General features: G+C 42.8%; 18 protein-coding genes, 1 long non-coding RNA gene and 1 other non-coding gene across 42 annotated transcripts; 5 read left to right on the forward strand and 15 right to left on the reverse strand.

Moving 5' to 3' along the window:
- Positions 1-23,853: 23,853 nt before the first annotated feature.
- Positions 23,854-37,156, reverse strand: wnt5a (wingless-type MMTV integration site family, member 5a). The gene is made up of 5 exons (XM_006631050.3): positions 36,849-37,156; positions 34,913-35,052; positions 33,746-33,993; positions 31,182-31,474; positions 23,854-30,609 (listed from the first exon to the last, which is right to left on the reverse strand). The coding sequence occupies exons 1-5, from the start codon at positions 37,035-37,037 to the stop codon at positions 30,151-30,153; spliced, it is 1,329 nt and encodes a 442-aa protein (XP_006631113.3). The 5' UTR covers positions 37,038-37,156; the 3' UTR covers positions 23,854-30,150.
- Positions 37,157-45,551: 8,395 nt separating this feature from the next.
- Positions 45,552-359,572, reverse strand: LOC102695071 (ERC protein 2). 13 transcript variants are annotated; one of them, XM_069189505.1, is made up of 22 exons: positions 359,345-359,572; positions 347,966-348,771; positions 313,894-313,917; positions 311,301-311,717; positions 292,488-292,562; positions 289,756-289,800; positions 285,512-285,667; positions 281,714-281,881; positions 256,054-256,221; positions 232,036-232,173; positions 226,278-226,418; positions 224,404-224,544; positions 218,305-218,340; positions 216,454-216,483; positions 214,658-214,860; positions 195,946-196,081; positions 185,902-186,033; positions 173,570-173,730; positions 128,085-128,232; positions 115,994-116,167; positions 78,361-78,564; positions 45,552-49,154 (listed from the first exon to the last, which is right to left on the reverse strand). In XM_069189505.1, exons 2-22 carry the CDS (start codon positions 348,611-348,613, stop codon positions 49,017-49,019), a joined length of 3,483 nt encoding a protein of 1,160 aa, XP_069045606.1. In that variant the 5' UTR covers positions 348,614-348,771; positions 359,345-359,572; the 3' UTR covers positions 45,552-49,016. The 13 variants fall into 13 exon arrangements, with proteins under 13 accessions (XP_069045606.1, XP_069045607.1, XP_069045608.1 ...); XM_069189506.1 differs by having other exon boundaries at positions 78,376-78,564; positions 359,345-359,571; XM_069189517.1 differs by lacking the exon at positions 45,552-49,154 and adding an exon at positions 105,040-105,105 and having other exon boundaries at positions 78,476-78,564.
- Positions 359,573-376,603: 17,031 nt separating this feature from the next.
- Positions 376,604-381,540, reverse strand: tlr9 (toll-like receptor 9). Its single transcript, XM_015348046.2, has 2 exons — positions 380,780-381,540; positions 376,604-379,822 (listed from the first exon to the last, which is right to left on the reverse strand). Exons 1-2 carry the CDS (start codon positions 380,789-380,791, stop codon positions 376,703-376,705), a joined length of 3,132 nt encoding a protein of 1,043 aa, XP_015203532.2. The 5' UTR covers positions 380,792-381,540; the 3' UTR covers positions 376,604-376,702.
- A 1,983-nt stretch (positions 381,541-383,523) lies between these two features.
- On the reverse strand, positions 383,524-400,842 carry LOC107077432 (cadherin-related family member 4-like). Its single transcript, XM_015348047.2, has 20 exons — positions 399,301-400,842; positions 398,877-398,897; positions 398,304-398,473; positions 397,848-398,013; positions 397,222-397,313; positions 396,966-397,052; positions 394,742-394,845; positions 394,188-394,330; positions 392,852-393,032; positions 392,008-392,173; positions 391,380-391,482; positions 389,830-390,051; positions 389,308-389,453; positions 388,699-388,846; positions 387,800-388,014; positions 387,023-387,162; positions 386,113-386,169; positions 385,252-385,372; positions 385,055-385,085; positions 383,524-384,600 (listed from the first exon to the last, which is right to left on the reverse strand). Exons 1-20 carry the CDS (start codon positions 399,383-399,385, stop codon positions 384,545-384,547), a joined length of 2,454 nt encoding a protein of 817 aa, XP_015203533.2. The 5' UTR covers positions 399,386-400,842; the 3' UTR covers positions 383,524-384,544.
- An 805-nt stretch (positions 400,843-401,647) lies between these two features.
- apeh (acylaminoacyl-peptide hydrolase) lies at positions 401,648-415,357 on the reverse strand. 2 transcript variants are annotated; one of them, XM_069189519.1, is made up of 23 exons: positions 415,257-415,357; positions 414,224-414,353; positions 413,289-413,415; positions 412,503-412,590; positions 411,283-411,358; positions 410,877-410,968; positions 410,474-410,551; positions 409,723-409,860; positions 409,525-409,616; positions 409,152-409,192; positions 408,761-408,882; positions 408,264-408,324; positions 407,403-407,500; positions 407,136-407,187; positions 406,894-406,982; positions 406,317-406,455; positions 405,733-405,816; positions 405,433-405,513; positions 404,948-405,036; positions 404,616-404,806; positions 403,886-403,988; positions 403,644-403,750; positions 401,648-403,035 (listed from the first exon to the last, which is right to left on the reverse strand). In XM_069189519.1, the coding sequence occupies exons 1-23, from the start codon at positions 415,266-415,268 to the stop codon at positions 402,930-402,932; spliced, it is 2,196 nt and encodes a 731-aa protein (XP_069045620.1). In that variant the 5' UTR covers positions 415,269-415,357; the 3' UTR covers positions 401,648-402,929. The 2 variants fall into 2 exon arrangements, with proteins under 2 accessions (XP_069045620.1, XP_069045619.1); XM_069189518.1 differs by lacking the exon at positions 415,257-415,357 and adding an exon at positions 414,952-415,179.
- A 1,510-nt stretch (positions 415,358-416,867) lies between these two features.
- bsna (bassoon presynaptic cytomatrix protein a) lies at positions 416,868-581,996 on the reverse strand. 2 transcript variants are annotated; one of them, XM_015348064.2, is made up of 14 exons: positions 581,650-581,996; positions 560,198-560,615; positions 521,262-522,155; positions 451,819-452,325; positions 444,050-451,177; positions 439,072-441,250; positions 437,623-438,599; positions 436,492-436,582; positions 434,441-434,572; positions 434,017-434,072; positions 433,305-433,420; positions 431,675-431,773; positions 424,297-424,414; positions 416,868-423,669 (listed from the first exon to the last, which is right to left on the reverse strand). In XM_015348064.2, the coding sequence occupies exons 1-10, from the start codon at positions 581,829-581,831 to the stop codon at positions 434,032-434,034; spliced, it is 12,549 nt and encodes a 4,182-aa protein (XP_015203550.2). In that variant the 5' UTR covers positions 581,832-581,996; the 3' UTR covers positions 416,868-423,669; positions 424,297-424,414; positions 431,675-431,773; positions 433,305-433,420; positions 434,017-434,031. The 2 variants fall into 2 exon arrangements, with proteins under 2 accessions (XP_015203550.2, XP_069045621.1); XM_069189520.1 differs by lacking the exon at positions 521,262-522,155.
- Positions 428,830-428,935, reverse strand: LOC138238483 (U6 spliceosomal RNA). The gene has a single exon (XR_011189534.1). It is a non-coding gene; the product is annotated as a U6 spliceosomal RNA (small nuclear RNA).
- Positions 581,997-588,862: 6,866 nt separating the features above from the next.
- bap1 (BRCA1 associated deubiquitinase 1) lies at positions 588,863-605,222 on the reverse strand. Its single transcript, XM_069189521.1, has 17 exons — positions 604,970-605,222; positions 604,260-604,289; positions 603,883-603,937; positions 603,376-603,508; positions 602,666-602,785; positions 602,333-602,394; positions 601,538-601,680; positions 599,631-599,709; positions 599,178-599,301; positions 598,346-598,490; positions 597,108-597,280; positions 596,117-596,250; positions 594,720-595,198; positions 593,571-593,755; positions 592,907-592,999; positions 592,021-592,093; positions 588,863-590,766 (listed from the first exon to the last, which is right to left on the reverse strand). Exons 1-17 carry the CDS (start codon positions 605,004-605,006, stop codon positions 590,633-590,635), a joined length of 2,199 nt encoding a protein of 732 aa, XP_069045622.1. The 5' UTR covers positions 605,007-605,222; the 3' UTR covers positions 588,863-590,632.
- A 1,527-nt stretch (positions 605,223-606,749) lies between these two features.
- On the forward strand, positions 606,750-665,389 carry rad54l2 (RAD54 like 2). Its single transcript, XM_069189522.1, has 23 exons — positions 606,750-606,821; positions 607,528-607,752; positions 624,358-624,538; positions 644,935-645,137; positions 646,123-646,246; positions 646,680-646,844; positions 648,054-648,292; positions 648,949-649,131; positions 649,548-649,681; positions 650,860-651,056; positions 651,492-651,834; positions 652,188-652,365; positions 652,989-653,228; positions 653,729-653,847; positions 654,881-654,984; positions 655,360-655,459; positions 655,984-656,189; positions 656,594-656,769; positions 657,630-657,826; positions 658,801-658,997; positions 659,786-659,875; positions 660,528-660,620; positions 660,793-665,389. Exons 3-23 carry the CDS (start codon positions 624,412-624,414, stop codon positions 661,845-661,847), a joined length of 4,470 nt encoding a protein of 1,489 aa, XP_069045623.1. The 5' UTR covers positions 606,750-606,821; positions 607,528-607,752; positions 624,358-624,411; the 3' UTR covers positions 661,848-665,389.
- A 5,437-nt stretch (positions 665,390-670,826) lies between these two features.
- Positions 670,827-676,063, reverse strand: hyal1 (hyaluronidase 1). Its single transcript, XM_006631134.3, has 4 exons — positions 675,910-676,063; positions 673,945-674,967; positions 672,967-673,056; positions 670,827-671,959 (listed from the first exon to the last, which is right to left on the reverse strand). The coding sequence occupies exons 2-4, from the start codon at positions 674,851-674,853 to the stop codon at positions 671,639-671,641; spliced, it is 1,320 nt and encodes a 439-aa protein (XP_006631197.2). The 5' UTR covers positions 674,854-674,967; positions 675,910-676,063; the 3' UTR covers positions 670,827-671,638.
- Positions 676,064-683,663: 7,600 nt separating this feature from the next.
- hyal2b (hyaluronidase 2b) lies at positions 683,664-696,507 on the reverse strand. Of its 3 annotated transcripts, none has more exons than XM_015348329.2 (4): positions 696,334-696,507; positions 690,257-691,253; positions 686,437-686,526; positions 683,664-686,094 (listed from the first exon to the last, which is right to left on the reverse strand). In XM_015348329.2, exons 2-4 carry the CDS (start codon positions 691,190-691,192, stop codon positions 685,702-685,704), a joined length of 1,419 nt encoding a protein of 472 aa, XP_015203815.2. In that variant the 5' UTR covers positions 691,193-691,253; positions 696,334-696,507; the 3' UTR covers positions 683,664-685,701. The 3 variants fall into 3 exon arrangements, with proteins under 3 accessions (XP_015203815.2, XP_015203816.2, XP_015203814.2); XM_015348330.2 differs by lacking the exon at positions 696,334-696,507 and adding an exon at positions 694,356-694,445; XM_015348328.2 differs by lacking the exon at positions 696,334-696,507 and adding an exon at positions 692,228-692,647.
- Positions 694,592-698,220, forward strand: LOC138238446 (uncharacterized). The gene is made up of 2 exons (XR_011189494.1): positions 694,592-694,739; positions 696,583-698,220. It is a non-coding gene; the product is annotated as an uncharacterized lncRNA (long non-coding RNA).
- A 1,690-nt stretch (positions 698,221-699,910) lies between these two features.
- On the reverse strand, positions 699,911-709,028 carry tusc2b (tumor suppressor 2, mitochondrial calcium regulator b). 2 transcript variants are annotated; one of them, XM_069189523.1, is made up of 4 exons: positions 709,005-709,028; positions 707,675-707,962; positions 706,538-706,658; positions 699,911-706,153 (listed from the first exon to the last, which is right to left on the reverse strand). In XM_069189523.1, the coding sequence occupies exons 2-4, from the start codon at positions 707,821-707,823 to the stop codon at positions 706,088-706,090; spliced, it is 336 nt and encodes a 111-aa protein (XP_069045624.1). In that variant the 5' UTR covers positions 707,824-707,962; positions 709,005-709,028; the 3' UTR covers positions 699,911-706,087. The 2 variants fall into 2 exon arrangements, with proteins under 2 accessions (XP_069045624.1, XP_006631114.1); XM_006631051.3 differs by lacking the exon at positions 709,005-709,028 and adding an exon at positions 708,718-708,997.
- A 1,429-nt stretch (positions 709,029-710,457) lies between these two features.
- rassf1 (Ras association domain family member 1) lies at positions 710,458-744,331 on the reverse strand. 3 transcript variants are annotated; one of them, XM_069189524.1, is made up of 7 exons: positions 743,079-744,331; positions 739,530-740,392; positions 727,849-727,967; positions 713,655-713,759; positions 713,215-713,500; positions 712,221-712,336; positions 710,458-711,596 (listed from the first exon to the last, which is right to left on the reverse strand). In XM_069189524.1, the coding sequence occupies exons 2-7, from the start codon at positions 739,849-739,851 to the stop codon at positions 711,450-711,452; spliced, it is 1,095 nt and encodes a 364-aa protein (XP_069045625.1). In that variant the 5' UTR covers positions 739,852-740,392; positions 743,079-744,331; the 3' UTR covers positions 710,458-711,449. The 3 variants fall into 3 exon arrangements, with proteins under 3 accessions (XP_069045625.1, XP_069045626.1, XP_069045627.1); XM_069189525.1 differs by lacking the exon at positions 743,079-744,331 and adding an exon at positions 741,722-741,809; XM_069189526.1 differs by lacking the exons at positions 727,849-727,967; positions 739,530-740,392; positions 743,079-744,331 and adding an exon at positions 722,028-722,815.
- A 92-nt stretch (positions 744,332-744,423) lies between these two features.
- Positions 744,424-753,748, reverse strand: zmynd10 (zinc finger, MYND-type containing 10). Of its 2 annotated transcripts, XM_015348285.2 has the most exons (13): positions 753,516-753,748; positions 753,049-753,157; positions 752,367-752,483; positions 751,798-751,851; positions 751,331-751,483; positions 750,771-750,859; positions 750,301-750,401; positions 749,218-749,390; positions 747,517-747,642; positions 747,235-747,356; positions 746,189-746,314; positions 745,590-745,708; positions 744,424-744,807 (listed from the first exon to the last, which is right to left on the reverse strand). In XM_015348285.2, the coding sequence occupies exons 1-12, from the start codon at positions 753,608-753,610 to the stop codon at positions 745,609-745,611; spliced, it is 1,365 nt and encodes a 454-aa protein (XP_015203771.2). In that variant the 5' UTR covers positions 753,611-753,748; the 3' UTR covers positions 744,424-744,807; positions 745,590-745,608. The 2 variants fall into 2 exon arrangements, with proteins under 2 accessions (XP_015203771.2, XP_006631200.2); XM_006631137.3 differs by having other exon boundaries at positions 744,424-745,708.
- Positions 753,749-754,493: 745 nt separating this feature from the next.
- On the reverse strand, positions 754,494-762,376 carry nprl2 (NPR2 like, GATOR1 complex subunit). 2 transcript variants are annotated; one of them, XM_069189528.1, is made up of 11 exons: positions 762,118-762,376; positions 760,920-761,011; positions 760,261-760,429; positions 759,598-759,706; positions 759,065-759,201; positions 758,838-758,935; positions 757,610-757,646; positions 757,360-757,453; positions 756,336-756,453; positions 755,451-755,593; positions 754,494-755,028 (listed from the first exon to the last, which is right to left on the reverse strand). In XM_069189528.1, the coding sequence occupies exons 3-11, from the start codon at positions 760,420-760,422 to the stop codon at positions 754,961-754,963; spliced, it is 966 nt and encodes a 321-aa protein (XP_069045629.1). In that variant the 5' UTR covers positions 760,423-760,429; positions 760,920-761,011; positions 762,118-762,376; the 3' UTR covers positions 754,494-754,960. The 2 variants fall into 2 exon arrangements, with proteins under 2 accessions (XP_069045629.1, XP_069045628.1); XM_069189527.1 differs by having other exon boundaries at positions 761,925-762,376.
- A 215-nt stretch (positions 762,377-762,591) lies between these two features.
- Positions 762,592-767,613, forward strand: cyb561d2 (cytochrome b561 family, member D2). The gene is made up of 4 exons (XM_006631052.3): positions 762,592-762,715; positions 764,521-764,769; positions 765,120-765,157; positions 765,583-767,613. The coding sequence occupies exons 2-4, from the start codon at positions 764,643-764,645 to the stop codon at positions 766,084-766,086; spliced, it is 669 nt and encodes a 222-aa protein (XP_006631115.2). The 5' UTR covers positions 762,592-762,715; positions 764,521-764,642; the 3' UTR covers positions 766,087-767,613.
- A 2,240-nt stretch (positions 767,614-769,853) lies between these two features.
- On the reverse strand, positions 769,854-775,167 carry tmem115 (transmembrane protein 115). The gene is made up of 2 exons (XM_006631139.3): positions 773,064-775,167; positions 769,854-770,684 (listed from the first exon to the last, which is right to left on the reverse strand). Exons 1-2 carry the CDS (start codon positions 773,918-773,920, stop codon positions 770,462-770,464), a joined length of 1,080 nt encoding a protein of 359 aa, XP_006631202.1. The 5' UTR covers positions 773,921-775,167; the 3' UTR covers positions 769,854-770,461.
- Positions 775,168-775,714: 547 nt separating this feature from the next.
- Positions 775,715-782,023, forward strand: abhd14a (abhydrolase domain containing 14A). Of its 2 annotated transcripts, XM_015348184.2 has the most exons (6): positions 775,715-775,776; positions 776,089-776,209; positions 777,231-777,510; positions 778,273-778,388; positions 779,513-779,748; positions 780,687-782,023. In XM_015348184.2, the coding sequence occupies exons 3-6, from the start codon at positions 777,251-777,253 to the stop codon at positions 780,867-780,869; spliced, it is 795 nt and encodes a 264-aa protein (XP_015203670.1). In that variant the 5' UTR covers positions 775,715-775,776; positions 776,089-776,209; positions 777,231-777,250; the 3' UTR covers positions 780,870-782,023. The 2 variants fall into 2 exon arrangements, with proteins under 2 accessions (XP_015203670.1, XP_006631116.1); XM_006631053.3 differs by lacking the exons at positions 775,715-775,776; positions 776,089-776,209 and adding an exon at positions 776,216-776,424.
- A 329-nt stretch (positions 782,024-782,352) lies between these two features.
- On the forward strand, positions 782,353-799,768 carry LOC102696507 (aminoacylase-1). The gene is made up of 15 exons (XM_069189529.1): positions 782,353-782,728; positions 783,900-784,046; positions 786,296-786,360; positions 786,840-786,944; positions 787,384-787,478; positions 788,785-788,861; positions 789,843-789,932; positions 790,369-790,425; positions 791,183-791,256; positions 792,022-792,071; positions 793,491-793,635; positions 795,229-795,297; positions 795,900-795,979; positions 797,229-797,289; positions 798,348-799,768. The coding sequence occupies exons 2-15, from the start codon at positions 783,905-783,907 to the stop codon at positions 798,510-798,512; spliced, it is 1,275 nt and encodes a 424-aa protein (XP_069045630.1). The 5' UTR covers positions 782,353-782,728; positions 783,900-783,904; the 3' UTR covers positions 798,513-799,768.
- The last annotated feature ends 70,537 nt before the right edge of the window (positions 799,769-870,305 follow it).

Consider the following 870,305-nt stretch of genomic DNA (forward strand, 5'->3'; position numbering starts at 1 on the left):
CGAGCTAAGGCCATCTTATAAGACGCTGCATATTTATCCCGGAATTCATTGGATGGATTCATGTGACAAAGGACCACTTACAGAAAAATGGATGTAAATGACTAGTGTGGCTCGTTTGAACCCACTTAATTGGTTGATGGTCCTAGAATGTTTAGAGTCTTATTATTGATGAGGTGGGGTCAAACCCCCCTAAAGATGGCATTGCTCTTTTCCATTAATTTTTGTTTATTAAAATGTCCTTCACTATAAATACAAACTTCAATGGAGACTAGTGGTGTCATAATCTCTTTCTCTCTGACGTAGATTAAATGAAGCTGGTCTGGTTGGGCACCTGTCTTAAACATGAGGAGAGTCCTTTCAAAGGGTGATGTCTAATAAAGTGCATTTGCTGAAGCTGTTGTTAAGCATCCGGGCCTCACTTCAAGATCAGATTTATGGTCTACTTAATGTTCGGTGTGGAACTTGCTTTTTTTTTCAGAAACCAAGTGATCAAAGTCTTAAAAGGGGTTATGGTCAATTTTTTTTTTCTTGTTTTAAAACATAAATACAGTAGGTCATGTGCATATTAAATTTGGTGATCTTATACCAAATAAACTTAAACTTATTTAATAATAAACTTAGTTTTAGTATATAATCATGTCAGTTAATAGAGAATTATTTTTTCCATGGCTGCAATGATTTTTGATCTTTGTGATCTAAATTATAAGCATACTGTACAGAAAATACATACATGCTCACACACAGGGGACACCTGAGTATCAAAAATGTGGTTTGCAAAAGATTTCCATTTCTCTGACTTTATATACTGTAGTGATGTGTGTTTAGAATTGGAAATTAAAGCATTTTTATTGTAATTAAATCAAATAAAGCAATGGAACGTTAAGCAGCTGTTAGCAGTTTGCATCAGCTGTTTCAGAATTCCCAGTATTATTACTTAAGTCTTACATAAGTCGTTTTGTTTGTGTGTTTTTGATGAAAAATATTTCAAATGCTCAGTGCTGTTTACATGGTTTTATTTCGTCTGTTATTATTAAATTTTATAAACCAAAAATCTTTTTTTGTTGTTGCATGCAAACATATACAACTGCTGTTCTCAAGCTTGAGGCTTAAATTTCTGGTTATGGTAAGGAAAATGAATTTGTTGTAGGCCTAAAGGATGTTTACTCGTTTTGTTTTGTTTTTTTTTGTCTGATGTTACATGGTGCCCTATGACTTCATAATTGTGCCTGAGATTTTTTTAATCCTGTGAGAACAAAGCATAATGTTTTCTCCTCACATTCTGTAGCTCAAACACACTTTGAATGTTATAATAATGTGCCTGTATGCTGTATAGGGCCCCCAGTACTAGCCCGTCACAACCCAGTTTTTAGACAGTTCAAAGACTTACTCAAAGTTAAAATTCGCTCTGAAGGTTTTGCACTCGGTAGACAAACTGACATGGTGGTAAGCGTTAATAGCTCACAAAGTTTCTTGGTTTTGATTTGAGGCCTGGGATGTCTTCTGTGGTTGCATGTTCTTCCTATGTCTGTGTTGATTTTCTTCAAGCACTCCGATTTCTTCCCATAGATCAGGGACATGCTGTCCTGGACAAGTGACATCTCTAAATTGCCCCTCCACTTGCATGTTTGAAAGATTGTGTGGGTGCCCTGTGATGGCCTGACCTCCTGTCCAGGGTGTAGTTCTGACTCGTGCTCTGTGCGTGACAGATCAGGCTCCACTTCACCATGACTACCTTAGGATAAAGTGGTTACGAAGAGATGGGTGGATGCATTTCCATTTCCACTTCTGCATGCAAAATATCTTGATCAAAAATGTATTATGATTTTAGAATGATTTAAAGGGCATATGTTCCTGTCAACATAAAAACCTGGAATCCTGCAATATGATTTACGCTTTGCACGAGCAAGACATGCCACGCTCATAAATCAAACACGTTATTTAAAAGTAGAATAAAAACACTTTGCATGGGCTCCTTTTCTAAGTTAGAGGGAAACTCAGAAGATAGACAGGTTTGTGATTAATTTATTGGTGATATTTAATGGAATTTCAAAGGCAAAAAAAAATATATATATAAATTTGCGTTGAGAAAGATATGAAACAGTCATTTGTTTCTTTAGAGTGAGATACATGAGGTATGCACAAAAATAATAATAATAAGGTTATTTTTAGTGCAAAACTCCCATTTTGCTTTATCTCCTGGCAGGTTGGGTTGTGATGCTCAGTGGTTCAAATTGTGAATTATGTGAAATCCAAAAGCAGAGAATGGCCCCAATGCATAATCCTAGATTGAGTCATGTGAAGGGCTAGAACTGCAGACAGTTCTCGTCATAGTTGCCTTTCAGAGAAACTCCTGATATGAACAGTGCAGTCAATCTAAACAGGGCAAAACTGCAGTGCATGATGAATGTGTGGGAACTGGGAAGGCTTGTCACAGCTGTCACTGAAACATGAACAAGCTCGTTTTGGTGAACTGACGTTTTATTATTTAAGACATTGCTACAGCCATACGGATTAGCATGTGATCAACCAAGGCTATAACTCCTAATCACTCACAACGGGGGGAGACTGCTGGGGACGGATCTGAAGGCAGAGAATTAGGGATTTTGTGTCTAATCTTTCTGTAGAATAGCAGGCTCTTTGCTCTGTGTTTTAAAAACCTGCCTTTCTGTGTTGCATGTGGAGTGAGAGGTGATCTGTCAGTGCATCAGTGCAATAGGATCTATTCCATATTAAGCCTTTGAATGCATTAAGCTTAGTATCTCTTACACTATGGCTCTGAACCTTAAGTAATACACAGTGTCCCTAGTTTTCTGTAACCTCTATGAGTCCAGGTGGGGGCAGATACTTATACACATCATTACAAAGTATTCTGATTCCCTTCCTCTTTTAAAATGATTATAAAATGGATTAGAAATTCTCAAGACAATGTTTTAAGGGATATTGCACCTGGAGTTATTGGGTCATATCTTTTCCTGATAGCAGGGAGTCTTCTGGTAAATTGTACGCGACTGACTTAGAGCATGTCTTGATTTAGTGACTGACTGCGATGTCTAACTGTGAAAGATAGAAAACACCTGTGCACAGCTGAAGAAAAAACTAAATGCCATGTGGCATATACTAAACGCCATGTGGCATATAATAAAACAGAATGAATGTTGGTTAGACAGGTACAAACATGGCACAGACATGTTTTGGTGGTATCATTTGGTGACATCAAATGGAGACCCCTGTCTAAAGATTCTTAGCAGTTACAGTATAACTCCTTACACTTATACAACACTTATATACAGTACACTTATATTTTTCTGGACTCTCCACTGGACAATCCTTATCCTTCCCCTAGTAGTGAAGTTTATTTAGGCAAGTATGAAACGGCAATATGCCAGCAGTATTTAGTAACCACAACAGAAATGATGAGCTAACATTTGGCCCCACAAGTACATTTTAATAAGAGGGCACTGTACCCCACAAAGACAAAACAGTCATCATCTATGACATAATGCTCTTGGATACGAAAATTTTTAAGCAAAGCAATTCTATACAATATCACATACTGAGTGTCTGTGTTTATGAGCACGTATTAATGCTCAGCTTGTTTTGTTTTGGGGCGATTTAGAATTTACTAGAATGCTGCGGCTTCAGAACAATACAAAACATCTCAATAAAATGATACAACTTTATTGTACAATTTTATTGTCATTGAAACCATATTGTGCATTAAGCAATTGGATTTGATTTTTATTGACAGAATGTGCTGTACAATTTAATTCAAATGGAAACCTTTGCAAAACCATTTCAGGATTTCCAGGAATAAAGATGCATTTTCGAAAGGCATTTGCATTTATACAACTTAAAAAGTTAATATAGTTTGAAAAATATTTTTAAATAAGCTATAAACGTCTTAAACTAAAGAAACTTATGTAACTACTGATATAATGAAAAGATACCAAAGTACTCTAAACTGGCTTCAGAGAAGTCATAAAGTTTTTCATTGCCATTTCAAACATTTATTAAACATTTAATAAAGTTCTAGGCTTTTTCTGTTCACTGGAAAAGACCTCTGTAGTAAACCTTACCGCTTACCGCTTTCCTGAATCTACTTTTATTTGTCTTTTTTTTTATTTACGAAACAAAAAGTAATTCAAGAGTTTAAAGCAGACAGGATTTGAAAGGGTCCCAAAAGTCTTAGGAATGTCCAAATGCATACTGTATATTTAATTCCTTTCTTGTCTTTGTTTCTGTGGCAGTAAGAAAATGCTTAATTTTTAACAATTCTATTCTAAACCTTCCAGTAAGGAACAGAGTTTGGTTGTACTGTAATATTTGCAGAATAGTATCACACTTATATCTGTCCTTTCTATCATATACTGTAAATTGGGCTCTGTGGCTAAGGATCTGCGCCTGTGGCTGGAAGGTTGCTGGTTCAAATCCTGTGGCAGGCAGAGGAATCCTACTCCGTTGGGCTCCTGAGCAAGGCCCTTAACCCAACTGCTCCAGGGGCGCTTTAATAATACTAACGGATTACTTTTCTGGACACTCCACTCAAAGCGCTTTACAGGTAATGGGGACTCCCCTCCACCACCAACATGCAGCATCCACCTGGATGATGCGACAGCAGCCATAGTGCGCCAGAACACTCACCACACACCAGCTCTCAGTGGGGAGGAGAGCAGAGTAATGAAGCCAGTTCATAGATGGGGATTATTAGGAGGCCATGATTGGTAAGGGCCAATGGGAAATTTGGCCAGGACGCCGGGGTTACACCCCTACTCTTTTCGAGAAACGCCCTGGGAGTCAGGAGAGTCAGGACTTCGGTTTTACATCTCATCCGCAGGACGGCGCCTGTTTACAGTATAGTGTCCCCATCACTATGCTGGGGCATTAGGACCCACATGGACCGCAGGGTGAGCGCCCCCTGCTGGCCCCACTAACACCTCTTCCAGCAGCAACCTTAGTTTTTCCCAGGAGGTCTCCCATCCAGGTACTGACCAGGCTCACACCTGCTTAGCTTCAGTGAGTTGCAGGGTGATATGGCTGCTGTACAATGGCTGACCCTGTGCTCTGACCCCAAGCTTGTCTCCCTGTCTGTGTGTCTGTGCGTCTCATGGAGAGCAAGCTGGGGTATGCGAAAAGACGAATTCCTAATGCAAGAAATTGTATATGGCCAATAAAGTGATCTGATCTTATATTTCCTAGGGCTATTATTCCATTTTAACAAATAGAAGGCCAAACCTTTCCAATTATTACCCTAGATTAATATTATGCCTTGGAAATACTTCTGTAACTCTATATTAAGAAAGAATCAGTGAACATTCCTCCTCTAGAATGAATACCAATCCAATAATAGTATACCAGAGCTTAACCCATGAGCTGACTGACGGTGCATTTATTCATGCAGAGATAGAATAAAAGAAGGTACAGGAAAAAATAAATTTACAGCTATAAACATACTGGCATATACTGGCAATATAGAAATACTGGCAAATCAGTAGAACTCTGTCTTTAATAGAGTTTGTATTTTACATTTTACATTTATTTATTACCCATATACTAACACACACTCGTGTTGATTCACATATCAGATGCTCACATTATGACTGTGTCAGTGCAGTTCTATACAGAGCATCTCCCTTTTCAGTGAAGAAAGCAAGATCAGCCTTTTAAGGGGTAGAACTGCATTATCGAATAAATAAGCACAGGAGTCCCTTTAGGCAAAAACTGTTTTGAGCAATTTTGTCATTCGACTGACAAACAGGTTTCTTTTTCATTCAAAATCTGCCAGGAGCAATTCCGTTCTTCTGCATGATTCCGAAGTATATCACTCAATGGCTACATCTGTTAAAGATGAAAAAAGCACACTGTGAACTCTACCATGAAACAAACTTCAAGAACCATCAAACTTCATCAGGAGCAAAACCTTTAGTGGGTATGTTTGATCCCATCAGGAATTGATTACTGCTGCTCGTTACAAACCAAATTATCTTCCTCTTCAATCTCCAGGCTTTCAGGTGGCCTTGAATTTTGGAACCTGTGTTTTCGTCTTCAGATTGTATTCCAACAAATTTGATTTATCTCTATGGGCACCGTATGGACTTTCTGTTCCTGTTGTGATTCAGCTTTAATCTAGTTTGTAGCTCATAGTAGCTTAAAGTCTGTGAACAGCTATACACTTGTAAATAGTCTGTAAAGCCAAGGTTTACAAACAGGTACCATGTACACATTTTGAGGGGAATAATATTTTGCAGATAACAGACTTTGTTTTAGAGGACCTCAGTGCTATAGCATCCTGTTCCTTCTTAATATTTCCAGGAAGGACCTTATTTTTGCTTTATTATGCATAAACAGGAAGCTCTGTTTAGCTATGGTGGATGCCACAGAGAACAAAGGACTATATTGGCAACAGATTGTTTCTTTGTCTCGAGGGCTGAAAAGATGCATATTTCTACTTGTGCTATATTGATGTGTGCTATGAGTTTATCAGATATTAGAGTGCACAAATGTTCTGCTGTGTTATCTGCCTCATGTCATTATTCTGTAGGAGGTAGTGTCTTTCTAATAAGATGCTCATCTTACTTAAACAGTCGTTAAGTTGAATTCAGCATATATGGCAATTTTCAAACTGGATGGAACTTTGCACAAGATGCTTGTTACTTTTTAATAGATTTCGTAGCTGAGTGTACAAAGAACTTTTATCATGCTCATTTTTGTTTCCAAAAAAAAATTAAATAGTAAATTGACATTTGAACAGCTTTCTGCTAGGTGCGAGATCTTTTGTGTCTACAAAATAAAGAGGTGTTTTCCTCGTTTAAAAAAATCTAAGCATTGTGCTACGAATCTGATGAATCTATATTAACGGGTCTTCGTGTTTCCTTCCTTCACAAACCAACTTTGCTTAAAAAGCCATTATAAAAGAAGAAAAAAATGAGCCTTCATCCTCAACAGCACGATGCATCCATAGGAATCAATGATGTGTGAAAATATTGCACCAAGGAACAGAAACCTGGGTGTGAACATGTAGCTAATATGTACAGAGACATATTGCCAGTCAGCCAAGACCAAAGGAGGTTTCTATTCATTTTCTGACAGAACAATATTCATGCTAGCGAATCAGAATGTATCACAAGTTGCCAGAAACCATTCATCAGGGCCCTCATGGAAGAGGCCTGTCAGCCAGGTTTGTAGGCCCCAAGCCAGGTTGTCAAGTTTTGGGCTGGCAGCCAGTCTGTCATGGTCTTGGGCTGGTATCCAACTAGTCACTTTGAAGTTAACGGGTTAGCCAAATGGTATGCTGGGGTGGCCTATCAGCTCAGAAATAATATACCGCACTGAAAGGTCGTGAGTTTTGAGACTAATCTGGCAGCTTTGGTATCCATAATAACAGCTAAGACAGAAGTTAAAAATCTCTAATCTCGTTCAAGATTTGTTTTGATTTAACTTTCCATTGCGTGTTGTTTTCATTATACAATTCAATTAGTTGTTTAGAAGATTTTCTTTTTGTATGATTAACTAGACGTAAGTGGTCATTTTGTCAATATAACAATGCCTTTATTTAATTAGCATTGCAATAAATATTTTTGTCATTGACCCTTTGCTTATATATTAAAGTTTTTAGTGATTGTGCAATACACTGGGATCCATTGTGGAGTCATATAAATAAGTGATATGTACTAGCCAGAAGGAAAGATTATGAATATGACGTGATTTAACATATAGGATGAACTTTCTCAGGTTACAGCCAGCCCTCTTGTTCCATCTATGAGATACAGAGTATTTGTGCACTTAACAGAGGGAAAAAGTATTGTATCTACTATAAAGATGTTGGCTGTTAAAATAAACTACTAGGTTATTTTCTTTACTGAATGAAGCCATTACACAGACACTTTTCAATGAAAGTGGAACGCTTGTCACTTCTGAGGGCGTTGGCCACACTTCCTGCCAGGCTACCCCAGGTGTAGCCTTAACTTATCACAGCACACATCCTGTCGTGTGTTATTTGTTACTTACTTAGCTAAAATAGTGAATACTAGCTGAAATTCTCACAAAGCATAGTGCATTGACCTACAGAGGTGGCTAGTCCTGTCTTTGGAAGTCCCAGTCAGACAAATTAAGTTTTTATAGTATTTACTGTAAGCGGGGGAATTTAGAACACATAATAAGAAAGAAGACAAAAAGGCGGATTTTCAGATTTTCTTGCTTGTTTTGGTAAATAAATAATCAGTTGTTTCTGTATTTTCCACTCCTTACCTATAGTGAAATTATGACCATTGATATTGGGAAGATACAATGGATCCCTGTGCAGGACCATAGGTTACGTCAGCCTAGTTTGTTCAGTTAAGTATTGTAGAGACCCTACAACTCTCAAGGATCATAGTTGGCCAATCCCATGTTATTTTCACTGAATAAATTGCCGAATTTATCAAAATTTACACGTGTTCAGGGTTTGCCTCCTTCATCTACAACAAATACTGTACATGAAGCTATCACAAATACAAGTTTTAAAACTTAAGGATAAACTGTTACATTTAACTAGTACACAAATTTGCTTTGTGAAAATATCTCATGCACAACAGATGTTTCTCTAATCACTGTTTGTGATCTGCAGTCCAAAAATCATCAACCACCTTAGTCACGAAATTTTGCTTTAAACTAACATTATATAATTCTAAAAAATATTTAGGTTGTTAAGCTACAAATTCTGACAGTTCTTTTTTTTTTTTTTTTGGTCATACGTTATCCTGTTATTTTCATTCAGACCTGTACATGTGCATTAAATCCAAACAGAAAAGGCCTGGCAGCAATACTAAAACTGTATTAGAAATGTCATCTGGGTATGAGCCGTAAACAGAAATGAGATTCTTAATATAACACAGTCTGCTTTAATATCCGAAAAACTGTGTTTAAGAGATTAGGTGAACTTTACAATTTGTACAACAGGTTTGTTCTTAAACTTTAACCTGTATATTAGTTTGATGTATTTGGTGCTAAAGTTGTACTGCGTGTGTAAACACCTGTGAATTATTTTGCCTACCTACTATGCCAAGTGAACTTTAGCAATTAGCAAGACTTGATCGGTACAGGTTTTCATAAACAATTGTCAGAAGCCCATGGCGTTTTCACATTGTCATAAAAATATGTGTTTGCTCATTCCAGAAAACCATAATAATTCATAAGATGTTTTTTACAATACATAGTTACTTAACAGTATTCCACATGCTGCACTTATGTTAACTTAAGAAATGGGTTTAAAACCAGTGAAAGTCAGATGATGTGATCTGTTATGCCGAAAAATATTATAAAGGCTTGTCAAATATTCTCTTGCACTGAGCCTGATTTAAAAATGGTTTGTATTGGTACTGAATTGTTTTCAATCATAGGCTGAAAAAATATCCAAAGGTTTGGGAGTGTTTGTAATTTTAGAACAGTTTTGTTTGCAATGAATGTAACATAACATAAGTCCACAGAGTACTACTTGAATGGGTGGAAACAGTGAAGTCCCTTCATATAGATACTAGTTTTGAAGCCTATGTTCTTTAACAACCTCTAGACAATCTACAAGGAAGTTAAAGTGAAGATGCATTCCTTAATTAAAACTGTTGCCACAAATGGTTTTTCTGATATTTTAATTGCCCGGCTTTGAAAGTTTAGCAAAGCCACTCTGTATAAGTCAAATGGCTATTTCATTTTGTATCTTCAGTGAAGGAAAGGCTTTATTTTGAGCCAAACACAAGTAGTTCTTTTTTATTTGTGACCTTACATTATCGTGTTATTCTACTGTATGAGGTGCTTTTACTTTGAAATTCACATGAACAAAGATCATTTTAAGAAGAAAATAGAATGTGGAGTTTAATCAGACCTGACATTTTATTCTGTACCCCCCCAAATATTTTTTTTAAATTCAGACAGCTTGCCAAAAAATTCGTCATCTTTTTTTTTTTGGATTACCAGAGCCAAATCAATCTTTTTCACTTGATCTGTTTCAGCTCCTCAATTACAACTGCCAGAATTGTTCTTTAAGGGCAGCTAACCTGGGAAATCCTTGACATAGGAGTGTTTAATGCCTGGTTTAAGAATAATCAATTAGTTCTGTATTTAAAAAGGTGTTGTGCATTATCTACATTTGAACAATACTTTCTACCTGACTCAGTATACCCTGATTTTAAGTCTTTCATGTGAATGTCTCTCATAGAGGGTTTTTCTGCTTTGATAATAACTTTTGAACCTTTTGTTTCTCCCAGGAAACAGGACATTTTTAATTGCAATCACCAGCCCTGGAACAAAATGTGTTGTGTGATTGATTTAGTCATGGGTCAATTTCTGTCAGTATCTCCTATATATAGATACTTGGTAATCGTGTCCAGTATCAGTGTAGGAAAAATATGCACACAGTATCATTCTTAGCATCGTGACTTCATTTTATAGGGCAGCATCTAGTTGGAATTTTGTCTAGAAAGAGCTGTACTTTATGGTTTCTTAAAGTGAATGTTCATCGCAAATTGCCTTTAGGCATTATTGAGAGAGCCCTTTTGCATTTTTTAAAGCAGGTGATTTTGATTTTATAAACCTCAGAAACATGGAGGGGCGGTGTTTGACAGTGAAAGCCGTTATAAAATTATTCAAATAGAAATGAGATGTTATATATCACCTTTATTCTTATATAGGTTTGTTTATTGAGGTTAGATGGGAATATACTGTACAGTATATACACTGTGGCAGACATCTTGCTGCTTTCTTTTGCACATTGTGTTATAAGCTGTAGCTGTCCAAAAAGAAATTTAATTTAATTTATTTTAATATATTATTTAATTTATATGATTCCATATACAGTATATATTTCCATTTATCTAGTCGCAAGTGAAATCGCTTTCTGTGGCACATCAAACTACAGTAACTACTGCACATTTTCAGTCCTTGTAACAGATGATCATGTTTTAAAGCAAAGAAATGCTTGAAGAAGTTACAACCCCTAAACACTAACATGCCTCTGGTTTTCTGCTGTATGCTTTTGTAGGCACTCTGGAAACTGGAAGTGTAGGCAACAGTCAGAATGAATGAATCCCCTGATTGAAGTCTGTGTTTCATTCAGTTTATCTCAGCATGCAATCTAGATGTCAGAGCCGGAGACAAATCCATTCCCAATACCACTGGTAAGTTAAACCATATTAGACTTCAGTGCATTCAATATCTCTGTACTGATGCACAATGACTATGCACATCTAACAATTTTACATCAGTACCTCATATACATCATGTTATTCGTATTTATGTAGTGTGCACACAAGTGCGTTGATTTCTTTAGAAGTATTTTCCCTACAAAATATTCAAACTGATCTCAAGTCAAGAAATGCCAACATTAGTTCCAACATTATTAAAAGTTTGTAGAAATGAGCCATTCAAAAATACATGATTTTAATTAACACATGAACAGTGAAAGATATAACCCTGCCCTTCTTGAGTAATCAAGAGTGCTTGTTTATCTGCATGATTGTTTGATTAATTGGTTGATCGGCATGATGATATGTTCTGCTCCAGCAATCAGCAGACTATGCTATATAAAACAGACACTGGCTCTGTGAAGGACAAAAAATATCCTGGGAGGCAGGAGGTCACCACACAGGCCCAGGAACATCATTCCACGTAACCTGCATAATCATTTTCAGACTGCTGCAGCTTTAGGACAAAACTTCCAGGGAGCAATTACGAACGCAATACATGCACCAACAAATGCTATTTTTCCCTTAACTGAAGACAATATGTGGAGTTATCATGGTAAATGTACAAGTATTATATTTCTTAATTTTCTTCAATACAAATAGTGCATAGTACTTTATATTGAAAAAAATGAGTGCAATCTAATCTCATTTATTGTATTTTAGATCAAATTTACAGGATTTAAAGTACTATCTTTTTTCAAAGAGAACCTACTGTATTATCCAATTATGACCAGGTACTGGTCCACAGCACTGGACCACTACTGTGATTACTACAGCAAGCCTTTGGTGCTTACATCAGCAAGTTCAGTCTTACATTCTGTATGGGTGCTATGTATTCAGTGACATAGCACCCATATCATGAACTCCCAATCACCCAATACATTGCTCTTGAGATGTCTGTGTGATTTTTCTATAGGTGTTACATTTTATTTCCATCTTTCAAAGACATGCTAGCTAGGTCAGGCTATTGCAGCTTGTCCCTTTCTCTGTCTCTCATGTCTCTGCCTTCTCTGTCTCCAATGTCCCATAAAGGCTAAAGTGCTCAGTTACTCTCGGTCCTGCCTTGAACCCCAGAGTTTACCTGGAAAAGCTCCTGGTTCCAAAAATTATATTTTTTCTGATAATGGATCGATAGATCCATTGCACACATACTGTACATATCTTCATTGTAGCAGAAACAAGCTCTGGAGCAGCACTTAGTCATGCCTTCACATGACTTGGATTTGCTTTAATCTAAATATGTAAACATAGTTGTGTATATAGTCAAATATTGGTGAAGTACAGTTGAGTAAGGTTTGTAATTCTAACGTACACTGTGGAAAGTTATGTAATCTTTAAGCGCAGATGACATTTTTAAATGTTTTTTTGGGAAAAAACACGCACTGTGTCATCTCTATTAAAGCTGGGGCCAGCTGTGTAGGTCTGCTGTTACTCTTACTTTCCAACATCTATAGGAAATATACTGAAATATACTGAGTGCAGCCTATACTTTAAGCAATGGCAGCCAAAACTGAGATGTACTGTACACACATCTTTTTGGTGTTGCCTATCGACTGACAAGCTGTAGAGGAAAACCCACTCTAGTTGAAGCAGCAATAAAAGCATTATTTGGTAACTCATGCTGAAAACTATGTCAAAAAAAGTTTTGAAGAGGCCGACGTCTATGTTTTTACTATTTGACTAAATCTGTTGACTTGAGTGTGCATCCCTCTAGTACAATAGGATATTACTCAGTCTTCTTTGCTATAATGGAGTTTTCAATTTTGGATGTTTTTATAAAAGCAAGGCATCCCTGTTGACTTGTTTTCATAAAAATAAAGCATGAACAAAAAAACAAACTAAAGTGAATCTGATAGTCATGTTATGCAAGTATTTGCTAGTTATTACTTTTCAAGTCAAAATATATAGGTCCTAAAGTTGGTTTTATTCCACGTGTGACTTTCTGTTGCATTATTAGCAACTCTGTTTGTGTGGGTACTGTATATATTGTATGTGGGCGTGAGACAGGAAGAGAAAAGAAGCAGATTTGAACTAATGCTACAACAAAAGGAAGCTGGTATTTTTCCACTAACATTGCCACCAACTGCAAAACGTGTGCCACAGTGGCCAAATGAAAGTTCATACATCTAAACACGGAAGATCCAGAGGAAACCACAAGCACTTATGTGTGCTGAATAGAAGGACATCTTATTGTTGTGCTAATGATTCACAGACACAAAGGGTTTTGTTTTTCTCAAAATAAAATTCTTGAGAGTTTTACAGACCTAAAACAAAGGGAAGGTCAAATGAATTGAGTTTGCTATCAGACTGAAATTCAGCTTGTTGCTTGGACTACATAATGATCTAGTATGTTGAGAGCATGCACTTCAATTGATCATCTGCTTTTACAGTAGGTGTGATAGGTATGGTGTTTTTTTTTCTTTTTTTTTTGTGCCCAGGCTGTGTTTCTTTACACTAACAGTGTATAACCACAAATACAACATTGCATGAAATTCAGTCTTTCAGTTGTATGCTGACACACTATTTGTTGTGTCAGTTTATAGTGAGGAGCTTTACACAAATAAAAAGGAGCTACCCCAGCGTGGAGATGCTGTAATATTGAATTTAAAAGAGCTTTGAAATATATTTCACTACTCCTTCAAGTTATTTTAGGTAAAGGTGATAATCTGATTATCTAAATCAGAAATACACCGAGCATTCTATGTTCATATTTGGTCATCTTTCCCTCACATTATATATATTCAGATATAAATGTCCCATGCTACAAATATGTTACTGGTGGAAGCCACAGCACCATTTATATTACACTCCACACGAAAGCGCATTACAGGTAATGGGGATCTCCTCCCCCACCACCAGTGTGCAGCCCCACCTGGAGGATGCAATGGCAGCCAGAGTGCACCAGTCTGTTCGCCACACACCAGCTCTCAGTGGGGAGGAGAGCAGAATGAAGAAGCCAGTTCCGAGATAGGGCTTATTAGGAGGCCATGACTTGTAAAGCCGAGTGGGGAATTTGGCCAGGAGGCCGGGGTAACACCCCTACTCTTTTTGAGAAACACCCTGGGATTTTTAATGACCACAGAGAGTCAGGAGCTCAGTTTTACATCTCATCTGGTAGGAGGTGTCGCATCCAGGTACTGCCCAGACTCAAATCTGTATAGCTTCGCTGGGTTGCCAGTTGTGAGTTACACTGCGATATGGCTGCTTATACTTCTACGATGAGATATAGTACCATTAGGAATATATTTTTTACCTCTGATTGAGTATGGGGCTCAGTTACTCTCTTTGTGGCAATAATCTTTAGCCTTATTCAATAGACTTTGCCATTTACTTTTAACAGTAACATCACTAAGCAAATCTGCTTTAAACTAGCTCAGATTTTGTTTGGCACAAGCTTACTGTATATCACAGCTTTAGTGCAGGAAAATTACAATCTGATTGTGACTGAAGTTGCTCAGTTATTACATTTGCTTTACATACAGTGCTTTCAGCTGATATGAGAGGTCCGGAAAAAATACTATTTGCTTCTCCTTTTACTTCAAAATACACCTTTATGTGGGTGTACTGGTTAACAGGCAAATGCGACTGTAATTAAAGCAAGTGCTCTTGAGTCTGGTTTGTGTGAAATTGGCACTTTGCTTTAATCACATGCTAAGATGAAGGTCTGACTCAGCAAATGGAGTAGTTACCCTACATTGCAGTCAGGTATTTCGAGAACAAGCTCTCATATATTCCATAAATCAGGCTGGATTTATTCCTTAGAAAAAAAAAAATGATGAACAAAGCCTACAGATTGCAGAGGGCGGAGGAGGTCCACCTGGATAAACAGACGGTTAATAACTGGTTCTAAAGTGGATCTGGCAGAGAAAAGGGGATCCCAAGGTACTGGTAAAACGGCTTGTAGATGAAGGCGAATCTCTGTTGGATTAATTCTTACAGAATTAGCAGATTAAATTGTAGCGTATTGTAGCTGCTCTAATGTCAGAGCACCAGTCCTGCTGAGAGTGCTGCCTCGAACAGCCTGTCTAATGGGTTGATTGCCCAGGGGAGTGACTGCCTGACTGAAAGGGAATTGGCCTAATTGATAAGTGTCCCGACTGAGTTTGCAGGGGGCTGGTGGAAGGCTGCATGGGCTGGTTTTCCCCTAGCCTGGGCCGGACACAAGACAGAAACACCACCCTGGCACAGCGCAAGCATCTTAGATGTGCAGTTTTTGTTTCTTTCAACGCAGAGATGAGGCAACACTCAGCTAGCCTGTGACTTTCACTGTGGACCCCTTTCTGATCGCACCTTGCTAAATGCCGATTAGGAATCGTAACTGCATCATGTCTAGTCAGTAAAAGGTCGGTGTCCCAGCTAATGAAAGATTGCGATTTTCCAAATACAAGAACATTGTGAATTTGTTTTAGTTATAAGTGCCAGGTTTCTTTTGATGCTCAGTATATTAAGAAAGAATAAGAAAAAAAAAGATTTACTGGTAAAATATTGTTAAGTAATGAAAAAATAATAAAGTAATGCAGTATTCAATAAACAAAATTACACTTTCATTTTTCTACTACCTGTCTTTTACAAGATTTTGCCAAGATACAGTTTTTTTTATCTTGCTAATGTGAAAGGTTACTACAATGAAACATGGTAATGTCAGGTCTTAAGAAACAAACACAAGTTAGCGTCTGTTTCTCTATCAATAGCAGGTAATTAAGCTACAGAAAAACGTATATTATAAAGTACAGGTGCTTAATGGGTACTTTTTTTACAATCATGTACAGTAACTGTCAAAATGGAATTAAAATAATTTTTTAAAAATGGTTAACTTCCTGCATCTAACAATTTGCCAATGTTTTGCATCCACAAAATTGTTAATGATCCAATCCCATTTTCATCTTCTGATTAGTTCTGTGTGGTCTTAAAACGCAGGCCAGGCTCCATCCCAGACCTCCAAAGTTATGAGACTTTTTCAACTACCTTTTTGGATGAACATTACTGCTAAAATTTACTGCATATTACTTTCTTCGCAAAATACAGTAAAACCCATTAGTACTAAGTCATAAAATAATAGCTTTATGAGGCTAGACTGCAGTTTATAACTATATGTGTCATTTTTTGGACTGTTGCATTTTATGGTGCTTTTTTTACATCTGTAAACAATAAAGAAGAGACTGCTTCCTGTTCATATAAGGCTTATGATGCCATTCTGTTGTAATCAATTTTAATTAAGTAAATAATTAGTGGCAGTCTTTGGATACTTACATTTCAAATAAGGTTGCTCCACTCTTACTAATAACAATAATAATGATACAAATTTCTATACAGATCGTTTTTATTAGTTTAAAAATAAGATTGTTGTCAGTAATAGGCCACAGAAGGACTATAGTTCTGATTTGATCCAGACCCAGATTAGGAATTTCAGTCCTATTTATAGAAGCTGTTTTATAGCCTTATCCACTCTCATTTTACTCTAGCACTTTATGTTTAAACTATTCTATTTTATCCATTATTCTATAGAACTCATGTCTTTCTACATTTTTTTTTAGGAATGAAGGACATGCATAGAAAATATACTAAGGATATAATGCACTTTAACTTCAGTGTACCTATTGTGTAATAGTTCAGCCATTACAACTTTCTTCTGCATAGCACTGTGATAACAAAGATGAATCCTTTATTAATATATTCCAAAAACAACATGTTTTACATGTTATACTCTATATTTCTTTTCTGTTTTACATTTTGCGGTAATTCTTAGTGAATCCCTCTGCATACAATAACCTGAATTATACTTTGGTATCTATTTCTACTGTGAGGCATCTGTGACTTTGGTTTTCCAGATGTTTGTGACTCCCTGTTGGTTTAAAAAGGAATGCGACCTTGGGTAATACATACTGTATTATGTGTATTAGTGTTTACTCTGTATACGTATAGTATATCCGTTTATGTTTATTCACACACTAGGCAAAATATTAGGAACCCATAGTGATATGAACCCTCTCTCAATGGGTTCTTGACAAGGAACATGTCAGACTTCCAATGCCTTCCCTGGCTCGAACAATCTTCAGATCTCAAGCCCACCAAAAACCAGTGAAACTGGTAGGAAATGAGGTTCAGTCTCACTCACTACCACATGTGAAGACAAACATGCTTAGAACTATGAGATACAACTGGGCTGCAAATATTTCAGAACCGTGTGGAATACAAGCCACATCATGTTTAAGTTACTCATGAAAAGGCCTCACACCACACAGTCATTGGGGGCATGTGTACTCTATGTAATATAATACCTGGTGCATATACATACTGTACACACATACTGTATACTGTATATGACCTTTATAATAGTAACAGACAGTAAAGATTCCATAATTATGTAAAGTAGATTTTAATTTGTTATAGATTATTCTTTTTCACCAGCCCTAAAATCAACTGGTTCCAAATGACCATTTTTGTCTACATTTAAAAAAGGAATCTGAATTTTCAGCTCTGTCACTTTATTTGTAAAGGAACAGGTAAAGATTTTTTCCCCGCTGAAAAGAAAAGAGACGCAACATTTCGGCCGAAACTTTGTCTCTATTTTCCTTTTAGCACGGGATAAACCTTTATTTTGATCTCTGCTTCTAAAGCTTCTCTTTGTTTGTAGTCCACTAAGAGATGAAGGCCTGTGCAATATAACACAAGAGAGCAAAGTGCAGGTTTTGTTACCTTTCTTGTAGTTCTGTACACTTTCACACAGAACCTTTCTTGTTCAGCGGATCTTTGTCTGAGGGATCTGGGTGCCTCGCATGGTCGGCGAGCGTTGGCATTTCTTTCCCTGCTATTTCTAATTCTGAGCAAATGGTTGAGCTTCCCTGAAATTCTGGAAAAGGATTGAGAGCTCAGATGTATTTGCCGCAGGGCTGGAAAAACCTTAGCCAGCTCTTCTGTGGCAGTCCAAACTTTAAACCAACTCCCATAGAAATCGGTGGCTGCAGGCCAGCTGCCCCATTCTGTTAGATTAAGCAACCCACAAACCAGGTGACATGGCTAACGTCAGTCTGAGCCTGCCAGGTTTAAATTAGATTACCTGTGGACTTGCAGCTTATCTGATAAATTTGCGTCAACATTTATGTGGATCTGAGAAGAAGGTACCAAATTATTAGCTCGTGGGAGGTTTTTCATTCATGATCTTTCACACATTATAAAAGCAATAAGATGTTTAAAAATGCCATCTGTGGATGTAATATTTCTATCATTCTTAAATATCGAACTATATTTTGAAAAATGCTATATGAATTTTTGTATTTCCTTAGGAACCTTAAAGGAAATGTATTCACCTGACACATGCTGTTTATTTTAGACAAGTGCAGGGCTTTGTACTGTGTGCAGGTAGCAACAATATAATAAAAAATTAGAAACATTGAGCTAAAACAGGTTACTTAGACTTAGGTGTTTCTGTACATCATTTATACCCTCTAGACCATGTGGGGAATTAATTAATAAGGCAAGCAAAATGTTAAGGGACATAGTTAAAAGCGTAGTATCTAAATAAAGGGGGGATAGTATGTTAAAGTTGTAGAATGCACCAGTAAAAAACATGTTTAGAATATTGTGTACAATGTTGGTCACTACTTTATAGAAAATAGAGCTTTTTAATCTGTAAAGGATTCCAGAGAAGAGCAGCCAGATGCATTATGGGACTTAAGGAATGTCCTACACTGACAGGCTGAAGGAACTGAACCTTTTTAGTCTTTAAAAGAGGTCATTATGAAGGAACTTGACAGAAGAATTCAAAATCCTTCAAGTTACTGACAAAGTTAAACCAGCAAAAAGCTTTAGAACTTCAAAACAGTGAAATATGAACCTGAGAACACAAGTGGAATGTACTGTACTTGGAAGTGCATTCAAGAAAAAGAGGCGCTTTGTTACTCAGAGGGTTGTGGGTAAAATTTGGGTTACTCATACTGTACTCTGCACAAAGGCACCCCAGCTTGAAATCAAGAGATATGAAGTATCAACACTTACTGTCATAACACCATGTCACCTCTCACCCAAAACAATGAGAAAAAAATCTCACAGTGGACTACATTATATGCTTTTTGATGCTTTTGATAATTAATCTGAGACAGATAATCTGATTAGAGTGCCACAAAGGCACCAATTACAGTGGCTCTTGATTTAAAACTCCTATTTAATCTTGCAATACACAGCATTATATTGAATTAAATATAATATAATAGCAGACTATAAAAAGTAAGCCTCTTGAATTGCTGAACTAGTAAAAGTGCTCGTTGTGAGCACTGGTTGATCTCTACGACGTCACCTGTTTAAGCTTGGGTTGAGCAGGCGTTGCTGGTTTGAGCTGAGAAGCAAAGGTACAACCAGGGCTTCCAGCGAAAGGCTGAGTCTTTTCACCATACGCGAGTGCCATGTCGCTGTGAGCCGAGATGTAAGGGCACAGCAGACGATTCCAGATCGGGTGGGCATATGTAATAAAAACAGTCAATTCTATTATTTTAAGTGACTCATTAAGGGTATCACATGTTGATATTACATATGGGTAAAGGATTTTCTTTGTGACTAGTCAGGTGCAGTGTTCCCAAATCGAATTAAATATTCTCTGTTTGGAAAACTACGAGATAGACAAGGGTATCATTATTCTGTATATGCTGCATACATAAAACATTAGCAATGCAGACAGTACACTGCAACTCTGTTAACATGCTGGAAGAGCAGATTTTGCCAAGATTTTCTTTGCTCAGTACTGACTGTCTGATCATATTTAAATTTACTTTAAAAATTCTTTCCAGATGTCTCCACCATAATTCACGTTTATTTGTTAATTTATATATGGGGAAGTGTGGGGGGGTGAGGTCATTTAGCAAGAGGCATCTTATTGTTTCCTAACCTCTGCAGTGTTCAGGCTCTGTTCACCAATTTAAAGGTCAGTTGAACAGACAGCCAAAGTCATCTCTTTTCTCATCCTCTTTAAAGATAAATATCTTCCTTTAACCTGTGGGATTTTAGACTTAGCCCTTCAACGAGACAAGTTTAGTTTTAGTCATTTTTAACCTAATTATTTTGTTAAGTGTGGTGAAATACGAACAGGGATTCCCAGCCAGTCCTGCCAAGTACTAATGTTTCGTATTTTTTTAACTAAAATTAATTCCAGTCTGACTCTGGTTTGATTTTTGTTCTTTGTTATGAGGACACGGAAGGAGATGCCAGAAATAAAAGGGAAAGAGTAAAACTTGGATTCCTTGATGTATTATTCCAAGTATTTTAGCTACATATCATTTATACATCGGCTGGCTGGCCTATATATTTTCCCGATTTTATTTCAGGCATGCTTCATTCATCTAGGGGCTAGGGCCTTTCATGTGTTTTTAAGATAAACTGTGTGCAGACACCAAGAAAGGATTAAAACCAGCAGATGCCATGCCTTGAGCAATTTTCAGATGTGATAAAGGTTAGGGCTGCATTTGATGTCAGCATTCTTATTTGGAACTTCTAAGTTTGTGTGCCTGCCTTATCATTTGCCAAACAAAAAGGAGAGAATTACACCATTGTTCTTCTAAGTTTGTGTGTAAACGGTTTGTGTGTGTCTCTCCCGTCTGGAATGCTTTCAACATGCATATGGTTTCTAGATACCTTTCCTTTTCACAAATTCATGTCATTGCCACATGTAAGAAGTAGGTATCTTTTTTGAAAGGATACAGCAGATTTTTAACATTTAAAAAATGCTACCTATCTTTTTCTGAAATGGTTATCACTCCTGGATTAGTGCATCGAACGAACAATGTAGCCCCGTATAAAAATATTAATTTTAAAAACAAGGATCAGCAATGTAAATACATTTGTGATTTTTATACTGCCCCTTTTGAGAAACGTTGCAGAAATTTGGTGAATTTAGAAGCAGGTCATTAAGTAAGTGTTTGTGATTCATACATTGTATGAGGTGCAACCAAACCTTTTTTGTAATGAAAGCAGGTGATTAGGGACCTTAGCCGATTGTCACAAATTCCTTATATTGCATGTGCAAATTGTAAACCTTATTTAAGCACCGGAACATGTGTGACAACTGTGCTGCAGGTAACCATAACTTCAGTCAAGTATATCTGTCACCTACACAGCAATGCCACAGTTATTCATTGATGGGCATAATCAGGTTCTTGATATCCTTCAAACTGGAGTGCACCAACAAGCTGCTGTAAACCATTTCAGATGCCGTATTGCCAATCCTCACATTAATGAGAGGGTATGTTAAAAGATGTCCATGGGCAACGATGTCAGCACAAGGCAGATGGATCAGGGTCACGCACCTCAGTAATTCTATGCAGATGCCAGTTGCAGGAGCCAGAACATGCCAATGGGATAACCTCTTTGATGGGCAGATGTTTTGCATCATCGATATGAATGGTGACAGTACATGACTGTCTTGCACTGACAGTTCTCCATGCCCCTCCCCAAACACACACACACACACACAGGAGAATGATATGGAGAACCTTGGGCTTGCATGATTGATGTGTATACGCTGTTTCCAGGAATGCTTCACCCAGTGTAAACTTAGTCGTACCTCACCAACACCACCATTTGCCATTGCATACAGCTTCATTTATGGGAAATAGTATATAGCAATATTATAGAACATGGCATCATTAGGGAGCTTGGTCTAACGAAATTAACTGAATTGTTACTGTTTTGTTTAAATGTATTTTTAGTTCCCTTTGAGCAATGCTAATAATGTCTCATGTGGCTGTTATTTTCAAACTGTGATAAGTTAGAGATATTGGCCTATAATGCACTGTATTGGTCTATAATGCACTGTCTATAATGTTGTATTTCAGGCATCTTCATACTGTAGTTGTGGTACTCTTCTGTACTGTCCTATAATCAGCTGTAGCTTTGTACAGTTAATCTTCTATGTTGTATTGTTAGTGTATGTCATCCATGACAAATGTATCTGAGGTATAATTGAATAATAGTAGTGATCGATAATGTCCAACGTAGTTTTAATTTGGCAATGATAGTGATGTGTACAGCTGTTTCTGTAGTTGTGCTCCAAATCATTAATGATATTCAGATATAATGTGCTGACCTGAAATGATGGCAGTCTATAATATAATGAACTGAAGTTGCCATCTAAGAGCATACAGTAATTTTAATTTACAGTAGTAATTATGGTGCTTTCTGTACTTAATGGAGTCTTAATGCAGTAATGATAGTGTGTAATATGGTGAATTTGTTATTATTCAGTCTGTTCACAAAGATTTGTAGTTATAATTCACAAATGATTCCTAATGTACTGAAATACAGATGTGAGCCTGCAATGACAACTAAGGTTTATTACATAATTGTAGGTATAATGATATTCATGAACTAAAGATAGATGTTGACAATGTTTCTATTACAGTTATTGTTCAGTAAAGACAGCAGTGTGTATTATACATAATTGTAATTTAATATTGATTCATATACTGTGACAGAATGCATTGCATTATAAAGTAAGAGTAACTTATATAACCTTTAACGGTAAAAATGAGTCTACATGTATGTATTGTTTTGTACGTCAGCAATAGTGGTTTATCATTTAAATTTTAAACTGATATATTTGTCAGTGTGTCATGGAAAGTGTTTTTCACACAATAATGTAAAGTACTGTATATACATGTTATGCATATACACAAATGCATAAGTTTAGGCATTGTGGCCAATCAGGACTTAAAACGCATGTTATTTATGAGCAACAATTTACTCAAATCTCCCACTAGTGTTGTCTTTTGTTATAACAGTTTTGACCATTTAGCCATTTAAATTAAACAAAATTTTCAAAAACAATCACAGCATAGAGCTCACCTATATATTAGCAGTACATCTGAAGCACTGTAGTAGCTCATCAGCCTCTTTACTAATGAGTTTGCATTGATTCATTATCAAGGGTTCCTTTTCACTAATGTTTGTATCTTAAAGTGTCTCTGAGAGATACATTATTCCTCCAATTGAATAATTTCTGTGGAAAATGGGGAGCATAGTGAAAATAGAGCATACACGTTCAGGTAATCCATATTTCAGAGCTAATAAGTATACAACTCTTCCCTGTTAACTGACTTGTCAAACAGCTTGGTTTGACCACTATAGCCAGTCATTTGGCATCTGCAAATTGGAATTTTATACAAAAAAATGTTCTTATGTAAAATCTTCACAAAAAAGATGCACATTTAGAATAAATGTCTTTTAATCACTTACAAGTTTGTGAAATTCAAGCTTGTTTACTCTGAAAAGGTCCCATTTACAGTGAGGTATTGTATAAAGCTAGGTTATGTTAATGCTTCAGTATTATTTGCTATTCATTTTTTTTCACGATTCTCATTGCACGAAGTTCAGGATTCAAAAAAGGCTAAAAACCATTGTGTCAAAACAAACTCATGAGAACAGCATTCACCCCATCTCATTACCTCAAGACCAGCATGTAAAGAAAACAACAACAAAAGAACACAGAGGTCAGTTGTCCCTAAACGACACAGAAGTTACAGTAACTCAAAACCCTCATCCACAATACGGAATGCATTCTGGACCGCAGGCTCTAGCTGACCGGAGGAAAAGCAAACATGTTTAAATTCAAATTTGACCACTAATAAGACACCACAAAATAAGGGCACCACACAACACATTCAAATTTGAAACAGTTTTATTATTACTTGAAGATCATTTACATAAGTTCATGTTTTGTTTTTTTACCATTTGGATCTCACATTTCTGCATTACACACACACACACACCAGAGCTTCGTCAACTCCTGCAGAGGCGCCCACTACAGGAACTAATCCAAAATCTACATTCAGCTTCTTGGATTAAGGCTGTTTTGTTACACATCTGCACGGCACTGTGCTCATCAACTGCCCCCCCCATTCCTGTTGAAGATCAGAACAGCTATATTAAAATTGAAAGGGAGCTTCCAAAATACCTTTTCTCCACCTGACCTTGACTCAAAAGTGTGCACAATACTGAAATCTCATTTTCTACATATGCCAGAATTCAAATGCAGATGCGTACTGCATCTTACTATGCAAACCTTTAATCAGAGAATTAAAAGTTAAAAAGAAGAATCATCAATGTGATGTGATGAAACATCAGTTTCACAACAAACCAATGTTAACTGTTGATCAGATTTCACCTTTAACTCCCCATATAATACAATTTTGGCTTCTTTGGGTATATTGTATGTCCCCAGCAAAACAAAATAGTTCACGTCTAGAGAGAGAGAGTGTTCACTGCATTAGAACATTCACAGAAGCAGTGTTATAGTAGTTTCCTTACAGTGTTTAGGATGTGTGGATTTAACTGCTATGAAGCTGTTTTAGGATTCTAGGAGGACTTCATTTACGAGGGTCATAGATGATAGGTTAAACTCCAAATAACTGCCAGAAAAGATGAATACAAACATTACATAAGAAAGCTACATTAGTCTCAGTCATTTAATTGCACAAAGGGAAACCATCAAAATACACTGACTTCAGAAGTATTCTAGCTTGCCAAAGCCTGTTTCACCCTTTGTTGATTGAATAACAATTTACCAGATATTTTGGCAACAGCTGTTGCTTCAGAGCCAAGCTGGAGCAAATAAAGCAGGATGCAGTTGTCTAGCAAGCCTTCAAAACCAGCAGGGTGTTGAAACGCGTTCACAGTGACATCGTGGCAGAGTTATGTTGCAGGTGATCCCCAGATTACACAATGTGCATGCACTCCAACTCGGTTTCCTTTCTTAAACATCTAACAAATAATTCTGCAGCAGAAGCACGCTTAGATTAGATTCTCAAGAAAAGATGTCTTGACAGGGTGGATAAAAGTACACCAAACGTTTTGCATGCTTCAAGGTCTTTAATTTCAAGTTCATTTTCCAAAGCCAGTAATGAGTAATTTCATGAGGAAAATCTATATCCTTATACCTCGAGCCACTCTATAAACCATGCAACCTGTTGCCAGGTTAATTCAACACAGCCGTAGTGTTATAAATTGGAAGTGCAGCATTACAACTCTGAAAGCTTGGAATTACTGCAATAAATATCCTTATAGAAAACAGTGATGATTTTCAGACTTGCCGCAAGTTTTATGATATATTGGAGTCCCTGACATTATTGCTTGACTAGTCTGATGCCCACTTCTCTCATTTGTTTCCCCAATTCTTCAGAAACCAGTGTCCTCCAGTGCCAGAGTTTGGATTAGCAACCAAGTTGCACAAATCTGGGAGATGTTTATTTCTGGATGTGTAGAAAGTCTGCAATATTACTGTTTTTATCTGTTACAATTTCTCTGCTGGAACATGCAAATGATTTCAAGACCAAAAATTAAACATTTTCCAAGCATATGAAGTCCTGGGGGTTACAAATAGAAGGATCTAAGACTCACAATCATTTTAAAATATTGTCTGAGAACCATTTTAATAAGGGAAGGAGACTATGCGGCTTGTCTCCTTCACTTCGCCTTCTCAAAGAAGCCACCTTTAAAGGTGCTGTATAAAATAACGTTTATTATTATTATTATTATTATTATTGTTGTTGTTGAGCAACAACTTACTTAATATTCAAAGTTACAAAAGAAACCGTACCTTTCCTTATCTACTTGCATTTATGATGGCCCAAACACTATTTTTAACAAGGCTTTTCAAGTAAGAATAAGCATAGGAAATTCTGTATTTCCAATTTAAACATTACCAATTACTGGGTCATTATTTATTCCTTTGTCAAGCGGACTTCACTATAAATTTGTTGGAAGTCTGTGCCATCTTTATGATGACGTACTCGGGAACATTGTGGTTTTAATGTTCGCTCGCTCATGAAATTATTTAATCCAAAAGTACTGGTGGACACAAAACAAGGTGAGTTCCGGTCGTGACATTGAATGACATTTGTGTTTGTAAGGTGATGCTGGTTTTAAAAGTACATCCCTTCCATAACCCCTTCTTCTGTACATTTAATACATACTGTACATGGCACTGGTACAAGCAGGATAGGTCATAAGACTTATATACATTTGCAATTAGTGTTATCCAGGGTAATGTGGGGGGAAAAAAGGAGATGTATTGTTTATTTAAATTTATTGTAAACGTGGGTTACGACACAGCTCACCATGACTGTTCTAATAATATATTCACTTTTTTCCTAGAAAATCAAAACATCTGTCGATAGAGACTCATGTGCGAGTAATATATATTTTGCTGAATTTAGACAATCCACAGGCTAAAGACATCTTCCCATGTAGGGTATCTCTTACACTTTTTTCCATATGGAAAAATATCCCCATGGCTTCATGGCCAAACGACTAAACAATTGGTCAGTTACATTCAGTTTTCATAACCCTTTCAAAGACTGCCTAGTTAATTATGTTGTTGCCCAAGTCTTAATTCTGAACGGCTTTCACTTTTTTGGGGTTTCCCTAAAATAAAATGGAATGTTACACTCTTTCTATCCCATATATTGAATTACAAAAACACTGCCACCTTTCAGGGGAGTGGAAGTTCAAGAGTTACTTTCACTTACTGAGTATACATGACCAAATTGATAAAATAGACGATTTTACACGACTGGCTAATTCAGCCATTATGCGTTTGATCCCAGGCAGTTCTTCATGCAGTTCCCAGTGTACCATCTTAACCACACGAGCCACTAAGAACTCATGGGAAAATATTTTGTCCATGAAACATACACTTCAAGTTTCACACAAAATATAACTTGCAAGTTGGACAGTGCTTGAAATAAACAGTTTAGCTGTGTCCCCTACTTTACACTAGATGTTTTGAAATATTGCTTCCGAACGGCTTACTTTTCTGTACATTCAAAAGGCATCTGACAAACTGAATGAGGAATTTACCATTTTCATTCTGTGAAACTGCCCCCTCCACACACACATATACACACAATTCACTCCAAGAATATTTTGTGATCTAAGGGGACGTGCTTTTAAAACTTCACTTTAGCAAAGAAACCTTTCACCTGAAATTAAAATATCAACGTGTGAATGTTTTATTTTCAATTAAGCAGAGACAGCATGCACATTCAACAACTGAACATGTGCTAAAGTGTTACCAGTAGCCTGACCTGTGCTTACACAAACTTGGAGACTGGCATCTTTATGGAAACCAATTTACAGAAATAAGTGTTTATTTTTCTAAGTGGCAACAAAATGGCTTTCATTTCTGTCCCATGGCAAGAACAACATTTTAACCAACTCTAATGATTTGTAATCTTTATTTTCCACTTCCAGTTTACAAACTAACCTCAGTTTCTTTAAAAATACTTTAACACAAAGCCAAAAACAAATGACTTTCTATAACAAACATATTGATCAATTCCCAATTCAGATAAAACCACCACTTGATGCAATATTCATCCCAGAAATCTGTGCAAAACCTGCTCCTGGGTCCTATCAGGACGTCAGTTTCTTCTGCAGTGTAATTCTTTTAGACTGACAGACTGATACGCAAGGAGGAACAAGTAAAAGGTTGATTTCATGCTGAAAAAAAGGAAAGAAAAGGTTTCCGCTGTAGAGCCTTCTTCCGGTGTCAAAACTTTGTTTTCTTTCTTTTCAGCACGGAATAACCTATACTTATTTATTTCTTTGCAGCCTACACATGCTGACACAGCTTCCTACTTGAACTGATATGCAAGAATGTGAAAACGATAAATTGATAACTTCTTGGTGTGCACAACGTGGCACAACAACATTTGTGAGTATGTTACAGTAAGTCTATTTTAAGACTTACATTAAAACATTGTTCTCATACTACAGACACTAATTTTCTCTTTTTTTCCTAGAGTGCTACTTATTTTTTGCAGGCACTAAGGCTGCAATTACACATCTGCCTCATTTTTAATGCTTTTTCTTTGCCAAGCTTTCAGATTGTCTTTAGAATATATGTGGTTTGCATTAGCTGGATCTTCTAAAATGAACCAAAACTTAGGAAGTTGAATTTCTGCTAAACACAACAGAAATGTATAATTTGTTATACACAAAAAAAAGGCTGAAATTGTTCTACAGTAACTGAAATTTATGATTTACTCATGCAATTTATTTTAGTTGAAAAGGTTCAATTTAAGATCTGTTTGTTTAGCCCCAGCAAATAGCAGGTGTTTGATTTTTCTGAAGCAAGCACCAAAAGTGTACAAATTCAAGATTTCTTAATTTCTTACTTTAAAATATTTTTGTACAAAGGTAACCAAGAGTATTTGTTTATACATCTCCAAATGAAAAAAAACAACATCCAGTACATATTACAGTATAACAGAATGGGCATTTTACTTGTGTATTATATAAATGCATATGAAAATTTAAATTCAAATTTTAAAAATGTTTTGCAGTATACTGTTAGGAATTTTAAAATCAGTCATTAGACTTGGAAGGAAATGTAGTTTCAAAGGTTTCTTAAAAAAAAAATTTATTGAAGCACAGAAGCACAGAGGTCCAATTTAAAACTGAAAGACACAAAAAAAAGCTTTGGATTTGACAGGTACCTAGTAAACAGAGGGGCTAACAGCAGATGTAGCGTTACTGAAGAACAAATCAAGAACATGTGGATTAGATCTGAATGTGCCATGCATGCAACCCCTATAACCGTTTTATACTGTTCATAATGTATGGAGTATACCAATTGATGTGCTCCACGCATAAGACTTTCAAACTAGTTTGAAAGGACTAATGTGCATTCCCTTTATACAGCAAAACCAATAGTGAAGAACGGTTTTCAAAGAAGTGTTATAAGAGGCATATCACATCATCTGAACAGAATTAATCACTGTATAGTAATTGGCGTTACGTGCTAACATGCCCGCATATTGACCTGAAAATATCATTAAGAAAACTTTTTTTTTTCTTACACAAGTAAACAAAATGAACGGAAAATGAAGATTGTTTTTTTCTTTAAAAAAAAAAAAGAGGTGTTTTACAGGAGTTGAAAATAAATACATACAATATAATCATTGTTCGTACAGAAGTAGTATATACAGAGCTTGGGGTAGTACACCAAAAATACGAAACAAACATTGCCCATATATATTTAAACCGTTTAAGTATGATAAGGTTAGTGAATACCTGTATTAATATGGAAAAAGTAGCATAAAAATAAATGTTACATTATTGCTGTTGTTTTGTAATAAGGAAGCTTGTTACTAAATTTTAAAAAAAGTGCACAACACTGCATCACAATGGATCAGAGATCAGATAAAAGATACGTAAAATGATTTTATAATTTCAATAAAAAAGGCACTTTGAACTTGGGTTTTTACATGCAATGAAGCTGGAAACGGTGCTTTCAAACTGACAAGATGCCTCCCTAGCACTGTGCTTCCGTTTTGCATTCTACACCCTCTTCCAGATAGGTTTCCAAATTCAACAAAAACACAGGTTAGCAGTAGATTATATTGCCCACAATTTAAAAAAAAATCCTTTTGTGCAAGATAGCACATACACAGCAATGTGGATCACTCTCACATTGTTAAAGATTTGGGGGGGGGGATGGGCGGCGGCTGGGGGGCTTTGGTATACATTAGCAGTTGAAACAAGAAATTGCATATTGGTCCCTGCAGACTGCTTACCTGTCACAGTTGCACCAATTAACTTTAGAAAATGAATGTAAGCGGTATAGAGACTAATTTTGGAGTTTCTTAAAGAATGGCTTTGTAGCTTGCAGAGAAATGCATCTCTTTGCAAAGCATCATGACTTACACTTGCATTATGGGAGAACTGCCTACTAGACTGCCCACTGCCCACACGCCTACTAGACTGTATATAAAAAAAAAACAACAATCCTTTTATAGGTTCAGCAAAATCTCTTTGTAAATAAATATTTCAAGATATTCTCCATTTTTGTAGACATGTTAGATTATTTTCCTTATCTGTTACTTGAAGGGTTTCAGTCTTTGCAATGGGATAATTGTTTAACTCTATAAATATAATCTATATAGTTCTTCTTCTGTTATTTGCAGACGAATTGGTCCACGATTTTCGAGCATCTCTTGCACTTCACGTAGCAGCACCAGTGAAACTTGCAGTGGCACCTCTCTACCACCTGGGCCTTGAACTGATCGTAGCCCCTTCCACAGCACATCAGCTCACATCCATCCATGCCCTCCGACGTCTTGTTACAGAGCCTCCCCTGAGTCCCCAGCGATCCCGTGCTCTCGTTTCTAACGCAGTAGTCTGGGCTGCCGTCAATGTAGATGAGGTCGTGGCTGGTAGGCGTGTTGAATTTGTTGTTGACCTGCACCAGTTTACCTCTGGAGTTGAGCTTCATGGCCGCCGCGCTGTCGTACTTCTCCTTCAGGGCGTCTCCGACTTTCCGAAAATCGGCCAGCTGCAGCCAGCAGGTCTTCAGGCTGCAGGACCCCGAGACACCATGGCACTTGCAGGAGACGTGAGCGAGGTCTGAGACAGTCTGAGGAAAGCAGAAGAAAGAGCAGTCAATAGGAGCACTTATCTTGCAACGTAACTCCATGGGGGTAAGAATAGGGTTTTCAGTGCCGGCGAAACATCCTGAGCTGTAAAATTAGGCAGGACAATTCCAACCACTTTCTTAGTGGAGACAGCTGTCAGATGCCCAGCTTTCACCAATACTACATCAACCATTCCCTGTCACAAACATTTTTTACATGTACTGTATATACAAACCGTATTTATTCTCACAAATTCTGTATTTGCAAACGGCTTTGAGAGAAACTTGAGCTCTAAACCTCAAGTCAGAACCATGACAGCTGAACTTGAAAGGGCACTTGGAAAGATCACAAGAGGTTCAAAGAAAAAGAAGCTGAAAACACTTAAACATGAGGGGGAAAAAAAAAAAACAGGCACCGATCTCTCCAATAAAAGAAAAAAAAAACGATTGATTTAAACCAAAACATACCAACACCCTGAAAAAAAAAATTGACACACAGACCCCTCTGCTTCCCAGGATACAAAGCACATGCTTATTCTGTAGTCTGACAATAACAGATGGTAAAGTGTCCTTACTCTTCGTCCTGCTTCATTGTTGTGCAGGTTCATGGATATTCGTGCGCCCTCGTATGACCCTTTTTGGTACGTTTTCTCTCTTTCCCGGGCATCAACAAATTCCTTGGAGAATCTGTAGCCGTAGTCGAGGTTGTCTCCGCAGCCACCCCAGAGCCAGTCCCGGGGCAGGTCCTTAGGTCTCGCCGCCCTGCTGCAGCCACAGGAGGAGAGCTCCCCCTCCCTGCAGGCCCGGCTTACTGCGTTCACCACCCCCGCTGCGCTGATGGCATAGGTGAAGGCGGTTTCACGGCTGCCTGGCGTTAATCACACAACAGGAAAACGTGTAAGATGGGAACAGAATGGCCAAGAAAATTAAAAAAAAGGTTTTACACTTTATCACAGTCACAAGCATACTGCACTCTACATCCTTTAGTTTCTCTCAACCCCTTTACAAAGGTTTTGACATGGCATATTCTTGCATATTATCTCCAAGTGTCATTTCTTTCATCCGTGCACATCCTACATCACAGGTTCAGGCAGTCTTCTCATGCTGCCGAAGCTGTGGAGAGTTAAGACATGAAGACTAGGGGTCAGGCTTTCCCTATGACAGCCTGCTGTTATTACTGTGAGGCCGGTCCAGGTTGAGGGAAATGGGGATTGAAAACAAGCACAGTCCCTGTGGGGGATTTAAAAAGTACTGTGGGATTTAATTGTCGAAGCACTACCTCTTGCCTGCAGTGTCAGTCAAGGAGGGGAAAAAAGTTACTTTTGACAATGTCAAATACAGTAAAGGGAACTGCCTATGAGAGTAATCAACCAACATATATGATCTGCAGACTGCTGACTACTATTTATAGGAGACCATCTATTCTTATTCACTCAAAAATAATGTCCTGTCTAGGCTGAGGCAGCACAATCTCAGTCTTAATGCGGGTGAACATTCCATTCACCAGAATCTATTCCAGTTCCACAGATCCAGCTAAGCAGAGGAGAGAGCACAACATCCATCTAAAACAAACTATTTCAATAACAACAAGAAGAATTCTGGGAAAGGCTTTCCCACTGGAAGAGATTTTGATCAAAGCTTGGTGGCTTTGCAACATGCCTCCAGGATCTCATTTGAATACTTTATGAAACTTATTTTAATTGCAAGCTTGCAATCCCGGCTACATAAGAGCAAGTGCAAATGCATCTGAATTTCAGGAATATTTCTCCCTCCTAAATTTTATAAGCTACCCTGTAAATACCACTCCTTTACTTCTGGTTAAAGAAAAGGAAACAGACTAAAGAAAAGGCAATGTATTTAAGGAAGCAGCCACAGAGCATTATGTTTGCATTAAGTCAGATGTATAGCTTTTCTCAACAATTTACATTAACTACCCAGAAGAAACTGCTATTTCATGAATACTTCCATGGAACAAAAATGAATAGATTCATTGAGATTTTCATAGTATCACACAAAGCATATACTGTTTCCAATCTCTCTGGCACAAAATGTATACAACATGTTGGATAAAGATATTACATTTGCTATGAAGAATATGCTTCACAAATAAAATTGTCGTTGTACAAGCATTGTTTCAGTTGGGCAAAATGAAATACCTATAAGCTATCACCTTGAATGTATTTTTTCCAACTGCATAGACATTCATACTAATGAAGAATGACGAAGAACTTGTTTTACTGCAATCTTGCATTGGTGAACACTGCAGAGCACGTGTCTATGTGAATCACTGTGATAAGCTGCTGCTTGTGGTAGAAATATCCAACCTTTATCTGACTCATTATGCACAGTTCAATGTTTCCCCATTTCCAACACTACAGAAGTTCATGGGACAAAACCTTTCATAAGGAACAGCCTTTCCATAATGTGCCAATACCGGATTCTATCCAATTATCAGACAGAATAAGTTGAAAAGGTATTTGAACTTGTTGCTCTGTGCAAGTCAGCATTAATTACCCAAGAGTGAATTCTGTATGTACATGCAAGAACTGTGTGGGGTTTTTAATGTTTGCATATGATATTTAAGTACTGTATTCTTTAGAAATATAACAACAAGATCTACCAAAACTGATGGGAAAGCATTAGTTTAAAATCCACAGCAAACATCAATTTTGGAAATGTTGTAATTGCTTACTATTTTAAGTGCCCATTGAAAGGCTGACTTAAGATGTTTTGATGGAGCCAAACCTTTTTTTCAGATCTCATAAGTCTCTGTTATTAGCTGCTAAAAATGTACATTTCCTTAAGTGCTGCAAAAACAGCACTGATTTGGGGATTTTCTTCTAAGAGAAGTGAAGATCAGAATGGGCATCAGTTCTAGAATCTATCTAATCTGCAAAGACGAAGATTGTATTCCACTTACAACTAATGTACTGGGGGTAGGCAGCCAACTTGCTCTGAGCCGCAGTTTAGGATTTTTGATTTTACAACCAACCGCTAAACTAAGCTCAAAATAGCTCTACTAACATACACTCCGAATGCAAGTCTGTGAGCAATATCTACAGTTGGATACATTTCTGATTTTCTGTGCAAGAAATGTGCACATTTAGAGAAATACAACAAACAAAGAGAATTTTTCCACCTATTTGCATGACCCTTCCAAAGACAGAGGAGTTATCCACAGTGCTGCAGTTCCACCTTCTGTTCCTGAACTGATATTGACATTCCTTGATTCCAGTCTTTGCCCCCTCTCCAATATATTGCATATGGTCCTGATACAGCTGGCAAAGTTTCTTCTGCCCTTGTGAAAGTCCTGCCAATTGGCTACAGAGTGGCTGTGCACCTATGATGTAAGCCTCTGGAATCAGTAGAGGATTCATGGCCAGAGACCTGCAAAAGTGAAATTTTGCAGATAATTATAATTAGTTTTGAAAGTATGGTAGCAAAGTAATTCCACAACAACAAGATGCAACCAACCCCCCCCCCAAAAAAAAACAAAACATCTGTATTCATTAATGTTACAGGACAAGAACTTAATGACAAAAAGCACACGAATCTTATTACAAATGTTTAAGCTGTACCCAAACCTTAAAGTTTATACGAAGGTCATTCAAATCGCAAAACAGTGCCAATGGGATACAATATCACTGGTAGAAATTTCCAGGAACAAGAATGATTTTTCTCTAGAAATACCCCCATCGTAAAGCCAAACAAGTTGACACTAATAATAAGATGACAGAACTATCATTTTAAGTTTTACTTTTTATTGGTCCACAAATGTGACCAGCATATTTGCGTATTTTTGTAATGCCTACAAATATTTTTTAAATGTATTTGATTTCCCAGTGCACTCAGGGCTCCATATCTCATGTGCCTGAATGTACAGTTTTATGTAAGGCTCTACACAAGCAAAATTATACACGATTTCACTGAATGTTTTTGATTTAACACTATGAAAAAAACAGAGCAAACCTTGTTAAAATCCTACAATCCCTGGAAGATGTAATAGAACTGGAGCAATTAAAGTGTTTAATTTTTAGACAGGGTTTGAAGAAATTCTTGTCATAGACCATAATTATAGGAACATGTTTCACTAATAGCTTAATTGGAACATCATTACGACGCTACACACAACTCATACTTATCCCTCTTAAATGTGTGCAATCCTAGCTTTCTACATTCCTGTCTCATGTGTTAACTCTATTTTTGCATTTGTCAGAACTTTCATATGGCGAGATTATAGCATTAAACATTTCAGACTTCTAAAACACATTCTATACATAAAGGAAAAAGCAAAAGTCATACATACCACCAAGAACTAGCCTCTACAACTGCTTGCATGAAGAATGTCAGGAACATAACTATCAGTACAAAATGTCTAGAAGCCATTACACTTCTTCTAAATGTTGAGCAGGTAAGTCCGTTTGCCAGAATCATTCTGAAAGTGGTCTGGAAACACATAAAAAGCATCACTTAGTTATTTTACTGTGCCGAAGTATGATGCATGCAAAACTGCATCCCAAGCGCCATTAAGAACAGTCTTGTATTTTGTGAACAGCTAATGTACGAGTTTTACTTTTCCTGCAGAAGATCTTGATGCTTCAGGGACCCACTCAAGTCTGTTATTGGTTACAGAACAGTAATTTGGCATGGGGCTTTTGTGTGAATCACATGGAACTGATGGACAAGTGCCCTGGAGACTAGAATGTCCTTCATGAGTCTGGAAAAGGAATTCTTTTGTGGACAATTAACTAATTTAATGAAAGGAACACCACTTCTTAAAAAAAACAAGACTATGAAAGCAGTTCAACTAATAGTTACCAAGACTTATTATTTTTAATAAAAAAAATACTCAAATCAAATCAAAAGATCTAGAATCTGGATCAAAGATGACCATTAAAGTTTTTTTTTGTGCATTGCACTGATCTAAAAACGCACTTGGTCTTAATGGACTTGGAAGAATATTTTATTTTCTCCACATGGACGAGAAATTACTGTGCATACATTCTCACTCAGACATCGCCCAGTAAGAAGCATCTTCAGGAGGAAAAATGTGTCGCTTTCTTTACATGTTTTCTAAAGTATAACAGCTTTCTAATTAATCTGAAATCACCTTTGTCGTTATTAAACGCCAACATTTTTAAAAGCTAGATTTCGAATCTAAAAGGGTACCCACGTGTCTTCTTGTAGTGTTAATTCACGAGTTAAAATGAACTCGCCGCACAAAAATCTTGTTTTTTTTTTTAGAAACAACTCTTCTTTCTGATAATTGTTCATGGATTAAGAGACAGACGGTCAAGAGTCAGAAGTGTCAAGAACCACCCCCCTCAGATACTAGCTAACGGCTGTCACAGAAGCACAGAAGAACCGCTCGTTTGAAGACGCAGTCGAGGAATCGCCCTGAAATACGCTTCTTAAAGTCCGAATACCAGGTCTGGATCAATACGACGAACTGTGGTATTGTCCGAGGCCACCCGAAGCAGAACTATGCCAAAGGCGAAATTAACTGTCGCAGAAAGCCGTTTTATAGCGATACACTGAAAAAGCCCTTTTTAAAAGCTGAACTTCAGTCTTTATGAAAGTAGTCACCCACGCACTGTTACGGAGCGCATTTTATTAGTAAAATCCACAAACGACTGTATACAAACAAACCCTTAAGTTCCTTAACATGAAAGCTACCTCCTATTCAAATATATTTAAAAAACGTTTATTGAATCAAGGAACTGCTGAGCAGAAATTATACAACTAGGCGGTTCTCCTGAAGTAAGAATTGCAACGAAATTAGGAAGAAGCTAACAATATTCTTACCTCTCCATCCCTTGGGCCTTGATGTACTTTTGTGAATTGCAAGAACTTAGAATTAATTGAACGAAACTTCAAATTCCACTTAAACGAAAAGAATCGTTCACATTTATGTCAACGATAAATTTCTACTTTAATTCGCCAAATTCACTTTGGTCCTATTTTACGAACTGTAGCTACTGCATTTTTAAATCGAGGTCAGAGCGGATGAAGTTCCTTCAGATTTTACATGGTCCACAAATTGGGATGGACTGGATCTGTAGGGAATCGATCGTGGCCATCGTTAGCTCTGGAACAACTCTCTCGAATCCAATTAAAATGTCGGTGTTATAATGCAGCTTTCAAAAATAATACAGCACCAAACATTCACGCATAGCCTATAGCTGTTCCATATAAAATGTGAAGAAATGAGATCCGCTTAGTCCACAGCAAACGCTAATTACCAGATCATGCACTTCAACGACACGCAGTCTGCTGCACCTTTCACGGCAACGCTGACAATGAATGGACTGAAAGAGAAAAAAAAATGCGCTAGCAACTGCATTAATAGATGTGTTCATTACAGCGTGGGCTACGTCGGCGGAGACGTTAAAACATTTTACGCAACCGGTCTGAAAGCAAAAAATCTTCATCGCTGCTCAAATGTAATCAGCAGCTGACAGCTTACCTGCCTAGAAAAATACCCCTGAACACACACAAAGCCAAAATAATTTCAGAGAAAATTTCAGATCAATTCGTTTTTTACATCGAAATTACAAAAGTGTACAACTTAAAATGCTTATTAAAACCCTCCGACAAATTCATTTTCATTATAAACGCAATCCACCGACGTATTTTACAGGTAGCGCTTCCAAACGTAATGGAACAAACTGGATATACTAAAAATTAAATTCGATAAAATTTAAGAGTTCGATAATATGACAGAAGTTTATTTAAACTGTAGTATAAAGCAAATTACATTTTATCAAAAAAAGTGAAAACCCTATTAATTTCAGCCATTACGTCTGATCGCTTAATTCCCGGAACGTTGCACATTGGCTCAGATTAGTATACGTATATTTTGCAAAGTCAGACAAATCTTCGGACAGTTTCGACCAAACGTTGAAATGGTGATTAAACTCTATTACACAGGGGGAAATGATTAAACAGAATTGCAGCGCATTTACATTACATTCGTTTTAAAATACAAATTGAAATGTTTCTGTAGTGCGTGATCCACACGAACAAATTGCAAAGCCTTATGAATTCTATAAATTAGTTTTCTTTTTCAGGTAAGTTTGTTTTTTTTTAAATGTGAATGTTCCCTCCCTGAAGACTTTGGGCCTCTTTAATTACTATTTAATATTCAGCCAACTTTTACATCATTTATAATACAGCACATGCTTTCGTTTATATGTTCCAAACACCCCCCGTTCCGCCGCCCCCCGACACTGCAGTAATTAAAGAGGGGGGGTGCATTCTCTCATCACCAAACGACACCCGAGTCTGAAGCTTTTTCATTTATATATATATAAATATGGCTAACTGGAGCTCCTGATTTACGAAACAGCGAGGGAAACTTGATCAAGCCATGACGATTTCAATTTGCGCTGGGTGCGTATCGATGTATTGGAATAGGTTAGAAAAATTAAAACACTGTCCGATCGCTCATTACTGCAATACCTCTTAACTTTAGGGGACAAACCACCACGTCTGTGCTTTATTTATATATAGTCCCTGTATACGGTTACTTTCCAATACCACAGAGGGGGAGCGTCGGCTGAGGAATTAACGTGAATTAATCCAGTCGCAGACCTATTTCAAAACGAAGGGACGCAAGACCACTCTGCTGCACATTACAGCATCTCAACCCATGTCACGTCAAACTCCTGCCCCCAAGTCCAATGTCACATTTGGATTTTTTTTTTTTTAGTCCCGACTACAGCGTTACCAAAGCACCAGACTGGCTCGAATGACCCAATCCTCTGAAATTTCTCAGGTGAGGGCCAAGGACGGGAAATTCCTAAGGGGAGGGTGTTAAGCATTAATTGATAGTTAACTCGTCAACACGTGGGGGCTCCCTCTTCACACAGTTCATGCTTTTCAGTGCTGAACCACTGCACCATTCTCCCTCATACAACTGATTGCTCGGAAAAAAATCGAAAACGTTACATTTCTGCTTGCTTGAGCAGTGTAGATTCCTGCACCGCGGCTCGGCTCCTGCAGACAAAGCTCGTTCAAGTCGCCTTTCATCAACACGACGGCCGACGTTCATTTAATAACGACACCCAAGACACACTGGACGCAGAAGGACGCAGGGTTGTGATTAAAGAGACAAATCGGCTCTCAAAACTAGTAGAAAACAGCGTCACGTAACCTTTTAAGAACTCAAAAGAAACTGTTGCAGCTCGTAGAGAAAAAATAACCTCGCTCAATTTCAGCTCCCATCGAATTAAACAGAGTTCCACGTAATAAATCAGATTTCCTACCTGATCGAATCGAGTCAGCTACTTTAACGAATTCACTACTGTACATTTGTTTTGTTTAAAATTTAAAATAAAATATTATGCCACAATTGCGAGTTTCAGTACAAGTACGAGAAGGATATAAAACAAACTAGAGGCAGACGCAGTAGAGATACAAAGTATTCTGGAAAGTTAAAAAAAATACACCACAATAACGGTATAATGAAAACAGAAGGTTGTACTAGAGGGGGAAAAAACGAGATCGAGTAAAACCAGCACCTAATTTTTTGTTTCCAGAACGTCTTCGTACCAATTTAAGACCGACGTCGAAACGACTTTTTATTAGGTAGCTTGAAAATTTAGCATTTCCCCTGCAGAAAAGATGCTGCACGACAAAAAAAAACATGCTTTAAATGTAACACTAGATATTCTGCAAGGGTTTAATATATGGGTGATATTATGCCTATAATTAAGGGAAATTGATACAAACGATCGTTAATATACTCACGTTTCTATTGAGTATGAGTAACCCACGGTTTCCATCTTCAAATTAATCTTAATGATGTTTATATAAATATAGTAAGGGAACTCCACATTCAATATCCAGAAGAATGAGAAGGTAGATTCCTTTGAATACAGACGTTATAGTCCTTCTAAAAAAGACTAGTTACGGAAAGATCCGCAGAAAGATTATATTTAGTCCAACGCGGCTGTCACAGAAACTGGCATTATATACATGATTAACCTTTTCCTGTTGTCGTTATCGTCCCTCGATCACTATAGCTTATGTTCAAATTCAAATACTTTTTTTTCCATTGCACGAAACAGCCGCTATCAGGACACCAATAAAGAACGTTTACATCTGTGAGGTCCGTTGTAATATTTTTTTAAACCACTATATTGCAAAAATGTGTTCCCTAGAACGCCAGTAGGGGGTGCCATTCTTACAAAAACAATGTTACATTTTAAAAGACCATATTATTCGGCGAATTTAAGATGCACGTTTGGAAAACAGCTGAATTGCAAAGACGCCTTTCTCAAGTGCGGCAAATACAAGTTAAGTGTATGTAAAACGTTTTTATTCAGATCGACTCCAGCGGCTGTAGAGAAAAAAAAAACCCAACATTTTCTTTCCCGCATGAACAATGTAACGCTGAGTTCTGGCTGCAAATTAGATAAGAAATCTGTTCCCGGTAGCCAACAGAATAAAAGTATTGAAATTTAAGGATATATACACACACACGTGGGACCACAGAGAGGAAATATTCTTATGGATAAAGCATCTTTCAAAATGTGAAGCACGCATTACAGCACAGATAAGCCAGTCTCTGTTGAGTCGAAAACTTACATTTGCCACATAAGAATAAGAAACCTACCTTCGAGACTTTTGTCAAATAATCTGTAATCCACGCTTTATTATTTGGTTATCGAGTGTCCTATTCCTCTGCAAAGCTCCTGTGTAGTCGAATAGATTTACCATCCAAAGCACACGAAGGCATTAACAGAACATACACTGTTCCTCAGTGATAGTGGCGATTAATCTTCTGTTTCGGCGTTGAAAAATTAACAAGGGATAGACTACCCGGCGCTCCTCGCACACAACTGCCGAAAGTAAAGCAATGAGAAGCTATTTACAATGTCCAAAAGCAATCTGAATAATTAGCGCTTCTAACAAACGTGGGCGTGATTGTGCGGAAACACTTAATGACAATTAAAACATCCACAAGCAACAACAAAAAAAAAGTGCCACAGGCAGATGCTGAACCAGTAAAACTTTTTTTTTTAAATCGGCGCTGCGGTGTTTTTTTTTTTTAATAGAAAGTTACCTTTCTCAGGTTCTGCAAACTGCTTCAACAAATGCGTTCCGGCACAGATGAAGAAACGACCAATAACTGTTTTGTGGGCCAAAAACAGGACAAAAAACTCCCCCGAAAGCCTTCTTTTACACGTTCAGCCAGATGCGTTTCTACCTGCTGGACTGTTCACACGGGAATCTTCGTAGCAAATAAACTTTCACTGTATCCTCCATTCTGAGCAGAACACCAATCCTCCCTTTTCTGGCTTCGGTAACAGCGGTTTGCAATTCAAGAATTGCCAACCAAGTTCTTTCGCTCCCCAATCCAGCTGCAAAATCGGACGACGAAAATCCGTTTTTTTTTAAATATAAAAATAAAAAAAAAACAACAGAAAAGCAAGTATTTCCAATAACCAGTCCGAGAGGAGTTACTGCAGGGAAGCGTAAACCATTATTTAAGATTCTAAAATGAGCGTTTCAATCTATGTTTTCCTTTTCCCCCCTCAAAAAAAGTGAACTACGTAAAAAGAGCTTCGGACTTCTTCAAATACATCACCTGCCTCTCCGCCTTCTCTCTGTAACTAGCAAAAGCTACAACTGATGAGCATAAGAAAACTTCTCCTTCGCGCATGCGCCCTGCGCCTCCTACTCTCCACCACCAGATTCGTTTTAAAGTCATAAAACTCCTTTAAAGACTGGACGCAGGAAATAAAAAAACTGGGGCATTTGTTCCTAAAATCATCACGTAGCTTTGAAGACTCCCGAAACAACCCACTCGAATATTGCATGTCCTATATATATATATTACGTGTCTTTGAGCAGCACAGGCAACATGTAAAAATCATTTTAAAGATGAGTTTAGTTGAGCAAATGGGAGAATATGAAATATACTGTATGAAGAATAAAAAGAACGGCTTGAAAATGACTCATGTCCTTGTTACTAAACGCAATTAACTTTTCCATATACAAAATCACACAAAAATCTAAATAAAAATAATTATTGAATAATTTAACCAGCTGTTCGCATTTGAGTTTATCTGGTTTCTTGGCAACGTTAGTTAGCGAATATTTTAATGTCAGGGCAGCGCAAGAGTAGAATGCAAATATTTAACACCTTTATGTAAATTGTAATGAGTAACTCTGTTTTGAATATTTTCATAACGTTAAAGCCAGAAAAAAGACAAGATTTATTCCTATTAAAGACTGTATCCCTTGGCTGTCTTTCAGCGACGTTTCAACAGCTAATACTAGCAGATCAAGGCATCTGTCTTTTGGAACAACAGGTTGTTATCAATGACCGGCAGATTACTTAAAACAAGAACCTTAGGGTGTGTATTTCAATTTAGGATGTTAACCTTTTTGTTTATTAAACTAATATAATTTTTGGGAAAGTGATAATACTTCACAAATATCACCTTTTTTCTGTGCATATAACCCAATTGGTATGTTGTATTTCGAATAATAATTTGGTAGGTATTATTTTTAAATCGAAAATGTAATTTTACCATAAGATTTCAAAGATTTTGTTTTGCTGTAATTAAATTCGCGCCTTTTTGTTTATATACTGTACTTCGTCATTTGGAAAATATCTTTTAAACTTAAAATTCCAGGTAGGTTTTTATTGTTATAATGTAATAGCAGCAGCAGCGAAAGTTGTGAAAAGTTGTTTAGATTAAAAAATGAGTTAACATGTTTAACGTTCGTGTGTTTTCCAATCATAGTTCGATAGTTTGAGATAGTTCCAACTTCGAAACTAATCATGTTGGAGGTGGACGAGGATAAAAAAATGTACAGGTGTGACTGAAAGGTCAAATACACGTATTTGTGATGTACGGTACAGTACCTTACAATGAACTGGAATCGAAAGGAGCAGAACAAATGGAATATTTGTTTTAAGAAATGATTTAAATCATCTTAACGTGGACACTAAATGCGATTCTGCCAAAAAAAAAAATCTTAAATACACAATGTAAAATACAAACAAGGAGTCGGTCTTTTAGGTTTACATAACGGTGTCACTAAAATGACCAGATTTAGAGCCGGTCTAAGGTTCTGTGTCTAAGGTGTTTTTAAAGCCTTCATGAATGAGGAGAATTGGGTAACGTTGTAAAAATGGGTGGAACGCTCTGGCTAAACAAGACCGCTATTACCTAAAATAACCCACTACAGGGACCCCAGGCTGTCACTCGGTAAGAGCCTGAGTTTGACTTTTCTGACACGGATATCGTGTTACACTCCAGGATCTGTCGGGAGTACCTCACGTTAATTACTTATTTGGAACTAATTTATGAAATATAGATGGGTGGCAGACACATCGGTGAATTTATGAAATTTGATGACATCGTATTTTTTTTGTTTCCTTTATACCGCCAGAAACTGGAGAAAAACTATTTGAAAAATAAATGTAATAAAAGCGATTGTTCTTTAGAGGTTTGTATTTACTTTCTGTTCAGCTACTTTGATCCTTTAAGCAATAACATATATTAAATTAATTGAAAAAAACAAGTTCTGAGTTGGAGCATTTTTCTGTTTTGTTTTTTTTTGTTGATGGGTAGCCCCATCTTGTGCCCCAACATATACGACGTTTTGTAACTTCATTTTACTTTATTTTTCAACTTTTAGACTTCATATTTCAAAATAATGCACGTTTCGGTCTCGCTGTGTAAATTTCGTATTGAACTTATAATTCAGGTAAGAAACGTCTTAAGATTTCTGTTCACCATCTGAAATTACTCTTTGGGGTTCCATAAGATCCACTTCAGTTATTTAATTTGAAAAAATATGCCAGAAAGGAGACAACTGCAGTTTGAGGTTAACATACAGTAAGTCCTGTACTAAATGTATAACGCAAAAAAAAAAAGTCCGGGAAGATAAGTCTGTGAATCCCTGAGCACAATTACTTTTCTTGTTTCTCCAGGCCTGTTCTGCTAGAGTCTCTCATCTTTGTTATATATTGTATATAAAGTCTACAATGACGCTGCTCTGCAAAAACAAAACAAAACGAAAATGCTGTAAGGTGGAACAAAGATGAATTACTCAGGACTGACCCGGAAAGTATAGTATACAGTATAAGACAAAGGTTTGAACGTCTAGAGTTGTTCTTTAGAAAACTGTCTTTACACACTTTCGTATCTTAATCCCGTTTTCTTTTCCAACTCCTTTCTACCCCCTTTCAAAGTCAGTTTGAAGATTGGTACGATCTGAAAAACCAGGAAAGATCCTAAACGAGTTTCCCTGAACAGCTTCCTTAGCTCCCAGAGATCTTTGGCGATTGCAGCTCCAGTGAGAGACAGCATACTGTCTTCAATAGTAAAATAGTGTGCTTCCTTCACTCTCTGCATGTTATACAGGTACTGTAGGAGTCACATTAGGGTTTCCCTGATTACTTTCAACTCTTTACACAAACTCTGGGGGGAAAAAAAGTCATAAACGTATAGGAGTTTTGAAAAAAAGACATCTCGTAATGTAAATGGTAATTGGAGAACAATATTTACTGCGTTTTCCAACTTTCCGGATTTGGATGGGTGAGCTGAACTATGCAAACGAACAGCAAATGTTGTGTTGAGTGTCTGTGTCAGGGGTGTTGAAACAAGTGTTTCCAAAAAGAACAGTATCTATAATTCAGCGTGTAAGTAATCTTCGACATTCTTCATAAACAAATATGATCCACCTGTACGCCCTCAAGATGCTGTTTTGTACCCTGGGGGAAAAGAGCTTTTGTTCCGAATATGTGGTTAAAATGTACACAAAGGCCTTATCGTACATCAAGGCAAGAGACATCAGTCGGATCATCTTTTAATCCAAACATCAAAAGATTAGCCACTCCACTCTTCCTTAACCTCTAGGTAAGCACCTTTGAAATGACATAAACTCTCAACTTTATCATAGTACACAAAGATGAGATGATAAGCTGTCACACAGTCTACGTACTCATTTGGTTTCCTGCTCTGTGTTTTGTATTCTTCCGTTACAATTTTAGCTTAGTATTTTCTTACAAAAGGCAAAAACGAAATTGATCAGTGTGACTTCTTAAGGATAATATTGAAAATATAGAATTTTTTTACAACTTGTTTTTCATATGAGATATGTTTATAGTGTGCAGTACATTGAATCTATGATCATTTTAGACTTGTTCTGTTTAGTACTCTAGGTTTGCATGTGTTTAACAAAGAAAATGAAAGTTATTGATGAGTTATTGAATTTGCATAAGCAAACACTGCTGTAGGTGTGACGTTGTTTCGCTGCTGTTGAATAGGTAAACATTTTCATCACCAAAAAAATACTTTTAATTCCTGCTCGCTATAAACAGAAAAATGACTGCAGAGACTACAATCACCCAAGAGAGGATCTACAAATTCCTTGAGTTAGTGCAAGTATTGGACTATAAAACAGTCATAAAAAGGGACCAGTGTGAGTGAGTCATAAAAACAAAAAAGAAATAAAAGCCACATGGAAGCGGAAAGTTACAAAACAACAGAAAAACTGGGGTAAATGCTCAACAAAGTCTACTTATTATCAAAAATAACACATGTAGCTTTCTGGCCCTAAAATCTTTGAAGGCTACATAGTTTGTACAGTATGTGTATTCAAAAGGGAGCCCTGAGTACGTGTGGGGGCTGGGGATGGATTTAAATTGTTTCTCCTGCACAGTCACAATGTCATCCATTCTGCCTCAGGTACAGGGCAGGACAGGCAGAGTCTGACTGGGCCTCAACATCCCAGGTTCAGTACCTTGACTACAGCATATCCGTTTCCGTTGGCTGCTGCAGTTCGTGCCGGGGATAGATGGGGCATTCTTGCATTCTTTGGGAACTAGTGCCAGCAAAAAAGTGACGCCTGCCATGAAATGTATTTGTTCTCATTTAATTGTTGGTTATTTAACCAAAAAAAAATAATCGCTGCCAACATCAGAAAGTAAGTCACCTTTATTGAATGAATATAAACAAGCTAGTCAACACTAAATATTCTGATACATATAGTAACAATGTTTGGAATTCTAGATACCTTTCATGTACACATCTACAAGACACGGAGTTACAGTTAACTGCCTATTACATGCCCATGTTTAAGTCTTGAGGATTTCTTAGTACCATGTCAGATACCTTACCATATATTCAGTAATACAACCCATAACATGCCACACACTGGAAGGAGATTCAACAATAAGCACTATCAACTGAGGGTCGAAAGGGAACATCAGGAAACACAGACCATGGTTGTAGCACATCACATTCAAACACCACTCCACACAATTACATTGCTGATGTACTTCGTGTCGACTTGTTTGAGATCTGCGCCAGAAAACACTGCTCATCAAGGAAATCACCCCCACTTTCAGATGAAAGTCATTTAGTGGCGACGTGCAAACTGAATCCGCACATTTCATTAAATACAAAATCATTACTGTACAGCAAAATTATAGACAGAATTAGTACAGAATCCCCAAATGAATAATATTCAATCTTTTTTTTTTAAATATAGAAAAAAATACAGAGAATGAAAATTGTATTAGTAAAAGAAGGAAACAAATAGACTTTTTGTGGTGGTTCAACACGAAACGTTTCCATTTGTCACAGTGTTTATTTAACCCAGAGTTTTTTTTTACAATACTAAAAGGAGATCTTCTGAAATTCATAAATTCAACACAAAAAAAAAGAAATTATTCACCTTTTGGTAGGACAAGTCACCTTCACCCCCTGAGGGACACTGTCATTGTCAACCCTACATTTTAAACCATCAATTATCATCATTCAGTACAGAGAAAATGAGTTTTAAACAACTGCTCCGAAATTGGCACATTTCATAGAAAGGAACTTACATCTGCACATTGCTGTCTATTTTACGTTCTCTACTATGTATTAGCTTTTCATGGTAGGAAAATCCTACTTCAAGTATTCAGTAGTAACGTTAAGGACCTGATGATTGAGGACTACTAAAAGTATCCTCCCTTAATGCAACATTAAAGTGAATGTTTAAGTTTCTTATTCATCAAAGCATTGCCTACCCCTTTTTACTGGGCATGTTAACATCTTTCTTTGACAATACTAGTCTCAGGCTATTTGCAAATAAAGCCTGTACTTAATTGCCTGTGAGTTATGGATGCCCCACCAGTCAAACATAGTCTATTGAGTGTAAAGTAAAAGCCTTTTTCTTCTCTGCTTAAGGAGCAGAACAGAGGAACACAGGATACTGCTTTTGTCCGCACTTCACTTGAAGACTAGAGGTTCATTATTTCAAGAAAATACATTCAACTAGGTATAGCTTACCCGTTAGATACCTTTCTGCTGTTTTTATACATTCAATCCTCAATGATGAGCACAAACCACTTCCTTACTGCAAACGGAAGATGGGGACAAAATGAAAGTTGGCAATGTGTTGTCAAACGAAACATTTAAACTATCACTTTAAAGAAGTTGATAATTGTCCTTATTCACAAGTGCAATTGTTGTCAGCTGTGCTAAATAATCCCCACACTACTTTATTGTTTCCCATAAACCAAAATATTTTAAACTGTGGTTTCACTTCACTAAAACAGGGAATCTCATATTGACCTGCAGCCAAGCCAAACTGAGTAGTGGTATACCATTGACACCTTGATCTGAATTGTGAAGGAGACACTTCCCAATTCCTGTTCCAAATGTCTCTAAGACATCAGGCGACAGCGTTCCTCGACCTTCTCTGAGAGACGGACTGACTTGGGAATGAACATCACTCATATGTATGTACACTGCTGCCTCCAGTGTAAAAAGAAATGGCACCAGTAGCCAAGGAATGCTCTGGAAGTTCAAAACCACATCATGACAAGACGCAGCAAGCTTTTAAAAAATCTTAATAAATGCAAAGGTATTTCAGTTCATCCAATGTTAAAACACTTTTGAAAATGATCTCTACAATATTCTCAGCCACACCTTTTAGGCCCATATGAAGTGGGGCATGAGGATACTTCAGTATTACAACTACAATAAATTTGCACTACGTGCCAGACTGAACCACTTAACTATTTGAATATTTTACACTTACAGGATGTGGTAATGGTTTAGCTATCATCATTTCCATAAATTTATAAAATTTTAACTCTCTGGGGGAGTTCTCTGGCATTTGGTAGATGCATCAACCATCACACTATTTTACACTTCTTTTGTTATATCTTTTTTTCCAGGCAAGTTTGAAAAAAGAATTTAAGTTCTATTTTCATTTATATATATACTGTATAGGTCTTGGTCAAATATAGACACAAAGTAGTTTGTGAGGCACGAGCCACCTTGTTCAGAGGGATAATAGTAGTCAACTGTCACTAAAAGATGAGCTGCTCAGTTTTTTCTCTCAGAATGGCATTGAGAAACTCATAGACACTGTTTCCATCCTGACCAGAGCTGAGGTAAGAGTACAAGACGTAACTGTTGCTTTGAAGGGCAACTGGGCAAGAGAAAAAGAGACTTGCTGAGGTCTGGGAGATCATGCTTCCCAAACTTTCTTTATTTGATCTATAAAAACACAAATGCTTCATAGAAACAGGAGTAAACCATTGACATCTGTGCTTACAATAGCATGAATACACATTAACCCTTTCATCAGTCATGATTTGGAAATGCAGACAGATTATGCATCAATCATGTTTTTTTCTGATGTCATGGTTAAGCCATGTTTTCTTTTGCATGAACACTTTTTCAAGTGATCTTCTCTTCTCTGCGGCAGCAGCATCACAAAGAGTAGCGTCCTGAAATTGCTGAGAACTCTTAAGGAACTGAAGAGGCCAAGAGAGACGCTCATTGAAGGCATTTCTTCGTTTCGAAAACAGGGTGGGGGGAGATTGTTTCAGACGGAGGTGCTTGGCTTGGTGCTTGACCAGGTAAGCTATGCATGTTAACCTCATGGCTAAGGAGGAGTTGCAAGGTGTGCATAGATTTGATATGAACTCTTTCTGAGACCAGATAGCCGGGTGACTCAGGTGATGTAACATGAGACACTACGGTAGCCGGCATGGCTCCCCACTCATTTCCATTAAGGCCCAATGCATTGAAACTGAAAGTTCACAGGTCTCCCTTTGCATCAACACATTGCCTGCCTCACCCGGAGGATATATTTCCACCTAACCGTAACAGTTTTGTATTGCTAAAAACCGCCTTAATTAAAAAAAAACAGCTGAAACAATCCCCTAAGAACTTCCTCCAGAAGTTCATCAGTTTTATGCAAATACAAGTGACTCTAGACGTGTATGGCACTTTGTTAGAAAAGCTGGAGGAACAATATTTTTTCTATTCTAATTTCTATACCGAAAAAGCAAAAGAAAAAGCCTAATTGTGTTTGTAGGGAAATTCCAGAGGGTAGAGGGAGGCAATGTTCAGGCAAATGTGTCAGACAAAAGTTCTGCTTCAAGACTCTTCCTCCAAAGTTTTGATGACCTGCTCGAGGATGTCAGGATATGCATCCGCGATGCACTGCAGGAGATTGTCCGTATGGAGCTGAAGGGTCCTGTTCCTGGTCTCTTCCCTCTCCAGCTCTTCCATCAGCTGAGAACATAGAAAAAAAGAAAAATAGAGAAATCATAAGCCATCACTAAAATAAGCTAGCAGCATCTGCAAAGGTACAGTGCACTGGCTCAACATTTGAAACAGGCTGAATAGTTTCACCTGGATATTGACAAGGTTCGCAAAAATAAAACTGAAAAGTGTTTCGCTGCTGCTCGGATTCTGTGGAAAAAAAAGATCTACGTAAAATTAAAAAGAAATAGTGCCTTGCATTGTTAGTTCTTGGCAAAATGTCAGGGGTATAATGTGAAAACAGAACTTTATGAAGGTCGAAACGGCCATACAATGTCTTCCAACAAAGTGTTGATGTATAACTGTCAAATGCCAAAACGTGTTTTCACCTTTAATATTTAATAGCAGCATAAACATAAACATCAATGTCAACAACAACAGTAATAATAATAATAATCGGTGCCAATGCAGACCACCTCTGTGAATTTTATACAAGCCAGATTAAAGCCTGCAGGAAATAGGGCTTGTGCTTAGGCTTCCAAGTGGAGTTGTGCTGCAGTAGCAATGCCACAGATGTCCACTGAGCCAGTGATTCTAGTGATAAGACAGTTGGAGCGCTGATGCCTGCGGTTGACTGGAGTAATTGCTTATGAAAAACAGAAAAGTTTAATTGGAAGTCACAAAAAAGGCAGAGAGAAAGTTATGTAATACATGACTTTGGGAGAGTGATGTAATACAAAACAAGAGCATGCACATATCCTGTTTTCTGATACACGCAGTTCAACTGCATGTACATTTTTGTTCTAATGGAGCTGCTGCTCAGCATCACAGAATATCAAATGGATTTTGTGTACTGTAAGTAGCCCGTTATAAAACGAGGCAAAAGTTCTTCATCAGGATCAACTATTAACATTTGGCAGAGTGGGCAAGGAGGGCATATGCCAATCGATAATAGGTTTTATGCCATTGGTATTAATACTGTACTTCTTGGCTCTTCAGCATTCCTGATTGACAACACAACCCACTGCATTTAACATGCAGCATTACTCATTAGATAGCAGACTGCTGAAACAGTACTTAACTTAGCACAAGTGGGTAACTGCAATGCTGGCTAGTAACAGCACTAAAAATTTATGCTACTTCTGACATCTGGGGGAGAGCAGATTGCGGTCCATGTGTTTACCAAATGTGCAAAACGTGCATCCAGATACCTAGAACAGATACCCAGTTCAAAAAGGACCAGAAATGCCCTTTGCTAACCTGTTACACATGGCACCTGTATTACAAGCAAGCAACTGATGAGGTAATTAGCCGAATCCTGGGGGAAAGGAGGGAGACAGAATAGGACTTTTATCACTAGGAAATAGGTTTCCAGCAGAGCTGTAGTATTAAGTTTGGAATTCCCAGCAGGCAGTGTACTGCTCCTTAAATTCCTCAACAACACAGTCATATCACAACTCGTCATCTTCTGAAAACCTGCTTAAGTAGTCCCCCAATTTCCCTTAGAGGATATTTTATTGTTGTTAAGATCAAAAGCAGCCAGGATTCACTTAATTATTTCGTTTTAGTGATCCAATCAGATTATGATACAAGCAATGACTAGCAATTATTATTATTACTTGAAACTTTTATATTTTCTCGTGCCCTTTTCTTGTCTAACGGACAGCTACACACTATGACATACTGTAATACTAGGTTCAAACAGAAAAAAAATGTAAAATAAAGGTGTCTGCACAGCGCATGTAAACATACTGTAATACATTTGAATTTCATGATTTTTCAGCTTATGAAGTTCTCAAGAAATGTCTGATATTACTTGCAATTGTTATCTGTTGCAAGCTTGGCCATTCATAAAAAAAGCTTCTGCTGATTTGCAGTTGAAAGGCTAATTGGATTATTCAACCACAACTAATTTATGGGCTGTATATTTCACCAAAGGATATATCAGAATTCTTTTGTATTCAGAAGTACACTCATGGTGATCTGAAAGAAGAGCAGGATTTGCTGACCAGATTCAGATTATGATTTCAATGAGTTGCTGACACCAGTCTCATGGTACCAGGTATTAGGTGTTAAACATTTAAAAAACATTAAATATATATAATTTGGAAGTTAGTTCATTGCTATCATAATTTAAAAGAGAAACTATCTCAGAACCTCAGAACATGAAAACTCTATAAAAGATCAAATATGAACAGTTAGTAGTATGGGCAAAGAAGGCACATGACAATTGATAATGGGCATTTCCATATTAAATACCACTGGTGCATTTAATAACACATGTATGATTGAACCCATTCTAAAACAGTGGATGAAAAATTACAAAGAAGGTGCAAGTTCTTTTGTATGAAAATGAACGTTATCTGCACTCAAACAGATATTCAACAGAAAAGAACCCCCTTCAGGAACGAACGAATGAATGAATTAAAAAGGTAAAAACTTGTTTAAATTTACGGCATTCCTGTTATGTCCCTCCAGCAGTTTGGCTTGTGGCCAGTGCTCCTTGTTAAAAATTTGTTAAACGTGTTTGGCATTAATGCAAACATTAAGTGCTCATTTGTTACAAATTCTATCAGAATGTGTTCATTTTAGGCAATGAAGCAGTTAGCAACAAAGTCCACGGTTTCATTAAGGTAGTGTTTAAAATACAATGATGTATGCCCTGCATAGATATGGCGCCCCTGTGGCTGTGTGAATAGTTTTTTTCAAAATAACCACAGGTTGTTGATGGTTAAAAATCAGAGTAATTTTAAGTCGACTAGGAAGAGGACAAATAAAACATTGTTTAGGGTTAGCCCAGAGAATAGTCACAAGGAATTCCAAAAAAATCCATCAGTTGTTTTCTCAGTCTCCAGCCAGAATGGTTTTAGTAATCCATAATGCCCAGAAATAAATAAACATGAAAAGTAATTAAAACGTATGAACATGCGAAAAGTTACAAATGAGAAGAGGCCATTCAGCCCATCTTGCTTATTTGGTTAAAACAAGCAACATAATTTATTATAAATCAGTAGTAGGATTTTCTCAGGTTACCTCCCTTAGAACAAAGCCTTTAACTACTGGGTTTGACCACATAGCCTTCAAAATAATAGTCAATTGTACTGTATAACCCTTATAAAAAAACCCTAGCAACCTGTTGAGGTAATTCAAGATATTAAATATAAGTATAAAAGCAATAAATGTTAACACAACAACTATATAGGCACACTAGCTACAGTAGCTCTTGTAGGCATGCTTGATGAATTTTTCCTGTCCTGCTCATACTGACGTTAAAGCAATGCCACAGAGTATGTATGTTTATGAGGACAGAACTATCCCATGAGCACCTCCCTCCATTCAGAAATCAATGCAAAATATCCGTCTTATTCTTCCCTTTTGTTCGTCTAATTCGAACATATATTTCAGCTAAATTTCTACTCAACCACTTGAGGCTTATGGGTCACATCTCACATATCACTGGCCTATTAACTAAATTTCTGCAACCTACAGTAGAGCTCAACCATTTCTTCTTCTGCCCTTACTCCTATGCTTATGAGAACAAAAACAAAATGTTACAGATGAGATGAGGATACAGGATTTGTCCCTTCTTGCTTATTTGGTTGCTAGGAGCATATTGATCTAAAGTCCTCATCTACTATACCTACTTCTCAAAGGATCTAAAAAATTCTTCTTCAAGCACAAACTGTAGCTAAGCAGCTTTTCCCAGACCCCCACAGCCCTTTGTCTAAAGAAGTGCTTCCTGTTTTCTGTCCTAGAATCACATCCTCATAACCTGTTTTCACCTGTGTTGTCAGTAGTCTTTAAAATGGCTGGTGCAGTCCACTGGATTACTTTTGTCAAGGCCTATCAGGAGTTTAAACATTGATCAAGTCTCTTTGTAGTCTCTTCTGTTCAGCACTAAAGAGGTGAAGGCTTCTTTACCTGTCTGATTCTACAGAGGCACTATGCTTTTTGCAGTTTAACAGCAAATAAAACTGAGGTCCAAACAATGCAGGATCTATTTAGATAATTGTGTAATTAGATTATTGGCCTTGAAAACCAGGGAAACCTTTTCTTTTTTTTAAAACATGCATTTTCTACTTGCACACACTGTGCAGAAGACAGGAATCTCTGCAATGACATTTTTTCCACTGACCACTTGTCTGAATGTATGCGTAAGGTAGCATCTAGCCTGGCTTCAGCAGCAGAGTTACTTTAAACATCATGTGACAGTGCTTTCTTGTACTGATGCTGCAGAGCATCCGTCTTCCAGTGAGTGTCACGACACACACGGACATGGTAGTTTAGCCAAGAGTGAAGGTGATGTGTCCACTCAAGAGAGCGTTTTTGATAAAAGAAAAAGATTTCCTAGAATCTGCATTTATCACAGTTTTCCAATAATATGACAATATAATATTTGACTGCAAAACAATGAGAATGGAAACGTGGGTTACTGAGGTACCTTCCAGGACTCGAGCCCATTCTTTGAGTACCACGTTGTGCAAGGGTGACAGCACTTTGCATACTTTGCTCTGCAAGTCTGTGCACAAGAATGATGGCCGTTAAGTAGCATACATACATATCGGCAGTACTGCAGAAGGTGCTGGTAAGTCTGATGCCAAGAGTTTAGAGCGTGATATTAAAACAAAAATGATGGGAAAGATTAAATAATAAAGTTTGAAGCAAGATTTTTTTTTTTCCTTCACTGATGTGGAATTCCATTTATTCTCATGCTAGGGACTAATTAGGGGCCTTGCCGGAAGATCAAGGTTTTGAGATCTCTGGGTCTTAATAACACGGTGTGCCTGTCTGCCACCTGGGAAAAGGCCAGGCGCTCTTGCTCTCCCCACAGCAGGCACTGCCGTAGGCCGCTTGCAAGTGCAGGCAGGAAGCTACAAATGCTTAACCGCTTCACTGCCAAGACCACTCGCTACCTGCCACAGAGGGAGGTCCGCCGGCACAATCCACTTGCAGAGTCCGATTGGAAAGGGAAATCGAGCTGCTTCCGATTCATGCTATTCTTTGAAGTCGTTTCTTTTTAATTTTTTGTTCAAATCAAAATGCAGAAACTTGAAGGCCGCTACGCGAAATCCAAGATGATAACTTCCCAGTGTTCACTTTCCACAAACCACATACTGGATTCTGAAGAGAATAGGGACTATCTTAAAGATAAGACGATCGGTGAAACAAGACACTCCTGGCTTCCCGTTAGGCACAGCTAATTCGGAGGAGTAGAAGTCCAAAACAATTTAATAGGTAGGTCCCTTTTCAGGCCATAAAGGCCCATGGGGAACAGGGGACAAGGGCCACCATCTTTCTTGACCATCCAACACTGGAGATGGAGGTGAGGTGGTCATTACCCGCCGGAAAGCAGGCTGAGTGTACCTGGGAGCCGCCTGGAAGAAATTAGAGCAAACTACATCGCTTGCCCCTACCTGGGATTGAACCCAGGACCTTCCGGTCAGGAGCCAGACACCCTAGCCGTCTGAGCTACAATGGCTCCAAAACAATTATTTCTATTTATGGAATAACTCTCGAAAAACAATTTTGAATTAATGGCAGTGATGAATCTTCTTATGGTGACAGACAACTTGTAGAGCACTGCTGACAGGTTGAGATTAGTTGGCCAGGCCTCTCTCTGCTCTCTACAAACACAACAACCCCTGCTGCATCCTGGGAACTTGCAGGTACCTGGTACTGTGGGTGATGGACATACCTCTCCACCAATCAACACTGAAGCTCTGGCAAGGGGTGGGGCTAACCCTCATGGTAAAGATGAGTGGCTGGAAGGTGGGCGGGTCAGAGGAGTCTGTGCATACTTCCTCATCCCCCCCTGTGTATGGAAACGGGGTTCCAAACTGTGAATTGTGATGTTAAAAACGCCAGATATTCCAGATCGGTGGGTATGACAAAAATAACTTGAGATGCAAACTTCATAAAAAAAAAAACGACTGTGCTTTCTGCAATGAATCTGGATGTCGGCATCTTTTTGTGAATGATTTCAAAATAGCAAACGTATACAGAATACGAAAAGGTTAATTCCATGCTGAAAAGAGAAGAAAAGAAACACAAGGTTTCGGCTGTGAAGTCTCCTTCAGGTGTCTTCAGGTGATGCCTGAAGAAAGAAGAATGGAATAAACCTTTCCTTTTTCCTTTGCAGCCTACGCATACTGACGCAGCTACCTACTTGAACTTCTTCATATACAGAATACTATACTCATACTAGATACTAAAAGAGTTAAATCAGTTAAATGGATTAAAGACATGCGTTAGGTCTTAATACCCATTTTGTTTCATTGTTGATCTTAAAGTAGTCCTGTAGGGTGACTTTGTCAGCACCATTCAGAAATTTGAAGACTTCCATTAAATCCCCTGATAATCCCCTCTATTGAAGATTAAATAATATCCTCATCCTTTAATGTTAAATATAATACATAGATTAGTTTGGATTTTCTCTTTTTGATAGGATGCTGGGGAAAAATTTGAATCAGGAACCAATATTTACAGTACGTACAGTACCTATATATTTGAATTCCTGCTATTTCAGTATCAGGAGAAGAATGCTAATATCAAAAAAGAAAGTAGTTTTTTTGCACATGACCTCTAAATGCCTACGCCATTTTCCAGTCACACTTTCTACCAAATGCTTGGCAATGGAACAGAAACTCAGGAATCGTTTTAATTCGCGAAAGTTTGGATTGAATGAAGATTGCAGTGAATGACTGACACATACTATGTAAAAATTTGGCGTGCCCATTTTTTTATTACGTACACACCCAATACAGACTCACCAGCTATCTAACTCCCAGGCCCCTCTGACATGCTCCAAGCTCCACTGTGAATCACTAACTGTGGCAGCGTCACGCCACTGGTTGTCTGTTACTGCAACTGGAGGTGCTGGAGTTGCCGGTTCGCGAAAAGGCGAGAGGTCCCTAGCCATACAATGGCCACCCTATCCTGACCGCACTTGTCCAGTCATGTGCCTCCAAGAATCGTGGTGACAGCTGCCCATTGACGTGACCCAGACTCACGACCCCACAGACCTCTGGGCCACAGGGACCAGTTACATCAAAGATGCAAAAAAGTTCCTTTGAACAAAACACTGTATTTAAAAAAAATCTAGCGTGTCAAGGAATAAAACATTGTACATCCATGCACCCTCTCTCTGTATCTATACATTATGTATATTCAGAAACAGCACTCTTTAAGAAGCTCATGGAAACATTTGTTTTCATTTTCATTTTGTTTCACTTAATATTTCATAGGATTTGCCAGAACTGTGTAATATATCAAAGCACATATGTTCAAAAAATAACAAAAACATACTCAGACTCACTTATATATAATATTTGCTCCATACTCATGCCTTAATTTTCACTGGGCACCTGGTACACAAGAATTTTGATCAAAGCCCCAAATCACTTTATAGGTTTTGCTTTATGACTACCAAAGTATCTGCTAATGTTTACATTGAAACACATGGCTAGAGGGTATGGTTTCAGTTTAGAAAAGAATAAATAATGCAGTAAAAACCATGTCTTTAAAGACTTTGTCACTGACTTGTTTAGAATTCAATGCTCACGACATGGAAATTGAATATTTGGGGGCAATTTGTGAAACCTTTGAAAACTACGTAATATGCGCCTGTGTGACTTTCTTGCCCACTGTTGTGTATCCAACCTCAGATGAAGGTTTGGGTGGAAGTGAACTTAACCATTAGGGGTTTGGTAACCAGAGGGACATCAGAATAATAAAAACAATGCACAGTTTTCTCACATTTTAAACAGCGAACTAGAATTTCTAATAATAGGACAGAATTACAAATGGAATAGATGGAGATAAGCAAGACCACGGTTCATGAGCTAGCACAAATTACTCCTATGTGAAAAAAAGCAACAGAGAAAGGCCAATTTACAAGGGGGATTGGCAGAAAAGGGGGCTAAACATCTGCATATTCTCTGTGTCAAGTCTACAATCAAACAGCAGGCGGCTTATTAGGAAGTACTTATGGTCCGTTTATTCTTGCAAGTGGCTAGTCTACCACACTCAGAAGACTGCCTCTGGAGGGGCTGTGGTGGTGTACAAGGTCAGGAGGGCTGCAGTCTAGGTAAGAGCCTTGCCCCCAGGCAGGCGAGCCAGCAGGAGACAGAGCGGCACGAAATGAAACTTGTAAGAGCAGCGTTAACCAGAACAGGCTGTGTCTGCACCCAGGTCCTCCTGTTGCTCTTGATGCGTTTCACACAGAGCAGGTCACTGTGGTCACTGAGCCCACGAGATGTACACAGCAGAAAGAGCTGAAGCCATGTGCTTCTGGAGAGCTAGGTGAACTTGAAGTCAAGACACAAATGGAAACTTGCCTGGAGGCTACTGGGGCAAATACCCACCCTGATCATCGACATATGAAATTCCATACTCAAATGCATAAGCACTGGATATCTATGAATGCACTTTGTATTTCAGTAAAGGAGTCAACTCATTTTTTTTTAAGTGCTAGTAATGTAAACTGCTTGTAAAAAGGATCCTTGCAGAGTTTCGGGACCACCTATGTATTTTTTGTTGAGTTTAGTTCTTTCACTAGCAATTATACTGTAACTCTTGTCCATTTTTTTAAATCACTAAATTCAATTACCGGCACACTGCCTCCCCCACTGCACCAACCAGCAAAATGAAAAATAAGCCATTTTGCTGGAAGTAGTGGAGAAATGTTCACTAAAATGCTGAGAATGAAAGATTTAACAGCTGATTCTTGTTAAGTCTATGAATATTTTTTTTGTCCAAAGTGCATAAGGGCCAAAAAATGTATTTTTTTTTGGTCTAAGATTGACGAAATCAACCATACACATTCTCCAAATTCTTATGACAGCTCAGATAAATTTACTGTCAGTCATTACGATTGGCATATCATTTTTACAGTTTTGAAAGTAACACATCCCTCTAAATGTACTGCAACACAATCGAACATTAAACAAATACCACCGTTTTCTAAACCACTGTCAAAAGCACTCCTTTAAAATTGTTCCCAAGGTAATAATTCAGACTTAGTAGAGAAACAAGGACACAGGATCACAATTGGACACTGAAAGGGAATTCATTTAGGAATATGTAACATTTTACAAAAACACTTGCAGGTGCCTGGGACAGATATTTTAGATATTGTGGTGATTGAGGTCCAATCTCTGATCTGCTTTAAGAATCAGCTCGACAAAATTTTAAATTCACTTAAGTAGTCAATAGCCCTCAGTCTTCAGATCACAACTGGTTTAAACCTGGTAAAATCCTTTCATATTTTTATTGTTTCCAGTAGCAAATGAGGGCACATTCTTAAGATATTGTATAAATCTCAAATTGCAGTCCAATATCTCACCAGCTTGTTAAAAGCAGTACTGCATTTCAATGTGTCTCCACTAATGCTATGTTACTTAACTCTCCAAAGTCTATACTGAATATTTCTGATGTAACAACAGTCCCTAACTAATATTATTAAAGCCATGAGCCAGAGCATGCTTTCAGCTACACAACATGAAAGGAAAGGGGAAATATGGGTTTTTCAGGGCTCAGGTGCACATGCTACATTTCCCTGCTTTCCCCACAGAAAAAGCACCCATAGCATGTCTTCTCTCTTCCTTCTCTGGTTCTCGTCCGACCCTGCAGCATTATCAGGGTACCGCATGTCCACACAACTTTCTGCTGACAGAACTTTTCTTGCTGTCTGTTGTGCTGCATGACATTCTAGCACCATGCTAAAGCTGTTAATTTCCAATATGGCAGCTCTATATACCATAGAGGGAGTGGATGGTGTGAGAAGCCCATGCAATTCCACCTTCAGATCTGTGACAGAGCCATTGGGGATAACGGGAGCACCAGCAAGATCTGCCAAGAACGCACAAGGGAACATACTGTATGGGATGGAACAACAATGGCAGTGTCCAGTCTTTGAACAGTGGCACACAGTCTTTTCTCTTTAATGTCAATCGCCTGCATTATTAGCTTCTCCAAGCAGCTGGCCTCTGGAGATAACAGAACACAGAGGAGGATAAGTGTATATACAACCTTCAAAGGAGCTCTCTAGTCCAACTGCGAAGAAGTTGGAATCACAGCCCAGATTTCGGGGTAAAGGTGTTTGATCTGTAACTGCTAAACCTGCTGTAAGTATCCCATGTCTTTGAAGATGATAGGATTGTATGTTTATGTTTATTTTGTAACACCTGCGTTCCTGAGAGTATTCATGACCACAGTTTTTGCTTTTGGTCTTGAGGGTTTGCACTATCTTGTGCAAAGTGGCAATTTCTGGCTTGTTTTTTGTATCGATTGTGAACTATAAAAACCGGTAAACTTGGACTTCAGAAAATACAGCCCTATCTTCAAAACACTGACGATGTGAGATCTGAAATTCCTGTTGCTGTGTTTTAATACAGGAATTGGCTATGTACTGTAACAATTTAAGTTTTAATCTACATGACAATATGGACCCATTATAAAGTGATATCCAAAACTCTGCACAGCTGGAGTGCCACCTGTTGGAAACATACGTTGTATATGACAGATTTTAAGTCATTCGTTTCTGCAAGGCTGTGGCAGACCATAGAATCAGGTAACAGTATTGTAAAAGCTATACTAATTTATAAGAGTAGTAATACTGACAAATCAATCATGGCTCATTAATCATCACCAGCACATGATAAGCAAAAGCTAATCTTCCTTATTTAATTGAATTATCAGTATCTGCGGCTTTGTGAACAAAATTAAATAAAACATGCAATCTCTGACACCCGTTTCTAGACTTAAAATTATTTTGTCCAAAAACCATACAGCAACTCAAACTTGACTCTCACTATAACACTGCTTTCCAACTGTGTGCAAACCCACCTCACATTCCTGCTAATTGGTAGATTTCTTAATAGATCCCGAAGCCCCAGACTGTTTTTGAAGTCCCTTCATTTCCGCAGCGCTGAGAAATAAAACGGCTGTCCTAAGTGCTGACTTGTGGCACTGCACCCTCATTACCCCAGAGGTTAAAGGGGCAAACCCTCAGTGTTGATGTTGCTGTCACTCGAATCCGTTAAGGCCCGACGCTGATCTAGTCCAGTGAGCAGCAGAGGTGTGAGCCCAGCAGAGTTTATCAACTTCAAAAGACCCGGCTGAGGTCTTCCATAATTTACCGCCCACTCCAAAGAGAAGAAAGCAGAGCTGCCCCTGACAAATGAAGAGGAATGTGAGGAAGGATTGAGGAGAGGCGATACCTGCACTCCGTCAAGCCATCCGCATGAAGAGACGAGAGTGGGATCGTACCGCTTCCACGCTGAACACAAACACACCTAATTCACACCAGCGTTTCCAAAGGGAACGAGGGATATTTTTAATGGCCTCTTAAGCTTATCTAATTCGCAATCTAACAACCTTAAGTGCCTGTGAATTGTGTTATACTTCTGGTAATACCGAAGCCATCTGTCAGCCAAGCAGGTACAGTACAGTGCAGACTAACGCTGGGCTCAGCATGGCCACTGTCCAGTCTTGTTCAATTCCAGGTGGTGTTTATGGGTCCACAATGAGATCCACTTACCCCCTAAGATTCCTTAACATAGTATGAAGATCAATATAATTCAATTATTTTTAAAAAACAGATATGAGTTCAGTATCAATGCATAGTCTGGATTACAGCAAGCCGTGTTTCAGTACAAACCATACTCTTCCAGGTAACACTCCTCAGGGTTGTGTCTTTTAAGTCCAGTATTTGCCATGATCTAAAGGTATTGATACCGTGGAACAATACTTCATTGTATGATGTACAGTAGCAGAAATATGTTTTGCATCCAAGCAGCTGTGTTTTACACACTGAGAAACTCACAAAAAACAGAACAAATAAACATTCCATTTAAATTAATATAGCATTACATAACAGACATCAACCCATATCGAATCATTACAAACAACTCCTACAAGAATCCACACAACTACAACAGAACAGGAGTAAATTCACTCCACCACAATGACCCTAAGCGCCTATAATTGCACATCTTTTGCTTATACAGTATATGCTCACAGTTACCAGATAAAGACAGTGGTTTTGCCCATACAAAGTCTCATCAGTGTGACACAGGTAACTTTGACCAGTGAAACAGACATATATATACTCATGTATCTTGTAACAAACGACTTTCAAGATTATGGTGCCTTTCAAGAGCATAGGGATGATGAATAACAGCACCCAATAAGAAAATATGTTTAGGAATGTTTAGTGAGAAGTCAGTCAGTTCACAAGACGTTTTCGGCTTCAACCCCCTTGGCTGGGGGCCGAACTCCCTGGCCAAAGGACAAGAAAATCAGGTCCCCTTTACAGAGCGAATCTGTCCCAGGGGTACCTGTGCGGCTGGAGACAGGATGGAGAAGGGATGCATGAAAAAAAAAGCGAAAAGAGCCATTTGCATATGATATATACTGCAGATATTTGGGGAAATGAAGTCTGGAACGATTATGATTTAGGACCGCTGGGACAAAAGAGGGTTGTTGACTCCCGTGGGTCAGTCAAGAATTTCCATTTATCATCAGTGCAACTGTTCCTTATAGCAGAATGATAGAAGAATATGTAGCAGGGAAAGATGTTGCTTTTAAAATCTAATTAAGACTCAGTCACTTTATGAACCTTCATTAAATTCCGATTTTCAACCTAGCATCCAATTACAAATAAAAAAAACAAACAAACTCATCCTTGTTCGCAGGACTCTGTGCCAGCAGCTCCTTGCTTTTACCTAATGGAAACGGGCCACCAGGTGCCGCGTTTGTGATTTGCAGTTGGACTGAGGGTTGAAATTGGATACAGTCTGGAATATGAAATAAAGTTTTATTGTCCTTTTAGGGTAAAATTCAGGAATAAACTAAAACAATCTCACGAGGGCACATTCAACAGCTCCATCTTAATGATTACTGTATCAGTCTGTCCCTGTGCAAAATTTCATATGATTGTCGTTTTTGTCATGAACAATTGGTTTGGTTATGTAATGACTAAATTAAATTTGAAACTTGCAGAATTTCTGATTACAGCTGCAGAACATTGATAGAATTTGCAGAACATGTACTGTATGATGCTGATTGAGTATTTGTTTTTGGCATAACCCACTTCGCCCCTTGGCCATTGGAACAACAGAAACACATATCTTAACCCTGGACAATACAGACCCTGAACTTGAGCCTCAAAGTCCGTGTTTCCACTAAAAATTTTAATGTCTAATTTGGCTTTACTCTTGGTTTCACTAAGTAATTTCCTCTAATTTTCATTTTTCAATTTGATTCTCTAGTGCACTATTGTACAGCACCTTGGGTTTCTTAAAGCATAATACATTAATATTGTTTCCATATTCCACTTTTTGTAACTTGTACGTCATATTTTTACATCTTTTATTAAACCCACCTATTTATCAGTTCTTAAATGTTAGTTCTGGCTGAACAGAGCAAAAGTACACAGAACATGTTACCATACAAGATAAACAAACTACTGCATCTGCCTGTCATTGTACCTCTTGAAACAAATGGCTTTTCAATTTTTTTTTATCCTATCTTGCAGAACTTGGTGAAACGTAGTTCTAACCCAAACAAATCTCCATTTTTGGTGTGTAATTGAGAATCCAGGTAATTATCCCTACAGCTGTTTTTAGTTTTTTTCTAATGTAAGCAATACCTAGCTAATCCTGAGAGTAACAGAAAAGGGTTCTATTCAACTAGGCCTCAAGGCCTACTTGAATGAGATAGAAAGATAGCTGTTTTTACTTGCAGTGATTATTAATATTCCCCCACATCCTTTTTTCATTTTGATGTTGTATGTTAGACTACACTATTTAACAATGAAAGCAATTTGAAAAAGATTGCTCTAGAACTATAACAATTCATAATTAGTTGACTAAAGTAATGTTCAATATAAATCGGAAACATCTAAATGGCGAACAAAAAATAAAAACGCACAGCAAATGATATGATTTTATGTGGAAAAAAAAATTGCTATCAGAGTATAATTAAACATGAATGAAGGTGGAGGGTTACAAGAGTAATCCATCACCATCGTACCTGTGACAATATCATAAAACCACACAGTAAATCACTCAGAACATTACTTTTTCGCAATTAAATATTGAGTGAAAAAAACAAAGTCACAAATCATTGTCTGCGCCTTTTTTAAGCTAATCACACACTACTGATGAAACAAATGACACTGGTAATTTTTGTTGTGATCTGAAGTCTTTTGTGCAAAAAAATGTTGTGGCTCTTTATTGACAACAAGGAATGTTTCATATAAATTTCATGTCTCTTAAAATTTTCACATGACTTGAACTTCGCACAAATTCAAAGAAGAGCAGCCATATATTAGAGAAGTTGAAATGCATGGCTAAACATTTCTGGCAAATACAGTAAATCTTCATTAAAACATACGGAATAGCATAGTCTCACATTGACAAATTATTTGATAACTTCATTCCTCCCCAAATTCAGAGCTGCCAGATGTAATCAATTTGATTTCGTGGTGGAATCTCAAGACACAAACCGGATGAAGAGTCTGCGAGTGAGGGAGTATTCACTGGAGGAATTCTCTCACAGACTTCCACAAGTCACAGGGGTTACAGGAGAGTGACAAGCTAGGACTACCCCAGTCAAGACAAACACACCCAAGGCTGTCAGAGCCCGGACAAATACTGTATGTGTCACCACTGGCAGAATCCCAGAGCTAGCCAGCCAATGACATACCCCACGCCCTGTAGTTTCAATTAATAACACACTCGTACTGCGCAGATAAAATGACAGTTTTTAGACCACCAGGGGGAGTTCATTATGGACCAAGAATTATGCATAATTGGATAACTTGAAGATAATTAAACTGTTGTTAGAGCTTAAAGGATTGCAGCAACCCCTCCAGGTATGAGAAATCCTGATAATCAGCATAACCTCGTTAGCTTTAATAACATCATTCATTAATACACATCTTCAAAACACGGCTGCAAAACACAGATGTCTGGCTTGGCTTTTTTCCCCGTTTCTAAAGTGCCTTAAGGAGAGTTCCCACAATGTTTTCTGCTGAGAAGAACTTTCTAAAAGCCTTATAAGCCAGGCTTATGTTAATTTACTTATATCAACATCTTTATGAAACCTGCAACCAGCCTGCAGTACAAAAAGGTAATACACCTGCACGGATTTTGAAATGATAAGAGCTACATGATGTACACATAATAAAGGATTTAAGATGGGTTTTTTTCTCCTTAAAAGAAAACATTTTTAAAGCAGATGCAGGTTCAAACTTACAGCATTATTGTACCGTAACAGCGTTGTGCTGTATCTGTCCAAAAAACCTAAGTACCTACAAAATGTTTTTTTTTTCCATTAAATGGTGGTAAGTTGACATCACAATAAGGTTCGCCAATTTCTTAACTCATAGGGGTGGAATTCTTACAGTATGCTTCTTGCCACCTTCTGACTGTTTTGACATACACACATACAAAAAAAATAAATGTTGGCGAACAACATCTTAAACGGCATCAGAAATACATTTATCACCAGCAAGCCAAAGAAAAAAAGAAAACAGGCTCATGAAAGTTGAAGAGTTGAAAGTCTTTTATGCAAGCTCTAACTTAAAATAACAGTGTGGCGCGTTTTAGCCTCTGTGAATTTTCTCAGCAATTACAAGGATGGCACGTCACAGCTTCCCTCTTGTCACCATTTGACTGGTCCTACTTTACTTCACTCCTGTCTTTTCAGTGGCAGTGCTAAACTGAAATGATTGTCTTGGAGGACAGGGCACAGGGAGCAGTGGCCTAGTCTGTTATGAGCATGAGGTGTAGGGAACAGAGGGAACAGAGCCGCCTCAATGAGTGGCTCCCACGGTCGCATCACTGGGGAAATTACAGACCTGATCGTTCTCACACCAAGCATCTGTCCGTGTGCCAGGGCCTTAAGACGCACTAGGGAACACCAGATCGAAACACAAGGCTAAACACGCATAAATGTTCTATAGTACTGAAACTGATTTTTTGCAGTGAAGCAATGAATGTGAAAAAAATAGACCTATCAAGCTACACTAGATACGACAATTACTGAAAACAGATTTGTGCTCACTGCACAGTACGGTATATCTTAAAGGCAGAATAAAATGGGCATCGTTGAGCAATACATTAAAGTTGCCCTGTGCTGTTCATTTTCTACTCTCGTTTCTCTTTCAATCTCTTTTTTGTTGAAATAGTTTTTACCCTTCTCCATACAGGTGCGGCTCCCGACAAGAGCAAAAAGGCGGGAAAAACTTGCCCTGTTGACCTTAAATCAAGTCACAATGTTTCCCCTCAATGTAAAAATCCCCGGTTAAAGACAAATATCTGGTGTGTTCAACCCATAATCCTACCCACACAGGCCAGAAGCTTCATTTAAATCCATAAAACTGTTGATTCTTACTGGATTATATATCAGTTCTGATTATGTGGGCTATGGAATTAACTGCAAAAATTCTTTGTCATCCCCATAAGAGCTTTTTACACTGGAGGCAGAGGGTGTGTTGCGCCAACGCAATTACTGGCTTAACTGGGGTGCAAGCTGAGGATAATACAGCCACTGGAAGCACTAAAGCAAGCCCAGAGCACGACACAGGCTGCAGGAGCAGCGAGCAGCAGGGCGCGACACAGAGGCAGAACCACAGTGCCCACACACTGTGGCTGTCACTGCCACAGTTTCTAAAGGCAGCCTGCACATCCGAGGAGCGCAGTGCGTGGTCCCCTGAGACGGGAGAATGTAATGTATGTTTGCCTCTCATTTATCAGCTTGTGATACCAAAGCATCCTGTGCGATTCCCCCTAGAGGACAGCAAAGACAGACGCCCCGAGCTTTACACCCCCCCGTGCAAGACAGAGGGGAAACCTGAGTCAATATTAAGGCACATCAGGCACGTCAGTGATAAACAAACTGACAGGATTCCAAACCAAGTGGGGAGAGTGCAAGGGAGGAATATGGACCCCCAGGAATAGGGGGTACAGGAGTCTTCTTGGCTTTGCAACTATCTCTGTGAGATCTGGAAAGAGAACCTGAAAACACTTTGATGATGCTGTAAGTCGACTGGTTGGAAAATGATAACAGAAGAAAAAGCCCTTATGCTGAGAGTAGGGGGCAAAGCCCAGTAAGCTTTTAGCCACAGAAACGTGAATGTGGGCCTGATAAAGCCCAGACGTGTGGAAATACCTCTCTTTGAGGACGTTCTTTTATCAGCTAATCCACAGAGATATCATGCAGCGTTCTTACTTCGCCAGGGCAATTAAAAGGTTGTGCATATTTAAACCTTTAGAGCACTTTCCCTTTCATTTCTTACGGATCATTAATGAAAGAAAGTCTCCATAAAACAATCCCATTTGTGCCCGCATTTCTATTCAAGCGCCATTTAAAACCAGAGGGGAAACTGAGCCCGTACTTAACTCCCAACTTCAAGCAGTTTGTGATAAAAAGGCAGCGAGAAAACTGAGGAACAGCTTACTTCTGGCTGTAAATTACACATATTAATGGATATATAGTGTCATTCTGTCATGGCATACAGTATAAATGCCAAGCAAAGAGAGACATCTGCAAGTTTTTATGAAAATGAAGGGGATGCGATGAAGGCTACAGTGTTAGGCATGAACAAGATAGAAAGTATAGCAGAGTGGCTTTTATTTCAAAGTTATTTCAAGTTCAAAGCAAATGGAGTGAATACAGTTGTGCAAGAAAAAAAATGGCCTAAATGATTGTAAACCAGCAGAATGGTTAACCAATTTAGCATGCATGGCATCTCACAGATGTACTCATTTACAAAAATAAAATTTAAAATAGAAAAGTTACTAGCACTAAATATGAATGATTTTGAATATGCAACCAGTGTATTTCTCCTCCGTTACTGAAGTGCATTTCCCAGTTAAAATGCATTTACCACAATGCTCACAGATATTATCAGAAAGATATGCAATGACTAGCACTGAGGCCAATAAGTACCTCATACACCATGGTGTCAAATTCTCTATTCCATAAATTGCAGATTCCTCAAGTTTATAAATGGAATGAAGCCCACGTCTGATTCTTGTAAAATGAAACATACAAACATGTTGTACACCAAAGACCAGGTGCCGCTTTAAGACAGTATATATAATATATATTTTTTAAAGAAAATGTTAGTAAAACTGCGAATTCATATTGTCATCTATGTTTTTCTGAAAATCAACATGTAAGCTGCTGGTCCTGATCTATTTTCAAGTCGCAGTCTTGGCATTTGTTTCTGCATATCACTTTTCAAAACCTAGCCTGTGCATATTGTATAAAACATGTCTCAGCCTTATTGTGGAATGTCCCACTGGGTATTTCAAAGTCTATAAAGGAAGAATTTTTATAAGCCATGAAAAAATGGCAGCTGACCAAGGCAAAATCTATTTCAAATTATATAAATCTTTCTATAAGCATGTCTAGGTTGAATGAAAATGCTGATTATTTTGCTTCTTAGCAATTTTGTTCCATAGCCATTTTATTTTGGAGCACTGGCCTTATATATAAGAAAAAAAAAAACATGTTTACATTTCACCTCAAATCTATTTAGGATCATTCAAAGCAGTTAAGAAAATAAATTTGATACTTAAGATCTCAATCTGTTCATGTGGAAAAACAGGGGCAGGGAGTGGAAGGAGGGCTTCACCTTTTAGGCGGTTGTCTGGGAAGGTTTTGGGGATTTTATTTAGCTTCACATTCATGGGCAAACTTAACAATTCCTGTAGCATTATAAATTCACATATCACCTACCCAGTGAATCAGAAGTCACATTCACAACCGGTAAGTTTGCAAGAGCCTCCTTATTAAGCTAAGGTCATCAAGTGGAAAACTGCAAAGGGTATCTTGGTCAAATTTTCTCAGTTGAAGCAATACTTGCTCTTTGATACATACTGTATGTTCAATCGTTGCTCAGCTAACATTTTAAAGTAAAGAGTCCAATTAATTGTTGATTAAACAAAAATGAAAGGGATGATGACTATTCAATCTTCAATCAGTCAGACCTTTATTTGCCCTTTGCAACAGTTTTCCACAGAGTGCTTTAGAGAATTATATGCTGTAGCAGTCAACAATATAGGAACAGTTTTCAGCCACTGAGGCTGAAAGTCATTAAGCCATTAGTCATTAAGTCCTTCATCAACTTCTGCATGACAATGAAATTTTGACATGTTTTTGTATCTTACATTTGGTCAAGTGGGCCTTTTTTTTCTTACTTATACAGTACATACATACACACCTCAGTAGTTTGCCAGTGAGCCTGTGCCAGACAGATTGGAGGCATGCCCTGTTTCATTTAACAACAGCAGAGGCAAAGAAGATTTTTAAAAAGTGTGAGAAAGGTTACTTAATTCCAACTTAAAATTAAAATAAATAGCATGCTGTTAGAAATACTAAGCAGAGCAAGTGAATACTACACAGTATGTACTGATCCTGCACCCACATTCTGCAAAGAGTTCTGCAGAGAGTTATTTTTATTGTACTTTGATGGCGTTTTCCTCTCTTAAAGTGCAATTCACACAATGCACAGAACCTTACAGATGAGGATTAATTCCTCGATATATTACTGTGATACATTTCCTATCTCATCACCCGGAGACATCCAGCTTGGTTATACTACCAAGCACCACATGCAGATACTCTCCCAGAGAGCCTGACCTCCCCCACCCTCAGTCTTCATTGTGTGATTCCAGACACACCTGGCCAGCTGACACTGACTATTATCTGACTTGTTAAATGATTGGGTTTTTTTTTCCCACTGTCTGAGAGCCGCAAAACCGATGCTTTGCAGCACAGGTGCGAGCGGCCGAAAATCTGGGCGGGAGCCGCGCGGAAGCAGAGCGAGGCACGAAAACCTTGGACTGCAATTAAAGAGCATTCCAGGTCAGGGCCGTGAGTGAGTCCACTCAGCACCACGTCATTTCCACAGAGACCCGGGCTTGACAGCAGCAGGAGATAATGGCGTGGCACCTTTGATTGCCACTCGATAAAAAAAAAACGGGCTTGGCACTCAACTGGAGGCCATGGTTGGCATAAGTTGGCATAAATTCATGCCAGCAATCTGAAGACATTAGTAAAACAGGAAGAGATTGGGCTTGTTATTCACCCTGCGGTTTTATACCTCAAGAGCAGACTCCGACCTCAGATGCTAAATAATGTTACTGATCCATGGCCCCTAGGCATTTGTAACGGTCAGGTCATTATTTTGAAATGCTGACTTCAGGAAGACCAATAATTCATATAATATGGCATGCTTTGAGATCACGCCTAAGGTCAGCTGTTCCACGACAAAACAGTCTCAGAGATATGCTTCAAGTCACCACTCTCCACATTTAATATGGTTGTTAAACCGGCTTGCATGGGGCAAGACTCAGAGCTATATTTTCAGTTTTACTGCCCAGTTCCCAGTTTAATTAAAAAATAAAATAGATTAGAGCCACCACGAATGTTGAAAAGTGTACAATAAAATGCAACACTTGAAGTCAAAAAAGAAGAGAGCGTGTTAACTGAAGAGTTACAACATCCTGAATAGTCTGCCTCACACATCAATAAGCTTAGTTTCAGCTAATAAAAAAAAAACGAAGGCGAGCTAGAAGCTCTCCCCCATTAGAGGCAGTTCTTATTGTTTGACTTACACAGTCAAAACAGAGCAGAGATTAATTGGAAATTTTGCTTTCATTTAAATGTACATGTTGGACATAAATCAAATTTCATTTTAAATTCCAAGTATTGTGAAGTATTTACGACTGATGAAATGATAACAGAGGCCAAGACTGAGAGTCTCTATTTTTCTCCTACAGCACTTTCAGCATCCCAACTGCACGCTCCGAGAGGAAACAAAGGAAATTTCTCTTTGAGTCAATTTGACCTGTAGCATAACTGCATGAAAGACATTTCTAGAGTAGATACTACTTTATTTATCCTACGAAACAAATCACTGTAAAATAATCAGAATGCACAAGTCTTTACAACCCCAAAAGTATACCGGAGTTTTAATGCTGAGAAGCAGAGGGAAGAATTTAATCAGGAGCCTTACATGTTTGTCACTGACTGATACAGTAGAAAGTGACTTGCCTTTTTTAATCCTAGCCTGTGGTACAGGACTAAAATCTCCGGTTCTGGACGAAGAGCTAACTAAGATTTTCCTGTCCAGACCAGCTCTGCATGAGAACCCACCATAGGCCACCTGCAGCAGATGTGGCCTCTGTCTGCTTTCCTTTCTCGGCTTTAGCAAGTGTGATCGGCTCCTGCGCTGACTGTACTGTATGTACAGTAAAAAAGATGTCTTCTAATTAGGAGGCTTGAAGCTAGGTTCAGGTAAGACATCTCTTGTAATTAGAGTCAAAGTTCCCATCTGTGCTTATATATATACACAGGCACCATTTACACTTTCCAGAGAAGCCAAATTCACACGGGGAAAGCTAAGGAAATGTATTCCTTTGGTTGAAATACATGGAAGAACAAACTCCCGTGTCACTTTGGATTAAACTGAATTCGGATCTAACCAAGTCCGACACGAGAGCTTGCCAGACGGACATTTTTCTTTTAATTAACGTGTGGGCTATTACAGAACACCGCACGCACAACAGAAACACACAGTGCCCATTTCAGCACTCTAGACATGCTGGAAATGTCGACATAAGCCGATGCTGAACTTTTTCCTCCCCCAAATCCATGTCATTCCTTGCTTTCGACAACCCGCCAATTGGACCATTGCTCTTATTGGATCCAGACTGAACGATGCTGTTGCCTTCTTACTGACCACTCAGTCTGATGTTTTAGCTCACAAAACCCTCCCTCACACAAATTTAACTAAATACTCCCAAGGATTTGTAAATCCCCACTTTTTGATGCAATATACTCTTAAAACTCAGTGAAAACTGAAATGATGTTTAAATCCAGCTTCAGTTCCAGTATCCACACATTCCTAGCTAAGCCACAATGCTTAATTGAATGTGCATATAGAAGCAGACAATGGCATGTAGGGCCTGAGGGATTGGGCATGGAGTTCAGAGGGTGATCTATCAGGTCTGAGGGATTATTGTGCACTTGAGGTGAGGCAGGAAAACCAAAAGGGAAAACGATTCTCCTCCGCCTGCTGGAAAATAATGCAAGCCCTGTGCTTGGGCACCCCCAGGCACAATGCACCATGGGGGAAAGACCAAGGCCAGTGGGACTGTCATGGTCCACTGCGGTCCAGGGATCCCAGTGCAGCTAGACATGCCCGATGTGTCTGACCCCAGGGGTCAGCGGGCCTGGTTCACTGGGAGTCTTACAGGAGTTGGAGGGGGGCAGCACGACTGCAGTAATGTCTGCATGAACAACAGATATTCAATAAGATGGCCAAAGAGAGGGTAAGCGGAGGGGGGTGGGCAGAGGGAAGGAAGAGAAACCAATTCGTTCCCATCATCTCCACTATCAGCCCATTGATCTAAATTATCCACCAAATGTTTTTCCATGTGCCTTAAAACAAAACTCCTGTTCTCTTGGCCACCATCTTCTTAGGAAGGCATTCCTAAGAAAGGCTGAAGACAGACAGAATGTTTAATGTCTAAGTTGACTGGAAGGTTGCCGGTTCAAATCCCGCGGCCGGCAGAGGAAACCTACTCCAATGGGCCCCTGAGCGAGGCCCTTAACCCCAGCTGCTCCAGGGGCGCTGCACAATGGCTGACCCTGCGCTCTGACCCCCAGCTTCTCTCCCTGTCTGTGTGTCTGTGTCTCCATGGAGAAAAGCTGGGGTATGCGAAAAGACGAATTCCTAATGCAAGAAATTGTATAGGGCTAATAAAGAAACATTATTATTAATGTTTCCTGTATCTTTTCCACGCATGTGGCAGGACGATGGTGTACAGAGCCGTCAGAACTGCGGGTGAGCTGCTTGATCTGAGTGGTCACCGATCAACAGAACACGAAACATCTTTCCTGGTTCTATTTTCCTTTCTGCTTCTATCGCAACTGTCACAGATTCCTGCTTTGTTTTGTTTTTTCAACTTAAACCGTTCCAAAAATATCCTTTACCACTTCATAATATTATTACTATTAGCATTAAAGGAGTCTGTGCAGGATTATTTTTTAATGATTCCAGTATGCACCACGGCAGTTCTTACAATCCTCACAAGGAGCCTGCGATGGCCCGTGTTGTCATTTTAAATTGTTTTAGGTTACAATGAAACTTTTCTATAAACATTTCTCCTGTCTGGCACTGCATTAAGAAACAGAAGCGTCATAGGAGCACGTGCGAAAAGGCCCCAAAAATACTCCTATTTATATCTCAAATGGTCTAAACATGTTGACAACCGTTATGGTACTTACATAAAAAAGCCCCCTAAAAATAATCTATAATAAATTCAGCTTTCATATATTTGTGTAAATGCTGCTACAGTATGTGCATCCAGTGTGGCCTCCAGAATTATGTCTTAATGGTTTTGACTTTTATTCTTAGAATCTCTAGAGCTTTGGCAAAAAAACAAAGCATTCTGTAAATCTGAGAACTACGCAGAGTGGCTGTACAGTTTGTGATCTCCTGTTCCTCAACCATGTACCATTTGAACAATGTACAGTAAAGCACATCCAATCGGTGGCACATTAAAAATGAGTTATGAAGAACGCAAATTGAGACATCGCCTTTGACAGCTCAGAGAGCTTACCTTATCTTTACTGCATACTTGTGTTCCACGACTCTGAAGGACTGCTGGAGTGCTTTATTTTTTTATTATCTGTCAAACTGTAAGGAACAATCTGTTTCTAGAAGCATATTGTAAGAATATCATTTTGACATCATTTATAGCTTGCACAATCCCAAGATATCCCCTAGGACCAGGGATGCCTGGAAAATTTTTTGCAACTCAAGATACCCAAGACTCTAGGGAGTGATGCTGTGTGCACTGGGAGGGTCACTGGTCACCTGCCGAGGAGTTACAGAATTAGGAGAAGCAAGTTTTTTGTACATATTATATTGATATAATCATTGGTAAAATAAATAGCATGATTACACCGTAGCAAAGTAAAATGAAACAAAAGGTTTGGCAAGAGCCACAACCAAAAATTGGTGTGATCACGTTTCTATTGTTGACAGAGCCACAATTTATAATCCTGGTTTCATAAATGATTCTAAATAACTATCTTCACTTGAATAATGGAAGTGCAAACTGTAATTTTGTGACGCTCTAAAATAAAGGAGCAAAAAAAAAATCGATGTGATTTTTGCACAACATAGGCATTTTTGCTGATGTCAGATTGTGTAAGACCCCATATTAACCATTAAGTAAAAGTGACAGACAGGAGCTTAAGAGTTTTTAGCCATAATTTACCGTGTGGCTGTCTTTCCAAATATTTCTTAGAAAGTGGGTTCTACTGCCTTGTTTACTTGTTCCAAATAAGCAAGCATCGTGTAGGAAACAAGCAAAATTAAAGCCATTCTATGGTCTATGAGCTTCAATCAAATCATATTTTTGGCCTGAGCATAATGCAAGCTTATGTGATGAAGAATTCTGTGTAACCAAAGGTCATGTGCAAATGTTTAACTTAAGCTTTTAGGGGTTAGAGTTGGAATATTATGCATACAAGCTAATGATGGTTTTGCTATTATGGTTATTAATGTCTTAATAGTATAAATATGTGAAAAACAGAAGCATTGATGAGGAAACCTAAAGCATGCACCACTGGTCACTTGTATAAACAAAAATATTTTATGTACAATTATTACAGTCAAAAAAGCACAGACTTCTTAAAACGAATTCTCGGGGGCACGTTTAGTAACCATAATTAACAGGTCATAAAATACAATTTTCTTCTGAAGGAAACCAATACTTAGACCCAGCATATTCCCTGGTCTACAGAAAAGAAATTGTATACGAACAGCTAGGCTGGGTGAACTACTTCACTTGGCATCAACAGGATGGAGGAAAAAAAGTCCTGCTTCTGATTTTCTGTGTCAGCCCGGACAGTGTTTCTTTACAAATAGAAAACATTCCAGTCCATTAGCCAATTAATAACTTCCTCCTCTTCTCTCTTTTCCAGATTTCAAACAACATGGGATGTTTATCATAGTTCGGCTGACCACAGTAAATCAAGCTCAGTCTTCTCTAGGTCTCTTTGAATGGGATAAGGTTTCACATGCTTAATTAAAAAACACTGATCTCCATCAAGGCTCAGAAACATATTTGTTAGCACAGATCCAGTGTATTTCCATGAATCAAAAACTTGAAAGGTCTCAGGGCTTGGTTGGATTTTATACTAAACAAGCACTGCATCATGGAAGATGGGAAAGCTTGCCAATCGCTTCACTGCATAAATCCTCTGAATTTATCTTAATCTCAAGAACAACATTTCAAGCCTGTAGGATGGATAGTCCCTATTCAGTCTTGGCAGCTCTTTAAGAGCTGTGAGAATATTACGGGAAAACAAAATTAGGAGCTCCATCACTGGGTAATACTGTTTTTTTTTTCTTCAAATAAAGCATCAAAGCTCTGTCAAACTGTCATATTAACAATATTCAAAAAGAAGGTATTTTAGCAATGATTGTTGTAAACAGTCCCATTTTTTGATTTTATTAAAAGTTTCATAGGAAGGCTGAGCCAGCTAATTGGCTAACCACGCAATTATAAAATTGCAGACATTCATTTGTGTTTTTGTCTTTTATCCAGTGAAGACTGTGAATATCAGGTTAAACACTGTTGTTGGCTTGGGTGAAACAAGAGAGGTTCGGAATCTTGGAACGTGCATATCGAAAGTGTCCTCCAGATAATATCATCAACAGCATCAACTGGAACATCCACACTCTACCTCGTCTTGGAACAGAGCATTTAACGGCTCCACTACAGCAATCTGAGGAAGAAAGTTGAGTTGGAGCAAACTCAGGGGGTGAAAAACTGGAGGTATCAGCCTCGCTTTTCTTATTTCAAATATACTGGGGACCACCAATAAGCGACAGTAAAAACATAGCATTTCACACTTTTTTCATGAACATTCCTGCCCTTGCAAATCTGTAAAGGCTCTTTATAAATGGACTACTAATCCAAAACAGAAAAAAAACAATTTGATTTTTTTTTTACGAACTGTCAGAAACTGACTATCCCAAACTATTCAACACACTGATTTCCTTCACTTTTTACCATAATGTAAATCTTTTTTCATATTAAGGCTGAAAAGGTAGGTTTTGGTGTGCTGGGGAATGAGAGCTTTAGATATGTATAGACATATTCATACACATCTTGAAAGATATTTATGAGCATACAGCTGCAGAATTAATTTGCTGTGTTTTTTAAAAGCCTGAGAGTTGCTTCTTCTGTGCTCTGGGTATTCATCCCCCCTTGCTGTATTTCAGTAAAGCCTCTTACTGTATATCACTGATCTAAAGGTCATACATATTCTAATAGTCCTGCACTGTGTAATCCGAAGTAATAAACAGAATGCCCCATTCTGAAAGATGAGGAATGCTTTAACTTTGTCCTGTTCTGTTCTTCTGATTCCTTGACTCATTTAGATCTGTGTACATAAGCCTATCATGCAGACTTGATTTGCCACGTGGCCTATCCTTGTCTAGTAGGAAGTTCCTACAGTATATAAGCAACACCATTACTTCCTGAAAGCTTTTATTGGAGTGCTTGATCTTGTGGTCTTGATCACCTAGGATTCTGACAACTCCGGGGCTGGTGTTTTTCTTTCAGCTATCTTAACTCAAGTGTAAATTTAGTAGCCAATGTCCAGAGAGTCAGATGAGGATCCCCAAGTCTCCATGCATACCTTAAAACCCCACAGAAGGATGTCTCACAATATATAATTGTCATACAATATACTGTATGTGTGTAAAATATTTCATGGATTTTTTCTTATTGACATTTGTGATTACTCTCTTGTGCTCGAGCTGGATTTACAATAGGCGTGCTTATTCCTTTGAAGGGGCTGAATGTTAACTATTTACATGTGTATTTCAGTGCCCAGTTTCACAATCCCTTCCAGTTTTGGTGGGAACAGGTGAGGAATGTTTTCCTTGCCAGGCTTCTAATAAATTCACGGCTAATTTAGTACATACTGCTGCCAGCAACCAGCCACCTACAATAAAATTTTGTGAAAGCAAGACATGATAAAAGCTCAATGATATAACACATCCAGACAGAGATGATCTAAAACCGATCAGCTGCGTCTCTCTGTGTTGTTTTGATCAAATCCCTCTCTCCCTCTATCGATTCAATACCTTTCAGAAGAGCTGGTAGCAGTGAAATTATAAACGGTGCACTTGAAAACTGCAATTCCGCCAGCCACACACTCCATCTGTGTTTTGTCAACTGCAGACCAATAGCAAATCGGCCTTTGTGTAATGCCTATGGAGTCTTAAATGATTAATCTAAATACAGTGTGGTTTTGTATATAGATTCTTGGCAGTGTAATGAAAACATAGGGCCTGGGGGTTGGTATTGGTTATTCTTTTATATTATCAGATTTTGACACAAAGGGTAGAATGTACAAACTGTGTTTCGATTTATTCAGCTGTTCCCATAGTTTTATGTTTCAGCAGTGGCTGCTGCAACACACTGGTTCTCATGTGACCAGATTAAAAGGTCCGTAATGAGGGGTTCAATAGTTTTAACTGCATGCGCTTTCAACCAAAGGAGCATTTCTTCAGATCACTTAGCTTCTGCAAATGAAATATAATAAAAAACAAAGAAAATACACCCCCCTTTATTCTGTAATGAGCATCACTTTCTATATAGCTCTCGGCACCTGCATGCGATGCACTTAAAAAAATAATAACAATGCATTTTCACTAGTTTCACATCGAGTCAGGAGAAAGAATACCAAGTAAGAATGTGCTTCTAAAAATGTCATTTTCACCCACACTTCACAGCAGGGTGAGTTAACTGGCCAAGGACTATGCATCATAAACTCTTTGAGAACTGCTTCAATAAAAAATAAAATGTTTTTAAAAATAAGTATATTCGCCAGAAGAGAATTCTTCACAAGGGATACAGTATTATAATGTTGCATTGATCTAGTTATTTGAAAACGCTTAGGAAGAAGGCTTTGATTCATTTTCTGTTCAGCTTTACAGACACCAAGGCTCATCTTCTACTTGAAGTCTGCGCAGAGAGTTTTCATCACTGTGGAACCACTGCAAAGAGTGTATCCCTATGTAGCCATAAACCAAGAAGAAAAAAGAAATTCCATGCAGGACAAATTCACTGTTAACATACCAAGACAACAGTGCAGCAGATATGCCACAGAGAAATGTGGACTGTCCGACAGAGTATACTGAAGCGTGGCAATCAGAGGATTAACACTGTCACTTCCATTTCATGACCGTGTTGCGGTCTCCTATGAGGATAAACCCTACACTCATCTTCCACATCCCACCTTGTTATCTTATGATTAATGGAGCTTTACAGTGTTGTAGCCTGAAAGCAGCTGGCTGAAAGCACACAAACTGTAAAAGAGTACATGGAGGCCTGTGGAAGAAAGCAAAAACTCCTGGGGAGGTGGGTCAGATGCCAGGGGTCAAAGGTCAGGGTTCAAATAAAAACAGTGTAAGCATTCATGTCAACTCTATAGCAAAAAAAAAACCCCAACAATAAATAAAAACAAAGTAATGGCAACCGGTAGCTATAACTGAGTCCTCTTCGTGGGTCTTCATGTTTATAGACTCGCTGACAAATCCTAAAAACAAATCCTACAGACAAAGAAGCATTGATGCAAAGATTCCCAAGCACGCACCCCTATTACACAACTACTAAACTACTAAAGGTAACCTCACTCCAGATGGCTCATTGCAGCTGCTACAGTAGGAGGTCTTGCTGGAACGAGGTTTTGACAGCGCATAACCTTTGTTTTGTACAATCCTCACTGGCTTTCCGTATCTTACAGAACAGATTTTTAAATACTTTCAATGAATTTCAAAGTCGTGCATTGCCCTGTTTCATCTTTCCAAACCGATAAGCCGTGGAACTCAATGAGCTGACACTGCCCTCCTTTCTTCATCAATGCACTGCCCAGTGACTATGGCTAGCCCATTTTACTGTGGCTTTTATGTTTGCTCATGTATTTAGTAAAGACATTTGTTCTTCTACTGTACAGAGCCCGGAGCCACAATTTTGAGCTGGGGTTACCCTGCAAATTCATGGTGTTGTAGAAACTGGGAGAAACTGCTGAGATGGTTTAAAAATGATGGATCCAGAGGACTCCAACATTCCTTATGAGTGCTGGTAAAAAAACAAGAGACGAAAAGACACCGAGTCTTTCGTACAATGTCGTACTGCACCTGCTCGACTGTCAAGCTCCTTGCCCGTTCCTCCTTCAAGCACTCATCATCCTCTTCCTCAGCGGCTGGTAAAGATGGAGACCCTTCCAGGAAGTGGGGATCCCGTTCTATGCAAAGTCTGGTCAAGTGATCAATGTATAGTTTCAGCTTCATGCCATGGTTGTGTTTTTCCAACAGTGACTGGATCATCTGCCAAATGAAACACAAACCAGTTTTTTTTAAAGGAACTGCAACAGATAACTGGAAAGTTACAAATACCCCCACTCAACTCCTTGTGTACAAAGCATCTTGAGGATTTCCACACTGCAGGTGCATTTTTTTCCAAATGTTAACATAGAAATAATAGAGACTTTTAAAACTGCATGTTACATACTGTTTCTCTTTAATATACAATATATAGCCTAAATAAACCCTAAACAAAGTGCATTCATCTTTATTTCTGAAATACCCACAATGTCACCCACAGAATTTTGGCATTAACAGAAAGTTTGGGAATGCGATAGAGACGCTAAAGACAAAAGACAAAAACATGAGATTGTCAGGAGACAATTATAAATAGTGCACACATGGCACTGGTTTCTTACAATAATGAATGGTCTCCTTTCCTTTGTAACCAATCTTTTCTGTATTCCAGGGTTGTGGTCTCTAATCTTAGCTCAATTAGTTCTCCACTAAAAATATCCTTCTGCCTTAATAAACACTAATGATAATAATTTAAATGAATGTAATTTTGGTCTTATCCAACCTGTTCAAATGCTGTGGAAGCTCAGTTATGATTAACTCAAGCAAAGTGAATGAAATCGGATTCTTCTGTACAAGTGTAATCAGACTCACCACAATGGCCTTGCTATGACTCTGAAGCAGAACTGCACTCTGTTACTTACTATAATCATTGGATGGCCAAGGTCAAGGATGGATCACTAAAGGAATGTATCGAGGGCTTATTACAGAAACTTAAAGAAACACTGAAGAGAATTCTCCTGCCATGACTTCCAAATGTAATAGTAACCTTTGGCCCTTCACATTTCAACACTGTCATTATGTAATTAACACCAATTAAGTAATTTGGGTTGTGAGAATGTCAGTGGTATGGGGAGGCACGTCAATTATACCAACAGCCGACCCTTGAAAATGGGAGAACTTAGAATGCAATAATCAGCCTTTAAATTGATTTCTTTAAGTTAAAATGGAGGCCCCCCCCCACCCCACATTTCCACCACCACAAAAAAAAAAGGTCAGCCTTAATTTTCGCTATTTACTAAGGATGGAACGGATCCAGTACTAAAGCAGGCTTTTGAAAAAAAAATATATGCGTAATGAATAGACATAAAATAAACATTTTCCACAATTTTTGCATGAAAGGTCACATAAAGCCTACAGTACATACGCTTGGGAAACCACTGAATATAAGGAGTGACCTTCAATGAGCCAATCGTCATTTTCAAATGTTTGCAATGGGTCTGGGGCGCGAGGTGAGCCCATTTACCTGCAATTTCCCATTTTAAAGTAGACCATGAAGGGCACACTTCCGGCAATATCAAAAAAGACCTTCATCCATTTCTCATGCACTAAGGTAAAGAAAACCCAAGAGAGTGAAAAATTATTCCGTCACTTGGACTGCTGAATGTTTTCAAAATGGTCCTTTACAACTTTGTAGGAGTCAAGGAAGCAGAGTGTTACTCCGCAACCCGGGGCATCAACCCTGCTGCGTAGTGTCAGTTATTTCTGCAAGAACTATATTTCTTTATTGGCTTGAGTCAAATCTTCATGTACAGACATGAAAGCCAGCCATGACCAAAAGTACCCATATCAATAAATAATAATAAATCAATAAAAAACACGAATTAAACTGCAACGACCCACACTTAGTGAAAAGCTTAGGTTAAAAAGTGTATACTGCATGCTGCTGTGAATTCGGAAGGCACTTCTTGAAGTAGACCTAGAGGGGAACTATGAAAAATGCAAACTTCTTGGCTGTAGCAGAGATTTGACACAGGACAACAGTACAAAAAAATGAGAGAATTGCACAGTGTGTGACTCCAGACAGCCAAACTGAATTCTCCCAATTTCTGAAAGCTTTGTAAAACACTGAGACTAAAAAACCAACACACACACACACATACCGGCTTACTAAATCATTTTCATTTTTTATTCCCCTTTTCTCAAATCCAGAGGCAAGTAGACAGTTTTAACAAAAAAAGTAAAGCTTTTCTCCTTACACCCTGGTCATCAATATCAGATATCTGACTTAAGGATGGGAATTAATTCGTATCTCAATCTTATTTCCGTTGTATGCAATCCTCAGGGGTCTTATAGGATGTGCTTAATCAGAACCACATTAGTCTGCCACAGGAAGTCCTTGAATGGAGGGCCAGTGAAACAGGATGGCAAATTAGTTTCAGGACTTGCAGGACCCTGAGTGCAATGAAAGGCAGTACTTATCTGGGGGGCTTCATTTCAATTTGGGGCTGGCAAGTTTTATTAAAGGTCTATTTGTTTACCATTCCCGATTAATAAATGTTGGATGTACAGCTTTGCCTCATACAATGCCCCATGTACTGGGAATCTGTTTTTGGTTGAAAAATGTACAAACTTTGTAGTGCCCTTGGGATGATATTGAAAACTCAAACACATGGGACATAGCAACTTGATGACTTGATTCTTAACTGTCAACATATTATTTTGCTGATTTTTACAGGCGTACCCACTATGAAATACCACTTTAATATTGGTGTATCAGCATCTAATATACTGTACATCAATATAACCAATTAAACTATATATACTCAAAAATACAAATAGGATATACAGTATAATGTTTAGGAAGCAAAACATCAAAAATTGATATGTGTCACTGTCTTATTTTTTTAAGTAAATTATGCCTTGTCAATGAAATAAAGCAGTAGTGTCTATTTGAAACATTTAATTTTCCCAACATAAAGATGTATTGCGTATTCTCAATGAGAGCTTGCAGAGGCTTCTCAGTTGAACAGCAACATGTGAATGAGGTTTAAGTGCCTTAATTTTTGCAGATTACAAACAGGTGGGAAACATAAGGTACACCACAAGAGTGTATCCATCACATCTGTTCTCCTGTGTTGTACAAAACTAAACAATCATCAAACATCTTTTCCAGGAAAGCCAATTACTAGAAGGACCCACAATAATTCATTGTCAAAAACATAGTGTGTTCAGGCAATGTAATTTGATTTGTATAAAAACCTGATAATATTTATAATATTTTGAAATTCAATAGGGCTCAGCTCAGCTGTATGCATAATTTAATTCCCACAATTTTAATGTTAGTTTGGCCATTTCAGAATGCTTTAAACTTTACAAAAGTCACTGTCAGTTGTGTTTCATTTTTTGGTTCTCCTGGTGCAAAGCCTAATAAGCACGGACTTGAACTGCACAAGACTATGCAAAGCCATATCAGCTTTCAATGAACATTAATCATGAAATCAGATAATTGCTTCCACAACTGACCGAAAGCATGAATCTTGTTTCAGCAAAATGCCGATACGGTAAGGTGTTGACTCTGACAACCTCCAATGACCTCTGCTCCATGCATCGTCTTTAAGGAGCTGGCCCTCCAACACAGCAATAAATCACTTGTTACTTACACAGCTCCACCACAGCACTTCAATACTCATCACAAAATGCACAGAGTTTGAATTAATATCGTACAGTTTCATACACACATGATTGTAATGAAAATAAAAATAGTGAACATTTGAGCAACTGCACTGTTGAAACCTGTATTTACAAGTGACCTGCATGGTTAATCCTGCCATGTCTTTCCTTCATTCCAGCTATGAATAATTGCGTAGTAGGAAGGGAACTGGTGCCACTGTGGTGCAAGGCATTCAGAACAAAGAGCAAAAGCAAAATGTTTACTGTTGTTTACACAGCCGTGACCATGTCCAAGCCTGCTCCCTGGACAGTTATAATCATGTGGTGACGTACAGTGCAAGGCAGGAAACAGGGAAGGTTTGGTGATTAACAAGAGGCAATTAAATAGAGCAAAGGGAAAAAAAAGAGATGATTGTGACAAATTTCTAGAAGATCTGCGGTCCAATAAAGAGGAAGGCTTTAGAAAAAAACCTTTCAACGCAAGTAATAAATCTTTCATTAACCTTCTGAGGATATCAAATCCTCTGGAACAGCTCTACACTCCAGTGCCACGGGCGAATACTGAGAGAAATCCCTCTGAGGTCAGGGTAATGTAATTAATGCCTCGCTGATTTTCACATTGCAAAACGTTTTATTTTTTTATCCGTCTGTTAATTGACATGTGCTTTTGTTCCACGTCAGTACACAAATGGCAAAGATAAAGTCTTAAAAAAAGTACAGAAAGATCTTTTTGTGGACCTGAAAAGGGAAGAAATAACAGAACTGACCTCAGAAATACACAGTACCTTTACAGTATGCATTTGCAATTATCCCGAACTAAAATCCTGACGTTTATAAGATTGGAGAAGTGAGTCCTGTCTGGATTAACACAGAGAACTGATTTCTCCAATTTACTGTTTATATGCTAAATATTTAAATTAATGAACCTTAGGTGAGAATTCTTTAAAAAGCTTTAATTGCACACGGGGAGACAACATATCCAGACTTCTGGGAGTGGAAGCTCGGAAAGCTGCCGAAAATGACGGATTTTGTAATGATGGAAAATTTCTCATTTTTATGCCCTAGCCTGTCATGTCTTCCTGGAGGTACACTTGAAGCTTTGCGCGTCGACTGCCAGATTACAAGGCAAGCTGAACGATCAAGACAACCTTGGATAAACTTCTTCTCCACAGTTCAAAGGCATTGGCCCCTACACAGGTTCGCTTGCAGGTTCCTTTGAAGCACTGCCCTTGAGTTCATTAAACACATTTCTCTAACTTGGAACAGGTTTTGGGATCTAGCAGATAATGTGTGCTCTTCAATGCCAGCAAAATGGTAACTGTACTTTGAAGTCGTGTCATTGCATTGAGTTATTAGATAAGTATCGGCCATCTTTCTCAAAGGCCATTCAAGAAGACACAAGCCACATAGTTTTGGGATGTTGAAAATGAAAGGTGTCGAACATTACTGGCGAGGTGAAAGACATTTTTCAGCCTGCTGTTGTGTCAGCTTTCTCCATTGATTTTCAGTGAGCCATTAATAATCAAACTCAAACAGAACCTTTTATATCTTGTGGTTCTTCTGCTTTCAGAAAAGCCTTCTCTCAAAAGAAATGTAATCAAAACAAAAGGCTTCTTTTGAACAAGATATCCTGCTACCTGTTTTCACCTCTCTTTGTCAGATATTCACATGATTACATAGTTAAGCCTTTCCTTTCCCTCGTATGAATTCCTTACCATTATGTTATGAATAATGTTATATAATAAAAAAGTAAGAAGTAGATAATGGACAACAGGACCATGCAAGCTAAGAACGCAGAATAATTAAATACTATTTTCTTCATTTAAAAAAAATCTAAAAATATTCTAACATTACTATGGCCTTGCCATGGCTTTTTTCCTGACCTACACTTTTATTGTTTTATACTACCTTCCAGATACAACGTTAGAGGTATCAAACAGCAGCTGTTTTCTAAGCATGTTTATACAAAAAATGCTATTTGATATGAAAATATTCCTATTCCCTATTTTATTTTATATTCCTCATATTCCTCATTTTAGGTTGGATTTTCATTTCTCCCTTGGACTTTAAAAATTATGGTATTTACTATCGTCTCAAAACAAAATACAGCAGTTATTTGACTGAGTATTTTAAGCTATGTTTTTTCTTTAACTACTGCTTAGAAGAATAAACATTTGAATGATTTGGAATTCTGCAAGGTAAAGTTTTCTCCAACTGCTCCACATATGGATCTGAAAACATGATCTAAACTTAATACGTGTTTTTGGGGAAATGGTTAAGAATAGAGAGCTCTCTTATTTTTGGACACAATCCAATTACTTTCTGAAAACAAAGTTCCACATGTATGTTTCCTTAGTACTCTGCAACAACCAGATTCAATGTGAGTCTGACATACCCAAAAAATAATACCCCAAAAGTACATTCACCAATCATTGCAACATTTACTGTATCAAGGTCGGTGTGATTCAGCGTTATGCAACTACATGGTCTACCATGTAACGGACACTGTCAACTTTAATTGAATACTATACCAAAATCCGTGGAATTTAAAAATCAGTTTCTTTCCGCATTGTTTAATATGCATTATCGGAAGTGACCAAAGATTTAATCCGTACAAAATATCTGGCTGTGCAAGCTAAGATCTATCTATTGGGCTACTTTATAAAACCTTTTACTGAAGGGGTTCCAAACTACACAATGAGTCTCTGCATATCAGGTACTTTTCTTTAGGAATTCTGTGTTTATCAGATATTAAAACGACAGTGTACAGTGCTCAAAGGCAGACTTTGTACATCCCCTTCAATCGGCAAGTGTACATGGCTAAATGGGTTTTCTAGTAATGATGTGGCTAAGCTAGATATCACATTAAAAGTGTATAAACATTTATCACCTCCATCTTTAATACACCTTCAGAATTGTCTTTGACTCTCGCCTTATCTGTCAAGGTTTTTAAATTACAGTTAATCTGAGATAATCAAGAAACAATTTCTGTCGGCTTCTGCTCTACAATATGCACTGGGACGATGGGAGTTTTTAATCTAGAGAATTTGCCACTGTCTCACAGCATACCCACTCCATACTTAAAAAAGCAACAAAGAAAGTCTTTATCTTCTGGAAGAGTGAAAAATCTGTTCTGAGAACAATGAGATCTATATACATCTGACAAGAGGACATCTGAAAGACACCTTTTGACTCACCTTGTATTGATACCTGCGTTTAAGGCAAGATGAGGGCATTTTTCTTAAACAAAGAGAAAATGTTGAAAGCTACACACCGCAGATTGAAAATAGTTTAAAACTTTTTTCTTGGAAATCTTATCTGGGAGGTTGGTGTTGAGCAAATATTTGAAAGGAAAAACTATGGGCAAAAGAAAAATAAACTATTAAATAGTGCATTATACATACACACGTTATGTTCGGGATCATCTTAAATTTACACAGTCCCACAAAAAATGAATGTGAAAGAGGACAGACTTACTGTATTTTTGGTATTTGTATGTTACAGTATGTTCTTACCATGTGCCTTTATATTTACATTACAGGAATGGAAAGATCAGTCACCCATAAAAAAAACTTTAAACACATTTAAAGGAAAAATTATTTCTACATCTTAACCTACAATATTACTATCACGGTGACTTGATGGACTAGTAAGTAAAAAAAACACAAAGGTTATCATAAGAACCCAGTACCCTTTCTAGATTAAACAAATGTCAGCAACCTTTAACCTTTCCAACTCCCTATCAATCACAGACAAACCTATTTCATCTAGAGTTGTAAACAAAGCAATGCATTTGGATACATACCTCCATTAGAGTTGGCTACGATACACTTTCTTGTTGAGAGAATCTGGATAGATTTAACATATGCATATGTGGAAATTCAATTTAAAAAGCAGAGTCTTGTGTGCTCATTTGGTTTGTTATATCAGGTTATAATCATGTTAGCTTCGAGCTCTAAAATAATGTACTCACATGACTTTACATTTAAAACTGTACTCAGGACTTTCAGCAATAATGTTCTGTTAAATAGGAGATAAAAAACGTAGGACGAGGAATGTATTATCCACAAATAAATATATCACCAGACAAGATCAATCATTTCTTTGTTTTACTTGTACAGTAGACTTGCTGAATTAGCTTCCTACTTCTGTCTTTCAGCTTCAACTCCCAAGTAACTCCCCTTGTTGGAGAGTTTAAGTGCTTAATTAAATGACTATTTTTTCAAACGCTAGCACTACTGATAACGCTAAGGGTCATTCAGAGCTTACAGGCTCTTTGGACAGAGTGTTTAGATTTGTAGCGAGTTCCTTGCACTTAAGAGAGAAGGAGCAGTTCTGGTGTGATGGCTGTCTACAAGAAGTCTAAGTGATGGATCGTTATGGAAAGGTCTGGCACACGTTGCGTGACTAGGGATCAGCAAGTCTCTTACCTGTGGGTGTAAACAGGGAAAAGAGGAAGAGCTGGCGTCTTTTTGATATTTGGGAATTACCAAGACATGATCCAAGCCCCTGTCACGGTTCTGCAACCCAATGCTTCTCTCCTCCGGTGATCTTATTCAGCCTGAGAAAATTACTGCCCTTTTGTTTCCTGAGGAACCTTCGTGTTCTTTCTAATCCTGTTCATGAGAAGGTTTTTTGATCAAATCTGTTTGTTTTTGTCTCTGTCACACAATTGCTCAACAATTGTAATTTACTGCCAGAAACCTCTTACATCTTCCTCAATCAGTTCGTATTCCTTTCTGTAGAAAGAACAATCAGACGCTATCTTCTGGGCTCAGTGCCATTCCTTAGGGATGTGCTGTACAACTGATTGATAAGTGGAATTATTGTACAATCAGGCCTTTTGTGACACTAGGAAAGAGAGCATTCACATCAAAGCACTCTTTCCTTCAGGCCACAAAAACACTGCAGAGCGCCGACTATACTGACCCAGCGAGACAGCTCCAGCGCTGTACCTGGAGAAGAGCTCAAGAAGAGCTTATTGTTCGTGCCTTCCGAAATCAGAATGGCAGGTGAAGTGTTAAGTGTTAAGAGGTTTACATATATTTTCAATCACATAATCGATCATATGCTTCATTAAAGGCAAAAGCTCCGACTGAATTATTACAATAGGACTGTCCCTTCTTTATGCCTCCCTTTGATACATATGCTAGACCCATTTCTAAAAGGACAAAAGATTGATCCGGCACACCACAAAAGCCTATATCATTTGACTAAGCTGCGGAGAAGTGTTCAAAATAAGACACTAGGGCACCGACAACCCAAACAGGATCCAAGTAAATGACCTGCTGTAGATCTGTGTGGATAAGCCACTCAGGGGCACTAAAACTGTAACTGAAAGGACTTAAAAAGTCAGAGGCGGTCAAGCGTGAGAAACAGCTTCATTTAGAAATGGCTTAGTGGCAGGACCTGACAGTGTCTTGACAGGTAAAGGCAGCTCAGATACAATCCACTGACCTCCACAGCTCTCCACCCTCAATCTACTGCTAAAATCCCTAAAGCCTTTCCCCCTGACTCTCTGTCAAACCACCTCCTTTCCAATCTAAGCAAACTGGGACCAGAGGGCTGAGGTATGCATATTTCCAAGGTGAAATGCCAGGTGGAAGAGAATGTCAATGTCTGTGCATGACAGGCCTAATTAAATTTCCCAAACACTATATTTATCACAGCACAGATTCACCGTGGTAGCGTTATCAACATCAGATGGAGTCTTTTACAAGGTCCACATCATGGCTCACTTAAAGAAACATTCGCAGAACAGGAACCATCTAATTAAATTAGCAGTACATAAAACAAGACGGAAAAAAAAAGCTAAAGAGAATCATACAAAACATCTGTGACTTCCTGTCAAGGGTTTGGCCAGATCTGCAAATTTACTGGAGGACATCGGGAAAAGAAACAAATATGCTATGAAAAAAATGAAAAACAAAGCTCTTCGATTTTCTATTTAAAAATGAAAAAAAGTAGCAGAAGATACTGTATCTTTAACATCTTCATTACATGTTTTAGGCAAATCACACCTTCATAATGCCTTTTACCAAATTCATATTCACTTTTTTAAGGATAAGGATTTTTTGCATAGTGTGTCACTACTCAAAAGTTAGCTTTTTTATTTCAATACTAATATAATTAGCATTATACGAATAGACCCTTAAAAATACTATTTTTAAGGTAAAAGTGAGATTGAAATTACAGTCATGCATGATCTGTGTGTGAGAAAAATATCATATAATGCCGTCATTAGCCAAATGTCCCCAAGGAGGAAGCTGTTTTAATATTTTTTGGTTTTCTGCAGATCTGTAAATTCTGAAGAGAGTTACGGAATATCAAAACAGCAGAAAATGAAAACAGTCAAGAGTTATACTGAATACTAGATTGTCAACACAAAGCTGAAACATGATTTCGCTGCTTGACATCAAACCCTTAGCAAACAACACATGTTCTGAGCTGAAATAACAGTTCCCGCCTTTTACATGTGCTAGATGGGCAGGCCTGCTGCACTCATGTGTTGACTGGGATCGGGAAGTAGTTTTCCAAATATCTCACACAAGCTTTTTAATTATGTATAATAACCCATATATTAACAGTATATAGAGTCTTTCATGCTACATTATCTCAGGGAGCTGACCCAGTCTGGAATCAGCAATTCTATTATTAGCTTAGGTGTCCAGGAATCACTTCTGTACCTCCTGTAGAAAATGAGAAGTAGATATTCCTCCTGATGTGCACAACTGCTAAGCGACTCCTCAGTTGAAATGCTGTATGCTCCATAGTAGATAGATAAGACTTTATTGATCCCGAAGGGAAATTGATGTGTTACAGCAGTCCAGCCCAAGACAAGCAAAAACAGACATCAGAATAGCCGAAAAATTAAAATCTGTACAGTAATACAAAATAAATATGAAATAAATACCTAGGTGTGTGCAAAATATGCTCAAACTCACTCTAAAAACAATAAAATATGTGCAAAATGTGCATAGGTATATACAGATTGAGTGTCCAAAAAAGTACAATGGTGCAACATGCTGTCCATAGACGAGCAAATGAAGGGCTAACAGTCCTAGCCTAGGGCAGCGTTATACACCCTGACAGCCGCCGGGAGGAAGGACCTGCGGAAACGTTCCCTTGAACACCGTAGCTGGAGCAGTCTGTTGCTAAAAGTGCTCCGCTGCCCAGTAACAGTCCCATGAAACGGATGAGAGGCGTTGTTCATGATGGCTGTGAGCTTGGTCAGCATTCTCCTCTCAGCCACCGCCTCCAGGGGTCAAGGCTCATCCCCAGCACAGAGCCAGCCTTCTTGATGAGTTTATTGAGCCTATTTGCATCTCTTGTCATGGTGCTGCTGCCCCAGCACACAACAGCGTAGAAGATGGCTGCTGCCACCACTGATTCCTAAAAGATGTGTATCAGTGTTCTACACACACCAGAGGACCTGAGCCTCCTAAGAAAATAGAGTCGCCTCTGATCTTTCTTGTGCAGGGTGTCAGTGTTAACAGACCACACCAGCTTATCATCCAGGTGTACCCCTAAGTACTTGTAGGACTGCACCCCCTCTATGTCCTCACCCTGGATGGAAACAAGGTTCAGCGGAGACTTATTCCTTCGTATTCCATTCCATTCATAGTGCCTGAATGGAGAGCAAAAGAAAACTCTTGCAGAATAATGCCCATACTTCAGTAGCACGTCTTGAAGGTTGGTGCCCCATGGGGGATCCTAGTTAAAGTATATCTGTTAGTTACTGTACTTGAACCGACATTTGGGCTTTAGGATTCAAGTCAGACAGTTTTGAATATTTCCAGTATGATAAAGAATGTGTGCATGCACCTAAGATGCCTTTACAATAACCAAAACATTAGAAGATTGCAATGCTTCTTCTGCCAGCCTTTGATGGTCTGAGATGGCATTGCTTTGGGGACTACACGATTGGAAGATGGGACTACAGCCATTTATTTCTACCAACTGGTTATGAAATATGCCCTTGTACCCGTCATTTTCGAACCCATCTAAAGCTAATTACAATTAAACAATGCATGCATAATGTGATTCAGACTCTTTTCCATAAAAAACGGTACAATTTCAAAGCTGTTTAGGATATTGGAGTTTGAATGCTTTCACACAAAGGAGCAGATGTTAATCTTAACTGATTTATGCTGCAGCTCCTATAACACATTGGTACACACCCGTATTTCTGATCAAAGAAGTGCAGCTGTAGGCTTTGCACACATCTCCACGAGTGTTTTTTTTTCCCAGAAACAAAAAGATATGCAAAAGAAAGCAGGGGGAAGATGACACTGGCATGATAAACAGACACGGACATCAAGGGGCATGCAATGTGGGTCTGCAGAGAGAATCCTTTTTCCTACCTGCAGATGACTTCTAAAATGAATTACCCAACTTTGCCTGAGCCAAAATTGTTCTGCCTGCCTGCTCTACAGATAGACGATACTCTTTCTAAGAGTACTTTTTTAGATGCAATCATTATGCAGGACTTCTTGCTTTTAAGCATGTTAAGGGGTTTATTTTTGTTGCTTCTTTTCTTGTCAGATTATGGAAGGAAACTGGCTTTCCAATTACATAATGTTCATTGGATAACAGGAATATTTACAGCCAAAGGTAGAGGATTTCATCTCACCTGTCCCCTACAGTTTAGAGTCTCATAGAAACCCCTTAATCTTGTTTCTTTACTAAGGTTAAAAAAAACCTATGAAGAGGGCAGCTAATCAAGAACAAAGTAGCTGCTAAACAAGTAGAAATAATCTGTTTTTTACACAAACCTGTTTCCCATTTTAATTGGGAATCATAGAGTGCTCTATGATTCAGACTTACAGTAAAAATCAACTACGGAATGGTATGAGAGAAAGGGTATGAAGACAACATCACCGAAAGAAAATTCAGAGTTGGTGTGGGGCTTCTTTTCTTAAGCAGTTCTCGGTTTGGGTTGTAACAAGGAATTCAACGAAGAATGCAAAACAAAAACGTTTGTGTGATTCTGCAATGCAATTCTGAGTCACTAGAATTCTAGAGATTTCAATCCTCTCAGAAAGCAAAGAACTTGGTTTTTGATCTTTTCAGAATGGAACAAACACTTGCACAACAATTGTTCTAAGGCAATTGATTATTATTATTATTATTATTATTATTATTATTATTATTATTATTATTATTATTAATAATAATAATAATAATGGCATTCACTGGTCACAAAATAATGCAACGTAACTTTTCTTTCCATATTTCACACAGAAAATCACAATTGTAATGTCTAAAAAGCCACCTTTTACCTCATAAGCATTATTACTTTATTTGCATTCCATGTCATGATGTAATCATTAACCAGGCCCATTTAAAAGTGATAGTTAACAATTATTCTAAAGGTTATCGCTATTAACTAAAACGTGTTCAAACACATACATTAAAAACCTAATGGCAAACCAACATCATATGTTGTAATGTGCTAATAATGTGCATTGCCCTTTTATGGGAAGTGAACAGAGTAAAACAGCTTTGGTAACATGTAATTATAAACAAACAAAACAAACAAACCATATGTTCAAGGCTTGTTCTCTGGCTTATAGCTAATTTGTTCCACAGAAATGCTGTGAAACAATTGCTTTCAAGCTGCAAGACATATGGGTGGATAACCTTTTTCCCCAGCATCTACTCTCAATGTGTAAAATGTATTAGCTTTGTATTGCTAGTGTACAAAAAAAGCTCAAGCAGGGGGAAAATGTTTCCTTTTTTGGCTTAATGGCTGTACTTTGTGGTTTGTTCAATTTTAAAGAGGAATTTTAAATTCAGCTGCCCTCAGATGAGGAAAATCAAACCATTATGCTCATTCCTTCTAGATTTAAAACAGAAGAGTGTGATTTAGGCTCGCTGAGCTTGTCTGATTGCAAATGGCTGATTTAATGTTTTGGACCCTGTCTGAAATGAAGCTAACATCCAGTGTAACATGTAATGACAAGGGATCAGAGAGTGCAAATGCACTTCTTGACAATTAAAGACAGTATTACCCATCCAAACCATTACCAGGAATGGGTCTGTCAAGGTGTTTCCCACAGTAAGGAACGCTTTATAAAGATTAGAAAAAAGATTTAAAAAAAAATTGCTGGACCAAAAAAATAATTATACCTTCTAATGCACTGTTTATACCTTCTAATACGTTGTTTTTGTCTCAATGTGCACTTTGAAGAACGAAATCTTCTCACTGTTGTATTTTTATTTTTAAAGCACTATAATTTCTAAGAGGTTTTTTATGAATGGGTAGGGCCTGTAGTCTAAGGGAGTCATTTTCTCAGCAGACAGTATACACTGACTTTGATGTACTAAAGGGTGCCCTACAATATTGCAGTTGTGTAATATTCGCCCATTTTTTTAAAGTATCCAGCTCAGCCTTTTTAGCTCAAACATGTTTGATACGTATAGTGCACAAAAGACTTCCTTCGCTTGCACAATAAGTCAGTAGACTGTATCTGTGTCTCGGGGACAAGAGAACTTGGAGTGTACCACAGTATCACATTCTTTTTAACACCCATTTTAATATGGGTGTGATTGTGAAATAATTCATCCACAGGTGATTCCCCTCTTGTCCTCTTTGTCTGGTCAAAGAGCAGTACAATTCAGAGATTTCCTATATAATTGCAATGTGAAGAATGCTTTGCTGTGTGGTCTCTGTATTATTCCTTCCAATTCTTTTCAAGAGGAAGAAAACCTGAAGTGAGCAGTAATTGTAAGTGATCTTTTAGATCCCCTATGACTGAAATTGAATTCAGGTGCTCTGTAGTGCTTTCAGTCATTTTCCCATTAAAGTGTTATAATTCCATGTAAACAAATTACACAAATACTTTATCCATTAAAATTAAGTTTTTTTCATGGGTAACCTGATGCTCTCTGTGTTTACTTCATAGACATGGATGTTTATTTTGTTGTCATTTATATACATTGAGTGGAGACATGAGAAGAACCAGAAACGTCTTATTCTATCTTGGTTACTATTCATTTGAACTGGGTGACCTAATACGGATTGTGTGTTTGTTTTAAGTATGTTAGGCAAAGCATGCCGTCTGTACATTTTCTTGCAACCCTTAGTTTATTAAGACCAGGTTAACTATGCTGGGGCATGAGATCTTTGTCAAACCCAGGGAAGAAATGTACAAATGAATTTATCTTCAAAGTTCAGAATGTATGCCCATAACTATAAAAATATGACATGGAAGTGGGTTTAGTCCAGTACCCCAGCCAACTTCACTGAGGCTGAGACTTGATTAATCAGTCAGCAAATAATTAATTGTCCACCATGACGCCAAACGGAAACAAAGGCAAGTGTCATGGGTGAGCCTAGCCCATCCAGTTTAGATAGCACGTCTGCCCCCAATCCCAGTTACCAAATCCTAGCCTAGAGGAAAACTAGCGAGGAAGAGCTCTCCTCTTCCCCAGCATAGGGAAATTGCCCCTTTGCCTCCTCTCACCAGTTTAGATAAAAATACAGCATTGACTTTGAGGAACAGGTACTTTTGGAGGTCTCTGCATCAAAAGCAAAACACAGCACAGTGAAAAACCTGGACTTGGACTGTGATGGAGCATTTCGAATTAAGAACAAACCAGAAGGATCTTTTAGACCCCGCAAGGGGACAGTGGAGGGAGGGATTTAGACAGAAAAGAAGAGTGATGAAGTCGACAGGACTATCCAGGGATCTCTTTAGACAAGCCGAGAGATTTAGGATTTAAATCCTGGTTTAACCAATTGACCTAACTACTTCACCTAGGCGTATCTGAGCTTTTTGCAATTCTTTGTATTTTTGCAAAATGCTGCAAAAGCACATTCTGACAAAACGTGGCATCCCCCTAGCGCTTTCCAAGGCATACATACAATCCATATCACATAAACGAAGAATGAAATTCCTTCCAGTACATTACTTTTATGCTAGTGTATACAATATAGTGGTAACCAGAAGGGCACATTCTGGTATCAACATATCCAGTTTTATTAAGACCAGCTTTTCTGGGGGATCTGTTTGAACTTTACCAATTAAATAACGTCGGGCTGTGCTGTAACATAATATTAGCTGAATTTCACATGCAAGATGTAATCTTGACAAGCCATTTGGCATCATTTCTGAAATATTTTAAAGCCAGCATTCTTACAGGGGAATGAATCAGTATGATAAAAATGCCCACAATGGGAGCCTAATCCATCCATATGAGAAGCTGTCGGTTGAGTGTCCACTTATACTGTAAGATTAAACCACCTACATAATCGGTTATTAGAAGACAGGATGATCCTTGTAGTTAAAATACTGCTCTCAGATTTCTACTTATAAAAAATAAAATACTTACATCTCGACAAGCAGGGAAAAAAATATTCTAGCTTGTTGATGATAGGACATCATCATCAAAGTGGTCACCTGAGTCAATAAGTGAACATCATCAGGCCAGATCACTCTGAAATCACGCTTTGATTTCAGGCAACAGCACTGTGCAATACAAAAATATGGCAGGCAGTATTAATCCACACGATTAAAACGAGTGTGAAACTCCAGTAGATGGAGAAGGGTGGCTTTTTCGCAGTTATCTGGATATGTTTAGCTTATTCCTTCCCCATCCTCAACTCTTCTAAGATTTTTAAAAGCTGAAATCCCCACCAAAGGAACATAGGTATATGATGCTATATAATTTGATACAACGCAAAAGAACCCTTAAGCTTCTTTCATGGTCAGATTACAGTGTGCTACAAAATGTTATTGCATCACAGTGAACATTTGACTCCAGCTCACTTTAATTGCTAATTCCAGGTTTCTTTTTATCCTACCAACAGATGTGGTGCAAATATCCTCTCCCATCATGGCAAACAGAACAGCAAAATAATAACAACACAACAGGAGCAGCTTCTTAAGATGAATCACTGTTTCCCCACATTACAAACCCTTTAAAATGCTATTGTGAAATTATAAGCTTTAAAGTCATCAGTTTTTCAGACATTTAATTTGGGCAGTCAAAGAAATTACATTGTAAATTACTCATGCTGTGACGTTCGCCAGCAATGTTTAAGCCTTAACTTTTTTCATCCCAGAAAAAAACTTCCATTCAGGAAAACTGAAGTCATGTTTCAACACCATTGGCTGTCTGCTGCACTTCTGTAGTGATGAAGGCGGCCAATGCAAAGGGAAGCGGGTTTCTAATCTACGGACTTTGTACAAAATAATGTTTTTAAAAGTGAGTAGATAAATAATACATTATTTGACAAATTTGAAAACCATGTTATTATATTTCCTGTCTAAAGCAGCCTATGCCTACGGAACCGCTAAATTAATGTTCAGGTGTGAACAAGCACGATTTTTTTAGCTTGCTAGTGTTATTCTTCTCTTTCACATTTCTTTTATATATCGGAATCAAGCTCACCATATAACTATTTAACTTTCCTGAATAACATGTTTTTTAATAGTTCCGGCATCTGTTTACATCCTGTTATGCCAGTTATTTCAGTCAGAAAAAAACAAAGTTCTTGTGAGCACAAAGTATTTATTGCATAATTGGTTGCGCTGCCAGACGGGCCTTTAGGGCCTGTCTTGCAAGGTACCATACGCTTGCCCTGGGCAACACTCCTGGCAGTCTCTGGGTATGGGGGCAGTATACCGTACTGCCACTCTCAGGCTGACAGAGTCAGAAGAGCAAGTGGAGTCTAGGGAGGAGATGTCAGATGTAAAACACTCAGCACTATAGTTTACTAGTGTTGGCTTTAATTATCCTTCTTTGCCATGCATTAGGAGGCGTTAAATCATTAATCAGTAACCGAGTGTCATTTCTTTATCTCAGGTGTATTGGGAAAGGGGAGTTAATTGGCAGGGAGTGTTGTAAAACCAGGAAATGAGCTTCCTGCCTGAACCATAGCTTTGCTGAATTGTCACAAAGGATATCCAAAAAATGTAACCTCACATTTAAGACTGTCAACATAGCTTCTGGGAAACCACTCAACGATGGCCTATTCAGATCTAGTTGAAACATGCACTGTTGTACAAAACACAACGCGAACGGAATCCAGGGTTACCGTTACCGAAAACACACCGTTTCTCATTTTAAAGTTAAAGATGTGAAAAGGGGGAACCACGTCCAGCCTTTTCAATGCCCCAGGGTTATGGTATAATCCTGTCATTTTCTGCACTGGTGACGTGCCGTACACTAGCTCAGCTTAGACCTCTCTGCTGAAGACTGATCTAAATAGGCCATGAAGATCTACAGTACACTGAATTTCAGTTTCTATGAGATGTACTGTACGAGGGGGATGAAAAGGTAATGCTACGAATAATTCTAAATTACAACCTTCCCAAAGTATAGAACAGACTGCACAAGAAAGGGTCTATTTGGCAGCAGCTAGGTAAGATGAACCAAGTTATTTGGAGGACTAATCCGCTGCTGAATGCAGTCTTACAAGTGTGGCTTTTTGAAAGGACAGATAAAAGACGGGTGCAGAGAACCCTTCAACCACACTTCAAATATAAAAGACGCTCGTAACTCATCGGGGAGGGGGGAGGCTGGGGGGGGGTCGTGGACTGAAAGTAAAGTAGACAGAAAAAGAAAAGAATATTCCGAGCAATCCCCGGGTAAAGACTTTTTTCCCGAAAATGTTTATTTTAAGCACACTCTTACCCACTATCACCAATGTGCTTGAGGAACATGAATGGACGCATTTAAAAAAAAAGCAAAATTCCATCGCTCAACGTTTGAACTAATAAATGATCTAATAATAAATAAACAAATTCGCATAGAAGATGAATGGTTTAGATTTCTTATATATGCAAGGCGTGTGTAAGGCTTACTTGCGAACCTATAACTATCCAAGAGTTAAAGAGTTAAAAACTGAGGAAGCAAATTGAAGAAAATATCTTCTGACAGGATCAACGTGTAAACAATGTGTAAACGTAAGAAAGTTCTTCTAAAGGTTCCAGATTTGGTATAATCATTGATTAAGAGTAAGCATTTAGGTTATTGTGGATTTGCTACATCAAAGTGTAGCTCTTCGCTCAGATCGAGAATACAGATGAAGGCTGGCAATGATAAGATACTACTAATTAAGGCAATGACATCTTACATTGTCGTCACACAAAGCTCTCTCTTAAAAATTGAAACCAATCAGATGCTCTAAAATACAATGGTCTCTGATCTTAAATTTGGCAAATACATCAGCTATGTTGTAAATTTTTGCTGTTCAAAATATTTAGACAGACTAAATCCATTTAGATGCAGTATTGGTTATTCCATGAGATAGCATTCTTTAATTTGTTTTCTTTACCTTGTAAGTGATTGTAATTTTAGAGAGCACTTCGCTTATTGGCTGTTGTAACTTTGTAATGCTTGTGCTGTTTGCTGGGGCCACAGAACTGTCTGGGGAAAACAATGTTTCCTTTGTCTTTAATTATTTTTTTTCTTACTTTTCAGTTTTTTAACTAGTTTTTTTCTAGACATCAAAATGCAAAAGACATTTTCTACAGAGTAACACCCTTTTAATGAATTTTGTGCCAGACCACTAAACACAAATAAAGTAAAAATGTATGAATAATATAGGGCGATGGTATTATCATGCAATAAACATGATTAATTTCTGCAAATGTGTTTTTCTGTTCACTATATTAATACCAATTAAAAATAATTAGCTCTTTTTACAGAAAAGCCACTGGAATAGGACTTTGAGGACAACATATTAGGTTAAAGAAGTGCCATACAGCTGTCAGTGGTAACTCATGGACATTTATCCCCTAAAGGTCTGAAAATATAATACATCCAGCACTATTGAAAGTCAGCAATGACCCCATTTGAAAAAAGAACTAGATTAAACTGCACACTTTTTCTACAATTGTAGACAATTTTTTCTGTTTTGACAATTAAGATGACAGATATCTAAGGCAGATGTAAAATGATACTCCTGACACAAATACCTTTCAAAGGCTGTAAATGCACATTCTGAATACAGAGGCTGAAAGAACCAGTTTTTATATGTGAAGTGTGAGGGATTATTTTCCCAACACAGGACCCAGAGAATGACTGTGATTATATTATGAATTGGACAACAAGCACTGTGGTTTGTATTTCTGATTCCAAACTGCTTACGTGCCTGGATTGTGTTACAGGCAGCACACGCAGTGCTATCTGAAGCACAGCGTGGTGGGAGAAGTACCCTTGAGAAGGATGGGAAGGCAATGTCTTTGCAGTGATATTATCCAGAGTTCCCAGATTTATATTTTTCCCCTTATGTCAGAAATCACAATTTTTCTCACTACGGAACACCTCTGCCCTAAGACATTTTGACACCTACTGTAAGTAAAACCCCCAAATGGAAAATGCTGTATGTAGGGCCTGCTATAAATAAAACAAATCAGAAAAATCAAAACAGAAATGACTCAGTCACCCGTCATGATTTGGAAGAGACGGCACTCTCATACAGCTGGCAAGGTAAAAAACCAGTCAGCCCTATCCAAAACATTAGGCCCTGCTCTGTCTTCGTTGAGTGTCAACACTGCGTGGATGTCTGATTAATGGATGAAGACTGCCTATTAGCCTCAGGGTAGGTTCTGTGGTTTGTGACATTAAAGACCTACAGGTGTAGCAATTCCAAAAGGCCTGTTTAACAGGAAACCCAGAAGTGGCCAATAATAAAAGCTATACCCCTTGGGGCAAGCAGTATGCCTGGCCACTTGCTTGAAAGGCTGGTGACTGACAGCACTGACACCTCACCAAGGAGCAGGGATGGGGGACAGCCAGAGGCTCTCCACAATACAACCCAAAAAGGAGGCTCAAATAGCAGCATATTAGCCATGATAATGGCGATGCTGTGAAAATCAGCAATAACATCAGTACTTTATTTAAGCGGATCAGTCAGTTGAGAACATTCTGCTTTGCAATGACGACTTGGTGAAGAACGCCATGCTGTTTCTGTGCAGAAAATTAAGCTTTGAAAGGAAGACGAGAACAAGCAGTAGAAAACAAATAAAGGAGGATACAGGAGGCGACAGAACGCATGAGCATTAGAAAGCACACGTGTCAGAGGGGAACAATCATTTTCATGCAGCAAATTAAAAAGACCTCTGCCCAAGATCAGAGGGCAGTTGTTCTAGTTGTTCTTGGGAGGTTCAGTTTGATAGAAGTGCTACGTTTAAAACTGCAGGATGGTTCAGAACACTGTAACACGTTATGAAGAAATGAAGGGGTTTTCCTGACTGAAGATCTGTAAATGTATGTATGAGTAATGAAGCCTTCAATCAGAGAATGAAGGTCACACTGGCAAGTGGGATAGGGAGCACCACTGATAAATCTTATGGCAGATATAAGACATCTTTTTACAGGTCACTCTGTAAAGCACATCACCATTGCTCAAGATGGGCAGTACCCAAATTTGAACCCATGTACGCCTAGAGGTGTATGCAAAACAAGATGTGTCGTGATAAAGGAAGTCATGTCTAGACCTGACTTAGCTGGTAATGTATCAATATGAGTTTTGGAAGTTAAAAGGAAGATTGCTTGTGTTCCACTTAAAAAAAAAAAAGAAAACACAAGTGACAAGACAGACCACTATGGGGGTGTCAGCACCTGTTGTGTTGAGGTCTTGCATCTTGTTTTGCTCCTCTGATAGTTCAAACTTGTCAGTGTCCATTATTTTTTTTTAAAATTAATCCCATACACAGGTTAGCATGAATTTGTGGAGCATCTGTCAATGCTTCGAACGTCAGAGACCTCATTCCACACCAGGTGCGAAAACCACTGTGGGAAATGCCTTATAGTTTTTAGCAGCACATGGTACAGCTAAGCACTTATTTAATCCCACTTTTTTACTATCAGCACAATTCTTTTAATACCTTACTTGTACCAACAGGAGTTTAGAAGACTACAGATGCACAAATATGGATCTAGGTTAAGTAGTGACTGCAGTAAAATGAACAAAAGAAAAACTGGTGCAGTGAAAATGATAAAAAAAATGTTTTTATGTTGTTATTTATGTTTATACTTTGAGGAACTCCACTCCTAAGCACTTTGAACTAATAAATCATCTAAAATAAATCAAACTAATTAGCACAGTTTATATTTCATATACTGTACATGCACACTTCATGGTTTTTCAATGACAGATTTCTCTCCAAGAAGAAAAACAAATAATTGATTTGAACAGTTTACTTTTTGCTTATCTTGAAGACTTTAAGAAACCCAAAGGATCGAGTTCAGTTTTTTTTAATCATGAAATAAAATTTGTATCTGTGAAGTTCTAGTCATAACTAAGTAAATTCCAATTGAACAAATTGTATAAATTTAGTTAGTATTCACAGGAGAAATAATCCTTTTGTTACGAGAACTCTGGAAGCACTCATCGTCTCATAACCATTCTGCATAAAGAGAAAGTTATTTTTTCCCTGTAATGTAAGCACACAAGGACAAAGATAAAGCCTTAAACAAACACAGACTTGACACAGAAAATAAACACTACTGTCATTGTTTTCAGAGCTTTTTTAAAATGCTGTAGTTAGATAAGCGCTACATTACAGGCAGTGGTGACTGCTTTTAAATATGAAATGTTAGCACAGTATAAGAACTTAATCACATTATGTTTTACCACAACCCCCGCTTCTTCATCCAAATTCTGCATTAATATTTTTGTAATAAATTAAGAGCAAAAGAAGAAAATACAAACAACTGTAGCACTGGAAAATGTCAGAAAATGACAGAGAAATCCCCAAATCTTTTTTTAACAGCAATCAGCACAAAGTGTGCAAGCTGACAGGCAATCAGACACGTAATGTTTTTGGAAAGCCACAATTCAGTTTCTGTTTGCTGCTGCTGCTGCATTACCAAGTCCTGACTCCTTCATTCCTGATCACACCCATTGATACCACAACCCCGATGTGCAGTTTTACACATCGGCAGTACATCAAAAATGCCTGCAGTCGACTTAAAGAAAGATGCAGAGATCTCTGCTACACACTATCCTGCATGGGGGCAGGCGATATGACACTTTTCTTGGTCTTTATTGATACAGGGCAGATGAAAGGAAAGCGAATTCTCTCTTTTAACATTTTTCTGGCTCTGAAAATCTTGTTTCATCAACAACAATCCAAAAATGTCAAAAAAAACGTTTCGGTGCTTGGCTGATTGATGAATAAATTAACAAGGCCAAAGCTTATTCTAGTATAGGACGCTGCACCAAGAACAATAATAAACTGAACCACACCAAGAACAATATACCTGGGTTTGAATATAAACTTCACCTTGTCTGTGTGGCCTGTCTGAAAACTTTTATTTACAATGTGAGCCAAGGAGCCTTGCCTTTACTGCCTATCTGAGGCAAAAACTTGTCTGCAATATGCTCTAGTTTTCTAGATGTGTGCATTGTTTTAGAGGGTGACGAATTTTCCTTAGAAAAGAACAGTTGCTATTGCATACAGGCCTGCACCTTCCTGGTTTCAGCCTGCTAACTGTTCCTCTGGCTGTGATCACCTGGGCTTTCTAACTAAACATTACGAGGAACAAAGGAAGAAAATTGCAGCTTGTAGGACATCTATTTAAGGCCGGCGTCAATAAGACTTTAACAGGAGACTTTAAACTTTTTATGTGTCTCCCATTTTAAAGTGACAGCATCACCACTTCAACTCGTCTAATGCCTCAAAAAAGAGATAACAAGACATTATTATGTATGTAAGCTGCAATAAGTCTGCAAAGCCTCTAAGTAGCATTTAGATTGACAGACAAAATGAAGGATAACTGAAGGGCTGACCATTCTGAACGCTAGTTCAAAGATAGTTGCGGGCAGGACAAAATGTTAAGACAGCCATGCCTGCTTCAGAGTTTTTTTCAGTACTGGCCGGTTTTCTATTACAAAGGTTATAAAAATTAACACGAGGCACGTACTGTATGTTTACAGTTGCTGAGTGCTGTCATCATCAGAATGCACGTGACGGGAGCAGGAGAGATGCAACGGACTAAAAATTTTGAACTGAGAAGGTCTGAGAAGCTCTGAGCTCCCGAAAATGTTTTAGAAGTTTCCAGAATGCCTCTCGGGGCAGGCTTGGCGTGACACTGACTATATGCTAAACTGTGGATGGAGAAACTGGGGATGAGGGGGAAGGGGTGTATACTGTACAACCCCTCTCGCCACTATATACCCATTTGATAATAAACATCCTTATCGTAATTATAATTCCTTACACTTATATAGCGCTTTTCTGGATGCTCCACTCAAGGCTCTTTACAAGTAATGGGGATCCCCTCACACCAGCTCTCAGTGGGGAGGAGAGCAGAGTGATGAAGCCGGTTCAGAGAGGGGGGTTATTAGGAGGCCATGACTGGTACATTTTTCCTTATGGAGATAAAGTCTGAACGTCTTGGAAGCGACAGTCACACATTTCCCTCATAAAACACCCTCCTTTGTGGCATTAACAGCGAAATCAGTTTGTCTGAACAGAGCAGGTCTTCATTGGTGTTATTGTGCATGGCTCACTTCTTCTCCTATGAGCTGTCTCAACTACTTATAAACGTATGTGTACGATACTAAAAGGAAATTACTGGTCTGTTTTTTTTCTTTCAAAAGCATTATATATGAAGGCTACAATATCCACCAAGAGTCTTCAAAGAGCTTCCACAAATAATTCTGTTCAAGCATAGGGGACTCTTATATGTTATACACACAAATATTTTCACGGTAGGATGAACGCATAATGTTTCCAAAAGGGTTTTACCCCTGAATAACATTCTTATTTCATTAGACAGAGTTCCTGAAGCCAGAGAGGTAAACAAAAGTTGGTAATCAACACCCAGAGACATAGGAAAGGAATTCAACAATCAGATGAGAACCCCTGTGTTTGTACAGCACGCAGATTAAACCCTGTTTTCGAAACCACACTCTGCACGAAATCTCCAATTTCACAGAACATACCAATTACTCCGCAAGCAAAAAACATCAAACTGTCAAAACAGAACTCGATTAAACTCTCACATGGAGCACCAAATCCTCAGTCTATCAAGTTTTGTCATCTATGTTTTTTCATATTAAGGGCGATTTACTAAAAGACAGGAAGCTGAGATTAGGCAGTCTTATTGCACCTAAGTAATAACACACCATTTTATGTCTTCCATGTGTTCGCTCAGTAAAATGGATAATGAATTTAGCCACTTTCACATATAATATATACAAAATAATACCACTGGATAGATGTTTCAACAGATAAAGAAATTGCTACACATCGGCATGTTCAGTTAAATGCTGTGAGATTATCATATTATAAAGCCAATGGAGCAAAATGGGATAGAAGCCACTTTGAGGAACCAGTTAGGGTTCAGTTTTCCATGAACCCATATAACATTCATGACTGATTTTTGAGATGGTGCATGTAGATTTTTTTTAGCAGTAATCGTCTTGTAAATTACATGAACACACAAAAAATGATGAGAAGTTGCTGCTAGCAAGAAAAAAAAACTGCTCGAAACAAAATAACCAAATGAGATCTTTGTCAATTTTACTCTGGTGAATATTACATCTTTTTAAATTAGGAAGTCAAGATGGCACGTGGAAGAAAAACTTAAGAGACATCTTAAGAGACAAAAAGGAAAACTGGCCATACAGTATACTGTGATAAGGTGATTTTTCCATATGATCTCATTATGCTGCAGTAAATTGGCAGAAGAGACTTTCATTACTGAAACTCTCTACACTGGTGTTCCTCAATTTATTGTTGCAATAATAATATAAATAAAATGCAAAATAACAGACTGCAAAAATAACTTTGTTCAGTGCTTACGAAATAATTATGCTTTGCAAGGAGTTTTAAGTGTAAGAGGTGCATAAGGAAATTAATTTTTATTACTAGTGTTTTTGATTTTATGCTGTGCTCAAAAGGTTTATGACTAAGCAGATGTGTATTATAATTAACTATTCCCACCCACCAAAACTTAAGTGAAAAAGGTTTTAGTTTTCTGAATAAAAACAAAGCATGGGAATGCAATTACTTTGCAGTATCTTTCGTAACACATGCAGCAGCAAAAATAACATACTGGGATAAGCCTTGAGCTTTTGAATATTTTAACATCAACTACAGTACCATTAGTCATCCCCAATAATGTAGAATGTAAAAGGGCCTATATAAACCTGCCAATACACTGTTAATCTAACATGCTTCAGCGGTTCTCCTGAAAGTTGCTGGATAGCAATTAAAGAAAAATCAAAAGGCATGTGCCTGTCACTTTAGGGCCAAAATACACTTGTTTTCCCATGAGGATCGAATTTGTCACATGATGTAACGTTCAGTTGTTCACCAAACATTAGAGAAGCATGTGGATATCGGCTTGTTTTCTTTAATGAACAGGTATATTTTTCTAAACAGCTGTATAATTAGATTGGTTGTGTCTGTCAGCATTAGAGGTCACAAGGCCACTTCGTATGATGTATTTGGTACTTTCAGGAAGAGCTAGCAAGTTTCACCTCAAGGCACATGTTTATCTTCGATGAACTGTTTACAATTGACCTGCAGAACAACTTTGTGTGGAAAACACCTATATCAGATTAAATCTTTTGGGACTCTGATCAGTAAGTGAAAGTAATATTATATTGGAGGTCTTTATTATGTGATCCTTTAAGGTTCTAAAATGGAACGTATCCTCTGTATGGTCACTTAGCAAATATCTACAACACAAATGGGAGCATGCAGACATGTCAATAACTCAACAAGACATTCCGCAAAACACACATTTGTACAAACTTGCAGGAGAAACACATGCGACCAAAACAACAAACCATACATTCATTATTATTGCAGCTCATTTCCACAGGCATGAGAACATCAGGTTATAACCCAAAGCGAACTCAGGTTCAACGCATTTCAGAGAAGGCTGGTCTTTTGCAGTAACATTTTAATCACCCTTGCTGGTTTACACAAATTAATCCCAAGTGGATAATGCTAGCCTACCTGAGTTTCTGATGCACGAGTGGAAATATAGCTTCATTAAAAATAATCAGTCACAGACATTAGGAGAAAAAAAAGAGAAGTAAATGGAAGCTCTCACCCCTCAGAACAAAACTGGAGCTTTGGTTCATGGAGACAGTTATGCCCATATCCCCTCCTCATCATCCTATTGGTTGAAATGTTATAAGCCAGATAATGTCAGCATTAAGATAAAAGAAAGAGAGTGAGTTAATTAGCAGGACATCAGAGGTACTGTTTGATTCAAATGTGAGCTGGGAAGAAATCAAGGTTAGTAGTGTAAAGCACCCGATCCATGAAATCCATAGTATACATGCACATTCACCTACAATTGTCCACTCAGGAAGAGACAAACAAACGCACTGTTCTCAGGCACCTTACCACTTTTTCCACTCCAGCTTTTAGATCCAAGTGCAAGGCTGTTAAACAGTATTAGAAACCGATGAAATTTTTATGTGTTAACATTTACAAGTATTAAGTTGGTTGCCAGAAACAACAAGCATTATATTTGAAAAAAGCCTCTTAATTACCTTCTGCTCAGGCAAAGGTGGCCATTGGAGACCAACAAGGAACAGTAACACCTTCAGCTCTCAGCCTTTCACCTATCAACTGTGACATCACTCCAGACATGGAAGGAAACTTTCCTGTCTCAGAAAAGTACTCTGTTCAACACCCAAATTTCCCCTTCGCAAAAACCAGTAATGTAGTATCCTGCTTCTTGTTAGTACATTATTGTGGAAAAGACACTACTGCACTATTTAAGTCATATTTCTTAAATTAATTTGACTAACAAAAGCTTCTCAAGTTGACTACAGAAAAAGAATGTACTGAAAAACATACTTGTTCTAATTAGCAGAAAGTGAAATTTAAATATTTTGTGTATGAAAACATGCCTTTTTTTGTCTAAATGCCAAATATTTATAAAACAAATAGAGAATAATGACACCCCTCAACACAGGTTTTACAAATGTAGCAAAGTGAACAGTGTATATATAGGACTTGCATCTGTTCAAAGATACTGTACCGTAGATTCTGTGGCTCTCAGCTTGATATATATACTGTAAGTACGTTTAAAGATCGGGCATGTTTAAGATTTTTTTTGTGTATTTATTTTTTCTAGCGAATTCCAGAGAGTAATCACTGTACCTTACAGTTACTAACTGGTATAGAAAAGGTAATGTCAGGAAGCTAGCAAAACTATGGTGTTTTCTTTTAGTTGCAGATAAAGTAAATAAAGAAAAAAAAGATCATCTAATTAGAAAGGACAAAAATTTTCATCCTTGCATATACACTGGCAGTATGGTTACCTTACCCTGCACTTACTAGGTATAAAAAAATGCAGGTTTCATCTGCTATTAAAAACCAGATGTTAGGATGAATAACTTGCATGCTGTCGAACAGAGTGAATAAATTTGACAAGGAACATAAACATGGCCAAGATATACCTTAGTGTAAGCCTGGCTAAATACCAAATGCTACTTCTTATAAATGTGAAGAAGACAAGACAAGGGAAAAAAGAACAAAAAAACAAAGTACAGTAATTCTAACTCTGATAAACATTTTATAGCTGCTTTCTATTTAATTTTAAAGTCCACAGACCAGGGTCCTAAAAGGTATCTCACTTTGTCTACTACAATTTCAACCTAAACTGTGTAAGGAGACGCTTTTTGGAGGCATAATGCTTCTAAAAACAACAATTTTACAGCTGATGTATCATAACAGAGGTAGTACACACACTCAAAAGTTTACTTGAAAGAGTTGAAGTGACTATTCCAATGGATGCTGAAGAACGTAGACAAAGAAAAATGCCAGCGCATTTACTGGCACAATTCATACTGTGAAAAGCCTATGGAGTGCAGAACTGCTTGTCACCCAGGTCATCTCAAGAACATTGTTTACCCAACTGCTCCATATACTGTAACTCATGGTCAATACTACTTAGAAAAGCATTCAGGAAGCAAACATTTTTCGTGGCTTCTTTGGATCCACCGCAGTGAGTGAAAAATACTGATGTAAGCAAATATATATATATATATCATTTTACAAAGAAAAAAAAGTTTCCAGCTTCATTGAAAGTAAACATCAAAGGGATTTAAAGAATCATCAGGACAGACAAAGGTGAGACACATTCGCACATTTAAGATCTCGCAACACATTGTCAAAGTAAAAATGGGAGCCTCTGAGAATCAGACATAACCCTGTCAACATCTCTCCTGGCAGCATCATTACTGTGAACCCCATGCTCAAAGGTAGAGAGAGGATAATCAAGAGACACTCAGCTCCAGCAAACAAATATTTTGGCTGCCTTGCTGTCTGTACTTTGTTGAGGTGGAATGGAAGCACTTTCACTGTCAAATAGTGTGCAGCTCATCCATTCAGTTAATCCTCCTGCCATTTTGCATACAGTACATGCATAACTCCTCTCCCGAACACAAGGGTCTTCAGGGTCAGTTTCTTCACCGTACAGACCACCTCTAAAAGCAAGCTTTAAAACTGTAGCCAGCAGCTTTTTATTTCTACAAGTAAAGACGCAAAGCTTGTTCCCAGTTTCTGTTTTTCCTCTAGTAAAGAATTCCTTAGGTTGAAGTCAAAGCCATGACAGTCCAGATACCTTCACATCTTTATTAACATTGAGACATACAATAAAGATCATCATCCTTGTGGTCGAGTGTGACATGTTACCACGCATGTAAAACATTTTCACCTAAATATGAAATCTGTTGGGATAAAGTAATATATACATTCAGCCTGTATGTTTCATGGTCTTAGGTGAGCATTCGAGACACCCATCTGATATTTTTCCTCCACTGCACAGTGTAACAGAAAAAAAAATGCAGTTAGTAATCTCACTTCATGCAACAGAAATTGATCTCAAGAAAGAAAGCTATGGATATAATCAACTGAAGTGTCTTTACTTATTGAAACACATCTAATTCTATAGATGTTATAGAAGCTGAATGTCCTAGGAATGAAAAACACGCATTTGAGAATGTACATTCTCTTTGCACAGCCTGCTTTTAGGAAACCAGACCGTGTCTGTCTTTAAATGTTCAGGTCACTCAGGTCTTCTTTACTCCTGTCAGTAAGTGTTGTTAGAACACGGTTCAAAATCAGCTCCTATTCATTTCTAGTAATCAGAACAACAATGTGATAACATTTTGGATTAGAAATCTTTCAAAATATGACAGATCCCATTTCAGGAGAGAAATGCACTCCAGAAACACAATTGTCTGGCATTTTAAGCATTTTAGTAAGATGTGAAGATAATAAATACTTCAGAATACTTACAACTGAATATTTGGGGAAGAAAATAAATGAAAAGCACAGAAAATGTTTGCTATGAAATTTAGTATCTGAGGCAGAAATGTGTGACAAAGAATTCACCACCTCAGTCTTACAGTAAGTAATGTCCAGTTACAGATCGGGTGACTCTTTGACTAGTTGACTGACTAGTGGATTGATTTTATTTGGTAAAATTTGACGTTAAGTTTACAGTGAAATAAAAGCACTGAATTTAAAATTCTATTAAAGCTTCAGATTAGCAGCAATATCAATACACAAAATCCATAACTGATAAAACAAAGGTAGTTAAATGTAATACCTGGGATAACCCAAATATTAACTGCATAGACATACAGTACAGTACTAAAGTTGTATTACATTAAGTTGTGTTGAAAGAGAGACAAAATAAGTGTACAGTATACAGTGCAGTACTTAAACAGGCTAAGTGGACATCTTTACCCATGGCTTTCTACTGAAGCACCAAACTAACCAGGAATCTGAAGACATGCTCGGTTAACAAAAAGTGAAGTCTAAACAAATGCAGCTGTAATGCTGTCAGTGTGCCTACTCTTGAGTTATGATTACGTCATTGCTGTGGTTCATGTTAAATTTATTAACATAGTCTCCTAGGTCTAGAAAAGGTTTTGTCTGATGTCATACACTGCTGTGATATCTGTAAGAAATTCAAGAATCCTGTGATCCTGTCCCTTGAGGACTCTCATACAGTACCTCAGAAACTACTGTGTTTAATAAATAAAACTGGGTTATATCTATATATAAACTATCTATAAACATGAACATTACAAATGTCAATATCTTTACAAAAACAAATTAAAATAAGCATTGTTTTCAAAGGAAACAATTTAAGCATAATATTTCAGATCACTTCTTGCTAACCATTAGGATAAATACTTTTTATTTCTCTCGAACAAAGAACTAAGTACACTTTGTAGCCATTAATCACTCGCTTGCCTCGTCTCCCTCACATTTTTGGCAGACGTATCACAAACAACTCATTCTATAAAATGAGGTGCTGATTTGGTAAAGGCTGTGAAGAGCTGGACTGATGAACTGGGCTGTTGTAATGACAAAGTGGTAATTAGTCACAGTGGGAGGAAAAACAAGAAAGATCAAAACAACTTTGTTTGAAAGAAAAACATTCTTCTCATCTCAGGGTCACATCTACACTCTTCCAAAGGTTTAGTTTGCTAATTAATTAAAATAACTTGGGCTGCGCTGCATTAGGTAAATGCAAGTGTTATCTGCAAGATGTGCAGATCATTCAGAAGAATGCAATGCTCTATCCCTAAAATAGGAATTTCAGTGCCAAGATGAAGATGTCACAAACAAGAACAGGTGCCATCCAACAATACTGTAGTTGGATCTTGAAAGAAGCCAAGGTTTCAGCTTCAGCATCATGGCTGAGTACCTTGTCCTGTGTCATTTCCTTTTTGTTCTAAATAAGGTTTCATTAATGCAATGTACAGCACAATTGTAAAATCTCATAGCTGAGATATTGTTGCTTATAATTTATTTTATTAATTTTCTTGCTTTCATATTTATTGAGTTACTGCATTAACCCTTTGTAGATATTTATTTACTTACTGGGTCCTATCTATTCTGTGCTTCAAGCAGAATATCTTTAAACTATTGTTATGCATTTTCTACTGATTCAATATCTATATCATTTTTTAAGCTTCTTCTCTTAAAAGCTGTCTCATTTCTCTGGACACTACCTGCACATTTTCAAAGTATACTTCAAAGTGAACCATATGATGATCACTCCTCTTCATCAGCCTTGATTGTTTGGAAACCAATATAGACCAATACAGCCTTTCTTTGTAGTAAGGAACTAACTACAATCATGAACATTATATTTTTTATTAAAATCTTGCATTTTAGTTTTAGCTGCTGCTTTATGTTTTTCCCCAGTGTCGTCCAAATGCTTAGTTACGTTTTCCCAATGTATGTGAAGAAAATTCAAATCTTCCATGATAACCACTTCTTTTACACATATTTCATTACACGAATTTGGTGGTCTGTAGAATTCTCCCAATACAATAACCCTTGAATGATTTTGAATGACCCGTGTAGATTCAGAGACACTGGTTTCATTAGTTTAAGCTCCTGTGCCTGAATCACCTTTTCCATGTGCAGTCGTACACCTCCACCTCTTCCATCTTTCCTGTCTCCTTGGAATGCTGTGCATCCACTAATGGGGCATTCGTTACCATCACTCTGTTAGCCATGTTTCCAAATTCACATTCACATGCTGATTTCTATTCTTTTGCATTTTCTTCCTGACACTTTTGGCATATATTGTAGATATACACATCTACAGTAATTACTTTCTTCTTTGATGTAGTGTTTTTTCTTGCTCTCTTATTCTGTTTCTTATGTACCTCCCATGCAGATTTCCTTTGCCCCCAGCTGCCTGTTGCCGCTTCCATCTGTGAAACTGTGTAAATCATTGTGACCGCACAGATAACCCTTGCCATAGAAAGGCTTCCAGTGTCGAAGAAGCCTGAGGCTTTCTTGAGCATGCAGCCTCCACTTCGGTTTGTGTTCACTATAACCCATGGACCCATGGAAAAACCACTGTATTGGTCCATCTCTTCGGTTTGTTTCCAAGGTCTTTGAATCTGTTTTGCGTGTAAAGTATATTGTTGACATCGATGTCATTATCCCCACCTGACCAGGAACAGCTGGGCCCTCACCTGCCTGTGCTAAGAGCCCATCTCCTCTTTAGATGAAGTAAGCCAGCTCAGATCCATGGAGACAGCATGGAGCATGTGGTTGACTAAGGAGCTCATGATACGATTTGCATTACTTATTTGCATCTGAGAACCAAGCGTCCAACAACAGTCACTGTTTTTTCTTGAGTTTGATTGTGGCACTAAACGGAGTGGAAAATGTATCTGGAGAAGGTCTTCACCATGACAGATAATGAAGTTCCCGACACGATGCCAACATCTTGTGTGCTGAGCTATTTCTGTTGCTTTGAAGGGACAAGTTATATGATAACATTTAATGAGGATGCTGAGTGATATTGAGCACCCCCAGAATACATGGGTAATGAAGCCCAGAATGAGGAAGCACGTCCAATTTTCACTTAGGCAAAATAATTCAGAAACTGTGTCTTTTTGTTCCTGTCAGTATCTTCATGTTTTAAAATGTTATTAAAGTTGAATGTGATTTCATATAAAAAGAGTAAACCCCTATACCAGAGTAACCTAAGTATTTGACCAGTTGCATGGTCAGATATAGACTGGCATTTTCCATTGTACAATTTAATGCAGACTTAAGCCATTTAATGATGCACCATGATAGAGCACCAGAATCATCAAAAATAGTAAGCTGATTAGGCAGGGATCAGAAGAAATTGTCTACACATAATAGAATATTTTTAGTAGAGAGCATTATGCAATGCTGTAGATTGTTAATGGAAAGAGGGGCAGAAATAATGGACTGATGTACAATCTGATCCAGAGTTTCCAAAGACAAGGCGAACAGAAGAGGTGGATGTACTACAGGCATCCCTGACAAGTCTTCCCTAGAAAAAGACACTGGGAAGATCACTTGCTGCCTGTCAATGTGTTTGTTGAAGGGGTGGAAAATACATCTGACCATACTGATGAAACCTGAAGCCAAATCCATATGATCATGGACCAATTACATATATTCGCATCCAAGCCAGTCACAAACATTCTCGGAGTCCAGAGAAAGAAAGGTACAGGGTGAGGCAATGACTGTATGTGTGTATAATTCATGGGGGATGGCAAACACTATCAGCCATTTTTTATATAGCCTGTCTGATCATGGTGTTCTAATTTGATTGTATAAGCCTCCAGCTGGCATGACAGTACCCTAGCATACAGCTTGGCAGCAGAGCAAATCAGAGAGACGGGACGACAGCTATCAAAACAATTCTTCTCTTCAGACAGACTTCAAAATATTCCGATACTTGGCAGAGACATGGGTTTTCCTTAAGGGCCAAAACACGCTCAGCACAACATTAAATTACACATTCAATAAGTGTAAAAAAAAGTCTGAATTTCAAATCCCTGTCAACAGGCATTGGATTATATTTACTGTTCAAAGACTGTTATGTATCAAGATCAGGGGGCTTCATGGACCTTCAATTGCACATTATGTAGAGAATATATAAATTAATAATACATTTTTCATTTTCTTTTTCTACAAAAATGGATAGAAGCCAAATGTAAGAAACAGTTCAAGTAGCTAGCTGTGTCAGCATGCACAGGCTGCAAAGGAACATTTTAAGGTTTACTCCATGCTGAAAAGAGAAGAAAAGAAACATGTTTTGGCTGTGGAGCTTTCTTTGGGTGAGTTGACACCCTTCAACGACACCCCCTGAAATGACACCTGAAGAAGGCTCCACAACCGAAACGTTGTGTTTCTTTTCTTCTCTTTTTAATATGGAATAAATCTTTACTTGTTCAGTTGTACAAAACTGCAATCACTCCAAGATTTATGTGGAAACAAAGGGTGTACACAGGTCTGCAAAAGGGCTCAAGTGTAGTCATACTTCAAGTCTGTAAATTAATTACCATACATCTGCTGACACTAATGTTAAGACTTCTTTAAACCAACCTTAATGATGCATATCTTTAAGCTGCTCGGAGACTGAGAGACAGGTGTAAACATGAGTGCAATGTGGAGACAGTGAGCAATTTTGAACATCTTTTCAGACACCTTGAAGACCGCAAACAAAATTCCTTCAACATGGAGATGCCTCTTTCATCCTATGCATAATTACAGTAGATTTGAATTTTACACTGACCAGTTAACAGTGCCTCTCGGTCTCAGAGAGCAATGTTTCTCAGGTGACCCTACTATAATTCAAATAGGTAACAGCAAAAAAAATTATGCAAGTTCCTTTTGCTTTTTTTCTTTCCTTTAAAAAATAGCCCGAAACTATTATCTCTTTCGCCACGTACTGTAGATAGAAGAACAAACTTGACAACTTAAGCTCTTCTAAAGTCCCTCCCAGGTTGGGCTCCCAGCAGTTCCCTTTCATGTATCTGCATGAGAGAACTAGATATGTTAAGTATAACTTCTAAAAATGCGTATCATACCACACTTACTCACACCTAAAATCCATGGCTGACTTTTAATCATTACTGAAGGTCTCAGACTACTTCACATCTCATTTACATAATCCTGTTAAATGTCAGTTAAATGAGTCTTTTGCCTTTAAAGCTTCATGCTCATATTATCAGAGATTTAAGTGTCTTAGGTATGACATGACTCAGGATCAGATTAATTTCTTTACTATCAATCTTTGTAGCCATAGTTTTATTTATTACCTGAGTGTAACCACAGGTTCCATATAAAATGCCACATAGTATTTTTTATGAAATGTTAAGTCGGTGATGTTTATTTTTCTTTTTGCACGCTGGCTTGTAAATGTTCCGTCTGACTTTGAAAGCAACCAAGGAACCAGGTGTGGAGGGTCCAGCTTACTGATCCGATCTTTTAAATCAAAAAGATGCTCGTTCGCACTGCTCTTTGACATCACACAGCACAGAAACCTCAAGCTTCCTAAATGTAGTGGGCCGTGAAATTAGATTTGCTTTCCAGAAATTTATAGACCTCTTTGTTGTACAAGTTGGTGACATACCGTCTAAATCATACGTTTCTTTCAACTCAGCTCTGATTATTTCTGTCCCTGCACAACTTCACTGGGCACATGCAGTACTACCCACTGCGTGTCTGTGTGCAAGTTCCTTTCGAAACTGTAGGACATTATGGAAATATTCTCACATGCACAGCCTTTTTGGGGGTTTGAGCAAAGACTTCATGAAATACAGGGGATGTTTTCGATCATTAAAGGGCTGTAATGTTCCCAGATGCACTGTAAGGGAAGAGTTATATTTATATGCTATATTACCCTGGAAATTTAGCACTTTCAAACATCTTAAAGCACCCAAGTGGTTGAGCGTCAGGTGTTTGTTAAGCCACATATTAAACTTGTTTCTTTATTTTACTTTCCATTGCAGTGTGGGGTGATTTTTTTATTTTAGTACTTACCACATTAAATACGTCACTGGGGGAAAACGTCTGCATGTGATATGATCTAAGGATTACCCAATATTATTAGTAAAAGAAGGTATTGCAGAGTATTTTAGTTCTATTAGTTAGTTCACTGAAGGGGGGGGGGGGGAGGCCAATTGCTCCTTCCCAATAATTAATAATTAAATGATACCAGTTAATGAACCCACCCCAATATTTAAGGGCTAGCTGCTAAAATATTTTACATTGGCATTACTAGAGAATAACAAAAGTTGTGGAATTACAATGGAGAATCATTGATACCTATTAGCTTAAGGGGAAAAAAACTGATGGTTGACATTAGGCATTTCAGGTGTATATCCAATATCTTTCATACAGTTTTCTAAGACCAACATCAGTGAGGTCCTCAAAACCACACAAGCCATGTAATGCATGCACACTGCACCAATGAACCACAGCAATGACAGTTGCTAAAAGGAGGGTTACTGTAAAAATGTCAAAGTACAGGACTCAAAATTATACAGCAACCAAGCCTACAGAATGTGGGAAATGTGAGTCACAGTGAAAGAATCTTTACACAGGCTTCAACCAGTGGATAGGGATTATACTAGAGACTCATAAGCTTGTTAAAGACGTTTTCTACTGAGTCAATTATTATGGCCTGGAATGTGTCTAAAAACTAATCATTGTGTGTGGCCTTGTTTCCTTGCAAGCTATGGAGGTATCAGAAGGGGCCTTCAGTCCATGAAAAGACCAGCCTATCACCTTTGCTATTCTAGTCATTGTTGTTCGAGGGAAGCTGTATCTGTGCACACTTGGAATCTATAATCCCGAGGCGTCAACAATAAAAGAAGTAGAACGCTCCGAAATTTGCCAAGGCCAAATGTTCAAGTTTCCATAGTCCACCTCTTTGGAAATCTTACAAACAGGGGAGACAGATGTAAACAGCACTGTGCCTCGTACAGTATGTTCTCAATATATCTACTGTACTGTATATGCACAGTTGTTGGAAATGTTATTTGGGGTTAGCAACAACGAAGGCTTTTAGAATATTTTCATGGAATTTCTCTGAAACAAAAAATAAGAACTATTTATTTTTTAAAAGAAATCCTACTATTTTATTTAATAATAATTAAAAAAGAATAGCATATGGCCGGAAGTGTCTGAGTGTGTGTTGCAGACGGTTCACCAAAGATCTGGCAATTACCTTTTTAATCCGGTTGGATTATTAATTGAAATGTCCTGCTCATGAAAATCCTGCAGTGTAAAACAGCTACAGTATTTTGTCTCTACACAATAACACATTATGAGCATATCAAATTATAGAGATTTTGTTTTAGGAATATTAGACACACACTGTACAGTATATCTCCCCAAAATTTTAATTTCCACAAGTATTACTCATAAACACATGAGAACATCAGCAGATGTAATAAGGGTTTACAGTATTGCAGAGTGCAGGTTTCTCTGTAATACACTTTCCTGAAAGGACAGAAGAAAATCTTAACAAGCAGCTAAGAGACCTGAGTACTGTGATAGCGCACCACAGCTACAGCAGCTTCTACAGGCAATGAACACCCTGAAGAGGTACTGCAGCCTGCTGCTTGTACACATAATCATGAAGAAGACAATTGTACGGGTTCAAATCTGTACGAGAAGCACCCATTAATGAACCACCTCTGCCAAACCTTCAATACTGGCAGATGGACAGTACTCACCTGGTCAGGAGAGGGCCGGTGGTTGGCGTGGGGGGGCCGCGCTGGGCCGCGGTGGTGTGGGTGGTGATGGGGGTGCGAATGGGGGTGGTGATGAAGGTGATGAGGGTGAGGATGATGAGGATGGTGATGGTCGTCATCGTAGTTGTCAGCCATCAGCTTCATTCGATTCTGCGTCTGTGAGGAGAGAGAAAAACAAACCCTTCAACTCTGCAGCACGAAACGTAATTCAAGATGTCCATGAAAGTCTTCATAACTGATAAACATAGCCTGATTAAACACAACACAAAGACATATGCAGGATTATGGCTTTTAACAAACTGACTCAAACAGTAAATACCCTTGTGTCAATAAGTATGTGAACCCTTAGATTCAGTAACACTATGCCTTTTTTTCTTATGTATCATTTTTCAGGAATGTTACATCCCCTCTGTAAATCTAGACTTTTACTGATGCAAGCAATACTGATTTTTCAACGTACTGTAGGTACAGTATAGTAGCTTCAAAAAGCTGTACACACTATGCTATATTAAGAACCCAAACATACACATAACAGTATCAGAGGTATACTTACAGTACTTTCACAAAAAAGGCTTGGAAACTACTTTTCAGAGTTACAAATACAGTTTTACAAAAACTGAGGTTCAGATTTTTCCATATATTTACATATTGTACTATGCATTTTGAGAAATATTTCTTTTAAACCAATGCTTGTGTAGCACACTCCAACAATTAAGTGATCAACAAAGACATTTTGTTCAGAAAAAACATAGTTTTCATTTCATTTGGATGGTGATAAGTACCATGATTTGATTAATTCCATGGCAAAAATTACTACAAATGTTTTCTAAAAGCATCATAGGGTATATAAATACTATAGATTAATGGTAGCAATTTTTCTCTGTTATTTTCATTACCATTAATGCTTAACATATAAATATACTTTGAGTGGCTCAACATTCAAAGTGGCCTTTAGCTTATTTATATAGTTCCAAGAATAATTGCAACTGTAAGTGTGTGCCTTATACATCACAGACTCAAAAAGCTATTATTCAGTTCTTTAAATAACTTTCATATAGCACTCTTTGTACACTCCTTAACAATATGGATGTGAGTTTTACAAATCACTTCCTTGTAGAATTAACATCATGTATGTTTGGAATTTCTCTAAACTTTGAGAAAATAAAACAACCCTATAATCCTAAACCTTAAATTGTGCATGGCCTGTTTTATTAAGTTTGATTTATTGTAAGAAACCGAAATCTCTTCCTCGGTGACCTCACTATATATTTGAAAAATAACATTTGTAAAAGCTTCTTGAGCCAGATCGGGCTGGATGCGAGCCTCATTTGAAGAGATTGGCTAGGAGACACCGCATGCAAGAGCACACTGGGACTACAGAGCCTCTTCCACAGCCCTGTTCAGGCCTGGGGACAACTCCTGGGGTGAGGGTAGCTAGCAAGGACTGTTGAAAACAATAAATAATCTTTGAATGGTAGCAAATAAAAATAAAATGTCTAAAGTTCACTTCAGTTTCTTTCTCATGTGCACAAGTGCAATGAAATGCTTACTGTGTATGGTGAATATACTGTACTATGCATGCAAACACACATGAAACAAGGAACAAGGAACAAGGAACAGGTACAGTAAAGGTTTATTCCATGCTGAAAAGAAAAGAAAAGAGACTCAACCTTTTGGTTGTGAACCCTTCTCAAATCGAGGTCAGGGTCTAGGTCATGACCTGAAAAGGGCTCCACAGCCAAAACGTTGTGTCTCTTAGATCCCAGGTCACCTGCGCCTTAGTGAGATAGTCCCGAGTGAGGATCAATAGAAGAGGTTTGCTCAAGGAGAACAGTGCAACTTAATGAGAATGATAGATTTTTACTGCTACGTTGTACCAGACTAAACCCTGGCTCTGAACTCTATTAGTACAGCAGCTCAGTAAATGTCCAGACTGTTTAAACATGGTTTTATATGGCTAAAGGACCTTGGAGGGGGTAACATGGTGCTTCATTAAATACAGAGCACTTCCTTCCTTTTAACTGCAGAACAGAGCTCGTGGCATGTGCCCAGCTGAATGTCCCCAGTATGCGTGCAAATATTAAAAACACCTTGTTTGCATACATCTATTATGTGAATCCAAAATGCTCCAAAGTTCAAAAAACAAAACCCATGCTATGAAGGGCAGAGTGAAACACTTACTCCACATGATTGTTGTTTTATTTGTGACTTCATGTAGTGTTGAAGGAGCCCAGTACCGTTGTGCGTGATTGAGTGCTGAGAAGTTTTGGGCTCACAGCTGCGATTTATTAAAGCGTGATTTTTTTTTCCAAAGTAGCAGTGGCAAAAGTGTCTCTTTTAATGAGGTGCTGGGAGTTAGTGGTGTCGTGGGAGCAGAACTGTAAATACAGTCTCTATAAGGGGTATGAACCTATGGACTGGAACTGCATGTGGCTCTTTCCTGGAGGCTTTGAGGAACTTTTATCGTCTGCAAAACCACAAGGCTACCACACACGAACAGCCCTGGGATATTGATAAGCACAGAAAGACCTCTGTTATGCTACATTCTGTCGGCTGTCTGAGCAAGCAGGAGGACAAAGTGTAACCTGACAATCTGAGCAAAAAAGGTATTGAGTGGGAAATGTTGAGGTCTTCCTGACCCAAGGAGCACATGCATGTAGTCCCAACATGAACTACAGCTCTCGAAACCTCTCGACTTGATAATGAGCTTCTCAGAGTGCAACTTTCCTCTTCTCCCCTATCCCACATGAAAACAGCTGAGCACTGAGCACAGTGATGTTTAAAAGCAACCACAAAAATAAAACAGCTACTTAGGAAGACCAGATGCATTATATGAACTTTTGCAGCACACCACATCCTTGATGACTATCTGTAATAAACAAATCATGCAGTTATTAAACTTAATATTCCATGAAGTGACATGACAGTTAAAGAGGAAACTGTGTACTAAATCAGCCCATAGGTGGATTTCTCTCTCATAGAGGAGGTTGTACAGCAAACTAATGAGGTGCGCAGCTCGCATTGGAAACAATCAGAACTACACTGGGGGGCCCCCAAAGCAGCCAGTGACATACTGTATATAGCCCTCTCATTCAAATCCTCAAAACAAATGCAAATCATAAAGATTAAGGAAAGAAACACACTGCAATAGAAGGAGCACCTGAAAGCCAGGAATTCAAATGCAGTGGTGCTGATGATGTTTTGCAGAGTGGCTAAAAATCTATGAAGACATTTTATTTCTATGCCCCATCACCATCTCTCCCCCTGTGCCACCATACAATTGTAAATTTGGTGACTATTTACATGAATGGGGCTAAAAGTGTTCAAGCTACTGTACTGTATGTGTTCATAGCTTGTTCATAACAAAACATGCTATAAAACTTGCATAAAAACCATACATCAAAATATAATTTTGAATTAACATTCCAAGGCCACTGGTTACTGTATCTGAAGAAAGTTCTTGTCAGTTCTGTAGTCTTTAAAGGTCTAGTTAATAAATTTCATCTGTCTTGTGTCTGCCTGGAGTTTTGTTATTTGCTTCTATCTTGTTATGAACTATTACAAATAACTGTGTGTCTGTAATGCCATTTGCACAAAAGGTTGTGTGACATGCATAGTGTTTATGATAGTGAATTTTAGCTTAATTCTAATAAAAAGTGGTTACAATGAATGTTTCCCCCTATCATCATATTTCATAACACAAACGGACCAGAAGCTATTTGGAAAAAGGATTACTCAGCTAACTAATGAACACAGTTCTGGATGTGATGATGATGATGCAAGTTTATTAAGAAGGACTCTTCGAAATGACCTACTTGTGTGATGTGGTACTTGGTAACCACAGTACAGGATAAAGAAATTTGTAAGAAGCCCCAGTGTCAAGAAAAATTCCACTTCACATCCTTCAACTGGGTCGATTCAAACCTCTTATGCCACCTGCAATATTTCTCTTGCACTGGGAAGACATTCTTTCAAACAAAACATAACTTTCCAGCCATTCTTTCCTGTTGAAGTACTAAACAAAGCAGTCTGTTTCAATTTAATGGCCTGCACAATAAAAGGAGAATACTCAAAGCTGGTTTGTAACAGACTGACTTTTAAGATTATTTATGTTATTATTTATTGTTTCTTTTTTTCTGGATGGAAAACTATTTGAAGAGTCCATTAGAGAATGCAAGTAACTTTCCAACATAAATTAAGCTTGATAATTCACTTTTTCCATAATAATCCTCCCATATGGCAAGAATCTGCTGTTGCTGAAAGTGAGTGCCAATCTCATCAAAACAGCTTCTTATCCAAGATCTACAAAATAATGCTCCTTCACAAACCTGTGATCAGATTTAAGGTCCTTTGCAAGATATAACCTCTGATTGATCTTGGCATGCAGCGGAAACAAGATCAAATTACAAGTAAAAAACGATTCTAGAATAAAAATGTTGAAAAGAGCTTTTAAAACACAAGAAAGCAGAGTGTAATACTCAGCACACCGTAACTAGCAGTGCTGGAACTGAGAGTGGTGTTTCAAGCCAATTTTCATCAAGGTATCAAAACACCATCTAAATCTACAGAGCAATATAACTGGATTACATTCCAATTCAAGGTACATCTGGTCCTTTCAGATTCTAAAAAGTAATATCGAAAGAAGAATGGAAACAATCTACAGAAATTGCATTCTTACCCTAGAAGGCAAACCACCCAAGCCTTATATTTTAACTTATTCCCTTATCACTTGATGGCCCTGGGCTTCCTACTGTACCTCAGCTGTATTCCATAAAGGAATGCCAAACCTAAACAGGATGATGTATGGAATACTGAAAGTGTCTCTTTTAATGAGGTGTTAGGGATTAGCCATGTCACAGGATAAGAACTGTAAATGGATGATGTCATACATCCAATTCAGTCGTGGAATATAAATAAACCACTTCTAACATTTCTTCCTTTTGAAGGCCAACACTCAACGTTATGTACACAAAGCAACTGGCACTACGATGGCAGGCTCTCTTCTGCTCCTCTGGATCACAGGGAACGCAAAAGCAACACACGGCGAAGGCGGAAAACGACCACATGTTGACCAGGCCTCTCCTCTCTCGATTTGTCTGGCTCCCTAATTAGCCACATCTGCAGGAAGGCGCAGCTCAACAGACAATGCACGTTCGGTGCTAACGCAGCACTAAGGAGGAAAGCATGCTCAGCTTCCTAATACAAGGGCAATTAAAAGGTCAGCAGACAACTCACAACCAGAGGGCAGCCATCTGCCCTAACTGGCACTGGAGCAAATAAGTACATTACCAATATTATATATCTTCTATATCCAGCTGTACAATGGAATGTGCCAAAGGACTGCATTTTACTGTTTAATTTACATTAATTAATGCATTCACAATTCTGTTGTGACAGCACTGAAAAGAGCAGATGACCCCTCTAGAATGTAGAAATGGTTCTATGGCTTTATTCTCTACACTAAGCGTATTGTACTACAAGTCAATTTTGCGAGAGAAGGAATTTAATGGAAGGTTACTTTACAGATCCATAGCTTTCCAGAGGCTCCAGAAGAACATCCCATTCTTTTTTAAGGAGTTAAACTCAAAAATAGTGGATGGCCTGAGGAGTTTAACAGTCTTCACAAACACTGTTTATTAATTGTCAATAGTTTTCACTGCAAAAGACAATTAGTGTAATGAACACAAAAAAACAGCCAGAAAATGTTGTGTTTTTATTGGCTGCAAGGTCTCTTCATGATTTAAAATTTTAATTAGGGGCATAGCCAAGAAGCTCATTAACACCGACAGGGATAAATGACGTTTATTTAAGTGGACACTCACTTCTTTATGAATCAGTTCCTTGACTTCAGCTCAAAGAAGTTCATTTTTTTTAACACAGTAATGTATAACTTTACTGTGCATTCCAATATTACTGAAAACCTTGTGGAATCTGAATACAGTTATATTCAATTACTTATAGCATACTTTGCTACAAATAGTATCTGCATCCAGTATACAGAGTTCATAAAACCAATAGGTTTCTGGTTTCTGGGTATACAGAGTTTGCCAACAAAAAAACAGCATACAGTAAAACGGAAAAACGTTTGGACAATGGTGCATCTGTAAATTAACTAAATCTAACCTTCATGAATTGTTACATCTGGAAATGTTCAAGGAAACAGTTGTACAAACGAAATACCAAGCAGTCTTTGAAGACATTATTATCCAGTATTCACACAGAACAATTTTATGTTAAAATCTTGATGAATTTAATTAGTGGCCGCAAACTACTTGCGACAGGCTCTGACTTTTTTTTCTATGTATCTATCAGGTTGAAAGTGCATAAAGAAGATTTGAGTACACGTATATCTTAGAGCATGGTTTGCAGGATAAGGCAGAAAAGCACTTCACTTTCGCATTGTAAATTGCCTGAAAGTCTCATTAGAGCAGCTGAAAAGTGCCCAAATATGGAAATGTGATCAGGACATCTTTCATGTCAATGTGGACCATTAACCTGATGGAAATTTGTCAAGTGTCTGGTTTCATACAGAATTCCATTTATGGAGAAAAAGCATTTTTGAGGTTTTGTGTTTTTTTTTTTAGTTTCCAATAAAGCTGTTTCAAAGAGCAAACGTCTATAAAGCCATTTAAATGGAAAAGGCGCAATAATTTTTTCCAGTCCTTTCCACTTAACTGACTAACGTGACTCTTGATTGCGATTACCTGTTCACACCGAACAAAATTACAGAACTCGTCAAACAACAATTCTGGAGACGTTTAAAATGTTTAGATTAGAAATATAATTTAGCTGAAGTACTGTACCTAGCAAATGGACCTTGACATGATGTAGGATCAGAAAAACAAAACAGATGGAAAAATAAACAGTGAGTGATTTAATAATCAATAATTGAAAAATGTGTTCTTAATTTCAGTATAGATCTTAAAATAATTCTCTGAAGCTCTTAAATTAAAGTCATTTCAGACAAGGTACTCTCTTTTGCCATTTTGCAAGTTCATCAATAACTTTCCTTATCGTGCAAATCTTCTCGGAATTTAAAGGTAAGAAGCTATGTATTTCTCTTACAGTAATTATTTAAAGACACTTCTACAACCACACAGACCCAACTGGGACATCAGCAGGGGAACTTCCTCTATCGCCAGAGGCTATTAGCTCCTCAACGATCAGGTTTCCAAAAAAAAAAAGCTAATTCTGTGTGGCTGCCAAGATTACATTGCTTTACAAAGTAACAGAGTCACACAATGCAGGGTACGATGTGAAACACCAGATTTTACCAAGCAACAACGATCTCTTGAATAAAACTCACTGTCCCGTATAATGACTTACGGTATAAAGGGATATAAATGGGACACAGTGGAACCTGTGTAAACTATTTGTGATAGAAAGGCCTTTTACGAAAAAATAAACTGATTTTTTAGCTACAAATACATTTATATACTGTATAATATTCAGAGAAGTACAGGACAGACAGTCTATTTCTACTGGAAACATGAAAAATACTGTATAAGTACGATATGCAAATGCCACAATTTGCCAGTTACGACTCTTTAAAAGAATACCAGCTTAACTGACACAACTTGAAAGTTAAAAAGTATGCTTTTTTAAGTCAAAAATAATCTGTATCCTTTGTCAAGCTTTGAATGTTGCAGTACTGAATGTCCTCTTATTATACGAACAAGTTCACATCAGATATGTTAAAGTTTGGGAGAGGGATCTTAGACTGGGTAAAAAAGGAATCTAGTTTGGCGATTCATCCTTTAAGCCAGCAACAGAGAAAATGTACCAATGCACTCACTATCTGGCATCTCAGCAGACAATGATCAGCAATCATTACTGCACATTGATCAGAATCTTCAATAACTACAGCAGCTCAACATAATACTGTAAATGAGCAACGAAATAAAGGCTGCTTTCTGTAACATAAGATAGAGTTTTCCAAGCAGAAACTCACCACAGAATTACAACACTTGGTGTATAATGAAGGTAAATCTTGAGTGAAAAGATCAGAAAAATATAATAGCAGTATAAATTATGTCTGTGTAAACCAGAATTTCCATATGGAAATGGAGGTATCAGTGATGGTTTCAGTTGTGTACAGGCAAATCAGTCTGATTTCTGCAAGCAGGCATTTATCTCTTTCAGTTAACCGTAACAGGGACACAGCTAGATTCCACAATACAATCAATTCAACTCATCCCTCTTGCTGCATTAGGATATGGAGCAAACCAATTTTGAAACCACAATATTTGAAAATCCTTTTGTCAGACTTAATTTACAAAGATGACTGATAAAAAGTATGTTATAAGGAAGGACTCTGCACAGTGTTAGTTCACTGAACGCACAATGTCTAGGTTTTTCATATGGCATTAGGGCAAAACCTTATAAAAATGCAAAAACCTTTATTCCTCAAGCTATTTATTCATTGCAAGAGCAAACGCATTGATCTCATTACAAGGAAACGGCAATAAGCACAGTATGACCTTAACAGAACCTGAGCAAGCTTTCTGCATTGCATGACCCACAAGCAAACTGTCTTCTATAAGAGTATTATTTGCTTGTACAGATGATGTCCAAGAAGATCCCTAGAAGCTCTGCAGATTAAAAAGGCATTTGTGTAATTGTTTGCCTTTATGTTATCACATACTGTATCACAAGGGTCTGGAAGTTATAGGGTCCATCGGAATTCTATTGACACTGCATGATAAAGCATGAGAAACAAATAACGCTTGGACAGCCAGATCGTTTCATTCTTTGGACACTTAGAGATCTTCCTGGTTCATGTCTTCAACATTCATGTTTAGCTCGGTTTCATTTATTACTTCCTCTTAACAGCTATAAATTGAAGTCTCTACTCTATAATGGCAAAGCTGTGCATAGTAGTACTGGTAAGTGACAATACTTCAGCTGTAAAGAAAGAAGACATAAAATAAAAGCTGGCATGTTTTATGTACCTGTGGTACGACTCACAGCTTCAAAGGTACTGCATATATACATGCTGCTCTGCACTGTTGTTAATGGAAATTTATCACCAAAGACCTGTTTAAGCAAACCCAACAAATTGTGTGCGATTCATATCCGCCTTGAGTTCAGAATGGATTTATGTGGGATCAAGGTAATTGAAACAAAAACCTCTTGATTGACTGATAATGGCTCTGGTGGCTTAGCGACAATATGTAGTCATAAAAGTCGAATATTGAAGCAGTCTTTCCGAAAATATTTTAGCAAGGTGGTGTAAAATGAGCTATGCTTTGATCAGTCATCTGGAGGTGGTTACTCCTAAAATGTTTCATTAACGCTACTTAAAAAGAAAAAAACAGAGACAGCCCGCAAAACATATTCTTTTCATGAGTCTTTACTGGCAGAGATATGAGAAGTTTAGTCTTAAAAGTACACCTCACTACCTGGATCTGTGTAATGTCTCATCTCTCTTTCCTTAAAAACCAAACGCTTGCAATGAGAGTGACCCACAAAACTGAAACAAAAAAATAATGATTTCCTTAAAATCCTTTTTTTTACTGCTAAAAATAATCCCGTATCTTGTTTATAGAGAACACCAGGAAGCTGTAGAGCAGCATCTGCTCTAACTTTATAAAGTATCTCCAAGAATAAGCTACAAGTCAGAAGGTGTCTGCATTACTCAGCCAATCTTTCTGGGTGCCCTACTGTTTCAGCAATTTAACCTTCTGATGTGGTCAGTGTAGCTACATGAAGAACTTTCTTAATTAAACAACAATTTGTAAACTTCTTTCCAAACCTTACGGCTTTGCACTTTGCTTTTAATGGCTACAGGAAGCTGCTTGTGCAAACATTCCACCGTTTAGTAATTGTTCAAAGTCACGCTAAAAGTATTTTCACTCAGGCCCACACACTGCCTGTTGTATTTAAATCCTATATGATATTTATTGCATAGAGAACAGAAACATTCAAAGAAATGTAACATTTTGGATACATTTTATGTGTAAAAACACTGTATTTATCTTGGCATATTTTATATGTGAAATATCATTGTAATTACATATGCTAATTACAATGTTATTACACAAAATAGAAGCAAAATGACACCCATGAAAGAGAATAGAGCAAGCCTAGAGCTTTCTTTAGCTCTAAATTTATATAATTACTACATAGCACAACAAAAACAACGTCTTTAAATATGATCATACCAAATTAGAACTGATACATATTACATTTCTAATGTAGTGTACATAATATCCATTCATCCATTTTCTAACAGCTTCATCCAATGCAGAGTGGAAGGGGAGCCGAGGTCTATCCTGGCAAGAAAAGGGCACAAGGTAGGGTACACCCTGGATAGGACACCAGTTCATCACAGGGCAGACACAGACATGAACACGCTCACAACAGGCCCAATTTATACCCAGGATCCAAGTAAGATACCAGTAATGTATATGTTTGGACTGCGTTCGGAAATCCTGGGGAAATCCACATGAACACAGGAAGAACATACACACTCCACACAGATAGCACCCTTGGTATGGAATTGATCCCAGGACCCCAATGCTAACACTGTGCCAAATATGAATGTAGACATAAATTTAACATTTATCAGCAACATCTGTGATCAGCAGGGGGATCTACTGTTAAAGTCACAGGCTGCCACTTGGTATGGCCATAGTTGGCCAATCTGTACATCTGCAGTGCATGTCCTGCTGCAGGCTGCAGATGTCTTGTGGGATACCGTCTCATCAGTTTCTAATAGCCAGGACATGCATGGGCCGTATTCCCTGGTCTCTGAGCCCTAGATGCCACATGTGATTCCCGCATTGTTCAATGGGGTTAAGGTCTGATCAGTAGGGTACAACAGCCACATTCATATCTCATGAGAAAGCCAATCTTAGCCAACCAACATGAGGACAGTGTCGTCCTGCTGATATGGTGTCACAGCAGAATATGAGCCAGATGTGCTTCAGGCTGCCATCAGTCATGATAAGTGGAGCTCTGTACCAACTGAAGCCACTGCAGTCAGAAAACACTGCAGTCCTCAAAAGACTCAACTGGTCTGTTGTACACAACAACCTGCTTATCATTCTGCACATCTATGTCACATTCTACACTAGACCTTGACTCATCGCCAACGAGAACTTGGCTCCACGGCTGTAGGTTATCCTGGAGGTGTTTCTCCAAGATAACGATGACACCTACACGTTGCTCTCTTGATACATGAAGAATATTGGTTCCTTTGTGGGTTTTTCTCTCTTGATTTGCACCAGGCTTGACATTTGACATTTCAAATCACTTCATCAGCAGTGACAAATCTACACTCTCAGTAACGAGCTTTTATCACAGAGCCACTCAATGGTACTGCGGACAGTGATGAATGATCAATTAATCAAAAAGTGAATTTCTATAGTCAGAATATGTTTGTAAATGCTTAGACAGTAACACTAATTATGTGAAATCTGGAGACAAAAAATGCTGGGGACAAATGAAGAAGTCAAAGAAAGTGGACAATCTTTAAAAGAACGAGACACAAACTTCTGCAACATACTGTTAGCTGGTTGAGATTTTCCAGGTTATACACTCTTAACTAAACAGTGATTTGTTTATATCAGCACCATGAGCATAAATCAGAAAGTTATACATATATGTATATATAGTAATAACTTTGGTATATATACAACAATAACTATTCAATCTGACAAGATGCCTCAGACCCTCTAGGTTCAAGGGTCATTATCGCACTGGTAAATACCAATTAGCAATTCCATTTGTCTTCTCAAGCAAATATGGTCCTTTCAGAAAAAAGGATGATTATAACCATTTGCTTGCAGAAGACAAACAGCCCTAATAGTTAATGCGCAATGTTGCCAGTAGAAAATGATCTTCGTTGAAGTAGGAAATTCCTACCAATTATCCTCTTTTGCTAGAGAAGAAAAGACACCATTCAATACCACGTTGGCCATCTGTATTTTTACGTTGTGGTTAAATTACATCCATGGTCTCTTGGCAGACAAGCCTTTCCTGGAGATCCAAATTATCAATTTATAGATATAAAGATTTTAATGGCTTGGGGTGGAAAGAAAACAGGGCTGAGTCCTGGGGCCAGGCTTACCTGCTGTTTCAGCTGGTGTACCAGCCTGTCTTTTTCACGTTTCAGTGCCATAACTTCTTCCTGAGTCTTTTTCTTCTTGGACGCAGACAGCTCCAGTAAGGCAATGTTTGCATCTTTTTCACTGATTGCAGCCAGCAGCGCCTCTTGCCTGGGGGAGGAATCACACATCAATACCGCTGGCAGAAAACACAAGGACACAACCAGAAATCAATGCAACATGCACAATACCCTCTGTATGGTACTGTGCATGCTTTCAGGATACTATTGTTTTTTATCTAATTTGGAGCATCAAGGTCATAATAAGACACAACAGTGGGCTGCAAGACAGTAAAGAAACACACACGCACATGTCTTAATAATTAAAAGGATGCCTATACGGGCATTAAAGGAAACAGAACAAAATCATTGTTTTTTGTTAACAGCAGAAATTGGGGAACTTAGCATTAGGAAAGCCTGCAAGACTGCAAACACACTGGGAAATAAACCAGTGTTACACATCAGGTCATATAAACAAGAACCCCAGACATGAGGCAAATGGCTGGTGTCAATTGTGTGGTTTATTTGTCAAGGAACCACACAGCTCTGACAACTGCTTTCTTCTTTCATCAAAGGCTGATTTTTACATAAAAAAGAAATTAGAAAAGGTCGAGTTCCCCCTGTAAGTGCGGTTAAATGATTGTGATATGTCAATTAGGAAAGATGACTATTCCTTTTAAATGGAACCTTTATATTGCAGCCATCTGGCAGGATACCATAAGTCACAACTTGTGGCACAAATGAATCCAACTTATTTATTTTTCTTGAGTTGTAGTGAAACATGATTTCTTTTTACCATTGCTCAATTCCTGAAAATATAATGGAGGTGTTTACAGTCCGTGTTATTTATTTCAATGGAAAGCAGCTAATACAGTAATACAGTTTTCCAATGCTTTCACTTAAAGAATAAGAAAAACAGTATAGGCCTCATTTTAAAATCTTGCTGGAGTTTGCCAGTACTGTCTGAGATGAGGATGATCTGTTACTGAGCCCATGTAATCACATTATTAAAAATGGTAAAGACCTGTCACAGTTTTCAGAAAAAAACAACACAATAAAATTCACTGGTCAAAGAAGTATTTCCAAGTGGCTAAGCATTCCCACATGAAGTAACAGAAATTATGCGGGGTACTTTTTACAATCAGCAACAATGTTCCGTTTTCTCAACACTAAACACAGTAGTGCCCCTGTTTAAAAATGTAACTCAACTGTGACTACTCAGCTGCTGTAAGAGTTCGCTAAGATCAAGGATCAAGTCCAAGGACAGAGACTCAAAAATATGTTTCTGAGTAAAGGGTGTTAGAGTATATTTGATATAAAAAAGACTTACAGACCAAAACATTTTATGGCTTGCAGGATTTCCAAAAAGAAAGCATTTGGCAAATGGAGGCCAGTGTTCTGTGCCTCTAACTTTTAAGAATCAGATGGATACAGACTTTCTATATGCTTCTTTAAAATCCACTAGCTATGTTATAAATGAACTCCTGGGGCCCTCTGAGGCATGTGTGTGTATATAAGAGCAATGAAATGAGAAAGAAGAAATTTATCAACCATTTCCCTTTTCCAAGGCTCTGCTATGGACTGAGAAAGGGTTCCCCCTTTAATACAACATCTATTAACTACTGGCAAGACTCCAAAGAGTCATCAAAATCTATCTTTGTGTGCTGCTTCATGGATCCATGTCAGATTTTGGCATTTCAAGAATATCATCGTTAAGTTTTCTGTAACGGATGCTGCCAGTAGCCCCCTATTAAAAGAAAACAGAAATCAAGTGTATAACGACCTACTCATGCCAAAATGACACTGTATTATTTCAAAAGAATGTGAAATTAAATGGTGGATTACCATTAGCATCAGTTTGCTTTTTGATTGTATTTAATTTGCATACAATTATGTTTAGTTTGGCCTCTCGTTTTCTTTGACATTTTTTACTCCAACAGCAAAGAATGCAGCTACATTTCTTCCTCTTAAATGCAAATTACACCTTCTACTGTACATGCACAATATTTTCAGAATTACAAAACATTTTATAAATTACCTAAGTTTAGAATCTAATGAGAATGGATGAGGGTTGTTCATGTGTGCTTATGCAAGATGTCCTTTCAATTAAAAAGGTTTCTCTGTTTGCCCCTTCAGAATGTGTTGCTTTTTCCATGCTTTTAGTTCCTACTGTAAAAACTTTGCTCCAAAAATAAACATCACCCCTAAGTAAGAAAGCCTTATACCTCTGGAATTTGGTACAATGTTTTTGGTACAATTATCTGAATAAAACATCTGGATTCGCCCAGTTTATACAATTAATTGTGTCTAGCGTAGATTGCTGGATGTGGATTCTGGAGCTTAATCGTACCATTAATCAAACAGCTCAGCTGCCTAAATTGAATATCATTTCATCTCCCAACACCTCCCATGTTATTTCACTGAAGTTCATTATGACTAGAACTGAAATAAGGAATTCCAAAAGACAGCACGTGCACTTTAAAAGTGCATTTACTGTATGAAAGCAATTTGGTATTCCCTTCCAACAGAAAATTATCTGACATAGGCAAGCTAATAAATGTTAATAAAGCTACTTGCACTGCATATATATTATGTATAGAAACAACAAAATACTTCCTTTAAGCAAAGGACAGTGGATGCAAACAGAAAGTTGTTTAAAAGAAAACTGTATACATTATTTTATCAATGTGAGGCCTGAATATGTCACGGACAACGCTTTTTAACTAATATGGGCAAGGAATGGAGAAGTATGTGCTGAGAACTAATAAACACTTTTGGAAGATTGACAACAGATACTAACACACTGGTAGAGGGTGGTATCAAGCTGTCACCCAATTACTCCAACACTGCTTACACCAGAGAACACAGATTGTTTTGCTCTATCTTTAAAGGAGTTTTCCTAACCTCGAGAGCAATTTTCAAGGGTCACACCAAAACAAATCTTCATCCTGGGAGCTAGAGACATAACTCCCTTTTCCCCTTTCTCCCGTCCTTCAGGACGTACAAAGATCAATCACCTCCTTATTCATCTGCTTGGTCACACAAATATTTGCTTTTGTTTCTTGCCGCTGTTGGTAAGAAAAGAAATGTCTGAGTCTTATTTTAAAATATTGCTGTTTTGAGATTTGCCTGTTCTGAGAAAATTCATACAATGCACAATCCTAATACAATTAAAGCCACCCACGTAGCTTTATCCAAACCCTTTTACACTTACTTTGTAAGTATCGAGACCATGTTTTTTTCTGTAGGAAAAAATCATCTATGATGTTGTCAGTCTAGCATTTTCAGAATAAATGGACAATGAAATGCAAAAGCGAGGTTAAATTACAACTGATTGATAAAATAACCCATGCTTCATTGAAACTGAAACTACTTCCAGGCTCCTAATTAATACATTAATAAAAGGGTCCCCAGCTGTCCTGGACTCCAGAAACTCTTTTCTCCATGTTATTATCCAGACTGACCTGGGTGATAGTGATGACAGATCTCTTCCGAAAGCCAAGAAAAGGGCATCATTTTGATTATCCACTCCATTATATTTGCCCCATGCTGTGCACCGGTGTACTAATTCAACGCCTGTTTTAAAAGGACTAATTTTTATTGCAGAAGTAAATCATTATTAATTTAAACTGTCACTAGGCCACAGAACTCTGAACAGGCTGCTACAGATAATTCCTTCAACCTGTTTCTTTAGTCCATCCTTTATTGGAAATCCGTTTATTTCTGGTAAGATCTGTGACAAGCTGAAGCCTATCCTGTAAGCATAGAGCACAAAGCGGGGATAGGGGGGACTACACGCTGAACGAGACACCATTCATTCCCCGAGCACGTGCACACACAAATTAAACAATTTTGAAAGACCAATTAACTGAGCCAACACACCTTTGGAAAGAGGGAAGAAACTTGACTTGGAAAAAACCTACACAACTACTGAGAGAACATGTAAATTCAACACAGAAGGTGCCCTGGTTACCTCTGGAATAAGGATCCAAAATGTAAAATGATGCTGGTTAATAATGATAGAAACATCCCTACAGTAAGAGGGAAATGTTTTTTTTTAAGAGGGAAACAGGTTTTCTTAAATTGTGAAAGGCGCAGTGACTGCTCACTGCCATTTACAAGGAGGTACACTGTTGTAATTAATCCAAAAACACCACGTCTGGGAATGATCATGGAAGTTACATGTTGTGTTTAGCACAGGCATCATTTACTATAGATTCTTAGAACTGGTTCATAAATTTAAAACCTAAGTTTAAATCTGAAATCCTATTCCTTATTCCCACTTTCTTAAGATCTACATCTCAGATGTGGACAATTCACTTTCCTCATTTCCATGTCTCTCCTCAAAAAGAAAACAGTGTGGTGAAGAATAATCTAATAATCACATTGTTTATTCTGCCTAATCCATACCCTCATGCTTCAAAGGAGAGAGACATCTGAAAGAAAGTACGGAGCATCTCAGATATTCCTCATGTTGTTCATGATGGATGAGAAGACAATGCAGCAGATCAGCTGGAGGAGCAAAGGATAATTCACAGGCCAGCTTTGGAGGTGGGTATGAGCGAACAAAACATCAGAAAGAAAAAAGAAAGCAAAAAAAATTACAAAGAGCTGAATTTCTCCTCCTGATTGTTTTTTGCCATCTAGAAAGGTGCTAGGATTCATCACATTTTCCAGAGCTATTAAATGAATTGTTTTATAACCTGCACAAGTTACAATTAAATACACTTTAAAAAAGTTTTATTAGGCATGCTTAATTTAAAACACCACGCTCACAAAGATGCAAATCATTTTAGTAAAAGCCTTCATGTTTCAAGTAATTGGAGAGCTTCCATGTAAAAAACACTGGATACTTCGTCTTTTAACGGCCCCAAAGGCCCCCTAACTAGAGTGTTGTGGCTGTATATCAGCAAAGCTGTCAGTGCAGTAACCACATGGATATTAAATGCATGGCTTTTCAGAAACTCACTCTGGAGGTGTGCTGGTGTTCACGACAGCAGCAGTATTACCGTAGGAAAGGTTTGAAAATTAAAACACGGAATTTGGCATTAAACCTGACAGTTTCGACACTGGTTGTTCAGAGGAAGAGAAGCTTGTCGCAAATACAGTACGAAAACAGGTGATATCAATTTTTAGGTTCCTCATAGGTCTGACAATTTAAGACATCCATGCAACCTGTAACATGATGGATGGTGAAAGTACATGATTCAGAGATAGGTCACACGGCTTCCCTTTTGCTCTATATCACATCAGCCTCTCTATAAAGATGTTTTAAAAGCAAATCCCTAGTCATCTCAGGACTCATGGTGCAGCACAGATGGCCTGGCTGCGCCGAAGCACCATACAGAACAGCGGTAAAACGCATGACGTGAAGACAATCTGAAAAACTGAAAGGTATCCCACAGATGACTGAAGTTAAGTCAAGGTCAAGTACAAAACTTAAATCAACACCAGTTCCTGTTTGATAGCACATGTTTAATGAACCCTTACCACCTGTATGTACGGGGTCACATTGGAAGTTTCAAGATTCCTGGTACTAATAAATCATTCTTGTCCATTTTATGTAAAAATAATTTCTAGACACACATGCCTATAATTCATACCGGCCGGTGCATGTAATTTCTGGAGGAACCGTCTCTGAGGTTCACGGTGAAAAAGAAAAGCTGTGAGATACTGTAACTCCAGCTGACGGATTTCTTCATTGTAAGTATCCGAGGGTGAAAAACTGGCGATGTGCTGCTCCCCCCCAACCAAAAAAAATAAAGATACAGATCAAACTGATATTGTATTTATCCTGGAAAGCACAAGACACAAGGTGGGGTCTACACCCTGATCTATCGTGAGAGTGTGGAAAGGTCATTTCAATATCCCTATAACCCTGTGTACACCCCATGCTCCATTCAGCCCTGTGTCCTGTACTGCAACCTTAGAATGCACAGGAGTTCCCTGGAAAGAAATTGTCTCCCTTTATTGGCCAAAATGTATTTGCCAGGTAACTGCTGCAGGTCCCTGTAGGAATATTTTGGATCTCTGTAACAAGGAGTGGGAAATTTAAATCACATAGTACTGAAAGTTTCATTGTTGACCCGTGGGAATTTCTTTATTTCCAAACGAGGGCCACTGATGTCTGGGAGACTTTCATAATTCTGATCTCTTTGCATCTGAAACACTCTGTAGTGTTCGTCATGTGCATCTGCCAGCTGTGTGCTGAACAAGTACAGCTTCTGCTGTGAGGACCTATGCCTTAGAATTATTTGTATCAAAGAAACAAGAAGCGCCATCAGCATATGTCCATTTGTGCCCGTGTATGATGTGTTTGGTTGAGTCTAACTGTAACTGTGAACACTGTTTGTGTGGTAATCCTACATAAACAAATGTGTTTTCAATAACCAGGGCGTGCTAAACATGTTTTTAATTCCTCAGATAAAATGTAAAACAGAATTACATTACTAATCTGTATCAAACAGAGAAAGAAAAATAAATGAAAAAGTAAGAGTTGTTAAAAGAAATTACAGCCAAAATAATTTGATGTTAGGAGTGAAATGAATCCTGGGATTTCATAGTAAGGTTTGCACAGGATGTAAAAAAATGACTTTATGGTGATCGACTTTAAAGCATTGTCAAATCAATATTACAAAAACACAACACTGTTTGTGTTTTTACTGGGAAGTCCTAGAATTTCTGTAAATTCAGATATTCACTTTTTTGACCACCTAATTTAGTCTTATAAAGCTAAGCAGAAGGGGCCCAGTATAGTATATCATCTGTTCTGGGGATGATCAATGTTATAAGAAAGATAACATTGGTATTTGAAATTCCATAAATACTTTAACATTTGGTATGGTTATATACCATATTTATCAATATAGACCTACTGTACACACACTTTTAAAATTAGATTTTTGGGGGGAAATACTCTTACTTTCTGACTGTATGAATCATAGTTACAGCAAGACACAGTAGAATGTTCCTAAAAACTAGGCTTCAGACAAAGGACTAAGGCTTTCAGAGACCCTTTTAAGCTTCTGTGATGACAACTATTATTATTTATGAAGGATATATTTATTTCTTTTACTATCCTGAAGCACTTTACTCTTTTTTGTTCCTCTCTTTGAGATTCACAATTATAATCAATTTAAAAGGGACCTTCAAATTATTTTTGCATTGTGTGATCCATGGTGATATGGTGTATATGACCGCCAGAGACTTCAACATTTATTCCATTAAATTTCTGAAGTATTATTATCTAGAAACCAGTCCCATTTTATGTGACAGTGTGGAATGAAACCAAAAGATCTATCCCATAATGATGATTTACTACTATTAGAAAAAAAAATCTGCAGTATTTTATTCTACCTTTGAAGTTTTTACATGCTGTTACTGGCAACTAGTTCTTTTTTCATATAAGGAGACATGGGAAGCATTTGTTTCTAGCTGCTAATGCAGGCTGCCAAACAAAAACTCCCTGCTGGTGACATGACCACCTAGTGACCTTGAGAATTGTTTTAACAAAGTGAAAAATATCTCCCACTTGCAGGGAAAGACATTTTTTTAAATTAAACGTACATGCAATGTCTGCCCGTGATGCAGATAAATGGTATATTGAATTCTTTGCACTGGTTCCCCTTTCAATCTTTTGAAATCCAGCCCAAACCCAAATAAATAAATGTTGATGCAAAGAGGAAACGCCAAGTTAGATCACAATTTCACTTGCAGGTTTTTTCCATTTGGAGCGACTTGCGCTTCTCACTGGAGATTGTACAGTTAATAAAGAGGGAAATATGTTTGGCAGATTGGCTACAGTTCCAAGTGGACAGTTAATCTACCGAAACAAAACTGACTTCATTTGACAGCTGTGACAGAGGAAACATAACTTTAGCTCTTAATTAATACTAGATGGATCTGAATCTAATTAAACAACATAATACTTAAGTCGTTCTTTGGAATGTTAACAAACATACAGATCCAGTTTCATCTTATGCATAGACAACAGTATTCTTAGTTGTTGCACTGGGAATACACTGATCTTGACTGAAGATGTGTCCTTTTTACATGCAACCAAAAGAGCATTCCTCCATTTATACTAGCAACCAAATCTGCGTTCCTCCACTTGTAGCCTTTCTTACTGTCCAGGACACGGTTTGAGAAGCAGCAGTTTTGGAACAAGTCAATGTTTCCTTGCCAGCCTTGTCACACAATATGGTCACAAGAATACCTTTGGGACAAACTGTGACATCATCTGTTGCCATGGAGTTCTCAGCAACCATTGTATTCTAGAACAACGGGGGTACCACGGGCATTCACTTGGACTTTTGATTGCAGTGGAAAAAAGTATCACAACAATGATGCAATAAAACATTGTTTTCTACTTGTAATCACCAGCTATTTTTTGTTATATATCCACCTGATTTGTAAGCATGTGTTTTTAACACCTGAGAAACCCAGCCGCTGGACACAGGAGAGAATGAGGAATCGTAAAAGACAATCTTTTAACACACCACACTGTATACAGCCCAGTGCAGGGGTGTGTCCCTTACTTATAGACTGAGCCTTAACTTACCCTGAACGGGAAGAGTCCTGACTAATTCCACCTTACCCCTGGCAACACTCCACCCACAGTACACCAGCACATAGGGACAACTAGAAACATAACCTAAGCTCAAAGCCATGAATCCTGGAGCACAGAAATCCACCCATTCTTTGCTGCTTAAGGCATTTGGAAGCCCAAATTAAAACTCACATTTGACTAGGTTTGATGGGTATACAGTCAGGATGTTATGTTCAAGCTTTGTTGCATTAATAAGACCTCACTGAGAATACAGTGTTCAAGAAGAACATGAACGATATTTAGTCTCAGGGGATGAGACCTTAACCAGACCCCTTAACCAGACAGGTTAAGGGAGATAAATCTCTTCAGTCTGATCCAAGAACCCAGTAACAACTTGAGGGCTGTACATAGAGTTGAGAGTAGTAAAATAAGGACACAGGGTCACAAAAACAGGAAATATTTCTTCACACAAAGAATTGTGGGTGACTGGAACAGGTCTAGCAGCTGATGGGTAAGGCCCTAACTCTGGGCACTTTCAATAAAAGGCTGGATAAAATTTTAGTTTCACTTAGTTGCTAAAATTCCACATGAGCAAGATGTGCCACATGGCCTCTTTTAAAACCTTGTGTTCTTCAAACTGAATTCAAAAGAATAAAACAACACAACAAAGCATTTCGGACAGACACAAATATTTCTTAAAATAACTCAGCAAGCTCTAATAACTAATAAGTAATTGTTACACAACATTTTTATGTGACTTTCTTTTAGGACCCCGGTACATATTTCACATACAACAGATGACATATTCTAGAAATAACACTTTCAAAGTCTTGGGAAAAGGCACAAAGCTAACGGGGATGTCTTTTAAAATTTCTTTTCAATTTCAATTATGAAATAACATAATTTCAATGATGTTAGGAAAACTGGTCTCTGCCATCTGGAGATTGACATAACATGATACTGGAATAATCTACTTTAGTCATCTAGAAAGTTAATGCTTAATCACTGTGATGAAGATTGAGGGTGTGTAACAGCTTTAACAGTGTGGTTCTGCAGTACAACAGATTCTGTAGGTTATATGAGTCTTACTGTATGTCTACTTGGGCTAAAACTGGGACTGTGCCAATACAATTCACTCTTGCCTTCTACCAACACAGGAAGAAGTAAGACCTCCTCAAGGTAACTTCATGAGTAAAGAAAGCTCACATGCTCAATGGACTGGGCTGCACTGAGTCTTAAAGGCTGGAAAAAAACCACTCGGCAGAAACTGAAATGACCTCTCCTTTTCTTGACAGCACAGTGAAGATGCAGTAAAGCACTCGTGCCAGAACCACCACCAGCTTGTGAGCAGGAAGTTGTTTTTCACGACAGTCTTTTACAGATTCACTTTGAACCAACCTAGCAACCCACACACTCACATATATATATACACACACACTTATATACATTCACCATAAGCCAGCTGAGACACTTTAAGCTCCCTGTCATTTTAAAAAGGGGTTAAGGTCAAAATAAGTATGAATAGTACTGCAAGCTTCTATTCTCACTAGCTTCAGATAAAAGACTAAACAGAGGAGAATTTTTCAAAACATTTTACGCTGTAAACCCCAGTTTTTCTGACAGCATGTGTAAAGGAATCCAGGCGCTGTGAAAAACAATCTGATTTTTCCTATAAACATTCTTGCTCGGTAATCCTCCAATAGTCACAGCCTTTCAATTACAAGAGCCGCGTGCGCTGTGTAACGCGGCCTTCAAGATTCATTTGCGTTTACTCCCTGGGTTCTGCTTCTGTGGGCTATGGCTGGCAGCATATCTTAAGACACTCAGAAACCCTCTTTGTGATCCGCAGCAGTCCCGAACTCGTGTGGGTAATATAAAACAAGCCTCAGTACACATGTTCCATATGAGGAATTCTAGTCTATACAGCGTATTAAACTAGTCAAGCAAGAAAGAAGAATGTCCACTATAAACAGCCTTCCTTCCCACTACTACAAATTACAATGCCTTCCAAAGCTCACATTTCTGGAAACACCCCCTCCCCCTGTAAGGGCTGACCTCTAGAAAGCCACTAGGACCACTTGGACCAGCATGGAGTCAGCCTCTGCCTTGTCCTGGCACACCACACTTGGGTTCAGTTCTGCTCATCTCTGAGCCGCTGAAAGAATTCGCCCGCACACACACACCGCATCCACAAACCCGCCCTGCTTTCGGACACCGACCGAGATCCCCCTGAACTGGGTTTCTCACTTCTCCACCAGGTCTGCTGGGCAGTGGGGTGGCTGTTGCGCGTTGCCCATGTGGGCATTGGGCTTTAGCAGTGGTTGAAGTGGGCCCCTTCCTACTGTATATGTGGAAGGCTTCAGGATCCTCAGGGATTAAAAGTGCTGTATAAATAGAGGGATTTATCATTACAATAAGTAATAGCAGGAAAATAAGAACAGATGTGTCGGATCTGCCACTGCAAGGCACCAGAGAATCCTATCGGACACCCAGTGGAAGTCCTTCCAGGCCCTTGTGTCTCATGTGGTGCCCATGATATTTTGCTGACCAACGGGAGTCCCCTGGCTTACGCTAGAAACTTCCTAAAGTACGCCAGCTGGCTTACTTTCCTATCTCAGGGACTTCGTTTCCGCTGGTTTTCCTGTTTTTGGAAGAGTGGGGGCTGCATGTGTGTATCGATGCCAGAAAGCCAAAGGCTTGAATTCCTTGAATCAGCTCTCAGATTCTTGAGGCTAGTTCTTTAATTCTGAACTCTGTAGAGCAACATGTTCTGCCATACGTTGTTATGAAATATATTCCCAGAGTAGCGGTATCAAAAATCCGGCCTTAAAAAGAGAGAATTCCCAAAAGGAAATATTAAAATTCCTTTCTAATTTTACGCAGTGCAAGCAACATGATTGATGAATACAGTACACTATGAAAAAATCATTAAGAATTATCCGAGATGTTAAGATAAGTCATCGTCATTTTACCAGTTTAAATAGAAACGTCAGTCATACTTTGCGAATTACGCTGCCTTTATTTTATCAAACATGGAAACAAAAACACAGACACTGCAGTGAGATCAAATCAATACATTTTGTGGTCTTGCTAGCCAACTATATATATATATGTAGGCACAAATCGTTCAATTTCCAGTCATTCTTTAAAATTACAGCTTCTGGAATGGGAAAGCTTTGAAATAAACGATTCTAGACAAGTCTTTCATGCACGTGAAGTTCAGAATGCTGTCTGTCAGCCTGTATTTCTTAATAATGGGCATTGACATTGACCAAGGCAAATCAATGGACGTCTTCAGAATAAACAGTGAAACTGAATCAGAGAACTCAAATGGAAACTACAAGGAAGTGGATGTAAAACCAAGAACTGGAGGCACTTTTTTACACAATGGGTTGCAGGAATGTGGAATAACTTACCCAGTCAAATTGTTAAAGATTATAACCTGGTTTATTTAAAGAAAAGGCTGGATGAGAGCCTCAGATCAATTGTCTACTAATGATGAGCTGAATGATCTTTTTCTTTTCTTCTTCTGTAACCTTTCTAATCTTTTTTAGGTTTTCCTTCACTTCCATGTGGTTAACAACAATTACATCAAGCCAGAGTCTGGGCCAGTCTGAATTGTTGGGAAAAAAATGCAGGAAAACCACAATGGAAACTCAAACTAATAAAAAAAATACATAAAAAGTTTGTGGGGCTTCAAAAATTTCTGTCTAATGTTTTATTTCCGTCTCTGTAAAGCCTAAACTCACTTACAAAGACAATAAAATACAGGCAATCAAATCTGGATTCCCAATCCAAGTACCTATTAAAGAAGGAAAGAAGGCAATAGCATTGTTTTGTACATAAGCAAATTTTTTCCTGTAATTTTTTAAATAATTTTATTTTTTTAATGTAGCAATTTCCCTACATCCGTTTCCGCACTACTTCAATTTATGTGAGTGATAAGGTATGAGTGTGACGTACTGTACGGTTCTGAATTACTACAGTTTGTACACACAGTGGCACTGTGGAGGAAAGATGGCCGGAGTGAAGCTCCATTTCCAACAGGATGCTAAGGGAGCTGGAGAGGACAGCCGCATGGGAACTACTGTGAAAGCCCCAGAATCCTTAGTGCCCACAAGAGGAAATTAGACCAATCAGAGCTGCCTTTCTGGACAAATACCTTTGTCTGGGGGATTTTAATCTAAGCCTAGAAAAGATCTCAGTTTCGACAAAAACCTCTGGTTTGTCAGACTCAGATAAGAGAAAATAAGAAATGAGCTACAGTTCAGAGAAGAAAGAGGAAGGTTTGCTGTATCTACGTCCGCAGTTATGTTTTCAGTTACTTTGGGCTCCTGAAAGTCCTGGCTCACTGAGCTTTTACCTGCCTTAATAGTGCTCAGGTCAAGCCCTTATTCTGCTGAGGTACTGAGGTACAAAAGCCTTTACTTTGTCTTGTAATGTACTAAATGGACTTCAGTGTTCATGTGCGAACTGCCAGCATTCTCCATCAGCACATAACTCCCATCCCCTGTAAATTGCACTGTTTCCCTAAGGTGATCCCGCTTGTGAACAATGTACAGAACGTTCTAACTATAGGTTACCTTAAAGACTTACTGCGTAAGTACAGTCCAGCTCTTCATCTGAGATCTGCTGGTTCGGGCCTTTTTACCCTGCTAGATCAGCTCCACGCAATGTACGAAATACTTTCTGTTATGTGCAGCACAACTGCACTTTTCACCAATGCTTTCAGTGTTTCATTGATTTCTGCCCTTGGTTTTACCAGGTCAATTTGCCATGCCTTTCTTTTTCCTTTCTTTTTATGCCCGTTATGTACCGTACTGTATATCATGTGTGTGCTGTTGTCCAGCGGTTTAAATGTACTCATAAATGTAATTGCATTATTACTACTACTATTACTATTAAAGCAGATGCTAAACATCCAAATTAATTTGAAAAAATCGTCCAGTAACAACACGGCCACGTTAGCTTCACACTTGACTTACAAGCTGTGGGTGAGCCAAAATACAGCAAAAAGGAGAGTTCTGGCAAAAGAGAGAAAGAAAAGGAGTAAATAGCTCATATTAGCATTGGAAGCTAAATATTGTTCTACAACGCAGACAGATTGGAACAATTTTGCGTGACCCCTGAATCAACTGTTGCACTACATTTTAAAAAGTAAAGATCAAAATACACGCTTGGATTTTAGCCAAAAAAAAATTACTGTTCCATTTTCCCAAACAGTGGCAATCAAACAGACCCGCAAGACTTAATGACGGAGTTTTTTTTTTCATATCCCAAACTGTAGAGGAAGACTAAAATGGGAAGCTCACAGCACAGCTGACAGGAGAGATAGGGTTTCTATAATAAGAAGTTGTGTGTGGTAGACCTCATGGAAGACTTTCGAATCAAGTGCGTAATGCTCGGGGCATTAACTTTAAGGCTCATTTAGAGAGAAAACGTGAGGCTGCCATTCCGAAGGCTCTCGCAAAGAAAAGCAAAGAAAAGCATGGCAAGCAAGAATCCAGATAAATGGCCAGTGGAAATGGCTCTCAAACCACACGTTAGCAGAACAAAGGCAACGTTAAAAATTAAAATAATAATTGGGATAATAAAGGCAGCGAACTTTGACTATGATTTATCAAACCTGAAAGCACTGACAAGAATGTCTACTATTGCCTGTAAGCATATTGGTCACTGTGGTACCATTTAATTGATACCACAGTGAGACGTCTTAAAGAAACCTCTCATTATATTACCCATCCACGCTGCGATGAAGAAAATGATTTTCACATTCTCTTTGTCTTGCTTTTTCTATGCGTGCCGAACAAAACGGGTTTCAATTCTGGGTCGCTCTAGATTACCAAAACCACAGAACAAATTCTACTTCAGTTGTGTAGAAGTTGTGTTTGTGTTACCTACAGTAATGTGTAAACCGTACTGCATGTGTCTGTAAAAAAAAAGACCCAGATATTTTCAAGATATCTGTATATGAAGGAGGCAAAAGGTGTTACTGATTCTAAGCAAACAGTCGGCGTCTCTTCATAGTATAAACAGTTCCTGGACAACTGAGGAACCTCCACAAAAAAACCATGCCTGAGACTGAACAACATGTCAAACAACTGGTACGTGCAGAGCCAGCTGCTCCCGCAGGGCAGGATTTAAAGAGCACAAATAATTGGAGGACTTCAAAGTGAGTGAAGACACTTACCAGAAGACAGCAAGAAGTTGCATCTTTTTTTGCCTGGATTTTGCCTTATTTAAGTGTGGCCAAATATTAAGTTCAGAAAGGTTATGTAAACACTTAGAAATGGCAATCACAGCTTTAAGTATTACGCTTAAACCTTCAATTACCATACACGGCTCTCTCATCCTCATTGTTTCTTTTTAACTACAGTTTAAATAAGTAAGACACAGTTTGAACAAGAAATGGGTCCAGAATCTTGTTAAATGAGTGAAACACTGTAAAGACGATCTAAATCTACAACAAACTTTTTTTTTGCAATAAAACCCCGAAGAAGAATAAAAAAATACCCTAATACCCCCTGACTTTCCAGATCAAGACTCCTGGCAGGAAACCAGCAGCACACTGCCAGAGCCAAGCATTTACATGCACTAAGCGCAACATTTGGAAATGTTGGAAGCAAAAACCAAAAACCCTGCTTTCTTGTTTATTTAATTTCAATTTCATTAACAACTTGTTTTTTTAAAATGAAGGCAGACAATTTGTAAGCAGTTGATGCAAAAAAGTGGTTAGCATAACCTGTAAAACAAAATAATCTTTTTTTTTTTTTCTCGTGAGCATGATTAATTTCTCTATGTGCATTTGGAAGAATGACTGATTTATGTGTCTGGACAACAGTGGTCACAGTTACCTTCCTTTTGCTGTCATAGGATGAAATCTTACCTGAGACAGAAGAACTTTATTACATTGCACCCCGTGAACCCATTTTAAAAGCACCTTCTAAATATTTTTCTCCTTTTTGTACTGCAAATTGCTGCTGCCTGAACTCCTTGTCCACCCGGTCCTGAAGATACTCATGCACCTCAAGCACATGATGGACAAACCCGGCATCCCAGAACAGGCCCACTGCATTCAGCAATCAGAACAGAACTGTGAAACTGTGGAACAGAGTTTTATTTGAGGATCAATTAATTCAGAGGTCTGCTGTTTAGGAAAGGACAGAGGAGGTCCAGGTGATCCTTGGAAATAAAGGGAAACTGATTTTAAGTTGAAGATAGGAAGAAAGGCAGGAAGGCGAGTAATGTCAGAGAACCCTTTCCCTATACTTTCCAACACAGGTTTGGTACATTCTGGGCCTTGAACACACACTGCTGTTACTGGTACGACTCTGACTTATATATTAACACACTCAGTTCACTGTGGTTGTTAGTAACTGTTATTGAACTGGGTTAAACAAACCAGCTACTGGAGAGTTTGTTGTATCAGTTATGGTCTTTCTTATAAAGCTCCGAAGGACACAGGACTTTGTACCCATGGTCAGCATTTGTAAGGCAGAAGGGGCAATAATGATGACATTATCTGTTGCACAGTGACCCACTGAGTATCTAAAGAGGTTCTTATTGTGTGGTATCAATACACACTGCTAGTGCAGATTAACACACAATGCTGAATTCATAACCACACTCCTCCAGTATCTGGAACAGGATCCCAGTGCTTTTTGTAAATAAAGTGTACCTTAACCATATTAATAGCAAAAGGAATGTGTGTACAGGGCCCTCGTCAGCAATTAACTGCAGAGCCATTTGGACCAAAATCCTTCTGTGCATTACTTGTTCAGTACTTCACCAGATCTGCTGAACAGAGGATCCTTAACGTGAGCGAAGTGTTTTGTTTGGCTGAGCCACCCTGGTGCCCTTCCGAAGATCCAAGCAAATCAACATCCACAATGAGGGTGATTTGTTCTGTAATCCGAACACCCTGTGCAGAGAAGTACTCCTTTGTTTTCAGAGAGTCTGCTCACACTCTGTTTCAATGGATGGCTCAACCCCTTATCTTCAAACTGAGTCGAAAGTAGGCAGTGGGGTTAAATCGGTCACTCCCCTTTAAGACCTCCAGGTATTTTCAGGACCTCAATCAACATTTCTTAATGTCTCCTTTGTCCTAGGCTTGATGTTCAATTCTTTTCACCTGTCTTTATGACATACCTTTCAGTTTTAGGATTAGTGTGGTTGCTCCTCTTTGGAATCTGTCTAATGGAACAATGTCCCATTTGTAATGTTACAAACAAAAGCGATCACAGTATTCTACAAGGGTTGGATGGGATCATCAAAGATTATCCTCTTCTAAATGGCTTTTTTATTGTTCTACATAACCAAGCATTCTGTGATCATTTCTTGTCTGGCTGAAGACAATGACAACTTGGTTATTTTCAAAGAATTCCTATTTGGTGCAGTTTTAGGCCTTGTAGTCTTGGTTTTTGTAATTAATATTAATACTGCATGAATGTTAAAATTGGAAATGATGTTGAATTTAAGTTGTTAGCTTTCTTCCAGTTAGAATCTTTATTGAATTCCTCTAATAATCGCCTCCTAAAACTCTTATATGTATCTCATTCTACAGTCTTACAAATTATTGATAACTGTTCTGTGCATCATGTTCTGTGCATCCCATATGTAAATTTACAATACAGTATATTTTGTACTTTATTTCCACACACTTTCTTACAGAGTTTCTGCCTTCATTTTTCAGTGCCCTCATGAGATGCTGATCATCATGTAAAGTACTGTATAAATATTATGGTTGGTTAACTTACTGATTAAAAACTATTCTCAACTACATCCATACACTTACATATACACTCCATATTTCCAATTACAACTGCAACAATGTCTATGTTTTGTGCATCCCATATGTACATATACAATACAATAAATTCCATACTTAATTTCCACACACTGTCCTTTCCATATTTCCACATAAAGCACGTTGCTATAAACTATGTACCACTAGCGCTTATCGTCATGCCGATAACGAGGGCAAGCTGCCCATCTCCATGTGGAAACATCAATTTTTGTTTCTGCATCTTTGAAAATGGAAAAGGCTGATATTATTATGTTCACATACAGTATTACACGAACACCATGGTACAGCACAGTAGGTTTCAAGCTGCAGCATGACAGCTCAGTGAGAGTATCGCATACCTAGGCTCTCTACTGGTTATAGCATTGAAAGGTGTCAACATTTAGAGGGTCAATGTTCCAAAGCAGAGGCCCCTTATGTTAAATTCAAATCTGTTGCAAAACGTCAAGTAATAATCTGTATCTCTCCTATGATCTCCTAGCACCGTCTCAATGATCTGGACAGTTTCAGTGTGTACATCTTCCCCCACCTTGACTTAGTGGATCTAAATTACTTTTTTTATTAACCAGGAACACTTTGATTATTAAGTAACCAGCTATGTGTTATCAATACATCCCACCTTTATTACATCAGTCTAAAAACAGCTAAACTCAGACATGTTGTCACCTGCCAAGCGGGCTTCCTGGTGAGATACTGTAGGTCTTGCATACTGTATATGGTTGCTGTGCATGGAGACCACGCTTTTAGGTCTGTCCTGCAACAACAGCAGGAGCACCTGTATGTGCCCAATGCATGGCTCATTTACACAACAAACACCGCCTTTCTCTTTCATAGAGGGGTTGCTGACAGACAAGTGGGTTTTAGCTGAATGGAAAAACACCATTCAATGGAAACCTGAAAACGTCAGTCTTTAAGGCAGAAGGCAGAATGCCTGGAATAAAATCATAACATGCTCACATGCAGTCTAACGTCTTGAAACCTTCTGTCTTTTTTTATGAATTTATATTCTCGGATTGTTGGCAAAGATCTAGCATAGCTGCAGAGAACGTACCAGGCCCTGACAACAAAGACATGAACCACAGCACCAAAACGATCCCTTTGGTCCTGCCTGTCTCCTTCTCATTCCGATTCCAGCTGCATCCTGGGTCATTTACAGGTAGTATGATACCAGTCCCACACAAAGGTGAGAAAATAATGACCTCAGTGCAGTGGCAGGGGGGACACCAACAGAAGTCCAGTCTACGCAGGAGTCTGATGGTGTGGCATGGTGTTTGTCACAGATTACAGTCTGCTTTTCTGAGCTCACATTTTTGTTAAGACTACAAAGGGTTTCAGCGGGCCCTTGCCGACAGACCACACTGCACAGTAGAACGCGTTCTCAAATGTTTTCTGCGCACCCCATATGCTAATAATTAACAATCTTCTGATTCCGACTTTGCCTTAATTACGTTTTTTATTGCGGGCCTGTTAAAGAAAAATGTTTACAAATGTTCTGTGTTTTTTGGAACTGAAAAGAACTGCACATGTTCAGCAGCGGCACCGAAAAAGGAATGAAAAACTCTGATAAAAGAAAAACTACTTTCCTCAAGGAAACATCATCACTATCCATGCACTGCATCATACCGTATGGCCTGAAATCTCTAAAACGTTGTAAAGCAAACCCCGAAAAAAATGTTTAAGACATTTTTTTCCGCAACTGGTTCTTTCATTAAACCCATGACTATGACTTTTCCCCCCTCTAATACACATAATGTGGAGAACGGATTGTAAAATGGGAAAATTAAAGAGCTAAACTAGTTTGAACAGGCTCACTTATGTTTACTGGGCCACTGTAAAAATGGGAGATCAAAAAGAAATGTTATTAGTACCTGGTCATTTTATAACTTACTACAATTTAACTGTCAATACTCTTTAAAACCATGCCAAGACAAAACAGATTTACGAAATAAGACACCCGTGTGACTTGGGCAGCTGGTCTATAATCAAAAAGATTTGCACCTTGGGTTGGGAATACTGTACCAAAGTGTTGGCTTCAGCAGCTCCCTAATTTCTACGCACTTATTCAGACCTGCTGCAGACCGAGGACTCTGACCGGTGTTCTCATTCTTAGAGGGTGTGAGGATAAAAAGCACTGATGCTGTTGCTGATGTCCACTGTGTAGAACATCAAGTGAGATCTTCTGACCCGGAAGAGGGCCCAAGCAAAGACACCGACTGTACGTGCCGGTGAGAGCTACTGTACCTGTACTGAAGGAAACAGAGATGCCACAATTCACCAAGCCTAGGCTTCATATAAAAAAAGCATTGCTGAAGGTCACCATCGATCAGTTAGGTATCAGTCAGCTCCGGACGACGGTCCATTGCAGAGCTATGAAGAAACCTAGCCAGCATGTCTTTGTGAGACAGGAGAAAGCTGGTAGAACCACTGAAAACCCATACAAATGCGGGGAGAACCTGCAAATGACTAACAGATGGATGCCAGGGCCAGAGCCAGGACCATTAACAGTGAGGCAGCAGTCCCTATCTGTACCACCCCTGAGGGGCATCCCGACCTCTAAATTCATTATGGCTTTGCACACAAAGGCATAATTTGTCATTGGACTCCCCATTCGCCTTTCAATTAGCTTATCAGAGATTCCTGTCATGTGAAATATGCAACAGTTAAACAGACCATGTCAGAAACTTTAACAGCGCAGAATGTCTCTCTAATGTACATGCATCCCTGTAATACGTTTATGAATATCCTCAAAAACCACCAGTAAAATTCTATATTTTTATTGAGGCTTTTCAACTATTAAATGTATTTAATAAAGCTGCTGTCCCTTTCAATTTGTCTATCTCTCAATTTTGTCTCTCTTAAGGTCAGTTTTAAACCGTATAAAATTAACTTGGCTGAAAGCTAACTGTACTGTACTAATTGTCCTATTTATGATAGGAAACAGCACAAACCATTACGGGAAAAAAACGATGCAAGAGAAGTCTTTCAGGAAAAGATTATGATGGGCAAATACAAAAGGAAAATGCTTTTCTTGCTGTATTTTCACCTTGGGAGAGCAGTTAAGGGGACCTGCTTGGTATAAAGTTAATTAAGATGTGTAATTGTACTTTAAAGTCTCACTCATTTCATTTTCATTTTGTCTGCGAACAAATGTTCACAGGTGACTAACAAACTGTTGCAGAGGGTCTAAAAAATAGCTCCTCACGTTATATAGAGGAATATGCAGAGGTTAATTAAGTCCATGCTGAAAAGTATAAAGAAAAACAAAACGTGGGCTGATGATTTTTCATTCAGATGTGAGGAAGAGCATGAGAATGCTTAGGGGTGTGTTCTCTTTCACACCTTAAGAAAGTTCAACAACCAAAACATGGTGTTTTTCCTTGCATTCAACTTCTACTTTTGATGTCTGCCTCTGCGGCTCGCTCACTTACACATCTCCCCAACTGAACCTATTAAAATGACATGTATTCAGGCTCTTACCCTTAAAGTTCAGGAAATAGTATATTCAGGTGCATACCGTAAATTCACATTGAAAATGATATTACGATTGAATCAGTAAACATTTTCCCTGTTCAATAACAACTTTAAGTTAAGTGAGTTGATATATTGCATAGTAAAAATGACATCTGTGTTAGGCCTGGGAATCCTGATTAATATCACATACAACAGGACAGGGAGTGTCGAGAACAATTTTCCTCTGGTCTCACTACCGGGCCGTCTATTTAAAATCCGCTGTTATAACTGGGTCCTCTCATACTGTAAATGTTCTTAAGGAGGCTATAAAGACCTGTGTCTGAGTTCTGCATGGCCTTCGGGCTAAACAGCACTTGTCTTTGTTGTTGCTGCCAATTATAGCATGACTGTCTTATTTGATCCCACAGTTTAATGCGATGGAGAAAAGAGGTTGTCTGCAAAGGAGCAATGAAGTAAAAGGAAGTTGAAAAGTCACATACTGTAGGCCTGCTGTGTCTTTCATCCTCTTGTCCTGCGGAGGGTCAGAATAACTTAATCTTTTAATTTTTGGCAGATTAAACCACACTGTCAACATTTTAATGTCGGGGATTTAAATAGCAGATGAACACCAACAGGATCATGCGAATCCGTACATTCTGAAAACGTGACTTTGGAAGAACATTAAGGCCAATTAAGCTTAAAACTGACCTAAGTTTTAGTGGTGAAACAGGACAAGTTTAGGATTGAAATAAATCTACATTTTCCGAAAGAATAGGTGACAAGTGATTTAACTGCCATAAAAACTGAATTACTACACTACTATACTTGAAAAGCATGACTGACAAAGTTATGGATGTTATTGATTGAATCGCTAGTTTTACCAATGAGATCCATGTGTCACTTCAAACACAGAGGTTTCACACCTGCACCTGGGTTTTCTTTAAGCTCTGCATACAGCAAATTTGATGGTTTTGCACAAGGTTTCAGGTCTCTGAGAATGAAGACACCTGCTAGCCATACGAGGAATGATTTTTGAAAAAAAAAGGTTTCCAGAGCAATCACCTCTATGACAACCCAGGAAAACACAACACACTAACAAGCATATAGGAACAGAAATGGTGAGTGAGGCGATTTTTACTATTTGAAAACTTTCCAAGGAAGACATTGCTTTGGACACCCAAAACTGTGCTATAGTTCTTTGATGTTCACTAAAACTCTCATTGTCCGATGATAAATGTTCGTGGGCAAATGTGAATTTTCCTGGCATTTATTTTCCCTTTTCTTCCTCAGCCAAAACATGGAAGAATAGAATATTGCAAAAAACAAAAAGACTGGTGTAGATCATTTGATCCAAGGATATGAGCTCTTTTCCAAGTTGATGCAAAGATTCCATAAATCTATACCTTGAAGGACCCCTATTAATCAGCAGCTACCACAAAGCTTGGCAAACCTGTATTTTGCTGGGCCTGTGATTTTCAGTACAAAGGGCAGCCTATTGTTTTCTGTACTAAATATGGCTCCTTTCGAACCATTTCAAATTCTTCAGGCCCTCTGACAGTGGTTTTTAAAGTAGTAGCCGGTGTTCCTTGGCAATCACACTCATGTGTTTAATCAATTCCACCATATTTCTTCTTTTTATGTGTAAGAATACCCAAGGGCTTGGGTAAGTCTATTGTTTTTTCCCCTGTATTCTTTGCGGAGCTGGTCTGTCGTGTTCGCTCCCCCCAGAAATAGAGCCCTACACTGCAGGTGAGGTCTTACTGGAGAATTGCACACCTTCATCCTTCGGCAATCGGCTCCCTACTCTTCCTGGAATAAAGGGTGATGGAAAATTAAAGCCTCTAGCAATGTGTGTACAGAAACAATGTACTGTAAACTGCCAGCTAAAGAAGAAAGTCCCAAAATCAATTTCACTTTGTGAACAAAGCAAAGATACTTTCTTCTCTGGATTCTTAAGCATTCATTTGGCACTCTTTTCCAAAGTGACACAGAAACACATCTGATCAAGTGCGAGGGCACAGATACTGTAGCAGTGGACTTGCAAAGAGATGCATTAAAATAATTTGAGGACGCTCAGTACAAGTGACAAGAATGGCTCTATATACTGTAGCTGCTCCTCAGCCAAATCATTAGTCAATGTTTTCGCTACGTATAAAATTTCAGAAAAACATCTAAAGAAAAGCCTTTGGTTGAGCAATGTAATGGCAGTGTGTTATCCCTGGCAAAAACTCTCCTTTGACTGGTTACATTGGACATGCTCAAACAAAGCAAAACAGAAAACAGAAGCCACAAGCAATTATTAAATGCTTACTTAGCGGAGGTGCTCTTGAATGTGCTATGCTGTTTTTTTCTGCAAAATATTGCAGTTTTGCTTTTGATGGCAAAACAGTGATAGCTTCAGTAGCTGTCTCACAGTCGTTTAGCTATTATTCATGATTTGGGATTCATAACATTGTAAAACGCTTGGAAAGACAATAAATAACCCAGTACAAGTATTTGATAAAGATGCACATTGCAGGGAGGGAAAAAAGTTATTTATAAGAATTGTTCTTTACATCCGAATTTCATATGTACAGGATCAGGAGATGAAAACCGAAACAGAATACTGTAGCAACTAGACACATTTTTCAGCAAATCTTTGTTTCACTTATTTAGAAATGAGTAAATTTGTTGGCGCATTCTTAAACTAAGAACTGAAAACAAGGAAGAGGTACAAACTGGAGCTCCATTTTATGTCAGCAAGTGTTCCTTTCTGTAAAAATATGTTATTAATGTTGTTTAATAAGATATCTACCTCCCAGTGAAAGCTGAACCACATATCTCCTTAAGTAAATATTAATTAATACCTTTGCTGTAATACAAAACATAATTAAAGACTTGCACAGGATTTCATCATGAGAGTAAAACATGCCAAGAACAATTAAGCAACTGCTTTAAATCAGCAGACTCAGGATTCATCGGAAGTTTAAAGAAAAGAATGAGGAAATAATCAGTCTGTTCTAATGTCATGACGCAAGATGCTTGCATTTTTTTATTTTCTTGTTTTGTTTCTTTAGGTAACTAGGGTACGTTGTGAGGACAAACTGTATTCTTGTAATTTGCTAGAGCAATGTTTTTAAAATGAACAAATTACTTGGCTGCTCAAACCCATTACCTGATTAAATTAAGTAGTTTCACGTGTGTGAAATTTTGCACATCAGCATTTAATCTAGAACCATGTAACAGGCACCGTTCATCAATCAACACAGCTTGACAACAAAGAGCCCGTATTTTCAATTTTGCAAATGCAGGTTGGCACTGAACCCTTCAGGAGAAACTCTGGACCCCCTCAGCAGCTCTACAGAGTGCCAACCACCTTCTGATCCTAAAAATTACAGCGAGAAACGTCACATAAAACCCGTCAGCACACTGTACATCATAGTAACTACTCTAATGTCTAGATATAATAATAAAGTCATCTGCAGATTTGTGGTGAGCGCTAAGTAGCAGGTTATTTCAGAGGTAATGGTAGGGTCAGTGACAACCGAAAGATGCTGGAGCTGTTTTCAGGTGAAAAGACAGACTCAAGTGTTTATTCTATCCAGTCTGAAGCATTTCAGACATTTGGCTACGATCTTCAGGGAAGTGCATGAATTTATGATTTAAATTTCCTCTCAAAAGGAGCCACTTAGTGAAACATTTGGAGTAAAGTGTGCCAAGGTAACATTACACCAGAAAGCAGCACCTCGGTGAAACATCTGTTCTCCGGGTCACACAGCCATCAGCACATAATAACAAAAGAGTGGAACAACAACTAAAATTAAAAAGAACACAAGCCGTTAGAAGTTGGAAAACGAGCTATTACAACCATCAATTCTCTAAACTATTAAACAAAGTTTCAAACTCCTTTACATTTATGGAGAAAAAACCAATGCCCAGTTTCAATTACTTACAAAGGTAATAAAGCCATAGAAAAAATAAATAGTTTTGTTTCACTTCAGTAGTTGTGTGTTTAACAGGCTGATACTTAACAATAATGTTGATACTTTTGAGTCTGATGTGGTCAGTTTTCAGTTTTACAATACAGCCAGTTACTGAAGAATCACTAGCTGAGTTCTGAAAGCTCACAGTAATAACTCAGCTGATCATGATGGTTTTGAACTTTTTTTTTACATAGAACTTGCTACTCATCTAATATCTGCCAGACTGTAAAACCACTCTTGTTCTGCCTTTTCTCAAAGGGAGTGACAAGTCATGTCATAACTACTACAGAAACATATCCATTTTGCCTTGTCTTTCTACAATCCTGAAAGAAAGTTAACAAGCAGTTAAAATCTGTTTTAGCCAGCAAATATATTTTTATCTGACGTGTACTCTGTTTTTTCGTCTGCAGATGGACGAGTTGCAGCCTCCATAAAACCAATATCAGAAATGACATTTTGGCTCTCAACACTAATCTATCTTCACAGATTTATCTTAGCCTTTGGTGTTCTGTATCAAACTGTCCTTTCAAAAGGCTGAACAGTCTTTCTTGGCTTCAGAATTACTTACAAAACAACATACAGTTTAGAAAACCTAACAGATTTGTTTCAAAACCTCTACCATTTTTAAGGGTGTACCACAAGGTTCTATCTAGGGCATTATTCTTTTCCTTATCTATATTAATAATATTTCTCATGCACTAGCAAATCATACTCATACTCATCAAATAACACACAACTGGACCCTGGACATACATCAGTAATGACTGACTTGCTTGCTTCATATAAAACTCAGACATCCAATGAACAGAGACTTCTCTTCAACTTGGATGAAACCAGATTTATGCCATTCAATAAAATTCAGTCAAACTGCTTCCGTAAGAAAGATTTAACACATTTTTCCTTTATTTAAAAAAAAGTCAAAACGAGTCACATTTGATTAATGCCTACAGTATGTATCCTGCTGTATATTGTTTTACTTATCAAAAGTTAGACTTGGAATCTACAGAAATAGTATTTTACATGTTCCACTAGGCCTTCACTAGTTCAGATATCTGGACTTCCCATTTTAGACTTTGGTGACGTATCTCTGATGCCCCCTATTGCGCTCTTCATTGTGACTTTGTTCTCTGATTGTCTGCTCCTCTTCTTACAATACACAAATGACTCATTGGTCTTAAATTAATTTATGAATTTTCACTTGGGAAAACACTTTTATGTCTTTGTAACTCTCTTACAGTTTTCTGTACCATCCCATCATTTTAGATGTAGTGAAAAAAAAACTTTAATTTGTCAAAATGAGCCTCCCAGAGTACTTACAGTAATTTGGCCAGGTTATCATTGAAAATGAGAATTTATTTTTGTTGATGATCATATTGTATTATACTACAGTATATCATATACAGTATAGATATCCTATGTACATGTATAGTACTGTATACCATATAAAATATTCCGAAGAATTTTAAATAACATGTAAGAGTAAGTTGAGTCTTGATATACATCATATGTATAGTATACCACATCACATGTGGAATTCAAAGAACATGTTAAGTAGAACCTATGTTTGCAAACTATCCCCAGTCCTAAAGCCACACAGGGGATCCAAGGTTTAGTTGTAACAATAGCATCCACAAATGTAAATAATAAAAGTAAGAACTGGTAGTACTCTTTACCTCCTTGGTTCAGTATTGTCACATTGTTGTTGTGAGTTCATTCTCCGAACATTACAACATTCTACACATTAGAACATTCTTCTAGTTAATGGGTCTTAAGTGACTAGTAGCATTTTTCTAATAGCCTTTTAAGAAGATCTCTAGTGCCTTTGAGTGTAATTGGTAGAATATCGTCCCAGGCTCTAAAGATTTATTCATTTTGAATACTTCTAGTACTGTACATGTAGCACTTAAGAGTCTTCTAGACTTACATTATTTACAGTATATCTCTTTTCTTTAAATGAATTCTGTTCTTTTTTATCATTTTATGAATTGCTTTTGTTCTCTATTCATTTTCCTTGATTTATTGACCCATTTGGATCACTGCTTTCTTCCGTCTGATTCTCGGCTGTGGAGTAAACCCGTTCTGTTCTGAATTGCCTTTAAACGGCCCATCCACTCACTGTCCCTATTCAACTTCTCTTGACATCTACCTCATTCCGTCATAGTCTGCTTTCCTGAAACTGAAAACCTTTGAAGGCTACCTGCGCACGTTTTCAAAATATACTTCCACATTATGATCACATCTGATCACACCTCTGTTTGTCTTTTAACCTGATTGTTTGAAAGACCTAGAAGCTGCATTCTCTCATGCATTCTCTCAAAGTTATTCTGATTTGATGAGTAAGCAACTGTCGGCCATGTGAGATTCCCCTACCGAGATCACTGATGGACTGTCTTGGGCTACAGTATGTGAAGAAACCAGAAAAGTCCCATGATAATGGTGGTCTGTCACAAACTGTACACTCCTAACACTACATCTGAACCATATAGATGCTGAAACTTCTGATTCATCTTTCTTGAATTTTGTTCCTAAATTAGATGAATAAAATGAGTGAAATTTGAAATGAATATATTTCAATAACAGTGAAGAGCATCAATATTCTACAGCAGTATTTTTCAACCTTTTCTATTTCATGGAACACTTTATAATAAATATAAACATTCTGTTGCACATCTCTCCTCTCCTCCCTCCACATTAAACAAGTCACCGGCTTCAGAACGTTACAACAATAATAATAATACAAACAATAATGAGCTTTGTTTTACAGTATATGGCGCCTTTAAAGGTGGCTTCTTAAACCGCTTTACAGAATGACAACAACAATAAAATAAAAAAAATACATATGAACAGTGAAAATACACAATGAGAGGAGACAGTAGATGGGAATAGGGAATACAGTAAGAGCAACAATTAAAATTCTGAACGGAACGTATTTTCCGTGTGTAATCTGGGTTGGCCTTCAATGGCATAGTCACCTAATCCTGGCAGGAACTGATGACAGTGAAACACAGAGCTGTTACTCAGCCAGAGCGAGAGGTGCGCTGTGTCTGTTTCATACTGCATTGTGTATCCGTTAAACTTGAAAGAAGCTTAAACTTAAACTTAAAAATCACACCCCACATGCCTCTGCCTTGTTTATATGCTCCGAACATGCAACACGGCACCTCAGGTTGCTCCAAGAAACGGATGTAATGTCTCATATCTCACATGCGACTTTTTCATTCCACGCTGGTTGAGAAATGCCGTTCTTCTAGAGGTCAATATACTGTACTTTTAAGTGTATTACAAAACAAATGCAAACATATAAATATACTGTATATATATACACACACGTATTAGAGACGCAGCAGAGTGTGGTTTCAGTTTTGATTATAGGGTGACAGGGTTGTATATTTTGTAACCCCTTTAAGAAGGGATTAAAACTTTTTCTGGCAAGAGAATGCGTTTCTGTCGTTAAAGATTAACAACAAAAACATCTTTTAATTTCTAGCAGAAAGGTCCCATTTTTAAATGGCTGCTGTAACACATAAAGCACAGGCCAGGCCCGATGTGTACCAATAAAAATAATGAATGCCATCTGGTTTGTTGCTTTAATTCCTGCACTCGTAGCTATTCAAGTCACTCTGTTACCAAGTCATTACTCAGGCAAACACTCCCTTTCCAATATGTGTGAGTGTAAGATGAAACAGACACAGGAATGCCATCAAAAGCATTAAGATGGCCTCTAACACTTTTGTAGCCTTAACAAAAAAATAATGTCACCCAGAGACAGAGACAGCCACTGCAAATAGATGTTGGGATTTCCCGGAAAATGCTGGAAATGTACAGTGCATTTTCTCAAAGCAAAAGGATTATGCCTGATCTAATCAATTAAGGACAATGTGTGACTGGACTGTCGTGGAAATGAGGTAGTGGCTGACAACAAGCAACTTGCACATTGTGTCTTCAGCCAGCACTGTGCCAAATTTGCCAACAGCATATATCTGACAGGACATCTTACACAAGTTAAAGAAGCTGCAGGCTTACACTGTGCCATGGTTTGCTGTGATTTTAGGTGTCTGTACTGAACAAAAAACATTTCTCTGATCTTTAGTGCACATAAAGTGTGCTTTTCAAAGTATCTTGCGATAATTTGCAGGGTTAATCACTTTCCCCCTAAATATGATCATTTCTGCAGCCAAGTCAATTTACAGAGAAAAACTTTAAGAAAAATTTTAAAGCAGTATTTGTTCCACATGGACAAGTTTCAGTTCTTAAAGGTCTAACCAATGCTGGTTAAAAATTCTTGCTCTGAAAGATTCACCATCAAATAAAAACTCAGATCCATTGTTGTTTTACTTTTGAACGACAGCTCTAAGGCTAACAGTGAATGCAAGACCAGTGTACAAAGCTCTGACACGAGCAGAGGTCAAAATGTTGCAAGGTTTTTCAGCTACAGTTACTCTCTATGTTGCTTTTCTTTTAAGTCATTTTTAGCACAGTAAATACACAGCTAGCACAAAGTTCTCTGGAACCTGTACGGTAGTCTTCTTCGCTTACAGCATAAATATTCGGTATTTTACTTGTTTTTTTTAAAGAAAAGTACGTTTCATTAGTGCTCTGCATCAGGGCCATAGCCCGAACTAAACGCAATCAAATAAACATGCTTTGTGCCAGAATTGCCACAGGCACATACCTATCTTTCAATAGTGCTGGGAAGTGGTTTGTTAAGCTATTGTTCTCTATTAAAAACTCATGTGTTTGTTCAGTACAATATGGGTCGCTGCATTGAGTGAAAGATTCCTTTGACATGGCAAAACCTCTAATTGTAACAAGTCTCTGCCAAGTATGTTTTAACCAGATGCAGCCCTGGGATTCATTAGCCACTACTAGATTTCATGTACGATCAGATAATGATGGTTTTTGCTACACCACGTCAAGCAAAAGACCTCGGTTTTTAATCAAGAACAATAATACAGGCAAAAATGGGAGGGAGGGAGAGAGAGAGAGAAGAAGATACAGTTTTACAACTTTGGTTCATCTCAACTCAAGTAACCTTAGATTGTTTTTAGACTTCAGTGACCTGTGCCAAACCAACCTAAAAATTAATGGAACAAAAATATTTGCCTTGGATTTAAAAAAAAAAGAGAGACGGACAGAAATACACATGGTGTATAGAATGTTTATACCACACATGTGGAGAACAAAGGCTGCAGAAGACACTCTTTAACCCATTTGTGGGATCAAATCTATTGGATAATGAAGAGACTGGTGTAGCACATACACGTGCCGTTGTTGAACAATGCAGACCGCTAAATATTCTCAGCAGCCACGGTTTACACAGCTTTTACTAAGAAAGGGGGCTGCGCAGACTATTTCAGGAGAACAGTCTGGGGTCTTAAAAAAAACTTGCATGCTTATAAAACATCTCACCTGTTTTGTTCAGAGGGGGCCTCGCCACCATGGACACTAATAAAATCGCCTCAGAGACCAATTATACCGCTCACCACAAACATCCACTAAAACAGCTTCCAGGAAGACGAGGCTTTATCATTTTACCAACATCTATTCTTACTTGCTTGAAACAACACAAATGCCCCAAGGTAGTGACTCTTGGTTACTGTAAACATTTACTGAGGAATGTCAGAGACATGTATCACAGCTCATTTTCTCTTCTGTGTCCTTCCCACCAACTGGCAACCATAAAAAAGGGCTTTGAAATGATTTGGGTATTTGACAAAAAGGAGGTGTGCTTGTATGCGGTCACCAAACCATGGTTTGAACACACACACACCTAAAAAAACACAAGGCCATTAACTATGCTCTTAAGATAAGATGTTCACAAAATATTTTGTCATAACAGTAAAGTTCTACTAACCTAACTAACCACATTTGTATTTGTAAATGTATGGCTACTTTTTCCTGTGCGTGTGAAAGTACATTTTGATTGTGATAAGCCCTGACTACATCCCTACAAATGGTTTTATTTCAACCATTTTATTAAACCAGACAATAATGATTCATTCTGCAAATCTTAAACAAACAACATTGGATGTTATTAATTGACCATCCTGGCAATACGCCAGCCTTCAAACAGTAGTCGCCTTTTTTTAGCAACCAGTTTTAACTGTGGCCAAACTCTTGGTCAATAGTACAAAAGTGGGAAAAGGCACTACTGATATAAAGAAGTAGAGGCGTGTCTCAATCTGACTTCCTTGGTGTTACAATTCTTAAGAAATAGGACAAAATACGTCCTTAAATGAAATCAAACATTTTTATGTGTATTGTGAACCTATTCCTTGTGAAACAGGAATCATTTCACAGCTCTTGGTATGTTTGACAGCTATGGTTCGGTGGGCAAACAGGTTTGGACCTGGATTGAAGATCAGAATTCGACTTGGTTGCAAATTACCACCTAAAAGCTGGCAGGAAGGCTGCTTGCTTGCTAAAGGCTTCCTGGGTCGACACTGTGCAAACCTGCTATCAAACACCGGGACGGTAATTAGTGGTTAGCAGGTGGGTTTGATTTTAGTCAGGACCTTCCTGACGCAGGAGAACTGCTGACAAGCTGGTTAACTGCGTCTGAAAAACACATTACAGCATGGCCCCGCCAGAAACCTATTAACGGAGACTCAGTCTCGTCAGCAAGCAGAGGAGTGATGTCCCGGGCTGCTCTTCCTATCTCAGCTTCAGAGGGCAGACCTGCACTGCATCACCGCCTTGCCGCCCCTCATTCTGGAGCCACAGGCAAGGTGTCAAAAGAGGAGCATCGCTGATTCATTTTGTAAACCTCTGTGGCCCTATTAGTTTTGAATAAAAAAATGCCAGAATCCTTATACTGAGTGTTACTGTAGACCCATTCTTCTTAAGGCTAAAGGTGGTCATGAGATTTTCTTTATGTGTGATATTCACCCACCAATCACTGGCAATTAAAATGGCATAGTTGAGAGAGGCCTGGATCTATAAAAAGACATAGGAAACTGGTTTAATTTGTCACGATGGCAGCCATTAACTCCGAAAGGTTATGCAAATACTGCAGATGTATGATAGAGTGCAGGCCACCCCCACTGCGTCAAACATAAATAAACTCTACAAGGAACTGACAGGCAGTGTGTTTGCTGTGCAGTGGATACAGGTGAGGAAACACCGCCTTTCTGTGGAGGCAGACCCACTCTCAGGAGAGACATGCTGCTCTGGAATAAAACCTCAGGGACTGGCCAGGAGAAAGTGTGAAATTACTGCTTACTTGACTTGTAAAGAAAACCATAAGGGACCGGCCTTCATCTAGCAGACCTCTAAGAAAGCAAAATAACCAAGCTTGAGTTCCACTATAAATATCAATATCCTGTCACTCAAGACGTCCCCATTCACTGCAGGTTTGTTTTGTTGTGTTTTTTAACTTTTGCAAATTCCGGGTCATCGCCGACCAAAGCGCAGTGAAATTCCCCACTGCCAAGAAAGGCTTTCTAAAAGGCGTCATGGTATCTTCCTAGGAACAATCTGGGATCAAGTCATCCCACATAAACATGGTTCGGTGTATGAATGCATTCTTGGGAAGTAGTAAGGTGCATCTGCTGAACATAAACATCCAGAATTAAAACATGGAGAGCTGAGGATTAATCACGTTCTAACACAAACCAAACAGGACTGAGGTGCTACTGTATCACTGCACCATAATAGTTGGCTAATCAACCCTTGAGTCAAAAACAGACGCTGAAACTTCCTTTTAATGTCCCTTGACACCGAAAAACATAACATAAACAAGAGCAGACAACAAAAACGTGATTAGGTTATTAACAGCCATATTGGATTCAGATATTTGAAAAACCATCATAGAGCAGCGGATGGGGAAAAGACCTCTCTAAAATACAATGTTTGGGATCTCATGAGCAAATTCAATCAGTAAATACTCCCAGAACGCAGGTCAAGCTTGATCCAGGTGCGGATACTCTAAGCCCCGGTTTATGTCTCCAGCTGATTGTGTCAAGCTTTTCCAAGAGGTGGTATGGAACTGGTGGAGTTTGGTGCTTGGGGAATGGAAAAAAGTGGCCAAGACTGGATGAGGTACCCAAGACCGGAAAAAGATGGCCAAGAATGTGAATAGGTAGCCAAGGCCAGGAATAGCTGGCCAAGGCTCTCAAGTGTCCGAGCAATATGGTTGCTCCTCCGATTGGAGCTGTTGGGCAGCAAGAAGCTCGCAGCGTGACAACTGCTGATTGTCGAGTGACGTGGAAAGGCCAGCAAGGAACGTGTCTGCGTGTCTCACTCCAGAGCGCGTGTAGGAGTCGCTGGCGGAGACCCCAGTCCTCAAATAACCGGCGATTCCAAAAATGGCGGGGGGGTTGGGGGGGGATATTATAAAACACAACAATAACAAACTTAAAAGCAACGTTGTACAAAACCACATCTCTGCCCAGGTCCACAATATTCTTAAAATAATGTCCACGAACACTGCAGATGTACTGCTGTACTGCTAACCAATTAACTACGCAGAAGCAATAATTCAAACCTGTTTTGTAAGTCCGCTCTACATCAATGACACTAATTAGCAGGAGCAGTCAAGGACTTCCTCTTCATTCATTTCCTCAAATCGTAATTATTAGGTACGCGTGATGAAGGCCAGCCATTCTTCTCTTTCTTTAAACTACCAGATCACAGTCACCAAAGTGGGACCATTTCTGACATTATCGTTTTCAGGTTACAGCCTGTTGAGAAGCTACAGTAGCTGGTACAAGACTGGACAGTCACCTCATCAAACCTAAATATAACTAATAATAATAAAAACATAAATTGGAAATGCTACATATGTTTTGTTTAACGTCAATCCAGCTAATATACAGTATGAGTAAAATGATTTAAGTCTAATACGGTACATCTAGCATTGTTTTGAGTTAAAGATCCAATATTTTAATAACACCTCCAAGATCCTCTTTTTGACATGAGAGTTTGCCTTAGTAAGAAAGGAACTTTAAATTGAGTCTGGTGAATGGGCAGGTTTGGCAGAATTCACTGTATTGTATTTTTATAGCCCACTTCTGTATTTTTATAGGCTGTGTAACAAGGAGGAATTTTGTGTATGTCAAAGCATCCATTAAGTGTAAAAAAACTCTGCCCACTTGCTCAATTCGTATATGCACAGGCCTAATTTGACAAGCAGTCTGAAATATTTCTCGTTGCAATTTGAAATTTAAACACAATCCCTGTTTCTCTTCTCTTCATTGTCATCTGTCATATTTCTAGACTAATCGCTTTGTTACTGTACAGAGACTGCCACTCTAAAATTCAGTTACTAACAACACCATCAAACAAGCATTTAACTGTTACATATAATTTACTCCCAGGACACAGACTGCACTATTCAACCACAAATCAGTCTTTGTAGCAGACCTACTTCCAGCTGACCGAACTGAAGGACCAAAAAAGTAAAAGATTAATTGTGGGAATTAAGATCACTAAAAAAACACACACAGTAAATATGTCTACCAATGCAAGCTGCCCAAACAAGAGGAAGGGCAAGCAGCCTAAAGGGTCTTGTACTTGAAGAAACATGCTTAACATAATGTAAATATACATAATTTGTGACTGTGTTCTATAATGTAGTAGAGCTTAATCCAATACATAGCCTTAGAAGGATATTCTGTAACTGTATATAGGTATAAGTTGTGACTTTTCCATCCAGCGACAGCACAGGAATGTCTTGTCCTCCTCTATAAAAGAAGGGTAGGAACAAAGAAAACAGAATTTCCTTTTCAAGTCTGGAATTCATTAAGGTGGGGCTTACATCATGAAGTTCTTGATACAATCTTGTTCTAAACAGCATCACTAGTTACAGTAAAAAAGTACAAACATCCAAAATGGTCTGTCTTACACTTAATGTCAATTGGGCATGGAAAAGGTCATGCATTACTGCACAACTGGCAAGAGCTATTCTCTTCATTGGAATGACACCAGCTTTGTGAAAGTTAGTCCTGTACTGGTTAGTCCCCATTCTGAACGCTGTATTCAGTTTTGATCGTCACAACTCAAAACATAATTCTATTATATAATTATAAGAATATATTTCTTTACAAATAGTTCAAAGAACAGCAACGGTAATAATTCCAGGTCCTTCAGACGTATACAGACAGGGTGAAGAAATGTAATATTTTCAGTCTAGAACAAAGGAAAAGGAGACGAGATTTGATACAAGCGTTATGAGGAGTTAGGATATTTCAGATTTACTTCTTTAGATGAATGTGGTGTGGGTTTCAGAACACACTTCCTAACCAGGTGGTGAAAGTCAGAGGTCCTGTAAGCTCTGGGTTTTTTTAATTCACTTTCATTTGCATGTAAAAACATGGTAAAAGGACCAAGCAACCTCACACATTTACCATTGGAAACTCCTGAAAGCAGTTCCTACTAACGTGATAAATTACTGGAGGTCATTGGTCAACAATTATTTAATTTATATGGCTGAATGTTCACCTTTTGAAAATGGGGAAATGTCCTTCTGAGACCTCATAAACCTCACATAAACACTTCACATAAACCTCACTGAAAAAAACAAATCTTAGTTGCCACATCTTAGGCTTTTGAATAACTCAACTTGCATTTTCAAACAATCACCTACTCGGATGGTTCTAAATTCCCAAGTGTATGTGACTGACAGTGAAGCAAAGCTTTGCTTCAGATCTTGTATATATTTACAGTAGGTTAACATGGATAGAGTACAGAAGACCAACTGAAAAAGCATTGTCTAAAAGCACTGTCGTGTTTTGCATGTTAAGGTAAAATTAGGCAATAGATTGTCACCCATTTTATAAAGTAAGACTTTAGACTGTAATCTGCACAACTGTAATTTCAGCAAAGTTCTTGCTTCTTATACTCCCTTCACTATCTTGTGTACTTTATACTTTATTTACTGTTATTAAATGTTGTTAATCAAACAGACTGTTACACTCCCATTTCAAACAGATGATGTTGTGTTTATTATTGGAAAGATTTACGTAATCTGAAGTGTTCAAAATCTGTTGGAAAGATAGAAATGTTGCGTTAGCAACTGCACGAAGGAAATGTACAGTACACTATTGCCAGGTGGTTTCATGAAACATAATGAAACGTTCTAAATAAATAAGGCAATTGATCCTGAGGTACAGTATAGGCACATAATCAGCTGAATGACAGCACAAGACAATTGATATAAACCTAGTGATAAACTCTGCGATGTCACACATTGGGAAGCCTGTAGATTGCCCTAACAAAAGTGTACTTTTTACTGGGGCATTTATAAGGACTTGTGTCATTTGAAGAACAGTAAAAAATTCCAAGCTTAATTATGTTGTTAATGTAGTTTTAATGGCAGAAACCATTTACTTTCAACTGGAACCAAAGGTGTTCAGCCACAAAAGTCTGCAGCACACAGAAAGCTAGGACATTAATTTTTTTTCTTAATTTTCAACATGCTAAAAATCCTAGCTGGCAAAAGGGATAAAGAACACTGTGCAGCCTCAGAACATGCTTCACCAGTGACATAATATTGCACATGACCAATCAAAACAAGAGTGTCAAAACCTTCTCATGTCGAGACCGAGATGATAAATGTGCAAGCTCTCTTACAAAGACAAGAACAGATCCCAGAGCGTCCAAGAGACCCACTAAATGGAAAACCACTGCAGGGACACTAATGTGTAACCAACCTGTGACTCTAACACAGGGATAATCACAGTGCCAATGCATATTGTTATCAATCAAAATACTGCATGTGGTAAGCTAAACAGTTTGCCAAGGAGAATATTCTGAATGCTGGAAAAAACCTTGAGCTTCATGATAGTTTTGACAGACATGAAGGATTTCTGTACTCTTAAGCCTGAATGAATTTTAAAGGGCAGAATTTTCCGTGTGAATTATCACTGCCCATCCATTCTATGTATTTACACCTGGTGAAACACCATTATTTAAAGCCATTTTAAGAGCAGCTACAAAATCAAGCAAGTTGTTCACCACCACACAAGTGTAATTTACATTAGTCTGTATTTTAAGAAACTACTGAATAGTAGTACTTTCAAATACATATTTTTAAGCTGATAGAAAAAGTGATTTTGAAGAGGAACATATTCCACAGTTGAAATTAAATACTTGGTTCAGTTTCCTGAAAAAAGAAAATAATAACCTACTACTCACTGTATTGTCATTGATGAATGCAGAACTAATTGCTGAGGGATTATCTGATAACTGAATCATAGTGCCACAATTAATGCCAGTTGTTTAAAACAACTTTTTTTCCTAATGCTAAAATTTGTATGTAAGAATATACCTAAATAAATCCTCATACTTAACAAGAGTAGCAGAAAAAAATTGTGGCTGCAGGGATGTCTGATTGAAGTTTTCCTGCAGATGGCTGACAGGCAGCACTCCAACAGTGCCAAAAGTTTTGAAAAGATAATCTTCCCCTCTTTCAAATAATATCGTTGGCATCCTGGTACATACCACAAGAGGCCCATAAATTCAGCTCAAACTGCAGAAGATGGAGAAGGCCATTGTCAATACCAAATCTGAACCACCAACTTCAGCATCTGAAGTTACAGTATGTTGTGTTGTGCCAAGAATCTAAATAACCAGAAGTGATTATCCCTGGATACAAATCCATTTATTTTAAGGTAAAGACACTTAAAAGATCCACACAAAGGGAAAAACATTTTCATATGATTTAAAAATTACTCCCATACTTCTTTTTCCTATTTAAAGAATTTGTGGTATTCATATACTGCTGTATTAAGGAATGCTAAACATTAATTGTTATACTATGTGTGTTGTGTATCAATGCTCTTCAGTGTATAAAACTGAAAGAAGAAGGCAAATCGGTTTTCATTCAACCATACTGTGAACGTGCTAGATATCAGGAGAAAATAGATCACTGCGTATTTCTCAACATTTTCACAAAGGGAGCCAATGAAAGTTATGTGGATGGACAAACTTTCACCTTTGATTCACAAGGTAAATACCATTTCACAAGGTAAATACCATTCACAGAATGTTCATACAGTATACAGTACTTCTTTTTCTCAGCCTATTCATGCCTTAGGTCTCCTGTATTGATCTGATGTTACAACAATGTTTTGTGCTCAGGACCTAAGAGTAAATTATTGTTGTATGGAAATTTCTTTCTTACCAATACACGATTTTGCACAAAACATCAGGTGAAATCACAGAAATCAGATCCCGTTTTGTATAGAAGCGGGGCCTTTACTATTACTAAGCCAGCATTTTGTATCAGTAAGATCATTTGCTCTCCCTGTTTTTTCAAGCACTCAAATGCTTTATTCTGGCCACTCCCTGCCTCAAAGACCTCAGTTCAAACAAGGCTCTTGAAATTTTAATGTTTCCCTCTAATGGGCAGTAATAAAAGTAAGTAAATATTTAGGCATATCCTACATAGAATTTCAATCCATTTTCTTTGTCAAACATGCAGACCTGCTCTTAAATGGACAGAGCAAAATGAAGAGGGTTGAGTAATCCTGTTTTAAATAGGGTTTACGGAAAACAAGTAACTGCCAACAATTGCCTTAGTTATGCCTTAGTTTTCTAACTACGCTATTAGCCGTTTTATAGGCAAAGTCACACATTCCAGAACAATAAAAGTGTCTGAGATGTCCCAACCTAGACCGCTTATTTAACAATAGACAAAACAACTGATCTCCTCTTGAACTACGTGCTCATGTCCAGGATTAAAGGACCTGCACTGAGCATTCCTGTGTAGAAAAAAAAAACTGCTTGCATTTCAGAGAAGATCAATAACAGCTTTGTTTCCTATAACTACCCTCACAGCACTTTTTCATGCTTCTTAGAAACACACACACCCTTCTAAGTGGGTTCATGCTGCACACATAAAAAAAAATCGCTTCAGATGCTCGAGGGGGTAAAAAAACCCATAATAATAAAAATTTATAGACTACAGGCACAGAAGTTGTTGTATCCTTGTCTGTATCACTTTTAAGTAAATCCTAATTATGAACGCTCTTAACTTTCGTGAACCTTAACTTAACTTTTGTTAACTTTCGTGAGTCTTCAGGGCTGGGGGACTTTACAGCTCTTTCTCAAACAGGAGTGAAGAGCTGCTGAACAGTGAAGGAACAGGCCACATACTGTAGTGCCTACTACTAAATGCCAATACATTTTTTATCTTTGCTTCTCATGCTCTTGGGATTTCAGTTTTGATATCTTAACCTCACTCGCTGCAAAGCACCTCTGCAGGTTCCATCCTGGAAAAGCTCGGTTTCCCCCACGACATCTCCCGCTGCGCATCGCGACAAATCCGCTTCCCCCCCGCGATCACTTCATTCAGGGCAGGGGACTGCTCCCCGATCCTCAACTGCTCACAAAGTAACGGACATTTCTCTGCAGTGTCAAGATTTCACTGCTCAGGGAAGCGACAATGAGAAAAAGCCCTCGCCGCAAGCAACCCCAGATTAAGACGCTATCCCGGAACGAATCAAAGTCATCACCCCCCATAGGCTGCTACATAAAAGTTGTGCCTTTGGTCCTGTCAGCATTCCCAATGAGATTTATGAAATTATAATCAAGCTGGGATGAAATCATATCTCTACCAAAAAGAATCGCAATCTTATTCTTCTTCAGACGTTTGAACTTTAAAAAAAGAACATCATGTTACATGGCCCAATTAAACCGCCTTCACTCTCCCCCTCATCTCTTTCTGCTTCCTAGTCATCCTGTGTTCCCACGGTGACCCTTTTTAACTATAGCCTCGACCTTCTGTATTTAGACCTCAAATCATGCAGCTGTAAAACTGCTGCAGTGATGTTATAACCTTGTTAATGTAACAAAAGATGAGTTTACTTAACGCTGTACCAACTGTATACTCCAGCCAAGTTTACTTGAAAGAGGAAAGAGACTGTCAAAAATCCTATGGTAAACACAGCAAAGCAGTCCCTTCAGAACCCTAACCTTAATTCATACAGACAAGCAATTTACATGTAAGTGGATTCATATGGACCTTGAAGGGGCCTCCTGTCTAGAACTGCCTATTCTTTTGCTATACTCACCACTATTTTTTCCTTCTCCAGCTATGTATTCCAATTCCTGTTATGTTCAAGAGGGTGTTAGTTGTTCTGGCGGGTTTAGGTAAAGATTTTCTAGGCTTGCAGTAAAGCTGTTAAATTGAAACAGAGTGAAGCGCTGGCATCTCGTTAATGGGTGCGATTTGTTTCAGGTGTAAAAGCCTCACAAAGGCTCTGGTTTTAAGTGTGTACAAATTGTCTCACTTTGATGAAGTCTCACATTGCGAGCGTTGCAGTAAATCTTTTACAAACATTTCCCTTATAGCACAAATGCTGCTTTGCAAAGTGTCTTACAGCTTACAGGAGGCTGCTAATAAACTGCGACTGCACAGGTTTTCTTATGCTTTTATCTTTTCATGCAAAGGCAGACAAGCGTCACTATGATCTTGTTTTCAAAACTGCAGGTTGAAACAATTCATTACATTTTAGAACTTATTACTAAAACATGCACTGTAGATGTAATTTATACTTGCACATCTCTTAGAATCTGTACCACATTACAATGCATTTTACACAGACAAAATCAACATTTATTTTCTGACATAATGAACAGTCAACTATTGTACTTGCATTCATGTACTGGTGCAATTCCTAGTCACTGTTTAGACAACTCTCAGGCTAGATTCAGCCTGCCAAATTACGTAACACATATTGTCTGTAATGCCTGTTTTCATATAAACATTGCAGTTTATTGGCTTCAGCTCTTGTTCTCTTCTTCACTTTAAACAACACGACATTCAGAAGCTAAAACCTCCGCCTTTGGCTTTTATCTGTACTATGTTTAAAAAACTGGAGAACCTTATTAACAATGGGAGGATATTAAATGGAACAAAAGTCTGTAATTTATTTTTTTTCATTAAGAGTGTTGAAAAGTCTGGGGCAACATTTTGTTCTGCACATAAAACCTAGCTCTGTTATTGAAAATCCAGGTTTCAAGAGGAAACTAAAAAGCCTCTGTTTTTATTTCAGCTGCTTTATTTCATCTGTTCTTCTTGACAAACCCCACATTTCAGAAAACTTGGCATGCGGTCAACTTTCTTTCATGCTTTTTAAAATTTGAAATATTTCTCACAAGGTAAATTCCTATTCCACCTCCACCCCCTCCTTTCCCTGTCGATTCTTTGCTGAATGCTCAAGTCTTTTCTCTTGGATTTGAGGGCATTATGCTTCGCTAGATGTCAGAAGAAGACATCGGCCAAAGGTAACTTTAATTGGAGCTCACAGTTGCAATCTAGGTCTTTTTTCCCATGTGGGACCTGTTCTGCTCACAGTACCATATACAGTGGACTCAGCTACACAAATGCATACAGTATGTAACTCATTTCCCCTGACTCCAGGACCACACAGAAAGCTCGGCATGGAAGATAAAGGCCTACCTGTCACTGAGAACACTCTTAATCCTTTGAGACTGATGTAAGACCTAGACTTATAAAGCTCTAAAGAATGCCTTGAACATCTATTCAGGTTGCAAATGAGCTGAAATAATTCCCCTTTTCTTTTTTTTCCACTATTCACACCTGAATCCCATAAATGCAAAACAAAAAACTGAACTCAAAAGTGAGAGACAGACAGAGTGTCACAGATGAAAAAAAAAAAAAGTTTTCCTGTATTATGTTACTCTCACTTCGTCCTATTCCCGGTTCAGGTGTGAAACCCTGCTGAGACTTAGTACCTTTGCAGAGCACAAAGACTGAAATATTGGATATCCTCATAACCTTCAACTTTTAACAAATATGACTTACAGCTAAAGCATCGTAAAAGGTCCTGTATAAGATTATATTAGCTAGACCTTGTGAGCAGGAATTGCAAGTTTATATTCTTTTTGAACAGAAATGTAAAAGTCTATAAGCACAAATAAGCAGATGACCTAAAAATAACATAATTAGCGTTTTACCATTGACAATGGTTTGCTCAATTTAAAAATGGCTGGCAGTAAGCAAAGAATTAAACTCCCAACCTGTTAAGAAAGCATCACCTAGTACGAGGCACAAGATAAATTAGAAAAAGAATTAGATTTGTAGTTTGCGTTCCCTAAAATTTAAGTAAAGGGTGTACTGATCGAATATTTAAACAAAAATTCTTCTCTCGCCATATGGACAATTAATTTAACCATGGAAATACGATCAATTCCTGTGTTTTACTCTCAAGTGAGAGATGCTGCTTTTCTTTGGGAACTTGGACAACAGAGTCCTCAAAGCAAATACATCTTTCAAGCAAGTTGGCCTCCTCTTTTCTAAACCTCCCCAACTCTAACAACATTTTAGCCTGTCTGAAAGTTTGACATGAGTATGTAGACTCACTTGAGAATAGCTTTCGGAAGTCTGTACCATCTGAATCCTTTACACCTCCCTGTGTGATACACAATACTAAAACATTTTTAAACCACTGTAGCTTGTGTAAAACTTACATAGAAAGGACTTTTTTAAAAGTTAGAACATGGGAATATGTGTCTGGTTCTCTAGACAGACAGAATTCATCCTGTAGGGAACAACGGGCAAAATATTTTGCACTTTAATCCAGATTAAATACTTTTCTGTCAAGTAATATTTGCTCAATGGGCACTCAAAGAATTGATGTGGCCATCATAGGAAGGATGTAAAATGCTGTGTGGAAAAACATCGTAAGTAAATGCTAAAATGATTATTTTGTCATTTCAAGTCAAGGTGTATTAAAATATATAAGACATCACTAAGGAATGAAGTAGGAGTAAAAAAATATATAGCAAAATGACACCAACTACGCCTCAGTATTGATGAGCACTTCACAGCCAAGCAAACAGGTTTAGGCATTCCAGAGTCTTCATTTTCATTAGAGGTTTTATTGCCTTCTGCTTGTTAATGAGTGTTTCCATATGACTGGAACCCAACTCTGCATGGACAAGTCCAAAATGTGTCCTGTTTAAAGTTCTCTGATCTTTACGGTGTTTGCACACCAGAGTTAAAAGGAAAATCCAGAGCCTGCAGAGTTAAAGGCGGCTTCAGGGTGACATCTTGGATGTGCAGGCTTTCTGCTATCAAGCAGACCTGTATATTTGCAGTCTTAAAAATTTTTCCAGTGGGTGTTTGTTGGTGGGTTCAAGAGGCCTATATTTTGGCGGCTCACAAAATAACTTTAGACTGAGGAAAGCGCAATAAAAAGGCAAACAAACTTTGCAAACACTCCAACTCTCCAATAATTACAGGCGCACTTAAAAGACACTGGTTGTGAACAACAGAGCCACTGTTTGTAGCACTTGCACAGAAACTGAGTTTTTTAGTCTTTCACATGCTGTTCCAGAACCCCAGAATCTATGTTTGAAATTGTGCATTGATATACACTCAGTTTGCACATATTTGTCTGCAAGCCAGGAGTCATCAGAAAATATATAGTCGACATTTTCAGTAAGCAGTAAATAAAACGTAACTCTCCGCATGCCTGCAGAACATCTATGTATTCTGTCCTTATAGCTCCATATACAGAGAAAAAGAAAGAGCATAAATCTACTGCCAGCTGTGCTAATCACAAATAAGTAATAAATATGACAGATTAAAAAAGTCACTAAGTACGAAGCAGTGTGGTCTTGATCTGAACCATGAGATTTTTTTAAAGCTGTAATTTAGTTTCTGGCTTAAAATTTGATGTGGGAGAGCTCTCTTTTCTCCCCCCGATCTGATTTTAGACTTTCAAGTGTTGACAATAAAGTTAAAATAGGCATTTAAGCATTCAGTTTAATAGTAACACCTTTTGCTAAAGTAAAAAAAAAGAAGGCATATAATAGCCAAGTTTAAAACAAAGTATAGAGCACTTCTGGGGTTGGGTGGGCAGACCCACTGTTCCTCCAATCAGTGTCAACTTCGCTGTGAGTCTGACAGGGGGCCTATCAGAGGAGCATGTGCTGTAGGTTACTGTACAAATGGCAGCCAAAGGGCAAGTCCTATGAACGACTGTTCGTATTGTTATTGGTGATTCCCTTCTTTTTTGACCACTATGACTTCTCTGACAACATGAACAACTGAAGCTTGTCATGAGAGTTTATCTGCCAGCACCTGAAAAAATTAAAAAAACGAACTGTCAAAAAAACAAAGAAGAAGAAAAGCATTTAAAAACAAAACCAGAGATGAATGACTTAGTAAAGTAAGAATGATGTGCTGGAGCTACAGACTGATGGCTTGTCTCCAGGACCCTGTTACAGTGGTGGGTGCTTCGCCAGGTCAGAGATTGGTTTCAAACAAATTATTTATTTGAAGCAAAACTAATTCCTGGATCACTATGAGGAATGTTTCCCTATATAAACACTCCTTTGCCCTGCTCATTGCCCATCAAATCTTGAGTCATCAGACCATGGACATAAAACAATGAAGAAAAAGGTGATGACCAACCTTAATTCTCTTCGTCAAGATGCCAGGCTTAAGTCTGAACTGCCAAATAAAAATAGCAAATAAATAAAACCTGTAATGTTGTACAGAATGGACTTATTCTGCCATGTGAACTTACTTCCTACACTTTTCTCTAAAGGGTAGCAGTGATCTACTTGAATGTAGGAGCCTGACAGTCAATTGTAGGCCAGACAGCTGGCAAGAGTCTCTGAGTTTTGAAAAACTGAACTCTTGCAACAACTTTACACATATTTTTAAAAGCTTAGATTATGATAATGGGATTTATTCTGCACATATTTTCAGATGAACAGCACAAACCAACACATCTGTAGCTGTAAATATTTGAAAATCTCTGGAACTTCGGGCCAAAAAACTCTACACCAACACCTGTGCTTAATACGGTGAGATACTGACGAACTTCACTGGAACGTCTTTACTAGATTGACACTAAATAAAACACACACTGGATAAGTTCCCTATTGAATGCTTTTTGGATACTGGAAAGGACAGGCATTTAGGAAAAAGAGGCTCTAGAGGTTTGAGAACTGATATTAAAAATGGCAACATCAAAAGTGAGATCCTTAATTTTATAATTCTAAGGTGTATCCTTCAATATCTTGAGCCATGCAAGGCATTTCACAGAAGCAAGAATATAATCATTCAGATGCTGATTTTCATTCTATGCTAAGTAAGGGTTTTTCAAAATTTCCAGCAACTTAGCAGAAACAGGAGCTTAGCAATACATATAGCCCACACCCAAAAGGTTATGTTAACAGGTCTGACTTTCATGGCTTCGCATCTTTAATTACCAAGTCTATTTAGCCTTTTCTTGTTGCCTGTGGAGATCTGTGCACTGTGTGAAAGCATTAAATTACTTATTCCTTTTTCAGTCTTCTGCTAATCTGAAGTATGAAGTCATTATCCAGCCAAATAACTGCTTGCCTTGCACTCAGAAATCACACATGGGTCTGGAGTAAAACCCCATCCCTGTTTAATTAGATTTATCTCTTTATTGCTTGAAGGAAATCTCGCCGATACTGTGAAGGTATTCGGAAGACCATTAAGCTGTCAAGAATTCTTGGACTGTCAAGACGTGAATGCCAAGTCAAAAACAAATGTTGAAAACATACGGACACAGCTGAGCGTTATATATGCACTCTCCCTGGCAAATAAAGTTAAAACAAAACACCTTCTTCAGACAGGTAGCAGTTCTGTTTAACTCATCGCAGAATCCAGCAGTTCCCAGAACTTGTTAAGATAAACACAGTTAAATGCTATTTCCTCAGCTATAAAGCAACTTACTTCATTTCCAGTATTTCCTCCAGCTGTTTTCTGCGATCCAGCCTCAGGTTGGTCAGATGTCCTTCTTTCTCGGCGAGGGACTGCTGCGTTGAGGACAGGCGCTGTTTTGTGGCATCCAGCTCCTGCCTGGTCTTTTCCAGGGCGTTCATCAGCTCCTCCAGCTACAATGTAGAACCAGAGTTAGTACTTTTATTTGAAAAGTTTTTTACTGTTTTTGTCAAAATCCTTTAGTACAATTGTCATAGAAGCAAAAAAGAGTATCATACTTCATCGAAATAAGGGCCAGACCACCCATGTCTCCAGAATGGAGCTTTAATGATTCCCATATTAAATTCAACAAGGTTTACCGATTGTAGGTTAATTCTTATTATATATGTGTTACATATTAGTAGGCCTAAAAGCAGCCCTTACTATAAAAACAACACTTACTACCTTATAACAGCAGCCATATCACCCTGCAACTCACAGCCAGCAGTTCTGAAGCCAAGCAGGTGTGAGCCTGATCAGAACCTGGATGGGAGACCTCCTGGGAAAAACTAAGGTTTGTGCTGGAAGAGGTGTTAGTGGGACCAGTAGGGGGCGCTCACCCTGCAGTCTGTGTGAGTCCTAATGCCCCAGTATAGTAATGGGGACACTATACTGTAAAATGGCACCATCCTTCCGATGGGAGGTCCTGACTGTGGTCATTAAAAATCCCAGAGTGTTTCCTGAAAAGAGCAGGGCTGTTACCCCAAATTTCCCAATTGCCTTTACCAATCACTGCCTCGTAATAATCCCCATCTATGAATTGGCTTCATCTCTCTGTTCTCCTCCCCACTGATAGCTGGTGTGTGGTGAGCCTACTGGTGCGCTATGACTGCTGTCACATCATCCAGGTGGAGGGGAGTCCCCATTACCTGTAAAGCACTTTGAGTGGAGTGTCCAGAAAAGGGCTATATACTGTACTGTAATTATTATTATTACTGCATACATGAGTTGCATTAAGTCATGAGACTGCTGACTTTATGTGGTTACTCCAGCACTAATCACTTGTAAATACGAGCTCATCACTCGGACTTCCTCTCGAAACCCCTGTGCATTTACCTCCTCAGAGCTTTAGCTACTTTAAAGCTTCCTCATCTCGCCTTTGCGCTACAGCAGGGTGTTCACTGGAGACCGTTCTGAACATGTGCTGACAGAAACAAACAATAACACAACTTCCCCTTAACTGAAGGCTCCCTGAGCTCCTACAAAAGCTGACAGGCGGGGAGAAGGTGCACGGACAGAAATAATTCACAAATACCAAAACTGCTCTTTATAACAATTCACACCCGAGGGCCTCTTGTAGTAAAATACGCCGACATAAAATATAACTTTAAGCTAGAGAGTGCCCAATAAAGATGCACTGGAGACTTGTTTTCAAAATAAAGATCGTAAACTACTTGGAAAGAGTTTATATACCTGTCTAAACGGGGCTGGAGTACAATGAAAATCTGCAATACGAAGCCGTGAATCCAAAGGAAACCGACCCTCAACAGCATACCACAGGGCACACTCAGAATTTATACGGGTTTGCCATGACAGTCTGCAGCAATTGTTGGTTTTTAGCATCATATAGCCTTCTAGAAAATACCCCTGCGTGCACTCTGGGAAAAAAGACAGGTAATAAGAACAAAACTGACCTCCTTTTACACATTCACCTCTGCAAACACCAGACAACATCAGGAATGGTCTATGAAGTGGAAGAGTTAGATGCATGAAATGTGATTTGTTAAACTGGTGAAACAACTGGGAAGTGGGGATATACTGTATTTAAATGCCATAAATTACTTGCCCTTGTCAAAATTTTTTATATGGCAAAAGTTGTATTGTTATGTACAGAGCTATGCATGAGATGTGTGATTATTATGTCTGAGAGCTGACCAAGTACTGTAATATTTAGAGGTTACCCCGTGCAACTAAATTATCATGTCAAATATGTGCTGCCAACTTCTCGCTTCCTTTTAAATTCAGCAGGGTGTGGAAAGGAGTAAGCTGGTACCATCCTGGCAACAGAAGGTAAACAAACCGAGAGCTGAACTTCTTGGAAAATGAGGAGAACCTTGTGGACAGCTGATAGCAACTGATGAATTGAATCGTTATTTGAAAACCAACAAATAAAAAGGAACATTTCAAACTGATACTGGACACCGAGCACCAGAAGCAAATGTATACACTCTACGCATGTCTGCTTTTCGAAAAAAATAACTTGTATGGATTTGGGGTATTTATTTAATGCTTCCGCATCATTTGTATGTATTGATCATTCATGACAGTCCACAAGTGAATGAGCAAATTGCATGAGCACTGAATCATTCCATTAGTGGGAGAGCTGTTTGGGCACGGGTGGTGTGGCGATTTAACTTTTTAACTGAAAATCAAGAAAGAAAAACAAAGAAAGGAACCAATATGCTCCGATGATCAAGAGACCTTTGCCTCTGTGTTATCAGAGCAGTATGCGGAGGCCCTGACTATGTTATTATCCTGTACTGTACACTGCTTAGGGAATTCACAGGCAATGGCAATTTCTGACCAGGTCTCGTGAGATGGGAATGAGACAGTGATGCTGAAGATGCCCAGCTCACCGGACATGAGCCCTGTTGAACATCTGTGCGATGAGATGAGACAAAGTGGCTGGCAGAGGTACACACTACTGTATATGGGAAGGAATCCCACAAGAATTTACCAAGCCATGTCTCCTTAATAAAACACCACTGCACCTGCTACAAAAGACTGACTGACTGTCCGTCATGATAACTACGTGATTTTATTGTATTTTCCTTACTATTTTAAGTGATTTGTTTCTTTTGAAGCTCAGTACAGTATATTTAATTTGAAGAATCCAAGATCAGATTCTCAGACCGAAGCAAAGGCCACCATTTTCTACAAAAACATTTTTTTTAATCTACAGTATAACAATCAAGCTGTTGATTTCATGACAAACTCCCAACTGGTACCTCCGTTATTCCACTTCCAAAAGGAATTGAAAGAAAGAAGAGCTTTTCATTGTGCCAACCAGAAATGAAGTGAAGTACTGTATGACTGGCAACCATTCCTGTAACATTTGGTTTTGGGGAGTGAGGATGAGAGGGGTTGCTGGGAGATTTTAAATGAGCTTTCATCTTGCTGTTGACATACAAAACTTCCTAACCAGCAAAAAAAATAAAGAGAAGTTAATGTGCAAATATGTACTGTACATCTTGACAAAATGAAGGCAGTTAAATTAAACAGGGTTAGAGTTCAAATGAATGACAGTTTGTTAAAATGCCCCTGAGCATTCCTAATTCCAGACTGGATCTAGATCAACTCATGCTAACATAATACTGCTCCAGTTTATGGGAATGATGGTCACATGTTTTTTTTTCTTATTTTTCTTCATTTGAAGTACAAAGGATTTCTATGCAATGACACCTACCTGGCTCATTTCCAACAATCAATGATGTTGTTATTAACAATATTTCCTAAATGTTTGACATTTACATTGAGGCCAGAAATAATGCTACACAGAGTCGATCTCTCATTTGTCTCAAAAGAAGGCTGCTTTAATATTGTGAATGAAATTCTTTGTACAGCCTAGAATCATTAAACGTGATTAACATTTTTAGGTCATAAAGTACTTAACCCTAACAAAATAAAAATCCATCTTTAAGTGCTTCCTTTGTTAGGTTAATAAGATCCATAGATTAATACATACATGTATATATATATATGTTTATATTAATCCAGAGTCTGATTTAAATTATGCTTTTGAAAAGAAAAAGGAATTTCTTAAGTGCATTGTGTGTGTTCTTATCCCATCATTAGATAAATCCGGATTTAAGGGGTGCTGTTGAATTTTTCGACATTCCACTGAATGTTAGCTTAATAGCTGGCCTTAAATGCGTCTTACTTGCTTATGTTTGATATAAGAATATGTCCAATGGATCCAGCGATAATTTCAGTGATTCTCTAAAAAATGCCTAAAATGTTCTGCAACTGTTGCACATTTACAATTTGTTTTTACATCAAGGTCTGGGCAACGGTAATAGCTTTTCAAGCAGGAAATAAGTGGTAAATATGAAAAGCACCTTATAAAAATCACACTATATGCGAAGACACATGTTTGAAACCATGTGGTCAAGCTTGAAAAGAACAGACCTCTTTATATGAAGGGGATAAATCGTTCGCACATTTTCCAGCGAGATTTGGAGCAAACCGTTTTTTAAATTTGAGCGTGTTTCTCAGATGTCACATTTTTGGTTGCATTCCTTATGAACTTTGTAAACAAATCGCTCTCTGCTTTTAAAGGTTTACCTGAGAATGTGACAAGTTCATCTGATATGAGTGCAGACACAATATTTGAGAATGTCATCTGAAACAAATGTGAAAATACCAGTGTAAGGAATTATCTGTGGAATACAAGAATCTTTCTAAAAGAGTTCTCTCACACTGTACTTAACCTTTCACAATCTTTTCTCTATATCTGAAGAACAAAAAAAGTAAGTCACAAAGACAAATCTGTCTATCCCTGGTCACTTCATTTCATTAATGCAAATAATGGATTAACGCAAATATGGCAGTTAACATGCTCAAGGTGGACAATTCATTGTACAGTATACTTTTATTTATGTACTTGTTTTTTTTTCTTTCTTATCAGACATGTACAGTAATGTGTATCGTGTCATTGCCTTTTACCTGACTGTAAAGCAAATTTCCCATCTGTTAAAATAAAAGTAAAATACATTCAGAAAATAAATTGTTTTAACCTAAAGAACCTTGAATTTTTCTTGTAAGAATTAATTTGCATATCTATTACAAACATGTATGACATGTACTGTATAGTGCAGTGTGTCTACTGTATACAACTAACGTTGCTGGGAACTTAAGATAAATTTATACCCAGCAAGAACATAAATATAAAAAATAAATCCTAATCCAGGTGTGATTTCTGAAGGGAGCCTGAAGGGAGAAATCTACATCCCTTTCATAATGGAGTGTCAAAGTATCTGAGCCCAACCTGGGTGAAAATAAGTGTTGTACATGGAATGAGTACAGAAGGCCAAGCAACTTTTCACTCAGTATTAATGAAGTGAACTGTCAAGTAGACTCTCTGGTTAACATCATCGACACCGCAGTCTGAACACGGCCATGGTGTGTGAAAAGCACCAAAGCTATTCAGGAGGAAGCATAAAACCAAATCACATAAGAACATCACACCTCATCCCAAAAATCATAATTGGAGCAGTTAACTACTAACTTGAAACACTCCCTGCACCGCCAGAAAATCTCAATCCTAGAAAACTCTTCATAACAAAGGGGACCAATTGCAATCTCAATTGCTTGGGCTTCATTTCAGAACCACATCATTAATAATAAATATGATGCATTTTAGCAAAATTATGCACAATAATCAGCTTATCTCATTATCCTGTGCCTGCTAATTCAGCTGGACTTCAGAGGTTTGGAAAAAAAAATGTATTTTTTTCATCAAATCTCCTTTTCATAATCCCATTGGGAACTTCTAGCTGTCCTAATAACCCTCTTGTCTGTTTCAGTTCAGTGCTGCTTCAAAGACTTAGTTCAAAAAAAGTGAAAAGTCTCTCTTTAAAGAATAAGAGCTCATGAGATGCTGGTGTGAAGACTCACAGCCTGGGTATTAAACATGCCTGATTTCAGTAATGACTTTTGATGTGACTATAGCACACCCTGCACCGTGAGATTGATTACCTTTAAAATAAATTAAAAAACAAACTCACAGATGATATCTGCATGAAAAGAAAAGCTGTCTTTGTGCAAGGGTAAGTGTCAACACAGCTCTTGGGAATGAAAAGAAGGGCGGAGATCTTTTTTTTTAAATTTTATTGCTCTTCATATGTACCTCATCACTCACTAATGTAACTTAGACAGGAAAATGACTGTTACTATTTAACTAGTTCAATAATTTATTATGTAATTATCATTTTCTGAAACAGCACTGATATTATTTTGAGATTTCCCTAATTAATCACACCTCAGGTGAGGCTGCTTTGTTCTCACTATTCTAAGCTTCATTCAAACTTTTTGATTATGATGGAAATGACAAACAGTAGTTTGCAAAATACAAACAGCAATAATATGCATAAACAGAAAGTGTCCAAAACACAATGTATTTGCATCTAAGCTCACAATCTTTGAATTGAATAAGCTATGTTTAAATCTAATTTATTATTTATGACTTGATAATGTATAGCAAACCAAAGGGCTGTGTAAATTAATTCATATATTTTTCAAAGATACGCTACACAAACTGTATATGCAGACTTCCGATACACATTCGCAAAATACACATTCACGCCTTCATAGTTAAAACAACTAAAGTATATGAATTTACTCCTTTAGTGCATGCTTCGTTTCTTTTCTAGTTCAGTGCACGTCAGTGTTTCCATCACCAGTCTCACTTGCTTCTTCGTTACAGAGTTTTTCAATGCTAGACCCTCAAAGGGAGCCAAGGGCCAGCTACCACAGCCCCACCTCAGAGCTCCAGTCTTCTGGCTCTGACCCTCCACCACAGAGGGTCACGCATCTGCGTCTCGCCTTTCGGGACCGCGCGTCTAAGCCAGCGCAGCACCGCGGCTGGCTGCTTCACAGCAGGCAGGTCTATAACCTTCCGCAGCATGTAGGCAGAAGATTGGGTATCCGAGAGAAGGAGGAAAAAGCCTAAACTGGAGACCCTAATCCCACCTCCCCAGCAGATCCCAGACTTTCTCCACCACGACGCACACATGTGCGTGCCCCTAGAGCCCGGAGCTGAGGGCTCTGGACTCACAAGCCTTGTGGAGGCCAGCTGACTGGGAGACTATGGCTACGCCCCTGGGGCAAGCAGGGCTGGGGCAGTGGAGGGGGGCAATAGCTGCTGGAGGTCAGAGGGTCTTTCAAGGACTGGACAGGACAACTTGCACAATCACAGCACTCGATTAGGTCCTGTAAGGCTTTGTCGTCACCATGATTATCTACTTTAAACACGGAGTACAGCCATGCAGGGTTTGCTTGTGCTCTTCACGGAACAAATCCTGGACGATATAGTGAAGAAATTCGAGTAGGGAGCTGCGTCAGAGTGCGCTGGCTGCAAAGGAACAAGTAAAGGTTAATTCCAGGCTGAAAAGCAGAGAGAAAAAAAAAAAAACAACATTGCAGATTGAAGAAGATTAACACCTGAAACACTGTGTTTCTTCTTTCTGCCTTTCAGCATGGAATTAACCTTTACTTGTTCCTATATGATACTGTATATCGTCATTAACAAAAAGCAATAATGGCTTTTTATTTAGCTATTTTCCAAAAGTTCCACCATTATTGTGAATCTGTGTCCTTTAAATACATTAACTTCAATTCCAACTACTATTATAAGGTCTTCAACCTTAGTTTCAACATTTTGAACAACAAATAAAATAATGTGTAGGTTTATAATATCTAAGGCAAATACGTAAGACAAACGTTTTAAACATAAGCTCTGGGTTACTTTCCTGGCTTCATGACCTGTCAGACGGATTATGAAAACAATTTAAAGTTATGTTTGGCTGGTAAGCCGAAACTGTACTGTTACTCTTTTTTTGTTGTTGTTGCCTTTTTAAATGGTGAATAGTGCAGCTGCAAGGTCTAAAGCCATAATTTTTCTTTCTGCCTTTTCTGAGCTGCCATGTTTTTTTGTAACATGAAAGACACCTGGATCTTGGCGCAGGTAAAGACATACTGGCATAGGAAGTACTGTGCGATTATGATTGAGGTGTGTTGCCAGAGTGCATGAAACAGCTGTAGCACTGAAGCCCTGCTCAGGGCAAAAGGGTGTATTTCTATCATCACACCAGCACCTGCCTTCTGCTGTGTTATGGGATGCAGGTAGTTATGAAGACTGAATAGGAGAACATAAGCTATCATGTTGATAGAATTGGGGTTCCTTAGCATTTTTCATCTAAGTTTGACACATTCTGTCACCCTGATGCAGCAATACGGGATATGCCGTTATGCTCTACAACATATGTAACATTAATCTTTGAGTAGGTATATTATATTTGAGGATTTAGGGCTATAGACATAGCTTAAGGTGCCCCGATAATCTCATTTCTGTAACAAAAGAAAAACTTTCTTGTCAAGAAATTAAAATGCATGATATTAAACAGAAGAACACAGGCTTTTCAAAGTACAAGCAGCACAAAGACACAATTTAACGCCATGAGGCATTTTCATTTTGGCACACAAAATATGTCTAGCGTGCTACAGCATATTTGACCAAAAAATGTGTTACAACCTCCTTTAAAAGAATTTGCATTTAAGTGATTCAGAAAGTTGCAAAACGCAAGATAAATCAAGCCAGTTTTCAAGCATTTAAGAAATCGTAAGTAGTAAGTAGATTTGGAAACAAATTTCACTGTTTGTGGAGTGTGTGTGAAGCATTGCTGTACTCCACAGTACATTTAGCCTTAGAAATGTGGTGTGCACAGTGGTTACTCTTCTAGATCACTTCAGCAGTCTGCTTATACTTCTCTATAAATCTATCCATCTTTGTAAAGCACAGTAGGTGGTCCCTTTAATAGAGATTACGTTCTTATTTTTGGCATTAAAGTCTTTCATTTTTTTTCCCCATATAACCCACATTTACTCTCTCTCTCATTCAATTCTAATAAAAAGGATTGTGAGGGTTTACTTGAAAACACTGTTGGTGAAATGCATGGAAAAGCAAAATGCCAGAATAACATGTCAGTCCTTCCAAAGCTACTACAGGATGTGTATGGGCACGGCCTTCACAGTGGCATCGCTTTGCCCATCAGTGGGGGAGACAGAGTTCGTGGTTGGACAGTCACTGGTTTTAGTGCCGGAAGTTACAAGTTACTCTCCCCTCATATGGGACTTAAAGAAGTTTAAAGTACAGTACAAAAGGCATCCTGGCAAAACCCAAACCCAAGCCCGTTCCCTGGAATTTACTGTGTAATTTACCAGTTCCTCTCCGGGTTTATAATGGGAGAAGAATAGGCTCCAGCATAAGGTAGGACGTGGCAGCTGAGGACATTGCCTCATAATGCCTTCTCCACAGTGAGCTGTCACTAAAATTACTGCTCAAGTGCGTTATGCATTCCAACAGAGGAGACAAATTTGAAAAATTCAAATGATCTGCCAAAGAAAAGGAAGTAGAACCACTCGGAGTCACAACACCCTCCGGACACTTCAACACCTGCTGTTACTTCACACTTGGTAGGAAAGGCCGCGCTCTTCAGGCATTAACTGGTTAGCGAATTCATTGGTCAACGCAGATACATACGATAAAAAAATAAAGCTTTCACTCTGAAGCAAAAGCAAACTTATTATAAGATATGATAAAATAGCCTCCTAGTGTTTAAAGCGTTCAAATTAAACCTTTTAAAAAAAAAGTGTAGAAACTAGACCCGACACAACCTACTGGCATATCAGGTTGACAGATTCTCATAGATATCCTAAATCATTGGTTAGCATCTTCTTCACTCATGTTAGTACAGCATTTATAGAAAAAAAATGAAAAAAAGAATGCTGAAACCATTTGACAAGCCTACAACACAAGGAATCTAAAGAGCAAAAAGGAAAATGCATGCACAACACACACACAGACAGGAAGCTGCAAACATGAAAGAAAGAGAAAATAAGAGTTAGAATGAATGGATATTAGGCACTTCAGAGAGATTATGGCACAGTGGTTTATATTCTGAGTTTCTTCCACTAGACGGATAGTGTAAGAGAAACTGAACAAAAAGAAGCAAAAAGAAAGTTAGAGAGACAGTCAGGTACAGCAAGACTTTCCCATGATGCCCAGCCACAGCTGGAAAATCCAGTCCCTGACCAGCAGCTAATTAAATTAAAACAGCAGCACTTATCCGTAGTCATACTGTGGTCAGTAACTACATTGAACAAACACTGAAATGTCTATACTGTCCCCCCTAAAAAAATCTGGTGGATGTGGCTTGTGAAAGTCATGGTGTCACAATCTATCAGAAGCAGGAGCCTAAAAACAGTAAAGAAATGGTTTAGTAGCAGAGAAAAGTTCAAAAAGAGAAGAGAAAAGGTTGTGTGTTAATGGTAGAGACAGAGACGGTAATGGTGGAGACTGAAGTCATGCTTCTTCAGGAAAGATAGATGAGGAATTCCTCATAGTTACACTGATTTGGTCTGAAGCACATGTATCAGTTAGTCTGACTTGGCTATCACTAAACTGTCAATTTAGATATAAACGTTTCAACAATATACTGTACAACAGAAAATCCCTGTCAAACATTTCGGTAATAAAATTCAGTAACACTACATGTCAGGAAAAATGAATATAGGAATCTGTGCCTTACATCATAAGTTATTTTTAGTAGTAATTCATGGTTTTAGTGAACATAAACAACCCTGAAAAACATGTTCTGTTCATCACTGCCTGCGATGTACTTTAAGTGAGGTTTTTCGTAAGAAAATTCTTTTTCCTCTGGGCAAGCGATTATGCTGCCTTTCAAATTGGCACAAACAGCCTGGTAGTGAAGTCCTGTTCTCTTGCCATGCTTCAGCAGCCACTGTCCTCACCTGATTTTAATACAATATAAGAAAAACAAGAGACTGGCTTCGTCCAGATGGATGATTTGTAATCTAATTAATCAAGGAGACAGTGGCTTCCCTAAAGCACAACTTTATGGTCTCAAATCTCTAATAATATTGCTGTACTTATTGTATAGTGCACATCTACTCTAACTTAAAATGCAATCAGTCACTCTGGATACTCCTTTCTTTAGTATATTTAAAATCTGTGTGATATTATTATAGGTCAAATCTCACATTTCCTTCCTGTCCCCTAAAGGCAGTATGAGTTCTGAAAAGAGCTAATGAATGACAAAGGATCAAAAAGTCTAGATTTGCTATGGACCATCTACAGTACTTGAGAGCTGATGCCATTGCAGACAATGGCCACATGGGGGAGCTGTCTTTGTTCAGTATAATGTACAGTACATACTGTATATACAGAGGAGCTATAACAAAAGCATTATAAGTAAAGGTCATACTTTTGTCTTGTAATATGCCTTACAATCAATGTGATAAGCATTGCGAGTTTGAGAATGTTCGAGGAATTAAGAGATATGAAAGAATCTGTGTTGCAAACTCACTGATAGATGGCTAAGACCTTGGAGCACTTGTCTTAATAATTAGGTTCATTCTTTATTTGCCTGGCCCCACCTCCCTGGGTGAGTGAAGCCTAGCTGAGAGATTCATAGATTTGAGAAAGCACAGGACATGAAAGAACTTTCAATATGAGACACCTGTCAAAGATCACTCACTGGCTTTATGATGGATGAGAAGGACGGCGATAGGAAAGGAAAGGTTTTCGTGGAAGCACCTGCAGGCAAGGCACTCTGATTCCATACACGCGAACTTGGGAAATTAAAAAAGAGAGCCAGACGGGGGGTGACAAGGAAAAGTATAGGGGATGAGAGCAGAAAGAAACAAACGGAATTGAGTCAACGCAATGGGCAAAAGCACACAGGAGGCACAAAACGACAGAAAAGAATGCGGGCCAAAACCCAACAGAGAGAAGGATCTGATTCTACACAGACATCATGCCAAGCCAGCAAAATAAGCAGTCACGTGCAAGAACTGGGGAACACCTTTCAACAAAAACAAAATGGCATAGGAAGACTGCGAGGACCAAGTGAACACAGCTTACAGGCTCATTTACATGTGATTTAGGGGTTATCATCTTTCAGCAAAAGAGACTATGTGAGTGGACTACTAGGCTCACGTCTATCTGAATGGTCTGTAATCACCATTCTGTCAGACGAGCACAACCTGCCTGCAAAATGCAATTTGGAATTTAAAAGTAGCACCTTCCCTGCATCACAAAAAAGCGAAGAAAAAAAAACAACGATCTTATGAATATGATTACGAAGCACAGCCTTGTAAAACTGTCGGAAAATCAAAGGCACTTTGTAAGCCAAACCTAACCATTGAGATGTATTTGCAAATGTGCACGGAGGTGCTTACCAACTTAAATTGGCAGCTTCTTCAGGAATTACTGAATACCAGTCTGTGTGAATAGAAGAACACAAGAATCTTATGTTCTTGTGTTCAATCTGTTTGCTCAAAACACAGCTAAATAGGGCAATATACCGTAAATGGTTACTAACGAGGCCCACAACCCAGAATCTCAGATACTGTATAAAGGGCAGGATGCAGATTAGGGTGGGGGGACTATGTGTGGAAAAGTGAGGGGTGAGGGGTTTCAGCTGCATCATAAATGGCCAGTGAATGTCTGTCACAGTGAGCCAAAAGGCCTCAAAAGCCAAAAGGTGAAGTTCTCTCATGCAGACCTGTTTCTCAGCAGCGGATCGAGCAGCCTCTTCCTTGGCCAAAACCATCTCCCTCTCGGCAGTGATGTGCACGCTCTCGCGCAGAGCCTTCTCCAGCTCCTCGATGCGGTCCGCTCGCTCACACGCCAACTCCTGGGAGAGGGAGGGGCAGGGGACGAGGAGGTGAAGGACAGGCAGCACAACTTGGAGGCGTTACTTTGAGGAAGGACATTCAAGACAACTAGGACATGTAGGACACTTTCAAACGACCTGTTTGTATCATTTCTATGAGTGAAGGAAAACAGGCTGGATCATATCCTTGAAGGACCCTGCGAAAGAGTGTTACGCTTCAGGTTTAAAACTGGAATAGGCATTGTTTTCCACATAACAACACGGCAACCCCTTGTAATATCCGTGCCATTAATGGTTTTAGGAATGCTAAAATACATTTTTGACTTTCCTAAATGACAAAGCATAGTTAACGGTGTAGCAATGTCAGACAGTAATTACAGTAGTAAAATCAGAGTCTTCCCCAGCCTGAAACACTGTGAAGTTTAAAAACAGCTGCTGAAACACAATATTTATGGATGACCATTCTGGGTGGATCCAATGTTAACACCTAGGGAGAGAAAGATTAACTGCACTGCACTGCAGACAACAGGTTTCTGTAAACAAACCAAGCACGAACATAGAATCCTCCGTCTGCACCGGGCACAAAATTCTGCTCCTTCTTTTGCGTTGTGGACCTGTGATATTAGGACAGGCCTCTGTGAAGCAGTTGCAGAAGCTGCCAGTCTTAGCCCGGTTTGTCTCAAGGTAACCCACACATTTGTGGAGAAGTGTGCACACCAGGCCAGGGGAACCATGTGAGTGTTGTTTCTCTAAATCATCTACATCAGTTCATAATTCCAGTTACTGATGGTTACCCCACTGTCATCACACGTTAAATCCTGTTGCAACACAGGAAGGCTTGTATAATTCCACAATAAAAAACTCATTAGGCAAAAAGAACTGATTATTTTTTATATTTTTAAAGAAGAACAAAAAAAAAAATCAATGATCAGACCAGAAGTCACCTAAAATCAGAGACATTAGATTTCAGTTAAACCCCAACAGACAATCTGGAGAGCTTTGGCTTTTGCACAGACAATATATGGTAACGACAACAAAGCGGAGTGTGTGGCATTCACTTTGCAGTGATTTGAACCAAGAGACAGATTACCAGAAATTTAATGTCACCTGAATTGAAGCTGAAGCTTAAAGCAGGGAAAGGCATCAAAACTGGTTAAAGAGTACTGGAAAGAGAGACACTGTGGAGGGAAAGGAAAAATATGAGGAAAATACAACGTTGTGGAGGAACAGGAAAAATGAGGAAAAAACAAAGGGAGATACAGTAGGTGGTTTCCTCTTTCCCAATTAGTGACAAATGCTTTTCAAGAGAGCAAAGCACAAAAAGCTGTGGATTAAAATTAAACAGAAATGTTCTTGTCTCTCCTAGACTGGAAATATGCAATGCATTTGTGCCCTTTTTCCACCAAAATGTCACACTTCCTAACCTTTTTTTTATCTGATTTAAAACAGAAGCTAAGGGTTAGCTTAGCACCATCTGTTTTTGGAACATTGTGTTTATCCAGATGAGTCCCACGCACGTCTGACAGGAACAGTAGCGCACAATCAGTGCCAACACTGCTCGGGTTTTCTGTTTTTGGTACGGCACACACGCCTATCATTGAACTGACAGCACCGAGCAGAGCTCTGGAAGCAGGTGCTAGAATGTAATCTGGCATAATTTTGTACAAATTCTTCTGCCCCAGTGCTTTTGAGGTTCCTGCTTTTACAGTGGAATCTGCAGAAATCCTGAAAGAGGAGTAAAATGTAAACTTGTCATTGGAATCCACCAATAAGGCCAATTCATATGAGCATGATGGAACAGTTTAAGTTTTTTATTTGGTCACTGTACACTCAAGGATAACACGAATCAGAGCAGAACTGTTGGAAGAATCTGTGGTTTTCTAACTCCTCAGAATGGTTCTTTCACAACGCAAAAAAGCACAATGAAAACAAAAACAAATCAGATATATAAGCTGGTTTTAGTGGAGGTTAATGACATAGGGAAGCTGTGTGCTTCATATCCAGCAAACATAATTGGATTTGACAGCACACCAGTAATTTAATGCTCAAAGATCAACACAGTACACCTCAAACTGTCTGGGCATGGAGAGGGCAAAGTTGTACCCTTATGTGAAATTTGACCATGCAAGTATTTTCTTAATATTATATACCCATAATTGAAAGAGAGATAATTGCTTCAGCAACATTCATCATTCTCTCCTGAATATTATAATTATTTAATTGTTTTTCACTCCAAAGGAATCAAACCACTCAAATAAATCAAGGAGAAATTAGAAACAAAAATATTGTTCAAAACATTCTGTGAACGGTAAGAATATCCAACGATTTCCAAAATTCCAATGGCATTTTTCGAGAGAGAATGTGCAAGAACAGATAAAAAAATAACATTTTGCCTTGCAACCAAAATTTTTATAAATGTATATGCAGTGTAAAGTTACGTATTCATGTGCCAGTCAATTTTATTCAATAAATACAAACAATTCTGTGATACCCATAAAATATCTCTAGCTGAGACATGTATTATCAAACATAACACTTTGATATTGTGGTTGTATTATATTATTCAATATTCAGCAGTATTCAAGTAGAAAAAATATTTTCATATTCTTTTAAAGAAATTTACAAAAGCAATAATATTTGTTAGATTCTTGCTATTACATGTATATCTAGCATATATATACAGTACAGTATATATCTTTACTTTATATGAATAGAACCTACTACTGTACATAAAAAATGCATAGGTTTCAGAATGACAATCAATTGTTAGTGCAATTGGAATCCAAAGACCTTTTTTGATCCAACATCCTGAAATTCTATCCTTGAGTAAATTCTTTAAAAAGGCACTAATTCTGAAACAATACAGTATAAGGAGATCCCTTTCAGGAAAATATCTGTTTTCCATGCGGTAATTCATAGCTCATTCTCAGTTTGAATTACAGAATGTGAGAGAAGCCACTCAGATTTTGTAAGCAGTATACAGTACATAAAATGTTTTTGCTCTTGAAAACGTGATAATCTACTATGCATCTGCTGTGTCCACAAGCCAGGCTTTGCCCCTGCTGCTGTATTTCAAACTCTGCAGGTATTATTTCCACAAGAAAATGTCAGTCCAACTCATGGAAATGATGTTTTTTTTTAACCGGTTCCAGCTTTCAATGTGGGTGGAATGATTTTTCATTCCATTAAGTATTAAAACCTGTTCTCAGCTCAGTATCTATTGTTATCTTAAAAGATTCTCGAAGGATTTTGATTTTCGATATATATAAGAAATAAAGGAGATGTAGTCATACACGAGATTTAGAAATATGAAGTACAGACTATACTATATAAATGCAAATGATCATTCACCTTATTACAGTTGAATATGAAAAGAAAGGTCTGTTTTAAATAGAGATAAGATAATCTGTAAGTGTAAAAAAATACTTCCTATGCTTATTTATTGTCTTATTATATTATAGTTACACTTAAGGAACTCCATCTGATGTTATCTCTCTGCCCACATAGGCTACTCTGTGTATTTAACTTTCAGAAGGAGGCAGCTACTGTATAGACTTAAAACATTTTTTCACTGCTTTTTGTTCCAGGTTGTTCAAATCTTTAGGAAACAGAAGAGTACCCTCTTAGATCCACGTAAAAGTAAAACTACATTGTTAAAATACTAATAGAAAGATTCAACTACTTCTTCTTCAGTATTTCTTGGCAAACTGCAGGTTTTTAAGGATTCTGTTATGTTGGAATGTGCCTAAGGATCTATTGAGCATGAATATAATGTAGACTTAATTTTCAATAACCCTAAACATAAAGTCAACTACAATGACCAATGTATAAGACAAGGTTTCATTCTTATTATATGGCATGTGTAATCATGCATTTAGACAAGCATTCCATGATTTAATAATGAAAACACATACATTAATGCAATATTAGGATATTTAGCATGACTGACCTAGCATTGAATACACATGTAAATGTAGCTAAAGTGTGCTATCCAAAACACACTGTGTAGTACAGATTTTATTTATGAACAGCATAATACATTCTATGTAAATAGTATATTAAGTGTTCTTAAATCACTAAAAGCTATAATTGTAGCTACGCTGATACAGTATTTCTAAAAAATTGTAAAGAAGTTTTTAAATATTATAACATAAATAACTATTTTTTTTTCATGACTGAGAAAAGATGTGGTATCACTGACTATCTAGTCTAAGTATCTGATCATTTTTTTTGTTTTATAGGCTTCTTGTTGTACTTACACACTTGTGGGTGACCAGAACAGGCTTTTCCAGCCATGTATTGAGGAATAAGCTTCTTCAGGAGGTGTGCCCGAATTCGATTTTACTTTCCTTTCACTGCCGATTTGTAAAACAAGCAGCAGGTCTTATGATATGTTTTTTTCCTTTGCCTTAATGTTTGGACATTAAACGTCTACATGAGATGTGCTGTCCTTTAAATTGCCTGCAAGACGACAACATGCACACAGGGCAGCTGGGATTAATCATGCTCATCAACCATGGTCACAGCCAAGTCAGAGTAAAATGAATCTGACAGTATTAGGAAAATAATTGTCAAGTAGAAAGATACAGACAGGTGGAGTGTTTACCGTGTGAAACAAGTGTATTCATTGAAAGAACTTATGGAAACCTTTTGAATTTTTTTTTGCTGGAATAGCAGCCTGTCCCAAAAACAAATATCCTCAAACAAAAATGTGGCTTTTCCGAGAAATGGCCAATAATCTTTTACAAGCAGTGCACAAAACCAGCTTTGAATAATTGTGAGCTCGTTAAGGTAGTCATCTTACTGTTAAGCCACAGAGAGTTAATGGCTGGGCAAGGAAATTCCACATGGGCTGCCATATTGCACTGCTTTGTGATGAAATGCATATTTTCCATAAAGAAGGTATTGATGTGGAGCTGACATGTGACTTGATTTGCAGATACCCTTCTGCCTAACCTTTAGCAACTGTAGCCAAGTGTAAACCACTCGTAATTATTTCTGTGTCGTGAAATTCAGATAAACTGGATCGGATTACCATTGATGTAGGCAGAAAGTGATTGCTCCCTGGTGCATACAGCCACGCAGAGGGTGCACATTCCTATACAGGCCCAGACTCTCGAATATAGTGGGTAAGATCGTCACTCTTCTTGTTTGGAAATGCTACTGAGTTTACGTTTCTCCTTTCCTTTCAAGTCAGTTTCAGGTCTCTAGACATAATTTAATAGCACTGGCCTGGAAGCCTGACAAGACATTCGCCGTCCTTTTCCTAATGTGCACAAGAGAACATAATTAAAGTTTATTAACAAATACGGAGATACTATTTCCAAGAAAAGCTCATTTTAACTCCGATGCAGAATTTTGTAATCCTTAAGCACAAAATTGGAATTGGTTGTACACTACTCTGCTGAACAGACACTTTTAGGTTTGAGATGTTATTTGTATTTTTTTTTTTACCAAGCAATTGGGAACATCCTGGCATGCCCAGAAGTCTCACCATATTAATGTATCTCTGTAATTCAGAGACTTTACTGGATCCAACGTGGGCAATGGCTTAGGCAGTTATTTCTGCCTAGTGAAAATCAGTGCCATACACTGCACAGGGAGAAATTAATATTTCTGAACTCTGGGTCTTGTCACAATCAGCACTTTAATATAAGATGAAATATTAAGATAGTTCAGGAAAATTTAAATTTAAACAAGCCCAGATGCTTAAACATGCCTCTATATCAATTCTTGAGTCACTCAAACCTAAAACGAACGGATTAACACCTGTGATATTTCACGTCTTATCGGTACATTCAAAGAGTTCTTCTTGATTTACTTATTCCTCGGTCATCACTGATGAATGTCTCCATTAGCCCTGGAGGGTCAAAATACTGACTCACTCAATTAGTAAATTATCAATTAAAAAAAAAAAGGAAAAATACAAAAAGGTCTGCTCTGTAGTCTACTCTGTGAATCTGGGGGTAGGTGCTTGGATGTTAGGCAGTGTGTTAAAAAGGTTTAACTGCTTATTTCTTCCACTGAAAAACGAAATTATCCATCATTGTCTATGAAGGGGAAAACAGGACCACGTACTGTATATTGTGACGTTAACCAGAAGAAATGAACTGAGACTTGGAGAAAAAACATGGCAGCTCACTTCTGTAGAGAAAAAAAGATCAGGGGAATTACTGTATTCATCCATTGATGGAACACAGAGACAACATTTATTGCATACCTTTTCTCAGATCTTATTTTTAATAGTGCTTCTCTGCCAGTTAACAACTTTTAACCATTTCTACTGGGGAGGCTGGAGACTAGAAGTGGCGATTCTCTGTAAAACTCTTTAGTCTGGCCAAAAGGACACATTCCTTAAGTTGGTTTCCGATCACTTTATGCTGTTAGACCACAGTGATTTTTCTTCCATTTAGCCAAAAATCAAATTATCTACTTCAAATGTAACAGAATCTCAATCATGCCCCAACCACATCCCCCCACCACCATCTCACTAAAAATCATTAAAATATAAACATACATTTTCTTGCTTCGGGCTATTTCTCCACTCTGTAAAAAAATGTTTAGAAAGCTTTCATTTTCATTTCGCTCTTCGCACATGTTTATAGAGTGCCCATCACGTGACCATACAGCGGAGAGAAAAAAGGCTCATGTTTAAGAGCAAAACCTCTAAAGCTTTGACTACTTGCACAAAAATGCCACTCAGATCATGTCAGAATATTCTGTTCAGCTGCACTTTATTTGCAAAAAAAAAAAACTCCTCCCCAAACTGCTCTTAAAACATTGGCTGTAGTTCAATATGTACTTCAGCAGCACATATGGATTTTATCCAAAACTTAATAGAACCCCCACTGACCAAGTAAAGAAAATGCCTACAAATCTGGCTATGCCTCTATAGCACCATTCTATCTAACAGACTCAGATGAAAGCTAAAGGATGATTTCAATGTGAAAAGGGTTTCTGCTTTTCTCATTTGGAAACTCTGGTTTTGGGTAATTGGTTTAGATTGCCATTGTTGATGTGCATGATGGCAGGGTGAAGTGAAAAACGAGCTTATTGGGAATTACCGTTAACAAACCCTTTTCATGACTGATGAGAGAGAGAGACATTGATAGGCACACATACTGTACAATGACAGACAAATGTTTGCATGGAACAAACTGAAAGATATAAAAAGTCAGTGCAGAACCCCCTGTTTCGGTACATGCCCTAACTATGCCTGTTAACCCTGACAGTGTATCTGTTAACTATTTTTAAAATCTTGGTCCAATCTGCATTTTGGGTCTGGTAGTACTCAGATCCCTATGGCAAGTTCATACTGACCAAGTCAGAATATTTTCATATGCAAACTGTTTTTTTCATTTTTTCTTACAAGTGGTGCCAAGGTCATCAATAGTACATTTTCATATGAAGTTTCCAGACGTTACGTGTATCAAGATGCCCAAACACAACTCGCAATCTATTTGCATTTTCAACCTTGGTTTGATTGGATTTTAGTGTAACTGTCTTTCTTGAGTGTGGCTTCAAGGTTCAGAACTAGGCAGAGACCTTGGCAAATCCCACAGGACACTATAACTCTGAAAGAGAAGCGTAAAAGAACATGCTTCCCTCATGCAGACTGTAAACTGAAGACGATTTTGTGGTCGCATAACAGAAAGCTGGCATAAAATGCTGGCTTTACAATTTCTTTTTATGTTAGTTTGTTAACTTAACAGACTTCATATGGGAAAAAGAAGCCAAGAGCTACAGAAAAATGTCTATTTAGATTGCCTGCCTTCCCAAAAAGCATTTGTGGAGACCTGGAAGCTTTGGCTGATTCAGGCAATGAAAATTAAGTGTGAAATTCAGGAAAGGTGCCAGCGCTGAAACCACTCTCAGTGTGGTCCATGACTTTGAAAATGAAGAAGTGCGAAAAAGAACACTCCGAGACTTTTATCCCGTCTTCCAGGTATAAGAGCACTCCTTTTAACAAGCGAACAGAAGTTACCCACGTAACGCTTAAACATTCACCAAAAACACTAACTGATAAATACAGTATGAAACAGTATGAATACAATAAAAACAACAGCATGAAGCAACGCATACCAATGAAGAGACAATGACACCAGGCGATGGTTTAACGGTTAAAGAAACACAAAACACAAAAAAATAGTTCTTTTTCAATCACAGCAGAGTGATAAAAGGCTAAGATATCTAAGGAATCGTGGAGATGTTCCCCTCTGTGAGTTATAGGCCCTTGCTTTTGGAGAAAATTACTTTCTTCTATTCCCAAAGGAGCCATTATCCTTTCTGTTCATCTGCCACGTATGGTGTTCATTTTGTTAAAAAACGTGCTGTCTTTTTCAGTTACAGATTCAGCAGAACATTTCGAAATGGAAGTTATTGGGGCTGTAAAGAAATCGGCTAGGCAGTCTTAGGGGGGAAAAAAAAGCACAAAAAAGGTTATGAAGAGAAATTCTAAAACAAGGGCAGTGAGATCTGCTTTCAAACATAATTTTCACACAGGCGGAAGCAGTTTTGAATACTTAAGCCTTTGTAATTGAGCTACTGTATATATATATATTCTATTCTATATAATTCTATATATAAATCATAAATGAATATTTACATCCTACAACATACTGTAGCAAGATTCTTAAAAAAAAAAACAAGCCAAAAAAATCTCTGCCATGTCCTAGAACAGTCCAAAACTGATGAGAAATAAGTGTAATATGAATGGTCACTAGACCACAACCATAAAAAAAATAGTCATACTATGGTCCGACCTTGTCCACAATCAGTCACAAAGAGCACATACGCACACACACAAATGTTTCCTGCAGTAGTGTAGGATGACTGACATTAACTCTGCTTGCAGAATGACAGTGTAAAAATGCATTATTACATGCGTTTATCAGTACAAGACAGAGCATCTTTTCCACAAACCTCACATTCCTGCAACAAGCTGCCTTCCTGGGCCAGGACATGAAAAGCCTTTGAAACAAAAAAGCTTAATCTGATCTGCTTTCCTGGGATGAAGAGGTGTTGAATAATGCAATTATACACCCGCAGAAGGAATTCCGAGGATCTTCGCTTATCATTCAGAGGGCGAGAGCAACAGGTCAGCAACAAAGGGGGATATGTGCTCCTTTTAGTCTTCACCTCACGTGGAAATTGCAGCACTCATATAAAAAAACTACAGCTGGTTCTCCTGCACAGATCAGTGGGTGCAAATAGAGAAGGAAAAAAAATGCAATCCTACAGAGCATTATTTACTACAAAACGTAATGAACAACATACTAAACCCAATTCTGGGGCTGGTCAAGATACATTAAATGGAAGTGCATCAGGCACTAGGCAAAAAAAAAGTTATTTACAGTAGGAACCAGACAGGTTTCTTTTCTACATTTCATTCATGTAGGGTTTTTTTTTCTTTTTCTTTAATAATTGCATGTATCTAAATGCTACGCATCTTTTATAATTCACCCTTTCAAGTATTACAGACATTTAATGTTGCAAAGGCTATGGTATAAATGCTCCACAAACCTGCCTGTTATACAGTAAGCGGTAGACAATAACACACTTGATCCAAACCTGAGGAAAAATTAGCATAGTTACTCTTCAGGTGCACTGAACAAGAAATCACATTTTCCTCAGCAACTGCTCATCTGAGAAGGTGAAAGTCCAAGGTGAAAGCACAAAAGTATGCAAGTTAAACTTCGATTTCTGTATTATACGGTCTGGTTCCACTATAGATTTGGTCAACTGTAAATTTAAAGCCACTCTCTCTATTTTGGCGGGAGGAGGGAATCACAAACAGAACCTGGAAGATTTGGGATCCACATTCCAGTAGCTCTGGGTTCTCTTCCGAACCCATACCGTACAGTGCAGTACAGTATGAAAAGTAACGGTTTTGTTGGAGGCTTCTGCTGCCTCTACAGGGACGGAGGGACCCACCTGGAGGTGCTGGGAGTTGTCAGTCCGGTTGTCCTCTCGTTTCCGGCCCTCCTCCAGGAGCTGGGCATTCTTCTTCTTCTCCACCTGCTGGTTGTGCTTCAGGTTGGCCACTTTCTTGTTCTGATCCTTCACTTGTCTGCACACAGGGGAGAGTTCACTGAGTCCCGTCCTTCCCAGGACATTGCACAGAACACGCAGGATCATCTAACAGACCGAGGGGGTTTACATGACTGCGGTATTCAGTAAAGACATTCTGAAGTACAACTGTACCGAAAAAGACACTCTTTCCGCTTAGCGTAATGACTAATAAACAGAGCAGGTAAGTTAAAAACCTTTACTTCTTCAACTATGCAGTCAAAGTGAATATTTTTTTACCATATTTGACTGCAAGTGGAAAAAATGAACTCAATTCTTGATGTCGAAATATTAAATCTGTATCTGAATGGGACTGCAGTTACACTACTCTTATTTGGTGATCACATGTGTCCAAAGGGAACTTATAGGTTGTACCCATTTATAAAAAGGTGAATCCTACCCAGAGTTTTAACCCACAACCTCCCTGTTACAAATCCAGCAACTTAACACCAACTCCACACCAGTGTCTAGAGTTCCGTAACGCAAAGTTCTATAGTGACATTTACAAGGATCTTTGAAATAACCAGCTGATAGTCTAAAACTATATATATTTACAATAAAAATGCACTCGGTGAAAACAATTAAACTCCGCTTTTTAAGTCTGGGTTAAATAAGCTTTAAACATTCCATTGACGACACTATCATGAGCCTAAGGGCTAGACATATGGGATGCAATTTTGTTTTTTAAAAGATAAGTTTCTTTTTGAAACTCAAAGGTTGTACCCATGATACCATCGAGACGAGAACAGAAAATATATTCCCCATTGGGGGTCAGTGCCGCCTGCCCCACCAGCACACACACACACACAAAAAAAGCCTGTTTGTGTTATCGCAGTTCCATTATCTTTTCATCACTTTTCGGGTGACCTGTAGAAAAAAGTCCTGTTTTCAGCGAGCATAGCTCGGCCGTAAAGCATTTCCTGCACGTAGGGCTCTAGCGCCAGATGAAATTCCAGTTGGAAAACTTAGATGTTCTTGATTCTTGCCCCCACAACCCTGTCCACTCCATTCCTCCGTCCCTAACTCCCCTCACGCGTCTGACTGCTGCCCTCACTGCCAGGGTATGTAAAAAGATCTAGAGGCTTCCCTTTCACCCTGGAGCATAACAGTTTTGAAAGTGGCCAACAGCAGAAGATTAAACTGCTGCAAGGCTTCAGAAGGACCCAGGGTCTGGAGACAGAACAACCTGATATTTAACTGTTGCTTCCGCAGAACGCCAGAGCAGATCTAGAACCCCAAACAGAGAAATCTGTCCCGGAAAAACAGGGGCTTCGCTAAGCCATGATGTTAAAAGCAAAGATTAAAGCCAACAACCTCCGGATTAAGTTCCGCCAACAAATAAAAAGTGGAAGACAATCGGAAAGCTTTTTTTGGGGCGGGGTTCTGAACTCTTTTTCTCTTTTGCAGTCTTTATCTGTTTTCAAAGCGTCTGAGACTTTCTTGTTCGCCTTGTCTAAAATCTGTAATTGACCGGGTAAAACAACACAGACAGCAGTCATGTTGTTGTTTCCTTGTCTGCAGGTCCCATAGCAGAGAGCTTCAGTAAGAATGCATTCCACATGAGGGGCTAAAGGCATCTGAAGCCAATATAAAAAGCCTCCTTTAATACCACATTAGAATGCTGCCTTGTTGGGAAATAGTCACATTTGTTTTCTAGTCACTATTTTTTCCCTCTTTCTCTAGTTTAGTTGCTACTCCAGGACATTGAACATAAGAAAGGATCCAAACAAGAGGAGAGCTTATTGATCCAAGGAGCTGTTTCTTGAAAGAAACCAGGGTGATCTGCTTCAAAAACATGGCTGGTTAGCCTGTTCCACACTCCCGCCACCCTTAAAGAAGTGCTACCTGTTCTCAAGTTTACATGCATTTTCCGTGCAATTTCTACCTGCATGCTCTGGTTTGGGTTTCACTGTTGATTCTGAGGACGGTCAGTGGGTTGACTTTGTCAGTACCTTGGAGGATTTCGAATTCAAAGCTAAACTGACAAATACATGTAAAATCCAGAGAAAAAAGAAGGGGAAAGGAGATGTTGCAAAGACTTCATATAGACCTTTAAAGCATTGCAGACCTGTTGGATTGAATGCAGCTTACGAGATGCAGTTACACCATTACTAAAGCTTTACTAAAACTGCTCCATCCTAGAAAGTAGGAATCAAGGTGGTTTTAAAAAAATTCAGAATTCATCCACTCAACATACAGTATGTTAAAATCCATGTCGCATACGATTATTGTGTTTTACACAAACTGCACATGAAAAGGGGAACTCAAACTCTTTAGTAAGTACAAAGATCCAATACAGAAAAGTCTTTGCAAACAGTAGCTGTGTGAACAGAACTGTAACATAACTAAGGGGATTGTGCGAGCTCTACACTAGCTGTTTGGGGCTGTTCACAAGAAACCGTGGGGAAGTGGAAAATCACATTACTTTCGGATCTTAACTCGGGGTTTCCTTGCAAAAGACCAAACAGGCACATGGAACAACTTGCCCACCAGACAGTCCACCAGATGTTCCTGAAATGGTAACATCTGTAGAAAACTACCACCTGAAAGCAAACACTTTGGTGTGTTGTGTAGGATCAAGCCCACTGACTTATGAACCGTATTATGACAAGCTGCAGATGTGTTACAGTGTCCAGGATCACAAAACCTGTAGCACTGGCTAAGAAAAACTTGCTGTTACTCGAAAGGTGCACAAAGAATTACGCCATATAAATTTTCACAAACATCTTCTACAGTATATCTCTACCCGTCTGTTTAAATCAGAATTCAAGTTATCAATCCAATTGCTATTCTGTTCATTTTCCAGAAAGCAGTCCTTACATTAAAATTGTGCAGTTGAAAGCACCACAGAGGATCTTTCAAAAAAGAGATATGGCAATTTTTGACGCGTCTTAGAAAGAGACATCCCTATTTTGGCAAGACAGAGTGTAACTAATGAGTTAAAAAAGCAGGAGTCTGCTCTGAAGCTCATAAATCAATTAACAGAGAAGCGAGAAGCTCTGTGAACTCTGTTTATATAGATATATGAAAAGCTGAGCAAATTAAAGACTCTTCTATATGTTTTGTAAGCACCAGTGTCAGTATAGATGGATATTAAATCCCTGATATCCTCCAATTAACAAAAATAAAGTTCCTGTTATGTTTAGCTTTAACCATAAGTTACAGGTCTACTTTTCAACCACGCCAGCCATTAATTTTCCACACTACTCCACTTAACTTGAAAGAGACCTAATCTTTCATGCTAAACTGAAGGCCTCTTCAGAGATGACTTTCTGCTGTTGCTGCTTAGTAGTATGGAATCAAAAGACTGTCTTCAAATAAGCAGTTCCAGTTTCAGACTTGACACAAAAAAACATGTTAAGATGCAGAAGAACAAACAGATGTTGACAAATGTGACCTAATGGGATGGTTATTTAACACAAAAAACAGGAGCACAAACAGTACAACTCTTAAACAAACTACAGTAGAACATTTTCTCTTTCTGTTATTAACACAGGCTGGTTATTCTCTGATGGTTAGGCAAATATTTCATACGAAACTGTTTAAAAACAGGTAACTGGGGTGCATGCCTTAAAATGCCTTCAAAGATCATGACGTTTTACAGCATGCTTTTTTGTAGTGTTGTTCATCTAAAGGAGAAGGTACTGTACTGCTCAGCTTGGGCTCAATGATTTAAAGAGCAACTCTGTAAAGTATTTTAAACTTTAATGGAAGGGGGGAGATTCTAAAGCAAAGCTGCAAGAGAGATATACTGTACTGTACAGGGAATACAGAAAAAAGAGAAACCAAGGGAAAAACAACACTTAAAAGGCACATTTATCTTAGGTGTATCCAATAGGTAGATGCTTCCACCTACTGTAAATGCCAGGAGTGTTAGGAAGAATAGACAATACATTGAAGCTACATTATATTGTGTCGAAGCATTAGCATTTGATTGTGATATAGTTGGAATCACAGGAGCATGGCTATCAGAGAACTAGGGTGAAATACATAACCTTAACAGATGAGCATGGTTCCAGAGAGATGGTACAGATGGGAGAGGAGGAGAACTGGCACTGCACAACAAAACGAGTATCCAGTTCTGGATGTGAACGGGCTGTGCTGCCCTGTCTCATGGGGACACTTGTTTATTATTTTACGTTTTGTACTTGTTTTACTAAAAAAAAGAAGAATGTAATTTATAGACCATTGCCAAAAATCCCATAAAAGGGTTGCAAAAAAGAACTAATTAATTAAGACCTCTGTTACATAAGGTTATGGAGGAGACACTCAGAATTAGAGCAGCATCTGGAAAAAGGAAAGGTTTTATTGTTGAAATTCACAGATCACTTGCATCTTCTAGACAAAGTAGACAAGCTTTTAATTTAAACAGGGAGATTATGTAATGTCACAATTGGATAATGCTAATAAGAATTAATAAAATAAGTATTAGTATTAAACAATTACTTAGTACTTACTAATACAAATGTATGGGGCTTACTAATACTATAAAGCCCTTTCTGAAAATACTGCACATCATTTTGTGAAACAGCCAGAAATATCTCCATTGAGTAAGCTTAGAGCCAAGACTTTACACAACCCACTTCCTCTGACACAAATGTGTAGGAAATGTACTTCATTCAATGACCCTAAAAATGCAACAGTTGGAAATTATTCATTGCATTTCATTGAAATTTCTTTACGTATATAAGGTTTGTAATTTTCTTATAATAACGGGGGAGCCGAGCCTATCCCAGCAAGCAACAGGCTCAAGGCAGAGCCGACACACACACACACAGACACAGACACAGACACACCGACACACACACAATCAGACAGACAGACAGACACACACAGACACACACACAGACACACAGCCAGACAGACAGACAGACAGACAGACAGACAGACAGACAGACAGACAGACAGACAGACAGACAGACAGACAGACACACACTCATTCCCTGAGCTACTTTTTCCAGAAGCCAATTGACCTGCTAGTATGTCTTTGGCCGGCGGGAGGAAAGTGGAGCAGCCAGAGGAAACCCACGCGCACATGGGGAGAAAATACGAACTCCACGCAGGCAGCACCCCAGGTCAGGAATTAAAACCGGGGCCCCAGTCACGTTTACTGTGTCACCCATCATATCAACCTCATTTGTTAAACTGACTCTAATAAGGCACAATTGATCTTTACCCATAATATGCACGTCAACCTTCGATACAAAGTATAATCAATACATGCTATACCAAGTAAAACACTGCCGAAGAAATGCTAAAAGTCTGTCCTACGGTGTATACTGTACTTATCCCTTCTTGCTGAGAGAGAGAGAAGGCACCAAGCCAAGAGCGATCATAAACATCCACTAAAGGTGTTGATGGCAATACTGACAGACGCATTCCCTGCTCAAAAATTCAAGACAGTGGCGCTTCCTCCCTCTCCCACAAACGTTGCTGCTGGCAGAAAAATAAACGATCGGAGAACGATAACAGAACCCACATCCATCTTTGATCGGGCTTGTTAGAACAATTGAAAGATAACATTCAAGGAATCCGCAGTCAACGTCTTAGCACAATAAACACTGGTTGATACCAGACTTCGTTATAGAAAAGGATAAGTCATTCGAGGTAAACTGTGTAATAAATGTTTCAATTAAGTTTAACTAATCATTTTTATATAACTACCCCTTCCACCTTACTCCCTTCAAATTAGGTCCCTATTGTGTTATAATAATGTGAACATTCCAGTTCTTAAACATTAAAAACACAATAACATAAGTTGTGGTTGGATTTGGTAAGGCAGAGTGAGGATGATTTTAATGAGATATACACTAACCTGTTTCTCTTACTGCCTGGATACACTTCAAGGACATCTACATTCCTCTGAGAGAAATAGCAGGGGCTTATCTGAACTCCCCCGTTGCTCTTACACTAGTTACAAACAGTCCTCTTAAAGAAATAAGGATCTCTTTCTTTTAATAAACACTTCACCTCGTATACTAAAACATTTACGCTTTTTCTATACTCTGTTATCCAGACCATGAATCAAACGTTCATCTCCAAACGCTCTTTGAGGCATATGTTTTAAAACTGAAACCCAGAAGGTGAAAATCAGCGTACTGCAGTGCAAAAGAAGTTCGAATATTATATTCAGCATGTAAAACAAAAAGTGATTAAAAACAGGAGAGCTATGATTAGCACGCTCATCAATATTTGGTTTATTTGAGAAATTATACTCTTGTCTCCTATTCAAGTATGTAAATTCACTGAAGAAGGGGTTTCCAGCCTTCAGCTCAAGGGAAGCCATGACTAAGCTGTAGTGACAGAAATCCAGCTTCTGTTGCCAAGCCTGAACCTGAAAGAAACACGAAACTACAGGTCTCTCATGGGGACCCTTGCAGCCGAAAGCACAGCGCTAAAACCTCTTCGTTAATTTCATTCTAATAGACATACTCCCACGCGCAGACACTGGGAAGAGCATTCTCTCATTCTTGTTAACTCACTTCTTTGCCATCCAGGAATTTCGGACAAAAACAAAATACGTCCCTTCAATCTTATTTTGTCACAATGAGACAGGTTACATTTTCCAGCAGCAGCCATTCAACTCAAAAACTGTGATCTCCAGCACAGTACACTTTTCCACACGCACACTCCAGTGGTGAAATCAAACAAATTAAACCCAGTGGGCATCTTCAGAGTAAACAAGTGCGGAAACGCACTTAAAAGGAGACGCTTCTTTACCCAGAGGGTTGTGGGAGCATGGAACAAGCTGCCCAGCCGTGTTGTTGAGATCCTAGGATCAGCTACTACCTACGAAATGGGCTCAACTGGCTGAATGGTCTCCGCTGATTTTGTAAATGTTCTTCTGCTCTTAAACTTGCAGCAAAGAGCAGGGAGCAAATTCAGTGATTTGGAATGTTCTCCCATTTCTCAATAAAACTATTATGCGTGCTTCTACTCTATTTAGGAGTTATTGAAACTCGACAATTTCTCAGAATATCCAATCCCTTATTGTTTTGTCATTGGAATTCTCTCTCTATATAAAGTACATGTACAGTATCTTCACGAGTTTAATATGTCTTTATAAATTTAAAAACAATCACACGTACAGTGAGTCTGAAAAATTGGTTTAGCCCTAAAACTGATGTAGGCTCTTTTAGATCAGATAGTAAAAAAATTATGGCCTAGAAAGGCCTTTGCGTTTTCAATATTTTCATATAATAACAGCAAAATCAGGAGCAGTGTGTTTAGGACAGCGCTTTGAAGAGTCCTAGGTTCAATCCTGTTATACCCCAATTTATTATCCATCAGTGAGATTTCTCTTATTTCTACTAAATGCAAAATGAAAACTAGTGTGCTCTTCCGGGGAAAGTATCTTTTTTATTAGGAAATATCTAGAAAAGGTGATATTCTTGCAGCATGACTTGTGCTACATTGTTATTTTGCACACAAAATCTAATTTCTTCAGACACTAAAAGATAGAAAAATCCCATGACTAAGTTTCTCAATGTTTTTTGTTTTTTTTTACCATGAAGAAAAGATAAAGTAAGGGCCCAGCAGTAATGACAGCTTTCAGAACTTGGGATCTTTACATGATTCTCACACAACAGCAACTCCAATGAAAAGAAACACCGGTTCGATATCTCGTTAGTGAAACCAACGCATATATTTAACCCTACAGTGACACTGACTCACACTCCCTCCCTCTCTCCCAGCTCAAATATCTCCAAGATTCTCTCAGTGCTCATTAAAGAGCTCCTTTTCAATTTAAGGTCAAGAGGGTAACTGTAACCGCATTTCTCCAAGGAAATTATCTTAAAGCTACACCCATAAGCTGCCCTTGAAAATGTCAAACTGACGCGTGTACAGTCAACAAGAGGCTATTGGTTTCACTTGGAAGCCAACGTAGACCTCACACGATTTCTTTAGATAGAGCCTGCTACAGCTGTCAGTTTGCAAACTAACTATAAAAGCTGTTGGAGAATATAGATAATACATAAATATACTATAAATAGTCATACACACAGGAATAGCATAATATTTATATAGAGCTAGCATATATTTTTTTAAAAGGGGGGCAGGGCCTCAGCACAAATATATAACAGTGTTTTAGTACCAGTTTTGTGTACAATGGTTGAAAGTAAATGTCACATTTCAGTCTCTCATTTTATCTCCTCAGCAGGTACACAAAAAAAGTTTTGAGAAATTTCTTTATTCTTCCTGCTAAAGAATAGTCCAGAATTAAAAAAAAAACGCAGGGCCAGACCTTCATACTTGTTTCATTTTGTTATCCTTCTTACTGTACGTATCCACTAAATCTATTTAAAAACGAGTTGCACAAAGGAACATCCGACGTAAGTTTTTTTTCCAGATTTTCTTTTTTTGTGTGTGCCCTTATGCAGTACCAATTTGAAAGTTTCCAAAAAAACATCACCCCTCACTCTCACAGCAAGCTGGAGCAATAGGAAACTTTCTTAAATGTCCTTTTACCCTCACCAATACCTCAGAGATGTGGGGTAAAGAGAAATAAAAGATGTGCAAGGACCAGAAAGATAATGAGGCTTTTGGAAAAGAACAGAGACTGGGAAGGGATATCCCTAAACTATAAAGTAGGAAGTATGCATAATGCAACAAACGTTAAACTATAAAACATTTAAAAGATATTACCACAATATGGAAACATTCAGTCCTTCCATCATCTGTAATAAAAGTCTTTTTTTTTTCAGATTTCCTCAAAACATCTTCCAAGCGGAATGATCTTTATGCACGTCTCCAAAGCAAGCAGCTTGGGTTTATTTTTGGCTGTGAAAGTTCCAAGATGTTTTTTTTTCCCCCTCAGATTGAAGTACAGAAAGACAGAAAAAGATAATCAACTGCCATAATAAATGCCTTTTTATGAGAAAGCCAAGGAAAATGGGAAGTGTCCTTCTGATTACACACACCATCTGCAGAGCTTTCCCTGCGCTTGTCACACTGGGATCCTCTGACCTGGCGTACGGGTCCATTTCTGCTTTAAAAAAAGTCCCTAGAAGGTTTGAGCATCAATAGGTGACCAAGTTAATAGGAGAAAAGTGTCTGTTTCTGAAATCTTAATGTACAAAGCAAGAAGGCGGTTTAGAGGGGATTCTACAGAATAATTTTTCCGGAAACAAATATTGAAATAATTATATTTTATATAAAAATTTCATTCATTATGACTCCAATCTAATAATAAACTGAAGTTATTATTAAAGAACGTCAGGGGTGTAAAGTCAGCTTTAATGTTTTGCAGTGATTGCGTGATGTACAGTACATGACATTGCGCGATGTGAATCTTTGATTAATCAGTCCAGTTTTGAGCCCGAATGTCTTCAAGGAAAATGTACAGTCACACTTGTAAACACATTACTGTTATTGGAAGCTTCATAGATTTCTGGAGCCTGGGTGTCGCTAATCAGAATTGTCTTCATTCAACTGATTATATTACCGAGACCACAAAAAAATGATAGTAAAATGTTTATATTATACAGTCAGGTGGTTTGTGTTACTGAAGGTGGACTTAATTACTGCAGTTTACATTGGTAACATTTTTGTTACTTTATGGAGCATTTCTAAAAAGAATGTTAAAAAGATTTATTATTTTTTAATTGATAGTCTGAAATTACACTTCTCACAGAAACCATTTTATTTTTACTACTATAATGCAATTCAGATGGTGTTTCACTAAGCATATAATGATCCTTCAGAAATGACAGAAAGAAACCTTCTCAGCTATCTTACCAGCTGTTGCTGCATCTCTCCCTTTAACCCCTGCTTTCGGAAAAACATCTCTGCAAGCTACCCTTAAAAGAAATATTTGTACGTGCCCTGCTAACTAAATCTGAAATCTACTCTCCACCCGTCTATCTTCGTATAGACCCACACACGAACACAAAGAAGTCTGAAATATGTACATGGGATTTAATCAAATCAAAAAACAAAAAATCTGGAAATATAACAATATAAACTACAGAGTTATCCAATAAACTTGGACTGCAAAGAGCCTACGGTATATGGTCACATCTGTTAAAAATCACATTTTAGCTTTATTTCCAAAGAATCCCTACTCCTAATCTTACCAAGGTTTTCATGTCAATGGAGACCAGTGAGGAGTTTGCAAACAACTGACAAAAACTTGAAATGTTGCGCCTACTCTATTCTTATTTTACTTTGTTTAATTTGAAACCAAAGTCTGCCCAACGCCATCATTTATCAGCGCTATCCCCTAACTCATCAAAAGACGTTATGCGCTTATATTTTTAGACACACCTTATATTTTTAAGGGCACTCAACGTCAAACACATTAAGCTAAAACATCACAATATAAAACTCTATGGAAAGCAATGGTACAGTACATTTCAGTAGGAATTATCCCTGTTATAAATCTACGGATTCCATTTTTGGATGGGGATTATTAGTGACAGAGACCGTGCTGGCGAGAATCCTTTTGTCTGACAGCCAAAGATAACAGGGAAGCACCAAGTCAAGCTAAACCGACTTTGTACGAGCTACTGTATCTTCAGAGAGCCATATTAGTAGTATGTCCTATGCACGATTATACCACAGCTCTACTGTATATCAGCAGGAATGGTATTTTAACAAAGGAGGGGGCTGCTCCTACACACCTTGCAAAAACAACGCACTGCACAGCCTCTAATGTTAAGTATTTGACCGGTTCACAGATTTGAAATCGGGCATGTTTAGCTACCAGTCTAGACTGAAGTCCCACTGATAGGCCCAGATCTGTCTGAGCACTCCCACGGACTGACAGGGGAACTTGACCCGTGAGTGTGCTGACGAGGGAAATAGCATTTAAAAAAAATAGTTACTAGACTATTTCATACTTGTCGTTACAATAGATTTCTGTTTAAATATATGGTTTCAGTGCACGGGCCTTTTTTTTAAGTTTCTTCTTTAAGTCCAAAACCACAACACCACATTAGCAGACATGTTTCTTGAAAACACTGTTTACTCCCCAAAATAATTACTAATTTTATTTGGGTGACACCTTTACGCTGAGTAACTTGCATTTGTACCCTTTTATACAGCTGGGAATTTTACTTAACCCAAGGGAAATACTGTACTTCACTCACAGGTACAACCACAATCACCTAGAATCTGAGCCCACAACCTTCTAGTCATAGGGCCAGAACCCTATTCATTGTTCCACACTGCAATATTGACAAACTCCACACATATTGTCAATGTTAGTATCCCCCCTAAATTTCCCCTCACATACTAAGCCACAAAAAAAAAGCGTTCTGCAATTGTAATTCGGGCAGCCCAGCTAGTAAGACCCGATACGTTGAACTTCACCGATTTAGTTAATCCTCAGAGGGTGAACTGTGGGGCTGACCAAGACTGAACAAGTCGAGCCTGTTATCAAACACTTTGCCACTGATCTTCTGCAGACAGATATTTTTTTAATTAGAGGCGGGATGTCTAATCTGACTGGGGGCTCAACTTACACAACATTCAGAACATTGTGTGTTCTGAGTTCAGATGGATTCTTCCTATTTCCATGAACAACAAAAAAGCACGACATGTTACTACAGTACATACTGTACTGTACAAGAACTCAATTGTGTGTTCAATAGCTGCCGAGAGTGGTAGAACCTTTCTGAACAAATGTGTGTAAAGTTGGAGATCGGTGCTTGCATGGCACTGTGTACTACTAACCTGGAGGCCAGGCTGGTTGCAGGAGAAGAGAGCAGCAGACAGGATGACAAAGCAGCAGGAAGAAGAAAGGAATAATTGGTAAAGAGAAAGCAGGAGGGGAGGGGAGTGAACGAAAAAATAATTAGTTAGCGAACACAGGCCCTGTAAGAACGGGTTAATACAAGCGACAGCAAAATGGTACGCAGAAAGCATCACATGATGTCCACTCCTTAACTCCTCCTAAGCTGCTTAATAAAGAAAATAAAGGCAACGTGTCATGCACAATAAGAGGAAGTTTTTTTTTCCTGAGAATTCTTGAAACTTTATTTGGTGAAAGCTGCTATAGAGAGAATTATTTTACTATGAAGATAGTTACATATAGTAAAAGTGATTTTATGCCTTTTGGATTGCAATCTAGAAAATTCTATACTTGAACAGAAATGCAGTAGTAAATGTAATGCTGTAAATACCACATTCCTTTTCACATGCATGAAAGAGGGCTTATACGGAGCACAGACACCCCTTAACAGGCATTTGGACCACCTGCAAATGACTTATTATTTGATAGTAAGAAGCATAAAGGAAAATTAATATTATTTTTCTGAATAAACCTCAAGCATAATTTGGAAAGTAGAAAAAGGAAAGCTAACTATTGATTTTTCTGAATATGCTGACACCGCATTTTAATGTTTTTTATTTTAATTTAAATATCAGAGAATTTTAGAAAAGATCAACCCTTAACTTCTTCTTAATGTTTTTTTTTGTTTTTAACTATACATTTAATTAAAACTGTTTGCAAATGCACAGGTCATTTTTGTTCATATGACTTTTGCATTAAATTGTTAAAACATAATAATATTCAAATAAGTTAAATCTGATTAGGAATTGCTATACTAGTTTTTATTGTTTACATGGCTCACTGTACAAAGCATGCCTTTCTGAAAGCCAAGCTAGTTATACAGCACAGGACCAGACGAAGCAGAATCTAGCTAAAGCTAAGGTGTGCAACAGGATACTTCTGAGCCATAATTTACCTTCAAAGAAATAAAAATGTCTAGAAAAAATAAACTAGATATTATAAAGCACTCCCATCAAAGCATTGCAAAACACATGTTGCCCTGTAGCATTTTCTTGGAAAACTGTCAGTTTTTGCTTACAAATCAAATTTTGTTTAAAAAAAACACAACGTTGAGAAATGATTTCGAATTCAAGAAAAAAATATTGGCTAACAGCAGCAGTGCCCTGAAAGCCTGGCAATGACTTGTACAAACAACACTCATAAAAGATGCAAAGCATTGTTAAGAATGTTTTAATAAGATCTGAGTAAGAGTTTGTCATAAGGGCTACAGGCAAACAGCACCTCTCACATTAATTAGCCACCACAATAAAACTGCTAACACTCTCTGCCAGACCAGTCGATTATGTAGTCTGCTTGGAGATCAGAAGCTACATTTTTATTTTAAAAAACGATTAGTAACGCAGAAACAAGCAGTTTCCATAATACAGGTACATCTCGTTTTTATTTTACTGTGCACACAAACAGCGTTTTAGATGTGCCTTTTTGGAAAGAAAACTGAATCTTTTTTATTGGTAACCACAAAATGGAAAGAGTTTTTGGAAAGAGTCTCTTTCAGGTGGATTTTGCCTTCTGTTACATTAGTGTTTTATACAGAAGACAGCTGTAGTAGCAACAAAACATTCATCCCTCTTTGCCTCCACACAGGGGAATGACAAAGATGAATTGTTTCAGAGGGGCGCATCCTTTTAAAATACATCCCTTCATCCCTTTTACACTGAGTAGCTAGGCTATTCAGTCACATACAATGTGCACATGTATTCTTCATGAAGCACAATGTGTATTTTTCAAAGCAAAAGGGCGACTAACACAGCAATAATTTATATAAAGATAAAAGAAACATATGCAGACATGCACTGGTTTATCTCATCCTGTATTTGTTTAGTGCCAATGTGAACTGCTTATAGTATCAAGGAAATTAAATGCAGCTCGTGAATTAGAACCAAGAACAAAGATATGGACATTTATTGAGGATCTTGTGTTAGAAAGGGTAGTATAAACCATGAAAAGTGCATTAATCTAGAACTGCTTCAGGGCTTATGAACACAGGGAAATAAATATTCCAAGAAACTTATTAATATTGCCTTAATGTCATGCTGTTAAGCACTGTCATAACTACTTTTGATCTGAGCTGTAGGGACTTGCAAAAGATAAATGACAAAATACACTAACAATGTTCTTTATTTGCTAATAGATATAGAATCCTTTCATTAGTTGATTCTTTTAAGTACATTTAGCATTTGGCATTACAGATTAGAATATAAGCAAATTGGTATCCTTAACAAACGGAGTTCCTGGCAGGTGATAAAGATTGATGATAGCCAAGTAAGAGCACAATGACAGGGTGAAAGCCAGTGAAGTAAAAGGCGTGACCAGAAAGTGCACAAAAATAAGTCAAAATACAGTAGATCCAAAAATACTGTGACACTCTTCTCTGTCTCTGCATTATTGTTCATATTTGAAACTTATTCTTAGTGACATGTAATGCAGCAGAAAAACTGTAATAACAACTAAAATCCAAATATAAATTCTGGTAAAAGAACGCCTGTACAAGCAATTTAAAAGCAGTCATTTTTTTACTCAATAGCACTGGTAGACATGCAACCCTCAAGCTAATTTCTTAATGTTTATTTCTGATTTAAACTGCATTATTCAACACAATTTGGTTGTGATAGGCAAAAAAAAAATGCAATTCTGCCCATGTAATCAAAATATATCCATTTCTATAAAAGAGTTGTTTGTTATTTTTTTTAAAGTATTTATGGTATCAAAACTACACTTCATCTCATCAATAAGGCATCACCCAGATGCTATGCAGAAAAAAAAAGGGAAAAAATGTCATTGAAAAACGAACACGGGACATTTTAGGAAGAAGGGCTTTGGCGATCAGTGAGGTCAGGGATTTAAAGGATGATGAAAGCGCTTTCAGCAGTGCTGGAAGATGCAGGGGTGTACTGACATGCAGAGCCACAGACACAGAAACACGGACAATACAGTCACATGCCAGGGCAGAGCACTCACTTTCCCCAGAAATCCCACATCAGCCCCCCTATTTGCTGCGGGGCAGCCGAGACCGAGAGGTGCTGACCAGAGTGTGCTCTGCCACTGGGCCAGGGGAGACAGACAGGGGGAGAGAGGATGCCGGGGCAGATGGGAAAGAAGGACAGAAACACACAGTTGGTTAAACTGGCCCCCCACCCCACGAGCAGAAGAAAGAAAGACGCAGCGATCCTGTGTCAAGACACTTGGAGGGGACATCTGGCAAAGAGTCAGGATGGAATGTTTCTGCATTATAAACTCCATCATATGGCACATAAATGCTATATGGTAAAGTTAGCAGATTGGGTTTCTAGACAGGATTCTCAGAGCTGTTTTATCTGTTAGTGAAAACTTCCCACTGGAGCACAGCCATTGCATGCTTTTCTTCACTGGTCACACGACGGAGCAGAGGATATTCCTGGAAATTCTCAAAGCCTGAAGAAATCCATCCTGTATTTATTTCTTACTATTTGACTTTATATACTTAGCAAACTCTTGCATGTGAGACTTTGACTACAAACACGTTGTACGACATTGCTGTGAGACACATAAATCCATGTCCATGACCGAGAATAATAAATATAATCTTTTTATTCTTTATGTAGGATACTTTTGTCAAGTGTTTTACGCAGAAGCTGATCACTCAAAACGTGAAACTCGAACTGAAGCCCCAGAAGCAAATGAAAAGCCTGTTTATATTCTTGAGATGATTTCAAGGCTGTATTTTTATTTTAGCATTTGCATTCAAGTTCAAAATATTATTAGAATAATTCAAAAATAATCAAATTCGGATATTGTCTAAACGAGCCTAGAAAGCCAGTACTTAATACTTCGGCTGGAAGCCGTGTGGCTGAGGAAATTCCAGCACTGATCTGCAGCCACAACCCCTCTCACTTATGAGGAATGAACCAGAGAGGCTGTTGCAAGGGTGAAGTTGGGGTGGAGAAAGGGAATTTTGAAAAGATGCGCGTAGACTTGTGGGCAGCCAGCAACGTTTTACAAATACAGGGGTGGAAGTGAGAGATTAAAATTTGACCTCCTTCTGAGGTGGTGTTAAATAAAACCAGTTATCTCAAAATAAAAAAAAATCAGATTCACTGCTTACTATAACTACAGTACCTCTACATTCTCTTAATAATAGCAGTGGTGGTATTTCAATGAAGATGTGCTTGTCTGCAACTTGCTGTACCAAGACATATTCTGGCATACTGCTCGCGAAGGGGAATTTCACATAGTTCAATGCTGAAAAACCTTGAGGTACTGTCCTGCTGGAGCAGGTCTTCTGCCAAAAACCCCCAGTTTTGGACTATTCCAGGCTTCTACAGAGATTCGTAACATGCAATAGTGTTCCCATAGCTGTTACAGGGCAATTAAAGTCTATTTATTAATCCCTCATTATTTTACTTTCTTATTGCTGGAGTTTCCCAGTTCTTTAAATCTGTTGGCTACATCAGTGCTGACAAATGACCTGTCAGATGTACACAGCATTCATCTACTCAGACTGTACGTCAGGAGGGACTGTATTACAATCCCATTTTTTAGAACACCTGAATATAACCTTAAATTAGATTAATGGTTAACAAAGCTCATTTTTTCTGCACCTGGCTCAAGCACTGAAGCACCAGTCAGCTACATGCTAAGACAATTTGGCAAGAAAAATCCATAATTTGAATGAACCAAGATTCAAATCTATAAATCAGCAAATAATTGTACATTCTTTTGCCAATAAAAAAAATCTATTTTTTTCAGATCAGGTGCTGTGATATCCCAGAATGTGTTCTGGCTTGTTCTCAAATTCCATAAACCAATCACAGTTGTAATCAGCACTGTTGATGATATCACAAGCATAAGACACGATCAAGTTTATAATCCTGTGGGTGTTAACAGAATATAAAGAAACCAACACATTTATTGCAGGCATCCAAATTAGAGGAAGCTCATGTTATTGTTCTTCAGTAATAAACAACAAAAAGGAACTTTTTATATCTCTTAGGACATTTCATAGGAAAAAACACAATTTATTTGATATATTTTTAATGTATACGTCTCATTTCTTATTCTTCAACAAACTATACTTTAAATTCTTTATCTCCTAAGAAACAATTCCCCATGTTTTGTGAAATACACTTTTTTCTTCATAGTCTTTTTGGTTTTGAAGCAAAAGTTTTAAATAAAGATTAGATCTAACTGCAGAGATTGATCGGTTTCATAACTATGGGTAAGAGTTTTAACAGCACAAACACTGAAAATATCACCAACAAGAACATAAAGGATTATTGACACAGAGAACCTCTTAATAGGAAAATATATGTGCCAATCCTCTGTGAATCACATTATCTGTACTGTTTTGTAAACTACAGGAATGAATAGAAAATCATTACTTCTGTCACTTACTGTACGTTAACCCATTTAATAGCAATGGTCATCTACAATAGCATAAACTGAGAAGGATAAACCTGAACATTTGTTGCAAAAGCAGGAAAACCCATCAGAAAGAATACTAAGTCATGCAGTAGTTATTCAGTACATACTGTAGTTTCTCCCACAAAAGCATCATTCACACATTCAGTAAATCTACTCATCACAGTATATGACTTGTGAACAGCTGTAGAATTGAGTATAACGCAGATGCAGAGTAAAACACATAAGGAAAAAAGATAGTAATTGAAGGTATTTTCTTCTGGCATTGAAATAGATGTGCTGAAAGCATCACAAGGTCATATATGTTAATGAAAGGGTCTGAGAATTGAAAACAGCATTTGTCTGGCAAGCAAACTGGTTAGCCCAAATGAAATGATGCGTAGACTGTTAAAGATTTTCCTTTAATGATCTTAAAGCTTCCTTTTCAATAGCGCAAAGTTCTTGGTTATTAAACTTCAAGGCAGTAGTAGTGTTTTGCAGCAACTATTTCCAAATTATCATGTTGGATACCAGCCAAAATCTAAATGTACCCCATTTACTTCAAATAAATACGTGAACAAACACACCATTTATAACCCTATTTTCCAAACCAAACAAATGGTATTCTCACCGAACTTCTTTAGGGTAACATGCTTACTGACATGAAGAAATGCACAACAAAGGAGAGAAACTCGTGCACAAAATGAATGCAACATTTTTTCTCTCTTTTTTAAGAATCATAAAACAACAGGGGGTACATACTCGACATGCATACTCACCCAGGTCTGCCAATGAAAAACACAACACAAACAAAACATAAATAAATACTAATATTTGTAAAGATGAGTGATTAGACTACACTATTCACCACCAAACCATGTAAACCTTGTTCGTAACAAAATAAGAACAAAAATGCATGGTACAATTTACAAAGGCACAATTCTCCAGGCACACAGTGATTGCAATGGAAACCATTTCTTCTGATGATGATGTGTGCTCAGACAGAAATGTTTGCACATTTTTTTGTTTACCTCATCACTTTTTCTTTGGTTTAAGGATGAAGCTCGGAACCAAATGGATAACCTTTTAATGGACTTTTTCAACTGTGATTAACATCCTTGGAACAATTAAAATGGCAAAAAAAAGAAATACAGCCCTACGAATGTACTCTTGCTTAAGGACAAGCAGATAATTGTTAGATCTCTGCTGCAAAATCCATTTCATCAAAGCAAAGACGACTTTATTGGAATTTAGATTCGAGACCCCGTTTTTTTTTGTTCCTAATATTATTCTGTCATTTTTCTGGAAGCACCTACAGTTTTGTTCAGCAGAAACCCCGAAAAAGAAAGGTCCGAGCCCGTTATTGATTTTGCTCACCCCGAACAGATAACAGAGGAATCCTGTTACCTCTCCAGCTCTGCTATCTTCTTGTCCTTGTCATTCTTCTCTGTCTCCACTTCCCTGAGGATGTCCAGAAGTCTCTCCACCTCTGCCTGGCACTTCCCAGACTCCTCCTTGTAGTAAGCCACCTCTTTTTCCAGGTGCTTGACTTTGTTGACAATCTCGGGGTTCACGCGCGCTGCCTCCTCTGCCTCGTGAGCCTTTTGAGACTTCACGCGAAACAATTACAGACATTTAAGAAAGAGAAAGGAGCGCATTAGTCACGGTACGGTACGGACCTGTGTCGTAATCTGCTTAAAACTTAAATTGTCTTAAAACTCAAATGGATCAATAACCAAGGGTATAATTGTTGGTTCATGTTTTTTAATAATTAAAAATACTGCTAAAACTTGTTCCTGACTACCAGAGTGCTAACAAAAACATCACACTAATCTTGTTCTGCATTAAGGATGATTTGAAAATGCAAAAAATCAGACTTTACTTAATCTACTCTATTTTCCTGAATGGCTACTGAGGACCCAGTATTTCCAGACACTCTATCAGATCCTAAGGAAACATGTAAAGTTTTGAATTTTGATTTTGCAGCAGGTAATCTGCGGCAGGAGAGACCTGTGAAACAGGCAGTTTGAAGATAAGTGAGAAAAGTGAATCTGTCCAGTTTGGTATCGCCTGATGAGTCCCAGCCTCTGGGATTTCTGCAGTAAGCTATCCATTCTTAAATTATGTTTCAGTCTTTATGATGTTTAGTGAAAGTACTGTAAAACAAGTTCAGATACTCAAAAAACAATCTGTAGCATCTCGTACAATCAAAACATGTACAGAACAATCAAAACGTAAGGACGTTAATGACCTTATTTTTGTCTTTCGTTTCCATTACATCCTTCTGAATAAACAAGGAATACCTGGTTTCTGCAGTGAATTCAGTGCAACAAACTACGGACAATTGCATTTTCAAAGTTTCTGGGGATACAAAATGATTAGCTGTGAAGGGTTTGTCTGCACATTCTTGAAGGAATAACATGGAACTGATCGTAACCTAATCAGATGGGTATTATGTGTAATTTTAAATTTAATAATATGGTCAGTGACATTACAAAAAGAATCCCTTTAAATACTTTTTGTGAAAATCAAAATATTTCAGCTGTTTCTTACTTTTTTGCCTCCTTTTAAGAATCCAAAACCAACCATTCTAAAAGTAATTTCTAGATTTTGTTTTTCGGACACTTTTAACGAATGCAGTATTTCTCAGTGATTCCTTTTTTGCACTGCCACTTGGCTTGCAGACAAGAATTTAGTACTTTGAAACACAGTACGTGGCAATTAAAGTTTTCTCAGTCGGAACTGAGCTGGACTTTTCCTAATTTACAATCACGATCAGCACCAAAAAAGGATGTACTGTATACTGTTTGAGACCAGACTTTCTGGTTCAGGTGTAAACCCAATTCCCCTGAGGATGGCCAAATACTATGAACTAACAATTATACCATACAGTATCATTACAAATGTCTTTTTAATGCTTTTTAACAAGGTGATTGTCAGGAACAATTCTGAGAGACAAATCACACGATGTCAGTAAATGACAAACACACAAGACCACACAAAAACAGAAATGAGAGTGAAGAGGGGACAACATGCACAGACACTGGCAACATCCTTCAAACAAAAGTATCACACAAACCAGCTACTGTACAGTACACTGCAGCCAAAGTATCACACAAGTTTGGCTGAAAAAAGGCACAGCGAAAGTGAAAGTAAAACAACAACAAAAAAAAACACAATTGACACGGCATAGCTTAGCCTACCGCAGAGTTCCCATCATTCCTACTTGGCGTCTTGAATGAGCAAGCAAAGAGAAGACCGAGGCAAGCAAAGCAATGAAAAAGAAGTTGCTTTTTAAATGATGCGTGCATGGTGAAGAGACATGACAACACTGCTACTCTGATTATGCTCAACAGCCTTTGCAATGGTTTCATTTTTAAGGGCAAAAAGAAACGGTCGCAAATCACAAAAATAGTGGTTATCTGAACAGATAAAGAGCATCAGTAGCTCGATTTAAAAACAATATTGACACAAGCTCTCTTTTTTTGGCGTGTAACATACATTTAAGCATGAGGATTAGAGAACAGGCTGACTGTAAAATGTCTCTGAGCCTAATCTTGACTCAGTATTTTGATTTTTTTTTTTTAAGAGGTGAGGAAAAAATGTTTCCTGTGACAAAAAGACTTTGTTTATTTTTTGGCTTTTAATAGGATTACTGTTAAAGTATCACTATTAAGTATTACTCAAGGTATCTTGAATGTATTATGAAGCTGAACCTCTCTCATGCTTATTTAGTATTTTCAATAGATATCTTATATTGGTTTAATGCTGTATAAACATCTTAACTGTAGACATCCTTCTGATGACTCTTCTTACATTTCCTAAAGAAAGTGCAGGAGAAAGTCCTTAATGCTCTCTTTTATAACTGACAAACAGGACTTGCCTGACAGCTTGTACTGACCATGTGACAGCAATGTCTGAATGTAGCATTCCAGTACGTTCTGTCTAAGCATCTATAGTACTTCTCAGTGCAAGCACGTGGATTGTTTTTAGTGACTCCGGGAGTCTAAACCTTTTCTTTGGTTGGTTATTTGCCTTAAACCCTACTGACAAACAAATCATCGGAAAAAAAGGGACTTCTACAAGAGTCATAAAAAAGCATTTTGATGGATTCAAAACCATTGTAGAAGTCAGCTCAGTTGTGAGAGTGTGGGAAGGGTCTGATACTGCAACATCTTTTGTGTGGACTGTTACAGATAGGCTCAAGAGACCAAACGCAGAGGTTGTCCAAGGCTGCTTTTAATAAAAGCTTTTTACTATTTCAGACCCTTCAACTTTTCTTTTGAATGTATAATTCTAAAATGAAAACCATATTACTGTAAAATGAGATATATAGATCCCACCTGATATAAAGGAACAGCCTGTAAAAATGACAGAAGTGAAATGTTTGCAGAATCTGCAGTGCACACAGCAAGCAAGCTTATTTTATTTGATTCAGCAAAAGGCTGCCCACTAGTTATCTCATATTAAAATATTGTAGAATTAAAAAAAATAAAAATTACTGTTTAAAATATGTTCTATGTTTGGTAGGAATTTGATTTATATTCCACACATTAGAATGGACAAAAAAGAACTACCTGAGGGCCTTGATAGTTTTTTTTGGTTTGAAAGATTTTTCACTTCACATGTGCAATACACTGAGGTTCCTATTGTCAATATCAGATCAGTTTTAAGTCCGAACTTGCTACTCTATAAGTTCACAACCTCTGTGTTAATGGACCTTTAACTGACTATACTTACTAAACAAAGTCTCTTGAGTATATCTACAATTACCAGTTTTAGCATGCACCAGTCCTTAAAAAGGCCTAGCAGACTTAAAGGCAATAAAATCAACTGTTCCTCCCAAAATGTAAACTCATCCTGTTTTTTTTAAAAAGGCCCTGGAAGTCTACATAGTGTAGGTCATGCCCTTCTAGTGAGACTAAAACACTTTGTGGTGACCATCATCAATAAAGTTTCTAGTCTCTACACCAAGGCCTTGGGATATCAATATCAGGGCAATAGTTCCTCATGCTTTCTTATGTTACAGAGGGCAATTTTCAGAAACAACTTACGGGATTGTACATCTGATTGAACAACTGCTCTGCTTGCTACATTGCAAAGTTGGGGAAGGATGATGCACAGACAGGAAAAGAAGGAAAGATCCAGGAGAACAGCGTTAGCTTGGCAGATCTACTGAATTTCCACAGAAGAGCTTGTCATTAAAAAGCAAAAGTTCCAGTGTCCAAACGCTGCACAGTGAAAATGCGAGGCATTGGATGTTGATTTTAGCTACTTCAAAAAAAAAAAAACAAGTTAAAAAATTTTAAGGTCCGTGTTGCTCGTTTTAATCCAAACAACCCATGATAAGAAAGCTGCCCGAATCTGATGATACATTAAGCGCTGGCCTCAAGACTGAATCACTGCAAGGACCTCATACTCATCAAGTGCACTTTGCAGTCTGAAACAATAAGAGTTTTGTTCTCTTTTATCTTGACATATATTGTTTCAGATTTCAAATTATTGCTGTTACTATCCTTATCATTATCATTACACAGTAATGTCTGAAGGGATAACAGAAATAAGAGTAGTATGATCTTATTACTTTGTCTAACTACCATTCAACCTCTGGGCATTGCAAGCATATTAGCAAAAGAAGTAGGATTAAGAGGAGAAGCCAAGCTTTGAATCACCCTGGGTCAAACAGCTCCACACTGCTCATGTAATTGATTTATTTAAAGCAAATGCTATTTGCAGAAGGCATGCCACATTTACCTCACGCAGTGTTATTATTAGAGTTGTTACATAATGAAGAACACTGCTCTGGATTGCTATGAATGTTAACAACATCAAATTTGTTTTCCCTTAAAGATCAAAAGCTCCTAACTTTTGATATAAACGATGACATGCTGTTTAAAAGAAGTTATGCACACCATTTTGTAATCTGTAACAAAAGGCACATTCTGCATTTTTTTCTATTTGTCATCATAATGGTCTTTAATATTAAAGCCAGTTTTTGACTAAAAATACCTCTGCACCTATAATTTTTATTAAATATCCTTCAAAAGCAATAACCACAACAAGATCAACTTTAATATAAACTTGCTGAATTTTAATGTCTTCAACATGATTACAATACTATAATTAAATATAGTGCCTTGCATTCCTCATTTGTCATCTAATCTATTATCCTCAGTTTGCAAACACTTGAAGTGAATCAACAGAGCTGATTTCTTGTTTATAAGTGGTAAAGTTCCCTCAGATCCTAAGAGGCAGACGAAAGCCCAGTGTAAGTGAGGGCTCAGAACAGTCACATGCACTGGTTGTTTGTTAAATGTACTGAGCATTCAGTCATCTTACTTCAGTCATGTGGATGAAATTTCTTCTCTTACACCACAAATATCCGTCCTGGGAAAGTGAACCTCAACAGCCATGCAACTAAGTTGGACGATGGCCACTTGCACTTTTCTTTTTCATTTATAACATTATCTTTTCTATTTACACAGATGTTAAAAGTTTTTACTTATTGTATTACAATTATCAGGTCCTTTAATCTAGTGTTCCGTGAGAAATTGTGCCTTTTTGTATATCTACTGTACAAACAAGGGGAGGGCGGACTGAGCTCCAAAAAGCCACCTTTCGGGTCATTCGGGAATGGAGGAATGGATTTCATATTTGCAATGCATTATGGCCAGGGCTCATTTCAAGACCCCCTTGAAATCTGTTCAGATTAAGCATTTCGTTTCTGTTTAATCTAATAAAGCATGCCCGTTCACCTTTAACCCACTTCACGTGACATTTTTTTTTTATCAATGCTCAATTTATTACAGTATATACTCTACCTCTACCTTTAGAAATTAAAAATGAGCTGGACTAATCATGTGACTGAAATCACTGTGAGCAGAAATAGTCTTTGTGGCAAAAGTCACGCAAGTAAGGGGCCATGAGCAAAACCAATTAAAAGAAGGAACATTTCTCTGCACTTGAATCTAGTCCTTTAACTACTACTGGGTTAAAACAAAAAAGCATAGAGCTGACTATCTTATTGAATGGTTCATGGGCTTCAGCATGCAGTTGTATTTGCCAATTCTTATACGTGATATGAAGATCCTAACTGGCTGTTGTTTTTCTTTTCCATTTTAAGGAGTTTACAGTGCCACGTTTCTCGGACTTTAGTTTTCCTGGTAAATCTGAAACATCCATTATTCCACATCTTCCATTAACCTTCAGTATCAAACCCTTTAAAACAGTGATATTCTAGACACGAATCCATGAATTCTCTTCTCTAAAGCAATCGATACGAAACGAATGCCTTTCAGTGGCAAGACCCTGCTGGTGAGCCTTCCACAGCGACACAGGTCTGTTTCTATTGTAGCTTGCTCCTAACTTAAGTGGAAAAACATGTCTTGCATTTCCAGCCTTACGAACTAACCTGGGTCATTTCTCTGAAAGAAACGCAGGCAAACACAACGAGCGGCAACATTCATTTGGAAATTGCTGAAACCTCCATTTGCATTTCATTTGAAATCTATCATTTTAAAATTCCACACAAATGCAATTAAGATCCAACTGCAATGTACAGATCTGCTCCAAAATAATACTGTTAAAGGATTACAGATAAATTCAAAGTAAAACAGAACCAGAATTCAGTAAAGAATGTAGTACTATTTTTAAGCGTTTCTGTTAGACATGCTCATGAAACCGTACACTACAAAACACTTCTTATTTTATTCAGTTTTATATGAAACTTGAATAGCCCTCTGTATGACTAAAATACAGTCCATTTTACAATTTTCTAAGGTGATTTAGGTTCCTTCTGTCCTAAAGATTTCCAGTTCAGGTTCTTACACTGTCTTTTGAGATGGCTAAGTTTAACTGTAAAGCAGTTTTACGAAATGGAATAACATTACAAGTGCGCATGGTCCTTTAACACGGGCAATGGATGGATAATATGCATATAATTATTGCCCTAATCAAGGAATTCCTTCAGTGAGGACTACAAAGACAAATATTACATAGCCTAAACATTTTAAAAAAATCTCAAAATGCAGCAATAACCAGTATTATGAATAGCATAGTATATTTTCGACACCCCCACATGCACTCACACTGTTTGCACTCAGCTCAGGTCCGAAGGAATTCTTTCTTTATCACTTGAAGATCAGCTGGGGGTGCCATATGTTCACACAAACTTCCCTTGGACACCTCGATAACTCGACAACTGCCTCAAAACAAAGGCATAACCTAAGAGTTCAAATATTTCTCCTTGTAAAAGCCTAGGCCTCCACAGATATAGTACACACCTCAGTACACTTTCAGTGGGGCCTGTTTGCCCGCTCCTTTGAACTGACTAAGGGATTCAGTTCTGGAATGCTGTTCCATTTGTGTGGATTGAGAATAAGAGGCTGGGATATCGAATCAAACAACGGTCTTGAGTCAGGTGTGCAGGACTGTGACATGAACAATGGGACTCCTTAACAGAAACCTGAATACAACCACTTTCACTACAACAGGATGGACAAATGTAACACTTTCAAAGCCGTACACAACATTTGTATTTTGTGTATTTTTTTCTCATACTATTTCAATTATTGTGCGCGTTGGTTGTTTCTTCGACGGTACATTAGTTCTGCATAACTATCACATCCTACCTTGAAATCATACTGTTCCAATTAATGAAAACATTTGAAAATTTTACAACAGCTTTCAAAATGTCTAGATATCATATATGAATCAGCCGTTTTGAGATGGGATATTATAAAAAATATAGATGGCTTCTCTCATGTAACCATTCATTTTTCATTACTTGAGGCTTTGCAGGAATTCAGCCAGTGACTGAAAGTCATCCAGGAAGTCATAGGATCCTTTTTCCCAGCAGAGATGAACAACGAAAAAAAATGGATCACAGATTAATGAGAAAATTAAGTGGCAGCTTTCTTTGGGTTGTGATTGGACCATCTTCAAGGACAAGGCTCATGTACATTGTATACACAGGGCTGAACAAACATCTTTTCCTTCTGTCTAGTGACATCTGCAGAATTGCCTTGGAAATCCTTTAAATAAAATAGCCAGCACCCTGCATTAATTGAAACGGTCATTTTCTCTCCAAATTGCTCTGTTTTCAAAGGATTGCTGCCCATTAGATTCCCACACCTGTCAAAGTGCTGCTATGCTAAACATGATCACTACATAATATACTAAGATGATGGCATTATGTACTTTAAAAAAATCGAGCCTTAAAAGACTATTCTATCAGACCTACAGTAGGTAGAATAAAATGGTTTGTTTAGCCCTGCATATAACAGTTTATACTACAGAAGACTAAAGAGGAAGAGATTTAAACCAGCAGACATGCATATTGGTACAGACGGACCCTCAAATGTCTAGGCAGGTTACATACTAAGGAAGGAAAAAAACAGATGCATACTGTACTGTACAGTTATGCATGTCTGATCAAAAACACAAGTTTAAGTCATAATGAATATGTTCAATACTGAAGTATCTCAAAATTAGTTTTACTATTAGGTTTTATAAAACGATGGAAAACATCACATTTTTTATTTAATGCAATAACATTAAAAGTATTTCAGTACAGCTCCAGTCAAGAACATGTGCTTTTCTACATGACTTGCTTAAGAAGCCCTGAAAAGAAAGAACTGCAGAATGAAAAATGAAATCACTTACTCGGTAGATACTAGCAATATAAAATCAAAAACAAGCAAAAATACTAATACTAATAGTAAAACAGCTTTTGAAAATGCTTTTGTCTTTTACAGAAATTGCGCACAGCAGAGCCCTGGAATGGGAAATCTTAAATACAAGAGGAAAAAAGGTACAAACTGACAGAGACAGCAGAGATGTAAAGGAGGGTCAGTCAAACAGAGCAATGTTAAGGTGAGAGAGAATGGAAATCAGGGAGGACATTTCGTTATTTCCAAAATGGTGTATTACCTTCTTCACAGACAATGGCTTTGCAATATATAATTTGAAAAATGAAAATGTATTTATTTTTCACATTCCACAATAACATCCGAACAGGTATCCATAACACATGTGACACTTGCAAAACAGGCAGCCTCCTTCCAGAGTCTAGCCACGATTGACACATGGCAGGGAAAATGACCAGCCAGCCAAAGGAAGGTAGGCAAGTATGTTTTCCTCTTGGGATTGTATTGTGGAACAGCAACTTCATTTCTATTGCACTTTACACACTATTGCAGCAACAAACCTTTCCCAAACAAAGGTAATTTGGGGAATACATGATTTAATTTTTCTTAATAAGAAAGATTGTAACGCCACAGAACTGGTAGGAGAATAGAATTCTACTAAGACTGCAATTTTTTTCTCTCCTGTATCTCCTTGGGATTAAAACAAAAACAGGAAAGAGGACTTTTTTTAACCTTTATTTCTGATTACCCAACATCATTTGTCCTGGCACCCTTTGCGGTATCCTGAAACCTCAAAGATTTGAGCCCAGCAAAAGAAAATTTCTTAAATCTATCGCAGTTCACTTTTTTTTTAAACTAAGAGCTTGGAACCAGGTCAAAATAAAGCAGAAAATTGATCCTTGATGAGAAACAAAAAGTGTTTCTCAAAAGCCAGTTTTTTTTTTTAAATCTGCAAGCACCATAGCACATTCTGAGAAAATGAGTCTCTGGATATCAAAAGAGGGAAAAGCTTTGAAAACAATATTTTATCACTACCCCAGGAAGAATGTAGTGTGTTAATGACATTAAAATCTACCTCTCCTACTTTCTTAAAATCACTTTACATCTGAAAGACACTTGCCTCTCTTTTTCATCATTTGATCTGTTCGGGAGGAATCTGTTCTTCATTATATTGTTAGAGAAAAGGTTATGGATCTACCATAGAACTTTGTTCACTATAAGTGTGTTATGTCCCAAGCCCAGCCAGCCTGACAATTTCTAAGTGCCAGAGGGTTTATACAGTGGTAATTCTTCAGGCTCACAACCTGCTTTGATTCTTGCTTCCTCGCTGACAGAGTTGCTATTGTTTCGCTCCTCTGTGATACTCATCGAACCTCTGCAGATTCAAAATAGCCCCTGATGTTTATTCACGGAGGGAAAATATCATTGCATGTCATCTCGGTCCCAGTCCTGCAATGGCTAGGACAGGAATCAGGGCCAAGATGGAGCATTTCAGCTGCTACCTACCTTTTGCAATTGTGATTCCAACTTACTACACTCTTCTTTCTTTTGCTCTATGGCAATCTCCAGGGATTTGAGTTTGGAGTCCTTTTTCAGGCCAGATGAAGCTAAAGACGATGCATGTTCTTTCAAGTCAATTAAACTAGACTGAAACGAGACAAAACCATACCAGACAGTCAGTGATATCAGGTCTAATGAATGCAGAGATACGGGGCTGAATGAAATGGATCTGAAGTGCCTATATATGCATGCAGTTTGTTAATTTCCCCTCAATTTCCTCCCCGTTCAATCAGGTATGAGCACAGCTGGTGCATCGTCAAAGTACGGGGACAAAAGGAGCACTCTGAAAGTGCCGCATCAAACTCGGTGACGCCTGCGGTCAATCCTGTTTCCATGCCATTCCAGACTGGGATAGTGTATATATTGATATAGATATGCCAAGGTAGGATTTGAAACCATTCTCCTTTATACAAATCGATCCCAAACCCATCCCAAAGCTCCCAGCAAACAACACATTTAGAGATGGATATTAAGTAAAAAAAAAGCACAAGTCCACTTCCATGGATTCAATATGTATTTTCTGGGTTCTGGGAATTTTCTTCCTTCCTGTTTAAATTAACCGCCAACCCATCTAACAAATGAGCCTAAGTTAGGTTATCACCCCAATCATCTGGATCTCCAATGTTAAAGAGAGAACAAGAAGTTCCAATAATAACAGTTAGAAGATGATTTTGCACCTTTTAAGCTTATGAAGAAAACAATGTCCTGAGATTTCTGTAATCAGTTCAGAGTCAAAGTGAAGTGAAACATAATTCACAAGTGTACGGTATATAAATAAATAAACATTCTCATAAATTTTAATGCACCAAAAAGATTGCTCCAGCATGTTTTGGAACAATCAGAATTCCATTTGGCTTCAGATCAGGAATGGCTGGATCGGTCTATAAATTTCCTTTTTTTTTTGAAGAAGAAGGAAGCAAAGACTCTATTCAGCATTCAATATCGTCAAGTTGATACATGTGCTAGAGTAAGAAGAGAATTAATTTTACAATTGATGTTAACACTTTAAATATAGGGTAGGGACACCATATTACAAGGGCTGGAATTTTGATGTTTATAAAAGCTTGTTTAATGTCAGTTTAAAATCAGAAAATTGCCCTAGCTTGTCACTGGATTTAACATTTGCTGCAATAGTTGTATGAAAAATTGCATTGCTGACTTTAACCCATTATTTACTCATTTTTATCCTTTTACATCTGTAGCCCATATAGAACAGATTTGTTCCAATAAAGCATACTTTCAAAACACTATATACCACCTCATTGAACACTTCTAAGATGGTAAAAATTGAAATAACACATAACTATTAGAGATGCTGTATCAAATTTAATTTTAAACAGAACTGATCTGATAAAGAAGCCAATCAGTAAGAAAAACCAGATGCAGCTCATCATTGTAATTCATAGTTCTGTGATAAATTCTCTGTTTTGTCACGATCCTTACAAGCTAACAGATAAATGAACAGAGGGCAAGCAAAACACTAAAGATTAGTAACTTTTTTAACTTTATTTTCCTCCCATAGGAAATGATATTTGGTTGAAATGTGCGCAGTGCATAAGCTCAAACCCATGGGTGGGATCCCAGGCGGAACATCGCAATGGAGACACATAAAAATCACACATAAAAGTGCAGAACACATTGGAAATGAGGTGTAGTGGACACCTAAAACAGAAAGGGGACGGCTCGATTCGAGTTATCCTCAGTCTGGACTAGATACAGAGAACCCGTCGCCCTGAGCAAAATCAAATGGAATGAGGTGCTGCACACCGAAAGACTGCTAACAGCACCAAGATACGATCCCTTGACTGGTGAGCACTGACCTCCTTCTCTGTCAGCTCAGCCTGCAGAGCATTAACCTTCTCCTTCAAGTCTTTGTTTTCTTTTTTGTAGGACTCGACCTCTTCGAGCCTTTCTCGATCGTCTCGTTCCCTCTGCTCCTTCAGGCGTTCGATAATTCTTTCCTGCCAACGATAAGGGCAATGGCAGAAGATTAAAGTCCGCTCATTACTCAAAAGAAGAGGAAGGAGCGTGCACTTCTACTGTACCCTCCTTTACAACATTAGCTCTTATCACGGTCACACTGGGACTCTTAACTCAAATCTCTTCTTGCTTTTCAACATCAAAAACTGTGTCAGAAATGGGTTCCGAGGAACACAGCAAAAAAGGAAAACTCTGTTTACTCATATTATTTTTGTCCATTAAATTAACCCTCTCTTAACCCTTTCACAGCAGTATTCGGATCAACTGGATCAACTTTCACATGCCTTTAACGACAGAATATTTTTACTCACGTCACAAAAAATTGTCTTTTTCAGCTGCAATGTTCTAATGTTCACATGTACAGTAGTGATGCAACATGTACTGTATTAGATGTTGCTGTGATCGATGCGATTATCCATGTTTGTATAGTAGTTATACTCTATATATTTTTCTGTGAAATGATTGGTAACTCACAATATAGTTTTCTGTGTTTTGTTATTTTTTTCCAAAACGTCGGGTGACAATACAAAATCAAAAACAAATAAGAGTTTTTTTTAGTTTTTATTCTCAAACCTGTCAAAGTTTTACAAATATTGTAACATAGACGAATGCTTTCACTATCAAGTGTAGTTTTTCCGAGGCTATCTCATGTCAGATATGGACAATTAAAGAAGTTTCCATGTAGAGAAAAGGAAGAAAATCATTTTTCAGTAGAAAATGTACACTATTGAGCAAACATTAGTTATGCAGTGAAAGGGCTAAGAGATCACTTTACAGCACCTGTAACACAAGACAAGATTACATACATTTTACCTGTGCACAGCACATTCCAACTTAGCTTGCAAACTTTTTAAATAAGTACTTTTAAATGTTTAATACTCCGCTGATTTTGTGCTAAATGCATTTTCCAGTAAGTGCCACAGTGCAGAAACTACAGAATAAATCGCTTAACTAAACTGGGAGCTTCAAATTCTCATAACAGTATATAAAGTACAACAGTGCCGGGCAAGTTGTACTGTACATAACCAAGCTTCAGTTTATAAGAAAGAAGAGAGGAAAGGCTGTGTGATCTTTTCCAAGGATGTTCATTGAACAGCACTCCAAGTGCATAAAGTGTCTCGGCATTTTTGGGTGTTGCTTGCTTTTGTGAGGTAGTGGATAGCTGCTATGTTATTTTGTGGCCCACTTGGGGATTGAAGATTTTAAAATCAGGTTCTAGTGCAATTGTAATGTACAATACACGCAATAAAAAGGGAAGTCAGAACTAAATGTGTAATTTGTCTTATGTGTTTTTCATCTGTTTTAAAAGTACCAGAATATCTGCACGGCTATAGAAGGGATATAAATGCATTTATACAGACTGAAATACCCATTTTTGGCATTTGTTTCTGACTTTCTTTTCTAATTAAAAACAGGAGCATGTACACCATGAATGAGTAAATTTGCAGGTTTGTGACAGAATGAGCAATTAGCAGAAAATGTACTCTTTCTTGCAAAGTCATTATGCACCACACTAACCACAAAAACACAGAGCTTAGAAAACTGCATTATCGCACCATCATATTATGAGTACCATAGCAGCTTTAGCAAAAACCTAAAATATTTTGCAGGGTCGAATAAAACAAAAGTATCACAGAACATTCAGAATTAAAGGCTACACTTTCAATTTAGTGTTACAAATGGGAAACTTTAAGTTTCAATTTTATATTTTTTCATTAGAATTTAACTGCAAACAACACAAATTTACGTACAGTATGTCACTACTAATCATTTTTCTATGGACTGTCAATGTCCTGTTCTAATCAAAGGACACATTTCACATACTGCATATCACTACTACCGAGGTAGTAAAAGCTTTGATCTCTTAATAGCAGGAAAAACATATTTAATAATGTTTTTACATCTGAAAAGCAGATAAGTCCATAATACTGTATTTCATCATGACAATAAAACAATTTGTGGAATGAATGAACCACACACAGAACATGAAAGGCAACTGTTGACAACAGAAGTTTAAAAACCATTTACTTTCTGGAAGACCAACAACAGGGTATTAACCGGGTCTGATGGTGCATTCAGGTCCACCCAATCAGAGTCTCCAAAATGCTTTGCATAAGTCAATAAACAGTGAACTTTGAACCAACAACTTGTAGCCAATCACAGGCTTCAATGGCACTGATAGGGGCAGTCCATTTGTGCATTTGTCTAACCATGCATAGACAAGCTATGACTGACAATTTTGGTCCTTCATGTGGAATACAGAAGATACCATGAGTGCAGCTGTTAGCGAGATTAATTTTTACACTGTACTGCACTCTGAAATTGTATCTACAATATCCGTTTACTTTCAAATACGCATGCTGAGATGTGTTGTTTTAACAAACAGTACAGATGTTTTAATGATGACACTAATTTATTCTGGTATGGTACACACCTTTTCTCCTATCCTATGATATGAATGTGAAAGACTACTTTTTTCTTATTATATGTCTTAAATGTTTTAAAGTTTCTCGTTGTTTTAACAAAAGTGTTGTCATTGATGAGATTATTCTTATGTCTAACTCAGTGTGATTCCCACCTATTTACCTTTCTATAACTTATACTGTATATTGTTTTGTTTTTATTCTGTAATGCTTACTTTGAGTTTTAAACCAAAAGCTTTGATATCATAAACTATAAACTATAAAATGTGACTTCAGAAGACTGTGGGTGAGGGGGTATATACAGTATGCATTGATATACTCACCTCTATAAACCCCCACCCCCCAAGAAAAAGTAGTATCTGGCAATGCTGGATATAGAAACCATCTGTGGCATCCAAACAATACTGAAATAAAGATTTAAAATGTTTACAAGGAATACAGTAAAAATAGAGTCCCGAGTCTGATCTGCTCGTCCAGTTTTGTGGAGCTTATGATAACACCCAGTAATGGGGCCCTAACTACTATACAATACCAAGATGCCCAATGTAGAACATGTTTTTTTAATCCATCTTTTATCAGGAGAAAAGTATAATTTCTCCATCTTCTCCACTCAATGCCCAAATTTACCACATGAGCACATTCTACCTTAAGGAAAATGATTATGATAGATGCTGGCAGTCTTCACTGTGCTTTGGCAAGGGACTTTTCATTGTGGGACCTATTGAAGTTTCAAGCCAAACATAGCTGTTAACTGTTCACCCATTGCTTAAGGCACCTGTTCAAAAAGCTGCTCAGGGGTGGCATTTTAGACAACCCACACTTACCTGATCGTATACTGTGTGCTATCTGCACGGCATACCCACAGTTCTTTTCAAAAACGTCCTTCTTCCTCTTACGCTGGCTGCGAGCCAGACACATTCTGAATTCTTTACATCACTTTTCTGTTGAAGCATATAATGGAGGTCTAGACAGTCCTCTCTAATGAAATTACTTTCTTCCTCCAGTAAACACAAGATTAATGGTTCAGGATTGATATAGCAGGAACTGTCTTCTCTAAAGTGATTCACATGCCAGCATTGCTGGTAAATGTCCTGTAATTATGAGATTCCTGCATGACATTTACCTACAGTACAATCTTGGGGCAAGGCAGTTTATGTAAGGAATTGTTTTTAACACAACTTATAGACAGAAAGTCTCTGCCTCTGTATCTTTCCTACTCTATATACTGTACTGTATGTCTACATAGAGAGTTCGTACTTTAGTATTTTAGTATTACAGAATGTGAGACCATTTTAATACTTCAAGAAATATAACACCAAATCAATCAATAGGTTATGCATAAACCCTGGAAACCATGCATTTGAGCCCTTCTGCACTTAATCATGGTTTACAAACAAAACACTCAAATTCTGCCCTACACTACTCTGAAACAAGTCTGTTGAAACTGAATACAGTACTTGCTATATTGCCTAATTCTGTGCATTAGCTAGCAGTACATGGGTTAGCCTAGAACAACCAATGTCTGAGGCATCCCCTAAGGTGAAAATCACATGGATTCAGATCAGTTCACAAGGATGTGCAGTACAAGTTAGGCCACTGCAGAGCATACCAGTGAACACACATGCAGGAATTCTGGTTTTATTCACCACAGAATTGTCCCCTCAACAATCCTTCTTTTAGCAAACTCTTCCTCTTTTGCACTACATAAAGCCATCTTTAGTAAAAACTGGGAATTCTAGGACACATAGTAAGGATTGAGGATATAATTTCCGTTCCTTATTTTTAACTCTGAAAAAAGAGATGGGAAATTATATCTATGCCGTCCAAACATTACCAAAAACAAAGTCTTAAATATGTTTACAATAAAAAAAACACCATGAGTCAGATCGACTCATTCAGTCTATATATAATTTGTTAAGCTGGTAGAAAACAAAAAAATGACCTGTAGTCTTTCATTAGTCATGGGTTTAAAATCACTGTTTTTCATGCAACGTAAAACCTAAAAACACACAGTAAGATCAGGTAAAATTGTAATCAATTAAACAACTGAAAACCCCTTGGCAGGCATATTAATGAAACCGTGAAGGTAAATTTCCAACACTTCAGTGTCTCAATGTGTCTGATCAGTTCTATCTCTGATTTCACTGAAGTTCTGATCTTGACACAACCACTCTTTAAAGGCAACCTAACAAGGGGCCTAAGAGCTTTTTACCAGATTTCCCAGACTGCAGGAGGCAGGCGGCTCCCTGCCAGAATTTATGGAGCCCCGTGTTATCCTGCGGCCCTCAGGTTCACTGCAAGGAGACACAGCTTTTTGTCATTCTCGACCGCCATCAAGCTGCAACTGATGTCTCTGTCAACAGTGGTTCTAGATCACCTGACACACGGCAGTGCGCACCAACGTTTCTGTGGTTATCTTTATGAATCAATGGAACACACAGCACATTCTAAAATCATTTTGCCTCATATAATGTGCACAAGAGCCCATCACCTTTACGAGAGACACTAGCAGTGTGAAGGCTGAGGATGCTGGCATTTCATTCACCAATTGATTATTCCATTGCTTACTTGCTTAGTTCTCACAGAGCCACCTACAGCCTCACCAAAGAAACACACCCACACCCTGTACATGAGTCCTGCATTAAAAAAAGGCAAAGCTAAAAGTTCAAACAAGATTTTTACACCGCAATTAAAATTTTAAACCGTGTTTTAATCTTAAAGCATTTGTCATCCTCTCCTTTGGCAAGATAAAGCCAAAGTACAGGATGGAAAAAAAAAACTGCAAAAATGTACTGGCAATTCTATCAAAGACACTGTATTCATTTTAACTATGGTCACTGAAAGCCAAAACGATTCACAAGATTAAAAAGATTCTTGTTCGGCTTAAAAAACACTGGCAACGGTACCAGTTAGGTCTAATTACCATTCACATGCGATTCAGCTAATATTCAGGTAGACGAAGGACTTGATTCTTCTTGGTATGGTTTTTCTAAAGGGAAATATTCAGTATTTTAGACTGCACACTAGAGCATTTTGAGTTGTAGGGTTCAAGGAAAGCAATAGGTAGAAATGAGGGCTACCTGTTTTGATTACTATTGACAGATTGTTTGTGTTTTCGCTTACCGGTACATTTTTTGACCAAGCTGAACAAAATGAACGTTTTTCCAATTGTTACCTTTTCTGAGAGAGCCTCTTCGAGCGTAGCCAGTGCAGTGTCTGTGTTGCTGGAGTCCGTCTGGAGGGACTTCACTCTGTCCTTCAGGTTTGTGAGCTGCTTATCTTTGTCTCGAAGCTGTTCTTGCAAATTTTCAATCTAAACAAGAAAGATGAAAAGAATTGTATTGTTAGAAGTCTTATAGAAGGCTGAAGAAGGCTCCACGGCCGAAACATTGTGTTTTCTTTCTTCTTTTTTTCAGCATGGAATAAACATATTACAGTACTTGTTCCTACATGTAATATATATTCAACTCAAAATGAAAAACATTTTTGCTTTGAATCATTTTTATTTTTAAAATGGAAAGAAAATATTCCATCTTTGAATGAACAACAAAACAGACGCGCAAATGTTTTGTCCATTTATTACTTTTTTTTGTTTGCTAATGAATGTTTTGGCATACCACCCTGCCAGCCCATCTTATTTTATTCCACAAACGTGATCCCACCAACTTTTCTTTTAGAAAAAAGAACATTTCAGAGGTACTGGAAAAGGAAATCCGGAGCGTCTAACATTTTTTAAAAATCTAACAATGGTAAAGTGATTGGAAACAAATACTGGAAAAAACAAATTCAAAATTTGCTTAAAGGATCCAGATTTTCAGCTTTGCTTATGCCAATGAAATGAATAGTTTTGCACAGACTGAAATGCAAAGATGCAATGAAGTTATAAACTCTTGAAAAACAGATAAGCCCAATACTTTTTCTTTTCCTGAAGAAAGGAAATTGATACCACATTAGCAACAAACAAGATCTAAGGAAAATAACACAAAAGTGAGGATTTACAAGACAGCATGAGAAAAAAAGTAAAATTAAAACCACTGCAATAAATAGAAATGCCCAAATCACGATGCTGTAAAAGCAAAGCATTCCTGACAGACGATAACAGTGCATAGCAGTCATGGGTATATTGACAGATAGTCCAAGAATGTCTCCATTTTCAAATGAATCAAATAAGGCTCCTATTTTTTATCTTATAAGAAATTCGGGTTATATTTTATCTTCAAGGAAAACTGCAGAAAATTATCCGAAAAAAGCCACAAAGCATGCTTAAAATCCTGATTACTAAATTGCAACGATTAACACTCTATGCTGAATGCATCTATTTTTAAAACTACCCACAGCGTCTAGGAGGAGGATATACTGATAGTGTGGAAATGAAAGAAATGCCTTTGGAAATGCTCATGTCTCCAGGAGAGGAACATATGTACTGTAGGATATGTGAGGGAAAACTTCATGAAGCCTAAACACCAAACATTACAAACAGTGCTCTACTTTCACAGCACCACATCTCATAGTCAATTTCAAACAATTAAATTCAATTACATCTATTCAAAAGCAATTTGGAAAACTTCGCATTTGTAGTTGAGCACTCAACTGGACATACTGTAGCACCATCACTGCCAACTCGTACACACATATTGGGGTAAGACTTCAGCTGGCATGTCATTAATCAACCATTTGTGATGAACTCATGGGAAAGACTTAAACTCCGATTCAATTCTGATTAATGGAACATTTGTTTCAAACACTGGAATGAAGTACAAAAAAAATTAGCAAGGTAAAACAATCAATTCGTATCTTTAAGAGCATTAGTCACAGTGCCCACGCTGAAACCTTCTTAACTGATCCACCCAGCCGTTGCCAGTAATCATTATATTTAGCAGGCCACAGTGAGCCAAAGCCTACCCTACTAGACACCAGGTACAGTATGTGGAAAGACCACAGCTTGGATGTACGTCTATTTCGTAGCACACACACACAGGCAGACAGGGACAATTGAGAGACACCAATTATACCAAGAACTGTGTGGTAGCTATGCTCCTCACCACACTCCTGTGTCATCCAGGTTGGAGTCAATAAAGTATATTCTGGAATCAGTTATTTCCAAATGTTCAATTAAATTGTTATGGATTTAAGTATTAATAAAGTAGAAAACATGCTTTATTTAAACCAAAATCAAGTAAAACAATGTACTGTACCCTTAACAGCCTCAACACTTTGAGGAAGTAGGAAGGACTCCTATCACTTACTGAACAAACTCTAATCAACAAGTACCACTGAATGAAACGCATCACCTTCACCGGTTTTTAGAGCATGAGTGCTACACAAATCCTATTATTCCACTATATCAGAAAATGTGTGAAAGAATCTCTGTCCTGAAATGTTCTACAGTACACAAAACCTTTAGACGAATGAACTTAATAATAGTAAAACAAGTACCAAAGTATCAACACGTCAATCATTGAGTGGAAATTCTTAAGTCAAAATGAAAGAAATGTCATTGGAGCATTAAGAACATTAAACAGAGGATGTGGCCAAGAAGTAACTATCAGAAATATATAAGAGACCTGTGCTCAAAGGAGTAATCATAAAACTAACCATAATAACAAAAACAAAACAAAAAAATAAGAAAGCTGAAGAGCAAATGTTCCAGAAAGATCTTGGATCAAGAATGTAAAACATACAAGAGAGCCAGGCGGACCCTAGTCCAAAAACAATTTTTCAAAGACACCTCAAGAGGGCTTTACTTTAAGGCAAATTTAGCATATCTGTTTTGGTTTTAGATATATGATTGCATTCTTCACCGTGCACATTTTTTTTTGGGGGGGACTTAAAAAAATATACTGACAAAAAATGAACTGTGTTGAGCAGCCCCGTGTATTCATTAATTGTGCAGAAAAAGTTACACATCGTTTGACCTCTCCTGTGAGACCCCGAGTCATGCGGTGGTTCTGGGAAGTGAGTGCCGGGGTGTGGAATTTTATCAGACCTGCAAAACTAATTTTACGGCAGGGCTTTTCCCAGGAAATACTTCCTTCGGCAAGCAAGCATTGGAGTGATCCGGCAGTTGGAAGAAGATGGATCCAGAGACCCACTTTAAGCCGCCGCCATACTGGAAAATCCACCGTCTCCTGGCATGAGAAATTGCCGAATGGATGTTACCATCCACACCTCTGGCGTGCTGCAAACACCACAACTGTTTGTAAACCAGTCCAGACCACCAGAGTAGACCAGCCTTTCTGATGCAAAATCTTTCAGCCTTTCACCAAAATCCCTGGCTCAAACAATGTTCTCTTCCATGAAACAACTCGCACATTTATACTGAAACCCAGTCTCATAACTCACAGGAAAAGGCTTTTACTATTGTCACCCATAAATACATTTATATATAGTATACTTACTGTTAGAAACACATCAGCATTGCTAATAGAATGAGCAATGTTCTATGTTCTATTTTATTTTTTTTTTGTTTTCCAACAGACGTAAAACGGAAAATAATAGACCTCATTTATTCCCAAAGAGCACAAAAAAAGAGCCACGTGTTTTGAACTTGAATGTATTTGTATCATTTTTAACAGATGAAACTTTAATCTATTTTCACAAAGAATCCACAATAAAGTAAAATTTTAATTCATATAAAAAGAGTACACATAGACATTTCCAGAGGTCCATTCTGTAGCATGTACATTACTCTACGCATATTAAATAACTAATTTGGCAAATTTAGAAATATTTCTTACCAAATGGTAAATGGGGTCTGGTTTTTTTTTAGGTTTCTCACCGCATCTGAAAATACTGAGTCGCTGGGAATAAACTAAGATAGCTGGGAGGGTCATGCTAACAACCCTACAAGCATGATGGAATGGTTTCATATCATAATAATATGTGCAGTATATAACTATGAAAACCGCAAGCTGAATATTGTAACATATTCTGCTGAAAGTTGAGACTAGGACAAAAAAAACTCCACATTTTGGAAATAAATAAGGCTCCATCAATTTTTTAACATTAAAAATACAGAAGAATGTTTAACTCATTCACCCTAAACCACAACATTATAACAAAATACTGAAACCACTTTTGGCTTTACACAAGCTAAGATTCAATCCATAGACGCATACGCGCATAGACTAAAGCCACTTCTTTGTATTTCCAACAATAAAATTGTCCTTGAATTTTAATGTGAATATGGAATATAACATTTGCACACCCCCAAAACAAAACAAAAAAACAAAACAGGACACTGGTAATAATCAAGCCGAATGTAAAAGTTAAAAGCAGCAGCCCGAGTTTTGTGTGAGTCTGTCTCTATATTCTGCAAGTGTGTGTGTTTAGTTAATCCTACAGCCCCCCTGACATTTGTGAAAGTCCAATTCAGTAGGTCAAAGCTGGGCAGATGCCCTCTGAGCACCTGCTGCCCTTTTCAATTAGTTATAATTTCAAAGTTCAAAGGAATCCCCTATTAACTCACTGCTTTCTCTATTGGCATCAATGGGCAGATGAAAAGCTCTGAGATTCAGAAGCCTTCTACAAGCACACTGAGAGGCAGTCGAGCCTGTGCAACAGAGTTATCAGCTCTTGCCACCTTGTGGCACGAGACTGCTACTGCTTAAAGGACTTGAATACTGGATCAGCAATTTTCTATTTTAGCTTCCAAAGAAATAAACAACACATTAAGAAATGTAGGGGGTGGGCCTGAAGTCTTGTGTCCAAACCTGTTCTGAATTAAAATCAAACTAAAGTAACTTGTATCTTTTTCCAGAGCAGCCTCGGGTTTATACAGATAATCCTAATTTCAAAAGCCTTTGTTTAATTACTTAGATTCAACAAACAGGTGATAAAAGTATTAAAATGCAACAAATGCTATTGCATTCCAACACTCATTGGTTGTGTATTTAAAACCTCTCTCTATATACAAGGTATATATTTACATATTTCAAATGTTTCTAATCAGTGTAATACGTGAAGCTTACTGGAAACCTACATGTAAGTATAAGATTTGTCTCAGCTTTGTTAAGTTCATTTGTGCTATAAAAACCTCAAGGTATAGAGTTCTTGTTTTGCTATAAACCAAGGCTGCAGACATTATGTTTATACCCCACTGTTTCTGCTAATGTGTTTTTTTTTTGTTAATGGGAAATTAAAAAGTTGTTTTGAAGGCTAAAAAAATATCTATACATACTCATTTATTAAATTGGCATAAAATATCAACAGGGCTGGTTTAAAGAGAACTGATTTGATTGTGGTTTTTCTAATTATTGTTTTAGGTTTTGTACTTTTGGCCTTGCAATTAAAACCACACTTGGATGAGGTGGCAGAGGTAATGTTTGGGGATTTTTTTTTCTCACAGACATTGAACAGTGTTTATTTAACATGACATTACATGCTCTTTGCTTCAAAAGCTATAATCACATAGGCTTGTCTCAAGCATCCCTGTGATAACATTTGTGAAGAGTGTCAAAGACCTCTCATCTTTGGCAAACGTGGATGTTTTGTTGCCATTCTCTACATTTTTGAAAGTGCTGACATGTTTTCTTGATGGTAAACCCAAGCACCACTGCCTTTTATTTATTTTTCAAACAGAAATATCTTACCCTCGTTATTCAAAGTTTACTTCTACTTTCAAATCTCTATTGAACCCAATGCTTCAATGACACATTTAAAGATACAATGCAAATAACAAAAACTCTGTTGCAGGATTCTGTATCATTCCAGAACACTCTAGCTTTTGTTTAGAACTTAAATTAAGATCAACACTAAAACGTGGTTGCACAACTGTTCTTCCAAACAAAGTCCAAGGTGTTATTCAATTCAAGCTTTTTACACATTATTAAGGGGTGTCAAATTCTGTTCTTGTAAAAATAGCGTTCAATTATTCAGACCTATATCCTGTACAGTATACAGTATACAGTATGTGAATACCATGACTTTTATTCCAAATCTTTGAAGAGGTTAGTACAGTGCCGCAACATGGTGAGACAAAGGCTGCAGTCTTTTACAGTACATACAGTATCACCCACAGTGTACTGTAGCTTCCACAGTATATACAGTAAGTTAGCTTATAAAACGGAACCACTTAAATTTGTGCTGTTCTAACATTGGTCTTGTTTGATTCCAGCAAAGAAGTTTATGTAAAGGACAACCTTATATCTCTGTGTACTGACATCTTAACAAAATTATGCAGCCCAGAAACAAACAGCCCTGTGATTTATGGTAGTTCCTCATTCCCTACTGAATATGCGTACATATGGATGTTACATTTTTATCTCTGGGCACAGTGGGTGTACATTACATCACATGATGAAGTACTCCAGTGCGCAAAAGAATAATTGTGAAAAAAAGCAGACAATACCATGAAGCAGCCCTTTTCAATCTGAAATCCAGAGATTTCGTTAGCCAATATATTAACACATTATTTGCAAAGAATGCATTTTATTTTATTTTCATTTTTTTATTTAAAAATTTAATGGAAGAAATATTTAGAACAACTCGATTATTTTTTTAATGTATTTTTATTCAAATCAACCTTTTTTTCCGACTTCCAAAGCACCTGAGAAAAGTATTTACAGCAAGTTTTTGTTTTTTTAAAGGGAAGAGAGTAAGGAACCTCACACTGCATTAAAATCAAATATCTGTATGAATGGCTGTAATAGTCATATTTCACATGTCACTATCGGTTTGGGAAGTTTTAAACAATGTAAAATTAATTAAAAAAAGGCATTAAATTAAATGTGTTTAAAACAAAAACACCCCACAGGAGTCTTACCAGACAATTAAGCCTTTATTAGTTTGTATACTGAATGGTAAATGTTCTGTCCCCAACTTTAATGACCCATTGCAGAAACACTCTATTACACCCTAGAAACCAGACATTACCAGAGTAACAGGCATACACTATGCTTTTCTAGGAAAGCCACTCTTAAGAAAGAGTGGTTAGATGACTTTAAAACAGATTATGAAAGAAAAAAAACTGCCTTAAATGTCATTTTGGTTTGATTTAACTTATTTAGAAACATTAGTCACTTTGGTTAGCAGCTCATTTTCCATTCCGTTCGAAATTCTGCTGACTTTGTTTAACAATATGTGTAAATACAATCCCTTCTGCAACCATGCAAGTTTGCGAAAGAGAAAAAAAAAGTCCTGTTTCGCTTTACATTCAGAAGACATGTTCTCCTTTTGTTACTTCTGGAGACATAAGGGAATAAACTTCAGAGTCCGAGTGAATTATAGTCAGACTCGCAATTATTCCTATCATCGGATTTCTGTCATATCAAATAGATGGACAAACTGCACGAAGGAAAACTACTGTATGATTTAGTCCCATTTGAATTCTGATCCTTTCCCACATTTATGTACATCTTGTAAAACTCACGCAGAGCAGACTGGACCTCTTAAAAATGTACACCTCATTTACTGAGGGTGAAAAAAGCAAACAGATTCTGGTTACACTGGTCTAGAAAATAAATAATTACTCTTACTATGTAGAATTATGTTGTTTATGTTACAGCGATATCTCTCCCCATGAACTGGACAATTCTTTCATTCTTTAGATCGTTGAAATAAAATATTTTAATATGTTGCTCAAAGAACTGTACCCACAAAATGTAAACGAGACAAAGGTTTGATATTTCGATCTGATAAAGGAAGCCAGTACTACAGTATAAAGATCCTTAGCAGTTTATATATTCAAAGCTCTATCCATTTCTTGACAAATTGAAAGAAGTTTGTTAAAATTCACAAAAAACCACAAAACACAGACCACCTGAAAAAGTCCATTAGAAATCAAAAACATTCATGTGAAAGAGGAAACTTTTCAAACAATTAAGTCTAACATCTGAGTTCTGTAGCAGGTCCAATTTTCTTGAATTCGTCCCTATCGCTTCTTTTTTAGCAAAGAATGCAGTAATGATTGCTCCTGTAATTACCATACCATTTTTTTTCCGCCTGCTCCAAAAAAAAAAAATGCTGGGGCTAACTATTACTTTTAATTTTTAGACATTTTGCCAGGGCTTTGATCCAAGCTAAAAAGAATGACAGAAAAAAAGCCCACCCAACTAATATCCACAGCTGTAGTACTTCTGTCTGAATCCTGGGTAATGTATGTAAATACCAAAACTCTGCTGTAAACTGGTCACTCTGGCTTAGTGCAGTGTTCACTGCTTTAGAAGCAAGCAGCTACTGCAAGTTGAATCAGATTTTCAGCTATCAGATGGAAACCATTAAGATGAAAGAACCTTTAAGATCTTTCAGGATTTGCTCCCAGTCTGACCCCTAAGCAACTATCAATTAATAACCTCTGAAGCTACACAACAATTGAAGACAACAAATCATTTTCATGTGAAAAAAGGCAGAGCACTTTGAAGGACACACAAACGGCCAGCCTGCTGGTTTGTTCGTTAATTTGTTCATTCGTTCGTTCAAATGTCCAACCTGAGAATTAAGAAAACACTTAAAAGTTTAACATAAATAAAAACTAAAATAAATTAGTTTGGCTGAATTTGAATCATTTTTGACAGAGCTTACAAAGACGTACAGATGGGAGGGAAAGTGTTTATGTTAATATTTAAGCTGTACATGCTTTTTAAGAAGTATTTCATAACATTTGTCTAAATTATCTTGGTCTCAGGGGTTATATGACTATCACTGTGTATACACCCTACACATAAACTATAGCCACTGGCAAAAACCAATGGAAAGCATGCTCTATCACTAACTGCCCCTAGAAACATTCTTTCTTGATTATATATTGCGAAGAGGTTAGAACAGGGAGCTGCAAAGGAACAAGCAGAGGTTAATTCCACACTGAAAAGATTTTTTTTAAAAAGTGTAAAGCATACAATGTTTCAGCTGTAGAACGTTCTTCAGGTGCGTGGAGGAGTGTGTGCGTGTGTATGATATATATTGGCAGGGAATGCAGTCCTAGAGGAGTCGGGGTTGAACGATTTTGACCTAATTTCAAACATGGTTGCCGGCTGGCTCTTACTGTGGCTTTTCACCTTGACAAAGAACTCTTTAAAAATGGCTGAATTGGTTTCCTTGAAATTTCAAGTGTGGGGTTGTTTACTTTGTTATGGTAATTTTTCCAACTGTAGCAACACAGCACATGCTCGTTGGAAATAAAAACAACCATTGACCGAAAGGCAGACAGTAAGTTGTCTTTTTATTTGACAAATTTGTTCGAAATTTTCAAATGTAGTTCTCGTGGAATGTGACAATCTGGTAATAAAGAATTTGTTGTTTACAAAATTGATCTACAAGAAAACACCTTACAGGAAGCTACTTATACGCATTTCAGCAATTGTACAGGTAATGACAAACTTTTTTGCTCGTTCTTTTTTAAACGTGCCAACAGTGTTTCAATTTTCAACTAGCATAGGAGAAGGACGACTGTTGTCAATAGAATTCTTTTGCTGGAAAACAAGGAGAGACAAACCCTCAAATGAACAGAAATAAAAGTCTATATAAAGTCTAAATAAAAGGCTGCCTGAAAAAAAACGTTTGGAGGGTCCAATCAGATTCCTGTTTAATATTAATCAGAATGTTCCTGAACCACACAAAAACATGAAGAAAACATAAAAAATGACATGTCAAAAAAATTAAAGTGCTACTGTCATGACAAATTATATTTACAGGCCAATATTATTTTTTTTCCTTTACAGTTATCTTGACATTTAAACTATAACAAATATACATACATATATATATCTTTCAAATAAAATTGAAATATACAGTTTCATCATGATGAATCTATTATTTTCCATACTGGTATTAAAACATATACTGTACTAAGATTTTACAAACCAGGGGAGGATGCTTGGATTATTTTGTTATTCCATGGGCTAAGGTTTTTACAGAACATACTAAAAATTACAAAGTAAAGGTTATTTGTTGCTTACTTATGACATTGTTCCCTTGGGAAGAACCACACAGTTCTTTAGGCGTGAAGCGAAAAAAAAACATTTTGCTTAAAAAAACGGATTACAGAAGTAAGAGGGGAAAGAAAACGAAGAAAAAACACACCGTAGGCAGATCTTAATTTCTCATTATTTATCAAAACAGAGTTGCGCAAACTGCAAGAAATAAAAAAAAAGCATGAACTGGTGCACCTAATAAACCGCGGTCCCGAGATCAGTTGAAGGCTTGAGTGTTTTACTCGCCTTTCTCCCAAAAAGCTCCCTTGTAAACAGGTGTAATACTATGCTTCCCGGCAAAGAGAAGCCAGTCTGCTCAAGGTCTTTAAAGCTGCTACAACATTTCAAATAAGAGCAGAAGGCAAGAGGAATGATAATCCTATGTGAATGGGGTTTGGTACTGAAGAAACACAAGCACTGAGATCAGGTTTTGTGGTGGCTTGCTGTGCAGAACTGGCAGAGGAAGAACTGTGCCACATAAAGCATCTTTCATGGAAGGACTGTAACAAAAGAACCAGAAAGTGGTGATGACAAGCCAAGCTGATTAAGAAATTGCGGACAGCGCTTTAAAGCCGATCAGGAGTTCCAGCAAAGAGTCCTGTAACCCGGGGGATAGAATTTTTCCAATTAAAAAAAAAACAGCTCCCCTGTCCTTTTTGAAAAACTGCAATTAAATTAAATATCGTGGACCAGATATGGACGGACCGATTTCAGTTCTGGTCAGAAAATCAAGGAGAGAGAGAAAAAACATGTTCCTGACCTGATACAGCTGGTTGCGAAAGCCAACAAATCAAGGAGCAATTTGCTATTAATTTATCATCGAGCTTCCCATGTGAATGTAGTGAACTCGAACACTCCATTGGCTCTTCGGAGATTTACTGCAGCTTGACAGAGGACGATAGTAGGTGTCCTACTGTTCTAACCATCTGCACTCCAGATTCCACCCTCAGCTTTAAATTAAAAAAAAAACTTTCAGGTATTGCGCTTCTAAGAAACCAAAAACAAAGAGATCACTAGATGCTGTGGTACGGGCAGAAGATGAGGAATAAGATGCCCTTCTTGGAACTACTGACATATGTACAGCACTCTTCATTTGGAGTTAATGTAGCTGCCATCCGGGTGATTAGAAGCTTTTAGTAGTAGCAGTGTTCCCCATCTGCCACCAGCCTCTTCTGCGTTAAGGTAAAAATAAATTACTTTTTTTTCCTCAGTTTGGCTTGCAGGTCCACGCTGGGCTGAAGCTGGATGCATCTATTAAGTATATTTTACCATTGCAACCTCAAACTACATTGTGGTGACGCCCCGGGTTGTACATTTTGGCTGTGGACAAGCGAAGAGCCCAAAATAGTCATCTGCACTCCCAAGGGTAACTGATGGAAAAAGTGGCTGAGGTTAATTCACTACAGTATGCCAACAACAACTCCTGCTGAGAAGGCACCCACAGGTCGGCTCTGGTTGGAATTCAGTTTCCAGGATCTAGCAGTTGTGCAGAATCCACTGACTGAGATCACCCAAGTGGCAGAGGACCTGACCAGCTCGTGAGAACAATAGACATTCACCACTCAGCAAGGTGCTGCTTTGTACCAGTGATATCAAGCCTGAATGGGACATACTTAAAACAGGGAAAATAAGATATTCTCTTGCTAAATGAACTAATGCTTGTGCATTAAGCAAACATATTTTTGAGTGACTATACCACAAGTACAGTACTGTAGGTAGTGTTTAAAAAAATACATTATTCATCTCCCTTAGCCGGCCCTTAGGAATGCTGTTTCTCTTTCAAATCAGCATATCACAACTTTGTACATCAACATATGCACCCAATAAGGAGATCTGTTTCATATGTCTCAGTTATGGCCACTCTCACATCTGACAAATTTACAACCCTCAGCATCTGCTCTGATCACGGACTATTGACACCTGGGCACTCATCATTTCAAGCCCTGACAGCCTGTCAGATTCTCAGATTAAAACATTGCAACTCACTGCAGGCTGTTTTTCTGAGGACCGATTGTGCTTTTCAAACAAACCTAACATTCAGCTCACAGTAGACTACACGTGCCGGATAGTTCCTAGTTCCTTTCAGGCATTCAGACCAGTTTCCTGTTCCAAGCCAAAGCTATTTGAATGGATGAGATATATTACTGCCTGGCAGAAGTGTAAAGGGACGTCTGGGATTTTATATTATAGATTCTGAACTGATTCCAGTCAAAGATGAGTGCTAGGGACAAATGAGGCAGTAAGCATTTTCAAAGAAACATTAAACTTATGAACATGACTACACTAATCCCAGAGCAATATAGGGCTACAATTCTTGAAAAAGACAGAATTCGGTGCTGTTTCCTAACTTGAGTATGCCTCCCCTTTCCCTATTACTCTTAGAATTATGACATCACTGGGGCCACCACAGGGCATGGAACAGATCCCAGCAGTAGTGCGAGGTGAACCAGTCACAGTCAAAGGTCCGTCTTTAAATTAAGGCGGTAGCAGGCCAATGCAGTAGACCTAGTGGGTCTCTGTCCTGCCTCGGTTGTCAGGATTTCTGAAAGGGGTGAGTAGTTGGACCCCCGTGCGAAGCCGTGAGGAAGGTAGTACCAGCAAAAGTAAACCCAAGATTTCAAATCCAAGTCGTTAGGCAAGAGCGAAGTCAAAAGTAGGAGAACCAGGTGGAGTAATCAAGGAGTCGGGTTGAGAACAGTAGAGCGCAGTAGAGAAAGCTGTGGAAGACTTCGCAATAGTGAGCATACAGTAGGTAAGCCGGTGAAGAGTGTTTAAATATTGAAGAGGGAGAGACGCGCCAGGATAATTAGTTCCTGGATGAGCGTGTGTGGAGTTTGGTACGCGTGGGAATGCCAGGGCGCTTATGGGAGAAGGGACGAGCCGTGACGTCGGTAAATCGAGCTGTCCAGTTTCCTGTCGAGGGAGGTTTTTGATTACACACTCAACGGACAGGAAGATAATTCCCACACTTCCTCTGGTGAGGACAAACCCAAAACGGCTCAGACCTGTTGAAATGTGCACTTCCTACCGACCACTACGTTATCATTGACCAAGTAAGCAAGATGGGCCATTCAACTCGATCTCTTTTGCAGTCTTTCTCGGTCTTATTAGGTATTGCCCCCACACTCCATTACCCCCATTGCAACCACAGCTGAAGGTGACCCTGCTAGCAAATTTAGGTGAAACTGTGCTGTAAATATTTCTCTTAATCTTGTGGACTACATACTGCGCACTGTCCCAGATATTCCTGCCGCACACAAAGGGCACTTCCACTATTCACCAGGGAAGGATACCTAATGTTGTAGCCAGCAAGTGTACAAGACAGTAGCTTGTACTCCTTAATGATGGTGCTCCACATGGAAACCTCAGTTCTCAAGTTTCAATTAAGACACCCTGGGCTTCTTACTTAATTAATTTTATGTATGTGGAGAATCCAGAGAACAAAATCACACATGCAGGAGGCACAAGTGTAATTGTATTGCAGATACTGATACTTAATTTTATTTGATCAGTTTTACTACTTCTGATGAGCTCAAATCACTACTAGTATAAAGAAATAATTTCTTTTCTTTACTGCCCCACAGAATATACCAATATAAACTAACTCATGAGTTTATTCTTGCATTGGGGATACAAAAGTGAGATACAAATTCCATCCATCCTTTGTCAGAAAGCTGTTTATTCCCTGTAAGGGTCTCAGGCTAGGTTCTGGATTGTCATAAATCCAAGCCATGGTCATACACCCAAGTCCAACACACACAAGCACACATCAATTACCCTATTCTGCACATCTGTGGAAGACAGGTGGGAACCAGGGAAGCCAGCAAAAACCCACACTGAGCATGACAAGAACATGCAAACTCCACACAGAAGTAGTCTACACCAAAATCAAACCCAGGACTCGAGAGTGGAAAGAAAGCAGCATGTACCACCACAGCACTATGCTACCCTGGGATACAAATGCTAATATCTTAATATACCGAAAAGACGGACTATTATCAATAACACAGACTTTTTAATCACCAACATCTGTTGTAAACTAGAAGCCTCTATGAAAACCAATTTCAGAATGAGTGCACAGCACAGCACACCATTTTATCAGCTCGAAAGAAATATTTATGCATGCTGTCCATACAATCCAACAATGAAGACTGCGGTGTGCAAGAGAAGATTTTGATCTCTGCATGGGTATGTTGCACGCTTGCGTTATTGTAGTCAATACAGTGTGAGAAAGTGAACGCAAAAGCTCTGTCAGTGTGGTTTAGTTTTCACCTGTCTCTGAGGCATCTCCCCCTGACTCCCAGGCAAATGAACAAATCCGTTGAGTCAAAATACCACTCATGTGATCCAGCGGGTTTGCAGCTCCTAAATACCCAATGAGCTCTGTTACATTCCCCACCCCTCCCCCCAAATCCCCCCGTCCAAATTCCGCAGGAACGTCAGCAATCCCACTAATATGGGTCTCAGAGATCCTAGTCAGGGTGCCACTGCAGTGCGTGTACTGTAGATCAGTCATCATCTCCCGACCCCTGGATGCATTCTGGACCAATTGTGTGACCCTGTTTGGGCCACCTTTGAAGCCCCCAGGAGGCTGCGTCACAGTATCGGACTTGTCCTGCTATAAGTCTCCAGCAGGCCACACACTATTTCAATGTAACCCACACGCCTTTGAAAGTGTTAACATTTTAATACTGCATACCAGCATCTCTTATCTCCCTTCCATTCAAAACAGCTGCGTTTTACATTAGGACTCTTCACGTTTCATGCTTTGGGGATCCTTAAACATATGCTAAGTCCCTCTTAAGCCACAGCTCATGAAATGCACTATTCATGCCAGAAATGTCACCTGTTTCTTATATGCCTTTGGACATACCTACTCTTTTCCTTCCTATTATCTCTCCCAGAAGAGTCTCTTGTACAGTCAGTCACCAGGGCTGCAAATACACTTTCTAAGTCTCTTGCTCTCTTTGTCAGTCTCTCAAAGGTGTTAAAAATTAAATTCAGGTGTTGTTACAAAAGAAACTGAATTAGCACCAGATGCTGTTTTGACGTTATGGCCATTTTCCCTCACATGAACACACTGTCCAGGTTTTAAGAATAAAGTCCGCTCATTAACAGAACTGAGCAATATCAAAGAGGCTATTTGGAGGAACTGAGAGAGTAATCAACTGCTCCACCTGGTAACTGTGAAAGGTAGTAAAAACATGTCACTTCCCAGAGAAGCCTGCAGCAAAGAAGGTACTTGGGGTGACTTAAAAATATTAGACAGCTTTTGAGGTTCTTATTACAATGTTCTCATTTCATTTTCACTGTCACTGACAATGGCAAAATTAATTTAAGATGCAAAAGACTCAAACACATCTCTGCTCTAGCCTGCCACACAATGAGCTAATTTAGAGTTAAAACTACAGGACTGCCAACTACTGTACAAACAAATGATGAACCTTGATGTGAGTAAGGGTGGGATTTTTCCTGTGTGAAACGTACCCTTCGGTGACATGCATCAAGCTCAACAAAATAATGATTGAAGGTGATCCCAGCACGTTGTTTCGAAGGAGGCTTAATTATGTTTGGAAGCCATTGTTTAAATAAACCTCTGATTAACGAAAGAAGCATGGCTATGACTAATTAAGGGCTCATGAAAATGTTCATACAATCTCCTATGACAGGATGCCATTAGAAAGTAACTGAATACCTTGAAGTTTGTGTTTTGACCAGCAAACTGGGCAACAGCCTGTGGAACCCAAATAAAAAAAAAATGATGACTCGTATGGTTTTATTCTACCAATAAATATTTTCAAAAGGGAAAAAAAAACAAACAAAAAAAACAAATCATCACATTTACTTCATGCTGTCCGGTGTCAAAGATGACCTAAGTTAATTTATCTCACGGGAAAATTGCTTCTCATCTCTGAACAGAAAAGTGACCTTCATCGTGTTCATGCACACAGAAATCCATAATCTCCTTATTCTTCTGGAATACCATTTTTTTTTCTGTGCAAAGGAGGGAGAGTTCTCTTTGCCAACTTATTCAATACATACTGTAATTGGGAGTCTTAACTGGAGTTGCATTTAAGTCAACAGTTATGCAATACCTAATTCATCAGGCTCTTTCTGAAGGCTATGAGGTGTGGATGGATTGTGAAATGGGTCTTATGTCTTCTGCTTTTATTATTCACCTTCTAGGGGGAGAAAAGTGAACAAATTCCTCCTGTACACACAGTACTGTATATATACAGACTTTTGATTTACAGAATGTTTGTTCCTGCATTTTTGTAAGTAAACGTAACTGAATCAATTAATTTTAATTAAAGGTGGAACAGATTACTGCATTGGTGACTTGGTTTATGTAATAATACCATCACAGAATTCCAGCTAAAAATGAAACTGTTAGCCTTTTCATCTCTGCTGGCATGACAGTCTATAAAGAAATGCAGGCATTGCTTTACAGGTCTGCACACAGCAATGAACCCTCTAGAAAAAAGTCATAGTTCACTCAGGTGTAATTATGCTCTTTTTCCTTTAAATTTAAAGACATCAAACAGATGGCTCAAGACTGACGTGCAAAGCAATCATTCATTTTCCAGAGGACTATTATTTTGAGCAAGTGGAAGTTCTGATGGCATTTTTTTATTTATTATTGCTCCCTTTCAAACCGTAAATATCACAGGCATGTAAGGTGCTCAGACACAATGCACACATTGCAAGAACTCCACAGGCACTGGGTTCAGAAGAGCACCAGCGCTTTTTTAACGACAATGTCAGAAGCAGGTAAGCCTAGGCAATTGCACAGTGAAGCAATCACTATATCACTCCAAAATGCATTACTTAATTACGTGATTTCACAAGGTGACTCCTCTGTAAAGGTCATTTTGGGTCTGCAAAGCCTGCACTGCCCCACACACTCTAGTGTATTCTGTGAGCGAGCACTGTTGACTGTAAGCAACTGACATGTGGCTGTCCATCCCTCATTCCTGCTGTTTTTGCACAATTAAGTCCTGTTTTGTGCAGAACAGAATTAGATACTTTTTCTGGTAACAAAACCAGGGGCAGAGTTTTTGGTTCTTCTTCTGGTAGGGAAGAGTAAGAGTTTGAGGAACAGAGACACTTTAAGGACAGACAAAATTTGCCAAATGGATTGTCGTCATTCAAGCAGTTTTTATTTGTTAAATAAGGCAAGAAGCCTTTAATGAGATTTATTAAATATCAAAGCACAGTGAACCCAAAGTTTTAATAAGATGCTGTCCTAAGGGGCCAGTAATTTTTTTATTAGGTAAAACAACTACTAAAAAGGCTTGACATTTGTGTTATAAATATCTGGTGATTACAGATATGGGTTTACACACTTTTAAAAAGCAAATGTGTTTGTTATCATGGAGAAAACAGCTGTCTTGCTAAGCATGGTTCCTTTTTTTTACTAACACAGAACTAACAATGTTGCAATTCTGCAAACATGACTTCTGAGAGAATTTGAACAGATAAGTCATTCTCTACTCACGCTCTTAAAGTACTGTACCCCTACAATTTGTATTCAATGTGTCTCAGCCTAACGACAACCTCTTCAACAGCGTTTCACAAATGATTCATCGCGTAATTCTGAGGTTCCACAGAGACACCTGGTCCTAACAAAGCATGGCAGTAGATTTAACGGAGATGTCACTTTCTCCAACCTGCAGAGTTGCTAAGGGCTTACTGAGATAAAAAGGTCCCTATTGTCTGCCTTTGAAACATTGTGTCCCAACATGTCTCTCAAAAGCACTCATTCTGCTAAACAAATCAACATACTAGGAGAATGGCAACCCCAAAATAATATTCAGACATTATCTCACCACATTTTCACTGACTCAAAAGTCTATAATGTTTTGCCTCCCACTGTGCCTGACATGATGCTTTAGGGTCTTTTTTAATTTTAATGTCACTGCAAGGCTCTGTACAACACAGAAGGAGCTGCACAGTCATGCACAAAACATAAACTGTACTCTTCCTACAGTCATGCCTGGGGTTCACATACTGTATACTGTAAGTGCCTGTCCTCACTGCCTTAAAGTTGCTGAAAGAAACGGCATAATAACCTTTTTTATTCACTTGTAGAAATAGGGTGTTGGCTACAAAATTGCATACACAGTGGATTTTCAAAATCGGCAAAAAGCAAAACTAGCATAAGACATGGAATTTTTTTGAATTTTTAAACCTGCTTAATTTTTCATTTTAAACCAACTCAATTACAGTATTTTAATCTGTTGATTGGTGTAAAAATTGATGACAGATGGTAAACTGATTATTTGAAAACATGTCAAGTCAGCTACCCAGATCAGGTTATTCCTTAAACTTTAACAGATCTTAATCAAGCATTTGCCCAGTTTCTTGAAGACCTTTATTATAAAATAAGAAAATAAATATAATTGATAAAAAATAATCTAATGTATAATACAAAATAAATAATTTATTTTTTGGCATATTAAAATTCCTCTTATAAATAGTGCCTTAAAGTTTTTTTTTTTCCTGGAATGGATGTAAGAATGTGCTTGTCCATTTTCTCCTTTTCAATTCATATCAACTTTCAATATGGCAGGAGGTAAAAATGAGTGACTAATTGACAATATTGCATTTCAAACTTGGAATAGTTCACACAACTGCAGGTCACATTCCCAAAGACATTAGGATCCACTCCTACAATGCACTACATACAGTAGACACGTAAGAGCAAGAAAGACTTCCTTACCTTCTGTTTAACATTCTTGCCAGTTCGGTATTATTGTTACTTGGATGTCAGATGTGCACTTTGGAAAATGCATTTTTGCAGACTTCTGCCTGACATTATTCTTATAGACCAGAACCTAGTCAACACCCAGAATTTTGTACTGTTTTTCAAGCATAGTTTAATCAATAACTCTACTATGCTTCCGGAATAATGAAATGGATCCTACACGTTTGATCTTGGTAAACCCAGTTTTCCTCTTTGGGGTAGACTTAAAATTGAGGGGTCAGAGTTCTACCTCATAGAAGCAAGGAACAACATGTTGGCTTATGAGACATCAAATACCTGACACCTAGAGACACTGTAATTTAGAGCTTTCATGTACACATGGGAAGCAGGAAGTTTGGAAAACCAATCATGGCAATAGGCCCTTCCTATACTCTGTATCATATTTACTTTATGATTAATGACTTGGAACACCTGTAAAACATTTCTGTAAGCTAACTTGCCGAGTATTTGAGTTTATCTTAAATTCGTACCTATGTAAACTCTTTAAACACGGTCCTTAGTTCACTAAGTTTATGTTATCCATGTCAGTGGCTTTAAAAAAATATATTCAGTCCTTACAAAGATCTACTTGTGTCCATTTTTTTTCTAATGGAAGGTTGTGAATTCAAATCAGAAACGTTTAAAAGCTCCAGTTTTTTTTGGGGGGGGACTCTGAGTTCATGACCATACCAGTTAAGTACAGTTTTTTTAAAAAACAAACAAACAAACAAACAAACAAACATGTCCTTTCTTGGCATGTCCTTTCAGGGACAAAATACATTCCACAAAATGTAATAAAAGGGGAAAAGATAGTTATTGGAAAACAGAAAGCTTGCCTTCAGAATTGCAACATTAATCAGATCATCACAAGAGAAGCCCTCCATGAATTGTGAGGATTTTTATTTTACAGTCACCATTGTGTATCTATGTTTAGCTGTCACAGAACATACAGTACAGTACATAGACATTTTCTTCATCTAAACTATCTATAGATACCTATAGTTTTAAAGCACACCAACTATTTCACTGTATCACAATCTATTTTTTCCAGACATCTTTCACATATTACAGTAGGTGCCCTATTCTCCACACAGACTGTACAGTATATCAACCACATACATCATGCATATTGATTAAATAAATAAATGTTACATAGGACACACAAAAAAAATCAGGAAGGAAACAATTAAGTTGAATAAACTGAGCAATGAAATCACAGGAAATGACAAGACGTGGAGGAGCCAGGCAGTAGATTTAACGAGATCATGGGCATGTTTATGTTAATTAAAGAGGGTATAATCAAGGTCAGTCATTGACTACGATAGTCCAGCTTTTATTCTAGTGTCCCTAGGCTCGTGACCTTTTCAAGAGCGAGGCAGGCCCACTGGAGCGGTCATTAACAACAGCACAAAACTTGTCAAACCAACACAGAAACACACCACAACTCTCTCAAGAAGAGAGAGGCTTGCAGCCTGGACTGTCTACTTGTCCACATCCTGTGTACGCTGGGATTGCCTCACGTCTACCTCCAGATAAGGAGATTCCCAAATCTGGCTAATTAAGGTCATCAAGCAAGAAAAAAAAGAAAAGAGAAGAGGACCCCGCACTGAGCGCAAGTTCAGAGGTCACACACTGATATCCATTCTGCTTCGCTCACATGTGGATCTAAGAAGGAGACCTTATAAACTGAACAAAAAAAAACACAAGGGAGGCACAAGCCAGTGCTGCAGAATGTGTTTAAAATACACAGGAATAATGACAAAATAGATTTTAAAAACACCCTAGGGGAGTAAGGATGGAAACTCCTTCAGGCTTCAAAGGAGCAGGGTTATTCAGTTTCATGCTCTAAAGGCCATCTCTCACTGTTCAAAGTCAATGGGTGTTGACAGCAATATTCTGCTAGGAGGCCAGCAAAAAGTCTGGTAACTCCTAAGTTCTATGGGGGGTGAACTCATAAGAGTGGTCACAGGGCGGAGTAGCTTAAGACCAAATTGTTTTTGTAATTTATATTCTATACAGTATGTATGACAAGCATCGTGCCGGGAACTAGAGGAAAGAGCCCCCATGTAGCAAAGCAAAGCAAAAGTCATTTTTTAAACAAGATTATTGTTTAAAACGGACAGCTTTTAATAGGTTAAAAGGCTCTGAAAAGCATGGAAGCGTTTAGCTTGCCAGGGCTTTTAAAAATGAGTTTTCTGCGTTCTTTTTTTAAGAGCCATTAAAAATTCCTCACTGATGTCGGGATAAGGAGGTTTCTGGGGAAAAAAAACAAAACAGAATAACCCAGAGATGATAAATTCCTTGTACTGTATCCAACTGGCATACATCTTGTCAATCCAAACTGCAGCTGACTGCTTTAGATTCACCTTTTTGGACCTCTTTTTATTCAGAAATAAATGTCATTATTTAAGGAAGCACAGCACGGGCCTCGGTAAGCAATACAAGTTCTGTGATGATCTGAAACCTAGTGGGGCTCTGCTATTATTCATCAAGCAAGCCACAATCTTAAAGGTCCCACGTATTTTCCAGATTTATTTTCCAGTTTTTTAGAAATAAAACTTATGATTTAGGTTAAAGGCTTTTTTATTATTGTAATATATCATTTCTCCAAAAATATTTTAATCAACGAGGAAAGAATCCAGTCGTGCCATTTAATTCCCTGAAAAACACGAGTTGGGAAATGTTTTCGAATAAGAAGATTTTATTTCAGCATTATTCAATCAACCACGTTTATGCTTGCTGATCAGAATTATGAAAACATGATATGGAAATTAGAACAGATCGCAGTGAGTCAGCTACATGCTCTCTAGCTCAAGCTGCTTGATGTTTGGTTTGAGTGTACGATTCTTGAGGGAATTTTTTGGGGGGGAGGGGGGAGGGAACAAAAAATCTTTTAGAGGAGATTTCAAAAGCAAAAATGTCATATCACGAGGTTGAGGGCTGTAACATAGGCGCACTATTAGAAAGCAAATCCTGGATAGTTCAAACAGCTCAGACTTCTGGAGTCTCCAAGCAGTGAGGTCACAGAAATAAGGTCAAGAACAGCATGGCACTGCACTGGTAACCAGATTAGTGGATTGTCACATCCCAAGTGTTAATCCCTATTAATAGAAATTCTACCCATTAGCGTTTTAGTCCACTCCAGATCTTGCATGCATTCGCAAATAAAACAATATTTTCCATATTTTCCTTTCCACACAACACAGCGAGGATCGACTGCACAGTGCCTCTTTAAATGTCACAATTAATTAATTGAAAGACCTGTCATTGAACACAGAAGGGGGCAGAGAGGAAAAAAAAACTTAAGAAAAAAATTGTGGCTGTGACTAATAAACATTAAATAGACATAGAGGATCTTGTAGCAATTAGGTTTATGGAGACAACAAGGATAAAAGGTCAAACTAAATATTTATCTCATTTGTGGTGGTGAATCACTGAATTTGATTAACCTTCTAAGAAGAGCCATTATTTCCTTTCGTGCTGTTACGAAACCCAGCTAAAGTTTGAAAAGTAATCTTGTTAAACACACATTAAAGGCTACGCAGTGTGAAGTGTTCTTGAACATGAACTTAAATGGATCCTAAATTATTCTTCATCTTCATTTTCATTGTTTTTTAATATACCACAGAAATCAATTGCTTTTCCATGACAGATTTAATTACCTTTATCTTTTCAGTGGCTTTTGTTAAGAGATACTTTGGGAGGTTAACAGCAAAGCAAGGTTTCAGTTGTCAAAGCTAGTAGATCAACGCCTACTCTTCTGTGAAAACATACAAAGGTTTGACTCATATACAAGAACTGAGAGAAGATTTTATTTTTCTCAAACAACAGGCGATCGAGTCTCACATATTTAGCAGAGTAATACATGAGAAGCAAGAAGTCCCAAAAGGCAGCCAACAGTAGTGAGGAGGCTTCCTGGCCATTAGTCTTCAGCCCTTGTTGCTGTTTTTGTTTTTTTGGCCAGCTACTGTTATCTCCACCAGTGCGCTGCTTCAACAACAAACATGCTTTGTCATTGTCACATCCTGTGGTGGCCAAAACATGTCAAGGAGAAAAGGCATAAAACTACCAGATGAGGTCAGCAGCCCATAGAGACAGGGCTCGTTTCAAACCCCCTTCAATGGAGACAGACCAGGACGGCGTCAGTGCGCAGGTATCGTTATCGGGGGGAATAAACAGTGACATGAGGAGACTCACAGACGTGAGCAAATATACCCGTACGTTATTGTCTTACGAAGGCCGTCTTTAATGAAAACCCAATACGACGGCGCGCGTGAATTGTTACCCACATGTCGAATAACGAAAGCTAACTTCGAAATGAGAGGCGATGCAGAGAAACATTTCAAAACCACCGCCAAAGCGACCGTGCTCATCACGTCCCACTGACTAGTATGGGTGAGAGCCGGCCCAGAGCCCACAGAGTGGCAGGAGGGACGCGCGTGACTCAGTTCGGCGCGTCTTGCTTCGAGCGTTGTTCACTATTGTGTGTGCTCTTACTTTCCGTGCAAGAAGGTGTGTGGTTTAGACTTTATTATGGACCCTACAGGTGTTAAGAAAATGAAAATTGTGACTGGGTGTGTAATTGCACAAAACGCAAATGAAGTGGTTACTATACAGTACTGTACTTAGGCATGATTTATGATGTCTTACTAGGCAAGCAGTGTTTTTGTATTACTAAAAACACAAACCACAATATGATGCTAGCAATTCTTGGTGTTTCTTTTGTCATTTTTTGGTGAAAAAAGTAAAAGCAGGGGTGATATTTTGGGGATCCTTAAGGGACTGTAAATTTCCCCCCAATAATGGAAATATTTTTTCGTTTTACAAATGCTTGCTTTATGAACGAGTTTCTGGGAACAAATTACGTTTGCCTAAAGGGGTACGGGCGTGCTTTGTTTTTTTTTTGGGGGGGGCATGCAGCACTCTATTAACATAACTGGTCAAAATGGCAAAGGACTGACATATAATTACTGTAAAGCTAAACCATAAATTTCCTTGAAGACCATCTTTGTCAGACATGGCTCCAGCCTCTTTCACTGTGATGCCAATGTAATAAGACATTGAAAACGTGAAAAGAGGACAAGTACATTTGATACCCATGGTAATTTATACCACAAAGACAATAAATTCGTTTCTCATAATGTTAGGCTCAGCGAGATCTTGTTTATCCAAGGCATTTGAATTTAATGTTTGTTCCATGACAACTGACTAATACTTGTTTTGTTTATAGCCCGAGTTCCTTGAAAGATCGATGGTTACCAGTTTTAGGATTTAAAAGCTTGACAGTCCTGGCAGAAGCAAGCAGTTAAGTCAGTTTTTCTTTTCTTTTTGGCCACAGGGGTTTTTCGGAGTGTTTTTGGTCCCACTTTGCTGCCATTTTCAAGACGGGAAAGGGTTAAACTCAAACCTTCATGCGTGTGTCAGCGAACAGAATACAGGCCAAATACTGTATGTACACAGCTGGTGTGAAAGAGTAAAGATGAATTGGGCTTGATTCCAGCGCACAACGTTTTTTTTTTTCCACTGCGTAATGACTTACCTTTTTTTGAAGGACATGAATCTTCCTCTCCTTCACTTCGAGCATGTCTTTCATGTCCCTAATCTCTCCAGCCAAGGTCCCCTTCTCCTCTGTAAGGTCCTGCAGTTGTTTTGTTTTTTTGTTAAGAAATGATTCCTTTTCTTCTAGCCGGAGTCTCAGGGCGTCAACCTGAAAAAAAAAGAGCAGAGACAAATACACCATTTTATTTCCCAGTCAAAAATAGATCAACGTCATTTTTCATTAGCTTTACTGCCACCCATTGCAATCTGTCCATTGTAATCATGAACCAGCTCTCTTTTCACTAGAGGGACCAACTGCTGAGCCTTTTGGCAGCCAGCTCGACCTCATGAGTTTGCGTGTTTATGCATAACCTATTAACACAGGGTCAATGCAGACACATATAGTTCATTACAGTACATATTACTGGGCGAAGCGGTGGCACAGCGGCTAGGGATCTGCGCCTGTGGCTGGAAGGTTGCCAGTTCAAATCCCATGGCTGGCAGGGGAATCCTACTCCGTTGGGCCCCTCAGAAACGCCCTTAACCCCAACTGCTCCAGGGGTGCTGTACAATGGCTGACCCTTCGCTCTGACCCCAACCTTCTCTCCCTGTCTGTGTGTCTCATGGAGAGCAAGTCGGGGTATGCGAAAAGATGAACTCCCAGTGCAAGGAATTGTACTGTATATGGCCAATAAAGTGATCTTATCTTATATTACTTACAGTGACACAGTTTATACACCCATCCATTCATTTTCTAACTGCCTTTTCCAATACAGGGTCGCGGGGGGTTTGCTGGAGACTATACCAGGAAGCACAGCTTATACAATAATTAAGATGTACAGCAGCCATTCTGCACCGGCAGCATCACAGGCCCAGCAGATCAAGTGAAAAAGCAAGAAATTACCTCACCAGTTGAATTAAGTGTCACGGACGTCCAAAGGGACTAACCGTGGGGAGCAGGAGAGCGGAAAAAGACCCATATGCGTAGCGGCGAGACGGGAAAAAGGCCCGGGCTCATTAGTGCAAAGAGTTCAGGAATGCCGTATAGAAACCTATGCCCTCAGGGAGCAGACGTGGGGCGCCCTGGTGCTAGGCGGGTCTCAGGACATCCGAACGTCAATGCTGAGCGAGGACAGAGTACAAGACCCGGAAATATATAGCCCAAGGGAAAGAGAGGGACAGGAAGGACAGCAGACCGGAAACTAGGGACAGGACAGAGAAGGAGCGCCCTCTGGCTGCAGAGGGCGTGACATTAAGGGGACTCTGAAGGCAAGATTAAGCTCGCCCAGAGTGGAATTTAGCCAAGACACCAGGGTCAACACCCGTACTCTTATGGACAGTGGCGTGGGATCTTTAATGACCAAGTAGTCAGAACACCAGTTTAGCGTCTCATTTGCACAACGACACATCCGAAATAGGTGTGGAAGGTTCTGGTCCACCTACTGGTCCACCAAAACCACTTATACTGTAGCAGCACCCAGATTTCCTTGTCTCCCATCCCGGTACTGACCAAGCCCAGCTTGCCTAAGCATCTGAGATCTGAAAATATCAGACTAGGAGGTGGCAAAGCTTTTGTCAACGTACTGTACATTTACAGTATATGTACTGAACATCAAATTAATTGTGGGTAAGAATATTCATATTAATCAATACTCTTTATCTAATCACAATGCTACAGGAAACCAAACTTCTCATTGTACATTTTTTCACATACTGTACGAAGTCCAAGTTAGAAGCCACAGGCAGCTGTTTCATCTGTATTAGAGCTTGTTAGCTGGAAAAGGCTAACTTGACCACTGGTACGGACATATTTAATGTCCAATCACAACAATACAGGAGATGAAATGCCCTCATGACTGCTTTTAACTCCCACCATAGCACAGAAAGGTATAGCTTTTAATATATACTGTACTTAGATGAATAAGATAACATTGTGAAACAAGGCCACTACAACATAATTAATGTCCATAATCATAAATTGGATTATATGCCACTAAAACAAAAGGGGAAGTGGTGTATTAGATCAGTTTTGTTTTAGGTACAGTAAGTCACTAATACAGTAAGTTACAGTACAGTAATTCAAGTGGGAAAAGTCAAAGGAATGCATACTGTATGCTAACGAATATTATGATATTTTCACATACACAGTCTTAAAGTTTTAAAACTCTGGAATTGAATCAAACACTTCAGGTCATTAACAGTCATCAGATTTTATAATAATCAGAAGTGTTATACAGTATGTATAGACAAACCTCATGAACAGACTTTGCTCTAGGTAGGACAAGCAAAAACAAATGATTCTGAAAACCCCAAAAGAAATACAGGCTTAGCCGAGAGGATTTTGCCTGACACAATACTGCTAGCATTACATGAAAGATTATTCAACCATTAATCTTTTGATGGAGGAGCTGCAGAAAAGCTTTTATTTCCCCCACTCAATGTAAAAATACAGCATTATTAAAACCATTTGTGAAATGCAACAAAAATGAGTAAAATAACAGATTTGCTGGACATTATGGCTCTGAATACCACACATAGCATGGAGGAATGTTAAGCTCTTCGTCTTTCCCTGCTAGTGGCACAGAAAGTCCTGAAACCCTATTAAATTGCAAGGCAAACTTTGAATCTTTGGTGTCCAGTGACAAAGTTTGACACACAAGAAGTAAGCCTAGCCTTAAAGCTAGGAGATCTATTTTCTCTCAGATGTTATACTGTATGCTTGCCACTGTTGTTAATGGGCCTGACAAATCAGAAGCAGGAGGAATAATAATTTCAGAAATAAAACAATTACAAGTATTCTGTGTCAGTAAGATATGGAAGTTAAATTGTATATGGGAGACGTGCGCACTGCATGTCATTCTGTGTAGAAAAGAAACAGAGGTCACTAAGCAGAGATCATTGAACGTCACACCTAAAGGGAAGCTTGCCAATTCTCTTTTTTTAAACAAGTTAGGATATCTCAAGAGCTAAATGAGCCCTTTGTTACCCACTAAACCTGGTATGTGTTTCACTGTTCATCCTGATTACAGTAATAATTAAACAGATTTGGGGTGTCTGCTTAATGGGACACTTCAGAGAGGATGTGGCACTTTGTAATCCTCTGTCATTTTGTACGGCACAGCTTAGACTGTATGCTTTTCAGAAAAACAAGGAAACCCAAAGGGACTCCTTCCATATACAGTATATATATATACAGTATATTGATTTTTATCTGATTGCAAAAAAAGTAATTTAATTGTTTTCCTATTGTCTTCTATTGGGATTAAAATATAATGCATAAAGAGTTGATATTACTGCTGAACAATAAATCTATAATCCATTACTAAATAGATCTTGCAAAAGTGATTGTGTGTACTGATGTCGCACAGAACATCCACATTCACATATGCTACCGAACATGACCACAGTTTTTTCATGTGGCACCACAAAACACCGACAACTTGTCGAACAACATGAGAGATGAAACTTCTGTCACCATTCTGGTCCGTTTTCCAAATAAGTAATGGGAAATGGTTTTCTGCTGTTGTTGGAAGCCGCCCTCAACCACTGTTACGGTATCTCCAACAGCACAGGGACCAATGAGCACCCAAAGAGCTCACAGAAACAAGATCATCACTCAAGATCTACAGTTACAGAAACAGCCACCTCAAGACAAAACACACATAACAAAGCTCTTGGGCCAGGGCAGGTTTCAATGCTCCACCTTACATCACACTATTGAATCATTCACCTGGAACACTGTCACACAATATGATGCAGCTTGGTGATAGACCAGACAGGCAGCTATTGAGACACCCAACTACGGTTAAATTAGAAGACTGGAAAGAATATCTGGAGCAGCTGCAGGCCAGCTGCTAGAATGTTCATCCTGACGGCCTCTCCTCTTGTATTTCTGCAGCTGACTCTCCTTGACTCGGCATGGAAGAATTCAGTCCTTGGGGCAAAAAAACCCATTTAATGAACCTGTGTCACACAGTCCTGCGAGCACTTACAGAAAACAAGGAAGACAGGGGAACTTCTGATGCTTTTGAGCATGCCCTGGGGAAACACCATTGCAGCTTCAGTTGAAGCCTGTTAACATTTATTTTAAATGCAGTGTCTTTTATGATGCATCACAGGGTGTGCAAAAACTTTTATAGCTATTTTTTCTCTTTAAGACAATCATAAAAAAAATATAATTAGAACAGTGCTTAATGGCATTTACATTTTGGGATCAACATTTTGGAAATCTAGAAAACATTATACAGAAAGCATACTGTAGCATCAAATAGTAAATCATACTGTACTAATGGGAGTCTCTCGTGGCTTATTGAATTTATACTCTCACGTGTACTATACAGGCATATACAGTAGACGCAGTCTGGTTTAAGATGATTATTCCATTCTTTTCTATTTAGAAAACTTAATCTGGATTCTTGCAACGGATCACTGATTACAAAATGTAATCACCAAACCAGTCAAATCTAAAATGTCTGGTAGACTGAAAGCAAGACAGTCTGGTAGCAAAAACAGCAGAGCTTGTGTGTTTTTTTTAGAAGTTGATCAATGCTCAAAGTTTCTAACATAATAAGAGAACAGTGACTCCCATTAAAAAGACATTGAAAGTTCATGGAGTTTTAATCGTACCATACTGTTATAATATCTTTTCTGGGGGAGATTTGTTAATTGCATCATCCTTTACGGCTGTTGCAATTCTCAAATGGCTGCTAAAGAGGAAAAGAAGAAACGCACACAATCCTGCTTCAGGTTATTTTTGGTGAAAGTCCCATCTTTTTAACGCTGTAATGGCTTAAAACAATAGACACAATGGCACACAAAACATCCTCTAGCAGTGCGGGGCACATTTAGCATGATCTGTTTGACATCAGGTTGCACATTCCTTCTTGCAATTAAAACGGTTGATTGGTTATCCCCTGTAGCAAAAAAGGAGTTACACTCCCTGGTCCAATCCATTTCACACAGTCATAATTGCACTGAGGCGTACACAGTATAGAAGCATTAAAAATAATACCATCTACTGCACGAAAAACACAAAAGTGATGCCTTTCCAGCTTTTCACTCAGCACCACATAATTTTAAAAAGAGTCCTTGATACATTTTCAAGATTTTGTGGTTGCAAAACTATTAATTCTTGGCAAAGATTTTTAAATACACTTTTTTCGAGGGGGGCAAGACTATAACAGCCAAATCATATTCCGAATTTCGGTTCCAGAAGTACAGCAGAGCCTCTTTTGCAGGAGTAGAAAAACTTATTTTATCCTTTTTCTCCTTCCAGTTTGTTAATGAACGCTTTGGCAAAGACCCATCAACCTTATAAAACCTGGAATGGGCCTTCACCAGACAATAAACAAGTCTCTTTGGCACGCCAACGACAGTAATAAACAGAGCGGACTGAAACGAAGATGGGTTTACAAAGTTGACAAAATATGAAGAGTCCAGCCTTTTTATGTCTTTGTGTCATTCCTGCTGCATACTGTAAATCCTGCCGCTCATGGTACATTGTGTTACCTCCTCATTTAAGCTGTCGGGTGTTTGTACAGGTGTGTCCCCTTGAGTATGTTCCTGCAGGGCTCTGCTTCCTTTTTTAAGCTGCACGTTTGAGTATTAATGGTATATTAACACTAGGCCATATTAATGCTCAAATGTGCAGCTTAAACGATTAGCACCAGGGAGATCTCGTTTCTTTTTAAGTACTTTTCCACAGCATGGAATAAGGTCCCACCGAATAAAACTATCTATAGCAGGAACACGCATATGGCTTTGTCTCCCTTTTTTGCAACAGCATCCACTTTTTAAAGAGAGAAGCAGAAAAGTAGTACTTTTTTATAAACTACAGAACAAAAACCATGGTCAGCCGTAAGGAATCGGATAACTCTCGGAAAATCCTAAAGTCCCTTTGGATGCCTTGCAAACTTTTTTTTTGTCTCCTTACAATATCAATTTGTTTCAGTATGCCTGAATCCAACTTAAAGAAAGTAACTTAATCGCTCCATCTCCTAACTTCTTCATCTAGTTGAGAGATGCAGGAAGCCATGTCTACCAACAGGGGGCAAGGCAGAACATACCCTGGACAGGAGGCTAGTCCATCACAGCAATTGAATTTAATAATTGAATTGAACATGTGAAGTGCATTAAAATTGGGTGCAGAGCTAAACTCCCCAATAAAATCGCTTATATTGGCTTGTCTTAAATCTTAGTTTTTCAGACCAGTTATTCAAAAATGTTGCTATTAAAATCAGCGAAATTCTCGATTTCGATTTCGAGATTGATTAAATGGAGCAATAGAGTGTCCGGGTCGCCTGCATTTGTAATTGCTTGTTGCCATCATTGGCATCATTGAGGTAGTTACTCCATGGAGTAAGAGATATTGAAGCACCTAAACAGATGCCAGTGTCTGTGGATCTTTACTAGTACACAGCCCTGGTGAGCTACACACAACGTCCTGTTTTACAATGCAAATAAAAGTGCAATTAGTCCACCGATTTCTCCTCATAATTAAGATTGTTCCTCTTAGCTTCTGAATTTTTACGTTAGACATTGAGAGCCCTTAGAAGATTAAGATAACTTTTACTCAGTGATACATGAGGACAGAAACAGTGGAAACACTTAATCCTCCTCAAGTCCTTTGGCTCATGTCCACTTTCAGTAAATGGCATACGGCACTCATTAAAACATCTTTTAATACTACAGCTCGGGAATAAATCATTTTACTTAGCATCGGCAGGAAATGTCAGCCAACAGAATGATTTTAAATCTTTTTTTTTGTTTGCTGTTGGAGCAATACAGAATTTTCCTGTATACATTAGACACAAACAGAGATGAGACTTATTCTTCAAACTTCAAAGTCCTGCAGATGGCTTGATTAAGCACTTGAAGTAAAAAAAATGCCATTTTTGTGCTTCCAGAAAGCTGAGTGTTTGAAGAATGCCTAGAATTTAATAGATTAATTTTCCTTTTCTTTCTTGGTAAAGGCGTATTCCAACTTTGTACTTAAATTAGCGGCACCTCAGTGTGCTTCTTTAAACGAACTTCATCTCAGGCATCTCTAGCTGGGGACACATTTAAAATTACATCTAAATTGCAAAAGAAAAGGCACATGCACATTAAGTATGACTTAATTCAAATTTTGAGATGTCTTTATGAGGCAGTGGGATCCTCATTCTTTTAGGTTTTAGTGAACTACATTACAATTTCAGCTGATAATAGCCTTCACTTCAGTTCTTCTACTTGCACATCAATTTTAAATCTCCTGCTGTCTATAGTTGATTAGAATCAATTTTCAAGGCTGTAGATATGTTTTGGCTGTTGCTCTTGTTTGGGTTGCTCTGAACAAATTGATATAATCCATCATATAATGCATTCTACCTTGGGGTACAGTATATACACGAGAAGTTTGGAGAAGAACAAAAAATTGTTCAGTCCCGAGACATACCCTAACAATTATTTTTTTAATCAAACTTCCAAGTAGCTTCCAAGAAATGTGCCCAAGAACTTTTCCAGATACCTGTACATACAGTGTGTCAGCAGTTCAGGTCTTTCTGAAACTCGTGATAAAACTTGTGGTAAAACAACCACAAACAGGACAACTGCCTTCTGTGCAAACTTCATTTTCACAAAATAACCTATCACTGGCTACAGAGGAAGATGCTCTTCCAGAAGACACCATTAGTGTGGTTGTGAGCGTTGTGTACAATTTTAAAAATGCTTTGACATGAAAGATGCAACATACTGTACAACAAAGGTGAAAGTCATTAGCTCACTCATGATGTTCAAATGGCACTAATGATGGGCAACAGAAGTTGTATTAAAATAACAAATGATGCCCTGTGGAGCTCCAACCATCTATTATTAATGGTGCAGGCTTTCTTTGAATTCAGCAATTCAAAGTAAAATGCCTGTAATATTGGAGAACCCAAATCTGACCCTGCAATTCATTCCATATGTTTAACAGATAAAAAGGACGTCGTTAGCTGCCTTGCCTTGGCTTGAATATGCGTGTTTAATTAGACTTAATTACGTACAGTACATGGACAGAGCAGGGAAGAAACACCTACTAGAAGAGACTGGTTTATCAACCCCTGCTAACAGCTATTAGGTGAAGTGATGAAAGTGCCCCAGGTAACAAGCAATACAGTGCAACATGCATGGCTGCCTTCTCTCCAGCAGATGTGTTGAATAAAGAGTGTTACTAGGGTCTGGAATTTAAATTAATCAGGCTGTTAACACTTTTTCTCCTGGAACCTGGTATAATAAAACAAACAAGCAAACTGCTTTTATTGTTTATTTAAGTACCAGGCAAAGTGTTTTTGTTTCTTAAGTCGGTTGCAAGTCTTTTGGAATTACTGAGAGTAACATGAGTAATTACTCAATATCAAACTGATAAAGAAAGTAATAACTATATAAATAACATGGTATTATAAATTACAGCATAGTCATACTGTATATTCTTGGTTCTGTATAACACATACTTTGTGTTTCACATTTTCAGCTTTTATTTTACAAAGTCATATTTTACCTCCAGTTAAAATGCAATTAGTATGTGTGCTTGATCCCTGTGTCAAAAATGTATTTCCTTCTGAGATGTTTTTTCGGCTTTATCCGCCTTGATTAAGATAACAGTGTTGATAATCGCACATTATATACATCCCTGTTCTGTTGATTATATTGAAAACTGTTCTGTTGAAAAACAGTTTTGCTGGATATCTCAAACAACTAACTGGAGACAAATACACACCCATTTGCAAATATATCAGTTAATGAACTGTAAAAATGAAATGAAAGTCAAACAAGCTACAGGATTAGTGATCAGTGCCCGATAAGGCAAAACCCTTGGCAGTGATATTCAGTAAAAGCAAACCATTCTTATTTTGGAATTAGCTTAGTGCTTTAAAGTGGGAAATAAAATCACACAAAATCTAATTTAAAACACTGTTACTTGATGAAAAACGAACACTACTGTCTACTGTAAGTGTGGGACACTGTGAATACTGCAGTTACCGGGCTGCTAGTCCAAGAGGAATTATGACACACGCACAAAGGTTTCAAGGCGCCGTAAACCACAAAGGTCCTAAGAAAGTCTTAACCAAAAGTTACTTGCTGCACAAAGCAAAGCTGCATTCCATGTGTTCTGTAACGAATAGGTGAATGTTACCCTGAGTAAACTACGCATTCTGTCACAAAGTCCTCACTGTAATATCTGCAAAGGTGTCAGGCAGAGTGAAAAGGGGCTCAGCTGACAAACAGGCCCAGGAAAGATTTTTTTTTCCCAAAGTCAAGAAACGTCTTTGCTTGATCAAATGACCTCACTGTTCACCCGTTGTAATAGTTATTCATCTAGTTCTTCTAAAAATAAGAACCTAAATAATGAAGCAATGTACAGCAGAACACAACAGCACATGCAGCTATCTTTCAATTCTTGAAATTATGCAGTATACTTTGGTAAGATTACCACAAGTGCATATACTGCATGCATGTGTTTTGTGATTCTCTGCTTTACGAACACTAACTGAAGCTGTTGATGTAATTTATTCATTTATACTATAAGCTTTGGTATAATTGAGAGTAACTATAACAGGAAGCATGCCTTTTCAGAGTCAATGTTGTTCAGCACTATAATGATACTTGCAAATTCAAAACACTTAAGGCCAATTTCAAGAAATGTCAATCAGTTACTGCAATTTCCAGGTTTTGGATCAGTGCACCTAGAGTCCCAAATAATACCTCTTAAATAAATTGCTACGTTTGTGCCAGACATACTGTAATATGCTAAGCATGAAAGCTTGCAATCTCTCATAAGATTCATTCAAATTTCTTTTGTCCCAGACAGCAGGAAGAAAGAATTGAAGAATGGACAGACAATTCAGGTTATTGGAATTGGCTACTGTTTGCCTTTTAGGTTCTCTTTCTCTGTTATTCCCATTAGAACTGCCTTTTTGATCATACATGACCTCCCATTACAGAGCTGGGTGCTCCAAGGTCAATTTTCAGTACTGAGTTTTTATCTTCCTGACAGGCTCTTAAAATGGAGCTTTAAAGGATAGCCAAAATATTGTTTTTATCATTATTAATTTTACAGACATGGCCTTATAAAGTCAGGTTTTTAGGAAGAACAAGTATGGAAGAATAAAAAAAACGAAGGATTAACCTCAACAGCTTGATTTTTAGGATTACTGGTCTTGTATTCGTACTGACACTGGAAATCATTTCACTGCATTAAGAAAGGCAAGCTTGACTTGAATGCACAGAACAGTAAAACACTAACATGGAACGGACAGAATGACATGTCTTCTCACAAATCCTGATTTCCTACCGTAGGCCCTACAATAGAAAATGAAATTCCGTTTGTTCTCTGTAGTTACATTTAATATACTGTATACAATTATACAAGACATTGTATAATCTACTAAAACAGTAGATATTTTAAAATAAAAAACTGTGCACTGCAGAAAACAATAGTGAAATCCCCATCAGACTTACGCAAAAACATTAATTAAAGATTTACCAAAGCTTGCCCAATCTGAGAAAAAACAGGAAAGGAGCACTGACAATTATTCGGGCTATATATGGCCATTCGATGACAAAATCTTGTTTTCCTTTTATAGGCTTAGACTGCTACCCACTGATGTTGATAATGGTTCATGACCTAACGGCCTTTTGAGAATATTAACTTGAAAGCATGAGACTGATTTTTTTTACTTTTTTTTCCTGGAATCTGCAGTATCTGTTGTAAAAGCAGGAAATAATGCCAATGCCTTCAGCTTACATGCCCATTTCAAATGTCTCTTGCAGACATGATGTCACAAACGAGATTCAGCTCTGAGCCAGAATGCTATTCCCTTGCAATGAGGATAATGGAGACAGATCTTACTAATTAAGGCAACCTGACTCTGTACAGATCAAAACAGTTCTACCATCACAACATACGGTAATTCATCCACATTACACTTACTGCACAACAGACAACAAGATTCCTATAGCTATGTTAATTTTGTGATTTATGTTGCATCACTCATTGAACGCAGAGGGTGGGTGTATTGTACTCCACCAGGAGTTTCCCAAGCATAGCACTTAAATATCTGGAAAAAAAATGAGCATCCAGGTTAACAGAAAGGCCACTAAACTAATGATTCATCATGGCACATACTGTAAACAAAGATCACTCCCTAGAATAAAAAGGTATTATGCCATCTAATTTTTCCTTCTTTACTGGAAGCCAGGGAGCTACCTTATCCACTTTTGAGGTTAATTTATGGGTTAATAGGTTAGTGCCGGATGGATCTGCGCTACGTCAAGTCTAGCCCCTCCATCAAAACCAAGCAACATTATGCATTATGCTAACAGCACTGGCTTACACTCATACATTACCAACAGTTTACACCTTAACATGGAAGATAACCTCAGTTTCAATGATTTAGGCTTAGTAATTTCAGTTTGTTATGCCTTGATCATCTGGATTTCTTAAGAAAAGGCTATGCCTAGATCATAATGCAGCTGGTTACCAAGAGATACTGTATGTCGCAACATTGATTGCCATTGCCATTTTTTAATCATTGACATGCCTAAACACAGAAATGCCATTTCAGCCATTCAGGGCACATGACTCAACAAAGTCACATAAGCCTTTTTAAACAAACAAAATGATTCAAAGACTAGATAACAGAGAAAAAAAAACAATCTCATCTGGGGCAGGACGAGTTGCCAAGTTCTGCAGAAGCTGAATTCCATTAGCACAAGAAGATTAAACCACTGCTTTCACATCATAAAGGTTTTTGTCAAATTTTCCAAGTGGCAATTACCACAAGATATTTATTGTGTCATTTATCATCATTATCCCAAGAAGTGGGGGAAAATCCATGCAACATTTCTTTTATCGGTAGGTCCGGACAGTATGAGATTATTCTGCAATTATTTCCAATATCTGGGGCCAGTCACCACATCCCGTTTGGGGGTTTTGAATTCCTCGTAAAGAAATTAAACACTTCCTTGGTTATTTCCCCATTAGCACTTGTGCTTGCAGCTTGTAAAATGATTAGAGAGACAGGTGCTCGTTCATGCACAATCATCTGTCCCCTCTGGGATTTTCAAAAAATTAAAAGGCTATACATGAAGCATTTAAGAGCTGTAGCACAGCTTCTCCTAAAGTGGAATGCATATATATATTTATAGTGGCTCTGTTACAGTGGTGCATCATGGCATCAGCGAAGAGCTTTTTCCAGTATGTTCATATTGCTTTTGGCACCTGTTCTCTTTCCTTACAGCAGCCATTGGACAAAGTGGCTCATCTGGTCCCTGCAGAGGCTTCCTCCTAAACAAATAATATTACTCTACCCTCTGACTTGCCCACAGTCTTCAGTTCTGACTCCCATACATAAAAAGAGAGCAAAGGAGAGAGGCAAGACATTGATGTCTTATTCTCTAAACCCTAATCGAGCCTGGCATTATAGCTGGCTGTTTAGCCAAAGAATTGTATTCTCCTTTTTTCAATATACTGTATGTCTTTACATTCTTAGGAATCACCAACCCCATCATTCACCAAAATGCTGCTTGCCTACACTGGAGTCACATTTTAGGAGCTATGTTTGTATTTACGGAACTTAAAAATACTATGAAAGTATACTTGTAAATGTGTCCTATTGCTGTTCCAAATGATGTTTTTTTACACAGCTTAGTTCTTGATCCTATTATGGGGGGGGTAAGAGTTACTTCAGGGAACAAAAAAACAAAAAAAACGTGAATACCTATTGTTCTAAACTAAGGTTGATCAGATTTTAAAAAATTCTCATACAACTGCTTGTGATTAAATTTGGAAACGGCATCTTTTTGCTCTGTTTTCTCTCCAGTGTGACCTGGGTAAAGGCATACATCACTGTCAGTTTATCTAAGGAGGTACATCATGAATTAATGAGTTTTGCTGTCAGTTCAATAAATAAATTCTGAGGCCCTCAGGCAGTGAAGACTTACTATTTGCTGCTGTTTTTAGATGATTTTTTTTTCTTTTATTCATAATGGAAATTATCACAGAATATAAGCGTGCCAAGCTAGCATGAATGTGTATACAGTCTCCCCACAACTGTATGTGAAGGAATATAAAATTGTAACAATGAGGTCACTGTAGGTATATTGTATTTCAGTTTTTTTCAGTTGTATTTTTGCATGGGAAAATGTAAATGGTTCGTGCTGACTATGGTGAATAGCATAGCATTTTTTTTCATTGTAGTCATACTTCCTAAAACCTGATCAGTTGTAGAAATTAAAATATTTGTACTTAAAAAGGGGTATGTGAATAAAGAACAGAATTATCTCAAATGATTTCCCATGCCAATTAGCTTCAGAATGGTTGGTAACTTTTTTTAAGAGTACAGCTGAATGCGATAAACGACAATCACAATAATGAAAATTCGTAAAGTTGTAAAAATGTTCCAACAAGTTGTACTGACTACTCTGTCCACAGTTTAGTACTGTAAAGCATATTTGTCGGAGTTCCCAGGGCCTAATACAGTATGTGAAAAGTTGTACATCACATATTCTGTACACATAAAAGTACATATAGTATAGTATTAAGAAAAAGAAAAAGATAAAGAAACCATCTATGATACTCAGTTAATTTTTTTAAAACTATTTCTTTATTTTCTTAGGTACTGTAAGTCAATTGATAAAACATTCTGATTTGCAAGGACCCTGAGACTTATTTATTTGGCAGAACATTTTTCTAGGAGAATTTGAGTGAAGTACCTTGCTCAAGAGTACAACACTGGTCCACCTGAGAACTGAAGTCTAACTGGAAATTAGGTCAGAGCACCAACCATTACTCCACATGTATCCCTTTTAAAATTATTACAAGTTACAGTATAAGCAAATAATTTGCAAAAGCATTTGCAACTCCAATCTATAATCTGACTCATTATTTCCTACCACAAAATTAAGGTGTTGTGCCCCTAAATCTATTTCTCTCTCAATTTGGTAATAATACCTACTATTCAATATGTGGAGATAACAAAGGTAATCTTTTCTTCTATATTTCAAGAAATGTCTCATACAGCATAAATAGTCTATACTGCCTAAACTGCATAAATAGTTTACTGATCACCTTTGATTTCACATTAAACAGTGAGTCTCACATAATTGAGGACGTGCATTTCATAAGCAAAAATAACTCCAGGGCTTCTGAGCAACCTTCAAAATCTACCGAAACGAATTCAGAAGAAATTTCAGAATCATGAATGACCTGCGAAATATTCCATTCCTCATATTGTCAAATCTAACCATCTCTGAACCAGCTGTCAAATTGAATAAACTTACACAACGTTTCACAAATCTTACCATTGTTTTATGACTAGTTTCCTACTGTATCTAAGTCAGTAAGTTAATGTTATTTTGCAACAAAAAAAATAATTAAGCACTCATATCGATCTCTTTTGCACAGTTAGAAAAGCATTAGAAGGTGGTTAAAATAAACCTTTAAAGAAATGCATTCATTTTTATTGGATAAAATAAAGTTAATTTACTTCTTTCTTTTGCCCTGCAAGCAGCTCATTAACTTTAATTAAATGTGTGAGTCAAAGTTAAAGTGTCATGAAGGGGTGTTGGGAGAGACTGCAAAAGAACAGCCTTGCAAACATTAATACCAATTTTCAAATAGGACTCCGGAACAGTTAGAGTTTTCTCCCTACAGCAACAAAGGAGGACAAAAATTGGGGAAATTGCTACCACATGTCAACAAAAAAGTGATGCACACTTAGCTTTCCTTCATTTACAGGAGCCCTTGGGCAAAGAAAAATAAAACTGAGTTGCTACCATGGTCCACCCTGAAGACGCTGTCTGTAACAGACAGGCATAGACCTCTCCCTAGGCCCTCCTGAGCAGAAGTAAGCACCTTTTTTTGCGTAATTGCTTCAAATACACAGTCTGAAAAACCATTCTGGGACTGCCTTTTCAATGTAGTTTCCAACTGCCTTTTTCCCCAAGTCCTCAGCTCTCCTTACAATGTACACTAAACCACCTCTCTTACGAACAATACAACAAGTAGATGTGTATTTATGATCTTCGGTTCCTTTAAAATGTATGTTCCATCAACACCCTCAGTGTTTTACTGTATATGCGGTAGTTCTGTAGGAACTGACAACAGAAAGTCTGTTTCAGAAAAATCCAAAAGAATGAGTAATACAGAATGCTCATTTTATTCATGTTTTAAGAACAATAATACTAGCTATTTTAACATCACAGACCGAATGTGCTTTAAAAGACTCAGGAAGCTTTTTACAGAATGGCACACAAGGGCAGATTTGTGTGTAGTGTGTTCATTTATCTTTTGAAACACCAATAAAATGCTAACGGCCGGATGGCTATTCAGTGCTGTCAAGTTTAGAACTAGATGCACTAAAATGCAGGGAATGTATGAGAAAAAAAGACACCCGGACAATGAAGCCTGCCTTTGATGTTAATATGGAGCCCCCTGTAATAACATGTCAGGAAACCCCTTGCATGGGCCATGTTCAATTTCAGCTGTCTGAACATCTACGCATGCTTTTACGACAGCACTGCAACCTTTTAGCCTGATACCATCACATCTCTGTTGTTAAGCAGGGCTAGGCATGGTCTTCACCGTGATGGGAGACCTTCGAGGAAAATCAGCTTCCTCCATTCAGTGGCATTAGTGAACCTGTAAGTGACACTGTCCCCTCTGGACCAGCATTTCTAAACGCCCCACTGCAGTATGGTAACTGACGCAGTGAAATGTAGAACAGCCCATCCTTCAGATGAAACTTTATCTTCCTAAATCCTCATCCTAAACTCGACTGTTATAATATTCCCAATAAGAAGTTCTCAGGCCCTTCTCCACCTGGCTTGCTGTGTAGTGAAGCTATGGGCACAGAATGGCTGCCACTCATCACTCAGGTGGGTTCTGCATTTCAGCGGTGGATGCTTTGTAAATCTTCCTATGAAGTACTTTGGAATAAAGGGTGCTTTATACAGTAGATGCAAGCAGTCATTATTATCACAAACAGGTAAAGGCTCATTCTATGCTGAAAGGCAAAGAAAAGAAAACCACTATATTTCGGCTTCAGATCCTTCTTCAGGTGTGAGGGCAAAAGGGGAAGCATATAAATAAGGTGAAGGAGAACAAAATACAGACCATGTCAGAAGGGACAAGGTCAAGGGAGGAAAATGGCAACAAAGCAGGTGAACATGAGTGTCCAAAGAGGAGAGAGAGGAGGAAATCAGGAGGAGAGGTGTGGAAAGCCAAAATCTGCAAATGATTTAGAAGGTCTTAGAAGGAGATGAGTCTGTCACTGAGAGAAGGGGGAAGGTGTGATCTACGTTTCAGGATAATTTTGGTTTCAGATGTCTTTCTGCAATAAAAGTGCCAAAAAGCCCCATGTGAGGATGCAGACAGAGAGATCAGAAAGACTGTGACCATTAGAGGTGTAGCAGGGAACTATCAGTTTGGACAAATCTTTGATCTCTGAAACAGTCAGCCAGTCTTCCTCCTGTCTCACCAACATACAGTAAATGGCTGGGCATTTTCTGCATTAGACGCAGCCATTGGTATTATTATTACACTTAAGTACTTCCTCAGCTCCATCCATTTTATAAAACTGTGCTACATTACTACGGCCTTCCACATTTCTAATGTACTGGCTTCAAATACAAATATTCTTTATTTTGGAACAAAACCCGGTTTTAACCTGGCTGTGTTCTCTGCCACTGTCAACAAAACGCCCTCCTACAGGCCCCAAAATCAACTCGTTTTCATAACTGCTTGCATATTGAGCATATTGGGCTGACAAGGCTTTTGTTTGAGCTCCGGTAGTTTTTCCTGCCGAGAACTTAACTAAAGCAGTACAGATGATAATCTCGTCTTCCTGTTTTACATCAGATGATATGGGATGGGAGAAGTGTGTAACAAATTGTTTTATGTTAGCAGCTGCATCTGAAGCAACTCCTACAACAAGACATGTGGAAACGTCCAGGAAAATGGAAGCAATTGCCAATCTAAATTCCAGTTGTTTTTTTTTTTTCATTTGTTCACTTTGAACAATTGTAATGGTGGACTAGGAGAAAACATGAACAAGGGTGACTGGTGCAATGATGACAACATGATTGATGTCTGTGGGGCAGCGCTTAAATGCAGAATCACAAAGGCAACTTAATGCCTTCCTGTCACGTTAATTTTAAATAAATACGCAAATACCTTCTTCACCAAGTTGCACTACATCTGTTTTTTCTTGATTTTATCTAGCTGATGTTAATACATTTATGTAGCAATTGGAAATTTATTTTTCTAATATCATATTACAGAAAAGGACTCTGCTAAAGATCTCATTTATGGGATTTTATACAGTAGGTGTAGAATTAGGTCAGGAAGACATAGCTGCATATAAGAAAGCATTCATCTAACAAACCAGAAAGCCACACAGCACAGACATAGAAACGCAGAAAAGTTTCACCAATCCAAAAAGTGTTGCTCAGCACCTCTGAGCAAGGTACCATCATAGCCCTGATGTAATATTTCCTGTATTACAGCTTTCAATGCTGGAAATGAGATGCCTTGAAACGAGTCCTTTTAATCAAAGAAAACAACCAGGCACATAGCGCAAAACAACATCTTTCTGAATTAACACTTGCACTCCTGAAGGACCTGCAAACCTGTCAATCTGAGGTCCTGTGGATGTTTGAGAATCCGGTTAACTGATTATACAGACTTTACTAGGCATTAACCACTGCCACCACCCCCCCTCATTAACACTCATTATTCTTCATCGTTTACTTGCACAAGCAACACTCTCATCCTCGGCTACTTACAGCGCAATATAGAAGATTTACATTTACTGTAATTACAAGGGAAGACTGCAGGTGCAATATGGCAAAAAAAAAACGACACACTGGTGCACGGTGCTGAAAAAGCAACGCCAGGGCTGTGAAAACAAGGTGAAACAATAAAAATCAAAACAGTGTACACACAGCTGCCAGTATGTTTACAGTATATAAAGGCAGTTAACAAGCTACATTAGAGTCTGTGTGCAGTATCGTGTAAGAGTTCTTGAAGAATGCACCAGAGAGCTGGAAGTTCACAGCTGCTATCTAAACAGACGAATCTTGAACAGCACTGCAAGGTGATCAAGGATCGAGTGGCTCTGATCCCTGTGGATACTGTAGCTCACTCTACCCCCAAGGGGCAAGGGTGCAGGACGAACAGGCTCTGGAAGAGGAGGAGAGGAGAGGGTGAGAGGCGATGTGCGGAGAGATCAGAGGCTGACATCAGGTGGGAGCAGAGTGGTTAAGACGGGAGTAGATGAGAATTAGGGCTTCAAATCAGATACTGTATGTGGGATCTGGTAGTGTTCTTTAACATGCTCGACTGTGAGCTTGGTGTGTACTTTTATCAGTTGCTAACAAGTAAATAGTCGTGCAATTCTGTTGCACGTTTCTGTTTTTCAATGATACAGTTACCAAGAATCTTCACTGAGAGCATGTTGAATTACCCTGGAACGTACTGTGCCGCTGAAGCATGATGCACAAGAAATGCACATTCACCTGCTCGATTGATATAAAACTTTTTTAAATGCAAGATGTTTTCAAAACCTTATCAGCACCACAGATCACTGCATACTGAACACTGTAAACACACATAAAAACATATTTGACGGTGACCATACGTGGGTGGAATTAATTTCTACTTCCAAAATCACTGGATGATTACTACGTACAACCTAAAAAAATGTCATAAAACACCTGTCTCTGCTAGTTATGAGAATCATAGCTGATTTGTCAAATAGGTGCAGTATATTGTGGAACAAACTGTATGCCCTTCAGGAGCTTAAAAGTGAAGAGATGGATCTGCAGAACTGGCACTATCACTGTTCTGGATGACAAAACCATGAAACTATTAGGTATTAGGTTGTTGAGATTGATCTTTACTTGGAATCTCCCGCAGTTAAGCCAGAAATGTAATTTTTAATACTTACACATGCTTGCAACAAATTTGTGAATAAAGCATATTTTAAAATATAAAATATAAACTGAATATAACATTTAACTAGATGCAGTGCATGGCCCACCAAGAACAAATACCAACTATGGCTGCTGGTTGACAAAACACCCAGAAGCACTGATGTCCACAGCTTACAGTACAACAAAGCAGACTGTAACAAAGCTAAGCTTTTTAAAAGATTTTTCAGATAATTACAACCTGAAACTGTAATTCTATGGAAAATATATACTGTACAGAATATCTACAGGATCTCAAGCAATATTCATTCTAAAATAGATCTTTCTTTTTTAAAAAATAGCCAGTAATTGTTATCAGACATGCATAAAAAAGACACTTCAGGAAGAAAGAGATTTAAAAATCGTCCGATCCCCTGCTGTGTAAGTGTAAAGCATTCTTGGAATAAACAAATTCCTCTGAAAAGTTCCAAGGAATTGTCATAGGAGACTTTGGCAGCTGAAAGTGAGGAGATGAAATACAGCACATCTAAGGCATCAGTCACTCCCAATTGGCAGTGTTCTCTATACTTACATAAAATGCTAACGTCAAAACTTTTAAAAATGATTCTAACACGTCCTGTAACCAATCCTTTGAAATAAAAAAAAAATGGAAGGACTGTACAGCAGTACTTCTAAAACCATCCTTTGAACACGCCTATTCTGTATAGGATACTCCCCCGAATCTTAAAAGCCAAATCCAAAAGTTTTCCATTTGGAATATTACTCGTCCAACCAACTTTCCAAATGAATTTCATTTTCAGATATTTCATCCGATAATGAAAGAACAGTTAAGAGAATAAAAAGAAAACGCTGTCAGAAACAATTCTGCGCAAATTACACCACAAGAAAGGTTGAAGCTGGAAGGTCAAAGAAAGGCTGCAGTGTGCTCTCTGAAAGAAGGGCTTCATTCTTCAGCCAGGAGCCCTGCTTTCTGTGGGTGGTGATGAGGTTAGAGGGCTATGGGGTTAATGAACATTCAACCGCAACACAGAATTATCGCAGGTCTCCATAATTATAACCGGTACTATAACACATCTCAAGTAGCCCTGCTTCCCGTTCAAATCATGGCACACTCACGTTCATTAATGTTTTCTAAATGCTTCTGTCACAGATGGTAATCATTTTGAAGATCGTTTACAATCCTGACACCCTGATTTACTGGCACTCTACGAAACAGAACCATTAACTACATTACTCACCATTTTTTAGATCTTTCCCACAGTAAATTGTTCCCAACCTGTATTGGCAGAAGCAAAAATGTGTTGGACAACAGGTAATTAGAAATTCTTGCTGAATACTAATTCTATTTTTTTTCTCTTCTGACCCTCTCACTTAGTTCACGTACCGAATGAGTCTGCCCATGATTGTTACTGCTTGTTTACACAATACTGTTTTTCGGTATTTTCAAGTGAGTGGAATTAATGAGCAATGGACTTCATTTTAGAATAAAACAGTTACAGACCATTACTGTTTTTGCTTTTGACATAACATCACAAGCTCAGAATTACTAGAGCACCACTTTCTAACATAACTTGGGTGTCCTGACTGTAGAACACTGGTGTATGAAGGTTTTCACTTCTGTATTTCCTTCAATGTCTTGGTTGATGGACGGCAGACTCAAAAGCTCCAAAAAAATCCCATGTGAGACACACCCTCTTATAAGCACAGACTAAATGGTCAGGGCTCTTGACTTTCACCATACTTCAGTATACAGTGGCTGACTAAGCGTGTGGCTTGACCATACTGAGACCACCCTCTCACACCTCTGTCAAATTGCAAACCTCCAGCTTGGTGCCTTTTCCAGAAATTCACATGCACATTAACCAACTGAAATGTAAACAAGTACTACGCCCATTAGAGTCCTATTCAGACTGCACTGCGAGCACATGAAAAGAAATGTAGGCAATTGCAAATGTGTGCTGTTAGCAAAAGTGCTGACTAATAAAGCTGAACCGAAATCATAATGACTAGGGCAGCTCCATAAGGACTTTTAGCCCACTTTGTGCAATAAAGTTAAGAAATATCCATTAAAATCCCAAGGCTGCATGAATTTTGTTCATAATTGCATAATGTGCTTGCACAGCAAGATAGCCATCAGCAATGTTCAAACATTGACTAACTGTACATAAATACTTGAAACAAAAATAAAGAAAAAGTTTATGCTTGACCAATGCACAGATGGCTTGAACAAATTAGTCACAAAGGAATGGATTATCTGCATAATGAAAGCCTCCAATGAAACAAATAAATCTTGATTGGCGGCACATTCAGTTTCTAAATATTTACGGTAAATTTACTCAAAAAATATTTTTGTTTTTGAACAGAACGTGCCAGATTCGAAAACGTACAAACACGTACAAAAAAGCATTTACACTACGGGAAAACTGTTGTATAATCAACATTTTGTTTTATTAGTGTGCACGCGAATCTTTGGAGCCTCATTTTAAATCCAAGGTTTTGGAAAAGACAGAACACAGCGTCGAGCTCTGGTTGTTAATGATATTACTGTGGAAACTGTGCTTTACAAGTCATTACAAAACCTTAGCTTTGACACTTCACCTTCGTACCTCTCCTAAAATAGTTTTTCAAACAAGTGTCTGTTCCTTCTAAAAGTGTCTGGGAATGTAAATACATGACGTTAGAGGAGTTCAATGCCACTGCTCTGTTATTTTATCAAATTGAATCCTTTCCATTTGTCTTCCAGACCCTGCCAGTAAACCACAGTGCCCTCCTACCTTAACAGCTGACTTTAGCTCTCAATTTTCTTTCAAAACATTTACAGAATTTGTATTTAATTAAGATTAAATGTGTCAGGAGATTCACCAATTGTTTAGTCTAGCAGAGAATCAATCATGGAAAATAAAAAAAGAAAAATGACTAGTCCTCCCTTTCTTTTGATAAAGAGACCATACCAACTTAGATAATTCAAATTCAGTTCATCTACCAGATGATAGAAGAAAATCCTCAAGCATCCAAGATATAATTGCACCTTTGAGTACACAATTCCTATATTATTAAACATATATTAAATATTATATTAAATTCTTCAAATACAGCTATTGTGTTAATCTTCAAACCGACTTTTCTGTAATATGTTCCATATTAAATTAAGTATTTGGTGTAGCTAAAGGGGTGTCACAATGAGACGTATCCGAGGATGTTAATATAAGTGATTTATCACTGTGTTGGACTGAACCAGCTCAGAAACAACCTGGTTGTCCATGTTCCATTACTCTAAAGTTTCAGTGCACACAAACAGAATTAACCGTCTGTCTTTCAATACTCATTAATATACTCCACAGTTATGCCTGTCCTGACAAGTCATTTTTTTAAGACCACCATTTGTACAAAACCTAGACATTCCTGAAATGTCCAATTAAAGACTGATACAGAATAAAGAATCAGATTAAACCAACTCCATCTGTTTTTTAGAAATATTAGTTTAAGAAACATTGTGTGTTTCTCTTACTTTTCTTATCAGTTTTTTTAGCAGTAACTTCATAACACACTTTCAATGAGCAGAAGTTCTTTTTAGTTGTCTGCTGACATTTATTCGAATAACAAAAACAAGTCAAACGCTGCTTGATCTGATGGAGCTTTTTATTACAGAATTCACCTGAAATAAATAAATCCCCACATGCAATTTAGAGGTTCTCCTAACATCTGCTGCATACTGAAAAACCAGCAACTTCTATTTTTCCTTTCAAACAATATCCCCACAGAGCAAATGGATCTGTTCCAGAGGTCAGCGTCTCTAGCAACCTGACCTCAGGTTGTTTTATCTGACCCTAATGTTTATATATCATTAATAAAAAATGAGTATCAAAACAAGGAATGCATACATTGGTGCAAGGCAACATTTGAATAACTCAGTTCTGCCGTCTTCTGAACTCTGAAAATAGAAAGAAAAGAAAAGCAAGCAGCACTCTAACTGAACTGTGTCATGACCGCCCAGTCATGGACTGGAGTTTTCTTTTGAGCGCACAGTCTTCCTGCTAGTGAGACCTCCCAATATCTGTGCAAAAAAGTTATTTCTCCATGCATCATGGGAATAAATGTCCTAACTTCAGGGAACTTTACTGTTTCATGTCGACTGTGATGTGAAAGCTGCATTTATTGCTAAAAGAGATAGATGCTTATTTTGCATTTCAAATTTCTCAGAAACATATAATTAATCTTAATTTAATTTAAGAAATTTGGGAAATCTGTCAATACACAATACTAAATACCATCTGTATCTGACAATACCGTACTACTAGTTTATAGTCACAATTTATCTTCACAAAGAAAAATAGTAAATCTCAAGAAACAAAAAATCTTTTGCTGAAACTTAATATGATAAATTCCTCCTGGGGCATTATACAGTAACTCACAGGTAGCAAAAAGTATATACTATATATACAGTACTCATTTAGAGTATAACAGTGATTCACATATTGACCGATCACACAGATCATTCCAACACTCGCCTCCACATAACCTTTAATTTGGTTGCTTAGCAATGGAAAGAAATGAATCTTTTAGTTGAGAAGCATTAGCAAATCAAAAAGGCATTACTCAGCTTGGTGTGGGAGATGTTGTCTGCCATTCCATTTCAGAAAAACATCAGATGTTACTTCTGACAAGCTTAAGAAGGAAAATAACTGGGAATGTGGAACGCTGACATCTGAACTCTAAAGCTGTTTGTATCAGAGAGGCCTTGTGATAATACTGCAGAGATCCACTCTCCCTCCCCACCCGGCCTCAGACTGTCTCCCCTGTCCTGCTCCATGACCAGCGTGCCCCATTATTAAGAAAAGGACAACAATACTGTCATTGAGCCCGTAAAGTTGTCTCTGCCTGTCACTCCCTCCATATCACACAGCCGCACTGGAAGAGTTACAATATTCTGTAACTGAACCAAAATGCAGAATTTCTTGCATTTTGCAGAGCACTTTAATCCCAAAACATGCCAAAGTCCTTCACCTATAACAGGGGACCTACTTCGTCCACCACTGAAGTGCATTCCACCACCTGACTGACATGCTGCAAACTTTCTGGTGTCTACCTTAATATCTTACATATTTTGCCTCAGAAACTTTAATGACCAAGCAGTCCTGTCCATCGTTTAGCATATTAGCCTGAGAGATAGCAGCTCCCAAGCCTATATACAGGGGCACCGGTTTGGAAATTGTAGTCCAGAGGTACTGTACACCACACCACTTACAGAAGCAACTGGGTTTTCCTTCAAAGACTTCTGTCCCAGTACTAACTTAGCACAATCTTGCTAAGCTTCCAAGATCTGATGAGAGCATGGTGGTCACTTGATATTTTTGAAAAACACATCGGCTACAGGGAAATACCAGTGCGCCAGACTTTCAGCATGGCTAAAGCATATTTTTAAGAAATTTCGACCACCATTCCATTCCATTAAAACTCTGACCTCTTGCACTGAATAAACTGAACAACATGGACTGTGTTTTTCAGAATTCATTCCTTTTATTCAAAGTTTATTCCTTAGGAGCGTCAAGAACAGTCTGTGTTTGCTATGCAGCTGCAGTGTGTGAAGAGAAACTCCCCTTGAGAATGTTTATATTGCTCAACAGATGATAGATGTTTTGAGTTCTACCCTCCGTGATCACGCTGGTGGGAAAAACAGACGGCTGAGGGCCTCCATTGATACCAGCGCAGCTACAACAGCAAACAAGTTTTTTGCTCTGTTTTCAGTGGCCATTAAGTTTTCACGAAGCACAAAAGCATCTGTATCAAAGCAAAAAAATATAGAAAGAAAAATCTATCTCCGGAAGCCAGCATAATGAGAACAGTTCACTCTGACAACTCTCATTACAGTGTTTGATTTATAATGCTGACGGCTTGAGATGAAATGTTTCTCCACCAAACTGGAAAAAAAAATCAAGTGTCATGTATCAGGTGCATTAGAACCAATTATCTATTAACCCATTATGTAAAGGGAGGCTCCTGTTTCCAGATAACCCCAATGCTAATTCCTTTCAGTATGATGTATTCAGTTTGCCCATGCCAAAATCCTTTGCACATGTAAAGACAATTACACCTAATTTCACCCCAAATTGCTTCCTGTAATGAAGAGTGGACATCATTAAGAAACATTCTCCATTTCCCAAACAAAAAAGGACTTAAGTATCATTTCCAAGTGAACAGAAGTTTCAGAAAATTCCTGGCAAGTTCCAACTCATAAAATCATTAGACCCACACAGATATAACTTCAAAAAAAGATGGGTATCCCACCAGCCTTATAAGGCTACATACAACAGGGGGTTGGGCCTTCAACACTGCCAAGAACCCTTTTTGCAAAGCAAGGCGATGTGTAATGCGAGTGTAATGCAGTACATCGGGTTTCATAGGGTATGTGATGTTAAACAATGAGGCCAAGCTTTTAAAGAGTTCAAAGGAGAACCAATGAATGCTAGAATATCAGGTGCAGGCAGGGCTAGTTCTTCTGCTTTTGAAATGAATCCCTGGAAGCAGTGAAGTAAGGAATCACAAAATACCACTATACAGACACAGTTGGTATGGGACAAACAGGGCTGTCTGCACATGCAGCTGAAGTTTGCGTGATCATGACCACTGTATTCACGTGCAATACCTGCACTGCACCACATGACTGCAACAGAGTGGCCTTTTCCTGACACGTGCAATGCACTGGGAACACTCACCTCAGTTTGCAGAATGGCAGCTCGCTGTTCTTTGGCAGTAAGAGACTCTTTGAGCACCTCGATGTGTTGCTTGCAGTCGGAGTTTTGATTGGTCAGCGTCTCAAGCTTGGTTTGTAAGGCAAGGAGTTCGGACTCTTTCTTTGACAGCTCCTGCTTTAGCTGATCGATCTAAACACAAAGGACAAGAGAAGAAACGGAAAAGACCAACTTCACTGTAATATCAATTTCAAAGCAGTATGGCCTGTTGAAAGTGTGTTCCTCTTCTGCACTTGTGAAGGAATAACGCACACTTCAGGACCCTTCTTTCATATTCTGTGTTCCAGACAGTGATCGTCCAGTGCGACCAAAACCATTGCCTTTCTCAAAACACTGTTCATACAGTATATCCAATGCTGACTACCAATTATAAAATCCCAACATGGGGCTCCTGGTTGTCTCAAGCTAGGAAAGTCATTTGCTCACAAAGCAAGTCGAGCTCTGTGGTACAGACATGGGTGGTTCAATCCTTAGCCTTGGCACTAACCAGGACAGGGTGCAGGGTGTAAGTCTTCAGGCAGAATTGTCTGTTATTAAGGAAACACCACCATCTAAGACCCGTCTGGAGTCAGTAGGCTGGCAGTGATGTCAGAAAGGGATGCCCCACTCCTCCAATCAGTGGTGACGGCTCCTGTCAGACACTGCGGAGCTCACATGATTTGTCAGGTGAGGAACAGCTCTGATGGGTGGGCATGTTTGCAGGTACTCATTCTCCTTGCGTATTATGGGAGTTAGCAACTCCAAACTGGACCCATCTTTCTTAGTGTCTTTCACCACTCTATAATCAAATGAACCTCTCGCGTGCCTCAGATGTCAACACAGGCACACATATTCCAGTGTCAGAGGTCACTAATAAAGAGTCATCTTAAATGGCCCCATACATTCCTCTTCATGTATTAAATGCTGCATAAAAAACCAATTAGACAACCACTCAATCACTCAGTAAAAACAATGTAATTCAAATATATGGAGGAGTAGGTAAAAGAACTACATCAGTTAGTATGTACTTGATTAAAACAAAATATACGCCCCAAAACTTAATGGAACTTTGTTGAGTGTGTTCTTTTCAAAATGTCGAAAACATGTCTTAACAGCAGCCCATGAAATGCCTTAACATATTCAATAGATGCACTAACAATGTGGTTTTTGAAAAAGGTGCTTCTGATATTTCTGATAAGGGCTTTGGCAAATATACGGGACCTCACAGTAAACTCCTAGGACCCATGGCAAAAGTGTGGTGTGCAATTTGCTTTCAAGAGCTTATAACCAACACATTATACAGATCGAGATCTGCAAAAAATGAGATACAAGAAGGGTACACCTTGGTCTTGTTTTTAACACTGACTCACACGTTAAGAACGGTTACAAATGAGAGTGGAGTTTCAGGTTCGGGTTATGAGGTTCTTGTCCAGCTGTTTCTGCTCTGAAGAGTTCATAAGCCCTTGTAGCTTCTGTGGAGAATGTTACCAAACATGCTCAGTAAGAGTTCCAGCTCAGCTTGTTTCTGAATGGGCTTTTGAAACCTGAACAAGAAGCCAGGCAGAGCTGTCTCAATGCCCGGCACACAGGCAAAACATTTTGAAGACTCTAAACTATAAAATATACTGTATTTCTTTGACAATAACACAATTTCACTGGACATTCAGATGGCATGATAAAAATACTGGCTTTACATTCTGACTTTGCACTTCCTGCTTTTAATTCCATTCATGAAGCAAGGCCTGAGGGATATTTTGAGGACCGTGGGCTGTATGCCACAGTACCTGTGTCATAAGATTGTCCACACTGGACAGTACCACCTATTCCTCATTTCTAAAAAGACTAGTAATGTATTTACCCAGTAGTTCTGCTGTATCTCACACACCTGGTGTTTTTATTTTTAGCTCACAGTGAATACGTTTCAGCGGGACTGCAGGAAGAAAGGTGAAATAAATCACACAACCCAAGTGCCATCTTTCGAAAAGACGGAATTCATTTTTTCAGTGCTCAATTTTCCAGCTGACGGAGTCTGAAATTTGGACATGTCAACATGTCCTGTTCTTCCACGCTGTGTGGGCACTGCAGCTCGGGGAACTTGAAGGTTTCCTTTGTGCAATGATTTGAAATACAGAGGGCAAATTAATACCCTCTTTCCACAGACTATTATTTTGGTTTGTATTTCACTCTTAATTAAATAAGTCTGACTGTTTGCATGTAATCCTACAGATAGGCACAATCCACAAGCCTTTCAAAAGGGTTACAGTAGAAGCGCATGTAGCCCGACCAATGTTTTTGTAAAAATTCCTCCCATACTTTTGGCTCAATGCCATCTCCTCATCCCCTGGGCATTGAGTCAGCAGAATGGGGTAATTAAGACCTAGGTAAACGCCATATTCTGCCATGAAAAACAAACAATATTGATGTAGAAAGAACAATGTCACCTCCTGCCTTTACTACAGTAGCACATTGTTTTAGATATGAAATCACAAGGCACAAATACAATGTGCCATTATCAGGCAAACAAAAACATAACCTCAAGCTTTAAAAAAAAATGCAGGTGGCTTATAGAATCCCAGAAGTGCTTTCCTATAATAAATAATGCATCTGTCAGAGCAGGCTGTCATGCAATTTCTACTGAAATATGCATCAGGTCTACATACAATTAATGAAAAGTCTCTAACAAAAAATCCTCTTTGTTCTCTCATAACATGACATATCAAAGTTTGGTAATTAACAAACAGAAACACACAAAAGCCTCTTTTCTTATACATGGTGCACATAAGTGTTCATTTCAAAGGTCAACAGTCTGTCTGATGTGCTGAGAAGGATTATAGCACCCAAAGCTGTTGCTAATGAAAAGCCCATTGTCGGGGGGGAAAGTAACCCCCTCGCTCTTATCAGCATGACCTTTCTTCTAAAAATCAGTGGATTTCCCTTTGATTTATCAGAGTCCTTAAACCAGCAACGCCTGGTGCTGAAAGACAGACTGAAGGGGATCCAGCTGATGACAGAATAATAAATACCATTTAAACCCAGGTATGACAAATGGAAGAGCTGTCAATTCTCCTGAGTATATTACAGGCAGGCAGTTGTCCTGAATCTCACTTCACAAAAAGCCGTCAGATTTGAAGAACAAAAAAGGCTTACCCACCACATCACCAACACATGAGAGAAAACAACAATGTAAGCAAATCAGCATTTTAATGTGGTTAGACCCCTCAATAACTAAAGGAAAAAGGAGATCAGTTGTCCTCATTAACCCTACAGAATTTAAGCCTTGAGAGCTTATAAATGCTAATTCATAAATTAACAACATACTAGGGTAGTGAAATATAATATTAAGATTATAAAGAGGCCATTTCCTGATTAATAAAGGTCACTTGACAGAGCCTGGTGTAAACTGATACTCGTTTGTGAATGCCATCTGTTTCTGTAGCTGTAATGCCCCACTACACTGTTTATTCAAAGTGTACATAGAGACAAACTGTAATACAATATAGGTACCAAGTTATAAATTAGTAATGTACTTTAAAATGTTATATTCATACAGTATAACTGATAATGTCTATATACAGCACAAACAAAATGTTCGTATAATATTTTATACACACAGAATAGTGTAGTATACTATATTTTTGGCGTACAGTATACACCAAAAATCTGAGAGAGAAAACAATCTGCAATATTATTCTTCACTGTTTTAAACTATTTTGTTTTTAGCCATCAGAAAAACATACAGTCATCCTTCCATGCAGGAATCACATTTGCTAAAAGATACAGTACCTTATTTTTCATAAACTTTGAATGGCTTTTGTAGACCTCCATCTGTTTAATCTCTTCCTCCCTGTCCTCTGTATTCAGTAAGCCATTTGTCTTCAGCATCTGGATTTCATCCTCAAGGTCCCTTATATTTCTTTCGAGTGAAGCAATTTTGGTGTCCTGTGTGAGAAACGCAACAGAATTAGCAAGAAAAAGCCGCCATAGGATGGACAGCCCCACAACCAGCAAAAGACTTCTGAAGAAACAGTATTTCAATTCTCAAACAGTAGGATTTCGCTTCTCCTGTCCTCAACTGTTAATCCATGTCCAAGTGAATTCAGGTGCTAGACGTGAAATGAACTTAGTCGAATACCTTCGAATAACCAAAGATGTTGCAGACCATAACATTCCCCAACATTTGCCAAAACAACCTCTTTGAAAGCAACATGGCTTCTAATTTAAGTAAGGCATGTTGCAAGAACCAATCAACAGGTAAGTAAAAGCGATTAAGACGTGTCTCCTTCAGTCTGGATTCAAAATAATGGAATTACTGTACCATCACACTGCACCTTCGAGGTCCACTGCTATAAAGGCTTCGGAAATAAATGGCAACGCCTAGCAGGCTTTTCTTCCAAGCGCTCGGAGAAAAATCTATCTAGACTCTAACTCTGAGTGCAGCTTGCATCCTAGCTTTTTAAATAAATAATATTATGTCTTTCAAATTAAATATGGTTCATCTCTCACTCCTGCAGAGCATACGCTGAGAACGTTCTTTTTTTTTTATACAGTGTCTGTGTGCTCATATACTGTACAACATACAGTAAGGACGCTACAGACCTGATGCAATTATAGCATTAATTATAAATGTGTTAATGCACATTATCTCTACAGTGCTGCCCTTTTTAAAACGATCTAGGAAAATAATTGTCTTTATAGAATTCTCCCCATTCTCTCACATTTTTTTAATACAAGCTGAACTAAGTGAAAACGTTCCCTGCATTTTTGTTTTCTCCAATGTGTCAGAGGAGTCAAGCCCAGTTTAATCTACTTTTTAAGAAAGACCTGTCTGGGAAGGTAGCATGAAGCAAAATATTGGCTCCACGTGCCTCTGACAGCATTTGTTAAGGCCACCGAGGATGCTGAGATAGTGCAGACATCTCATGGAAATGAAACCTGTTTCCTAATTCTGGCAGGTCTTTTCTAAGGTTAAGATCCCTTACACCACAGGGAAAAAACAAAGCAATTGTTCCCGGTGCATAATTAATGCAGGTCCTCTCAACAGAATTCATTTTCGAAAAACGAAAACCAGATACCTTTTTACAGGTGAATAATTTTCAAAAGGTTGCGTAACCAGGCTATAATCATCTCCAGGAAGAGGTTTCAAAAGAAAGATGAAAGGTTATGAACTGCGAGGCAATTTGACTCAATTCAAAATTAAAGCATTTTCTCCTGTTGCGAACAAAACCAGGCCACAAAGGACCCGGTCATTAAAAGTTAGAATTGGGTACATTGCATTTTGACATACAAATAAAAATGTTCACATGTGCTTATACTGTATATGAAAACATATATTAATACTGAAAGGGAGTTCTGTTGTTCTTGTCCCATATTATGATACTGTAGGTTATCTTCAAGTTATCGTCCTCTTCTGGGTTTGCTTGGAGAGATTCAGTTTCATTTAATATTTTCAGACCAATGTTCCCTCAGCTACAGGTCTCTACATCCGAAACGTTTCGAGGTAGATTCTAGTGATGGACCAATTCTTAATGTGGATTAATGAACATTTTTACCCATTCATACTACTGGGTAGGGCCCCGGCTAGCTCTGTTGGTAGAGCATGAGACTCATAATCTCAAGGTAGTGGGTTTGTGTCCCATGGCGGGGGGCCGTAAAAAAACAAATGTTACGGTAACATCAACAGGATGTTGCTGCCCCTAAGTGCCAGAAAGCATAACGGGCAAGCATCCATCCATCCATACGACTGGTGTCACGCCTTCTACAGCTAGAGGGCGCTCCTACTCTGTCCTGTCCCTAGTTCCCTGTGCTTTGCTTGTCCTTCTGGTGTCTCTCTCTCTCTGGGGCTATATATTTCCGGGTCACGCTGTCCTGAGACCCGCCTAGCACCAGGTCGCCCCACAGCCGCGGCCTGAGGGCATAGGTTTCTATACGGGATTTCCTGAACAGCTAAGCCCAGGCTAACCCCTGTTCCGCTGGTACGCATAGGGTCTTTTTCCGGTCTCCTGCCATTCCACGGTTTGAGCCGTGACAATTGGGTATTCCACCCTGGAACAAGCTGTTTTAAGTGCCTTGTTTAAAAGTACAAGAGCAGTGCAATACCCAGGATATGACACGTTGAGAGATCTTCCCAGGTCTCCACACTCCTCCCTTCTGTAAGCTGTGCCAAACTGTGACCTCTTATCAGGAGTCACGGGGACCTCTGTGATTTGCCAGGTACCCACAGGCCCACAGTGACATCAGTGAGGGACATGCTTCTCCTCCAATGGGTGCTAACCCTCATGTCAGGCTCTGTGGAGCTCACAGTGTGTCAAATGGCGAGTGGTTGTGCAAGGAGGCTGGAAAAGCACCGAGCACGTGTCTCAAATCTACATCTGAAACAACAAGAGCTGGACTTCCAAGTCTTAAAACCATTGGGTGGAATATAATAATAAATACTCATCATCTCTTCCAAATTTAATAAAACAACCTCTGCATTTCCTGTCATTCACAATTGTTGAATCAGTTGCCTCCATATTCTGAAAAGGCTATTCCTCCTACATTTCCATGACTGAAAAACCACTGACTACCTCAGATTCCTCACCAAGAACGCCTGCCAGCTCTTAGAAGATGTGGAAAGACATACGACAAAAAAAACATGAAGAATTTCGTATGCTGTTTCTTCGAAGAAAATTGTTTTTTTGAGGTCAGCTTGGGGGCCAATTCCATAAAAACCGTCAGAAGTTAACCTTTCATCTCATTTAACTTGAAACATCACCACCAGAGTTCCCAGATAATAAGGGATTTGGCTTGAGAAGCCCCGATGATCTGAAAGAAAACCTCCCCCAGCAACCCTTGAGGAAGAAAAGAAAAGTGACAATTTCACATAATCATGTTGAGAGACTAGGGACTCAAACAACAGAGAACTTTCCTCTCAATGGCACCATGTCCTGATCTTATGTCCATTTTACAGTGCACTTGAGTCGCTACCACCATTAATAAAAATCCAAATGTCATTTTAAAACCATTAGATTAGACTGATTATCTAAACATTAAAGCATTACTGAGTCTAATTAGAGGACATTCTAATAATAACCGTCTTATTCTGACATTTACATCTGTTTCACGAACACGCAGCTTGATTAGTTTTTATCTGTCGTCCAAGCTTATACAGTACATAAAACAAGTCGAATTAGAATGGTAATTGCAGCTAAATAAGTTTCCATTATGTTGTTTGTTTGTCTGTTTTCCAACTGAAAAATGGCAAAATCCTGAGAAATGGGTAACTGGAAACATGTTTGTAGGTGTAATGTCAGCAGTCATTATGGATCAAGCATGCTAACTGCTTTTGTCATAAACTCTAAAAAATGGGAACGCACACCTTGTACGCTATGCAAATGCATTCCTGAACGATTCGACAAAAGCAGCAACAGTAATACAATCAAGCCTCACCTGAGTCAGGCATGCAAATATAAGACATCTTATATTTCTTGCAGAAAAGCACCAGCACTCTCAAAGTTAAATTCAGGAAAGAAATGATTTTCAAAGACACAGCAGTGTTAGGCATTTGCTTGGAGGTAGGCAGATAAAATCTGTCAATATGAAGAGGATGACTAAACAATGATCAGTTTTCACTGTTGTGGTGTGGGCTGTGTCTGGAGGTGGCTCTTAAGACCATCACAGACCATGAAGTGCTGTATATAACTAATTGCAAAGTTTTGGTCAAGGTGAAATTCTTTTGATTTGTGGAATTTTGTGTGCACTTACATTATTCCTGTGTTTAACTTTTTTTAGCATAAAAAATGCAGGTGTGAATGATATTGATATTCTCCGTGAGTTAGTCTCTGTCTGCTGCACAAATGCGGTATTAGAAAATTAAGGAAAGACATGCATTGTGTTATATGACATATACATTATACATCCATTATCTGCCTTTTGTACAGCGAGAGGAAAGAGATGAGGATTGACAGCTGGACAGTTTTACAGTAAAGCTGCAGTAATTCAAGTCTGAAAATATTAATTTCACAGCAAATAACACCAGGGTCATACCATACCTGCCATATTACATCAGGATCAAAACAGAAAGGCGGGGCTGTGCTCTGCAAAAATTATACAACATGCATTTCAGTACTTACACTGGATCATTGCGGGTAAAACAATGTATGAACCTACTGTAGGACTATTTTCCACTGACACTTCTTATAATATGCACACTGTAATTCAGGTTGAAGAGTTTTAGAAAGAAAGAATTCAAATATTATGCCCCAAAAAAGAGAAGAAAAACTCTAGCTGAGGATAGGCATTACATTCTACCAGGAAATGCATTTTTCTTTTGCAGTATAACATTTGAAAGTAAACATTTAGTGTAAGAATTTGATATTTTACCTATTCCTCCAAAATATATTAAGCTCGCTGGAGCCTGACAGATAAGAGGTGTATACTTTTTTAAATACACAGGGCTGTAGTCTAAGATTGTCCTGTATCAATGGTGAAGCATCTGTCTCTCTGAAGAATGGCTTCTTTTTGCAGACTTTTGAAAAGTCTGTAGCATTAAGAAAGGATTACTCAGCTGGAATCCCTCAAGGTATGTGTGGTACAGTACTGTATATTGCATTTTGGCCTCTCGTGAAAGTCATATTCTTGTTATTAGATAAACACAGCCATCGCTGAAAATCCAAAAGGGTAACAAACATCATTAAAAAAGCTGACATTTGAACCAAAAACAAGTATGTCATCTCCATTAAAAATATCAGTACTGGATGCATAAGGAGAGATGTAGAATTTCTTGTACTTAATCTAAAGTTTGAATTCTGCCAGTGATTTCACCTGCTATGGTCAAACACAATGAGTTAATATTGGCTCTGAAAATGAATGCTGACTCTTACCACACAATTTAATCTGCGGCTGGTTTTAAAACTTTCAAGACTTTTCCCTAGTGCATGCCTGCACTCTGTTCTGTCCAAAGGGCAGCAGCAGACAGCCGCTGAAGTCAGACACAGAACCAAATGTAAAGCTTTATGCCATCCAAGAGGGAAAATGAATAACAGAAAACCCACTGGTTTCCAACCGAAGAAAATAGCAGGAGGGTGTCATTTCAAATAAGTTGTGCCTTTCTGGTTGCTTCGGAGGAGAAATCTGTGGGTGTGTTTGCCTGCGCGGGTTTGGTTAATTACTACATACTGTGCACTAGTTGTTGCTTCACTGAGCATAACTGGTTCCTTTTGGCTGTAAGCAGATTTAGAACGTATGTTGAGGTACTGTACCAGTTGGATGATGTTAGATTCTGGAAACATGTTATTGCATTTTACACACGCACTGTCATAGGTTATGGGTCTAATACCCCCATTTGCCAATAACCCTGGCTCCATGAAATTAGCATTTATTAAGGGCCAAAAGTTGACATGAAACCCAGTATTATGGACCAAATGGAACCCTCAAGATTCTAACTACAGCAAGGCTGTTGTCATGGAGACCGCATCCTGTGACATCCGTAAATACACAAATCAATGTTGATCGCACAACCTCTCCTCGCAATCAACCACAAATCGATGGAAACCGTAGAAGGTCTTCCATGTGACCATGTGATTCTTGGATAACAACGAAAGGGACAAAAAAAATGAGCAAGAAACTTTAGAAAAAAATCCCTCTGAAACCAATACGTATAAACTTTTCAACATGTGCAAGTCCACAGCTGATGGTTTTTTTTTTTTTGGGTCGTGACACCAACATCAAAAGGCTGAAAAGAAAAGGAATACTTCCACATGTAATGTTAGTAACAAATTGAATAATGTTTTAGATTAACTAGCCCGTTGTGATTTTCTGTGATATGCATCCAGCTTTCAATCCACTTCAAACCAAAGCATGCAAAGTATTTAAATAAGAAACAACACTTGTTACTGGAGTGAAGTTTAAAATGTCTATTCTCTGGGCAAAACGATTAAAATAATCTTTATTGCACATTTGTATTGCATTCAATGACCAAGAAACGTTTAGGTAAAGCTCTGCTTTCTCAAGACATATTCTGATATGGACTACTGCACAACATGCAGCTGTGAAAATGCTACTTTTTTCAGAAATGGCAAACTCAGTATGACTGAATGTGTATAGTCTGGAACTGAAAAACAGCAGCACTGGGAGGATTAAAGAGCTGCAATGTATTGATACCAGAAAAATGCAGCACCTAAAGAGTGTGCACACTGCAAGGCAGTGTTACAAAATGGTGTACCATCTGATCATTTCCGAAGAGCTACAACACTTGGCAAAGATCCGATTGCATTCCAGTGAGAAGCTGATATTAAAGGGAATCTGAAATCAATAATTCATACAACAGCAATGGGAGGAAACGGATCCGATGCAAGAAGAAAAGGCACATTGTTCACCTTTGACGGACAGCAGTTAAGAGCCATTTTTTAGCCAACAAGCTCACAGACACAAAAATGCACAGCACAAAAACAGCATGCAGCATCACAGGTGTTAGAGAAGCAGCACGTGAATTTAATTGCAAAGCCAAATCCAAATCATTCGGCAAAAAGGGTTCTATTTTACAGACCTACTGTAATTCCTCAAACAAAAAAAGGACAGTTAAAAACGACTTTACAAACACAATACTGCAACTTCAGTGAAGCTAATTATGCAAAGACAATCTGATGTCACCTTGTTAGAGAGCTATATAATGCACAGCAATAACAACACAAAAGATCTCCAACATGCACGAGAGCATTCAAAGAGGCAGTGACACTGGCAGTTAGATCAAGGCTGCAGGCGCACTGACTGATAAGGGCCTTACCTTCATTTCAATGACTGTCTGAAGAGCCTTCGTCTTTGCAGGTTCCTGCTGAACTTGGTTTCTTCTGTGCAGTTCCTGTGGAGGGACCCGATAGAAGTAAGCTTGTCGGCTCATGCTTCCATTACTTTCAGTTAAACACAATGGATGTTATCTCCCTCCCACACGCTCCAAGATGCAACAGGAAGGGCTTGTTTGGCATCTGCAGCTCCACAGCTACAGTAGGGCCTGAAAGCTACAGGTGCATCCTTTCATAAGCTCTTTTAAGGATTGCTGCAGTCAGTATCTTACATTACAACAAATTCTGCAGGCACATGCGCTATTTGTGAACCTCTATCAATAATTAATGTCAACGGTGACACAGACAGTGAGTAATCATTCAGTCCATTTAATCATACACGGCCGACTCCTCTTCACCATGCTAAAACGACATATTTTCTTACATGCAATAAAAATTTAAGGGCTCCTACTTTTGAAAGCTACAACATAAAGCTGCAGCTGCATGAAATGATTTAACCATACGGCAGTCAAACATGGTTTAGTAATTTGTACACGCAATGCATATACAATAATCCACAAGGGAGCTTCACCGATACTGAAAGGGTTTACTGGAATGGAACAGAATAAACAAATTGTGGAATAGGTCATTAGAAATTAATCTAATTTGTTAATGATAGTCCCACATACCTGTAAAAAAACACATCAACATTAAATTAGAATGTTGGTTTACTGAAGATACTACTCTATAATACATTTTGCCATGCTATCAACTTTTAATTATTTTCACATGTACTACCAGTACCTTTTATTCTACTGCTTTTCTTCTAATCAGGAATTTGAATGGCAGGTGCACTGCAGGACCGTGCCTTTGAAAGTCCGCAAGACGTAGAACACACCTTATTCCGAAGGGTGGAATGAAGAGAAAGAGAAGTGAATGGAAAACAAAATGGAAAAATAAAAAAAGGAGGAAGTGTCTGCGAATGCAGCAGTTTGGGAAAGCAGTCTGCAGGAGTATCATTCTCTCGGGGATACTCTTAAGGGGTTTAGCACCCTGCACTTTCTCAGGGGGCTAAGACTGGAGGTGAAAGCTGAAAATTCAGCAGAGCTTCTCACAGTAATGCATGGGTCCTTCTACTTCTCCCATCTGCACAGCCACCTACTGTATCAATACTGTAGCTTTACTAATGCACAGGCTCTAATAACAAAAGGTGCATTTATAGGCAGAGGCTCACACACAGACAGCAGTGAAACAAACAGCAGTGTTTTCAGATCAGAGCAGTTTACAGTCCACAGCAGCATGATGAATAAAACATGTGAGTGTGTCAACACAGTCTTCCACTTCAATAAGACAGATCACGGTGCTTGGGAAAAGCCGATCCTTTCAAAAACCAGGGGGGAAAGTCATCAATAAATAACACGAGCGTTCATGGAAGCTCAAAGAAATTTCGACATGTTCTCTGTGTTCATGTCAGACATGGGCAGTAACACGTGCACGCGCACTAAGGCAAGCTGTGGTGGAAAATTAGCTGAGAAGAGGATTTTTAAATTTTGATGCAGGACAGGGAACGTACATGGCAAGCAAAGAGTAAGAGTGCAAAACACGTAGTGCCTCAGCTTCAAATGTCTTATAAAACGTGATGTTAAACACATTTTTTATTCAGGTGATATAAATAGGTTGCATACAGTACTTGGTGCTTCTGCCACTTGGTGCTTGTATCAAAGTGGACAGGCACCACACACACAATGCAGGATGCATAACTATTCGTTCACAGAATAAGGGCCAGAAAAATAATCACTTGAGAAGTTCTGGAAAATACAAATTGACGCAATTGAATCTGACTCGCACAAATTCTCTTCGCAAATCCCAAAAAACTAAATCTGCGTGAGACTGCATGGAGCGGGCCAACTCTGCAACAGGAGATGAGGGAGACGGGATGGCTATGCACCACGTCAAAGTATTTCAGGACACGGACTCTTCATCATTTCCAATTCGCTTCCATTCTATATGGAGGCACAGTGATGTTTAAGAAAAAAACTGAAAAATGTAACGATGAAAATAATAAAACGTCACATTCTTAATGGGATGGGATTCTGAAAACTCGCTTTTAAGCCGCCTATGTGCTGTACTTCATCCAATCAAAAGAACCGATGAGTTACAGACAGGAGTATATTGAGGAAAGACAGCTGAGCTGTGTGACGCAGACCGGCGACAGCTGTAACTGCTGTGCGGCGTGTGGCCATCATCGCCCTGCTGTCACACAAGGCACACGAGCTGGCATCTAAATGAGGTGACAGTTCAGTACAGCGACACACGGGAAAATTAACGTAAATTCCTAGTACGTAAAAATGAGCCGGGGTCGGGTTCTTAACAAATGCAGCAAACACCATTCACAGGACCACTGCTGCGGAAGGTGCCTTTCTTTCAGTGGGAACACAAGGAATCCCACTTCCTGTTTCGTTGGCCTGCAAGGGGAGAAGAGCCGTTTTCACTGGGTGTGCACCTGGCTTTTCACTCAGGTTGGTATTTGTCATTGGGCTGACATCCCAACAAAAAAAAAAAGCCCTGCAGAGGCCCTCTTTGTGACTATGAAACCTAACCCTCACTTGGAAGATGTTCCTGTCCATTAACAGCTTATCATAGACCATCAAGATAGGATCGTCCAGTGTCCCCTCATTTACTTAATTAAGCTGTCATGATGTGCCAGGGAAATGGTAAATGCAGTGACAAAGCTGACTCTACGTCGTTAAAAAATGTTGCCGGAATTCCAAATAAACTAGAGGTCAGACAAGCCTGATGCCACGGTGCGTAACCTTTGACTCTAAAGTGCACAGGCCAACTTTAAAATGATCTGTTGCTTCATAGGTTATTGAGCAGCTTCCTAAGTGCAATTTACTTGCTTACTGTTGGGTGAATATGTAGAAAAAACAGAACATTTATGACCATTGCACCACACCACAGTACCAGCATTTATAAAACATTAAAAGGAAGGTGTTATGTAATATCTATTATTTTAGCATGTAAGCACAGTGATTTCTCTGTAGTTTTTTTAAATAATCTCAAATAGATAAATCAAGCAAGAAAGGATTGGAAGAACCCAGAGGAATCCAATTTACTACTGTACACTCGTTTCTTCTTTCTCAAATCGGATCTTAACAAAACATTTTTGAGCTTAAGCCAGGAACTACAAGCTACTAAACCCTTTTGTCAATTGTTCCAGAGAGTGTCTTCTGAGTAGAGAAAGCGTATTTAAAAAAAATATATTCCACTTTGAAATTTGGAACGAAAAAGATTTACTATTCAGCAAGCAGAATTCTAGGCCTTTTCAGACTTCAAAGCCCATGCAAAATGCTGTAAGCACACAGAAAAGTCAAGTTCACACAGCATAATCCCTATTGTGCAGAAAGTGTTTATTTTAAGGAAAGACTAGATCTGAGGAGAGATCTATGACAATGGAACCAGATATGGTTTAATACTACATGTAAATAGGGTGTGACAGGATGGAGCAAGGTTCACTGGTAGATTTTCAAACAACCGCAAGCTTCTGAACAGCTCAGCTTTACTTTTAAAGTCTAGTTCATTTATACTCTCCAAAAAAATAATGCAATTTGTTGGACCTTGACACTTGTAGTCCCATTAGGCACTGTACTTAGAAATGCACCGCTGACACTTGGAACATTCATAGATTAGATAAGGAAATATTATATTTAAGGTTAATTTTCTCAGGGACAAATGCTATACTATATGAAAAAGGAAATACATCACTAAGCACCACAAGCATATTGCAGTGTTATCCCACACTTCTATTTTAGTGCATTTAAAACTGAGAACAGGAGGCACTTCTTTACACAAAAGGTAGTGGGAGTGTGGAACAAGCTACCCAGCCATGATGACGGCAGAATGGTTTGTTTCAGGAAACTGTTGGATGAATAAGCTGATCAATAAGCTGCTACTGTAACTTCCAAATGAGCTAGATGGATTGAACAGCCTCCTCTCATTTGTAACTGCTCTTATGTTTTTTTTATTCTATTGTTCCTATCTACAGGAGAACACATTAAACATTAAAGACATTAAAGTGAAAAGGGGACTTTCGCATACACAAATAGCACAGGCTTTTCTTTTGCCAGATGTATTGATTTAAGAGCAAAAGGCAGAGACAAAAATAAATCTTGAGTTATTATATCCTGATAAACCTTTATGCCTGAACATTCTTGGAGTTCATCAGTCCACAGCTGGTGTGTGTTGCCAAACGTGCTCGAGGCCACTGGCACCAACCATACAGTGTGGCTTAATTACACCTCAAAGGCTTTATTAACAGTGATCGAATGCAATGAATCAAGCATCATTTTTTTCAGCGTAGTTTTACCCCAGACACTAAAACATGCCTTGTACCAATTACAGGGACCACAGCAGATGCCACAAACATCCCCCTACAGTTTAATATATATATAAAGTGAGGCAACTCAAATATTGGGTAAAAGAGAAGGAATGATAATTAGAAACAGCTTCTTTAATAAGTGTGCTAAGAAATGGAGGACCACTGAACTGAATACCGACAGAGCCTTCCTCCAATGTGTTTTGTAAACTGAGGAAGAAGCACAGACATGCAGTGATGCTGATCAGCTCAGCTAGAATGAATGAAGAAGTGGCACGTGATACTGGACCCTACACCATCCTCTCATTTCCCCGGCCCTTTCAGTTTTATGTACATGAACCCATTGACCAGAATCTTGGAACTTCCAGCTCCCAGGTCCCCCTCGTCCCCAATCAAACATCTCTCTCAGGGGCAGACAACGCACGGCTGGCTTCGGGAGCAGGGAGCATATTTCCATGACCTTCCCGGGATCTCAGTCCTCTTCAAAACCGCAGGAACCGCTCGAATCTGCAGTTCAATCCCACACACCATCACCCGCCATCTCAACCTCACTTCAGCGGGGTGCTGTTCTCCAAATGCAATATGATAGAGCTACAGTACACATACTTTAAAACTCTATGGAACACAGGTCATGTGCTGCTCAAGCAGCCCAACCTTTCCCCTGCCCAATCAATACGTTCAGCTGAAAGCACGATGCAAAGGGCACTTTTAATGACTAACTTGGCTGAAGCAACTTACATTTGCATCCATTTACACAGCAGTCTTTTATGGAAGCAATCCAGGTGAAGTCTTTTGCTCAAGAGTACAACAGTAGTGTCTCACTGGGGATGAGAACCCACAATCTTTTAGTCATGGGTCCAGAACCCTAACCACTGCTCCACACGGTGCTCCTCAGTGCATTTGCCGTAGATAAAAAAAAATGCAAAACAAAAAAACAGAAAAGAAATAAAGAATTTAGCCAAACAGATGGAAACCACATAGATTCAGTTATTATCCTAAATAAAAATCTTTTAACAAAAAACCACAGCAATCACAGATAAAAACCGGCTCATCTTTCTGTATTATTGTATAGCCCAATATGCCTGTACCAACCTAAATAAACACTCTTTGCACCAGTGTGGATTTATGGGCTTAATACTGATTGTGGTACAGTGATCTGTGAAACACTGCAATTTAGAGAACGCCCACAAGGATACACAAGCTTTTTCTATGTGACAATAACAGTGCAGAAAGCTGTGAAAATCATGCTCAGCTTATCTATGAGTGAAAAATCTCCTCACTCTCAACGTTAACTGCCAGGTACTTGTTGAGCTCATGCCCATCAAGGGCAGTCGATGAAGGCTAACTCTGAACTATCTACCCAAAAAACACTCCCTCACCCTCATCACAAAATAAAGGCAAAACGTATCAAAGTGTCTGAAACCTCACTGAAATGGATAAAAGCACACAAGCTACACAAAGAATTGTTTACAGAACGTGACTATGCCACTGAAGCTCATAGAGGCTCCTTTACTTAGAAAAAAAACACGGCTGGGCACCTGTTTGCAGGACCTGCTCGTCGAACAAACAGGACTGTGCAGCTAATGGATGTCTTGGCTGTTACAATTAAGCTCCGACATTTCCCATCCGGAGCACAGGAGTGACATTTCTGAAGTTTCAGGCTGGATTTCACCCTTATGAATGAAAATCAGAGAACTGGCCAAAAACATCAAGGGCTCCCAGAGAAAACAAGATCTCAACATGAAGAAAAGTTTATATAACGGAACGTTTACTGAGACTTGCGATTTAAGAATTCTGCCAGGATTTAAGGTATTAGAAAGGAAGCTTCCAAATTGAAGGTTTAGGGTGTTCAAAATAACATATCTACAGTATTCATACACAGAGAGGGGCAAGCATTTTTCATCTTTATTTTAATACATGCTATGCATTAAGTGCTAGAGCAATAGTTTACACAGTGCCTTTGTATCCTTCAAGAACTGAAACCCATTAAAACATAGGAAAGGTACAAACAAGAGGTGGCCGTTCAGCCCATCCTTGGTCTTTAGTAGTTCACTGAACTCAATAACATGGCTGGATAACCTGTTCCAGACTCCCACCACCCTTCTGGTAAAGAAGTGTCTCCTTCTCTCGATCTTAAATGCACTTCCACATAGTTCTGGTACCCTCTGATTTGTGCGTCAATATTCATTCTGAAGAAGTCCACTCGGTTAATTTGGTCAGTGCCTTTGGGGATTTTGCATACTTTATTAGGTACCATCTTAGTCTTCTCTGATCAAAACTAAAATGTCTCTGTTCAACTGATCTAAGTGGTAGCTGTACAGCTGAATTATACTAACGAAGTGTTTTTGTATTGTGTTTTACAAACCTGAGAGTGGACTAAAAGCATCTGCTGTTCTTTCAAACCACTCAACTCAAAATCCTATTAGCATAATTATACAACCATCAAAGTGCACTCACGTATGAAGGTCAAAACAAACAAAAAAGGAAAATTACTGCAAACTGCAGTGTTCCCTTATCAAATTCGTGTTCACACTCCATGATTAAGATTATTGTATCCAAAGGCAAACTGATATCACAAGTTCGAATCGAACACGAAAAGAAAAATAACACAGCACATCGGGAAAAGGAATAAGTGCCCCAAATCAAAACAAGAATTGTCTAAAAGAGGGTCATAATATGAATCAGAATATTAAAGAGCAATATTAAATTCATTATGTCATATTGCAAAAGTCTAACGCTTTTAAAAGGAGTGCCCATAATACTCATTTCCATCAATCTGACTATTTCTTTGTAGGGTTGCTTGCCCAAATTGAACACAGTATGTCCAAGCTATTCCATTTTCAGTCAGTCAACTACTGTGTCTCTCACTACTTGATATGCGTGTACCTTATGATTTATATCTTTAATATCCAAGGCACAGTAAAAGCATTATTTTAGAACAATAGATTCCTTTCAGCTCAGGCCGTTTGGCCTAGCTGATTAACCTAGGGATTTAATCTAGCCATGGCTGGAGGAAAGGAAGGAAAAGCCTCAACAGTGTGGCTGTTCCAGACTCCCACCACTCCCTGTGTAAAGACGTGCTTTTTGTTCTCAAGTTTAAATACACTTTCCCATAGATTACTTGTAATATCAATTTCACAGGCTTCAAGATGCATCTCCTATAGACTCCTATAAGTCTAAAATTAAAACACGAGCCTGATCAGCATAGATGGAGTCAAATCGCATTCTAACATTGATCAAAAGATACACCATCAACTTAGTTCAGCATCAACTTCACTCTTTCCAAGCATAAAACCAGTTTTTAACAACAATTGTTAGAACACAACACTAACTACAGTACTTCCATAAGTCCCTTTATTTAGCTAACAAGTCAAAACGAACCCCATAAGAAAATCTGTCTGTCATCCCTTCACCAATTAACTAATTAGTCAATTAGTGCACCACATGTGAGTCTATGTATGGCCAGTCATCTGAAATCACTGTCCTTATTACTTCTGGCCCACCACATTAGATGGCTGATAAATAAAGTACTTTAGGACTCGGGAGCTGGGAGGCAGTAGTGTCAACCACTGTGCCAATCACTGCAACACTTACAAAGATGAGGAACACCACCCGGAGAAAGTGAAATATTATCTACACATGAGCCCTCTCCATCAGGTCGCTCTGTCTTCGCTGGGTTCAATGACCACAATGTTGCAGGAATACGCATTGTTCTTCCGCTCAAGCACGAGTGGAGCTGACATCTCTGCGTGGGCTTATTTTAAAAAAGACTGAGCTTTTTATAAATTTTATTTTATAAATAAATAAGCCCTTATTCAGATCCTTTAGTTATAACAAGATTTCCGACTGAACTGCTGCAAACAGAGTTCTCTGATACACCTATGTCAGGTATATCCCAAGTACAAGGAAATCACTCCATTTATGAACAGAAGCTGAAAACAGAATTTCAAATAGACATCTGTGAATCCCCAAAAAGACTTGGGAACTGCAAGATGTGGGCAAAAACCTGAAAGTGATTAATAGCAAGAAACTCAACCTCACCCTTTCATACATTTTTGACCCCAACCTCAAAGTCCTTAAAAGATCCAAAGCTGAGGTTCAGCGCACCTTTAACCATTCCGTGTTCATGTCAAAGTTTAAAGCGGTTATATGTTTATTTATCTTTCTGAAAGATTTTCCCAGAATATATAAAGTTCTTGAAGAGTCAGGTACAACGCATGCTGGGTCAGATTTTTTTAGGGCTGAGCCTCAGTAATCACCACCGCCTAAAATTCTTGACAAACTGACATCATTCCATTGTACATGAACAGCTTTACACAAGCAGCAGGGTGAAGAATTGAGAACCAGACTGAACACCGCAGGAAGAAACCATGGGGAAAATAACATTTATTAAAGATCATTTCCTATGACCTTAATCCACATTTATCATTTGGGTTTTCCACGAATGCCATCATTTCATTAGTTGAACTTTATTTTTTATTGCATAACAAACATCTTCCCCAGACGCATGCAGGATTCACTGGATTTGCTACATAGCTGCTGCTTAGTTATCCTTCACACACATCATGACAGATGCCCTGACCGGGCCACAAGGAGGTCACACTTCGGTGACTCAAAACATTCAAAATTTCACTGAAAAAAAACCCTGAAATAAACCATAAATAACCTATGCCACAAAATATCATAATCCCCATTCCCATAAAGCTGGAAAAAGTCCAATGCTTTTTTCCCAATCCAACCTTTCAGTGCTGTTAGCCCCAGGGTGTTATTTCCTACATATTGATAAAATAATGGCCGCAAACCAAATGTCCTAATGTGGGTGAAAGGAAATCTGGAACTGTTTATACCTCCTGAGAAAGCCTGCCACCCAGTGCCTGAGAACTGCATCACCCAAGTGTTGACCTGAGTGATGGTAACGTCACCCCCTCACTCCTAGAGCCACTTGGCAAATACAGGGACCAGAAGCTTGCTGCAGAGACTTCGGCATTCAAATCTGTGCTGCACTTCTGCTTTGAATCACCAGTTCAAGCTTTATTTTGAGAAAGGAATCTCATATTTATATCCGAGAGTTCCTGCGCAAGTCTTGGAAATAAAATGGGAATACCTGTCCCACCTGGCTACGAAGTTACAGTATACACACATACAGTACAAAAAAAAAGTTGTACGTGCATGTCTTCGCCTTGATGGCCAATATTTGTTTTTTACTCATGTAAACCCATTTGCTTCTACTGGAGTCGCACACATTCAGGTCATTCAAGACGAAGTTCAGGGGGCGAGCCGGGTATACAATGAGAGAACCCGCCCAGCCAATCAGACTATCACAGAATAGTCAGGACGCGAAGAGGAGACTTCCATAGGATTCCTGAGGTTTTGGGATTTGTCGGCTTGACACTCACCCTGATGTAGCAGGCCTAACCATGCTGCCTTTGACAGCGGCGTGCAGTACCTCAGACTGGATGTGCAGTGCAGCCTCTGGCACAACAATCCTAAATGACTATTGTTTTCAAGCTGGGAACTTCAAGCCTTTGCAAGAACTTTTGGCAAATATTTTGCCCAAACCTCACACAGCTGCTTCAGATTCTGCCGTCCCGTCTTTCAAAGCAGGTGCTAAACCTCAGTGCACTTTTGACATCCATAATTAAACATTTTTCAACCTTAAGAAAAAAAAAATCTTTTTGGAGCTAAATTTATTACAGACGAGGAGAAGTTGTGGGTTATGACTTAATAACCACAGAAGTGTCTGTGATGCGCAAAGCTCTGATTACAGCGCTGGGGCTATTCTGGGAGAGACGCACCATCACCTAGACATTTCTTTTTACTTTGGCATTCTGGACCATGTGCACTGCATTAACTCGGACACCCAGAGCAGCTGCAGCAGAACGCCCGCAGGCCTGCAGAAAATGAGAAAAGATGCATCCTCTCATCAGTGAACTCATCCAAATTTAAAGGAATGTCTAAATACCGAATAGTTCAGACAAAGCGCTGGCTTTTATCAAAACTAATGATTAACAAAAAGTGCATGCGTCACTGTAAGCAGAATGCTTGGCTTGTACTCATTTTGGCTCATCGGCCTTTGCAGAAAAGAAATTGCATGTACAGTGTAACGCCAGAAATCCCAGTAACCCAATGTCCTGCTGTCTCTTTGTAATGCCCCATGATAGATACTGCACTGGTGAAAGGGAGAGAGATTTACAGTAAAGTTCAGTGCAGCAACAGCCACAACTGCTATACGCTTTTATTGGCTGGGAGAGCTTATTAAAACTGCACTGTTTAGCACTGGACAGGCCCCAGTGCTGGACAAAAAGAAGTGGTTTGTATGAAGAGACTTTTACAAAATTGAAAACGATAGTCAGCATCATTTTGCTCAGCTCACTACTGAAAATAATTTAAAGAGAAATATATATACACATATAACATGAATATTAAACATTCATGTTTTTAGACCGACTGTACTGATTGTATTGAATTGGATTGTATTGTATTGTTGTATTATTGTATCATTTCGTTACACTGTGCGGTGTTGAGTGTGTTAAGCTGAGGTTGTACTGCAATTTCCCTCATGGGATCAATACAGTATGTATGTAAGACTAAGTGAATATAATATACAGTATGTATACATACTTGCATCCATAATTATGTATATACGGTATTCATTTCTCCAGCTGATATATACATATAGTACAACCCTTGAATGCAATACAATAATTTTGGCAACAGGGTATTTTAAGTGTATGCCCCTGAAAATGTCTGCTGTTTTAGTTAAGTGCACGTCCAATGTACAGCATTACACCATAGACTACATAAAATATTTTTGGAAAGAATTTCCATCCAGACTGCTCCCTTTAATTACTTTTTAAAATGCTGTTACAGTATTTTTTAATGTATTGCCTGAGAAACTGAAAATCCATGCCTTACATGTAAGTGTATGTATATACTATATACACATCATATATACACAACAACCTATATCTGCACATACATATGTCATGCAGGCAAACATATACAGAGTTAATGAAAAGCAATTAATTTTTACAGCAATTTCGAAGTGTGCGCCTTAATGCTCAAGCCTTCCTAACACTTGATATAAAACAAAGACCATACTGTAAAACCTGTAACTTAGCACCAGGGCAAAATTACTGATGGGCCACAACCACAGTGTGCCTCAACAACCTCCATTAAAAGTAATTACTGTTCTCCTGGGCACAATCATTAATGACTACTTTTTCATGTCTGGAATGATCGCCAAGAAAGCCAAGTCTTCCACACCTAAAACTTCAACTTAAAATGCACACATTACTGTTTATACATTTAGCTGCAAAGAATTTCAGTATAGGGTATCTTTTGTATTAGGCAAAATTCCAAACTAGTCATATTTCAAAATATACAATGAAAAAAAGTCATTAAGGAGGTGAGGCGTTCTGGGATACATGGAAAGAGTACTTCTGGACAAGCATTAGACTAATATTTGTCGTCTGGCAGAGACAAATGATGGGAGAGGCGCTAATCGTCCTAATACGCCACAGCAGATGGTCAATTATCAAGCTTTTGCTTCTTCACAGGTAAAGGTTTATGAAAAGCATTGCCTCACAAAAAACCTCTCCTGCCTCACCAGAGCTCCACTTACACCAAACAGTCAAATCCTTTTCTTCACCCTCGTTCAAGGGTTAAAAGTGGGAAGATCCAGATTGGAGAAGTGTAGAAATGTGTTACAGGTTACTGATGGTGGCAGCTCTGTTTTTCTTGTATCACTGTCCAACAGCCACCCCAGAGTTCTTTTATAAACATGGCCCTTTTCTGGGGGGTGTGTGTGTTAGGGGAGGAGGGGGCAGCCCTACATTTTGACTGCACACCGTGCCAATGAGAGCAACAATGGAAATTTCTGTGTGGAAAAGTACTGTATACTGTAGCAATGACTTTCCACTCAAGCAGAGCATGAATAGAGCAGCATATCCCCAGATCACCCACGTCCGTGGATACGACTCTCACAGCGACACGGTTTACCCGAAACAAAACACTCCGTCATCGTTAAAGTAAATTCCAATCCACAGACACAGACTTGGGGAAGGGAGGGTCTTCACAAAAACATGTTAAAGCACAACCAAAAGAAAAAAAATCACCCGTTGCCACATTTTCTGTGAATCCTTTAGTGCTTTCATTTTTTAGAAATTATCAAATTTACATGCCTGAACTCTCGAAATGTACTTCTAACACTATCTGACAAATTCCAGCAGCGCAGAAGGTTTCAGCTGAAATAAACTTACTAAGTGATGAATAATACAAGACCTTTGTCAAGGCTTCAGATGAGAAACCATGCTAAGCTTACATAACAGCATTTGTCACTTAAAAGTTCTGAATAATAAACTCCTCTGCATAACGTATTTATGAACACATTAGAATTGAAAGCATAACTAATAGTAATGCAGTCACAGGACAATTTATTTCACATCTAGGGACAACCTCCAGACCTCAATGCAGGCATGTTCTAAAAAACGTCAGCTTGGTTATTCGAAAGCTTCTTTTCTCAGACTGCTAGTACTTGTACTTCATAAAAGAAAGATACAAGAATGTGAGAAGAAACAGAACAATGAAGACATTTATAGATGAAGAGGAACATTTTATAAGGAAACTTATAATACATATTTTACTCAGTTTTTAAAAAATCCCCAAAATTTGGTTCTGTATCAAAGTTTTTATTGTATATAGTTTTTATTATAAAACTTTAGGATTTAAATACTGTGTTCAGGTTCATGAATAAATTACAGGGTCCTTATTAACAAAAAAGATCCCATCATTACAATTGACACCTTGAAAATGCAGACCCAGGAGGTGCATGGTTGCCATGTCTCAACTTTTTTTTATTTCTGTAAAAAAAATGCTAGAACGATTGTTTTTTTTGTAACTCCAATTTGGAACCATGAGAAAGTATTCCAAATGACATTTCGGCATTCCCTCAGCACAAATCACTTTTAATCACTGCACGTTTAACAAAAACCTTTAAGTAAAAATTAAACTCCCACCATCTGTGGTAGATTCCTGCTTGATAAAACCACAGTATTCCCTGACGTTTTCTTAAATGTTTTTAACAGCAAACGAAGTCAAATGTTTGCTTTAATGAAATTCCAAATCCCTTTGATATGCAGATGAAATAAAACTCTAACACTGATTTCCTCTGGCTTGCTGTGGAAATATCAAGTTTACTTCATTAGCAAACTGGGATTTGAGGATCCACAAGGGAAGAAGGTGACCAGTGTTTGTTGAGCTCTCACAGGTAAAAACCCAAGCCCCACACTGTGCATTTTAACACCAAGGCAAGACCTTATTCCCATCCTCAAAGTAAATACAAGAGCAGGCGTTTCAGTAACTGGCACGACCCTTTCTATAATTGAGCATTAGACTGCTAAATGTAAACAAGATGATGTGGTTTGTGGGTTTTATTCTGTAAAGTTTTAAATTATGCTTAGGTATCAAGGGAATAATTTTACGTCTTCCTCTCTATAAATAAATACATAAGATTACTTGGCTGCACCAAGAGGAAGGTTTGTTTCAGCTGTTGTTTTCAGGGAACAACGATGCTCATCCTTTAAACTGTGAAAACGATTAAAAACATTACTTACAGGCTCACAGGGTTTTACATATGTTTAAGATATCTCCACCCTCTATTGTGAAAAATTAGTTAAAAAAACACTCCTGTACACCTTTCTGTGTAAATATTTCCCGATGCTAATTATCATTAAATCTCATGACATAACAGCAGTAATAATGCCACATTGCAACTTCTCCCTTCACACACGTTGCTTGGATATTATTTGTCCTCCACAAAAACGAAGCATTACCGACGAGGCGACACAATGAAATGGAAATAAGCTGAAGTCTATAAAAAGTCATGCCTGCGCCAGGCACCGGAAAAAGCTCACCCGTTCCTTATTTGAAGCAGAAACCTAGCCGTGAGCTTCTAAAGTGAGAATTGCCTTCTAATGTAAGACCTCTCTCTTAAGTAAGTGAGAAATGAAGTGTTACCTTAGCAAGGCAGCCAAAGCAACACACTATTTATATTCGGTGCTCTATATGGTAACCTACTACGGTGATTTATCAATGCTATGTACTCGTATGCCATAAAACCGCAATTTAAGTATGATGTATAGTGTTGCAGAAAAAAATACCACTCTCAGTTAATCAATAGGAAGGGAAATGCCAATGCATGCACTTTTTTGTCCTCAAAGCCATTGAGGTGTGAATTTTAATACGTTTGCATACAATTCTTTTTTGGCCCCTGTGCTAATTAACAATTGCCTGCGTGCTTCAGGTGCATCTGTGGCACATACAGTACAGTAACACCGTACTGTACAGGAAGTAGGGCTCACGCAGTAACCTTTAACTTGCATGCTTGTCTGCAACACCTCAGACATGGAGAGCGGGCTTTGTGAAGGTTCGTACCTGGGGCCAGATGAGGCAGAGGGGAATTCCCAGGAAGGAATGGAATTTATGACTAAATAAGGGCAATCAATCATTCAATTTTCAGGACATCCCCACTACCAGCTGTTCAGGCTCATCACTAGTACACCTCTTTGATAACTCACAATGGAAACTTGACATTCTTCCAGAAAAATACAGAAGTGATGCATCGTATGATGCATCAAGAAACGCCAAATATAATTCAATGTCTACAGCTGAAGAGATCATCGGCCCCTCCCTTGTCTAATCTGTGGAGGCCTCGGTTAGGTCTAAAGTAAAATGTCCTCTCGGCCAATTTAGAAATGGGTCTGTTTTTTCACTTTCCTCTGGGATCCTTTTTGCAACGCTGTGTTTCTAGCAGAGGGTCTCCAATTCGTTCTCCATGAGCTGTCTTTTCAGAGAACTGAAGCTCTGTCAGCCTCCCCAACCAGAAGCCCCAGGAGGTCCCAGCAGACACCTCTGTGGCGATCAGGGTCCCACTGACGAACATCATGACCACATGACCGGCTCTGAGCAGAGGATGTCCAACCCGGGCCAAGAGACAGGCCCCAGCTCTCTTTAATCGCTATTACTGCAGAGACGTGTGGTTTTTACACACAGAAATACCTGGATTGAATTGAGCCCCATTCTGTTTTCACAAGGCTTTCGGATCAGGCGGCTTTGATCCCACAGCCTCCCCGTGCTCTGTGTCCACTACCCACGTGCGATGATGTCACCAGCGCGCACGGCTGGACCGCGTAGGAACGCCTGCCCCAGCACAGAAATCCGATAGCGGAAACCTGAAACAACTTCTCACGGAGAAACTAAAAACAGCTCCAAGAAACAGAGCTTCAGTACAGCGTGTGCGCCTTAATATTTTTTTATTTTAGAATTTGTTTCTAAAGCTGTTGTGGGTGCTGTTCTAATCCACTGAAATACAATCACTTTGCCGGAAGTCCTATAGATGGCGAGACCCTCCAGCCCCCACAGCCTAAGGCCTAATAAATAGTTCTCAGTTTGCAACCCTAGATGATGCTGTACTAGTCAGGGAGCCTAGTGCAGACCAGAAAACACATGGAAAACATTTATGGGTGCATAAACTGTGATTAATAATAAATATACCTTAGTATCAGTAAAAGCCACAAACCAATCTTCAAAAATAAAAACGGTCCTTAATGCTTCACAAGCCCCTTGAAATCTCATCAGCAGAAACCTGCAGTAATATCTCTGTGCACCACATGGAGATCAAAGAGGAGAAGGAAAAAAAAAAGGCTTCCTTCAATGGACCCATTTTACCTCAGCAGAGGAAATATAAACTAAGACATCAGAAATTACATGAAACAAAAAATAAAAGGCCTCCTTCCTTTGCTTTCCTTGACTCGTAATTACAGTTACACCTTATATTTCTGGAGTCTAAACTCTGGGTTTTTGTTTTTTTACCTCTGGTCCAAATGAACCTTTACTGAACTTGGTCTTCACGTCTTGGGCAATATTATCGCAGGGCAACAGCAGAACGTCCAAAAAACGCGACACCTTTCTGTTATGATCTGGCGCCATCTAGTGTTAGAAAAGCCGTTTTTTTTTAAAAATATATAGTATAAAAGATTCAAGACTTCGAGGATGTACTGAAAAACAATGAAGGGATATACTAAGAGAACAGAAAACCTAGTTACCGTTGATGTTAAAGCACCTTCAGAATAAAAGTGAAAAGATTGATTAAAACTACAGGCTTCTGACCAGTAGTTTTGCCAATTATTAAATGGAATGTCTTCAAGTACAGCATCTATACTTTTGAACTAAAAGAGCTCAATCCTTCTCACTACGCTCCTAATAATACTTAATCTTAAGATACCATCCGTGTGCAATGCACTGCTTCTTAATTTATCTGTCACCTTTTTAAAAATGTATATGCTGCTGCTTTTTTAGTTTTGAAAAAAAAACTGAAACAAAACAAAAATAGGTTATTCTTCATTATTTAAGGTATTCTTTAATAAATGAAAAGAAGGTAAATAAATACAGTTGAAGTTTAATAAAAAATTAAACATTGCAACGGGCCTTGACTGCCATCTAGTGACGACCTATTTAAAATTCGCACTGTACAGTACTTTTAGAAATATATCATCAACATCTTCCTAGCTTTACACCTGCTTTGGTTTTCTCCAAATGTATTTTAGAGAAAGAAAAAAGGCATGCCAGCGGAAAGATTCAACGCCTGAGGGGATTTCTGAGTCAAAACTAAATTTACTCCTCACTTTTCCGCCCCTGAAAGATAAATAAAAAGACGTGTCGTGTCAAATACGAGAAACTGCTCTTGGGAAGAAAATAAACAGGGCAGCAATTAAATGAAAGTAATGGCTGCAGGAATAGAAAACAGCACAGTTCATTTCCCGTGAAGCTAATTAAATTAATGGCGAACAGCACCTCTTAATTGAAAACTGCCTTTTTTCACACCTACATGCCAAGGTTAAGGCTGAGTATTAGCACAATGACAAATCGGTGCTATGTTTCCAAACCGGTTATATCCCTCCTTTTTTAAAAAAGACACTTGTTAGTGAAATTATAATTGCTGCCTACTGTGTTTTTTCTCTGGCCACGTAATGAGTTAGCAGACACTTCCCAAGTGTTTCTAGTTATTTGCAGTCTAGAGAGATTACCGAAGACTCCCTGGCTACAGCTCTCTTTCACGTTTATCTTTCAAAGACGTCGCGGGTTGCCTTAAAGTATCCTCTTATCTATTTACTCCGTGTCTGTTCATCCCGTCTCATTTTAAAGGAAGAAACTGCTTTTAAGAAGAAAAAGCATATTCCAGTCCAGTACACTTAAGTGTACACTGCATTACAAACCTTCACTATTTTTCCAGTCGATAAAAAATAGTGAGGCAATGGAACATGCTTTAGAATGGATTCTGCACTATAATGCAATGACTACACTCAGAAAAAACACAACGCGTCAATCTTAATTTCTCACCTTTATGCTGTGGCAATTTCACCAGTTGTGTTCTGTGGAAAAGTGTGGAATAGCAAATTTCAAAACTGCATTTGGAGGGCAGTCAGATTCCTTGCGTCTGCTTATTTTGGACAACACTGACCGATTTAAAGTAGATTTAAATCCATAAGCCAGATGTGTGCGCCTAACAGGGGCAAGAAATTAAACACTAAGACGATTTACATGGTAAAAATAAGCAATCCTTTTATTGGAGTTTATTTTCGGAGTATTTATTTAGTTCAGGCCAGTGACAGGACAAAGCAGAAAACCAGCAGCAGAGTGGAGCAGTGGTCGGGCTTCTTGACTCCAAACGGGAAGGTTGTGGGTTCAAATCCCTAATAAACCACTGTTTTTGTACCCTTGAGCACAGTATGGTACCCATATTTTTCCACTGAAATACCCAGCTGTATAAATGGATACAAATGTAAGTAATTTGGATAAAAGCATCAGCCAAATAAATAAACGTATGTAAAATGTTGATGATTTTGCAAGTCCCACAGTCACCCGGCTTATGAGGTTGTTGCGGCTTTGTACTGTGTAGCTAATGACAGCCTCTTGTAATCTACACAATCGATAACCGAAAGCAACGTTCATCCAGGCAACACTGTGTGAATATGCACCATTTGCACATGGGGTTTTCAAAACCAATTCAAATAACAATTCAAATATCCAAAAACGGCATGAAATGTAAATTTAAAAATAACAAAAAAAATCAGAAAAGCGCCACTGACCGTGACCCACCAGCAATATGATCGTCTTTCTACTCCTCTAACTTCTCTCGACTTCAAAGACCGGGCTGCTTGAAACTGTGACGATCAATCGCAGCTCTTTGCTCAGGGGAATTCAAATGACCGCAATTCAAAAGTTTCATGCAATCCAGGAAGTTCTTGCCAGGTAGGGCGACATCTAAATAAAACGCTCGCCCGCTGCCTCTCGCAAGCCCGAGATCAAATTCTAACGAGGAAATAAGCACGAGCCTCCCTTTTGGGAGCAGGATGCGTGAATGAAAACGCGACTTGGTACCCACCTCCCGGAGATGAAGGTTTTCCTTCTCCTTCTGGTCCAGGATGACCTCCAGGTGGTTGACCTGGGACTCGGCCTCCGCCATCCTCCGAGTCCTCTCGTTGTCGTCCTCTGAGGCCTTGGAAGGCAAGCCCTTGCTCTGCAGCATCTCGAGCAGCTTCTTGATGGACTCGTCGCGGGCGTTGAGCGTCTGCTTCTGGGTCTCGATGCGCAGCTCCATCTCCTCCAGGGTCTTCCGCAGGAGGAACAGCTCCTTGGCCTGCCGGTCGTGCTCCGCCTGCAGCCGGCGGAAGTTCTCCTCCGTCAGCTCGATGGTGAAGTGCTCGGCGCTCCTGCTCCCGCTCTCCTGCTGCAGGAGGTGGTTGAGGTCTCGCTGGGTCCTCAGCTCGTCCTGCAGCGCCTGGATCGTCATCTGGAGATGCTACAAATCGCAAAGCATAAAAAAGGTTTCTTCAATGCCCCCCAAGTCCAATGGCCATACGTTCCTATCTCAGCTTTTTCTAGCCTTTTCATTGAAACACACTGTTTAAACAAGAGGAGGGGCTACCAACCAGTGAAAATTCTTGTTTAGAGTTGAGTCCAGTTAAGTGCTTTGGCCCAGACACTGGCAGCTCAAATCTGCTCTGCTGTTATCCCACCTCTGACCAAGATTTGCACGATTGGCCAAGAGCAATCAGAGACTGGGAAGGCCTCAATGGGCCCCTGTGAGCTTTCAGCACTGAAAGACTGAGCTTTTATCGCTCCTGTGTGTGTGAAGTGGACTCTCCGCAGGGACTACCATGCGCGCAGTGTGTCCATTTCAGTCTGCCCCGGGTGCAAGGAGTGGAAATAGTAAAGACTACTGATTCAACAGGGGCAGACAGAAGGAAAACGTACAGTAGCTTTCAAAAAACAAATACTACACTGCAGGTCTGAAGGGGAAAAAAAAGAATGAACAGTTGGTGTGTTTAATACGGCACTGACATATATTTAAATAAAATTAAATAAGACGACAGTCAGAACAGGAATTCAAAGTTCCAGAAATTTGGAGGAGCAGACAAAAGAAAGGAGAAACTCACTATCAAAACATTTCACAAATTCTGACAACAGCAGGACTGTCAAATACAACATGCAGATCTCTGTAAGCACAAAACACTACTAGATTAAGTATTCTTTTCCTTATAAAAAATAACAGCGCTTCACTATAATTTATACTTTCTATAATGTTTTTTCATAAATATCAGCAAAGCAGGAATTTGTTTTGAATAATTTATGTTTGATACAAATTATTATTGCACTTTACTGCAAAGGGAAATGGAGAAAAAAAACAGAGAAGTGCAATACTAAGACATAAGAAAACAATCTTTAGGATGTAACGATTTCTTATGTTTCTTATTTATGAATCTGTTTCTCTCATTGAGCAGCTAAAGTGACAAATCTGACTTCTTCCCATCATTCTTGTACTCAAACAAGCTGTGCAACATGTCATTCACTTTGAAAAACTTTCTGAACAACTGACCTTTTCAGATCAATAATTCACTTTTCAGGTTTAGAACGTATTCAACGAGAAAGTAGAAAATAATGAGAATTGAACAACATGAGAAAAAGCTGCCACTTTTTGAGCCTTTTGAATTTGACTTTTAATGAAGACTGAGTGCATGTGCACAGCTGTGGACACACATTATTTCCAAAGACAATGTTTCATCTGACAGTTACTGTGGGTGATACAAATACTACTGTATGTACGACTCAGTACACTAAAATCTATACAGTTCTAGGACAGGCATTTAAACAACAATATATCTGAATTATGAAAACAGAAATATTTTAGGTTGTAGCGATTTTTTTAATTTAGAATTTCCAATAATGTTTTATTATACCCACCTGATTTTTTGGAATCACCACCTTTACATTTTTTTAATCGCAGCACATGGCTAAGAGCTCTGCAACTGCACTCAGGAGAGAATGAGGAAGTGTAGGCAGAATCCTTCACTCGCCCACCTTCCAGCCACTCATCTTTTAACATGTCTCAGTCAGCCCCGCCCCTCGCCGAAGGTGCAGCACTGATTGGAGCAGAGACACGACCCTCACTGACATCACTGCGTGCCTGCAAACTCTGGGTGGCCACAAGAGGGTGCTGTGCTGCTGAGAGCTCAGAAAGCCCTGACTGACTATTCCCACCCTACCTTCAGTCAATTCAGTGTTCAGCCAATTGTACATCCTCACATCTAGTGACATGACGCACAATCACAGTGCTTGGCCTGATGAGCTCTTTTACTGGATGAGCCAATGGGAACATCCATAAATATTTAAAAAATATAAAAATCAGAGGGTCATTAAGATTGGTAGGGAACCTTTTTCTTCTTTGTTTCCCCATAGTCACACTTTGTAACATCCATTTCAGGCATTTGCAAAACAAGGTCTTGGTTCATATTCACATTTCCTAGGAGACAGCCTGTATGCTGAAAATGTGTGCGCAAATGTCTGTCCACAGCCGTACAATCATGATGCACAGTTGCATGTGAGGTAAAGAATACTTCAATCTCTAAACTTCCAGAAGACTGTACACTACAACAGTTATGTTTTGCACACCAAGGGGTTGCAAACATAGGACAAACCTTAGTTCTTCTTGCATCCAATGGCTGCACAGCATGGTGAATGAAAAAATGCACCAAAATCACAGAAAGTGAGAGCAAATAAGCAAGCAGAAAAAAAACAATACAGAAAAGCATAAGAATGCACAACAATTTACTGTATTCAGAAAGCAATAACAAATCCATACATATGTTTGCACGGCAAGAAAATTTTCTTCAAAGTTTCTGCAGAAATGAAGAAGCAAACTGGTGCAACAAAAACATGTGACAGTCAAGACGTAAAATCTGTCCGTCTCAATTCTGCGACTCAATGGATGAATGCATATTCACATTCATTAGAATGTCTTGCTTTGTTAAACTTGCACGAAAATATTGCACACCATTTTGTTTCTAGAAAAAATATACTGTAACATTTTTCATGCACAATGAGCTCTGGAAGGAAAACCCTTGTAAAAGCAGGAAGAACAGTGTCAGGATTATAGTCCCCCCTCCTTAAGGGTGCTCCAGCCCTTTCACTTTGGACTTAATTCTGTGCACCTGATCCCTATTCCCAGCCCACCTTAAAAGCCAGACGCTGACGCTCATCCTGGCTCTGCATCTGGTTTCCGCACCGTGCGAGTCCGGGACCTGGAAGCGCCTGGTCCCGTTAAGGTTTTAATCTCTGTTCCCGTTCCCGTTCCCTGTCCGCCGGTTCTGACCCGGTTCGTGTTTTTAATTCCGTGTTTGGATGGATCACCTGGCTATGGACTTATTCTTGCGTTTTTGAATTCCCTCAATGGATTACTTCTGGATTGTTTGCCTCGGCCACACCTCCCCCGTGCACCAGCGCACTTTGGACACGCCCCCCTGTTTTCAGCCCCGTATCCCTGCATGACCTTTTCCTATTGTTTCCCACTTCTTCGGATTGTGTCGTCCGCATAGGGTCCGGAAATAACTGTTCGTTACAAACAGCCCCACGTACAGTAATGTGCTGCTTTAATATCATATCATTCCTATTACAGACAAGCCCAGGCTATGAATAGAGCACCATGACTTGAACTGGCTTCAGGAGCATGGCTGGCTGGCTTGTGGCCCATCTCAGAACCCAAAGGGGAAAAAAGATGTTCTTCTTCTCAGGTGTAAATGCACTTTCACAGAGTTTCCACTCGTGCTTCACTGTTGATTTTGCAGAAGTCCGCTGTACTGACTACTATACAGTATGTCCGTGACTCTGAGGATTTAAAACACTTGTATCGGGGCCCCCTGTACTTTGTTCCTTCCTCTGGTATGTACCTACCCGGATTCCCAGAATGTATCTGGTTCCCTATTCCAGAGCAGGAATATATTTGCTATAAAGAGGTGACTCATACTGTACTGTATATAGAAAAAACTAAACATTATTTTAAATGGAGCCATTCTAGATCATTATGTGACTTTAACATAACATCTCTTGATTTAAATTCTGTAAAGAATAAAGATTGTACTGTTTGCCTTTTTGATTGCTTCCCCATATGATTGAGAAGATGAAGTGTCACTATAAACACGTTTCAGAAGTAGCCTCTTCTATCTTAGTGTTTCCCATTATACAGTATATTTCTAATTTATGTTTTTGCTCCCCCCATTGAAAACCCTGCCTAAAGCACAGTATAGTTCCTAGGTCTCTTTGAGCAATACGTTACTCTAGACTATAGAGTATACTTGCCAGTTCCAGTTACGCTTCAGAAAAGGAGCTATAAAAATGCAAACCTTGGAGACAAGGAATCGTTTAAACAAACCCCCTAATGCACGGCAGAATACAATCTATTTCCTCTTCCAGAGAGTCTTCTGGGGGAATGCATTGGCAGTGCAATGCTTTTAAGGGCCTGCTCTGCCCGCCATGGAGGTGGTAGTCCTCAGCCTTGCTTGCCTTCCAGTGCTCAAACACCAGGTCGTGACAAACAGCCACCACAAATCACGGGACTTAATTGGATGACACTTTTAGTAGTTTGCAAGGGAGTTCCCCAATCAAGGAAGTTATAATTAGTCAGCGCAGTCCTGATTTATAACTGCTTGTGACAGTCCAGGGGAAAAAAAAAAGAAATAAGATCTAAAGGAGAGTAACCACATGAGCTCAAACCACACTTTCATCTTAACGGTCTGCTGCAATGTGGCTGCCAATGTTTTTATTTCCATCATTAACTTTAAATTCAAGGTCAGTGTTTTTTTCTTTCTTACGCCGGAGTCTGGGGTTCTGGCAGTTTATGATCGAGAACGCACTCACAAGCACAATTTAGAAGGAAAAGAAATAACTACAACCTGGCCAATATTGTTCTACACCCTTAAAGACGGTATGTATCAACTCAAAACAATACCCAAGGGCCATACATTGAGGATAAAATTATACTGTATGGGTGTTTTCCATAAGGAAAAATTATACGGTCTGAGTGTTTATTTTGAGCTACTTACAGGCTTCTCCGTAGACACCATGAGCTATACACAAGGACCCCTAAGTCAGCACCCCCTTGCCTGACCCCCAAGTCAACAAACTACTTTTAAAACACCCATGTAAAATATTGTTGAATGTGGCTTTTGTACAATCTAGCTGACTCCAGTTTTCATGGAAAGTATTAACTACAAACCAACATTCCACGATGTTGTAACCACATACACATTGGATGCCTGCTCACAATTTCAAATCAATTTATTTTTTGTTTTGTTAGTGATAAATATTTTAGCATTTACTGAGACTGCATTTGACAAGTTCTCTATCTTTTTGTTACTGAACATACACTTTCTAAAGTGTTTTCTTTAATCTGTGTACAGTAATTAATATAATTTTAAAATAAATTAGTGTTTAATTAGAAATTTCATTACAGTCATCATGTCCTATGATGGGTATACATTATCAGATTATAAAATCAGCTGGAAAAACTAGAATGAAGAACATTAATGAGTTTTCCCTAATAAATATGCTTTTAAAGAAAATAGATTTTCTCAGAAAAAATCAATGATTAATTCCTGCAAGTCCTGTTAACATATACCAATCAGTCATTCTCCATCTGATATAAGTGATAAATCAGGTTTAACTTGAGGCCCTACCATTTGGTTAATAAGCACGAAGGAAGTATTTAAAGCAATACCTTTCATCTGGGCCATGGTGTCAAGTTTTAATTAACAACAAACCGAACCCAGAGCAGCTGTGCATAGTCTACTTCAAAGACAAGTGTATCATTGTGAAACGTGTCCACGTGAACTGTTTTCCCTTTTGTGTGATTTTCAATATGCTTTCTTTTGAAAAAAATGTTACTTTGGAATTTCAATGGAAAAAGAAAGTTTGGATAAAAATGGAAAAAAGAACTAGATGACCCAGATGTTGCTGGTTCCAGCCTGTATCACATCACTGTTCCACTATGAGCAGGATTTTCCTAGTGGAGGTGCACAACTGTTCAAGCACCACTGGGGCAGGAGTGTGATTAGTCAGCTAGGGCTCTCCCTGCTCTCTGGGTAACTGGGAGCCTGCAGTCTTGCAGCGATGTCAGTGAGAGACTCTCCTCTCCTTCCATTGCTACTGTAGCTCTCCCACCAGACGCAGTGCAGCCTGGAGTGTGTCGAAATGCTAATGTCTCTGCAGGCCTGTGTGTCAGAGGAGCTCATCAGCACAGGCGGAGCGGTGGCACTGTGGCTCAGGATCTGCGCCTGTGGCTGGAAGGTTGCCGGTTCAAATCCCACGGCCAGCAGAGGAATCCTACTCCGTTGGGCCCCTGAGCAAGGCCCTTAACCCCAGCTGCTCCAGGGGCGCTGTATATATGGCTGACCCTGCGCTCTGACCCCAAGCTTCTCTCCCTGTGTCTGTGTCTCATGGAGAGCAAGCTGGGGTTTGTAAAAAGACAAATTCCTAATGCAAGAAATGGTATATGGCCAATAAGGTGATCAACTCTCGAGCCAGTACAGAAGTGAATGCAGAGCATTGTACAAACCACAAAACCATAGCAAAGCAAATTAAAACAGGCTTACCCTGTAGGAAACCTGCAAAATACCATGGCAAAGATTCTTAAGGATTAATGTAGCACTGGCTTAAGCCTCCAAGCTTTACAGATGGATCTTTTAACCTTTGAAAAAAAAAGCTGGTCGATACTTGTTAAGGTACTAGATGATAGAATCCCATGACATTCCTTATTTTTTCATCTGCTACCACTTGAAGAGATGTTTAAGACACTTCAAAAGTGTTATAGCCCCCTGCTAAATTTGAGCAGAGCTTCTTCCTTCCAGATTATAACCCCTTTTGCTTCTTAGCAATAATTTCCATTTGGCTTTCAGCAACAATCCTAGCCAATATTAACAATGGCTGCGAGAGATTTCCCAACTGCTTGGATGACAGCCTGGGACCTGTCACAGACTCCCATAACTTTTAAAAATGTATTCCGTCCTAGGTAACTGGTGCCTGTTACCTAGCAGAATAATCAGCAAAACCAACGATCAGAGCAGCGTTATCTGACCTTTATGGTTTTTTAAATGTAATGAGTTACGGTTGCTGAAAAGAAAATACCTTCCCTTCAAGATGTCATAGCCTTTCATGCACGGTGTAAAGAAGTGAAAAAACATAATTTCTTGTGACATATTAAGGAGGCTGCATATGAAACAAAAAAACACTTATTTTTCAATCTTTTTCGAAGCAAAGGGATTGACGACCTTATTTGACACAACTCAGCCAGCTTTTCGTAAAATTCTTTCGCCCCTTTTCCTTCCCCCACAGGGCAACGTTTGCAAATGCAAAATAAGAAATGTGGTCCAATATATTTGCTTGAATAAATAGCATTCTCATTTATTTCTGTCACGCACAGTAAATTACAGACACCAGCGAAGCGGCATTGGCAACTGTGCACAAACCAGCTGGCTCGAGATGTGCTTCAGGAGCCATGCATTCTGGCCCTCCTCAGCTCCACCACAGCTCGTCTTGCAAAGGCATCGCTCGCTACTTGCCAACAAAGAGCTTTCCCTAATCAGGGAGGCTTCACAGTGAATAGCTCAGAGCCCGGAAAGTGTTCTTCAGCGTCGATTTCAGGAAATTATCCTTCCGTGCAAAACTGTGCTCGAGTCCAACGTTCGGTCAGAGAGGCACAAGAGCCAGGCGAGACAGGGCGGAGTAATAAGGTGGGGAGCCCCAGTCCCTTTCTACTGGGAACCAGAGATAAAACCCTGGGAGGAATATTTTGGGGTAACCAATCAAATCTGCCCCAGAATTTGAAGTCTGGAAATCAATCAAATCTATCCTGTATGGAGAAACTAAAGAGATCCCAGCAGGACACAGAGCGGACACATGCCAGCTCTAGATACAACCCAGGACCACTGAGCTGTGTTAGCAGAACTACCTACCACACAATCATACCTGAACAAACTGAGCTTCAAGGTTAAATTGATCTTTTGCATTTATACATTTTTATTTGACATCTCCAAGGTCCTGTCTAAGAGAAGTAAGCAAACATACCATATCAAGACACATCCCAGGAAAAACAGAGCTGAAAGGTGCGTACAAAGAGACTGATCATGATTTGTATTATTTTTTGGTTCTGTACCTGAATTTCACTTGGTTAAGGCCTTCCTGCATAAAAACATAAGCCAACAGAACACAATGACAAAGTATGGATGGATTTTATACCTGAGACTGAAAATTTATATTTTTATCGAATTCTCACATAAGGGAACTTCAAGCTCCCATCACTGTTTATGATTAAATATGCCCGATGGTGAAAAGGTTCAGACCACCCTGTTGCTGCTGGGGTTTCACCATGTGCAGGGTACAGTACCTGCAGAGCCCGCAGAGCCTAGAGTTCAATTATACTAGATGCATGGATGCCAATATGCAGTGCCTGTTTTACAGCAGATCCATGGACTTTAATTACATTCCCTCACAAGTGCCATGGCTTTTATGTACAGTAAGTTGATTTTATAGCCTTGGAGCATCTCTGTTTCTGAACAGACCTTACCTTTGACAATAGCCTCCCATTCACATCTCACCTAGCCCTACTTCTGAAGAAACCCTACCTGGTTTGCAATGTACTGTAGAATGCCCGAGATGTTACCAGAAAACTCTACCCGAATTAAAGAACGAGTTTGCTGCTTCTCTCTACCATCGTTGGCAAATCAGTCGCAGATCAAACAAAGAGGAAAATAATTACTAGGGAGATATTTTTTGTGCGGCAGCAATCTGAATCCTACATAAACTCCTCTGGGGGGGAATCACATGTATTGCTGACATTTACACATTGTCACCCATAGGTCAGAGGAGAGGATGTGTTCAGAGAATTGGTGTGAAAGGAGATCTGATCAATTCAAAATGTTTCAAGGATGTGGCACACCTTTCCTATTTGTTTAGGAAGGGATGAGAGAAAATGACACGCTTTTTCTCTGCAGAGGTATCACGAGGATTTAACGAGATATTGTTTTAGAGAATAATGACTGTATGTTGTGTTTTATCAGTGTCAAGAATGATTTGACTTAAATCCCCGCAGTGAGTCAGACAGATATGATACAAGTACTGTGCAATAAGGATTTGTTGCCGTGCAATCTCTAAAGTTTTCTGAGCAAGGAGGACCTTGATTTGTCCCATGTAGAATCCATCACTTTACATTTCAAGCTTCCTGTCTCCTGTCTCCTTGGGGTACCAATAATACATGAACCTACACCCAATTACTAAGCATTTTAAGGCCCTTGTCACATTCATGAAACTGTACGTTAAATGAATTATAGTGCGTGCAGGATGTTATTAGGTATATAGCGCTGTCATGCCAGCGAACTGCTGTAAAACTCACATTTCTCCCACTAGATGGCAGTGAATCCCCTCTGAAATAAAACCCTTTGTACTGTACATGGTAATTGACCGTCTTGTGCAGACCTCAGTAAATGGATTTTAGTTTAGAAATCGTTAATTATCATCACTACAGTTATACTCACGGCCTTTTTATCATCTAAAAACATATATGTCTTGCACATTACTTGTTTCATTGTTCAAAGTAACAACTTCTCTGCAGGGTAAATAATGCTTAATAAATAACTCAAGGTTTGGACAAAGAAAAATATAAGTTTGTTTATACGCTGCAGTGGAGCTGTGGTGTGTCACGTTCTGGATGACATGACTGCTTGATTACTAAGACAAATAACATTTTGGACTTGAGTAAGGAAATTTGCTGCTGGATTATACTGGCAAGTCAGAGGGGCACCTTTAGGGCTTTAAATGCACTGTACTGAAAAATGTCATGCAGAGCTCATAACAGCTGAACCGATCTTTTAACTGCCTGACTGGTATCTGATCCTACACCAGTCTACCTGTGCATCTGCCCAAATTAAAGCTGTAGATCCTTCTCCTTAGCTGTGCATCAGTTACAATTCCTGGCCAAGACGGGGGAACGACAGGATGGCAAATGAGTACAAGTTTAAATATTGGCTGTGCTGCTGCAAGGTACCATTCCACACAGAAACCGATTCCAGTGATTCATGATCAGCACTTTCTCCCCTTGGCTGTAGTTCAAGGTCTCTGCCAGTTCCTGGGTATTGGTTTATTGAAAGGACAAGAATGGACAGGGGCTTTCAGTGATTATAACAACTGCTGGTCGGACTGAGACTGAATTGTTAGGGCAAACCCCATCTTTTTATGTAACAAAAAGTATTTCCGTGTTAACCTCTGAGTGTCCAGTTCAGCGATGGGCGACTCCAGTCCTTCAGCAGCTAAGGGGTCACTTCTTATTAGTTCTACCTCTGCTTATTGCTTAATTGATTGCTTATTGCTTAATTGAACTATTTCCATCAGAAATCAAGTCACCTGTTTTTTAGGGTCTTAATCAGTCAATAACTGGAAAGCGCCTGTCAAACTCTCTGTACAAATAAGAAAACAAAGAGGGTTTAAAGAGTAGAAAACCCACTGTGGTGTATGCTTTCCCCATTAACTAGTTAACAGCTTGGGGGAAATTCAGTTCTAAGAGATGCATTAAACCGATTCATTTTCTTAAGAATCCATACAGCCAGTGACCTAATCCAGCGATCAGGATCTAAAGACTGGTCGGCCAGCACACAGAACAGTACAGCACAGGCAGTCAGTCCATCACCAGCTGCCTCGCAGTCATCAAGATGACGGCAAACCACTCTGCAGCTGCCAGTCTCCGGAGGTTTTCACAGCCGGCTGGAGCTGCAGCTTTCCTGTCCAGTTTCGCCCGACAGAAAGGGAGGCTGACACATCACTGGCGGGAGAGAGGGCGGAGTTCAAGGACAGCACCTGACAACTCAGTGCGAGGTCTCCAAAGGTCAGGTCAGGGACTTTCTTTCAGCGAGAAGAAAAACTACCACCCAACATAATGAAACACAATTTACACCTGCTGCTTAAAACAAATAAATGTTCCAACGCTGCCTTAATGGTTAGTCTGTCTATAATTACTCAGAGGAATCAGAACTCGCCCCGCTACACTCTTCTTCTCAAGCTTTCTTTGTCTCTGACAGACGAAAATGCCATGAAATGATTTTTTTTTTAGAACATCCCCCATTTGATTCATAAGGCACAATATCGGTGTGCATCCCGATGCTCTTTGTGTTATCACAAAAACCACCTGCCCTGGCGTTACATAACATTTCCAAAGAAAGGTCAAGTGTCTCATTCTTGAATGACATGAGATTCCAGTCACACACGTCCACCCACACTCATTCCGATACACAGCCTGAGCAGTGAGCCAGGACGTGTCCATCTGCCCAGTCCAGGGGTGCAAACTGACCACACAGGCTGCCTCATCCTCTATGAGAGAACAGCTCCTTAAACGGGAGACATCTCTAGATCAAGCAGCAAACCCTCTCTGCCTCTTCTCTGCTTACTTCAAGATAAGTTTACTAGGAGTTGCAATATGCAAGATACAGATAATGTTTATGCCCTTTTGGGGGGCAAAGGGCACACGAATGCAGCTAAATAAGGAGAAAATAAGAAATTATGGATTCAAATATGTACTGTTATGATGTTTTTCTGAACCACAGCAAAGTTAAAGTCAACTCTTTTTACATATGCAACACTTCAATATAGAGATGCATGCACATCAATAAGGAATACAGGTATTATGGAATTATGGAATACACACAACTCGGTAATGAAATGAAATACTAGGAGGTTAACTGTGTAATCAGGGAAACATCAGTGTTTTTGTACTTGACGCAAAACACTTAAATCTGCCAGTGAAGAGGTGAAACCTTCATTTCACAGCTTATATAGCAGGTTATACAGAGGTCCATGGACAATAATACTTGGCTTGATAAGCAAAGAAACCTTGCAAACAGGGAATACCTCCACTCTTGTTCTCTTGATACTGCAGGACCTACAGTATCTGATGTGAAAATAAGCACACATTTGTACCGACTACTGTATCACTACTGTCAGAACCTGCTTACTGACTCTGCTACCTACCTGATACTGTTTAAAATCAAATGCTCATCTTTGAACACCATCTGAGAAGGTAAACCCGGATGTCAATGAGCTAGAAGACTCCAGTGCACAGGAACTCAAATGCCCACAGGCAAACAGCTGGCTGAGTGACCATGTCATGCCACGCAGACAGGACAGATGATATCTTCTGGCATCAACCCAAAGGAAGCCATCTACAGGAATATCAATGCTAGATGCACACACACACAGAATTCCACACACATAAGCCCTTAAACATGAGCAGCTTACAGCACCTACACTGACTGCACTACTGGAGAGACGTTGGTAAGATCTTCTGATCTTCAAATAAATCTGTGAAGAATCATTCTGACTTGTTGTTATACAAGTTACACTTAGGTACCGTAATCTGTCTATTTTAGATGACCACAGTTACAGGCTGAATTAGTGTGGCAATAACTGGGCTAGTTTTGTTCCATCGAAACACACAATAAGGCTTTTTAGGAAAATAAAACTGTGAACTCAAAAAGAAAACAATAATTTATGAGCTAGACTTTAGGAGACATATTCCCATAACGGAAAGCAATTCATTTTTATTGCCATTATAAACCCTTACTGCAGCTGTGAATGAAAGGAAACTTCCATATGCGCTCCTTAGTTATTTTTTTAACAGTGCACTCAAACCTAGCAGTGAAATTGTCATTGGGTCCTCAAGTGGTAAACAAACACGTCAATGAAAAAGGCAACATTTACAATTGACTAATCAGCTAGATACCATTCTGTAAAAGAAAGGGGGAGCAATTAAGAAAGAATTAAGTGAGGGTTTGGGTATGCCCAGCTGAGGTGCAGCATTGTACAGCACACTTCCTCACAAAAGCCTCACCAATGCCACTAAAAACTGACCTCAAGGGAAACCCAGTGAAAGTCAGTCCTGGGCATCGTGCCAGTTTCCTTGAGGTTTGAATAGCCAGGCTGCCATTCAGAGAGTAATGGAATTGTTAGCTAGTTATAGACCTCGCTGTAAATCATGAAGTCCCTCTCATTCAAACCTGGAGATTAAAAAAAACCCCACTCCACAGAAGACATTCTGCTCAAGTCTCTTCTTTCTTGCGGCAAAAAACAAAAACAAAACACCAGCAGTAGCAAGATCTCCTGACCGGTCCAGCCTTCGCCACCAAACTAAAAAGAACTTCAGTGCTGTGAGACCATGACTCCCGAACAAATGAAACGCATAATGAACCAATCTTGTAGGGTGTGAAGGTTTTTCAATGTACCGTACCGCGCAAACCAGTTCCCTTCTCAACTTCTACAAGAAAGGAAGCAGGAGGTGTAAAGAATGTTACTAAAATAAAAGCCGAAAAGCTCACCTCCACAGCTCACCCCCTGAAAATAGTAGGAATGAGAAAACACTTCATAAAAAACTGGGTCAACACCAGCAACTGACTTCACTAATCGCTTCAATATATTCCGTACTGAGGCAGCACAGGAGATCGGACAGATGAAAGGAGACCATACAGTTCTGTTATTCTACTGTCCCAAAGCCAGTATTAGAAACAGACACCCCAAAGTACGAAATCCACTCCCCCCCCACCCCCAAAAAAGGGACAATTGTCTATGTCTTTGGGACGAATAGACAGGAAAAACCCACGTGAACCCGCAGGGAGATCAGAGACAGACTCTATATACAGTACCCTGAGCCAGGACGCTGTACCTGTGATGTACTGTACCTCCATCTCACCACATCTTCCCTCCGATGGATTAGTAGTTTGATATGTTTCACATTTTAGGAGTAGCAGAACCTTTATTGAAGTGTACAACATAGAACTGGTGCTGAAATGATCCATACAGATTTCACAGCTTCCATTTACTGTATAGTAGACACTGTACCTCATCAAGTCTGAGGTGCGTCAGACTGCAGACGGCTACACCCGGCTTTGCTTCTGAGCTACATTAGCCTGTTCTCAGTCAAATGGCACTGTATGGCCAGATCACTCCAAAAATGATAGAAGAGTGCCAATTAAACGAAAAAAGATTGTACTGTTTTGGTATTTCAGTGCATTTTACACACATAATTTTAAACTAAATCAGGTATCTAGAATTGTACATGGTTTCATTTGTATTTTCTTATAAGCTGGATATTTTATCAGGTCAAAACTTCAGTTAGCTCCTCATGAGAATTCACAGGCATACAGTAATCCTCCCAGTATGCGTGTATCACTTTCTATAAGTCCGCACTCTCCCTGCCATTAGAAACACAGGTGCAAGGCCCTTTGCTGTGGAGTGGGATCACAAGGACATGAAGAAAGAAATTGCAGAAAAAAAAGGAAAATGTCATGTCTGAAGCTTTTACCCCGAGAAAACAGCAATGTAAGAAGAAGGATTAAATAATTATGAATAAGCAAGTATCCAACATTCCGTGTATAAATCAGTTAAAAGCACAGGATGATCACTGGAGCTAAAATACCCACCTCCACCAGCACACCAGTGTCGGGCACACACAAGGTCCAAAATAAAGAAGAAACTATGACTTGTGACTAAGCCGTTCTTTCTGAGACTATCAAGGCAGAGTTGGGCTGCAACTGTCTCCAGGGAGGGCTTCTTTTTCAAAGTCAGTAGGCAGTGAAAGTGAGCTTTTGTGTTTTAAGCCATTCATAGTCTCTGCAATGGAAACCCAAGGTGAGCAAATTACAAAGTACAGCATTATAAGTGCTTTTTACTTTGACAGGCTTTATTAAAAAGGACACACATGAGTTGCCTTAACCTGATGAAGAGAATTGGCTGCAGAGACAAGGGTACTGCTGGGTAATGGAGCTGTTTTATCAGTCACTGTCTTCTCCTGAACACCACCATACTGTATAACAGATGGCTGAGCCGTGCCAGTGGGGGAAAGAAATCACACAATATTATCCGTCTTATGGTCATTTAATGATGAAGTAAAAGGTGACATTTAGAGGCTCATTCACAAAAGGTTCGAATGCAATTTAGTGCCTGGAATTTCAACTGGGAGCTGTGCAGTGAAAGCCTTATGTCCACGAGGCACAACACAAACGCATCTGTAAAATTCACTTTTTAATTTTTTTTAACTGTTGCTTTCGGGAGCAGTGCCCCACCTGTGACTGAGCCCACAATTAGCACATGTAAAAGACAAAAGTCAGGAGGTCACTGATGTGCACCTGGTACAGTACTGTATGTACAAACTCCTCCTCACTATTAGACCACCTCAGTTACTGTACGTGTTTGCTTCCAGCGGTGAAAAGCAGGAGCAGCGATGGGGGGCTGAGATCTCTGGTGGGACCGAAGGGGGCGCTCACTGCACCGAGAAAGGTGCTCTGACTGAAGACGAGAGGGAGAAGGAAGGGCCAGAGTCCGGGGCTCCAGGCCGGACGCAGCACCGGCACTACAGTGTGCACCTCAGGCACCAGCTCCCACACCTCTACCTGCTTCTAGCCTGAGGTCCTGGCTTTTCTTTCCCGTTTCTGACCTCCCACTGCTCCCACATGCTGCCTCCTGTACACATCGCCACACCTTCTCAATTGCTGCCCTGTCCTGCGTAGTCAGGACTATAAACAGTCATTACAATCTTCAGGTGCAGCTTCTGACAGGGACTCTGCTTACAATCAACCTGCGCTTATTTTACTGTACATCTGAATGCATTTAACTATGCTCATAACAAATAATATATTACACGTGTCTGCATTAGAGGTCAGATTTAGCCAGATTTGTGCATACCAACTTATAATAATAATTGCTTACACTTATACTGTATAGCACTTTTCTGCACACCCCACTCAAAGCGCTGTACAGGTAATGGGGACTAGCCTCCACCACCACCAGTGTGCAGGCCCACCTGGCAGACACGGTGCACCAGTACTCTCACCACACATCAGCTCTCAGTGGGGAGGAGTGATGAAGCCAGCTCAGAGATGGGGACTATTAGGAGGCCATGATTGATAAAGGCCAGGGGGTAATTTGGCCAGGACACCGGGGTTACACCCCTACTCTTTTCGAAAAACGCCCTGGGATTTTTAATCACCACAGAGAGTCAGGACCTTGGTTCCAAAGGACGGCGCCCTTTTACAGTATAGTGTCCCCGTCACTACAGTGGGGCACTAGGACCCACACAGACTGCAGGATGAGCGCCCTCTGTTGGCCCCACTAACACCTCTTCCAGCAGCAACATCTGTTTGTTTTGCATGTTACACATTTAAGCATTTGCCAAATCTTTGTGAAAGTGCTCAATGCGAAACTTCCCCCAGTAGTGAAATAAAAAAAATAATGCAACTACATCAAAAATATTCCTTTACTTTAGTCAATAAGCAAGTGAGACGGCATTTTCCTTAAGGAAAGACCTTTTATTTGGGATGTCTTAAGTGATACTGTGTTTTTTTTTCATACTTTCCTCTCACTTGAGAATATTCTTGATATATTCACTCACTTGATATATTCTATATATACTGCCGTGCAAAAGTTAACATCAGAAATTAGGTTATGAGCATTAACAACTTACTCAAAACCCACACTGCTGTTTTCTGCTATCCTAACAATTTTGCCTGTTACTAATTAATGCAGCTTAGGTGGAGTGAAAAGACACCAAGCTTGTCATTTAACAAACTTTAATTCACACTAATCAGAATCTTCAATTACTTGATCAGCTCAAGGTCAAGGTACAGGAGCAGCCAGTACAAAAATGAAAGAAATCAGGAGGGGTTGTTGTGGGTACCTGTCTCTTATTTTAATGCCACTGTATTCTGTTAAGCTGCCTGAATGGCACTGATCTAAAATGCAATGAGCTCATAGCCTGAGGACAAGGAATTTCAGGTCAGGAACATAAAGACAATCCACCAGATTCAAGGATTTCCCTAGAAGCTTTATGTACTTTATCTCCTTGTTCAACACAACTGAGCAATATTCCAGTATGCTAACATTTTTTTTTTCTGAACACAGCGCCATGTCCTGCAGCTTTTTCGGAATAATGTTTAAGCAAAGAACAAAAACATTAATCCTTTTCTTCAGTTTTTATGTTTTTTTTCTTTCCATCACTATGAACAAGATAAAACAAAGCTGGTTATCAGTGAATATACATTTTCTATAAGATCTGTCATTTAGAAAACTGTTTGCAATTAACCATCTTACAGAAGAGATACTGCTGCTCTGGCATCAGTCCGAGAAGAATGACCAGATGCCTTCGGGGAGTTGTCCTACACAGACAGGAAGGACTGAATCTTTTTTATATATATACAGACAAGACTACGAAAGGACCTGATTGAAGTATTCAAAGTCCCCAAAGGCACTGACAAAATCAACCCAGTAGATGTCTTTTGAACAAACAAAGAGACACGAGCCAGTGGTCACAAGTGGACACTACAGAACATGAGAAGCGAGTACAAGAGGAACTTCTTTACACAAAGGGTTGTGGGTGTATGAAACAAGCTACCCAACATATACCCTTCTTTTCTTAAAAAAATAGATCAATTAGCTAATACAGTTAATTAAAGAAAAAAACTTAAATATCTAGTCATCCTTTCCAATCTAAACACAACATTGCCTCATTCGAAGCTCTCTTGCATAATATCTTTAAGTTCCACATAGTTTAATAGAACACCTCACAGGGGAACTTCAAAAATAGCTACAGTAATATACATGTGTAAAGTCATAGCTGTCAACCTGATGCAAATACATTTTTTTTTTTACGACAGAGCAAAGTCGAAGAAGAGGGTGATTCTAGGTGTGAGGTTGAGGAAGTCTTTTGTATTGTTAGGTTTATTTGAAATGAATTTGGACATTGTAGTTGAGATCTAACTCGGGACAAACACAATTCTATCCAACAATACCAGAAAGGACAGATTTCACAAAACAAATCTTGCCCATCTCATTTTGTTGATCAAATATTGAATTTGACTGTGCACTCCTTGCTATGACCTCTAATGTCTCTACATAATCATGTACAGTATTTCACATGTATCCATCTGTTTTCTAACAGCTTCTTCCAGTTCGTGGTCAGGGGGAGTCAGAGCCTATCCTGGCAAGCAATGGGCGCAAGGCAGGACGTCAGTCCATCGCAGAGGGGACACACAGACGGACACACACACACACCAGGGACAAAATGAACAGAGGAAAACATATAAACTCCACACAGACAGTACCCCAGTTATAGGATTGAACCCAGGATCCCAGCACTATGAGGCAGTCAGTTAATATCTGTTAATGTCCACCCTGCAAGCTAATAATATTTCTGCTCACAGACCTTTTTGAACCAGAAATCCAGCTTGCTCGTATTACTTGTGCCAAACATCTGTGGACGAGATCCATCTCGGCTGATCTCAAACTCAAAGGCAGACAGAAGAGGGCTGCTGTGCTTCTGTGACTCACCATGTAAAGTTCTGACCTTTGGATGAACACCGAATACGTGAATATGCCATTTCATAAACTGTTTTGACACATCCATACTGTATCTGTGCTTGAGTGCGTGAAAAACAAATTGTCTCATTCTTAGCTAAAACTCCAGGGTGAAAATGTTACGAAGTAAAAAAATTAATTAATCTTTCCAGTATGTGGAAAGCCTATACTTACCAAGTCTACATTATTTGCCTATAAGACTATACTTGTTAATAACATTTGTAAAGTGGCAGATAACTAACCTAGAGAACCACAATAATCCCCATGAGCAGTGCGCCTATCGTCACCTTCATAATTAGAAACAGCATAGCAAGACCAGCAAGACCTGCAAACATCCACCGAAAGAAATACTGAAAGGAAGCTGTTTCTTGAGAGGAGCCAGGGTAACATCTTCAACAGCACAGGCCATACTCCCATAATCCTTAGCGTAAAGGCGTGCCTCTTTGTTCCCAGTTTTAAATGCACTTCACTGACGTCTACACGAGTAGGCTCAAAGAACAGAACCATGCCAGTTGTAAGAAGGGACTCATGAGGTGACCTAATTCAAGGGTAAGCAGAGCAGACACAGAAACTACAGCTTCTTTACACGCAGGATTATGGGAGTATGGAACAAGCTACAGTACAGTAGAAATGTTATAGAAATCGCTAGATGAGACGCACACATGTGTTGTTAGTAACCTTGTCAACACACATCTCTGACATGTATTGTAAAAGGAAGAAGAAAAATCATTATCAACCATTCAATTTGCTTCTTCGCACTGCAAAAACGTGGAATTCATTGAACCTTTTCTCACAGTGAACCTGATCTCCAAATGCCTGGCCTTCACTTATGCGGAAGAACGAGAGCACACCCATGCAAGATTAGGTACGTACTTGCCTATTCATGTGCGGATCACTTCAACACGTTTATTGATTTCAACGCTTTTTATTTCCCTTCATGCGAATATCAGTATTAAAAAGACAAACATAGAGCTCATCTGCATCTTAGGAGGGAAATTGCTTTGCCAGACGGAGCAACCCTGTGTCTTTGGTTTGAGTGCACATACTGTACACAATTAAAATTCAGCTAGTGGATGCTGTGTTTGCAAGTCGGCTAGTAAAAGAGAAGTCTTCCTCACCACAGAGGCGAACACAGAAAAACCGCAGGAGACGCTGACAGACGCGATTCCAGCCACGACTCTTTGCTGGAAGAGCCGCAGAGACAGCAGACACGAGGGAATCCTGCAGCTAAAGCCTGTCGTCCTGCTATTCCCTGCACAAGAGAAGCTGCTAAACGTGCACTGCTGGGTTAGACGGCACTCGGAGCTTGCACACGGAGAACAAGATCAATACAGAAAAGCTGGCTTTGTGGCAACATCAATTTATTTTTAATGCTTGAATACAGATTGTCACAGGGTTAGAAATGTGAAAAGCTTTTTGAGTGCCCTGGGTGCATCCCTTTCTGTCCAGGCAGACAGTCCGGTGTATGACTAAAACAGTAGCACAAGAACATTTTCTAAGCGCATACAATAATTGGTCATAAATCAGTATGGCATACCAACTCATATGGGCTCGTGAACTGCCGGACTGTGATAAATCATTCGTATTCAAATGCATAGCCTTTATTCAAGGGCTCTAGAGATTTAATGCAGGGTTTAAGGAGCTACTGCCTTGAGAGTAATTATGTACATTATCAGAAGGTACTAACTCCCACTGTCATCGCAGATCGCAGGATTAATGGATGTATTTGCCAATAGGTATTAGAAAGAAACAGCAGACCAGAGGCTAGGGCGCAGTCTGTTGAAGAAAAAAGGAATGCTCCCCTTTACATGTTGTAAAGTGGGAGAGATTTTAAGCATCCAGACTGACGAAGAGGAGCTACAGTAGACGACCTGAGACAGTGCATGTCTCCAATAGAAAAACATTCTTCTTTCAGCTGCACAAGTTTACTACTCAACACAAAGCCTTTGGTATCATCCGCCATCTTAGCTGGAAAATATCACAGATTCATACTGTGTGGATGTTTCAGTGCAGACTGGAGAAGAAATTAAGAGAAAACAGAAGCAAGGCGGAGACATTTGTTTTTGAGTCAAAGAGAAAATGTGCCTCAGTAATTGTTTTTGTTTTCTTCCCCCTAAGAGGAATTCAGACTCAATACCAGAGCCCACTGAATGGGTTGAGACGGCAGATTAACTACCCGTCTATCAGAGTTTGGCAAGGCAGCATTATTAACAGCTAATGTATTTAATATAGAAGAAAGCTCTATGGCTACCAGGTTCAAATGATTTATCAAGGATTCCAGGACCTTTATCAGTTTAATACCATCTTTCTAGAATGACTTTATTATATATTATTTCAATATAGTATGCTATATTATTTTACAGGCCATTTCCTAGTCAGAAAGTTAGCCAAAGTTAATTGCAACATTCAAGTAGTATCTGTATAACGCTGAAAAAAAAAAAACAGGTGATTGCTTTGAGGCAGTAATTGGATTTTGGAAGTTGCATTTTTTATATATTTAAGTCTTTAAAACGCAGTGTGTGGAAAACAAGTCTTCAGTTTTAATGACATGTTGTGATTGCCACACCCCTCCCCCCACGTTCCCGGGAGAACCATTTCCGATTAGTGTAATGTATTTAAAATGTCATCCTCCTGTTGACAAGGCAGCCCCAGGCACTTCTTCCACTTCCTGGAGAAGGCGTCTCAGTTCGTCCTGAACGACTACCTTACCATACAGTTCATCGCCTCCAGTGCACAGACAACGGTGTGTTTTTACTGGCTGTTCAGACCAGAAAGTAGGGAAAAAAAGACAGGATTCTGTTTTGACTTCCAGATCATCCTCTGACCCATGGAGTGATTTGATTTCACCTCTAAATGTAGGGGGAAAAGGGCGGCACGATCGCGCAGTGGTTAGCATTGCTGCCTCGCAGGGCAGGGGCTGTCTGTGCTCTCTGTGTGGAGTTTGTATGTTCTCCCCATGTTTTGCACGAGTTTCCTCTGGGTGCTCTGGTTTCCTCCACAGTCCAAAGTCAAACTAGTAGATGACACTGGCTTCTGGGAAAATTGGCGATGGCGAGAGTGTGTGCATGTCTGTGTCTGTGTGTCTCCCATGTGATGGACTGGCGTACCGCCACAGGGTGTAGACTGCCTTGTGCCTGTTGCTTGCAGGCATAGGCTCCGTCTTCCTCACGACCCTGAATTGCAAGAAGCAGTTAGAAACTGCAGTTGGATGGATGGATCAAGGTGAAATGATAAAAAAGTAACAAGTTCCAAAAGGACAGACAGTGCAACAGCTTTCTGTTGATTGTGACCGACGGCTAGCGTACTTGTTTGTATTTTATTGCAGTCCGTTTTAAGAATTTAAACAGTGATTCTCAAAGGGGTAAACTGGACTTATATTATTTACCAAAACAAGATGTGCATTTATTTTCTGTCATTACCAACAATAACAGATTCTTATTAAAATTTTCTCATCTGCAAGTAATTACACTTCTGAATCTAAAGCCTTCTTCCTTCACTGCTTTGGAAAAAGATCTGCAGAAAGGAAAACTGCTTTTAACACAGCAAGCACTTTTTGTGCTTTGGCTTATACTGATAAGGGTAATGGATTACATGGGACAAAACACAAAAACAAAAGCCAGGCAAAAAGAAGATTCATACGGGTGTCAAGATAATTTATGTAATATACCATTTTCATATTTTAAAAGGCTGACTCATTGCTGATAAACTTCCATCATACCTGCTCAGGGTCTCAATAAGCCAAAGAGTCTTGGAAGCACAAGGCAGGAGGCAAGACTATATATGTGGTACAGCACACCGGTACATTGAAGGGTACAAATACTCAGCCGACATTCCTTTTAAAGAAAGGAGAAAACCGAAGCAACCGAAGCACAAGGATGTGCAAATGATACACAGGAGATAATCCTTTCCAAATTCTAAGCACTCAAATGTCAGGACCTAAGGGCTGTGAGGCAGCTGTGCTCACAGCTATTTTGTACATACATTATCAGGTGTAATTTGTCATGAAAGATTTAAAAAGATTGCATTTTTTATTATTTTTAATTTGAACATGCTTTAAACATGTAATGATTTAGGGAATAAGGTGTGGAAGCATCTTGGCATCAAGCTTATTAAAAAATCAGCATGTTTACAATTACTCAAGAATTGTTCATAAATTTGGACCGGTTTACACATAACAGATGTGCTTTCAACTGATAAATTACAGTATAATGCAACCCAGCAATTCTTGTTCAACAGTAAAGGAGCCCCCTTCAAGGTACTGTGCAAACACAGTGCTTACATACTGTAACACTGCTCAATTACACTTTGACAGTGGAAGGACTGTCTTGTGAAACCACTGGCTAGATTCCCCTGCCGTAATTCAATCTAAAAGCAATCAACTTCAGTCGCCAGGTTAGGGGGTTACACATAATACCAATATCTTGCTATCTTTGGATTGAGAAGGAGGAAAAAGCAATGCAACATGTAACTACTGCTATTTTAATGGTTTAAAGAGGATTTGAAAGTCGGGCAAAAATACTGATGTTGTTTGTCTTAAAAGGAGACATCTAATGGCCACTCACTCACCCATCGCTTGTGATATTGTTTCAGGGTTTTAAAATGTCTGCGGTGTTTTTTAAACTTCTACACGCAAAGCCCAAGAATAAACCAATATAAACTGGTTGTCTGTAATAATTAATCTCTAAGTAACTTGAAATATATTGATTTCTTTCATGAGCATGTGAAGGGGCATACTGTACATTCTAAACAAAATATTGTCCACAGCTGCCAAAGAGGGGTTAAATACTATTTAGGGGTCCCAATTAACATTTCATTTGAAGCACAGCTGCACAAGTGAGTATGCTGTGCCCTAGCTGAGTTCACTATAAGGTACAAGAACTGTCAAAATACTTAACTGAAATGCAAAGCCAGTCAGTTATTTTTTGCTACCCTTAAATTTTATAACAGCATATGACTGTTACTTATTCATCTGATAGGCAATTAGAGAACAATTACTGAGATAATACCAAATATACTCAACGGTCTGCAACAGCCACTGTATTTTAGCAGACAGCCTGGATTAATTATCCAGGATGAACATTAAGCATCAACATCATTTAACAGAAGACACAGCAAAGAACTGCAATGTCATTGCAACGATCAAACAATTAAAAAACGAAATAGCTTCAACTCTGTATCACCGGCGAAGACAAATTCAACAAGTCAAACTGGACATGCTTTCAAAGCTATCCCAAGTTGTCTGATACAGTATGTTTAAGAGGTCAGATGCCAAAAGTATTTGTCAAACTAAAGTTCCAAATAAAACAACTGTCAAGCTGTTTTTTTAAACTAAACATTTATAACAGTCAAGCTTCTATTCATTGAATACAGATCTTAACCCCTTAACTATGGAATGAGTAAAATGTCTACAAAAACACCTGTTATCTTGTGATGTAGACAAAAACTGTAATCGATGGTAAAGGGTGTTTATCAGAAAAAAAGGCTAAGAACAAAATCAAGGCAGAGGTAAGTCAAGGGTAGTAATAACCTTAAAATAATCAAAAGCACCTGAACCATAATACAGTCTGTACATGTCAGAATGCCTGGGCACTGCTCTGTCACCAGATTTTTACAAGCAGTTGACATTTTCCACGTGCCGCTAAACCGACAAGTTTAGACGTGTCTCCCGACATGTCTCCTGTAACAGCACGGCCAAGTCCACCACAGAAACAGATGTGCCGTTTACCCAGTCACCCAAACAGCAAGACGAATAGCAGGAGCATAAAATAAGAAACGGTGGAATGGGCAAGACATAGGCACTGTGGACAGCTGCCCAAAACAACCATATACGCAGTGTAATACATTCAAATCCTGTGTTTCAAAACCACTCTGGTTTTATATATACTTGAACTATGTCCAGGCCATTAACGTTCATTAATATTTTTAGCTGTACATTTGCAATGTGGAAGTAAAAAAAAAAACTGCATTGCTAAGCCTTGGGCATCACACTGAATTTATTACAGCAAGGACCCACTTCACAGCCAGGGCAGATGACATACTCTGGACATATCTCCAATTATAGCATGTCTGCACCTCTTAACGAAATCCTCACAGGATCCGGAAGATAACGGGAATGTTCTAGATGACGATAAGAACAGAAAAGGCAAACCGAAGCCCTGACTGACAGAAGCCCAGTTGCTAGCAGGCCACACACACACACACACACACACACACACACACACACACACACACACACACACACGCGCGCGCTGGCATGAAGAGCTGATCCTGCCTGGCTCAGTCACACAGTTCCAGGCTCTCTGATCTCTGCGTGAACTTGGCAGAGACATGGGGATTCACCAGGGCATGTGTTTCACAACGGTAATGGAAGCCACCTGTGTGCCAATACACAGGAACCACAGTTTTATCCACCCCCCTACATTAAAACTGGACATGCTTTTCTACAGTTCAGGCTAACACAATATAAGTATTATAGAATCCTTTTAAATCACACAAAAACTTGCTAACCTCTAGCTCTAGCTAGGTAGTCAGCAGAACTGTGGCTCACAGCCCTCTGCCAGACATTCACATATTCTGGACGCTCTTATAGATTTCAGCTGAGATCAAGGCTTAACTGAAAGGAGACACTGTGGGGTAAAATCAAGTTTGCTACACTATCATCGCAATTTGACAGTTTAGTCCCCTTCATTCCAGACAACTGTTGATCAATTCTCTGAACAAATGCCAGAGAATATTATGGGTACTAATGCATGTGTATATACAGTACACATTCTGTATCTATGTGTTGTGTTATGTACGTGTATATACAAATGCACATTTGGGTCTGATTTCCTCCTCTTTTCTTGCTCCTTGTTTTAGATTCAGCATAAAATTCCTTGGCCCATACTGTAGGCGTGGGCACAGGGATTCTGCCAACCCTGTTGGACAGATTCAGTGTAACATTGCAGAATAGGCGAGAGACATCTCTCTCTTAGTAAGAGCATATCAGCATGACTGTCCTTGGGCTCTAGGTTTGTCACCATGCCATGAAGCCCCAGCTAAGCTTAAGCACAAAAATCGTTTTATAAAACAACTTTGTTAGGAATCAGATGGAATAGGAACAAAGAAAATGAGATGCAGGGCTAGGTTACCCCATCCCTTGTATTTAATTAGATAAGGATGACATTAACCATCACTCTTACCTGTCATTTATATTGAGTATTTGATGCATTTAATACAAAGACAACAATGACAGACAATGAAATGCACACAAATTGTTGAGCATTGCAGATCCCATGTAAAAATGTCTTTCAGTACTGTCTCTGTTTCTATATTTCCTGAAAGCAAGAGACAAATGTTTGGGTTTACATTTTCCTTTTCAATAGGTTATGTCTCATGTACTAATCCTCCCATGGTATAATTTTAGCCCAGCAGCTGTTAGAAACTACCGATAAAAAAGGCATGGCCTACTACAACACTAACCCCTATGGAGCACTAGTGCGAGAACTGGAGGCACTTTGTCTAATACTTTAATCCTCTTAAGGCGAAACATTTCTTTTGTGGCAGGTTTTTACTGGGTTAATCACTATCAATGCATGGTACATGTATCGTGCTGTAATTCACACAGCAAAAACACTTATCAACTACTTCAAAATTTGAAAAGCAATACAAAAACACACCCTATCATGGACATCCAAAAATACAAACTCCACAGAAAGTTAGATGTTTACTGCAAGGATAATAGCAGAATGTGTATAACTCACACACAACACAGAATATGTTCATTATACTGTAGGTGTACAAAGACAATTTAAAAGCAGTTAAGTGAGTTCACAATTTAAGGACAGATTCCTTAGCTAATTACACATTTTCTAACATTCAAACTAGGTTGAATTAAACCAACAGTTGAAGACAGATGACAAAGGCATCCTATCTCTGCACAACTAACCCTGTGGCTTTTCTGAGCGAGTCGGTATTACTTTCAAACAGCATTCTGGAGCTACAAGAGGTTAAAGGGATAGAGCAATTTCAAGGGATTTCATGTGCGACATGTCAAGCTATTTGAATCCTGATTTCCCGCAGAATTTAACTCATTCACCTGCTTCTGCAATGCAAGATACCGTTAACCAGCAACTTCCAATGAGATTCTCTGAGACCTGTACATAACAGCCTGCTTGCACAACGTCTAATAGACCTTCAGTGCACGGCCTCTATAAACCATGATGTTAGCAGTGGGATTCATTATTTCACCTGCAATAGGGCAATAAATCCAAATCAAAGACTACCCTTGTAACATAAAACAAGTTTATAACAGCCGAAGCTGGCTGCTTTTCTACCAGTATGGGGAAGGCAAGACGTGAATAATACATATCGAAACCTATTAGTACATACTGTACAGTGTGTAGGAACAGACAATAAAGATTTAATACAGGTACTTTTGTGAACTCCTGATTCCATGTGTTTACAATCTAATAGAACTTCACGTCACATTGCCCTGCAGCTCTTGATTTGAATAAGCTTTTGATCCTCTGGTAATTTCGAGTATCTTTTTGATTGTAACGTACAGTAACTGGAGTTTTCCAGATCCCCATGGAAATCATCCACTGGATCCAGTAAAATCCTTCAAGAACCTGTACAGGAATGGAATCTTGGAGACCTGATTTGAAAAAAAAAAACAGATTTAAAAACAAAAAAGTGTCAAATGCAAAAACTTATCCAGGTTTTTATAGGATAAAACTACTCCAGAATCCTACATGATCTTGCAAAGAGATCTGTTACATTCTTCAAGATCTTGATGAATCTGCGTTGACAGGCTCCTATTCAAGAACTGTACCAGGGGAGACTTGAACAGAAGTCTGCATCTGTTTCCACTTTTGCAACTGAAGATGAACTGTAAAATAAATGTTTCACTGTGCATCTAATTCCAAAAAAATGATACTCAACCTGTATTGGACTTTCATTTTGTATATTCTTTTTCACAGTTAAATTCACAGCATAAGCTTTATTTAGCCTTATCACTACTCAACAATAGATACATTTGCTTTTTCAAACAAGAACATGAATGTTGCTGAATAGCAAATGTTTCTCTCTACATTTAACCTTGAAAGTTTTAGTTCTGAGGCTTCCATATCACAGAAAGAGATTCAAGTAAGCAAAGTAATTGCAATGCAAGGAAAGGAGTTCCACCTTTCAGATAAATATTCCAGCCTTGAAAACTAAAAGAGATGTCCTCTAAGAAAGGTACTGGTAAGTGTCGTAAGCTACTGTGCAAAATGTGTTCACCCCAAGCTATTCTTTTTTCTCTAACATGACACTGTGTCCATTGGTCCAGAAAATAAGAGAAAAGTGAAAAAGTTAAATGGTGAGTTACAGTATATCTATAAAGGGGCATAAGACAGGAGAGGCCTACGACCTTGAGAGGAAAAAAACAGGAGTCTATTGAGCAATGTGCGCCTAACGAATCGTAGCCGAACTCCTGAGAAGAGGCGTCATTAATTCAGGCTGGCAAGGGAATTCTGTTCAATATGATTTTCACATTGGTGTATCACAGGGTTAACATTACTCAAAAGCCAAGAACACTAATAACTCAGAAGACCTTTTGACAGGCTACATCTCTCACTGTATAAATCAAATACATCCGCAGCTCACAGGTCTAGAAGGAAAGTAGAGAATAATTTTTATTCATCAGCCTGTTAGACTCAAGTAGCTGTGCACCCTACACACCTGCCTGTAAAGTTCTGGGCGGCTGAGTTCAGGATTGGTCATTCCCTTTAGTCCTCTGCTCATTGCAACGGCAAAGCTCTCCGACTCCTGTGGCAATCTGGATCCCTTCAGACTAAAGGATGGAGACCACAATATAAAATCGTAGGTCTCTTTATACTGTAGTAACACAGCATTCTAGAAATTACGTTTTTTTTTCCATTTATAATATATTTCTGTTTATCTCTTCCCTATCATATCAAACTTTCTCCATTCTTGTTTTCCTGCATTTATCTTCTCTAAATTTTCTATTAAGTTACCTTTTATGCTTTTTTTTTTATCCAGCTACCGATAATTTCCGATGCGTTCAGCTTTAGCTATGTTCGCCTTCAAATACATATCCATCTTCACGCATTTATAGGTCCCCTCTGCCCATTTCACCCAGAGGGCGACATGTTTGTCCAGACATCTCATTTACTGCTTCTCTTCCAGAAAGTGCCCTGGAGACACCTCTACTACCTAACCTCATCAGCAGCCCAAATTATCCCTAAACGTACTGTAGCTCACACATCCCTGCAGCACCTAACAATTGACTAATCTCCTTCTAATCTATCCGTAAGTTTACAAATTGCTGCTTTTCACCAGCTCCTTCTCTTTAGTGCCCCATTCTCTTCCTCACAGCCATTCTCACCTTTTCTTTCTTGTCCCTTCACATGGCTTAACCATGTGCAACATGGTGCACGTATGGCAAACAGAGACATTGTACATGTAAAATTCAGAAATATACAGTAGCTTTAAAATGAGTTTTAATGCTACACACTATGCTAAAAAAGACACGCATCACAGCGCATTCTGTTTGAGTCATTGTACTGAAGATTCCTCTGGATATTTTCACTGGGAATTCACTGGAATTCACTGGGAAGTCTGAGAGAACTGCCTGGCACTAAGAAATACTTCACTCCTCCTTCTCATTACTCTCCATTCAATCTCAGACAAAGCTTTCGTCCACCTTTTCTCCTGATCAGCAAGCCAGATAAAGTGTAGCTCAGCTTTTTTCTTTTAAAAAAAAAAGAGAAATCTGGAACAAACAGATGAACGCCCTCTTGGCAGTGTCCACTATTGTTTAGTGCTGTACTGGTCTGAGAACAGTTCAGCACCACCATTTATGAAATTAAATCTTGCTGGTCTCCAGAACTGTGGCTAAAGTCTCGCATGCAAATGTTGGTGAAGGGATTAAAACCGACGGTCCATCTTTTCTTAATTTTTCTTGACTTGAACATACACCAGTAAGCTGAGGCTGAAGAAGCTGTTCCACTAGGACTGCAGGGAGTCTGCAGTGTCTTAAATCTTCAGTCCTCCGTCATCTCAGTAATTATTACTGGGTCATATAAGGACAAAGGAAGTCTCTGGTGTTTGCTGTTAAACTCAGCAGCAGAAAATACTGATTAGTAACCCGTATTACAGAGTAATAATATAAATACTGATTAGTAAAATCAGGAAGGGAGAGGGGTGTTGCTGCTGTATACCCCAGTAGCTCCATTACCGCAAGCTTGCTTTAACAGTAATCCTGTAGTCTGTAAGCACTGGCTAATGTATAAAATTCACTTGTCCACCTCGACCAGTTTCACTTGTCAGCTAACAATCTACTGCAGAGGAACAAGTGTTAGGTTTATTCCCTGCTGAAAAGAGAGGAAAGAAAACACAACGTTTCGGCTGTGGAGCCTTCTTCGGGTGTGACAGTTCTGATATAGCGCTGCCTTCAGCAGCACTAGCACAGCACAAACGGTCATGCCTGAGGGACATACGGTATAAGGACAGGAAAGGGAACTTCAGTAACAGTAGTGTCCACTTCTTCTGTGCTGGGTTTCCAGGGGGAAGATCAGGCTGTCTGGTCAGTCTTCAGTCCAGACACAGGGACTCCACACAGGAATCCGTTTGGTTCCCAACAGGTGGGCAAACGATCAACACGTCACGGCTTTGCTCTTCCTATTCTCTCGCTCGTCATTTCCATGCCGGGTGCCCGCCTGCTGCTCCAGATTGACAGAACTGGGTCATGACTTCAGACTCACTAAGACCCCGAGACACCACTTCAGAGGGCGCCGAGAAAGAGGAACAAAGCACTGAAGTACCTGGGGCTGTGAAGTGTGTTCCTTCTGCATTTGAGCATCTCAATGGCCTAACCTGCCAAAGTAGTGCAAAACTGCTGCTTACCATAGGACCATTGAGCTCTGAAGTACCCAAGTCTTTATGCAACTGAATTGAACTGAAAATGCCTCCATTTTTCTGCAATCAGCAGCATTTGTTTAAGCCTTTTGTGAAACTATAAATAGGACTGAAGAAAAGCCATGATTTACAATCCGTGCTCTAAAAGAGAGTGCAGCTTGTTGGGAGTAATTCTGTGCTGCAGTACAACCACAGTGGTCTGAATTTATACTGGTTATGCTGCACAGGCGTCCTCAATATGCCATTAACCAATTATTGTTTCCAACCATTTAAATAAAAAGACCACCAGCAGATTCAATTAGTGAAACAAAGGTTACTCCAGTTATGTGGCAAAAATCTCAAATTGTTATAATTTAATGACCACATTTTTCATTTCAGAAGAGACATTGCCTCCCCTAGCTGCTCTGCACTTTTGCTTAACTTTTCCAACACAAAGAACAGTCAATCCTATTCATACAGCTTTTCTTCACTAACAATTACTGCCTTCACCATTGTGTTTACTCCCTCCAGAAATAATCTTAATAACAGGTTTCCTGCAGCTCTAACTATTAACTAACTTGATTGATTTCCCCATTAAGATGTAAAGCAGTTGTGCAGAAGAAAAAAATTAACTCCTTTTTATGTGCTTGTCTCCTGTATGTTCATTTTAACACCTAGTATTGAGCCTGAAAGAGTACAGCAAAATCTGTGAGAGATATTGTATTAGGACTAACATGGAAATTTAAAATGTCCTTTTATCTTATTCTATTCACTTTGAGCTACTGCTTCCTGAGTTGTGTGTCCTTTACTTGAATAAAATATCAATTTCTGCTCAGGAGTAGAATTTCACCGCATTTTCCAAAAGAAAGAACAAAAGCGGGAAGATACTCCCTTATGTACACAACCAGAGAAGGTACTCTCTCCCTCACAGCCCAGGCTGAGCCCCAGTGAATGTCAGTTCAAACTGGGACCAGGATTTCCCATGATTCAGTGCTCAGCCAGCTGTGCGTCACTGCGTTTGGTTGGTTTTTGTCCACATCAACCACCCCTGGAACCTGGGGAGAGTCTACATCCTTGCAGTGATGTCAGTGAAAGATGCGCCACTCCTCCAATCAGAACTAACTCTCCCATCACGCTCGGTGAAGCTTTGAGCGTGCCAAATGAGTAACGTTCGGACATGGCGGCGTGTCCAAAGGATCCTCATCATTCCCGTATTGCATCATTCCGGGCTGCCGCCATGAAGCTGAATCATGGAACAACTGGTGATTCCAAACTGGGTGGGTATGAACAGCTATAAAATCCCCAAGTCCACATTTCTAATTAAGGAAAAGACATGAAGATGCCCATCAAAGCAGAATAATACGCTAAATTAAATGTAATACTTTCACTTAAGAATGTTTTAAATGGGCTGTTTGGAAAAGAATAAAAAGTGGTGCTAAAATCTGCTCTTGTGCGAAAGACTGACAGGTGTCCTCTTCTGGCAAGATTCTAGTTCTGATCATCATTGAGGCTACTACTCAGACACCAAGTAAATACTAATAACAATGAACGTGGAAAAGGATGAAACGGGCAACTTAAAGTAAAGAGAGGGTCTACAGTTTGAGTACAGATAATAGATACAAAAGAATACAGAGTGTGTTCTGAAAAAGAAAATCAAATTCAGTACCTATTCTTGTCACTTACAGTACAATCACAATAAATGTCATTGTGTGGTAGCAATTTGGTAAAATGAAAGACAACTCTCTTGTAGGACAAGACAAGATTAACCATCTCCATAAGCTGATATACATCGACAGCCTTACATTAGTTGATCACCTGAGTTTGAATCTGAGTCTTAACAATTCTTCTTTTTCCTTTACTGCTTTAGTGCTGAAGCAGAACATGGGACAGGAAAACGCTGTAGTACCTTCAGCTGTGATCATCTGAGATAGACATTTGGCCAAGGTTAAGTAGTTTGTTCTGTTTTTGTTTGTATTTCACATTGCATAAAATATTTCACTACTGCCACGACTCTTAGGGTAATTTTCAACCAGCCTCCTCTCCCCAGTTAAATGCAGACATAAAATAAAAGGGATCAACATGTTACTTAATTAACGGTTAATTAAGTGTTAGAAAGTAATTACTTACGAATTGGAATGCATAAATGTACAGTACCACATTAAATTTACCTTGTTTCGTTAATATACCCCCAATAACCCCCTACGGTGAACACAAAACTTTAAAAAATACAAAAAGAAAATGTGCAATCACAGGAAATGCGTCTCCGTTTTTAAAGGTGGAAGCCCCACTGTACTCTCAACAGCAAATGTCAGGACTCCCGGTGACAGGTAAATAACACTGACTGCAACCACCAGCCCATGTGTGCTACTGTGAATGTACCCAGCCAGTGCCGGAACTATGCCTTCTGGGACAAGTCAAAAGAAAAGCTCATCAAGATTCTTACAGGCATGAAAATGCTGGGTTTTGAAACTGGAAGGAAACCAGTTTATGTGTAAGCCTCATGTCACGTTCGTAAACCCCTCCTCTTAAAGACGCTCCAGCCCTTCCTTGTTTTTCACTCATCTCCGTACCTGCTCCCTGTTCCAGCCCCCTTTTCAGTTTTCTTTAAAAGCCAGGCGCTCACTCTATTCCGGGCTCTGCTCTGGTTCCCGTACCAGGCGAGTCCGGGACCTGGAAGCGCCTGGTCCCGTCTAGTTTTTAGTTCCTGTTCCTGTTCCCGTTCCCGTGCCGGTCCCAACCCGGTTCCTGTTTTTAACCCCTTTTGTCTCTGATGGACCGCCCGGCTTTGGACTTTTGCCTCCTCTCAGATTCCCCCTTGGACTCACTTCTGGATTGTTTGCCTCGGCCACACCTCCCCCGAACACCAGCGCACCACGGACACGCCCCCCGTTTTCATTCCCGACTCCCGCAAGCTTTTTTCCCCGTGTTTTCCTCACTCGTCCCCGGATTGTGTCGTCTGCATAGGGTCCGGAAAGAACGCTTTCGTTACACCCCATGTGCCAAGTGCTTGGGTTTATATGAATTGCAGTCCTCGATGTGTTTGTTTAATGGTGATTGCATGTTTACGCACTGTGACAGACTGGGTACAGTACCACCTTGTGCTCCCTGCCTCTGGGATAGACTCTGGATTGCCATGGCTCTCATCAGGAAATACTGTAAATAGCTTTTTTAATACAGCACAGATGAATGGAGGGTCATGCTTACTTTCAATCTCATGGATAACATGATGGTGTTCTGTGCAAACCAAGAAACCAACGCTTCCCACTATGGAAACTTCATTTACGGTATAATTTGGCTTTCTTTAATTCAAGCTTTGGCAGTCAAGGAGCTCTGTACAAAAGCTTGGTCAGCTGCTGGATGTGTGGACAGGCTCCATCTGGCTGAAAGATTTACTGTCTAACAGCCCTGACAATTAAGTCTATTGTTCTTAGTAAAACTGGTCCATTATTGTTTTACTCTAATAATAAAGTACATATTTAATGTACCTCCTTTAACGAACCTGAATAGGTTTCCCAAAACAGTGCATCATATTAATCACAAGAAAAAAACAGAACAAACACAGTAATGTTATCAGTGGAACTACACCCTTGCTCAGCTCAGACATAAAAAAAGATTTTCCCCATAATGTTTATCAATACATCCTAAGAGAATCAGAAAATTCCTTTTGGCATTGTAAGTGGTATCACACTACACCTTTTAAAGCATTTGATGTTTTTTTATTCACATGGTATATAATTCAAAGAAAAATGAAGCATAGCTTAGACAATCTGTGTGATTACATTTAATGATCTCATCTAAAGTGCAAAGGTCAAAAGCTTCTAATTTCCAAGACACTGTTAAGCATTAATCATTAAATAAATATTCAGGTTCTCTAAGGTGAAATCACAGAGTACTTACAGAAATACTGCTTAAATTCAACCCCAATTGATTGCAGTGCGGAGCTTTTAAAATGTCACATCTCAATAAAAATTCAAGTGTGCATTAAAAAATGTTTTTTTTACATCTAAAGGTCGCAGACGAGCAAAACTTTTCTCGATGTTTGCATCAAATGACAAGGCTACTGTACATTGATGATCAAATGTGGCAAAATCTCAGTGAATAGATATAAGTGCTATATAAAATGTATTTAAGATGCTAAATTGCCATTTTTAATTCCCACATCAGATCGCACGTCTAACACCAAAATACTTTAGAAGTCAAAATCTTCTGAGGGCGGTGCAGGTTGCATACAGCAGAACAGGCATGTGCTTGATTTACAAATGAGAGGAGTTACAAATGAGAGGAGGCTGTTCTGTCCATCTGGCCCTTTTGGTAGTTAGTAGCTAATTGATCGGAGGATCTCATCTACAGTAGGTGTTTCTGAAGGGAGACAGGTTGGGAAACAGCTTCAACAATAGGGCTGCATACAGTAGCTTGTTCCACACTTCCACCACCCTAATGTCCCTCCTCATAAGAGCAATTTCCTGCTTCTTGATGAGGCCGCCAGCACCCTTCGGAGTGGTTCAGGACTCTCAAGTCACAGAAACAGACAGACACACCCTGCAGGCACGTTGTCAACAAAGCCATTTTGTCTCCTTCAATCCTACAGTCCCTGACAACTGGCTGTAATGTGACCAATTGTAATAGAAAACTTAGTCTGTCAAATTGATTGACCCATAATTGTACTGATAATTGGGTGGTCTCTGCTAGCATGGGCTACCTCAGTATTATAATACCTATGGTTGATCTATTGTATTCAATAAAGCCAATTTGTCATGGTACCAGATGTGCTCTTGTGTAGACTCACAGACTTCCTTTTTGGCTGGGAGGAATCAAAGCACACAAATCCTGGATAATTATTTCTCATTTAGATGTTACAGGAATCTCCATACCACTTGTTACGTTCATACACAACTTCAAACATCCCAACACCGCTTGTTCATTTAAAGCCCAGATGCTGTATGTGATGACATTTCCAGCCTGTAATTGTTTCAGCTGTTGTCAGTGTGTCACCAGAGGACATTGACTGTTTGCTTCACATTTTCAGTTAGGGACAGAATAAAAGAAAAGCCATTGTAGCATTCAGTTAAATGCACAGTACAGGTCATACTGTAGTTCTTTTAAGATGTAACTCAAAGAATCACTGCCCTTTCATTGAGCAACTATCCTTAGATCTCAACTTAAATATGCATTGTTAGTTTTTTCTTGACGTGACACTGAAACTAAAATTCTTGCAACTTTTAAAAATGCAGTAGTCATTTTCAATAGACTCCAGCTGCCTGGAAGACAAATTGTGACGGCTGAGTGTGGCTCTGAGATTTCCCAGTCTCCAAGTTTCCATGGTGACAGAATATATAACTAACTTTCAGAAAATTCAGCAAAACACCATTCTTTCTGCACAATGAACAAGGTCCGCCTTCAGTTGTCTGTGGCATTTTAAAAACATACAGCACAGAATCTGACTAATGCATAAGCACTGTGAACTTTAACTACAGTATGAACTTACGTAATAGAAAGGCTGAATAACAGTAACAAAGACAAACTGGCAATAAACATCTACCCATTAGAAATATCAAATAAAATTAGCTTTCTGAGAAATTACACACACTTGCATGCTCAGGCAAGTTATAAATTAGAAGTAAATACTCTGATACTCCTCATATCTAAACTGCCTCATACTCAGGACTCGGTTTGCAGTTCCATCTCTGCAAGCAATTCAATTGTTTTATAAGAACAATATTCTCTGCCCTTCTAGCTGTACAGTTCACAGTTACAGACAAAGCCGAGGTTATCACAGGTGTGTTAAAAATGAAAACGAAAATGAATTGCATCTGGAAAAAAGAGGATGGAAACAATTCACTGACATATTTAGCATATTATCATAATGCTTGATTGTGTTGATCCATTGGAAGGATGTACACTCCACTACATGACATAATGCAGCCTAAATTAAGATATTACATCCATAGCCTGCTGCCTCAAAACAGCTTGAATATTTTCATACAGTATATTGTCAAACATGCATAGTCCTCAATGTAGTCCAGGCTTTCTACCAGGAGTTATTCATTATCAACAGTTCAGTGGGAAGAACTGATTTACGGATAAGGAAAACAGATCTCCTTTGTGTCCTGAACATTATTCATTTGGTATGCTTTTTGATGAAGAAAATGAACAATATCATCATAAGCTACCGTAAAAGTCATGATGCTCAATTCTACTCTGTCCTTTATCATGTCAAGGATGTCAATGGATCACATGGGAAAGTACCCCAGAACGTGCACACCACTGCGTTTTACAAGGGTTTTCCAGAATCCAAACTTCTGTTTTAAACTAAAACAAATATATACAGAAAGAGGTGTTAGGAATAGTACCAAAGACAAAGCCAGCCACAAAGAAACTAAAAATAAAAAATAAAAACTGCGTGCACTTGACTGGACAAGGCGCCACTGTAAGTGGACTTCTGTGCGGCCTGACCTGGTTCTCCTCGTGGGTCACCCTCATCTGCTCCTTCAGGACCGACATCCTGGCTGCTTCCTCTTTGCGTAGCACCCGCTCCTTCTTCAGCTCGGGGCTCCAGAAGGTCTTGATGCTGTTCATGGAGGAGCCCAGCTTGCTGTCCTTGATGTCCAGCTCCTTGCGCAGCAGGTCGTTCTCCCTCTGCAGGTCCTTGAGCTGGGCCTGCAGGTCCAGCATGGTGCTGTCCCGCACCTGCCTGAGGGCGGAGGGGACCTGGTGGTGGTGCAAGCCCGAGGAGAGTGTGGCGTGGTCTCCGTAGGAGAGGATCTCGGTGTGCGGCAGGCCCGCCGAGGCGATGTTGGGGCTGCTGCCCATGGCTGTGACCCTCCCGCCGTACGTCGCCCTGCTGGTCGCCCTCCCGAGCGTCATCGTGCCCTTCGGGAACGTCGTGGACGCCACCCCTTCGTGGTCACTCAGGTACATCGGGCCGGAGGTGGCGTAGGCCGCGTTGAGCGACTGGATGTTCTCCATCGACAACGTCTTTCCCGCTCCCCCTCCCCCTCCACTGTTGGTCCGCCGGTGTCCCAGCCTGGGGGACCTCGGCAAGCGAGGTGACCGAGAGGGGCTGCCCTCCAAATGCCCGACCGTTCTCGAGCTCCCGTACATGATCGGTCCTCCCGGGATCGAGGCTCCTCAAGCGCAAAAGTGGGACTCGCGACTGAAGCGTGCAGTTTACAGAAGTGTTCTCGGTCCCCAGGTCCTGTCAGATAGCTGCTTAGTTCATTCTTGCAAGGGGCTGATTTGGGGGGGCCTTCAGTTCAGATCTGGAGAGAAGACAAGAAAAATATCATCATCGCCACTGAACAGTCCAGCTATAATACAATTTTCGAGTTTTGGGTTCATTAAGAAGATGCATGATAATTTCATAATTTCACAATTTCATAAATATGCTTCCCGATGCCACAGGAAGAAGCTTCTGATTGACCTTTAAAGTAGATGAATATATCTTACACTTAAATAGTATTGGTCCTTGCAAACTCCTTCATAAACGGATCATATACCATTACATATAATATATAAAGTGCTTAGTACTTGGAGTAACACAGAGAAATAACGTACCCCTGCCACGATGTATCAAGTAAGGAATGTTCTCATGGGTTCTCTGGTTTCAGAACAGAGATTCCACCTTCAGATACAAACCCACAGTGCAGCGCAAACTGGCATTTTCCTGTTTCGGGATAGACTGATTCATCTTATCTGTCTCAGAACTGTACGGTATAATGAAGTGCCGCATCACTGCCGATTTGGAAAAGAGGGCAAGCAAAACCAAATGACTAGTTTCATTAGGTAACGCACAAGTCTAGTCAACCATACAGTATAAGCCTAGGATAACTCCCACATGGTATCTTGCTCCGCTGTGCTACTGTACAGTCCCATAACTGAAATGTTAAACTTTCTAAACTAAGAAAGAAAACTGATTGATTGACTAATTGACTGATGATTGACTGAAATTGTATGGCACTTGGCACCTTTCTTTCCCTAAAGGAGCCACTTCTCCTACTGATTGGCAGTAATGATCAGGACAGAAATGAGAAAGCAATTCACCGGCTGAAGTAAGAGGGAACTTGAGGGAGGTCAGATTGTGCAAGAACTCAGTGGAACTTAGCCAGGGTTAACACTCCTAATGTAAAGGACAGTACCGTGAGACCAAGTAGTCAGGACCTCAGGTCCTTGTTGACACATCCTACAGTATTCCTGGTCCCTGCCCAGTACTCTGGACCACAGGGAAGAGCACCATCTATGGTTTTCTTTGGAGGTCTCCAATCCCCATACCAACTAGGCCAAGTCTAAAATAAAAATAATATTTCTGGCCTTGAAAATTTATTTTACAGTAATCCGCCCCCAAAAAAAAAGAATTTTGGGATTTTCTGAAATTAAGCCCAAAGACAGTGGTGGGATAAAAGAAAGACTGAAAAGGTTTTGTGATAATTTTCCAAATGTGATTTCATCTGCTCATCGAAATAATACAGTGAGACATCTGTCGACATAACTGAATATCAACACACATTCAGCATAGCAGCTAAGAAGTACAGATGTGTCCAAGTTTCACTCCAATAAAGGCTCAACTAGCTGCCAAGTTCTCAAGTCCTGAGATTACATGGTTTTAATTCCAATGAGTAAACAACAGTCAATATTAATATTTTAACACTTTGTTGCTCCAAATAAGTATATGTTTAATAATCTGTTAATTCATTAAAGTAACAGAACTATTACTTCTCTCTGTGATTGCTTGTAAATGGCGATGTTTATGTTTTGTGACTGATTTTACAAGGATTGCTAACAGTCATTCAGGTATTACAGTTAAAATATTTAACCCACTATTGGTTTGGTTTATAATAGGGATTGGCTCTCGTAATATATGACTGACTGATCTGTTGTGATCACAGCAGCTTGATTTTTATTTACTTACTACTGAATTGCCACATTTTATTAGGCTAATAACATGATACCTTGTATTAGTTGCATAATATATCATGCAGGAATCTATTTATAGATTCCATTTCTAATTCTCAAGAAAATTCAAACCATCCAATCCCTACAGCAGTATAATTATTAATGTGCTCAGCACTTTTATCCAAAGTGTCTTACTGATACAGTACATATCTTCTCAAGTACGAATCTGATCATCCATTTACAGTACATCGTTGGGTTCTGCTGGGGTATTCTGGGTATCGTCCCTTGCTGAAATGCACAGTACCAGTGTCCTTAGCTAAGACTCAAACTCACCACCCTCCAGTTAGGAGTCCAGTGCTTCACCAACTACTCCTCACAGCACTGCAAAGGATAAGAGACAATGTCCAGAGGAAATTAATTTCCAAAGTCCCTTATCTCTGGAAATTTTCCCTTATCCTTGGAAATTGTACTGTACCTACCGGAGGTCAAAGTAAAACATGGGATGGTGGCACATTATCCATTAACCACAATCTCAACCAGAAAATGCAAATTAAGAAAATAACCTAACACGTCTGGCAGTAGAACTAAAATTAAATGGCTAATTTCTAAGCCAGGTGAAGACTTTGGAAAAACAAGCAAGAGAAATTCTTGCATTTTTTCCCTGATTTTTTCCACCACATCTGAGCACAAAGAATCAAGCATGATGCAGCTTGTAATTGCTGCTTCCAAGAGGCTAGCGGACATTATAAATCCAATAGATCTGAATAAATACTGTAAGTCTAAAGTTCTAACAAGTCAATATATTTAAAAGAAACTTGTGAAAGGCGTTTTTTAAAAGACTTGAACTCCAAAAAATGTCCTCATTTACAATTAATCCATATTAGTATGGCACGGATTTTAACATTGCAACACCGGAATCACACACTCTCCATTTCCTAGAACAACAAGATGAAACCTGGCTGTGCCTCAACGTCTACAGTACATTATAAAATGGATTAAGGGTGTAAACACTGAATCTAGAGTGAATCTAAGGATGACAGTGATGAAGAATTAATAAAACTGTTCACTGGCACTGTCTCTCCTAGAATGCATTGCTCCAAATTTCCCAACAGTGAGAGACTACTAATCTTTCAAGAAACACCTTTCAATGATAACAATTCAGTGATAAAACACTGATGTGTTTTAAGAGCACAGAATTGCTATGAATTATGCCAATATTAATTATCTCTTGCCTTTTCACAGTGTTGAGGGGGCCTTCATTAATATTCATTCCCATAACTGACAACAAATACGTGCTCTTAAAATGCACCATAAACATGAAAAGTACTCTTTCTAAAACACATATAGGTGTCCATTTCACCGATCAAAGGTAGCTATGTCACGCTGATGTGCCCTGAAGACAAAACAACTGTCCATGGCTGCTAACTCTGACAATAACAATAATCATCATCATCATCATCATCATCATCATCTTCATATAGTGCCTTGCATGATGCATCAACTCAAAGTGGCTTAAAAGAAACTAATCAATAATAGAGAGGCACAGCGGTCCTGCAAGATCTAATGTAAGATGGGAGATCATTCCACAGCCTTGCGGCAAAAGAACAGAGTGTTCTAGGGACTGAAATAAGACCAGAGTCCAAAGAGTGCAAACAAGGTGCAGATGTGGAGGACGTCAACACTTCACTGATGCATTCAGGAGCAGACATTCAGGCCAATAGAGGTGAGCAGCAGCATTTTCAATTTTATACTGAAATCCACAGAGATAAAGCAGGGAAGCTTCATGCAAGAGACAAATTAAAAGTGTATTTAGCTGCTTCTTCCACCCTCAGTATCATGAAAAAGCAATAGTTAATATCCAATCCCATATATATTACAGAAATAAATATGACAGGAAGACATGTAGGCAGACAGACAGTGGGGCAGGTTGATAATAAATACAGACAGACAGGCAGACAGGTGAACAGACAGACGAGACTAAAGTACAAACTGCATATATGCACATGCCTAAGTCGACATGGAAAATGCTGTATCAGTGTAGATTCTAGCAAATACACCATCATGCACCATTACCAATGTGTCAGTTTTCAGCAGCTCTGGATCCCAGACATTTTCACTGTGAATTCTAATCCACATTTCTTTCACTTCCACTCGAGCTCCTTAATCAAATGAGAATGGTTTCATGCAAGACAAACAACAGGTTACCTTCCAGCAGAGACATCTAATGTCATTTCTCCAGTTAAATATGAATGAAGCTCTGTACCTTACTGCTATTTATTCCTGCACTAAAACACAACTGCGTGTTTACAAAAGAGGAATTATTCTATAATAAAGATTTTTCCCAGAAGAAATGGATACAGTATATTCAGAATACGGCTTTAACCAGTTAGTGCCCATTCTAACATGACTGCAGGTATGTCCTAGCACTGCAGACCTGCCTTTATGGCTGATTCTCAGCTCACACATGTACACCCAGTTCATTTAACAGGAGCATTCAGCCTACAGCTGGACGGCCTCTCATTACAAGCCCCATCCTCTGCCTCATTAGACAGATATCTAACTTAGCATGATGTGAACGGAAAGCCTATTCAAAGGCAGTGTTCTCTTAATGCAATACAAACTGGGTGAAAGGTTTTTCTTTTACTCAAGTGAATGAACGAACGAACGCAGGCGTCATCAGAACACCATCAAATTAAACAGATTTTATTTGGGAGCTAAACTGCTCATGAAATTGTGCAGGACAATGCAGGCATATTATCCTCTTGGTTCATAATTGTGGCTTCAAGAAATGTTATTCTGTGATCACCAGTATATCGTCTTAAAACGACTCTTCAAAGCATCAAAAAGCAGTTGCATTCTGGCCCATCCACCTACTGTAAGTAAAAAACATGTTAGAAATGTTATTCTTTACTTCCTGGGCCTCAGACAGTTCATATACAGTAGCAGTAGAATAACAAAAATGATATAAAACTTGGCATATGGTAGCATCTCACTCTAACATGCTGTCCGCCCTTAACCAAAAATGGCACATGGAGTATTGTATAAATCAGATGAGGTGAAATCCACTTGCTTCCTCTAGACACAGTCTTGAGGAGATGAGATCAATTAGGATTGTTACTGTGCATTAGATCCCCCCATCCATCTGCCCAGAAATCTCAAGTGATCTAAGAACATTGAACTGAAAGTGTGACGCCTTCATGTACTGAGATAACCAGACAAACCCAAAATGTTTTTTTTACCTGTTCTGCACTGTGGCAGATCAGGGCGGTGATGATATTTTTTTACAAGCTGAGGCGGTGCTGCAATGCTGAAACTAGGGGTAGGCCCGCTTAAGAAACAGGTTTGCGCTTCCTATCCCTTTCCATGATTGTCAGCTATTCCTTTCCAATATGGAATATCCAAGGACAACTGAACCTCACTGTTGTGCCACAACACATATGAGCTAAAACTGAAGGCTAGTGTGCCTATCCATTTCCCTGCCCATCAGGATCCTGTTTTCACTTAGTCAGCCTCACCAGCAGAAGACCCAGTCTGTAAGGTATGCTATACCCACTGGCCTCAGTGCACCCCTGAACAGTAGGTTTGACTCAGTACTGTGGGCTGGTGCAGACTTGGGGCTCTGTGTGCTGGTGTAAACTCAGGGCTCCCTGGGCTGGTGCAGACTCAGGGCTCTGTGGGCTGGTGCAGACTCAGTTACTGAAACCAGAGGTGTGGGGGGGAAACAGGTTACAGGCACTCTGGAGCTGGGGAGCACGCTGCTTTCAGGGGGAGGGACATCTGATGCTGGCCAGGGAGTCAGAGTGTCACAATCCAAGAACGTGGTCATGCAGGCAGGGATCGAAACCCGGGAGAGACGCAGCAGCAAAAACACCAAGGGCAAACCCAGGAGTCGAGATCAAGCAACCCTCCCCGTTCCAGTGAGTGGCACACAGCAAACACAGGAAACCAAGCCAAAGGGGTGATCCTTAGAATCTGTGGCACAGCGAGACAGGTTGATGGCATCACCAGCAGCCACGGCACGAGAGACTTAGATCCACAGCAAGCTGCTTTTAACAGTTTCCTGCAGCTCACTTAGTTTCACACAGCTGCATAGCATACACGTATACAGTCGACGTAAAAGGTGTCCTAGTGCGTTCTGCCACTGCACGGGGTTAAAAATTAATTCCGACAACTTGTCAGCATGTCCCAGGCAAATTATGCACCAAACCACTCCTGCCAAACTCCCAGTATGTGGGCTTGCAGTGCTTTTGGATGCTTCTGACCAGATAAAACCTCCGCCTACACCCATGCTACACTCCTATCTCCGTGTTCCTCCAATTGCCATGCATGAAAGGTTACTGGCACAGAAAGGTTTCAGTAGAAGCATCATCCATTGCTTAATTATTACATGTCCTGCACAGCAAAACCTTTTTTTTTAAATAGCCAGTGCAGGGAGTTCATTACAGTATGTTCAGGGTGGACTTCAGACAAGGAAATAAGCAGCTCTTATTATTTCCAAAATGCAATCAATGAGATATCAATAGAGGAAAAATAACAGTCAGAATGGCTGAAATTGGACCCCAGGGCCAAAGAATATACTATCTAGCAGATTTTCCTGAAGCTTTCAAAGGTCAGCACATGGGTGTTAACCAGTAGCTGCCTCACTCCACAGCCTGTTTTAGACTAGTCTGAAAAAATAGGCAAGAGATTCAACAGGTATTTAAACAGGCACTTACCACACAACCACCCAAAAAAATCATTTTTTGAGAAATTAGATGTAGGGAGCAGCATGAAATATATAAATATATTTGCTGGTTTTACATTGAGACTAGCACAACACAGCAGACACACACCCAGGGAATGAGCATCAAAGCAGATAATGTGAATATTGGGGTGATGTAAGATAGCCAGTTACTCTTATCGCACAGTGCAAATACCTGGCTTGCTGCCTAAGCTGTCATAGTAAAGTCGAAAATGAAAAGGACAAATCCAAGACACAAGCAAAGTCAAAAACACGGCCCTCTATGTCTACACAAACACCAAGCTAAACAACTGAACTTTAAAAAAATGGATTCTCGTATTTACTTTTATATACCATATTTTCACGCATAAAAAAAACATTTTACAGTACATGTATATGACACAACTCAAGAGTCGTATGGCCATTTTATAGTATACTAATACACAAAAAGTGGAAAGTAAAATCAATATCAAAAATAAAAAAGCTTTTATTAAAAGCCATGCTTCCTGCTACAGTACACACAGTATACAGTTCAATAACAGGCTTTTGCACTTGGATTAATTTTGTGTTCTATGCAGTGTAAGTTACTCACACTGCTTAGCTGAGAAGGTTGAAGAAAAGCATGGCTCTTTTTCTTCCTTTTCCGCCTTTAAAATCTACTAGGAGACAAAAGCAATTAAACAAAGGCAATGGGGTGGGCTTAAAACAAATAATCAAGACTCACCGAATATGACTAAATGGAGCAAGTTAAAGGATGAGCTACAGTATGATCCTAAAACCTGGACATCAAGAATTCAGTGTTATACCAGCATTCAGCAAAGGTTTCAGGAGATTTCAGAAAATAATCCCAAAAAAGACAAAAAAACGTGTGTTTTTTTCTGTTGGAGGTTTCATTAAAAAAAACCTTTATCAGCTGTTACTGGTTGCCAGTAGGGATACGTACATTTTAGAGTATATAAGGTAGTTGACGAAATTTTGTAGGAGAATATTTGGAATGATATAAATACGGCTTCCAAAATTCCTAGTCCATGAATGACTGACTTAGCCTGTCTGTCCTTCAGAGAGCAGACCTGACCACTCTTAGATCCTATAACTGGTACCCAGTCCTTAAAGTGTGCTCAGTGTGTGGGAGGCTAAGGACTTTTTATATACACATTTTAGGCATGCCCCAGCGTGGTTAACTTTTAGAAAAACAAGTTGCCTCTTTTATATCTCCTGCTCTAAAGAAAGATATATACAGTGCTCCCCACCGGCGTCCTTACTAAATAATGACTTCAATCTCCGCCTCTTACAAAAAAACGGAGCCTGAAAGATGCTGGTGCTGTGTTAGGCGTCTTTCAACCCCTCTCCTGGCACCACTGCCCTAGATTGACATTATTTACTGTCTAAGGAACTGTCTACTGGTCAGATCCAGGGTTCCAGACGGAGACTGTGGAGATCTAAAGAGCTGCTGCTGATGTGCTCAAATCTCTGCTGCCCAGCTCTTCCATCACTTACAGTACATTACCATCAAGGTCCATAGGCAGAAACTAGGAACCACCGAGGACAGGGGGCTTGTACTGTTTTGTTCTGTTTGGGTTTTTTGTTTTTTAAACAGGTTCACCACCAATGAGAAACAAGACCACAAGAGATTTTTAGAATTCTGTCAAATGTTTTCTTTTCTTGATGGAGAAAAGATAACAGTACAGCGTATGTGTATATAGAAGCAAAAAAACAAAAAACAAATCAGAAGCCAAAAGCCCATATAGTCACCATCAGGACCCAGTGAGTCAGAAAAACCTCTTGCAACCAATTCAGAGAAACAAACGGTTTGGATTTTTCTCTCGCAAAAATGGTGAAAATTGCATTCCGTCACAAAGTGCTCAAGAAATCTGCCTGATTGTCCTCTAAGTACGAGGGCTCGTTTCCAGGGCCCTTCACTGCACACGAAGCGGAGATGCAGCTGTGACTGTGAAAGGGAATCTTGGAAACGCGGGGACGGAAGACTGGAGGGGTGCTTCGGAGGCGTACTTCGGGGCACTGGAGCAGGAAGGCTGTGCTCACTGAACTACACCCTTCAGCTCAGTTACCATTCCGATTTCGACATTTCTGACACAATTTTCCGCCAGAACAAACGAACCAGATGTTTAATACAGTATATACTGTGCGCACAACGTATTTATCTGTCTGGTTCTTTTATAAAAGACAACTAACACATGCCCCCATTTTACATAATTGTATTTTAACTGGAAAGAATGTTCATTGCCTTGCTCAAGGGTACAAGTGCAGCATCTAACCAGGGATTTGAACCCACAACCTTCCAGTTATAAGTCCAGAACCATAAACACTGTTCCACACAGATTTTAAGCAGCCAACAATTCAGTTTTCCACACATCCTGTATGCCAACCCCATGATAGAAATGATACAATAACTTAAGCTGTCACCTCTTCCTTACCAGTGTATGCTCTACCATTAGATCTGAATTTCCCCAAAGGTAATCTGCAATTAAATATAATTTCCCTTAGAAAAAGGTGGCATAACTGTAACTGGACAACATTTCTAAATGACATCTTTGTTCTACAAAGGCCTAGGACTACGGCACTGATGATGAGCTGATGAGTGAACGGGGTCTGTTCATCTTGAACAATAATTTACTTCAAGGTTTCCCAGCTGTGGAGAGCATGCTAGGAAAAGCAAAGCCGGCGGAGGAAATGTACTCACTCAATGATGTAACCAGACACAGTGAATAGCACAGCCATAAACGAAATTCCACCTACCACGACAAAAGGTGCTCACCCTCGATTTAAAGAAAGTACAGCTGAATAAATGACCGAATGGTTATGAATTATATGTCATATGTGACGATATTATTCGGCCAAGACAAATGCCCCTAAAAAAGATCGATGAATGAGATCGATAATCCAACTACCGTCTAGTCTTTTTGTTAACTACAGAATGTACCTTTTTTTAAAAAAAAAAAGCATTCGCTGTACGTTGATTTACTGCTTGCGATCGTAGACATCTTACAGGAAAATTTGGAATGGTCCCAAAAAGAATATTTGGACCCGGTACATCCGCTAGCTTCCCACTGCCCTGTCTCTGTATTTTTTTAAATTGACATTATCTTTATGGACACAAGTGTATTTATTGCACTTGCCTTTAAAGGGTTAATGGCATCCTGCACCGATTTAATGAGGTTCGTAGTAGCGAGCAGACCTAACCGCATGTTGAAAAGCCCTCCTCCTAGCTAGGACGATTGGCTGTTACGAGCACATAAGGAGAATGGTTGTTTCCCGACTGGCCAATATTCCTGCCATTCACCCAGAAATGTCAATTCTTGAGAATCGAGTTAGTCTGAGAGAGAACAAGATTCTCCCCTTTATCTTATATACAGTAGATAGCAAACGCCTAAAAAAAAAATCAATAACGCGTTAAAATATACCTACGGTAGTTGTTAATCAGACTGATCACTTAAGATGATTAATACCAACCTTGAAGTAATAAGTGCACATGTAACGTTAAAAGCCGGGTGAAATGGTTACCTCTGCGCTACGGTAATTAATAAATGACTGGCATAAAATGCAGTCTTCCAGAAAAGCATAGTACATGGCATCGTGTACAGAAAAAATTGGCTACAATCGCAGACACGATCAGGAATAAGCGATCATATTTATTATCCTGCTCTAAAAGCGCTCATAGCCCAGGTGTACAGTTGTACATTAAAACCTGCAACCCCGACAAGCAGTTTCTAATATAGCCCGTCCTGGTGAAATAAAAAGTACTACCTGTAAACACTTTATTAAATAACAACATTTCAAAGTTGTGCAGTCGGACAGTACATTACTTTGCTGCATTACAATCAGAATAAAAGCGGCTAATTTATAACGACTGCACAGAGCACTACAGTCCGGTGTGATTTTTTTTTTACTTTCAGCTTGGCTTGCTCCTATTTTTTTTTTGTAACCCCAGAAGAGCTAGTCCGGTGTGCACTGCTGAAATATCCACCCTCTGTGCTCTGCCAGGACATAATAATTCCCTAGAATGCGAAAGAAAACTAATTATCAATGAGAGAGGGAAAAAAAAATCAGATTTAGCCACCATGCCGCCGTGCATAAAGCAGTCTTTCCAAGCGAAGGACATCTCTCTCCCTTGGCCGGCGAATAAACTGCAGCTGCATTAGCAAGACCGTTTAATGCAATTGTATTTTTTCTAAAAAAAAAAAAATGCATGCAATGTTTCATACCCTTTTATAATGTCAGTTCTTCTCCATCACGGCTTCACTGGCTGCCAGCCTGACTCAACATTCCCAGCATTCTCGACCTCCGCTTTCATTGGGCCGCGGACACCCTCCTGTGCTCCACACTGGGGAAGCAGCGACAAGACGGTTTTAAAGGGGCAGCTGAAATAAAGGCAGGTACGTACCGTGCTGTGTGCTGTGCGCACCGCGCCGAGCGAGCCAAGCCCTTGCAGTGCGCGAAGGCAGCCCGTCCGCCCACCCCTCCGGCTCCCGCCCCCCGCCTGTATCCCGATTGTATCAGATGCCGTATCAGATACAGTAGATACAATTGCCGCTGGGCGCAACAGAGGGACCGCACAGACACAAGAGACAGACACACACACACACAGAGACAAAAAAAAAAACAGCTGTTTCGCACCGGACGGCGTAACACCGCGAAATGACCAAACACGCACGTGTGGGTCTCAACAACAACAGCAAACAAAAAAATGTTGCCGGTCAACGAGGGGATCAGGAGGAGGAGAAGAAAGTGGCCGATCTCCACATTTTCTCAAGCAATGACAGGGAGCAAGAGGGGAGAGCCTCGGCTCGCCCGCTGCCCAGCCCTCGCCAGCCACCTGGCCAGCCAGCCCGTTTCTCCTTCAGAGATTTCCCGTCCTGCGAGAACGAGTCACAGCCGGCGCTTTACGTGAGCGATACCTTTCTTCGCTAGTCCGGAGGTCTGCTCATCTGCAAGAGGCGTTTAGCGCTGCGCTCAATTTCAGCTGCTGGCTATACAGCCGCAGTTTCCTGACGGGGTCTTCTCACCTGTCAAACACACTGTGGACCTGATACCTGTGTGTAAGGCTGTAGCATATCCCTGTCGTTGCTGCTTGTCTTTCAGGGAGCTTTGGTGCTTTTTAAATACCACATACACTTTACTACAGTTCCCCGTAGTACAGTACATCAAAGTACGTTGCAGTAAAAACCGCAGTAAGATCACGACGAGCGAGAGAGGGATGTGGCTCATTGCGGTGGACTTATTTTCAAGTACCTTTTGCATAAATAATAACTTTCTTCAAATGAAAAATGGTCACTTTTCCCCATGGACCAGGAAATACTTTCAAAGATGCAAATCACCCCGATGGCAGAGTTACAATTCGCACGCACGTACTGTGCTGTATGAAAGCTGACACGAAAGGCTGGACTTTTCACGCGAGCTGCGTTTTTTTGTTTTACGGAGTACATGTAGACTGTTGGGAAAATAAAGATTTAAAAAGCAGATTAAAAAAAATCCCTTAAATATCACACTGTATCTTTAAAAATATATATTCAACAGGGACAGCCCAGACGCCACCCTTCAGTACCCTGGGTGTGTACTGTCGCTGGTGAGAGCAATATAAACAAAAATACATCACTCTAGTCTAATGGTTCACTACGTTGCTGATAAGTGTTGCAAACATATTGGCTGTGCTTAAGGACCATTTTCCTAAAATATTTCCCTGAGGCTCACAGCAGCTATTTCAAGTGTGACTGATTGCCTGAAGATGAAAAGCCTGATTGCTCACTGTATGTAGGTTTTGCTACTGGAAGTACTGTACATGGGGTTTTTTTTTTCCACAGTAAATAAATTGAGGCAGGAGAAGCCATTGGGAAGTGTAACAAGTAACAGACAGAGGCCTCTTACGTGAAAGAAGCAAGAAAAGATTAATTGTATTCCAGGACATGTTTGTGAGAATTCTGTGTTTTCTCATTCTTTGCTGATGAGCCACATACAATAATTAAATTAAGCAATGGGTACAGCCAAGTCTTTAGAATAGCTCACTCCTGGATCTATGGGGAAGGAAGATGTCACAGACGCCAGAATTTCAAGCACTGACAGAGCTTCCCAGGAACTACAGTACATTAAGAGCTAAAAAATAGAGTCTCGTCAAGTGAAGGGCCATTCTTTGGATTTTGTCATTCGAAATGATGTAATGTGGTTTCGTTAATGTGATTTACGGTAAGCATAATCTAAGATGAGTCAGAATTGACAGGAACCTGCATTTCATTAACAATAATCAGGGAAGTGACTTGTGATTTACAGCTACAGTATAGTGAGCTTGGGATGGATCTTCATTTTCTCATGAGCCCACTATAACTGATTCATCATCTGCTACAGGTTTATAGAGGGCATCTGCCACAAACACAAACCAGCCACAGAACTCCCTTTCAGCCTCAGGCATCTATTCTTTAATTTATATGGAGTAGTGTTCAATTTACACGTTTCCAGTTGAGTGAGAGAGTGTGTGTGGGGGGGCAGGGTACTCCCAATTCAGAAAAAATATTTAATTACGATTAGCAATTAATTTGGCTATTTTTTTTTAATCGAAAGTGACTTACCCTGTACATTTTTGCCAGCTGGGGTTGTAACTGAAGCAAAATGAATGAAGTACAGTCCTGTATACTTGGAGCTCAAGGATGTGAGAGCTCTGACTTGCTCAAGTCAGGAGTGCCAACTACCCTGCCCATCTGAGCTTGACCTAAAGGGTACAGTCTTTTATTTAATGATTTTAAAGAAGCATTTGTGTATTTTTTCAGCACAATAAAATTTAATCTCTGCATTAATTCATTAGTGTTTATGAAGCGTAAAGCACGCCTCAGAGAGATTCTGCTTGGAGTTCAGTAAGCGCACCTCCATAAGAGCAAAGACTACAAGATCTTCAATCATTTTCATCTGGTCCTCCATGAGGGGAAATGACCTCTTCTTAAGGTTTATAGAGTTGCCAAGAAAATGTGAGAGATGTTCCTATTAATTAGACAATTTGTATCAGAAAACAAAAAGTGAACAAAAATAGATTAGTGGTGAAAAGGTACACATTTCTAAGATCCTTCTTTCTTCCTTCACTGTTTCCTCTAAGATAACGCTAGCCCTGACAGATTGTATTCAATTAAACAGAGAAAAGGCATGTGTCTATTAAATGCTTCTTCTTAAGCTCATTGCTTATTGAAATCAAATCTGTATTGGTTTAAAAAATAGTTTGAACAGTATCATACTCACAAAATGCTGTTCACACATGTCAGGACAATGGTTCTTTGTAATTAATAAATGACAATAGTTTCATGATTAGTAATATGAAATACTTTGCACAAGTACTGTATGTTTCATTCATGACCTCAGTAAATAATTATTCTAGTATCTGTATAATTAGATTTTAATTAGTTGGACTAATTAGGCATTGTTAGTAAATCCATGACTGCGTTTGACAAACAAATCTGAGCTGATGGTATTTTTGCTTTAGAGAATCTGTATACAATACTCATTTTATGATGTTGTGTTGCTGGAAATAATTACATTTGAAAAAGTTTAGATTTTTCTAATGAATAACATCAAGTGCCCATCTTCTTCGTATAAACTTCATGCATCTGAAATAAACTGTACCCAATAGTCTGTTTATATTCATATTGGATTCTATCGGATGCAAGCTTACAGACAATTTAAACTGCAGTCCTTGCCATCCAAACAATATGTACTGTACTGTGCCGCATCTGGTCATTTTCTGCAAAATTCAGCTAAACTAAGGAGTGAACACAACACAGCTTTAAATGCACATATTTACCACAACTTTTACTTGGGGTTTCAGAGACAGCCAAGTTGCCAATTAATATAGAAAGCATGTTTAATGACAAATAAGGCTAATGAGAACTGCTGGTAGTTGCTTTGTCAGCAAAATGAGTGTACATCTTAGTACTTACTAAATGAACACAAAATGTGAGCACCATAGAGTTTAATTAATTGTGGTAGCCGCTATGCTCTTTTATAAATCAGTAAATAAAAAGATGTAAAAACATTAGCCATACCACTGTACAGATTAGCAATCTGGCCTCAGGTTTATACATCTTCATAAAGAACACCACCAACTAAATGCGACTCATTAGGGCCATTATAATAAAGGAATTGAAAGAGATACTACGTTATACTGTATCTAATAGTATATAAAAACTTCTTATCAAGTTAAGAAATATCCAGATGTTTACACTATATAATTCGACCAAACCTTGTTTAGGTTCACGTTTTTTATAAGTATTCATCATTTATTTAGACTGTTATAAACAATAATTACATCTACAGGTTTAGGGTGTGGGTAGGCTATCGTCACAATGAAGACATTTGTGAATGATCTTTGCTAAAGCGCTGTCCACAGTTGTCTTAAATTTGAACCTTATATACAGTATCTGAGCAATAGAGTTTGGAATGAAGAGGAGAAAATATAGTGATGATGTAGCATTTTGAAAGGCTTCAAAATTTGTTAAAGCTCCTAGCGATACTTGAATGCTGACCATAGTCTGTGTGCTGCACATTGTCTTATGTAGAACATGAAGGCCCATTAAGAATCTTTGCTTTTCTTGCACGTTCTGTTCTCTTGTAGTTTACATTCTGCTCAGAGTCACCATGTTATTAGTTTATTTCTGTGTATTAGGGTCAGTGCACTGAAGCCTGGGCTGTGTAGAACAGTGCCGTATGTGGGGACCCAGTTTTTTGGCCCAGTGGAGTTCGTTGCTGTCCAGGGAGCTGTGTAGTGTGTTCTCTGAGCCCCCAAATTATGGTACATATGCAAACACAAAATCTTGTATGTGCATAAAGCGCCCTGCATGTTCTGTAGTGCAGTGTGGGTACTGTACACTGCATTACTCCTGTTCCCTCTACAAGGTATTCCAGCACCTTACAACATTGAGGGCAAATTAAATTACTATATAAGCACAGCAGAACAAGAACAATAAGTAAAACTGTGATCAAAGATATTAAATGCAAACCCTAGTGCAACAGAGGACAATGAAAAGCAAACTGTAGCTTGTTAATGTAGTCTGGAGCACCTATAGAAATAAAAATAACATTTTTAGTTGAATGGCAAGCCCAATATTTTTATGAAGTGAAACTGAAAATACAGTATACTGATTCCAAAGAGAAGGAATTAAAATTGTGCGCTGCACCACCCACGATACAAACCTCAAAATGTGCAGATTCCAGCGCTGCACTTGTCTGTGTCTGCAGAGGCTGAGGCGGTCTTCAGTGCAGAACAGTTGCCGGGAGCAGATCTTCGAAGAGATGGGTTTGGACAGTTGAGACCACTGTAGGTCAATCAGTGGGTTTCAAGCTTCAACACAAATGACAGGATTTGGATGTACATTCTTTATGCAGGAGCTCCGCGCTGCCCAGAATATGAAATTAAGGTTCGTCTGAAGCAGAACTCAACAAAGGGCAAAGCTGATGTGAAAGGAAAAGATAACTGAGTTCTACTTTGGAGTTGGTGGGCTGTGAATTCAAATTAATTGGTCCGCTCCAGGGAGACAAGTTCATGGCAGACAACATTATTATTACTTTATGCAAAAAAAAAAACAATAATTGTGTACATATAAACACAAGTCAAAATCAGCATCACATTTCTGATATGACAATGATGATTGTTTATGTTACAAAAAATAAAATGAACAGCTGTACAGTTTTTGAATGATCAATTGTGTATTTTCCAGCTGCTAAATCTTCACTATTAAAAGATACTGAACAGCTAACATTGTTATTGTGGACGTTAAAGAGCAATCATGACACCATAGTGTACAAACACTTAAGGTACAATAGTTCCCTATGGTAAGTATTTTTAGACCATGCATTTATTTTTGCTTTGCCATTCTTTACCATATTCTGAGTAATATTTTAGCATTCTCTTTATTCATTACCACACTCTTACTATGGTCTCCCTGAGCTTTGCTTCACCTTGATTTTACCATGGTATACAACAGTGTAATGTCTATATGACAGCTCACAGGAATAACTAAGAATGTATGCAACAGCATCCAGTCTTATAAGAAAGTTCAGTTACTGACACAGTTTGGTCTTTTCAATTTGAAAATGTAGAGTGATGTAAAAATAAACCTTAAGGTTTCTTTCAGTAACACTAGACTATGCAACAAGAGGTTATCGTGACTGGGATAGATAAAATTAATCAATTGATTGTAACAATCAAAAGTCCTTATTTGTCTCTTTGATTATGTCAAGCATTCAAATAGCAACATCCGTCTGTTGTAGAAGAGGCAGAGTTGACCTTTAATTTATCAAGGTGGAAACTGGAGACATGGAAACTAACCCAGAGCAGGGATTAGAATCTTCATTGCTTTCTTCTCCACAGACTTGAACACCCCTATTTTTATCCTGCAGATTAGGAAGATGATAGCGGTTATTGTCTGCAGCTCACAGAACTGGCCTGCAGGACAGCCACACTGCAAGTCTCAAGAACTTCCTTCCTGACATCATTTCTCCAGTATCTCTTCTCCCATCAGTGGCTCAAATACAGCAAGAGTAACTCGGATAATTTTGTGAAATGTTCATCAAACTCAGCTGTTGCCCTAAAATCACATCAGTGAGGAGTGTATGCTTGGGAGCAGACCTGTGTAGGAACTGTACTGTGTGCAAGGGACACAGGTTAGTAAGTATTGTCCACTATGTCTCTTTTTCTTCCTGGCATTACTTGACTTGTAGAGCCTGTTTAAGGGACTGAGTTAAAATCTATTTTATGTGCTAGAGCATCCTGTCAAGACTAGAGAGTAGATTGTTTTTTTTTCTTTTGGATTCCTACACCAGACCTGATTTTTGAATTTTTCCAGTAATAAAGTCTTAGAAATCTACCTTGTCCCTTGAAATGACTTAATTACCCCCATACCAATGCTGGATAGTTACACTACTCATAGAACCAACAACACGTTTCACAATAGAAATCCACTTGCACGTCTGGTTTGCATGGTCTTCATCAGGGGGTTTTACAACCTGGATGGGATAGTCCACCACCCAAATTAAAAACTGCTAAATATTCTCTTTTTAAAAAGTCTCAGTTTCTTCATATTTCAAGGGCATTCCTCATCCCATCTCCCAGCACCTGTTCGTTAAGCTGTTAAACCACAATATTCAGCATCACATTCAATGAGATATTACCAACGCTGAGCTTGGCAGACAGCATGTCACGATGGTCATCCCTCCTCTAGAGGGCGCTCCGACCCTTTTGTATTTTCGTTTCCTTATTACGTTCACCTGCCCCTTCTTCCCTGTCTATTACTGATACCCGTGCATTGGAAGATGGGCGCCCGCAAGTCCAGAAGAGACCCGAAGGCATAGGCTTCACCCCGGCGTCCTGACCCTCTGAGTCCGGGGTTAGAAACGCCTGGCTCCATTATGATTTTAACTTCTGTGTTCCTGGTCCTAAGTTCCCTGTTTCTCTTCTTCGTCTCGGATAGACCTTCTGGCTATTGGATTTTGTCTGCGCCCTGATTTCCCCCTTCGCCCGCCCCCCCCGAAGAACCGGATCGCTGCCGTCACCACCCCCCTGTCTGTTATGCCGCCCAGATCCAGCTGTGTTTTCCCTGTTGTCCTTCTCCAGTCACTTCCGGATTATACCGTCTGCATAGGGTCCTAAACAACGCACTTTACAGGAGTCGGGACCGGCTCCCCTCGTACAGCACTGCAGGAAAAAAAGATTGAAATAGTTTTTCATGGGAGAATTAAGTCACGCACCTGTTTCGTTCTGATGAGAGCAAGATCTTCTGTCCATCCATTTTCTCTTGCTTCATCTAATACAGGAAGCTGGAGTCAGTCCACTACAGGGCAAACACACCTACTCACACCAGCGCCAATTTTCCCACAAGCCAATGAACCCACCAGCATGTCTTTGGACTGTGGAAGGAAACCAGAGCACCCAGAGGAAACCCACACAAACATACAGACTCCACACCCACCGCACCACAGGTCTGGAATTGAACCCAGGGTCCCAGCACTGCAAGGAAGAAGTGCTAACCACTGCACTACCATGCTGCATCCTAACTGTACGGTAGCTCAGTGTTAAAAGACGTATTGTTACAGGCTGGGTGCACTGTTTCACAGATTAGTTATTTTGATTATAAAGTTAAATGCACTGGCTTAAGAATTGTAACTATGGGGTTAGTGGACAGGGTTCTGGCCTCATAACTGGGGGGTTGTGCGTTCAAATCCCAAATGAGACACAGCTGTTGTACTCTTGAGTGAAGTACTTCTGGATTGTTCCAGTACGAAACCCAGCTGTATACATTTAATGGGTGTAAATGTAAGTCACTTTGGATGAAAGCCTAAAATAAATAAATTAGGAAGAAAATTAAAATTGGCAGATTTGGTTCCATTAAAAAATATCATTCTATACACTGACAGAAATAACGACTAAAAGGTTTTTTGTCTGCCAAGAAAAGACAAAAGAAAAGAAAAAAACCTGTTTGAAACTGTTTTAAAAAGACAAGTTAAAGATTAAATCTGCAGTATACTGAATATGCCTTCACTGTCACATTGTGTGTCACAGACAGTGTCACACACTGTCACCTATCAGCCAAGCGTCCTTCATAATCACCTTCTATATGACAATTAATTTCAGGTGCAACATTGATAAAATGATTTCCATCTGCGGAGAATAGTAGCACATACTGTAGCTCACCAGCATTACATGGGTTCACATGATCTTTAAGGCCTGGAACTAATTCCACTGTGTGAGCCCAGTGCTGAGAATCCCACATGAATTTTTAAAATAGCTAACACATTTGTAAAAAGCAGCTCGAGAAATAAAAGGGAGCCACTTCTGGAGAAAGCAAAAGTAAAAAACCAGGAAGAGCAGCCAATTGGCTGTGACACACGGAGTTGTAAAAAATAAGTCAAAGACGCTACAGACCTTTTCATTCTTCTCGTAGTTACTGCATCACACCATTGTTGGCTGAAAACATTGTTCCCTTCCCATGCTGTTCACAGTCAAGACTTGCTCTACTTTTGTGTTGCTGCTATTCCCCAGTTGTCAATTCCAGCACAGCCTGAAGATAAAAAGCAATCAGGGCTCTGCTGTGTCCTTTTGCCACAATGGACACTGTGAATCCCCGAGAGAGGCTGCAGCCACCTGAACGGGATGCTAACGGCCTCACTGCGGACACTGAGCTCTGACACTATCACCGCCACACCTTCAGTGCAAGGACTGACCCCTCTACACTGGCCTACCTCTCTGCCTGCCTTTGTCAGGGCTGTTTATAACCTGCGTCACCCCTGCATGTTCATGTGAATGGTTGTTTTTTTTCGCTTTTTTAAGAGACATCATCATTTCTCACATACAAACTGCCAACATACACGGCAATCTATATCTGCTCCTGCGTTATCCTTTTCATCCTCTTCCTTTCTTGGAGCACCAATCACTAGAAGAAAAGCTCAACAGTAAAACTATCTGGCAGAGTTTAGAACTGCGTACAGGCAGTTAAGATAATCTAAAATGTCTTTTTGAGCAGTGTAGGAAGAAAACAATTTCTTTTGGCAGCTACCCACAGCACTAGAAAAGATCAGAACTTTTTTTGGACAGCAAACTGAGATAACCCGAAAAGTCTTATGAATTTATTCCTATCACCTCTTTGATAGCTGATCTGTCCTTTTTTTATTTGAGTTGCAGGCATCCAGTAAAGCCATTAACACAGTCTTGTACCTCTTGGGAACTGGGGGTTGATGACTAACAATCCCTCATCAAAAAGGCATTAATTAAACTGCTGATCTTTCTGCAGGAAGAGCTAATGGAAGCTGCCAGGACAGGTCATGAATAATCTTCCCTAAACCCTTCTCTCGTGTCTAAAAGTGCTCTTTTTCAAATAGCAGGATGGCTCCTAAGATTTAATGGAAACAGCTGGCAAACGGAGCACTGGAACTTCACTGGTGGGTCACATTAGGTGGGGGGAATAATTAAAAAAAAAAAGAAGAAACTGTGACTGAGGTGGGGGGGGGGTCACATTTTAATTAACCTTCTCACAATCACAGTCTCCCAGCAACAAACAACGTTTCACGCAAATAGAAGCCGTTCAATAAAATATCTGACCCAAAAGGAGTTATCAGCAATAATTTTCTGGCTCGGAGCAAATGATCTGGTTAATATGTCATTAATATTTATGGAACATAGTGTCTCAGTTTTGCTGTGGACACAAGGATGGGACTTGTGGGTTTTGCTGAATAATAGCAAGAGTTACTGTTTGCAATACAACATGAGATAATTGATCAGCGGCAGGATCTTTGGAGCACCTGAAAGAGATTTGTTTCTCTTATATACTGCTACAGACGTTTATTTAAGACAGAGGAGTGAAGGACAGAGGCATAAACCTTAAACCTTTATATATCTTGCGGCAGTGATGTCCTGGTGAGCCAGTGTGTCTGCTGGCTTTAGTTCCATCTGTGTTTCAAGTGACATAAGTCAGCTCAGTATTGGCATTATTGGTCCAATTCAACAGCTACTGTACAAGACTCTGAAAACGTGCAGACACACTGGCACCCCAGGACCAGTGGAGGTGGACAGCCCCAGTCATTTCAAAGATGTCAACTACAGTGATGCACAGATGCTTTAATACATCTCATACAGTACACTGATTTAAAACAACACATGTTATTACATTTGATTATCTTCTCTTTTAAATGACGCAGTGGGATCCCACTGTCTATATCTTTGTAGATCTCCTCTGTTCTGATGACAAAAATGAACATTTTGCTTTGTAGCAAGAAGGGGGCAAATTTCTATGAAATATTCTGTTGATCAAGAAGTGTACTGCTGCAATTTTTAAAGCAAAACTGCAATCAATGGGCCACATATACAGTATACTTCAAATCGGGTAATGTTTGGATAATACCAATGACATCGTATACATTAATACATCAAATGTACCTTGGTAGAGCACGATTGATTATTTGTAGCTTGCTTTTACTGTATGATTGCTTTACTGTACTATTTCCTGTACAGAAAAGGTACAGGAAGAAAAATTGAAACGGCAAGTTTTTATAGACAAACAATATCAAGAATGACACTGTAGATCAAACAATCCAAAATGCAATTGTCCATATATTTCTAATAGAAGGTCCGGTAAATAATGTGTATACACTTACAGTGTAAAAGCCATGGCACATGCAAAGACATATATTTTTCAAAACCATGGGAACCCGTTTCCTTTCTTAACTTCAGGCAAAAAGAACCAAAGTGCTGTTGAAAATCCAAACATTAATGGGACACAGCAGGATACAGAGCATCACCAGTGTCAGAAAATGGTTCAATTTTTTGCTACAAGTTCCTAGATGTGATATGATCAGTAGGATACAAAAGACGAAATGGCACACAGAATACAGAATGTGTACAAAACATAACACAATAAAAATGTGTTAAGAAAGGCCGTTTTGTCTGGAAAAGGATGATCCACAGCATTTGATATTTGGACATGATAATGCTAAAAATATTTGGTGACAAAAATATTAGGAGAATTATTTGATGCAACAGTCTTACTGTAGTTTTAAAATTGGTTATGACCATAAAGTTTTCTATTGTCACTACCTAGTAGATATTTTTAAGCTTTCATTAGAAAGATTAGCAAATGTAGCTTGATGGGAAGTATAGTACTTCACAAGCTATCATTTTAAGAAAGCTGAGGTTAGGGATATTTAGAAAAAATAGGAATTGAAAAGAGTGTTCATTCAGGCATGAGACAGACCTGTTGAGAGGATTAGAAGAAAGCAGAAAATGGACCCTACACAATCTCTCTGCAACAAGGGTTCATGCAACAGGTGGCCTCAGTGTCTGACAGTTTTCAACCCATCTGAATAATGCTTAATTGAGCCCTTAATTGAGTAACTGCATTAATTCAAGTTATAATGTTAAATGTCAGCTCTTAAACTGCCAGACATGTCAGGTTAACTATGTAATTGGAGGCATAACTTAACATATGGAGCTTCTTAGAAACCAAAAAAAAAAGACAAACATTAATTAATCAATTTTTGAGATAAATTTAAGGCTCTCATTAAGTAATTGAGAGCTCAGCAGGAACAACAGTAAATACTGGGGTCATGAAGACCAGGTCAGGGAATTTCTGCTGCAGAGGAAAAACCCATTATCTGCAAATCCCTTATCCCGACATGGCACGGAGCAGCATTGAAGTGTAATTTTAAGAGAAATACCTCTTTTTGGAATGAGCAAGGAATGCATTTAACTTTTAAACTAAATCTAAACAAATGATAGCAGAATCTTTAAACTTTAAGCAGATCTACTGTATTGAATCCAATATATCAGTGAAGTAAGCGAGCATGAATTGTACTATTGATTGGGAGAGCAGAAACTCCATGCCAACAGCTGAACGTATCCCCGATTGGACATGGAAAGTAAGAAGCTATCAGTGGGTTGAAATAGCAAAGATAAATGCTAAGAAACGGTGGTAAAGCTCCCGTTGTAAAGTTTTTAAAAAATAATTGAAAAAAAAATTTATAGGAGTTCAAAGGGTTGGATCTTGCGCTAATATCAAATTCATTGATTGTACCGCACAGCAGAGCAAGTCATCTGTTTTCATTGCTTTTAATTCTTCTAGACATCAAGGTCTACATTTCCTTCCTCCTCGCTGTTATCGCTTTTAATCTCCTTTGTACTGTACCAGCACAGCCCTGACAGTTAATTTTCAATCACCCCAGTCCTCTGGTATTTTCTCGTAACTGAGGTGACAATCGATACTATTGATTCTTTCAGAGTGGAAACAGCAGTGTTTTGGTTATATGGAAAAAGAGGAGGGAAAAAGGCTTTAGTAGGCAGACAGACGGAGAGATGAATTCCTTAATTATCAAATGCACTGGATATTGATTTTTACATCTACCGTTAATCTTCCGCGGGCAGTTTTAACTTCCAAAGCTGAACAGATCACGACTGTGACACTTCATTTTTTTAGTTTATTCCTTTTGAGGTTTGGCTGCTGGGCTAGAGGGGGTATTGTCTGGGATTATAAATGTTGTACTTTCTTCCTACCAGTCAGACCACAGGGTCCCATACCGGTCCTGGATAACCTGATACATGCTGATTTTTGTTCTCACGGAATACAACTGAACCCTTAATTTAATTAACAATAAGATCAGTTTGAACTGTTTGGCTGCTTTCAGCTCTTAAACATGTTGGAGGTTGTCTTTTGACTATTGCATTAAATAAACTCCCAAACCTTGGAGTTGGGAAAAAAAAAACAACTTGTTGATTCAAACAAAGCTTCGAATAGCAAATAAACTCAACTGTAACAAAAACCAGCAGCACCTGTGTGGCCTTCTGGGACCAGGAGTGAAAACCGTAGGTTAAGCTGAACAGCAGACAAGGAGCCTCCAGGTAAATTAATAGGGTGTCTCAGGTGCAGGTGTGACAGACGTGAGGAGCATGAAACAGACTTACTTAATCTTTTCCAGCTTTGGGAACCCCCCCTTTTCCCTGTTCCAAAATTAATCTAAACTTATCCGATTAGTTAATAAAACCAGAAAACACAATGGCTCTCGAGGAGCAGAAAGGTGGTTGACCACTTCTTCACACCTGAAGAAGGCTCCACGGCCGAAACCTTGTGTTTTCTTTCTTCTTTTTTTCCAGCATGGAATAAACCTATTACTTATTCCACTGTAAACAATGACACCACCGATGACTGGCCCTCATGACCAGCAGAGATGCCCATGAATCCGAGTCTGAATGAAGATAACCTCATTCCTGAGTCACACTCGGTCTCAGACACAGCTTTAAATGAAGCTTTATAATGAAAGTTTGGGAAGGATGACAACTGCCTAGTTCAAGCTCAATCTGTCTCTACTGTCAGTAATTCGCAAATCACTCCTGATGTCATTTCCTCGCCTTCTGCATTATAAATCCTGTACGCGAGCCCAGTCTCTCCCTCGCAGGTCTCTTTTACATCCTTCCTCTGTCCCAACTCCACCTCTGCAGCTGCCTCTTGGTCACTCCTCACTCTCCCCTTTGGACTGGCCCTCAGCCAGGCAGGCTAAGCCAAAGGTGTTGTGACTAAAACACTCAACAAATCTTTCAATATGCTCAGTTCCTGGGTGTTGTTATTCCTAGTGAACCTCTGAATGCAGAGTGGAGTCATTAGACAACTAGATCCAGTATGTCTGGTCAGTAAGCCTGGTGTGAGGCATTACTGTCATTCGACATTTAATATAAACCAGGCAAAATCTTCCAGACTCACACATCATAGAATTATATATTTACACACACAGCTTGGTTCTCGTTTTTACACTGTCAAAAGTTTGATTGGGTAGGATGAAACTTGTAATACGCGACATCTTTGAAAACAAGCTTGGTATGGAATAATGCAAAGTGTTTGTACAGACAGTGAAACCTTTCAGAGAATACGGGCCATGCTGTTCTTTGGTTCAGAGTTTAGAAGTTTATTTTACCCTTGTTCTACAGTTTGTATGCTGTTACAGTAACGCTTATTTCAATACTTTGCAGAAATATGTTTTGATGCCCTCTGCTGGCACTTCCTTAACACTTTTAGACTACAGTGTGTACCATGTAGCAGCAATGTGACTGCTTTCACAGCAAAGCAATTTGTAATATATTGCTTAATACTGTCCTTTTCATCCTAGATTTCCATGCCCTCTTTTTGGTTTTCATATATCAGCAATTTAATTGCGATTGGAATGCAACTAGAAATAGTAACAATTGCTTATGGACCAGTATCAGTTTGGAAAGGAAATATACACACATGCATATACAGTATGGTTAATGAACTAGGAGGAACAAAGTGATGGTATTTGTTGCAAGCACGTAGATGACCTTCAGCAAAGTCCAACTTTCATACAGTATGCACTGTGGGCTGCACGGATTGCTGTTGTTAATTGGTATGCACACCATATTTACAGTATGTGCCTTATCAAATTATCAAATTATAAAATGCTAATCTATAATGATTCCTCGATTTTCTGTGTCTGGAGTCCTTCAGTTCTCTCTAGCTGTGAGTGATCCAGACCTGAGGTAGAACAGTGAATCACCTTCAATAAATCACTGGCATATCTTATCAACTCACAGCTAAAACAGACAGCCGTTCAGTCCCAGTAGCGCAGGAAAGGATGCAGAGACTGACTATAAGCTATAAACACTGAAGGGCTACTTTGTGAAGTGTTTTTTAACAAGTTGAGGAATGTGTTATGAATGCAGTCATGCCATATTATAACATTTGAAATCATCAATCATCAAAGTGTAAATATAATGATAGTGTGAAGAAATGTAATACAGAAAATTAATGGGAGAAGTTTAATAGCACTTTCCAGTTTGTCCCCAGATTAGACTAGTGCTGAGGAGGGGTTCCCAAAAATGTGGTATATTCCCTGCATGTATTTATCCCTCCTACTGAGTGCATCTCTCCAATGTTTCTGTGATTTAACACAACTCGGCTCCAGGACAATTCAGAAACTTTTGAATGGACTGACCCATCTTAAGCTGCTAATCATTTAAACTCCTGAGGACTGGAGTCAACGAGCCCTGCTGTATGCTGCTGTAACTGGCCATCCAGTTAAAACCACCATTAACAGGAAGCTGCTTGTTTCTAGCAAAGATCACATCAAACTGAAGCCTATTTCAGAAGCCACAGGGTGCGAAAGAGGATGACACCCTGGATGTCACGCCAGTCCTTCACAGCTCACACACTAGAACACAGGGACAATCTGCAGACACGAATCAAACTAGCCAGCATGTCTTTAGGTGGCAGTAAACTACAGCACGTGGCAAAACAAGGAAGAACATGCAGACTCCACACAGATGGTGGGACTGGGTGCGACCCAGGACCCAAGAGCTTTGGGGCAGTAGCTGGTGGCCTGACAACCCTGCAGCCTATATTCTGTTATAACGAATTCAAAAGAAGGTACAACATCATTTACAAAATGAATAACATTACCAATTACAAATGGCAACGGTTGAAATATTGATGATCTTGAAAAGGCTGGGCAAGCTGTAGGGCAGTGCAGTGAATTACAGCCCTTCCTGAGCACTAGACACTAGAAAGTGCTATATCCACATATTTCATCTCATAGCAAATTGATCCAAAAATTAAACAATGAATGTTTCTACTGTATTCTTCTCTCATTTGAAGCAGAAAGCATTTGTACAGGATATAAAATGATATACAGCGATAAAGACGTATGAGATTTTTTTTGCCTGTATTTGTATTTTTGTTTACAAACACCCACTTGGTGTCATATTTAAATATTAAAAATACATGCTGAATGTACAGATCTCCTTAGCATATAGAGTAATAAACAGAATTAAATTACCAAATTACTGTTCTGGTATGAATGGCTTGGGTTTCAGAAAATAAAATGAAGTATAACAAACCAGTTTCCACAGTTACCCAAAAACGTGTGGTAAGAAATGTTTTTTTTCTTTTCTTAAGTTTCAGTTCTTGAGACAAATTCACTGATAGCATCACTTCAATGCCATAATCTCTTTCGCTTCTCATTCATGCAAAATAAAAACGGAAGTAGATACCTTACAAGTAAAAAAAGAGGAACTGCAATTTCATAGGCAAGTGAAAAACGTGTGTGACTCATTGAACAGGAGACTGCGGTTCTACTTATCTTAGAACTCAGGGATTATCTGCCTGTATGGATCTAGAAACGTCTGATGAAACAGCAACAAAAACATAAAATAAGTTATCAAACAAAATCATGCGTCAAATATTTTTTTAGATGGTAGCACTGGTGAAATGGCTGCATATTATAAGATGAACATGCCTAACATTCAACCACTGAAGGAAAAAGAAATAATATTTGAATAAAAATAAAACGCTCTTTAATTGTGCTTCATCCAGGTGAAAATAACCTGTGTTAACCGATAGGCAGATCACAGTTCAATTTTTAGAAGAGCTACCCTGCCATGCCTAAGTATTCACTTTCTTCCTATGATGTCCCATCTCGTTTAATTATAAGTATTGTTAGATCTTTGCCTGCCTGGGGAAAAAAAAAACATGATTTAGGACTCTGAAGTACATGCAGATGTGATAGTTAGCTAGGTTAGCAGTGTAGAAAGACAGGTGAGAAGCTCAGTTATGTGGGATCAATTAGGCAAGACGTGACGTCCAATCAAATTTTTCTTTGCAATTTTTGCAGACATGAATGGGCTTAAGATGTTAAAAGGGCTCAGGTGGAGCAAAAACTGAGTTTTGATTTAAAAACATCCACTTAAAAAAATAGGGATCTAGCATTTTTAATTCAATGCAATGGGACAGCATTGGAAGGGGGTGAATATTTCTGCAAGGTCCGGTAAATTGTTTGTCAAACATCTTTCCCATTCTATATTCTTCTAACTGCCTGATGTTGTGCATAAGGAAAGAGTTCTCTTTCATTCGAAAATACAGTGTACATTGCTTTTAAGAGAAAGGTCTTTGATTAACCAGCTCGTACATGGTATAATAGTTTTTTTTTATTCAACATAGAAATGAAAATCCAACCATATAAAGAGCATAACTATTTCTAAAGTCTTTTGTCTGAGACAGAACCCAGTCCAGATACAATATGCTGAGAAAAACTAACAGAAAGCCCTTTTAGACAAGATTGTTGATTAAGAAGCTCTCATTGACATTAGAGTCATAGTATTTGCAGTTGTCTGAGGCCAGGATGGTTTTCATGCTGTTCCAAAAGTGTTGGTGTGCATGGGGATTCATTGGCCAAGTCAAGACAGATTTTCTACAGAGTATTTTCCTCATCTGAAGATACCTGGACTTATAAAACACCTTGTCCAAGAGGACCAGCACAACCACATCCACCTTTTCATCCAGCAGGCGCTGTTGAACCATAAAAAAGGCCTGCCTGAGAATTCCACTGACTGAACTTCCGCTGGCGAGAACAAAGACTGTTTTCTTACTACTGTAAACAGAATTGTGCAAATTCTGAATGCATGCAACCCCTGGGACCCAGTCCCGTTCCTCAAAACACAGCTTGAACCGTTGCCTCCCCTTATCCTCTAAATTAACCCGTAAGTCGTTATAAACCCAGTCCGTCACAGCTGCGTTCCTGGTGTCAAAGACTACGAAGGCATCATACTGGCTTTCTCCCCCGGGCAGGAGGGAATAGCCTCTCTTTCCTGCCCAGAAGACTTGGATAGAGTACCACAGATCCCAGCCGTAGAGTTTCTTCAGAAGTGACACCATGAGAAACGCGCTGGTCAGCAAGAAAGTGCAAAGAAAACCAATGCTTCCATAGATTTCCTGACACGAGCGAGGATCCATGGAGAGGACATGCTCTCCCAGCTGAGACTCTGGAAATTCGCATCTCAGGTCGATGAGGTGGGGGATGGTTATGTTAGTCGTCTTGAGGAATTCTGTGAACCAGGAGGAATCACACGTGCATGTAAAGGGGTTTGCATGAAGAGTGAGATGGGAGAGGTTTTGAAGGAGTGGACTTGGGAGGTTTTGGGAAGAGAGAAGCTTAAGCTTATTGTTGTTCAGCAGGATGCAGCGCAGTGCAGTCGCATTTAGGAAGAAAACTTCGGGAATCCAATTAATTTTGTTGTGGCTTAGATCCAGGACTTTTAATATTGGCCCAAAATTAATCATTTCCTTTGGTAGGCTACTGAGGGAATTGTAGCTGAGATTTAGATAATTAAGGTTGCGCAGGACTATGAGGTGATTCCAAGGGAAGAACGTGAGGTGGTTATCATTGACTTTAAGGCTTTCAAGTGTTTTGGGAAGATTGCAGAGGGCCTCAGGAGGAAAGGATGTCAGCTGGTTTCTGGAAATGTCCAGGAAAATTAGGCTGGTAAGGTCTGTAAAAAAATGGAGATACTGATCGAACTTGCTGTCCCACATTATTTCAAGGCGGTTGCCTGAAAAATACAAGTACTTAAGAGAGGAACTGTGTAGTCTTGTGGAAATGCGGATGCCGATATTGTTCTCAGACAAACTCAGGACCTCCAGAGACATCAGGTGGCGGAGGAATTCAAAGCGGTGTCCCATTCCCTTCATGAGAAAATGATACTCGTTATGGGTAAGATCCAGGACTTTAAGAGTGGTGGCAAGTTCTTTAAAAGCATTGGGATAGTATAGATCAATCCTGTTGTGCGCCAGATTGAGGTAGGAAAGGTTCTTCAATGGCGAAAACTGACGTCCATCTAGAGGCTGACTTATGTAGTTAGAAGACAAATCCAGGCAGACCGCTTTCTCTATTCCAAGGAAGATATCTTCTTTAATGGACAAGATGTTGTTTTGGGATAAATCAAAGAAAAGGTGACCTTGACAAAAGTTCTTCTGAAACATCCACATTTCCGGAACTTGATGACATTGATCCCATTTTGCTACTGAATCTTTTTGATTTCTGCCCAGATCTTGGAGAACCAGGGGTGCACGCTCCCCTACGCTTTGGTCCTGATTATCAAGTTGATCGATTCCTTGTTTGCAAGATGGAGAAAATGCCAACATGTTCTGTGAAAGGACCACCTTTTTCAAAGCCTTCATGTGGCTGAATATGCTCATGTTGACTTTATTGATGAAATTCATTCTGAAGTCTAAGCTTTGAAGGTGTCTCAGGTTTAATAAAGGTCTCAGACCTCTTGGTGCTAACTCAAGGAAGAAGTAGCCACTGATGTACAAATCTTCCAAGAGAGTCATTTCTTCCATGTACTTAGAGAGATAAAGATTTGCAAATGTTTTCAGAGGTTGATAGTTGTAAAGCAAGTTAAGAGATGTGACGTTCTTCAAGTGTTTGAAGAAGGTACCATTACGGATAACGTAGGCAAGCAAGTTGTCAGACAGGTCCAATCTAGAGAGGCTAGTTAATGGCACAAAGAGGCTTTCAGAGAGATTCTTGAGAGAGTTCCCTCGAAGGCTTAGGGAGTTTAGATTTCCCTGGCTTTGGAAGGCCTTGGGGTGCAATCTGATAGAAGCATTGTGTGGGCAAGGAAAACAGGGCTGGGCAGCATGATCACACCGCTGGCAGTTCCACTCCAGGTTCAGGTTCCACAGCCTTGTGAGGTTGGCAAAGTCAGCCTCTTTGATCTCGCTGATCTTGTTCTCTCTCAGATCCAGACTTTCCAAAGACCACGGAAGACCTGAGGGTACGACTGTGAGATTGTTGAACCCCAGAGTGAGATTCTGTAAGTGTTGCATTTCCTTTAAAACGTCCTCCTTTATGTAAAATGATTGATTGCAGGGGTTGGCGAAGAAGCAGTTTTTGTTGAGGTTGAGCTGTCTGAGGTTTGGAGCACCCAGTGGGCTGGTAATATTGAAGATTTTGTTGATCTCAATGCTAAGATACTGCAGGCCAGCGGTCAGTTTGGGAACCTTAGTTAAACTATTGCCAGCCAAGAAGAGGTGGCGCAGTTTTTTTAAATTGACAAATGCATTTGGCTCAATTACCATTTGGCAGGGAGGTGAGCCAGGAGATTTCAGTTTACTTGGAAGACAGTTCCAACTCAAACTGAGATACTGGAGATTTGGAAGCCCGGTGAATGCATTATTCTCCACCAGCCAGATACGATTTTCATCCAGATTTAGAGAAACCACTGACTGCGAATTGATCAGCGGCACTTGGGTTAACCCTCTCTTTGAGCAGTCCACCCTGGAAGATTTCGGGTCAGTGTCGCAAGGGAAAAACTTTAGAAAGGCTGTCCTGGCCAACGGCAGGAGGTGACAAATGCAGAGCAGAAGGAGCACACTCCTCAGAAGAGCCTGAAATGACAATTTTAACATGCGAAAAAAAATTATTTGCATTATTTTACGTCATGCTTAAGAAAAGTAAAATAAACCTTAACATAGTAACAAAGTAAAGAAATCTTATTCTGTTTGCTTGTTAAGTCTTTACATGTGTGAAACGCCTCTCCTTAATATTTTTAATTGTGATTATCATGGGAGTGTATTACAATTACTAAACCAATTGCCAGATTTGATATTTTTAATTAAAATATAAATGCATTTGGTACTTCTACACAGAAGTATTGCCTGAAATTTAACAGCATTTCAGTCTACCTCCATTAGTTACTGCAGCTGAAAAACACATCTGTCTGTGCAATGTGGGTAGTAGTTTCAGAAGCTTCTTGAGGACTTAATCACACTTCCTGCTGTTATTTTTTAGTCTATCAACCATTGTCCTGAAAAACTCTCTGTTTTTTGGAATTTAAATTATTTATGACATATATGACCTTGTGCTACAAATGCTATGAAGAATCTCTAAATCTTCATGTTATTAGATGAATAAACATACTGTACAACCAAATCTTAACTGCTATTATTAAGTGAATCATTACTCCTCAGTGTTGATAAGTTCTGTATTTTACAAAAGTATAAATAGCATTTGATCTACTTGGCATAACACTGTCTGTGGTGGAAAGGATGTTGCAAATTAATGTGATATTGTAATACCTTGTCTTGCATACATGAGTTTTAATAATATTTGTATGGATTTTATCTATAGTTGTTCTCTAATTTTAAGAGGCTATCAACTCTGAAACAGTAAATAAAAATAGATAACATTTTTAAGAGCACGTCAGAAATATCAGAACAGAATTTTAGAAATACTGTAATTCAGATTTCTGTTTCTTACTGTCTTAAAACAAAGAGTATTCTATAAAACTTACAATCTTTATCTGGAATCAATATAATCAATTTTCATAAAGACAGTCCACCTACCATGGGCTCCATACAATTAAAGCGATGTCCTCCACCACACAGGTTTGTAACAGTGAATCCAGCTGAGGTCTTCGACCTTCATATCATATCAAAGGGATTTTATGAAATCTTTTCCAAGCTCCATCTTTAGATCTGAGACAAGCATGTGAGGTTCTGCTTCAAAGCAAAACAACTGCCAATCTGTGTCACAGACCCACTGCACTTAACTAGCAGTTACCTGGGACCCAGAACATCGCAGAGGTCAGGCTCAGCCAGTCTCTAACAAAAAAGGAAACAAAAAGGACACAGCTTGCAGGAACACAATAACACCAGTACATGGGAGTTTTCCCTAACATACAGTTTGTGCAGAGGGAGCCAGCTCACCTTCCTCTTTTGAGTCTTGACAGGGAACTCACTAGCACAGCAAAGACTCCCCCTTCAGACTAGATGAAAGTGCTTAAAACTGTTCTAAGGAAATGGAACTGAAAGTCATCAGTATTGTTACAGTTTCTCAGTGGGTATGTAGTCAATGCTAAAACACGACAAACATTAACAGAGCATCGTTCTAAAATAACACTGAAAAAGATAGCTGAAGGCAACATAGTAGTGTGAGTGGTATCTCACAGCTCTCGAGTCCTGGGTTTGATTCTGAACTGCGGCACCTTCTGTGTGAAGTTTGCCTGTTCTCCCTGTCTCTGCATGGACTGCTATCCCATATAGCAAGTGGACCCGTCTCGCACACTTAACTTCTTGCATACAGTCCAGGTTGCTGCAAACCTCATCAGGAATAACTGGATTTCTTATTAATGAATAGTAAAGTGATGTGCATCATCCAAAAACAATGCAGTACTGAAATCTCAAATCTATTTTTCCTTTTAATTAAAATATTAACTTGTTTGATACTACTGTAAGGAGCTTATTACTACATCACATTAAATGTTCACCAGTCACCAGTGACCGCTGCTTCATATTTGTCATGTTTTACCATTATAAAATATTTCAATATCTCAATTTATTTTCTGGTTAAGCTTAATGCAGCTCCACACAGAGAACTGAATAAAGGACTTATGTGCAATTATCTGTCATACTCTTACTGACTTTCTTCTTAAAGCTGATTCTGAAAGGCCAAACATTTATAATATCCACAAGCCATTGAACTATGCCTATTTGCTAAGGATATCAAAAGTTTTGTATATAATATCATTAGTGTAATTGTAAGACAAGTTCTCCAATTTCCAAAAAAAAAGTGTTTCCCTTTTTTTTAACCACAATTCTCTATCTTGCATGTTAGAATTCTAGGTTTTTTTTTCCCCGATTTGCACCCTAAGACATCAGTAACTATGTAACTACAAAAGTGGTACTTTAGTTATTAAATGGCGACAACGTGGAGGTGTAAAATAAATTGCACCATTTCAGAAATGAAACTCCTGATTTCCTTTGCCACTGCTGGAAAATTCAAATCATCGCGAATCCCCCATGCTGAGTACTTTCCATCGCACCGCCTGCACAATGTCGTCTGAAATCACTAAGCACAAGCTAAAATACAAAAAAAAAACATAGAACAACATGCAATGGCCTGTGCACATTTCAGGATCTGAAAGAGAATTAGCTGCTTCCTAGTTGTCCCTGTCTTATGTGTCTCAGCCTCTGGTCAGTCCTTTGTGCCTATAGGGTGTAACAGGGCACCACGTTACCCACCTGATGATTGGTGTCTTTGTTGCTTGTTCCTTGTTTCAGCTCTCACCACATGGGATCTTGTTTCTTCTTTGCATTGTTTCCTTCTCTCTTTAAAATCAGTTCCCTGCCATCTACATCTACTGTATGTGGAACATAGCTGGGGTTCCCAGCCTTGGTACTGGAGGCTTACACAACTCCTGGTTTTTTATTCCAGCTGAGCCTAATTACTTAATTGAAGCCATAATTGAATTAAGAAGCTGTTTGATTGGAACATTTACAAGATTGTTTTCTACTTAAGTTTTGACTTGTACGTTACTTATGAAATATAGTAGTTGAAAGGCAACCTTCAACACGTGTAAGAGCTGAAAATAATCAAACAGTTCACCTTAATCCAAGTATTAAGTCCATTAAGGGATCCATTGTGTAACAAAGCTTGGCTGGAATGATACCCAGCAGGTACTGTATGTGTGCCTTCAAGACAAGCACTGGGAGACCCCTGGACAGAGAAGTAGACTTGATGTACGATAATCAAGACTGAAATGCAATGTCGAAAAACATTTCTCTCTCTGAAATCTTAGTAGACCTACTCATCCTCATTAAATTTAGCATGTAATCAACACTATACCAGTGTTGGATTAAGATCATTCATGGCACATATTTAAGGTGGATCTATTATGTACAATTTCTGTCTTGAAGGCATTCTGTAACAGAGTGGTTTTGGGTGTGACTCACTGTGGCTCACTCACTGCTCCTCAATGGTGATACCCATATTACTGTCAAGCTTCACAGGTGACAACTTTTTACTTATGAACAAAACTGCAGCCTATAGGCCTGTCTTAAAGTGTTGGATGGAGGCACTCTTAGCCAAATTGCATAAAAGGAAATTCTTTCCATTGGGCTGAACTGTAGTTAGGTTACACTGACTTAGTGCAAAGGCTGTGTTCGCACATAAGAACACAGAAAAAGGTTACAAATGAGAATAGGCCACTCAGCCCATCAGTCCTTTTTGGTAGTTAGTAGCTTAATCATGGCATATGAACATTCTGACACCTACACTCCTTGGAATAATTAAAGACAGACAATTGGAATTTTAATACCCCCTTTTATTACAGGAAGCTAAAAAATCTTTTTTTTGCATTAGGCAAGGTAAAAAAAAATTAACCATGCAAGACAATAGCATTAATCATAAAGTGTAAAAAACAATGAAGTGACTCTCCTGGAGAAGGAAGGCGATGCATCACCTACAGAGTGGCATCTAAGAGACTGTGATGGGTGTTTAATAGTCACAACAGTAGGATTAAGTGCAATATTGTAGCTGTGTTAACACATGCTGATATAACTGGATTATACTTTAACGTGACAAGCATTTTATAATCACAAACTGAATTTGTGTAAATGTCAATATGACTAATTAAAATCCATTTCCACTGTAAAATAAGCATTCATTCATTTTTACAAGTGTATAGTGCTATTTTGAACCAACTAAAAAAGTAAATATATTGTCATCTTATTGCTATTAATTATTATAGGGGCTCCACTTATATCATTTTTTTTTTTTTGCTTTAAGAGAAATTTGAACAAATGACAGACCAGGTCAGAGTACTTTATTTAAATGCTAGTGGTCTGGATGTTATAGATGTTGTTTTCAAAGCTGTTTTTTTTCTTCACACAGTGCAAGGTGAGAGGAACAGTCAAAACTCCAACATCATCTCTTGCCTTTAAATTGACTTTACGTGTGTCCCAAGGTGAGTTTGATCATATTTCCATATTAACGTGCTTTAACAACTGTGCGAGGTAACATGGCTTCAAGCTCAGCACAGTTCATATCAGTTTGAGTTGCTGTGTTCAATTAAGTTGAACAGAAAGTTGCTAGGCGTACAGGTTTGATGGGACTGTGATCAATTGGCTATCATTTGAAGAAGTGCTTAAATTTAGGTGCCACATGATACTTAGGGAAGTCTTTTGTCAGGTTCTTAATCAATAGTGCTGTATATTCAGGGGGAGATTCTGTTCAACAAATCTTAAAAAGAGGATGCATGAAATGTCTGTTCTGGCACAATGTAAGTGACATGCATCCAGTAATGTCCACTCTATCAGAGCCTTGTTCTTTCACAGCCAGCGCCTTTGTCCAGTGACACTGTTGAAGATGTACTCTCTCCCTGTGACTAGGAGACAAACAAAGTCTGTTATCCAGGCTTTGACTGTCAGAACTGAAACCTCTGATTCAGTTTAGTGATTTTCCACAAAGGCCTTCATTGCTCTAACAATGCATGATGCATTTCACTTAAAACAAAGTAATTATGTAGACATTTGCTAAGTACTGTACAGTATATTGATATACAGAAAATCTCTTGTGGCATTTTATACATTAGAAGGCATCCTACTGTATGCTTATAGTCATTTTATGTCTATTCACAATGATAATGACAGCTTTCAGTCTGCATAATGGGAATTTTTATCCTGGCAACCGAGGCTAAATCGATTTGCACTATGAAATGTGTTATTGACTGGAAAAAATGAATAACTCCAGCAATATCGCATGATAGCGAAATTCAAATTCAAATTCAGGGACGCTATCTGAGGGCGGAAGGGAATAGGAATATTAACCAAATTACTTACTCGGGTCCTGGGCTCTGCCATCGAATCGCTGCTGGAAAAATAAATGACCACACATTAACACTGAAGAACCACCGTTTTTTATCCGACTAGAAATAGGGCTTAAAACTGCTCATTCCAGAGACGGAGAGTGTCCCTCAGCTGAAAGCGATCGCAGGCAGCGGCCCGTTCGGAAGTGAGGCGGTGGAAAGGGAACTGACCAGGGAGAGGGGGCTCTCGGGGATCTCCTTGTCCGCGGCTGGGGGTGGTGAGCTCTGCTGATGGAGGTTGCTCGGCGATGTGGGTCCCGCATCTTCAAAGACTCCCCTGAACTGGCCACCGCTTGAATCAAAAACACATGCAAGCAGCAGCTTTAAAAGCCTTTTACACTCTCGTCTCTGTCGTGAAAGGCTAGATTAAAATAAAACCCAGCAAAGTCACAGCTCCCCTGGCTGCCCTAAACAAGAATAACTTATCCATGTACCAGTTCCAATAAATCCAATTACTCCCATCAGAACGCAGACAGAGACTTGCCAACACAAAAACGCTAGACTTAAGTTCTCATTCATACAGTACCTTCAGTCATATCCTTACTTAACACTTGCTTTTCCATGCAAATATGTATGCGTATCGTTGTGGTTGTCGTGTTTTTTTTTCTGTCTGTCTGTAAACCAACACTGCTGCTGTAACACAAACTCTCTCTCTATCGGCATGACAACTGGGGTCATTTCACTGAGGAATGGTGCCGTTTCAACACAAGCGAAGGACATTTTGGGGAGCAAAGACTCGGGAGAACAACAAAAAAAAAAGCAACCAAACTCAACCCGCCTTTCGCAATCTTTTTAAATAAAGCTGATTTTCCAAGAATGGTGATTAAAGATTGTTTTTTTTCCCCTCTGGAAAAAATACCACCCACCTGATAGGAATCACTTGCTTTTTTTGAGAAACTTGTTTTTTTTAACGTGACCAAGGGTTCACAAGTTTCGCTGAGGGTTTCAGAGTCGGATACCGGAAGGTATCAGGTTAAGCCACTTTCCGCTCCAGTCCGACAGAGGGGGGAGGGCTACGGGGCTGGAGCTCACCTGTCCTGCAGGAGGGGTTTGGTGGCTTCTATGGGGGCCCGCCCGCAGACTGAGGTCCTGCAGGAAGAAACACCTCTGTATGAGTGCCCAGCGGGCAGGGGCCACATGCACAGATCCACATGCTGCTTGGTTCCTTGTTAAAACAGTCATAGTGGCAGGAGTGATAAGCTGCTCTGAAGCTGGAGGCTTCCCTTACAGCTCTCAGAGGCCTGGCAGGGCACTAAGCTTACTGCCCTGAATATTCCAGAGGTCCTAAACCCCAGCAGCTCCGGCCTGCTATGCACTGCTGCTTGGGGGGACAAGCTGGCTACACGCATGCAAAAATCAGAGAAGAAAAATCTGCCATCTGTAGGTAGGTCATAACTGAACCAGCAGTTACTAAATTATGAACCTCAACCTGCACCCCAAACTGTGAGGGGTTCCCCTTTATTGTTTTTTTTTATTTATGTGTATTTTGGAATATCCTGCTGTGACAGACCCTGCTGTCAAGCAGGGCAGTCTCCTGAGTTGTACAAAAACACACAATCTGTTACAGTCCCAGAGTAAATTCCAGGGTAAACATTAAACAAAAAGTCACCACTAGCACTGTGCATGCCCTTTAAATACCAAACAAAAGCCTAATTACACCCATGAGAGAAGGAACATTTCTAAACCCTTTACCAATTAACCAATAATTTCATCAGTCACCCCTAGTGTGGCTATTTACAGGTAATAAGAGGTTGTGTAGTGACCTCTAGTGGCAGGCCAACTGTAACTGCAGCCCCTTCTTATGCCACTCTGCTGCACATTCTTACAAATCCCTGCTGGAGTCTAAACATATCTTTACCAAACTAATCTCTAATCACTAGTAAATAGTTTAGGATCATGATTGGCATGATTGGAACACATATGCTTGGGAGCTGATACATACAGGGTGAGCAGTTTCCAGGTGAGTAAGGCCAGAGCCAGCAGCAGCAGGGCTCCAGCAACTGTGAGCACGACCACAAACCAGGTGTCTGGGACCCACTCGAACACCGTGAGCGTCACTATCTTAGTCGGCCGGGGCCTGTGCTGCAATCACAATGATGACAGTGAAATGTGTGAGGGAAGAGCTCGCTGTCTGGGTGGCTTGCATCTCTGCTTCCACTTAAGAGTCTTCGGTTTCAACCAGTCCTGCCCCATTTCCTCAATTTCAACTTCCCACTCCTTCCAAAAGTCTGAAAAACACAATTTCATCCCTCCCTCCCCTATTTACATATATTTACCCCTTGTATTTTCCCTTCAAACAGATCTATCAGCTTGAAGCCATTACATCTTCACAAACTAGATCCGCCCTGATGTTCAGAATGGTGAAAATCTTTGGGCCTGAAAAAAAGGCGCAGACAGCTTTCAAGAAAAAAATGTAACAGAAGGAGAACAAATGTGAGATAAACAGCTAAAGACGATCGGTCTTACCGGATATTTTTGGAAAATGAGAGATAGAGAGCTAACAAATGCACAGCAGGATTTGAGAGCTAAAAAACACAACAGGACTTCTATAGTGGGCCAGAACTTGGAAGATGTTCTCTTACGCAGCTCGTCGTAATTCTGAAACAGACTCCTACAGCACCAAGCTTGGGTCTGGTTAATGGAGGAAACCCGGCCTGGTGCAGGCACACAGGACGCGGGAGCCTGGAAGCAGCCCCTGTGGTTTCCATGGCGGCGTTACCGTGGTTTTGACAGTGGTGGTGGGCTGGGTTGTCGTCCAGGGAACCACGTGCACGATCACGGTCGCCGTGGTGGAGAAAACAGGTGGGCCTTTGTCTTTCACCTCAATCAGGAGCTCATAGTCCGTGGGGTCATAAACCCCCGGCGTCTTGAAGGAAAAGGCGTTCCGGGAACACAGTGCGCTTCCCTTCATGGTGAAGCGGTTATTAACGTTGCCTGAGGAAGTACAGGAGGTGTCAACAGTGCAGTTCTGCCCCCCGGGACACCTGACTCCTGCACTGGTCAATTTTACGAGCAGAAATCTAGTATTTGTATGATGACAAGATGAAGTTTCCATAAGGTGAAAAAAAAAATTCAAGTGAAACTTTGCTGTTTCTTATTTAATAATAATAATAATAATAATAATAATAATAATAATTGCTTACATTTATATAGCGCTTTTCTGGACACTCCACTCAAAGAGCTTTACAGGTAATGGGGATCCCCTCCACCACCACCAATGTGCAGCCCCACCTGGATGCTATATTTACCCTCATTTTTAAGAGGCTTTGTGAGAGGACCAGAATTACTTTCCATGATCCTTTTGAAACAATGTACAGTATCTTACCCTACTGGCAGACTGGCAAATGTTTCTGCTCACATTATGTTGAAAATAACTTTACATATTTTATTTTTTTCCCCAGTGTGTACCATGTAAAAAGATGTACTGCAATCGGTCAAATATCTGCCTTCCTAAAAAGTTGTCCAGCTTTTCTATTCCAAAACAAAACTGGCGATTACCTCAATTTAACCTTTATGTAATTATATTAATGCCTGCATTAGGATGTTCCATATCAATCTTAAAACAGTGTAATACATACATTTCACTATAATCGGTGCACTGATCTGTGAACGACTCACCTCCTACTATACTATAGGTAAGGTCTTCTATAGGGGTGTCTATGTCCGTGCACTGAATAGTTGTTATTCCTACATCAGTCTTCAGAGTGGAATAAATTAGTTCCTCATAATAAGGAGGTTTACACACAGGTGGGTTGTCATTCTCATCCTGAGTTTTAGAAAACAAATTTCCAAACCGTTCAATCTCAAAAGTTTAATTCAAAGAGTCCAGAACAACACTAGACATAGTAATAATAATGAGCACACTAGCCCTGAGATTAATTGTACATATAATTACACACCGTCACAGGTCTTTAATTGAATGAGTATCAAAGCTCTTGTGTTGTAGTGCACAATTTCCTTTGAATCAATTTTCTTTTCCAGACCAGCATTGTAGTTTTCAGTTAATTGTGAGTAAGGCTTGCTCTGCGGCAACAAAACTTTGATAATATACCGTAAGTCCAACAGGAAAAGTAAGGAAGTATTTGGAATGAGAAGGAATTGAGGAACTGTTTAATTAAATGCACTGAATGCACACAATCCTTCATAGCTTGTCAGTTACATTACTGTTCCCCATTGAAGCATACATTTATTAACAATTAAGCATGCAGTATAATGAATTCCCCTTACCTGAACTCTGACAGTGACAGTACAAAAGGCAGTCTTCTGCATCTGTGGATCAGGGGAAATGTCCTGGTTCATGTCCACAGCCTTGATCTTCAGTTGATAAATTGTTTGCTTCTCATAGTCCAGGTGAGAAAGAACATGGATTTCACCTTCAAACAAAGAAACGCTGATTTCATGGGAACATCCTATATGTGTACATGTTCTAAATTTCTTATACCTGTGATACCACACTTATGCTTCGATTAGACTGCGTGGTACATTCTCTACATGCAGAAAAAAAGTAGTGTTTACCTGTTGTTACCACAAGAATAAGAACAGTAAAGAAGAATGATACTATTGGACATTTAATCCATTAGGTCAAAACAAAAACATGTGTCCTCAGGTATAACCCCAGCAATGCTGACTGGACAAAGGAATCAAGCACAAATCCTTTCACCTGCAGAAAAAAGGATTAATTGGTGCCACTAAAACTGGAATTTCCCATGTCTTTAATTTAATTTTAAAAAGGTGCAAACAGATGCTCACCACTTCTGGGGTCAATGTAGAATTTTGGGGGGTTGTTGCCTGCGCCCCCGGCGATGCTGTACTCGACATTATTGAAGGGCCAGTCTCGATCTGTGGCATTGACCTGGCCAATGACAGTGCCCAGGGGGGCATTCTCGTTCACCTGCATGGCCTGAGGGCAGGGGCTGAAGACAGGAGGGTGCTCATTCACCTGGGTCACCGTTATGTATACTGGGATTGTAGCTGGAAGATTAAGAGAGCAAAGAGAATTCCGCCCATCGATCATTTTGGTAGTTAGTAGATAATTATCTCAATATGATCTCAGCCAGCGGTTGTTTCATACTCTTACCACCCTTTGGGTAAAGATGTGCGTCTTATTCTTAGTTTTAAATGCACTCCTACATAGTTCTAGCTTGTAACCTCTTGTTCATAGTTCACTGTTTATGTTAGCACGGGACATTTTTAATGCAAGACCTGACCTGCACATTATACAATGTCAACATATTTTCCTTGCGTTTAAATCTACACTTTGTTTACCTTGCTTATTGCTCTCCCACATTGTCTAGGGAAGATGTGTCAACATAAACACCTAAGCCATTTTCTTAAGCAGGCCCTTCGAGCTCAGCGTTTCCCATTTTGGGTTTATAGTTTATGTTTCCCCTAAGAGTAATTGTCTGCATCACCATCTGCCAGATGGCAGTGTTTGCCCAGTCTTGTATTTTATCCAAACCTTTTGAATCTTTTTGCTATTTACACGCTACTTGTTAATCCTCCTATTTTGGCATCACCTGCAAACCTGACTAAAATTTCGCATTTAGACAAACTTAACTTGACCGAGGTCCTACTTATGGACTCGTGGACTGCTTAATTAAACCCCCTGAATGAAAAGGGCACATAGAAAGATCCATTTAGCAGGACTCTTCCCCACCTCATTCAAATAGAGCTCTTAAATTTGTTACTGAACTAACTGGCCGTTGCCTATGATTAATCTTCCTGGGCTTGAAATAAAAACTGCAAAACTAAGAACCAGTGGACCTGGAGTTTACACTTTGAGTTCAGTAACATTGATCTATAGGTCTAAAAACACATGGAGTTGATAGGGTAAGCTGAAGCTTTGAAAATACATTTCTAGAATACAGAGGTTGCAAGGAAAAGACAACAGCACATTTCACTGAATGGAACTCTCATCTATAGAGCATTTTCACCGGAATGATAAGGGGAGATTTTTTCCTAGGAATCCGCTAGGTTTCCTCTATATTCTGGACTCATATGTATTTTTAAAACAGTTGAATTTTTCTGGATTTGGAAATTGTGCAAAGAAAGCTTTGAAGGCATTAAAGTCCAGTTTTGAGCAAGTAAACCCAAATCATTTAAGTTAATGTACAGTGGTTTGACAACCAAAGCCTAATTGTGAAGCAAATAAAAGGCACTTCAAGTCAGCAGTTATTGTATCTACTCTATATACTGTATATTACAATTTTTGATAAGCAACTGTTTCACTTTATTGTTACAACTACTACTACTGCTAATTACACCAACATTAATAATCACACCAAAAAAAGTCGACTTACTTGTCAGTGGAGGCTTTCCATTGTCTGTTACGATGATACTAGCAGTGTACAGAAAATTAACATTTGCCACTTCATAGGAATCATAATCCAATGTACTGTTCAACTAGGGAAAACAAGCAGAGAAGCAAAGAAGGGTTTCCAGTAGAATCTTACAGTGAAGGCAGACTTATTGACAAGGTAAGATCAGATCACTTTATTGGCCATATACAATTTCCTGCATTAGGAATTTGTCTTTTCGCAGACCCCAGCTTGCTCTCCTTGAGACACACAGACAGGGAGAGAGGCCTGGCGTCAGAGCACAGGGTCCGTTATTGTACAGCACCCCTGGAGCAGCTGGGGTTAAGGGCCTTGCTCAGGGGCCCCATGGAGTAGGATTCCCCTGCCAGCTGTGGGATTTGAACATGCAACCTTCCAGCCACAGGCTCAGATCCTTAGCTAGAATGCCACCGCCCCGCCCCAGCTTTTACACGACCCACAAGGGTGTAAGAATTTTTATACAGAAAACACAAAGAAAAAAAAAAACAATGTCAATTCAAATGGCAATATAAAAAGTTAAGGAAAAAAAGAGAGGTCGGATGAATAACCCGTGACACGGGCAGCTCTCGAACCAAATCAACAATTTGCTCACCACCAAATACCCGCCCTGTGGCGAGATCCGGAACTTGTCCTTGGAGTTCTCGTTAGTAACGATACTGTATGTTAGGCTGCTGTCCATCCTGTCCATGTCCACACACTTCACTGGGTCATCACTCGGAAACTTGTATCCAATGGGTTCCGATTCCTTTATTTGCGCTCTGTTCATCGACAAAAGACCACATTTGTTTGCCAGCCTGTGCGTTTGTTTAGGACCCCCCAGTGTTGGCTGGGCTTCATTTCAGCTGTGCTCTCAGCTTCACAGAACCCTTAGCTGAGGGTAACAATGTGCAGAATTAGACCCGTTCCTTTGTCGTCAGGTTTCAGTTAGACACATACTGCAGAAGACTCCATTAAGCAATTTGAGATCTACTGTACAAGTCTGCAGCTGCAAACTATTAAAAATGTTTAATTCACGTGACGATTAGTGCAGTTCAGGGGTCAGTTAACTGAGAGCTCAGCTACCACATGAACCAGAAGACAGAGGGCCCCCCATAGAAACACACTGAACTACTCTCACTGTCACACTAAAATGTAATAACGGACACATCTGAGTTTCTGAAAGCAGACCATGCAACAAAAAAAGTCATAAGGAAAGTTGGAAACAAGAGACTCCATCTTTCCCTTTTACACAGGGAATAGAAAAGAAAAAATGAAACCTCAGCTCATTCTTCTTCCTCAAGAGGAAGATTGAGAGTGGTCTTAATGGTAAGTCTAAAAATACCATGCTTATCCTCTCTTTAGCTCAGCCGATGTTAATCATTCATATACAGTAGTCACGGGAGCAGCACACATTACAGCAGCAGGAGAGAGGGGGAGATTAGATAAAGACTCCTCACACAATGAGAGCTGGGTGGCATACAGGTGGGAATTCATTGACGTCCCTCACAGTGATGGAGACCGTCGCTGTGGCGCTGACTTTATGGATCGGGTCGTAGGCCTGCACCAGAAATACCGTGGAGTTCAGGTGAGGGTTCGCCTCCAGATCGAGGTTGTAGGTGGTTCTGATTTCACCTGTCCCTGGAGAGCAGAAAAACATGAAGCTGATCAACCCTGGCAATTCTCCCAAATTCCTCAGTATGCACATGTGCTAATCTGCTCCACCCCTGCTGGGATTCGATCACCCTGTACACTAGCAGGCAGGGCCTTGTGACTCAGCAGAAACCTACACCGTCTGGGTTTCAAAAGGATGATGTCACTTCTGTGACATGCTTGATCTGCCGAGCCTTGTTACACAAACACACAGTATTACAGTGGTCTACAACCCTGATCCTGTAGGAACACTGTTTTCTGGTTTTTACAACAGTCACAGACCTGACCACTTGATTTCAGCTTTCAGCTGAACTGGCTTTAATCTCTTATAAGTTGAAATGGGATTTGTAATTAATATCAACCCTGTACCCATTTCTGAGTTTTACCAATGCCCTGATTCAGGTGTGTTGTCTCAAATGTAACAAACTGGACCTCAGCAGAAGGAAAAAATACTCACTGATGTCTCTCCTACCTGTGTCTGTTATCATCAACTGATTAAATAGAAAGTGATGTTTAATCAGAAATAACAGAAAGCAAGCTGAGAAGATGTTGCATAAAGTCCTGTCATTGGAAACGGTACTCTTGAATCAGGGTATTTACATATGATACTCAGAACTGACTGAAAAGGCAAATTAAATAAAAGACTAAATAATCAAGCACATCAATTAAATCATCAGCTAACATTGGAGACATAGAGCTCGCTGCAACAAAAGCCAGCAGACTCCAGAACCAGAGTTAAGAATCACTGCAGTAGACACGTGCACATACATACATATATATAGCTATTTAATGCAAAAAAAACACATTAAAAACCCATTTTTTAGGTTTAAACCTTGTCATTTTTTTCTCCTCTGTGTCTGGTTTTCAATATTTGAGGATGGGTGCAAACGTAAACCACATTATGAGCGAGCTAAAAAACACACAGAATTTAGTATTTCTTTGTTACTTTTGTAGTCAGAGTAGGTTTCAGGCAGAATTTAAACTGACAAAATGGTAATAATGTCCTCAAGGAACAGCATGATACAGCATGAAATAGCAGAAAGCATGGAACAATGTCTAGAACCATCTTTCCCTTTTCAGGGACTATTTACATCTTTGGGTAACTCCAGAAAGAACAGTGATGTGAGAATGGGAAAGGCTTACGCTGATGGATCTGATAAGCAGCATATCCTCCCGAGGTCTGGGGAACGATCTGATAGTAGATATCTGATCCTTTAGCTAAGACCGTCATGACGGAGGCTCCTGGCCCAGTGTTCTCATCAATGGATACAGCGTAGCTGCTCTTCCTGACGAAAGACAGATCACAGATGTGTCCAGCATGCAAATTCCACCCCAAAGATTAAAAAAAAAAACATGGAAAGAATTAGCTTCATTTTAAATTCAATGCGACATTTCATTCTGGTGGGCAGAGTATTTCTTTCATTGCACAGCCCTCGTTGCTTCCTTGCACAAAGCTAAAGTCCTCAGATGGATCACTGAACCCCTCTAAGTCAGTTGTTCCCCAGGTTTACAACTAAAAAAGGTGGCTGCAGTACGTACAGCCGTATCAAGCTCCTGTCATTGCTGTGGAGGGACTGTGCTGAGTTGCAGGTGTCCTGGATGGGTCCACGGATCACCTGCTGCGATAACTGGGGGGCGCTCGTTGTCGGATTGGGAATAACCGCGCCCCCAGCACGTCAGCAATGCTGTATACTCACGGGAAGGTGACATTGGCGGTTTCTACGGGCAACACCTTCACATGGAGAATTCCACTGCACGATGTACCATTCATACCATTGACCGTTATGGACAGCTTGAAGCTCTATAACCAGAAACAGGAAGCTCTGAAATACTTTGTCTTCTCCCACCAGGAGAAGACAAAAGTATCCATTTTGATGTAGGTTAAAACATTGTAACAGAATCTGTGCTTTGGTTCCTAATGAACTGCTTAGTCTTCTAACACCCAATAGATAAAAACCTAAACATGGAAACAGGCAGATGGAAGAGAAGATGTCTGCAAGATTACTGCATCACATCACTATTTCAAAATTTAAAAGCCTACGTGTATGTTATCAAACTGTTAGTATTCTACGTACTTTATTGAAATCAGAGATCGTATATATGAAAGTCAATATTATACAGCATCACCTAAAGAAAGTGCACCTAATTGTGTCTTACAAAGGGTAACAAGCTTTCTGCACAAGCTTACACCACTGAGCAGGAATGGATAAGGTGTGTTCTTTTAAAACATGCTACCTACAGTATAAGGCATAAACTGTGAATTTGAGCTTGGTCTACATTGTAAAATGTTGTGCTGAGACTTGCCTGTAAGGAAAAAATTGGCTCTTTGAACGCTTTTAATTGAAAGAACACAGAAGAAAAGTGAGAGAATACTCGAACTGAACCATGAAGAAGTCACCTTCTTTGCATGAGAGTATTTCAGTATTTTCACAGCACTGAGTACACAAATACTCAAAAGGCTGCTTGCATAGTTACAGCTTTGTCATCAAAGGTATCGCTAAAGTTGAAAGAAAACAAACGAAACTATACACATAGCAACATGGCAAGAATAAATGTCATGGTATAGTACATGCTTCTTTAAATCGAATCAAAAAGTCAACAGAACAGTGCTACACTTGGTCCTAACGCTGTTTACATCAGTAAATACATGATGACAAAATCTATCTATTTTTTAACACACTACTTCCTTCTCACCCGCACAGGAGAGTGCAAGATTGCTCTGAGAGATTGTAGAGCTAAACCTTTTTAGAGATAAAACTTTTAAGTCTTAATGTTAAAGATTATTTAACTATAATATTTGTAATCTCTGTGTTGAATAAAAGGCTTCATGTTTTAAAAGAATGTGGTATGTTTTATGATGTTAGTACAAACTGCTGCACACATTTACGAGCTGTTCTGTAGGCGGCATTTTCATTCATGAGAGCAAATGGAAAACTGTGATGTCTGTCCAGTGCTCTTAGAGAATTTTACACTATTCTGGTTAGAAATCGAAGTAAGTGTGAGCCTGGCCAGCACATGGATGGGAGTTGCTGCAGGAAGAGGTGTTAGTGGGGCCAGCAGGGGGCGCTCACCCTGCGGTCTGTGTGGGTCCTAACGCCCCAGTATAGTGACGGGGACACTATGCTGTAAAAAGGCGCCGTCCTTCAGATGAGATATAAAACTGAGCCCCTAACTCTCTGTGGCCATTTAAAAGGTGTTTCTCGAAAAGAGTTGGGGTGTAACCCTCAGCTTCCTGGTGAGATATCCCCCCTGGCCTTTACCAATCATGGCCTCCTTATAATCCCCATCTCTGAACTGGCTTCATCACTCTACTCTCCTCCCCAGTGAGAGCCTGTCTGAGAGTGTACTTAATAACGGTTAGCACATGGAGGGGACACAGAGTTTTGCGCTTTATGCAGAAGCTATTGGAAACAATATGCTTGAAGAAGGTTTTTTTTTTAAATTCAGGATTGAGGGTGGAAACAAAATCAACAAAAAGATTAAACAAGTCATCAGATCAATTAAAGGCATCAGTGAGTACTGGTGACAGCTGGCATGAAAACCAGCAGACAGAGTGGTTCCCCCAGGGTGAGAGACAGGAACCACTGATCTATGGTTATTCCACTCCTGTACATTCAAACTCTAACCCTACACCTGGCCTTACAGTAAACCTTTATAAGTACCGTCACACTGTACAAGGGCATCTGCAGAGGCTGCATTCATTCAGTTTTACAATGCAACATCCAAACAATCAATCAAAAAGGCATATGGCAGAGGAACCGATTACAACTACTTAATTTTAACCTACCCCCTCTTTTTAAAAGCCAGTGATTCAAGCCATTGCTCCCTCCTGCTTACTAAAAACAATAACACTTCCATTCCTTCATTTTCTTTCCAAGTGAGAATGCCAGAAAGTTGTTATTATTATATAAATAGTCTTACCCCTGGGCCACTAAATCCTTTTTCAGGACTCGTAACACTTCCAGTGTTGATGTTTATACCAAAGGGCTTTTCAGGAGTCATTGAGTACTGTTAAGAAGAAAACATTGTGAAGGATACCTGTTCTTATGATGGGATTTCAGAAGATTTGTAAGACAATGTGATGCTTCGATATACTGTATACAGTCATCTGATACTACTGCGGTAATAACTAGTGTCTTATTTATATGATATCTTTTGAAAGGGTAACAGCTGTTACCTTATAGCTGCCTGGGTTGGGATCAGCAGGATTCACAATGTAAATGATGGAAGAGGGAGCAAGGTTCTGCAGGACCTCTACTGTGACTCCTCCTGCCAATCAATCAATAAATCAATCAATGCCCGAACATTGTTAGTGATCCATGGTTTATCACCACATTTTATTTATGAATCAATCAACTGGGGACAAAACAAAGAAATACAGTATACCCAAAAGAACTTGTATACAAATGCAGAAGATTAAAATAAGATTCATAATGTTATTATGAATAATAACACAAAGGCAACACAAAATAAACCATATTATTAAATCTGGATACTGAAATTCCAATATCCCCAAACTCAAGCTAAATAATCCAAAATATGTTGTTATGTAACTCCAACCATACAGAAGAAGTCTGCTGTGTCCAGGCTCACTCCAGAGTTTAAAAACTATAAGCTATTTTCATATGTAGCTTACTTAATGCATGCTAAGGAATTAAAGATTCATTTATTGCTATGATCTAAAACAAAAATGGTTCTATTGTACAGTACCCGAACAATTGATCGACTGTTGATATTAGCGGGGAGATGATTTTATTACTTTACTGTGCTGAAACTCCCAGGAAGAGAGATACACTGACCCACCTGCACTTGCAAAGAGTTTGTCACACTTTGGGGCCGGAGTGATAACGACATAGAGCCTGGCTTGTGCTGAAACAGTTGTTCCACTGACGATATAAGAGATGTAGATGTCCTTGGTGTACTGATTTGTGATTTTATGATTCAGAACAGCCGAACTGGACAAAGTAATCTAGAGAGAGAGCAGGAGAATTGATGCGGCAACCGTATTTTAGGTATCAACGCAGAGAACTCTTCCAAAAGATGGGATCGGTACCAATTAAGACAACTGTTAAGAAAAGTAGTTCTTGACTGACGCCTTGCCAAACAATACAACTTTGTTTTGGAGTTTGTGTGCATCTCTGTTTCTGAAAGGCATCACTGAATATCCGCTTCACATAGGTGGATTCATAACAAATCCAGTATATACTCGGTGAACGCGTGCTCTCTGATAAAACAGGCTCCAGACAGCTGCTCCCTTACCGTAGCTGTGGTCCCAGTTGCCCTCAGCTGAAAGATCGATGAGCACGAGCTGGAACCAACGCAGTTTATTGTTGGGATGGAGGATGCCGGAGAAAAAGTGAAAACGAAAACCACTGTCCCTGGAGGACTGGTTTCTGGGATAGAAACTGTTTCCGTTGTAAAGCTCAAAGCTAGCAATAGAAAAACGTTTGAAAACACATTCACTCAGTAAAGCACCGACATGAATCTAAGATCAAAATTCTTTTACACTTCTCAGATTTATTTTTAAATTCGGTGTACACTTCTTATAGTCATACACTTTAGTATTGACGCCCTCAATATCTAACAACACAAGTAACTAAATTCAGTGCAATAAAACTACAATTATTTGGCAATTCTTGCAGATCATTCACTCTTACTATTTCTGGAGAAAGTTTTGACATTGTGTGCCGATACCTATGCTGACAAAAAAGTAGTCCAGACCACTGTAGAACTCCAACTATTTTCCACATTAACAAGAAACATGTTTGAAAAAAAAAATCAGCAACACTTTAAATTAAAATTTACTTACTTATTTAAATTAATTTTACTTACTTTGACTGTGGGATTCATGTACTGCAAACACAAAATATTGATTAATGTTAATCTTCATAGAGATGCAAATAATTCTTACAGATTACAATTTCACAGACACACAAAAACTGCTAGAACTTTGCTGATCTTTCAGGTTTGTACTTGAGAGAATCTCATCTTGTGTTATCAGAGTTCTGCCCTTAAGAAGTTAAGACCTTGAGCATTTTCAAAAAAAATCAATGAAAATCTGTTACAAACCTGATCTCTCAGATGTATCTGTTACAATTTAACCCTACTTTACAATGATGCGTAAACTGAGGAATTCATTTTAAGGTGCGGAAAAAAAACACTAAATTGATGCTCACAAACAATTGTTCTGTTTTGTAATAATAGGATAACCATAGCAAATCCTGAAGTCCAGACTGAATACAAAAGCAAAATATACCTTGCATCAGTAAAATGAGGCTCAAAGAGAATGTAAAGACTGTGTTCATGGTGCCTCTCATGTTAAGCTCTAGAAAAAGACACATCAGTGTCCACTGGTCCACATTTCATACTGCTGTCTGTGATGCGGAGCACAAACACAGAGTGACCGGGGTTGCTATGTGATCAAGATATATGAACACTGGTAGCCAATCACAGCATTATATCGCTCCGTACACACACACTGTAATCAGCCTCAGCAGAGCTCCAGCAGTCTTAGTTATAAAAGCTGTACTGGCCTTGATTCAAAAACTAACTTTAACAGGCAACAGCCCACAAGATGCCATGGTAACCCCAGTAACTCTACTGCTACTGTACCTGCCTGCCAAATTTCACCAAGAGAACATAACATCACGGCGATTGGAACACTGTCAGGTTACATTTTAATTCTTTAACGTTAAATCCAGTCAACTATCCAAAAATTCCACTTTCAAAACGAAATGAAATGGTCTTTAAAAGCCTGCATATGCTGAAATGCAATGCTGCATATGGTTACTATAAACACTCATGAAGTGAACAGAGCACAGATAAGCAGATAAAGAGTGGACATAGGTAAGTGCATAGAAGAGGGAAAACAAATCCTTATGCAAACAAAGAAGATTCTAACTAGTCAGTATAAAACTCCAAAGATAAAGCTTATTGTTGCCTTTAATCACAGAATAAAAGAACCTCAAACATAACAGAAAAGCTACTAGGGAGTGTTTATCTGGTGTCCTACCATTTAGTGACCCAGTCCTAATTAGAGTACCTTCTTACACACATTTAATGACAAAGTACACAGTGAAAAGCAGGGGAACATTTGCATTTCTCACTTTAGATCAGCTGTACTTTGTACAATGGCACTCATGAGAGAAAATACAAGTACTCTCTTGATCAATGTCATGGAATAAAATAAAAATGTACGGATGGACTTCATTTTACATAGTGGATCATCTGCACTGCTACTTTTACACAAAAAATATTGGTACAGTAGCTGTGGAGAATCACGTTTTGCCCTCTATATTCAACGGTAGTAGAAAGGTTTTCCAAAATGATTTCCAAAATTCACAAGACTAGTGAAATTACACTGGATATTGCCAGCAGCTAAATTACCCTGCAGCTCACAACTGGCAAAGGTGCGAGCCTGGTCTGTACCTGGATGGGAGATCTCCTGGGAAAGCAAAGGCTGCTGCTGGAAGAGGCGTTAGTGGAGCCTGCTGGGGGCGCTTTCCGATTGTGTGGGCCCTAGTGACTGTAAAAAAGGCGCTGTCCTATGGATGAGTCATGAAACTAAGACCCCGAATCTCTGTGGTCATTATAAATCCCAGGGCGTTTCTTGAAAACAATAGGAGGGCTACCTGTGTCCTGACCTAATTTCCCATTGGCCTTTACCAATCACAGCCTCCTAATAATCCCCCTCTCTGAACTGGCTTCATCACTCTGCTCTCCTCCCCACTGAGAGCTGGTGTGTGGCGGGCGGACTGGTGCATCATCCAGGTGGGGCTGCACACTGGTGGGGGTGGAGGGGATCCCCATTACCTGTGAAGCGCTTTTGAGTGGGGTGTCCAGCAAAGCTCAGTCCTGTCCTAAAAACTGTGTAGAGTATTTACAGTATTTGTGTACGAGTGTTTACTACATATAACTCTGTTGGACAAAACAGAATTTCTCACAAAAGTCAACAAAAACAAACTGGTGTTAGTGTGTCATGTATCAAATACAGACAAAAAAAGGCCAGTTGGCACTATTACGTTGGTTGCTGGTAGCTAATTAGTCTCAGAAAAAGTCATCAAGCCATTTTTTTTCCCCAAAGTAGGCAGGGTATCGGCTTCAACAAGGTGGCCAGGTGGCTTGATTGCAGTAGTATGTCCTACAGGCACGGGTTGGTTAGAGCTTTAGAAATTGTGACTTGGAGGCCTGGACACAGCACACAAGAAGAGGCAGAGAAGGCAGGGGTAGGGGCTGGTGAGGTCCTGGACACTCTGAGGCTAGCAGTGATGTTGGTAAGAGACACGCCACTTCTCCAACTCACAAGTTCTCCTGCGAGGCTCTGCAGAGCCGATGTTGTGTAATGGAGATAACGGCTGGGCATGACAGATGTCCCTGCTTTCTGATCTTCCTGCTCCCCTCTAAGGGGCAAGGGAGTTGTGACCAGGTCACTGCCGATCTCTCTTTTTTTTTTAAAAAAAAAACAACAACAAAAAATAAATGAAATGTATCCAAATGACAGTTTCTTAGGAAAAAAACGCGAATCCAATCAACCACAGCAACCAAGCTCTCAGAAAATTCAAAGCACCACAAAATGAGCAAGAACTCAAGCCACAGGAAAACAATCAAATGGCAAAAATGTTTAATGAGTTATTAAAGTCACAAAAACAATGCCGAAACGTTAGAGAAAATGGAGATATCCATTCTCACTAGCACACCCTCACCCCTTCCCTTTAATGTCAAAACCTATGGCAGCAGAGAACACTGGAATCTATAACAGTGTTTCAGAAAGGAGTGACTGACTTGTGAACTCCTGGATCTGACGATGACAAAGATTGAGCTAAAAACGACCAAGAAACAATCATAAACAGAATGACAAACGGAGAAGAAAATGCAGAAGACATTACATCAAGTGTTCAGAACAGAGAACAGATACGGTTAAGATCAGTCCTACTGGCCAAGCTCCCCTCTGAATCGCAACAAAGCAACAAGCTGAAAAGCAAACATCATAATCACTGTTGCTTTTTCCTCCATGGCTGACTTTCAAATCAAAGCTAATCTCTCATTCAAAAGGGACTTTTTAAAGAGAAAGAGAAGTGGAAGTCTGAAGGTAACCAGTTACAAAACCAAAGTTACTGATTTTGCTTGAAACAAAATATTATGCAGGATTTTTTTTTACTTACAGTATACTGAAACTCTCTGGTAACGAGAATAACTAACATTCAGAAAGCATCTCAATTTATATTTTTTGAAACTTGAAATGTACCCTAGAAATTCTGTACACTTATCCTGAGTGTTTTTACCACAGTAGTGCAATACAACATTCAGCAACTTTTGAAAGAGCCATCAAGATCTTCAGGTTTGATTTAACAATAAAATGATAACATTAATTTGACTGGAATAGATCTTGAATCAGATTTCACACACTGGATCTTGGGGCCATTAAAAAGCCGTAATTTTATTCAGACACAAAATGATCAGGGAAGTCCACACCATAAGCGATGCTAATTAAACAGTAGGCTGTGTGAACGTGTTCTCTCAGCACAGACTTCACACCAGCTGTTAGGCTAACCATTAGGATGCAAGTGAACGGGAGCCCAGCTTGCATGAAGCAAATGTTTGGGGAGATTTGGCAGTGTTTAAGTGCTGCATTAGAAGACAGCTCAGGGCTGTTCAATCCTGGGCCCGGAAAGACATACAAAGCCAGTAGTTTTACAGCAACCCATAAATAATAAGGAGAGACCTTGAATGCATGTTAAATTTACCTACTTCAACAACCAATTGACCCAATTAAGTCATTTAGCCCTCTGGAATGAAAATAAGAAAGGCACTATGGCCCTCCAAGTCCAGGCTTGACGCCCCTGAGGGACGAGCTACAGAGGGACACATTTAAGACTGCCGTGCAAGTCAGAGGGAAAGGTGCTGCGTTATCCAGAGCGCAATGTTCATGAATCCATCAGACTCTGCATCCACTTTGGACAGGGAATGGTTATTGCCAGGGTACCACAACAACCTGAAACACACAAAATGGCACAGCCTGTCAATGCTGGTAATTTTGACTCGATCCACGTTTTCAGGCACCAGAGGAGAAAACTATTTTTTGACACCTCTCTCTCTTCAAAACGAAAACAGCATTTCAGTCCTGCTTTTCCCTTTTTGCTTCATCTGAGCTCTCGATTAAAAAGACCATTAATTTAGCAATCGCCTAAATTGTTTTCTGTACTCAGATCTTAGTTTCAGAAATGATCTCCTTTACGGGTTCTATTTGGAAACTCTGTTTCTAGCAATTTAAAATGAATGGGCGCTCCAAGCTTCCCAAAGAAAGAACTGGTTAGCAAACAATGGTGCACAAACAGGTGGGAATGACTATGTCAAACACTCCCATAACAGGTATTCCTGGTACTGCAAAGGCTCGTGGTTTCAATTAATCTGAATACCAAAAAACTACCACACGTTTGTTAATTTCAAGCTTCATTCTACTGTTTAAGAGCTGGAACTCCTACGCTTCAGTTAAAAAAAAAACGAGTTTAACTGAAGGTTCAACAACCTCAGCTGGAATTAAAACAAAACGTCACAGAACTGGGAAACACTGGAGTTTCTCCTCAGGGGTGTACTACTCACCGGACAGGAACTTGCAGAGCTTTCAGGGCTTTGTAATACTCAATCCCCTGTTTACTGGGAACACGTTTGTCTTCCTCTCCAAGGGTCAACAGTACGGGGGTCTTCACCTGCAAAACAGGTCATGAACACTCAACTGGAAACAGAGGAAGCCTTCACACAACACATAGTGCCATAAAAATGATGCACGAGTCAGGCAAGATAAAGCACTTTAAGCAGAAATCCAATGGCAGTAGTACTCTTACCTGTGGCACGTATCTTATTGGGGATTTCTGGATCATCTGGCCCCAGACAGCGGAGTCAGGCAGTATGTCAGTGCTGTACGGGAAGCCAGCTTCCACCATGCACCTACCCAAAAACAAGAAAATCGCTGCCAAATGAACTCTGCGTGTTTAATCATTCCTACATCCTTCGGATGAGACGTAAAACCGAGGTCCTGACTCTCTGTGGTCATTAAAAATCCCAGGGTGTTTCTCGAAAAGAGTAGGGGTGCAACCCCGGCGTCCAGGCCAAATTCCCCATTGGCCCTTACCAATCATTGCCTCCTAATAATCCCCCCTCTATGAACTGGCTACATTACTCTGCTCTCCTCCCCACCGATAGCTGGTGTGTGGGGAGCGTTCTGGCGCACTATGGCTGCCGTCGCATCATCCAGGTGGGGCTGCACACTGGTGGTGGTGGAGGGGAGTCCCCATTACCTGTAAAGCGCTTTGAGTGGAGTGTCCAGAAAAGCGCTATATAAGTGTAAGCTATTATTATTATTACTTTTGACGCAATATATTCACGCATGCTCAGCACTCCATTCTGCGGCATCTGATGACCCAGCAAAAGGGTGGACGCATACAGAAGCACTAGCACTTTACAACATCATAAACTTCGATGGGGGTCCTACGACAGAAAAGCTCATCCCACAACCGAGCGGCGCCCAGATCTACAATCGCCACTAAACGAACAACCGTGGAGAAGCCACATTACCAGTCAGGAATGTCAGTGCTGGCAATCATGGAGGCCAGGTTGATGACGGGGTTCCTGGCCACGCAGGCCTTGTAGAAGTCGGGGTACTGTCCGATCAGGTGACAGGCCAGGAACCCGCCATGGGAACCCCCGACCACGGCCACCTTCTGCTTATCAATGGGTTCCTTCTTCAGGACACTCTCTACTGCATACTGGAAGAAAGAGGCAAAGCAGGAAATACAAACTGGACAGCTCCTATGCCGAGAGCTACTTTATATAATGGGAATTCATGAGGCCCATTGAGACAATTCCCAATTCCTATTCCCCACTTGGGGACACATGTCGTACAGTACCTGCACGTCCTTTACGTCTTGATCGCCCACATTTCCAGGCAGAGAAAGGATACTGTCTTGGCCGTACCCCGTGGAACCACGGTAGTTAACTGCAAAAACAAACACATAAAAGAAGAAAAGGAAAGAGAATAAAGCAGGGTGAAGTGCCTGCGGCAAGCTTATATACTATATATACTTTTTCCTCATAACATGAAAACAGACTTTTCAAAGCGTCTTGACTGCAAGGATAGCCCTTCGTTTCAAACAGGTCAGCATTCCATAATTCTCACTGATATTCCAACTTCTGAAACATGAATAAAACAGACGAAACTGCTGAATAAGACCTGTGCATCATGCCATAATCAGAATAGTCCTGACAATGCTTTGGGAATAATTGTGCACCTGTGATGAAGTTCGAAGAAGAATCTGGTGGATGTTCTGCAGTTGTAGTGTGTGCTTGTGTGTCTGTGTGTGTGTGTCTGTGTGTGTGTTGCAAGCCTGCTCACCTAAAAGCAAAGCGAAGCCCATTTTGCACAGGACTGCAGGAGACAACAGCCACTCTGCAACAATCACCGAGTGAGGTCCTCCTGTACAGGACAGCAGAAAAGAGGATTTATTGAGAGACAGGAGCTGAATGTCAATAATCATTAAGATAATGTATGCTCCCTTCTGCACAAAAGAACAAACACAATAATAAGTAGAACTTAAAGATAAAGTAAATTATAAACTGACAGCGTGAGTCAAGTTAACACAAGGCGAGGAACGTTTCCGCACTTTAAAAAAGGCTTTTTAGCAGTCAAACTCACCATGAGGAGTGACAATCAAGGGCAGCTTTGCTCCTTCTTTGGTGTTTTTTGGCTTCAGCATGATTGCTTCATATTCCAAGCCAGCTAAAACAAAACAAGAAGCAAAAATGCAAAACAGCAATGAGAGAGAATTATTTTTTGAGTCTCTCTTGGGAAATTTCCCCCTAAGCCTGGCGTTAGAAAACTGTATCTGTAAAACTACCATCAAAGCAGACTGAAGCTTCAAAATTAATTTGACCAATAAGAAAGGTCATTCTGTACACATCCCTTGGACTATATTAATAAAAGGGCAAAAAAATAACCATCTACCAAGAGCATGTTAAAAAGGAAACCATGGAAAATCTAACCTGAATTGGCAAAATAACAATATGCGTTTCTATGCAAGTGGTCAAAGGATCACTAGTTTAGAAAAGGCATTGGTGAAACATATGAAAAGGACATTCACAAATGCCTTTTTTAATCATGGAGATGTCTCCTTAGAAGAATAACAGGTCAGACACATGCATAATCACTTCAAGAGGTAGTGAAGAGCTCTTGTAAAAATCACGAGGGAGAAGGAATAGAGAAAGGCCCTCCCAACTCACAGAACGTCTTGTGCTCGTGCGCAGGCGGGGGGGTGAAGGCCAGCACCTTCCACTCAATATCAGGCTGGGGCTCGGACTCCTCCAGCGCCACCCAGCTGACCCCCGACTCGGAGCCGGCAGCAGGCAGGAAGCCCACCTTCTGCGAGAGGAAAGCATGCAAGACCTGTGGGTTTCTGATCCGCAGCATCACGCCAACAACATGCATGTTACACAGGTGTCCGATTCTGCTTCTCTGGTGGCTTGAGTAATAAGACTTTTTTTTTTTGCAAGGCACATGACTCTTACAAGAAAACAACGGGTGTATATAAGGGCCTGTCTTTCATTCACTCTCACTTATTCCAAGATCTAGTTAGGCGTCATTTTAAATATTCTATGAATCAAAAATAAATGCTCACTCAAAGGCATAAAAGTGCTAATTCCTCAGCATTATATCTTTTTACAGTATCTATTTTTTATATTAAAGAAAGTTAATTCCACCCTGAAGAAAAAAAAAGGTAAAAAAATACTTGATTCCTCAAACGAGTACTAAGAAACACACAGGAAAACAACAATGTGTTAGACATGAGAAGAGGCTCACCAAGCTGTGTGGATGGTTTGGGGAAGAGCAGCTGACCACCATGAGGTCTCGCTCAATGGTAAGCAGAGTCCAGCTCCCCACGTCTGAATCTGCGGGAAAACGAAACCCTTTCGTTTAAGAAAAACTTGCGAACGAAAGCAGACAACTCCTTCAAGACCCTCACAAAGCGCCTTTCAACAGAGGAGGAAGATGAAAGTGACTGTTTAGTGATAGTGTCTGAACTCCAGCTCAGATTTACTTACCTGTGGTTAGCGATGTGATATCCCCAGTGTTAATATGCACTACAAGAAGATCCTAAAAAAATAAAGTGAAAAGAGTGTCCATTATAAGACAGTAAAATCTACATCAGCTCCTAAGGTCTTATAATTTGGATCTGTAATCACGAGAACACGGTGTTTCAAAGATTAGTTCTAATATAATTTATTACCCTTTCCGACAAGTTTTTTTTTTTTTTACAGCAGACTGTACAAATCCATTTCCAGGAAACGTTACCGTGGCGGTAGCCTCACCTTCCTGCTCTTCTGTGGGGAAGCAAGCACAACTCTCTGGCTGTCGGCTGACCAGCAGAAAGGGGAGAGTGCTGTGCTGTAGATCCCAGTGAAACCAGCTGGAGGAAACGAGAACACTTATCACACACGCTCACATCTATGTGATTCTCCGACTGCAAGCCTGGACTTAAAGCCTTTCACACAAGCTTGCTTCTGCGATGTGTGCTGTACAAATAATGCCTGAAAGGCTTTACACAGACACAAAATGATAAGTGGATTTCCGTCTTCTGCAGTGAGGTACCACAGAAACACAGAAAATAATGTTTTGTACAGTGCTATATCATTCTCTGATAGTATGAGATCTAATCACTTCACTGTATGCTTAATTAATCACGATTATATAGCACTTTTCATCGCAAAGATCTCAAAGCACTGTACACATAAAGAGCCCCATATCTACCAGTGAATTGTAGATTCAGTTCAGCAGGTACTATTCACAGGCATAGTAGTGCCTGCAGTATCACTATAGAGCATATCAGGTAGAACGGTGCAAACTTCAGCAGCTGAAATATGCATGCTCAGTGTGATACATAGTCAGGACACCAGGTTTTAACACCTGTGCTTTTAAGAACAGTGAAATGGGAGTTTTAATAATGGAGTAATTAGGACCATGACTTCATGCCTCATCTAAAGCATAGTACATCGTCACTGGCAAACATGCAAAACATTTGATGGGTTACTAGAGGGGAGAGCACTACCTTCTGGTCCACCAACACCGCTTACTGCAACAGCAGGGACGAATCCTGCGACAAGGCAGTAACGCTGCTTTTACGTACAATTAAAAAGCACCAGAAAGACTAAGGTAGGTTCGGCCAAGGTTACCTGATGTGGGCCTGTCGACAACGTCCACCACCACTTTAGTCTGCTTTGTGTACCAATCATACTGAAAATGAGGGGAAAAAAAATGTTCAGGAAAACTACAAATCCAAACACGCCCCTCACCTCCCCAACCACATGATTTTCTAGAGATTTCCCATATTGACCTTTACATAAAGAAACAAAAAAATTCAGTTAAACAGGAAATTAAGGGGACACCACTTGCGCATATTGCCAATAATTACACAAGACTTTACTGCGGATTGAAAATACCTGTAGTTTCAACATTAAACTTTGCATCGCTTTTATCTACACATGCTTAGACAGGGGAGCTCTTCAGAGAAGCTGAGATGAATACATAAACCCATTCTGTCAATCAGCAATGCTGCAGTATAAGTATGAGGCACAACCATCTGACACTGCAAGGCAACAGGAATCCATTTATCGGTTTACGAGCTATTAAACATCACTGAGTAACATCTCTCATTCTAAAGCAAGCTGACCATGCAGAGCCTGTTACACTGCTGATGTGGCCCAAACACTCCACACTCCAGATAGATGATCCGACAACAGTCTGGACTGAGGCGGGGAGAGAAAACCGCGCTGGTGTCTGAAGAGAGCTGCACTGCAACAACAAAAACGAGAATGCGCACATTACAGGCAGTGCTTATGAAAAGGTCTCTGCAACCACAATAGCTGACTGAACAGTATTGGCCTTTCAGATTCTGCACGCTAGCAGCTAATTAAAAAAAAAACTAATTGTGTTACAGCACAGTAATGGAAAACACCTCTGCCTAATGACATTCTGTCCATAAAACTTAACAATCCTAGCAGCAAAGCCACATGCAAAAAAAGATTACAAGGACAATGCCAAAAGGGGATTACCTCACTTACCACATTTGCCACCAGTCAGATCCACATAAAACAAGGAAGACCTAAAATACAGAACGAGCTTCAGTTTGTGTCACCTGGAGTATGACAGGTTCAGTTTCTCTTTCTCTTGAGTATTTCTTAGCTGAAGCCGCATAAAGACAATGACGATAAGAACTTTAAAGGAAACGGTCAATATTCTACAATACATTTGACAAACCGCAATGCTGTCCAGTCCCTAGGGGCTTGTGACAACGATCTAGAGACCTCCTGAATCATTAAGTGAACTGGATGAGCAAGACGGGCCACACAACCTCCTCTCATCCACATAATTTCACATTTTCCGTTACGATAGTAGGAACCGCTAACACATGGCTTTCGGTCAGACAGTGCTAACCTTCTGTTGGGACAGTGCCTCAGACCCAGGCGGAATGGCTCATGCTGCCAGCCCACAAACACCACACCAGTGTCACTGGGGGCCCAGAAAGCCTGAAATACAGAGACGCTGTCACAAGTAGCGGCCGTAATTCCCTGCACACACAAAAGAGGTTCACTCTACTGCGTTATTTTAAAAATAAAGAACCCCAAGTCAGACCTGGCCTGGAGAGATGTTGTCGGGGATTCCTTCTAGGACAGAGATGTTGCTGCTCTCGATGTCAAGGACACAGAGCACCGGGGTGCTTTTGCTCACCAGGGTTTCACCCCAGTCTTCATAAAACACGAACTGGTCACCCTAAAAAACAGGGGGGCGGGGAAGAGCTACAGATGGAAGCAGAGAAAACCGAGGCCTCCTCAGCTGTGAAACTGAAATATCCTCCTAAAACTGAGGGGCAAGGGCTTCAAATAGTTCTTGTTAACCTAAAGCTGCTAGCAGTATCACAACCATTTAGCCTAATCTTCAAATTCAGTTCAAATACGTTTCCCGAAATGCATGAAAATAAAATAAGAGCAATTTTAACCAAAATGTGATTGAGGAATTTCTCTATTCGTCAAGTTCGGTTGTACACTGACAGGCTGAACAGAAGACAACAAGGGACGCGATACAAGTAATCAAATAAAAAAAGAGCACACAAGTGTAAACTGTGTGGAAGCGCATTTAAAAGCGAGAACAGGAAACATTTTACCCATAGGGCTGTGGGAGCGTGGAAGAAACTGTCCATTCATGTGGCTAAAATAAAACTGCGACTTCCTTTAAGAAAACACTGGAAGAGATCCTTGATCACCTAACTACTAACTACCAACTGGGGTGGATGGGCTGCATGGATTGCTCTCGTTTGCAACCTTCCCTGTGTTCCTATACAGAGAATGAACCTACTAAGAAAAAACTATAAAGGCACTGCACCTACTTTCACGGTTTCCTCCTTGTTCTCTGCCTTCAAAGCCTCTTCTTCAACACCCAGAGTGCTGGTCTCCGGCGACTCAGTCTGTTGGGAGCAACACAAATTAAAAGGTCTAACGGAATGACAGAATTTACCTTAACTACACAGCAAACTACCAACCACCTTTTTCAGCAGCTCGAAAAGAGAAAAGGGGTGAAAGTGGAAAAAGAGAGATGGGTGAAAGACTCATGGATCCATAATGCTCCTTCTGCATGTCCAACAACTCTGTTGGAGCCGAGCCAAGCCACATAAAGTGGGTACTAAAGAGTTTTCTCGCAAAAGCAGAGACACCAAAAAGGGAAAGAGCCTCTCAATGTACATTGCTGTAATAACATCCTTTGTAATTGTTCAAATGACACCTTTATGAGACCTGGAAAAAGGACTCCGTTTTCGGTCTCTTCTTCTCTGCCACATACAGGAGGTGAGTCTCCGAGTGGGACCATACCAGGCAGCCAAACTGATCTGGAAGAGATGAGAAGTTTGTGAGAAACCCACAGCATTCTGAAAGATCTGCAGACAGAACTGCTAAACTGACATCCAATGCACAGTTTGCAGTGTGCTTATGATACCGTGGGAAATAAGCAAAACTTAAGCTGTGACATCAGACCTCCTCCTTAAAATTCATTGCCGTGCTTCACATGTTTGAAGACCATGGATGGTCAGAGGTTGCTGTGAGGAGCTGTGGTCCAGTACAAAGGCCATAAGCCTGTCTCTTACTACACTGCAAAGCCATACTTTGAAAAAGTGCGCTTCTGAAAAAATCTTTAGCTCCTTACCATCTTCGTAGACTTTCCCGTGTTTTTTGAGTGCAGTCAGATTGATGCTCTTCACTTTGCAGTTCTTGCTCCAGATCTGAGGGAAACAATGCACTCGATGAGTGTGGCAAAGCTCACATAAGCACTGCAGGTCTGGTCAAACTTGTATTCTAGAATATTTCTCCCAGGATTCAAAGTCATTCGGCACCAGGTACGTGCAGAAAGCAGGTGGCAATGTTTCTCACACAGCAGCATGACGATGCACACTTCAATTCGATCTCTAGTGGACAGAAGTGGGAGCACAGGGGTTCTGACAGCATCACTGAGTTAAAAAAACAAGGGAATCCATCACTAGAAAGCAGCATAACAACCAATATAAAACATTAAAGCTAAACCAAGTTTACCATTATGCTCACAAATAAACCTGAATTTGACAGCTTATTCTGTGCACACGTACAGACTCAGGGTGCCAGAATGAATTATGGGAAGGCAGAAAACCGCTAATGCTGCTCAGCTGCAAGTGGTGCCTTGAGGAAACCTTTCTCCACTCATACTGGTATACGTCCTTAGCATGATTACATTGGCAAATATTTCATCTGAGCTGGAATACGAGAGATGCATTCTAAAAATGTCTGTGGTAGTGTTCAAACTGCAATTAACAGTCCAGAGTGTCCTTGACACATCTATAACATGGCCAGCAGCCATATCACCCTGCAACTTGCAACGAGTAATGCACTAAAGCTCAGCCGGTGTGAGCCTGGCCAGTACTTGGATGGGAGACCCCCTGGGAAAAACTAAGGTTAATGCTGGAAGAGGCGTTAGTGGGTCCAGAAGGGGGGCGCTCACCCTACGGTCAGTGTGGCTCGTAATACCCCAGTATGGTGACAGGGACAGTATACTGTCCTTCGGATGAGACGTAAAACCAAGTTCCTGACTGTCTGTGCTCATTAAAAATCCCAGGGAGTCCCAGGGGTGTTACCTCGGTGTCCTGGCCAAATGTCCCACTGGCCTTTACCACTCATGACTTCCTAATAATTCCCATCTACAAATTGACTTCATCACTCTGTTCACCTCCCCACCGATAGCTGGTGTCTAGTGAGCATACTGGTGCACTATGGCTGCTGCTGCATCATCCAGGTGGGGCTGCACACTGGCGGTGGTGGAGGGGAGCCCCATTACTGTAAAGTGCTTTGAGTGTAGTGTCCAGAAAAGTGCTAAATAAGTGTAAGGAATTATCTAACCTCAAGGAACTGCTTGTCCTCTCCCTTGATGCTGCACTCCCGGATGACAGCCTTCATCACTCCTGAAGGAGAGTCTGCACTCAGAAGCCTGGGAATATCAACAAAAAAACTCTTATCAATGAGGAAATAGGATTTATCAGCTATAAAAAAATCCTGGGGTTATTTATTCATAATGCTGAGAGACTGATTTAAAAATGTATTGAAAACGTGTATTAATAAGAATGGATATTCTTATACCACAATACCACAGTTTATACAATGCAGCGTAAGATTTTATTGGCAATAAATTCAAATACAGTGAAGAATTAAAAAAAAAACAAGCACCGGAACAGAACATATACAGAGGCAAGAGTATAAAAAGGAACAAGTAATAGGTTTAGTCCATGCTGAAAAAAAAGGAAGAAAGAAAACACAACGTTTCGGTTATGGAGCCTTCTTCAGGTGTGACACCTGCAGACATTTTTTGAGAGGGTCACAGAATGTGGTCAGAAATTAGATCAGTTGAATTATTAGCATTCATTTTCTGATCAGGTTTGAGGCCTGAGACGTATTGAGCCTTAAATTAGAAATAGTTCTGCAATTACTGAATGAATCCCAGGTTTCCTAAAAGTTTTTCATCAGTTAATTTTGAAAAACAATCATGGAGAAAGCATTTCAGCTACTGCAGGTACTGTACGATCCACTGAATGCTGTCCAGCATCAAGGGAAATGCATTATTAGAAAGATGGCAATCTTGGGCCATCCTCAGACCGCTGGTTTCATAATAAAGAAAATGAAGACACGTACTCTCTCTTTATCTCTGTGCAATTTCCTGATGGTCCAGAATAGACAATGGATTTGTCATCGTGAAACACGATGTACTGTCGACAGAACTTGACGTTTTCGTTCCGTTCCAGATCACACTGGGTCCATTCTGGAAGACATTGAAATTCGGCAATACATTTTTTTTTTTATTCCTGTGAAGAATTTTGAACACTATGGAACTGGTCCAATACTTCAGTCTTCCATGATTTACACAGATGGTAGCAGGAAAAGATTAATTTCAAGGTTCATTTCATTATAAAGTTTCACTCATTTTGACAAATGGACCATTACATTTTATGAGCATTTTGGAGAACTCCGATGACCATATTAAAAAAAAAACACCAGTCCCCGAAAAACAGCTTGCAGAAGATTAACTCCTGCTCTAAACGTTATGTCATGCAAACACAAGTTAGAATAATTTTAAGACAGGGGACACTTCATATCAGGCATTAAAAACATGAAATGGCACTGGCAAAATTAATCCAAGGGACTACTTCATGATTAATGGAACAACTAAACTAAAATGTAGCATGATTATGACAAAGAATAGGAAGCATTTCTTTACACAGAGTGGTAGCATATGGAACACAATGAGATTACTGCACCTGATCTTTTAAAGAAACAGATGAATGAAATCCTTAGATCTTTCTGCTACAAGTAACTAGCCAAGGAGAGTTTGCCTGGACAGAATCTTCTTTACTAACTTTTTATATGCTAGATGTACTGGTCTCCACATTGGCAATACTTTGGTGGATTTCAATGAAAGGCTTATTAGTTTAATTAGTACCATCATCAGAGCATGCATTAAACATGCAAAAAAAATGGTATGTGTGATCTGTTTTTGGCAACGCTGGTGAGGTCTATAATATAAATGTCTGCATTAGGTTTCATAAATTGGTATCAAATACAGTAATCACCTGTGTAGATATTAGAGTATTTTCCCCCATATTGGGATGTAATCACGGGTCCGATACAGGCTTTTGTCAGAGACGGGAACCGACTCTGCTCTCTGTAAATGTTGACAATCTCCTCTGGATTCGTGATTACCTGTTGAGGGAAAAACCGGCCTAGGATGAAAAATGACGTTACTTCCGCTCCAAAGCACATAAAAGAACACTACTACGTAACAGGCTTTAGTTTCAGTGTTGCCGCTTATGCCTAGAAACAATATAATTAATAAAATACAGGATCTTATTTTATTTAACTTGTAGGTTATTTTCATTTTGAAATTTTTAAGATTCCTATGATAAATGGAAAATCGTTATTTCAGATTTAACAAACTGCGACTTAATGAGCCAAATCTTAAAAATCAACAGTGATTAAGAGGTCGTGACGAAAGTGGTTTTAAACAGCCGGTATGGCAACAATATTCCGTTTATTACCGTTTATTACCGTTTACCAGGAAGCGAACAGGAAAAAATACTAACTTACAAGCATAGGGTGTGGACAAAGACTTTTTCCCGACATTTACCCTCGGTATAATACCAAATGTACAAAAAAAAACCTGAAAGTTTTATCAAATGATTTTGAATGGGGTATCTAGTTCACGTCCCGAATTAACCGTTGAAGCAAAACCAAACCCAAATATTGCATCGCTGCAAATGGCGTCAAACAAAACAATAACCGACCGGGAAATATTTCTTACATTATGGGTTAATGCAGAAGAAACCTGGGAAGAAAAATGCCCAGCCGTGGAATAGGACATATACATACCAGGGGGAAAAACGTTTCTCTTAGAAAAACCTATCACTACTTTATGTACACTGCGTCCGCAGTGACATGACCGCTGAAACAAAGTTGTCGAGATTTGACGAAATAAAACTTGCTTTAAATAAGAACTATACATAATTAATATTGCGTCTTTAAAATAACTCTGACAAGTGCATTACACATAACGAAATAAAAACCCAGCAATGAATTTACTGTGATTTCGACTCTAAACCACTTTACCTGAGACTCCATACTGCCGTCAGACTGTACACGAGCCTCCACTATGCAGAAAAAAGCGGGGGGGGGGGTTAATAAAATGACCTAAGTAAATTTTAATAAAATATAACAATCTATGTTTGAATCATAATTTAGCATTAAATATACATAAAAGACGCAACTCTGTGAGTACAATATAATCATTAGCAACGAACCAAAAGCTTTCTATATAAATAGTACCCCCCTCCCATTAAACTCAATGATGTAGTCCCATTTCCAAAAGGGCGTGACTGAAACGAAAGTTGTGGACTGTACCAACGCAGGAAAGGAAATAGGTGAAAGGAAAAGTTTAAACGGAGTAATCATATTACTATAGCCGACGTTCAAAGCATAACATTTGGATTATCCAGTTATTTCCCAAAAATGGACTGATATCAACTACAGCCTGTAAACCGTGAAGTTGGTACATGAATTTATTTCAGATCTGCGTCACTGTGCTCTCCTACGGAACTGCAGAGCGGGTGGGCTGTCCCGATCAGGAAGTGGCGGATTCCCTCGCCCATGTGGGTGTCTTATGATTACGCCCTATTTACAGGACAGGTCTAATTTCACCTGTGACCTTCCGTGTAGGTCATCATTATATCATCGATTTCTAAAAATTGTGAACAAATTTGGGGCGCTGTATAAAATGAAGAAATGTAGTTTTATGTGGGGACAAAATTAAGTCTTCATGGACCTGGGTTCACTCAATCGAATCGATTGCTTGCTCAATCAATCCATCGGTAAACGTACAGGTGCTTTGAATAATCGGTTTTATGATTTATAAAACTCTGCACCTAATTGGACTGAGCTTCTTTATCTAAAAAAACAGGAAACCAAAAAAAGATGTATCTAATGTAAAATAACCTTTCTTTTGATTCAGCTAAAACTTCGCTGTATGACCGATGCACCTTATTCCGTTGTGTGTATGTTTAGAAGTACTCTACACAGTTTTTAGGACTGAGCTTTGCTGGACACTCCACTCAAAGCACTTCACAGGTAATGGGGATCCCCTCCACCACCACCAGTGTGCAGCCCCACCTGGATGATGCACCAGTCCGCTCACCACACACCTGCTCTCAGTGGGGAGGAGAGCAGAATGATGAAGCCAGTTCAGAGATGGGGATTATTAGGAGGCCATGATCGAAATGTTTCACAAGGCCAATGGGAAATTGGCGCCTTTTTACAGTGGGAGGGCGCCTTTTTACAGTACAGTGTCCCCGTCACTATACTCGGGCATTAGGACCCACATGGACTGCAGGGTGAGCGCCCCCTGCTGGCCCCACTAACACCTCTTCCAGCAGCAACCTTAGCTTTCCCAGGTGGTCTCCCATCCAGGTACTGGCCACCCTCACGCGTGCTGAGCTCCAGTGGGCTTGGCGGATGTAAGTTGCAGGATGACAGGGATGCTGGCATGCCCTTGATCGTTTCTTTTTCACTGCTCCTTTTCCAGAAGGAATCCGAGCAGACCATGTGAAGAATACATTTGTGTTATTGTCTTCACTGCATCGATTAGCAATAGGAAGAAACGCAGTTTCTTCTTCAAGCAGTTTCCTGCTTACAAAAAAAAGTTATTTCTGAAGCAATCGATAGGTTTCATTTTTTCTTTATTTTTTTCCTGCTGGAAATGTATTGTAGAGTCATTATCTCATTAATCACATTACATGACATGATGCACCAAATTTAACTACAACTGTTTACAGGAATACATTGAAACATACACAAGAGTTTACAATGGATACATGATGTTCAGCTCATTGCACTTACAACAGTGAATGTAACTTTGTTTATTTTGTTTCATTTTTTATAGTTTTTTTACAGATCCACATCCACCCCCCAAGTCCTCCCCCCAAAAAAATACATGGAAGCCAGGATAACTTTGTTAAGGAAGTATTCTCATTATACAAACACAACATATAAAGAAACTCTACACAGACCAGTATGTTTCTGAATACAAGTTCTTTTGTTTTCAACAGTCGATATGAACCAGCCACATACACAAATGCTTTATGTTTTTTATACACAAAAGCACAAATTGGCAGGTTGGCTAGCAAGGGACGCACAAAACGTCCCACGTTAGTGATCCATTTACACGCTGTACAAGACCTGTATTGTCATTGCCGTTATTTACAGTGAAAATGATTGCCAGTTATTTTCCAAAATGGGGGAAATGTGCCTGTGGCTGCTTTAGGTCATGCACTTGTTATTAAATGGGGAGAAAATAAAAAAATAATGGTTTCCCCTGCCTAAACGTGTGCAGGCAATGTGTTTGTGACAGGGGGTAGGTTGCCATGGTCTTTTCTAAGGGTTCTGAATTCATTAACTTTAAACACCGGCCACACAGATGATCTGACACTCCGATGATGGTCCTGTAGCATGTCTCGGCAAACAGGACCATCACCCTGTCAGTGGCATGTCAAAGCTAGTACACGGGTGATGAAAAGCAAAATGGATTTGTTTCATTGCCGTGAATAAAAGACCAGAGTGCTATACTGAAAAAAAAAACACATGATGTTTAAAGACACTGCTGGAGACCCTGGATAGGAATATCCCAAGTGTTACCGCCTTACTGGAATTGGGAACACTGGCAGAGCAAATAAGGCTTTACTGATCTATTGGTAATACATCTCTCCATCCTCCATTTGAGAAAAAGCCCTTTGCTTGTTATACATCAAACCCTCATATTCTGTTGCAGTTCAAACTGTTTTTGAATGTGCTTTCCTGAGCCAAAAGGACAATGCCAAACTCCACTGAAAGTTTAATTTCTACTGAATCATTTGTTTTCAGAATCTTACCCCAAATCCAGTGTTGATATATCTTAAATATGCAATACTATCTTTAGCATATGTTACAGATTAATTCTCAATTGAATTATACCAGTATACCGACTACATGAAAAATGTGGATACAGACAGAATACTGTAGTTACACGTGAATCTAATAGGAGCACTTTGATGTTAATAAGAGCTTGAGATTGTTTTTTTTCCAATATCCTCATTTGTAACAAACATCAATAGATGTCAAATTGATTATTTTTTTAAAGTAACATTAATCATATAAGGGTAATCTGAGCAATATGGTATTAAAATAGAACAATCCGATGCTTCTGGAACTATTCCTTTTCATTAATCAGTACTACTTTCTATAGCAACATGTAACAGTCGTATTATTACACTGTAACTACAAGTTACTGGTGTCAACTATGGAACTATACTGTACATACTCAGATTAAAAAAACTCTACATGATTCTCAAATTTTGGATTTTTCTAAAGCAGTATTAAAAACACTATAGTATAGATTTAAACCGTATTTCCTGTATTATTGACATGTGAATTTTTGCTTTTGTTTTCCATAGGTTATACAACATTATTTAACATTTATTTCCTACTTGTTGACAAGATAGCCTACTCATTCTTAATATGACTTTTTTTCTGTTTTGTAGCATTCTCATTACATTTAAGTAAAAAGCAATGGAAGCTTGCATAGTTAGTTTTTTTGTAGACATTCGTGGTGAATGATTATGCAGTAGCATTCAATAAGATGGAAATAATGAGGAAATAACATTCCATACATCTATATTAAGCTATTCGTGAGGATTATAATGAGAAAATGTGATTTTGTGTCACTCTGTACAGATATTTCTTTAATTCAGGTGATCTCACATAAACCATTCTGTGAAATAGTAAAGATAACTCGGTAAGTTTCCAAAGGTGTCAGCAGTTAGTTTAGCAGTTTGGGAATATCTGGTGTGCATAGGTTGTTTTGCTTTAACTAAGGGATTTTTTACAGTAGATTAACTGTGATTCATGCAGATGCCCTATTGAATAATAATTAAAAATAATCACAATGATCATAAATAGATTACTATAAAACCAGCTCTTTACTTATGATATAGGTAACATGTTTAGATGGATATGTGCATCTGTTCATTTTTTTCTTTTAATATAGCTTGTGTTTTTATTATACAAACCTTTGCTAAGAATAAGATTAAAATGGTGGGTCATTCTAGATTTAAACTCAAATGTATCTAATCCATAACAATATTAATAACAATGATGATTCCAGAGATACTGTACCAAGAACAGTTTTCATTACATCTCATGAACAACTAAGTAACTTGTCAATATAAATCACTTCACAATCATCCTACTGTACTGTGGCATTAATGCCAAAATATTTGGAATTACCTAAAAAGAAATGCAGCAAGATAAATATTGAAATTCATCTCTAAAATTGCTAAAACTCATTAACGATAGTTTTAATTTGTTCCTGTCTTTTTTGTCTTTATAGAGGCAATAGCTTTAATGTTTATATAATAGTTCACAGTTTTAACACAATTCAAACGTGCTGAAACAGTACATTTTACTACAGCACAAAGGCAATGTGAGGAAAAAAGATCTTAAGGAAAGACAAGCAGAAATGATTTAATTTGTCTGTTATGGCTCAACCCCGTCTAGGAGAATGGGTGCTAAGATAATATTAGGAACGAGGAGCTTAATGAATACAAACTTAATGGTAATGCTTTATTTTGCATGTATAAATTAACATTCATTCTGATGCAATTGCATATTAAATTAGTGATAAATTATGCAGAAGTTCCATTAAATAAAATGAATGCCATTTACAATCAGACAGTGTAAACAATATGAAATAGCTTTCCCCCTTCTTTAACCCAGATGACTTATTATTCAAGTAATCTTAAAGCCAGCTTTTGCAGAACCCTTTTCTTCTGACACTGTGTAGGAAGTATAAAAGGGTAATTGTGTTATTTTCTTTGAGCAGTGTTATTATTTCTGTTGCCGTCCTATGAATCCTGTTGTTTGTTAAACATTAAAGATAGAAGGCATTGTTAAACTTTAATTGAACAAGCAACTGTTTAATAAATAATACAAAATTAAGCATTACTGGCTTAATTAATGACATCTCCTCTGCTACTTCCTTAATTTAAGCAAGCTTCTTAAGATTCCACAGGCCTTGCTCTGCCTACTCCATGAGCCATATCACATAACCAAGCTATTCCTTTCCTTGGACTTTGGACATTAAAGGCTACTGTATAAGCAAGTAGGATGATGGGCAACAAATGCTGTTGTTCGAATCACTGTTGGAAATACCATCCAGAAAACACACTGTAGCTAAACCCGGACATGCTTGTGAATGGCCTGATCTGGCTGCAATGTTGAAATGCACCAACATCCCTTCGTAAGAAGTTCTACTGCTATAAAATTATTTTGCACTGGTTTGAGTTAGGTCTGCTTTTGACCGTGAGGAAAACTTCACAAGAAGGTGCAACATGCAGCTGAGAGTATTAACATTTCTTTTTTGGCATCAGACAACATAAAATAGTGTGTGGCCTACACCAAGGTAAAAGGGTATCAGGCAGATGAATTAAACTAGGGCTACAAAAATGAGGCAAATCTTTCAGGCTACAAAGAAGTAAAATTTTTCCTGTATATCTAAAGTCACAATCTTTTATCTGTTTTTGTACGAGAGCACAAAAGCATGGAATTTCAAGAGAATGTCCTGACTCAGAGGTGGATCATCTTTTTCTTTGTTACAGATGTTTCGTTTAATGAAAAAAAATGTTTCACGAAGCTCCACTGAACTGCCGCGGAGTTCTGATCTATCTGGGGCTCTGCCATCAGGAGAGGCCTGTGAGGTCAGCTGCTTTGGTACGCGTTGATAAAAGGATCTGTCAGATCTACTGTTTGTCCTTTCTCTGAGGCAGGGAGTTCTCAGTGTGGAGAATTCATCTGTGGATGTTGTTTTGGTTTTATTAAATAACAAGTGCATAGACAGGCAGCCCTGTAGTGGAGAACACTATTCACCCTGCAGACATGAAACCTGAGCACAACAAATCTGATCTAGCAACCCATGCGCAAAGCTACAAGATGACAGACCTAAATGAGAGACTAACAGTGAACCCTTTGGCAATGGGTCCCACAGAGGGGAGTGAGGGGCTCGAACATGCCACTAAAATAAAAAAAAAACAAATTCAATAATTAAATTCTATACGTACAAGTAGCTAAATACAAACGAGTCTATCCAGTTTGTTTTTCCTCAGAAACACGATTTTCGTCGTAATCTTAAACATAACATTGATAGTGGTATTAAATATTAACATTTTTTTCTTTTCAAATATGAATCATTGCATAGAACGTTGGAAATGGAAATTGCTTTTGACCACCCTTTGTCTGCTTGTCGTTTTGGATGAAAGGAAGCACACGAACAGAAATAAAATACTCAGTGGCAATGGTACCGGCTGCAGCATGCCCAGATCGTGAAACTGCAGCAAGGGTAACTGGAACAGCGGATCTACAACACAACAGCAGGAGCAAACTGACCTGAGAGGTTTACTGAACGTGTCTCAGCAAGCAAATGAAATTTCAGGTTAGTCTCTGTTTCCTCCCTGAACTAATCGAGATCAGATGTTTTGGGAGTCTGTAAGTACTGCGGTTTGTGCTCAACTCCGACTTCGCATTTGGACTCAATTGTGTGCATAAGAGAGAAAAAAAAAGTCTTCTAGGATCCTTCTGCTTTGGCCAGATTTTGAATGGAAATTGGATATCTCAGCTAGCTGTGTGAATGTTTTGCTCACAGGACTTTGTGCGCCCCTTACTTGGAGCGAAAATCTATTGGATTAAATTCCGAAATCGATTCCTTTCGATATTTCGCTTGACCAAAGTCCTGTGGTGGGGATGAAATGAAGTGGGAGGGGTGCATATCCAGTAGAAAATCCCTGCTGCTGCACTAGGTACTCCAAGATGATAGCTCTCTCTAGGCCAATGGAAAGTCTGACTTTTAAGAACATAAAGAGTGCGGATGCCTACTACAATCTTGTGGAAGATGGCTACTAATAATGTAAAGGAACAAGAGCTAATCCTAAAAAGATTTGCATGTCTAATCTGGTACCTCTCTTTTGTGTTGCAGTGCATCCAGACAGACCATGGAATGACATCACACAGAGCGTACCTGTTGAGTACAGATTAGTACATTGCACAGTTCAGAGTAAACATTGGAGGTGAACATTCCAGGCCCTAGACTTAAAACACAAGATTGTGCTCTTTACTATCTTCTGCACACTATTGCTTTTTAAAAAATAAATAATAATGATGATAAAACAATAAGACGATGTAACCAAAACAGAAAAAAAAACATAAGCAAAAATAAATATTACAGCCTGTGTTTTATCTGTAAATATGTACATACAGTAAACAGTAAACAGTGTACAAACAAAATAAATTGTCAAGATTGTATGGATTTTGTTTTTTAAAAAAAAGACTGTGAGGTATGCAAATAAAAAACAAAACTGCAATGATTAAGGCTGTTTCTTTCTTTTCCGTGAAAGAAAACCAGGCAAACACGAGAAGTAACAAAGGAAATAAAAGTCCGAAACGCTGACAACCCAGAGCTTTGGGATGGCTCTGTAATGGCTAAAAGACAACCCAGCCACACTGCACTTTAACATCCTTCCATACAGAAAGTCTTGGATGGTGTGGCCAGATTCAGTGTCATCTCCTTCTTCCAATCTGATTTATAATCTTATAGAACCTTTTTCCTTTTTTTTTTAAATGTCTTATGGCCTCCTTGCTTCAGATAATGAACAGTGTTAGGTCCTAGATATAAAGTTCTCTGATTTTCTGCATGCATTCCACATCCGAAATCCACTTTACACTTCAGGACACATTGCAAAAATACAAGTCTGCATTCAAAAAAAAAAGGTCATTACACACTGGAATGTTAAGAAAAAAACAGAGCATACAATAGAAAGATTTTTTGTTGCTGTTGTTTAATCTCTTTTCCACCCCCAGACACTTCCATCTCCAATTAAAAAAAAAGGTCTGTTAGTACGAGAAAAACCTATGAAGCTTTTATCTTTTTTTGTTCAGAACAAGAGGAGATTGTGGGCCCGGAAACAGGGTTCATCATCTGAGCGTGCAAATGTTTGGAATCATAGATCCTGGGCAGATGGAGTCCCTGGAGTCTGTAAGAACTCACAGCGAGGTAAAGCAGTAAAAAAAAAAAACATAAGTGAAATAGATATATGTTTGTATTCCTCAGGATGCAGGAGTCCCTCAGAAATAATCTTGCCTCCTTTCCTTCTGCAGTCAGATACTTTCTTCTATTGTGCAAAGCTCCAGTCTGCCTTTCTCGATCCCCATTAACTCCAGCCAGAGTACAGTGAAGTGAAGCCAAGACAAGCTTCCTGCGTTGGGCCACCAGGATCGCTCTTGCAAATCTGTGCATTGAAAATGTCACAGCTCCCTGGTGCCTAGGAGAGTCCAGTGCTCCAGGTCTTGTTATAAGCCATGACGGTCCTGGTCAGAAATGTATAAAAAGCCTCTCGTGCTTTTCTGCTTTGGAGGATTCTGATTACAGTACATGCAGTCTCTGGGGCACCTGAAAAAGAGGTATGACGTATCAGGAGTATTTCTGCAGTTTGTAGTAAATTCTGTTTTTTTTTCAATTCTGCCATTTTGAATACACATATTTAAAAATATATGAAATATAAGAACCTTGTGTTATACATTTTGCAAGGAGAGATCTGATGTTTAATAAACTGATGCAGTAATCAGACATACAGTAGTGCACAGCACAACCGTGCCAAAGTCAATACTTTGTGGTTGACTATCCCACCTTGACCTTAAAAAACGAAAGAGGAGAAAATAACTTCTGTGATCCTTGGATCTCTCACCACTTCTTGGCAAGAATAGTTCCCTGCTCACAAATATCGAGACCCTACTGTACTATGTGTTTTTTTGTACATGGTTAAGCACCCAGAAAAATGTGCTTTCCACAAAGTGGGCTCCCATCTTCTTCTGTATTTTGAAAATCAAAAATGCACTTAATTAATTCTTTACCAAAGTACACCTGGAAGACCTACAGTATTCAAATTTCACCTTAACAGCACACTGATTTGCAGTACTCTGTATTTCATTATATTCTTTAATATATGTCAAGTGTACTGTATGTGTGTTTTTGTCAGAACTGTCACATACTTTTCACTGATAGCTGTGTTAGACTTACCAAAGCAAGCTACACTCCAACCAGTAGCAGGCCACTGAAGAAAAGCTTGTCACATCTCACACTCGGTGCTGGCTAAGGTTGAGAATCGAGTCGAGAAGTTCTTCTCTCAAAGCCCATTCTGCGAAAAAAAAACATTATCTTTGGTTTCGCCGGTCAAATCAAATTGACTTCAGACAGAGCAGATCGGCAATCTAGTCTTTCAGCCCAGATGATGAAAGTCCTTTAAAAGCTCAATTAAAAAACTGAAAGAAATCTAATATGATTTAACTCATTCTTCGTTATTATTTGACTGTGAGTATTAATTAAAGACTTGAGTGACCAAATCTGAGTCCATACTAGAGCAGTGCCTTACTGGACCATAGCTCACCCTGCTCTCTGTATTGTCAGTAGTGCAATGGGATCTTGAACCCTCAACCATTGCTTATGAGTCCAGAGATTGACCCACTATGCTTTGCAAACTCCCCGCTCCCCGTCTTAATCTGACCGTCTATTAAACTACTGTACGTTATTACAGTCTATTTCAATATCTGCAAAGGAACAAGTAATAGGCTTACTCCATACCGAAAAGAGAAGAGAGAAAAACACAACGTTTCGTCTGTGAAGCCTTCTTCAATATCTTATTTCCTTTATCTGGTTCCATTATGCGTAGCTGTGGGGTATTTGTGAATCAACCTGAAAGACTGGCCCAGTTCCTAGTCTGTGAAGGCAGATGTCATTGTCCACTGGAAGTCTGCATTTTTATACCTGTTGCACCCTTTTACACATCCAACACCTAAATCTCACGGAGAGGCTGCTGCTGCTTTTATGGTTTTTACTGTATTTTCCTTTCCTGTGCCTGCAGTGAGACATGAAACAAATGCAAAAGATTCCTGCCACGGGCTGCAGGAAGGGTCTTGTTTGTGGTGGGGCTGTCCCCTCTGGGCTGAACCTGCTCATGGCAGTCTGATCGCCTGCTGCCAGCGTGTCACAGCCACCCAGCTCAACACAAACCGACACAGAAATTTACTGCAGCGTCACCCTGCAGTTAAAGCCAAACCCCTTCCATCCGAGAGCTGACAGATTTCGCGGTTTTACAGCCAGGTACTGTCCGTGCTAATTCTGAGCGCGATTCGTCATCGGCTGAAAGTCCGATCACCCTAGTAAGATTTTGCAAATTGGAAGCACACAGAAGTCAGAAATGTTTGGTTAAGTAATGCCGGCGATCACAAGCGACACATGATATATTAGCTGTCACAACATGGGGGTAAAATCAGTGTCAAATCAAAACGTTTTTTAAAAGCTCTCATTTCCTTCCATCTCCCAACTGTCTCCCAGAGACATGCTGTATAGATTAACCGGCGTCTCTAAACCGTCCCTGTGGGTGTCCTGCGAAGAACTGGTGTCCTCACCAGGATGCACTCTTGCTTTGCGCCCTGTGGATAAATTCCAGGTTGCCACATCCCCTGACAGGAGTAAGTGGCGGTCTCATCTCGGATGGACAGAATGGATGGGGGACTCGGCACCCTTAACAGACTTGAACAGAGAGGTGATTAGTGTGACTGGGAACGAGATCGGGAGTCTGATTGAAGGACTGAAGGTTTAAGCGAAACCTGGGTGCTTGTGGGAATCTTGCTGTTGTCAGGGGCCAGCAGCAGGACGCGAGTCAGCCTCGGTCCGGTCATTACAAGCTAAAATACATTTGCCACCAGTGTTTTGTTCCGCACGTACAGTACACTTACAGTATTTGCTCATCTTCTCAGGACATTTAACATTTAACATTTAAAAAAAATAAACATGAATTCTGGCGTTTCTAACCTCATTCTCTGCTTTTGCGTATGTGACAAAGCAGGCGGATCTTAAACATCGTCTTTCAGAAGGTTTTTTTTTCAAGATGCACAGTCAAGAATGGGGGGAAAACACCGGCACCCCGGGACTTACGCTTGTTAAAACGTGACCACTAGGGGGCAGAGGTGTAAAATAAATCACGGCAACGACCACAACTACTCGTGTTATATAATCACTTCTAGACGATCACTGTTCACTAGAATGCCGAGTGTTTTTTTTTTACCTCTACGCTGAAAACAAGTTAAAGGGTTTAAAAGCAAAGCTAAAGCTTCTATCCCCATGAGATCATTGTTGCTAAAAAGCTCTATTCCACTAAGCCGCAGGTAAAAGTATTGCTTAAAGTCATTGATTTTTAATAATATGCAATTTTTCTCTCTGTCTCACGGTGAGGTTCAGCTTTTTACACTCTCCCGGCTTTCAAACATGGCAAATTAACTTGGTGGGAATGGTAGGAGGGGTGATAATGTAATGGACTGTGTGGGTGTGCGTGCGCGGTGCTTGAATCAATTTGCATGTATGCCTTGGTAATTCAACAGGACGTTCATAAATAAAAGCACTGGGGTGGAAGGCAGTCACAGGGACTTTGCTGACAAAAGAGGATTTTTTGCTTTATAGCTCTTTGGCCTTGCACATTTCTGTGTTTCCCCTGGGACTGCACAGATAACGTGCTGCAAAATCCTAGTGAAGACAACTCGTTTTGAAATCGCAGGTGTGGTCACTGCAGCTCAAAGCACCCTGTGCGTACCTTAGAGGTGTCGTTAGCCTTTTCCAACCTGCTGAATTTGGTACTGGGAGCAAATGGAACGTCTTTCCAGAGCCTGGCTTCCCGGAGGTGGACAGGCCAACATCCACACTGCTACAGTACCACAGACTCACACAAGCTCCGCAAAACCTCGAGACACTGACATGGCACCAAGAGGAATGACCGGAGACAGAAACGAGTCATTCCAACCAAAACCAATCTCTTCACACTCCCATCTTAAAGTGTTAAAACATACTGCGGAATTCGGTGCTTTTCAAGTGACTCGCAATCCGTGTCACTGACCGCAGCAAGCAAATACTACTGTAAACCGTCTGCTTCAGTCTGATATCTATCGAAAACCATATATTGTATCATACTGTATATCATATATCATATATATGGCATACTGTATCTTTACACCGTTAGACCAGCAAGTGTTACTGATCTTCCAGCTGCTCAAGGGCAAGAGGGCGGTTACAGGATTGCAGAATTAAGGAGGACAAACATTATTTAAAGGATCTGAGTATGCCGGTTCTAACGTGTCTAAGGGCAGAGAAGAGTGTCTTAATGGAGTCTGTGAGGTTCCAGGTTTTCATTCCCATTCAGCTCTTAATGAGTCTATCTGGACTGATTATTGTCTTAATTAGAGCATTTCAACAACTTCTCTTGATTTAGAGGCATATTAAATTTACTAACATTCATATAAAACCCCTTACTCCAGAACTACAGAATGTACAGAGCAATGCCAAGTACTATATTTCATGTGGTGTATATGTAAATATATACAGTAATTACCTACTTACTTTCTGACTGTTGTGCAAAATCTTAACCAAGGAGTGCTTACAGTGCTGGCAAGCCAGAAATGCGCTCCATGGCACTGCCTTAGAGGACACCATCATTCGTTTCCTTTACAGAGCTACACCTGGAGCATTTCGCTGACCCCGGAGAGACCTCCATTCTTGAAAAAGAGCAGTTTCATCGATGTGTTCACGCCAGTCTCGATGTGTTTACATCAGACCCAGTGAAAGGGACTCCAGCATGAATCTAGATCATTTCAGATAATGTGTGCTTGCTTCTGTGCTTCAGGATTTCACACTTAAAGTGATTTTAACACGATGTTGTAAAAGAACAGTTCCACAGTATTTTTTTTTAACCACATTATACCACTCAGCTGGAAAAGTTTTTCAAGCATGCAAAGACAATAGTATCAAATTGGCATATTAACCCCATCTCCCAGGTGAGGATCTCCCATCACCTTTAATTGTCCCTGAAACAGGATACCCCCCAGCCACAGTACTTTCTATCCCTGCTCCACTGGCTTTAACCTTGAAAGAGGACAGCTTGCATGAGTAGCTACAGCTGGGCAACACGACCACCTTTAAACAGCCTAATGAATGAGCAGCATCTACTAAACTTGTGACCGATGTCCTTGTAACACAAACAATGATAACAAACACAAGTGGAATCTCAGCCCAGGTAAGCTTTGAAAATCTGCAAATGCTTTCAGTTTTATCGTATTATTCCAAAAAAATTAATTTTCTTTTTGCCCTCAATTAGATCTCTTGCAATATCGGTCTCTGGTGGGTATAAATGCATAGGTTGTAACACCAAATCTACATGGAAATGCATCTCTTGCATTTTGGAAATCCGTGATAAGAATCTGGGATTCTCTCTGTATAGGTAGCACAATCCTTGTGCTGATCACGTGTTTCACTAGTGGCCATCCATTTCTAGCTGTTAACCAGAGAGGTACAGTATCTGTTGTTTACTTCAGTATTTTAAAAGGCCTGTTGAGAAGGACATCTTGTATTTATGGAAAAAAACAACAACAAGAATGGTTGCAAACAAAAAGGAGGCCATTCAGTCCATTGATAGCTGGTGGATAACTGATCCAAGAATATCGTCCAGCCACTTCCTGAAAGAAGCCAGGGTATGAGCCTCAAAAGCGTGCCTGGGTAGCGAGCTTCCAGACTCCCACAGCCCTAACAAACTTGCATGTCATCCTTGTGTAGAGGCCATGCCCATCTAATCTGTATCGTTTCAATTTAAGTACAGTATATGCTACTAAAGCAAGCACACTGCTGCCAAAACAAGCACTAAAGCAAATCCATAGTCACATACTGTATACATTATGACTATTCATTATCTCTTCATCCGATCACAATACTACAGGAGGCAGAACTGTCTTACAAACTCACAGAGTCAGTCATTTTGATTTTTTATCATTTTTCATCATTTACATTTATTGCAATTACCCCACCTTGACCAAAGGATGCTAGTTCTTTTAACAGAAAATGCTCTGCTTGAAGAATAAGTGGTAATGTCTGTGGTTTGTCATATTCACGATGCCGAAATCAAATTTCTTTTATGCGAAAAAAAAAGAATTTAATATATTTTGAATGGGAAGGCAGTACTTTTCTTTCCCCGTGGGGTAGTAGAAACTTAAAAAGAAATAACTGGGAAAAAAAGAAGATCATAGCAAAGTGCTTACACTGGATGCACTAAATTGTAATAATATAATCTGAAATTAAAATAAATGTGTCATTCACCTATTGTATTATTTTACTTAAATTGGATCGCTTCATTGAAGCAGAATTAATTAGGGGATTATATAACTGTTTTTAATGGGCCTTTTTTGTAAACTGATCCCATCCACAGCTGCTGATGTGCAATTAACCGGCAGCCAATATCAGTGTATTAGACAGAGTCCAGTGGGGATAGACGTTCCTAGAGCAGGAACATGAAAATCACAGGGACTTTAGCCGCAATTTTGTTTGATTAGCTACAGCTATTAGGTTGTCTGGCTTTAACCTCTTCCCGTTATTTCAGAATTTATGCGGAATGGAAGTTTTTTTTTTCATGAAGATAGAGCTACAGTCGTTTTCCTCTCACATCGTGCAAGCAGCATATATATATTAAAGCATTACATCAATATCCTTCTGCATGGGTCTCATTATAGAAGTATAATCACATAATTAAACACCCCGTTGTGTCTCTTAAACTATGTCTATTTACTTCACAGCAGGGCTACACAACCTTACCGCCTTAGTTATCTTTGTGGGCTTTCACTGCAGATTCTCTGAAGTCTAAGCATTATAAAACAGTTTTAATCCCCTTGCTGTAGAACAGTTATTCCAGTTACTTAATCTTCACAGGCCTGAAGCTTTCCCCTACATTTTATTTAGAAACAAACACATAAACTGTTTTCCTAACCTGTGAGGTGGACGGCTTCATTTTATTTGAATGCATGCACATCTTCATTCTATGAAGAACCCACAAACCAAACTGTTTTCAACGTGGATTTAACTTCTGCTTGCTCCTAATTTCACAGTGGGACTAACAAAAGATTGCAGCTGACATTCTGGGAGGATATTAAAAATATCCCTTTTGCAAATATCTTCCTTCTCGGTGCGGTCATTCTCATGAAGGAAAAAAATGACCACTTTAATTACAGATTCTTTAACATCCAGCGTTCTTCTGGTCAATAAAGATGCAACACTGACTGAAGACATGTGTCTGTGTATTTGGCTAACACAGGGATCAACCAATGGCAAATAATTACCAGTTCTATCTAGCCCAAGACCTACAATCATAAATTATATGCAAGTCAATGCAACTTTGAGCAGCATGAGATTCTTGTCTGTATTTAAATCTGTCTTTTAGGCCTCTTTATTTTAACATGCCTATTGAAGCTATTGCACATCCCTTACTGTGACAACCTCCTCTGAAAATGGCTAAATTTGTTTCTCAAAATTGATTCCCTGCTATTTCGTTTCACAGCGCGTCACATAGGTGACCAGGAGATCAATAGTCTACTTCCTGCAAACAGTAGGGGGGGGGGGGAGATAGGTGAAACTGCCTCATTTAATGATGCTTCTTCTTTCCCCACGGTGTTACGTGACCCTGGAACTGTATCAAAAATCTATATTTTTAAGAGACCGAACAGGCAACAAAATACTGAGATGAAGCAGAAATGAGCTTCGCCTCGTGCCCTGTCAGAACCCAAGGTTCGCACTGAGATTCAGATTGAAATGCTCCATGTTCTCGTGTTTACTGAGCTCAAGGGCAAGGCTGAAAAGAAGGGGAAAACAAGCAGTTTGTCGCAATTCAAATAAAATTAATAAAATACTACAATATATAGGATTTTAGTGATTTCTGCAGATGGAACATGTTATGAAAAAATCATAATATTAATAATAACTGCTTACTCTGATATAGAACTTTTCTGGACACTCCACTCAAAGCACTTTACAGGTAATGGGGATCCCCTCCACCACCACCAGTGTGCAGCCCCACCTGGATGATGCGACGGCAGCCATAGTGCGCCAGAACGCTCACCACACACCAGCGATCAGTGGGGAGGAGTGATGAAGCCAGTTCAGAGACAGGGATTATTAGGAGGCCCTGATTGGTAAGGGCCAACGGGAAATTTGGCCAGGACGAGAAACGCCCTGGGAATTTTTAACGACCACAGAGAGTCAGGACCTCAGTTTTACGGCTCATCCGAAGGACGATGCCTTTTTACAGTGACAACATGTGAATCTAACATTTTATCATTTCTAAGTGATTCTAAATCCCTGTCATTAAAAAATAAACGTTTAGCATGTTCTGTGACTGCAGACCTTTCTCCCACAGAGACGAGCACAGTGGTAATAATCTTTCGTGTTGCTCTTCAAACACTAGGTAGCAACTGGGAGGAGTGGTTTTGGCTGGAGCATCCATTCTCCCCTCCAGGCTTTCGGCCTGTAAACTGGAAGCTGCAAAGTCTTTGCGATGCAGATGCAGAAATATCCCTGCTCCCCACCCTCTTACCTCCTGCCTGAGGAAGCAATAACAGTCTCTCCTCCATCATGTGTGCACGCTTAGGACCTCCAGTGCTTGCCAGGTACCCATGATCCCAATCCTGGATGCCTGGGTGAAGCAAAGAGCAGTGCAGAAATCACTGAGGTCAGCCTGGCTTTTTATACACTTACACTCACTGGTCACAGAGTGAGGAGGGACCCCCACCAAATATCAGGCCAGCAACAAGAATGGCCTTGGAATATTTTCTGCACCCCATTCCATTCCATTCTTCTACTGAGGACGTCTCAAGCTGAGGTTGTGATGTGGTCTGATACTGTATATAACAAATATTGCTATTTTGGTTTTCATTATTACAAGCATTCCAAAACAGTAATGATTTACATTTGGACCTGCTTTCCTTTCATTTTTTTTTCTACAGATTCTTTGGAGGTTTCCATCTGCATTGTAGCAACAGCTCTCCTCCTCCTGCCACAGGATGGCACACAGCGGTCAGTGGCCGTCGGCTGGCACACTGCTGCACTACAGTGGATGAACACCTTCTCCTTCTCCTCCAGAAGGCTGAAGTTTAATGTTGCTCGACACTTATCCCTAACAATCTACTTCAACATCAATCCTGATGCTGGATTCAAGCATGGGCAAATAATTGCCTGATGTGCCTGCCATGTGCTGTGATCGGGGGACACAGAGAAGACACATCTGCTTTAGACTGCAGGGTGAATGTGCAAAACATGTAAACCTCAGAATGTACTGTACGTATGAACCTGCTTCTCTTATAATTACTACATTACAATCCTTTTTCCCCATTGCTTCCATGCAATGGATCCGAATAATGGAAGTTGCTTGAAAGCAAAATCTCATATAAGGAAACATATAAGAACAAAAGGGAAATGTTACAAATGAGATGAGGCCATTTTGGCTCACCTAGCTTGTTTGGTTGCTAGAACAATTCTGAACCAAGGATTTCATCCTAATCATGTCTTGAAAGAAGACAAGGTATTGGCTTGAACAACATGGCTGGGGAGCTCATTCCAGACTCCCACAAGCCTTTGTGTAAAGAAGCTCAGCTTTCTCTGCTGAGACCATAGATTAGGCACCTAGTCTCTGAGATCAGGGATTAAACAATTTATTTTTCCTTCATATCACCATGGCTGGAGAACTGCTACAACACTTAGACAATTAAATTAGGCATGCATCAAATTTTGAACATTCTGCAAAACAGCAGTGATGTGTATGCATTTCTATAGCACTCTTCTTCCCAAAGGACCGCAGCTCACTGCCTTTCAAGGAAATTACCCATTTCCTGCACCAGCAGCCCTAGAACATAGCTGATCTGGTGGAGAAATGGGAGCACAGGCAGAACATCCCTGCTCTCTTTAACATAGTCAGGGGATACCTAATAGTCAGAGAACAGTTTAATGTCTGATCCGGAAGCTGGTGCCTCTGCAATATAATATCCCTCAGTCACCACACCAAGATATTACTGTGGGAGAAATTCTGGTCCAAAAAGAAGAGAACCCCCTACTGGTCCACCAATACAAAGTAGCCTCTCAAACACGTTTTCTGTTTTTGTCATCCATACGATCTTTCTCTTCAGGCCAAAGCAATTTCCACTGAGCTGTTGAAATACAGTTGTACTCACTGCTGCACTCAGAGGTCCACAATTCTCTCTTGTCAATAAATTACACGAGGGGGGTGTTCATAGGTTTTTCAAGTACAAAGCCTCACTCTTTCTTCGTCGTTTCTACTCCAGGAGCCCTGAAAAGCAGAAGCAAAGCATTCTTCACACTCATGCCGATCAAGGGTTTTCAAACAACACTTAGTTAAAATAAATTTAAAAACTGCTGAAAAGAAAAAAATCAAAAGGTTTATGAAAGGCACAAACCATTTTATGTCACAGCTAAATTCATGAAACCTCATAAATGTGTTGACTGTTTGATGTGTTCACTTTGAACTCGCCTTGGGGTTTCAAATAAACACGACGCGCCTTCTCATAAAATGTCCAGCACTGCTCAGACACACATTGTGAAGATAAAGCGTACCTGGAAAACGTGTCAGGTGGATAGAGACCTTGGAGAGATCATTACTGTACAACCCCTGAACAAGAGGTCTTATCAAGCAGTTAGCCAAGAGGGAAAACACAGATTATAATTTGTTCACAAAAAAATGATTGACAAAATAATAGTGCAGTCAACAGACAGATAAGGCAATTGAAAACAGCAATTTATATCAGGCTTCCTTTGTGTGACTAATTTGCTTGTATCTGGCAAAAGGATTTTTTTGTCCACCTCTTTGCCTTATGTCTCTCGCAAAATGAGAAATCACTCTTCTTAATAAAAGTGAGAGCTACTTACCCTCTACTTCGCTGCTCACCAGAATGAAGTAAATTTCTTGCCGAAAGCCGACACAGCTGTTTAAACCAAGGAAACAAATATTTAAGAAGGGAAGAGCAAAGCAACACTGCATCTGTGAGGCACGAGTTTCCTGCTGTCTCTTTGCTCCATGAGTATGCATGCCATCAGTCGGCTCCATTAGCCAAAACTGAAACAAGAAATGACTTTGGCTTTGTAACCTTTTGGATTCATTTCAACGTCCATTTCATGCCTTGCTTAAGCAATCCGCTTCTATGAACAAAACCGTTCCCCTACAGCCCAGCACCGAGATGCAGATGAGAATTCCCGGATTATTCCTACCAATAGAAACAGGGTCCCCTGATGAAAGCAGCTCGCTTGGTTCACAGCGGTCACAGAGGCCCCTGTCAAAACAAGCACACGGTACCTTCTCCCAGTTTGCCAGCCTGCTCCGCTGCCCCTCCCGGTAGGATTTTGGAAAAGACGCTCTCCCCGTCAGCAGCAGCCTGCCCTGCTGCGGCCCCTCCTGCCCCTCCGGGCCTGGGGGCGGCTTTAGCACCTGAAGGAAAAGCCCAAATCACAGCCGGTGTCACAGCCGCCGCTCTCCGTGGGCAGGTCAGATAATCAAGCTTTCATCCCCTCTGGTGTTCAGGGGGGAAACAGGAGCCCCTGGCAGCCTTCTGCCTCCGCGCCGCGAAAGGTCCCAACCAGAGCGAACTGCAGATACATCGTTAACCCTCTCTTGACGCCTTCTGCTCCAATAGGCTTGGATTAAAAAATGCAGCCCCCTGCAATTTAGAAACTCCCGTGTGTGATGCACTGAGCTCTCCAAGGTTTACTGAGATACAACAATAGCACCGATATTAACCCACTGAGAACATCGGTTCTTGCAACCCAGTGTTTGAAATGATTTCTGAGCTGGCATGCTGGCGGATCCTGCGCTAAGAAAATATACCATGACAGCGCTACAGTGTTGCATGGCAGTATAATTATGATCATCCTCCAACAGTCAGATCAACCAGGAGATTATAAGATTTACTCAACGGTTAAGCTATCAATGTGGAATTAATTTCAATTTAAATGGTACTATAGTGGATAAACTTCCCTGAAGACATAAAAACAGTAATTCTATTATCTTGTTTAAAAGAGTTGCTCTTATTGGTTGATTTTCTTTTTGCGCCATATTTGCAGTTTGCTGTTTTCAAAGCTATCTTTTGGATAATCCCCCAGTTTTAAAAGGATGACAAGGACAATTGTTTAGGAAATCCTTTTTCTTTACCTCTGTTGTCAAGCACAGAATGAATAGTTCTGATAGTGGCGTCCTATACAAACACTGCAAATGCTTTCTAAAGATACCTGACTGTAATTCTTTTGTCAGGGAACCGGCAGGGAGTTTTCCGGGGATCCTGTGTGTAGCTGCGAATTCTGCGGGATGCAGAGGCAAACAATCCAAGATCGTAATCCAGAAGCAAGGTCGAAAGCAGAAGCTAGAGATCAGCTAACCAGATAGATCCGAGACAAACCGAGAAGACAATCCGAAAGGCGAAATCCAAGACACGAGATCGAAAAAGGGAAACGCAATGAGACAAAAACGCGCACTAGAGAACTCTAAAGGAGTGAGCATGGTTTGGTGCGTGAGGGAGAGGGACGTGGTTGGATAATCGGTCCAGGAGTGAGACTCTGTGGAATCTGGTGCCTGTGAGAATGCCATGGTTTCAGCTAGGAATGGTGGTAGGAATGTAATGGAGTTTGTGAGGAAGACTGTGGGGCGTGACATCTTTTCTGTGTCCTCAGCTCTTATATTACGACTAGGAGTTTTCCTCTCCTCTTCAAGTGCAGGGCTGCCCCATCCAGGTCCCGCAGAGACTGTGTCTGCAGGTACTCAAGGTCACTTTCAAGATGCCCCAGGAGAAGCTGTATAATTGGCCAAGTTAAATCTGTAACCAGCTGGAATGAAAACCCACAGACACACAGGCCCTCCAGGACCAAGACTGGACACCCCTGCACCTCTCTTTCTTTCTGGATACAGGGGACCAGCCATCTTCCTCATGGGCGGGGGGGGCTGGGTGTTCAACCACAGTGACAGTGAGCTAATTACAGATTCAGGCAATTAGTAGCCAATTAAAAGTTACCCATAAATCTCAGAAACATCTGATGAAATCCCACGCAAAACAGGGGGAGAGGGGGAGAGCTTGCAAACTCCACGCAGACAGAACCAGAAGTCTGGAACTAAACCCGGGACCCCTGGGACAGAGCTGTGAGGCTGCAGTGCCCCTAAGAAGCTCATGTCCCATTTCTCTGCTGAACCCCATGAACCATCTGCAGGTGATCTTCAGAAGGGCGTAAATCCCCACGCCACCTTGCTGTCCATGCAGTGGTGTATATAAATACATATTCTTCTCACCACCTCCGTTATTTAGCAACACAGGCAGAGACTGTGGAAAGAATGACGGATCTTAGGAAAGATGGTTTACTCACCTATCGCCGTTGTAGGACCCTGTGGTGCTTTAGCAGGCTGTGCGGCTGGCTTCACACCCGGCTTGGCAGCATCAGCCAAATTTGTCTTTGCCTGCAAAAAAAACAAAAAAAAAAGACAGTAAAGAAAGGAGGAAATTACTAGAGGAAATATGATTAGTTCTCGCTGTCCGTAACCAAAGACAAACAGCAATGTGAGCAAAATAATTGATCACAATCTCTGACTTTATTATTAAAACCCAAGAATATGCCGCCTGCTGACAGTGTCAGGGTTCCAGTATATTATGCTATAATAGCAGCTTTTTCAGTAGCCTAATAATCAGCTGAGGTACAACGATAACGCAAAAGCAATCAATAGGGAACAGGATGACTGTTGTTTGTAGGGGATTTGTACCCAGCCTTGAAGCAAATTTGCTATTAACACTGCCAGTGACATGTGGAAAGAATATGGAACTGACAAGAAATTAATAGCTATGAGCCAGCAAAACAAAAAGGAACTCTAATGAAATCGCTCCGCTCAATTTAAACACCATAATTTGTCAAAACTCATCAAATCCTTCAGGTACTATTAAGCTGACTGCTACAAATTAGTGAATTTTAATGATGTCTTCAGTCGGGCTAATGCAATAGACTGCAACAGGGGTGGAGAAGAGTGCATCAGCCCCTGACTAGACATTAGAATTTGCATTTCTCGTATTATCAACTTGGTAAAAATTCAATCATAAGTTTGCCTAAAGCTGGCTTTCTCCACAGTTATCACACATGTTACCCTGTATTTACATGACTTTGTCACTGCTTAATAAAAGCATCTGGCAGAAACTATTTTAGCATCCATTTTTGTGAGTGTTCACAGTGGCTCAAACAAAAAAAAAATAATAGTTCATCCTTTCAAAAGCCCAAACTTGCAATTGCAGTCCTAGAAGACTATTGTGGTAGGACTCAAACAGCTTAGTAAATCCTCTCACTCTCTCCAATTTAAAATTGCAAAAAGGCTGCTGCTTAAAAGTCCTGACCAAGGAGGCGCTTACCTGAAAGGTCTTTTTCTACCACTGCCTCTGTCCTTCCAACCTCTCAGGTATTGACTAAAGCACCGCACAATAAAATACTTTCTCAACAAAAAAATTCTACTCTTACCGCTGCGGCTGGCTGGAGGCCTGCTTGTGGTGGACGGGCCTGGGCCTGGGCCGGGGCTGGGGCTTGGGCCTGGGCTTGGGCCTGAACCTGAGCCTGAGGCTGAGCCTGGCCTGGCTTAGCCTGTTGCTGCTGTGCTTGTGCTGGCTGTTGCTGAGCAGGCTGCTGCTGCTGCATCTGCGGTTGCCTCACTGCTGACGCCTGCGCCTGCCCCTGCCCCTGCCCCTGCTGCTGCTGGCTGCGAGCCTGCGGTCCCTGCTGCCCTTGCTGCCCTTGCTGCTGGAGACCCTCCTGCTGCTGCTGCTGCTGCTGCTGGGATGCGGGCAGCCTTCCTGCCTGCGGCTGCCTGGAGGAGGGCTGCGGCTGGCTTGACGGCGGCTGCCTGGAGGACGCGGCCTGGTGGTCCTGCTTCCTCGACGACTGTGGCTGCTGCGGCTGCTGCTGCTGCTGCTGGGGCTGCTGATGGTGGGACGACGGGGGCTGCTTCTGCACCCTCTGGCCCTCCGAGGAGCCGTGGTGGTGGCTGGAGGGCTGGCGGGAGTAATCGGAGGAGTGGTAGCCCTGCAAGGATCTCGAATCCGCGGGCTGGCTCCTCTTCTGGGAGGACGAGGCCGCCGCCTGCCTGGATTCGTGGCGCACGGAGGACTCCTTGGGGTGGCCTTTGGACGACCTGGAGGACCTCGCCTCCTCCGAGGAGTGCCGAGACGAGGACGAGTGCCTGCCCGAGTTGCTGCCGTGGTGCCTGTGCTCCCGGGACGAGGAGGAGGAATGCCGCGGGTGAGAGTAGTCGTCCTGCTGCCACAAGTCCTCGTCCGGCGGCTCGTCGTAGTCGTGGTACGTGTGCTTCACGTGGTTCCGTCTCTGGGAGGACGAATGGCCACCGCCGCCGCCGCCGCCGCTGCTGTAATGCCTCGATCTCTCAGAGCGCAGTTCCCGCGGTTTCTCAAACCAGTCCGTTTCCTCCTGCCCCAAATGATAGGCTTTGAAAACCAAACACAGATCACGGTCAATCTCCATATCCGTCAGGGAGAAAGGCGAGCAGGCTGCAGCCATGCAGGGACAATAAACACGCCGACCTTTACAACATGCAAAAAAAAACGCAAATCCTTCGGGCACACGTAGCACGTTAATAAACACGAAGAGCAAATCGAAGGAAGGAAACAGAACTGGAAAGAACAGAAATTCCACGAGACAACACAGCACATCACCCAACACAAACACTTACAAAAAATATTTCCAGGAAAAAAAAGATCCAGGTCATTACATGCTTCAGAGGTGGAAAAAAAAAAACATTTACAAATACAGGCACATGCTGGTTCAGCCTTGGGTATAGCAGACACTTTAACAGTCAGTTCAGACACAGTGGTTGGTTGCTTCATGATGCAATTTTGGCATGCACTTTCTCTCAGGCGGGGATAAGGTGGATAGCGTTTGGCATTCAGCACCATTTACCTTCACTGTCAGATACAGCACAATGCATATCATCTATGATGTAAGCATCATCGGGTTTGTAGGCATGGCTTCTGGGAATGTCCTTCATATGATCCTGCACGTCAGGTAGGGAATGACTGGAGCCAAACTGATTGCGGCTGTCAGGTGGCTCAGGCACTCCAGAACCTCGCCCAACACCCATGGGCTTCCCCAAGGGGCTGAGCGGGCTCTCCTCTTCGGAGTGCTGGGAGCGCATGGACGGCCGGCCACGGCTGTGGCTGCCCCTCTGGGATCGCTCCATGGTGTCTCTCTCATAGGACTTGCTCCTATGGTTGCCCGAGTCTCTGGAAGAGATTTTGTCCATGCCGTAGCCGGTGGACCTAGACCTTCCAGTGCTGTAAATGTGGTCATCCTCTTCCAAGGCTTCGCGGCTGGACATGCCGTAATACTTCTGCTGATCATAGACGTTCTTCTTCAAGCCGTAGGTGATTTCATCCTGTAGCTTCTTGGCCCTCGTCATGACGTTGCAGCTACCACCAGAGGATGTAGTGATGGTGTAAGAGGCCATGTCCGACTCCACGTCTTTTGCCTCTTCAATAGGGGAGAACTTAGATATCTTCTGCTCCATGCTCTGCTTCCTGTGCTTGCTGCGCTTGGAGGACACAACGGCTGGAGCCAGATTCTTGGACGAATGCTTCTGGATTCCCATGCTGGAACCGTGCTTGTCTGATGATCGCGATGAGTGCTTGTAATCATCGTAGTAATAGGAGGATCCTCCACCCCCGCTACTGCTGCTGCCCATTCTGCTATGACTGTCTCCACCTCGCTGATGGTAGCTGCTGCTGTTCTTACTCCTCCCGTGGTGGTCATATAGGTCTTCTTCGGATTCCTCCTCGGCCCTGGAGTAGGAGCTCACTCTCGCGGAGCTCCCATTCTCACCCGTGTCACACCGGTCCTTCCCGTACCGCCCATTCGTTGGGTGGCCGTGAATGTCAGCCTTCTGCATGTCCGAGGAAGTCCCCACGTTCTCTTTCATGAGCTCGCTGATGTCATCAATCATGACGTAATTGCGGGGGATGTTCTGCTCCAGGTTGGTGTAGAGGCCTTCGGAAGAGTAGGCAGATGTGGGACTCTCCGCAGTATTAATGCGGTCGGACAGAGTGGTCTCAGGAGGTTTGTACTGCCCATAGTTGTTGGTCACAGTTGTGGGGGTGTAGGTCATCTCTTGACCGGCGGAAGTCACCACGACTGTGGGATGGCTGATGACCTCGTAGTTGGTGGGCATTTTCTGCTCCAGATCAGCCAGGGAGGTCTGCCGTGGCTTTTGGTGAACAGTAAGGATCTCAGCCTGCGGTTGGAAAGGTATGTTCTGGCCAGGCTGGTAGGATGTTTGACTTGGGTATGTGGCCTGTGTTTGGTAGGGAGCAGGAGGAGGCTGAAATCCTGGGTGGTTCTGCACTCCCAGGTCTGGCTGATAGGGTTGGTTTGGGGTGTAGTTATGAGGTTGGAATGTGCCCTGTGTCTGGTAGGGTGGAGGAGGGTGGTGGGTCTGAAACGTATTTGGCTGAGGTTGGGCATTGGTGACAGGTGGGTACTGTGGGGGCTGGAAACCAGTTTGTTGATAGGTGGTGGTTGCCTGCGGTGCTGTCTGGGTTTGTGGGTACTGATAGGTGACAAAAGAGGTGGTGGGAGGATACTGTGCTGTGGTCAACTCATTGAACTGGTTTAAGGGAGCTGTGCTTGGTCTTGTCAACATCCCATTGCCTTCATAGGTTGTCGCAATTCGCATGTTGTTCAGCTCACTGTCCGACATGTAGTCACGGGTATCTCCCATGCACCTCATGTAGGCCAGCTCTCTCCTTTCCCTCTCCTTTAGCAAGGTCTCCTTCCTTTGGGTGATGCCCAGCTCCAGATAGCGAAGCTTGGCATCAATCTCCTTCTCCTCCTCCTCCAGCTCAGCCTGCTGTTTGCGCAACTTGGTGGACTCTTGCTCCACCACCTTCAGCTCATGGGTGATGTCCTTCAGCAGGCTAGCCTTGTTGGCCTGCACTGGCCTTGGTCCGGCCTTTTGAGGCATGGTAGGTGCATACATCTGAGGAAGAGGAAGAGTGACAACGGGAAGGTGGGCTTCCTCAGGAGGCGGGCTGGGTAAGGTTCTTTTTACTTTCCGGATCAAGGTGTTCTGTTGCAAGGCTGACAGCTGCAAGACCAAAGACAGCGCGAGACAATGTGAATAAGACTCGAGCAACAAACTTCACTCATTTAATTTAAAGTACTCTTCATCCAAACTCCTCCGATAGCCTTGTTAATACAGATACCCTTTTCTTCAAAACAGCAGTTCTCAAATACATTGCCAAAAATTCATCTGAGGTCAGAATCATTAAGTACTGTTGCACAATAACATATGATTTAAAATAGAGGTTTTCATAGTATGTAATTTGCTAAATGTCAAATCAATCACACAGGAGTTTAATAGACTGGAAGGCTTATACAACTAATGTACTGTAATAGCTAACATATTTTTCCAGCCATTGCTGAATTACCTTCCAGGTACCAATATAATAATACTCCCAAGAATCCCAAAGTGCCTTACATATGGGGTTAGACCCATGTTATTCATCTGCACCCATGAAGTGCAGCACCATTCATCTAGGTGACAAGCAGCAGTCATTATGTGCCCCACTATACAGCAGATCCACTGGAGAAAAAACATCGCTTCATCAATTGAGTGAATGGGGCACTCCAGGAGGGTCAGATTATAAGTAAATGTAGTCATAAAATAAGAGTAGAATTAACCTAGAGTGCCAAGTGATCTTTGCTGTCCAAGCAGCCAGGAAATTGGTTTAACTAACATGCAATCAAAGGGATGCTGCCTCCTGTACAGTAACCCCAGTAACCATAATGAGGCACTGGTTTGATACCTCTGATCTAGAGGGAAGAGAGACATTCAGGGATCACTACCATCTGCTACAGCAACCCACTGTAGTTCTTCTCCCATCCCATTATTAAGAACCAGCCTTGCTTAGCTTCTGAGTTCTGACAAGATGCCACTATGCTACAGCTATTGTGTGTATTAAACGTGTTTTTAGGCTAATGTGATATTTGTAACAGTATTATCATTTTCATTTATTCTGTCATCAAACACTCCAAAATAATATAATAATAATAATATACAATGTTCAAGAATTTGCACTTCTGCTTGGGGAACAAAATGTAAAATATTTTTTAGTGAGGTTTAGTATTCATTTTAAAAATCCATAACAACTGTTATAATAAAAGTGCAAGACAAATCCATATCTTTACTTCTTATTTTATGTTATGCTTTTACAAAATGCACTTTGATGTGTACATTTAATAAAATTAATCATTCAAGAACTTAACTTTTGTTCGAACATGGCAGATATTATATACAATATATCCACACAGGGAATATATGGGTGATTTTTTACCTTTGAAACCTGCAAAAAACATGACAAATCATGTACAGTACCTGTACTACAACCCATCACCCTTATGTTAAGCCTCCAAAATCAACATACTATCTTCAACTTTTAAATCGATCACAGTTATTATTAAAACAAGAATTGTTGACAGTATTGTGAGATTTCGGCTGAACAATAAAATATAAATCTTGAATCATTTTCTTTTTGTTAACACAGATGCATTTTCATGGTCAGATTTGCTCTATCACTCCAATCAGATGAGCCAACCTCCACTTTTTATGAATGTCAGGGTTTTATTAAGTATTATTAGTCTCAGCAGAAATGCTCATCACTCCCGAAATATTTAGAATATGAAGAAATTATATAACTTACTTTATAAGTTAAGCAACTGATTAACGAGTTTCCTCTCATTAGAAGTAAGGAAGGTCAAACCAAATACAAATATCCTGCAGTAATTTAATTTTTGAAACCAGAAAGCATTATAAACTGAATTTTATAAAAAGAAACAATTACTTACTATTTTTACAAGCTGTGTAGACTCATGCTGAACTGAATTATAATCCAAGAAAAATAGTCAACTGTCAGCATCTTAATGTCCACAGTAATGTTTTTTTTACATTTTGAGATTGCCATTTTCCTTATCTTCTGTACTGTTTGATTGCACTGCTTTAGTGCAATGCAAGTCTTCCTCGGATAATCTGAAATGGACAATGCAGTAATCTGCATGCGATTCAGCAATTCAGGCTCAGAGCTTGCTCAAATCACTAACAAACATAATGAAGGACAGCAGGGTTGTACCACATAAGGATTTTCCTGATTTAGAGAGGAGCTTGCTGGGACCTGCTGGTGACAGGTGTACCCTTGTGAACAATATGTTCACATATGCCAAAATTCTCACGTTTTTTTTTGCCATCGCCTTTGCTACAGTTTTTAAACCATGTGGAGAGGGTCCATGTCCTGCAGTAGGCCCACAGTAACCCGTACCCTACAGTACAACTTTGCGGTCTGCATCATGATATATTTGTGTAGCACCAGGATGATGAGATACCCAATCAGATTTATACTGAGAGAAGTGCACAGGATTTTACAAATAATTCTTCCGGCATATTCAGAAAGCATGAACATTCCAGCCTCCTTCAGAGTCACAATGGGACATCGGCATTGCCTGTCAGAAATATTTCATGAAATTGAATAATCAAGCTCTAAAAGTCAGCTGCCTCTAGATCATATGTATGTCAGGGCCATGCAACAGTAATGTATTCTCGATGAATGAAAACAGAATTCATGCATTTTCAATCATCTTTTAAAGTGATCTGATTTTAGGCAAATGAAAAATGGACATGACAAAAAAAAACACAAAGGAAAGGTCTTTGTTTAATTTGCGTATGACCAACATGGAATTTAAACAGCACAACGGTACAATAAGCTAAAAGATTATAATTACTATTTACACTAAAATAAACGAAATGCCTGGAATATCACGCGAGCTATACAATACTTGCTTTTCCAAAGTAAGTTGTCTAACATGAATTATCTCTTACAACTTTAGCATTTACCTGACTGTTCTGGAGAGCCTGCTGCTGATACAAGGAAAATTTGGCCTTGGACGGATCTTCTGTTGTCGGGCTGATGGGCTTGGGGTCTGACATGGACCGCTGCATTGTCTTGATGGGCCGGGGCAAGGTCTGCTGGCGCTGCGGAGACTCGGCCGTGAAGTGTTTCTGCGGCGTGACGTGCGCTTTGTTGAGTCGCTCACTGGAGGAGAAGGACGTCTCCAGGAGGCGGTGCGGGGAGAGGGGAGACACAGGGGAATACAGCACCTGGGGCGACTTGGGGGGCTGGCGGATAAGGTTGGAGAGGGACTCGTTGTGCAAGTGGTGTGACTGGTAGCCGATTTCCAGGGGATCGGGCTTCCTCTTTTCAAACTTGGCCACCCCTTGCAGCCGGGGAGAGAGGGGGTCTACTGGGCCAGAGCCCACCAGCTGGATGTTGGTGGAGTAAGGAGTGACAGTGGTGGGCACTGTGAGCTGGGGGACAACCACGCCCTGGGACTGAGCCTCTGGCTCCGTCTGGCAAGCCAGGCTCTCTCCTTTCTGAGTCCTCTCGGGGGCGGAAATGTAGTGGACGATCTCCACCTTGGGGTCATGGGTGGTTATGTGAATGGCCGGGGAGACTCTCCCTAACTGGTCAGGCTCCGTCTGACTGGAGCAATCGCTGATGGTCTGGATGGCTATGCTCGAAGTGCCCTTGGACGAATCGGCCTTGCTCTCGGAGCCGGAGTCGGAATGCTTGGAGAAACGGGATCGTCGGCGCCTGACCGGCTGCTCCCACTCTCCGTTGTCTTCGTCGTCGGTCTGGACGCTGCAGTCCACGATTCGCCTGGTGCGTCTGCGCCTTGACATGTAGAATCTCTCCTCCCCATCCTCGTCGTCAGTCTGAACGCTGCTGTCAGCAATCCTCTTCACCGAGTGCTGGTTTTCCTCGAATTCCCCCCCATCCCTCAGGCGGGGCATTGAATTCCTCTTCTTCATGGCCCGTACCTCCATGTGCTCTTCATTCCTAAGGGACATTTCAGAAGCAGAGCTGGGCAGAGGTCGCGGGGGCATAACTCCTTGTATCACTCCTCCTTCTATAAAGGGCTGCCAGAACTGCCCGTTTTGGCCCATTGTCCTCTGCATTTCACATGGCACTTCTTGCTGAATCAGCCTGCCAGTTTGGTCACAGACGATGGAGTATCCCTGAGGAGCTGATGCTCCAACTACTGCTACCCCCTGTATGGCACCTGGTGCTGTCGTCCCCACCGTTGCAGCGGCTGCGGCAGCTTTCTGCCTCTTCTGCTCCTCCAACTGCTGCTGGAGCTGCTGCTGCAGAGACTGTATCTGGTCTAGCTGCATCTTCTGCTGGGCCAGTTGTTCCCTCTGCATGACCAGCTGGGTCTCCCTCTCCACCTGCTGCTGCTGCAGCACCTGCTGCTTGATGGTCTGGAGCTCCTGGATCTCGCGCTGCACCAGCAGCTGCTCCTTCTCCCGGTGCCGCTGCAGCTCCAGCCGCTCCCTCTCCAGCTCCTCCTGCAGGCGCATCTGGCGCAGCTTCTCCAGCTCCACGCGCTCCCGCTCGAACTGCAGCAGGTGCTCCTGCTGCCGGCGCAGCCTCTCCTCCTCCTTCTCCTTCTCGGTGCCGCCGGCGGCCACGCCGGGCGCGGCTGGGGGTGGGGGCGGGGGCTGGGGCTGGGGCTGGGCTGGGGTCTGCGGCTGGGCTGGGGGCTGTGAGGGAGGCTGACTCTGGGGCTGGGGCTGATGCTGGGTCTGAGGCTGGGCCGCCTGGAGGTGTGGCTGCTGCTGGGCTGGGAGTTGGGCCTGGTGGTGAATCTGAGGCTGCTGCTGGCTGGTGGGCGCAACAACGGGCTGCGCCATAGGCAGGGCTGTTGTAGGGGCCGCTCCCGCCTGCGCATTTGGCACCCCCATGTGGCTTGTAGGCTGGGTAACTGGTACAGAAGAGGCCAAAGGCATGGCGCTTGAGACTCCAGAGGTCACCGAAGGCTTGCCAAGGTAAACTGGTGTCTCCAAGGCTGTGGCAGCGGGAGCTACAGAGGCGGCCGCAGGGGCTACTGGGAAACGGTTGGGAGGAGGGTAACGGTATGGTCCTTGGGAGGACAGAGGCATCCTGGGGGTTACCAGAGGCAACCTTGTGAGGCTGGCCAAGGGTACGGCTGTCATGTTTCCTGTGGGGTAAGGTCTGTAAAGGCCCCTCAGCATGGGCCGCAGGACTGATGCAGGCTGCGTAGTGATAGGCAAGGTCGAGGCTATGGGGGTATTGATGGTGGAATAGATCATTCCATCTGCAGCTCTGACTGCGGAGGGGTACATAGCCCTTATGCTGGCTTGCCTTGCATTATACTGTGCCAAGCTAGCTTGGCTTTGAACATGTGCAGACATCCTCCCTTCAGCAAGATTAGAGCCATACATCAGGTTGGCCTTCATGGACGGTAGGCCTTGCTGCCCAGAGAGCAGACCGAACCTACTTCCAGAGGCGCCTCCTCCTGCAGAACCATACTGCATGAGCTCTGGGTTGGTACCAAATCTTCCACCAAACTGGTCGATTGAATTCAGAGCAGCACACATTCTACTGATTTCCCTTGCAGTTGTGGCACTGTATTGAGCTAGGTTAGACTCCTGGAAACTAGAAAGGTCCCGTGATGAGTAACTGTAATCTGCGTTGATATTCGACAGCGAACTGTACCTTCGTATAGGTAAAGGTTGGCTCATCATGTCTCCCTGGTGACGTAGATCTGTGTAGGATCCATACTGCATACCCAAACCAAAGTACCCTCCCTCAGAGAAGCTGGGGCCATAGGATTGTTTCATTGTGCTCAGATCCACTGCCATGTCCACAGGCCCACGCTGACTGGTGTCAGTCTTTGTCTGGTAATAATGCAGCCCAGCTTCCGCGAGATTAGTGTCAGACATGGATGGGTGCAACCGTCCTGGGAAAGGAAGAGGGTAGGGTTTCCGCTCATCCATTAAGCCATGGCTGCCCGCTAACTGCTCACGGTACTGGTAGTTTTCTTGGCTAGCCTCCTGTGCCCTGCTTCCATAGTACTGAGGAGCTGAAGGAGGCCGACTGCTCTGAGGAGGTTCCGATACTGGCACATGAGTTTTCTCTGGCACCTTTGGCTTTTGAGCAAAGGGTCCAGTGCAGCTGCCACCAAAGGGGAATTTGTAGACCACATCGCAGCACGCAACCTGGTTTTCCGATTTAATCCCAGTAAGGTCAAGGGCATCTGGGGCCTCTCCTGGTTTCACTAGCTGGGTGACCGTTGCACCTTGGGAGGCGTTATCCAGTTGTACCATCATGACATGTGGCTTCACTCCTGATAAGTTGACAATGGGAGGTTGACCCTTTAGTTCCAGGGGAACACCACTGTACAGGTCAAGAGGGGGAGCAGAAATTGCACCTGTTAGCCCAGCTTGATCTGGGACTGGAGATGCCCTGGGGATTGCACTGACGCTGACTACAGCTTGGGCAGTGTTAGTCTGGCTCACCATCATATCTTTCTTGTGTAAAGGTTGGACTTGATTTGCTAGATTATATCTGGCGAAAGTGGCTTGCTGCTGCTGAAGTTGCTGTTGCTGTTGGTGATGTTGTTGGAGCTGGTGCTCCAGTTGTTGCTGTTGCTGCTGCAGCTGTTTCTGCTGCTGCTGAAGCTGTTGCTGCTGGATGCCCAGGTCTTCAAGTTTGGCATCTATCTTTGGAATAAGCTGATCAGTCTGCTTTTTGCCCTGAGTCAGACATACTGCAGATCCCGATCCTTGGCCAAAGTCCAACCGGTTCTGGAAAGGATCGCCATAAACCACAGGTTGTTTTGGTTGTGAGATAAACATAGATGCTGCCACCGTAATGCTCACTGTTGTTGCCGTTGACATAGCAACACGAGGATGCTGTTGAGCATTCAAGTTTATGATCAGTGGCTGAACAGTTGTGGAGTGCCGGGTTGGGCTAGCCTCAGACCCAACAGAGAATTTGCGGCTTTCTGATGCCACAGATGTTAGGTCCATGCCTTGATCTGTCATGATAACTGGGGCAGGCTTTGTTGCTGTCCTTAAGTCTACTACACTACCACTGGGCATTCTTTGGCCTTGCTCTACCCTGGAAGTTCCAGGAACAGTGGAGATTCTGCACAGGGATATATTTTCCATGGATAAGGATCCACGGCTATACGTGTTAGCAGTGGTGACAGTACTAGTGCCAACATTCACCTTTGCCACTGGTCCCCTGTCTGTCTGTGTCTGAGTCTTGTATAGTACGTGCTGTGATTGCTGCTGTTGCTGCTGCTGATGCTGTGGTGAAGGTGGGGGACCTGCAGATTGACCATAACCATGAAGAGTCTGTTGACGACTCAGTCGAGTAGGTGAAGACAGGGGTGAGGTGGAAGAGTTGACAGTCAATGGCTTACTAGGACTGGTGGCTTCAGACCCCAGTGTTATGACCATAAAAGGTGACTCTTGAGAGGACTGCTGCCTAGAAAGGCGTGGTGACATGGATCTGTGTGGTGTCTGGGTGCCCTGTGCCACCACTGGGGAGGTGGCACCAGATCCGGTCGTAGGCACTGAAGTACCAGAGCCGAAGGTTTGTGTGGAGAACTCAGCTGTGGCCATTCTGGAAGGAGAATGAGTTGGGCTTTGTGTGGGGGAGGTATAGGGGGAAAGTGGAGGGCTGGAACCTTTGAAATAAGAGTAGACTTTGGATGTGAAGTTGACATTATCAGCAGCAACCTGAGAGCTGTCTCTCACTTGTGTCCCCTTGCTTTCCCCAGCTCTCTTTCCACTACTGTCCCTTTGGCTATAAGCCTGAGCATACTCCGAAATTCTACTCGAGACAGCAGAGCCAGCTGCACTCCCTGTCTGGCGCCCATACCCTGCTGATGGACTAGTGGAAGCAGCAGATTGGCCGGTTGAGGTGTGAGTAGTAGCTGTTGATTCCCTGCCGTACACCACATAAGAAGCCACAGTTGTGACAGCAGCAGAACCAACACTAACGGAAGAGCTTTGGCTCCTTGCTCTGTCCTTTTGCATCTCCTTTGAAAAATGCTGCGTAACCCGAACGTCAGGAATGGCCCTCGCTCCTGTTCCACTTGTTTCTGTCCCTGTTGAAGAAAATGACACAGGCGCCGAAAGCTGTGTAGGACTTGTGCCAGGTGTAAGAAGGGCACTGTTTTGCTCCAGTAGCTTTGCAAATGCTGATCCAGTGTCCAAAAGCTGCTTGTCTTGGAAAGAACCACAAAGGTTCGTCTGACTGGTTTCTTTTTGCTGCAAGCTCATGTCAAGTGAAGAAGACTGTTGCATTTTGGAAATGCTTTGAGATGTTTGAAGGATCTCCTCGTAAATGTTGTCAGCCTTTGAAGCAGTGCTTTGGTACCCAGGATGAGCTGTCCCCATTTCTTTTTCATATCCGTAGTCCTCTTCATATTGGTACTGGTAATTGTTCTGATGCCCTGTGCTCCTGAAATCTTCCTGCTGGTATGTATTACTATACTGCTGCCCTTGCTTTACGTGTTGCATCTGCTGCTTCTGTTGCTTTTGCAGCATTTCTGCTTTCCTCATCATTTCCTCATAGACCTCTTCTGCACTTTTAAGAGGTTTGCTGCTAGAGGAAGAGGAGGTGGTTGTTGGTTTTTCAGTGGGGGAATAAAGTGACATGAAAGTTGGCAGGTTGTACTCACTGCCTGACTTGTATAATTTGGAAGCTATCATTTCAAACCCTTCCGCTTCTGAATCAATAGAGGGTGAATACTCAGAGCAAGACGACCTGTGTAGCTCTTCCATTTCAGCTGCTTGCCTCAGTTCTTCTGTTGGGGATGCATCTTCAATAGGGGAGAGGTTACTCGGGGGAGTCTTGGATCGCTCCCTGCGTCTTTGTGCCCGGAGCTCCTCTTTGTCCCTCTTTGTTTTCCTGGCAGTGCTCCGAATCCGTTGCTGCTCAACCTCCCGCATCTTCTCTTGTTCCCTCAGTAGCTCTTCCTCCTCTCTCAGCTCCTCCTCCTCGGAAGAATCCTCGATTGTAGGCAGAAGCGGGCCATGAGATCGATGCCTGGCTTTCCTCTGCTGTTTGGCTTCCTCTAGCCTCTGCCTGCGGCTGGGGCTGCTATCGCTATCCTCCTCCATGGAGGAGACTGACGTGGGGGATGTGCCTGAGGTATAGCTGGGCGTGGTGGCGGGTAGAGTTGATGAATACTCTCCCCTCGACCTTTCATCCGGGGAGCCAGTCAAGCTCTCCATTTCGAGCTCTGGCTCTCGGTCCAAGCTGAGGTCGTTCTCGCTGCTCAGCTCCATCTCCCGGCTGTAGCTGTTAGTATTGTTCAGTTCAATGGTCTTGAAACGCCGCAGCCCTCCCTGAGAAGCCATCAGGTCTTCTTCCCCATCCTCCACAGCAGCTTTATAGCCATCTTCGTGCACTTTGACTTCTTCTTCATATAAGCTGCTGGAGTTATGGGGGAGGTGGCGTTTCGAGTCTTTCCCCGAGTCTGTGCTGTGCTTATGGCTCTTTTTCTGCTTGGGGTAGCCATAGCCCTCGTCTTCGTCCATGTTGTCCTCCTCAGCACTCATCTCCAAGATCTGCCGCCTCATGAACTCCTCATCCGTCATCTCCGAGTCAGTCTTCCTCGGCCGGCCGGGGAGAGGGGAGAACCCGCTCTCGCTGCTGTCCTCCACGTAGTCGTGGCGCAGCTTGCTGCCGAAGTCATCGGACGACTCGGCCAGGCTGTCCCGGCGGGCGTGCTGGTTCTCCCACTCCGCCGAATCCTCATCTTCCTCCAGTATGTCCTCCAGCTCCTCATCCGAGTCGAACGCCTCGGGGGTGATGGACAGGGAGCGGGGCCTCTGCTTCTGCTTCGGGTCGTCCCTGGGGTCGTGGTGGTGGTGCTGCTGCTTCCCCCGGCCCTTCTGGTCGCCGTCTGAGATGGACTTGGACTCCAGCAGCGGCCGCATGGAGCTCTCCAGCTTGGTGATCTCCGACGGGCTCGGGGGGCTGTGCTCACCGGCCCCTCGCTCGCTCAGCTTCATCTCTTCTTCATGGATCAGCCCGGTGATCTCGCTCTGAGAGCTGGATATCCCGTCGGAGGAGTAGCCCGTGTCACTCAGACTCTGTGGGCTCCGCGACAGGTCTTGCGTACTGGATTTAAGGGCCTCCTGGTGGTACAACAGAAGGAGAAACAGAAAAAATATGAAACCATTACCGGGACTTACCGTTTCCTAAACTTTTTGGAAAGGTCAAAATGTACAAATATTTACAAAACTTTCTATACTGTAGACTCAGATATATGCAGATTTTATAAGTTCATCTTCTTGCTTTCCAGTGGAGTTACCAGCCAAAGATCTACTAGCATAAACATCAGTATTAAACGTACGCTACTCATAACTGATACACACTCCTGTAACAATAAATTGATTCAGTCGATTTAATCCAAGAAGAGGTGAGCTTCGTTAAAATGGAAATAAGAAACAGAACACTGCCTCATTTTTTTCCATAAACACTTAATCTTGTCATGCATTTGCCTTGTCAGCACTATTTTCACAGGCTTTTCCTGAATAAGAAGGTGGCTGTAGTGTTCAGCTGGGACCGTCAAGCATTACTCTTGGCACGTTGCGCTATCTGTTGTCGGTAATATACTGATGAGATTTCCCTCTTACACTCAGCTTGGTAGCAGTTTTTCATGAGTAACAGCATAATTAATAGTGACAACATAAAAATATGTATATCCATACCACTGGAAAAGGGGGCTTACATTAAATGTCTGGCATTCTTTAACCACTATAAACAAAAGACTCACATCATGGTGCCTTGTTTTCTGGGATTCTCCTGGCTTCTTTGACTCCTTTGCTGGGGTGATGGCAGTAATGGGTTCAGGTGCACCTTTCTTTGGCGCTGGTTTGCTGTCTTTGGAGGCAGGTGGAGTGTCGGCCTCTCTCCCTGGTCTGGGAGTCACTCTGTCCTTCTCCGCGAGCAGCTGCTGTTTCTGGGCCTCGCCCGTGGCACCGGCTGCTGGCTTGTCCTGAGCAGGGGCTGCATGGTGCTTCGCCGGAGAGAAGGGACCGCTCCCCGCAGAGGCCGGAAGTTTCTGCTGCGGAGGCGCTGCCTTTGGCCCGTGCTGCGGGCTGGTCCCTTTCTGCGGGGTCTGCGTCGGCGCCGGCGGCTGCCGGGCTGCTGTGGGCTGGTGCCGGGGAGAACCTGCGGGTTGGTGCTTGGGAGACGGCTGAGGAACAGGGAGAGGAGCGTCCCCTAGGCCTCCCGAAAGGAGTCTTTGAGTCTGACAGTTCAAGCAAAGCCATTCCTTTTTCTGTAAGGAGAAAAGCAGAAACACAAAGCAAAAATAAAAAACCTTAGCAAGTTGGTTCAACACACTTGTCCATGTTAAAACATGTACTCAGACGCCAGTCCGCGTTGACAAGGAACAGCAGATAAAAGCGTCCACTCTCTCTTTGACTGGTACGGTGTCTCCTCATGCAGTACTTTTCGCTTTGTGCAATACCTCTTTTTGAAACAAACCAATACTTCAAGGGAGATAAATGTGGCAGCAAAAAACTGACCTTAAGCTTAATTCTAGAGAGTGTGGCACCTGTGAAAGTTGGAGGACCAGAAAAAAAAAACATTCTCTGTTTTACGGCAGACTAAAATACCACACTTTTTAATTACCTGTGCTCTATACAATATTCGGTTAAACAGCTTCATTCAAAACCGTGCAAGGAACAGCGTAGCTATGCCATCGATTTGCAGGCAGGGGAGTGTGGGAGCTTGTAATTACTGAATGTAAGCGGTGATTTCTGCGCTCATGTTTAGGAGATAATAAATGAGCTGACTGAAACAGGAAGTGTGTCTCCAGGTTTTATAGGTCATGGTTCACTTGTGACTTTATCGAGACTGATAAATTCTCATGCGGTCTCAACTCACTGGTGCTGACATCGCGGATGTGTGCTCGCGTGGTGCAACTTTGCTGCAACAAAAAATCTGAGGAGTTTGCCAGCACTGTTAAATTTAATTCATACAGCAATTACGTTTAAGCACATCTATGGGACAGGAGAGCATCTTTAGACTTAGGGCATATTTTATCTCACTCCAAATATTGTACTCCATTGGCTATTAAATGCAAATAAGGATGCCTTTATAGTGCGTGGTTTTACAAGGTCCCAAAAAAGTCACTTGCTCCTAAAATCTCAAGTTAGTGCTTAGATGTGTAAACCTGAAGCAAGCCTTAAAAAAGGATGAGGTGATGCACTGTGCTATAGTTAATTTAATTTTGGATAATGACCTGCTGACCACCACAAAAAAATCGATAGTATTCATGTTTAAAGTTCCCTGGAGGGGAGGGGGGCATGATTTTGAAAAGCAAAAGACTAAAAAAAAGAGAAGGAAAGGGATTTTTGGTGTGGCAGACACAGCCAGAGCTGAACAGCAGCTGGATCCTGCCTTTCTTGAGGAGGTTCAGTAGCTTGGCAAAGACAGTGATAACTAAGACAGGAAGCCAGAACCTGATGACACAAGAGTTTAAGGAGCACAGAACACTGCTCTCCAGCCAAAGGCAAGAGCACAGCACACTTTACTCCAGTCAAAGGCAAGAGCCATAGCAAGCTGCACTGCATTCAAAGGCGATTCTCTTGTGTTTCCTCTTACAGGTACTATCTTTGCTTTTAAAATTCACACCACATTTGCAGTGAAGATGTTATTTTCCTAATTTACAGGTACTTTAAAAATAATGGTAACAGTAGTGGCCTTTATTTCATGTTTCATATACTGTCATTCAAAAATCATTTGAGTTGACCGAGTAATGACGCTGTCAGACAGCCAAGAAAGAAAGCTTTTTACAGGAAACACTGCAGCTGGGACACTGTGATGATATTAGTGAAATTGTGTCTTTAAAGCCTGTTTTTAGTCCTGCAGATTTTTTTTAACCTCATAACCCTCTCAATATTTGTGTATCTGATACATTCACACATCAAAACAGTACTACTTATTCATCATTGGTGCTCTTAACATTTTCGTAGATGAAAAGTTGGTAAAATGGCCATTGTTTGCCTGCAGCAGGGTTTGAAGGGCGAAAAAACGAACACACCGACAGTAGATTATACTTCAAAGTAGATAACAGAAATAGAAATCCACATTTTTGTGTCCACATCGACCATAGTGCCATTTTGGCAATAAAAGTCTGCCAATCTTATCCACATGTACTCAAACAGACTGTTCCCAAACAATAGGTATGCCAAAAATATTTCAGCACCATGGAGAGCACATAAATGCTTCTTTTGTAGAAGAGTTTTGGAAAAGAGAGGCTTCATATTCCATATTACATTCTGGCTTCTAAATGCACACAGCGGGCTGATGATGACTCAGTTTAACAGCAGTAACAGTGAAAGCACATTAAATTTTGGTAATAATTGTACAGTTTAATTTCCATTTATCCTAACAGTTAAAGTACCAGATCAGAGCTCCCACATTTTGTGCTGCACCTGGGTTTTAACACTGATTAATGCAACAAATAGTTCAAATACAGCACTGAAACATGATGCAAAACAAATTCCTTTAACAGAAAGTTGTTACTAATTCATTATCCTGCATAACCAATTTATTGTTGCTATCATGATATTGCTTATAAAATGTAGTTTGCAATGCTAAGAATTTGAAATTGACATGAATAAATACTGCACATGATATAAATATTTTATTTAATATAGGCTGTAATAAAAAGGCAACACGTATAACTATATATGTCAGTTTTTAGCTTTTATTAGGTATAGGAACTAAGGAAGAGCAGAAGGTAAAAATAGAGTTCAATATGAAATATGATTTCTGTATCATTCTTTGAGTAAAGGTGCTGCTGCTTTTCTCCAAACCATTAACATCCTGCAGAGATGACAAAGTGCACTGGAGGACTGTTAGCCAGAGCTTGGCTGCAATCAATAAGTTATTAACATTAATTGACTGGAAAATTTCCTAGAGCCTACTGTAGGGTGATGGGTAATCAATCAGAATATGCTCAGTAATACTTTTGTCCAGTAGCTAAGTTTATCCCAACATAAAAATAGGGATTTCTCACACTGAAACTATAGTTAAACCAAGTAATAGTTGGGCAGAAAATAACACACAGATTTTAACACGAAGGAAAGCAAGACCGTTGATCATGACCAAGGCCTGTTTGGCTACCTTTAGCCACAATATTGAGGTACTGTACATATTTAGTCGCAATAAATATGTACCATCCCACAAGGGATAGGGAGGCAAGTGGTCAGCATGGCTGCCCCAAAGCACCAGGGCCATGGGTCCGATTCCGAACCCAGGGTGCTGTCTGTGTGGAGCTTGCATGTTCTCCCTGTGTTCATGTGGATTTCCTCTGGGTGCTCTGGTTTTCCCCCACAGCCCAAAGACCTGCTGGTAGGTCAACTGTCCTCTGGGAAAGTAGGTCCTGGTGCGACTGTGTTTGTGAACTGGAAGGAGGGGTTAGGAAATGGATGAGTGGATTGAAAGGGATAACATTTGACACAGCTGTGCGCCATTATGAAGAGAAACGATTCACTTCCCTGCAGATTGCTGTTACACATGAAGGTATCGGCTTTAGTTGGGGATTGTACTGGGTGCAACGCAGGTTGATCATGATATATTCCCTTCCCTTTCCCTTCTCTACTCTTGTTTAAGACACCCTTTTCCCCTGGAAGGAGGAACAACTGTTAAAGAGGGAAATAATTAATATTCGAGAACGCCTTTCCCACAGGAGATTAAGCAGTCACATCAGTCCTAGAAATTTACAACATAGAAGAACACAGTATTGGCATTTATATAGAATTAGCTTTGATATTAATTTTGCATTGAGACCTAAGTCGTGGACTGGGCGGAGCTGTAGAAACATACAGTAATATATTTTACAACTATTAACCTGCACACTTATGAGTCAAGCCAGCTGCAACAGAGATTAAAAGAGATTTATCATAATGCTGTGTGTTTTTTACTTCGCTGTCTACTGGGTTTTTTAAAGACACTATCGATCATGTAATTAAACTGCAGATGAAAGGACTCAAATTAATTCACAATGTGAAACGGAATAACAATTCCAATTAGGATCAAGAGAAAAAATGCATTATACTTGACCATTTCTCTCAGTTTCACTGTGCACTGCCAGAATCTGTTCCAATAATAAAGATACACATATGTGCGTGACTCATTGAGGTCTTGTCTGGCAATCATGAATACTCAAATAAACTTAAAAGTTGTATTGTGAGTGTTTATGGTGCCTTCCTTAGAAAAGGCTGAGCTCAAGGAACAATTCTTTATTTTTCAAAACAGGACATTTAATTTAATCTGCTCTTCTGTGCTAATCTGGCAGTATATTTTAAAACTGCCAGTCTGCTGTTGGACTGCAGGTCTCAGTCAATGGGATTCCCCCCCCAGACTGTTCAAGAAATATGTCACAAGGCTGTTGCAGAGGTAGTAGATGAAGATGAGTGTGGTTGAAATATCCATCAATCATCGCTCTCAGGTTTATTGTCAGGACTGTTCGCATACAAAACAACATGGGCCATGTTCATCAGCACTGAACTGCCCTGGCTTCAACTGATGTCATGAAGCGAAAAGCCTTCCACAGACTCCTACTGCGAAAGACCACTACGTTTTACCAGCTGGCTACCTACAGTATCCCCAGAAGGTATAGCAAAGGTGCAATGTGGGCATTCACTGCAGAGAAGCATTTTGTTACGCGCTGCAGAGCTGGGAACCTCCCCCGGTGGACATTTTTAAGTAGGTGAAAATTGTCAGCCATTTTGCAACTTACGATCAATAAACAAGCGGCTGCACTACTCCATATTTTAGCAGCCTTTTAAAAGCTCGAGATTTTGCTCTTGGTAATTCATTTGCAATTCAGATGCTAGCGAATTTCGCCACGGAATAAACAACCCAGGGTATGTGGAGCTCTGTGCCTGTTGCCCAAGCTTAACGTGGGGTTCTCACGGGGGGGCTGCCTCGCCACCCTGAGCTCACCGAAGCACAGCAGCGCCAGATGTGAGAGGCTCCAAGATCGGAAAGGCTGTGCTCTGTTGCCCAATTAGAAATAAAGATCCCACCTAAGGACTGCAGCACCAATATTTGCTGGTTCCATAAACGGGCTCTTTACTGAACACACGTGGTGCTCAGTGAAGTTAAACCGAAACAAAAATATATATATATATAAACAGTTAATAGGTTTATTCCTGAAGGTGTATCCACCTGAACTATATAAAAACAGTTTTATGTTGCCTCTTTTGATCACATGCGGATGAAATGATCTCTTCTATACACGCTAGCAAGTTTTTTTTCTTTTGTTTTATTCTGTAGCAGAAATCGTGCTTCAGATCAGCACAATTAAAATAATACTGACTTATTTTATTAGTCAGTCTAAATTCCAGGACTCTTCTGCTCTGGAGGCAGCTCGGATCAAAACCTTGGTTAATGTACCACAGCTCCTCTGCCTGCAAACACATTTACTTCTGTGAAGCCATAAATCGACTAAGACTATTTTTATCCCGGCTGTTGTCGCTCTACAGTACATTAGTTCTGCTTTTCTGCAGCATTTCTTCTTTTGAAGGCTCCAGCTCCGTCTTGTGATAGCACTCTGGAAAGGCTCTCAGGGGGACGAAAGTGTGCACCAGCACGTGTGACGTTAACATCAAGCCCCCTGCCAGCTCTGTCGCACGCAGACACTCCGAGTGACGAATGTTCGCATGAGCCGAGAAACGACTCGTCGGGGAATTTGATGGAGCCCTTTGCAAGAGGTATGCTTCCAAATATTGTATGGGTTTTAATAGCAGCACTGCCATGATTAATTCAGTCTCTGGCTCTCAGTGGGAACACCAGCAGGTGCACACTACCCCACAGCGAGCCTGTAGGGTTTCACTTAACCGTGATGTCAAGGAGAATGTTATATCGCTCCAGTTACATCAGTACATGCACTCACCAACCAGAAAGAGATCCACATATCCTTGGAAGCATTTCAACTCTTATTTTATTAATTGTTGTATGCAGTATATGTATGGGATGATGTAATCCCATACATCTATTGCATACAACACAGACAAAAAGGATTCCTATTATACCTGTGCACTGCAGAATTACTATTACCTACAGTAGTTAATTTTTTTAAGGGCTTGACCCTAGTGTCGATTTCATACCTTATTTTGGAGACCAAAATCCCTGCATACTTCAAATTTCAAACAGGTTGCAAATTGTAATAGTACAGCATTATCTCACCTTGTGAATCAAACATGCATGCTAACGTTATACTCTGTATGTATAAATAAGATCATGTTTCTTTACAGTGCTTATCCATTATTAGAATAACTGTCCAAGCAAACTAGTGAATGTGAATGTTCATCACCCAGTAAGGAGAAAAATGGGTTTGTTAGTCTAGCAAGAAAACCTCTGATAAATCTGTATTCTTCCTCTCTTTATTAAGAAAAAGGATTTAATCAGATTCTCTACCTCTTTCTCGTACTGCAAAATTAAAGAAGCTATACTCTTTACTAAAAACAGATTTTTGACCTTCAAAGTATTTTTTTCATTAAGATATCCTCATCCTAGAAATCACTCCACAATAAAACTGGAAATGTATCAGTTGACATGGATTCTGTAGTGGCAAAAAGGATGAGTCCCAGGACTACAGGAATATGGAACATGTTGGGTTTATTTACTGCAGCTACTGTATTTCAAATACATCTCAACTGACTTTCACCCTCCGACTGAACGATTCGACTGAAATGATTAGGTGAAGAAGGGTCTTCAAACCAAACATTTTAAAGCATGTTGGAGCCACTGCAGGAGATACCTAGAGATTGTAAGATTTCAGTCACTTATGTACATGTAAAGTTACATTTCTCCGGACAGATAAGGGGATAAGGCTTGTATTAATGAATTTTCCAGTTTCTCTGATCCTGGTTCTCAGACTAATGTTTCCACTTATTTCTGCTATCAGGCTTCTTGCAGTACTCCTTCATTCTTTGTCACACACAACGTTCATTTGTACCACACAGCCCAATTCAACCCTCTTTCCTGAATCCCTTCAAATTTACACAGCTTTACTCCCAGCTACAATCCTAGAACAGCTCTATAAGAAGGCCTCAGCTGACAGAATTGCAGTATATGAGTCCCTAGCCTGAATAAATCAGTGTCCAAGATAGCAGTGTGTGGCACTCGGAAAGCAGCTACTATTAAAATTCATTTCACATGAGGCCTATACGGTGAAGCCTTCTCTAAGGACTCCTGGGACTTTTTACTGCGAGTAAACCCATACAGCGGAACCTTGATATGCATATGAGAGCTAAAAAGCTATTTCTCACCTCAGTGCATTTTGCTGGTGGTTGGAAATCTCGAGCCCTCTCCATCTCACTCTCTGTATTTGTGTACTGTTAGAGCACCTTCATTAACACAGAAGAGCGATGGGCATGTCTAGACTATGCTGGTAAGCCTGTAAACCATACTGTATACACCATTCTACTGTATATGTACAGTATATTGAATGACAGAAAAGGCAGCAAATGCTATTGATTTACATACTCATTTGTTGTGATTTTAATGCCTCTCGGTATATGATCTGCTCTATGATTTAAAAGGATTAAAACCCTTTAAGTCCTTCTCTTCTATTATTGTGCCCAAAGCTTTATTCAGTTGCATCCAGCTGCAGTCACAAGAAAAAGCAAGCAAGACTCATAACCTTACAATTACAAGAGCAATTAGAGAATCAGATTAAGCGATAATTAATATTGTTGCAACACTCCTTAAAATCCTAGAAGAAACTCCAATCAAGCTTGAGCAAGAACTGTGAAGGTAGATGTAACAGGACAGACTTCTGCTCTTGATATGCTCTTGAGATGCTCAAGCAAATATGCTCAAGAAAAATAATATGCCATTTAAGATTACTTTAATCCCAGATCAAATTTTACCACATTAATACGTGTGATGTACTGTACAGCATACTGTATATCATGGAAATATTAAATCTGGATGACAAGGAAAGAGCTACAACAGTGCGTAACTCAACTCTCTTACCATTTTAGACAGAAACTACAAACCCTACATAACTTCTCTCTTTCTTGCCAGTGGATGCCTAAAGCACAGTGTGTTTTACGGTAGGATTTGTAACACCCATTTCTCCTACAACACTGCATTCCTCCATCAAAAATGCACATGTAGAGGGAAAGGTTGGAGGCTTCTCCCTCCAGTTGTTAATGTTAGTGTTGTGCCCTGTGTCTGTAGCTGTCACGATCAGTTCTTTCCGGGCCCTATGCAGACGACATGATCCGGAATTGTGAGGTAACACTGGGGAAAAAGTCATGCAGGAGAGGGTATGGAGACAGGGGGCGTGTCCAAGGGGTGCAGGTGTCCAGGGGGAGTGAGTCCAGGGCGAACGATCCAAGAGAAAATCCAAACGGGTCATCCAAGACAGAAGCAAAGTCCAAGACCAGGAAATCCATCCAGAGGATTGAAACCATGAACCGGGTCGGGACCGGCGAAGGGAGGGGAATCAGGAACAGAAGGTTAAAAGAATAACAGAGCCAGACGGAGCAGGACCCGGGCTCTCACGAAGCGGAATTCAATGAGGAACCTCGGGTGACGTCTACGTCCGGCTTTTAAGGTGGAACTAAAAGGGGGCTGGAATAAGGAACAGGTGTGGGGAATGAGGTAGAACAAGGAAGGGCTGGAGCACCCTTAAGAGGAGGAGTAGCGATCGTGACAGTAGCTCTGTGTAACAAATACTTGTCATTATACTGTATGTCTACCACCAACTTGTTCCCAAAAACTTCATGTAGCCATGCTTTGTATTTATTTATAATTATTTAACTGTTATAAATTGCTTGTATTGAAAATTATGTCAGGGCTATTATTTAGATTTACCTACATTATATTTTATTCAATCACTATTACCTCCCCTCAATTCAACACCGTAATATAATTTCAAGGCAAATGATCAGCAGCACCTTCTAAGAAAATTGAATGCATTCGTCCGGATGAACCTCATTAAACAGAACAGCAAAACCAACAGCAGCTTCAACAAGCTCAGCTTCAGTTAATTATCCTGTTTGATGTATTAAACAGTAACATTTCTATGCAGATAGTTTAGTTGGGAAAAGTCCAACTCTTTTACCAGGAACTCTTGCCAATACCAATAAATGTCTTATTTCTTATCCAGCTTTCTAAATTCCAAAGCATTATTACAGATTTATGTGTATTTTTATACAGGGATATTTATATACAGCATACAGTAAATACTTAAGATTTATACGAAGTCATAATATACAAGAAAGGCTACTCATAAGAATTAGAAAAGAAGAAAAACAGATACCAAATAAATCCATTTATTTCTGATAAGGAAAATTAAATTTGTGGAACAGTCTCATAACTAGGGCATCTTATATACTGTCATCCTGTAGAGATTTAAATAAGCATAATGGAATTGTCAGGAAATAAATCATTTATGTATGTTTTCAAGACAGTAAATAATGATGGAGAGCATCAATTAATGTTATGTTAATGTTTTCTGGATAATGTTATTTGTAATTTACTTTAATTGCTAGTATTACCGCACTTTCATAAACTGGTACTGTATATTACTGAAACAGCCTTGAGAACTTAACACATGGTGTAGCTTGGTCGGAGTTTCATTAGAGAAAGTGCATATCTATTTATGAGAATGACAGGTGTGCCTATAAATATCAAGTGAAACATGCTACTGCACAATTATTATAATTATGAGCAGAGGAGGGATAGACTAAGGTGATGAGACAATCTTTTCTCAAATGGTGATGATAATTTTCTAACTTAAAAGCACTTACATAATGGACGAAAAAAGATCATGCAATTGTTTTTTACAAAAAGTAAGATACAAACTGGTTTCTTAAATGAAAAGAGGCTTATTTTTTCCATAGATTCGTTTCATAATTACTTAAAATGTTCAACAGTTATTACGGGCTATGAAAGAAGATCATACGGTGAACATCTGAGTTTGGTTAGAACCTCAATCTTCTAGAATCAAAATATTTTAGCGAGAGGACAAGGGGACGGATAGCTTTAAGCGTCTGGTTCAGCATTCCCAACAATACACCCATGTGGTCAACTTCTACCTGCTCTTTAGCAGTAGGCTGAAATTCTGTGTATTTACTGTTAAGGCCTTGGATAAACAATAGAGATGGTTCATGTTTCATCATTTCAAGACACTATAATGAACAGCAGGTGGCAACGTGGCACAGAGGTCAACACTGCTGCCGCACAGCTTTGGGGCCCTGGGTTCAATACCCAGAGTGCTCTCTGCATGGAGTTTGTCTGTTCTTGCCATGCTTGCATGGGGTTCCTCTGGGTGCTCTGGTTTCCTCCCACAGTCCAAAGACGTGCTGGTAGGGTAAGTGGCTTCTGGGAAATGTGGCCCTGTTTTGAGTGTGTAGAGAACCTACAGTATGATGATGGACTGGCATCCTGTCCAGAGTGTAGCCTGCCTCACGCCTGTTGCATGCCAGGATAGACTCTTCCTGAACTGGACGAAGCTGTTGTAAAATGGATGGATGGATATTTGACCCATCAATTGCTCAATTAGATTATTACTCAAACTTATTGCTTAAGTTAATTAATCAAAGTTTATTCATATATTTGATGGTAAATTCAGCTATCAGTTGCTCAACACAGTTCAGTTATCAGCTGAATTGTACAAAAGGACCTTTTTAGTTCTTTGGGAATTGAAGACTACAATCTGATCATTGTTGTTACTAAGTGATCCACTGCATCCAATAAAATACAGTAGCATCAGAAAAAATAAGAGATGACTCTGAGATGTTGTGTTGCGTAACATCAGAAAATCTTTTGGAAAACGTTCATGCAAGCTCTTCCCTGCCAGGGTAATGAAAAGCTTTCTTCACATGGGATGTTATGCAATCTTTTGTAGTCTAGCAATGAGAAAAAAAAAATGATTAGGAGAAAAGGGGTCAAACCTTAGCTCAGCTGTGAGAAAGGTAAAGTTGTCTTCCGAAGAGCAAACAATGTCCACAACTCTATTTCCCTCATTCAAAGACATCATTAAACATTTTCTCTGAGCCTCCTACGCAGCACTGACAAATCTTTGGAAGCAATCTTGAATTGAATGAATTGCAATTTTTTTTCTTTTTTGTTTCGTGTTAAAAAGTGCCTCTAACAATAGTGCTGCGAACGCCACATTTTTGTCACTGCCTGCCACAAGAACTCTAATGTCACAAATTGCACTCTTTCGTTTTTACTTAAATTGCTAGTTGAAACAAAAAAAATTGCATTGCTGCTGAGACACATCATTAGTGACATTTATAACAAACTGCCCGCGGCTTCCTTTGGTAGATAGAAATTGAAGATCTGTATTTATGTGCAATCCTGAGCTGTTTGTTTCTTTCTCTTCTGTATCTTTTTACCGTGTAGACCCACGGCCCTGACTAGTCAAGGCCAGCAGATACTACACACACAGACATCCATCAGTCTGGTACACATGGTAGGGCACCAAAGAGAAAACAGCGAATTACATCAAGAACATGCAATGTCCAAACCAAACTAAGTCTCTCCCCTTAAGTTCCATTAGGAACTTTAGGAAAAAGCAAACTATAAAACTTTGGAAAGATACGACAACAAGCGGTGAACAACCTGCTGTGCTGTTCTTTATAGCCCTGGGCCCGAAAATCTTCTCATCTGAAGCCCCCGCTGAAGAACAGAGTGTGAAACTGTGCATTAGTGAGGCGCATGTCTTCTGTAAGACTTCATAGAGAAATCACAACACCGTTACACGGCCCCTACTTAAACAATCACCAGGAGCATCACAGGAAGCAACTGAGAGGAGACCCTGGGGCTCCGATGTCATGTTTTCCCTGCAGGGAGGTTCCACTGCTGTTTAACCCGAAATGGAAATCGATCTTTCTAAAAGTGAAAGAAAATGACTTTTTTATCCAGTGTTGGAATTAACCGCTTGATTTTTACACGCAAAGTTGGATACCAGTTCAGCACCACATGTATTTTCCTGGGATTTGGTGGCTGAAATACCTTACTCAAGGGCACAGCAGCCCTTTCTACTGCACTTTCATAAAAGTTCTGGCTTAGAACGTCTTTGAAGGGCTCTCAAGATTGAGCTGCAGTAGGTAGATTTTTGCTGTTTTGTTTTTTCGCCATGAGTGATCACAGGGGAGACTAAGACAGAAGAACATTGTGGAATAATGGCTGAAATTGGAAGACCGAGCAGCACTAATGCAAGGCGAGGGTTCACTTTATCTATTTATATTTAAAAGAGAAAAATCCCCAACAGCATTTTCGCACTGGCCAAGAAGGAGAAAAGTCAAGCTTGTTCCTTTGATAACATGAGTGAAACTGAACAAGTGTGAAATCTCATCTGTTCCATGTTTTACATTGAAATTTAATTGGTGGACCTTTAACTTAGAAAAACAGAGGTGAGCAAGTACTAATGGTTCATTTTAATGGCTGGCAGTTTTTTCCATGTACTTTCTTTATAAGATGCCTCCTGAATTGAATTCCTGATTTATTCAGCTTGTTTAAATAAATCCCTTTGTTTTACATTTGACTGCAAATGGAATTTTAAACAGAAATTCGTGAGAAGTTCGGCATTTAATCTCACTCCCTTCTGCTCTCCTATGTACATGTATACACAGTATAACTGTATCTCACCTCCTAAATCGCTCTTTGCACATTTCTTTCACACTCCTCTAGGTACCTCGTCTTCACCCTTCACCCCAGCTCATTCCTCACGAAAGTGAGGAGAGGGTTCAGTCAGCCTCATTCTTATGGTCAGGCTGTTGTTCCTTCAACTAGGAAAGTTATAATTATAATTGCTTACACTTCTATAGCTCTTTTCTGGACACTCCACTCATAGCACTTTACAGGTAATGGGGACTCTCCTCCCCCACCACCAGTGTGCAGCCCCACCTGGATGATGCGCCAGTCCGCTCCCCACACACCAGCTCTCAGTGGAGATGAGAGCAGAGAGACAAAGCCAGTTCAGAGATGGGGCTGATTAGGAGGCCATGGCTGGTAAAGACCAATGGGAAATTTAGCCAGGACACTGGGGTCACACCCCTACTCCTTTTGTGAAATGCCCTGGGATTTTTAATGACCACAGAGAGCTAGGACCTCGGTTTTACATCTCATCCAAAGAATGGCGTCATTTTTACAGTATAGTGTCCCTGTTACTATACTGGGGCATTAGAGCCCACACAGACCGCAAGGTGAGCACCCCCTGCTGGCCCCACTAGCAACTTTCATTTTTCCCAGGAGGGCTCCCATTCAGGTACTGACCAGGCTCATACCTGCCGATCTCCAGTGGGTTTCCAGTTGTGAGTTGCAGAGTGATATGGCTGCTGGCGTAAGGTTATGTCACCCAACCTCTAATTCATTTCATCATATTGCATCATGTTGATTTTACTAGGATCTGACTAAACTACTGAAAAAGCTTTCAGCATGTCTTGTTCTGAAGTGTAATACCTGCTCATGGTACAAAAACAGAAAAAGGTGGTGGCATCATCCACAGAACCTCCTGGCTGAAATGCTGTTCCCTGTTTTCTTTTTCCATAAGATTAGGCACCACAACTCAAAGTTGTAAAGGCAGCTTTACCCTTTAACCTTTTGAGCCTTCAAGTGTGACACTGCTGTTGTGCCACTAAGCGAGGTATTTGTCCCACTTCATGCCAGGAAAATGCATGTGTATTAACTGGTACCGGAACTACGTGGAAATGTATTGCAAATGACTTTACAGAAAGGGTTGTGGAGTCTGAACCAAGCTTACCCTGGAAGCAATTCTTTTCCAGGAAATTGCTGAATCCTTGAATCGATAAGCTCCTAAAGCTCCCTTAAGGGTACAAGAGCTGAATGTCCTCCTGTTGCCTGTAACCTCTCTTTTCTTCTTGCTTCACCTTTTATTGTATCTAAAGTTCTGAAGACACGTTAAGCCTGTTGCTTTGGACAACCGCTACCCCAGTGAGAGCATCTTTGTGAGAGGATCAGTGTTCCTCCACGCTCTTTCTCTCTGTGCTGAAACTAGGCTATGAAATCAGGTAGACTCAGTATCACTTCTTGATGGCTGATTTTGACGTAATGAAAATAAAAGTGCTTCGGGCAGACACAGTGGTCCGTCAGCAGTCCCTGCGATCTCTTTTATTTATTTATTTATTTATTTATTTTTATTACAGGTCAAGCCTCAGGCCAATTTGCTCAGATCACCCTGACGTGAAATGGGCAGGAGTGATGTCACACGTCCCCTTGAATAAAGGTGGACCTGCTACCCATCAGCCTCCAGAGGTGAAGCTGCTGTGAGCGTGAGCTGAAACAAGCAGAGTGCCACAGGGGAACGTGGGCCCAGGCAAAGCCAAGCTGGGCACCTACCCAGTTTCAAAATGGGAAGTTGAAAAACGCAGTGAACTGGGGCAATACCGGCAGAAAGGATATTGAGATATTTGTTTTTTCCCTTTCCCTACTGTTGCTACAGTATATACACTAATCCTTTTAATTCCGGGATATGTCTCACAAAACAAGCTCACACTTTGTAATTTTGACGCATAATTGCAACCAGAAAACTCGGATCTTGGAAAAACTGGTATCTTCTCGGCTCTGCAGTGCAACCGTGTCTTTCGTTGCGTTCACATTATTATGGATTTGTGATCTCAGTGTCACTTTACTTTTTGTATTAAAACCTTAAATTAAAAATATAAACTCAATATTTTCATACAGAAGACCTGTTTCCTTTGAATTTCCATATTTTTCTATACACGTTGTGTTGATGTTATAATCTTTAAACATTTCTGTTCGTAACTGCTGTACAGTGGCACAGGTTCAGTGGGTAATTACAGTATAACTACCACAACGGAGCAGGAGTTTAATTGCTTTGATACTTAAGCCCAATGTTAGGGTGGAAATGAGTTATATTACATGATTTTCTACATGTCTGAGATGGATCATAAGCTTCTTCATGAAAAGAAAGGTGAATTTAGTTCTCAAATATAGCAGATTTCACTTAGAGTCTTATTTTCCACAACAGATTGAGCTAATATACTGATAGATGACTGTATTCTTGACCTCAGGAGTCTGGATGACAAGGGAGAACATGGTTCAAACAACATGGTTTTAGCACCTGAAGGTCATTTATGACGTTTTAAAAAGCAGGGGCATCTATCAGTTCTCAATTCTGTTTATGTAGGTTTTTAGGCCATGCCTTTGATAAGGTATCTAAAGAACTTCCAAAAACACGGCAGCCTGTGCATCTGATTGTTCACTCCAGTGGCCAAAGTTGGACGATTTACTACTCAGAGAATCTGCAATGCTGCAATATTGTTAAGACATGAGCATGACGTACAGTATGCATAAAAGACACACGATTCAGTATGCAACGCTGTGTGGGGGACACTTTAGGTTTTATTATCCTACTTTGCTGATGTGCTTCTTGAATAAACACCCCCTGCTTTTAAAGCTAAGTGCATCTCACAAATTACACATTAGCATGCCTCCTCCTTTCCTCCCAGATTAAAGACATGGCCACATGCTCATTGTAACCTATGTGATTAGAACATCAATGCGTGTGCTTCACCTGCGTCTGTGAAGAGTATGTGGACACAGAGCCCAATAAAATGTGGCCCTGAGGTGATGACCTCTACTGTCGTAAGCAGGGCGTTTAGAGGCAAGGAACATTTTTACGCTGCAGCACAACAATGCTCTTTCAGCTATCGTGATGACAAGCTGGTTGTTGAAATTGCCTCACATTGATTGAACAGGCAAAGTGGGAAAAGAGGAGGCCAAAAACTAATGAGCTACAGTGCAGCAAAACAACATCATTATTGTGCTCATTGCCCATACAGTACCATTCATACAATTAAATGCTAGCAGATTCTGAGTATAATTGAAATACCACCAAAGGAAACAAAAGAAGTGTGTCTTTCTCACATCTGAAGAAGGCTCCATGGCCGAAACATTGTGTTTTCTTTCTTCTTTTTTTCAGCATGGAATAAACCTATTACTTGTTCCTTATTAAGAATAGACAACAGACACTGAGGAAGTGCTTAGTATAAAATGAAAAACACATGTTTTAAATACCACCCATGATTTGCTGCAGTGATATATACTTTATATAATTTCTTCCAAGATAAAGATGTATTTAGGTTGGAGAGCACCACTACAGTGTTTAAGGAGCTCAGAATGAAACAATCTTTGAAACACGGAGGCAGAAAGCTTCATTTTGTGTCCCTCCACGTGAAACACCTACGCTACCGGGAATGTTCCCAGATTTGTACAATTTTAGTGACAGCGTGTAATCTTAATCCTTCCGGCACCAGCGGGAAGGTAGGGTGTCGATATTGCCCATCGGCTGAACAGCTAGGATTAGGAGCTGGGATTTAATCTGCTGCCTCCCTGACCTCTCTCAGAGATAGCGGTAATTGGAATTGGGTGTAAGCGATAGGTTTTGCTGATTCCCTGTTTGAGCTTCAACAACATAAAACCCAAAGATATCAGCCCAGCAGGGCTGTTTGTCTTCTACGCAGAATGTACTTCAAGTTCACCTGACAGTCATCTCACGGGTCATGACTAATGGAGTTTGCAACTAACGATCCAGAGTGCGAGCTGACCTTGGACACGTGCTCAACTAAGCCTGAGTAATAGGTGAAGGGCAGTCTTTTCCCAGCAGCACCATGGCTTGTTCCTTCTTCTGTGTGTGGGAGAGAGAGGGATCTGCCAAAGCCATCCTCCTGGCCTTCCCTCAGATGAAGGCAGGTGAGGTTAAGGGTAAAGGACAAACGTGTATCTGAGAGGTCCCACCCCTGATCGGAAAGCTACATTTCATGCTACCAAGTCCAGTGCATGTGAATGCAACAAAACTGGCAGATGATCGTCTCATGCATCCCAAGCTCCTGCCTGCAGCTGGTCTCATCAGACTAAGCAAGGCTAAGCAAGGCTGGGCCTGGTCAGCACTGGGAAAAGAGACCCCTTAGAGAAACTAGGCCACTGCTGTAAGTAATGTTGGTAGCCAGTAGGTGGCACTCTTCCCAGACTTATGCATTGACTTCTCTGTACCCGGGGATGAACTCCAAGTTCGAGATCATTACTTGTTGATAGTAGCCAGAAAGAAAAATGTGCAGTGTATTGGCTAAATGTGCTCACTTTGGGCTGCCACTAAGCAACGGCTTTAAGAGCAGTAAAACAAAAAAAAACAAAGCATAAGAAAAAACAAAGATGTCTGTGCAAATCGCTGACTGAATTCATTAAAAAAGCCTTCATTGTCAAGACATCTTGCCATCTGTTGGAACTGCTTAATGTCTGAACTGAAACGAACCCGAGGAAGAATTAGAGTAAAAAACTGATTTCGTACATACAGTAGTTTGAGTGTTTGAATATTCACGAGGTTCGTGTAGTTTCATGTCAAAATCACACTTCAATGTTCTGATGCAGAGACACCAGGCACCGTCTGTGTACAAGCAGGTCCACTGGCTGCACACTTGCCTTTAGTTCAGATGGACACAGGATCTCTGGCTGTTCTGAAGAACTGTGGCTTTCCTTGTTAAAACGTGAAAAATTGTCTCTGATCAACAGAGAAGGAAGGAAAGCTAAATGCAGTGGTATTATTAGAGACTGAGATTAGCCATTAACCAGTGGCCTTGGATTTTGACAGAAGGTATTGAGGAATTTGCCGGGGGGGAAAATAAGATAGATATTAAAGCAAGTACAAATAGCATTTCTAATTCCATAGCTTTGCGATTACTGTGTAATTTATTATGTGGTATTATACTTTTTTCCACTGCAAATTCCATTTTGCGATCAGTAATCATAGGCTATACCATGGCTTGAGCTCTGGTCTGACTTTTGTTTATTCCCGGAGCTTGAAGGGTGTTAAAGGACAACTTTGCAACATTAATATTCCATCAACAGTTTTTCATTAAAACTTAAGTTTAACACTTAAGTTTAACTCCTCAAGGGGTTCATCTGGCCATGAAGATTCAGTTTGAAGACCCCAGTTGTAAGTTTTTGCAGGTACCATATACTGTATGGTGTAAACATTTCCTGCTCTCCTAACCCAAACATTTTATCCGTCAGCATGGCCGGGAAAGCTAGTTTTAGATTCCTGTAGCCCTTTAAATTTAAACCACTCTTTTAAAATCAAGATGTATTTTCAATTTCAATTAACAAAAACCTTCTTCAAAATTGGCCAGAAGAAGTTTGTCAGCAGGAATTCTTCTGGATTTGCTCGATCATTATTTGTTTTCTAAATGAAATGCATGGGTACTGCGCTTCACTGGAGATACTCAGTGAAAGTTTAGGACACAAGTCAGAAACGAACTGCTGAAAGATGTGTAGCAGCATCAGGAATAGCCATAAATAAAAAAATGAGGACACAAATGCAATATATGAAAAAATGATGTACAGAAGCTTCTACAATCTCCTCACAGGATGAACAGCAAGCTGCCTACTCTTATCTCCCCTTCCTTTTTCCAGAAAATTAAGCATTTCAATTAATTTGATTTGAAAAAGCGCTAGGGAGACATTAAACAGAAGCACAGCATGATAATGAAAGATTTTGTGCTCTCTGTTTGGCAGTCTTCATGCACAGAAAACCTTCAAGTTGAAAACAGATAAAGCATTGAAGTCTTTATTCCTAAGCAATTAAAATGCCAGGGATAGCTCATGGTTTGCCCAGCTTTGCCTACAAATATAATTCTTTATTGAAAAGAAGCATCCCTACAAAAGCCCAAACACTCAAATCTTAGGTAAACAATATGAGCACAGTGTATGAGCATAGTGCAATTGTTAATTTATACATTCACACAATACAACCTAATGCTCTGTGTCAGACCTTCACCAAGACAAAATGGGGGACATTTGATTTTGTTATTGTCTTATTTATTCTGAAATTTGAAAACAAATTAATTGGGACACTGAACCCCAGAGCATTCTTTTCCTCTGTGCAAGCTCTTCAAGGGTTTATACTTATCTAACTGTTCAGGGGTGCAGAAAATTCAACTGAATTTGGATTAAGGGCTTTATAAAGACACAAATGGAATTCAATAATTGAGCCAGACTGCCTTTTTTATGTTGTTCTTTTTTTGATCTTTTATTTCCATCAATCCCAATTTCAACACTTTGATCATATAAAAGCTGCACTGATTAAATACAGTATATATACTGAAACAATAACATGCTGATTTTATCATTCTCAAAACCAGAAAGATGACAGCTTTTTAGAAATGGCGTAGCATCTACAATCTAATTGTTACAGATGCTGTTTAGTGATATTTAGCCACACAGACCAAAGTATTTAAACATGTATAAACTATAAAACGTAGGTGAAAATCAATCAAAATACTTCCTGGAAGGGAAGTATTTTCTCACATAAGACAAAACTGATTTCTGCAACGTTTTTTCTACAAGGAAGAGGGCTAGTTAGGGCACTAAATAAAATGCTGCAGAGTGCTAGTCGGTTTACAGAAGAGCTAAATAGATCATTTGCGCACAGCAGTAGACTTCTACTGGCAGAAAATGACAAATCATTGACCAAGATTAAAGTGTCATCTTCTCTTGCCAGGTCCTTTGACGTGCCTGAGCGAGACGACAGAAAGAGACTCCGAGTTAGATTTTTCCCTGTCGTGAAAGCAGAAGGGAGAGAGCAAAGCGACAGGCTGGCATATCTCAAAATCCCACATGTTTGGTATTAAGGCTTATTTAATAGGATTACGATAGTATTTGCCTCAGAAAGTGACAAGTTCATAAGAGAAGTGATGTGGAATTGTGGTGAATACTTTTGATCAAAGGCATCTGTTGTAATTACATGACAGAAGCATTATTTTAGGGCTGTGCTTTTAATTTCAGCTGCAATGAACGAACCTTTGGAATCTAGAGGTCAGATTCTGGGATTGACTGGCATGCACCGAGTTTTCGTTTAGCCAAGAGTTTTTAAATTAAAAATTAAATTAAATCCGTCCAGAATAACCACAACATATTACAAAGCTAAAATCTAGGGAGGATTTGTTCAGAGTTTGTACAGAAACTTCTACAACTTTAGCTATGGGAATAGAACCAGTAATGCAAGAAACGAGAAGCCGCCCACTGTTTGAAGAAATATTTTCTAGATGTCTGCTTGGCTTCATGAGTGTCGTGTCCCGAATTGACGCGAGCACTTAAACCTCACCGCATGCCCGCTAGCACTAATTAATCAATTAGCATTCCACACACTCTTCCCTATTCATACCCTCTCACCCCACTCGGCCTCTACTCACTATTGAGGTTCCCTCTCCCGACCTCATCCCTCGCTCGACCTTCTCTGGAAATGAACACTTTAAACCTAATAGCCTTTTAATAATTATAATTATAATAATTGCTTACACTTATATAGCGCTTTTCTGGACACTCCACTCAAAGCGCATACGGGTGATGGGGACTCCCCTCCACCACCACCAGTGTGCAGCCCCACCTGGATGATGCGACAGCAGCCATAGTGCGCCAGAACGCTCCCCACACACCAGCTATCAAAATAATGAAGCCAATTCATATATGGGGATTATTAGGAGGCCATGATTGGTAAGGGCCAATGGGAAATTTGGCCAGGACGCCGGGGTTACACCCCTACTCTTTTCGAGAAACGCCCTGGGATTTTTAATGACCACAGAGAATCAGGACCTCGGTTTTACGTCTCATCCGAAGGACGGCGCCAGTTTACAGTGTAGTGTCCCCGTCACTATTCTGGGGCATTAGGACCCACATGGACTGCAGGTTGAGCGCCCCCTGCTGGTCCCACTAACACCTCTTCCAGCAGCAGCCTTCGTTTTTCCCAGGAGGTCTCACCAGGAACACACCTGCTGAGCTTCAGTGGGCTGCCAGTTGTGAGTTGCAGAGTGATATGGCTGCTGGCTGCACTGCTTTTGGCTCTCGAAACCCTGGCTCAAACCCTTGACGACGGCATTGCTTAACGTTTTTAGGATCTGGTTACTTTTGTAACTTTACGGAACCTTTCCGCAGATTAATCTACCACAGCCTCGCATAGGGTCCTAACCAGCTGCTCCGCTGCGGCGCCTGACATGTAGTGACTACTACTCGTAAGCTACAATGGAAATGGCTTCTCAGATATGGAAGTTTCAGGATTATCATAAGCCAGCAGTGTGGGGGTCTTCTACACTTACTGCAGTCCTTCAGGAATAAAAGCCTCTCTGCAAACCACAGAGTTCTGTTAGGAATCACTCCAGCTTCACAACAACAAAGAGTAAGGTCAAAGTTTCTACCCAAGCACCAGGCTAGGAGTCATGTTTATTAAAACTATTCACCTCACCTTCAATCGATGAGAGGTGTCAGACAGCTTCTCCACTTCATACCAGAGGAATATCTTAATTTGCTGGCTGTACTTGCAAGTCTATACTAATGCTCTTTCTGAAGGCTTCCCAAGTGCAGCTGTTTGCAGTTATTTGCGGATGGTACATGTCTAATTAATGGTACAAAGAGAGCAGTACAGTACTAAAATATAATGGCTACTATTCTCATTGAGCGGGATGTCAAAACAATAACTCACACACTATTCCAGAAGGGAATGAAATGTTCTGTATCTCAATTTATTCTCACTGCCATTTCTCAAAGACACATCTTACAAAGCACATTAAGAACATTAAAACTTAATATAACCACAACGTTATTACATTTTAGATAAAATGATTTGTATATTGAACACGAGAACTGGCTGGAGAAGCCCCGAATTTACTTGCATTATAAATCCAATCACTTCAGACCAAAAGCCTCCCTCTCCCGTATAATGGCACAGCAGGTGTCCGATTTTCTCTTTCGCCGAGATGTCCAACAATCACTACGAGGCAGTCCTTCCCAGCATGCCCAGCATTAATAAGCTTCTCGAAATTGGGAGTTATTTGTGAAGCCGTTACCATAGAAACGAGTGACCCAGCAGAAAATAATGTGGTGGCTGCTGTTCCTGGAGACGATGGGATCAAAATGCTATTCCTTGAGAATATGGAATAAAAACTTTACTTCTAATAGTGAGGAAGTGAGAGAGCCCTTTTACGGAAGACCTAAGAAAGATTTTTTTTAGACATTCAATCATTTTTCCTTCAATCTTCTGCTCTTCACGTTCACATTTAAGGATTGGAAGTCACTTGAGATTTAACTCCGTTACAGGGTGGACAAAGTTACACACATCGTCCCCGGAAAAGCTTTGCAAAACATAAAATGGTCTGAGGACTTTGGCCACGATGATCCTTCCCCAAAGCCATTGTTGTATTGTATATATTAAAACCATACACTGATTTCAGAAATAAAAATATTAATGAAAAAATAAGATCAGGGTTAAAAAAAGCCAACATCCTTTTAATAATTCCTTTCCTCGATAGTGACAGCTTGATTTTTGCAATGTGGATTTGTTTAATCCATTCCAAATGGCTCATTTGCTCACTTTTTTTGCATGCACAGTTCAGCTCTGCAAATGGACAGGAAGTATGTTCTAAAAATGACTCATCACGAAGACAGAGCTCGAGGAAAACAAACTGTTTTACTCAGACCCAAAGAAAACAGAAATTTGTTTCACTCCGACGCAGAACGTGTCACGTTGAGAAATGAAGTACGGGGAAGCTTGGTAAATGAAGAAAACGACTGAAGCGTGGTTTAAAGCCTGTCTGAACATAAGGACTCCTTGAAATGCTGGAAGATTGCATTAAAGCATTAAACAATTTGCCAGGGTTCACTTACCAATGTTATATCAAATACCTTATCTTACCCGTCGGGATCCCCAAATGATGCAGTGAGATATGGTAAAGGCTTTTTTGAGATTGTTTTAAATTTTAAAAAGCATTTAGAAATGTAAACATGCACCTGTCCTTCTGCAGCAATGAACTTTCTCCTCCTGAACAGGCCAAAGCAAATGATAGACTTTGCACCCTCTGGTAACCGATGCACTTGCACAGACATTTGGAAACATGCTGCTTTCTTTCTGTACTGTGTGCCTGACCCCTGACTGGGTGGTCACCTCAAGGTCACGTCTCATGGCCTGGTCCTTCAAGGGCGGGCCCGTGGGATAACGGGACAGTGATGTTTAAAATCCTGCAACATTGCACAGTTCTAGAAAAGGACCATGTTACTGTAAATCATTAAGGGATTCGGAAAAGTAGAAGTATTTAATATCATAACATCCTATGGACAGATGTTTATGCACCCTTAAATGAACCTTTAAGGTGACACTTTATTTTAGGGGCTGCAAATGACAATTTATGACTATATAAGTTACTACAGTAAAACTAAAGTCACACATTAATAAGGCATTGGAGCACAATCTGATTTAAATAAACATTTGGCCACGTCTTAGTAAGGGTCAGTTTCTTATAACCTTACTTATAACATTACTAACCTTACTGAGGTTATAAATATTCTGTTTATGTTATGCTGGTTAATCTATTTGCCAGCTCAAAAGACTCCAGCCATGAAATTTACAATCACTGATCTAAAAGGTGTTACCCAGCTTTAGATATCAAATACTTTGGTGGGATTTCCAAAGTTAGGAGACTCTCTGAACACAAGAAGTATCACTCCGAGTGTATGTTAATAAATCAATAACACATCCTGCTGTAGTGACATACTACGGAAAATAAAAACCATTATACGAAACCAGCGGTGAGTCCCTGTTGATTCTAATTGCCTTGCTAATACATGAATTTTAAAACATTTGTTTGCCTTCCTCTGTGATCTTGATACTGTGAATATTAAGGTGGCACAGAAGGAGGATTGAGGGAGCAGGCAATTGGTCTCAGAAGTCAAGCCACTGGGCATTTAAACAAAACTCTGTGGACTGTGTGTCGTTAATTAAGTTAATTTGTAGGTGGTCTTCGGGAAAAAAAGGCAGCTCAATGAAGTTCCCTCCCTACAAACTGGACAAACGATGAAACCCGCCTCATTCGTTAGTGCTCGTTTGTGCCGGTTTGAGCCGTTGAAAGTAGCGTTTCTTTTCCGAGATATTGGGGGCCAACTTCACAGAAATAAGAAAGGCTTATTGGAATCAGACGTGCTTTCAGAAAGTAGCTCGTGTCTCAGAGCCTTGAAAGGTGGCAGTCTGCTATTTTGCGAACTGTCGCCTGAGCTCGGACGTCAGACCTGTTTTCCTTCCTTCTTTTTCCTGACCAGTTTTGCTGCCACGAGGCAGGCAATGCAGATGAATGGGAGAAAAAAAAACTGGTGCTGATCCCTTCAGCCCTTCGCCTCCTGGAACAGGTTAAAAGCAACCAGATCGCATAAATAGCCAATTGCATAAAAAAAATATCCCGCAACAGAAGGAGCGCTTCTTCTGCTTGTTATGAAAATCCGCCGCCAAATGAAAGCTTAAATGGACACTTAATTGGTATTTTAACATCCAAAGATGTAGCCAGAAAAGGATACACATTGTACTGGCAAATACGCAAAGAAACTGTCAATCAAAACCCAGGCTGCAGGATCTTCGGAGCATTTTTTTCCGCGTGAAACATACTGTTGTACCAATTTCATTGCAACACAGAAATGAAATTTTTGCATTCTGAAATTTAAAATTTTCCTTAATGGAATCCAAAATGTCCTTATAAAAAAAAAACAGGGAAAAGCACGTGCAGGTCTACATGTTGAAACAGGCTGCCCTGCTTAGATGTGATGGTCCAAAAATGTTTGAACAAAATGCCCTTTAAGCAGGAGTGGTGCTGACCTGATGCACTTTAAACAAGCACAACACGGCAAATTTCAAATTTCCCAAATGTGTGTCTCTTGCCATGTTCAAATTACAATTAAAGCAATCAATGGCATTCAGCTTCCAGAAGTGTTTGAACTGGCAGAATAAAATACAATAAATGTCTGTACAGTACTGCATCGTTGCATGCATTGTACAATGATGCTAAAAACAAATACAGTGTATTGTACATTCAGCTAGTACTCGTGTTCATTAGGAAACTGAGGAGATAGAACCAGACGGATTAAGCAAGGTACAGACTCTTCAGCAGGATAGCACTGTGTGGAGTAATGAGGTGAATGCTACTTGGTTTGAGGGGAAATTGCTTTGGTAAGCCAAAGCCTGCCAGTTTGATTATACAGTAGATCATCACAGGTAAGTGAGCACTGCCGTTGTCACTGATATGAAATCAACCGGATGTCATCCTGTGGGCATCGCGATTGACTCGTTAAAGAGACCAAGGAAAGCAAAGTGAATTATCCAGAGAATAAAAGCACTGCCTTACTGACATACGGTACAGCACAAGACTAAGGCAGGCCTTCACCGACAGCATATCAATACTTCAATACCTCAATACTTTATTGCCTTGTCGACAAAGTTGATTGGAATTAATCCCATGGTAATACCAAGTACTCATCCATTCAGCTCTCGATACCAAGTACTTATCCATTCAGCTCTCGATACCAAGTACGTACAGTATACATTCTGCACACAAAAAATCCAACAGCACACATCTTAGAAAATAGCAATGAAGAAATACTCAGTCGTAGGCTTATTATTATCCGGTCCCCAAATACTGTGAAGTTCAACAGGACAAGAGAGGACCATTCCCCAGCAAGAACTGATAACCTTCATGCCAGCCTTGGGAAAAAAAAAGAGAGAAAGGCGGTTTTAAACACAGGCCACTCCAGCTTCCGGGGGTATATTCCTATTTTCCAGATGTTTTTAAATCTTCCAGGTGAAGCAAGTCCCTTTTCTGTCCTACCGTCCTTGCGAAAGGAATAGCAAATCCTTATCGCATCTAAGAGTTTAAGAGGCTGAGGAAAACAGCACACTAGTATGTTACGAGCAGACCGGCAGCAGTCAGCGATTTATTATATTTATTATTTATTATATAGTATATGCTAATCTGTAGTGTGGCCATGGGCTGCTCAAAACCATTTACATTTTTTCCCTTTTGACAATGCAGTCTGATTGGCCTCCTAGCCTTCATACACCACTTGCAGATGGGCTCCAGCTGGGCTTAACATTAACTCTGTTCAGTATGAAATTCAGCCATTAACCGGTCATGAGAAGCACCGGCCCCAGAGTATTACAGCACTGTGGGAGCACTGTAATACATGTCAAAACAAATCCTGTAGCAAAATGAATGGAGTCCTCACGGGAAAGGTATTTTTTTTAATAGGAAAATATTAGTGAGCAATAAATACACACAGGGTATTTCTAAAAAAAAAGAAACAAGGATAAATTCATCCTTACTGCCGGAAGTACTTGTTGATTTTGATAAGAAATGTGAGCTTGGAATGAAGCAGGGGATTGCAAAAGCTGAAGTCTTCTGATCACTTTATATGCTGTACTGTATATATTCTGCGATTTCTACTGTTTTTCTTTTCCTCTATCGAGGAGCACAGCCTCATGAACCCCCCCTCCCTCCTTGCCAGCCCAGCTCCAGATGTGCCTGTGTTTCTGCTCCCCATGGGAGGACAGGAGCTGCTACTTTAAACAATGACTCAGCTCCAAGGATTTATGAAATAACATTATTGAACTCCACAGATGGGTCTTTTAGGAACAATGGCTAACGCAAGTTCTGTACCGAGTGCCCAGGTATTTCTGCATAAGGTCGAGCCAAGAAACATTTGAGGTGTTTAGCTTTCACTTCATCGCACCGCCGTTTAGAGATGTTTGCCAGCACGCTCTGGGTGGCCGAGACCGGCCGCAAAAAGGACGAAAAGGATAAGATCTGAGAAAGATCTTTTTAGAAAAATTCAAGGGCCGTGTGATGTTATTGGTGCTTAATGTTTGGAGAGGTTTGTGGGATCACATATAACAGCGCTGACCGCATTTCCGGCACAATCTCGCCTGTGACCAAAGTTATTTTCTAACCCACTCTGAAAATACTGCATCTACAAGTGAAAAAAGCAGACGTCGTGAAACGTAATGGTTAGTGTAGTTGAAACATTTAGTATCAACGAACACTTGGTATGAATTAAGGGAGTAAGTCGAGGCAGTAACAATCTGGAAACATGGAAACTGCATTTGGGATCCATTCTGAATTCTGAATTCTGACAGAGGCTAGAAATCAGCAATCCTGGAATCAAGCTCAACCTCAGATCAACCTGAAAAAGGGCAAAAACGAGGTAATAATTTCAGGTCCAGTGGCACTGGAAGTAATCAGAGACAGAACTACTCCTGTGTCTAACGGCGGTATATAGTGCCACTATCTGATAAAGAGGAGATTTGTATGTCACTGTAACTGGAACACATCCAATAAACAAGAGACCCCATTTAATGCTCAGTGTTAATCTTACTCAACAGGATTATCTCTCTCTCTTTCTCTTTCCCTTGTAGTCCCACAGCACGATTGATTAAAGATATTTATACAGAACGCCTTTTTAAGCTTTCTTTTTTTTACTCGAGTTCAAAGGATTTATCTGGCAGGTGAGGTGAAATAGCAGTGGCATTCAGTAATGGAGTGGATAAAGAGTTGTAAGCCATTTTCTTGCAGCAATGAAAGAACTGGTTTCAAGAAGTCAGGAGTCAGTGTCCTTCATTGGGTACCTTTATTGTCACTTGTTTATTTGATTGTTTTTCAGCATGGATGATATTACTTCACCTCCAAACCAGAATGCATCCTATCTGCAAACAAAAACTAGTTGTGTTAAAACCCTGAAGGTTTATTGTTTTCACATTGAAATTGTTCTTACATTTAGGGTTGCCTGATCTTACCAGAGCACCATGACAACTCCGATGAATACTGCAGAAATAGCCCTGCCACGCTACACAGCTGTTGGCAGAGGATACAGCTGTGCTCCTCTCTACAGAGTGTGCAGCATGTTGTGTGATTTAGGAAGCAGTGAGTGTTGCCGTGGGATGGATCTCACTGGTGCCTGAACTCCACAGGAGGTGCTCCACCAACTTCCCAGTGCAGGAGCAACTCTCCACATCCATCACGCATGACGAAAAGGGAAGCAGGCCGTTCAACTCTCAACTTGTGTGTGGGAGGGCCGTTGTTTAAAAGGCACATACTGTCACGCCCTCTGCAGCCAGAGGGTGCTCCTTTTCTGTCCTGTCCCTAGTTTCCAGTCTGCTGTCCTTCCTGTCCCTCTCTTTCCCTTGGCCTATATATTTCCGGGTCTTGCACTCTGTCCTGGCTCAGCATTGACGTTCGGATGTCCTGAGACCCGCCTAGCACCAGGGCGCCCCACGTCCGCTCCCTGAGGGCATAGGTTTCTATACGGCATTCCTGAACTCTTTGCACTAATGAGCCCGGGCCTTTTTCCCATCTCGCCTCTACGCATATGGGTCTTTTTCTGCTCTCCTGCTCCCCACGGTTAGTCCCTTTGGACGTCCGGGACGCATACGCCCATATCTTACAATAAAACATGAGGATTTGTGCAGATTACAAAGGCATCTGAACTCCTTACTGTGAGCCATTGGGAGAGAAGAGCACTGAGGTTCATGCTGTGTGGACGGCAGAGGCAGAGACTTTGGGAGTTGGAGGGTGCTGAATCAAATGGCAGGCATCTCACATTCTTTATTTAACATTAAAAAATGAAAGTAACACTTCCTGCAATTCATTGCTTAATGTCCCAGAGGCCAACTGGGTTGTCTTCAACAACTGGGACACACATAATTATCATCTTTATATAATAAGAAAAAAACACTAAATAAGTCTAAATAAAAAAATAAATATATTAATTGCGTTAGGCAGATTTGCCACTATTCACATCTGCAATAAACACTTGTTAGCAATTATCAGATAATACAGCTCCTATGATATGCTGATGTTTTCCACTGTACAATAAATATTTCTACGTGTGCTGTGCAAATTAATGAGGTACAGTAGCTGAATGATACGCGTTGCCTTAATCAAAAGGGATTGTTCGATTTACAGTTTCTTAAAGGGAAAATACGTCCAATTACAAGCTATACAACCACCAAGCCCCTTCTTAATATAACTAAATAACCAAACTGGTGACTAGAAAATAAACTGTCTTACAAGCTGTAGCCGTGGGCAAGGTTAATTTTTCATCACTTAATATTTGCAATATACTGTACAGTTCACGTTTATCAAAAGAACACACAATGCATTTTGTAAAACTTGAGATTAATGGTCACAGCAGAATGATCTGAAAACCCTCAGTAATCTTATAAGTAAAAAGGTAATGAGAACAATAATCTAATACGTTCTACCTAGTAATAGGGTTTTCATGCTCCGTGTCACCTCATCTTTTTTCATTGGGTCCTTTTGACGAAATGCCTTTCTGCCTGCACTCATGATAAAATAAGAACCATGCTGGAATTCTCATAAGCCATTTAGAAATACTTATTTATCTAAAAGGCAACATTAAGTTACGCAAATAACAAAGCTAAGACATTGTACTGTATTTATTACAGGCCCTCGCTGCTGGTTTATTTCAGATTTGGTACAATGAGAACTGTCATTACCAGTGTACAAAAATATGTACTGCGAATAGATATAAGATATAAATATCTGTGGTTATTGCATACACAGTATAAAATCTATTACTGTATATAAAGGTTATAAATAAAGTTAAATACTGCAGATGTTATGCCATTCACCACGAGTGCCAGTTTTTTCAAGTTTTCTTCCTTTTCCTCTGTTGTGGCTTTAAATGGTTTTTTTAAAGATTTTATATCAAAACAAAACAAGTTTTGGTCCCCCGTAGCATAGCCAAATGGGGTACTTTCTCACTGACGGTGAATGTGGTGGTTCAGGGGTAAGTCTGGCTCTGCTGACCAACTTACCCAGCTGCCAGGAGCTGACGCAGGAGGGACAGGCCTGGGTCGGCCAGCCTGACGTTTCCACTGGGGACAGGTTAACCTTGGAGAGCCTCCAGCCCTATACTAGCTCCAGCATCCAGAGGAAAGTAACAACATAATCAACACCCCACCAGCTGGAATGAGACCAGCAGGCTGGACACACTATTCTACAGCTCTTTCACTCCTGGATCTGGTCAGGACCTGGAGGTATGACTGGCTGCTGCTGGTGTGTTGGGGGACCAGTAGGTGGCGCTATACTTAGGCTGTTCAGTCCTTCAGATGAGACATTAAGGTATAGTCCTGACTACTCGGTCAATAAAAATCCCACGGCACTGTTCATGTTCACGGTTTTAGAGGTGTTAACCCTGCAGTTCTGGCTCAAGTCAGCTGGCACAAAACCAGGAGCTACAGTAGATTTATCCTTTTACTACTGACCTTTTTTTCCCCACTGTTTCAGATTAAAGAAATAAAGCGAAGCTGCTCTTTCAGTTCAATTTTCTGGTAGGCTGCCTCGGCTTTCCCGTGGCCGATAGGCTCACAGAAAAAAACGCAACGTAAAAGTCTGTGTCCCTGCATCACAGAATCGTCTACGGGCTGTTGGCCTGACAGTCTCTCCCGGCTGAAGGAGTCCAGGTTCTATGACATTCTCTCTTTCCCTGCCTGCTTCCTGCCACTTTCGGTATTCCAGCTCCAGGATTCCAGGATTGTGTTCACACTGCTCTCACACAGCACCAGGCCCCAGCATGTCATCAGCATTCAATCCACCCTGGCCGTTATCAAGAAGAGACTCCGGAACTTGTCTCCTGGAGGCATGCTTCTGAGCAGATGAAGACACAGACACAGATATAGACATACTGTGGATTTTAATATGGCAGATTGTTATTTCTGTTGCTGACGTCGACATGCACAAAGCTACTTAAATGGACAGAGCTATTTACCTCTAGAAGACTCTAAGTAAACTTAAATTTACAATTAACGGGCCCCTTCATGACACAGACTTTTGTCTTTTTTTTTTTTTTTTGTATTTTCACCGTGTGCTTTTGAATTTTATGTCGAAGCAAGCTTCATGCCATTAGCTCTGCAGGTTCTACGAGAATCATTTAGAGTTGCAATACTGGTCCAAGTGAGGCACGCCAAACTGCCTCTACTCTGGTTCTGCCTTCAACACTGGAGGCACTACTGAGCACAGCAGAGCGAGCAATCTCTTTCACTCCATGTGTGACACCCAAGGTACTGTGGAAGCTAATATCAGGAAATGAAAGACAAGTATGGTTTAAAACCATTCATTTAGAGATCTTGTGCCATTTAATAGCTGCTTTTAACATTCAGGACAAAACATAACGACCCTCTTACTTACTTATAGCACTTGCAGTTTGAGGAGAGAGATGACATCTCCTCAGCCAATGCATAGTTTAGACAAAGGAATGAGATACTGTATCTGCAGTGATACTGTAAATCACCTATCAGGAACATTGTGACAGCAAACCAGCAGGTCTAATTTAAGAATAGATGGACTGAGCATTTTTCATAGCTTACTACAGTACTGAATTTATTTGCAAATTTGCAATAAATATGATTGTGTATCCCTTCACTACAGGTTTCCAGACATCACAAATATCCTCCACCGGTCAATCAGTATCCACCCTTAAAAAAATAGATTGCTTCATCAGAAACGACCTCATAAAAAGATTGAGTCAATGAGCTCCTTACAACACACAACACACAAATGAACATGCATGTTTGTCGAGTCACTGCAACTCTTTGAAAGATATGCAGAGATGTTTGATATGCTGTACTAACCCACAGACTGCTGCAACTCACAGGTACAGTGGAAGTGTCTGTTTGGGTCAATATCTTATTAGATCTTATCTTATTAGGTGCTGAAGCCAAATCCTGTGTGAGATTGGTGAATTTTCAATTGAGGGATCCCAGCTGCTGAAAGTGATTGTATTAAATATGCTTTGTTTTAAAACTTAAGGAAGACTGCTAAAGATGTTCATTTTATGTTATGTTGAGATGAAAATCAACAGATCTCAGATATCAGATGAATGGCCTGACTTAACATATTGGTTAATTTACGTATAATGATGTATTCATTATGAGTGAGAACAGGTAGACATTGAGTTCATCCATCCATCCATTTTCTAATCAATTCCTCAAATTCAGGGTCGCAGGAGAGCTGGAGCCTATCCCAGCAATGGGCGCAAGGTGGGGTACACCCTACGGGACGCCTGTTAGTTAGACAATTTGTCTCAAAAACTAATTATTGTGCTTTTACTATGATCAGTTGTATAATCTTGCAATTGAATATAACTGACAAAAGGCACTAACACGATTTACTTCTGATATGCAGTATAATTGCTGGCTTAATTTATTAATTAAGAAATATGATTTTGCATGACAAGTATGTCTCTTAGATAAATTAAATTTACATGTACTGTATTGATGTTCTAGATATTATAAATAACAGCCTTGAACTGACCCTTGTGGGACTCCAGCTGAACAAATCACATCTTCACTTTCTAGGAGAGTGTGGAAAATAATGAATCTTTCCTAATTTCCCCAATCGAAGTCTTTTGAGAAAATAATTAACTGTTGTTGTAATCTGCTCTGTTAAATGAAGCATGGAAGACACTGTGGTTTTATTAGAGGAAAAGTCAAACTGGCGCTCGGTGCGAAATTGACATTTCTCAGGTTTACAGAAACTGGACAGTCTGAGTTATTCTTTTGTCAATACTTTTGGGAGGTTATTAAAGGAAAGAATCCTCTTATCTATTTTCTCACAGGATTCAAGACTGGAGGTAACTATAGCAGTGCTTCAGACACAAAGACACCGAGGCAGACAGATTCACAGATTAACCCCCTGTGATAGACAGTGTCCACCTGGTACACTGGGACAATACATTAGACACTTCATCACTTCTAAGATGGATAAGAAAGAAAATAAGAAAGATTTCAAATGAAAGGAGGCCATTTTGGCAATCTAGCTTGTTTGTTTTTTAGCTACTTAAGTGATCTGAGGATTATCTCCTCATTTCTAAAAGCAGCAACAGTTTTGACAACATGTAGGAGTACTGTAGCTTTTCCCCGAACTACAGTATATATCTCAACATTCTCTTTGGCTCTTTTCTTGCTACCCCATCTTGTGAAGAAGGCAAAAATGACATGTCAGTTTCAAGCATCACCTTCTTGTAGCTCAGTGTTACCTGCAGGTTAATACTCTGCTCTTGTCTACATTAAACGTTTTCATTCTCGTGATCTTCAATGAAAAACATTTATCCACATAAAAAAATAAAGATTATCCATCATACAATGACATCCTCGTACAGCAGGTATCCGGATAGTGCTAATGCTGTTTCCATCTTTGAAATCTCCAATGCATTCAGGGGTTTGAGAAGAGCAGTTGTGTTTTTTTTCCCCTTCTTCCCGTTGAAACCAAGAGGAGATCTGACACATAATTCAGCGTATCCGTTACCTGCTGTGCAGTGCAAACGCACTCCTCTCCTCTTCCCTGGTGGTGTGTAATACCGTTGCCTCAGACTTGACCGCGTTTCTGAGAGCTTGCAAAGTGAGTGGTCAGAATGTTTGAAACAGCACTTCAAAAGCTGCTTTATGCTTACAAAATCTGAGCTGCAGAGACAACAGAGAAAATGGCCCTACAGAACCTGCTACTTGCAGCATTTCGGGTTGAATGCACCCACAGACGAGTACCGAAGCCATACTCTGGGTGCAAAACTTACTTGCAGCACAACATTCTCAGAATCCTACTACAAAAGGCAAACAGGCTTTGCTTTTGAGGGGTTTGTTTTCTGTGTATACTTCAATCCACCCATCCAGCCATCTTCCAACCAGTTCCTGCAATTCAGGGCTGTGGGGGACCCGGAGCCTATCCCAGCAAGCAACAGGAGCAAGGCGGCATACACCCTGGATGGGACGCCAGTCTGTCTCAGGGCAAATAATATTTAAATATTCCCCCCAGGTAGCTTCTCACCTCTTCTTTTAACCAGTTAATTTCCTTTTTATGCAGGAAATTGTCAGAGATTGTAGGTCTGTTTCAAGATAAACACCTGGCACATGACATAATAATAATAATAATAATAATAATAATAATAATAATAATAATAATAATGTAAACTAGACAAGTGCGCAGTATTAGATGCAGGCTTACTGGTGTCACATTGTCTGATTATCTGATCTCCTCTATGACCTCTCTTATGTTTGTATGGAAGAAAAAACCTTTAAGTTTTTGTTTTCTAAAAATCAAGTGATTTCAATCACAGCTGAAATCAGCTAATCCTGGCTTTGGTGTAGTTTGTTAAGGTTTAAACCTTCCTTTATTGTCCCAGATGAGAAATGTGCTTAGCAGACATGTAAAAGACATAACACATTACACAATACATTTAACACCCATACATTTAACCTATACAGTAAGCATGCATAAGATTAAAAAAAAAAAAACAAGTTACAGCTTTAAGTAATCTTCACAAAGCAGAAAGACAAATGAAGAAGTTGGGTCATCTGTGTTTGAGAGAGATACCAAAGATATATGCATGACGAAGCAGCTTAATAACCATGGGAATACAGGACAACTTTGTTCTCTTGCATCTGGGTGGTGATTATCACCTTAGCAGGAGCTTGCTCCTGTGGTACCCAGCTGGTCAGTGCTGTTAATAAGCAGGGAAAGAGACAACCAGGCCTAGGATATGGGCAGTGGGTAACATTTAAAAGCAGATGTTATGCAACCCACAATGAAAACATTGTGTAGGATTACTTGTCATCTGACATTAAAAATCTGCTGAGATTCTGCTTTGCCTTTTCCCCAAGGCAGTAAAGCTGTATTTTGTTATTGTTTACTGCTTCTGTCTGTTGATCTTAAAATCACAAGAAGACGCAGCTTCATCACGGCAACAGAAAGGTGTCTTTTCCTCGTTGACTGAAAAAGAAACGACAGAGGAATTTACTATAACGTTGTCGACTCAATATACAGAATGCATTGAATAAACACAAAAACAAATAAAACACAAGATTAATTTAAAAGAAGATGAAAAGGTACTTTGAAGACAAAAGTTGATAAGGACTCCTTCACACTGAGTTTGCCCTGTTTGCTGAGAATGAAAAGAGGTCTTCTCACACTGCAAACTGTAATTTTACTTTCAAAATACCTATTTACAAAGTAATAAAAGGAGATGCAGGCTTAGCACAAAGCCCTGCACCTTGGTTTTACAAAGGTTGTTCTAAAACAAGCATCTTAAAAATTCATGGCACTCGAGGTTTTCACAACAGCCTGACGGTTTTCTCTCACAAGAATCAGTCATCTCAATTTGAGAGCACACTGGCTAAAACAGCCCTTCCTGTCTCAAGGAGGACAGGGCATCAGCTCTGATCCAGTCAAAAGATTCCATTTCTCAGCCGTCCACACAAACAAACCCTGATTTATAAGCAATCCAACATGCTGACTGCAGGGAACATGTTGGAAAACTGATTATAAGATTAGGTGTCTTTTTGCATCTTCAAAACTTTACAACAGACTAAAGGATGGTGCCAGAAAACACAGTGGCATAAGCATTTCCATACATTTTAGTTATACATTTATATTTATACTATACGGTATATTCCTGTGTATTTTGATGATTTAACAGACAGGCTCAGTCGCTGCAATCTGCTGTTACTTGTCCAGCACGATTAGTTTTGTATATTCCTTCACCGATAGCATTGCTGCAGGGATGCTACAACTAAACCAAACTGACAAAGAAGCCATACAGAAAAATCATAATGTTGGTGTTACTGTATAATCGCACATGGCTGGAAAGAGAAAAGGATGTCCAGTATCATGTACAGAGTCAGGATTTGTTACGTGGTGAACAATTAAAAATTAAGTTCAGAAGGGCAAGAGATCATACAATTCTTCTCTTTGCAATGGCTTTTAAAAAGTTTCCATTTTTCAGTGAAAGGCTAAGCGCCGCTTAATTTTGCAGTACGTTGATTTTTGATTTAGTTTGCACCCATAAGCTAATTTTCTCCATAGATTGTTACATTGATTGAAACTCATTACAAACTCATTATAGGCCTAATAACACTGAGCCAAAAAAATCAGGCTGACATCAGGGAAACTACAGTACATTTGATAGAACACAGAGCAGCTGTGTCTCTAAACATTCCACGACTCCTAGCTCTGCCTCGTGGTTTCCGAACAAAGATATCTCATTCTGCTTCACTGAGCCTTCATGCAGGAGTTTCACCACTTACATTTACAAACTGAACCCACGCATTGCCTTCAATTTTAACATACAGGCCTACCACGATGAAATCTACTTGCCCTGATAAATAATAAATGGCAGGAGGAAAACAGTGTGGCTTTTAAAGTCGTCAGTGGAACAAGCAGACTTGAGCTTTTATTCTGAAAGTTTTATGCGAAACTTATGTCCTCTAAAAATAGCTGCCTGAAATTCTCTTTCTCCCCCTGTATGAACCCCATGTTTCCCCTGTCTCTCTGTCTCCCCCTACCTACCCCACTCTCTCTCCCCTCTGACTCTTCCACCCCCTGTTTCTGTAAGGATGTTTTCAGATCATTTAAGTCTTCTTTCCCATCTGCAGCTGTCCCTGGATTTGGCTGATATTAGAGCTCTGATTTACAGCTGTAATCTCCACTTTTTCTGCTGGATGCCTCTCGGTAGCTTCTATTGCCTTCTCCAACTTCATTACTTAGAAAACGCCATATACAATTCAGCCGAATGCAGACAAACGTGCCAACTGATTTACAATCCTCGGCAGGTCTGTTCCTACTCCTTTTTATTTATTTTATTTATCGCCACTGCAGACTGGTCAGCTCCTGTATGCACTGCAGAGATAGGAAGTGCAAGGGACCTGAGAACAGTCTAAAGCCATCCCTGAGATGCCTGACAAGCCTGTCATAAAATATAAGGCATTTTAGCTGTGAGCAAAGTGAACAGAAAGCAGTGAGCTCGGGCCTTTCTCCTGTCGCTAACTCTAAAAGAAAAGTTCACACAAAAATGCAGCTAAATAACAGATGCCTCATTTGCATTTAAGCACACAAAACCTAGGTAATGAGCTCTTTACAAACCTAAACTATTAGAAAAGCACACATACGCCACAACTGCTGTTTATTCTAGCTAACCCTTGTGTAAAATCTATTACGTTTTTCAAATATTTTTAAGCAGATGGCTAAAGTAACTGGGCAGATTACAGTGCATGATTTGCATAGGCCACAGGGTCTGTATGATTGTCCATAGAAATGGTTCACAGATCAATCTGAATACCAGTTAAACATTTTTGGAGCAGGCTGTGTCTGACATATCCTAATCTGGAACTAGTGTTTAATCAGAATCAAAGTGTCCACAGAAACGCACAGCCTGTCAGTTAAAGAATCCACAGTATGTTCTTTGTACATTTTTAGGTAATAGCTTTGAGTGGGACTCTGAATATTGAGAAGTTTCTTAAACCTTTGCAAAAAAAAAAAAGCGTTGCATCATTATTTTTCCACTCTTCCGTGCATCAATTTCAGCCTCCAACAAAAGAAATTTCTGAGGTACAAATTACAGGCTTTGAAAAGAGTGCCATCACACGCCATTATCATTAAAACACGTTGACAATTATTATGGGCTTTTCATGGCAAACGTGGGCTCACACTCCCACTCAGTGCCCCGCCAGCGAGGTGCCAGAGCAAGCGCTGAACACAAAGGACACATTCTTGGATTCTTCTGGGTGGCTGCGTCTCCACACGGCAAGGAGCTGCAGTTATTCTCCAGCAGAAATGGGAGCAGCCGGTATAAATGATTCTCCTGGCTGCAGCTGGATTTTTCTAGTTTTCAGCGCCCTGCTCCTCATGGCAGTCATTTCTCTGTCTCCTTACTCTCTCTCTCACACACACACACACACACACACACACACACACACGCACACACACACACACACTCCCTCTCTCTCACTCTCTCTCCTTTTACCAGCACTCTCCCCCCTCAGGCTGTCTCTCTCTCTCCTTCTTTTCTCATTCTCTCGCTCTCTCGCTGTATATATTGAAGCCCTAGTCCATGAGATGTGTTAATTTGCACAATGCAGTCACAGGACAAGTCAACAAAATGTCCTCTTTTTCGCCAGACCTATTACAGTTCCACGGCTCTGTTGCATAACAGTGAAATTGACAACAGTATCTGAATAAAAAAAACACACAATCAAAAAAGAAATCAGGACCGTACCGAGAGACCCGCTCACTCAGGATCTTTTTTTTCTTTTCAATTTTCATTAATTTATTGCATTACATTTCTGAGAGAAACAGAAGCTTTACACCCAGCTCACCCCATCATCCAGCTCCTGTTAAAACATGTTTTGAGTCCAGATTACATGTTTATCTTTCAGCTTCGGTGGCAAACTTACAAGGCATGAGCTTGCCTTGTGGATGTGAAAACATGGAGATCTCTGTCCTCTGGTGTTTTCCTTGTACAAAGGTCTGTATCCTTTTGCTTCCTGTCCTTTTTCAATTCTTAACATCTAGCAAAAGGACACAGATAATGGGGCTCCAGACAAATGAAACAGGAAGCGAAGAGCTGAAATACCCCCAAGGCACAAGATAATGGACTGGAAACTCCACCCAAGTCCCAGAGTGGCCTGCTCATCAGTGAGAACTTCATCCACACTGGGGAAGAGTCCGTGTGGAATTCTACAGCTAAAAGCAAACAGTGTGCACTGAGTGTGGAATATCATACCAGCCCCGCCCATCACAAACACTTTCCTTATTTTTTTCAGCCAAGGCAGTCCATCTTTCCTGCACCACCTGGATCTACGCCAAGACAAAGAGCTCAGTGACGATGTTGGCACTATTGCCTAGGTTTTTGAAGGGGGATAATAAAATCTTTGTGCGTGCACGTCCCCATGCAAAGTTACACTGTGGCAGAAGATGCTTCAGGACATCTTCTCTGTATCTTGCTAAGCAGAGACATTGTCATCAGAATCAAGCATGATCTCAAAAAAATACATTTTAAAAAGAGGTGCATTTAGAAGGGCTCTGTATGCATTCATGCTGAATATTAACACTTAGGAATTGCCACTTAACACGTGGATCTAAAGGTGTGGCATTAGAATAAACAAAACACCAATTCTGGAGAGGGTCACAGCAACAGCTGATAATGTGGTGCCTGATATTTCTGGACTCTTCTTTGCGTGCTTCTGTGGTTGACCTGCAGTTCACACCCATTCTCTCTGTTTCCAGTACAGACACAGAAGGGCAGTGGAGAGTGTTTACAGTCATTCGCTTATCTGCCAGCATGCTGCACTGCAGCAACATGAGCTGATCTGATCGTTCTCAACGACTGCTAGTGATTGCCGTCTGGCGAGGTTAGATACAATTCACTCAAGCTGATGACTGGGATGACATTTCTGCAGATGATCAATCCTGCAACTTTCCTGGGACTCCGATCCTTTTTTCCTTTTTTTTTACTCAAGAGTTTCTAAAAGCTTCTTTGAAGCTGCATCTGTTCAGTAAATTGCTTTCCACTGAAGTCAGTCTCGACCTGACCCACGACAAACTAATTGCCGGTCATGAATCTTGCCCCCATTCTTCTTCAGGACTATTGCACACAGCAATCGCTGCTCTTGAAGAGCGCCAGTGTCTCTCAAACAGCTGTGCCTCTTTCATGCTGCTTATTGATACTCATAACAAACTGAATATTACTGCCTGTGTTTATTACATCCTGAAAGCTGATCTCATAACATCTCAAATACTAAAGACAAGTGAGACTTGACTAAAACTTGGAGTGAGACCAAATGCATGCGGTACTTGTCACACAATTTCCTTGACTCATACAAGGTCTTTTTATTGTTTTGTTCGCCATCATTACTTGGGAACAACACAGCGAAGGAGAAAAGCCACTTAATTTTAGAGAAATTCTTCTAAACAAACCGCCACCCAGACACGAAATATAGGAAACAAATGCAATTTTCTTTTTAAATGAGACTGGTCCATCTCATTTTAATTATTTCCAAGGCAACGCTAAATACACAGCTAGAGCACATACTGTAGGATGCAAATGAGCACCTTTTGTAAAACACATAATCCTTTCAGCAAAGGTCCCCATGAAAATAATAATTGGACTAAAAACATTTGAAAAAACCACAACCTTATTTTTTGCCTCATGCCGACTGCCAGGGGAACTGTGTTATCAGACCATCCCCACTGCCGGGGATCTCTGCTTCTGTACATACAGATGTCACACTGATCGATGTGTCAACAAGTTGAGGCGGCCGCAGAGAGTCCCTTGGCAAACAGGAGAGGCAGAGAGAAAGTCTGTAAATCAGGGGCACAGTATACTGTTCTCGACTATGAATGATGAAATGCCGCCACAGTGACTGCCCAGACCCCAAGCGCCAGGCACTTAAAAGTCCGTTACTAGATCTGCCATGTTTCCATGTTGATTTTACTAGTCTGGCCATGATAATCTGAACTGCTGGAGTGTGCATCACAAAGCTCTTTACAGCACATCATTTCTCAGTTGTTTTTTTTTACTTTCCTGGAGACGACAGGCATTTAGAATAGGCTTTATCTGAATCATCTTTTCTTGGGGACTTAAGCAAAACTGACAGAGATATATTCTGGAGTAAGGGAGTCCTACTTATTCTTTCTAGCCTGGCGTGGAGCCTCTGTGATCTTTGACATGAAGATTTTGAGGTCTGTGCAGGAGTGAAAGTAGACAAAACATGATGTAATTAATAAAAACGAAGTGTATGCTTAATTAATAGCGACCGTGAATTTTCAGATGCAAACTCTTGTCAAACGCATGAGTGTAAAAACACCGTCTTCTGCCACTGATTACTCAGATTAGTTAAAACAAAGATTAATTACGGTGTCAGACAAAAAGCACACACAGGTATGATACTGGGATATTCACAAAGAAGAAATGAGACTTCTACAGTGGCTGATATTGAGTGTTTGCCTGCTACAATGTGCGCACTAAAACATGTAAAAGGAATTCAAGCCACTGATTTGCTTGCAGTAATAAAAGTCTTTCCAGAGTGACTCAACCCGAAGGTGCTTCAATCCATTTGTACTTCATAACTTGGAGGGATTGTTCTAATGATAAACATGGTGGAAAAGCATGTTGCAGTCGCAGTCAGGGAGGGAGAGGCGTACAAGTGAATGAAATATGAATGATTCATCAGCTGCTGCATATTCAACACTGCTTTAATATTTGCAGTAGATGGTACAATAGTGCTTTTTTAAGCCCTGGCCTCATGCAGTCCGTGCCTTTTGAAATTCTCCGTACTTCAGACAAACCCCCAATCTCAGGCTCCAGCATTAGAGAAGCAAGCTACAAGACGATACATGGGAACAACATGGCAGCCCTTGGTGATCCAACAAGACCCCATTGATAATTCATATAGGAATCACATGTTACTTGCATGCGTAAATACAGAAGTACAGTAGATGTACTGTATTTTCCTTAATATTTATCAGTTTTTCTTAGAATCTGAACCTGGCCTTCAGTGAGTCCATCCATTCATTTTCCAGAGCTGCTTCATCCTATGGAAAGTCATGTCCATACACAGGGGGTCAGGCAGGACCGCTGCAGGAACAGAACACTAGCCCACCCCTGGGCATGGACACTAGTGGACATGAGTGGGGTCCATCCCAGGATCACAGGACACACACACAGACACAGTTTAGAGCCTAGTCTGTGAAGGTGGAAGGAAACAGGAATGCCAAGTGAAAACCTACACCTAACACGAGGAAGAATTTGCAAACTCCACACAAAAGTCAGCCCATTCTGGAATCGAACCCAGCTTCCAAGAGCTGTAAGACAGCAGTCTTACCTGTAGCTGCCATGCCTCTGGACCTGTCTTTTGGCAAAACTAGGCTTCCTTCTGACCATTGAAGAACTTACAGTACTTACTTTTAGATGAAAATGCCAGGTGTAACCAACCTCAAACCAGCACACGCTTACTCTCTTCAATCCCTAATCGCTGATTAGCTTTGTAAACTAGTTAGTTCAGTTAAGTCAGGAATGACCAAATGTGTTCCGTAAGAGCTACAGCTACATTTCCATTTCAAATGAACTCTAAACCAGCTAATGGAACAAATCACCAGCTTCAGTGGACAAACCTGAATGGCTCAAATGTGTTTAGAAAGTAAAGATTTGAATCCTGCTGGACTCTGGCTCTCAGATCAGGTTTGAGCACCCCCGTATTCTGCTGTTATAAAAGAAAAGTAAAAGCATGGTGTAATCGCGGTAACTCGTGAAAATATCGTAAACCACAATAAAGCAAAAGCAGGCATGGTGAAACCACAGGGAAGCTGTGAAAGAAACGTTAAAGTCAATGACGAGCAAACTGTTGAGCCCATTGCTGCTCATTATCTGATCTATTTAGTCATTCCAAGCACTGGGCCTTGAGCTGGAAGCACTGTGCCTCTGCCTCCACAGCCTGCCCTGGTAATCCATCCAGTGCACTGATACCTCTCTGCATAATGAAGGTGTTTTCTAGCACTGGTGCGAAATTGGCTTTTAATAAGTTTCCAGCTAGAGCTCAATGTTCTGCTCACAGACCTTAATTTGAAATAGCGATTTGGATAAACCTCGATAAAGGGAGTCACCATTTTTGATTCCCTTCAAGGTTTTGAAGACTCCAATCAAATCTCCACTCACACATTTTTTAACTGAGACTAAAAAGATTAGTTTTCTTCAGCCTGCAATCATGAGTCATCCCTGTACGCCCTGGAATGTCTTGTTGCTCTGCTCTGTACTTAATATACAACACCTTATGGTCCATTTAATGTTCTAACTGCTGGAGACTAGACCTGTATGCATTACTCCAGATGTAGCCTAACTATTACATTGTATAGTACCTGTGTATTGTTCTGATTCTCAGCAATTTGTGTACTTTACGCGTTGCCTAACTTTCATCAGTGTTATAAAGGATGTTTTTTTTTTTATTACTACATTATAACAACTTTACAGCCAAAGGAAGGGTTTTGAATATGCAGGCTGTTACGAAAAGGCTCTGTAGTCCGTGTCGGGTGTTATGTTAGACCCCATGCGAAGCGGTAAGAGCTGAAGGAGACAGGAGGTGGGGTACGGGAAGACACACAGGGGTTTGATGGTGCAGTAAAGTACCAGCGACAGTCTGTGAGACAGTGAGCGGGGGAGACAACGAGAGGCGTCCAAATCCGGGCAGGTCAGGGCACAGTCCAGGAGTCCATCAACAGTAGATCTATCCTGGGACGCGACAAGGATAAAATCCCCGGGAAGGGGGAAAACACGAACACACGCAAAACACGGAGGTCCTGGGATGAGGCCTGAGCCCTCAGGAGACGGACGTAGGGTATCCTGGTGCTAGGCGGGCCTTGCGGCATCCGTACCCTAATGCTGAGCCCTCAGCACTGGAGGAGCTGGACTTAAACAGGGGGAGACACAACAAGGCACACCTGGAACACATATCAACAATCACAGGGGGCTATTGACAGGAGTAAATGGAGCGCCCTCTAGTGGAGGGATGTCAACTGGAACACAGGCTTTGCATGTGCTGCCATCATCCTTAACCTCCCCTTAATTACACACAGTATCTGAAACAGGTAATAATTATGTTCATTGAAGCTAATTAATGACTGGCTTGTAAGAGCATCTTGCAATTAAATTGACGATAAGGGCTGCATGAGAAACAACTCTGGTCTAGAATATGCCTGATACAATTTTCCTGTTAGAGCTGCTAATTGCCACTTGACTCCCGCATGAAATATTACACAAGTATTCATCAAGTTTTGCTCATTGTCAGTCTTGGGGCTGAAAACCAAACAGAAAGTCAAACCAGCTCATACAGTACAAAGAACTGTACTACTCCCTCAGTTTACACCTCCACTTGTAATTCTCTCTTTCCTTAAACATGTGGCAAACATTGAATAATAACATCTGCTATCACTGCATGCCATGCTGGGGCCGACGTCTAAAGTTTAAAGCTAATGTAAAGCCTTTGCAAGTTTTTTTTTTCTTAATGGGCAGAGTTGCTGTGACCACATTGTTTTAAATTTTCAGAGTATCTAAAATTAACCATCATCCCCCAAGGCTAGACGTAGGCTGCTGCAATGCAAATCTGAGATAATGTTGTTAAATATCACAATTTATCATGTGAGACAGCCAACACTCTGTGATGCATTCTAATCTCTTTGCTCCACCAAAACACCAGATGACAGCTTTAACAAACAGAAGCAGAAGAAAAATGCTCAGTTTTTAAAGGCTGGCAAGAAGCAGACATAAATTAGGACCAAATTTCAGGATTAATCCCCATTCTGAGGCTCTTACTGTCCCAAACATATTTCTTAATAGTGTGCCACATGGTACCAGGCCAACTGGCAGCCCTCTGCATCCTAACACAGCTGTGCTGGAACTCACCAGGGCTCTGGTTTGGACTTTATAATATCAGATAAAACAGGCTTTGCCCTACAGAGAATTGGTTGGCTGATCTGCATAAAGGAGAATCTCCATGCTACCCATTCTTTAACTTCAGAACTGGAACATTTGGCTATGATTTATACTGGGGAATGCAAATTCCACTTATTAATTCTTTACAACTACCAACATGCTGAAAAAGCACCAAGAGGGTACAAATAACCTTGTAAAAACTGAACTCTGCTAATTACTCTTAACAACAGTCGGATTGTTCCCTTGTAAAAACACTTTATTAACAAGTAAGTTAATAGCTTATTATGAATTTATAAAGCAGTGTAAGCCACCCCCAAGTGAAAATATCTTACTTGCAGTTCTGTAGTAGAGGGGGGCAGCCACAACACAACTGAATTCAAAACAGAATACATTACATAGAAAAGGATGGATTCTCACTGGAAATCAAGTGCAAAGATGTCAATAAGCAAAACAAATGGTAGAATCAAAGATAGAGGGAGCAATGAGTGTTTACCTGCAGCCTTTTCAGCCACAGCTGAGAGAAAGTATAATTATACGTCTGCTCTTTTAAAGTCAATCGAAGTTCATTCCTTGTCACACTTCTGTTTCCAGAGGCCAGCTATCGTGTCTGTTAAGAGCTGCCTAGCTCAGAACACACGGCTGCCATTCACACACAAACACTGGTCATGAAGGCAGGCTGACCTGACACAGGCCCACACTGGCCAAATGTCAGGGAGACAAGCCTCTGATCTGAACACCTGATGAGAATACAACACATTAGTGTTGAGCTGTTGTGCCATCAAGGTAAATTATTTTTACTTGTATGGCCACTGAGCTTTATTTATTTTACAGAGTGCAGAACACAAAAGCTCATTAGTTATTCCTCCAAATATTACTGGTCACTTCTGACCAAGAAGTCTTCTTTCCTTAGACAAGGAAGATGATTCTTGATTTTATTTAGGTCAGGCTTGTAGTGAGTTGTAACAAAATGGAGTTGGTCTGATGACGGCCCTCCCTTTGATACAGCAAATTAACCTTCAGGCAAAAAGTGAATCATGTCCCACAGTCACATGTGACTTGTGCAGCTATCTCTAACCTTGCTGGGATTGGATCCCAGTCGCTCCTGGGCTCTGATTACAAACAGCGTCGCTCCCTAACCAGAGGATAACTCTATATCTATGTCTGAGAGAGGGCCAATGTCATTTCTGGACCTGTCTCAGTGCGCTGAGCCCTGTTACATATACTTAATATACAAATGTACAAATCTGACCAATTACTAGATTGGAATTGGTGATGCATTTAAGGGGAGCCTTTCTGTGTTTGAAAAGAGCCTGGCAATTTTTTTTTGCCAAAACTGTCTAATTCAGAGTAAAACTAATACTTGTAGCACTTGAAGGACTCAGTAAGTTCCTAATAGCCATTTCAGCCCCGAAGCCTGTTGCTGGTGCTCAGAAAGTATGTGGGCCTCAGTGTATTTTTCATCCAGGAGTGAATTCTTGCCAAGGATCAAGAGGCAATTAATTAGTTCTCAAGACCGCTGTTATGGTGTAATCTGTTTCTGCAGTACTTGGAGACCTTAAATAAAATTTCCAGGGGTTAGTATCGGTGTAAATTGTGTAATATTTCTTTTGGACTGTCACACTCTGGCCACAGTCTGCCTGGCATAATGCCAGCCAACTCTGTAGTGACACAAACCCGGACTGGCTTTTCTGTAGATGAAGACAGCCTGATGAATGAATATGTACTCTTTTCCCCTTGGACTCCCCCACTGTCCACAAACCTTACTGCTTAATCGTGGGTTCAATCACAATCAGAGAACCATTCACCAAAGGCAAAGAATCTATGGTTTAGGGAATAAGATTAAGGTTTTAATTGACCCTCATTCTGGTTCCGAGAATATTGGTTTATTTAAGAAAGTCTGGAGACATTTTGCTTAACTGCACTGAAGTTTGTGTCATTATAAAGGATCCTATTTTTTTAAGAAGTGCAGCTTCTAATGCTCATTTCCATTTCAGAATGCGTTCTCAATGGAGCGTTTTTGTATGACAATTGTTCAGAACTAATCCCACCTCCTGTGGCACACAGAACGTGTTTTCCTGCCTCTCCATCTCCAGCATGGTCCAAACAAAATTGATTTGTTTTTCCAGTTGGTCCATGTCACTGGCAATGATAGAGCTGACCTACAATACACAGTTTTTGTGACTATGCAGCATGTTGTTCCCTAAGACAAATTTATCCAGGCGTTCCTTTAGACTGCATCAAGGTGTTGCATGCTGCCCCATCAGAAATGGTCATTTTTATCATGCTTTACCCTGCTGTACTCAGACCTCCAACCCTGAAAAAGGACCTAAATCACTAGCTACACATTCGACTGCACCCCAGTCTAATAATCAGATGATTTTTAGTCATTGTAACTAGTCCGCTATTCAAAAAGTAGGAGGGACACACGTGCATTTTACAAGTCATATTCTCAGTCTTTATACAATCCAAACGGAATACATCCGTTTGCAAACGACCATCTCAGATCAGCTTCACTGTCATATTAATCTACAACTACTTTGGTAATTTCATCCTTTACAAAAGGCTTACAGCAGCCCCCAAATAGTCTAAATGGAAACCTAAAAAAAAAGCCACACAAAGTGCCACAGAAAATGTGCCCCGAAAGGAAATGGCAGGTAATTGCAGATGATGTGCGTGAAGTGCCCCTTTTAACGATGTGAAAGGGGGCATCCATATTCGATCATGTCAAAAGATTTTTTTTTTTTTTACAAAAAGAGCTTTGTTCCAATACAAGATGAGTGCAGTCATGCCTCAGCCCCCAGCCAATTTAGAAAACAAAAGTTCTGTCAAGAAGAGCAGAATGATCAGAAATTTTGCTTTTAACGTCACTGTGTCCCCCCTCTTTCTCCCCCCGTTAAGTCTGCCTAATGAAGGAGACAAGCCTCTGTGAGAGAAGGATCAATTCCTGATAAAGCAGAGTGAAGTTAGAAGCCAGCCCAAGGAGTCAGGTATGTTTCATGGAGTCTTCTTTCAATATTGATTCACAGCTACTGACTCGGCTCTGATTTTTTTACCCACTGTAAAACCCGCTATCTAGTATCTGACTTTCTGGAATATGTGTACAGAAATATATACATCAAATATATGAAGTAGAAATATTCATAGGCTGAAAGCCTATCTCGGGAAAAGAAATCACAGCAATGACTCAAGTTACACAATAAATTAGGATTATCTAAAGCAAATGTAGCACAGCCACACAATAGGAGTATTTGTGATAATTGTTTACCCAGCGAAGTATGTGGTTGCTTATCTCCAGATGGATTCCAGAGTTTATCTGGAGGAAAAGAAACACAAAATCATCTGCTGTCCTATACACAGTATATAGAAGCAGATGATAAACTGAACATAATTTTTGATCAGCAGCTGACATGAGTATGTTGCTGGGTTAAATCGTCACGAGGCTTGACACGTTTCTAGAAGATGGACAGTGACTTTGAACTTCTCCTCTCATCAAAAAGAGGAAACACGGATTTGAGGAAACAGAAACTGACCACATTCATAAACCTCACCATAAACTCTAAAAATGTCAATATTCTAAGAATATGATGTTCTTATACATATTGCATTTTATACAATGCAAGAATAAAAGTGTAATACTACACCAAACAAAAACCTACAGTAACTCTTTCCAAGTTCTAATTATACTTTTCCTAAAGGCCCTTTCTATAAATAGCAAGGCAATTAAGTTGCTTATGGGCATCAAAATCCAAAATCAAAGCCTCTTTCAAACTCAGACTTCTGTTGTTCTCTTGGCTCCTTCTTCCAGTGGTGCGACACACTACAGCAAATCTGTCCTCTGTCTCCATCTCCAGCGCATGCAGACCACCTGAATCTTCGAACAATTGGTCAGATGAATGAGAAAGATTGATCATTCCCCCATTGCCTTCTGGGGAATGTAGTTCAGACAAGAACCAGCATCTTGTCTGAACCTACCACCTTCTTACAGTAGTTTAGGTGGGTCCAGGTTTTGATTGAATCCAAGATCAGTTTTCAAAAGACCCATGCTAAATAATGTTAATCCATTTAATATTAAAAAATATTAAATTCTATTTAGCTTAAAGTTTCATATTGTTAGAAAAAAAATAATTCTATTTAGCTTAAAGTTTCTTTTTATTAGAATACAGTAGAACTACCCAAGCAGCTATGTGACACATAACCAGTCACCCTAGATAGACTTGGGTTGTTGCTTACACAGTGTACAGAATTTAACACAATAGCTAATGCACCATCTACATTATCAGCAAAGACTAACAATTAAAAGTGCATTAACTTTTTAAGACTTTATTCTGTATCTGTATCACAGCCGAATCATGAAGGGAGAGAAACACAAATGAGTTTTTCTGTGCCCAGTATCAAGTACTACCTTAATGGCATGAGGTTTTCTTGAGTGAAAGCTTTCTTGTGAGCCACATCTGTTTGCTGTTGTTAGAAAACGGGTACACCTGAGAATGTTCGCTCCTGTCTTCACTGTTTCTGTCATTGTTTGACTTATGCAAGCTAAGTTCAATATCTATCGCACGTGCAAAACATTTTGTACAGTATCTAATAAAGAAAGTAGTGTCCTGAACCTGGAGAACTACCAGGTTATTTTCTTTTCAACCCCAAGGGGTGCGGCTTTCAAAACGTCCTGTACCGATTTTGGCTCAACTAGACAAGATCACTGCTGATTGAATATACCAATAAAACCAGAAAGAAAGCAGTTCTCCGGGACCAGGCTAGGCATCTCTGAGTCACACGATGACATCCTACTGATTAATTCCTAGCAAGTCTACGACTAACCATATGTGCAAAATGCTACTGCTGTTTCACACGGAAATAAATCATGATTTATACTGTTTACTTACATCTTTATTATGCTACAAATCAGTATTTAGAAAGAAAATTGCCTACCCTAAGTCTTAATGGTAAATGCAAAAAATGCAAAAAATGTAGATCCCAGTCCCTGTTTCAGTTTGACGTCTTTATTTTGCATTTTCCATCACTACTAACAGTGTTGCAGAAATTCTGTCTTCACAAAGTCTCCAGGTTGTCCTTCAATATTTTATTGCACTCAAAGCTACACTGCCGAGTTGGACATTAAATAAACAAAAAGGCCACGTTTCTTTGTTTCTCTCTCTGAGTTTTGATTTTCAGTTTGAAAGGAGCTGGGCTAGGGAAAAACCAGAACTGCACTCCTTCTATTATTGATATCCCAGTGACGGCGCAAAACAGTGGAAACATACATTATTAAGAAATTCAGCCTCTATTTCTGGAATTCATCTGTCATTGTTGAATTCAAGCAGATGAGCCACATAAAAAGAAGAGCAAAGATCTATTCGATGTTGTCAATGCATGAAAAAAGGCCTTTCATCTTCCACTATATTCATAATAATTTCTTTCAAGAACCCATAAAAAATGGTACAAAAATATCCACTTGAAAATCATTATTCAGGCTCACTGCCACTTGATGGATCTCACTGGGAGCACAATAAAGACGCAGACCAGTATTTGTTGAAATGCGGGTCCTGACCCTTTGATATTCTGAGGGGTCGCCACATAAAAGCATTAATTGAAATTACATTCAGGACAGAATTGCAAGGCATTCCCATGCCTTTTGTGTGACACCCAAAATGTCAATTCATGTCCTTTATGGAGTTTAAAATAAATACAGGGGCAAATGGCAAATATGAGATTTTTTTTTTTCCCACTTTAAATTATAGCAAACAAGGTTTTTTTGTGACCACGTTTGTGAGAAAATTATATTTAGGTGTCCGACAATAAATACTTTAATTTATACAAACATACAGTATGTAAAAGGTTTTATATTGAAGCTTTTAAAATAAGGCTGGAATAAGGAAGGAGTAAGAAGAAACTGTCATTACTTTCGTTTTCTTTTCTAAATAAAGCATTCCTACATTTTAACAACTTAATATAGTTACTGTAATTCACAGTTTTAATTTAATTTTTGTTATAACTAAAAAAGCACATTAAACAAGAAGAATTACAATCCATTGGGGGCCATTTCCTTGTTCCCACCTCAGTCTGAAAAACACTAATGTGAACTAAACACTCCTTACAACATGTTTCTTCCACTGAATTGAAACTTCTGCCCAGGTGTCTGGCATCTCAATATATGTGTCCTATGTAAGATGGCAAGGAACATGCTAACCTCCCATACAGTACACTGCACAGGAGACCTACTGTACAGAAGGAGACCACACCTCTGTACTGTATGTCCAGCTGTTGTGCTCACTGCACAGTACCATTCTTGCAGTGCAGTACTGTACGTGCTCCTAGTAGGGGTGACAGCTGGAAGCAGTGTGCATGCCCTGAAGCTCGGATTAACGAGTTCAATCTGATGTGTCCTCACACACGTGGCTCCTTCCCTGGAGAGGGGAGAGTCAGGCAGGCCAGGCGTGAAGAACTCAGGCCTCCCTTTTCCTGTGCAGGGGAGTCAGTGATGTCTCCTAATGCACTGGGACAGGCAGGCCTGTGCTGGAACCGGAGCTCTCCTGATTGCAGGAGATGCACGCTTTCTGAAACGAAAGGCCCAGTCCCGGGTTCTGACCAAGAAACAGCTGGGATGAGATACTTTGATCCATTAGTTACTAACTACCCAACGCGCTAGATGGGCCAAATGGGTTTCTCTCGTTTGTGAACTTTCTCATGTCCTAATGCCTCTGTGACAAACCATTGGTCAGGGTGATTGGATCTCAGGAAATGGAGTTACAGTACCAACCACCACAGCTCATTTGTAACACCAGAGGGGACATGACACACATTCCCAAAAGCCTTGAACACAGACTGTGCTTCCTGATGACAACTAGGGGAGACTAGGGGCCAAAGAAATCAATGTTTTGGTGCAGTGGTAGCTATTCAAAGTAAAAACCTATTTGCAGAAGGCGTAGCCAAAAGTATTTACAGTACCCTTCAGCACTGACTCTGTTCTATAACACTAGAGGGGGTCAGTGCTGACACTATTCAAACTTGGTTAATCAACCCAACGCTTTACTTCATTTTCTCTGTTAATATACAAATGGAAGGGGAAATGGGCCATCTAATTAAGATCTCTAATTAGTTTTCTTTGATAATATTTTGAGGGGAAAAGATGCAATTATGCCATATTAATTGAAACCGAAAAAACAAAGTTGTTAACTGCTCATTCTTAGGTAAAAAGAGCAAAAGCCACATTTGTCCAATAAGTACTTCTCGTGTACTTCTAAGATTTTTAACACTGTCAATTTGTTTATTTACTGTTGTTTTTTTTTCCATTTCGGTACCTTTTGCTCCTTTATTCTCTCCTTTTCTGAAACTGTAAGAAAACGTGGCAGTAATGAGCTGAAATACTCACTGCTATTTAACCTGTTAAATTGATTGGAATACATTGCCACTTTCACTGTTGGCCTGGAATGTTACCCATGTATACAGCCAGGCGTGTCTGAGTGAAGTACAGTACCATCCTGAAGGATACACATGCAAAATCCCACTCAGGATATAAGCTCCCACAGTGCGGGTGTGGATTTTTTCCACAGCAGAAGCTGCTTCCGAGTCCCCGGCTCCAGCAGGCATCTGTGTTTGGCGGCAGCCTAGACAGGAAGCAGTTACAGCTGTTTAACACTTCCCAGGCTACCTTCAGGAGCTCCACCCCGGGTGTTATTAATAGGAGCCATTTATCTGTGGCAGATTGGGCTGTGCCTCTTTGCTGCATATGAATGAGATCCCGAGTGAGCATGTGGGCATGTGCCTGATTTCACATCTCACATGCAAGACCAGGAAAGTCTGCCCGGGTCTGCAGACGATGGGTCATGCACATCGCTCCTTGTCTGAACGTGTGCTTTCATAGGACACTACATAAAATAAGACACTTTCATAAGACACTACATGAAAGATGCTACAAGAAGATTCTTATCTAATTCTTATCTTAATAAATCTTTTGAATTGGGATCTTAATAATGTAATAGTAAAAACCTCATATCTGTCTCAAAAGCAAATATTACAGCATGTTTTTGATCTTACATTACACACATCACATTTTGCTTACGCAAGTTAAATGCTGAATGTGATTCTACAAAAGATAGGTTAGAAATGCAAATTCCTTTATAATACTGCATTATATTTTAAATAAGCCCATTTCTGTACAAATAAGTCTATAGTCTCAATCATGTAAAGATTGCAAATGTTTGCTCAATAACTCCATGACCTGTTATTCAGAGTCCAATACTGGACCAAAGCTTGTTTTAAACACCGTTTCATGTTACGTGGGTGTTGTGTTTTGTATCATTGTACAGAACATATTGATTGTTCCTATGTATACAGTATATGTTTCAGAATCAAAAAGATTGTGAAAAAAAACTGGAAAAAAAACTTTTAATAAAAGAATTCACTTACAGTGTTTCATTTTTTTTTAAATCTATTATGGCAAACTTTCACTCTGTGAAAGAGTTTCCTGAACTTTGGTTCATAGGACACTGTTTTCAAGGGATCTGCTATTGGCAAACCATGCTCCTAGAGTAATCACCATTTTTCTCCCAAATACATCCTTCTCATTTTCCTGTCAGGTTCTGTGGAATTAATGTGAAGCATGGCCAGAAGGACTGGTCCTAAGAGGTATCACTAATCACACCCTATCTCCTTGCTCAGTTGGGGCTTGTTTTCAGTCAGCGTCCTGGGAGCTGAGAATTAGTTCATTTTTCCAGAGGCCAAACTCATCTTGTCAAAAAAAAAAAACAGAGTCATTAAGTGACAAGCGTGTCATTCATGTGTCATTCTTCTTAGTGTGGCCCATGCAGTAATTAACAGCCACAAATGCATGTCTGTATGCTCTTTAATCCTCTTTAACCCAAAGCACCGAGATAAACACTTTAATGTCAGTAAAACAGAAAATGAGCAGGAGGACCGCATGGATATTTTTCAGCGGCAAAATGGGGATGACAGGAGCTTTGCCCTCTGCAAACAATAAGAAAACAACAAACGCAATACCAGCTGCACCGCTCTTTCGTTTCTGATCAGGCTTCTGCAATTACAGTTTACTAGTTGGTGACACGTCACAAAACTGATTTCAGCTGTAAACAAATCTGCTAAGCAAGCAAGTAACATGCACTGTTTATTATTGATGGATAACCATTCAGGCATGTTTGCCTTTCTAATTAATAAACAATACCCATCATACTATAACGTCTCTGATCTGATCTATCCTGATCTAAAGCAATGAGCTGGTAGATACAAAACTGAATTCCCAGTCACTGTCCAGCGTGGTATTAAAATGACAGACATGTGCTTTACTACACTGCACCATGGCAATACCATATTCATTCATAAGAAAGGTCTGTAAAGAATATTTGCTATAGCACAGCGTGGTTTTCCTTTGGGCCAGTACAGTAAAGCACCTTTAAATCATACAAAACCGCAGCACAGACTGTGATCAAATCACTGTACAGCGCATGTGAGAAATTACCACGGCAATTACACTATAGGAAACTTTCACAAAGAACGAGGGATTCTTTCATTTCAATCAAGTTCTTCTTTAGGAGGTGCATGTGCCACTGACCCATCCCCCTTGTGACCCTGGCCTCTCTCCCGTCAGAGGAGGGAGCAGTCGGTCTCACTCTCGTTCGAGCTGGCTGCTTCCTGGAAAAGGGCCGTCTCACACAGCATCGTCACCATCGACATCCCTCCCCTAGAGGGTGCTCTACCACTCCGGTCATTAGTCCCGTGATTGTTGCCCTGTCCCCCAGGTGTAGCCTGTTATGTCTACCGCTATTTAAAGTCCAGCTCCTCCAGTGCTCAGGGCTCAGCATTAGGGGACGGATGCCGCGAGGCCCGCCTAGCACCAGGATACCCTACGTCCGTCTCCTGAGGGCATAGGCTTCATCCCCGACGCCTCCCGTTTCCCGAGCCCGGGGTCTGGAGGAACTCGCCCCGTCCTCCCAGGACCTCCATGTTTTCCCCATTCCCGGGGATTTTATCCTTGTCGCGTCCCAGGATGGATTCATTGTGGACGGATATGCCTTCGGACCTGCTCGGATTTGGATGTCGTTCTTTGTCTCCCCCGCTCACTCACAGACTGTCGCTGTGATTTTGTGCACCATTAAACCCTTGTGTGTTTTCCCGTACCACGCCTCCTGTGTCCTCCAGCTCTTACCACATCGCATAGGGTCTACTACAAAACCCAACACGGACTGCAGACCCTGTCCGCAACAGGTAGCCATTCGATCCTGACCAGGGGATAACACCTGAGCACAAGATGTGTTTCTTTAATGAAGCTGGGTTTTTCCTCTCCCTTGGCCAGGCCTTCATGGGAACAGCCACCAGGGTACATAAGCCCTTCAGCAGTGTTTCCCTTCAAAGGCATTAGGTTCTCTGTTGTATGAACTGCACTCTTCCTCGAGGAGACTCAGCAAAGGTTCATCTGTTTTCCTGATATATTTTCTGTAAATAACCCTGATAGGGTGCTAACAAATGCTAGAGGTTCTTTGCCTTCACAAAGCAGCAAATGTATTTGTTTAAGCAGAGTCAGTGTTAATTAAAGTTTTTTTTATGTGCAGTACTCCTGGAATATGAAATGCCTAAAACAAGATCCTCTCTCCTGTTACTGATTGCCATAAGGAACCCCCTGACAGCCACTGGAGGGGTGATTACCTCTGTATCAACACTTCAGCTCAATCACGACTCCAAGAAATTGCATGTCCTCTTTGAGATTATGCAAAAAATCTGCCATTGCAGTTCTCAACAGTGGTAATTAAAACAGCGCCAATCGACATGCCCAGTGTCTCATTACAGAGCTGAAAGTGCTAGGTTTGTCATCAGCTTCAATTTCCTGAAATGAATCACATCAGATGCCATCGTCTGATTCTCTCCACCTCAGCTCCGACATCACACCACCGAACAATCCCACTCTTTAGTAAAAATGAGCTCAGGAAATAGAATACAATTTCATAAAAATAATCATTACCAGATTAGCATACCTGTGAAATCATTGGGACACAAGGAGATGTTAAGTGGGACAGATCTTAAGGAGGGTGACATTATGTAACCGGAACAGGGCTTTAATTTCAGATCATGACGATGCCTATCGTTACTGTTAAGGATCGATCAATGATAAACTTGACAAGTCTACTGACCTGCTCTTAGTCAACATCTGGTTACAGTAGTTTCTGCACTTGACATGTATGGAGAGGAGCCCCACCAGTTACATGTTTTTAATTAGCTCAAGCACCATACGTAGATAGTACTCAACTTAGTGTCTAGTTAATATTGACTTTTTAAATTGTATTTCATATGAACCATTTCCCCTCACTCGATTTGTTCTTTTTTTAAATTATACATAGAAACGAATGAAGTGGATTGCATCAGCTTCATGTTTTTCTTGTGATTTGTTTCCCAAAACAATGCACAGATCATAATGTCATAATTCATTACAGCTGCAATGTGTTAGTAAATCTGAAAAAAAGAAGATGCCATACGGGGACACATTTCGTACTGAGTATATTAAAGTGTAATTGGTTGCAACTAACATCTTTTCTCGTGTCATTTCTCATTGCTGCACAAAGTTTAAAAATTAATGAAGTAAACAAATGTCTTCACCCTAAAACAGATTGGATATCCTGTAGGTTTAAGAACCTGTCCCTGAGACACTGCAAGTCAGGAGCAGTGCATCGCAGATTTGCTACATACAGAGCAGGCTGTAAGCACGTGATCAGAACTGTGGCCGATCTCTCTGTTCCAATCTAGTCATTCAGCTAGCTAGGCACCGAGACACTTCTGAGTGTGCTGTCAGATTTGAAGAGCTCTGCTGTCCTCTCTGGGTATACATCCCTCAAGCACTCAACCGGATGACCTCAAACCAGTCTGCCTCACTCTCCTCGGGAAGATGCCTTTTGCCGGGTTTTCTTGGGCAGAGGATCGTCTCCTGGGCGATCATGATGAAATTAGTGTGGGTTTCTGAGCAATTTCTGTTTAAGCTTTCTAAGCAAAAAGAAGAAGAGGAGGAGGATGAGTGGGGAATAAGTACTGGCAGGAGTAAAGCACATGAAGCAGACGTTGGCCCTCTGATTCTCCTCCCCTACACTGCGGACACACCGACCTCTCCAGCTTCCTCTGATCTATTTTTGTTCCACGCCCAGCGTGGGTCTGTGCACGTGAGCGTGTGTTCATGTGTGCTCTAGAAAACCCTCCTGATGACCCATCAAAACCTTCGATGAGGCCAAGAGGCTCCTGACATCAAATGCTCCAATGCCTTCATACAGTACATAGACAACCCCAGCACAGTCTCAACCAAATGTTTGCCAGTGCTGTCCAGTAAATATCACGGCATAGTCAGATGTGGGGAACTCATTAAAAGATATTTTGAGACAAAAAGGAAACTAGTGCCACAGAGTACCAAAGGAAGAATTCTTAAAGACCTACGCCAGCAGCATATGGTCATAACTAGGACTGTGCACCTGTGGTTTTCCATCTGTGCTAGAAGATACACAACTGATAAGTGACAGAATTAAACATTCTAATCAGTGAGACCTGTCAGTGTGCTTACGCAGTCGAAACTGGATTTGCACACTCCTTGTACGTTTGCCTAAAAGATGAAGTGCATGTGAATTTTGGCAAGACTGCTATGCCCAAGCCAAATCAGTGAATCGAAGCACAATACTATTTCATTCCGGACATTTTGACACGTCACTGTTTCCAGCCATTGCAAAGCAGAGGAAAGAAACTAGACTTCAAAAGTTTCATGCCAAGAAAGACAAAGAAGGGAGACAAAGAAAGCAAAAGCTAAAGCTTAAATTGACAACAAAGTTACAGGTCCACATATAGATCTCTGGGAGCATATTAAACAGCATGAACATGTTGTGGCCTATACATACACAGGGGATCTTATATAAGTATTAGAAAACCTCAAAGATTTCTTCAACAGATTTCTTCAGAACGAACAGAGAAACACGAACCAGAGGGCAGAGGTGAAAGCTACTGTACATGGAAGTGCATTTAAAACTGAGCACTGGAGGCACTTCTTTACTTATTCAAGAGTTGTGGGGGTGTGGAACAAGCAAAGTCGATAACCTGGTTTTTGGCTTGCTTAGCAGAGCTGGAAGAGATGCAATATCAATTAACTATTAACTACCAAATGAGCTACATGGGCTTAATGATCTCTCCTTGCAATTAACCCTTCTCATGTTCTTATAGCCAAGCTGAGTTTATTACTTATTATCAATAAAAGTGGCTAAAGAAAATACACTTGGTCAAATACAGTAGACACATTAAGGATCAATCGATTTTGATTTTACGAGTGCTGAATGGCACATGCACAAAACAAAAATTCCACCGAAAACAAAATGCAAAACCATTCAAACATCATATGAGATATTTCCTTTTTTATCTTTTCCAAAAAGGACATTTAAACATAACGTGACTAAGCTGCAAGCTGAGGAAGAATTAAATAAACCAAGGGGGTCGGTTTTATATCGCAGTGGTATTGATCTCAGAAGTCTACAATACTGGATTGAAAAAGAGGAACCGAGAACTATGGATTAGCTGAACTGTAGAAATATTATTAGATCCCTGCCTGCTACTATTTCAAAATCGATAGCAGAAGAAATGGGCAGTAATGCGTATCGTGTTCATTTCATGTTTGGGGTTCATTTACGGTAAGTGCAGCAGATCTGTGATGCTGCGTGCTGAGAGAGAGCTGAAGGATGGCGAGTCTGGGAAAATCACAAAAGCCCTTGAAGTGCAGAGCAGTCCAGGACAGTGAGGAACCGAGAGGGCGTGGCAGCTTTGCACAGGTCACGGGTGTCGTGACAATGGGTTGCCACTGGTGGCCGCCATTAAGACGGTCACAACGACGTGCTCGTATAAACATCATTCAATTGTGACACCGGAAGAAGGCTCTACAGCCGAAGCCTTGTCTTTTCCTTGCAGCTTGAAATAAACCTTTACTGTTCCTTAGCTGCCTACGCATGCGGACGCAGCTACATGTACAGTGCCTACTTGAACTAATTCAATTGTGTATCACTTTGTTACTTGTTGGGATTATCTGAACATGCACATGTGTCCGCAAAGTTAAGGAGTACAGTTTGGTGTAGTGTAAACTAGAGATCGGGCGGCAGTGACTACAAACACAGGAAATGGTCTTGGACACTGGCTCCCTTCTGAGATAATTCTTGTGTGAGGGTCTCATCACCAATGTACTGTATACAGGGATCTTCCACAATCAGATTCCTCACAAACGATACTTGCGATATGTTAACCTAAGACGATAAAGTTATTTACCAAGAGGATTCAAAATTCATCCTCAACCACAAGAAAAAGTCAGTGAAATTCATTAACATAAAACATGAGTCTGTGGGGAAAAAATAATTTGTTTTCATACCCTGAAGCTGTCAGCACAGTTTCGTATTATACTGAACTCTTCAAAGAAAAGGAACTGGATGATAGAATAATTGTTCATCTTCCCAAGTGGAAACAGTGATAGAGTACTGCGAAACTCCCTTGTCTGTAGTCTGTCTCTCGGCTCCAAATTTAAAAGCCAGGGGCCTTTGCATCAAGATAAGGATTGGCAGATCTGGATTTAAAGCTTAGCAGTTTCTTATCAAGAGCCCCAAAAATAGTCAGCGTGAGATTTAGTTCTTTCTCAGCAGTTCTTACAGCAGGACTTAGAGTAAATACTGATTCTGACCGCGTATGGTAAAAAATAGTAATTCAATTGTTTCATTTTGTAGTTGCTGCGCTCATTAAAAACACTCACATTTTTTTCCAGCTTGCAGAGTCAGTAGATTCTGCTAGTATCTTCTTTATGTGTGTGTGCTGAATATTGATTCTAGGTCTCTCCTGTATTTTTCCCCCTCAGATATATAATGCAGATTATCAGGCGTTAGAAGGTATGAGGTGTACAAAGTGAATATCATCACACTCTCAGCTCTCCTTCAATGCATCAGACATCTAGATGATAGTTATAGAAACACACTGACACATTGCAGGCTCTCCTTTATTCTACAATGTGTAGTGAAAATGACACCTAACCCAGCCACCTCTCACTTTCCTGTGTGTTTTGTCTTGAATGAGTGAGGTGAAATGAAATGATAAACAATAAGACTAGGTAGCGAGAAGTAAAAGTGTCCAATATTGAGTTAACCAGACCCACCAAAACAGATCAGCCAATGTGTCCTATTGTTAAAAAGGTGCAGAGCAAATGGAAAGCAAAAGCATTTTATAAATTGCTGTACATGAAATAAATAAAGGTAAAGAAATTCTTGTGAATTCCTAGATCCTCTTACACCTTACCATCAAAAATGAATCTGTCGGCACTGAGACCTATTTTCAGAATATACAGTCATATTTCTGTGTCGACTGTTTTGTTGTTTGTTGTGTTTCTCATTAAACAATTGCATTTTCTTGTATAACCCCCCCATATCTGCTGGCATAATGCAAATAGTTTATTTTATAAGCATGTATGAACATAATGTAACAAAAATGAAAGATGGAGGCATATTGCAGTTTTGGACGTGTTCTGTCTGTAAACCTTTTCAGTTTGAAAAATGAATCTGTCGGACAGACTATGAAGAAGAAGAGAAAGTGCAGTTTTCAGCGCGCTTCAGCCGTCGAATTATAGGGAATGGAAAAAACAAACAAAAACAAGGCTGAACCAGAGGAGCCTTGGCAATCTGCGCCGCGAAGAAAGAAAGTGAAGTAGATTTCCATTAGGGAGCGCAGCCCCCAGGCGAGTGAAGTGGAGTCTGAACAGTCGCCAGGAAGGAAGGAGAAGGAGGGGGGAAGGGGGCCGAGGTGCCAGCACGCGCCCCCGAGTCACGCAGGAGCAGGAAAGGAGGCTGACAAAATGGCAGAACGTCTGATCCAAGTGGACCTCAGCCGCCCACTGTCAGGTAAGGCCCCCAAGTCTCAGCAGGCCCCGAGGGGGGAAAAAAAACCTCGCTGCTCCCGCCACTCTCCACGCTTCAGAAAACACGCCGACGTTTATTAAAAAAAACACCGTGCGTTTCAGCTTCCGTATTTTAGGAGCTTTTTGTAGTGGCTCACGCTGAATCTGGAAAAGAGCTGTATGAAGCGTATTCTTCAATAAATAGGCAAATACTAGCAGTTGTGAAATTTTGTTCTTCATAATCTGGTTTTGTGCCATCTAAGAATATAAATACCATATACAGTGCTGTCCATACGTATTTGGACAGTGACAATATTTGGTTTGGCTCTGTACACCAGCACATTGGATTTGAAACAATGACTATGAGGGGAGCAGCGGGCAGGGCTCAAAGGCTGCGGGTTCGAATCCAGTCTGAAGCCCCACTGCTCTCTCCTTCAGCAAGGTGTTTCACTCAGGCTACACTTGGCCGAATAAACAGGCACTAACGTCAGCTACTGCATACAATCCTTAGTCAGGTAATAATATCACCACACTGCTTGCACTGTAGGTCTTTTCATGACTAGACTCTTCTAAGCTCTGCTTAGAGTTTTCAGATGGAAACCGTTTAATTTGATCTTTGATATACTGCACCCCTCTCCCTCACGTACTCAGATGGAACTACTTTTACTTTCAAAACACAGCAAGGTGATTCACCGCCACAGCGCAGCACTGACATAGCAAATGCACGCCGTCGTGCACAAGGTGACGTCACGGCCTTTCACTCTGGTTTATCTTCAGGAGAAGACTCCGGGGATGCACAGCCACTGACGACATCGCAGAACCTCAGTGGACGAGAGCTTCCAGGCAGTGTAAGAAACTCTTCTTTTTTTTTGCTGCAGTTTGAATTTGCCATTTCAACTTTAATTCCAAGCTTTTAATAATGAAACAACATTCTACAGTAGTCGACTGATTTGTAAAAAAAAAAAAACAGGAAAAAAATGCATTTAAGAGAACACAATCATGACATTATTTTTAAATAATATAAAAAATTAATAAAGGCCTGGAAGTATGAAGTTTGCACAAGCCTTGACTACAATGAACATATGAATTGTAATAATTAACCAGCTTTAATGACTGCCAATTATACTGTGTACCATGGTGTTTCTTTCTCTAAACCTGATCTTTATTCAATGTGTAATTCCAGGTCCTTTTTATTTCAGTGACAGACGTCTGCCCTGGGGGCTCTACAAACATTACTTATGGGCTTTGATTTAAAGCAAAGTATAAAAAAATAGTTGAGTCATTTGAAACACCCAGTAGCAAAGACTGAATGTCCTATTACCATTTCTGGGCAGGATTTTGTTTTTACATATACAGTAAAGATGCACATTGAATTTTCCCATTTCCTTTAGTGAAGCTCAATACTCCAAGTTGTTCCACTGTGAGATATATAGATATATTATCTCAGAAGGCAACCAGTATGAATTAAACCCCTGGCACCTTGAAAAGTTATTTAAAGGTGGCTGTGGTCACAGGGATCAACAGGCTCTAGATTACATGCAAGAGCAGTTTGTTTTCATGTATTGTGCTTTTAAAAGCCAATCATCAATTAACAGAGAACATTCTGCAATTATTTCTCTGCAGATTTCTATCACAAATTAATGACATAACCAAAAAGCGAATCTTTTAAATAGCGCCCAAGCAAAGAAATTAAAAGTACATGGAAAAAGAAATGAGACATCATCACCCCAATGACCAGCAGAGTTACCTGACGCATTTCACACAGAAAAGCAACACCTTGCAGAGCTGATTTCTCTTCATATACAGTACTGTGGAAGCCAGTAAAGCCATTCATGAAGCATGTTCAGCCAGTGTTGCTGTCCAGTAACCTGGCAGGAGCGACAAAAGTCTTTAATGTTCTGCTCAAATCAAGCTACATCTCTCAGTAGATTTAAGTGAAGGTTACTGGAGCTGATCGGTGCTGTGTCAAATTGTTGGAATAGCGGTTATATCGCTGACCTCTGACCAGGCTGATCTCCTTTTTATTTAGGGTTTAGATCAATCTATACGCAAGCGAGGAAAGAAAAGCGATGGTTAAGGACCTAGTTATGGGTGGGCTCTGAGAGAATAGCGTTGGGTTGGTCCTACCTGACCTAGGAAAACCCTCAGGAATAAAGGAGAAATGACAGGGTTTATGTACACAGGCCCTTCCTGTAGACACGCTACCCCAGGGAATCTGTTCGAGTTGGAGTAAGCAATTTCAGCAATTCAGTGACATTTTAAACATTGATCTTTCACTTTGAACGGCTGGCCCAGGAGGGAGAACAGAATTCTAAAAGCAGCAAATGTGCCATTACGAAAGTTAAGACAGTCTCTTCACAGGTACAGAACAAGATCTAAACAATTTACTATGTCTCTGCACGCTTGCCTATCCCATTAGCTGCTTCCCAAAGCTATTGGGCTTTGTTATAAACCATCCCCCTGGCAGGGCCTTCAAGCCACTGATGCAATCGGCAGTGAAAAGGCTGGAAACCCCGAACAGCCTATCATAGATTATCTCAAATGTTGCCTTTAAAAAAAAAAAATCTTAAAATATTTAAAGAATGCGATGTTGACGTCAGTCTCAAACCAAAACGAATGAGGACGGTGATGATCAGGCACTCAAAAGGCACAGTGTGGTCATTTGCGAAGCCTCGAACTTCAGTCTAAACGGGAGCAGAAAGGTTAGGAACGTGCAGCAGCATTTCAGCAGAGAGGCTCACACTTCAGTGGAAACTTTACCGAAACCCCCGGCGCTCTACTGCCTCTCCCAGCAGTCGAAAGGTTAATGCAATTAATTCCAGGAACACTGGAGGTCCCCCACTGGGCTAAAAAAAGATGCTGATAGGTCAGGTGAGAGATGCAACAGCTTCTGGGATTAAGGTCAAAAAGCTCGGTAGTCAACAATATCGGATCAAGTCCCTAGGAGCAGAACTGCTGAGCGTGCCAGATTTGTGGCTCCCTCCGAATATAGAGGAAAGTAGGAAAAAGGGAGACCAGATAAACATAATTATCTTGAATATCAGAAGTCCAGCATACAACTTATTTGAAGGAAAGGTACTGTGATGCTCTCAGTTTTGGAAGTAATTAGTCCAGCCAGGAGAACCTTAAAGAGACTCCGGCCTTCTCCCTCCCCGGCTGCCCTCCCCAGTGAAGGGACAGCCTGGCTCGAGCTCAGGAGGGCACTCAATCCAGCGTCCAGCGCCAGCTCTCACATAGTAGTTCACTTGCTGCCAAGCACGACTAGTCTCTTGAGGTATCCAGGGCAAGCAGCAAAATGCTGGCGACCAGCTCAGGGAGCTATTTTTGTTACTGTAGGTGTTTTTAACAGGCACTTAACAGATAATATACAATAGCAAAGAAGCTACTGTACTTAATGTGGATATCAGGAAAGAAAAGTTTAAAATGATTTGTGATAAAAACCCTTTTAACTTCAAACCTTTATAAGATTTGATCAAATATATCTCAAATCATACCAGACACTCCCATCATCTGGTTAAATGTAATGGCCAAAAAAGCAAAGCAAACATAAAACAGAGATTTCTGATCACACAATCCCACTACACAGAAACATATGCAGTGCAGTTTTAAAAGAATGAGAGATGGCACTTTTGTTTCATGAAGAATGTGTGGAATGAGTGGAGAATATTTTTCCATTCAAAATTTCTGACCGTCATACAATATGTACAGAAACAACAGCAAATGTAGTGGGAGTCAAACTGCAAAATGCTTAAAAAATATTATTATTATTATTATTATTATTATTATTGAAATTCCACTATTATTTCTCAATAATCATTTCCAAAGGATCCTAAAGTGCTGGACATATTTAGGGGAGGACCTCAGCAGACACTCTGTACAGTGGCTATACTTCACTTAGAGGAGCGAGGAATTTACCTCACTGACTGAAACATGTATTTAATAAGGCCGGACTCGGCTAAATCCCCTACTCTCATCAACAGTGGGATCTTTAATGATGAAGTAGTCAGGGCACAGGTGTAATGTCTCATCAGAATGACAGCACCTCCTACAGCACGGAGCCCAAAGTCAGCTACTGGTCCACCAACACAACTTACAGCAGCAATCAGATTTCCTTAGAGGTCTCCCATCCCAGTACAGACCAGGCCCAGTCCAGACCAGCTTCTGAGATCTGCTGCTCCAATCATACACCAAAACTATATTCTTTAACCCAGTTTGAACACTGAACAAATGTTTTTTTTACAAAAATGACTGTGTGCACATTAATACTAATTTCTAAATTCCTAATCACTCAAATCCAATGTGCTAAGAATCCTAAGCCTTCAAATAGTAATAAGTCATATAAAGCTTACATTGAACATTATTAAACATGAGTTTAATAAATTCACACGATTTTTCAAACACTGTGTTGAACTGAACAAATTAAATCTTTCTCCACTCATTGCATTTAACAGTTCATGCATTGATGAGTACCATTTCCTGTTAATTTACAATGCAAAGTTGCAAATACAGTGCTATTTTTAGACTGTGCAGAGTTTTTATTTTTTCAAGCCCTCTTTCCCTTTTACAGTTGCCTACTGCCCCTCCAAGTTTGCAAAGATGCTCTTGGTTTTATTTTCATTGCTGTACAATTAGTGCAGTCAGGCATAACTCCATGCCCTGTGCTCAGGCATGTAAGAAACAGATGTTTTTTGCTGCATTTTTATCTCCTATGAATTTTCCCATATTTGCTGAGACTCTTCAGGGTAATTAAAATACAGATTGTAAAAAAATATATATTTACCTCTTAAAAATTAAAAATATAAATGGCATCCCTAAATTTAGCAAATTGCATATTTGCAAATAGCCTCATCACATTAAAAAATAATTAATATGTATTTTTCATGTCATTTTGCAGTGTGACCAAGAGGTGATGTGATAAGATATGTCCATTGAAACATACAGTGTATGGCAGAATCCATAGCAAAGATTATGATCAGAAAAATAACCAGTTCATACTTCCACTGAAATGATATCTGCTACTCAGACAGCGTAACTATCAGAGAGATATTAGACGGCTGTTTGGAAACCACAAGTATAGGTATTTAATGCTGATTATGTTCCATTGCAGAACTAAAATGTGAGCTACACACCTGACTGTTAAAATGTAACAGTAAATTGAAACAAAAATACCTTTAAAATCTTGAGGAGCTGGAACTGAAAGCTAGAATGCCCAGCGTGCTTTCAGAGAGCAGATGCAGCAAACTAGAATGTTACAAGGCCTGGGTGTGGAAGACTATACACATAAAAACCTAAAATCCTTTTAAAAGTCACCCAAGCATCAAAATACTATTCAGAAAAGTTTACACGTTTTCTTTACCCACAAAAAGCAAATAAGCACTTCCCAATAGCCCATTCCCCTGGTCAACAGTTCATAAAACAGTTTTAACAGCAAGGACGATAAAGCAAAAAAGGGTGTAAAACAGAAAGAAAATAAAAATGTTTCGTAAACCACTCTTTTGGGACTGAAATGAAAATGTCCTGCCGTAAACAAATCTCTCTAAGCTTTCTGAAAGGTGGTCATTACTATCAGCACTCAATTGTACTTGATTTGCATAATTACTCTCTAAGTAACATTTGATTGCAAAAACTTAATTAGACACTGCATAGAATGCCATCATCACCCATCTCCAATGACAGATAAGGAAATCACCTGTTTCAAAGTCCTAAAGTTCTTAAAGCCAACAGTTATATCCCCCTGCAACTCACAACTGGCAGCCCAGTGAAGCTCGGCAGGTGGGAGCCTGGCCAGTACCTGGATGGGAGACCTCCTGAGAAAAACTAAGGTTGCTGCTGGAAGAGGTGTTAGTGGGACCAGCAGGGGGAGCTCATCCTCCAGACTGTGTGCATCCTAATGCCCCAGTATAGTGACGGGGACACTATTTTTTCGGATGAAAAGTAAAGCTGAGGTCCTGACTCTCCTTGGTCATTAAAAATCCCAGGGCGTTTCTTGAAAAGAGTAGGGATGATACACCAGCATCTTGGCCAAATTTCCCCCTGGCCTTTACCAGTCATGGCCTCCTATTAATCCCCATCTCTGGACTGGCTTCATCACTCTGCTCTCCTCCCCACTGAGAGCTGGTGTGTGGGGAGTGTATTGGCGCACTCTGGATAACATCGCATTATCCAGGTGGGGGTACACGCAGGTGGTGGTTGAGGGGATCCCCATAGTAAAGCGCTTTGAGTGGAGTGTCCAGAAAAGCATTATATTAGCGTAAGGAATTTATATTAAAAAGCTTTAGCTCTGTCACTTTAGCGAAAGCTAGGATAAAGAAAGTTCGCTCTTTTTCTTTTTGGCTGTGCTTGTGCCAACATCACCACACCGTTCTCTGGAACCTTGACTGACTGATAGGGCATTGCACAGCCTCCTGGAAAACAGCGCTGGCCTAAGTAGTCTGTAGCCCTTAGTAGAATAACGTACCTCTGAATACTCTCCAGGGTACGAGGTGAAGCTGGTACTGGTAAAATCCTGTTGCAGAAGAGCATATGAAGAATTCGCTTTGGCAAAATGTCTTTTGGACACTTTGTATGGCAGATGTTAGAGGCTAGGAAGTGTTCTGAAGCTTCCGAAAGTTGCAAACAGGAATGTTGGCGCCACATGGGGACTGGAATGAATTACTGTGCTTTTCCTTATCATTTCAGATTTCATACACAGATTCTCCAACTGTCATTATTAGTCATATTACAGTGCATAACAGAGGCCAGAACCCTTATCTTCATGGCATTGAAAGTACGCCTGGACCTTAGTATGTTAACTGTAAGAGAGATGTTGGAAGGCAATTCAGAAACCACGTGTCCTTGCCACATGCACGAGATTTTGCACTGTCATTGTCTGGAGGTTGCTCAAATTCCAGCCATTGAATGAGCAAGATCTTGAATGGGTAGTAACAGTTTTAGACGTAGGTACAGTATCTGCCCTGGGAGAGGAAACTTTTAAAGATGGTCTTTTCCTGTGCTGTGGCCCACCAGTGACCACCAAATGCTGTTAACGCAGCAAACTGAGTATGAACAGCTTAGCAGCGGAAAAAAGAGGACACTTGTCGACTTTCAGTGCCTTTTTCAGGCTTTAGCAGTGAGGTCCAAATGACAAATGGCCACTTCTAAGGAAGCAATCCACTTGATTTTACATTCTCTGCCAAGCTACATTTTGTAGGTCAGTAAAAAAACTAAAATCTTAAAAATGTTTTCGGCTTGATTTTTCCATAAGCCAAGATGAGAGAGATTAATTATCTGATGCTGAGTCAGAGATATTTTTCATCCCATTAGAGCATGGAATATTTATTAGAATGTGGAGAAGGATCTGCAGTAAATGAAGTTTCTATAGAGGCAGTTGTGTGACACATGGACGAGAGAAACTTTAAATCACTATGAATCGTTCTGCCTAAGAAAATGTCTCTGTGTAATTGAATGGTAATTTAAGTAAACGATGCAAAGACTGCTGTGGTATTATCTCTTGCAATTCAGGAAAGCAGCTCTCATCATCAACAGAAGTAAAGTTAGGTTTTAAACCAGACTGGATAAAAACTAATGCCGTTTTTATTATACAATTAAAAAAGCAACTTTTAAATTAAAATGGACATTGTCATCCTTTGTCTATTGGTAATGGACACTGTATATTAAAGTAGAGAACAGCCTTTTTAAATACCATATTATATTATGTGATTAATACATATGCGTCATGTGTAATATATTGGTGTAGATATTATGTGAATGCTACTGTTCTATGTACAGTGAATTCTGATGAACATTTTTAAAAACATTCAAACTCTGATGAGTGTTTTAATTTAAGTCACGTCTGATTTTCAGAGGTGACAGATCCCATCGTCCTAAGGAGGAAACTTCTTCCTATACCCTGTATAGGACCCTATCTTCCTGTATAGGAAACCTCTTCCTATACCCACAAGGTCTGTACTCCAACACCACTGCACACACGACAACCGAATGTAAACCGAAATTGTACTTTCCCTTCGATAGCTCAGTAAAACTGTATTAGTTGTAATATTTATTAATCACCGTACTATTTTTGCACTGTTCCCCGAACTACGTTGCACTGTTTTTGTCCTGTTGTATTCTTTTCTCTGTTTGCGAATTTTGGCGCAGTTTTGATTACGTTATGTTATTACACGTTACTGTTATTGTTATTGTGTTACTGTTATTGTGTTACAGTCCATTGTCCTATCTTCTGTTCTATTTATATACTGCACCCGAGTGACTAATGAGGAACACTTTTCATTATACTATGAACCTGTGTGAGTATAATGACAATAAAGTTGAACTGAATTGAAACGTTTTACTGGATAAACGAAAATCTTTGCCAGTTTGTCTCCAAGGACCAACATGCATCTCCATACGGATTTTCTGTTCTTGGTTTCCCATTTCCAGCTGTATCTCCTATAAGCTGCACACATCCTTTTTAAATACTGACCACAAAACTATTGGAACACGTTTCCTTGGACACTCTTAGCCTTGTCTATTTATTCTCTTTTCTGTTACATTAAAGAGAATTAAAAATGGAGGCAAAGTCTCTTAAAAACGACCTGTTTCTTGAAAATTAAATCAATATCCTAGTAGAGAAAAACCCAGGACTTTCTGTGACACACATGAGTTGTGGAGAAATCAGTGAAACAGCAATTAATTAAATTAACCTGGGATCAGGGAGACGAGAGGAAGGACAGATGTTGACTTAAATAACATGTCACAGTTCACATTCAGGTGATGTAAGATATGCAATTTGCGTATTTTTAAAAAAATCTGCTGTTTTGTGCAACCGAAATGGCGATGTGATAAGGCAATAGTCACTACACACATGGTAAAACAGGACACTGTTCACCAGATAAAACACACACTACTGAGTACTCCTAAATAAGATGGGTATAACTATATCTCCCCCCCAAAAAAAAAAATTAAAAACCCTTATCTATGAATCCATTTCTAAAAAAAAAGTAAATTGCAGTAGTGCAGAGAATAAACAGAAGCTGTTTCAATATTTCATTCTGGCAACTAGCAAGAAAAAAAAAAAACCTTGTGGCAGGTTAAGATAAGGAGAAAAAAAAAACACGAGATTGTTTAACCCCTTGAATCGCCAGTGACTAATCTGCTGGCTGCTGCGCTTCAGAGGAAAACCCTGCGCCTTGCCCTGCCAGAGCTCGCCCGACACCGCTGCAGGAGAGGAAGCGAGAGGGGCAGCAGGCTGCTCTTACCTCCAGCAGGTGGGGCGTGGGGTTGAATCCGCACAGGTTGCAGACCTGGGAGCCGCACTGTGTGCAGGAGTTGTAGTTGGGAGGCTGCGCCGAGCCCATGTTCAGCTCAGTCTTGCAGAGGGGGCAGCTGACCTTGGGCCTCTCTGGCTCCTTGGGTTTGGGGGTGGCGTCCTGCTTCGGGGGGGGCTGCCGCTGCTGCTGCTGCTGCAGGGGGGGGGTGCCACCTTGTTTCGCCTGGGTAGCCCCAGGCATGGCCCCCTGCGGCTTCGGGGCTGCAGCTGAACTGGCGTCGCTGAACACCACCTTAGGGGATGCCTTGGCCGGGGACTGCTGGGGCTGCGTGCTGGGCTGCGGGTCCACCGATATGAGGGTGCTGGCCTGGTTTAAGAGAGACGCCCCGAAGCCGAAGAGCTTGCCAGTCAAGCCATCTTGGGATGGTTCCTGGGGACCGCCCGGCGCCCTGGCGGGAGAACTTCCGGCGCTCCTGACTTGATCCGTCCCGGCCGGCCTGCTGGGGCGGTGCTGCGGGGAGGACCGCGACAAATCGGGCTGCGACGGCGCCTTCGCCAGACCCGGCTGGTCCCTCCTGCCCAGGGGGTCCAACGTGGGCTGGGCCTGGCTGGTTGGCACGCGCTGGGCAGCCTGGTCGGGCCTGGGGTGCTGGGAGCCGGCTGGCGGCCCAGGCTGAGAGGCGGGCCTGGGGCCGGTTTGTCTGTGGGGTCCCGCGGAGGGCTGTGAGGGCTGGGCCTGGGATGGGTGCTGAGCCTGGGGCTCGGGTTTGGCCTGGTGGGAGGGCGAGTGGATCTGCTGCTGGCTCTTGGAGCGCGGAGGGGTGGTCATGTCCATTCCTAAAGCTCTCTGCATCTGGCAGTTCAAACAAAGCCACTCCTGCACCTGGAAAACAGTTAAAGGCAGGAGAAAAGAGTCTGAATCGCCTGAATTCACCAGTTTTTCGCCTAGTTTAAACAGTTTTTGTCTCCAATTCATGTTTCGTCACGCGGCTTCAAGAGTTCAGTTTCTTTTTCGTTCTCCGACTTGCTTCTGTCTTAGGCGTTAAGTGGAAATCTGTGGTTTTTCCTGGTTTATACATTTGACTTCTTTGTAGTGATATGGGCAGTATAGCATTAGTTGGTGCACGTGCACAGGAATAAGGAAGTAACACAACGTGGTGTCTTTTCCAGTAAAGTTATTATTCCCTTTCAAATCTTGTGGAGTGTTAATGAATCGAACCCAGTATAAAAACAGAACATTCTTCCGAACCCACGGTGAAACTATGGGGAAGTCCATTTAAAACCCTAAAAAACATTTTTTTTAATGTAAATGGTAGTGGGAGGATGGAACAAGCTGCTCGGTCATGCTGTTGCAGCGGATATCCTGAATTCCTTGGCTTTGTTTAGTAAACATCTGGATGAGATATTCGAATCGATTCAGTACTAACTACCAGACGGGCTACCTGTAGATGGGCCAAACAGACTCTTCTCTTTGCGACTGTACTTGTGTTCTTGAATTTGACAATTCAGACCTATAAATACTGTAGGAATGGACTCAAACTTCGGTAAACGGTTTTCCCCTCCAAGAACTGTAGAACACTGCCCCCCCCCCAGGTGTAACCTGGTAACACAACGGGATAACGCTCTCCTCTTCCAAGAGATCAAACTCACTGCAGCTGCTCGTGATCGGCCTCACTGCAATCCTAGCACACAGTGACCTGCATTCATTTGCCATTCCTGCCTGCAATGTGAACAGACTTTGAACAGGCCCCACAGTCGATGCCACACTTTGGAAACCATCCACCTGGGATCCATTATTTCAGCTTGTTGGTGCAGGGGTCACACAGCCAGGCAACAAAAGGGCCTCGTGCATGCTGAACCATTTCTCAATGCTAAATGCTGGTGAAATTTTCTTGTCTTATATAGCCATTTGCTCTGACAATTTCTAAAAGTCTTGAGCAAAAAAATAAGTGAAACCTTTTGCAATGTGACAAATCAAAACCTGGTTAAAATTCTATAACATTGTTTTTTTGTTGTTTTGCTAAGAGAACAGATACGGACATCATTTTACTTACTGCCTCTCAACCAGCAAAATCGGACAGTAAACAAGTTACAGTAGGTGCCTGATGGTAAGCTGAACGCAGTTAAGTGATTCCAGCATCTGCATCCTACACCAGGCCAGCACAGCATGTGATCTCTGTGATCTCTGAATATCTCACTAATTGGACAGTCGTTAGTTATTTTGTAATCACTCAGCAGTAGCTGAGAAGCAGTAGTTAATTTTTAAGTTCGTGTCAACAGCAGGGGCCAAAAAGAGTAAAGGCTAAGGTGCAAGGTAATCTGAACACTTGTGCAGAAAAAGCCGATGCATTGATCTTCTGCTATATTGTATTACTTGACCTCTATTAATAGTAAGAAGAATAGAGAGCTCTGTCTGAGAAAAGAGCTGACCACTATTTTCCAGTGTAACTCAATGGTTCTGCATGCAAATGAGAAAAACATACATGAGTTGCTGTTTGCATAAACCAATGTTATTAATTCAATTGTTTATAATGTGCAAGCTGTTCATTAATTGATTCATTGTAACACCAAATAGTCCAATTAAAAATACTTCTTTCATGTTTCAAGTGGTAGATTTTGTTATTATGCACCATTAACACGTCATTTTTATCCTTAACAGAATTGTTTTAATGAGATCTTTCACATTTCCGAATGACTAATGTTTTCCAAACATATCAGTTTTATAAACAGTTGCTTTGGTAGAAAGTGACTTCCTTTAATATACACATTAGTGGAAAGATGATTCATCTTCAGAATTGTCAGAAACGTTCGTGTGTTTCTAGCACATCTTCATGGGTTGCCATAATCCCTGTGGTTCCATTTCTAATGACATCCAGCCAATTATTAAGTATTACTCAAGCTATTATTTATTTGACCTCTGTTATTGTATATTGAAACCTACTGGAAATAGATTATACGAGCCTGTTTTAAGACTAACTTTTGACTTTTGTCTTCTTTTATTAAAAACAATAAATGATTATAAATTTACCTTTTAAAAAAAAAACTGGGCCCACCAACCCAGTTTGGTAACTAGTAGCTACAGTAGTAACTAGTAACTAGTAACTAGTAACTAGTAACTAGTAACTAGTAACTAGTAACTAGTACTGATCCCAGGATCTTATTCAGCTGTTTCTTGAAGGAAGTCAGGATAGCGACTTAGCTGGGCCACACCCCCACCACTCTTTGGATAAAGAAGTGCATCCTGTTGTCAGATTTAAACGCTCTTTCATATGTGTCCTCTACATTGCGTTTCCCTGTTGATTCTGAAGAAATCCCTGGATTGATTTTGGCAGGATTCTGAATACCTGATTCAGGTCCCCCTGTGGTTTGATCTGTTCAATCTGTTAAGGCTCACTTCCTTAAGCATGTCGGTGGAAAACATTCCTTTAAGCCCCAGAAAGTATCAGGTTGCTCTTCTCTGGACTAATTGCAGAGCAGAAATATCTTTTCTAGGAGGTGGTTACAAAAATTGTACATAATATTCTAAATGTGGCCTTACTAGTTCCATTATACCATCTTAACATTATTTTGAATTCTACACTTTTGGCTATATATCCTAACATACTGTTTTGCCTTTTTATTTTATTTTTATTTTTATTGACACCTCGGTCTTGTTCATAAGTAATGTGGGTAATGGAGCTCAACCAGCTCTCTGAAAAAAACTACTTTGTTGGTCAAATTTCTCAGGAGCCCAAACACCTGCTAAATTTCTATACTGCCTACAAAGACAATAATATAACACACTCGTCATTCTTCACACACCTGCCCAGTAAACACTGTATTGGCAATATCCAGTCATTAATCTACAATGTTTACTGTACATCTGGGATAGATGGCTATCATATTAACTTATTAGCATTTTGATGGTTCTGATCAGATGCATCTAAATTAAAACCAAAAATTAATCTGTTAATCTTCTTAAAAGTTAAAACAAGTTATCTTCTTGACAGAAAAAAATATCCTTGGGTATAATTCTTAAACCCATATCCAAGTTTAAATAACGCATTAAAAAAACTTCTATTTGCGTTCTCATAAAGTATGAACAAAATCAGCAGACGGGAATGAATACATCGAGTGATTAAAAGGAAGAAACCATGCAGAAGAGCACAGCTCCGACCAAAGTGATGTAATAAAACAGTTGCGATAAAATTTCTTTAAAGATTATTGCATTTTTAAATACTAAACATATTCGCCTTGAAACTAATGATAATAAAAGGGGATACAAAAACAGAACTGAGTGTCTAATGGCTATAGAATTCCATGTTTGCAAATTCTAAATAAAGGGTTGTTTTTGGAAATCTCATATTGTGTCCCGCACAATTCGCAGGGGAACTGGGGATGTTGAAACCTTCGAATTCTTCATTGTTTTCTATTTCCAACACCTTCCTTTCTTTCAGAGCAACGTGCCATTGGCACTTTACTTTCAATCATGTATGAAACAGGTAGCTGGGGGCTGAACACACCAGACTGCTACCACAGCAGACATGGCATTCCTATAGGTTATCTTGCCTCACTCTTATGTGAATCTGCAGTATGCTCTACTCTCACAACACTACACTGGCCAGCATCTCATTCACAACAAGCACAGCGCAAGTGTCAACGAGCCTCTCGTCGCCTAGCGCTGGTCACTAAAGTCCCTGAGTCCACGCTCTTCCATCACGCAGAGCACGTGTTCTGGGGTGTGTGCCTCAGTTTGATTTAGACAAAACCCCACAATGAGAGACGTGTACGTATTCATCTGGAGATTAAACTGGAATAGCCCTCAACTATTCAACAGGAGGTTAAATATGCTAAACTAACAGAATTGAAAAGTTAAGGATGGTCTTATAGAAATTGACTGCATGGCTGTGTTAAAAAGTCCATGAGGTCTCGCACGTTTCATTTCATTGGATGAGCTTCTTCCTTGGGGATTTTTGCACTGGTCTTTTTTTTTGTTTTGTTTTATAACATCACTCATAATGTATGCATGGTTCCATTACTAATTCATTGGGCTGATGCTTTTATCCAAAGTGACTTACATCCAGATCCATCCATACAGCTGGGTAATTTTACTGAAGCAATCTCAGCAAAGTACTTTCTTCAAAGCACAACGGGATTAAACCCACCCAGGACCTAAACCTCCAATTTTAAGTCTAGAACCATAACCACTATTGCCCCAATACTGCACACTGGGGCAATAGTGGTTATGGTACTGGGGCTCCATTATTGAACACTACTTCCCTACTTCTATACACTGGTATTCCACTACTGCCCCACTCAACTACCCCATTACGGCACACTGCTGCCCCATTACTGCCCCACTACTGCACACTACTCTATATGGGGCACTGGACAGTGTTAGGACCTTCAGACTTTGCTGACTTCATAGAGGTCTTTTCAAAACCTCCAAGTTCCCTCTGGCTTTGGAATCAAGGTTGGACATACTGACTGTCCCTGAGGTCCAGCATCTTCTCCATTTCTCGCTCGACGTCTTTTCAGCAGGCCATGGCTCGCAATCCAGGGCTTTCAGTGAGTCCACCTCATGAGATCAGAAGACACTGCAATATTTTCCCTTAAGAACTCAGAAGCCTCCTCCCCATAGTACTTTCCCAGAAGTCCAATGAAAGTGGAATGGGCTTAGCTGTGATGAGCATGGTTTACAGACTTCTTCACAGGACTCTTCCCTGATGTGGGTCCTTTCAGCATGTCAGCAGATGCAAAGTATACGATGGACTTGCTCCGTCATCCTCCAGGCCAGCTGGAAAATACTGGCAAATTCACAGGCCTTGCTGCATTCCAGAGTGGGAGTTAGAAGCATCATCCCAGTACCTACTGTAGGTTAAAATGTTGAGGCTCGACCTGGTGATGATACAGAGCCTTCTGTCACTCTTGAGCTTTGGCCAGGTGCTCTCTTACTATACGGATGACCTTGGCTTCCTGACTGTAGGTGACTGACTCAGCCAAGGAATTTCGGTTCTGTTTTTTTACCGACTGGGAATATGGAAACAAGGGTCTTCGTTTTGTGCTGTAGGTGATGTTGAGAAACAGCTAAACGCTAAAGTTACTCACAGTGATATTTATGTGCCAGATGCCACAAATGAAATATTTATCAACCAGGTCGTTTAAAACACTTTGTCTAACATGAGTGCCTGGAACCGTGTTTATTGCAAGCTGTATTCTGATTACCTTTTATTGGAAAAGACAAAGCGGGCTTGTACGCTCACGTGAACGCTGTCATTAACCATGTACTAGAATTCCCAAAGCCTGTTTGAAGTTAGATTATGGGCAGCATAAAACATGCCTGAACAGCAGCAATACCGCCCAAAAGCACAACAATAGATCTCTGATTTAATTGCAATCACTGTGGTTGCTTACAGTTGCCACTCAAATTGTACAAAGCAATTTGTCATTTTACAAATGAAACCCAAAGGATGGACTGTATGTTTAAACACCAGTTCTGGGTACTGTAAAACTCCTCACAATCAGTTAAAACATCTGTGCTTTACAAGGCAAGAAGTTGCACAAAGCTCACCCACAGACTTCACTCATAGAAATTCCAGTTTCAGATGCTACTGCTATGGAGAGCTAATAATGGGAGGTTACAAGAGAACTGTAGCTACATCCCAGAGGTCCTGATCACAGGTCTTGATCTTCACTGTCTTGCAAGCAGTGAAGAGAAAGTTACTTGACAAAAATGATCAGTGAAAATGATTTCATACTCAATCAAATATGTTACTACTTTTACAGTAGCTTATTACTTTGGGAAAAAGAAACTCACTTCAGTTACTTATTACAGTCAGCTAAGCTACTGTACTCGTAAAAAACAATAGTATTCCCTACACACTGCTGTGTGTTTCTCTGTGTGTATTATAGAATTTCTTATTATGTATTATTATTAAACATCCAATCATTCTACAAAGACAGATCTAGCCATGTACAAATTAAAAACTTAATTTCAGTGAGACCTGGAAGACATTTTTTCAGTCAACAAGGTAACTGAAAAATAATCACTGCCTACATGCAGGTGCTTTTTCAAACTTTCAAAGTTTGGAAATGTCTTTGCTTGGATGGTCACGCGGGCAGATCACATTTTTCAGTTGCATGTCTTTGTTCCATCTCTCTCTCGCGCTGGAGCTCAAAATACTCAAGCCCCGTTATTAAATGCATCAGTTTTTTCTAATGCCATTTTCACACAACATCATACAGACTCAACATGTGATGTCTGTGTGCAATGCAGGATTTTCACAGTAGCATATTAGTTCCCTCTGATTTCTATTAGTCCTGTGAAAAAATCACAAACAAATTGACATAAAGTGACTGAAAGAACTACCTTGATATTACGCAAAAATTACATTTTGTGAACAGGAGATGCTTCTTTACACAAAGGGAAATGTAGAACAAGAACGAGAACAAGATTTGGCCAGATGGCTTATGTTGTAGTTTTTTATTACCAGTCCAAAAAAGAAACAGTTACAGCTACAGTACATGATACTAAAAAATGGAATCTGATTAGAGCAACTCATTACTCCCCAATACTGCTTCCTAAAGACCCACTGTGAGAGACGTAGTTTAGTCAAAAACAAAACAAAAAGAAAATGATAAATTACTGGGATGACAAAAAGGGTAGAACCACTGTTTTGGGGAAGGGTGTGCTCCGTTTGTTTTATACTACCTCAATGTTCCTAATTAACAACCCACTGTTTACATACTAGTCCTGTAGGAAAATTAAACCAGTAACACAGCCAGAGGCAAGTGAAAGACAACTCTTCACTGAGCCTCAGATAATTGGCATCCTACTGATTCAACAGCTGCTACGGCTCTATCTGTTTCACAGGAACGTGATTATATAAGATCCCTACTGTATGGAAAGAAGGAAGTAGGAGAAATGAGCAATTGGGAAAAGGAAATCAAGGCTTTTTCCTCTTCAGCAGGATCCCTTCTTTCCCTGATCTGTCCCTCTTCTGCCAAATCAGAAATAAAGTTTTCTCTCAAACTTAAGATAGGCCAATACTTCATGATGAACCCACAGCATAACAGCTGCATAACATGTAATAACTCGTAACTTGTCATTGCTGCTTTTAAAATTGTAGATCAGGAAACCAATTTAAAATTCCCACTCCAGAAAATTGTCCTGACATCTTGCTACCCCTGTGCACATGAAGTGTCTCGAAATCCCAACTGGGGCTCGTCCAGATGAGACATCTTTTCCCAGACAAGTTCCTCGTCTTTCGGCATCCAGTTTTGACATTTCTGCAAGTTTCATGATTTCCCATCATAGAGTGCATCAGCTTAGAGCCATCATTTGGCACCAAGCGCCACAAATTGTCTCATTAGTCACCGGAAGGGATTAGTGACACATTGCCCCCTCCTGCATGTCAGTCTTCTTGAAGCCTGCTGCCTCAGTATGTCAGAGCGATGGTGTTTTTCGGATCTGTGTTTCCATGTGGTTGCTTAGTAAGGCTAGATTAAAGAAATGAACAGACCCGGAAAAATAACTAAAATGATGCCTGCAGGATATCGCACAGCTGCATTTTACAGGACTTTTGGAATGGAATGGAATGGAATGGAACAGAGTGCTATGTGATGTACTGTATGAGATTGTGAAGACTCCTAACGCACGCACGTGACGGAGCTTCTCATGCGGCAGCTTTCTCAGGCTGCCTTACGAGTGGGCGACGGGACCACGCAGCACAGATGACACAGTAGGCGTTTTCAAAGTCGACAGCAGTTCCCACGTTTCCAAATGCAAAGCCGGATGGGCTCAGCCCAGCCGATCAGCTGCTGCACTGAGAGAATCAGAGGCCGCGCTGAGAAAAGTCCTGGAAGCAGTGTCCAGCGCTGTGCAGCTTGTCATTGCCGTGCACAAGCAGTGGTCATCCTTGGTAGCTGCTCTAGCTATTCCTTAATTATAGAGGTGACCTGGGTTAATTAAGCAATTAAGGATCAATTCAGCACAAATTGGAAGATTCAAACTCCTGTAATGGCATTGGTGCTGTGGGAAAGGTTGAGTTCAAGATTAAAGGTGTAACTGTTAAACACAAGTGAAAAATACCCAGCAACCCATTATTTATGGAATAAAAAACATACCGCAAGTTACTTCTTCTGTTTCAGAGTTTCTAACCTTCAGCGAGAATCTATTTTGAATCTCTCCACCTTCATGCTGTGTTGTTTAAAGTTTTGGCTCAGGTTTTGGCCCACATACAGTAAGTTACACAATTAATTAACCCCACACCTCCTTTTAATTTCTACTTATTCACTGCTGTAAGAATAGAACAATTATTTCTGAAAATATTAAAGCATTTCATACATCAGATTACATATTTTCAGTGATGCTTTTACAGCAGAAGAACTCACAAATTAATTTATTTACTCAATAATTTGTTTTTTTTATTTTACAGGGGTTGCAACAGCCAACGTAAGCATAAATCCTTATACAGCACCTATAGAACCAGCACAGAGCTGTCTTTTCTTTGAATCTGTCGTGCCAAATTCCAAGATTGCAATAGAAAAATTAAACTCCTGAACAACTGTAAAATAACACATTATGTGTATTTTTCGACAGTAATGTTTTTAAAGAAGGATTTTGCACCGCATATATAAACAATTATTTATATAACACAGTTAATTGCTCGTTATACAGCAGGAGAGAAATGCTTTAATGACCAGGGGGCTCCAATCTTTATATAGTTTAAACGCTGACGCAGAAAAGCAAAACATACTTCAGCATCTCATTACAGAATCTGTCCAAAGCTAACGTCACGCCGTTTATAAACCAGATGTTAGAACAAAGGTAACAAAGGACCTCCTCGACAAAATTGGACTCACTGAATCCCATTTCTGCTATGATCTGCAGATTTTCTGGGTTATGTGCCGGAACACAAGTGTTTGCATTTCCTAATTATCAGTCTAATATTTCAAAAATAAGGGTAAATCTGATAGGTATAAATTGGAAATAGAAGGGTAGTCTAGTTATCCCAGATTATTACTGGACGTGGTTGCTAGATTTTGTGACCAATTACAAACTTAATAGTAGTCATTATGTTTTTCATATCCCAATGTCATTCAAAGCTCCACTCATGTCTAAAAATAAAAGCTGATGTGGAAACAGTTGGGCTATTAGCCTTCGTAACTGTATATCTATACCGTATACGCGTGCTGTATATCAGTTCTATGAGTTAACATTGATCAGGAAAAACAAATGCAAACCAATCCAGATACAAGACACAATTTTCTGGGGAGATTTTAACAACCAGCAAAAAAAAAAAAACAGCAACAGAAGAGATAAGAAATAACTTTTCTTTTTGTATGCTGTAAGTTCTAAGATAGCAGATGGAAAGAAAACAGTCAAAAGAGCTTTGAAAGAATTGATGTAATTCTTTATGTGTTTTGGCAAATGATACATTTTCTTAAATCCAAATTTTCAGTTCGAATACCGCTGCACAGTCATTTTCTATTGTATACATTTGCCACCGATGAGCAGTCTTGAAGCTACTAATAAACAGTCTCACTTCACTTGGTAAAGTAATTTAAATGAAGAAGTAAAATTGATTTAATGTCATTTTTCTCTATTTCTTCTATTTTCTTAATGCAAACAAAATTACTTCTGCCTCTGGTTTTTTTTTTTTTCCCTGATTCAATTCAAACGTAATATTCTCTTTCAAGATCTTCTCGGGACCTACAAAGGGAAAACCCAGGAAATGGTCTCGTTTGTAGCAATTTATTTTTTCCACTTGTTCAGCTTACTAACAATAACTGGATGTAATGTTCCTTCCTGCACTCGTGTTGCAATGCTATCTCCCACTCCACTTATGGTGCAGTAAACAATTTAAAAAACATCACAAATGAAACATTACAAATATTTAATTTGCGATGATGTTTTCCACACAATGCATTAGTCAACACCCACAAAAGCTTGATTTACTGTATAACTTAAAATCAAAGAAATCAAAATGAGGATGTTTAACCCCCACCCACTCCAGACACAATCCACAACAGGACATGTGTGCTTATGCACTGTTTGCGACAACAGCCAGAACAGCAGTGGGCACCACCGCAGTACAGCACGACCTCCAGTGCACCTCCATTTCCATTCATCAAAGGCAACAGCCTGAGTGCACTCAGCGCAGATTTGCATGGGAATTATCCGTTTGACAGAAATCCAAGATGTTTCTCCAGAGGTCCCTGGAGACCACTGTTTCTTCCATTCCCTTCTGCAGAAATAAGACCAGACCTAAAGTATGAGCAATAAGATCTTAATTTAGCCCTAAAACCACTGGCGTGGAAATGATGCCTATAAAAGAGCTCGCCTTGAAGATAACTATCGTTACTATATTTAACTATAGAGAACTATCTGCTGACTGAGGAGCAAGAGCAAGCTGGCCACTAGCTCCTGCATGGCTAAACTAGAGCTTTAACACAATCCAAGCAAAACACAGCCATTTAATATTTCATTTCTGTTTTTAAAGAAATTGTGCTTTGCTCTGGATACATCAGATTTGAAATTGTGAAAGAATCTGCCCATTTAAGTTGCAGTTGGCAGATATTTTGACACAAGGAACTTGTGTTCCCAAAGCAGATTTAATCTTCAAATTACACAGCACTACCTTCAGACAACATGGACTGATAGCTGTCCAATATGACATCTGCAAAGGCTACATTGTGATGTATTGGTGCATCTCGCAGTTGACCTCTCTGATGAAAGCTGTTCGTTGCTCTCGCTCTACAAAAAAGGCCACATTCCCGTCAAGCAGACCCGTGCCCAGCTCTCCCTCTCTTCCTATGCAATCTGAATTCATCAATGATATTGATCGGTATTATGGACATGTAATTAAAAACTGGCTCAGCAGATGTATCTCGGTCCTGCCTGTTCAGAAAATAAACCTGCGTTAGTATGATAGACAATTGTAGACAATGGCTTTGCTAAAGCAAACACCATGTGTTCTATATGATACATAGCTGTGTTTCTCTATGTATGGCTTAGTCTTTTGTTTTGTATTTTATGTTCTTGGTGTTTTCACGCGCTGTATACCTTACAGCTGCTTGGGGGTCTGTTTTTCCTGGGATTCACCTATTGTAAAGGTCATTTTTACAACCCAGAGCAGTTGCAATTGAAACACATTTTGACAACATGCCACAAAAGGCACAGATTAAATTACCACAAGCTGCCACAATGCAAAGTACTAAGCCACAACTTTTCGTGATGTTCCAGCAGTGTTATTTGATAAGCTGGGTACTCACATATGCATATGTGCAGATAATTCTTCTTTTGAATTTTCAAGGACGGAAAGGGTGTGAAGATTTATACTCTCTTTTAAAAAACCAGATCAAAATCATTGCATGAAAAACTCAGGCCAGATCTGATGAATATTTTGCAGAATGGTTGCTACAAAAAATATCAGTTATCATGAAGAAACAGCTTAGGTTTGGGCTATCAGAGTTTAGAAAGCAATTTTCCAATTCAGTGAGTCTGACATTATTTTAAGCAGATGCTCTCAGATCAAAGTGAGATGGCAGAGAGTACAAAATGCTTAAAGATGTGTCCTTAGAAGAGATTTTAATTTACTTTGCTCTCCCCAACAAGTGCAGCTGACAATCCCAGATTTCTGACAGGCAGAAAAACAGCCTTACCCAGTAAAGGGAAAAAAAGGATTTAAAAAAATCTGTTCTTCTCATACCCATAATCAGGAATATGAGTATGCGGAGGTCACAAAGTTCACAGATTCTGTGATTTCTAGAAAAATAAAAAAAAATTGGATTTGTGAAAAACGGGATGAGATATATTCCCAGTTTTCCCATCCAGATCTGGTCCAGAACTGTCAAATTCTGCAATGCAACGTCTGCACCCCATTTTTATTCTCGCCAACAAGCTCTGTTGGAAGAGCGCAGTGAAGCTGCGGAGTGGGGCCTTTACGTCCGAGGGGAAACATGGCCTCTGAAGGAGCGAACACACCTGCCAAGGAGAGAAGGAAGGCGTACCCAAGGGGCATACGGTATCTCATGGAAGTGGTGGGCTGATGTTTCGTCCGGCACGCCATGTTCACCCCTCACAGATAACAGGAGAAAAAAAACAAGCTGCGACACATGCAGAGAGTAGCAAGCGTTTGCCATCAGCAGTAGACGGAAAGTAAAAGTACAATACCGGCATCACAGAACAGAAGTTTCCAGACTTACACAGGCTTTCCACACCTTTAACATTCCACTAGATGTCCTAGAAAAGGGGTTCCCAATCCTGGATTAGCACACACCTCCTGATTTTCTTTGCTGCCAAGGTCTTAGCTACACAATTGAAACCCTTCATTGACTTACTGTAACAGCGGAAAGGATTTGATCTGGAGGACACCTTTTGACAACTGAAATGTACACGTTTTATAAAATTCCCAATTTTTGAGCAGGAAAGATAAACTTGCCAAGGGTTCAAACGAGTAACTTGTCAGTTCAGCGAAGGCTTCAAAGTAAATAAGCTCAGCTAGAATGAAAACCAGCAGGTGTGGGGGTTTCACAGGCCAGGACTTTGAACTCCTGTCTTAGACACGCCTGCTATGAAAAGTTATTTGGAAAGGTCCCTCAGACCGACACCAGATCACTTCCTAGGAGCTCCATCAGTACTCTACAAACTCTACAATTAATCTCATCAGTAGTCAGAATGATATGCAGTTGTTTAATGTTGTATTGAAAAGCTTCTGCAATGATGTACTGTAGCTAAAAGCTCAACGCATGTGTAGATTTCCATGATGATGATGGTATTTTCCTACAGTATGAGCTTTTCGTCTTTTACTACAATGACCTGTGCCTAAAACGCGTCCCTATTTAGAATTCATCACCTCACAATATTTTTGAAAGACTCTACAATAACAGTATGCTTGTATTGAATGCAAAGCTGAAGCTAAATGGGTCATAGAGTAGAGATTAGTGACCGCAGCTCTTGAGTGAAAAGTTTAAATCCCAGATGGGAAACTACAGACGTCCCCGTGAATAAAGTACACTCAGATTCCTCCAGTAAAACGCCCTGTTGTGTACAAGTTGCTTTAGATAAAAGCCAGACAAACTAATAAGGATAAAACCAGTCAAGCTTCCAGGACACCCATGTTTTCTGCATTTCTCACTGCATCTTAAAATGCACTGATGAAGAGAATGGAGCAACCAAGATTTTAATTTAAATTCACAATAAAAAGATAAAGGAATATTCCTATTTTCATACCGAACCCTCGGACAGTTGAGCCATTGAGCCGAAAACAAAAAAATAATTCCAAAGATTTATTCACATTACATTTCTGCAGAGCCGTACCTGGAGTCACATCGAGTCAAGTGGAAGCCACCCAGCCACGTGTTTTTAAAGTTAAAACTCTTTCTACAGTGTGCGAACTCCGGGGTAATAACATACTAGTCATTTTGAGAATGTGCACACGTGAAAGGCTGCCTTCAACCGCCACCGGAGACTGAAGCCAGCAGAACAAACACCAACTGCTTCACTACGGCACGCAATGTGTTCTCATGTACTGTATTTCTGCTGCTGTCGGGAGGGCAGCTGTACACGCTGCCTTCATGTGCCATATTGGCATGTCTTACACTGGCGTAAGGTGTTAGAAAAGGAAAGGTACAGTACATAGCCATACTAGCCAGCCACAGACCGCGAGCGCTCAGTAAGAGGAAACTGAATGATGCTGTCTATGCTGCCGACTATGAAAGTGAGGCAGGAGACAGGGCATCAGACTGAGCTCTCGTTACGCAGGCTAACACTGACTCCCAGACTGTGGCACCAGGGCCCTCCAGTGGGCGGCTTTCGTCCTGACCAGGGCTGGCCAGGGGACCGTGTGGCAGAGGGGTCGAGACCGGAAGCTGAGGGAGAAATACCGCAAAGCTCGCTGTAGGAGAAAACAGAACGAAACCAGAGATCGCCGTGCAAGCCAAGCTGCTGCTGCTGCTGCTTGCAAAGACAAACATCTCTGCGGACGGGCACAGGCACAGCTGCTGCCATCACTGAGGTGGTCAAGGTGCGCCCAGCCCGAGGGGGGGTCAGAGGGAACTACAGCAGCAACGCTTCTCATTTCTTTCTTTTTTTTTTCCTGCTGGCTTGCCGTTAATTCCTTTTAAAACTCCAGGCATGCTATTTACGACTTGCCAAAGAGAGGGGCTTCCGGGAAAGATGTCCCCCATCGGAGTGCTGAGGAGATCCAGCTGTTACGGGCTCATTCAGCTGGAGCCAGGTCTGACAACACAGCACTGCGCTTCAGCAAGAGGTGCACGAGGTGGATTCTGGGTATATGTATTATTCAGGAAAACCATCCTAAAAATAGCTCAGAGGCCCTCAAAGGACCCACTCGGAACTCTATATTTCATGTTCTTTAAAGAAAGGTTTAAATCAGCGAAGCCCAGAACAATGCAGAGGCTATTACACAACCCTTTCTTTTTCCTTCTCCTAGTTCATTACTTTCATGCCACATTTTCCATGTCTCTCCACATTGTACAACCTATTTGTAGTACATCCCAGCACCATGCTTTAATTCACCTACCCCACAATTATTTATGTCTTGTGCTTAAGCAATCGATTCCTAATTAAATGAGCGGCTTGCTCCTGGTCAGGGTCACAGCATTCTGCAACCAGTCCTAGAAACCCGGGGAACAAGACAGAATTAAACCATTAAACCATAGATGAGACACCAGTCCGCACACAGAGAATCCAGAGGAACAAATTAACATTTCAGTTTGTCCTTGGAATGTTCCAAGAAACTAGAGTACCTGGAGAAAAAGTATGGGGACCTGCAGGGAAGAGGCAATCTCTACCTAGAAAGTACCCCAGTGTGGATTCGAACCCAGGACACAAGAGCTGTGAGATAGCAGTGTTGACCTCAATGCCAACACTGACTACTGGAAGACTGAATGAAGGATATGAAATGCTGTACAAAAACATTTCTGTTCTAGTCCTGATTCTGTTTTCTTTCTTTTCTTTAACAATATACAGTACAGTGCAATCTTTGTACAGTTCGTTGACCAGACATTAGACTGGTGATTTTGTAATTCTGTCAACTCAATGAACTGCTGGGGATGAAATGTTTTGCATCTTGCTTCAAAACGTTTGTGACGGGAGAAGAGCTTGTGTCAGTGTAAAGTCTACACTACTCCGCTCTGAAGTCGTTTGTCAGGTTTGTGTGAATACAAATGGATTCAAAGATTGTCTGCATGTGGAAAAGGTATCTTTGCAGATATCTTTATCTTCCCAAAGTGCCTCGCCTTCTTAAAGCAGGACTCTGATAAATGTGGCAAAATTAAAATACAAACCTTTAGATATTCAAATAGCCAGCAAGGGCAGAAAAGTAAACCCCAAGAGCAAACTTTGCTTTTCTCGGTTCCATACCTCAAGTACAGAACATAAGGCCTGAGTGCTCAAGGTCTTAAGTGTACAAATAGGATACTGAAAACAAGGGTTCTAAAATCAGATTTTCCTCACTTTTTGAACTTGGCGCTTTCTCTTGCAAATGCGTGTTTTAACAGTCAGGTGATACAGACGGAGGTGATACAGTGACTACTGCATGGTAGAAAAAGAGACTGAGTCAACTTGAGCTGGAATCACTCAACTACTTGACGATCATGAGGATTACAACAGGTGAGCTGCTGAGCTCTCAGGCCCCTGGAGTCTACAAGGATGTTACTGAGCTGTTCAATAATGCCATAAAACACTGGATAAAAGACACAGAGAAAAAAGTCAAAGATGAACTATGGCTCAGAGAATAGGGAGCATGAACTTGTGATGAGTTAAGAACTGCTAATCCTCTTTAAATACTGCGTGGGTTGAGTGCAGATTTTGTTTTGCTTTGTTAATTTATTTCCCTTTCAAAGATTTCCTGCGAATGGCAATGCCGATGTATGGAAACACTCCTCCAGGGCCATTGTATGTACAGGACTCAGAAAGCTAACAGCTCCGTGAGGAAAGGATGCCACTATCGTCAACTGCTACACTACACTCTTCCTGTCAGAGTCTTGTAGAGCAAGACTAATTCAAAGAAGAGTATAATTAGGTTAGCTGTTCCAAACACCACTTCCAGCATTCAGTATCTAGCTCATGTGCATGGTTTTACATTGCTTTGTTTAAATATGTGGCAAATAAAATCCATGGCGATTCCAATGTCAAGTCATCTCAATCTTTTATGTGTCAGTTTCTTGCTTGTCTTCACTTCAAGAGACAACAGGATCAGATTTACAGCAATCGCAGTAGCCCTGACCTCACACAACAGCTTTCACACACCAGTGAGGAGCACACAACCCCCTTCCCAAAGCGACTCATGGCCTGAATTTGCAGAAAAAACGGTTGTGCTCTGTGCAATACACCCCATCAAGGCCCCAGATTCCAGGCAAGGATGTGTTCATGTTCCCTCCGTTTTGTGCTCGATGTTTTACAGCATTCTGTCCAGATCATTGCTATATGACAATATTTTTTATATAGACAATATTATGACAAGGCCCTCGTGGGTCTGTATGAATTACTCTGTTGTGGCAACTGAATGAGACCAAACCATTTAAAACATTGAATTCAAATTTGCTCAAGGGATTCTGGGAATGCATCATTTTTTCTTGAGCTGAAATTACCAACAGCTATTGTGCAACGTAAATGAATTCTGACCGGTAACATTGTTTCTGCCCCTTAAATAACCATGAGAGCAATGCCCCTTCTCCTCCATGCTGCGACAAACATTTGATGAAAAAAGCTCGAGTGACTGTGATTAAAAATAATCAAGGATGAGCTTTAGAACCCACAAATGAGGCTCTTTCACGTGCCACAAGAAAAGGAGGAAACACGTACTGTATCAAGACTGATCCCATTGCCCTGTATCCTACTGCCAAACTAACTGGCACTACAGGCCAGTCAAGCCTGCCTGGCTGGGAGCACATGGACATATTCATCTCTGCTATTAGGGCCCTGGAGACACCCAAAAACTGCCCGTCGATCTACAACACCAGTACAACCCAAGCCTGGTTGCACAGTAAGTAAATACAGTGGGTTACTTGAGTAACCCAACAGCAAGAAATTCAATACCAACATACTGCACTTTCCTGAATCTTCATTTAAAAAGCCAACTCATGACAACCCTGCCAGCTTGATATCTTATTATGACTCACTCCTCACATTTCATTATCCCCATCTTGACATCCTGACACTTTCACAGCAGGTGGCAGCAGCCAGGGCAGGACCTCCTTAACCTGAGACAAGGGGTTTGTGGGTAGGTGGGGGTTGGTTGGGGGGCATGCCACTGCCTCCGAACGCGTCCAAGGGTGCCGATCTGACCCCCCGAGAAGGATTCCTATTCCCATCTTCTTCGGGATCTTGCGCCCAGGGAAGAAAAAACATCAGAATGATAGCCGAGACCCCGCGATGCAGAAGCAGCACAACAGGCACTGAAGGAGACATTAAGGAGGAAAGAATCAAGTGTTTCTAAGACCCACTGGTAAAGCTTGTGGAGCCCGTGGAAGAGCAAAGCTATTTGAGTTCCTTTTCATCAAGCACTATGGGTTACTGAGTGCTTCATCCCTCAGGTAATAAACTCTTCTCTGCTAGATGAGCAGAGATGTCTTAAAGCAGGCTCTGAAGTGCCTGAGCCCTAAATGGAATACAGTCATAGGAAAGGGGCTAAACTGGTCTGCTAATGTACTATAGTGCCCTGGAGGAATCAAATGAGCACATATGTCAAACCCCATATCTTTATAACCCTTTTTGGGCTGATGGTGTAAGTGTTTCATAACTTGCTCATTCCATATTCCATGTGGGCCTGGGATAGGACATGACTGTGTTTCAGAAGACACCCAGATATTCTGGGAGCAAGTTGTGTCTGGGGGGCAAATTAAGTGATGAAGACCTGCCTCCATTGCACAATTCGTACAAACGCCATTGGTTCCAGTGACGCGGGCACTCATTTTATTCCGCCGGGGCTATGTCCTGTATATACTGTGCCATCCGTCATTGGGAAACAAGACAGTCTCAAGTTACATAGCAGCGATGCTTCCTTTTGCTGCCAGCCATCACCACACTGAGCGCATGCCGACACGCGGCTGAGAGCCTCTCATAAAGATGAGAAAGGTGAAACTCGGCCCGTGATATTCGCAAGCCCCGTTTTTCTCCCAGTGTCCCAACTCAAATGTTAAGCTCATGCCCAAGAGCTATCATCGTATTGCTCGGGTGGCACTATGTGTGAGAGCCACTGTAAGTGGAAGAATAAAAATGCTAACCAAGGCCAGATAGTGACATTTAGATCAAAGATAAAGGATGTCCGTGCTTAACATGAAAGAACATGAAAGAAGAGAGGGGGAGAGAGTGACAGAGATGAAGGAAAGAAAGACACACAAATGATGCAGAGAGCTGGAGGGATTATATACACAGCAGTGTATCCAAGTCATACCCCGAGCAGGATGGCTCCTGTTGGCGTTTGTGCTGACGCACAGGGAATTTGCTCTTCCCTTGCCAGTAGAACATCAGGGAGCTCCCTTTCCCGCCAAAGACGGCGAGGTGTTGCAGGAATCGAAGAGAGGAGGAGAGAAGGTCACAGAGCTGCAGGGTCAAAGCTGCTCGCCTCTCGTCTCCAGCATCAAACACAGCTGGCACAGAGGAAGCCATAGAGCAGTCACCTGCCCATCCACACCCGTCTGGGGCTGCAGATGAAGTGATGCCCATTGGTGGGGGCGCTGCACATGAAGCAATCTGGAATGGTCTGGCATGAAAGCAATGTGTATATTTTTTTTCCCATTATGATTTCCTCTAGGTTGGGGAAATAAAAAAAATGAACACATTGCACGTTAAAACACCATTCCAGGTTGCTTCGATTATTTACCATTGCTCTCCACATGCATTTATGTTTTTGTTTTGCAGGTGTAGGATGCTGCAAATAATAAAAAAAAATGTAGGTATTGTCACATATTGGATGTGAGATTAACTTTCATTCCTTGGAAACATAGGAAGACATAAAGTCTCAGGAATATGACACTGCGAATCAACCTTTGGAACATACTGTACAACAACACTATGGTCCACACTGTATACTTCCATGCAAGTGTATACTTCCACTGTATACTTGTAACGATCTGTGCCTCAATCCCAGTCTTCATGTGATAAGGATCCAGGAAGAGAGAGACTGGAGAGCACTCATCAGTATTCAGCCCTCCTCGCTTGAACGTGGGTTGCAAGTGTGGGAGTGGAGTGGTAGCTTTATGCCAAGAACACTTAAGTTAGCCTTACTAAATAAATAAAAGACGACTCTGGATTTCGAGCCAGCTTGCGATGAGTTCCCAGCCCACCAACAAATCCGTCATTTTTTTTCTCCCAAAGAGTTGGTAGGAAGTTTCACAGGGTTGTTATCTGGTCTCACTCCCACACACCACCCTTGTCAACAATGAAACTAGCGTAGAGCATTCACATGCGTGGGTTACTGTGGGTTGTGCCAGAGAGCCAAAGACATGCCCTCCGAACAGGCAGCACACGTAAGAACAAACCCACACGTACTGGGTGGCACATGTGGAATAAAAAAAAAGATGTCTACACTTAACCTCTCTCTCAGCACTCTTCTGCTCTCAGGCCCCTGGTTTCACCGAGGCTGTTGAGTTACAGTAGTTGCTGAACCCTGCAATTACGTGACAAGAAGGATTTTCGAATGCACGTTCCTGTCAAGGAATACAACGGGCAACAGAAACATCACAATAACTCACTTCACTGAGCTGAAATGGATCTGTGCACATGCTGATCTATATACCACATAACGAGGTGCCTTTATTCTGCCCAGTCAAGTACAGCTATTGTCAGAACTTGTTCTCTTCCTCTGTTCCCCTGGGTCATTTATGGACTCGCACTTTGGAAGTGGATCTTTATTTAGGATTCATTATCAAATCATATCAAGGATAATAAACAACAGCTCTGAGAATTTGCATATTTTTTGTGGGTGAAACTTCATTTAATTAATCGTTTGTAAAGCCTCAGCTAAACCCGCTGAAACCAGTAGCACTGCTTACTGTATGTGGCCCAACAAGTACCACAGTTTGCATGGCAGTGCACAGCCTTTCTGCACCTGTTTCTGAAGTCAGGTATCACTTCGTGGCTTGGACAAACTAGGTGAAAACACAGCAAGTGTTCATAAAATGATTTAAGGTCTTAATTAGACCTAGTATTACAACAGGGTCAGATTTAAAATGCCTTCATCAAAAATAAAATGATGCCTCATGTTAAATAACCTAATTATTATATTATTAGTAGTACCGACAATGAGAGACAGTTGACAAATTCTCATTGGTTAACAGTTCAGCTCTCAGGGCATCTAGTGTACAGTAGTTGTGGAAGAAAGTTTTAACACTTTGTCACGAGCATCTCCATTCCAGGGCAGAGATTAAGGGATTAATACCATGCTTCTGGCCCATGTTCAGCAATACAGTTTTCTGCAGGACTCATGTTAGGCTGAAGTTCTTTAGCAAGAGGCAGTAAAAAATCTTTTGAGCATTTATTAGTCTGTAATTAGTGCACAATATTTCTCGACATCTCAGTCTGGAAGGATTCCTTAAGATTTCCTCACAAAGACTTAAAATGAATTCCCTTGTATTCAGCTGCTCTGATCAGCTCCATTTCCACGTTGTGTTGGGGTGATAATTAAAACGCTCATTATGTAAATTCCACAGTCAGCCTGCCTTCCTCATCCCGACACACTTGTGAGTTTCTATTTTAAATCTTTCCCTGGCTCAGAAAACTTTACAAAGCAGAAGCACCCTTTGGCTTGTCGTCGAAGTTTTACTCGAGTTCTGCACTGGCCCAGGAATTTAAATAATTCCTCAAGAACATTTGTTTTCTTTTATCTTTACCTGCATAAACTAAGCCTAAATGTAGTTATGCCGTAAGGTAGAATCATGCTTACTATAAGAACACCAGCTCATTACTAAATCTGCATATCTAGAAGTTGTGTTTGAATGTCCTTGTTTTGCACAGTTAATGATATTTACAGAGGTCATCTATTGAAAATAAGTCTTTGTTTTGTCTTCAGGTAATGAAATACTTTCTTTATTGCAAGAGGAAGACCAGATTTATACTCTGCACACTACATTAAAACAGAAAAGTAATAGAAAAAGGGGAAGAGAGAGAAACATCATCTGAATCCTGGGATGCCTTTTGGCAAGATCAAACAAACATTTTCATCAGAAAAATATAATTTCCCATTTTACATCAGCCGGAGGACAGGAAGAAAAGCACAAGCATGCTGTATTTTTACTGGTACTCCATCAATGTGAAGCTGTTTGGAAAAGGTTTATCTTCATATGTCGATTGTTCTGGCTCACATCTGGCTGCGATACCTTGGACCAGTACAACGCTCCCAGCAAACAGGATCTGAAGTCTGAGGAAAATGAACAAACCTGAACTGACAGCAGCCTCTGTCTTCTAATGCACTGCAATGCATCTGCAGCACATTATAAGCTGACATATGGCTGACTACTTCTGGAAATACTTTTTTATGAAAAAAAATAGCACTTTAAAATTACATCGCACATGACTCCGGTGTTCAAATGTTGTGACAGCAGTTTGAAGCCCAGTCTTAAAAATAACACAGACGAAGGCAGAAGCTGAAAAAGAGAAAACGCAGCTGACTTTTTTAGCATTGCAGAGTCTCTGATAAATACTGCAGGCTGCCGGCCCTGCTTGACTAGAAAATTGCTCGGCGCTTTTATTTATAGCTTCTTTTAGGCAACTTGACAAATGGTTTGTGATGCTTGCTGAGCAGTCAGGTAGCAAACAAAGACTCAACGGCCATCGTCAATCCACCCCCCAGCCCCCGAGGCAGAAAGAGGGTGTAGGGGCAACCAATGAACAGCACTGGGTAAATAAACAAATCGAACGGATCTCCTCACCACCTTAAATCATTTGCTTTCCCTTTATTGTCCTCTCCGCTCCTTCTGCAGAAATGCTGCTTGGGTTCCAGCACAGCTACATGCTTCATGGCATTAAGGCATCTGACGCTGACTGGGGCGCTCGCAGAGACTGGGCCAACCCCGTGGGAGGGCGCAGTTCAGGGCGTGCTAGTCTCTGCACACCTGACTACCACTGGCTTCCCGTCTGCTCCAGCGCCAACACGCATCGGATACCTGAACACGGCTCGAACCAAAAAAAATAAACTCGAACATCTACCCTCAACGATCGCCTCCATATACAGCCGTGGAACCGAGGATGCTTTCCACAGGTTGAGCACAAAAAAAAAATAATTTCTGAACCTCCCCTTTGCCATGATGCAACCCCTGCAATATTTTGCCAAGAGCTCAGCATTTGAGGCAGATTTTTTCAAATATAAAGAAGTACAAAATCTGTACAACATAACTCAGATTTTGTGTTCAAAGCAGAGAGCAGTGGAACAGTGCCTGTCACCTTGAACAACAGCCCTAGTGGATGTTGGCTTGTTGTAAATCACCTCGGGGAAAAATAGTTCTGCTTCAAACTTCACCCAGCAGAAATCAAAAGGTCGGCGAGAATCAGGCCTGCAATACAATACAACCACATGAGAGCACTGAGATCTGTCTAAAGAGCCCAGCTGGTTACGCCTATCTGTTCATACACCAGCTATCACCTGCCTGCCGTGACTTGGGAGTTAATCCCACAATGTATAAATAGTGCCATAATAATAAACCTTTTTTTTCCCCCACTGTTGAAACCCTCTCCTATGGAGAAAGGAGGTAATAGTGTGATGGAGGATGCTAATGAAGAATGTTACACTACCACTGACTAATTCTCACACGTACCAAGAGCGGAATGAGCACAGCAGCAGGAATAACTGCGACGATCATTAATTCTGCCCCAAGGCTGGGCTGTATGAATCTTGGAAATGGGAAAGTACTGGGTTTCCGTGAATCCGGCTGAACGGGGACATGAAGGTGATCAATTAAGTAGCCAAAAAAAAACATTTTTTAACAGCAGAGGCAAACACTGACTAGCCAAGCCTTAAACTGGAAATTTTCACCTCAAGCATTGCAGTGCAGCAGAAGCACGCTGAATCAATGAGATATTCATGTATCACTGCCAGGCTCGAATCTGTACATGCTCCAGCCCAGTAATTACTTTTTTTTCCTCGGCAGTTTAGTCAGAGTATTTAATGCAAACATAATCACATTGTTTTCATGTTTTCGGTTTTGATTAGTATGTTTTTTTTTATAAAACAATCTGACACTATAAATCCCTGCTTTCTGGATGGTTTCTGGCCTGCTTTGTTTGATAAAGGTTGAGCACTGCTTGCAATCAATAATCTTACAAGCAATCTTGTGTTCCGGCTCAGTGCTCACAGCCAGAAAATCAGTCAGGAAAGAAAAAAATCCTAACAAAAGAAACAAAACACTTTACAGGAGGTAAGAATTATTTTATGTATTCATGTCAATGTCTGTTCCACACAGCTGTGAACCGACTGGAAATCCAGGAAGTCATTTCAGAGCCCTTCCAAACCCACGACACGCTCCTTTTGTCTCAGATAGCTTTGCCACTAACAACGTTACCAAACTTTCTTTTCCTCAGGCTGTACAAGGTTTTCGCCTTTCCTTGTCTTCTATTGACTTACATTTACATTTAAATCTCATGCGTCTCAATTTGCCAATTTCCACTCATACGTGCCTTTTGGCGTTGAAGTCTAAAATCCGGTTTAGGTCACAAATTCAATGTACTGGAACTGGGAACAAAACAACCCACCTACTCCACCTATTACCTACTCCAGGAAAGCAAACATTTAGGTGGCTTATTTAGGACAGCTGAGGCATTAAGGACGTGTTGGGGAAATGAATTTCCTTGAACCTATCATGCGTAACTTCGAAGCATCCATCCCTTTCTGACCACTTCATGCAATTTAGGACCACAGGGGAGCCGTAGTCTGTCCTGGCGATTAAGGGGCGCAAGGCGGGGTACACCCTGTATGGAATGCCAGTCCATTGCACAGCAGACACTCAAACCAGAGAAAGTTTACCCAGAAGCTAATCAATCTACCCGCATGTGTTCGGACTGCGGGAGGCAACCGGAGCACCCGGAAAACCACCACGAACGCAGGGAGAACATGCAGACTCCACACAGATGGCACCCCGGGTCCAGAATTCATCCCAGTGCCTCTGCGCTGTAAGGCAACAGTGCTAACCACTGAGTCGCCCTACAGTAACCCCGGAGCACCATGCAATGAATCAATTATTATTTATGAAGGGCAGGCTCTTGGTGAGCATCACCGCACAGTTCCTGGTATATCAGGAATATCACCTAAACATGATCCGAGTACACGATCCAAAACCCACCAGGACCCTGACAAAGTCGATGCAGTGGACTTCTTCCGTGTCAACAGCGAAACACAAGCCAGAGGAAAGGGAAATTCAAATCCGAGAAAAGGAGGCACAATTTTAGAAGGCTGGGAACATGAAACAGGCCGCTGAGCCTTGTTTGTCATCTTTTTTATGTTTTAATGTAACCCTGTAACCACAAATAAGGAAAAGCATTGAAAATTAAATTTATGCTGTGTTGGCTATGTGAACATGGCTTTTTTCCCCACTTTCTCGTGATGTGCAAACTTAATTTATTTTTTACCCCGGAATAAAAAAAGACAAAAGAGCTCTTAAACCCCCATCATAAAGAGCAACTTAATACAATAACACTAAATAAGATGAACGATAACCTCTCAGTATTAAATACTCCAATAGGCTTATTCCTTGACCTTTGGTTTTACAGCATAATATTTTCAATCTTATCTTTTTTTCATCCAGCTAATATCAGCTGTGTCTCTTACAGTTCCCTTTGCTTTGCTTTTGTGAAAAGTAATTTTACATTTTACGTGTGCTGTGAAAAACATGTTTGGTACATGTTTGGTTCATCAGACACAATAAAGAACGTGGCTTGAATAATGTATAAGAAGGGAACTATATCAGATTATCTTTAGTGTTTACATCATCATTCCTTCAACATGATGCACAACGAATGTGACTGTGGAGCACGAGGTCATCTTACTCACAGTAACAACCTTGTGTGTAAGATTAAAACACATAGAGAAAGGTCTGTTATTTTACAGGGGAACTGCAGTCCCAATTTCTGAGACCTGTTATTAAATCTCGGTAACAAAAAATGTGCTAATTTAACGGTATTGCAAAAGTTTACTAATTCCAAATTATGCGCAGCACAAATTATACTTTTTGAAAGTACTGTATAGTCGCCACGATGTCGCAAACCATGAGTCTTGGTGTTTCGGTCAGGTGAGCGAGTGAATTGTGACGTAAAACAACCCGTTTCTGCTCGCTAGGCTGAAATGACTAATGTAATGTGATGTAATAAGTACAAGTACGAATAAATACAGGTTGTGCAGCAGACATTTCTCTCAGAGTTAACTCTCTCAGGCAGAGTTAACAAGTAAGTAGTATTTGCAGATTTGCCGGCGAAACCATCTCGATGTCGAGATCAGCATTTCTGTTGGATTAAAAGGCTGCTTCACCTCAGCGGAAGTTTGGCTGCCCTGTTCTGAATCACAGAATTCAAACCTGGAAATCCTGTCGATGTATATTTAGGTTTTGCATTCACGGTGATGTGAAATTCACTCATAAATTATGATTGTTTCTAAACCTGAAATATGAAAAGCCTTGCAGTTCCACTTTAAATACATATCCAGAGTAAAACAAAGAAAAGCAACCTGACCTGAAAATGGAGCACACCATTAAGGGGAAAAAATAGAAATTCAAATAATAAAATATTAGTGAGAGTTAGCCTTGCACTGTATAGTTGTGCCTCTAGGACCACAGAAGCTGAAGGCCAAGGAACTGAAAAGAAAGCAAAAATATTTTTCGCATTTTATACTATCAGAGCAACTTTCTGAAAAAAGATATCTATAAAGAGTGGCCTGGCAGAAGACATTACAGAATACTGGAAACATGAAATGGATTTGACAGCGACTTGCACGGTGTGGCATGTATTATCAAATGACTTCCCTGGGAAACAAAGTGTTTTCCCCATTTATGTCTGGTGGAAAATGTCTTCTGGTAGAGAGGGTATGTGTGCTTAGAAATATTCAAAGAAGCATCGTCTGGTCTTTATGGAACAAGTAAAGGATTATTCCAGGCTGAAAAGAGAAGAAAGGAAACAAAATGTTTCGGCTGTGCAGCCTTCTTCAGGTGACACTTGAATTGTTTGGTCTTTATTGTGTCACGGGTGTGTTCACCGAGAGCCCGCGAGTCTGACCCAGCCAGGTCTCAGACACTAGCAGTGCCGGGCCTGGTTAGTAATGCATTAGCCAATCCCAGGGAAACAAGGATACTGCTGAACCCGATGCTGGTAAATCAGTAGGTGGCACTTTTTCTTCCGGACCAAAATGTCCAAAAAACTGTGCCCCACATAATGCCAACAGGGGGCACTGTGCTGTAGATGAAGCACTGTGAAAGATGAATCTCTCAGGCAAGATGTTAAACTAAGGTCCCGACTGCTTTGTCCAGGCCAAATTCTCTTCTGTGTTTAGACAATCTGGCCTCCCTAAAATCCCCCCGCACCCACCTCATGTTGCAGGTTCTCTCTCCTCCCCCTGATCTGCTGTCGAGTGGGGATGCTGATGCAGAGTTGCTGCTAGCGACAGTATGCATCACCAAGGGGGAGCCACAAGTCAGTGGTGGATGAAGTACAGTAGGTCCCCTCCTATATGCAAGATCGAGAATGCCAAACCTTTACAGTCTGGTACTGTACTGGTCTATTATCCGTTATTTTCTTTATAAGTCAATACATAATCACCCTCTACTCTCTGGGGTAATGTCTGGTTCTCCCTGGCTTGCATCCTCTGTGGCTGCTGTCTTTCAGTGCTTCCAGCTACCGTGAGCATCGACCGCAACGCGGACAAACTGCACCTTTTCTGAAATATTTACCCCATGTGCAGCCCGAGTCGTGCTCCACACTGCCTGGTGTACCTGTCCCCTGTCACACCTGCGTTTAGCAGCCCTTTCTCTGCGTTTGTAGTGCTACCCTGTTAGTCATGGGTAAAAAGAGTTCTGGCGATGTGAAAAGCAAGTCAATACTAGAAAATAAGCTAGGAATTAAAACCCCTTAGTGGACCAGTTTGCTAACAGTGGGAAGGTGTATTCGTTACACATTGTTGAATGTCCATTAAATCACAAATGTATTAGGAGTTTTTTCAGGCCACAATCACACTACTAAACATATATATTATATCAGGTGGGGAGCTGCGTCAGCATGCGTAGGCTGCAAAGGAACAAGTAATAGGTTTATTCCATGCTGAAAAAAAGAAGAAACAACGTTTCGGCCGTGGAGCCTTCTTCGGGTGTGTAAAACATAATATTATATATTACATATGTTTTTTGGATCTTTTAACTTTAACAACTGCAATCAAAATCCTTGTGCCTTTTTTATTATAAATATACAAGATCGTTCATGGGTTGTAAAAATGCTGTCAAGAATTCGCTAAAGCATGCAAAATACAAACATTGTGTTAATATACTCTCTGGCACCTCTCATTCCCCATGGATTACAATAAAAGCACAGTAAAGGTTTTACTATAAATACAAATTATTGCCATTATGTACACTGTATAGTGTCACAACTTTTATATAGATCTCCTCCAGGAACATTATCACATTCCAGTCGGGTTATCTTTAATTGAGACTCTTGAAGGGAGAAGTCTAATGAAATTACCTGTGCCTAATTCTCTCACATGGATTAAAGTACATGTGTAAGACGTATTTATTATTGTCTTTTCATCAGTATCAACAACAACCTGTGCAAGCTCATTTATAGGTCCTTCAATGTACACTGAATTGAAAAAAGCACGATAGAGTGCACCATACATACAGTATAAAACAAAACACAATACACATCAGTAACAGCTGCAGTATCTCTAGAAATTTGGTTGGCTTATTTGAGTGATTGCATAGCTATCCTTTATACCGGTGTAACAGTCTTATTAAATTTTACATATAATCAGATAAAAAAGAGCCATCAAGATATAGCAAGATTTTAAAGCCAGGCTTTTAGATGTTGTCTCGTAACCAGTCTGTAATCATAAGAGCATGTTATAATGATCTTATAACAAGACTAATACAAAACAGTCCTTCAAAATGAAATACAATATAAACAGAGTTGCTCCTTAAATCTCATTATTAACATAGACTACGATCCCTTCTGAAATAACCCAAATTGTCATGTTGTTAATTATATAGATTTTCCATAATTATTGGGAGGGAAATAATTATACATGTTCTTTATTCATTAAACAGACTAAATAATATAAATTAGTAAGTGAGCAAATAAACAGCTGTTTCCAGTTCCTGGAAACTCCATATAATAAGGTTAATTAATGAAGTCTAATTTCATTTGGAAAAGTGTATGAATAAGTAACAAACTCATCGGAAGACACAGAGACTGGCAATAAAATTGATTTAAGATTAAGTCCTGTGGTAAAATTACACCGATTATTCATGTTATTTTTAACCTCAATGTTAAAGTGCAAAACTCTTGTAATAATGTGATAATCCAGAGGGAAGGACCACCAGGGCTATCAAAACAGAGAGTTTTTGCAGTTATTCTGCATATTAGAAATGATACCTTCTTGTATTTTATAGACTTGAATCCCAAAGCGATTTATATGTAGAAGGGGACCCAGAGAAATCCAGCCCACACCTGGGTGACACACAAGCAGACAGTCTGTACCAGCAGCCACACTGCACAGCAGAGCTGTGAAGAACAGAGAAACTGCTGCACCAGCTGAATTAAGGGGGAGGTTTAGGGAGAGCAGATTGCGTGAGCCTAGAGCAGAATCAAACAGGAACACTGGGGATGACACCCCATCTCTTACAAACAGTTCTCCGAGATAAATATAACAGCAGCCTGATATAGCAGCACAGTAGTATAGTAGTATTTTTAGGAACAAGTAATAGGTTTATTGCATGCTGAAAAAAAGAAGAAAGAACACAACGTTTCAGCCGTGGAGCCTTCTTCAGGTGTGTCAGAAGGCTCCACGGCCGAAACGTTGTGTTCTCTTTCTTCTTTTTTTCAGCATGGAATAAACCTATTACTTGTTCCTTTGCAGCCTACGCATGCTGACGCAGCTCCCCACCTGAACTAGTAGTATTTTTATTCCTCCGTTTCACGTGGAGCAACACAACAAAAGCCTAGCTCTGTTGTCAGTGCACCAGATCACTTATTCTGACTCCCTCTGAGCCAAGCTGGGCATTTCACAACCGTGCAGTGAAACACTTTTCTGACCAACTGTTCATGGTGGGCTAATGAAACAAACTGGTGTGGCTGAACCTGCCTGAAGGTTCACTTGCTCTCATCGGAGAAAAGGTCTTGGTAGTGCGATACCTTACGACTCTCCTGGCTTTCATTTTTTTTTTTTATAGCAACGTTTTTCTGATACAGTATATATACAGTAGCACCTCTCCTCACAACATTCCAAAGTACCAAACGCCAGAAAATAAAGTTCCATAAAATATGAAACGGACAATTAGTGTATTCCAAACTGCTGAAGGGTTCCAGAGACCATACAGGGATACTGTATATGAAAGAGATTTGCTGATGGAGGAACCACAGAGCAGAACGTCAGGGTCTTGTCTTGGGTAGACGTGGCAGGCTCTGAGACGCGAAGGCACTGTGGACAGCAAGCTGGAATGATTTAAAAACCAGTTTGAAGGAATAGTTAGCACCAATCCATGTGGAGCCTTGCTAGTTAGAAGAGAGAGTTTAAAACTCCATTCCATATGAACCTTCAACCAGTGTAGAAGTGACAAAACAGGAGACTAATTTTCATGCAGTTTGGTTCCCGTTAAGACTTGAACAGGGGGCATTTTTCAGCTTGTTTTGCTTAATCTAGCTGGGTTAATTTTTGGATGTCCATGTTCAGACCACAAACCAGCTACGCGACAGCATCTGCATGGGTTCAATATAATGTTTTCAAGTGGCTGGGGACAGTGTTTCGCTGTTTGAATTCCGGTCCTAAATTCCTGTAGGGAATTCTCAATTCAGTACTGTAGTGTTAATTAAAGTCCTGTCACCTCAGCAGCCAAACAAACAGTAAAATAAATGTCTTATCACCTTGTTTGCTATCTGATTTTGTAGTTAGTGAGTTATAATCCTCATTTCATCATTTCTCTCACAGTACTGTTGAACTAAAAGTTTGAGCACTTAAAAGTTCATTTTTAAACAGCACTTAAACAAGTGCTCAAGAAATCTGTCTTAATATTTGTGTAAAGCAGTGCCATATTTAGCCGGGAGAGCTTAATAACAAGCACATAAAGAGGGAAAAAAAATCAAATGCTTATATCAGGTTCTTGAAATCTGCTTCATTTTTTTTCTAAAAGGTCATTTAAAGCTCAAGATCATGTGAACGACTCTGCATTGGAGACGATCCATTTAAGGAGCGCATTTATGGAGAATTCTGTTGCATATTATTGACAGTACAGTAAGCAATTTGAGCTTGATCAGTATTAAAATATTCCAGAATGTCAGTAAGAAAACAAAGGTGATAAACACACTCCTCCTAATGGTGATATCTTAATGCAAGTTAAGAGAATTGTTAAACCAAATATAAAAATAAAAAGATGCTTAAAAACACAAGAATGTGAATCTGAGGTTTTGTTTTTTTAATGCAAGGCTAAAGCATTGCCACAAAGACACGAAAATATCATCTGTGATACATTTAATTCAGGTTGCACTGCTAGTCAGGTGACTCACTGTATGCAGCCTCTGAAGGTCACATGGAGCCCCAGAGAGGGCAGAAGCCATAAGCTGATTGAAGAAACGTGTCATCTTCAACCCAGAATTCATTTTTTATAGATGCCTGCAAGACTTAAAGAAAATGTAAAGATAAAAATCTTGAAGGCAAATGAAGTTATGACGTAACCTAATCAAGCTTAGTCAGGAGAGTTTCTAAAACACAAGGATGTAAGGCTACAGGGAAGAGATGAAAACAGATGAGGAATTTGGTGTTAATGTTCTCATTAACACAGATGGAACCGATCAGAGACGTCTCCTGTGCTTGTGAAATATTAAAGATTTCTGAAGGAAAAAGCTTTTAAGGCAGCTTAAAAGAATGATATTCCACATGAATCTCTCACGTGTGATCCTGCTGCTTCCCTGGAAACGAGGCGGAGGTGGAGAATGGAAGGCTGATATAAACCATTAGGAACCTTTTCAGTTTTGTAAAGCAGCTGAATAACATTTCCACCAAAAACATCACAGGCCGAAGCATTCTTTAAAGCTTCTCTTTCACAGCAGCAGCTCGTAAACCCCTCCTCTTAAGGATGCTCCAGCCCTTCCTTGTTTTCTACCCATCTCCACACCTGCTCCCTGTTCCAGCCCCCTTTTCAGTTCTCCTTAAAAGCCAGACGCTCACTCTATTCCGGGCTCTGCATTGGTTCTTATACCAGGCGAGTCCGGGACCTGGAGCGCCTGGTCCCGTCAAGTTTTTAGTTCCTGTTCCCATTACGACCCGGTTCCCGTTTTTAACCCCGTTTGTCTTGGATGGACCGCCCAGTTTAGGATTTTCGCCTTCTCTCAGATTCCCCCTTGGACTCACTTCTGGATTGTTTGCCTCGGCCATACCTCCCCCGAACACCAGCGTACCAAAGACACGCTCCCTGTTTTCCTTCCTGACCCGTGCATGCTTTTTCCCTGTGTTTTCCTCACTCTACCCCGGATTGTGTCGTCTGCATAGGGTCCTGAAAGTACACTTTCGTTGCACTGTTCTAATCAAAAATGAAAAAGAAGAGCCTGGTAGATGGTAGGTAATTGATCTAAGGATCTCACTTGGGTCTTTTTTTAGAAGGAAAGGCCGGGGTATGGGCTTCAACAACGGCTGGTTTCCATGTCCCATACCCCCACAACCTTTTGCGTAGTGCATCCTGTTGTCAATTTTTTAAATGCGCGACGTAGCCCATGAAGTTTCCACTTCCACTTTCTGAAGAAGTCCGCTGGATGGCCTTGCTCAAGGCCCCTCAGGGTTTTGAATCCCAAGATTCCCTCAGGTCCCCTCACAGCCTTTTCTGTTCAAGACTAAAAGGTGCAGTTCTTTCAGTGCCTGTCAGCGTGGGGCACTCCTTTAAGATCAAGAATGCATCTGGCTCCCTTTCTCTTTCTCTAGAGCATGGCTCTGAATACAGATTGGTCACCTAGTGATCAAAAGTATATGCAGTATTCAAAATGAGGCCTTCCTGGTGCACTATGCAATTTTATAGGACAAGGCTTGTGTCTGCCACTTGCTGTGGTGCCTACCCAGGCATCAGAAACCAACTGTGTGACATGAGCAATGAGGGGATGTCAGACCACTGTACTGACTCCCTGGATATGCAACCCATTGCTTATGGATCCGTATTGTTTAAACCTAAACTGCTGAGTCCTGTTTAAAGTTATCATAAACCGCTAATGGCCTCACTGTGATGCAATTAATCAAATCAAATGTGCCTCCGCCTGGGCAATATATTGGCTAATCTCATAAATAGATTCCCTTTTTCAATTTTCATCACTTTACACTCTTATTGTGAAGCCGTTTCATTTAATTTTGAATCTCATATTAACTTTCTGGGGCCTTTCTTTTGTAGTGCTCAATCGTATCTGCTCTCTATACTATATGCTGCATTTCAGTCTCTCATATGTAATCAAGGTCCCACCACTGTTAAACTCTTAAAGGGGTCAGATTTCGACAGGCGAAGAAAAACACCATCTTTGAGGTACAAAATACACACTGCACTGGAAGCCTGGAGAGTTATATACTGGCACTTCTTCATTTATAAACATTAGAAGAGCAGTTTCTAAGGATCTTTTCCTATCTGCACTGTGCTCAGGAACCATTAATAAAAAAAAAAAACACTGAAGACACAGACAACAGATTGTTAATTTAAGGCTACTTCGGAAGATGACTCACATTGACCAGCAGTCAAGTCCTGTTATTGATGGCCTGTGTTCTGTGACTTTTTGGAAGACAGAAACAGGTCAACAGCTTTCTAACCTAAACTACTGGCAATATCAAGTAGTGGTGAGGGCCCTGGACTCTGTACTTGGGGGAGTAATGAGTTCAAACCTCAAGTGCAGGCACTATTCATGTGCCCCTTGTGCATGTTACCTTGTCCAGGCTGTGCCAACCAGCCAAACTGAAATACTGGGCAGCATTATTTCAACACGCATTAAAAAGGTGGTAAAAATAACATGCAAATTGCTCAGAATTAAAGACTCTGCCAAAGAAATAAAAAATAAATGAAAATACCAACAGTTGGAGTTTAGTTAAGGAGAATTGGCTTACATATTCATGCCCTAATAAATGGATTTCAAATTGTAAAAGGCAGGCTTTCTTACTCCAAGAGAGATTAGTCCAATGTCAAACGACTGCAGTCTCCAGTACCCAGCCTATCTTCCAGCCTCCAGTTACCAAACTCATGATGTCATATAGTGCAAAATTATTCAGCAGACGCAACAGTTGCTTTCTCTTGTTAAAACAAGCTGGCATATTTCTTAGAACAAACACCATTTTTTAAGGACAGACAAAAATGACGAAGTTTCACGTCTCCTTTTCAGCAGTCACTGGTTTGAACAGCTCCTGCAAGTGATGAGTGACAGATCATGAGACAGCCATCAAAGCAAGAGGTGCAAAAAAAACTTTAAAAAACCATCTGTAAATAATCAGGTCATGTTTACACTGCTGAAGAGAGAGACTGGTACAAAATGATGATAGTTGCAAGCAGTTACACGGAGTAGATCTTTCAACTTCACAAATGCCATTAATCCTATTTTCCATATTAATTCAGTGTCGATGACATTGAAATGGAGCAACTGTCTTCAAGGAGTCGCAAACTCTCAAAGTTGTCTTTTTACACAGTCTGGGAGCTAGGCTTACTTTGATCAGTAAAATGAGTTGCCTACAAACACCTAGACTGATTTCAACATTACTCTCTTTGAGGTGCTGTGGATCAACAGCTTGAACTAAAAACAGAAAGTGTCCCACATGACACTGCCTTACAATGTCAAGGTCAAGAAGAAATCATCTGAAAGTTGAATGTTAAAGGGAAATGGGAGTTATGAATTAGCAGTGTGTTATTAGTGCTGATATTTTATATCAGTCTTAGTGGTCCTTAGGTATTTCTCCAAATCCTTCTTTAAAAAAAAAAACAGCATGCCATATTGTTTCAATCTCTCTCCTGGAACCCCCGCTACACAGATTCAAAAAGATTAGCTCGGACCTTTTGGGTTTCATGTTGAAACAGTGTAGAAAAAAGTGTAGGATGTGTAGAAACACTTCTGAGATGACACTTTGCCCCTCGAGCAAAGATCCTTCTAACTACCTCTTCCAAGCGGTTTCTGAGTTTTCCGTGCTCAGCCCTTTCATTTCTTTTGAGCGTGTACTCATATCACACCCGTGTACCTTGTCACAACCCTGTGGACAGCCTAATGGGAATCCTGACACAGCTCTGAAAGGAATTGGCACAGCACGCTACACAGGCTGCTGCTCTCTTACAGACACGTTAGAGCCTACAGTTGCATTCTGAAGCAAAAACCTTTCGGCTTTAATGTGCTTTCCCCCCACTTGATTCAAGTTTAGGCATTTGCGTCGAAAACCGTAAATAGCCTACTTTTCTTATGTTCACCAACAGCTGCAGTAGATCTGATGGGAGGAAACAGGAAAAGAGCTGCGCCTAATTATGTAACAAAGAAAGAAGGAGCATGAAAAAGGAAGATGGCACACTGTCAAGGACTCCAGAATAATAGTCTTTCTGCAACGTTGTCTCAATCTGCTGTCATGTTGTCCACCTTCATTGCTTTGGAGTTCCGTCTGCACTTTCCACACAAATCCAGAAAGAGTTAGCAGTCACACAGCTCCACACAACCCAGACTGAACACACAACTGCAGCAGTTCTGTCACATTGCTGCCCGAAAGAGAACACAGATTCCAAATACAATTCAGAGTACAGTGGAGTAGAAATACTCCACTGCTCACATTCTCAGACTGCAGCTTGAAGATGAGAGGACAAACAGTTCAGCAGTGCTAATTGTGCTCAGCAAAATATGAGCTATATGTCAAGCACAAGCAACCTGCCCCTGTGTGTGTGCTATGTTTTAACAGCACCTGTGCTCTTTCCTGGTGCACTGCAAAGTTTTTCAGCACTTAAAGTTTCTATCTGATCAATTTCAAAGCCTTTAATGGCCAAAGCACCTCACTTTATGTCATGCAGTAGGCTTATGATCCCTGTGAAATCCTACAAGGTAGGTAGTGTCACAGAACACCACTGACATTACTCCGCAGAGCAATGACCTAACTATACAATTACAGTGCTTTATTGAGCATGTTTGCTCTATATGGAGGTCCATCGTTTTAATTTACAGTGCTTTATTTCATACACATTCTCCATTTGGTGATAATGTGATTACATGAAAACACTATTAGTGCAGTTGCAAATTCAAGAACAGATCAATACACAGCCTTCTGCAGGGACAGAAAATTATTAGAAAGAATACAATGCAGCATGTATTTCATCTCACAATTCATTCCAGTTTCCCCACTGTGGTCACCTAACTGCACCCCCTTGCAGAATAATGATATGGGAGTACATTTGTGATTTCGATACCCTTTCCTTAAAGACCTTATCTGTAACCCTACTTAGCAACAGCCCAATTCTGAAAATTGCAATAGCAACGAATTAAAGAAAAAGAAAATGAAAAAAATTGTCAGCTTCTTTTATGGGGATGGATTGAATCATACAAAAAGAGAGTTCTGGATCATCCTACATTAAGAAAAAGGCAACCACTGGTCAGTTCCAAAGCAGGGGTTGAGGACACAAGATATGAGAGCAGGCTTTACTGCACTCACTGGGCCCTCAGATCACTAAAATGACTGCACACAGTGAAGGAATCATATCAGCTAAAAGATGGGCTGCGTGCTGCAGGTAAGTATTTCTGCATTCTCAGTATATTTGTGATCAGTCTATTGTCGCCATAATTTTAATTTCTACATTCACTCTCGTCACTTGTAATCCACATTAGTCCATTTAAACCAACGGGTTTAATTCGTTTTTATTCTCTCACCAGCGCTACAAACGTTGATTGTGCGTCACCTCTTACAGACAAGCTGAAGGCAAATAACCTCGACTCTCAAACAGCCATCTCCCTCCACATCATCTTTACGTCTGTAGCCCTAAGGGATCTACCATTAACAGTGGCTTTGACAACCCTGTAATCAACCTCCAATTACAACTCCTGTCAATTCTCCAGTGGCTCCCAGCTGGAACGTTACCAAGAATCCCCTGGATTGCTCTTGAAACATCGCCAGGCTAAGGAATCGCCTCTCTGCACTTGGTGCAGAAAAGCAGAGACGCACCTTTGTCTTGCAGGGGATGAATTTCTGCCAGGGCTCCTTCACACACGTCTCCAGAAACACTCTGGTAGGCTGCATCTGAAAGATGGCTCTGCTGTTTCAGCGGGCTAGCCTGAATTTATCATTGCCGTTCTCTGCATGGGTGCAAGCTGCTAGTTTCAGCATCAAATGCCTGACACACGCTTTAGTGACCAAGTAACAGGCCTTTAGCCAGTCTTCAGGACTATAATAAACTAGGAAAGTGATTGGTAAGTGAATTCCAAGACGCAGCAAGTACGGTTTACTGGATTGGATCCATAAGGTGCTTAGTATGAAAACTCGAGTTCAACAGCTCTTGAACAAGAAAAAAAACATATCTGCTTAAGCTGCTGTACGTGATGAACTGACTAAACTGTTTTTCATAGCCTTATGTTTGCATCAAGTCAAGGGAAAGAATGATTGACAAGACCAAGCCAATCTTAACCTTTAGTCTCAAAACCACCTAATGACCTCAGGGAAAGACTACTTGAATTAAACTCCGTCCAGCAGGATTCAGCCACTCAGGAACATCTGCTTATTAAAGGTTTACAAGAGAGAGAAGAGGCTCTCGGAAGACTATGAGACATGAAGGCTTTCTTCTGACTCTCTGACTACTTGCTCAAGTGTGTGATGCGTCAGTAGGAATAAATTCACTAATACTCGGCCTTACCTAAAACTTTTGCCCAGGGTTTGGGTTAAGTATATAAAGTCAACAAGAGAGTCTGTATGCGGTCTTCTGAGTGAAAAGCAGTTAATTAAAACGTATTGAAGCCTCTTCTCTGTTTTATCCATTACCTGCTATTGTTTCGAACTGGAAGCCTTTTCTAAATGCACCAGTGATTCAGCTGGTTCACAGGTTGATTTCAGAGAGGAATACTGCAAGGCCCAAGTGCTGCCCAGTCAGGGGAAGCTGAATGGTGTGAATCACGAGTTTTGCGATTCGAAATAACCTTTTTCATTTCTAGTTGCAGATTTCTCCGTGTTCTCATTTCTACAGGATTGGGCGACCTTAAATTCTGTAAAAAATGTTGGTAAAATTCCAAGTCACTTCAGGTTGATCAAACTTTGACGCAATTACATTAGCAGAGGTGATTATATCGCCAGTGCAATTGCTTGCACTACTTCATGACACCCAAGACTGCCTCAGGCTCGTTAAGAAAAGCTATTAACATGAATTAGCCTGATGGGCTGAAAATTTCCTTGATTTTAATACAGATCGGCATTGAGATCCCCTACATATATTAGAAGAGCTTCAGTTAGTTTCACTGACATCCTGACCGGCTTATGAATCAGCTGGAGGACTGAGAGAACGTCTGCAGGAATGAGAGACCGATCGACAGCCCAGTAGCGCTTTACCATGTGCCGCGACGCAGATTCATGCGATCATCACGAGCAAAATGATCAAGAGAAAAATCAAGTTGCCCGGCTCTAAACCCCCCCCCCCCCCCCCAAAAAAAAGACGGACACATCAGTCCTGTATAACCCCAGCAAACCCAAACGGAGAGAGAAGAAAGTGAAGCACGTCGGCGAGCCGAGAGAGGAACAGCAGCACGTTGCTGGTTGACATCGAGACAGGCGCGGTATCTACCTCAGTGAGGTGCGGATTGGGGTTGAAGCCACACTGGTTGCACACCATGGCATGGCACTGAGTGCAGGTGTTGAAGTTTGGCTGGTCTTGGGAGGCCGTCAGGTCCGTCGTGTTGCACACGGGGCACAGCCTGCTGCTCGGCATGGGGGCGATCTGGGGCACGGAGTAAGGGGAGGTGGCGGCGCTGCCTCTGTCGGGCGAGGCCGCTGGGGACCTCCCCCCCGCCTTCTGGCTGATGTCCACCTGTAGGGAGCGCCGGGGGGCCTGCGCCTGTCCCGGGGAGGGCGGCTGCTGTCGGGGGCTCTCGTGGGTCGCCAGACGGTAGGGGTCAACCCTCCCCGCGATGCCGCTGCCGCCGCCGCCGCCGCCGCCACCTGCACCGGCCCCATGGTCAGCCTGGCTGGGTCTCCCGGCGTGGCTGCAAAAGGGAGAAGAGAAGAGGGTGAGAAACGGAACGACGCCGCTGGCGCGTCAGCGCCGCCTGCGACTGAAACGCAGAAGCGCTCTGCAGCGCCGTCCCAGCCGGCCCCTGTCATTTGATGAACGATGCAAACCACAGTAAGAGAAGCAGATAAACCTGAGCTTTTTATCCCGTGGGCTGCACTAGTGTTTCTACTTAATAATGCAATGCAAAAACCCCTCTTTGTGCACGCAAAACTAGACACATTCATTTCCAATGGAGATTAAATCAATTACTCTTCATCATCATAGACTGCGCATCCGTTTGGTTCTAACAAAAAGTTTAAACTGTAAGCAATCCAGAAGTATTGAAATCCCCCCTTGGGGGTGTTTACTTTTTTTTGTATTTTGATTATTGGAAAAAAGAGGCTAAGGAAAAAAAAATATGTTCCGCAGCAATATACTGTATCTTTGCCCCGACATTCGCTGGAGTGACGACAGGATGTCATCCGAGAGGCAGAGCCACAGCAGACGAGGTTATTCAAATATTGTGGATAACATTCAGCAGTTACCTCACCGAACTGTGGCCTGTCAGAGATAGAGAGAGATCCGGTTGTCAACTGAAATATATCCCCTGACCTTTCACCTCTGAGGCCTCCGTTACCATGCAGACCAGGTCACAACACGGGTGCAAGGCGAAAGATGTCAGAGGCAGGAATATCTCAGGTGATATCCAGAAGAGGACTATCAGAAGAGATGCAAGACCAGCACCTCTTTACCAGTCTGCAGGCTTGTGTGAAACCTGAGACGGCTCTGGTGATAATACAGAATGCTGCTCAAGCTGATGTTCAGGAGCATGTACAGTAAGTGAAGTTGCATGAAGTTTCTTGAAATGTGTGGCTGGAAATTGCCTGGGCCCAGGCAGGAACTATGCAACATGAACAGCACTTTAGGTCAGTACAGAGCCCCCAGCCCTTAGTGCACAAACCTCACGCCTTCTGTCTAAAGCATCTTTGTCATCAATAGAGCTATTAACAGAGCCGGCCTGCAGTGCGATTCGTGGTGCACTCGAGCTCGGGCCCAGGTACAATGTTCAACAAATAACCCTTCTCCCCTTTCTTTCGGACGCTGCAGACTGTGCGATGTCCACACGTAGTCTGTTTGTCACAGATCAGTGCTTGTCCAGATATAGTAGAACATCTCCTGGTTTAATGAAACACATGCATGAACAAAACACAACAGCCACTGGCACATCTCTCTCCGGGAAAGGGAACATCATTCTACCCCCAAAAAAGTGAAACAGTACAAATTAACCATATCAAATGGAAAACTTTTGGCTCAATTATCTGGTTGAGTAGCCTGCTGAAGGCTTAAGTCTTACAATCCGCAGTAATTCCACATCAGTTGTTTCTGAACTACAAAGCGTTCTGCTGCCTCCACTCTGGGGCACAAGCTGCAGGCTGCATTAGCATGGTGAAACGTTGTGCAAGGTTTAAAAAAAAAAACAAAGGAGAGAAGGGGCCTTTTCATATTATGCAGATGCTTGATTACGCATTACCACCAGTATATGACCAAGCATGAACCCCAAGCAAAAATTTACCAAATGATCTCTAAGTGGGCCGTCGAACTCTCTTAGTGACATCAGAGGTCTTTTCTTAGAGCCTCTCTGGTTTTGTTTTGGTCTGAGACTCTGCGACTCTTCTATTATTAGAAGCCCTATGGACATTGATACCAGCAAGCTGATCAGCTACAAGCACCAGTAAGCACTAGTTATAAATTAGATTAATTAATGACAAAGATGTAAATGCTCTGCCAACAACAATTATGTCTTTTTCCTTGCTGCCAGTTAAGAGTTTTCCATTGTGTATTTACAGTTTATGTTTCCTACCTGCATGTAATACTCTGGGGTTTGCCCAGTATTACATTTTATCTACAGCATATTTCATTTGCTGCTTCTCGAGTATATGCTAACCCCTCTATGTTGGTAGGGTCTGTAAGTTTAAGTTAACTAACCATACCAGACACTACATCATCGATATAGAACAATCCTGTTTAATTTAAGAGGCTGCTCAGTCTTTATACAGAAATCTGTAAGGGATTTATACACCTGCACTCCCATAGGAGTCTATAAATAGAAAGCATGAAGATAAAAACCAAATGTCTCTGTGGAAAATAGTGGATAACGAACCAACCTTATCTGCCACTCTGCCCCATTCTGCTGCTCTCAGTGGTCCTGTTAATGTGCAGTACATTATAGGCTAAATTGAAATTGGCAAGCAACATACATACATATAGTGCTAATCAGGGATGGTTTTCTAACGAAAACAACATAAACAGCTCAGGTGGGCAGCTGCGTCAGCATGCGTAGGCTGCAAAGGAACAAGTAATAGGTTTATTCCATGCCGAGCAGAGAAGAGAAGAAAACACAATGTTTTGGCCGTGGAGCCTTCTTCAGGTGTGAGCTGTATACTATAGTTTGCTAGTCTGGTTTCTAGGTACACTACTGATACTGCACTTATTGTTTCTATAAACAATGATATCATTATTCAGATCAATAACCCGGTACCTTAGTCATACTTTTAATTATTAGGCCTATTGCTTTTTTCATGTGGATGCAGATCAATGTGATTCTTTTGCTATTCCCACAAGAAAAACATGCTGTGAACTGCCCAAGAGCCATATTGATTTTATACCGCACTCATACTGTCTCACACTCGTGCCTGCTTCATCACCAGGTCAGTATTAAACTTTAAATGAAAAATACTGCCCACAGCAGTATTGTGTGTGTGTGTGAGTGTGAGTGTGAGTGTGAGTGTGAGTGTGAGTGTGAGTGAAACTCTAGTTCTTAATGGTGACTCTTTGCAGGGAAGCAATTGTAAAAGTAAACATTACCTAACACATCCTGTCAGTTATCTATTTGTTAGTCACTTGGAAATTCCATAATAAAATAATATGAATAATAAAAGAGTTACCTTGAGGGTTCATACGAAAAGCAGCACTACAACTATAATCTCACAGCGGGAGACTTAGATTCAGACATCTGGTGGCTGTTTATTTCACAACCCATTGATCGTGAGGTGAGAACGTTCTGCATCTCAGAGATAGAAAAAATACATTCTACAATGGCCTGAAGCCACGTGGAGACACTTGTGTTGGGTATCCCACTTCATCTAGAGGTACCCTTTCAAAACTGAAAACATCTGCACGCCTGCTCAATGAGAATTCACAATCCTCACATGATTAAAGACGCAAAGCAACATCTGTAAATGGAAATCAAGGTTAAAAGACTCTACATTACGGTACTTTTTTTTTCCAAATTCTCTTTTCCACTCTAAAAATCGAACATTTTCCTTTATAAGGCTTAGTAATACTACGTTACGCAGTTACGCAGATATTGCAATATCTAAGGACAGACATTCGATTCACTGCATGTGGGCTTCCATAATCAAAACCGGTTTTTATCCAGGGTCCATGCCTAACTGGGTTAAAAAGCAAAAAGTACAATAACTTTCCCATTTCAAACAAGGCGACCTACATAAAAATGCAAATCCTTACACAGAGGAATGAATTCCCTGCCTGGGACAAGATACTGTACAGCATACATTCTGGCCCTTAGTTCTTTTTGCCCTCAAATTCAATTGAGGAGTCAGGGATAACCCAATATTAAACAGAGTCATTTGTTGTTATGAAAGAGGAGGAAGCTGCTCTCTTGGGGACTACTTGGCAGTTTGTCAGGGATCGTGAACAGCTGGGCCAGAGCATTAGACTCTCAAAGGTCAAAGGTCACCTGCAGCTACCATCATTTAACTAAGGACACTCGGCAGAGTAACGTCATCCACAGGGCCTTTTCTTCTTTTATAAAAAAAAGCCACTGCTGGCGGCATGAATGTCTCACACTTTTACAAGAGCTGAGTCATTGTATTAAATAGTATGGTATTAGTAATACATTACAGCCATACAGTGCTTGTATTAGTAATGCAGTCCATCGACAGGAGTGGCTGCAACCTTCTGTCAAGGAAATAATGGCAAAACCTTTGACAGGTTAGATACAGCCCTTGCACTGCATTTTTTTGTTTGGACAAATCAATGTTTGCAGTCTCAGAAGGAAGTCCCTGTGTTTCTTATAGTATTGTTGAACTAATTTTTTTTTGCTGCATGTATTTTTTAAAAAGAGAACAGATGGAGTTTTTTTAGATCTATCCCAGCTTTTTAGTTCACATGGTCAGAAATGTACTAAAGGGATAAAATATTTCTGTAGGTGTATGTGGAATTGTATGTCTGGAAATATTGTCCCAAAAAATGCAACTACAGAGCTACACGTATTTGAAAAAGCATCCATTTAAAACCTGGAATTTTAAGCAGGATCTTGATTTTATGGCCGTAGTTATACGACACAAAAAAAGCTTTATAAAAGCCATTATTCCTTTCTTGATGGTGAGAAATCATTGACAGGCTTTCCAAGATCGTCTATTAGTACTATTCGTATTTCCTCGTGAGTGACCTGTGAAATACTGTTCCAAAAAAGCTGATCCGGGCAGGGTGTGTCACGATCCTCATCCCTCTTAAGGGCACTCCAACCCTTTCGGATTTTAGTTGATTATGCGCACCTGTCTTGTATCTCCTTATTTAAGCCTGGAGCTCTCGCTATTCCTGGCTGGGAGATGGACGCCCCAGAAGTCCGCCTCCCAGCGGGTCCAGGAGAGACCCGACACCATCGGCTTCCTCACGGCGTCCCCAGACTATCTGAGCCCGGGGCTCGGAACGCCTGGCCTCGTTACTTTCTTTTAACTTCTTGTTTCTGTTCCGGATCCCGTTCCGGATTTTAACCCTGTCTTGTCTTGGATGGGTAACCCAGTTTTTGGACTTTGGGCTGCGCCCCGGATTTCCCGTTTTGGACTTCCCTGGACTAGTTGCCTTTGCCCCCATGAGCACTGGATCACCGCCGTCACTGCCCCCTGTCCGTCAACCCGTCCTATGCTGCTGTACCTTCCCCTGATGTTCTTCTCCACTTACGTCCCGATTATACTGTCTGCATAGGGTCCTGAACTACGTTTCAGGGTGGGTGTGCCACCTTGCAGGATCACGGCTGGAATTGTAGAAATGCGCCACCTTGCGAGAGAAACAGGCAGGGCAGATTCGAGACAGCCAGGGAGTCTTCAACTCAGGCTGAGCATCCTTCCGAGACGCAGGTCAGTAATGCTGAGAGAGAGCTACCCGGTATGGAAGGCGGCTCAATTACAGAGCACCAGATCAGTGGCAGATTAGGGTTTACGTATTCTGGGCCTGGTGGAATTATCAACTTGCGAATCGGTGGCACTGTGGCTAAGGATCTGCGCCTGTGGCTGGAACGTTGCCGGTTCAAATCCCATGGCCAGCAGGGGAATCCTACTCTGTTGGGCCCCTGAGCAAGGCCCTTAACCCCAACTGCTCCAGGGCCGCCGTATAAATGGCCGACCCTGCGCTCTGACCCCCAGCTTCTCTCTCCCTGTCTGTGCGTCTCATGGAGAGCAAGCTGGGGTATGTGAAAAGACACATTCCTAACGCAAGAAATTGAATATGGCCCATAAAGTGATCTTAAATCTTCATCTTAACTGTTTATCAGAGGCAGGTGGCTAGGACAATCGGCATGAGCACATCCAAGGGAGCCCTGGGAGGTGTTTGATTCCATGTGCAAATGCACCTGATTTCCCAACAGTCCGTGGACAGTGTGCTCCAGCGTGCCCGGGCATAAGATGTGCACGCAAGCATGTGTGTTAATCACCACAGGCTTTGGTTCCTGTTTCTAAAAGCTGTTCTTTCATCAACGCTGGTCAGTGGGCAATGAAATACGTCTTAAAATTAAACAAACGCCAGAGGCTACCCATTATAGAAATGAACAGCTCAGGACTGCGGAGCTATATCTCAGGCGTGGTTTTTTTACCAAGTACTGCAAGGATTTATTAGTCTATTCAAAACAACTAGACATCAACATATTTAAAGCCACTGCCCAGCATTTTATAATTGTATTCTGCCTTCCAAACATTAACGTTTGCACTTGTGTTTGAAGCAACCATATGCTGCAACACAGAAATGCCCCCCAAAAAAGGAGGGGGGCTCATTGTTTGTACATCTCTGAATAAAAGCAAAAAACATTAATTCAGACTGTTCTCCAGCAGCAGGTGCAGAGCAGTTCATCTTCTGATGGGCTGTTTATCATGGCCTCACAGAATAGTAAGACGTTTCTGTTAAATTCTTTCTTCTATAAGAAAATGCGTGGATTAGCAGAGGAAATAAAAAGAAAAAAATTCTGTTCTCGAGCCACGTTAGCTATCAAACAAACCTTCTGTATCCTTTGCCAGCATAAATCTTTCAAATGTTCCATGACAACACTTTCTGCAACCATTTTCCGAGTTTCAAAGAAGCATCAGTAACAATGACTCACTCCAGAAGTTGTCTTCAAGCAACGCATCACTTCTTTCTCATATTCCGATTCTCCGATTGATAAATTCTGCTGAGGCTTGAGCTCAGCAGAATTTGAAATGATTCTGAATGAATCTCAGAGGCAGGGGGCATTCAGACTCTCTCTATGAGCAGCGGGAGACGTGTCAATACCAGGTTTCTACAGCTTTTCTATGTGGTGCATGTTCGAGGAAGTGCATTTAAAAACTATGAACTGGACACCTGTACAAAAACAGCTGTCAGAGGACAGGACAAGCAATCAGCCAATGCTGTTGAAAGAGGCACTTTGGATGACTTTCAAGAGACAGCTGGATGACATCCTCGGGTCAAGGAGTTGCTCAAAACCAAGCAAGCAAAAGCAAACAGATATCAACTTGACTCGTACCTGGCAGGCGTATTGTATTCCTTATCAACCAGATGAGTTCAAAAAGGCACCTGTAGCCTTCTAGATCCTCTAGAAAAACACTTAAGCAACAGCCCCATTTAGGCATGAAGCCTCAGAAAAATAAACCAGAAGTAAAATAAATTACAATTACAAAAAGCTACCTCCCCCCTCTGCTATTATCTCTCTGGCCATCAACTTTCTCCACTCATCAGAATGCAAGAAATGGAGGTAACTGGATACTAATAATGTTTTTAATATTTGCATGTGTATGTGAAGGTTCTGAGAAGGTACTACTTGCCAGAACCACATTCCCCAGAAAGCAGTGGGGAATGACCTGCCAGCCTTGCTCACCTGACCAATTAGGGGAGACCAACTGGTCAGGTGACCACTAAAAACCAGGAAGCCTAGACTTCCAAGATTGATCAGGTCATTCCCCCACTGCTTTCTGGGTAATACAGTTCTGACAAGAACTGCCATCTTGTGTCCACCCTCTTACAATGTACTCTAACGCAACCCTGATCTGGACGAAGAGGTTAGCAAGTGGCTGGATGGATTCGTTTAGAAAGAAAAGCGGGAGGGTTCGAAAATGTGTGTGATCGGTGGACAGACCGGTAAGCACCCCCTCTTGTGCAACATAACCTGCGATGCTGAGGAATCATCTGAACTGGCCACTCGGGAAAGAAAACAGGAGGTCGTGACACTTTGGCCATAGAAACTGCAGAGTACTGAAAAGGCAGTGCTGACACAACAAAGAAACACATGGACTGGAGAAGGATTCTGGAGAGAAAAAAGGCGTGGCACAGAAAATGGATACAGCATGAACCATCATTACAAATGAGAATCACAGGTGCCAAAACCTGACAGCTCGTCTTTTACTTCCTGTGTCAAGATAAGGCATCTGGAATTATAAAAAACACACTTCTTCTATTCATCTTGACATTCGTTCTTTTATTGATATTTCTGAATTTTCTTAACCTTGAATAGCATTTCACTGAAAGCTGGTGTGTTGACTTAGAGTGCCATTCACAGGAACATTTTCCTCGGCTTAATGTAGCCCTTTATGTTTTTTTCATGTCTTTTATTTAAACAGTTGAACGCGAGAGGCAGAAAAATGGTCATCGTGTTGGGTGCCACGGCCCACACTTGTTTACCAAGATTAAAGGAGGATGTGTTAATGGAGCAGAATACAATGAGGAGCCCTTTTTTCTGCGTCTCCTAAATCACTTTAACACAATCGCCAACTGTCGCCACTCTTCTGCTTTCAGCAGTGAAGCGGCAGTTTCAGTTTTCAGAAATGGAGAATTCACAGCGGGGCGATTTGTTTTACAGAAAGGCACCAACAAAAATGAAAACAAAAGTAAAATTCCTTAAAAATAAATACAAATCTATACATTTCAGACTAAATAATTACTTGTTAATGACGCACAAAGAGGATGTGATAGTTTACCCAAATGTAGTGGAATGTGCTTTTAATACTACAGCAAATTCTAACATTATGCCAATCCAGTGTCATTTCCACAGATGTTTCTGTCATCTACTATGCTGCTGACAAAAACCAGTAGGTACTGAGCAAAAGAGCCACCATGTGCTTTAAAACAGGTATATCCAAGTTGTCTTAATGCAAGGACAGGTTGTAATATGGCACATGCTTGAGGGGCAAAAATCAACCCAGAATCTCAATTTTAGAAAATCAGATTTAGCCATTTATTGCCTGGGTAAACTTATAAAGACCTTTTGACTGTTACGTGCCTGACTGAGGCACACATACATATAAAAAACAGCATGGATCCATGCTTGGTGCTGACAATCAGGCTGCAGAGCCTGTTTTTTGAAGTGTGGAGTTCAAATGATTTTACAGACATCTATACAAAGAGGCATTAAAACCTCAACAAATGGTTGGTTTTTGGTAACAAATTATTGGTTCAAGTACTCATTCGTTACTTTTTCAATGCCTTTAAGTGTGTGTGTATATACACAGTATCTATTGATCTCATTCTTCAGAATGAAAAGCAGTGTGACAAATCTATTATTTGAGACAAAACCTACATACTGTATGAGAGTATAAAATGGGTTATAATTTAATAGGTATGCACTTACTTTCTTTAAATCTCAAATAAAAATGCAGCGGTCCAGAAAATCCTAGCCTACTGAAATTTCACAATCACTTTTCAGGGTAAACCAGGTTGCTAAAATCAATAAATGCCTAAAACAAATCACAATAATGGATACCAGTTAAACAAATCAGAGATGCATGCCAGTTAAAGAAGCTAGAATAGATTTTAACACTCACATGTTACATTTCACTGCACAATTTCATTATTTTCAGTTTGGTTTGCAAAAGCTTATCCTTCAATGTGTGTCAGACTTTACTCAGAGGGACATCACACCACATTTCCAAACATTTTACTGTGGAATTAATTGCATGACAAAGAAAGATGACTTTGCATCGGCACATCATTGTAATATGTTATCCTTTGGCTTGTGACACAATGTTAGACACCAGCTCATTACAAGCTCTTTGTTTTTTTTTTTTTTGACAACATCTGACCCTTCCAGGGTGATCTTAATTGCATCCTCAATGCGTGCCACAGGCAAACAGCAAGAGTTCTGGTAATGTGCTCAGTCTCAGTCAGATTTTCATCACAAGTCCGCCCTCCAGTCTCCTCGCTGATCAAAATGTGATCACACTGCAGTGAGGTTTTCTTATATCCATATATCTGTATGTACTGTCTACACCTACTGTAAAGGAACAAGTAAAGGTTTACTCCATGCTGAAAAGAGAAGAAAAGAAATACAACGTTTCAGCTGTGGAGCCTTCTTTGGGTCTTTTCTCATAACTATCTTGAGCCCGTTTCATCGAAGTACATTTATATGAGGCTGAGGAGAGTGAAACAGCTGGTCGTTTGCTTGCCTTAACTGCCACCAATGTACATGAAGCAGAAATCAGTCTTTTCAGACAACCCTGCTTCTAATGCTATCATACAACTCAAATCTGCATATTCAATAGATTTAATAATTGACTGATTGATTCCTTGTTCAACTGATTGATCCACACATCCAAGACTGGCCTGCCCTGGGTGTGTGAAGTGACGTACCCTGTGCAGTTACCATCGCCACGTGCCGGCTCAGCACTCCTCCTTTTCGGAAGGTTTATTAATTCGGCAACCCCGCCCAGTCCATCGCACAATTATATAACATTTCACAACGATACAGCGTCCTGCCCCGGAAGCAGTCTGTCTCTAGGCGCCTCTGAACTCTGACCTCTCTCCTGTCTTTTCTGCAAGCTCACCTCCCGCTCTCCGTGCCTCTATAAAATGGGGACCCCTCTCCCCTCTGATGCTCTCTTTTCGTGCCCCCCACGACAAACAGCAGTAGCCATTTCTCCTCTCCATGCCTCTCAATGAGCAGGATGCCAGTGTATCCAAGAGAGTAATGAAGTCAGTGATCTGCAGGTACCATCCCCCGCCTCTCTTCCTGCAGCGCCAAGCTCTCTTCCTGCAAAGCCAAGCTCGGGGAATCGCTGCAGCAGTGTTTCTATCAAGCTCAACAGCATTATGAGAGGATGGCTACTGATTTACAGTTCCCCCCCCCCACACCTCCCCCGTTCCTGATCTGGACCTACGGTTCAGCGTTTCAGAGGAGGTCAGTGGTGATGGGAGGATGGGGCAGTCACGGGGGGGGGGAGGAGGAGCAAAATTTGACACAATCGTTTACAACAAACAAAAACCACCACTCCTGCCCCCCCCATTACAAACAGGGAGCCACGTAGGGACGGTTCTCCTCACTCACTCCATTGTTTGGCCAATTGCAGTTTCTGTTTTCAGGTGATTAATGCACAAAGACAGTCTCATGTACTCCAATGCAATCTCTTCCCCTGCAATGCCCATGCTTCACTGGAGTGATGTGCCACCGAGCTGAAAGCAACGTAACCTGCCTCAGAAAAATCCTTTTCTTTCTCCCCCCCCCACCATTAAGGAAATGCATAACTTCATCAGCCTGTTTTAGAAAACAAATAAATAAAAGCGAGGGTAAATTTTTTTTTTTTCCTGTGGAGCAATTTTAGCCCCTGTGGATTTGCTCAATATTCTGCTCAGGGGTTTTTTAGCTCTGCCTATATGAACCCCTTCCTGTGCTGTGTTCCATGCTCCTTGTATCCACAGGATTTAGAGGAACTGCGCATTTAAAGGATTTATAGTTCGTTTTAGCATTAGGAAACAAAACCTGAAAGGAAGCCATATTCCTTCTATGAAGTCCAAAACGGTTAAGCTGCATTCACTCCAAGGTTACAGAGCTATCTAAACCTGCAAAGTCACTCACTTGCCATTTCTACCTTTTAAAGAATAAAACATAGAATGTCCGATTTAATACATGCATCCATATTGGCAAGAACCAAACATATTATGGCACAAATGATAACTCTTATAAAGGTCTGATTATATAAAAAACATAAAGCTAATTAAATCTAAATTTCTCCTAACTCTTTTTTTTTTGTTGTTGTTGTCCGGATTCCTTTTTCTCTTTCCTGCCCGATGCCAGACGGAGAGAGTGCGGGTCAGGGGCGGGGGCGATATGGTTTCCTGTGCTGCAGATTTCCAGTTTCTCAGACCCACGTGGGAGAGCTGGGGGCAGGAATCCAAAAGCCTCTCCGCCTCCGTGCAACCTCTCCTGCTGCCACAGCCAATTTCACTTGGCTTATTATGTTTTTATTATTTGTAGCATATCCTAGACACGGTTTAGATTCAGGGTTTAAGTTGGAAAGCTGAGACTATCAGGAGAGGCAGATCAACGAAGCGCATGTGCAGCTCTGCTAAGGAACACGTGAATCTGGGTCATCGCACGTGTGCCCACACACTGTCTTGTTCTTAGACATGGAAGGACGAGCCCCCTGTGTCAATTAACTCCTCGACAGCGGACCAAATGATCTCCTCTTACCTGTGGCCAGAATTGTCCTCTGAGGGAAGTCTCCACCCTAGACTGTTCAATCAATCTTGCGTGTAGAATGCTTGTCTAATTCCAAATATGGAAGACAACATAATTCAGCAAACGAATACCCATGTGCTCATGTTACATAGACCATGTTGGAAAGTATGAGATATAGTCACTCGAAAGTAAAAGGTGTTTTGTATGGAACACCTCTCCATATTGCCATTTCCCATGTTCTGTACCATTCCTGTCTTCACGGTCTCACTGTTTCTATTCCCAAAGCTATTGCTGATGGGAGTAAATACTATATTTAATTAACTTTTTTCCCCCCAACGGACCTAGATAACCTTACTACACAGTGAGGGCGTCTATTTCCTGTTATGCTTGCCATAATAAACTGGAACAGTAGCTTGAATTAAGCAGTAATATGTGATGTTAAGGAAAGGAATATAAGTCTAGCATTTAAATGCAAGTCAGGCAACAATCCAATAATTCTCAATGTGATTATATTAATTAGTATGATAATAAGGAGACATAGTAGTAGATTCCCCTTTTTCCAGGGGAAATCCTTCATCATTGCCTCTGTATGAGCTACTTTCATGGCCAAAGCAATACTGTGTTATCTTATGTTAGGGACAATGAAGAGGATTTGTTGTCAATTATCTTACAGCTTTCATTCTCATGGACATTTCATACCGATTAAGCTTGTCAATAGCAGCCCATGAAACCAATACCAATAATTATTACTGGAGATATTTAAGATTTTTTTTGGGTGGTGGTGGGGGGGGGGGGTGTATTTCTTTAAATTCAAAGGAAATAAAATGGCAGTGTCATATATACAGTAGTTAACCCTTTGTGAATTGTGGGGACCACCAGTAGGAAGAGTCCATGAACTCTGAATCTGGACTTTTGGGCTGGTGGGGCTGCAGAGTCCTGTTAAAAGACACCAGACTGCTGCGACAAGGTGGATAGAGTTTTCTCCCAAAGAGACATGTGAAATTGTGTGCCACTTAAAAAAAAAAAAAAAAAACTGTATGAACACTTTTACTTTTTTACACAAAGACAAAAAGTTCATGCCAAAGTTACATGGCAGCCATCAAGATCCAAAAGTGCATTAATGAACTGCCACAAGCCTACACCAGTGTAAAATGTAATCCAAGTGTAAAATCTAAAGTGTAGCAGATGGAGAGTAAAATTAACCTGACTGTCATAGCCATGTCTTCCCTTCGTTCTCTGTTATTGGTGCTGAAGTGATCTGAATCCCCTTGAGTGGTAATGCACTTCTTCACAGAGGGACTCTCCTTCATGGGACTCCTCCACTGCCTCAGGACAGTAGGAGAATACAACACTATGGGTCCCTGTTCCTTCCCCCAGAAGCCTTCAGGGGATGACCTATCGCCCTGTGCCAGGTAACCAGCCCAGAGATAGCAACTGGTTCAATATATACTGTATGATATAAGACCAGAAAACGAAGGATTCCTAAGAGTTGCTCATCTGCGGCGTGGGAGAAGGAAGCAGGCCCATCTTTAGACATGGGAGACGGAGTTCAGGAAAGTCAAGAAATTCCAGAGAGCCAACACAACCCATGACAGCCAGCTAAGATCAAGACAGCCTGTGGAATAGGAGTGCCAATACAGCTCAGGAGAGCCAGTTGAGCACAGGAGAGCAAACACAGATCAGGAGAGCCAGTTGACCTCAAGAGAGCCAATACAGCTCAGGATAGCCAGTTGAGCTCAGGCAAGCCAATGGAGCACAGGAGGAGCATATTACATCACATATGACAGATCAAACAGCACATTTTCCGGATGAACTCTGACAAACACTGAAAAGAAGTCCTCTGGAATGCTTTGAACAATATCAGTTTGTGAAATGATGAGTTAGAAATTAGGTTGCAGTGCAAACCTCACAGCTAACTTGAGACCTGACCTCATGAAACAGCAGGAGCTAAGCTGTGAATGGGACTTACTGAAGGAGAACCTGTTTTGTGATGGGAGTACCACAGGCAGACCAGTGTGCTCTACCTGCAGGCTCATTTCTCCATTTAGCAAAAGGGGGCAGTGTTTTAGGAAGCATATCAAACACAGGCACTATCTGTGCTGCGGATATCAAACATGACAATTATTCAAATAGAACACTGCCAGAGTCAACCATTTGTAATTCATTTTAAATGTTTAATTAATATTAACATTAATAACAGGTCTCCATTATTTTCCTTTGGGAGAAATATGGTATTTAAAAAATTAAATGAAAAAAATCCACTGAGAGATCTTACAACACTATAACATAAGAGGTCAGGTTTTTAGAATACTGAGACTATTTAGTTTTTCGAAGGGTTTAAAGATTTTTTTTTTTTCAAATCAGAGACATTCTTATTCCTCTGTTGTCCATGGAGGATAAAATTAGTACTGTATGTCAGTCATTCCCTGCAAACTGTTTTAATTTACATCTTGCATAAAACTGACTTCCACAGAAGAGCAAAGTGTTTGATTACACACAATAATATGAAAGCAGTTTCAATCAAACATCTGCATACAAAAGGCTGAGGAAGCTGGGAAATATTGTAACCCATGGCAGTAAGACTGAAGACTTTGCCCCACTAAAGGCATAGTTTCAGCATGAAGCCATTTACTTTTGAGCCACTTACTTTAAATGGACAGTATCTGTGATGTCCTCCTTCAGAAAAAAAAAATAAGTTCAGTGATTGCTTCATAGTGGGTAGAATCTTTCCCTCCGGCAGAATTCAGCTGTATTCCAGTTAAATAAAATCTCAAGGCTGAACACTGCAGATCTTCATTGCTAAAACACACAGAATTCAATATAGCACGAATTGCAGCACAGCTCATTTTGACAACACCCCAAGAGTAATCTACCTACTCCTGTTACAGAATATACTCGCATAACATTTACAATACTTCTTTTTCATTCTTTGCAATGGGAGTGCAATTCTTGAACATGTACCCCCATTGTGAAACTGTCACTACCGATCATGCTACTGGTGCTGCAGTTCAGCTTATGTGCGACATGCCGGTATTCAAGGAAATACCGAAATAGCTGAAGGCTGGCACCCAAGGAGCATTTTTGCAAAAGCGTTGAAGGCGTTTTGAAATCAACACGCAATTTATCTGAACCTGGGGAATCAGCTAAGCAGACAGCCATTTTAACACCTGCACGATGCACACAGCTGACACTCAGGTCCCATCGTGAGACTGCACACGAGAGATGATTCACGGAAATTGATAAGACAGCACGTGAACGTGTAAATCTTTTTTCTTCCTCTCTATCTGAAACGTTCCTGTAGTCATCAGCTTCACTGTGCCAGTTATTTCATGCTATGTTTAATAAAGGGATTAATTGGAATCCAAGCAACACTGAATGAGATGATGAAAGCCTGCACAACAAGACGGCCAGGCAGCTAAAAATAACTTTACCTTGGAATTGATTATTAATGCTGGATTACAGGCATTTTCTTGTTTTTACCCCCTTTTCATATTTTTAGCAATCCTGCACAAATGCTTTGCATTATGAGAACTCGTGCATTCCTCACCGAAGCTTACAAAGGAGTGTGTGCTGGGATTTGGATTAAACAGGTCTTTAAATACAGAAGGCTCCATCTTCCAAGGGAATGGCTCACTCTCTGCATTCATATACTCTCAGGAGCTGAGCACGCAATGTCAGAGTTTGAGCCAACAGATGAAAAAGGAGCATCCCAAAGCAGATCCACGAAAGTAGCCATTCATCAGTAATAACTACCCCTCCGTCAATCCAGACGGAAAACAAACTAAGCCCATCTGAGATCAACGTGCTTTGAGTCCTGTCTTCACCACTTTGCCAGCGATGAAGGCAGAAGGCTCCTCCCCAGCTTGCCAGCAGGCGCTCAAATGCACAGTATAAAGTATGGAATTAAATGACAGATACAGAACTGAAAGAAAGCTTTAAGGAACAAGGTTAAAAATAGGAAAGCCCCTTGGCAACAACAAGTAATTGCAGTGTTAAAAACTGCTGAGAAGAAGCTTTACAGATTTTTTTCACACTCAAATCCACGGAATTAATTTAGTCCCGATGCTTAGTTAATGCAAGGCTATTTCTGAATCTTCACACTGTGGCAAAGGCATTCGTCTATTTTAGGCAGTAAACAGCAGGCATTTGCTGTACATCTTCAAAGGACAGTTTAAATATTCCATCTTTTTATGAGAGCAACCATTGTGCTGTTTGCGATTCTCCGTTGGTCGTGTTTTGGTATATACAGTAATCTTATGTCGCAAGGCATAACTTGTGAAGCCCTCACAACTCAGGCTTAAGAAAAATTTTTTTTTCAAATATTTCTTTCTGCTGTGTTGGATCTCCTGGACGTCCTGGGAATGGGGCGATAGATTCTAGTGTTAATAACATCCTCACAACAAACACCGGGAATGTCTTTTCAGAAGATGCTTTTCAGCTCATTAGCATGGATAAAAAAAACCATCCCAGCACAAGAAACAACACAGAAGCATCTGTCTAAGCTAAATGTCCCCCACTCTAGGCATAGAGCAGAGAGGTGCCAGGGTTCCACTCTAGACAAGACAGAGCTATGATTGGGATGCCCAGCTCCTTTCCTCCTGGGCAATCAGGGACTGACCTCTGGTAGGAGGAAATTTATCGGAACCATTCGCACTCGTAGTGCTCGTCTTTTGGGAGGTGGGAGTAAACCGGAGAGCCCAGAAAAAAAACCTACACGAACACGGAGAGAGCACGCGCGCTCCACACAGATGGACACATGAGGCCGCCATCCAGCCTCGGGACCTGCAGCTATGACGCAGCAGCGCTAACCAAACCACAGTGGTTACACACATGACTGTCAACAACTGAAAAAAATAAAATAACAAGGACACAGGCAATATAAACAGCTCATTTGAATTTGATTTTTTATCTTAGTGACACTTTCTATCCAACTTATTGGTAAATATATATATATGGAATCAGCAATTATTTTCTTAATACACCTCTCTTCATTTTTAAACTGCCAATACAATGCAGCTCACCACTACAGCTCTCAGACCAGCACAGGATATGCACACATGCGATCCTCTGCTGTGTGCACCATCACTGCCTTCCTCCGTTACTCCTCAGTGCAGAGTCACCTCTGCCTGCAGCACACTTGGCACTGACTGGAGGCGTGATGCGGCTCTCACTGGCATTACCCTAAGCTCAGAGGAGTTACTGCGGAGACTCTTCCAGTCCCCACGGCGCTTGGTATAGTATGTGACTACTACCTGACCAGAGCCGGAGACCCTTCTACACATTTGTTGACAGTGGGGAACCAAAACCCCTCCCGACAAACAACAAGCGCAAGGCAGTGTACAACCCGGACGGGATGCCAGTCCACCACAGGACAGATACACAAAAACACACTCACACACCAGGGCTATTCTTCCCAGAAGCCAATCAACCCACCAGCATGACTGTGAGAGGAAGCTGGAGCCCCTGGAGGTGAATCTATGCCAACCAGAGGGGAGAACATGCAAACTCCCCACACACATCCAAACTCCAGGTCTGGAACATCACCCAAGGCACCCAGCGCCGTGAGGCAGCAGCGCTCACTACTGCACCACTGTGCCACACCAGAGCTGAATATAAGTTGGACCAAATTCGGTGGTTTCCTCTGGGGGTTATCATTGCACTGTCAATGAGGCTTTTGACTTACCAAATCAATTTCAAACATGCAAATAACTCAATTGCGCTGCAAATCTCTCCTTTCAGGAGCCAATTACAGGATCATTTCCATACTTGGACAGTTTTGACTCCAGCTCTGATTCTCAGCATCTCTTATTTTGCTTTTGCCCGTTAAAAGACCAGTTCATTGTTGTTGTTTTTCCCACAGAATTTCTCTGGCTCATCGCCACAGATTTCTCTCTCTGTTCTGACTCTGTGAACTGTTTTCTTTCAACAAGAACATGAACACAAAGGTTTCCAGTTGTCAGGAGTCGAAATAACTCATAAACAATACCATCGGTTATTCTGCTCATCGCCGTGTCAATGGAGTTAATAACTTGATTTGAAGAGGTCGGTGAGCTGTGTAAATAGTAAAAGCCTTAAACAAAACTGCTGTCCCCAGAGATCTTTGCAGGATAATTGGCCACAGCTTTGAGCCAGCTACTGCGGGTACTAGGAACCTTGTCCTAGAGCATTAGGAGCTTAGCGGAGGCAAAAGCATTCAATATTTACAGTGAACTACATAAACATGGACAAGTACAAGCCTTGGGGCATGGTTCAGTCTAAACATCCATTTTCGAACCGCTTCATCCAATTCGGAGCCAATTCAGAAGAGTCAGAGCATATCCCAGCAAGCGATGGGCTCAAGGCACCCTGGATGGGATGCCAGGCTGTCACAGGGCAGACACGCACACACTCACACCAGGGTCCGTTCTCCCAGAAGCCAGCTGACCCACAAGCACGCCTTTGCACTGCAGGGGGGGGGACCGGAGCACCCAGAGCACAATCATGCATACAGCACATAGTGATCGGCAGCTATATCACCCTGCCACTCACTGGAGCTCAGCAGCTGTGAGCCCGGGGTCATCCTGGGGAAAAACTAGGGTTGCCGCTGGAAGAGGTGTTAGTAGGACCAGTAGGGGGCGCTCAACCTGCAGTCACTGTGGGTCCTAATGCCCCAGTATAGTGGTGGGGACGCTATACCATAAAAAGGTGCTGTGCTGCCTTTCGGGTGAGACATAAAACCAAAGTCCTGACCTGAGGTCTTTCTCAAAAAGACAAGGGGTGTAACACTGGTGTCCTGGCCAAAGTTGGCCCTTTACCCATCATGGCCTCCTAATAATCCCCCTCTCTGAACTGGCTTCATCACCCTGCTCTCCTCCCCCCTGAGACTGGTGTGTGGCGAGCGGACTGGCGCATCATCCAGGTGGGGCTGCACACTGGTGTCGGTGGAGGAGAGTCCCCATTACCTGTAAGGCCCACTGAGTGGAGTGTCCAGAAAAACTCTGTGTAAGTGTAATAAGTTAACATACAAACTTCACACAGAAGAGGAACACGAGGTCCAGAATCGAACCCAGGGCACCAGTTTTGCAAATCAGCTATGCTAACCTTGCACCACCATGCCAGCCCATCGGGATACAACACTCAAAAAATAATTTCCTCCGGTTCTCTAAGAACCAGCGGCTACCACCCTTACCAGCGCGTTGTCTAGTGACTCCGCCATAGTAAGACTCGGCTCACCGAGGAAGAAGCTAGTCACATCTCGTCTTCAGAGATGTCCAGACCCACTCCGCCGGACAGCCTCCCAGTGCACTGATTCAGGAAGCTTCACGTAAAAACGCGGCGTATCTGGCCTATTCAGGAATATAAGCCGCCATTTCAGAAAGATACGTATTAAAACGTTTGCGTCCACCTCCAGAAATATCGGGATGTACGAAAACAAGGTGTTTTGTACAGTTTCGCAGGTTTACCTACAGGTTTAGTCCGGAGGAAAAACTAGGCCACTCAATGGGGTCACAATTGCAAACAAAGGCAATTCACGCTGTAGCTGTGTAACTCAGTCGGACAATTAGAAGCTGATTATCAGAGGCAGCCGTAAGTCATTATGATAGTTTTCCCTTTACGTCGTCACTGGCAAAAGGGAAGACGTTTAATCTATGAAAGGTTTCCTAATCTATAGCTCTTCTAATCCATTTTATATAGAATATCTTTAGGGAGTCGGTACTAATTTTTTAAACACCCAATTTCAGACCCTCCGATAAAGACTGTCCATTGTCAAATAAAAACACCTTGACGTGCACGATCTCTTCGCTCAATGACGTGCGAGAATCGTTTCTTTCAACAGAAAGCGAAGTGAAGAGTTGCTCTCGTATAATGCAATTCATTGAATTTCTCGCGGCATTCCGCTTTAAAACAATAATATCTCATGGCTATCGACCCGTCCTCTATTGCAGGGAACGTAAGATGAGATTTTTTTTTTTAATCTTATGATAAAACAATATCGAGTCGTTTTTTTTCCCCCGAAAGCAAATTGTATCAAGCAGACTCACAGGAAAAACATTAAGTAACACGCCCCTTTAATGGAAGAGAAATACCGTACAACAAAGCGGGCTTCTACGAGCCACACGTGAGAATATCTCTACACACGGAATTCTTTTTTAACTCTTAATTGACCATGTAAATGGATTTATTTTACACAGAACCTATGTCCATTATCGCAAGCGGCATTAAAAGCCACTGTCTGCACTGAAAGCGCTGTAGTGTTGGAACTACAGAATGTGATGGTTTCCTAACCAGCAAAGTGAGCATTTACGATATATCCAAACAGCAATCCTAATCATTTCTATGGTTTTAAATTCAGGTTTTGAGCCTAGCCTCGTGTATTATAATCTCTTCTTCTACAATGTTTTTTTTTACCAAATAAATCTTTGAAGTTGAGATGCTTTAAAAAGGTGTCAATTAAAACCACTTAGGTCGGTTTTTGCGTGATCATGAATTTTATTCCTTGGTTCTTTAAATGATCGAAAGCATTTTTAAAAAACTAGATTCGCTGAAATCGGTGGGGTTTATCCACGTAACGGACGTGATAAATATATAATTTAATGCATTCCAACTCGCACGATCACAAAAGCTCGCCTTGAAATCCCACAAAAGTAACACGGTCGGTTGGCACTGAACGTTGAGGTCGCCACTCGGCTCATCGTGTTCTTGCACGACACTGTCAAATACCTTTATGTCACCCTTCCAAAGTTTATATTAAATCGCGGATTTCATTAAACAGGAACGGGGGAGAGTGCAGCAATTATTGCGTCGCTTTCGGTGTGCAGGAGGCTCTGCATCATAAATCAAGGCAGTCTTTCAACGCTCAGGCGGATACAAGCATCTCGCCAAAATGTGTAACCCACATCAGACACTGCCGTTCTGCCTACTACGCTCCGTCAAGCGGTGTAGTACAGTAAAAAGCGAACAACGCCGGTGTTTGAAACGTCTCGTCACCAGAAATGCCATGCAACCCTGGATAATAAATCCGGATATCACTACTGATGGGCATGCGGTTCATTCATAATTTTTACGTCTGAAACGAACCCCGTCGTTCTAAAACCCGAAAAGCCGATAACATCGCAGTTTGCCCCCAATCCACCCCCAAGCCCGAAATCATTGCATCGGGTAATATCAAAACACCTGCGTCTTTTTCTTTAACCATAGTGTGTTTCATTTGACTGCACACGGACGGCACCCGTTGCAAGCCAAGCGGGTCTTATTCCGCGGACGACACCCCGGGGGTTCGGGTAATGCACCGGGGCTTCAAATGCCTGCCGCCTGCTGTCCTCGGCTCTACCTGTTAATCCGTGCCCCGGCTCCGGCCGCTGGTCCTGCCCCGGCAGCACCTCCATTGCTGGGCTTGGTGAGCTGTCCAGAGCCCGGCGGTGCTGAAATGGAAGCCGGAGTCCCTACGGTTGAGCCAGCCGAGCCTACTTCTCCGGGTTGGCCGCCCCCCTCAAGGCTGGCTTCATTCCCCATGGTCTCGGGCGAGGAGACGGGAGAGAGTGAGGATTTATTTTTCTTATCTTATTTTATTGAGGAACCGTGCATTAAATTAAAATGTAAAAAAAAAAAAATTGGGATAAGAGAACTCAACGCTGCTCCTCTTCCGCCATCATCGCCTTACAAGCCAGCAGCCCGCACTGAGCACGCGCGCTCTGACGCCGGCGCCGCCGAGCGCGCTCCCGTGGCGAGGGGACGGTCCCCCCCGGCAGGTGTCCGCGGGGGGGGGGGGGGGGGGTCACGCGTGTGCGAACGCGTCGGGGACGAGCGGCGGGCACGCTCACGCCGCTGAAAGGGACAGCGACCTGGTCGGTGATGTTGCCGGAACATGAAAAGTATGGCTCTGTATTGACAACCGCTTACACATGCAGATGTCTTCTGCAAACACACTCGTGGGGGGGGGGTGGAATATCGCTTCACCCAGTCCAGTGAATTGATTCTGGAAGATGTCCATTAGGTGAGACGGATAGTTATAATAATTAATAATAATTGCTTACACTTATATAGCACTTTCTGGACACTCCACTCAAAGTGCTTTACAGGTAATAGGGACTCCCCTCCACCACCACCAATGTGCAGCCCCACCTGGATGATGTGCCATAGTGCGCCAGAACGCTCCCCACACACCAGCTCTCAGTGGGGAGGAGAGCAGAGTAATGAAGCCAGTTCATAGAGGGGGATTATTAGGAGGCAATGATTGGTAAGGGCCAATTGGAAATTTGGCCAGGACGCCGGGGTTACACCCCTACTCTTTTAGAGAAACGCCCTGGGATTTTGAATGACCACAGAGAGTCAGGACCTCGGTTTTACGTCTCATCCGAAGGACGGCGCCCGTTTACAGTATAGTGTCCCCATCACTATACTGGGGCATTAGGACGCACATGGACCGCAGGGTGAACGCCCCCTGCTGGCCCCACTAACACCTCTTCCAGCAGCAACCTTAGTTTTTAACTTTAGTTATGACCAGATAACGACTTGGCTAGAGATGTGTAAAGGTCCTACAGTGCTTGTTTATTTTCTGGTGCCTCAATGTTATCTGCGTGAGACTGGGACTGTGGGAGGAGACAGGAGCACCCGGAGAAACCCATGTGAACAGAGGGGGAACATGCAGACTCCACACAGACAGCACCCCAGGTGTGTAATTGAACCCAGGGCCCCAGCGCTCTCAGGCAGCAATGCTGATCTCTGTGCCACCAAGGCCCCTCTACAAATTATGTTTCCATTTCTTATTAAAAGGTCGTATTTGAAGGGGGAATGACTGCTTTGAATCTGAAGCTTAGCTCTCGGGCGACTGTAAGCGAACGGAGACTGAAGCGTCTCCGGCCGTCCAGGGTGCTGTGTGAGGTCTCCCTGCCCTACACAACATCCTACACAAGAGGACGTGCAAGACTGGGTTTATATAACTCCTGGCCCCCAGCTGCTCGAGCCCTCTTTGATGACAGGATAAACAGGAAGCCCCCAAGCTGCACAGAGAATCCCCTCTGTTGTGATGCCAAGTTCCCCTCCACAGCGCGGTTCAAAATGAATAAAACATAACACTTGCAAGGCATCTCAAGGTTACACAACTCCTTGAAACTTCCCCCAAATTCACACAGTCAGACAGGAGGCTCACCTGATTGGTATTCATGAAATTATGCACAGACGGCCATACATCTTCGTTCAGTCCTCACAGACACAATCTCTCATTTTGACAGTCTCACTTATCGATATTACAGAGCAGGTCTCCACAGGGGATTAAAATGAGTTGTCGGCCAAAGAGCTGCTCTTCATCTGGAGTTGGGATTGGGATTGGGATTGGGAGAATCCCACCAGATCGATTGACAGATTGATCGATGAGCACAGAGGAGGCCATGTGGTTGTCCCTTCTACTGAGCACGAGACAAAAAAAAAACACGCTGAAAGAAAACTGCTGCCCTTTCCAGTTCCTCCATAGGAACCTGGCTCTGAAAGTAGACTCGAAACTCCAATCTAATGCACTCCGTCCATCCATCGTCTGATTGCGTCTCCCAATTCAGAGTCGCAGGGAAGCCAGAGTCTGTCCCTGCAAGCTACAGGTGCTCGGCAGGGTACACCTTGGGCAGGACGCCAATCACAGGGCAGACAGACACAAACCAGGGCCAATTTTCCCAGGAGCCAATTGATCCATCAGCATGTCTCTGGACTGCGGGAGGAAACTGGAGCAACCGGAGAAAACCCACACAGACAGCACCTCAGGTCTGGAGTTGAACCCAGGGCCCAGTGCAGCAAGGCAGCTGTGCTATCACCCAACACTTCCATTATTTCCAGTGCCTTAACAAGAGTGATTTTAGTATTTGTATGCTAACTAATTGAGTTAGCATACAAATGAATAATAATGAATTTATCAGGTCTATTCTAAAGTGTTTTGTTGCAAAAGATTTCTTCCAGCTTGCAAGAGGAAGCCTGCAAGAGGAATGTGCTCTTCTGTGACTGGCTGCTACTACAGTTGTCCTGTAGAGGGCGCCTTAGCTGCCAGTGCCTCCTGCCGTTCTTTCTTCTGCGCTGATAATATTTTGAAACCCACCGAACGGCAGGTTTCCTAGTCCTCTTTAACGCTCCGAGAGGAAAACAACAAGTCATGAAAGGATGAAATAAAACTTTGAGGCCTGCAGTTCGCTGTCATAGGCTTAAAGGATCCGCGAAATAATCGCGTGTTCCCAAGTCAAAAATCGGCTACTGCTCATCTCTGCCGTGCTTCTCGGTGTCTTAATCGAACTAATTTATCGATCAGTTCTCTTTTACAATGAAGATATTCTTACTTATCGGGAATGTGGACTACAAGAACTCGATATGTCACAGAGGCAGGTCAGAAGCTGTAAAAATCTATCCAAATTCAGTTGCTAATTTTCAGCATGATCAAAATCCTGAGGAAGGCATACATACACAGAGAAATAAATCGGTCCCCAGACCTGCGAGGCGACTTCGTCTGGGTTGTGTGTCTTTGGTTGGTTTTAATTAGAAATAAAAGTTCATAGAGAATCGTGCTTTACACTCTGTTGCGTTTACCAGCGGAAGGTGCCATATTTGTTCCAAATTGACAAATGATTTTAAGAAGCGCCTACGAGAGCAGTTGTCTTCTCTGCGGCATATCATGTTGAACAAAGGCGTTTTTATTGGGGTGGCCAGGTAATATTCGCTGCAACAATAAACTACTAGTATTCCTTTGGGTTGGTCATTGTCTCCCTCCGTGACTGCTTATTCCGAATCGTATGGAACCACAGGCCTAATTTGCTCTGTAGCGCAGTCCTGCGTTTCGATTATGCAAGAGGACTTCTGAACGGCTCGCTATATCACCGCCTGTACTGCAGATTCAGGATCAGTGGCAAAGGAGAAGCAGCAAGCAGCTCCCATCTGCTCTGGATGAGTGACGACTCCGTTTGCGGTACATTTTCTTACCGACTGGAATTTTACCCACTTCCCAAAACCCAAGGCTTAGTGTCCAAGGTCTGTTAAACTGGCATTCACTCCTGGACCTGGAGGGGCTCCGTGCTGCAGGTTCTTACAGTACGTCCAGTATGACTTATCTCCCCCGCGTACAGACCTGGGAAACAGCGGTGAGGCAGGCCGATTACCCGAGCAATTAGTGCTGAAGTTGTCATTATGATCCTGGCTAAATGTCGCTGTCCTTAGCACCTCTCACGCAAACGTACAGAAAGGTGGGGGGACAAACAGCACCAACGATGTCTCAATCAAAAGGCACTTTATTTCCCCCCTGGACACCGGACAGCCCTGTGTCCTACAACTCGAAAGAAACGGGGTCACCAAAACAGGACGGGGTGTCCCTGTGTTCTCGATTCACCTCGTGCAAAAGGGGACAAAAACCTACAAGCACTGTCATAGCCGCAGTTTTTACAGGAATGTGTCAGCAGCAAGCAACTGTGCAGTTCCCTACATCCCAACAATACATAACTGCACACTGCACCGCGGAAACAGACACGCCCCTCACTGAGCGAGTCCCAGGGAGTTAACTGAGCCGAGTCCTGTCTGTAGGGGGTCCACGAGTCTGTGAAAGACCGGACTGGGATAAGCCTTTCATACCGTCCGATTTCATATCCGACTGCTTTCGGCTCCTAGACGTGTCGGATGTCGCCCTGTGACTAAAGCGTCTCACACGTCGCTTAAGATCTGTGAGCAGAACAAAAAACTGCCAACGGTTCCAGTCGAGCCATGAATGAAGGATTCAGAAGAAAGAACGAAGGATCGATTTAATTGATTGATCGATTTAAGAGCTCGGCTGAAAAGAAAGCCAGTTTGGGACCCCCCTGTTTTAGACGACAATCCTTGAAAGATTTACTGCGCACTCGCATAAGAATACTCGCACATAACACACTTTATGAACCTTAGCAAGAAAAAGGGGACGACAAGGTAAGAAACCCTGCTGTCATTCCGACATCTAGTGGGATCTTGCAGTCAGTGCACCATCGTGCGATGTTTTCAGCCTTCACAAACGGGAGAACAGCAGAATTTTATAATGTAATGTAATGTTTCTTTATTAGCCCTATACAATTTCTTGCATTAGGAATGCGTCTTTTCGCATACCCCAGCTTTTTCTCCAGGGAGACACAGACACAGAGACAGGGAGAGATTTATGTTTTTATATTCTGCTGTTCTGTCATTACATGGGCAATTCACCCACAGAGAAAAAAAAAAACTGGATCACGATTTTGCCAGCAGTTTTGTAGCTTCGCATGGCCTAATACCTCTTCTCCCCGGGTTACATAAGGGTTCCCTATTTACCTAATTCGAATTTTATGCAAGTCGGAAATACCCGTTTTTCAGCAGTTGGGTGAACACGCATAGATAACTAGTGTTCATGCTATTGCTATACTGTATGAACCCTATATGTACCCCAGCCATATCACCCTGCAGTTCATAACTGGCAGCCCACTGAAGCTCAGCAGGTGTGAGCCTGGTCAGTAGCTGGAAGGGAGACTCCTGGGAAAGCTAAGGCTGCTGCCGCTGCTGGAAAAGGTGTCAGTGGGGCCAGCAGGGGGCGCTCACCCTGTGGTCTGTGTGGGTCCCAATGCCCCAGTATAGTGACGGGGATACTTTACTGTAACAAGGCACCGTTCTTTGGGAGATGTGTAAAACCGTGGTCCTGACTCTCTGTGGTCATTAAAAATCCCAGGGTGTTTCTCGAAACAAGTAGGTGCTTCCCCCTGGACTTTACCCATCAGGGCCTCCTGATAACCCCCCTCTCTGAACCGGCTTCATCACTCTGCTCTCCTCCCCACTGAGAGCTGGTGTGTTTGGAGAGTACTGGTGCATCATCCAGGTGGGGCTGCACACTGGTGGTGGTGCTTTATAAGTGTAAGCAATTATAATTATTTACATGGTTTGCCTCCCTTGTTTGCTGGAGCAGCGTCTAGGAGTGAGGAAGTAGGGACAGGGGGGCAGGTCTGCGGGCTCACTGGGGGCAACTGTCCTTTCAGTGGACGTGAGGGGTGCGAGCTGATCGTGGAGTGGGTACAGTAGGGGGCAGGAGCAGCAGAAAACAGTCCAGGAGGCTGAGAAAATAAAGAAACCTGCCCCGTTCACAGAGGGGCGGAGAAATCAATGATCTATGACCGGAGAAAAAGGTTTTAAACCCCTATAATTAGATTCATTGAACAGCAAATACAGCATACATTTAAAAACATACAGCAAACACGTCAGAGAATTGCTTTGTAATGAACGTACAGTACCGGGAACTTCCCTACACTGTACTGTTCGGCAACTTAACACAAATACAATTTACGGTGAAAAACACAACTGGTCAAATCACTTGGGTGTTTCCGATATGGGCGACTCGCAGCTGTCGTCGAAGAAGGCTGAAGTACGATGCAGACGTCGTCTGTCGTGCGCGGAAGCGAGAATTGAGCTCAGTCAGAGTGAACTGTCAATCTGAGCCCTGGAGGTGACCGGTTACACTGCGGCCACATTTTTCCCACCTGCGGGAGGAACTTGCTCTTTATACGCGTGATTTAAACGGTCCCTACCTCGAGTATTGTACTGTGGGACGCGGACTGATGCAAGGTCGAACCTTGCTTAAACTGGGGGAGAGGGTGGAGATGGGTTTGAGGGCTTCTCCCCGCCTCCGAGAGGCTGCTGCCGCTGGAGACCTGCAGGCTCAGGAGGGAGCCGGCCTGCGTTACGGCCACTGCGTGCTCGGTTCTCCCGTTTCAACTCGGGTTTTCGAGCAACCTGTACTTGCTAAGATGACGCCTCCTCCATGCAATTCCCTGCGCTCGCATTATTTAACCTTACCGGCGCATGATGCCAGACTGCCGCCACATTTACTTGGGCAGAACAGTGGCCCATCGGTGTGGAATTTTTCCCCAACACGGGCCAGGACGGGTTCTGGTATATCTGCCGATGGAAGAAGCTGTAACAGGCTCAAGAAAATCACACATGATCTTTATCGGCTTTCCTTTCCTGTTTTTATTACCCCACCAACCCCTCCACACACAGAAAAGGAAGCTCATCTTTCTTTTCTAAAAGCTCCCCCCCTCCACACACACTCCCCACCATTCAAAAAGAACGGGTTCGTGAAATCAGATTTAAATACAGCGAAAAACTTCACAACCGTTTGTCGAAGCTCAACTTAGACACAAAAAGCTGAACAGTAACCAAAAGGCTAACCCGACCTGACCTGTGGATGATGGTTCAATAGTAGCCTATCGGGTCATCATTAGGTGCAGTTTCTGAAAGATATGATTCAAAGGCACCATGCAGCAGTGACGAAGAAGCCTTATTTTGATCTCAATTACAAATGACCTTTTAGAGGCCTTTCAGCGCTTATCAACAGGATAGGGGCTCTGAAGGGTAAAATTTAGAGCAATCAGGGATTAATTATCCCTACATAACAGCATACAAAGGCAGGCACGCAGTGCACTTTAAGGCCAGAGATAATTTATTGTGCAGCTTCATGCCTAGAAGTTAGAAAGCGACAGGCTCTGCAACACAACTGATCTCCGTCATTGTGGGGAAAAACTAGTATCGCATGGCCATTTTGACAAAAAGACATTTATTCAATGTTGATGCTAATGTCATCTGATTACAGAAATCTGCATGGATGGATCATATCTCCGCATTTCTGTAAGTGTACAGTGCACATGAACATAGGACATCGATGAGACAGGAAGATAAAAAAAACGAAGAGTAGAAAAGACAGGCTGGCTCGGACACACACATATGTACACAAACACACGCCACCATTTTGCTAGGCGTTCTCGAAACCGGGGAGAGGATAACACCGCAGCAGGAGATGATGAGAAAATGCATTCTCCTGCAGCAAGGTCGTTTCCGTTCTCACAACAGAAGAAAACCAAATATTGGTTAATGATTCGCAGCAATTCTTAATTAAAGGATACAGTATATACAGCTTTCACCTCAATAAAGCGACAGGAATTTTAAATAAGGAAAATGTGGTAAATAGTCTTCTTCCGCAAGGTCAAGAGCTTTTCCTTTGCAGGGCTTTTCCTTGTCAACAGATCGAGATTGCATCACCATACAGCACAGATAGGGGTGAAAATGGCTGGGGGGGGAGGGGTTGTTGACCAAGCTGAAAAATCCCCACGTTGGAGATCAACGGCCGCATCTCGGGAACGGTTAGGAGCTGATCACTCATATTTCTGATTTTTACACGTGTACTGACATTGCACACCCTTCTCCAGACTGACCATTTTCAGCCAAATCGGACATGGATGGTGACGAACCTTCAGGAAACCGTGACGTGAATGACCCTCCGGTACTTGGCGATTATATGCATTTTCCCAGTAAATGTTGAATTAACAACAAGTTCCATAACCAGTTACCATTACTTAGGTGACTAAATTGGGGGGAAAATACTCTAGTATGAAATGAAATAGGATTTTCCCCTAGTAAATTAGATTATATATACAATGCTTAACTATTTTCTTTTATATTTTTATTAAAATGTTAACATTCACTGTTAAGGTCCATATATGTAGTAGTACTGGACAACTAATATTATTTTGGCATGTTCTGTCCAAATACCAGATATGTTCTAAGCAGTATGAATACTTTATATCGCACTCTTATACAACTGTCACTGATGCAGAAAGGCAGAAAAGAATTACGACATGATCTTGTACGAAAGAAAAAAGGAAATGACTGACAAAGTGACTCTTGGAATCCTGACGACTACTTTAAATGAAAACACCATCAATTGTACTTTTTAAAAATTCTTGTCTTCCTTATCCAGTTTAGTGATATATTGGCACCGACGGGAAAAAAAAACGAATTCAGCACAAGACGTGAGTCAACATACTAGAGCATGCCAAGGGGGGGGAAAGGTGAAAAAAATCTTTCAACAGGCTTCAGTCCGTCTCTGCGCTGCATACTAATATCGGAAAAAAACAGTTGCTGAGTGAGCCGCGGGCATATAACTGGATCAATGTCGGTGATCAATACTAGAAGATGGATTGCGATACAAAATTTAAAAAAACAAACCGGTCGCCATTCCTCAGTCCGAGCGTTCAGCGTACAGTGGAGAGGTACTGCCGAGTTTCCCCGAAGTGAAAAGCTTTTAATTCGCAAGCGTAGCAGCAGTCGGTGTGGCGAGCGACGTGCTGGTTTTCCGCCGGCTGCAGTTTCCCTTCGCTGCAGACGACGGGCGTCCCAGATCCCAGATCCCAGATCCCAGATCCCAGATCCCAGATCCCAGATCCCAGATCCCAGATCCCAGGCAGGCTCCCTTCGGGTCCGCAGAGCCCCCCCCAGCTCGACGGGGCCACCGGTGACGCGCCGTCCCGGTCTCACTGCCGCTTGGCTTTGTAGGGTCGGGATCTTTTCCTGCGGTCGGGCTTCCTCTGTTTGTGGAGCCGGCCGATGCTGACCCCCTGCCGGCGCCGCACGGAGATGTTCTGCTCCACCAGGCTGGCCAGCATCCCTGCGGGACGGGAGAGTGACCGCTGTTACCACGATGAGCACAGGGAAACGCTGCCCTTTTTAATAATCATCCTTACGCTTACTGTATATAGCGCCTTCCTGGACACTCCACTCAAAGCACTTCACAGGTAATGGGGATCCCCTCCACCCCCACCAGTGTGTACCCCCACCTGGATGATGCTCCAGTCCGCCCCCCACACACCAGCTCTCAGAGGGGAGGAGAGCAGAGTGATGAAGCCAGTTCAGAGATGGGGGTTATTAGGAGGCCATGACTCCGAGGTAACACCCCTACTCTTTTCGAGAAACGCTCTGGGATTTTTAATGAGCACAGAGAGTCAGGCCCTTGGTTTAATTTCTCATCCAAAGATGAGATGGATTAATTTCTCATCCAAAGTTTTTATTTTCTACCTGCATTATGCTATTGTCTTCTACCTGACAGAAGTATCAATTCAGCGTCAAGCTAATGCAAGCAACAGCACAGACAGGTTGCATGTACTTGAGAGATGCAGCATCCTGTCTTTCCGGTTGGACAATGACAAGCAAATTAATAAAAAACGCTGTACCCTGGAAACGCACTGAAAAGTTTCATCTTTGCCAATAAAAAGGTGAACATGAATACATTACACTGCTAGCACAACTATTCTTTCAAGGATTCTTAGAACTCATCAGAACTAAAAGGGACATGCAGCACTCAAAAAGGTACAGAACAAGGGTTATCATAAGAAGAAAACCATTGCATTCCCCTGAACAGCTTCCATCAGAATCACATTAATCAATACAGCTCTTAAGAAAATAAGAGATTTGCTTTGAAGCATCGTGCTCATTTTCCCCAAGTATCTTATGTACTCACTCCTGACTAGGAACTGAAAATGAATTGAAGAAAAAAGTTGAAATAACATTTTTATCTCCTATTTGAAGAGTATTACAAAATCAAGCTAAAAAAGACACAAAGGAACAAGTAATAGGTTTATTCTATTCTTATTTCTAAGAGAAGAAAGAAAAACGTTTCGGCCGTGGAGCCTTCTTCAGGTGTCAAAACTTGAAGACGCCTGAAGAAGGCAGTATTGTATTTTATAAAATAATGTTAAATTAGAAGACTCAAATTATTTCAGTTTATTTCTTAGCGAGTTAAGCACATATAAAGAAACAGATTTAAAGATTTAAACATAAAGAACACTTCAGTTTTAATATGTATATATAAAGAAAAAAGCAGAAGAAATAACAAGAGGGAGCCAAGTCCCAAAGGAAATCTTACCTTCCTGAGCCAGCATAGATATAAAGGTGCAAATAAATTCATCATAGTTGTGAGTCCTTCTCTGATCATCAATCTGGAGAGACAAAAGAGTTACAAACTGTCACTTTGTAATCTTGTTTGTTTTTTTAAAAAATACCACTGGGGATCAAACATTAAGAATCGCCACTCGTTATGCAACCTAGCATTGCCCATTTGACCTCTGACCCAAGCAACAGCGTTAACAGGGAACCACAAAAGGCCACCCCGAGAAAGTGCCCTTGTCAGAGGCTGCTCTACCATTTCTACACTGAAAGCCCCACAATTGATTTACTTGTTAGCGTGATCGGATGCTTTTGCTTTGCTAGTCACAGTCCACCGTCAATGATGTAGCCCAAATTCTACCAACAATGCTGGCACAAAACGATTAGGCCGACACAAATTTCCTTCTGCACACAGCAGCTGCTAATGGCCGAGGGCCACTGGTGTTGGGATTATTCGTCCGTCTCCGAGACCTGCCAAGAGTCTGCAGGCGCGCTGTGATGTCAGCGAGAGACTCGCCACCTCCTCCAATCAGGCGCCAGCTCACCTGTTGGGCGCTATGGAGCCTGCGGCTTGTCTACTGCAAAGTGGCACTGCAGGCAGGCATGTAAGAAGACGTTAATGGCAAGTCAATGAGATCTCCTTGAATGCTGCATTCACATACAGTATTAAAATGTCAGTATAAAAGCGGGCTGTACATCCCAAAAAGATGTTCTGAAAATCAGTTTGTCTTCACATGCTGAACCTGGGAAAGGAGTTATCAGACTACCAACAAATCTCAATACACAAAATGCCTTGGCAACAGCCTACATGGAATACAGTGTCCCATTTCGCCTGCAAGCTCTCATCAAGACGGTCAAGATCCTACCTTGTATTTCTTTCTTTTCTCCACCTCCTCCTTGAGACAGACCTCATAGTTCGCAATGTCTGCCTCCACACACTTCAGCAAGGCAAGCAGCTCCTGCAGCAGAACAAATATAAAAGCATGTAAGACTTCTTCTGGGCAGCGTATAAAAAAGGAGCTATAGTTTATTGTGCCATGTTTTTTTTTGTTTTTTTCTGGGATGGGGAGGTTGTATTTTGAAGCATATTTAATGCTGGCAGGACAAAACCCCAGTTCTGTTTCTCAGTCCGATCAGCCTCATTCCTGGGAATCCTGGGAACGAGCCTATTCCGTGTCAAAACCTGAAGCTAAGTGAGGACAGGAACTGGGAAGTACTTGGATAGGAGGCATCTAAGGAAAATCATTGCTGGGAGCGGGATTCAAAGGCACTATACAAAAGGCTAGGATCCCTCATTTTTGCCAATTCCATTATTATAACTAACAGCAGGACGCCGAAGGACCCAACACTGCCAATCAGTAAATCAGGGAGCAGACGGTTCAGACATACTGGGACTGGAGGAGTGAGAGAATAAGCACAGTGGAATTCCAGAAGGAAATTTGTCTTTAAGGGAGAGGGTCGTAGGAATACAGGTTCTTCTGCCCGCGAAAAAAGGGAGCTAAAAACTCAATAAATGCAAAGGCCACTTGCTTTGGGGGAGTACTTCTCTCCTGACGGCTTGCTGCTGATCTCTCCCGTGCTGGATCCGTCTTTGCCGAGCTCCGCACCCTCCTTGCTCTCCTCCATCTTGCTTTCCAGGGAACTGCTGTCCCTCTCCTTCAGCCTCTCATCCTCGCGGACAGACGCGCCCTTGCCGAAGTCAGCGTTCGAGTCTCCTGAAACCAGGAAAACGGACATAAGGCAACGGCGGAGGGGAGAGGCATTGAGAGAGAGAAGCAGTTAAAAGAAAATTCCCCGCTCGGACCTAGAAACAGAGCGAGTATAGCAAACGTGTTTCACAAAGTGAAATAAAACGGTTCACACTCTTACACTTGATAAGTGTTTCATTCAATGGATCACGAGTTAAGATGCACCTAAAAGCAAATCTAAATTCATGAACACGGAGCTTTGTAGAGGACTACAGCCTCTGACCGAAAGCACTTGAAGCCGTTGAACGTCATTTATTTTGCCCGCAGAGGGACTTCTTGAGAGCAGTCTAGACAATCGTGCTCAATCTGCAGGAAGAGGAGGGTTTGATTGATGAAGCAGCTGCAAGCAGGAGAGGGTTTCAGACAGCTGGAAAAATTGCTCCTGCGGTTCAGGAGGATGGTTTTTGAGCTTTCCAGCTCCCTGTCGATCTAACGCTCACGAACAGGGAGAGAAGAGCTCCGGCCTGGGCAGCGGAGTCTTGGATTCCCCCAGTGCGGGCCCATAATGGACCGAGCGTGGCGGTGTTGGGTGGGTTCGAGACGGACAGAGGCGAGCTTGGCGGACTGTCGGAGAGAGACACGCCGATCCTGCTCACTCTCCCGTGTGGATCAGATGCAGGAGCGCCTGCAGAACAGAGAGCAGAGCACGCAGCGCAAAAAAACCCCGCCGATTCAGTCGGCAACCGTGAAGCGAGAGGGCAGCGAAAAAGATTTTTCAAATAAAGACTTGAAATACGTCAAACATAAAACCATCGCTCTGAACGGAGCCACGCTGCAAAATGCGTGGGGGGACACCCGCGGGAGATGAACCTAAACTGCCTGGGGACCCGGAAAGGGCTGGGATCCGAGCCCTCGGGGGCCCTCGGGGGCCCGACGGACCCGACGCGATGACAGCCAGCGGGGTTCTGGCCCGGCGCGCGGAATGGGTCACCTGTGTGCGCGAGAGTGCTCAGCACCCCGTCCTCTTGCAGGTGGAGCAGGGCGGAGCTGACGGCCGGGCCCAGGTCGCGGACGGCCCGGTTGTACCGCAGGGAGTCCAGGCGCAGCAGCCCCTCGTCCTCCCCGAACAGCACCTTGGACAGCTGCGAGGTGACGGGGCTGGAGGGCCGCGTGGCGCTGGCCGAGCGGATGGGCGAGCGCAGCGGGGAGTTGAAGGCGCTGCCGATCTCCGACGCCGTGTCCGTGCTCTCGTTGCTGGGGGTGGGCGAGGGCTGGGAGGGCGCCGGGGCGCAGGCGCTGCCCGCAGCGGCGCCCGCCGTCTTGATGGACAGGGGGACGGACAGGTCCTTCTTCTGCGACTCCTTCAGCTTCTCCGCCAGCACGGTGATCGAGCTGGGCTGCAGGAGGGACAGCTGGCCGCCCACAGGGCCCCCCGCCGCAGGCTGCTTCAGCCCGTGCTTCCTCTTGTACCTGCGGGGGGGAGAGGCACAGGCCGTGACACGCTGGCCCTGCAGAGCAGCCGGCAAGAGACGGGCACGTACGACCACGCATCAGAACCATGTGGGTGCCTAGCCCCAAGGTATTTCTGGACATCAGCATTTTAACAATGAGAATTCCTTACACTTGTGTAGTGCTTTTCTGGACACTCCACTCAGAGGGCTTTCCAGGTCATGGGGACCCCCTCCACCCCCACCAGTGTGCGGCCCCACCTGGATGAGGCTCCAGTCCGCTCCCCACACACCAGTCTCAGTGGGGAGGAGAGCAGAGTGATGGAGCCAGTTCAGAGAGGGGGATTACTAACAGGCCATGACTGGTAAAGGCCAGGGGGAAATTTGGCCAGGACGCCGGGGTAACACCCCCACTCTTTTCAAGAAACGCCCTGGGATTTTTAATGACCACAGAGTCTGGACCTCGGTTTTACGTCTCATCCGAAGGACGCGACGGACGAGAAGGACGATTTTAGAGCACACGTAAAGAAAGAACTATGATCTCTCCTAACTTCTTCCTGCACCCAGAATGACTGTACTCCAACACCACTACATACACGACAACTGAATGTAAGCCGAAATTGTACTTAAAACTGTATTAGTTACTTTTGCACTGTTTTTGTCCTGTTGTATTTTTTCCTCTGCGTATTTGCACAGTTTTGATTATCTGTTATGTTATTACACCGTTATTGTTATTATGTGACTGTCTATTGACTTATCTTCTGTTCTATTTACATACTGCACCTGGGTGACGAATGAGAAACGCTTTTCACTATACTACTCACCTGTGTAAGTATAATGACAAATTAAGTTGAATTGAATTGAAAAAAATGTGCCGGACGCTGCACTGCACTGCGCAGGCTGCTGTGGTAGAGCAATCTCCACAGATGATGACACTGACCTGGGGACCACAGGGGCCTCCGTGCTGCCGCATTCCTCCTCCTCTTCATCCTCATAGTCATCCTCATCATCAGAATAGGGGTGGTGAGGGCGAGCAGAGCCCCTGGAACGTCCAGCAGCCAGGTCCTCTTCCTCCTATCAATCGCAAATCACCGGTCAGCGAGCCATACTGGCTGGCAGTCTTTACCCCGAGCTGAAAGTAATGAACCCCTCCCAGCTAACACCACTGTGGAAAACACCCAGAAAGTGTTTCAGATAACGAAGGGAAATACCGACACGCGATAAATAACCACACTGGCAGTCATGTCTGACTCATCTTGACGACACTAGCCGTCCGTCGGTTGGAGAGAATTATCTTGTAGAGATCTGGTGCTGTGCTTCTCTCACGGAGAAGACAGGAGGAAAATATCTCAGACGGTATCTCTTATTGTTTTCAAAAAGAGGATCTAAGAGACGAAACGTGAAAAGCTCAACAGCTCCTTTGTACAGTAACGGAGAGCAGAGTACCACCATCTCTCTTCCAGTAACAGAGCAACACAGGTTCACATGTTGTTGCATCTTCAGTATTTTGACACTTTTACTTCGGAAGAGAAAGTGCATGCATTGCATTGTGTGTCCATATTCTACCATACATTACATACATAGTAAAAAGAACACAGATCCGAGACATTACTGAACTCAAGACAGACCCTTTAAATCCAGCAGTCTTCAGCCTAACCATTAAATCAGCAATTTATGAAGAGATGGAAGAATAGAACTGGGATCATAATAAGGAAGTGAAGTGTTATATTAAGCCATTTTGAGATCACCTTGAACATAAATCACAACGCCAAATTTAGCCTATAAAATTTAATCAGTTGGGTCAAGTCCAATAGGTTAAAAAAAAAATCAATAAAGACCCCTCGAAGACTAAGACGACACACTTTGGTTTTAAATGAACAAACATCGCTCCTTTCCACGACCCAAACAAACAAGTAAACCGGCATGTCAACCTGCATGGGCGATTTGGCGTAGTTGTGGTTGTCCAGAAAGGCCGGCAAGCGCTGGACGATGGGGTTGGGGGTGACCGGGGGTCCATTTAAAGGGCAGCTTGCTTGTTTCCCAGGAGCCTTCGCTTTGGGTGTGGAGGGATTCTGGCTCGGGGCAGCCGAGCCATCTGCGGAATCTGGAAGAGTTCCGGGAGGAAGTTTTGGGAGGGTTACAACAGGAAGAGGGGTCATCTTTCCCCGCCACGGCCTTCCGCCACAAACACGCGCCGGTCTCGGGGACGCCGAGTCAATCCACTGCCATCAAAACCTGAAAGGCCTCAAACCTCCCCCTTTCAATTTTGTGATCATCTATTAATCCGTGGTCTCGTGAAAAACGCCGGACTTGTTGACATACAACTCACGACCAAAAATGTCTTATAAATATATACGCAAAGAGAATATAACCAGAGACATATTACGGAGTGGAGCACGGCAACGTACTGTGGCAGCTCAAGCAGGATCGAGTTTAACTATGGACCCCCGCACGGCATTCGACTTCACACATCATCCCTTTTCACAGACATCTTTACATTCCCCCGCGGTATTTAAACGGGGAACAGCAGTCCCAGTTTCCCAGGCGGGTTACTGAATCTCGATGACAAAACAAATTCATTGACCGCATGGAAAAGAAAACCAGATCTCGACTTAAGCACCGAATTCAGGAGTTTTGCGAAAGCGCGGTAAGGCGCCATTGGCGTCGCAAACCCCTGGTCTCACCACGGGCGGGAGAGCGGGTTACCGAGAACTGCCCTTCCCGCTCACTAGTCACTAGTACACGACTGATGTACTACGACGCACGAGCAGATAAGTGCAGGCTGGGCCGCAGGTATTTCCCCGCAGACATGTTCCGACGTGACCTGCATGCCGAGTTACGCTCTGGCAGTAGTATTTGTTGGCAAAACTGTCTTGGAAGTCGAGAGCAACACGTTCAGGTGGATTAAAAGCGACGGATTCACAAGGCTGTATCATTTTGCCAGACGTTTTGCTGCCACGCTCTGAAACACACAATAAGGCCCTGCGCATACCTGGAAATTCTGTCTATCTTGTGATGTAAATTGTAAGTACATTTTACTTTTATTGTAGTTTGCAATGCACTCATACATGCCGGAGGTCAGAACCCAGAAATATAAAAATAGCCGTGCAGTTCCCCTCTTAACGGTTCCCCCCCCATATCACTACTCTGGCACCGGGTGGAGAGGCACCTGCGCGGGCGGCTTCCTCGGAGACCGGCGTCGCGCCCGGGTCAGCCCCCGGCTCCTTCTTCACCGCGGGAGGAGTGTCGTCGGGAGAGGAGGCTTCCTGCTGCTTGCGGTCCTGGGCGAGATCCAGCTGGGTCACGCGGATCAGCTGGAACGACACCAACACGGCTCAGGGCGCCGTGCCTCACGAGAACACGGCCACTCCGAAACTGCCACCCGGCCATTTTCAGAAGCCTTGTTTTGATCATTCCTACCTCAGGTGCACAGGTTACAGGAAACTCAGAACAGAAGCAGACAACAATCGGGTCAAATCTACATAGTTTAGGGAGAGAATCAACTCAGAATACTACTGTGAAGCCCTGGACTGGGTTAACTGGACATCAGTTCAGTCTCATGCCAAGTCCAGAGCTCTAGGAACCTGCACAGCTTGCTCTGGGAAATAACAAGTAAAGAGTCGGAGACAAATCAGAAACAGCACCAGGCTGCCAATTGTCACAACGGCCCATTTGATTCAAGCAAATCCTTCACAAATGAAACGGACTGTCATTCTCCAATAACGGAAAGAAATCCTGTGTCTGAGAACCAGTCATGCGCAGAAATGACGCCCGCTTTCGTACGGAACTACGAACCCGAACAGGAATTTGACTCTTCATCTTGTGTAGCGGTTGAAATGACTTCAGTCACGGCACTAGGAAACGTGTGTTCTCCTCACGTTCTAAAATGGGCCCATGCAGCCTTATAAAAACACGTCGAGGCTACAGGTAGCTCAGTATGCTTTCCAATGCCTTGAAGAAGCTCTCTGCACTAGATATCGAAGTCAGAGAAAGACCTGTACCTGCTGCAGGCCCTCGAGCACAGTCTGCCTGTTCATTTTCAAGATGTGAAGCTTTGACTCGTATTTAATCCTCCGGTCGGGAACCACCGCCATCAGGTTGAAGCGAATATCATGGTAAGGTTCCCTAAAATTGGACAAAGGTAGGACAACAACTGGAACCATCTGTGACAGCAACAATGGGCATTTCAATTGCTTTGAATCCTTTGAATAAACGCTAAATCCCAAAAAACAGAGAATGAAATGTATTTTACATCAATCAAAATGCATACTATAATGCACGAGATGCTATTAATGCATTTTATACGTCAATATAAACAGAGACCTCTACAATATAAAAAATACAAATGACAGGATGCAAGATATAACAAGAAAACCTTGCTTTGCGAATGCAAGGGCTTGAAGAGAACTGCGCGCGTTTCTTTAAAGAAGAGAAAGTGGGGTGGTCCGTCTTACCCTGCTGTGGCCAGCCCTATCCTCTCCATGATGACTCGTCTGGCCTTGTCTGTCCATTCCTCCTCCTCTCCCCAGGGCCCTGGTACAATCAGATCCTCAGGTCACCAGCTGCGGCTAAACACGCGTCTCTATTCACAGAGCACGGCAGAGCAGGCCAGCAAGTCGAGTCACTGCACACCGATCAGCTACTAGAGATTGGCTGGGATGCATGAGGAACAAAAAATGTTTCTCCCTGCACGGTCACGAATTAGGGCTTTATCACTCCAGTGCCCAACCTTCAGTCGTAGGGAATGCAACTCAATAAAGGACACCTCAAAATGATTTTAATGCCAGCTGACATTTCCGAAGGCCCCCTTCCGTTTCACTCAAGCATTCCACAGGGAGAGACAAGCTCGTTGCACTGAGATGCTTCACTGGGCTTCTTGTTTTCAACGCTCAGTAGATTCTGCTGACCGAACGCGTAAAAATCCAGGAATGAGACTACTTTCCCAGGGGGAAACCCCCCAGACCAGTCAGAACCCTATTAAACCACGACAGAAAAACATCTCCACCTGACCTTGGTAAATGGAGAGCATAACTAGCAAATGAAGACTCTATTCTAACCGCAGCAGAGGAAGAGGACGGAGTTTTATTGTTATGCAGTTTATGTCGGAAGTGAAAGAAAAGATGGAGGATTATCGTGAACATGTGAGACTTGGGATTCCTGTGGGTCTGGCATCCAGCAGGTTATCTGGGTCTGTGTGAGTTAGAGAGAAGAGACAAGACTACAAGGGGACCTGACACAAGTACTCAAAATCCTCAAAGGCTCTGACCAAGTCAACTTTGCGGATTTCTCCAGAACAAACTGCGAAACACGAACCAAAGGGCACAAGTAGAAACTGCAGGGGAGTGACTTTAAAACTCAGAACAGGGGTCCCTTCTCTATACAGAGGGTTGAGGGAGTGCAGAACAAGCTACCCAGCTATGCTTCTCCCCAAGTTGGCAAACCCTGGTCTAAGGAAACAGAGTACCGAGGCCTTGAATCGAGAGATAGCATCTGACAGATTTATAAAGCATTTTAAGGATGACAAACAATATCAAACACAGCAGCGTCTCGAATCTGCGGGGGCTTGGTGCCTAGAAACGTCATGAACAGCCACATTTACATATAATCAAGCCCACCACTACACCGTCACATAGCATACTACAGTACATAACATGTACGGCCAAAAGATACAGTATATGTAATCCTCCCTTTTTCTGATAATTAAAGTGCTAATGCTTTGGCTTTAAGTTAATTAAAATAACATTAATCAACTAAAAAAAACAACAATAACAGCAAACGTGTAGTAATCAGCAAAAATAAACATGAATCCCTCCTCTGCATCCAGAGGATGCCTGCACTTTCTCCGCCACTGGGATTCGCACCATCCCACAGTAATGAAACGGGCAATAAAGCTGTCAGAGAGCCTGTAAAGTCTTCTGCAGCCTGTCCTTCCCCACGCTGCTGACACAGAACCTGGAGCGTTCGCTCCAATCTAGAAACAAGACCAGGCTGGGACGCAGATGCTGGGAAGTGGATACTTGGGCTGGGGGCAGGGAGAGCCTCGTTCGTGAGCTGGATTTCTCTCACAATCCCCTGCCTGCTGTGCCGCTGACTTGAAAACTGTTCCACACCACCCTTCAGCTCGGGTTCATCCCCCACTCTGCTCCTCTTCCACCCAAGACCCCGTTGGCCAGACCGAACCGCAAATAAGCGAACGCTAAATGCGAAATGTTCAATTCGCAGATGTCAAGACCCAGCTGTAGAAAACATTTAGGCCAGCAGCTCCTCAGAACGCTGAAAACTTAAGGACAGTCCTTCTGAGGAGCATCAGTTCTGAGATCGCCCAATTTTAGGGGCGTTGCCCGTTTCAGGGAGTCCTTACCATGGTCGATGGGGTAGGCTTTCAGCCCATCCAGCTCAAAGAGACGGCCCTTGATAGGCACGTAGCTGACGAAGTGAAAGGCCTCCATCGTCCTCACCGCGCTGATCCCATTCTGCTTCTCCGGCAGGTGTCTAGGTTCCGGTCTTCAGGGGGGAAAAAAAAAAACAATAAGTGCACAGTGTGAGCGGATGTCAGGATACTCCCTGCATCGTGCCATCCCTGGCACCAGCGACTCTTTTTTAGTTGCGTTACTCCCGAACAATCCGGAATCGGGAATATTCACTCCTCCGATTCCCACCCTGCTGCTCCGGTCACTCGAGGGTGGAAAAAAGAGACACTGCAGCATCCCCGCCTGCCTAGCACGTCGACGGGAGCCGGAATGCCACAAGAACCCAGGCCGACTGATCCCAACCCTATCCTATGGTTGTAGAGAGGCCAATCCTGACCTTCCACTTGGGAAATCCTGATCCATCCCAGTTAACGCTTACATCCAACCATTTTCGAACTGCCTCTTCCAATTTAGGGTCATGTGGGAACTGGAGCCTATCCCAGCAAGCAATGGGCACAAGGCAAGGTACACCCTGGATGGTAAGCAGTCTATCACCGGTTACGCTCCCATATCATACCTAATTTGTATGAACTTTTTTACCACTTTTTAAAGTCAGATCACCATGCAAACAAAAGACTAGAAATCTGATACAACTCTAGAATCAAAACAATCGCAGTTTTTGATGCATTCACACAGAGTGAGGTTTCTAGGAGAAATCTTTTGAGAAATCTTTCCTCTTACTCTACCTTGCATGGCTGTTGTGAGCTTTGGCGAGCTCAGGTGCATTTCCAATTGCATATCCTTTACTCTGGAAACAAAATGAAAAAAAAAAACATTTTTTGTGGCAGGCCGACAACTTTAGATCAGAAAAATGCGACATCGCAAAAACAAACCCTTAACTTTCGACAAAGACCTTCCCCACAAATCTCATTTTAAGCCCTCGAAAAGCAAAGCAAAAGAAAACACATTCACCTTAAACTGCAAATATCTCAATTAAATGACTTGGAAATGCAAGAGCTGTAGGACAATCATGTACGTTTGCTCTTGAAAATGCACCCACTCCCCCTGTACCCCCACACCTCTGGGCTGAAGCCTTTGGTGAATTCCTTCATTCGACTGAGGGTCAAACCCAGGTCCACGTTGTTGCAGTTCAGGAGGACGCTCAGCAGGGCATGTGTAGCACAGGAGTTGGGAATGAGCTGTACAGAGGAAACGGCGAAGAGAGAGAGAGAAAAAGATCTCTGAGGAACCTGCTGACAGGAGTGAATGGCCCACAAACCCAAGAAGAGCGCAGCTCATTTCTCATGACAGCCCTTTCCTGAAGAGTGGCGGAGGAGTGGAGCAAACTATCCAGTCATGCTGCTGGAGCCGACACCTCATTCGGACGTCTCTTCCAAACAAACGTGAACCTCCAGTTGGGGCAGGAGGCTCTTCTTTACCCAAGCGTAGTGGGGATGTGTAACAGCTGCCCAGCCACGTTGCTGAAGCCAATACCCCGCCTTCCTCCAAGAAACCGCTGGATGAGATCCGCCAATTACTTAGCTACCAAACGGCTTCCTTTTGTTCAAAACCTTTATGTTCTTATAGTATAGGTCATCTAAAATTAGGCAACATAACAACCCTCATCATTTCTTCTAAGACAGAAAGATCATCATCTATAGCATCACCCCAACAAGAAAACCGAGTACTGTGTCCCCACGTGCCACGACAGACGCTATGTGTTGCGATAAAAGATCTCTGTGCACTGAAAGCAAAAGCGAATGTGAGTAAAGGCCGATCGTAACCACACCTGGTGAGCGAAGAACATGTCGTTCACTATCTCATCATCAATGACCGATGTCTCATCCACCAACGTGGAGACCTTTCTCCTGGACCGACGCTCTTCAATCCACTTAAACAGGAAGATGAAGCCATAGACAGGGCTGTAGGGACACGGATATTGTCTTGAGCACACTGTGAGCGATGCTGGACCACAACAAAGTACATGTGACAGTAACACTTTTGAGGAGGTCGTTATACTGTGCATTACTACTTAAATCATTAAAGCATCTACTTCTCATTTCATTTTATATGTGGTTTTAATTGATTGCATATAAACTTAAAGGCTCAAGATAGCATAGACTGTATTAAGGTTAACTGATTTTAAAAAAAGCTTCCTGCAATTCTACAATGCTCAGCAGCTCAAGAAGGCTGAACACAGGCGTTTCTTCTTTCTAACACATATCTGTTGCCTTTAACTAGGGAGCCATTCTCCATGAACAGTTTATGCGTATTGCTTTCAGAAAACAGGTGTTACCTCTGGCATTTACTCTGCAAATCATAGATCTCCTCCACTTGTACCCCTTTTACACCTGCAACATAAAGATTAAGGTGAATGACCTGTACTCAAACGAGAAAATACTTTATTTCTGGCAACACCATTGAAATTGACTGCTCAATACTCTAGCCAAAACAAAGCTAGACAGTTTTGCTCTGTGATACTCTTAACGTTGGAGACTTCACGAAATGAGCAAGCTTTGAGAGTCGATTATACCTTGAAATTAAAACTTTCTATGAACTATGTTGCCACGAGTGCTCGGGAACAGGCAGATCTCAGTTACTTGATCATTGAAGCTCAGCTCTGAAGGAACAACGTGTCAACATTGTAGCTTTCTAAAACATGCTTCCACTTACCAAAATCCTCCACCAATAATGTGAAGAGTCCTAAAATAAATAAATTAACCAGTCAATCACAGAACAAAGACAAGCGACCATAGATCTAATAAAAATTATTAACCGCAAGTAAAATAATCAATTAGTTTTACTTCCTAAAACTAAACTCCTGCGCACAAGTAACAATCCCTTTATATTCCTTCAATTAGGAATATGTAATGTAATCTGATGAAAAATATGCAGGACAGTCAAAAGTGCTTTTCTCTTCATCCCAGATTTAACGCCCAACAGTAAGTAGCTCACCAGGGAAGACATGCTGGTTTAAAATCAAGAAGAGAACATACAGGAGTAACTTCACTCGTAATCCGTCAACTACCAGGCCACGCGTTATAAACGAATGCGTGCACAATTAAATAATTCATTTTTCCCCGAGTCAAGTTTTTCTGAAACGAGTGCCGCTCGTTTGCAAAACATGCCCGGCTCTGGGGGTTCAAATGCAACGGACGTATTTCTTTTTTACCAGCTGCAACTACAAGAACGTAAACAAGCATCATATGACCCATGCACAAACCCAAACAACCAGCACGGGCTTTGAAACACTTGCACGCTCAGAAGTAAGGTGGGGAAAAGACGCGCACTAGTCATAAATGCTGAAGAAGCCGCAGTAATTATTCGCATGCAACTGACGAAAGGCTTTTTCTACTTTCTCTCGTTGCATCGCTCATACCCACCCGGGTCACTCTCGAGCTCCAACCACCCTTTATTCATTTTCTTTACCACCTCGAGTCTGCAGGCTCCCTAACTCCTTATCCAGTCCATCTCCCCCATCGGGAAAAAAAGACAAACCAAGCGAGCAAGCAATATCGTCCTTTAGGCGACGGGAGGAGAGAAGCACCGAAACACAAAAGCGAACGGAGAGTTAATCGTCTGCCTCGACGTCATTAAACAGGGACTACAGTGCCACAACACCACCAAAAGCGCAAAAGCTAAAACGTAGAACAGCCCAAACGTCACCACACGAGAGCACGGGCCACTTATCCCCCCATGCGCGGCAGCCGAGGGACGCCATGTTGGTAAGGTCTGCAAGGAAGGTCACCCCTGCGTACATAGCTTTTAATTTAAATTTTATTAAGTTTTAATTTAAACATCAGGAATACAGAAAAAACAGGAGACGAAATATTAAAAGCGAGACAAAAATAGACACTTCACAGCCAGAGGAATTCACAATTATAAAAGCTGAAATTAAACTTTTTACATCATTCCATTGTTTGTCTTGCCTTTTGATTCTTTCAATTTCTAATAGAATTTAAATAAAAAACACATTCTACCTTAAAAGCATTTATAGAGGGAGCAGTATTAGACCATTTATGTTTGTAGATGAAGTATCTCGCCAAAATAATTAACAGATTAATTATAAAAACATATCCTTTATCCAAATCAGGTCTGATAAAATATAAAATGATAGGAAAATTTCTCAATTTAACATTTAACTTCAAATATTTAACAATAGTATTTTGGAAATCTATCCAAAACAATTTTGTATATATGCAATTAACAAACAAATGTAACAAATATTCCTTCTCGTTATTACAAATTGCACTGCTGCTTCTAAGAAAAGTTTCAAGTGCTGTGCTGAAGTTGTTGTTGTTTTTTTGGCCTGCTGGTGTCGCTGTTGTACAGAGAATATCAAAACGTACTTCGTAGTAAAAATGCTTCATGATTTTTTTAATAATTTGTGAACAGTCACCCGTTGTCTTGTTGAACTCCTCTCTTGTTGACGTTTTTGCGATACCTGCAGATGCAGCTGTGTTTGCATAATTTGATTTCAAAAACACAATTAACTTTGCAAATTAAAGAAAGCACCTTTAGAACATTTTTATTGGAAAAATGCCTTAATAAACATATATAGTATTTTACACACAATATTTTCGTTTCTGTATTTAAAATTCTTGTGGCTAAGGATCTGCACCTGTGGCTGGAAGGTTGCCGGTTCAAATCCTGCAGTCGGCAGAGGAATCCTACTCTGTTGGGCCCCTGAGCAAGGCCCTTAACCCTAACTGCTCCAGGGGCCCTGTACAATGGCTGACCCTGTGCTCTGACCCCAAGCTTCTCTCCCTGTCTGTCTCCATGGAGAAAAGCTGGGGTATGTGAAAAGATGAATTCCTAATTGTATAGGGCTAATAAAGAAACATTATTATTATTATTATTATTATTATTATTATTATTATTATTATTATTATTATTATTATTATTAATCAAGTCCTTATAATCCCCATCTCTGAACTGGCTTCATCACTCTGCTCTCCTCCCCACTGAGAGCTGGTGTGTGGTGAACGGACTGGTGCATCATCCAGGTGGGGCTGCACACTGGTGGGGGTGGAGGGGATCCCCATGACCTGTGAAGCGCTTTGTGCGGAGTTTCCAGACAAGCGTTATGTAAGTGAAAGGAATTATGACAATACTGTCAGATGGCCATTGGAGAAAACGCGCTGCACTGCGCCATCACATCCAGCAGTCGTCTCTGTTGTCGCCATACAAAGCAAGGCAGCAGATCTTCAGAAACAGTACGGCTGGAAATACGAGGTTAACAACCTTCAATTGTATTAAGGTACCTAAGGCTCTTGGTAAAGATGTTTAAGTCGACAAGTTCTGGCAATTTTGCTAAAATCCTACCACCAGTTTGCAGCCTCAACCGCACGAAGTGTTATGAAAGGGTTACCTAGGTGACCAGGTAGTAGCAGGCTTATTGAGCCGTGGATAAACCTGTTAGTATAATACTTCCATCAAAACACACTTTTGCTGTTCACAGTCTACTAAGGACAGTTGTGATAGTTCACGGTTTAATGGGGTTCTAGGGTCGTCGTTTTTTTTTTTTGCAGGGGTGGAAATAAAACCAGACGTAATTGTTGTAGAATCCATTATGGAAACATTTTTGGGATCTGCTTATATAGCCGAACTTCATTCCAACTATATCCCAGGGCGTGTGTACAGGTCAGTGCTACAATCACCAAAAAGGAAGATTCGGTTTTCGGTCATCGAAGTTATTTTTAGCTCCTGAACGTGAAAAGTTGTGTACCGTGCAGTTTTTTTTTTTTTCACACGCTACTTATAGCCTAAGTTTCAAGTACACTGTCACTGAGCGTGTACAAGTAATGGTTAAAAGAAGGAGGGGAAAAAACGTTTGATATAGATTTAGCCCGTTCCGGAGTACAGATGTAAAATATAACGGCATGCATGATCAACTGTTGACTACAAGGTTTTCTGTCTCTCTTCCCTGTTCATCTCCCAGGCCCGTGTGTCGGTTATTACCAGATAAAGACATTGGCAGCGCGTCCCCGGAACCCTTGAAGCCGAGGCGATGTGTTCCTGCGGGGGGTGGGGACGTATTCGCTGTTGCTCTTGAAGAAACTGATGAAGGAAATAAAAAGGCATTTGCCGTCAAATCATTGCGGGAGGATAGAAAATAATTGAAAACACAGATTCGCAGCGGGGGCAGACACAACAAAGGCGAAAGGTAAGGGAGGGGGCAGATCCGGCTTCGCCGCGGCTCTAACGTTGCACTTTGTGGAAAACACGATGTAGGAATGCTTTTTTTCCCTTCCCTAATGGATGCATTATGTCAATTCTGGACAATAGAGAGCATTGCACGGCAAGCATGGAGGTGCTGCATACAGTCACTGTATTACCATGTTATGAAACGTGTACCTGAAGCCCTTTTCCTCTCTGGGGAAAAAAAAACAAATCGGGAAAATGAGAATCTTGGCTGAGTCAAAGCGAACTGTCAGACTTCATAGCTTTAACGTTCAATATGAAGCAATTTTAAGTGTGCGGAGGGGCGAAACAAGAGTGCTCAGCTTTTCTGTTGCTGTTGCTTGTTGCTGTTGCTGTTGCGGGACGATGTGATGCGGCAGTTTTTGGTTTTTTTTTCCCGCGAACACGAGAAAGTGTTGCATGAAGCTGTTTAGACTTCACTTTCTGCGGGTTGTTTTAATGCACGGTCGAGGACGCCCGGCTCAAATGCCGAACATTTAAGACAGTTGTCGTACCAATTAAGAGCAGCTGCACAGCACGAATTTAACCCCCATGTTGTCAGTGTTGACCACCGTGCATCCGCAAGCGCTCCCATTAAACGGTAAAGCACCAGCCAATTATATAAGCGTTATGTAAACCAGCAGAACTAAGGATTATACACTTTCAGTTTCAGAACTGCTATAACGTCAGTTTTGTTAATGAATTTGGTGTCATGGCCAGTATAGACTGGCTGGCAAACTGTCGGCAAGTCACCTAGAAGTTGGGAGAGGAGCATTGTGGAGGCTGTGCAGTACGTTGAGGGATACGGTACTGTATTTTCTTTCAGTTGCAAATAAACCTGAGTCACCCCTTAAAGGCGCTCAAAAAATACTAATGCCGGTTAACTATGGTAATAATATGCACGTTATATTGACTTATGAAGTTACAACGACTGTGGCGCTCTGAATTTCGCGAGGTCCGAAGTGAAAATCAAAAAGGTTGAATTTGTGGTTTTCTCTTAATACATTGGAAAAAGCCAGCCCGTTCAGATTATTTGTATCATTAAATCAATCTGAAAATAAGGATTTTTTTTGGCGCAGTTGTGTATGCATAAACTCTGCTGACATAAAATAATAAAATCGCCTCCAGACCCTCTGCTGTAGCTCAATTACAACTGAAGATAGCAGCATCTGGGTTCCTTGTTGTGTGTGGGGTTTTACATTCTGTTAAGATATTATTTCTTTCCAGAAAAAGAAAACATAAGAAAAGATACAGTAGAAACGAGAGGAGGCAGTTCAGCCTATGTAGCCTGTTTGGTAGTTAGTAGCTATTTTTTCCCGGAATCCTACTCCGTCTTTTCCCAGGAGGCTAAGATATCGGCTTCAACAGCATGGTTGACCGGTTTGTTTCATGCCACCAAAACGTTTTGTGTAAAAATAATGTGACTCTTGCTCTCAGTTTTAAATGCACCCGTTAAATGAATGACGTTTCCACTTGTGCCCCGTTGTTTGCGTTTCACTGTTGATCCCGACGCTATCCGCCGGCTTGGGATTTTGAAAGCTTTTGGAGGATTTTGAAAGATTGAATCGCATCCCCTCGGAATCTTCTCTGTTAAAAGACTAAAACGACTCATTACTTTGAGCCTGTCGGTTTCAGACATCCCCCTAACCCCTGGAAAGTTCCCAACTTCTCCTTTCCAGACTGATTCCAGAGTTGGAATGTGTTTCTAGTTACATGCTGTAGATGTACATAGTAAATCGTACACATTGTCTTTTCTAGATTTAACTTGTATGGTTTTGGCTATATATCCTAAGATCGTTTGTCTTTTTTTGCATCCCCACGGCTAGAATCTGAAATCATTCATCTTTTATTAAATTAAAAGCCTTAAGATCCTTATTAAAAGCCTTCTGAATATCCTAATATACCATGTCCTATGTCTAAGGAACTCGCAAGTTCGTTAAGTAGGATTTACCTACTTAATTACTACCTTATCTTAATTTATGCTTACTTTAATGCAATTATATAGATTTAAAATTCCAGTTTATCCTCTAGATTTAATTAATCATTTCCATAAACCTCCATGTTGAGCAAACATTTTCACTTGCATTACAATTATTAAATACATTTTTGTCACTATAACTTTTTTTAATGTGATGAACAGCACCTTAGTAATTGTCCAGTCAGTGGTCATTACTCCTGTCTTCAGTAACCATTGGAGTTTCTTACGACGGTCCCCTATCTCCTCTTTGCATCTTAAAAATAAATTATGTCCTTTGTCTCTGGGCAGAAACATGTGGAAGTGGTAAAAGAGCAAAATTGCATTCTCCTAGGCAGAGGAATTGTAGTTAAAAGTACTTTGTGATAATACTGTTTTGTTGAGGTGAACCGACACTTGACTTCTCAAGGTACTGGAGGAAATGGAGAGGGTGGTGTCTTCTGTTTTTTTTTTCCAATCTGAGTAGTAGATAAAGCAAATAACCCAATTGTTTTCTTACAAATATACTGTATAGGATTTTACTTAAGTTTCTTTCATTTCTTTTCATTACTCAAAAATCGTAGTCACATATAATACATTTTAAAATAATTACAACTAAGTAGTGAATTGAATAACAAGACCACTTCCTGTATGTAATTGGGAGCTCTGGTGGAGTAAAACTCAGAAAACTCATAGCCTTCAAGGACCTAGAGCAGAAATTTGAGGCTCCTGCTCTAGACGAGTATGCTTGGGTAGGTTCCAGATCTCCTTTGCTCTTTAGAAATCTTTCAGTGTTCTTGGACTCAAAATCAAGCAGTCTGCCCCTTTTCAGATAGCAGGGCTTAAAAGAAATATAGATGTCACCCTGTGAGAGTCATATTGTTCAGAGTGTCAGGACATAACCAGCTAAACTGTGGGAAATATATCTTTGCATTCTCTTCCATCATCACCACACTAGTTATTGGGGAAAAAATCTGTGTTGATTTAAAGTGTTGTGTCTGAACTAGCCTCCAGTTTCCCGCCACCCTGTTCAGTGATCCCAGTACGGTCTCTGAAAAACTCGGTAGCTCGCTTGTTTTTAAAATGGAATGGACCGGTCATGAAAATAATGACAAGGCTATGCTGGGCTCATTGCGTGCTGTGATATTAGTAGGACCTTCTCTGTGTCGGACCTGGCTTTGGCAAAGTTAATGGACTGGCTCCATGGAACCGATTATTGACCATTATTATGTTGGAACTTACGTATTTAAATCCCAGTTAAAGATCCACTGGAAAACAGTGTAAGAAACATGATTGCTGTTGTGCATGTTTCGGTGTCCAGCAACATTGACCTTGAGCAGATAATTTCACTGCAGTTCAAAAGCCACTTAATTCAACTATTAATGATGCTTTCGACCTTGATGCTGTATATCGATTAAGGCTTCTTTAAGATGGGACCTGCAGCTGAATAGAGGACTTGCTCTCTGCGCTGAATGTATTGACCTCCTTGGGGAAGCAGTGAGGGTTTGAGCAGTTTTGGCCACAGTTGTCCCCCTTATGGAGATGTCCTTTAGTCAATAAGCAACAACTGTCTCGCAGCCCAGACATGGACCACGCAGAGCAGACCCATTTATCTTTGTAACTTTTCTGAGCGTGCAAATAAATCTTGCCAGATCCTGAGCTGCAATAACGGGCATTCGTTCACTTTTAATTTCCAACCTGTGCTTAAAGCTTTAAAGAGCCATTGAGGCACAGCAGTGAGCAGAATTGGCTGTTCTGACGGTAATGGAAAATGAACGGTAAATCCTTCAAGACGTTTTTCTCGCTGGCTATTACTCGTTGGTGGTTAAGTATATGCATGGTTGAATTTTAATTGTACGCCAGTTTAATACATCAGTCATCTTGTCACTGTAATGCTTTACTTTTTAGAAGTAACTTTCCTGAGCTCCAATTGGCGGAGTCGTATCGGGGAAGGGGCGGGGTTAGTCCGCCAGGATTCGGAACCAGGCATCTGCCGGCTCGCAGTGACATCACTGGGACGCGCCTCTCACCGCGCGTCACATGACCAACGGTTCTGACCGGTGGGTGCGTCGGAGGAGAGCTTTTATTCTCCCGAGCAGTAGCGGAAAAATTGCTTTAGAGCTAAGGTGTAACGTAAAAACAAGCGCAATGATTATTATTACTGGGGTGTGTTGATATTTTGGCCTGCTTGCGTGGTTTCGAAGCAGTGCCGATACTGGCAGATCAGTTTGGCAACTAACAGAAACCAGCATGTGAATGCCTGGTTAGGCCTGACACCCACCCTTCTCCATTAAAGCCTTTTGCTACATTGAGAAGATATTGTAGAAAATATAGTCCTGGGATGGGTGGCACAGTGGGTTAGCATGGCTACCCCGCGGTACTGGGGCCCTGGGTTCAATTCTGCACCTGTCCAGCTGTCTGTGTGGAGTCTGCATGTTCTCCGCAATATCTGTGTGGATTTCCTCCGGGTGCTGGCTGCAGTCTCCTCCCACAGCCCAAAGACATGCTGGTACGTTAATTGGCTTAATTGGCTTCTGGGAGAATCAGCCCTGGTGTGATTGTGTGTGTCTGCCCTGTGATGGACTGGCGTCCCATCCAGGGTGTACCCTGCCTTGTGCCCATTGCTTGGGCGCACACGATAAAGAGGGTTAAAAGATGGATGGAGACGTTAGTGTTTGTAGGTGGGCTCTGAGACTATTGATGGACCCCCGCCCCTTAGAGAAGGAACATTTAGCCACTCTGGACACCTCGATGTGTCCCATGGTGGAGCAAGAGACGAGTACCGCACAGACCATGTGTACAGAGAGATTTAAAGAGTATCAAACCTAGAGGGAAAAACTGTCTCATCCTGGAGTGGCTCCACTGCGCGCTGTAGTGTTTGTATTTGATTTAAACAAGACTGAGACCTCAGCGCATGGCAGAGGAAGCAGCAGGAAACTGTGCAGCGAAAAGTTCAGAACACACAGTGGGACAGAGAGAAAAATCCAGTTGCGAAGGACAGTTCTAGAGTGAGGGGGGGGGGGGAAATAGGCTGAGCACGATTTCCGGAGAACATTGCAGTCCATCCTTTGGCAGGAACTTTCAGAGGATGACGCTCGCTTGCGGAGTTGTTTCGACCTGTTCCTGATAAAGCGAGCAGCGGGAGACTTGAAGAGAACATTCTGATGGGTGCGGACGCGGAGTGGCACACATGAACAATTCTGCTTGCCAGCTTGCTGAAAACACTTTTTTCCTGTGCAGATCCTTTGCACAGAGGATTATCAGTCATAATTTTTGACACGTCCTGCTGTGAAGTTAAAACGCCGTAATATAATCTGAGTTTTTTGTTTTTAGTTTGCTCAACTGAGGCTTGTTTTTGCATGAGAGTGGAAATAATGTTCATTAACTATCCCCATGCTGCTTTGTCCCACTGCCAAGTGTAACTTTTCTTAAAGTACCGAAAAACTGGAAAGTGTGCAGAGTACTCAGCGCCTTAAGTTTATAATGTTTGCATGGTTGACACAAATCTGAACATGTTCACAGTTGGAGGTATTGCTTTCTTGTCTGCTTTTTTTCAGCGGTCAGCTTCACTTTCCTGATTCTGTGGGGTTTGTTTTTCTTTCCTGAAAACTGAGGGAGCTCTTGAGGTAGAGGAACGTGTCCAGTCCCAGGCTGTGTCTGGCTTTGTGATTTAAAGTTGCTGTAACTCAAAGCGTACAGTATTTACAGGTTTTGTATTTGACGTAGAGACGTCTGATACAGCGGTGCTGCTTCTGGATCAACGTTGTTGCAATTTGCACTTACACCTGAGGAAGGAGAACTCGCCGTGAAACAGTGCTTCAGCTGGAACAAATGTGCACAGCAAGGGTGTGGGTTCCAGTGCAGAAAAGTCATTGAAACACTAAGAGTGCTGCTTGTGCAGTTTAGGGAGCCAATATGTTTGCATTGATCTGGTGTTTTTTTGCATAAAGTGATGGACATCCTCGTTATCAAGGAACACCTCGTTAAGCATAATCATGAATGCCTCAGTTATTGTTAGCCTGCGCTAGAGGAGTTCTTAGGGTTCTTAGATTAGCATCCTCTGAGGTCCCCAGAAACAACAGTTCATTTTCATTAGCTTGAGTTAACTCTCTTTCAGGGAGTCCACTCTCACGTGCTTTCTTGTGAGGGGAGGAGTTGTTACTGGATGCACTCACTGGAGAGGAGCTCTCGGGACTTGATCAGTGTATAGTCCATCGAGGAGGCACAGAAAATTCTCAGCTAGGTACAACATTTTGGCAGGATAAAAAAAAAAGGAATGTGCACAACCATGTACTGTATATGTTATGAAAATCGAGTTAACCTGGTAATCCAAGGGGCCTGGTTGCCTATATTGCAGGTGCTGGCAGATTAGGTCAAGCCGAAGGGAGAGCAGTTTAAATCTGGCACATAGCATCTTACGCAACAGGATTGAAGATGCTGTGTCTTTTCTCTCACTCCCAGGTGGAAGCGAATTTCGGTACACATCCCTGCCGCTTGCATCGCAAAACTGTGCCGGCTCTGCGTACAGTTTGAAGGGCTAGGAACAGCTGGAGCCCCTGCGCCCTGGGTTTTCTGTGTCTGACACCACAGCTAGGCTACCCCCCCAAGCTGAAACTGCACCCTCCTCAGAGCTCAGAGCCTCATTTCACATTCAGTCCAGGTTGGGGACGCTGGTTCTGCCACTTCATGGAGGAGTTGTATTTGTGCAGTAGAGGAGGCATAGCTGTCGTATCGGACAGGGATTAGGGAGGTGAGAGGAGGGTTCGCCCAATTTCAGTGCTGACCAAGATTTAACTCTAATAATAGTCCGGAGCAGAGGAGTGCCTTGTGCAAATTCTAAAACCGTTCTCTAATGTCTCACTCGCTGAGAGCAGAAACAACAAATATTGTACATCCAGTATGGTTTATAAAAATAACGCCATTTTATAGGATAACTGAAGTGTCATTAATGCCTAGCCTCACACATTTTTGATATGCTTCACAAATCTTTTTTTTTTTAATTTGGATTCAAGGGGTTGTGTAATGATAGTATTAAAAAAAAAAAGTAAAAATCTGCCGCCTTAAATTTCTGTGCAGTGAATAATATGAAAGTTCCATTACGGGTGTTTTCTAAATCTAAACCCTTCCAGAGCGATTTAAGTGGAAGGAAACCATCTTCTCGAACTTGCATTGTCTTTGTGCTTGGGTGTGTACGAGTACTGTATCTGTGCTTTTAACTAACCGCTCCAGTGGAGGTCTGTGCAGTTGGGTCTTGCCTTTTGGCCTTTATCCAGTCCAAGGTCACAGGGAAGCCTGAGTCTATCCCAGGTTCATAGTGTAGTACAGCATGCATTGACATTGTTTATGAGCAGTATCTCACTGTGAAACGAGACTAGGCCTCAGAGGCCCAGACCACAGCTGGCCAATCATTGAAATAGGTCGTTAGGGTTTTTTCACGTCCTGTAGTACCGTTTCCCGAAAAGAAGTGCTAGACTTGCATGGTGTAGTGTCTGAGATGTTGAAAGCTTTACTAAATGCTGAACTTACTACTTGCTCAAAACACAAAACACAATTGACTCCGTAAGTTTAACTTTGACTGTGCACCCTGTTTGAGCGCTGATGCGAATGAGCCAGACCTTATGGCTGAGGGGGTGAAAACGATTTGGGACCTGTTAGCGCTCGACTTCCTGGTGAGCAGGTTTTTCGCTATTGGCCCTGATGTGAGTGTGTGACTGCCCCTGTGGTAGACTGGCTTCCCGCCCGGGGTGTACCTTTCCATGTGCCTGTTGCTTGCTGGGTTAGACCCTGGCTTCTCTGTGACCCAGTTCTGGATAAAGCGGTGAGGAAATGGATGGATGATAATAATAATAATAATAATAATAATAAACTTAATTTTATATAGCGCCTTTAAAGGTGGCTTCTCAAAGCGCTTTACAGGATGACAATAACAATAAATAAGAAGACTACAACAATAAATAAGAAGATTTCACAAGATAGGACACAATTATAATTACAACAATACAACAATATCAGTAGAGGAGACCGTGGAAGGTGGTATTAAGAAGAGCAGAGGGGTGAAGAATGGAACCAGTTCAGTAAAGGTTATGGATGGAAGGTTAAGGATGGAAGGTTAGAGTGAGGTGTTCTTTTCTTAGGCCATTTTCAGATGTCAAGTTTTCTTGAAGATTCCCGATTCTCTTTTCAGAAATGACTTGAGGACTTTTGTATTCAATATTCAAATTGTATGTCACCCAAAACACCTTTATAGTAGCTATTTACTATCGTTATGAGCATTTGTGTGTGGATCCTCGTACATCTGGGATAATCTGGTCCGTTTTTGAAGACTAGAAGAACCTCCTGAATGTGAAGCATTTTTACTAATTAGGCTTCAGGATTGGATGTGATTCCTTGTAGTAATGAAGACTCCTCCGTTTCAGAGAGCAGCTGGCTGTGATCATCTTTGGGTTTTTAAAAAAAAAAATGAAAATCTTTCAAAACCTGGTTTAGCTTGAGCAGTGGCTAGCTCCACTGCATGTTTGCATGATGGCAACAAGAGTTGAGCTTCAGAAATATGGGCTCTGACGTGGTGCTAACACAGTTGCATTCCATGCATTGCTAGTCAGCTTGTGCGTTGGTTTTGTTTTGTGGGGGGGGGTGTGGAGGAGGCATGTGGGAGCAAGCGTGCTAAAATCAGGTTCAGTGGTCAGTCTGTTGGGAAAGAGTCGGGACTGAAAGGTCACCCAAGGGGGTTTAAGTGAGCATCAAAGTACACCATCCCCTGTGACCCTGGTTGATGTAATGTGCTGATCAGAGGATGACCTTTACTGTGCCTGTGTCAGGAAGGGAGTAGTTTAGAAGAGGGGGGGGGGGTGTGGTGGTGGGGGGGGGGGGCATTTGATGTTTTTTTTTTGAAGGACTCCACTTTCTGTTTGATTTCCTGCAGTGTTGTATAATGATCTGCAGGAGCCATGTGTGTTTGGGGCTGCCTCTCTCTGTGTGTGTTAGCGTTCAACTTCACTTATAAGTAATAGCTGCATTAGCCAGCTCTTATGTAATTCAGCTTATGCAAGCAGCTGTCTTTGGTTTCAGTGGCCTCCTTATTATTTTTTTTTTGCTTGCCTTTGCAGATGAAAACGCCAGCTTATTCCTCTTCTTGCAGTGATGTAGGGTGAGTGAAATAAAAAGCTTGGAGCTGAAATAAGAGCAACTGGCACATATTTATAAACGTCCAACCCCCGCCCCCCCTTTGGGGTCAGGCACTAGAATGTAATTCCTGTCAAAGTTGTGGGATTACATGCTGGTATGAAGTTCCAGTCCCAGTTGCATGGGTCTGGGCTCCCGTCATGATCTTTCTGACTAGTGATGCAGCTACAAACCTACTTTCAGTTGTGAAAGCAATGAGGGCAGGCCGCCAAGTGGAAGAATGGCGCTTGTTTGTAGCTTGGGGGTGCACAAGAGTTTCATCTCAAGTTGTATCCCTCTCTCTCCAGCTTTCTCTCTGTCATTCAAAATCCGTTGCAGGTATTACCAGATTGAGACACCCCTTTTTTGCCTTGGGGAGTGGTCTAGGAGGGTGAATAATTGAGGTCCATCTTTCAGTCTCCACATCCTTTGGAATGCAGTCTTTTGTGGGTCTTTAATTAGCTCATGAATATTGCTGGCAGGTGGTTATTGACCGGCTCGTTTATTTGGCTGACGCCTTAATCCAAAGCGTCCATTTGTGCAGCTGGGTGTTTCACTGGAACAGTGCTTCGCTCAAGGGGACAGCAGAACCGATTTACCTGGGGCTTTGAACCCGCAACCTTCCAAAACTTTAACCACCTCTCCACACTCCTGCCCAGTTGAATCACAACTGCTGCAAACCCACAAAAGCGGGTACTTCTGACCAGGCTGTAGAACAAATGCCCGTATGTACCACGTCCTGTTAGATGACTTAGAATGACCGTTAGGTGTGCATCTACTTTTTGTTTTTACTTTTAAGTAAGTATCTCATAGCCATTTTTAAAAAATATTTAATAATAATAATACTATAGCACCTTTAAAAGTAGCTTATCAAAGTGCTTTGCAGTCAGAAAATTATGATAGGAGATTAAAGAGTTAGCACAACTAACTCTTTAGTTTTGGTGGCAGACAGACATCAGTAAAATAAAGGCATCTCTGAAGAAGAAGGTTTTGAGTCTGGATTTGAAAGCGCTCAGGGAAGGTGGCTCTCTGATATGCTTCGTATTTTCTTTATTTTGACAAGCCGATCCTGCAGTCTCTCTTGAATAGTCTCTCTCTCTCCTTTTAACTTTTTTGACTTGGTTGTGCGGTGTGCTTATGTTTGCATTTGATTATTCACTTTGCATGAAATTGCCATGAAAACTTGAAGTGCTCGAAAAGTGGAGGTTTGAGGAAACTAAAAGGAACCACATCCTGCCCATTAATAAACCATCCTGGGTGTTTTTTAAGAAACTGTATTTCCTGATTTAGAAACCCAGCTATTAAGATCTGTCTGCGAGAAAGCCACACTTACCCAAATTGTTACAGCAGATCTCTTGTTTGCCTCAGAGCTATAACTGTATCAGCGCTGTTACACTTTTTTAGGTTGGCTTATAGAAAACAGCTGTGCATAGGCACTTGCATAATTCAGGTTGATTAGGTTTGGCGTTTCCCCACCTACAGTACATGAGAGGAGAATTTCAGTCCTCTCTTCAACCAAAATAGTGCCACTAGTACCAGGGTGACTGAAGTGGAATGTCTAGTCTAACACTTTGAATTAACTCTCTGAATCATGAAATAATACAATAGTCATTCGATGGTTGATTTTCACAGAAACAGATACAGCTAAAGAGCTTATTCTCTGGGGGGGTGGGAAATACACCCATCCTCTGATTCATGTTTTTCAAGGTTACAGAAAGATTTTTTTTTTTTGCTTCAGTGAAGGTAGCTGGTCCTTTGTAGCCGGTCGGAAGACGCCATCCTCATAGCATGACTCCTCTAAAGCCCCCCACAGCGTAGTTCCTTAGTGCATCTGCGTTTCTGAGATCTTATACGCGTCTCTTTTCTGTTTATTTTAACTAGTGTGCCGTTGTAGTTCTCATTAGCAGTAGGGTTCTGACACCTCTCTGGGTGAAAATAAGTAATATTGGGCAATTACTGTAGACCATGGGAAAGAGTTTAAAGGTTTTCCATGTAAAGCAATGGGCCCTTCGTTCTTTTTTTATTGGTAGTTGACAGGGGTGCTGTTAATGACATCTATGATGGATATGTACAAAAGTGGACAGAGACGGAAGCTTTGGTTCAGAGCACGTTTATCTGTATCACAATTAACACCACATTCTGGTGGAATTCTGCGATGATGTTGTGCTAAAAGGAAAGGCGTGGCCCAGGTTATTCTGCACACGGGAGGGCCTGCGGGTGATGTGACCCCCTAACCCACCTGTTTGGGGGGAGAAGGGAGAAAAGGGCAGCCGTCTGATCCTACTCCAGCCTGAGCACTCAGACCCTGCTGCCCCGAGTGAGCAGACCCTCAGGAGGTGAGGAAGACTGGTGACACGACGCCGCTGCATGCTCCGTTACGAAGAGCAGGGCAAGTGCCTTCATGCATCGAGCGTGCAGCATAGCCTGCAGCATCATTAAAAGGCACGGCAGTGAGAGAGGAGGAGTAGTGTTGGGTAGCTGGCTCTTGCACAGTTAAAACAGTGCACACAAAAGTGATAATAACATGGTCCCCGTTTAGCAAACTTCACCTTGGCAGTCAGTCTCCTTAACGTCAGGCATGATGTAAAGTGTCTTCAGAAAGTATGAAGAGTGAGTTCACTCTGCAGGCCGTGCTTTAATCTGCTTTAGACAACCAGTCTCACCTTCACAGCTGTAGTATAAAAGGGCTTGGCAGCGACTTTGAAGTGAATGGTCACATTCTCACTTTTGACGGGGGGGAAAAAAGAAATGTTCTTCATACCTTTGGAGGGAGTAATGGTAATCTCGCCATTAAATCTGCTTGTGCTGCAGCAGTGGCACCTTTCAAGGGGATGAATGCGTGTTCCAAGATCCCTAACCAGTTTTCCACAAATACTGGCAGTATCCCATGGATTTTTGGAGATAGGCATTGTAGCTTTGAAATGTCTCGCTGAATTGTTCTCTCATTGGCAGCGCCCAGGAAATAGCCTCAGTGAATGAAAGGGGGGGAGCCACATTGTTAAAAAATGCCTTAGTCACGCCTGAGACCGACATCCTTCTGTTTATTGACTCAAGGCTGGGTGAAGGCATCCCCCGTGTCTGCAAGCTGGAAAACCCCCACAGCTGAAGCCCTCGCTGTCCAGGAGGCTGCGTGCAGAAATTGTTTTGAGAAACGCAAAAAAAAACCCCGCGTTAGAAAAAACCCAAAGCAGCATCCAGAACACAAACAGCCTGCCACCGAGCGGTGAGTCAGCGTGGGGGCGGAGTGGAGCCTTCTTCCCTGTACAAAGCGCGGAGCACGACGCACATTAAGAGTGGAGGTGCCTGGGCAGGAGGAGATGGTGGGGAGGGTATAAATGATCCTGGTTATGTAAGTCTCTCTCCAAGACGGGTGTGCTGAAGGGAACTGGGAAGGGCTCTGCCCCTCTCTCTGGCTGTCTCTCTGCCTCCTGCTGTTATGTAAGCAGCCCTTTCTCGTGTCGCCAAAGCCTGGCAGAGATGAAGGAGGAGATGTGCTGGGTGTGTTGGCAGCTCTCCGCAGGCTGTTGAGCCTGTCTGCCTGCAAACAAGGTTACATAAGCCAGACGCCAAGTAGCCCCTCTTTTAGAGAGAGTGGTGAAGTGTTCTTGGCAGCAGCTGGCTCTTGCTGTGGTTTTCGAAGGCTGAATGTGGGGGGGGGTGTGTGTCTGGGTTCTCCGGAGCGTTGCTCCAGAACTCGGAACCGTTAAAAATGTCCCGAACCATCACGGTATTTTAAAAAAAAAAAGATAAGATCTCGTTTTATTGTTCGTCCAGAGGGTGGAAAATTGTCTTTGGCTTCACCGTGCAAAACTATAAAAAACAACACTCCACCTCAGATAAACACACGTTAAAACAAACAATAGTCCTAGACAGGCAACAATACCTATACACATCTCGCTCTGGCCTTATTACAGTACCATTACACACAATCTGTCATTTAGCTGCGTCCCGTTCCTCCTCCTCCAGTCTATATTGGACCAGCAGGATGGTGCTGTTTGACAGACGTGCTAATTATTGCAAGTCAGGTTGATTCCCATTCTTTACCTAAAGTACCCGAGAAGTAGTTCTCTTATTGTGGGCCACTTAAACGTGCCTTTTTTTTTTGGAAAAGGCCTGTAACAGGGCTTTACAATCCTCCCACGCTTGTGCTCGTGCTCCGCCCTCATATGCACGACGAAGAATATCCCTCCCGAACCCAAAAGGCGTCAGTCCGAAGACGGGGAATGGAAAGCTGACCGACTCGGGATCTCCATATTTGCACTCCCCTGTATTTACACCCTTCTACGTGCATCACGGACACGGTATACGGTGCATCTTCTGTCCGTACAAATCCGTTCCTAGTTTTTCCAGCAGGAAGGCGGTGGGCCGCGCTCCGAAGATTATGAAGCTCTGGTGACCCTGGCCTGTGGAGCTACAGAGCAGCTGGAGCAGCAGACTCCTTGACCTGGATAATATTTTTCTCGAGTCTGTTCGGCCTGCTGCTTGGCGAACGCGCTGTGACCCCCCCAGACCTGCCTGGGATCTGCATTTCAGGGAAGGCTGAGCCTGCGGAAGTGTCCCGCTTGCTCCCAAGTCTCCCCTCCGGCAGCTCCCTGGCGCTGATAATCGATCAGCGGGGAGAGTTCACCCAGCCTGTGCTGCAGTGTGTGGGTTAGAGCTGAACAAAGCTGTCTGATTGAGGCCTCCGTAGTGGCAGAACACCAAAGCAACCTCCAGCCTTTGCTAGCTGTAGATAATTTGGTTCCACTTGATCGTCATTATTGTTCGCTGTAACTCGTAATAAAAATCTTGCTTACTATAAATGTGTGCACTTGCCATATGTTTAGAAAAAGAAACGTTTCACTTTCAGGCCTGTTGCATTCTCAGAAGCCATTCTTCCCACTAGAAGAAGCTCAATTATGCAGTGATGCATCTCGAATATCACAGCAACGTGTCTGATGCCTGTTCCCGAAATGAATTTGTTCTAATGTCCCAGCCTTCTTCAGTCCAGTCTAGGAGTAGGCCTGAATATTACAGATCACAAGGTCGTCCTGTTTTCATGCCATCCCACCTCTTAATTCGACTGCTGGGCTAATTAATCGCCTAACTTAGCCGGCTGAATCCTTTTCCAGGTTATGGTATGAAGAGACTTGTACGTTCTGCTGGACGTAGGCCATTGAGGAGCAGAGCTGCACCACTTTGCTCCTAAACCGGTGCCCAACCCTCCGTTTCCCCCTGCTCCTCATTATCCTGTGTCTTCCAGTTATTCCTCTAACTGAGCTCTCAGTCACATCATTGAGCCTTTAATTGAAGCTTTTGTTTAGTCAGGGCTTTTTAATTCTAAGTAGCTGCGGCCTTCGTCTTGCACATTTTGCACTCTCATGGGCAGCATGAAGTTTGCAGCTTTTGAAAGGCCTTCTGGGCACTAAATCACAAGACATTGAATATTGTTAGAGCTAGAGGGGGGGTGGTCGATGTCTATCCAGTGTCAATACATGCAGTTCCCCCTTAGGGGCAAAGAAAATGAGGTATTTGAGGGTCTGATCAGGCGTTGATTAAAAAAACTCCTCTGGATTGCCTTGGTTAATTAAGTTCTTGGTACATCATTAAGAGTCATCATCAACAGTGCAGGAATAGGGGATAAAAAGACAAAAGGGAGAAGGCCAGAGAGGAAGCAGGGGAGGACAGACAGCAAGGCACAATGAGGGTTGTGGTTTGGATCAGCTGTAAAGACCAGATTCTAGTTAAGTATCTGAACCTTGTTAAGAGAGCTTGCCGTTCTGTTATTTTTAGGAAACTCCGATTCCCTGTATAGAGAATCCCTTGATTAAAAACGGTCTCTCCAGGTTAGCGGATGCATTTTTAGAATAGGTTTACTATTCTCCTTTGTAGCATCCAGATTAGTGAAGAGAGAGATTCAACAGTGGGTCGTATTCTGTTTAGTTTAGAAGGTGGGTTTCTCTCTCTTGTTGGCCTGTGTAGAGGTTGAGGAGAGGACAGTTTAATGAGTCACAGTAAGTTGTGCAGGCTGCTTTGAATGGTCAGTGAGTACAGATCATGCTAATTAGACAAATAATTGGTCCAGTTAACGTGCTCAGAGTTCAGTTTCAGTGAAAATCAGATGTGCCTCTGCCTCCAGACACTTTCAGACCCCCAAGCACAAATTACCAGCCGTCTCTGAAGGTTTTAATGAGCAGGATTGGGAATTCCTGATCTCAGCAAGTGGGTGCAGGTGGAGTTCCTGAAGAACAGACATATGGATTCAGGCAGTGCTACTGTTGAAGTTTCAAGACATTTTAGTGCAGTTTAGAACGAGTTCCAGAAATAGACTTCACTGCTGCAGTGGCCACATCACTGTCACCTCTGCTGCCACATCCATAACCTACTTTTACTGCTAATAATGGTCGTTCTTTTGATTTTAGAGAACCACTGCCCACTTTAAGCTCGTTGAAGTATTGTTTAGGACTTGTCCTGTGCACTCCTGGGTTATCATGCTGACATGTTTCCCGGGCTGTGGCTTGGCTCTCGGGTTTGGTCGCAGTCGGGGACGCGGCGAGTCGCTCCTTTCCTTTCTGGCGAACGGCGGGCTTTTTGCGGTCGAGTTTGAGTGCTTCAAAGCTCTCTCAGCAAAGGGCTCCCTGAGCGAGGCGGTCAAGCGATGCTCCTTCAGACTAATCATCACGAGTGTGCCTGGAGGAGGGGTGGGCATGGTGTGCACCACAGTTTGCAGAGGCTCTGGAGTGGCGCTGGGAGGAGGGGGGGGGGGTTAATTTTTCCTGCTACATCCAGAAATGCTGCTGCCTTAGAGCAGCCTGGAGCGTATCCGACGGTTGTCAACGTGCCACCCGGTTTCTGCTCGTTCCGGGATTGAAACCGCAATGCCCGTTTCTGTAGTTAAGACTTGGTTCTTGCAACTATTTTTTTTTTTAAACTGTAGTGTGCAGCTCTGCACTAACGAAAGGGCTGAACGAACCTGTTTTTATTAATGCGTGGTGTGGGGGGGGGAACTGCAGAGCTGTTTCTGATTGGGAATGAAATGGGGGTGGGGGTGCTCGCTCATTGGCAACATGGAGTGTTTTTCTTTTTGTGCTTTTTATTTATAGCCTTTCAGTTTGTGGGCACTGATTCGCCGCCCTACCTCCTGGCTCACAGACGTGATACGGCTCCTCTGTGAGTCCCCGGTGTGGCCAACAGGCGGTTCAGGGCCGGTAGGGATCAGGGACGTAGTTCCCAGGAGCGGTTATCCGAGAGATCTGAAATGGAGTTTATGGACTGCATAAAGAGAGCCGATCCCAATGAAGTCACGCACTGTAACTCCAAACATGTGCCAGTACACTGAGGAGAAAACACTGCATTTGTAAAGTGTCTCATAAATAGCTCAGGGTGTTGACCTGAAAGCCCCTGGAGGTTGTTGTGGTCACGTGGTGGGTGTGGGGGGTTTCGAAGAATGTCAGCTGTGGTGACGCTAGAGGCCGTGTGTTTCTCTGTGTGCAGGACCAAGCCCAGTGAAGATGCGCAGGTAATGTCCAGAGAGCACTGCGGGGGGCCATGTCTGACGAGGCGATCTCAGGGAGCGATCTGGATCCCGACCTCGATCCCGAGGAAGAGGATCTGGAAGAGGAAGAGGAGGAGATGGAGGAAGAGAACGACGGAGATGATGAGGAAGACATCAATGGTAAGTAGGGTCTGGACTGAACTCTCTAGATAGAAAACAAATGCTGGTTGTTTTTTTTTACGTTTTGCAGGCGATGGATATAGGTCACTCAGTTCATAGCGCTCTTGTCCAGTAGTTTCAGTTTTGATTTTGCAGACTACACAGTCCTTGTGCAAACTGCTTGAGTAAAGTAGATTTCTTTAGTTTTTTAGTTCTGTCTGTGAAGAATTAGTCAAAATAAGGTAAGAGACTTGAAATGCATAATTTATGGTTTTGGCTTATGTCCATGTTCTATATTGGCTTATTATTGCTGTAATAGCTGTGCAGGGTTACTTCTCATTTCTGTTTTTTGTTTTTGGACGTATCCCCCAGACTTTCTCCTGCAAGACCTTACTGGCTGTAGGAATGCTTTTAGGCTTTGTGTGAGTATTGCAGAAGTGTCTGAAGTATTTTACCGAACACAAAAGAAGTTACATGTAATTGGATGGATTGTGATTGTGCCAGTGGTTTAAGCCTTCAGGGCTTCAGAGAATTGAAAATAAAGTACATCACTAGCTTATTTTTAGGTTTCTAGAGATTTCTTCTTAGAAAACAAGACACTGGAAGCCTGAAGGCAGGAAAAGAAGGATACAAATTTGAGAAACTGGATCTAATGAGCTTTTTACCTGTATCTTTTCATTTCCGGGTGTCTCTGGTGGTTTGAGCATAGCATCAGTTAACATGCAGATTCCTGATCTGACCCCTGTAGTTTCCTCTGGTGTCGATATACCTGAAGGTTACTCTGGTGTTGACATACCGTTGGCTAAAAGATTTGACCCCTATATGTTTCTCTGGTGTTGATACAAATGAAGGTTCCCAAATTTGACCCCTGTATGTTTCTCTGGTGTTGATACACGTTAAGGTTTGCAAATTCAACTCTTCTGGGTTTTTACATTTGACATTTGTCTGCTCTTTTTGACAATGGGGGCTGGACACCTCTACCCCTGAACTGGTTACGAGCTTGGACAGGCATGGATTCCTACAGTGTGTCATTAACACAAATTTATTTTTTCCTAGTTTGAATTCTGAAGTCGGTAGGAATGTTCAGTTCACTGGTAACACTGACAACAACGTTTCATTCACGGAAAGTAACTTAATTATCCAGAGTGATTATATTATATAAAGTTTTTATATACATTAAACGGTGGCTCTGTGGCTCAGGATCTGCGCCTGTGGCTGGAAGGTTGCCAGTTCATATCCCGCGGCCGGCAGAGGAATCCTACTCCGTTGGGCCCCTGAGCAAGGCCCTTTACCCCAACTGCTCCAGGGGTGCTGTATAAATGGCTGACCCTGCACTCTGACCCCAAGCCTCTCTCCCTGTCGGTGTGTCTCACAGAGAGCAAGCTGGGGTATGTGAAAAGACAAATTCCTAATGCAAGAAATAGTATATGGCCAATAAAGTGATCTGATCTTATCTTAAACTAAATTCAACATGGTTTTCCAAGTACAGTAATTGATAGCCAAAATTTATGTTAATTTAGTTAATAAAGGATCCTGAGCCATGAGCCATTTCATCCCTTGCCTCTGTAGAGTACAGCTGAAGCAGTCATCTGAGTACCTGTTCATACAAATATATAAATACTTTTGCATCTTTCAAAAGGACAACCCAAATGCATTATTTATTTCCCTTTTATTTTTGGAAAGGCATCCTGATAATTGCAGGTTTGTTCTGTGTTTTGGAGAAGCTCGGTTAACGTGTCGGGTTTGCTTAGTGTTCCGTTTTTAATGTCTGAACAAAGTGAAGTGGGACTGTGTGTTTGTCAGGCTGAATTTCTTCTGTCTGCAGCTGCGGCGCTGCCGTTCGGCTCAGATCTCGGCTTTCCCAGTCGTCACAGATGACAGGCAGTTACAGAAGAAAACAAATCAACCATCCCTTCACAACACTTCCAAATAAAATGTGCACTAAGTATTTTCCTGGAGCCACACTTAGCAGTTGAAGACTCCCCAGACTTAGATTTTTTTTATTTGCCTGTAGAAGCAGAACAAACGTAAGCAAACCACACCTACGCCAAGTGATAGCTTTAAGACATCTTGCAACTACATATGCACACACGTTTATGTCTCTCTTCTGTTCTGTTCCTCGGTAACTTACAATGGCGAACATTTTTCCCCATGTGCACCACCTATAAAAGTGAATGATGCATCTTTCATCACCCATTTAAGTTTGGGTGCTGTATTATCGGATTAAAAATTTGAAAGTGTGACCTTACAGTACGTGTTTTGAATGCATACACTTATCAATAAAACAATTGATAATGTAATATTTCAAACAAGTTATTCCTTAGAGAAAATGAGGCAGAAATCAGTACCGTGCTCTGTTCTGCAGAAAATAAGGAAAGCCGCAAGTAGGAGCAGAGCTGAAGACACGTTATATTACGAATAAAGAGTCTGTTTTGGATAAACAATGCAGAGATGCCGCAGGGCGGTTGATTTTGCAGTTTTTTTTTAATTGTGTACATCTCCAGTCCTTGCGTAGAGAGCCTGTCAGATATATTTGATGCCTCTCGAATGTGGGAGGTAAACCCATGTTTTAGAAACCACGAGAAGAAAAAAAAATCAATAATGAAGCAAAAAAAAAACAACCTTTAGGGTTTCTGGCAATAATTTCTTAAGCTGTTTTGAAATGCAGGGTTGATACCATTTGAGTCAGCCAGTTAGGAAACCCTCACAAACATTCCCAGATGAGCACTTTTTAACAGTTCTTTGTATCATAACTGATGTCCTCGGGATCGGCTACAGCTGTTAAAACCAGAAACGCATGAAAATGCTTGAGAAATTGTGCTTTCAGCAATAGGATGCATCATCAGGTTAATCGGAGGCAGCAGGAGCAGGTGTAGTGATGCAGTCCCTGAGGACAAGTTAAACGGGCGTGCAAAGGATTGTGGGGAATGTAGTTCAAATGACAGTGGAAAGCTGTAATAACAGTCAGTCTGGTGCCTGGTGTCAAAAAGGACAGGAAGTGTCACTGAACTTGGAGGTGGCATCCTGCTGATCAGATTTCTGTTTGTGAGTGTTTTTAATTTGGTTAACCAAACCAGACTTTGTTCAGCTGGATCATCTTAAATCTATCATCATGAATACAAGTATACATATGCTCTGGTATAGATGTGAAAACAAATTGAAAACTGGTATTTCTTAATTCCTTAATATTCGTACTGTTTTTTTTTTTACTCATTTTACTTACTCTTGTGTGAGTATACATAAACGTTATGCATACACAGCGTGTGTATTACATTCGAATGAAGAGCATCAATTTCATACGTTTGTGCATTTTACGTATCTAATTCTTAAAAGACAAAGGCCATACAAGAAGAAGAAATCACGGGAGAGTCTGCTTTGCTTTGACATTTGTGATCCTGAAAGAATAGTGCCACCTACTGGTCCACCAACACCGCTTACAGCAGCGACCTTGGTTTCCGGGAGAGACCAGGCCCAGTCCTGCTCGGCTTCTGAAACCAGGTGGCAGTAGTGCTGCGTGCAGCCTGCTTCAGCTTCCCTGCACTCGGACCTCAGTAAAGATGCTCTTGAAGTGCCACTAACTAAACCGGCAAGTCTCTGAGCTTCACTTTACCACAGTCATGTGAGAGGTTGTCTGTTCCCGGCGTTATCGTTTGCTGTTACGGTCCAGGAGGGCGCAGAGCAGATGCTGCAGGCCGGTGCGCCGGTCCGGCCCGATCTGGATCCTGCGTGCCTGTGGTACGTCATCCGTCCTCCAGCTGTGTAAGAGCTTTTTCCAGGCTGGGGGAGCAGACATGTCGAATGCAGCCGGGGGCTGTAATTAATCCTCATCTGTAATTTTTTTTCTCCACGACGCGAGCCGCCGCCTCCGGGGAATAAAAGGAAAGAGAGAGAGCGAGGAAAGGAGAGCCCGCTCGGTTCGGAGATGTGGTGGGAGCAGGTTAATTAGCCTCCCCTCGTCGGCGGCCTGTCAGGGGCGTTTGGCCTTGGAGCGCAGACGACGCGCACGCCGCCTCTCCGCGGCGACACAAACACGTTATGTAATGGGGTTATGAAAGGCTGGGGTGGGGTGTGGGGTGGTGCCGCGCCCCCACAGCTCTTGCCTGCAGATCTCCCAGCTCGCCCTGCTTCAGCTCCGATGGCGTTTGGGGTGGGGAGCTGGCTCTGGGGTGCGTCAGGAAAGCAACGCCGTGGGGTGCCACGGAAGGCTGGGCGTGGAGATTTTCTAGTGCCATTTTCTCGGTCTTCTAGACTTCGGAGAACTGAATTGGAGTGGACATTTGACCCGTGTTCTGAAAGACAGGGCAAAGGGAAAAGTGGAACTAAGTGGCATTTCGTTTTGCCAGCCGGGGCAAAGAGTGCAGGAAACTGACATCTACTCCACACGCACACGGTTACCTTTTTCCTGAGCGTCCGCCGTCCGCTGTCAGGATGGGTTACTGTCAGAATTGCTCAGACGGTGCGCAGCACTTCACTCTGTACCGGGGTGAACTGCAGGGCAAGAGTCAGTCGTGCATCGGCAGCCTCATTCTTCCAGCGGCCCGAGGTTGCCCGGCGGAGGGGTCTGGCAGCTGTTGGAGACCCACGCTTGGATGAGCCGGGGTGTTGGAGCCAGGGCAGCGCTGGGGAGGAAGGAGGGATGCGCGGGAATAAATCCGTAGGGGGAAAAGGCGACGGCTCGTTTCCTGCCTCTGAATTTACTGTAACTGGTCCAGTTTTAGAACTCCAGTCTGTGGGCTGAGACTCAGTGGGGAAACCACACAAGACAGTACAACAGTTTACAAAGAGATGGGTTTTTCTGCTGATGTGCCTCTTCTCCTCTGCTGTTTAACTTGTACAGTGAGGCTGCTTTAGTCAGGCTAGACATCCTTTGCCCTTGTTTGAGGAGGCCCAGAGAAATCCTTCTGCGACTCCATTGTCGGTCTGTCTTGCTTGTGTCCGGTGGTGCTGTAGCCCTGGTCCCGCAGTGTCACGTCACCTGAAGGACTCCCAGTACGGTCTCTCCCAGCACAGAGGTCAAACAGCCATGAGGGGTCGGCTCAGATGAAGGCAGAGCAGGAATTCTCCTCTCGCTTCTGAATGAGCGATCGGTTAAACCAGATGTTTCCAAACGGTTTTAGAATCCAGCTAATCACGTTATTTTGCGGTATTTTAATTTGACCCTGTGGTGATGTAACCGTGGAAATGGGAGACTTATCTTATGAATTTGATTTACACATAATCCAGTTTAGTACACAAATAGAAAGTTTACTCAGTATTACATGTCCGTTGAATTCCTCCCCCCCTTTGTTTTTTAGCCCCTCATACTTCGGACCAACTTGTTGTTTTTTTGTTTCTAAACTAGGAGTTGTTTTGGATTTATGAATGACCTGGACAGGGGAGGGAGAAAAAGGGAACTGCTTCCTCTATCTGCTCCCTCTCTTACTTGGCACGCCTGAAAAAGTGATGTGTAAAAAAACAAAAACAAAACGGAAGAAGCAGAAGAGAGTGTGATTCAGGATTGGTTATTTTGTGAGAAAGGAGCAGAGAACACACCTGAAAGCAGCCCAGGGCCAAACATCCTAAGGACGACCAGACCACACCTGCTCCCGTATCTCCTGGGTATAGTCACTCTACCACACGCCAAGGCTTGATGGGAGGCTGCTCCGCACTGATGATGTGACTGGCTTGAAGAGATCATCTCCCAGTTCTCGGAACGATCCCGGCGAGAGAGGTGGATCCCGCCGGGCACTGGAAAGGGAGATGGCCCTTTTCCGGCCGCGGCTGCAGCCGAGGGGGTCCCGGGGTTGGGGGGCTGGCGGGGGGGGGCGGCCGAGCCTCGCAAGCTGTGGACACCACTGAAGAACGCGGCCTGCCCACGCACGATGAGGACGTGGCCTGTGGGGCCTGCCCAGCTCTGCCACGAGGAGGAAGTCTGTCGCGCTCCGCTGCCCCCCAGTCCTGCTTTTAAACCGCATTCGTGCTGTTTGTGAATGGCTTTCCGACCAGGGCTGGAGTCCAGTTTGTGTCGAAGAAAGAGGATTTTTGTGTTGCATGTCTTTCCTGGAACGAAAGGCGACCGCTGATCGTAGGTTAATTTGATTTGTATTTCATGTCTGTGATCAATAGACACTGAGCATTACTTACCCAAAAACAAAAATACCAATTAACATTTTTTGGGGGGGCTTTCCTTTGCTAAACAAGATAAAATAGAGCACTGGAGTGCCTTCGGAGGTTTATTGGTGAAATGTATCGCCGCTGTTCGGCCACCTCAGGAGCCGTTTCGCTCCAGATCAATAAACGCAAAGTTATGAATTTGACTTCATTGCAGAAAGACGCATCCAGGTTTCCAGGAGGTGTTCAGGCAGCACGTTGGATACAGAGGCTTTGTCTCTCCCTTTTAAAGCTTGATACTCTTCGGTTACGTCGTCAACTTGAAGGAAATTAAGGATTTTGACTGATCACCGTACGAAATCAGCCGCGAGGTAGATGGGTGATGGGTGCTACCCTGTCCAGCAGGTAGTTTTGTATTTAAATATGGGTGCCTGTTGCTTCTCTGAATGAAATGCACAGTTTGTTTTTTTACGTACGGAACTGCAACCCAGAATACCTGCACCTGTGCAACCAGCTGTCTCTCTTTGTCGTCCCGTCGCCGTGACAACCGTTGCGTGCGTTGTGTGTGACGCTGTCTTACCCACGTGCGTCTCCATTGTCTTTTTTTGGGACTTGACGATCAGAGAGAGGTTGCAATGGGTGCCCTACAAAAAGAAATTAACAGTCACTGTGCTTCCTTGTGCTCCCAATTAAAACGGAACAGGCAGAAAAAAATAATAATCCTGGTCTTTTTTTCCTCGTTACCCAGAATTTCTATTTCTATGTTATTTCCTGAATGCATAGCTAGTATTGCTAGTGTACCCCCCGAGAAAGGGCATTTTTGAGCAATGCTGATACAGACAGGGGGAAAAAAATAACTTGGATATTAATAATAAAGTAGATTATATATTAATAAAAATATAGTACAAGAAATTGACTGTGCCTACCAGTATTTGCTGTTAGTATTAAGCGCATCATTTTTCTTGGGACTGAAGGAGAACTTGGCCTGTTTTTATTTTTCCCTAAGGAAAGAAGTGCGAGGCTGTAGGTGTGGCCCTCTCTGGTAAGGCTTGTGTGGGGTGTCTACTTTACAGGCGTGCCTGAGTTCAGAATGCGTCTCGTTCTCTTCTCCGGGTGAAGAGCTGAGCTGACCTTCTGTGCCACGCAGGGCTCCGGTATTCGTCTCTCTCGCAGGGAGCTCGGCTTGGATTTCGCCTCTGCATAATCACGGCCCGCTGCTCCCGAACCCATTCCTCGCGCTCGTCATCGCTGCAGCTCATTGGATGCTCAATTTTCTGGGGTCTGAAGCACTTCATTTTCCCGAATCCTTTTTAGGTCAAAGCTTAATTAGCTTTGCATTCATCCCCGAGTCTGTAATCGACAGCAGCCAGAAAACGCCGCGCCCATCGCGTTCGAGTTGGAGGCTCACCCCCGCAGGCTCAGGGCGCAAAGCAGGACTGTATCCCCTGGGCAGGACGGTGAGCAAATTTGGAGATGTAGGATGTCTTAGACAGCATGTCTCTGGAACCACGGGAGGAGCAAACCAGCCCAGATTCGGGGAGAATGTGCAGATTCCCCGAGAGAGAGGTCCCCGAGCCCAGACTCAAACCCAGGATCCCAGCGCTGTGTTTACCACCTGGCTCCCATGCGACCCGGCCCGAAGGATGAAGCAGGCAATCGCAAAGGCGGTCGGTTAGCGTGCGATCTCCTTTAAAATTGTTTCTCTGGGCCACTCGATGCAGTTCTGAGACACTGCAGCAATCGGATTGCAGCATTTGCTCTGGTCCTGGGGCTCTGACACACAAGGCAAAAGGACATTGCAGAGGGAGGCAGGAAAGAGAGGAGATTAAGAAGAAGAAATAGCAGGACGGGACATTTAGATCCATAAAGATTGTAAAAAATCTGTCGATTACTGACCAGAAAACCTAATGAAACAGTAGGTCACAAAAATACCTATTAATGCTGTTGTAAAGGAAGCAGATGGGGGTGTTGTCCAATCACACCGGGCTGCATCCATCACTATAGAATCTAGTTCTCTGCCCAGGCTAATCCATTGCTGTTGTGCACGTTTCAATCTAAGAATAACATCCTCGCCCTTTGGTTAATCCTTTCATCAGACAAGCAAGCCTAGATAACGTTACCTGCAATGTACCTGGCTTGAAAGGAAGGCCAGTGAGCTGAGAGCACAGAAATGTGACACAAGCATGCCAGAGACCAACAGAGAGGTCTGCACGTGCCTACTATACATTCAGATACACAGGCTTGCGTTTCAGATGGCTCTTTCAGACGGTGACAGACCTGCCTGTCAACTACTCGTCCGACTTTTTTTTCTTTCATTTGTTTTTTTTAACCATGTAAGGTTGCCCCAGTATTTATGCACCCAGATCTAGATTATGTTGACAGGTTATGTAATGTTCCCGTTTGGGTTTTTTTTTTAAGATCTAAAACGGAAAATGAAAGCAGAACAGTGACTCTGCACTCGTATCCGCAATCAGATTTTTGTGGTCATGCGTTGAGGTACCAGATGCCTGGACGCTGAGGTCACGGACGTTCCCTGTGTAAGGGTTTTTCAAATGGTAAGAGTATCTGTCGGATAGGGAACACCTGCAGATTGTTCTGCCTTTGCAACCCTGAAAAGAGCTCCCTGTTTGTGGGTGAAGAGTGATCTCCACTTTGTCCTTTTTTCCAGGAACACCTGTGGCAAGCTGTTTGCATAGCATGTGTCCTGGTGCAGAAACTGCCCATTAACCAGCAGTCTGAGGCCCAGTCTGCTTTTCTAAGCCACAGGCACTTGTATAGCCCCACAAGTCCTGGGCTGGGATTTTGGGACCACTGGGTTCCATATTTTCCGTGAATTTTCTCCAACGAAAGACTGCAGGCTTTCAAGGCGTTCCCAATGTACAGCCCGCCACGAGGACCGAAACAAAACAGTGTTGAGTTTGGAAAAGGAGGTCAAAAGGAGTCCATCTGAGTCATGAATATCGGAGATGACACGGAGATACCGGAGGACGATGCGGAGCCGGATTGCCGAAGTGGTCCGCTCCGCGGCACGGACGCCTGTGGCGTCAAAGGCCTTTGCTTTTCTGCCTCATCCCACGAGACATCTTGATTTCCCAAGACCAGATTCGTTTTTCCCCTCCGATGTCGCACGGAGAAACCGCGGCGGTCATGACCAGGGACCTGTCATGGAGCGGATTCCATTCAGAACCGGCAGCCCCTCCGCTACGTCTCCAATCGCACGCTTTGGTTGCGTGACCTTCCGGTGCGCTACTGAAATGGATATGTGTCTCGGTTTCATTTACACGCTAGACACCAGACGCCCGTCAGGGCATTGTGTGTGAGCTCTGGAGAAAGTGGCAGGGACCTGGCAGAGCTGGGTCAGTCCCGGGCACGCCGCTGCTTACTGAGTGGCACAGGGGCTCCTCCATTCACTCTCGATTCCACATTCAGTCTGTAACGCAGCCGTGTGGAGGACGCGCTGTGACGACGGCCTTCAGGACGGGGAGCCATGAGGCGTGAAAATTGTTCGGAGTTGCAGGGCGGGTCTGTGGCAGGTTAAAAGCCTAAAACGGGCCGGAGACGCACCGGTTCTGTCGGTGTGTATTGCGTTCGACGTTGGGGAGAAAATAAAAGATAAAAGCCTGTCAAGCGCAGCACGCGGGAGAGCGTGGCGCTGTGGGTGAAGCCGACAGCGGAAAATAAAATGATCAGGTAGAAGAAGTGTTTTTCAAAGCCCTACAGGGGTATGGCTATGAACTCCCTCTCAGGGGGCGCATCAGCCTCAAGTCAAGTGGTCATCCCCAGTCTGCAAATTTAATGTTTCCTTGTGGAAGGAGACTGAAATGTAGGTTACAGTATCTCTTTGTTTGTATAAGTGATCTTTTTTTTTAATCCCTGTGTGTTTTGAATATGGGCTGCTGCGCTGTCGGATGGCCTGGTGAACTCACCACCCCTGTTACCTAAGACAGCCCTGCTGAAAGGGGCGGGGCTTGGTGATGGACGGGGAGGGGAGGGGAGGGCGCTGGAGGTGGGGCCCAAGCAGGGTTCTCTAGGACAGGCGACGGCTGAGAGCGTCTGTTCTAGAAAGTCTCTTTTGTAATTGCCCTCAGAGCGCGGTGCGCGTCCGCGGCAGCTGTGACCCCGGAGGGTTCGAATCCAGATGTTCAGCATCACCAGCTGCTGCAGCAGACGCTGGGGTCAGGCTGACACGCATGATCTTCATGCACAGAAAGGGCTGGTGTTGGTTTCCAATAGCCGAGCAGAACAAGATCTCTAGTGGCACTTTAAGTGTAACTGATATGAACAACAAGGTCTTCTATCGCAGGGCATTTATCGATCTATTTTATTTATTAGTAGTTGAACCTGTATTCGATGTTTACTTATTTTTTTTTTCCTGATCCGTCTATGCTTTAGCTCGGAGACCAAAGGAAAACCTCTCGCTATGCTTAGTTATATAACAGTCATTTTACCTACACTTGACAATTCTGCTGTGAAAATAACGATCGCTTTTGATTGCGAGTCCATCGTCATTTTCTGTTGAACCAGAAAAAAAAAATGACAAGTAATCGGTTTATTCCAGGCTGAAAAGAGAAGAAAGGAAACGCAACTGTTTTGGCTGTGGAGCCTTCTTCAGGTGTGAGAAAGACAGGGCAGACGGCAAAGGTTATAAAGCACAGGAGAACAGAGCCGGGAGAGAGGAGGAGGCGGGAGCAGGGGAGAGGCAGAGAGGCCACTCAGGTGGTGCGAGGTCAAGAGAGGTGAAGAGAGGGGTGAAGTCGAAACCTACAAATGAATAGAGAGAATTAGAAGAAAACAAGTCTGTCGTTGAGAGAAGGGGGAAGGTGTGAACCAGGTTTCAGGATAATTTTTGTTTCTGATGTCTTTCTGTTGATGGAGTTAAGAAACCCTCCTTTGAGAACAGAGATGGAGAGATCAGTGTGATGATGGGTGTCAGAGGTGAAGTGAGAAACTATGGGCTTGGAGAAATCTTTCATCTTCACAGCCCTGACATGTTCTCTGAAGCGGTCTCCGAGTCTCCTACCTGTTTCCCCCGTGTAGATCACAGGGCATTTTCTGCAAGAGTTACCGTAAACAAGGTGGCTGGAGATTCAAGATGTCATCTGAGTGATTTGTCCTGAGGGGCCCTGACTGAGTGTGGTGTTAGATGTGTGCTTGCAGGTGATGCAGAGAGCTCTGTTGCAGGGGAAAGTGCCTGGTGTGATCTAAATTAAAATAAGCTTTCTCTGAACCCCCAAAACAACAGCTAGATTGAAATTATTATTAGTGTAACTCCCTCCTGGGGCCAGGGACCCCCAGTCGCCCCCGATTCTCCACTCGCTTTCCCTCTCCCTGCTGTGGGGGGCACTGCCGCCCCCCTGAGCCCACGCAGGACGAAGGGAATGGACACAGGGACTCTGTTCCCTTGGGGCTCCACGATTCTTACCGTAGCATTTAAGATCACATCTCTGGCAAAAAGCAATATATTCTAATGAAATCATACTTTTTTATTATTATTAAGAATAATTGTATTATTATTATTATTATTATTATTAAGAACAATTTCATTATTATTATTATTAATAATAATAATAATAATAATGTGTAATGCATTTGCGTATCCCAAGGAGTATTTTAATTGTTCTTCATTGGAAGCTGGGAAACGCAAGTTTTGGGTTTTTTTTAGCGGACCCCTTGGTGCAGCGAAGCTTGCGCGACCTCCATATCCTTCCCCCGCCCCGACTCCCACCTGAACTCTGACCATTTCGTTCCGGGCGGACGGTTCTCCCCACAAGCAGGTTCTCACTGCAGGGCCGGGACGGGCCAGTACGTCATTTAACTTGTTGCTGGTGCTGCCCCTGTTCTGTGTTTATGTTTTTGGTGATTTCCTGTAATGTCTTTGTATAGGAGCGCACCAGCAAATAAGCATTTCTTTGGCACTGGTGCACACATGACAAACACACCGAACGAAACCCGCCAAGGGCACCGAACTGGCCGCAAAACTGTAACTTTTATTAACAGCTGTCGTTGTGTAACGTTGGGTGGTGCACGGTACCTTTTCCTGCCGGCGCTGCGAGCTTTAAAGTCTCCCGCGGTCACGCTTCTCGTTTAAAACCGAGCTGCCGCATATGATCGGACGTGTTTCATCATCCCATTTCATTCAACGTGGAGGGCATTAAAATCTGAGCTACTGTCGGCACACTGTCAGCTGGTTTTGCGCTCCCCCCATGAGGCAGTCCGGGATTTTCATTATAATGTTAATTTAGGTAAGTCCAGGATCTGCAGACCCTATCCCTGTGTGGGATAGGCACGCCGGACTTGCACACATTTCATTGGGGATCTATAAGCTGACAGAGCCATTTAAACAAATGGGTCCTGGTTAGACATGTCCCGTTTTTTGGAGTCAGGTCACACCAGTGGAGGCACCAGTTTGTGCCCCTCTGCCCTCCCTCTTAATTTCATTTCCACCTGTGCCGTTTCAGTCCCAGGTGTTTTTTAAAAGCAAGTGCAAACAGTACGTTTTTTTTTGGTGGGGGGGTGTTTCTGTTTGAGAGTCGTGTCGAAAGTGGGGGCTCTCGGGTTCAGCTCGTCGCGGCCTGGAGTTGAGGACGAACGGTCCCCGTGCTGGTAGATTACAAACCTCCAAAAGGGGGCTGTTACGAAAAGTCGGGAATGAGAGGGGTGGGAACGTCGCCAGGAGCAAACCAGAATGCGCTCAGCCAGCGCACGCTGCCCGTGCAGTCCCCCCCTGACGGGGCCCCTTCCTTGGTGTGAATGGTTATGTAAGGACTTGGGGTTTTAGTTCCTGGTGGCTGCCGCTGGCTTGATTTAATCACAGAGCCTGGGACGGTTTCAGTGAATGGGGACTGTGAAGCGCAGCAGCCAGCGAGCATCAGCGTAGTGTGCCTGCCAGCCAGCCAGCCAAGTAAGGAGAGCTTACTTGGCTTGCCCCAGCCTGTCATCCCTTTCCTGCCTGCGGGTCAGCCGCGGCTGCTCAGCCAGGTGAAGGTGGGGAGGATCTGGACCCCAAGTACCCGGTCTGACCCAGGTCCAGGTTCAGGGGGAGGGGGCAGACAGTCCGGAGGGAGGCCACATGTGACCATGCTGTTGCTGGACGACCCGGAGTCGTTCCCAGGTACGTCCGTCTGGGTTTGTGCAAGACAGGGTTGTAGCCTCCGGACGTGTCCTGCAGACCTCACTTTGTCTATGCGGTCTAGATCGACCACAACAACCAAAAAAAAAAAACCTTTAAGGGCTTCAGCCAGCAGTGACAAAACGCTTTTTGTTCTTTCGCCACATATTTTACCTTTTAAGCATCATGTAACCCTAACTTCAGTCCAACTTAAAGGTTATTTCCACTTAATAGAACTTCATTTGCCCTTAACTGTTTTTATTTAAAGTCATTGTTTCAACATTTGATTGTTCGTCAGCCTGAACCTTTTTTTTTGCGCCGTGTGCTTTGAAGGGTTTTCTGGAGTTTTGTCTGCGTTGTCGGCGGTGGCTTACTCGTGTTAATTTCCATAAATGATACTTATTCACGCCACACCAACGAGTTATTAATGGTCGTTTTCCATCCCGCTTTGCTCGGCTCTGCTGTTAAATTGCAGGCATCTGAAGTCTTAAATGTTCTTTAGTTAAAAATTATTTGTTATAATTATTATTCTGCTTTATTAAAGCCACTCAGTCACCCTACTGTTAGAGCATATCACTCAGGACCTAAGTTGTCATTATTCTCAGTGTATTAAGAATGCCAATTCTGAATTTTGGAGCAGTGTGAAACTCTTTGAGCTGTTTTATTGATCCTTTTTTAGAAGGGACAGCATGTGGGGAAAAATAAGTTTCAGAATGTCAAATTTAAGTATGCAGCTGGTGTATATCTGTGCTTGATTGGTCGTAAACAAACCTTTCTGGTATCCATAAGTGTTGTTGCATCAGGGATTGCATGTAAGTCTTCCAAAAGTACAAGAAAATGTATAAATCATGATATCTGGGTTAAATTATTACAGTCCTTGCATTTTTAATTATACAGTTTCAGTCTGCAAGGCGGCACAGTGGTGCCGAGTTTAGCATTGCTGCCTTGGGACCCTGGGTTGCTATTTGCATCAATTTGTTTGTTTGTGTGGGTTTCCTTCGGGTTCTCCGGTTTCCTCCCACAGTCCAGACATATATACTGGTAGGTTAATTGGCTTCTGGGAAAATCGGCCCCGATGTATCTGCATGTTCGTGTCTGTACGGATCCTGCAGATCGGCATCTCGTCTGGTGTGTAACCTGCCTCATGCCCGGTGCTTCCCAGAATACGCACCCAGCCACCGTGATCCTGAGTCGGATAAGAGGTTTATCGATGGTGAAGGCCGACTCAGATTTTAGCTGTAGTCCATACGAATGTTTTACACTGCCAGCCTGCTTCTTGAATGTTCTTGAAGAGTCTGAATATTGCCACGGGAGAAGACGGTGAGGTGTTAACTGTGGCACACCGTTTCAGAATGGCACAGAATTGCCAGCGTTCTTCCGCAGTTGTCTGCCAGCGTCCATATCGCCACTCTCTTACCTTAACCAGCAATACTGCCAGAGCCCAGCCAGGGACCATGTGTAATACAGCCATACAGGCCAGTTGTTACAGAGGTGTATTTGACAGAGCTCATTAAGAGACTGCAGGGGAGGCGTTAAAGTGTCAGTGGGTACAACAAACGTAGGATTAACCATTTAGGCCGCTTGTAGGGAAAGAAAAAGGTTTGGAATGACGTTTTGGAACAAACCAACATTATTCAACTTCAACTGTAAGGAATCTCGTAGGAGGAAACACGGTTTCATGCCTTGATTTGGATTTCAAAGGCGCGAGTTTGATATAATTGTGATTTTGATTTAGCATGAGGAGTTCAGCGGAGCGCTGTCACATGGATGGGGGGGGAAGGGGGCTCTGTGGGCGTGAGGGGTTCCCTTACTACATTGGAAGGATTAGTTTGATTCAGTTTAGACCAGCTGCTGCACATTGGTGAGGGGGAGAGAGAGAGAGAGGGAGACGGGGAGGGACGTGCCCCAGTGTGAGAGAATGTGCTGTAAAACCAGGGAGGTTTCTGTGCCGAGATCCTGGGGTTTCTAAAGCGACCGTAACCCAGGGGGGTGTGGAATTGTGTGTGCCGATGGGAGCTCCTCTCTGGAAGCAGAGTCCGTGGGCACTGGAAGCACAGAGCTCGTGTTGTGTAACACCTAAGCTTGTCCTTATGTAACCACTCTGTCAGCAAACGACTGCACTGTCTCTGCCTGAGAGCCTGTTGTGCTCGTGGTATATTTGTGTCCGAACTTCTGCTCATCAGGAACAAGAATAAAAATAGGTCATGTTCAGCTAGAATGGGGGTTATACTTAAATGGGCTCTTCACTAGAATAGATGGGTTAAGAGCCTTGAGGGGCACTAGACTCTGTGCAGGTTTCTTGGGTTTTCCTTGGTACCTGGTTTTCTGGATAGTCATGAGCTGTTCGTTAATTTCTGTTGTTTTCCCTACTTTCTGTGACTTACCCTGCCTGAAAGTTAGCGACATTTAGAATATAAAAGAATTTGAATATCGTATGTAAAAGGTGAAAACATGAAGAAGTAGAGTTTGCTTGTTTGTTCATAGATTCGTTTGGCAGACTTATGCTTTTTAATTAGAATGCTAGTTCTGCAGTGTAAAAAAAGGCTCTGCATGTACTAGAGATGAATCTGGACCTCCTGACACCTGAATGGCATATTGCTCGAAACGTTTCTTGTTTACATACGATGATTGTGTTCAAAACACTGGAGAGTTGAAGTGCTGTAATACCCTGCTCTTCATTTCCACACACACCACACACACAGAATAAAAAAAAACACAAAAAGTATTGAAAACAACATAAATCTATTCTTTTAACATTCCATGGATGCAAAACCTTCGCCATCACCTATTATTGCGATAATTCAGATATAGAATTCAGAAGATGATACCTGCTTGTCGAGTATGACCAACAAGATGGTGCTGCTTTAAACAAATGCCTAAAAAGATGTCATTGCTACTCTGAATTAACTTACATAAATTTATTAACCCTGTCCTGAATCTGCCTGTTTAAATCTAGGTCAGCTCTGACAGTGTGGTCAGTGTGAATTGTGCTTCAGCCTGCCTGAGGCACAGATTTATCACCAGTTTTATTTTTACAGATCCGGCTCAAATCTCTTTCTCTTTGTCCTGCTGGTATACGTCTGGCTCCGAAATAATTACCTTGAGCATTTTGACAGTTTCACAGGCTTCCAGTTTGACAAATGCATTTCTATTTGTAGCCTTTTTGTGGAAGAGTCCGGAGGGAATTTGTTAAGTTTTCAGAAAAATAAAAGCACCGGGATGTGAACTGATGAAAGCCCGAGAAGTTTTTGTGCAAGACAGAATCATCTTTTAGGAAGATCTGCGTGCTCACTGGCCACACACCGCTGGAATAGACACTATGATCCTCCTGTCTTGTAGTTTTTTAAAAAGAAGCTTTAAAAAAAACAATGTAGATTTGTTTTTCCATTCGTGGGAATGACAGATTGGAGGGGCTGTGAAGAGCATGTGTAATATTCGTGCTCGAGTGCGGGTCGCTGTAGATGTAGATTGTAATCCTGCGTCTCTTTCCTTTAAACAATTGTGGGATCAGGTGCTCCTCACCTCCCCTCCGACACCTGCAGGCTGGGTTAAATCGGCGTCTCTGCGTGCCCAAAGCAATTTAAAGATGAATTCGTTTTCCAAACCAAGGTGTGCAACTTAAAAAAGCGGTGCAGCCGTAGACAGCCCGTCCTGCACCGGCCCTGTGGGACGGAGCTGCGCAGCGGGGTGCAGAATGCGCCCACATGTCGCTGCAATGCTCGGAGTGGGTAACGCTGAACGAGTGAAACGCAGTGTTGCTCACTGGATTCACATAACATAACATCACAACATCGCTTTATTAGCCCTATGCAATTTCTTGCATTAGGAATTCGTCTTTTCGCAGACCCCAGCTTGCTCTCCATGAGACACACAGACAGGGAGAGAGGAGCTGGGGGTCAGAGCGCAGGGTCAGCCATTTATACGGCGCCCCTGGAGCACCTGGGGTTAAGGGCCTTGCTCAGGGGCCCAACAGAGTAGGATTCCTCTGCCGGCCGCGGGATTTGAACCGGCAACCTTCCAGCCACAGGCGCAGATCCTGACCCACAGAGCCACCGCTGCTTGCTGTAGAGTCAGTTCTGGTCGGGGGTCTTACCCCGGGCTTTTCAGTGTGTACACAATACTGAATCACCTGATTTCTTTTTATCGAACTGCAGGGATGTGTAGGGTTGAAACTCTTGCCTTTAAAAAAAAAAAAAAAAGACTTCATGAAATAAATATCCATGTATCTCTGAACATGAAAACACATTTTGCTGTGCCTTCAGCTCTAGTCCCCTTTGCACCATGCTGGCAGACCGGCCGATTCGCTTGTCCTGTCCTGAGTGAGGTTTTGGCGTGCCAGGAACATGCTTGCTCATTACCAACCTCTTTGATCATTGTAGATTCCGTGCCTAATTGTTTGACTTGCGTGCCAGTGAGTGTTACCCACCAGGCAGGCATGATCGGGGCATCGTGCCACTTTCACACAGGCAGGACAGGGCTGGCTGTAGGCTGCCCGTCTCCAGAAAAGGTTGTGAAAGACCAGTGGAGGGATGGAGAGCTTGTTTAGCTGAATTGTCCTCCGTTTCTCACAGGGACTGAGGAAGTGGCTCTACAGCAGTGCCTAGGGCTGAACAGCTGCTCCTGGTTACAAAGACTTTTACATTTCTCAACCAGTGCATCCGTACAGTTTACAAGACCTTTCTGTTTCTGCAGACTTGCACAGTGCATGTTGCAAGTGCGTGTCTACAACATGCTTTTGAACGGTAAATTGAAAAAGATACAGGACGCTTAAAAAAGGCTTCAGCTTAAACAATGGTTGTACTTTTTCTTTCGCATTAATGCTTTTGGTTAAGGTCCCTGTTTTTTTTTTTACCAAATTTGAAACCATTTCTACTGCTGCGTTTTAGGATCTATGAAGGGTTTTGTGCTTTCCCACTTTTAGCATCGCAATGTGAGGAAGCAGGCAAGAGGGGTACTCCACATTGCTGGTGAACATGACAATACGAATAAGAGGTACTGACCTGCTTGAAGGTTAGCAAGCAGTGCCGTCTAAAACAACTAGGATTAATCTCTAGCTCGTTAGACCGTGAGGTCATGGTGTCTTGATTTGTGCAATTATGAAGTCCAGGATTCTCTCTTTTCTGTGCTGGAAAGTAATCCTATATTATGCTTCAGTCTTCGGCCAAGTACTCCAATCTAAGTGAGCACAGCTCTGTGAGAATATTGAAGATTGAAGCCATTTCTTCTCCTTTGTCTGGTTGCTCTTTTGTGTTGATTTCAAAACTCAAATCTGGGAGAACGCAGCACATTTCTTACTATGCGGTACCAAAAGATCTGGACATTGTGGTGTGCTGTCTCACGGCCGGGAGCAGAAGTCCGATTTCCATTAATAGTGTGACACCATCTGGCTAAAAAAAGAACAAAGGCTGGGCAGGATCCCGACTGCTTAACTTCAGACCAGTCACCCCAGCTTCTGACTGCCTGCAGAAAGGAATCCAGAACGTGTTCTGTCTGACACCAGTGAGTGTTCTTGCCTTTCAAGTACAGTTATGCAAGTGTCCTTTAGAGCAGAATAAAACTGTGTGAACTGAGAGGAGGAGAAGGGTTTTTGTAAACTTATCTGCACTAATGACATACGTGTCTTGATATTCCTCCCAGAGCAAGGGAGTTTTTTCTTCCGTGTCATGCTTTATAGTTAGAGAGATACAGATGCACAAAACAGAACTATTTCCCTTTGTTTCTGCTGAATCTGTTGCTTTGCAGTAGGGGGTAAGCCTGGGCTTACCGAGGTTTTATGGGTAACTCTTAAATCATCAGTTTGTCAGTTTGTGAACATCTGTACCATCAAAGTTCTACCACCACTGGTAATTATTTTTTGTAGTCAGACGTAAGCCAGGTATTATTTATTTATGAAGGATTTGAATGTCCTGTTTATTAACACACCTTCACATACAGGTTCACTAGGTTATCTTCATCTTTTTTCAATAATACGTAACACTCTTCATTTCAATAGTGGTGTACCATTAAATAGACTCCTTCTGAGACCAAGCATAATCAGAAGCATTGCGTAAATCTAGAAATAATCTTGGTCACTTGGTCACAAAATTTTCTCTTCTATTACCCTATAGTTTCTAAGATTGAGTCTGTTTTTTTCTGTTAAAAAAACTCAGGAGAACCTGAGAAAGGTTACACAGAACAGGGGGCCTTTCAACCCGTTGATGAGTTCAAAATCTGCGCAGGTTTGTCTTAAAGGAAGAATGAGCCAAGCTGTGCAGTTTATCAACTGAAGCGGGCCCGCGGAGATGCGCCCAGAAATAATCGGAAAAATGAAAGCTGCGCTCGGGTGGCTTTATGTAAAAGTGATTTGTGGAGAGTGGGGGTGAATTATCTTCTTTTACGTCATCTGTCGAGGAATCACTCTGCCACCCACAAGTTATATAAGTCATTTATCTTCCTGCCCAGCCGTTGTCAGGTGTGTGTGTGTGTGTGCGTGCTCTGTGTTCGCTCTGGTGTTTAACCTCGGGGGTGAGGAGGGGGGGGGTGGGGCCAGGCCCTTTCTCCAGCAGTATGAGTGTGTGCTGGGGGAGGTGGGGGGTGGTAGCATTTCAGATTCCGCCAACTTTTTCCCTGTGCTGTAACCTTGACCGTGTAAAATCCCAGCCACATCCCGCCCCATACCGCACCGCCCCGTTCCGAGGGCTTTGTTTCATAACTGGTAAATATTCATGAGCTCTTGCATAACCTGTTGGGGAGAGAGTCTTTTATTTCAGCGCAGCAGGCGATTTGATTTGGTAGGGAAGCCCAGATGCACGTCTTAACTTGGGTTCTGGGCCGAGCGTTTGATCTGTTCTTGCATCGTCGGCTCCCTTGCATACACCCGCTTGCCCGACACCTGTGAGGTCGTGGGAGAAGGTCCGCGACGTTTAGCGCCTTCGTGGCCACCTTATCTTTAAAAGTGTCGTGCCTCCGTCCAGCTGTGCGAAACGGCCTGCTCGAGACACTATCCCTACCCGTGCGGTGGTGGAGCAGAGGACACGCTCTGGTCTAGGTGAGCACAGGCCTGCGAGGACATTGGAAAAAGAAGGTCAAGCCGTTTCTGCTCCTTCGTCCAGTTGCCCTTTGGGTTTGATTCAATGCGTAAAGCTGGGAGGCCGCAGCACATTTCTTACAGGCCCTGTAGCCTCAGTGTTTATCCCTTTAATTCCCTAACTCTCCTTCTCCTTCTGCCCACCTGTTGCAGACCAGCCCCAGGCGGCCCCTTACGGCGCAGAGAACGATGCTCGGGGGGACGCCCTGGGGTGGCAGCGCACCCCACCATCTACCTCACCCCCGGGCGAGACCCCGCGGCCCCCCTCCAACGGGGAGAGCAAGGGCTCGCTCGCCCTCGGCGCCAAGAAGAAAAGGGTGTCCAAGCCGGCGCACATGAGGAGGAATATCAGGCAAGTCCCGGCACTCGCTCGGCACACGGTGGGGATGAGTGGGTGTCCCCATTCGTCAGCACCCTGTCTGGTACGCTGCTGTCTTTGGGCATGGGGTGTTTAAACATGCTGCTTCTCTTGCGAGTGAAGCCATGCGCTCTGTGCAGCAGCTGCAGTGGACAATCTAGGCATACAGAAGGTGCCACAAGCACTTTTTAACCTCCGCATGTATGTGTGGACGTGCAAAATCCACCCTCCTTTAGAACAAAGGACACTTTTACTTTTCCTGAAGAAGCTGAGCTTTCCGCCAGCGTTTTCCGGTTCTGATCTTGACGGATACTTCTTGGCCTTGACGAGAAAATGGAGCACACTGAGTTGTAAACGGTCTCCTTGCTTGTGTTCTGAGTTCCGAGTTCTGAATTGGCAGCCCACTGAAGCGAAGCAGGTGTGAGCCTGGCCAGTACCTGGATGGGAGACCTCCTGAGAAAAACTAAGGCTGCTGCTGGAAGAGGTGTTAGTGGGGCCAGCAGGGGGCGCTCAACCTGCAGTCCGTGTGGGTCCTAATGCCCCAGTATAGTGACGGGGACACTATACTGTAAACAGGCGCCGTCCTTCGGATGAGACGTCAAACCGAGGTCCCGACTCTCTGTGGTCATTAAAAATCCCAGGGCGTTTCTCTAAAAGAGTAGGGGTGTAACCCCGGCGTCCTGGCCAAATTTCCCATTGGCCCTTACCAGTCATGGCCTCCTAATACTCCCCCTCTATGAACTGGCTTCATCCCTCTGCCCTCCTCCCCACTGATCGCTGGTGTGTGGTGAGCGTTCTGGCGCACTATGGCTGCCGTCGCATCATCCAGGTGGATGCTGCACATTGGTGGTGGTGGAGGGGAGTCCTCATTACCTGTAAAGCGCTATATAAGTGTAAGCAATTATTATTATTATTATTATTATTATTATTTTATTATTATTATTATTCTGTCTCTCCCTCTCTCCCTGAAACTGTGCAGAAAGCTCCTGAGAGAGCACCAGCTAGAAGCAGTAACCAAAGCTGCCCAGCAGGAGGAGCTGGAGAGGCGGAAGCGGCTGGAACAGCAGAGGAAAGACTTCCCCGCGCCTCCCGCGGACTTCATTCAAGGTGAGCCTGGCAGGCGCGCCCCGCGGGCAGGCTGCTGATGGCCCATCACTGGGCGTGACTCTGATGCGCTATGGCCCTAAAAAACTACCTGGGGTTTAGGGGAATAATTAGGCCCAACCAGGGCTGGAGCAGCCTGTTTGGAGATGGTAAGGTATTTCAGGACTGAAGAGAAAAGATGGTGACGCTAGAGTTATCCCAGTATCACAGAAAGACTCCCCAAGTCTGCTGAAGGCCAGCAGAGCTGATCGATCCGGGGTCCCTCCTGAATCCCGCGAGGTGAGGATCTGCGGTTGAACCTGTCGCAACACGTGCTTTCTCTCCAACGAGCCTTTTGTTTTTTCTCGCGCTTGAAGAAGCCCGGTCCGCGAGATTCCCCTTGAGCTGTTCCATGAACGAGTACTGCGTCGCTCACGGTCGCGTCTCTGTCCCTCAGGGGAGGAGGTCCTGAGGGCTGGCGAGGTGTCCCAAAGCACGTGCCATGTGGCCAAACAGGAAGTGATCTGCCTGGACACCAGTAACAGCAGCAGCAGCAGCAGCAGCGGCAGCAGCAGCGCCAGCGAGGATGACACAAAGGGAGCCTTTCGCGCCACGAAAGACGGTGAGAGACCCACGAGCCACGCCCCACTGCCACACAGCGACGGCCTCTTGCGACGCGGGTCTTTGCTCCACCAGGTTTTCTCGCCAGGAGAATCCTGCTGTCGGGAGAAAGGTTGTCTTGCCTTCCTGTGACTGGTGATTCCAGTAGTTTCTGCCCGTGCGGTATTGCCGTGTGATCCCCATCTGTAGTTGTGCTAAATGTGTAGTTTACTCTGTGGCGGTATATCCCCGATAAACTCACGCCTGTCACTTCAAGACATTACCCTGCAAGTATGTGCTGTCGGGTCTTTTTTCGGTTAGATTTTAGAAGGCAAACCGCACGTAGATTGAAAGTTAAGGAAGAGTACTTTTGAAATCTTCTTTAACTTAGGCTTCCCCTCACATCACTGCCAAGTGTGAAATTATTCATGCCGATTTACTGCACGGGCTCTCAAATGAGGGTTTGGTCGTGTAGTACGTCCAGCTTTCACGTTCTGTGCCCAGCTTCAGCACAGAGCGGACGGGGATTTCTGCACACTGCTGACCTTGGCTCAGTAGCCCGTTGCCCCTCTTTTGTGGAGAGATGCATGTGTCATTAAGGGACAGGAGACTCTTACGTGAATGTGCTTTCAGCAAGATGGTACAATTAGTGTCATTCATCCAGTTTGCACACCACTTACCAAGCTCTGTCATTTTGCTGGGCTTATACAACTGGTTCTTCCGCTAATCCTAGTTGTATAACCAACCGTTCAACGGTGTTGCATAACGGCTCTGCTGTTTTTTTTTTTTAACCTCTGAAGTAAAACAAGTTGACCTAAGGTTGTGTCACTGGTCGCCAAATGGCCACCTGTAGTGCATATGACTTGCACCCTGTTGATTAACCTCTTGAAAGAGCTCTAAAAATATTGGAAATGCACACAAATCCAGGTTAATTCTTGTCTGAAAAAGAGACCAGGGACATTCGGGCTGCTGATCCTTCTCCAGGTGTGACACCTGGAAGCAGGACTGCCCAGTGCTGGGGCCCTGTTGGCGGCACGCGCCAGCGCAGTGCCCGACTCGAGCGTGCTCACGGGGTTTGGCGCGGTGTGGGTTCCGGACGGGGGAGCGCGTGGGAATTGATCCCGGGGCTGTTTCAGGCCCTGCAGGGCGGATGAGGAGGCGGGCAGGGGGGTGGCGCTGACTTGCAGCCCGGGCGTGCGTGTGTGTGAGCCCCGTGTCGTGTCCCGCGCAGACGTGATCGAGCTGAGCTCGGGCGAGGACGACGCCCTGCAGATCAGCAGCGAATCCGCCACCGAGGAGGAGGACCGGTCCGCCACGCCCGGGTCGGAGGAGAGCAGCGGGGCGCACGTCAACGACGCCCTGAACCAGCCCGACGCCCAGGGCCGCGTGCTCGTCAACATCAACCACCCCTCCACCGAGAGGGACCTGTTCCTCGCCCCCCAGCTCGCCCGCGCCGTCAAGCCACACCAGGTACCGGCCCGCCTGGAGCTAGCAGCGCCTCCTACAGGGCAGGCGCCGCTTAGAATCGCTTCTGCTCTCACCAGCACTTTGACCATTAGTGTTCTCTCGGTTTTAGTCTGCCTTAGTGGGTGGGCGCTGTTGGGTTTTTTTCCCACGTGAGTTACGTGATAACTTTGTGTTCACAATTAGGCTGTGCGTTCAGGCCTTTACGTACTGTACAAAAGTACTGTCTTTTCAAAAGCCACACCTGCAGAAGGAGTAACCTTCGCTGACTCACCCAGAGGAGGGCAGGTGGCGTTATTTTCTTGTATGTTGAACTTCTGATTTTTGTCCTAGCATGGCAATAGCCTTGTCCTGGTGTCATGAGTTTTTCATAGTGTTCAAACGACGCTTTGAGAAATACAGTCTAGGGTTGATATCTTGCTCTCTTGACTGCCAGATGAAGTGGCTTAATTCTAATTAAGCCACAGTCGGGGTTCTGAGTGGGCCTTGGACCTGGCAGTGAGACTCTTGTCACTGTGCGAATGCCACTGACCTCTGACCTCACGATCCTGTGCCCTGCGGTGTCTGATGTCTCGAGTATCTGCTGCAAGCACGAGTCGGCCTGTGGTTAAGATGGGGTCGGTGGCCTACCAGACATTGTGTTCCTTCCTCCTCTCCTGCAGATCGGTGGCATTCGGTTCCTCTATGATAACCTGGTGGAATCTCTGGAGCGCTACAAAACCAGCTGTGGCTTCGGCTGTATCCTGGCACACAGCATGGGCCTGGGGAAGACCCTGCAGGTCATCTCCTTCATAGACGTCCTCCTGCGCCACACCAGCGCCCACACCGTGCTGGCCATCGTCCCCGTGAGTGACCCCACACTCCGGCCAGTCACACCCATCCACAGTGTCCTCCCTCCTCTTCTCCTTCCTCTTGTAGGCGCCCAGTCTCTCGGTTTGAGAACGAGAACCCTGGGATGAAAATACGCACTTTCTTTATACCAAAACGTAAAAACCTGGTGTTTGTAAATCGAGGAATGGGTGTACTATTAGTATTCACTGTGTTGTCTCCCAAAACCAGTTCCTTGAAGTTAGTGTTCATCATTAGTTTTACATGTTCTGGCTTTACATATATTCAGGCCACACTGGAAAAGGGAGTAGAGTCGAAGCTAACTGACTTTGAAGAGAGCGGGGAGCCTCTCTGTTGCATTTTTAACCTAGTGTTAAAACGGCGCGTTGAGAAATGCCGTGCGAGGTTATTCTGCTCCTCTCTTGGCTGCCAGGTGAACACGCTGCAGAACTGGATGGCCGAATTCAACCTGTGGCTGCCCGCCCCGGAGAGCTTGCCCCCGGACACTGACCCCAGCGAACACCTCCCCCGCACTTTCAAAGTCCACATCCTGAACGACGAGCACAAGTGCGTACCTCGTGGGCTTTTTTTTTTTATTTCCCGCCGATGGCTGCGCGAAATCGAAGTTAGACGAGAACATTTTGAGTTTTTTAGATTTTCATTCCTAAACATGGCATGATTCCGTCGCAGCCCTGCAGTTGGTTTGGAAAGAACAGCCTATTCCTTTACGGCACAGCTTGCTAATGTGTTCCTTACATTGATACTGAATGTGAAACGTTCTCACACCAGTGCTCTAGTGACGTCCGTTGGGTTTCTTTGTCCTTTGTCTGCTTGATTAAATGTAATTGAAGACGGCACCAGGTCCCACCTTTTTAGCTTCCTTAAAGACTGAAAATGTCAGTCCAGCCTCGTCTCAGACATCTTTAACTGGGACTGAAGAGATCAAGTTCCTTCAGTCCAACATCAGCCCCCTTAAGCAGGGGCATGAGTTGATCATTTTTAGACTTTGTGTCCTGCTCTGATTTCTTTCCAATTCTTTACTGCCCACAGTGTGTTTATGCTTGACTTTTAGTTTAGCCAGATAACTAATCTCCATGTATGTTTCATCAAATTGTGTTCACCATGCCTGTACATGCTCTCTGAATCTTAGCAAGGCCATGTAGCTTTATCCTGAAAAAGAGCATCTCTTAGTTCTCCTGCTCAGAACATGGGTTAGTACAGTATACTCAATTGTAAAACATGGAATGCAAAAAATAACTTGATAGCCCTTAAGGTGAGGCTGCCATCAAAAGTATCTGTTGGTATTCTGCAAGGCATGAAGTGTGTGTTACTAGAGCAAGATATCAAAATAATATTTTTTGTACTCAAGTGCCACTTCTAACTAAGTGTTCCTATTGACTTCCTCTTGAAAATGCATGAGTGATCATTTCATTAGTTTTGTCTGCTAAGTTTCTACTTAATCTTCATGCCAAACCCTTACATGAAGGTTTTCGATTGTTTCTGAAGCAAAAGGATGGCTTGCACGCATGTTAATTTGTTGCCATTTGTTTTCAGATGTGATAAGACGTGGGTAATATGGACTGAACTGAAAAATTCTCATGCTTGGCCACAGTCAAGGTTGTGAATGGGGCCTGGACTTGGCCGTGAGATGTTTGTCACTCTCCTGTGACCTCTGACCCCACACTCATGTGACCTTTGACCCTGAACCCCTATGTGACCTTTGACCTCACACTCTTCTTCTTTAGGACGACGGCCGCTCGGGCCAAGGTGATCAGCGACTGGTCCGCGGACGGCGGCGTGCTGCTGATGGGCTACGAGATGTACCGTCTCCTGTCGCTCAAAAAGAGCTTTGTGTCGGGAAGGAGGAAGAAGTCCAAGAAGCCGACCGGTCCCGTCATCATCGACCTGGACGAGGAAGACCGACAGCAGGAGCTGCTCAAAGGTCAGGCGGCCCCCTCTGCACCGCCCTCCGAGCAGATGGGCATCTAAGTGCATTTCTGTTCTGCTTTCACATTTCAGGGTGGATGATTTATTTTTACAATTCATGAGGCACCGTGAATAATTGAAACTCGGGAGTCAAGTCAGAGTGAGCGAGTTAAACTTAAGGGTTAAAGGTTACCCTTGCTTAGAACAGAGAGCAGGATCATTCTACATCTGTGACAGTGTAGATTTTACCATTGAAAGTCTGGTCGGGGTCAATCGAAAACACATTCAAAAACGTGGAGGGAAAGGTGACGGGGAGCTTGTTCTGCGTCGGGACATCCTTCCCGACGTGTGTAATGTGTGAAGACGAGAGTGGGGGGCCAGTTGACGTACTGGTCTGTGCCTCTGTGGTCCGGGCTTTTCCTGCAACCCAGCTTGTGTCGGTGCCGCCCAGGGATCGAGAAGGCGCTGTCGAGGCCCGGGCCGGACGTGGTGATCTGCGACGAGGGGCACCGCATCAAGAACTGCCACGCCAGCACCTCCCAGGCGCTGAAGAGCATCCGGTCGAGGCGGCGCGTGGTGCTCACCGGCTACCCGCTGCAGAACAACCTCATCGAGTACTGGTGCATGGTGGACTTCGTGCGGCCCGACTTCCTGGGCACCCGGCAGGAGTTCAGCAACATGTTCGAGCGCCCCATCCTGAACGGGCAGTGCATCGACAGCACGCCCCAGGACGTGCGCCTCATGCGGTACCGCAGCCACGTGCTCCACAGCCTGCTGGAGGGCTTCGTGCAGAGGTGAGCCTCCCGCCCGTGCCTGCTGGCTGCCCTGCTTGCGTGGAAAAACTCCTCTCTCTCTCTCCTCCGCATCCCGCATGCCGAAGTGTGCACAGGCCACTAAGGACCGAACAGTTGACCTGCATTCTGTCATGATCGTTCACCGGGTCACCACCCTCGCAAAATCCGCAGTGTGGAAGACCGTGTGTTCAAATATACGTCGCGCTTTACCTGAGTTTCTTGAGATCCCGGGATCAATCGGCAGCTATCTACTAAACGTGCCAGATGGGCCGAGCGGTGACCGGTCCCATGCTCTCTGATGTCCGTTGCTGCACGTCGATGTCTGATTGGCGTTGTGTGCTTGTTGTTGGCAGGCGAGGTCACGATGTGCTGAAGACCCACCTCCCTTCCAAGGAGGAGCACGTGATCTTGGTGCGCCTGTCGCCCCTCCAGCGGGCCCTCTACTCCGAGTTCATGAACCGCTTCCGGGAGGCGGGCAACAGCGGCTGGCTGGGGCTCAACCCGCTCAAGGCCTTCTGTGTCTGCTGCAAGGTCAGCGCTCTTCTCCACCCCCGAGTGTCTCACTGCTGCCTCACCCTTTGTCTCAGGACCCGGCACGACCCGGCACGACTTGACTCAGCACAACACAACATGGCACGACTCGATACAACTCGGCACGGCATGACAAGACTTGACTCAGCACAACACAGCACGGCACAACTCAATACAACTCAGCACGGCACGACAAGACTTGACTCGATACAACTCGGCACGGCACGACAAGACTTGACTCAGCACAACACAACATGGCACGACTCGATACAACTCGGCACGGCACGACAAGACTTGACTCAGCACAACACGGCACGGCACAACTCAATACAACTCGGCACGGCACGACAAGACTTGACTCAGCGCAACACAACATGGCACGACTCGATACAACTGGGCACGGCACGACAAGACTTGACTCAGCACAACACAACATTGCACGACTCGATACAACTCGGCACGGCACAACAAGTCTCGACTCGGCACAACACAACATGGCACGACTCGATACGGCTCGTTTTACACACGCTGCCGCTGACAAATTGAACGTTGCGTTAGAGATGAATGTAATAATACGTGAGGTGCGTATTTAAAACGCCCCGATGCGCCCACGCCCCTCGCAGATCTGGAACCACCCCGACGTCCTCTACGAGGCGCTGCAGAAGGAGACTCTCGCCAACGAGCAGGACCTGGACCTGGACGACATCACCACGGGCAACAGCCGCTGCCAGGCCCCGGGCGGCCTCAAGCCCAAGCTGGAGGGCAGCGCCAGGCCCGACTCCACCAACAGCAAGTATGGCCTGCCGGGGGTGGGCCTGAGCGTCCTACAGGAGAAGGCCAACCAAGTCATCACCTACGAATGGGTAAGCAGTGGGCGGCTCTCTGGGTCGCTGGGCTCCTGCACACAGCCGCTCGAGAACGTGAGTTACAAACGAGAGGAGCCCGTTGTTTGGGTTTTGAGCAGCTCATTTATCCTCGAATCTCATCCGGCTGTCTCCTGAAAGAAACCGGGGGATCGGCTTCAACGACGAGGCTGGGCAGCTCGTTCCCCCATGCTATGCTGAGCGTCACACTGCGATTCATCCCAGCGATCAAAGGGGATGAATTATAGTTCTGGTTGTTTTAGGGGGTTGTTTTTAGTTGACACGTCATCTCATTCATGAGGATCTTCACAGCAAGAGCCTGACTGCTTGTTATTGGAATGACAGTGCTTCCTCTTGTATTTCCGATCTGTTCTGAGTAGAGTCACACGGGATTGTTTTTCTTCCAGAATTGATTTTCTTGGTGGGGTTTTCTTTGCATTCACTGATGGGCACGGATTGTAATGAATCGCTGGATTAATTAAAATTCCCCCCTCTTCCAGGCAAAGGACCTCATGACCAATTACCAGACGGGTGTGCTGGAGAACTCTGCCAAGATGGTGTTGCTTTTTAACCTGATAGACGAAAGCGTGAGGAAAGGAGATAAAATCCTGGTGTTCAGGTGAGGAAGAGACCCGCGTCTCTAATGGTCTTCCACAGCAATACCTACTCCAGTCCTGGGGGGCTAACGTTTCTGTGGGTCTTCAGTCCGCTTCTGCCATTAATGACCTAATTGAGCTGATCATTAGCTTGACTCAGGGTCTTCAGCAGTTGACAGGCTGAAGGAACCCAGAGAACTTGCTCGATTCTCGCCCTTGAAGACCACAGCTGTACACCCACGATCAGCTGGAGTTAAGTAAAAACTTCCGAGACGGCTACAAGACAGATTTACATAAAATGTGACAAAAAAGACCAATCAGAGATGAACGTGGCCCACTGTTACGCTAGTATCGGGTAGGACTCGACCCAGGTGTCGGCTCTATCCTGAGGGCCCTGGACAGACTGCGATGGGGCGCTCAGTCCCTCTGTCTGGACGACGGCGGTCAGCGGTCGAGCGCTGGCCAGTCACAGTTGTCCTCCGTGGTTGTGCGTTGGCAACATGGTCCCCCAAACGTCGGGGGAAACAAGCAAGACACCCCCCTTGATGTCTTGAAAGATGGGTCACGAGGTGGTCTTGCTTGTTCTGCCGCTACAAAATCCGCTTTTCTGGATTGACGGGATCGGATGAACTCCTGCTTCATGGTCTCGGTCAGTGTGTCCCTGAACTGGAAGGCGTCCCTCGTCTTGTGATGAAGGAGATTGAAACTACAGACAGCAGCAGTGGGACTTAGTCCACCTGCACGCCTGTTTAACACATTATTAATGTTTCCACTGCTCTTCTGAATTTCTGTTCTGATTAAGAAGATGGCTTTCAAAAGTTTCAGGAAAGCCTTTGCTCAATAAGCCCTTTTTTCCCCCCCAATCCAGCCCCCCCAAAACGTTTTTTCCCCCTTTTCCCTATCTGTATTGGCTGTTGCTGGATTTTACACAGCTGAAGCCGTAGACTGGCTTTTAGATAACTGGAAATACATTTCGCATTTGGGATTCTGGGGCAGGAGAAAAAATAAATCTCGGGTTGTGAACATCTCATCCAGCGACTGTCGTCTTCCCCACAGCCAGAGTCTTTCCACGCTGTCGGTCATCGAGGAGTTTCTGGCCAAGAGGCCCATGCCAGCTGAAGGACACAGTGGGAGCTGGATACGCAATGTCCACTATTACCGTGAGTGTCCGCTGTGCTCCCACTGACCTCTCTCTTCTACGCGGTCAGTGATGTAGACCGCTGCAGGCTGGGAGTTGGCAGCTCCTATCCATTTTAATGCGTTATCGCCCTCTGCTGGTTGACTCTTAAGAACTTCTGTCTGCATTTAAAATTTCCACAAGCTGGGCAGCTCATACAACCACATGTGTTCTTTAAAGAGGCCATTGTTGGAGAAAACCCACAAATGTGAACTGAATGTGTTGTTGACCGTAGTGATATAATCAGTGAACATTGTAGGTGTTGCACGCATTGCTGCCTAGGAGCTGGGTTCTAATCTGCCGGTGTGTACCGGAGGAGTGCCTTGTGGGGTCACGGGATCTGTCTCGCTGTCCACAGGGTTAGACGGGAGCACCTCCGCGTCGGAAAGAGAGCGGCTCATTAACCAGTTCAACGACCCCAAGAACGACACCACCTGGCTGTTCTTGCTGTCCACCAGGTCAGTCGATCGATCAAGTTGATCCGTCAGTCTTATCTGCGTACGAAAGGTTTTTCAGTACCGGCGTCTCGGATGTCTGGTGCCATGGAAAGAGCAGGTTAGGATTTACAAGAATACAATACCGAGTACCATAGAAAGTAACCTTTTGTAGTCTAGTTCTGTTGCTACATCCTCTCCAGGCACATTTGCCTTTTTTCCTTAATGACTGAGCCTATAGGCAGTGCTTGTAAGCTGTGGCATGCTACTCTGCAGTTCATACCTTCGGTTTCCTGGGTATCCAGGGAGATAAGAGTCCTCAAGGGGAGACATCCGAAATAAAGAGATTGCCTAACAAGGTACAGACACCGGCCTCAGCTATTGCTAAATCCAGGTTGTGGGTTCCTGAACGCCCCGTTCCGAATCCTCATCCATCCTGCTCCCTCAGACGCTCCTGCCTTAACGGCACTCAAAATGCAAACTGGATCGTTTTCCTTCTAGTCCCACGTGTCCGGGTTTCAGCCCATCTCCTCCGTCTCCTTCCGCAGAGCGGGGTGCCTGGGCGTGAACTTGATCGGCGCAAACCGCGTGGTGGTCTTCGACGCCTCCTGGAACCCGTGTCACGACGCCCAGGCGGTGTGCCGGGTGTACCGCTATGGGCAGAGGAAGCCCTGCCACATCTACCGGCTGGTGTGCGACTTCACGCTGGAGAGGAAGATCTACGACCGGCAGATCTCCAAACAGGGCATGTCAGGTGAGGCTGGGGTTAGCGTCCCGGGTTCGACGCCGCCGTCCGATCCCTGGATTAGCCTGAGAAGTTGCACACGGCGGAGAGCGCACCGGTGTTTCCCAGCAAGCCTCGGAGACACATTGGAACAAAACTGCATTTTCACGGGACCGGTGGGTCGCGCTTCAGTTTCCTAATAAAGGACTTTGAGCGACGCGCACGTTCGGCCATCTCTGAATGATGAAATGAATGGTGTATCGCAGACATCACACGGTGCTGGTTGTAAAACTACAGGCTCACGAAGGTCTGTTTGACAGTCACGGCACATCCCCCCCTTTATTTTCTCGTTGTCTTCTCCCTCTTGGCGATGGTGCCACAGGGTACTTAAATCTCCACCCTTGTCTCTCTCGTGTGCCCTTTCCATCGCTCAGACCGCGTGGTAGACGACCTGAACCCCGTGCTCAACTTCACGCGCCGGGAGGTGGAGTCTCTGCTGCACTTCATGGAGGAGGAGCCCGACCTGTCCAGGGTGCACCTGGAGCCCAGTCACAGCATGGAGAGCGTCATCCAGCAGGCCTGCGTGCTGTACCCCCACCTCATCACCAAGGTAAGGCAGGGCCCCACCCACCCCCACCCCCCCCAGACCCCCAGCGCTCGTCTCGAAGGCTGCTCTCCTTGGCGAGAGCTCCGAAGGATTGTGGGATTGTTGGCCAGTTGTTTTCAGTGGCGCTCATTTTGATTCGACAGAAACCCCTAGGTCACGTGCCTCGCTGAGAGCCCTTACACACAAAATCTAAGCTGCTTTGGGGAAACTCGCCCGTCTTAAAGTAATAATTCTCCTGCTGGTTTTATCTCAGTTTCATATTTTATTGTCAGCATCACCATGTGGTTTTCAGATGAGACCTAAACCTAGAAAATCCCTGTGACTTTATTTTTGGAATAATCTTTTTTTTTTAAGTGGGAGATTAAAAGATTATTTGCTGCATTTTTCTACATCCCAGATTAAGTTAAATAAGAATTGGCCTGTTATACGACACCTCTTCTCTTGTGCCCAGAAGCAGCTAAAGGACAAAACCGCAGTTGCCTTGGAGAAACTCTCTCATCTGCGATTTGCTTGCTAGTGAGATCAATTAAAATGAGTTGGTAACCTCTTCTGTTGTGAAAGGGGCTCTTTCAAAGAAATTATCAGTACAGACCTCACCCTCCTTTTCAACATAAAACCGATAATGTCGGTTCCTAAGACCTGTAAATGCAGATCGGTAGAACCAGCAGGTGTGCTGACAGCATATCCCCTGTGGGTTGATGTTAAGCACTCAGAAGGGTAAAAGGGTTTGCTTTTTTTCCCCAGGACCCCTGCAAAATAAGTCCTGCTCGTTACAGGTGATTTTAGCCCGGTCTGTAGTGGGCATGCTCTGCAGAGTAAGCGAGAACGTGCCTTTCTTACTCGTGTGTGCCCTGTCCTCCCAGCAACCCTTCCAGCACGAGTCTCTGCTGATGGACCGCAAGGAGATGAAGCTCACCAAGGCGGAGAAGAAGGCAGCCAAGAAGAGCTACGAGGACGAAAAGCGTGCCTCGGTGCCCTACACACGCCCCTCCTACGCCCACTACTACCCTGCCAGCGACCAGAGCCTCACCAACATCCCTGCCTTCAGCCAGAGGAACTGGTGGGTGTCTGACTGCTGCGGCGGCCCCGTCTCCGCAGACACTTGGGCAGAACAGGTTAAGCTTGCAGGGCTCGTTCATTCTGAGGTTAGACGGCTCTTCCAGATAGGTGTGTCATGAGAGGAGGGCGAGATGGCCCAGCCACATTCGGTGTGCAGGCTGGAACGCACGTCCCCCGGGTGCACCAGTACAGACTGGGAGGAAGGATCTGCAGTGTTGATCCCAGGATGAATGCAGGCCAGCAGGGTCAGCAGGCTGGGTCTTTGAGCAGATGCTGTGAGCAGGGGTGTGTGCTGTTGTACAGGGGAACTCCAGGCTGCCCTCTGTGCGTTCATGCACATTTCATTTCTGCGAGGTGCAGGCGTCTGCAGTCCACTAGTTTGAGTAGGCCCCCCTTTTCATTCTGGTAGGCAAGGAGCCGCAGGGCAGTTCTGTGTACTTTTGAAATAGCTTTGTTACAATCTGCGACCTCATACGTCGTGTTAAGAAAAGGACATGCTTGCTAACGCAGAATGTCAAAGGACACACTTGTCGCAGATATGCATCTAAGCACTAACACACCTGTTGTCACAAAATCTACACAATCCTGAATCAGATCTTTATAGATCCGAGGCTGCAGAAGATACTATGTCTTTTGAATGTGAATAAATGAAAGCTAACTGAATTCTGCACCCTGTACATGTGCTGTTAGTAATATAACACTCGAGTGTGTATTTGAGTAACATACAGTTCAACACTGAACAACCTTGATTTGCTGGCTACACCCCCGAGACCTACTATAGATCTACAGTCCTAAAAATGAAATTTAAGTTTCCTGAAAATCACTTAAAAATAAAACTGATCTCCATCTGTGGCGGCCAAGTAACGATGATAAGTATGGATAACATGTAGTAACGATAACGCGTACAATAGGCATGAGTAAAGTGTTTTTTTAAGATCTCAGACCTAACCTTTGACCTCCCCTCCTCCCGCCCAGGCGCCCCCCTCCACGGCCAGATGAGAAGCCGGTGGCCAGCGTCCGACCCGTCCAGTCCACCCCCATTCCCATGATGCCCCGGCAGGTGCCCCTGGGCCCGGGGTCCTCGATGGCCGGTTCCAGCTCCGGACATAACTTCCCCGTCAACTACCTGCAGAGAGCCGGGGTGTTTGTGCAGAAGATCGTTACCACAACGGGTACGGCCTGGCGCTGCTGGGGCTGGCACTGGGAGAGCCGGGCAGGCGGCCTGGGCGGCCTGGCACAGCCACACCAGCCTCAAACACGTAGAGCTGTGCCGTAGCCCTTTCGCGGCAGGAGATGAGAAATCTCAGTTTTATGTACAGGACTAGAAGACCGACGTAAGAGCAGGGCTTGGTCTTTATTTTATACCCTCTCAGATAGTAATCCACTGTTTCCGTGGGCTCTGGGCTCATAGCAGGGGGAGGAGGAGCCATCTGCAATGTGCCGAGAGCTCCATAGCGGCCTACAGGAGAGTTAGCGCTCGTGTGTGGAGAACAGTGGCGCATCTGTCCTTGACACCAGTGCAGGTCTGCTCCCACTCTCTCGGAGAGCAGAAAGCCCTGTGCCACTATTCCTACGCTCACCCCTCGCGGTCATCCCAGTCACAGTGGGCTAGTGACGTGATGTGGCCCAGCCCTCAAACCCGCGATCACGGAGTTCAGCCTAGCCTGTGCTAGGGTCGAGCCACCCGACACTCGGAACAAGGTTCTGCAGATGCTGCTGCTGTTGCAGTGACCCGTTTCTTTCATGCTGCTCTCTGGGATCACGGAGTCGACATGCGTGTCAGGGTGGACATATTTTAAAAGGAGAGGTTCTGAATGACAAATGGGAGAAGTATTTTTGTGTAAAAAAAAACGCTTTGTTTTGATTTTATACGATTAGCGTTCATGTTTCAGTTTTTGTTCACCTACACTTTCCCCAGTGCCCTGCTGAAAACAACACTTGTCCTTCCTTTTTTCCCCAGATATTGTGATTCCGGGAACGAACAGCACTACGGATGTTCAGGCCCGGATCAGCGCTGGGGAGGGGATCCACGTGATCAGGGGGACGAAGGGTAAATATTGATAAAGTGGGAATCGTGCTGAGAGATACCCGGTTCCGCTTCAGGCAGCTACAGGTGCGCTGGCCAACACACACAGGCCTTGCAGCACGCCGGGTTTTCTCAAAAACAGTCTGCACATTTTTAATTTAAAGAGATTGTTTAAAAGAGTTTGTCTACGCTAAAGGTCCTTAAATGCATCCAGGATGCTCCACGCTTTTCGGGTAGCCCAGCACTGTTTCTGATGCTGATTTTTGCCTTTTTTTTGTTTATTTTGTGTGCTCCCACCCTGTAATCCCACCAGGTGTTTTAGTTACATCTGGGCACACAGCAAGGACTCCCCCTAGTGGTTGTAACCTTGCGTTGCGGAGCCATTCGATTCCACATGTGGCCACTGCAGTGCACTTCCGCCTCGGAGTGAATTGCGAAGTTTTCCCACAGCAGGTCTACCTGCGGGAGTGGCCGTTCTCTGCCTCAGGATTTGAATTTGGAACAATAATGTTCAGAGATGCATGGAAGAACCCGTAGGCCTCTGACTGGGTTTTGGCTACCGGAATTTGCTGCAGTCAAATCTCAGGAAACGGGGTGCCGGGTCGTTTGAAGTGTTTTAAGTCGGACTTACTGATCGGAAGTTGCTCATTTCTTTTTGACCTCCTCCCCTCCACAGGCACGTACATCCGGACGAGCGACGGGAGGATCTTCGCCATCCGAGCGGCTGGGAAGTCCAAACCTGGAGCGGAGGGCGCCGACGCCTCTGCAGGTGAGCCCTGCTCCCAGAAACGAGCTGGTCCGACGCCGGCAAATAATTCCAGAACCGAACCCTCGATCGCTCTTCTCCGACCGCCTCCACCGCCCCCCCCCGGAGGAGCGAGAAATTCCCGCCGAGAGTCGCTGGCGCCTCTCGCTCACCCCTCTCTCTCTCTCCCTCCCAGGATCCCAGAGGCTGCCGGCGGAGCCCTCCAGCAACGGCGGCGGCGGCGGCAGCAGTAACGGCTGCAGGTCCCCCGGCGGGGCGCGGCCCCTCACCCCGGACGGCCTGGCCCGGCCCCTGTCCCCGGACAGCCCCGAGATCCTCAGCGAGCTGCAGCAGTACGCGGCGGCGGCCGCGGCGCGGGAGGGCAGGTCGGAGCGAGCCGCCGCCCCCACCACCGCCGGCGCCACCGCCATCGCTGCGGGGGGCCAGGTGGGCCGGCAGGGGGGCGGCGCCGGCGGCGGCACGCAGGCACAGGGCATCTCGGCCCAGCAGCTGCTCGACCTCCACGGCCTGGACCCGGGGCCGAGCCTGGGCAGCCCGCCCTCGGCCGACGGCGGCGGTGGGGGGGCGGCCCTGGACCTGCGCGGCACCAAGCGCAAGATGCCCACGCCGTCCTCGGAGGACCCGCCCCACAAGCAGCCGCCCAGCAAACGGACTTCGGTGCCGCTGCCCCTGCCGGGCTACCCGTTCGCCGGCGCCTACGGCCTTCCGGCCCTGGGGCTCAACCCTGCGCTGCTCGGCCCCATGGGGCACCCCATGCTCATGGGCGCGGGGTCCCCGTACTTCCAGGCGCCCGGTCAGCTGGGAGACTCCCGGCTGATGTTCCCCATGACCCCCGACCCTTTCGGCCTGGGGAGCAGTCTGCCCAACTCTTCCTCCTCTGCTTCCTCTTCTTCCGGCACCTCCTCCTGCTCCTCCGCCGCCGCCGCCGGCCCGGCCTCCACTTCAGCCTCCCTGCCTCCCTTCCTGCTCAACCCCGCCATGGCCGGCATGCTCCCCGGCTTCGCCCTGCCCTACGGCCAGTCCCTGCTGCCCGAGCCGCGGATGTACTCCAACCCCCTGGTCCCCGGGGGGCTCTCCGGCGCCCACGGCCCCCCGGGCTCCGGCTTCCCCCCCTACTTCTCGGCCCCGGGGATGCTGGGCGCGGCGCTGAGGCCGCCCGAGCCGCACGAGCTCTCGGAGAGCGGCGCCAGCAGTTCGGACGACGACGTCATCGAGGTGACGGGGCAGTGAGGGGCCCGGGGGGGCGCGGAGCTGGGCGAGGGGAGGGGTGACGGGACCGCCGGCCCGGAGAGGCCGCCCATCCTCGTGCGGGAGGCGAGCAGTGCCTTCCCCCCCCCCCTCTCCTCCCTGCCGCTCCTCTCTTCGCTGCGCGGAAACCCCCCCCCCCCTCCCCGGCAGCGGGTGACCTCAACAGCGCCGGGAGCTGAAGACGGGACGAAGCAACAAATCCTCATGCTGAATATCTTAAGAAATATTTTTTAAAAAAAGAGGAGCGGGAGCACAGAGAGAAGATCTTTCGAGCTGCGGCCTTGCGAAATCTGCCGTGGGGCTGCATCTGGAAGCCCCACGCTGGTCCAGTACAAACAGTAGCCCCTGTTGGGCGTGGGCCTGCAGAGACTCATCCCCCCCTCTGGGGGGCGCCGTCTGTCAGGAGGAGGCTCCTCACTGACCCAGGCGTTCGTCTTACTTCTTGAGCTGTTTGCGTTTCTCCAGCAGGTGACCAAGATCTGGGTTAGTTAGTGTATTAGGTAGACTTAGTAGTAGCATCACCTGCAGGAAAGGGAAAAAAAAAAAGAATTGTGACCTTATTGTTATTATCGTTATTGCTATTATTGTTTTATCTAAGGAGGTCATAATCATAAGGGTGTGTCCAAAAGGGTGGAAAGTTACACTTCCTTTCGAGTGCAGACAGGGCAGGGAGTTCTAGCTGGAGGAAGAGATGGGAGAGAGGAGGAAAAAACAGGAAGAGAAACTGCTGGAAAACCATTCAAATAGGGAAGGAGAAGGGGACACGGGCTGTGTGTGCTCCTGGTTCGTTTTGGAAGGGAAGAATTCAGAAAAAAAAAAGTCAAAGAATGTATTTTCATTTCAGCCTTTAATGACGAGCCTAGGGCAGGGTAGGGCAGGGATCCGGGCGCGGGATTTTTTCTTTTTTTTCCCCTGTGCGGGAAAATCGCCCGGAAGCGGTGTGGTCCTCCATCAGGAGTCCGGCAGACGAGAAACATCGCGATGAATGTCGGCACCGGGAGAGAGACTAATGCCCTAGAGTTCGAAGCATTGATGCCCATTGTCTTACAAAAACAAAAACAATGCTGAGCACTGCAGGGCGCAGTGCAGAAACTAAGTGTCCCTTTTGAGTTGACCGTGGTGTTGGCAGATTCATGTTCCGATTCGTGCATTGAGGGTGGTCGTTCTTTGGTGTATGGCACGGGTTCTTATGATCCTTAAGAAGGCTGAAGATCCCGTCTGTTGTTTTTTTCCCTGGTGTGATCTTCAGGACTTGGTAGATCAAGGTTCATTTTCTTGTCTTTTTTTTTTTACCAAGTACTGTGTCGGTAATCCCGTGCCAAATTCTTCACAAGTCACCTACAGGCCCTTTCAGCCATCACAGCTGTTTAGAGACTTGACAGATCCCACATGGAGAGGCATGAAGAACAGTTGTTGGTCCCCATGTCTGTTTTCTTCTTTTTTTTTTTTTTCCGGGGCTGGATGAGTGAAGGGTGGGAGGAAAAGGGATATCAAAACAAAACTGAACGAACAAAACTGAAACATATTGTGTTTTTATCTGGGCGGGTTTGAATTACTTGAATGGAAACCATTGTAGGTTTGTAGTGACCCCTTCCGCCTGACACCAAATACAGAAGAGAAGGTTTCTGCTGCTCTATCTCTTGTTTGTGTTTTTGTTGGGAGTGTGGAAGGGTAGATTTTTTTTTTTTTGCACAAACTGCGGTTTCCTGGTCGTAAAGAGCAAAGACACCCCCCAGAAACCCGAGCCTGATCTGTTAGCAGAGTTTTCTGTTGGGAAAGTTGCTGCACAGGGGCTCCATAATCCCTTCCTAACTGCTGCTGAAGACGTCGTTATCGCCTGCGTGACGCTTCATATTGACATGCAAACAATGTGACCCGAACGCGGGAGGTCAGGACAACTGTTTTAGCATCGTTTGTAGAACTTTCGTGTGACGCAACGCTAGAACAAATGTCCAGTCCTCTTATGCACAGGTGATGTAAAGCATCGTACGGGTGATAACATCTTCTGCAGCGGCTGTAAGGGGGTTGTGAACCCTTTAGGCAGCAACATTCTAATAAAAGTGTTGCCGAATATTTATTCATCCTGTCCGTTCTTCCAAACCTCGCCAGTGTTCCCCAGGGGTCCTGCGAAGTTCCAGGTTTCACAGCGGGTGTTGGCTTTGATAGATCACAGCTCGGGCTGCAAGACACCAAGAGCTTAGTGTCTCCTTGCTCTGCGCCGGTGCAGAACAGCCTGCCATTCCTTTCAAGACAGACTTCTCCAACATCCCTTTAACTAGCTAACTGGGGACGGATTGCTTGCAGTAAAAAAGCAGTGTTTTATTTTCCTTGTAGTTTTCGAAATGGAGGCAGTGATAATGTATTACAAAAATCTATTTTTTTTTCTTTTGTACCATGCTTAAGGTGTTAGTTTACCTGTTTCAATGTACGAATTTTCCACACTAATTTATTTATAATGGTGGATATTTATTCATTTAATTTTTTTATTATTTTTCTAATGTTTTATTGTTATTATTAAGGCTGTTGTTGTTGTCTTTTTCGAGGAGGCCACAGCACAGCTTTTATTTCAAGACGAGAGAGAGAGAGCACCATCTGACCAAAGTGTTTGTGAATCAGGACCAACGTGCAGGCTAGATAAGGAAAAGTTAGAGGACTCGTTTCCCCACTTTTATTCTGAGTTTGTAGCTTCAGACTTCATCTTGGCCAAGGTTCCTTTAAAAGAAAAAAACAGTATGTTGCTTCCGATGTTGCTCAGTAGTCCTTTGATCCATTGCTGTGATAATGAGAGATTTTTTTTTTGTTCTTCCCATCTGGTTTTGAGGTTGCTTTGTGGACGTTCGGTCATGTCTGTAGCCAAGAGCCTCTTTTAACTCCTTCAGGCTCAGCCAGGTCTGCATATACACCACCAGGAAACGCAAACCGAGGTCGACGACCAGCAGCCCTGTAGAGAAATGTGCATGAGCACATTACAGCACAAATAATAGTGTAATTTGACGGCTTTGCAAGATCAAATGCATTGTGAAATGTTTAACCTGATGACAATGGCACAGCTGTCTAGAGTCCAGAGGGATTTTATATGAGATTTGGGTCATCATGAGCAAATAATGAGAATTCCCAAAAATGGGGAAAATGTTCTGCCCAAACTTCAGAGGTACAATGACATTTTGAGGGGGGGGGTTACCACTGACACCAGACTTTTCATACAGTATACACTTAATTTCAGTGTAACAACTTGAAACCTAATGCTTTAAAAATCAACCCGAATTCAACTCTGTGCACCGCTGGGTTCATTTGTGGAGGAAAATTAAAACAGTTTGCTGATGTTTTATAGCAGCCAGCAGTAATGGGGGGGGGAAAAGTTAGCGACCTATAATAAAATCATATTTATGCATTTTAGTTGAATTCATGTTTGAAATAGAAATTTAAAACATTTGGACTCTATAAAGTCTTTTTTTCCTTATTATTCCTGGAAAGGATTGAAGCTGAATTACTCTGAACTATATCCAAAGTAAAAAAAAAACAACCATGAATTAAATTATTTAAAAAAAAACCGAATCTGACAGATTAATTGCCATTGGATGTTCTTACATTTCTCCAGCATATTAGTCCTCGCTGTTTCCTCTGCACTCTACATCCTGAAGATCCGTGCAGAGACTGATAGCGCATGTGTCCCCATGTGGAATTGGTTTGATAACTTGTCGTACTGAAACAACGTTAGACCAACCAAAGGTTCCACAACTGTGTGGCCTTAATTACAAACACATGCAGTCGCTAAATCCAACCTCTGCTTTCTTTTTGTGTTGCAGAGAATAGAAAAGCGAACTTGTCTCAATTTTAAAGTGTCTTTCCCACTGTACTGTGACCAAGTTGTCAAATGTGGATTTATTAACAATACAAAACGTGACCGTTGCCTCGGGTGGTATCTGGTGGATTCTCACTTAATTAACAGACATACATGTTTGGCTGTGAAGCATTTTAAAACTGCAGACTGAAACTAGAAATGCCCAGAAGGAAAATTAAGTATTAACAAAATCATCCTGGTTTAGTTAGAACTTTATTCATTGCAAGGGAAAAAAGGACAAGGACTTGGAAACAACTTTGAAAACTTATTTTAAAGTTTTAGAAGCATTTTTTTTTCTTTTAATACAGTTGGCTGATGCTGTAAAGACAATTTTCTTTTGTTTTTATCCACATCATCTATCAAATGATTATTACTTCTAGAAGCCTTAGATTATCATTAGCTATGCAAGAGTTCTGTTCGATTATTTTTCAAAGGATAAAAAGTGCTTTTTTTTGTAACTTATCATTATTACTACTACACTGAAATAAAAAAATAAAAAAAACTGAGAATGGACTGAACATCTATCTGTACAAAGACGTCTGTCCAATGTCTGTTTGCCAACCGTGTGCAGCCTTTCCCTGTCAAATATGTGGAAGATGGCTGTCCTCTTCCTCTGGTTCCGACTTGTACTGGTGTGCGTTTCTGTGTGTTCTGTGTTGTGAACTATTGACGACAGCAAGGAAGGTGTGCAGTGTCTTGGCCCCGTTTTCAGAAGCCAGTGAAATTTAGTTCACTGCTGCTTCTTCCGGGAGAATGTTTAAACAGAGGGGAGGGGTGGGAGAAGGAGTCTCTCAGCTTGAATGCACGGAAAGGGTTGTGTTGCGGTCCTCAGTGCTTCCTGCAGGAAATGAATTCCTTCAAGGGAAGGTCCTTCTTGCTTTTAGCAGGGATCGGCACCTCGATTTCTAAGCCAAGTGATCTCGATCTGGTAGACCGTTTTCTGAAGCTCCTCCGGGCTACATTTCTGGTGGAAGAGGTTTAATTGCTCCACCTCCTGTCTCTTCACCCTGAACCCCCTTCAACAGGTGGGGCGTAGACGTAGACCCTTGGAAGCTTGCGCCCCATTTCCCTTTTTAAACTATAATCCAACACCCAGAAATGTGTACCGGTTTTGAAGCAAGTCTTCCCAGTTTGTGGTTTTCTCTCTGCTGCCCTAGAAGTAACCCCAAACTTGATAGAAATGTCATGTCAGGCTTCCTGGTCTATACTGGTAAATACCCAGGTTACCTGTAGAGGGAACTAAGGTCCCTGCACACCTCTCTGGGGTTTGACAGAATTGCAAAATGTCTTTTCTGTATTCCATTTCCATATGCAGTAGGTAAGTACACTGGTGAGACGTGCAATGTGTCTGGCCTATGGTAAGCATGCCGAAAAGGTCATGTGATGCATCTGATTGAGCGCATACAGGCTACAACTGTGTTACATGCCTGGAGATGAATTCAGTGACCTCCTTTCTGGGCCTCGCATTGCATTTTGGGCATGCCTTTTTGTTTCTCGTTGTTTGTTTTCGTGTTGTTGCTTTTTTTAAAAAAGTAAACAATGTCATTGGCATTTCATTTTTATCCGTTTCGGTTCAATGTGGTAGCGCTGCTGTTGAAAAGCTTTCTTTTTTTTTTTTTACATTAAAAAGTTCCAATGTTGTGTTTCTTGTTGACTTTATTTTTGGGGGGGCGGGTACCTCCACGGAGAAGCACGGTGTCCACTCCAGACCTGTTGCGCGGGGCAGTCCACTGCCTCGCTGGAGATCGGCGTTTCTCACACTAGTTCTTCCACGCGTGAAGTACAACCACAGCCAATTAACCACTTTACAAAGTTACACACTGGGGAAAAAAAAGCATTAGAACATTCCACAATATTTACATATAATCTTTGACATTAATTAACAGACACGTACACTGCTGCCTTTGTAAACATCTTTAGAATTGTAATTGTAGTAGTACCGAGAACTACGAATTACAATTATAATTCTATAAATTGGCTTCATCACTCTGCTCTCCTCCCCACTGGTAGCTGGTGTGTGGGGAGCGTTCTGGCGCACTATGGCTGCCGTCGCATCATCCAGGTGGGGCTGCACATTGGTGGTGGTGGAGGGGAGACCCCATTACCTGTAAAGCGCTTTGAGTGGAGTGTCCAGAAAAGTGCTATATAAGTGTAAGCAATTATTATTATTATTATTATTATTATTACCACTTTGCTGTTTTCCGTGTAGACGCTCATCACGCATGTATTTAAAACCACTTAAACTGTCTCATGGCCATGCTAATACACACGAACCTTTCCACGATTTCGTGGGTATCTCTTGGTGCAGAGGGCGGGACGAGTGTTTTACCTTTTTTTTTTAACTCTGCAAACCACCCCCAAGCTACTACGACCCGATACCTGTTACGCAAATGACGCAGCGACCTGTCACGGTTCAGAAGAGCCTTACCGTGCTCACAGAGGTGATTTTGATGGACATTGCAGTTGTCTTACGCAGCGTGATGGCGCCTACCTGTAAACCATTGGAAACAACGTTTGTTTTTTTTCCGGATCTCCACTGAAACATTATCTGGACTCTGCTAAGAATGTCCAAGGCCTATGCACGCAAACCGTGAAACTGGGAGTCCTACGCGGTCGGCTCTCAGCGGGTTGGCATCTCCGTGTGCAGTATGCGGGTCGTGTTTGCAATCACACGCAATCTGTGCTGGGCATGCCCATAGTTAGCGTGGTAATGGGAGAGTCTTGAAGGGCTCTGGTTAAGATCTGTGTCTCTGCGCGCTAAACAGTAACACGTTAGGATAAATGGAAACACATGTGCAGACGCTGGGTCCTGCCCCGTGGCTGAAGGCGAGCCTTTGAACCAGCTGGTCTACCGTGTAGAGACCCTCAGAGGTGAGGTACGGCTTTTCCTGACGCGCCATTCCATCCGCGCTGTGCACTCCTGTGCTCGGGGGGAGAGGGGATGTTTATTAGCAACAATCTGGAGATGTTAATTATTCATCGTCCCCGAGGTTGGGAAGTTTTGTAGCAACGTTCAGGTGTTTTGCAGGGAGCAGATGGTGAGAGCTGTCCGTGAGAGGGGGGAGTCTTCCGCATGAACAACAGCGCGCTATTTAGGATTTATTTATGGGGTGGAGGGGTCTGGCGCCCCGCCTAGGGTGTACCCCACCTTGCGCTGTTGCTTGGGGAGATGGGCTCTCCCGCGACCCTGACTTGGATGCTGAGGTGAGAAAAGGGGGTTTTGTTTGGGTGGTGTGGAGGAACTGTTTAGTATTCAAGTTGGAGCGAGATACCGTTCCGCGTCTGGACTCGGGTCTGTGCTAGTCGATCTCCACATCATGACGACCTTCTCGGAGACACGACACGTCTAAGTAGGTTTCCCAAGGGCTACATTACATAACGTGAAAGGACTTGTATCCCAGCGGGACCGGGTTAACGCGAGTTCCTGAGCACAACGAATTTCATTGAGTGCAGCTGTCCAGCTGTGCCACACATGTGCGTGCCGATGCCTGGCCGCTCAGCCCACAGCTGCTGACACAGTTTTGCCAGAAGTATTGGGGACGGATCAGTGATTACTCCTGGCCTGAGCTGCTCTTGCTTTTAACATTTTTCAGCGCGTCTGTCTGAATTGGCGTACAGTAAGAGCCAGGCCTGCCGTTGCCTGCACTGACGCTCCAGAGGCATCGGAGGCCCAGCACTTTGAAGAAGAGGTCTGGTCTGCTGCTGCCTTACAGTCCTCAGAAATAAACTTACCACGCGCTGAGCCTTATCCATTGCTTTGGACAGGGTAAATCACTCTAAGGGAGCATTTCATTCGAGTTTACACTAACGTTTTTTGCAGAGCCATCTACAGTATGAGTATAATTTACAAGCACGTAATGAAAACTCACCCACATTACCAGTAAGTTGTACGCTTTTAAACTAGTATTTACGAATTAAGATGTCCGATTTGCAAACTAGGGCAGATGTGCGACGTCATGTCTGAGCAGCAGTGGGATTATTTTTTGTTTACCGAGTGCCAAAAAAAAAAACCCCATCATACTGCTAAATAGCCTTTGTTTGTACAGGTGGGAAATTTGACGAGGAGACCTCGCCAGAAGATGAGAGGAGAGTCGACCGATCTGAGATCAGACATCGGAAAAGAACCAGCCCCCCCGTGCGGGAATCATGCCAGAGGATGTCTTTTAGGGTGGCCCAAATTTCGGGAGGTGGGGCCTGAGCAGAACTTCAGGTGGCCTCAGAAAGTGGGGCAGTGAGCAGGAATGGACGGTCTTGAGCAAGCTGGCCCGCAGTTGTTCCCCATTCGGAATGAAAGGGAATGCTGAATAGCCCGGGTTTTGAAAAAAAAGCATTAAACTGATTAGGGGCTTATTAAGAGGGATAGTCATGCAGATAATCCTTTGTCGATCAATGGGGTTGTGTTCCACGTCAGTAGCTGTAACCTAGATAAACCCTGTCAGAGTGAAGCCCAAAGGCTGGATTGCTTAGAAATTTGGCGGAACAAGTCGTTTACACATCATTTCCACAAGAGGGCAGTCTTCCGCCACTGAACTGCTGTTGACTAGAAAGACACGCTACTGTACTTACTACAGATATTAATGGCATGTTACCTGTTCGACTAAGAATTTTAAGATTCTCCCAAATTTGAGGTTTGCGAATGCACTAATGAGCCTTATCTGTTATTGTATTATCATGTTTTCATAATAGCACCACAGAGCTCCCTGGGATTTTCAAGCACCCCAGAGTCCGGACATTGGTTTTTCCCAGTCCTGTGAACGACAGCACCTTTTTACAGTATAGTGTCCCCGTCCCTATACTGGGGCATTAGGATCCACACAGACCACAGGGTGAGCGCCCCCTACTGGCCCCACTGACACCTCTTCCTGCAGCAGCCTCAGCTTTCCCAGGGGGCTCCCCTCCAGGTACTGGCCAGGCCCACACCTGCTGAGCTCCAGTGGGGCTACCAGCTGTGAGCTGGGGGGTGATACAGCTACTGGCGACAAGAAGGAACTCTCACTGTGGCACGAGACTGAACATTAAAACAAAGCAGGGCTTTACCGGATAAGAAGTGAAGCAACTTCTCAATTGAATCCTAATTAAGAGGGTGGAATGAAAGCCAGAGGGTGTGTGGGTAACCTGTGTTCAGTGCAACCATAGTTTATTCCAAAACCCAAGTGCTCCACACACTACAGAAGGATTAACACCACTTTTTGCATCACACGCATCTTATTAATGATTCATTTAAGGTTGGATGATGCAATGATAAAGCATAGCTGGGTTTCTTCCCATCTTTTAGACCTTCAGGAAGACAAAATCATATATTTCAGGTACACATAGATTATTAATCACATATTGACTCCCAGATAAATATAGAATTGGTTAAAACTGATCAGCGTTAAAAACAAATCACAATTGTCATTTAGAACATTAAAAACATATCCCCAAGAAAGAGGATGAGGCAAAAATGAGTTTTTTTTACTTGGCAGATTCTCCATGTTTGAAATACAGTACTGGACGGCCCCGTGCAGCAGGAACTTCCCGGCCGATTTCAAACGACTGCGGTACAACTTTTCAGTTTTCCCCAGAAAGTGCCCTTTACCCTTCATATCACCGAGAGATGGACGGTTCAAGTGAAAACACGGCCATGAGATCCAGGACTGCAGGGATTTTGTGCTTGGCACGTACAGGGGTTGTGCAGTTCGGCCAACCTGCCCCGGCACCACGCAGAGTTGGGCAGCCCGTCCAAACATCCCAACGCATCGCCTGCCAGCTGAGGTGGCACATGATCTATAAAGTCTGTAGCAAAGTCTCACGCTCTCCGCCGCGGCCCGATGAGCGCGTTCATGAAGTGCAGTTCCGCCGGGTCTGGGGTGGGTTCCGGCTTCAAGCGGCAGGTCCAAATCGGAGACCCCCTGAGGCCCCCGACTTGGCCCCCGTGTCCCTGGCCCGGCGGCTACACTGGCTTCTTACAGCGCCGTCCCCCCCAGCCCTGGTAGCACCGGCACACGAACCCGGCCTCCATCTGCTCCGCGTCCCGCCGGCCCGGCCTCCCGCGCACGCTGTAGAGCCGCCCGCGCGGGCCCGGCTCCGACGCCACCGTCCAGCTGGAGGGGTCCAGGTGCAGGGAGGCCCCGGGGGGGCCGCTGTCCCTGCGCTGGCAGCGCCCCCGGCCCGAGCACAGGAGCCGGCTGCACAGGGTGACGGCGGCCGTCACGTTGACCAGGTAGCCCCCCAGGGTGGCGTCCACGTACCTCTTCATCTCCTCGCACACCGCCTGGGGACAAGGCAGAGGGGGTGGGGAGACGGAGACGCGTCAGTACCGCGCCCCTGCCTCTCCACCCCCCCCCAGTGGCACAATCGAGGCCCGAAAGCCCAGCAGGCCGGGGGAGCTCGTCTGCTTGGTTTCTCGAGGCCGCGCGGCCCTCTGCGTTCAAACAGGAAGTCGGCGCGACACGTCGCCACCCTCCCCCCCCCCTTAACTTGCACCTTGAGAGGTGTCAAACAGACATCGCCGAGAGCCAGCAGGCCCGGCAACGTGGTGTGTGTGCTGGGGTTAGTTTGCAAGCAGGCACAGCTGGGCCTCAGCACAGGCTGTCTGGAAGCCTGCCCTTGTCCTTGGAGAAGCCACACTGGCTGCCACACCACACATCCGGGCAGCTCAGGCTGTGCTGTTCAGAAGTCCCAGCAACAGCACATGCTGTGTTCACTGCTGCTCAGTACAGCACTGCTTGGAGGAGAACAGGGCATCACTCCAGCTGTGACCTGAACTCAATATCAGTACCTGTGCAGACAGGAAAACTTTTTTACTTTGCTTACCCCGTTTCATCTTAGGACAGCACAATGGTGTAGTGGCCAGCATTACTGCCTTTCAGTGCTGGGGCCCTGGCTTCAAGCCCAGACCTGGGGTGCTGTCTGTGTGGAGTTTGCAGGGTCTATCCATGATCGTGTGGGTCTCCTCCCCCCAGTCCAAACACATGTTGGTGGGTTAATTGGCTTCTGGGAAAACTGGCCCTGGTGTGAGTGTCTGTGTGTGTCCTGCAATGGACAGGCGCTCTGTCCAGGGTGTTCCCTGCCTTGCGCCCACTGGTTGCCAGGATACATACCAGCTCCCCCACAGCCCATGTTAAAACAATAGCTGACATACTAATGTGATGCACCTAAATTCCCAGCCAGCTGTGCGCCATCACCTGGGGGAAGCAGGCTCGAACCCGCAACCACAGAGCTCAGTCAGCAGCTACACTGGAGGAGGCCAGCGGGAGGCGCCTCTGGGAGAACACGTACCTGAGATTTTGCGTAAGTCGCGTCCCCCCAAAGCACCACTCCTGCCGCCCCCAGGGCGGCGCTCTCCCCAATGGTGTGGGCCAGGTCCTCCTGCCCAACACAAAGCGGAACAAGGATATAGGTCAGCTCCCTTTCCCTAAAAAGAACCCAACACCTGCAGCCCATCCCTGGTTTATGCAGAACCACCATTTCTGCTTTAGCTAAATGGAGTTTGTAACAGAAGGGAGGGAGTTCTGACCCTGATCTCAAACAGGGACGCCCGCCTATGCGTCTCCTGCCCAGGACTTCCCTTCTTGTGCCTCTTTCGTATCCACCACATCTGCACCCTTGCATTTCTCTGCAATCCCCCTCTCTCGCCTTCAGTAGAACCTAACCGAGCTCCTGGAGGGCTCTCATCTTCTCAGAACTCCCACTTCTCAAAACCTTTGCCACCACTGGCCAGGCTGCATGCAAGTGATCGCATTACCTCTGTCCTGGAGTCCCTGCACTGGCTTCCCATCAGGTTTCACGTCGACTTCAAAATCCTCATGCTGACCTATAAGGCTCTACACAGCTTTGGCACCTCAGTACCAGTCTGATTTGTTATCTTCCTCCTCCCCGCCTCACGGCCTTCGTTCGTCTGACTCTGGTCTCCTGCCCTGTCCACCAGGCTCTTTGGCATTCTGTGTGTGGCGGGGCCTTTTGGCCTCAGCCGTGTTCCCCAAGACTCCCATATCAGCAAGGGGGGAACGCGGGACCTGTGGGAGGGGCCCCTTCAGACACGCCCACCCGTCATGTGACACCCTGCAGGCACCACGGCACCCCGCAAGGGAGAAGGCGGGCGAGCCTCTGTTCTGCAGGGGTGGCAGGTACACCCTGGCCGGCGAGTGCCCCCCCTACCCCAGCAGCGCCCCCCCCCGCTGTCCGAGAGCCGCTGCTCGGAGTCAGACAGCGCCACCGGCCCTCGCGGGCTCCCAGGACCAGCGTGAGCACCAGTACCTGCGAAAGGAACTCCATGGAGTAGGTGTAGGCGATGCGGGCGTAGGGCAGCACGGGGGGGGCGACCCGCCCAACCTGCCCTGCCGCCCTCATGGCCTCCAGGACGCGGTGGTGGGTGAAGCGGAGGATGGCGTCCCCCCTACCGCGCAGCGCCAAGTCCAGGTAGATGTCCGGGAAGAGAGCTGAGCTGGCGTTCCAGAGCCAGGCCAGCTGGTCGTTCCTGCGCATCTCCAGCGGCGGGCACTCGCCGCTGTAGTTGGCCGTGGAGTTCTTGTACTGGTAGTTGTAGCAGGCGGGGAAGCCGTAGAAGCCCCACAGGCCCCCCGGCCTCATGGCGCGGCCCAGCCTCAGGGTGCCCTCCATGAAGGCCCGGCCGGCCCCCTGGAAGGCCCTCTGGGCCTCGCTCTCCACCCGGCTGGGCGGCCAGTCGGGGTGCCCCCGCCTCGCCAGCGCCCGGGAGGCCTCCCAGTACACCTGCTTCGTGTCCCAGTTGCGCGCCCAGAGCGGCCGCCAGCTCTCCCAGTCCACCACGGCCAGGCCCCTGAAGCCGCGGCGCGGGATGTCCGCCGCGATGTCGGCGCCGGCGGCCCCCAGGTGAGCCGGCAGGCTGGCGTTCTGGGGGACCCCCCCGTTGACCGCCTCCCCCCGGGTGGTGTAGTGGGGGTAGCGGCCCAGCTTGCCCTCGTAGAAGATGGTGATGTTGTCGCCCATGAAGCTCTGGTTCTGGTTCAGCACGATGTTGAAGAGGCTGAGGTCCAGGTCCACCCCGTACTTGCTCATGCAGGGCTCGGTCGGCGCGTTCCACACCGTCAGGAAGGGCACGTCGGGCACCAGGGGCACGGGCGTCTGACGGGGGCCCAGGGCGCCCCCTAGCGCCCAGAGGCTGAGGAGCGCCAAGGCGGACAGCATTGCTGCCGTGAGCGTGTGGTTCACAGGGGCAGCCTCTCAGAAACACATCACAGCGCCAGCGTGAGCCAGACTGAAGTACGGCTGGCGCCTATACAAGACACGCTCTCGCCTTCCCTGAAGAAAAAGCACAAGATGCACCACAAGGAGAAATTAAAAAACATACTGGGTGAATTACCTATCTTAATAAGCCAGGCTTTTTTTTTCCCCTCCCAATATCATACAAACTGCTTTAAAAGACAACAATTCTGTTGAGGGCTAATCACGGCACGCAGCTCAACACGTTTCACAGGAGAGAACTGCAGAGAATTTTTGCGAAATATGAAAGGCATCCGGGGATTGAGATTTCGGATGACTTCTCAAGAGCTTCCTAAAATACCAGAATTTCGCCACAAGAACAATGACTCATCTGTCACAATGCAAGGCTCAAGTGTGCAGGATGGAAGAACAGCTTTTTTTTTTTGCTCACAACTGACTCGCAATCTAATAATTTAGTGCGTTATTTAAACACACGTTTGTGTATAACATCTGGACGCAGGCGTGTTTTATCTTGCACAGAGATGCAGCTTCAAGCAAATAACACGAGTAAATCGTTTATGCAGTTTCCGACTGGTAACGAAACGAACTATTTAGAGTTTATGGCCATTACGGTATTTTCTCATCTGTACGATACACCATCATCAGTCATATGCGGCCACAAATACTTCGACCCTCCAGACTTACACAGTTATAGATCTGGAACATTACCCCCATAATTTCCGTTTCGGATTGTCTGGTTTCCTGCAGGGCAAACCGCGCAAGCTGAACGTTTATTATAAAGCCTTTTGAAAGGAATGCGAGTGAGGAAGATTTAAAGGGGGAGATTCATCACCATCCCTATCCCGATCTGTTTTGCTCATCATGGTCGTTTTCCCGTGGCCTCCCTCGATAGAGAGAGAGAGGGAGAGAGGGAGGAAAAACAAAACACAAACGCAGAACGTACCGCAACGCCTGTTTTTAACCCTCCAAGCCTGACAACGACTAACGCAGCTTCCTAGACATCCAGACGCCAACACTCACCTTGGAGAAAGCACCCTGGCACGGGCAACGCGTTTAGCTACGGGCAGGTCTTCTGTAGTGCCTACAAGCGAGCAGAGCAGAGCAGAGCTCAGGCTGACCAGCTTCACGCCTGTCTTATGACTGGCGCCCTCTCGCCTTGCCCAAGGAGCTTGTAATAATCATCTCCCCAAACTGGCGAGGAACTCGGTTTCCCACACTAACCAATCAGAGCAGGAGAGGGGCGTGGTCGCGGGGGGGGGGGGGCGGAGTCGGCACATTTCTGCCATGGGTGCAGAACAGTGCAGCAGAGACATGCTGGAAACCGGCGTTCAGAAAGTTTCCTCGTCAGCCGCGCAAGACGCTTCCTGTGTACGTTATTACAGCTGCTTGGAGGCGACTGTACCGCGAGCACAGCACGTTAGCGCCCTGCAGATTGTTTCCTGAAGCAAAGCGACCAGGTACTGTATGGTACAGTATGTTACAGTAGAGTAACTAAAATAACATCTTTTTATAGATGCATCGTTTGCCCTGTTTCTTTCAGAAACTATTAAATGAGAATGTAAAGATTAGGTCGATAGGGATGTTTACAGTGAGTTATTAAGTGAAACTTGGAAACTGTATGGCGAAAACATACAAACAGCAATATTGTACTACTTCATTAATTGGATTTACTGCACATACAGATGTCCCTAATAGATGATCCCACAGAGGTCATTATGCACCAGCAGCCCCAGCTGGGAGACGCACAGAGGTCATTCTGCACCAGCAGCCCCACCTGGGAGACGCACAGAGGCCATTCTGCACCAGCAGGTCCTCCTGGGAGACGCACAGAGGTCATTCTGCACCAGCGGCCCAAAGTGGGATTTACTCGGGATACTTAAAAGCCTATTATTGCATACAGTGCCCTGAATATTTAATGACACAGTGATCAGGGTTGGAGTTAGAGTTACCAGCACCTCCACCAGCTCCACAATCACCATACTGGGGCATCTGTTTGGAAAATTACTGTCTTCGTTAGTAATAATAGCAGAAGAAAATACAGTCCAAGTAATAAAGTATTCTAGTCAGTTATTGTTTCCTCCCAGTGAGGAAATGAAGAAAAAAATATAATGACAGATGACTGGAATTTCAGTGACACACTGACGCACACATGGAAAAAAGTTTGAACAGCTTGCAAAACTGTTGTTCACACACACAAGTATGTATTTTTTCCAAAATTACACAGGCTCATAGGCGCCTGCACTTACATGTCACATTTTTTTATAGCAGTAAATGTGTTATAATAAGACTGATAGTACAAGACTGAGTTGTTATCAAGCTGTTCAAAAGGAAATTTAGTAACTGATTTACTAATCAATTATAAAAAAGTGACCTCTTGAATACTGACTAGGTACGGTTGGAATAAAACACAATCTGAACATTTTCAGACCGCTAAGGTCAAATGCTGTACATATCCAAACACTGTCGTCACCTGAAGAAACACTGACACCTGAAGAGGGCTCCACGGCCGAAACGTTGTTTTCTTTCTTCTCCTTTCAGCAGGGAATAAACCTATCACTTGTTCCATATCCAAACACTGCTCACACAGTTTTAGGATTGCACTCATCCCTGTCAAGGTCAGGGTAAGATACCCGCCAGTCACACACGGCACCAACCTTCCTCTGACCCTTCTCACACACATTTCAAGCACAGGTACGTGAGACCAATGGAGCTGAACAGGTGGGAAATTGCAGAAATACCATTTAACAGAGTTTATTCACAAAAGGAGCCTGCCCCCCCATCTAGTCCCTTTGGTTTATAGTAGCTGATTAATCATGGAATCTCATCCAGTCGTTTCAAGAAAGACACCAGGGCGTGGGCTTCAAGAACATGTCAGGGCAGCTTGTTCCCCACTCCCACAGCACTTTGTGTACAGTAGTGACTCCTGTCCTGACTTGGAGGATCTCATCCAGTCGTTTCTTGAAAGACACCAGGGCGTGGGCTTCAACAACATGTCAGGGCAGCTTGTTCCCCACTCCCACAGCACTTTGTGTACAGTAGTGACTCCTGTCCTGACTTGGAGGATCTCATCCAGTCGTTTCTTGAAAGACACCAGGGCGTGGGCTTCAAGAACATGTCAGGGCAGCTTGTTCCCCACTCCCACAGCACTTTGTGTACAGTAGTGACTCCTGTCCTGACTTGGAGGATCTCATCCAGTCGTTTCTTGAAAGACACCAGGGCGTGGGCTTCAAGAACATGTCAGGGCAGCTTGTTCCCCACTCCCACAGCACTTTGTGTACAGTAGTGACTCCTGTCCTGACTTGGAGGATTTCATCCAGTCGTTTCTTGAAAGACACCAGGGCGTGGGCTTCAAGAACATGTCAGGGCAGCTTGTTCCCCACTCCCACAGCACTTTGTGTACAGTAGTGACTCCTGTCCTGACTTGGAGGATCTCATCCAGTCGTTTCTTGAAAGACACCAGGGCGTGGGCTTCAACAATATGGCAGGGCAGCTTGTTCCCCACTCCCACAGCACTTTGTGTACAGTAGCGACTCCTGTCCTGACTTGGAGGATTTCATCCAGTCGTTTCTTGAAAGACACCAGGGCGTGGGCTTCAAGAACATGTCAGGGCAGCTTGTTCCCCACTCCCACAGCACTTTGTGTACAGTAGTGACTCCTGTCCTGACTTGGAGGATCTCATCCAGTCGTTTCTTGAAAGACACCAGGGCGTGGGCTTCAACAATATGGCAGGGCAGCTTGTTCCCCACTCCCACAGCACTTTGTGTACAGTAGCGACTCCTGTCCTGACTTGGAGGATCTAATCCAGTTGTTTCTTGAAAGACACCAGGGCGTGGGCTTCAACAATATGGCAGGGCAGCTTGTTCCCCCCTCCCACAACCACCCGCAATCTTCCAGTTACGAGTCCAGTACCTCAACCACTGTCCCAAACTGCTGCCAAGGACGGCTGGCCCATACAGGGATCGAACCCACAACCACAGCTGCATAAGCCCCATGCTCTAAACAAATGAGCCAACCAGCCCGGTTTTGATGAAGTCTCTCTCCTTCATGGAGAGTTTTCAAACTGTGAGAACAGTTCACAAACACCACCGCGACCGAGTCCAGACCTCACTGGTGTCAGTAAGGAAAAGCTTCAATCAGCGGGGCGATGTGATTCCAGTTTAAAGCCTGCTGTCCTCAATCTGACAGCGTTAGTCAGTCCTTCCTGGAGACCTTGCTGAAATTCATCTCCGTGGTCAGACAGCTGGTGTTCCGAGATGACTTTTCCTGGCCGAGCTCTGACACAGGAAAGTCCCATGACAGAAAAAAAGGGGAGTTGGTGATTACCACTTGTTTGGTCATCTTTTTGTACAACACTATATTAATATTCGTACAGCACTGTCCTACGTTCAGGACAGTGGGCCTTTTGCACTGAAATAAGAGCAAAGTTTCTCAAAAGAACATGAGAGATTTTACCAGCGAGAGGCGCCTCCATCTATCTCGTTTGGTTGCTAGTAGTTTCCAGGAACTCACCCTTCAGCTTCTTGAAATAAGCCAGGCTTACCACCCAACTCAGCAGCTCATTCTAGTTCCTTAAAAACTCTTTGTGTGAAGAATTGCCTTCTGTTTTAAATTAACTTGCCTGGCAGTGTCTTTTGGTTTGTTTTATCAGCTTTAATCCAGAGGAAGGCCCTTAGGCTGACTCTGTCGAGGGCCTTTTGAGAGTTCTGAATACTTGAAGCGGTTTCCATTTCTTACCGCGGCCCTCAAAACCGGCAAATCAGCGAAAACAGCGACACCTAGCGGTGGCTGATAGTTTAGGTCACATATGCAGACGGTTACCGGCTTTGGTTACGCAAATCCTCTGCGGTTTGGTGAAGCAAAACACACCGACGCCCAGCTCCGTAGCCGCGGCGCTTGTCAACCCCAAATGCTTACACGCTTGTGACACGGAGATCTAGCCTCTTGAGTTATGTGTGTGTGTTTTGACAGAGTCAAAAGACAAATCAAAACTCGCGTTCCTCGTCTCACACAGACACAGCAGTAATTAAGCACCCCCCCACAAAAAATATTTACAGAACTACTGCAGTAACTCTGGCTATAGGGCCTGCCCCTGCTGGGGGTCAGGGAGCAGAATCTAGAAAATTGAAGAGATCCCAGGGTGCGCTGCCTTCAGTCTGGTTTAAGTTAGGAAACAAGGCTCCCTCTGTGTTTTCAAAGCCTCGTAATGTTGCTTTTGGCAATAACGGATTGCCCTTTGCTGGATGGGATCCCACCGACAAAAAAAAACTGTCCCATCAGGAGAAGCGAGAAAGAGGAAAATAAATGTAGAGAGACCAACAGGGATGGGGTTGGGAGCTGCTCAAGGCTGTGGAATTTGTAGCACCTAATGAATCAGATTAATGCATTATAAAATGTTCTCTTGACATTATACCCCTTCCACCATTCCAGTTAGATCAGTGGTATTAAATGCCAAAGCCTAAACGCCTAAAAATACACTGCGGATCAAGCAGACAGGTCACTGTAAATGTTAACTATATACAAAGGGATATGTATATAGTACAGTGTGAAGCACAACTTTGGGCCCTGTGTCTGTGGGGTTAAATGACACTCCTCTACTATGGGAGCTGGAAAGCTCCTGTGAAAACGATATTGCTTCTCTGAAAAGAGCTCAAAGAAGAGCAGCTCGAATAATTCTCACCCTCAAAGGAATGTCTGGCAGTCGGGTGAAGAAAGACACTGAATCTCTTCAGTCGTGACTGCGGCAGGCATGGGGAGCGGTGCTGGGAGTTTTGATTTGAGTACTCAATATTCTCCACTCTCCATGAGGCCGGGACCAGATGTACAAATTAAGAGAAGAAAATGCATGCAGGATGCAAGAGGCGTTTCTTTACACGAAGAGCAGCGGGTGTCTGGATCCAACTACCTGGTCAGATCATTGAAGCTTACTGGGGGAACACCCGAGGAACAACTTGATGAGATTCTGTTACCAGAATGTTCAGCCTCTGGCAACCAAGATGAGCAAAACACCTGCTTGTTTGTAACCCCAGTGTGGGCAGACACCTGGCAGATGACGCATCAGTGCAGTGTTGCAGAAGCCAAGTCTAATTGGCACGTGGGAAACACCTAGTTTGAGGAATCTACCTGTGAAAAAGTCACACATCTTGGCAAAGTGTTACCTTATAGGCAACAGGGTGGAAGCACGAAACAAGACAAACAATTTTAAGATTCTTAATTAAAGGTGAACTTATAGGCACCAAAGGATATTCATCTAAAATGGGGTGATGTACCAGTGAGGCATTTAGAATGTTGCACACAATTTTGGTCACCACGGTACGGAAAAGATATTTCCCCCTTCAGAATCTCACTTCCAGAAATTTAACCTCCGGAAAAAAAATGGGTGATCACATACATTCTGGGTCCCACACTGGCAGGCTGAAGGATCTGAGCCTTTTTAAAAGTCTTAAATGGATATAAATATACAACCCACTGGACGTCTTCAGAATCAAGAGATTCAGGGGGAGCTACCAAGAAAGTACTTTAAAAACAAGAACAGGGTGGGGTGCTCTTTTCTTCAAATGATCAGGGTCAAACACAGCAAATGATCTTCAAACCTCCCCCCAACAGTCACCTCCAATATCCTTCAGGGCACTACCACCAAAGTCAGCTCTGGTATTCATCAAATTTCCACGCATGTTGGCTGTTGACATTTCACAAATATGACCAGCGGTATCAGAGTGATGCACACAGCACGACTGCTCACTCTGCGCTTCATTCAGGCAGTCTCGGACATGTCGGCCCGGGATGCTCGTGTTTTCTTTGCTGCACCCTCCCACCCAAAGTGCTGAAAGGCAATTCCACAATGGGATGGGAAATCTCACGCAGAACCTGTCCTACTTGAAAGATACGCCCCACCAAAACGGAACTGAGCTTCTGAGCAGCGGCTGTGTACTGCGGTTCTTCTTAATACTTAACCTGTGAAACTTCACTCCATTTTCAAACCCCAGTAGGTTCATTCTGCCATGAGTCATCTGGTGGGTTAATCAGGTGAAAACGTTTTACATGAGAACCCCTCAACCAAGAGGAGATCAGGCAGAAGGAGTACATTGCCCACTTGGGAGCTCTCGTTTCCCTGCAGGAGAGCATTTCCAGCCCGCGACAGGCAGAAGGTAAACTGAAGGAGATTATTTCTTTCTGGTGCCCAGAAACATACTCAGCGTAATGAAGAACACATGGTGGCAAGATAAGGGAAGGTTCAAAAGTCATCCTGATGGTGTTTTGGTGTAAACAGAGATTTTGTCTTCTGGAAAGAAACAACAATGACCAAAAGTAGTTCAGGCGGGGAGCTGCGTCAGCACGCGCAGGCTGCAAAGGAACAAGAAATGGGTTTATTCCATGCTGAAAAGAGAAGAAAGAGAAACAACGTTTCGGCCGTGTTTTCTTTCTTCTTTTCAGCAGGGAATAAACCTATTACTTGTTACAATGACCAAAAGCCTCCCAATGGTAAAGGTCAAATTCCCATCAGGGCAGCTCAGTGGACTGGAGCTCATTCTGGTTTCCTTGTTGTTAAGCAGACTAGGGAGCGAATGGGACTCAGGTGAATAGGGAAATCTGGAATACATAGCCAGAATGTCTTTAGGAGGTGGGCTGATACCATAGCAAAAAAGAAAACAAGGAAACGAGGAGAACATGCAAAGTCCACACAGACAGGAGAGCCAGTGGGCTGAACCCAAATTAGGATCTCACACCTGTGAGGCCTCAGTGCCAACGGCCACCCCACACACAACCAACATTTCTCAAAGACATCGGATTAAGCAGTCACAGCTTTTACCCCAGCGCAAACATTTCCTCCATTTCTGTAAAGAATATTCAGCAAAATATTTTTTTAAAGAACTGCATGTAAGTAGAAAAACAATTCTTGTCATACCTGCACTGTCCCTGACAAATCGTGCACCTCTAATGTCTTGTGTTCACAAGAAATCCTGCAGGGAAGAAAAGCTTTGAGAACGATCTGGCTCTGTTCCTCGGCAGCGCTGGGTTCCCGAGTCTGGAGACGGCAGAGGAATTTTGGGAACAGGTACTCCCCAATCTAGATTCCTTTAGGTTAATCTCAAAACTCGGTTAATTCAGAATCTTCTTCTTGAGAACAACCTTACCTTGTAAAACCTACTGTTTACAAATTTAATAGGGATTTTTAAAACGTCTGCAATGATTCTTTTAGAGATAATTAGTGAAACAGGAACTCGAGGAAATGGGTCTCCTCAGAAATGTGCCCTTAGGCCCAGAAGAAAGAAGCTGCTGTAATGGGAAGAAACCCTTGATATATGACGCCCCCCCCCCCCCCCCCAGGGTACAGTACAGTTTAGAGCTGTCAATCAGAAGTAACCAGTGTGTCTTCAGGAGAGGGGAGCAAACCAGAATGCCCAAAAAATGCATGCAGACTCCATACAGACAGGCACTTCCAGCAATTGCACCCAGGACTCTGGAGCTGTGTGGTAGTGGCGCTCACCACCAAGCCACTGTGCAATGGCTAATTATCGGCCTTGCGTTTAACACTGCTAAATTAACAAGGGATTAATAATTATGACTGTTGAACCAGCCTGAAGAGGGTTAGGGATTTCTTAGACACAGGTACCATTATTATGAGCAGCTTGGTCAATTCTGCTCTTAACCTGAACCCCTTGCAGAAGCAGTCATTAACACGCAGATAACAGAATGCGTTAAAACTCTGATACGGACCAACCACTGAGAAGGGAAACAAACAAACAAACAAAAAAAAAACAGCTCAAACCACGAACGCCATCTTATCTCGAATTTTAATAAAGTTCATTAAACAGAATTTCACTACTGAACATCTTTGTTTATGTGTAAAAAAAGATTGACTGAGCAGCCCAATAAAATTATAAATAAAAACCCAAGCCGTCCCCTGGCTCATACGAGTCTTGTGGCTGAAACACTCTTCCCGAGAGAGCTTAAGACATTGAACGCGAACGTTTGAGTTTGGGCACAACTTCAGCACAGGCCTCACACAGCCACACTTGTCATTTTTCTCATGAATGAACCATTTCATCTTGGTTCCTTGGCAACATGTGGCAGAGTATTAAATCTCAAGGCTCTGACTTATCCAATTTCAGCATTGTTAGGAGCAACACACAACCACAAAATAACAGTGTGGAATGTGATGCACTTACTGTATGTGAAACTCAGCTGGATATTCAGCTGTACTGAAACAGAACCTGTGTACAACACATTAAATAAACTAAAACTTCTTCCAAACGCTTCTTAGTGGACACCTGAAGTGAGCCCTTCAGCATTCTGCAGACTAATTGTCAAGGTGCACTTCCAATTGTGCTCTTTTTTAACAGGCCAATCTACAGTCTTGAGATTGGCGTAAGATTCCCCTCAAAAGGATCATCATCTCCTTGTTATGTTTCCGTTGTCCATCTAATCAAGTTCTTTACAAATAAACGTTGTTGCTGAAATTGTTTCCTGCGACACTTTAAATAAAAAGGAAAGCGACTGACTCAATTTAAAAAACAAAACTAAAATAGTCATGAAGCTAAGATTCATTTAGCACGGGATTCTCATGAGGGAAATGGTTGTAAATACCATTGGCTATCCATGTAATTTGAATAATACGTCTATTGTCGCAAACCCAGGGAATTATCCTCGGATACATATTGCTTACAGAGATGTCTACCAATAACTCTACTGAAAGATTTGCAAATACATCCATTTTAATGTTCCAGTTTTGCTCCACAAAATATCAATACTTACAAAATCAAATACTCATCAGATTTAAAATAATTCCTTGATGTTACAATTCCTAACATTTCTAAGGTGTCCATGACACTTAGGTTATCATGAAAATTTAAGACAAAAATTGAAAGCTTAATTAAAAACCTCCAATTGCACTGTTCGGTTTTTCCAGTTTCTGGAGTGGTCTTCCAATAGGTTTGTTTCCACATTGCTAATAATTCGTTTCTTCTGAACACACAGAGAGGAGTGCCTCACACACATGTGCTGGTATTCCCTGAATCTGCATGGACAGAAAAACCCAGCTCTAACATATCGCGTGAGCAGTTACTACTGGGCAGGTGGAATGGTATCTGTGCAGTGCTGTAGCTGTACCAACGGGAAAGACGCAGAAGGCAGGGAAAAGAGTGGGGGTCTACAGGAACTGGGAATGGAGTCTTAAGACACGAAGGAATGAACATTTACACCTGGTTTAGACAGGGGGCCAATCTGGAAAATGGTGGTGTGATTCTCAGATCTGGTATTGGAGTGACCAGGGTCGAGAATCACCAGAACAGAGCACACTTCCAGAAAGCTCAAAGACACAGATGAAAGGCTACATTCACCTAAAGCATCAGTCTAACCCAACAGCCGCTAAAAAAAAAAGGCAACTGATGCATCTTGGTTCCCCTTTATTCATCGTGTTTGAACACACCAAGCTGTCACTTCTAATAGCAGAAAACTAGCAAGCTGGCTTTCTGTAGGGAAGCCAGTGAACCACTGTGCTCTGGGGGCTGACTGGAACACCAAGACAGTGCGTGCAGCAGCACAAATGTCAAATGCACAGGAAATCTGTAAGCAAGATTTCAGGAAACAACGACACTGTCACGCACAGCTCTTTGGGACAGAGTCGGCAATTCACACAGACTTCTTGTTTTTAAACAGGTCTGGCGACCCGGCACTCCGTTCGGCTCCGCCTGCGGCCTTGCCTGCCCACAGACTACAGAACCGGTGCCAGTCCCAGGAGGGGAGGGCACTGTCCTTCCCCCTTCCCCACGCACAGCATGAGCGGCAGTGTCCGGTGAGAGACGGCCTTCGCGCTTAGAGCAGGAGCCGCAGGAGGGCGAGGGCGGGCAGGACACTGCTCACGGCGGCCCGCAGGCCCGGGGCGCCGCCGCTCCCTCCCCCCGCCTCTCTCTGCGCGCAGGACTCGCCCCGGTGTCCGCTGTAGCACTGGCACTGGAACTCCCGCTGGAAGTAGTCCCGCTCGCCCGCGGTCAGGAGCCCCTGCGCCTGCAGTCTGCCTCCCTCCCGCTGGATGCTGAAGCTCTGCGGGCTGAGGTGCAGGTAGGTGTCCGTGTTGGGGTTGCGGCGCAGGCAGCGGCCCTGAGCGCTGCACCTCGCCTTGCTGCACTGCTCTGCTGCCGTCGACACGTTCACCAGGTACCGCCCCAGCGCCCCCCGCAGGTATTCATTCAGCGTGTTGCAGTTGGCCTGTGAACACACAGCAGGAATCCAGATGTATCTGCAACTGCTCCGGAAAGTAGGTTGAACACAGTTAACACAGTGACATGCCTTTCATTCGCTTTCTCTCCTATTGCACGCACAAGGTCTCCGTTATTTGGTACAGATGGTTTTTGCCTACTAGAAGATTTGAAAGAAGAGAAAGGCTCGCACACTTCCAAAACTGCTGGGGAAAAAAACAAAACACTGCGGTCAGAGTTTTTGCTTCAACCACATCATGGCTGTAAAGTGGGTTAGTTACCAAGGCAGTAAGATGCACACGATGAAGGCGGTCCAGGCTTTCCCTCCCCAGTAAAGAGATGCATCACTTACAACGCTGCTGGCGTAGGTAGAGTCTCCCCAAAAGATGATTCCCGCCACTCCCAGGGCCACGCTCTCCCCTATAGTGGAGACGAGGTCCATCTGCCGAGACACAAAGGCCCCCGTGTTCAGTTCACGCGACAATCTCCCTGCAAAACCTCACTGGAACTGCCAGCCAGCTCATTCACTGACTCGAGTACGTGGGGGGGACCGGATGCAAGTGATGAAACTCCCCCAAGGTCCTGACAGAGTCAATCCAACGGGTTTTCAGGTGCAGCGACGGAAATGCAAACTGAGAAGGGGGGGGGGGCGTTCCTTTACGCAAAAGGTGGTGGGGGACTGGAACAAGCCGCCCAGCCTTGCTGTTGAAGCCGAAAACCCTGGCTTCTTCCAAGACATGGCTGGGTGAGATCCTGGGATCCATTAGCCCCTAATTAGCAAAACAGGCTGAATGCTCTTGTTCGTGACCCTTCAAATATTCTTATTCAATTAAGTCATTAAGGGCTCAGGAGGTTATGCACGCCAGACACAGGAGTCTTGTCTCTCGTCACTGATACAGAGCTCCCTGTGACATGAAGTGACCTATGAGGGCAAGGGTTAACTAATCTGAAGGACGACAGATAACGTACGCCGAGAAGCACTGAAAACACAACTGTTTTGCAAATGTTATTGGTTTCAATACCCATGCGATATTTTTAGTAGTTACATCATAGAAGCTGAATGGCTCTAGGGGATCTGAAAGCCTAATAGGTGACATAAAAGATGGCATAATCAGCTTAAAGAACTGCTCAACCTGGAGAAAGCCTGGAAAAGACACCTACAAAACGTGTTACACGCACCAGTCCTCGTTCACGGCATAAGAGGAATGCAGAATATATCCATGCAACTGAAGAAGAAAACAAGAACAGTACACAAATGAGGCCCAGAATGACTGTTTCCTTGTTACTTGCTTAGCTGACACCCTTGTCAGGGGCATTCCTGAAGCCAGATGTTTTTCCCCAGAGCTGAAAAGGGAAAGGAAACTCTGCAAGAGGCCTGGCCGATGCCCCCCTCCACCCCGCCCCCCATGTTGAAGGGGCTGGTGAGATGTGCCCCCCTCCAGACTGCACAGAAAAGCAGACATAAATTCACTTCATCAGCTGGTCAGTCCCTAACTAATAACCACATGAGAGGTTAAGTTTAAAAGGAAACAAAACACACAAAAAAAGAGCAATAAACCTAACCCAGATTACAGTGTGGCTCAGATCCTTATTTCAAAGTCACGAAATAAATACAATTTCACAACTGTGGCTCATTTAGAAGTGAAATTAAATGCAGGTTTAACAAGTTTCTTCGAGAAGACTTTCACCACCGACACTGTTCAGTGGAAAAATCCCATTTTATGATGAGATCAGCAATTCATCCTTTCCTTCCTATTTCAACAGATAATCTAATGGAAAAACACAGAGGCAGGAAGAACAACAAAAGGTCTTTATTTTATCGAGGATGTTTTTTTTGTGATACTGATGGTCGAAAAATTCCTGATGTACGATTCAGGAGCTCAGCCTTCATTATTTTCTTCTCCCAACAATAACACCTAAAACATTTCACTCCCAACATCTGCTTTTTCCACTGGGTCCAGTCCTGGGGTGTTCCAATTAAAATTCCAGAAATCAGGCAAAACCGACAAAGGGTGGGGATGTAATAGATTTCGTTTTTTCAGAACTAATTTTCAGAACGTTAAGAAGAAAGCAGTCAAGTGAATAAATAACAGTGAGAAGATTACACATTACTTCACAGCTGTCACAAGGTAATGACGTCTCAGATTTAAATGCAGCCTTGTCCTTGGCTGTCTGGGCCACAGATAAGGCCCAGTTTTTGCAATTCTATACTTAGAAATAAGGTAGATCTGCCCCTTGAGCCTTTTCTGCTGTATCAATTCCAGTTAATGGCGCCTGCCCCTCTGAGCCTGCTTGGCCTGGAATTCTGTCCTGCCAGGAGGATAAATATGAAATAAAAACAGCTCATGAAATCCAAATACTGAAAAATGGAAAAATGAATTAAAGTTTCTTCACAACCCCCTTCCACTCTAGGAGGCCCAAAAAAGTAAGTTCAGCTGGAAAGCAAGCGTGGAGTTTGTTTTTTTATAACCCTGCTCTTCAGTGGAAGGCAGGCTGGCTGGACACCAGGAGGAGGGCAGCTGAGCTGTAGCTACCACGCCAGAGCCGTTCCTCCACTTTCAGCTGCTGTCCTGCTCCAGCCTTAGTTTGTGCTACCAAAACCTCGTGATATTCTCTCAAACCTGCAGGCCGTGCCATTTGGAACTTAAAAAACGATGTCTACAGAGACGCTGGGGGAGAGAACAACAGAGAACAATCGTTTTTTTATATTTCTATTCCAGTGTGCACCGTGGTTGGCGCATGCATGAAAAGCTCTGCTGTTAAACCCCGCTGCAGGAGTTGATAAGGGCCTGAGTCTGGACCAGCGAGTCGGCGCAATGTGTCCTCCTTCGGCTGGGAACTGGGCAATGGGGCAGGTGTGTGAAACCTGATACACGAACTTACGATACTTGCACAGTGAACAGTGCCGGAACACAGACGGGTGAGGGACAAGGCTGCTGGCTTGCTCCAATGCCTGGATTTACCAGCACCTCCTGAGCAGCTGCTTGTTCACTCCTTAAAAACGTATTACAGAGACTGACAAGGAAGTCGCCCCATCCCTCCTCATTCTAGGAAAGCAGTACTGATAAGAAGTGCATAAACTGTGCGTCATGTCATCTCCTTTTAACTGCCGCGGATATTTTGGAAATGACTGTACTGTACAACCCTTAAAATTGACCTTCACAATTAATTTGACGACACACACCCTTTTCCTGCTAAACAGAGGACTCTCCGAGCTGCCCTCCAGGCCTAGCCAGAGGCATTGTGGGACATGGTGATTAACACTGCCTCACAGCTCCAGGCTCCTGGGGTCGATTCTAGGCCAGAGCGCCTGTCTATGCGGAGTCTGCGTGTTATTCAAAGGGTTTTTTTTTTGCTGGGAGCTCCGGTTTCCTCCCACCTCCCAAAGACCTGCAGGTTTAGGTTTGACTGCGTCTTCTAACATGTCCCTTTGTGGAGGGTATTTCCTACCCAGGGCTTTTACCCCCAGATGCTAAAATTGTACCCCAAAGAGAACCAGCTGAACTCAATGGCCACAGTGACATCTATGACCCTGCTGGATTTCTGAGGTGTTTAACTTGGCAAGACCTGAAGCTGAACTGTCAGACAGCTCACCCCACCCACACTGCTTCACAGCCTCCACAGGCTGTAGGAGGACATGGAGGTCAACACTGTTTATATCCTCACTGAAAACCTTTTTGTCTTTTACTGTTTGGTTGTTATATTTTTCCCTCATTGTTGTTTTTTTTTTATTTTTGGGGGGGAAGAGCTTTTTAGGCTTTCTGCTTTAAGATGCCATGTAAACATGTAAACTAACAATCATAATAATTGACTCAATATTACGCTCTCCTCACTGTTCCTGAGAATAGTCTCCTCGCTTTTGGGAAGTCACTCTTCTCTCCCCCATCGTTCAAGACACGCCAAGTCCCCCCCTGATTCAGGTCCTGACGAAACGGACCAGCACTGGTCCCGACAGGCGAGCGAGCAGCCAGCCAGCCAACCAACCCACCAACCCGGACTGCCACCCAGCGAGGCACAGAGAACATGCAAACTCCCCACAGACTGGCGCAGCCCCCGCCAGGGCTGGAAATCGAACCCGGGGCCCTCGAGCCGCAAGGCAGCGGCACTAACAGCCTCGACCCATTCGAAGAGCCTCTGTTTTTTTTACTTTCGCCACCCCACGCACGGCTCACCTCCGTCAGCAGCTCCATCTCGTTGGTGTAGGTGGGGCGGGTGTAGACGAAGACGGGCCGGGCCGGGCCCTCCCCCACCTGGGCCAGCCTCATGCCCTCCCTCACGCGGTTGCGGACGAACTGGCGCCCGAAGGGGCTGGAGCGCAGCACGGAGCCCACGTAGATGGAGGGGAAGAGGGCCGTGCTCTCGGCCCACAGCCAGGCCAGCTGGTCGTTGCGGCTGACCTCCACGTCGGGGCAGCGGCCCGTGTAGTTCTCCAGGCTGTTCTTGTAGTCGTGGTTGTAGCAGTCTGGGAAGAGGTAGAAGCCCCAGAGCTGGTGAGGTCGCAGGTGCTTGGCGTGCCTCAGGGTGCCCAGCATGAACGCCCTGGCCGAGGCCTCGAACTCCTGCTGCGCCACCTTGTTCACCTCCTCCTTGCTCCAGGTGGGGTTCCTCCTGGCGGTCAGGTTGCGCGACACGCTGCGGTACACGTCCTTGGCGTCCCAGTTGCGGATCCACAGGGGGCGCCACTCCTCCCAGTCGATCACGGCCAGCCCCCTGGCGCTGGGGTCCCGGATGTACTTGTTCACGCCCTCGGGCATCTTCTGCAGGTGGGCGTCCAGGCTGGAGGTCTGGGGCAGCCCCGTGTTCACGGCCCGGCCGCTCCTCTCGAAGTAGGGGTACAGCCCCAGCCGGTCCTTGTAGAAGATGGTGAGGTTCTGCCCCACGAAGCCCTCGTTGGGCGAGGCCCGGATCTCGAACTGGCCCAGGTCGAGGTCCACGCTGTAACGGGGGCGGCAGTCCTCCGTCGGGGCGTTCCAGGCCAGGAGCAGGGCCCTGCCGGAGAGGAAGGGCCGGCGGGTGGGCTTCGGGGGCCCGGCGCGGCAGCAGCCCGGCGACAGGAGCAGCACCAGCCAGAGGCCGCAGGCGGGCAGCGGCCAGCGGGCGCCGGACATCGCTTCGCCGACAGGGGGCGCTGGGGGGGAGAGGAGCAGCGAGCCAGGCGCACTCGGGTCTCTGTCGAGGAGTAAAGTGGTAGTTAATGGAAAGGAGGAGGAGGGAGAAGCACCAGGCTGCAGGCCGGGACGGCGGAGATGTTGAATCCTCGTCCCGGAGTGTCGCAGTTTTTTGGGGGGCACAGGCGATACAGCGCGATTCAGGGGGCGAAAACTAGGAGACACGGGGGCCCTGCAGGACCGGGAGTGAAGAGCAGTGCTGTGCACACTTCACCCTGAAGGAGCCACGCAGGTGCACAGAGAAATAAATGCCCACTGCACTAGAACTACGGTACTGAACAGCCCGGGAACTCGTGGGTCTGCAAGACCGCGGTTACGATACCCTATCGTTTTCTCCCCCATTTAAATACTTCATTTCCCAAGTAACGTACGTTTTTTTATTTTATTTTTTTCCAATCAGGCCTGGTCAATGACGAAATGAAAACCTGGCATTTGGATATTAAAACGGTTTAGTGTGTACAGAGCTGTGGGAAGTCATTACCTCTAAGTCAACGATTCATATTGTTTGCGGAGCTGCTGAGCGGTACAGCGCTTGCAAAAAGCGTCCAGATTTGTTAACAAAGCCGTAAAAGTGCAGATACTCCCGCGTCACGCGTGTACCAATTCTTAGTTTACTTGTGCACGCATAACGCGGCGCCAAAGAGTTCTTCAGAAATCGGTTGGAGGTCTGTAAAATAAATTACACTGACGTGGAGCCCATCTACAACCTTTTTAAACTTAACAGAACAAAGCGTGCATGTCACAGAAGCCGGATAAAGATCCAATGAACTATCCAGTGCGGTTCTGTTCGGCTTGTCTACTCGCAACGCCGCTGTAAGAGATGACACAAATAAAAGCTCGGTGCATTAATTGAAGATCCGCACACGCACGCAAAACCCGCTCATTGGGAAAGTTTCGCAGGGTAGAACTTCACCATCCCGGCTCACAACGTGAGGACGCAAACAAACTAAAATGAAAACAAACGAGATACAGTACCTTTCCGACTGCTGCTACCTTGTTAAAGGTAAAGGCAGGCAGGCGAGCACGACCATTCCTGCGCACGAAAAGTTGACCTGGAATAATTTAAGAATAATTCCCCCTAGACGCCCGGTCGGCTGATCAGCAGTCGGCACGCATGAATAAGATTTTAAAGAACAGAACAGCCCATTAAAGTCCGTTGTTTCCACCAAACCCCGCTTTCCAGACCATGATTCCTCGTCGGGGAAGACACAAGAGCCCCTACTCGAATTTCTTCTTTTTCCCTTTCATTGTTTTACGCGATCGGCGATCCCGTCCAAACCACATCCCTGTTTTTTTTTTGTGTGTGTGACGAAACCGCCCCGCAGCCTCAGCGTAGCTCCAGGTTTTCTAAGCGTGGGGCTCTTCAGATGGCTTAAAAAAAGCAGCTTCGACACTTTCTAGACTGGGAAAATGAGGGGAAGGGGGGGGGGGGGGGGAGATAAGAACTCTTCTTGTGAGAATGTATCAAATAAACGCGACACATTATGCGTCCCACATATATTGCGTCTGTTCGCGTCCCAGGCACACACCCGTTCACCTGAGTTCAAAGTCTAAATATGATCGATTCTCAATTTATTTCTCTCTCTACTGTACCCAAATACCCCCCCTATTTTTTACGAATAGATTATTCCGCACACAGCACGCCGGAGCTCAGCTGTCCGAGTTCCTACAGTAGGAAGGAGCCCACAGCAGTTACTCTGTAGTAACAGAGGACTGGGAACACAATGACCGTATCATGTTACAGGATAGGGGGAAGTGAATCGCCAGGGATTAAACGGGATGGTGCTTTTGGATTAAAAACCGAGAATGCCCTTTCTTTTTTCTTAAAACAGACCAACAGCAGAGACCTTTGGCCCGTGTTTAAAACCCCGTCTGTAGAAAGAAGCTCACCACCAGCGCGTGTTAACTGCACATCCCTCATTGACATGCAAAAAAAACTCCGTTTAAGAAAGCGGCATATGCAGCAGTTTCTCTGCATATTCTGCACGCTAATCAACCATTTCCCTTATTTGTTTCTGACGCTTATTTAACTTCAGAGATTTAATATGACGAACGCGGCGTGTATTATCTGACAGGCAAGTGTAAAAGGGTTTTTAGAGGGCACAATACTCGAGGCAATGCGAGAAAAAAAAATAATATAGCGCACCAGCATCGTCCCCGTGGTACCTGCTGGAACATATCGGCACGATTTGATTCTGTTAAGATCAGATGCTGTACCTCCGCCTACGAGAGCGTGAAAGAGGAAATGTGATTTGAATAAGATGGGTTTGTCCGCCCGGTGCGGTGCAACATGTGCGGTCACACCGTCTCGTGAGCTGCATTTGACAGGTCCAACCCATCTGCCGAGTTCAGCAGTAACCGCGCTTTCGGCAGTGAATTGAGGATCAGAGAGAGATGCGTAGCGTCTTGCATGTTCAGGTGGCAGTCTCTGTAAGGCCCCAGACCGTCGCTAACCTCGTGTGGTAGACAAAAGTTAAAAGAACTGGGGCGTAATGTTCACGAAAAGTGAAAAGGCATCAAAAATGGAGAATCAACTTTTTTTTTCCGAAATGCATTTCAGTGCAATACTTCAGTGTAAAAGTGCACCGGATGCACAATTCGCGGCAAGGGTGTGTCAAACGGATAGCGCTTTCCTAAAAATGGAGTATTCCACTCCGGTTTACAGGGATGACATTTGAAACACACGCCCGCTCGATTCTTGCTGAACACCAGACGACACGTTGCATTTCATTCCTGCAGCCGCAGAGATCTCCACACACCTGCAATAGCTAATAACAGCGCTTGTTAGCCTGGGGCAGAGTGTTAATTAATCCTGTTGTTGTTGTTGTTTTTACCTTCTTAAGCTATCTGTCACATACAATCAAATTATACCGATGTTAGAAAGCAACTTAATTCAACCTCTCTCAGAATTCGGAGTTTTATTTTTTTTTCTCAAGAGTGTTTCACTTGAGATTCCGGATTGGGACAGTACAGTCCGGTATGATCATGGGCTCTGTTTTCCTCTTGTAAAAAAAAAGTACTTGTTACAACTTGTCGCTCAAAACCTCCCCTGCTCGCGTCTTGCTCCTCTTCGCTTGCTTTATACCCTGTCGCGCTGACTCACCTGTTTTCTCCCCAGTCGAGAAAAAGCAGTTTCCTGTCGGGAGGGGAGCCGACACCACTTCCCCCACCATCCCGCCAGGAAACGTCTACAATGGGGGGGGATTCTGATGGCTATCGCTGGCTACTCTTCGTTTTTAACTCCTTTCTTTCCAAAAAAAAATCCTTCTCCGCCTCAGTAGCTCAGACCCCCCCTGGAAAAAATCCCTTTCAACCTCACGGAGCAGGATTTAAAATCAACAGCGGGGACCAACAACGGACCGACTAAAAAAATTGAACGGAACGGTGCTTCCTGGGCGTTTGAGCAGAATCCGCCGCCCGAAACATCTTGGAGAGGAAGTCTCTGATGTAACTGTCTTACTGTTCCCACTGCAAGTCCGGCAGGAAGGTATGAGCGAGCGCCACCCACCCCAACACAGTCTGGGGAGCCTTTGAAGCGCCGCTCCGCATTCCTTATTGCGCAAATCGCAACCTGCTTTTATTTGCTCTCGGCTACGCGCTGCGACTTGTCTGGAGAGACTTGAGCTGCGGGGAGGCGCGGATGAAGCAATGGCTTTTAAGTTAAGGCCACCGTGGTGGGTTTCTCTCTTGTTTCTGGAAAGCTTTTATGTTGTTTTTTTTTTTTTGGTGAGCGCAGCTGTTCAGGACACTATTGTTTTTTTAAACCAGTCCAAAGTCTCCGGGTTACAAATGGGCTTCCTCTGTCATCCGAGTTAATTTCAGAAACTGAAACTTTGCAGAGTTACGGGACACACTAACTCTGGCTCTGTTCACCCTCGCCTTGAGTTCTGGAAAGGAAAATCCTAGTATTTTTATGAATAGGAATAAAAAAAAGTGTCTTTCCGTGTTTATGGAAACACACATCTGTGATCTCTGTCAATATTTCATAGGTCTGTCAAGATGACGATGAGTCATTTTTGAAAAATAGCATTACTATTTTTCCAGAGCAGATGTTGAAAAAGAATCATACGTTGTGTTTCCTTTCTTCTCTTTTAAGCATTGAATAAACCTATTACTTGTTCCTTTGCAACATATTATAACGTTGTTAAATGTAAAGATGAAAACACGGGCGACCCAGTCCAATTTGGAACAAGACAGAAATATTTACTGATCATCAGAAGACACTACATATCACCTATGTAAAAAAGCACAGTGAGGAAAATGCCTCTATCAATAGCAAGTGCAGTGGAATTTTATTCGACACACATGACGTGGGCAAATTCATTATGCTGATGAACATTTGTAATTAGCAGTGCTGATCGACGGGAGGTCTGTTGTCAAAGTCACAGGCTAGTAGACAGTCTGCACCTCTGTGTCACATGGGCTTTCCAGCAGGTTGCAGATACTGTCTGATGGGATTCGGTCTCTTCCCTCTGTTGGAGCCTGGACAGGCCTGTGCCTGTCCACTGGTCCCTGAGCCCTAGGTGCCACGTGTCATCCCAGCTCATCCCAGCAGTGTTCACTGGGGCTCATGTCTGGTGCGCCCCAGCGATCCACAGCAGAACGAGGACGTGTTGTCACTTCGGGAGGAGCCCACAGCAGGGGCCGCGAGTGGGCTCCCAGGACTGGACCAGTGTAGCCGTGCAGTCAGGCTGCCATCAATCAATCAATCAATCAATCAGTAGGGACTAGACACTCCTGCCCATGCGCCCATCGCAACACGGACCCCTGCCCCTGGACTGGTCTTTCACACATGAGACCCCCCCCCTGTTCAGAACACCTGCATCGCCCTCACCGACATCCATCATGGTGGTCTGCAGGAGCTCATGCCCCCACCAGCTCTCTCTCTCTGTGCGATGAGGTGATTTTGGGGTTCACGCGACGTAGTCTCAGGAGCTTTTTATGGTCATTCTCAAAAGGATTGAGCAAACCCACACCCAAACCACCTAGCCAGTATCTCAAACCTGGGGATTTTTCCCCATGCACGAACACAGCAATAGGTTTCTTTCACCGCTCAGCTCATTTAGAAGATGACTACTTACCCTGACAGAAGGCAAAACCTCCTCTTCTTAAAAGGCCTCCCGGAGCCCCGGCACTATTCTGATCCACTCTCAACGTAAACGAATCCCACACGTTTCAAACAGAAGCCTTGAAACCATGTGCTCTGTGTCTTGAATGCAGCGCGTGAAGAATCCCACGACTGAATGTCCGCAGGGGGGAATGACACTTCTAATAATCCCCTCTACCCTTCTGTAACCCTTCCTCTCCCTGTCCCTCTTCCTGCCCTCCAGCGACACCCTTCCTCCTGCCTCTGCTCGCCTTCCTGCCATTAGAGGAGAACAGGAAGTCGGCGAAAGAGGGGAGCTGCCGGTCTCCCCCAGCCTGGCAGACGTACAGAACGACACCGGACTCGTCGGAGAGCCAAGATGGCACTCCCCTGCCCAGCCCTGGCATTATTGATCCTCGATTTCCTCCGTTACTGGTCGTTGCCCTTTCCCGGTGCCAGCTACTAGTGAGAAAATGCCCGGAATCAGGATCGGCAGTCAGTTTTGGTTGGGCGGAAGGGAACTGTAGCACACATGCTTTGTGTTTTGTGTTTGGACCCTCTGCAAGTCCGTAAGAGAGCTTAAGGACAAGAAGTAGCAAAGTCTTGTTCGGCTCCAGGCTGACTCTGCACCTGCCTCTTTTGAAGGAAGGATTTAGACTGGGGTCATTTCTGGAAAAATTGCTTTAGGATCCTGGTTAATCTCCTCTCCTCTTTTCCAGTGAATTACCGAAGACAGCTTCTAAAAAGGTTTCCATGCTGAAGCAGCAAACCTGAATCAGTTTAGCTCTGGTGCAGAGTAGAAGTTGGGTAAGGAAAAATACACAAACTGCTTTAAGTGCCATATATTAATTTTTTGCTTGCGGAGACATGAGCGGTAAGGCAGGAGGTTAAAAGAAATATACCTTAAGGGATGGTTCTGTTCTGAGATTGTTTTAGAAATGAAGCACGTATGAATTTTATTTATAAGAATGTGTAGATACATGGTCCTCCTCGCAAAACAGCCCTACAAAATAGAAAGTAGGCACTGGCTTAGATCTGTGACTTGATGAGGTTCAGTTGTGCAAAATGTAATGTTTTTGTTGTCCTAAACACTTGCAAATTGAACAACAGTGGAAGGCCTGGGAGTTTGCTGCTCATGATGGGATCGAAGAGTCACGAGCCTTTTCTATCAGTCAGCGAGAAAAAGAGGCCGGTGTGAGCCTGTCTGTTTCTTGCAGCTGCATCCAAATCGCGTGGACACATACTGTGAAACTCCAGCCTCAGCTGCAGCAGCAGCAGCAGAAGCTCTGTGGAAATAAAAGTCAGCGTTCCGTAGCTTCTGCAGGACTCCGAGCAGGATGGGAGGCTGGTAAAAAGCCAGCGTGGAACCTGCAATCCCCAGGCAAGATTGTGTGTGTGTGGGTGTGGGGGGGTGGGGGTGGGGCTCGAGAGTCAATAAAATCGACCAGGCGTTCGCGCAGAATCAATCGAATCGCTCCAGAGGGGCGCTGAGAGGCCCGTCTCCCGCCAAGCCTGCTTTCCAAGCGGGCCAAGGAACAGGGCGGGTCAGAGAAAACGCGCGCCTGGCTGCACTGGGGGCAGTGGCCGTCGACCTTCTGACCCCCAGCTGCGTCTCTGACCACATTCTTACGTTAATGGGAATCCGACGGTCCCCCAAGCAAGCTGGGACCGAGTTTCACTCAAACTCCAGACACATCCAAGGTCTCACATTCCTGCAGCCCCGTGCACTTTGTACTCCAGGGGCGCCGTACAATGGCAGACCCTGCGCTCTGACCCCAAGCTTCTCTCCCTGTCTCTGTGTCTGTGTCTCCCTGGAGAAAAGATGCATTCCTAATGCAAGAAATTGTATAGGGCTAATAAAGAAACATTACTTGGCTCATCATTCAGAGTGTTACAATTTGAAGCCCAGCGACCAGGAATTCTGCAGCTCGCGGCTTCGTCGGCACACATCTCCACGCCACGCAATGCAAATATTTTTTTGCGTTGGTTCTAGCGCCTCTGTTTGGGCTCGACAGCCCTCTCCTTTGGACGCCTGTGGAAAAAAAACCTTCCCCTCGCCGGCCAGGCTAGCAAGAATAGAGCCGGGCTGAAATCCGAGTCAAATTAAAGGGTCAAAATAAGAGAGGTTTCAGGAGCAAACTGGTAATTCTTTCATGCACGTATCGGTGATAAACGGATTCCCATCCGAACCTTCAAAAAAAAAGGTCACAAGCAGGCACAGCAAAACTAAGTCCGTTTTTTCTCAAAAACCCCACTCTTAAAGTGGGGTTTTTAAAATGAATAAGGAGCAGCTAGGGCACTAAAAGGGTTTGAACTGGCTTCACGACCCCACTCTCCTCCCCCCTGAGAGCTGGTGTGTGGGGAGCGGACTGGAGCCTCATCCAGGTGGGGCCGCACACTGGTGGGGGTGGAGGGGGTCCCCATGACCTGGAAAGCGCTTTGGGTGGAGAGTCCAGAAAAGCACTACAGTATATATTTTAGGAAGAATTATCATTTTTATTATAATTGAAAAGCGCACGACTGGTCTCCCCCCGTGTCGGCGATAAGGGCAGAGTGGCCTGTCCGTTTTTTCCACCCCCATCATGCCTGTGATCCACCCTGGTCACAGTTTCCACAGCTCGCAGGATATCCAGGCCGGGGGGGGTCGGCGGGGGGAGGAACAGGGATGGCCGACGGAAACGAGGGGAATAGTCCTGGAGGAAGCCGGGTGTATTGAGTCCAAATCCTGTAGCAGAGGTGGGGAGGGGAGGAGCAGAATGATGAAGCCAGTTCACAGATGTGGATTATTAATATTCAAAAGGGCTTTACAGGTAAGGGGGACTCCCCTCCACCACTACCACCAGTGTGTAGCCCCCACCTGGATGATGTGACAGCAGCCAGAGTGCACCAGTGCGCTCCCAACACACCAGCTCTCAGCGTGGAGGTGAAGCCAGCTCAGAGATGCGGATTAGTAGGGAGGCCATGACCAGTAAAGGCCAGGGGGGGGATTTTGGACCTCAGTTTTATGTCTCATTCAAAGGACAGCGTCCCCATCGCTATACCGGGGGCACTAGAACATGGGCCGCAGGGTGAGCGCCCCCTACTGGTCCCACTAACACCTCTTCCAGCAGCAGCAGCAGCCTTAGCTTTCCCAGGAGGTCTCCCTTCCTGGTATTGACCAGACTCACACCTGCTCCGCTTGAATGGGTTGCCAGTTGTGAGTTGCAAGTTGATACTGCTGGCTATAAGCAGGAACTCTCACTGTGGCATGAGGGTGAGCGCCCCCTACTGGTCCGCTAACACCTCAACCACATGATCTTTCATCCCCAACAGCAGCCTCACACCCCGCCTGTCATCTTAATGTCCATCTCGTTGAAAAGATCCTACAAGCACAATCTAGAGAGCTGCTGCTTTCAATATCAAATGCTCCATGTCCTCAGCTGCAGGACATTTACACAGTCAGCTGCTTTATTCCAAAATGGATCCTACTAATTATCAACTGAATTAAGGAGTCGGCTGTAGCACAACTGTGCGGACAGGAGGTGCCGCAGGCCGAGTAAACTCGTAAAATGACCCACATCACCATCACAAACTTCTTACTTGAAGAGCTTTATTTTAAAACAAAAAAAGACAATCGAAACATAATTAAACATTCTTTTAACTTAAAAAAAAAGATCCATAAATATCAAACTGATTTTAAATTGTATCTACGCACATAGTTTTCACCCCACCTCCAAATTATGCGATATGTACTTAGTGGTGCACACATTGTATCATTTCATATATACACTGAGAGTAAGCAGACAATTGCATGAACTGGGAGTGCTGCCTGAAGGAAAAGGACACCACAGCTATGCACTTACACAGTACAGTACTTTTAAGAACACAGCATCCCTTTTTGTTTTTGTACCAGCACAGTCTTTTCCATTATGACAAACTTGTCAGTTTATCTCCATCATGACATAGCCAGGTACTGTCAGAATAATGCATTAATGTCTCTTTGTTTAAAAATACACACCTGCTCCCCCTTTCTAAACGATTACATGTTTTTTCTGTTCATTTCTATACACCGAAGTCAAGCCCAGCGGAAATGCACAAACGCTGCAAGTCAGTTGCAAACATGACCACAACGTGACAGTTTTGAACAGCTTGCCGTAGGTGGGACGAATCACAGGCCAAGAGGGTGTTCCAAAGTCAGCTGGTGAGACTTTTTAGAACAAAAACAGACCAGACCATCTCCAGGTGCCTCTGCACCCCTGAGTGAGCACTGCTCGAGGTCTCTGGACATTCAGCACGACAGGGACCCCTGGGACTCGCCAGGGCCTGATAAAGAGCACCCCTCTTCCCATCAGTGCTCACTGTGCTGTGAAGCGCCGCAAAGCTCTCGATGTGTCAAATAACCAGCAGCTCTGACAGCCGAGCATCACAGGGGCATGTCCACAGGTGCCCATTCTCCCAGTGTGCCACAGGGGCTACAGCTGTAAAACAGGACCAGAAACCCCCGACCACCCCAATCCAGAACACCAAGTCCAAATTTAAATACAGGCCGCGGGCGTGCGCAAATCTGTGGTCACTCGAGACCCCCTCCCCCACACACACACACCACGATTTTGATTGGTTTGTTTCAAACGATTGAAATTTTACCAAAAGGAAATCATCTTGCCAAATACTGTACCAACTGTCCTGAGGTCAAAGAGGCAATGAAAACCAGGAAGCTCAAAAGTGCATTTCTGGAGGCTTACGCTTCTAAACACACACTGACGCTGCGCTCCGCACCTGGGCTACTCAACAAATGGTCCTCCCGATCCACCACATCGTTGCGCTTGGATGCAGCCAGCTCCTTCATGGTTTTTATTTATCCTGTTAACAGTAGCAATAAAAGAGCAAACTTCTGCAGTGCAGCAGAAAGGAATGCCGAGCTGTTTCAAATGTAACTACGAATATTTCTTTGTCCGTGTGCCGTGAACACACACACACACACCACCATGTCATTGGACAAACCTCCAGACTAAAAGCAAATTAGTGTATGTGGCTCAAAGCCTAGGACTATGATGAGCTGTGGGGGAGATTTATGATTTACAACCAAACGGCACTCCACCTAATCACTCTGTCTTGGAAGCCCGTTTCATCTTGGCTTTCTGACACCTGTGAACACCTCAGTCTTGGCCTGTCTTGCAGGAACTTCACAGTGAATATGAGAAAATGTGCAGTTGGATATAAGCAGGGAGATTGAGCCTGGGTTCAGCTATGCTTTGTAAACATGTCTACATATTTTCAAGAAAAGGAAATGGGTGAATGAAGTCACAGCATTACAGGGAAATACATCTCATCTGCTAGCAATTAAAAGGACAGCTTACGCACAGGGTTCCTTACAGGACACTCACTCTGGCATCTTTCTTGCATTTTGTTTATTTTTGAGTCACTTTTTCTGCCAAGTCCCGTAAAAATGAATGTTTTAGTACAAGTTTAGTACAAAGTCAGGGTGCCTCTGTAATAAAAGAGGGAGCAAGTCTCATCAAAACCAAACTTAGTGTTCTTCAAAAAGGAGCTACAGGGAACAGTCTTATCAGAGTGTTACCCAAGGTACAGGAATTCTCAGTTAACGAGTGTGAGGAGGGGGGGCTCAAATGAAACGCAATGCAACTTAATGGAGAACTGCTGCTGAAGGACAATTCAGCTTTCAGGAGTGAAGCACGGATCAGTTATATAGCACACTATATCCATACACTGCTTCCAAAAAGGTCTCCAATTTATCTATGTACTGTACAGACAGTACATAAGCAGTTAAGGAAATAATTCCTGTTTTAGTAATGGGTTAAAAATGTGCTACTGTCAGCAGATTTTTTTTTTTTTAAAGGAAAATGATCTAGAACTCTTGACCTAAACATAAAGGGAAGTAGTTCTGCAGAAACTGTATAGAAGGATAACGAGGGCAAGCACTCCTCCCAGACAATAAGCAGGAATTCATGCAGGAACTCGCACATGAGCTACCTTGATAGGTCCTGCTTATTTAACAAGCAAAGACAAAGGAAAAATATTTCCAGTTACACTGCCAGCATAATATCAGTGCGCTCTTCCTGTGTTGCATATGTCACTTATTTTTGGCAGACAAATAAAAGCAAACAGAAACATTAACAAGGAACACCAGGCATAGTGGGCTGAACTCATTTTCACAATTGATTATTCACCCCACCATCACCCAAATATCCTCAGTGATGCTTGATTCTCATACTCCAGTTACTATCTCTGCCAGGGTCTGCTGTATAATCACCCGGCCGATGAGTATTTTCTGCAAAATATATATTCGTTTTCGAAAGGCTCTCAGTAGCCGTGTCTCAGTGCAGTGGGAAGGTTTTGGCAAAAGTACTGGAAAGTTGAATCCATGCCTCCTCCAGCCCAGTCTCCAACACGGGCCTTGGATAGCCCCTGTCCAGCAGATTCAGGTACCTCACCGTTAAATCTAAACACCTGGCACAACTTCGGTATGAACAATTAAAGCAGGTGATAAATTAGAGACCATACTGGACCGTACTCCAAGTACTTTTTAAACCTCAAGGACCAGAGCTTTCTTCAGTGAACAGATTACGTTCTTACCAATAACAGATGTTGGAAATCTTTAGAACCAGGCGACCTATAAGACTGAGTTGGGACCCCCTGGGACCAGGGTTGGAGACCCCCCTCTGCTCTAGCCAACAAAGGGTTTCACATTTTTGTGGTTTACTCTGTGCTGGATGCACCTCGTCAGCATCTCATTCCGCTCCTATAAAAAGAGCTCCTGTGGGGCAACGCCGACATTCAAAGCAAGATCCAGGGTTCTCGAAATCTGCGCGCTCAAGGCTTCACCCTCCTTTTTGAAGGGCTTATGATAAAACGCAGGACGTTGGCCTTGGCTGCGAGTGAATGGGACAGTCGGGAACTGCCAGGGCCTCCTATTCGGGACTGGAGACATCCCAGTTGGAACTCCTGGAATAGGCCATTGACTGCTTTGGTCTGTAAACGCTCCTGCACGAAACACACCAGCATTTCGGCTTTCGGGAAAAACAAAACAAAAAAAGGCCTCATCATCTCAGAACAAGTTCCACACTGTGCGGTGCCCCTGTGTCAGCCTTTCTGTGGTGCTTCCATTCAGAGTCCCGAGACACAATGCACACAGAAGTCATTACAGACATTCCAGCCCTTCTGCGTCTGAACACAAGGCTTGGGGGTTAGTGTTTATTGACTCATTTTAAAACAGCAGGGAGCCTTCAGGGGAAGGGATGAAAAAGCCGTATCGGCCAAAAGAAGATTAAAGCACTGAGTGGGGGCAGGGGAACCTAGACAATTAGCCCTGTCTGCAGACTGGGCATGAGGTCTTAAAAGGCAGATTTGCTCTTCCCACCAACTTCCTCAGTTCCACAAAGTCTGGGCTGCAAACTCATCTACTCTTCAGACCCAGATCCAACACGTATCCCACTTCAGTCTTACAGAGGTCACACAGACTGGGCCCAAAGCTTTTCCATCTGGTGTCAGCGCCTCTCGCGCCACATTCTTGTATTGTGCTTTGCTGGGCTGTGTGCTCCACTGCATGGTTTTTTTTGACAAAAAAACATTTCAAAGGTGGAGCACTCCTTTCAAGTGGAGATTCTGATTGCACTACAGGGGAGCGGAGAGCTGGACCAAAGCGTTTCTTTGTAAACTTGTTGACGCGACTACTTTAGACGATGGCGGCAGCGGCGACGCCCATTTCTGCCTGGCGCGATTTCTTTGGAATCAGATCACGCTATTAAGAGGTCAGCTAACACCTAAAAACAGGTGGAAAGACAAAACACGGCGAAGGACGACAGAACAGTAACGAGTGACAGTCCTGAGATTCACGGGGGAGCACACTAAGAGCTTAATCCACACGTGGGTGAGCAGTCGAGCCGAACGAAAGACACGTTTCATTCGATGGGCGGAAAGCCGAGCTCTTACACGACTGCTGCACCATTCAAAAAAAACAAATCAGAGTAACGGGGTTCATCACTTTCAGGAAGTGTTATTTTTCCCAGAGCTTCACGTCACCTTTCTCAGAGAGGGCACACAGAGGGGACACACAGCTATCAGGCCCCCGCCTCGCACCCTCAGCATTGCGCAGGGTGGTTTTTTTCCACCCTGCTGCTGCTGGAAACATTTCAGAAGCCAGCAAATCTGCTCAGCTTCCTCGGTTTCTCATATTTCGATAAGCCTGACCTTCCTCCCTCCGGTTATCTCCGCTGCGCTGATTAATAGCTGCTGACAACAGGCAGGAGTCTGGAGGAGAGGGTTCAACACCAGCCAGCCCAGAATAAAAACAGGATACAAGAGTGCAAATCCCTTGTCAGACAAGGCTCACCTACACAGGATGGGCGCTCTGGCTTTCCAGTCTCTCTGCCAAGAAATGTAAACCCTTCCACTGGTCGTGCTATCCTGCCACCTTGTGTTGGGAGAGTGACTTGCACTTTTGATGTACACTTCATATATCTGCTTGGCGAGGTACGCTAAAGTCACTCGAACCCACAGCCGGCAGACAAGCGGCTTGGAATCCGAGCTCAAGCCACACAAACTACTGAAGCCTCTGTCCTTGAAGAGCCTGCTTGAAAAAACAAAGCGGAAATGGATCTCATGAGAAATAACCTTGCCTCTAAAATCCCTTAGAAGAAAAAACACCGCTGATCACTCCTTGATGCTGAAGGGACGTTTAGGAAACTAGACTGCTTCTTTCTGCAAAAGCAGCACACTAGTCAAGAACAGCTTGCTTGTCGAATACAAAGATAAAATTCCATCTTAATTCCAATTATCCAGCTGGCCAATTTGGAAAGCAAAACTACACTTCAGGTTCACATCATGCATGGTATAACATACTGGTATTCATTACGCTGTTCTTATTTTTAATTACCTAAAAACTTTACCAAGCAGTCGGGCCCTTCTTCCCTACTGAGATGTACCTTTAATAATAATAATAATAATAATATTAATATCAAAGTCTCTTAAACAAAACACACTCTATCCAGACGGTGCCGCCTTTAAAAAAAAAAAGTTTCACAGCTTAAACATTTATATAGATTCCTAGTTTGGCTTCATTCCTTATCACTCGAAACACAAGGAGTGATTTTTTTTCCTTTCCTTTTCCATCTGAGATATACAGATGCTGACAGATTTTTCTTCCCATTCTTCACTCCCTACAAAACCGAATGACTGCTTTCCCGTGGGGGGGGGGAAACATGAAGCTCTCGTCAGCCTCACGAGCAAGACTCGCGTTCTCGTCTCCAGTCTGTTCCCTTGGGCGTCCGGCCGAGACGAGCGCCGAGCTTCGGGGAAACGGGAGTCAAAACAAAAACAGAGACGAGTCCTTCAGATTTTTCACATGCCAAGGATGCCGCGCCAGCCGAAGAGACAGAGCAAAATCTCCCACATAGGAACCCGTCAGCTCGGGCGCACGGGGCCTGTGTGTTCGGCGGGGGGGTGGGGGAACGGGCTGTCGTTCTATAGGCCGTACTTGTTTGTTAAGCTCTCCGCCTTGGTCTCTCTCCCATCGGGGTGAACAGGAACCCACAAATCCCAGCCCTGTCCCCTCTTCCCCCGGCACGCCTTACAGTTTCCGCGCCATCCCTCGCGGCTGAGAGTCCCCCGCGGTCGAAGATCGGAGTCCGGGGTGGTGGTGGCGGTGGCGGTGGGGGGTGGGTGGAGAGGGGTGGGTTGGGGTGGCTGGGGGAGGGGGGGGTGAGGAAGAAGGGCCAGAGGGGACGGAAGGTGCCGGAGGAGGTGCCGCCCCTTCACACCTCGCAGAGAACCACCGGAAAATCCACGTGGATCCGTGGGTGATCCAGCTTCACAATTCCCTGTGGGGAGGAGCCGGAGGGAATCGAGGAGGGAATCGAGGAAGCAACAACAAACTATTAGCATTTATTACTCGGACATCAAACATTCTGCTTTCACAACGTCTGGGGCTCTTCTGCGAGAGCGCAGTCGGCGTATGGCCACAGACAAAGGCGGGTGAGCTGCACGCAAACACTGGGGTCAGCTCAGGCGGTCTCTACCAGCCCCCCCCCTCGTTAGAGCAGCTGTGATCTGTCATCGCCCCCTCTCCAGCAGGCGGGACCGTCCCCATCCCGGATGGGCATTACAGCACAGCCCGGGGGCCCTAACCCCTCTCCCACCAGCCCCGCCCCAACCCCCAACTGCCCCGCCCGCCCGCGGCCCCCTCACCCAGCCCCCCGGCCCACCTGAGGTATGAGGTTCTTCTGGATCCTCTTCAGCTTCGCCCTCTTGCGCCCGTTCTTCGTCACAATGGTCTCCTCGTAGAACTCGTGCGCCAAGTCCCCGTCCTCATCGTAGTACAGAGAGCTGCAGGAGGGGGAGAGAGGGGGAGACGTGGGACTGTCGTTCTGTCGGGGTCACAGACACGTCCAGGGGAAACGCAAACAGGACAAGGAAGGCGCGCGGGGGCCAGGCTCAACTTCTCCGCAGCCGGGCCTCGTCGCACAGTCCGATGCCGAGAGGCCGCAGCGCGTGCCCGGGCCTCTCCCGAGAGATCACCAAAAAAACGGCATTCCATTTAAACCCCCTCGCATTTCCAAAGCTGAAGGTTAAACTGCATTCTAGTTTCAGTCAGTATAATTCAGAAGGTGAAGGCGAAGGAGGGAGTGGAGTCCAGCGACAGCCGTCTCAGCGTGGCTTGAAAACACAGCACCCTTTCGTGAGACCGTTAGCTCCCTGGGGTGGAGCAATTAAAAGGATGAAGCAATAGCTATTTGTAGAAACCTCTGCGTTTTATCACCGCTGTTAAGGAGAAGCGTTACAGTGGTTAAGGGGTGACTCAGTGCTGTGTGTGCTGCCAGTTTGTTGGACAAGAAGACAAACTGCACACTGGTGTCCCTTCAGCAACTGTCTTTCCAACAGCCACGGGAAGGATCTCCATGAACTGCCAGGTCTCGCACAGGGGCCCCAGTGAATCACAGGGTGGCACTGCGCATCAGAGGCGTGCTCCTAGTTCGACTGCTCAAACGCAGACGCGCATTTGAGACACGTCAGGGGCTATAAAAAAGAGCATTATCTCTTAACACCTGAGTGATGCTGAGTGCCATGCAACCCAAGTCTGCAATGTACTTGAATACTTTCCCAATGAGTTGATTATTTACTCTACAGTATAGGACAGAGTCCTAGCATTGCACGGCGTTACTTATATAATCGTTTCACGGTCCGTATGCCGTTTTTGTTTATGCATGAAACACATGTCGTACAGCATGTTGCACCGTTTGCTGCTTCAGCTGCCCAACTCATCTACGGGATGAATCCGGTATTGCAAAACGAGCTGAGCTTGATCTGCACCGAACCGGACCGAACCGAGCGCGGGTGTTTACCTCCGCCTCGTGAACACGAACGGGGTCGCGCTCCGGGCGCCTCGCAGCCGGGCCAGGGACTGCTCGTGCCCGCCGCCGGCCGCGTCCGGACCGGTCCCGGACCCGGCAAAAGGCCAGAACCCCCTCGATTTGGAGCCGCTGCCTCCCATCTTCAGCGCCGGAACATTATTTTCCCGGCCCGGACGGACGGACGGAGTCAGTTGGGAGGGGGGCCGGGGAGGGTGATGAAATGTTCGCCGGACAACTAACTCCCTCGATATCCTTTATTATACCGGATGTGTCGGAGTCCTAATGTTCCACAGAATGACATAAATACAAACAAAAAAAAAAAGAACAAATCACTGCACACAGAATCAATCACGGACACTGCTCTACTACAAACAGCCCGTGCAAAAATTCTGAAATAACATAGGAATCGTTCCAATATCCCCGCTCCTTCCACACCAACCCCCGTGCTGTCATTCCACGCGTGGATACCCGTCTAACCCTGCTACGACGGCGTCGCACTAAAAATCAAGCACTTGAGATTTACTCCCAACAGCGGCAAGATTCCTGCAGAAGATCCCTGCTCCCAGAAGATCCCTGCTCCCGTCAGGCGGCAGGCTTCGACCATGCCCTCGTCATTTTCAATGCATTTTCGCTTTGACAATGACAAACTCATCGCGGTCCTCCGTCCAGCCCATGCAATGCAGTAGTTTGTTGGTATTTTTTTTTAAATCTACCCCCACCCCCACCACCACCACCCAGACAGTCTACGTCTGCTCACAAGTCATCATCGGTCGAGGGGGCCCCGGATTGTTCTAGCTTCTCGCCTCCCGGCCCGTGGCCCGTAAAAACACTACTTTCAGTATGGATGTCATTATTACCATCATTTCTCCACCCGCAACCCGCTCTCTTTAATGTCATTGCTTTTATCTGTGCCGAGCTGTGGGGATATCGTCCCCCAGTCTGTTGCGGGGTTCCTGACGCCCCTGTACCTGTGGTTTAACCCCAGAGCTGAACGCCTGCCCCCCCACAGAGACAGCAGGTCAAATATCACCAACCTGCCCCTCGCCGACAGCCAGTTATTTCCCGTTACTGATGTTTAGCCAGACACGACTGACACCATGTCTTTCCCAACATTGTCCTGAGCCGGGGTCTTCCGGTAGTCCGAAAAGCTCATTCGAGTCGGGAGGCCCCGTGATTCGAATGAAACAACTCTTTCCCCCACCCCCACAAATGGAAAAAATTAAATAAAAAAGCTGATCTTTACTTGAAGTTTTATTCTTTCTTTTTTTTTTGGCCAAAACAGTCTGCACTACAACCACACACACACAGCAACTAAGCCTACCTCACTTCCGGCGCCAGATTTCCCCTGTCACATGACGAGGGAGAGCGCCCATAGCGGAATGACGCGTCTGTCTTTGGCTTTCTTGAAACAGAAAAATGTCATGCTTTCCGCAAAGTGTTCCTTACTGCCTTAGCGGTGAACAAGCTTTTGATTTTTTTAGAGTGGTCATTCATATTTGGTTCTCATTTCTTTCTGTGCCAGCCCACTGAAGCTCAGCAGGTGTGAACCAGGTCAATACCAGGATGAGAGACCTCCTGGGAAAAGCTAAGGCTGCTGCTGGAAGAGCTGTTAGTGGGGCCAGTAGGGGGCGCTCACCCTGCGGTCTGTGTGGGTCCTAATGCCCCAGTATAGAGACGGGGACGCTACAAGGCATCTCTCGAAAAGAGTAAGGGTGTTACCGCAGTGTCCTGGACAAATTTCCCCCCTGGCCTTTACCCCTCATGGCCTCCTAATAACCCCCCTTTCTGAACTGGCTTCATCACTCTGGTCTCCTCCCCACTGAGAGCTGGTGTGTGGGGGGTGTACTGGTGCACTATGGCTGCTATTGCACTATCCAGGTGGGGGTGGAGGGGATCCACATTACCTGTAAAGCACTTTGAGTGGAGTGTCCAGAAAAGTGCTACAGGAGTGTAAGGAACTAATATTATTAGCGCAACTAACGCACCAACCATATTATGCCCGACAATAGTACAGTTCACTCAACACACTTACACTGTAAGCTGCAATAGTTTTTGCTCACACCTTTGTTTTTTGCAGTAACCTCCTGGTATGGAAAATACAATTTTACTCATCGATTTTGTTTGGCAATACCAATAATATTTTTTTTTTATTTGAATTATTAGCACTCAACTTTAAATTCATAATTATAATTTGGTGGTTTCGCACTGTGGTTATCAGACTCGGTCGTGTCGAAAAACTGCATTTTTCCACTGGTTTTCACTTTTTATAGATGACTTAATTTACTGGGTAGCTTGGTGGCACATTTTTTACAATCACTGCCTCGCAGTGGGGTCTTGGGTTCAATTCTGGACCTGGGGTGCTGTCTGTATGGAGTTTGTATATTCTCCCCGTGTTCATGTGGGTTTCCTCCAATTTCCTGGATTGGCTATTGGTATTTATGACGCTCTTATGATACAAGTTAAAAGTTTAAACAAGCATCCATCCATTTTTTAAATAATTTTAATCCAACCCAGTTGCTTTCTTCGATAAGAAACGGCTATCAAAAGGGAATGGTGAAATGTGTTGGTAGCTGGAGTTCTCATCTTCTCAATATACAGCAGGTTTGTCCTTCAACTTTCTATATCCCTTGAGGAAAGTACCAAGCAGATTTCCAATCACCCGTCTTTCTCATGCTTTGGAGAATCAGCAGCCCGAATACTGGGGACTTGTCGTAGCGTCATCTGCGAACTCCGGACACACTTCTACCTGCTGTATGGAATAAAAACCCAAGACATTTTTTTTACTGGTTTAATTCATTTATTGTGCAGTCATTCTGGCAGGTTTACATTTTGCATTATTTCAGGGGTGTGTAAACATTCTCAACTGGCTGTAGAAAAATAGTTAACACTGAAGCTCATGTCCCCAGTTGGAAATCTGCTACCCTGCCTCTCCCCCTCACTTCACTCAGGGCAAAGATGAAACCACTATTCCCAGACTGTGACAGCTGTCCAGAAAGGGGACAGAAGAACAAAACAGAGGGCTGATCCCTTGGAGAACATCACATTTACAAGGACAGGAACAAAAACAGGTACAACAGTTTGGAAACGGTACGAAAAAAAAAAAGCCACCACACACGTTCCACCCCTTAGAAACAGTCTTGCAAGAAGATGTCCCATCATCCTGAAAAATGCAACCCCTCATTGGCCGACCATCATCTCCGGGATACTGAAATTTTATCGAGTCTCTCGGTGTCCCGGACAAGTCGACAGAGCTGCCCCACAATCAGTCCTGGGACTCACACGTCGCACCGGTCAGACGTCACACCCACTCACAGCCAATCGCTGCACACTCCGGACACACAGCTGGTCGGCTGGCGCCAGTCACAACACCACAAAAGACACTGCTGTCAGGGAAAGGGGATAGAAGGTGGGCTTGAGCGTCCCCCCCCTCCCCCCAAGTACAAATTCCCAAGCAGTGCCAAGTCCCCTCAGTGCGAAGCACTGGATGCACACAGGCGTCCACGAAGGCCTACATGCCTGGCGACAGCTGGACTGCACACCAGGGTCAGGCTCGCTCGCTCACTCACTCATTCTCTCACTCTGGATTCGAAGGCACTTCAGCGTATTCCCCTCCACTCTCACACTCTCTCTCGGGACAACCACCACCCACGCAGGGCTCAGCGTCACGTCCATCCGCGCGCAAGGTCAGCTGGGATCTTTGGGATAAAGGCGACAGAGGGCCCCCCTGGTGACCCCCGGGCAGCACCGCGGCCGTCCGCGGCCCGCTTCAGCCCGGGGTGACGCTGGCCAGCGCCTCCCGCATCCTGTCGCGGGCGCGGGCGTAGCGCAGCACGATCTGCTTCACGTGCTCCTCCTCCTCGCGCTGCAGGATCCGCAGGAAGTTCCGCAGCTCGGGCATCGTGAAGGCATCCCACTGGAGGCAGAGGGGACGAACTTTGAGCGGCGGGGCGAAACACGCGACAGCAGGATGTGAAGGTACAGAAAAGGCCAAGGAGCTCCTCCTCGCACCCATTACCAAACATGTGGTTCACTGCAGTTCCCCCCCCCTATGTTATAACCCACCAGTTTGAAATGACCGACTGCGATTCAAATTAAAGCCTCTGCAGCAGACAAAGAACATGAGGATCTTCGCACACACTAGTCCGACGTGCCCACCCGTCAGTCAAACGGCATTTGACACAATATGAGCTTTACAATATCTTACAGGAGAGCAAGCACTGACTGGAGAGGAGGTGCGTCTCTCGCTGAAGTCGCTGCAAGACTGCCGACGGCAACCCCGGGCTCAGCCAATCACGTGCCAAGCCCAGCGGCACTCAGCCAATCGTATGCTGCCACTTGGGGAATTCCAATTGGCTCACGACAGGGCCTAAGCCCGAACCAGTAAATAGTTCTTCAACTCTGCAGCTCAAGCAGGTAGTCTCATAACGTCTCCCCAGCTCCCCAAAGACACCAGAACTACTTATTCTACGTAGGAAAAAAGAGTAAGAATCTCGGATTTAGGGGTGCGTGGAAAATCAGGGGCGCGGCGGTGACTCACATGGACCTCTCCCGTCTCGTTCTCCTTCAGGATCAGGCTGAGTGCCTCCTCGCAGGGCCCTGCACACAGGCGCAGCTGCAGGGGCCTCTCCTCGTCGGCCAGCTTCCGCAGGTACACTGCGCAGGGAGAGGAGAGAGAGAGAGAGAGACACGGAGAGAGCTGCTCAGTTACAGAGGATCACAGCTCATCCGCCCCCCCACCGTTTCAAAGGGGAACTTCAAGGCTGACTGTATATTTCAGGGTTAGAAAGAATCCGCACCGATGAGTGCATTTCAAACCGCAATACAAGTCAAATGTAGACAATAACTTGTAAAAACCTCCACTTGACATCACAGAATAAGACTAAATTTCCAGGTACTGTATGTGCAGCTCTATGTTCTGCGATTCAGAACGAGGCAGCAAAACCTCCAGTGCGGCCCTATTACACTGTAAACAAGCAGGCTCGTGAATACATCTCTTTTGATCCAATAGAAAGACTGCTCTCGATTTCCAACAAGGTTGTGCCGTCAAACACTTCTTGCTAACCCTGCATGTAGATCATATTGGAAACTTTCTGCAGCGAAATACCTGCTGCACAACCCATTTTTATTCGCTCAGACGTCATACGTTAGGGAGACTAGTGAGCAGGAAGGGTCGAATAATGGCGCAATTCAAGGGAACTTGAACGCGAGTTTGCGACAACATGGTGACCTACAGTACTGCCCCCAAAGTTAACGATTTAGCGTTGAATCTGAAATTCATCGGTGAATTTATTTTGTTACCAAGATGCAATAACCGGTCTGAGAAATCGGGACTGCATTTCCCCTTTAACTACAGAAGAATCCCCATTGTTAAAAGCAGCAAAGCCTGACAGAGAGGAATGCAGCTCGTTCCAAGACAGCTGGACGTGCAGCGTGGCGCTCCTTTCAGAGGGTGCGACGCACCGGACGTCAAGCCGCGTCAAGAGACCGCGTCGGACACGCAACGGGAAGCGGACACCGCGCCGGCCTCTCACCCTGGTCGTGCCGCTCGGTGCGCTCGAAGAGGGCGAACTTGCGGGGGTTGTCCACCACGGTGAACTTGTTGAGCAGCGCCTCGATGACCTCGCGCGCCCGGGTTCGGGAGCTGATGTGCAGGTGCTTGGCCGTGTCCCTGGGCAGGTAGAAGGAGGTGCGCCTCTTCACCCCGGCACCCTTGCGGGGGTCCTGCCCCGCCGCGCCCTTGCGGGGCGGGGGCACCGAGACGGGCCGCACCAGCTTGAACTGGACCTTGATGAAGCCCGTGTAGGAGCCGTCCTTGTTCTGCGGGATAGGAAACACAAGCTAGGCTCAGGCTGGACGTGGACCGCGCGGCCTGCAGTTCGGGAGCCGACTTCAAACCCCTGAACTGTGTGTGCGTGTGTGTGCGCGTGCGTGCGCGCGTGGGGCCTCTGTCCAGCCTCTGTCCAGCACTCACCAGGGCCATGAAGAGGTTGCTGTTGATCTGCGCGTTGTACTCCTTCACCTTCTGCTCAATCTCGGACAGCGACAGCTCCTGCTTGCTCCACTCGATCTGCTCGTCCTGCCGAGGAGAAAGACCCGCAACGGGTCAGCGCTCGCTTGTCCACCGCGCCCCCCCCGCGCGCGCTCCAGAAACGCCACATCGCGCGCGTGGCCGCAGCGAAGGCAGACCAGTTCCGGCACTAGCCCGGCCTGCGGAGTCGAGAGCCTCACTTTCAGCCTCACACCCTGTGCTCCTCAGGCAGGGTCAGTGCCTCCAGCAGATGGCAGCAGCGCACCACACACTTCACGAGTGTTCGGAGCAGCGCCTGAAAAATGAGCTGCCTCAGCCCGACTGCTTCTTCCTTCCTCCTTTTCATACTAAAAGCAAGAAAAACTTGACCTCATCCCCCCCCACCAAAACGAGCTTTGAAATAATAATGCAGGAGAAAATTCTCCTGCCAACATCATTTCAAGTCCAAAAACTGACCCAAGTATTAAAGCACGACAGCTGACAACAACGTTCCACTATTCCCAAGCTCCTCTTCCAGTTTCTCGCACGGCCTCAGAAGCACAACTGCAGGCAGCCGAGGGCAAAGTGACGGTCTCGGGCACGTTTTACTCCTATTAAATTGCTCCTCCTTGCCATCTGTACGCTAGGTCAAAGTCAAGGAATTAACAAACATCCTCTTTGACACCGTCCGTTCTGAACAACCCCACTCCTGTAATTGTCCACACTTCAGAACCCTTTAATCAAATTGTTTTTCTAAAATGTTAAGTGCTGAACATGCAGTTCTCCATTCTCTGAAAACGTAAATGTAAAAAAAAAAAAAGCCAGCGGGTCTTGTCTGTACAGAGAGAGTGGGAAAGCGGGGAACGTGCCGGATTTCTTAGGAAAGCAATTTCTTAATACTATTTACTTCTGACAAGAAGCTGCGCTGTGGCAGATTTATCACGATGGGCACATTAAAAAATGGACAGATAAATATGTGCCTGGTGGGACCAGCTGTGCACGATAAGGCTTTTCTTCCCCCGAGCAAGAAGGCACTCATGCACACAAAATAACCTACAAGCTCAATTTAATATGCATGAGAACCTTCCTCCTCTTTCCTCAAGCACACCGTTAAGCCAAGTGGCTCTCCGCCGATTTACTCTGTATTTAAAATGTCGAAATCTCGGGGTATTCGATCCCCAGCGTCCTGCGGGACAATGGTGTGGCCTGTAGGCAGGATGCGCTTTGTGCACAAATACAAGGCCGGCACTGTCACGAGCTCGCCCAGCCGCTCGCTTGATCTTAATGGCACAGATGCGCAGAGCCCTAGGGCCACAGAGAGACGTCCCGTGACAATCGGTCACAAGTATGGGATTAAAGTGGGCATCTGCACCCCGGGCCACACTCTCATCCAGAAGCTCCACCAATCCTTAACCCCTAGTTCTCTGGGGACCACGGCGTGAGCACATTAGCTCACTCCGGCCTCCAGAATGTCCGGAACTGGAGGTGGCAAGCATAGTGAAGCACTTCCTGGGGTTAAAGGTGAGGTCAACCTGCAGGAAAAATGTGCTCAGGTTCTCCTTTATAGGTACAAACGAACAGGAACTCCACATGCATTTTCCCCATTTCAGATCGGGGAGGCAACCACTTCTAAAAACCACACATCCTCAAAAACGGGCTCAGAGAGATGAGATTTGTTTAATCTCCACTGCCCAGTCCCAGTTCACTGAAGGAGCAACAGGGCAAGATGCAGGGGCAAATTGGACTTCCCTTCCTTGGGGTCTAGACTCAATCCACCCCCCACACGTCCAGGGAAATCAGACAGGGAGAGCCTGCCCTCCCCCCGCACAGACACAGCACTTATCGCATGAGTAACATGTGCTGTCAACGGGGAGATTAATGCACTGGCTCACTGAGTGCTGCACAGGCCCTTATTCATGTTCCTCAATAGCCACTGGCCCCAGTCGTCAGAGGACTGAATTCAATAATTGCCCCGGAGTTCAGTATTCATTCTCTTAACAGGAAGAAGACAGGGACGCCAATTTATCAGTGTCTTCTGCTGCAAAGTGCGATTTACACTCGAGAGTCAGAGGCCACCTCGCCACGTCCATAAAGAAAAACATAAACTGAGCATGTCACCTCAAAATACTGATCTAGGGCTAGATCATAAAATTTATCGTTTGCATTAAAAAGTGAAGCACATTTCTTGAAAAAAAAACAAGCAAATTCTATAACAAGCATACAGTTATAGAATTTATTGTAACACCTTCAGGTCTGCAACTTCATCATTTCAGTTACTGAAAAACAGGTCAAAGACAACGAGCTTCAGAGAGCAAAAGCACCGAAATGCCGGAATCAAATTCCTCTTGAAGGTATTTACTGCCACCAAGCAAGCCTTCGGAAACCGTGCGGCATCCCTTTCATCCTGAGCTCCAGAGCCACAACTTGCATTCCTCCGATTCCACTGCCACGTTCTGCAGCGATCGGAGCGCAGCTGTCCCACACCGGGCAAGCCCACGTGCAGAGGATGCCTTTTTTAAGGAGGCTGAGGTGCGGAGAATCTGCCTGGCTATGCAGGACGTCTTTTGAACACGTCTGTTACTGTGTGCATCTGTACTGAGGGGGCAGGGAGCCCTGTGGGATGATCGCTATCCCACAGTGTGCAATTACATCACATAATCACATACAAAACATGATGGATCGCTCCCGTTTCGCGCAGAGTTAATAAGAAAACAAGAGTAGTTAAGAGCATGCGGCGCTATCTTTATCAGCGACCGATCTGAGACCTGCGCTAGTAAGCAAGGAGTTCAAAGATCCCCAATCTCTCCTATCGGTGAATACAGAACTGTTCACAACTGATAACGGTTGAGTTGCAAGTTTACACGTCTCTCAGTCAGTCCCGAGTGTCATAAATATAACTTCAACACACAGACCCTCATTCAGAAAGACAGCAAAGCTGAGGAGAGACTGAAGAGCTCTTACAGATCACCCACAGTGGATGTGACAACATGTCAGACACGCCCACAGCACGATGTCCACCTGTGTGCTGCAATTCAGGAGGGACACCTGACTCGGGGGGGACCTGTGAATCAGAAATGGGCACAGGGTTTGCCAGTTCCGTATCCAATCTGACCTTTTAAGGGCTGAAAACATTCTTGGAAAATACCCCAAACTCAAAACTTGAATCAGTTCGACTGTGATGAAGTATTTGGCTGGAACAAAACCCAGGAGCAGAGCCTGGGAACCACAGCTGAACGCAAGGCAAGGGGACGCATTTCAGGCACAACACAAGAAAACACGTGAAAACACAGGACACCTCAACTCCACGTTTATTTTTTGACAGACAACGGCTCTCAAAAGGCCATGTGCTCCACCTGTCTAATTTCAAATAATCAACTGTGCGTGCTCCTGCCCAACAGAGGCCTGTCGCCACTATCAAACACTGGCAAGGGAACCCGTGTCTGCTCAGTGTGCTCAAGTCCCAGGTCATTAGTCTACCAACACGCCCAGACAGGTCATTTGTGCATTTATATTCCAGACTCGGACACGGCGAAACACCCCAAAACAACCTAACCTCACCAGGTAAAACTGTGAGGAGGCAAGTGACTAACTGCCTGGCCAGAGACGAAAGCAAATCACTACACGTGCATGAGTTGAGCAGTTTTGTCTGTGAATGCCAAGACAGCGCAGTGCTTTTCTATTCGGTCTCGTGAGCTCGTGGGGGGAGCGAGCAGACAGTTCTGTAGCTTGAGCTCGTTCAGAGCTCTGGGAAAGGGAAAGCTCAGCCACTGCCGTTAACGCCATTTGAAAAGGCTTTTGTTTTCGAACGGGCCGCGACCCGGACCCACCAAAGTCTCGTGAAGTATTCAGGAAGCATTTCCACTGGAAATGGTATTCCAAGACTTGGGAACCTCACCCCCCCCCCCCCCCGCTCTTGAGGGAGAGTGGCCTCGCTTCCTGGACCCTGCTCTGTCCACTTCGCAGCACAGGGCTGGTCACTCACAGCCTCAGAGGGTCAGTGCGAGACTCTCGCCCTCCTCTCTTAGGACTCGTGTCCGAGTCAGGGTGCGTCACCAACCCAGAGCCCCTCGGCTTCCTGTCTTTCTCCCACTCCACAGCCCCCCTCCCGTGCCACTCTCCCACAGCGATTAACTCCCAGTTGCATCAGACTCCCTTCCTGTCGACATTTAAGGACACAATCCTATGATGTCAGCGCCGGCCAATCAGATTCCTCGGCTCCCGCCTCCACTCCTTCACGAGGCAGGCATGAGAAACCGGGAGCCGTGCCAAGCCTGTGGTCACCTTGATCCGCGTTCCACAACACTGTGCTCATGAGGGAGAGCGCGGCCACAATGCCTGCCCTGTTTCACAAGAACGCTGCCTCATGTTGGAGTCACAGCTCCCAGACGCACTCGTCACCATCCAACAGCTGCAGCTCTGCCTTCGGGCTCAGGAAGGCCACCCCCCCCTCCCCGTTCTGCTGTGTCACCCTACATCACTGCGAGGGAGAGGGGCTCCGCACGCTGTGTCGGAGTGTATCCGGGACCCCCGGGGGGTAACGGGGTCGGCGGGATCCAGGAAAAAGCACCCACGCTCCGGGCCGAGACTGCAAAGTTTCAGACCCAGCGGGGACACAGGAACTAGAGGACGAGACCGGACACGACAGGGAAGAACCCTGAGGAACAGCTGGGAGGAAGCACTTGACGACCCCTGACCCCTGGGGCCTGCACACACGGCCCCGCCCCTTCTCTGTCCTGCTCGGACCGGAAACCGCTAGCCGGACGCGCAGCGGGTCCTAGATTTCCGTCTCGGATCTCTTCCAAGGCACAAAAGCTTAGGAATAATAATCCAACCGCTCCCTTTTCCCTCCCGTCATTTCGTTTCGAGAGGAAATATATAATAACAGAAAAAGTGGAAACAGCACTGACCTGAACACATGCAGTTTCATTAGGGGGAAATAAAATCAAACCCAGCGAACTCCAGCAGCTGTTGAGGGCTGTGTTACACAGCTACAGTGCAAAAATAAAAAAAGCTCATTTAAATGTAACTTATTCCCCCCCCCCCCATTGTGTCCAGAGTCATTTAAGAAACTTTATAGACAGGTTGCCTTCGCCGATAGTTCACTTCTCGGCATTCGTATTGCAATTCTGCAGCGGAAACACACATAAGTGTAAACATCTTGCACAAAAGATACGTAAAGATGAAAAACAAGGCAAGGAAACCACCCCCAGAGAGTGACTAACAATTCACAGAGCTGAACTCTCCGAGCTGTGGGCCGACTCCTTGGTTTAGTCACTGAGCTCACGTCTAGATGTGGAAATGACAGCGCCGAGGCCCTGAAACACACACTGGCAGAGCGGCAGGCTGGAGGTGAAGGGGGCGGACAAGGACTTGTTTCGGGTGTCGCTTCATGCCACGGAAGAACAGCGCCAGCCCAGGGAGGGTTTCTGAAGCGCAAGAGTGGGCAAGCGGTGTTGATGCAAGTGCTACTGAACAGGACGGCAGCTTTAGAAGAAATAAAAAAAGGTCAGAAGTGACTTGAAAGAAGTCCCCCTGAATTGTTTTTTTTCTTTTTTTTTTTACACACTTTGATTTCAATGGCTTTTCTTTTCAGGGACATTTACACCAACCACACTGCGTCTTTGAAGCGTTCAGACCCGAAAGGATGAAGGAGCCAGTCTAACTGTGTAACAAATCCCTCCTGCTTGAAGTCGCTGGACAAGGACAGAGAGAGAGGAGACACGGGTGTGTGGACGCTGGACAAGGAGAGAGAGACAGAGAGAGGAGACACGGGTGTGTGGACGCTGGACAAGGACAGAGAGAGGAGACACGGGTGTGTGGACGCTGGACAAGGACAGAGAGAGGAGACACGGGTGTGCAGCCCCCTGCACAGAGCTCTAGGGAGAAACAGCACAGGCTTGTGAAGGGGGAGACGAGGGTGTGGGAGCAGAGCTTCCTAAAGGAAAGGGAAAGCAGGAAGCACATTGCCGAGCCCCATACACAAAGGCAGCTCCCAGGACAGCCTGCTTTTGCCAGCCTCTCATGCTAATGGATTTATTTCAAACAACAGCCTAGACTGACGCACTGGGAACATGGCTGGAATCACACCCAGACTCGCTGGACTCAGCCACCTCCGTCCTCCTGCTGGAGGTAACAAGAACGCCTCTGCAATTACAGAGCAATCAACACCACAGTGGCAACAGATCAATAGTCAATCACGAAGCCAGCGGGTCTTGATGAGCCCATCAGCTTGTGTGACCAGCACTCTGCAGCAAAGGCTTCAACAAGACAGGCTGCGGATCGACGTAAACACAGCGAAACTCACACGCTTGCAGTGCGTTTAGGAGACATCACCGGAGAGCAAAAACATTTGTCAGTGAATTTTTCTGCGATGAGGCCTCAGGAAAGCCCACTTTAACCTCTGCCCTCCAGATGCGCTTCTGAGAAAAGGGCACGATTTGGAAAGCATCTACGGCTCGCTGCTTCTTTGAAAAGCTGGTTGATCTGCACGCCCGACAGCCCCGAATGTACTCCAAGGACTCTCCTGAATCCCCTGTAACCCCACCGGGACCCGTCACCGACTGCCACGCGAACCCCAAATTAACCTGCAAGAGACACCGCGCCGCTGATGCGCCAGCACCTGAAAAGCACATGGAAAAAAAAACGCTCACTTTCAGCGAGGTGCTGCGGCGTTTCTATTCCAGCAGCTCAGGACGAGCAGGGCACCCCCCGCCCAGCCCAACACAGGCCACACCACCACTGGCAGCAGGAGAGCTTGGCAGACTCCGTCTTCACCTTAGAAGGCAGGACAAGCTCCGCTGTGTTTGAGAGGCAGCGAGAGGCCCGTTTTAGTTTTTGCAGAAAAACTGCCGGACTGGGAGCTTCCCTGTACTAACACACCCCCCTCCTCCTCCTCCTCCTCCCCCAGGGACTCATCCGAGACAGGGCCGTCACTTGAGTCGTCTGTCACACCGCACGCTCAGTCTCACACATACAGTCCCCGAAATGAGTCTCTTAACCAGCACCACCCAGTTTAACACATTAACACACACACACAGCGGTCGGCCTGACCCAGACGGGCACCGACAGCCTTTCCAAAATAATGATGAGATTATTATTATTAATAATAATAATAATAATAATAATAATAATACGCGAAGAATCCAGTCCAGGGCAACTGCAATCCGCACTCGCGCACTTGTGCATTTCTAGGTGTCAAAAAGGTTTTGATCCGTTCTGCACAGAAGCTAATCCTCGCAAGCGAAGGTAAGCAGAGACCGGCTGATCACTGAAGCTGATCAGTCAGCGGCTCACGCAGAAAAGGTTGGGACACTGTGTGTTGGCAACAGCGAGGGGCGCACGAGTGCCTGCCGTGCTCGACCGTCCGAGGCATCTCATCCTTTCTAGGGGTCGGTTTGCCTTTTGTGCGAAAGGCCCCGGTGTTAAATGCACAGCAGCCAGCTAAGTGTTCATCTGAAAGCGAGGCAGGCCACGTTGCGAAGCCCCGTGTCCACATCCCCGAGAAACAGACAACGTGCGTGCATGGACTTCGTCCACCGCGCCAGACGACCCATATGGCTTGAGAACCGTATACCTCGCCGGGCGATCCTGCTGGATGACTCAAGAGCTGCACGATCACGATTAGGGATGAATGCGTCACCTAGGACAGGGATTTACAGTCTGGGACCGACAGAAAAAGTTTGTCACCCCCCCCACACACACTCTCAACTACCCGGTCATTAACGGCGCATATACAATTATCCTTCTCTTTCAGGCCAGGAAAACCAGAAATAAAAGAACGCACCACCTTTCTGTACCACATGACATATTACTGAGAAGCAGCAATCGTGTTTCATTTTGACACAAAAAAAAACAGCAAAACTAAAATCTAGTTGCTGTAATCCAACAGTCCATGAGTTTACTTTACAACAACAACAACAACCAGCCCAATGAAGCTCTCCGGGACTTTCACCCCGCTCTGAAAACTAGCTGACGTAATCGTCTGCTTTAAGGCAATTACAGCTAAGTGTACTTTTCAAAGCCCAGGAAATACGAGAGCGAACGGTGACGCACGAAACAGAATTAGGGACGAACCCCAGACAAAACGGATACCCAACGCTTTCGCCTTTTTGTTTTTTTTAAAAAAAAAAGAAATACATTAAAAATGCAAACAGCAAAGAGAGGGGGGTCCTGAATTTCAAAGAAAACCTCATCAATGCTATTCACACAACAAAAAAATTAAGGGGGGAGGAGGTGTCAGAATCAGAACTTGTATTTATTTATTTTATTTTCCCCCCATGTGCTGCAGAATGAGAAACCGCGACGCGGAAGTGCCGCTCGAGCAGCGCGAGGGCTCACCTTCTCCCTGCGGGGCTTCCGCGCGAAGGACGTGCGCGCGGTGAAGTACTGCTCGAGCTCGGAGTCCGAGTCCTCCTGGCTGCAGTAGCCGCTGCTGGCCGTGCTGCCCCAGGTCATCTCGAAGGAAGCGGTCAGCTGCTGCGGCTGCTGCGGCTGCTGCTGCTCCTCGCCGGACCCGTCCCGCATCGCCGCCGCCGCCGCCGCCCGACAACGACTAGGCTATGCTCGTTTCGTTCGTCCCCCCCAAAAAAGACCCCCCAAAAAAGTGCACGGAGCGAGCCTCTCCCTTAGTTCAATGCAAAGTTCTGTTGCAACGCCGGCCGCGACAGCTCCTGCTGTATACTCGCCACGGGTTTCCCTGCCTGCTCTTTTCCTTGCTTGTTTTTTATCCTGTTCTGACGGCGACTCGGGAAATCTATCGGCTCTTTCGTTGTGTGCGTGTGTGGGTTGTTTTTGTTTTTTGCCACCGACCGCGAACGCCGCTCTCTTTCTCGCCTGATCTCTCTCGGTTTGAGCTGCCCGGTCTCTCGCCCACGTTGCAGTTCAGCTGAGACTCTCAGCTTGCCTGCCCTCTCCCTCTTTCTTGTCTGCCCCTCCCCGTTCCGTTGAGATTGGAAAATACACAAGCTCGCCAGAGCCTCTCCCTCATTGGACGGGGAGAGGAAATTCCAGCTCCCCAGTGACTCGAGTCCACTCCCTTTTCCTGCCTCGGTAAAAAAAAAAAAACAAGGGACGCGAAACTAATTCCACACCGTCCGCTCGCTCGCAGAGGGAGGAGAGCCCTGCGCTCCTGTTTTATTCGCGGTCGACCTAACAGTCGATCCAGCACTAAAAAAAGGACAACAAGACACACCGGAAGAAAGGTGTGCTTGCTGAAGTAAAAAAAAAAGACGTGTTGGGAGAATTTGAATAAACCTGCATGTCTTCATCACCCGATTTCTAGAGCACTGTTCCACCCCAGCGCCATGAACACAGTGCCCATGTGGAGGGGAGTCCCCATTACCTGTAAAGCGCTTTGAGTGGAGTGTCCAGAAAAAGCGCTATATAAGTGTAAGCAATTATTATTATTATTATTATTATTATTATTATTATTATTATCGATATAAGCGCCGATATATACGTGATCGGGATTGGTGGCGAAATTAACCGGCGCATCCATGGGCTCAATAACACGTCTAACGAAGCGGCACTTCCTTAATCTCGCACATACGATCTCCTAAAATGACCCCCTCTCATCCACTCCTTTTAGAACAGACTCTCCTGCTCCCCCTGGGGAGGAAGAAGATCTGAGAGCAACAGCACAAGACTTAAGAGAGCAATTACTTCCTTCATACCTAAAAGCATCCGATCGTGGAACAGACTCCTTACAAGCGGTGTTTTTTTTTTATTAATCTTATGGTCCTGGAAGAGTTCTGATTGAGCGATGTTGCTGAATGTTGTTTTGTGTGACGGTATTGTGCAGTTGCTGTATTATATCATTGCCATACGTGTTATATATGTTTATGAGCTCCTGATGAACTAGTCTCCCGTGGTGGAGGCCTGGGACAGTAGCAGTTTACACCCGGCACGCAGAGGATGCGCACCAGACTGAATTTTACAGCGAGGAACGAGCCCTGGGCGTCGCCTAACTGTGAAATCAAGAACTCATCAAAACTGGGGAGTTAATCTCGGCCTTTGAAAAACACGCCCGTGAAGCAAATCATTTTGAATAAATGAAATAGCCCAGCCTAGTTTTTTTTTCTGTGGTGCATTTCGGTGAGGCTTGCAGATGTCACACCGGCAGACGTACGCGTGGTACCTCTTGTTAACCGCGCGCAACTTCGAAATCACTTTTTGCGTGACTTCAGCTGGTCCTGATGCTTATCCCCAAGGAAACCAGCCGTTTCAAAGCCACAGCTGGGGGCATGAACGGAGAGTCTGTCTGCGCTGGTCAGAGCGGAGGCGCCTGGTTACCCAGAGAGCACAAGAGGACGCTAAGTATCAGCGATTCAAACGGTAGGCGGCAAGGCTGTAGGAGAACCGCAGTCTAAAAAAAGATCAGCGCATGAACCAACCCTCAAAAAGACATTTGTTACAGGAACCATTAATCAGATAGAGACGCCAGACAGCACACACCAAACGCCCGCTGTAGTGTGAAAGGCTGAAAGCCCATCTTCCACATTCGAAACCCACTGGGTCAGCACCTGACTGGGTCGGATTCTGGCTAATATGACATGTTTATTGGAAATGCACTACTGCAGCGATGCTTGCTGTGTGCTGAATCAAAAACCGTGATTGACTCACTCTGTGGGGCAGAACTGAAGTACATGATGATGTTTTTAACGCACCAGACGCTAATCTCTCCCCTGTACATATTCGTGGAAGAGTTTCAAACGCGATCAAGTTAAAAACGGTTTGGGTTTTTTTTTTACATTCAAAGGAATAAAAAAAACGCACAGATGAGGTCATGCCTCTTTTGGTAACTGTGAGGGAGGCGAATCTCACCCAAAGATCTCATTCCCTCAACAGCATTCCTCTCAGATCCCCCTAGCGTTTCGATATAAATAACTTTTATGAAAAAAAAAAGTGTATCCAAAAAGAGAAGGGCAGGGGGAACTGAAACGAGGCTGGGAAAACCAGCGTTTCTTGAAAACAGAAAAGCATGACCGAAGCCACTAAAAAAAGCCCAGAAATCACGGGTTACAAAGACGATGTTAAACACAGTCGCCAATCTATTCTCCGTAACGTTCCATTTTTTTAACTTCAGGTCCTCCTCCGTGTCCTTCAGACAGGAACTGGTGTGCAGAGGAGGCTGATGGGAGAGCAGAGGGATAGCAAAAAAACCCGCAGCGTGAGTTCTCATGTGGGCGGAATCCTTTTCCCATCAGCCTCTGGGCGCGGCATCAAAGTGCCAACAGGCGTACCCTCTCCCTCAGTGTCCGTGTCACTGTGCACCAGGCCACGTAAAAGAAACTCTTGTTTTCTTCCAGGGACCCTCGACAACACTTTTATATACTCTTGAGGTTGCACCAGGTGGCAGCTCACGACCGGTTACGGGGAAACGCCTTCTGTTCGAGGCTGACCTTCTCTGTCCTACCGAAGGAAAGCGCTTTCACCCCTGCCATGGCACCAGTCCAACGTTCAGTCCGCCGGTCTCTCCGCTGTCCACTGCCCTGGCAAGACCGCGCTCCGGCTCCAAGGGCCTCTTGTGCCGGCTGATAAGCGCCTTTGTCCCCGACGCCGACCTCCGTCTGACCCACCACGTGCCATCTAACAATCCAGACCGGTTGCCCGGCGACGGGGGGACTCCATCCTCAAGCCAGTCCAATTTGGTTGCTAGGTTACCCCCCTTTTCCCTCCTCCCCAGTTCCCCAGTTGCCTGTGCTACTGCTGGAGACACTTAAGTGATAATTGTGCCTGGGCTCGGTCCTGGCATCAATAGATAGGTAATAAAATCCGGCATTTGTACAGATGGTACATGGAGCCACTCAGCTCCCAGAGCCCTTAACCCCAATCCCAGGAGATGATGAAGGGTCACACTCCCAAATATCCCCCTTACCAATCTTTCTCCAGAACACACTGTTGAAGCCCTATTTCCTGCCAACAAATTCTGCACCCACAAAACGATTTAATAAAGGCAAACAACGGCTTTAAGTTCCCGCATTTTCTTTCTTTGTGAACATATACGTGAACACATACAGCTTTCTAGGCCGGCATGTGGAATTCATTGAAATGTCTCACGACGTCTAACAAAGACAAGATTTCAGGCCCGCCTGGAAAATTCCAGAAACTAAATCTACAGTTCAGTAGCATCCCGGGCTCCTTTCTAACTTAAAAACAAAATTACGAACAAAGCCTTTTCTCAAAATAGTTACCGCCCTGTAGATCACTTCGTTTGAATTTAAAATAAATGACGGGCCTGTGCACACTGCAAGCAGCAAGGACACAGACCTAGAAATCAACAGACTATAAAAAGAGAAACTAAACACAGAGACATCTGTAATTGCGTGAACTGCAAATGCACAGCAGGACTTGCTAACGGTCCCACCTGCACTGCCTGAAGTTACAGGCTCTTCCTAGCCCGGCTGCTCGAAATACTGCTTTAGCGCTTGTGTGACAGGCCTGGTTCGATTCAATCCAGCCTTATCTATGCATATTGTAATCAAAATGCCCAATTTAACCAAGGTCACTGCACTGCTTCATACTATGCCTATATGTAAATGGGAAAGCAAGGCTGGTGTGTTGTGTACATCAGGGTATTTCAACAAGATATGGGCTTCTGCATGCTTTTAACGCTTACTGCTTACAGAGCGACTGATTTATATTGTAATTGTGTTTTATCTTGTGTATTCTTTTTATTTATTGTTGTTGTCATTCTGTAAAGCGCTTTGAGAAGCCACCTTTAAAGGCGCTAAATAATTTTTTTATTATTATTATTATTATTATTATTATTATTTAAGTTCAACAGACATGGTGAGGCAATGGGCGCATGCATTTTGGGAGTGGTCAACAATAGAGACGGCCATTCTCAATCTATCAGTATGTCGGGTCCTGCAGAGACAACAGACCGTTTGCTCTGTCTGAGGCAGCCAGTGCTTTACAGCTGCAGTGCTCGTGGATCGGAGAGGGATCGGTGATCAGTGATCTGTGATCCCCACAGTGGATGTAATCTGGACTTTGCAGAGACCTGTATTGGCACAGGAGTCCCTGATTGCCGATGAGATCTGCGGACACCCGCAGTTCCTCGGTCTTCTCTCCTGGTGCGTTTACGGCTTTGGGCAAGAACACATTACAGAAATCGACGATAGTAATCCAATTGAAAGAAGAAGGCTGTTACCTGCAGCGATTGCCTGTATGACAAGTGTCAGACGAACACGTCCAGGGCCCTACCATTGTCCTACAGCTGCTCTTACAGCAGATGAGCTGAAAGGGAGTCGTTTCTCATGAAATGCAGAGCAGGGCAGGTTGACAGAAGTGGGAGGCGACAGACGTTCAGGGGATCTCATTTGCATCCCCTGAGGGAAATAACGAAAAGACACCCCCCATAAACCCTGATCAAATTCAGGGAGACATTTAGTGTAGATGTGGCGCATGTTTCAACAGCTGAATTCAATTTTAGTTCCGAGTGCTTTTCACATGCTGCACAACACTGTAGACCCGACACACTATGCAACAGAAGCAAAAATAGAGTGCAAGAAAAAAGCATGGTGCAGTGACTCAGGGAGACCAAGAATGAGACCACATTAAACAATGAAAGCTTATTCAATTCAGTGATATAAAACCGCGAAGGACAATGACAAAGTCAGCCCTATTCACTTCTTCAAAAACAACAGTGAAACACGAACCAGAGGACTCTAGGAAAAACCACAGGGGAGCAGACTTAAAACACAGAACAGGAGGCAGATCTTTACACAAAGGGTGGTGGGAGGACAGAACAAACCAACCCTATATTAGCTACTAACTACTAAATGGGCTAGATGGGTGAAATGGCCTCCTCTTGTTTGTGAGTTTATTGTTCCTTATAATAAAAGCATTAAAAAAAGCACAGTTTAGAATCAAGGGCATGAATATGTTTAGTTGTTCTTTGTTTGACGTCTGTGCTTTGCATGCCTGCTTAGATGTAAGCTAGACGCCATTATTAAATCACGCTGTGTGAAGCTCTGGTCTCCCACATACTGTCAATTCTGTATTACATCCCTGGGGACACATGGGAGGAGGCCAACGATCACAAGACCACAGAGACCATGCAAAAAAAGGACACAGTTATTATGTTTCAAAGCGGTGGACCATGACATCAGTAATTGTGTTACTTTTCTTCATGAGTAATTGTAGCTTTCCATACCACATTGGTGTCTGTCTCTATGGTGTCTTCTGCGGCGTCTGATTGGTCGGCGCCGCGCTTGGAGCTGCAGTCTAATTGGATGAGAGCCCGGCAGCGGTAGTGACAGGTGAACCTGCAGTCTGGGAGACAAACAGGGGCACTGTGGTCAGAGAACACGGCTGTGTCGGACACCGCACACGGACCACATACAGCACGGTACCCCCCGGTGAGGTGCCAGGTAAGACTGCACGATAGTCAACGAGACAAACCCACACGCGCGATGCATGTTTACAGTCCAGCCCTCGCTGAACATTACCGTGGTCTATCACCGTGAAAGCACCGTCCAGCTCATTTTAAAACAGGGTGAAACGAAATAAACTGGGCAGGGTGGCGGCTCCTGAGGCTTGGGCTGTGTGTGTGTGTGTGTGTGTGTGTGTGTGTGTCCCTGTCTGTGTGTGTGTGTGTCCCTGTCTGTGTCTGTCTGTCTCTGTGTGTGTGTGTGTGTGTGTGTGTGTGTCTGTCTGTCTGTCTGTCTGTCTGTGTCTGTCTGTCTGTCTGTCTGTCTGTCTCTGGAACAGGTACAGGAACAGAGAGGCACGGACGTCCAGATTCAGATTTTGGAAATCTACCCCTACCACTGGCGCACCCTGAGGTTTTTTTCTCTCCCTCTGCTTGTCTGGCTTTTATTTTCAAGTGGTATGTTATTGAACTTGTTGCTGTTGCTGCCACTGTTCCGCCTTCATGTTTTGGGCGATTCCTTTAATGTCTTTGCATGGGAGCGCACAATAATTTCATTGCACATTATACACACGTGACAAATCAACTGAGCTGAACTGGACGGACTGTCAGGCCCTGGGCATCTCCTCCTCCCCTCCCAAACTAGTCAGCTGAACTCCACATCAGCTCCTCCTGCAGGGCCCCTGGTTTATTCCACTATAGACACATCGCACAAGGAGTGTACACTCCAATCCCCTGTTTTTCATTTAAGTTGAATTAAACTGGGGTGCGTTTTTGTGATCCCTGTCTGTCTCTCTCGCCTTGCAGTAACGAACCCCCGTGACCGCACTGTCCCCATCCAAATCCACCGCGCCGAAATTCACCGGGGCACGCCGTCGGCTGGGAAACCGGGCCTTCAATTTAGGGAGCCTCAGGACTCTAATCCTCAAGGAGCACTCGGTCACTGCCGGGTGTTTTCATTCCCATTGCGAAATCCCAGCTCCTCCGGGAAGGGTGGGACTTTCGGGGAAAAGAGTTTTATCAGCCTGTATTGCACAGGATGCACCTTGCCTGGGGAAGAAGTCACAAGACAGAGATGACAGCGACCCGACATCTTAAGACCGGATGTGAGACAATGCTTCAAAGAGGTTTTTATCTGCTCTGTTCCCTGACAAAGAACGGGGACTAACTAACCTGCCATCCACTGGCTCAGGTTGTAACAAAGTGTGCAAACATTTCGACAGATGAGCACTGGGACAGGACACGTCTCTCTGGGTGTTCTGGCTGTGCGTGTTTACTTTACTGAAAACAACCGCAAGATAATAAAGCGGTAATAAAGCTGACGCTGAAAAGAGTCATGAGACGCTTCAATCTAGCGGTTAGATCAGAGGGACTGTCTCCCAGCAGCTCTGCTCCTGTGCCCAGAAAGTCTGTTAACCTTGCAAACTGTGTTATTTCTTTCAAGGTTTGTCCCCGTTAGTTTGGAGTGGAGAAAGTCTCCGTTTCTTAACCCGGCTATTGTTTTTTTCCTACCTAATGCCAAGAAAAGTTTTTTTTCAGCGCGACCTCCGCGGTTGCGCTGCCCTCTAGTGGCGACACGTGATCATAACCAGAAAGCGCAAACGGCGCTTTCGACAGCGCCGTGTTTACAGATCCCATCCATTCATTTCCCCAGCTGCTTAAACCAATACAGGGTCGCAGGGCAGCAAGCAAAATTCAAGGCAGGTTACACCCGGGTCAGGGCTCCAGCCCATCAAAGTCCAACACCGACACACATACACACACAACAGGGCCAATTTTCCAACAACAACAACAACAACAACTATCTTTTATTTATAAAGCACCTTTCCTAACCCAAGGGCGCTGTGCATAGTGATGAAGACAAAGACAAAAAAAAAGTATATTTAAAAGTAAAAGAAAAATATAAACAAGAATTAGAAGAAGCCAGTCAACCTTCCAGCATGTATTGGGACCGTGGGAGTAAACTGGAGCACCCAGAGGAAACCCAGCGAACAGAGGGGGAACATGCAGACTCCACACAGACAGCACCCAAGCCCTTCGAGGCAACAACGGTTTGCATCCATGCTGCCCTTTACAGATTCCTTTTAAAACTCTTCCTGTTTCCCCCCCCCACAGAAGATGAGTGCAGGCTATTTAGGCGCCAAGCACAGGAACACCAACTGATTACATCAAATGTGCAACTTCTCTGTGTTGTTTCACTGACCACCGCAATGAAATAGGACAGCAAGGACAACCAGCGAATTCAGAAATCCAGCCCAGGGCGAAGGGCGCGTCCTTACAACAAAACGCACACCAGAAATTCCTGTTGCGACAGACACGCCAAGGCATCAGGTCAACAGAAGGCACTGCACGCAGTGCTGCACACTGTTGCACGACACACTTTTCGAGGTTCAGCCAAATAAACTGTGGACCAAACACAATATAAACAGATATCCTGAATCTGGACTATGTCCTTAGATAAAAGTGGCTGCAATTTCTCCATCAGCAGCACACAAATCCCATCACCTCCCGATCTCTCTGCTAGTGAAGGCTAAGTGCTTGGGGCACTGTGGGAGGGGCAAGGGAGGGGTTTCCTGGGCACCTGCAGGAAGAGCCAGGAGGTGTGAAAAACAGCAGAGCAAAGAGAGCCCGATTTATCCCCCCTACTCCTCCTCCTCCTCCTCGCTGCATTTGGACACTTGATCCGACCTCAGTTCCCAACTGGAACTGGAGAGGGCTACAATTCTTTTCCCCCAAATTTAATTTAAACAAAAGTTTAATAAAAAACACATTCACTACTACCGGGTGAGAACCGACCAAGGGTGTTAATACTGGGGTTCGAACCCAAAACCTGCAAGTGTGATGATGACAAATGCGTGACTCTGCTTCTGTGGGGGGCAAAGAAAACAGGCACAGCCGCAGAACGGATTAAGGCATAAACACTACAGCTGACACAAATAATCAGAATTAATCATCCAAAAACCTACAACATTCTTCAAAACCGTAGCACCTTGACTGGCGGCGGTTACGGACTGACAGCTGGGGCGTGCTTCAGGACACTGGGGTACGAGACACCCTACTAAAGCACAGGGTGTCCAGAAGGCATCAGTTTTCGTTTTCGGTCTTGAAAAAGACACAGGAAACAGGAAGACACCTTCAGCCAAGGCGATGAGAGCGAATTGGTCATAGGTGAGGGTCAAGAGAGCCACAACTCGCCCACCCGACCTTGAACTTGAACTTTATTGCCATATGTAACCGGTACTGGTACAATGGAATTCTTACTGACAGAGAGTCTCTCGATTGTAAAACAAGTGTAAAACACAAGACAAAGTGCAAACAGTGCATCAAGACAATGTACAAGCAAACAGTAGACAATGTGCAAGTAAACATGTAGACAGTTTGAATGTAAACAATACAGACGTGTAAACAATGACTGGAGATGTGCAATAGATGAGAAATCATAAAGAGGTAGATGGTGTTGGTGTAGGTGTGGTCCGAGGGGGATGGCTAAATGTGTTCGACCTCCAAGTGCCGAGAGGGAGGTTTTCGTTTTCGCAAGAGTGCGTCAGTTCCAGCGCAGGGTGCGCAGAGGAGCGGGGCACGGCTCTAACCCTCACCCCTCCCGCAGCGCCTCCTGCTCCTCTCTCTCAGAGCTGCACCTCCTCCCCGGTGCCGACCTGCCCTCACACACTTCTCAAGCCACTTCCGGAAGCGTAACTTCCTCAGCGAGCGCCCCCATCCGGTTGCTTGATCTACAGCGCACCTGGCGCACCTGCAGCGTGTGGATTAAAGTTCAGTCCAGGTTACGGACACCAGCGCAGTCGAGAGACCGCTCTGAACCCGCTAACTCCGCTCTCTTCGGCGATTACACAGCGCGTCCGATGTCTGCAGGGTCTGGGGACGCGCTGAAAGTCTGACGCAGACTACGGAAACCACCTGCAAGTCGGAGGCTCACGCCAGCGAGGTCAGGAAGTCGCTGCTCTCTGTGCGCACTCTGAGATACCCACAACACAGCTCTGACACACGGGCGTGGGAGACGGCTGCACAGCAACGCTTAAGAAAGAGGTGAAAGACTCCAGGGCTCTCAGCCTCTCGGCACACAGTGGCTCCTCTGTTCCGGGAGGCACTAGTGGGCACCTCGACCCATACGAGAATCCTGGCTTCCCGATTGGCTGAAAGGGACTTAGTTGCATGATGGGAAGTACAGCATTGTACTTCATTGTGAAACACCCACCCCCCCATCAAGAGCTGAGAGGCCCGGTTCTCCAAAAGAGCACAAGCTGTTGAAATGAAGGCCTAAATATTTAACAACCCAGTTTGAGACTAATGCAAATCCAAACCCTCAATAATGTAGGACGCTCGGAAGCATTATGTCCTGAAAGACGCGTCTTAGTACAGTATGTGTTTAGTGTGTTTGTATGAGGGGGTTATCTGGATTGATATCCAAACACCCTCCCCAACTGAAGCCCCCAGCCCCCGTTTATCCCGTCCTCCCCATTATCCCTTGAAGTCCCATGGCTCTCCTCCCTGGCAAAGAGGTGAGAGCGCAGCTGCCCGCAGGAGAGAGGCTCCGGGTTCCCAGAGAATTCTGGGAAAGGACCTCGACCGGATGGCCGAGCGCCAGAGGCTGGAGACCGGGGAGGTCCCCTACAGACACTCCCCCTCCGGGAACCCGCACGGCCCCCGGGCCACGTGCTCCCCCGAGGAGACGCCGGAGCAAGTGTTCTGGAGCTGCCCCTTCGCCAAAGCGGCGGGGGGGGCAGATTGGACAACACCGGGCAGCTCCCGGGAGCCGGAGCGGTGCTCAGTCACCAGTGCCTCCTCCTGCTGGGGCTGGCACCGACAGTGCTCGCTTGGCCCACTGGAGTCCCTGACAAAACAAGGACTGTGGAAGGCAAGGAACACCCTCATCCAGCAGAACCCAGAGCGAGGAGCGAGGGAGCTGGACTCAAGAGGAAATCCCTGTTCCCTGAGCTCCCGCGGAGGACCGGACAGCTGCAGTTTCAGAGCCGGGACAGAGACATGGACGACGGCAAGGGGTGGGGCTTGGAGGGGCTCTCTTATCGTGCAAATCCAGACCCAGAAACAGCTTCCACAGCAAAGGGAATGAAAAAGGACAATCACCTTTCTAAGATCTTTTTTTTTTTTTAGTAGAGATTTTGTCAGGGTATACTCTCACTGGAAGATGGTGCAATAAAGTTTATTTTGGGGGGAAAAAAAACAGCCCAGCGATCCCACCTCTGAGCTGGTACTGCTGTTCCAGTTCAACACGGGACACCCGCAGAGAAAACCTCTCCTCGCTGCACCCTGTGCGCACATCACAGAGAATATCTGGGTCTCAACAGCACACCCCCTCCACGCAAATCAGCAAATGCTTCAATTTCCCCCCCCTTTTCCTGTTACTTCCGCCTGCAGCTTGGTGGAATATTCCCAGGAATGAAACAGCAAATGCGTTCCATTTTAATCTGCTTAGCCAGATCTCCCCCCCCCACCACCATCCACGCCACCTGTTCGCCTGAAAGACACAGGAGCGCCACCCCATGGTCTCTCAACGCAGGACGGAACAGTAAAGTGGTCGTTCAAACGGAAGAGATCCTGTACACATCTGCTGAGAGCGGAGGAGAGTGACTCTCTGACAGGCAGGCACCTCTTTCTGCCTCGGGTTCGGCCCCACGAGCCGAGCCCCAGGGGATGGCAGTGTGCAAGCTTTAGCCTGGGGTTGCTGTTTTTTCTTGTTTGGATCTGCAGCTCCAGACATCAAGTGGTAAACAACACCGGCATCTCTCTATATAACAACCACATGACATTTTTCTAAAAAAGCTGCCGAAAAGCACGACTCCAGAGGCTGTTCTGCGCAAAGGTCTGCCATTGAGCTTCCCTATCAAACTCCATCACAAAATAAAACGGCGTTCTTTGCTACTAGCCAGAGAGGAAAATGGAAGAATAAAGCTTACAGAAAACCCCTAGAAACGTGTCGGCTAACTGTGTAAAAAGGAGGAAAAGTGGCAGTTTTTAGGTCAGATATTAGGTATTTTTAAGACCCAGAATGACTCTGCTCTCACTACAGTATTTCTCATCTGTCAGATTAAAAAAAAAACCTCCCTAGGAAAGAGACGCATGTCAGCTCAGCTAGTTAATCCTTTAATAACTGGATTTCTTTTGCAGAATATTTTAGGGGGTGCTCCACTGCGGGACAAGACGCAGCAGAAACAGAGGCAAAGCCACATAAAAGCCTGAGAATGAATAAAAAAAAAAAACAACATAAAATGAAATTCTCTGGAGAGGCCAGCCCCGTGTTGGCTTCTCCTCTCCGGCAGCACGCTGAACAGCAGACCTGCTCACTGAGCTCCTGCTGCCAGCCGGTCTGGACTCCTCGCGTGAACGGCCTGTCCTAGTCACTGGTGCGACTGGGGGGTGTCTAAGCTGGTTCTGGGGTTTGGGGGAGGGAGAGCAGCGGCAATCTTAGGGCCACCCTAATCCTCTCCCACAGTGGGGTACATCCTCATTTTCCAAACTCACACAATATTCAAAATACCTACAAATAGTCCCCACCCCCCCAGCTGAAACCAGCTGTTAAGGTTACACTGTCACAATGTCAGATTGAAATATCATCTAGAAGGTGCTCTTTAAAACAATGACGACGGTTGTTATTATCATGTCACTTATTCTAGTTTTCAGACAGCTCAGAAATTCAGCCCCGTTGGCGACTGTATTTATGCCGACTATTCCAGCGCACTTGCTCGCTCACGCATGAGCACAGAGGTGTGCAACCGGGCCGAGCGGTGATGACCGCAGTCAGATAAGGAGGTGAGAAATGACGGAGGATTTTCTTATCACAACCCACGCTGGGATTTACGCGAAACTGCTTCATCGGAAGCCACACTCCGATCTCCCCACAGGTGAAGGTGCTACTGTATGTGGGCTCTGATGATAACGCCTGCCTGAAATCTCTCCAGGGGGACGAAGCTGTGCCCTTTTTTCCTGCGCTCAGGCGCTGGAAGCCGTAGAAATGAGCCTGCAGCAGGTGTGCAAGCTCAACGCAGCGCTCCAGGCACAGGAAATCACAGAGGACTCTGAAGAGTCAAAGTCAGGCTGCATGCAAGTGGCCACCCACGGCGAACGCTGACGGGACCGCGGTTTGCTCAGAGTCTGCAAACGCCTGAACCCCTCCACATCCCTCAGCCAGCCTGCTGGGGGCTGGGGCTTCCTGTCCCTCCCTAGAAACGCACAGAGACCAGGAAACAGCAACACCTCTCAGAGGGAAGAATTCAAGAGCTGTCAAAGCGTCACCTGACCACAAGCGGCTCTGACCTTCATTACGAAAGATCATGTTCTCACGCAGTGAAACGGAGGTGCAGACAATAAATATAACCAAAGCAAATGAAACCATCGCTGACTGCACAACATCACCCAAGGGCTAGCAACCAGCTCGTTACTTCTTAATCTGCAAATATGCAATTAAAAATAGCGGCATCTTTTCACCCTGTCTAAACATAGGAGGGTCTGGTTAAGACACAAAAAAAGGTGTCAGATCTGTGGTCAAACGGGGACAGATTCTAACTCCAGTGTGACGTTTTATATGCAAGGGAAGCTACTGTGTGGCCTTGCGGCAGCCAGTAAAAAATGTTAATGAAAAGAAAAGGCAGCTGTTATCTGTGAACAGCAGTTCACATCTGGGTGGAGGAGCAGCCATGTTTTTCCCTTGATCACCACGGCGACAACTCGTTCTCCGCATGCTGGCGCCTTCCACGGCGTCATCACAGACGCACGTCTGTGTGAGATATGGGAGTATTACGGGCAACAGTCCTAGACCGTGCCTTCCCGAGTCTTCTGTCCTTCTTCTTTTACACCTGACCACCTCCTGACCGTGCTGCACGACAAACCGATTTGAAGGCCTTGCTCTAAATCGGCGCACATTGCAGGAGTCGGGCGAACACACCTCCAGTCAGGCGCATCAAATCTGCACTTCTCTTCTCCTCTCACTCAGTGAACGAAATGCTCATTACGCAGGACCCCCAAACCAGGCATCACCAGACAAAAGCCCTCACTGTTTTCTTCTTTCAGTACGTACAAATCTGCGTCCTCCGTTCCGAGGGCCTTGTCTTGGCATTTCCTGACAAGGACGGCCACTGGACTTCCTCTGGATGTTTACAAAGGCCCTGTAGTGAACCCGCAGTCCTGCTGTCACATTGCTTCCTCAAGGTCTCGGGGCCGCAGGACTGCTCTGACCACAGTCTGATGCACACAGCTGGGGTTGGAGTTGTCCCCGCACTGATTTTCCATGATGGAGTCTATTTGAAGCTTTAGCTCCATGCTTCCTGAAGCACAAGCTAAAAGAGCAAGAGACCGAAAGAGAACTTTCCAGGAAACTAGATGTTTCCCCATTTGGCAGCACAACCACAGAGCAAGTCCCCTGCGTATATATCTGGGCCGCTGACTAACCTGTGAAGGCGGCTGTACCACAGCGACAGCAGCCCCATGATTAATAAGATGCAGAGACACGCAGAAACTGCAGTCATTTTCAAAACCTGAAGATTCGTTTTAAACACGCAACTTCTGAAAATGCTGCCACAAGAATTTGGAATTCCCAAAGCCCATGGAGAGCCAGTCCTTGCCAGCTCACGGAAGACACTGCTCTCAACAGATCCCCTGTACTGGCAGGGCACGGGGCTCATCCCTGCCTGGCACCCCGCTGTCCCGCCAGGATCCTGGCCGGCCTCCGTCGCAGGAGTCACGGGGTCCCGGATCGGAGACGGGACAGGGGAACCTGCTATAGCGACCACTCCAAAGAAAGCGAGCGGAAACCGAGAGGAATTTCACGCCCAGGAAAGATTAAAACACCAAACCAAATCACATGACACCCAGCCGAAGCGGAGCTGGAAACCGCCGATACGGATGGAAAGATGGGACTGCTGGCAACAGAAAAAACGACTCGCCGGGGGAGCTGAAGTCTCACTCCGCTCCGAACTTGCGTTCGCAGTGAAGCGCCAGTCTCCGGGCGTCCCTGGCCCCCTGGCCTTCGATATTCGGATGGCTCTGGTTTATCTCTTTCTTTCTCGACCAAAAAAGCGAGGCGAGACTAGCCGCCCGGTCTGGCTCACTTTTAAAAAACGATCAAGTGGGACGTCTCCCGCCGCGCCCTCTCGCACTCTGCGGCAGGCTGGCATAACTCTGAAACCTCACCGCCCAGATGTGCCAAACCTGCCTCACAGGTGCCCATCTGGGTTTAAGCCATCTGCCTGAGCATGTGGCCGGGCCCATAGTACCCTGCAGATCTCCTTAAAGCAAACCTGTGTTCCACTTGTCTATGGTCTCTCCCCTGCTGCCTGCTGTGGGCCTCAGGAACACACGTTTCTAGGTGATGCTGCAGTCAGGGGGGTGGGGGGACACTCGAGGAACCACAGGCACAGTGAAGGCCAGGCCCTGCGGTGTCCCCTCGGGGGGTACAGACAGCTCCGCGCAGACAGCGTGCTGGGGGACACGATCACGCGCCTGGGCCGAGCCACTGTGCTGCTGAACTCCTCGCCTCATCGCCGCTCACCGAGACAGAGACAGGGAAAGGGAACCAAAAGATTCCCCCCAGAGAGCCTAAAGAGAAGTGACCTCAGCCTTTTCTTCCAGAGCCTGTCTTCTCACAAAGATTGTTAAAATACCAAAATCAGGAACGAGGGTGTGTGAGTCTCTGTGTGTGTGTGTGGGGGGAACATATTATGTTCAGTTAACATAACAGGCAAATAAAAATGTGGAAATGGCTTCTCCCAGGCAAAGTCTTATGTGCAGTACAGGTGAACAAAATCTTAGAACCAACAGAACTCATTAGAAATCTGAAAGCTGAGATACAGGACCCTGCAAGACGCACCCTGCCAGTAGCTTATAGCTACAAAATCAACCCTGAAAAAAATTACAGGTCCATCAAGACTCTGACAGCTTTGCAAATCATATAGAATGTAAAAACAACTTTTTAAATTAAAAAAACAACAACTTTCACCAAGCATGGCGATATTGAGAAGAGATCAGCCAGTGCATTTGGGCGAGCATCTGTCTTGACTTCTCCGCTCTCAAGATGGGAGAAAGGCAAGAGCTCTTTCAGATTTGCGATTAGCTTCAATAACAGACGCACGGTATCATTTCCACCTCCTTGCACAAACAGAAGAAACCTGGTGTGCAGAGGCAGACATGTCAGCAAGGGGGAAGGAAATGTGTCTTGCGAAAGCTGGAGATAATCGAGGGATTGAGGAAACTGATAAAATAAGGTTAGGGCTCACCAGTCAGCACTGAAACAGGCTTCTCGTAAAGTCAAAGATGCACGATACGTTAATCAGAGCAACAGCTAAAGGCAGCCTTCCCGTCTCTTATAAATAGGCTTGTTCCAACATAACATTTTTACAAGCACACAACTGAAGTGAAATTTAGGTTCATTGCTCTGTTTAACTGATGCTGGTTTTGACACCTGTATTCCCAGTCTGGGTGGAAGCTGTGTAACTTGACTGATTAGTGCGAGAAGACTTTCAGCTCACTGCCTGGTTTGTTTCTACATTAAACGGTTTTAATCTTAAAACTGCCCTGTTCTGCAGTCGCCCAAATCATTCACTCGAACTTTCCTCTCATTTAATATACTATCAGACCAGTACAGTACATGTGTGAATATTACACCAAAGAAGTTGTATCATCTGAATCTATTTTCCGTGTCTTAGTGCTCCGTGGGTGTGGTATGAGTTTTTAAAATAAAAAGAAATTGCTTTTAAATCCTTATGCCCTCATATACTTTGGGCTGTCAACAAACATGAAAGAGCAATTTTAAAAACAATCAACAAGCTTAAAAGAGCACTTCAACACAAATCCTTCACATCTAAAGCCTGGAGTTTTAATACGGTATCTGGTGCAGTTAGACATTCAGAAAGAGGGCCCACCTAGTTGTAAACCAGCACAATTAATAAAAGGCTTGTGCATTTACAGCACAAGCACGTGGAAGCTTAATTAATCGCAATAAAGATTTTATTTTTAAAGAGCCACAAGCACCAGCTCAAGTAGTTTGCTATGGTTTTATGACCACACCGCTCTTCTGAATTATTTTTAGAGACCTTGTGCACATGGTTACTGTGCGTAAGGTAACTCTGCAGACAGGCCCCTCTAACAGCAGGCACACCCAGGCATGCTTCTGAAGCCATGCAGTGGCGGTCTCTGAGCAGGACCCATGGCCAGATATGACTATGCTGTCACACCCGGGCGGAGCGTTGGCACAGTGGCTCAGGACCTGCGCCTGTGGCTGGAAGGTTGCCGGTTCAAATCCCGCGGCCGGCAGAGGGCCCCTGAGCAAGGCCCTTAACCCCAGCTGCTCCAGGGGCGCTGTACAATGACTGACCCTGTGCTCTGACCCCAGGCCTCTCTCCCCGTCTGTGTGCCTCCCGGAGAGCAAGCTGGGGTATGCGATCCTGACACAAGAGATGGTATGTGGCCTCATCTGATCTTATGTGAGAGGTACTCACGGGTGCATCGCAGGCTCTGCTTGTACAGTCCCCAGATGAAGTCCCCGCACAGGTCACACCAGGTGGGCTGCGTGTGGGTGCAGGGCTGGAAGTCATGCCCCTCCCCCGCCTCCTCCGTCAGCTGGGGGTCCCCGCCGTCGCCGAGCAGCCGGATGATCCTGACCCGGTTCAGCAGCTCGGGCACCTTCCCCGGGCTGATGCGCAGGGCGTTGACCCGCTCCAGGCGGGGGGTCCGGGGGGGCGGCGGCGGCGGCTCGGAGGCCAGCTCGATGCGGTCCTCCAGGGACAGCTCCTGCAGCTCGATCAGCTCGCCCTGGGACATGCCGGGCTGAAACCAGAACTGGAGCGAGGGACTCTAAACCAACACCGTGAAGCAGCTGGAATTTATCCTAAACATGGATCCTTCCAAATCTACAAGCCGGGCAGACACTCTGCTAGCTCGGACCACAGGACAAGACTGGGAGACAGAAAGCGTCCATTTCTTCGTAACAGCTCAGTCAGCGTATGAAGGTGGAAGATTCGCGTAATCGCTGTCTTTTCTCCTCCTCACAGCTGAGACCTCGAAGACGCCTCTGGAACCCATAGGAGACACAGCCAGGAAAGTCCCCCCGATGTCTTCAGGTCATGCTCCAGTGCGCAGGACGTGACGCGGGTGTGTCCCTTCACATAGCACCAGCCCCGTCGTCCCAGCCACGCACACGGCTTCCCGGCAGCGGTGTTGTCAGCCCGTGGGGGTCTGCTGCATGGTCGATCTGCGACACCCCCCAGAACCTGGGGTTCCACAAACGGTCAGGGTCTCCGGTCTCCCTCGGTGCGCGGCTCGGAAAGACGCTCTCGGTTTCCGCAGGGAAGGGAGAGACTCACTGGGGAAACAGAGGGGAAGACTCGCGGTGAAGACGCGGGAACAGAGACGTTTCCAATAAAGCAAAAGCCATCAGGCGCCAAGATTCTGGACTTTCGGAAAACACGAGGGACAGAACGATAGTCCAACCCACAACACGACAAGAGTCACTGCTGAGATACCGGGTCTCTCAGCCATTGGTGCAACACTGCTCAAAACTGTTCAGCGTTCTGACGTTTTTATCACACAAAGGAAACCTTTCTTTGTGCGTGTGTCTCTAGGAATTCAATGTCTCGCAGGATAAAGATCATTTTTTAAATGCAACTTACAGTACAATTGCGTCTGTTTATACAGTGAGGCAATGGGCCGTAGCAGTCTGAACGAAGCACCCTGCTCAAGGTTACAGCTGTAGCAGTACCCTGTGCAGGATTCAAACCTGCAACCACCTGGTTATAAGCACAGTACAGCGGCCTAATCACTACTCCTTGTGATGAACCATACAACACGCATTCTAGTTAAGTATACTCTACTTTCATTAGCGCTTCAACGTGACTTCCAAGTGATAAACAACACTTATAAATAGGGAGACCACTGTAACATGTAACACAATTTACTTCCCTGGTTGAACGGTTTCAGTGATCGCGCATTTATCTGACGGCAACGTTCACGGAGAGCATCCTACTGTAGCTAGAAAAGTGGTGCTTCTGCCGAAGAAGGAGAATCACACCCAGGAAACCAAGTCAATTCTGTGCTGCGTTTTGAGTTCAAGCAAACATCACTGAGATCTGTTTTTTTTGTCATGCTGCACGTAGGAAAATGCTCTTCTGCGCACTTTAAAATGATCTTAGTGCATTTTTTTACCGTGTTTGTACAGTATATTGCTCTTTCACGTGTATCCACAGTGCATTCATGCGCTGTCGAAGTTTAATCACTTAAAAAAAACGTATTTATGCTTAACAGAATAACAAAAATTACAATACAAACGAGAGGACACATAACAATTCAAGACAAAAAGATAGTCAGGGGTGCATATTACTACATTAATTCAAGTTATGATTAAACAAATTAAATAAAAATAGGGTCCGCACCGCTTTCATATTTTTGCACTTTGAAATAGTCTGCAAATACCCCCTTACACCCATTTTAAAATGCCCAAAGGGTTCTTCTCAGGCCACTTCATGTTATGTATATAATAACGCGCCATTATAATCATTAAATTGATTACAAACGAAATTGTAATATTGTTTTCGATGGGGCTGAAACTTAACATAACATCTTTTTCATCCAAACAAATATCAATATTGGTTTCTTTTTTAATACGAGTCTGCAACTTAGTCCAGAAAATATTTACCCTGGGACATAACCAAAACAAGTGCTGAACAGGTCGAAGTTTAATCGCGCTCGCCCTGCTGATCTGTGCTCTGACGTCTCAGCGCCCCGCGGTGCCACCTGCGCGCCGCTCCGCTCACGGGAAACTCCGACTTGATCCGCGCGTCTTTCACGCGCCCCGCGCCCACGCCCACGCCCACGCCACCGGGAAGCCGAGAGCACAGAAGAGGGGGTGACAGTCCTCCAAGGGCCACGCACGCCCCACACTGGGGGGCGCCCATGGCTGAGCCTGTCCGAGCTGTACAAGTAGGACAAGCATGCTCACAAGCTGGTGCAAAAATAAACAACCGTTCAGTTTCGCCACTAGTATAAAAACGTATAGACGTTTATTCCCCAACACACACATTTTTAAAAATGCAAATTCAAAAAAAAAAAGCTTCCAACAGTGAATGTAAAGCCTCTATTGATGCACGGAGCCACCGCGCACTCTGGAGATTTTCGTTATCAGAGCTTCGACTATTTTATTTTAACCGCTTGGGTGCAATCCGGTTATTTTCTTCCGGACAGAAGCGGCCCCCTCCGTGGGAAACGCATTTTGAACGCCGCCAGGCGCATCCCAGATTTTTAAAGGGCAAGCGCAGATGCTGAAACATCCCCATCTCCCCGCCGTGCGGGCGGTATGAGGACCCCGGGACACCGCGCTGATAGATCGAGCTACACTTCGTTCATGTGAATTTTATCACGAGAGAAAAAAAAAAACCACTTTGTGGCGCTCACATTATTTTAAACTACGGGTCATAAATTTTTTTAAAAACTTTTTTTCTCTCCTCGCTGAGCGGGGTGTAAAACGCGAAAAGAAATCAATGATCCCTTCGGGAGGGAGGGAATCAGTTGGGTGAAGCTGCGGGACGTTATCTCACGATGCCTCCGGGAGCTGTCCCCATCTGGGGCATTCCTCAGGACAACACGCTGACCCGAAAATGCGGAACGACCACTTCTACTTTTCGGAATGAATCGCACTTCTGCTCCTCCCTGGAAAAAAAAAATCGTTTACGCTCGGATATAACGTTCTGTCTGGAGCTGTGATTTTTGGGGGATTTGCAACTGTACCTACAACCCTGACCGAAGTAAAACCCCGGCAACGTGCCCGCTTTCATAGTGTGAAGTCTTCAGCATCAGTTCAGACCTCTCTGTGCATCGCCTGCCCGAGACTAAGCCCGCTTGTTTTCAAGCGCTGGGTAACCCACGAACTTCCAACAGCCTTTTAAAAATATATATATTTCACCGTCGTGATTTGTAAAAAATTACACGTCGCGTTCACGTCGTCCTCGAAAAATAAATAATGCATGTAAAGATGTAAGCTGGGACACACCACTTACCAAGGCAAGACTCGATCTAGGTCACCGACACACAGGCGTGGCTACAGTGGAACAAAAACTGTTAAGTTTCAAACGCTGCAGCAATTTAAAATGCCCTTCGTGATCTGGAATACTAATCCTCCGTTATTATGTAAACAAAAAAGAGTTCGTGTTTGTCGCCGGCAACCTTGGAAGGACGCAATGGAGCAGAAGAAAAAAAGATAACAGTCGTCCACAGTTTGCCACAGATGTATTTTTATTCAACGCAGTCCATTTCCCCAGCTAACAAGAGAGAGCAAGCGAAGCGAGTTAACTCCTTAAACGCGTTTGCGACCACAGGCGCAGCTTGTCAGCGGCTACGCTGTAGCAGGACGAGCTTCTCGGTTTAAAACACCGCCAGGGAATTTTCAGAAAGTCTGGCAGCTTCATACGGTCCTTCGGTTGTCCACGCACTGTCTAGCTGGTGCTTGAAAGGAGGACAGAGAGTAATTGTCTTGAAACACGGAGAACGAACGGTTTTTCTCTCGCGAAAAGTAGATGCAAGCAGAAGAACGCTACACGAACGAAAGAGACCCTTTTTTTTCCCTCCGAAAGCTCTGCCCCCTTTTTCTGCCCGCGCTCATGTGATTTTATTTTCTCCTCCGTGCAGGACAGCCGAAAAAAAAAAAGTCGAAACCTTGCACGGACGAGCCCGGAGAGACAAGCAGCCGTCTTCATGTGCTCCAGCCCGGAGCTGGGCGCAGCTGTCGCGGCGGTCACACGGAGAGGCGAGGCGCGATCTGCCGGGCGCTGTTATGCTGGAAGGAATCCGCTGAAGTTTCCGTAGAGAGAGTGGGTTGAGGAGGTGTGGTGTCCCGTCTCAGCAACGTGTTGCGAAAGGGAAAAAAAAGCGAGAAGGGGGAACATTCAAAGCCTTCATGTGCGAGATACGGAGACCGCGCAGAGCCCGGTTGTTGGTGTCGACTGCAAGCCATCTGCAAAAGCAATGATGTTTCAAAGGGTTTTCCACGAGGTTCCACCTTAAGCATCAAGTCCTACTTTTCGTCCTGGGGTTGTACCCGAGGGTGGGCGCTGGGCACACGATCTGTACTTTTAACTATTCCCGGGCTGGTGCTGGTAACGGGTTTAGTCCTGCAACGTCTTACCGCTTACACGCTGAAACCAGCTATAATAAACGATTAGGGGTGTCAAATAAGTGTCAGCAAAAAGACCCAACACACACAACAAATTATAGCGAAAGACATCGCCCCGTCCGTATACTGTAATACTGGAATAAACACTGGCGGTCAGAAACGAAACAGATTTTTTTTGGAGGGAATGAGAACAACATTCAGGAAGATGCAAAAGTTAAATAACTTCCCCTGACTAGTGCATGAAAGTTATTTATTACTTGTCAATGTTAGAAGTTTCTTTTTACAGGGAGATGTTTTACAGGTAATCATGTTCCATTAGGGTGTAGTAAACACCAAACTGTACACATTGTAGTATCACAACATACACAAAGATATATACACAATCATGCTACACCATGGCCAAGGGATTCGGTGTAGAGCTCTTGTGTCCTCTGGTTGGTTCTGCAATCGCTGATGCTCCTCCCGAGACTATGAACAGTTCTTTCCAGATGTGCAAGAGTGAGGTAACACCATCGTTCTGCTTCCAGTGAGAGCAACGCACGCAGACACAATCAGACAAGTTTGTATTTCTAGGCCAGAGTTTCTGAAGAAGAGAAGATCTTGGACGAGCTTTTAATCTGAAATAGCAAACAGACAATAAACTACTGCCATTGGCCATCTAGTGGTTTCTGGCAGAGGGTGCAACAGCCTCTCCATCACTGCGCAAACATGGCCTTCGGTATATTACCCAGTTAAACCACTGAGAATCTTTTAGACAAATGGGTTGGATGGATGTTCTCCTCCCATTTCTTAACCGGTATGTCTGCCATGTGTCTACATGCTGACATCTGAGCAAGGAAGACGTGTGTATTAATCTTTAGAAGAGATGTCATGTACTGTATGTCACAAGCGAGCCAATGTTCCTGTCCTTTGACACGAGTAAGCAACAGACAGTTCCCATGTGGAAAGAATACAAATAACACATCTTGATCAGCCAAAGAGGGAGGGATATGTTGAACACCATGATATAGTAGATAATTGCACAGTGTCTGTTTAGCATTTAATCTTTGGCAGGGAGCCTTGGATCACAAGTAAAGCCCCAATTCTCTGCTGCAAAAACGCCCTCATTTGTTTTTATTTTTGTGAGCTTGTGGTTATTGTGCTACTGTGAGTTTACTAATAAATGTACAGCAATCAAAGCTATGTGACTTAGACACTATTAAAAGGAGTTTTAGCTGAAACCAGTGCAACAATAGATGAATTTTCTCAGAACACCAATAGCTGTCCAACGTCACCACTCATTTAGTTTTAGCACTGCACTGACATTGACAGTATATTGAAGGGCATGTCAGGCAGACTGCTGGGACCCTGTGCTTTAAAACCTCAGTTCAGTCTGGGCTGTCTTTCCTGTTAGACCCACTGCTGACTCTTCTCGAGTCCTACGGCTTGACGTCCAAGTCCCCCCGGAGTCTGTGAAGAGCTTCGGCCATCAGCTCACACGCTTGCTTGTGTTTCGGCCAGTGTTTCACCTGACATTCCCTGCAGGCAGACAAAACAGGTTAGCCTTGCGAGTCTAGAAAATACTAGGGGACCCAGATTAAAAGATTTCGGCCGGTGCCAATTCTAATTGCATTTGTTTTTTGTTGCAACAGACATGCAAGGGGGGGGGAGGGGAGGAAATAAAAAAAAACTCAGTGTTACAAAACCATGCAGTAGAAAAAAAGCCAAATTTTCTTTCTTCCTACTTTCTAAAATATTTTGAAGCAGGGATACAGCCACATAAGGTTGGCTGCCCACCCATTTTCATACTGTCCAATAATTATTTACAAACACTGAATGGAGTCTCACACTGCCGGAGGGTTTTGTCATGACTGTGGGCCTTCGTATTAAATGCTGACACCGTCACACTGGGTCCGCTGCAGCTGCTCTTCGTTCTGCACAGCACTCTGGGATTGTCTAGGCCCGCGGGCTGCTACAGGATGTGAACCCACTGCGCCTTCCCCCGACGGGGCGTCTCACCTGCGGCAGTACCACTCGCTCTGGCACCGGGAGCAGCGCTTGGCGGCCTCACAGCCACAGGAGCCGCACTTGGGTTTGTCAGGGATGAGGTTCTCCATGACATCCAGACTGTAGGTCTGGGCCAGCCTGACAGGAGAGAGAGGGCAAGGTGACGCGAGGAAGGACACATCTCTCTCTACCCACACCTCAGACGCCGCATCTTCGAGGTGAGTGGCTTCTCAAGGATTTTGCGCACTCCTCCAGATTTACATCATACAGTACTAAGGGACAAGTTATAGGTTTATTCCATGCTGAAAAAAAGAAGAAAGAGAACACAACGTTTCGGCCGTGGAGCCTTCTTCAGGTGTGAGAGAGACAGGGAGTGACTGCCCTGTCTCTCTCACACCTGAAGAAGGCTCCACGGCCGAAACATTGTGTTCTCTTTCTTCTTTTTTTCAGCAGGGAATAAACCTATAACTTGTTCCTTTGCAGCCTACGCATGCTGACGCAGCTACCCACCTGAACTAATACAGTACTAAGGCTTTTTTTAAGCAGCCCTTAATAAATACAAATGTCCTTAATGGGGTAAGAAATACAGTGCCTGGGAGAATAAAGTAAGCATCTGTGTCATATTTTGACTTGATCATTAAATACTACATGTGGCTCTGAAAGGGGAAGTAGTTGTGTTTCAGAATATTTCCAGATATTTAGTAAGCAAGCTGTGCCAGGGGGTAAATTGGTCAAGAGAGCACATGCCTTTATCCCAATTAACACCGCTCCCCACCACCACCATCACCACCACAATGAACAGCTTTGTTACTAAACATTCTTCTTTCAGACCCAAATCAAGTGTTTAAGGAGAAAGCCTTATCACACAAGTACCTGCTGATGCCCTTTCTTACACATGAGACAAATGCTTTGATTGTACTTTTATTCTGCTAGGGCACTACCCCCTATAGATCTCAGTGGCAGGTCACAGTTATATGCTGCTGCATAAACTGAGGCATGTTTGTGTAGGCCGCACTCTCCCTCTGCAAAGTCCTCACACTCCTGCCCCTCTGCCTTACCTGTGTGCCTGTTGCCTCAGGTCCTCTTCAGAGGGGCTGAATGCTTGCTTCACTTGGTACTTAGCAATGGCCTTCCACTTCCCAGAGTTCTCTTTCATAATATTATTCCACATTTCCGGGATCTACAGATCAAGGCATGGTGAAATAAAAAAAGAACAGGCAAGGAAGAAACATCACCGCGATTTAAAGAACACAGTAGGTGAAGTGATGCCTTCTTGTCAAGCAGAAAGGAGTCACTCACTTGCTTGGTAGGGGACTAGTTCTTATAATGCGGTGCTTTACCTGTTCCAGAATGAGGTCCTTCTTAGGGGGTGCGGGGTCAGTGATGGCCAGCTGGCTGAGGAAGCGCTGGAGCTCGGCCAGATTGGGCAGCTGGTCAATCAGTACCTCGGTCAGGAAGCCACGGAGCTGGGAATACACTCACAAACATCAGGATCGGGCCAAAACAGGTCCTGCGCTTACAGTAACCAGAGCACAACACACAGCAGCCACTATCTGCGCTTGCCTGAAGCGAACTGCATCACACATGGCTGCTCTGCTCACTTAGCTACACCACGGCTCACCATGTGTCAGAATTTATATCATTTTGTGTTGGAGAGTATTTAACTGAATGTGATTCTGAAGATGTATTAAATACTGTATATATACTCATATAAATATACCTGTGTATACACCGCAGGTGAGAGCCGGTGGAAGGCAAAAACATATACCAGGCCAGTGAAAGGAAGATGTTGTACATGAGGGGATTTTCAGAATGACCACGTTTTTATCACCATTTATACTAAAACCAAACCACAGAAAGCATGTTTTTAAGACTAGGGTATATTGAAACGAGCAGGCACCCTGATCACTATATAACAATAATTTCTATAAGCTCATGAGCTTTTTGAATCATTTAAAAAATGAAAAAAGTAAAATTGAATTCACACAGTTGTCGCTTTCATCTTCCTAATCTGTCCACGTGTCTGATTTTGTTGTTTGCTTGCCCTCTGGCACAGTGGCTCTTCCCAGCTCGTTATTTTATACACCTTGACAGGATGTTTTAATTGGAAAAGAAGAAAAGCAAAACAGGCAAAGGGAAGTGGCTTCAATCGGAAAAGGCATCTGGGAATCTAGCGGAGTTCCTCTTAACAGGTCACAGTGAAAAGACGGCTCAGGGAAAGCGAGACGCATGGCAGACTCAGATATCCCTCTTAAGTGCTCTTCATTTAAACTCACTGTGGTTGGAAACTGAAGGCAGCTGGAGCAGATCTATATCATTAAGGGATGCATTGTTCCTTTGTTTTCTATTAAACCGTGGGTCTTGCCAAACCAAGTGTTTATTGTGTTAAAAGTAAACAGCTTTTTTTACCTGGCATGACTTGAACCCTAATTACAGTATGTTGCTAATGATCCTCAACAAGATTGCTTATCGTGTAGTGTCCGGCTATTCATTTTAATTTGGGATTAAACTACACCTATTAAGCATTATCTGTACCACAATGTACGCAAACATAGCTGTACAGCCCAAAGGTCATTCCCAAAGGTTCATTGCTGGACTCAGGTTTTGCTTGCCTTTTAGGATTTAAAAGGTGTCAGGCCAGTGTTTAAAAGCTGAGCACTGCCTTTGGAAAGAGAGGTATACAACTTGGGGCAGAACTTTTATCAGTTTTGTTCACATGTAGAGGGGCTGGCTCCTCAATTAAAGAGTGATTACGAAGCACTGGGTGTCATGGTGGCTAGCTGGTGGCTCACAGTTCTGGGGTCCTTTGTTCACTTTCCTCCTGGGGAGTCTTCCGTGTGGAGTTTGCATGTTATCACCGTCCGACTTCCACTCACCTCCCAAGGACTCTCTAACTTGTCCCTGGGTATGTGCGTGTCCTGCAATGGACAGCAGTCCCATCACGGATGTAGCCCCCCCTTCTGCTTCCAGGATGGGCACTGGGATTGCCGTGATAGTTCTTGGGAATAAGCTGCTTTAGATAACGGATGGGGTCACTCTACCTTTAAGAGCTGGGTCTTGTTGAAGCTGTTGAAGTCGTATTTCCTCTGACACTCAGACCTGAGCAGCAGGTTGTACAGAGCAATCCACACCTGCCCATCCAGCTTGGTCATTTTCAGGTGGTCTTCCCTGGGGATCTGATGCCACTTCCCATCCATGTACTTCTCCAGCTCACCTGTAGAGGGAGACAAAAAGTACAGTACAATACAATACAATGAGTGAACACTAACACCAAAGGTTTTGTCATATATTTTTTTAAACAAGTGTCTAAAATAACAGAAAACCCCAGTTAGACAGAACAGGATGTAGGGAAACTTGTATCCCACATAGTTAATTAGTTGTAGTATGCTTGGAAGGATTTTATTTTCAGATCCTGCTTCAGCATTGATCGTATTTGAAAATGAAATTCACTGAGACTTACAAGTTACCCATTTTATAAGATTGTTTGAATCAAAACAAGACTGGAGTAGATGATGAAAAGGTTTAGACCCTTTAGTGCCCTTAACTATCTTATATTTATTTTTGCACCGTAGTTGCTAGGCTAAAATAGAGTAGAATGAAATGTACTGGCTAAGCTGGTTGTATAATTATTTTTTAAGTTGATTACATAATTAGACCATCTTTCAAGTTTAACAACACTTACCTTTGAATACATTCATATTGGCACATTTTATAAAACTGCTTTGGAATGCACTTTTTATTCTGTCTCTTCAAAACTGGGTTGTATGTTCAATCACAAACAGTGCATTTGTATTCTTACAATGGCATTTTGTTTCGTTTAAATGGGTTGTTAATTAATTCATATAAAATTAGTCACAGTATTTTCCTTAAAGGAAGGACAGCGTATAACAATACCCAGTATTTGTTTTGACTAGAATTTAAATGTGGGAGGTGAGCTCGTTTCAGTGAACATAAAGGTTTATTTGATTTAATGCTGCAGAGAACTACACAGATCTCCACTTTCTGTGCACAATCTCTACCGATTTCGAGACCGTTCCACGGTACGCCTGCCTGCCAAAGAACAACCTCTGTTCATATGTGACAGTGGAATATACAGTATATTCCTCTCCGAATTTTGATGTTACCATTTTTGCGACGGCTCCAGGGACAGTGCTCCACCAGATGCACGAGCACACAGGGCAGGTTGTGGGTGCTCAGCAGTCTTGTGAGTGCGCTCAGGCTTAAACTGAAGGGGAGAAACAGCACAGGAATTTCCTATTGTCAAGTCCAGTGATTACAAGCTCCTATTCATGGCCTATGGGAATACAATACGGTACAGCACTCACGTCCCAAGAGAACATTGACGCTGGTAAGTGTGGGGAAATGAACTGAAAGGCATAGTTACTGAGAACACATAAAGAAGGGCAAACTGCAAAATTCAGAAAGGGGAAAGGAACTGCACAGCCTCACTGAGTTCTTCTGGGACGATGGCTTGAGATTTTATTTTAATACTTAAGACTTAAGGATTTAAGGAAAAAATCAATCAATCCTTCAGTTCAGCGGGAGAGTCCAGTTCATTACACCGAGCCCCTACGAAGATTGAGTGAATACAAACCTATCGATGTGGTCAGTAATGTAGCGGAGGACGGAGAGGGACTTCAGAGAGATGTCAAACTCCAAGGCTGAGCTCTGCTTCTGCAGCTCCTGAGATAAAAGGAAAGCAGGCGATCGATTCCAAGATGCAGGATCTTCAGCATCTGCTTAGAACGCCTAACTGCCTCGATAGTTAAAGACAACACCCTCCTTAACCTCCATCATTAACGCTGATCTTCTTATCTATATGCCTTCATCATTAAGATTATGATCAATATCCTGTTTACCCTTGGTGTCTGGGTTGAACATTTTTTTTAAATTACAGATTATTTAGTGCATTAACATTCTGTGTATTTTTAATGCGCTTATATATTCCTTGGAAAGTGAACCAGAGCATTTAAGGACTGGGCCTGTTACTCTTCTTTGACATTTATCCTAAGAAGAAGGTGACAAACTCCCATTGACTGTTTCACAAAAGATTCTCAGACTGTGTTCTCTGGAGTCGTCGCGGCCTCTGTGTTTTAATGAGTGAGGGGCACGGGCTCATGTGGATGGTCCGCAGCTCCCTGATCTGGTGCGGACCTGCAGGGAGGACATCTCTGGGCCCTCGGCCTCAGTCACTCTGTCCTTGGCTGGCACGTCCCCCGTCTCGCCTCGCGCTGCCAGCAGGGTCAGCTTGCGGTGGCAGTAATCGATCAGGTCCAGAATGGACTCCTCAGCTGCCTCGCAGGAATCCTGCAGTTAAGAAAAGAGTTCTTACAACTTCAGCAGAGAGAGCCGCTATTGTAGGCATGGACAACAGAGTGATTCGTTTCTGTAGCGCAAGAACATCGCTTCTCCCTAACCAGCGTATGTCTTTATCTCTGTGTGCCACAAGCTATATATGTTTGTGCTGCATTTAAAAAAAGGTCTGTGCCTGGTGAAAAAGTTGATTTCCGCTACTCGTGTGGAAGAGTCTCAGCTGGACAGCCTTTGCGACCGGAGTAAAGCGCAACACACTAGTGACACTGGCCACACACTCAGTGTTTGAATGGATCCGGTATACGTACCTGGTAGAATAATACGGTCTCCAGGAGATTGATGATGGTGGCTTCGTGATGAATCTGTAAAGACATTAAAAAGTCAACACTAAGCAACCCATCCACTATCAGGAAGATGCTTATTCCAGGTAAAGGTTGAAGCAGCTTGAACCCTAGCCTTGAAGAGATATAGGACTGAACCCTGGGTGGGATCTCAGTTTCAAAGCAAGGCTTATGCATGCAAATACACATGCACACAGATCTACAACTGAGCTGTGAGCTGTGAGGCAGAGCACTAACTTTCATGCCAACATACTGTCCAGTATCTATTGCAATTAATCAGAAAAGATCACTTTATTGGCCATATACAATTTCTTGTATTAGGAATTTGTCCTTTCGCAGACCCCCAGCTTGCTCTTCATGAGACACACAGACAGGGAGAGAGAAGCTGGGCGTCAGAGCACAGGGTCCAATGCCAACTAGATTTTTCATGCCTTTTCAGACTTGTTCTTTTACAGTTCTTATCATTATAGTAGTACGTTGTGAACAATGTCTGCCCTATTACCGGGGCATTTATTTAACATATTGCACTCACTTACCACCATGTATAAAGGGAATGTGCTCTTTGGGTTGAAATCCTGTAACTGGCACAACACGGGCAACACTTTCTGTTTCCATATCTCCACCGAGATCATTTCTCGGATCAGTATGGGAACCTGAGGAAAAAAACAGGGCAGGAGAAACCGGAGTAGAAGCCCTTACTTACTTTTATTGTCCCACATGGAAAAATTTGCTGTGCAGCCAGGTAAATGACGTAACACAATACACAAGACTTGTGACACAACACGAACCCATTAACAAACAAGAGACAGCAAAATATACGATCAATTGCCCAAACTAAACAGGTGAATAGCCACAAGAATAAAACGTGGGCAGTGAAAATCAATGCCCCAGATGAAAGGAGCTCAGATTCACTGTGCATGAGGTGGTCATGACAGTCAGTGATTATATTGGCCACGCACACTATCTGTTTGATGGGGATATCTGAAAGCTGCAGCTGTTGTGCACCTGTACATGTGCTGGCTACCTTCACAATCCTGCTGAGCCCGTTCTGCTGATGGATGAATACAGGCACACACACGGATTAGCAGTCTGGCTCCGTTTTCCACCACAAACACATGATGTGGTATGTAATGTTCACCAGAACATTAAGAAAGTTACAATGCAGTAGTGTACAGTATGTGGTCTCGGAACCCCACGACAGGACCAGAAAGACTGTACCTTCCCAAGAGACACCAGAAAATCCTTGATAAACTCGTCCTGACTGGCGCTGGCGTTCAGGATCGCCTGCATGTTCAGCTTCTCGATGTATTCGTGCTGTCGGAACCACCTGCCAAAAATTCAGAGACCCAAAAACCGTTTACTGCGGTAACAAGTTTTTTAATTATTATTATCAGTAGTATTATTCATTCTGACACGATGAATAATACTACGTTCAGGTAAGAGTTTAATTTTTATCAACACACTGATCACGACATAATAAAAAAACAAAAACAAACTTCGGTCAAAACAATTAAACACATCGCGGACCTCCAGTCGAAAAACCTTCTGATGATTTTTTTATGTTGTTGTTGTTATTATTATTATAATGCATCTTGAATTTCGGAGTTTCATGTTTTTATTTTTCTCCATTATTTAGATAAGGGTTATAGCAGAAACCTTGTCTTTATTAATTCAACTTTACGGACCTTGCAGAACCGATCTCTTTGAGTGGAAAAGTTTCCAAACTCCGGATAGACCCTTCGGCTTCCCCGGCAAACAGCACCGTAGGTGTCGACTCCATCGCCAATACGCCGTAGAATACAAAAAAAAATAGAAAAATAAAAAGCCCGATGCCTTCAAAACTGTTTAAAATGTTAATTTCACTCGACCGTGTTATCAGCTGCTCCTTCTGCTCTGAAGTGCGGCCAGATCAACCGCCGTCGTTTCCATGGCGACCCGGGAAACACACGCATGCGTGCTGCGCTGCACGGCCCGTCTCGGTCAAGCGGGGCTGCATCTCTGTGCAGCAATGATGATCTATTCACGAAACGATTACCACAGAGGGTAAACAAAAAAAAAATGCTCGACGGGAAGTGAATTGCGTTTTAGTACGGTACAGTGGTGCAGCGATGGGACTCCAGGCTCAATTCCTGGGGTGCTATCCCCGTGTGGAGTTTGTAAGTTCTCCCCCTGTTCGCCTGGGCTTCCTCGCACGGTGCAAAGACATACTGGTAGGCTCCTGGGAAAATTGGCCCTGGTGTGATTGGGCCCTGTAATGGACTGGTGTCGCACGGATGGATGAATTGGACCGATCTAGCGCAAAAAGCCTGGCGTGTCTTTATACAGACGACTCTTAATTCGCCAACACCTTATGTGGGTGTCATCCGTACCCGTCGATATGGCATTTCGCGGGAGCAATTCAGATGGAGCACCTCGCTAAACATCCGATGTTGGGAAGTGAACCGGGAACCTTCCAGTTACTGGTCCAGCATTCTCACGAGAGCTCCAGATCAAGTTCTGGGCACCCTTTCCCTCCGCTGGAAGTCTCCTTAACAAAAATAGTCTATACCCTTTAGAAATCTGAAGGAAATCCAATACCCGTCAGAGGTTTTATTCCCGCGCCGATGAACTCGACGACTGCGTGGGTAAACTCGGAAAAAGAGTCAGGCAGAGAAAGGACACAGTTGAAATTAAACTCAATTTATTCATTCAAATCAAACTCGCTTTAGTACACAATGTCGGGGGCTGGGGTTAGGGGGGGATGACACAAATCCACAACAAGCAAAAGATCCGTCATCGCGATGGCGGATCTGGCAGCTTTCAGTCTTCACTGGCGTGGACGCAGATTTTATGACCCTCCGGACGTCCACGTTTCCATCGCTTTCCAGCCGCCCCCTCGTCCTCCCTCCCTGGACGGCGAGAGCCGAGGCGCAGACGCTGACCTCTCCTACCCCTTGCCCAGCCTGCTGCCAATATGCCGCACACTGACCATTAACCCGAACGAACTGGGTGCGGGGGGGGGGGGATCTCCCAGCAGAAACAAAAACAAGCTCTGCACTCCCTGTCCCTTTGCAGCAGCAGCAGTCCGGGGAAAACCGGGGAAAAAAACCCGCTCGCTAACTCCCGACGACGGAGACGGGGCCCCCGCGCCTCACTTCCAGCACACGATGATGTTGGGGTCGTTTTCGAGCCGCTCATCCAGCTCCCGGTAGCTCATGCCTGGAGACCCGAAGGGACGAGGCGTTAGTCGCATCCAGGCACCTGCTTCAGCGGGATGTCCAAACTTACCAGCGCCACCCAGGACACCCGAAATGTAGCCCTGCTGGTAGCCGGGCGTCCGAGCAAAACAATGAACAACACAAGGAAACCGAGGAGCCCTGTGCCAATTAGACTACAGCGTACACTGCTACGGTGTCTCATGTACAATGTTCAATCCCGCCGAGCAAGCGTGAAAAGACACACACACACACACACACAAAAAAACGAACGACGCGCCGTTAGATGAAAAGCGTATTTCCTCCGAAAAACTGTTGGCTAAGGCGGTCGTATGCGAGGTCTTACAATTCGGAATTGTACTGCAGAGCTCTCCCGATCCAAAGAGCATTCCTCCGCTCAAGCTGGAAGTGGGGGGGAGGGCTCACCCGTTTTGCAGCAGATCTCGTCGTAGCTGTGGCAGCCAGTGTAGAGCCGGGGCGGGCGGCTCCTCTCCTCCCGGGTCGCCTTCACGGGGTACTTCTGCAGGCGCCGGATCAGCCCCTTCATCAGCCCGAACTGGATCAGTTTCCTGAGGGGAGGGGTGGGTCAAGACACCCAGAACACACCTCTCATTCATCGGGGCAGATTGCACGGGTTCGTCAACATCCGTCTGACCCCCCGAGGGCTAACCCTCTCCGAACGAACAGGGGGGCACGCGCGGACGGACACCAGGTGGAGTGGGTTAACACACCAAGAACGGGACGACGGGAGGGTTGTGGGAGCATGGAACAGGACCCCCAGCCATGTTTTTGAGACCACCTGGTTTCTTTTAAAAAAAATGGCAGGATGGGATGCCTGAATGAGTTAGCTACTAATGAGCAAACAGGCCAGACCTCTCATTTGGTGGTGGTGGAGGGGAGTCCCCATTACCTGTTAAGAGCTTTGAGTGGATTGTCCAGAAAAGTGCTATATAAGTGTAAGCAATTGTTATTATTATTTGTAACCTTTCTTAAGGACCTATTAAGATGTGAAGGACGGAGAGCCCTGATAAGAACAAAGTCCTGCTTCAGCAGTCATTTCAGATCTTTGTTGATAATGAAGGGTGCATTATCTACGCTGCGCATTGAACTCATACAGTGCGTTACCATTCAGAAGCGACACGTTTTTTATGTTTTTTAGCTTAAAAACAGGACATAAAGTTAAAAGCACAGATCTTAAGAATTTTAACTGAATACTAGATGGTGGAATAATACTGAAGGTTTGGACTTTCATTGAGGAAACATTTGCCTTTTTTTAAACTTGTTTTTGGTTTCATTTTCGCGCCGACTGACCTCTCATCGACCCTCTGCAGCTGCTGCGCGTAGCGAGAGCACAGGTCTCGCACTGTAGTTCCTGGACTCAGGCCACAGTAGAGCTGAAACACATCCCTCAGGTTGGCTCTCTTCTGGCCTAAAACATGCATATAGATGGTGTGTACACGTACAGAAACTTAAATGTTTGAAAATTCGTGCTGTGCAAGAAGAAACGCAGGCCGAGAATAAATCACACTAGCAACTGGCTTGGCAATCCCAAAGCCAAAAGGTCTCACTTGTATCTAGTTTGTGTTTTCCAAACTTTTCTTGTGTCTGACCATTGGGGAAGTTCAAAAGTGGTTTTGAACCGGAAGGGTGACAGTCTTGATTAAATGTAGTCCTTACGAGAGTATAAGCCAGCCTCAGTTGTGTTCACACATTAGTTCACATCCATTCATCCTTCACTGCATCTTTCTACAGCGATCTGAAGCGACACGTATTTCATTCACTTCAGCCCTGACCCTGCTACACTGGCTACCAGCACACTTTAGAGATTTAAACATAGCATTTTTGAAAATGTGTTAAATAAAAAAAAAAACACTCTGGAATCAAACTACTCTGTTAAGATTTCTAAGGGTCTCACGATGATGAGTGCTAAAGTCTCACGGCACTAGGAAACAGGTTCCAGTTCTGGTCTGTCTGTGTGGAGTCTGCATGTTATCTCTGCAATCACACGGGTTTTTAATAGGTACTCCTGTTTTGCCTCACCTCCTTGAAATGTGCTGGCTATGTTTCCCTAGCTGTGCTGAAGTGTCCCTTTCCACCTTGGCCTTAAATGGACTGACATCCATTCCAGGGTGGCAGAGCACCTGCATGCTCTAAATTTCATTTTCTTTCCAGGACATTCGTGGAAGATCTGCAAAACTCACCAGGAGAAGAAGCTTTGGGATGAAGGATAGACTAAAAAATACCCTGTCCTTTACAATCAATACCACAGCTGGTATTTGATTATGACACGTCTAGCTGCCCGGGAATGTTCCATTCTTAGCCCTTCCCAGCCTACCTTGCTTTGTGACATAGGCGAGGCACTCCTCCTGCATTGACTTGTCATCCATCAGGTTCTGAACCTTGGGTGTCGTGGAGTACACATTGGAGTACTGCAAAGAAAGACAACAGCACGGTGTCAGGCGAGAAGGGGACTGAAGCCCTGGCGAGAAAAAATGATGAGATACGGACTCAAATAGATCAATGTCAGTTCTGCTAAAACCAAGCATGACCATGGAGATGGATTTTTTTTTAACTCCCCTGCTCACCTGAAAGATGGAGACCACGGTTACAACGCCATAGTACCTGTTGGAAGAATTCTAGGTTTAATACTGACACCCAAAACCTGCAGGAGAGCAATCAATCCTCTATTAGATTTCCTAACCATGAGCCAAAAAATATTTTCTGCTAACAAAAACACTTAAACCAGTACCACTGTGTGGACATTAAGTTATGTACACCAATGTGGAGAGGGTCTCTGTGAACTTTGTACATACTTTTTCTGCTGAAGCTGCAGTATAAGGTGGACACACAGAACTGGTTTGAACTGTAACGAAAGGACGCTGGACACAAGGGCTACTATATTGCTGAATATAACTTCAGCAATAGACTGATTCATCCGCGGTCCGACAGGGAGCGCTACAGGAGGTCATTCTTGCCTTCTGCCATAAGACTGTACAACGCATCCACCTTGCGTCTGGGCAGAGGCAACATTGACAGTGACCTGTTTCTGGACTGAATGCATCTACACATCTACTGCTACATCTGTTCTCTTTCTTTTTCTTTTCCCGTCTACAACCGTTTTTTGTGCAATATATGCCAGGGACCTGTGCAATGCATTTATATCTATATCTATATTTACATCTATATTTATATTCATATGTGTGATACGATTTTTCTGCGTACTGTTCTGTTCTAGTTTGTTCTTTGTGTGTCCGGATCGTGAGTAACTCCTTTAGTGCACCCCTCACTGTACTGATTGTAGTGTATGTATTGTGCTATTATTATTGTATCATTCGTTACACTGTGGCTGTGTTGTCTGTGTTAAGCTGCTGTTGCACTGCAATTTCCCTCACGGGATCAATAAAGTATCTATCTATTTACTATGTAACTCTATACTGTGTTATAGAGGAAACTAAACTAAGGCGCGCGACGAAACTAAGTAACCAATTGTGTTAAAAGAAGTTATCTTTTGCAAACAGGGAAGTGGAAGTTGTGCGTGGTCTTGGAACTATCTCAATCTCCTAAACCCAGGGAAGTGCGACTGTTCTAGTTTAATCGCTTTGAGAAAAAGACACCGAGCATCTCGGTGTGTTTCGCTCCCATGTGCAAGAAATAAAAACTTCTGAGATGGACTTCCTGACTGTCTTTTATGGGAAAGCGGGAAACTTTCTCCAACACTTAAGGAACACTGGCCCATATTCACCAGACGAAACTGCTATCTCCACAGGGCTGCACAAGCTTCACTACAGCACTACATCACAAAAAGACGCTTACAGCAGGTTCTGCACAGCGATCCGCACGAGATTCAGCTCCACATCCGCCTCTGCAGAGATCTTCTGAATGTGACGGAAGCCGTCGATGTAGGGCAGGATCTGCCACACAGAGAGCTGATCTTAGCAGCGAGAAAGAGTGCGCGGGAAACCAGTTCCACAAGATCTGCGCCTGAAACCTGGGAATCTTGTACTGCCAGGGCTGCCCCCAGACTGTGGATCTGCCCGTACCTGCTGTGTGGTGAGGTCCCACTGCGACCTGTAGAACTGCTCTTTGCACTGCGTGAAGACGGGCACATCGTACTCCTGCACAATCGCCGGGTCCTTGCGCTGCTCGATCAGCTTCAGGTGGATGGTATTGGACTCATCTACGGCGGCCAGAAAGAGAGAGAGAGAGAGAGAGAGGACACAGAAGGGAGATTACAAACGAGAGGAGGCCATGCAGTCTATCCAGCCTGTTTGGTACTTATAAGCTGATTGATCCCGACTGTTTCTTCAGAGAAGCCAGGGTTATCGCCTTCAAAAATATGCCTGGGCAGCTTGCTCCACACTCCCACCACCCTCTGTGTAAAGAAGTGCCTCCTAATCCCTGTGTTAACTGCTTGTCCACATAGTTTCCACCTGGCTCCTTTGGTTTGTGTTTCACCGTTGAGGCCCTCTTTAGAATCAGTCCTCTTTGCTCACACTGACACACGCGATGCTGATCGGTGCATGAAGAGAATGGCCCGGCCTGCAGCTGGACAGTCTTGGGGAGCTGCACTCACCAATGGGCAGGGTGCACGCTCCCTTGGCATTGAGCTCCTCCAGCAAGGTGGACATAATGGGCACCAGCTTCTGCTTGCTCTCCTCGTTGGAGATGAACCCACTTTCCAGCTGCAAAACAGGGTTAAAACCGAAACCAGTCAACAGACGATGAACTAAACCCACAGGATTATGCACAGCTGCCACCTGCTTGAATATTAGATCTTTCTTTTGCCCCGTGTTCACTGAGCACTGTTTTTAGGATATAAAAAAACAAACCACTGAGCTTTTCCACAAGAGCTGAATTTCTCCAAAAATTATTCTTTTTTGACATTCTTAGATTTTAAAACCCTGTGATAAAAACCCTCTAGTTGAATTACAGTACAGGCCTCAGCATCAAGACATTCCTGAGTACATTTCTCACCACAGTACGGTCAGTTGTTCATAAAGACATTAAGTTGCAGCAGTGTTGACAAGGAATTAGTGCTGATGTCTGCAGTCCAGAGGGAAGGTCACGGGTTCAAATCCCAAGCAAGACACTGCCGTACCACTTCTGAGCAAGGTACTCAACTTGCACAAGTAAAATGCCCTGCTGAATATTTAGGTATTTCCCTAGACTGTCATGAGAGAATGAGAACGGCGTTTAATGAAGAGTTCAGAAGAGCCTGCAGGAAGTGAGCAGGTACCTCCAGTGTCGTCAGGTATCCAGACAGTTTTTTGACAATGGGCTCCAAGGCGCAGGTCTTAGCCTGGGCGTCGCACACGAAGCCCAGGTTGAAAAGCAGAGCGTTGCGGCTGTACTTCTTGTGCTCAATACACACTGGGCAGCCAATCAGCTTCTTCTCCATCGCCGTGCTGCACCAATCACAACACATGCTGGCATTAGGTGACACCGCCCACATAACTGCTGGATCTCTTCCCACAATATAGTGCAATGAAGCACAGTACTATCAGGGTAGAGGAATATAACAAAGCTCTGGAATTCTAACTCCAAATATATCAGAGAGCCGCTTACCCTGAGGGCAATTAAATCTAGACTCGAAACCTTTCTGTTCAGAAAGGCTTGTACTTAATTAGCGTCTCTTCCATTTTCTAATGACATGTCTTACCTACTGTCTTTCTTATAGGTGCTTATATTGTAATTTGTTACCCTTATATAACCTATAACTGTTTTTTTTATACCTCCCTAAAGTGCTTTGAGATAATACTTTTGAAGGTGCTATAGGAATTAGTTATTATTGTAATAATATTAAACAAAGCTTGAAAACATTTTCTACAGCGATTAGAAAACCTAAAACGCACAATCGGCGTCAGAACTTGGGCCACGCTGTCAGGAAATACTTACACTGTGATGAGCTTGTTCTGGAGCTCAGGCTTGGTAATGATGTACACCTGCACTGTATCAAAGAGCTCTCTAGAGATGTATTCCTCAGGAACCTGAACAAACAGAACACAGGGCACAGGGCAGCAGACCTGTCAGAATGGCTGAAAGACCAGTGAAAAGTGCTTGAGATGCCATAACCACATTCACAAGGAGCAGACGCAATGAGAGCAGAATTCAAACCAATGTCAATGTCAGCTTAATTCTTTCGGGAATCACACCTCCACTGTTCAACACTAGACAGGTTCCACCTCTTCGGAAAACACTCGGTGTGCAGGCTACACAGTGCTGGTGTGCTACCCCTAGCGTGTGTTATGGAACTGTTCCGACCCCCACAGTACAACGTAGGATCTACTACACGAAATGCAGTTTGTTCCCCAACTTCATTTTCACAGGTGGGGACCCCGTATTCTTGCCCCAGTATTTATTCACGTTCCTGGAAAAGGGGCTCTACGTTTTAGTTTCCAAAGAGAGGGGGGACCCCAGACGTCTTATTTGTCAAAGGGGCTTATCCCAGATGACATTTTTCGTGCAAACAGGTGTTCGCATCATCTCAGAGGTCTTGCAGAGGCAAACCTCAAGGGGAAGTATCCCACAGATTGCCCAGGAGCTGGGGACACCGACCAGGCCGTTAACAGCCCGGAACACCGCGGACTGTCCTCGTCGCCTGGAGCGCGGATTTTATTCCAGATCAGGCTTCAGTCAGCGGTGTAGCTGGAGGTCTTGTAACGGGTCTGCGGTGCCTCAGGGTGCACACACCACCACGACTCTATCATCGTAATAAAATGCATTGATTTTAATCAGGTAGTTGGGAATAAAACGACATTAGCTATTTCCCCCGTCTAGAATCCTTGGCATGAACAAAGACCACTCTCCTGCCACCTAAGATAACCTAAGAAAGCGATCTGGCGAGAAACGACGAAGAGTAGGAAGAAGCACACTGACTATAACGATGTTGTTTAGTCTAACCTGGTAGGTGATTTTGGGCCCCAGAGTCGGGTGAAATTCACTGAAGAAGACGCACTCGATGCGGCTGCTGCTCCCCATTCTCGAGCGAAAACGGCACGCAAAATGTTAAAGGAAGTCTGCATGCAATTCGGCAGGAACAAATCTTCACCAGGTCACGCACAGAAGAGCCAAAAAAACCTGCACACCCACCCACCCAGCGCTCTGGGCTTCTCAACGGCAGCTCCACATCCAAAACAAACGAGGAGAGCAGCGTGTGTTACTGGATATAATCCTCAGTGCACCAGCGAGCGCCACCTAGTTAGGGGGTGTGAAACACCTACGTGTTACGCTATCATTGTAGGTGTCTGTGTGTGTTTGAATTCCATGCCATGGCAAAATTTATTCGCGCGTCTTGAAACTCAAACGAAGTCGCAGGAATCGGGCTAGAACCGGAAAGGCGATGTGTACGAATGAGGTCACCGCGTCACGTGTGGAAACAGGAAGTAGGAGGGCTGCCACGTGGGTGGCGAACGGCTGTGTTGGAAGGGGCGGGGCTAAACACACCGGAAAAAGGGGGGAGGGGGAGGCGAGGAAATCGTGTCGTCTTCTCTTTCAATTGGCGGATCCCCGCCAGGGGGCGGAGTCCTTCCTTGTGATTGACGTGGACTCTGGCCGAGGAGAGCGAAGCGACTTCCTGTGTCAATCTGTAGTCGCGAAACAGCAGCAGTCGATGTGATGGTGATGTTTCGTTTTAAAGTAAACGCTGCGGGGGGACTCTTAGAATAAAAGCTTTTCCACCCCGTTAGATACAGGTAAGGTATGCGTCTAGCACTTTACTCTACTTAATGCTCCTAATTTAAGAACGAGGAAAGGACAGGAAGTTAAACCGTTCAGCCGTAAGGTTCTTGAACCGTTTTTTTTTTTAATTCAAGCATCTATTTACACATGAAAACCTTAAGGACCATTTTAAATTAAATCCAGCCGGTGTGCAGGTACTGATTCTGCGTCCATGCCAGTCTCGGTCTTGGGTGAGCGGTGGCTTTTTAAAGGATAAAATCATCGCTTTTTTTTTGTTTCTGTGTTTAATTTTACCGCTTCAGAGCTGTTTCAACGGCGCTGTGCAGCTTCCGCTCTGATTGGAGCTGTGCTCGATTGCAGGGCTGAGAAACCGCTACCGAAACCACAGGGGGGCGTCATTAGGACTCCTTATCCTAGGGCTCCCTGCCTTGTCCACTCAGGAGTGGAGCTGGTGCATTGACACCAGCGGGCTAAATTACAATTTAACTTTCAGTTGATTGATCACCCCAAGCCAGTAATCCAAGCTGCCAAGCGTGTCAAGAGCGAGTGCGATATCCCCGTGGAAAACGACTGAGTTGTCTTGCATGGGAGCCTTATCTGTCTCACCCTGTCTCCGGGGAATATCAGGGTATCTCATTAAAATGACCTCTTCGAAAACAGGGGTTTTTGTTTGGGGGGGCTTGTAAAACTTTCGTGTCCTCGGCTGCGTGTCTCAACGGCAAAGGAGGCGGAAATTCCTGTTCACTTTCTTTTTAAAATATATATATATTATTCATACACCAGAAATCCGAAAAGGGAGACAGAATATTAAATTAGATGCAGAAATAAGACACTTCGCAGCCAGAGGAATTCACAATTGTAAGAACTAGAAACTATGCTTCTGACATATGTCCATTGTATGTCTTTTACATTTCTGATAGAATTTAAATTAAAAAGAGGGAGCAGTATTTACTTTCGTGAATGAAGTATTTAGCCCAAATAATTAACAGATTAACAATAAAAACATATCCTCTATCCGAATCGGATCTAACAAAACATACAATAATATCAACATGATTCAGTTTAAGGAACCCCTGGGGTCTGGATGACCGCAGTGTCAGAGCCAGGACAGGGGAAAGGGGTGGGGCTTGGAGGAACCAGATCCAGCCCCCTCATGCACTCGCCCTGACGGATCAAGGAGAATCGCTGATCGAGAAGGTTTTCCACGGATGCAAGTTTAATATTTTTTTTTTAAGAGTGCGTGCTGACTGTGAAGCGTCTTTGTGAAATAAAGGTGGGGAGCTGCGTCAGCATGCGTAGGCTGGACAGGAACAATTAATAGGTTTATTCCATGATGAAAAAAGAAAGAAAACACAACGTTTCGGAAGGCTCCACGGCCGAAACGTTGTGTTTTCTTTCTTCTTTTTTTTCAGCATGGAATAAACCTATTACTTGTTCCTATGTGAAATAAAGTTTGTTTTGATAGGTAAACAAACAAAAAAAGAATCCCAGCGGAAAACTACGCAGTGTTGTTGCAGGTGCCTTCCCTGTCGCTCTGTATCTCCGGGGGACATCGGGGTAACTCATTAAAATTGAACAAGTAACAGGTTTATTCCATGCTGAAAAAGAAGAAAGAGAACACAACGTTTCGGCCGTGGAGCCTTCTTCAGGTGAACTACCCACCTGAACTACTCATTAAAATTGACCTCTGTGAAAAAAGCAGTTGTTTTTGCTTGTACAACCTGCGTGTCTTCGGCGGCGGCGCCAGTGTGCGTTGTGATCTCCTCCCCCGGTTAAATCCCTGCCCTTCCCTTTTCTCCCTTCCCGGCCCCCCGCGCAGCCCCGAACCGGAGCCGGAGCGTTTCGGGGAGCCCAGCGACGGCAGCCCTGGATGGGGCTGGCCCCGACCTCGCCCCGCCCCGTGTCTCGAACCCGAGGCAGTCTGGTTGGAGGCCCGCGAGGATGGCGCAGGGAGTGGAGCCGGAGACCAGGGCGTACCGACACCTGAGGAGAGCCGCCGGAGTCCTGGCCCACCTCCTGGGCGCGGCGTTCACGGTCTTCATCGCGGTGCTGGCCCGGCCCGGGACCAGTGAGTACCGCCTCCTCCTCCCCCTTTCGGGGCCGCTGGATTAGGGAGCAGCCCTCTGGCTTCCTTGTTCTGGGAACCAGTGGGCGAAAGGCGGGGTACACTCTGGGGCCGCTGGATTAGGGAGCAGCCCTCTGGCTTCCTTGTTCTGGGAACCAGTGGGCGCAAGGCGGGGTACACTCTGGGTGGGACACTCGCCGCAGATCCCATGGTGCTCCAGGGAGGGTCTTTCGCAGTAGCCCGTGGTTTTTGAAAGCGTCTGACAGCATGCTGCAGTTTCGGGGGCTGAGCAGGACAGAACTGCCTGGGACTGCTGCAGCCTCGAACCCCTGTCCCCTTTCATTGTGTTTCAGGCTTGTTTTCTTGGCACCCCTTCCTGATGACCCTCTCTGTAAGTAGGACTTCCTTCCTGGCGTCTTTTCCGTGCCTTTTCGGGCGTCGCCCCCCAGAAACGGCGCTCCCCCGGGTCCTGCTGTTTGGTATTCCGAGGTGTGGGACGGACTGCTCCCTCCACGCGATGAGGACAGCCAAGGGAGAAGAGCAGGAGAAGTAAATTAAGAAGGAGAGGAATGTAATTCAGGATAAAAGGAGCTCCGCCTAGCATGCTCTGCATTTTATATATCACGTAACTAATTAGGCAAAATGCATAATTAGGGTAGAGGGTGCTGATTTTAAGTGTACCAATTCTATTCCAATAGATCAGGAATAGAGCAATGCTGATGCACAGCAACCCCTGTTAGGCAGAGGCCAGACGCATCCTTTATTTTCTTCCTGAACCTTTTTTTGTATTCCTCTTCCCTTCCTGCCCTCCCCCAGTTCTCCTTCCTCATGACGGAGGCCCTGCTCCTCTTCTCTCCGGACTGCTCCCCTCTGCAGCGGTTTTCCCACAAGGTCAAAGGTCGCTACCACTGGATACTGCAGAGCCTGGCTGCCACCGGTGCCGTTCTGGGGCTGGCGGCTGTCTTCTACAACAAGTATCTCAACAACAAGCTGCACTTCACCACCTGGCACGGCCTGATCGGCGTGTCCGCCGTCCTGTGCGCTGCGGCGCAGTCCCTGGGTGGGGTCTCCTTGCTGTACCCCAAGCTGGTCAAGGCCTGGTCGCTGGCCAAGCTGAAGCGCTACCACGCGACCTCGGGGCTGGTGGTCTACCTGCTGGGCTGCACCAGCCTCCTGCTTGGCATGTGCTCTCTGTGGTTCACGACGGCTGTGCACAGCCTGGGCTGGTACCTGGCCTCCCTCTGCCCAGCCCTCTGCGCACTGGTCATCATGAACCAGGTCACCAGCTCCTACGTGGCGAAGAAACGGTTCCAACCGTAACACGCCCTCCATCCTGTCTGTCTGAGAAACCCTTCCAGGCAGAATTCCGCATGTTGTTTCATCTGGTAGTTCAGGTGGGGAGCTGCGTCAGCACGCGCAGGCTGCAAAGGAAGAAGTGATGGGTTTATTCCAGGCTGAGAAGAGAAGAAAGGAAACGCAACGTTTTGGCTGTGGGGCCTTCTTCGGGTGTATTTTCTTTCTCCTCTTTCCAGCATGGAATAAACCCATTACTTGTTCCTTTAATCTGGTGGGTTGTTAAAACCCAATGTTTCAAAAAAATGCATCTTGGTGGAGTTTAACATGTGTCGATTTGGATTTTTTTTTAAGTTGTGTAAACTCAAGGAGTAAAACTCTTTTTGCGAATGGGTAACCGAACAGGTTTCGAAGTCGGAATGGACGTTGCGGATGGATCACAAGAAGTATGGACAGAAACCCATATACCTCGTTGATGTGTGCGTCAGCTTGACATTGTGAAATTCGTCATTCCTGCCACTCCTACAGCAGTATTGTTCGCATAGCAGCAAGCAGAGGTTGATTCCATACTGGACAGTAAAAAAGAAAAGAACAAGTGATGATTTATTTGCCTGTGGCTTTTTCTGTGGGTGTGCCCTTCGTTTAAAATTCATTTTCTGGGATTTTAATGCCTTTTATTATGTTAAAAATATATTCCAGAATGCCCATCTTTGGCAGTTAAAATTGGAGGGGAAAAAAGGTCACTAATGAAAATCTCATGGTTATTCTGATGATGGATTTCCGGAAGACCTTGCACAGCAGTCAGGTCACACTGGTGTAGATGAAATAATGACGCCACGTGTGGGTGATGCAGCTAGATGCTGGACTTTTATCAAGTAAGTAAGTTACAAACTGCGGTCCCCCAGTGCCAAGATCTGGTACCACGTTGCTGTTGCCGATAGTATTGCTTAGAAAAAGCTTAGAAATAGCAGATTACATTTTTCTTGTCATGGCTGTGTTTTGGAACACGGCTACTCCTAATGAAAGTCTTCCAGGATTTCAATTCTAGTTGTGGTATTGGGGTTATTTATTTAATGGCATAATGTAGGAGGTTATTTACTTAATTGGCCACAGTTATGGTTATTATTGTGCTGTCTGTGCCTGGTCTTTGGAAAATCCATGCAGTCCATGCCTGCTGTGCTGGATTTTGGATGTCTCTGTGTCAGCAGGTCCACTCAGGACTTTGACTCGATGTTATTGCTGAGAAGCATTTAGTTCCTGTCTTGGAATTTGAAGGGAGAAGGTCATCGACGTCGTGGTTGGGACTTCCAGCTCCCGGTTTCACGCTGATTAAAACGCCCGTGATGCCAAACACGAGAAAGTGGGCGCTAAGAAATTTTAGATTTTTTTTTTATTCTGTTTTTCCAGTAAATTTTAAAAAAAAAAATACGGATTTGAATTGTGTGCATGCACTGTGCTGAAATATGTTTTATTGTTCATATACGTGAATTCCTTGGGTTTGAGGAAATGCTGTCTGCTTACATTATCCTGCCTAATACAGACACGTTTAATCTGTCTAGTCTACAAAATGTCCTTTTTGTGCTTTATGTAACTATTATATAGACTACTAGCGATACTATGGAAGGTATATCCTCGTGCACAAGAAATTCCCAAAGCTGCCCCACCCAACATCACTGAATCCTAAAGCGAAGAACTGTCTTTTGTAAGAAGCAGTATGTGTTCCACGTTGCAGGAAACATATTAACACTTTATGGTGCTTCACCGGATGTTTAAATCCTTTAACCTTCTGGGAGGTAAGTTCATTTTGGTGGTTACAAAAACCAAGATGATGTCCGTGCCTGCCTGCTTCAGAAGGATTGAGCTGCACAACAAGGCAAGTAATGTTCTGAGCACTTGTGAGCACCATGAGCTGGTTTCCTGTCACACAAGCCTTCTGAGGCTCGTATCTCAGCCCTTGTGGTTTTTCAGAGCTTCCTGCTGAAGCCTGATTTGTGAGGCAGATGCATCAGCTAGCTTACGGTAACCGTTAGAAATGGTCCGACTTCTGACCCCAACTCCAAAACTCATTTTTTTTTCTAGATGCTTATTTTCCTCGATGCTAGTTTGGCTGAAGACGAATTAATTCTCATTCTATAAAGTCTGTGCCTTTTATTTTTTGAGATCAGGGTTAGTGTTTATGAGGTTTACACAGCACGGTGTATGTTACGGAAAAAAAGGTTCCGGATATCATGTGTCCAGATATCAGGATACTTCCTTTTGAGCCACAGTTTATTATTGTTGCTTTGTTAACTGTGTCTATTTTGGAATGCTCTACTCTCCTTCCTGTTCCAAGATATGTTTCTCTAGCACTTCAGATAAGAGCAGGACTTACTGTTTTACTATCTGCGTCGCCAGATATAATACTGCGATGACCAAATCCAGGGAGTGCTCAAAAGTCTACTTGTCAATCAACTGCGCATTACCACCTCTAAAACACCCGAGACCTTAAGGCTCCTTCAGCTACAGGGGTTACACTGACAACTGGTGGCCATTAAGTATTACTGCAGTGATATAAAGAGCAATCAAATCTATTTTTCCCAAATCAGAAATTTAGAAATGCTCCCTCCATCCTATTCAGGGTCTCGATTATGAAAATACCTTACATTTACAGAAAGGACAGACTGTCTGCAATCTATCAGCTGTAACACAAGCAGGAGTCAGAGTGTTAACTTCATTTTATTAAATGACAGGGATTAGGGAATTGTATTGAAATCAGGACCCAACACCAGTGACAGATTTTGTTTTTGTATTACTGTTAAGGAAGTTTCCTTGAAAATAGTTTCTGATAATATTCTGGCCTATATCAATCCATATTTTTCAATTTTAAAATGGGTTCTATGTTGATTAAAATATTTCTTTGGGTAGGATCTGTCCAAAACTAATTCTTTTTTTGTTTATGCTCTTTTAGGTTGTTAAGCTGAATCAGATTGATCTTTTTATTTAAGTGACCGATCCGCCCCGCAGATACCATCACCATTATACCATTTAATCTTTTTTATTATCTTCCAATGTATGCCAGTGGTATAAAGACACTGAGGATCTGAGGCTGTTTTTAAAATGTAGCCACCCCAAGGTCAGGAGAGTTTAATGATACAGGAGTCCTTTATTCCACATTATGAAAAAAAAAACTTAATTCAGAAAAGGTATCTTCGCAACAGCAAATGATAAAAACACATTGTTTCTGCAAAATCTTGGTCTTGGAAAGAGAACATTTTCCCTCTGAGGTTTTGAAGTGTGAGCTTTAACCAATATACATATACAGTTCCCCACAACAATTCCAGCAACTGGACAAATTATACATCACTTTCTATATTCGCCTTTTTTCAATTTGTATGTAAAGAGAGCAATGATTATTTCTAGCGTTATAAATTCTAGGTTGTACTGAAATTTGAATTTCTCTGAAAAAAAAAGTGTTGACCTTGCAGGAAATGACACTATTTGACACTGCAGATTCATCCTTCGTCACTGCAGTAATTTACACACCTCATGTAGGTATGATAGATAAGCACTAAACAGACTCAATAGAAAAACTCTGCACTCTGGTTTAATTCAGAAAAATCCTCCAATTGCTTTAAATCAAGCACCACTGATTGAGTTTTTCTCCACACAAGAGAAATGAAAAATATTTTTTAAAGTACTTATTCTGTTTGAACAAAATCGGCTACAAAACACCCAAGAGGACCCTTAGAAATGAATGAGTGGAATGCGTTTTAATATTGGAAACCTCTGAATAAGCGAGTACCTCAATGATAAAGTATATTATATGTCACAAGATCAAAGATTTATTGAAGTACAAATAGATTTCTAAGCAATTAAACAAAAATAGGTACAGAGAGTGTCTGCAGGCAATCCTAAAGTTTGTAATGCTCTTCGTGAGGGAAAAAAAAGCTTACAAATAGGACTTGACCATGAATTTCTGGCAGCACAAGAGGGTGACCTACAAACTGCAAAACTGTAGTGCTTTCAGCAGAAACCTACTTTAGTAAGGAAACACGAAATACAGACGTCGGCCATGGAATTCCAGCAAGCGTGTCCAGCAGTTCGGGAGAAACTGTCCGGCAGACACACGCAACTCCATTTAGATCTATTTTGCTGAAAGAAGGAGGGGGGGGGGGATTGCATCTGACCACTACATTTTCTCTCTATAAAACTGATGCTGTACCCCCACCCCTCACCATCTCCCACCTCCAGGAATAAAACACTTTTTAAGATTGATTTTTTTTTCCTGTTCGTCGTCCAAAACCCTAGTGAGCTGGGGCAGGAGAGGGGGAGAGGGGTGGAGGTGTCCTTTCGACAGCCTGGCACTCTGTGTCACACGTATGTGAATGGGTGTCCCTCAGACCGGGGCTCAGCCCACTCAGCGTTAGGATTTGGAGGGGGCGTCCTCAAAGCTGATGATGCTGGACTCCTGTCCCGAGCCGCTCTGCGCCGCGCTGGCAGCCCCTGCGGACAGGGCCTCTCGCCCCGCGAGGAGAGGCACGTCGGCGCGCCCCTCGTCCTCCTCCTCCTCGTCCTCCATGCTGGGCCAGGCCGACTGGTCCTCCACTTTCTTGAGACGCTCATTCAGGGCCTTCAGGGCCAGCTGTCTGCAAAAATCAAAATATAACCCAAGTCAAGATCCTGTGTCTTTCACTTCCTGCACATGGCTTTTTCAGCCTTGGACATCTGAGCAAATGAAAAACTGGAACCAGGGAATTTTCAATCGGCAAAGCTCCTCTTTAGACGGTACAGATGATGTGCAGCAGCGAGCAGGGTGGACAGTAGCAGCTCCATTTAAATGTTCTGCCTAAAGCACAGGTTTGCACTTTGCATTCTTGGATTTACAGAACAGGATACTTCCCTTCAAGGGTCTAGTGTCTGTAACATACAAGTCACAGATTTCCTAAGTCAGGATAGCATGCTACATGTTTTGTAAGAAATACCCAGGTAGAGACTGAATTATGCGCAACGTAAGTATAAATGGATTGTGGACTGTATGTCTTAACTCAGAATACTCCACCTTCACTCCCGCACTCGCCCAGTCTGCAGCAGACAGCGGCGTGCAGGTTAGGATTACTGGACTGGTGATGTCAGAGGTAACCCACAGCAGCCCAGCTGGAAACTAACACTTCTCCGCCCAGCGTGGCTCAGTGAGAGAGCACGAGAGGGGCGTCTTTCCTACCTGCGCATCTGCATGTATTTATAGGATTCCGAGGCTCCGGCTTTGTCCCCCCATCGCCTGCAGATCGCCCGACAATATCCCAGCGCGAACCATTCATTAGCAAATGTATCTGTGCTAGAAACAGTATTTTTCTTTCTCCCTAAACAAATGGAACCACTCTAAAAATGTACAAGGAGGGAGGCTTCCATTTTCAGAGGTTTTGTTTTCCGTCCAGACAGTTTCGCAGGGTCAAGGGGCTTGAGAGGTTCAAATCCCGTCCTGTGCTCTTCGCTCACGGAAAATAATCGAGCAAAGTGGTAGGTGAGACTTTCAGTAAGACACACGCCTTGCTGCCGTTACTGGGAGGGTGTGCTTTCTGACCGCGCACGACTGCTTCGGACACGACTGCCCCCCAAACTAACGGATCTGGCCGCCGCTGCCGTTGTCCAGAGTGGCTAACATGCGCCCACTTTTACACAGCAGGGCGCTGCTGTACTGGAACGAGCCAGGTGAGGGGCTCTGCTCAAGGGGACAACAGCAGCGTGTCCCACCTGGGAGCTGAACCCGCAACCTCCCAGTCACAAGTCCGGATGCGAATCATATTGCATTCTCCTCCCCACATGTCCGGATGGCTTCCGGGCTGGGCGCCATCTGAGCTGGATGGTATATCCTGCCATGGATCCGAGAGGGACATCGTGGATACGGCTATTGTTTAGGAGGAATTTACTGGTCTACAGAGATCTGCATGGAGTACTGACACACAGAAGACATGATGGATGGATGGATGAATACCCTCATCGCTTCCTTTTTTTTAAAATGATATAATGTTAGCATGCCCAAAGGGGTTGGGCAGCCAGTTGACCTTAGACCCCTAGAGGTCCTTACTGAGATGGTTTTGGTTCCTCTCCTCCGTTGTCTTCTGGTCTTCTGTACTGACAAAATGTATGGTCACTTGCACGGTTAAGCGCCTTGGGGCAACCTTGTTGTGAAGGGCCCTATGAAGAAGGCTCAGCAGCGCCTTTATTTCTTGAGGTGCCTCAAGCGATGGGGGATGCCAATACATGTGTTGGTGAACTTCTACTGCTGCACCATCGAGAGCATCCTCACCAACGGGATCACCGTGTGGTATGGCAACACCTCTTCGCGAGAAAGAAAGGCACTGCAGAGAATGGTCAATATGGCCCAGAAGATCATCGGCTGCGGTCTCACCGAGATTAAACAGCTCTATGAGGACCGCTGCCGTGGTACAATTCTGGCCATCACAGAGGACAGTCACCACCCCGGGCATGAGCTCTTCACCCCACTGCCCTCAGGCAAGAGATATAAGAGCATACGGACACTTACCACTAGATTCTTCAATAGCTTCTATCCACAAGCATTGAGATTGACGAACACATTTAGCCACCCCCCTCGGACCACACCTACACCATCACCATCTACCTCTTTATGATTTCTCATCTATTGCACATCTCCAGTCATTGTTTACACGTCTGTATTGTTTACATTCAAACTGTCTACGTGTTTACTTGCACATTGTCTACTGTTTGCTTGTACATTGTCTTGATGCACTGTTTGCACTTTGTCTTGTGTTTTACACTTGTTTTACAATCGAGAGACTCTCTGTCAGTAAGAATTCCATTGTACCAGTACCGGTTACATATGGCAATAAAGTTCAAGTTCAAGCTATATAAAAATAAACTGAATTGAACTGAATATTGCATGAGCTTGTACAGCAGCCTCCCCACCAATCCCGCGAGCGTCCGGTGCGTTACTGTGCTCACAGAGGCGTCACCAGCAGCAGGGCGCGGCAGGTTTTTGCACCTACCTCCTCCTCTCGGCGTCCTGGGGGTCGGTGCCCGGCAGGCTGATGGTGATGGAGGAGGGAGCCCCCACGTCGTATCGCTTCACGGTCTTGCGGCAGACCCTCAGCCTCACCAGCAGGCCGTGCACCACCCCGGCCACCAGCCCCACCGCGGGCTGCAGGATCTCGGGGAAGAAGGAGGCGAAGGCGAAGTGGTCCGACATGTCCCCCCGGCCGCGGCTGTGCTTCTGGTAGAAGCGCAGGTAGACCCAGCCCGACAGGGCGCCGTAGCCGTAGGCCGCCAGGGGCGCCGTCGTCGCCAGCAGCGTGGTGAGCCGCAGCAGGGCCAGGGCCAGCAGGACCAGCGTGGGGGCCACCTTGAGCCGCACCTGGGGCACCCTCAGCACCGTGGAGTCCTCCATCGTCTGCTTCAGGGCCACCAGCACCCCGCCCAGGAAGCCCAGCATGCCGTGGACCCGCACCTCGAACAGGTAGTCCAGGTTGAAGGTGGCGACGTAGGTGAGCAGGTAGGAGAAGCCGGCCAGGAGCCCCACCGAGACGTTGACCACGGCGAAGAAGACGAGCAGCTCCAGCGCCCCCCACAGGGGCTCCAGCAGCCGGCCGGCGGTGACCACCGTCCCCAGGCTGACCGCCACGCCCCAGACGTGCCGCTCCACGACGGGGTGGGTCACCAGAGTCCAGATCCAGAAGTTAGGGGGGAAGAGGTAGCCCGGGGTCACCCCCAGGACGTAGACCGTGTCCACCGCCCAGGACAGGAGGTACAGCAGGAGCACCGTGGCGCAGATGGACTTGACCACCACGCTGGTGCTGGCCAGCGCGGCCAGGAAGTGCTGGCGGGCCACGGGCAGGTAGCGGTTCATCGCCGGCCCCCGAAAAGGTTCCCCCGCGGACGAGGACCCGGAAAAGCTCGGATCTGCCGGATCAGCAGAGGCGGGCGAAGACGAACACGACCGAGGAGCCCGTAGATCGAGGCACCGCGCCGACGGGCAACATCCAGCGTCCAGACAGCAGACGCCCAGGCAGGGAGTGCCCTCCTTAACACCCGTGTCCCTGGGTCCGCTGTGAAAATGCCTCACTGACAGACCTCAGCTCTGGTCCCTGAACACTTGTAAAAATAGCCCAGAGGACGGGCGCAGCTTGTTTACACAAGCAGTGTACAGCGGGGATGTCGACAAGTCTAAGTCCCTTACAGTCCAAGGGCAAGAAAAAAAAAAAGCAATCGTTATGAAGCAATAGGGTTGGGAAAAAAACTCAGGCCCTCGTCTTCCTAGGCCACTGTTCGCGCTCCTCTGATGCTGATCATTACATAACAGAGATGCAGTCTTCACCCCCGGCAATTACCAGATGCCTCCCTTCGTCGCCCGAGCTGTTCCAGTGGCAACTTTTCTTTCCATTTAAGAAAGTCGCTCACGCCACTAGACCTCATTACGCGCCCCGGTGAGGTGGCAGAGCAGCTGAGGGGGTCACGCGTGCACCACCCACAAAAAGCGACCTGAGCCCCCCAAAACAAAACTCCACCCCCCCCCCGTGCTGGTTCAGAGGTCTCTGAATCGGTGCAGGCGCGAACCGCGACCCCCTGCACGTCCCGTCGTCGGATTTCGACGTCCTGTTAATCTCAAGACAGCGGCGTTACCTCCTGTTTTGTTCACGGTGCGGACTCCCACCCCGCAGCGGGGCTGTGCGCTCTCCGGGCGATCCTTTCCGCCGCCCTCCCTACTGCTCCAGCCCGGCCTCAATCCACAGGCTTGCCCGAGGACTCTCCTGTCTCGACAGGCCCCGCTAATGAAAACGAAAGTGTCATGACCCCTTTAAAACAGCACAGCTAGTGATTGTTTTGCGAAGATCACGGGTTTTATTTCTTTTTTTTTCACTTGATTCGGACTTTCCGGCGCCGCTTAGCTCAGGTATTTCTCGCCGAAATGAAAACTCCCCAGACACTCCCAGTACTACCTGGCCTCTGCCACCGTCACCAACACATCAAGGAGCGTCGAGCGCGCATGCGCTCTGAGGGGCGTTGGGGAAGGCAGAGGCTTATGGGAAACTGAGTTTTTGTTTTTTCCCAGATGCGCTGTAGTAGGTGATGGCAGTGAGCTGGCGTGTGTGGGTGAAACAGAAGTGCTTGTTTTTCTGTTTCATGCACTTGAGGTCACCTTTGATCTGTCATGTTGTGACATCTCGTCACAGCCCCCCGTCACGCCCGCTGGTCTGAAGTCTTCGTTAGTGGCTATTAACCTACTCTGGTCTGAAAAACGAAAGCGAATAAGCCTGATTAATTGTAGGTTTGCCCACTTGTCGTTCGAACGTCAATCTCAATTTAATCGGTTTCAGGGAAAACCTGTATAACGCATATATATCATACAATCATTCTTCACCTTAAAGCAAACTAATATCAACACGAAACTGAACCAATTTATATAATATGCCTCTGTGAAAACATGTAAAAAGTATCATTTTTAGCTTTTACAATCGTGAATTCCTCTGGCTGTGAAGTGTTCATTTCTGTCTATATTGTATATCATGGCTGCTTTTTTTGTATGTCTGGTGTTTAAATAAAAACCTATTTAAAAAAAAGAATTGTTGCATAAACCAGGTTATCGTGTCTGCTGTGCTCTCGCAGGGAGTTGTGGGATATGGGATTTCCTGTACGTTATACAGCCTGACCCCACACAACACAAAATCCGTTGTCAATAACGAGGAAAAAAAAAACGCTGCTAGTGTATGTAATTTGTGAACGTATTGTTTTCAGATTTGTAATCACCTCTGCCTGCGTATTGTTCTGTGCTTTTTGTTCACTTATCTTTTTGGGATTTATTTTCTTCTTTGTACTATTTGATATTCAATAAAAGTTGGGAAAAATCTGTTATTGGAGGACATCGTGTCATTTTTACGACGGAGGATGCATTTTTCTTTTGGTTCTCGCAAGCGTGTATTTACTTCTTTGTCGAAGCTGTCGTAGTTCCCGAGACTGAATAATAAATCGTTTACAACTTTTTCATCGTTTTTTATTTTTATTTTTCCATTGTGTTAGCTGTGAGGCAGTGAACAGGGGCAGACCGGAACCTGCCATATCCCACAATCCCCCCCAGCTCCCCGCGAGAGCGTGGACGGAAGTCGCTGAACCGGAAGACCTAGGTGTCTCGAGTCTTGACGTAAGTTTACAAATAAGACCAAGGCACCTGACGTGCGATATCATTATGTTTAGTAATTGCATAGCGTTTCTATTTACATTGTGTCAAAGCTTGTCGGTATTTCGCTATATTTTAACGTATGGTGTTTAACGAAAACATCGCCAGCTTAATTTCTGAAGGACTGCGTAGTTTTTTTGTTCTCTTTTAACAGCGTTAAGACGCCCACGACAGAGTGTGTAAGTATCATAACGTGCAAATTGCAAGACCATAGGTAGAGCGAGGGGGTTTAATGTCTCATTTAAAATATGTTCGCCACTAGCTTTAATTTTGTGAATAATTGATGTCATTGATATTTTGTTTTATAGTTTTAAAACGCGTTGCCACTGGTGTAATTTCCCCCCTAACTTTTTTTTTTGCGTGCTCTTGAGTTGATTTGGGGTAATTGTGACATGCACAAAGTTGAATAGCAGTGCATGTCACCAGGAAGTCTCAGCTGTATTTAAGAAACGGGGTTCATTCTACAGTTCTGGCTTGAGCTGTCTTCGGGAGACAGAGCCTGCAACGTCATTTAAGATGAGGGCTGCATAGCAGGCCGTGAACTTTGGCGGTTTGCTCAGCATTCTTCCCAAGTTTAAATGTTAGCAGTGCGCTCTTGTCTTACTTTGTTAAGACTCTCACGGCTCCTGCCACGCTTTCCGTGTGGAGGCTTAGTGTTTCACTCCATACTCCGTGACAAGGTGGCCTGAAGACTGATGTCAGACGAGGAAAGGTGTGAAAACCTCCTCACGCTGGGCTTCGGAGTGCACGCTGGCGCCAAGCGGGTTCCCTGAAGCCCTCCCCAGTAACCTGTTCTGAAACGCCTTTCCCAGCAAATTTGCATTTTTTCAGATGGGTTCCATCCGAGCATCAATCGCCTTCGTGTGAGGCAACAGACAACTTCAGACCTCTCTTATCTCGGAGCGCCGCGTGTCCATCCGGCTTCGCCGAAAGAGCGTTTCACTCCTCTCCTTCCCCCATCTCCTCCTCCTCCTCCGTTCTCCAGACGGCACAGGGACGGCGGGGATGAACTTCCTGCGGAACCGGTTGGCGGTTCTGGGCCTGGTGCTGCTGGCCACCCTGCTCCTGTACCTGCTGCTGCCGGCCATCCGCCAGGGCAGCATGGAGCCCTCCCTGGACGTGCAGAAGATGGGCCTCCCCGGCGCCACCCCGGCGCCCGCAGCGCCCAACATCACGGTCCGTTCGGAGCGCCTGCCCGGCGACCCGCCGCTGCACTTCAGGGTGGCGCTGCCTGCCGATGCGGGAGGGACGCGGCCGCAGGGCAGGTGAGTGGGCCGGTAGTGCGAGGCCGGAGAGGAGAGGAGATGCTCTGCTGCGTTCCCCCGGATATCAGCCGCGTCCAGACATCCGGACTGCGGAAGCTGGGAAAAAAAGGCTGACGTGAAAAAAACGGTTCTCCCCGTTTTAGCTAAATAAAGGAAAATGGAGAGGAGTTTAAAAGACCAAATGCAAGTGATGCTTGGATCAAGGCCATGCTTTTGTCCTCTAAAACTCCTCTTGCTTCCCATTTCAAGCTCACAGAGACCTGTTCCTTCCCCCCCTCTCCATCTCCGTCCCCTCCAACCCGCCTTACAGCCTGACAGTTCCCCGTGCTCTTCAGCACCCAGGATCCCCTCCTTCTTGACTGCAAAAGTGTGCTGTGATCTCGTCGCTGAAAATGAATAGGAGTTTTAGTCCCTCCATAGCAGCAGCTCGCTCCGGAACCTGGCAGAAATGTGGTTGTTATGGTACTCGGTGACAGTTCATCACTCTGGAGATAAATATGTCCACAGCCACATTATCTTCCAGTTTTGTTTTTACTTGTATTTGAATGTAGGCCGCAAGCTAATTTGTACTACCCTGAAATTTGGGGCATAAAAAGAGCGGTTTATTTATTTAAAGTGCAGCTTATGTATCCTGGAGTATTATGTGAGGTACACAAGGTATAAGGCGGGCGTTTAATGGGGAGGTAAAGGAGCTGTCTTGCCCTCTTAGAGGCGCTGCTGTTTTTTTTTCCACCCAGTGCAGCTTTTCTGCCTCTTGTCTAGACTGCAGGTTGTTCTGCTGCACGGTCAGTCATTCACCTCCAAGAACTGGTTGGACCTGGGTACCCTGACGCTCCTGGCGACAAACGGCTACCAGGCTGTGGCTCTGGACCTGCCAGGTAAGAGCTCAGCATGTCATTTAGTTTCTCCACTCTGTTGTGCCAGTTTCTGAAAAGTACAGCTGTGGCGCTTGTCAAAGAAAACTCAGTCTTCACTCAGGTTAGGAGATTGTCAACAGAGATCTTTAATTCAGTCAGCTGAAGGGGAGAATATCGCAGAGAAAGGGTTTCCCCTAGCACTCAGTAAGACATGCTCACTGGACTGAAGTTACACTTTCCTTTTTATACATTAAAAGTAGGCAAGACTTTAACATATCAAAGGAACATACAGGGAAAGGGGCAGTGTCAGAAGTCAAACAAACAGTACAGGAAGATGCCATTCGGCATCCTGCAGTCTGTTTCATTTCTCTCTGGTTGAATGGGTGTGAAGAATCACAGGCTTTAGTTTGCACCCAAGGCAGTGGTCTTGGGTGCAAACAGAAAAACCTTTCCCGTGCACAGTCACTGTCTTGACCTTTTGACTCGGTCTTCCACACACTGTTGTAGCTTTTCCTGTCATATATGGAAAAAGGGGGAAAACAAGGTTAACGTTGCAAAAAACATTAGGGAAGAAGATAAATGCTTAAACATATCCATACTACTTGGTTTTTGTTTTTGGAAGAGGTGTTAGCGTGGCCAGTAGGGGGCGCTCACCCAGCAGTCTGTGTGAGTCTTAATGCCCCAGTATAGTGGCTGGGACACTTCAGTGTCAAAAAGGCGCCTTCTTTCAGATGAGACATAAAACTGACGTCTTGACTCTCTGTGGTCATTACAAGATCCCAGTTTCATTTCTCAGATTCCCCTCTTGGCCTGTCCCAGTTATGGCCTCCTCATAAACTGGCTTCATCACTCTGCTTGCCTCTCCACTGAGAGCAGGTGTGTGGGCTGCGGACTGGCGCGCTCTGGCTGCCGTCACATCATCCAGGTGGGGCTGCACGCTGGTGGGGGCGGAGGGGATCCCCGTTACCTGTAAAGCGCTCCGAGTGGAGTGTCCAGAGAAAGCGCAAGACAAGCGTGAGGAATTATTATTCTGTTCAGGCTCAGGCAGCGCTGCTCCTGTGTCTCGAGATGTGGAGGGAGCGCAGTCTCACGGTCTGCAATGGGAAACCCCCCCCCGGATAAGTGCGCGGTCTTTCCCCTGGCAGGCTTTGGTAGCTCTCCGGACTCCGATGCCATAAAGACGGATCAGAACCGGGCGGACCTGCTGCTTCGCTTCCTGGACTCCTTGGGCCTGAAGGCCCCCGTTGTGGTCAGTCCCTCCATGAGCGGCCGATACTCGCTCCCCTTCCTGATGCTGCACAGCTCACGGATCAAGGGCTTCGTCCCCATTGCACCTGTGGACACCAAGAGTCACACTGCAGAGCAGTATCAGAGCATCCAGGTATTGCCAAGGGGTTCCCACGCATGTCTTTCGGCTGTAAATCTATACAGAAATTAAAATATGTTCAATGTTGATTTGGGCACTGAGAGCAGGATGAGCAATTTGTGTGGCAAAGCAGGGAATTGAAACGGGGGTTATGTAGTAGTAGTTGCGAGTTGTGCACACTAGGTGGCGCACGAGAGCTAATGTTTGAGCAGCAGAAGGTTGATGAATCCGTGTTTCGCAGCTTCTTTAAAAATTCCGCGCAGGAACACCACTGATTTCACAGGAGTTGTGGGATTTAAAGTTGGCGAGATTTTCAGCACTCAAGTCCATGATGCCATCGGGCGTTAAACCTGTTTGGCGGATTTCAGAATGCTTTACAGTGCAATACTGTGAAGCTGACTACTCAGTCCTTTACGATGACTTTTCAGGGCTGTGCAAGAAAAGTCAAGAACAAGAGTAGCGATTTGGATTCTTGCTTGGATATTGCGGAGTTTTGATAGAGAGTTTAGAGTTAAGTTCGACACAATTTGAATTTTCAGCTTTATCTGTATCTCTGTGACTTTCCGTTAACTAGCTTTCAGCCCGATAATGTGCGTTGCATTAAACGTTCGCCACTTGCGATTCCGTAATCTTCCGTAACTTCATCAGGAAGTCTGTCTTTTACTCAATGAGTAAATTAGTCATTAGTCAGGGTCGTCTTTTTCTGAATCCATGTTGCATCAGCCCTTGAATGGTACTGCCACGCATTAAGTTGAATTCTAATGAGCATTTCTATAACGTTAGATGCAAAAGGAGGAAGACTGATCGAGGCAGAGTAGCTGGGCTTGTTTTTAGAGACGGGTGCTGCGATGTCCAAATCGGGCATCTTCCGGTCAATCGGCATCACCTCCGTCCAGGAGCGGAAAACCCGCACTGACTCTCCTTTCTGTCTTTGCCCCCCCCTCCCAAACCAGACCCCGACTCTGATAGTGTATGGAGAGCAGGACAACGGCCTGGGAGCCCAGTCCTTGAAGAGCCTGAGGCAGCTGCCCCATCACTCCGTGGTGCAGCTGGCCGGGGCACGACACGCCTGCTACCTGGACCGGCCCAAGGAGTTCCACCAGGCGCTGCTGGACTTCCTGAGCAAGCTGGAGTGAGGGAGGGGTCTTGGACGAGCGGGCCTGACTGAGTGGATGGAAGGGGGGAGGGGGGGGTGGTGCTCTTTCTCTCCAGGTCACTAGAGGCTGCAGGAGCAGCACTGGCACACAAAGATAGAAGTGGGAATCGAGGGATGTGAGGATGTACCCCGTTTTAGGAGCGAGACAATCGGAGATCCACACCTAGATGCTCGTGTAAAACGCCCTCTGTGTTGTGTGGGGTTGGGAGTGGGTCGCAGCAGGTCATTTGGGAAAGCAGAAATCTTAATAAAACAACTCAGGGGCAGTTCTGCTCATTCACTCAGATGTAACAACAGCATGATGGGCTTCATTTTATAGCATCACCACTCTCCACTGTCTTAACACAACATGATTTCCTGCATTTTCTGCTACGTTTGTGTAGGCATTATCTGAGTTTTATAGTTGTTTTGTTATTAATTTCAAAGGTTGCTGTAATTTTTTTTTTCGGTATTGAAAAATACTTTTAGTAAAACAAACTTTGGAAGCTTTGAATTCAAATTAAAACAAGCTTTCTTGGACTTAAAAATAAGCAAATAACCAAACAAGCCCTCCCTCATGATGCTTGTAAATTGTTTTTTTTCTGTGTGCAACTAAAGTACCACTTGTCACTGTAACCACTATCTAATTTATTTTCCTTAAAGGGCCAGGCTTTGTTTTGGCATTTAATAGGTGAGGCAGTGCTGTATTTTAATTCAGTGTTAAACAACTGTCCAGCAATAATCACTCTGCCCGTGTTTCAGCTGCTGTAGCCTGTACAGTAGAGCAGAAGATTTATTTCATGCTGAAGTTATGCTGTATTTTTGTTTAAATATCTCTTTTGAGTCCGTTGTACTTAATGCTGCAGTTATAAGCTTGCATTTCATCTTTTTGTGTGTGTAGCATTGATACAGTGTTATTTAAAGAATAAACGCCATTAAATTAAACACTGTCGAATTTCTATTTAAAAAATGCAAGACTGCTTAAGTAAACGAGAAAATAAATTCCCTGTGGAACAGAGGGAAAATGGAGTTTAACTGAGCTGAAAGGCAGCCTTTGCTAATAAGCAATGACATGTTTGATACTTTTAGTGCTCATTTGTTAAATGATTGCTGGGCTGTATATATAACTGCTATAAAGAAATTGATTATTAACAAGTTGCAGATTTGTATTTTATGTACTTTGGTCAGTTCTTCTGTGCAGGCTGTGGCAAGCCAGGCTTCTGAATAATCATTTTTACCACTCATATGAATCCTTTATCTAACCAGACAACTCAGTCCAAAGCAGATCCTCTTTCACGATGACCTGTTCGTTCGCCATCAGTTGATCAGCTGACGCCCAGTCAGCTGGGGGGTCCAAGTCGGGTGTTTATGATACGCAGGACCGATCAAAGAAAACAAGCGAAACAGAAGCCCGAACCAGCAACCGGATGAGTAGCACTGCGCAGATGTGTAGATCTGCAGTGTGTTTTGAATCCATCTCTGTCAATGGGGAGTTCGTAGGGTTCAGTTACAGTTCAGTTAAATCGGCACCTCGCCTGTGCTGCGATGGGCTGGTGTCCCGCCCAGCGTGTACTTTGCCTTTTCCTCCCCCCCCCTTCCTTGCCGGGCTAAACTTGGGCTCACCGCGTTTCTCCGAGCACAAAGCGGTCGGAGAAAACAGGCGGTCTAGCAAGTTCCCTTCCTAAGAGGCTGGACAGCAAATCGGGATTGAAGAGCAGTCGATCCGATCCGTAACTCCGCGCTCGGCCGGCTGCCCTGGCTGTGTAGTGCCTGCAGCGCTCGGACTGTGACAGTGTTGTTACCAGCCCGGATAAGTAAATCCGTCCGAACTTTTGGTATTGGAAAAGCCCGAAAAGCAAGGTAAAGCCCCCCCGTTTCTATATTTGCGGTGCCGGTAAACTACGCTGCAACTTTCATTGGCTGTAGTTTCACGTATTGCTAAGCGACTGCAAGTGCTTCTTTAGACCCTTTCAAATAGAAGGAAAAAACATGGAGTGACAGGTCAATACTTTCTTCGTCTGGTTCTTTGAAAATGCACACTCCTGGCGGATGAACGGATTAACGCCACCTTGAATGAGCCTCTTTAAAGACCCTTTCGCTGACGTGCTTGTGCTGTTTTATTTTATTTATGGCACCTTATTTAAAAGAACCGCTAGTTTGCATAAAAGTAGAGATTTGTTTGCTTGCGCCGTCGTTTTTCTGCTTCCTGAAAAAGCAAAAAAAAAAAAAAAAAGCCTTAGCTAGAGATGCTAATCTTTTGTCCCGACCGGTTTTTTGGCTTCAGGGCTTCCCGGTTGCCAGATGTGTTTGTCAACACGCATTAAAGTGGCCCCGCGTCTTCGCCGGCCAGGTTGTCCCTGCGCTGTGTGCGGAAATCGAGAAATAGATGCGGTGTATTTAACGTCGTTAAATATGGACCTGGACACTTTCTGTTATGTGCTTTGCTGGGGACACATCGCGTCCCCCTGCAGCTGTCGCGGAGCTTTCCAGAGGCCGACCCATCACGCGTGTTTGCCCCTACTTTCTTCTCTTGCCTTACAGTTTCTTGGTAATATCATCTTTTTTCGGAATACCCGCGTCTCTCTCTCTGCGTCTGTGTGTGTGTGTGTGTGTCCGAGCGCTTTGTTTCGGTAAATTGGTGTCTGTCACTGATCTGCTAGCTGGGTGTCACCTTTTGCTTTCTGCTCGGTTTTCTCCTTGGGTCCCAAAGTACCCCGACAGGTTTATAATTAGCTGAAGTCCGTGATTTCAAACGGCTCCAGCACACTCAACCACCTCTCCTCGGGCTTGAAGAGGCTTAGAATTTGCCCTCTTACCCCTGACTGGGCAGCTCTCGATCGGTGGTCAGCTGATGAGGGAGGATCTCCAAACTCCCACCGGGCGTTTTTAACGGGACTCTCCTCCGTGACCCCACTTGACCTGTCCCTGCGGCACCGTCTCGCCGAGCGCAGCGTAAACCGGGCGTGGGCAGAGCTGGCCGGGGTGGGGTGACAGCGAATAAGGGACTGACTGCTCGGGGTCGCCCCCACAGCCGCCATGCTGCCGGATAAGGACGGGACCCGCGGGGAGCTGGGGTGCGGGAGTGGGGCGACCTGCCGGGGCCACTCCGAGGACACCGCTGTCTCTCTCTTCCGGGAGTACCTGCGCATCAGGACCGTCCACCCGGAGCCGGATTACGGTGAGTCTGGGGCACCTCACCCATCTCATCTCCCCCCCTGCGTGGGACGAGCCCTGCGTCCGTGGGCAACTGCCGGAAAAATATAGGGGGGCGCCCTCTTCATCTGGGGGTGTTTTGGGAGACGGAAGATTGAATAGATTTCATATCACTGCCCCCGAAAAGCGAGGAAACAGACAAAATGTGTCTTTGGCATCTGCTCTGAGGGTTTAGTTCCAGGGTGATGTCAAACTGGGTTTTTAAGGACAGGGGAGCTCCCTCTCATCATCCGCGCCGATGCTGAGTGAAAGGCACGTCATCACCACTGGGCAGACCAACTAGAATACCAGCCTTCTAGTGAAAGAGAACAGCGTAGTTGCAGGGCTGGCTGGTTGTAGATTTACATTTCCAATCACCCATGAAAAACATTGTTCAGGAGTGCATGTGGGGTTTTCATTCACCTTAATGGGGAAAAAAAGCTAATGATTTGCCTATGTGGGACAGAAGTCTTCACACCTGTTGACGATTTCAAGAGACCTGGAAAACCTGGGTCCTGACTCCAGTGGACCGGATTTGTGCACCTGTATTCCAAACTTGGGGTTTCTCGTCCCCGGCTCCTGCCAGTCATCATTTCAGCTGAGCTCATGGTCACCGTCGGCGAACGAATTGATGTAATTCAGGAACTCGAGCTCTTTGATTTAACTTTTGTGTTTTATATGTACAGTACCTTAAGATTTCTGCACCTTAAGGTGCAAAGGCTACAGTCAACAAATTAGCCTGTTTGTGGATTCAGTTAGAGCTCAGCTAGAACAAAGACACCAGTGAATATTGTGGTTTTCCTGAAAAAATAAATAAATTAAGTAGTAAAAGAATAAGAAGTTTTGATCTAGGTTTCTGTTTTTTTATATATATCTGGTTCAGCCTAGAGAGAGTTAAATTTAGTTCACAATTTGTTCCTCGTTTATTCAGACATGTGGTTGAGCTTTGACCCATGTGTTGGGAGAAGATTTAACTCATAACCGAGTCTGTCTGTATGAGTTCAGAGTCCCTGAGCTTTGCTCTGAAACTAGTGTAATGTGCTTACAGTTTACAGTGGAAAAGATGGTCAATGATTAGGGAGAAAGGTAACACAGCTTGTGTTAAACAAGCCTGATCATTAAACCTACGGGAGAAAGGATTAACAGTCCTATCATGGGAGGAGAAAAAATAGAAATTTTAGATATACAGTGTATGTGATCAGTAAGATTAAAATATTTTTTTAAATAAAGGATGTCTAACCTTGTGTATCCAGAATTGATTTTCTGAATGTCTAAAGAGCAGTAGAGATTTGAAAGATGTTGGCAGGAAAAGTTACAAGTTCAAAACACTGTTTGCATTACTGATCAATAGTGTTTATTCCCTCTTGTTGCTTACAATATTGCAATATGTCCATGCTGTGCCTTCAGTCTACATGGAGACGGGAGTATCAGGGTGCTAAATCACAGCTCTATCCTGCTGTCTTGCAGATATTCTGCTGCATCGGATGCATTTGTTTTGAAGGAACACCCCATTTAAGTGAGCATGGATGGTGTTTCAGAATGTAGTGGCGTGTCTCAGCAGGTGGCTTGAAAATGTTGCAGAGCTGGGCGGGATCGCATGGGTTATTTCAAATATTTGTTTAGTTGCATAAATCGTTTTAAAGCCAGGCAACCACCACCACCACAGAAATATGCGTTCAGATCCTGTCCTTGTGCCTGTAAAATACAAAGTAGCTCCTGCACATGACATAGGCTTTGCACATAAGAACAGGAGCATCAATAAATAAGATATAAATCAGAGTAAGCATTAATATGAATTCCAATGTACATGTACATATGGGAATAAACTCCTCTACTCTACATGCAGTCTGGAGCCCCTTTCAAGGAGACAGTTGCTTATAAGATCAGATCACTATATTGGCCATATACAATTTCTTGCTTGAGGAATTTGTCTTTTCGCAGACCCCAACTTGCTCTCCATGAGACACACAGACAGGGAGAGAGAAGCTGGGGGTCAGAGCGCAGGGTCGGCCATTTATACGGCGCCCCCGGAGCAGCTGGGGTGAAGGGCCTCGCTCAGGGGCCCAGCAGAGTAGGATTCCTCTGCCGGTCGCGGATTACGAGCCGGCAACCTCCCAGCCACAGGCGCAGAGCGGAGCAATACTAGGAAAGGGCTGGTGTTCCTTCAGTGGCTGAGCTCCTGATGTATTTTGGGACGTCTGCGTGTCCCGTGTTCCTCTGCTTGTTTGTTTCCAGACGCGGCTCTGAAGTTCCTAGATCGGGTTGCTGGGGAGCTGGAGCTGCCAATGAGGACAGTGGAGGTAGGGGGCTGTTCCTCGCTGCTGTGTCCTGTCATGAGGTGCAGCACAGCCAGTTCCACACTGCTGTTAGATTCCGTCGCACACCTACAAGAACTCCTCCTCTCTTTAGAAACTGGTCTACAGGAAGTCCTCAGGGACGATATTGACACAGATTCCTAGGAAGCAGAACTGGAGAATTTCCCAGTGTGCACCTGCCTTCGTACAGTCCCTTCTACCGTGTCTGGTGACTGCAGGACACACATTTTCTGCGAGACGGTTTTGTGCCATGAACCCTCCAGGCTGAATCAGTGAACACAAACCCCTCTGTGGGTGTTCCTCTCAGTCTGTAGTTTTCTCATCACTGCCATGTGGGGAAAAAAAACAACAATCGGAATGAGTGATTCTTGTGTTAATATTTTCCTTATCTTAGGAATTGGGGAGATCCTCCCTCGCACATCTGATTGTGTTTCTCAAGCGCCATCGTCCGTGTTGTTCCTCAGGTGTGTCCTAACCGGATTGTGGCCATCGTCACGTGGGAGGGCACCGACCCCAGGCTCAGATCCGTGCTGCTGAACTCCCACACGGACGTGGTGCCCGTCTTCCAGGTCAGGGGGGGCCCTCCGAGCCCGGCACACTCGCGGGAAGAGCTCCAAGCTCTTTTTTGGAGTTCCCGTGGAAAGCCTCTTTCTCGTTTTCCGAAATGAACACAGGCAGTCAGACGCAGCTTTGAAACTCACAGCCTTGTCGGACGGGGCAAAGAGAGTTTAGGCTTCTTTTTTTCCAGCTTGGAATAAAATCGAAGGGCGCTCCGAGTTATGGAGGAATCCGAGCTGAGCTCTGCTTGGTGTAGGGAGATAAAGTGCAGTTTTGGTCGTTAGGTTTGATAAATCAAGCACACTGGCAGAAGAAACAGAGCAGGAAATCTGACTTTCTTCTTGTTTAAGCCTCCCAGTCTGGAGGGGAGGGGACAGCTGGGTGAGAAGGAGATGTGGCCTGGCTCAGCCTCAGACTCAGACGCTCTTTCTCCCCTCTGGTGCCCTGCAGGAGCAGTGGAAATACGACGCATTCGCCGCCGTCAAGGACAAGGAAGGGAACATCTTTGCCAGGGGGGCTCAGGACATGAAGTGCGTCACCATCCAGTGAGTGCCAGGCCCGCTCGGGGGTTCTGTCGGGTCGGCCAGAGAGCTGCGGAGCTCCCTTACGGTTTTCTGCAGTTGTAACGTAGTCACGTTAGCTGAAATCTAGAACACAGAAAACGTCTTCACATTTCAACACTTACCGACACTTGGGGCGAAGCGGCGGCTCTGTGGCTCAGGATCTGCGCCTGTGGCTGGAAGGTTGCCGGTTCAAATCCCGCGGCCGGCAGAGGAATCCTACTCTGTTGGGCCCCTGAGCAAGGCCCTTAACCCCAACTGCTCCAGGGGTGCTGTATAAATGGCTGACCCTGTGCTCTGACCCCCAGCTTCTCTCCCTGTCTGTGTGTCTCATGGAGAGCAAGCTGGGGTCTGCGAAAAGACAAATTCTTAATGCAGGAAATTGTATAGGGCTAATTTAGTGATCTTATGTTACAGTATGTTAATGCAATTCCCTTTTCTAGATTGTTACGATTTATCTGTGTTGCCTTAAGGGGGGAACTGCAAGGCTATTTTTACGCTTTGGGGTTGGAAAGAATCGGGATTTCAACCCGCAATGAAAGTAAAATGTACTCAGTCATGTGTAAACCCCCCAGTTTCCATAAAAAAATAGGTGTGGTGGATTCTGGGATTCAGAACGAGGCAACAAAATGTTCGGCTACGTGATGCAGCCTTGTTACACTGTAAACAAGCAGGCTTGTGAATACATCTCTTTTAATCCAATAGAAATGTTATTCTCGACTTCAAGATGATTTTGCTGATAAATACTGCTTAGTTGTTAACTCTGCCTGCAGATCACGTTGGAACATTTCTGCTGTGAAATGTCTGCTGCACAACCTGTACTTATTCGCCTGTGATATATCGCATTGCATTAGACATTACGGAGACTTGTGAGCAGGAGGGGCCACATCACATCACAATTCCTGGGAGCTCTCGCCAGATCAGGGGTAATAAGTGGTCTGAGACGTTGGAACTGCATTTCCCCTTTTAGGAAGTCCACTGGCTAAGTTGAGGCTAGGTGCTTGAGATTAAACATAAAAGCTTGGCAAGAATGCCAGCATACCCAACACACACAGATGATGGGTTTTTAATTAATCGCATCTGAGGCTCTTTAAGCGACCCTCAAGAGGAGGTGCTTTGGAGCAGCTCTTGCAGAACCCGCAGTGCAGCCCTCACGGATGTGAACTGTGGATGTGAAGTGGCCAAGGCTGTACCAAGAGAACTGGCTGACGGTTACTAAATCGGCCGTGAATCGGGGCCCAACAAGCTGTCCAGAGTCAGACGAGTGTGTGTGTGTGTGTGGTTTTTCCAGGTACATCGAAGCGATCCGAAGGCTGAAATCGGAAGGGAGGAGACTTGCTCGCACTGTGCACTTGATGTTTGTTCCAGGTGAAACTCGATCAGTAGTCCTGAAGCTTTTTTTTATTTTCAATCCAGACCTTTATGCAGAGGGGCGTTGGTCTTAAAGTAAAAACCAACGTAAGATGCTTCCCTTTAATCTAGCACAGCACTTGTTATTAAGGGGAGGCGCGGATGGCTTCATTGTTAAATAAGGTCTTAGTCTTATAAGAGTTTAATGGGAGTTTTAAACCCTTTATGGCCTGTCGGGACTTGAAAGCCCCACCTGCAGAAAGAGTCTGCAGAGTCAAGATGGACAGAGTCAGTCTCCTAAAGGGACAGCTGTGCAACTGTGCACCATTTAAAAACAACTGAATCTCGACCGCATTCAAAGTGTGCACTCTAAAATGTTCTCCTTTGAAAGAGCTGCTTTCCTGAGTTCCACAAATTAATATATTAGTTTAAATAATAAACATAAATAAAATGTTTTTTTCTCATCGAAATCTTGACCCATTTGTTTGCAGCTGAATCTTTGTATTACAAATGTGTCCTACTTACTTTATGAATCTAATAGAACGTTGTTTGCAAACCTTGTGTTAAAAAAACATCTGACAACCTGATAACATCAGCATCTTCAACGTGGGTTCATTCAGCATACAGTAGGTGCGCATACACCAATCTGGACGTCTGTAGACACTTCTCATTGCCTGTAAATATAGTCGTACAACTATAAGGAAGCATGCCTATATTGTTTCTTCCTTACACAAATAAAAATTCAGGCCATAAAGGGTTTTAAACTACTCAGAATGCGAGTGGTACTACCACCATTTCAACTACTCCACTGATACTAGTACTTCTTTACCACTAATACTAGTGCAGTTGCTACAATTACTGCTACTAATACTACTAAGGCTGTTATAACACTAGCTGTTGCTACTAATACCACTACCACCAATATTGGTGTTGCTAGTATTGAAGGTGTTCTGTCCAGCACGTTTTGTTTGTGTGATTCCTCCTCATCTGTGCTTTTAGACGAAGAGGTCGGGGGGCACAAGGGAATGGAGGCGTTCGTGAATCACCCGGAGTTCCGTTCTCTGAACGTTGGCTTTGCGCTGGATGAAGGTAACTGAGATCGGTCTCTTCGTGATGCGCGGGGGAAAAAAAAACTGCTGTGCGCAATAGAAATCGACCTATTGACTGCGGCGTGTGGAAATGGATTTAGCGTCAGTCACGCTGACGATGGAAAGAACTTCATCTGCTTTGCGGGAATTTTGCGTATTGATATTGATACGATAAAATAAGGACTCAAAAACATAAGAAAGGCTACAGGCAAGAGGAGGCCATTCTGCCCACATACCTACAGTATCTGGCAGTAGCTAATAGGTCTGAGGATCTCTTCCAGCTGTTTCTTGAAAGAAACCGGCGTATCGGCTTCGAGGGCATGGCTGAGTAGCTCGTTCCACACTCCCACAGGCCTCCTGTTCTCTGTTTTAAATGCAGTGTCCACTTGTGCCTTCTGACACCATAAAAGCCTGATGCAGTTTTTGGCTCTCTGTAGGTCTGGCTAACCCCGAGGAAACGTTCACCGTGTTTTATGGTGAGAGAAACCCGTGGTGTAAGTATCTTCTGCTGCATGGCGCTCACTGGTATGTCCGCTCTAGAACAGGAGCCCGTTGCACATTGGATGCACCAGCAGTGCCTGCTTTTCCGAATGTTTGGCTGCTCGCGTCGAGCGCGCCCACGGAGGCGGCGCTTAGTCCGCGGCGGCTTAGGCCTCTCGGTGCGCGGACGCTGGGAGAGACGGGAGCTCAGGTGGCCCCCCCATGGGTCAGGACGGCATGGATGACGTCCTGAAGCACGATCCCGCAGCAGATCCGAATTCGGCTCGCGGTGCTTCTCTGGGCAATGCCTGTGATTTCGATAGGTTCGTTTTATAACCAGGAACATGACTGCGTTGTGAAATACATTGCAACACAGCAGGAATGGATCGTTCTGGCCTTGTTATAAGTAAGAGAACGTCATCGGCATAAAGGGAGATTTTGTGTTCTTCTTCCCCCACCAAGACACCAGAGACTGCAGTGTTCATCCTTATATTATATATATAATATATATAAGGAATTTTTCCCCAAATGCGAATATTAGATCCTTATCCACCTTCTATTTCATGGAGGAGGGATTTATGTATCTTGGCATCTTTATTACTCCAAATCTGTGTAATCTTGTTGGTAAAAACTACATCCCTCTCATCAAAAATGCTTCTCTGTGTTTCACGGCCTCACATTAGGTGGAGCTAAAGGCTTTGCTTTTTTTTTTTAAAAAAAAAAAGAGCTGTTGCTCGTCAAAGGAATTCCGACTCTCAGCGTATTTTGCAGGGATCACCATAAAGTGCACGGGGAGCCCAGGACACGGCTCCAGATTTGTGGAGAACACGGCTGCTGAGAAGCTGGTAAGGGCACATGGCACCCTGGGGAGCAAGTACGAAGCGTTACGAGTGAGAGACTGTCGCCCACTGATTCGCAGAGCCCACCCAGCCCTTAGCTGGGGCAGCCCAGGGTGTCTTGTCCACTCATCAACGAGTCACCTGAGCCCTGAGCATGTCTGGTCCATCCATCGCCTCCATCACTGGCTTGTCAGAACTGATCGCAGGAGCTCAAGCTCTCAAATAATAAACATTAAAAGCAGCAGAGATGGGAAGTGTTGATCATGTAGTTCAGGCGGGGAGCTGCGTCGGCAGGCGCAGGCTGCAACGGGACAAGTAACAGGTTCGTTCCCTGCTGAGAAGAGAAGAAAGGAAACAACGTTTCGGCTGGGGAGCCTTCTTCGGGCGTGCACCCAAAGAAGCCTCCACAGCCGAAGTATTGATAATGCATAACGACATCGATCGCTTAATCGTTTTATTGGTTTTTATTGACTGTTTTATTGTCGGTTTGCTCTGGGGGTAATGAATCGATTTGACAGAGGTTTAGTGGTGAATGCTCCCGCTCTTGGGATTGCTGCTATTCTGCCTCCCAGTGAGGTTTGTTGTCTGGAGCCCAGTGTGCCAGTTTCCCACAATACTTTGTATGGAGAAGTGCTTCCTGCTTTCAGTTTTGCAGTTTTAAATGCACTCCGTTTCACAAGTGTTGAAACCCGAAGTTCATTGCCACCAAATTGCTCTGACAGAACTCTCCGCCGACTTTATACCAGGATCTTTTTTTTTTTTCCTTCACAGCGCAAAATCATCAACTCATTCCTGGACTTCAGGGAGCGAGAGAAAAATCGGTAAGATCCCGACTCGGTTCTCTGGCGGCACAACACTGCAGACACTCACTCTCGTAGGAAGCGAGTCATTTCACTGGGCTGAGGAGGTGTGACATCACTTTAAACTTCAGTCTCAGGGACATCCAGAGGAGTGATCCTTTCAAGATATAAAACCAATGAAGCACAACAAAATGCACATCAATTTACACCCATCAAACATTACTGTCAAACCCCTGACTTAACAATGATCTCACCCCAGTGCAAGATGGCAGCATGTTCAACAGTACTGGAAACATCCTAAATTAAACCGTTAGCACCCCAAAATCTCATTACACATCTGTACAGCTGGCTTGTGCTCTTCTAAAATAAACTCCAGGGCTGTGAAGATAAGAGCCAGACATCTGACCTCAGATTCTTTGAAATGAAACAAATAAATCACATTCACTTTGGATGTCGTCTCTTGCACTTTTTCTGAAAAACGGTGACTGACAACATAATGAGAAAAGCGTGTGAGATAAGGTGGGCTACGATCATATATTTTAAGCCCCGTGCCACCGGTGATCAATTGAATCGACCTTAAAACTCGACTAGGCAGGTAAGCAACAATCGGGAATGATTCTCTGGTGAGTCTAGAGCCAGGGTCTGTGCTGTTTTTTTTCCCCTGCCCTGTTATCTCGCTAGTGGAAGCCACTCTTTCCCAGACGAGCCCTTCTCTCTGCTGCCTCTGTAACCCGCCTCAGCCCCTGACAATCCATTTGTAGCACTGGAGTTACAAACACACTATTGTCTCCTGTCGAGTACATTCGTTCCTCCCAGCTGGTGCGCTCCAGGACCAGGCTGTGCCCTGCACGTCTGCACAGAGATGTCCCTTGTCCCTTTTCACTTCTGTTCCAGTTTTTTTTTTAAAGGCACCAGAAAAATATCAATTTCTCTGGAGTTTTCTGAGTCTTGGATTGTCCTCTGTGGTATGGCAGTCCGATCAGTGTGTCACCTTCCTTGGTTCAAAAGAGTTACCTGGAAATTAAGGGGAACAGGAATCTGTTAGCTCTTGCAGAATGTTGATGTATTCTTTTTCTGATTAATTTCATTCTTACTGGAATTTCCTGCTTTTATTCTTCCTGTGTTCTTCAAGGTATGGCTGCCATTTACGTTTTGGGATCATTTTGCATATCAGTAATTATCCTTATACGTATGTACACTTTTAGATATATTTCCTTATCTCGTTGACTGGAGGGTATTCATTAATGCCTGTCTAGGGTGTTAATTTTGACAAAATCGATGATTTCTTCATTCATGGTGAAACAAGGATCTATAGATTCCTGCTCCCTTAAGTGCACTGTGTTCACGCACAATCAGAAAGGAAGCGGTTCCGGGAGTTGCTCACAGAAGCCTGTTTGTGCGCCTGCCGCTCTGCGCTGAGACTGACCCGGTCTGTTTCAGGCTGAACACCAGCGAGTGCCTCACGCTGGGGGACGTCACCACCGTCAACATGACCAAGCTGCAGGGGGGCGTGGCCTACAACGTCATTCCCGCAGAAATGGACGTCAGCTTCGACATCCGGATCCCACCCACGGCCGACCTCCAGGTACGGAGCAGGGGGAGAAGGTGGGATGCATTTATGGGGCCTAGGGCACACTGACTGAATCCCGTTCCTTTACTCGCATCTTCTGAAACTCAGTTTTTTTATGCACTGCAGCATTTATTCAGTTTTGCACATAGAGTACTGAGCAATTGAACCAGTCGGCAGTCCAGCACCCACACTCTTTCAGTTGCGCAGGTTATAGTGGGGCAGCACAAGTTCTGTTGTGCGATCCGTCTGGAGAGCAGAATCCGCTCCACACGTGTACGTGACTAAGACATGCAGTTCTGCTGCCATCTAGTGGACAGAGGAAGAAACTTCACATGAGACTGATCAGAGTGGTGGTCTGCTGTTGAAGCAATTGAATCCCCTTTGCATCCTGCAACTAAATTTTACCACGTACAAATCATTTTTAATTTTAGTACAAGAAAATGTAAAACAGGCTCTGTTGTATGGTGCAAAATGTACTTGTTGTGATTACTGGGGATTTATGGAGGGTTTTACCAAGGAATTAAATATTCTCAGTTTAAAACATTAGCTTTAATGAAGGGCTCACTGGTTTACTGTGAGCTACAAGTGTGGAAGTAGTTTCACATGCATCTGTGACAAATTCTATGCATGTAATTAAATGAAACTGGTACTTAAGTACTGGTGCTTTCAGGTATTAATCTGTATCCTCCTAGAGGGGAAGTTACTAATTAAATATTAAGGTTTACTTGAGGGATTTGTACCCTACAGATTGCTGTCCGCGTGATTAGTGCACAGCTCATGTCCCTATAAGACAGGCCTGTCAAGACATCTCTCGCTTCCCTGCGCAGATAAAAGTACTCCAATGTGGAAAAGGCACTGTAGGCTGAAGCAGGGTGCCGCAGGGCAGCTTCGGGACTGAGAAATCGGCATGTCTCTCGGCGCCGTGCTTGTAGCTCAGGCACAGTGAAATGAGCAGCAGCCAGCAGAGTCCTGTGTGATTCACTGGGAAACCACAGACACTGTAAAGAAACTGGGAGCCCCCCCTGCTTAAAAAGAAAAGACGAAAAATGCAAGACCGAGATTTAGTTAATATTTTTATTACTACTACTACTTTATTTATTATATAGCGTCTTCAAAAGTATGTTGCAAAAGCATTTTTACAGGGCAAGTAAAAAACATGGATAAAAAAAGGAAGAAAAATACGAGATGGCAAAACTAGAACAAAGAGCATAAGGGAATAGACATGAGGCAAGGAGCCTCAGACCCCAGTTACATGAACTCCTTTCTGAGGAAGGAAGGAATTACATGAATGAAATGATGGTCGAACTTCCCCTGAGCCAAGCAGGGACCTTATTCCACAAAACAGCCTTTAGAGTTTCAAGCAAGATTCAAAACGGTGTGTGCAAATTGATCTCGGGTTTCATCCTTCTGGACACGATCTTCCTCGGTGCGTCATTTAGAAATGGGTGTCGGTGTATAACTAGGGTAAGGCGTGCCAGAAGACTGCGGCTGTGCCAGTATTGTGTTGTTCGCACTCCGGCACGAATCACCACGATACTTCGCAGCCAAGCGAAGCCATTGAGTGAGGGACACATATTCAGCGGCCCTCCCCCCTTCTCTGCCTGGCAGGAATTTGAGGAGCAGATCAAGGAGTGGTGCCGGGTGGCGGGAGATGGCATCACGTACCAGTTTGCCCAGGTAAGGCCGAGGTCACCTGCGTGGCCCTTACCGACCTGAGCTCCTGCTAGACTCGCAGGGACGGGACTAGAGGCAGGAGATGGGTTCACCTGCTAAAATACCCTATTATTTTAACTCACACGTGCTCTCTGCTTGTGTTGGCTTAGACTTCACAGGAGTTATCTGTAGTCTGTGAGAACAGCTCACCTGGCTGAGGTTTATTACACCTGGTCTGTAATAAACACTCACCGGAAGCATTATGAAAAAAGGACAACATAAGTTCTTGAGAGATTGGAAGGCCAGAGGCCATACGGATAATCTTGGGTCTAAACCGGCTGTGTATTTATACTTTTGAGGCATGTTGCTCTTTTGTAATAGTCTTAATAGTGAAAGTCATGTCCTGGAGGGCTGCTGTTTAACTCTGAATCGGATCGGTATTGATGACATGGAGCAGTGTAACAGCTCTCCTCCAGCTCTTCATGTGCGAGTGCTTCAGAGAGACCGAGAGAGCCTACAGATACAAAGTCTCTCAGCTCTGCCCAGGATCACACACCTCTGTTGGGGACTGGCCCCAATCAGAGAGCCCCCTTTCCTGGTTCTTACCCTGCTTTCTCCCCGATCAGAAACACATGCAGCAGGACGTGACATCGACGGCAGAGAGCGACCCCTGGTGGAAAGCCTTCACTGCGGCCTGCGGCGCCATGTGAGTGTGGTCTTCTGAAAGCCCGTGGCGGGGCTGTCGGACAGAGCTCTCCCACGCAGCCCTGGGCTGGTGGATCTCACGGACGTGGCTCGGCAGAGGCCAGACCCTGATAATAAACGAAAAAGAGCAATTGAATGCAGTTAAATCCAGCACGGTGTTTGCAGGCAGGACCTTATTTACAAATACGGAAATGACTGCAATGCAGAGCATGAAAAAAAAATCGAATCGTTTTTTTAGCAACACCTATAGAGCAACTTATAAAAAAAAAGTGTTATGGTTACAGGGATCATCTTTTCCTGTAAGAGGACAGACTTGTTGATTACAGCGCTAAAAACCGGCCTTGAGCTTTTCCAAGGTCCTTGTGTGACCTGGAGTCTAGGGAATTCTTTTTCGTATTTACGGCTCAGTGAGAGCAACCTCCGTCCCAAGTGTGTGGCATTTATTTACTGCTGAAAAATGAGTGGTGTGCTCCCCCCCATCCCACTCTTCACAGTTAAGAGCACCAGATGATTATGCAGATCGCTGTACACTGGAAGGCAGGTGAAAACCGGTGATGATCAATCACAAAAGCGCCCGTGGCTCTCAGGCTATTTAATCTGTGTTGTCAATGAAGAGGGGCCCGGAGACGCTGTGTCACTGGGAGTCACGGAAATGGGGAGATGCAAGCACTGGGTAATTGTGTTTGGAATAAATGACTCATTCAGCCAGGATCCCGGTGATTTGCAGGAGGATAAAGGTTGCAGAATTGTACATCTGTCTGAGACGGGACTCTTGATGTGATTGGTTCTGTGATTGCTCCGCACTTACTTCATAAATGGGAATACTCAGGCACATTCCTCGGCCGCGGGTTTCCATTACGGGCCGGATAGGTTTCTAACTGGCGGATACGCCTCTGCATTGTGTTTATATGTTTTTGTCAACCGTAAATCACTTTCTCTTAAGCAGGCACTTCAGATACAGTGTGTGGCCCGAGCGTGCATGTGATGTGCACAAAACCACTGCTGCCAGGAAATCCTATAGCCCAGGCAGACACTTTCGATTGGAGATGTGAAGACCCAGCACTTGTGTCATCTGCTTGGGACACACAAAACTAAATGTACAAAAGAACAGAAGCAGAAAATTTTGTTCTTCTGCAACACTCACGGGTTATTTTAAAAATAGATAAGACATCCGTACTTTATCAGGTGTGCCTGTTAACATTTCTTTCTCTAGGGAAAAAATAAATCATTTCCCTCTTTTGTTTTCTCAGGAACATGACTTTAAAAACGGAAATCTTTCCAGCCGCTACCGATAGCCGCTTCATCCGAGCGGTAAGTTTCCTCCGTTAGCTTACGACGGTCCCAGATAACGACGGTCGAATTACCCGTCAAGAACCTTCTGCCGGCCCTGTCGGTGAAGTCTGCTCGGGCCGTGCCCATCCTGAGCTCATCGCCGCTGGCTGACTGACCAGCAGGGGGCGCTGTGGTGCAGCGATAGCAGCCAGAACTCACCTGTGCTGCAGCCTGAGGGGCGGGTTGTGCAGGTGAGATCATCAGGGTCGGGGGTTCGAATCCCTGTCTGATCAAGAGGAAGGACACCATCACCAGCAGCCATATCACCCTGCAACTCCCAGCTGGCAGCCCACTGACGCTCAGCAGGTGTGAGCCTGGTCAGTACCTGGATGGGAGACCTCCTGGGAAAAACTAAGGTTGCTGCTGGAAGAGGTGTCAGTGGGGCCAGCAGGGGGCGCTCACCCTGCGGTCCATGTGGGTCCTAATGCCCCAGTATAGTGACGGGGACACTATACTGTGAACAGGCGCCGTCCTTCGGATGAGACGTAAAACCGAGGTCCTGACTCTCTGTGGTCATTACAAATCCCAGGGCGCTTCTCGAAAAGAGTAGGGGTGTAACCCCCACATCCTGGCCAAATTTCCCATTGGCCCTAACCAATCATGGCCTCCTAATACTCCCCCTCTATGAATTGGCTACATTACTCTGCTCTCCTCCCCACTGAGAGCTGATGTGTGGGGAGCGTTCTGGCGCACTATGGCTGCCGTCGCATCATCCAGGTGGATGCTGCACATTGGTGGTGGTGGAGGGGATCCCCATTACCTGTAAAGCGCTTTGAGTGGAGTGTCCAGAAAAGCGCTATATAAGTGTAAGCAATTATTATTATTATTATCACCTGCCGGGGAGTTGCGTGCTTCCTCCTTGACCGAGTCAGGCTCACAAGCCGATTGAACCTTCACTGGGTTTGTTCTGCGCCGCCCGGTGAGAAGCAAGAACTCGTGTCTCAGGCCGGGGGGGAGCTGATCAGCCCAGACCCCGGGGGGGGGGGGGCCCCCTCAGTGTGACCCCCACCCCGCCCCCTCTTTTCTCCTCTCCCCAGATGGGCATACCGGCCATCGGCTTCTCCCCGATGAACCGCACCCCGATCCTGCTGCACGACCACAACGAGTTCCTGAACGAGCAGGTCTTCCTGCGGGGCATCGACATCTACCACGGCCTGCTGCCCGCCCTGGCTGGCGTGCCGCCCCTGCCCGGCGAAGCCTAGGCGTGCCCCCCCCCCCCTCTGCAGCTCCCCGGACCCAAGGACCTCACCCCCACGTCCCTGCCCTGCCCTGCTCCCCGCTTCTCGATCGGCGCGCTCGTCTCCTGCCCGCTTCGGGATCGCTGGGCCCTCCTCCTCCCCCCCACCCCCACCACTCTGCTGCCTGTGCCGACCGGCGCGTCTCCCAGCGGGCCCCGGGAGGAGGTGTCTGGCCTGGGCTCGAACCCGCCGAGCTGCTCTCCAGTCCTGCCTTCACTGCTTCAACACTGCAGCTGTCCGGCTCTCCCCGTTTCTCCTACACACACACACACCCTAGAAATACACCACACACTGCACACTAAACACATTACACACCAATAACACACCACTCACACCCTACAAACACACCACACACTGCACACTAAACACATTACACACCAATAACACACCACTCACACTACACACACCCTACAAACACACCACACACTGCACACTAAACACATTACACACCAATAACACACCACTCACACTACACACACCCTACAAACACACCACACACTGCACACTAAACACACTAAAGACACTACACAAAACACATAATTCACACACACCTCACACACTACACACACACCTCACACACTACACATAAACTACAAATATATCTCAGATCGATTCTGCACTCTCTCACGCATACTTGCAACAAAACCACACACACACACCCCCACATACACAGGTGCCCTCACTGGTCATCTGTTCCTCTGCCGCACAATGGCATACTCGCAGCAGAGCTCACCCAGGTGGAAAATTACAGGGCCCAGCTTATTGAGTCTTCCCAAGCAGCAATAACGTCAGGGAAAGGACACCATCGCTTGCATTTTGCCACTGCCTAGAGTGGCTGTGCTGCAGAGTGTGATCAGCCAGTCAAGGCAGGGAAAGGACAGTTACTGTAAGAGTCTGGCAGCGCCATAAAAATGGTACAATAAGCAACTCACACCAAATAGCTCCCCCTTTCTAACTTCAGGGAGCCACAATGCGATCATATGTAATTAATCTCTGTATTATAGTTTGTTTTTCATCTCCACCTGTAGCTGTAGGTTGACTGCTGCACGGAAATCCAAATAGCTTACTCCCAATAAATATTTAACTCTGAATTTGCTAAAAAATGTATTCTGTAGATTCTTTTTCAAATTGCATTGCAATTGCAATTGTACATAAATAAATTGCTCTTTTAATTATCGCCTTGTATACCAAACTTAACAATAAAAAAAAATCTCTCAGTATTGGACCAAATGAAGGTGCATTTCCTTTAAGAGTGCAGACTGTCAGGCTCAAACCAGAGCAGTGGCATTACTGGGGATGTGATGGTGCCTGTGTCTCCGAGTGATATTTCTGATTATCTCTGTGCTCTTTCAACTGCTTTTTCTCGCACTGACGGAGACGGGTGATTCTCAGTTACTTGTCTGTTCTGTTATTCTTCAGGTCAGAGAAATCAATCCTAGAGCGTTAAACTGCTGGCAGAGCAGGACAGCAGCTGTTGTGCCTTTTGCAGATACACAGCGGCAGTGAAGCACGCTAACGTGCAGGAACACGCATCTGTGTAGGATTCAAAAACAAGGAGATGAGAGGCAGATTGCTTGCATTTGTGTAGCGCCTTTCATCTCGAAGAATCGAGGGTGAGATGTTTTAAGGTTTGCCGAGGCCGTCGGTGAAGTTAGTGAGGTCGACACTGTCTCCGCGGGTCTTCCATCTTCACGACACGGTCCTGAGTGTTTTGCCTCTCTGCTCCGCCTAATTTTAACACCCCCTCATGGCGACTCTCGGCGGTATCTAAACTCTTCCTGATGCTTTGTACAGCTACCAGAGAACCGTAAATATTTTAGGCAACCCGTTTTAAAGTATTTCCAACACATTTTCAGGGTTGCAGGAAATCCAGAGTAGGGTTTTTTTTTAAAAAAAACTATTTATTTTAAATTATTTTGCGGATTGTTTTCATCCTATACTGATATCGCCAGTTTCTTGTGCCTTGTAGATACAGCAGTTTCAGCGCGTGTGGTTGGTCCGTGCTGCCTCTTCGTCCGACACAGACATTTCCTCTCCTACTTGTCTCAACTGAGAAGCAACAGGGATGATTGTAATTACCACGAAGCACTGCAGAGGCTGGGATCCGCACTGATTGTATCAGCCCTGAGTCTGTCTAGGGTTAATTTTGTGCTGAGGCTGCAGGGACGCACTGACAAAAGCTGGGATAATGCCGTGGAGATGGGGTTATAGAAGGAAGATAGATAGGACACGATTTGCATGCTCTGATCCAGTAAGGCCGTAGAAAGAAGATATGAGGGTCTGATGGAGTCTTTTTCAAGACATGCACACTGATCCAGTCCTGCAGAGGGGAGGAAAAGGAAAAGATTAAAACCTGACTTTCATTTCATATTCATATTTCAGTCAGTTGCTCTTCTCTGCTCTGTTGTTTCACTTATCTTTTCAGATTCAATTCTTGCCGACTTTTGTAGAGCTTCGGTCTTAATTAACTTATCCCCTGAACGTGCATCTAAAAGAACATTCTCTTTCAATATTATTAAATTAACTTTTTCTGTAACTATAATTGATCCTTTTCTGCTGGGCTCGTATCGTAGAGCAGTCCCCTGTTTGCCTTTAATGTGCCAGAGTTGAGTTGCTGACAGGGCGCTGATTCTGTCTCTGATTGAGGAGAACGTTGGCATACAAAGCCAAGCTCGGACGTGTTCTCGGGTCGGGAAATTTTAGAACCAAAGGATTGTATATGTGATGATTTTTTTCGTAATGATTTTGAGCGGTCCTCTAGAAGATCTTCTAAAATCCGATGGTCCCCCAGAATGTTTGGGATAGGGAACGGCAGACTGGTCCGGTCACACAAGTACTAGCCTCGCTGCATCCGCTGCCAGTTCAATATTGCAGTGCCGGGGGGGGCCCTCAGTGGTACCGCCAGCAGAGTTTCTTGCTTTGGGCGCCCCGTTGAGCTCTGCCGGTTGTGTCAATAGCCGTTTGGGGCTGAACATGGGCAGGATACCACACGGTTAGGGCTGGGCTGAAGAGCTCTCTCGCCTACCTGGCCCAAAAGCATTTCCTGTGGACTGCGGGGGGGGGGGGGCTGCTGGCTTTCAGTGATGGCAGTGAGAGAGTCACGGATCCTGCAGTCTGCACGAAACGCCACATCAGTCCAGGATGAGCAAACAAATTCAATACGCCCTGACGGGTGGAAATGCCAGCAGCCATATCACCCTGCAACTCACAACTGGCAGCCCACTGGAGCTCAGCAGGTGTGAGCCTGGTCAGTAGCTGGATGGGAGACCTCCTGGGAAAAACTAAGGTTGATGCTGGAAGAGGTGTCAGTGGGGCGAGCAGGGGGCGCTCACCCTGCGGTCCGTGTGGGTCCTAATGCCCCAGTATAGTGATGGGGACACTATACTGTAAACAGGCGCCGTCCTTCGGATGAGATGTAAAACCGAGGTCCTGACTCCCTGTGGTCATTAAAAATCCCAGGGCGTCTCTCGAAAAGAGTAGGGGTGTAACCCCGGCGTCCTGGCCAAATTCCCCATTGGCCCTTACCAATCATGGCCTCCTAATAATCCCCCTCTATGAATTGGCTTCATTACTCTGCTCTCCTCCCCACTGAGAGCTGGTGTGTGGGGAGCGTTCTGGTGCACTATGGCTGCCGTCGCATCATCCAGGTGGGGCTGCACACTGGCGGTGGTGGAGGGGAGTCCCCATTACCTGTAAAGCGCTTTGAGTGGAGTGTCCAGAAAAGCGCTATATAAGTGTAAGCAATGATTATTATTATTATTATTATTAAATGCAGATAGGCACTAGTTACTAGATGCTAGTAGTCAGGTGTTTCAAACCTGTGCAGTGCACAATACTATGGGACGAACCGACCCAACAACGCATTCGTTGTGCCGGTGTGGTGACAAGTTCGCGGAGCTTGTCTCGGGGTTGGATTCGGAGCGCTGGTGTTGTTCCATCGTGTAATCCCGGGTGGAAAGCAGGAGTAGATAAAGCTGAAGGTACTATGCGCATTAATTGCACGGGGGACACAAATGTCACCGGTGATTTCACAATGCCCTCACTTGTGTGTCTGAGAGCTGGGGGTGGTGTGGGGTTATTAAGTACCGCATTTAAATCCGAATGCTTTTTTTTGTTCTCAGAGTGTCACCCCCCGAGGCTCTCCGGCTTTTGCAGGGCCCTGGCTCTGGCCTGGGGCGGGAGGAGGAGGTTATTGCGGGGAGAGGGGATGCGGGAGGGGCGTCCTGCTCGCCCGGGATGGAAATGTCACGCTCTGTCCTGACCTTTTCACTCGAGCCCCGTTATCTGCCGCGATAGCGACGCGCTCGCCGCGGAAAGGTCGCTATCCGTGTCTCGCCCGGGGGCCGCTTCTCCCCGTTTCACAGCTCAGCGACACCAGTCCGCGCCTTCGCAACGACTGGAAAAAAAAAAAGCAGCCCCATTTTGTTTTCTTTTTTTTTTTTAACGCGTTGATCTCTCAGATCTGCCGCTCCTACACCGGGAGCCAGACCCACTCCGCATCCAAGAATGACAGCCACAGGCAAAAGTCCAAAAAGTCTTAGAAAAAAATCACCGAGCCCTACTATTAAGACTAAGAAATATCGTATTATTTTATGCAGAATGTCTGAAAGCTGATGTTTACAGCTACACTTAAATAAAATAAGTCTTAAATATGATTTCTACAGAAGCGTTCCCATTTAATTCCACTGAGAACTGGGAACATTTATAATAGAAACGTTTAGGTCGCTTATAGGTTATTGACATAAGGGGTAATGGTATTTCATTTGCGTGGAAGTTTTTTTCTTTTTTAAGTGGATGCATAGCTCAAACTCTGTTTCGAAGCTGTGTGAGGGATTGACCTGTGCCTTAAACCTGCCGATTCTGGGTGGGGAAGAGAGTGGTAGCTCTCGGTGTGTGTGTGTTTGCGCGCCTCGAAGATTACGCGCAGATCTGAGGAGCCTCTATCGCCTCTCCACCAGCCCGCCTCGCCTCTTCAGACGCTGCTGATAAGCGCAGGTCTCTTGCTTTCTGACATGATCTGCCTGGTGCCGGGAAAGAAAAACAAGCTAAGCAGGTAGATCTGTCTTTGTAGCCTCTTTCGAGAAAGTGCTGACACGCTTCCCTGTCATCTCGCCCATAAGCTTCCTCAGGTGTGATTGTCATAATCTGCGGGGAGCAGTGGGCTGGCGGTGGGGGGAGGTAAGAACCGCTGACAACTCTTCATGTGTTGAAGTAGGATTTTAAGGGTTGTCTGACAAGTGATTTGAAAAAAAAATGCCACCAGCACAGAGAAGGGGGTTCTGGTTTTGTCTGGGCGGGCGCTCTTCTGCTCATTCCGGACCAGTGATAATACGTGCTGACGAGCCCTCCCGTCTGCGCGGATCTCTGACTCTGTCCGCGGTCACCTGGCAGCTGTCCGGGGGCCACTGGCTGTGAGAGACTGGGGAGGTCGTAAGAGACAGCCAAGTACCGAGTAAACGATTTAAAAACTTTTAAAAAGTACGTGCTAAATAAAAATCGGTCAAAACGCACGCGTTTTTTTTTTTGGGGGGGGGGGGGGCGTTGTGATTTCGTACGATTTCGTCTTCATCCAGGGAAGAACTTTCTGAAATGAGGCGATTTTAAACGACTGGCCCGGGGCACGGCTCCCCAGATTGTGAATTTAAGGTCCGAGCCCGGCCCGCGGGTCCTCCCGTGGGGAGTCTGCATGCTCTCCCTGTGTTCACGTGGGTTTTCACTGGCCGCTCAAGTTTCCTCCCACGTCCCCACGACATGAACGGCCCCCCCAGTGCCCGCGGCTGTTTACTTATTGTGCGTTTTCTGCCTGCTTATCCAATACGGTCAGTGTGGAGACCAAAACCGGACGCAGCACTCCGAGTGCGACTACTGGCTTGTGCAGTTTTAACACGACTTCGCTGGAGGCGAATTCTATGCGTTTAATTATACCGAACCTCAAAGAAAAATCATCCAATCATGCATGCTTTAAGAAAAACAAAGTATTTTGATTGGTTTTGACTGATCAGTCATGACCATAACACACTGCAGGGACTCTGACTGCTGCGTCAGCTGATGTGCTCATTAGGGCGAGAGTGGATTGGGCTCAGGGGACGAGGGGTTGGTAACTTGTAGAACATTGGGTCAGGTGAAAACCAGGAAAGGGGAGCGCAAAATGTGACCAATATGTACTTCTAACCAAGAGGGTCACGCCCCTGTGTGCCTGGATGCAAGAGGCTGGACTGGGTCACTTCAAGTGGACTGTCCAGCAGTGCTGCGGACCTCTCTCTAGTGATGAACTAAACTGCACAGCACAGCACAGCACAGCACTACACAGAACAGCACAGCTCAGCTCAGCACAACACATTACAGCACAGAACAGCAAAGCTTAGCTTAGCACAACACTGCACAGCATATCTTAGCACAACAGCACAACACTGCACAGCACAACACTGCACAGCTCAGCCCAACATATCACAACACAACACTGCACAGTACTAGCACAGTACAGAACAGCACAGCTCAACACAACACATCTGATGAACATAGGACAAAGAGTGTGATGTGGACATGCAGAACGATGCATCGATGAATAGGTCTGTGTGCGATGGCCCAGGTGGGAGTATCTAGTCACTACAGATCTCTGCTTGCACTGAACATCTGTGGGATGAGCTGGCCTGAGGTGTGGCATCAGGGACTCAGAGACCAGCGAACAGGCACAGGCCTGTCCAGGCTCCAATAGAGGGAAGAGACCGAATCCCATCAGACAGTATCTGCAACCTGCTGGAAAGCCAGTGTGACTGACGTGCAGCTCGTATTCCTTCCAGCAGTGGCCACGCCCAGTTAGCCCCTGACTTTTCTCTGCAGAGCCCCTGCTGATCTGCCCTACCGATTACAAACGCTCATCAGCGTAATGAACTTGCCTACGTCAGTTCTGTTCAATAAGATGTCAGTGCACCTGCTCAAAAAAAAAAAGATCATTGATCATTTCCTGATAGTACCTTTGTAAATGTTTGAAGTGGTTGCAGTAGGAACAGGACACATTTACGCGTTACACCTACACACAGCGATGGCAGGGCGATGCAGTGGTCAGCATTGAGGCCTGTAGTTCCAATTCCTGACCCGGAGAGCTACCGGTGGGGAGTTTGCATGTTCTCCCCGAAGCCCAAAGACATCCTGGTGGGATAATTGGTGTCTGAGAAATCGTGCCCTGGCGTGTGTCTGTATCTGCCCTGTGATGGACTGCCCCCCTTGGCCAGGTGTACCCCGCCTTGCGCCCGTTGCTTGCCGGGATAGGCTGCGGCTCCCCCGCGCCATGTATGGGCTGAAGCTGGTAGAAAATGGCTGGACATCTCGCAACTTTTCCTCCGCCCTTTAGCAACCTCTTCCGTTCTCCTTTTCAACCACAAGGGGGCAGTAGCGCCAAAGGCAAGGAACTGTCTTTTTCATGCGCTGCTTCCAGTCGCTGTTGTAAAAGGAGGAGGCCAAAAGCGGGCATTTGCAGGCACTGGACCGACACTGGGTCACGGAACCGTGGGGGTCCCAGATCAACATACGAGAATCATTCGTTCATCTGTGTTTGCAAAGCGGCTTTTACGCTCAAAGTACCCCAAGCGCCTTGAAAACGATTCAGAATCCACAGCAGAGAAGAACCAGACAGAACCTCAACGGCATAGTGCACTATAAAGCTAATCAAGGCAGAAAACATAATCGCCGATAGAAAATCAACACACAAATTATAAAAACAAAAACAGCAACTACTGATAACAGAAATGAAATATGCTTTAAAACCATAACCGAAACCATATCTTCTAAAAGTCATTAATCTGGATTTAATAACAGCAATTGGCTGTGTATTTCTTACAAAAGGAGCGTTATTCAGCTGTGAATTGTCTACTAGAAAATTCGAGACGGCTAAATGAATCGCAAAATTAAAGACTATCATCGTTATAAGAACATAAAAAATATAATTGAGAACCCATCTAGCTCGTTTGTTAATCTTGGAAGAAGCCAGGATATAGGCTTCAACACCGCGACTGGGCAGCTCCACCCCCCCTCGTGATTTGAAGAGACCTGCACGCTGCAGGTCCAGGTGAGTTTTCCCGTCTGATTTAAGTGGCGGGTTCGTGACGGACACCAGGCGTGACGAACTAAACCATGCGCAGTCGAACACTTTAAGGTCTGTTCTTAAAACTCAGGCGAATGATCCGATACCAGGGGTATCAGAGAGTGACAACACTCAGTCCCCGTGCAGCTGATATTCCAGGCAGCCATCATCGTGGAGTACAGACAGATGTAACTGATCCCGAATGGCGCACACTCACAGCTCTTAATTGCGTTACCACTGCGTTCTAGGAAACGAAATTAGTCCCGGCTGAAATGGTTTTAATATACTGCTGTTTGAAAATGGTTCGCGTGTCAGAGGTCAGGAACACGCATCGGGTTTTTTTTTATCAGTGTCGCTCTTTTCTATTCGATTCTTACCCTAACAATTCCATTGCCAACTGTCCAGACCACGTCTCTTCAGCGACAGACGAATTCGTGCTTTAGACTTGAGCAGGAACCCTGGGGCTCCGAGTTTTGGTCAAAAGAAACACTATGGTTATTTTCTAAAAGTTATATATGGCATTTTGATGTTCAGCCCCGTATAAGGGACCAAGAACAAAATAATGTCGAGACGGTAGAAGTTCAACGCAGCGATGCATTTAATGATTTGGGTGCCCTCGCAGAGTTTTTTTAAAAACAATTTGTTATTATTAGTTACCCGAGTAATACGTGATGCAGGATGAGGATACCAGCACTCTATAATATATGCAAATATCGCAAATGCATGCAAATTGTTACAATTCGAAAAGATCTTTGACTCCTAAATTGAAAACACACACAGAAGCGACTCTCATGAACCAATTCCCTCCGCTCTCCTTCCTCGCCACCCACCCTCGCTGCTGTTCAGCTCAAGTAATGAGGATGCCCAATGATCTCCACACAGGTGAAGTCAGTCAAGTGAAACAAATTAGATTTTTTTTTCTGTCGTTGCTATCAGGTGACCCCGCGGCAGAGTCGTATGTTAGTTTTCTGCGTCTGCCTTCCGGCGTCTCTCTGAAAACCGCTGCAGCACGGATCGCTGTCACTCCGCCTCACAGCGAGGGGGGTGACCTTACCCCCGAGGCAGATCTGTAATGCAGACGTTAATACACACATCGATTAATAAATAAACACACACACATACACAATAAAACATCTGCCCGCGCGCGTCTTATCCAGATTTTCACACACAACCACAAACCACGGCTGCGTATCCTCGCGTTATACTTCCAGGAGAGTGATTTTTGGGAGACAAAAAACGTCTCTGGAGTAAAAATCCTAAAAGCAAGTTCCATGGACTCGTGGATGATCAAAAGCCTTTTTAAAAAAAAAGAAATAATGGCGTCTCTTTCACCCTAGGGGTGCTGAGTTAAAGTGGGATTGCAACAGATCCGTCCCTGTGTTGTGTGAATCACAGGTCCGAAAGCTCCGGCCCTATTTCCGACCATAAAGTCCATATCTCCGGCCTCGCAGCTGGTGTACGCGAGAAAATCGCGTCAACACCCGATTATAAAACATGTTACAAATGTGACAGAGTATGTACGTCTTGCTTATATGTACTTCCCATCTGCCCGGAGTTTGACGGGTGTTTTCTTTTTATTTTTGTAGTAAGACGGATCTCTTGGAAGGGCCCAAGCCTAGTTTTTGCACAGTTAAATTTGACATCTGCCCGCCCCTTCATCATTCCAAGACCTTGCCTGCAGTTGCAGCCCGTTTCGTTCCAGAAGGAAGAGCATAAAGCACGTTTTGCTTTTCCCCGGAATATTGACAGATTGTCTAGTCCTTATTATGGTATGAATTGCGATAAGGGTTTTTTTTCCTCCGGTGTTTTACTGAAATTATTATACAGATATACGGGAGGTTTAAAACGGAGACTAAGCAGCAACACGGAGGGCATATACGAAAGGCTAAAGGGTGGTGGAGGGCCAGTAAGTGTTGAGCATTACCATCCAATTCGTTCTCTTCCGAGGAGGTGAAGGAACAGCTTCAAAATCAATCCCTGTCACGGCGAATAAAAAGATGTTCGTGCTGCTGACAGATGGCACCACAGTAAAAATTACGTTTAATTTCACTGACACCGTGCCCGCCGAAATGTCATCGCAACGGGTAGCCAAGTGCTCATCATTCCTGATTATTTTAAGGTTGGGACGAGTGACATAAATCAGCGAGGATTCGCGGCGGAGGTTTGCAAAGGGGAGCGGGCTAAGGGGGAGCAGGGGGGCGCGGATCGCCTCGTCCGCGGCCCCCGGACACAATTCGCACAGAAGGTCAGGGCATCAGGGGATCACAGCGTCACAGCTCGCCGGCGTCAGCCACCAGCCAGTCCAGGCGTCTCAAAAAAGAAGTACCGACCACCCTCATAATTAATAATTGCTTACACTTCTATTGCGCTTTCCTGGACACTCCACTCGGAGCGCTTTATAGGTTACGGGGATCCCCTCCACCAGCACCAGTGTGTACCCCCATCTGGATGATGTGCCGGTCCGCTCCCCACACACCAGCTCTCAGTGGGGAGGAGAGCAGAGTGATGAAGCCAGTTCAGAGAGGGGGGTTATTAGGAGGCCATGACTGGTAAAGGCCAGGGGGAAAATTTGGCCAGGACGCCGGGGTTACACTCCGACTTCACTTGGTCATTACAGATTGTCCAAGTTAAACCCCACTGTGGTCTGGGGCAGTCCGTCCTCCCTACAGTTCCCTCTGAATCCACCTGAAACCTCTCTCCTCCTCCTGGCCTGCGCTGCGTGTTGTCTCCTATACAGTATGGAAAGCGCCGTGAGATCCTTTGGAGTGAAAAATCCAGTTCGTCCTGTCTTTTTCTTTGTCATGTGTGGATTGGTAGGGTAGTCTGCTGGTAGGGTGTCTATCCTTCCAAGTCCGCCGAAGACCAATCGTGCAAGGGTGTCTTACAGGAGACCCGGTAGTCTCGTCTTGCACTCGGCGCCCCAAAACACAGCCGGTGGTTGGGAGAAACGCCTTTCCTGCCAAACGCGTTTGAACGACTATGGTTAAGAGGTATGGGAAGACAGAGAATGATTTGTCACAGTATGTCGATCATTCCGACTGGCAGCAAGAGAACATATTTTTTTTTTGTGAAGCTAGAAATGAACAAGGCCCCGACACGAGAGAATATACATAAACTATAAACGGTAGTGATAGCAATGTGAGGGAGGTCTAAGCGATCGCATCATATTCGTTTATTATATATAATATTCCACGTCCCGAAAACCACCCTGTGTGAAGCATTTGTCTTCTTGTTTTTTTTTAAGGGCTCTTCATGTCACGTCGCCCATCGCATTCGTGTTCTTCAACAAATACAAAAGCTCTCCGAACGACGACTTGCCACGCGAACTGAAGATGTGGGTTAAAAAAAAAACCCGAGACGACGCGAGGGAGAGAAACGCGTGATGAAAAGTAAGGCACGAAATAATGGCAAGAAATGATAGGAGGAAATAAAATCAGGCCGGAACCCCATATCTAGATAATAGGAATTGCACGGTTAAACTAGCGAGCAAGCAAAAAAAAAAAAAATCACATTAACGGAAATAGTATGAACTGTTGTAATTTACCAAAAGCTATCTGTGAAAGCGATAGTACAGGCAGTTCTACAGTCTATTACTCGTGCACACACAGAGCTTTGGGGGCTATTTACAATGTATTAATTATGCACGCTCTAGCGCAGGCTATTTGAAGTCTGTATTTTTAATGCGCGCGTTATTGGGAGTTATTTGTGTATCCCTGTCGTGGGAGCACGCCGAAGCTGCCTGGATCTCTGTGCGCTCCACCCAGGGGGTGTTTGAACACTCACCTGTGCAGTTTTCACCTGCTCGTGTAGTAGGCAAGCGCCAGGTCCGCTTTTGCTGCTGGAATACGCATATTGTTTTATTTTTGTTGTTGTTGTTGTTGTTGGAAAGTAGTACAGAACGTAGTATATTAAAACGACGCAGAGAAGCATGATGTGATATAGAACAGCAAGCGCTTCTTTACATGAAGGGTTGTAGGAGGGGGGAACAAACCGCCCCTGAGTTCCTTCAAGAAACAGCTGGATGAGATCCTGGGATTCATTTGCTGCTAGCTAACAGATGGGCTGCATGTGCTCCTGTGATTTGTAATCCATTCTCATGTTCTTCTTATTGTTATCACTTATTTCCAGGCACAAGGCGTCTGTTTCATTATTGCTACAAAGACACTCGAAGAGCCATTTTAAATCTGTCCATGTATAAGGGCTAAGCGCCCTTCTGGCTTCCTCTCAGTACACGTGCAAACTGTAGGTACCTGCTGAGACATTCGCTGTATTCTGCACAAAAAGAATGAGATTTTCCCCCGACAAGTGCAGTTGTTATCGATGATTAGCTCAATTCAGAATTGGTTGGAATTTGCTTTATATTTCCCCTGCCCAATAATAGTATACACAATAGTATCACAGAATACTAGTGAAAGGAGACAGGGTGGCAGTGGTTAGCGTTGCTGCCTGGCAGCGCTGGGGCCCTGGGTTCAAATCCTGGGGTTCTGTCTGTGTGGAGTTTGTATGTTCACCCCGTTTTCATGTGGGGTTTCGTCCGGGGGCTCTGGTTTCCTCCCATGGTCCCAAGACATGCCAATACATGGGTTAACTGGGTTCTGGGAAAATCGGTCCTGCTCTGAGTGTGTGCGTGTCTGTGTTTGTGTCGGTATGTTGCCTGTGACAGACTGGCGTAGCCCTCTGGGGTGTGTCCTGCCTTGTGCCTGTGGGAATTGGTTCCGGCTCCCCCACATCACATCAAGTGGTTAGAAACTGGGTGGAGGGAGTGATAGTGACCACACTGAACCCATTATTGACCTATAAGTCATACCCCTTACAGTACTCCTCACACATTTAAGAAATCTTGCAGTTTCTTCTTATAGATGCACAATATATAGTAAGGAGGTGGGCCTTAATTTTCATGAGGCTGTTTAGAAACTGCAGCACACTGGGCCCTGAAATGCTACAGCCTACAATCAAAAGCAATTCTGTAATAGAATTCTGTAGTCATGTTCTTAACAGTATATTGTAACGCTTACGGCCGACAGGCACTGTGTAAGAGCCGGCGTACCAGAGCAGGTGATGTCACCGCCCTTCCCTGTGATAGCAGGACTACAGCTACTAGGCTGTAGAGAGATCTCTCTTTAGCTCACGGGGCTGGGTCGGTGCAGAGAGACGCGGGAGTCCCGGGTTCGAGCCTCAGTCGGGATGGGGCCGACCTAATGCGGCAAGGGTGCCCGCCTGAGCCCCCGTTGCGTTACAATATGTTAAGTAACAGTATTATTATAGTATATAGTATTATCAGTATAGTATACTATCAATGTAGTATTAACAGTATAGTATTATTATAGTATTATCAGTATAGTATACTATCAATGTAGTATTAACAGTATAGTATTGTTATAGTATTATCAGTATAGTACACTATCAATGCAGTATTACCAGTATAGTATTATTATAGTATATAGTATTATCAGTATAGTACACTATCAATGTAGTTTTAACAGTATAGTATTATTATAGTATTTAGTATTATCAGTATAGTATACTATCAATGCAGTATTACCAGTATAGTATTATTATAGTATATAGTATTATCAGTATAGTACACTATCAATATAGTATTAGCAGTACAGTACTAGTATAGTATATAGTATTAACAGTATAGCAGTGTGGTGCAGCAGTCAGGACTCTGGAAGTGGAAGGCTGCGGGTTCGAGTTGCAGAGTTGTGCCCGTGTGGGACAGGCCCCGCTGTGTGACGCAGGCGGCGCGTGTCCTTTCTCAATCAGCCCAGCGCAGGTCACGCGTGTGCCGTCCCCTCCGCGGCTCCCTCCGCGCGCGCAGGGCCGGCCCGTGTCGCAGAGATCCGCCGGCGAGGAGAGACGGCCGCCCTCGTTTTCGTGCATGACCTGGCTTTTCGGAAATCGCCCCCCCCCGCCCCCTCCTCGCGGTACAGCTGGAGGTACCTAACCCTGGGAGGTCATCAGTGGAAGAACAGCCATTGGCTGCCGGAGAGGGGGCCCCTGGCGCCCCCCCCCCCAGTTTCTGAATCGGCTCCGTCGTGCGGCCAGCTTGAGCATGCGCCGACCTGCCCTTCCGCCCCAGAATCCTCAATCCCCAGGCCTCGGGTCCGCCCCAGGGATCGGGCCCCCCGCGGGGCAGGAGGCTTGGGATCTGGGCAGAATCCGCCAGGGTTGGGATACTGTCCGCCTCCGGTCCACGGACCCCGCCAGCACGGTCAGCCCCTGCTCCTGGGCACGGCTGGGATCAGGGGGCTGAAAAAAAACCTGGCAGGGGAGCTGGAGACTGGAGAGAAGATCACTTTCTCGGCCATAGACCGCTTCTTGCATCCGGAATTTGTCTTTTCACAGACCCCAGCTCGCTCTCCCTGAGACACACAGACACAGAGACAGGGAGAGAAGCTGGGGGTCAGGGCGCGGGGTCAGCCATTGTACAGCACCCCCTGGAGCAGCTGGGGGTAAGGGCCTTTAGGATATACCCTTTGAGACCAGAAATCACCCGGCTGACCTTTCTCCAGCCTAGCGATGTGGCCATATGGTAGTTTCGCACAACATGCTAAATTTGCTTAATCAGAATTTCATGGTGTAATTTTTAACATGATATCTCTCGCTTTCTTTTTTTTTTGCTACAGCTTTTTTTACACTGCCCCCATATTGTGATAAAAGCTGCCAGTAAGGCACGATTAAAGCCAGAATCCGTGAATCTCACTTCTTCAAGATCAGCGCCAAGCATCAGATATTTGGACAGCATATTTCCCTGTCTCCCGCGTGCATCACACGTGTTTTTTGGGGCTTCAGCTCCAAAGCTCTCCGGATCTAGCGATCAAGGCATTTTTCTCGTGTCCCTAAAACTACAGATAACGACGTTTAAAAATATAGTCGTAAAACGTCAAGATGCGACGCAAAGCAGAGAGGACGAGGGTTCATACCGGCTATTGAACATATCCCACGTCTCTCAGTTTTGCGCACACTCACACACACACAGAAAACGCGCAGAAACAAACAGCGCAACGACATTATTTTTGTCACGTCGTGACAAACGTGACGAGGAGCTTTCCTCTCCGTTTTTGCAGCGCCGTGCGCGGGGGGGGGGCTCGGTGTCGCGCGGAAAAAAACCCAACTCTGCGCGTGAGTGCGTGCCGTGCGTGCCGTGCGCGCGCGCGCCCGCGCTCGCCCGTGCCCGTGCCCGCGACCATCGCCGCTCCCTCTCCTCTCTCCCGCCCCCCCAGACGGCGGGGTTATAAATCATGTCCGTGTTCCGTAATTTGTCGCTGGCTATAAAGACAGGAGCCAAGGAAGGATAATAACAATGAAAAAAAAAAAGTAAACAAACAACAGGAAAGCTCTGGGGGCTATAATTCTGCTCCCTCTCCCTCTCGTCTCTCTCTCGCCTCTCCCAGTCTATCGCTTTCTCTCTCTCTCCCACTCTCCCGCTCTCTCCTGATCCAGGGTTAATGTTCTGTGACAAAAGATAACTATCTGAAAATAAATATACTGCCTGTAGCTCCCCCCAGCCCCTCTTTTTTTTTGAACAGATAATTTCCCAGCTATTAAATTATTACCCAGTTGCTGCCTTCAAATTGCTGTCCACCCCACCTCTCCCTCCCTGTCCCCTCCGGGCGCACACACACACACAGAGAGAGAGATTCTCCGGCTTCGGTTAAGTAATGGGAAAAAGACGACAGAAAATAAAGATTCCTTCATACAAGGGTAATTTCTGCCAAAAAAAAAAACAACCAAAACAAAACAAAGCTGAAAGGGCGTTTTCTGTTTCAGTCATGACTTATAGTTAGAGGCCAGAATATAGACCTCTACTTCATGGCTGAGGAGAAAATGTGGATCTCGAAGCCCGCTGTGCCCTCTGAGCGACTCAGGACAAGAGAAAGGAGGGGGAGTCTGAGACATAAAAGTTTTTTTTTATATATATATATTTATATGCTTAACTTTGAGCGCTTGGAGGATAACGCCTGTGCTGCGATTTCGCGCTCATCACAGAGAGAGACGTCTTTCCCGCTCGCAGGTGGCTGTTCTGGAGAGGAAAGGAGCAGAGCTCTCCGTTGCTTTTCTAGTTGTTATTATTATTATTATTGTTATTATTATTATTATTTATTTTGTCATGAAGAGAGCTGCCGCCTCCTGCGACTGCTCTCCGGGGCCGGGTAAGGCGAGGTCCCGATCACGGAGCCGGGTTGCAGGGAGTCGAACTGTGACCACAAACTCCATCCCGTCCGTGCGCCGGGCCGGGAGAAAAACATGTCGGTACAGTCCTGGTTTTGGAGAGGAGGTCCGGGGGGTCAAGCTCTTCTTATTTCTGGACTCGGAGGTTATTTCGTATCTTATAGTCTCTCCCCCCCGTTTGGAGGCGCGTGGATGCACGTCTGTACACGGAGAGTGGGGGAGGGGGGGGACGACAAGCCGTGTCATTGAAGCCGATACCCCAGCTTCTTCCAAGGAAAGGATGAGACCGACCAAATCAGGATAGCGAGCACGTCTTTACTCTAAGGGTGGCGGGAGACTGGAGCAAACAGCACTGGAGCCAAGCTGTTGAAGCAAATCCCGTCTTTCTTCAAGAACACTCTGCGCGTTATGACGTACAACTGAACCAGCCGCACGGGCGGAATTAACTCCCCTCTGGTCTGGCACCTTTCTCAAAGCTAGAAGCGCTGGTCCTTGTTTCGTTTTTGTGTGCAGTGCGAACCTTCAGCCGTGCTGTCAAGGTGTCTCAAGCCCGACTGGCGGCTTACGTGTCTCACAGGAGAGCTGCCAGTCAGTGCATGTTCTCAGCATACAGTACACATCATCCCAAATCGAATCGGCCCCACAAATCAGAGAAGATAGCATCTTCTCGGTGAGCTTATTGGGAGAATAACGCATCTGAACCCAAGAAAACCCCATATGAATAACAACCAGGATAGGCGTCTATCTTTTTATGTATGCTACAATACTGCATATTATGGCATTTTTTGATTATGCGATCCTAAATAATATACATGTACCAGGAGATGCCTTAAACCACGAGAAAAAAAAAACGACACAACGAGAATGACATGGAAATACACAATATTTTTTCTTTTTTTTTCCGCCTTGACCTTTTAAAGCCTCAATTGCAATTACTCGAAAGGTTCCCCGTCTCTTCTCCGCACTACATTTTCGTCCAATTTCTTGCGAGCACGCGTCGGGAGATTGATTGAGGGGATTGTAATCACGGCAGAGGGAGATGATTGCGGCGAGGAGTCGACGCCTCGAGTCACCGAAGCTCCGAGTCCCCCCCCACGGCCACGTCGCGCCGGGAGAGCTGAACCACCCCGTCCATCGTGCGCTCTGGGAGAGACGGGGGGGGCCGACGCACACCGAGACACACCGCCGACAAAGCCCGGCGTGCAGGCCCGGCAGCAGTGGACGTGCCATCTCAGCCTGGGCAGCTGAAGTAAAAGCGTCGAGCCTCGGAAGCACGTTTTTAAACATGGCAGCGTGACGCGCACAGCTCAGCCCCTTCAACAGTCGACAATGTACACGTTTGGGATAATTATATCAAGTGCCCGTCCGAGGCGTAAAAGCGACACATTACCGTGATTGAAGTATGAGTTTGCATATCACAGGATTTTCATTTTGAAAAAAAGCATTTTTGAACTCGGTGAGACTTTTCTGTATGTTTTTTTTTCCGACGACTGGGGGGTAGCAGCGTTTTTTTCCACACCAAAAACGTCTCATTTTCCAGGCTGCTAAGAGAACACAGTTCTTGCCCCCCTCCTCCCCCTCACAATTTAAAATGGATGATTGTTTATAATTGTCAGAGGCTAACGAATTCTGCAGTTAACGGGAATGTTTCTGGCAATGGGAGACTGGTGGGCCACTTGAGAAAATAAGAAAGTCTTGTTCAGAAGCAGACAGTTTCCATGCAATGGGCACAGGGGATACAGTATGTCTCTGCTCCGCAACATTTCCCTAACACATAGGAAAGGTTACAAACAAGAGGATGCCATTCGGCACATCTGGCCTGTTAGTAGCTGATCCAACGGTCTCATCCAGCTGTTTCTTCGGGAGTACGGCACAGTAGCTTGTTCCACGTCCCCACAATCCTCCGTGCAACAAAATGGCTTCTGTCTTCTGATCTAAATGCAGTTGGTATGGCTTTGGGCTTACTGGGCTTAATGTAGTCTAAGCAGACTTTATGGCTAAAGTGGCCATCAGGTTTCGTTTTGCATTCGTAATGACTAGGTGAAAGATAATGCACCTTTCGTGTTGTACTCCTGCTGTGTTCCCTGACATTTCTTGATTTCTCCAAAAAGAACCAAGGGTTAAAAATACACAACAGCACTGACGAAGGAACTGTGCTTCTTGTCTTAGAGTAAAAAAAAAAGGTTCCAAATGAGAAGTCATTTATACCGTATTCCTCTTTTAGATGGTCATTGCTAAGTAATCCAAAACTCTCCCCCAGAGTAGACCTGAAAGAAAGCAGGCTATCGACCTTAACCACATGTCTGGGGAGGGAGGGACAGGCCGACAAATCCACTACCACTACCACACGTGTCGAGAAGTGCCTCCTGTTCTCAGTTTTAACCGTTCCTCCCTGTAGTTTCCACTCATGTCCCCTGGCTCGTGTTTCACTCTTCCTTGGGAAGATGTGCCCTGGGTTGGCTCTGTCTGGACCTTTGAGGATTTTCAGTTCATGTACTGTGTCTGTCAGCTCCTCCTAAAACCTCCTGAAAGATGAGGAGACACACTGAGCTGTAAGAAGGTTCTGCATCAGGCCCGAACCCATGTCTGCTAACGAGGACCCAGAGTCAGTAGCTCAGACAGTTCAGTGCTCGTTTTGTGGCTGCTTATCTAATGTTGAGTTGGTAGCTGATCTTCAGGTGATAAAGTCAGGACTGAACTGACCTGTAGCGCCTCTTGAATGTCAGGACATAAAGCCATTATGAGGTCAGGAGATATTTATAAAAAACACGATTGAAAGGTAATGTACAGGGATAAACTCATAGCCCACACAAAATGCATTCAATTCTTTGATGTAGCTTGAAGATTTCATTACCAGGCAATAGGACCTCACAGATATATATATATATGCCTTCATTCTGGACAAAAAAAATCAGAAAGTTTCTCTAATCGTGTCTTGCGAGGAGGACCTGCAGGTCATTATTATGTGGATGGGCCACGGAGCGATTACACTGACGATTGACCGTCACTCCGGGCCACAGTCCACCCTGTCCGTCCTTTTGAATGGCAAGTGATTGCCGGTGACATCCAATTCAGCGCACTTGAATACGGAGCACCTCCCCAGAGGGCAAACTGGTGGATGAGATTAGAGAGGGGGGGCACCGGCTACCACACTTTGCTATTGACAAACCACCCCAACACAGCCTGCCCACCTTACCCCTACCCCCCCGGGGCCTGGTGCCTTCTCCTCTTTTAATTGCTTTCCCTTTTGGTTGCGGTGATTATCCCACCCAGACCATCGCGGAGACATAATAAGCACCAACGTCAGCTACTTTGCAGGCAGCCCCTGATATTTGCACATGAAAGGCGAGAGTGAAACTGTTATAGACCAGCAAATTACATCCCTTCACTAATTCAGCTGCATCAGGGAGTAGCTCTCCTCCCGTCCTCAGCTGCTGCCACGGCCTCCCTCGCAGATCACACTGCAGCTACTTTCGCAAAGTTTCTCCGGCAAGGGACAGACCAGGCACTTTTCCCTGAAACGGAGCAGCTTGCAGTTTCCATGCTGATGAGGCGCCAGTGTTTTGCAGGTTGGGAATGTCTGAAATGACAGGAATGGTAAAACAATATCTTTGACTTGTGTGACTTTCTAGTTTTGCTGGCAGGCAAGGGGATGGCACCCCGCTGGGCGCCGGGGTGCTTTGAAGCTGCTATCCTGTTCTGGGTTTGAAAGGTTTCTGAACCTTTGGAAAAAGGCTGGAACATGGGTTTTAGTTGCACCACCGCGTGGCAGTCTGGGGTCTTGTACCTAAATCCACACTGAACAAACTTCAGTAGAATCCGGTAGCCAGAATCCTGATCAGGACCCGTGCAAGTGATGACATTACTCCTCTCCTGTAGTCCTTGCATCAGGTTTCATGTCGACCTCAAAATCTCCATGCTCAGAATGCTCTACAGGGCATGGCACCTCAGCCCCTGTCTGATTTCTTATCGTCCAAGGACAGAATCATCGTTCCGGACAACTTTCACATCCAGACTCCTAACCTTCTTCTTCAGAAAGGCTTCCATTTAACTGGCGTCTGTGCCTGCTCCTCTGCATCTTCTCCTGCATTGAAAACCCTTGTTTTATTGTAACAACTTTTTTATCTCCTGTCGTTGTTTTTTTTTTCTTAGTGTAAAGCATTTTGAGAAGCTACTTATCAAGGTGCTTACAGAGTTTATTATTATTGTTTTATTACTAACCTGTAAGAGGAGAACACAACCTGGGATTAACATTGAAAGGGGATATTGTGCAACAGAGTAATGAGTTTGCTGCAATAAACAGAATCCAAGTGCTCTTTATCTCTGTTACCAGAGCTTTCCTTGTAATAGGGGGATTTCTGCAATGGGGAGAGAGCCTCTTTTCACTCTCCGTGCACAGGCAACCATGCAACAATTTCTAATGACAAGCCTGTCACAGCCTGCCAGAACATTTCTTTTTCTTTTCCCACTCCAGCAGGACTTGCCTTTCACACAACTGTGCATGCTCGCATCCGGAGAAAAAGAGTTACACGGTACTGAGTGAGTCCAGCTTCTTTAACTGGCGCATAACAATTCTGTTTCCTTTGATCACATTTTGGGGAAAAAAAATTGTGCGGATCAAATTTGACCTAACTGCAAAAAAAAAAGGAACAGGCATTTTCTTAACTTCACGTGGCCTGCACAATGCAAAAGCAAGAAGGCAGCAGCCCATTTTTACGAAGCAGATTTGTCCAATTCAATTACCTGCCAGTTATTTCTATTCTAGGATGCTGGCTCATTCCAAGAACCTGTGACTGTAAGAAATGTTGCAAACTGACTAAAACTGCTAAGTGCTTCTTTCCACTTAAGCAGCTCTAGGATCCAAGAGCCTTAAAATGGTTATCTCCTGATATCTGGATATCACTCCATAGCCTGGAAATTGTAGTCCAAACGTCTTTAGTTTTTCTGTTTCTGTGTTCTGTCTATGAAGGTTGTGTGCTTGTCCTAACTTGCACAGTGTCTTGCCTTTCCAGGAGACACCTGCTGCTTGCAACAGGTACCTCTAGGACATCTTAATGCAGAGCTGAAGAGCTGGCATGCACGGAGCTGTCCATGCTGATGAATACCCAGCGGTCCTGAGCACCAGCGCGTGTGTGTGCGGTGCATTCACGGAAGGGTACAAATTAAAAGGTGGCTTATAGCAACAATAACAGTGCAAAAGCAATGACAGGGACTTGTTATTAGACACAGAAGCTTGTCACGCTCCTGTGAGTTTCAAAAGCCTGATGGAGGAAATCCTTTGATGGAAGGCGTTTACTCTGGGGACCCGATGTTTGTCGTTGGGGTGCAGTGGGGGGTGGCAGCAGCCAGGAGGAGAGAAAAAAGAAGACCTTTGTTTACCGTAGAGTCTCCTTCTAGTGGAAGAATCGCACCAGGGAGGATCATATCTCTCTCCGCAAACACCGGTTGCCCCACCTGAGTCACCGAAGCGGACTCCGGAGCGAGATTGCTTTAATCTGGCGCAGCCTGAGGAATCTGAAAACACTGTGGATGAGATTGCTCCCTTGTCTCGTCTAAATAATGGAGTAATGGAAGAATAGAACCATAGCATAAATAAGGATTCCCATTACATTTACTTTCATCCTGTAGTCAAATTTAATATCTCAGCTTCGTGCTGATGTTCGTGCATTTCTGTTTTGAGAAGTTACTGTTATTTCCAGGCTCTTTGCAAGCAGTACACTCCCTGTTGCAGATGTAGTCTGATCTTGCTGACGCACAAGAAGGATTGCATTGGACTCCTCGAACTGAACAAACAAAAGCAGGAGAGGCTTCAAGTCTCTCTGCTGCAGCATTGCCCACAAGATCAATAAGACTAAGCTGAGTCTGCCTGAGTTGAGCACCACATTCACAGCTGCACAGACTACTGACAGAGAACACAGTTACAATAGCCTCTCCGCAGTATTCTACAGGTAAACAGCTAGAGGCATTAATTCTGGAGATTTTTCCCTTTACAGCTTGATCTTGTACACACAAGATATCAGTCTGATTGCTCCCCCCTTCCCCTGCATAACCAAACTCCTGAACTTGTTTGACCTTTAACAGTGTTTCCGTCCTACCTTCATGCGCCCTGGGGAGATGCCGCAGTTATCTGGCACAGAAAACCCACGCAGAGCCAGGCACAAAGGAGCTCGCCTTGCACAGGCCTGGGGAAGTGTGACTTTCACTGCTGGGGGATCGCCACCACGAAGCAGCAGCAGGAGCACATCACGGTCACCTGCTACAACAACAACAACAAAGAATCAGATCTCAGTGGCAAGGCTGGTACGTCACTGGAGCAGTCAGTGGGATAGGGGAGACGCGAGTGAAACGATGCATTGTTGCAGGAGTAGCCTTATCAAGAGGCACCGTTTTCGGACGTGTTTTAGTACTATATATCCCCGCTCTGTTTTTTTTTAAATTGACTGCCTGGATTCCAGCTGCAAGAGCCTGTTAAAACCTGACGCTTGCCTGAAAAGGGGCTTCATCTTGTCCCTCGCTACCTCATTCATTACAGTCTCAAAGCGGGCCCGCTGTCTCACTGTCACCTCCTCTAATTGGCCTGTCAGTCTCAATGCAGTTCAGTGCACTGGGCTCATTCAGGCCACTTCCCTGGTAGGCGTCCCTTTGTGTCGGAGCAACTGAGCCTTCCTGAGCCTTAATGCTTTTTCATGGTTAACTTGGGATGAGTGTGTCACTGGAGCAGGGTGATTAATTGCATCTCTCACTTGAGCAGATGCATAATTGCAGGTCACCTAAATATTAACTTACTCGGACAGACTCGAGCAGAGGGATTCCTCTCGTGCCTTCTTGTCTCGGGCGGCGCTGTCGAGCTGCTCGGTCCGGCCCTTGTTGGTCCAGCCCTCGTTGGTCCAGCCCAGGGCCGGTCCGAGCAGCTTGACGGCGCCGCCCGAGACGATATGATCCGGCCCTGGATATGATATGGATATATAAAGACACACCCCTAGAAAAAACAAGGGAAATTCTTCAGCAGATGTTGAGACAGATGATGTCTTTTATGTCATTTTCTTGAAAGCACAACCTGGCAGAACAGCTGCTTGTAACGAGGTGTGTTTCCCCTTGATAATTAGAGACGCTTAACATCTCATATTCCTTCGACACGCTTCAAGCGAGGGAGGAAGAGGCAAGGTACTGTAGCTCTGCATCAGAAAGGAACTGAAGCGCTCAGGCTCTTGTCTAGATGAACTGCTTCTGATTGGCCTGAAACAGAGAGACACCCCTTGATTGTGAAAAATAAGACCAAGAGTACCTCATCGAATTATTCCGCTTTTAGGTCTGTATGTATTGCACTTGTGGAGCAGCTTAGCAACACTATGAAAACTAGGAAACACTGGAAAAGCATATTTAACAGAATCTAGCAGATGGGGTAGAAGCAGAGTCTGTGCTAATGCACTGTACTTAAACCCTGCCTGCTGTGGGCTGAAGGCTATGCCATAGAGCCGGCTCCAATCCATTTTATTGCAGTGAGTGGCTGTTTTTTACCTCTCTCAATCAAATAATTCGATCTAGGAGGGGTCAATTAAGTGATTTAGTCAAGTTATGGCACAAAACAAACAGGAGGTGAAGGTTAAAAAATGTGAGTGGTGCTGTATTGATACTGGTGGACGCCCGTTGAACATTTATTATGGAGTTTTGTTTTTAAGAATCCTATTCTTTCAGCAGCGGTATTCTTTTCCAATATCAAATTACCTGTCAAAGGCAACACGGCTCAATCACTTTAGCTTTGCTACCTAACCAGAGTACCACAGCTGCTGTCTATCAGGTGTTGAGCACTCAGGGGCACAGTAAGTTTTCTTCACTGAGACCATGGAAGCCTACTAACCATTTGTGAGAAGAGCTTGAAACCCCAGAATTAAAATATTGGGTTGTAGTTTTGATGTCTTGGGGTGTGGATCAGTGTTATGATTGGGAGAATATTATAATTGTATTTAATTTCTGTCAGTGGAATCACGTTGGGCTATGAAGAAGCAAGAAAAAAAAAACATCAGCAAGATTTTGACCTTGTAATGCATCTTTTAATTCATGTATTTGGACTGTGGTGCCGATATCTGCTGCACATTTTCTGCATTACAGGAAGTCGATGGTGGCTGTTCTGCGGTGGGCATTGGAGACTAGCTTGTGAGTGCCGCTGAAAAACCTGATGGTATAGCACAGGCTTGAGTAACCTTGACTCTTCCAGTGCACACTAATTGCTGGGCTTTGATCTTTCCATATACATTCAGAGCTGAGTTGGCCCTTAATTGCTTAATTGACCATGGTGCTGAAGAGCCCTCCAGCAATCAAGGATCAGCTCAAGGATCAGCTGGAACAAAGACTTTATTCTGGATTGGAATAAAGGTCACCTGTCTTCGGTACAGTGCTACAACCAGTGGGTTGTCAATCCAGATGGACTCTTGCATAATTTGTGTCCTTTACTGATCTGATAATTTGATTGATTAGTTCAAAATGGGGATGGCACAACTTTAATCCTGGGACCCAGATAGATTCTGGTTTTCCTCCCACCTGATTACCTAAGTGAACTCATTATTTTCTTAACTGGACAAGTTGATGCTTCTCATTTTACAGAGACTTATAAACTCTGCTGGACCGCAGCACTAGAGGACCAGAGCTGGACTCGCCCTGCATTAGAATCCGTGTTTCACACCGGCTATTCATTTGGACAAGCAACTTAAACTCTGCAACATTTTAGCAACTGAGAACAATGACAAAGAATGAGAGAATTAGAAAATGTTCCTTTTAAGTAACATAGCGCTCAGTTGGAATGGAAAGTGCCAGAATCGGGGCTGGGAAGTACCTGATGTAGGATTGTAATCCTGATAAAGGAAGGGTAGGTAAAAACTGGAACTGAGCATTTCCAGTTATTTCAGACTGGTGTCCAAAATTCAGCAGCCAGAATCCTGACCAGGTCTAGTGCAAGTGTTCACATTACTCCTATCCTGGAGTCCTTGCACTGGCTTCCGGTCAAATTCCGCGTAGACTTTAAAATCCTCATGCTCACCTACAAGGCTTTACATGGCTTGGCACCTCAATACCTGTCTGAACTTTTATCGCCCTACTCCCCACCTCGCAACCTCCGCTCTTCAAATTCTGCCCTCCTTACTGTCCCCCAAGCCCGTCTACATTGTATGGGCGACAGGGCCTTCTCCTGCTATGCCCCCAAGCTCTGGAACTCTTTGCCCAAGGATATTAGAGAGTCACCTTCTCTAAACTCCTTCAAATCCAGACTCAAAACCCTCCTTTTCAGAAAAGCCTTTACTTAACTGGTTCCATTCTTCACCCCTCTGCTCTTCTTAATACCATCTTCCACGGTCTCCTCTATTGTTATTGTTGTATTGTTGTAATTATAATTGTGTCCTGTCTTGTGAAATTTTCTTATTTATTGTTGTAGTCTTCTTATTTATTGTTATTGTCATCCTGTAAAGCGCTTTGAGAAGCCACCTTTAAAGGCGCTATATAAAATAAAGTTTATTATTATTATTATTATTATTATTATTTACTCAGTCCTCTGATGAAATCTGTCAGTCCCACATACGACACGCGCTGTCCCTTGGTCAAACACATCATTAGGCACAGCAAGCATTCTCAGATCGTACACACACCTTTTTGTCCTGTCAACTGGCACGAATGATACCCTGAAAAAAACAGCCCTGTGATCTCACTATAAAAGCCTTTCCATACCAATGAACCGAGAGCACTGTCCTGATGAAGCTGTTTTTCTTTCTTTGGGACATTTGCTGCTATAGATTTTGTGCAGGCCACTGTGGCCCTAATTAGTGTGATCAGAAAGCCACGCTCCAATGATGTAGTTGTAGTTTCTGAATGAATTATGCATACTCACATTCAGTTTCTCATGTAGACACAGTGTTAGGAAGAAACATACATGTTATGCATAATAGCACACGCAACTCAAGGGTCAGGAGGGGTGTCTCAGGAGTCTTGCATAAAATGCCAATAAAACAAGAACAACATTCAGAATCGCATCATTACTTACTGTGAACTAGATAAGTTGCAAACAACCAGGGTCTGAATTTAAGGCTGGTTCAGGGCTAATATTTATCTTTTTGTGCCTTTTTAGAGAAAAACTTATTCTAACATTGGAGCGGATTAATTTCTGTAAAGTGAATGAATGCACTTCAATGGTATATTAATGCACTCTTACCAAGGAGGAAAATCAATGTACTGTATATTGCCATTTGAGTTGGAAACAGCTGTGAATTATGGAATTGTCTGGGGATTATACATTTGTATAAAAATGTTGCAGTTTTCATTTTAATTTTCTCCTGGTAGTTTCAGCCGGCTGATTCGGTCATTGCAGATGTGTGAGCTAAGTAGTGTATTAGGGTATTGCTGTACAGCATCCATGTGAACTAGGCAGGCAGGCTAGTTACTCATTGCCTTTTTCGTTACCTTTTATACATGACATCAGGCGATACTTCATTGATTCGTAATCTCAGTAACTGTTTAGTCCAGTACAGAGTGGCAGTGAACTGGTGGCAATGAGCACAAAGAAGGATACAGCCTGAATGGGACACCATTCCATCACAGGGCACACACGCAGGCACATGGGAGTCAATTAAGCAATGCCAGTGAACCTAAAAGGCACGTCTTCAGAGTGTGCAACAAAGCTGGAGTACCTGCAAAAGGCACCACAGGCAGAACATGCAAACTCCACACAAAATGTTGTTCAGCGTCGATCGCCACACCCCCCGCATTTCCTCTAAAAAGTAGAAACAGAGCCGAAATCTGAGGAGTTTCACCTGATTTTCCAGAGAAACGCCGGAGCGCTCAGCACCACGGACCGCTGCTGCTCAGGCAACGAGGGCTCTGTTCTGCCGCAAGGGCAGTCTGGATCGCAAGCAAAACCTGTCCCTCTCACGTGGGAAATCAGGCCTGGGCAACAGATCATCAGCTCTGAGCTGGAAATCCATGAATTCCTTCAAGGGCAGCCCTAGTGCCCGCAGTGCCTCAAGCAGACCAAGAACCTGCAGCCACTTGCAGTGTCATTTCGTTCTCCACTTTGGCTTCCTTGATCAAGTGCTGACCTGAGACCACATAGCCTCTCGTACGAAGTGCACAGCCGCTGCTGAGACCTGCCTGGCCGGACGGTTGATGTTGATCATCTCACTCTGTTCCATGGTGCAGGGTGCTCAAGACCTCCAGATCCGGCCCCAGTGGGCAGCTGTTACAGGAAGCCTTCCTGCCTCTCCTTCCCTGCTCTTCGTGCCCCAGCAGGGTCATTCAGCAGCTCCAGCTCTGCTCCTCTCTGCAGGGTGACGGTTCAGTGAGAGGCTGCGGGGAGGCTTGGGTTGGGGGGGGGGGCGAAGGAATAAGAAAAACAAATTGACAGACCTATTTACATTAACAGGAAATGTCTGTGATTTGCTACACGAACCTGGGTTATATTAATTAGCTGCCCTTTTGGTGGTGATGTGAAAAAATCATCTGGCATTTAAAATTGTTTAATGGCAGAAAAGCAGCTCATGCATAATTTATAGGCATGCCGGCATAACAAGGTGTGTGCGTTGGGGAGGGCGCTCGCTTTAGAGAGTGTCTGTAATACAGGGGCATTTATAAAACAGTCATCTTCATTTCACAGGCTTCAGAACCTCAAGGTGTTCTTCTCTCCTGCGCCTCCCTCTCCCGTGACTCTGCAAACAGCTGTTTAAAATGAGCTGACAGATGTGTAACTTGCACAGGTAGCAGAAGCGGTGCCTACCGTTTCTGCAAGATGGTGTTCAGTCTGGTGTTCAGACCTGGAACAGCGGCTCAGTGCTGGTAGGAGAGGGTGGGCTGCTCAGAAAGAGAGGAGATTGGGGAGGTAGATTATCACCAGCTCTACATGATTCACACTGGCTTTATCAAGATCGCGAAGAGATAGCTTGCCATTTGCGAAATTTTAAAAGCAGCATGATTTGTCGGGCATGCGGGGACGTATTGTGTTAGAGCTCGATGAACACTAAACCAGGGGATTTTCAGCTGCTCCCCGAACGGCCTCGTTATCTCCTACCAGTGCAGGCCACCTGCCTGTCGCCTGATGCACAGCGCTCAAGGGTTCTTTTCATCAGGTTTTACAATTTGTCTTACAAAGACTGGCGACAACCAAGGAAGATAGAATATATAAGTTGAGTGAACGTGCTTTGCATTAATAACACATAGCAGTATATTGAAGTGTATATATAGTCATATCCAATAATTATGTACTAATAAGCGCTTTGCACTCATTAATGAAATTTTAAATGAAAGGAATAAGTCCTGTGTACTGGTAAATATCACCGGGTGGCGCAGTGTTGAGCCTTGCTGCCTCACAACGCGGAGGCCCAGGGTTCAACTCTGGAGTCTGTGTGGAGTTTGTATGTTCTCCTCGTGTTCATGTGTGTTTCCTCCGGGTGCTCCTGTTTCCTCCCACAGTCCAGGTGGGTTAATTGGCTTCTGGGAAAATTGGCCCTGGTGTGTGTGTGCGTGCGTGCGTGTTTGTGTCTTAGTGTGCTCTGGCCCTGTGAGGCTCCACAATCCAGCTGGGGTTCTAGGTCATCCCTGGATCATCAGGATCCACTGGAGCTATTTTAATGTGTTTAAGGGAGTGCTTTAGATATACTGTAAGTTAGAAAGGCAACCTCATCACCAGTGAGACCCAACAGGTCAGGTTTGACCACCCTCGACTTAAGTTAAAACAAAAGCACTTTCTAAGAATAGAAAAAAGAAGTTTTCCCTTCAGAAACAGATGACTATATAACTGTCTAAAGATCCTGCTTTGCGGTGACACCCCTTGTTAAGAGCACTGGAAAGAGCACATCTGGGTCCGGGGTTGTTTAAAGATTTTAAAGATCACACTCTCTTACTGCACCTATGCAGCCTCCTGCTACGTAAGCCGACAGATGAACGAACGCAGGCGTTGAACTTTCCCCCGAAGAAACGAAACTCAAGAAAGAGGTCATCGCTCATCCCTCCCCATGCGTTTCCCCCTCCCCATCCAACACGCGCACTCGGGCAAAGGGTAGCTGGGGACTCAGACGTAGAAGGAAGGAAAGCGTGTTTTCTGGCTGGCATGGGGGGGAGCTGCCGGCAGAGAACAAGTTCACCAGCTTTTAGAACTCTCTCCAAGAAAGTTGGAGTGAAATGGGGAGAGGTGGCAGACAGAGCAAGTTTAGAATCACAAGGCTGTTCAGGGTGACGGGGACCACAGAGAGAAGGCAACCTGGGGCTGCAATAGGAGCTCCAGGCCGGGCCACCGAGAGTAGAAAACGAGCCACGTTTTCATTCTGCGAGTCCTACCGGGCTCCTCTTTACAGCATTTCATTGGGTATTCCCTCTCTAATTGTAGATTTAATGAAAGGACAATTCCATTCTCCTAATTAATTGGCTCTTTTTCATCTTCCGCGGTTGTAACTCGTAGCTGGTTCAGAGCGATGGATCTTTTAAATTCGCTCCTCAGAATGGATTCAGACGTTAGAATGAGAGGAGTCTCCCTCTGGTGCTCTTGAAACGCCCATTTCACTTTCTTATTGTGCTGCGCAACAACATGACGTAGGTTTTCTGAATCTCAGTGGTAAAAACGTATTTCTGCCCTTGATCTTGCTGGCTTAGGCTGACAGGTTTGCCGGAGAAAATAATGGCCTTCCAGGCTCTTTCCTGTTTCTGGGTATAGGTCTGGGACAAATCACTTCTGCATTGTCTGACAAGCACAACCCAGCAATCATAGACAGCAACAGCAACATAGACTACTGTCACACAGGGAAAAGAGCCTAAAGGCACACTGTTTCACTGTTTGTGTGAGGAGCAGAGCGTGATGATAGCTGGGCTTTCTGTATTGGCCAGTTTCCTCAACTCCACACAGGACACTTTCCCCACGGGGTGCAAGGAAGAGAGCTGTTATTTTCCCAACTTATCCTGCTAATGAGATGTTAGGTTTTGGGCCCTCCAACGGTGTTAGAAATGCTCTGACGAGAGACATGCCGAATGAATCATGTTCTTAGTTGCTGTTTGTCAATCTGCAGTTCCGGGAAATAATGCTTTTAACATAATCCTCAGCCGAACGAGCTCCTGACTTCTTGGGTGTTTTCTCTCTTTTTGGAATGTGAAAGGTAGCAGTTAGTGACTGCAATGCTAGCGAGCAGGTTAAATCCCACCAGAAGTTCAAGAGGCTCACAAAATGTCCTAGTACAGTGTAATACACATGTAGCTGAACAATTCCTGACACTTATCTGTTTAAGCTGAATCTATTCAGTGATAAATCCTCTAACACGGAGAAAACACTTGATTTTATTGTCTTTTCACTTTTTAATGTCACCGTCAGAGAGGCTCCTACTTGTGCGAATTAGTACCCATCCACTTTAATATCACTCATTAAAATGTGCCTTTATAACTGTAATTGCATTTTAAGATGAACATGGATAACTGATTAAAAATGGCATCCAATTTAGCAAGTGGTTACTCCTAAGCGCTGGGTAAATTGAAATGGCATCACTGCGATTGAAATGGATATTAGCAATTGCATGACAGCTTTGCTCTGCAGACATTGGAAATCAATTGGATCGCGGGCTTGCTGTTTTTACGAAGCAGTTCCTTCCGGGCCCTGTGCAGACGACAAGATCCGGAATTGTGAGGTAACACTGGGGAAAAAGTCATGCAGGAGAGGGTATGGAGACAGGGGGCGTGTCCAAGGGGTGCAGGTGTCCAGGGGGAGTGAATCCGGGTCAAACAGTCCATGAGTAAATCCAAACGGGAAATCCAAGACAGAAGAGTACGTCCAATGCCAGAAGATCCATTCCTCTGTTGCCAAGACCAAGCTCTCTGGAGTGGTAAAAAGGACGACTCTCAGGACAAAATGAGTACGGAACATGCTCATGCAGTTTTATTTACTGTTTTGGAGACAGTTCGCTGGTTTTCACTTCCAGGCTTCACTACGACAGGTGACTCCCCAGTAGAATTGTGACCAAATCTAAAAATTTTAAAAGGTTTTTTTTTTAAGCCTCTGCAGGAGATACCTAAAGAATGCAGGATTGCGGTGGTTTGTATACACGTAAAGTGAAGTTTCTCTGTGGAGATAAGAGGATGAGGCATGTACTCATTAAATGTCCAGCTTCTTTGACCTTGGTCCTACTGTTCCAGTACTGTTTTTATGCCCAAGATTTATTGTTGCTGCTATCAGGCTTCTTGCAGTACTCCTTCATTCTTTGACACACACACAACGTTCGTTTGTACCACACAGTCCAATTCAGCCCTCTGACTGCTCTACTTTCCTGAATCCCTTCGCTTCCTTAGCCAGTAATAGTGAGGTCTGGGTAACTGTGGAGCCACCCTTCCAGGTGGGGCTGCACATTGGTGGGGGTGGAGGGGGTCCCCATTACCTGTAAAGCGCTTTGATTGGAGTGTCCAGAAAAGCGCTATATAAGTGTAAGCAATTATTATTATTATTTTTATTAAGGAAGGTACAAGGGACCACTACTTGAGTTTTCATTCAAGCAAGATTTAACTTTTCATTTAACTGGCAGATTTTCACTCTTGCAAAATGAGCTGAACTCTGCTACAGCATGACTGAGATTCTTCTTTGCTTGCATATTCTCGGATAAAAAAAAAACACTTCTTGTTTTTTACTACATTTTAATCAAATACATTTAATTTAGGACCTGTGTGTGTTGAGTGCATGCAGTACAGGACAGTACCCAGTGTTTTAGCATTTGCTGATGACTGTAATGATGTAACATCATTATATTCATTTATGCATCAGCTAATGAATTTAAACATGTTACTTGAATAATTAACCAGGAATGTTATTGTTTTCATACCTAGGTACCTTTCTGTGTTGTATTAAGGTTATGTTTGACTAAAGGAACACGTTTGAGTTCTGGGACCAATCGGAGATTACTGTATATCAAGTCATGGGAACGTAATTTCCCATTTCAGTTTCTAGAGGAAAGAATTAAGAGTGTATAATGAGAGATTACAGTATTTAAAAGTTTGTTTTAAGGTTGGGGTCATGTTTCATTTACAGTTCCTGCTTCGGATGTTGGCAAGTGCTGATATTTAGGAAGGACATTGGCCTATAACTAGCGACTGGGTCAACAGCAGTGGAGCTGTCATTCAGCACTGCCGGGAGACTACAGCGTGAGACTGGCAGCACTTTCCAAAGCCTTTCCAAACTCCCTTTAAAGCCCCAGCGTTCCTGCAGGCAGATCATCATAATGAAATATGCAAAACCCAGCAGGATGTTTCCATTAATGAGAAACTGCATGTGGATGATTTTAATTTCCTTTTTTTAAGGGGAGGGGGTGTTGTGTTTGTTATTTTGTTGGTAAGGAGAATGTTTGACAGTTCCATGACTGGGGGCCCTTCACCCAGATGCTTGGATTAAAGCATTTGTGAAAGATAACTTATGCTTCACCACTCTATCAGATTTTTTTAACTGGGAGAGTGCTACCACCTAGTTTACTGGCTGGTGTTATTTAAATGGGAGTAATTCCTTTACCGATTTGAATTATTTCTCTGTTCTGGACTATGGTTCGATGACAAATTGAACTGTCATTTGGAAAGAGGGATGTTTCCTCTGACACTGGCTATAAATAACACCTCATCCCTTCAGCTGGGTTTATCTTCCATTGGTCTGGTTCTGGGAGTGGGCTCTGTTTGATGGAGCAGTGAGAGAGCGGCCCGACTTTCAAATGAGTGCAAGGGCTGAAGATCCTCACTCCATAAAAAGCCCCTATCGCTTCTTATGCAAATGCTACACTGAGAGTTGCATGTGTGATTAGCTAACTGAAAGAGGTTATGGATCTCAGATCAGGCATTGCAAACAAACAGCCTAACAGCGGCAACACTAAAGCCCCCTGGATTTCATTGCCAAATTATTAATTACACTTTTTTGTGAGAGTAATTATTTTCTCCATGGTGCATGTTGTTGCAAAACAAAATTATTTATGTGCCACCATCTCTGCCAAGGGAGTACTGCTGTAAGTGCCTGTAGTAAAAATCCAAAAGCCTTGTCTGCATTGCCCATGCAGGGTGTTCTTTGTAACATGCATCGATTTCCACTTGTACACAGGGACTGAACACCGTCTCCATTTCCAGGCTGCTAACTCTTTCCTGCTGGTAATCCTGAAGGAGATGGCTGCCCAGCTGTACTGAATCATGTGTCTAATTGTTCCACTCATCGTTTGAGCTCTTGGAAAATGCAACCAGAATAAATCCACTTGAGCTATAAACTTGATACAATTCAGCTTGATGGTGTAAGGGATTCTGCATGCACTGTAGTGAACAGATACCTTTGCTTTCTCCCTCACTTTTTCTCCCATTTCTCTTCGTATTTGAAAGCTCCTGCGGTCACAGCATTTCTGTTGCTCGAAACCAGCGAGGGCTGTATTCCTGGGGAGCACGTGTTCTGCACAATTAGACCCGGAAAGCCCTCCTGAATTCTGCGCTGCAGCTCGGAGCAGTTTGTCTCAGCTGCACCAGGCCCGGCACTTTCTGCAGCTGATAAGCAGTTGTGTGCGCACCATGAGCCACCACCTCATCCATTACACAGCTAGTTGTCTTATTATGTGTGTGCGCTAGTGTGTGTGTGTGTGCACAGCCACTGGTGTGCTTCTCTCTCTTCAACTGCCTTTTCAGAGCAGGTGCAGGGAGAAGCCGACATTCCCAGATGATTCCGTGGAATGCAGGAAAGAAAGGAATAAGCGTGGTGGAAGTGGAGCAGTCAGTAACCCCTCAACAGCCACTGAAAGGGCCCATGTGGCGGAGGCCCTGCCTGAGCTGGGGTGATAACTTTCATTTGCAAAAGCCTGCAGAGCTTGGCTGCCCTTAGAGAAAGCTGTATGATATTCACAGCCATCTGCAATTTACCTGAAGCATGGTGTGTCATGCATGTGTTTTTCTGTGCTTCAGCCTGGTGTGGCTGGATTGATGTGCACTCTTACAGTGTGTCCTAGTCCTGAAAGAAGCTATTTTTTGATTATTTGGACGGGGCTCAGATTGACGTCGAGTGGGCTGATACATTTTTCAATTCACAGGTGAGGGCAGGAATGTTTTCCACATGCACATAGAAATGTGTGTACACACACCACAAATGCACATGCACACAGAAACACGCGTGAGCATGCACCAAAAACGCACATGCACACAGAAATGTGTGTGAGCACGCACCAAAAAACGCACATGCACACAGAAACACATGTGAAGACACACCAGAAAAAAGTACATACACACACACAGCTGGTGGTTTTTGGATTTTTTTTTTCTTTATAAGCAAAGCGTGTAATTCTGAATCTGTTTGAATAATGGGAATAAGCTAATAACCAGAGAGTGCTGGTACTACTAATGTCTTTGCTGTTGACATTTTCAAATAATTGTAATTTGCCAGAGTAGCACTAATATTTACCATCCTGACGCTGCCGTTTAGACAAAAGAAAATGTGTTCTTTATTCTATGTCATGAAAAGACCTCTTACATTAGACAGTAACTTGACTTACAGTATTCATCACTGCTGTTCAGTCCTTTCATTGGACTTCAGAATAAGCAATGAAACACGAATCAGAAGACACTTCAGCATTGGCCAGACCCAGCGTTTGCGCTTTCCGTGCTGATTAGCAAGTTGCTATTTATAACTGTAGTGTGCCCAAGTGTCCCTCAGTCTTTTACATCCCACGACACACTTCCACAGCTCTACCTGTCCCCCCTCCTCTTCCAACATGGGCGACAGCGGCCCATTCTGATTACGAAGGTTCTCAACAAAACTCATTGCAGTGTTTCAGCTGCCTTTGCCTCGCGGGGCGCAGTCTATAAAGGGGTGGAACGTGTTGGCAGCGCTTGCTGTGTCAGTTCGGAAGGAGCTGAGGACGGTGAAACTCGGGGCTCATACCCACTCAGACACATCACCTGGGGGTCTTCCTCAAACCCACTATAGAGCATACAAACCACATATGTACATTATTGTCTTTCTCTCAAAGCCTACCGGATGATCAACGCTGCTCTGTGGCAGACACACAGCAGTTTCCTTCTGGCGGATTTTAGCAGAGGTTTCCGATGTCTCCCCAGTTCACTGCGTCTGTACCGGCAGTGCGTGACTTCTCAAACAGCATCAGATCCCTGTGAGTGAGTGACCTTCGATCTGATGCCGATTTAAAAAGAATTCAACACAAAAAAGAAAAGATAGACCGATTTTTTGGAGCGGATGCCATATTGTTTCAACGAACAAGCGTCATCCACTTCCACAATACAGGAATGAATGAATTAAAAAAAAAACAAGGCAAGCAAGATCTCAAATTATACTGTCATGACAAATTCTGACCCAGTTTTTCTTCCTCAAAAGCTTAATAGATGTGTGGAAAAACTAATGAGGAGGCAAAAAAAAAATCAGATGACAAAACCAGGACCCTCCAGCTACCCGGCGTCGCTCCTTTCCAGCCTTATTGGTCTGTTATTGATCTTTCCTTTGCTGAGGAATTGTGCAAATTGCCTGGGCGCCTTGGCAAATAGGTGCTATTATGCTCACCGCAGTGTAAATGGCTCCATGTGGGAACCAGCGTTGCCTTCCTACGCCAGTTCATCAGAGACGTCTATTTCTCTTCTCAGATAAAAAAGCCCCAGAAAAACAAATGACTGAAATACATGCCAGGAGTGCAGTTTAACAGCCTTCCTGAAATAGCAAGTAAATCCACTGTGGCTGGAAGGGATATGTTCGTATCCCGCGGCCGGCGGAGGAATCCTACTCCGTTGGGCCCCTGAGCGAGGCCCTTCACCCCAGCTGCTCCAGGGGCGCCGTATAAATGGCCGACTCTGCGCTCTGACCCCCAGCTTCTCTCTCCCTGTCTGTGTGTCTCATGGAGAGCACGCTGGGGTCTGCGAAAAGACAGATTCCTAATGCAAGAAATTGTATATGGCCGATAAAGTGATATAAGCTACACGGACTTAGCCTCACCTGGGCTTGCTCTCGTATGGATTTCAGACTAAATGCTTTTGAATAGGTGTCCAGAATGCCAGCAAAGTCATTTTTACATCAATCTCTCTCCTGTGCAGCTTCCATTCAGTTCCCTATATGGGGGCTCTTTATGCAGCAAGCCCTGCTCTTTGATGGGAAGGCTCAATCCTGTGGTGCGCCTTAATTGCAAAGATCTTTTCCCAGATTTACAGCCTTTGCTCTCCTTAAATATTTTCCTGCTCGCACTGCTCGTTATGGGGGGGGGGGGGGGGGGGCTCCCATTAGGTCAATCAGGCCTTGTCGTCACCTCTTTAATAAAAGACGGATTGAAGGGTCCCTCCGAGGAGTAACGTGGAATTAGGGGATAAGAGAACCAGAGTAAAATTTATGGGACTGTGGCATGGAGGCAGGTGTCAGACTTTCATTTAATATCTCCGGTTTAGTAGGGACACCCACAGCGTAAGGGACCGTCTCTTAGTCATGGCGTGAATGTCCTCAGAGTGGATGCTTTTAAGAGAGCAGGTGGGGAGCTGCGTCAGCCTGGGCAGGCTGCAAAGGAACAAGTAATAGGTTTATTCCCTGCTGAGAAGGGTCGCGAAAGCCATGCTTTCATGTCCTTGAAAGCCATGCTGCTTCTGGCCGCCGTATCGTGCGCTCTCGCCTGGCGTTAGTAAGACCCCTCTGGGGCTCATCGTGGCTGCATTCAGGCGTGGCGAGAGCAGGCACCCGCGTGGACTGCGTGTCCTAAGCAAAGGGGGGGGGGGTTAATTTCCACGTCGAAAAGTGAAACGAACAGAAGAAGAAAAAGAAAAAAAAACACCCCCCCTTCGGCTGTGGAGCACTGTTCCGGCTCGCAGGGTGAGAGGATGAGAAAACAGATTAAAAAAAAAAAAGATCAGATTCAGAGGTCTGGCACAATCTTGTTTCCACTGCTCTGTCCGTCGTCAGTATCCCGCGGGCCCGGCCGTCGCAGTTCTCGCCTGCAAACGTTACTGGGACGAATGGGCTGGGGCGGCTGTACAAACAGCGGAGCAGATAAGGCCACCCCCGGCGGGCTGGGCGCGTCTCTCGGCGGCCGAGCGTTCAGCTGGCTTCCTTTGGCGAGAACCACCTGCTTGTTTAATTAAAAGCAAACAGGTCCGCCGCACTGGAGAATATTTTAGAGGTCAGCCGATTTATGAGCTGAGCGGATGTCCAGCCACTGACCAGAGCTGAAGCCAATTATCTGTCCTGTCGACCAAACCCCTCCCCCTTTGGACAAACAAAGAAAAAGAAGAAGATGATACAAATTGATTTTGGTGCGTAATGAGTACACAAACACACACACACACACCTCTTTTTGGAATAGGACGGCTGCAAGTTTTTCAGGCCTGGATCAAGTCTCAGACTGTTCTGAGTTTCACAGCTAGGTGGCAGAATTCCCCACGGCGGCGCCTCACCATGATGACCACGTCGCGCTTGAAAAACTCGTCTCCAGCGCTCTGTAGCGTCATTCTTCTTGGGAGGGATTCTGAACTGCTTCTTTCATCCATCCTTCCATTTTTTTCACCTCTTCTCCCAATTTTGGGTCAGAGGGTGGAGCCAGAGCCTATCCCAGTGAGCAATGGGTACAAGGCAGGGGTACCCCCTGGACAGGACACAGAGACACACACAGTCACACCAGGGCCAGTTTCTCCAGTAACCCAATTACCAATAAGCCAATAACCCCACCAGCATGTCTTTGGACTGCAGGAGGAAACCCATGCAGACACAGGTAGATAAATCAGAAGTAGACCCTGTCTACGTCTGAGGAGAAATATTCACACATGTTAAACACGAAGCACAAATCAGAGGACACAGAATGCATGTTACCCAAAACTTGATACTGAGAACAGGAGGCATTTCTTACACAAAGAGTTGTAGGAGCGTGGAACAAGCTGCCCAGCCATGTTGTTAACGCTGTGACTCTGGCTTCTCTCAAGAAACTGCTGGATGAGCTCCTGGAATAAATTAGTTACTGGTTGCTAAATATGCTGAATGGCATCCTCTCATCTCTAACCTTTCTTATTTTCGAACTGCTCATTTGTTGCTACCTAAGCAACAGCCCTCCAGCTCTGCTCTTAAACTGTTTACTCCCTGTCGTGCTGTCATACCGGAAAACATTCACCAGAGGAAGCGAGACTGAGATGCAATCTCTCCTTAACGCCAGCAGTGGCCATGATCGTATTTTACCTAAGATTGTTTTAATTTGTTCCCAATTAACCTTTGTTCTGGTTTTTATCAGCTTCGTCTCATACCGTATTTCATTAAATTAAAACAGAGGTTTCCGAAGCACACCTTCTAACGGTGTAATGCTGTAAAAAAGAAAGGAAATTTCACGTTTCTGTTATTGTCTTCCTTTGTTTGTCTCTGTTAGGTCTCCCCGGGGCACAGGCGTGTTCAGTTTCTTTGCTTTCAACAGCAGGTGTGTTTGCTGTCTCCCTTTTTCACTCCGGGAGCTGTTAAAGTGCTATTTTATTATGCTCCAAAATGCCCAATTTTATAGACAGTAGTGTTGATTTTAAAGTGACCAGTCGCTACGATCTGCACAGTGTCAATGTAGTTAGCACTACAAAGCAATTTCACCCAACTTCTACCTTTGAAAAAGAAACCCCTCCCTTAAATAATGAAAAACTGTAACATGTGGCTTTGAAATGCCGTACGACCTATGTGTGCATATCTTTTTTTTTAAATAAAATGTTTAATTCTTCCTCCCCAGCGTAGAATTGCTCGTCTCCTTGTTCCCCAGCCCCAGCTCTCGCAGGTGTGATCAAAGATCACGCCAACGGTCCGACTTCGCTGGCAGTACCTGTCGTGGAATGATGTCCGTCCCCGGCCGCTCCGGAGGTTTCCATCGAATTTTCTTTTCCTCTTTCCTCTTTCGCTTTGGCCCTGGAACGGCAGGGACCGCAGCTGGGTCCGCTGGTGGGAAATTGACCTTGGTTCTACTCAATTACAGAGGAAAGGCGGACGGGGAAGGGGGGGGTGAGAGAGGCTCGCCTTTATTCAATTACAGCGGAAACTCATTGTCAGCCTCCGCCGATAAGATAAAGGAGGAAAAACCTGTTAACATGAACTCAACAGCAGGCCTCTCTGGATCAAGCGACCGCAGGTCCCCTCCAGTTCCGATAAACCCGGGTTGCTCATTTACATGCAGTGAGGATTACAGCTCTCCTCTCATTACACGTTCCCACCTGGCAGCTCGCTGCCTCTCACCCTGATAAGACAAACCGCCACCGATACAAAAATAAACTACACAGAAGTCCTCTGCCAACCTCCCCAATAATTCCTCGGCCGTTTTTTTTCTTCAGAATTGGTATGTCCATTTTTTTGTCATTTGCTCATCACCTGAAGCCGGATACCGAATGGATCTTGGTAGATGTCACTGCGGCTCTGACTTTCTCCTCTCTCTCCAATTCCTTTTGTTTCTTTTACCCGCCTCTGCTCAAGCAGACTTCCTGTTGCGGCAGCTACACGCTTCTCTTTGGAGCAGCTCTAAAGTCTGACTGCCAGACTGTTAAAACGTCCGATTTCCATCAGTGATGGTACAAATAATGCAAGATAAACATGGGCTTGAATGATCCGTAATAACAATGACAATTGCTTACACTTCAATAGTGCTTTTCTGGGCACTCCACTCAAAGTCCTCTACAGGTCATGGGGATCCCCTCCACCACCACCAGTGTGTACCCCCTCCTGGATGATGGGCCAGTCCGCTCCCCACACACCAGCTTTCAGTGGGGAGGAGAGCAGAGTGATGAAGCCAGTTTAGCCGTGTGGATTGTTAGGAGGCCATGATTGGAAAGGGATGGGATGCCAGTCCATCACAGGGCACACACAGACCCACCAGGGCCAATTTTTCCCAGAAGCCCCTTAACCATGTCTTTGGACTGTGGGAGAAAACAAGAGCACCAGGAGGACACCCACAGAAACGTGCAGAGAACATGCAAGCTCCACACAGACAGCACCCCAGGTCCAGTATTGAACCACTGCGTCATCCTGCGGCCCTTTGTTGCGATCAATATCCTTCATTTCTTAGCTGTTGCGGTTGTGGCTGTTGCGTATTTCTGTCTCGCCTGTCGTGGATTTACAATGCTGTGTCCTGTTTGTTCCACCACTGTGTGTCAGGCTGCTAGGATTCTTGGACCAGGAACATTTCTGTCAAAACACCACTTCTTGCAGGTCAGTCACACCATGAAGAATTAAAGGCCTGTTGTGCTGGAAAGAGCAGCTCCTGTTACTGTAAACAGTGCAACAGAACAGCTTTAAGGCTCCATGATCACTACTAGACTTATTAGACATACTATTAATAATGATGGTTATTACTGTGCCCTCTCACACACACACATCTGTTTTATAAACATATACATCCACTGGATTTGGCAAAATAACAGTTCACTTCTAATGATGACTGTAATATCAAGCTAAAGCCCATAAGATTGCAAGTGTTCAGTGTCTGTCTCCCAAAAATTAGCACAGCTCCTCTGCTGCTTGCAAACACCCATTGATCATCACAATTGGTGTGGTGCCAAACCTTGGAAAACCGCCAAACAGCTATCGCTTAACAGGGATCAGCCATCAGCTATCGGTGATCATCGGCCTGCCAGTAATCACTCTGAGGTGCCCTGCATGAAAATGCCACCTTTCCCAGCCCAGCGTGAGAACACACAGTTCGCTTTTGAACGGTGCCCGCATGCCGCCACCAGTCTCTTTGAATGCTGCCTTCAAAAAGGCAAGGCAGTCTCAGAACGAAAGAGCAACATTTCCACTGCAGAGCACTCTTAATCTAGCTGATGTACGAGGGCGGCTGCAGACATTAGCACCGGTGCCCTGCGCTGTCAGCAAGTTAACTCACTGGACCGTCTTAACTACAGCCAGCTAGGATGAACGAGTGATCTATAAACCTAGAAAGGCCTATCGATTATCAGGATAACATTTTATAGGATCTGTAGGATCCGCTCCATCCTATTGAGTGCTGCAGTCAGCCAGGACTGAACGAGTCGGAACCCACAAGTCTTTGGGGTGGTGTGGGGGGGGTGGGTGGGATGGAAACCCAACCAGTCTCGGGGCAACCATGCAAACTCCACCCGGAAGGTGCCCCAGCACCGAATCGAACGCGAGACCCAAGAGCTGCCACTGCAAGGTGCCGCCTCCAGCGCAGAGGCATCCCTGAAAGAGAGAAGAAAAGGTTGAGCCCTTCTTACGAATCAGCAGATAACCTCATGTCGGGCTCAAGGGGCCGGCGTTTCTTCCGGGTCTTCAGCTGTCCAAAGCTGAGGCCTGCTGCGCACGCAGGCAGGGGCCCTGTCAAGTGCTAACGCAGAAGCTCTCGGCTTCCTGCCGCCTGAGTGGCACTCCTGAGGGAGGGAAGAGCCCAGATAAGCGGCAAGCAGGAGGGGTGCCATTGGCGAACGCGACGGACCATGCTATTAATATCCTGTCTGTCACAGAGGGGGTGGGCATTCGGCTCAGATCTGGCCTTTTTCTCAGTCCATTAGCCTGGCAAATATCCCAGAAACCCTCTTTATGAGCTAAGTAATCTTAAACACATGGCCTACCCCCTGGGATTCCCAACCCTGCAGGATTGCATTTGGGGACTGTGGGAATGGCTGCTTTCAGAGGGCTCGGTTGACGCCAGGCACAGAACAGTCTCGGGCCAAGACCACCGGCAGGTCAGCCACCGCCGGTGGGGGGCGAGAGCCCGGGGCGGACACTGTGCCTGGCCCTCCATCAGCGGCATGGGAGGAACGCAGCACGGAGCGAGTGACGTCCTCGAAAGGCAAGAGGGGGGTAGGGCTGGAGAAGGGTGCTGACAGCAGGGAGGAGTTATTGAAACATCAGCTTGCCCGGTTCGGGCTTTTTTGGCGAGCACGTTCCTGCAGCCTGAGCAGGTGATGGACTCTGTGGAGGCTCCCTGCTGGTCCAGTCGTCTGGCTCGTGGACAGGGCCAGGGCACGGCGGAGCTTCGGAGCAGCGTTTGGAATAAAGCGCCGCATGGAGGAGGAGGAGGAGGAGGAGGGAGGAAGCAGGAGAGAGGAGGGCTAAATGTGGCTTTGAGCACAAAAGATTTTTTCTGTTGCCTGCAGTTGCATGCGCTCTCCATTGAGGAATCAAGGAGTACTGTTCTGAAACACTAGATTGGACACTAGGATGACCTAGGGCTGTCCACCCTGTCCCTAAAGGTACAGCCTGCTGACACCTCACGAGTGACCGTGCCCCGTCCGAGAATGACGACGGTCTGCCGGTCTCAAACCAGGAGCCAGGAGGATCAGTGGTGGTGTGGGTTACGGTGACGTGGTGGATTACTTTGCAAGTCCATATCTCCCATTGGCAATGTGGAGCTGAACAAACGGTCATGCGTGCTTATTGAGAGTTATATCTCTGCAGAGTTCTGAGATGGACGATCTGCTGCCTGGTGCTGAGCAAACATACACACCTGACCAAAACCGGCCAAAATGTTGTGTTTTCAGCATGGAGTAAACCTACTACTTGTTCCTTTGAAACATATAGTATGTCCTACAAACGAACAGGTAAAGATTTATTCCCTGCTGAAAAGAGAAGAAAAGAAACACAACATTTCAGCTGTGGAGCCTTCTTCGGCGGAAATAAAGTAAAGGTGGAATAAACCTATTACTTGTTCCACTGCAGCCTACGCATGCTGACGCAGCTCCCCACCTGAACTACTTATGTCCTACAAACTGTGGGCTGCATATTTGCTCTGAAGATGTTAAATTTGCATCTTGCTTTTTTTAATTTAGTCTTTTACCAGATTCGTTTTCAACGTACATTTTGCATGTATTTTATGGGAATCAATTAATCTGGCTGTTCTGTATAGTGCTTCAGCTGCAATTATCCCCTTAAACATAGATGTACCTTTCCAATTGGTGTGAACAATCGGCGAACAGGAAGTTGTCGTGTTGTGTTGCGTTATGTACAACCACAGAACTCTGCAGCTTACTCACTTTAAAACTACTTTAATTTATTTTTCATATAATGTTGTATTTTCTTTCTGAGGGCCCTTGCGAGTTTTCCTTGATTGAAATGTCAGCCAAATACTCCTAAACAAAATGACTTATTTAATAATGACATCACAGTACCAAACAAGCTGCATGTTTAAACTCATTCCAGTCGGAGATGCAACTATTCTAATCCTGGGCTTTGGGTATTTCTTATTACAGCAGATGTATTGTAGATTGAAATTATATATTAGTTGTATATACAACTTGCTTCGTGCCTGATTATATGGAGTCTCAGAAGACAGCAAGTTGATAAGAAACTGTTGCCATTGTGTGATCAATGGGTGACAATAGGCAAATAGGACATTAAATTATTTTTTATGGAATGAGCCTTTTGCCCAGCAGAAGGAGATGAAGCCCTGAGTTTCAAATTTCCAATCTCGAGTTGGTAAAAAACTAGGAACCTGGGGAAGAAGCAGGTAATGGGCATAAATGCACAAGAGACAGAAACAGCAGAGCTGGCCGTGTCACAGGAACACAAGCGTCATGGCTGCTGGCCCACGGAGCTGTGCGTCCACAGAGGAGCTCACAGAAAGAAATGCTTTGTGAACCGTTTATTGCCAACATCTGACAGTGGATGCACACAGGAAGAGGATGTCGCATGAGGCAGTAAATAAAAAAAATCCACACAAAGCCGTTGTCCGCAGGAAAGCACGAAAGACCAGCCACCTGAAATGTCCACGCAGCTGATGCTGTCTTTCTGCTGCCGTTTTGTTTTTCTCTGCTTTAACCCCAGAAGCGAACCTCGGCCACTTTCATCAACCGGCCGCCTGCTCGTGGAGTGCTTTATCTGATTTAATTGGGCAATTTATTTAATGGCTTCGAGCAATTTCAGCCAAGGCCGATGGAGATGTAACGAGAGGCATCGCCTGGCTGGCATTGCAGGGTAACCTTGGAAACACGCAAATTGCCCGGTGCCAAAGCACAGCCTACCTGAATAAATGGGCCTTAAATATGCCCTAGCGAGGCCCATGCAGAACGCATGCTTAGAGACACACAACAGACTCCCGCTGAAGCACTGCTGGCAGAAAATCTCACATCGCTGTTGTCGGGAGGGCTCCCAGAGACAGCCCTTGCAGTTCTTTACACAGACAAGCTCGGTCAGGCCCCCTCCCTCCCTCCGTCTCTCCCCTGTGGAACTAAACTGGTTAATTGGTCTGGGAGGAGACCACCCCCCCGGAGCCACCCCCCCCGAAAGTTATAAATAAGGCCAGAAGGATTATTTTAACAGACATGCCCGAAATCCTAAATCTTCGAGCAACAGGTCCAGTTATTGACTGTTCCATGAACAATCAATGTTTTTATTTCTGTGCATTTTCTTTCCTTTGAGGTACCTGCAACCCTTATAGAATATAATCTCCAGTAAAGGTTTCTATTAAAATGCCTCAAACCTACAGGTTATATACAGCGTATACAGATTTTTTTCCTATGGGATTGCACTGAAAAGAGGAGTTGCTACTACTCAGGATAATTGCCGTCATACAGCACTCTCCAGCCCAAAGGAAAACAAAGCTCCACTCTACAGCAGAACAGGTGCAGCAGTGAAAAAGCGTCCCCCCTGTACAAGCCCAGAATTCCCACTAACCATGAGTTCACACCCATTACATTTACGAATAGTGCTGTGGGAGCTTTAACAATCAGTCAAAGTAACAAAACATAAGTCAGGACATTGGTTTAATGTCTCTTTTGAAGAACGGCACCTTCTACAACACAGTGTACCCGGTTACTATACTGGGCCACTGGTTTGGAAATTCTGGCCCAGACAGAAGAGCGCCCCCAACTGGTCCTCCAACACCTCTCACAGGAGCAATTTGATTTTCTATAGCGAATTCCCATCCCAGTACTGTGTAGGGCCAGCCTTGCTCAGCCTCTGAAGTTTGACAAGATATCGTGTGTGCCCTCCTCTGTCTGCTCAAATGTAGAATTACAAACAGGGATTAAAAGCTGCAGATTTTACAATGAAGGGATTTGGGAATAAAAGAGAACTTTTTACAGTGCAGTCAGGAGACTGAAGGCTAGAAGAGAATTAATCTCTGTGCCATGAAAGAGTTTCCTTCGGTGGTTTTACTGAGCACAAAAAGATGAAAAGTTAATGCCAGAAAAGTACATTGCTTTGTGAAAGCAAATGTGGCTTTGAAACATTGACTGTACTTCTCTAAATTAAAGGCCATTATTATGCAGGGACCAATTTCTTTTGCCATTACAGGAGTGAGTGCCTGCTAATTCTCCCTGAATGGAAATAGGCAACCACACAGTTCAGCTGTAAGGACGGTTTGTCAGTCATACACAGTGAGAACTTAAAAATAGTCCTCTGACTCTTCTGCTGTGGTACAATATCAAGGGTACAGGCTGCAGAGCAGGCTCCCCTGCGGTGTAAAAAATAAAAGGCTGAAAAGGGAAGATTCAGGCTTGCATGCAGTTTTTTAAGCTCTCCATGCACTACCAAGATCACGTGTAGGAAACTGCTCCAAATTGGTCATCATCCCACAAAAAAGACAATACAGCCTTCGAAAACGTTCAAAGAAGTCGGACGAAATTGGTCCTGGACTCAGGGGGGCTATCGTATATGGACAGACTGAGGGAACAAAATCCTCTGAGTCTGGAACAGAGGAGGACGAGAGGACATTTGATCCAAAACACAAAATCCTAAGGGGTATAGATAGGTTCAACCTTGGGGACTGTTTCGAGGACACGGGGTCAGAATTATCATATAAACATAAGGGTCATGCGTTTAGGTCAAAGAAAAGGGCACAATTCTTTACTTAAGGGGTGGTGGGTGCCTGGAGCAAGCTTCCCAGCCAGTTGCTCAAAGCCCAGACTCTGTGCACCTTCAAGAAAAAGCTACCGCGGTTTAAATTTGAGACGTTCCTTTCGAGAGATTACAAGCTCAGATTGGTTCAGACGAACATCTTACTGTCCAGCCCGTGGGGGGTCTGTCGGTCCAGAGGGGCATCCACCTGCTCGCGTGTGCTGTGGAGCCGTGGGAGAGCTAGGCTACTTTAAGCAGTTCAGTGTGCCTCCCCCACTCCATACATGTTTTTCCCAGAGTCAATGTGCCTTAACTGTGCCCTACAGAGGGCTCCCCACACCCCCCCCGTACAAGACATGCAAATACATTGCCAGGCGCTGTCTGGAGCCAATGTGCCATGACTCTGCCTCGGGAGACGTCTCCCTGTGACACGCCCGCTCTCCTGCCTGCTCCGTTTCCCTGTTGGGATGCTCCATTGACCCCACGGCTTGTGTGTCGTGCGGTTTCACGCTGTGCTGCTCGTCCGCGGAGCCGGCGGCGCAGGAAACCGAAAAACCCGCGTCACACGGGCTTCTTCAAAAAACTCCCGCCTCACACGACATCAATTCCGCAGACCCCGCCGTCGTGCTGGGTGAAAGTCGTCCGGGAGGAACAGCCTAGTTCACATAAGGCAGAATAAAGCTCCCTATGCCATGAAGCTCTGTTCTTATAGCCTATAATAAATAATACCCCTCTTGAATGACATAATGGCCAAATCACAGCTCTTGCTCTGCCCTATTGTGTTCTTAATTGTAATCCTTAACAGAAGAGAATGAGCTTGTTATGTCGGTAATTAAAAAAAGGCAATCAAATTTCGCCTCCAACAGACTGCAGCCTGATTCCTTTTTTTTTTCCCCACGAAAACCAAGCACTTGTAACTTTCCCTCATCCGCTTGATGTCTTTCCAAGGAAAGGAATGAACTGTGGCAAATCAGATTCGTAAAACTCGTGATCAGCACAGCAGCTGCATCGTCACAGACATCATCTTAACTTGATACAGCGCCTTGCAGGTCAGGGGACTTGCCCGTAACAGGGGTGGTGGTGGGGGGGTGCTCACACGGGTTAAATCAAGAGCCCCCACCCCCGGTCCCGGAGACCCCCAAACCAGTTCGTCTTAGAGGTCTCCTTGAATCGCCTGTTTTTAAAGACAAGGAAGACCTTGAAATGATTTATCAATCTACGAATTGATTGGCTCAGTTAGGGAAATCCTGGTCTTCAGATTTCTGTCTCAGTGGTTTCCAAACCACATAAGAAATCCTCTTTAACAGGCCAGAGTAAAATCGCTCAAGTCCCTGTTAAAGGACTCCGCAGGACTGGGGTTCGAGACCCCTGGTTGTAATGTCTGACTGTGCCAGCCAGGATCACAGGGGTCCCCTTTCGGTGGACAGCTAGTACAGAGGGGCCAGCTTTAAAACACACTTGCAGGCGAGGATCCCCCAGTGAAGACGCTGTTTAAGGAGTTTAATTAATGCAGTCTTTACTTATGATGCGAAGCAAGAAGTATCCAAGCCACATGTGGTGTGTGAAATGTGACCCTCTGCTGTAACAGTGGAAAGCAAAAACTGGGGCTACTGTATGCATGCTCATGAATGGGTTAGCACTGTATATTATTAGATCAATTGTAGGTACTGCAAGTATATACTGATTGCGTATGTAGACTGTAACTGTGGTATCAGTCTGCAAACCAAAACCTCAATTTCTTTGTGTTTCTTTGCACGAGAGACAGAATTAGTCAATTCTACCTTTGCACCCCCGTTCACAAATGACATTCAATCTTTCACCGCAATTGCGGTGTGTATAAATTGCTTTTTTTTTTTCTGGTGCAGAGCGAAATTGACAATGGAGATGGGAGAAAACCGTCTCCTCCCTCTGACCCGCAGCGTTTTCAAGAAACAGCCCAGGGAGGAGGAGGCTGTACAGGAGATGAGGATTTTCACAAGTGGGCTGTTTGACGTTCATTGCAACTGAAGGAGTGGCATGCTTTTTGAGAAAAAAAACAACAACTGCGGACGTACGGAACGAAGGTACGGCAGCCCTGCGTTTGTAAGGGAAAGCTCATATCCTTTTATGGGTCTGAAATCACAGGCCGGCCGGCGGCCTCAAGTCTAGTTGTTAAGAGTCGCTTTATCTTCTGCCGCCTTGGAGGAGACGGCAGTCGATCTGTGTGGTACCGGCCGTGTGCGGCTCCTTTGAACTCGCCACAGCTTTTACGAGGGAGCGATTGAAGTTCTGGAGGAAGAAAGAGGCCTCGAGGCTGCAGCAGGAGAAACAGAGCGGCGTGAATTATCTTTGATACGAGGGAGAAAAAAAAGAAGTCGTCCCAGCTTTTTTTTTTCCCCCGTGACCTCTGCCCCGCTTCACTCGTGGCGTGGAATTCCACCCCCAAATGCGCACGGAGGGAGAGGGGAAAAAAAAAAAGATGACCTTATGGCCCGTGCTGAGACGGTTTCTTTTCTTTATGTGACGTTTATCTGCGCTGCCAGGTTCATGCGCACAGAGCGGCTAACCAGCGATAAATGGAGGTCAGCGCTTCATGGCTTCCGTCGGGAGGGGTGCAGGCTGGCACGCAGCTCAGGGAGGGGGGAAGGAGGCCGTGCCCAGAAAGCGCCTTGTGCTTCAAGTCTCTACTGGGGGAAGCGCATTTGTGGGAGAAAGCGGGCGGACACGCGTTCCTCTTTCGATGAGAGGCACCGTCCTTTTTTGTAAAAAGCTCGTACAGCACGGCGTGCACACGGAAATATCCATTCCCAGCAAGAACTACACCGCAATACAGTGCTGCAGTGAGACAGAGCCTAACCTGGCAGGTTACACACCGGACGGGACACCAGCACGTCGTGGGGCACATGTTTATAGACGCCAGTTAATCCAGCCCGTGGCACTGTGGGAAGAATTCCAAGAGGGACACCGGACCGGCTGTGAGGCAGCAGCAATAATATGACACCTGGACTGAAGTCTTTCCCAAAGTCATTCATCCCGCCTTGGACTGAAACCAGAAAAAGACGCGGGGAGAAATGTGCACATTGTGCTTGGGCAGGGATTTCGTGTCTCGGATCTCTCCGCGTACTTCATGTCGCCGAGAGCAGAGGAGTATGCAGTAGCGTGGAGAGGTTTTAATTAAAGACGCAGACGGCTTATTAGTCGCCATTTACCCTGGAACAGAAGAGCTTGGAGCTAAACAAAACCAATCTGCGAGTCGCTGCTGGCTTTCTGTCCGTGCATTTGGTCTAATGCCCGTGCCACAGCGTCTAGATTTACTATTATTATCGACGGATTTCCAATATAGTCTGAGAAAAAAAAAGGATAGAAGCTATATTTTACAAGATAAAGAAAGATACAACAGCTTCAATGGAGACACTGTGATCTAAGGCTGGTATAGATATTTATTTTTAAACCAAACACAACGCAATGTGGAATCTGCAATTGTTTGTAACCCCCTGTACTAACCAAGGAAGACCTATACAGTAGATGCCCGCTTGTTAGAGCCCGTTCACCCTTGCTCTGCTGTGCCTTGCTGGAAGAGCGCCATCTCTGCTGCTGGCATCGCTACCGGTTTGCAGGTGCTTCGTTGACCTGTGACCCGTGACCTTTAGCCTTTGACCTTTCCCATACACACGAGGCTCTGGCCACTTCTGGAAAAGGAGAGAGACGGTGACACCCTTGGCACGCGAGAGCCCAATCTTGTCCTCGGTGTCACCAATGCAGCAGTAGCCTCGTTCAAGAAGAAATTCCATCCTCAAGCAAGCCAGGACATTTGCAGAATCCTCAGGCTGATTTGAGCCTCAGAAATCCCAAGTCCCCAATGCCCTTCGCATGTAGAAAATTAATTATTCGGAATTCTACATATTAAAATGCTGCTTTTATACTATCTCCTAATTCCACTTCTGTTCTAAATACAATGACTCACTCCTATGTATGGTTACAGATTTCTAACTAAGACGACCACATGGAAAATAACTTTGCATTAATTCCTTAACAAAAGACAGTTTTATACGCCTCCTGTATTTATTTTGTTTCGGAACAGAGTATACAAATGAAGCCCCCTTCCTTTTTTCAGACAGAGTCTCATCTTCATCTTTTCTTTAACCTATTGAATATTCAGTACGTTGCTTTGAAAATCATATAAAAGCTGTAGCAGTGATTCCTAGAATAAAAACCTGTGTCTTGCCTCCCGAGCTCAGGTCTGGATTTAAAAATGATCTGGAGGGGGAGGGATTATCTCAGTGTCATTTGAGGGACTTGTTCCTCTGTAAGGTGTCTGTAAGGACCTTAATACTATAGATCGTTTGGTTTGATACAGCCAAGGAGCCTGCAGAATTTAAATTTATATCGGCATAACAGCTTGAAGATTTTAACATTTTTGTTTGGCATCGGAACGAATTCACCCAACAGAGGTCTGCGCAGATGCAAATTTGTACTGGAGAATGCTGATCGTGATGGCTGGGTCAGCCCTGTAATCGCTGTGGCACTGACGACTGGCCATAAAATCCAACAGGGCAGTTCGGCAGCGGCCTGCAAGGCTCTCTCGCTTGCTGAAGGCGAGGCGCTGTTTGATCAGAGAGCACACAGTCCATTTACTTGCAGATCAGGCTCCGGCTGAGTTAGTGACAGGCGTCTGTCGGACTGATGAAACCACATGGTAGGGGCGTTTTCGGTGTTTGAAAAGGCACAAGGAGCTGTGTGGATCTGCAAACATTCACCTTATATCGCCAATACAGCTCCTGCTGCCCTGATCTTGCCGCCAGTAATTCAAGCCTCTTGCTCCTGCAGAAACTGCAGGGCCACAGGCAGGCTGGATCCTCTCCCAGGGTTACTTTATGCATTGCAACGATAAGGAAGTCATCTGAATGCATATTCCTAAATGCGACAATGATAACTGTGGAAGCCCAGCTTTAAACGTAAAGGTTTTGCATTTTGGCGTGCAAAAAAAACAAACAAATTAAAGGGATCATCTCATCAGGAGCGTGTGCATACAGCACACTAATCGGCGAGCGGATGCATCTCTTTCAGATAGTAGACGCAGAGTACCTTTGAAAAGGAAGCAAGAGGAATCGCAAGGGTTATGAAACATTTTCACTGATCTCAATAAAATAGGATTTGCCAGGTAGGACTCTATTATAGTCGGTGAAATACCTCTCCCCCTGTGTCCTCAGAAATACTTTCGGTGATCTCTCAGCACTCAGGACAAAACCATTAGTAGCTGCAAGGTTCAATTCTAGGGCCAGGGGACCAACATCTATCAATCCTGTCCATTGTTATTGTGACCAGGATAGAAGAGAATAGCCCTTGACTGACCTGGGCAATTCTAGTCCAGTATTTGCTTCCAGTGTGATGTAACACTGATTGCAGCAATCCAGACCTTCTGTTCTCTGCAGACCCTGCCCCCGTTGCCTAACTCCCAAGGCATCAGAGCTGTAGTAACTCATCTTTCCCAGTTATGCTGTCAGCAGAATGTACTGTAGCATCTCTGTCATTCAAGCACGTCAGAAAGGTCACAACAGGCTGCACATCTAGCTCATTTGGTTGCTAGCGGTCACTGGGTCAAGAAGCCAAGGTATTGGCTCTGACAGTGTAGCTTTATAGCTTGTTTCAGACTCCCACAACCCTTTGCGTAATGAACTGCTTCCTTTTCTCACTTCCCTGTAGTTTCCACTTGTCCACTCTTCCTAGCTGGATCAAGTCCTCTTCTGTGGTTCTCCCTGTTCAAGGCTGTAAAGGTTCAGTTCCTCCAGCCTGTTTGCTTGGGACTCTCCCTTCAGACTGAAGAGACTCAGTTCCTCCAGCCTGTCAGTGTGGGACACTCCCTTCAGACTAAAGAGACTCCATTCCTCCAGCCTGTCAGTGTGGGACCCTCCCTTCAGACTGAAGAGACACAGTTCCTCCAGCCTGTCAGTGTGGTACACTCCCTTTGGACTAAAGAAACTCAGTTCCTCCAGCTTGTACTACACAATACAATCTGACATCCCTAATAATGTTAAATGCTGCACTTTGACCTATACTGTACAGTCTGTTCACCTTTTACAGTGCTTCCTCACATTGTCAAGAAGGTGTAAATGATGTGTCAACCTCAGAAACACTTCAGTCTTTCTCTGTCTCAGAGTTTACATTTTTGTTACTGGCACATAACATTCTGTACTCTGTATTAAATGTCACCTGCAAGACATTTGCCTAATCTTGAGTTTAGTTTTTTTGTTCCTATTTTGATATCATGTGCGAACTTGATTGGCAATCTAACAATCTCAGAATCTAGATCACTTACATAAATTAGGCAGAGGAGGAGTGGCACTAAGACAGGTCCCTGTGGTACTCCACTAATTACATCACCCCAAATTTAACATTAATTCAATAATTGGTCCTGTAAGTCCTGCAAAGTCCACCCGAAACTCAAAATATGCCAAATAAAATATTTGTTATTGCTGTTGCTAGCACAGAGAGCTCAAACACATCAGTGAAGTAAGACCTACCTTTTCTTAACTCATGCTGACTGTCCTGTAGAATCCTATTTCTGCTTGGAAATAGCATTATTTAGGTTACTTCTAATTGTTGTTACCATAACCTTATCTGTTACAGAAGTCAGACTCATTGGTTTAGTCTAATTTACTTAGTTCTGGTTCTCACCCTTGTTAAAGGTGGACGCTACATGTGCTGTTCTCCAGTTTGCGGGTACTGCCCCTGTCTTGAGTGCCTTAATTTAATGGTCTTTGAATGGTCTTTGAATAACATCTCTTTTTCCTTTCGTACAATTAGTAGGATACTATCAGGCAGTGTAGATTTATTTGTAAGTGCATCTAATATACGTAACACTTCTGCCTCTGATATTGTGCATTTTTAAACTTTTTCCATCCATTACCTGAGGCATGTAGTTGATATCTGCCTTGGTAAAAATGTGAGTAATTTAATAGATCAACTATTTCTCTTTCATTATCTAAATGGTGCGCCTTTTTGTCTCTGAGATGCCGTGTCATCCACCACTGTTCCTTTCCTGTAGTGATATAGAACAAAAACATCTTATTATATATATTTTATCCTCCATTTTGAGATTCTTTTCTGCCTGTCCTTTGTCTATCTTTAACTTTCTTTTCCACCTGTGCTTGCAGTTCTTTAAATCCCTTTCCTCTACTGGATCATGCAGTTTTTTAATTGTTTTCTAAAGTGCTGTCTTTCTCCTTATATTTTTCTTAACTGATTTATTAAATCATATGTGCCTCTGCTTTCTTTAATTTTTATTGTAAATAACTTGAAAGGGCACATTGGGATAAGGTGTACTCCCTCCATGCACACCTGAATGCATCTCCCCTTTTTTCAAGTGTTATTGTGTCTTGGGGCTTCTCTGCTGACTCTTCAGAGACACCAGGCTTAACTGCATTCTTTGCTGAAACGCACGGCTAACCAGATAAGTGTATAATTTTCTCAAGGAAATTAAATCTGGGCTTCAGCCCTGAATCACGATGAAACTTCACCAAGTGCAGGAGATACCAAAAAAGGTTGCTGTGAGCTATCAGAGTACTACTGCGCTGTGAATGTGAAACAGAGTGCCTTCTTTAGGTCACATATACATCATGATTCATTCTGGAGAGTGCAGATTAAAGGAGCAGTACAGTACTGCACATTGCTAGTTTCTAAAATCACACATAAAATCAAAGTGGTTACAGTTTTGATAGTTGCTATTTTTTCAGCCTTTTGGCTTTCTGCATTGAGGAATTACTGCATAATAGGATTTTTTCATGCTTGCTTTAGATTCACTGTTGAGGCTGAGTTCCCCTATCGAACTGTTTAAGATTGATATCAGTACTACATTATCACCCAGTTATTATTTTAGGATTAATGCAAAGTGCACCAAAGCTCAGAGATCATATTTGATAGAGAGTTGATCTACCTACAACAAGGCACTGTAGTTTGTATAATAAGCCAACCTGCAAAACTGCCAGGTTATTTGAAACTTTTGAAGAATCATCTGCTCTCCTGTTTTTAATCTGCATGAGTGTCTCACGTTGCCAGTTTAATCTGAAAACAAAAAACTGGCCCCAGTACAAAGTCTGATCAGTGGACCTTTCCAAGTGCACAAACTGTATTTCCTCTTAGGACCAGAGCAGTACCTACACAGCATGTGCTTAAAGGAGACACCACTGCACTCCAGTCCTGACTCCTAATCCCCTCCACTGGAAAACCTGGCATCCACCATCTCCTCAAGTCCCTGACTGTTAAATTTATAATCAGTCATTTATTATCAATCAAGACACTGTGATGTTCCTGCCCTGCAATGGACTGGTGTCCTGTCCAGAGTGAATGGGAAAATGGATGGATGGATGGACACTGGATCCAGTAAAATAATCCATGGAGAGGATTGGAAGGTATGCAAGTGAAGAGATCACTGTGCCCAGAGAAAAAGGAAAACATTGCAGCACCCGATGCATGGACATCTTTGAAGATAGAACATCTAAGGCTGGGTGGAGCCCTGAATGAAAGGCTCTTAGCATGACCTGGGGGTGAGGGCAAAAGCACAGAGAACTTCAGAACACGAGAAAGGTCACAAACCTCTCCATCTGGCTCATTTAGTAGAAGCATTGTGCGAGGAGCTCACCCATCACTCGAAGAACGCCGGGACAGCTTCAGCAATGTGGCTGGGCACTTTGTTTCTCTGTGTGAAGAAGGGCCTGCTGTTCTCCAGTGTCTTAAACAGAGCATGTCCCCTCTAGCTTGCCGCCTGGCTCGTGTCTCATTCTTGGCCTTGAAGAAGTCCACCAGCTGGACTGTGCCTGTGCTTCTGTCCTGGGGTTTGGAGACTTGCATCAGGCTCACTCCAGGAAGTGAGGCTCCAGCCTGGGAAGGAGGTGTGAGGTGTGAGCAAAGGCAGGTCATACAGGGGTGTGGAGCGAGTTTAGAGTTTGCTCGAGTGCTCTGTGCACCAGGATGAGGTCAGCAGTGCTATGGGGGTGACTGGAAATACACTGGGGGATCCCTTTCTGATGGAGCGGGGTGTCAACTGTGAGGGGTCTCCCCCCACCCCCCAGCTGATATCCAGGGGTGACAAGGGATACTGAGTAAAGTGAAGTGAGACACACTGATGAGACACATTTATATGGGCCATTATGAGTTGTGGGCCCTGGTTTGAGTTCATTTCTTGTCTTAAATGCAATAAAACTACTCATTCTTGAGCTCTTTATAAGTTAACAGGTGGTTTTCTAGCTTGCCTTGGAAGTGGGAACAAATACTCACAATATTTAAGTGTTCAGATTTACTCAGACAATTATCTTCTCATTTAGCTAAGATCGCATGTATAAAAACATGTCTGTGCATGGAGGTCATTCTGTCACGGGGATCAAACATTCATGCTTAATGGATTTTGAAGACTTCGTAGGGAGCTTTAAACAAATTAAGATCTTTAGCTCCTAGTAACAGAAAAAAAGCCTGTAATTGAACAATTTTTCACCCTTGAGAAAATCTCAGCTTGGTATTTAGGCTTAATAAAATCAGGTTTGAGCCTATGGTGAGACTGAGAAATTTCACATACTTGACAATCTTCAGTCGTGCAGACGACACCTTTCGCGTGCATGTGTAATGTCTCGTAAGCATCGCCCTGAAAACACCCTCAACAACCGCTGTAACAAGGGGGCAGTGAGTCTGCGTCTCGTCATCCTAGTGTTTGTTTCACCTTAGAGATCCAAATAGGAAGGTTCTGCAGGAGCTGATCCACGAGGGCCGACCGCCCTGTGGAGGAGAGCCGCGTGACGCCGCGCAGGGAGCGCGCGGAGGAAACAGGGTGACAGGATTAGCCCGGGTGTAGCGTGAGGCACCGTTAAGAGGCAGTTTTATTCTCTTTTAACCCAGTCAAAGGAAGGTATCCTATTTTAGAGTGGAGTTGAGGAGAAAGAGACGCCATCGGTAAAGGTAATAAAGATGGTCGGAGTTGAGGAGAAAGAGACGCCATCGGTAAAGGTAATAAAGATGTTTTTTTTCCTGTTCATTAGCGCGGACAGGAATAGTGGGGCACAGAGGGAGAAGGCTGGCAGCTGAGAAAGTGCCCCCGCACCCCGCTTCACGGCCGCAGAGGGGGCAGGGCAGGTCCGCGCATGTTCCAAGCTCGCCCCCCTTACCACCAGGCCGTGCACTAACATCCGTGTGAGGGAGAGGGTGCTCTGAGACAAAATGTTTACACAGTGTGCTTGCTTCTGGCTCTCTCTGGGTCTCAGCTGGACTCAGCCTTGCAGAAGTCCAGCATGCAGGCCAGGCGAGCCATGAAAACAAAGCAACGGATCTGATACGTACTGTAAGCTCTGAAGCGACGCGTTCTAAAGGCTCTGAGCAAACCGTTATTTTCTTTATTTTCTTCATCTCTTCTGAGGGCCATACACTGGCGCAGTGGCTAGCTGTGCTGCCGTGCAGCTCTGGGGAGGGCCTGGGCTCAATTCAGGACCTGGGGTGCTGTCTGTGTGGGGTTTGCCTGTTCTCCCCCTGCGCGTGTGGGCTTCCTCCGACTGTGCAAAGACATGCCGGTCTGTCAATTGGCTCCCAGGAAAACCGGCCCAGTTGTGTCTGCGTGTGTCCTGTGAAGGACTGGTGTCCTGTCCAAGGTGTACCCTGCTTTGTGCCGGTGGGTTGTCACTCTCTGCGACCCTGTATTGGATAAAGCAGGATGGATAGGGAATTTCCTGACAGGCTGCCTGTCTGAGATCTGTTTAAACGCACGCTTAGAAATTGTTGATTTAAAGGTAGAACTATAAAACCAGCTCGATATCAGTTCTGAGAGCCGCCTTTTGATTGTGCACAGTGGCCTTCTCTTGTCCTGTGTAGATTATAAGAAATCTGATGTGTTTATTGTGTTTTTGGATCGGGCTAGCAAATTCAAATTTGGCACCTTCACTATCACACTACTTAATTAAGTGACTAATTAAATACGGTTCCTGTTTTACTCGATAGTTTCAGTTTTGCGTAACTCTCTAAAGAGAGGGAAGCTTGATTATAATTAATATGCAAAGCTAATTACCGCCCGAGTAAGGTGAAAATGTATTTTCGGTGTATTTTTAGGAAAGTCACCAGTAGCATTGCAGGGGCTGCAGCTCTGGGAGACACACAGAGGGTAACCTTTATCAGAATCTGTCTCCCGGCCCCTTTTTGAATAAGAGGAGGAGAAAATTGGATGTCAATCTCTAATTAATAAACTTGGCTATCCTCACCTCATCTGGGTGGCAAGAGCAGGGAGCAGATCAATAACTATTGTGGATTGCATCAGATAGAAAGCCATTCAGATTTATCTGCTAATATCCCTGCCTGAAAGCCTTTGCTGAACTGGAAATGACAAGACGGTCAAATCCTATTACTTCGTTATATACCGATCCACATTCTGTTACCACCCTGGGCTGCATTGTGTTAGAGCTGGGCTAATGGAATAGAAATTTCAATCCACCACCAATCACTCCCTCCCCCGACACACACACACACACACACACACACACACACACACACACACCCCTACCTGCTTCTCGAGAGCCGGTCAAGGTGAGATGGGAAATCCAGGTAGAATCAGGACAGCTGCAGAACTCCAGGTGGAAGCAGTGGCTAAGAATTAATCAGGGTTTAACTTCTCTAGCCCAACGACAGCATTCCTTCGCATTTAATTGCTGTCTGAAGTTTCAGAGGATAAAAGCTGCCAATATCAATGAACAATAATAGCTGGCAAAATTGTTTCAGCTATCCCGTTCAGCAGAAACGACTGGTTAAATATTATTTTAAATAAGCTGCTTGATCATTCAAAGCTGCGTGTTCTTGTTATTGTCACTCAGGTTTCCTCCAGGTTTTTTTCGGGCTAGCGGTTTGTGTGTGTTCCCTGCAGTGGACTGATGTCTGAGCCATCCAGTGTGTAGTCCCACCCTCTGCTTACAGGAGAGACTGAAACTTGCACTTTTGATATCTCACGCTCTCTGAAGATACTCTTTGTTCTTTCTGTGGTGAAAGTGTATAAAATGACTGTACATGGCAAAAAGGACATGGAATGATTGCTCTGGAAAAAGACAGAGTTGAAAGCATTTGCTACAGCACGGTTTCTTTTAGACACTTAATGGATTTTGTGGCTCAGTGTCTGACGTTTGGGAAAGTTCAGATTCACTCTTCTCTGCTGCAAGCAGCGGCCACATTTCACAAGGGCCTCAGTTGGTTTAAATTCTGTTTTCCGATTTTCCAAGTGTGTGGTGGTTTGTGCTGTCTGATCCCATCAGCATTCTGAATGATGACCTTAGTCTAACTTTGTGTTGAGCAAAGACGGGATTAGTTTATCCATCCCCGCTCTGTCTTTCTCGGCTGAATGGGATCCTCAGATCAATTAACGGCTGGCAGCCAACATAGCTGGATGATCCAAAAGGCCTTCTCTCATTTGTAACCTCCCCTGTGCTGTTAAACTCTTTCTTCTGGAACCTACAGTGAGACACCAGTGTTGGATATGGGGAAGTGTGTTTAAACAGGAGGCACTTGCTTACACCAAGGGCGGTGGGAGTGTGGAACAGCTGATACCCTGGCTTCTTTCAAGGAAGGGCTTGATGAGTGTGCCATGCAACATTGTTCCAGGAGGCTCCTTTCAGTTGCTGAGAGTGCCGTCACTCTAGGTAGAGAAGAAACCACTGCAGATCTTAATAAATCGAGGGGTAGATTAACGCAACGCGGCCCACTGTTTGAGCAGCGCTCACACACTGAGCATGCCAACAGAATGGTTAGGAAATGATTGCTGCCGATAGGCTAACAAAAGAAAGGGCTTAGCAGAGCGTGCTTGGCACTTTGAAGTCAAATGTTCAGTGAGGAAGGCAGAGATCACCCAAGGTGAGCTCCTTCCTCTGGGGCTCCACAGCACCGTTGACAAGGTACATACAGAATGTAAAGAAGCGTACGAGGTCGAAGGCTGTTTCAGCTTCACTGATCTACCTGCACAGGGGGGTATAAGGCCGCAGTGAGTGGGCAAGCTGTCTGTGTTGGCTACCCTGTGTTTATTGTTCCCCCACAGGAAACAATGGCTTTTACAATCTGGGTGAAAAAAGCAAAAAAAAACACCACCACAAAAACTTGGAAAGGAATGAATGAATATAAAGTGATCTAATTGTTGCTTTTTCTTAGCTGTCAGATTGCTGGATTCAGACAGCCCAGATGGTCCAGAGCAGAGAGAGCTCTGTCTCGTCCTCAGCTGTCTGCAGCACAGTGCACGAGCCGTGTGTGTACAGACACATTCGGAGCCTTGTGGGAAGCAGACACGGAGATGGCAGATTGCTAGGGCTTGTGCAGGGTAAGTTCAAACATGACAGCACTGATCAGTGTCTGATCTCCTTACGGTTTTCTGCCTTTCTGCTTTCTGACAGTTTCGAGTCTTTCAGTTGGTCTTTCTCTTCCCCAAAAGCACTGGTCATAGTAGCCCCACACCTCTATTTTCAGCGAGCAGGGCTGAACTCGGAACGTGTGGGCCGAAGTCCGCCCTCCTGAACGCAGAAACAGTGCTGCCAAAGGAGGGAGGGGGCAGAGCTAGGGAGAAGATGGGGGGGGGGGGTTATTGAAACGGGGGAGAGACAAATCAATGCCCCCTCCAGATTGGATTGGATCTGGGGCCTCTGCAGGAGAGGTGCGAGGCTTCATCTTCAGGCCAATTGATTTCTCCTCCTCGTTACCGTCCTCTGCATTCATCTTCGTTAGCATCTCTGCGGCGGGCCCACGGTGTGCCTCGGCGCGCTGCTCGACACACACGCAGCGTCCCGCCCTCGGATCAGCTTCGGGAAGACGTCTTGTCCGCAACGGATACAGGACAAGCTGTGGTTGATCCCAGCCAGTCAGCTCGCCATGGCATCCTTGCACAGGGCAGGACATCAACGGCATCGGAACACATGTCAGGTACTGTACACACAGTAGAACACAAAACAGCTGTGCTGAACATCACAGTAACAGCGGATAAATGGCTGCAAATCCAATCCACTTTAACACACCCCAGTGAGAGGCGATTTCCATATGTCGGAGAATGCAATGTTAAGAGCAATTTCACAAGCCACGCACCCTCACCACAGTCAATTAACCTGTCACCAGCCCTGAACATTAAAACTCTTTGAAGGAGGAAACGATTGGAAAAACGGTGGGGGGGGGGGTTGAGTCTAGGCTTGAAGGAAGAAAGGACAGGAACATTAATGGGATGGGAATTCTGGTGTGTGGGAGAAACACAGCCAACAGTTACCAGCACCAAGAGTCCAAGAGCTATACACAGTACTACAATTCGGGAATAGAATAACAGTGAAGAGTTGGGAGATCCATCTCTTGAGACAGGGAGTCGTTTCTTTTCACAAAGGATTGTTGAAGCATGGATCAAGCTAACCTGCCTTGTTGAAGCCGACAACCTTTCAAGAAACAGCTGGATGAGAGGAGTGGGTCTGTTAATGCCTTACTGCCAGACGGGCTGCCCCTGTGCTGTCGAATCTTGAGTCATATTTTGGGGAGCATAGATCATTGCGCACAGGACAGCAGCCTCGTTCTTTTCCAGTCAGATCTGATCAGATGCAGGTCCTCAGGGGGTTTCATCACCTTGCATGGCTGCCAGGGGGAACCAAAACATGTATTATTAACAGATTGACTTGCACCCTTAAATCAAGGCCGTCAGATTCGTGAGGCTCAGAAACGTGAGGGTTTTCCCCACTTATCACATTCAGCCGATCGGTGCAGACTACCTGTAGCTGGAACAGGGGAGGGAGGGGTCACGTCTGTCTCGGGAGAGGCACCGGAGTGCTAAAGAGCAGGAGTCAGAATTAATCTGCTTAGTTCATTACTCTTGGCAATTTCCATTCCAGACCGAAAAGGTCATCTTATATCAGCCTCCTAATCATGTTATCTCATTGCATCGTCTCTTTGCAAAGCTAAGAACGGACAAGCAGACTGCTTTGAAGTTGTCAGGGAGGGGTGGTGTGTGTGTGTGTGTGTGTGGGGGGGGTTGATAAATATGTTGCAGCCCACCTTAATCAGCCTTGACCCAACCAGCTCACTGTGACCAATGCCCTGCCCTGTGTCATCAGAAACCCTTCAATACAGTGTCATGGTCAATGGAGGGGGGTGGCACTGTGGTGTCATTGCTATACCTGTGGTTCGGTCTGTGTGGAGTTTGCATGTTCTCCCTCTCGTGTGGGTTTCCTCCAATGCAGGAGGTCTCATGGAAGCACTGAGGGTGGGGGGTCAAAGGTGAAGGCATGTATCATCATCATCATCATCATCACCACAATAATCCATTTTCTAGCTGATTTATCCAATACAGGGCCACAGGGGGACATGGAGCCTATCCCAGCAAGCAATGGGCACAAGGCAGGATACAGGATCCACCCTGGATGCAATGCCCAGCCCATCACAAATAATCATCCACATAATAGAGCTTTTTTTCTCAACACTTTTCACAAACTGGACATCAGCAGGCACGGGCAAAGTGAAACAGAAGAATAAAGATAAGGAAAAAAAACCCTGCAATTGAATCCATTATAACACGATCAGTAGAACTGACTCAGACATTAACACCTATGGTGAACAGGTTGGTCTCTAATTGAGTTGTGAAAATGCTGACAGCTGCAGAGTCCCTGATGGATTTGGGCAGTGAGCTGTTTTCCTCATCTGTCTGGGTGGTTTTATACAGACTGGAACAATACAGGCATCGGGAAGAGGCGAAGTAGTTACATACACTAATCCATAAGGAGGTCTGGAGACTCAGGTAGAAACTTAAGGGAGACAGAACACCAGAACTAGGAGCAGAGTCTGCAGAAGGACCAAGCGCTGACAGGATGTCACATTCCGTGGTCACAGAGACACAGAGATTTAAGCGTGGCCTCGAGCCTTATTCCACCTGGGAGCTGCATGTGTCTCGTCTCTCAATGTCTCGAAGGGGCCTGGGCTTTTGTTGGCTTGGTTGTCTGTTCCCGAGCCCCAGCCCCCTCTGTGAAGAGGTGTACCCCCTGATTTCAGCCGGGATTCGCCCCCCCCTCTTTCTTTAACTCTATTGGTATCCAGAGGTCTTTGTTTCACTGTTGGTCCTGACACAGTTTTCTAGATTGACGCCGTCAAGAACTTTCAGGATTCCAAATACAGGACATTACTCTATATCCTTACCTCCCTTCGTTACAAGACTCCTTTCTACAGGACTAAAGAGGCGTAGGTCCTTCCATACCTGTGTGAGACGCTGCGTTGGGGATGGAAATCGGCTGGTCATCCTTACTTGGACAGATTCCAGAACATCAATGTTATGTTGCATCTGTTTATAATTTGCACGTTTCTACCGACGGTGCACATTAGTGAAGGAAAGCGGTGAATTAGCTATCCTGATCCTAATTCACCAGAGCGGTGGCACAGTGGCTAAGTATCTGCGCCTGTGGCTGGAAGGTTGCTGGTTTAAATCCCACGGCCGGCAGAGGAATCCTACTCCGTTGGGCCCCTGAGCAAGGCCCTTAACCCCAGCTGCTCCAGGGGCACTGTACAATGGCTGACCCTGTGCTCTGACCCCAAGCTTCTCTCCCTGTCTGTGTCTCATGGAGAGCAAGCTGGGGTATGTGAAAGACAAATTCCTAATGCAAGAAATTGTATAGGGCTAATAAAGTGATCTTATCTTACAGCGCAGCTCGTCTCGGGTGTTGTGCGTTAAAGCTGGCAGTGAACGGTAGGAAGCCACTTCAATGTACGGTATTCAGCTTGGAGGATGGGCTCACACAAGTGTCCAGGGAGAAGTGGGTTTTATTATGCATGGCAGAAGTGGAGTTTAATGTGACCACGAGATGCGCAGGGAAATTGCAAGTGATATATTCTCCTCTGGGAGCAAGCGGGGCATCTGCAGCCCAGTGTAAGTGAGCCGGAGAGTTTCCAAAACCGAAATTTGAGCCCAGCTGTGTCTGTCTGGGAAAAATCGGCGTTAGACCCAGCGAGCTCTACATTACCGGAAAGAAGAAGAGTATACTGTAGGATTCATTAGCCCGTCAGCTGTGCTGTGATTTATTGCTGAGGAGGAAGAAGACAGGTGTTATTAATTTGCGTTTTCGGGAATCAGAACAGGACCTCGCCAGCCCCACTGAGGGCAGTCTCTGCCAAGCGAGCTGCCAGGTGACGCCGCAGAGCTCACTCCTGTGCAGAGTGTTGTTCTTCTGCCAGGACTCGAAAAACTGGGCAGCGAGCATTCACCAGAAATCCTCCCCGTGTCCCGGTCAGTCCAAGCACCATTCAAATGTGAACACCAGCTCAGCGTCACTGTGTCGCTGGGGTCCAAGGAAAAGACCAGCTGGTGCACGTGTGAGAGAGAGAATGGGGGGGGGGACGCAGAGCTCTTTAGGAAACTCCTGCGTTTCCCTGAATTCCACAATTTGTTAAAGCATAAGAATCGTGCCGGCCCTGTCGCTTTTTTTGTTTTGGAGTCTGCCGTGGGTCTCCTAGTTCCTGCGTGTGTGATCCTGCGCTGACCTTTCGTCAGGAGCCTCAGACTCCAGCTCCCCGCCTCACACAGGCCCGCGGGCACACACACACACACAGCAAAACCCATGTATCTTCTTTCAGCGCACGATTCCTCTTATTAACACTAAATTAACGAAGCTCTAACAGCCCATTACAGGGAGGTCCCGGGGCGCTTGCCACCGATAATAAACTGATTAGAGAGAGCACAGCCTGGGCCCTGCAGGAGGAACGGGGATTGAGTAATCGTTGACTTTGCACTCACTGCTAGTAAAAACGAAAGGGACGTCGGAGCGCGACTGAGCTGCGCGGAGAGGAACTGTCACGACAAAACGGGGCAGAAGCTCAGGGTCACAATCTGGGAGTGCTCACAGTGGCTCGAACCGCAGGGCTGCGAGGTCTTTTTTTGCTGATCGTGTAAAGCACATTTTACACTTGTTAATAGGCTGGTTAATAACCTTTTTGGCCAGTCAGCATGGTCGGGGGCAGATCTGCACTAGAGCCACTGGAACGCTCCTACTGACGTTTGCTAATTGGGTGAAAACGACGTGAAGGCAAATCAGCCATGATTGACAAAAAGACGTGAGTACTACTGAATTGCACCAACAAAGGGTATCAATAAGACTCCCACTGACTGGTGACCAGCAACCTGTTCCTGTTCTTTTTCTCAAATTCGAAGCGTCAGTTTCTAATCTTGCAGATGCAGGTAACAGCTCATAACGTATGAGCAGCTGGCAGCCATATCACCCTGCAACTCACAGCTGGCAGCCCACTGAAGCTCAGCAGGTTCGTGCCTGGACAATACTTGGATGGGAGACCTCCTGGGAAAAACTGCTGCTGGAAGAGGTGTTAGTGGGGCCAGCAGGGGGTGCTCACCCTGCAGTCTGTGTGGGTCCTAATGCCCCAGTATAGTGACGGGGACACTACACTGTAAACAGGCACCGTCCTTCAGATGAGATATAAAACCAAGGTCCTGACTCTCTGTGGTCATTAAAAATCCCAGGGCGTTTCTCGAAAAGAGTAGGGGTGTTACTCTGGTGTCCTGGCCAAATTTCTCAATAATCCCCATCTCTGAACTGGCTTCATCACTCTGTTCTCCTCCCCACTGAGAGCTGGTGTGTGGGGGGCGGACTGGTGCGCTATGGCAGCCGATGCATCATCCAGGTGGATGCTGCACACTGGTGGAGGTGGAGGTGTGCCTCCCCAGTGGTGTGCAGGTTGCACTCCACCCCTCCCTGACAGCTCCAAAGCAATCTGTTCGGAGTGTGTTGGGGGGGGGGTTAACCCATATGGTTCGGTAGCCTGTTCCACCCTCCCACTTCTTTACTTCTTTGTCCAAAGAGGAGCCTCCAGTTTTCAGTTTGAAATTTGTGGACCTGTGGAAATTTTAACAATTGGACTGACGTCCCTGCAGTCAGAACAGCCTCATCGGAGTGGTCATCCATCTGATGCTCCATGAATTCCACACCCTGTAAATGACTGTATCGCCATCAAGAAAGAAACGGGACCCTGGAAATGGTCTTTAAAAGGGTGCCGTAAATAGCTCAAACATATAGCTGGTGACATTATGCCAGAGGTACTTGTTTCATTCCTTGAAATAAGTCATTATGCAGTTCAAGGTCTGTCTAAACCTTTTCAGCATGTTGCTAAAAGAGTCTTTATTATTTTACTTCTCAAAAGGTGTCGGAGCAGCAGTCGTGAATGACAAGGGTGCGATTATTATCGGCTACTCCAGACTAGGTAGTATTTTCTGCTTTGGTAGGGAAGGTGTAAAGTCTTGCACCTTTATTTTGTCATTTTAGTCATTTTCATGTTTTCTGTATCTGACACTGTTTGGAATCTGGGCTCAAGGGATTTTGTATCGCTAACGGATCTCATTGGGTCGCTGAACACTGTCTTTCATGCAATGACAGGTGAAAAAAAAATGTGTTTAAATAGTGACGCTCAGCCATGTCTCTAACTCTTAATGCTGGTCCATCCCAGATTGAAAACTGCACTATCCACAGTCCTATTCAAATGCCCGGTAGCCAGAGAGCTGTGGCAGTAACACCCTCACTGGAAAGTGTGCAGTAAAATAACTGTGTACAACAAGCGCCTCTTTTGTGTTCTCTGCCTCCAGAGACTGGAGAATCAGTGCACAGGGTGTGATTAATATTTAACAGGTTCGTGACCTGCAGGCTCTTAAAAGGTTCTATAGCCCTTGGAGGGCAGCAGCGATTTGGCGCTGGGGCAAGGTTAAAACAAATCCATGCACTGTGACCTTTTCTCCTCAGCTCCTCAGCAGTAACAGTACCACTACATTTTAATGTAGATGCAGGTGAGATCCCTTCCCCTGCATTGAATGACGAAACCAGGCGCTTGTAAAGACTTCACTCGTTTGCTTTTGCTTAGTTTGCTTAGTCCTTGTTGTAGGAGTGTTAGCTGATCAACGGTTGTGTAATCGCTCTTCATTCTTAGGACTTGGCAAAGTTTGCGTCCGTGATGTCTTGCAACAGGTGTGCACTACAGGTTATCTATAGGTCTTTCACTCTGAAACTCTCCTAAGCTCATCACAGCCCTGCTTTTAGTCTCACTGAAGCACGTACTGTACGCAGTGAATTGGAATAGATTTTTTTTTCATCTACAGGGAATCCTGTTTGATTTCTGGACATGAAGTCAAACTTTTCAGTGATCTCACTCAATCGTTCTAGAGACTCCTGCATTTTAACGAATGACTATTTTTTCTACAGGACGTTTTGTCTGTTTTTTTACTCTAATCTAAACCTTACCATTTCTCAACTCGATAAATCAATTTTCTAGTTTACGCAAGGTGTATACTTTGACTTGAGTTGCCATCTATGGGTTTAGCATGATATATTTCATGACAACCTTTCCGACTTTTTTCAAATAAGATTCAAGGCAAGGCCATCAGATTTGGGTGATGCATTAGTCCCATCTAATTTTTTGCGTTTCCATAGTGCTCTTCATTCCACTGGAGCATAAGGTCTTCTGGAGCTAGATTCCCTGGAGGTGAGTTCAGAGGCCTGCTCTTTCCTCATCTTAGGAATTGTGATGTGGAGGAAGCACCAACACATCTTGAGCAGATCCACAGCGTTGTCCATATTCTCACGTCTGTCCCACGATCCTCAGTTGCATGATCGTCTTGCCCACACACACAATCCCACCGGCGCACACAAGCATGCTGTCACGGATGTCGGAAGGGGCATGACGTGGAATGAGGAAGAGAAAAATAAAGACCCTATGCGTAGCAGCAAAAAGGGAGGTTAGCTCAGGCTCAGGAGGTCAGATGATGTCGGGTAGAAACCTATGCCCCTCAGGCCTCTGGTGCTAGGTGGGGCTCAAGACATCCAAACTCCTTAATGCTGAGCGAGGAGGAAAGGGTGACCCAAAAATATATAGCCCCACACAAAGACACACTGGAAGGACAAGCAAAGCACAGGAAAACTAGGAACAGGACAGAGTAGGAGCGCCCTCTAGGTGTAGAGGGCGTGACACATGCAAGAAACAACGCTGTACAGCAATGACTAAAATTGCAAACATTCCACCACTTGCTGCTATGAGGACAGCGACCGAATGATCACATGCAGCACTTTTCATGCGCCCATCCACATAGGACTCAATACTAATAAATCACTATGCCCACCTTTGATCATTTTAGTTCATGGCGCGTCTAAAAACTGCTAGGGTGCATTTCTACAGCATTCCGAAGAGAAAAACTTTGCAAAGATTCAAAACCGGCCGGGCCGCTTGGCTTGGTTGTTCAGAACGTGGGTTGGATCCTCACAGTGGCCCAACAGAACCAAAATAACATTCCTTATTTTATTTGAAAATAGAATAGGAGGAGAACAGTTTTTCCTGGTCCGCCATCTACTCCCAGTGTGAGAAGACCTCATCTTGGCCTGTTTTTCCACAAGAAATCCCAGCTCTGTTCCTTCAGTTTACCACTCGCGTTTCTCATTTTGAGCATCAGGTATTCAGCTGGAGATATTAATTGACCCCAACACACATAATCATTTACTTTCATGCCTTGATTCCATTTCCTTCAGCTTCCTTGGGAAGAGCACATGCTCTATAGTCATGCATTTGTTTCTAGATCTGCTTCGCGATCAAACAATCTCTCTAGCTCCTGGCAGTTGAGCCTCAGGGAGTTTCTGACATTTCAAATGTTGTTTTTGCTTTTTGGTTTTTATTCTAGACATTCAGGTTGTTTTTTTACAATCACCTGCTTCTGATACCACCTGTCATTCACACTGCCTTGACCTAGTCTGCTTTCTTTGTTTTCACTTTCCCTTTTATGTTAGGAGCTGTTTTATGGCTGTCCGTGTCGTATTTAATATCACCACCCTGAGACAATATGTCAGTTTCTACTGTCATTGAGGTTTATTTTCTCCCCCCCCCCCCCCCAAGTTTACATAGTCACCTGCAAACTGAACATGTGTAAAAGTTAAAGGCTCATTTCTCCTCTGATTCCCCACTGCTTGGAGAGAGGACTGGAATAATTGGGATACTACTATCCAAGGAGTCTGTTAGTGCCTCTTCCCAGAATATTTTTTTGTGTCTGATCTAAATACCCGACTCTCAGCTCTTCATCCATCTGCTTTGTTCTTCCATAACTAGGTCTTCTTGTCTTCTTTCTGTCTGCTCAACAGCCTGTAAAGACAGTTCCAGCTGGAGATGGACCAGAGAGCTCCCACCCTGAAACCATCCTCGCCTTGAATGGCTCTGTGAAGGGGTGGTTGGAACTTTAGTACACTCGTACCCCAAACTCATATAAGAACTTTCGATATACGAATTTCCACTAATCCGAACATGAGGAATTTGCACCTTATAATTCACTATGATAACAAAGTGTCGCTAATCTGAACTTTGAAGTTCGGAAGCGACCGATGTTGGCCAAGAACCTCCTGCGAACGTTTGAATTCGGCGCCACCGCACAGCTGTGTGTTTCTGCGCAGGTGCAGGGCATTGTGGTCAAGGACGCCGTGAGGCAGCAGTGCTTCGTGTATGATCACAGCGAAAGCTTGTGCTCTCCTTTCCAAGGTGTTTTTGGTGTTTGTTTTGTAGTCGCTGTTCATTGTGGGCCCTAAAGAAGAGAAAAAGATTCTTTAGCGTACTAGTCAAAACAGTGTCCACACTGATCTAGCCAATTGCTTGGATAGCGATCTATTATGAAAGAATGAAAAATGCAAATATGATATCATTAATTATTTTACAGCTACTGTTGGCTTATTTGAGTAGAACTGCATTGTTCACTCAGCTTGCAATAATGGTCTGCATGATATTATATGCTTAGGGTGGTTTTTGAGCGAACTTGATCTCCTGCCTTCCGGACAGATTTTCAGGAACAAATTAGGTTCGGATACGGGGGTATGAGTGGAACTGGACCTGGGAGGAGGCAGGTTCGAATTTTACGCAGATTCTGCCGGTTCTGCCCCTCGGAAGAGGTGCTCCAGAAAAAAGCCTTGATGTTTAAGTGGGCGCGACCCGGGCCATCATTGTCACCGCAAGCTTTGTTCCCCGTTGACTTATCTGGGGAAAGGTTTGGTGATCGGCCCTACACCTTCACAGACAGGAGGCTTCAGTAGAACCTACAGAGCTACTGCAGTCAGCACAGCCCCAGTAAAATAGCAGCCTTGGAAAAGGGACGCAAAGAGGGACGTCTCTGTTAATTCTAACTCCTGTGCATTAACGGACTTCAGGAATCTAATGGTCCCTAATGTCAGAGGAGCCTTGCACTTTCTCTGACGGCTGAGTCATCTAATGGCAGACTAACACCCTTCACCCTTTCAGAAAGAGAAGGAAAAACATATTTGAGAAAAATGAAAAGGAAAGCTATATTTGGCAGAGAAAAGAAAAAAAAACCCACAGAGAGCTGAGACTGGGGCGAAAAGCTCACCCAGACCGTATGGTCCGCATATCCCACTCCCCAGCAGTATCCAGCGGCTGTCTTTTCCTGAAGCACGATATCGGTGTTGGCACCGAGCAGTGTGCCACTGGGCTACAAAAAACTCTCAGACTGTGGGAAACAGAATAAGAGTCTGACTCACCGCCACACTGAAACGTTATGACATTTGCCCATGAAAATAATATCCTGCCCTCTGGAAAATGTGTTTTTTTTTTGTCTGAGATAAAAACAAATTAGAAATAAGAAGTGACGTGTGGGCATTCTTTTTCTCGCCTCTGGGGATTTGAATTCCCCTTATAACCTCAAACTGAGAAGATGGGTGAGGCCTTTTCTAGCTGGCTGGAAACATTTGCAACAGAATTGCATGTGTGGGGGCTGCAGAGCAGCTCAAGAGAAAAGATCCCTTTCCCGGCTTCTTGTAAGGCCGTGCTCTGCCGCCGAGAGACCACGGGTTCAAATCCGGGACTCTTAACTCACTTCTTTCAGCTGGGATGTGCAACCCTCATGGGGAGAAGCTGTCCACTTAATTAAAACAAGACAACACGTTGTCTTTGCATCTATCAGTGAGCGTGTAAAAGATTCGAGACTATGGCTGTCAAGGGTCTGAGTCAGAACCCCAAATGCCAAGGGAGCACTTGTGAAAAAACAGCCGTGCTGACCAGTCACGCCAGTGGGAGAGGGTTTGACCGTTTAGCTCGAACCCCATCTGCATACTGGCCATGTTGGCACTTTTTCCCTGAGGACCAAGAGACACAGCTCCAGTGCTGACTGGATCTCTAGTGATGGTGCTCCTTCACACGTAGGGTACACTCACACACCGAAGGGCATGGGCTCAGAGACAACTCCCTCTTGGGCCGGCCTACAAGCCACAAACAGAGGTCAGCTCCTCTCCTACAGGGCAACTAGAGAAGCAAAAAAAAAAACTGTCAGGTAAACAGAGGTGTGAAGTCAGGTGTACAGAAATAGGTGTACATAAACAGGTGTATTAAACAGGTGTACGTAAACAGGTGCAGGTAAGCAGGTTTATGGAAACCAGTGCAGCAGGTAAGCAGGTGTATATAAACAAGAGAAAGTGAACAGGTGTATGCACTATAAACTGATGCAAGTACACAGGTGTACTGTATATAGTCAGCTGCAGGTAATCAGCTGAAGAGCTCCCTTCTCTGAACCCTAAGCTCCTCCCCTGCACGCCCCCAGCTCCATCCCCAGGAGAAGCTCCTGCTGTCCAGCTGTATTGTAACAGTTGGCCCTACTTGAACGTTTCCGTCAACACAAACGGTGAAGCCGCGAGTCGATCCATTACCGTGATGTATTTCACTTGCCGTATCTTCACAGCTCCCAGAACTCCCGCGGCCCGGACAGTGATAACAGCTGGATTGCGTGGCTTGGCTTGTGGTCTTGGTATCTTCTGCTGGATGTACCCGTTGTTGCCCAGTGGTTCTTGGGGGTAGGGGGGTTGTAACAACATTTTTTTTATAGGAGGCTTTCAGGACCTCCCCCCATTCAAATCATGTGTGGTACACTCGTTGATTGCTGCAGATCTCTCAAGACACTACAGCTCACTCTTCACACGGTGCTAAGCCATCTGCCCATTTTCCAGTGGATCTGGCGTCACTAGCGTTTCCTTCACCTCTTGTTGCAGACGGCGCCAGCGCTCTATGGACCACTCCGTTAAAGAGACCAGAAGTAGGTGGTTGCGTCTTCCGTTTTGACAGGTCACAGCTGTTTTTTCACCTGCATATTCCGAGTGCTTTCAGAAACGCAGTCCGACTCTGGCTGGACAGTTGTCTGGTTTGTAGATTCACACATGCGATGCTTCTGAATTAAATGCACATTGAGACTAGTGCCGAGACCAGCAAACGTTTCTTCTCCTAAATTTCCAGAATATAGACATTCTTACTAGAAGCACATTGGCTGGAAGACGTCTTGGGAACACTAAGGTGCTGGATGCATGTCAGCAGGTGTACAGCTATACTAAATGACAGCTTGTTTTGCTGAATCAGCGGTACATTTCTCATGAAATGGGTTTATTTGTCTTATTTGCTTTTGACGATTTTTCTTGCCTTGAGCTCGGATGCTCAGATCATTCAATTGCATTTTTTTTTTTACTGCCTTTCCTTACAGCTATTTTTCTCCCTAGAGCTGTGTTCTGGGTTTTCAGGTCCTTTTTTTCCCCCTTGTTTCCCGAAAGACAAATCTGATGTTTGTTTCTGAGTCAGGGGAAGTGTGCTGTAAGCCGCAAGAGGCTGTGTGCCAGAGCGCCCAGTGTTTAGTATGATTCATGATGAGCAGTTTTGCTGAGGCATTGAAGAAGTACATCCTGCGTTTTACATTTTTATCCAGTAAACCTCGGCGCGTCACGGAGCACAGGGTCGGGCGCCCAGCGCAGAAGAAATTACTTTTCTTGTGCAG

This window comes from Lepisosteus oculatus, chromosome 4, assembly GCF_040954835.1.
Source record: "Lepisosteus oculatus isolate fLepOcu1 chromosome 4, fLepOcu1.hap2, whole genome shotgun sequence".
NCBI classification, from domain to species: domain Eukaryota; kingdom Metazoa; phylum Chordata; class Actinopteri; order Semionotiformes; family Lepisosteidae; genus Lepisosteus; species Lepisosteus oculatus.

Excerpts from the sequence above, each read along its gene's own strand:
- tmem115 (XM_006631139.3), bottom strand. The coding sequence starts at position 773,920 with ATGAACCGCTACCTGCCCGTGGCCCGCCAGCACTTCCTGGCCGCGCTG. Across the intron at positions 770,685-773,063 it reads CAGGACGCCGAGAGGAGGAG|ACAGCTGGCCCTGAAGGCCC; the intron begins GTAGGTGCAAAA and ends TGATTTTTGCAG.
- apeh (XM_069189518.1), bottom strand. The coding sequence starts at position 415,152 with ATGTATAGTTCTTATTTAAAGCAAGTTTTATTTCGTCAAATCTCGACA. Across the intron at positions 409,617-409,722 it reads ACAACATCTCTCCAGGCCAG|GCTTTCTGGGCCCCCAGTGA; the intron begins GTCTGACTTGGG and ends TCTGTATTTCAG. Across the intron at positions 405,514-405,732 it reads CTTGATTGTCACTCCTCATG|GAGGACCTCACTCGGTGATT; the intron begins GTGAGTTTGACT and ends TGTCCTGTACAG.
- bap1 (XM_069189521.1), bottom strand. The coding sequence starts at position 605,006 with ATGAATAAAGGGTGGTTGGAGCTCGAGAGTGACCCGG. Across the intron at positions 595,199-596,116 it reads GAGGCCCCTGTGGTCCCCAG|GTACAAGAGGAAGCACGGGC; the intron begins GTCAGTGTCATC and ends TCCCCCCCGCAG. Across the intron at positions 592,094-592,906 it reads AGAAAAGAAAGAAATACAAG|ATTGATGATCAGAGAAGGAC; the intron begins GTAGGATCTTGA and ends TTGTCTCTCCAG.
- hyal1 (XM_006631134.3), bottom strand. The coding sequence starts at position 674,853 with ATGCTGTCCGCCTTGGCGCTCCTCAGCCTCTGGGCGCTAGGGGGCGCC. Across the intron at positions 673,057-673,944 it reads CCATGGAGTTCCTTTCGCAG|GAGGACCTGGCCCACACCAT; the intron begins GTACTGGTGCTC and ends TGTGTTGGGCAG. Across the intron at positions 671,960-672,966 it reads CGACTTACGCAAAATCTCAG|GCGGTGTGCGAGGAGATGAA; the intron begins GTACGTGTTCTC and ends CCTTGTCCCCAG.
- wnt5a (XM_006631050.3), bottom strand. The coding sequence starts at position 37,037 with ATGAAGATTTTTTGCTTTCAGACCGGTTGCGTAAAATGTTTTAACGTC. Across the intron at positions 33,994-34,912 it reads GTAGAGGCTAGTTCTTGGTG|GTCTCTGGCCATGAATCCTC; the intron begins GTATGTATGACT and ends TCACTTTTGCAG. Across the intron at positions 31,475-33,745 it reads TGGAAGGGTCATGCAAATAG|GCAGCCGTGAAACCGCCTTC; the intron begins GTGGAAAAATTC and ends GATTAACGCCAG.
- abhd14a (XM_015348184.2), top strand. The coding sequence starts at position 777,251 with ATGAACTTCCTGCGGAACCGGTTGGCGGTTCTGGGCCTGGTGCTGCTG. Across the intron at positions 778,389-779,512 it reads TGTGGCTCTGGACCTGCCAG|GCTTTGGTAGCTCTCCGGAC; the intron begins GTAAGAGCTCAG and ends TTCCCCTGGCAG. Across the intron at positions 779,749-780,686 it reads AGCAGTATCAGAGCATCCAG|ACCCCGACTCTGATAGTGTA; the intron begins GTATTGCCAAGG and ends CTCCCAAACCAG.
- cyb561d2 (XM_006631052.3), top strand. The coding sequence starts at position 764,643 with ATGGCGCAGGGAGTGGAGCCGGAGACCAGGGCGTACCGACACCTGAGG. Across the intron at positions 764,770-765,119 it reads GCTGGCCCGGCCCGGGACCA|GCTTGTTTTCTTGGCACCCC; the intron begins GTGAGTACCGCC and ends ATTGTGTTTCAG. Across the intron at positions 765,158-765,582 it reads CCTTCCTGATGACCCTCTCT|TTCTCCTTCCTCATGACGGA; the intron begins GTAAGTAGGACT and ends GCCCTCCCCCAG.
- nprl2 (XM_069189527.1), bottom strand. The coding sequence starts at position 762,002 with ATGGGGAGCAGCAGCCGCATCGAGTGCGTCTTCTTCAGTGAATTTCAC. Across the intron at positions 761,012-761,924 it reads GGCCCAAAATCACCTACCAG|GTTCCTGAGGAATACATCTC; the intron begins GTTAGACTAAAC and ends CTGTTTGTTCAG. Across the intron at positions 756,454-757,359 it reads CGCCTATGTCACAAAGCAAG|GCCAGAAGAGAGCCAACCTG; the intron begins GTAGGCTGGGAA and ends TGCATGTTTTAG.
- rassf1 (XM_069189524.1), bottom strand. The coding sequence starts at position 739,851 with ATGTCCCAGGGCGAGCTGATCGAGCTGCAGGAGCTGTCCCTGGAGGAC. Across the intron at positions 727,968-739,529 it reads GCAGAGCCTGCGATGCACCC|ACTGCAGGTTCACCTGTCAC; the intron begins GTGAGTACCTCT and ends TTTGTCTCCCAG. Across the intron at positions 712,337-713,214 it reads CACCGAGCGGCACGACCAGG|TGTACCTGCGGAAGCTGGCC; the intron begins GTGAGAGGCCGG and ends CTCCCTGCGCAG.
- tusc2b (XM_069189523.1), bottom strand. The coding sequence starts at position 707,823 with ATGGGAGGCAGCGGCTCCAAATCGAGGGGGTTCTGGCCTTTTGCCGGG. Across the intron at positions 706,659-707,674 it reads TTCGTGTTCACGAGGCGGAG|CTCTCTGTACTACGATGAGG; the intron begins GTAAACACCCGC and ends CCCCTCCTGCAG. Across the intron at positions 706,154-706,537 it reads AGAAGAACCTCATACCTCAG|GGAATTGTGAAGCTGGATCA; the intron begins GTGGGCCGGGGG and ends TCCTCCCCACAG.
- rad54l2 (XM_069189522.1), top strand. The coding sequence starts at position 624,412 with ATGTCTGACGAGGCGATCTCAGGGAGCGATCTGGATCCCGACCTCGAT. Across the intron at positions 646,247-646,679 it reads TCCCGCGGACTTCATTCAAG|GGGAGGAGGTCCTGAGGGCT; the intron begins GTGAGCCTGGCA and ends TCTGTCCCTCAG. Across the intron at positions 652,366-652,988 it reads CCTTCTGTGTCTGCTGCAAG|ATCTGGAACCACCCCGACGT; the intron begins GTCAGCGCTCTT and ends CGCCCCTCGCAG.
- LOC102696507 (XM_069189529.1), top strand. The coding sequence starts at position 783,905 with ATGCTGCCGGATAAGGACGGGACCCGCGGGGAGCTGGGGTGCGGGAGT. Across the intron at positions 791,257-792,021 it reads ACACGGCTGCTGAGAAGCTG|CGCAAAATCATCAACTCATT; the intron begins GTAAGGGCACAT and ends TTTCCTTCACAG. Across the intron at positions 795,980-797,228 it reads ACTGCGGCCTGCGGCGCCAT|GAACATGACTTTAAAAACGG; the intron begins GTGAGTGTGGTC and ends TTGTTTTCTCAG.
- LOC107077432 (XM_015348047.2), bottom strand. The coding sequence starts at position 399,385 with ATGTGTCTTTTTCTAGAGCTTAACATGAGAGGCACCATGAACACAGTC. Across the intron at positions 398,898-399,300 it reads CCTCATTTTACTGATGCAAG|TACATGAATCCCACAGTCAA; the intron begins GTATATTTTGCT and ends TTGTGTTTGCAG. Across the intron at positions 388,847-389,307 it reads CTGTCACTGTCAGAGTTCAG|GATGAGAATGACAACCCACC; the intron begins GTAAGGGGAATT and ends TCTAAAACTCAG.
- hyal2b (XM_015348329.2), bottom strand. The coding sequence starts at position 691,192 with ATGTCCGGCGCCCGCTGGCCGCTGCCCGCCTGCGGCCTCTGGCTGGTG. Across the intron at positions 686,527-690,256 it reads AGATGGAGCTGCTGACGGAG|ATGGACCTCGTCTCCACTAT; the intron begins GTGAGCCGTGCG and ends GTGTCTCGGCAG. Across the intron at positions 686,095-686,436 it reads CTACCTACGCCAGCAGCGTT|GCCAACTGCAACACGCTGAA; the intron begins GTAAGTGATGCA and ends GTGTGTTCACAG.
- LOC102695071 (XM_069189505.1), bottom strand. The coding sequence starts at position 348,613 with ATGTACGGGAGCTCGAGAACGGTCGGGCATTTGGAGGGCAGCCCCTCT. Across the intron at positions 292,563-311,300 it reads AAAACCTTCATCTCCGGGAG|GAACTGCACAGAAGAAACCA; the intron begins GTGGGTACCAAG and ends GTCCCTCCACAG. Across the intron at positions 186,034-195,945 it reads ACAACTCCCAGCACCTCCAG|GAGTTGGCGTGTGAGCGAGC; the intron begins GTGGGTCCCTCC and ends TCCCTCTCCCAG.
- zmynd10 (XM_015348285.2), bottom strand. The coding sequence starts at position 753,610 with ATGGAGTCGACACCTACGGTGCTGTTTGCCGGGGAAGCCGAAGGGTCT. Across the intron at positions 749,391-750,300 it reads CTGGAGCCGTCGCAAAAATG|GTGAGCTGGAGAAGTACATG; the intron begins GTAACATCAAAA and ends CTCCCTCTACAG. Across the intron at positions 745,709-746,188 it reads AGCGAGTGGTACTGCCGCAG|GGAATGTCAGGTGAAACACT; the intron begins GTGAGACGCCCC and ends GTCTGCCTGCAG.
- bsna (XM_015348064.2), bottom strand. The coding sequence starts at position 581,831 with ATGGGGAATGAAGCCAGCCTTGAGGGGGGCGGCCAACCCGGAGAAGTA. Across the intron at positions 452,326-521,261 it reads CCACGCCCCACCTGCTGGAG|AAAAAGGAATGGCTTTGCTT; the intron begins GTAAGAGCAGCC and ends TTCTCCTTACAG. Across the intron at positions 436,583-437,622 it reads GCCTCCAGCCAGCCGCAGCG|GCAAAGACAAATTTGGCTGA; the intron begins GTAAGAGTAGAA and ends TTTTTTTTGCAG.